This window comes from Stegostoma tigrinum, chromosome 2, assembly GCF_030684315.1.
Source record: "Stegostoma tigrinum isolate sSteTig4 chromosome 2, sSteTig4.hap1, whole genome shotgun sequence".
Lineage (NCBI taxonomy): Eukaryota > Metazoa > Chordata > Chondrichthyes > Orectolobiformes > Stegostomatidae > Stegostoma > Stegostoma tigrinum.
Window position 1 is genome coordinate 119,847,355 of NC_081355.1, and position 1,153,433 is coordinate 121,000,787.

Below are 1,153,433 nucleotides of genomic sequence, written 5' to 3' on the forward strand. Positions count from 1 at the left end.
CCGGTGTGGCTTCCTGTACATTGGGGAAACCAAGCGGTGGCTTGGGGACCGCTTTGCAGAACACCTCTGCTCGGTTCGCAATACCCAACTGCACTACCCAGTCGCATACCATTTTAACTCCCCGTCCCATTCTTTAGACGACATGGGCCTCCTGCAGTGCCATAATGATGCCACCCGAAGGTTGCAGGAACTGCAACTCATATTCCGCTTGGGAACCCTGCAGCCAAATGGTATCAATGTGGACTTCACCAGCTTCAAAATCTCCCCTTCCCCCACCACATCCCAAAACCAGCCCAGTTCGTCCCCTCCCCCCACTGCATCCCAAAACCAGCCCAGCCTGTCTCTGCCTCCCTAAGCTGTTCTTCCTCTCACCCATTCCTTCCTCCCACCTCAAGCCGCACCTCTATTTCCTACCTACTAACCTCATCCCACCTCCTTGACCTGTCCGTCTTCCCTGGACTGACCTATCCCCTCCCTACCTCCCCACCTATACTCTCCTCTCCACCTATCTTCTTTTCTGTCCATCTTTGGTCTGCCTCCCACTCTCTCCCTATTTATTCCAGAACCCTTTCCCCATCCCTCTCTCTGATGAAGGGTCTAGGCCCGAAACGTCAGCTTTTGTGCTCCTGAGATGCTGCTTGGCCTGCTGTGTTCATCCAGCTTCACACTTTATTATCTTGGCAAATGGAGTATCATGTGGGAAAATGTGAATTTGCTCACTGACAGAAAGAAAGGAAAAGCAGTAAATTACTTAATTGAGTGAGTCTGCAATACTGTTTGGCACAGAGGAATCTATGCTGCCCTCGCGCTATGCCTGACAATACAGGTGTACAGCATTTGTAGTTTTCCTGTTCTCTAGCACCAGCCTGACTTTAAAGTGGAATAAGTATTGTCATAAGAGCTTCTGTTGTTATAATAAGAATCTCTGTGCATCCTAAGCTGCATACTAGCTGCATTGGATAGTGTATTGGCCTTTATATCAAAGAGGTTTGAATTTTAAAATTAAAAGGTGAAGCTTCACTAATTATACCTCACTATTTGTTCTGTCCTCACTTGTGAGCAATGAAACTCGGAAAATTGTTTTGACCTCAGAATGGTTACAGTGTAGAGTTTCCCTAAAAATACAAGGATGTAAAGTTCAAATTGTGAAGTAGGTTGTAGTCATAATCATATGGAACAGCACAGTAGGCTGAAAGAGCGAAACTACTTATTAAAAATGGAAAGAACAGTTGGTGCTGTAAATCAGAAACAAAAGCAGAAATTGCTGGAAAAGCTCAGCAGGTCTTACGACATCTGTGAAAAGAAATCAGAATTAACATTTCGTGTCCAGTGGCACTTCCTCAGTTTCACAGAAGGTCCAACAGCACTGAGGATGTCACATTGTAAGGGGATGAAACATCTGCTATCAAATCTCCCAGCTCGGTAAACACATTAACATCTACAACCTGCACCTGAACTATAAATCTTCACTCAAATCCTGAATGGCTTTAATTCCATTCATGGTAGGATTTTGAAGAATAATATGGTGTATGTAAAACCGGTAAGGGAATTGATAGGCAGATGTAGAATAGTTATTTTGTAACAAAACTATTTACTAAGAGGCTTGGTTTAATAATCCAGAGAATGCGAGTTTAAATTCCATGGCAGAAATTTGAAAAATGAAATTCTGTTTGAAGAAAACCAAGTTTAAGAAAAATGACTGTGAAGCTGTTGGAGAAAATAGGGACTGCACATGCTGGAGGCCAGAGTCTATAGGTGTGAGACTGGAAAAGCACAGCAAGTCAGACAGCATCAGAGGTCCAAAACGTTGACTTACCTGGTCCTCGGATGCTATCTGGCCTGCTGTGCTTTTCTAGCCTCACACCTAAACACTGTGAAGCTGTTGGATTGTTATTAAAAACTCAACAGGTTCACTGACTTTCTTCAAGGTTTGAAATCTGTTCTCCTTAACCAGTCTGGCTTATGTGTGAGTCCAGTTCTGCATCAATAGGGTTAATTCTTACCTGCGTTCTGCAGTTGAGCAAAACTGCTATCCAGTTGTTAAGAAGAAAGCTAACTAATGAAGTGCAATAAGTGCCAGACTTGCCAGAATGCTAACAACCCAAGAATGCATATTTAAAAACATAAAGTCATTTTTTCCCCCAATGAAGAATTTCAGAACGAAAATCTGAAAGTCTAAAAACCAGACGTGATGGTCCAGAAGGCAGAGCAACACCTCTTCTCCCTCTGGCAGCGCAGGAAATTTGGTTTGTCCACAACAACCGTCATCAGCTTCTACAGGAGCACCATTGAAAGCACACTGGCCAAGTGCATTACTGCCTTGTATGGCAGATGCTCTACCCAGGACCGTAACAAGCTACAGAAGGTTGTGTGCATAGTTCAGACCATTATGGAAGCCACCTTCCATCCATGGATTCCATTTACAAAGCCTGTTGCCACAGAAAGGCTGCCAACATCATCAAAGACCCATCGCACCCTGGTAATGGTGCCCCACAACCTCCTCCCTCAGGCAGAAGATACAGAAGCTTGAACACTTGCACTAGCAGGTTCAAGAACAGTTTCTTCCCTGCTGTTATTAGACTGAGATTCTCTAACTTCAAATAATGCTAATCTTGCTAATGTTGATCTTGCCTAGAACATGCCCTGTGCTATGTAACTTGTATGTCTCTGTTTAGTTTTTTTTTACCCTATGATCTGTATGAGGTTGCTTACTTTGATTTGTTTGTACTGCATGTAAACAAAGCTTTTCACTGTGCTTAGGAACATTTGACAATAAATCAATCAATCAATCAACTAAGCCTGAAGAAGGTGAAATCAAAATGCATGTTTTCACATGAAGATTAGTGCAAGTCTAAAACTCGTGCTTCAAAAATGTGTCATTGAAATTAGATTTTTGTTTATTACGTATGAAGAGATATTGAGCAAAGGCAAATAACTGGAGTTCAGCTTCAAATTAGTCATGTCTTAATTATATGGTGCAGCATCTGAAGGAGCTGAGTTCAGTTTTACTTTGCCTTTGTTCCAGTGGAAAATCAATAGAATAGAATAATCCTGTATTGTCATGGGAAATCAAGTACAGAATTATAGGAGTACAGTGAAAATATTACAACGTTGCCCCAAGTGATGCCATCTTAGGTACAAAGTATCTCTAGATGCAGATCTTAGATACAAAATCCAGAAATAAAGAGAATAAAAAGGAACAAAGGTTACATTATTTACAGTTGTTCACTGTATATGTTATGAAAATGAGTACAAAGTTAAAAAGATAAGCATTGCAATTTTTCAGTAAATCAGCGCAAGAAGCTTCCAAATGTGGTCTGCCTGGGCTCGCAAACAGCTGACTGTCTGTTCCGGTCCCCACTCCAGCAACAGCCTTGCTTGGCTCGGGCCTCCAGCCCACTGGTCATCCATGCTGCACTTAGGCTTCCAGCCTGCTGGCCGACCTGCATTACTTGGGCCTCCAGCTCCCTGGCTATCCCAGCTCCACGCGAAAATCCAGCCGGCTGGACATGTCTTTTTCGTGACAGCCTCCAGCCCACTGGTCATCCCTGCTCCGCTCAGGGCCTGCTGACCATACCAGCTCTGTTCCATGCCTCTAGCTGCTGTACCTCAGGAGAGAACACCAAGAGGGCAAAAAGGGGAAAAAGTGAGAGGAAAACAGGAAACAAGCAGAAAGAGCAGAAGAGCTCCAGTTGGAGTGACCTATTCAGCCACTATCTTGACCAGAAGCATGGCAGAGCATTATAATTTTACAGATTGGCAGTAATCCTAAAGGTCCAAGAATTAAAAGATTTCTGTCTTACAATGTGGCAGTACCCATATCTTGGAGACGAGTCCACCTATTCATCTCATTAGCCAGGTGAATGACCACTTCCCAATAGTTGTAAAAATATTTTCATTTTAAGCTGGTTTAGACTCGCATTATTTTGTATCTAAAGACAAATCCTGGAACTTCTGTATGAGCAGGCTATCCTCTGCAGCCAGGCTGATGACACCTTTGTAATTCCAAGGAGCATGAAGTGAGCACTGGTGTGCACATCCCAGTCAAAAAGATTGAGTAAACTTGATGAACAAAAAAGCTAGCAGGTACAAAAAGTTGACAACTCAGAAAAGCATAGGCAGCTGTAATGCAGCTCCATAATGTCCTATGACTACAACCACAAGGATCCAACTTAATTAAGTCGTTTTATATTATGTTGTGGTTGGTTGGCTCGTCGAGCTGGTTCATTTTTCCACAGATGTTTCATCACCCTGTTGGGTAACATCATCAGTGCAACCTCCATTGAAGCGCTGTTGTGTTTTCCCACCTGTCATTTAAACTCTGGTTACCTCACTTCCAGTTTTCCTTTGCAATGGGGTATGTACAGGGTCTAGCTCTATGTGTTTAATGATGGCTTTCTTAGTGGAGTGCCAGGCTTCTAGGAATTCCACTGCTTACCTCTGCTTTGCCTGTTTCAGGATCCTGCTGTTGTCTGAATTGAAATGGTGGTTTTCCTTATCTGTGTGGATGGAGATGAGTGAGAATTGGTTGTGTTTTTTTGCTGCCAGCTGATGTATGTGTACCTTTGTGGTTAATTTCCTTCCTGTTTGTCCAATGTAGTGTTTGTTGCAGTCTTTGCAGGGAATCTTGTGTATTACATTGATCCTGTCCATAGTGGGTAGTGGGTCTTTGGTCTGGGTGAGCAGTTGGCATAGGATTGATGTGAGTTTGTGTGTTACTCTGATGTGCAGCAGTCATAGGAGTCTTGTGGTCAGTTCAGATGTGTTCCTGAAGTAAGGTAGCCTGATGAGTGTGTTGGGGTATGTAGTATCTTTCTGGTGTTGTTCGTCTGACAGCCATTTCTGACCAAGTATTTTGGCTATCCATTGTCTTTGAATACTTGGAATAGGTACTGTTCTTTTTAGCGAAGTTTTGTGCTGCTGCACTGCATTGTTGCCCATTTAAATAATGTTCTCACACAACTTTGTGTGTGTTAGGTGGCTGCAGTTGAAACTCAGTACTTGGTCAGTGTGTGTGGCATTCCTGTGTATCTTTGTTAGGAGATAAGGGGAACTGCAGATGCTGGAGAATCTGAGATAACAAAGTGTGGAGCTGGATGAACACAGCAAGCCAAGCAGCATCTTGTGCTCCTAAATGCTGCCTGGCCTGCTGTGTTCATCCAGCTCCACACTTTGTTATCTTTGTTAGGAATTCCCCATTGGTCCTGCCTTCCATCATGATGTCCAGGAATTCTCGTCTTCTCTGCTGAATCTGATCCCAGTGAGGGTGTTGTTTATTAGTTTGTGTGTCTCCTCTAGTTTGGTCCATTTAATAATGATGAAGGTGCCATCCATGTAAAGTATCCATAGTTTTGGTTGGATTAGAGGAAGGGCCATACTTTCAAGTCTCTGCATTGCCGCTTCAGCTATTAGTCCAGAGATAGGTGGGTATCCCGTTGATCTGTTCATATATTTGGCCATTAAAGGTGAAGTAGTTGGTGAGGTATAGGTCGAGTATCTTCAGCATGTTGTCTGTGGAGATGGCATCACTAGGGTCTTGTTCTTGTTTTAGTAGTGTTGTCAGTGTTTCTCTTGTTAGTGGCACGTCTATCGATGTGAACAGGGCAGTAACGTCAAATGATACCATGGTTTCGTTATATATTCTTATGGCTTTGATGGAATTGAGGAACTCTTGGGGTGAGTGGATTGAGTGGGGTGATTTGCTGACAAGATGCTTTAGTCTCCTTTGTAGCTCGTTGGCTAACCTATGTGACGGTGTGCCTGGCAGGGAGACTATGGATCTGAGGAGTACTTCCTGTTTGTGTACCTTCAGGATTCCATAGAATCGGGAGGTGTTAGTTTCATTCTTAAGAAGTGTTTTGTTGATTTGTCCAGTCTGTTTGAGTCTCTTTAGCGTGTTGGGAGTCTTGTTGCTCAGTTGTGGTGTCGGGTCTTTCTGCACTTTGGTTTGTGTTCTTGTCGGCTAGTAGTGCATGTGCCTTGGAGCAGTAGTCCCGTTCCTTTAATATTACTGTCATGCACCCCTTGTCTGCTGGTAGTATTGTGATGTTCTTGTCCTTTTCAGTCCTTCAAGGGCTTTCCTTTCAGATGTGTTGAGTTCACTTTTTCTGGTCAGTGTCTTTCTTATGGCTTGTTATGTTTCTTCATTGATGCTGTTAGTCTTCAGTGTGGCTTCCAGTGTGACTAGGAATTCTGTTTTATTGGTGTCTCTGTAGTTATAGTTGAACCCATGAATAAGAAACGCTTTCTCTGTGTTTGTCAGTTTCCTGTCCGAAAGGTTTCTCATCCAGGTGTCTGCTGTATTGTTGTCATTTTGGTGGGTTAGGTTGGCTAGTTTTTTCTGAAGGGTCTGTCTTTTCCTGGCTCTTGTGGTCTGTTGACTGATGTTGATGGTTCATTCCAGATGCATTGTCCAGTCTTGGTTGGTAGAATCCAGGAATAAAGCTTTTTGGCACGTAATTTCTCTGTCATACCTGTGGAGCCTGTTGTGTGCATCACTGCTCATTACCTATACCATCTTGTGGCCATTGTGTTCTGCTGTTTTACGAGCTTGTGGGTTGTTGATGGGAGGTTTCCCTGCAAAGACTGTGACAAACACTACACTGGACAAACAGGAAGGAAATTAACTACAAGGATTTGTGAACATCAACTGGCAACAAAAAGACACAGCCAATACTCACGCATTTCCATCCACACGGATAAGCAAAACCACCAATTCGATTGGGACAACAGCAGGTCCTAGGACAGGCAAAGCAGAGAAAAGGATGAGAATTCCTAGAAGCCTGGTACTCCACTAAGAAAGCCATCAATTAATACATAGAGCTAGACCCCATATACACTCCATTGTGAAGGAAAACCGGAAGTGAGGTAATCCAGCTCAATGGACATCAGAGTTTAAATGACAGGTGGGAAAACACAACAGCGCTTCAGTGGAGGCTGCACTGATGATGTTACCCAGCAGGGTAGTGAAACATCTGCAGAAAAACGAACCAGCTCAGCGAGCTAACCTACCACAACTTCCACAACCTGAGCTACAAATCACATTAAAACCTTTGTCACTTTGTATTAAATTGGATTTGAGTGTGTATGTGTATATTCCCCTTCCTCTCTAGGATAGAAAATGACAGGCACTCATTACCCTCTAGAAGCAGAAATTCTTTTACATCTCAGTTATAAATGAATGTTCCCTCTTTCTGTATCTATGTCTCCTAGTTCAAAACTCTCTCAAAAGTGAAAACCTCTCCTCAATATCTACCCCACCAAGACAACTCAGAATCTTTTATATGAATAGAGAGGATTCACAAGGGCAATATGGTTGATGTGGTATATGTAGAAGTCCTAAAGGCTTTTGATAAAAGTGCCATTTGGACAGGAGAAAGCTATACTGTGGAATTTTCCAGAAATCAGGACTTAGATCACTTCACTTGATATACACTAATGACCTCAGCCTGACTATAAATGATGTTGTTCCAAGATTTGCAGTTGTCACAAAACTTGTAAGTATTATGAACGGTGAGGTAGAAAGAAATCTATTCCTGATTTGAACAGAACTTTCAAAATTGCCACTACTTAGCCTTTTGTCCTCCACTCAACCACATTTCTGCATCTGTTGGTTTACTTACCCACACCCTCATTATTGCCTTTGTTATCCTTATCTTCAATAAGCTGTTAGTCTATCTTTCCTTCGCCTTTCCCCAGTATAGATCTCATCTCCACTCCCTTAGGTCTGTGGGACACAGACTTGAACTAATCTGATGGACAATTTGTTTAGCCATCTACAACCAAATAGAAATACTGAAATATAGAAAATAGGAGCAGAATAAACCATTCAGCCCATTGAACTTGCTTGACTACTGAGCATGTGCATAGCAGATCCTGTCTGCCACCAATGCATAGTGACAGAAGTGTGTATCATTTATAAAATGTACTGCAGCAATTTGCCAAGGGTCCTTCAACAGCCCTTCCAAAACTGCAACCTCAACAACAGAAGGAAACAGACAGCAGTTGCATGGGAGCACCACTTGAAGTTTCCACCACTGAAGTTCCCCTCCAGGCCATGTGTCTTTGACTTGGAACAATTGCAATTCCCTCACTGTTGCTGGGTGAAAACACAGGAACATTTCCTAACAGCACTATGGGAAAACATATCTATACCACATAAACTGCAATGGTTTGAGAAGGTAGCTCTGCATTACTTTCTTTCATCTTTAGGATTGGGCAATAAATTCTGCTGTTGACAGTGATTTTCAATTCCTAAGGTCTTTTTATTGACTTTCTACCAAGGGGAGCAGATTTTCCCTGCCTCCTCTGTCCATTCCCCTCTTGATTTTGAATTTCACTATTTAATTTGCTCTTAAACATCTCCTTTAAGGATAACAGTTTCAACTTTTTCCACAAGCCTGGAACAATTCTCAAAACTATTTTCACAATTTTTGTAAAATCGTCACCTTGTCAATCCATGTCTGGATTTGTTGTTTTGTTTAGACGGCGTTGAGCTTCTTGTGTGCTGTTGGAGCTGAATCTATGCAAGCAGTTGGAAACTGCCCTGATTTCTGTCTTGTCGATTGTAGATAGGTTTTGGGGAGTCAGGAGGTGTCATTCATCACAGAAGACCAAGACACTGGCCAGTCTTGCAATCACAGTGTTATATTGACATTTATTTGTGTGATTGGTTCTGTTATATTTCTGGTCTATGTTAACCTTTGGGATGTTGATAGTGTGAGATTAAGCAATGGTAATGCTGTGAATTTCAAAAGAAGTTAGTTGTTCCTGGTACTTGTGTACGCAGTATTTTTGCACAAGCTGGAATTTTGTCCAGATTTTGCTGAATATGGGCATAGATTACTTCAATGTGAGGAGCAACAGTATGCAATCTGGATGGTGGAGGAAGATTCAATAGTGGGTTTCAAAAGGTATTTGGATAAACAGCTGAATAGAAACCGTTTGTAGTGCAATAGGGAAATATCTGGAGAGCACATATTTCTGCAGACTGCCAGCACAGACAAGTTGAATGGCCACCTATTTTAAGCATTGTATGATTCTATAATTCAAAAATCATCTAAAATAACTAGGCTTATATGAGTGTTACAACATGGTGTGTACTAATTATGAAACAATGCTCCTGCCTTTTGTAGTATTAAATGTGTTCTCAAATAGCAGTTCAACTAGGAATGTGCAGCATTGCTCATGTACTCTATCTGGCATATTGCTTATCACGTAAATAGCCTTGTTCATTTCTGGGGAGGTATTAGTGTAGATGTAATATTACCAGATGAATAATCAGGAACTCCAGCCTAATGTGCTGGGAACAAGAGTTCAGATGAAATTTGAAGTCAATAAAAAGTATTTAAAAAACTGGTCTAATTCCAAATTTCTAATCATTATCTTTTGTTGTTAAAAATCCATCTGGTTTAGTGACATCATTTAGGGAAGGAAATCTGTCATCCTCAACTGGGCTGGCTTACATTTGACTCCAGACCTGCAGCAATGTGGTTGACTCTTAAGTGCCCGCTGGGCAATTAGTGATGGGCAGTAAATGTTGGGCTTCTCAACAATGTCCGGATCCCATGAACAAATGAATAATTTCTAGATTCAGGATTAGAAGGACAAAAATAAGATAATTTTTGCCCCTTTTCATTTGCTTGAAGTCTGTTACATTTTTAACTTTTCCCAGTTGAGGAAAGGTCATGTACTTAAAATGTCTACTGTTTACCTCACCAAAACTGCTGCCAAATCCTTTGAGTATTTCCAGTAGTTTCTGTTTGTATTATATATACATAATACTGTCCTGGCACTCAAGGTTTTTGATGATAGTTCAAATAAAGTAAAATCCTATTTGTGCTGAATTTGATAGGTACAGTGAAATTGTGTAAAATTCAGTAGATCGTTTATCATAGACTTGTAGACACTTGCAGCGCAGAAGGAGACCATTCAGCCCATCATGTCTGTTCTGGTCAACAAATATCGTAGTACCCTAATCTCATTTTCCAGCTCTTGGCACATAGCCCTGGAAGCAATGGCAGTGCAAGTGAATGAGTAAATACTTCTTAAATGGGATAAGCCTTTATGACTTATGTACACTTTCAGGCAGTAGGTTCTAGACTCCCACTCTGGGTGAAAATAAATTCTTCTCAACAGTCTTCTTAGCCTGCTACCTTAAACCTTAAATTTTTGGACTATTGATCCCTGAATGATTGGAAGAAGTGTGTTCCTATTATCTATCTATGCATCACATAATCTTAAACACTTCTATCAGGTCCTCAGCCTTCATTGCTGTAAGGAAACAAAAAAAAACAGCCTATCCAATCTTTCCTTATAGCTCAGATCCTGCAGCCGAGGGAGCATCTTGGCAAATTTCCTCTGCACCTTCTCAAGTGCATCATAATATGATGACCAGAATTACACACAATACTCTGGTTGTGGTCTAACCAGCATTCTACATAGTTCCAGCATAACCATCAAAAGAACTGTGGATGCTGTGAATCAGGAACAGTTCTGAGGAAGGGTCACAGAACCCAAAACGTTAACTGTTTTTACCTCCACAGATGCTGCCAGACCTGCTGAGTTTTTCCAGCAACTTTGTTTTTGTTCCAGCATAACCACCCTATTCTTGTACTTTCTGCTTCAGCTAATAAAGGCAAGTATGAAATATACTTTCTTGACCATTTTATGTAACTGCACTGTTACCTTCAGAGACAAGGTCCCTCTGATTTTCAATACTTCTTAGGGTCCTATCATTCAGTGCTTAATCCCTTGCCTTGTTACTACTCCCCAAGTGCTTTACCTGACACTGTTCAGGGTAGTTCTGTTCTGTTGAGATCCTCCTGCAATTTGCAGCAATTCTTCTTTCTATTTAACACCAATTTTTGTTTCATCTGCAGACATCTTGATCATGTTCCTTAGTCCCTACATTTAAGTTTACATCATTAATGTACACCACATTAGCAAGGGTTCCAGCACCAAACTCTGTGGAACCCTAATGGAAGCCAGTTTCCAGTTACAGATATATCCCTCCTTTTACAGAGGAAATGTTAAAATAATTAACCCTAAAATAGGTTTTGTTCACTGCATGGAATTATTCAATATTTTAATACTAAATCACTTGATTATGTTATAAATATATATGTACATTTATGATACATATTTCAGTTTTATTGTGAGAGAAATTAAAAATTCAGTTCAGCACTACTATCTAACTGTTCTGAAAGCCATAGTTAATAATTTAAACTGTGATGTTTATTGAATGAAATATTGTATTATTTTGCATTGTACTTTTTATTTTACATTGAAGTGATAGGTATCTCTAGGTTCTGAGTTGTTTAAAATGGAAGCTGTTGCGCTGCTATTTCTGGTGAGAGTTTCTCTGTTGTTTTTCTTGAAGTGTGGGCCGGGAACAGGTGGAAGGCAAGGGAATATATATATGCTGTCTGAGTTTGACCTTAATATTCAAATAGGTTGATGAGTCTTTGATTATGTCACTGCCAGTAAAGGTCTTTAGTCAGGTTTAGATAGCCGGTTCAAATTTGTCAGGATTACAAAATGTTAATACATGCACGATTTTCACTGTGAAAGGTAATGCATGATGATTATTTACAGTCAAGTTTTTGTGATGCCTATTAAATGTTCAAAGTTTAAAACTTATTCACTTTTCAAAAGCTGTCATTTCATGCATTGTGTTATTGAGAGGCATAATTGAATGAAAACAAGTCTGCCTGCCTGTTGAGAAAGGACTTTTTTGATCTCAGATGCAGGAAACTATCACTCCAGTTATACTTTTTCTGATGAAGGTTCTAGGCTCGAAACATCAGCTTTTGTGCTCCTAAGATACTGCTTGGCCTGCTGTGTTCACCCAGCCCCACACTTTGTTATCTTGGATTCTCCAACATCTGCAGTTCCCATTATCTCTGACTCTAGTTAAACTAATTGCTGCGATTTGCCTCACACAGTATTTAGATCATACAGTTTTACCACTATTCTAGCTGATTATTGCAAGGATTATGGCAAACTTTGAGAGTGAAAGTGTGTGAGGTGTGCTCACAAAAGAAGCTTATCAAAATTCTCAATTTATAGGATTCTGATAAGTAAAATAAAACCTATTTTGATATCAGTGGATGATGTAAATTGTCAGATCCAGGTATAAATCACCAAAATGTGCCATATCATATGCTGACTTCAATAGTTTATGTGTCTGTTTCTTTCTAAACATAAAGTTGAGCCTTTATGATGGTCTGTAAGGAAGATGTTTCTCTATTTTTCAGATAAATCACAGCTCAGTGCTTCCAGTTTTTTTTTGCCTGGGCGATGGCACATTACGCTCAGTTACATCATGTATCAGAGATAGTAGGAACTGCTGATGCTGGAGAACCTGAGATAACGAGGTGTAGACCTGGATGAACACAGTAGGCCAAGCAGCATCAGAGGAGCAGGAAAGCTGACATTTTGGGTCTGGGCCCTTCTTCAGAAAATCTTCAGAAAATGATTTCTGAAGAAGAGTCCAGACCTGAAACGTCAGCTTTCCTGCTCCTCTGATGCTGCTTGGCCTGCTGTGTTCATCCAGCTCTACACTTTGTTACATCATGTATCAGGTTGAGTTTCAGTTCTATGGTGAAATAAAGAGTGTTGAGAAAATTTTGGAATGCAATATTATTATTATGAAATAAGTATTCACATATTAGTTTATACAGTGGCAAAAATATTTTGATACTAATTTTACATTATCTTCACATTTTCCTTGCACCTTGAATTGGAAAAAAATGGCAAAATACAATAATTTTTTTTGGTCAGCATTGAGCCACAACACAAAATTCCGTGTAATTTAGCAAACATCAACAGCAAGTTATGATACTTTTTAATAAGAACATAAGATATAGGAGCCAAATTAATCCATTTGGCACATTGAGCCTGTTCCACCATTTGATCATAGCTGATATGTTTCTGAACCCAATTATCCTGCCTTCTTCCTGTAACCTTTGATTCCCTTACTGAACAATAACATATGTTATCTATCTATGTCTTGAATACAGTCAATGACTTGACCTCCGCAGGCTTCTGTGGTAATGAACCTCCACAGGTTCATCACTGCTGTAGTTGAAAAAATCCTCCTCATCTCAGTTTTAAGGGGTTGGTCCTTCACTCTGAGATTGTGCACTCCAGTCCTAGTCTGGGTTACAAGTGAAAAAAACCTTCTCCACATCCCTCTATCCGGGCCTCTCAGTATTCTGTAATTTTCAATGAGATCCTCCTTCTTCCTTCAAAACTCCATTAAATCCAGAATCTTCAACAGCTGCTGACATGAAAAGCCCTTCATTCCCAGGATTATTCTTGTATATCTCTTCTGGACCCCGCTCCAAGGCAAGCATGTTCTTTCTTAGACACGGGTCTAAAACTTCTCTTGAGACTCCAAAAGTGATCTGACCAGAGCCTCATACAGCCTCAGCAGTACATCCCTTCTCTTGTATTCTAGCCCTTTCAAAATGAATACAAAATTGTACTTGCCTTCCTAACTGCCAACTGAACCTTCATGTTAATCATAAGAAATCCTGAACTAGGACTCCTAAGTCCCCTTGTGCTTCAGATTTTAGAAGCTTTTCCCTGTTTAGCAGATAGTTTACACCTCTTCTTATCAGTGGCTTGGAGGCTCAGTGCTTAGCATTGCTGCCTCACAATGTTATGGACCGGGGTTCAATTCCTACTTTGGAAGACTGTCTGCATGGGGTTTGCACATTCTCCCTGTGTCTATGTGGGTTTCCTCCTGCAGTCCAAAGATGTGCAGGTTAGATGGATTGGTCGTGCTAAATTGTCCATTGTGTCCTGGGATATGTAGGTCAGGTGGATTAGCCATGGGAATGCAGAGTTAAGGGGTAGGGGGTGAGTGTTTGGGTGGGATGCTGCTTGGAGAGTTGGTGTGGACTCGTTGGGTGGATTGGCCTGCTCCCACTGTACGGATTCTACAATTCAAAGTACATAACCTCAAGCTTTCCCCATATTGTATTCCACCTGCCACTACTTTATCCTCTCTCCTAGCCTATCCAAGTCCTTCTGCAGCCTCCCCACTTCTGCAACACTACCTTTCCCTCCACCTTTTTGGGATCATCTGCAAATGTAGCAACAATTCCCTCAATTCCTTTGTCCGCATCTTTATTGTTTCATGAGAATGGTTGTCCCAAAAAAGACCACTGCAGAACTCCAGTAGTCACCAGTGGTCATTCTGATAAAGACACAATTATCCCCACTCTCTGTCTTCTACCAGATAACCAATCCTTTATCCATGTGAGTACCTTACATCTAACATCATGGATTTTTATCTTATTAGCAGCCACCTGTGTGGCAGCTTGTCAAAGCCCTTCAGGAAATCCAAGTAGATCATAATTACTGGTTCTCTGTTGTCTAACCTGCCCGTAACCTCCTCAAATAATTCTAAGAGATTAGTCAAGTGTGACTGCCCCTTGACATAGCTGTAATGACTCAGCCTCCTTTTCTTTTACCATGCACTTCCAAGTAATCCACAATCTCATCCTTAATAATGGGCTCTGAAATCTTACAAAAGACCAACGTCAGGCTAATCAGTCTATAGTTTCTTATCTTCTGCCTCCCTCCCTTCTTAAACAGTGGTCTTACACTAGCCATGTTCCAGTTATACGGGACTCTCCCTGACTCCGTACATTTTTGAAAGTCACCACTAATACCTCCACAATCTCCTCAGCTATCTGCTTTGAAACCCCGTGGTGTATTCTGTCTGGTCTGGCTGACTTATCAATCTTTAGACATTTTAGCTTCCCTAGCACTTTCTCCTTAGCGATGATTACTTCACTCACCTCTATCTCCTGACTCTTTTGAAATTCTGGCATGCTACTGGTGTCTTCCACCGTGAAGACTGATGCAAAATACCTATTCACTTATTCCGTCATTTCTTTGTTTCCCATTACTACTTCTCTAGCCTAACTTTTCAGCAGTCCATTGTCTAATCTTGCCCCTCTCTTCCCTTTTGACACCTAAAAAAAGTCTTGCAATCTTCTTATATTACTAGCTAGCTTACCCTCATATTTCATCTTCTCCTCCCTATTGCTTTTTGCTGGTTGTTATAGGCTTCCCAATCCTCAGACTTTGAATTGATCTTCATTACTTTGTATGTTCTTTCTCTTGCTTCTATGCTGTCCCTGACTTCCCTTGTCACTCATGGTTGCCTCATCCTCCCCTTAGTATGTTTCTTATTCCTTGGGACTAATTTCTGCTGTGCGTCCCGAACACCAGGAACCCCTGCCATTACTGCTCCAATGTCTTCCATGTTAGGCTCCCTTTCCTATAAACTCTGGCCAGCTCATCCCTCGCCATCTTTATTATTACCTTTACGCAATTGTAATACTGTTGTATCTGATTCAAGCTTCACCCTGTTAAACTGCATGGTGAATTCTATCATGCATACAATGATCTCTGAATAGGTTGCTTCAAACGAAATGACAAAAGAGCTGAGAGTGACAGCCCTTGACATCAAGGCTGTATTTGACCAAGTGTGGCATCAAGGAACCCTTGCAAAACTGCAATCAATGGGTATCAGGGAGCAAACTCTCTGGTGGGTGGAGTCATACATGACACATAGGAAGATGTTGGTGGTTGCTGAAGGTCAACATCTCAGCTCCAGCGCATCTCTGCAGGAATTCCTCAGGGCAGCGTCCTCAGCCAACCATCTTCAGTTGTTTTATCAATGACCTTCCTTCCATCATAAGGACAAAAGTGGGGATGTTCACCGATGATTGCACAATGTTCAGCTTTATTCATGACTCCTCAGATACGGAAGCAGTGTGTTGTCAAATGCAGCAAGATTTGGACAGTATCCAGGCTTGGGCTGACAAGTGGCAAGTGACATTCACGCCACACAAATGCCAGGCTATGACCATCACGAATAAGAGACAATCTAACCAACACCCTTTGACGTTCAATGGTGTTACCATCGCTGAATCCCCACCATCAACGACCACAAGTCAGGGATGTGATGGAATACTCCCCACTTGCCTGGATGAGTACAACCACCATCCAGGACGAAGCAGCCTGCTTGATTGGCACTACATCCACAAGCATCCACTGCCTCCACACCAATGCTTAGTAGCAGCAGTGTGTACTATTTACAAGATGCACTGCAGAAATTCTCCAAAGATCCTCAGACAGCACCTTCCAAACGAACTACCACTTCCATCTAGAAAAAGAAGGGCAGCAGATATATGGGAACACCACCTATCTAAATTCTTTTGCAACTTTGTATTCTCCTTAAAACTTGCTTTCCTACCAATCTTTGTACCATCAACAAATTTGGCTACAGTAAACTCTGTCCCTTCATCAAAGTCACTAATAGAGGTAATAAATAATTCAAAATACGGCATTGATTCCTGCAATACTTCACTTGTTACAGTTTGTGAAAATGAAAATGAGCTATCTGTTCTTACTTTCTGCTCTGTATAGGTTACCCGATCCTCTATTCTTATTATATGCGTCCCAAAAGCATGGGCATCTATCTTGTACAGTCATATTTTTATATAATACCTTATTGGAAGTCTTTTGGAAATTCAAGCACATAACATCTGCTGGTTTTCCTCTATTCATCTTACTTGATACATGTTACAAAAAAAAGTTGTAGTGAATTTATCAAACACAATTTCCTTTTCAGAAAACCATTTTGATTTGGCCTGACTATCTTTTGTTTTTTCAATGTCCAGGTAGGACTATCTCCTTAATAATAGGTTTCAGCATTTTTTCTGGAAATGACAGATGATAGACTAATTCACCTATAATTCATGTCACAGTACAGGCACCTCATTAAGGCAAGCCTCAACATCACATACACGATACGCGCTCAAGGTTCACTCACCTCATGCTCTCAAACTACTACCTGGGTACAAACCCCTGAAAACTACAAACCCCTTCCTAGGTATTAGTCTTCTTACACACCACCTGGAATATATATGAATAGATATACCTGCTCACCAATTTCTTCTACACTCAATCCTCCTTATCTCATTGCATGGTAAGTGGTCATACAATTGTCATGTGGAGAGGGCCAAAATCAGCAGAGGGGTGCCAGACATCAGGATCATCATCTGCTTTGAGGAATTGCCTATATAATTGGCTGAGGAAGACCAGAACTGGTCTTGTGGTGATAGGGAGAAATAAATATGCCTGGAACCCAGTCAGCAGTATTGTACTCTGCCCTTCCTGGCTGTGCATACAAATAAACACTGGTCTGCATAAGCTAATCAGCACTTACACCAAATAATTTTTTCTTTTCAATTCTGCAGGCATAGCCAGCATCCAGCATTAGACCCAGCCAAGAGGCTACTGCTTGAAACTCTCTACACTAGCACATCTCTGTGTAGGAAGCCTTTGAACCCTCAGTGGACTCACTGACAAGGCATACACCTGTACTCTGCACCAGCACAGAGACAGTCAACTCAGTGGCCAAAGTAGCCAGCATAGATTCCGCGACACAGTCTGATGAGCACATCATTGACATGAATCCGCAACTGGTGAGGTAAGAAGCACCTGAGGTCAGTGAAGCTCAGGACCTCTGGAGAGCTGACACCTGCTGATCCCCAGAAGAGATGCCTCTCTACTTGCCCATATCTGCCATAATTGATACGCTCAACCAAGTAACATGTCGTGCAGCCGAATGTAGGGAACAAATCCAAAATTTATAGCCGAAAGTAATGAAAGTGTTGTCAGTGATGATCTGAAGCACGGCAAGTGTACAGTGAAATCTCCTTGCATTGTATAGCATTGAAGGGATAGTCAGGGTGAAGGCACATAGGAAGCAGTCTCCTGTGGCACAACCCAGTAGTATTCACAAATGAGTGAAATTAATGTGACACAAAAGTCTTCAGTGCAAGGGACATTTTAGTGCAACCATAAAGAGATGCATGATCACAGAGGTATTCAATATATCACATTGTGGAGCTGGAGGAACACAGCAGGCTAGGCAATATCAGAGGAGCAGGAAAGTTGACATTTCAGGTCGGGACCCTTTTTCAGAAATAGGGAGGGTGAAGGGAGTTCAGAAATAAATAGAGAGGAGGGGTGGGGCTGGGGAAGGTAGATGGGATGGTGATAGGTGAGTGCAGGTAGGCAGTGCTGGGGATTGGTCAGTGAAGTTGGAGGGGCGGATAGGTGGGAGAGAAGATGGACAGGTTGTGTCAGGTCAAGGAGCGAGGATGAGAGGGAAGATTGGTCATGGGATGAGGCAGTGGCGAGGGTGGATTTTGAAACTGGTAAATTCCATGTTTAGGCTATTGGGCTGTAAGCTCCTGAGGCAGAATATGAGGTGCTGCTCCTGCAGTTTGTGGATGGCGTCATTGTGACACTGGAGGAGACCCAGGATAGACATGTCACCTAGCGAGTGGGAGGGGGAGTTAAAAAATGGTTCGCGACCGGAAGGTGTAGTCATTTGTCACGAACAGAGCATAGATGCTCTACGAAATGGTCTCTGAGCCTCCTCTTGGTCTCACTGATGTAGAGGAGGCCACATTGGGGGCGGTGGATGCAAATAGCCTGTGAAAGAGCCTGCCCGTTTGAATGGCCCGAAACGAAAGAGCCGTGGCAGCTACATGGATGTCTAGCTCAGACCTGCATTTTCCGGCTATTGTGATCACAGATTAGTTGAACATTCATAGCGCATCATTCTTTTCTATTGACGAAAGCTGCTGCTTAAGTATTGGATGCTATAATTGTTATGCGGGTGCAATCGATTGCAACCTGAAGCTGTGGAAAGTTAGTAATAGCCTAGAATCCTAATGCGTTAGCTACTTGATTTCCTTCCATCAAGGAGCAAAGAATAGTGAATTTTGTGAAGATTAATGATATCCTGAATGTACTAATGAGTTGAAGATGATAAAATATGGCGAAAGTTCCCAATGGGTTGCCAAAGGGATCCATTGACAAAGAAATTAAAAGACACCTGTTGACTTCAGGGCTGCTCAGATGTAATTGCTACCTCAGCTTTGGGACTTCATTGTCCAGCAGCTGACATTGATGTGCCTGCAGGACATTATGAGTCATCTTCAACAATGGCTCTCACTCACCTGCAGATTTCTGTGCCGAATGTTATAGGTCCTGTTTCACTTTAGAGTTCTATGTGGTGGCTCATGTCCTGCTGCTTCTCCCTCTACAGGTTGTGCTGGTTGCTGGTTGCTGTTTGCTGCTGCTGCTGTTGTTTCTGTAGACTTCTGCAACTGTTCTCTTCCATTTGAGAGAATGCGAGAACAACTGCTGGGTTCATCTCTGCCCTGACTTTTCACTTTCAGTGAACAGTGAACTCTGTCAACAGTAAGTGAAAGCATACAGTCTTAGTAAAGAAGAGATTTAGCTCTGAATTTTTTGCTTGAGAATCTCCAGATTGTGCTCTCACTGAAGTTGCTGTCACACTTGGCCAAGGCCCTAACCAATACGTGCCATGTGATTCTGCATTGATGTGTTGCTTGAGAGGCCAGCTCCTTGTCATCATAATTACAGAAGGTTCTGAAGTAGATTTGTAACTTGGGTTGGTTCGCTCGCCAAGCTGGTTTGTTAGTTTGCAGACCTTTCATTACCCTGCTGGGCGACATCATCAGAGCAGACAGTGCAGTACCAGGTAGGAAAACACAACAGCGCTTTGTCGGAGGCTGCACTGATGATGTTACCCAGCAGGGTTACGCAATGTCTATGAACTAATGAGCCAGCTTGATGAGCAAATCAACCAAAGCATAATTACAGAAGCTTGGAGGCATCTACTATTGATGTATTACCTTCCATCTGTACAATACCTATTCTCATGCACAATAGTAATCCTGATTTCATTTAAGGGGGCCCAAGAAAGTGTTAGTGTGACTTTGACATGAAGCAGCTGCCAAAAGTGCCCCTGCAACTTCACCCCACCACCTCACCAAAGTACATTGAAGTCCTTTTCTAGCACCCTTTGTCTTATGTGTGAAGAAATGCAATTGCAGTGTGAATAGTGTAGTGCAGATGACTGGAGCATTACTAAAACAGAAGGTGAAGTTTTGAGTGAATGCTTCTTACTTCATTGATTCATGTTGATCTGAGAGATCAAAAGATCTCAATCAGTCCATAATGTACTTTCATTCAGTACTTCATGAAATCAGGTACTCTTGAAATGGGGGTACTCTTTGAAATCAGTTGAAACAAATTAAACTGATTTGAATCAAATTTAAGTATAACAGCCCAGGAGCACTGTAACAAAAATCAAATATTCAAGTTAAATTAAGAAAATTCTACTTAAAATTTAGATAGAGGGTTGCAGTCAATCCTTCACGGTGCCACTTGACTGCAGGAGGCCTCAAGTGTTCTGGTGAACATTTCATGCTATGGATTGTGTGATGTATTCTTTTGAAGGCCCACTGTAACAAAATTTAAATGGTCAACTGACAAAATTTAAATTAAAATGTCATTTTGAATGGTAATAGTGTACTCCTTCCCCCTGCAGCCTTCAATGTTTTTAGTGGACACTATGTGCTTTCAATGGATGAGATATTTATTTCTTTCAGTAACCTGTTTGGACATGTTATGACATATATTCAGAGCAGTTGGGACTTGAATCTGCTTCTTCTGGACCAGAGGCAAGGGCATTGCCACTCTATCACAAGATATTTGCATTTTATGAGATTTTTAAAAATCAACCTATTCTGCAACCTATACTTTTGAACCCAAACCTTCTAGCCCAAAGGTGGGAACACCTCTAGGGTGCCGCTAGACTCTTGGTATGAGGTAACAAAAATTGTTCTTGAATACCAGGGTCCATCCAATGGTGTAATCAAATATGGGGATTAACCTGTATTGGCTAGCTGAGAGAATGGTTACAGTTATGAGGGTATTTGAATATAGTAGGGTAGGATCTGATTGAACAGGAGGGCATATCATCTAGAAGAGGGGATGTCAGGCTTTGATATGGGATGGTGCATAGTCAGAAAGGACATAAAGGTTTCAACTGGGGCAGAGGTATTAATGGTAACATGAAGACTTTCAACTGGAATTGGAGAAAAGGGTGAAGGACTATTAGAAATAGTAAGACTATTAGAAATAGGAACAGGAGTAGGCTCCTTGAGCTGCTGCATCATTCAATAGGATTAGGGCTGATCCGATATTTCTCACATCCATTTTCCTGCCCTTTCCCCAAAACCTTTGATTCCCTTGTTAATCAAGAACAGGACGTTGGTGAGGCCACTTTTGGACTACTGTGTACAGTTCTGGTCGCTGTACTATAGGAAGGATATAATTAAATTCGAGACGGTGCAGGAAAATTTACTAGGATGTTGCCCAGGCTTGGAGGGTTTGAGTTATAAGGAGAGGCTAAGGTGAAAGGAGAAACATTTAAAAGGAACCTGAGGAGCAATTTTATCAGTCAGATGGTGGTTCATGTGTGGAATGAACTGCCAAAAGAAGTGTTTGATGCAGGTACTGTTACAACATTTAGAAGACATTTGAACAAGTACATGAATAGGAAGGGTTTAGAGGGATATGGGCCAAACGTAGGCAACTGGGACTAGTTTAGTTTGGCAAACTTGGCTGGCATGGACAACTTGGTCTGAGGAATCTTTCCTCTTTGCTGTATGATTCTATGACTCTATGGCTGTAATCTATCTATCTCAGCATTAAATAAACACAAGGACTCTACTCTACAGGTCTCTGTGGCAAGGATTTCCAAAGACTCACAACCCCCTGACAGAAGAAATTCTTTCACAGCTCAGTCTTAAATTGATATGCCTTTATTCTGAGATAATGCCCTCTGGTCTTGGACTGCTCATGAAGTGTATGTTGACGACAAATAGTTAGGATTGACTAATAACTGAACATTGGATTATTAGATTAGCACTTTAGGTGGCCTAATATTTCAGCCATGAACTATATTTCCTTTCAAAAAAGGTGGTACTTACCTCTCCCACTGCAAGTGCTGTTTTGTCCCTATCATCAGCTTATAATGCTGTTGATTTTTGGATCAATATGGTAAGCTTTAGAATTTTCATTTACTGCAGTGAGTTGCAGCATCCCACTGTGATCGTAATATCCTTTTATTTTTCCCTTCTCCTAAAGTATTGCAATCCTTGCTTCCCCAATGATCCTTCACCTGTTTCTCCAATTCCAGTTGAAAGCCTTCATGTTACCATTAATGTCTCTGCCCCAGTTGAAACCTTGATGTCCTTTCTGGCCATGCACCCTCCCCATATCAAAGCCTGACATCCCCTCTTCTAGATGATCTAATATGCTCTCCTATTCAATCAGATCCTACCCTACTATATTCAAATGCCCTCATAACTGTAACCATTCTCTCAGCTAGCCAATACAGGTTAATCCCCGGATTTGATTACACCATTGGATGGACCCTGGTATCGCCACCTCTAACCACCAACCATGCACCGCTCCCCCCCCCCCCCCCCCCCCACCTCACCAAATTGTATACAAATTAATCGCTGACTGACTATGGCCCATCCTCTATACTGATTTTATGAAATTACTCCAATTGACTAACCAACAAGCCAAGACTTGTTTTGCTTGATGACCAGCATAGAGCATAACCCAATCCCTGTACTGAAATGGTGCTAAACTGTGGACTTGACAACTGACCATGGTCAGACTCTTAGACTAGAAGTGGCCCAACCCTTAGACCAACTATGGTGGTACACCCTGACTGATTGGAGTCAACTCTCATCTCAGGAACCATGCCTCCACTCTTCCCGTCACACATCACCGTACTCATCAGCATACCGTGTAGGCATGTACATCAACTCTAATATTGCCACAGCACCCTTCAAGGAATGCACACTTCCCTTTCACATTAAAACTTCATTGTTTTCAACCACGTTGCATTCTTTGCTAAAGTGTCTATCTCTGCCACAAGCTGTTTCATTGTTGATATTACTGTTCTAACATTGTATAGAAAAGTTTATTATTGTTGGTTCACACCCTGGCTTTATTGGTAAGTCCCCAGACCTTGAAGTTCGAAGAAAGAAGTTCACAAGGGAAGAAAGACTTAAGGAAACAGAGAACTTCAGGGGCAGCAAAAAAATCAGGAAGAAGTCAGAACTGGTTAAAGAAGAACTTAGGTTACAGGCTGAAAGAGATTCTAGTAGTTAGTCATAAAGGAAACCCCAGTCAGATGTTTGACTTAACCAGAAATCTTTGTTTCACTCCTAAATTTACAGAAGAGGATGAAAAGAGATATTTTTGCCTACTTAAGAAGTTAGGAATTCATAGACTCTTATCCTACAAAGTGTACTGACAAGTAAAGCAACAGATTTTTTTTCTAGTCTTTCAGAAAAAACAATACTCAGACAAGAGACTGAAGATCTGAAGATGAAAACTGGTCAGACATTTGTTGAATTCATTAGGGAAAAAGAAATCCCATGGGATCGATAGTTTTGCTATTTGAAGTTAGAGCAACCACTGAAAATGTGATAGAAATCATGATTATGGAAGAAGTGAGGAGTAGCATTCCAATGAGAATTAGGTCCTATTTGCATGATGTGCTGAGTCCAAGCACAGGGTTTACACGTCAGTTACAGGGACCATATGGGCAGTCACAGTCCAGCTGCTTTGACAGGGTTAAAATGGGTTTCATAATGGGCTGTGCAGTTGGTATGGCAGCAGGTGCACATTTTGGAAGTTTTGTCATGCCTCAGTTTGGGTCTGGGAGGCTGAGAACTACTGGATGGTGCTGGGAAGACCATAATGCAGAGTGGAGGTGCATTTGGAACCTTCATGGTGATTGGAATTGGAATTAGATGCTTACAAAACTGCTTTATTTCCCATCTCTATTGAAATACTGTATCAACTGTCTCTGTCCCCTTGATTATATGCTGTATAATAATGGAGATTAAAGTGATGATTTACAGTGGGAAGCCACTATGTTCTTAGTGCCAAAGGACAGGATATTTGAAAGTAAATTGTTGGAAGCAGAATAGCAAAACCCCGTAGCATTAAAAGGAATACTTCAGCCGTCATTAGAAAAGATAGTATCACAAAAATAAATGAATGCTAAATCAGTAGTACTGATGCAAATGTCAGAAATTTCCAGAAAGAAATTGGAGAAGCTGAAGTTTCAAAGAAAGTCATTGTGTGTAATATTTTTAGTGGGGAAACAGTTTGGGTTGCTAAGGATTGTGAAGTGGCTTACATTTGAAGCAGAAGCCACGTCATTTCTGCCCAAGAGTCTAAAAGGATTGCTATGCTGAGCGATGCTGGTTCTACTCAGAACCTGTTCTTAGCAAAGGATTTAGATCCTTCTTCAGAGCATTTACTGAATTAAAATGTATTATTACAGAGTATTGAAGAAAAGTATGTATTTTTCCCATTTGTTATTAAATTCTGCTTTGATAAATGGATCATGTGTGATTGGAATTGTTCCCAAATTGCCTTCTAAAAATATAGATGTTAAATTGGGAAATTATGTAGTTGTCAGTATAGTTTTTCCACCATTTGGGAAAGATTACCCAAATTTTGAAGTTTTCCTGTGAATATAAATTATTTGCCTATTTGTAATTCAGTTTGGGAAAGAACTATTCACGGCAGAAGTTGTATGATAAAGTTTATTGCTGTCTGTTCAATAAGACCTCTAGATCTCACACTTAGTCTACTTTGAAAATAAAAGCTACAGGTCCTTGGCCAGATTGGAATGTAATTTTGACTGTCAAGTTCGGGATTATGACAGGCCTGTGAAACAAAAGCTGCAGCTTGACCCTGTCTACTAAAGTACGATCTGTAAGACAAACCTGCAGGCTGACTCTGTCGCAGTTCTTTTGGTGATGCTGAGTGAAAATTCAGGAACTCAATCCCTAATGGCACTTTTGGTGTATCTACAGCAAATGGACTGCACTGGTTCAAGACAGGAGCCCATAGCCATTTTCTCAAGGACAACAAGGGAAAGGTAATACATGCTAGACTAGCAAGTGATGACCTCATCCCTGGAGTGATTTATTTTTTAAAATTATGCTTCATTTATGCAGTTGAGTTTCTGAAACATCAAATATCTCAACTGGGCAGAAATTCGTTGGGAAGTAGAAATAAGTTCCAGCAACAGATGCAAATGTATGTAAGTAGGCTTCTCACTATCTAATATTGAGAAATTCATCTTGCCATCTAAGCCTGGAGGAATTAGTTGCATAAGTTTGTGTTGACTGCAAGAATCTGATTTTTGGACTCTTGACAGAATAAGGCACATACACCATTATTCTTGCCAGCTCAAGGAGTGGAAAGTTGCACTCCCTTACTCTTTCTTTTTCGATCAATGCTGTCAGACTTGCTGACTTTTCCAGCATTTCCTATTTTCATTACAAGAAACGGTGCATTTAAATAATATGCAAACCTCCCAGCTGCAGCTATTGGAGAATTTTATATTACTGTTTCCAGCAGTACACTGAAACAATCTTCAAAGTAGAAAGATTCATCTGTTGTTTTTCATATTAACACTTATTATATTCAAATTATTCTCTCCTCCTTTCCAGAAGGTATGAACCCTGCTAGGGTATGTTTCAGAGCGCCAGTCAATCTCGCTCGCCTAATCTAACTATATTTTTCCACTTCTTAAGGGCAGATACAACATCCACCTTACATCTCAATTAAGTGATCATGATGTCAGTTGCATGTTGCTGGGAATATTTTCACCCTCTGCATCTGAAGGTTTAATATTTGCAATAGAAACAGACCACACACAAAAAAAAGAGGCTCCATTCCAGTGCAATATTGTATTTTTGGAGGAGATGGTGAAGTAAGCCTCTATCTTCCCTCAAGTGGATGTAAAAGCATTATCTAATTGGGGATGATTGTGTTGTGGTAATATTACTGGATGAATAACAAAAGTCCTCATTGTCTTGAAATATCAGTGTAAATTCCACATTGTAGCTGTGTTGGCAATAATATACATTGGTTAATAATTGTTTGGTGCCCACTGCACAATTCATCTATTGCCTGTTGATCTATTCATTTAATAATTGGCTGGTATGTTCTGTTCAGTTGACAGTTTATTGATTTGCCGCTGTGTCTCTAACTATATTAATTACTGTTACCATTGCTCTATTAACTAATTGATTTGTTGGCAGGTCTCCTGTATATTGGATGTAAGGTGTTGGATTTGAGGGAAAAGGGATAAGGGTGTATGGAAACATGGGGTTAGGACAGTGACTGACATGAAGAACAAATACCAGTTGAAGTCTGTTGGGATGAATGGCCTGTTTCCATATTGTAATTGCTTTATCATTCTTTATTCCTATGTCAACTCATTGGTGCTTGCTGCTCAATTGATTTGTTTGTGCATTCACTACAGCATTAACTTATATGAATATAGCACATTTAACTGTTTCAAGGCATTTCAGAGAGCATTGTAATTAAAAGCATGACCCTGAGCCACATGAAGACTTTTAGCTCATATTACTAAACTTTGTAAAAATAATGTGGTATTCTAAAATATAAACAGAAAATAGTGAAAATATTCAGCAGATACATCAATTTGAAATCATAATGCAGTTTTTCCTTTGATAAAGGCTAGTGAGTTTTAACAGAGGATGAGAGGAGTTGGGAAGAACTTTCAAATCTCTAGGTCGAGAAAACTGTTGCCATAAATGGTAGAGCAATTAAGTTCAGGCATACACAAGAGGCTAGAATTAGAGGTACAGGTATCTCACTGGTTTGTGGGACTGGAACAGATTACAGACATATGGTAATGCAAACACATGGATTAATTTCAAAACAAGCCTGAGAAATTTAAAATCAGGTGATCAGGCACTTGTGTGGTTCAAATGTTATTTGCCACTTATCAACCCATGTCTGGATGTTGTGCCGGTCTTGCTGTATTTGGGTATGATTTTTTCTTTTATGAATTGTGAACGATTCTGAATGTTGTGCAGTCATCAGCAGGTTTTTCTCACTTTTGACCTTATGAATAGAGGAAGGTCATTGACGAAGCCAATGTAAGACCATAAAACATGGGAGCAGAAGTTAGGCTTTTTGGCCCATCAAGTCTTCTGCGCCATTCAGTCATGGCTGATACGTTTCTCAAGCCCATTCTCCAGCTTTCTCCCTATAATTGTTGATTCCCTTGACATTCAAGAAACTATGTATCTCCATTTCAAATGTACTCAATAACCTGCCCTCCACAGCCTTGTGTGGCAGTGAATTCCATTACCACTCTCTGGCTGAAGAGGTTTCTCCTTATCTCTGCTCTAAAAGGCCTTCCCTTTATTCTAAGGCTGTGCGCTTGGGTCCTACTCTCTTCTACCAATGGAAACATCTTCCCAACTCTGTTCAGGCCATTCAGTATTCTGTAAGTTTCAATTAAATCCCTCCTCATCCTTCTAAACTTCATCGAGGATACATGTAGAGTTCGCAAACATTCCTCATTTGTTAAGCTTTTCATTCCTGGGACCGTTCTCGTGAACCTCCTCTGAACCCACTCAAGGGCCAGTATATCTTGTCTGAAATATGGGGCCCAAAACTGTGCACAATACTTGAAATGTGGCCTGCCCAGAGCCTTACACAGCCTCAGTAGTACATCCCTGCTTTTATATTCATGTCGTCTCAAAATAAATGCTAAGGTTGCATTTGCCTTCCTAATTACTGACTCAACTTGCAAGTTTATCTTGAGAGAATGCTGGACTAGAAATCCCAAGTCTCTTTGCACTTCATACTTTTGAATTTTCTCCCCATTTAGAAAATAGTCCATACCTCAATTCTTACCAAGGTGCATGATCTCACACCTTCCAATGTTGTATTCCATCTGCCACTTTTTTGTCCACTCTCCTAACTCATCCAAATCCTTCTGCATCCTCCCCACATCTTCAGTACTACCTATCGCTCTATCTATCCTGGTATTGTCTGCAAATTTAGCCAGAATGCCCTCAGTTCCTTCATCTATATCAGTAATGTATAAAGTGAAAAGTTGTGATCCCAACACTGACCCTTGTGGAACACCACTTGTTACCAGCCGCCATCCTGATAAAGACCCTTTTAAACCCACACTCTGGCTCTCTGGTAGAAAACAATCTTCTATCCATACTAGCACCTGGCCTCTAAAACCGTGGGCCCTTATCTTACTCAGCAGTCTCCTGTGCGGCACCTTGTCAAAGGCCTTCTGGAAGCCCAGGTAGTTAACATCCCTTGGCTCTCGTTGGTCCAACCTGCTCATTACTTCCTCAAAGAATTCGAACAAATTTATCAGGCATGACCTCCCCTTGATGATGCCGTGCACATCCAAGTATTCAGAAATCTCATCCTTCATAGTTGTGGCACTGCAGGAGGTCCAGGATGGACATGTCGTCTGAGGAATGCGAGGGGGAGTTGAAATGGTTCGTGACTGGGAGGTGTACTTGTTTGGTGCGAACCGAGCATAGGTGTTCTGCAAAGTGGTCCCCAAGTCTCCGCTTGGTTTCCCCAATGTAGAGGTAGCCACAACAGGTACAGGGATGCAGTATACCACATTGGCAGATGTGCAGATGAACATCTGCTTGATGTGGAAAGTCATCTGGGGGCTTGGGATGTGGGTGAGGGATGAGATGTGGGTGCAAGTGTAACACTTCCTGCAGCTGCATTGGAAAGTGCCGGGTGTTTTGGGGTTGCAGGAGAGTGTGGAGCGGACAAGGGAGACCAGGAGAGAGTGGTCACTATGGAAAGTAGACGAGGGTGGGGATGGAAATATGTCTTTGGTGGTGGGGTCGGATTGTAGATGATGGAAGTGTCAGACGATGATTGTGCCACAATGATGCTACCCGAATGTTGCAGGAACAGCAACTCATATTCCGCTTGGGAACCCTGCAGGCTAATGGTATCAGGGTGGATTTCACAAGCTTCAAAATCTCCCCGCCTCCCCACTGCATCCCAAAACCAGCTCAGCTTGTCCCCGTCTCCCTAACCTGTTCTTCCTCTCATTTATCCCCTCCTCCCACCTCAAGCTGCACATCCATTTCCTACCTATTAACCTCATCCTGCCCCCTTGACCTGCCCGTCCTCTCCAGACTGACCTCCCTCCCTACCTCCCCACCCATACTCTCCTGTTCATCTATCTTCTCCTCTTTCCATTTGCAATCTGTCTCTCCCTCTCTCCCTATTTATTTCAGAACCCTCTCCCCATCCCCCTTTTCTGATGAAGGGTCTAGGCCCGAAACATCAGCTTTTGTGCTCCTAAGATGCTGCTTGGCCTGCTGTGTTCATCCAGCTCCACACTTTGTTATCTCGGATTCTCCAGCATCTGTAGTTCCCATTATCTCCTATCTGACTAGAGTTTTTTTGAGAACATTTCAATCAGGGTAGATTGAGGCAAACACTTTTCAGGTTTAAACCCCATCTGCCACTTCTCAGCCCAACTCTGCATCCTATCAGTGTCCTTTTGTAACCTAGAGCAGCCCTCCGCATTATCCACAATTCGACTCACCTTCATATCATCTGCAAGCTTACTAGTCCACCCTTCCACTCCTACATCCAAATCATTTACAAAAATCACAAATAGAAGGAGGACCCAGAACAGATCCTATAACAGTCCTATATCACCCAGGCCTGTCAACTATACTTCAACACAGGTCACATGACCCCTTCATGTTTACCCATACTTAAACATAACGCCCCAAAACATTGTGATCTTGTAAATGTCCTAATTGATTTGCTTTAACTCCTGAGCATCTTTCTTTAACCTATTTGAAGTTATGAACAATTCTTTTAATGAAAACCAGAAGAACTGCAAATGCTGTAAATCAGGAGCAAAAACAGTTATGAAGGGTCTAGGCCTGAAACGTCAGCTTTTGTGCTCCTGAGATGCTGCTTGGCCTGCTGTGTTCATCCAGCTTCACACTTTATTATCTTGCTGGAAAAGCTCAGCAGGTCTGGCAACATCTGTGAAGGAGAAAACAGAGTTAACGTTTCAGGTCCGGTGGCCCTTCCTCAGAACTCCCTCAGTTCCGAGGGAGGGTCAGCAGACCGAAAAGGTTAACTGTTTTCTCCTTCACAGATGCTGCCAGACCTGCTGAGCTTTTCCAGCAACTTTGTTTTTGTTCTTGAATTATTTGAATGACTTTGTACCAAAGAATCAAGTGCTATATACCATTGATGTTTTTTAGGTAACAATTCTAAAATATTTAGAAGTGATCGAGTTCCAAGGAAGAGTCATATCAAACTTAAAATGTTGACTCTGTTTCTCTCTCCACAGATGCTATCAGGCCTGCTGAATTTATCTAGAGCTTTCGTTTTGATTTTAGATCTTCAGCATCTGTAGTAGTTTGTTTGAATTTTACAGAAGCAGCTAATACCTAAAGGCAGAAATCAGCCCATCCTCTTGTAGCTCTGTTTCTGTTACAGATTTGTTTTAACCACTGATGGGATTCACTTACTTGAGACAAGTTTGTAAGTGCCGCTCCAGCAAAAGTGAACTTAATAATTCTCCAACAATGAAACAACAATGCTGTAAAATATCACTTTCAAAACCAGACTCTCAATATGTTTTCATCAGACCTTTTCATTCTTCTGTAATTTCATAATAACCCCTTGAAAAATGGCTTAATGGCTAGTTTTAACCATTTGTGCTTTCGCCCCAGATGTCCTGTGCAAGGATACCATTTAAAATGGAGTACTCCATTTTAAGTTTTCAGAACTTTTTTGAGTTCAATAATTTTAGGGCCTAAACTCTCCCGTGTCCCAGCCCCTATGCCAACACACCAAGCCTTGTTACCACACAGCCGTCCATTACATACTACCTGTTATTGGTCACTAATAGTCCCCATTAACAACTATTCACCCTCCCAGACTGATCATTTTCACCTTTGTCTGTCCAACTGGTCTTTTCTCTCTTCCTATTGTTCACTCTCTACCCCATCCCTCTCCCCTTTATTCTGCATATAAACTGACATTTTCCCAGCCACCGTCAGTTCTGAGGAAGGGTCACCGGATCCGAAACATTAACTCTAATTTTCCTTCACAGATGCTGCCAGACCTGCTGAACTTTACTAGCAACTTTGTTTTTGTCCTGTGTTTTACACCATTTTAATACATTACTGAACTGAGTTATGACAAATTTATATAATGCATACCAATGAGCAAATGGCCCCGCAACCTGTGCTGATAGATAATCCTTGAACTGTGAATCACCTAAAATTGCTTAGTGAAAGCAATGCCTCCCACTTACAAGGAATTTCATAACATCACTGGATTTGCACATTAAAGTCAGGACAGTTTAGCCGAACTCGTCCTCACCCTCAACAACTTCTCTTTCAATTCCTCCCACTTTCTATAGACAAAGGGGGTGGCCAAGGGTGCCCACATGAGACCAAGCTATGCCTGCCTCTTTGCAGGATACATGGAACAATCTCTCTTCCGTACCTACACTGGCCCTAATCCCTCTCTCTTCCTCTGTTACATTTATGACAATTGGCGGCACGTCGTGCTCCCGTGAGTTCATCCACTTCACCAACACCTTCCACCCCAACCTTAAGATCACTTGGACCATCTCTAATACCTCTCTCTCCCCATCTCCAGCAACCACCTAGAAACCGATATCCATTTCAAGCCTACCGACTCCCACAGATATCTAGAATACACCTCCTCCAACCCACCTTTCTGCAAAAAATGCCATCCTCTATTCCCAATTCCTTCGCCTCCGCTGCATCTGCTCCCAGGATGAGGCATTCCACTCCCATACATCTCAAATGACCTCGTTTTTCAAGGACTGCAGCTTCCCCCCTGTCAGTGGTCGAGAACGCCCTTGACCGTGTCTCCCGCATTTCCCACAACTCATCCGTCACACCCCTCCTCACAATAAAAAACAAAACAGAATCCCCCTCGTCCTTACATACCACTACACCAACCACCGGATCCAACGCATCATCCTCCGACACTTCTGCCATCTGCAATCCAACCCAGACATTTTTCCCTCCCAGCCCTTATCTGCCTTCTGGAAGGACCACTCTCTCTGTGAATCCCTTGTCTGCTCCACATTCCCCTCCAGCTCCACCACACCCGACACATTTCCCTGCAACCGCTAGAATTGCTACACCTGCCGCCACACCTCACCCCCATCCCAGGCCCCAAGATGACTTTCCACCTGAAGCAGATGTTCATCTGCACATCTGCCAATGTGGTATACTGCATTCGCTGTTCCAGTTGTGGCCTCCTCTACATTGGGGAAACCAAGTGGAGACTTGGGGACTGCTTTGCAGAACACCTATGCTTGGTTTGCACTAAACAACTGCACCTCCCAGTTGTGAACCATTTCAACTTCCCATCCCATTCCGCAGACGACATGTCCATCCTGGGCCTCCTGCAGTGCCACGACGATGCCACCCAAAGGTTGCAGGAACAGCAACTCATATTCTGCTTGGGAACCCTGCAGCCCAGTGGTATCAATGTGGACTTCACAAGCTTCAAGATCTTTCCTCCCCCTACCGCATCCCAAAACCAGCCCAGTTCTACCAGCCTTCTTAACTTGTCCTTCCTCCCACCTATCCCCCCGCCCACCTCCATCCCCATCCCCATCCCCATCTCCTACTTACTCACCTCATCCCACCCCCTTGACCTGTCCGTCCTCCCTGGACTGACCTGTTTCGTCCCTCCCTCCCCACCTACATTCACCCTGACTGGTCTATCCCCACCTCTTTGACCAGTCTGTCTCCTCTCCACCTATCTTCCCCTCTATCCATTTTCTGTCCGCCTCCCCCTCGCTCCTTATTTATTTCAGAACCCCCTTCCCCATTTCTGAAGAAGGGTCTAGGCCTGGAAGGTCAGCTTTCCTGCTCCTGTGAGGCTGCTTGGCCAGATGTGTTCATCCAGCTCTATACCTTGTTCTCATAGAAAGACAAATGTACCATTTTAGTGATTGCCAATCAACCTCTACGACTTGGAAATTAACAATAAAATATTTTGATCCTCATTACTCAGGAATTTTTCCAATTGCTGTTGTTTTTAAAATAGTCTAAAATATCTTATATTTCCCATCTGCCTGTCATTTCTGTCTGTCCATCCAGTTTTCCTTTCTTCTGGATTTCTCTTTTCCAGGGACACAACATTTTTTCCTCAGTGCGGCCAATTGAATATTTACAAGCAAAGCCTGTTAAGGGCAATGCTAACATCAAAAAGTGAGGGGGTGAGTGTTTTGGGATGGGGAAAGAGGACTAAATCAAAATCGAATTGGAGGGGGAAATAATGTACTATATTTCCTGTGGTGCATGGATTCCTCTTTCTGTACCTGATTTGACATTGAATTCAGCTGGTTCAGACTTCCTGTTTATTCCTCAATCCTTTAATCCTATTTATTATAGTGATACATTATTGGCCCCTCAGTCATCAAGTTCCCAGATTACCTGTCGCCACAACTTTGGACCTAACACCTTAGGGCAGAAATGAAGCAGTTGTGTTGAAGAGGGATAGTGTGAGGCAAAATGGTGGATAGATCTTTAAGAGGAGTGGGGGTTGGGTATTTGTGGAGAGATTAGTGCTCGGTTGGGGTGCGACCAGGAGAGGATGCAAAAGATGGTGGGATGCATGAGGAGATTACTAGGTTAGGAAACTGGATAAGAGGTGAATGGCATAAAGAAACTGGAGGAGAATGGGAAGGTGGGGGAGCAGGAGACAGCAAAATGGATGGCTGTTGGTTGGTGTAGACCGGAAGGGAGAGACACGGGCGGGCGTGGGGCGGGTGGGTTTTAGAGACCGAAAAAAGGTGGGAATGGAGGGTCTGAAAGTCTAGAAGAAGTAGTAGGAAGGGAGGAGTTGAGAGAACAGAAAAACGGATGGAAACAGGACAAGAAGCCTGGGGGAAGGGTTAAGAGAGAGGGAGTATTGAAGGGGAGAGGATTAGCACTGAAGATGGGGTGGCAGTGGCCTGAAGTGATTTGGAACTGGCGGTGATTGACCCGGGGTAGTCCGGCGGAGGGCGGTTATGCCACAACCCCCCCGCCCCCCCGTTTCTGGCGCTCACATTCCAGCATGCTGAGACAACGACTGGCAGTAAACGAGTGCAGGCCGCCCAAAAGGGGAGGGACCAGGGGAGGAAACGGGGAAAAAAAAGCCGAGTGCTTTCCAGAAAGGTCTCGGCCTGAACGATGCACCTTTTATGCGGAGAAATCTCCCGTCTTTAGTGGAGCGGCGCTGACGTAATGGGGATCAAGTTAGGCCTGAGTGTCGCAGTTGCAATTAGAGCGGCCGGCGGGAGGGTGTGAACGAGGTGTCGGAGCCTGTGTCCAATCTCCTCGTATCCGCGGCTTTAGGCTGTACCGGGAGCTGGTGATGACAGCCGCTATTTTTAACTACCATCATCAGCCCGAGGCCGCTATAAAAGGGGCCGCAGCTGCGACATGCACTATTACAGCAGCGTCTTAACGCACTATCCCGGCACCGCCTTCAAAGTCTCCATTCCAGCGGCGGAGAAAGCGCCTGTCGAGGGCCCGAGTTTCGGAGTGAAGACTGAGCCCACCGCCGCCTCTTCCTCTGCCGCCTCCTCCTCCTCCTCTACCACCACCGCCGCCATGCCCGCCTTCTCGTCATGCGAACTGCTGCCCCCGGGCCCGGCTCCGTCTCCGGCCTCGCTCCTCTATACTTCCACCGCCAGGATTCCCCTGCGGCCTCTCGAGAGGATGGTGCCGATCCAGATCTTGAGCGACAGAACGCAGGCCGAGCCCCCGGTGCCGGGCCATCAGGGACGGGGTGTCTGGACCGAGGACATCCTGACGGAAGGATCGCGGAAGGCTTCAGCCCGGATCCTGGGCGATGGCCAGCAAGAGCGGGCAGTGACGGACTTACAGCCCGCCTCGGAAGGGCCGGAGACCGCCTTCAACCCGCCGGATGGTGACAGCACCGAGCGGGAGTACCAGGACTGGGTCGGGCCGGGTCCCGAGTCCCGGGCTACGGAGGCGGCTGAACAGAGCAGCAGCAGTGCCTGGGAATTCGACGGTGGCTTCAGGACCGTGGACCTGGTGGTGGAGAACAAGGCGGACAGAAACGACAAAGTGGCTCGTTACCTGGCAGAAGTGGAGAAGCAAAATAGTTACCTGCGGGAGCGACAAAAATACCGGTTCCATATTATTCCAGACGGCAACTGTTTGTACAGGGCCGTCAGTAAAGCTGTATACGGTGACCAGAACATGCACAAGGAACTGAGAGAAGAAACTGTCCATCACATCGCAGATCACTTGGACGAGTTTAACCCCATCATCGAAGGGGACATTGGGGAGTTTTTAATCAACGCTGCCCAGGATGGAGCCTGGGCTGGTTACCCAGAGCTGCTTACTATGAGTCAAATGCTGAACATTAACATATACTTGACCACAGGGGGTAGCCTGGAAAGCCCAACAGTTTCCACTATGGTGCATTGTCTTGGCCCAGAAGATCAATCAAAATCCAGCATATGGCTGAGTTGGTTGAGCAATGGACACTACGACGCTGTGTTTGATCAGTCTCTACCTAATCCAGAGTATGAAACCTGGTGCACAAAAACACATGTTCAGAGGAAACGAGATGAAGAATTAGCAAAGTCCATGGCAGCTTCTCTTTCAAAAATGTACATTGAGCAAAATGGCTGTTTTTAAATGACTTTCCTCCCAAGCAGTACTATTCATAAACATTTCAGATCAGGACCTAAGATTCCCTGCATAAGCTGATGAAACTGATATGAGCAAGGCTAGTAAGAAGTACAAATGTAAAGATTGTTAATATGGTTTTTATTTATTTATATGCTTACACATTGATTGGGCTAACAGCACTTTAAAATGGATCATAAAATCAACTCTAAGTAATGCCTTAATTAAATGTGTGAATACCTAGATGTTTTACCAAATGTTTGAGCTCAAACTAATGAAGGTTGCGGGGCACCTGAATTTTTAAATCAGGCTTATTGCAGATAAGAGACCATAGGATTGAATGGGACTGCATTGTCTCATTAAGCATGTGTTTTTTTTAATTAAAATCTTAATCTTCTGATGTTTGGAAAGCAACTGATGTTTAATCTCTGCTTTGGAGAGTTTTTATTCTGAATGGGGTTTTTTTAAAGATGTTTTATTGCAATTTTTTGCAATTGCTGGTTTGTTATTGTCATATCTCCTTCATTACGTTCTTGTATTTGGTATTCTGGCAGGTAGCTAATTGCCACCTTGATTTTTCTAATTGGTTAGAATAGAGATTTTAGATCTTTTAAAGTTTAGCTACAATTACTAACGTTATTACTGTCTGTTTCTTGCCATTTCACTGACTTTTATACGCTGTCCAAGATGTATTGACATCCAAAAGTGGTTTGCAGGGTCAAACTTGTAACCAGTTTGCAATTACTGTATTTGTATTGATTGTGAAGTTATTAATCAACATGGAATGAATTAAAACTATATAACATTTCACAAACAGCTGTCAGAGACTAAATGTTTCATACTCCTGTTCTTAACAGAAGCAGAGGGCCTTGATTATGACACTCCAGTAAAATATCACTTTAATATTCTGCAAAGCTCAATCTATATGTGTGTACCGAGTTTAAACTCTCTCTAATTAAACCTCAAGTTTCAATGCCAATAAAAGTTGGTAATTAGATTATTCAAACCAGAAGACGTTTTTAAAAATTGGATGATATTTTTGAACAGGCTACACTAATTATTAATAAATCTAAAGAATGGAGGAGAAACCTTCAGCTTGGTTACTCTGAGCATCTCTACCACATGGACCAGCTACCGATTTTAAAAATTGGTGGGGTAATTTTTCTGCATATTGTGTAGTGCATGAAACTATTAAATCAACACTTCAACTACCAGCTGGTAACTACTGTACAAAACCCAGTACATAAAGTGCAACATTTATAAAGTATACTGTAGTCTGAATGCACTCAATGTCATGTACTTTGCCATTAACTTACAATAAGTAGCTTTTTAGGAAGTAAGTTATGATTTTATGCTTTCAGAGAGTATCTCTGAAAGCATATGGAAGGAGGTTCAGTTGTGTTTACCAATGGGAAATGGTGTATGCTTGCAAAGCAGTGTTACAGGTGAGGGGGAACGTGCAGGCAAGTGAAGTTCATTGGATAGCTTTTCAAGAGCTAGTTCAAGTCTTCTGTGCTGTATAATACTATGATTTTTTTTTTGTCCTGAAATGGATTAATGTAAATAGTTTATGCCAGTAGAATTTCCCAGTATCTGCAAGCTCTTTGTCTAGGCTGTTAAACCAAAACCTGATTACATATAATGCTTGCTCGTTGCTTGTCAGGTGGCTCCACAGTCTCTTCAACTATGTAAGTGCAGTTGAACCACCTTTGGAGATGACAAAACAATAACACTTCTATCTGGACAACATGTACTCCATTGAAATGTTGATCAATCTTGTAACAAATACTGGAGCCCTTTGTGGCCAAAGGGAAAACAACTGCCATGGGTAACTGAGTAGTGCCTCTGTTTTGCCTTGTGTATTGGCCATAAAACTAAAGCAGAGATAATAGAACTTTCTGAAGATTTAGGCCTGAAACGTCAGCTTTCCTGCACCTCTGATGCTGCTTGGCATGCTGTGTTATCTCAACTAAAGCAGAATAGCTTTAGCGCCTTATTTTGCTGCAAGGCACTGCAACTAAAGTTGTACAATTGAACCCATAGAGTAACCATGTTTGTTAAATGATAATTACAACCTAAAGTGAATTTCTATGGCCTGTTGACAATGGAAACCAGTGAATGTCACAGGATCTTTCTCAAAGGTCTGTAACTTGTACATTTTTAAGAACAAATTAAAATCGCAAAATGTCAAAGGCAATTTTTTAAAAGTATTCTGATTACCAGCCCCCTCAAGCTTCAGAAGATAGCACAGCTTCAGAATCTCAAGTTACTTATTCATTTCTGCAGCCATACAGAAAAGCCTATATGCCACTACTTCAAGATCCAAACTTAAGTTATATGAAAACCATAAATCTCATGGTCTGTTACCTTGCCAAAGGCAAAAGAATACCTGGCAAATTACTGAGAATGTGATATATACCTATGTATGAAACATATAAAAATGATTATGATTTACATTTCTCTCAGGAAATGATACAATCTTTATAAAATAAATAAGGCCTGATTTGAAGAATTTACCTTTTCTCCCCTCATGAGCTGTAGTAGTTTTTTTGTTTGGGGTGGGGTGGGGGTTGGTGATGTGGAGGATTCAGTTGCATGAAAAAGTTATGGAGAACATTAAACTAGGAAGGTTCAGCAGAAATTTTAATGAAGTTGCATCAACAATTAATAGAACACAGTGTGAAAACAGTCAGGAATCTAACTTCAGCTGCAAAAGATAAGGGGACAACTATGATGAGAGGACAGCCAGTGCAGGACTGCAGGTATTGTACTGAACATATTTAAGTATATGAAACAAGGTAATTGAGTTTGTAATGCAGATTGAAATTGGCAGGTACAATGTTGCTGCAAGAGGAACTGTAAAGGAACAATCATGGAAGTTGTATACAGACTTCTAGAGAATTTAGGATGAGAGGAAGAAAATAAATGAGATTTTAAAAAGGCATGTTAGAAACAAGTTGCAATAATCATGGGGGACTTGGTTATGCAGCTGGATCAGGAAAATCGGGTTGGTCGTGGAACTCAAGTAAAAGAATTTGTGGAATGTGTACAAGATGCTTTTTGGACCAGCTTGTGGTACAGCCCACTAGGGTACAGGCAGTTCTGGATCTAGTGTTGCACAAGGAGGTTGATTTGATTAGGGAACTCCAGCTGAAGGAACCCCTAGGGGACGGTGATAATAAGATAGGATTCACCCTGCAACTTGAGAAGGAGAAGCTGGAATCCAATACAACAGTATTACAGTTGAGCAAAGACAAGTACAAAGACACGAGGGAGGAGCTGGCCTGGGTTGTTTTGGAAGGGGATCCTAACAAGAAAGATAGTGAAGCGGCAATGGCAGGAGTTTCTGAGAGCTATTTGGGAAACAGCAGAAATTCATCTCAAGCAATAAGAATCATACGAAGTGGAGGATGAGGTAACCATTGGTAACGAGGGAAGTCAGAGCATAAAAGCAAAAGAGAAAGCTTACAATATGGTGAAGATTAATGGGAAGGCTTTAAAAACCAGCAGAAAAGTAATTAAAAAGTCATAAGGGTGGAGAAGATGAATTTTGAGAGCTGGCTAGTAACATAAAAGAAAATTGCAAGATGTCTTAGATTATGTAAAAGGTAAGAGAGAGGCAAGAGCGGACATTGGACTGCTGGAGAAGTGGTAATGGTGAACAAAGAAATGAAGGAGAAATTGAATAAGTACTTTGCATCAGTTTTCATAATGGAAGACAGCAGCATCACAGCAGAACATTTAAGAGAGTCAGGGGCAGAGGCGAGTGTAGTGGCCATCACTAAGGAGAAGGTTCTGGCAGTGCTGCAAAATCTGAAGGTGGTTCAATCACCTGGGTCACATGGACTACCCCCCAGAGTTCTGAAGGACATTGTTAAGGAGATTAGAGGTGTTGGCGGTGATCTTTCAGGACTGACTGGAGTCAGAGAGTGTTCCAGAAGACTATAAAATGGCTAACGTAACATTCCTATTTAAGAAGGGAGGAAGACTGAAGATTGGAAACTGTAGACCAGTTAACCTGATCTTGCTCACTGGCAAAATTTTAGAGTTCATTATTAAGGATAAGACAGTGGGGTGCTTGGAAGTCCTTGGAATAATAGGGCTGAGTCAGCAAAGCTCCATCAATGGAAAGTAATGCCTGATGAATCTGTTAGAATTCTTTTGAGGAGGTAGAATCAGGTACGCAACGGAGAGCCAGTGGACATGATATATTTGGATTTCTGAGGGCCTTTGACAGGGTGCCGCACAGGAGACTGCTAAATAAGATAAGACCCCCAAGATTTTAGGGGCAAGGTACTGGCATGGATACCGGATTGGCTGACTGGCAGAAGGCAGAGAGTTGGGATAAAGCTGCCTTTTTCAGAATGGCAGTTGGTTCCTAGTTTTGCACAGCCATTCACGTTATGCATTTACAATCTGGATGAAAAAACTGAAGGCATTGTTACTAAATTTGTATCATCTGCAAAGAAAGTTGGAGAAGCGGGTAGTGCTGAGGAAGTTGGAGTCTGCAAAAGGATTTGAACAGATTAGGAAAGTGAGCAAAGAAGTGACAGTTAGAATACAATGTGAAAAAATGTGAGGTTATGCACTTTGATAGTAAGAATAGACATAGATTATTTTCTGAATGGGGAAAGACTTCAGAAATCTGGAGGATAAAGGGACTTGGGAGCCCTAATTCAAGGCTCTCTTCAAAAATTAATATGCAGATTCAGAAGGAATGTACTGCTGACATTGTACAGGGTTCTGGTCAGACCACATTTGGAGTATTATGAGCAGTTTTTGGCCCCAAATCTATGTAAGGAAGTGTTGGCAGAGGATGTTTACAAGACTAGGCGATAGGAGGTCAAGCATGAAGGAGGAACTGAAGGAAATCCTTATTAGTCAGGAAATGGTATTGGGGAAAATGATGGGATTAAAATCCAATAAGTCCCCAGGGCCTGAAGTTCTGCATCCCAGAGTACTTAAGGAAGTGGCCCTAGAAGTATTGGATGCATTGGTGATCATTTTCCAGCATTCTATAGATTCTGGAAGAGTTTCAATGGACTGGAGAGTATCAAATGTAACCCCACATTTAAAAAAAAGAGATAAAATGGGGATTTATAGGCTGGTTATCCTGACATTGGTGGTGGGGAAAATACTGGAGTCAATGATTAAGGATGTAATGACTGAGCATTTGGAAACCAGTGATAGGATCAGTCCAAGTCAGCATGGATCCACCTACAGGGAAATCAGGCTTGACAAATCTCCTGGAATTTTTTTGAGGATGTGACCAAGGAAGTGGACGAGGAAGAATCAGTGGATTTTTAAAAGGCTTTTGACAATGTGGCACAAAGGAATTAGTAAGGAAAATTAAAGCTCATAGTATCAGAGTGATATATTGGCATAGAGAACTGGTTGGCAGACAGGAAGTAGAGAGATGGAATTGATGGCTCCTCTTCAGAGTGGCAGGCAGTGATGAATGGGGTACTGCAGCGTTCAGTGATGGGACCCTAGCTGTTCACAACACGCATTAATGGTTTGGAAGAAAGAATTAAATGCAATATCTCCAAATCTGCAGAAGATACTAAGCTGGGCGGTAGTATGCGCTGTGAGGAGGATGTTAAATGGCTGCAGGGTGACTTGGACAGGCTGGCTGAGTGGGCAAATATTTGGCAAACACAACATAATGTGGATGAAGATAATAAAGTGTGAAGCTGGATGAACACAGCAGGCCAAGCAGCATCTCAGGAGCACAAAAGCTAATGTTTCAGGCCTAGACCCTTCATCAGTGCTGCTGAGACGCTGCTTGGCCTGCTGTGTTCATCCAGCTTCACACTTTATTATTTTGGATTCTCCAGCATCTGCAGTTCCCATTATCTCTGATATAATGTGGATGAAAATGAAGTTAGCCACTTTGGTGGCAAAAACAGGAAGGCAGCTTATTAACTAAATGATGGCAGTTTAGGATAAGGTGAGGTGCAATGAGACCAAGGTGTCATGATGGAACAGTCGCTGAGGTTGGCACACAGGAGCAGCAGGTGTTGAGGAAAGTTAATGGCAAGTTGGCTTTCATAGCAAGACAATTTGACCATAGCGATAGAGATATCTTGCTGCAGTGTTACAGGGCCTTGGTGAGGCCACACCTTGAGTATTGTGTGTAGTTTTAGTCTCCTAGTCTGAGGAATGACATTCTTGCTTTCAAGGGAGTCCAGTGGAGATTCACCAGACCGATGCTCAGGATGGCAGAATTGACCAGAAGAAAGAACGCATTGACTGGGCTTGTGCTCACTGAAATTTAGAATGATGGGGCATCTCGTAGAAACATATAAAATCCTGATGGAACTGGACAGGCTAAATGCGGAAAGAAAGTTCCCAATGTTGGGGAAGTCCAGAACTAGGGGTCACAGTCTAAGACTAAGAAGTAAGTCATTCAGGACAGAGATGAACTTGTGGAATTCTCTACAACAAAAAGTCGTTGGGGGCAGTTTGTTAGATAGATTCAAAGGGGAGTTGGACGTGGCTCTCGCAGCAAAAGGAGTCAAGGCGCATGGAGAAAAAGCAGGAGTGGGATACGGAGATTGCATGATCAGCCATTATCATATTGAATAGTGGTGCAAGCTTGAAGGGCTGAATGGTCTACTCCTGCACTTATTTTCTATGGTTCCAAAAGTAGGAGAGAAAAGGACTTGAGGATACAGCTTCAGAGTGAAGGGAAGAGACTTTAGAACCGAGATGAGGAGGAATTTCTTCAGCCAGAGGATGATTAATCTATGGAACTTGTCGCAGAAGGCTGTGGAGGTCAAGTCATTGAGTTTATTTAACACAGATAGGTTCTTGATTGATAAGGGGATCAAATAAGAGAAGGCAGGAGAATGGAATTGAGAAACAATCAGCCATGATCAAATGGCATAACAGACTTGATGGGCCAAGTTGCCTAACTCTGCTCCTGTATCTTATGATCTCTAACAATCTATTAAGAAGAACATGCTTTGCAATTTACCACTATTCAAGATATTAAGATCCGCTATTGCAATCAAAACTGTACATTTTTATTATCTGTGAAACTGATTTTCTGAACACCATATCTACAGGATGTGATTATATAATGTGTTTTGTTGATGGATTAGTATTTCAGAAACCTTGTCTAATGCTATGGAGATGTGTAGTCAAATTTCATAACAGTAGTTGGTGAATTTAAATTCAATTAAGTAGACCTGGATTGAAAAGCTAGTAGCATCAAAGCTACACCAGGGAAATTAACAGATTGTCATTAAACTATGGTTTACTAATATCCTTTAGGAAAAGAGACCAGCAGTACTCACCTGTTTTGGCCTTCATGCCTTGAGACCCATACAAAGTAGTAACTCCTAGCTTTCCTCTGAAATAACCTAGTAAAACATTCAGTTGTATCAAACAGATTCAAGCTGTTATGAAAAGGTGGAGTAAGAAAACCAGACAGACCACCCAGTATCAAATGAGGTAATTAATACAAAAAAATAGGCTGGCTGGTAAATCCTGCAAAGTTTTTCACACTAACATTTAGGGATGTACTGCAATTGAGTTAACTGTCCCATACACTGTTTGAGCAACAGTGACTAAATTATGCTTTACAGTGAATATCCCACAATCCTTCAGCATTATCCCTGGTGGTGTCAGCACAATGATATACAACTGGGAGGTAGATACCCTGGGAAACTTCAACAATAATTCCAGACCAAATTAAGAAAAAATGTGGGTTAGGCAACCTTTACTTGATTTTATGACCCTCCCTTAATTAATGATTCACTGATCCTCCATGCTAAGCCCCATCTGGATAAAGATTTGATTAGAGCAAGGGCACATAATCTTCTGTGGATAGAGAGTTTCACAGAGTTCTTGAATAGAACCATTACTGATTGAGCTACAAGTCCTGAGGGACATATGTGCCTTTGACCATCAGCAGGCAATAATGTAAATCAGAACAAGGGAAACACCTGCTTTAACTCACTACACTAATCTGTCCATCAAGCCAACTCAATACAATTATGGCTGATGTAACTCAAATTGCCTTTTACACACTTGTGCATCCCCAACACCTGCACATGCTGGTAATTAATAATGTATCAATATCTACCTTAAACATACTCAGAAATTGAGCTCCTATATCTTTTTGTTATAGAGAATTCCAATGTTCATAACCATCTGAATACAACCATAAAAGATAGGAGCAGAAGTAGGCCATTCAGCTCAGTGAGTCTCCTATGGCATTTCAAGGAAATTATGGCTGATCTGATCATGCATTAAAAGAAAATAAAAAGAAACCTGCAGATGACAAAAGTCTGATGAAAAATAAACAGAAATTGCTGGAGAAACTCAAACTGGCAACAAATGTGGAGAGAGTGCAGAGTTAATGTTTCAAGTTCAGTGGCCCTTCTTCAGAATTCCTTGATAGAATAGGAGATACTGAGGGCAAGTAACAAAGGCGGTACAATAATCATTGGTGACTTTAAGGCATCACATATATTTAAGAATGAAGACCTCTAATATAGTCCAATTGGATTCAGTCTCACTTCATGTGAAAGTCTTGCCATCTTAAGATTTAGTCTGGTAAACCTTCATTGCACTCCCTGCCTAGCCATCCCATTAGACTAGGAGGCCGGTTCTCTGACATGGATAGAGAACCAGTTGGCAGACAGGAGACAAAGTAGAGTAATAAGTGGTGATCAGAGATAATAGGAACTGCAGATGCTGGAGAATCGAGATAACAAAGTGTGGAGTTGGATGAACACAGCAGGCCAAGCAGCATCTTAGGAGCACAAAAGCTGACATTTCAGGCCTAGACCCTTCATCAGAAAGGGGGGATGGGGAGAGGATTCCGAAATAAATAGGGAGAGAGGCGGAGGCAGACCGAGATTGATAGAGGAGAAGATAGGTTGAGAGGAGAGTATGGGTGGGGTGGTGGGGAAGGTCAGTCCAGGGAGGACGGACAGGTCAAGGGAGCGGGATGAGGTTAGTAGATAAGAAATGGAGGTGTGGCTTGAGGTGGGAGGAGGGGATACGTGAGAGCAAGAACAGGTTAGGCAGGCGGGGACGAGCTGGGCTGGTTTTGGGATGCAGTGGGGGGAGGGGAGATTTTGAAGCTGGTGAAATCCACATTGATAGCTTTGGGCTGCAGGGTTCCCAAGCAGAATATGAGTGGCTGTTCCTGCAACCTATGAGTGACATCATTATGGCACTGCAGGAGGCCCAGGATGGACGTGTCATCTAAGGAATAGGAGGGGTAGTTGAAATGGTTCGCGACTGGGAGGTGTAGTTGTTTATTGCGAACCAAGCATAGGTGTTCTGCAAAGCGGTCCCCAAGCCTCCTTGATGTAGAGGAGGCCTCACCGGGTACAGCGGATGCATTATACCACATTGGCAGATGTGCAAGTGTACATCTGCTTGATGTGGAAAGTCATCTTGGGGCCTGGGATGGGGGTGAGGGAGGAGGTGTGGGGGCAAGTGTAGTACTTCCTGCGGTTACAGGGGAAGGTGCCGGGTGTGGTGGGGTTAGAAGGGAGTGTGGAGCGGACATGGGAGTCGCGGAGAGAGTGGTCCCTCTGGAAGGCAGACAAGGGTGGGGTTTGAAAAATGTCTTTAGTGGTGGGGTCGGATTGTAGATGGTGGAAGTGTCGGAGGATGATGTGTTGTATCTGGAGGTTGTTGGGGTGGTATGTGAGGACTAGGGGGATTCTCTTTTGACGGTTATTGCGGGGGCGGGGTGTGAGGGATGAATTGCGGGAAATGCGGGAGATGAGATTGAGGGCTTTCTCAACCCCTGTGGGGGATGAAGTTACGGTCCTTGAAGACGAGGACATCTGGGATGTATGGGAGTGGGTTTTTTCCGATGTCTTGCGTAATTGTATGGGCCTGGTGAGACCACACTGGAATAATGTGTACAGTTTTGTTTTCCTTATCTGAGGAAGGATGTTTTGGGTATGTAGGGAATGCAATCAAAGTCTACCAGACTGATTCCTTGGATGGCAGGACTTACGTAAGAGGAGAGGTTGAATTGGTTAGGATTATAGCCGTTTGAGTTTAGAAGAATATGGGGGGGATCAGGGGAAATTCCTAAAGGAACCTATAAAATTCTAAAAGTACTAACAAGGTAAACGCAGGAAAGGTATTCCCAATGGTGGGGGAGTCCAGAACCAGGGTTGTGGGGTAAACCATTTAGGATTGAGATGAGGAGCAATTTCTTCACCCACAGTGGTGAGACAGTGGAATTCACTACCATAGAAGGTAGTTAAGCTCAAACAAGGAGTTGGATACAGCATTTGGGGCTCAAGGTCTCAAGGAGAAAGTGGGAACAGCTGGATGATCAGGCATGATCATTTTGAATGATTGAGCAGCCTCAAAGGGCTGAGTAGCATATTCCTGCTCCTATTTTCTATGTTTCTGAAAAGGAATTTTTTGGCAAGAGAGAACAAAAGAAGGTTGAGAGGTGACTTAACTGAAACATATAAAATAATCAGAGGGTTAGATAGGTGGATAGGGAGATCCTTTTTCCGAGGATAGTGATGGCGAGCACGAGGGGGATAGCTTTAAGTTGAGGGGTGAAAGATATAGGACAGATGTCAGAGGTAGTTTCTTTACTCAGAGAGTAGTAAGGGAATGGAATGCTTTGCCTGCAACGGTAGTAGATTCGCCAACTTTAGGTACATTTAAGTCGTCATTGGACAAGCATATGGACATACATGGAATAGTGTAGGTTAGATGGGCTTGTGATCGGTATGACAGGTCGGCACAACATCGAGGGCCGAAGGGCCTGTACTGTGCTGTAATGTTCTATGTTCTATGTTCTAAATGTTCAAAGATGGAAAGCTATTAAGATGACTGATGGAAATTTATTATGCTGCATCTCAGAGCCAGACCTGAGCATTTCAAATTAAGACCTCTCACCATACTACTTACTTACTAAAACTTAGGCCCTCCAGTCATATCCAGCACAATGTGCAGAAAGAGTCTACCACCAGCTCAATCTATCAGAATCTCTTTCAATCCAGCCCAGGTGCTGTTCTGCTCTTGAATGTCCTCCTTAAATTGCTTCACTAGGCCACTGATTCAGAAAGTTTTTCTTATGTTACTGAAATATTGCTGAAAACTGCAATTTTTTAATAAAGTGAACTAAAATATAATCTCAATAGATAGTTATTTAAATCTGCAAATTTCTCAGCTATACATCAATCTTGATATTGAGTATAGTATCAACTTGAATTAAGTAGCATCCAACTGAGTTTGTGATACACTTAAGTTGCCTTACAGGTAAGAAATGAAGAACATCTCCTGGTTAAATTGGGGAATAATTCAGTGTTGTCAATCATAAAAATAAAGTCTGACAGTCATTGGCAAAAATGCATACTGTGTTCTAATAATTTATTGAGTTGTCAGTTATAAATTATGACTCTAGGGTATACATGGTGCAAGACTGAGAATGTGGTCATTTGGAGGAGAAGGATGGAGAGGGAAATATGACGCTAATTTCAGTAAAAAGTATGGTACAGCACTTATGAGCCTAATTGGCCTTTTTTCTGATCTGGGTATATAACACAATCTTTTTAGCCTTTGTATAATGAATATTAGCCAGCAAGCATTTAATTCCTCTCAACATGATGCAATCCCTGGAGAAATCAGTACATATTTTAAAGTAAAATGCAACGGAAACTGATTTTTCCAGAATACAAAGCACTCCAAATGTAAGATGGCTAGCACCCAAATGGTTCCTCGTAAGAAGTCAATGAGAGGCTTCCACTCATTTAGTCTGCAGGTTGTGTTTGGCAATCATGCCAGTTTCCAGGCAGCATAATTGTTACCTTAATTTTCCAGCAATCTTCAGAGCACATTCTTTGTAGTTGCTGTAAATGGCAACAATGTTTATAAATATTTATTAAAACGTACAAGGTTTATTCTCTGTGAAGATGTATAGGGCCCTGTCTAGCAGGCAAAAGTGCTCTTGTACAGAAAGAAAAACGGAAATTGCTGGAAAATTTCATCACGACAGGCAGCATCTGTGGAGGGAAATCAGAGTTAACATTTAGGGTCAAATGATCCTTCCTCAGAACACCTCAGCACAGGCCAGTTTTTGTGCATTGTCAAGAGACTGCAGGATCTATATATCCTCAGAACTATTAGGGTAGGAGAGGGAAACAGGTAAGATTCACATTTGACAGAGTGGATGAGAGCTGAAATTTGCTAAGTTTTCATTTTTAGCTGTTTTTGTACAATAAAGTGTGAGCAACACCTGGAATTGGTAATTTACCACTAAAGGGCCATTCACCAAACCGGCAGGAAAAGCTATATTTTTAATAATTAAAGTTACTATGTGTTGCATTCCTATTTATATATATTTATATCCCAGTAATTTTTTGGGTGAATTACAGCTTCATAAGCTTATGCCTAATGAAGTATTGATCATGTATAATGGATAATAAGTAAATCAATTCAGGAAACAGAATTACTAAGAAGTATTTTAGCAGCATAGCCAATGATAATGAGATTAACCCGAAACGAAGCAATTGCTCTGCACAGGATCATTGATTCACACTACTGTATAAGATGTCTGTACAGTTTGGGGAGCATAAGGAATGTGCATCACTGAACATAAACAGTATTGTTGAACAAGATCAGGCAATCAAGTACTTGCAATTTTCTTGGGTTCTTGTCAAATTCCTAAAATAGCAACATAAAATCCTTTGAAGAAGATTACAGCAAATCTTTTGTTATAAATCTGTTTACAAAACTGGTCTCCTAGATGCTTGTGAAATTATTTCAAATGGAATTATTAGGCTGGTTGATGTTCAAAATTATAGTTACACTTGTCAAATTAGTTTAGTTCACATTAACTTGCAAGTAATTTGTTTATGTATATTTTGGGTACAACTATTATGGATTTTGTTCATGATTATACTAATATTTACAGGTTACTTACTTGAACTTTTTAAATTCTACCTTTGCATTCCTTTCCTCATTGAGTTGAATTTCTATCAATGCTAGCAGATCTCTAATAGCTTGCTTAAAGCCACAATCTTTATAGGTAGCAAGTAAACACTGTCAAATGTCCAGAACATACATACCTCTAATCTTAATGTTTACCATGATTAACTTGCAGACACTAAAACAGCTGTTGAACCTCCATACCTTGAACTGGTGGAATAAAGAACCAATGGGAATGGTGGGAGTTTGGTCGTCAAAAGAATATTGCGTTGCACTTGAACATTTTATTGTGAGTTGCACTGTTTGCTATAATTTTCATACAGAAATCCTACAACCTGCTGCATTTATCTGCAAATAACTCAGGAAATGAAAAATTTAACAGATCGCCCTTACGATTGACCATTAATAAAAACTGGATATTTATAAACACTAGAACGTAAAGGGAATTGATGCTTTTGGCTTCTATGTAGTAAGAAAAAAGTAGCAAAACTTCTGACGATCATCTCTGCGTTGCTTCCTTACATATTTACTAATACTGTATCTATTGTTACAGGTCTCCAATTACATATAGAGCACCATGAAAACTTTATGAGGCTATTTGGTCTGAAGATTCACTCCTCATCTAGACATTTTGCCCAATGATAGATACATAAACATAAACACAGAAGATAGGAGCAGGAGAAAGTCATTTGGCCCTTCGAACCTGTTCACTGTTCTTCATGATCATGGCTGATCGTCCAGTTTAATAGCATAATCCTGCTTTCTCCCCATAACCTTTGATCCCTTTCGCCCCAAATGCTACTGCTAACCACCTTCTGAATACATTCAATGTTTTTGGCATCAACTACTTCCTGTGGTAATGAATTTCATAGACTCACAACTCTTTGGGTGAAGAAATGTCTCCTCATCTCTGTCCTAAATTGTCTACCTCGAATTCTCCCACGGTTCTGGACGCACCCACCATCAGAAACATCCTCGCTGCATAAACCCTGTCTAGTTCTGTTAGAATTTTATAAGTCTATATGAGATCCCCCCTCATTCATCTGGATTCCAGTGAAAGTAATCCTAACCTAGTCAATGTCTCCTCACATGCCAGCCCCCATTCCCCAGTATCAAGCTGGTAAAACATTCACTGCATTCCCTTAACAGCAAAAACATCTTCCCCAGAAAAGGAGACCAAAACTGCACACAATATTCTAGGTGTGGCCTCACCAAGGCCCTGAACAACTGCAGCAACACATCCCTTCTCCTATACTCGAAATCTCTTGCAATGACGGCCAATATACCATGTGCCTTCTTTACCGCCTGCTGCACCTGCATGCTTAAATTCAGCGACTGGTGCATAAGGACACCCAGGTCCCGCTGCACACTGCACCCTCCCAATTCACAGCCATTCAGGTAGTAATCTTGTCTTCTGGTTTTTGCTTCCAAACTGAATGACCTTGAATTTATCCAAGTTATACTGCATCTGCCATTGTGAGTTGCCCACTCACCCAGCTTGTTGCAATCATGCTGAAGGATTTCTGCATCCTCATCACTGGTCACCCTCCCACCCAACTTGATATCATCTGCAAACTTGGAGATGCTACATTTTGTTCCCTCATCCAAATCATTAATATATATTGTGAATAGCTGGGGTCCTATCACTTATCCCTGTGGCACCCCACTAGTTACTGCTTGCCAATTTGAAAAGGGCCCATTAATTCCTACCCTTTGTTTCCTCTCTACCAACCAGCTTTCTATCCATCTCAATACACTTCCCAAATCGCATGCACTTTAATCTTGCACATTAATCTCTTATGTGGGACTTCGTCAAACAAAGAACAAAGAAAATTACAGCGCAGGAACAGGCCCTTCAGCCCTCCAAGCCTGCGCCGATCGAGATCCTCTGTATAAACCTGTCATCTATTTTCTAAGGATCCGTATTCCTTTGCTCCCTGCCCATCCATGTACCTGTCCAGATACGTCTTAAAAGACACTATAGTGTCTGCGCCTACCACCTCCGCTGGCAACGCATTCCAGGCACCCACCACCCTCTGTGTAAAGAACATTCCACGCAGATCTCCCCTAAACTTTCCTCCTCTCACTTTGAACTCATGACCCCTAGTAATTGAGTTCCCCACTCTGGGAAAAAGCTTCTTGCTATCCAGCTTGTCTATACCCCTTATGATTTTATAGACCTCAATCAGGTCCCCCCTCAATCTCCGTCTTTCTAATGAAAATAATCCTAATCTACTCAACCTTTCTTCATAGTTAGCACCCTCCATGCCAGGCAACATCCTGGTCAACCTCCTCTGCACCCTCTCCAAAGCATCCACATCCTTTTGGTAATGTGGTGACCAGAACTGTACGCAGTACTCTAAATGTGGCTGAACCAAAGTCTTATACGGTTGTAACGTGATCTGCCATCTCTTGTACTTAATACCCCGTCCGATGAAGGAAAGCATGCCGTATGCCTTCTTGGCCACCCTATTGACCTGCGTTGCCACCTTCAGGGAACAATGGACCTGAACACCCAGATCTCTCTGAACATCAATTTTCCCCAGGACTTTTCCATTTACTGTATCGTTCGCTCTTGAATTAGATCTTCCAAAATGCATCACCTCGCATTTGCCCAGAGTGAACTCCATCTGCCATTTATCTGCCCAATTCTCCAATCTATCTATATTTGGCTGTAATCTCTGACAGTCCCCTTCACTACTTGCTACTCCACCAATCCTCGTGTCATCTGCAAACTTGCTAATCAGTCTTCTTGACAGCTGCAAACTTACTAATCATGTTAAACGTTTTCTGAAAGTCCAAATATACCACATCGACTGGATCTCCTTTGCCAACTCTACTAGTTACATCCTCATAGAATTCCAACAGATTTATCAATCATGATTTTCCCTTCATAAATCTATGATGGCTCTCTCTGATCCTGCCACTGCTTTCTAAAACGCTTTATAGCCATAAAGTCCTTGATAATGGATTTGAAAATTTTCCCCACCACTGATGATTTTCAACCCTTTCCCTGCATCACTCCTAATGGCTTTTCCATCATATTCAATCTCTCCCTTTGTCTCATTGCAGGAAAAAATAGCCAACGATCCTGATTGATGTCTCCACAGCTGTGGATAGGTAGTGAGGTGTGCCATGTGAGTGACTAAGAAGCACAAAGGAGATAACAAGGTGTAGAGCTGGATGAGATAACAAAATGTGGAGCTGGATGAAGACAGCAGGCCAAGCAGTATCTTAGGAGCAGGAAAGCTGACATTTCGGGCCTTCCAGCTCCACACCTTATTATCTCGGATTCTCCAGCATCTGCAATTCCTACTATCCCAAGAAGCACAAAGGGTTGGAATATTACCTTTGGAGGATGCAGTGGTGGGAGCTGTAGAGTGGACATGATGTATGCAATACCTATTGTTGTAGTCCATTAACTTCTGTGCAACGAGTGCAGGCCTGTGAGTGCAAGGTAGTAGAGAGAAGATGGTGATACTAACTCTTGCAGAGTGTAGGATATCGTAGACCACTTTCCTGCACTGTTGGATGCTCTTTTTAATCTAGGCCACAACACTGACCCAACTGCTAATCTGGGTACAGGCTGATTGAGTCTAGTGGCCTCTTGTGCCAATCTTCAGGAAAAAAAAGTATTCATTTCTTTTCCACCATTCCACCGACCAGATGGACCAGAACCAGGCCTTGACTGGTGGAATTTAGGACACAGAATCTGCCGGCTTCTAATTGGTTGGCAGTTTATGATGACCTGGGTTGGGGGGCTGGGGAGGCGGTGGGGGAAAGTGGGGGGATTGCCAATGTAGAAGCATGTGACAGAGTAACATATTTGGACTTACTTGCCTGTCAGCTATTAATGGGCTGATTGTTAGTCGGGTGAATTATTTTGCTTTGGGGGTGGCACATTAGTCACCAGCTAAAATTCCCTGAACCCATATTTAAAGAAAAAATCTGCTGCTAGTTCTCAAAGGAGCCATTGATGCCAAGAGAAACTGTAAAGTTTCCTTCAAATCAAATGGGCCATGACTACCATTAAAATGCTATACCAAGTCTTTCATAGACTTCAGTGATCTTTTGAGAAGAGTGGAGAAAAACACTTTGGGAACAATTTAGTGAAGTAAATTAACCTCCATGAACCTGCTGGCGTGAGTACCACCTGTCAGCATTAGTACTCTCAGCACATTAAAGGCATAAAAACAGTGCTGTGAATTTTTATAATGGTTGGTTTCTTGAGGATCATAGAACCATTCTCTGATACATTTATTAGAAAAATTGGCCTGACATTTGTTGCTATTCTAAGTGATGATTGAATTTTAGAGATGTGAGTCTCGGTAGCTTGGCCTTTGCCATCCTCTTCATCATCACATATCTTCTCTTGTGTCATCAATTTCTGTGGTACATCTGCAGAAAGCAAGAGTATAAAACAATAACAGTGAATCCTTGGAATTAAGGAGACAAAGATGACAGAATCTCTGGTGAATTAGAGACAACAGTGCATGTGCTGCGATAGTAACCTACCACTTTCTTTGTTTCCTTATCTGACTTGGGGAATTCATCTGAGTCTTCTTCCTCTACATGCTATTCTTTTTTCTTTTGAGTGGTTGTGCAACATGCAATATACTACCAAATCACAAGAATTTTATGTAATATGTTGTACTGAATCAAGCGCCTAGTCCAACCCTGATATTAAACTATTGCTTCAAGATGTATGTTTATCAATTATCTGAGTGATCCCATGACTCTGGTTGTACCATAGGGTGAAGATATGTTGAATTCATGAAGACTGACAGGGGTATCCATTGTTTCCTAGTATCCACTAATATTCCAGAACAGGTAATAGGACAGACAATATGGAAAGGGTCAGGAATCTAAATTCAGGCACAGCAGATGAGGGAACAACTTTGAGAAAGTGGGCAGTCGAAGCAGGGCTGAGGGTGTTGTACTTAAATGCATGCAGGATATGAAACAAAGTAAAGGAGCTTTTAGCACAGATTGAAATGGGCATATATGATGTTGTGACTGCAAGGGGATCGGGCTGATAGCTTAACATCCAGGGCTGCACATCCGATTGAAAGGACAGCAGGTGGGCAGAGGGGACAGGATTGCCTTGTCAGTAAGAAATAAAAATTAAACCAACAGCAAAAAGTGATTCAGAGTCAAATGACATTGAATCAGTGTTGGTAGAGTTGAAGAACCACAAAGGAAAAAAGACCCTGATGAGACTTGACCACAAGCCTCCTGGAAGTTGTCAGGATGTGGGGAAGAAAACAAAATAAGGAAATAGAAAAGGCACACAAGAAATGCACTATTATAATAATCATAGGGACTTCAAGATGTAGGTGGACTGGGAAAATCAAGAAGGTTCTCAAGAAAAGGAATTCATGGAATATTAACGGGATAACACAGTGTGGAGCTGGATGAACACAGCAGGCCAAGCAGCATCTTAGGAGCACAAAAGCTGACGTTTCGGGCCTAGATCTTTCATCAGAAAAGGGGGATGGGGAGAGGGTTCTGAAATAAATTGGGAGAGAGGGGGAGGCGGATCGAAAATGGAAAGAGGAGAAGATAGGTGGACAGGAGAGTATGGGTGGGGAGGTAGGGAGGAGATAGGTCAGTCTGGAGAGGACGGGCAGGTCAAGGGGGCAGGATGAGGTTAATAGGTAGGAAATGGAGGTGCGGCTTGAGGTGGGAGGAGGGGATATGTGAAAGGAAGAACAGATTAGGGAGGCAGGGATGATCTGGGCTGGTTTTGGGATGCAGTTGGGGGAGGGGAGATTTTGAAGCTTGTGAAATCCCCATTGATACCATTGGGCTGCAAGGTTCCCAAGTGGAATATGAGTTGCTGTTCCTGCAACCTTCGGGTGGCATCATTGTGGCACTGCAGGAGGCCCAGGATGGACATGTCATCTAAGGAATGGGACGGGGTGTCAAAATGGTTCGCGACTGGGAGGTGCAGTTGGATGCTTTTTGGAACAGCTTATGGTACAGCACACTAGAAAACAGGCAAGTCTGGAATTGCTGATAAGTATTTAGGCAGAATTGATTAGGTAGTTTAAGGTGCGGTGACCATAACGTGATAGAATTCACTCTGCATTTTAAGAGGGAGAAGTTGGAATCAGATGTAATGGTATACTAATTGATTAAAGACATGAGGGAGGAGCTGGTCAAAGTTGATTAGAAGAGGCGCCTAGCAGGAAAGTCAGTGGAGCAGGAAAGGCAGGGGTTTTTGGGGTAATTTGGAAGGCACAGCTGAAATTCATCCCAAGTAAGATGAATGACACTCAGGGGACAATGAGGCAATCATGGGTGGCAAGACAAGTTAGAGACAGCATAAAAGCAAAAAAAAAGCATACAGTATGGAAGAGATTTGTGGGAAGCTCGAGGATTGGGAAGCCCTGAAAAATCAATAAAAAAAACTAAAAAAGCAATTACGGTGGAGAGGAAGAAATTTCAGAGTAAGCTAGCTTGTAGCCAGTAGAATAGTAGAGTAGCAGGTTGGAGAAAGGCAAGAATGGACATTGCACTGCTGGAAAATGAGGTTGTTAAAGTAGTAACGGGGAACAAAAGAATGATGGAGGAACTGAATAGGTACTTTACATCAGTTTTCACGAAGGAAGGTTCCAGCAGCATACCAGAACGTCATATGAATCAGGATATAGAGGTGAATGTGGTGGCCATCACCTTGGAGAAGGTGCTGGAGACACTGAAAGTTCTGAACCACCAAAGTTCTAAACCACCCAGATCAGATGGCCAAGATAACAAAGTGTGAAGCTGGATGAACACAGCAGGCCAAACAGCATCTCAGGAACGCCAGCTTTTGTGCTCCTGAGGTGCTGCTTGGCTTGCTGTGTTCATCCAGCTTCACACTTTGTTATCTCGGATTCTCCAGCATCTGCAGTTCCCATTATCACAGATCAGATGGCCTACGCCTCAGAGTTCTGAATGAGATAGCTGAGGAGATTTGGAGGCATTGATCTTTCAGGAATCACCGGAGTCAGGGGCGGTGCCAAAGGACATGAAAATGGCTAATGTAACACTCCTGTTTAAGAAGGGAGGGAGGCAGAAGATAAAAAAACAATAGGCTGATTAGCCTGACCTTGGTTATTGTAAAGATTTTAGAGTGTATCATTAAGGAGGAGATTACAGAGTATTTGGAAGTGCATGATAAAATAGGGTTGAGTCAGCATGGCTTCATCAAGGGCAGGTCACACCTGATAAATCTGTTCAAATTCTTTGAGCAGGTAATGAGCAAGTTAGATAAAGGAGAGCCATTGAACTCTAACTATTTGGATTTCCAGAAGGACTTTGACAAGTTGCCCTACAGAAGACTGCTCAATAAGAATCGTTGTTGTTATTGCCAAAGTACTGGCATGGGTAGAAGATAGGCTGACTGACAGAAGGAAGAAAGTAGAGATAAAGGGGTCTTTTTCAGGATGACAGTCATTGACTAAGGGAGTTCCACAGGGGTCCTTGTTGGGACAACAGCTATTCATGTTATACATTTACGATCTGGACAAAGGAACTAAGGGCATTGTTGCTACATTTGCAGATGAGGCAGGGTAGATAGTGTTGAGGAAGTAAGTGGTTGCAGATAGGCTAGGAGGGTGGGCAAAGAAGTGACAAATAGAATACTATGTGGGAAGGTGTAAGGTTATGCATTTTTTTAAGGGAGAATAAAGCATAGACTATTTTCTAAAAAGGGAAAGACTTCAGAAATCTGGAGCACAAGGGGACTTAGGAGTCCTAGTTCAAAATTCTCTTGAAGTTAACATGCAGATTCTGTTGGTAGCTAGAAAGGCAAATGCAATTTTGCATTCACTTCGAGAGAGCTAGAATACAAGAGCAGAGATACATTGCTGAGGCTATATAAGGCTCTGTCAGACCATATTTGGAATGTTGTAAGCAGTTTTGGGCCCATTTCTAAGGAAGAATAAGATAACATTGGATGAGGTCCAGAGGAGGTTGACAAGAATGATCCCAGAGACGAAGTTCTTGTCATATGAGGAGTGGAGAGGTTTCTGGATTTGTATGCAATGGAGTTTAGAAGGATGGGGCGGGAATCTGATTGAAACTACAGAATACTGAAAGGCCTGGGTAGAATGGATGCCGAAGATATTACCGCCAGTAATATTAGAGTAATATTTGTGTAACATTCTCTGTAGCACCATGGAATGAACCTCTAGCAAACATATTATGGGTGAGTTTAACTTTCTTCATCACAGACAAGTCATGACCTAGTAGTCAATAGAACTTGTTAAAGGAGACTGCAGAGATCTAAGACAGCTGACTTAGAGAAAGACAAGTTCATTATATACTTTTGTATCAACATCTCCACTTCAGGCCGATACATCCTAATGGCTGGGTAAGGTCAACTTCAGGCAGCTGCCTCCTCATTTATTGTCTCCTGCTACTGCTCCTGTTCAGCATATTTATGACTCTGCAAATACTAAAGCAGTCCATGTCCAAATGTAACAGGATCTGGACAATATCCGGGTTTGGGCTAACTGGTGGCAAATAATATTCGTGTCACAAAAATTTCAGGCAATGACTATTTCTAACAAGAGACAATCTAACCTCTTACTTGACATTCAATTGTGTTTCCATTACTGAATTCCCCATTATCAACATCCTGAGAGTTGACATTGACTAGAAGCTGAGCTGGACTCGTGATATAAATATAGTGGCTACAAGAGCAGGTCAGAGACTAGGAATACTGCAGCAAGTAACTCAGCCCCTGACTCTCCAAAACCTGTCTAACATCTACAATGTACAAGTCAGAAGTGTGATGGAATACTCCCCACTTGCCTGTGTAGGTACATCCATCACAACATTAAGAGGTTTGGCACTATCCAGGACAAAGTAGCCTGCTTGATTGGCACCACAACTCTAAACATGAGGAATTCGTCTGTAGTAGTAAATAAACAGATTGCGATCATTAGCATATTACACTACTAAACCTCTAATCTTCTTATAAACTCTACTTGCGCACAAACACACACACACACACACACACACACACATGAATGCATACATATAGAGAAACAAATAGGGAAAGTAGGTTATTGACAGAGATAGAAAAGAAAATGGAAGGTAAGTTCAGTGACCTCTGCTTTATAGTTCCAGTGCTGAGATGATCCTATTTTGGCTAGCCAGGCCCTTGGTGTTCAATTGTTTTTCTGGGGAAGCCTCCAACACTTTGCAGGAAGTAAAGTGATTGGAAAATGCTTCTGATTTATTATGGAAAAGTCACAGCTCACAATTCATGGTAACTGTTGCAAGAAAGGTAACTGGTTTTCTTTAAGTGTAAACTGAGTTATTTTACTGCAGAAAACAGGGAACTTCTGCTGGCCAGAACAATGGTACACCCTTCTATGTCTTTCTCTCTCTGTGTGTCTATAATGTCCCTTCAATTCCACCTGCTCAGCTAGCTGAGAACCAATCAGCTTACTTGTAAACAACTTCCTAGCTTCTGGTCATCTGCACATTGCAGGAGCTAATGTGGACTTGAGCATTGTAGTCATTGTTGTGCAATTGAATCCACTAATCAAACAAGTATTTCACAGACTTGTGCTGTGTGTTGTTGCCAGGATGGCAAGTTTCAAACAGGGAAATGTGAAACTGGACAGTCAGGAGCACATGGTGACAGTGATGAGGGGCACTGAGCAAAGGAGTTGAGCAACTCTCTGGGACTTCCACTAGCAGGTGATGGCAGTGAGGGAGGGCAGCTGGAGCAGACAAATGGAGTCTCATTAGAAGAAGATGTCCTAAGTGCAGAGAGTATTGATGGGAAGGGAGAGGAGACAGACCCTCAGCCCAATATAACCCAGATATTCATTCCATGACTAAAGTGTAGATAGTTCTAGTTTATTCTCATTATTTTTTTCCTGATTGTACATACCTGATGCCTTGCTTCATAATCTTTGGGCTGTCTGTGTCTTCAAGTCTTATATAGTGATATTGTTGAACCAGATGAAAGGAGAACTTTAATTAACAGAAAATGAGGAGAGAAAGCATCCTAGCTAGCTGGAATTTGAAAGCCAGTATTCCACTGTAAATCCATCAAATTCACTGCTTTATTAAGTGTCAATTCCTATGTGCTCATTTTGATAAACATTATGAAATTCTATGAAACTTGTGAAACCATATTAGTGACTGGAATGGGTCTTTAACTAACAAGGATAAGTAAACTTTTAAATTAGCTATCTCAAAACTCAGTCAATAACTGAACCCCACATCATACAGTAAAAGTGACAATGAAGAGCTTTAAAGTTCCTCCTGAGGGGAAGAGATCACATAGCAGCCTTCTCAGCCTTCAGCTGGCCAAACGTAGTTACCTGCTAATGGCCTCCCTCTTGGTTGGGCTTCAGTCACCATCTCAATTGGCAATTTTGGACATTTATACTCCTTACATTGCTGCTGCAAGGTCCCAGCTGCAGCAGTGCTGTTCCTTTCTGCATTCATTTTTGTGAATGTCTTGGCAGTGAAAATTTCACTGGAAGCCTGCTGTGCAGTCTGAATAAATCTAGCACCAGAGAAATGGATTGGAGTTGGTGGTATGTCTAGAAGGCCAACCAGAAATCCTGACTCTTGAGCAGGCTTCACCAGCAGCTATTCTTTCCAACAAGATAATCCTGTGTAGTGCTCAGCATGGCACTCTGTATGTCTGCCATCCTGACCTAGGCAGAGGGAATAAATATTCTTCGTCTTAATTTCAAATCTTGCATATTGGTTGTTGCTATTTTTGGTGGTGGGAAAACTAGGGATTTAAGATTTTTCTTGGAAGCAGCAGAATGTTGGGGGCATGCCTCAAATATAAGCAGACAGGTGGACCTCAGTTTTGAACAGTGATGGTTGGGGAAGATTATTAAACACCACAAGTTAAAGAAGCAAATTACTGCAGATGCTGGAATCTGTAAGGAAAACAAAAAATGCTGGTGATCACAGTGGGCCAGGCAGTATCCATGGAGACAAAGCAAGTAAGCATTTTGAGTTTAAACATTAGTTTGTTTTCGCTCCATGGATACTGCCTGACCTTCTGTGGTCTCCAGCATTTTTTGTTTTCACCACAGGTTAAAAGTTGGATAGATATAGCCTAGGCATGTATCTTTCTAGTCAGTTTTGATCCAACCCGCACATGACAAAACTCCAATTACCCTGATAATTTGCCCTCCAAAGAGATCTTGATCAATTGAGTCAATGGGGTGAGGGGTGGCAGACAGAGTTTTATTTAGATAGATGTGAGGCATGGCATTTTGGTAATACAAACAAGGTTCAAACTTTTGCAATTAATGGTAGGGTAGTGTTACAAAACAGTGAGACCTAAGGGTTCAGGTACATAATTCTTTGAAATTTGCATCACAGATAGACAGGGTGGTTAAGTAGACATTTAGCTTGCTTGCCTTTGTTGCTCATACGTTTGAGAGTAGGATGTCATGTTGAGGTTGTACATATACTCCAGAAAAGTACATTGGTGAAGCCTTTTCTGAGTATATGTACAAGGCAATAAGTGTTTCCTTCAAGTGAAAGCAAAATACTAAGAAATTGCATTTTGCATGTTAACAATTTTAAAGAAATCAGAAAGTAAAATGTTCGAATTAATTGATACAATAAAATTCATGTTAGTGGCATCAATCTGATTCAAACTGTAGCGATCTGCTTAGTCTGTGGTAACCATATGTTATTAGTACATGTTACTTATAAGTGATCACCTTAGTAGCCATGTTATAGGAAAGATATTATTAATCTGGAGGAGGTTCAGAAACAATTTACCAGGATGTTGCTGGGAATAGAGGGTTTGAGATATAAAAATAAACTGGAAAGGCTGGGACAATTTTCTCTGGTGTGTAAGAGTTTGAGGGGTGACATTGTTGAGGTTTATAAAATCATGAGAGACGTAGTTAAGGTGAATGTGAAGGGTCTTTTCTCTAAGGTGGGAGAGTTCAAAACTAGGGGGCATATTTTTAAGGTGAGAGGAGAAAGATTTCAAAAGGACATAAAGGGCAACTTTTAAACACAGAGTGGTTTGAGTGTGGAATAAACAAGTAGAGAAAATAATGGGTACAGTTACAACATTTAAAGGACATTTGGATAAGTTCATAAATAGGAAATGTTTGGAGGGATATGGCTTCAGTGCAGGCAGGTGGGCCTAGTTTAGTTTGGGATTATGGTTGATATGGACTGGTTGGACCGAAGGGTCTATTTCTGTGCTATATGACTCAATTACACTATTTACTGTCACCCAATTATCCTTCAATTAACACATAATCATTAACTATTTCTTAGTTTCATGTAGTCTTAATCTCCCCCCTCCAAGACCGTGCTAGATAATAACAAGTATGGCCTCCCACAGCAGGCCTGATGGATCTGGCACTTTGTGCAGAAACATAGACTTGCAGTTTGGCAGATAGAAGCATCTGGATATGGGTACCAATACAAACTTGAAACTGATGTGGGAGAGACACACAAAATTTGGGGCACATTTACTGTAGAATTGGAATATAAGTTGGTAGCCAGGTGATCACTAATAAGTACTAATAACACATGGTTACCACAGACTCTGGAGATCACTACGGTTTGAATCAGACTGATGCTACCAACATGAATTTTGTTGTATCAACTACTTCCAACAATTTACTTTCAGACTTTTTAAAAATTATTAACATGCAAAATGCAATTTCTTAGTATGTTGCTTTCAATTCAAGGAAACAGTTATTGCCTTGTTTTTGCTGTTCTACTTATGCTGAAGTCATGTCCGCCAGCATCCTAGCTGTATCAGACTGAACCCTCAGGCTGCTTGTAGAGAACCCCCACTACATCCAAACAATGGGCCATCTGCAGCCAGAAACAATGTTCTGCATTATGTGTGAGCATTTGCAGTTCATATTCCAGCTCTGTGCATCACACTGGCATCCCACAGTCTGACATAAGACATGGAAATCCAATGCAAAAAATTAAGTCTCAGGAGTGTCAATGGGGTGGCATTCAAGACAAAACAAAAACAACATGAATTCTATAATGTTACTACATTTCAAACAGCATTCGCCCATGCATATAGCCTTCAAAAAAGTCACTGAAAACACCCAAGATATGTAAAAAAAACACCCTAACCTGATGCTTTAATAGCAACAAAGTTTTCACTCCATAGCATTTCTTATTCCAGATAACATATTCATGTCTGGTACAAGAAGTACTGCACTCTACCTATTGAGAGGAATAAAAGACTTCAAGACAAGAAAAACATACTGTTTGTGTTAGATTAATTTCATAGGTCAAAGCATTTCAATGATGGGCCATGGCTGTTGAAAACCAAGTGGTCACACAGAAAGTTTATTCAGTAAGGCCAGAAAAGGTCGTAGGCTACACAAGGAATTGTATTTTTCCCATACAGCCTTCTTGCTGAAGACAAAACAGGAGTCACAGCAACCGGAAAAGCCTGTAAACTTTTAACTTCAGGAACACCTCTCAGGCGTTCTGGGCTTCAAAGCCTCTGTTGAGAACAAAAATGCCATCGGCCACAAAGCGCCTGTTTAAACCAATGATTGGAATCAATTTCTTTACTGAGAGATCAGAAAACACACTCAGGATTATGGCCCCTTTTTACTTGTGCGTCAATATAGTCACTTTAAGTGGCTGTCACACTAAATTTAATTGTCAGTCATGACTAACAAACAAATCAGACTGATGTCCAATCATTGAAATCTGTGAAGAGTAGAAGGGATAATTGCAAAATGAGTTTTGTTAATTAAGAAAACATGAGAAAATGTCAGTCATGGTCACTTATTCTTTTAATCTTTAGATGTCTTTCGTTAAAAGGACATTAGAATTAGCTTTATTGTCAAATGTACTTGCATGAGTGCAGTGAAAAGTTTACAAATCACCACTAACGGCGTCATCTTAGGTACAAATGCGCCCGGGTACAGATTCATAGCCACACGTTCTTCGGAAAAAAATAGGAAAAATAAAGAAATAGAAAGTCCACTATTACAGATCTTTGTGCCATCTTATGTACAAAAGTACAACATTAAAAGAATAAATGAGCAGTTCAGAATAACAGTCCTTCCAATCCAGCCTGCACTCGGACCTAGCCTTCTGCCCGTGCTGGCTCTCACATTCAGTCTGCCCCTAGTATACATAGTGAGTATACGCACAAACCATTGATTGCAATTGACAGAAACAACCAAATTTGCAAATACAATCTGACAACCAAGTCACTTAAAAGCCATTTGCTGCTCACAATTCCTAAATTGTCAATAGTTCATTGCCAATAAAACATGACATTCATTTTATGTGAAATACTTAAAATGATTTTATATAACTGCAGAACATCTTCTCAAATCACAATTACTAAATGAATTTCCTCTTAGTGCATGTAGCACGGGCACAAAAGACTACATAGGAGTTAGTTACACATGTGAATAATGTACTATATTGCTTTGGTTATGCACACTTACAGACGTTAAATAGAATGCTTCACAGAAGCAATTCTAACTTACAAGCACTTGAGCCATCTAGTGGCCATGTGGCTATCTGACCATGAGTGCCTAATTTCCTTACTTTTCAGTTTGACCAGTTTAATGAATTCAGCCATTATATCAAAAGAGCCTTATTTTAGTTTTATTTCTAACAAAACATAATATTTTTTAAAATTTCATCATTTTCCTTGGAAGTCAACTGTACACAAGAATTGTTTCACTGAAACTAATCGATGTACATGTTCACTGAAACTTTTAAGTTTTCTCTGCTTGTCAGTACACATTGGCCATCTCCACATTAAATGCTTTACAAATAATGTTAATTCTCTTGAGTATGTATTCCCCTTTCCTTCTGTTCTGCTGCTTAATTTTTGTAAGTCTTCCATTTGTAAGTTCTTCCAACTCTGATATACATGCTATGCCTGAAAAATTTCGTTTATCTGTTGTCTCCACAGGTACTGGCTGACCTGCCAAGTCTTTCCAACATTCCCTACTTTTATCTCAAAGAAATGAGGTTTGGGCACAACTCTAGAGTTGTTTTAACTAACCAGAACACTTCTGCACCTGGATCAAATATAACAAGTTTATCGTTCAGGAAATTAATTAGAAATTACAACACTTGGCCCAACAAATCCATATGATGTTTACCCCACTGAAGAAGCTGTACTAATTCTAAATAATTTTTCAGCTCTCATACAACAACATTCACTTTTCCTCTAGCCACCTATCTGATTTTCTTTTGATCTATTCCTAGGCTGTAGCTGTGATCACTCATGAAATCACTAATTCCAGGATTATTTTTCCACAAACATCGGCAGAAAAAAGTCACCTGTTTCCTGTTTTATACCTCTTACATGTTCTTGATCCTCTCCATCATTGCAACAAATGTTTCTATTAAATTTATTCCATCCCTCATTTTTCAACATTTCAATTAAATCTCCTCCATTCTAATAGGATATTTCAACAATTTTATTTTAGCTTTAGTAAAGTCACAATTAGTTAAGTATGTGGTCATCATCTGATACTGCACATTGCTGAATATTTTTCTGTTTGGACCAATATACAGGATTGACTCACTGTCAAGGTGAGGAACCCAAAATATGTAAACCTTTGCAACATACATCTTAGTCGAAAAACATTTGATAATTCCAAAATTTTAAATCATAAAACTCTGTCAGACCTTGATGACCTCTTGTGGAAGCAATAGATTTTGCTAAAAAATTCATGTTTTTGTTATTTTAGTGAATGCCCCCGCCTAACAATAAGATTAGAAGCTTTAATCTGAGTGTTTTGGTTATAATTGTGGTCAAGGAACCAACAATTGAACCAACATTAAACTGGAAAACATGAAGGTACAATAATTCTGGAATTGTGAGAGGCTGGAGAGCAGCCACAGAACAAATCACAGAAGAAGGGACCAGAATTTAGGGCACTGGGATTCCACTGGGATTTTACCATTTTTATCCATTGCTCAATATTCCAGTTGAGGAGAGGGAGAAAAAGTTAAATTAATTCTTGCCTACCTAATTCTAATTTAGATTAACAAAAACAATCAAACTGAAAACAGAGTGAGCTAAATCAGCACTATGAGGTTTGTCTGCTGTTGAAGAGGGATCATTAATATTAAAAACAACAAGCAATGGTGATAATCTAACATAAAATGACAATAGTTAGTGAGAGGCGAAATGATGTTCTTGCAGCATAGTGGCACTTTTATGTAAATTGTGGTACTCCACAATGTATGGCAACAACACTAAAGAAAGCTTTGCCAAGTACATTAACATGTCAAGAAACTCGTCACTTTGTTCCCTTTCCTTTTTTCTCTTCCCCCAACCCCCACTCCAACACATTCTCCCTTTTCCACAGAATTGTTGATTCCCTGCTGAGGCATAGTTCGACAAGCAAAGTTGTCTTCTGTCACTTCACTCAAGTAGCCATTATTAACACATGAACCTTGGCAGTGGGCTTAGTCAGGTTTTTCTGCTATGGAAGGAGAGCAGCAGTAACATTGAACCCAATGCTAGCATCCACGTACGCCCACTTCTAGCAGGGGTCACTGCACAGAAATCAGTATCAGCAGCATGGTCAATTATAACCGCTCCCTATCCTAGGGAAGTTCAGACCAATTGTAACATCTCTACTGTAGCTCCAGTTAAGAGGAATTGACTTTGCGCTTTACTAATCTATAGAGTGAAACTCTTGGACCAGGCAAAGTAATACTTTATCAAAAATTCCTCACAAAAATTATGACATTCAGCATTAGCCTTCCATAAAATTTCACATTATCATTAAAATGTGATGAAGAGGGGAATAAAACTGGTCTGGTCTATTTTCAGATCAGTCCTATGCAAAACTTATTTGAGATGCCTAGTGTTGAAATTAAACTTTGAGCCTCATTTCAATAACCTAGCTGAGCTGCTGGTGCAATCATGGTGCCTCAAACAGTTAATCATTTCAGAAGATGAATTTCAGGCCACTTACCTCACTGATAGCTGGCCTCAGCTGCGTACAGTGGACAAGAGAGTGAAAGCTTTTAGGAACCAGCTAATGGCACTGAATTTGAACATGTCAGGAATTCAGGATCAGCAAGCTAGGAATATTGGACATAAGCCCAAAAGATTTTTCAGCAGCCATCCAGGATGCCTGAAAATAGTTTGAGACCAAGATAGGATTGGACATTTCTCACACATTTTTGAAGTGTGTGGCATAGCTCTAGAAAAGCTGTCACTTGTGCTTCTGTTTTTCACCCGGGAAATATATACACTGAAAAATAATTTCTTCACAAACCGTCTTCAGGACGGAAAGGTGTGTGAATATTTTCTGTGTCAACATGTTTCGTGGTTATCTAAATAAGAATATGCTGCTTAGTCGGCTGTGTTCATCCAGCTCTACACCTTGTTATCTACGAATACTAAGAATACTGAGAATGCCGGGTATCGTATCAGGAATATAAACAGTAAATGACATTGTTAGAAATACTCAGAGTGTCTGTACCCTTTTATCACAAGTTATGGTCATCTCTCTCTCTCACACACACACACACACACACTCCTTGATGTGCTGAACGGCATGGCAGGATTCTCACTAGGTAATGTTGAGTTGCTAATTGGACCAGGAAGAATCTCAGGATTGCTTGCTTGTTCTCATAGGACTTGCTCACTTAGCACCCACTGCATTCTTGCATCATGTTTGCCATGCCATGCCTGTTAGTGTGTTGGTGCCATGGAGGTGGGGAGGAATATCTTGATGTAGAGCACATTGAGACGTCAATCTAACACTTATACCATGTGTCATTCACCTACCCAGCAAACACAATGCATGTTCACTCAACCAAATGGCCCATTTGTGAGGGCTAGTCTTCAGTCCATTAATAAGGGATAGCACTGTCAATCAGGGAATCTGAGTGTTATCCATCACAGGTAAGTCCAAACGCAGTCCAGGGGCTTTATCATGGTTAGTCATCCACTTGGAATGTACATGGTCAGGGGGGTCAGTCCCAGTAGTCTGGGATATATTCAACAGTCAGTGTTGTGGGGCCAACACAAGCAGATAAGGAAATTGCAGTCTGTCAATTAGGAAGCTGCAAACTCAGCAGTCAATGGTCTGGTCAGTCATTGTCTAGGGACTACTCATTGAAGTCAGTCAGGGTCTGCAGCAAATGTACTCCTGTCTGTAGATCTTTCTGGAGAGTTCAAGGCGATGCCTAGAGGGCAGTGGTGGGATCACTGCAAGATGTGGGGAGTCAAAACAGCAAGTGGGAAAGCACAGTCATTTGCAGATGTGGGGACAAGGATGATGATGGGACCAAACTCAAGGCGAATGTGAAGGTATGCAGACTAGCATCAGAGGGCATGGCAGGCCAAAGGAGGGCAGGTTAGTGGCAGTGACCATCACTGTGACCTCTACAGTGGGCATCATTAAGGTATAATGCTGGGGTTGGGGAGAAGGGAGGCCAAGCATAGTTGAAGTGCTACAATAAAAGAGTTGAGACAATGCAAAGGGTGGATGGTGTGAATGTCAATTTGATTGGCAACAGTGCAGGATCCATGTTTGATGGATGCTAGGTCTTTGTAGCAAAAGAAAATTTAGCAATTGTTTGCAAAGCCTCATTTGCATCATTTGTGCTTGCAAATTCAACTTGGACCCCTCACTAATGTTGAAGGTAGCATCAATGAGCACTATATAAGACCAGTGCTAGTGAAGGGAACTATTCTTCATGCAACTTTCAAGAGTCCACAGTGAGCTACAGAACATTGCTTTGTAATCTGTCGTGCAGTGTATTGATGGTCTACACTGAGTGCAGTGTGAAATTGAGCTTTAAAATCTGGGATAAGAAGGGTGTTGGAGCACTGCAGGCATCCCCTTCTTGATGTGATTTTGTGGCCACTTAGCTGCACCTTCACTAAGTTGCTGCACTTGCTGAGCCTGAATGTGGATGGACGATAGAGACACATTATCAGGATGCAGCATGTTTCACTGTGTGCAAAAGTGTGCTCAGCCCTCATCTGCAGGGTATGCCACTAATGAGTGGTGTGAGATCTAAGATCCTCTGTTGCTCTTCCTATTCCTATTTTAGGTTATTTCCAAAGAGAGCCCTGGGCCCCGGCGCCAGTAGCAAGTTGTTCACTGTGCCTGCCTCCTAAGAGGGTGAAGATGGATGCAGGAGAACCAGAGCCAATGGTAGGCCCAGTAGCAGCAGCAGGCCCTCATGGAAGATGAGGAGAACCAAGTTCTGATACAAGTCTTTACTGCAGGACCTCTCAAGATGTGTGGGGTGTGTAGGAGGTCCAGAGTTTTCCAGTTCCAAACCCATTTCCTGGGATAAATAAGGTGCAATGTCAGTGCAAGCTTCATATTTCCTGGGCCCACTGTGACTTTCTTTGCTGGATGTTGGGTCAGTACTTGAGGACTGCAAGAATGAGAAGCCATCCTCTTTCTGTGGTTGTGAAGGTGACAATGCTGTGAACTTCTATGCTACTGGCTCCTTCCCGGGAGGGATGATGATCTATGTGGGATTTCTCAGTCCCCACAAATGCATCAGGACAATGATCCATGCCATTTGTACAAGGTTGCACCAGTCCATTTCATTCCCCATGACAAGGTCAGTGTTACTGCCTGGGCAGTCTTATTTTAAAACATAGCTGGCTTACCCCAGGTGCAGGGTGCCATCAACTGTACACACGTGGCACTGAAAGGGCTGTATCACCATACCGTGGAATTCATTAACAGAAAAGGTTTCCAAGACATGCCCACAAAATCTGTGATCACCATTACCACCTCCTAGAGGTGTGTGCCTGCTAACCTGGCAGTTGCCGTGACTTGTAAATCTTCAAGCACATTTGCGGACCTGGTTTGTTTGAGTATGCAGGTACATTACATGGCTCATTACTGGGAGGCAAGGGCTATTCTGCTCATGGCACCATCACACAGCTCCTTTACTGAAACAGAACAAGGATAGAATGCTGCCTGTGATGGTGGAGCACATGACAGGTTGCTAAAGAAGTGACTTTGCTACTTGGACAATGTGAGAAGGCCCTTCAGTATAATCTGGATAAAGTCTGCCCAATAATCCTGACATGCCATGCTCTGCACCATTGGAGAATGCAACAAGGTGATATGCTAGATTCTGAGGAACTACGCTAGATTCTGAGGAACTGGGGGCTGGGTCAACCTTCTGAGGAGGACGAGGAGGAGGACAGGGCTGTGGTGAAGGATGAACCTGCCACTGTTGATGACAAAGCTCATCTGTTTCAGGGGCTACAAGCTGGACAGAACCTCGTTATTATATGTTTCCAACAGATGAGAGCTTAGTGCAGCAGGTCATCATGAATTGTAAGCCAGTTATTATCATGATGCCAAAATTTGTTTTGCATTGTTAGAGCTAAATTCAGCCTCTAGTGATTTTATTTGTTTTTGATTTTGCTTTCTGTATGTAAAAGCTCATGTTAGGATTAGTCTGTTTGCTTGCTTGAATGTGAAGTTCCCTACTGGACAATGACAACCTGTAAGTCTGCAGGTGAGCATTGGAAAAGTGTTGACATACAGGGTGTTCAGACAGGATTTAGCTGTTAACTGGTAAAGTGTGTGGTGTAGTGGTTAAACTGTGATGACCTTGAGAGAAACAGGTTGGCTGAGTGAGCAAGAGTTATGTGATGTGGGCAGTGTGATTTTGGAGCTGCTGTGCCATGATGTTGCCATTGAGGGGCAACATTGGATTGTTAGTGCTTGTTCAGGTGCAGGGCAGACTTTCAAAGATGGCAGGAGTGGAAGGGGTACCAGTCTTTTGCATCTTCACTCTCATCTGAGTGGTAAGTTGTTCAGGGAACAGTACCTGGTAAACTGGGGCTGGAATCAGACATGAAAGACACCTTAGTGTTGGGATAGGTAGTTAATGCAGCAAAATTTGGTGTGAAAACTTGCTAGGCCTTACAGCAGAAATTCCTTTAAAAATTCAACATAACTTGAACAGGCCCAAAAATAGATAAGATTTGGCTCATTTTACTGAAAGATAGCTTTAAGTATGATTCCTGTAATGTATTTGTCTGTGCACTTAATACATTTTAAGATATAAAGTATACAGTGACATTATTCTTTGAAAAGCTATCTGGTCTTTATTTGTTGCAATCCTCACTACCTCCATTAACAAAATAAGTATTGGTGAAAATGTCAGCGCACACAGTTGAATAGAAAATGAAGATGATGGTATAATGGATTGGAACACTGTCCTTTCATGTCTAAAATGTAATCCAACCCAGATGAATGTTTATTCACTAATTGATAATCTTTCTCTAAGGAACTATAAGAATGTTTGATGAGGTAACTGGGAATCCCACCTTGTTAAGGCTGAGTGTTAATCAAAGGGAAGACTGCCAATATAATTTACATGGTAATGTCTGCCTTAAGGAATATATCAACAGCACTATTATTTTGCACTACCAACATTTTATTTTAGCCATCACTGTTATTGATTTCTTTTGCCCATTAAAGGAATTAAACATGACCTCCTGTAAAGCTGCATTATTTCAGTTAACATGCATTCTTTTCTTGCAAAGTTGACTGACAATATTTGGTGATATTTGCAATAGTGTTTTCATTTCTTTTCTGTAATCAAATGCAAATATTGAAGAAAATGTTCACTTTAAGCAATAACATAACATAATTAGGTTCAAATTAACTGATAAGAATACAAGTTGAATACTTATGTATCACCTGTCCATTAAACACCTTGCCATTTTGCCTTTCTTTACCCTCTGAAATTAAATTTCATCCGAATTTTCCATTCCCTGCCAATGATTTGGTAGCGTGCTTGAATGTGTTGTGGACTCTTGTTAGGCACAATTTGGGGAGTTACATTGAACTCACTGAATATGGTAGTCAACATGCACCTTCGGTTATCGCACGAAAGAGAATTTGTTGAAATAGTCGGTCACCAGAATAAAACTGTAGCACTAAACAAAGAAAATGTGAGTCAAAATTTTGCCCAATATCTCCAAAGAAATTTCTTGTGGAAGAAAATGTTGTCCTGATTGTTGAATTTAATGGATTTGATGATCCACATGACTTCAGTATTTGAGCCATTATTGATGCCGGGTCAGTCTTCTTAGATTACTTTTTTCACTGTCGACTTTACCTCCAATTTTGGTGTCATTTGCAAACTTACTAGACCTCTTGAATTCTCATTCAAATTGTTTGTATAAATGGCAAATAAAAGTGGACCAAGCACTGATCCCTGTAGAACGCTGCTGGTTACAGGCTTCCATTCAGAAAAAAAAACAACCCTCTATTACACTCTGTCTCCTACCATCAAGACAATCTTGCATCCAGTTAGTAAGCTCTCCCTGAATTCCTGATCTAACTTTACTAATTTGTGTACCACGAAGAAGTTTTTCAAAGGCTTTATCAAAGTCCATGTAGACAATATCTACCACTCTCCCCTCACCAATCTTTTTGGTTACATCTTCAAAAAGTTAATCAAGTTTGTAAGACACTATTTCCCATTCTGACTATCCCTAATCAGTCCTTGCCATTCCAAATGCATGTAAATCCTATCTCTCAGAACCCCCGTCCAACAACTTACCAACTACTATCAGAATCATCAGTCTATAGTTCCCATTGATGCGCGTGCACACGCACGCACACACACACACACACATGCACGCACGCACGCACGCACGCACACATACACACACACACACACACACACACCCATAGGGTAAATTTGTATTTGCAGGTACATTTTATTTTGTTCAAAAAGCACACAATTTATAGACAGTCAGTCAGTCAATGTGATGTTTTATAAATTCTTACCTTGAAATAAAACCAGTCTGACTCCCAACCAAATCACAAACCATTTCTGATACCTTTCTCTCCTTCCTGGATCTCTCTGTCTCCATCTTTGGTAACCACCTGGAAACTGATATCTATTTAAAGCCCACCGACTCCCACAACTACCTAGAATACACCTCCTCTCACCCACCTTCCTGACAGAATGCTATCTCCTATTCCCAATTCCTTCGCCTCCTCCGCATTTGCTCCCAAGATGAGGTGTTCCTCATCTGGACATCCCAGATGTCCTTGTTTTTCAAGGACCGCAACTTTGCCTCCACAATGGTCAAAAATGCCCTTGACCACATCTCTTGTGTTTCCTGCACCTCAGCCCTCACACCACCTCCCTGCAATAAAAACAATTCAGAATTCCCATTGTCCTCTCGCATCACCCCATCAATCTCCAGATTCAACGCATCATTCTCTGCCACTTCTGCCACCTGCAATCTGACCCCATTATCAAGGATATATTTCCCTCCCTCTCTTATCTGCCTTCTGAGGGACCGCTCTCTCTGTGACTCCCTCGTCTGCTCCACATTCCCCACTTGCCCCACTACCCCCGGCACTTTTACCAGCATCCGCAGGATGTGCTACACCTGCTCCTACACCTCCCCCCTCACCCCCATCCCAGGCACCAAGAAAACCTTCCACATGACTGTGTCCAATTTTGGGCCCCACACCTCAGCAAGGACATACTGGCGCTGGAGCGTGTCCAGCAGAGATTCACACAGATGTTCCCTGGAATGCTAGGTTTAATGTATGATGAACGGCTGAGGATCCTGGAATTGTATTCATTAGAGTTTAGAAGGTTGAGGGGAGATCTAATAGAAACTTACAGGGTAATGTATGGCTTAGAAAGGGTGGACGCTGGGAAGTTGTTTTCGTTAGTGGGGGGGCGACTAGGATCCATGGGCATAGCCTTAGTATTAGACGGGGTAAATTTAAAACGGAAATGAGGAGACATTTCTTCAGCCAGAGAGTGGTGGGCCTGTGGAATTCATTGCCACGGAGCGCAGTGGAGGCCAGGATGTTAAATGTCTTCAAGGCAGAGATTGATAAATTCTTGATCTTGCAAGGAATTAAGGGCTACGGGGGGAGTGCAGGGATGTGGAGTTGAAATGCCCATCAGCCATGATTAAATGGCGGAGTGGACTCGATGGGCCGAATGGCCTTACTTTCACTCCTATGTTTTATGGTCTTAATAAACAGATGTTCACCTGCACATCTGCTGATGCAGTATACTGTATCTGCTGTTTCTAATGTGGCCTCCCCTACATCGGGGGAACCAACCGGAGGCTTGGAGACTGCTTTGTGGAGCACCTTCTTGGTTCATCACAAATGACAACACCTCCCAGTCGCGAACGACTTCAACTCCCCCTCCCACTCCTTGAATGATATGTCCATCCTGGGCCTCCTCCAATGCCACAACAATGCCACCCAAAGACTGGAGGAACAGCGCCTCATATTCCGCTCGGGAGCCCTGTAGCCCAATGGTTTCAATGTGGACTGTACAAGCTTTAAAATCTCCCCACCCCCAACCTCATCCCAACACCAGCCTCTGTTCTCACCACCTCCTTGATCTGTCCTCCCACCTACCCGCCCCTCCCTCCTCACTGACCAACTCCCATCCCAACACCCTACCTACCACTCAACAGTACTGGCATCACCCCCGCCTCCTTGACTTGTCCGTCTTGTCTCCACCTGTTTGCTCCTCCATCCACCTTCTATCATCGCCTCCCCCTTTCATTATTTATTTCAGAGCCTCCTTCCCCTCACCCCATTTCTGAAGAAGGGTCCAGACCCAAAACGTCAACTTTCCTACTCCTCTGATGCTGCCCGGCCTGCTGCGTTCATCCAGCTCCACACCTGTTATCTCACACCTAAAATGCATTGCCTGATGTAAAATGTCTCCTCCTTTACACTGACAAAACCTTTAGTTCTATCAGGGCAGTAACTTGAAAGGAATTTGGGGATTTACATATACATATTAATCAATTAAAACCTTCTAACTGATTAAAGATTTAACAGCATCTTACGTTTGTTTAATACATCCTCATCAGAAGTGTAACCCTTTGATCGTTCACTTACAAATTCTGTGTTCTGGGTGCTTCTTTCTCACTTCACTTACAGAAGGAGCAAGCCTTCAAAAGCTTATATTTTCAAATAAACCTATTGGACTATAACCTGATGTCACATGATTTCTGATCTTGATCACTCCAGTCCAACATCAGTGCCTCAACATCATTCTTCTAGTAGAGCATCAAGCTTATATTCTTTGGGTTTGTACAAAAGAGCATTCATGAAGAGTTTGGTGGGCTTAGAGACAATGACCATTTTTATAAGCCTTTCAGTTAACATTTGTTTGCTGAAATCATATTCTGTACCTTTGTGTTAATACCTACCCACAAATTGGTCAATAAGTTCACCTAGCTACTGGTGCTATACATGAAATCATAACAGCATAAGACCATAAGAGAAAAGAGCAGAATTAGGCCATTTGGCCCTTTAAGTATGCTCCACCATTCAATCATGGCTAATGTTTCTCAACTCCATTCTCCTGCCTTCTCCTCATAACCTTTGATTATCTTACTAATCAAGAATCCACCCAAATCTGTCTTAAATACACTCAACAACTTGGCCTCTACAGCCTTCTGTGAAAATATATTCCACAGATTCACTACCTTCTGGCTGAAGAAATTTTCCTCACCTTGGTTCTGAAAGGTCATCCCTTCACTCTGAGGCGGTACCCACAGGTCTCAGTTTCTCCTCCTAGTGGAAGCATCTTGTCTATGTTCACTGCATCCAAGCCTCTTTATAATCTGAAAATTTCAATGAGATCCCTCTCATCCTTCTAATCCCCATCAGGTACATACACAGAGTCCTCAAACACTTGTCATATGACATGACCAATCAAGCCTCTGCATCGTGAAAGTGAATTGCACTTTACATTGATCGTCTAAAATCTGAGGACCCTTGTGGTCATTGTCAGAAATACCAAAGGATTTTATTCCTCTTGGCCCTTCAGTATTCAAAGCAAGAAGTTTGACTCCTGTTGTACTTTGCTGGTTATCTACTGACCCATTAAATACATTTTGATTGTTTATTTGAATAACTAAAATTCTGACAGAATATCAATGGATCACCAATTCATTTTAGATGTTTGCTTTCTATCTTTCTATTGTGTAGCTTTATGTTCAAAATTCTACATTACAATGTGATCAGAGATAATAGGAACTGCAGATGCTAGAGAATCCAAGATAACAAAGTGTGAAGCTGGATGAACACAGCAGGCCAAACAGCATCTCAGGAGCTGGCCCCTGCCACCCACAAGAGGATTCCTGCGCCTCCCAAATCCCGACTCTGTCCCTGCCCCTCCCCCACCATGCACCCGCCGCCATTGACCATGAGGACATGGCCGGAGACCCCACCGATGACGTCACATCCGCCTCCGCCGGCCACAGAACTTCTGGAACCGCTGTTGCAGTCACCACCTCCACATCCAGGTACTACAGCCCACACACCACCCTCACCTCAGCTGCTGCCGCCCACCCCGATCCTCCAGCCGCCGACGCAATCCCGCCCACGGTCGACGCCGACGGAACCCCGCCCACGGTCGACGCCGACGGAACCCCGCCCACGGCTGGCGAAACCCCGCCCACGGCCGACGGAACCCCGCCCACGGCCGACGGAACCCCGCCCACGGCCGACGACCTCATTGCTCCGCCCACAACCTCCACAGCCTGCAACCCCAGAGGAGACAGCCACACTGAGCCCTGCCGCATCTTCACCATCCCCCCAGACCTCCCACTGACTGAGGACGAACGGTCAGTCCTTAGCAAGGGGCTCACCTTTGTCCCCCTACAACCACACATCAACGAATACCAGTCACAGTCGGGCATAGAGCAGTTTTTCCGCTGTCTTCGCCTCCATGCCTACTTCTTCAACCGGGAACCTAACCCTCCTTCCACTGACCCCTTCACCCGCTTCCAACACAAGTCCTCCTCCTGGACACCACCCCCAGGCCTCCTACCCTCCCTCGACCTCTTCATCTCCAACTGCCGTCGAGACATTAACCGCCTCAACCTCTCCACCCCTCTCACCCACTCCAACCTCTCCCCCGCAGAACGGGCAGCCCTCCGCTCCCTCCGCTCCAACCCCAACCTCACCATCAAACCCGCAGACAAGGGTGGCGCAGTGGTAGTATGGCGCACTGACCTCTACATCGCCGAGGCCAGACGCCAACTCTCCGACACCACCTCCTACCGCCTCCTCGATCATGACCCCACACCCAAGCACCAAACCATCATCTCCAACACCATTCACGACCTCATCACCTCAGGGGACCTCCCACCCACAGCCTCCAACCTCATTGTTCCCCAACCCCGCATGGCCCGTTTCTATCTCCTTCCCAAAATCCACAAACCTGCCTGCCCTGGTCGACCCATCATCTCAGCCTGCTCCTGCCCCACCGAACTCATCTCCACCTATCTGGACTCCATTTTCTCCCCTTTGGTCCAGGAACTCCCCATCTACGTCCGTGACACCACCCACGCCCTCCACCTCCTCCAGGACTTCCAATTCCCTGGCCCCCAACACCTCATATTCACCATGGACGTCCAGTCCCTGTACACCTGCATTCCGCATGGAGATGGCCTCAAGGCCCTCCGCTTCTTCCTGTCCCGCAGGGCCGACCAGTCCCCCTCCACCGACACTCTCATCCGCCTAGCTGAACTCGTCCTCACACTCAACAACTTCTCTTTTGACTCCTCCCACTTCCTACAGATTAAGGGGGTGGCCATGGGCACCCGCATGGGCCCCAGCTATGCCTGCCTCTTTGTAGGTTACATGGAACAGTCCCTCTTCCGCACCTACACAAGCCCCAAACCCCACCTCTTCCTCCGGTACATTGATGACTGTATCGGCGCCGCCTCTTGCTCCCCAGAGGAGCTCGAACAGTTCATCCACTTCACCAACACCTTCCACCCCAACCTTCAGTTCACCTGGGCCATCTCCAGCACATCCCTCACCTTCCTGGACCTCTCAGTCTCCATCTCAGGCAACCAGCTTGTAACTGATGTCCATTTCAAGCCCACCGACTCCCACAGCTACCTAGAATACACCTCCTCCCACCCACCCTCCTGCAAAAATTCCATCCCCTATTCCCAATTCCTCCGCCTCCGCCGCATCTGCTCCCACGATAAGACATTCCAGTCCCGCACATCCCAGATGTCCAAGTTCTTTAAGGACCGCAACTTTCCCCCCACGGTGATCGAGAACGCCCTTGACCGCGTCTCCCGCATTTCCCGTGACACATCCCTCACACCCCGCCCCCGCCACAACCGCCCCAAGAGGATCCCCCTCGTTCTCACACACCACCCTACCAACCTCCGGATACAACGCATTATCCTCCGACACTTCCGCCATTTACAATCCGACCCCACCACCCAAGACATTTTTCCATCCCCTCCCCTGTCTGCTTTCCGGAGAGACCACTCTCTCCGTGACTCCCTTGTTCGCTCCACACTGCCCTCCAACCCCACCACACCCGGCACCTTCCCCTGCAACCGCAGGAAATGCTACACTTGTCCCCACACCTCCTCCCTCACCCCCATCCCAGGCCCCAAGATGACATTCCACATTAAGCAGAGGTTCACCTGCACATCTGCCAATGTGGTATACTGCATCCACTGTACCCGGTGCGGCTTCCTCTACATTGGGGAAACCAAGCAGAGGCTTGAGGACCGCTTTGCAGAACACCTCCGCTCAGTTCGCAACAAACAACTGCACCTCCCAGTCGCAAACCATTTCCACTCCCCCTCCCATTCTCTTGATGACATGTCCATCATGGGCCTCCTGCACTGCCACAATGATGCCACCCGAAGGTTGCAGGAACAGCAACTCATATTCCGCCTGGGAACCTTGCAGCCATATGGTATCAATGTGGACTTCACCAGTTTCAAAATCTCCCCTTCCCCTACTGCATCCCTAAATCAGCCCAGTTCATCCCCTCCCCCCACTGCACCACACAACCAGCCCAGCTCTTCCCCCCCACCCACTGCATCCCAAAACCAGTCCAACCTGTCTCTGCCTCCCTAACCGGTTCTTCCTCTCACCCATCCCTTCCTCCCACCCCAAGCCGCACCCCCAGCTACCTACTAACCTCATCCCACCTCCTTGACCTGTCCGTCTTCCCTGGACTGACCTATCCCCTCCCTACCTCCCCACCTACACTCTCTCCACCTATCTTCTTTACTCTCCATCTTCGGTCCGCCTCCCCCTCTCTCCCTATTTATTCCAGTTCCCTCCCCCCATCCCCCTCTCTGATGAAGGGTCTAGGCCCGAAACGTCAGCTTTTGTGCTCCTGAGATGCTGCTTGGCCTGCTGTGTTCATCCAGCCTCACATTTTATTATCTCAGCATCTCAGGAGCACCTGACATGCTGCTAAGCCTGCTGTGTTCATCCAGCTTCACACTTTGTTATCTACATTACACTGTAATGCTTCTTCCAGTATTTATTTGCTGCTAATTTTTCTCTATTACTAAATGCTGCTGCCCCTTTAAAAAAATGCAGCCTAATATTTTATCGGTCATATTCCTGCCAAAAGATAAACAATAATGATATTAGGTACACCTTTTTAAAAACCTTTGTATGGATTTTTTTTAAGAAATGGCAGAACTGACCAACATCTAGACACAGGAAAATTTTTTAGTAATGAATACAAAGTGTGGAGATGGATGAACACAGCAGGCCAAACAGCATCTTAAGAGCACAAAAGCTGACATTTCAGGCCTAGACCCTTCATCAGAAAAGCTTTTAGTAAAGATGTTTTGTTTCTATTGTTTGAAGCTGTGTTTTGCTGTAGAATTCATTTCTTAGCTTTGAGTTGTGCATTCATCACCTTTTAAACTGCCTTTTTTCATTAGAGTGAGGGGTATGGTTCTCTGTGCTTTAGCATTAGTAGCCCTTTATTCTTGTTAACAGCTGTAACTTCAACTCTGAATATGGACAGACTGTTGGGTGGCTGTTGTAACTGTCACCTTTTCAGCATTTAATGTCAACTTACTGCCACTAAGTAGATGTCATCACTTGCTTTTAATGCCCATATATTATCACCTTCATGTGCATGTGGTTTTGTATATGTTACCCTTGTAACATATACCACAGAGAGTTAGGTTCTTGTTGAAAAAGATATCTTGAAGTGTATTTACAACTCTAACCATTTACATAGCTATAACATCACAAATCTACACATATGGTTGGGTTCTGCTGTTACCGATGTTGTTGTATATTACATACACATAGCTGACTGACTGAAAATCCGTGTTAGGTTGAAGACACAGAATGCGACTGAGGGTATTTTTGTACTGGAGAATCACATATTATGATGTATTAAATGTTCAGGCCCATCTATAAACATGCCAGAATACAATAACAGCAACAGAAAATGCTGGAAATACTCTGCTGGTTGGATTGCTCTCCTAGAATGAAAGGATGGAGTTTGCAGATTGAACATCCTCTAGATGCCGGAAACCTGACACTGGGACCACAGTGGGTTCTGAGCCCTTGTCAAGGTATCCCCACCGCAATGTGAAGCAGGTTCCTGATATTCAGCTTTTTTATGCATTCATGGAATGCCAGTGAATATTAGTTGCCTAATCATAATTGAGAAGGTGGTGGTGAGGTGAGTCTTAGGAACAGTGAGCCGGGTCTGATACAGGAAACTCAATGTGAGGGCATGTAGCTCTGGATGGATCATAGTAGGTATGGCTGAAACAGAAATGTGACTATGACACAGCTCAAAATGGAAGCTTTCTTGGAATGGTTTTGGCTGATGTTTTCACACCTGTGATTTATCCTTTGATCCAGTGAGAGGAAGCATTGATAACCCAATGGGAGACTGCCTCCCAGTCACTGCTGGCCATTTGACTCCATAGGGAACAGGTCTTATTTTTTGATCAACCTATTCTGACATGTAATGGCAGACGTCTGGAAGTTGAACTCAGGCCTTCTACCTCAGAGGTAAGGACAATATCACTATGCCACTAGACCCCATCAACAAGAACATAGCTTTTTTTTAATCAATGTGTTCAGGCATGTTTTGACACACCCTGTAGTAGGTAGAACAGGAACTGGTCTTATGTTGGGAAATGCCAAAGATTTTGAAAATGGACATTAAGTAGGGCACTAATAGGCCTCCATAATGTAGGCTGTCAATTACCTTGGCATACTCAATCCAGGGAAACACATCCAAAGCTTGAACAGCAGCAAAGTGCAGTTATTGCGTAGCTATCTGAATTTCTCCACCCAAATGACTCCAGCCATGTGACAAACTTCCACACAATGTTTACCTGATGTCAATGACCTTTTGATTCACTCTTTTCTCCTCTACGGATGCTACATGGATAGCACATGTTTTTTATACTTTGGATTTCCAGCACCCATAGCATTTGGTTTTTATATTTGATATAACCATGCATGATTTATAAATGAAGATTAGAAATATCTCTTCTGCCAACTGTGGCGTGTTATAAATAGAAGCAGCTGGTTAAAAAATAATTCCATGATCTTATAAATGTTTGGATGTGTAAGACTGCTTATAGATAAATCATAAAGCTGGCACCATTGCTCTGAAGAATTACATGGCTTTCAGTCTGTGTTGAAAACAATCTAACATGCAAGTGATAATGGAAGAAAGAGGATGCAATGAAATTAGCACAATACCATTACTTAGTTATTTTGATTATTTCACTTCCACAAATCTGCTTTAAAATGATATACTACTGTTATTGATACTTATTTTTATCACCTTAGCCCTCACAAAGCGGGAAATAATCTAATTAGCTACCAACACATGAGGATTCAACTAAAAATTAATTGTTCTTATGCTTCATTTCCAATGTCTTTATCTGATGGACTCATTACTGCATTTTACTCAGCAAATTAGGTCAGCAATCTGCTTGACAGGAGCTCTGTCCCCGCAGAAGATGCAACAGCTTCTGGGAACTGTGCCAAAATGTCATTAACATTCCAAATGTTTAACTTAATTGACAAACATAAAATTCACTTTATTAAGCAAAAATGATTCATAGAACTATTTATTTGAAAATAATTTTGTCGATAACTCAAAGGGATGGATGTAGGAAGGCAGTGGTATAGTGTTAATGTCTCTGGCCTAGCAATCCTGAACCCCAAATTAATGCTGTGAGGGTGTGGTTGAATCCTACCATGGCAGATGGTGATAGCAAATGCAATTCTATTTTTAAATCTGAAATTAATTACAAGGAAAAATGGCAACCATATAACCATTGCCAATTGTTATAAATGCCCACTTGGCTTACTCATGACCTTTAAGGGAGGAAATCTGCTATCCTCCCGGGTCTACATGTGACTCTAGACACACAGCCCTTTGTTTGACTTTTAGCTGCCTTTGTGATGGTAGTTCAAGAGGCTTTCTAGGGCAATTAGGGATGGCCACAAAATGCTGATCCAGCCAAATGATGCCCACATCCATGACTAAATAGAAAACAATTATTTATCAGAGTTGAGTGTTCCCTGATGGCTGAGCCATTGAAAAAAATCACATGAACAATCCCTGGTTATGTTTGAATTATTTGCTTTTGGTGGGAAAATTACTGTTTGTACAGTGACCTTCAGCTTGGCAGAGGAAAGTCAGGCAGATTTCCTAGTACTCATCATTACATACAACTCCAGGTGGAAATGTCTTTGTGTTGGTGCAGATTGGAATTGTGACACTGGGCCTGAGCAGAAGATGCAATCACCAATTGTGGATTAAATTTGGTTAGTAGAAATTTACCCACACCAGAACAGCCTGTCAAGATAACTAAACTCTCTGGTGGATGACTGGTGCTTGTGAGACAAAACTCTAGAGTCAACAATTTTCTCCCTATGCTGGCCATTGTAATTTATCTTTTTTTAAACATAAACTTTTTTTAACCTTTTGAAACAGTGTTCTCACATTTTCCTAAAAATCCAACCTCAAACTCTGTTTTTAAGCTGCCTTTCCTGCAGCTAATTATACGTTCACCCATCTATTCAGTGAAAATCACTCATTACATCCTTTGTTGTTTCATATAAGGCAAGTTATGCCTTCTTCTCTAGATTGTTCAAGTCCATGGTATCACCTCTTCCTGCACGATTTCTCCTCTATGCGATACTTCTTTCTTGGTTCCAGCCCAATCTGCCCCTATATAGCTGGGCAGATTTCCAACATGGAAAATCTCTCCCATTTGTGGGATTAACCAACTGCTGAGCTCATTGCCCACTCCCTTTTGTATTTAAATTAAAATCAACAATTGGCTAGATTCCAAAAGTGGAGAACGTTGAGATGTTCTCAATGCTGTTACACATTGACATATTTCAGAAGTTGTGACCCATGTCCATACATGGTAATTGCCCGGGCAGTTTAAAATTCTGATGGATAGATTCCTGCTGAGAATGTCTGAAACACAGACCTCATGAAGACTTGTGTTTGTTTGGAAATACTCACATGAATACCTATCTTGTTAATTTCTGGGTGTGGATCAGTGAATAACTGAGCCTCTCCTCCATCTCCAGGGTGGGCCTCAGACATCTCACCCCCACAGCTATCATTACCTCACTAGGCACTTCACTGTCACCCACCCCCTGACTACCTGCCACCTGATTACCCACACCCTGACTACCCACACCCAAACTGACTATCCCCTGACACAGCCCTGATTATCTTTGCTTCCCAACTTGAATGCTCATTTGCTCAATCACTCCACCAAAAGCCTTAAAACTTGTAAAATTGACCTGAGTTGGTAGTTGGTGTCAAAATGAGGTCAAAGTATCTTTGCTACTTCTCTTCACCAGTGCTTTTGTTAGATAGCTGTGCAGAGAGATCACAGCTGAAGCCCAGGCAGGAAGACACAGCTACAAAGATGGAAAATGATAGGACTATAAGCTCGTTGTGGTCAGCGGTGCCATTGACTGGAAAATCTGATGCTATCTTCCCATTTGTCTGATCTTGCTTCCTTGCTTCTGTTTCCATTCCAGGTCTCAATTCTGCACTTTCTCGGGTCCTCTTCCACCCACTTTCTATGTCTCTATTCCAGATTGTTTCTGGCCAGAGCCTGCTGCTTTCTGTTTGCTGTCTCTGATTGCCATCTATCTGTAGTCCACTGCCTATAATTTGGTCCTAGTCTTCCTGATACCTTCCACAATCCACCTAAATAATGACCTTTGTCAGTAAATCAGCACTTCAGCAACATCTTACATTATATCTTGCCTTTAATATAGCAAAAACATTTCAAGGCTTTTCACAGGAATTACTATCAAGCTCTTGGTATCTTTAATATATGTAAATCTATCAACCTCAGTACTGCACAGTCAATTACTGAATCTCAACAGCCCTCTGTTGCAGAGAATTCTAAAGATTCATCGATCTCTGAGTGAAGAATATTCTCATCTCAGTTCTGGATGGCTTGCCCCTTATTCTCAGCATGTCCCTTAGTTCCAGACCAACTCCAAACCAAGGAAAACATCCTTCCCAAATCTAATCTGTCAATGTAGATGAATTTTATATGCTTGAATGAGATTATCTCCCATTACTCTAGATTGTCGAGAATATAGGGCCAGTCCATTATCTTTTTTAGGGGACCATCCTTCCATCCAGGAATCAGCCTGCTGAACCTCAATTGCACACAGTCTATGTATGGCAATTATATCTTTACTTAGGTAAGGCGACCAAAACTGCACACCATACTTCAAGTATGGTTTCACCAAAACTCTATGTAATTGCAATAATACACCTTTGCTTCTACACTCAAGTTCTCTTGTGTCAATACCTTCTTAATTGCTTACAATGCCTGCATGTTAACTTTCATTAACTCATGAACAAGGACACACAAGTTCCTTTGAAACTCAATAATTCCCAGCCTCTCATCATTTAAGAAGCAGTATTTCTGTTTCTCCTGCCAAAGTGAATAACATTCCACATTATCTTCCATCTCTCAAAATATTTGCGTACTCCCTTGAAAAATCAATAACTTACATTCTTATTTACTTTTGTGCCTACCAACTTGGAAATATTATATTTAATCCCCATTTTTAAATCATTAATATAGATTGGGAATTGTTGGAGTCCAAACACAGATTCTTGCAGGACCACAATAGTCACAGCCTACCAACCTGGCAATGTCCCGTTTATTCCCATTTAGTGTTTTTCATCTGGAGAGTTACATAGAGGAAAGGAAAGATTTATAGAGGAATTCGTTAGTGCCAATTCAACTGAAACCACAGCTGCTAATGAGAACGGTCACTGGACCCAAAACGTTGAACTCTGTTTTCTTCTCCACAGATGCTGCCAGACCTGCTGAGCTTTTCCACCAACTTTGTTTTTGTTCCTGCTTTACAGCATCCGCAGTTTTTCTGGTTTTCATTTTTTAAGGGACTGAAGTTCACTTTGGCCCCTCTGTTCCTTTGCATATATTTAAAGAAGCTGTTATTGTTAGATTTTATATTCCTTGCTAGTTTGCCCTCATAGTTTATTTTCTCTGTGTTTATTATCTTTTCAGTCCTCCTTTGCTGGATTCTGAATTTATTCCAGTCTTCAGGGATGTGACTGGCTTTGGCCTCCTTGAATGTTTTTCATTAAACTTAATATTCTCCTAACTTCCTTAGTTAGCCATGGTTGGTTTAGCCCTCTCTGAGATTCTTTTCTCCTTATTGAGGTATATTTTTGAAGAGAATGATGAATTATCTCCTTAAATGTCTGCTACTGCTTGCTTACTGTCATTGCTGCTAATCTGGCTGCCCAGTTGACTTTAGCTAACTCTATCCTCATTTCATTGTAATTCTCTTTATTTAACTTAAACACAGTTACTTTTCCAACACAAGTTCCTTACTTTCAAACTGAATATTAAATTCCATCATGCTGCGATCATTACTCCCTAGGGGATTTTTTACTTGAAAGTCATTTCTTAAACCTGCCTCACCACTCATTTCCAGATCCAAGATAGCCTGCTCCCTGGTCCTCTACTACAGGCCTTTGCAGCAGGTACAGAAAGAGGAGACAGCTTACTCTTACTTCCATCTTCAGCTCCATCTCCACATTTACTTCAAGTTCTCACCTGGTCTGGCCTACATATGATTCCAGAACCACACATAGTAGTTGACTCTTAACTGCCCTTTGGTGATTCATTCAGTTGTACCAAATCACTGTGCAAAACATTGCTGGCTTTATCATTGACACCAATGTCCCATTAAACATTATTTTTAAAACCCCATTCAGCACTTTAAATATTGGCTCCCTTCTCCACTGGTGCACCGTGACAGCAGTATGTACTATTAGCAATGTGCTGTGCAGCATCTCATCAAGGAACCTTCAACAGTTCCTTTTAAACCTATGACCTCAACGAACTGGAAGGGTAAAGGCAGCAGAGGGACAAACGATTTGCATGAACTTTTCTGATATTTGTGGCACTACACAACTTTATTTTAGGAACTTTCTTGGGAATAAGGACGACTTACTTCCATTCTGGGTTCTTGAATAGTGCTCCAGTTTCCTCCCACAGTCCGAAGATGTGCAGGCTAGATGGATCGGCCAGGCTAAATTGCCCATAGTGTTCAGGGGTGTGTGGGTTATAGGGGGATGGGTCTGGGTGGGATGCTTCAAGGGGCAGTGTGGACTTGTTGGACCGAAGGGCTCGTTTCCACACTGTAACGAATCTAATCTAATCTAATGTGAGGTCTACAGATGCTCGCACTTTGTGGAATTTGGCACTGGAAAAGTCACATAGATAGGTTGTTTAGTGGTTTGCACATTCCTGCTCTATCCACATTGTTGACAAAGTATCTCACTGTTTTTGATTGCATCCCAAAACAGCTTTCTCCATATATTCTGGTGTCAGGCATAGAAACAAAATCACCTACCTTACAGAGCTTGTTTTGAATGATGAGCATCTCAATGCTGGGGAACTCAGCTTGGAGGGAGACTCTGCTTTTGGACTAATTTTCATGCTATTAAATTTGGAGGATCTTGCAAAGGTATCATTATGGTTCTTTTGGATGCCTGTTGTAAGTCGTTCAAGTTTCTGAAGCATGTAGAAGACAGTGGTTGCTGCAGCCAGATAAACCATGATATCAATTTCAGGTCTGAAGAATAGTTAAAATGTTCTTATGTGATTGTGTCTGTTGTAAAAAGTGGTTGCATGTGTGTGGTATTTTCCACTGACAGGATTCTATCGTTCGCCCAAAAACATGTCCTGCCTACCATATGTTGAACAATGTTATGTATGAATTTAAGTGGAAGGTTGAGTGCACAAACTGTACATCACAATGATTGCCTCATTGAGTGAAACAACATTTTCTTCTAGTTGTTCATAATAAGCAGAATAAAATAGAATATTGCATCTCTGTGGAATCTGAAATGAAAGCAGAAATTGCTCGCAAAGCTTAGCTGGCCTGACAATATCTTTGAAGAGAGACAGAATTCTCTGGCCAGATTTTCTGAGGAATAGCAATTGTACTCTGACTACTGTTCCACACTTTTGTTTTCTGTTCAGAAAGAGCTCTGCATTTCTGACCAGAGGTTCTGATCAGGGCTCCTTTAGAAATTCAGGACGTAGTTTCAATCTGACAGATCCCTTATAGTAAAGATAATTGGAGGAAGGCAAATCATGCCCCTTTTTCTCACAACAGGAAGTTGCTGCATTCTGTGCTTTAAATGTCGAGCATTACAGCTCCTGTGAAAGGGAAGTACATGTTAGGGCGCCAATGGGTAGGGTAGTAGAGTGCCAGGTCAGTAGAATGTGCAAACTGCTAAACAAACTATCTATTTGACTCTTCCAGCACCAAATTCCCCAATGTGCTAGAATCTATTTAATTAGAGTGTCAAATATATAGGGTGCCAGGACACAAGGAGGGGAGGGGGCCAGGTAAATGATGGAATCTTTTGGGAGATTGTTATTTGCTGAGAGCTGGCTGCTCTGGTAAAATGGGGAATGTTGGTCCCTAGAGATTTGCGGGATAGTGGTTGGGTCTAGTGACAAGGAAGGGGGGTTTGTTGGGTCTGGTGGCAAGGAATGAGCATGTGGGGTCCTCTAGGGGAGATGTGGTGAGTTGGGACCTAGGTATGGAGGGGTGCTGTCAGCTTGGAAGGGAGATTTGGGTCCTGTCGGAGATGTGGGTATCAGATCCAGCAGTATTGGTGAGACGGACTTGGGTCCCGGAAGGATGGAATGTTGTTGGTATGGGGGCGATGGGAGGGTACAAAATCAGAAATTGCTGGCAAAACTCAGCAGGTCTGGCAGCACCTGTGTAGAGAAAGCAAAGTCAATGTTTCAGGATCGCCAACCCTTCTTCAGAAGTATAGGACAGTGTTGGGAACAATGAGGGAGGGGCTTGTGTCTGTATGTTGGTGTGGGTTACGGGCTTAAATTTGTGTCTTTACTCCCATGGAGAGATGCAGGTTGTTGAGTCCAGTGGCAGGCAGAGGGTACTGTGAGTTCAGGATCTGGATGTATAAGGTGTCTGGGGCAGGTGCAGCTGAGGATTTTGTGAAAGTTTGAGGGTCAGTTTAATAGTTACCCAAGTATGAGACTATGTTTTCAATTGTCTAACTGTTCCTAAGCAACTATGTATTTAACTAAAGCCAACACACTGAATTCTTGAATTTTGATAAATGCTTTTCGAGGGTTTTGGGTATCAGGAAAAGCTAATTGGAATCTTCAATTTTGAGGGCAATTTCCCCAGAGACTGCTACATTGGAGATTCCTGATGTGTAACTGATGTGCAACTCCTTGTTACATTGCAGACACAAATATCTGGCCATCAAAAAGTCCAGACCAACATTTTAGGTTTATAACCTTTAATCAGAATCAATGATGATGACATCTTGTTGACCTTAAATGTTTTGCATCTTACGGTTTAGTATTACTGCCTAGAAAATGTTGTTAGGAGGGCATAAATCAAACTTTTGACCACAACCCCAAGAAAGCAAATGATTATAGTGATAACACAGTGTGGAACTGGAGGACCACAGTGGGCCAGGCAGCATCAGAGGAGCAGGAAAGTTGACTTTTTGGGTCGGGGCCCTTCTTCAGAAATTATAGTGCCCATTTAAAATGAATCAATTTGTTTTTAGATACCACAGTACCTAACAAAATTACATGAATGTATTTAATAAATATCTGCTAATATGGATACATCCCTCCAGGAGGACAGACAGCTCAGGGAGGCAGGATGAGGCTGGTAGGTAGGAGGTGGGGGTGGGGCTTGAGGTGGGAGGAGTGGATAGGTGGGAGGAAAGATGGACCAGTTAGGTAAGCGGGGACAAGCCGGGCTGGTGTTGGGATGTGGTAGGGGGAGGGGAGATTTTGAAGCTTGTGCAGTCCACATTGATACCATTGGGCTGCAGGGTTCCCAAGTGGAATATGAGTTGCTGTTCTTGCAGAAGAACAGAATCACGCCCTCTTGGCCTGTCCATCCTCCCTGGACTGACCTATTTCGTCCCTACCTCCCCACCTACACTCACCTCTACTGGCTCCATCTGGAACACAGCAGGCCAGGCAGCATCAGAGGAGTAGGAAAGTTGACATTTTGAGTCGGGACCCGTCATCACAAATGTTCATTTATATAATTTTAAATCACCCTCGAAGCAATGCCTATCTCAACATTAAAAAGGAAAAGAACATCCGTATAGGGAACAATAACACAATTATAGCTACTAATTGAAGGAGACCTGCCCTGAGGAATTCAGATACACCTATTTTTTAACTAGCCACCAGCAGTCTCAGGCATTCTACATATCAAAGAAAAAGTGAAATCCCCTTACATGATTGTCCAGTGATTTAATAAGTATACGACAAACGTGTACTACAGGTTTCATTTCTTATGTATTATGGGCCATCATGTTTTTATACGTGTGTTACCAATTTTAGATTAAATTTTGGTGTATGGGCGTCTCCATATTTTTGTGCATCAAGAATTAACTTTTGAAAACTGGATTGCTCAAACCTTTTTGTAATCCATGCAGATTATAGCTCTTGCTGCAAAAGATACAAACAAAGATACAAACAAACTAATTCAGAAGGTTTGGGTGTGATTGGTTATTTATTGATACGCATAGTTGTTAAACTGTTTCCCTTGGATAGTTTAGACATATTAGAATGGAAATTACATATCTCTGAGAGTCTTCTGCCAGATTGGGAATAAAGAACTGACAAATCAATTTTTAAAAAGAAATTCATATAGTGCTGTTGAAATAATAATAAAATTGGGGGACCATATCGCAGGAATCTCTGCTCCAAACTAATTTGAACTAATATATTTTCCTCCTTGTTATTAGGGCTTTACTGGGTATCAACTGAGGCAGTCTCCACACTGTTCCTGTGTCTGTGGGCACACAGGGCACATTATTGTTCAATTAAATAAGCTTACTGTGAGTTCCTTTTTAAGAATAGTAATTGTAACATATGAAATGATTCATACCAGTCTTTGTTTACATAATTACATGTGAAAACCGAAATGGGCCCAGAAACATCAACAGTCAACCCAGTATTGTGCATGATAATAAACTCCCGATAAAGGTGCCAGGATCGTCTACCATTCTCAGAAAACTGATCCTACCATGAGGAAGGTGGCATGGTGGCTCAGTGGTTAGTACTGCTGCATCACTGCACCAAGGACCTGGATACAATTCCAGCCTCAGGCGACTGTATGTGGAGTTTGCACATTCTCTCCCTGTCTGCGTGCATTTCCTCAGGGTGCTCCAGTTTCTTCCCACAGCCCAATGCTGTGCAGGTAAGTTGGGTTGTCCATGCTAAATTGTCCCAAGTCACCAGGGATGTGCACGCTAGGTGGATAAGCCATGGGAAAATATAGTATTACAGGGATAGGGTAGGGTCTGGATCTGGGTGGGATGCTCTTTGGACAGTCAGGGTTGACTGGATGGGTCAAATGGTCTGCTTCCACACAGTAGGGATTCTATGTGCTTTGTGCATTGTAGAGAGAAAGGAACTATATTTTTTAAGTATGACTTATTGGGCATGTGTGAATGGACTGAGCTAGGTCATAGCAAAGTGTTTGCATGAAATTGAACATGAGTGCATAGGGGTCTAAATAAAATTCCTCATATAAGATATCCTTGCTTACTATTTTCTGCATGTAGTTAGTTCTGTAAAGAAAGACTATTAAGGCTCACCCATGAATGTAGACTCTGAATGTAGACCTCTCTGATAAAGGGTCTAGGCCCGAAACGTCAGCTTTTGTGCTCCTGAGATGCTGCTTGGCCTGCTGTGTTCATCCAGCCTCACATTGTATTATCTTGGAATTCTCCAGCATCTGCAGTTCCCATTATCTCCAATGTAGACGTGACTGATTGATTTATTGTCACACATGCCGAAATACTTTATTTACGAGCGGTACAGGCAGATCACAGCAAGCAAAAGGTGTACAGATCAAAATGACTTAAAGGCATACAGGTTACATTATTTGAGGCCACAGTCCATTCAACAGGCTGATAATGGCCAGAAAGAAGCTGTTCCTGAACCTGCTCAGATTTCTGTATCTTCTACATGACAAAAGAAGTTGTAGGAGGTCATTACCAGGGTGCAACACATCTTTACTGATGTTGGCTGCCTTTCTGCAGCAGCAAGCTGTGTAATTTGAGTCTACGGATAGAAGGTTGGCTTCCATGACGGTCTGGGCTGTGCACACCACCTTCTGTAGTTTCTTCGGGTCCTGGGCAGAGCAATTGCTATACCAGGCCTTTATGCACCCAGGCAGTATGCTTTCAATGGTGCTTCTGTAGAAGTTGGTGAGGGACCTTATCGACATGACAAATTTCCTGAGCTGCCTGGCAAAAGAGGCATTGTTATCTTCTTGACTGTCACATTACTATATCACATTACTACAGCTACGAGCGGCAACTCAATTTCAGGTGACCATTTGAATGCCATTGTCAGCAATCTCTTGCAAATGAGTACACCTGTCCACCAAGGAAGTTCCTTATCTCTAGTCACAGGGTTTCCACATCCTTGCACAGCTGATGAGCCTGATCCTGGAGCTGCATCTCCAACCAAACACTTGGTAGGTATTTCCAGGACATGGAATTAGTCATTGGCCTTGAGATCAATGGCATTCCTTTCTCCACTTCTTTTTCCATGCTTCCTCTTGCCAACGGGTATTCTTGAAGAATTGTGTCCCTTCATATAGGAGTTGCTTCTAATTCAGTTTCTTCTGAATGACGCTCTCTCATGTGTTGATATCAATGCTGCATTTTTGACAAGCCTTCAGGAGACTTTGAAGTGGTTTTATAGTCCTCTTGTTTGAATGCTTTCCATGAGCTGGATGAAGAAGATTGGCTTTTGGAGTCAGAATGCAGGAATCTGAAGCACCTGACTGGCCCAGCGGTGTTGGTTTTGGATTGATGTGCCTTCAATGCTGGTGATTTTGGCTCCTTCAAGGACCTTGATATTCGTACATCTATTTTCCTGGCTATTGCAGAAAATCCATCTCAAGGGCTTTGAGGTTGGGTCTATATGTAGTCCAAGTTTCAGAGCCATGTAGAAGAAGGACCTTGATATCAGCATAGATATTATGTTAATCGAAAACTCTCATCCTTAGGCATCTGTCTCGACCTCAAAAAGACCAGAGTCCTTTACCAATACATCCCAGGGCAAGTTCTGGTCCATTGCTCCATTAACACCAAAGGAAAAAGCAAAAATCTTCCCGAAATGGGGAAGATTTTCCGTACCTTGAGGGATGGATCTCACACAAGGCTGATATCAATGTGGAGTTCCTATAAAAACATTGGATATAAGAATAAAATTAGGCCATATGGCCCTTCACGTTTGCTCTGCTGATCACAGCTTATAGGTTTCTCAACCCCATTCTTCTGCCTCTTCTCCATAACACTGATCCCTTTATTAATCAAGAATCCCTGACTTAAAGACACTCAATGACTACCCTTTGGCTGAAGAAATTCCTCCTTATCTCAGTTCTAAAGGCTGTCCCTTCACTCTTAGGTCATGTCCATAGTTAGTAGCCTCTCCTACATCTTCTCCACATCCAATCTACCTCAGCATCTCAGTATTCTATAAGCTTTAATCAGATCCCCCTCTCATCCTTCTAAACTCCATCAAGTACAGAACCAGAATCCTCAATAGCCCGTCAAATGACGAGCCCTTCATCCTCAGGATCATTCTTGTGAATCTCATCTGGACCCTCACCAATGCCAGCACATCCTTCCTTACATGCAGGGCCCAAAACTGCTCTCAATGTTACAAATATGGTCTGACCAGAGCCTTATACAGCCTTGATGTGGAGGTGTCAATATGCGACTGGGGTGGACAAGGTCAAAAATCACATGATATTTGGCTAACAGGTTTACTTAAACTCACAACCTTTCAGTGCACTCCGAAAGCTTGCGATTTCAAATAAACCTATTGGACTATAACAGGGTATCTGTGACTTTTGATCTTATACAGTTTCAGCAGTACATTGCTCCTCTTTTAAAATGAATGCAAACACTATATTTGCTTTCCCAACCACAACTAAACCCGCACGCTAACCTTCAGGTAATCTTGAACAAGGTCTTATAAGTTCCTTTCTGCTTCAGATTTCCAATGCCCTTCCCCATTTAGAAATAGTTTATGCTTTTATTCTTCCTATGAAGGTGCATAACTTCACAGATTCTCATATTTATTCAATCTACCATTTCTTTACCCACTCTCCTTGCCTATCCAAATCCTCCTGCAGCTTCCTTGCTTCCTAAATACTATCTGCCCCTCCACCTAGCTTTGAGCCATCTACAAACTTAGCAACAATGCTCTTGGTTCCTTCATCCCAATCATTAACGTATTACGTGATAATTGTGGTCTCAACACTGATGCCTGTGGGATCCCACTAGTCCGAGCTGCCATCCTCAATAAGACCTCTTTATTCCTACCCTCTGCCTTCTGCCAATCAACCAATCCTCAATCCATGCCAGTATCTTTTCCCTATTACCATGAACTTTTATCCTATTTAGCAGCCTCTGTGTAGCACCTTGTCAATCTGAATAGATCCCGTCTATAATAGCAGTCTCCAATAGCAGTAAACATGTTCAAGATCATGAAACAAAATCAGAGAGACTTGCATGACATCTACTTGGGAAAGTTTAGAACAGAAATCTCCTTTTAATAAACTGATAATAAAGATGAGAAGAGTACCCAAAGTTTTGACAAGTGAGGCATGATAGAAAATTTCCTTGAGTAAAAACTGGAACTGTCCAGGCATTGAGACATGTGATGAGGGAGGTGAGTTAGGTTGTACAGGATATTGGTGAGGCCACTTCTTGAGTACTGAGAACGGTTCTGGTTGTCCTGCTCAGGGAAGGGTAGTATTAAATTAGAGAGTATTCAGAAAAGATTTACCAGGATGTTGCTGTGACTGGAAGGTTTGAATTGTAAGGACAGGTTAGATAGGCTATGACTTGTTTTCCACAGATGCATAGGAGGTTAAGAGATGACCATATAGAGGTTTATAAAATCACGAGGGGCATTGATAAAGTGAATAAACAAAGATCTTTTCCCTATGGTGTGGTCACTTAAATTAAGGGGCACATTTTAAGATGAGAAGAGAAGGATTTAAAAGAGGCCTGAGGAGCAACTTTTTCACAAAGAGGGTGGCATATAAATGGAGTGAACTGCCAGGTGAAGTGGTCGATGGAGGTACATTTACAATTTTAAGAGACTTTTGGATGGGTACATGAAGAGGAAAGATTTAGAGGCATATGGGCCAAACACAGGTAAATGAGATTAGTTTAGTTTGGGAAACTTGGCCAGTATATGTGAGTTGGACTGAAGGTTCTGTTTCTGTGCTGTATGACACTATGACTCTAAGACCTCATGCTCAGCACACATCTTCAGCAAGAGAGACCATTGTATACAGCTACAAGGTACATTTTCTCCAATGACTCCAGTATAAGTCTGGTAATCTGCACAAACTCTTGAGGGAAGTCACAAAGAAAAGTCAATAAAATGTGAGGCTGGATGAACACAGCAGGCCAAGCAGCATCTCAGGAGCACAAAAGCTGATGTTTCGGGCCTAGACCCTTCATCAGAGAGGGGGATGGGGTAAGGGCTCTGGAATAAATAGGCAGAGAGGGGGAGGCGGACTGAAGATGGAGGGAAAAGAAGATAGGTGGAGAGAGTATAGGTGGGGAGGTAGGGAGGGGATAGGTCAGTCCAGGGAAGACAGACAGGTCAAGGAGGTGGGATGAGGTTAGTAGGTAGATGGGGGTGCGGCTTGGGGTGGGAGGAAGGGATGGGTGACAGCAAGAACAGGTTAGGGAGGCAGAGACAGGTTGGACTGGTTTTGGGATGCAGTGGGTCGGGGGGAAGAGCTGGGCTGGTTGTGTGGTGCAGTGGGGAGAGGGGACGAACTGGGCTGGTTTAGGGATGCAGTTTGGGAAGGGGAGATTTTGAAACTGGTGAAGTCCACATTGATACCATTAGGCTGTAGGGTTCCCAGGCGGAATATGAGTTGCTGTTCCTGCAACCTTCGGGTGGCATCATTGTGGCACTGCAGGAGGCCCATGATAGACATGTCATCTAGAGAATGGGAGGGGGAGTGGAAATGGTTTGTGACTGGGAGGTGCAGTTGTTTGTTGCGAACTGAGCGGTCTCACCCATTCCTTCCTCCCACCCCAAGCCGCACCTCCATCTCCTACCTACTAACCTCATCCCACCTCCTTGACCTGTCCGTCTTCCCTGGACTGACCTATCCCCTCCCTACCTCCCCACCTATACTCTCTCCACCTATCTTCTTTACTCTCCATCTTCGGTCCGCCTCCCCCTCTCTCCCTATTTATTCCAGAGCCCTCACCCCATCCCCCTCTCTGATGAAGGGTCTAGGCCCGAAACGTCAGCTTTTGTGCTCCTGAGATGCTGCTTGGCCTGCTGTGTTCATCCAGCCTCACATTTTATTATCTTGGAATTCTCCAGCATCTGCAGTTCCCATTATCTCTGATACAAAGAAAAGTCAGTTTGTTTGACTTTTACTGTGTAAGCAATCAAGAAGCAATGGTCATCCTAGAATTTATCCTCGAACCCGGATTGCTGGTTATGGCAGAGGTATACACAAAGATGAAAGGTATTTGCCTGTTACTCTGCAGAAGTAGTTGAAGCAGCATCAGATGATTGTGAACACCCTGAGGAAAGCAAATCATTTTACTGGCAAATGATTCATGACAACAAAGCCTACACTAGCTCTGTATAGTTCTTTTCCACTGCCAGTTCAAAAGAATGGGTAACCTGTACTGATACCCATAAGCTGAACTTGCACATGTAGATAAGTCTTGCTGTGGGCAATGAGCAGCACATTGTACCTAGCCAGCCCTCTACTAAATATGCAGCTGTTTTCTCTTGTCTATCAGCTATGGTTTGTCCATGAAGATGTACACATTCCAAGTACCTTTGATGACCTGTGTCATAGGTCTGGTGACTGACAGATCATGGCTGAAACTTGGTAAAAGCATGATGAACATGACTTATGTGTGAACTGGATTATAGAGAGGAAGAGATGTGCATCATTGACCTCATTATCTCAGCCCAATCCATCTGCATTGACAAGACAGGTCAAGACATCTGGAGATTAGATCTGAATGCAGCAGGTGACTATGGTGTCCTCTGTGACTTGCTGAGCTCTAAACAATGCTGACCAGCTTTCAAGTCATTGGGTGGATGAGATCAATCTAAGGTCCAATTTTCTAGAATTAAGAGGTGCATGCCAGGGTAAGCAAACCCCAAGTTGCTGAGTGTATGTGACCCAATGGCTGCCTTCACCAAGTTTGGTACACCTGTTGAAGCGATCACCAAGGTGTAACCAACTGTTGAGGGCTTGCAACTACCTGGAACCAAAGGTGAGAGCTGGCTCAAGGTGAGGGCCATTTTAACTTGAGTCTTTCCAAAGCATGTGATGAACTTGGCTGTGAATATGCTGGAATAAATCAAAAGCTTAGTATCACTGGTATGTTTACAAATAGATCACTGCTTCATTAGGTATAACAGTTAAAATTCCATGAAAACTTAGGTGTAAATTTAAGGTAAGAGGGAAAAGATATAAAAGGGACATAAGGGTCAACTTCTTCATGCAGAGGTTGGTGCGAGTACGGAATGAGCTGCCAGTGGAGGTGGTGGAGGCTGGTACAATTACAACATTTAAAAGGCATCTGTGTGGGTATATGAATAGGAATGGTTTAGAGGGATATGGGCCAACTGCTGGCAAATTGGACTAGGTTTATACAGGATATCTAATTGGAATGGACTGAAGGGTCTGTTTCTGTGCTGTATATTTTTATGACTGTATGACTCTAAGAAAACAAGACATGATTAAGATTCAACTGCTTTCCATTTCTAATCATATTCTAACAGTTAAGATGGAAAGTTAATTACACTGCCTCAGTAACTTATCAAAATACAAATTTAGGAAGATTTCGCCTGTTCGATTTAGAAATAGATCAGCACAGCTATGCATTTCTCATGATGAGATCTTGATTATAACATGCACACTGACTATGCTACCTCTCCTGATTTCAAGTTGATTTGACTTTAAACAGCAGCTATTATATGATGTCCTGAAAAAGCTGCCAATAAAGGCCACTGTTAAATACAGCAACTAAATATAAAAAAATTGTCAATCATACCCACAAAACTGCTGTTCTTGATGTTGAATGTGATTATTAGGTTGCACTATAATGCATCACCTCTACGCAACCACATCATTCCAAGGCTTCACTGTATTTGTAAACCCAAAGATGCTTTATAAATACATAAAGAGCGAAAGGAATGAACTGAACCAATTAGATATCAAGAAAGGTAAGCTGCAGGTCAAGGCAGTGGACATGGTTCTTAGTAAATTCTTTGGATTGGTCTTCAAAACGGAGTTGAGAGTGGCATTGTTTGATACAGATATTGTAGATAAGGAATAAGTGTCTGAAATATTTGCATAAAATAAGCACAGTAAGAGAGGAAATATTAAATAGTCTAGTATTTTTGAAGTAATTAACTATACAGGCTCAGAGGAAATTTATCCCAGACTGCTATCTAAAGCAAAGAAGAAAATAATGAAGGCTTTGACCTTTCATTTCCATTTGTCTTTGGTTACAGGTGTGGTTCTAGATAATTGGAGGACTGCAAATATTGTAGATTGTTTAAAAGTGAAGAAATAGATAGACTGCGTTATTACAGATCAATTCATTTAACATAAATGGTGGGAAGATTTCTTGGAAATAGTTCTGAAAATAAGCATAAATCATAATCTTAAAAGACAGGGAGTAATCAAAGAACATCAGCATGGATTTAGTCAGGTAAGGCCACATCTAACTAACTTGATTGAATTATTGAGGAGACTTGATGGATGGTTGATGAGTGCAGCACTTTTGATGCAGTCTATATAGATTTTAGCAAGGCCCCACACAGTACACGGATCACATAGCAAATGTTCATGCAATCCAGAAGAAGGAACAGTTTGAATCCAAAATTGGCTCAGAGGCATAAAGCAATATTTTTTATTCCTTCAGGGGTTGCGGGCATCACTGGCTGGACTAGCATTTATTACCCATCCATAAATGCCCAGAGGGCAGTTAAGTGTCAACCATGTTTCTGTGAGTTTGGAGTCACATGTAGGCCACACCAGGATGCAGTTTCCTTCCCTAAAGGACAGTAATGAACCAGATGGGGTTTTTCCTGACAATCAGCAATGATTCCGTGGTCATCAGTAGACTCTTAATTCCACATATTTATTGTATTCAAATTTATCCATCTGGAACAGCAGCAGTCGAACTCAGGTCCCTAGAACTTCACCAGAGTCTCTGGATTAATGGTCCCGTGATGTGACCACTATACCATCTCCTCCCCATTGTTGACAGATTTCTCTGTGACTTTGTTCAGTGGCTTTTGCTAGTGGAGTTCCACAAGACTCGTTACTGGGATTCTACTATTCATGGCATATATCTGTAACTTAGACTTAAATGTAGAGGATACGGCTGAGAAATTTGTAAAGAATACAAAACCTGCCCAAATGATATTGAAGAAAAGGGTTGTAGACTGCAAGAACATATCAATAGACTGGTCAGGTGGGCAGAAAGGCGACAAAGGTTCAGAGGTGACTTAATAGAGACATACAAGATGATCAGAGGATTAGATAGGGTGGACAGTGAGAACCTTTTTCCTCAGATGGAGATGGCCAGCACGAGGGGACATAGCTTTAAATTGAGGTGATAGATATAGGACAGATGTCAGAGGTAGGTTCTTTACTCAGAGAGTAGTAAGGGCGTGGAATGCCCTGCCTGCAACAGTAGTAGACTCACCAACTTTCAGGACATTTAAATGGTCATTGGATAAACATATGGATGATAATGGAATAGAATAGGTTAGATGGGCTTCAGATTGATTTCACAGGTCAGCGCAAAATCGAGGGCCGAAGGGCCTGTACTGCGCTGTAATTTTCTGTATTCTATGTTCTAAAGGTAATCCATTCCAGGAAGTGTGGAGTTGAATATTTACAAAAGGCAAACACAGTGTAGCTGTACAAAATAAATGACAGGATGCTGAGAAGTGTAACAGAACTGAGGGATCTTGGAGTGCACATTCACAAGTCACTGAACGTAGCAGAACAGATAGGTAAAATTATGCAAAAAGTAAATAGGATATTTTCTGAAAATAGAAAGTGCTGGAAATCATAGCAGGTCAGGTAGCATCCACGGAGAGAGAGCAAGCTAATGTTTCGAATATAGATAACTCTTCATCAGAGCTAACATCAAGTATGGAGGGGACAGCATTTATGGAATAGTTGTGGGGGGGGTGAAGTACGGGGAGAAAGGGTGTTGATAGTGCAGATTAAGTGGTGGAATGTGATTGGAATATTTTCCTTTGTTAGTCAAGATATAGTAAATAAGAGCAGGGAGTTCATGGAAAACTATGTGAACCACTAGTCAGGTGACAGCCAGGGTGCTGCATAAATTTATGGTCACCTCATTAAAGGAAGAATGTATGTGTACTAGAAAAGATACGGAAGAGATTTATGAGGGCGTTTTCAGGAGAAAATTTTAGCAGCCAGATTAGATAAGCAAGAACATGGAACACAGGAAACTGTGGCGGATTTAATCAAGGTGTATAAAATTAAGGGGATTCCAGATAGAATGGATGGGAAAAATCTGTTCACTTTAGCAAAGATATCAATAACCAGGGTTGGGGGGGGTGTAGACATATAAAATAATTGGTAGAAGGATTAGAGTAGAGTAGAAACATTTTATCAGACAAGGGGAGGAGACTGGAATTCACTATCAGAAAGTATAGTTGAGATAGAAATCCTCAATTCATTTTTAAAAAATTACTTGGATATATACATGTGGTTTGATTACTTACAAGACTATGAATCCAAAACTAGGAAGTGGAATTAGGCATGGACAGCATACTTTGACAACCTGGGCTTCCTTCTGCGTTGTAAATTTTTGGTTTAAAGGTGTTAAACATAAATGATGAAACGTCACAGCTTTGATTCTTTATCAAAGGTTGGCATCATATTAAACAGGTTGCCAATTCATTATCAAGCACGCCATTCGATTTCCTCTTTGAGGCAACAATTCCCATTGTCTGAAAACAGCTCAGTCTGGGACAAAGCAGTACTGATAGATTTCCCTCTCATCAATGGGATGTGGGTTTTTGCTATGAAGACCAATTTCACTTCTACAATAAAAGGACCCAAATATCCCATTAGGCAAAGAGAAGCACAATAATTAATTTTCTTTGTATCATTAGAGAGCCCCACTAAAAAAGTTAAATTCCATTAAATTTATTTGTGGACCATTAATTATGTATAAAAACAAACATTCTTTCACTTTTGAGTGCATGACTGCACCGAATGAATCAATTACATACAGGTATTTAATTTTTTGCTCAATAAACTAAATTAGAAAACCTGAACCTTGAAACAGTCTTCAATGGAAATTAAAAGATGTATCAAAAGTTAATAACCATGTACCGTTAGGAATAAAACCACTTACATTTTCTTTTCTTTCAGTCATTTTCCCCCCTCTATGTGGAACACCATATGACTACAAATGTTCAGTAATGCACCCCACCGTACCTTTCAAAGGGAATTAAGTATGAACAACAAATCCTGGCCTTGCCATTGACATTCACATCTCATCAAAGAACTTTGAAAATACTTCTTCCCTTTCTCACACACATTGCAATTTTGCATGGAAACCTAATTAATGCAGGGTGAGCCTGACCTTATTCTCATCTGTGTTTACATTAACATACATACAATATCTCACAAGAGGCTACCAATTTGAAATTAAGATCAGGCAGAGCCTTCAACTTTCCTATCTCAGTGTAACGAAGCTACTGTTGTCCTCAGTTAGCGTCATTGTCATAGAGTCAGATAGCATGAAAACAGATCCTTCGATCAACCTCGTCCATACCAACAAAGTTTTCAGAACTAAAGTAATCCTACTTGCCTGCAGAGATAATGGGAACTGCAGATGCTGCAGAATCCAAGAGAACAAAGTGTGAAGCTGGATGAACACAGCAGGCCAAGCGGCATCTCAGGAGCACAAAAGCTGACATTTCGGGCCTAGACCCTTCATCAGAGAGGGGGATGGGGAGAGGGTTCTGAAATAAATAGGAGAAGAGGGGGAGGCGGACCGAAGAGGGATAGAGGAGAAGATAGGTCTTCTCCTCTATCCATCTTCAGTCCGCCTCCCCCTCTCCCCCTATTTCACATACATACTACCCTCTGTGTGAAAAACTTGTCCTTTAGGCCCTTTTTAAATCTTTCTCTTCTCACCTTAAAAATATGCCCCATTGTTTAGAACTCCCCACTCTAGGAAAAAGACTTTTGCTATTCATCTTATTTATGCCCCTCATGCTTTTACAAATCTCCCTAAGGTCACCTATCAAACACCTACATTCCATTAAAAATGTCCCAGATTATCCAGCCTCTCCTTATAACCCTATAACCCGTCTAGTCCCATCAGCATCTTGGTAAATCTTTTCTCCAATTTAATAACATCCTTCTTTTAGCAGGATAAAGAGAACTATACACAGTGCTCCAAAACTGGCCTCACTATTGGCCTGTACAATCTCAACATGACATTCCAACTCCTATAATCAATAGTCTAAGCAACGAAGACAAGTGCGCTAATTGCCATCTTAACCACCCTGTCTACCTGTGATGAAATTTTCAAAGGACTATGCACCTGAAGCTCTCAATCTCTCTATTTAACAACACTATTCAGGGCCCTGCCATTCACTTTACTGTTTGCATTTATCCAAATTAAACTCCATTTTCCACTCCTCAGTCCATTTGTCCGATTAATCAAAATCCCTTTGTACTGTTAGATAACCCTTTTCACTGTTGACTATGCCACCAAGTTTTGTGTCATCTGCAAAATAGTTAGAGCTATTAAATCAACAAAGAGCAAAAATCAGGTTTGAATCTTCTCTGCTCTGTATGAAGCAGCACCACACTATATCATATTGAATGATTTTCATAATAAAGAAAATATTACTTAAAAGGGGTGGATGACTGATTCACAAGATTAGCATGTTGCTCTTCTAGCAACATCATATGAAATTACATTTGGTCCAATTGATTAGATCAAAATGGTCCTCTTTGGCCTGTATAATTCTAAACTTCAAGCACATTTTGAGGCTGTGAGTATGGGATGACTGCAAATACACCATTTAAGAATTTAATTTATTAACAAAGAGGTAGTTCCGTTCAGGTTCCATTCTGTCAACGAAGTCATGATCTTTAAGAGATCAGAATATCAAAAGAACAAAAGAATAATAGAGAAATACAGCACAGGAACAGGCCCTTTGGACCTCTGAGCCTGTGCAAATCATCATCTTTTTAACCTTTCCCCATGGCCAATGCTCTTGAGACCAGACAGCATCCTGGTGCACCTTCTGTGTACTCTCTCCAATGCTTCCATATCCATCTGGTGGTGGGAGTGACCAAAACTGCACACAATGCTCCAAAAGCGGCCTAGCCGGCTTTTATATAGCTGCAACATGGTTTGCCAACTCTTGTACTCCATGTCCCAGCCAATGAAGGTAAGCATGCCATATGTTTTCTTAATCATCTTGGCCACCTGTGTTGCCACTTTTAGGGAACTGTTGTCCTGCATGCCCAGATCAATCTGTATCTTAATGTTCCTAAGGGTTTTGCCACCTACATATAATTCACATGTAAATTTGATCCTCCAAAATACATCACCTCGCATTTCACTGGATTAAATTCCATCTGCCATTTCTGTGCCCAAGTCATCAATTTACTATATCCAATTGTATCCTTTCACAATTGTTAGCACTATCAGCCAGCAATTTGACCAATCTTTGTGTCATCTGCAAATTTACCAATCAGACCACCCACATTTTCCTCCAAATCATTTATATATACGACAAACAACAGAGGACCTAACACTGATCCCTGTGGAACAACACTAGTTACTGGTCTCCATTCTGAAAAACATCCTTCCACTGCTGGTGAAGGGTCTAGGCCCGAAACGTCAGCTTTTGTGCTCCTGAGATGCTGCTTGGCCTGCTGTGTTCATCCAGCCTCACATTTTATTATCTTGGAATTCTCCAGCATCTGCAGTTCCCATTATCTCTTCCACTGCTACCCTTGGTTTTCTATGATCAAGCCAATTTGTATCCATCTAGCCAGTCCACCCTGAATCCCACATGATTTTAATTTTATACCAATCTGCCATGTGGATTTTATCAAATTCTTCACTAAAGTCCAGATAAACTACATCCATAACCCTTCCCTCATCAATTATCTTTGTCACCTCTTCAAAAAATTCGATTAGGTTGGTGTGACATGACCTTCCCCATACAAAACCACGCTGCCAGTCATGAGCTAGTCCATTTTCTTCTAAATGTGCAATTTCTTGCCCCTCAGTATCTTCTGCAAGGGCTTCCCCACACTGACGTCAGGCTCACTGGCCTATAATTTCCTGGATTATTCCTGCTTCCTTTCCCAAAGAAGGGAACAACATGATTTAGCCCAGATACCTATGATCTTAACAGATGAAATGCTTACATTTAGGCATTCATGACATACAGAAAAAACAAAGGATCAGGGACACTTGACATTTACTTTGAGTTCAGGGGAAGTCAGCAGTAGCCAGGTTCATGGCACCGTGGCTGGCTCTGCTGTACAGAACGGTGGGAAAAAGAGTGGAAGGGCGATAATCATAGGGGATTTGATTGTAAGGGGAATTAGAAAGGTGGTTCTGCGGTCAAAAATGAGACTCCTGAATGGTATGTTGCCTCTCAGGTGCCGGGTCAGGGATGTCTCAGATCATCTGCAAGACATTCTGAAGGGGGAGAGCGAACAGTCAGCTGTCGTGGTGTATATAGGCACCAATGATATAGGTGAAAAAAAATGGGATGAGGTCTTACTTTTTAACTTGGCTCCGAACTCCCTAAATTTAATTTAGGGAGTTCGGAGCCAAGTTAAAAAGTAAGACCTCATCCCATTTTTTTTACCTATATCATTGGTGCTTATATACACCACGACAGCTGACTGTTCGCTCTCCCCCTTCAGAATGTCCTGCAGATGATCTGAGACATCCCTGACCCGGCACCTAAGAGGCAACATACCATTCAGGAGTCTCGTTTTCGACCGCAGAACCACCTTTCTAATTCCCCTTACAGCAGAGCCAGCCACGGTGCCATGAACATGGCTACTGCTGACTTCCCCTGAACTCGAAGTAAATGACAGGTGTCCCTGATCCTTTGTTTTTTCTGTATGTCATGAATGCCTAACAGAGGGACAGGTGGTCTGAGGTGCATTTGTTTTAATGTGAGAAGTGTAGTAGGTAAAGCAGATGAACTTAGGGCTTGGATTAGTAATTGGGAGTATGATGTTATTGCTATTACTGAGACTTGGTTGAGGGAAGGGCAAGATGGGCAACTAAATATCCCAGGAAATAGATGTTTAGGAGGAATTGAGAGGGAGGTAAAAGGGGTGGAGGAGTTGCATAACCGGTCAAAGAGAATATCATAGCTGTGCTGAAGGAGGGCACAATGGAGAACTTGAGTAGTGAGGCAATACGGGCCGAGCTCAGAAACAGGAAGGGTGCTGTAACAATGTTGGGGCTGTACTACAGGCCTCTTAACAGCGAGCGTGAGATAGAGGCACAAATATGTAGACAGATTATGGAAAGATGTAGGAGCAACAGGGTAGTGGTGATGGGAGATTTTAATTTTCCCAACATAGACTGGATTCACTTATTGTTAAGGGTTTAGATGGAGCAGAATTTGTAAGGAGCATCCAGGAGGGTTTTCTAGAGCAGTATGTAAATAGTCCAACTCAGGAAGGCACCATACGGGAACTGGTGTTGGGGAATGAGCCTGGTCAGGTGGTTGAAGTTTCAGTAGGGGATTATTTTGGGAATAGTGATCACAATTTCGTACGTTTTAGAATACTGATGGACAAAGATGAGAGTGGTCCAAAAGGAAGAGTGCTGAATTGGGGAAGGCCAATTACAGCAAAATTCAGCAGGAGCTGGAGAGTGTGAATTGGGAGCAGCTGTTTGACGGTAAACCCACATTTGATACGTGGGAGGCTTTTAAAGAGAAGTTGATTAGAATGCAAGACAGACATGTCCCTGTGAAAATGAGGGATAGAAAGGGCAAGATTAGGGAACCATGGATGACAGGAAAAATTGTGAGATGAGCAAAAAGGAAAAAAGAAGCATACATAAGGTCTAGGTGACTGAAAACAGACAAATCTTTGGAAGAATATCAGGAAAGTAGGACAAATCTGAAATGAGGAATTAAGTGGGCTAAAAGGGATCATGGGATTTCTATAGCAAACAGGGTTAAGGAAAATCCCAAAGACTTTTATTCAAACATAAGGAGCAAGAGAGTAACTAAAGAAAGGGTTGGCCCACTCAGGGACAAAGGAGGGAAACTATGCGAGGAGTCAGAGAAAATGAGTGAGATTCTTAATGAGTACTTTACGTTGGTATTCACTGAGGAGAGGGACATGATGGATGTTGAAGTTAGGAATGTATGTTTGATTACTCAAGGTCAAGTCAGCTTATGGAGGGGGGAAGTGTTGGGTATTCTAAAAGGCATTAGGGTGGTCAAGTCCCCAGTTCCGGATGGGAATTATCCCAGGTTACTGAGGGACAAGAGAGGAAGTAGCTGGGGCCTTAACAGATATCTTTGCAGCATCCTTGAACACGGGTGAGGTCCCGGATGACTGGAGAATTGCTAATGTTGTCCCCTTGTTTAAGAAGGGTAGCAAGGTTAATCCAGGAAATTACAGACTGGTGAGCCTGATGTCAGTGATGGGGAAGCTGCTGGAGAAGATACTGAGGGATAGGATCTATTTACATTTGGAAGAAAATGGGCTTATTAGTGATCAGCAGCATGGTTTTGTGCAGGGAAGGTCATGTCTTACCAACTTAATAGAATTCTTTGAGGAAGTGACAAAGTTGATAGATGAGGGAAGGACTCATATACATGGACTTCAGTAAGGCATTTGATAAGGTTCCCCATGATAGGCTGATGGAGAAAGTGAAGTCGCATGGGGTCCAGGGTGTACTAACTAGATGGATAGAGAACTGGCTGGGCAACAGGAGACAGAGAGTAGTAGTGGAAGGGGGTTTCTCAAATTGGAGACCTGTGACCAGTTGTGTTCCACAGGGATCCGTGTTGAGACCACTGTTGTTTGTGATATGCATAAATGATCTGGAGGAAGGTATAGATGGTCTGATTACCAAGTTTGCAGCTGACACAAAGATTGGTGAAGTAGCAGATAGTGAAGGGGACTGTCGGAGAATGCAGAAGAATATAAATAGATTGGAGAGTTGGGCAGAGAAACAGCAGATGGAGTTCAATGCTGGCAAATGTGAGGTAATGTATTTTGGAAGATCCAACTCAAGAGCAAACTGTACGGTAAATGGAAAAGCCCTGAGGAAAACTGATGCACAGAAAGATCTGGGTGTTCGGGTCCACTGTTCCCTGAAGGTGGCGCTCCAGTTCGATAGAGTGGTCAAGAAGGTATACAGCATGCTTTCATTCATCGGGCAGGATATTGAATACAAGAGTTGGCAGGTCATGTTACAGTTGCATAGGACTTTGGTTCAACCACATTTGGAATATTGCGTACAGTTCTGGTCGCCACATTACCAAAAGGATGTGGATGCTTTGGAGAGGGTGCAGAGGAGGTTCACCGGGATGTTGCCTGGAATGGAGGGTGCCAGCTATGAAGAGAGGTTGAGTAGATTATGATTATTTACTTTAGAAAGATGGAAGTTGAGGGCGGGCCTGATTAAGGCCTACAAAATCATGAGAGGTATAGACAGGGTGGATAGCTAATAGTTTTTTTCCCAGAGTGGGGGATTCAATTACTAGGGGTCATGATTTCAAGGTGAGAGGGGAAAAGTTTAAGGGAGATGTGCATGGAAAGTTCTTTACACAGAGGGTGGTGGGTGCCTGGAACGCGTTGCCAGCAGAGGTGGTAGAGGCGGGCACAGTAGCGTCAATTAAGATGTATCTAGACAGATACATGAATGGGCTGGAGGCAGAAGGATATAGATCCTTGGAAAATAGGTGATTGGTTTGGATAGAGGATCTGGATTGGCGCAGACTTGGAGGGCCAAAGGGCCTGTAATTTTCCTTGTTCTTTGTTCAATTCATAGGACTCAACTCCGCCTCATTTTAGAGAAAAGCAGTTTCATTCTAGCAGAAGACCACCCCCCCCTTGCATTTTTGATTCAGATTAATAGCTTTTCCTTAGCAGTAAGACCGATTTTCCAAGTTGTGGGAATTTGTAAATATCTCTTGATTGTCAAAACTGAAAAGGAATCTAGATCTTCAGAAAAGAAAGGAAACAGATCATCAAAATTGGAAGGAAGTCTTAAAACTCTTCCAGCAGTTCAAAAGGAAAGATGCAAAGTATCAATTAAGTAAGAAATTAAAGAGTTAAGGTAAGAGTAAATCTGCACTGGAGCTGAGTATCTGTGAAGGATGTTGCTATGAAAAAGGATTGTTTCAAGCTGACTTAAATTTAAATATAGGGTTTTTGCTTATTTTGAATAACAAACTTGAATTCTTATGTTAAAAGAGCAATGGCAGTGCAAATATCATCAGCTACTAAACATCAGCAGTGATCAACCACAAAAATAAAATATATCAGGCCATGTTCCATTTTAGGATCTGATCTGTCTAATATCATCATCAGCTGGGATCATAAAATGGGGGGCACATCCAAGAGAGAAATTAATTGAATTTAAGAGGAATCTGTGACATTTTAAAGTATGTGGGAGAACTGGGCATAAAAATATGAGTTGCTATGAAGTCTATTACGTGGGTTGGACTTTAAAATTGTTTTTTACTGTTACTAAGAACTTTCTGGGAGTAGAAGACATAACAACGGGTTATTGGTAACCTTTGACAGCAGTTAACAGATAAGTTGAAGGCAGAAATGGAAGCAAGATCTTGTAATAATGATATGTTAAAGTGTTTCGTCAACATTTAGGAGGGAAAAGAAAGTACCCTGAAATTGAGATGATGCCACTAGAATTGCCGAATTTCAATTCAAAAATATTTTTGTGTGTTGTTGAATAAATGTGTGTTTTTATATTAAAGCAACATTTGAAGCCTCACATGATTATGTTCAGTGACTAACCCCAACAGTAGCCAACCACAGGAAGCACATTTACTACCTATGAGAAAAGATTTCATCTGGGTTCTTACTTGTCTAGTAGTTTCTATGATTGGGATTAAAACATCTGAGATACGTATTACATATCTGCGTAAATATGGTTTTAAAAAAATTGGTTGCCTGGGTATATGAATTATCTGAATTATCCTGTCCTCCTAAACTGTTTTATCAAGTCTGCCCTAAACCTCTATTAACTGCCACTCTCAAGTTACTGCTGGAATATCAATGTGTACTGTTGAGTGATTTGTTGAATAACCAATTAATTACCATTGAAAAGTGCCTTGTTTCTGGTTGGAATTCTTTTCATTCACTCAAGGAATAAAGGGGTCACTGGCTAAATCAGCATTTATTGTCCATCCCTAGTTACCTTTCAGAAGTGAAACTGAGCTGTCTTCTTGAACCGTTGCGTTCCATTTTCTACAGATCTACTCACAATGGGGGGAGGGAGTTCCTGGATTTTGATTTAGTGGCGCTGAAGAAAATAATTCCAAGTCAGGAAGGCTTGGAGGGAACTTATGGGTGATGCTGTTCCCATGTATCAACTGTCTGATCCTTCTAGGTTATACTGGCCATGAGTTGGAAGGTGCTATCAAAGGAGTCTTTACTAGTAGTTGCAGTGCATAGTGTAACTGATATACACAGCTGCTATTGTGTGTTTGAGATATGCAAGCAATCAAGAGGGCTGCTTTGTCTGGAATGTCACTAAGTTTCATGAGGGTTGTTGGAGCTGCATTGAACCAGGCCAGTGGAGAGTATTTCATCTCACTCTTGACTTATGGTTGTAAATGGTAGACAGACTTTGCAGAGTCAGGAGGTGAGTTACTCACTGCAGGATTCCTAGCCTCTGAATTGGTCTTGTAGCCACAGCATTTATATGGCTCATCCAGTTCAACATCTAGTCAATGACAATGCCAGAATTTTGATAGTAGGAATTCAGTAATGGTGTTGCCATTGAATGTCAATGGCAATAGTTAGACTATCTCTTGTAGGTGGTGCTCAATTCCTGGCATTTGAACGGTGTGAATTTTACTTGTCACTTGTCACGTCAAGCCTGGTGATTGTCTAGGTCTTGTTGCCTTTGGATATGGACTGCTGCAGTATTAGAGAGTCACAAAAAATTGCTGAACATTGTGGAGTTGCCAGAAAACATCTGCACTTCTGACTGTATCATGAGGGAAGTTCATAGGAGAAGCAGCTGAAGATGTTGATGCCTCAGACACTGCCCTGAGAAATTCCTGTAGAGATTTCCTGAGCTGAGATGACTGATCTGTAACAACCACAACCATTTTCCTCTGTGCAAAGTATGACTTCAACCATCTGAGAGTTTTCTCCCAATTCCTATTGGCTTTTTGTCAAATGTTGCAACAAGACAGTGACTTTTATCTCACCTCTGGAATTTAGCCCTTTTCCCTATTTGAATCAAGGCCATATTGATATCAGGAGCTGAATAGCCCTGGCAGAACCATGGCTAAGCCTCAGTGAGTAGTTTATTGCCGTGTAAGTGCTACTTGATATCACTGTCTTGGTAGAATTTTCTTGGAAGTATTGCTGTTGCTTCAATGCTATTAAATCAAAATCCTGTAGCACCCTTCCTAACAATGCTGTAGGTTCTACCAACATTAAATAGACTATAGTGGCTCAACAGACAACTCACCATCAATTTCTCAAGGGCAACTAGGGGCACGCAATAAATATTTGTGGAGTCAGCAACTTCTATATCTGTTGAATGAATAAAAAAATAGTTTAGGTGCAATTGTCAATACGGAGACAAGGTCATTAAGATTGGCAAATAAGATGATAAGATAGAGGAATGGAATTAGGCCATTCGGCCTATTAAGTCAACTTTTTCATTTGATCATTGCTGATTCATTTCTCAACCCCACTTTCCTGCCTTCTTCCTATAGCCCTTGATCCCCTTACTAACCAAATTGATCTCTGTCTTAAATACACTCAATGACTTCACCTCCATAGCCTTCTGTGGCAATGATTTCTACACATTCACTACCCTCTGGCTGAAGAAATTCCTCCTCATCTCAGTTCTAAAGGACTGTCCCTTCACTCTATGGCTGTGCTGTCAGTGCAAATCTTTCCAATGAGTGGAAACATTTTCACATCCATTCCATCCAGGCCTTTCAGTATTTGCTAAGCTTCAATGAAATCCCCCCTCATTCTTCTAAATTCCATTGAGTACAGATCCAGCGTTCATAACCGATCCTCATGAAAAACCCATCATCCCTGGGATCATTCTTGTAAACCTTCTCCAGACTCCCTTACACAGCGTCAGCAGTACATCTCTGCTGTTGTATTCTAGCCCTCTTGAAATGAATGCAACATTGCATTGGTCTTCCTAACTGCCAACAGAACCTGCAATATTTTCCTTAAGAGAATCCTGAACTGGCTGCCTAAATCCCTTTGTGCTTCAGATTTCCAAAGCTTTTCCCCATTTACAAAATAGTTATGCCTCTATTCTTCCTAACAAAGTGCACAACCTCAAACTATCCCATCTTATATTCCATCTGCCCCTTCTTTGCCCATTCTCCTAGCCTAAGGTTTTCTGCAGCCTCCCACCTCCTCATTACTACCTATCTCTCCACAACATAGTAACAGTACTCTCAATTCCTTTGTCTAGATTGTTAATGTATAATGTGAATAGTTGTGGTGCTAACACTGAATCTACAAGTCACAGACTGTCACCCTGAAAAAGACGCCATTATCCTTCATCTCTGCCTTCTGCCAGTCAGCCAATTCTCTATCCACACCAGAGCCATGCCATTACCACCATGGGCTCTTATCTTATTTGGCAGCTTCATGTATGGCACCTGGTCAAAAGGCTTCTGGAAATTTAAATAGCTCACATGCACTGGATGTCCTTTGTCTAATTTGCTCCTTACCTCCTCAAAGAATTTCAACAGATTTGTCATTTATGACTTCCCCTTGATGAAGCTGTACTGACTCAGTCCTATGCATGTGCTTCCAAGTACTCTGTAATCTCATTCTTAATAATGGACTCTAAAATCTTCCTTACAACTGAGATCAGGCTAACCGGCCTATAATTTCCTGTCTTCTGTTTCCCTCTCTTCTTAAACAGGGGTGTTATATCAACCATTTTCTAGTCCTCTGGGACCCTCCCTGACTCCAGTGATTCCCGAAAGATTACTTCCAATGCCTCCATAATCTCAGCAATTTTCTTCAAAACTCTGTGGTGTAGTCTGTTTGCTCTGGGTGATTAATCCACCTTCAGACCTTTCAACTTCTCTAGTCCCTTCTCCTTAGTGATGGCCAATACACTCACTTCTTTCCCCTCCCCCAAGTCCCTTGGAATTCCGATATGGTACTGGTGTCTTCCACCATGAAGACTGATGTAAAGTACTTATTCATTTCTTCTGTCATTTCTTTGTTCCCCATTACTATTTCTCCAGCCACATTTTTCAGTAATCCAATGTCCATTCTTGCAACTCTCCTCTGTTTGAAAAATTGAAAAAAAATTACAATCTTGTTTTATATTACTAACTAGCTTAACCTTCTGTTTCATCTCTGCTCTTATTGCTTTTCAGTTGTTCTTTGTTGATTTTTAAAGGCTTTCCAATCCTTTGGCTTCCCATAAAACTTCACCACTTTGGATGCTGTTCTTTTTGCTTTTATTTTGCAGTTATTTATTATGATTTACAATTACTCATATTATGATTTACTATCACTTATTTTATTTTATTTTGACAATCAATCTCTTAGAACTGACTGTTCCCTGATTGTTACAATGATTCCCAGAGTGCTAGTTCCTACAGCACAAAATGGATACAAAAGGAATTAATCACAATATCATTGTTAAAACACTAAAACTGGACAAAAATTGAAGCATTTTGGCACTTACTAAAATATTCTCTGGCACGCGAACAAATAACAAGGACTCTGAAGCCTTATCTTGTATTGTTCTAAATGCTCATAATAAGATGTTGATAGAAGTTTTTGCATCATAATTGTGGATTTAGCATCAAAGACTTTAATGTACAGTTTTGTTTCATTTCAGCAGTTTATTATGTTACCAAGAGAAGGACTAGCCTTGGGGAGAAAGGTCCTAATGAAAATGTACTCTCAGGAATATACGTTTCAAGAAACAAAGTTTACTTGTACCAAGTCCACTGTTGATAAATCATCTGATACAGCATGCATCATGATGTAACTGTTCAGAATAGTCATGAATTCTGCTGTTTTCCCAATATTTGTTGTTGCAAATACATGTATTAATTGCTTTTCTTTTATTGAAACCACAGACAAAATCTTCTTGAAAAAGTTAAGTTCCGAGCAGTCAGCTAGAGAGCTGGTAAGTGATCTGAGTTGCTCCTTATGGCAAGACTGTGAATCTATTGACTCAACAAACATTGGCAAAGATACTGAATGTTCTTAGTCTGGGATTAAGACTCTGGCAGCTCACATACTCAGCAGCACCATAAATGAAGCCATGACTGCTGTTGGAAGAACACCTAGTAGAGCAACATGTGAGGTAAGTTGTGGCAATGTTGGTTTCTGGGGTTAGGGTCAAAGGGAGAAGGACTAAGGGGATTGGAAGTAGGTGTGTGGCTGTCAGCAAACAATTCCCCAGCCTACACCCAGCCCTCAGGTCTATCTGTCAGGAGGTAAAGGCATGCTCGTAGCTTGGTTGATCCAGCAGCAGCGGGCAAGTGATCCTTAATTAACCATTTAAGACCCTCAATTGCTGACAGGGCAGATGGCCAAATGTAGGCCTGAAGCTAATTTTGGCAGGGGTGCAAAGCTGTCAGGGTTCAGGTTCACTACCATTCCATCTAATTAAGTAGCTGCGTGATCGCCAAAATTTTTTAGGGTGTTACTTGTGTCCTTTGTTTTAGTTCTGACTTCACAAAGAGCACACAATGTCCCAAAAATGTTGGGTCTAGTGAAGGAGAGGATATGAAGGAAATTGGCATCAGCAGGGAAATAGTGTTGGAAAAATGAATGGGATTAAAGGTCAATAAACGCCCATGGCCTGATAATCTACATCCCAATGTACTTAAGGAAGTTGCCCTACAAATAGTGGATACTATGGTGGCCATCTTTCAAGACTGACAAGATGGTTGTTAACATCATAAAAGGCATTTTTTTTCTTTGACATGCCTCACTGGGACAGTACACTGGAAATCAAGCCCCACTATTCCTGGGGTCAACACAAAAATTTTAGATTTTCAAAAAGTACCTAAATTTCCCCAATTTACCCATCTTTTAGAGACAAAAATTCTGCAGATGCTGGAATCCAAGGTAGTCAAAGAGGAGGCCGGAAGAACACAGTTCTGAAGAAGGGTTATACCCAAAACGTTGACTGCTACTTTCCCCCGGATGCTGCCTGGCTTGCTGTGTTCTTCCAGCCTTGGGTTTGTTTACCCATCTTTTAGACCTTAGGTTTACAGAAAGCACAGGCCAGGTTGCTTTTCTTAACAAGAATTGCTATTTATTATAAATAAACAAATTCTAACTATAGGTAAACAACTATGAAGCATATAACTCTACTGGCTAAAGTTCTAATTCCCTTCTAAACCCCCCCTATACATACAGACTAAAGAAATTGTTGTTATTGGTAGCAGGGAAAGAAATACTTGGGAAATAGTTTAATAGCACCAGTTCTCATGATTTGTTGCAGGGGTTCCTTTTATTTTCCAAGTTCTTTAGATCCAGGTTCCTCCAGGTTCATTAGTTCTTCACAGGAAGCATACAGCAATTGCTTCACAAATAATGAAGTCCCCGACTTATTGATTAAAAGCAACAGATTTTAGCAACTAGCTTCAGAGGGAGGGGGGAAGGGGGTGGGGAAGAGCGGGGAGAGAGAGAGAGAGAGAGAGAGAGACAAACTATATTCCTCTTCCGGGGTCCAAGGGCTTCTCACATTATTATTAACACCCAACAGCTACTCAGCTACCCAGGAACCAATCAGAAAGTTGTTGTCAGGGTGATAACCTTAGGCACCCCTGACCAGTCACAACCACCCAAACCTAATCAACTACTATTGTTAACTGAAACTCTCTTCGTGTACGTGCCTCAGACATGTGCCATCTATTTTAACCTTCCACATTGTTTGCAAAGCAACAATTTAACATGACTTACAATGAGTTTTATTAACTCAAGTTTTAAAAATATACTGCTTTCCTCAGTCCTTTGATGTAAAATAGCAATTCCCCAAATTCAATCCACATTCAGAAATAAAGTAAAATTAAAAGACATAGTCTTTACAGCATAGGAAGAAAGCTGAGAGACTATACAAAATAAAGGGTATAATTTAAAGGGGGTGCAGGTGCAAAGGGACTTGGGTGTATACATACATAAATCATTACAGGATTGGTTGACAGTGTGGTTATCAAAGCATATGGTACCCTGGGGCTTTATCAATAGGAGCACAGAGTACCAAAGCAAATGTTACAGTAAAACTACATAAAACATTGATCCAGCCACAAATGGAGGGTTGTATGTAGTTTTGGGCGCAATACTTAGAAGGGCTGTGGTGGAATTAGAAAGTGTGCATTAAAGATTCATGAGACTGGTTCATGGATGATGATCTTCAGTTTTGTAGATAGATTGGATACGTTGGGACAGTTCTGCATGGAGCAGAGAAGATTGAGTGGTGATTTGACAAAGGTATTCAAACCTATGAATGATATGAACAGTGTGGACAGGGACAAACTGGTCCCAGGATGAATAGTAAACAAGACGGCAAAGGTTTAAGGAAATACAAGTAGAAAGTGGCAAAGAAACGTAGCAGGTTTGGCAGCGTCAATAGAAAGAGAAACAGAATGAATATTTTAAGTGCCTCACAGCATTAGGGACCCAGTTTGGATCCCAGCCTTGCACTACCATCTGTGGGGAGTTTGCACATTGTCCCCATGTCTGCGTGGGTTTCTTCTGGGTGATCCAGTTTCCTCCCACAGCTCAAAGATGTGCAGATTAGGTGGATTGGCCATGCTAAATTGCCGATAGTGTTCAGGGGTGTCTAAATTAGTGGATCAGCCATGGGAAATACAAGATTGCAGTGATAGGGTAGTGGGATGAGTCTGGGTGGGACAATTGGTGTGGATTTGTTGGGCTGGATGGCCTATTTCTACGTTGTAGGGTTTCTGTGAAGTGCAATGATACTCTTCAGAATTAAGGTAATTGTCAAAAGTAACAATGGTGACATGAGGGAAGGTATTTTCACAGAGTGACTGATTAGGATCTGAAATGCACTGCACGTTGTGCAAGTAGGTTCAATGGTGGCTTTTAATATGGAATTGGATCATTATCTAAAAAGGAAACAATTGCCATGCTACATGGAGAAATCAGGGGACTGGCGTCAAGTAAATTACTCCTTTAAATGGTCAGCAAAGATATAACAAGCTGATTGATCTCTTTCTGTTCTGTAAACATTTTATGTTCTATATTCTGATATTTCTAAACACTTCTGCCCCATGACATTTACACAAAGTTGCACTTCAAGCATACTGTGCTGAGCAATGAATTCAATTCAGCAGCAGTTGATCTGTGAAATTTAATCAAATAACGTTATTGAAAGATATTGATACTTCTTACATTGGTTTGATCTGCACAACTAGCATCTGCTATTTCCACCATAAATATTTAACGGAGAGTGTTCTACCAGAAAACACAGCTGGTCTATACTGTAACTCGAGTATCTTTTAAATATGCACCAATAATGGTATTTGAAACCTGAATGGTCCAGTGTTTACAGTCTGTCAAATGAACCATGTTTTTCACAATTGCATAGCGATTTGTGTCAAGATATAATTTAGCAACACTGAATTATCTCTGACTGTAATTGAAAAATGAGTAAGTGATTCAATAAGACCCAGGCTGAGGAATTGCTTCTATGTGAGGCACAAGAGAGGTTGAACAATAATGTGGAGCTCAATTGTGCCAAGCAAGTGTGTTGGTAGAAAACAAATACAAAAACCTCCAAAACAAGTTGCTACATCTTAGCAGGTGTACTGAATGTTCCCTAACTTTCCTTCCACCTTTCATTTTTGATTGTAACTTAGCAAGATACCACATTTACCCAACTAAAATAGATATCACAGTAAGCCCATCAAGGACATTTCTATGCAGGAACAGTGGAATGGAAAGATTCAGAAAACTAATTGAAATTCTAGCAAGAAAACATGTGATGCAAAATAGAATAAAATAATTTGTTAATGGTACTTATGTTAGAATTTGATAATATTCTAAACAATAATTACTGCAATTATATATGGAGATTTTCTTATCAATGTTTGTACAGAACTACTGCTAACTTTTACAAACGGACAGTAATTTTATCTTGTCTTGCCTTTCGAGCAGATAGAAACCCAGACAGCTTGATATGCTTGTCTGCAATGACCTGTCAAGATGGTGTAAATGTTGCTGCATGACACCAAGCTACTTTAATGTCAGACCTGCAGCATGCTCCAGCAGCTTCAGTAGAAACAAATTGCATGTGCTTCAGCAAAATGGCCATGTTTCAAAATCTAAGTCAGAAGTCACATGGCATCAGGTTCTCGTCCAACAGGTTTATTTGATATCACAAGCTTTGAGATACTTGTGAGCTTTGGCCACTTTGTCAAGTGAAACGAGACAGAAGTAGACAAACGCAGAATTTATAGGTAGGCAGATTAAGGGCAGAGAAATCAAAAGAGAAATGGTGTAAATGGAGTGTCAAACAATAAGTCTCTGCAGCTAATCAAAAGTGTCAGATGGTATAAATAAAGTGTCACCATCTGAATAACAAGCGAAGGGATGACATATAATCCAATTAAATGAGGCAGAGAAATAATGATAAAAAATTAAAACTAATGTGCTGCTGGAGACAAACCAAATGACTGGAATAACAAGGGTTGCATACCGAGGGTATAACCAAAGTAATAAGTAATCCAAAACTGTACAAACTAATGAAGGTAGGGAAATTATAACAATTTATCAAGGTGATGATGTTAAACCAGAACAATAAGGAAGATTTTACAGATACAGAAAAATGTGATAGGGTCACATGTAGCGCAACATGAACTTAAGGTCATGGTTGAGGCTGTCTTCAGGGGTATGGAACTTGGCTATCAGTTTCTGCTCAGCAATTATGCATTGTGTATCTCAAAGTCTGCCTCGGAGGATGCTTATACGAAGATCGGAGGCTGAATGTTCTTGACAGCTGAAATGTTACCTGACTAGGAGGGAAGATTCCAGTTTGACAATTGTTGTGCAATGTCCATTCATCCATTGTTGTAGCGTCTGCGTGGTCTGACCAATATACCATGCCTCAGGGCATCCTTGCTTGCTGCATGTGAGATAGACAACATTGGCCAAGTCACATAAATATGTCATGCAAGTGGTGGGCAGTGTTCCCATGAGTGGTCGTAGTATCCATGTCAATGATTTGACATGTCTTGCAGAAGTTGCTATGGAAGGGTAGTGTGGTGTTGTGGTCGATGTTGTCTTGAAGGCTGGACAGTTTGCTGCAGACAATGGCTTGTTTAAGGTTTGGTAATTGTTTCAAGGCAAGAAGTGGAGGCATAGGGATGACCTTGATGAGATGCTTGTCATCATTGATGACACGTTGAAGCTGCAAAGAACGTAGTTTAGTCGCTGTGCTCTAGGAAAGTACTGGATGACAAAGCATACTCTAGCGGTCATATCTGTGTTTGTCTACCGAGCAGTTTACTGCGATTTTTCGCTGTTGCACAATGGAATTAGCAATTGATGAGTTGAGCATTGTATCCCATTCTTCTGGTGGCATCCTTCAAAATCTAGAGATATTGTTGCATTCCTCCTCATCTCAGCAGATCCTGTGTATGCGCAGGTCTTGTCAGTATGGGATGGCTTCTTTAATATGTTTAGGGTGGAAACTAGAGAAGTTGCAGCATCATGGGATTATCCATGGGCTTGCAATAGAGTGAGTTACTGAGGGGCCTGTCCTTGATGGAAATGCGTGTGTCCAAGAATGAGGCTAATTCCGGAAAGTAGTCCATGGTAATTCTGATGATGGGATGAACTGTGTTGATATTGATATGTAGTTGTTTCAGTGATTCCTCGCCATGAGCCCAAAGAAAGAAAATGTTGTCAATGTTTCTGGTGTATAGTTTTAGGCAGAGGTCCTGTGCAGCAAAGAAGTCTTGCTCAAATTAGTGCATGAAAATGTTGGCATATTTGGGCAGAAATTTGGTCCTCATGCCCATTCTGTTTGTCTGCATGAAGAACTGGTTGTCAGAGGTGAAGACGTTGTGGTCAAGGATGAAGCAGATGAGCTGTAGGATGGTATCTGGAAATTGGCAGTTGGTGGTATTGAATACTGAGAGATGCCATTGTTGTGGACGATGCTGGTGTAGGGTGCCAAAACGTCCATAGTGATGAGCAATGTTCCTGGTTTGACTGGTCTGAAGGTGCCTAGTTCTGCAAAAAATTTGTAGTGTCACTATGGAAGCTGGGGGCCCTTTATTCAGGGGGGTTTCAAGATGCCCTCGACATAGCCCGACAAGTTCTCACACAGGGTCCCATTGCCTGATACGATGGAACGTCCAGGTATGTTGGCTTTGTGTATCTTCCGAAGCTAGTAGAAGTCTCCTATGCGAGAAGTATGCAGAATGAGGTTTTGATCAGTCTGTTCAGTTGAGGAGTGCTTTCTTTGGTCAGATTGGCAAGTAGTTGTCTGTAGTGTTCCTGGTTGTTTAGTTGTCAGTACACTTCCTTGCAGCAGTCCATTCTATTTTGTATGATGATGGCCCCTCCTTTGTCTGCTAGTTTGATTACAACGTTGCAATTGATCTTGACAGATTATCTTTTGATCTTTATGATCTAATGATCTTTTGATCTCTCTGTGTATAAGTTGTGTGTCTGTGTGCGTCTTTCTCACTTCATGTGAAAGGGTTATGCTCTAAAAACTTATGATTTCAAAGAAACCTGTTGGACTCTAACCTGGTGTTGCGTGACTTCTGACTTTGTCCATTCCAGTCCAACACCAGCGCCTCCACATCATCAAAATCTAAGGGCAACAGTCAAGTAGGACTATGCTTAACCAAAGGATCCTGCCGCAATCAGTCAAGGGCATAGCTGCATCTCAGTTCAGGGGTTGGACACAGTCACCTTCCCTCTTGGTACCATCAGCATCAGGGAATCCATCTCATTATAGGCCAGAGAGTGGGCCATGGTCAGTCCTGCAAGTCAAGTTCAACCAGTCTGGGGATTAGTGGTTAATCAATCCATTGCATAGTGGTCAATCTAGTCCATGATCAGTTGGGGCTGTTGTTCCAAGTCAATTGGGGGCTGGCCCATGTTCAGCTCAGGAAGTCTGTGCATTGAAAATCAAATCGGTGGGTTATCAAGGGTCACTACTATCTTTGTTAAATTCGGGACGTCAAGTGTGGTGATTGGAGGCAACACACTGGGATTACAAAGGGGAGAATAACTATGTCGAGGCAACTCAATGTAAAGGCGGGAGTAGGCTTAGTACAGGAGAGCACAGGGTTACAAGAGGGAGGCATCTATGGTCAACACCATCCTGCTTTGAACAGGAGTGTCAATGCATGACAGTGTATGGAACAACTAAGCTGAAGGCCTAAGGCTCAGGGTAAAGTGGGAGATGAAGAGCTTAATGAAGGATGGGAATGTGGGAAGGCTCAAACCCGACAGGGTTGACAGAGAACCCAATACAGAAAAGAACATGAAGATTTTGGAATCCTTTGATCAACATGATGTGCCTGCAACATACTCTTTGGAGTGATAGCTGTGTTTCCTTCCATGATCATTTGAATCGCAAATGTATAATGAAATTTAAAAAATGACTGCCACTGCACGCAGAGTAAGCTTTCTTTTGTCTGACAGTGGAGCTCCATTTGTGATGATATGAGGCCCTTTAAGTGGCAATTGAATGAATAAAGCACTTACAGATTACAGGTTAAAGACGTCTGTAATCACAAAATTCTGCATGTGTATCTCATGCAGTGACAAATTTGCCGAACACAAATCATGGGAACGAGCATTTTTGACCATGGCATTATTGATGACCAATTAATCCTAGTAATCTCTGAAACAGACGTAGCCACAGATGACCTATAAAATGTCACCCATAAAATTCACTAACACATTCTAAGGTCTCAGAGGCTCCATGAGGACCTGGAGCTGCTTTCTTCAGGCATTCAACTGTAAGTATTTCACAACATGCTCTTATATCCATTGATAACATTTTTGGGCCCCATGTGGAATTTTCAAATGCAGCTTTTTGTTTTTTGTTTGTTCATTTTTCCTGTTATAGGACAGAAGTGAAGATTAACACCTGTTGAAAATCTTTCCAACATTTAATTCTCCCAGATTCAAAAATGACAGTGTTACACAATGGTGGGCATTAGAGAAATAGACACTCCTTCATGCAGTGTACTAACTTTGTGTGACACAAAGGAAGGATAGTGTGTCTTAGATTCATTCTTGTAGCTGCTGCTAAAATAGCATTTGATCATACAGGTAGTAATGTAAAGTGAAATATATTTCACAAAGGTGCTATTCCATTCATACTAAGGGATTGCCTATGTGTCTTCAGATGCTCTTCTTTTCTCTTTCCCTCACATTATGTGTAGGTGCATTCCAAAGGTCCACGACTGAGGTGGAGGATGCCTGCCCAAAAGTGGAATCTGCTTGCCTTGGTGTTTTGGGCAGATGACCTGGAAGCATTTATAGCCAAAGTGCCCAGATATGTTAGAGTATCCCATCCAGATGCAGACTCACCCTCAAGATTTAAACTTTCACATGGTTGAGGGTTGCAGACATTGTTAAGGTAAATGGGCCTGGAACCTCTGCAGTGCTTTGACAAGAAACTTGTCAGGGGCTTATATGTATTTTCTCCTCTGTTTGTGTGCCTGCTGGCACTAACCTGACTCCTTGTGAGGATGGGGTACCCAGACTGAGGTCAGGGCGCCCTGGTGCCCAATATTGATGTTTAGCAAAAATGGTTACAAAAATGGAGTGCAAGTTTGTGTGCATCTCTGGCACCAACAGGTATCCTGCTGAATGTGACTGTCTGCAGCAGTGCTATACAGTGTTCCCCTGAAGCTGCATGGTCATGCATCTGCACAACCACTCTGCAAATCAGCAATTGATGTATGAACACCATTCCCCCAACTGACTTCATGTTGCAGCTTGGAGGTCTATGCAGAAGAAAAACAAATTTAGGGGGAATGTAGCCACTAACCTGTCCATGGAGACAGCATGCCAAGTCAGTACGGTACCTAATATGTTGGTGAACTTCTCCAACGTTCAGTCCAGTTTCTCAAGACTGGCTGATAAACTTGCTTCTCATGTCTCTGTCTTTGTTTTGTGCATTTTAATGAAGTTATTAATAACTGACACCACGGAGTCCTTTTCTGTCTAGGTCTGAGAAGATGCCTGTTCACTAGCAACTTTCTGAATGCTGGTGATCTGCACCTTTCTTCTTTGGCCAACTGCAGAGACGTGGTAGTGATATTCTCGTGACAATGTGTTCATGAGTCTAATCTAGCTAAAGTAACCATTGAGTTGTCACTATTTGAGCTGATGGAAGGTGCAGGAGACAGCCTTGCCTCTTCAGAGGGATCTGTATCTTCTCCATCAGAGATGGAGGAGAAACTGGTGGGGTGAGGCTCTGTTCTCCTCCGACCAGAGTGCCACTATGCCTCCAGAAGACAAGAGGAAATGAGTCTTGCAATAGGGACAGAAGCTTGAACAAATGTTCACATTGCTTTTAATGGGAAAGCAGTGTAGAATTTGACAATGAGCTTGCTTGTTTGTCAGGGCATGGAAGTATCAGCATCACCACCTTAGCAACCTCTATCTCTTGCTAATGCAAGTATTCTCTCCTCGTAGGGTGCGAGCACATGGCTGCATCATCACCAGTCTTGACCCTCTCTGCCCTTATGTATATAGCTTTCTCCTAGTATTTTTTTTAAAAAGTGCATAGATTGAGTCGGGTGAAAATAGCTGAGGCTGTTAATTTTGGTGCAGGTGAGGTATCTCAAATAAATAAGTAAGAAACAAAGTGACCAGGAAAGATGAATGGGATGAATGAGAGCCATTGAGGCAAGATGCTACATGCAATAGTGAGAATAGTAGACCTTGGCAGGAGGTAGATGCAGAGATAGAGTGAGATGTAATAGACTTTAAGATGATGGCACTTATATTTTCACTGGTCATTTACCTCTTTCATGTACAGGCAGGCATTCATACAGAATGTGGAAACAGCACTATGCTGGGTAGCAACGTTGGACCAGGCTGGCAGAATCTAGTGCTGAGATTTCCTCTGGCATTCTTAGGGGGTTAAAAAGGCTCTTCTTTCCACCATTCTAACCACCAGAATTTCCAGGTTCCCATTCACAACATGGGGTGCCAGTCAGCTTCAATCAGCTATATTGTTCAGAGATCCTCACATGCTGGCTTGCAGAATATAAGCTGGTGTGGGATTGAGTTTTAAATATGGCACCAGCAACAAGTATGCTGGAAATTCCCAGTGCTTGTGGGTATTTTCCCCACTGTTGAGCAGAAGTTAGCATGAGTATCACTGTGGAGGCATGATGTATACTTAATGAAATGACTACCTTAAAATTTTGAGAGCATTCCTTAGTGCACACAGAAAACCCCTCTGTGAAATTCCTGAAATTAATAGCCAAATTTTGTGAAAATTCAGCCAGTAGTCTTCGATGGAAATATGTCTCATCTGCAAAAAAATTCCACAAACTCAATTGCTATAATTTAAGGGTGTTTCCTTTATCAGTATTATATCTGTACATGGATAGCAGCAATTTAAGAAGGCAGATCACCAGCAAGTTCTCAGGGGGAACTAAGGATAGACCATAATTGCTGGCCTCACCAGCTGTGCCCACATTCCACAAGTGGACAAAAAATTTTCTTTAATCAGTTCATTCCTGTGATGAATAGCTGGACATAATCTGATGAATATTCGTGATTTATTACAATTTTTGGAATTTTAGGTTCTAAAGTAGACAGAACCATAAATAGGTTTAAGATGGACTGGTATTTCTATATTGTATGTGTTAAGGGAAGAGCATAGTTTTAATTTAGTTTACATCTCTGAGTGGTTTTCTGTTATTTGGAAATAAGTTTTACATGTATTTAAATGAGGTTTTTTTTTAAAAAAGACCTAAGTTTAGTGCCTCAGAATACAAGATAAGAAGAGGAAAAAAAAAAAGACCATTGCAAATGACGTTTTATGATATGGAAGTACAAAGATATAAACAAGTTTCCCTTTATAAACAGAGGCAAAACCATCCAAAAACGTACTGAGTGAGCAGGTTTCTTTCAGAGACGCCAATCGGAGAGAAAAGACCTGTAAAGTAACAGTGCAGTTTAGCAGTTTGGGCTTATACTGCAAATCTTCAACCATGTTCAGATCATTGCCAATTCTGAAAACAAAAACATTCCTACTTATTCTTTAATGGTAGCAAAGGATCAAGGAGATACCTTATTTCTTCTTCAGTAAAGTAGACAGAGTATAGTCATATACTTCCCTAATCATAGTTCTTCTCCAACTGTAGGAGACCATGTGTTTTCTTTACTTGGGCTATCAACTGAAATGGAAGTTGAACTGGCATAACTGAAATACCAGGGAAGTTCTGTGGCTTGAAAATTGAGTGTTTTTTTTTGAGTTGTATGATACAATGCTGCTGTTTCTGTTCGAGACTGAATGGCACAGAGATTCTGTTAATTTAAATAAATTGTACCTAACAACACCTCTGATTAGTTGAGCTGCAGTGTGTTTTAAAAAAAAATGCAAGTACCAATACAAGAGCGGAGCAACCACAAACAGAGCCTGCAGACTGAAAGCATTCATATCTCCTTCTTAATCTGTGTGGGTGATAGAGGAAAACTAAGAAAACTTAAAAATGAAAAGTACTGAAACCAGAAAAGACATGGCCCACCTGATCAACCATTGAAAAGAAGAATGGCCATCAGTCTAGAAAAGGCAGCGTGTCATTATTCTAAAATTAAAAACAACTATGAGGAAGTCTTTTCTCCTTGCGGCCCGAACTTTTTTGATTTGATTTATTATTGTCATGTGTACCAAAATGCAGCGAAAAATATTGTCTGGCTAGCATGCAAAACAAATCACACCATGTATAAATACACCAGGGTACAAGTCTGTACTTGCAAAGTTACAATACTACTTACACTACTCCCACTTTACCAAAAAGACAAACAAAGGAAGTGGAGAAAAAGTACCTAATGCTTTGAACAAACCAAACAGCTCCATGTTGTACAGTACTACAACTTTATTCCCACACTCCTCCTATTTCCTTTCATTCTCCAAACCAATACCAAGGGGGCAAAAGAGGTGAATGAATTGGATAGTTTGCCAAAGAGTTTGAATTACTATGATGGGCAAACAAAATTCTTCTGTCCTTTACAATCCTATAATGCTGTCATTTTGTTGAAGGAGAAAAGAGACAAATGCTCAAACATTATTTCGCATGGTACATTGGTTCAAAGTGTTCAATGTAAATCACCTAGACATTGCAAGACATATAACAAATGACCTTCAAATCTCAGAATGCTTTGAAATTTGTTTCCCAGTTCAATGCACCATGAATCTGTTTAGACATTTTTTTAGAGTAGGAGTGCTCTTGGTACTTCACATATATCTTGTTTTCTAAAAGTAAACAACATTCAGTTACATATCACTACCTTTACAAAAATGCCTAAGGGTACTGGATCGCTGCTCTGTTCTATCAGTCATTAAAGGTCACTACTGAATTTGCTATTGTTGTGGGAAATGAAAAAAAACTCATTGGGAAAAGGTCCAAACAAAAACAAATAAAAGTGATGGGACTAGAGGGCAGAATGGGACTGAAAAATTGCCCTTACCTTTCAGTAGTTGGCTCATCATTTTGCAGTAGGTTTTACCAACTTGTCATGAAGGATGAAACAGCTGTGATATCTCCTTGATTCCAGAGCACGTGTTTAATTTTATTTCATGCTGTTCATGGTTACAATTTAGAGTAAGGGTCTTCCTCAGCCTTTGCCATCTTTAACAGAAGTTATGGGAAAATGGGGACAAAATAGTCTGTGGAACTGACTATCAATTTGTATGGCTGACCTGATATTCCAACATAGCATCTGTCAGACTTCCAGTACAGGCGGATGTGTGTCTGTGTGTATCATAATTTTTAGCATGATTAGATGTCACTCACTTCAGTATGATATTGGCATTCAGCAAGTCCACTGTCAGCTAAGAGAACTAAAATCCACAACCACTCTATAAACTATGCTGACTCTTCAGCTGGTGCATTTACCCTAGCACAGTAGCAGTGATTTTCTTTATGGAAGCTGCTCTTCTATGAATAATGAACATTCCCTTGCAGGCAGGTACACCAGAAGGAACATTAACAAAAGAAAATCAAATCAGATTGGCATTAAATTACATTTTTATCAACATATTCAGATCTTGATTATGTTATTATACACATATTTGTGTGGAAATTGTAAATCAGATGTACTGATTACTATTTAAAATTTGATTTATGCTGTTAATATTACCACAAATTTGTTTTCAAAAGTGCAAGTCAAGGATACAGAGAAGGATGTCAGGAAGCTGTTCCAGTTGCATCTAGGTTGGGACATGTTGTCGGAACTGTGTGTAACTGTGTGAGTTTGTCACTGTCAGTTTTGCTAACATGGGGGTGATGATCCTGGGATCTGAAGTAAGGGTGAAGTAAGTATCAGAAAGAACTGACATGAGCACTGGGATGAAAGGTCTGGTGTTTGGGTGCACTGAGAATGGTGTATCTGAAATTACATGAGTCGAATATGCCAAATTTGGGTACCATTGTATCAAATTTATACCAGCAGCTGTGGATATTGTTGGAGTAAGAAGGACTTGTACATAAATACTTATTTGGGGTTGAGAAATATGGCTTTGACTTTGAACTGAAGTAAATTCTCACACATTCCAGACTTCGTGTTGTATAGACAGATAGATGCAGTTGGGTGTAGTCAACATAGATATGGGAATTGCATCAAGCTGCGTCCAGTTATACGAGAGCTTAAACTACCTAACCAGTATTTCTAATAGTGACTGCTAAAAGTTACTTAAATGTGGCCACAAAATATTTAGCAAATTATATTCTGTAGCATAAAAAAAATCAGGAACTTTCCTCTGGATTGCACTTGAGTACTGCAGGTCACTCATGGGTTCATGCATCTCCACCACCATCCATTTCCACCCATCCCATCATGTGCTACAGTTCTGTTTCCAGCCTGCTATTCCCTCAAACCCACTTAATGGCTGGATTGACCTTCAAGCTGACTGAACTTTCTCAGGCCGTGACCAATATATTACTTTGGGAAGTGCATTTGGTGCCTGCAGGCTGCCACTTTTAAGGACAAGTGGATTTTCTTGCCCATTATTAGGGTGTGTATATTTTGACATCCTTCTACTCAGATGCTGGACATGCAACAAATAATTCAATAAAAACTGAAAGAACTGTAGATGCTGTAAATTAGGAACAAAACTACATTTAGGTAGAGATAGTAGGAACTGCAGATGCTGGAGAACCTGAGACAACAAGGTGCAGAGAACACAGGTCAGGCAGCATCAGAGGAGCAGGAAAGCTGATGTTTCGGGCCGAGACCTTTCTTCAGAAATGGGAGAGGGGAAGAGGGTTCTGAAATAAATAGGGAGACAGGGGGAGACAGATAGAAGATGGATAGAGGAGAAGATAGGTGGAGAGGAGACAGACAGGTCAAAGAGGTGGGGATGGAGCCAGTGAAGGTGCATGTAGGTGGGGAGGTAGGGAGGAGATAGGTCAGTCCAGGGAGGACGGACAGGTCAAGGAGGCAGGATGAGGTTAGTAGGTAGGAGATGGGGATGGGATTGAGGTGGGAGGAGGGGATAGGTCGGAGGAGGGACAGGTTAGGGAGGCGGGGACGAGCTGGGTGGGTTTTGGGATCCGGTAGGGGGAAGTGAGATTTTGAAGCTTGTGAAGTCAACATTGATACCATTGGGCTGCAGGGTTCCCAAGTGGAACATGAGTTGCTGTTTCTGCAACCTTGGGGTGCATTGTTGTGGCACAGCAGGAGGCCCATGATGGACATGTCATCTGTGGAATGGGAGGGGGAATTGAAATGGTTTGCGACTGGGAGGTGCAGTTGTTTAGTGCAAACTGAGCATAGGTGCTCTGCAAAGTGATCCCCAAGCCTCCGCTTGGTTTTCCCGATGTAGAGGAGGCCACAATGGGAACAGCGGATGCAGTATACCATGTTAGCAGATGTGTAGGTGAACATCTGCTTAATGTGGAAAGTCTTCTTGGGGCTTGGAATGGGCTGAGGGAGGAGGTGTGGAGACAGGTGTAGCACTTCCTGCAGTTGCAGGGAAAAGTGCCGGGTGTGGTGGGGCTGTTTGCTAGTGTGGAGCGGACAAGGGAGTCACAGAGAGAGAGTGGTCCCTCGGGAAAGCATATAAGGACAGGGAGGGAAAAATGTCATTGGTGGTGGGGTCAGATTGCAGATGGCAGAAGAGTTGGAGGGTGATGTGTTGGATCCGGAGGTTGGTGGGGTGGTACGTGAGGATGAGGGGGATTCTGTTTTGGTTATTATTGTGGGGAGGGGTTGTGAGGGATGAATTGCGGGAAATGTGGGAGACACGGGCGAGAGTGTTCTCGGCCACTGAGTAGGGGGATGTTGCGGTCCTTGAAAAACGAGGACATCTGAGATGTATGGGAGTGGAATGCCTCATCCTGGGAGCAGGTGCAGTGCGGAGGCAAAGGAATTGGGAATAGGGATGGCATTTTTGCAAGAAGTTGAGACAGGCCTCACTGGATGTATCATCTGACTCTGCCACATATCTTGCCATAGCTTATGTCAGTCAGATTCTTTCAAGGTAATGGATCCCTATAAGACCATCTGGATTCAGTTTAATGGAACTAAAAAATAACAATGGCCAGCAGACGTTGGTTGAAATTACTTATAATGTATTAATAAATAGCAGTGGTATGTGGGGCCTGGCAATAGTCGGCAGATGAGAGAACATGTAACATAGTTAATGCACTAATCATGAGTCGCTTCTTTCTGCATATACACCAGGCAAACGAACTGAGCACTAAAGCTGTAGAGGCTGAGTTTCTGGGAGTTTTAGGTGTGGTTTTCGAGAGCAGTACATTGAGGACCCAGCTAGAAGATTGGTATTTTAGAGCTAGTATTTTGTAAAGATGAAGTGCTAATCAATGAACTTAAGGTTAAAGAACCACAATATAATAGAATATTGTATTATGTTTGAAATATAAGGAAAGAGTGAATAGAATATAATGTAATCTAGCAAAAAGTATAAAAATGTGTGGCAAAAATTTGTATAGGCAGTAGGGTAAATCTTAGAATCAATTATTAAGGATGTGACAAAAGGATAATTGGATAATAATAAAAACAAAATACAGTGGATATGGAAATCCAAAACAAAAACAGAAAATGCTGAAGAAAATCAGTAGATCTAATAGCATCTGTGGAGGAAGAAACATAATCAATGTTACAAGTTCGATATGACTCTTCTTTAGAACTTGAATAATAACGCGTCAATAATAATGATCTGATTGGGCATAGTCAACATGGATTTGCAAATAGGAAACCACGTTGATGAATTTGGTGAAATTTCTTGAAGATGTTATGAATAAAATTGATAAAGAGGAGTCAATGGATGTAGCATACTTGGATTTTCAGAAGTTCTTTTGACAAGGACCCCACAGGAGGTTGGTTAGATTACTTAAAGCACATGGGATAGGATGTAATGTACATGCACAATTTCAGGATTGGTGAACAGGCAGAAAATGAAGAATAAGATTAAATGGGTTATTCTCATGTTGGCAGGCTACGACAAGTAGGATACTTGAAGGATCAGTACTTGGGCTTCGTGAGTGAGGAAGAACATGGCAGATGCAATATACTGTGGAAAGATTTGAGGCTATCCTCTTTGTTAAGAGAAACAGTTGTACAGAGTATTTCATAAATGGTATGAGGTTAGAAAGTATACAAATGGTGAAATGTATCCTCATCAATAAGTCACTTGAAAGTTAATGTGCACGTGAAACACAGTACTAAGAAGGCTGATGAAATGTTAGCTTTCAACATAGTAAGTTTTGAGTACAATAGTACAGAGGTCTTGCTTGAATTGTAAAGAAGTCTGATGAGGCAGCACCTGGAGTAGTGTGGGCAGTTTTGATTTCTTTACCACAAGTAGAATCTTCTTGCCTTAGAGGAAGCGCAACAAATGTTTACCAGACTTGTTCCTGGGTTGGAGGAACCATCCTATGAAGAGAGATTGAGCAAACTGCATTCTCGAGAGTTTTGAAGAATGAGAGGTGAGCTGATTGAAACCTATAAAATACTTCAAGATAGACAAGGCATATGTGGATTACATGTTTCCGCTGGTTGGAGAATCTGGAGCAGGAGACCCCAATTTTAAAATAAGGGGATACCATTTAGCACAAAGATGAGGAGAATTTTTTTAACTCAGGCGTTGTGAATCCATGGAATTCTCTCTGTGGAGGTTCCATCTTCGACTATTTTTAAAGTCAAGGTTGATAGATTTCTGGATATCAATGGCATAGAATATTACGTGGATAGCGCGGGTAAAAAGCATTAAAGTGACCATGGTCATATTAAAGAGTATAGCAGGCACTCACCACGATTAAGTTGGGATTCCAACCTTTCTGGGTGCCCTTCTCTTTGCAAATGGTTATATTCTCGAGTTCAAGTGAAGACAGCTCTTCATCTAATTCATTCATGACCAGATACTGCAGGGGAGCATCAAGCGCAGACTTGGAGCAGTCTGTCTGTCAGATGTAGAGTTCACAGAAATGTTTGACTGAGTGGACATCTGCTTACTTCTGATCATCAGAACCATACTATTGGCTGAGTTCAGAGGATTAAAAGTTTAGTGTCTGATCCTTTTGTATATGTTTCATAGACTTCCATTATCACAGGTAGTTTGGCTTTTTTAACAGAAGTTCATTTTGTGTGAATTTCATTTTTTTGCAGAGTATTTCTCACTCATTTGCATGACTGTCTTGGCTACTTTCAGATCATGCAGTGTTTTAACTTTTGGGTTGATGCTATGCACACAAAGCCTGTGGCTGTTGCATCAATGACTGACTGACATTCTCAACTGAGCATAGGTCTTCAAACATCCTTGTTGTGGGTTCCACCTTTACAAAATGATGTTCTTTTGCTTCAGAGGTGAGCTCAGTGACTTCGAAGCTTCATTGATGCCAGCATTGACATTCCCTGGTAAATCTTTACCAGGTAACACTTACTGTAATGAAAATGCAAATTGCTAGTACTTTGCATCTTGGGTGTGCAAAAGATTGTTGAGGCATGATGGTCTTTTGTATTTTGAACTCTGAATTTTTTGGGTCTGCATCTTCACTGCTGTTGACTGACTAGAGAAAGTCAGAAGTCACATGACATCAGGTCATAGTCGAACAAGTTTATTTGAAATCACAGGCTTTCTGAGCGCTGCTCCTTCATCAGGTGAAGTATAGATCACATTGACTAGAGAGTGATCAGTGTTGCAATCTGTGCTGTGGAAGGTGAACGTGTGGAGAATACTGGATAGATTGTGCCTTCTCATGTTGGCCAAGGCTAGTGGGTGCCAATGCTCAGATATTGGGTATTAACATATGATTCCTTGTTGCAGTGTGCCTTGGAAAAAGGTGATGATGACGCATTCATTCAGAGCACAAATCTCAGGAAGACATGATCCATTATTATTGATTTTTGCCCACCCCACGATGAATACGTCTCATCCACCATAAATCACTGTCAGCCTCCAAATGTGTGTTAAAGTTACCCAGGATGAATGGCCGCTTGCTATTTGGAACATTATCAAAACATTATCTAGAGTATTGTAGAAATGTTCTGAGTCAACATGCTGTCACATAGCGTTGGTGGAAAGGCTGTCGTCATGTTGACTGTGTATCCATCAAATGCAGACTATAGGTAGAGTTTGTTGTATGCTGCTCAATTGACTGTTACCCCATTGCTCACATTGAAGCCCGCACCAAATTCATGATGGTCTTCAGCACACTTTCCATGTGAATAGAAAGTATAATTAACCTCTTAAATAGAGCCTGTATCAGCTCGCCTGGTTACTTGTAGGGTGGCAATTTCAACAGTTATGCTGCTTACTGTACATAGATTATGGATTATTGTTCAGGCCTGTAGAGCACATTGTCTTTATACAATACTTTTTAAATCAACAAGTTGTCTTATTCCATTTCCTGTAGATCCTAGGCATTGTTCCAAGTGATGCAGAGCATTGCCTAGCCCTCGCCACTTCCTCATCCTTAACCTCACAGCTTAGTATCCACAGGAAAGACAAAAGGCTATAAATTTGAGATAACAAGGTGTGAGGCTGGATGAACACAGCAGGCCAGGCAGATCTCAGGAGCACAAAAGCTGACGTTTTGGGCCTAGACCCTTCATCGGAGAGGGTTCTGGAATAAATAGGGAGAGAGGGGGAGACGGACCGAAGATGAGAGAAAAGGTAGGTGGGGAGGTAGGGAGGGGATAGGTCATTCCAGGGAAGATGGACAGATCAAGGAGGTGGGATGAGGTAGTACGTAGGAAATGGAGGTGCGGCTTGAGGTGGGAGGAAGGGATGGGTGAGAGGAAGAACAGGTTAGGGAAGCGAAGGCAGGCTGGGCTGGCTTTGGGATGCAGTGGGGGGAGGGGACGAGCTGGGCTGGTTTTGGGATACAGCGGGGGAAGGGGAGATTTTGAAGCTGGTGAAGTCCACATTGATACCATTGCACTGCAGGGTTCCCAAGAGGAATATGAGTTGCTGTTCTTGCAACCTTTGGGTGGCATCATTGTGGCACTGCAGGAGGCCCATGATGGACATGTCTTCTGAGGAATGGGAGGGGGGAGTTAAAATGGTTCGCAACCTGGAGGTGCAGTTGCTTATTGCGAACCGAGCGGAGGTGTTCTGCAAAGTGGTCCCCAAGCCTCCGCTTGGTTTCCCCAAGGTAGAGGAAGCCATCTCAGTCTCCACCACAGGTAACCAGCTAGAAACTGATGTCCATTTCAAGCCCACTGACTCCCACAGCTACCTAAAATACACCTCCTCCCATCCACCCTGCTGCAAAAATTCCATCCCCTATTCCCAATTCCTCCGCCTCCGCCGCATCTACTCCCAGGATGAGGCATTCCACTCCCGCACATCCCAGATGTCCACGTTCTTCAAGGACCGCAACATTCCCCCCGCAGTGGTCGAGAACGCCCTTGACCACATTTCCCGCAACACATCCCTCACACCCCGCCCCCACCACAACCGCCCCAAGGGGATCCCCCTTGTTCTCACGTACCACCCCACCAACCTCTGGATACAACGCATCATCCTCCGACACTTCCGCCATCTACAGTCCAACCCCACCACCCAAGACATTTTTCCATCCCCACCCTTGTCTGCCTTCTGGAGAGACCACACTCTCCGTGACTCCCTCATTTGCTCCACACTCCCCTCCAACCCCTCCACACCCAGCACTTTCCCCTGCAACCGCAGGAAGTGCTACATTTGCCCCACACCACCTCCCTCACCGCCATCCCAGGCCCCAAGATGACCTTCCATATTAAGCAGATGTTCACCTGCACATCTGCCAATGTGGTGTACTGTATCCATTGTACCCGGTGTGGCTTCCTCTACATTGGGGAAACCAAGCGGAGGCTTGGGGACCGCTTTGCAGAACACCTCCGCTCGGTTCACAATAAACAACTGCACCTCCCAGTCGCGAACTATTTTAACTTCCCCCTCCCAGTCCTCAGATGACATGTCCATCATGGGCCTCCTGCAGTGCCACAAGGATGCCACCTGAAGGTTGCAAGAACAGCAACTCATATTCCGCTTGGGAACCCTGCAGCCCAATGGTATCAATGTGGACTTCACAAGCTTCAATATCTCCCCCTCCCCCAGTGCATCCCAAAACCAGCCCAGTTCTTCCCCTCCCCCCACTGCATCACAAACCCAGCCCAGCTCTTCCCCTCCCCCCACTGCATCCCAAAGCCAGCCCAGCCTGTCTCCGCTTCCCTAACCTGTTCTTCCCCTCACCCATCCCTTCCTCTCACCTCAAGCCGCACGTCCATTTCCTACCTACTACCTCATCCCGCCTCCTTGACCTGTCCCCTCCCTACCTCCCCACCTATACTCTCCTCTCCACCTATCTTCTTTTCTCTCCATCTTCGGTCCGTCTCTCCCTATTTATTCCAGAACCCTCTCCCCATCCCCCTCTCTGATGGGTCTAGGCCCGAAACATCAGCTTTTACGCTCCTGAGATGCTGCTTGGCCTGCTGTGTTCATCCAGTTTCACACTTTGTTATCTTGGATTCTCCAGCATCTGCAGTTCCCATTATCACAGGCTATAAATTTGAGCCTAGTCAGTTGCAGCAGTTGCCAGAAGGTGCTAACTTGGGGACAACACCAACTGACTGACGGTGCTCCATCCCAGATTTTGTTCTGTTCACTCCCTTAACACTTGATATGTTGTTGTTTTTTTTTTGAAAGGCAGCAACTGACAGGGTCCAGCCAGACAGCAGTGTGATCTTGTCATTGTAGTACACAAAAAGATCAGATCCAGTTGCCGTTTTTCACCTCCAGACTGTCACTTCCCACCCATCCTACGGTACTCTGGAACTTCCAGGACTCTGTAATCAGTCTGACTTATTCTTGAACCACTTTATCACTTGAGTTGAACTTGGGGAATGGGGTTCGATTCTGGAGGCATGTGGCTCCTATCATCAGTATGAGATTCAGTTTTGTGGAGAGAAGGCGAGAGATCTGGGTGGGGTGCAGAGTGGGTGGAAGTGACATGTTAGGTAAACCTATCAAATCCGAATAACTGGGGGGAAAAACAGTAGCATCAGAGAAATACAATGGAATGACTAACTGTTTCTAGATTATGAAAGACGTAGATTGCCTCTGTTTCATCATTAACGCTTAAAATATTACTGAATCCAACTTGTTAATCTGGCCTTGGGCAGGTTGGCTTTTGCACATGCACTTGCACTCCCAGTTATCATAAGTAAAGAAAAAATGTACCTGCGTATCTGCTACTTCACTCAACAACTAAATGATCTATTTTCATCTACCGTTTGTTTACTTCAATAAATGAAAGTTAAATGCGTCAGAAAGGATTACGGCACAGCAGATCCTGTTTTGGATTTGTTTCAGAGTAGCAAAAACACTCAGCAGAAAAATGTGATGTATTGGAAATATGAATGTCCCACAGGGCTACAGAATGCTGCTCTTCTGAGATTCAGGTTAAAACATGTTGATGCTATTTGTGCAAGCATATTCAAAAATTACTTTTGCTTTTACTCGGTTGAATTTTTGATATTATTGTATTACAATTGCAAATGGATTACGATTAAAAGATCAACAAGTAAACAGTCTGCATAAGGGTACGAGAATATGCTGAAAAATATTCAAAACAGACTGGTACAACAGTTGAGAAATATTGCATTGAGGAAAGGGTTTCAATCATCTGCATCGACATGACAACCTGCTTGGCATGAAATAGTTAATGTGGCCAGTAAAATAAGAGAACATCTTGTTGACAAAACAATGGCACGCACTCCTTGGAGAAACTGACTTAAAACAATGAGGACAGAGTTAAACATATTGATAACGCTGAAGTGAGCAAAATTTGGATTTGAACAACCTAGGGCTTTCGAATAGAATCACGTAATAAGAAGTATCCTCAAGATGGAAACAGTTGAAAAAGAACGGGAGAATTTTAAGTCCATGTATGATATTATTTTAATGTTCTGAAGTGATCTGTGTACACAGAACTGGAGAATAACAAATCAAATAAAGCAGCATAAATCTGAATCTATATTATTCAAAGATCATGGAAAAATGGGCAGAGTAATGGCACATGCAATTTAATCTGGGCAAGGTAATAGATTTTTGGAAGGTCTAATGTAGGAGGAAATTATACTGTAAACAGCAAAACCCTGAGAAGCATTAACATTTGATTTAAGGTTTATTGTCATGTGCACTCAAGTACAGGAGTACAGTGAAAAACTTAGTGTTGCCACACGGCATCATCTTAGGTACAAAGGTACTTAGGTACGAGTAGTAATATAGAGAAACAAAGCTAAAAGTCAAGCATTACCACTGTTCTTAGCATAAGAGGAAAAATAAAGAAATGAAGTTAACATTACAGCCATTGCTGGTATTAAGCGGAAAAATAAAGGAATAAAAGTAAAACTTCAACAGGTTTTCTTTCAGATGCTGGTAGGGTACAAAAGTCACAGGGTTGTAGTCATGGGTGACTTCACCTTTCCAAATATCGATTGGTAATAGTTTAGATGGAATGGATTTTGTCCAGTGTGTTCAGGAAGGACAGTACATCGATAGACTAACATGAGGAGAGGCCACTTTGGATTTCGTGCTTGGCAGTGAATGGGGCCAAGTGTTAGACCTGTTGGTAGGAGAGCATTTTGGTGGTAACGATCATAACTCTGTTACTTTTGCAATAGTCATGGAAAAGGATAGGTACATACAGCAGGGTAAGGTTTATAATTGATGGGAAGGGTTATTGCAATTCTGTTAGGCAAGAACTGGATAACCAAAAATGGGAACAGATGCTGTCAGAGACGAGCACTACTGAAATGTGGAGATTGTTAAAGGAATGCATACTGCGTGTGCTCGATATGTTTGCCCCTAGTAGGCAGGGAAGATGCAGTCAAGTGAGGGAGCCTTGGTTTTCAAGGGAGCTCAAACGACTGGTTAAGAGGAAGAAGGATGCTTATATAAGGTTTAGGAAACGAGGAATGGAAAAGGCTCTAGAGAGATACATGTTAGCCAGGAAGGAGCTGAAGAAAAGGGTTGGGAGAGCTATAAGGGGGCATAAGAAAACCTTGGCAGATAGGATCATGGAAAACTCCAAGGCTTTTTACATGTACGTGAGGAATAAGAGAAAGGCTAGGACCGATCAAGGATTGTAAAAGTGAATTTGTGCACAGAACATAGAGATAGGAAAGGTCTTTAATGAATAATGAATACTTTTCTTTGGTATTCACAACTGAGAGGGATCTAGTTGTAGAGGAGGACAGTGTGGAACAGACTGGTAGGCTAGAGGAGGTCGACGTTAGTAAGGAAGATGTACTAGGAATTTTGAGGAACTTGAAAATAGATAAGTCCCCTGGGCCTGGTAGGATTTATCCAAGGATTCTATGGGAGCAAGGGAAGAGATCACAGGGCCTTTGGCAGTAATCATTTTGTCCTCGCCGTCCACAGGTATAGTGCCAGAAGATTGGAGAGAGGCAAACGTCATTCCCTTGTTCAAAAAAGGGAAAAGGGATAACCCCAGAAATTATAGGCCAGTTAGTCTTATGTGAGTTTTGGGCAAGTTATTGGAAAGGGCTTTGAAAGATAGAATTTATGATCACTTGGAAAGGCACAGTTTGATTCGTGATAGTCAGCATGGATTTGAGGGGTAGATCATGCCTCACAAACCTTATTGAATTCTTTGAAGAGGTGACCAAACACGTGTATGAAGGTAGAGCAGTTCATGTGGTATACATGGATTTAAGTATGGTGTTTGATTAAGGTTCCCCAATAGTAGGCTCATGCAGAGGATAAGGAGGCATGGGATAGGGGGAAATGTGGCAGATTGGATTCAGAGATAACAAAGTGTGAAGCTGGATGAACACAGCAGGCCAAGCAGCATTTCAGGAGCTGATGTTTCAGGCCTAGACCCTTCATTAGAGACTGGATTCAGAATTGGCTGACCTTTAGAAGACAAAGGGTGGTAGTGGATGGAAAATATTCAACATGGTGCTCAGTTACGAATGGTGTACCACAAAGATCTGTTCTGGGTCCTCTTCTATTTGTGACTTTTGTAAATGATTTAGATGAAAGAGCGGAAGGGTGGATTAGAAAGTTTGCAGATGATATGAAGGTGGGTCGGGTTGTGGATAGTGTGGAGGGCTGTTCTAGGTTACAAAGGGACATTGATAGGATGCAGAGCTGGGCTGAGAAGTGGCAGATGGAGTTTAACCCTGAAAAGTGAGGTGATTCATTGTGGAAGGACAAACTTGAAAGCAGAATCCAGAGTTAACGGAAAGATTGCATCAGTAATAATGGAAACTGCAGATGCTGGAGAATCCAAGATAATGAAATGTGAGGCTGGATGAACACAGCAGGCCCAGCAGCATCTCAGGAGCACAAAAGCTGACGTTTCGGGCCTAGAAGGGTCTAGGCCCGAAACGTCAGCTTTTGTGCTGCTGGGCCTGCTGTGTTCATCCAGCCTCACATTTCATTAACGGAAAGATTCTTGGCAGTGTGGAGGAGCAGTGGGATCTTGGGGTTCATGTCCACAGTTTCCTGAAAGCTGCCACCCAGGTGGATAGAGATTTTAAGAAGGCATATGGTGTGTTAGCTTTCATTAATAGAGGAATTGATTTCAAGAGCCAGGAAGTTATGCTCCAGCTATACAAAAGCCTGGTTTAGCCACATCTGGTGTATAGTGTCCAGTTCTGGTCACCTCATTACAGGAAAGATGTGCAAGTGTTGGAAAAGGTGCAGAGGAGATTTACCAGGATGTTGCCTGGAATGGAGGGAAGGTCTTATGAGGAAAGGTTGAGAGAACTAGGACTTTTCTCTTTAGAATGACGAAGGATGAGAGGTGATTTGATAGAGGTGTACAAAATGATCAGTGGTATAGATAGAGTAGACAGCCAGAGAAATTATCCTAGGGTGGTGGTAGCTATTAATGAGGGGACATAGTTTTAAAGTGAGTGGAGGTAGATATAGGGGAGATGTCAGAGGTAGGTTCTTTACTTACAGAGTGGTCAGGGCATGGAATGCATTGCCGGAGAGGGTAGTGGAGTCTGCCTCATTAGAGGCATTTAAGCGGCTATTAGATAGGCATATGGATGATAGTATAAGGTAGGGGTGGAGGTCAGATAGACCTTTAGGATTAGGGTAGAAGTTTGGCACAAATCATGGGCTGAAGGGCCTGCACTGTGCTGTACTGTTCTATGTTCTATATTCTAAATTTACTTCTGCAAGGGGTTGGTCACCTCTACTTTGGCTCAGCTTCCTGGTTTTGATGCCACAGATGCTGGGGCACTTTCCTCATCGACATTTTGGCCTCAGTCTAACTATGTTGGGCAGAGGCCCACAGCTGCTCCCATGCACTGGACCTCTGGCCAACATCACTCCGGACCCACAGCTGCTGCCCCACTCCCCACAATGCCATCACTGCTGCTACCTCTCTCTTCAGAACTCCAGAAGTTAAGTAAAGAAAAAGACTAGAAAGAGAGAAGGAAAAGGAATGTGACTGGCCTGGTGCGGATGTGCCCACCATGCTGGTGCTGCCATCTTGAATAGCTGGCTCACCCTCTTCTCCACACTGTCAGATTCCACTCTCTCCTGCTGCTGCTGAGCCCTCTCTCTCTCTCTCTTTCTCTCTTCCAGACTGCCGGTTCTTGCTCTCTCCTGCTGCTGCTCCTGTACCTTTCCTCTCTCTCTTTCTTCCCCCCCTGTGCTGCTGGCCTGCTGTCTTCTGCTGCTGCTGCCTTAAAAAGAAGTGAGGAAACAAATGCCAAATTAGAAAAAGGGGGAAAAAAAGCAGAGGTGGACGAACCCCGGGCCAGGAGCTCAAATGCAATGCTTCTTCTCAGCCACCACCATCTTGGATCTTAACTCTTAACATACAAAAGTGATCTAGGCATACAAGCCTACAATTCCCTGAAAGTGGCAATGTGAGTAGATAAGATAGTCAAGAAAGGTATATGGCATGCTTGCCTTCATCAGTTGGGGCATAGGGTATACAAATCGGCAAGTCATGTTGCATCTGTGTAGAACTTTAATTAGGCCACATTTGGAATATTGTGCACTGTTCAGGTCACCACACTCTCAAATAGAAGATAAAATTTGGGATGTTAAAGTTAGAAATGCAGATACAAGACTGAGAGGCTGCTTATTTGATCTTCCAGGATCTATTAAGAGAGATGATGCTCCCAATCTGTTCAGCTTTATCGAGGAATTACCATATGGACATTTAATAAATATAACATTTATATTAAAATTGATCAATAAACTTTAAAACAATTTCTCAAAATTAATACTGTTTCTGATCTCTATTAACGAATGTCAGGAATATAATCTGCAAAGCTGAAACAAACCAGAGAAAAACAAATTGCGAGTAATACAGAATATCTGATTCAACGGCAAGTTCTCCAATTAAGTGTAGAGAGACATGTGCTCAAGCTAACAATTACTGAATCCAGATTCCATAGATCTCTCTCTCTCTCTCTGCTTCTTTGTTAAAGTTATAATAAAAATGAAGAGGATGGATCCATTGATAATTGACAACTCAGGGAGCCTGTCAGGAGAGAGTGAGCGGTGACTTCAGGTGTTCATCACCCATGAATATATGTTGACCTTAGGCCAATTAGAATGTAATTATGTAATTGATAATGTTGTGGGTTATGACTTAGAAAGAATTAATCTGGTGTTGTGGTGCAGTAGCTGTGTCTCTACCTCCTCGCTAGGAGGGATGAATTCAAGTCTCAACTATTCCAGAGATGTGTAATAACACTCTTGAACAAGTTGATTAGAAAGCTTTAATAAAAGAAAGATTTAATAAACAATGGTTTTTGGTGACCAAGACGCAGCTGGTGAGAAAGTTTTTAAAGTAATCTCATTCCCAACTGGGAGTGGAAGACCCTCAAAGTATTAGGCACTGTATTCATTCAGCCCACTTGGGCATTGCCATGGGTCAAAAGGAGGAATTTGAAGGGAAAATGGAGAATAGGAATGATCAATAGCAGTAGAAATAAACAACAGGTACGTGTTAACAGCGTGAGGTGCAAACGTGTGATCCATCAGACAATGTAATCACGTTTATAAGTTTGAGCATGTTTGGATGCTATAGTCATGTCTACCACCTTTGGAGTACAAGCTATGCAACCAGGGCTGGACAAATATGAAAGTGAAAAGAGAGGCTTTAATTGGAAGGCATTACTTGTAAAAGTACAATTAGAAGCTTCTTGCCTGTACAATTGGTCTAAAACCTAAATTCTTGTGATTAAAAATTTGAGTTGTGTGCCTTTTTTTTGCCAGGTAATCTTCAATGGATGCACGAATTCGATTATAAAAAAGAAACCTGAGTCTCATCTGGTCTAAGAAAAAGTAAAGCTTGAGTTTGATTTTGATTTTTTTTTCACATGTACTGAGATACAGTGAAAAGTTGTTTTTTGTTTTGTGTGCTAAACAGGCAGATCGCACCATACAAAGTGCATCATGCTGGCAGTACGCAGTGCAGAATACAGTGTTACAGCCGCAGAGGAAGTGTAAAGCGAGACATCAAAACTAACAATGGAGAGTCCAAGATAATAAAATGTGAGGCTGGATGAACACAGCAGGCCCTTCAAAAGTCTGAAACGGCAGGGAAGAAGCTATTCTTGAATCTGTCCATAGGTGTGTTCAAACTTTTATATCTTCTACGCAATGGAAGAGGGTGGAAGAGAGCTTAATCTCTTGGATTAAGGGAGGGGGTCTTTGGTTATTTTGGTTGCTTACCTGAGAGCATGGGATGTATAGATAGAGTCAATGGATGGAAAGCTGGTTATTGTGGTGGATGAGGTTGTGTATTTTTTAAATTCATTAATGGGATGAGGACGTCACTGGTTAGGTAGTATTAATTGCCCAGAGGGCAGTTGAGAGTCAACCACATTGCTGTGGGTCTGGAATCACATGTAGGCCAAACCAGATAAGGATGACAGTTTCCTTCCCGAAAGGACATTGGTGAATCAGATGGGTTTTTCCCGACAATTAACAATGGATTCATGGTCATCATGAGGTTCTTACTTCCAGATATTTTACTGAATGCAAATTCCATCATCTGCCATGACAGGATTTGAACTAAGGTCCCCAGAATATTATCCAGTTCTGTGGATTAACGGTTCAGTGACAATACCACTAGACCATTGCCTCCCCTAGACTCTCTATACATTCTTGCAGTCTTGGGATCCCTAACAACACTTAATCCTGTCTTCAAATTTAAAATTGTGACTTTAAAAAAAAAACATTTTTTTGTAGCATGTGTCCACTTCCCCAACTACTTGGTAAATTTTGGGGAGCTCCCATGCAGATCCTTGAAAAGATTTATTAATTTCAAAGGGTCAACATTTAAGACGGCTCAACTTCTTTTGTGCTACTGAGTTGGGAGCTGATTTTCTGGGATATTTTTTCAGATTAATTTGCTCTTTAATATAAATTGCAGATCTTGAAGAAAATTGGTTTGTTCAAAAGTAAAAATGACACTGTGTATCATGTACAGAGTGACTAGGAGAGAAAATATTTTCAATAAGTATATAACATAAGCTCTTCTGGATCATACCCCATGGTAGACTGGTTAGTAAAGTTTGATCACACAGAACAGAGGAAGAACTAGCTGTTTGGATACAGAACTGGCCAAAGGCAGAAGACAGAGGGTGGTGTTGGAGGGTTGCTTTTAAGACTGGAGGCCAATGACCAATGGTGTGCTACAATGATCAATGCTGGGTCCACTGCTTTTCATAGAACATAGAACAATACTGCGCAGAACAGGCCCTTCAGCCCTCGATGTTGTGCCGACATCCTTCCTATAGTAAGCAGACCAAAATCGATTGCAGTATTCCAAAAGCAACCTAACCAACATTCTATATGGCTGCTAAATGACCTCCCAACTTCTATACTCAATGCACTGACCAATAAAGACAAGCATACCAAATGTCTTCTTCATATCCTTTCTACTGGTGGCTGTACTTTCATGGAACTACAAAACTGCACTCCAGGGTCTCTTTATTAAGCAACACTCCCCTCAACCTTAAGTGTATACATGCTGCCCTGATTTGCCTTTCCAAAATGTAGCACCTCACATTTATCTAACTTAAACTCCATCTGCCACTCCTCAGTTTATTGGCCCTTGTCAATGTCCCATTGTATTCTGAGGTGACCTTCTTGGCTGTCTACTACACCTTCCATCATTGGGAAACTTACTAACCACATCTTCTATTTTCATATCCAAATCATTTCATCACTTCAAACACACAGCACCTTGTAACTAAACCCTAAAACACAAAGGGTCCAGAAAATAATACCTAAAAAGCAGAGCTCACTGAAAATAAACCTTAGAAACAGACACTCATGTGAACAAACCCTGAAGCAGTGACCCCATTCAATAACCTGTAAAACACGGAGCCCCGAGGGGGGAAAAAAAATCCAAAAACAGAGTGCCGCCTGGAAATAAATCGAAAAACAGAGCCCCCTGGAAATAAACCCTAAAACTCAGTCCCCTGTCAATAAATCCTAAAACACACAGCCCTCTCTAAATAAACCCAATAACACAAAGGCCCTGGATATAAAACCTAAAAGACAGAGCCTCCTTTAAATAGACACTAAACCCCAGAGCCTCCTGCAAAAAACAATCCTGAAACAGAGCCGATGGTAAATAAACCGAAAACACAGTGCACCCTGGAAATAAATCCTAAAACACACATACCCTGTAAATAAACCCTGAAGCATTTATATAAATGATTTTGGATATGAACATAGTAGATATGGTTAGTAAATTTGCAAATGACACCAAAATTGGAGGTGTAGTGGACAGCCAAGTAGGTTACCTGCACATCTGCCAATGTGGTATACTGCATCCATTGTACCCGGTGTGGCTTCCTCTACATTGGGGAAACCAAGCGGGGGCTTAGGGACCGCTTTGCAGAACACCTCAGCTCGGTTCACAATAAGCAACTGCACCTCCCAGTCGCAAACCATTTCCACTCCCCCTCCCAGTCTTTAGATGACATGTCCATCATGGGCCTCCTGCAGTGCCACAATGATGCCACCCGAAGGTTGCAGGAGCAGCAACTCATGTTCTGCTTGGGAACCCTGCAGCCCAATGGCATCAATGCGGACTTCACCAGCTTCAAAATCTCCCCTTCCCCCACCGCATCCCAAAACAGGCACAGTTCGTCCCCTCCCCCCACCGCACCACACAACCAGCCCAGCTCTTCCCCTCCACCCACTGCATCCCAAAACCAGTCCAACCTGTCTCTGCCTCCCTAACCTGTTCTTCCTCTCACCCATCCCTTCCTCCCACCCCAAGCCGCACCTCCATCTCCTACCTACTAGCCTCATCCCACCTCCTTGACCTGTCCGTCTTCCCTGGACTGACCTATCCCCTCCCTACCTCCCCACCTATACTCTCCTCTCCACCTATCTTCTTTTCTCTCCATGTTCGGTCCGCCTCCCCCTCTCTCCCTATTTATTCCAGAACCCTCACACCATGCCCCTCTCTGATGGGTCTAGGCCCAAAACATCAGCTTTTGTGCTCCTGAGATGCTGCTGTGCCTGCTGTGTTCATCCAGCCTCACATTTTATTATCTTGGATTCTCCAGCATCTGCAGTTCCCATTATCACTGATACAATCAATCCTGGTTCAATGGAGAGTGTTAGAGGGCATGCCAGGAGCAGCGCCAGGTACAGTTAAAAATCAGATGTCCACTTGGTGGACACCAAATAGAACTACTTGCATGCGAAACTCATGAGCAGCAAGTGATAGAGTGAAAAAATCCCACAATAAATAGATCAGATCTAGTTCTGCCACTTCAGTAAAGCGTTTGATAAGGTTCCACATGGTAGGCTATTGAAGAAAATACGGAGACATGGGATTGAGGGAGATTTAGCAGTTTGGATTAGAAACTGGCTTTCTGTAAGAGTGGTGGTTGATGGAAAATATTCAGCCTCGAGTCCGGTTACTACTGGTATGCCTCAAGTATCTGTTTTGGGACCACTGCTGTTCGTCATTTTTATAAATGACTTGGACACAGGCACAGATGGATGGGTTAGTAAGTTTGCAGATGACACTAAAGTTGGTGGATTGGTGGACAGTGTGGAAGAATGTTGCAGGTTGCAGGAAGACTTGGATAAACTGCCGAATTGGGCTGGAAGGTGGCAAATGGAGTTCAATGCGGATAAATGTGAGGTGATTCACTTTGGAAAGAATAATCGGAAGGCAGAATACTGGGTCAATGGAAAGATTCTTGGTAGTGTGGATGTGCAGAGTGATCTTGGTGTCCATGTACATAGATCCCTGAAAGTTGCCACCCAGGTTGATAGTGCTGTTAAGAAGGCTTACAGTGTGTTAGGTTTTATTGGTAGAGGGATTGAGTTCTGGAGCAGTGATGTCATGCTGCAACCGTACAAAACGGTAGTGTGGCCTTACTTGGAATATTGCACGCAGTTCTGGTCACCCCATTACAGGAAGGAAATGGAAGCATTGGAAAAGATGCAGAGGAGATTTACCAGGATGTTGCCTGGTCTGGAGCAAAGGCAATATGAAAGGCTGAGGGACTTGGGTCTGTTCTCATTGGAGAGAAGAAGGCTAAGAGGAGATTTAATAGAGACTTACAAGATGATTAGATAGGGTGGACAGTGAGAGTCTTTTTCTGAGGATGATGACGTCAGCTTGTACGAGGGGGCATAGCTACAAATTGAGGGGTGATAGATTTAAGACAGATGTCAGAGGCAGGTTATTTACTCAGTGGTAAGGGCATGGAATGCCCTGCCTGCCAATGTAGTTAACTCAGCCACATTTAGGGGCATTTAAACAGTCCTTGGATAAGCATATGGATGATGATGGGATAGTGTAGGAGGATGGGTTTAGATGAGTTCACAGGTCGGCGCAACATCGAGGGCCAAAGGGCCTGTACTGTGCTGTATTGTTCTATGTTCTATGTTCTATCCAGTCATGAATGGGGGTGGACAATTAAACAACTCTCTGGAGAAGGAGTCTTCACAAATAATGATTGTGCTGTTTAAATAATAATGTCACCTTCACACAAATTGCAGGAATTTTATGTGTAGTGTGAGGACTTGAGTGACGTTTTCATCCTTGTGAAAACAATGTGCTACTCGCAGGGAATGTAAAATATTTCTGGATTGATCTGTTGTGTAAATTTTTATTTAAAGTTTCTTCCCCTCTTTCCTGACACCGCTCCTTTCCTGTGGGGCAGGATTTAGCTTCTCTTTGCTGCAACTATTTTCCCAGATGGAGGGAATACGTGCATGCGAGAGACAATCTGGGTGACCCTATATTTGCCAATACTACAGCAGTCAATTTTCATACCATTAAAAACTTTGTTGAAACCAACTTAAATTTTACACTGACAGTAGGAACTGCAGATGCTGGAGAACCTGAGATAACAAGGTATAGAGCTGGATGAGCACAGCAGGTCTAGCAGTCTCCGAGGAGCAGGAAGGCTGATGTTTCGGGCCTAGACCCTTCTTCAGAAATTTCTGTCGGTTTGGGTGGGATGCTCTTTGGAGGGTCAGACTGGACTCAATGGGCTGAATGCCCTGCTTCTACATTGTTGGGCTTCTATGATTCTATGATCTTCAGCTGCTTCATCAATGACTTTTGCTCCATTATCAAGTCAGAAGTGGGGATGTTTACCAATGATTGTGTAATATTCAGCACCATTCACAATTCTTTAGATGCTATAGCAGTCCTTGTTCAAATCCAACAAGCTCTGGCTTAGAACATAGAACATAGAACAGTACAGCACAGAACAGGCCCTTCAGCCCACAATGTTGTGCCGACCATTGATCCTCATGGATGCACCCTCAAATTTCTGTGACCATATGCATGTCCAGCAGTCTCTTAAATGACCCCAATGACCTTGCTTCCACAACTGCTGCTGGCAACGCATTCCATGCCTTCACAACTCTCTGCGTAAAGAACCTGCCTCTGACATCCCCTCTATACTTTCCACCAACCAGCTTAAAACTATGACCCCTCGTGCTAGCCATTTCTGCCCTGGGAAATAGTCTCTGGCTATCGACTCTATCTATGCCTCTCATTATCTTGTATACCTCAATTAGGTCCCCTCTCCTCCTCCTTTTCTCCAATGAAAAGAGACCGAGCTCAGTCAACCTCTCTTCATAAGATAAGCCCTCCAGTCCAGGCAGCATCCTGGTAAACCTCCTCTGAACCCTCTCCAAAGCATCCACATCTTTCCTATAATAGGGCGCCCAGAACTGGACGCAGTATTCCAAGTGCGGTCTAACCAAAGCTTTATAGAGCTGCAACAAGATCTCACGACTCTTAAACTCAATCCCCCTGTTAATGAAAGCCAAAACACCATATGCTTTCTTAACAACCCTGTCCACTTGGGTGGCCATTTTAAGGGATCTATGTATCTGCACACCAAGATCCCTCTGTTCCTCCACGCTGCCAAGAATCCTATCCTTAATCCTGTACTCAGCTTTCAAATTCGACCTTCCAAAATGCATCACCTCGCATTTATCCAGGTTGAACTCCATCTGCCACCTCTCAGCCCATCTCTGCATCCTGTCAATGTCCCGCTGCAGCCTACAACAGCCCTCTACACTGTCAACGACACCTCCGACCTTTGTGTCGTCTGCAAACTTGCTGACCCATCCTTCAATTCCCTCGTCCAAGTCATTAATAAAAATTACAAACAGTAGAGGCCCAAGGACAGAGCCCTGTGGAACCCCACTCACCACTGACTTCCAGGCAGAATATTTTCCTTCTACTACCACTCGCTGTCTTCTGTTGGCCAGCCAATTCTGTATCCAAGCAGCTAAGTTCCCCTGTATCCCATTCCTCCTGACCTTCTGAATGAGCCTTCCATGGGGAACCTTATCAAATGCCTTACTGAAGTCCATATACACCACATCCACAGCTCGACCCTCATCAACCTTACTAGTCACATCCTCAAAAAACTCGAAGGTTTGTAAGGCATGACCTACCCCTCACAAAGCCGTGTTGACTGTATTTGATCAAGCCATGCTCTTCCAGATGGTCATAAATCTTATCCCTCAGAATCCTTTCTAACACCTTGCAGACGACAGACGTGAGACTTACCGGTCTATAATTGCCGGGGATTTCCCTATTTCCTTTCTTGAAGAGAGGAATTACATTTACATGCTTGGGCTGACAAATGGCAAGTAACATTTGTACCATGGATATGCCAGGAAATTACTATCTTCAATAACAAATTACTATCTTCAATAACAGACAATCTAACCACTGCCTCTTATCCTTCAATGGAATTACTATCACTGAAACCCACTATCAACATCCTGGAAGTTCACATTGACCAGAAACTCAACTAGACTCACCATATGAAGACAATGGTTACAACAGCAGGTCAGAGACTAGGAATACTGTGGCAGGTAACCCACCTCCTGACTCCCCAAAGCCTAACCACTTTCTACAAGGTACAAGTCAGGAGTGTGATGGAATACTCCCCACTTGCCTGGTTGGGTGTAGCTCCAATAACATTCAAGCAGCAGCACACCATCCAGGACAAAGCAGCTTGCTTGACTGGCATCATATCCTCAAACATCCATTCTCTCCTCCATCTCTCAGGAGCAACAATGTGTGCTATCTATGATGTGCACTGCAGAAATTCACCAAAGATCCTTAGCATCTTTCCAACCCAGAAGGACATAGGTAGCAGATGCATGGGAACACCACTACCAGCAAGTTCCCCTTCAACCTACTCACCATACTGACTTTCAGCATCATTACTTCACTGTTGCTGGGTCAAAAACCATGGAATTCCCTCCCTAAGGACATTGTGGGTCAATCCACAACCACAGACTGCAATAGTTCAAGAAGGCAGCTGACCACCACTTTCTCAAAAGCAACCAGGAACAGACAAGTGATGTCTACTTCCTACGGGTGTATACAAAAAATTACAATTACGGGGAGCCGATGGCCCAGTGGTATTATCGCTGCACTGTTAATCCAGAGACCCAGGTAATGTTCTGGGGACCCAGGTTTGAATCCTGCCATGGCAGATGGTGGAATTTGAATTCAATAAATATTTGGAATTAACAATCTAATGATGGCCATGAATCCATTGTCAATTGTTGGGAAAAACCCATCTGGTTCACTAATGTCCTTCAGGGAAGGAAACTGCCATCCTTGCTTGGTCTGGCCTAAAATGTGACTCCAGGCCCACAACAATGTGGTTGACAGATAACTGCCCTCTGAGTAATTGGGGATGGGCAATAAATGCTGCCTAGCCAGTGACACCGTCATCCCATAAACAAATGAAGAAATTAGATTGGACAATGAATGCTGTCCCAGCAAGTGATGCCCAAGTCCCATGAGTGAATGAAAAAATAATATTCTAGATGTGGTCTAAGTAATGCCTTGTGTTATGTTAGCAAGATATTCTTATTTGGATACTTCATTCTTTTTGATTATAATGGCCAACATTCCATTTGTCTTCTCTAATAGCCATTGATCGTGAATACTAGTTTTTTGTCATTCATGCATGAGGATTCCCAAAACGTTCTATGCTGCAGCTTTCTGCATTTAAATCATGTTCAGCTCCTCTACCTGCCAAAGTGCATTGCTGCATATTTTTCCACATCTTATACAAACTGGCTTTCTTCTGGGCTGTCATTGCTATTAAATTATTTCTGAAATACTTTCAAGTGCTCCATTTATAATATTCATACAAGGCAAGATTTTTTTTATTGTGATGTTCTGTAAATTATGAAGAATGCTATGAATAAAGTAACGAAATGAACGAGCATTTTAGGACTGAAGATGGGTCTCAGAAAAAATAACCTTTTATGATAAATCCAAGCATTGTAGATTATACACAGTGAACTTTTACATTACATATTTAATGAACACAGTAATGAGGTGAATGGTGTGGAATTCCAGATGTTTATTTCATTTTTTGTGGGGTTGCTCACCCAGGGAGAAATAAAAAAAGTTCTAAAAAAAACATAGTACTTGGATATTAATAAGCTGGTCCTACTGAGGCTCCTTTTGAAATACACAAGATGAGTTGGACCAGTATGTACTATTCACTAGTTTTACTTATTTTCCTTCCGGGCACTAAGCTCTACTTCAGTGGAGACTGCAGAAGCACAGGTGTGCAATTAGTGTCATGCTTCTGGGACGAGGTTCCTATTTTCTTCTATTTTGCATTGCCATGTTGACGTATACTGCTTGTTACATGAACAACTTATATTTTATTAACTAATTTTTAGCCTTGACATTATCTATTAATAAGGTCATCACATTGACTGGAAACTTTAAGTGAACTGTTAACATTAATCACCTAGTTCTTTTTTCCACATTTGCTAATGGATACCACATTGTGTACACATGTTGCACGTTTCCTGTTATATAATGAATCATCATATTCTTATCCACATCAGTGACCATCTGTTTTCCGTGGATATCTCCGTATAGAATATTTCGCTTTTAAAATGCGGCTTACTACATCATTATGTATATCTCATGTGGTGATTTACATTGTATTTCCAACTGGAGCACAGCCTTTGATTTTCAGCCATGATCCTAAATAGACTGATACAATTATGCGTTGTTTGCTGCTGTAATACAGTAAATTTATTGAAGCTACATATCACATGAATGACAGAATAATAAAGTGTTACCCATACAGAAAAATGTGAAGGCTAATTTTCTTGGCATTTGTCCCTCGAGACTGCTCATTTCCCTGGCAGATAGGATCAGGAAAAGGGGCCATGAACTAAATTTTCCAGATATGCTCTTTTTGAATTGCCCTGAAATTTCAGGGGCGTTCCTGAGGTGCCAGAATTGCTTTTCTTGCTTTAGGTGCCTACCACACCTATAGCCCTAAGGTGGTTGTTTATGTAGTCAGTGCTTCTCCATTACTTCAAATGTAGAACAGGTCTTTAAATGTTCAGTGAACAGCCAATCTTACCAGCAATCATTTCAAAACATTAAGGGAATGGTAGACATGATAGTATTCTACAATTTGCAGTTAAATGATTTGTTGATGCGCTTCATTTTTTAAAAAAAAGTGCCTATGATAGCTTGAGAAAACTCAAATTCTCAGTGTTTCAGATGTGGAAAAAATACAAACAAAACTAATCACTTAGATTGATGTATTCACCTCCTTCCAAATCAAAATTTTTTGTAACATTTAGTGTGAAATGGCTCTGTCCTGCTTACTTTGATTCTCTTTAGTCGTTTCGCTGTGATTGATATGCATATGCAGAAAAATCAGACAGATTTGTTATAAGGGTGTTACAAGAACACCATTCAAGGTGAGTGTGTAGAACTCACTATTACAGGGAGTGGATGAAACAATTTGCATGGATGAATTAAAGAGACACTAGGAAAGAATGTGAGAGAGAAGGCATTAGAGGATTATAATTATAGATTTAAATGAAAGAAAATGGAAGGAGATTCAAGTACCTCAAGAACACTGCCTTGCACTGGTGGGGCCAAATGGTCTGTTTCTATGCTGATTATCTCATGTAATCCTGCAAAATTTATCCAAACTCTGATACTTATCATTTTCAAAATCCCATACATTACCTTAGTGGATATCATTCTCACTATCCAGCACTGGCTCTTCCTATTTTCTATTCCTTCACAGCAGCATACTTTGTCATATTTTTGATATCCTGAATATATTATTAAACTGAGCGAATGCAATGAGAGGAAGATATTTGAAACAGTTAAACATCCTTCACTGGTGATATGCCCAACCCAGCATGAAAGTAGTCACATCTTTGCAATTTGAGGTGCACACTAATTGGTGGACATGAACAGGATCCAGTGGATTTTGGGGCTGAACTCAGTATGGGAGTTGGGGAGGTGAGGGAGAAATTGTACAAATTCAGCTAAGCGTCAAAAAGAATAAGCTCTTAAATGTTGCCATATTTACTTTTCTTTAAACAAGGGATTCAAAATAATTAATCTTCTTTATTTATTATTATGATCACCTTTTTTATACCTTGTAACTTATCTGATACATTTATAGAAATCTAATAAAATATAGTGAATTCAGTCTTTGATAAAATGTGTAAACAGCTCTTTTTCTCTTTCTTTTATTAATTCCAATAAGTTATGAGTAAGTTTTAATAGGTGAAAAATAATTGCTGTTAACAATTGTCACACAAACTGACTGATCCAGAGAGCTCAGATACCCTGTATTCAATCCCAGTTGGTGCAAAATTATCTGATCTTACCCTTTTCCGGTAATGATTGCTATAATGGCCAAATACCTCTCAGCTATGTCATGAATGGTATATCTGAAGGCAATTCAACCACCTTCCTAGATGCCAAGCAGAAGTCCATGATCCCTGAAGAGGAAATGTTAACATTTACAATACTTAAAATAAAGGGCTCAGTGACTGTCTGTCTCTTAAAAATCTTCTCCGTATTAACTGGATGTACTCTTTCAATTTCTATCATGTAATTACTTGACTACTTTCATTGCTGTAGACTTGCATGTCTCATATGTAGTGTAACCACAGAGAAGGGTATATATATACAGAATAAACATTGCATTTGGGATATTAAGTTAATATGAAATTACATAGAACTTTGGGCTAGACTGTTAGTTCCACTGAGAATCTGTTTAAAAATATAATTTATTTTACAGTCATTTAAAATTTGGTCTGTTTATTAGCATCATGCAGTCAAAATTTGACCAATTGCATGAGAGCTCATAGCTGTCCAGGATTATGGAGTGCGGCAGAACTGACAGTAAGCTTATACCACACATTTGGGAAAATCAAGTGTTTTTTTTTGTGGAGTCAGGGCAGGAATAAACTGGACCAACTGACTAAACCGACATAGAGATAACAAGCCAAAATCTGGCCATTTTACAATTCAGTCATCTGCCATAATCAAGAACAATATTTATCTCAATGGGTCTATTACAGTAGTTACACCACATACAACTGAGGAAACACAAACAGCCTGTAGGATTGCACAGAATGGGGCACAGTAACAATTACTGCCTGTAGCCAGACATTCAAGCAAACATTTAAAAACATACAAAATAGCAATCACCACAAAACAATGCTGCAGAATTGATAAACTAAATCATTAAGTTTTAGAATAAAGAGATTTTCTTTGTCCTCAATTTAGAATCCTAATAGTATTCTACCATATGTTTAGCCATGCAATATATTTTAGGAAATATTAATCAGTTCCAGAGAGTCTTTTTACATGATCAAAGTTTTTTAAACTGACTTTCCATTGCAAGACTATTTTAATAAACTCTATGATATGCTTCAAAAATACAGTGTTAGTCATTGGGGACTCAATAGTTAGAGGGACAGATAGAAGGCTTGTTGGGAACGAACGAGACTCGCGGTTGGTGTGTTGCCTCCCAAGTGCCAGGGTCTGTGATGTCTGGGATCGTGTCTTTGGGGTCCTGAAGGGAGAGGGTGACCAGTCCCAATTCATGGTCGACATAGGTACCAATGACATAGGTAGAAAGAGGGATAGGGATGTCAGGCAGGATTTCAGGGAGCTAGGGTGGAAGCTGAGAGCTAGAACAAACAGCGTGGTTATCTCTGGTTTGTTACCCATGCCATGTGATAGTGAGGCAAAGAACAGGGAGAAATTTCAGCTGAACACATGGCAAATTATTGGAAAGGGCTCTGAGACACAGGATTAGTGATCACTTGGAAAGGCACAGTTTGATTCATGATAGTCAGGCATGGATTTGAGATGGGTAGATCATGCCTCTCAAACCTTATTGAATTCCTTGAAGAGGTGACCAAACACGCGGACGGAGGTAGAGCAGTGGATGTGGTATACATGGATTTAAGTAAGGCGTTTGATAAGGTTCCCCATGTAGAAGGTAAAGAGGCATAGGATAGAGGGAAATGTGGCAGATTGGATTCAGAATTGGCTGACCCTTAGAAGACAAAGGGTGATAGTGGATGGAAAATATTCAACATGGTGCTCAGTTACAAGTGGTGTGCGACAAGGATCTGTTCTGGGTCCTCTTCTATTTGTGACTTTTGTAAATGATTTGGTGTAGGAGTAGAAGGGTGGATTAGTCAGTTCACGGACAATATGAAGGTGGGTCGCATTATGACAGGGCGGATGGCTGTTCTAGGTTACAAAGGTACATTTACAGGATGCAGCGCTGGGCTCAGAAGAGGCAGATGGAGTTTAACCCTGAAAAGGCGCAGAGGAGATTTACCAGGATGTTGCCTGGAATGGAGGGAAGGTCTTACGAGGAAAGGTTGAGAGAGCTAGGGCTTTTCTCTTTAGGACAACAAAGGACGAGAGATGACTTGATAGAGGTGTACAAAATGATCAGAGGTATAGATAGAGTGGACAGCCAGAGACTTCCTCCTAGAGTGGAGGTAGCTATTATGAGGGGGCATAGTTTTAAAGTGAGTGGAGGTAGATATAGGGGGAGATGTCAGAGATAGGTTCTTTACTCAGAGAGTGGTCAGGGCATGGAATGCATTGCCGGAGAGGGTAGTGGAGTCAGCCTCATTAGGGGCATTTAAGCAGCTATTTCATAGGCATATAGTATAAGGTAGGGTTGGAGGTTAGATAGACCTTAGGATTAGGGTAAAAGTTCAGCACAACATTGTGGGCTGAAGGGCCTGTACTGTGCTGTACTGTTCAATACTATGTTCTATTACTTTTTTTAACAAATTGTTTTCTGGCTTTCTGTTGACCTTCAAGTTTTCCCAATCTTTTAGTTTCCCACTGGTCTTTGCCACTTATACGCATTATCTTTTAATTTGATAGCATCCCTTATTTCCTTTGGCATCCATGGCTGGTTACTCCTTTTCCTACAATCCTTTCCTTTTTTGCTGAGCAGTTTGAAAAATTGCGTTTAAAAGTCATCCACTGTTCCTCAACTGTCCTACTGTAGAGTCTTTGTTTCCCGTGTAGTTTAGCCAAATCCTCCCTCAGTCTACTGTAATCTCCTTTGTTTAAGCACAGGACCCTGGTACTGGATTTTATCTTCTCACTTTCCAGCTGTATTTTAAATTCAACCACACTGTGATCGCTCCTTCCTAGAGGATCCCTAACTATGAGATTATTAATTAGCCCTGTCTCATTACACAGGACCAGATCCAGGATAGCTTCCTCCCTCATCAGTTCCATTACATACTGGTAGGGGTTCAGCTGGCAGATAGGAAGGCAAATGAAATGTTATTATTCATTTCAAGACAGCTAGAATACAAGAACAAAGATGTACTGCTGAGGCTGAAAAAGGCTCTGGTCAGACCACATTTGGAATACTGTGAGCATTTTTGGGTCCCATATCTAAGGAAGGATGTATTAGCCTTGGAGGGGTCCAGAGAACATTGACAAGAATGATCCTGGCAATGAAGAGCTTGGCATCTGAGGAGCAGTTGAGGACTCTGGGTCTGTATTCAATGGAATTGAGAAGGATGAGGGAGATTTGATTGAAATGTACAGAATACTGAGAGGCCTGGCCAGAGTGGGCATGGAGAAGATGTTTCTGTGAGCAGGAGAGATTAGGACTCAAGGGCACAGCTTCAGGGTGAATGGACAACATTTAAGAACTGACATGAGGAGAATTTCTTCAACCAGAGTGTGATTAATCTGTGGAACTCCTTAATATTTGAGGATTGTCTACTTTCGAGGATACCAAGGCATTGAGTATATTTTGGACAGAAATATTTAGTTCGTTCTTGGTGAGGGCATCAGGGTTACGGGGAGAAAGGGAGGAGAATGGGGAGGTAATGGCCTAATGGTATCAACACTGGGCTGTTAATCCAGAAACCTAGATAATGTTCCGGGCACCAGATTTTGAATACCACCACGTCAGATGGTGGAATTTGAATCCAATAAGAATCTGGAATTAAGGGCATAATGATGATGATGAAACCATTGTCGAATGTTGGAAAACCCACTGGCTCATTAATGTCCGTTAGAGAAGGAAACTGCCATCCTTAAGATCCAAAGCAATGCGGTTGACTCTTAACTGCCCTCTGGAAATGCAATAAATGCCAGCCTAACCAGCATCACACTCATCCTGTGAATGAATTTTTTTAAAAATCAGCCATAATTGAATGAATGGCAGAGCAGACATGAATGGCCTAATTCTGCTCCTATAGCTTATGGTCTTAGTGGGCTAAATTCTGCTGAAACATTGTGAAGTTAAATGCTCATCATTGTTTCAGGATAGATCTGACATCAACTTGATTCGAAATCATTAATTATAAACAAAAATCAGAGGGTTGCTATCTGGCATGTGCAACTCAAGGCTACATGGAAATACTTTACGGCTGACCAATCAAACATTCCAAAGAAACAGAAAATGATACATCTAACAAACATTTCGTGCCATACATTCATCATTCAGTGTAAAAGCTAGACTGACCACATACTCAATCTGTTTCAAAACATTTCATATCCAAATCATTGCAATGTATAATCAGTCTATAGGTGCAGTATGTTATTTATGGCAGTAACATGTTGACATTGGGAGTATTTATAATTGTCATTATACTTATAATTGTCATTATATCTGTCATTAAAACAATTTTAAGTGATTAATAACACCAAAGTCACTGCAATAAATTCATATTTCCAAACAAGTGTGTTCTTCATTAGATCTTAATTTTCATTCTGGTTGTTAAAGAGGATGCTTAAATTTAAATTTCCAAAAATCAAACCTACAGAAACAAGCCAAATATGTGCATGAATTGTTGACAGTTCAATTATGAATTGGACTGCATTACAGCCACAAAAAATTGTCTTCTTCCTCCCCCTAAATACAAGGGATCAAATTCGACAACCCGGATGCTACCTTTGTCATTTCTTACTTACAATGGAAGATCTGAAAAAGGCACAATTCGAAAATGAAAAGTATTCGCATTATACTTTTTGGAATCCTAAATGTGTAAAACCATATTGGATAATGGTTTTAAATTTATGGACTATTGCTGAACGACACTGTTTTTTGATAAACCTGTTACCAATGAATTTATTTACTTTTTTAGTTCATAAGAATAGTACAGGCGTTTTAAATAAAAAGGCACTGATGTTTGCTTTTAGTGATTACCAGTTTATTCATACTTAAATGAAAGACGCGTGCATCAGTTCCAGAAAGATTTTGAGAATTCTTCTAATAACAAAGAGGCAAGATTATTTTATTAAGGAACTTTGGGCAGTTAAGAGAAGCAGTGAAAAATCAAGTATGTGAGACACAGGGTAGAGGAGAAGAAACAACAATAGTTTGTTACGCAAGTGCTTCAAACTCTGCAGGTACTCAACAATGCCATCTGGCCATTTTTATAATCATGCTTTTTGATGTGGAGTCTTGCAACATTAACCACAAATTCAATGCAAGGGTCTTTTGTTACAGCTACGAAAACCTGGAGAATTGGCTGATTCATAATGATTCAGAGTACTGAAGTATACTCTTGAGCTTCCCTGATTTTAATTATTCTAGCACAGGTAACTGTGCTTTCAGAAACCAAGGCTTCAAGTTGCGTGATTTCCTCTCTAAGGTTCTTCAGTACTCTACTTCTCTTTCCTCCTTTAAGTGTGCATCAGTATCTTTTCAGACATGATTGCAAAAATCTGGGCAGACTCCAATGCAATACTCAAGCGTGATGCACTGTTTACACTGCTGTCACATGGGTGCTGCATGAACGGAGGCTATGTCTTTCCTGAGATAGTAAGAACTGCAGATGCTGGAGTCAGAGTCAACATCGTGTGGAGCTGGAGGAACACAGCAAGTCAGGCAGCATCAGAAGAGCAGGAAAGTCGATGTTGCAGGTTGGGACCCTTCATCAGAACTATTGTATTCTGATGAAGGGACCTGACCAAAAACGTCAGCTTTTCTGCTCCTCTGATGCTGCCTGACCAGCTTTGTTTCTCCAGCTTCACACTATGTTGACCATGTCTTTCCTCTCAGTTGGACACAAAGATCCCAGAGCAATATTTCAAAGAGTAGAGGAGCTATCCTGCATGTTTCAACAATATTTATTCTTCAATCAATATCCTTGTGATTAATATCATGATAACAAAATGGTAGCGGTTACCATATGAGCATCATTGAAGAATACAAGTTTAATGATACAAAAACATCAAAGAATAGGTCTTCACAGGCAGTTTTGAAGAAAGTGAAGTGGTTGGCAAATCTCGTGCAGAGTGGGCAGTAGCATACTGTAGGTAATGTATTAGCATAGCAAGTTACAGGGTATTCGATATTTAATACTCACATCAGAGGGCAGTTGATCTTTGAAGTGAACAAGCACACGTCATGTAGATTTGAATAGTAAGGGGGCTATCTCTCAACCCTGTATGATCTACACCAGATTTTGAAACTGTTTGTTTTCGATCTCCCACTCATTTCAGACAGATTTTGTCATGATGCAGTTGCAATGATAATTCTTGAACAACCAAATCTCTGGTGAACAATCTGTAAAGCCTCACAATTTATTGAATCAAATATTTTTGCCAGGTCAATGAATGGAATGGAGAGATCCATATAACAAGCACAGGACATGGTGACGCAGTGGCTAGCACTGCTGCCTCATGAATCAAACCCAGGTTCCTGGGCATGATTCCAGTTTTGGGAGACTGTCTGTCTGAATGGAGTTTGCACATTCTCCCCATGTCTGTTTGTGTTTCCTCTGGCTGCTCTGGTTTCCTCCTACAGTACAAAGATGTGCAGGTTAGGTGGATTGGTCATGCTAACTTACCCACAGTGCTCAGAGATGTGCAGATTAGGTGGACTAACCATAGGAAAAGCAGGGTTATAGAGATGGGAGTGAGGGGGTGGGGTTGATGGATCCAGATGGGATGCTCTTCAGAAGATCAGTGAGGATTTGATGGCCCAAATGGCTTCAGAATGCCAGAGAAACTCAGAAGGTCTGGCAAAGAGAAACAGAGAAAATGTTTTGTGTCCAGTATGATAGAAGATATTTGCATTGTTCTTGACATTTTTCTTATATTTACTGGCAACAAAGGCCATATTGGAGTTTTCTCAGAAAGGTCTAAATCTACGTTGTGTCTCTGTGAAGATTGTCTTACCCACTGGACAACTGTATGGATAAATCCATCAAACTTCTCAGAGTCCAGTTCCCTCTCCCCATCCCCCTCTCTGATGAAGGGTCTAGGCCCGAAACGTCAGCTTTGGTGCTCCTGAGATGCTGCTTGGCCTGCTGTGTTCATCCAGCCTCACATTTTATTATCTTAAACTTCTAACAGAGTTTGATCTATTTACCACCAACTTCTACTTTCTACCTTATTAATTTGTTTAGTACAGAGTGTTACATCACCTTGGGTAATAAAAGGCTTGTTGAACTTTCATATACAGAAATACCATTCCTGCTTTCATGTACGTTCTTACAAAATAACTTTGGCAGAGCTATTTCTACAGTTGGAGTTTGTATCAATTTTCATTGACAATTCCCAGATGCAACCTCGAACTTCAAATATTTTTTCCCCTGGTATCCATCAACAAATATGTGGAAAGTTAATTAACCATTCTGGGAAACCACTGAACAATCTAGACCTGTTGGCAACCTTAATGAGTAGGCATCTCACCATTTTTCCTCACTATGTATTTCAAATTTATTGACATTGAATTTCATCTACCATCAACCACACTGTTCATTTACTACAGTTGAGTCACATGGGTAGAGTGGCAAGAGGAAAGTAGAATAAGATTAGAACATGTAAGCATGACAGCGAAATAATGTTATGCTGGTACGATGAAGAATGTGAAAGTTCTACAGAATATGCTAAATGCAAGAATATTATAAGGTGTTTCACCTATTGAGTGTTTTGACTATTTCTATTTTTGGTTTCAAATTTTCAGTATACATAGTCTCTTGCTTTTGTGATATTAAAAGCAGAATTGCTTATTTGCCCCCTGGACTCTTTCCTTTGATTATAAATGAAGAATGACTTGCTCTCTATTATAAGTAATAAACATTTGCGATTTCACACAGTTTAGAACATGTATTATCTTCATTTGTTCTCCACTGTTTTGAAATAATCGAGTCAGTTGTATTTAAAACATAAATTGCAATACATCACCTACTAATGAGATGACTTCAGCCCTTTTTTCTAAACAAAATACAATCTCTTTTTAAGCCACAACTTTGAATAAGAAAATGTATTTAAATACTAGTGTTAAGTACAGCTGTAATTCTGGGAAACAGCTTTTCAGTTGTCAATATTAATGCTTCAGTTTTGAAAATGGTTTAAAGAACAATGCTGTAAATTGGCAAAAGTAAACAATATTAATAAAATCAAATACATTTCAAATATTTTGTGCAATAAGGTGAAAGGCATAACAATGCCATTCAACACACTTCTACTCTCTTTTCAAGTATTCACATTGATGTGCAGAAGAATGTTGCTGTCATGGTGATCTTAGTAAAATTTAACTCAAATGAGCTTAACAAACCCAGAACTCAGTAAAGTTCTGGAACTCAAATAAGATTTTCAACATTTAAGTCTGAGGGTTTGGAGAACAGCTCTTCTGCTAGAATTCTCTTTAATTTTTGATCTTCCTTCTCCTCCAACCAACTCCAGGCAATTGTTTACACGATTTCCAAAGATTATCCTACTTGAACAATGTAGGGGTGTCAACTCTGCAGGACTATCCTGGAATTTCTATGAAATAAAAGAATTGTCCTAAACACCACAAACAATTGAATTTTTGATTCTCCTCACTGAACCATTTTCAATGTTTACATTATAAAATTACAATGACAAAAGTAGGTAATAGCCTTTAAGACATTGTTAGATGAGGTTGTTGACTTGCTCACTGAGCTGGGTTGTTTTTGTTCAGACGTTTTGTTACTATGCTGGGTGACACCATAGAACATAGAACATAGAACAATACAGCGTAGTACAGGCTCTTCGGCCCTCGATGTTGTGCTGACCTGTGAACTAATCTAAGCCCCTCCCCCTACACTATCCCATCATTATCCATACGCTTATCCAAGGATTGTTTAAATGCCACTAATGTGGCTGAGTAAACTACTTTGGCAGTCAGGGCGTTCCACGCCCTTACCACTCAGTGGTAAATGAGGCCTCCGATGAAGCGATGTTGTTCTACTCCGCTTGGAATTTATACTGTCCAGCCTGTTATGGTGAGTAGTGCCACTTCCAGTTTTGTTCTATATGGTTTTGGAAACGGGGTCCAATTCTATATGTTTGTTGATTACATTACGGATTGAGAGCCATGCCTCTAGGAATTTCCGTGAATGTCTATTCCTAGGAATTCTTAGAGGCATGGTTCTCAACCCATAATGCAAACATATAGAATTGCACCCTGCATCCAAACCCTACAGAATTGAACCAAAATGACACTACTCACCATAACAGGCCAGAAAGTATGAATTCCAAGCGGAGTAGAACAACACTGCTTCGGCGGAGCCTCACTGATGATGTCACCTAGCATGGTGACAAAACGTCTGAATGAAAACAAGCCAGCTTGGCAAGCAAGTCAACAGCCTCAGCCAGAACCCAAGCCTAAACTTAAACATTGTTAGATTGCATGTCTAAAATTCCCTCCCTCTTGCCTTTTGAAAACACTGCCTGGGTACAATTCCACAGGTAATTATTATCCACTAACCTCAAACAGATGCACTTTCTTGTGTGAAGACAGTCAGTGCTATTGAAGGAATGGTCCAATCGGATAAAAATATGTTTCTGAGGAAGTAACAAGTGAAATTGATGAGGGTAGTTCATTTGATTAGTCTCGAATTTTAGCAAGGGTTTTGATAAAGCCCCAAATATAGCCTGGTTACAAAGTATAAGTCTATGAGATTGAAGGGTGCATGCCAAATTGACTGAGAAGTAAGAAGTAAAAGAATTATCAATAGATAAAACAAAACTGTGGATGTTGGAAATCAGAAATTGCTGGATAAACTCAGCACATCTGGCTGCATCTGTGGAAGGAAAGCAGAATTAATGTTTCAGGTCCAGTGATCCTCCTTCAGGACTGTCAATAGATTGATTCCCCTACTGATCAGAAATCTAAAGTTATGGGGTAAGAGCAGGAAAATGGACGTGAGGATACCAGATTACTCATGATCCTATTGAACGGCAGAATAGGTTTGAGGAGCCAAACGGCCTATCCTGTTCCAATTTCTGATGTCTTATAGGCTTAATAGGCATTTTTGTTTAGATCACAACTAAAGTCCTTTATTTGTGACATGTATCAAAGTTTTGAATGGAGGCATATGATGACAATGTTTGAAGGCAATACAAAAAATAGGCCTTATAATTGAGAAGCAAAGGAAATTGGGGAGATTTAATGAAAGTGTACAAGATTATGACGAATTTGCATGAGGTACATTAGGTAATATGGTTTCAATTAGTTGACCATACTAAGGACGAGAAGACACCGATTTTAAGGTTTTGGGCAAGAGAAGCCGAGGAGAAGCAAGAGGAGGAACAATTTTACACAGTAACTGCTAATGACCTTGAATTCATTGCCCACAACAATTTTGGAAGCAGAAACAAATATTTTAAAATAAATTTGCATAGGCACTTGAAAGAAATAAACTTCTGTGGTACAGTGGTAGTGTCCCTACATTTAGGCCAGGAGGTCTAAGTTCATATCCTAACTAACCTGGAGATGTACATAATATATCCAAAAAGGTGGATTAAAAATAACCACAAAGATTGAGCAGAGAGAGCCAGCAAGGACTTGATGGGTTGAATTGTCTCCTCTTTTGCTATGAATGACTCTGACTCTTAAAGCTAAAGACTGAGGAAAACTACAAATAGATTAGTCAGATGGGCAAGTTAGTTGCTGGTAAATTTGAATCAAGAGAAGTATGAGGTAATAATGCTTTTGTGGAAGGCTAATGAGACAAGGGAAAACACAATAAGCGATAAGATTCTGAGATTGAGAGAGGAACAGAGGTGCTTGTAGTGCATGTTGGATCCCAGAACATGGCTATGGTGGGCATTGAGGCACATACAAGACTTATATTTATTAGCTAATGCGTGGAATACAAAAGCTGAGAGACTAAGTTGGAACTGTATAAAATACTAATTGGGCCACAGATGGAGTACTATGTGCAGTTCTACTTACAATATGAAGTACATGACTGCACAAGGATGATTCAACTACTAACCTTAGAAGTACAACCTCATACCTCTGTGTAAATAAGTGTTATTGTCTTCTGTTCTGAATTGTTTGTAATTTGAATCACTGGCTCTTCATTTGTGACCCTTCAATGGAACATGTTGTCCATGCCACTCAGTCGCAGATACATCATTGTAGTTCACCTGAAGCCAATAAAATAGTAGATGGAGTGAGCTAGAAGGTGAACCTCATCAATGGACTTCAAAAAAAATTAAGTACACAAAGCGATATACACAAAATGAAGCAGAAATCAAATACAGCGTCACTTTAAATTTCTTACAACTGTTGGATCTTGTATAACATGACTATAACTAGGATAATAACCATAAGAAATCAAGGAGCATGTTCACTACCATGGATTCAAACCTTAACTGACATTGGCATAGCAACAAATATTAGACAGCTTAGGTGGCCTAAATAGATGGATGCAGTATTTGTTTCTCAAGAACGATAATTAAGGACATAATATTATTCAGTGATAAAGTCCTTTACAAAATTACCTGCCAGTTGCATGGTGAATGGCATTGTCCATAAATATTTCTGAATAAGATTCTCAGCAAAATAGCTAGGCAAGAGAAGTGACAATATACTTTCTTGACAACCTCAGGACATTCAAAATGCTTTACAGCTGATGGAATACTCCTTCAATATAATTATTGTTGTATTGTGGGAGAAAAAGCCATCAGTTTGCACAAAGCATAGCTTGATAAAGAATAAAATAATAACTACCAAATGTTGGTTGAGGAATAAAGGTTGTCCAGGAGAACAGAAAGAATCTCTGTGCTCTTCTCTGAATATTGCAATACAGCACTCTCCCAGCAGCGCACTGGAGAGGCAGCCTATATATGTGCTCTTGCCTTTCAAGTTGAACTTGAGGACAAACCTTTTGACTCACAAGTGAGACTTCGACCAGCTGAGCCACAGCTGACACTTTCCAGAAATGGAAGGTGAATGCTATCTAGGGAATATAAATGCCCTGATATTCTCAGCTGCAAAAGAAAAAAAACTATCTACTCAGAATCATTCAAAAATGCATCCAAAAATAATAGTAAGAAATATATAATATTCTTCACTGTATTTTTTTTCATTTTTGTAATTGTTTCTTAATATTTCTACACAGTAAAAAAAACTAAGCTTTAATTCTAAAATTGTTAGGGCAATAACAAAGATATGCTAAACTTTAATTCCAAATCAAACTGATATTGCAAATAACCACTCGGTAAGATTCCCTAGTTTGTTGTGGTTCCAGACAGGATACCCCAAATACTCAAATCATTATGTTCCTGGGTGAGGAAGGATGAACTAGCTGCCTTTCTTTCTTTACGTATCCCTCTTTGGTTGATGATAAGGTTATTTTTAAAAAGAACCCCTCATGTGTGGATATCTTTCTCCCAAACCAAATGAATTTATCTTTTAAAAAGAGCCAATTTAACCAGAAGAATTCCAGAAAAACTAGAATTTTTCACAGACACCCAGGCGGTGCAAGTTTTCCTGAAAAGGAGTGCATATCAGTTGAAGTGTAAATGCAGGAGTGTGGCAACTATGTTATGGCTTACTTTTATTTCCTTTTGTTCCTTTTTAGTAACAGTAATAAGGTCCATAAAAGTTTGTGAAATTGAGAAACAAGATGATTAATTGCTAAAGATCTGAGATTAGTAGAAATTCCACAGACTTTTTTCCCTTTACGTTAATTGTACAAAACATTTCAGTCTTTCAACAAAGCCACTGTGTAAAAACAATGAAATTTTGGCTCAGTTCAAACGGAAAATTAACCAGAGTTTGATTATCATAATATAGAACATAGAACATTACAGCACAGTACAGGCCCTTCGGCCCTCGATGTTGTGCTGACCTGTCATACCGATCTGAAGCCCATCTCACCTACACTATTCCATGTACATCCATATGCTTATCCAAATAATGATATGTATTGTTTTATGCTGTAATTTTATATAAGATCTATTGCTTCCCTGACACATTGAAAATAATCAGAATTACATTTTTACCATGAAAACTATAACAATAATGTTTTATGTTAGATTTTAAGATGCAGCATTGTACAAATTTCCATCTGTGAAGAAGTCTGTTCAGCAAACTTGCATTTATCAAAACTAAAGTGGTCAATAAGTGAAGGATTTTTCTATTTACATAAGTTTGTCTAACCATTGCATGTATTTCCTTCCACATATTCACACTCAAAAATACAACAAAAACTAACCCTTCTGACATTGAGCACCTGCATCAAGTCCTGATTATATACAGCCCTGTGAGATGCAGATGAATAGTAAAATCTGCCCAGGTTTATTATGTGATTTGGATGTGGCACCAAGGCACATTATCCTGATGATAAATTTTATATTGCTTCCCAGCAAAATCTGTAAATTCTTTCTTCTCTCCATTAAAGTTCATGTGCCTGGTGGCTATGCATTCCACGAGCTTGTCAGCCGTGGCAGACAGTTAAGATAAATTAAACTTCGTGGGAGACAGAGGACTGCGGTGAGTTAGATTCAAACTTGGCACAGTGACAGGAAACACTGGTCACAAAGTCATACAGCCTAGAGATCAACCCTTCGGTTCAACCAGTCCATACTGAACATAATTCCAAACTAAACTAGTCCCACCTGCCTGCTCCTGGCTTGTATTGTTCCAAAGCTTTCCTATTCATGTACCTATCTCAATATCTTTTAAATACTGTAATTGTATCCACATCCACCACTTCCTCAGTAAGTTCATTCCACATGTGAGGCACACTCTATGTAAAAAAAAAAGCCTCTCATGTCTTTTTAAAATCCCTGTTCTTTCACCTTTAAGAATATGCCTCCTAGTCTAGAAATCCTCTATCATAGGGAAAAGACAACTACCATTACCTCTAACCATTGCTCTCATTATTTTAAAAGCTTCTATCGGGTCACATCTCAACCTAGTAGTAGGAGTAGGAGTAGGAGTAGGAGTAACCAGAAGGCAAAGTACAGGGCTAATGGTAAGATTCTTGGTAGTGTAGATGAGCTGAGAGATCTCGGTGTCCATGTACGCAGATCCTTGAAAGTTGCCACCCAGGTTGACAGGGCTGTTAAGAAGGCATACGGTGTTTTAGCTTTTATTAATAGAGGGATCGAATTCTGGAACCAAGAGGTTATGCTGCAGCTGTACAAAACTCTGGTGCGGCCGCACTTGGAGTGTTGTGTACCGTTCTGGTCATCGCATTATAAGAAGGACGTGGAAGCTTTGGAAAGGGTGCAGAGGAGATTTACTAGGATGTTGCCTGGTATGGAGGGAAGGTCTTACGAGGAAAGACTGAGGGACTTGAGGCTGTTTTCATTAGAGAGAAGAAGGTTGAGAGGTGACTTAATTGGGACATATAAAATAATCAGAGGGTTAGATAGGATGGATAGAGAGAGCCTTTTTCCTAAGATGGTGACAGCGAGCACGAGGGGGCATAGCTTTAAATTGAGGGGTGAAAGATATAGGACAGATGTCAGAGGTAGTTTCTTTACTCAGAGAGTAGTAAGGGAATGGAACGCTTTGCCTGCAACGGTAGTAGATTCGCCAACTTTGGGTACATTTAAGTCGTCATTGAATAAGCATATGGACGTAGATGGAATAGTGTAGGTTAGATGGGCTTGAGATCGGTCTGACAGGTCGGCAGAACATAGTGGGCCGAAGGGCCTGTACTGTGCTGTAATGTTCTATGTTCTATGCTCCAGTGAGAATAGTCCCAGCATCAGCAGAATGTTTTGTGATTGGAAAGTGTTTCCACTGGTGTTCTACAGGATGCAGTGCTAGGTCCCTTGCAATTAACATAAATATTAACGATTTCTACTTAAATGTAGAAAGCATGATTGAGAAGTTTTCAGATGACACAAAAATGGCAGCTGATAATAAAGAGGCTGTCAATGACAGTAAGATATTAATAGTTTGGTTGAGTGGGTGGAAAAATGGCAAATAGAATTCAATTTATGGAAATGAAACACACAATTAAGGGGGGTTGATTTGTTTGATAGGGACAAATGACATGAGAGACTTTACAGTGAATGTCCACTGGTCCCATAAAGTAGTAAGGACGGCATTGCTTTCCTTCATTAGGCAAGAACAGGGATCTAACATTGGAACTATATAAGACCCTGGTTAAGTCACACCCATTGTTTTATGCACAGTTCTATTGATCACATTACAGGAAGGACACGTTGCTTGAGAGTACAGAGAAGACTTACAAGAATGTTGCAAAACCTTGAAAATTACAGTTAAGAATAAACATTGAGAAGCTGGAGTTGTCTTCCTCAGAACAGAGGAGACTGACAGTAACTTAATGGAGGTGTATAAAATAATGAGGGGTTTGGACAGAATGGACAAGGGAGACCTGTTTCTCCCAGTGGAGGATACAGATTTAAGGCAACTGCTAGAAGGGTTAAAGTGGAAATGAGGGAAAAAAAAATCTTTTCACCAACAGGATATTGGACATCCAGAATTTGCTACCTTGTTTGTAGGTGAGGTGGAAACACTGTTTTTCTTTTTATTCATTCATGCAATGTGAACATTTGCTGATTGGGCCAGCATTTATAGCCCATCCATAGTGGCCTTTGAGAAGGTGGTGGTGAGTTGCCTTTAAAGAAGGTTACAGATCAGGTCCTAGAAAATGTAATGCAAAAGGGTAGCTAATTTACTCAAATGGCATAGATACAATAGTTTGTAAGGCTTTTATTTGTGCTATAACTTTACTGTGGTTCTATGGTGTATGTCCCCCTGAAGTTTAAACTCAGAGATAATGGGAACTGCAGATGCTGGAGAATCCAAGATAACAAAGTGTGACGCTGGATGAACACAGCAGGTCAAGCAGCATCTTAGGAGCACAAATACTAGTGTTCTCACAGCTTTTCTGGGTGAATGCACTTGTTTGGTATAAATAGAAGCTGGTTTCCATGTCTGAGGGCATTGTTTCCAATCTTGACAATTGCATTGACGTTTCATCTCCAATATTTTAAACTTGTCATACAGGTGCAAATCAGAATGGAAATGAGGGTTTTCACAGGTCAGACTGTATGGATGTGTTTGTGTCCTTTTAATTAAATGTTAATTTCAGTTCAGACAATTTTGTTTATTCCATATTGGATTCATGAGGTTTGGCTAACATGGGATCAAGTGGTTGCTATAGCCATTTTAAATGTTTTGTCCTTTTAACAAAACTATTTCAATTCATTAAAGCTACTGGAATTAAATTCAGTTGATGGAATTCAAAAATCAATAGATTATTTTATTTATCGCCATCATGATACCGTCCTTACACAGAATTTACTAATCTCCACTGGATTGAGAAAACACAAGCATTTTATGCAAAACGTGCATTTTGATACCTTTTTTATGATTTCCTACTATTTTGCCTCTTTGTTATACTTAGTAAATTCCCTACAGAATTGTTAATCTGTAATAAACATTGAAGGAAGTATAAACCTGTTGCTTGTTCAATTAAGTAGCAGTTTGCCACTTTAAAAATGTGCAGGTTTAAATTACATCTGAATTTTGGTAAAGTTATTTATTTAGTGCCCTGTGATTCCAATCACACTGTCTTTGCACTCTGCAAACACTTTCTTTCTAACAAGCCTTGTCAAATTCATCCCTCACAGTGTATAAGTATTCAATAAATTACTTTAAATAGTGACATGTTCTATTTGGCAGTTCAATGCATAAATATACAAGAACAAATTAAAATAGTGAAGCAAGAAATCACATATTAAAGGACAAAGTATCACAGAACAAAACACAGTCTTAAGTTGTGAGTGCTGTATTAAAACAAACAGTTCAGGTTTTAAAGAGATAATAGGAACTGCAGATGCTGGAGAATCCAAGATAATAAAATGTGAGGCTGGATGAACACAGCAGGCCCAGCAGCATCTCAGGAGCACAAAAGCTGACATTTCGGGCCTAGACCCTTCATCAGAGAGGGGGATGGGGTGAGGGTTCTGGAATAAATAGGGAGAGAGGGGGAGGCGGACCGAAGATGGAGAAAAAGAAGATAGGTGGAGAGAGTATAGGTGGGGAGGTAGGGAGGGGATAGGTCAGTCCAGGGAAGACGGGCAGGTCAAGGAGGTGGAATGAGGTTAGTAGGTAGATGGGGGTGCGGCTTGGGGTGGGGGGAAGGGATGGGTGAGAGGAAGAACAGGTTAGGGAGGCAGAGACAGGTTGGACTGGTTTTGGGATGCAGTGGGTGGAGGGAAAGAGCTGGGCTGGTTGTTTGGTGCAGTGGGGGGAGGGGACGAACTGGGCTGGTTTAGGGATGCAGTTGGGGAAGGGGAGATTTTGAAACTGGTGAAGTCCACATTGATACCATTAGGCTGCAGGGTTCCCAGGTGGAATATGAGTTGCTGTTCCTGCAACCTTCGGGTGGCATCATTGTGGCACTGCAGGAGGCCCATGATGGACATGTCATCTAAAGAATGGGAGGGGGAGTGGAAATGGTTTGCGACTGGGAGGTGCAGTTGTTTGTTGCGAACTGAGCGGAGGTGTTCTGCAAAGCGGTCTCTAAGCCTCCGCTTGGTTTCGCCATTGTAGAGGAAGCCACACCGGGTACAGTGGATGCAGTATACCACATTGGCAGATATGCAGGTGAACCTCTGCTTAATGTGGAATGTCATCTTGGGGCCTGGGATGGGGGTGAGGGAGGAGGTGTGGGGGCAAGTGTAGCATTTCCTGCGGTTGCAGGGGAAGGTGCCGGGTGTGGTGGGGTTGGAGGGCAGTGTGGAGCGAACAAGGCAGCACATCCCAGATGTCCAAGTTCTTCAAGGACCGCAACTTTCCCCCCACAGTGTTCGAGAACGCCCTTGACCGCGTCTCCTGCATTTCCCGCAACACATCCCTCACACCCCGCCCCTGCCACAACCGCCCTAAGAGGATCCCCCTCGTTCTCACACACCACCCCACCAACCTCCGGACACAACGCATCATCCTCTGACATTTCCGCCATTTACAATCCGACCCCACCACCCAAGACATTTTTCCATCCCCACCCCTGTCTGCTTTCCGAAGAGACGACTCTCTCCGTGACTCCCTTGTTCGCTCCACACTGCCCTCCAACCCCACCACACCTGGCACCTTCCCCTGCAACCGCAGGAAATGCTACACTTGCCCCCACACCTCCTCCCTCACCCCTATCCCAGGCCCCAAGATGACATTCCACATTAAGCAGAGGTTCACCTGCACATCTGCCAATGTGGTATACTGCATCCACTGTACCCGGTGTGGCTTCCTCTTCATTGGGGAAACCAAGCGGAGGCTGGAGACCGCTTTGCTGAACACCTCCGCTCAGTTCGCAACAAACAACTGCACCTCCCAGTCGCAAACCATTTCCACTCCCCCTCCCATTCTTTAGATGACATGTCCATCATGGGCCTCCTGCAGTGCCACAATGATGCCACCTGAAGGTTGCAGGAACAGCAACTCATATTCCGCCTGGGAACCCTGCAGCCTAATGGTATCAATGTGGACTTCACCAGTTTCAAAATCTCCCCTTCCCCAACTGCATCCCTAAACCAGCACAGTTCATCCCCTCCCCCACTGCACCACACAACCAGCCCAGCTCTTCCCCTCCACCCACTGCATCCCAAAACCAGTCCAACCTGTCTCTGCCTCCCTAACCTGTTCTTCCTCTCACCCATCCCTTCCCCCCACCCCAAGCCGCACCCCCATCTACCTACTAACCTCATCCCACCTCCTTGACCTGCCCGTCTTCCCTGGACTGACCTATCCCCTCCCTACCTCCCCACCTATACTCTCTCCACCTATCTTCTTTTTCTCCATCTTCGGTCCGCCTCCCCCTCTCTCCCTATTTATTCCAGAACCCTCACCCCATCCCCCACTCTGATGAAGGGTCTAGGCCCGAAACATCAGCTTTTGTGCTCCCTAGATGCTGCTTGGCCTGCTGTGTTCATCCAGCCTCACAGTTCAGGTTTTAACCTGTCTTCATTAATTCAAGGTAAAATAGAGTAATTTAGAGATTGCGGTGGGAACTTCTACATGATCTGTCCAGAGTCAAGACAATTGTGAGGTGTGCTAATTGTGAAGGAGAAGGAAATTCAAATTGAAACTTCTTCCAAGGCAGGGTCAAATAACACAGGAAATTGGAGAAGTAGAGGCTACTCCAACATTCAATATGATCATTGCTGGCCTGATGGCTTTGACTCCATGTTCTCACTGCTCTATAGCCCTTGATTCTACGCAAGACCAAAAATCTGTCTTCCCACCCTTAACTGTGGTCAGCAATGAAATGTCCACATTTCAGTTGCAAATGATTGGCCTCTTCTCTGGTGCCTTGACACAAAGGAAAAAGCAACCGATCATATTGCTATCTAGACACTGCTAAATTGAGAGATTTCACCCAGATTATGATTTACAGCATGTTCTGCTATGCCAAACTGGGAAAAAATGATTCACTTTGTGTTAAACACCTATCAGAAAGCTAGTGTGGAAAGATCCCAAGTTAAAGCAAATAAACATTGTAAAAAGTTGTTTACTACAGAATCAGAAGAGGATATCATGCTACAGAGGGTTGGATGAAGGGAGCTTTGTTTAAAATGATACTGGAAGATTCAACATGATGGAACATAAATTAGAGACCCTGTTAAGCCAGGAAGAGCTTGAGATGTTAAAAACAAGATCATACTTCTGAGACATAATGTATGTGTAATTGAAGATTTTGTTGGTATTAAGTTCTTTATAAGTTTATTATAAAATCTGTACATTATTGCATTAATTACCAACCAAGTAACATTCAGTTGATTGTATCAGAGATAATGGGAACTGCAGATGCTGGAGAATCTGAGATAACAAAGTGTGACGCTGGATGAACATAGCAGGCCAAGCAGCATCTTAGGAGCACAAAAGCTGACGTTTCGGCCTAGACCCTTCATCAGAACAGGGGGATGGGGAGAGAATTCTGAAATAAATAGGGAGAGAGGAGGAGGCAGCTCGAAGATGGATAGAGGAGAAGATAGGTGAAGAGGAGACAGATAAGTTTAAGGGGCAGGGATGGAGCATGTAGAGGTGAGTATAGGTGGGGAGGTAGGGAGGGGATAGGTCAGTCCAGGGAGGATGGACAGGTCAAGGGGGCAGGATGAGATTAGTAGGTAGGAAATGGAGGTGCAGCTTGAGGTGGGAGGAGGGGATAGGTGGGAAGAAGAACAGTTTAGGGAGGCGGGAACGAGCTGGGCAATAAACAACTGCACCTCCAAGTCGCGAACCACTTCAACTCCCCCTCGCATTTCTTAGATGACATGTCCATCCTTGGCCTCCTGCAGTGCCCCGAAGGTTGCAGGAACAGCAACTCATATTTCATTTGGGAATCCTGCAGCCTAATCATATCAATGTGGATTTCACAAGCTTCAAAATCTCCCCTCCCCGCACCACCCCCCCCACCGCATCCCAAAACCAGCCCAGCTCGTCCCCGCCTTCCTAACCTGTTCTTCCTCTCACCCATTCCCTCCTCCCACCTCATCCTGCCCCCTTGACCTGTCCATCCTCCCCGGACTGACCTATCCCCTCCCTACCTCCCCACCTACACTCACTCACTCTGTGCTCCGAAGATGCTGTTTGACCTGCTGTGTTCATCCAGCTCCACACTTTGTTATCTAACATTCAGTTGATGTTGATTTTAATTTGTCTTTACAGTAAAAGTCTTAAAATGTGATGTCTTCTCATATGATACATTGCGTTATTCACTGGAAATTTACTATATCTGTTTCAAACTTATTATTTCTCTAGTGATCATAATAAAAGAATGTTAAACTTAAAAGGTAAAATGTTAAGTAATTGAGGACAAGCGTTTACTTGTGTAATCTGCCGTCTCATGAAGCTTTTTAAACCATATTTTGATTACAAAGAGGAATAGGCTTTTCTGTTTTTTTAGTTTACTTTTACTTAGTACCATTTTTATGCATTTCAAAATGAACTTTTTGGCATTTATATTGACCAACTGAAATCAGGTATAAAGCACTTAAGAGTTCCATCTGAACATAATAATTTATGACGGATATGACAAAGCAAGCATCAGTTAAGGTATTTTTGTTCTTGTTGGACTGGAAGGAACTGGTCATCAAAATAACCAAAAGTTTATTCTTATTGACAAAAGATCACATCAAAAGCAATGGAAAATGTAGATGGTTCATTGGGCTCCAGATTTAGTGAAAGGTATAAGGAAATTAGGCATTTTCCAAAATAACAGAACTTGCTGGAAAAAATCAGAGTTAACATTTCAGGTCCTGTGACCCTTCCTCTTCCTCAGAACTGACAGTGGCTGGGAAAAAGTCAGTTTATATGAAGCTAGCCATCAATAAACTTTCTGGTTGAAGCATTTTGCTACTATAAAGGTGAGGTGTATAATCTGCTAATAGGTTCAGTTCATGCAATCCAGGTTGCTCGCTAACATTTGTCAATTGTCAAGTCAACCAGATAATAGGATACAAGTTTTATTTCTCTTGCTCCTTCTCTTTTATGCTCCACTACTACATTTGAATTAATTTTCCAATTTAAAAGAAAAAATGCCACATTCCTGGTTAACTTTAATAGTATCTCATTATATGCTTAACAATATTTTAAGCAATAAATGTGTAAAGGCAAAATAGAGGCTGAGTATTTCTTGATATTCAAACATTGTTGATAGAAGCATTAGTAACACATATTAAAATGTTGGTTTCATTGTACATGAATTTGTCATTGAAACGTAGGTTTCTCTTGTTGCAGCTATTGACAATTTTTTGAAGTTCAGGCAGGCAGTCTGTGTTGTAGCTGATGACAAAAACCAGAAAGTTCAGCAGATTGCATTGTCAAACCTATGACAGAGTTGGTGGAGATTACTAGAAGCCAGTTGTTATTCAGGTTTAATTTCTTTCACAAAGAAAATTATTACAAATGCAAATATTCTAACATTACCACCAGCAGTGTCAGTAAGAGCAAGAGAAATAAAACTTATATCCTATTATCTGGTTGACTTGACAATTGACAAAGACTAATAACCATATATAGAAACATAAAAACACTGAAAAAACTGTGGATGCTGTAAATCAGAGACACAAGTAGAAATAGCTACCATCACTTCTGAGAAGGGTAACTCAACCTGAAATGTTAACTCTGATTCTCTCCACAGATGCTGCCAGACCTGTTCAGCTTTTCCAGCAATTTCTATTTGTGTCATAGAAACTTAAAAGTTGCTGATTTTTTTTCAAGTGGTAGCTTGATATGACAGTAATTGAAAGAAAATTGTAAAAAGAAACATGTCAATTTATAATACCATTGCTGGTATTAACGATCCATTCCAGCCCCTATAGAATCTATTGTTATGGAAGCTCCAGCATATCATTGGACACTGTTTTCCCTCTCCAGCAGAGGTCGTGGAGAGCAGCACAATGGTAGTGTCCCTTCTTGATCAGAAGGTCTGTGTTCAAGTCATACCTGCCAAGGACGTGCATCAAAACTGACGTACTGTAGTGTCTTTTATTTTGAATTACTCCTCTGATAAGGCCTTAAGGTGTAGCAGTGTCTCAAACTCTGGTCCAGAAGTTTTGAGGTTGAAGACCTTGCTGTGCTGGAGGTGTGCCATAACAAGCCTCAGCTGATTGATTAATCAAATCCTCAGCACAGGCAATGGCCTAGTGCTATTATCATTAGGCTATTAATTCAGAGACCCCACTAATGCTATGGGGACCTGGTTTTGAATCCAGGCATAGCAGATTGTGGAATTTGATTTTCAATAAATATCTGGAATTTGGAGTCTAATGATGATCATGAAGTCATTATCAATTGTCTCGGGAAAATCCTGTCTGGTTCATTAATATACACTGGGGAAGGAAATAGCCATCCTTACCATGCCAGAAAACTGCAATGTGGTTGATTCTGAAATGTCTTCTGGGCAATTATGGATGGGTAATAAATGCTGGCCCAGTCAATAACACCTACATCCCATGAATAAATAGAGTAATTTCTTTTCACATTAGCCCTTGAATGTCATTCACTGCATTATTTATTCGCGGAATGCTAGTGTCACTCCCTACGACAACATTAATTGCCCATCCCTAGGCACCTTTGAGAAGGTGGTGGTGAGCTGCCTCTTGATTTGCTGCAATACATGTGCTGTAGATGGACCCACATGCTACTAGGAAAGAAATTTCACGATTTTGACCCTGTGACAGTGAAGGATATATTTCCAAGTCATAATCATGAGTGGCTTGGATGGGAACTTGCAGATGGTGGTTTCAAATATCCGGAATTATGTGGACTACAGAATGGGAAGACTTTATGATCAGTATTTTTGCCCTTTGACTTATCAAACTCAGGTAGGATATAACTGCAAAGGTACACAGAATGTTTGATCAATGGTGAAATAAGAAAATATGTTCTAACAATGTCCATTAGGTAGGTGGTGAAGCACATAGTGAAACAAAGCTACAATTTCAGAGAGTACTGGTCATTGGTTTGGATGTTTGCATCAGTTAAAGACACAAAAGAGCTGTTATTCATGTTGAGAAAGACTCCTGGATTAATAGATGTGGTGTATGTTTCACATTCAAAATGCTGAAAAAATTACACCAATTTCTCTGTTACTGAACCATCTGATGCCTAAAATATGATTTTGGACAAAAATGTTAAATATTTCACTGTCATAAAATTAGATTTACTTATTGAATTGACTGATCTTTTTTAAAGGCATCCTTAAGTTTTATTTTGACCATAACCTGTCTTTTGTTTGTTCCCAGGGAGGAACTGAAGGTTTCCCTAATGTGCCTGTGCATGTGCATTTTATAGAAAATTTTCAGCACATGCCAATAAATTTCTGAATTTAAGCCAAACTTTGAAATGTTGAGAATGAGACAGACAAAGATCTTTTATTTTCTCTAGAAGACTTCAAAACAACATGGAGATTTCTTTCAAGCACATTTAACATTTAATACAATACCTTTCTTTTTCCAATTTAAACTATATGCTGTTAGTCATTAGTAACAACTTTGGGTTATTTCATTGACATTTAGAGATCAAAATAAAATAATTCGAACAAGAATATGTTCTGTGTTTCTTTAATGGAAAAGTCACCTTATTTCATTTCCTTCTCCTAATCTTTGATGTAAACTGGCTGGAAGATGAAAATGAAGAATTGGATTTCTTTTGATTGACAAAGGCATAAAATACTGTTTTTGAAAACCATCCTCTGCTGAGAAAAATTGTGTGCTTCAATATGTATTTGTTTGTCTACATTAGCTAAATAAACAATTACTTTAAAATTTTAGTTTGTTTATGGCAACTCATTTTCATTAAGGATTCCATGAGTTAGAATACAATCTCAGAGTATCAAGACAGTACTGTAAATACAGTAGCAAGCTGAGGGCATGATTGGATGCCCAATGGTGCAGAATTCTCAAAATGCAAGAGTAGAAAATGGTCAAGATTCAAGAACAATTTGGCTCTATTCCCCTAGCCTTCTCAGGTTCCAAACTCTCTTGTGTCCAATTTCCTGAATCCTCATTGACTCAAAGGCTTTCCTGTCTTGACTCCTACAAAACTTACTTGAGGACCACATCCAATACTGATTAACTAATGTTGGATAATTCTATTCATATAAAACCTTCAACCCAAAACAGATTTATCCATCATTGATGAAACTTTGATCTAAATTAAATATATGCTCAAAATAAAGAAACATAAAAAGGCAACATATTCAATTTGCTAGGTGCTGATACAAATAGCTAGGAGAAGCAGTGGGCTAGTGGTATTACTGCTGGACTGCTGATCCAGGTAATGCTCCAGAGACCTGAGTTCAAAACCCATCCAGTTCATAAATCTCCTTTAGGGAAATAAACTGCCATCCTTACGAGGTCTGGACTACATGTGACTCTAGCCCCCAGTAATATGGTTGATTCTTAACTACCCTGTGGGCAATTAGAAATAAGCAATGAATACAAGCCTAGCTAGCAATACCCTAATCCCATGAATGAATAAAAAAAACTGAATACCCTGCATGTAAACTAACAAGAATAAATGACGTCAATACTCTAAAGTTTATTTTTATTTAAAATGGGACAACTAAAATCAACAAAAATATTTGTAAAGATTCTGTAGACAATGTTACAGAATCACATTTAGTTGAACATATATTTCACAAGATAGTTTTTTGCCCTCTTTAGTTTTTTTTTCTTTTTTCATTCATGGGAGGAGGGCGTCGCTGGCTAGGCAGCATTTATTGCCCAGAGGGCAGTTAAGAATCAAACACACTGCTGTGGGCCTGGAATCACATGTAGGCCAAACCAGGTAAGGATGGCAGTTTCCTTCCCTAAAGAACATTAGTGAACCACATGGGTTTTTCTGACAGTCGACAATGGATTCATAATAAAAAATGAAGGAACTGCAGATGCTGTAAATCAGGAACAAAAACAAGGTTGCTGGAAAAGCTCAGCAGGTCTGGCAGCATCTGTGAAGGCAAAAACAGTTAACATTTCAGGTCCAGTGACCCTCAGAACTGGATTCAAGGTCATCATTAGACTCTTAATTCCAGACATTTATTGCATTCAAATTCCACCATCGGCCATGATGGAGATTTGACCCCAAGTCCCCAGGATGTTGACTGGGTCTCTGGATTAACAGGTCAGTGATTATACCACTTGACCATCACCTCCCATATGTATATTCTCAAATTGTCAAACCTCCTTAAACAGAAGACTATACATGCAAAACTGCCAAGCTTAAACAACAAGACATAAAAACCAAATGTTCACTAAGGCTAACTAATGTCCTTTAGGGAAGGAAACTACCATCCTTACTTGGTCTGGCCTACATGTAACTCCAAACCCACAGCAACGTTGTTGATTCTCAAATGCTGTCTGGGAAATTAGGGATGGGCAATGAATGCTGTCCTAGCCTGCTAATGTCCACATCCTGTGAAAGATTAAAAAAAATGTGCACGCAGTTTACTGTTGGTAAAGATAAAGTCAAAGTGAATTTGTTAATATTCCAGACAAAATTGAAAGTTTGAATTTCTAATTTGAATGTATGTTTTTACGTATATATGTATGTGTGCAAAGTAATATGGTAACGAGGTATAAAAGTAATATTTGGAATGTGGGTGAGGGGAAAAATTATGCTGTTAATTTGGTGACAGTACATAAAATAGAGCTTTGCTCAGGCAGAATCATTAAAAAGATTTGACAAAATTTGTGGCTCTCAGTTTCTTTCAAAGCATTGTATTCAAGCTTCAAAAAAATCTAGGAATGATGTTTCTTCCCTATGATTTTGAGAGAGGCGAACATAAAGAGATAGAAAAGAGATTTTAAAAAATGATTGAGGAGTGAAAAGTGATAGGAGAAACCAAAATTGAAGAGAAACAGTGAATCAGAAAAATGCAAAGGTGATGTTGAATTTTATAAATTATTTTGTAACATAATAAAATAGTGAAAGTAAGTAGATCATATATTCTTGTATGAAAATAACTGCATCAGTAGAAGATCAAGCTGTAAAATTCTATCAAATGTGAACGAGATGCATTAATTTTAATCTAGGGTCAACTATCTGATATTTTTGCAGCAAATCTGTGTGACACAAGTACTGTAAAGAGCTCTTCCTTTATCACTGTAATTCTCCCATGATGGAGGGAAGGTTTCTGATAATGATTAGGCCTGTGACACAACCCAGGAAGAGCTCTTGCCTTGATGTCTTAGATCTAAGATGATTTGCTATCAACAACCACAACCATCTTCCTCTGTGCTAAGTATGACTCCAATCTGTGCAATTTTTTTTTTCTCTCACTTCTTGTCACTGATATAAGTCTTTTCAGAACTCCTTGATGTTTCAGTCAAATGGTCATCCCCACCTTCCTTTAGTTCCTTTATAATTCTCCTGACAGTTTTTTCAAAAAGGACTTTCTGAAAACAGTCTCTCATTCAAACCTTCATATTCAACAAGTCATTCACCATCTCTCACTCCAAGTTCTCATTAGTTACAGCCTCCACATTTATACACTAAGCCCAAGAGCTACAGAGTTGGTTTACACTAAATTGAGTCAAACCCTGTGAAGAACAACCACACTTTTCTCATCACAGCTAAATCTTGTGGTTACTACATAATTAACTTGGAGAGCAACACCAATTTACAACTCCTTTTGAATATGTTTTTTCAGACCTGTTCATTGCTAAAGTTAAGAATAAGTAATACACATATAGATAAGATATATTTTCCAAACACTAAAATCATTATCTTAGATGTTTACAGTCATTATTATCCAAATTGTCCACCTCCAAAATTCCATTGTAATCCTTCTCCTGATCCCTGTTGCTTTGCAGCTCAGAGATAACAAAAAGTGCAGATGCTGGAAGTCAGAGTCAATAAAGTGTGGAGCTGAAGGAACACAGCAGGTCAGACAGCATCAATGGAACAGGAAAGTTGACATTTTGGTTTAGGGGCTTTCATCACTTTCAAAACAACCATTTTCTGTCTGTTTCTTCCTCCTTTCTCCCCAAAAAAAATGCTAACCCTGAACTTGTGCAATCTTTAACCCTTCCATTTTCTCCAAGTTCATTGAAAATATTAATATCTCCCGGCTATGGGCTCACCATTCCAAACATCAGCAATTCATGCATCACTTCCATAATTCTTTCTTATTTACAGGGTGCCCTTTGGTGACAACATTCAAAACATGGGCCTAACTTCCAAATTTGCTAACGCAGGTGATCCTACTTCACCACTTTTTGTAATCAACCCCATTCTATCAACGGACTTATCGAACATCAAATCATGGATGAAACATAATTTTCCAACTGAACATCAGGAAGACTGGACCTTTGATTCCGTGCACCTCCTTGACTACTTTCCACAACTGAACCATTCTATTTCCCACTAAACTAAGCATATCATTCTACATATTTTCACAACACTGCTCATACTATTGTCAGTAAAACTACAATGCATTTCAACTCTTATCTATGCCATTGTGTGGCCAACTTCTAACTTCAATGATATTTTGTTTATGTATATTTCCACTACCTTCATCCTGTTCATCCATCACCTCTCTATTAGTTATTGACATTGGCTCCCCATTTTCCAAAATTTAGTGTAAGATTCATCCATAAATTCCACTGTACCGTCAACCACAATTGTAACCTGCTCCAGCTTTAAGTTTTTATTCATGGATATCTAGTGCACTGCATCATGCCTTCTTGGCATGTCCTCTTCTTCTGTGACAAAGCTTTGCCTCTGCTCTTCTAGATTTCCCTTCCTAGATTTAAAAACTATCTTAGAGCTCTAAATGGATTTGTATTCACCTGTTCAAATGCTCCCAACAAAGGATTGACATTCACCCCATTTCTTCTACAAGCTGTTTGTGTTGAAGGAAAGTATGAATTCAATTTGCTGTTTACTAATCATATTAAATGACCTATTAAAACAGAATTGTTTTGTTTTATTGTAGGGATTATGTGCTAGGAGACTGTAGGGACTGTGGATGCTGGAATTCAGGGCCAATAAACATGGAGCTGGAAAAACACAGCAGGTCAGACAGCATCAGAAGAGTTGTTCCTCCTGTTTACATTTGGTATCACTCTGACAGAGGAGGCGGCCAAGAATGGACATGTTGCCAGGGGAGTGGGAGGGGAAGTTAAAATGAATGGCAACTGGAAGGTTGAGCTGGTTGGTGTATGCAGAGCACAGATGCTCCATGAACTGGTCCCCAACTCTGCATTTGGTCTCCCTGGTATAGAGGAGACCACATCAGGAGCAATGAATGCAATAAATCAGATTGGATGAGGTGCAGGTGAATCTCTGCCAGGTCTGGAAGGAGGTGAGAGTGGAGATATAGAGGCAGGTGTTGTACCTCTTGTGGTTGCAGGGAAAGGTACCAGGTGTGGTGGAGAGGTTGGTGGGGAGTGTGGAGCTGATGAGGAAGTCACTGAGGAATAGTTCCTGTGGAAAGCAACAGTAGTGGGGAGGGAAATATCTCACTATTGTGGGGTCTGAGTGTAGGTGGTGGAAATGTTGGAGGATGAGGCATGGGATTCGGAGGGTGATGGGATTTTATGTGAAGTCCAAGGGACTCTATCCTTATTGTTGTGGGGGAAGGGGGTTTGAGGGCAGAAGTGTGGGAAATGGGGGAGATGCACTTGAGGGCATCCTTAATTACAGAGGAGGGAAAACTATGGGATTATAAGCATTGTTTCTATGCCGTTGTTCTTCAACGAACAAGGAACTCAAGAAAAACCAAAAGAACTGTGGATGCTGTAAATCTGGAACAAAAACAAAATTGCTGGAAAAGCTCAGCAGGTCTGGCAGCATCTGTGGAGCAGAAAACAGAGTTAACGTTTCGAGTCCGGTGACCCTTCCTCAGAACTGATGGTGGCTGGGAAAAGCCACCATCAGTCTGAGGAAGGGTCGCTGAACCTGAAAGGAACTCAAGAAACTCAGTTTAAATATTTCAGAAGCTTTAAGTTATTACAAATATTAGCTTGTAATAATAATGATTGCATAAATTAATCAGTTTATCTCTGTAAATCCATATGTACATATGTTTTCCAGAATTCTTTCTTTGGTTGTTCAGAACAAAAATCTCAGTTCAAAAAATATTTAATATGAATTTGTTAGTGTTTCAGTTGGGAAAATAGTAATCTACCTGGTATTTGGCCATATGGACTCATTAGAGTCCAGACATAACCATGTTTTAATGGGCTCTTGTGATGCAGGTTAATGTCCCTATCTCTGGACCTTAAAGCCTGGATTCAGGTTCACCTGTTCCAAAGAATTACTTGGACAGGTTGATTAAAAATATCTTTAACCCTGTGTTAAGAGGACTGTTACGGTGTAGATGTAACATTCCTAACTCTGGGCCAGAAGGTCAGTGTTTAAGCATCACCTCTCTTGGAGGCATGACATAACATGTCCAAAAACATAGGATAATACTGCATCATAAATATTTTTAAACAAAGTTAACTAGCCTGGTCAAAGCCTTACTGAGGACATTGGTCAACGACAGATCAAGCCAAAAAAAATCAATTTATTAATTCACGTTTCTCATCAATAGACAGTAGCCTCTTTGTGGTTATGAGATCAGATTCTGCTGCAATATTGTCATGGTTAAAGAATGTGCTGCTATTTTGGTTAAATAGTTTATAAGTCAGGCAACAGATTCTTAATGTGTAAAGTGTCATTTTAGCACCCAATGGGATAGTCATGCTTATTCCACACAGTTCCAGTTGGTACGCCAGATGGAGAAGCCTCTGAAAAAAAAAGATAATTCTGGAAAAACTCAGCAGATTGGGCAGCATTTTTGGAGAGAAAAAGAGTTAACATTATGAGCGCAACATGACTCTTCAACACTCAGAAGACTGAACCAGAAGAAGAGCCTCAAAAGGTTCTTAGATCTGAACAGAAGTTATATCAGACTCAAAATGTTCACTCTATTGATTTTTGCACAGATGCCACCAGATCTTTTGAGTTTCTCTGTTTTTATTTCAGTTTTCAGCATCCATACTGTTTTACTTCTGTTTGCATCCGTAAAAACAACCTGGACAATCAAAGTACCTAGTCTCCATCTTAGCCATTCCTAGGACAGTGGTTCCCAACCTTTTCAGTATCAAGTTACACTTCAGTGAGACGAATGATGTCACAGTTCATCCAATTTTATTCATAATCCACGTGTGGCTTTTGGGAATCCACACAAGTGTGGCTCTGGAGGCTCGCGCATATGCGTTGATAGGGGCATCTGGTGTCAGCTGATACTACCTTCCCTAATAGAAAACGAGGCTCTGGAGGAGATCGAAAGCCTCAACATTCAGGTAGAACGGCGCTGGTTTCCAAACGTTTTGTGGCCTATTCTCACCGTGTCACAGCACATCGTCAAAAACCATTGCCTAGATCATTTGTTTTTGGTCTCAGCGATTTGCCAAACCAAGTGATAGTATATTGCCCAGGAATGATTCTTTTCTGTCTTCAGCCCATAATTCTGATGTTATAATAACTCTGACACTCATAATTTATCAATTGACCAAACTCTCAGAATCTAAGAGGTACTAATCCTATCTATTAATTCGAACAAAGCCAGTACCTGCGTAATATAGGATTTATAATCATCTAGAAAATAATAAATTGATTGGGGATAGTCAGCACGGTTTAGTGAAGGGAAGGTCGTGCATCAGAAAACTTATTGAGTTCTTTGAGAAGGTGACCAAACAGGTAGATGAGAGTAAACCGGTTGATGTGGTGTACATGGATTTCAGCAAGGTGTTCGATAAGGTTCCCCACAGTAGGCTATTGTACAAAATGCAGAGGAATGGGATTGTGGGAGATAAAGCAGTATGGATTGGAAATTGGCTTGCTCAAAGAAGACAGAGGGTGGTAGTTGATGGGAAATGTTCATCCTGGAGACCAGTTACTAGTGGTGTACCGCAAGGGTCAGTGTTGGGCCCACTGCTGTTTGTCATTTTTATAAATGACCTGGATGAGGGCGTAGAAGGATGGGTTAGTAAATTTGCAGACAACAATAAGGTCGGTGGAGTTGTGGATAGTGATGAAAGATGCTATAGGTTGCAGAGAGACATAGATAAGCTGCAGAGCTGGGCTGAGAGGTGGCAAATGGAGTTTAATGCGGACAAGTGTGAGGTGATGCACTTTGGTAGGAGTAACAGGAAGGCAAAGTGCTGGGCTAATGGTAAGATTCTTGGTAGTGTGGATGAGCAGAGAGATCTCGATGTCCATGTACACAGATCCTTGAAAGTTGCCACCCAGGTTGACAGGGCTGTTAAGAAGGCATACAGTGTTTTAGCTTTTATTAATAGAGGGATCGAGTTCCAGAACCAAGAGGTTATGCTGCAGCTATACAAAACTCTGGTGCGGCCGCACTTGGCATATTGCATACAGTTCTGGTCACCGCATTATAAGAAGGATGTGGAAGCTTTGGAAAGGGTCCAGAGGAGATTTACTAGGATGTTGCCTGGTATGGAGGGAAGGTCTTATGAGGAAAGGCTGAGGGACTTGAGGCTGTTTTCATTAGAGAGAAAAAGGTTGAGAGGTGACTTAATTGAGACATATAAAATAATCAGAGGGTTAGATAGGGTGGATAGGGAGAGCCTTTTTCCTAAGATGGTGACGGTGAGCACGAGGGGGCATAGCTTTAAACTGAGGGGTGAAAGAAACAGGACAGATGTCAGAGGTAGTCTCTTTACTCAGACAGTAGTAAGGGAATGGAACGCTTTGCCTGCAACAGTAGTAGATTCGCCAACTTTAAGTACATTTAAGTCATCATTGGACAAGCATATGGACGTACATGGAATAGTGTAGGTTAGATGGGCTTCAGGTCGGTCTGACAGGTCGGCAGAACATAGTGGGCCGAAGGGCCTGTACTGTGCTGTAATGTTCTACGTTCTACCTCTACAACACAGGATTGTCTTACTATACATTCATCTTCAGTTGTCTTGTCCTTGAATCCCCTCCATGCTGTCCCTTTTGACATCATCTCTCAGAATAAAATCAATTTTGTTAAACATAGGTTTCATCCATATTTCCCTTCCCTCAGGCTCCAGTCACCTTTGTGAGACTGCTTTTCTTACACATGGAGGAGTCAAACATCCAGTTAACTAAATACAGACAAGAACTATGCCATTATTTTCACCTGCCATCATAAAGCAACATTCACTCCCTCCACCGCTGACATTCAGCATAGAATCCCTATAGTGCATAAAGAGGCCATTCAGCCCCTTATGTTGGCAATCTTCTGAAGAGCATCCCATCCAGACAGAGCTCTCCCCGGCCCCCCACACCCCAGCAAACTCCCACCCATTCCCATAACCCTGCACTTCGGGTGGCCAAACCATCTAGCCTGCACAACTCTGGGCACTGCAGGCAATTTAGCATGGCCAATCCACTTAACCAGCATATATTTGGACTGAGAGTGGAAATTGAAGCACCCAGAAGAGGCCCATGCACACATAGGGAAAACATGCAAGTTCCACATAGTCAACCAAGGCTGAAATAAAACCAGGTTTCCTGGCACTGTAATGCAGCAGTCCTAACCACCAAAGTAGTAGCACATATTGTTTACAAGATACACTGTAAAACTTCACTAAGCTGCTTAGACAGCACCCTCCAAACCGATGACTACTTCCACGTAGAAGAAAAAGCAACAGATACATGAGTGCTGCAAGTTCCCCTCTAAGCTATTCACCATACTGACTCGGAAATATATTATCATTTCTTCAAGTTGCTGAGTCCATTACCTGGAACTCTGTCCCTAGACTCTGTGGGTCAACCTACAGAAGTTCAAGAAGTCAGCTCACCAACAGTCAGTAGCAACTGGGGATGGATATTAAAAGCTGGCTCCACCAGTGATGCCCATATTCCACAAATGAATTAAAATGATGTACAGGAAAATGGACTAGATGAAGTTGAAGATTTATGAGGTAAAATGGAAGACTTAGGGGAAGGCTAGGGCAAGTGAGCAGTTGGAATGGAGCAAATAAAGAATGGGGAAATTAATAAAAGGCAGGGGAAGAGGCTTTGATTTGGAGGGATAAAAGTAACTGTGGACAAAAGAACACTAGCTGATCTTTAACTTCATGAAAAAGAAATCCATGAACATCTCATAACTTTTAGAAACAATGGTGATGGGAAAAATATTTTAATACTGTGAAACTTAGCAGTGACTTATGTCAGTACTCCCTAACAGTATAAGAAACAAAACTAATGCCAACCTAATGTATGAGCCTACAGTTAATTATTAAGCTCAAATAATTTTGGATGACCATTTATAACAAAGGTATCAGAAGCACAGCACAATTTTGTTTACACAGCATTATCTCAAAAGAATTAATAACAATGAATCAAAACATTTTGAATGAGTTTGAATGATAGGAACATTACAAAAATGTCAAATAATTTCATATGATACATTGAAAACAAAACTGCACCTACTGGCATTTAATAGATATATAATAATTCTTCCAAATAAAGCTGAAATTAATGTTTATATTTCACATAAAACTTTTATTTACATTTTATTTGCTCGAGCTCATGTATATTTATTTAGAATACAATTTAATGGGATAGCAACAATACTTGAACATACTCTAATTTAGTACTTATAATTTTTCTCAACTTTGTAGTTTCTTCCGCTTACTCATCTTGACATTCCTTTCCTTTCAGCAGTAATCAACAAATCTTTCTTTTGCCCCTGTGTAGCAAGATGAATGACGGATTGATGTTTAAAATAAAGTTAGGCGAACGCAGTCGGAATGGAGGCAAACGCAATTTATTCGTGCCAATACAAAACCAAAAGAAAACAAACTAGAGGCCAAAGCTGCACTCAAGAATTTTTTAATGACACCTCTGACGGAAATTGCTGGACCAATTCATTTCGAACGAAACCAATGTTAAAATTTCCAAATTAACCCCAACGAGGCAGCAATTTCACTTCGAGTTATTTTTAAGAGTGCGTGTTATGTCGCTGGAAACTTATATGCATTTTATATGCCTACTTTAATGCACGCCCCACGTTCTTCCTTTACATTTTAAAAAAGACACATTAAAAAAAAACACACACACATCCAGGCTTTTTTTTGTATTTACGTGGAACAAGCTTACAGCAACTGGTCTGAAGATGACGCAGTCTAACTGCAATCCTGTTATTAATAATTAGCGACGAAACGCAGCTGAGCAGACCGCGAGCGCCCACCAGCCCCCTTTGCCGCGTGAAGTCCCCGTCTCTCCAGCCCGCTCGCTGTGAACAGCTGGCCAGGTGAATGAAGGCAGCTTCCGGCGGGCAGCAAGCAGCGAACAGAATGGGCGCGCCCGGGACTGCAGTCCTAGCGTGAAACGAGCGCGCTGCACTCTGACAGCAGCCGCTCCTGGAATAAGACCGAACCAGGGCAGAGGCATAACGTGAGAAAATGACAGGACTGCCATTCTCCCGAGCTCTGCAAAGCGCTTGTTTCGCTTCTTGCTGACTTGACACCCCATACCAATACCCGCATACATTTAACACCAAAAAAAGGACGGTGTGGAAGAACGTTCCATTTCTTCGCAAATATATATACAATCATCACGGTCATGTCTGGAAGTCGGGTTCAGTTCACAGGACTGCTACCCTCAAGAGATGCGAAGGATCACCACAGAGTAGCACGTAAGTGTATATTCTTGATGAAAATAAAGTTTTGTCTTATTCTGAGTTCACGCACGTTGTTGTTGTTGGCAGAAAGTAAACTAATTTAATCCTGCCCGTGACCTTCTCGCACCCTTAGCGAGTGGATTTGGGTTGAAGGAGTGGTGGTGTTTCAGGATATTGTGTTTTGAATAGCCTTGCAGACATAATCGACCGAGAGGTATTTCTAACAACTTCAGTGCTTTAACACCGCAGCTTCAGGCTACTCACTTTGTTCTTTTTCAAAGACGCAATTTAAATTCCAGTATTTAAAACTAATATCTGTCCTGAACCCTATGATTTATTAGGCAGAATGTACAAGTTACGCGTTTTATCGTGATTTGCAATTACTCCACATTAGTTAATTCTCCATTCTCCGAAAAAAATAAGCTTATTGGGGGAAGCATACGGTATTTTATCCTCATTTCCGAGACTGTTCCTTTTCAATGAAGTGTGTCTACGCTAATCTGCATAATTTTTCCCCTGTGATGTATACACATTCAACAACAAACAGCCTGGTAAGTTATGCTTCGAAATGTCCATTTTTTCTTTCGGATAGTCTTAGCACTTGCGTAGCCACTTTTCATAATTGAAACAGAAAAATGCCTTGCCCAATATTGTGCGACTGTTAGTAAGATAAGTTGTTTCAATAACATCGCCAACTTGTACTTCTTCACATAAGACAACATAATATTGTAAGGCACTTCACATGATCACTGCAGACACACATTTGATAGCAAGTAATATAAGGCAGTAAAACAGTAGGTATAAAGAAAAGTCTTGCTTAAATGGGTAGATTTTAAGGGGTATCTTGAAATAAGAATGATAGTGTCAGGGAGGGAATTGCAGTGCTTCAGACCTTGGCAGTTGAAAGCACAGCCACAACAGTGAAGTAATTAAAATCAAAGGTGCTGAAAAGAGCAAATTTAGAGGAGTGCCAACAGTGAGGTAAGGGTGAGATAAAATTCTGCAATGCCCCTCCTGTCAGATGTGTGAGATCAGGATGGAGTCAAGTGTCCCTGATGACTATATACAGAATGTGACTGGCTGCAGCTCCTCACAGATTGTGTTTTTTTGGTTGGAGAGGCTGTTGTATGCTTTGTTTCACAGAGACTTGGCTCATTTCTGCCATTCCTGAATGTGCCCCACAAGCTGATGGATTCTTCAGACATTGCATGGATCACCTGGTGTCCCCTGGTAAGGCAAAATCTGGCAGGGAATGCTTCTGGATCAACACCAGCTGATACTTGGACATAGTGATCCTGGCAAGTCATTGCTCCCCAGACCTAGAGTACCTTACAGTAAAATGTTGTTAGCGAGTTTTGAGAAGATTTGTAGCTCAGGTTGAGGTTCTGGATGTGAGTTTGCTCGCTGAGCTGGAAGGTTCGTTTCCAGACGTTTCGTCACCATTCTAGGTAACATCATCAGTGAGCCTTCAACGAAGCGCTGGTGTTATGTCCCGCTTTCTATTTATCTGGTTAGGTTTCCTTGGGTTGGTGATGTCATTTCTTGTTCTTTTTCTCAGGGGATGGTAGATTGACTCCAAGTCAATGTGTTTGTTGATGGAATTCCGGTTGGAATGCCATGCTTCTAGGAATTCTCGTGCATGTCTCTGTTTGGCTTGTCCTAGGATGGATGTGTTGTCCCAATCAAAGTGGTGTCCTTCCTTATCTGTATGTAAGGATACGAGTGATAGTGGGTCATGTCGTTTTGTGGCTAGTTGATGTTCATGTATCCTGGTGGCTAGCTTCCTGCCAGTTTGTCCAACGTAGTGTTTGTCACAGTTCTTGCAAGGTATTTTGTAGATGACGTTCATTTTATTTGTTGTCTGTATAGGGTCTTTTAAGTTCATTAGCTGCTGTTTTAGTGTGTTGGTGGGTTTGTGGGCTACCCTGATGCCAAGGGGTCCGAGTAGTCTGGCAGTCATTTCGGAAATGTCTTTGATGTAGGGGAGAGTGGTTATGGTTTCTGGGCCCGTTTTGTCTGTTTGTTTGGGTTTGTTGCTGAGAAATCGGCGGACTGTGTTCATAGGGTACCCATTCTTTTTGAATACGCTGTATAGGTGATTTTCCTCTGCTCTGCGTAGTTCCTTTGTGCTGCAGTGTGTGGTGGCTCGTTGGAATAATGTTCTAATGCAGCTTCGTTTGTGGGTGTTGGGATGGTTGCTCCTGTAGTTCAGTATTTGGTCCGTATGTGTTGTTTTCCTGTAGACGCTGGTTTGAAGTTCCCCATTGACTGTTCGCTCTACTGTGACATCTAGGAATGGCAGTTTGTTGTTGTTTTCCTCCTCTTTTGTGAATGTTATGCCAGTAAAGGGTATTACTGATGGTCTTGAATGTTTCCTCTAATTTGTTTTGTTTAGTGATGACAAAGGTGTCATCCACGTAGCGGACCCAAAGTTTGGGTTGGATGATTGGCAGAGCTGTTTGTTCGAGTCTCTGCATTACTGCCTCTGCTAAGAACCCTGATATCGGAGATCCCATGGGTGTACCGTTGGCTTGTCTGTAGGTTTTGTTATTGAAAGTGAAGTGGGTGGTGAGGCATAGGTCCACTGGCTTGATGATGTTGTCCTTGCTGATGAGGTTGGTGGTGTCTGGTGTATGTGTCTTCTGTTCTTCTAATAGTGTCATCAGTGTTTCTTTGGCCAGGTTGATGTTGATGGATGTGAACAGTGCTGTTACATCAAAGGAGACCATTATTTCATCCTCTTCTACCTTGGTGTCTTTGGTGTTCAGGAATTCTTGGGTGGAGCGAATGGAGTGGTGGGAGTCTTCTCCTAGGTGTTTTAGTCTTTGGTGTCTACAAACCAACGGTACACCCAGGGGATCTCCGAAATCAGGGTTCTTGGCAGAGGCAGTAATGCAGAGACTTGAACAAACAGCTCTGCCAATCATCCAACCCAAACTTTGGGTCCGCTACGTGGATGACACCTTTGTCATCACTAAACAAAACAAATTGGAGGAAACATTCAAGACCATCAATAATACCCTTACGGGCATAACATTCACAAAAGAGGAGGAAAACAACAACAAACTGCCATTCCTAGATGTCACAGTAGAGCGAACAGTCAATGGGGAACTTCAAACCAGCGTCTACAGAAAAACAACACATACGGACCAAATACTGAACTACAGGAGCAACCATCCCAACACCCACAAACGAAGCTGCATTAGAACATTATTCCAACGAGCCACCACACACTGCAGCACAAAGGAACTACGCAGAGCAGAGGAAAATCACCTATACAGCGTATTCAAAAAGAATGGGTACCCGATGAACACAGTCCGCCGATTTCTCAGCAACAAACTCAAACAAACAGACAAAACGGGCTCAGAAACCATAACCACTCTCCCCTACATCAAAGACATTTCCGAAATGACTGCCAGACTACTCGGACCCCTTGGCATCAGGGTAGCTCACAAACCCACCGACACACCAAAACAGCAGCTAATGAACTTAAAAGACCCTATACAGACAACAAATAAAATGAACGTCATCTACAAAATACCTTGCAAGAACTGTGACAAACACTACGTTGGACAAACTGGCAGGAAGCTAGCCACCAGGATACATGAACATCAACTAGCCACAAAACGACATGACCCACTATCACTCGTATCCTTACATACAGATAAGGAAGGACACCACTTTGATTGGGACAAAACATCCATCCTAGGACAAGCCAAACAGAGACATGCACGAGAATTCCTAGAAGCAAGGCATTCCAACAGGAATTCCATCAACAAACACATTGACTTGGAGCCAATCTACCATCCCCTGAGAAAAAGAACAGGAAATGACATCACCAACCCAAGGAAACCTAACCAGATAAATAGAAAGCGGGACATAACACCAGCGCTTCGTCGGAGGCTCACTGATGATGTTACCTAGAATGGTGACGAAACGTCTGGAAACGAACCTTCCAGCTCAGCGAGCAAACTCACATCCAGTAAAATGTTGTCCCTGCTCTCTGCCACATAAGTTCACTTCCACCATCCTGACAGCAGTTTACATACATCCCATGCAGAGGTAAAGAATGCCCTAGAAAAATTTATACCATCATAAACAGTCTGGAACCGAAATTCCCCGAGGCCTTTATTCATTGTGGCCAGCGACTTCGACCAAGCCAACATCGAGAGTGCTGACAAAGTACGATTAATGCATCTCCTGCCCCACTCGAGGACCAAACATCCTGGACCGCTGCTATACAGCCATCAAAGACACCTACTGCTCTGTCCTCTGCCCATACTTCGATAAATCAGATCATGATGCTGTGCTCCCCCTCCCAGCTTACAAGCAGATGATGAAATGGGAGGATCCTTCACAGATACAATACTGACCTGAGGCAGTGGACTGCTTGGACGGATTAGATCATATTCAAGTACTCTGCGGGAAATCTAGACGAGTACACCGCAACTGTCATGGACTTCATTAGCAAATGCACGTAGGACTGTGTACCAAAGAAGTCAATCCAGGCATTCACCAACAGAAACCTTGGATGGACCAGGAAATCCACTGCCTACTGAAGACCAGGTGTGCAGCATTGAAGTTGGATGACCCAGACCTATACAGAAAATCCAAATATGATCTCTGCAAAACCATCAGAGATGCCAAGAGGCAGAACCAGACCAAGTTAGAGGCCCAAACTGACCATACAGACTCACGCCTGTGGCAAGGCCTAAATATCATCACAAGATGCAAAATGAAGCAGAGCAAGATAGTGGGCAAAGACATCCCTCTCTGATGTGGTCAATGCTTTCTACGCTCAGTTCGAGCAGAATGCCAGTGGTGTGGTGTCACCTGCCCTGACAGCACCGGATGCACCTGTGCCCACTCATTGCTGCAGATGTCAGATTAGTCTTCCTGGGAGTCAGCCCAAGGAAAGGGATGAACCCAGATGGAGTGCCCGGCTGAGCACTTAGATCCTGTGTGGGCCAGCTGGCAGAGATACTCCCTGACATCTTTAACCTCTCCGTTCTATAAGCTGTAGTGCTCACTTGCTTCAAGAGGATCACCATCATTCCAGAACCAAAGAAAGTACACACAACATACCTTAATGACTACTGCCCAGTGGCTCTGACCTCCGTAATCATGAATTGCTTTTTGAGGCAGGTCCTGGCCCACATCAACTCTAGTCTCCCAGCCTGCCTCAATCCTCTATAATTTGTCTACTGACATAAGAGGTCCACAGTGGATGCCATTTCCCTAGCCATGCACTCATCCCTTGAACATCTGGACAGCAAGGATACCCACGTCAGACTTCTGCTCATTGACTACAGCGCAGCCTTCAACACCGTTACCCCTCCAGATTGCACCTATGTGGGAACACCAGGACAGGACTACCCCTCAAAACTCCAAGACCTAGGTCTCGGGTCTACCCTGTGCAACTGGATCCACAGCTTCCTGACCCATAGGCCACAATCAATGAAGGTAGACAACTGCACATCCTCCACAATAACACTCAACACTGGAGTGTTTTTCCTCCCCCCCCCCCCCCCCCCCCCCACCTCCAAGAATGTGTTCTATGCCTTCTACTATAACTCCTTGTACACCCATGACTGTCACCAAATGCTGAACGAATGACATCAACAAGTTTGACGACACCACCGTGGTAGAATGGATATCAAACAATGAGTCAGAGTACAGAAAGGAGACAGAGGGCTTGCTGACACTGTGCAATAACAACCTCTCTCTCTACATCAAATCAAAATAATGATTATTTCTTTTAGAAAGAGAGGAGGAAGACATGCCCTTATTTACATCATGTGAATGTAAATTTCCATCAGAGTGGAAGTTGAGAGGGTTGAGAATGTTGAGTTCCTAAGAGTGACGATAACCAGCAACCAGTCCTGGCCTTCCCACATAGGTGCAATAATCAGGGTGGCACAACATCACCTTTTTCCCTCCTTTGGGTAGCTTAGGAAATTTGACATGTCCACAAGGACCCTCACCAACTTCAACAGATGTGCCATTGAAAGCATACTGTTGGGGTGCATGACAGCCCAGTATTGCATCTGCTCTGCCCAAAGCAATGAGAAACTACAGAAGATGGTGTGCACAACCTAGACCATCACGGAAGCCAACCTCCCACCAATGACTCCATTTACACATCTCGTTGTTGCAGAAAGGCTGCCAACATCAACGACCCATCTCAACCCAGTAATGTTGTCCTACAACCTCTCCTCTCAGGGAGTTGGACAGAATGTTTGTTTAAATGCAGGACCTCAAGGATAGTAATTTTGGGACTACTTTCAGTGCCACACATTAGTGAGAGGTAGGAAAAGGAGGATTTAGCAGATGAATGTGTGACTTGAGAGCTGTTGCAGGGAGCAGGGACTCTTTCTTGGATCATTGGGATCTTTTCTGCGTAGAAGTGAGCTGTAGAAGATGAATGGGTTGTACCTAAACTGGAGGGGGAGCCAATATCCTGGTGGAGAGATTTATTAGAACCACAGGGGAATGTATAAACTAATCTGGCAGGGGAGTGGGATCCAAAGCAGTGAGGAGACAAGAGAAAGTTGAGAGCAAGTCAAACAGTAGAGGCAGTGTTGATAATCCGAGTACGAGATAAGGCAGGCAAGAACACAGCATGAAGCAAGGGAAGTCTGGGTTAAACTGCATTTATTTCAATGCAGGAGGCCTGACAGGCCAGGGAAATGAACTTGGGCATTAGATGGGTATATGTGACTGGGATAATATAGTGATAGAAACATAGCTGAGGGAGGGAGGGATAGGACTGACAGCTCAATGTTCCAAAGTACAGATGCTATAGGAAGGATAGAAGGCAAGGCAAGACAGGAGGGAAAGTTGCAGTTTTGATCAGGGAGAATGTCATGGCAGTACTAAGAGAAGACATTCTTGAGGGTTTGCCCATTGAGTCTAAATGGGTAGAACTGAGGGGAGGGAGAAAAGGAGGAGATCACTTTGACAGCATTGTACTATAGTCCCCCTAATAATCAGTGGGAGATTGAGGAGTAAATATGTAAGGAGATCGCAGGTATCTGCAAGAATAATAAAGTTGTGAAAGGGGATTTTAACTTCCCTAACATTGACTGGAACTGCTGCAGTGGTAAGAGCTTGAATGGAGGGAGGTTTGTTACTGCATGAGAAATTCATCCATAACATGCTTATGTAGATGGAACTGCTAGAGAAGGGCCAATTCTTGACCTCTTGGGAAATAAAGGCAGGGCAGGTGACAGTGTTAGTGGGGGAGCACTTTGCGACCAGCGACCGTAATTCCATTAGTTTTAAAATAGCTGTGGAAAAAGATAGATCTGGTTTACCTCTACAAGTTAAAATTCAAAATCGGAGCAAGGCCAATTTTGATGGTTGTAGGAACTTTCAAAAGTTGATTGGGGGAGGCTGTTTGTGGGCAAAGGGATGTCTGATAAGTGGGAAGCTTTCAAAAGTAAGTTTAGTGAGGGTTCAGGGCCAGTGTATACCTGTTAGAGTAAAGGGTAAAGCTGGCAGGAGTGGGGAACTTTGAATGCCTCGAGTTATTGTGGGCCTGATTATGGAGACGTACAGCATGTATAGGCTGCTGGGATCAAGTGAATTTCTTGGAGTATAGATGGTGTCAGAGTATACTTGAGAGAAATTCGGTGGGCCAAATGGGGACAGGAGATGGCTTTGGCAGATAAGGTAAAGGAGAATGCAGAGATTCTACAGGCACGTGAAGAGCAAATAGGGAGAGAATAGCACCTCTTAAAGATAAATACGCTCATCTATTTACAGAGCCACAAGACATGGATGAGATCCTAAATGAATATTTCTCATTTAGTATTTTCTGTCTAGAAAGGTATAGATGTTAGGGAATTTGGTGAAATAAACAGTGCAGTCTTGAAGAGAGTCCATGTTAGAGAAGAGTTGCTGAAAGTCCTAAAACGCATTAAGGTAGATATATCCCTGGGACCTGATGAAGTGTACTCTGGGACTTCGTGAGAGTTTAGTGAGGAAATTGCAGGGACACCTAGTGGAGATATTAGCATAATTGACAGCCATGAGTGAAGATTGGAGGGTGACTAATGCTGTGCCATTATTTGAGAGGCTGCAGGGAAATGCCTGGGAGCTATGGACTGATGAGACTAATGTCTGTGGTGGATAAGTTGTTAGAGGGGAATTCTGAGACGTGATCTACAGACATTTGGAGAAACGAGAACTCATTTTGGACAATCAACATGGCTAAGTGCATGGGAAACAATGTCTCTCCAATTTGAGCTTTTTGAAAGGGTGTCAAGAAAGTAAATGAGCGCAAAGTGACAGATGTTGTCTATATGGACTTTAGCAAGGCCGTTGATAAGGGACTGCATGGTAGGTTGTTGAGTAAGGTTAGATCTCATGGGATCCAGGGAGAGGTAGCCAGTTGGATATAAAATTGGCTTGACTGTGGTGGTAAAAGGTTAGTTTTCGTTCTGGAGGTCTGTGACCAGCAGTGTGCAACAGAGATCACTGCTGGTTTCACTGTTACTCATCATTTATATAAATGAGTTGGCTGACAGTTTAGGAGGTATGGTTAGTAAGTTTATTGAGGATACCAAAATTAATGGTATAGTGTACGGTGAAGAAGGTTACCTGGGAATGTAGTCAGATCTTGATCAACTGGGCCAATGGGATGATGAATGGCAGATGGAGTTTAATTTAGATAAATACGAGGTGTTGCGTTTTGGTTGGTCAAACTAGAGCAGGGCTTACATGGCCAATGGGAAAGCCTTGGGGAGTGTTATAGAACAAAGAGACCTGGGGATACAGTTTCATAGCTGCTTGAAAGTGGTGTCACAGGTAGACAGGGTGGTGATGAAGGCTTTCGATATGCTTGCTTTCATCAATCAGGGCACTGAGTAGGGGAGTTGGGACGTCTTGTTGCAGCTGTACAAGACATTGGTGAGACCACGTTTGGAGAATTGTGTGCAGTTCTGGTTGCCCTACTATAGAAAGATAATTATTAAACAGAAAGCGTGTGGAAAATATTTCCGAGGATGCTGCCTGGACTGGAGGTTTGAGTTAGAAGGAGAGGTTGAATAGGCTGGGACTCTTTTTCCCTGGAGCATAGGAGACTGAGAGGTGACCTTGTAGAGATCTATAAAATAATGAGGCATAGATAAGGTAGATAGCCAGCAGCTTTTCCCAGTGGTAGGGAAGTCTAAAACTAGACGCCATATTTTTAAGGGGAGAGTGACGAAACACAAACGGGTTCAGAGGGACAATTTTCTCAGAAGGTTGGAAGTGCCTGGAATGGGCTGCTGGAGTTAGTAGGGAAAGCAAGTACAATTTTTTTGTCATTTTAAGAAACATTTAGACAGGTACATGGATCGGATAGGTATTTGATATGGATCAAATAGAGGCAAATGGGACTAGCTTAAATGTGAAAACTGAATGGCATGGGCAAGTTGGGCCAAAGGGCCTGTGTCTATGCTGTGAATCTCTTAGACTTTGATGAGGGGGCTTCTGATGGAAACCTACAGAATACAAATAGTTCTGCTATAATGTGTGTTTCGTTAATGCAAATTGGCTGTCACGATTGAATAGTGGACACTTTGGATAATGTGAACTTTCTGCTGTACAGGTGTAGTGATTTTCCGGTAATGCAGTTTTCTATGGCGATTTTCTATAGCTGGAGGTCACACAAGTATGCAAGAACCGTGCTATAGGAGAACTACCTACGCTGAAAGGTCTGGATAGTGTGGATGTGAAGAAAATGTTTCCACCAGTAGGAGAGACTAGATCCTGAGGACGCAGACTCAAGTGAAGGGGTGACCATTTAGAACTGAGCTGAGAAGGAATTTCTTCACCCAGAGGGGAGTTAATCTGTGAACTCTTTGCCGCAGGGGACTGTGGAGGCCAAAACATTTGAGTGTATTCAAGGCAGGTTCCTGATTGGTAAGGGAATCAAGGTTTATGGGGAGAAGGCAGCAGGAAGGGGTTGAGAACACATCAACCGTGATTTTATGGTGAAGCAGACTTGATGGGCTGAATGGCCTAATTCTGCTCCTATACCTTGTCTTATGGAATAGAATTGCGATTAAGCATGTTTAACACTCGCTTAGCCAATACATTTCTAGGCCCGAAACGTCAGCTTTTGTGCTCCTGAGATGCTGTTGGGCCTGCTGTGTTCATCCAGCCTCACATTTTATTATCAGTATTCCAGCTGGCTTATTTTTGTTTCATCATGAACAAAGGGAACACCAAATCTCTGTGTATTTGTGATGGTTTCCTTCATCCAAACTAGGTTGAGTGAATTGCATAGTGTTGAAGGACAGCACAGGATTTAGAGACACTGTTATTTTTTTTTGTCCCTCTCTGGGAAAATGACTTTGAACTTCTGCAATCACATGAGGAATCATTTTGCTGCCTGCTTTTAAAGTAACAGTAATAATCTGTTCTGAGTGTTCAGAGAGCCATTGAATCGGCTGAAGGTCAGACAAGTTAGTAAATCAACAGTAATATCTTGAAAGCTGAAGGGTTCCTTTCCCACCAACTCCTTCCTCATGTCAAGTTGTTCCAACTTTTGAATTTATCTATAAATTATGCTCTAGAAATTCAACTACTAAAAGCCTTGTGGCTTACTAGTAGTTATCTGCTTTACAAGATCTTTCACTTCAATTAAAGCATTAACTCAACTTAACCGACAGGTTTGCTCCAAAAGAGATTCCATTTTAAGTTACCTGAATCTAATTTTGTGTGATAATGTGAATGAGATATCGCAGTTCAAACATTTGGGATAAGTGTGTGATGATAACTTTTATCTTGAAAGTCAAACTTGGTGCTGTAAACTTATTTAACAGACAGTCACTCTGAGGACCAGAAAATAATACCACTTACTTATTTACACTCTTCACAGTAAGGAAACAAGTTCATGACTGAATATTTTGTTGTAATGTAGGAAAAACAACTATTTGTATATGAGAGCCTCATGCAAATGGAAATATGACTGGTCTGGTAATGTGTTCATTTCATTGGTGAAACTCAGCAGGTCTGGTAGCACATACAAAACTTTTAATATCAGGAGGATGTTATTGGCAGTGTTTTATCACTTGAGAAATTTCAATCAGGATTTAAGAGTTTTTGGCCTGAAGTCCTGTTGAACTGATGATGTACGAGGACTTCCCCTCTCCTCTTTATAGTTAACTGAAAAAGCTAACTTTGCTTCCAACTAGGGACTTTTCAACAGTGTTTATCTATTTTTGTTGCTGATATATTCCAGGAAATAGACTTCACTTATCTTGACATATGGAATTGCTCATTATTTGACTTGTAACACATTAGGCATTTGTTGTTCATCCTCCGCTCTCTAAGAGGAAAGAAAATGAGGGGAGTTGTATGCAGACTTCAAGAATATCCAGGGTCTGACTCAATGTCATACTTGGTAGGCTGCCTATTTCGTTTGACAAAGAACTGCTTGTTGTCATGGGAACAAGGTTAGTCTGTGGAGGTAGAGAAGTTACTGCTATCCAGCCAGAGCCCAACTCTATGACGTTTCTCTAGCAGAGCATATAACAAATGAGCACCTGTTCTTTTTCGACTTTGTGATTCTTAAATTTAAAATAAATTTTGCCAATGAGATTATTATGGGTTGTTTGATCTTTTTAAGTTATATTGTCAGTAGTTTAAACAGATTTAAATGCTTCTTCAGTTAACTGATTCAATAACTGCATTTGTGCAAATCTTTGTGTTCAATGATGATTTATAATTTAGTGCATGCAGCGTAAAAGCAAATTCAAAAATAATTATGTAGTATTGGTATGTTTTTTTAAACTTCCTGATTATGTTTATGGTTTTGAATCTTTCCTGTTGACCTGAACAATAAACGCCCAGATTGTACATTGCGTGTTCATACTTGACTTACAAATTAACGAACAAACAGGATTGCATGATTAGCTTTTAAGTTTATCTAAACATGAACATCATGCGGAGTCTGAAAACAGTTCTGAAAGAAAAGCTGTATGTCTTTTTCTTTAAAAGACAAGTGTTTATTCATCCATGCACTTAATTACATTTTTATGTATAGAATCACATAAATCAAATTGCTTATGTTCAAATTAAACTATTAACTGTAAATCAGCTGCTTTGGATAATTTAGGAGTAAGCAGCAAAAGTATGTTTCATGATCTTGAATGATATTCTATGTAACAGCAACAAAAGTAAACTATCCCTCAAGTCTGTAAAATGTATTAGTAGACGTGGGCCATTTGGCCCATCATGCCTGCTCCATCTTTCAATTGGACCATGGCTGATCTGAAAATCCTCAACTCCACTTTCCTGTCTTTTCCCACAAACCTCTCAATTCCCGTGTTGGTTAAAAATTGGTCCGTCTCGGGCTAGAAAAGGATTTAAACATTGTGACTCAGTTGCATAGTACCAAGGGAGCCACAGATAATGACTGTGTCTTCAGTAATTGCCCTTGGTTCTGGAATTCCCCCTCTAAAACTCCTCCAACCTCTTGCACAATCTGCTATAAAGGCCCAGATGTTTTTATTGGACCAATGTAGACTGGAGTTATACATTGGGACTATGCAGAATTCTTACAGTAGACTCCACGGGAATTGCCTAGGAACTTACAATTCCAAAGGGACACTCCCTTGTTTCTGCAACCCTCCAAAAGAGTCTGTTAAAATTAGAGTTAAGAAAGTAGTCCTCTAGAAAAGGTTTAGAGGATTACAAACCTACTGTAACTCCTGACCCTGAGTAACTATTGAACTGAATGCCGCATTCCCAACTCTGTGTGGAAACAGGTCCATTGGCCCAACAAATCAACATGGACCACACAGCAGCCCACCCAGATCAGACCCATCCCCTATAACTCACCTAACATCCCTGAACACTACAGACAATTTAGCACGGCCAGACCTTCTAGCCTGCATATCTTTGGACTGTGGGAGGAAACCAATGCAGACATGGAGAGAATGTGCAAAATCCACCCAGACAGTCACCCAAGGATGGAATCAAACCTGGGTGCTGCTGTGAGGCAGCAGTGCTAACCACAGAGCCAACTTCTAACAACAGCCTTCTTGACCAGATTCCCCCTTGCCCAATGAACAGAATTCCAGTGTCCCAGGCCCTGACACACCTGGCCTTTAACCTGACCCTCCTGGATGACATCCCATGCTACTGGGCTCAACTACTCTATTTTGCTGGTCCAACACCACTGGGGAGGCAATGGCCTAGTGGAATTATCCCTGGACTGTCACCTGAGATTAATGTTCTGGGAACCCAAGTTCAAATTCCCTGGCAGATGGTGGAATTTGAATTCAGTAAATATCTGCAATTCAGAGTCTAATGATTACTATGAAACGATTGCCAATTGTCAGGGGGAAAAACCCATCTGGTTCACTACTATCCTTTAGAGAAGGAAACTGCTGTGGGCCTGGAGTTACATGTAGGCCAGACTAGGTAAGGATGGCAATATGGTTGACTCTTAACTGCCCTCTGGGCAATTGGGGATGGACAATAAATGCTGGCCTGGCTAGCAATGCTCTCCTCCCATGATTGAATAAAAAAATATCTATTCTGAGCTCTCCTTCACTTTATCAGCCTAGTTGCTTTACTTACTGTGTCACAGGAACTGTCAAGGAGATAGTTGGACATGTATATCGTAGAATATGGTGCACTTAATGCTAAAGTTGGTATTGTTTCCATAGTGATTCTCTTCATGGCTGAAATGGTGGATTCCTGGACTAGTTTGTAACAAGAGGCCCCTATGTTGGAATCTCCAGCACAGAAGTCATTTAGTGTTAACTGGCTAAGACTTGAAGTATCAGAAACAGAAATGATCAGTGCAAGCTTCATTCTTGATCAGTAGTGGAATCGAGGGTTGTGGGGAAAATGCAGCAAAGTAGATATGAGGAATGTGGGATCAGCTATGATCATCATGAATGGCAAAACAAGTTCGAGAGGTCAAATAGAACAATACAGCATAGTACAGGCCCTTCGGCCCTTGATGTTGTGCCGACCTGTCGTACCGATCTGAAGCCCATCTAACCTACACTATTCCATGTACGTCCATATGCTTATCCAATGACGCCTTAAATGTACCCAAAGTTGGCGAATCTACTACCGTTGCAGGCAAAGCGTTCCATTCCCTTACTACTCTCTGAGTAAAGAAACTACCTCTGACATCTGTCCTATATCTTTCACCCCTCAATTTAAAGCTATGCCCCCCTCGTGCTCGCCGTCACCATCCTAGGAAAAAGGCTCTCCCTATCCACCCTATCTAACCCTCTGATTATTTTATACGTTTCAATTAAGTCACCTCTCAACCTTCTTCTCTCTTATGAAAACAGCCTCAAGTCCCTCAGCCTTTCCTCGTAAGACCTTCCCTCCATACCAGGCAACATCCTAGTAAATCTCCTCTGCACCCTTTCCAAAGCTTCCACATCCTTCTTATAATGCGGTGACCAGAACTGTATGCAATACTCCAAGTGCTGCTGCACCAGAGTTTTGTACAGCTGCAGCATAACCTCTTGGTTCCGGAACTCGGTCCCTCTATTAATAATAGCTAAAACACTGTACGCCTTCTTAACAGCCCTGTCAACCTGGGTGGCAACTTTCAAGGATCTGTGTGCATGGACGCCGAGATCTCTCTGCTCATCTACACAACTAAGAATCTTACCATTAGCCCTGTACTTTGCCTTCCAGTTACTCCTACCAAAGTGCATCACCTCACACTTGTCTGCATTAAACTCCATTTGCCACCTCTCAGCCCAGCTCTGCAGCTTGTCTATGTCTCTCTGCAACCTATAGCATCCTTCGTCACTATCCAAAACTCCACTTATTTCTTATGGTCATGTGCTTTTTTGGCTTAAGTGCAAGTTGCATCAAGTGTTTTTGTTTTGGAGAGATCTTAACATAAAGCCCGGTGAGTTTACTCACTGTATCTTACCAAACTGCTCTCATTAATAACCTACCATATTGCTACGGCATCCTTCTCATCCAATTCTATCCAGACATTACCACATGCAGTTCCCGGAAGAACTTGCCACTCACCAAATGTCTGCTGAAAGACCAGCATCCCCTTTGTCCCCTCTGTCTTTAAAAAGCCACGTCGTAAGGGTTGGTATTTTGTCATTGCTTATCACCTGCACTATAATGGTACGCAGCCACAACGTCACTCTCTTTATGGTACGTAGCCTGCATGGCTGACTCTGTCACAGATACAGCCCTATTCTCTGACAGTCTTCGCTGTTTGTTTATTCATTCATGGGCATTGTCAGCTGGGCTAGCATTTGTTGCCCATCCCTTATTGTCCAGTGGCTAATTAGAATCAACCACATTACTGGGGTCTGGAGTTGCACATAAGCCAGACACAATGCAGACCCGCATCTTCTCTTTGTCCAATAAGGGAACATGCCACAATCAGGCAGTCAGTCAGTTCCAAACAGGCGCTTTTGTTTACAGCCAGCAAAAGTGAACATACACAAGGTGAATAGAGGCTGGTGGTCCTGTCCACAATGCAGACGAAATACTGGCTTGTTGACTATCAATTGTGCACTTATAGTGCCTGATGACTGACTAGAGTTCAACTGTATGAACAAGGAGACCTTTATCCTCCCTCATGTTCACATTTTCATTGGAAGACTGTTCCCCTTGCTGTTCCTCAGCACACATTATCTCATTGTGCCCTGCACAATTGCAGCAAGCAACATCCTAGTACGAATTGGAAACTGTGTCTTGGCCATACTGGAGGTCCATCTCCAGACTGGTCCGTGCAGTAGAACTGCATCTTCAGCATTCCAATTATGTGCTCCATCGTGACCCCTGTCAAAGCATCAGCAGAATTCTATGTGTACTTTGTTTCAATTAGGGGATTACACAATGGGGTCATGATCCATCATCAAGGCTTTGTCCTGAAGTAACCAGCCTTGTAAGGTACCAGGACCCTCAAATAGAGGTACATGAGACTGATCCATGTTGTAGGTGTTGGAGTAGCAAACAGGGTTGGAGGCACACATCCCCAGTAAGTGTAAAGGTGATCATGGATGACCTGTACGTAAATCAAATCAAAAGTAAGGCTGAGGGTAAGCATCTTGCAGTGAGTAATTCCCCAAAGCCTGTTCACAATATACAGAGTACAAGTTAGGAGTGTAATGGAATATTCCCCCCTTGCATGTATGTATGAGTGCAACTCCAAAAACAGCCAAGAAGCTTGCCACTGTCCAGAAAAACCCATTCATTGGCTCCATATCCACCAACATTCAGTCCCTCCACCATCAATGCTCGGTGTGTGCCATCTACAAAATGCACTGCAGAAATTCATCAAGCTCCTTTAGACAGCATCTTCCAAATCCATGACTGTTTCAATTTCAAAGGCCGAGGGCAGCATCACCACCTGTAAGATAACAAAGTGTGAAGCTGAATGAACACAGCAGGCCAAGCAGCATCTCAGGAGCACAAAAGCTGACGTTTCAGGCCTAGACCCTTCATCAGAGAGGGGTTTAGGCCTGAAACGTCAGCTTTTGTGCTCTTGAGATGCTGCTTGGCCTGCTGTGTTCATCTAGCTCCACACGTTGTTATCTTGGATTTTCCAGCATCTGCAGTTCCCATTATCTCTGATCACCACCTGTAAGTTCCCTTCCAAGGCATTTGCCAACTGGACTTGAAAATATTTTACTGTACTTAATGTTGCTGGGTCAAAATCCTGGAGCTCCCTTGCTAACAGCATTGTGAATCTACCTACACCAAATGGACTGCAATGATTCAAGAAAACACATCATCATCGCTTTCATAACAGCAACCTGGGGTGGGCAAGAAAAGCTGGCTCAACCAATGATGTGTACATCCCTGAATGAATGAAAGAAAGGAACATCTTCCTATTGATGAATTCTGCCGTGTTGTGCTATGGCCCCCTGAGTACTATGTGTGTGCATTTGATGGCACCATGCACCTGGGGTATGCCAGCTATGTTCCCGAATCCAAATGCCTGGTATGTACTGACCACCTCATTGAAAAACAAAATTAACCAGTGTCATCTTGCACAGTGTAATCTTGGCGGAATGGGTAGACGAGTAACTGGAGTTTCATGCAGGGAAGTGTGCGGTACATACAGGCAGTATTGCTTTGGCTTTATCTGTTTTTTTTCCCCTCATGAGGCAAAGTTGAAAGACTGAGGAAGCTGTTTCTGCCAGCAGCCAAGCCCAAGGGGTAAAAAGGCCATTAGAAAATTCCTGAGTTCAAGTTGGTACGCAGAAATAATTATTGGGCTCATGTTTGGAATGAAGATCCAAATTCAAATGAATTCAAAACTGTCAGATTGACTTTGACTTCCTGCTCCTGTGGTGCTGCCTGGTCTGCTGTGTTTCCTCCAGCTCCACACTGTGTTTTCTCAGATTCCAGCATTGTCAGTTCTTACTATCTCTCAGTGAATTCTTGAGTTGTGGCACATTTTGTCCCAGGGAAGGGACACATTTCTTGAGATGCTGGAGTGTGTAGAGAAACTAATGAGAATGCAAAGCGGTGCTATGTTTACAAATTCTACACTGAAGTGTGTTCACAAAATATCACATTAAGTCAAACATTATAAGTCTTATTTAATTCTGATACAGTAAAAAAAATAAAATGTAGAACTGTATGGTGCCACTGTTTCAGCTCTCAGTTGAGATCATAACTTCAGAGACAATGTTCCTGCACCCTTAAATTTGCAGAAGGACCTCAGTGTGTTTGTGCATAAACCTTTTGAAGATTATAGGTTAGATTGAGAGCTTTTAATAAAAGATTTAATAATCTGAGTTTTATTAATAGGACCAGAATGTTAACACCCACTGGGCAACATGCTTTAGAAACGATTTGCATTCAAGGGTATGCAGGAAAGATTTATGAGAATTGTTTGAGATCAGGAACTTCAGTTACATAAAAAGATTACAAAAGTTGAGACTGTTGTCCATGGAGGAGAGGAGGTTTGATAGAGATATTGAAAATAATTGCGGGTTTGAATAGAGTAGGTAGGGAGAAAAACTTTCCTTGTTGGTGGAAGAATCAAGAACCAGAGGGCACACATTTCAGGTCATTGATTCTTTAGCCATTGATAGCATGAGGAAATGCCTTCTTTCATGCTAATATGGTTAGGTTCTGGAGTGTGATGCCAATAATAGGTGGAGATCTGAGATTAATCAAATGCTTATCATGCATTGGTATGGCATTTAAGATGCCTCCAATATTTTACTTGATGTAGCAACCCTGATGTTATCTTAAATAACGTGTGAATATTGTGGTATTGAAATAATAAATGTTTATTAATAAAATGAAATAAACTTATTGTTTACGACTTTTAATCTCTATTGGTAACGTGTTATAGTAAGCAATTATCTTAACGATGTTTAGTGTTTTCTCAAACCCAGCTTTGTCTCTCATCTAATTAAAAGTTCTGACCCCAGAACACACGAATCATGAAAGTAAAGGTTCCTAATACTTGTTACATTTATTGTAGCATGTACAGACATAACTTGACACTGACCTGAAATGTACTCATTAAGCTGTCAAGTTACTATTAACATCCTGGGGGTTATTGTTAATCAGAAAATAAACTGTATTCACCAATTAAATATAATGGCTATAAGACCAGATCAGAGGCCACAGATTTTGCAATGCGTAACTCTCTTCCTAACTCCCAAACTTTGTCCACCATCAACAATGTATGAGTCAGGACTGCGATGGAACACTCCCCACTTGCCTCCATGAGTGCAGCGCCAACAACACTTGAGGCTTGATACCATCTAGGATAAAGCAGCCCACCACATCCACAAATATTCACTTACTTCACACTGACACGCAGCTGCAGTGTTTACCATTTACAAATGGACTGCTGAAATTCACCAAGGTTCCTTAAACAGCAGGTTCAAAACACACAAACACATCCATCGAGAAGGTCAAGAGCAGTAGATACACGGGAACCTAACCGCTACCCTCCAAGCCACTGACTAGTAAATATATTACTATTCCTTCCAGGTCAAAATCCTGGAATACCCTCCCTAAACAGCGTCATGGTTCTACTTATAGCACATGAACTACAGTGGTTCAAGAAGGTTAGTAAACATAGGACTATACAATTTTATGGGATTGTTCATTTCCCAAGAATCAAGGTGCAAACCACCTAAATGGCATTGAGGTATCCACTCATAAGGAAACATCTCCAGCTTCAAGTTTCTTTTCAAGATTGCTGCCCTGACTTGGAACTATATCATAGGCACTGTTCAAATTGAAACGTCCTCCTTAAGAGCTCTTTAGGTGCATCTGGGCTTCTGGGCAGCAGTGTTCAATCAGCTGGCCCTTCACCACCACCCCCTCAAGGGCAGTTATAGATAGGTAATAAATGCTGGTGTTGCCAGTGATGCTTACATTCAAGAATGAATCAAGTCTGCATGAAAGGATAATGATTCCACTTCTGAATGTTCAGGTAACAAGATTTGAAACTTGACAGGAGAGGGGTTGTTATAAAACTTCTATCCTTTGCTATTTGGCTCTCCTTTTAATTTTTACAGTAAATGAAATGAAGGAAATGGATGACATCTAGGTGACAAAGCACACTGCCATTCCTATCGTGAAAAACCCACATTGCATCTAAAGATCAATGTATACTGTTCGCAAGCATGGGAAAAGGATGGGAAGGGGAAAAACGCTGGTCAATCCTGATGAGTTTCAACTGTTTTCCAGCAGTGGTCAAGAGTTTTGTGAGCGAGGGAGTTTGTATGTAATGATGACTCCCTACAGATGGTGTGATTTACATTTCTGGACAGTGGTTGCTGTCCAAAGTCTGCTTTCAATTTTGAACATTGGCAGATGGGAGGTCTGCACCTGGAATGTTGCGCATTCTTCTTGATATGGAGGTAGTCTTGTGGTACAGATTGCAAATTGCTCTATAAGTATCACAACAGTATTGTTAAGACATGCAATTATATTAGAAAATGAGAACCATGCGTATTCCCTCCCATCAGTTTGTTCTCCGATCTGCTCTTGGAGAATGCATGCTGACCTATTGTTTTTAAACTGCGCAGGAGTTGCCATCTAGTCCTTCTGCATGCATTCATTTTCTGTGGGCTTTCAAGCCGGTAAAGTGCAAATGAGCAAATGCAAGAAGCCTTTTACAAATCTCTCTTCAGGCCACAGGCACATAGAATTCCCTTGAAGTTAGTTAGAAGTTGTAAGTTATAATATAACTTGTATTGTACTATAACCCTGGCTGGTCTTACAACTAATAACGTTTAAAACTGTGAAATGTATATCTCTAAAATATTAAGCTGTCGTTTGCGTTTAAGGATACCATCTAGACTGTGTATTTGAAGGACTGAAAGTTGGATAAAAATGATAAATGACAGGGATTTTGTTTTTAAGAATTGACTATAATAAATCGGAAAGGACAATCATGAACTATTCCTTTTAATTGTTATAATCTTGCCAGCGTTTCTCTGATTTCGTTCTGGGAAACAATGTTGACTTCAGATCTAGTTGTGCGCACCATTCAAGTATTTTGCTGCAAAATTCAGTACTATCCAGAATTTTGTAACTTAACTTTTGGAACATGTCCAGTACTGAATTAGCAAAGTTCTGAGAAAAATGCTTGTGTTGTTATCATCTTTTTTTCCCTAAAAATGCACTAAATCATTCTTACTGAGTAAAGAAATGCGCTGAGGAATTGGCATAGAACATCTCAGCTTGTCAGTGAATTGAAGTTCACTTTTTGTTTTCATTTTTTTTTGTTCACCATTTCTGAATTTTTCTTTTTCATGAATCAAAAGGTTATGGGTTCAAATTCTATTCCAGAGACTTGGCACATAATCTTGGTTGACATTTAATGCAGCAATCACTCAGTACTGTACTCCCCAGAGTTGATGTGCTTGGGGTGACCAAAGCTTGTCTGCCCTCCTGGTACTGTTTGCAGAAAACAAGCATTTTTCTCCTGGCCAAAATTTGTTGCTTAACTAACATTGAAACAAATGATCTGGTCACTTACTTTATTGCTATTTGTGGAACTTTTAACTGAAAAATTGGCCTGTATTTCCGAAATTAATATAGCAAATATACTACGATAGTACCTCCCCCTAGAAAGGATTGGTGGGACTTCCGGAGTCTGCAAAATAATCTGTATATGTTTCTTTCTTGTCAAGATGGAATGCTTTTTGTTAGCTTATTTTTCTCATCACGTGCACTTGTACAATCCATTTTGTTTTTTTTTTGTTTGCATCCTATCATGTTTTCTGTTATGTTTAAATGTAAACATGTGGGTAATGAAATTGTCAAAGTGTTTCTCTACCCGTTCTTAGTACCTCCCTTCATTCATCATAATACAACAGATTTCAGGACCAACATCTGACCATTAATTTGCAGGGATATAATGAATGAATTTCCCTTTTAACTTGCACAAACTTTGGGCTTACTGTGTGACAAATATTACTTTCATTTGATTTTCAAGCAATGACCATTCTCCACAATTAAACTCAACTAAAATCCTTTGACTTTCGGTGACATTACCATCACCAAGGTCCCACCATCAATATCTGGTATGACACCATTAGCCAAATGATTAACACAACTAATCACAGAAATGTAATGACTACAATAGATCAGACATTGGATACTCTGGCAAATGGCTCACTCTGTCACTTCCTTGTCACTTTTTCCCATCCACTCATCAAAAGTCAGGCACATGATGGAGTAGTCTTGACTTGCCTAGATGAGTGTAGCTTTGATAATTTTCTAGACACTTGACATTTAGTATGAAGCAGTCCATGCGATCAGCTCAGTCTCTCCAATGTATATTAATTTTTTAAAATGTGTGACAACTTATTACTGCAGCTACTTTAAAAGTATCTTCAAACAACTGACCTAGGCCACCTTTTTTGAAGGACAAGAGCAGAAGAGGCACTGAAATGTCACCTCTCCAAGCCTTATGCCAACTTGACTTTGACAAATTGTGAAGATGCATGAAATTAGTTTACTTTTTCGGAGGATCTTGATTATTTTGGAAAATATTTTGAAACTTCTGTGCTGTGGACTTGTATCTCTCAATAACTAGGTTCAGAAATTTCCTAAATTTATATCGAAAAATCATAACCAGCTTTTTTGCATAGACGCCAATGTGGTTATGATGTAAACTTCAAGCTTCCCTCCCACCCAGTTTGTATAAATTGGTTCATCGCCACCTGTTTTGATTTGGGCGTCCCTAATGTTGAGCAGCTTTTTTTTTAACATCTTCCCCAGAGAAAATGATACTAGAACAAATACTGAGCGTATTATGATAATCACTTGTTTGTTATATTAGTTGCTTAGACAGTATTACATATTGTTTTTCATTTTTACAGAGATTATACTGTGTTGAAAGTAAGTAAATGTTGACACTTGTAGTAATTGGCTTTGCATTTCCTGAAGTAATTTTTGAATTGCACAAGCATTTCCTGTGTGTTTCCATAAAATACTGCTCTTGTCCTTTTTTTTCACATCTTCTAGATGTATTTATTCCTGAAACAAAATTGCATTTCTAAATGTAATGCAAAATAATTACATGATTCCAAAAGCACCTAGCAGATCTCCAATACATATGGTCTGCGTACCTCCATGGTGTGTTATTCATTATTTTGTTATCTTGACTCTCTTGCTTCCCTTTCCCAAGCCATTGATTTTTGAATTGAGTACAGCTTCAAAAACAATTGGTATCTCTCTGGTATTTTGCCAACTGCTTGATTTGCACCAGTCCCTCCAACATTGACACTCAGTAGCAGCAGTATGTACCATCTACAAGACACACTGCAGAAATTCACCAAGGCTCTGCAGAGAGCAACTTTTCAATCCTATGAGCCACGTGCATCAAGATGGACAAGGGCAGCAGATATTTGGGAATACCATCACCTGCATCGTCCCCTCGAAGCCACTCACCATCCTAAGGGACTGCAGTGGTTCAAGATGGTAGCTCAGCACCAGCTTCTCAAGGGCACTTATGGATGATGAAATAATAAGGTGTAGTGCTGGATGAACACAGCAGGCCATGCGCATTAGCGGAGCAGGAAAGCTGACCTTTCAGGTCGAGATGTCTGAATCTGTGTATAATCAATATATTTCATCATGAGGGAATCACGGCTAATCTCTGTCCTACTCTTGCTTAGTGTCCAACGTATGTGTGCAATTCCATCGCAGCTCATTGGTCTGATCAGTTTGCTTTTGGAATATTGTGAGCAGTTTTGGGCCTCATACCTCAGGAAGGATGTGCTCGCATTAGAGGAGTCCCAGAAGAGGTTTACAAGAATGATCTTGTGGGTGAAGGACTTGTCATGTGAGGTATGGTTGAGGGCTCTGGGTCTATATTTAATGAAATTTAGAAGGATGAAGGAGGATCTGGTTTGAAACTTACAGAATACTGAGAGGCATGTGAGTAGTGGATCTGCAGAAGATATTTCCATTAATAGGAGAGTTTAGGTCCCAAGGGCACAGCCTCAGTGAAGGGATAATTCTTTAGGACTGAGATGAGGAATAATTTCTTCAGTTAGAAGGTGGTTGATATGTGGGCCTCCATAGCCCTCTGCAGCAATGAGCTCAAGTCATTGAGTGTATTTAAGAAAAGGACAGGTTCTTTATTGGTAATGGGATCATGGGTTACAGGGAGAAGTCAGGAGAATGGGATTGAGAAACATGTCAGCCGTGATTGAAGAGCCTAATTCTGCTGTTATATCTTGCCATCTACTAGGAGTATCAGTATTTATTTTCGTTTTTTCCTTCCCTGCTCTATTCCTTAACTGAAGGGAACTGCTACTGATTTAATGTCTCTTAGCAGCTGCTGTGACATCAACGAACAGCACAGTCAGAATTGAACTTGGAACCATCCTTGTCTTTACGGTTTAGCAAGTCACTAGAGAAATGTGATGAGCTATTGGAGGGAATGAGAGATGTGGGGCACTTACTCAAGAAGTATTCATTTCAGCTTCTGCTTTTGAGCTTGACCGGGGACAATTGCAGGATAATGTGTCTTTATTTCTTCACACACCTTATTCATTTAAGCATGAACTTGGAGCTTTCTGTTGATTTGCAATGTATATTGTACTAGTGGGACAAACTATAAGTGAATATAATTGTTGTATTTTCATGGAAATACAGACCTAGGAACAAAATTAGGTCACCTGACTCTTGGAGATTGCTCTTCCATTCAATATGATCATGGCTGCTCAGTACCTCGTTTCCACTTTCTTCCCATTCCATTTGATCCTTCTAGTCCTAAGAAGTACATCTAACTCCTTGTAAAAATTCAATGTTTTGGCCTTAACCACATTTGTGTGGCAGAGAATTCCAGAGCCTCACTGCTTGCTGGTTGGAGTAATTTCTCTTCTTCATCTCAGTTCTAAATGGCCTACCCTATACCCTTAAATTGTGACCTCCAGTTCTGGATTTCCCAGTCATGGGAAGCATCCTTCCTGCATTTGCCCTGTGTAATGCTGGTTAGAACTTTATATGTTTCATTCTTCTAAATTCCAATACATATCGTCCTAACTGATCCAGGCTCCCACGATACATCTGTCCTGACAGCCTAGGAGTCAGCTAGTAAACCTTTGTTAACATTCCCTCCATAGCCAGAAAATTATCCTTCAGAGGAGGAGATCAAAACTGCACATAACACTTCAGGTGTTACCTAACAAAGGCGTTGCACAGTTGCAAAAAAAAGGCAAATGCATAGTTCTTTCTGTGTAAGGCTTGCTTCGTCTGTTATTTGGCATGCAAGTTGTTCTGTGTTGTGAATTCATCAGGTTGATACTTACTTTATTTTCCAGCTGTACCTGGCATGATGTCTTGCCCTGTATCCTTCATAGGGCCAGGGTTGATTCCCTGATTAATGCTAATAAAGGAAATATGAGTATTATTGATTATAATATTCCAGATTGCGGTGAACACAATTCTGCATCTACTGCAGTTTCACACTACACATGAGTGCTTACTTTTGAGTTACTGAATCTGTTTAAGAACTATGCAATTCCCTACTGGATTCCATACTGGTGTCATGGAACCAGGTTAAGGGTATTCTCAATGTGAAGATGAATGCCTTGCAGAGGCCAATTCTACCACTGCTGTCATGGGAAAATGGTGAGGATGAGATCAAGTGCATTTTTATTTTTCTGCAGTGCTTAGTGATCAGCAGGAGGTTTCCTCAGCCATGTTGGTTCTTCAGCAAACTGGAGTCTTGGAAACACCAAGATGCAGAAAATGATAATAGAGCCTGCACATAGAGCTGCAAGTGGTAATGAGAGGGGAGGCATTAAACAGGAAGTTAGTCAGTAAGTTGAATTCAGGCTGAGAGAGAGAGAGAGAGAGAGTCTTTTTGGCCTATTTCCTGCCTATTTCCTTTTGTTTGGCTGCTAGCTAGCTGACTTTTAGCACTGAGAGTATCTGTTTCTGTGCAACATGCGTGATTTTGAGATAGTTCTTCACCTCTGACCTTCAAGGCATATTAATGCTCAAATACACACTGGTGTACACAACTATTCAGTCCCACTAGCCAGTTGAACTGGAACTCGCTTTTTAATCTCTGCCTTCGTGTGCTTTCTCTGTTTAAGAACACAATATGTTTGTATTTTGGAAAATAATCCTCAAGGGTTGGCTTGTTGTTGAGCAGAGTGTCAGCAAATGCTCATTATCTCTGCATTCACAAGATCTCAGTTCAGTCTGTTTTGCCTTGGCTCTGTTCTCTCCCACTCTCCTCCACCTGCACTTCTAAAATGTTGTTGTTTGATGTTCACTTTGCATCCATAGACTATCCATCGTGGTCTCGGTAAAGATAGCCACTTAATATATTGTTCTCAGCCACTTCTAGTTGCATCAGCCCTCTTCTAGATTTAAAGAAAAATTTTTGCGTTAGAAGTTGAAAAATCCACAATACTTTGGGATCATGATATGCTCATATCACAGTTAAGTAATTCAGTGATCGTGAAGGTTTTTCCTTTTTAAATATGTATGATATTTAAATTCATTTCTACTTTGCTTGCTTGTAAATATTTTTCAATGTGTAACAATTGGAGAATTAGTCTCGTATCAACTGTAAGAACACCTTGTTCATACTATGAAATGAAATGACTGTCAAATGAAAAGCCCATTATGAACATACAGCACTATGAGTGGTTATATTATTGGTTCTGATTGCAGTCTTCATAGTTCAGCTACTTCAGTTGCCTGTCACTGTCATTCCACCCACACATCAACGAATACCAGTCATGTCTGGATATCGAGCCGTTTTTCCGCTCCACCTATCGTCTCCACCCATCTTTGGTCCGCCTCCCCCTCTCTCACTATTTATTTCAGAATCATCTCCCCACCCCCCTTTTCTGATGAAGGGTCTAGGTCCGAAACGTCAGCTTTTGTGCTCCTAAGATGCTCCTTGTCCTGCTGTGTTCATCTAGCTCCACACTTTGTTATCTTGGATTCTCCAGCAACTGCAGTTCCCATTATCTCTCCTCCAGCTCCACACTGTGTTATCTCTATCTCTAGTTTTGATCATGTTGAGTATGTAGGTACCTAGAACAATGGTGCTAAGGTAGAGCTAGATATTGAAGGAATATGGAAACTAACCCTGTACGTATAGGTCATGTTGTTCGATAGAAGTCAAATTACTCTAAAGCATCTGGAAACTCCTCAGTTCATGCCAAATTGAAACCTCTATCGTACAGCTGGGTTTGAATTGTACCATGGTACACTAATTTTAAAACTGTTGCTTGGCTCTTGTGCCATGTGCCTTTGCTAATATTGCAAATTTAAAAAGAAAAGTTCATGTTGTATGATGTGGGGGAGTAAAGAAAGACTTGCATTAGTCATCAGTAATATCTTTTGCACAACTTGCAGATATCTCAAAGTAATTGAGTACTTTTTGAAATTAGACCAAATTGCTGGAAAAAGTCAGCAGGTCTTACAGCATCTGTGGGGAGGAAGTAGAGTTAATGTTTTGAGTTTGGTGATTTTTCATAAGAACACTTTAAGTATAACTCCTCCATACTAAAGGATACACATTTGCTGCCACGGTAAGTTCCAACAAACAGCAAATTAAACTAACCAGATAATGTTTTAAGGAGTGATAATGGGAACTGCAGATGCTGGATAATTCAAGAATAACAGAGTGTGGAGCTGGATGAACACAGCAGGCCAAGCAGCATCTCAGGAGCACAAAAGCTGACGTTTCAGGCCTAGACCCTTCATCAGAGAGAATGTTTTAAGGATGTTGTTTGGAGGATAAATGTTAGCTGGGGCACCAGCAATAACATGACTTGATTTAAGGTATTGACTTAGATGAATTAAATTGTGAAGGGGGCATAAGGAGTTTGCAAATAGACTTAATTAGGTTGAGTGAGTAGGCAAAGTTTAGCAGATTGAGTAGAATGTGGAAAAATATTAACTTGGCCACTTTAGCAAGAAAACAGTAGAGAAGCAGTATGGTTTTTGGAATGGAAGCAGACATCACAAATCTACGGTACAGAAGTGACCTGTTAAATGAGTCAGAAAAGTTAGTAACAAGGTGTGGTGCTGGACGAACACAGGGGGCCAAGCAGCATCTTAGGAGCAGGAAAGCTGACATTTCTGGCCTAGACCCTTCTTCATTTTCTGATGAAGGGTCTAGACCCAAAACGTAAGCTCTCCTGCTCCTAAGATGCTCCTTGGCCTGTTGTGTTCAATCCAGCTCCACACCTTGTTATCTTGGATTCTCCAGCATCTGCAATTCCTACTATCTCAGAAAAGTTAGTATGTAGGCTCAGCAAGTGATTAAGAAGGCAATATTATCATTTATAGCAAATGAAATAGTCTAGTCTTTAGCCAACCTGTTCATACATTTCATGACAACTGTCAGAGACAGGTGGGCCTTGAGTCTGAACATTCTGGCCCAGAGGTAGTGACATGATCACTGCAATCAAGCCACACCAGGTACAGTGGATGCAGTATACCACGCTGGCAGATGTGCAGGTGAACCTCTGCTTAATGATTCCCTTGTTCGCTCCACACTGCCCTCCAACCCCACCACACCCGGCACCTTCCCCTGCAACCGCAGGAAATGCTACACTTGCCCCCACACCTCCTCCCTCACCCCCATCCCAGGCCCCAAGATGACTTTCCACATTAAGCAGAGGTTCACCTGCACATCTGCCAATGTGGTATACTGCATCCACTGTACCCGGTGCGGCTTCCTCTACATTGGGGAAACCAAGCAGAGGCTTGGGGACCGCTTTGCAGAACACCTCCGCTCAGTTCGCAATAAACAACTGCACCTCCCAGTCGCGAACCATTTTAACTCCCTCTCCCTTTCTTTAGAATGACATGTCCATCATGGGCCTCCTGCAGTGCCACAATGATGCCACCCGAAGGTTGCAAGAACAGCAACTCATTCTGCTTGGGAACCCTGCAGCCCAGTGGTATCAATGTGGACTTCACAAGCTTCAAAATCTCCCCTTCCCCCACTGCATCCCAAAATCAGCCCAGCTCGTCCCCTCCCCCCACTGCATCCCAAAACAAGCCCAGCCTGTCTCTGCCTCCCTAACCTGTTCTTCCTCTCACCCATCTCTTCCTCCCACCTCAAGCCACACCTCCATTTCCTACCTACTAACCTCATCCCACCTCCTTGACCTATCCGTCTTCCCTGGACTGACCTATTCCCTCCCTACCTCCCCACCTATACTCTCCTCTCCACCTATCTTCTCCTCTATCTATATTCGGTCCGCCTCCCCCTCTCTCCCTATTTATTCCAGAACCCTCTCCCCATCCCTCTCTCTGAAGGGTCTAGGCCCGAAACGTCAGCTTTTGTGGTCCTGAGATGCTGCTTGGCCTGCTGTGTTCATCCAGCTTCACACTTTATTATCTTACATAGAACAATAAAAAAGGTATAAGAGGAAAAGTGTTTGTGAAGCACTACGATTCGTGATAGGGCTATAAACATAGACAGTTTCCATGTCAAGTACCTAAAAGTATCTTTAGATAACTGGAGAATAATCATAACGGTTATGGGATGTCCATGTCTAGAACTGCCCTTCCAAAGTGTGCAGTGTCTGTTTCAGACAGAGTTTTATGCTCTCTGCAAAAGACTAATAATATTTTCAAGGTTAGGTATTGTCATTATTGGGATGGCAAAGAGAAAAATCATCCTTGTTTATAAATTTTGCACTGCCAACTAATGAAGTGCCATTTCAACATGATTAGTTTGCATCTGCATGGATAGAAACAGGTCAAATGCTCACGTTTCATGCAGATGTTCCTAGAAATTGTTCTTGACTTAGTCATTTATCTTTATTTTCAATTGTCTGGTCACCAATGATCCTTCTTGGGGAATATGTAAACAGTACCAGGTTGGATCTGACATGACTGATAGAAGTTTTAAAACTGAGGTCAAACACTACGGTAATCATTAGACATAGACAGTTTTTAATGCTCCAGAGTCCTGTTCAAGATTGATCAGGTAGCATCATGCCTTAGAAATCCCATAGTTTAGGAGGAATCAAAGGGATACTTTAACATGGAGCTAGAATTCTTTCTACTTGATTCCACGTAAAGATAAACATAGAGATGTTTAAAATACGAGCAGAAGACCACATGTCCCATCAAACGCACTCCATCATTCAATATAGCTGTACTGGTCCTTTATCTGAATGCATTTACCCCACTCTGCCCATGCTCCTCAACGACTACAGATTCCAGGTATCTATCTATGTTAAACATATTCAGTGACCTGGCCTCCACACCCGTCTGTAGTACAGAATGCCACAGCTGAAACACCTTGGGAGAAATTTCCTCACTCAGAATCAGTCCATAGTAGTGTATATCAATTCCTGTGACAGTGAGCCCCTTGTTCTGGACCTCCTAGCCAGGAGAAACATTAAGTTTGTTTTATCTAGCCCCCTCAGAATTTTAAAAGTTTGAGATCCCCTGCATTCTGAAAACCCAGGGCTATTTGCTACACCTACATGCTTCCCTTCAGTGACTGGTGCACAAGGACACCAGATTCCCTTTACCTCATTTCCCAATATATCACCATTTAACTAATAGTCTTCCACACTGTTTTTCCTATTGAAGTGGACAACCTCACACTTAGTCACATTGTGTGGCGTCTGAGACGTATTTACCCACTTCTCAACATGTCTAAATCTCCCTGGATGCTACATCCTCTTCTTTACTCATGATCTCACCTAGATTTTTGTCATAAGCAAACTTGGAAAAATTGTGATTTTGATTCTACCATCTAAATTGATGCATATTGCGAATGCTAGGACTGCTAAGTTTGTCCAGTATTATCTTCATTTTTACTTCAGATTTCCAATATCTGCAACAGTTTGCTTTTACAAGATTGACTATGAGCTGTTCATACACTAATAAGCCAATTAGAATTCAAGATGACTCATCATTCCCAGAGGGCAGCCTTATCAGCACTCTGTGGTGAAAAATTCCACAGATTCACAACCTCAAAAGAAATTCCTCTTCTGTCATGAATGTGTGACCCCTTGTTTTGAGATTTTGCTGTCTGGTCCTAGACTCTCCCACATGAGGAAACAAATATTTTGCATCTACCTTGTCAAGTCCTCTCAGAACTTTGAATGTTTCAATAAGGGTATCTTTCATTCTTCTATATTCCAATGAGTACAGGCTCAACCTACTCAACCTCCTTTCTTTTGGACTTCCTTGAATGCTAGTATGTTCTTTCTTTAGATAAGAGACCCAAATCTGTACACAGTATTCCAGTTGTGTACTGACTAGTGCATTGAATACTTTTAGCTAAACCTCCCTATTATCTTCTTCCATTCCCTTTGAAATCAAAGCCAGAATTCCATTTGCTTTCCCCATTACCTGCTGAAATTAGGTGCAAGCTTTCTGTGATTCATGAGTGAGGACCCCAAAATTCCTAAATTCTACAGCCTTCTGCAACCTTTCTTCATTTAAATAATATCCAGTTCCTATATTCTCCTGCCAAAATGCATAACCTCACATTTTCTAACATATTCCGTTGGCTAAGTTTTTGGCTATTTGCTTAACCTGTCTTTCTCCTCTACACTCTCTGCGTCATCCTTACCACTGCCAAATTTTTATCATCCACAAATTTGGCAATAGTATGTTCACTTTCCTTATCCAACCCATTCATATATGTTGTAGATAATTATGGCCATAGCAGTGATCCATGTGGTACTTCACTAGTTACAGGTTACCATCCTGAAAATGACCCCTTATTCTAACTGTCTTCAATTAGTTAGCCCATCCTCCGTCCATGCTAATATACTACCTGCAACACGATGGGCTCCTATTGTATTAAGTAGCTTCGTGATTGATAAGGTACCACATGTCTCCTGAAATTCCAAATGCATTGCATCATTGCTTCCTTATTTTCCTTGTTACCACCTAAAAGAATTCCAGTAAGTATGCCAGGCAAAATTTCACCTACTTGAAGTCATAGAGTCTTAGAGGTATATAGCATGGAAACAGACCCTTCAGTTCAATTCATCCATGCTAACCAGATATCCTAAGTAAATTGAATCATATTTGCCAGCATATGGCCCATATTTTTCTAAACCCTTCCTCTTTATGTATTCATCCAGATGCCTTTAAAATGTTGTAATTGTACCAGCCTCCACCATTTCCTCTGGCAGCTCATTCCACACATGCACCACCAACGTGAAAAAGTTGCCCCTTAGGTCTCTTTCTAAATCTTTCCCCTTTCACCTTAAACCTATGCCCTCTCGTTTTGGAGTCTCCCATCCTGTGGAAAAGGCCTTGCCAATTTACTCTATCCATGACCTTCATGTTTCATTAATGTTTATAAGGTCACTCTTCAGCCTCTGACGCTCCAGGGGAAAAAGCGCCACCTTACTCAGCCTCTCCATATAGCTCAGACCCTCCAATCCTTGTAAATCTTTTCTGAAAACCCTTTCAAGTTTCGCAGCATCCTCCCTATTGAAGGGAGACCAAAATTGCATGCAGTATTCTAATAGTGGCCTAACCAATGCCCTGAACTACTGCAGCATGAACGCCCAACTCCTATACTCAATGCACTTACCAATAAAGGCAAGTGTACCAAACGCCACCTTCAGTATCCTACCGTTCATGCTAACACTGCTTAATCATATTATGCTCTTCTAAATTTTCAGTGCATAATTTATCATAGCCTCTGACATTTTCCCAATAACAGACATTAAGCTAACTGGCCTACAATTACTTGTTCTTTTTTCTCCTTTCCTTTTCAAATGAAAGTGGTACATAAGGAGTTTTAAGATTTTCTGGAAGTTTTGCAGAATCTAAGGAATCTTGGAAGATTCTTACCAGTGGCTCCACTATTTCTGTAGCTACTCCCTTTAATATTCTTGAATGTGTCCCATCAGATCCAAGGAACTTCTGTCATTCACCTCATGGGTTTCCCTTGCACTTTCTTCAGTTATTATGTATTTATTTCTTCTCTTCCTTTTTCCCTGGGAATATTTACTAATTTTTCAATGCTACTAGTACATTTCAACTGTGGAGATTGTTGCAAAGTATTTATTTATCTCCTTTACCATTTCCTGAATCTTCATTTCATTTCCCTAGCCTCATCCCCCTCAGGAACCTGTGTTCACTTTGGCATCAATTCTACAAAACTTATGAAAACATATCTGTACCTGAAATAGCCTTGTAACTAATCAGGACCAACATGTTTTTATACTGATGCTTTCAAATGTTAATCTAAAATTGCAATTGACATAGGATCACAGAATTGTTACAGTGCAGAAGAGAGCCATTCGGCCCATTGTGTCTGCTTGGTTCTGTTATCTAATGCCAACCAACTACTTTTTCCCTATGTCCCTGCATACTATTTCTACCTGAATAATCATCCAATGCCCTATCAAATGCCTAAATTGAACCTGCTTTGACAACACTTCTAGGCCGTGCACTCCATACCCTAACTCCACACTGTGGAAAAGTTTTATTTACTCTATCCAGCCTGCTCATGAACTTGAGAATGTCTGTCAGACCTCCCGTCAACCACTTTTTCTTTAAATAGAACAATCCCAACTTCTTCAGTTTTACGTCTGAAGTTCCTTAATTCTGGAACCATTCTTGTAAATTGCTTCTGCTCCCCTCTGCAAAATGTTCACATCTTTCTTATAGTGTGGTGTCCACAGCTGTACACAATATTCTAGCTAACATCTAACAAGTGTGTTATACAATTCATTATCACCTCCCTGCTCTTGTACTCTCTGTCCACATGATTAAGCCAAGCAAGCTGTGCATTATTTACAGCTGACTCCAGTTGTCCTGTCGCCTTCAATGATCTGTGCATGTACATATAGGCAGGTCTTTCCGGTCATGCACGGAATCTCATCTGCTGCCCTCCCACTCATTAGGTCTCTCAATAAAGGTACGCCACAATATCTTCTGCTTCCAATCAGGACGGCACAGCAGATCACCTATTGATTGAAGAGCGATGGTTAGGCCTTAGAGCAAAAGATTACCTAAAGGCAAACAAAGGCATGGCATGATTTACAAAAGTCAATAACTGCTACAGGAGGGCTCTCTGCGCTTGCCCCTCCTTATAAGAGAAACAGATGATCGTTGTGGTCTATTTATGACTAATGGTTTTCAGCCATAAGCAACAGGCTGTTCCGAAGAAGGGTCACTGGATTCAACATTATTCCTTTGCTTCTTCTCCACACGTGCCACCAGACCTGGTGAGTTTCTCCAGCAATTTCCGTTTTTTGTAGGAAAAGGCAAGACATAGCTACAAATTTGAGGATTTCATGTCACTGCTACCATGATGGGAGAATTAATGTATTGGAAGGTGAGTTTCAAATAATCCAGTGATATTCTCTCATCCATGAAGTTGATTTATTTTAAGAGATTGCTTTCAAAAGGAGAAACAGCAGTACTGCCCTGAATCTAATGATTAAATGTCTATATGTTGAGAACCCATATCTTCAAAACACTGTTTCAATCAATGGCTGGAATGGTAGAAAGTATAATATTGGATACAATCATTGCACAAAAACAAAACCAAAGCAGAAGCTTGGTCTGCTATTTGATAAATTCAAGGTTGATCTGATTGTGGCTTCCACACCACCTTCCTATTTGCCCCTCATGACCTTCAATCCCATTGCCAATCAAAAAAAATGTCTTTTACTCAGTCTTGAATCTATTCAGTGACCCAGCCCTTAATGCTCTCTGGGGAAAAGAACTCAACAAAGAAATGACCTCAGAAAGAAGATATTTCTCATTATATCAGTCTTAAAAAGGGAGACTTCTTTTTTCCAAACATGTCACCTATTTCTGGACTCCTTCATAAAAGGAGGGAATTTGAAGGAATATACTGAAAATCTACTCAGGGAAAATAGATCAAAATTATAAATCCTTCAGTATGTGAATAAGTGAAGATCAAATGCTTTGGAGCAGTTCATGATGCCCTCCTTTGCTTCCTGCAGCATCATGTTGAAGAAGATGGTGAAGAGCATTGGTGCCAAGATGCAGCCCTGCTTCATGCCATTGTTGATGGGGAACGGGTGAGATAGGTCACCGTTGTATTTCACCTTGCCGCTCTGACCTTCATGAAGTTGCTGTAGGACGGTTAAGAACTTAGGAGGGCATCTGAGCTTCCCCAGGTAGGAGGGCATCACGAACAGCATCTACATTCACTTCCGCCTGGACGGCAATATCTTCAATCTGCGCCGCTTCCTCGCTCGCACGAAGACAACGCGGGAGCCCATCATGGAGCTGCTGTATGCGGACGACTGCACCCTATTCTCTCACACAGAAGATGCGCTACAGACTGCAGTGACGCGCTTCTCTGAAGCTGCAAAGGCTTTCGGGCTAACGATCAGTCTGAAGAAGACGGAGATCCTGTACCAAAAGCCACCATGCAGCGCATATAACCTACCTCGAATCTTGATCGGCACCCCCCCTCAACACGGTTGAACGTTTCACGTACCTGGGAAGCATAATCTCCAACAATGCTACAGTCACATGAGACGTCGACAGTCTCCTTGCGAAAGCAAGTAGCGCCTTCGGGCGACTGCGGAAGCGTGTATGGTTAAACCACTCGATAAGCATGTCGACGAAAATCCAGGTTTACAAGGCCGCGGTCGTCACCACACTGCTGTACGGCTCCAAGGCCTGGGTTCTGTATCGGAAACAGATGTGGCTGCTTGAACGATTCCACCAACCTTGCCTGTGCTCTATATTGGGCATCACCTGGCAGGACCGCGTCTCTAACAACAAAGTGCTGGAAAAGGCCCGGCTCCCCAGCATCGAAGTGACCCTTCTCCTGAAGTGATTTCGATGGTCGGGTCACGTATCGCGGATGGACAACACCAGAATACCCAAGACAGTGTTCTTCGGGAGAACTCTGCGAAGGCAAAAGAAACCGCGGTGCCCCGCGCAAGCGCTACAAGGACCAACTGAAGCAACGGTTGTCTCAGGCCGGCATCGCCTCAACGGAATGGCAAAAGCTGGCCTCTGACAGGGACGCATGGCGGAAGAAAACTACGACGGCGATGGAGCAGTTCGAATGTTCGGGGAGAGCAGCTGCAGAGGACAGACGGAAACGCAGGAAGGAGCCCTCATCTCAAGTCCCGCTGTCCGGAGCATTCCCCTGCCTGCACTGCCCTAGGATCTGCAGGTCCAGAATAGGACTCTACAGCCACCAACGGTTGTGCCAATGAAATCGCTGACGAATCTCTTCCCAACTGATCTTCGCAAGTGACGAATCTGCCTGAATGAAAGGCTTTGGAAGGGGGAAAGAAGTTACTTAGTGTTTAGAGATGTTCATAAAGAATAGATTATTTATTCCATATTTTGGATAGGAATTTGCTATCTTTCATGGGAGTTCTTTAATCAAGATCCCATTTGTCTGCACAGATGTATGCAAAGCCATCCATAACATAATTTAAAAAGAACAGGTGGATTTCCCTGAATCCTAACCAATATTCACCTTCAACTAACTCATTGCGTTTTGAGAAAAGCAATTTAGTTTTACATCTTATTCGTGGTAGCTAGCTGCCATAGTTACTTAGAAAGCATTGATCTATTTTAAAAGAAATTCATTTAGGGTGACTTTATGACACTTTTGGGTGGAAACCCATTCGTTTTTAATTGCTTTGCTTCCTCGAGGCTTGAATCTTTTTGCTGGTATGTATGTAATGCTTATTTTACCCTGAATTGCCCATAAATCTGTGGCACAATTCAGATCGATGCCTGCAATTTCTAAACCACGTGGGAATTGGGTAACCATGTTGGCAATAAATGCCTCCTGCTGCTTGAACTTCACCTCCAAGAGCATCTGAGTTTCAATAGATGGGATCATTTACTAGGCTGAGCACATTCTGGGAGGTGGACAGCCCACATCCGGAAGGTGTTTGGGACCAGAAGTGGATGGCTTTTCAAAAGGGTGAGCAGATACAAAAAGTTCAGGAATCCTCCTGGGAAATGATGATCATCAACTGATTTTCGCTATTGATGTGAGGATGACTCTGTCTTGAAGGATCGCAGTCTATAGGGCACCTTGGGGTAAATTATTTTACGCAGAGGGATAGAATAGTATATTCTGCCATGTTGTAGGCAGCTCAATAGTTGAGACAGATATGAGGATCAATGGTCGGCACAACATTGTGGGCTGAAGGGCCTGTTCTGTGCTGTACTGTTCTATGTTCTATGTTCTAGATAGGGTGTTCTGCAGTGTCTGATATACATTCTACATGCTATGTTGCTTCTCTGATTCTAGGTGTATGGACAGCATTGTGATGAAATATAAAATTTTAATGGAGAGCAGCTAATCTCTCTTGTAAACATTTTCTAAGGAAAAAAATCAAATCAGTACCCAAATCAGTTTTGGGTACTCGAGAGGAGGTTTAAAACATTGGGCCCCAAAGCTAATAATCTCCGGATTCATCCCAATGCCATGTATTGGTAAAGCCTGAATCTTGTTTAGTAATTGGCTGTAATTCATAAAGGAATGTAGGTGCCCTTTTCTATTAAGGGGGGTGGGGGCAATTAGTTATATATTAGCTCTAGGGCTTTTACTTCACAAGCATGAAGTAATACAGGAGCGCTGAAATAAGATAAAATAACGGTGTTTGCAGTAATGGCTAAAGGAGGAGAGCTTCAGATTTTGGGTTCAGGAAAGACATGGCCAACTTGAACAAGTTGTACCTTTTTGGAACTGGAAATTAATTCCTAGTGAGGAAATTAACTGGAGCAGTGGAGAAGGAATGTGCTAATTTGTCATGGGTCAGCAAACTCAAAATTAACACTGCTTTCTGTCCACAGATGCTGCCAGATCTGTTAAGTTTCTCCAGCAATTTCTATTCTTGTTTCTAATTTGCCATGGGGATGGGCACAACGATTGAACTTGACAGGATTCTGATGATGTACAGAAGACTGGGAGAGGACAATAACACTAGAATAGATAACTTTTAAGAGTTCAGAAATCAGATGAAGTAGACAAGGGACAAATGCAGGGCAGTAAAATGGTTTAGAATGCATGATTGTGCACAATGTGATAAATGTGCTTAATGAACTGTGGATATGCATTGCCATGTGTTACTTCCATTTTGTGAACAAAGCTGGCTCAATGGAGGAGAATGTTAGGAATTTTATATTTCTAGCTGCAGTATGCGCTGGACAGATGGTGAGGGAAGAAAGGAGGTGGCAGGATTGACTGAAGGAGCAAACAATCCTGAAAAGTGATGTAGAAGAGGAGCTAAAGACAGTCATTTAATTACAATTGAGGAATGATTGTAATCATCTTTCTATTTATGTAGGATTGTGAATTTAAAAAAAAAACAAATGTATGGTGCACTTGTACTGATGGCTGAAGAGACCAATAAGGGAAATTGGTCTTAGCATAAATGCTGTATGTGAAATAGATATCAGGTGATATTGTGGGTTATTATTTCGGATGTTGGCTCCTGTTGCCAAGCAGCTTTAATCACTGATCAGCATCAGGATCGATGCTAGCTCACAGCTGATATTTTGCTATTTTTTTCTGTTCTCAGCTTGTGTCTCCCAGGCATGAGAATAAATGAACATTTTAAGGTGTTAATGCCATGCACCGTTGAAGCACAGCTTGGACATCCTATTGGTCTGCTCGCTCTGGCTACAAAAGCAAATCCTTAAGTATGCTATCCCTTCCGTCCTGCGAGCATGCCCAAGAGTGCAAAGTCTCGATAAATACATGAGAACTTCGCCTTTGAGGGGACTGCTATGCTCCTGACATTGGCCTTTCATGAGATACCATACATTTGTAGAAAAGGTGGAATTTGAGCTGTAGATCATACACGTTTGGTAGCCACACCAATAGTCCTAAAAGTCAGCTTGATGCTACTCATTCTAAGCACATTTTGTGAGGGGTCCAGGGTGGCGGCAGCCTAGATGCATCCAGTTTTTTTTTTCTGTCACCACGGAGCCAAGGTAACAGAATTTATTGCTCTCTTCCAGCAGTGTGATTTTTTTTAAAATTGTGATCAAGGGTGAATATTTGACATAAAGTCCTACAACCCTGGTTTGATGATTGATCAACAGTTGAGAAGAATAAGTTATAGATATAGGAAAGATGATCCATAAGTCTTTGTAAATGAGTTTTTATGTAGGTGACAGGCTTGATATCAGCAGCGTTCATTTCCCAGGATGTGCTGTCCTTTTGTCTTCGCCAGCAGTCTGGATAGCTTGTCGATCTTATTTTCTGTTCTAGTATTCCGGTAAAGCCACCTTCCAAATCGGTATGGAAAGCAAGGATTTGGAGAATGGGGAAGGAAAATCCCTGAAAAATGCTAGTCACCTCCATGTGGCTGTTATTCCCTCTGGTAATGAAGTGGTTTCACCAAGCCCAGGAGTTCAATAATAGCTGGTAACATTGCACGATGTGATAATGGAGTGTGTGGGAAGGGAGTGGACTAGTGGCGCTCTACAGTATTAAATTTTTAATAGCTTCAAGGCTGTTATAGGTAGAACCTGGTACAGATCTTGCTGGTCATTTCAAGAAACACCTGGTGATAGAGTTGGGAAACTCGAGTACCCAAACTAATGTTCCTTTTCAAGATCACTGGAGACTGTGCCAGAAAATGCCATTCAACAGGTTTTTGGGAGTCTTTGTGGGGTCAGAGGGATCTTGAATAGTTTTGTGGCTCATTGCTAGTTGCTTGTTAGGCAACACCTTAATCTTGGTTCTCCTTTGATGTCCCACTTTGAATTGCTAGCATTCCTGGTTGACTTGCTTATGTTTCCCTGGTGATCAATGAGCACTATTTATTGTATTCTATTGACATCGCAATCCGAAAATACTTCAAGTCTCTGAAGGTTTGGGGCAGCAAAAGCTGAACCAATGTCATGTATTTGAGGCATTTGTTGAAAGTTGTTACTGCATTTCACTTGGCAAACATTAAGATTGATAAGTCCCCAGGGCCAGACCGGATTTATCCTAGGTCGCTCAGGGAAGCGAGAAAGGAGGTTGCTAAGCCACTGGCGAAGATCTTTGCTTCCTCACTCTCCACAGGAGTTGTACTGGAAGATTGGAGGGAGGCAAATGTTGTTCCTCTTTTCAAGAAAGGGAATAGGGAAATCCCTGGAAATTATAGACCAGTCAGTCTTACATCTGTGGTCAGCAAGGTTTTGGAAATAATTCTGAGGGATAGGATTTATGACTATTTGGAAAAGCATAGCGTGATTAAAGGGAGTTGGCATGGCTTTGTGAGGGGCAGGTCATGCCTCACAAATCTTATTGAGTTCTTTGAGGAGGTCATGAGACAGGTTGAAGAGGGTCGAGCAGTGGATGTGGTGTACGTGGACTTCAGCAAGCCATTTGATAAGGTTCCCCATGGCAGGCTCATTCATAAAGTCAGGAGGTATGGGATACAGGGTGATTTGGCTGTCTGGATTCAGAATTGGTTGGCTGACAGGAGGCAGAGTGTGGTTGTAGATGGTAAGTATTGTGCCTGGAGGTCAGTGCTGAGTGGTGTCCTCTGCTCTTTGTAGTTTTATAAATGACTTGGATGAGGAGGTTGAGGGGTGGATTAGTATGTTTGCTGATGACACAAAGGTTGGAGGTGCCGTTGATAGTATCAAGGGCTATTGCAGGCTTCAGTGAGACATTGACAGTATGCAGAGCTGGGCTGAGGAATGGCAGATGGAGTTCAACCTGGATAAATGAGAGGTGATGCATTTTGGAAGGTTGAACTTAAATGCTGAACATAGGATTAAAGGCAGGATTCTTGGCAGTGTGGAGGAACAGTGGGATCTTGGTGTTCAAGTGCATAGCTCCCTCAAAGTTGCCACCCAGGTGGATAAGGTTGTTAAGAAAGCATCTGGTGTTTCAGCTTTCATTAACGGGGGATCGAGTTTAAGAGCCGGGAGGTTATGCTGCAGCTCTACAAAACCCTGGTGAGACCACACTTGGAATATTGTTTCCAGTTCTGGTCGCCCTATTATAGGAAAGATGTGGAGGCTTTGGAGAGAGGGTGCAAAGGAGGTTTCCCAGGATGCTGCCTGGACTGGAGGTCTTGTCTTATGAGGTGAGGTTGACTGTGCTTGGACCTTTCTCTCTGGAGAGAAGGAGGAAGAGAGGTGACCTGATCGAGGTGTACAAGGTAATGAGAGGCATGGATAGAGTCGATAGCCAGAGACTTTTCTCCAGGGCAGGATTGACTGCCACGAGTGGTCATAGTTCTAAGGTGTTAGGAGGAAGGTTTAGAGGAGACGTCAGAGGGAGGTTTTTCACCTAGGGAGTTGAGTGCATGGAATAGTTTACCAGTGGTCGTTGTGGAAGCGGAGTCATTAGTGACATTTAAGCGACTGCTGGACATGCACATGGACAGCAGTGAATTGAGGGGAATGTAAGTTAGGTTATTTTATTTTTGGATTAGGATTATTCCACGGCACAACATCGTGGGCCGAAGGGCCTGAACTGTGCTGTAGTTTTTCTATGTTCTATGTTCACTTTGCTCAGGTTCTTGCTCTCGTGCTCTCTCTTTTTATTGTTGTTTTATCACAGATGCCAGTCTTTAACCACCTCTAAATGATATCAAGAAACTGTTAAAGGCACTGGATGCTGCAAAGGCTGTAGGCCTGACAACATTCCCCAACAATGGTGCTGAAGACATGGGCTTGAGAACTAGCCATAGCCTTTAGCGACACTGTTCCAGTGCAGCTGTCATATTGTTATCTCCAGAATAGTGGGGAAATTGCTCACATGCGCTCTGTGCACAAAATGTAGGATAAATCCAACCTGGTCACCTACTGCCCCATTAATTTAGCCCTGATAATCACCAAAATGATGGAAGGGGTTATTGGCAGTATTACCAAGCTGCATTTGCAATGGAATATCCTTCTAACTGAAATCAAGGCAGTATTTGAACGAGTATGACATAATTGAACCCTAGCAAAACTGGAGTTGACGTGAATTGGGCGATAAATTTCTGTTGGTTGGAGTCAAACCTAGAACAAAACAAGATGTTTGTGGCTGTCAGAGGTCAATCATCTTGGTCTGAGAACGTCACTGGAGGAGTTGAGGAGTTACTCAGGCTTGACCTATTTTCTGCTTCATTCTTCCATCATAAGGTCAGAGTTGGGGATGTTCACTGTGTAACGTTCGGTACCATTTGCAACACCAGATACCGCAACAGTCCATGTCCAAATGCAGCAAGATGTGGGTAACATCCATGCATGGACTGGCAGGTGATCAGTAACATTTGTGGCATGCAAGTACCAGATGATGATCGTCACCAAAAAGAGAAAATCTAAAGAATGCACCTTAATATTCAGTAGTATTGCCATTACTGAATACTCTACAATTTTGCATCCTGGAGATTTACCATTGACCAGAAACTGAACTGGACCAGCCATACTATTTATTAATATTAGATTAGGTCAGAGATCATGGATTTTGTGGTGCACAACTGACCACCTGTATCCTCAACATATGTCCATCATCAAAGCACAAGTCAAGAGTGTGATTGAATATTCCCCACATGGTTGCATGAGTACAGCTCCAACAACAGTTAGAATGTTGACACTGTCTAGGATAAAGCAGCCTGCTTGTTTGGCACCCCATATACATCACCTTTTTAACATCCTTTCACCAACATACAGTGACAGCGGTGTGTACAAGATGCATTGCAGTATCTCAACAAGGATACTTAGACAGCACCTTCAAAATCAGTAACCTCTATCAGTTAAAGAACACGAATAGCAGATGCATGGGAACGCCACCATCTGCAAATTCCCTTCCAAAATGTCCTCCATCCTGCCTTGAAAATATATTACAGTTCCTTCACTGTCACTGTGTCAAAATCCTGGAACTCCTTTCTTAAAAGCTGTGTACATATCTTAACTCCAAAGACAGCAGTGGTTTAAGAAGGCAGCTCACTCATCATAGTCCAAGGGTAGTTGGAAATGGGCATTAAATACTGGCTTAGTGAGCATTGCCCACAACCCATGAGTGAATAAAGTGCTATTGTAAAGAAATAAACTTGCAATTATTTTTGATTCAAGATATGCTTTGACATTCATGATTATTTGAGTAGTAACAATAGCAGTAGCATAATCTTTGAAAACCTCATAACATTGTAATATTTTGCATCTTGTTCTTGATTCTGAGGATGGGGGCATGGATTTGGTAAAATTTATTTTAGAATTCTTTGACATTCCCACAACTATACAAGGTTGATTTTTAGATGTATAAAAAGTTCACTTTTATTGAAGTTATAGCAAGCGGTACAATGGAATTTTTACTTTTGACAATCAAAATTTATAACACCAGCTTGAAGCGGTGATTTTTAGTTTTAAAATAAATTCTGGAGAGTTCACGTCAAAGAAATAATTGCAACTTGCTTAAATTTTTAAGTTTATTAAAAGGTATGAAAACTGTTCACATTGGACTAGTAGAAATAATGGTGTTTTACACATGGATGAAAATTGAAATGATGTCTCCTTGAAGTGTTAAATTGAGTCATGACAAAATGAATCAAATAGTTTGTCATGGAGAAAGAAAAGAGCATCAGCTCTCAAGCTGCAGGAATATGAAGTGAACAAAAGTGAAAGTGAGAAAACATAATCATGCCTTGTTGGCAATTTATCTTCATTTAGTAGTCAAAGGAGGGGGTCTCTATTATTGCTGCGCTTAAAGTTTTAGTCAGGCAGTACAGTGGCTCAGTGATTAGTACTGCTGCCTCACAGCACCAGGGACAGGTTCAATTCCACGCTCAGGTGACTGCCTGTGTGAAGTTTGCACATTCTTCCCATCTCTGCATGGTTTCCTTCCACAGTCCAAAGACATGCAGGTTGGTTGGATTGGCTGTGCTAAATTGCCTGTGTTCTGGGATGTGTAGCTTGGGTGGGTTATAGGAGATGGATCTGGGTGGGATGCTGTGAGGGTCAGTGTGGACTTGTTGGGCCAAAGGGCCTGTTTGCACACTGTAGGGATTCTGTGAATGTTAATCTAATTAGTAGATTAAGACAACTGAGACATAATAAATAATGAGACATAATAATGTAGAGAAATCCAAAATGCATTACTGTATAACTACTTTCAATTCAAGTCTGCCATTACAGGTCTAGAATGCACTTAAACTGAGATTTTGTGATTAGTCCTGCATGGTTGCAGTTATTTTAACATATTTATCCAATTCATATGGACAGGGTACTCTATGACAACTAATTACTAATAGCAATTAATATGATCTGTCTTCCAGTTAAAACTTTGGGTAGATTAATCCATCGAAATTTCTGAAGCATACTCTTTGGCTTCCTTTATTAATGAAATGGAACTCTCAGGGTTTTATATGTTGACTGTTAAATTTGATTAAGTTGTTTTACAGTTGCATTTCAGATACAACATATGTTGAAGAATTATAAATAGAAGCACAAAAAGAAAAATAATACAGATACTGAAATCTGAAATAAAACACAATGCTGGAAATATTTGGCTTTGGAGAGTGCCTAAGGAGAGGAAAAGAAAGCAAATGTTTCTGGTCTTGAAAGGTCAGAGACCTCTCAGTCTTGGTGGGGAGCTAAACTGAGTTTTTTTAAATTCATTCATGGGATGAGGGTGTCACTGGCTAGGCAGCATTTATTGCCCAGAGTGGGGTTCAGAGTCAGCCACATTGCTGTGGGTCTGGAATCACATGTAGGCCAGGCCAGGAAAGGATGGCAGTTTCGTTCCTTAAAGAACATTAGTGAACCAGAGGGGTTTTTCCCAACAATTGACAATGGATTCATGGCCATCATTAGACTGCAAATTCCAAATATTTACTGACTTCAAATTCCACCATCTGCCATGGTGGGATTTGAACCCAGTTCCCCAGAACATTACCTGGGTCTCTGGATTAACAATACAGTGATAATGCCACTAGGCCATTGCCTCCCCTTGTATACTTGTAATATTTCTATCTATAAAGATAACAACATCTACTGCAGTTAATTATGCTTAGCTATTTTCCTGTGTGCAACATTTATGATTGTTATACAGGTTAAGCACAATAACATTAATACCATTTACAGTAGTATTAACACCTACATTGCATTGTACATTTGTAAATTGAGATACTAAATTTTTCAATACAAGTTGATTAACATATCCATTAGAGTTAATCCATGTTCACAATAGTGAAACTGAGGAATTGCTGTGTATCTGTTAGTTCTACCCTTTAAGTGGCTCTTGCCACTTAATTCCTTACTCACTTTCTCCTGCGCCTTCAGAGCAAGGAAATAAGAGTTTTTATTATGTAGGAAATTATAGGGTGAATCTATCAATCCATTCGGTGGTACATTTCTAAAACCATCCTTTTAAATCTCACTTAAACTATCTTCAACAAGAAATGAATTTTAGAATACAAACATTATATGTTGTAAAGACTTCTTCTCCTAACCATGGAGTAAAATACTTTATGGTGTTAGCATATTTACTGATATAATTAATATTTTTGCTACCACTTTGGGATGTATGATCTTCTATTCTTTTTTTGTTAGAAATAAATTGCTGTGATAAATATTATAGCTATCAGTTTTATAGAAGCTTCATGACTGTTGTACAACAAATGCTATCAATAATGCACAGGCCTCCTCCATTATCACAATTTGTTTTGCATCCAGTTCCACAAATGCTAGTGGCCTTTAAATATCCACCAAAGCTGTCCTATCTCTGAAGACAAGACTAATCATGGGAACAGGTTGTTCATCAGGGTGCATCATAATGATGGCCTGGGAGGTGGAGTTGGCCCAAAATGGAATCTAAACATTCTCTGCAGCAAAAAGATATTTTCAAGTGGTCTGTCTTTTTTTATTTTTGGAACCAAAGCAGAGCGGTGGAGAAAAGTGGAAAATACTTGGTACAAAAGCATTACCTTTGCTCCTTATTAAAATTGGTGGATTTTTGATAACTTGATTTCAGTTTGAAATCACTAGAAACGTGATATGCTAACGTGAAACTTGTGACTGAAGAAGCTCAATCATAATGCATAGCTAAATCATAAAGATATTATCACATACTGAAATAATGTTCTATTGTCATAATCTAAGATTTTCCAGAACAATGGGGAATGAAAAGATGAAAATTCTGTTCTATGCATTTCATAGAACCTCTGCCTGTCCCTTTTAAGTATATTGAAATAAAGGGCTCCCAATGTAGAAACATTACAACTGTGAAGTGTCATTTTATGGCCTATCTTCTGTCATTTCTAGAGTGTGCTGCTGTTAATGGCAGACCTAAATACTTTGCCAAGATCTGGTTAATATTATCCAGTGAAACTGGACGTATTCTACTACACAGATGTTTGAATAAATCTTCCTTCAAGTGGTATTGAGCTGATGCTATGTCACTGCTTAAAGTTTACAATAATGGAAGGCTTCTGCAGAATTTGAGTGAGATTTATTGTACGTAATTACCAGTTCTTTTGCACCTTAGGCAGTCACAGCAGACAACAGGTGCTATTACAACCCAGTAGAATTCAACATCTTCGTCTGTATATTTTGAATATTATGTATAAAATCCATGAACACATCCTGTCATGGCCAGAGGACATCAAGAGAAATCCCAAAGAAAACAAAATGTGATGCAGGATGAACACAGCAGACCAAGCAGCATCTCAGGAGCACAAAAGCTGACGTTTTGGGCCTAGACCCTTCATCAGAGAGGGGGATGGGGAGAGGGAACTGGAATAAATAGGGAGAGAGGGGGAGGCGGACCGAAGATGGAGAGAAAAGAAGATAGGTGGAGAGGAGAGTATGTGAGCAGGTTGGGAGGGGATAGGTCAGTCCAGGGAAGACGGACAGGTCAAGGAGGCAGGATGAGGTGGTAGATAGGAAATGGAGGTGCGGCTTGAGGTGGGAGGAAGGGATGGGTGAGAGGAAGAACAGGTTAGGGAAGCGGAGGCAGGCTGGGCTGGTTTTGGGATGCGTTGGGGGGAGGGGACGAGCTGGGCTGGTTTTGTGATTTAAAACTGGCTGAGCTTAATCAAATGGTCATGTCTCCAGAAGTTTCTGAAGCCCCCTGGATTGCATAAATATTCATAAGACCATTTGATAAAGGAGTAGAGTTAGGCCATTTGGCTCATCGAGGCTTCTCTGCCATTTGATCCCGGTGAAATAACTTTACAAAGGCCGGTACCCCATCGGTAAATAGAACATAGAACAGAGAACATAGAAAAGTACAGCGCAGTACAGGCCCTTCGGGCCATGATGTTTTGCTGTGGAATAATCCTAATCCAAAAATAAAATAACCTAACCTACATTCCCCTCAATTCACTGCAGTCCATGTCCATGTCCAGCAGTGGCTTAAATGTCACTAATGACTCCACTTCCACGACGACCACTGGCAAACTATTCCATGTGCTTGCAACTCTCTGGGTGAACAACCTCCCTCTGACGTCTCCTCTATACCTTCCTCCTAACACCTTAAAACTATGACCCCTCGTGGCAGTCAATCCTACCCTGGGGAAAAGTCTCTGGCTATCAACGCTATGCCTCTCATTATCTTGTACACCTTGATCAGGTCACCTCTCTTCCTCCTTCTCTCCAGAGGGAAAAGTCCAAGCTCAGTCAACCGCTTCTCATAAGACAAGCCCTCCAGTCCAGGCAGCATCCTGGTAAATCTCCTTTGCACCCTCTCTCCAATGCCTCCACGTCTTTCCTATAATAGGGCGACTAGAACTAGACACACTATTCCAAGTGTGGTCTCACTTGGGTTTTGTAGAGCTGCAGCATAACCTTGCGACTCTGAAACTCGATCCCCCTGTTAATGAAAGCCAAAACACCATATGCTTTCTTAACAGCCTTATGCACTTGGGTGACAACTTTGAAGGAGCTATGCACTTGAACACCAAGATCCCAATGTTCCTCCACACTGCCGAGAATCCTGCCTTTTAATCCTATATTCAGCATTTAAGTTCAACCTTCCAAAATGCATCACCTCACGTTTATCCAGGTTGAACTCCATCTGCCATTTCTCAGCCCAGCTCTGCATACTGTCAATGTCTCACTGAAGCCTGCAATAGCCCTTGATACTATCAACGGCACCTCCAACCTTTGTGTCATCAGCAAACATATTAATCCTCCCCTCAACCTCCTCATCCAAGTCATTTATAAAAACTACAAAGAGCAGAGGCCCAAGAACAGAGCCCTGCGGGACACCACTCAGCACTGACCTCCAGGCAGAATACTTACCATCTACAGCCACTCTCCGCCTCCTGTCAGCCAACCAATTCTGAATCCAGACAGCCACATCACTCTCTAGCCCATACCTCCTGACTTTATGAATGAGCCTGCCATGGGGAACCTTATCAAATGCCTTGCTCAAGTCCATGTACACCACATCCACTGCTCGACCCTCGTCAACCTGTCTCGTGACCTCCTCAAAGAACTCAATAAGATTTGTGAGGCATGACCTGCCCCCCTCAAAAAGCCATGCTGACTCCCTTTAATCACGCTATGCTTTTCCAAATAGTCATAAATCCTATCCCTCAGAATTATTTCCAAAACCTTGCTGACCACAGATGTAAGACTGACTGGTCTGTAATTTCCAGGGATTTCCCTATTCCCTTGCTTGAAAAGAGGAACAACATTTGCCTCCCTCCAATCTTCCGGTACGACTCCCGTGGGGAGTGAGGAAGCAAAGATCTTCGCCAGTGGCTTAGCAACCTCCTTTCCCGCTTCCTGGAGCAACCTAGGATAAATCTGGTCTGGCCCTGGGGACTTATCAATCTTAAGTGTTCGCTAAAATTTCCAGCACATCAACTTCCTCAATCTCAATCTGTTCAAGCCTGTTTTCCTGCTCTCATTCACAACAAGGTCCCTTTCCTTAGTGAAAACCGAAGCAAAAAACTCATTTAGGGCTTCCCCTATCAGCTCAGACTCCACGCACAAGTTCCCTACGCTATCCCTGATCGGCCTTACCTTCTCCCTGATCATTCTCTTATTCCTCACGTATGAGTAAAACGCAGTTGGGCTCTCCCTAATCCTTCGTGCCAAGCCTTTTTCATGCCCCCTCCTGGCCCTCCTCAGTCCACTTTTGAGCTCTTTCCGAGCAAACCTGTAATCCGCTAAAGCTGTGCTAGACCCTTGCTGCCTCACCTTACGTAAGCTGCCTTTTTCGTTTTGACGAGAAGCACCTCTGTTCCTGTCATCCAAGGCTCCTTAATCTTACCCCTTCTTACCTGTCTCAGAGGAACAAATTTATGCATCACTCGCAACAACTGCTCCTTAAACAGTCTCAACATGTCTGTTGTGCCCTTTCTGTGGAACAATTGCTCCCAATCTGTACTTCCCAACTCCTGCCTGATAGCGTCATAGTTTCCTTTTCCCCAGTTAAATATCTTCCCCTGGTAACTGCTTCTTTCCCTTTCCATGGCTATTGTAAACGTGAGGCTGTTGTGGCCACTGTCGCGCAAGTGTTCTCCCACCGCGACATCTGACGCCTGTCCTGGCTCATTGCTGAGCCCCAAATCCAAAATGGCCTCTCCCCTCGTCGGCCTGTCCACATACTGAGTAAAGAAACCCTCCTGAATACACCTGACAAAAGCGGCTCCATCCAAGCCATCTGCACTAAGGAGGTTCCAATCAATATTGGGAAAATTGAAGTCACCCGTAACAACAACAACCCTGCTATGTTTGCACTTTTCAACAATCTGCTGTTCCTAACTTCCACTAAGTGACCCTTTATTTACACATGGGAAGTCTTTGACACTGATCCATCTGAGTGTCAGGGGTTCTGACACTCCTGTTTTATGCTTTCAGCCATGGCTCCCTGATTTGTGTTTATTAATCTGGCCTAATCAGGGAACTCATATTCTATGATGTCCACCTGGCCAACCTCATAACAGTCACTACCAATGGCTGATGTGTTTTTCAATCCCATTCTCTTGCCTTCTCCCTGTAACCCTCAATCATGTTAGACAAAGGGGCTGGCGATGAGCTTTGCAGCCAGCTCTGAACAGTGGAAAATATCAAAATTCATTGTGCTAAAATGAATGCTGATGTTCACGGTTTTCTCCATGTTGTAATGGAAAATCTAATGGGGGAGGTAAAGCCACACTGTTAGCTTAATGACCTGCCAATTCGTCTACAAGATGTACGTTACATGCTTGTCTTTGTCTCATCACTGAAATCTGATATAATTCAATTGCCTAAGCACATAATTCTGGATTTCTACGTCAGTTGCTGTTTGACCTCCAGAGGGAGAGCAGGAGCTGCGTTGGCAGCCTGCACCAGATCCTACAGCTGTCTCCAAGCTGCTGGCTGGAAAGAAGCCTATACTTTTCCTGTAAGAAAGAAAATGACTTGGCCCAGTTCAACAAGTAATCTATTGAACACTGACCTCTGGGAAGTTACAACTAATTGAGGAAGTTATTTTTGGACACTGGCCTCAGAAGTTTCAACTTCATTGAACTAATTTTTAATACCTCTGTATTTACCAACCGATGTAACTTGGAGCCTGTCTCCACTCCTGTTCACTCATCCTGTAATTTCTGGAGGGCTCGTGCATGTGAATGGAGTAGCAAAGCACGTCTGTGTTTTCAACCTATAATTAATAAATACTGTGTTTCTTTTCATTATAAAGGATTTTGCTGTGGATATATTTCAAAATTAGAATCTAAAATCTGGAAGCCGTGGTTTCAGCCTAACTCGATAGTGGGGATGGAAGTGAAAAGGAAAGGACTAGATCTGACAATATGCCCATTTTCCCATGTCAATATTATCATAAATTAAGTTTGCCCCATTCTTCTGTTTTAATCTGTGATAATCTGTTGATGATTTAGATATTGCATGGTATTTGCAACATAGAAATAAGCTATCACTCAACAACCCGCCTACTCATATTCATTCAATCCCATAAAGATATCCTTTTCTCCCTTGTGATTTTATTTAACTTTCCTGGAAGTGTGACTAGGCTGATCACTTCAATTACTCATTGTAATAAAAGCAAATTATGTTTAACTGACTTGCTGGAGTTTCTTCAGGTAGTAATTAAAGTACTGTGCAACAGACTTTTATAAGCAAAGTTATAATCCATGAAATAAAAGGGACTGTAGTGACCTGGATCCAAAAAGCAATTCTAGTATCTAGCAATGTGAAAATTTGTCTAGGCATGTTCTGCACACAAAAAGCAAAACAAACCCAATCCTGCCAATTATCACTATCACTGTATTCTTGATCATCAACAGTGTAATGGAAAGGGTTGTTGTTGATCCTATCAAGCCATATTTACAAAGGAATAACCTGTTCACTGATCTGAAGATATGATTATTGGACTCGGGAAGTTAGCTCTGTTGCTCTTTCCCCAGATGCTCCTCAATCAGCTGAGTTTCTTCAGCACTTTTGTTTTATCTACTGCTGACTGAAGTTCAATTTGGGTTCAATCAGTGCTGCTCAATTCCTGATCTTATTGCAAGTTTGATCCAAACATGGACAAAAGATCTCAAGTGCAGAATTATAGTGAGTGTGACTGTACTCGACATCAGTTCAGCATTTCAGAGTGTAGCATCAAGGAGCCCTAGCCAAATAGAAATCATTTAGAATTATGGGACTCGGCTGTGAACCCAACTGCTGGTTGGAGTCTCACTGAGCATGAAGAAAGAACATTGTGCTTGTTGGATGTCAACAGTCTCCATGCAGAGACATCACTGCAGGCGTTCCTCAGGGTGGTGTCCTAGGCCCAAACACTTTCTCCATTTTTCTATTTTTAAATTCATTCACAGGATGTGGGCATTGCTGGCCAGGCTAACACATATATTGCTCATCACTTATCCTAGAATATGGTGGTGAGCTGCTGCTTTGAATTGCTATTGTCCTTTTTGAGTTGGCAACCTCAGAATGCTGGCGGGGAGGGAGTTTCAGGAATTTGACTCAGTAACACTAAAGGAATAATGTATTTTCAAATCCGGACAGTGAGTGGCTTAGAGAGGAATATTCAATTGTTTCATCAATGACCTTCCTTCCATGTTCAGGTTGGAAGTTGGGATGTCGACTGATGATTCAATAATGTTCATCCCCTTTTACAATTCCTTATGCAAATGTAGCAAGATGTCGACAACAAATAGACTTAGTTTTATAAGTGGAAATTCAGGCCATACTAGTGTAAGGCAATGACTATTTCCACCAAGATAGAAACCAAATTTTTTTTTGTCCCCCTTTTTCTTCAATGGCATTATCAGTATTGACTACCCTTAGGATGAGTGGAATGCTGCAGGGTTTGTACTGGGCCCTCAACCTTTACAATTTACATCAATGAATTCAAATGAAGGCATAGTAGACATAAGGAAGTGGTAGACAGATATAGATAGGTTAAGTGAGTGAACAGAAAGGGGGCAAAAAGCTGGCCAATGCATTTTAATTTAGGAAAATGTGATATTTTTCACTTTGACAGGAAGAATAAAAGTATAGAATACAATGTAAACAGAACAATACAAAAATCTAGGGTACAGAGAGATCCAGGTGTTCTCGTTCTTGAATCACAAAATGTTAGTCTGACGGTACAGCACGCAATCAAGAAGGCCACTGGGATGTTATATTTTATTACGAGAGGAATTGAACACCTGTGATATAGAAAGGGGTTGAGGCCAAAGCATTAAATGTTTTCAAGAAGAAGCTAAACATGGTTCTTAGGGCTAAAGCAATCCAAGGGTTTGGGGAGAAAACTGGACCAGAGGATTGAGCTGGGTGATCAGCCATGCCCGTTGAATGGTAGGACAAGCTTGAAGGGTCAAATGGCCGACTCCTGTTCCTATGTTTCTATAGCTGAAGCATTACTTTGTTTTACTTTCTTAGAGGCCATTGGTGAGACTGCGTCTTGGAGACGGTGTAGTTTTGGTCTCCTTTACTAAAGGAAGGGCACAAATGCTTTGGCGGTTCAGAGGAGATTTACTATATTTGTACCTGGAATGAGTGGCTTGTCTTATGAGGACATGGTGGGCTTGTTTCCACTGGAATTAAAAGGGTGAGGGGTGGCTTGTTTTAAAGTGCATAACATCTAGAATGATTTTGGACAAGACGGACATGGAACGAATATTTCCTTGTGGGGTTAGTCCAGAAATATAGGGTACTATTTTAAAATTAGGGGCCACCCTTTTAGGACGGAAGAAGGAATTTTCTTTCAGGGTTGACAGACTTTAGAACTCTCTCTACCTCAGAAGGCAGTCAATGTGGGGTCGTTGAATTTTTTTAAAAAAATGTAAGTAGTTGAATTATTGTTAAGAAAGGAATTTGAAAATGATTGGACTAGATGAGAATGTGGGATTCTAAATATACAAATCAACCATAATCTTCTCAAATGGTGGAGCAGGCTTAAGGGGTTAAATGGTCTATGTGTTGTATGTTTGTATTATCATCCTGGGTGTTACCATTAACCAGAAAAAAAAACTGGACCGGCCATACAGGTCACAAAAACAGAAATTGCTGGAGAAACTCAGCAGGTCTGGCAGTAACTGTGGAGAGTAGACATTTTAGATCCAGTGACCCTTCTTCAGAACTGCCATATACATACTATGGTTACAAGTGTAGATCAAAGGCTTGGAATTCTGCAGCATGTAACTCACTTTTATGTCTCCCCAGCACCTGAACCTCTAAGATGCAAAAATCCAGTGTGTGATCAAAACTTTCCAGTGGCCTGGATGGGTGCAGTTCCAACAACACCATTTAGGAGAAAGAAACCCTCTTGGCACACCATTTACCACATGCAACATTCACTCCTCTTCCTACCGATGCATCGTGGAAGCAATATGTGCTCTCTGTAGTAACTCACCAAGCTTTATGTAGAAATCTAGAAAATAGGAATAGGAGCAGGTCATTTGGCCTTTCGGGCCTACGCTGCCATTCACCATAATATGTGGCTGATCATCCAACTCAGTAGCCTGATCCTGCTTTTCCCCATATCCTTTGATCCCTTTGGCCCCAAGTGCTAAACCAAAGGAGATCAAACCCTACAGAAACAACATTCCACATGTGATCCCACTAAAGCTATGTATAATCACAGCAAGACATCATTGTTCCTGTACTTGAAACCTCTCATTATGAATGCCAAGTTGCATTTGCCTTCTTTAATGCCTGCATGCTTTAGCGACTGTGCGTGATGACACCTAGGTTTCATTATACATTTCGCAGCCCCCCCAAACCCCCTCTCAATTTATAGCCATTCAGATAATAATCTGTCTCCCTGTTTCTGCTACCATCATGGATAACCTCACATTTTCCACATTATTCTGCATCTGGCACGCATTTGCACATTAATCCAGCTTGGTCAAATCACACTGAATCATCTCAGCATTTCCTGCAAGTTCATCCTCCCACTCAGCTTTGGCTCATCTGCAAATTTGGAAATATTACATTTCATGCCCTCATTTTAAACCATTAATACATATTATGAATCAGTTGCCTCCCAGCACTGAAATCAGCAATACCCCACTAATCATGCTCTGCCTTTTAGAAAAATTAATTGATTCATTGTCACATGTACTGAAATAGAGTGAAAAGCTTTGTTTATGAGCGGTCCAGACAGATCACAGCAAACAAAGGATGTAGAGATCAAAAATTCTGAGAGGCATACAGGTTGCATTGCAGGTTACATTATTTGACGCTAGAGTCCAATCAACAGTTTGATAATGACCGGAAAGAAGCTGTTCCTGAACCTGTTTGTCCATGAGTTCAGGTTGTTTTATTATTTATTTATTATTTCCCTCCTAAGCCTTCCATCTGCCTGATAGAAGAGGTTGTGGGTGATCATTATCAGGGTGCAATGGGTCTTTGATGATTTTGGCCACCTGTCCATAGCAGTGAGCCATGTAGCGTCCATGGATAGAAGATTGGCTTCCACGAAAGACCTGTTTTTTTACATTCTTTAATCCCATCAATTTTCCCTATCACAATTTCCCTATTAATACTAATTTCTGTCAGTTCCTCACTGTAGACCTTGCATTCCCCAACATTTTTGGGATGTTATTTGCATCGTCCTTTGTGAAAACTGAACCAAAAAATGTGTTTAATTGGCCTGCCATCTCCTTGTTCCCCAATATAGTTTCTCTTGTTTTTGACTAGAAAGGAAGCTACATTTGTTTTACATTTTTTACTCTTTTCATGTATAAATGGATTGTAAAAGCTTCTTGAGGTGCACTTCCGCTGTTCCAGAGTCTGAGCAGATGTGTTGGTGGTCACTTCTATTTCTACAGCCACTTCCTTGAATGTTCTGTTTTATAAATTGAGGGCTTGGAGATTTAACAGCCTTCAATCCCATCAATTCCCTGAACACCATTTCCGAACTAATTTCCTTTGGTACCTCCCTCTCATTAAACCTGCCTTGAACCACATTTTGGCTATGTTATTTGTGTCCTTCTTTGTGAACATGGAACTAAATAATGTATTTAATTGATCAGCCATTCCTTTGTTCCCCATTATAAATTCACCTGTTTTTGACTGTAAGGGACCTATCATTTTCTCCTCTCTCACACACATTTTGCAGCTTTTACAGTCTGTTTGTATGTTCCCTGTGAGCTTATTCTCATATTCTATTTTCCCTTCCTTAATGATCCCTTTGAATTCTAAACGGTTCCCTCAGGTCTGTTTTCTTTTGGCTACTTTCTATGCCTCTTCCTTGGATCCAAAAACATTTATTATTTCCCTCCTAAGCCTTCGACAGCACCTTCTAAATTTGTGACTACTACCGAGAGGGACATTGGTAACAGATACATGGGAACAGCACCACGTGAGAAGTCTATTCTAAGCCACCCACCAGCCTGAGTTGGAACCGGTTCACAACTCTGAATTCCCTCCCTAACAGCATGGAAGACAGCTCATCACCACCTCCTCCTCCAGGGCAATTAGGAATGGGCAATAAATAATAACTCAGCCAGCTGCACCCTCATCCCATGACTGAACGGTGGTTATTGATGATTTTTTTTTTGAACTAGAAAGTGGCTTATAGTAGTATTCCCCAGAACTTGATGTTGGGAGCCCTGCTCTTTGGGACAGCAGTGAATTGAGGGGAATGTAGGTTATTTTATTTTTGGATTAGGATTAATCCACGGCACAACATCGTGGGCCGAAGAGCCTGTACTGTGCTGTACTTTTCTATGTTCTCTGTTCTATGTGTAAGTGGCCTAGTCCTTGGTGTATAGCGTGCAGTTTCAAACATGTGTAAATGCACAAAACTTGGAAACATTGTGAATTGAGGAGGATATTGTGGAACTCCCAAAGGATATAGGTCAGTAGAAAGGCAGGCAAGTGTCAGATATAAGTTGATGCAGAATATGGAACAACAATATGAAATACAATATACCATTTGGAAAGGGGGTGCAGAAGCAGAGGGACCTGATGTATATGCACATAAGCAATTGATGTTGGCAAAACACGTTCGTAGAGCAATTATTAAAGCATCCCAGGCAGCATTAATGGGGTGATGTGCTTTCTTGCCAATTAGTCAGTGCCTTGACCAAACAGTGATTACCAGCTTGGTTATAAACTGTAAAAAAAACCTAATTAATACATTCTGTATAGCCATACCTCTGTCAATCAGATTCCACTTGCCAACTAATCAGCAATCTTCTTTCATATAGCATAAATGTTCTTTTCTGTTTACTGTGGTGTTTCTTGTGAGTTGTCCTGATAAATACAAGACAAAATAACTTTGACAAACCATGTCTTTTTACAACAATACTCCAGTTCTATGCTACTGAAAAAGTAAAAATACAGCAACATGTCAATCAGCTTGTAAAGAGGTGGTCTACTCTTGAATAGGTAAAAGCCATACCATAGAGATGGTCAGTGTCATGTGCAGGAAGGGTTTCAGCTGTAGCTACATAGAGGCCAGGTTTTTAATCATAAGCTATGGCTTGAGTAACTGTACCCTATCTGCAGGGATGGGATCTTAGTGGATAGTACATCCTGTGAGGTAATCACACCTCAGATGAAGAGCCCGTGGGCAGAAAGAGAACGGATAACTAGAGATGGGGTAAAAACACAAGGCAGATAATTCAGGGGTTACCTGGGTACACCTCCCTGTTTGACAAACTTTCCATCTTGTATAATGTTAAGGCGGTGGCCCTCATTGCATTCCCTGAAGAAATTAAGTCCACAATGCTACAAATGGCTAAGCTGTACGGGGATTGGAGAAAAATGTACTAGAAGCAGAATTGCAGTAGGGTATTCTATCATAAGGAGAACAGATTGACATTTCTGTGGAGGGATATGTGATGCCAGGATGGTATGTGGGTCCCTCACTAGCAAGGTTGAGAATGTCACTGAGCAGCTGCAGGATATTCTGAAGTGAAAGGGTAAAGGTCCATATTGCAACCAATGGCATAGGTAATAAGATGGATGAGGTCCTACAATAAAGTTTAGCAAGTGAGAAAATAAATTAAAAAGGGGACCTTAAAGGTGTTAATCTCAGGCTTACTCCCAGTGTCACATGCTGGTGAGATAAGTAATAGAATAAGAGTCTGGAGAGTTGGTGTAGAAGGAAGGGATTAAATTCCTGAGACATTTGTAACTGATTCTGGAACCTAAACAAGCTGAAAGAGTTGCATCCTAGCAGGACCGGAATCAATAACCTTGCAGGGGTATTCACAAGTACCAAGGAGGCAAAGTTTAAGCTAGAGTGGCAGGGAAATGGGTACTTGAGAGGGGGGAAAGATTGAGGGAAATGAGGATAGAAATGAAAGAAAAATGGAAGGCAGAGGAAACCAGGGCTAGCAGCAAATAGGGCCGTACTATATAAAGTGCAAAAATGTTAAAACAAATCATCTAAGAGTAATGTATCCAAACGCTTGGAGCGTTTAACGTAAGATGGAAGAATCGACAGCACAAATAGTTTTAAATGACAATGACATGATTGCGATCATGGAGACAAGTCTGCAGGATGACCAGGTCTGGGAACTGAATATTCAATGATATTTAATATTTAGGAAGGACAAGCAAGGAGATGAGGTAACATTGTGTTATTAAATGATAATTTCTCATTCTTGCATTGGTTTTATCTTGGCTCAAAAAATCTAAATGTAGAATTGGTCTTGGTGGAGCTAAGAAACCACAAGGGGTAGAAGGCATTCATCAATGATAATGGGAACTGCAGATGCTGGAGAATCCAAGATAATAAAGTGTGAAGCTGGATGAACACAGCAGGCCCAGCAGCATCTCAGGAGCACAATGAGATGCTGCTGGGCCTGCTGTGTTCATCCAGCCTCACATTTTATTATCTGGCATTCATCAGTGTTGCCTTTGGGCCTTCAAACAGGCGTTGTAAGGCAGAGGATAATATGAAACAGGAAATTAAGCTCTAAGTAACAACAGTGCGACAGTAATCCTGGCTGACTTCAGACTACAAATACAACAGACAAACCACAGTGGTAGACGAATTCTTGGAGTTTGTTCAAGATGGGATTTTTTTTCCCAGTATTAGTATTGTAATTTATGTTACATGTATTTATGAGAATACAGTAACGTGTTTAAGTCACCATAAGTAATTCAGCGCCATTTTAATTACGTAACTTTGTATGCATTGTTTCTGTATTATAATTTAAGACAAATTTCACCTTTTGTTCCAATCACGGCTTCTTGATTTCATATGTAGCTACGGGACATGCCGTACTCCACAACCATCACAGCTTTCCCCGAGGCCGCAACACCAAAGAGGGAAGTATGCTGCAGCAGCTCCTGCTACTGTTGACCAGACCCAGAACGCTGCCTCTGCCAAAGCTCATTGCCTCCAGTACTCTAGCTGCCGCCATAGCCAGGAGACTGTCCCAACTCTCGAGGACTGCGGACCATCCTCGATGTCCGAAGACCAACGGACCATTCACATTAATACCGAGGATCGTGAGATCATTCACTCCACTGCCAATGCAGACCGGCTGAAACAATTGCTCAAGCTGTGACTGTCGTGGCAATGAGGAATGGACTGGACCCGCTGCTCAACAGTTCGCCACAACCTATCTCCTCCACGGCAGCAGCAGAAAAATGAAAAAAAAATTTAATTCAAAAGTTAATTGAAGAAAAATAGAACAAAAGGATAGAATCGGTCATGCGAGAAGAAGCATCTAATGTAACATTCAAAAGACTACTATCTCAGTCATGAGTTAACAATTTATTGTACGTGAAGTCTTTTGGAAAAGTGGATGACCGGCACAAAGCTTCTTAGAAACACAATATATTAAGAATCAACATATGCTGTTGGAGTGTACTTGGGGTAGATTTTATGAACACAGTTCCGTTTCTAGGAGTCTGGGCTAATTTGTTAAGCAAGCATTTCCCCACAAGGCTGAGATTCATTTTGCACCGATTTCGGTGGACAGTTTTTAGAGGGATGTGTTTTGAGCGAAAGGGAGTGAAACAGTTTTAAGGTTTGGTTCATTATACGTGTGTCAAAATTCACTAAAGGTCTTCATCCTTTGCCAATGACACTCTACAACTGAATAAATCAAATCAACTTAACTAACATTTTTAAAAGGCATCTCATAGCAAGCATAAAATTATTGGAAGCAAAGACCAGTTTCAGTGTACTTTGAAATAATAAATCATCTGGCTCATAACTAAGTGGTTTTTTTTTAATAACGAAGTATCACCAAATCACTTCTCCACCAGACATTTATTGTTCCATTCTCTGCATTGGACTGTACCTCCCACCCATGAACCTAATCTGCAAATTTGTTGGCATGCCTCCTTTCTAATTTAGTATTTGCAAACTTTAGTATCATTCCTCTGTACTGATGTGTAATAATTGGGGTAAAGGATGAATAAAGCTGAAAACTACAAAAGTAGGGATTGGGTTGAAGAGATGCCAAAAGGTGCATGAGTGTCTAGGTGAAAATAATAGATTTATTTTACCCTACCAATGTATGGTGATGTCCCTTCTCAAATTCAACATTCCTCAGTACACATGAATTAACATTCATGCTACACAAGTGCTAGACACTAGCCATCCTCAACAAGAGAGAGTCTCACTATTGGCACTTAATGGAATTATTATCACTGAGTGCCCTGGACTTGCCATATAAATACAGTGGCTACAAGAGCAGGTCAGAGGCAAGGAGTCCTGCAGTGAGTAGTTCGCCTCCTGACTCCCTCAAGCCTGTCCACCAGGCACAAGTCAGGACTGTGTTGGAATACTCCTTACTTTCCTGGATGAGTGCAGCTCCAATAGCAGTTGAGTAACTTGGCAATATTTAGGAAAACTCTGGCATTTCATCCACAAGCATTCATTCCCTCCATCACTGTTCAGTAGCAATAGTGCATACCGTCTGCAGAAATTCACTAAGGTGCTTTCAACAGCATCTTCCAAACCCATGATCATTACAATCTGGGGGATAAGGGCAGCAGATATGTGGAAACGCTACCACCTGTAAGTTTCCCGCCAAGCCATTTCCTATCCTGGCTTGCAAAAATAACAATTGCTATTCAATTGCTATTGCTGATTCCAAATCCTGGAACTCCCTCCCCAATGACATTGTGGGTCTCTGAACACAAAATGGACAACAGCAGTGCAGGATGGCAGCTGTCATCACTTTGTCAGGGGCAACTAGGAATGGGTAATCAATGTTCTTCAGCCAACAATGCCCACATCCCATGAAAAATATTTTTTTAAAAAGTATATAGTAAGGTCATAGGAGAGTGAATACAAATTGGAAGCTATCAAAAGTGGCGTGATTAAAAACTGAAAGAACTCTGGATGCTGTAAATCAGGAACAAAAACAAGTTGCTTGAAAAGCTGAGCAGGTCTGTCAGCAGCTGTGAAGAAAAATCAGAGTTGACATTTCTGTTCTGGTGACCCTTCCTCAGCAGCATGATGTTAGAAATAGAAAAGCTATCACCGAGCCATGCAGAGATGAAGGAAACACATGAAGACAGACTGTAAAACATAAGCTTAGTCTTAAAAACTCATCGGAGAAAGTGAGGCCAGAATTTTGAGGGAAGAACAAATAATCTTCTGTTTTTTTAGATGTAGGTGATACTGACTGACAGTTAACCAAATGGCTTGCACTGTGGAGTCTTACCTATTTCTGACCTCTGACACCAGTTCTGCTACCTGTTGGCTTGACTTACTGTCACTCATTTAGTCATCAACAGGAAGTCGCTCCAATAATCTGTAATATAGGAGAACTAGCTCAGCAAATCATGGCATTGCAATCCCCTAGAAGTGCGTATTAATGTCTTATAGGCTCACAAATGGCTTTTCAAAGTGCTCCCTGTAAAAGGAAGTATAAAGTAAATTATCATAGCAATCCACATACAGGGAGATGATCAATAGTTAGAGGAAGAACAGACAAACAGAAGAAATTGAGGTATTTGATCTGTGGTTCACCTATTTGGGGATCTCGTGATTTGCTCATTCATGTCAAATATTTTATGTTCATCCATTTGAGATTGAGATGTCATGCATATACTCATTGTTTGATTGGGAACAAATATATTTAATAAGTACTTATCCTTGGGTGGTGGGCCTCATTACAGTTTGAGTTGAGAGTTTTTTACATGCCAAAAGCAAAATATATAGCCTTCCCAGATTTTACAAACTGCTTTTGCACTTTTTTTTTGCATGGGATGTTAGTGGCACTGGCAAAGTCAGCAATTATTGCCCATTCTAGTTATTCTTGAAATGAACAGCATGTTAATCCATTTCAGAAGGCATTTAAAAGTCAGTTACATTTCTGGTGTTCTGGAGTCACATATCAGTCTTACCAAGTTAAGGATTGAGGTTTGCCTACCTGAAAGGGCACCACTGAATCAGATGAGCTTTTATGTTAAAATAGCCATTAATAACTGTGAGGATGTTGATAGGGGATTCAGTAATAGTAACGCCATTGCATGTCAAGGGAAGATGGTTAGACTCCCTCTTGTTGGCAGTGCTCCTTACCAGACACTTGTGTGGCATGAATGTTTCTTGCCAATTGTCAATCCAGGCTTGGATATTGTTCCGGTCCTATTGCATTTGGATATAGACTGTTTCAGTAACTGAGAAGACACAGGTGGTGCTAAACATTGCGAGGTGATCGGCAAACATCTGCACATTTGACTTTATGATGGAGACAAGGTAAGCAAAGAAGCAGTAAAACATGTTTGGGACTAGGATACTACTCTGAGCAACTCCAGCATAGATTTCCTTGAGCTGTGATCTTCGACAAGCTCAACCACTTTCATTTGTGCTAGGTGCAATTCTAACCAATGAAGAACTTTCCCTTGAATGAGTATAGCGGTTGGGAGGTCATGTTGCGGCTGTACAGGACATTGGTTAGGCCACTTTGGAAGACTGTGTGCAATTCTAGTCTCCCTGCTATAGGAAGGATGGTGTGAAGCCTGAAAGGGTTCAGAAAAGATTTACAAGGATTTTGCCAGGGCTGGATGGTTTAAGCTATAGGGACAGGCTGAATAGGCTGGGGTTATTTTCCCTGGAGTGTCGAAGGCTGAGGCGTGACCTTACAAAGGTTGATGAAATGATGAGGGGCATGGATGTGGCAAATGGACAAGGTCTTTTCCCTGGGGTGGAGGAGTCAAAAACTAGAGGACATAGGTTGAAGGTGAGAGAGGAAAGATTTGAAAGGGACCTAAGGAGCAACTTGTTCATGCAGATGGCTGTACGTGTATGGAATGAGCTGCCAGAGGAAGTGATAGAGGCTGGTACAATTACAACATTTAAAAGGCATCTATGTGTGTAAATGAATAGTACGGGTTTGGAGGCATGTGGGCCAAATGCTGACAAATAGGACTAGGATATCTGGTTTAATCTAATCTAGGATATTTGGTCGGCATGGAGGAGCTGGACCAAAGGGTCTGTTTCCATGCTGTGCATCTCTGTGACTCTATGACTCTGATATAGGTGGGAATCTCAGAATCAGGTTTTGTTTGTGCATTTTAAATGACCCCTAAATCATTTGGACTCAGCAAAAATTGAGGCCTAGCAGTTAAGTCATTTTGCCATCTTATTAAATCATACAAAAGGTACCCACATTCTAGGTACCTGTCAGTTAAGATTTTGAGATCCATACATGAAACTCTGGATAACTTATGCTGATATCAGTTTTGATGCCAGCCAAATTGTAAAGAGGTACAACTTGTTCATAGTCGACTTGTTTAGCTTTCTTTTTGTGACTATATAGGTTAATAACAACTTTCAGGTACTTTGGTCTGTTTGGAAAATATTCATTCAGAATATCTTTCATTGTTGGAACTGTACTCATCCAGGCAAGTAGGTACTATTCAATCACATTCCTAACTAGTGCCTTGCAACTGATGGTGGACAGACTCTGGGAACTTAAGAGGTGAGTTACACATTGCAGTGTTCCTAGCCTCTGATTTGTTCTTGTAGCTATTGTATTTCTATGGTGAGTCCTGTTGAGCTTCTGAGTTGCGAGATGAATTACCAATCAACAGAACAAATTTCTGATGCTGCTGTATTTGGTCACTAAGAATGTTAGCTTCACAGTGACTTGCTGAATACGCCAGTTACATTTTCAATTTTTTTGAGGACCTAATGCTCTGCAAAGGAGCAATTTTTGATCTCCCACTCAATGTGATTAGTTGATGCTGCTGTGGTACTCGAGATTGATGCATTAAAAGACAGAATTCTATGTTCGGTAACACCACTGACCTAGAAGACTAAAACTTCTCTCAACTATCCCATAAGTCAAACATTAATCTGCATGGATGTTGACCTTGTTCACGACCGGCTGTTTTCCATCTCGAGTGACTGAGCAAGGTAGTTAATAGATACTAGAAAAATGAGATCTTTATTTCCTTCCCAAGCTCAAGCAAACACTTCACTTAGTTTTCCTTGTAAATTCAAAATTATGATGTGCCAATTGAGTGACTGTGCAGCATTTTAAAATTAAAAATACATTGTGACTTCTACACAACTTCTAGAATCAGGATCACAGCCAGAGGTGATGTTCTTTTTACAGAGGAAATGACTTCATTGTGTAGTCTATTTTCAGTATTCAAATAACCTTGAATTTTCCAATCTTCGCTGGAATTCTGTCAATTGATTTCCTTAGTTTAAATAGCAATTTTCTTCCCCATAGACATATTTAATTTACAAAGAACCTTGCTAACTTTCAGGATGTTTCTTGATCCAAAATTATATCAGCAGGCAACTTAAATTACCAATGCATTAGAACGGCAAGCTAAGCAGAAGTGAAACAAAAATTGGAGTCCACACTAGCTATCTGATAGTTCATCAAATTGAACTATACAGGAAGGTGAACTTAGTCTGAAGACTCTGCAGAAGCAGTACAAATGTAGTTTTGATCTGTGCGTGCTCCTTCTCCGGTTTTACCCTTTTAAAGACAAATTTGCATATGCATCAAATAAACTAGTCCTGATGAAGGGTCGTGACCCAGAATGACAACTTTCCTGCTCCTCTGATGCTGCCTGACTTGCTGTGTTCCTCCAGCTCTACACTGTATTGAAACAAACCAGAAATCTGTATACCAGAAAATGCTGGAACTACCTCTTCAAATCAGGCAGCATTTGTGGATACAGGAAACTATTTGATTTGAAATATTATTTATGTTTCTTTCTCGACAGATGCTGCTTGATCTGTGCAAAATTTCTAGGATTTTCTGTTTTTATTTAAGATTTACAGTATCCCCAATATTGCACTCTGAATCTAAATACCTAGCTTATTTTTTTCATTCATTCATTTGCCATCTACTGCCAATGCTATGTCAGTTTATTTTAATTAGGAAGTGAATGTATGTGCATTGTAATTAAAATTTTCCTCAAAAAAAAATCAAACTTGTGAAGCTTTTAAGTGGTTCCTGGTTTAGCTATAATATTCATGGCATGAAATTACAATGAAGCTGCAAATTTGCCTTCCTATGCATAATTTGCATCAAGTTGGTGCAGAAAGTCCTCTAAGCCTTAGCTACTGAGATATAAATTTCTTTACATGTATAGCCTTAACTATTGTTTTGAACTCAAAATGAACTCAAAAAGATAAATGTGATGTTCACATATATATGCACAAAAATAGTTTTCACTGTCACAGTTCACCAACCAAATAGCATGATCTGTAGCCCACTGAGGTTCATGCCCATTCAATTGAAATGCCTTAAAACATTACGTTTTTAATTCAGAGTTGTCACGGAATGTTATATATTGATTCCAATGTAGGTAAATGATTGCTGGCTAAATTATAGTTTGACTAAGTTCATGGGAGATGTAGAAATTAATAACATTCAAAGCAGAAGGCTGTAGCCAAAGAACAGAGATCGACTGTATCCATCATCTTCAATTGGTATTTGTATGCTGTGGGATAACAAATGTTTATAAATTGATGTAAAATTTAATTAAATTTACCAGCAATGATTTTTATTCAATGTTCAACTTTAAACTTTAAGTCTTCTTCCCCCAAATAGTGTCAAGATGTTTGCTCAATGGCATTTGAAAAATATGTCTGTTAAACTATTAAACAAGCTTGTGATTTGTGATGGATTTTGTTTGGAACTTACTGTCATGAGACAGTTTTGAATAGCATTTTCTTTGAATATTTTCTTTGAATATTCTTTTTTGTCACATGTACTCAAGTACAAAAGTACAGGAGTACAGTGAAAAGTTTTACAATGTTGCCTCTTACGATGCTTTCTTAGGTACAAATCTTTGATACAAAAGAGGAATGGGAAAGGAAAACTAGTTGCATCACTTTACAGTGTTTAAAGAATAAGTTAGAAGTAAGACATAGTTAAAGGATTGGCATTACAGTCAGATGTAAAAAAAATTTAAGTAAGCATTACACTGCAGTAGCTGAGCATAGGGGCTTTCGCACATGGTCTGACCACCCGCTCCAGGTTCCAGTTCAACAACTGTCCCTGCTCCCTCCAATCCACTGCACACGGCTCTCAACTACTCCAAGGTAAGTTTTCTTTAGAGATAGTAGTAACTGCAGATGCTGGAGAATCCGAGATAACAAGGTGTAGAGCTGGATGAACACAGCAGGCCAAGCAGCATCAGAGGAGCAGGAAGGTTGACGTTTCGGGCCTCGACCCTTCTTCAGAGAAAGGGTCTAGGCCCGAAACGTCAGCCTTTCTGCTCGTCTGGTTCTGCTTTGCCTGCTGTGTCAACCAGCTCTAAAACTTGTTATCTAAGTTTTCTTTAGAACTGCTTACCCTTGCTGGCCTCTGCCCAGGACTCGCTCCCTGCACCGGCATACGCCTGGGATTGCTGCTTCTGGCTGGCAGCTGCACCAGGACTGCTTCTCCCCTGCCAGACTCCGTCCAGGACTCACTCCTTGTGAGTCTTTGATTTTCAAATATGAAGTGGAATTGAAACTTGTTTTTAAAAAAACACAAAATACAGTGGTGGCTGAAATTCTGAATTGAAAACAAGATACTTGGGAAAAATCAATTCATGCGGCATCTCTGGAGAATAAGAGTTGTTTCAGGCCCTTTAGTGAATAGTGATGGAAGCAATTAATACTTCAAATCTGCCTTCATTGATGGTGCTTGATTACTTACTATTTTTCAAACTTAAAATTGACCTGAATTTCATTTTATTGGACTTTCTCTGTCCTCACCCCACCTATGAAGACCGTGTTGAAAGTCACTGAAGACCGTTTACTTCTTATTACACTAGATGGCGCTACACTTCCAATGGAAAGTTGTCACTCATTCTGCGAAGTACAAATTTCTGGTTGATCTGAAGTTATTCCACGTCTGCGCTTGAAAGCACCAAGGACTAAGTATGAGATCATTCTTATCATGCAGATCTATTTGTCTGTACATGAAATATTTAAGAGGAGAAGTCTACTCTTTGAAAATAAGATATATTTGTTTGAGTGAGTTTCTTTGCTGCCTCTTTCTCTGTGATCACTGAGGCATTTTGAGGTTGTGTTGGTCATTCTGTTCATATCTGTAGCGAAAACAAGTCTGAATTTATTCAGTAAAGCATGACCTTGTGGACATCAGTTTATGTACAAACCAAGAGGAATAAAATTGGAACTGAATTGTTTAAGCACAGCAGAATTCCATGAATTTTGAGCCATTTACTATTATAGGGCAAATCATAAATTGAAGGCCAATTCAAATATCAAATACTTTTATATGTTTCAAAATATTAAATAAGTATATGTTTTCAGGTTTTTAGGAGACCAAGTGAATTTCAATTGAAAGTTGGAGTATTAATACTAAAATCTGATTAGTTTATACACAGGAAGGTTTATGATTTTAAAGTATGATTTTGAAATGAAAATGTCGCTTGTACTTTTCCAACTTCTGATATATTCCTATCCAACTGAACAGTACTACCTGATCGTCATATCTGCTGTGAATTATGAAAATAGCATCTCGGAAATGCATATTTCATCTTGCAGACAAGCAGAAATCTCCCAAGAAGTTTAAGTTAGGTTTAGGGCAGCACGGTAGCTCAGTGGTTAGCACTGCAGTCTCACAGCGCCAGGAACCCGGGTTCGATTCCAGCCTCGGGTAACTGTCTGTGTTTGCACATTCTCCCCGTGTCTGCGTGGGTTTCCCCCAGGTGCTCCGGTTTCCTCCCACAGTCCAAAGATGTGCAGCTAGGTGGATCGATCATGGTAAATTGCCTGTAGTGTTCAGGGTTGTGTGGGTTACAGGGGGATGGGTCTGGGCGGGATGCTGCAAGGGACGGTGTGGACTTGTTGGCCCAAAGGGCCTGTTTCCACGCTGTAGGTAATCTAATCTAATTAACTGTGTAAAACTAAGTCTGTAATTTCCTCTGCCTTGTATATTTATTGCTTACTAAATCTTTCATAAACTTATAACCTAAGATAAGGCGAATGAAGCGTTTATTCTCCAATTTTCTGAAGTTGAGTAAGATTGCATGAGCATAACTAATAGGCAAAATACAATAATGATAACAGAAATTGCTGCAAAATTCAATAGGTCTGGGAGCATGTATGGTGAGAAAGCAGAGTTAACATTTTGAGCCCAGTGATCCTTGTTCAGAACCCATGGAGTTTTCCCTGCAATTTTTGTTTTTGCTTCTGATTTCCAGATTCCACAGTTCATTGTATTTTAGCTAAATAAACCCCAGTAATGATTTACAGATGAAAATCTTTGTACATTACTTAGACACCAAGCAGACCATTCCACAGTAAGACTGATAGGGTTTGCCAATATGACTGATCTGAGATGCTAAATCAAAGGATAATATCTAGAATAAAATCTTAACTGTAAGTTCGATCATGAAAAATGTTCAGAATGTATTCTGTCAATAGAGAATGATCTGAATTTTATTGTTGCTTGTCTTACCATTCCACCCATCTCCATTAACTTTCTCTCTCTTCTTGCCTACATTCTGCCCCTAAGAGACATTCTGTACAGGCATTACCTCAGGAACCAGATGACTGCTGACAACATCAAGTTCTACCTCTCTGACATCTTTCCAAAGTATTGTCCAGAGTCCAGGCTTAAGTGAGCCACGATTTCTTCCCATTAAACATTCAAAAGATAAAGACATGTCTAGTCCCTCACTGAAAATTTGCCACGAATTCCAAACCCTCAATGACCACTGTCCCAAGCCAAACAGGCAAATTGTAGGAGTTCCATTTACACTTGTGATCATTGTTTAGAAATGATTGGAAACTAACTTCACAGTAATGATAATCAATCTATCTTTGTGTGTTCTTGACCATGTTGTATGCTGGGTGGTATCTTCCAGACTGTCTAATGCGTTCTAACTCTGCCCTCATTGTTAGTTAGGCTCAGTGATTTTGCAGCTCCATGATATCTCAGTGTCGCTCCAGGATCCTTGTGCAACAGTTCACCAATGTTTGGAAAGGTATGTACCCAAAATAAGTAGAGGTGCAGATGTAGAAACTATTTTATTTGGTTGATATTTAATGCTGTAAACTTGCTAAGTCTCTTAAACTCTTCTGTAGATGATTCTGTGGATCTCCTGATTACATTCTACATTCCTATAGAGTTTATCATTTGAGGGTTCTTATTGAACTTGTGCTGCTGCTCCTTCCACATGGATGTCTTTTCACATCTTTTCCACCTCAAGGTGCACAAAATTAATTTGAAAATGCATGGGAAAGATTGCATCAACACCGGTTAAGACAGAAATATGACAAAATACATTTTTTTAAAGAAAATTGTTGCTGTGAGAAAATTTAGAATCATGCCAGTAAGGAATGGTATATGCAAATAGTAAGGTTAATTTATTGGCAGGTAATACAATTTGAAATAGTCAGTCTGATCTTTAGCATAACTTGCCTCTTTGGATAAGCTTCAATCATAAATCCTTGCAACAGTTTGCAACCAATGAAACACTATGATTTCCAGCCCAAAGCTCCACTTCATACCTGTTTTCAAATTTGATTTTTCTTAATGGACTTATAAGCAAATCAGTCACTTCAGAGGAAGATTTTTTGACCAGCAGTTAAACATGGCAAAGAAATGTCGTCACTAAACTGAGAGATGATATGCAAGATCAGGTGCCAACCCTTGAGATAGAGTGCTCATTCAATGTCAGAACAAAGTTTCACCTTGGCTGTAGCCATGTTTATTACTAAGGAATTGGGTTTATTGCTTTGTGTCTCCAGACAGATGTGGTAACTGTTGCTGATTCTAACTTGTGAGGATTGCATGCAAATGCTTTGTGAATAAGTAGGATCCTGTCAATTGAATGGTCTGCTAAGTGTGACAGAATTTAACATTTCATTTTTCAAGAGATTGCCTTGAAGTTTAAACAGTATTTTTGTACTTATTTAAAACCTGCCTCTGTCCCTAATCTTTAGCTTCTAGCTGTCCAATTTCCGATGGTGTCTGCATTCTGTAATTATGGTATCTTGATTGTCCCTAATTATTAATTGCTTGCATTGGTGGTACTATCCTCAGCTGCTAAGGGCCTAAATTCTAGAATTTCTTCTGTAAGTCTCATTGCGTCACATCTCTCCCTCATTCTTTTAGGATTCTCCTTAAAATCTTCCTTTTTGACCACAGTGTCAGAAATCACATGACACCAGGATGTAGTCCAACAGGTTTATTTGAGAGCACAAGCTTTCAGAGCTTCGGTCCTCCTTCAGATGCTAGTGAGAGAGGTAGTATCAGACACAGAACTTGTAAGTAAAAAAATCGCCACTGATGAGGATGTATTAAACAAACCTAAGATGCTGTTAAATCTTTTATCAGCTGAAAGGTTTTAATTGATGAATATGTGTGTGTAAATCCCTGCATTCCTTGGAGAGAAAGAGAAGTGGCGGGCGGACACAGAGAGTGACTAAGTGTGTGGGTGAGAGACTGAGTGAGTGTGCGCTCGAGAGAAGGCCGAGAGAGAGAGTGTGAGTGTTCGCTTGAGAGAGGGGTGAGAGAGAGAGAGACAGTGAGTGCATGCATGAGAGAGGGGTGAGAGAGAGAGTAAGTGCATGCATGAGAGAGGGGTGAGAGAGAGAGTGAGTGCACGCATGAGAGAGGGGTGAGAGAGAGAGTGAGTGCACGCATGAGAGAGGGGTGAGAGAGAGAGTGAGTGCACGCATGAGAGAGAGTGAGTGCACACATGAGAGAGGGGTGAGAGAGCGAGTGAGTGCATGCATGAGAGAGGGGTGAGAGAGCGAGTGAGTGCATGCATGAGAGAGGGGTGAGAGAGAGAGTGAGTGCACGCATGAGAGAGAGTGAGTGCACACATGAGAGAGGGGTGAGAGAGAGAGTGAGTGCATGTGTGAGAGAGTGTGAGTGTGTGCTTGAGAGAGGGATGAAAAAGAGAGTGAGAGAGTGTGTGCGTGAGAGAGGGGTGAAAGAGAGTGAGTGGGAGCGAGTGTGCAGGGGAGGAGAGGGGTGAGAGGGAGTTAATGGGAGTGAGTGCACGTGGGAGGGGAGGAGTGAGAGAGAATGAGAGGGCGCAGATGCGAGCGCACAGGGGAGGGAGGGGTGAGAGAGACAGAGTGAGAGGGAGTAGGTGCAAATGTGCAGCGGAGGGGAGGGGTGAGAGAGAAAGTGAGAAGGAGCAGGTATGTGTGTGCAGGGGTATGGGGGCTGAGAAAGAGTGTGAGAGGGAATAGGTGCATGTGCGTGGGGGAAAGGGGGGAGAGGGAGCAGGAGGTAGAGAGAAGAGAGCAGGCAGGTGTATGCACACTGGAGAACAGGGAGAGAGGATGGTTAGGGCAGGTGTGAGAAAGGATCTGTGTGAGTGAGAGTGTGTTTATATGCATGTGTGTGTGCGAGTGCATAGTGTGGTGGGGTCACCTGTAGTGTGACATGAACCCAAGAGAGTAAGGAACTTGGCTATCAGCCTCTGCTTGGTGACTCTGCATTGCTATGTATCCTGAATCCACCTTAAAGGGTGCTTACCCAAAGATCTGAAGCCAAATGTTCTTGACTGCTGAAGTGTTCCCTACTGGGAGGGAACACTCCTGTTTGGTGATTATTACGTGGTGTCCATTCATCCATTGTCGTAGCATCTGCACGGTCTTCCCAAAATACCATGCCCTGGGGCATTCTTGCCTGCAGTGAATGAGATAGACATCATTGGCCAAGCCACATGAGTACTGCCATGCATGTGTTGGGTGGTGTTCCCACATGTGACAGTAGACCACGTATGACTAGCAACCAGGATTGTTAGAGGGGGCAAGATTACATGAGAAGGAAGAGCTGAGGGAGATGAATATGAGGAGAGAAATGGTGCCAGGAAATTTGTTGGGATTGAAGGTTTACCTGATAAACTATATCCCACAGTATTTAAGGAAGTAGCTCTAGAAATAATAGATGCATTGGTAGCCATCTTCCAGGATTCTATAGACTCTGGAACTGTGCCTGCAGATTGGAGGGTGGCTAATGTCATTTCAATATTCAAACAGGGAGGCAGAGAGAAAACAGGAAATTATAGACTGGTGTGCCAAACATCGGCAGTGGTGAAAATTCTTGAATCCATTGTCAAGGATTTTATCGCGGAGCATTTAGAAAGCAGTGGCAAGATCAGACAGGATCAACATGGATTTATGAAGGGGAAATCATGCTTGACAAATCTGTTGGAATGCTATGAAGATATAACTAGTAGAGTTGATAAGGGGGAGCCAGTTGATGTAGTATATTTGGACTTTCAGAAAGCTTTTGACCAAGTCCCACATAAGAGATTAAAGTGCATAGGATTGGGGGAAGTTTACTGAGTTGGATAGAAAGCTGGTTGGCAGAGAGGAAACAAAGAGTAGGAATTAATGGGTCCTTTTCAAATTGGCAGTCAGTAACAAGTGGGGTGCCACAGGGAAAGGTGCCAGGACCTCAGCTATGCACAATATATATTAATAATTTGGATGAGGGAACAAAATGTAACATCACCAAGTTTGCAGATGATACCAAGTTGAGTGGTGGGGTGGGGAGTGCTGAACTGTGATAATGATGCAGAGATCCTTCAGCGTGATCTGGACAGGTTGGGTGAATGGGCAAATCAATGGCAGATGCAGTATAATTTGAATAAATGTGAGGTTGTTCACTTCAGAAGGAGAAACAAGAAGGCAGATTACTACCTGAATAGCTGTAACTTGGGAGAGGGGATTGTGCAGTGGGACCTGGATGTCCATGTCTACCAGTTGCTGAAGGTAAGCATGCAGGTGCAGCAGGCGGTGAAGAAAGCAAATGACCTTTATTGCAAGAGGTTTTGCATACAGGAGCAGGGATGTGTACAGGGCCTTGGTGAGGTCACACCTGGAATATTGTATGCAGTTTTGGTGTCCTTTTCGAGGAAGGATGCTCTTGTTCTTGAGGGAGTGCAGCGAAGGTTTACCAGCTGATTCTTTGTATGGCGGGTCTGATGTATGAGGAGAGATTGACGAGTTTGGGATTGTTTTCACTGGCGTTCAGGCAAATGAAGAGGGGATCTCAAAGACACACATAAAATACTAACAGGACTGGACAGGGTGGATGCAGGGAGGATGTTCTCAATGGTGGTTGTGTCCAGAACCAGGGGTCACAGTATGAAGATTCAGGGTAGACAATTTAGAACAGAGATAAGGAGACATTTCTTCACCTAAACAGTGGTGTGCCTGTGGAATTCATTACCACAGAAAGTAGTTAGAACATAGAACATAGAACAATACAGCGCAGAACAGGCACTTCGGCCCTCGATGTTGCGCCGACCTGTGAACTAATCTAAGCCCCTTCCCCTACACTATCCCATCATTATCCATATACTTGTCCAAGGACTGTTTTTAAATGCCCCTAATGTGGCTGAGTTAACTACATTGGCAGGCAGGGCAGTCCACGCCCTTACCACTCTGAGTAAAGCACCTGCCTCTGACATCTGTCTTAAATCTATCAGCCCTCAATTTGTTGATGCCAAAATATTGAATGCATTCAAGAGGTGGCTAGATATAGCACTTGGGGTGAAAGGGATCAAAGGTTATGGGGAGAAAGCAGGATTAGGCTATTGAGTTGGATGATCAGCCATGATTGTGAAGAACGGCAGAGCAGGCTCAAAGGGTCAAATGGCCTCCTCCTGCTCCCATCTTCTATTTTGTTACGGCAGTAGCCTTGTCAAAGATCTGACATGTCCTGCAGATCCAAGTTATTGATCGTTTGACCTTATGGCTCTATCAAGTTTTCTTTGCTTCTGTGGAGACCCTTAGACACATTCACTGCACTAAAAGGCACTGCATTAAACCCAGTGTGGCACTTGTTCAGTTTAAAAGTTCCTATTGTGCACTGCTACAGGTAGTATGACTAAGTTGTTTGAAATTAACAATAAAATCAATTATTACAACAATTTACAGTTATGGTATTTAGCCTTGTATTGTGCCATTTGTTTGCATTGAATTCCATTGGATGTAACTTTGTTGGTACTTGCATCAAAACTCAGAACCTCCTAAAGAGATGAATCCAGTGGAATTGTTTTGACCTGATGAAACTTTCTCAGGAATGTGATCATAGATGTTTCTGTAAGTAGCTTCCAGTTAACCTCAGAAACTGATTTTCCTAGGAGGAGGAAATGTCCTACCCTCTGTTGCTTTCAAAAATCATTAAGTACAACTGTCATTGTGTATCTACTGCAGGAATGTTTGCATTAAGGCAGAAATGCAACATGAGGTTTTATTGTTGATAACAAGAATCAATCATTCCTTGTAGATACAGAGTTATTAACTGGTCTCTAGTTAACCTGACTGGCATTGTTCATCAGAATAGGGCATCACCTTCAAAACAGTTTACAAGATAAAATAGATCACCTTGAATTTTGCATCCACTTTCACAGACTTGGGCAAAACATGCCTGAATCTACCATTTGGAAACTGAATGGCCTTGAGTACTGAGAAATGTCACTATTATTCAACAAACAATTGGCAACCAAAGCTAACAAGTAAAGAAAAATAAACAATAGATTTGGACTAAGTAAATGCTCAGCAATAAGAATCTCATTCTGGCTTTTTATAGAAGAATGATGCAGAGTTGATGCTGGTAATGCCAAACGTCCACCAATTTTATACTTAAACACAATGGAATCTCTTGGAAATAGCTTCAACAGGGATGAAGTACATTATTTTACTCACTGATCTATGTCCAGGTTCTGAGTACATCCTTGAAATATTAAGTTACCCAGAGGCTAATCTATTGGTGACCTTTGGAAATAGAGGTTGATATTCTGCTGCAGTCATTGGAACAGCTGAGTAGTCTTACTCCAACAGCCTATTGATCACCTAAGAGACAGGATATTCCCATGTTCATTAATCCATTTCCTAACATCCCAAGGATGATTCACAAGGCCTGACAAAGAAAAAACAGTAGTGACTTCATATTGATTGAAAACAATTTGAACCATGGACCAGCAGAGAATGAGTGTTCAGCAGCTCATTCTAATTCTGAAAATGTAGAATGCATCTTCTTCACAAAGTAAAATCCTGGTACACGATAAGTGGGAAGAATGAATGCTAAAATTATCACAAAACATTGAAATATTAAATGAAAAGCAATCATTTTGTAAAATAGAATTTTGTTTTATAGACACAACCTGGCACCTTCTAGGCTATTTTTGAAATGTTTGATAAAGAACTGTCAATCACATTAAAATGAAAATCACTGTTTTTGATTGGTAGTAATATAAGTTTCTGATTCCAAAAATAAAGTACCATTTAACTGGGAGAGTGTAAATTTTTAATCCAGTACTGATTTTAAATTTCAAGATGGCCATGCCTCACTGGGGCTGTGCACTAGAAATAAAATCCTGCTATTCTCAATCGTCACAATCTAAAAGTTTTTATCAAACTATGCAAAATTCCCCAACTTTCCTGCTTTCCTGACAATTGCACAGTAGTTTTAATGTAAGAAACTTCTGGAATTGATTAAAATGCTGCCAAGCTGGCAGCAAGTTTAAAAACTAATCTTATCTTTGTCTGTTGCTGGGTTGAAATCCTGGAGTTCCCACTGTAGTAGTATTGTAGGTCTATTTACAGTACATGGATTTCAGCAGTTCAAGAAGGCAACTCATCACCACCTGCTCTCAGACAACAAAAGATAGGCAATAAATGCTGGTCAGCCACATATGCCCACACTCTATGAGAGAATTTTTTAAAAAACAGCCAGCAAGTGGATTGGAGATAATGGGAACTGCAGATGCTGGAGAATCCAAGATAACAAAGTGTGGAGCTGGATGAACACAGCAGGCCAAGCAGCATCTTGGAGCTCTCTGACGAAGGGTCTAGGCCTGAAACGTCAGCTTTTGTGCTCCTGAGATGCTACTTGGCCTGCTGTGTTCATCCAGCTCCACACTTTGTTATCTTAGCAAGTGGATTGGAGGAGTGTTTTTCTGTGGGTTTGGCATATGTCACTTGTCAGTGTTTGTGGATGAGAGACACATGTGACTCCTGGCCATGTATCCTGCTATGAGATGCTGTTTGGTGCTGAACAGCATCGAGGCTCCTCATAGCCAGTGGTGAGTTGAAATCACTAGATACACACTCTGACTTCCATGTCAAGAATTCTCAGTGTCTAGCTCATACAACACATTTTGTAAAATAGAAAGCTGGATATTAATGAGGTGGGTTGCCGCATTAATAGTGTTTAAGAGCTTTCATCCCTGTTCATTATCAACTTGCCTTGCTCTGCTGTAAATGCGTAAACGATATGGTGAGATGTTCTTGAAGATGAGAGGCCTCTTTAGACTTCTCACCAAATTCTGCACAAACCTCGGCATAACCCACGTTGCTTGGATCCATATGACATTCCACGCAATAAATAAAAGATATAGTCCAAAAGAGGGCGCAGAAGGAGAGAGGGATATTTTCCATGAGGAATTATGAACACCTTCTTACGTCCGTGACACCACCCACGCCCTCCACCTCCTCCAGGACTTCCAATTCCCTGGCGGGCAACACCTCATTTTCACCATGGACGTCCAGTCCCTATACACCTGTATTCTGCATGCAGATGGCCTCAAGGCCCTCCCCTTCTTCCTGTCCTGCAGGCCCAACCAGTCCCCCTCCACCGACACCCTCATCCGCCTAGCCGAACTCGACCTCACCCTCAACAACTTCTCTTTGGATTCCTCCCACTTCCTACAGACAAAGGGGGTGGCCATGGGCACCCGCATGGGCCCCAGCTATGCCTGCCTCTTTGTAGGTTACGTGGAACAGCCCCTCTTCCGCACCTACACAGGCCCCAAACCCCACCTCTTCCTCCGTTGCATTGATGACTGTATCGGCGCTGCTTCTTGCTCCCCAGAGGAGCTCGAACAGTTCATCCACTTCACCAACACCTTCCACCCCAACCTTCAGTTCACCTGGGCCATCTCCAGCACATCCCTCACCTTCCTGGACCTCTCAGTCTCCATCTCAGGCAACCAGCTTGTAACTGATGTCTACTTCAAGCCCACCGACTCCCACAGCTACCTAGAATACACCTCCTCCCACCTACCCTCCTGCAAAAATTCCATCCCCTATTCCCAATTCCTCCGCCTCTGTCTCATCTGCTCCCACGATGAGGCATTCTACTCCTGCACATCCCAGATGTCCAAGTTCTTCAAGGACCGCAACTTACCCCCCACAGTGGTTGAGAACGCCCTTGACCGCGTCTCCCGCATTTCCCGCAACACATCCCTCACACCCCGCCACGCCACAACCGCCCAAATAGGATCCCCCTCGTTCTCACATGCCACACCACCCCACCAATCTCCGGATACAACGTATCATCCTCTGACACTTCCGCCATCTACAATCCGACCCCACCACCCAAGACATTTTTCCATCCCCACCCTAGTCTGCTTTCCGGAGAGACCACTCTCTCCGTGACTCCCTTGTTTGCTCCACACTGCCCTCCAACCCCACCACACCCGGCACCTTCCCCTGCAACCGCAGGAAATGCTACACTTGCCCCCACACCTCCTCCCTCACCCCTATCCCAGGCCCCAAGATGACTTTCCATATTAAGCAGAGGTTCACCTGCACATCTGCCAATGTAGTATACTGCATCCATTGTACCCGGTGTGGCTTCCTGTACATTGGGGAAACCAAGCGGAAGCTTGGGGACCGCTTTGCAGAACACCTCCACTCGGTTTGCAATAAACAACTGCACCTCCCAGTCGCAAACCATTTCCACTCCTCCTCCCATTCTTTAGATGACATGTCCATCATGGGCCTCCTGCAGTGCCACAATGATGCCACCCGAAGGTTGCAGGAACAGCAACTCATGTTCCGCTTGGGAACCCTGCAGCCCAATGGTATCAATGTGGACTTCACCAGCTTCAAAATCTCCCCTTCCCCCACTGCATCCCAAAACCAGCCCAGTTCGTCCCCTCCCCCCACTGCACCACACAACCAGCCCAGCTCTTCCCCTCCACCCACTGCATCCCAAAACCAGTCCAACCTGTCTCTGCCTCCCTAACCTGTTCTTCCTCTCACCCATCCCTTCCTCCCACCCCAAGCCGCACCTCCATCTCCTACCTACTAACCTCATCCCACCTCCTTGACCTGTCCGTCTTCCCTGGACTGACCTATCCCCTCCCCACCTCCCCACCTATACTCTCCTCTCCACCTATCTTCTTTTCTCTCCATCTTCAGACCGCCTCCCTCTCTCTCCCTGTTTATTCCAGAACCCTCACCCCATCCCCCTCTCTGATGAAGGGTCAAGGCCCGAAACGTCAGCTTTTGTGCTCCTGAGATGCTGCTGGGCCTGCTGTGTTCATCCAGCTTCGCACTCTGTTATCTTTATTGAAGGTCCTTGGCTAGATTGAGGAAGCAAGTAAAACAACACATGGTATCTTGGGCTTTATTAATAGAAGGGCAGAGGACAAAATCAAGGACATTACGGTATTTTTTTAATGACATTGGTTTAGCTGGAATATTGCATCCAATTTAGGCAACATGCTTTAAGAAGAGTCTTTAGGCAGAATTGAGGAAAAAAAAATGAGAATGATTCCGATGGAGTTTGGATACTTTGATGGGAGAATCTCCGGTTGCTTTCCCTCAGAGGACCAAAGATTTGGCAGAGATGAACAAAATCCATGAGGGCACTGGACAGGATAGATGGGAAGTGACTGTTTCCATTGCCCAAATATTCAAGAAACAGAAATCATCTATTTAAAGTAAATGGCAAAAGAACTAAAGGTAATGTGAAGATAAACTTGTTTGTGCAGTGAATGGCTTGGATCTGAAATGCATACCCCGAAAGTGTAGTGCCTCAGATTTTAGAAATTAATTGGATCTGACGAAGAATTTTCAGAACTACATGGTGAATGTGGATCAGTGGGGCTAACTGAGGTACTGCAGAGAGCTGGCACAAAAGGCAGTGACCTCTTTTTTTTTAATGCTGCATCCATTCTATAATTGTATGTATGTGTACATCTATACTGTGTCCATGAGCAATTTTTTTAAAATGCACCTGTCCACCAGAATGAAGAATGTCTGGCTTATTTTCAAGTAAAAATGTGATTTTTATTTAGAATTGTCAGGAAAACACCATGCAGTTCTTGCACAAATTCTTCCTTTGCAACTAATCCACCATATAGCCTTCACCACCTTAACTGGTTCTCAAAATATACTTTGAACCTGGCAAACAAATCTAAGTCTCAATGATGGAATGGGAAACCAGAACATAGGTACTCTTGTGAATGCCTTGAAAAGCAAATTCCTTCAATGTTTGAGATCAGTTGTCATTCGCTGTAAAATTCCTCGAGTCCATAATGAATAATTTGATAAAAATACAAAACAGAAACTATAACTTCATGTTCTCAGCAGTGTGTGACAAGAAGAATGTATTCTTCTGTCCTTCTCCCACTCACCCATCCTGGTCTGCTTTCAAGTGACCTGATTTTGACCCTTGTCAGTAACCAGCTTTGCTAAAACTTAATTAAGGTATCTTTAAAAGCCTGTGAATTTAGAATGATTAAACCTTACAGATTGGATTGCAAACAAATTTTCATATTTAATAAAATCATGAGTTTTAGTTATTTCAGTTCATCATGAACAGCTAATATTAATCCCATGCATGTACTAATCTGAATTTAAAACTTAAAACCCAGGAAAGAGCATTTATTTAGTGGAAAAGAACTGGCATGAATGTATAATTGTGCAAGAAAGTTCTGTAACATGTTTGACTGGTCCATTGAGATTCCACGTGCTCATTGGCACAAATGCTACCTTAACCATTCGGTAATATTTCTGATTGACTGCTTCAACAGATGGACCCGTTAAATTTAGAACGCATTGTTTTCAGTTGCATCTGTTGAAATGTGCCATGCTTTTCAGGCAACTGTATGTTTGTCTGGGTTTTAGGAATCTTTTTCTTCAATGTCTATCTTTAATTCTGTTCTTCAGTAAAACCAGTGTGTGCAACTGTGAAAGGAATGGAGTCATTCAAAATGTACAGTTATACATCACTATCACTTTATCAGTACTTCTACTCTTGTTTAACTAATGCTCCTAACCAACTGACCAATTCAGTATGTTTTGTATCTGGATAAGCCAAACTCTTTTTTTTTTCCCCCTCTTCTTTGTCCCTTTTCTGCTTTTGCAGAGGCCAGACTGTGCAGTTGCCCACCCTCCCCCCAACATCAAATATGCATAAAAGTGGTCTAGTATCTCCGTGACTGTAATCAACACACTAGAGTGGAGATTTGTCTTGTTGTGTTCCATAAAGTAATGCTATGATTATTACAGTGTTCTGAAGTACTGCTGTCTTCACCTACCCATACCAATTTTTTTGTGTAGTAAAGGTCACAGTTTGAACTTGCAGTAAGAAACATGAAAACAGTTAAATCAAGTATGGAATAAAAACCAAAAGAACTGCAGATGCTGTGAATCAGGAACAAAAACAAAGCCGCTGGAAAAGCTCAGCAGGCCTGGTGGCATCTGTGAAGAAGAAAACAGAGTTAACATTTTGGGTCCGGAGACCCTAAGTATAGCCTTGTATTGATATTACACCTTTCACAAATTTTACCTATAAAGCACTTTGGAATATCTGATAAACATATAAAGTTAAACGCAAAAATCCAGAATTTGCTATCATGATGCTTGTTTTCCTATTGGGTATGCACTCAATTATAAATTAGAACTGATGAAAACTTGCCATTTTATAGTATTGGTTTTGCTGTAAGAGTCTTTAAAAAGTTTACATTTTGTTGAATTACGTTTTGCTGAGCTTCTAATGACATGTAAAGCTCGTAGTTACTGTGATACAGCCTCACTGGTTCAGAAAATCTCAAGTTAATTCTGTTCATTTGGTCATGGCTGCGCTGGCTAAGCCGACATTTATTGCATATTGGGCATTTAAGGGTCAATTGAATTGCTGTAGATCAGGAATCACATGTAGGCCGTACCAGGTAAGAACATTCCCTAAAGGACACTAGTGAACCAGACAGTTTTCTCCTGATAATCAACAATCATTGTGACTTTTAATTTGGTATTTTTATTGACTTCAAGTTCTACAATCTGTTGTGGTGGTGTTCGAACACTGATTCCCAGAACATTATCTGGATCAGTGGATAAATAGCTGAGCAATTAAACCACTAGGCCATTACCACCCTAGTTGGGGACTGTCAAATGTCTCCATCCTAATAAATTGCACCTTTATAAAACTGTTTTAGAAGTTTGATATCTTCAGATTCTACCTTAATCCCATGAGCATATTTCACATCAACCATTTCACTCTTTGACTATTCTTCACTTTTATAGTCATACAGCATGGAAACAGACCCTTTGATCTATCCGGCCCATGCAGAACATAATCCCAAATTAAACTAGTCCCACCTGCCTGCTCCTGGCCCCGTACCCCTCCAAACCTTTCCTATTCATGGATGTACCCAAATGTCTTTTAAACGTGATAATTGTATCCACATCCACCTCTTCCTCAGGAAGTTCATTCCCCATATGAACCATCCCTGTGTAAAAAAATTTGCCACTCATGTCTTTTTAAAATCTCTTTCTTCTCACCTTAGAAATGTGCCGCCTAGTCTTGAAATCAACCATCCTAGGGGAAAGCCAACTACCATTAATTCTAGAGATAATGGGAACTGCAGATGCTGGAGAATTCCAAGATAATAAAATGTGAGGCTGGATGAACACAGCAGGCCAAGCAGCATCTCAGGAGCACAAAAGCTGACGTTTCGGGCCTAGACCCTTCATCAGAGAGGGGGATGGGGAGAGGGAACTGGAATAAATAAGGAGAGAGGGGGAGGCAGACCGAAGATGGAGAGTAAAGAAGATATGTGGAGAGAGTATAGGTGGGGAGGTAGGGAGGGGATAGGTCAGTCCAGGGAAGACGGACAGGTCAAGGAGGTGGGATGAGGTTAGTAGGTAGATGGAGGTGCGGCTTGGGGTGGGAGGAAGGGATGGGTGAGAGGAAGAACCGGTTAGGGAGGACGCTTCTGAAGGGTCTGAATATTCTAGGTGTAGAGGTGGTCACGGTTGGGGCCAAATTGGGAAGGCTGAAATGTAGACTGTAGTCCCTTGGGGATGATCTGGTTCCGTAGGCAGGTGCTGAGGAAGGTGATGTGGCTGTGGTACCTGGTTTGCTTCAGGACAAGAGGTGAGATTTGCAGGATGCAAATTTATAAACAAATCAATCGCAGGCATCCTTAAAACGAAAACACCTAAGCAAATCTCTGACAAGCGCAGGCTCCTGGCAAACACCCCGATGGAGGTCCAGACGATCTGCGAGTCAGTGGCAGACTCGCATGATTCTGAGGCCGAGAGTGTCCAGGAGAATTCCAATGACCAAGCCCAACGCCAAAGAGCCAGCCGGAAAACACCGGCTTCGATCCCTAAACATCGGGACGTAGACGATCAGCTTACACAAGCTGAAGAGCTCTTGGGCGCAAGGAAGGACCCGGACACGCTTGCCCTCGGGATCGGACTAGTGGAAAGCATTACCGACCTACTAATAAACAGTAGGAAAATACAGGACAAAAACAAAAGGCCTCGAAAAGATTGGGCCAGGAAAGACAAAAAGCCTGGTAGCAATACCGGAGCAAAAAAACGATGGGCAGCAAGCAAAGCGCTGTTCAGAACAACACAGTTGCTGTACAAAACCAATCGGCGCCAACTAGCTCGCGAGATCATGGGGGCGCCGACCTCATCCGCTTGTCCCCTCGCAAAGAGGAATTGGAGACATGTTTCCGTGAGAAACTGTCTGAAGCAAACGAGAAATCCAACATCAATAAGTATGCCCCATACTCAGGCAAAGTCGATGACGGGTCGTTGATGAAACCCACAGAGGTAGAGGAGGTCGAAGCAGCCATCAAGGGGATAGACGAGAATAGTGCCGCTGGGCCAGACGGCCTGAAATTGCAGGACATAAGAGCACTCCATGAGGAGGAGGAAACTCGTCTACCCCGCCTCTTCTCCCTATGGCTAAAGTCAAGCACGATCCCCGATTCACTAAAAAAGAGTCGAACAGTCCTGATTCCTAAGTGCGAGGATAAGGAACGCCTGAAAACAGACATATGACACGTTCGCCCAAAAGACCTCGAGACTCACTTTGTCACTGACACTCGAACTTCTGCAACTCTTCAGTGACAAGTGAGCAAAAACCACAAATGGTGAGATAAGATCCTTCACCGAGACATAAGACCATCAAAGCTGCACGTAACATCAGTCTCCGTTAATGACAATAACAACCTGCCTCATATAACACCAGTATCACCTGGGCCCTTGGTCTGTGGTGGTGCTAGAGAGTACAAAAACATCGACGAGCGATGTAAAGACTCGGAAAAGGCACTTCCCCGAGTGTTCCAAAATAGCCAAATGCCTCGTCATCTAATTAGATGACGCGCATGAATGGATGAACGAGATTCCCACTGTCCCTACCTACTATCTAGCGAAACCACAGCCAAGGGAATGGGCTTGGCAGAATCAACGGGGAAAGAAGACCCTGTTGAGCTTGACTCTAGTCTGGCACTGTGAAATACCACTACTCTTATTCTATCTATACTACTCATTATTTTATAAGCTTCTATCAGGTTGCCTCTCAACGTTCTGCACTCCATGAAAAAAGTTCCAGCCTTTCTTTATAACTCAAACCTTCCATACCCAGCAACATCCTGGTAAATCTAATAACCTAATGTATTTTACTTCCAGATTATTTCTCTGAGAATGCTTTGGTCAAGTCCATGCTATGATTTGCTGCTGACTCTGCTTTTTGACCTCAACTGTTGCTGAATGCCTGCAAGTCCCTTTGACATTGCATCAGATTTAAAAGCCATCAGAGATTGCTAGTTGGCTTATTAGATTGTTATAGTGCAACCTAATAATCACATTCAATATCAAGAACAGCAGTTTTGTGGGTATGATAGACAACTTTATATATTTAGTTGCTGTATTTAACAGTGGCCTTTATTGGCAGCTTTTTCCGGACATCATATAATAGCTGCTGTTTAAAGTCAAATCAACTTGAAATCAGGAGAGGTAGCATAGTCAGTTTGCATGTTATAATCAAGATCTCATCATGAGAAATGCATAGCTGTGCTGATCTATTTCTGAATCGAACAGGCGAAATCTTCCTAAATTTGTATTTTGATAAGTTACTGAGGCAGTGTAATTAACTTTCCATCTTAACTGTTAGAATATGAATAGAAATGGAAAACAGTTGAATCTTAATCATAGAGTTCTCCTGAGATGCTGCTTGGCCTGCTGTGTTCATCCAGCCCCACATTTTATTATCTTTGAATCTTAATCATGTCTTGTTTTCTTAGAGTTATACAGTCATAAAAATATACAGCACAGAAACAGACCCTTCAGTCCATTCCAATTAGATATCCTGTATAAACCTAGTCCAATTTGCCAGCAGTTGGCCCATATCCCTCTAAACCATTCCTATTCATATACCCACACAGATGCCTTTTAAATGTTGTAATTGTACCAGCCTCCACCACCTCCACTGGCAGCTCATTCCATACTCGCACCAACCTCTGCATGAAGAAGTTGACCCTTATGTCCCTTTTATATCTTTCCCCTCTTACCTTAAATTTACACCTAAGTTTTCATGGAATTTTAACTGTTATACCTAATGAAGCAGTGATCTATTTGTAAACATACCAGTGATACTAAGCTTTTGATTTATTCCAGCATATTCACAGCCAAGTTCATCACATGCTTTGGAAAGACTCAAGTTAAAATGGCCCTCACCTTGAGCCAGCTCTCACCTTTGGTTCCAAGTAGTTGCGAGCCCTCAACAGTTGGTTACACCTTGGTGATCGCTTCAACAGGTGTACCAAACTTGGTGAAGGCAGCCATTGGGTCACATACACTCAGCAACTTGGGGTTTGCTTACCCTGGCATGCACCTCTTAATTCTAGAAAATTGGACCTTAGATTGATCTCATCCACCCAATGACTTGAAAGCTGGTCAGCATTGTTTAGAGCTCAGCAAGTCACAGAGGACACCATGGTCACCTGCTGCATTCAGATCTAATCTCCAGATGTCTTGACCTGTCTTGTCAATGTAGATGGATTGGGCTGAGATAGTGAGGTCAATGATGCACATCTCTTCCTCTCTATAATCCAGTTCACACATAAGTCATGTTCATCATACTTTTACCAAGTTTAAGCCATGATCTGTCAGTCACCAGACCTATGACACAGGTCATCAAAGGTACTTGGAATATGTACATCTTCATGGACCAAACCATAGCTGATAGACAAGAGAAAACAGCTGCATATTTAGTAGAGGGCTGGCTAGGTACAATGTGCTGCTCATTGCCCACAGCAAGACTTATCTACATGTGCAAGTTCAGCTGATGGGTATCAGTACAGGTTACCCATTCTTTTGAACTGGCAGTGGAAAAGAACTATACAGAGCTAGTGTAGGCTTTGTTGTCATGAATCATTTGCCAGTAAAATGATTTGCTTTCCTCAGGGTGTTCACAATCATCTGATGCTGCTTCAACTACTTCTGCAGAGTAACAGGCAAATAACTTTCATCTTTGTGTATACCTCTGCCATAACCAGCAATCTGGGTTCGAGGATAAATTCTAGGATGACCATCGCTTCTTGATTGCTTACACAGTAAAAGTTAAACAAACTGACTTTTCTTTGTGACTTCCCTCAAGAGTTTGTGCAGATTACCAGACTTGTACTGGAGTCATTGGGAAAAATGTACCTTGTAGCTGTATACAATGGTCTCTCTTGCTGAAGATGTGTGCTGAGCTTGAGGTCTTAGAGTCATAGAGTCATACAGCACAGCAACAGAACCTTCAGTCCAACTCACATATACTGGCCAAGTTTCCCAAACTAAACTAATCTCATTTGCTTGTGTTTGGCCCATATGCCTCTAAATCTTTCCTCTTCATGTACCCATCCAAAAGTCTCTTAAAATTGTAAATGTACCTCCATCGACCACTTCACCTGGCAGTTCACTCCATTTATATGCCCCCCTCTTTGTGAAAAAGTTGCTCCTCAGGCCTCTTTTAAATCCTTCTCGTCTTAAAAATGTACCCCTTAATTTAAGTAACCACACCGTAGGGAAAAGATCTTTGTTTATTCACTTTAGCAATGCCCCTCGTGATTTTATAAACCTCTATAAGGTCATCTCTTAACCTCCTATGCATCTGTGGAAAACAAGTCATAGCCTATCTAACCTGTCCTTACAATTCAAACCTTCCAGTCACAGCAACATCCTGGTAAATCTTTTCTGAATCCACTCCAATTTAATACTACCCTTCCCCGAGCAGGACAACCAGAACTGTTCTCAGGACTCAAGAAGTGGCCTCACCAATATCCTGTACAACCCTAACTCACCTCCCTCATCACATGTCTCAATGCCTGGACAGTTCCAGTTTTTACTCAAGGAAATTTTCTATCATGCCTCACTTGTCGAAACTTTAGGTACTCTTCTCATCTTTATTATCAGTTTATTAAAAGGAGATTTCTGTTCTAAACTTTCCCAAGTAGATGTCATGCAAGCCTCTCTGATTTTGTTTCATGATCTTGAACATGTTTACTGCTATTGGAGACTTGTGGTTGTCAATTCTGCTTTGCTTTAATTATTTATACATCTTTGGCTATCTTTCATCATTTTCTCTCCTAGGACATTCCATGCGCAGACATCAGACAGATGTAGAATGTCATAGATACAAGTACTTCCCACAGATTCATAGAGTTTTACAGCACAGAAACAGACCCTCCAGTCCAACTCATCTTAAACTTATCCCCTCCAGTTATGGACTTCCCTACTTTGGGGCTAAAAACCTGGCTATGCTCCTCTTGATTTTACAAACCCCTATAAACCTCAGTGTCCTACACTCCAAGGAAAATAGCCCAAGCCTATTCAGCCTCTTCCTGTAGCTCAATCCTTCCAATCGCAGCAACATCCATGTAAATCTTTTCTGCACCCTTTCAAGTTTCATATCTTTCCTTTAACATGGAGATCAGAATTGAACACAGTGTTCCAAAAATGGCCTCAACAGTGTTCATCAAGTACATCTTGTCAAACCACTGAATACATGTCATAGCCAAAATCAGATTCTTGATTGATGAATGGGTGTATAAAGTAATAAACACAAAAATTTCTAGAGTAGCTCAGCAGATCTGGCAGCATTTGTGGACGGAAAACAAAGTTAAATTTTGAGTCTGGTGTTACTAGTTTCTCCAGCAATCTCTGCATTTGTTTCGACTTTGCAACATCCACAGCACTTTGTCTTCGTTGGGGGAATATAAAATGTCCGATGACAGCACTTACAAATTAGAGTCCATTATTAATGATGAGATTGCGGAGTACTTAAAAGTGCATGGTGAAATAGGGTGGGTTCAGATGGCTTTGCCAAGGAGAATTCTTTGAGAAGGTAATGAGCAAATTAGACAAAGGACAGCCAGTAGACGGGATCTATTCAGATTGACAAGGTGCTACACAGAGGCTGCTAAAAAGGATAAAAGTTCATGGTAATAGGGAAAAGATACTGGCATGGATTGAGGATTGGTTGATTGGCAGAAGGCAGAGGGTAGGAATAAAGAGGTCTTATTGAGGATGGCAGCTCGGACTAGTGGGATCCCACAGGCATCAGTGTTGAGACCACAATTATCACGTTATACGTTAATGATTGGGATGAAGGAACCAAGAGCATTGTTGCTAAGTTTGTAGATGGCTCAAAGATAGGTGGAGGGGCAGATAGTATTTAGGAAGCAAGGAAGCTGCAGAAGGATTTGGATAGGCAAGGAGAGTGGGTAAAGAAATGGTAGATTGAATAAATATGAGAATCTGTGAAGTTATGCACCTTCATAGGAAGAATAAAAGCATAAACTATTTCTAAATGGGGAAGGGCGTTGGAAATCTGAAGCAGAAAGGAACTTATAAGACCTTGTTCAAGATTACCTGAAGGTTAGCGTGCAGGTTTAGTTGTGGTTGGGAAAGCAAATATAGTGTTTGCATTCATTTTAAAAGAGGAGCAATGTACTGCTGAGGCTGTATAAGATCAAAAGTCACAGATACCCTGTTATAGTCCAATAGGTTTATTTGAAATCGCAAGCTTTCGGAGTGCACTGAAAGCTCGTGAGTTTAAGTAAACCTGTTAGCCAAATATCATGTGACTTTTGACCTTGTCCACCCCAGTCGAATACTGACACCTCCACATCGAGGCTGTATAAAGCTCTGGTCAGACCGTATTTGTAACATTGAGAGCAGTTTTGGGCCCTGCATGTAAGGAAGGATGTGCTGGCATTGGTGAGGGTCCAGATGAGATTCACAAGAATGATCCTGAGGATGAAGGGCTCGTCATTTGACGGGCTGTTGAGGACTCTGGTTCTGTACTTGATGGAGTTTAGAAGGATGAGAGGGGGATCTGATTAAAGCTTACAGAATACTGAGAGGCTGAGGTAGAGTGGATGTGGAGAAGATGTAGGAGAGGCTACTAACTGTGGACATGATCTAAGAGTGAAGGGACAGCCTTTAGAACTGAGATAAGGAGGAATTTCTTCAGCTAAAGGGTAGCCATTGAGTGTCTTTAAGTCAGAGATTCTTGATTAATAAAGGGATCAGTGTTATGGAGAAGAGGCAGAAGAATGGGTTTGAGAAACATATAAGCTGTGATCAGCAGAGCAAATGTGATTGGCCATATGGCCTAATTTCATTCTTATATCCAATGTTTTTATAGGAACTCCACATTGATATCAGCCTTGTGTGAGATCTATCCCTCGAGGTACGGAAAATCTTCCCTGTTTCAGGAAGATTTTTGCTTCTTCCTTTGGTGTTAATGGAGCAATGGACCAGAACTTGCCCTGGGATGTATTGGTAAAGGACTGCGGTCTTTTTGAGGTCGAGACAGATCCTAAGGATGAGAGTTTTCGATTAACATAATATCTATGCTGATATCAAGATCCTTCTTCTACATGGCTCTGAAACTTGGCCTACATGTAGACCCTACCTCAAAGCCCTCGAGATGGATTTTCTACAATAGCCAGAAGAATAGGTGTACGAATATCAAGGTCCTTGAAGGAGCCAAAATCACCAGCATTGAAGGCACATCAATCCAAAACCAACACCACTGGGCCAGTCAGGTGCTTCAGATTCCTGCATTCTGACTCCAAAAGCCAATCGTTTTCATCCAGCTCATGGAAAGCATTCAAACAAGAGGACTATAAAACCACTTCAAAGTCTCCTGAAGGCTTGTCAAAAATGCAGCATTGATATCAACACATGAGAGAGCGTCATTCAGAAGAAACTGAATTAGAAGCAACTCCTATATGAAGGGACGCAATTCTTCAAGAATACCTGTTGGCAAGAGGAAGCATGGAAAAAGAAGTGGAGAAAGGAATGCCATTGATCTCAAGGCCAATGACTAATTCCATGTCCTGGAAACACCTACCAAATGTTTGGTTGGAGATGCAGCTCCAGGATCAGGCCCATCAGCTGTGCAAGGATGTGGAAACCCCGTGACTAGAGATAAGGAACTTCCTTGGTGGACAGGTGTACTCATTCGCAAGAGATTGCTGACAATGGCATTCAAATGGTCACCTGAAATTGAGTTGCCGCTCATAGCTGTAGTAATGTGATATAGTAATGTGACAGTCAAGAAGATAACAATGCCTTTTTTGCCAGGCAGCTCAGGAAATTTGTCATGTCGATAAAGTCCCTCACCAACTTCTACAGAAGCACCATTGAAAGCACACTGCCTGGGTGCATAAAGGCCTGGTATAGCAACTGCTCTGCCCAGGACCCGAAGAAACTACAGAAGGTGGTGTGCACAGCCCAGACCGTCATGGAAGCCAACCTTCTATCCGTAGACTCAAATTACACAGCTTGCTGCTGCAGAAAGGCAGCCAACATCAGTAAAGATGTGTTGCACCCTGGTAATGACCTCCTACAACTTCTTTTGTCATGTAGAAGATACAGAAATCTGAGCAGGTTCAGGAACAGCTTCTTTCTGGCCATTATCAGACTGTTGAATGGACTGTGGCCTCAAATAATGTCACCTGTATGCCTTTAAGTCATTTTGATCTGTACACCTTTTGCTTGCTGTGATCTGCCTGTACCGCTCGTAAATAAAGTATTTCGGCATGTGTGACAATAAATCAATCAGTCACATCTACATTCATGGGTGAGCCTTAATAGTCTTTCTCTACAGAACTAACTACATGCAGAAAATAGTAAGCAAGGATATCTTATATGAGGAATTTTATCTAGACCCCTACGTACTCATGTTCAATTTCTTGCAAACACTTTGCTATGACCTAGCTCAGTCCATTCACACATGCCCAATAAGCCATACTTAAAAAATATAGTTCCTTTCTCTCTACAATGCACAAAGCACATAGAATCCCTACTGTGTGGAAGCAGGCCATTTGACCCATCCAGTCAACCCTGACTGTCCAAAGAGCATCCCACCCAGATCCAGACCCTACCCTATCCCAGTAATACTATATTTTCCCATGGCTTATCCACCTAGCGTGCACATCCCTGGTGACTTGGGACAATTTAGCATGGACAACCCAACTTACCTGCACAGCATTGGGCTGTGGGAAGAAACTGGAGCACCCTGAGGAAATGCACGCAGACAGGGAGAGAATGTGCAAACTCCACATACAGTCGCCTGAGGCTGGAATTGTATCCAGGTCCTTGGTGCAGTGATGCAGCAGTACTAACCACTGAGCCACCATGCCACCTTCCTCATGGTAGGATCAGTTTTCTGAGAATGGTAGACAATCCTGGCACCTTTATCGGGAGTTTATTATCATGCACAATACTGGGTTGACTGTTGATGTTTCTGGGCCCATTTCGGTTTTCGCATGTAATTATGTAAACAAAGACTAGTATGAATCATTTCATATGTTACAATTACTATTCTTAAAAAGGAACTCACAATAAGCTTATTTAATTGAACAATAATGTGCCCTGTGTGCCCACAGACACAGGAACAGTGTGGAGACTGCCTCAGTTGATACCCAGTAAAGCCCTAATAACAAGGAGGAAAATATATTAGTTCAAATTAGTTTGGAGCAGAGATTCCTGCGATATGGTCCCCCAATTTTATTATTATTTCAACAGCACTATATGAATTTCTTTTTAAAAATTGATTTGTCAGTTCTTTATTCCCAATCTGGCAGAAGACTCTCAGAGATATGTAATTTCCATTCTAATATGTCTAAACTATCCAAGGGAAACAGTTTAACAACTATGCTTATCAATAAATAACCAATCATACCCAAACCTTCTGAATTAGTTCGTTTGTATCTTTGTTTGTATCTTTTGCAGCAAGAGCTATAATCTGCATGGATTACAAAAAGGTTTGAGCAATCCAGTTTTCAAAAGTTAATTCTTGATGCACAAAGATATGGAGACACCCATACACCAAAATTTAATCTAAAATTGGTAACACACGTATAAAAACATGATGGCCCATAATACACAAGAAATGAAACCTGTACTATACATTTGTCGTATACTTATTAAATCACTGGACAATCATGTAAGGGGATTTCACTTTTTCTTTGATATGTGGAATGCCTGAGATTGCTGGTGTCTAGTTAAAGAATAGGTGTATCTGAATTCCTCAGGGCAGGTCTCCTTCAATTAGTAGCTATAATTGTGTTATTGTTCCCTATACGGATGTTCTTTTCCTTTTTAATGTTGAAATAGGCATTGCTTTGAGGGTCATTTAAAATTATATACATGAACAATTGTGAAGACGGGTCCCGACCCAAAACGTCAACTTTCCTACTCCTCTGATGCTGCCTGGCCTGCTGTGTTCCAGATGGAGCCAGTAGAGGTGAGTGTAGGTGGGGAGGTAGGGACGAAATAGGTCAGTCCAGGGAGGACGGACAGGTCAAGACGGCATGATTCCGTTCTTCTGCAATAACAGCAACTCATATTCTGCTTGGGAACCCTGCAGCCCAATGGTATCAATGTGGACTGCACAAGCTTCAAAATCTCCCCTCCCCCACCACATCCCAACACCAGCCCGGCTCGTCCCCACCTACCTAACCGGTCCATCTTTCCTCCCACCTCAAGGCCCACCCCCACCTCCTACCTACCAGCCTTATTCTGCCTCCTTGAGCTGTCTATCCTCCCTGGACTGACCTATCCCCACCCTCACTCCCCACCTACACTCACCTTTACTGGCATCATCCCTGCCTCTTCGACTTTTCTGTCTTCTCTCCATCTATTTTCTCCACTATCCACCTTCTACCCACCTCCTCCCTCTCTATATTTATTTCAAAACCCCCTTCCCCTTCCCCATTTCTGAAGAAGGGTCTAGGTCCGAAACATCTGCCTTCCTGCTCCTCTGATGCTCCTTGGCCTGCTGTGTTCGTCCAGCTCTACGCTGTTATCTCAGACTGTTATATGTCGTTGGCAGTTTGTATTTGGGACGGGGTGCTGCTCTAATCTCCCCATCTACAATTTTAAAGTAACCAAATTAAACAAATTCAGTGTAATAGGCCCCTGATGGACACTGTAATGAAAAGCTAAATATCAAAGGAAACTTAGTAAATATAACTTAATTCATAATTTAAGGACACCTGATGTACTCCAGTCCTGGTACCCTCTGACTTAAAGTAGAAAGGTGGACTCTGTGTGCTCCCTCTCCAAGTACACCCATAGGTTAAAAGATGCATTAGTTAGTAGGACAGAAAAGTACATAACCCACAACATATGAAGAGCTGGAGGCAGTTTCTTTGCCTTCAGCCAAAGAGTTGCTTGAGTCATTTTCTTCTTCTGGTCCATCTTCCATCTGAAGGTAATAGTGTGCACTGCTACCTGATGAGGACTGCTGCATGTTTCTGAGAATGACTTACTCCTGCTCCTGTTTTCTGTGTTTCTCTACATCTGTTTTATCTTAGAAAAGTGGACAAGGAGCATGGAATGAAAACATTTTTATTGGTTGTCTAAGATGCCTGTCCATGGTTGGCAATTCTTCTAATTGTCACCCTAGAGGACTTGTATTGTTTGAAAACCAGAACAGCAGAAACTTGCAGAAAAAAGAAGCTTTGATCATGCCTATGATGGTACAAACTTTCCCTCTGTATAGTTAATTAATACTTTAATTCAACTTGATATGACAACCTGACTATAAGCTGCTGTGCTGTTGCTGAGAAAAATGCACACAAATGGAAAATCACGAGCCATGATTTTGCCAATTCTCTGACTGAAAATGCTGACTCTTAGTTGACAAGCAAAGGTTGCTTTGAGCTCATATATAAGCCAATTTGGATTTGCTTGTCCTAACTGGAAGGGAAGTTTAAAAGCCTGAGGCTGTCCTGAGTTTGAAATGGCATTTGTCCAGAAGTCCAGAAAGATTTTTAAAGAAAGAGATCCATAGGGATTTTAGCTGACTGGAATAAAGAAATCTACTCCTGTATTTGACCTCGACTGACTGGATATTGAATGGTGAATCCATTCAGTGGAGACTTTTTAGCACAAAAATTTGCAATTAATTAAACATTGGAAAAAGGAAAATGAAATGTTATATTGAGGGGAAGTTTCATTGTTTTATTGATATCATGATTGTTTAAAACTCCATTTAGTGTAAAATGAAGAGGCATGTTGGTGTGGTTGAAAATGCATTTTCATTTCCCTTCCTGGTGATTCTATTCTCCTGGCAATTCTTTTGGCTCAGCAGAAGGGCACTTGGTAGATTCAATAGATAGATACCATGCTTACTTAAGCCAAGTGGCCTTTCTTCTAAGAGCCTCAATAGGAGCTGTTGTAAGATAACTACTGTTATCTTGTAGGAAGAAAACCACCTCCGCTTGCACTGATTGTTTCCACAACCTCCTATGGTGGACCTTCTGAACTTATCTGGAAGGGAACCTCACATCGACTTTTCCGTGCTTACTCTTTATTTTGATCTTTAAAACATCATGGTGCCGATATTGTTTCTTCTTGACTTTAGACAATGTTGGACAACGTAAGTATCTGAGTCTCAACTTGAAGCAATTAGCCAGATGATTAGCTGTTTGAATAGCATTGGCTGAATTTTTGACAGATGTAACGTTTCGGGTGAAATACTCTGATCCATACATTATACTGGCAGGAAGCAGCATAAAATACCATACTTTTTCTGTAGTCTGAGTATGTAGCAGTAGAGTTAGATTCATTGCGATTTCGGAAGCAGTAATAAAAGTGTTGACTGAGAGATAATAGGAATTGCAGATTCTGAAGAATCCGAGATAACAAGGTTTAGAGTTGGATGAACACAGCAGGCCAAGCAGCATCTAGGAACACAAAAGCTGACGTTTCGGGTCTAGACCCTTCATCAGAAATGGGGGAGGGGGAGGGGGGAGGCGGATCGAAGATGAATAGAGGAGAAGATAGTTGGAGAGGAGACAGACAAGTTAAAGAGGTGGGGATGGAGCCAGTAGAGGTGAGTGTAGGTGGGGAGGTAGAGAGGGGATAGGTCAGTCCGGGGAGGACGGACAGGTCAAGGGGGCGGGATGAGGTTAGTAGGTAGGAAATGGGGGTGTGGCTTGAGGTGGAAGGAGGGGATAGGTGAGAGGAAGAATAGGTTAGGCATATAACATTGGGCTGCAGATCTCCCAAGCGGAAGAAGAGTTGCTGTTCCTGCAACCTTCAGGTGGCATTGCAGGAGGCCGAGGATGGACGTGTTGTCTAAGGAATGGGAGGGGGAGTTGAAATGGTTCGTGACTGGGAGGTGCAGTTGTTTACTGCAAACCGAGCGTTGGTGTTCTGCAAAGCAGTCCCCAAGCTTCTGCTTGATTTCCCCGATGTAGAGGAGGCCAAAACGGGAACAGTGGATGCAGTATACCACATTGGTAGATGTGCAGGTGAACATCTGCTTGATGTGGAAAGTCTTCTTGGGGCCTGGGATGGGGTGAGGGAGGAGGTGTGGAGGCAGGTGTAGCACTTCCTGCGGTTGCAGGGAAATGTGCCGAGTGTAGTGGGGCTGGAGGAGAGGGTGGAGCGGACAAGGAAGTCACGGAGAGAGTGGTCCCTCCAGAAAGCAGACAAGGGTGGGGATGGAAAAATGTCTTTGGTGGTGGGGTCGGATTGCAGATAGCAGAAGTTTCAGAGGATGATGCGTTGAATCTGGAGATTGGTGGGGTGGTACGTGCCGATGAGGGGGATTCTCTTTTGGTGGTTATTGCGGGGACGGGGAGTGAGGGATGAGTTGTGAGAAACGTGGGAGACACGGTCGAGGGCGTTCTCGACCACTGTGGGGGTATGTTGCAGCCCTTGAAAAATGTGGACATCTGAGATGTATGTGAGTGGAATGCCTCATCCTGGGAGCAGGTGCGGTGGAGGCGAAGGAATTGGGAATAGGGGATGGCATTTTTGCAGGAAGGTGGGTGGGAGGAGGTGTATTCTAGGTAGCTGTGGGAGTCTGTGGGCTTGAAATGGATATCAGTTTCTCGTTGGTTGCCTGAGATGAAGACAGAGAGGTCCATGAAGGTGAGGGAGGTGTTAGAGAAAGCCCAGGTGAATTTGAGGTTGGGGTACAAGGTGTTGGTGAAGTGGATGAGCTGTTCAACTCATCGTGGGAGCACAAGGCGGCGCCGATGTAGTCATCAATGTAACGGAGGAAGAGGTGGGCTTTAGGGCCAGTGTAGATATGGAAGAGGGATTGTTCCACGTAACCTACAAAGAGGCAGGCATAGCTTGGGCCCATGTGGGTACCCATGGCCACCCCTTTTGGTCTGTAGGAAGTGGGAGGAATCAAAAGAGAAGTTGTTGAGGGTGAGGACAAGTTCGGCTAGGCGGATGAGGATGTCAGTGGAGGGAGACTGGTCAGGCCTGTGTGACAGGAAGAAGCGGAGGGTCATTAGGCATCTGCATGGGGAATGCAGGTGTATAGGAACTGGATGTCCATAGTAAAAATGAGGTGTTGGGCACCGGGGAATTGGAAGTTCTGGAGGAGGTGAAGGGCATGAGTGGTATCACCAACATAGGTAGGGAGTTCCTGGACCAAGGGGGAGAAAATGGAGTCCGGATAGGTGGATATGAGTTTGGTGGGGCAGGAGCAGGCAGAGACAATGGGTCAACCATGGCAGGCAGGTTTGTGGATTTTGGGAAGGAGATGGAAGTGGGTGGTGTGGGGTTGGGAAACAATGAGGTTGAAGGCTGTGGATGCGAGGTCATCTGAGGTGATGAAGTTGTGGATGGTTTGGAAGATGATGGTTTGGTGTTCGGGGGTGGGGTCATGATCCAGGGGGCAGTAGGAGGTGGTGTCAGAGAGTGGGCGCCTGGCCTCAGCGATGTAGAGGTCAGTGTGCCATACTAAAACTGCGCCTCCCTTGTCTTTGGGTTTTATGGTGAGGTTGGGATTGGAGCGGAGGGCTGCACGTTCTGCAGGGGAGAGAGTGGAGTGGGTGAGAGGGGTGGAGAGGTTGAGGTTATTGATACCATGACAACAGTTGAAGATGAGGAGGTCGAGGGAGGCTAGGAGGCCTTGGGGTGGTGTCCAGGTAGCGGGGGTGCATTGGAAGTGGGTGAAGGGGCCAGTGGAGGGAGGGTTAGGCTCACGGTTAAAGAAGTAAGCGTGGAGGCAAAGGCAGTGGAAAAGCTGCTCATTGTCCAAACGTGACTGGTATTTGTTGATGTGTGGGGGGAGAGAAAACAAAGGTGAGCCCTTTACTGAAGACTGACTATTCGTCCTCAGTGGGAGGTCTGGGGGGAGGGTGAAGACTTGGTAGGGCTCGGTGTTGCTGTCTCCTCTGCAGCTGTTGGCTATGGAGGCTGTGGGCAGAGCGATGTTGGCGTTGGTGGTGGGCAGGGTTGTGTCGGTACTGGTGGGCAGAGTTGCGCTGGTGTTGCCTGTAGGCAGAGTTGCGTTGGTGTCGGCTGTGGGCAGGGTTGTGTCAGCATCACTGGTGGGTGGAGTTGCATCGGCAGTGGACAGAGTTGCGACCGCGTCCGTGATGGGCACAGCAGCGTCAGCGGTGGGTGGAGTGGGATTGGCGGTGGCAGCAGCGGTGACTTTAATGTCTGTGGTGTTGGTCTCAGAGATGGAGGCGGTGGCTTCAGCAGCAATGGTGTTCGCTGTCCCGGAAGTTATGTACCCGGCAGTGGCGGATGTGACGTCACCTGTGGGTTCTCCGGCAGTGGCCTCAGGGCCAATGGCGGTGGGTACATTGTTGGGAAGTCCCTGGTACAGCTGGGGATTTGGGAGGAATCCCGTTTTGGGTGGCGGGGACCAGTGAGTTTACTGTACTTATGGTTTTTAGTGTCCAATAAAGCTGAGTAGAATTGTGAGTTCAGGTTATGGATCCTACAATAAAAGAATAAAAAACAGGAGCGGTCCTTTGCAGGTCTGGGAGAGGGAGGCTCTGAGCTGAGGTTGGATTGCAGTGCCTGGAGATGCCAGCGCATTGCTGCAAGTGTGTGTTTCAGGAGTCATGGCAAGAAACACTTCTGAAGGGTCTCAATGTTCTGGATGTAGATATTGTCACAGTTAGGGCCAAATTGAGAAGGCTTGAATGTGGATTGTAGTCCATTGGGGATGATCTGGTTCCGTAGGCAGGTACTAAGATCTGCTGTGTTCATCCAGCGCTACACTTTGTCATCTCAGATTCTTCAGCATCTGCAGTTCCTATTATCTCTGATACAATTTTAACCTTACTGCAAAGCCTCTTCTAGGAATGCCTAACCTGATGAAGTTACACTCCTCCCTCCGGACAAACCTCAGGGAATCTCTCTCCCACTGCAACTCTCTTGTAATCTCCTCAGCTTTGTAACTGCTCGACCATGTCCCAAAACAAACCAGGTACTACAGCTACATCACCTTTCTTAGTACCTGCCTATGGAACCAGATCATCCCCAATGGACGACAGTCCATGTTCAAGCCTTCCCAAATTGGGATTCGATGACTGGGGCTAGCTATTGCATTTGAAGATATGGGTCTGAATCCCACCATGGCAGATGGTGAAATTTAAACTCAGCTAATAGATTGGAAAATGAATGCTAGTCTATTCATGACCAGGGGGAAATCCTTCTTGATTGTTGTCAAGTACCATCTAGTTCACTGATGTCCTTTGGGAAAGGAAACTGCTATCCTAGCCTGGTCTTCATGTGATTCTGGAACCACATCAATATAGTTGATTCTTAACTGCTTTCTCATATGGCACATCAAGCCACTCAGATGTATCAACCATTACAAAGTCTAAACAAATTAATTAGATTGGACAGACCACCTCACATTGACTAAGGCACTGGAATCAATAGAGGTAAACTCAGCCCTGATGATTCTGCAACGTCCTCCTTGTTAATATATGGGGACAAGTGCCAAAATTTGGAAAGCTATCGCACAGTTTAATCACGCAATAAACTAACTTAGTAATACTTATGGAATCATACCTCACAATATCCCAGAAAATGCTGGCAGGACATACCCAGTAGAGTTGGTTGTAAAGTAGTATACAGATGGGAGGGAATTACTCTGGGAGTTCTCAACAGTAATTCTAGATCCCATAAAATCTCATGGCATTAATTCAAACATGGGCAAGAAAGCCTCCAACTGATTGCGTCATATAACTCTCCCTCTTGACTGATGAATCAGTACTCCTCCATGTTGAACACCACTTGGAGGAAACACTGAAGATGGCAAGTGTGTAGAATGTACTCTGAGTGTATTACTTCAATGTCCACCACCAAGAATAGCTGGCGGCACCACTACAGATCTAGTTGTCCAATTCCTAAAGCATGTAGCTACTAGACTGGATGTGCAACAGGCTGTGAGGAACTAATAAGAGACAAAAACGTGCTTGACTCTATATTTACCTCCTAAATCTGTAGGAAATGTATTTGTCCACAACAGTATCGGTAAGAGTTGACACTGCACGTTCCTTATAGAGACACCTTCTGTTGTGTTATCTGCATTATATGGAACAGATTTTGAATTGGTCTATCCACTTGATTGGCAATCCTGAGTTGTTGCGCGCCCTCATCAGCAGAATTTATATTTAGACACACCATGTAGTCCCATTGCAATTTCCAATCAAACTGGAGAGTTTTATTCAATGAAGATTGTGGGAGGCCATGCCAAGAGCAACACCAAGTACTTCTAAAAATTAGGTGTCAATTAGGTGCTGCTACATATAGGACTACCTGAGTGTCAAGTAGCATCTGATAAAAAGAGTTAAGCAATTTCTCATCCATTGGGTCAGATTACAGCTCTGCAATCTTGCCAAATCTAGTTGTGAACAGTGGTGGAAAATTAAATAACTCACTGGAGGAGGAGGTGGAGGAGGCCCAAAAATATCTCTACCCTAATGATGGAAAAGCTCAGCATATCAATCAACAGTCAAGGCTGAAGCATTTATACATAGCCTCAACTAGATAGCCAAGTGGATAATTCATCTTGACCTCCTCCAGAAGGCCTCAATATCATAGATGTCAAACTTGAGCAAATTCAATTCACATGATATCAAGAAAATGCTGAAGATATTGAGTACTGCAAATGCTTTGGACCCTGACAATATTCCAGCATGTTACTGAAGATAACCAACCAGCCTGCTAGCCAAGCTTTTCTAGTTGTTATAACACAGGACTCCACCAGACAATGTGGAAAATTTAGGGATCAGACAATAAATGCTGGTCCAGCTAGAGACACCAATATCTTATGAATGAATTAAAAGTAAAATTACCCATGTATATCCTGTCCACAGAAAGCAGAACAAATTCAACTCAGCCAATTACCAACCCATCAGTCTATTGTCAAACATCGGTATAATGATGGAAGTTATCATAAGCGATGTAATCAAGTGAAATTAATCAGTTATCTACTTGATAATGGTCATTTTGTGTTTCGCTGGACCCACTCAGCTCGTGACCACATTAAAGCATTAGTACAAATATGCATGAAAGTACTGAGCTTGAGGAGAATTGAGATTGACTGCACTTGACATCAAGATAGCAATAACAGATTACTGTATCAAGAAGACCTAGTGAAACAAGAGTTGCTGGGAATTGGAAGTGGGGGCTAGGGGGGAAATACGCTGCTGGTTGTGTTCCACATGATTGAAAATAGTTTTGGCTGTTGGTGGTCAAACATCTCCGAAAAAACCATCATTGCAGGTGTCTTAGGCCCAACTATCTTCAACTGCTTCACAAGACCTCCCTTCATGTAACAATGGGGATGCTGATTATTGATCAAACAATGTTCAGCACTATTGCAATTTTTCAGATATTGAAGCAGCTGGTATCCAAATAAAGCAAGACCTGATCAATACTCTGGTCTGGGCTGACAAGTGGCAAGAAACATTTGCTGCACAAATGTCAGGCAAAATGACCAATTCTAACAAGAGAGAATCTAACCATCACCTATTGATGTTCAATGGTAATACCATCACTGAATTCCTGACATCCTGTGGGTTACCTTTAACCAGACACTGAACTGTATCAGCCATGTAAATATTGAGACTTCAAGAACAGGTCAGAGTTTGGGAATTCTGAGTCTTCAAAGGCTGCCCACAATCTATCTGTAAGACACTAGTCAGGATTGTGATGGAATACTAACAGCCGCCCTGGCCCGGATGAGTGAAGCTCACCACGATTCAGGGCAAAACAGCTCAATTAATTGCCACACCATCTAATAGCTTCAAAATTTACTTCCTCCAACACAGAAGCACAATGGGAACAGTGTGGCATCATCCACCCGAGGCAGTGAAACAAGTTACCAAGGCTGCTTTGACAGCGCCTTCCATACCAGCGATTTCTATCACCTAGAAGAATAATGACAGCAAATGCACGAGAACACCACCCAAGTTCCCCTCTAAACCATATCTTACTGACTTGGAAATATATCTCTATTTCTTCAGTCTGGGTCAAAATCCTAGAATTACCTCCCTGACAGCACCGTAAGTCTATAGCCTTTCAAGAAGGCAGCACACCACCACCTTCTCAAGGGCAATTGGGGATAAACAATAAATGCTGACTCAACCAGTGATGCCTACACACTGCGGCCTAATAAAATAAGTTGCTGAGAGTTATTTTTCTGATATTGTATAATGAAGTGATGAAGTAAAGCATTCAATTCATTCATCAGATTTACTTAAAACTATTTCAGTTTTGCTTTCTTTGGTTGTTTATTGCTTTCCTTCTGGTTAGAAACCAATGTAGATTTGTGACTTGTGTCAGGTTCCCACTGAAGCATAATGATCCTAAATTTGTTATACATTCTTGGTATGTTCAATTACTTCTGCTGGGTTGACTCAGGGCGAAGCAGGATTTCCCTTCCATTAATCTACCTACAAGTCTTATTGTAAGAAACAAAGCCCATGGGGATTTTCTTCCCCTTGTAGCCTACAGGAAGATTTTGAAAAGAACATCTCATTACTTTCCCCCTTTATGCTCACCTGAGTCTTCATGCCACACATACCATAAGAGAAAGCAATTTGTTCAGATGTTTGTAATTACTTTTTGTAGTTCATCCAGTAGGATGATATGTTTATTTGAATTTTTTAATCAATTTATGAACTAAAACATTATGCTATGTTAAAGATTCTACTCATTGAAGACTTGTTGTTAACAGCTAAAATTGTTTACTTATTTAAGTTACTTGTTGTGAGATCCTTTATATCAAGGTAGGTTTGCAATGTGATTTACCATCAAATGCTGCTGTGGATGCTTTGTGGTGTTGAAGAACTCAGCCCTGTTTTCACAAACAAAAGGTTACTTTTACACATGAAATTAATCTGTGCATTGGTAGGCAACTTACTATCTTGGTCATTTTGTCACGCCATTTTTGTATAACATTTACTGTGTGTTGTGAGAATTAACATAATATTTCCCTGTTAGGAAAAATAGGCCTTCTTACTAGGAATAATTTTAAAATAATATTTGGGTAAATGTTTGACATTTTCTTAATTGGGGAAGAAGTACAGTTTTATCCATGGGGTTGATTACTTTCCAGAAAATAGCGCTGGTTTGCAGGGGAACAGCTGTTGAGGTCATTCTTTGCTTTATATAAAAGGACATACTTGCGATAGTTTTTGGATCACCAAACCAATGTCATGGCTTTTCTTTTTACAGCATGTTTATAATTCATTCTGAGGTATTGTTCATCTGCTTCACAAAGGAAAACACATTAACCTGCAGTTACATCATTAACTCTTGCTCTCACCTGACCCATGAAGGAATAGCTGCTGTGCAGTCAAGCATACCTTCTGTATTCCTTCTCCAGTAATCCAGTTATTGGTTTATTTAATGTTATATAAAAAGTCATGACAGCCCTTCAAAGTTATGATAAAAGGCCATGAATGCATAACACCCTGAGAAATCCATTGTCAGTCGTCCGCAGTTCACTCATGTCTCAGTCTTTGTGCTCTCAGCCGAAGTTAACTTGATTTGCATGTGACAGTGATGTTTATAGAATATTTTTGTCTTGATCATTTAACGTCAAGCTAATATTGTTGATAAGGAAATTGATTTTTATAAACATCTTTCTGCAATCATGCCAAGATTCAACACTAACCTATTACAAAGTAAATTAGTTTCTCTATCTTTATGCAATAGTAGTTCTTAAAATTTAGTCAATCACATCCCATTTGGTGGTATTGCTCTGGTGACTTTTCCCTGGAACAATATTTGAAACTAGTCATGGAAGGCTGAAAGGGGACAGCTTTAAGGATTACTATTTATCAACTATCATGCAGAACAATTTTAAAAATACATTTATGATTGTTAAACGTTTGATAACGTGTTTCTGGCATAGCACAGTAAGGCATCTGAGTGCATTTGATGTAAGCAAGTATTCTTTGCATATGTGGCTCCTTTTTTGTTACCATTATTCCCCATTCAAGTTTGTAAAAGTAAACAGGAGTACAAAACTTTTTTCCTTATGTTAGACTTTAAGTATGCTTTACACACAGTTCCTAAAAGCAGTAATCCATTCAAGGAACTGAGATTGATGTATTTTAATTATTATAAATGAAAATTAGTCTTGAAACTTAGTTTTAAGATTTCAGTGAATTCAAAGCATGTTGTGGGAATTACGATCTTCTTCACCTCTGCACCCGCCCCCGTCTGAAACTACCGTTTCAAGTCTGCTCAGAATTGCTGAATCAATGCTGGTGTACCATTGGTGCAGTGTTAAACTACATATTTTAAGAATATTAAAGTTGTTATTCAAAAATGTAAAAAAAATCTGGATATTTTTTCTAAAAATATCATAAATAATAATGCTCTCTCTGCTGAAAGGTGTACATACAATATTTTATATAATAATACTTTTTATTTTATGTATGTGGTTCTGAAGCCTTGAAGTAGAAATTGACTACTGGAAACCAGATGTCACTTTGAAGCTAAGATAACAAGGTGTAGATGAACACAGCAGGCCAAGCAGCATCAGAGGAGCAGGAAGGCTGATGTTTCGGGTTGAGACCCTCCTGGAAAGACACTGTGATAATGTTGGTTTTCAGCAGTTTGTAATACAGTTTGCTGAACTATATTATTACGAAGCCCACTTAGTCATTCTGATAGTTTAGGGCATTCCTTCATCTCCCATGAGCTTACAGCTTTTATTAATTTTATGTATTACTAATAGATGATGCTACCTGATCTATAAAATGTAGATGTACAAAATTGTGGCTTTTGTGATAAAATCATTATTATTACTTTTGATTGTTTGACATTCCTTGTGCCAAAAGTTTAGAAATTCACTGAGTGCTTGAATTGCCAGACAGCACGGTAAAGGCAGTTTCAGTCAAAATATTCAAAAGGGAAGGGAACTATAGTTACCTGTAAAGGAAGAATGTTCAGGATTACAGGGTGAAGGAGGGAGAACTACTCATTAGGAGAGCTGGTACACACTTGGTGGCTGAACAGCCTTCCTCTGTGTGATAGCAATTCTGTGATTCTGTAACTTTCTTTAAGTTTTCCAAGAGATTTGTGTGCTGCACAGCAGATCATTAACAAAATAATTACGCGATCAGTAGAACAAATTTGATTCTTTGTCTTAAAAGTCCAATGCATATGGTTTTTGACTAAATGTTTTCTGTAGATCTGGAATGACTAGTATCACTACACTCAGTAGCATTTGTGTAACTGTCAGCAAGTTAATCTTGACAGATGCAAGCATTTGATAATTATAGAGTAAATCCTAACTGCCGAGTACAGAAACAGATGATATTTTGAACAACTTTGTAGCTGATTGTTAGAGCTGGACTGTCAAAATAAATGATGATCCATTGCTTTCTGAGTTTACATCTGGTTTATTTTTCCTGTCATACCTGAGGAGGCCGGTGAAGGTGAAATTTCTGGTATGCTTTGGTGCGGCCCAGTGTCTAGTCTCTACTTGCTGGAGGGTTTAATAATATCTGACAGAGCATCTGTTCCTGGTACGTGGTGAAACCCACCAACAGCAGACAAGTCATCAGCTTCATCTCAATACATACACATTCCACAGGTCTGATAAACTGTCTGTGAAATCACACAGTGCCTTTTTGTTTCTGTTAGTGATGTTGTACTGTTGCACTACATTTCAGCTCAGTTGAACCATGCACGCTACACTGATGGCTTGCATCTAGCAGATGGCTGCAGAATTTTTTTTTGAATGCAATATTTGTATACAGAGCATATTGAAGGAAATAAGGAACAGGACAGAAGAACAATGTCCAAGCCATCGCGACTGGCCAGACCTTCATCAGTCAGTACAACTTCTAAGCTATCTGCAATAAATAAAGAAGATTCCAGCTACAGTTCAAAGACAGTCAGCTTGGATGAAAAACTGCAGAGGACGGGGAGTGAAGATACCCTGAATAAAACACAGCAAGTGCAAATTACATATGTTACTGCACAGAAGAAAAATTGCACTACAAAAGGTAGAATTGTTGAAAGGAAAGGAAAAAGAGAATGAGGTTGTATTCAGAATTATCTTTTGAAGATAAGTAATGAGATTTAGAAATGAATATCTAATATGAGCTAATTGCTGTGGAAACTGGATGAAAATGCTTGTGAATAGACATAGTTAAACTATATTAATATAATTGAATTTTGCCATGAATGAACATTTAATTGATGTAAGGATATATGATAATTCATCAAATGGTTCAACTGGAATAAGTCTTAATAGTATTTATGAATGAAACTAGATAATTCATTTTGAAATTCTTCCCTTTCATGCAGTTGTCTGGTAGCACTCTTTGATATCGTTGTGTGAGTGCAAAGAATTGATCAGGATTATTGGTAATTTATTGATAACTGTACAGAATGACAGTGAATTATATATTAATTTGTATTGAAAGATTGGCAATTTTTTTAACTGAATTGACCCACCATCATTGTAAAATGTATTTCACAACACTGAGGAATGCTAGCATGCTGCAACATATTTTAGTAACAATATTTTATAACTTGCTGTTGTTAAGGAATCTAAGCAAATGTCCTATGCTGCTTTTTTTTAAAACACAGGTTTTGACCTTTTTTCTTAACCTTTAAAATTTCGATTTTGTTCTTCCACAAAAAAATACTTTTAGATGGACCAGAGAAGTTATTTAATTATACCTTTCACTTTGAGATTAATTTATGTGACTTATTGTTGAATCATCAAATGACTGTTTGGCTCATTTCATTTTTAGGTAGCATGTTAACAAGTGCTTCAAAATACTTTTCCATCAATTTAATAATGATATGCTATTAAGTATAAAATTAAATTTAAAGTATGTTAATCTAAAGTTTAAGATAAAAAAGGTGTAGAGCTGGATGAACACAGCAGGCCAAGCAGCATCTTAGGAGCAGGAAAGCTGATGTTTCTGGCCTAGACCTTTAATCAGAAATGGGGGCGGGGCAGGGGGTTCTGAAATAAATGGAGAGAGAGGGGTAGGCAAATCGAAGATGGATAGAGGAGAAGATAGGTGGAGAGGAGACAGACGGGTCAAAGAGGCGGGGATGGAGCCAGTAAAAGTGAGTGTAGGTGGGGAGGTAGGGAGGAGATAGGTCAGTCCAGGGAGGACAGACAGGTCAAGGGGGCGGGATGAGGTTAGTAGGTAGGAAATGGGGGTGCGGCTTGAGGTGGGAAGAGGGGATAGATGATAGGAAGAACAGGTTAGGGAGGCCAGGGTGAGTTGGTGATAATGGGAACTGCAGATGCTGGAGAATCCAAGATAACAAAGTGTGAAGCTGGATGAACACAGCAGGCCAAGCAGCATCTCAGGAGCACAAAAGCTGACGTTTCGGGCCTAGACCCTTTAAGGGTCTAGGCCCGAAACGTCAGCTTTTGTGCTCCTGAGATGCTGCTTGGCCTGCTGTGTTCATCCAGCTTCACACTTTGTTATCCGGGGTGAGTTGGGCTGGTTTTGGGATACGGTAGGGGGAGGGCAGATTTTGAAGCTTGTGAAATCCACATTGATACAATTGGGTTGCAGGGTTCCCAAGCGGAATGAGTCATTTTCCCTGAAAGTGCCCTCAAAGTGTTTATAGATGTGTGAGGAAAAGAGATAGTAAAGGTCTGTCAAAAATGTCTACTTTAAGCTGGTACAGCAGGTTTCAGGAAATGAAGGTGTTGTGGTTGGTTGCCTCGCCGAGCTGGTTCGTTGTTCCACAGATATTTCATTACCCCGGTGGGTAACATCATCAGTGCAGCCTCCAATGAAGCGCTATTGTGTTTTCCTGCCTGTTATTTAAACTCTGGTGTCCGTTGTGCTGGATTACCTCACTTCCAGTTTTCCTTCACAATGGAAAGTCTGTGGGGTCTAGCTCGATGTGTTTGTTGATGGCTTTCTTAGTAGAGAACCAGGCTTCTAGGAATTCTGATGCTGTTACCCAGGAGGGTAACGGAACATCTGCGGAACAATGAACCAGCTTGTCGAGAAAACCAACCACAACATCCACAACCCGAGCTACAAATCTACTCTAAAACTTTAGGAAATGAAGGTGTTTAGGTAGCTCTGAGCTGTTTTGAGGAAAGGATGGGTTAATAATTAAAGTAACCTCAAGCTTTGTGACAATAAATGAACCTAATGTGGGCCAGTGAGAACAGAATTGATGAGCATGTTGAACTGAGATAGAATAAGAGAAATCAAGTTTTAAAATAGTTGAAGAATGCACAAGATCGATGACATGATCTCTTACGAAACAACTGGAATCAAATTAAAAAGTGGTACTTAGTTAGACAATGTCACACTTGGAGTTTAGCACCTTAAACATTTTAGATGAGGAATTCCATAGTTTTCATGCTCTAAACATAAGATAGTGTAGAAAATACTGTGATGACCCCTGGTTCTGTTATAGCAAGAATATAAAGAATGAATGAATGAATTAATTAATTAATTACTAATTGTCATATACATTTTGAAAATACAGTGAAAAGTGCTTTGTTGCAACAATCCAGCACCCTTTTTGAATTACTATAAGGATAAAAAGAAACTTTTTAAATAAGAGTTAACTTCTGTTTAAATTTGAGTATCAAGCACAGTTTCAGGGCTTCTGCAAGGTGTTCTGGGCCTCAAGGAGTCCTGCAACAGGAACAGCAATGACCACACCAATGCTGCAGGAGACTCCTACTCTGCTGCTGCTGCCTCCTCGCTGATACGACCAAGAGTCCAGGCTCTGGACCTACCACTATCAAGAGTCCCCATTCTGTGCACCACCATTGCCAAGAATGCAGGTTCTGAGCTTACTGCCACTAGGTGCCTCCTTTCCAGGCAACACCATTGCCAAGAGTCCAGGTTCTTTGTCTACCGCTGCCAGCATTTCCCCGCTGTAGGCACTACTGCCACCAAGAGTCCTGACTCTGGGCCTCCTGCTGCCGGGAGACCAGGCTCTGGGCACCACCAGGAATCCTGGTTCAAGCTGCTGACGCTGCAGCCACCTCCCCGCGGCTACCGCTCCAGCCTCAAAGATGAAGAAGAATGAAAAAGATAAAAACACAAAATGTACGTAGAGAAAACAATGCCATTGGCCTGGAGTGGATTGGCTCTGATGAGCCCTACCTACTATGCTGGCACCATCTTGGAAAGTTAAAAGTGGAGGAGTATGTGGAATTGATATTTGCAGCTTGGAGAAAAACATATTCTTAAGATGTGCGTGAATGAGAATTTTGTAAAGTAATGCAACGTGAAGCCGGAAATTGAGTAAGATAATGGTTTTGTAATTTTGTTGCACTCTAATCCTATTGCAAGCTTCGCAGACCTGACATGAAGAGTGAAATCTTGGAAGGAAATGAGCTTTTAATCATGGAGTCTCATGCATTTGTCAAACTCTTTCATGTGATGTCAATGCACTGATTACTGTCCATCCTTAATTCCCTTCAAACTGAGTGGCTTGCTAGACCATCTCAGAGGGCAGTTAAGAGCCAACAACATGGATATGGGTCTGGCATCACATATAGGCCAGACAAGGTAAGGATAGTAGGTTTTCTTCCCTATTGGGCATTAATGAACTACATGGGTTTTTAGCGACAGTGGGTACATGGTAGCCATGGGTAGCTTTTTGAGTTGTCAAATTCGAATCCATGTCCCCAGAACATCATTCTGGGATTTTGGCTTATTATTTCAGCAACATTACCACTATGTTACTGTCTCCTGATCAATATCTGGTGTGGCTTTGTAGATAGTGGAGACCTTGAAGCTTGATGTGAGGTCACAGAAGTAGGGGGACCAAAAATACTAAATGAAGGAGTAATGGTGGAATCATAAACTGAAAATGGATTTTACAACCACTAAATGTGTGAGGCAGCGAGATGATCATAATGTGGCTATTCAGCTGCTGCTTACAAGGAGAATGGGAATTGCAAGTGCTGAGGACATGTGATCTAAAGGAAGCTCGTGGATTTTAAAACAAAATGGGACCACATAATGAATAAAGTTTGTCATTTATACAAAAAAAAACTGTCATGAAATCTCAAAAGTTCATGGAAGAGGAAAAGATGATAGTTTAGGTGTTCAGTCATGTGGTTTTGCCGCTGGATAAGTTATTCATAGTCATGGGCAAATATCACAGAAAATGTAAGTTCACATCCCATTTTTATTGAACTTGAATTTCATTTTGAAGTGTAATATAGGATTTAAACCCACAGACGTCCCAAAGAATATGAAGCAAGGATTTGTTATTCCACTCGAATCATATTTCCCTTTATGCTTGTGAGGAAACGGCTAGGCCAGGAAAGCAGAATTTATGTGGAATTAAACCTGCAGTTTACATCTGGTTGACGAAGTTCTCTGACTGTCTGTCTGTCTGTCTGTCTGTCTCTCTCTCTCTCTCTCTCTGTCTTCATGAAGCGCCTTTCTGTAAAGATACCTTTCCTGTTCCAGAGGATCTGCTTACCTGCTTAAGCTTCCCTGCTCTGTTCCCTTCCTAACTGTTGCAACTTGCTGCTGGAAACCCTATTACAGTATAAAACAAAGTGAAGCCAAACCCGGTACCAAAAGTTACCACACAGTTGTCTGAGTGTCATTAGTGAAGCAGCTGTTCTTTTAAAATGTTTGTTAGGTTTGGAAACTTAACGGCCTGTCACATTTGGTATATGTGTGTCTTCCATCCTAACCGATTCTAAATTAAAGCAACAAAATATTGCATTTATATAGTGTCTTTAACATTCCAAAGTAGTGTTATCAAACCCAGCTAGATAAGGAAATGTTAGGTTGGATTTGGGACAGAGGGTGGGTTTTAAGATCATTGAAAAAAGGAAGAGACATTGAGAGAGGGAATTCCAGGCCTTGGGTTCCTTGGCAGCTGAAAAAAAATTAACGTGGGGGTGATGACCTTGCTAATGATACCTACAACGCATGAATTAATTTTAAATAAAAATAAGCACGCATTCATCCATATCAAACTGTAAAGAGTTAACTCCATCTGTGAACACGTACAAGTGCAAACTTCCTTGGTTCACAATGAACAGCTAGACTTGAAAACCATGAATATTTGTTTCCCAAGCACAGCAACAGGTATTTCTGAGTGGAAACTAGGTAATTGGGCAGCCATATAATAACATCAGTGGGAATGTACATGCCAAATTCTGTGATGTGGAAGACTCACGGGCATTATAGATCAGAGAAATTGGGCAGCACAGGTAGTAAGATAAGTAGTGCTAAAAGTAATGTTGCTGATCATTTCTGCCTTGCAAGAACATTGAAGCTGCTGAATAATTTGAGCGTTAACAACCACTTCAAGAATTTCAGCAAGTATTGAGAAAACTAAAGAATACTTCTCTGGGTGCGTGCGGCCATCATGCCTTATCGTTCAATTAAGCGACTTGTCTTCAGTTCTATTCCTGTAGTGTTATCTATTTTTACTGAGATAACATAATCATGCCATGCTATTTTCTTGCGTTAAGGGAGGCTTGACAGCATGGTATTCCTGTTTTGAAGGGAGGAAGGGATGAATGGCTTAAAAGTAAGTTCAGTCAGCTGGTAACTTGAATTTTTTTATAGCTAAGATGTAGAGGTTTGGATTTACAGATTAAAACACAGTGAATTAGAAATGGAAAACCATAAGAGCAATGTGAAACTCCAATAACCTGTGTTTATATTCCCTAGTTACGGCCTTGCTGTCAAACAATAATCATTTGATTTTCATAGATATTTTTAAATCAACCTGCTCAGAAATATTATTAAACGTTTTGAAGGTTTACTGGGACAACTTGGACCATAGTCATGATAATTTTAACCAAGGTATGTGTTTTCAGTCTTTTTTGTAATCCTGAAACATATGTGAACCAAGGTAGTTTTTAAGCAAAGCTATTTGTTTTGCTATTTTTGAGCGAGCTTTGATGGGTTTGAATGTACTTTTAAATTTTGGTTTTCATTTGATAAGATTATTTCCTTCCTTTCCCCTCTTCTTAATATCCTTTAATTTTTGAAGTGTGGGTTGATACGTTTTTCAATACCCCAATGCAAGAATTTCACTGATTAGGAGCACCTAATGGAAGTTTAATTATTTGCGACCAACAAATTTTCCATCCTTTAGAATTAATGAATAAAAAAATGTTAACAGCTTGAGCCCGCATTTTAAGATGTGATTTTGGCAAATAAGGTCTTGTGTTTGGCCTTTGACATCATACTGCAGTGAATGTTTTCAAAGCATCACCACAGGGGCTTTGTTTGAGAGACTAGATTGAGCACTGCTCACTAAAAATAGATTTTATTTGACTTGTAAAGGTACAGCAGTCAATTCTGTCGTGTTAATAGCAAATGATATTCAAATGTGAAAAGAATGGAATTAACACAAGGTGAACATTAGATAGTTTGTGTAAAAGGAAAATCAGATGGATTCCATTTACTCAATCACCTTATTTGTTGAATACATTAGAGGAATACCATTGAAGCAGACAATATAAATAGTTTGAGCTGATTGATTTTCATATCAATTTGAGATGTAATGTTTTATTATGCTTTGCATATTTGTAGTAAACTTGAGAAGTCATGATATGTGACAAAAGTTTATTAACACAGCATAATTTTCTGCACTTTACTAAACTGCTACCAATGCAATCATACCCCTCAGTAAGAAGAATGTATCAAAACTGTATGCAGTGCCTTGTTGCAGTTTCACCAATGGCCTGTAATGTTGTAGCAAGGATTGTACTTATTTTTACATTGCATCCATTTGCCTTTGTAATTATTGCTCTATTGACATGCTAACATGTTGTGATTTGAGGCTGAGGAGTCCCAGATTCTTCTGCAGTGTGGAAGATAGGAAGAACTATAGATGCTGGAGTCAGAATCAACACAGTCTGGAGCTGGAGGAACACAACAGGTCAGGCAGCATCAGAGGAGCAGGAAAGTTGAGGTTTCAGGTCGTGACCCTTCTTCAGAACTGAGAAAGGTGAAGGGAGCTGGGAAATAAATAGGTGGAGGAGGAGTGGGGCTGGAGGAAGGTAGTCGGGATGGTGGTGGGTGGATGCAGATGAGCTAGTGGGGATTGGTCAGTGGGAAGGGTGGGTTGGATAGGTGGGAAAGAAGATGGACTGGTTGTGTCAGGTTAATGAGGTGGGGATGAGAAGGAGGGTTGGATGTGGGATGAGATTGGTGGTTGGGAGATTTTAAAATTGGTGAATTCTAGGTTCAGGCCATCAGCCTGTAGGGTCCCGAGGCGGAATATGAGGTGTTGCTCCTCCAGTTTGCGAGTGGTGTTATTGTGTGGCACTGGAGGAGGGCCAGGATGGACATGTCACCAAGGGAGAGTTTAAAATGGTGAGTGACCGGAAGGTGTTGTTGATTATTATGTACAGAGCACAGAGAGCAAGCACAGATTTGGGGACCGATTTGTGGAGCATCTGTGCTCTGTACACTATAATCAATAACACCTTCTGGTCACTAACCATTTTAACTCCTTCTCCCTCTCACCAACTTTCTCACTGACCAACCCCCACTTCTCCCCATCTGCATCCCCTATCACAGTACCACCTACCTTTCCCCAGCTCTCACATCCTCTCACCTCCTTGACCTGATCCAAACTGTACATCTGCCCCACCCTTCCCAGTGACTGACCCCCACTACCCCCTACCTCTTTTCATCCCACCTACCTTCCCCCAACCCCACTCATCCTCCCACTATTTATTTCCAAGCTCCCTTCCCCTTCTCTTATTCTGATGCAGGGTCCTGACCTGAAACATCAACTTTCCTGCTCTTCTGATTCTGCCTGACCTTTTGTGTTCTTCCAGATCCACACTGTGTTGACTCTTCCTCTGTAGTATGGCATTCTGCAGTGTCTCACTTTCTGAATAACCTGCTTTTCTACTAATCCCTCTGACCTTATGGTTTCTCACATTATCCTTCATCTGCCAAATTTCTGTCTGCTCACATAACATGTCTATATCCTTGTGCAGGCATGTCCTCCTACGTCTGATCACTACTCATTCACCCTGCCAGTTGTATCTTCAAAGAACTCTAACAAATTGCTCTTTCATAAAACCATGTTGACTCTGCTTGATCATTTTATGATTTTCAAGATATCCTGTTACTACCTTTAAAAATCCATTCCAACGGATTTTTTTCAATGACAGATGTTAGGTTAGCTGGCATGTAGTTTCCTTCTTTCTGTCTTCCTTCTTTCTTGAACAGTGATGTTACACTTGTGGTTTTCCAAATTGCTGGAATCTTTCCAGAACCTTGCATTGTTCTATCCACTGATGCCCAAAATTGATCATACTTCTACCATAATATGGCCTATATAGTCAGCTCTGTTTTTTCCTGAGATAATGGGAACTGCAGATGCTGGAGAATCCAAGATAACAAAGTGTGGAGCTGGACGAACACAGCAGACCAAGCAGCATCATAGGAGCACAAAAGCTGACAGTTTGGGCCTTAGGCCTTAGGCCCGAGACGTTAGCTTTTGTGCTCCTAAGATGCTGCCTGGCCTGCTGTGTTCGTCCAGCTCCGCACTTCGTTATCTCTGTTTTTTCCTGTTGTTGTCCTTTACCCCTCATGCTCTATATTTGTGTTGTTTTACTATATTACACACCCTGTGGGTATGATATGCTGTGTAGTAGCTGCTGGATGAGAAGTGTGCACAATTTTGAGTAGGTGAGGAAGGATTAGAGGTGGATGATTTTACAACAGTGGAATATACAGACTTTCTAATGGGTTGCTGATTAACTTTAAAGTTACCAATAATACCAATGTTAAAGGCATTTAAGTGCTTCAGAAGATTAAAAAAAGGTTATATGTCAAAGTTCAGTCTGACAAACTACCATTTTTTTATTTCTATTCCTTCAAGAAGTATATGCATCTCTGACAAGACTAGCAATTTTTACCCATTCTTAATTGCCTTGAAAAGACAGTGGTGAGTTGCATCTTGAGCTATTGTTGACATGGGAACACCTACAGTGCTGTTAGTGAGGACATTTGAGGTTTTGGACTCAGAAACTGTGAACGAATGATGATTTATTTCTCACATTGGGCTTGGAAGAGAACATGTAGGATGGGGTTATCTCATCTGGAGCACTTGGCCTGGATGTGTGCTTCCAAAGAAGCCTTGTGATTTGCTGAATCGCATGTTATATATGGTATGTCTTGTTGCCACTGAGCTGGTTGTGAAGTGACTGGATTTTTAAAATGGTAGATAAGGTGCTGAACAAGTGAGCTGCTTTGACTGAGATGGTGTCTGACTTCTCGATAGTGAATGAATTATCGCAGCGTTGAAGGTGATGATCTGAAGGCCTTTCAAGGAAAATGCTGGCTGTTGAAATGTAAAACAACCAGGCTTTTAATGATCTTGTACAATGGACATTAGTTGGCAGTGTCTCAGAATGGCCATTTTAGGAAGGAATGAGAATACATTTGAAGGTAGTGGGAACAATGCTTTTAAAAAGCAATGGACAAAATTATGCAAATTAAGTTAAGGAGAGTTGCTGTATGGTGGGAAGCTGATCACAAATGCTAAATGTACTGGTTGGCAATTAACTGGTTAAGGCTGGGCAAAGACGAAAGTGTATCATGTTATGACTAGTCCACAGGCAACAGACTCCAATTTGTTATGATCCCATGTGAGAGGGCAGGAACTGGTTGCCTTACTTTATTTTTACCCCCATCTCTGATCACCATAAGATTAACTTAAAACAAAGGATCCCTTCTCCTGCTGATACCTTTCCTAATGCCAATATATTTGTTTTAGAAAGACAATTGAATCTGGTTTTCCTGAGTTAGAGTGTCAGTGAGTTTGTGAAGGTGAGAAAAAATAAAATGCGACAAGCACGGATTGGAAATGAGAAGTGAGTAAAAAGACAATAGTTAAAAATGATTACACATCAGTCCTTGGTTTGTTTGTGTGGAGTAGATAGTGAAATGTTGCTGTCATTAGGTTGAGTGATTTGGGTAGTGTTGACTCTGGTAGTTTAGCAGTTGGTTTGGAGATTTTGCATCCTGCAGATGCACTGAAGGGAGTTGTTTGCTTCTTCTTTGACTGTGACCAGCAACTTCGAGCAAAAAAACTAAACAGGTAGAGATATGTGAAGAGAGAGACCTTCAATTCTTAACCCAGTTGCCTGTGTGCCTAGTAGTTATCAGTGAAAATCCTTATAGTACACTCTAGTCCGGAAGCACTAGATCTCCAAATAATCTCTCTGTTATACAGACTCATACCAGAGCTTCAGTTGGTTGTAAACTTTCTCTTGTGTTCCCCTGGAAGAAAGGAACTCAGATGTGTCTTTCTCCCATACTGCTTTCAATTATCTCCCATTGTGTCCACAGTTTGGAGATGTAGCCCACAGGAGATGGTTCAGGTTTTTGCATTGTATCTATTCCTTTGAAGTCTTTCTCTGAAATTCCTTGACATGCTTCCAAGCACAACATCCCAGGGTCTCCTTCTCGGCTAAGTGTAATCCACATACAAATTTTTCAGCTGGTCACTGAATTTCATTCTCAGCCATTTCTGGTTTGAAAGTCCCTTTAAAGACAAACTAAAACAGTATATTTTACTTAGGTTCAATATGCCTGTAAGTAAGTCAGGTCTGTGATCCATTGTCATGATGAGCTATCAAGTTTTGTTGGCTTATTTTTTGAATAGGAGAAGCCAGGTGGAAGAGATGATCTTTCAGGATGTGGTCAAGAAATCTAATTGTATGTCCTCAACTCTGTAGCAAAGTGTATACCACACTTGGTATCAGATGTGACAGTGTAAGAGGTAAAAGATGAGTGATAGGGGAATTGGGTTGTAGTTCGAGATATTAGTTACTATTGTAGTTTTGTTGTCATTGATGATTTTGTCATAACATTTATTAGATAAAATCAATTGGAAAGATAAGCTCATATGGAAAGAGGAACCAGCCAGTGAGGAAGAGAAACCTAAAAAACTAAACACAAAGAAGAGTACAGCACAGCACAGGAACAGGCCCTTCGGCCCACCAAGATGGCATCGATATATGATACCTTACTAAACTAAAAACCTTTTGGCTCTGTGATTTGCTAATTCCTCTCTTCCCTGCCTATTCATGTATCTGTCTAGATGCCTCTGAAATGTTGCTATCGTATCTGTCTCCACCACCATCTCTGACAGCACATTTCAGGCACTTATCACCCACTGAGTAAAAACAACTGCTCTCATATCTCCTTTAAAGTTACCCCATATTACCTTAAATCTATGTCACATTGTACCTGACATTTCTACCCTGGGAAAATGTCTTTGACTATCTATTCTATACATGACTGTCATAAAGAACAAAGAAGAAAGAAAATTACAGCACAGGAACAGGCCCTTCGGCCCTCCAATCCTGCACCATCGAGATCCTCTGTCTAAACCTGTCATCTATTTTCTAAGGGTCTGTATCCCTTTGCTCCCTGCCCATCCATGTACCTGTCCAGATACATCTTAAAAGACACTATCATGTCTGCGTCTACCGCCTCCACTGGCAACACATTCCAGGCACCCACCACCCTCTGCGTAAAGAACTTTCCACACATATCTCCCATAAACTTTCCTCCTCTCACTTTGAACTCATGACCCCTAGTAATTGAGTCCCCCACTCTGGGGGAAAAAACTTTTTGCTATTCACCTTGTCCATACCCCTCATGATTTTATTGACCTCAATCAGGACCCCCTCAATCTCCATCTTTCTAATGAAAATAATTCTAATCTACACCACCTTTCTTCATAGCTAGCGCCTTCCATACCAGGCAACATCCTGGTGAACCTCCTCTGCACCCTTTCCAAAGCATCCACATCCTTTTGGTAATGTGGCGACCAGAACTGTACGCAGTGCTCTAAATGTGGCCGAACTAAAGTCTTATACAACTGTAACATGGCCAGCCAACTCTTGTACTCAGTACCCTGTCCAATGAAGGAAAACATGCGTATGCCATTTTGACCACTCTATTGACCTGCGTTGCCACCTTCAGGGAACAATGGACCTGAACGCCCAGATCTCTCTGTACATCAATTTTCCCCAGGACTTTTCCATTTACTGTATAGTTTGCTCATGAATAAAACTGTAAACTGTTCATCCTTTCATGTTCAAGTGAAAACAAATCAATTTTGTCCGATCTCTTGTCTTAGCTAATGCCATCCAAACCAGGCAACATCCTTGTCAACTGTTTCTGTGCCTTCTTCAAAGCCTCCATATCCTTATGGAGGATTATTTTTGTGTACAGTATACATAATAGTCCACATGAGGCCGAACTGAAGTTCTGATAAGTTGCAACATGACTTGCTAAATTTTATACTCCCTCAATCTCCCTCAAAGTTACCACCCAAGTGGATAAGGTTGTTAAGAAAGCATATGGTGTTTTGGCTTTCATTAACAGGGGGATAGAGTTTAAGAGCCGCGAGGTATGCTGCAAGCTCTACAAAACCCTGATGAGACCACACTTGGAATATTGTGTCCGGTTCTGGTTGCCATATTATAGGAAAGATGTGGAGGCTTTGGAGAGGGTGCAAAGGAGGTTTACCAGGATGCCGCCTGGACTGGAGGGCTTGTCTTATGAGGAGAGGTTGACTGAGCTTGGACTTTTCTCTCTCGAGAGAAGAAGGAAGAGAGGTGACCTGATCGAGGTGTACAAGGTAATAAGAGGTATTGATAGAGTCGATAGCCAGAGACTTTTCCCCAGGGCAGGACTGACTGCCACGAGGCGTCATAGTTTTAAGGTGTTAGGAGGAAGGTATAGAGGAGACGTCAGAGGGACGTTCTTCACCCAGAGAGTTGTGATCGCATGGAAAAATTTGCCAGTGGAAGTTGTGAAATCAGAGTCATTAGTGACATTTAAGCGACTGCTGGACATGCACATGGACAGCAGTGAATTGAGAGGAATGTAGGTTAGGTTATTTTACTTTTGGATTAGGATTATTCCATGGCACAACATCGTGGGCCGAAGGGCCTGTACTGTGCTGTACTTTTCTATGTTCTGTGTTCTATACTATGCGCACTGATTGATGAGGGCAAGCATGCCATATGGCTTCTTAACCACCTTATCCACTTGTGTTCCTGCTTTCAGGGAATTGTAGACCTGCACGCCTGGATCCCACTTATGTTGATACTACTAATGGTTCTCCCATTTACTGCATTCTTCCATCCTGCATTACATCTTCCAAAATGCATCACCTCGCATCTGTTTGTGTTAAACTCTGAATGCCATTTCTCTGTCCAAGTCTCCAGCCTATGTATATCCTGCTGTATCCCCTGGTAATTTTCCTCATGATCTGCAACTCCCTCAATCTTTGTCATAACTGCAAACTTACTAATCAGACCACCTACATTCTCCTCCAAACCATTTATGTATATTTTACAAGCAATTGAGGTCCCAAAACTGATCCTTGTGGAACAACACTGGTCACAGATGCCCAGTCAGAAAAATACCCTCCCCCTGCTACTCTGTCTCCCAATTTAAGCCAGTTTTGTATCTATGCTACCAGCTCATTTTGGATCCCATGTGATTTCACATTCTCTATCAGCCCGACATGATGGTCTTTGTCAAAGGCCTCACTAAAGTCCATATGGACAACATTTACCGCCCTGCCCTCGTCAATTATGTTTGCCACTTCCTCAAAACCTTCAATCAAGTTTGTGAGACAGGGCATTCCTTGCATTATGCCATGATGCCTATTGCTAATAAGTCCATACTTTTCCCAAATGTGAGTAAATACTATACTTACGAATCTTCTCCCATAATTTCCCTATCAATAAAGGCTCACCTACCTGTAATTTCCCAGATTAACCCTGTTGCCCTTTTCAAACAAAGGAAAAACATGGCTATTTTTCAGTCCCCTGGGATCACTCCTGTGACTGAAGAGGACACAGGGATTTTGTATAGGACCCCAGCAATTTCTTTACCTGCCTCTTGGCATTTCGGGCTAGATCCTATTTGGTCCTGGGAACTTACCTGCCATAATGCTTTTCAAAACATCCTACACCTTTTTTTAATATTGTAATACTCCAGCATGCCAACATACCCTTCCAAAGACTCACCATCCACCATATCCTTCTCCTATGTGAATATCAAAGCAAAATATTCATTAGGGATCTCCGTTTTATCCTTGAGTGGACCTACTCTTTCCTTAGCTACCCTCTTACTCCTCGTATATGTATAAAATGCCTTGGGATTTTCCTTAATTCTGTTTGCAAAGACATTTCATGGCCCCTTTCAGCATTCTAAATTCCTTATTTGAGCTCTTTCCTACTATCTTTGTACTCTTTGAGGGTTATGTCTGTTTTCAGTTTTCTAAATCTTACATATGTCTTCTTCTCTTCTTGACTAAGCTCTCAATTTCACTTATCATCTAAGGTTCCTAAATCTTGCTGTCTTTATCCTTCAGAGGAACATGCTGGTCCTGGCCTTTAAAGGCCTCTAATCAACTGGCCTTTAAAAGATTCTCACATGCTGTTTGTGGATTTATCCTCAAACAACCATCACTAATCTACATTTCTCAGTTCCTGCCGAATATTGTCATAGTTAGCCCTCCTTCAATTTAATCATCTGGAGACTACTCTTATCCTCATCCATAAGTAACTTAAAATTTAGAACTATGGTTGTTCCCAAAATGCTCCCCCACTGAAACTTTGATCACCTGGCCGTGCTCAGTCACTGATATGAGGTCGAGTATGTTCCCTTCCCTAGGTGGACTGCTTACATGCTGTTTGAAAAAACCATCCTCGACACTTAATAAATTCCACCCCAGCGAAGCATCTGGTAGTAAGCGTGTCCCCAAAAAATATGGGGGAAGTTAAAATCATAAATCACAACAAAACTTTCTTTTCATATTTTTTCTGTAATCTGTCAACATATCTGTTCTTCTACCACCCTGCTAACTGTTGGGAGGTCTGTAGTACAATCCCATGAGATGTGATTGCACCTTTCCTGCTCCTGAGGTCGACCTCTACATTGTAACTGGATGAGCCCTCGAAGGTGTCCTCCCTCAGTATGGCTGTGATGTTCTCCCTTTATCATCAACGTAACTTCCTCAGTTCTTTTTCATCCCAACCCATGAAACAGTATCCAAAATGATATATCTGTTTGAGAGGAGAATGGCCACAGGGGTCTCCTGCATTGCCTGCCCATGCTTTTTTTATCTTCCTGGTGGTCCCCCAACTGTTCTCTCTCTGTGTAACCCTTACTGGTGGTGTGACCAACTCGCTAAAGTTGCTATCCACAACATTCCCTGCCTAATGGATATACCACAGTGAGTTCATCAATAGCTCCAGGCACTCATGTGCAAATCAGGAGCTGTAGCTGAACACACTTCCTGGATATGTAGTCACCATTGACAATGGAAGTGTCCCTGAATTCCCACAAAATGCAGAAGTATTCCACAGTGCCAAATTCTCTTGCTATTTTGAACCTTATCGACTAAATCAACCTTAATCAAAAAATTCAAATCCAGGAACTGATTACACAATCTTACCCACTAGTCACCAAACTCAGGTCTCTCACACCCACCTCCTATTCCTAGCAGACTACAACTACGAAACGTAAGTACTTTATCATTCTCCAGACGCTACTCATCCCACTTGCAAACCTTGTTCCCGAGCAGCCAAGTCTTTTTACTTTTGAGTCGTGACATCACTTTTGAAGTTCACACCTAGATTCAGCTCTACATTCATTCTGAGTGACCCCACTGCTCAGATATTCACCCTGCTGCTGCTGCTGCTATTCAAGCCCTGGTTTGCTTTCCTTTGCTCCGTTGCTGATGCTGTCACTGATCAGACAGACCTTGGCCCAGGCCCCGCTCCTCAGCTAGTTATCCAACTGCCACAGGAACTCACATTAAGACAGATCAAGATCTCCATACCTACAGGGGGAGATACTCAAATACCAAATCCAGAGGGAAATAAGAATGAGAACCCACTTTTTGTTAAGCCTTCCACAATATGCAAGATGGTTTGCATTTATGAACACCATGCAGCCTGCTTGTTTGGCACCACATTCACAATAACTCACTGCTTTCACCACTGAAGCACAGTGGAAGCAGAGTGTCTCAATCTACAAGTTGCATTGCAGAAATTGACCGAGGATGTTTAAGACAGCAGCTTCCAAGCCTACGACCTCTGCCACCTGGAAGGATAAGGACAGCAGATACATGGGAACACCAACACCTGTTGGTTCCTCTCCAAGCCACTCACCCTGATTCATCCTGACTTGGATCTACTGCACTGTTTCTAATGTGTCAACACTTCAAAATCCTGGAACGCTGTCCGTAAAAGCACTGAGTTAAGAAGGCTGTCACCAAGGTTAACTAGGAATAGGCAACAAATGCTGCCACGAAGCCCACTTCCCATGAATGAATAAGATAAATTGTCAACCAGCAATAGGAGAGCTTTTTATTTCTTCAGTATGTTATAACCTTTTTATGTTATTAAATGCTGAGGTGTTTGATCACAATGAGGTATTCAATTCCTAATCTGCTTTTCAAAATGTAGGCCTATGCATTGATATTTGAGGAATGTTTATTGAAAGAGAGGCTGGTGTGTGCATATACTGAAGATCCTTCACATTTGATTGTGATTTTTGATATGACGTAGTTGACTAAATTTGATTTTGAATTTTATTTGGAAGATGAGAATAAACAGTTCTGTAATTTTGAAACTGGTGGAGGAATAAGCAATTCTGATTTTTTTTTTAAAAAGTTTAAATTGTAAGTTATCTGTTTTTATGTTTACAAAATCCATTCAGGTAAAAGGCTGCAAGGATTACTTCAATATGGTAGTACTTTTATATCTTCAGTGTCTGGTTGCTATGGTTGCTAACACCAATTAGAATGAAAACTCTTGACGATATTGTCACCACTGTGTGAGAAATGAGATTAAAGCTGCTGCTGAACTTGAAATATTGTCTTAAGATTTGTATATGGGGTATCCATACATATGATAAATTTCTAAATATGCTGTAAAGGTGCAAACAAGATACATGAATAAAAAAGAGGATTAAATGTTTCAGTGGGAGCAGAGATAAAGCTAGTATGGCATTAAGTCAGAACACAAAAACAAATGCTGTGCTGAATCCTGATATTGGGAAGATGATTTGGCTATCACTCTTATAAATATATATCTAATGCTATATATATTTTTTGATAAGGTACCGCACAAAAGGTGCCTTATGAAAGCTCATGATCTTGGGGGATATATTTTAGCATTGATAGAAGATTGGCTAACTAATAGAAGGTAGAATATTGGGATAAAAGAGGCATTTTCACAATGACAAGATGATAAAATGTGAGGCTGGATGAACACAGCAGGCCAAGCAGCATCTCAGGAGCACAAAAGCTGACGTTTCGGGCCTAGACCCTTCATCAGAGAGGGGGATGGGGAGAGGGAACTGGAATAAATAGCGAGAGAGGGGGAGGCGGCCCGAAGATGGAGAGAAAAGAAGATAGGTGGAGAGAGTATAGGTGGGGAGGTAGGGAGGGGATAGGTCAGTCCAGGGAAGACGGACAGGTCAAGGAGGTGGGATGAGGTTAGTAGGTAGATGGGGGTGCGACCTGGGGTGGGAGGAAGGGATGGGTGAGAGGAAGAACCGGTTAGGGAGGCAGAGACAGGTTGGACTGGTTTTGGGATGCAGTGGGTGGGGGGGAAGAACTGGGCTAGTTGTGTGGTGCAGTGGGGGGAGGGGACGAACTGGGCTGGTTTAGGGATGCAGTGAGGGAAGGGGAGATTTTGAAACTGGTGAAGCCCACATTGATACCATTAGGCTGCAGGGTTCCCAGGCGGAATATGAGTTGCTGTTCCTGCAACTTTCGGGTGGCATCATTGTGGCACTGCAGGAGGCCCATGACGGACATGTCATCTAGAGAATGGGAGGGGTAGTGGAAATGGTTTGCGACTGGGAGGTGCAGTTGTTTGTTACGAACTGAGCGGAGGTGTTCTGCAAAGCGGTCTCCAAGCCTCCGCTTGGTTTCCCCAATGTAGAGGAAGCCACACCGGGTACAGTGGATGCAGTATACCACATTGGCAGATGTGCAGGTGAACCTCTGCTTAATGTGGAATGTCATCTTGGGGCGTGGGATAGGGGTGAGGGAGGAGGTGTGGGGGCAAGTGTAGCATTTCCTGCGGTTGCAGGGGAAGGTGCCGGGTGTGGTGGGGTTGGAGGGCAGTGTGGAGCGAACAAGGGAGTCACAGAGAGAGTGGTCTCTCCGGAAAGCAGACAGGGGTGGGGATGGAAAAATGTCTTGGGTGGTGGGGTCGGATTGTAAATGGCGGAAGTGTCGGAGGATGATGCGTTGTATCCGGAGGTTGGTAGGGTGGTGTGTGAGAATGAGGGGGATCTCTTTTCACAATGACAACCTGTAGCTAGTGGAATGTTGTAGGTGTCAATTCTGAGGCCATGATTATTGACAATATTTACTGATGACTTGGATGAGGTTAGTGAATGTATTATTGCTAAGTCTGCAGATGATATACAAATAAATTGCAAGGCAAGTGTTGAGGGTGACAGAGTCTGCAGAAGAATGTAGGCAGATTATTTGAGTAAGCAATAACTTGCCAGATGGGATACATTGCAGGAAAATGTGACGTTATGTACTTTGACAGGAAGGATAGTGTGGCCGCATATATTAAAATGGGCAAAGACTGCAGAATTCTGCAATACGGGGATTTTGTGCATCAATCACAAATAGCTAGCTTTCAAGTTCAGTGGATAATAGGAAAAACAAATGGAATTTTGGCCTTTATTTCAAATGTAACAGAGAATGAAAATAAAAATTGTACCACCATGGCCTGGTAAGAAATGACTCGAACAGAAAATATATTATTTTAATATAATCGTGGTTGTCTGTCGATGTCACCTTATTTGGGTGTTTAAATTTGCTTCTTTGTTCTATTAATGCAAAATTACAAAACTCAATGTGTTCATGAGAAGCTACTAAACTATTGATGTGGACATTTTTGGCTGCATTCTAAGTGCAATGGATGCTAAACTTAATGGATACAGAGTCACTGTTTTGGTACTTGTTCAACAATTTAAATTTGGATCCCAAAACAAATAGTTGAACTTTTAAAAATCTAACATTTAATTTTAGATTTCCTGTCGTGTGTGTTTTTCTCAATCAAATTACTACTTATATTCACAAATATTAAATATGACGCTAAAGCTACTTTTTAAACTGATCCAATTATTGCATTTCAGAAGGAATGTAAAGAAAAGAGCTTGAAAGGATGTACATGCCCTTTGAAATTACTACTTACTTTATGTTCTTCCACATTAAGCATTCTATCCTTTACCATAGTTGATGAATCAAATATGCAAGGATGAACTGCATTGTACTACCAATCTGTCCTGTCTCCTGACTATTAATTCCTGCTGAAGATATGTTCAATCCACAATGACTTAACTGAAATCGGAAAATTGGGAACATTGAAATGTAGAAGCAGGAGTAAACCATTCTAGATCTATATTGTAATATCCCCAAATAGCATGGTGACATTTGTAATTAAAAATCTATTAGCCTTTACCTTGAACTTAATGATTGACCTTCCATGACCTTTTGGGGTAGAGAATTCCAAAGATTCTTCATCCTTTGAGTGAAGAGGCGGTTTCTCCTCACATTACAAAATGATTGGTCTTTTATCCTGAGAGTGTCCCCCTTGAATCTAGGCTCCAACACCAGCGACTGAACCTTTTCTGCATCCACTCTCTCTGTCTCTTTAAGAACGTTCTATGTTTTTCCAAGATCACCTCTCATTCTTCTAAACTCCAGGGAATACAGGCCTAGTTTACAAGACCTCTCCTTGGTGGACTGTCCTGACGTGCTAGGAATTAGTCTGGTGAATATCCATTGTACTGTCAGCATCTGTGAAGGGAAAAAACGGGTTCACTGGACCCGAAACGTTAACTCTGTTTTCTTCCTTCACAGATGCTGACAGACCTGCTGAGCTTTTCCAGCAACTTTGTTTCCTTCCTGATTTACAGCATCTACAGTTCTTTTGGTTTTTAACCATTGTACTGTCCCTCTGTGTTTTAGTGCTGACTTCCTCAGACAAGGAGACCAGAGCTGGACACAATACTCCTAGTGCAGTCTCACAGATGTTCTGTACAACTAATATACTCTTTGCTCCTATACTCAAATAATCTCACAATAAAAACTAATACACATTTACCATCTAAATTGCTTGCAACACCTGCATGCTAACTTTCAATGAATTATGAGCCAGGACACAGGTAAGCTTTTTGATTATAAAAGACTTAACCTCACATGACTGCGGACAGGGGATGGCTGAGTAAGTGAGGTAATATATTTGATGGTTGCTTTACCCAAAACACTACTTAGGTAGTGTCTCCCAGCCATCCTCCTCCTCTAACCAAAAAAAAGGTTCTGAGCACTGATTTGGTAAGGTTACTAGTTTTTTTTTCAATAGTCTGTTTGTGAATTCAGAACAGTGGGAATAGATGTTAGGGCAGTTGCATGCTCCTTCTGTAGAATGTGGGAGGTAAGGGTCACCACTAGTGTCCCCACTGACTTCAGCTGCGGGAAGTGCACCCAACTCCAGCTTCTCGGAAACCGTGCTAGGGAATGGAGCTGGAGCTGGATGAACTTCAGATAATTCGGGAGGCTGAGGGGGTAATTGAGAGGAGTTACAGTGAGGTAGTCACACCTCAGTACAGGAGAAAGGTAGATGGGTTACAGTCAGGGGACAGAAAGGGAACAGGGAGACAGTGCAGGGATCCCCTGTGGCCATTCCCCTCAATAACAAGTATACCGTTTTGGATACTATTAGGAGGGATGATGAACCAGGGGTGAGCCATGGGGTACAGGTCTCTGGCACAGAGGCTGTCCCTGTTGCTCAGAAGGGAAGGGCGGAAGAGGAGGAGAGCATTAGTCATTGGGGACTCCATAGTTAGGGGGAGATTCTGTGGGAATGAGAGAGACTCGCAGTTGGTGTGTTACCTCCCAGGTGCTAGGGTCTGTGATATCTGGGATCGTGTTTTCGGGATCCTTTAGGGGGAGGGGGGGCAGCCCCAAGTCATGGTTCATATAGACGACATAGGTCGGAAAAGGGATGGGGATGTAAGGCAGAAATTCAAGGAGCTAGGGTCGAAGCTTAGTGCTAGAACAAACAGAGTTGTTATCTCTGGTGTGTTGATCATGCCACATGCTAGCAAGGCAAAGAATACGGAGAGAGAGCAGTTGAACACGTGGCTACAGGGATGGAGCAGGAGGGAGGGATTCAGATACCTTGATAATTGGGGCTCATTCTGGGTTATGTGGGACCTCTACAAATGGGATGGTCTACACCTGAACCAAAGGGGTAACAATATCCTGGGGGGGGGGGGGGGAAGGAATTTGCTAATGCTCTTTGGGAGGGTTTAAACTAATTCAGCAGGGGGATGGGAACTTGAATTTTAGCTCCAATGTATAGGAGGTTAAGAGTAATGAGGTCATCAATGAGGCTTCAAGGTTGCAGGAGAGTACTGGCAGGCAGGAGGGTGGTTTGAAGTGTGTCTACTTCAACGCCAGGAGCATCGGAATAAGGTGGGTGAACTTGCAGCATGGGTTGGTACCTGGGACTTCGATGTTGTGGCCATTCCAGAGACATGGGTAGAGCAGGGGCAGGAATGGTTGTTGCAGTTTCCAGGGTTTAGATGTTTCAATAAGATCAGGGAAGGTGGTAAAAGAGGTGGAGGTGTGGCATTGTTAGTCAAGGACAGTATTATGGTGGCAGAAAGGACTTTTGATGAGGACTCATCTACTGAGGTAGTATGGGCTGAGATTAGAAACAGGAAAGGAGAGGTCACCCTGTTGGGAGTTTTCCATAGGCCTCCAAAAATTTCCAGAGATGTAGAGGGAAGGATTGCAAAGATGATTCTGGATAGGAGCAAAATAACAGGGTAGTTGTTAGGGGAGGCTTTAACTTTCCAAATATTGACTGGAAATACTATAGTCTGAGTACTTTAGATGGGTCAGTTTTTGTCCAGTATGCATAGGAGGGTTTCCTGACACAGTATGTAGATAAGCCAAGAAGAGGCAAGGCCACATTGGATTTGGTACTGGGCGATGAACCAGGCCAGGTGTTAGATTTGGAGGTAGGTGAGCACTTTGGTGATAGTGACCACAATGTTCACTTTAGCGATGGAAAAGGATAGGTATATACCACAGGGCAAGAGTTATAGCTGGGGGAAAGGCAATAATGAGCCAATTAGGCAAGATTTAGGATGCACGGGATGGGGAAGGAAACTGCAGGAGCTGGGCACAATTGAAATGTGGAACTTGTTCAAGGAACAGCTACTACATGTCCTTGATAAGTATGTACCTGTCAGGCAGGGAGGAAGTCATCAAGCAAGGGAACCGTGGTTTACTAAAGAAGTTGAATCTCTTGCCAAGAGGAAGAAGGAGGCTTTTGTAAAGATGAGGCATGAAGGCTCAGTTAAGGCACTTGAGAGTTACAAGCTAGCCAGGAAGGATCTAAAGAGAGAGCTAAGAAGAGCCTGGAGGGTACTTGAGACATCTTTGGCAGGTAGAATCAAGGAAAACCCTAAAGCTTTCTATAGGTATGTCAGGAATAAAAGAATGACTAGAATAAGATTAGGACCAGTCAAGGACAGTAGTGGGAAGTTGTGCATGGAATCCAAAGAGATAGGAGACGAGCTAAATGAATATTTTTTGTCAGTATTCACACAGGAAAAAGACAATGTTGTCGAGGAGAATACTGAGATACAGGCTATTAGACTAGACCGGATTGAGATTCATAAGGAGGAGGCTTTAGCAATTCTGGAAAGTGTGAAAATAGGTAAGTCCCCTGGGCCGGATGCGATTTATCCTAGGATTCTCTGGGAAGCTAGGGAAGAGATTGCAGGGCCTTTGGCTTTGATCTTTAGGTCATCATTGTCTACAGGAATAGCGCCAGAAGACTGGAGGATAGCAAATATTGTCCCTTGTTCAAGAAGGGTAAGAGGGACAACTCTGCTAATTATAGACCAGTGAGCCTTACTTCGGTTGTGGGTAAAGTGTTAGAGAGGATTGTAAGAGATAGGATTTATAATCATCTGGAAAGGAATAATTTGATTAAGGATAGTCAACACAGTTTTGTGGAGGGTAGGTCATGCCACACAAACCTTATTGAGTTCTTTGAGAAGGTGACCAAACAGGTGGATGAGGGTAAAGTGATTGATGTGGTGTGTATGGATTTCAGTAAAGCGTTTGATAAGGTTCCCCCTTAGCCCAATAGGCTATTGCAGAAAATACGGAGGCATGGGATTGAGGGTGATTTAGCGGTTTGGATTAGAAATTGGCTAGCTGTAAGAAGACAAAGGGTGGTGGTTGATAGAAAATGTTCATCCTGGAGTTCAGTTTCTAGTGGTGTACCGCAAGGATCCGTTTTGGGGCCACTGCTGTTTGTCATTTTTATAAATGACCTGAATGAGGGCGTAGAAGGATGGGTTAGTAAATTTGCGGATATCACTAAAGTTGGTGGAGTTGTGGATAGTGTGGAAGGATGTTGCAGGTTACAGAGGAACATAGATAAGCTGCAGAGCTGGGCTGAGAGGTGGCAAATGGAATTTAATGCGGAAAAGTGTGAGGTAATTCACTTTGGAAGGAGTAACAGGAATACAGAGTACTGGCCTAATGGTAAGATTTGTGGTAGTGTGGATGAGCAGAGAGATCTTGGTGTCCATGTGCATAGATCCCTGAAAGTTGCCATCCAGGTTGATCGGGTTGTTGAGAAGGCATAAGGTGTGTTAGGCTTTATTGGGAGAGGGATTGAGTTTCGGAGCCATGAGGTCATGCTGCAGCTGTACAAAACTCTGGTGTGGCCGCACTTGGAGTATTGTGTACAGTTCTGGTTGCCACATTATAGGAGGGATGTAAAAGCATTGGAAAGGGTGCAGAGGAGATTTACCAGGATGTTGCCTGGTATGGAGGGAAGGTCTTATGAGCAATGTCTGAGGGACTTGAGGCAGTTTTCATTAGAGAGAAGAAGGTTAAGAGGCGACTTAATAGAGACATACAAATTGATCAGAGGATTAGATAGGGTGGACAGTGAGAGCCTTTTTCCTCGGATCGTGATGGCTAGCATGAGGGACATAGCTTTAAATTGAGGCGTGATAGATAGAGGACAGATGCCAGAGATAGGTTCTTTACTCAGAGAGTAGTGAGGGTGTGGAATGCCCTGCCTGCAACAGTAGTAGATTCAGCAACTTTAGGGGCATTTAAGTGGTCATTGGATAAACATATGGATGATGATGGAATAGTGTAGGTTAGATGGGCTTCAGATAGGTCAGTGCAACATCAAGGGCCAAAGGGCCTGTACTGTGCTGTAATGTTCTATGTTCTATGTTCTATGCACACAAGGTCCCTTTGGACGTTAAATGCCTTCCAATCCCTGACCATTTAAGAATTCCACTGCACCTTCACTCCTATGGTAAGTGGATTAATATTCACACTATGTTCAGTAGCTATGCTCTTGAGTACTCAAAGCCTGTCTCAATCCTACATCACACATGCACAAAACGCTTTGGATCAGCTGTGTGCTTGGAAATATTACAGTTGGCTCTGATGTCCAAATCATTGATCTAGATTGTTAGCAGGTTGAGCCCAAGCACTAATCCTTTTGGTACTCTTAACTATTTATAGCCTACTAACCTGAGAGTGATGCATTCTTTGATTTCAGCCTTTTTAACCAAACCTCCATCTATGTTATTATATCACCCTCAATCCAACATGCGTTAACTTTATTTACTGATTTCCCCCGTGGGTCTTTATCACAGGTCTTCTGAAAATCCAAAAGCAACACGTTTACTGTCTCCCATCTCTTCCCCAACCCCTTATGAACTCTGCTGGCAAGATTCTCAAAATAGTTTACTGAGTTTATCAAATACATTTTTCTCTTCTTAAATCCATAATGACTCCATCCAATCAGACAATTAATTTCCAAATATCCTGCTATAGGAAGGATGTTATTAGACTGGAAAGAGTGCAGAAGAAATTTACAAGGATATTGCTGAGACTTAAGGGACTGAGTTATCGAGAGAGGGTGGACTGGCGAGGACCTTTCTCTTTAGAGTGAGGAGGGGATCTCATAAAAGTGTATAAGATCGTGCTGCCTGGATAAGGTGAATGCACCCAGTATTTTTCTCTGGGTTGGGGAATCGAGAACTAGAGGGTATCAGTTTAAGGTAAGAGGGGAAAGAATACTTGGGAACCTGAGGGACTTTTTTTTTTACACGGAGGGTGGTACGCATATGGAATGATCTGCCAGTGGAAGTGGTTGAAGCAGGTACATTAACAACATTTTGGATGTTTGGTCAGCATGGACCTGTTTGGGCCGAAGGGCCTGTCCCTGTGCTGTAGGACTCTAATGACTCTAACATCCAATCATTGCCTATGAAGAATGTGGCCTGATTTTCTAAAATGTCAACAGCTACCAAGCATATCTTTCAAAATCTTGTTGAACTTTCAAAAAATTGTGATACCAGGGCTAAGTGCATGCATGTATGTTAAATTTAATCTATCTTTACTGATTACTGCATGACCTCTTCACCTTGTTTATCAATGCTTTTCCGGAGTGATCTTCATGTTTTTGCTGCTTATGTTTCCCAAGTTCCATTCTTGCAGTATTTTGTCCCTTTGAGACTTCTGCACAGAAAGTGATTAAAGAATGCTGTTTGGAGCATTTTCTAAAGCCTGTCACAAATTATTGAACTGTCGCAAAACATCTTATTCTGTTCAATATAGCATGTATCTAGAGAAGGGTCAGGCGCAGAAATTGAAGAGCCAAACCTTGCATTTAATTTGTTTTGAATGTCCTCTGAAGACCTTTTCTCTTGAAACTAATTAGAATGTCGAACTCTGCAGCTTTAGGCTTAATGGGAGTTTGTGGATCAAAAATGCTACCTGATACTGCAAATGTGTTTTTTTTCCTGGTAAAAGGGATTTCCTACTGTAAGCCTTTTGCCATTCTAATGTCTCATTATTTTGTGCTTGAGTAGATTTTAAACTGCTAATTTTCTCTTCCATTTTCATTGTTCGCAATTGCCAGAGAAAACAAACCAGAATTCCACCATTCTCCTGTAGTCTAAAGATTGTTCCACTTGTGTCTGCTAGTTGTTCACAGGAAATCTTTACATGAGATCTTGCCAGAGGATAAAGCCCAATAGTCCTCTGACTGGACATGATTTGCTGCCAGCTCCAAGTTCTGGCTTACAGAATCCTAGTCATATTTTCAGCTTGTTCCAAATGTCCGCTGATTTCAATCTACTTCACAGCTCTTCATTCATGAGATGTGGATGTCATTGGCTAAGATAGCACTTATTGCCTATCCTTAATTTCCCTTAACACTTGGTGGTGTGCTGTCTATTTGAACATTGCAATCCTTGGACATGAGTTCTCCGCCATAGAGTTTCTAACTTCTGATCTGCTGTTATAGCCTGATAACTATGTTTAGTCTTAACTTTTCTGAGTGCACTTATATTAGTTGTCATCTTGTAGTCTTGCATACAGTTACATAGAAGAGACAGCACAGAATGGAACCAATCAGGTGCCTAAATGTTGTGCTATTCACCCATTCCATCTATGTTGTCCCCATCTTTCAGTATATTTTACTATATTTCTATCATGAACTTGTCTAATTTAGTTTTGAAAGTATCTAAGGTATTTATTCTAATCACTGCTGTGTTCCACTTCAAACTTGTGAAGAAATATATCTTTCTGTCTACTTTTGGATTGATTAATGGCTCTTGTATTAATGATGGATTCACTCTGCATCTGCCCTGCCTTTTTTTTTCCTTTTAGGTCACTTGGTGTGAGATGGACAGTTACTATGGAGTCTGAATAAAGAGAGAGAGAGAGAGAGAGAGAGAGTGAGAGAGAGAAAGGGAAAGGGAAAGGGAGAATGGCTTTAAGAGATGGTTATAAAGTCAATGAAAAGGTATAACAAGTAAAAGTATTTTGTTTTAGAAATGTCCAGAGTCCACATTCCACATCAGCGGTCATCGTTAATTAGTCTGTTGGTTAGTCTGTGGATGATAAGAGATTACTTACCCTCTTGAGCATTCTTGCTTATCTATTTTCAACCTTCTTCTGCCTGTGTAAGCATTCCTGTGCACCCTTGTTCCAGATGCTGAGGTCAAAGCCAATCTTCTTCAAGTAGGCTTTTAGGATATCTTTGAAATATTTCTGCTGGCCATCTGGTGTCCTTTGACCAGTTCTGAGCTGAGAGTAAAGAGTGTTGCAAATGCTTGAGCCTTTCTTTTTAAACACTGATGTGCTAGGGACCCTCATCAATTAGGATAGTGATTAACAAAGTGTGGAGCTGGATGAACACAGCAGGCCAAGCTGCATCTTAAGAGCACTTTTGTAGCACCCTACTGTTAATTATTAATTGTCCACTACCATTCATGACTGCTGCGACAGCCCTGAAGGACTTAGGACTGATCAGTTACTCCTGTCTGTTAATTCTGCTTACATTGTTTGGCATACAAGTAGTCTGCTGTTGTAGTTTCAGATTGACACGTTTAGTTCCCAGGTATTGCGTGGTGCTGCTCTTTGCATGATCTCAACTCTTTATTGGACCAAATTTGATCCCTTGACCTGGTAGAAATGAAGAGTAGAAAATAAGCTGAGCCATGGGGTTATTTATCCTAAAACTATGACATCTCTTTCAGATTTCCCCCACAAGGGGAATCGTCTACTCTACATTTACTTTATCAAATCACTTTAACGTCTTGTATACCTCAATTATATTTCCTCTCATTCTTTGGCAAACTAGACAGTATAGGCCCAGACTGCGCAATATGACTTCAAAAGACAAAATCCTCATCTGTATAATCAATCTAATGAACCTCTGAAATGCCTCTAATGCAACTACATCCCTCTTCAACATAAGCGACCAAAACTGTATGCAGTACTCCAGGTGCAACCTCACTAATGCTTTGTACAGGAGCAAAAATATTTCCTTCCTTTTGTATTCTGTTCCTTCAGTAATAAATACCAAAATTCCATTTGTATTCTTTTATTACTTGCTGTACCTCCATAGTAGTTTTCTGAAATCCTTGCATGATGACACTCAGATCCCTCTGTACTGAAACACTGTAAAGTTTCTCTCCATTTAGATTAATATATCTTTCTATTCTTCTGACTAAAATGAGTAAACACTCACTTATCCATGTTAAATTCCATCTGCCAAATTTTGGCCCATTCACCTGTCCTATCCATATCCATTTGAAATTTTAAAATTGCACCTCGTCCTTGATGGCTGAAATGTTCATCGACTGGGAGGGAATAACATTCCTGTGTGGTGATTGTTACATGGTGTCCATTCATAACATGAGCATTGTTTTGCAAATATACCATGCCTCGGGGCATCCTTGCCTGCAGCATATGAGATAGGCAACGTTGACCAAGTCACATGAGTATCTGCCATGCAGGTGGTGGGTGGTGTTCCCATATGTGATGGTAGTGTCCCTCTCGAAAAGCCATGTTTTGCAGAGGTAATCATGAAGGGGTTGTATAGTGTTGTGGTCAATGTTGTCCTCAAGGCTGAGCAGTTTGTTGCGAACAATGGTCTGTTTAAGTTTTAGCTGTTGTTTGAAGGCGAGAAGTGGAGACATGGGGAAGATCTTGGTGAAATGCTCATCATCGATAATGTGTTGAAGGCTGTGAAGAACATTACATAGAACATAGAACATAGAACATAGAACATTACAGCACAGTACAGGCCCTTTGGCCCTCGATGTTGTGCCGACCTGTCATACCAATCTGAAGCCCATCTAACCTACACTATTCCATGTACGTCCATATGCTCATCCAATGACGACTTAAATGTACCTAAAGTTGGCGAATCTGCAACCGTTGCAGGCAAAGCGTTCCATTCCCTTACTACTCTCTGAGTAAAGAAACTACCTCTGACATCTGTCCTATATCTTTCACCCCTCAATTTAAAGCTATGCCCCCTCGTGCTCGCCATCACCATCCTAGGAAAAAAGCTTTCCCTATCCACCCTATCTAACCCTCTGATTATTTTATATGTTTCAATTAAGTCACCTCTCAGCCTTCTTCTCTCTAATGAAAACAGCCTCACGTCCCTCAGCCTTTCCTCGTAAGACCTTCCCTCCATACCAGGCAACATCCTAGTAAATCTCCTCTGCACCCTTTCCAAAGCTTCCACATCCTCCTTCTAATGCGGTGACCAGAACTGTGCGCAATACTCCAAGTGCGGCCGCACCAGAGTTTTGTACAGCTGCAGCATAACCTCTTGGTTCCAGAACTCGATCCCTCTATTAATAAAAGCTAAAACACTGTATGCCTTCTTAACAGCCCTGTCAACCTGGGTGGCAACTTTCAATGATCGGTGTACATGGACACCGAGATCTCTGTTCATCTACACTACCAAGAATCTTACCATTAGCCCAGTACTCTGTATTCCTGTTACTCCTTCCAAAGTGAATTACCTCACACTTTTCTGCATTAAATTCCATTTGCCACCTCTCAGCCCAGCTCTGCAGCTTATCTATGTCTCTCTGCAACCTACAGCATCCTTTGTCACTATCTACAACTCCACCGACCTTATTGTTGTCTGCAAATTTACTAACCCATCCTTCTATGCCCTCATCCAGGTCATTTATAAAAATGACAAACAGCAGTGGACCCAACACCGACCCTTGCAGTACACCACTAGTAACTGGTCTCCAGGATGAACATTTCCCATCAACTACCACCCTCTGTCTTTCAGCAAGCTAATTTCCGATCCAAACTGCTATATCTCCCACAATTCCATTCCTCCACATTTTGTACAATAGCCTATTGTGGGGAACCTTATCGAATGCCTTGCTGAAATCCATATACACCACATCAACCGGTTTACTCTCATCTACCTGTTTGGTCACCTTCTCAAAGAACTCAATAACGTTTGTGAGGCATGACCTTCCCTTCACAAAACCGTGCTGACTATCCCTAATCAATTTATTCTGTTTGAGATGATTATAAATCCTATCCCTTATGACATTTTCCAACACTTTACCAACAACTGAGGTAAGGCTCACTGGCCTATAATTACCAGGGTTGTCTCTACTCCCCTTCTTGAACAGGGGAACCACATTTGCTATCCTCCAGTTATCTGGCACTATTCCCTGTAGACAATGATGAGTTAAAGATCAAAGCCAAAGGCTCAAAGGCTCAGCAATCTCCTCCCTGGCTTCCCAGAGGATCCTAGGATAAATCCCATCCGGCCCAGGAGATTTATCTATCTTCACACTCTGTAGGATTTCTAACACCTCTTCATTGTGAACCTCAATCCCACCTAGTCTAGTAGCCTGTATCTCAGTATTCTCCTCAACAACATTGTCATTTTCTAGATTGAATACTGTTGAAAAATATTCATTTAGTGCTTCCCCTATCTCCTCTGACTCCATACACAACTTACCACTACTATCCTTGATTGGCCCTAATCTTACTTTCATCATTCTTTTATTCCTTAAATACCGATAGAAAGCCTTAGGGGTTACCCTGATCCTATCCAACAACAACTTCTCATGTCTCCTCCTGGCTCTTCCGAGTTCTCTCTTTAGGTCTTTCCTGGCTACCTCATAGCCCTCAAGCACCCTAACTGAGCCTTCACATCTCATCCTAACATAAGCCTTCTTCTTCGTCTTGAAGAGAGACTCCACCTCCTTCATAAACCACGGCTCCCGCGCTCTACAGCTTCCTCCCTGCCTGACAGGTACATACTTATCTAGGACACACAGGAGCTTTTCCTTGAATAAGCTCCACATTTCTAATGTGTCCATCCCCTGCAGTTTCCTTCCCCATCCTATGCTCCCTAAATCTTGCCTAATCTCATCGTAATTGCCTTTCCCCCAGCTATAACTGTTGCCCAGTGGTATACACCTATCCCTTTCCATCACTAAAGTAAACATAACAGAATTGTGATTGCTATCACCAAAGTGCTCACCTACTTCCAAATCTAACACCTGGCCGGGCTCATTACCCAGTACCAAATCTAATGTGGATCCGCCCCTTGTTGGCCTATCTACATACTGTGTCAGGAAGCTCTCCTGCACACACTGGACAAAAGCTGACCCATCTATAGTACTCGAACTATAGTGTTCCCAGTCAATATTTGGAAATTTGAAGTCCCCCATGACAACTATCCTGTCTCTCTCACTCCTATCGAGTGTCATCTTTGCTATCCTTTCCTCTACATCTCTGGAACTATTCGGAGGCCTATAGAAAACTCCCAACAGGGTGACCTCTCCTTTCCTGTTTCTAACCTCAGCCCATACTACCTCAGTTGACGAGTCCCCAAACATCCTTTCTGCAACTGTAATACTGTCCTTGACCAACAATGCCAACCTTTTACCGTCTTCTCTGTTCTTACTAAAACATCTAAATCCCGGAACTTGCAACAACCATTCCTGTCCCTGCTCTATCCATGTCTCCGAAATGGCCACAACATCGAAGTGCCAGATACTAACCCATGCTGCAAGTTCACCCACTTTATTCCGGACGCTCCTGGCATTGAAGTAGACACACTTCAAACCAACTTCTTGCTTGCCGGTGCCATCTTGCGTCCCTGAAACTTTATTTCGGACCACGCTATTCTCAACCTTTTCTATAGTCGAACTACAATTTTGGTTCCCATCCCCTTGCTGAATTAGTTTAAACCTACCCGAATAGCCTTAGCAAACTCCCCCCCCAGGATATCGGTACCCCTCTGGTTCAGGTGGAGACCATCTTGCTTGTAGATGTCCCACCTACCCCAGAAACAGCCCCGATTATCCAAGAATCCAAAACCCTCCCTCCTGCACATCCCTGTAGCCACGTGTTCAACTCCCCTCTCTCCCTATTCCTTGCCTCACTAGCTTAGTTTCTCCACTCCCAGGAAGTACTAGATGACAAAGGACACCCTATTGGGCATATCCTGTGTCTGCCTACTGAGGAGATCATTATGGTTTTTCACTATGGCGCCTTGGAACTGGTGATTGATGAGTTAAGCATCATATCCCATTCCTATGAGGGTGTCCTTCAACACCTTCAGGTGACCATCGCATTCCTCCTCATCTGAACAGATCCCATGTATGCGTAGGGCTTGTCCATAGGGTAAATAAAACCAGTCTGACTCTCAACCAAAAATAAAACCAGTTTGACTCCAAACTAAAACATAAACAGGTTCTGAACTCACACCTAATATACATTGTTTGACCTAAAATGTCACCTCTTCTTAACACTGTCAAAATCTTTAGTTCTCACAGGGCAGTGACTTGAAAGAAATTTGGCAATTTACATATACGTATTAATCAATTAAAACCTTCTAACAGGTTAAAGATTTAACATCAACTTCGGTTTGTTTAACACATCCTCATCAGTGGTATGACCCCTTGATCTTTTACTTGTAAATTCTGTGCCTGTGTGCTTCTTTATCACTTTACCTGAAGAAGGCGCTATACTCAGAAAGCTTGTGTCTTCAAATGAACTTGTTAGACTACAACCCAATTTCATGTGATTTGAGAGTTTACCTGCTATACTTCTTTCATTGAAGTAAATGCACTCCAGACCTCCAGTCCCTTGGAGCCCTGTGATTTCTTTGTGCCTGCTCTTACTCTGCACTATGTATAAGTCAGCCTCTCTTTTGACCCCAGTTCCTGGACTTACTGGCCTGGGGGTCCCACGCCCTGCCCCACTAGTTTAAACCATCCCGAAGAGCTCTAGTAAACCTCCTGCCCAGAATATTGGTGTCTCTCCAGTTCAGGTTCAACCTGTCCTCTTTGTACAAGCCCCACCTTCTCCAAAAGATAACCCAATGATCCATATGTTTAAAATGCCCCCTCCTTCACCACCCTTGTAGCCACATGCTCAACTGAACACTGAGATTACTACTGTGGTAGTCCTGTTTTTTAGCTTCCAACCTAACTCTCTGAATTGCGTTCACAGGACATCTTCCTTCTTCCTACCTATGTCACTTGTGTCAACATGGGCAATGACTTCTGTCTGTATTCCCTCCTGTTTCAGGATGTCCTGTACCTGCTCAAATACATCCAGGACTCTGGCACCAGCGAGGCACCACAGCATCCTAGAGTCTCATTCACAGCTACAGAAACACCACTCTGTTCCTCTGATTATCAAGTCACCTACTACTGTTGCTCACCTAGACTTTGCCCCAAGCTGCTCTACAGCAAAATCAAGTGTGGTACCACAAGCCTGGCTACTGCTTGTACAATCTCCTGAGAGGCAATCTCCTGACAGTATCCAAAACAGCATACATGTTAGAGATGGGAGTAACCACAGGAGACCCCTGCACTACCTCTCCTGATCGTCACCCATCTATCTGGATCTATAGCGTGACCACCTCCCCAAAGCTAGTATCTAATTATTGCCTCTGCTGCCTATATACACCACAAAGTGTCCAGTTGATGACCCAACCCAACCCAACCTTGACACAAATTCCTCATCGATATTCATTCCAGTTGTACTGTCTGCAGCGCTGCCTCCTGGAATTCCTCTCAGTGATGCCTCTGCCACCCTCTAACTCGATGCTTTTCCTTGCGTCATTCACTGAGGGTGTCCTGTCATGATCTGCTCCCCAATTTTGGTGACTACAATGCCGCCTCCCAGAATTCCTCTCAGTGATGTCTCTGTCACCCTCTGATTCAGTGCTTTACATCTTATCTGACAGATTGCACCTGTAACAGCCAAACACCCCCAGGACTCTCTTCGTATTGCTGTTAAGCACCTGTCTATGTCCTGTGCTTACGTTATTAGAATTGGACTTGAACGCATAGCCTATTTCAATATCAATCCACAGTTGCACAAAGGTTGCATACAAAAACCAAGTTCCCAAATCAGTGTTCAAAATTGTTGTCATGCAGCATTTTAAAATAGATTTTTAGTATAAATTAAATAGAATATCTGACACTGCAGAATTTCACAAAGAGAATTTTCTGGATACTTTAATGTCAAATTGAGGTAAAATGACTGAATTTCTCCATCTACTGGAAGAATATAAAACTAGATGGTGATTAAACTTTGTCTCATTATGGTCTGTGCCAAAATGTGTTTTTTTAAATAGATCTCATCCTCTCGAAGACTGTTAAACAACATAACCACTACCATTACATAACCACTAGTATTATAAAATTTACTTAATTCTATTACTATTGATTGTTCTAAGTATAACAGGATGACAATGAACCAAATCATTAAGGGTCTAATATTCAACATCAGTGGGCTAAGTGCTTGATTCGATAAATTGTGTTACCTATAATTCATTCCAAATTCTGCTTTCCAGCGGTTAAATTTAATGCTCCCTGAACATATAATAAGTGTGTAGTGCTGTGGAATTCTTAGCTAATTGGAGGAGAAGACCTTTGGCATTCTGTGAAATGAATTAACCTCAATAAATAGGGCAGCATGGTGGTTCAGTAGGTAGCACTGCTGCCTCTCAGCACCAGGGACCCAGGTTCAATTCCACCCTTGAGTGACTGTCTGTGGAGATTGCTCCCTATGTTTGTGTGGGTGTCCTCCCACAGTCCAAAGATGCGCAGGCCAGGTGGATTGGCCAAGCTAAATTGCCTGTAGTGTTCAGGGATGCCTAGATTAGGTGGGTTATAGGAGGATGGGCCTGCATATGATACTCCTGAGGGTTGGTGTGGACTTGGTGGGCCAAAAGGATTCTATGATATGCAAGTAAGCCTTTGTATTAATAGAAAGAAAGCAATGTGGGTTGTGTTCAATTCCTTATGTTCTAGGAATTGTGATATTTTAAATCTGATTTATTTCTGGCATTACTGACTGTTTTGCATCAAAGCTTCCCCTCAATTTAATCTGAAGAACTACAAATGTGGATAATAAACCTTATTTATGATGATATCAAGACTTCTAATATTTTCAGAATAAAAACTGAAAGAACTGCAGATACTATAAATCAGAAACAAAAGCAGAACTTGCTGGATTAGCTCAGAAAATCTGGCAACACCTGTGAAGAAAAATCAGAGTTAATGTGTTGGGCCTGGTGATCTTTTCTCAGAAACCTTTCCTCTAATATTTTCAGTTTTTCTTTTCCGTCCAGACCATTTTATTTAACTGTATGACAGTTTCATCTCCAATGATGGTACTGGAATGTATTTCTTAACTATCTCACTGTATGTGAAGAGTTTGAATATAGATTTATTTTTGAGTGTTATTTCTGGTAGGTTTAGAAGCAACTCATCCATATTTTACCCTATCACTGACAGGTCACAAAATCTGTACAGGCTCAAGTTTAGAATCGGAAGTTTACACATTAAATTCAACCATCTTGGCAATGGTTAGTGTGGTGAAAGATATATCATTCGTTAATATCAACTTTGGAAATTGAATTTTAGTATAAAGGCAATAAATGTGAATCATTTCATAGAATCCATACAGGCCATTTGGCCCAACGTGTCCACATTGACCCTTGGAGCATCTCACCCCAACTCATTCCCCTAATCCTGCATTTCCCCAGCTCCAGCCCAACTAACCTAGACATCTCCAAACGCTACGGAAAATATAGCATAGCCAATCCACCTACCGTGCACGTTTTAGAACTGTAGGAGGAAATCCATGCAGACACGGGGAGAATGTGCAAACTCCTCACAGACAGTCACCTGAGGGTGAAATCGAACCCTGGTCCCTGATGCTGTGAGGTAGCAGTGCTAACCACTGAGCCACTGTGCTGCCCTATTTCTGTGAAGGACTTTAAGTCATCAGCTAGAAAACGTTTTTAAGGATGTATCAAGACAGATTTCATTCTGGAATCTGGCATCTCCAGTAATACCAACCGCTGGGATAATAACCATAGTGGGGGAGTGTTAAAGTGCACAGGAAGTTGGCTAGGCATTTAACAGAAATGTCAATGACATAGTAAATGCTGAGAGGATGTTTCTGCTCATGGGAGAGTCTCAGACCAGATGTTATCATCTCAGGTAAGCCAGTTTAAGACTGAGATGAGAAGGAATTTCTTCTGTCTGAGGGTTGAGTGTCTTTGGAACTCTGTACCACAGAGAGCTGTGGGGGCCAAGTTCTTGTGTATATTTAAGGTTGAGATAGATAGATTCTTGATCAGTAAGGAAATCAAGGATTATGGGGAAAAGGCAGAAAAGTGGATGAGAAGAATGACAGAGATAACAAAGTGTGAAGCTGGATGAACACAGCAGGCCAAGCAGCATCTCATGAGCACAAAAGCTGACATTTCGGGCCTCGACCCTTCATCATGAAGAAGTTCCCATTATCTCTGAGAAGAATGTCAGATCAGCCATGACCCTGTTGAATGGCAGAGCAAGCTTGAGAGGCCAAACAGTTTACATCTTTTCTTCATGATGAAGGGCCTAGGCCCAAAACGTCAGCTTTTGTGCCCCTGAGATGCTGCTTGGCCTGCTGTGTTCATCCAGCTTCATACTTTGTAATCTCGGATTCTCCAGCATCTACAGTTCCCATTATCTCTGATCACAATTTTAACCTCACTGCGAAGCCTGAAAAAGGGTCTAGGCCTGAAACGTCAGCTTTTGTGCTCCTGAGATGCTGCTTGGCCTGCTGTGCTCATCCAGCTCCACACTTTGTTGTCTTGGATTCTCCAGCATCTGCAGTTCCCATTATCTCTGAGAAAAATGTCAGATCAGCCATGATCCTGTTGAATGGCAGAGCAGGCTTGAGAGGCCAAACAGTTTACTTCTTTTCTTGCTCCTTATAGTTTCATAGCCAGTTAAGAGGGTATGAATACCTATATTTTCTACTTGGCAAAAGCACTTTGGTGGGAAAAACAGGAAGGCAGGTTATTATCTGAATTGTGACAGTTTAGGAAACGGTGAGATGCAATGCGACCATAGAGTCATGGTGGAACAGTTGCTGAGGTTGGCAGGCAGATACAGAAGGCAGTGAAGAAAGCTATGGCATGTTGACCTTCATAGTGAGCAAATTTCAGCATAGTAATAAGAATGTCTTGCTGCAGTTATGGGGCCTTTGTGAGGCTGCTCCTTGAGTATTGTATGCAGTTTTGATCGCCTAGTCTGAGGAAGGCCATTCTTGACATTGAGGCAGTCCATCGATGATGCACCAGACTAATTCCTGGGATGGCAGGACTGACATATGTAGAACTACTAGTCAACTGGGCTTGTATTCACTGGAATATAGGAGAATGAGAGGGGTGGATCTCATAGAAACATAAAACATATAATAGTGATGAAGGATGCTGTAGGTTGCAGAGAGACATAGATAAGCTGCAGAGCTGGGCGTGGAGGTGGTAAATGGAGTTTAATGCAGACAAGTGTGAGGTGATGCACTTTGGTAGGAGTAACCGGAAGGCAAAGTACTGGGCTAATGGTAAGATTCTTAGTAGTGTAGATGAGCAGAGAGATCTCGGTGTTCATGTACACAGATCCTTGAAAGTTGCCACTCAGGTTGACAACGCTGTTAAGAAGGCATACAGTGTTTTAGCTTTTAATAATAGAGGGATCGAGTTCCAGAACCAAGAGGTTATGGTGAAGCTGTACAAAACTCTGGTGCGGACGCACTTGGAGTATTGCGTACAGTTCTAGTCACCGCATTATAAGAAGGATGTGGAAGCTTTGGAAAGGGTGCAGAGGAGATTTACTAGGATGTTGCCTGGTATGGAGCGAAGGTCTTACAAGGAAAGGCTGAGGGACTTGAGGCTGTTTTCATTAGAGAGAAGAAGGTTGAGAGGTGACTTAATTGAGACACATAAAATAATCAGAGGGTTAGATAGGGTGGATAGGGAGAGCCGTTTTCCTAGGATGATGATGGTGAGCATGAGGTGAGCTTTAAATTGAGAGGTGAAAGATATAGGACAGATGTCAGAGGTAGTTTCTTTACTCAGAGAGTAGTTAGGGAATGGAACGCTTTGCCTGCAACAGTAGTAGATTCGCCAACTTTAGGTACATTTAAGTCGTCATTGGATGAGCATATGGACGTACATGGAATAGTGTAGGTTAGATGGGCTTGAGATCGGTATGACAGGTCGGCACAACATCGAGGGCCGAAAGGCCTGTACTGTTATGTAATGTTCTATGTTCTATGTGTTAAATCCAAATGGGACTGGACAGGCTAGATGCAGGGAAAATTTCCCCAATGTTCGGGAAGCATAGAACTAGGGTCACAGTCTAAGAATAAGGGGTAAGCTATCCAGGACTGAGATGAGGAAGAATTTCTTCATTGAGCTGTGAACCTGCGAAATTCTTTACCACGGGAAGTTGTTAAAACCAGGTTGTTAGCTATATTCAAGAGGGAGCTAAATATGACCCTTGTGGTTAGAGGGATCAAGCGTTATGGAGAAAAAGTGGAATGGAGTACTGAAATTGCATTGTCAGTCATTATCATTTTGAATGATGTTGCAGGCTCAAAGGGCTGAATGGCCCACTCCTGCACCTATTTTCTATGTTTCAGTGTTTCCTTTTGATAATTGCTATGCTTCATATCAACTTGATATATGTAGAAAATTGGCTTTATAATCATTAATAGCATTTCTAGAGCTAGTTGTATGTTGATTGCATGCATTGGAAGTGTCAAGATGGGCTTTGTAAACAGAAGGAATCCAAATTTAGTTTAATTCTTAAGTTTTCCTTTTTCACCAGAACTAATTGCAACGTACCTTAAAAAATTCCATTAAAAATTCACAATTCTGCAAATTTTTCTGCATGAATAATTTTAGTTTCAACATTTATTAGTCAGTGGTTCCAACGAGGAACAAGGAGCTGTAGGTTTTCCTGTACCTAATAACACTAATGGACTTGAACAAGTGTTGAAAATTTCAGTTCTATGTCAGGGTTAGCTGCAGAAGGTACCTTTGGCCAGCTTTACACTTTTCAGTATTTATCAAAGTGTAGACTGCAGTCCTGCTGCAAACACAGTTTATACATGAGCTGTTACGTTTAAATTTTATGTTGGAAAATCTGTCCGATTGAAAATAAGAGCTGAATACTGTAAGCTGTTTTGAGGAACTCGATGGGTACCGAGTTTTGTAAAACTTCACCCAAAACTACTTGTAGGCAATTAGTTCTTTTTCTTAAAATTCTCATTTAGTAGATGGGTTTAGTTGACATTGCATATAAAGGGAGAAGAAAATATTAGGAGCAACAAAGTTATCCAGAAATGTGTGTACAGCATTCATTCATTAAAACAGTTCTGCAATTGTTCCAGGCTGGCAGTTTATTACAGTAGAGTAGTTCAAATCTTGGAAAGATCAACAAATGAAAAATATTTTACTGTTCTCCATGAATTAGCAATAACAAGGTTTAACTGTAGTATGGACACAGTGCAACCAAGCAGGTCTAATTTCAGTTTATTTACTGCCAGTTCCTCCAGAATATCAGATAGATCATTACTACGAGGCTGATTCCTTTGAGCACAATTACATGCTGAGATCAGTGTACTAATTTAGGTGGTGTATTAACATTTCTAGGCTATATTATGTGCAGCCAAAAATAAAGTCTTCATTAATTGTGCTTGTTTTGTCAATCACTTTAATTCTTGTCTTTCTAATTACTGCCATTTTTGTGAATAAATGTTTGTTTCTCCTCGCTTACACTATCAAACTATCCTTGGAAACACAGGGATAGGAGTAGGCCATTCAGCCCACCCAAATTGGTTCTGCCAATCAATGCGATCATGGCTAATCAAACGCTGTAATGCCTTTTATCCACATTGTCCCCATAACCCTTCATGCCACTGGTAATCAGAAATCTATCAATTTCTATTTCAACACACTCAAAAACAACTTTCACAGCTCTCTGGAATAGAGAATTCCAAATATTCACAAATTTATGTTTAAAAAATCTTCCCTCATTTCAATCCTAAATACATGTTACCCCTCCACCGAACCAAAATTTTAAACAGTGTTCCATGGTTCTAGAACTCCAAGCAAGGGAAATATCTTACCTGCAGCTGCCCTAAATATTACTTTAAGGTTTTGATAAGATCAGGTCTCTTTCTGTGAAACTCAGGAGAACGCAAGCCCAGTTTGTTGTATCTCGTTTCCTTGGACAGTTCAGCTATACTCGTTTTATGGCACTAATATCTTTCCTGAGGTCAGGAGACAAAATCTGCACATAGGATTCCAGATAACGTCTAATCCAGCTCCCTCAGAATGAACAAGATGTCTGATACTCCTATTCTTATCTGTCAGCCAGGGATCCCTGATTGGGACCCCAATCAGGAAATGCATATTCTATGAGGCCCACCTGACTGACCTCATTACAGCCATTACATTCCCTCCTGCTTTGAGCCCAAGGTTGTAGGCTGGTTCTTTTTGTTGTAGCCCCTCCTGTGGGATTTTAGCACTAGGTCAGGTTCATCCAATTCTGGCCCTGATACAAGTGGCATGTAATGCACGGTAGTCTGCCCCTGAATAACAGAGTCTGGAGCGTCTTGGAAGAAAGTCATCCTCTTTAGGTGGAAAAGGCATTGAGGCACTGGCATCCACTGTGGCCATCTCAGACTCTGCAGTCTCTTCAATGCACGATGGAAAGGGAGAACCCAAGGGGTCCAGAACAATCTGAAAGACTGCTGAGGAGCCAGGCACATTATGCTCCTATTTACAAGTTTGCAGCTTTCATTTGGTCCACATGCTTGTTCAGGACCGTTGTGCCTATTCAAACTTTATATGTCACTGGATCTGACCTCACGTCTCCTATGCCCTCTTACCCATGCAGTGCCATTCCTGTCGATCCTACACCAAAATTCGTCCCCTAAAGTAAACTGTCTCTCTTGCTCAGCTCAGTCTTATGTCTGGCATTTGGTGGTCCTGATGCCATTTCACCCTCTTTTCCCTTGGAAATGGTCACATACCCAAATCATAGCTTTCAGGGAAGTGAAGAAACAGCTCTCATCTTCCAAGGTGTTAGGAAATAGAACATAAGAGCAGGTGGAGGCTGTTTGACCCTTCAAGCCTTCTCTACCATTCATCACAATCATGGCTGATCTTCCAACTCAATAGACTAATCCTGCTTTCTCTCCATAAACTTTGATTCCATTTGTCCCAAGTGCTATATCTAGTTGCTTCTTGAATACAGTCAATGTTTTGGCATCAACCACTTCCCGTGGTAATGAAGTCCACAGGCGCATCGCCCTTTGGGTAAAGAAATGTCTCCTCATCTCTGTCCTAAATCGTCTACCCTGAATCCTCAAACTGTGGCCCCTGGGTCTAGACACACTCACCATCGAGAACATCCTTTCTGCATCTACCCTGTCCAGTCCTGTTAGAATTTTATAAGTCTCTATGAGATACGTCCTCATTCATCTGAATTCTAGTGAAAATAGTCTGAAACTAGTCAATCTCTCCTCGTATGTCAGATGAGGCATACCTGGAATCAGCCTGATAAACCTGCGCTACACTCTGCCGAGAGCAAGAGCATCCTTCCTCAGAAAAGGAGACCAAAACTGCACACAATGTTCAAGGTGTGGTCTCACCAAGGCCCTGTACAACTGCAACAACACATCACTGCTTCTGTACTTGAAACCTCTCGCAATGAAGGCCAACATACCATTTGCCTTCTTTACCACTTGCTGTACCTGCATAATTACCTTCAGTGACTGGTACACCAGGATGCCCAGGTTCCACTGCACGCTCCCCTCTCCCATTTTACAGCCATTCAGGCAGTAATCTTCCCTCTTGTTTTTGCTTTCAAAGTGAATAATCTCACATTTATCCAGATTATACAGCATCTGCAATTGATTTGCCCACTCACCCAACCTGTCCAGATCATGTGGAGGGATTTCTGCATCCTCATCACAGTTTACCCCCCTACTTAACTTGGTATCATCTGCAAACTTGGAGATGTTAAGTTTGTTCCTTCACCCAAATCATTAATATATATCATGAATAGCTGGGGCCCCAGCACCAATCCCCGTGGCACCCCACTAGTTACTGCCTGCCAATTTGAAAAGGGCACATTAATTCCTACTCTTTGTTTTTTGTCTGCCAACCAGTTTCTTACCCATCTCAATACATTTCCCCCAGTCCCATGTGCTATAATTTTGCACATGAATCCCTTATGTGGGACTTTGTTAAATGCTTTCTCAAAGTCCAAATAAACTACATCAACTGACTCCCCGTTATCAACTCTACTAGTTACATCTTCTTAAAATTCTAATTGATTTGTCAAGCGTGATTTCTCCTTCATAAATCCATGCTGACTCTGTGATTCTGCAATCTGCAAGCCACCCTCCAAGCTGCAGGGATTGTCCTAGACTCTATAGCATCTTGGAAGATGACCACTAATGCGCCCACTATTTCTACAGCTACTTCCTTAAGTACACTGGGATGTAGATTATCAGGCCCTGGGGATTTATCAGCCTTCAATCCCAGTAGTTTTCCCAGCATTGTTTCTTGACTAATATGGATCTCGCTCAGCTCTTCCCTCTCACCAAATCTTGCCTCCTCCAACAGCTCTGGTATTTGATTTGTATCATATTTTATGAAGACAGAACCAAAATATACATTCAGTTCCTTAGCCATTTCTTTGTCTCCTATTACGCATTTTCCCATTTCTGTCCGTAGGGGTCCTATATTTGTCTTTACCAATCTCTTTCTCTTCACATGCCTATGGAAACTCTTAGTGTCAGTTTATGTTCCCTGCAAGCTTACTTTGGTACACTATTTTCACCTTCTTAATCAATTCCTTGATCCTTCTTTGCTGAATTCTCCCAATCCTCAGATTTATTATTTTTTTGGTCAATCTGTATGCTTCTTTCTTGGATCAGATACTCTTTCATATGTCAGCCATGGATTGGCCTTCTTACCCATTTTGTGACAGACGGGAATAAACAGTTGTTGCAGTTCCCCCATGCATTCCTTGAATGTTCGCCATTCCTATCCACTGTCATCCCATTAAGTAACTCCACCCAATCTATCAAGGCCAACTCATGCCTCATATCCTTGCAGGTTCCTTTATTAAGATTTAGCACCCTAGTCTCCGAATCAACAACCTTACTCTCCATCTTGATAAATTCAATCTTATTATGGTCACTGTTTCCCAAGGGGATCTCACACAGCTAAATTGGCAATGGCTCCCTTCACATCACATAGTACACAGTCTAAGATGGCTACTCTCTAGTTGGTTCCTCCAAATATTTGTCAAGAAAACCATCTTGTATACACTTCAGGAATTCCTCCTCTGCAGCATTGTGGCTAATTTGATTTCCCCAATGTATGTACAGATTAAAATCACCCCTGGTCACTGATGTTCCCTTATCATGTGCATCTCTAATTTCCTGTTTAATGCCTTTCTCGACATGTCCACTGCAGTTTGGGGATCTATATATGACACCTACTAATGTTTTTTGCCCCTTGGTCTTTCGCAACTCTCCTCATTTGTCAGAGCTAACATCCTTTCTCACCATTTGTGTTAATTTCCTCTTTAACCAGCAATGTCGCTCTGCTACCTTTTCCTTTTTGCCAGTATGCACCAAACAAGATCTGTTATAGACATGTAATGCCTCCCCATACAGAATGATGATAATATAGCTCATATATGAAGAGGGACACCTAATACTGTATGCATCCAGGACTTTCGCATCAGCGGTAACTGAACCAGTATCTTCTCATAAGAACTAGAACCAAAGGTTTACCCTGAATCTGCGAAGGTTCCCGGTACAGTTTCTCTGTCTAGCCAAGGTATTGCACAAACTTAAGGGCAGGAGTCCAGAGTGAATTTTCTTAATGACAGTGATTGCAGAAGCAAAACTGGCCACACCAGTATCTACATCCATTAGAATCAGGTGACCATTTAACCAGATGTTTATTTTGATTGGTTCTGATTTGGATGTTGCTAAGCAATTTAACTGTTCCAAGCCAAATGTAGGTGGACTTTACAGGGTTTGCACTCTCTTGGATACTGACCTATGAGTTCTCTTGCTCAGCGTGGGTCCAGTGGGATGATTTTGCTGTCTTGAATCCAAGTACCGGCAACAACTACAATGGCTTGCAGGCCCCGGATCCTGAAGTAAAGCTAAACCATTTGGCTGAGGCTTGGCTTTGCTCTGGGGTTTTTGTGGTGGGCTGACCTAGAGCCCCTCTGTTCAGAATATGTCCTGTGTGTGGCTATACAATTGCCTGCACCCAAGTTGTGTTTCCCAAGCTCAGTCGGACTGGCGAGGGCGTCCACTTCCATTGGAATGCCCTGCAATTTGTATGCTCCACTTGCCGCATTTTCCAATGGTAAAATCAGTTGTCATGTCTGTTTGAAGTCAAGTTGGTGTTCAGCTAGTAGGCGCTTTTTCATGATTGCATATTTAATCCCATATACCAAATGGACTCTCAGCATCTCATTAAGGGATAAACCAAAGTGACATGACTCTGCCAGTCATCTTAACCTAGTCAAAAATCACATTACAGATTCCCTTGGCTCTCAAATTGCCAAGTAAAGCCAATTGCATATCAGAATTAGTGGAGGCTTGGGGTTGTATTATTCATTAATTAAATCCATCAACTCTTGAAAGGTTTTATTGTCCGATGTCTCAGGGAAAGTTGCACTCCTGATTACGAAAAAATCTTGCAGGTCCACAAACTGTCAGAACTACTCACTGCTTTACATCTGCCCCACTGTTACATGCTCAGAAAAAATAATGCATTCTTTCCACAAATGGACCGGGTCTTTGATGGCAAGATTGAATGAATCAAGCCTCCCAAATAACTGCATGATGTCAGAAATGTTTTTCCCAACACAAAGGCGATTGTTGTGAGTGGATTTCTTTAGCAGCATCCTTTTCTTTGTCCAGCACTCTAAAAGCTTGTGATTTCAAATTAATCAGTTGGATTATAACCTGGTGTTGTGTGACTTCTGATGCAATCAGTGAAGATAGACAATAGCACGACAATCCTCAACACTGATGTCCCACAAGGATGTGTTCTCAGTTTCCTACTAAACTCACTGTACACTTATGACTGTGTGGCCAAATTCCATCCAAATGCCACCTACAAGTTTGCTGGTGACACCACTATTGTAGGTCAGATAACGAACAATGATGAGTCAAAATACAGGAAGGAGATAGAATGCTTGGTGTCATGGTGCAAAGATAACAATCTCCCTCAATGTCAGCAAAACTAAGGAGCTGATCATCAACTTCAGGAAGAAAGAAAGACATGTTCCTATTTACACCAATGGAGTGAAGGTGGAGACGGCCAAGAGCATCAAGTTCCTAGGAGTGACAATAACAAACAGTCTGTCTTGGTCCTCTAATGTGGATGCAACAGTCAAGAGGCACAACATTGCCTGTTCTTCCTCAGGAGACTAAGGAAATTCCGCATGTCCTTTAGAACCCTCACCAAATTTATAGACGTACCACAGAAAGCATTCTATCCGAATGCATCATGGCTTGGTCTGGCAAATGCTCTTCCCAGGACTGCAAGAAACTACAGATATTTGTGAACATAACCCTGTGCCCTCCCCCACCCCCCGCCTGCCTGTCCATGGTCTCCATCTGCACTTCTTGTTGCTGCAGAAAGGCATATGATCCATATGTCCTATATGTTGTGATCCACCTGTGCTCTTCTCGATTATTAGGGAAGGAATTGAATACAAATGTAAGGAGGTTATACAAGGCATTGGTAAGATCACATCTGGACTATTGTGTACAGTATTGTTCTCTTAAGGAAGAATGTAACAGCATTGGATGCACTTCAGTGAAGGTTTACTGGACATATCCCTGGAATGGATACTTTGTCTTACAAAGAAAGGATAGAGAGGTTAGCTTGTATCTTTTAAGCTTGGAATTTAGAAAACACATGACTTGATTGAAACACAATATCCTGAGGGGCCATGACAGCTTAAAGTGTAGAGGATGTTTCCTCTGAATGGGAGAAAATGGAGCTACGCCTCACTGTTGCCCATTTAAAACAGATTGGTTTGTAATTGGGTACGTACGTGTTCATCCTTTGCTGGATCATTAGTTTAGTTTCTGTGTTAACAAAATGAAGTGAAAACTATGGATGCTGAAAACCTCCGCAACTTTCCCCCCGCAGTGGTCGAGAACGCACTTGACCGCGTCTCCCGCATTTCCTGCAACACATCCCTCACACCCCACCCCCGCCACAACCGCCCAAAGAGGATCCCCCTCGTTCTCACATACCACCCCACCAACCTCCAGATACAACGCATCATCCTCCGACACTTCCGCTATCTACAATCCGACCCCACCACCCAAGACATTTTTCCATCCCCACCCTTGTCTGCCTTCCGGAGAGACCACTCTCTCTGTGACTCCCCTGTTCGCTCCACACTGCCCTCCAACCCCACCACACCCGGCACGTTCCCCTGCAACTGCAGGAAGTGCTACACTTGCCCCCATACCTCCTCCCTCACCCCCATCCCAGGCCCCAAGATGACTTTCCATATTAAGCAGATGTTCACCTGCACATCTGCCAATGTGGTATACTGTATCCATTGTACCCAGTGTGGCTTCCTCTACATTGGGGAAACCAAGTGGAGGCTTGGGGACTGCTTTTGCAGAACACCTCCGCTCGGTTCGCAATAAACAACTGCACCTCCCAGTCGTGAACCATTTTAACTCCCCCCTCCCATTCCTCAGACGACATGTCCATCATGGGTCTCCTGCAGTGCCACAATGATGCCACCCAAAGGTTGCAGGAACAGCAACTCATATTCTGCTTGAGAACCCTGCAGCCCAATGGTATCAATGTGGACTTCACAAGCTTCAAAATCTCCCCTTCCCACACTGCATCCCAAAACCAGCCCAGTTCTTCCCCTCCCCCCACCATATCACAAAACCAGCCCTGCTCGTCCCCTCCCCCTACTGCATCCCAAAACCAGCCCAGCCTATCTCCGCTTCCCTAACCTGTTCTTCCTCTCACCTATCCCTTCCTCCCACCTCAAGCCGCATCTCCAATTCCTACCTACCACCTCATCCCGCCTCCTTGACCTGTCCGTCTTCCCTGGACTGACCTAACCCCTCCCTACCTCCCCACCTATACTCTCCATCTATCTTCTTTTCTCTCCATCTTTGGTCTGCCTCCCCCTCTCTCCCTACTTATTTCAGAACCCTCTCCCCAACCCCCTCTCTGATGAAGGGTCTAGGCCCAAAACGTCAGCTTTTGTGCTCCTGAGATGCTGCTTGGCCTGCTGTGTTCATCCAGCTCCACACTTTGTTATCTAGAATGCTTGAAGAAATGTTTTAAACATGCATAAAGCTAGTAAGCATCTACGGAGGCAATAGACAGTCAGTTCTTCAGAGATCAACCCTTTTGAGTTCTTATCTCTTCCCTCCAGTGCTGCTCACTCATCTGTGCATCTTTGCAACATCTTTCTTCTTGTTTTTTTTGATGCAAGTTGAATCAGCAATATAAATCATAAAGTCCTTGGTAAGTTAAATACTGATTAGTTTCTTTCTTGTTTAATGTCTTCCATTTCAGTTTTCTTGTGAAATTTTTATGAGACTATCAGTGCAGAGGTGGCCTTTGTCAGAGTTACACTGTCTTTCTGAATACAGATCTTAGATATTCATTGATAATCTTTGCAAATGTGACTTAAATTTATTTAACATCTAGAGTACAGAAAATAAAGGATGTCATCCAATCATTTTGCAAACTGTACAAAAAGCTGATTAAATTTATAGCTGAACTGAGTCTGCACATCATTGATAATGTACTTACTACTCCTTTATTTGTCCTCTATCCTACTGAAATTTCAGTAGCAGGGGTCACTAACTTTGCTGACTGCATGAAAGCTTAATAGAATATGCCATTCATGATTACTGGAGCCCATGCTGCTATACAATTTACAGTTTTGAAGCTTACACTAGCTAATGTGGCCTGTTTTGATACTCAGAATTTGGGGTCAGGGTTTGGCAGAGTGCAGTGGATGGCTCACTGGAGTTGAAGTACAGCGGTAATGTATGTCGCACTAATATATTACTTTCACAGTTAAAAATAAATGAACGATTTTAGCTTCAAGCTTTCAGAACATCACAGAATCATACATTGCAGGTGAGGGCATTCAGCCTATCAATTCTGTACCATCGAAACAACATTACGACATGTGGTGTGCTCATCCAAATACTTTTTAAATGTTGAAACTTTGCCTGCAGTGCATTCAATGGTGTTATGATCACTGAATCCCCCACTATCAACATTCTAGGGGTTATCATTGACCAGAAACTCACCACATAAACAGAGTGGCTATGGAAGCAGGTCAGGAGCTAAGAATACTGTAGCAAGCGACTCACCTCCTGACTCCTCAAAGCCATCTACAAGGCACAAGTCAGGAGTGTGATGGAATACTCCCCACCTGCCTGGATGATTGCACCTCCAACAACACTGAAGAGGCTTGACATCATCCAGGACAAAGCAGCCCACTTGATTGGCACTGCATCCACAAGCATCCATTCCCTCCACCACCAATGCTCAGTAGTAGCAGTCTGTATTATCTATAAGATGCATTGCAGAAATTCACCAAATATCCTCAGGCAACACCTTCTAAATCCATGACCACTTCCAACTGGAAGGACAAGGGCATCAGACATATGGGAACACCACTACCTCCAAGTCATCTACCATGCTGTCTTGGAAATATTATGACCGTTTCTTCACTGTTGCTGAGTCAAAATCCTAGAATTCCCTCTCTAATAGTATTGTGGGTCAACCCAGAGGAGGAGGACTGCAGTGCTTCAAGGAGGCAACTCACCATCATCTTCTCAAGGGCAGCTAGGGATGGGCAAGAAATGCTGGCCAGCCAGTGACGCCCACATCCCACACATGAATAGAAAGAAAAACAAAATCCAAAAAAAAGCAATTACTAATATTAATTAGATATGCAAATGTGCCCTTCATAGAGCCTTTAATGTGATTCCGTATCTTTAATTTTGATTTCCCAAGACTTGGATAAGTAGATGAATTTCACATAAGACAATTTCAGTACTGCTGTTCTAAGAGCATCAGTGAGTATCAAACTGATATTTCATGATCCTAAACTAGCATTAAAGATAAATATGGATAACCGTGTACTATTTCAGTCCATCTATCTGAAAGAGCCTCTGATACCCAATCCAGTTATTTTAGTTATTCTGTTTTATCACTGACCTTTAATCTACAAAGATCATAACGTGTCTCCATTTTTTTTGTTTATAACTTCCTCTGACATTAGGTGTAAAAAATAAGGCTGAAGCATTTGCAACAACTTTAGCTGGAGGTGCTGACTGGATGATCCATCATGGCCAGTTCCAGAGTTCCCAATATCAGAGATGCCAGATGTCAAACTGTTCAATACAATTCACTCACTTGTCTTAAAGTTGCCTTAGTTTCAGAGGACCATCAGGCTGCTTTCTCATTAGAGAGAGACCACTGGTAGTAATTTAACCAGATGGTCACTACAACTGGAAAGAGGATTGGCTGACTGGCAGATGGCAAAGTGTAGGGACAAAGGGGTCTTTTTTAGGATGGCAGCCAGTGACTAGTGGAGTTCCATAGGGGTCCATGCCGGGACCCACAACTATTCATGTTACACATTGACAGCCTGGACGAAAGAACTGAAGGCATTGTTGCCAAGTTTGCAGATGACACAAAAAGAGGTGGAGGGACAGATAGTGTTGAGAAAGCAGAAGGACTTGGACAGGTAGGAGAATGAGCAAAGAATTGGCAGACGGAACACAATGTGGGAAAATGTGAGGTTATGCACTTTGGTAGAAAGAATAGAGGCATAGACTATGTTCTAAATCGAGAAAGGCTGTGGAAATCTGAAGCACATAGGGATGTTGGTGACCTAGTTCAGGGTTCTCTTAAGATTAGCATGCAGGTTCACTTGGCAGGCAGGAAGGCAAATACAATTTTAGCATTCATTTCAAGAGGGCTAGAATGTAAGAGAAGAAATGCATTTGGAATATTGTGAACAGCTTTGGGCCCCGTTTTGGAAGTTTTGGAACTTGGGGGTGGTGGTGTTCCCGTATAGCTGATGTCCTTGTCTTTCTAGATGAAAGTGGTCATGGGCTTAGAAGGTGCTGTCTGGGGACCTTCGGTGAATTTCTGCAAAGCATCTTGTAGATGGTACACATTGCTGCTACTGAGCAGGGGTGGTGGAGAGAGTGAATGCTTGTGGATACAGTCCCAATCAAGTGGCTTGCTTTGACCTGGATGGATGTGCTGGCATTGGAGGGAATCCAAGGGAGGTTTGCAAGAATGATTCTGGGAAGGAAGGGCTCATCATATGAAGAGTGGTGAGGACTTTGGGTCGGTATTTGATGGAGTTTAGAAGGGTGCAGTGGGATCTGTTTGAAATTTACAGAATATTGAGAGGCCTGGATAGAGTGGATAAGCAGATTTTTCCACTAGTAGAAGAGACCAGGACCCAAGGGCGCAGGCTCAGATTGAAGGGCTGACCCTTTAGGACTGAGACAAGAAGGAATTTCATTAGCCAGTAGGTAGTTAATCTTTGGAACTCATTGCCCCAGGTGGCTGCAGAAGCCAAGAAATTAAATGTGTTTCAATTAGAGATAGGTATTTGATTGATAATGGAATCAATGATTATGGGGAGATGAGAGGAAAATGGGGTTGATAAAAATATCAGCCGTGATCGAATGGCAGAGCAGACTTGATAGGCTGAATGGCTTAATTCTGGTTCTGTTGGAACCAATCAACATGGGTGAGTCTTAAATGAATACTTCTCATCTGTATTCACAGAGGAGTAAAACATTGCAGCTTGGGTATATGATTTGGGTTGGTGATGTTCTAGAACATGTTAAGAATAATAAGGATGAGGTATTTAATGTTTTGGCAGGCATACACCGTAAAACCATAAGGCCAGATGAGATATATCTCAGGCTGCTATGGGAGGCGAGGGAGGAGATTGTTGGGGCTCTGGCAGATGCATTTAAAACTTTGCTGGCCATAGGTGAAGTTCCAGATGACTGGAGAGTAGTCCACATGGTTCCTTTGTGTAAGATGGGTAGCAGGGATTGGTCAGGTAATTTGTCTGACGCCCGTGTTAGGGAAATTATTGGAAAAAGTTTTAAAGGACAGGATTAATCAATACTTGGAAACATGGGGATTGATCAGTGATAGTCAGCACAGATTTGTTAGAGGGAGATCCTGTCTGGCTAATTTAATTGAGTTTTTGAAAATGTGACTAAATATATTGATTGAGGGTAGTGCAGTTGATATAGGGGGTTTACAAAGATTTCATTAATGCATATGACAAGGTCCAATGTGAACAGTTGGTCCAAAAGATAAGACCCCATGGGATCTGAGGCAAGTTGGCAAAATGGATCCAAAATTGGTTTACATATACAAGGTCAAAGGTGATAGTGAAGAATTGTTTTTGTAATTGGAAGCCTATGAACAGTGCTGGGACTCTTGCTGTTTGTTACATACGTTAAAGACTTTGATTTGAATATAGAATGTGTAATTAGTAAGTTAGCAGATGCCACAAAAATTGGGGTGTTGTTGATAGTGAAGTGAATGATCTCAAGCTGCAGTGTGATATTGATCAGCTGGTAAATTGGCAGAGCAAAGCAGATGGAATTTAATCCCTGTAATATGAGTGAAGCATTTTGAGAAGTCTGATAAGGGGGGGATATACACAGTGAATGCTAAGTCCTTAGGAATACTGAGGAACAAAAGGACCTTGGCATACAAATCCATAGATCCCTGAAGTTGTCAGCAGATAGAGTGGTGAAGAAGGCCTATGAGACTTGCCTTCATGAGCCACAGCACAGAGTAGAGAAACAAGGAATTCTTGTTACAATTTTCTAAAACAGTGATTTGGCCACCGATGGAATACTGTGTGCAAATTGAATCACAATACTGTTGGAAGGATGTGATTATGCTGGAAAGGGTGCAGAGGAGATTCACCAGCATGTGGCCTGGGGTGAAAAGTCTCAGTTATAAGGAGAGATTGGATAGACTGGATTTGTTTTCCTTGGAGCCAAGGAGGCTGAGGGAGTATCTGATTCAGATATACAAATTTAAGATAGAGTAAATCATGAGAATCTCTTTCCCTATGGCAGACATGTCTAAGAGAAGAGGGCATGAGGATAAGGTGAGGTGTAACTGATTTGAGGAAGATTTGAAACAAGATTTGAGGAAAGATTTTTCCACGCAGAGGATGGTAAATGTATTTTGTTTTAATTCAGTCATGGAACAAGGGCAGTTAGCATTGGACAACAAATGTAAGGCCAGTGAGGCTAATTACCCAGAAGGCAGTTAAGAGTCAACCCCATTGCTGTGAGTCTGGAGCCACACGTAGGATAGACCAGGTAAGGACGACAGTTTCCTTCTCTAAAGGACATTAGTGAACCGGCTGGGTTTTTCCTGACAATTGTCAATGGATTCATAGTCATCATTGGACTCTTAATTATAGATTTGTATTGAATTCAAATTCCACCGTCTGCCCTGGCAGGATCCAAACCCAGGTCACCTGAACATTACCTGGGTCTTTGGGTAAACAGTCCAGTGAAAATATAACCAGGCAGGAAGCATGTTTCCGCTGATGGGTGAGTCTAGAACCAGAGGACACAGTTTAAAAATAAGTAGTAGGCCATTTAGGACAGAGTTGAGGAAAAACTTCTTCACCCAGAGAGTGGTGGATATATGGAATGCTCTGCCCCAGAAGGCAGTGGAGGCTGACTCTCTGGATACTTTCAAGAAAGAGATGGATAGAGCTCTTAGAGATAGCTGAATCGAGGGTTATGGGGATAAGGCAGGAACAGGGTACTGATTGTGGATGATCAGCCATGATCATAATGAATAGTGGTGCTGGCTCGAAGGGCCGAATGGCCTGCTCCTGCACCTATCATCTATTGTCAGTCCATTGTCTCCATCATATTTTCAAATATATAGAATATGCTGCCCGACAGGATGGTGGAGGCAAGTACTCTTGCAACATTGAAGAAGCATCTGGATACGTACTTAAAATGCTATGGCATTTAGGCTCTGGAGCAAGTGCAGGTAAATTAAAACAATGTAGAATAGAATTCCTACAGTATGGAAATGAGCCCTTTGGCCCAACAAGTCCACACTGACCCTCAGAGCACCTCCTAATCTACACATACCTGAACACTACAGGCAAGTTAGCATGGCTAATCTACCTTGCCTACACATCTTTAGACTGTGGGAGGAAACCAGAACACCCAGAGGAAACCCACACAGACACAGAGAGAATGTGCAAACTCTACAGAGACAGTTGTCTGAGGGTGGAATTGAACTCAGGTCCCAGGTGATATGAGACAACAGTGCTAACCACTGAGCCATTGTGCTGTGGTTTGATGTTTGTTGGTTGGCATGGACATAGTGGGCTGGAGGGCTTGTTTCTATTCTGTGTGACTCAAATGCCATACTCTGCATAACAATGTTGAGCAGCTAGAATTTCAATTAAAGGATAAACAAGGCACAGATATAACCATGATAACAAGGTGCAGAGCTGGATGAACACAGCAAGCTAAGCAGCCTCTTAGGGGAAGGAAAACTGTTGTTTTGGGCCTAGACCCTTCAGGGGTTGTCTCAGATTCTCCAGCATCTGCAGCTCCTATCATTTCATAAATATACACCATCTGTGTTCGATTCTGGCAGCATTGAAGAGGGCCCTGTTGTGGTGCGGAGCTATTGTCCCTGCCCCCTGGACCAGCAAGGCCTGGGCTCATGTCTCTGAATAAGTTGACCTGATAAATCGGTTAAAAAGAGAAAGCATCCTTACTTGCCCTTATTTTTGTCCAGAACGCCCTTATTAAGGAAAGTTTACTTAAGTTGCAGGTAAATAGCTTTTCTGATGAAGGGTCTAGGCCCGAAATGTCAGCTTTTGTGCTCCTGAGATGCTGCTTGGCCTGCTGTGTTCATCCAGCTCCACACTTTGTTATCTCGTATTCTCCAGCATCTGCAGTTCCCATTATCTGTGATCACAACTTTATTTAAATTGCATTAGTGTTTGCATTATTTTGGAGTATTTGCAATGACCACTCATCCCACAAAACTCTCCTATATCGGAGGAGGTTTCAAATTGCAGCACCGGATAAAATAGGGTGTTTTTTCTCAGTTACTCATTCGTGGAACGTGGACGTTGCTGGCTGGCCAGTATTTATTGCGTGTCTCTGTAATTTTGTAAATGTTATCCAAAGTGAAAAGTCTAGGTTGACTAAAAGATTTTTTTTCATTCAATGCTGGTTCATTTTGTGCTGTTAATCTTTGAATCTGAATCTGAGAGAATCCTTGTGTTGACTGCATGCATGGTGGATTTTGTAAGTTAAAATTAATTTTTAACAGAAAGTAATTGTTCCTGGTAGTCAGGAGCATCTTAAGTTAGTCATTTAAACATCCAGACGCAATTGTATGACTGGCAATATTATCAAACCTTGTGGCTAACACTAAATGGAAATGTATGTCTAGGAGTGAACAAAAGCTTTTGCGTCATTTTGGTTGTTAAGTCATTAATAAACTAATCAAGCACAATGCAAATCATAGCTTCAAAGTTAGAATGTAAGATTAAATCTAAAGATTTGGTTCCAGAATATTATCTCTGCACCATGTTGTTATGTTTTTTGTATATAAATAGCTACTTGAAGATTTGTACATTACAAAATAAAACGTTTTGTCTCTATTACCTGACATGATACTTGAAAGGCAGAAATTAAAACAACAAAACAGCTTTGGTTTAACTGTTATTAAATTAATTCCAGTTCTAGTTATCTTTAAAGGAGTCTTCTTATGATTCTGACCAGTGAATCCTTTCTCAGCTTCAAATATCACACAAAAAAATTAACTTTTGCCTTTAATGACTGGTTCAAGGTACAGGCTGGGGTCAAGTTTAAAAGAGATGTGTGAGGCATATTTTTCAAATAAGGTGTGGTGAGTGCCTGGAATGCGCTACTAGAGGAGGTAGTGGGAGCAAACAGAACAGCAGTATTGAAGAAACACCTGGATGAGTACCTGATTAGACGGATATGGATCCTGTAAGTGAAGACAGTTTTAGTCTGGAAGGGCAAAATGTGTTGGCGCTGGATAAAGCCGAAGGGCCGGTTTCTGTGCTGTACTGTTTTTTTGTTCAAGACAACTCAAAATGTAAAACTTTTCTTTAGCCAGTGATCCACTTCAAATTAAAGTTCCTCCAGCGATTGAATACTTCAGGGTTGCAATCAGGGGGTAAATTATGAAGTTGTTGGAACAAATAAATGAGAAATGGGTATTATTTAAAATCTGCTTCTTTTAATTCTAAGAAATCCTCCCAAATTCAGCCATCTACCACAATGCGTTTTTTCAGCTCAAGTGTACCTTCCAGTAACCACCATATTCAGAATGCCAATCTCATTACTCCTCGGTTCATTATGCTGCCACTGTCTGATACCCCTCCTCCAATCTTCATTTGGGAACCTTCCTCAATGCTATGGTTACCCTTCCCGTTAAGATCACATGTGGCACCTCAACGTCATTCTTTACTATTCTCTGTAACTTTGCCAATTATGCTATGCCACATTAACTTTACTCTCAAAGTCAGGATTATTTTTCAACATTACGTGCCACATTGCGCTCCACTGCTGCTGTGAGCTTGGTGAGTAGTTACATTCATATGAACTTTTATTTAGTAGGAGTAGGCTGTCCAGTCCTTTAAACCTGCTCCATCATTCACTAAGATCATAGCTAGTCTGATAGCTGCAAATTCTTGTCTATCCCTATGTTTATGAAGAAACTTCCTACATGTCCCTTAAACATATTCATAGACCGTGCTTCCACTGTCTTTTGCGGAATACAGTTCCACAGACTCCACAGACTTATGATCTCCAGAGACAAAACAAAACTTGCCTCGTTTAAATGGGGAACCCCTTGCATTTGAATATCTTTGTTTTAAATTTATGCTGTTCTGGATTTTGTTGCTCTTCAGGCAGGTCTCGATTTCCCTCTCACTGAATTCAAAAATGCTATAGTCCTTGACAAAAGTAGAAATTCATGGAAAATCTAGAGCTTTTCCAGCAATTTCTACTTTTGTTTCTGATTCACAGCGTCCACAATTCTTTCAGTTTTTATTGCAATAGTCCTATCTCACTCTCAAACTGAGTCTTATGATCTTTCTGTGAAACTTAATGCATACTCCTTGATTCTTGCAGGTATAACATTGTTCCTGTAGCACCCAGTGCCTACCCCTTAGCAAATTGACCCAGGTTTAAAAGTTCACAAAAATATTATGTGCACCCATAAATATATTAATTAATATTTGGATGACACATTTTCAAAATGTAAGAAAAATAAATTTATGATCTCAGTTGAGAGCAATAACTTCTTAAAAAATTAAATTCAGAAGTTTCAATTATTTACTACAAGAATGAAGCCCCAAAATCCCATGTTTAAGTCAAAAAGAGATAATATGATATTTGAACAAACAAATACAAAAATGAAAACAAAACAATGAACTGCAGGTGCCAGAAATCTGAACAGAGCCAAAATTGCTACAGAACCTCAGCAGGTCTGGCAGTGTCTATGGAGAGAAAACAGAGTTAACTTTTTGAATTTGCTGAAAAGGGTCACTGGACTTGAAACATTAACTCTGGTTTCTCTCCACAAATACTGCCAGACCTGCTGAGTTTTACGCGCAATTTCTGTTTTTGTTTCAGACTATTAAATACTACCTTGGGTACTTCCTATAATCTAACATTCAGAATTAGATGAAATCAGATCAGAATAAGGTAAAATGAATCAACAAGTAAATTTGTGGTGTTTGATAAACTATAACTTACACATTGACATGTAAAGCTAAGATTAATTTTATGAATTGGTTCACCAGTTAACAGCATATATGATATCAGTCTTGATCACAAATTCCCTCAAAACATGGGTACAGTCTTCACCACAAATAGCACGTGTCTGTATAACTTTGTTTATGATTTCTGAATGATATAGATCCACTGATATTGTCTTCAAGTAACACAGCTGCATCAGCTCAGTTTGTATAGTTTTAACAAGATTTGGTTCACAGACTCAGTTTTCTTATATATTGGGAGTGTTGGTGTTTGTTTTTCAATGTTCACATTTCAGTTAGGATCTGTCTCAAAAACACAAGCTTTGTAACTACATATCAATATGAAGATTATTATCTAACTTAAATTCAACAATATCCACTTGTAGCGTGGAGGGGGATCTTTGTTCCTGGCTAAATTTGAAACATTATTGTATTGTTAGGAAGTGTGCACTGATAATCAGACCCAACTATTCCACAAGCTGTCATTAAATGTATAAAATCTCAAAAGGACCACCAAAATGACCAATTTGCCTGACTGACTGCTACTCAGGATCATCTTGGCATATTGTCATGTTGTCTATTGTAATTGAGGTCTGCCACTTGAATAGAGGTAAAATCTGCAGCTTTTCTGACACCAAATGAATAGATGTGTCAGATTGATCACATGCATTGTCTGCTTGGAGTCTACAAACTGTGACATTGTAGTTAACAGTTGTACCTCAAAAACAGGCTTGCATGCTATGGATGGAAATTTGGACATCATTCCTTGGTTGCTTCTCTTTTCATGGTGCTCTAGAGAATTATATTGCAAGTTCACTTGACAGTTATCAGATCAACCATGATCTCAATGAATGGCAGCCTGGACTCAGGCTAAATGACCTACTTCTGCTCCTATGTCATATTTATTTGAATCTGAACCTGTACCTTTGTGACAACAACTGTTTCTCAATTGGTCAATGGTTTCATCTGAATACTATCCTTTTTATCCTGAAATTGACTCTGGATAGTTGATTGGATTTGATTCTTTGCAATTCATTGTTTTCCAAAACACCAAGAAGTTTGACTGCCTGTTTAGCTTTATTAGCAATGTGTTGATCTGTGAAGTGAAAATTAATTCCTTTTTTTAAAGAAGCCATTCAGCCCTTTGAGCCTGTTCTGCCAATCAATATGATCATGGCTGATGATCCAACTCAGTATCCTTTTCCTGCTTTCTCTCCACATCTGTTAGCACTAAGAACTGTAGTAAACTTGTTCTTGAAAACATTGTATTTTGCACTCGATATTCTGGCCAAGAAGCCTTTGCCCACACTCCTATTGATACTGAACTTGAGTCTGGATTGTAAGCATTCTGTTATACTACTTATATGATTGACTGGCTGACATACTAACTTGTTGACTGCCTGCTGACTTGCTGAATGTACAGAGAGTAAGATAGTGACCTCATACTAGCATGTCAGATACTGTGGTGAAATCTGGCTTGTCTTAAAGATGTAGTGCCTTTCTAAGAACTGCGCACTAACGCAGTAGCCACAATGTTTATATGCTTGGCCCAGTTCAATCCTGACTAAATGGTAACCCCCAAGGTGTTAATAATGGCAGATTTAGCATTTGTAATGTCATTGGAGTGGCCCAGTGCTCTCACACATAACTGTATGCATGCACAGACATGCACACCCTCATGGCACACAGAAGTTCCTTTTATGTGGTCATGAAATCTATTACACTGTTTTTCCCTCTGACTGGTTATTAACTGATTGTTGAGATAGCCACTTATAGCCGGCAAAATAATTTTAACTTGCATGCACCTTAGTTATAGTAAACAGAGGCTGGAAGCAGAATTTTTCTGCCACGTTACAATACACTTGCTGACTGTAAATATCTGAAATACTAAAGAAGATTCCTTCACTAGACAAGTAGAAAATCTTTATTTTCCACTTTTTTGTATTTCTGATGAATAGGTTGTAATTTATAAAATATTTTTGTAACATTTGGTATTTATTTTGCATCTACAATATCCCCTCATTCTATCCATTTTCTGCATGTGGAATGGATCATAATTAAGTATTAAGACAGGGACATTGCTGTTCTGATCAACTGTGCTCTGTCATTCATCTGAATTTGGGACATTGACACTTCTGCTGTTCAACTGAACATTCTGAACATGACAGCAGAGGATAGGTACAGTGATGGGAGCTATATTAACTCTTCAGGTGCTACTGTGAAGAATCAGATTTGAAATCTAAGAAAATCCTGAAAAGACTAAATGGTTACTTTCAAGGACCTGGGATAGGTATACTAACATGGCATAGCCCAGCTGTTTGCATTCTCCGGTCAAAGTTATTGCATGATCTTCCCTGTTCTGGCAGGAATATTGGATATCTACCACTTGTTGAGACTTACTTTCTTGGTTTTGGTAGGATATAGAAAGTGCTCTACTCTTGTGCAATGACATACTGGTAGTTTATTCCATGCAGTGTTGAGCCATAATTAACCAGTTAGCATTAATCCACTAAATTTAATGCAGAAGTATCAAGTGAAAGAAGTAAATAGCCCAGAAGGGAACCAGTTGTTAAAAGATAATGCTGATTTGCATGGGGCTTCAAATCTTCTTCAAAGTATAGCTGTAAACACCAGAGGCTCTTTTTTTTCACAACAAACCATGTTAAACTACAAATGAGAAGTGTTTCTGTTTCTCTCTTCGCAAATTCATTCATAATTAGTCCCCAAGCTACTTCTTTTGCACACTGGTCACGTTGTGCCTTTGATTAGTTGTGTAATGTCAGATTATATCGGTGTGTCTTTTTGAACAATGTACTTCATTCCCTTTAGTGCAAAACTGCAGTTCTAACACCCTTGGGTAAAGTGTCAATTTGTTACTAGTTTTTAGCATTGGAGGCAATTACTTCAGACCTCATTCTCTTTTCAGTTGCTGCTTTTCAGCACAGCATCTTCCTGATAGTACATTTAGTGACATTTCCATGGAAACCTAAGGAAATTGGTGCTGTGCAGACAAAAAGAATAGCAAAGAATTTCCAGTTACATCAGTAGTTCTCGAATGGATTGTAATGATGTTTGTAATTTACATATTTTCCAGAGAAGCAACATTAGTTTAAATTGTGACCATTTGTCTCTTGAATAAAACAAAACTAGTCCCAAAAGCTAGAGGCAACAGCTGAACTTTGTCATCTCCTTATGTAATATGTTTCCCAGTTCTGCCTGTGAAAAGTCCAACATAATCTAATGATCCACATTATTTGAACATATCTCAACAATATTTGGTGATAAGTTATGAAATCATTATTGGTTGAAATAATGTCATCAAAATTTTACACCCTCTTCAACTGTTGTATTTTTCATGCGTATCATCTTGACAGACTTGAATCAGAACTTGATGGTATTGTGCTTAATGTGCTGTGATGCCAGAAAGAGGGGTCAGGTCAGCAGAGCAAGATAGGAATGGAGCACTTTGTTAAAATTTCAGAACTTTGGGCACTGTTTTACGTGTTTGTTTCAGATAAAGATTGAGATGAGTCAGCTTTCCTCATATCAGTACACTGTCTGTGGTCTGCTATCACAGCTGCTTTGATTGGTAATGTTTGTAATTGTTTGTGGGATGCATGTGATATGTCTCAGCCAACTATAGGGACACACCACTAATTGCCCTTGAATAGGTGGTAGTGGGCTATCTTCTTGAATCACTACAATCCATGCGGTGTAGATATATCCGTAGTAATGTTCGGGAGGGAATTTCAGGATTTTGACCCAGTGACAGGGAAGAAACAACAATATTGTTCTAAATTGGTATAGAGTGTGGCTTGGAGAGGAACTAGCAGGTTTCCTTTTATTTGCTGTCCTTGGTCTTCTAACTGATAGAAGTTGCAGGTTTGGAAGGTGCTGTTGAAGGAGCCTTGGTGAGTTGTTGCAGTGCATTTTGTAGGTAGTGTACACTGGTACTGTCGTATTGGTGGTGAAGGGAGTGAATGATAAAAGTGTTAGATCAGGTAACAATCAACAAATTTCTTTTATCCTGGACAGTGTTGAGCTTCTTGTGTGTTGTTGGAACTACACTTATTCAGGCAAGTGTGGCATATTCCCTTGCACACCTGATTTATGTTCCATGCATGCAAGTGGCTTTGAGGAGCCAAGAGGTGAGTAATTCACCACAGGTATCCCAGCTTCTGACCTGCACTTATCTGCTGTTCCATTTCAATTTCTGTTCATTGATATCCCCAGCATGTTGATAATGAAGGGATTTTGTCATGGTAATGCTATTGCATGTCAAGAGGGTTGATTAGATTTTCTCTTGTTGGAGATTATCGTTACCTGGCACTTGTGTCACATGAATGTTACAGGCCACTTACAGACCCAACCTTGCGTGGCACATAGACATGAAAGGTCACGAATAAAACAGTTAGTGATGGATGGTGATAGTTGACAGCCAGAATTGGGTAGTTAACAACATTGTGAAATATTACTTTGACCAAATTAGATACAAACAGCACATGTTCTTCCCTGAAGTACATTAATGGACCAGATGGGTTTTTAAAACAAATTCTGAGAGTGTCATGGCCACGATTACTAAGACTAACTTTTAATTCCAGGTTAATTAATTCATTGGATTTTAAATTCCACCCGCTGCCATGGTAGGATTTGAAATGTTGTCCCTGGAAATTACTTGACTGATGACAAGGTAATGGAGATTTTCTCTTTAAAATTGGTCATAGGAGAAAAACAAACTGGCCGTGATTGTGTTGGTGGCAAGAGGGAGGGGAGGAAACAATGCTGGTGCTCGCAGTGGTGGAAGTTGACACAGTGAGCTCCAGCTGCAATGACACAACACAGCATTTCAGTAGATAGAGATAATGGGAACTGCAGACGCCGGAGAATCCAAGATAACAAAGTGTGAAGCTGGATGAATACAGCAGGCCAAGGAGCATCTCAGGAGCACAAAAGCTGACGTTTCGAGCCTAGATCCTTCATCAGAGAGCATCAAACAGCGTTCCAGTAGTAGTTTTTCTGAGTAATGCGTTGGGGAGACCTATATTATTTAAGTAAACCGTATGTTTAATTTGAATTACTGGAGTTTCCATAGACATTCCGTGTATTACCTTTTCCAGAATGGTATTCCTTTCCCTGTACTCCAACAATTGACTTTGGAACCATCTGATTCTCTGTCTTCATGATGTATTAAAGCCATTTTAGAATTTAGTAGCCATTTCTGGGCATCACATTATGAAAGCACAGTATCATCAAGTTCTAATCTGATTCAAGTCTGTCGAGATGATACCCATAAAAAGTACAACAGTTGAAAAGGATATAAAATTTTGATGACATTATTTCTAACCAATAATGATTACGGGCAATTTTCTTGACAGTCTCAGAATATAACTTTTGTCATTATGGTGGATATTAGTGGTTCTTGTAGTTCGAGGTTGGATTTGGACCATAATCGAGCAAGTAGACATTACAAAAGGGTGAAAGATAACAATGGTGGGAGACATAAAATCAATGATGGAAGAGGGACCTTTGTGGCAATGTTTTAGGAGATTTTGAAATAGATAGTGTGTAGACAATGCCACTGCTTATTTTGAAGGTACAACAAAGCAGCCTGTCAAGTAAGTCATTGTCAATGACCATGAGGTTACAGAATCATAGAGTTGTACAGCATGGAAACAGATCTTTCAGGCCAACTTGTGCATGCTGACCAGACATCCAGTATTTGGTCAATATCCCTCTAAACGATTCCTAATCATATGACCGTCCAGATGCCTCTTAAATGTTGTAATTGTACCAGCCTCCACCACTTCCTCTGGCAGCTCATTCCATACATGCACCACCTTCTGCTAGAAAAATTTGACCCTTAGGTACCTTTTACATCTTTCCCTTCTCACCTTATAACTATGCCCTCTAGTTTTGAATTACCTCAACCTGGGGAAAAGACAATGAACAAAGAACAAAAAAAATTACAGCAGTGGACCAGGCCTTTTGGCCCTCCAAGCCCTTTTGCTGCCTGTCACAACTAAAACCCCTGCCTTTCTGGGGGCCGTATCCCTCTATTCCCATCCTATTCATGTATTTCTCAAGACACCCTTTAAAAGTCACTATCGTATCTGCTTCCACGACTTCCCCTGGGAGTGAGTTTCAGGCACCCACCACCCTCTGTGTAAAAAACTTTCCTCGTACCTCATCTTTAAACCTTGCCGCTCACACCTTAAACCTATGGCCCCTAGTAACTGACTCTTCCACCCTGGGAAAAACCTTCTGACTGTCCACTCTGTCCATTGACCTTCATAATCTTATAGACCTCTATCAGGTTGCCCGCTCAACCTTTGTCATTCCAGTGAGAGCAACCCAAGTTTCTTCAACCTCTCCTCGTAACTAATGCCTGCTATACAAGCCAACATCCTGGTAAACCTTTTCTGAACCCTCTCCAAATCTACCACATCCTTCTGCTAGTGTGGTGACCAGAATTGAACACAATATTCCAAACAACAACAACAACAAAAACAAAGTTGCTGGAAAAGCTCAGCAGGTCTGACAACATCTGTGGAGGAGAGAAAAGAGTTAACGTTTCTGGTCCACTGACCCTTCCTCAGAACTGTGCTCTATACAACTGCAACATTACCTGCCTATTTTGAAACTCAGTGCCCTGGCCAATGAAGGCAAGCTTGCAATATGCCATGCTGTCTACCTTTTTCACCTACGTTGCTACTTTCCATGACCTGTTGTAGCTATACACCTAGATCCCTCTGCCTATCAGTATTCTTAAAGATTCTGGCATTTACTGTATAATTTCCATTTGGATTAGACCTTGGCTATTCACCCTATCCATGCCTCTTATGATTTTACAAACTTCTATGAGGTCATCCCTCACTCTGATGCTGCAGGGAAAGTAGCCCCAGCCTATTCAGGTTCTACCTATAGCACAAACCTCCAAGGCTGGCAACATCCTTGTAAATCTTTTCTAAATGCTTTCAATGTTCACGTTATCTTTCCTATAGCAGGGAAACTGGAATTGAATGCACTATTCCAAAACTGGCCTAATCAATGTCCTGTACAGCTGCAGAATGATCTCCCAACACCTATACTCAATCCAATGACCAACAAAGGCAAGCAATATCAAATGCCTTCCTCACTGTCCTGTCTCCATTGACTTTCAAGGAACTATAAACCTGCACTGCAAGAACAAAAACAGAAGTTGCTGGAAAAGCTCAGCAGGTTTGGCAGCATCTGTGAAGAAAAAAATGAGTGTTAATGTTTCGGATCTGGCGACCCTTCCTCAGAACTCTTTTTTTTCTTTTTCTTCTGGCTAGGTGGGTCAATAGTTATTAATAAGGGACTGTTAGTGACTAACAATAGGTAATATGTAATGGCAGGCTATGTGATAACAAGGCCTGGTGTGTGAAGTAGGGGGCTAGGACTTGGGAGAGTTAGGCCCTAAAATTATTGAGCTCAATATTGAGTCCAGATGGCTGCAGGGTCCCCAAGTGGAAAATGAGGTGTTGTTCTTCCAGCTTGCGTTGAGTTTCACTAGAACACTGCAGCAAGCCAGAGATAAAGATGTTGGCCAGGGAGCAGGGTGGTGCATTAAAGTGGCAGGCAACAAGATGCTCAGGGTATTTTTTGCCAGCAGAACGTAGATGTTCTGCAAAGCGGTCGCCCAGTCTATGCTTTGTAGAGGAGACCACTTTGTGAGCAGCAAATGCAGTAGACCAGATCCTGGGAAATGCTGATGAAGTGCTGCTTCACCTGGAAGGTATGTTTGGGCCCTTGGATAGTGGGGAGGGAGGAGGTAAATGGGAAAGTGTTGCGCCTTTGCTGTTTGTAGGGGAAGGTGCTGTGGGGCTCTGGAGGGATGTTGGGAGTGAATGAAGGGTGGAAAGAGGGAACGGTCCCTGCAGGAGGCAGACAACGGAGGGGAGTGGAATATGTGTCTAGTGGTGGCATCTTGCTGGACGTGGCAGAAATGGCATATGATGATCTTCTGGATATTGATGCTGGTGGGATGGTAGGTAAGGACAAAGGGAACCCTATTGCTGTTGTGGGAGGGAAGATAAGAGGTGAGGGCGGAAGTGCAGAAGATGGGTCAAACCTGGTTGAAGGCCTGTTGACAATAGTGCTGGGGAATCTTCGTTTGAGGAAGAAGGTGGACATTTTGGAGACTCCCTTGTCAAAGTTGGCCTCATCTGAACAACTGCGATGGAGACAGAGAAACTGTGAGAATTTGGTGCAGTCTTTACAGGAAGTTGGGTGTGAGGATGTATAGTCCAGGTAGCTGTGGGAGTCAGTGGGTTAGCAGTGGATATTAGTGGCCAGTCTATCCCCAGAAACGGAAGCAGAAATGTTGAGGAAGGGAAGGGAGGTGTCAGAGATAGACCAGGTGAAAGTGAGGGCTGGGAGGAAATTGGAAGTGAAATCGATAAACTTTTCCAATTCTGGATGAGGGAGGGAAGCAGCACCGATAATATCATCAATATATCAGAGAAAGTGTTGTGGGTGGGGGCTGGAATAGGACTGCAACAAGGAATGTTCCATGTACCCCATGAAGAGACAGGCATAACTGGGGCCCATGCAGTACGCATGACCACCCCTCCGACCTGAAGAAAATGAAAGGAGTTAAATGAGAAGTTGTTGAGGCTGAGCACGTGGTCAGCCAAGTGGAGGAGAGTGATGGTGGGTGAGAATGGTTCAGGTCTTTGCTCCAGGAAGATGCTGAGAGCCCTAAGACCCTCCTGATGGGGAATGGATGTGTAAAGGGACTGCATGTCCATGGTAAAGAGGTGACGGCTTGCGCCCAGACAGTCCTGTTCATGGATTTTTGGAAGGAGGTAGAAGCAAGCTATATGGGGCTGGGGGACTATCAGCTTGGAATTAGTGGGGGTGGGGGTGGGGGAAGTCACCAGACGAAATGGAATCAGTTACCGTAGTAGATGCAATAGCCTCACATCTCATGTCGAGGTCATTGTCTAAGGGAAGATGGGAGGAGGTATCTGAGAGCTGGCTCTCAGTGTCTGCAATGTAGAGGTCAGTATGCCAGACTGCACCGGCACCACTCTTATCAGAAGGTTTAATAACAAAGTCAGGGTTAGATCTAAGTGCATGGAGTGCAGTCAGTTTGAAGGAAGATAGATTGCATTTGGTGAGGGGGGGTGGTGGTGCAGAGAAATTAAGGCAACCAATACCACCTCGACAGTTCTCAATGAACAGATCAAGTGCAGGTAGAAGGCCAGAGGAAGGGATCCAGGTGGAGGGAGAGAGTTGGAACTGGGCAAAGGGGTCTGTGGGATGGGGCGAGGTGTCTTGCCCAAAGAAATGGGCACAGAGATGAAGATGGTGGAAGAAGAGTTCAACATTGTGTTGTGCCAGAAATTCATTAAGGTGGGGTCGAGGAGGAATAAAGCTGAGGATTTTGCTGAGTACAGAACATTCAGCATCAGAGAGCGAAAGGTTGGGAGGGATAGTGAATACCCGACAGGAGGTGGGGTTGGGAGAGAGGATCACATCAGAGGGAAGGGGAGGAGAGGGAGGTTCCAGAGATCCATGGGTATCTTTGAGTTGTTGCATCTTGTGAGCCTTGATGTCTGAAACGAAAAGAAAAAGTTTCTTATTAGCACAATGAATGAGCCAGAGGATGAAGTGGAACTGTGGAGTGGTGCAAATCTCAGCCAGTGTGTTGTTATTGGAGAGAAAGGTCGAGAATGTGCATGTGACACCACATGGCACTGAGCGTGATGACCTCAGGATGTGGTAAGACTAGCTGTCCATGGAACATTGAACATCACATCTGTGATCCTGGGAGGATTCAAAACATGAGGCATGAAACTTCATTTGGAATCCACGTGGGGTGAGCCTGAGCTGGATGTAGGCACTGAGGAATGTGATATGGCCATGGAAACAAGTTTTGGCAAATACTTGGTCCAAGGTCTCTTTGTTCAGCAACACTACCCAGGACCTCACCATTAAGTGTATAAGCCCTGCCCTGATTTGCCATTCCAAAATGTAACCCCCAAATTAAACTCCATTTGCCACTCCTTGGCTAATTTGCTCATCTGACCAAGGTCCCATTGCACTCTGAGGTATCCTCCTTCGATGTTCACTACGCCACCAATATTGGTGTCATCTGCAAACTTACTAACCATGCTTCCTATGTTCATATCCAAGTCATTTATACAAATAATAAAAAGCAGTGAACCCAGCACCAATCCTTGTGACGCACCACTGGTTAAAGGCCTCCAGTCTGAAAAGCAACCCTCCACCCTCCACTTTTTAACCTCCACCCTCCACTGTCTCCTACGCATCAATCTTGGCAATGCAGTTAGAAGTAAGTAACATAAGTAAAGACTCCTATTTATAGAGCACTTTAATTCAACAGCTCAAGTTAAAATGTTGTTTAAACAAATGTACACAGGCAGTTATGTGATTATTACCAGAAAAACTGTTTTTTGTTGTCTGAAGTTTATTGTAGGATAACAATGGCTCAGACCACTGGAGATAACTTCCCCACTCTTTAAAATAGCACCATGAAATCTTTTGCAACCTCTGAAACAGTTGGATAATGCTTTGGTTTGTTATCTCATCCAAAGGACAGCAACTCCGACAGTACAGCTCTCACTTGGTGTTGCAGCTGATGCATCTGAATAATGTGACACTACATGTAGGAGAAACTAAATATTATTTGTCTGCATGTGGACATGTGTAAGACTAATATAGGTCGATATAACTCCAGATTCCTTTATTCTGTAATTATACAAATGCGTTCTTCTGCACACAAAAGCACCATATTGTGCCAAAATGTCATAAAGCCCTTCACAGTTGATTACAGCTGAAGTGTGCTTCGTGACTGTTATGTAGGGAATTTTCTCAGTATTTTGCTATATTTTCCACTGATATAGCCTAATTAGGCCTCTGTCAACAGGATTTTGATTCCTTAGGGGGGGATAAACATTTCTTCATTTCTGACCTTGATGCTTCAAATGCCTGTTTTGGTATTAAGAAGCTGGGAACTATATTCTTCCTATGTTTATTAGCTTATAATCCTGGTGGAAAAAAAAACATATTGTATCAATTAGAATTTCACCATTTATGATGGTTAATTTTTCTTAAACTAGACTAAATGAATTAAATTAAATTAAATTAAATTAATCTTCCTCATAAACTGGCACTTCGTTATGTATTTTGCCGATATTAACTATAGCAGTAGATGAAGTAAGGTGTGTATCAAATCAAAATCTTGCTGTAGTCTTTGCTACAATGTCTTATTAAACATCAGTTGAAATAAAACTATGGTTTTGGCAGATGCTTGCGTTTTACATTTTCGCTTGGAAAGGTTTGGCAGCATCTGGGGAGAGAAAGCAGCAAACTGAGTTCCTAAGAAACGTCACTAGACCAGAAACCTTAATTATGCTTTCTCTCCACAGATGCTGCCAGATCTGCTGAGATTTTTCAGTAATTTCTGTTTTGCTTCTGATTTCCAGCATCTGCAGTTCTTTGGGGTATTTTAAAATCACTAAGTGTATTTTGGAGTGTTTTTCTTGGCTGATTGAGTTTCCATTTGCATATCTATTTAAATGCTTGCAAACTGTTTTATGTATGCATGACCCCTTTATTTATAGTATAATTATATTTATACACGTAAAATTTAGATACTTATGTAGTGCTTCTGCACCTCTGAGGCCAATCTGTACCTGCAATGTTTCTCTGAATATAGGACCGGATCATACAGATGGTTGAGTTTTGGATGAGATGTTGGTTTGGGATTTCGTCTTTTTTGCTTGCTCTCTGTCTCTGGTATAAGTTGCTTTCAAGGGAGGCTGCATTACAGTTATAGATTTTTACACCTTAGAAAGAAGCCATCCAGACCACCATGTCTATGCGGGTCGTCAAGTGCCTATCCATGCCAGTTCTATTTTCCAATACTTGATTCGTAGCCTTATATGTTATGGTATGTATGTGGTGGTTCTTGCTTCTGTCACCATTTTAGGCAGAAGGTTCCTGGGTGAAAAGATACTTCCTTAAATTCCCTCTGAACCTCCTGAACTTTCCCTTAAATCTCTGCCCTCTGGTTATTGATCCATTTGCTTATAATTTTGTATACCTCAGTCAGATTTTCCCTTGATGTTCTCTGCTCTAAGAAAAACAACACCAGTCTATCTGGTATAAGAGATAATGGGAACTGCAGATGCTGGAGAATCCAAGATAATAAAGTGTGAAGCTGGATGAACACAGCAGGCCAAGCAGCATTTCAGAAGCACAAAAGCTGACGTTTCAGGCCTAGACCCTTCATCAGAGCCTCTGATGAAGGGTCTAGGCCCGAAACATCAGCTTTTGTGCTCCTGAGATGCTGCTTGGCCTGCTGTGTTCATCCAGCTTCACACTTTATTATCCCAGTTTATCTGGTCTTGCTTTATAGCTGAAATGCGCCAGTCTAGGCAACTTTCTGGTTACTCTCCTCTTCACCCTCTCCAGTACATTCACATCCTATCTACGGTGTGTCAGCCAAAAGTTGTATACATTATTCCAGCAGGGGTGTAACTAACATCTTGTACAGTTTCATTATAACCTCATTGCTTTTGTATTCTGTGCCTAACAATTAAAGGTAAGTATTCCGTATGTCTTTCAAACCACCTTATCTACAAGAATCTGTGGAGATGTACACCAGTGTCTCTCTGTCCCTTTGTATTTCTTGATGTCTGTCATTTATTCTGTACTTCCTTGCCTTTGTCATCCTACCAAAATGCATTATTTCTCAATTTTCAGGAATAAATTTCATTTGCCACTGTTCAGCCCATCTGACCAGCCTGTCTCTATCATTCCATAGTCCATAGCCTTTATCCTGGCTTTTTACCACGCTACCAATTTTTGCGTCACTTGTGAATTTACTGATCAAAGCTCCTACATTGATATCTAGATTGTTACAGTACGCAAGAAACAGCAAGGAGCCCAGCACCTGCAGTGCTCCATTGGACATACAGTTTCTAATCTCAAAAATAACCTTCAGTCATCACCCTCGGCTTCTGCCGCTAAACCAACCTTGCACCAACTTTGCTAAATTGTGCTGGATCCTGTGGGCTGTTAGTTTCTTGGCCAGCCTCTCATTTAAGACCTTAACCAAAATCTTACTGAAGTCCATGCAGGCCACATTCACTGCTGTACTCTCATCCACATACAGTGTCAACTCCTCAAAAAATTTAATGAAAACTGTCAGATGTGATCTCCCCTGACACCCATGTTGACTATCATTGATTAATCTTTGTCTTTCTAAGTGCAGTTTAATTCTGTTCCTCAGAAATTTTCCCAGTCATTTCCCGACCACAGATGTTAGACTCACTAGTCTACAAGTTGCCTGGTTTATCTGAAATAATGGCATCAGATTAGCTGTCCTGCAGTCCTCTGACACCTCTGCTGTGTCCAGAGAAAATTCATGTCATAGGTCCTATTAGCTCCTCACTTGCCTTCAAAAGCAGCCTGGGATGCATCTCACTAGGCTTAGGGACCTATCCAATTTTAAGCTCATTAAAACCATTAATACCTCCTCCTTCTCAATTGTAATTTGTTCACATTTATCACACTATTTTTGCATTATTTCTACATCTACGCTGTTCTCTCCACTGTAAATATAAATGTAACGTGTCATTTAGAACCTCGCCTGTCTTCCAGTTCAACCCACAATTTGCCACTTTCATCCGTGATGGATTCCTCTCTTTCCCCGGTTATCCCCTTGCTCTTAAGATTAAAAATATAACTTGGATTTTCCTTTATTTTACCTGCCACAGTTTCTGAATGTCTCCTTTTTCCTTTGCTAATTTCACTAAGTAACTTCCTGCCCTTTCTATATGCCTTTAGGGTTTCTGGTGTTCTAAACTCTTACAACAAGCTTCCTACTTTTTCCCTCATCCAATCCTGTGCATCTCTTGATATCTAGTGTTATGAACCAGACCAAACCCCCTCAAAACATGTCAAGGAGATAGAGTAGACCCTAAATTTTCTCATATTTTAAAGGCAAGTGCCAGGCATTGGTCAAACTATCAGGCTTAAAGCAAAACACATTTTATTCATATACCTTAGTTAAAATACAGACAAAATAAAATAAACGGATTGCCTTAACTGTATCGAAATCCTTAACAAAATAATAAACTTCTCATTAACTGTTCCAATATTGTAACACCCCATGAGCACACGCTTGGCAAAGGCAAATTCAGTAAAACAGTCTCACATACCATTCTCACAGTAGGAAGAGAACCCCAGCTTCTAGCTGTAACAGAGAGTGGAATAAGAACTTCCACATCCAATTTCAAGACACCAGCAGCTGTTACTGAAAGCTAAACTAAAAGCTCTAGTGATGTGGGAGCTTGACCCCACTTATTCAGGCTGCTTCTATTGTTCCAACTTTTAAAAAAAACCAAGACCTCTCGAATTGTTTACTTTATTGGCTTGGAGCAGCCCATTTGTCACCTTTGCATTAACCTCTCTTCATTCAAAAAAAAATGGACAAAATATAACCCTTAAAGCCATAGTATCCTCACACTAGGGTTCTCTGGAATTTTTAGCCACACTCTTTACCTTTACCGGAACATGTTAGCTCTACACTTGTGCTATTTACTTTTTGAAAGTCTCCCGTGTCTTGGATATAGATTTTCCTACAAGCAGCTCGCAGTCCACTTTTGGCATTTTCATTCCTTCCCCCAAATAAAAAACCCCTTATTTCTGGTTAATCTTTGTCCTTTTCCATGACTACCTTATTCACACTGATTTATGGCCACCATCCACAAAATACTCTTCCATTGACATTTCTGCCACTTGCCTGACCACAGTCCCTAAAATTATGAACAATGTTGCCATTTCTTGCAGGACTTTCACATTTTGTCAATCCCAGTTAATGAGAGGGAAAATGAAATTTTCTTGAGAACCTTATTATTTTTATACTTCTCTTAGATTTGCTTACATATCTGTTCTCTAACTATTACTTACCTCTTACTATTTGACAGCAGGCAGAGGGAAATCTGAGAAAACAGTTCCACCATCTTTGTTCACAAGATTTGTTGGTTCTTGTTGATCTGAAGATTTCTTCTTGACTTTTCTTTTTGTAAATAATTCCACTGTTTTGTGACTGATTCATTTATGAAAGGTCTCTTGCCTATTCAATTCAAAGCCACAACTTGCAGCATTAACTGAAAGGAAGATTTTCACATTTTCTTTAGATTTAAAGTGGCTTTCTGCAGACCTGGTTTCTCTTCTAATCTGATTAGTTTCTCTCTGTATTCACAGCCCAAAATGTTCAGCTAGCTGGCAACCAATAATGTTGTTAGCAGGCAGTGAACCTTTGTCAAAGGAATCATAGAATCCTGACAGTACAGAAAGAAGCCATTCACCCCATCAAGTCTGCATAAACCCTTTGAAAAGCATCCCAACCAGACCCAGAAGCAATTCCAGCCCCCATCCTATTCAATCAGCCCCATATTTACCATGGATAACACATACAGCCTACACGTCCCCAGACATTACAAAAGATTTTAGATAGCCAATCCACCAAACTTGCACATCTATGGACTGTGGGAAGAAATTAGAGCATCCAGACAAAATCAACACAGACACAGAGAGAATGTGTAACCTCCACACAGAGAGTTGCCCAAGGGTGGAATTGAGCTCCAGTCCCAAGTGTTGTGAGGCAGCAGCACTAACCACTGAGCCACTATTGTGGACTTGTAGTACTGACCAATCAGCTTTATAAACAACCCTGTGGCTCCAGTTTTTCAACAGGTATCAAATACATTACTTGCAAAACAGGTAGCCATCCTTGCAAATCCTTAGTTTTAAACCGTTTCTTCTCATTTAAGTCCACAATTTTAAGAAAGTACAAAAATAAAAATATACATTGTTGTGCTTTTTTATTTGTCTGCATCAGGTGCAACAATCCTGGGTGAATCTCCTCCAAGACTCACGTCAATACCAAAATTTCTAAAAGAAGCCTTCAGAATGTCCTTGTAGCATTTGCTTTGACTACCATGAGAGCACAGGAATTTGCTTCGTAAATGAGTGTCAGGCATTCTGACCACATGACCAGCACAATTTAGCTGCGATAGTTTCAATATAGTGTGGATGCTTGGCAGGGCTGCTCAAGTGAGCATCTCAGTAACTGGTATTCTGTCCTGCCATCTAATTTTCATGGAGCTATGTAACTTCTAGATGAAACTCAAGTGAATGTAGATGCGTTTCTTGGCATGATGATTGTACACGGGCCAAGTATTGCGTGCTCAGAGCAGAGTAAACTGACTGGTGCAGTTTTCTTTATGCTTATCACAAGGCTGAGGTTGTCACATGCACTGAAGATCAAATTCATGCTATGTTGAGACCTGGATGCTGATTCGTGGACGTGCAGTCATCGACAAACAGGAAATTGCAAAGCGTGTCCTGGGAGTCCTTGGCCTTTGCCTGGAGTATTCTCAGATTTAATAGCTTCCTGTCAATGTAATATCTGATTTCGATGTCAGCATCAGAGAGCATGACAGAGAAAAACATACTGAAGAAAGTTAATGCTAGCGTGCTGTTTAACTTTTTCAGTGACTGAAGCATGGATCGGAATATTCACCAACATTCAGGACATGCATGAGCAAGCTGTCGAGGAACTGCCCAATTGTTAAGATGAATTTCTCAAGGCTGCCAAATTTTTCATAACTTCGACAGTCCCTCATGCTGACTGTGTCAAATATTTTGGTTAAGTCAACCCATGTGGTGCAGAGGTCCACATTCTGTAATTAGCAATTTTCATGGAGCTATGTAACTTCGAACACATGTCAGTGGTTTCTCAGCCTTTTCAAAAACCACGCTGACTCTCTGATTATTGACCAAAACAGGCAGCAAATTCCAGCCACACGCCACCCTGGGTTAAAAAGCTTTTTCCTCAAGTCCCCTTTAATTCTTCTACCAATGCTCCTGCTGGTTGATCTCTCAACTTGCAGTCTTTAGTGCCTACTCTTTCTAGGCTGTTCATTGTTTTGTACAACCCAGCTGAGTCATCCCTCCGCTTCCTCCGTTCCAAGGAAAACAACTCCAGCTTCTACAATCTTTTCTCATTTTCCTCATTTGCAGTATTCATGCCATGGCATCAGTCATCTTTGTTCCTTTTCAGCAGAGCCTTGGCTTTATATCTCAACTGACAGATACTTGCAATCGTGCTTCATTTTCTCTTTACTGCCTGAAGTGTAGACTTGAATTGAATGAAATTTGAACCTTCACATCTCTGACTCAAACAAAACTCTTCTTACCCTAGTAGAAAATAGAAAACAATACAAGTAATTAACTAAACATCTGCATTATTGAGAGGAAGGTTTCCTACTTGCAGGACCCATTTCCATATGTGTCTCAACAATGTTTCCACTTACTAAACAAATTTACCTTATGCCTTATATCTAAACTTGCACCTTTCTCTGTGTTTCTTTCATCCAATTTTGTGCCTTCTCTTAACTCGTTTTGTTCTTGAGTCAGACATACTACCTGCTTAACCCAATTCCCATTAAATTGTCAAACACCGACTCCCTTTCCTAGCCCCATGCTAGGTGACATTGTATATCCACTAAAGTACAGTTCTCTTCCCTTCATCACTCATCTTAAAAAGTACAACATTCTTGACTCCACTTCGCTTCGATCCTGTTTCTGTCTTCTTTCATGCCTTCTCATGTTGGTTTAGGCTTCAATTTTTATGCCTTTGTAAAGTTCTTTGCAACATGGGTTCACCATGGAATATAAATGTAACTTCAGATAATAGAATCTTTTGCCACAATGAATGGTTGAGGTTGAGACTATGCAATTGTAGAGAAGGCTTGATACTTATTTTAAGTAGTTTTGTCTATTGGAACCTGTAGACAGTGCTAGTTGCATTGAGTTTTTTGTCCGGTTTATTGTTGTGTGGCCAAGTGAGATTTTTTGCTGTATCTTACAAATCCCACATCATTAAGTAGCTTACTCAGCCCTACACCATCCCTCATATCTGATTCTATCCCCATCTAATAATTACCTGCTGTTCCTGGATATCTGCTGAAAAACCAGCATTCCTGGCAGCTGCATTATCGTTAAGAGGTCACTGTTCACCCCAATGGGCAAACCTCGGCAGGCAGCTGTTGCCCATCACAAGCAACATAATGGCACAGGAGCCTTAAAGGTCGCTACTCACAGCATATCTGGCATGGACGGCAAACCTTGAATATATAACACCATGCTTTCACACAGTCACTGTTTAACCACCATATCTCAGCAGATTAAATCCAGAGATAATGGGAACTGCAGAGGCTGGAGAATCCAAGATAATAAAATGTGAAGCTGGATGAATACAGCAGGCCAAGTGGCATCTCAGGAGCACAAAAGCTGACGTTTCGGGCCTAGACCCTTCATCAGAGAGGGGGATGGGGAGAGGGTTCTGGATTAAATGGGGAGAGAGGGGGAGGTGGATCGAAGATGGAGAGAAAAGAACATATGTGGAGAGGAGAGTATAGGTGGGGAGGTAGGGAGGGGATAGGTTAGTCCAGGGAAGACGGACAGGACAAGGAGGTGGGATGAGGTTAGTAGGTAGGAAATGGAGGTGCGGCTTGAGGTGGGAGGAAGGGATGGGTGAGAGGAAGAACAGGTTAGGGAGGCAGAGACAGGCTGGGCTCGTTTTGGGATGCAGTCGGGGAAGGGGATGAGCTGGGCTGGTTTTGGGATGCGGTGGGGGGAGGGGAGATTTTGAAGCTGCCGAAGTCCACATTGATACCATTGGGCTGCAGGGTACCCAGCCTGCCTCTGCCTCCCTAACCTGTTCTTCCTCTCACCCATCCCTTTCTCCCACCTCAAGCCGCACCTCCATTTCCTACCTACCAAACTCATCCCACCTCCTTGACCTGTCCATCTTCCCTGGACTGACCTATCCTCTCCCTACCTCCCCACCTATACTCTCCTCTCCACCTATCTTCTTTCCTCTCCATCTTCGGTCTGCCTCCCCTTCTCTCCCTATTTATTCCAGAACCCTCTCCCCATCCCCCTCTCTGATGAAGGGTCTAGGCCCAAAACGTCAGCTATTGTGATCCTGAGATGCTGCTTGGCCTGCTGTGTTCATCCAGCTTCACATTTTGTTATCTTAGATTAAATCCAGGGCAACTTCCAGTATCAGTTCAGGGGTTTGGGCACAACCAGTCAACCACATTGGGCAGTTTGGGGTCTTTCCTCAACAGTCCAGGGAATCGCCACTGCCAACCTTGTGGGAAATCAGTTGGGAGCTGGACAGAGTGCAGTCAGGGCTGCCATTATTTGGGATGATCCATCCAAGTCAATCAAGGGGTTGGGTCATGATCAATCCTGCCAGTCAATCCACTCAATCACACTTAACTATATCACGGGCCGTTGCAGTGGGACAGAATCTGGGGAAATTAGTTATGAAGATAGGGACAGCAAGTTGGAATGGAGGGGATAATAATTTTGAAAGGGCGCAATTCAAAGGGGTGAGATGTCACAACATAGGAGGAAAAGTGGTAATATAGTAGAGTGGTGGTCATCGACTACCCTGACTTTAATGGGGGCCAGTGCATTACTATGCCTAGCATGACAACATGGTATGCCGAGGGCACAAGGATAAAATGGGGAGATGGGTAGTTAGACAGGTTGATCCAGAATGTGAGGAATTGCAAAACCAATGGGATTGACGGAGAAGGCTACCAAGAAGCAAATGGAGATTCTCTAAGTGTTAGAGGCTGAACCTGAGATTCATGGTGTGAAACAAGATGTACAATGGAGCTCCAAATGGCTGCAACCAACCCTAAGAGAAGGGACTGTTTCATTTTGACAACTGGAGGAAGTGTGCTTTGCTTCGGAACAATATGATGCCTTCAAATGGCAATAGCATTAAGCATACACCCAAACAGTACAGGTGAAAGAAATCTGTGAACATTAAATGCTGTATGTGAACCTTTGATTTTAACCTGCTATGTGGACTACATCCCCTCAGGGGAGGCAATGGCCTAGTGGTATTGTTGCTGGACTGTTAATCCAGAGACCCAAATAGTGTTCTGTGGACCTGGGTTCGAATCCTGCTATGGCAGATGGTGGAATTTGAATTCAATAAATATCTGGAATTAAGAATCTAATGATAGCCATGAATCCATTGCTGATTGTCAGAAAAGACCATTGGGTTCACTAATGTCTTTTAGGGAAGGAAATTGCCATCCTTACCTGGTCTAGCCTACAGAGATAATGGGAACTGCAGATGCTGGAGAATCCAAGACAATAAAATGTGACGCTGGAAGAACACAGCAGGCCAAGCAGCATCCCAGGAGCACAAAAGCTGACGTTTTGGGCCTAGACCCTTAATCAGAGGGGTGACTTCAGACTCACAGCAATGTGGTTGATTCTGAACTGCCCTCTGGGCAATTAGGGATGAGCAATAATTGCTGTCTGGTCAGTGTTGCCTTCATCCCATGAATGAATAAAAATAAACAATTCCTGGTTCAATGTACTCTTGACCTCAGGTACTGTCCTGTATCATGTGTGTTGCTGAGCACCAGTGACTAGAGTGATGGAGTATAGGTTTGTGTGTATATCTGGCAGGTACTGAGCGGCCTGTACCTAGGTTTCTATAGCAGCCATCGAGGAGGCGATGGCTTAGTTGTGTTATCATTGGACTATTAACCCAGAGACTGGATTATGTTCTGGGGACGTGGGTTCAAATGCTGCCAAGTCAGATGGCAGAAACTGAATTCAATAAAAATATGGAATCAAGAGTCTAATGACCATTATCAATTATTAGAAAAGAAATGTCTTGTTCAGTAATATCTTTGAGGGAAGGCATTTGCTCTCCTCATCTGGTCTGGCCTACATATTCTCCAGTTCTCGTCTCCCCCACAAGAGGAAATTTCCCCCAACATTAGCTGCATCAAGTCCCTTCAGGATAGAAATATATTAAATGAGAGCAGTTGTAGACTATTTGGTCCTTTAAGCCTGATCCAACATTCAATATATATATAGATAGCTTATCATCGAACTCAGTACCCCGTTCCTGCTTTCTCCCCATACTCTTTGATCCCCTTAATGCTAAGAACTATATCAAACATCTTTTTCAAAACATTCCCTGTTTTGGTCTCGGAGATAATGAGAACTGCAGATGCTGAAGAATCCTAGATAATAAAGTGTGAAGCTGGATGAACACAGCAGGCCAAGCAGCATCTCAGGAGCACATAAGCTGACGTTTCGGGCCTAGACCCTTCATCAGAGCCTCTGATGAAGGGTCTAGGCCCGAAACATCAGCTTTTGTGCTCCTGAGATGCTGCTTGGCCTGCTGTGTTCATCCAGCTTCACACTTTCTGTTGCAGAGAATTCCACAGGCTCAGCACTCTCTGGATGAAGGGATTTCTCCTCATCTCAGTCCTAAACTACCTACCCATATTCTTGGGTTATGAAGACAGTTGAGGATTGAGGACTTGTGCTCCCTAGAGTTCATAAGTATGAGAAGTGATCTTAGTGAACACAAAACATTTTTACAGGACCATGTAGGGTATAGATCAGATATTTCCCTGGGTTGTGTTGAGAATCAGAGACATAATCTCGGATTAAGGGGTAGACCATCTAACACTGAAATGAGGAACAGCTTCTTCATTTAGTGGGTGATGAATGTTTAGAGTTCTCTGTCCAAAAGGACTCTGGAGTCTCAATTATTTGTGTATGTTTAATGACACCACCGAATAGAGAGAGTCCTGGAAAATGGTCTTGAGGTAGATAGGGACATAGAGTGATTGAAAACAAGTAAGCTGTTTTAAGGGCTTAGATGATGTGGAGTTTCTTAAATGTGCTCAAGGAAGTTTTCTTTATTAATTCATAGACGTACCTACTAGAGAAGGAGAAAAACATGACTTTTGCTTAAGAAATAAGGCAGGGCAAATGACAGAAGTGTTAGTTGGGGAGCACTTTGGGATTAGTGATCATAACTATTATTTTAAAAATAGTTATGAGGTAGGATAGGCCTTGTTAAAGTTCTTAATTGGAGTAAGGCAAATGTTCATGGCACCAGACAGAGCTTTCAAGAGTTCATTGGAATAGACTGTTCACAGGATGACTGGCAAGTGGGAGACTTTTGAAAGTGAGAGTACAAAGGCATTATGCCTCTGTTAGAGTAAAGGGTAAGGCTGGTAAGAGTGGGGAACAATTAATGACTAAAGATAGTGAGACAAAATACAGGAACGAGATAGAGATCTTAGTGACGTGGTGTAAAGAGAACAATCTCTCCCTCAACATCGGCAAAACTAAAGATTAGATTAGAATAGACTAGATTCCCTACAGTGTGGAAACAGGCCCTTCGGCCCAACAAGTCTACACCGCCCCTTGAAGCATCCCACCCAGAACCATCCCCCATAACCCACACACCCCTGAACACTACGGGCAATTTAGCATGGCCAATCCACCTAGCCTGCACATCTTTGGACTAAAGAGCTGATCATTGACTTTAGGAAGCAAGGAGGAGGGCATGGCCGTATCTACATCAATGGATCTGAGGGGGAAATGGTCAAAAGCATCAAGTTCCTAGGTGTGACGATCGCCAACAATCTGTCCTAGGCCACTCAGGCTGATGCGATGGTCAAGAAGGCATAACAATTCCTCTTCTTCCTCAGTATGTCCATAAGGCTCCTTACCAACTTCTACAGCTACACTACAGAAGGCATATTTTCTGGATACATTATGGCTTGGCATAGCAACTGCACTGCCCAAGACCGTAAGAAACCACAGAAAGTTGTTAACACAGCCCAGGCACTCACGTAAACCAACCTTCCACCGACTGACTCCATCTACACTTCTTGCTGCCTCAAAAAGGTAGCTAACATGATCAAAGACCCCTTACACCCTGGTTATAATCTCTTCTGACCTGTTTTGTCAGGCCAGAAGATACAAATGCTTAAATACATGTGCCAATAGGTTCAAGGACAGTTTCTTCCCTGCTGCTATTAGACTGCTGAAGGGACCTCTCAAATTTCAAATCTAATGTTGACCTTGCTCTTTGTGCACATTCTTTGCAACCATGACTTTATTTTCTTCACTCTGTTCAATTATCCTCTGATCTTGGTGTGTTATGATCTGTCTGTACTACACGCAAAACAAAACTTTTCACTGTACTGAGGTACATGTAAAAATAATAAATCAAATCAAAATATTGAGGCAAAAATCTAGTCAAGAATAAGAAGGAGTCATATGTTAGATGTCGAAAACTGACATCAAGTGAATCACTTGAAGAGAATAAGGTGTGTGGGGCCATTTCTAAGAGGGAAATCAGGACGGCAAAATGAGGATATGAAATAGCCTTGGCAGAAAAGGTTAAGGATAATTCAAAGAGATTCTACAAGTACTTTAAGAGCAAAAGAGCAAACAGGGCTCTTAAAGATCAACAAGGTCATCTATGTGTGGAACCACAGGAGATTGGAGAGATACTAATCAAATATTTCAGATCAGTTTTTACTTTGGAGAAAGAAATAGAGACCAGGGAACTTGGGGAAATAAATATTGATGTCTTGAAGACAGTTCACATTGCAGGTGAGGCAATGCTGGAGGTCTTAAAAAACAGAAAGGCGAATGAATCTCCAGGAACTGATCAAGTGTATCAAAGCATTTGATATGTGGAGTGGGCTTGATGGGCTGAATGGTCTTCTCCTGTTGCTATGAAATTGTCCAAAATGCGCTCTGTGAACTCATTTTTCAGGCAACATCTACCAATCTGATTTGTCCAATGTACAACTTGATTAATGTAACTCAGGATTACAATAATACCTTTCTGACGTGATACATTTATTTCTTCACAAATGATGCTCTGAGAGAAGAAAGTCTTCTTCATTCACATCTTGAATGAGAAGCGCTTTACTTTTAAACCGTGTCTTTTTGTTCTGGATTCCCCCTATAAGGCAAAACATCCTTTCAGCATCTACCTTGTTTTAACCAGTTCAGCATCATTTATGATTCAATGAAGTCTCATTATTTCTTTCTTTTAAATTCAAATGAGTGTAAACGCAAACTGCTCAATCGTTTCTCATGAAACAATCCCTTCATCTCAGGAAGCCTAATGAATCTTCTCTGAGTTGTTTCAAATGTAACTACCTCCCTCAAGTACGGAGCCAAAATTGCACACATTGTTCCGGTGGCCTTCTCAAAAGCTAATGGCATTTTTGTAGTTCACATGTGGGACTGCGGGCGTTTCTGGCCATGTCAGTATTTATTGCCTGTCCTCGTTGCCCATGAGAAGGTGGTGGTGAGCTGCCTTCTTGAACGTGCAGTCCATGTGCTGTAGGTAGTTCCACAATCCCTGTAGCAAGTGAATTCCAGGATTTTGACCCAAAAAATTTAATAAGTGTTCAGCTAAATGTTTAGCTAAATGCTCAAATTGTGACCACTAACAAACTAACCAATCGATAAAAACACAAAACCAATGAATGCAATACTTTGGTGACAGTAAGCACTAAATACTTATCCTGAGTTAAAATAAATATTTATTAGGTTCCATTCTTCAGGCAGGTTGTGATGTTGCATCTTCAATATTGTTCTTTATAGTTTTGAAATATGTTTTGTCGTATTCTTACCACGATTGCACTGTATTTATGCTCTTTGAGTCTCTTAAAATGCTCACTTACTAATTACTGTAGCTCCTTCATTTAAATTTTGCAGCATTTCCTTTCTCCACCTGCATCTAATTCCCACACTGATTAAATTCCTGTTGCTACTTTGTTTTGAAGATACCACCCATAGAATATATATTCTTGTCAGCTAATGACTTGAGCTCCCAATATGCAGGAATACACTTCTTTTGAGATTCAAAGTAGCCCTTTGTAACACTGTTTTCCCTTTATCAATGCTCAATTGTGTTAAATATGAAACTTTAAGGGTTCTGAGAAAGGGTAGCCAGACCTGAAACGTTAACTCTGATTTCTGTACACAGGTGCTGTGCTGCCAGACCTGCTGAGCTTTTCCAGCAAATTCTGTGTTTGTTCCTGATTTGCAGCATCCACAGCTCTTCGTTTTATGACACATTAAGGCGTTTAGATGGCCAAAAAATGTTGATGACCCATTTTATATTTAGAGCTGCAGGGACTCGACAGACCATTGGCCCACTTGTTAGTGGCTCTGCTGTTTCTCCCAACCCACTTCATCTAACCTTGAAGTTTGACCTGAGATAATGGGAACTGCAGATGCTGGACAATCCAAGATAACAAAGTGTGGAGCTGGATGAACACAGCAGGCCAAGCAGCATCTCAGGATCACAAATGCTGACGTTTCGGGCCTAGACTCTTCATCAGAGAGGGGGATGGGGAGAGGGTTCTGAAATAAATAGGGAGAGAGGGGGAGGTGGACCGAAGATGGAGGGAAAAGAAGGTAGGTGGAGAGGAAACTATAGGTGGGGAGGTAGGGAGAGGATAGGTCAGTCCAGGGAGGACGGACAGGTCAGGGAGGCGGGATGAGCTTAGTAGGTAGGAAATAGAGGTGCGGCTACAACGCATCATCCTCTGACACTTCCGCCATCTACCATCCAACCCCACTACCCAAGACATTTTTCCATCCCCACCCTTGTCTGCCTTCCGGAGAGACCACTCTCTCCATGACTTCCTTGTCCGCTCCACACTCCCCTCCAAACCCACCACACCCGGCACCTTCACCTGCATTCGCAGGAAGTGCTACACTTGTCCCCACACCTACTCCCTCACCCCCATCCCAGGCCCCAAGATGACTTTCCATTTTAAGCAGATGTTCACCTGCACATCTGCCAATGTGGTATACTGTATCCGCTGTACTTGTTGTGGCATCCTCTACATTGGGGGAACCAAGCGGAGGCTTGGGGACCGCTTTGCAGATCACCTCCGCTCGGTTCGCAATAAACAACTGCACCTCCCAGTCACAAACCATTTTAACTCCCTCTCCCATTCCTTACATGACGTGTCCATCCTGGGCCTCCTGTAGTGCCGCAATGATGCCACCCGAAGGTTGCAGGAACAGCATCTCATATTCCGCTTGGGAACCCTGCAGCCCAATGGTATCAATGTGGACTTCACCAGCTTCAAAATCTCCCCTTCCCCCAATGCATCCCAAAACCAGCCCTGCTCGTTCCCTCCACCCACTGCATCCCAAAACCAGCCCAGCTTGTCCCCGCCTCCTTAACCTGTTCTGCATCTCACCTATCCCCTCCTCCCACCTCAAGCCGCACCTCCATTTCCTACCTACTAACCTCATCCCACCTCCTTGACCTGTCCGTCCTCCCTGGACTGACCTATCCCCTCCCTACCTCCCCACCTATACTCTCCTCTCCACCTATCTTCTTTTCTCTTCATCTTAGGTCCGCCTCCCCCTTTCTCCTTATTTATTCCAGAATCCTCTCCACATCCCCCCCTCTGATGAAGGGTCTAGGCCCGAAACGTCAGCTTTTGTGCTCCTGAGATGCTGGTTGGTCTACTGTGTTCATCCAGCTTCACACTTTATTATCTTGAAGTTTGACCTATTGTTTTAGAACTGTCTTCCTATGTTACTAGCATTGGCTTGTTCTGGAATTAAATTTTAGCACTTTTCCTTGTGATCTGATCATTTCATTTTGTATTAACACAGGGGCTTGGAATAGAAAATTTGCTATAAGTTTCTACAGTAATTCATGGTGCATCAAAAGTTACAGCTTTCCTGCCAATTTACCAAAAAAACTTAAATTGTGTTTGCGTATGGAAGGTTGGTTCACGTAACTGAATTTGTATGAACTTTAGGACTTGTTTGAGATGTATATGAAAGACAAGATGCCTGTAACATCAGTAAAGAATGGGAAACATTAAAATGAAATCATCATCACCCTTTCTCTTTGAACTGGAAAGATTATAATAACATCTTTAATACCGATTTATGTAAATATACAAATGTTTTTGCTTCAAATGCTACAGTATAGAAACTCTAGTCTAAATACATTGCTGTATTTCATACTCCAACATGACAAAAATAACCTGTCTGAACTGTTCCCCTGTGGCTTGCATGGTGCCTCTTTAATGACTCACCCACCAGAGTCTGACTTAAATAGAGTTTCAAACTTCAACCTCAAAGTCAAAGTAACAATAGATGCCTTCAACCTGCTTCCTGTCAGATTTGTAGTCTCAAGAGTAAATCTTTGATCAGCAATTGTTTCATGGTGGATGTGATCAGTAGATTGGAAAGCATTAATGAGCCTATTCATCTGGAGTGGATCCTCCTCTTTGAGTTGTTTACAACCAGCGAACATAAGAACTTAACACACAGATTTCTCCTATTCCAATTTATGCCTCCATGGGAAAGCACTGAATGAAATCCTCCATTATCCTTCCAACCTGAGTCCGCAAGGACATTTTATGTTCCTTTAAAATTCCTTTGGTTCTGTGAATTAATATTAGCTGGACAAAAATGCGTCTTGTCAGAAGGAAGAGTTTCAAACGGACAAGGTGACCTTGTTCAATGAAGTTTGTTTTAACCAACTTCCTGACAACATTGATTGTAAAAGTACCCTCAGACTGAAAGAAAGCTGTAATCTTTTGTCCCTGTAATCCTCTCAAAGTGCAAAGAAAATCTCTGTTTTTGGGCAACATTTCCAGATTACTGTGGAAGTTAAACGCTGTCAGCTTGTCTGCTACATTCTTAAGCTATCCCAGGAATGTGGGTATGTAATTAATCTATTTAGCCTTTTATATTCTTGCCGATGACCTGACTAAAACTTGCATTCTTTCTTGTGTTGAAATATTTTTACAATGATTGAACATGCGTATTGTATTTATTTTTCTCTGTGATGCTCGCAAAAGCCTTCAGTCATGCACATCATCTGGATTTACTCAGACTTTTAAATGAGACAGCATTTCTTCTAGAGACTGCATTGCCAGAAACACAAGTTAACCAAAAAAATCTTGCTTCCTGTCTGATTTGTCCGTGCTTTTAAACAGAGCTGCCTGTTATTAGCTTTGCCAGAAACATTTCCAGAACTACTGACACTTTTTTATGTGGAATGGAAAGTAAAGCAGCCTGTGAAAGTGAGACATAGGACATGCTTTCATCGGTTTACTTATTTGAAGACTTGCCTCATCAACCCAGTTGTTAGCTATTTATGAAGAGGAGTGCCTTGACTGTTTTGGGCTTAACCTATAATTACATGCCGTATATAATTATTTTCAGCTGGTGTGAATGCAATGGCGTAAATATAACTAAAGTTAGAGACCAAATTAGATTAATGTGGTTTAAAGGCTTTGTAATGAAGTTTCAAAATGCAGACAATGAAGACTCCATTGTCAGTTAAAGGCAGGAAAACAGTGTACTGAAGCAAAAATTCACCTTCTTGAAACTTGCTTTTACTGGCACTTTCATGTGACTTTCACAGCAACGGCATAAAAACTACTAGTAATCCTGCAGTGACTGGAGCTTGACTGCAAGTCGAGGCATAAAGCAAATTCTGCAGAAATGATGAGTAAGTAATCCGATTGTGTTATTGATATGGGGCTGAAAAAGACATATCTTGCTAAACTACAATACCAAGAAATTTGAGAGGATATATGTGTAAAGATTATGTAATTTTTCTGTGAAATACTGCCTTACAGATCTTTAATGCGGTAGAGTAATAAGCTAAAATTGAAGATTCTGAATGTACCATTCTACCCTACCATCCATAAAGGATGTAACACATTAAATTATGTTTGAATGCACTGTCGGAAATCTTTCTGTTCTGTGGCCTTTTGTGTCACAAATCAAATGTAAATGAAGTGTGGGGCTCTAATTGCTTTTTTGGGGAATATGTATAATTCTAGGACACTTCTTTATGTTTGCTGACAGGGGACAGCCTTGGAGTGCTGTGCCTAGTAAGTTCTAAATCTCTTCAGGAAATAGAGTAGAATGTTCTGTCTTTGACGATGTAAAACAGGGAACAGTGCAGTGTGTGTGTGTGTGTGTGTGTGTGTGTGTGTGTGTGTGTGTGTGTGTTGTGGGATGGGGGAGGAGCTCTCAGCAAGTTAAAGGGGGCCGGAAAAACTTGTTCACGTCGGGGATAAATTCACAGCATATTTATTGCATGCATAGAATGTACAATTAACTATCAAACATTAGGTCAGGACTGGGCAGCAAGGACTGAAAACTGGCTCCAGTAAAGGAATTTCTAATTAATTTGAATGTTGTCATTGTGCATGCTGTCGACTAGTTGATAGAAATATTTAAATTTGCATGCCTCCTGGAGCACATTAAGATTCTTAGTTTTGATTATTTGCAAATTGTCTAACTGCTCTAGTATTTAACATTTTAATGGAAACTTAACATTTAATTACAAACCTTTTCAGCTTCAACAGTGGGTAACACATCTGTTTTGTTTGTTTAGTGCTTGACTTTGCAAGTAGTAGAATTGTGAAAAACTCTTTGAAGTATTATTTTGCTTAGAATGAAGCAGGGTTTAAAAACTGATATTCGGAGTGGAGAATCATGGTATATTTTCTGATAACAATATCATCTTTGCAAGGCTTCCCCCACTTTGACTAATATTTTGCATTTTCTGAATAGAATATGCTATCCAACAGACCTTGAAGATGTTAAAAGTGCATTTGAGTGCTGTATTCATGTTTTAAACACTTATGAACCTTGTAATTCCTCTAGTTGGTAAAATGGTAGGTTAATATTACACCAATTTGTCAGCTGTCCCTTCATTTGAGAATAATATCTCCTCAGGGTTGTGAGTTTCTGCCTGGGTTTTCACTTAAAGAAACAGACTGATTCTTGACCCAGGGGAACAAGGAGAAGTTTCAGCCCACAGGATGCTGGGATCTCGACTGCCAAATTTGCTTCCTTTCCTGTCCTTGCCTTCTCTGTCATCACTTTGTCTCATCATTATGGTAGTGCAACTGAACATTTGATGCAATATTTTGAACAAGTTTTTGTTGGTAGCCAGCTCCTCCTGGTCATTAAATTCAATGCCATTGTCTGTCAAAGTGTCTTTGAAGTATTTTCTTTGTCTTCCCCCTGATATTGGACATTTGAGAGAATACACCTGGTAGAGCTTCCAATCAGTTTCTGGTCCATTAAATTTCATTTTGGAGCATTTTTGCTTGAATGCTATGGACCTGTCTTCAAAAAGAAAATTACCATTCAAGAGGGAAGATAATCACATTGTGGAAGCTATTAAGGTATATCCCTCTTGCCCGTTTCAGAGAAATCCTGATGCACATTCTCCTGAATGCGTTATTTCAATGTTGGTGGGAATGCAGCTTTAGACATTTCCAAAGGATCTTCTGACACAATATTTGCTATCAGTAAAGACCAAGAAAAATGTCAAGAAAAACACCAGGAGCTCCTCATTGCATTCATTGACCCTGATTAAGTAAATTGAGGCCTTGATGATTGTGCCTCAAAGATTTAAATGTGTAACAGACTTCATGACAATTTTATGATTGTTTCATGATGACATGACTGCACTGATATTACATGGGAGTTCTGAAACAAATCTAGATGTAATACTTTTTAATCTTTGTTTCATTTCTGCCAGAACAAAATTGGTCACAATAGACTCTCATGATTCACAGTCAGCTGATGTTTGCAGTGTCATAGTCCACCCTGCACCAGATTTGCAAGCCATTCTTGAGCACTTCTGTTCTGTACACACAAAACACAGTCTAGTCTTGACTGTGGCCAAACCAAGGGCTATAACAACCGACACCTGGTCAGCCAATTATTCCATCCCCACATATGTTGAAGGAGAGGTTGATCACAGCCGCCTCTCATAGCTAGTTCGATCTTTTACAAATTGTGACAGTGAAGACCTCTGCAAGTAGAAAAGTCTAGGTATACTGAGCAGATAAAAACCAAAAGAACTGCAGATCCTGTAAATCAGGAACTAAAACAAAGTTGCTTGAAAAGCTCAGCAGGTCAAGCAGTATCTGTGAAGGAGAAAACAGAGTTAACTTTTCGGGTCCGGTGACCCTTCGGAAGGGTCACTGGACCGGAAACATTAACTCTGTTTTCTCTAGTATACTGAGCAGGTGTTGTTGCCACACTCTTGTACTGTACAGAAATTTGGACTCTGTATCAGCGATGGATAGACCATTAGACAAAGAAGCAAAAGTAGCCCAGTGAGTCTGCTGTGCATTCACTGAGATAATGACTGACCTGATAATCCTAAATTCCAATTTCTTGCCTTTTCCTTATAACTCTTGATTTCCTTACTGATTAAAAATCTGTTTACCCTGGTCTTGAGTATACATAATAACCCAGCCTCAACAGACCTGTACGGTAAAGAATTCCACAGATTCATCACCTTCTATGAGAAGAGATTCCTCCTCATCTCTGTCATGAATGTGTGACCCCGTATTCTGAGGTTATGCCCTCTGGTGCTAGAGTCTCCCACAAGAGGAAAACAGCCTTTTCACATCTATCTGCTCCAAGATATCTCTGCAAGAATTCGTCAAGGTAGTGTCCTTGGCCTAACCATCTTCAGTTGTTTTATCAACGACCTTCCTTCCATCACAATGTTAAAAGTGGGGATGTTCACTGATGATTGCACAATGTTCAGCATTATTCATGGGAAGCAGTCTGTGCTCGAATGCAACTGGATCCGGACAATACCCAGGCTTGGGGTGACAAGTGGCAAGTGAGATTCATGGCACAAATGTCAAGCTATGACAATCACCAGTAGGAGACAATCTAACCACCACTCCTTGACATTCAATGGTGTTATGATCACTGAATCCTCCACTATCAATATTCTAGGGATTATCATTGACCAGAAACTCACCACATAAACACAGTGGCTATGGAAGCAGGTCAGGAGCTAGGAATACTGCGGCTAGTTACTAACTTCCTGACTCTTCAAAGCCTGCCCACCATCTACAAGGCACAAGTCAGGAGTGTGATGGAATGGTCCCCACTTGCCTGGATGACTGCAACCCCAACAATATGCAAGAACCTTGACACCATCCAGGACAAAGCCGCCTGCTTGATTGGCACTGTGTCCACAAGCATCCACTCCCTCCATCACTGATGCATTGTAGCGGCGTGTGTACTGTCTACAAGACAGCACTGCAGAAATTCACCAAACATCCTCAGAAGCACCTTCCAAACCCATGACCACTTGCCCTTAGAAGGAAAAGGGCAGCAGATACATGGGAACACCACCATCTGCAATTTCTCCTCCAAGCCACTCACCACCCTGACTTGGCAATATAATTGACGTTCCTTCACTATCACTGGACAAGATCCTTGAATTCCCTCCCTAACAATATTGTGGATTAACCCACAGCAGGTGGACTGCAGTGGTTCAAGGAGGCAGCTCACCATCACCTTCTCAGGGGCAACTAGGGATGGGCAAGAAATGCTGGCCAGCCAGGGAGGCCCACATCCCACAAATGAATAAAAGGAAAATCATATCAGATTAAGAATCTTCTTTGTTGCAGTAAGATCAACACTCATTCCTCTATATTCCAATGAATACAGGGCCTATCTAATCAACTTCTCTCCACAAAATAGTCCCACCAATTTCTAGCGTCAGCCTTGTGAACCCACTCTGGACGGCCACCTATATCAGTATATCTTTCCTTTGATAAGTATACCAAAACTGTTTGCAGTATTTCAGCTGTCATCTGACTAGTACCTTGTATAGCTTTGGAAGGACGACCCTACGTCAGACTCTATTTCCTTTGAAATACAGGCCAATATCCCTTTTGCCTTCCCTTTTACCTGAAAAACATGGATGTTATCATTTTGTGATTGATGGACAAGGGCTTCCAAATCCTAATGTTCCATACATTTCTGCAGTCTGTATCTATTTAAATAATTTTAAGCTCTTCTAATCTTCCTGCCAAAGTGCATGTGTTCACATTTCCACATTATATTCCATCTAACAAGTTTTTGCTCATTTGATAATCTGTTATATCCCTCTGCAGAGTCTTCATGCCAAACTCACTACTTGCCTTATCACTATTTTTGACTACAGTACAAACACTTTGTGAAGCGACTCATGAATACATATTCTAAACAATTGTGGCCTCAGCATGGAACCCTGTGGCACACCACTAGTTACTGGTTACAGTCCTGACACTGTAGCCCCCTTCTTTATCCAACTCCCTCTCTTTTATTAGTTAACCGATCCTGTAGCCATAATAATGCACACTAATGCACTATCTCCAACCCACTATGCTCTTATTTATGAAGTAGCCTAATATGTGGTATCTTAACAAATGCCTTCTGAGAATCCAACTATATTATACCCACTGCTTCTTCCTTATCTGTCCTGCTTGTTATCTCCTCAGGGAATTATAGTAAATTTGTCAGTCCTGCTCTCCCTTCATGAACCTGTGCTTGATTATATATCTGAATACACTGCTGTTACGTCCTTCATAATAGATTGTTACAAAATCTACCAGTTTTTATCTCCTTCACTTTTTAAATAAAGGTGTTACATTGACAGTTTTCCAATCCTCTTGGACTTTTCTGGAATCTAAGGATTCCTGGAATTTCCTATCAATGTATCCACCATCTCTGTAACTACTTTGTTTAATCCTGATGGTCCTTAGCCTTGTTAGTTCCCTCGTATTTTTTCTCTAGTGATAGATATTGTATTTATTTTCAGTCCTTTTGCCTAGTAATTGTTAGCAATTTTGGAATGCCACTAATGTCTTCCACTGTTGAGATAATGCAAAGTATTTGTTCAACTTCTCAGCTGTTTTCTGGTTTCTTATTGTTATTTCCCTAGCCTCAATCTCGAAGTTGCTAATGTCCACTTTAGCTTTGCTCTTCCTTTTCATAAATATTAAAGTTTTATACATCTAAGAAACTATTTCTGAATACCCTAATATTACTTGCAAGTTTACCCTCAAAGTTTTGATTTTGCTATTCATGTCTTAGTCTTTTGATGTTTAATCTTTTGTCTTACGATTAATCTTTGCCACATTTTATGTTTCATTTTCTTTGAATCAGATGCTTCCTTTACCTTTTGTAATCTTTATAAATGACTTGGATGAGGAAGTAGAAGGGTGGGTTAGTAGGTTTGCCGTTGATACAATGGTTGGTGGAGTTGTGGACACCATGGAGGGTTGTTGCAGGTTGCAACGGGACATTGACAAGATGCAGAGCTGGGCAAAGAAGTGGCAGATGGAATTCAATCCATAAAGTGTGAAGTGATTCATTTTGGAAGGTCGAATGTGAGTGCAGAATACAGAGTGGATGGCAGGACTCCCGGCAGTGCGGAAGAACAGTGGGATCTTGGGGTCCACGTCCACCGACCCCTCAAAGTTGTGACCCAAGTTGATAGAGTTGTAAAGAAGGTGTATGGTGTGTTGGCTTTCATTGGAAGGAGAACAAGTTTAAGAGCCACGAGGCTAAGCTTCAGCTCTATAAACCTCTGGTTAGACCACATTTGGAATATTGTGTTCAGTTCTGATCACCTCATAATGGGAAAGATGTGGAATCTTATGAGAGGCTGCAGACGAGATTTACCAGGATGCTGCCTGAACTGGAGGGCAGGTCTTACGAGGAAATGTTGAGGGAGCCAGGACATTTTTTCATTGGAGTGAAGAAGGATGAGAGGTGTCGTGATAGAGGTTTGCAAGATGATGAGAGGCATAGATAGAGTGGGTAGTCAGAGACTTTTTCCCAGGGCGGAAATGACTATTATGAGGGGGCGTAATTTTAAGGTGTTTGGAGGAAGGTATAGGGGAGATGTCAGAGGTAGGTACATCACACAGATAGTGGTGGGCGTGTGGAATGTGCTGCTGGCAGTGGGAGTGAAGTCAGATACTTCTGAGGCTTTTAAATAACTCTTGGATAGGCACATTGAGGATAGTAAAATGTAGTGTATGCAGGGTAGATTGATCTTAGTAGGAGAATGGATTGGCACAACATCGTCGGGGGAAGGGCCTATACCGTGCTGTACTGTTCTATGTTCTATGTTTAATTTCCTTGATTAACCAAGATTGGTTTATCTTCCTAGAATCCTTCTTGCTCAATATGTCTTTTACTGTGAGCCAAGAGCTGTTTTCTTGACATTTGCTATTGTTCTTCAACTATCTGTGCTGCTGAACTCCTCTCTCGGTCCATGCCAGCCACAACTACCATCATTCCTTTTCTTAAGCTGAGCCCTGTTGTTCCCAATACAAGGTCCTCCCTCTCAAATTAATTGCTAAATAACACCATGTTATGGTCATCATTTCTAAGGGAATCTTTTTTCCATTATTTATTAAACCAGTCTCATTACACATCACCAGATCCAAACCAGTTTCATTCCTGGTTGGATCCACAATATATAGTTCTAGGAAATTACCCTGAGCACACTGAATGAAATCTTCCTCATGGTAACCTCTGCTATTCTGACTATCCCAATCTACATGAAGACTAAATTCACAAATGATTAATCTACTACCTTTGTTAAATTCCCCCAATATCCCCGATTTATTCTCTGTTCCACCATATAGCTACTGTTAGGGGCTCAACAGACCCCTATCAGCCTCTTCTTTTTTCCCTTTTTATTTCTTGCCTGTTTCAAAATGGATTCTACATCTTCTGATTCAAGAACATTTCTTACTATCAAACTTACTTCATCCAATACCAACAATGGTATCTCACTATCTTTTTCTTCCCAGTTGTCCTTTTGATATGTCACATACCCCTGAATATTTAACTTTTTGGCTTTGATCTGCTTATTGCCATGTCTGTGTAATAGCTACAAGATCGTACCCATTATCTGTGTTTATGTGCTTGGGTATGAGAAGGATATGACAATATTTTATTACACGGTGGCTCAGTGGTTAGCACTGCTGCCTCACAGCGCCAGTGACCTGGGTTCGGTTCCAGCGGTCTTGTGTAGAGTTTGCACATCCTCCCCGTGTCTGTGTGGGGTCCCTCTGGATGTTCCAGTTTCTTCCCATAGTCCAAAGATGTGCAAGTTAGGAGAATTAGCCATGCTAAATCGCCCATAGTGTCCAGGGAAATGTAGGGATAAGGTAGGGGTTGGGACTGGGTGGGATTCCCTTTGGAGAATCGGTGGTGACTCAATGGGCCGAATGGCCAGCTTCCACTCTGTAGTGATTCTATGATCTTTGTATGATATTACATTGCAGCTATTTGGATGATATTGTGAGTGTTACAGGAAGGGACAGAGCATACAAATATAGAAAAATACAAGTAAATGGGGTCAAATGGGGAAGAAATTGTGAAAAGACTACATGATTGGTTCTTTACTTGAATGAGCATAGATTCAGATAAAAATAAATGAATTAAGGTCACAAATACAAAAATAGCTAAATTTTCATGGCTTTGCAATTCTTTGAAAGGACAGTCTGAAAGGAAAAGGATAATTGTGTAGTAGTGTTGATTTGGGTTTGAATAAGTGCATTAGCAAGAAATAGATGCATGAGAGAAATTCCATCAGCTGTGACTTCTCCTGACCTAATGTGAGGACTATGCACTTGTAAGAAGTTCTGTTTTACTGAAGAATTGATCCAGTGTATTCCACTCCAGTTCTAATTATTTTCAAACGTGACACACGTAGACATATTTTGAGTTTTACTCTCTGTCTCAAAGTATCTTTCTCAGTTTTTACTACTGAACAGGACTGCAAGATCCTCAATGCAGTGTATACTTTAACAACCAAATATGTGTAGAAAGTGTTCCTTTAGGAAAATGCACAGAAAGCAATTTTTTCAGCTTCTGTTGTGCCAAGATCTGATTAAGATGAGTAGAAACACGGTGTCATTATTATGAACAATGTGTGCAATCAGATTGTCTCGGCTAGATAGGGATATCAACAACAGATGCTACATATAAACTCTGTATTCTTTTCGAAAAATTGTTTGGGAATGTGCTAGTGTAGCTGAAATATAACAATGCAAATTTCTAGTAACTGCCATAACAAGGTGAGAATTTATAAGTTGTTGCATTATTTAAAATTGAGTGGTTATCTGATTATTAAAATGAGTGAGCTTTCAGCAAATTATGGTATTTTGTGTGGAAATGTAGTGAAGCAGTAGCCCCAGCACTGTCAACCCATTGAATTTTCTTTGGCCTAGGTGTTGATGGATATTCAACCGGTCCGTTGCCTCCCACAAGCTATTTGCCACCTTTGTTTTCATTAACACCTTGCTCATCTGATAAAAATGAATAAGAAGAACTTCACTGGCTAGATAAAGCCTATAGCTAAAGTGAGTGTGGGGCCCTTGGAGGATGTGACTAGGGAATTAATAATGGGGATAATTTAAACCAATGTTCTACTTTGGTCTTCATTGTAGAGGACCCTGTAAACACCCTAAAGATTTCAGATCAGCAAGTTGCTAATGAAAACAATTTTTGCGTAATAGTCTCTATCATAAGGGACAAAATATTTTTCAAATTAATGAGATTGAAGTTAGACAAGTTGCTAGGCCTTGTTGGCCTGTATCCGAGGGTTTTAAGAAACTGCTCCTGTTTCTTATGTTCGTATATTGAAATATAAAATTGTTTCAGCACGAAAGGAGACCATTTGGCTCATAATGCCCATGCTGGTTGTGTACAAAAACACCTCACCTAATTTCACTTCCCCATCTTCTCCCTGCAACTCTGCAAATTTTTGTCCATCAGATAGTTATCCAATTTACTTTTGAAGGCCTTGATTGAACTTGCCTCCACCAGACACCTGGAAAAATCCTAACCATATGCTTATGTCACTGTTTCTTCTTTTGCCAATTATCTTAAGTCATTCATGACCCTTCTGTAGTGACCCTTAGCCAATCAAGGCTGCGTCTTTATATCTCATATCTCCAGGTTTTGAAAGCATCAATCAAATAGCCTAATAATTTTCTCTGGTGAGCATACCTCCAGCTTCTCTAATCTATCCATGTAACTGAAGCTCCTTACCCCTAGAATCAATATAATGAATCTTTTCTCCACCCTCTCTCTAATACCTTTGTATCTTAGCTGAAGTGTGGTGCCCAAAATTGCAAGCAACTCTCAAGTTGTAATCCTGACCCGAAATGTCAGCGTTCCTGCTCGTCTGATGCTGCCTGGCCTGCTGTGTTCATCCAGCTTCACACCTTGTTATCTCAGACTCCAGCATCGGCAGTTCCTACTATCTCTGAGTGGTCCAAGCAATGTTTTGTGTAGGTTCATCGTGACTTCTTTTCTTTTGCATCCTACACCACAATTTACTATGAGGACTTGTTATGTTTTATTAACTGAATTTTCTGAAGAAGGATCCAGACCCAGAACATTAGCCCTCCTGCTCCTCTGATCCTGCCTGACCTGCTGTGTTCATTCAACTCTACACCTTGTTATCTCTGCTATCTTCAATGATTCCTGCACATGATTCCCTCTGTTCTTGTACCCACCTTTAGAATCGTACCCTTCATATTTGTTCTCTCATTCTCCATATTAATTTGCACCTTTCTCTCACTTTCTGCATTAAGTTTTATTTGCCTCTTGTCCACTGCTTCCTGCCTCCATTATCTTTTTGAAGATTATTGCTAGCCTTGTCACAGAAACATGAAAAATTGGTTAATATTCACAATTTCTAAAAGGAATATTTGAAGTCAGCAAAAGGTGTTGCTTTTCTGAAATAGATATCCATTTGAATTATCCTCTCCCAAGAAACTAGTAAAAAAGATAAATATTGTCTTACAAAAATGAAATATAATTACTTTGAAATTCAAATAATGAATTTACGTGCAGCTATTGGATGCTGAATTTAGTTTTCCCTTGAGAAAATGTCATCAATGTGCAGGTGTAAATAATAAAATTTAAATAGTGAAGACAAAAATATAATGGTATCTTTGACTGAGAAGGAAGATGGTCCAAATAAAACTATTTTTGGAGCCCCCAATAATTTTTGCCTCTTGCATAACTTTAAAATATCGATGTGAATGGCAACCAACTTCTGGTAAGTTTGTTCATATTTAGTAAATAATAGTGTTCACTTTTGAAAGTGAATTAAATTGTTAGAAATTTGCTCAGTACAATCAAATAAGATTATTTCACCATGACTTTTTTAGTTTCACATTAGACTGTATTTTTTTTTATTAAGTTGCAGATGTGCATGTTGCTGGCTAGGCCAGCATTTGTTGTCCATTCCTAGTTGCCTTTGTGAAGGTGTGGTGAAATGTCTTCTTGAACTGTTGCAGCACATTTGCTGGAGGTAGACCCTTAATACCAATACAGAGGAAGACCCCTATCATTGAAAGAACAGCACCCGATTTCCGAGTAAGGATTGTGAGTGGTTTGAAGGGGATTTTACAATTATGGTGTTCCCACAAATCTGCTGCAGTGGTAATTGAGTTGGAAAGTGCTTTCCAAGGAGACTCTGTGACTTTCTGCAGTGCATGTTGTAGATGGTACATGCTGCTGTACTGAGCGTCAATGATGAAGAGCGTGAGTATTTGTGGTGTGGTGCTAATTAAATGAACAGCTTTGTATTGGATGGGAAATGTTTTGAGTGTTGGAGGTGCAATCATTCGAGCAAGTTTGGAGTATTTAATCCACATAACAGACTTGTGCCTTGAAATTGGTAGATAGGCATTGGAAAATCAGGAGGTGAGTACTTGCTGCAGAATTTTTAGACGCTGATCTGCTATTATGGCCACAATTTTTAAATGACTAGTCTACTTCTGTTTCTTGCCAATCATAACCACCAGAATGTTGACAGTGAGGGATTCAGCAATAGTAATGCCATTGAATGTCAAGGGGTGATGATTAGGTTCTTACTTGTTGGAGATGCTCATTGTCTGAAACTTCTGTGGCACAAACATCATTTGTCAGTCCAAATCTGGATATTGTCCAGGTCTTGTTGCATTCAGAATAGACTGCTTCACTCTCTGAGAAGCTGCGAAGGATGCTGAACACTCTGACTTCATGATGGAAGGAAGGTCATTGATGAGGCAACTGAAGATGGTAGGGTACTATCCTGAGGAATTCCTGCAGAAAAGTACAGGAACTGGGAAGATTGACCTCCAACAATCACAAACATATTCTTTTGCGTAAGGTATGACTCCAGCAGTGGAGAGTTTTCTCCCAGATTTGCAATGATACTAGTTTTGATAGGTTTGCGTGATACCATCCTAGGTCAAATGCAGCTCTGATATCCAGGGCAATCACTCTCGCCCCTGGACTCCAGTCTATTTATCTATGTTTGAACAAAAGCTGTAATGATCTCATGAGTTGAGACAAATTGACTGTCAGTGAGCAAGTTATTTCTGATTAGTGTTTGATAGCACTGTTGATGATCCCTTCATCACTTTATGAATGATTGATAGTAGACGAGGGACACTGTTTTATTCGGTCTTTACAAAGACTGCACTTTATTTATCCTGCTTTTTTTTGTCTACGACATACCAGGTTAATTTTTCACATTGTTGATTGCATGTCAGTGTTGTACTGGAATAGCTTGATGGGAAAATCCAGTGACAACACTACAAAAGATTTTTGTAATTAAGCAATTGCAAGGATGTGGATCATTTCTACAATATTGAAATGCGCTGTTTTAAACAGGAAATTATCACTTTGTGTGTTGAAAATATCTACATACTAACTGTAGATAACAAAGTGTGGAGCTGAATGAACATAGCAGGCCGAGCAGCATCAGAGGAAGACAAAAGCTGATGTTTCGGGCCTAGACCCTTCATCAGAAAAGGGGGATAGGGAGAGGTTTCTGAAATAAACAGGGAGAGGGGGGAGGCTGATCGAAGATGGATAGTGGAGATGATAGATGGAGAGGAGGTAGACAAGTTAAAGGGGCAGGGATAGAGCCTATAGAGGTGAGTGTAGGTGGGGATGTAGGGAGGAGATAGGTCAGTCCAGGGCGGATGGACAGGTCAAGGGGGCAGGATGAGGTTAGTAGGTAGGAAATAGAGGTGCGGCTTGAGGTGGGAGGAGGGGATAGGTGAGAGGAAGAACAGTTTGGGCAGGTGGGGATGAGCTGGGCTGGTTTTGGGATGCAGTGGGGGGAAGGGAGATTTTGAAGCTTGTGAAATCCACATTGACACCATTGGGCTACAGGGTTCCCAACCGGAATATGAGTTGCTGTTCCTGCAACCTTCAGGTGGCATCGTTGTGGCACTGCAGGAGGCCCCGGATGGACATGTCGTCTAAGGAATGGGAGGGGGAGTTAAAATGGTTTGCAACTGGGAGGTGCAGTTGTTTATTGCGAACCAAGCGGAGGTGTTCTGCAAAGCGGTCCCCAAGCCTCCGCTTAGTTTCCCCAATGTAGAGGAAACCATAATGGGTACAGCGGATGCAGTATACCACATTGGCTCAGCTTGTGCTGAGCCTCACTGGAGCACTGCAGCACGCCTGAGACAGAGATGCTGGTCAGAGAATGCAATGGTGTGTGTTATGTTGCGGTGGCAGCTCAGTGTCATTTTTATGGACAAGCCCTGGGCTGCTTTCACCACAGCCAACCTCTTTTCACCTACTTACTGTCCCCATTATCATCTTTTCTCCTTCACTGGCTTACTACGAGCCATCCCTTTGTCTGCCAAATTTACTTTCTCTCTCTCTCTCACTTTTTCCAGCTGCAATCAGTTTGAAGAAGGTCACTGGGGTTGAAATGTTAACTTTACTTTCTCTCCAACAATGCTGATAGATGTGCTGAATTTCTCCAGCAATATGTGTTTTTGTTACAACAATTCTTTTGACTGGAATACTACTGTTCTTGGGATCTTGAATGCTGAAGCTCTCTACAATGATGACTAATTTATAAAAGCACATGAAGCTCTTTGGGACACCTGGAGGCTATGAAAAATATTGTAAATGCAAATCCATTTTAAATGTGGCATGCAGATATTTAAGCGATAGCTTTAACATTTATACTTTTATAGCTTTATAATGAGCTTCTTAGTTTTATTGCGAAATACAACTGACACAACTGCATTTTTTTTTAGATCAAAAATCACTTCTCATCAGCCTTCCAGGGCAGTGCTGGAAATTGATGTTGGAATTTTGTTCACTTATGATTATTCCTTCCCTCAAGGTTACTCTGGTAATGATTATGGTCATCAAATAAGACAAGTCTTTCAAACAGCAGATGAGTCAGCAAATCCCATGAGGTTTGGTACTTGCCTTGTAAAGTCTGATAGCATTCTATGATCCAAAATGTTCCAAATGATAGTTGCAGTTCACTGGCTTGAGGTTACAAATGAATGTTAGAATTATTAGGTGTTTCTTTGGTTGCCTTGCTTCACCCGTTTCTGGTATGGATATTAAGGCTGTAATGTGTAGTTGCAGTCTCAATGGTAGATTTGTAGGACTTCAAGCTGTTTTGTTCACTTGAATAGTAGGGGTTCCCCAATGGATTCTGATTACTGATTGGCATGAATCTTCTAAGCATTGGAAATGACAAGTGGATTGCCATATGTTCATAAATTCTCCTGACTCAATACACATTTTGTGCAGGGTCTTCCATTCTTGATTTTCACATAAATAACCAGCATAGCATTCCTCTGGAAACTCTGTTGGTCAAAGTAGAGTCAAGAGGAACACAGAACAGACTCCCTTTTTGTGGCATCAGTTGCTGTATGGTAAGTTTAAAGTTCCAGTGTTTGAATAATAATGAATGAGCAATGGGTGAGTAGAGGTTGGGGTTGGTGTAGGATAGATAAACTGGGTTCTGTGATGGGTAGTTGATCATGTGGGGTAGTGAGTTCAGCGTGTGGTGGCAGGGAAAGGAGGGTTGTGGGTTTGACTGGGGACTCAGTTGTAAAATTACCCAGGCATTGTACTAGATCTAAATCTCACATTGCCTGGGTAGCTATCTGGGTGAGTTTCATTGAATTTACTCAGAGATAGCAATAACTTTAGACGCTGGAGTCAGACTCATTGGAGTCGATGTTTTGATCCTGATAAAGGGTCTAGGCCTGAAACATTGACTCTCCTGCTCCTCTGATGCTGCCTGACCTGCTGTGTTCCTCCAGCTCCACACTGTATTGACCAAGTAGTATTGAAGTGTCTGATGTCTACTGACTGCAACTTAGGTAGCAATATATATGAAGGAAAGCAGGAGAATTGCCCGATAATTACTTTAAAAATACATGCCTTGTTGATTCACTGCTTTCTTTTGGGTGGTTCTTTTTTTCATGGAACTTAGGATAGGGTACTATGTGAGAGTGTTTTCGATGTTGGCATGGCCTTCTGTAAAAGTTTTAACATTTCTCTGTATGTCTACCCCATTTCATGTTGATGGGTGTATACCTGAGTAACTACATTTTTGAGAGAATACGTAATGCGCACTTATTAAACAACTAAGCTAATTCTGCTTTCTGACCTGTCATTGGTCAATACCACTATTTTTGGGAGATCACTTTGCGGAAATTAGTTGCCATATTTTCCACTTTATAACATTGACAATACTTCAGAGTACTTCAGCAGCTAGAAACACTTTGGAAACGCTGAGGTCATGAAAAGTCCAGCATAAATACCTAGTTTCAATGAAATTGACTGACACAACTTACCACGTTTATGAATCTCATCTTTTCTTCTTATTCAAGGCTGAGAAGGTTTTGTTCAGATGAGTTACTGTTTATAAAATTGCGGTAGAAACTCAGCAGGTCTGGAAGCATCCATGGAGAGAAAGCAGAGTTAATGTTTCAGGGCCAGTGAGTAACTGTTTGTGTTCAGATAACTTACAGTGTCCCTCAGCTCTTGAAATAATTTCCACACATGGGTGGATTTAAATCAATATGATAATTTATTCAGAAATTTTTGAATACAATAAACAGAAGCAGAATCTTGCAACAATTTATATGGCCCCGAGTAGATTGATTTTTCTTTTCTTCCTATTCTAAACATGCTTTCATATGTAACAAATGTCTGATAGTTTAAACATTTTCTGCGCCTTTCAAATTGATTAAGCTTTTTCTGCAAGTTGAAAACTACCATTTGTCGAAGGAGACAGTGGTTGAGGGTTATTTCCTGTAGAAACAAAGAATAGTATGATCTACTCGACCCACCTGAGATATAGAAAGTCAGAAAACATGTGCAATAAGCAATGAAATAGATAAACTGTCAAGTGGATTTTTGGAGGATTGCAGTTTGAGGCATTGAAGAGAGGGGCTTTCTTTATCTAAAACTGGCATTACCATTGGATAATAGTGTGTTGCAGGAAGACTGCAATGATGAGATTCTACAGGAGAACTTCTTTCATGGGATTTAAAACAAAGTGCAGACAGACTATGAGATAACAAGGTGTACAGCTGGATGAACACAGCAGGCCAAGCAGCATCAGAGGAGCAAGGCTGATGTTTCAGGCCTAGACCCTTCTTCAGAAAATGAAGAAGGGTCTAAGCCCGAAATGTCAGCCTTCCTGCTCCTCTGATGCTGCTTGGCCTGCTGTGTTCATCCAGCTGTACACCTTGTTATCTCAGATTCTCCAGCATCTGCAGTTCCTACTATTGCTGCAGATGGACTATATCAGCTTAGATTTGTATAGCGCTTCTAACATAGTTTACTATTTTAAACCAACACCAATCAAAGGATCTTTCATTCAAATGTCAAGCAATTTTTATACCAGTGGATAGATAGATAATCACCACTAGTAAACTAGGAGATTTCTTCAACAGTACAGGAATTCAAGCAGTTTTAGATACTGTTCCAATCGTATGACAATCACAGTGGGGCCTACAACAGGATCAGTACTAATGAGAATGACTGGAATTTAGGGCTTCACAACAATGACATGGGATAACAACCACCATGTAATCTAAGTAAAATAAGGGAGGCCATTGTTGCAACTAAATGCTTCATGCAATATCCATTCATTTCAGTCATAGAAGGAGAAAAAATATTTTATATTAAGCTCAGCTGTATGCCAGGGATACCTTACCTTGATGGAATGTAATACTTTCATTTATAGAAGCAACATCAGTACTGATTGTCTTTCCAGAACGTATTTGCAAGATCAAAGTGAGTGCTAAATACCAAATAACCAGCAGGATATCCACAGAAGATGTATGTGATTTTTGTTACTAGAACAAACCATGTGACCCATGTCTGCAATAAAGTTGCTTTGTTGCTTTTGTACTTTCAAGGTCAGTGTCCAAGAATCATGTTAACCCCTTAATTACTTCAAAGTGAATGGCAAAACAGAGGCTTCCAATGGTGTAAGACTGGGAAAAATTACAGAGAGGAAGGAATAAGATCATAGAGGGATTTATAGAGCTGGGTGAGCGGTTTTAAAATTGGGACATTGGTTTTTCGATGCAAATGTGTGTACGGGATGATGGATGAGTCAATTTAAGATAAAGACAACACAGTCATGGGTGTGCTTTGGTTTATGGAGTTTGGAAAATGTGTTTGACCAATTGAACATTGGAATGATGAAACTGATAAATGCATAGATGAGAATTTCAACATCAGAAGAATTGACTTTGGATAGAAATGTGCAGTGTTAAGAAGGTGAAGTGTGTTATTTCGGTCTTGGAGGAGGTATGGAGCCTGTCTTGGGCGAAATAGGACAGCAGCGTTGTGAATATTCTGGTTTACTGACAAAACTGTAGCTAAGGTACAGAGCTGGTTACGTGGGGAAAGGCAGTTGTGACTAGTGCATGGTCAATAAATATTGTTGGTTATATGGCATGGAAACAGACCCTTTGGGCCAACTTGTCAATGCTGACCAGATGTCCTAAATTAATCTAATTCCATTTGCCAACAATCATCCTATCCTTGAGTAATTGTCAGTAGCTCATAGCAGTGTGTCCCAGAGATGATTTGGAGTATTGCATTTTCTACATAGGACAAGTGCTAGTTACCATCAGCGAGGGCTACCCATGATACAAAACAACATTTCATTGCCTCAAAATGAGTGAATTTATTAACATCTGCCTCCTGTGCCTGCAAGTACAGCTGGATTTCATTGTCCACTTTGGTCTTGGCTGATGAAATGGACCAATATGGACTTTTAAATTCTGATTCAAAAATGACATATTGCACCTTTGAGCAGATGCTTGCTGCACCTCCTTTGTATTTACTAGAGAAAGTGATGGTTGTTGGCATCTGATTCCATTTCCTGTAACACCTGAATGAAGAAGTAATTTTCCTTCTGTTTTAAGTGCAATTAAAGAACCATCAGCAAAACATATAATTGGATTCAGAATCAGCACAATGTGTTGTGATAATGGGGGCTAGATTTTAAGGATTAACAGATGTTGACTGCAGAGCCATAAATGTAGAAGATTTTAAAACTTTTTTTTACCCTTCTTGAGCTGTGGAATGCAAATAGATACACAGTCTGCATAAATAATTCCCAGATCAGGTACGGCGCTGAGATATGGAAGCTATAATGATTGGATCATGGTCAGCCAGGTGAACCTCACAGAATATGAGTTCCCTGAGTGGGGATGTTTACCTGGTGCAATCAAGGAGCCTTCGTGGAGTTATTTCACAAACCAAGGTTCTTTCATTTTCTATCCCAAAAGCATATCTAAAACCCAACATAACAGTGCACTCACTTCAACTTCCCCAGCCGTATTCCCCACGTCCCATTGTCAAACTTGATTCTTTTCCCACACCAGACAATTAGTCTTTCTGTACTCCTCTATGAGGGACATGCAAAACATTTATCTCATCCCTTTGTACTGGTCTTGGACCTAAATCCCAAAGATATTCCAAGAGGATCATTGTTCAGTCTATGAGTTCTCCTTGCTCCAGGTTTTTCTTTATTTACATATTGCCACTCGATGACATGATGTTCAATTTCTATATGAATTTTAAGGACACCAACCCCTACCTAAGTTAAAAACTGGAGGAACTGCAGATGCTGTAAACCAGGAACAAAAGCAGAAATTGCTGGAAAAGCTCAGCAGGTTTGGCAGCATCTGTGAAGGAAAAAAATCAGAGTTAACGTTTCAGGTCTGGTGACCCTTTCTCAGATTACCTTTGTTTTTTTCCCTCACAGATACTGTGAGACCTGCTGAGCTTTTCCAGCAACTTCTGTTTCTGAACCTCTACCTAAGTCTCAGTTCCCTCAGTAGTATGCCCATTGTCATTATGTGTGTGATACTGAATGTGATACAAGAGACCCATTCTGAAGACTGTGAGGGTCTCATCTAAATATAATGTCGATGATATCATCTCCATCTGCCCCAAGGTTATGTTCCAGCCTCATGGTCACTTCAGATAGATAAATCACTGGGCTGTGTGCAGAAAATTAAATTAAAATCAGCCATCTTTCATGTTGCTGAGGTCAATGTTTCTTTTTTTTGGGATATGAGCATTGCTGCTTAGGCTAGCATTTATTGTCAATCCAAATTGTCAATCCATAGAGAATGTGATGGTGAGCTGTCCTCTTGATCCCCTGCAGACCTTGGGTTGTAGTTACACCGACAACATTGTTAGAAAGGACAACCAGGACATGGCTGCTTCAGTGTCAATACAGTGTGGAGCTGGAAGAACACAGCAGGTCAGGCAGAATCAGAGGAGCAGGAAAGTCAACATTCCAGGTCGGAACCCTTCATCAGGACATCACTCCTGTGGCAGAATCCCCACTTCTGATCTTATGATAGAAGGTATAAAGAAATGAAAGAATTACAAATGCTGGAAATCTGAAATCAAAACAGAAATTGCTGGAAAATCTCAGCAGGTCTGGCAAAGTCCATGGAGTAAAATCAGAGTTAATGTTTCAGGCCCATTGACCCTTCTTCAGAACTTATAATGGAGAAAAAAATCTTTGATGAAGCAGCTGAAGATGGTTGGATGTAAGACACAACTCTGATGAATATCTGCAATGATGTCCTGACGCTGAGATGATTAACTCCCAATAACCACAGCCATCTTTTTCTTTTTGGCAGGTATGACTCCAATCAGTAGCAAGTTTTCCATTTGATACCCACTGATACCAGTTTCACTAGGCTTATTGATGCCACACTTGCTTAAATGTCTTTGGGTGTCATTTGCAATCAGTCTCATCTCACCTCTGAAATTCAGCTCTTTTGTCCACATATGGACCATGGCTGAAATGAGGTCAAGACCTGAGTGAAGAGATAACAAAGTGTGGAGCTGGATGAACATAGCAGGCCAAGCAGCATCTTAGGAGCACAAAAGCTGACATTTCAGGCCTAGACCCTTCATCAGAAAAGGGTCGAGGCCAGAAATGTCAGCTTTTGGTGCTCCTAAGATGCTGCTTGGTCTGCTGTATTCACCCAGCTCCACATTTTGTTATCTTGGATTCTCCAGCATCTGCAGTCCCCATTATGTCTCTCAAGCCCTGAGTGATCCTGGCAGGACCCAAACTGTCAATGATTTCCCTTGCTCATACCACTTGAAAGCAATGTTGACAATCTCTTTCATCGCTTTGATGGCTGATAGGGTGGTAATTGGCTGGGTTGAATTTGTCTTGCATTTTGAGTGCAGGACAAACCTCAGCAATTTTGCACATTGTAAGGTAGATGAGAGTATTGTAGCTGTGCTGGAGCAGCTTGGCTAAGGGCATCACTAGTTCTGGAGTGCAAATCTTCAGAACTATTTGCATTATCCAATGTCTTGAGCTGTTTTAATATCAGATGGAGGGAATCAAATTGGTGAAAGACTGGTATCTGTAATGCTAGTGACCTCTGCGAGAGCCTGAGATGGATCACTCACTTGGCATTTTTGGTTAAAGATAAAGGGAAATACTTCTGCCTTATCTTTAACATTGATATGTTGGGCTCCGCTATTGAAGAGGATGAGACTGTCTGCTTCTATTACTTGTTTAGAGCTTAGATCTGACATATTGATTGTGGGATTGCTTAACCATGTCCATTATTGATTCTGCTGCTTATGCAAGTAATCCCAAATTGTAGCTTGATCAGATTGACACCTGATTTTTAGATATGCCTGTGGTGTCCCTGGCAAGCTCTCTTGTACTCATCACTGAACCAGCATTGGTTTTTCAGCTTGACGGTAAGACAATGCCACTGATGTTACACAGCATCTCATGAATGTACAGTTTGGGTTGCTAGATCTGTTTGAATTCTTCCCTTTCACCCCAGTGGTAGTAACAAGACAACATAATCGTAGAATCCCTGCAGTGTGGGATTCAGCTTATTGAGTCTACACCGTACTTCTGAAGCGCATCCATCCTAGACTCCACCCTCCTACCCTAACCCTGTAACCGCGCATTTCCCATGGCTAATCTACCTAACCTGCACACCATTGGACTGTGGGAGGAAAACCACACAGACACGGAGAGAATGTGAAAACTCCACACAGACAGTCGCTTGAGAGTGGAATCGAACCCGGAACTCTGGCACTGTGAGGCACTACTGAGCCCATGATGCAGGGTATTCCCACAATATCTATGCAATGGTCACTCCTACTGCTGTTGTCCTAGATAGGTGGTGATGGTCTCCTGATATTGTCACTAGATTATTAATCCAGTGACTCAAGTAATGATCTGGAGACCCAGGTCTGAGTTGCACCAAAGGAGATGGTGGAATTTGAATTTGCTAATAAAAATCTGAAATTCAAAGTCTAACAAAGCCATTGTCGATTACTGGGGAAAGCCCATCTGATTCACTAATGGCCCTTTTGCGTGGTCTGGCTTAACTGTGACTCCAGGCTCACAGAATAATGGTTGATTCTTAAGTGCCTTCTGGGCACTTGGGGATGGGCAATAATTGCTGACTATCCAGTGACACCCACGTCCCATGAATGAATAAAAATAAAGATGCATCTGCAGCAGTAAATTAATAAGGACAAGGTCAAGTGAGATTTTTTTTGTTCCCTCATCCCCAGCTGCAGACACAGTCTAGCGGCTATTTTCTTAGGTCATTAAACATGTTACTCTGTCACTCCTGGTGATTGATATTGAAGTCCGCACCTAGAATAAATTTTATGTTTTGCACTCAATGCAGTCATTGCCTGCCCCTTCCTACTCCGCGTTAAAAATCAAACCTTTGATTGTGGATAGACAAAAACTTTATTTTATCGGACCTGCTTAAAAATCTTATTCCCTCACTATAGGTTTCATGAAAACTCTTGCTGTATATTCAGACTGAATCAGAGCACGTGATCTCAACATGCTGTTTTAATCAATCCACATTCATGCTGGAAAGGAAAAATAATGAATTGTGCAATTGAGCTGCTGTAGCACTAAGTTCACAGCTGTTGCCCAGGATGAATTTTGAGGTCAATTGATATCATAGAGGTATTACAAAAGTTTTAAACAGAAGTGCAGATTGCCATTGAATAGTTTCTAAAATGTGATAGTAATAAGGAAAGGGTCAGATGTATTTTTGTGCACAAGAGAGAATGGTTTAGATATTCTCAATAGCTGAGAAACTAATGAGGACTGCAGTAAACATCCATTAAACAGTGTGAGAGCAGCAGAGATTGTATTTCTTGGTCATAGCCCTCAAAATAGGGTCTCCTGAGTTGTTTTGTGTTAGAGGAAAGGAGGGTGTAACTGCAAATGAACCCGGTAAGAGGCTTGTAAGGGTCAGAGTGAAGCAGCATTTGACTTTGCAATTCCCCATCAGGTTTGAAGCTCTTGCTGCCTTTATGGATAAAAGCCGTAGAAGGGGAAGTATCCAGTTATCATAATACGATATAGTACAGCATGAATAGTACAGCACAGTATGGTCATTGTATCAATGAGATGGGTAGATCTAGGAAAGATATCCTAGAGAGAGAATGTGAACAGCCAGGTGTACATTAAAAAGCAAAACCGTAAGGATAAGAAAACTTGCATTATTATCTGACTCACGAGCAAAATAGCACACAGTATACGTAATAAGAGAGCATGTGTGGCAGAAATAGCTTTCAATTGGGGAGGCAATGGCCTAGTGGTATTATCACTAGATTATAAAAGCAGAAACTCAGCTAATATTCTACACTCCCAGTTTTGAAACCCACCACAGCAGATGGTAGAATTTGAATTCAATTAAAAATTCTTGAATTAAGAATTTTTGTTTAAACACCCTTGGCATGTAGGCATCACTGGCTGAACCAGCAGTTATTGTCAGCCCCTGGCTGCCCCTTGTGAAAGTGGTGGTGAGTTGACTTCTTGAACTACTGTAGTCCTCATGCTGTAAATTGAGTCACAATGCCATTGGGGAAGGTATTCCAGGATTTTGATCCAAGACTATTGCCAGAATGTTATCAGGGCCCATGGCCTTTGTTGCATCTTCGTATCACGTGGAGTGAATCAATTTAGGTGAAGACTGACATGTGTGGTGCTAGGGACCACTGGAAGAAACTGAGATGGATAATCTACTTGGCACTTCCCACTGAAGATTGCAGTGAATGCTTCAGCTTTATCTTTTGTATTTGCTAGTTGGACACGTCAATCATTAAGGATAGTAATGTATGTGCAGCTGCCTCTGCCAGTGAGTTGTTTAATTGTCCAACATTGTTCATGACTGAATGTGGCAGGATTGCAAAGCCTGGAAACAATTGATGGGTTGTGGGATCACTCAGCTCTGTCTTTCACTTGCTGCTTATGCTGTTTGAAACAGAAGCAGTCCTGCTTGGTAACTTCATCAGGTTGACACCTCATTTTTAGGTATACCTGGTGCTACTTCTGGCATGGCCTCCTGCACCCTCCATTGAACTAGGGTTGATTGCTGGTTGAGTGGGGGATGTGACGGGCTGTGAGGTTGCAAATTGTGCTGGTGTACAATCTTAAAGATCCACTGCACTTCATGGATGATCAGTATTCTGTTGCTGGATCTGTTTAAAGTCTGTCCATTTAGGACAGTGACATGCTGTACAATGTGTATTCTCATGTGAGGGCAGGACTTCGTCTCCATGACAATTGTGCGGTGGGCACTCTACCTGTTACTGTTATAGATGGATGTGTCTGCACTTTGTCAAGGATGAGATCAAGTATATTTTTCCCTCTTGTTGGTTTCCTCACTGCCTGCCGCAGACCCAGTCTGGCAGCTATGTCCTTTAGGACCTGATCTTGATCAGTTGTGATACTGCTGAGTCACTCTTGGTGCTAGACCTTGAAATCCCTCACCCAGATTACATTTTGCATGCTTTCCACCCTCAGTGCTTCCTCTGAGTGTTGTTCTACATGGAGACATGTTGATTCATTAGCCGAGGGAGGACAGTATGTGATAATCAGCAGAGGTTTCCTTGTCTATGTTTAACCCGAAGCCATGAGAGTTCATGAGGTCCAAAGTCAATTTTGAGGACTCCCAGGCTAACTTCCTCCCAACTGTATCCCATCCCTACTGGGTCTATACTGCTAGTGAGGCAGGGATGGTGGTCACATTGTTTGTCTTTAAGGTGTGACTCTGAGAATATGACTATGTCAGGCTTTTGTTTGACAAGTTTGTGAAACAGCCCTCCCAACTTTGACACTAGAAGGACACTGCAGGGTAGGGCTGTTTCTACCACTACCTTTACTAGTGCCTAAGTTGATACCAGCTGTTCTACCTAGTGTCATTTCTTTGTTGAGACTTTGTAGCCATTGATACAATGAAGTGGTTTACTAGGCCATTTCAGAGAGCAGTTAAAAGTCGACCACATTGCTGTAGGTATGGAGTCTCATGCAGGCCTGACGAATTGTATAGATAGTGCAGTTGCGAGGACTTGACACAAAATAATGAGGTGGAGGGAGGAAACAAGTTTGGGAGGATTCAATGGATTAACAGAAGATAAGGCAAGAGAGCAAGATGGCAATAAAAGAAATGGTTTTCTGTGCATACCTTCACAATGCTTCCTGTGCCTGTATTCAAAAGCCTTCCAAAACCTCATCACCAGTCAAGCTTTTGATGACTCCAAATTTTCCTACAATGATTGGTGTCTGTTCATTTCTTCCTCTAAAATGTCTTAAACAATGTTTTCTGCCTTAGGTGCTGTGTAAATAGGTATTGATGCTTATTAACAATGGCACAGAGATCATCTAGTTTTAGTTTTGTGTGTGAATTACAGTCTTGCTTATAGAAGCCCTGCTCATCTGGATAGGTAGTTGTGACAGTACATTTTTGGGATCTTCAGAAGTAGCTAATTCCAGATGTTTCCTTTTTGACAAAAAAGAACGAATCTTTCATCTTCAATGTGGGTGTAAAACTTGCTACTATGGATTTGGCTGTCCAATGTACATTCCAGTCCAACTTTACATTCCAAAAAATGCAGTTGGAAGAAAAGTCTTCATTCATAGCTTTTTTGTGTAGACTAAGTTGAAATGCAGGAATAAGAGGAAAAGACAGGGTAGCTAAAGATAAACTATTTCTACTGATTTGGAATTCTAGAACCAGGGGACACAGCCTTTAAAATTAGGGCCAGACTGTTCAGGGGAGCTGCTAGGAAGCATTTCTACACATAAAAGGTGGTAGATATTTGGAGCTCTCTTCTATAAATGGTCGTGGATGCTAGAGCTGTTGTTAATTTTGAATCTTAGATAGAAAATATTTTTCTTACGTAAAAATATTAAGGGATATGAGGCATATGAAGATGGGCTGCAGATGAACCATGGTCTCATTGAATGGAAAAATAGGCTCAGGGGCTGAATGATCTACCCCCGTTCTATGTTTCAATGTTTTTGGTTACACTGTAGCACAGCTATTTGGCTTGCAACATAGACATCTGCTTTTCAGAATCAAAAGTTAAATTCTTTTGCAAGTGAGAAATACTGGACTATAAAGGGAAAATTGAAAGTTTACTTAAAAGCTGCTGTAATTCAAAACAAAATTTCTTAAGTAAATGCTCCATTCAATAGTTATTTGGTCTCCATGTCTGTGAACTTGTGAATTTATGAAAGACTTTTGAGTTTGTTAATGGATATTTTGGCCATATCATAACTGAGCAATCTATCAAATTTGTGGATATAAACATATCAGTTCTAGCCCCTTGAGCATTCTTGATTTTGACTTCTCCTTCAGCAGCCATCCATTCAACCACAAAATCCCTAATCTCTGGAATTCCTTCCAAAGAGTTTTGGTGAGTCACGTTCCCCTTTTTAAGATGCTTCTTTAAAACATCCACCTTCAACTTTCCTAATATCCCCTTTGTGCTTAATGTCAAATTGTGTTTGATAATTTTACTGTGAAAGATCTTGGGACATTTAACAATATAAAAGAGACTATATAATATGAGTTTCAGAGATGGTAGGAACTGCAGATGCCAGAGAATCTGAGATAACAAGGTGTAGAGCTGGATGAATGCAGCAGGTCAAGCAGCAACAGAGGAGCAGAAAAGCTGACATTTCGGGCCTCGACCCTGAAGTAGAATATAGGCCCGAAATGTCAGCTTTCCTGCTCCTCTGATGCTGCTTGGCCTGCTGCGTTCATCCAGCTCTACACCTTGTTATCTTATATGATATGAGTTGTTGCTGTTGTAAATAGTAGTGAACATGTCACTAAGTATGGTGACCAAACTCAAGTAGGGCTATCTTTATATTTACTAAAGCTATAATTGAATGTAAAAGGCAAATTGGTTTTATTTTAAATGTGTAGTAGTCATAACATGGAACTTCTCCAAAATTGTTGTGACTTTGAATAGCTAAATTAGATTTTCTGAATATGCAATTTTTATGTGCTAAATATGTCAGCATTTATGAACATTGTTACCATATTTGTATTTGCTAAAACTTCCTGCAAGGTAGAAGCCAATTGTAACTTCGATCAGATTTCCTTTGAGTAAGTCACCTCCAAACTCAGGGAAAACAAACTTGGAGTTTAATGCAGACAAGTGTGAGGTGATGCACTTTGGTAGGAGTAACTGGAAGGCAACGTACAGGGCTAATGTTAAGATTCTTAGCAGCATAGATGAGCAGAGAGATCTCGGTGTCCATGTACACAGATCCTTGAAAGTTGCCACCCAGGTTGACAGGGCTGTTAAGAAAGCATACAGTGTTTTAGCTTTTATTAATAGAGGGATCGAGTTCTGCAACCAAGCGGTTATGGTGAAGCTGTACAAAGCTCTGGTGCGGCCGCACTTGGAGTATTGTGTACAGTCCTGGTCACCGCATTATAAGAAGGATGTGGAAGCTTTGGAAAGGGTGCAGAGGAGATTTACTAGGATGTTGCCTGGTATGGAGGGAAGGTCTTACGAGGAAAGGCTGAGGGACTTGAGGCTGTTTTCATTAGAGAGAAGAAGGTTGAGAGGTGACTTAATTGAAACATATAAAATAATCAGAGGGTTAGATAGGGTGGATAGGGAGACCCTTTTTCCTAAGATGGTGATGGCGAGTACGAGGGGGCATAGCTTTAAATTGAGGGGTGAAAGACATAGGACAGATGTCAGAGGTAGTTTCTTTACGCAGAGAGTAGTAAGGGAATGGAATGCTTTGCCTGCAATGGTAGTAGATTCGCCAACTTCGGGTACATTTAAGTCATCATTGGACAAGCATATGGGCGTACATGGAATAGTGTAGGTTAGATGGGCTTGAGATCGGTCGGCACAGCATCGAGGGCCGAAGGGCCTGTGCTGTGCTGTAATGTTCTATGTTCTATGTTCTTGCTTTGTACTATCCAGCCATTCTTGAGCCCCACGTTTCTGTATTTTATAAGATTGTAGCAAGTGGTCGATGAAACGTAAAGGTTATTTCATACTATAGATTTTTTTCTGATGCTTACATCCTTGCCTGCCCTAAGCATCTTTTGCAACTGGAACTGGGAGTTGTGCAAATAAGCCACTAAATGATTGTAAAATAAAGTACAATTTACGATGCTTTTGATTTTCCATAACACTTGGAACATTGAAACTGTACACGTTATTATTCTGTGAGAGCCATGTTATTTGCATTGGATGCAGTGAAAATAACAGTAAGTAGTATTTTCAAAATTCCATCAAATTGAAGGTGGTCTGATAGTGAAGTTTCTTGCTCCTTATGAGGGCACAAGGTATTAAGCTAGCACTGTCTTGTCAATTTTTATATTTCTGTATGTGTATTGCAAGTTCTTATTAATGCATGTGGAAAATGGGAGGGGATACCTGAAACTTCTGAATTTTTAGCATTTAACTGTGAATGAATGAGGGTGCATATAGGAAAAGGGAGAAATAAAATTTATCTTGAATAAAACTGCAGAAAAATCATTTTCATGTTTCCACACTGTCAGAAATGTCTCTTCAATGAAAGGAACAATTTCAAGAGATCTGTCAGTGCCTGTTCAGTGGTTTGGAACACAAGACAGAAAAATGACCAAAAGATGTAGGAGCGGAATGAGGCCATTTGGCCCATTGAGTTAACATGCCATTCAGTAAGATCATGGCAGATCTGAATCCTCAACTCCATTTTCCTGCCTTTTCCAATAACCCTTGATTCCCTTAGTGATTAAAAATCTACCCCAGCCTTGACTAGACTTAACAACCTGCACTTGACAGCTACCTGCACTGACCACCCTCTGCCTCCTGCCTCAAAGCCAATTTTGGATTCAATTTTGAAGTTATCCTGGATCCGATATGCGTTAATCTTTATCAGTGTCCTGTGTGTGAACTTATTGAAGATCTTAACAAAATGCACATAAGCTTCATCAATACCCATCTACATACTTGGTCACCTCATCAAAATTCAATGAGATATTTTAGGCATGACCTCCTTCTGACAAAACCATGCTGGCTACCTCTGATCAAACCTTGCCTCTCTAAATGGAGATTAATTTTCTCCAGAATTTTCTCCATAAGTTTCCTGCTACTGATGTGAGACTCACTGGTGTTTCGTTTTCTGGTCTCTTTACCTCTCTTCTTACAAATTGGCTATTTTCTAGTTCTCTGACACCTTCCCTGTGGCCAGACAGGAATTAATTTTAACAATAATACAGCAGTTACACAATGAGCAGTATTAGTACATGTTTAATTTCAGATTTTAATTTAAATTTACTGAATTTAAATCACCCAAGTTGCCAAAATGAGACTTTAACCATGTGTGCAAAGTAGTAGCCCTGATCTCTGGACAAACACTAATCTATCAATCTCAGTGATAATTTTCTGTACTGTGAGATTTGAAATTTGCTGAGGTAGAATAGTTGAGCTAAAACCTCAAAGGTGAGCAAGAAAAGAACTGGATGTCAGTGCCAGGCGCTACAATATTATGCAATTAACTATTCATTGCTGTTTTAGTTAAAGTAAATTGCATATTATATTTGGACTAATCATACACATGATATTCCATCCAAGGTAGTTCATAATCAGTAATTACTCATTAGTTTGGAATGGTAGGTGATTGGGAGGAGAGAGAACCATGTGTATTGACTTGCCTGCCCACTGACAATATTTGATGAATTTTGATTATGCCACAGAACTTTAGGAATTAACCCTATTCAGATTAAATGGAGTATACACTTGATCCTTGATTTAAGAATGATATCAAAAGTGTTGTTGATATGCTGACCAACCGCTGACCAAGGTCAGTGCATGAAGAATATGTGACCGCTTTAGATTAAACAGCATTTCAAAATTTTGATAGGAAGAGAAGTAGGGGTCAGATACCGCAGACCTTTCACTGAATATTATAGGATCATAGTCAAGTCTTATTATGTTAATAAATTAAATACATCTTTTCTTGTGCCTGCTGACATCCATGTTCACTTGGAACTATGACTGAGCCAGTAGGGTTGCAGAAATGTTCTCTTCTCGCTAATTCTAGATTTTGTTTTAAATTTATTCAATCATTGGATATGACCATTGTAGCTTGGGCCAACATTTGTTACCAACCTAGTTACCTTTTAGAAGATCATGGTGAGTTGTCTTCTTGAACTACTGCAAGTAGGTTGGTGCAGTTAGATGTATAATGCCATTGGGGTGGAAGTTCCAGGATTAGGGCAGCACAGTGGCTAGATGGTTAAAATTGCTGCCTCACAACACCAGGGACCTGAGATTGATTGCAGCCTAGGGTGACTGTCTGTGTCGAGTTTGCACATTTTCCCCATTTCTATGTTGGTTTCTCCAGGGTTCAGGTCTCCTCCTACCGTCCAAAGATGTGCACCTTAGCTGGATTGGCCATGGTAACTTGCCCTATTGTATCCAGAAATTTGCAGGTTAAGTGGGTTAACCATAGTTAAAGCAGAGTTTTGGGGGTAGGGTAGGGCCCGAAGCGCTGTTCGGAGGGTCAGTGCGGACTTGATAAGCTGAATGGCCTCTTTTCGCATTGTAGAAATTCAATGATTCTATGATTTTGACCAAGAGTCAGTGAAGGAATAGCTATATACTTCCAAATTATGTTGGTGAGTGGCTTGAAGAGGATTTTGCGGGTGATGGTGTTCCTATACATCTGCTGCTCTTGTGCTTCTAGATGGAAGTGGACCTGGGTTTGCGAAATGCTGTCAAAGGAACCATGGTGAATTTCTCCAATGCATCTTATAGGTGGTGTACACGTACTAGCAAGTGCCAGTGATGAATGGACTGAAAGTTTGTGGATCTGGTGCCAATTAAACAAGTCGCTTTGTCCTGGATGGTGGCAAGTTTCTTGAATGCAGTTGGAACTGTAATCATCCAGGCAAGTGGTGGACAGATCTTGGGAGTCAGGAGGTTAGTTATTCGCTGTGGGATTCCTAGTCTCTGACCTAGTGTCTTAGTGCCATGGTATTTATATGACTGGTCTAGTTCATTTTCTGCTGAATGGTGTAACCCCCTGGACGTTGATGGTGGTGGAATTCAGCAATGCCAATGCTATTGAATGTCAATAAATGATTAGAGTCCGAGAGTCATACAGCACGAAAATAGACCCTTCAGTCCAATCAGTCCATGTTGACCATAATCACTAACCAAACTAATCCTGCCTGGCTGCATTTGGCCCATATCCCTCTAAACTTTTCTTATTCATGTACTTATCTAAATGTCTTTTAAACATTGTAACTGTACCTGCATTCACCAATTCCTCTGCAAGTTCATTCCACACAAGACCACTCTCTTTGCTCCTCAAGTGTTTTTTAAATCTTTGTCCTCTCATCTTAAAAGTATGGTACCCAATCTTAAAATTCCCTACCCTCGGGAAAATGCTCCTGCCATTCACCTTATCTACACATGTCATGATTTTATAAACCTCGATAAAGTCACCCTTCAACCTTCAATGCTCTAGTGAAAAAAAGTCCCAGCCTATCCAGCCTTTCCTTATAACTCCAACCCTCCATCCTCATCAACATCTGGTAAATCTGTTCTGAACCCTCTTCAGGTTAATAATATCCTTTCTATAACAGGGTGACCAGAACTGGACACAATACCGCATAAGAGGCTTCATCAACATCTTGTACAACCTCAACGTGACGTACCAATTCCTGTACTCAAAGGCCTGAGCAATGAAGACAAGTGTGCTGAAATGCCTTCTTGACCACTCTATCTATATGTGACACAAACTTCAAAGATTTATGTACCTGAACCTCTTGGTGTCTGTTCTTCAACACTACCCAGGACCTTATATTAATTGTATAAGTTCTGCCCTTGTTTGTTATGCTAAAATGCAATATCTCACATTTAACCAAATTAAGCTCCATCAGACACTTCAGCCCATTGACCCAATTGATTTGTACCCAATCTCTTTGTACTTTTAGACAAGCTTCACTGTTGACTATATCACCAATTCTGCAAAGTGACTAACCATGCCGTCTATAATGTCATTGAAATCATCTATATAGACGACAAACAAGTGGACCTAATACCAATCCCTGTGGAAACCCACTGGTCACAGGTCTCCAGTCCGATAAACAACCCTCCACCATCACTTTCTGTCTGCTGCTGTTAAGTCAGTTTTGTATCCAATTGGCAAGCTCACCCTAAATCCCATGTGATCTAACATTACTAATTAGTTTTCCATTAAGAACCTTGTCGAAGGTTTTACTGAAGTTCAAGTAAACAATGTCACCGCTTTGCCCTCATCAATCTTCTTGATTACTTCCTTAAAAAATCTCAATCAAGTTTGTGACACATAATTTCCTTTGCATAAAACCAGGCTGACTATCCCTAAGATAACAAGGTGTAGAGCTGGATGAACGCAGCAGGCCAAGCAGCATCAGAGGAGCAGGAAAGCTGATGTTTCAGGTTTGGACCCTTCTTCAGAAATGGAAGGGGAAGGGGATTCTGAAATAAACAGAGAGAGAGGAGGAGGTGGGTGGAAGATGGATAAAGGAGCAGATAGGTGGAGAGGAGACAGACAGATCAAAGAGGCGGGGATAGAGCCAGTAAAGGTGAATGTAGGTGGGGAGTTAGGGTGGGGATAGGTCAATCTAGGGAGGACGGACAGGTAAGGGAGGCAGGATGAGGCTGGTAGGTAGGAAGTAGGGGTGGGGCTTGAGGTGGGAGGAGTGGACAGGTGGGAGGAAGGACAGACAGGTAAGGTAGGCGGGGAGGAGCTGAGCTGGTGTTGGGATGCGGCCAGGGGAGGGGAGATTTTAAAGCTTGTGAAGTCCACATTGATGCCATTGGGCTGCAGTATTCCCAAGCGGAATATGAGGTGCTGTTCCTGCAACCTTCAGGTGGCATTGTTGTGGCACTGGAGGAGGCCCAAGATGGACATGTTGTCCAAGGAGTGGGAGGGGACTTGAAATGGTTCATGACTGGGAGGTGCAGTTGTTTATTGCGAACCGAGCGTAGGTGTTCCACAAAGCGGTCTCCAAACCTCTGCTTGGTTTCCCCAATGTAGAGAAGGCCACGTCGGGAACAGCGGATACAGTATACCACGTTGGCAGATGTGCAGGTGGGCATTTGCCTGATGTGGAAGGCCTTCTTGGGGCCTGGGATGCAGATGAGGAGGGAGGTGTAGTGGTAGGTGTAGCACTTCCTACGGTTGCAGGGAAAAGTGTCAGGAGTGGTGGAGCTGGTGGGAGTGTGGAGTGGACAAGGGAGTCATGGAGAGAGTGGTCCCTAAGCATTGTTTGATTCTTTCTTTGGAAGTGGTCATTTCTTGGTACCCAAAGCTGGATATTGTCCAGGTCTGCTACATTTGAATGTAAATCTCTTCAGCATAACATGTATATTGATAAAAGATACCTGTTCAGTGGCATGAAAACAGACATGACTCTCTTCAAACAACCTCAATAAGACATAGACATCACAATGGATATAATTTACACAGTTCATCCTCAACTGGAGGACTGCAGTATGTAGTTGATAGTACTGTTTGGAATTAACCTGATGTGGTCAGAACTGTCATGTTGAATTTTTCCTGAATATGTCATTAGAAGTAGAGCCAGTTCTTCTACCAAAGTTCATGACCACAATGTCAATGTATCTTAAAACAATTGCATAATAGAAAAGGGAGTAGGACACAGGAAAAGTATTTTTTTTAGAAGCCAACTGTAATCTTTCCTTTGCTATTTAGCGGGGAGCAATGGAAAAGTTTTCTAATATTACAGACAGAAATTCTTATGTTTTTGTGCAGCTATCATTATTTACATATGCATATACATGTCATAAAACAATTTAATCGACCTACACCCTCCAAGTTCAGCATTTCATTGACAAGAATTATAGCACCTCTCCAGTGAGGTGTAAGGCATTTTGATAAATTGTGTTTGCCCTCTTCTGTGTTCATTTAAGCCTGTGACTCAACACATATTTAAAAGTGAGGGGAAATGTGGTTGATTTTGAAATTATTGAGAAGTATTGAACAAATTTTTATCTTGGAATGGGAAAAAAGCGGAAAAGACAGAAGAAATAGGCACAGCTGATGATTAGAGAAACCATTATCCCCCCGCAAAAGAGTAAATATGTGCAACAAACTGAATTAAGTGCTTTCTGAGTTAATTGATATCTTTTACAAAGCGTCAGTGTTGATATTTGTTGCGACATAGAATTAAGGATTATAGAAATATTTGACACTGCTTGACTTTGTTCAAACAATTTCTTAGGCAGTCAGGAAGGAAATTCCTTCTGTGAAGAAGTGGGTTGACATGTGGTGTGGCTGGGAAGCCAGGATTGAATAATAATAGGGTTCTGGACGGAGGAAGTTTGATGAGCTAAATTATTTCCTTTTGTGTTAAACCACCTTCTGTTCAAATAAATCTGCCTAAACACATGCAGTTTGTTAAAAAAAATCTTCAATTGCACAAATATGATAAGGATATTCTAGGTGTTTATTGAGGACATCCAGCTGAATCCAAAGCATTAACAAAATATGGATTTACCTCTGACAATGAGGACTACACGTTATGGCTGACAGTTTACTGCACTTATATATTAAACGAGTGTTACCTCGTTATATCAGTAAATTGAGTAACTTTATTCATTTGCTGTTCATGGTTGGTAGGGTATAGACTTACTTACACAGTTTTAATTTTTGCTCTTTTTGTGAAATCAACCATCCAGAATTATTTTGAGGTAATACAGACATAGGGAAGGAAACTCCTCTATGCATTATCGATTGGGAAACAAAAATAAATTCTAACTTGTTATTCTAATTGTGTGGGCCTTAGCTACACACAACACATGAAGAACACTTTACTCCAAAGCAGTTCTCCACAGAGATAATAACACTGATGAAAGTTCAGATGCATGATTTTCACAGTAACAAGTGGCTGAACAGAGAGAAGCATGCAGAAAGCCCAAATATTGCTTTGGTTAAAAAGTAATGAATAACTCCTTTAGACACAGCTTTAGTGTATGAAATTTATCTTTTGTGGGAGGAGAAAGACGAAAAGATTTATTGTTCTAAATGAAAAGGAAACAAGTTATATTTGTTACGCAAAATGATCTGACATTCAATCCTTGATGTAGACATTTGTCTCTTGTCTACGATAATAAAATGTGAGGCTGGATGAACACAGCAGGCCAAGCAGCATCTCAGGAGCACAAAAGCTGACGTTTCGGGCCTAGACCCTCTCTGATGAAGGGTCTAGGCCCGAAACGTCAGCTTTTGTGCTCCTGAGATGCTGCTTGGCCTGCTGTGTTCATCCAGCCTCACATTTTATTATCTTGGATTCTCCAGCATCTGCAGTTCCCATTATCTCTGTCTCTTGTCTACAGCAGTTTTCCCCCAACCCTGTCCCACCACGTCTTCTTTCAACTGATTTTATACAAAATCTCCTCTTTGTCAAATTAACTCTTCTTTCCTTTCTCTAAGACAAGAAGCCAGGTGGCTCGCTGTTTCCTTACCATCTTTTCAAAATTGATTTATGCTTGTGTAAGGGTTGTGTAAACCACACCTGGAATCTGATTTAACATGATATGGTGTTGCCATAGAGCTCCTTAGCATAGTTTATAATTACAGTGTTCGTTGCCTCAATCTGCATTTTACGGCTTGTGTAACATCTTGCATGAGGTTTGTTCTTTTTAAAAATTCTTTAATTGTCTAGGAGCTTCTTTAAGTCAGTGGGATATGCGACCACAAGTACCTCTCATCTTGCAGAAGATATTCAAGGTGTTATATTTTGTAAATCACTAAAAAGATTAATGAAATATTTTTAGCTGCTTGGAAATGCAAGGGGAGAAGTGTTTTGGTTATAATACTGAAACTTGTAGTCTAACTGCAGTTAATGGCAGGAAGGAAAGCATTTGGCTCATCATGCCTGGGATGACCAGAAATCTTCTTTTTACTAGGATGGTCATGGCTTTTAATTAATACCCCAATATTCAACAATTTTCTAAAAATGTTTCAAATGTCCTGGTCATCTCCTCATTCCCTTTTTATTTTGATTTATTCTGGTTTAGTCTGTTTAAAACAGTAAATCACTTTATTAATTATGAAGCAGATATTATAACAAGCCACCTAGTTTCTATATGTATAACATATCGACCCACAGCAGCCTAACTGCTAGGCACAATCACAACATTGTATGTACTCAGCGTAAGGAGTTCTTAAAGGTGAACTCTTCTACAGGCACACATGCAATATTTATTACTTCTCCAAAATAAAGTTAACTATTTATTAAAAGCTAGAGAATCATAAAGGCTTCCCACAATAATCCCATGAAGTCCATAAATGTGACAGCACAAAGGTGAGATGGAAAAAAGAACAAATCTGGCCGATTCTGATTGCAGAACCTCTCCTGTTGCATTGCTCACTAGATCCCATTCACAAACGGGACCGTAAGATATCGGAGCAGATTCAGACCATTTGGCCCATTCGAGTTTGCTCTGCCATTCAATCATGTTCAATATGTTGCTCAATCCCTGTCTCTTGCCTTCTCCCCATCATCCTTGATTTCCTTAGTCATCAAGAATATATCTCTCTCTGTTTTAAACACATTCAGTGACTTGGTCTCCTCAGCCTTCTGTGATAATGTGTTCCAGAGATTCACCGCCCAATGACTGGAGAAATTCCTCATCTTATTTCTGAAGGGTCACCCCAACACCCTAATGCTGTACACTCAGGCCCTAATCTCTCCGGCTAGTCACTCTATCCAACTCCTCAGTGTTCTGTGTTTCCACAAGATTCTCCCCCTCATCTTTCTAAACTCCATTGAACACAGGCCTAAAGTCATCAACTGCTCCTCATATGACAAGCTCTTCATTTTCAGGATCAATCTTGTAAAGTCCTCTGGACCCCTTCCAATACCAGCACATCCTTCCATGGATATGGGACGCAAAACCACTCACAGTATTCCAAATGTGGTATGACCACAGCCTTATACAGCCTCAGCAGTACATACCTGCTCTTGTATCCTAGCCCTTCCAAAATGAATACTGTGGGGGGGCATAGTTTTAAATTGAGTGGTGGTAGATATAGGGCAGACATCAGAGAGTGGTAGGCGCATGGAATGCATTGCCAGAAAGGCTAGTGGAGTTGCCCTCATTAGGGGCATTTAAGCGGCTATAAGATAGGCGTATGGATGATAGTGTAGGTAGGGGTGAAAGTTGGATAGATCTTAGGTTTAGGGTAAAAGTTCATCACAACATCATGGGCTGAAGGGCCTGTACCGTGCTGTACTGTTCTATGTTCTATTTATTTGCCTTTCCAATTGCCAACTGACGCTGCATCTTTATTTTAAGAGAATCCTGAACTCAGACGCCCAGTGCCCTTGTGCTTCAGATTTCTAAAGCCGTTCCCCATTTAAAAAACAGTCTCAACCCTGGTGTTGGGTCCACTGCTGTTTTGTCATTTTTATAAATGACCTGGATGAGGGCGTAGAAGGATGGGTTAGTAAGTTTGCAGACGACACTAAGGTCGGTGGAGTTGTGGACAGTGACGAAGGATGCTGTAGGTTGCAGAGAGACATAGATAAGCTGCAGAGCTGGGCTGAGAGGTGGCAAATGGAGTTTAATGCGGACAAGTGTAAGGTGCTGCACTTTGGTAGGAGTAACCAGAAGGCAAAGTACAGGGCTAATGGTAAGATTCTTAGTAGTGTAGATGAGCAGAGAGATCTCAGTGTCCATGTACACAGATCCTTGAAAGTTGCCACCCAGGTTGACAGGGCTGTTAAGAAGGCATACAGTGTTTTAGCTTTTATTAATAGAGGGATCGAGTTCCGGAACCAAGCGGTTATGGTGAAGCTGTACAAAACTCTGGTGTGGCTGCACTTGGAGTATTGCGTACAGTTCTGGTCACCGCATTACAAGAAGGATGTGGAAGCTTTGGAAAGGGTGCAGAGGAGATTTACTAGGATGTTGCCTGGTATGGAGGGAAGGTCTTACGAGGAAAGGCTGAGGGACTTGAGGCTGTTTTCATTAGAGAGAAGAAGGTTGAGAGGTGACTTAATTGAAACATATAAAGTAATCAGAGGGTTAGATAGGGTGGTTAGGGAGAGCCTTTTTCCTCGGATGGTGATGGCGAGCACGAGGGGGTACAGCTTTAAATTGAGGGGTGAAAGATATAGGACAGATGTCAGAGGTAGTTTCTTTACTCAGTTGTAAGGGAATGGAATGCTTTGCCTGCAACGGTAGTAGATTCGCCAACTTTGGGTACATTTAAGGCGTCATTGGATAAGCATATGGACGTACATGGAATAGTGTAGGTTAGATGGGCTTGAGATCGGTATGACAGGACGGCACAACATCGAGGGCCGAAGGGCCTGTACCGTGCTGTAATGTTCTATGTTCTATGTTCTATTCTTCTTGCCAAAGTGCGTAACCTCACACTTTCCCAAATTGTATTCCATCTGTCACCTCTTTGCTGTCTGTCCTCACCTGTACAAGCCCTTCTGCAGCACCCCCCACCAACTTCCTCAACACTATCTGCCCTGTTATCTATTCTTTGTGGCATCTGCAAACTTAAAAACAATGGCCTTTTTTTTATTCATTCATGTGATGTGGGCATTGCTTGCAGGCCAGCATTTATTGCTGATTGCTAATTGCCTTGAGAAGATGGTGGGGAAGCTGCCTTTGTGAACCACTGCAGTTTGCATGCTATAAGTTGACCCTCAATGCCGTTAGGAAGGGAAATCCAAGATTCTGACCCAGGGACAGTGAAGGAATTGTGATATATTTCTAATTCAGGTTGATGTGTGGCTTTGAGGGGAACTTGCATGTGGTGGTATTCCCATGAATCTGTTGTTCTTGTCCTTCTAGGTGGAAGTGATTGTTGGAAGTCTGCCTAAGAATCTTTGGTGAATTTCTGCAGTGAATCCTGTAAATAACATACAGTGCTATGACTGAGCGTCAGCAATGGAGGGAATGGATGCTTGTGGAGATGGTACCAATTAGGTGGGTTGCTTTGTCTTGGATGGTGTCAAGCTGTTGTTGGAGCTGCATCCATCCAGGTAAATGGGGAATATTCTGACACACTCCTGACTTGTGCCATGTTGATGATGGACAGGCTCTGGGGAGTCAGGAGATGGCTTACTCGCTGCAGTATTCCTAGTGTATGACCTACTCTTGAAACTACTGTGTTCATGTGGCAAGCCCAGTTGAGTTTTTGGCAATTGTAACTTCTAGGATATTGAAATTGGGGGAATTCAATGACAGCACCAACACTGAATGTCAAGGGGTGGTGAATTAGATTGTCTCTTATTGGTATTGGCCATAGCCTGCCATTTGCGTAATGTCAAGGTTGATTGCCACTTGTCAGCCCAGGTCTGAATATTGTCCAGATCCTATTGTGTGAGAACAAGAACACCCCCACCTCTGGCCTTATGATAGAAGTAAGATCATTCATAAAGCAGCTAAAGTTTGTTGGACCTAAGACACTACCCTGAGAAGGTCCTGCAGAGATGTTCTGGAGCTGAGAAATCAGAGGTCCACAACCATCTTGCTATGTGCCAGGTATGACTCCAACCACCGAAGCGTTTGCCCCTGATAACCATTGATTCCAGTTTTGCTCGGGCTCCTTGATGCCTTACTCAGTCAAATGCAGCCTTGATGTCAAAGGCTGTCACTCTTACCTCACCTCTGTAATTTAGCTCTTTTGTCCAGGTTTGAGCCAAAGCTGCATGAGATCAGTAGGTGAGTGGCTCTGTGGAACTCAAACTGGATGTCACTGAGCAGGTTATTGCTGAGTAGATGCTGCTTGAAAGCACCGTTGATGGCATCTATCCTCACTTTATTGATCAAGAGTAAAGATTTGGGATGATATTGGTCAGGCTAGATTTTGCTGCTTATTGTGCACAGGACTTACTTGGGCAAGTTTCCTCAGCTTGGATAGATACCAGTCTTGAAACTGTACTGGAACAGCTCGTCTTGGGGAACAACAAGTTCTCAAGCTCAAATCGTTAGATTTGTGCTTGAGAACCTGTTGTTCCCCAGGTGGCAATTAACCTTGACATTTTTTTCCCACTTTAAAAAGCTTACCTCGAGCGGGAGCGGTCTTCATTTATTTGGGCAGCGCCTGAACCCGAGACACTACACATGCAGTGTCTCCCACCCGCCCCCCTCCTCTAACCAAAAAACAGACTCGGTGGTGTGTAGATAAGGTAAGGCATTTTCTATTTCATGTTTCTTTATATGTATCGTGTGATTGCCAAAAACTTTTCTGGTTCCTTTTTCATTTAACTAAGTTAAGTTTAATAATGTCAGGAGATCTCACACTCGTGTTGTGCTCCTCTTGCTCAATGTGGGAGCTCAGGGACAGGGCTGATGTCCCTGACTCCTTCACGTGCAGGAAGTGTGTCCAGCTGCAGCTCTTGTTAGACCACATGATGGCTCTGGAGCTGGGGATGGACTCACTTTGGAGCATACGCAATGCTGAGAGGGTCGTGGATAGCTCGTTTAGCAAGTTGGTCACACCGCAGATTAGGATTGCTGAGGGAGAAAGCAAATGGGTGACCAAAAGGCAGAGGAAGAGCAGGAAGGCAGTGCAGGTGTCCCCTGCGGTCATCTCCCTCCAAAACAGATATTCCATTTTGGATACAGTTGGGGGAGATGGCTCACCAGGGGAAGGTAGCAGTAGCCAGGTTCATGGCACCACGGCTGGCTCTGCTGTACAGAAGGGCGGGAAAAAGAGTGGAAGGGCGATAGTCATTGGGAATTAAATTGTAAGGGGAGTAGATAGGTGGTTCTCTGGTCGAAAACAAGACTCTCGAATGGCATGTTGCCTCCCAGGTGCACGGGTCAGGGATGTCTCTGATCGGCTGCAGAACATTCTGAAGGGGGAGGGTGAACAGCCAGTTGTCATGGTGCATATAGGCACCAACGATATAGGCAGAAAACAGGATGAGGTCCTACAAGCAGAATTTAGTGAGTTAGGAGCCAAGTTAAAAAGTAGGACCTCAAAGGTAGTAATCTCAGGATTGCTACCAGTGCCACGTGCTAGTCAGTGCAGAAATGAAAGAATAGCCAGAATGAATACATGGCTTGAGAGATAGTGTAGGAGGGAGGGGTTCAGATTTTTGGGACATTGGAACCGGTTCTGGGGAAGGTGGGACTATTACAAATTGGACGGTCTACACCTGAGCCGGACTGGAACCAATGTCCTTGGGGTACTTTTGCTAATGCTGTGGGGGAGGCTTTAAACTAATGTGGCAGGGGGATGGGAACCAAATATTGGACAGAAAAGAGGTAGTAACGAAAGCCTGTAGGGAACTAGATAACAGAGTCAGTGTGAATAAAGGGAATAGTAGTTGGGGAGCAGATGATGAACACAAAGAGACAGGTGGTCTGAGGTGGATTTGTTGTAATGTAAGAAGTGTAGTAGATAAGGCAGATGAGCTTAGGGCTTGGATCGGTACCTGGAAATATGATATTATTGCTATTACTGAGACTTGGTTGAGGGAAGGGCATGATTGGCAACTAGTTGTCCCAGGATATCGGTGCTTCAGGCGGGATAGAGAGGGAAGTAAAAGGGGTGGAGGAGTTGCAATACTGGTCAAAGACGATATCACAGCCCTATTGAAGGAGGGTCCCATGGAGGCCTCAAGCAGTGAGGCAATATGGGTAGAACTCAGAAGTAGGAAGGATGCAGTAACAATGTTGGGGCTATACCACAGGCCTCCCAACAGCGAGCGTGAGATAGACATACAAATATGTAAACAGATAATGGAAAGGTGTAGGAGAAACAGGGTGGTGGTGATGGGAGATTTTAATTTTCCCAACATTGACTGGGATTCACTCAGTGTTAGGGGTCAAGATGGAGCAGAATTTGTAAGGAGTGTCCAGGAGGGTTTTCTAGAGCAGTATGTATGTAGTCCAACTCGGGAAGGGGCCATACTGGACCTGGTGTTGGGGAATGAAGCCGGCCAGGTGGTTGAAATTACAGTAGGGGACGACTTTGGAAATAGCGACCACAATTCTGTAAGTTTTACAATACTCATGGACAAGGATGGGAGTGGTCCTAAAGGAAGAGTACTAAACTGGGGGAAGGCCAGCTATACCAAGATTCGGCAGGATCTGAGGAATGTAGATTGGGAGAAACTGTTTGAAGGTAAATCCACATTTGATATGTGGGAGGCTTTTAAACAGAGCGTGCAGGAGAGACATGTTCCTGTGAAAATGAGGAATAGAAATGGCAAGATTAAGGAATCATGGATGACAGGTGAAATTGTGAGACTAGCCAAGAGGAAAAAGAAAGCATTCATGAGGCCTAGGTGACTGAAGACAGACGAAGCTTTGCAAGAATATTGGGAATGTAGAGCGAATCTGAAACAAGGGATTAAGAGGGCTAAGAGAGGACATGAGATATTGCTGGCAAACATGGTTAAGGAAAATCCCAAAGCCTTTTATTCATATATAAAGATCAAGAGGGTAACTAGAGAAAGGATTGGCCCACTTAAGGACAAAGAAGGAAAGTTATGCGCTGAGTCAGAGAAAATGGGTGACATTCTTAACGAGTACTTTGCATCGGTATTCACCAAGGAGAGGGACATGACAGATGTTGAGATTAGGGATAGATGTTTGCTTACTCTCGGTCAAGTTGACATAAGGAAGGAGGATGTGTTGAGTATTCTAAAAGACATTAAGGTGGACAAGTCCCTAGGTCCGGATGGGATCTATCCCAGGTTGATGAGGGAAGCGAGAGAGGAAATAGCCGGGGCCTTAACAGATATCCTTGCAGCATCCTTAGATGTGGGTGAGGTCCCGGAGGACTGGAGACTTGCTAATGTTGTCCCCTTGTTTAAGAAGGGTAGCAAGGATAATCCAGGTAATTATCAACCGGTGAACCTGACGTCAGTGGTAGGGAAGCTACTGGAGAAGATACTAAGGGATAGGATCTATTCCCATTTGGAAGAAAATGGGTTTATCAGTGATAGGCAACATGGTTTTGTGCAGGGAAGGTCATGTCTTACCAACTTATTAGAATTCTTTGAGGACGTGACAAAGTTGATTGATGAGGGAAAGGCTGTAGATGTCATATACATGGACTTCAGTAAGGCATTTGATAAGGTTCCCCATGACAGGCTGATGGAGAAAGTGAAGTCACATGGGGTCCAGGGTGTGCTAGCTAGATGGATAAAAAACTAGCTAGGCAACAGGAGACAGAGAGTAGTAGTAGAAGGGAATTTCTCAAATTGGAGACCCACGACCAGTGGTGTTCCACAGGGATCTGTGCTGGGACTGTTGTTTGTGATGTATGTAAATGATTTGGAGGAACGTGTAGGTGGCCTGATCCGCAAGTTTGCAGATGACACTAAGATTGGTGGAGTAGCAGATAGTGAAGGGGACTGTCAGAGATTACAGCAGAATATAGATAGATTGGAGAGTTGGGCAGATAAATGGCAGATGGAGTTCAATCCGGGCAAATGTGAGGTGATGCATTTTGGAAGATCAGATTCAAGGGCGAACTATACAGTAAATGGAAAAGCCCTGGGGAAAATTGATGAACAGAGAGATCTGGGTGTTCAGGTCCATTGTTCCCTGAAGGTGACAACGCAGGTCAATAGGGTGGTCAAGAAGGCATATGGCATGCTTTCCATCATTGGACGGGGTATTGAGTACAAGAGTTGGCAGGTCATGTTGCTATTGTATAGGACTTTGGTTTGGCCACATTTGGAGTGCTGTGTACAGTTCTGGTCACCACAAAACCAAAAAGATGTGGATGCTTTGGAGAGGGTGCAGAGGAGGTTCACCAGGATGTTGCCTGGTTTGGAGAGTGCTAGCTGGGAAGAGAGGTTGAATAGATTAGTAATATTTTCATTAGAAAAATGGAGATTGAGGGGGGACCTGATTGAGGCCTACAAAATCATGAGGGGTATAGACAGGGTGGATAGCAAGAAGCTTTTTCCCAGAGTGGGGGACTCAATTACTCGGGGTCATGAGTTCAAAGTGAGAGGAGGAAAGTTTAAGGGAGATATACGTGGTAAGTTCTTTACACAGAGGGCGGTAGGTGCCTGGAACGCATTGCCAGCGGAGGTGGTAGACGCAGACACGTTAGCGTCTTTTAAGATGTATCTGGACGGTACATGGATGGGCAGGGAGCAAATGGACACAGGCCCTCAGAAAATGGATGACAGGTTAGATAGAGGATCTTGATCGGTGCAGGCCTGGAGGGCTGAAGGGCCTGTTCATGTGCTGTAATTTTCTTTGTTCTTTGTACACAAACGGCATAATTGCCAGAATGTTGTCAGACCCCATAGCCTTTGCAGTATTCAGTGCCTCCAACCATTTCTTGATGTCATGTGGAATGAATTAAATTGGTTGAAGCCTGATAATTTGTAATGCTGGGGACCACTGGAGGAGGTCAAGTTAGATCGTCCACTTGGCACTTCTGCCGGAAGATTGTTGCTGATGCTTCAGCCTTATCTTTTGCACTGATGTGTTGGGCTCTTCCAACATTGGGAATGGGAATATTTATGGAGTATCCTTCTCTAGTGTCGAGTCATAGAATTGTACAGTATTGAAACGAACCCTTTAGTCCAACGTATCGATGCCAACTAGATATCCTAAACTAATCTAGCCCCATTTGGCAGCATTTGGCCCATATCCCTTTAAACGCTTCCTATCATGTACCTATCTAGATGCTGTTTAAATGTTATAATTGTAACAGCCTCCACTGCTTCTCCTGGCAGCTCATTCCATACACTCAACATCCTCTGCGTGATAACATTGCTTTTATATCTTGCCCCTCTCATCTTAAACCTGTGCCCTCTAGTTTTGGACTTCCCAATGCTGGGGAAAGGACCTTGGCTATTCATCCTATCCATGACTCTCATAAGTTCATAAAATCTCTATAAAGTCACCCCTCAGCCTCTGATGCTGCAGTGAAAACAACCCCAGCCTATTCAGGATCTCCCGATAGATCAAACCCTCCAACCCCGGCAACGTCCTTGTAAATCTTTTCTGCACCCTTTCAAGTTTCACAACATCCTACCTATAGCAGGGATAATAGAATCAAATGTCGTATTGCTAAAATGGCCTAACCAATGGCCCATACAACTGCAACATGACACCCCAGCTCCTGTATACAATACTCCGATGTCAGGCTCACCAGTCCATAGTTCACTCGATTTACCTTACCAACTTTCTCAAATAATTCCTCCACATGAGCCACTCTCCAGTCTCTTCCAGCACCTCACCTGTGGCCATTAAATGGTTTGGATGTGAATATAGGAGGTATGGTCAGTCTGTTTGCAGAAGACACCAGAATTGGAGGAATAATGAAGAAGGTTACCTCAGAGTAAATGGGATCTTGATCAGATGGGCCAATAGGCTGAGGAGTTGCAGTAGAAGTTTAATTTAGATAAATGTGAGGTGCTGCATTTTGGAAAGGCAAGTCAGGGCAGGACTTATGGACTTAATGGTAAGATCCTGAGGAGTATTGCTGAACAATGAAACTAGGTTCATATTTCTTTGAAAGTGGAGTCCCAGGTAGACAGGGTAGTGAAGAAGGCATTGGTATGCCTGCATTTATTGGTCAGTACAATGAATATAGAAGTTGGGAGGTCATGTTGTGGCTGTTCAGGACGTTGGTTCGGTTACTTTTTGAATAACGCATGCAGGTCTGGTCTCCCTGCTCTAGGAAGAATGTTGTGAAACTTGAAAGGGTTCAGAAGAGATTTTCAATGGTTTTGCTGGGGTTGGAGGATTTGAACTATAGGGAGAGGCTGAATGGGCTGGGGCTATTTTCCCTGGAGGATCAGAGGCCGAGGGGTGAACTTATAAAGGTTTATAAAATCATGTGGAACATGGATAGCCAAGATGTTTTCCCCAGTGTAGTGGAGTCCAAAATTAGTGGCTATATTTTTCAGTTGAGAGGGAAAGATTTAAAAGAGACCTAAGGTGGCAGAATTTTCACGTGGAGCGTGGTGCATGTATGGATTGAGCTGCCAGTGGAAGTGGTGGAGGCTGGTATAATTGCAACATTTAAAAGGCATATAGATGGGTATATGAGTTGGAAGGGTTTAGAGGGATATGGGCCACATTCTGGCAAGTGGGACTGGATTAATTTAGGATATCTGGTCAGCATCGACAAATTGGACCGAAGGGTCTATTTCCATGCTGCACAGCTTAATGACACCATGACTCTACCAATGATACAAATGATACAAAGGGGCCCAGCAATCTCTTCCCACAAAGTTCTGGGATAGTCCTGATCAGATCCCAGACATTCATCCACCTTTATGCATTGTAAGATGTCAAGCCCCTCCTCCTCTGTAATATGGACAATTTTCAAATATCACTTTTATTTCTCCAAGTTGTCTGGCTTCTATATTCTAATCCACAGTAAATACTGACGCAAAATACTCATAGTATCTGACTGACCTCCTCCACACATAGGTTGTCTTGTTGATCTTTAAGTTGCACTATTCTATCCCTCGTTATTCTCTTTTCCTTAATGTATTTGTAGTATCCCTCTTTGGATTCTCTTTAACCCCTATTTTCCAAAGCTATCTCATGTCCCTTTTTTGCCCTCCTGATTTCCCTTTTAAGTATACACCTACTGAACTTATACTCCTTAAAGGGTTCACTCAACTGTGCTGTCTGTACCTGTCATGTGTCTCCTTCTTCTTTTTGACCAGAGCCTCAATTTCTCCAGACATCCAGCATTCCCTATACTTACTATACTTGCCCTTTGCACTAACAGGACCACACTGCCTCTGGACTCCCATTATCTCATTTTTGAAGGCCTCCCACTTTCCAACCGCCCATTCACCAAAAATAGCTTCTCCCAATTAACTTTTGAACGTTCTTGCCTAATACTGTCAAAATTGGTCTTACTCCAATTTAGATCTCTTACTTTTAGATCTGATCTATCCTTTTCCATAACTACTTTAAAGCTAACAGAATTATGACCACTGGCCCCAAATGCTCCTTCACTGACAGTTCAATCACTCGTCCTGTCTTATTTCCCAAGAGAGGTGGAAAGGAGAAGCCAGGGGACTATAGACCAGTGAGCCTGACGTTGGTGGTGGATGAGTTGTTGGAGGGAATCCTGACATGTATTTGGAAAGGCAAGGACTGATAAGGGATATTCAGCATGGCTTTGTGCATGGGAACTCATGTCTCACTAACTTGATTATGATTTTGCAACAAGTAATGAAGAGGACTGATGAGGGCAGAGCAGCAGACGTGATCTATATGGCGTTTGACAATGTTCCCCAGGGTAGACTGGTTAAAAAAGTTAGATCACGTGGAACTCAAGGTGAGCTAGACATTTGGATCCAAAACTGGTTCAAACTTGAAAGACAAAGGGTGGTGGTGGAGAGCAGCTTTTCAGACTGAAGACCTGTGATCAGTGATGTGCCACAAGGATCAGTGCTGGGTCCACTGCTTCTCGTCATTTATATTAATGACTTGGATGTGAAATTCAGAGATATGGTTACTAAGTTTGCAGATGACAGGTGTAGTGTCAGTGAAAAAGATTACCTCAGCAAACAATGCGATCTTAATCAGATGGGTCAATGGCCTGAGGAGTGGCAGATGGTGTTTAATTTAGATGAATGTGAGGGGCTACATTTTGGAAAGGTAAATCAGGGCAGGGCTTATGCACTTAATGGTAAGATCCTGGAGAGTGTTGCTGTACAAAGAGACTTGGTGTGCAGGTCCATAGTTCCTTGAAAATGGAGTCACTGGTAGATACGGTAATGAAGAAGGTGTTTGGTACAGCTGCCTTGGTTAGTCATTGAGTATAGGTGTTGGAAGGTCATGTTGTGACTGTACAGGACATTAGTTAGGTCACTTTTGGAATACTGCATTCAATTCTGGTCTCCCAGCTACAGGAAGGATGTTGTGAAACTTGAAAGTGTTCACAAAAGATTTCAAAGATGTTGCCAGGGTTGAAAAGTTTGAGCTGTAAGGAGAGGCTGAATGGGCCGGAGTCATTTTCCCTGGAGCATTAGAGGCCGACAGTGAACTTATAGAGGTTTATAAAATTATGAGGGACATTGGTAGGATAAATAGACAATGTCTTTACCCTAGGATGGGGGAGTCCAAAACTAGAGAGCATTTGTTCAAGATGACAGGGGAAAGATATAAAACGAACCTAAGGGGTAACTTTTTCCAAGCAGAGGGTAGTGCGTGTACGGAATGAGCTGCCAGAGGCAACGGTGGAGGCTGGTGCAATAACAATGTTTAAAAAGCGTCTATATGGGTATATGAATAGGAAGGGTTTAGAGGGATATGAGCCAACTGGGAAATGGGACTAGATTTGTTTAGGATATCTGGTCAGCATGGATGAGTTGCACCAAAGGGTCTGTTTCCATACTGTAGATCTCTAGGACTCTGTGACTCTAAGTGTAAACAAGAAAATTTTCTGATTCAGGATGTGGATGAACCTATTAGAGAAGGAGCAAAACCTGACTTTCTCTTGGGAAGTTAGGCAGGACGAATGACTGAACTGTCAGTGAAGGAGCATTTGGGGCCTGTGATCATAATTCTGTTAGCTTTAAAGTAGTTATGGAAAAGGATAGACCAGATCTAAAAGTAAGAAATCTAAATTGGAGTAAGACCAATTTTGACAGTATTGGGCAAGAATGTTCAAAAGTTGATTGGGAGAAGCTAGTTTTGGTGAATGGGCAGTTGGACAGTGGGAGGTCTTCAAAAATGAGATAATGGGAGACCAGAGGCAGTTAATGTTAGCCAACCTCTAATCTTCTAGCAACTCACCTATGACTATCGATAATACAAATATCTCAGCAAGGGGCCCAGCAATCACCTCCCTAGCTTCTCTCAGAGTTCTTGGGTATACCTGATCGGGTCCTGGGGATTTATTCACATCTAGGCGTTTTAACCCATCTAATACCTCCTCTTGTGTAAAATGGGCACTTTTCGAGATGTTACTACGTACTTCCCCACATTCTATAGCTTCCATATCCTTCTCCACAGTTAACAAGTTAATAAATTCCCCAACATCTAAGCCCTTTACACTGTGGCATTCCCAGTCTATGTTTGGAAAGTTAAAATCTCCTACCATTACCACCCTATCATTCTTTCAGATATCTGAGATCTCCTAACAAATGTGCTTTTTAATTTCCCACTGACTATTGGGGGATCTATTGTACAATCCCAAAAAGGTGATCACCCATTTCTTATTTCTCAGTTCCATCCAAATAACTTAACTGAACGTACTCCCAGGAATATCCTTCCGAAGTATCTCCGTAATGTTATCCCGAACCAAAATGCCACTCCCCCTCCTCTCTTGACCCCTTTCTATAGCATCTATCCCCTGGAACATTTAAGCTGCCAGTCCTGCCCTTTCCTGAGTCATGTTTCTGTAATGGCTATGATATTCCAGTCCCATGTTCCCAACCATGCCCTGAGTTCAGCAGCCTTACCAATCAGGCCTCTTACATTGAAATTAATGCAGCTTAATTTATCAGTCTTACCTCATTTTATGCCATGCTCTTGCCTGCCTTGACTATTTAACTTGCTCCTTCTCAACTGTACTAGCCTCAGATTTTTGTCTTTTCTCACTATCTCTTTGGGTCCCAACCTAGCACCCCTTTACTAGTTTAAAGCCTCCTGAGTAGGACAAGCAAATCACCCCATCAGGATATCAGTCCCCTCCCAATTCAGGTGCAAACCGTCTTCCTTATACAATTCACTTCCACCCAGAAGAGATTTCAATGATCCAAAAATGTGAATTCTTGTTCCTTGCACCAGCTCCTTAGTCATGCATTCGTCTATCCTCCTATTCCTACTCTCAGTAGCATGTGACACCAGGAGTAATCCATATATTACTACCCTCAAAGCTGAATACATTTTGACCTCCTGCCTGTTTTTCTATATTGTCCCTTCGCAACCTTGTCCCTTTCTCTTCCTATATTGTTGCTACCAATGTGTATAATGACCTCCTGCTGGTCACTCCCCCCTTTTAAGAATATTCTGCACTCTGTGAGACAGCCTTGGTCCTGGCATCAGGGAGACAACACACAATTTTGATGTCTTGTGTCAGTTGCAGAAATGTCTGTCTGTGCCTCTGACTAGAGAGTCCCCTTTCACAACTGGTCGCTTGGAACCTGACAATAACCCTCGCTTCAGTAGAGCCAGCCTTGGGGCTAGAAACCTGGCTGTCAGAGCTATGTTCCCATGACAGTCCCTCACCCCCTACATTTTGCAAAGCCATATTTGAGATGGGGATAGCCACAGGAGACTCCTGCACAACCTGCCTATGGCTTTTACCTTTCCTAGAGTTAACCCATTACTTGACTCTATCTGCAGTTTCTCTACTTTCCTGAAACTGCCATCACTCATGCAGTGAGTTGGTTAATTTTCCACTATCATTCATGATTGGATGTGACAGGACTGGAGAACTTAGATTTGATCTGTTGTTTGTGAGATCACTTAGCATTGTCTATCAGCTGTTGCTTATATACGTTGGCATGCAGTCCTGTTTGGGAACTTCATCAGGTTCACACCACCATTTTCAGATATAAAAACAATTGCTGGAAAAGCTCAGCAGATCTGGCAGCATCTTTGAAGAAAAACCACAGTTAAGATTTCGGGTCCGGTGACCCTTCCTCACAACAGCTTGAATTTTCATATTTAGATATGCATGATGCTGCTTTTGGCTTGTCTGTCTGCATTCTCCATTGAACCAGGGTTGGTCCTTGGCTTGACAGTGATGGTTGAGTGGGGGATATGCTGGGCCATGAGTTTACAGATTATGCTGGAGTACAATTCTGCTGCTGTTCATGGCCCACGGTGCTTCATCAATTCCCAGTCTTAAGTTGCTAGATCTGTTTGAAGTCTGTTTCATTTAGCACAGTGATCGTGCCACACTACACAATGGAGGTTATTTTCAATTTAAGGGCGTGACTTCATCTGCACAAGGACTGTATTCAGTGGCCACTCTTGCAGAGACTGTAATGGAAGATGCATCTGCAGCCAGTAGATTTATAAGGCTGAGGTCAAGTATGTTTTTCCCTCTGGTTGGTTCCCTCACCACCTGCTACGGACCCAATCCAGCAGCTTTGTTGTTTAGGACACAACAAGCTCAATCAGTAGTACTGCTGCCGAGCCACTCTTGATGGTGGACTTCAAAATCCACCACCCTGGAGTATATTTTATGCCCTTGCTCCCAACAGTGTTCTCCAAGTGTTGCTCAACATAGAGGAGTACAGATTCATCAGTTGAGGGAAAACAGCACGTTGCAATCAGCAGAAGGTTTCCTTGCCTATTGTTTAACCTGAAGCCATCTTGGGAGTTGTGTTGAGGACACCCAGCAGGTCCCTTCAGACTGTATGCCACTCTGTCACCACTTCTGCTGATCATGAAACAGGACATACCCATAGCTGGTGATGGTTATGTCTGTAAGTAATGATTCTATGAAAATGCCTGCGTCAGGCTGTTGCTTGACTAGCCTTTCCCAATTTTGGTGCTAGCCCCACTTGTTAGTGAGGACAACATTGTAGGATCGACAGGATTGTTTCTACTATTGTCTTTACTGGGTACCCTGATTGACGCCAGGTTGTCTGTTTGGTTTCATCTTCTGTTGAGTCTTTGTAGCAATTGATATAAGTGAGTGGCTTTCTAGGCCATTTCAGAGGGCAGTTGAGAGTCAAGCACATTGCTGTGGGTCTGCAGTCTGGAGTTACATGTAGGCCTGACAAGGTTAAGATGATAAATTTTCTTCCCTGAAAAACATTACCAAGCCATGTTTTTTCTGATAATCGACAGTGGTTTCATGGTCATCAGTAGATTTTTAATACCAGATTTTTTTGATTAAATTCAAATTCCACCATATTCCATGGTGCAATTCAAACCTCGATTACCAGAACATGAGCTGAGTTTCTAGATGAATAGCCTGGTGATAAAAGTACTAAGCCATCACCAGTTCCCTCGTCTAGATTGTTAATGAATAACTTGAATCGCTATGGTCCCAACATGGACCCCTGTGAAACCCCACCATTCACTGGCTGCCACCCTGAAACAGACCTCTTTTTCCCCACTCGCTGCCAGTCAGCCAATCATCTATCCATTCCAGTATTTTGTTCTTAACAACGACATACAAAGTCACTGTTTACTGTGTGTATTCAATGGTATCTACAAACAAAGCGATCATCATGTGACCTGGACAAGCACCAAATGGATTGCAGTGGTTCAAGAAGGCAGCTCATCATCATTAATTTCTCAAGGGCAAGTGGTGATGGGCAGCAAATGCTAGTCCAATCAAAAGATCACATCCATGAACGAATCAACAAAATATCAAAATAACAACAAAATCGACCAATACTGATCTCAATCCACGTGGACAAGGAGAACCACGACTTCGACTGGGACAACACCAAGATCCTGGGACAGGCTAGGCAGAGACAAACACGAGAATTCCTGGAAGCATGGCAGTCCACAAAGCAGGCTATTAATAAACACATTGAACTCGACCCCATATACATTCCACTCGGAGGAAACCCAGAAGTGAGGCAATCCATAGCAACAGAACCCAGAGTTTAAAAAACAGGTGCGAAAACACACCGACGCTTCATCAGAGGCTGCACTGAGGATGTTACCAAGCAAGGTAATGAAATGTCTGCGGAACAACAAACCAGCTCGGTGAGCCAACCAACCTCCACACCCACAACCGAGCGACAGATCTACTCCAAAACCTTAGAATCAACAAAATAAGGTACCTAACTACCTACATGTTAATTGAGTTGATGAGAATGAAAAAATAGTCCTCAAGTCAAAAGGTAGCCCCTGTGAATCAAAGATGTACTGCTTGAAAATCTCAAGTGGAGCTCTTGAAAGAAAAATTATCTTGACCCCCAGACACCTGCCTTTGGTTTCCCAACATCTTAATCAACATGGGACCAAGCCTTCCCATATCTTTTTCAATTTGTCTTGATCTTGATTTTTTAAAAATCTGCTCAGCTAAATAATTTCAGGAATGATTCTGTGAGCAATCCAAAACAAATCCAACTACCTTGTTCTTTCCTTGTAGTCATAGGCCCTTCCCTGCTTCAAATATTGCTTTGAAAATGTGGTTTCGAACTGCTTAATTCTGGAGCACTAAGATATGGTATGGCCAGCAGTGATAAATAAAAAGTGTATCTTGCTTAATCAGCTGAAATGCTGTTTACTGCATGTAGTAATTTTAAAACCTGGCATACTGAATTGTTATTAATCCTGAACTATAGTGATTACTGATATGAGAACTTGACTTCATAAGCAGATAATCAAAATAATAATTTCTAATACTATAGTACTGTATACCTGGGTTAATGGTGAGTGTGAGTTTTAACAGTAAGAGCAGAAGAGATGGCAGTTAGATGTTTTGAATCTGTGGTAGGGTTTTACCACAAACTTAAGGCAACAAACTGTTAGTGTTGGGAAGAACAACTGCTTTTCTTTCACAAGTATGGCAATAGTCTGAAAGATTTTTTATGGGGTTAATTGATAGTTGAATTTGTGGACGCTGTCAAAAAGTAACGATCAATTTTTTTTGCTTCTGAGATCTCCCTCCCATTTTAGAAAATGTCAAATGTGAAGTATGTTCGGACAAGAATGTTTTTTAAATTTTAATTTGCGAACCATGGTGACAGTACTGGCTATTGTCGGATGATTTTAAAAATCAGCAATAAATCTACACACAAGGTTCAACATGGAAAGTGATAGACCATCAGAAATGCTTTGTACCACAGCTTCAGGCTAAATACCCAATGGAAGGCAGTGTATTTTTTATGTATGTGTGAATTTGGGGCAGAGGGCTATGTGTTGCCAGTGGTAAAGGCAGCAGGCAGTTGCTAGGTACTTGTTTGGCTCTCTAAGCAACTGAAATGGCCAAGCAGCAGTCAGTCACAAAGGGCAAACTGTGAAATCAGTTGAATATTTGCTAATATTCTGATTAATTCTTATCCCATTGCCCCATAATAGAGGTCTCTCTTCTGTTCCACAATAAGTGTTTCATTCAAACTCAATCACTTTTACTTTCCTATTGGTAATTTTGTGAAATGTTCTCCCAGTGCCGTGATAAGAGCACAATGCAATTTTTACAGCATACTTATAGCATATTTATTTCTGTTGACCATGTTCGGCTCAAGTGTTCCAAGATTTTTCATAACTATCAGAACCAGTTATACTGTTGAATTCATGTCACTGTCTGGATAAACAGAATATGTACTTGAAACTTGATTTGGTTTCTTCATTCATTTTCTAATTGTCTATTCTGTTCCTGAAGATGTTATCACTTTATTTGAGTACTACTCACTGTACTCTTGTTTCTCTAGTGTTTCATTTCTTAGCCTTTTCAACAAGTGACAAGCCTTCTCCAAACAATAGGTTGCAATGCCTGTTAAGGTTAGGACGCAAATGTGACCAGAGCTCTGAATACTTACTCCACTAGATTGTGTATGGTGCCTTTCTGGCTAGTACATCACTAAAGAGATAAGACCATATGAAATAGGAACTGGAATAGGCCATTCAGCCCCTCAAGCTTGCTCCATCATTCAATAGGACCATGGCTGATCTGACATTCCTCACATTAACATTCACTTTCCTGCTCTTTCCCCACAACTCATGATTTCCCGTACTGATCAAGAATCTATCTACCTCAGCCTTAAATGTATACTAGGATTCTGCTCACCACCATCTCTCCCCACCACCCCACCCCCTCCACGCCCACAGCTCTATTTGGCAAGGAGCTTCAGACTCTCAAATCTGAGGTGAAATTTCTCCTCATCTTTTTCTAAAATTGGCACCGTTAATTCTGAGACTGTGCCGTCTGGTCCTAAATTGTCTCATGAGGGGAAACATCCTCTCAGCATTTGCCCTGATAAACCCTTTGAGAAGGCATCTGGATGGGTAAATGAATAGGAAGGGTTTAGAGGATATGGGCCAATTGCTGGCAAATGGGATTAGATTTATATAGGATATCTGGTCAGCGTGAACAAGTTGAACCGAAGGGTCTGTTTCCATGCTGTGTATCTCTATGACTTTATGACTCTAATCCTACACGTTTTAATGAGATCGCTTCTCGTTCTTGTAAACTCCTGTGAGTAGAATCCCAACCTGATAAGACGGTCCATCCATACTAAGAATTATTTTAGTGAACCTTTGAACTGCCCCCAATGAACTGAAAATAAAAAGAAAAATTATGCACATGCTGGAGATCTGGATCAAAAACAGAAACTGCTGACGGAGCAGGTCTGGCAGAATCTGTGGGAAGAACACAGTCCAGCATTAACTTTGATTTCTTCAGACAGATGTTGCCAAACCTGCTGAGTTTCACCAGCAATTTCTGTTTTAGTTTGCAGCAAAATTACATCTTTCCTTCAGTAAGGGGACAAAAATTGATCACAGTACTCCAGACGTAGTCTCACCAGCACCATGCGTGGTTGTAGTAAGACTCACTTACTCGTTTGTGGCAACCATCTTGAAATAAGGGCCGACATTCCACTAGCCTTCCTGATTACCTGCTGTATCTTTGTGCTAGCTTTCTGTGTTTCATGTACAAGTACCCCAAGTCCCTGCAGTTTTTCTCCATTTAAGCAATATTCTGTTGTTTTGTTCCCCGTTGCACAATGAACAACTTGGCATTTTCCCACATTATGGTCCATCTGCCAACTTTTTTTCCCCACTTACTTAATATGTCAATATATCTCTGTAAATTATTTGTATCTCTGTTGCATCCTGCTTTTCCACCTACTTTTGTGTTGTCTGCAAATTTGGCTGCACTATGTTCACTTCCTTCCCCCAATTCATGGATATATATTGTGAACAGTTGTGATCTCAGCATTTAACCATGTGGAATGCCACTAGTCACAGCTCATCAATGTGAAAAAGAACGTCTTATCCTTTCTTGCTGTTTCCTGTCCATGAACCAATTCTTTATCCATGATATTATACTACCTGCAACACAATGGGATTTTATCATAGGATTAAACTTTTGTGAGGTACTTTGTCAAATGCCTTCTTGAAATCCAAATACAACATATCTATTGGTTATAGAATAATAAAGTGTGAAGCTGGATGAACACAGCAGGCCAAGCAGCATCTCAGGAGCACAAAAGCTGAGGTTTCGGGCCTAGACCCTTCATCAGAGAGTTATCTAAAGAATGGGAGGGGGAGTGGAAATGGTTTGCGACTGGGAGGTGCAGTTGTTTATTGCGAACCAAGCGGAGGTGTTCTGCAAAGCGGTCCCCAAGCCTCCGCTTGGTTTCCCCAATGTAGAGGAAGCCACACCGGGTACAATGGATGCAGTATACCACATTGGCAGATGGCAGGTGAACCTCTGCTTAATATGGAAAGTCATCTTGGGGCCTGGGATAGGGGTGAGGGAGGAGGTGTGGGGGCAAGTGTAGCATTTCCTGCGGTTGCAGGGGAAGGTGCCGGGTGTGGTGGGGTTGGAGGGCAGTGTGGAGCGAACAAGGGAGTCACAGAGAGAGTGGCCTCTCCGGAAAGCAGACAAGGGTGGGGATGGAAAACCACCATCCAAGACATGATGCCGGCACTCCAGAAGGCAAACACGGGATGACCAAAACCACCCAATAGGTATGCAGGCTGGAGGGAGTGGGAATTCGAAAAATGGCAAAAACTGGAATGTCAAGGGGCAGGCATCCAGTACTTTAGAGACGACAATATCTCTAATTCTTGGACGAAGGCCGGAGTATAGCAAAAATCCTCTAGATTTATTAACAGCGTGTTCTTGCGGTGTAATCTATACCCGACAAGAACCACATTATCTAGAGGTAGGCCTAACCGAAACAAATTATGCCGAAGCTGTGAGATGGCAAACGAAACCATATCACACATCTCAGGATGCTGCCCATTCATAAAAAATGCTCGGATAAAACGCCATAACAAGATCACTGACCAGTTGCAGAAACATGTCAGTAAGTACGGCTGGACATTGTACGTGGAGCCCAGTCTGTTTGACAAAAACGGCTCCCGATGGAAACCCGATCTCATATTTAGAAAAGACCAGAAGATCGCGGTTGTAGATGTCACAGTGCGGTACGAGAATGACAGTAAAGCATTGGAAACAGCATGGCAAGAGAAACAGGAAGAGTATAAACACCTGAATGCCGAGGTCATGGAATTGACGGGAGGCGTGGTGCCCAGATACTTTGGCTTCGTGATGGGCGCACGAGGCAAGTGGCTGGATATGAATAGCCGCCTCATGAAATTCCTCGGCATCGAGAGATACGACACGTTCGCCCAAAAGACATCAAGACTCACTCTGTCACTGACACTCGAACTCTTACAACTCTTCAGTGACAAGTGAGCAAAAACCGCAAACGGTGAGGTAAGATCCTCCACCGAGACATAATCCTTACAGATTTGCCAGTAACATCGGTAGGGCCCTGCTGATAATGACGATAATAACCAGCCTCATATAACACCAGTATCACCTGGTCCTTGGATATCTATTGGTTCCTCTCTATCCACGCTGGTAGACACTTTCTCAAAAATTTCTAATAAATTAGTCAGACATGATTTCCCTTTCATGAAGCCATGTTAACTTTGTTCATTAGATTAAGATTTTCCAAATGTTCTGCTATTACTTCCTTCATAATGGATTCCAATATTTTTCAATAATAATTATTAATTGCATCGGCCTATAGTCACCCGTCTTTTGCCTCCATGTCTTTTTGAATAGGGGTCATAATAGCATTTTTCCAATCCCCTTTCCAAATTAAGCAATTTTTGGCAAATTACAAGCAATGCATCCATTATGTCTGTAGCTACCACTTTTATAATCCTAAGATTCAAGGCATCAGGGCCATGGAACTTATCTGCCTTTAGCCCCATTTGTTTGTCTAATATAACTCCTTTAGTGATGGTAATGCTATTTAATTCCTCCTCCATATTCTTTAGTATTAATAGAATGTTTGAAGTATCAACAAAGATCAGTGGTGGGACCTCTTTTGTTTGTAATATGTATATTATATGGATAACAATATGTAATGTGTGTATGATTTGGATAATAATGGAGATGGTCTAATTAATAAGTTTGTGGATGATCTGAAAATTGATGGAATTGTCAGGAAGATTGTCAAAGGATACAATAGATTATAGATTAGTTAGAAAGTACGGTGGAGAAATGGCAGCCAGCGTTTGATCCAGACAAGTGCAAGGTGATGCATTTTGGGAGGTCAAATGCAAGAGGGGTACTGATATGCAGAGGGATCTTGGGGTTCAGGCCCACAGCTCCCAGAATGGCAGCACAAGCAAATAAGGTGGCCAAGAAGGCTTTTTATGCTTGCCTTCATTAGTCAAAGCATTGAGGATAAATGTTGGCATGGCATGTTGCAGTTGTATAAAACTTTAGTTAGGTCACATTTAGAGCAGTGCGTGCAGTTCTGGTCTTCAAGGCTATCACTGACTTTGTCCTCTTTAAACGCTTTTCTTTTCAACATAGCACTCTCTTAACTCCTTGGTTAGCCATGGTTGGTTGGCTTATCTGTCTCTGAGAATGTTTCGACTTTACTAGGATGCATTTTTGCTGAGAATCATGAGTGACCTCCTTAGATGTCTGCTTGCTTACCGTCCTTCCTGCTAATCTATCCAACCAGCTTGCACTTGCTTACTCAATCCTAATTTCATTGTAACACTTTTTTAAAGCTGAACACAATTATTTTGGTCTACGTGTCTCACTCTCAAGCTGAATACTAAAATCTATTATGTTATGATAACTACTTCCTAGGGGATCTTTTAACCTGGGGTGATTCATTAAACCTCCATCATTATCCATTACCAGATCCAGGGTAGCTAGTTCCCTATTGGCTCCATGCCCTATTGCTGTAGGGAACTATTTCTAATGCGCTAATGAATTTATTATCTTGGTGTTTTATTTCCCCCATACATTGATTCTATGATATTGGGCTGCATAGGAATAGTAATTTTGACAGAACCATGAGTGTTGAGCAAATATTGAATCTGTGATTTTTGGTCTAGAGATTCATAAAAAAACTTCACATCACAAATATATTTAAAAGTGGTATGTAGCATTTATCACATTATAACAACAAGAAGTTCTGTTTAAAAAGATTAATTAAATAAATAACTTAATTAAATAACACAAGAATGCTCAATTGAGGCGTTATAAAACAAAATATGATAATGTGATGGCCAAAATGTTGGTCAAAGAGGTAGGTTTTAAGGAATGTCATAAAGGAAGAAAGAAATGGGGTTCCACAGATATTGTACCTGAAGAATTCTCATACTTAATTAGATGTGTCACACATGTGGTATGTGATTTTCGCACGTGGTCAGTTTGTAGCTGTGACTTTGAAATATGGTTTTCATTTTGATTGCATTTGTGATGGATCCCTTTTCTTACAATAATAATTGAGGTTAGAATATACCATTCATATTAGCGTGGTCAACATCTGCAAGAAATTGGTGAGGTGTAAAATAAGTGATATAATGGATTACAAACTGGAAACTAGAAGCATAAATTTAGCACGCAAGTCTATTTTCATGAGTTTGTACCTTTTTTAAAATCATTGATGATTTTGTTCGAAGTGCACAAACATAAATCTCTTTGACAAGGTCAAAGAGCAAAACAGATCCAGAAATAGCAATAGGGGATGGTTTTGCAAAAGTAGTCCAACCGACTCACTGTCAAAGTTAACCTGTGTCAAAAGTCATAGTGATAACAGTACCAATGCTGTCAAAAGGTGTTCCTTACAACAATTTGACATACAAAATTGACAAAGACCAAGCTAATGGAACTGAACATGTGTGATATTTGTAAAATTTGTGCTTAGTGTGATTGAAAATTTTGTTTCTTCTGTGGATACCAACTTCAAGTGAGCAGTTTGTATTTTTGAGAATATTTTCATCAACCCTTCAATCCTTCAATCATAGATAGTTATTTGGCCTTCACTAGTCTGCTGTTGGTGTGGGAATTGTGCGTACTGATGTTTTAAACCATGGAATTAAATTTCCGTCGCCTCCCAAAACATTACTGACAACAGAATACAGATTACCCTTGAACTATAAGGTGATTAGAGCCTGTGATACATTTCACACCTGATTAGGAATCTCCATAAAGGTTTGATTTCCAATACTGGCTCCAAAAAAAGCAGGAAATGCTACACTTGCCCCCACACCTCCTCCCTCACCCCTATCCCAGGCCCCAAGATGACATTCCACATTAAGCAGAGGTTCACCTGCACATTTGCCAATGTGGTATACTGCATCCATTGTACCCGGTGTGGCTTCCTCTACATTGGGGAAACCAAGCGGAGGCTTGGAGACCGCTTTGCAGAACACCTCCGCTCAGTTCGCAACAAACAACTGCACCTCCCAGTCGCAAACCATTTCCACTCCCCCTCCCATTCTTTAGATGACATGTCCATCATGGGCCTCCTGCACTGCCACAATGATGCCACCCGAAGGTTGCAGGAACAGCAACTCATATTCCGCCTGGGAACCCTGCAGCCTAATGGTATCAATGTGGACTTCACCAGTTTCAAAATCTCCCCTTCCCCTACTGCATCCCTAAACCAGCCCAGTTCTTCCCCTCCCCCCACTGCACCACACAACCAGCCCAGCTCTTCCCCCCCACCCACTGCATCCCAAAACCAGTCCAACCTGTCTCTGCCTCCCTAACTTGTTCTTCCTCTCACCCATCCCTTCCTCCCACCCCAAGCCGCACCCCCATCTACCTACTAACCTCATCCCACCTCCTTGACCTGTCCGTCTTCCCTGGGCTGACCTATCCCCTCCCTACTTCCCCACCTATACTCTCTCCACCTATCTTCTTTACTCTCCATCTTCGGTCCGCCTCCCCCCTCTCCCTATTTATTCCAGTTCCCTCTCCCCATCCCCCTCTCTGATGAAGGGTCTAGGCCCGAAACGTCAGCTTTTGTGCTCCTGAGATGCTGCTTGGCCTGCTGTGTTCATCCAGCCTCACATTTTATTATCCAAAAAAGGCCTACATGCTTTCATGTAACTGGCCTTAATGATCATATTAATGTACTTGTGCAGGGTGGTCTACTTTGTGAATTTGCAAGGGACAAGTTATGAATTAATAGCAAAAGTAGGCCCTCAGTTTTGCTTCTCCAGTCAATAAGATCACAGTTTAACTTTGACGTCAATTCTACTTTGTCTGCCCAATCTCCAAATCCCTTGAATCCTCTGACTGTTGTCTGTCTTAAATGTACTTATTGACTGAGTATCCACAACAACTCTGAGGTACAGAATTATCTCAGTCTTAGATAGTTATCCTGAGACCTTGGTCACCAAGTTCTAGACTCATTAGTAAAGTGCACCTTTTTTGTTATTTCTTGTAATAAGGGCATCACTGGCAAAGTCAGCATTTGTTATCCTTGAGAAGCTGGTAGTGATCCCCCGTTTTGAACAGCTACAGTTTGTGTGTGTTGGTGGGTCTACTGTGCTTCTTGCAGTATAAATGGAGATTACAATTCTAGTTTTGGTCCCAAATACTGATGGAATGGCAATATATTTCCAAACCAAGGTGATGTGTGACTTGGAGGTGAACTTAATGTTGCATGCATCCACTGCCCTGCTTTGGCAGATGATTCAGAAGGAGGATACGTGACTTAACATTCTGAAGGGGCTTGTCAGGTAGACTGGAAAATCAAGAACATTGGGAACAGTCTCTGAGCATGGAGTTGATCATTTAGGGCTGAGAGGAGAACGTTTTTCCCTCAGGTTGTGGATCATAGGGATTCTCTAGCACAGAGGGTTCTGGGTACCCCATTGTTGAATATATTTAAGACTACAGTAGACAGAGTTTGGCAATTGAGGGATATGGGGAGAGAGCAGAAAAGTGGAATTTGAAAAGAACATTGGCCATGATCAGATTGACTTGTACAGCAGGTTTGAGGAGTGGTACGATGTACTCCTATTCTTACGTTATTTTCTTAAGAGTTACTCCAGTGCATCTTAGAGATATTATATACTGCTATTGTATGTTTGTGCTGGAGGGAATAAATAATTAACATTGGGGGGTGGATAAGGTACTAATTAATTTATTCTTCCTCATTCACTCTGGGATATGGGTATCATTAGATGGGCAGCATTTATTGTCCATCTTGAGATTTCCTTGAGAAGGTGGCAGCGAGCTGTCTTCTTGAACTGCTGCAATCCATTTGGTGTAGATACACATACAATGCCTTTAGGGAAGGAGCTCCAGGATTTTGACCCATTGATGCTCAAGGAACAATGATGTATTTCCAAGCTAAAGTGATGTGTGGCTTGGAGGGGAACTTACAGATGGTAGTGTTCTCAAGTACTTGCTGTCATTGGCCTTCCAGATAGTAGTGGTCATGGATTTGAAAGATACTGTGTGAAGAACCTTGATGGTTTTCTGCAGTTCATCTTGTAGGTAGTGTACACTGTTGCTACGGAGCATCAGTATTGGAGCGAGCGGATGTTTGTGGGTGTGGTGTTAATCAAATGGGCTACTTTGTCTTGGATGGTGTCAAGTTTCTCGAGTGTTGTTGGAGTTGAGGGAAGTGGAGGGTATTCCATCACATTCCTGACTTATGTCTTGTGGATAGTGAACAGGTTTCAGGGAATCAAGAGGTGAGTTCACTGCTGGAGGATTCCTAACCTTTAACCTGCTTTTGTAGCAACAGTATTTATGTGCCTATCCCGATTAAATTTCTGCTGATAGTAACCCCCAGGATGTTGATACTGTTAGATTCAGTGTGGTTATATTGTTGAAGGTCAAGGTATGACGATTAGATTCTCTCCTGTTTGAGATGGTTGTGGGTAGCATTTGAGTGCCATAACTTCTGATTGCCTCATGTCAGCCAAAACCTGAATATTGTCTGGATCTTGCTGTATTAAGACATGGGCAGCTTCAAAACCTGAGGATTCATGGAAGTGCTAAACATTCCGCAATCATGAATGAACATTCCCACTTCTGACTTTATGATAGAGGGATGGTTGTAGATGAGGCAGCAAAAGATGAATGAGGCTAGGACACATGTGAGGAAGGTGAGTTTCTCAGTCTGTACTGATACTGATCTACTTAAGTGCAGTTTGAGTTGCACTAATCCTGGCATATGGAGAGTATTCTGATACACTCCCCAACTTATACTTATGAAAACTTCAACAAATGATGGGCGCGTATTGAGAAGTCTGGAGGTGTTTTGCTTGTTGTAGAATTCACAACCTCTGTCCTGTTGTTGTGTAGCTACAGTATTTATTCAGTTAATTTTCCACCCACTCTCCTTCCAGATTCTGAGAGAGCCAGTGATGACAATGCTGTTGAAGATGATTAGATTCTGTCTTATGGGAGATTTCCTGGTGAATGTGGTGTAAATGTTACTGCTTACATATCTGTCTAAGCCTGAATGTTATTTTGACCTTGCTGAATTGCATATGTGGACTGTTTCAGTGGCTGGGGAATGATAAAATGATTGCACTGGTGTGGGTCATATCTTGATGACTGCAGAAATCTGAAAGGAGATGGTGTTGGGGCTTCACAAGACATAGATTTTGTTACATACTTTGATTTTTCACCCGTAATAATGAAGAAACATAAAAAATGGACAGTCCGAAGTTTCTTCCCAGGGTGGAAGAGTAAGTTACTAGGGGGCATAGGTTTAAGGTGCGAGGGGCAAGGTTTAACGGTGATGTACAAGGCAAGTTTTTTACACAGATAGTGCTGAGTGCCTGGAACTCACTGCCAGGGAAGGTAGTGGAAGTAGATACTGTTGTGACTTTTAAAGGGTGTCTTGACAAATACATGAATAGGAGAGGAATAGAGGGATACGATCCCTGAAAGAGTAGGTTAGCATGTCGGTGCAGGCTTGGAAGGCCAAAGGGCCTGTTTCTGTGCTGTAATTTTCTTTGTTCTTTTAGATAAAATAGGAGCAGGAGTATGTTATTTGGCTGGATGAGCTGCTCCAGCATTGAATATGATCATACCTGAACATCCAACTCTGTACCCTGTTCCTGCTTTCTCCCCATACCCTTTGATCCCTTTAACCCAAAGAACTGTACCTAACTCCTTGAAACTATTGTGTTTTGGCCTCAGGCATTTTCCTTAGCAGAGAAATCCACAGTTGCCAGTCTCCGAGCAAAGAAATTTCTCCTCATCTCAATCACAAATGGCCTACCTCATGTCTTCAGTCTGCGAGCCATTGGTGTGGAGTCCTCAGTCATCAGGAACATCATTCCTATGTTTAGCATTGTCTATGCAATAAGAATGAAGCTTGTCTCCACAATAATACCCATAAAGTAATTATCTGACGGTCACCTAAATTTATCTTGACGAAGAAGTGAAGAGGAAGATGTTATTTCCAGTTACTCCTAAAATCATGATCATTTTTGTAGATTTTGACACATTACTAAAATTCATGTCACTATTCACAAGCCAATAATTCATCACGTGAACTCTAAAATATTGCTGTTTTCTTTTCCTGGTCAAAGAATAACTTGAGCCACCCAGTTGCTGTAATACAAAAAGTTTATGCCAGTGTATCAGAATTTCTTTTATAACTCACTGTTGTAAGAAATTATCTAATAGGTTTTCAAACTAAATTAACCAACTACTTCAGTAAACTGTTCTTGGAAAATCTGAATTTGTGATCTCTTATTGGTGTATTTTGATAAATAGATCATAAATATTAGCTATTCTGAAAGACATTTATGTTTGCATCAATGTTTTAGGAGAAATTCCATTTCCTTTTTAGTCTTTTGACCTAATTGATGCTGAAGTTTTTTTTGTAATATTGAATTATTTTGTGTAGACTTTTTTTTTAGAACAGTACATCTCATGTCTAAAACTATTGTTAAAAAAATTTTCATTGACTCCAGTAATTATAACAACATTCTTCCAAATGGCTAGAAAGGGGCACAGTGGATTCATGAGATTTGGCAGCTGGTAATTTATAGTGATCTAACAGCATGGTTGTATTGCTGGATCAAGTTTGGAAAGGTTGCACTTTCTCTATTTCTCTGGCCAATTCTTTCCACAGGAAACAAATTTTTTTTTCGCTATCTGTGACATGAGTTTGTTCTAATAGAGTGGGCTATTCCTTGAGTTCATAGTGGAAGCTACATTAAAGAAATTTTCCCTTTATTCTGGCTTTAGATAAATAGCTCCTCAATCTCATCATCACCTGAGGCATTGTGACCCTCAGGTTAAACTCACCATCAGTTCTTTCTCTCTCTCTCTCTCTCTCTCTCTCTCTCTCTCTCCCCGCCTCTAATGAGAGAGGAGTCTTTTTGTCCTCTGGGACAATGGTGACTTTACCTGAGATAAATGCATCCTGTCTGTCAAGTTTTTGGGAATTCTGTCTGTTTTGCACAGGAGCATATTTCTGATTATGCAATAATACAGTTTTGATGCAGCGTTACATTCCAAGACTCTAAACATCGTTTTTGTTGGGTCTGGAACCATTTGGATAGTAGGGAGCCAGGCATCTCTCTTTGCTCTCCAGAACTGAATGGGCCATCCGTGAAAATTGTTGTCCTTATTAACTTGAGTGAAATTGATTAGCATACAGAGATAATTCCAGCATGGGTCACATCTGTTATTTGTGCATGCATACTTAATAGAAGTTTTCTAGCAGAGACCCATGCTGGGTGGACAGTCATCACGACAGTTGTTCATATTATTGGCCAGCTGCCACATAGGGAGTGAGCTAGAGGTCAGGCAGCTGAATTTTGATTTAAGAGGGAAGTGCACAGCCTGGAGAGGCTTACTGCTAATGCAGGAAAGAGAATGTAACATTGTAGAGGCAAAGGCCTCTCCTACAACAGTATTGCTCTTTCATTTGCCATTTATTATATTTAGCAAATCAGCCAAAAACATATGCTGAATTCATGCCGCTCATTCTTAGAGATACATAATTGAACTGTGATGAAGTTCAACAGCAGCTATGTGTGTCATCAGAGGAGAATCAACCTCATTGCTGTCAGACAGAAGTCAAAAATCAAACCATGACTGTTTGTCAGAATGTTGCTAAGTTGTTGGGTTTCTATAGTTGCTCAATTGAACAAGAAAAATGGACTGTCATTTGATACTTTCTCTGTTCCTGTTCTCTCTGGGTACCTCCAAATAACAAGACATTTGAAACTGTGGGATCACTCCAAAGCAGTATGAAAGCAGGCTTGGCCTTCTGAAAGACAGTAGTATGAATTTTGGAGATAATGGGAACTGCAGATGCTGGAGAATTCCAAGATAATAAAATGTGAGGCTGGATGAACACAGCAGGCCAAGCAGCATCTCAGGAGCACAAAAGCTGACGTTTCGGGCCTAGACCCTTCATCAGAGAGGGGGATGGGGAGAGGGAACTGGAATAAATAGGGAGAGAGGGGGAGGCGGACCGAAGATGGAGAGTAAAGAAGATAGGTGGAGAGAGTATAGGTGGGGAGGTAGGGAAGGGATAGGTCAGTCCAGGGAAGACGGACAGGTCAAGGAGGTGGGATGAGGTTAGTAGGTAGATGGGGGTGCGGCTTGGGGTGGGAGGAAGGGCTGGGTGAGAGGAAGAACTGGGTAGGGAGGCAGAGACAGGTTGGACTGGTTTTGGGATGCAGTGGGTCGGGGGGAAGAGCTGGGCTGGTTGTGTGGTGCAGTGGGGGGAGGGGACGAACTGGGCTGGTTTAGGGATGCAGTAGGGGAAGGGGAGATTTTGAAACTGGTGAAGTCCACATTGATACCATTAGGCTGCAGGGTTCCCAGGCGGAATATGAGTTGCTGTTCCTGCAACCTTCGGGTGGCATCATTGTGGCACTGCAGGAGGCCCATGACGGACATGTCATCTAGAGAATGGGAGGGGGAGTGGAAATGGTTTGTGACTGGGAGGTGCAGTTGTTTGTTGCGAACTGAGCGGAGGTGTTCTGCAAAGCGGTCTCCAAGCCTCCGCTTGGTTTCCCCAATGTAGAGGAAGCCACACTGGGTACAGTGGATGCAGTACACCACATTGGCAGATGTGCAGGTGAACCTCTGCTTAATGTGGAATGTCATCTTGGGGCGTGGGATAGGGGTGAGGGAGGAGGTGTGGGGGCAAGTGTAGCATTTCCTGCGGTTGCAGGGGAAGGTGCCGGGTGTGGTGGGGTTGGAGGGCAGTGTGGAGCAAACAAGGGAGTCACGGAGAGAGTGGTCTCTCCGGAAAGCAGACAGGGGAGGTGATGGAAAAATGTCTTGGGTGGTGGAGTCGGATTGTAAATCGCGGAAGTGTCGGAGGATGATGCGTTGTATCCGGAGGTTGGTAGGGTGGTGTGTGAGAACGAGGGGGATCCTCTTTGGGCGGTTGTGGGGGGGGCGCGTTGTGAGGGATGTGTTGCGGGAAATATGGGAGACGCGGTCAAGGGCATTCTCGATCCCTGTGGGGGGAAAGTTGCGGTCCTTGAAGAACTTGGACATCTGGGATGTGCGGGAGTGGAATGTCTTATCGTGGGAGCAGATGCGGGAGTGGAATGTCTTATCGTGGGAGCAGATGCGGGAGTGGAATGTCTATATCTGCTCCCACGATAAGACATTCCACTCCCGCACATCCCAGATGTCCAAGTTCCGCAAAAGGTGGCGGAATGTTCAATTCTTATACAGATTTTCATCCTTCAGGTCATTGCATGATATTAATGATCATTTTGAAAAGTCCTTTCATCCAAATTACTGCAAATCTGCCGCTTACCTTCTTATCAGAAGTAGCTTCTTTGTTCCTTGTTACTTTAGGTCTTAACTGTCTGTTTGAAAACACCACTTTCCTGCAGTAAACGTCTTAAATTCTTCTGCAAGGCAGTCCTTATCCTTTGTGAGAGTAAATTTTATCAGGCTGGTGTCAAAACAGTTTTATGCAATCTCGACTCCCTCCTTTTCAAGACATGGTTAATTGCTTTCAATTCATGTATAAGTTTGTCCTTGTCTTTATTATTTTATTCCAGGCAGAGTTTCTGCTTTCCATAGGTAACAGTTTATCCTGATGATTCTTTCAATTCTGACGTGAAGAATGCCTCCAAATCCTTTTCCTAAAGTTTTGATAGAGCCTGTAAAATCTCAATCATTTCCTTACTGATCTTCAAATTCTGACACAGATTATCCCCACCAGAGCCTACATCAGCATTTGATATCTCCTATTTCATCTGACATTTTAAACTTCTGTTCATAGTCTCTTGCTTTCTCTTCTCTTTGCAATTCAAATTCTGACTTTCTCATTTTGATTCTTCTGAATCCCATTGTCCTTTTTATCTTCTGCTGTCTTTTCCTTGTCTCTTACTTCATTCTCCCCTCATGTTCAAACTGTTTTAACTGTAACTGAATATCACCTTATTCTGACATTACAATTCCCAAAGTACGCGGTCTCCTTTGTATTTCTTCTAAACCCAAGTGCCTTGCTCATACCTCAATTTTCCCTCCATTTCGAGCTCTACCAGGCGATGCTACCTCCAGTTGAGCTGCCTTTAAGACTGTCAGCAATAACTCTGCAGGAAATCCTTTGCTCTTTCTACTGTCATATCTAAGTGCCACACAGAAGCTAGCATTTTAATGCATCTGTATTTTTTCCAATATCACACCCAAATCTTTGTTGCACCAGATTCTAATCCAAATCCAATACAACCCTGGCCAACAACATCCAGACTTTATTATGACTCATTGGAGTAGCATGCTATAAATAAAGCCACACTACTCCTGGTGTTGTACCAAATATTAAAGTTTATTTTTAAATGCACACAATATCCAAATTTTTCTGACTTTCAGACCAAGACTGACAGAAAGCATGGGCAAGTTTCTGTTCTATCCAAGAATTATTATTTATTTCAAATAATTAGACTATTGCTACAGGTAATCAGATATAAGCCATTGGCATATAACGCTACTAACTAAAGCTCTAATCCACTTATAAATTCCCCCTTATTTATACATACACACCCAGATGAATAAATGGGGAAAATAGATTAATCCTGGAAGTAGATGCATGGGAAAGTTAATTCAGTCATCTTGGCTTCCTAGATCCAATGTTGAGATGATATTTTTTCCAGCTGGCTAGATCACTTACTGTTTAGATGTCTTTCGCTGGATGCTACCACAGTTTGTAAAATGTGCAGAGTAACTAAGGAAATATCTCTGATTTATCATTCAAAAGTCACATCTTACAGCAACTGTTCTGAGAAAGGTAACTAGTTTCTTCAGACTTGAACTGAATTTTTGACTGCAGAGAAGAGACAGCTTCTGTGCTGAGATAAGATCTGTGCACTTCTTTTTCTCTCTCCCTATCTCTATAACGTGTTTCCAACTTCAAGAGACTTGACCAAAAATAGTTGTTGACAAAAAAAAGTCTCTATCATTGATTACTGTCACTAGCTAGGTGGGACTGCATGGTGGCTCAGTGGTTAGCACTGTTACCTCACAGCACCAGGGACTAGGGTTTGATACCACCCTCAGGTGACTGTCTACCTGTGTGGTGTTTTCACATCCTCCCCGTGTCTACGTGGGTTTCCTCCAGCTGCTCCAGTTTCCTCCCACAATTCAAAAAGTCCACAGATGTGCAGATTAGGTGGCTGGGCATGCTAAGTTGCCCATAGCATCCAGGGATGTGCTAGCTATGTGGATTAGCCATGGCGAATGCAGAGTTACAGGGATAGGGAAAGGGGTAGGTCAGGACCTAGGTGGGCTGCTGTTCAGAGGGCCATTGTGGACTCGCTAGGCCGAATGGCCTGCTTCCTTACTGTAGGGATTCTATGATTCTAGGTAATGCAGTGATGAAGAACTTGTTAACCTACCAACTTCTTTTTACCAACACAATCTCTATCAGTACAAGCACTCAGTTCCAGGTTGTTTGCAAGGTGAACTTCCATTACTGCTTGTTGTAACTGTTGTTTACAATGCCTGCCATTGGGTTACTCTTTCAAACGCTGGTTTGTAAAACAGTTCTTTTTCAATTCAGTCCACAGGTTTTAAAAAACACAACAATTAAAAAAACACTGTCCTATTTAAATATCAAGACAATTCTTCAAATTTTTTTTGGAGATTGTGTTTGCCCACTGCTCAGGTGTTGCAAACATTACATGCCACTTATTAATCTAAACTTGAATTTTGCAGAGGTCTGGGGCAGTAAGGGCATGGGTTAAAGGTAAGCAGGTCTGGCAACAAGTGTAGAGAGAGAAACAAAGTTAACATTTTGAGTCTTCCATGACTTCTTCCGAACAGAAGTTCCTGGGTCATACCAGACTCAGAATGTTAACTCTGTTTCTCCCTCCACAGATGCTGCCGGACCTGTTGAGTTTCTCCAACATTTACTGTTTTTGTTTCAGATTTCCAGCATCCACAGTATTTTGCCTTTACTTGCGGACATAGTTTGTTTCATTCTTTGAGGTTTTGCAGTTTGAACTGAATCCTACAAACATGATAAGTATTGTTTTTCTATCTTATGATGGGAAGGTTTTTAATGAAACAGTTGAAGATAGTTGAGTTTGGACCCTGTCCGAAGGGACTCCTGAGGCAGCAATGATTAGCCTCCAAGAACACAAAAACCATCTTCCTTTGTATTAATTATAAATCCAAGCAGTGGAGAGTTTACCTTTAATTAATAATGACCAGTTTTCTGAGGTTCCTTGACATTGCAGCATTAAGTGGTGTCTTAATGTTAACGGAGTCACCACAAATACCAATTAGGCATTGCCTCTACCAGCAGCATACTGTGGCTGCAGTGTGCACTGAAGATATGATTCATTCCAAAACTTCGCATGGTTAAAAGTGCCCAAACTTGTGACCCCTACTGTTTAAAAGAACAAGAGCAGGCAAAGGATGGGAACAAATCGAAGTACCCTTTTAAACCATAAACCACTATGACTTGTGTATACATTGCAATTACTTCACTGCACCAACATCTTGGAATGCTCTTATATAACTTTTAAGAATGCCAGCATCATTTACAGGGCAACCAGGGCTCAGTAATAAATAAAAACAGAAAGAACTATGGATGGTGTAAATCAGAAACAAAAAGAGAAATTGCTAGAAAAGCCCAACAGGCCTGGCAGCATCTGTGGAAAGAAATCAGAGTTAACATTTCCTCAGAACTGATGGCAGCTCAGAAAATGTTGGTTTTTATACAGAAGATGGGGTGGGGAGAAGGGGTAAGGAGTAGACGGTAGCTGGTGATAGAGCCCAAAGAGAGAGAAGAACAGTTGGACAGGCAAAGGAGTAGATACCAATCTGGCTAAGAGGATAAATAGTTATTAATGAGGACTGTAGCTATTTCACTCTCCTACCTAGATCATTATCCACTGTTTTACCCGCCCAACTGTTCTCCATCTTTGAAATCTATCTCCACCTACCGTTGACTCCTCCCCACCAACCAACCCTATTTCTTAATATAAACTGACATTTTCCTAACTACCATCGCTTCTGAGGAAGGGTCACTCTTCTGAGATGGGTCTGATTTTTCTTCACAGATGCAGCCAGACCTGCTGAGCTTTTTCAGCAATTTTTGTTTTTCTTTCTCAGTAATAAGTATCTGCCTTGCCAGCAGTAACCACATAATGAAAATGATGAGGAAAATGTCTTGTATGGTAAATGTGTAAATATAGTCTCTGTAATGGTATGCTATAGTGAGCAGATAATAGTCAGTAATTTTGGCTAAGTATTACTTTGCAAAATCACACATTGAACTTTCACAGACAATATTTAGAGTGGTTACAGAAAGGTCTGGGCAGCGATATGTAGTTCTCCTGTATGGCACGTATCATAAATGTTTTGCGTAATAACGTGAATTTTTGAAATCTGATATTTATACTAGTTTGTTAGATAAGCACAAACTATCATTGCAATTCTTCCATTATTTTCACTTTATTAAATTCATGGTTAACACTACACCAACATGTTTTGCTGTTCCAGAAATAAAATCTGTGAATATAATATTTTGCAATAAGCAGCAGATGAATTTATGCAGAACATTCCCTTGTATATACTCCTTTCTCAAACGTTTGTATTTTATTGAGTATTTTAAATGATAAAACAGTTAAATAAACTAAAAGAAATTTAAATTGTGCAAAAGCCCACTGCACCCTTTGCATAATTCACACAAATTCTTAAATTTGACATTTGGGACAGCCATATGATACCTTTTAAAAACAAATATGATGTTGATTTAGCTTAAAGGATAACATATTTGCTGTTCAAATGATTTTATCTGTCTGTATGCAAAATGTTACCAGGAAGTCACTCATTTATTTGCACACTGACTAAATTCCCATTTCCAATAAACATGTTGATTTGACTGCATCCATTGTCTATGTATTTTTAGAAAGTAATTGCTGAAAACAAATGTTGGAAAGATTGGGAAATTAGGGGCTTCTCAAGTTGGTTAAAGCCACCAAAAAACCGATTTAAACACAGCTCTGGTGCACGCCAGCTTCTGTTTTCTTGCAAGTTTTCCTATACCTGAAACAAAAAAGAGATTGTCAAGGATTCAAAAAGGATTCTTTTTGTGAAGGACATAATTGTTCATCTGTGCAACTTACCATGCTAGCTTTGCTGGGGTTACCAACCTTGCAAGATATTCCTGGAATCTTCAGGAATTTAAGGTTGATCTCCTGAATATCACTAATGAGCAAATAATGGAATAATTCTAAGGGTTGTTTGATATCATTGGATATTTTTAACTAAAATATTAGAGCTTCAGGAATGAGCTGTTTGACCAAATAAAACACATGCAGATGTTTTTGACAGGTTATGTGAGGAAAGCTCAGGAACATGTTTAACCAGAGTTATCGATGATAATTTAGGTGCAACCAAGTTTTAGGAATGTGCCTATCTTGTTGCACGAATGTGTCTAATAAGGTACATGAGATTGGCCTTGGAAAGTTCTTTCAGGAACCCCTCTCTGTGGACAGGAGGTGATGAAATTCATAATGTAAAGCTGTATTCCATTGCAAAGTACATTATGATGAGATATGAACTTTTACAGGTATTTGATTTGATTCTATTTCCAAAATCTCTAACAGTTCAGATGTGCTAGATACAAAATTAATTAAACATTGAAATCAGCAATTTGAAATTCATTCAGTAACCAAGAAAAAAATACTGAATTGCAAATGTAGTACATTAATACTTCTGTAGAAATGTTAACTCAGGGTTATTTCTGCAGCACAGTAAGTAACTTAACATGTTCAATTTTGAGTAATTTTAATAATACTTTGATGTTTAAAAGGTATTTGTTTATTAAGCAAAAACATGTAGGTAATTTTTCTCTTCCTATCAAATGCTGTCCCATAACTCATCAAAAGACACAGTTCCCACTATAAACGGCTTTTCCAATATTTGGTGAGTGGTGGCTTCTGATGACCCATTACTGGATGTTGAGCAAGCAATTTGACAATTTAAAGAGAGTGGAAGAGTCAAAAGTAGGGGAGATGAGTTGAAAACAAATGAAATCAATGTACATGTGAAGTCTTCTTTATTCTTTCGTGGGATGTGTGTGTCATTAGCTGAGCAAATGTTTATTGCCTTTTCTGAATTGCCCTGGAAAGGTGGTGATGAATTCCTTTCTTGAACCACTGCAGTCATGTTGTGTAGTGACACCCACAGCCCAATTAGGGAGGAAGTTCTAAGGCTTTGCTCCATTGACAGTGAAGGTAATATATGGAATGGGCAATGGCAATTACCCACTTGCCACAAATGAATTAAAACAGAGAAATTCAAAGAAATGTCCACTAAGCATAATACAATAGATCTCTTTGTGTTTGTAGTGTGCTTGAGGCTTTGTGAAACTTGTTTGTGGGAAATGACAAATAGATCAATATTTTAGTTATCCTTTTGATTAATTGTGCTTTTCAGTTCGCTAAGATGTTTTAATATATTCAAATTTGAAAACAAATCTGTGGCTCATTGTTCCCCTGTGAAGAGAGATGAATAATGAAGAGGAATGTCTGCAGGCACTTCCTTCTGGCTGATACCAACAATTTTAGCAGAGACAGCAGTTTACCGTCTGCCCTCAATCTCTGTTCCTGTGCAGCGCCAGACCAAAGAAACATAAAGGGGAGAACATATTTTCTTTTGCTGCACGTTTTTTACACTTAATTATCAGGACAGGGGCATTGGATTATCAAACATGATTTTAAAATACGCAGCACGGTGGCTTAATGGTTAGCACTGCTGCCTCACAGTGTCAGATACCCAGGTTTGATTCCAGTTCTGTATGGAATTTGCATGTTCTCCCTGTGTCTGATTGGGTTTCCGCTGGGTGCTTTGGTTTTTTCCCACAGTCTAAAGATATGCAAGTTAGGTAGATTGGCCATGGTAAATTACTGATAATGTTTAAGGATGTGTACTTTAGGTGCATTAGCCATGGGAAATGCAGGTTTACAGGGATAGAGTAAGGGATTGGGTCTGGGTGGGATGGTCTTTGGAGGGTTGGTGTGGACTTGTTAGGCTGAATGGCCTGTTTCCAAACTCTGGGGATTCTATGAAAACAAATTGCGGTACAAAAGTACTACACCATAATGCTAAGAGTTACTCAAGCTGCATCAGCATGTGGTTCAGTAGTACTTGGTATATTGTGATAAGTATTTGTTATGTGACTGGAATATCAAGACACTGGATAATGAAGGGATAGATAATGATAATATTCTGTCTTGGCAATCAATGTATCAGGATAATGGCTATTGCTGGAGTTAGAGAAAAGGCAGTTATTAAGGAAGTCATTATAGAGCATTTGGAAAATCATAATCTAATCATGCAGAGTTAGGAAATCATGTTTGAGTAATTTATTTGGGTTTTTTGAGGAAGTCTCAACCAGAGTGGATTGAGGGGAATTAGTAGATGCGTTGTATTTGAACTTCCAGAAGGAGTTTGACAAGATGAAACACAAAAGGTCAAGTCACAAAGAAAGAGTTGATGGTGTTAGTACATTGGCATTGATAGAGAATTGGCTTATGGACAGGAAATAGCGAGTGGGGATGAATGGTCCTTTGTCAGGTTGGTGACTTGTGACCAGTTGGGTATCACAGGGATAAATGCAGGAACCACAACTGTATACAACATATTTTAATGACTTGGAAGTGGAAAATGAATGTACTCTAGCCATGTTGGAAGTCAACACTAAAATAGGTGGAAAGGCAGGTTATGAGAGAGATGCAGTTTACAAAGAGAGACTGAGGGTTTACATAAGTGGGCAAAAAGTTGGCATTGCGAAACTACAAAGTTGTTCATTTTCGAATGGAGAGCAAAAGAACAAAATATTATTAGAAGGGAAAAAAATACAGAAAGCTGCAATATAAAGAAACTTGAGCATACTTGTGTATGAAATACAGAAAGCTAACACACAGGTGCAGCAGGTAATTAGGAAAGCTAATGGAATGTTGACACTTACTTCAACGGGGTTGGAGTCTAATTGTTGCGCGTCAGACTGCATCTATACAAGGCTCTGGTCAGACCACATCTGGAGTGCTGTGAGCAATTTTAGTCCCTTTATTTAAGGAGAGATATCAATTTATTAAGTTCACCAGGATGGTTCCTGATATGGAGAGATTGTTTAATGAGCAAAGGTTAAACAAGTTGGGACTGAACTCACTGGAGTTCATAAGAATAAGGGATGATCTAGATGAAATGTACAGGATTTTTAAGTGGCTTGATAGGTTAAATAGAATGTTTTCCTTCATGGAAGAGTCTAGAACCAGAGGGCATAGTCTCAGAATAAATGAGTGCCAATATAATACTGAGATAATTTTTTTTTCCTGGAAGAGTGTTGAGAATTTTTGGAATGCCTTGTCATGAAGAGTTGTGAGGGCAGAGTCCTTGTGTATATTTAAGACTGAGATAGATTCTGATCAATAGGAGAATCAAGGGTTATGGGCAAAGGGCAGGAAAATGGATGTGAGGAATGTTGAATCAACTAACATTGATTTGAATAAGGGAGCAGGTTTAAGGGGTTGAACAGCCTACTCCTAACCATTCTAATGGAAATATGGCCTCCCCACCAACATCATTCATCACACTCCTTTCCTAACAGTGCTCACTCTCTCTTCTCACAATCTGATTATACTCATTCTGCCATCACTGTTAACCTCACCACCCTCAAAGCGCTTACTCCCCTTTTCCTCCACCCCACACTATTCACACCCTAATGGTGTTGAATTTCTTCTCAACTCCCTACAATTCTCAGCCATTTCTTCTCATACCTGACAGTGCTCATTGCTACTCCATACCTCCAACAACAGGCAGCCATCTCTGTAACTCCCCAACAGTTTAACCCAACCCCCCACTCCATTCTTCTGGCTTTAGGCAATGAGGACTACCCCCCCACCATCCCACCTCCCATAACTATTGAAACAATGTTAGCCCTCTTATTCATAATTCCTGTAATGTTCATCCTCTCCCCTCACACCAGCCTGCTGTGTTCACTGTTTCACTCTACCCTCACATACTCTGGCAATACTGATGTTTCCAACATCAGCTGGAAAGAAACTCAACTTGCAGAAGACGAGTTTGGAAGGGGAGCCCCCTATCAAGAAGTGGATGGGTTTGGAGCCGTGAGCATTGTATGGAGAGTGATTGTTGTTGGGCAGGGTAGTCACTGCAAGCATTGTCCTTTGACAATGTCTACTCCAGTTGACTTACTTCAGGTTGTGCCCATCAGTGATCTTTACACATTCCAGGAAAAGTAAACAAAGACAAATTGCTGGAAAAACTCCAAGAAAAGTAAAGCTGTGTAAAAGCCCAATATAGAGGAAACAGCCCAAATTCCCATGGCTCTGGAAATCTGGTCTCATTTTTCTGGGCAATTGTGCAGTCTAGGCAGGGTAAAATTAGCAATTAGACGATTTAAATTTTCTATGTAAATACTGCCAGTGTGCAGTGAAGGGGCTTTCTCGGGATCCCAAGGCTATTGTGTCACTTTTCATTCTAGCAGACCAGCGCAGTTAATTTTGGATATCTTTAGCAAGCAGTGAATATTGACATAATTGATGGAGCTTGCATATTTTCACGTATTTTAATTCTGTCGTTTGGAAAAGCTACTTACTGACTAACTGTCAGATGCTGACCTTTTTAACATTGAGATGCTTGGGTGATGACTTTATGGCTTAGCAAAAGACGAAGATAGTTGATTGTAATTAAATGATTTAATCAATGGTAATTTGACTTGGTATTTTAAAAAGTGTTATTTTGACAGGAGCTGTGCAGAGATCAGGCTAGCTTTTGATTGACATTACTTTTAACACCCACTCTGCATCACTTATTCAAAACAGATTTACAGTAATTGTTGAAATGGCACAGTGGTGCTGCCTCTGCTATTCTTGCCATTAGTGTCATCTACCTCCTAATCATCCTGGTAACAATATAGCCATGATAACCAAGTGTAGAGCTGGATGAACACAGCAGGCCAAGCAGCATCAGAGGAGCACAAAAGCTGACGTTTCGGGCCTGGACCCTTCATCAGAGAGGCGGATGGGGAGAGGGTTCTGAAATATATAGGGAGAGAGGGGGAGGCGGACTGAAGATGGATAGAGGAGAAGATAGGTGGAGAGGAGAGTATAGGTGGGGAGGTAGGGAGGGGACAGGTCAGTCCGGGGAGGACGGACAGGTCAAGGAGGTGGGAAGAGGTTAGTAGGTAGGAAATGGAGGTGCGGCTTGAGGTGGGAGGAGGGGATAGGTGAGAGGAAGAACAGGTTAGGAAGGCGGGGATGAGCTGGGCTGGTTTTGGGATGCAGTGCAGTGGGAGAAGGGGACGAGCTGGGCTGGTTTTGGGATGCAGTGGGGGAAGGGAAGATTTTGAAGCTTGTGAAGTCCACATTGATACCATTGGGCTGCAGGGCTCCCAAGTGGAATATGAGTTGCTGTTCCTGCAACCTTCAGGTGGCATCATTGTGGCACTGCAGGAGGCCCAGGATGGACATGTCGTTTAAGGAATAGGAGGGGGAGTTAAAATGGTTCGTGACTGGGAAGTGCAGTTGTTTATTGCGAACTGAGCGGAGGTGTTCTGCAAAGTGGCCCCCAAGCCTCCGCTTGGTTTCCCCAATGTAGAGGAAGCCACAAGTACAGTGGATACAGTATACCACATTGGCAGATGTGCAGGTGAACATCTGCTTGATATGGAAAGTCATCATAGGGCCTGGGATCGGGGTGAGGGAGGAGGTGTGGGGGCAAGTGTAGCACTTCCTGCAGTTGCAGGGGAAGGTGCCGGGTGTGGTGGGGTTGGAGGGAGTTGTAGAACGGACAAGGGAGTCCCGGAGAGAGTGGTCTCTCCAGAAGGCGGACAAGGGTGGGGATGGAAAAATGTCTTGGGTGTTGGGGTCGGATTGTAGATGGCGGAAGTGTCGGAGGATGATGCGTTGTATCCAGAGGTTGGTGAGGTGGTATGTGAGGACTAGGGGTTTATCTTTGGGCGGTTATTGCAGGGGTGGGGTGTGAGGGATGTGTTGTGGGAAATGCGGGAGACACGGTCCAGGGCGTTCTTGACCGCTGCGGGGGGGAAAGTTGCGGTCCTTGTAGAACGTGGACATCTGTGATATGCGGGAGTGGAATGCTTCATCCTGGGAGCACTGACCTCTACATCGCCGAGGCCAAACTCCAACTCTCGGACACCTCCTCCTACCGCCCTCTTGATCATGACCCCACCCCCGAGCACCAAACCATCATCTCCAATACCATCCATGACCTCATGACCTCAGGTGACCTCCCACCCACAGCCTCCAACCTTATTGTTCCACAACCCCGCACTGCCCGCTTCTATCTCCTTCCCAAAATACACAAACCCGCCTGCCCTGGTCGACCCATTGTCTCTGCCTGATCCTGTCCCACCGAACGCATCTCCACCTATCTGGACTCCATTTTCTCCCCCTTGGTCCAGGAACTCCCTACCTATGTCCGTGACACGACCCATGCCTTCCACCTCCTCCAGAACTTCCAATTCCCTGGTCCCCAACACCTCATTTTCAATATGGATGTCCAGTCCCTATACACCTGCATTCCTCATGCAGATGGCCTCAAGGTCCTTTGCTTCTTCCTGTCCCGCAGGCCTAACCAGTCCCCCTCCACGGACGCCCTCATCTGCCGAGCCGAACTCGTCCTCACCCTCAACAAATTCTCTTTCGATTCCTCCCACATCCTACAGACAAAGGGGGTGGCCATGGGTACCCACATGGGCCCAAGCTATGCCTGCCTCTTTGTAGGGTATGTGGAACAGTCCCTCTTCCGCACCTACACTGGCCCCAACCCCCACTCTTTCCTCCGTTACATTGATGACTGTATCGGCGTCGCCTCTTGCTCCCAAGAGGAGCTTGAACAGCTCAACCACTTCACCAACACCTTCCAGCCCAACCTTCAGTTCACCTGGGCCATCTCCAGCACATCCCTCACCTTCCTGGACCTCTCTGTCTCCATCTCAGGCAACCAGCTAGAAGCTGATGTGCATTTCAAGCCCACCAACTCCGACAGCTACCTAGAATACACCTGCTCCCACCCACCCTACTGCAAAAATTTCATCCCGTATTCCCAATTCCTTTGCCTCCACCGCACCTGCTCCCAGGATGAGGCATTCCACTCCCGCATATCACAGATGTCCGTGTTTTCAAGGACCGCAACTTCCCCCCTGCAGTAGTCGAGAACGCCCTCAACCGTGTCTCCCGCATTTCCCACAACACATCCCTCACACCCCGCCCCCTCAATAACCGCCCAAAGAGAATCCCCCTAGTCCTCACATACTACCCCACCAACCTCCGGATACAACGCATCATCCTCCGACACTTCCGCCATCTACAATCCGTCCCCAACATCCAAGACATTTTTCCATCCCCACCCTTGTCTGCTTCCAGAGAGACCACTCTGTCTGTGACTCCCTTGTCGGCTCTACACTCCCCTCCAACCCCACCACACCCGGCACCTTCCCCTGCAACCGCAGGAAGTGCTGCACTTGTCCCCACACCTCCTCCCTCGCCCCCATCCCAAGCCCCACGATGACTTTCCATATCAAGCAGATGTTCACCTGCACATCTGCCAATGTGGTATACTGTATCCACTGTACCCGTTGTGGCTTCCTCTACATTGGGGAAACCAAGCGGAGGCTTGGGGATCACTTTGCAGAACACCTCCACTTGGTTCACAATAAACAACTGCACCTCCCAGTCACGAACCATTTTAACTCCCCCTCCCATTCCTTAAACGACATGTCCATCCTGGGCCTCCTGCAGTGCCACAATGATGCCACCCGAAGGTTGCAGGAACAGCAACTCATATTCCACTTGGGAACCCTGCAGCCCAATGGTATCAATGTGGACTCCACAAGCTTCAAAATCTCCCCTTCCCCCACTGCATCCGAAAACCAGCCCAGCTCATCCCCTCCTCCCACTGCACTGCGTCCCAAAACCAGCCCAGCCCTATCCCTGCCTCCCTAACCTGTTCTTCCTCTTACCTATCCCCTCCTCCCACCCCAAACCGCACCTCCATTTCCCACCTACTAACCTCATCCAGCCTCCTTCACCTGTCCGTCCTCCCCAGACTGACCTATCCCCTCCCCACCTATACTCTCCTCTCCACCTGTCTTCTCCTCTATCCATCTTCGGCCCGCCTCCCCTCTCTCCCTATTTATTTCAGAACGCTCACCTTATCCCCCTCTCTGATGAAGGGTCCAGGCCCGAAACGTCAGCTTTTGTGCTCCTGAGATGCTGCTTGGCCTGCTGTGTTCATCCAGCTCCACACTTTGTTATCTTGGATTCTCCAGCATCTGCAGTTCCCATTATCTCTGATCACAAGAATATAGCCATAACTTGTTGTGCAACCCAATCCTGACCCACTGCAGTAAGAATCAGGAATGGGCTGTCTCTGGTAGTAAAAATGTTATTTATCCCTGTGAACCTTTTAGCACACCAGGACCTAGAAAATCTGGCCATGGTCTTGATTTAAAATAGCCTGTTTCCTTGTGAATTCCTTGACATACTGATTTTAAAAACTTACCTTGATTGCATTCCGTGAGCTTGGCCTTCACACCATTACTTGAAATTTGGTATGCTGAAATTGTGAACAACATAGCTCACAAAGGAGGTAACAGTTAACATAGAATTAGAAATCTCTATTTATAGTAATTGCTGAGTATCTATTGGCAAACAGTGATAGTTGTTTCAGTTCTGACACTTCCTGAACCATTTCAGTATGTACACATTATAAATATTTTCAGAAACTATTCTGGCAATGAGAGGAAGTTGTGCGCGTATAAAATTCTAAGTAGCTTTCTAAATGTCTAATTCCTCAGTCAAAGTCATGTTTCGTTTTATGCCAAGTCATAAAAAGGATCTTAAATGAATCTAAGAAGTATAACAGAAATAAACTGTAGTCAGTCCTTGAGAAACATTAATGACTGAAGGAAGCTTAAAGCTGGTAATAGGTGTTAAGTATTGTAATTGTTTAATTTGTTGATGAAGTTGGAGCACTTTATTATGCCACATTTGTGTGGTATATTAATTACATAAATAATATCTATGTCTTTGAAGATGAGCATTTTCATTTTCATGACCCATTTTCATCTGCTTATGTTTTTGTGTCTCTTTCATTTCAAGAGGAAAGTAGCCCCCAAAAGGGCAGAAAGAGTCAAGAAAGGTAATATGCTGCCCAACATTCAGCTTCTCAACCTTTCAGGCGTGACTCTGGCTGCCCTGGATGGCTGACTGACTGTGACCAAGCACCTGGACTGATATCAGAGTCTGTCTTTGACTTGCTGTGCCCCAATACCCTGAGCGAATGCTATTTACTTGAGTTGACTGAGGCCTGCAGACAACTATGACATGCTTCCTAGCTTTGTGTCTGCACTAAATGGCTAGCCAAGATAACAGTAATAAGAGGCTGGTATCTCTAGCTGATGGGGAAAAGAGCAAAAAGGCAAGGCAAGGATGCCATTAGCATTCAAGTGGATGCGAAATGAGTGAGTGCCATTGCAACAAGCATATATCTTGGAGATATAGTTTGATCCAGTCCATGAGCTGGGTGCATGTTGTTTAGCGCACAAGTTCTTTGTGAAGCATTTCAATAATAGTTCCAAGGCCAAATTAAGGTGCAGCATGGAGGTACATAGGTGATCTGTAAGTGAATTGGAGATATGCCATGAGGGGTGTAAGAGGATGCACCTGGTCAGATGCCAATATCCATGGATGTGGTGCATGTGATCAGTTCTCATGGAGACCCCTTGAAATGTTCATTGATAATGGGAACTGCGGATGCTGGAGAATCCAAGATAATAAAATGTGAGGCTGGATGAACACAGCAGGCCCAGCAGCATCTCAGGAGAACAAAAGCTGACGTTTCGGACCTAGACCCTTCATCAGAGAGGGGGATGGGGTGAGGGTTCTGGAATAAATAGGGAGAGAGGGGGAGGCAGACCGAAGATGGAGAGAAAAGAAGATAGGTGGAGAGGAGAGTATAGGTGGGGAGGTAGGGAGGGGATAGGTCAGTCCAGGGAAGACGGACAGGTCAAGGAGGTGGGATGAGGTTAGTAGGTAGGAGATGGAGGTGCGGCTTGGGGTGGGAGGAAGGGATGGGTTAGGGAAAGGAAGAACTGGTTAGGGAGGCAGAGACAGTCTGGACTGGTTTTGGGATGCAGTGGGTGGAGGGAAAGAGCTGGGCTGGTTGTGTGGTGCAGTGGGGGGAGGGGACGAACTGTGCTGGTTTTGGGATGCGGTGGGGGAAGGGGAGATTTTGAAGCTGGTTGAAGCCACCCCAAACTTCAGTTCACCTGGGCCATCTCCAGCACATCCCTCACCTTCCTGGACCTCTCAGTCTCCATCTCAGGCAACCAGCTTGTAACTGATGTCCATTTCAAGCCCACTGACTCCCACAGCTACCTAGAATACACCTCCTCTCACCCACCCTCCTGCAAAAATTCCATCCCCTATTCCCAATTCCTCTGCCTCCGCCGCATCTGCTCCCACGATGAAGCATTCCACTCCTGCACATCCCAGATATCCAAGTTCTTCAAGGACCGCAACTTTGCCCCCACAGTGGTCGAGAACGCCCTTGACTGCGTCTCCCGCATTTCCCGCAACACATCCCTCACACCGCGCCCCTGCCCCAACCGCCCAAAGAGGATCCCCCTCGTTCTCACTCACCACCCCACCAACCTTCAGATACAACACATCACCCTCCGACACTTCCGCCATCTACAATCTGACCCCACCACCCAAGATATTTTTCCATCCCCACCCTTGTCTGCTTTCCAGAGTGACCACTCTCTCCGTGACTCTCTTGTTCACTCCACACTCCCCTCCAACCCCATCACACCCAGCACTTTCCCCTGCAACCGCAGGAAATGCTACACTTGCCCCCACACCTCCTCCCTCACCCCTATCCCAGGCCCCAAGATGACTTTCCATATTAAGCAGAGGTTCACCTGCACATCTGCCAATGTGGTATACTGTATCCATTGTACCCGGTGTGGCTTCCTCTACATTGGGGAAACCAAGCGGAGGCTTGAGGACCTCTTTGCAGAATACCTCCGCTCGGTTCGCAATAAACAACTGCACCTCCCAGTCGCAAACCATTTCCACTCCACCTCCCATTCTTTAGATGACATGTCCATCATGGGCCTCCTGCAGTGCCACAATGATGCCACCCGAAGGTTGCAGGAACAGCAACTCATGTTCCGCTTGGGAACCCTGCAGCCCAATGGTATCAATGTGGACTTCACCAGCTTCAAAATCTCCCCTTCCCCCACCGCATCCCAAAACCAGCCCAGTTTGTCCCCTCCCCCCACTGCACTACACAACCAGCCCAGCTCTTCCCCTCCACCCACTGCATCCCAAAACCAGTCCAGCCTGTCTCTGCCTCCCTAACCTGTTCTTCATCTCACCCATCCCTTCCTCCCACCCCAAGCCGCACCTCCATCTCCTACCTACTAACCTCATCCCACCTCCTTGACCTGTCCATCTTCCCTGGGCTGACCTATCCCCTCCCTACCTCCCCACCTATACTCTCCTCTCCACCTATCTTCTCTTCTCTCCATCTTCGGTCTGCCTCCCCCTCTCTCCCTATTTATTCCAGAACCCTCACCCCATCCCCCTCTCTGATGAAGGGTCTAGGCCCGAAATGTCAGCTTTTGTGCTCCTGAGATGCTGCTGGGTCTGCTGTGTTCATCCAGCCTCACATTTTATTACCTTGAAATGTTCATGCCTGTTTCCAAGATGGAAGTTTGGAACAAATGATGAGTTGAATGTGCCACGTGGTCAGTATGATTTCCTTGCTAAGTTTTACCGGTGTCTAGTTTGTTTGTTAAAATAGGAGTCTGAATATTAATAGTTGTGGTGTTTAAAAAGATGACAGAACCATAGAACCTCTACAGTGTGGAAACAGGCCATTCAGCCCAACAAGTCCACACCAACTCTCTGAAGACCATCCCACCCAGACCCAGCCCCCCTACCCTATCCTTATAACCCCACATTTCCTTTCCCTGATCCACCTAACCTACACATCCCCAGACACTGTGCAATTTAGCATGGCCAATCCACCTAACCTGCACATCTTTGGACTGTGGGAGGCACCTGAACACCTGGAGAAACCCACGTAGACACGGGGAGATTGTGAAAACTACATGGACACAGGAACTGAACCTGGTCCCTGGTGCTGTGAGGCAGCAGTGCCAATTACTGAGCCACCATGCCACCCACCCCCAACCTGCAACTGAGCCACCCTGCCATGTTTAACAAGCAATAATCCTTGTCTTTTGGAATCTTGCTATTGCCTAGCAAGCATCTCACTGTGTTACAGGTGAAAGGAATAAATGATAGAGCGAGATGATCTTGACGTTGTGATGAGCCTTGCCACACTTGTTGCTTGATTCTGCTACAAGTCTCACTATAGGCCAGGTCGCTCAGACTCCTATTAGTCTCTCCTCCTCCTACTGCTGTGTTCTGCAGCATTTCCTTTGAACATGAAAAGCATTTTTAATATGAATATTAAATTATGAAAGTTGAAGCACACATAAATTCCTTGTGAAACTTTCTTCCCCTTTCTTATCGAAAACAAATTGGCTTTCACCACCACACGTGCAACTTTTTCATCAACACACAGAACACATTTAATGTCTGGCAGAGAAACTGTTCACCATGTGCTGTGACCTTGCAGCACTGAAGATCAGATTTACTTACAGTTAATAGCTCTTCATAACCTTTTCCCTTCAAAGTCAAAACCCTTGCACCCTATTGAGCACTGAGTTTAGTAGACCTTGAAAGTCCTAGAATTTGTGTGGGAGTAATTGTTTTGTATCTTGACTAGAAGTAAGTTTGAGTGGGTTGAATTGTATTTTATATCAGTTTACTTTTTGAAATAAGTATTCAGTTATTCCAGGGTTTTCTTTCGGTTTTGCATGGGCTTTCAATGTGAGGATTTCTTTTAACAGAAAATCTATTAATAATTCAGTGTGAATAACTTGGATTTCTTGCACAAAACTTATTTGCCTCCAGGTACTTTCAAAATAACTGCGCTCAGTTTTAAAAATGTGGAGTTAGAATAGTCTGTTTACAAATATCATCTTTGGTTTGAGTTCTGGATCTTTGTGTTATAACCCCAGCTGCTGTTAACATTGGATGACAGGTCAGATCCTAGAATGAAACCTCACTCATTAGATCCTAAGATAGTAGGAACCGCAGATGCTGGAGAATCTGAGGTAACAAGGTGTAAAGCTGGACGAATACAGCAGGCAAGCTGACGTTTCTGGCCTGGACCCCTCTTCGGAATTTTTTTTCCTGAAGAAGGGCCTAGGCCTGAAACGTCAGCTTTCCTGCTCCTCTGATGCTGCTTGGCCTGCTGTGTTCATCCAGCTCTACACCTTGTTATCATTAGATCCTAATTTTGTTTTTTTTTCCCTAATGCAGAGGTCAGTTCCTGAATGTATTCACAACAGTCTCCCTTTGTGCATTTAATGCTCAGAATAAAACATTTATTGTACAAGAAAAGCATCACATTTCTTTACCAAGAGAAAGTTTCTTCACCCAGACAGTGGTAAGCCTGTGGAATTTGCTGCCACAGAAAGTGATTGAGGCCAAACATTGAATGTTTCCAAGAATGTTATGGAGGGGGAATGGCCAAACCCCTCTGATAATCAATCCAAAACACAAGCTCCAATCTGTTACGACAAGAGTAAAGGTTTCCTTCTCATAATTACCCCCAAAACACCCAGAGAAGCTCACTTTTCCCCTCATAATCTGTTATGAGTTTGGTTAAAAGAAAGCCTCTGATCCCCTTTATAAATAACAAGAAAGAATTTATTTATTCAACCCTAAAAATGAACAAATTAACAGAATTATCAACAAATTGAACAATTCCGACCTAAGTACTAGCTACTCCCCAACTAGGCTAAATTCTACTGAGATGCTGTTCAAATAAACACAAGCCCCACTTATATACACCCAATTAATAAGACAATGATAAATTAAAACTTAATCTCTCCAAGTTCACACAAATTCTCTTCTGAAACTCTCAGCCTTCTCCAGCCTTTATCCTGTCAATCTCATGTCACAAACACCTTTCTTCCACTGATTCTACTGTCAGGGATGTTTTTCTCTGTAATTACTTCTGTGAGGACTTGTAGTTAGAAATGCCGTGGTACTTTTGAATTAGATAGTGTTTTCTCCGAGAGCTAAAAGGTGTTGTCTCTTGGCAGTTGGCAGTTGGCTCTCTCCAATTTTCCAAATGCCCTCATCTTTATATTCATGATGATGTAACAATGTTTATTACGTAGGATTGGTTCAACGTTGTCAACACCATCAGGTTAAAATTTGATAGGTTTTTAGTAACTAAGAGCTTGGTTTAAATTGATTGGCTAAGTTTGAAAACTGTTATCGTGGTAAAAATGCTGCTTGACTGTTCGATATGTTTCCATGTGGTTGTTGTCTGTGAGCACCTGCTTGCAAACTTCCAAGCACACTCAAAGCACAATCTCTTAAAGGGACCATGCACTTTTTCAGTTCATTCTACACAACTTTGTAACAAGCAGTTAGATGTCATTCACACAGCTAATGGGATCCAAACGTATGGGGAGAAAGCAGGAAGAGGCCGCTGGATGATCAGCGATGGTCATATTAAATGGCAGAACAAGCTTGAAGGGCCAATTGGCCTACTCCTTCTCCTATTTTCTATGTTTCTACGCTTGTATGAATTACGTTGCTGTATACAAAACAAAACATACTCGCAAAAGTTGGAATTATTTCATTATAAATATCAGAAATGACACTATTCTTTTTGTCTCAGCAATATCCTTACAAACACCCAAGCCTCACTGAAAATTTATCAATATCTCCATATTAAGCCTCCTTGTTTAGACAAAGGCTGGTACAGCTCCCACATGTTTCCTTTCGATAAATTTCTGTGCAATCACTAAATACTTTTTCCCTTCAGCTAATATTGCTGCCCATGATAACTAATACAAATAAACTGAACTCACTGTGATCAGAGATAATGGGACCTGCAAATGATGGAGAATCCAAGATAACAAAGTGTGGGACTGGATGAACACAGCAGGCCAAGCAGCATCTTAGGAGCACAAAAGCTGACGTTTTGGGCCTAGACCCTTCATCAGAAAGCTAATGAAGGGTCTAGGCCTGAAATGTCAGCTTTTGTGCTCCTAAGATGCTGCCTGGCCTGCTGTGTTCATCCAGCCCCACACTTTGTTATCGTGAACTCACTGTGATTTTAATTTCTGAGTAATTACAAGAGTTTGCTAAACTAAAATTCCTGCAATCCTTTGCTCTCTGGCATATATAACACATAGACAAGATGGAAGTCTGGACTGTTTGCCTTTCTCTGCATGTCAGTCAACCCCTGTTGGCAAGCAGCAGCACAATTCTGTTTTACCATTTTTAAGGTGTTAAACTGTTCACCTTTTAAGAATTGTCCCTAATATGAAAATTCTGTGTCCATAAGTATCCCTGTATACAGAAGACATTGATTAAATTTAGTATAGGTGCTTCGTTTGATATAATGTGAATCCTATTTTGCACTTAGGATATCTAATTCATCAATTTGAACAATGAATTACTTCAAGTTAAAATCAGTGATCAAAGACAACAGCATGTTACAATATCTTTTGTTGTCTCTTACATATAACCATAGAATTGTTTATTATGTGCATGTGGCCTACCTTACCTTACAATGTTGTCACTTAATCTCCAGTTCTGATGCGGAAGTCTTTGATGCCAACTTTCTGGTGGATTAAATTGTATACGATCTTCATTGGTATGATAGGTTACGATCAGAATTTTGACAGATCTGATAAGACTGTACAACTCACCACGGCTCCTTCAACAGCACCATTACCAACTAAAAGGACACGGACAAGCAGGTGCGAGGGAGAAAACCACTGCCATTCCCCTTCCAAACTACCACCTTCCTGACTTGGAGTTGTATCATAATTCCTTCACAGCCACTGAGTAAAATCCTTGAACTCCCTTCCTAACAGCACTATGATGTAGCTACTCTGTGTGAATTACAACTATTTAAGAAGGAAGTTCACTACCAGCTTTACCAGGACACTGTTTAAAAAGGGAAGAGACAAAACAGACAACTACAGGCTGGTTAGGGTTCTTGTGATGCAGTGGTAGTGTCTCTATGTCTGAGCTAGGAGGCCCAGGTTCAAGTCCACCTACTCCAGAGTTGTGTCATACACATCTCAACAGATTTATTAGAAAATATATAAGCTGGTTAGCCTAACATCCCTTATTGAGAAAATGTTAGAGACTATTGTAAAAGATATAATAGCAGAGTATTCAGAAATACACAATATGATCAAGTGGAATTGGAGTAAGCTTTATAATGGGGAAATCATGCCTGGCAAATTTACTAGAATTTTTTGATGAGGTAACAAGCAGGATAAATAACAGCATAAAAACTAGAAGCCGCTCCTCAAGTCTGCACTGCCATTTAATATGATGGTTGATCTCATCTTGGCCTAAATCCTACTTTCTTGTTCATTCCCCACAATCCTTTAACACATTACTAATTAAAAGTCTGTCCATCTCCTCCACAGGAAGATTCAGTGTCCTGACATCCAATGGATTCTGGGATAGTGAATTCCACAGATTCATACCCTTTGGGAGAAGTAATTACTCTTCTCATCTATGTTTGAAATCCTCCATCCCTAAGCCTAAAACTTGACCACTCGTTCTAGATTGAAACATCCACTCTATGTCTAGTTTGTAAAATCCTCTTTAGTGTCTTAGGTACCACAGTTGGATCTCCTGTCATTGTTCTAAACTGTTGTGAGTAAAGACCTAAACTGCTCAATCTCTCCTCATAAATCAAGCATTTCATCTCTGGAATTAATCCAGTGAACTTTCTCTGAACTGCCTCCAAAGCAATTACGTCCTTCCTTGAGTAAGGAAACCAAAACTCTGGTGCAGTACTCCAGATGCAGTCTTACCAATTCTTTGTAGAATTGCACCAACACTTCCCGCTTTTATTCTCTTTTTTTTTTTAGCAATTATCACCAAAATTTTATATGCCCTCCTTTTTACCTGCTGTACCTACATACTAGGTTTCTGTGACTCATGAATGAGGACACCCAGATTGTTCTGCATTGAAGCATTTTTTCAAGTTCCTCTCCATTTAGATAATAAGTTGCCTTTATATTCTTCCAACGAAAATAGATAACCTTGCGCTGTTAAACTCCATCTGCCAGTTTCTTGGCTCATTCACCGAACCTATCTATTTGCATTTGTGAATTTCTTATTTCTTTATTGTGACTTACTTTCCCATCAATTTTAATATCCTCTGCAAGTGGGACTGTAGTGGTGATCTTTAAATTTAGATTTTATTGTCATGTACTGAAGTTCAGGAATACAGAGAAAAGTACATAATGTTGCCACATGTAGTGCCATTTTAGGTACAGAGATACTTAGGTACAAAGTACTAAGAGAAACAAAGTTAAAAAGCTAATCATTACCTCCATAGAATAAGTAGAAAAAATAAAGAAATAAGGTAACATTGAAGTCTTTCTTAATTTAAACTAGATAATAAAGGAATTAAATTAAAATTTCAACAGCCTTTGAGTCCTCCATATATCTCGCATTCCGGGAGAACTCTGCTGCCTGTTCTTGATACTGCTGTCGTGGATACAAGTGGACCTCCCTCACTGCTTGTTCTTCCCACGTTGGGCTGCAATGTCATTGCTGCAACTGAATCTGCCGCTTCTCCAATTTCCCCCAGTGGCTTGGGAACATGTCCAGGCAGGACTCACTTGCATGCTGAGCCAAGAAATCACCATGAGCTGCTGAGAGACCAGGCCGAGACCTGCCATGAGCCACCAAGAGACCAGGCCGAGACTTGCCATGAGCCTGGTCTCATGTTGAGACCCACCATGAGTCACCGAGAGACCAGGCTGAAACCCGCCACACGCAGCTGAGAGACCAGGCTGACATAACTGCACGAGCCAATGAGAGCCCAGGTCAAGAACTGCCATGAGTCGCCAAGAAACTAGGCTGAGACCCACCATGAGCTGCCGAGAGACGAGGCCAAGAACTGCCAAGAGACCAGTGCAAGACACACCATGAGCTGCCAAGATGGAAGCTGAGAACTGCCAAGAGACAAGGATGAGACCTGCCATGAGAAGCAGAGACAAGGCCAAAACCTATCATGAACTGCTGAGGGACTCAATCAACATAACATCATGAGCTGCTGAAACACCGCCACAGGCCCTTTGCTGGGTCTGTGCTGAGGCCAGGAAGAAACGTCAAGAAAAAAATGGGAAAAAAAGGAGGGAAATGAGAAATAAAAGTGGAGTGGACAAGCTCCATCTTGAGCGTTTGGAAAGGTTTATAATGTGAATGAGGGTTAGATTTTTTAACCTGTTAAGTGGAAGGAGAGAACTAGGCAGTCAAGTGATTTTGCAGTGTGTCAATTTGCTGGCATTATTACGTCCTCAAAGCATTTTCTCTGAAGTCAAGTTGAATGGCTATCTGCGTGCAAGTAGCAGCTGGCTTGAGTTCATTAAGAGGCCAGTTCAGACCATAATCTAGCCTTTTCCATGAGCTTACAGGATTTATGTTATGAGGTACATGACAGTTGCTTGGAGTTATACTTAAGTACCTCTAAATATTATTGGAAATGGTGAGCAAATTCTGCTATTTCATCTCTTGATGCAAAATTCATGACAAAAAGGGAAAACAGTCTCTTCCTTCAGTATTCACTAGTGAGAGGGACCTTGATGTTTAAGAGAACAGCATGAAACAGGGTGATATGCTCGAATGGGTTAATGTTAGAAAGGAGAATGTGCTAGAAATTTTGAAAAACGTGAGAATAAATAAGTCCCCTGGGCCAGATGGGATATATCCAAGGTTACTATGAGAAGCGAGGAAAGTGATTGCGGCACCTTTGGCAATGATCTTTGCATCCTCACTGTTCACTGGAATAGCACCAGATGCTTGGAGTGTGGAAAATATCATTCCCTTGTTCAAGAAAGGGAATAGGGATAATCCTGGAAATTACAGTCCTATTTCTGTGGTGGACAAATTATTGGAGAGATTTCGAAGAGATAGTGTTTGTGATTATTTGGAAAAGCACAGTTTGATTAGAAATAGTCAGGATGGCTTTATGTGGGGCAGGTCATGCCTCACAAGCCTTACTGAATTATTTGAGGATGTGACAAAACACTTTGATGAAGGCAGAACAGTGGATATGGTGTATATGGACTTTAATAAGGCATTTGATAAGTTCCACATGGTAGGCTCATTCAGAAAGTGAGGAGGCATGGGATTCATGGAAATTTGGCTGCTGGTTACAAAACTGGCTGTCCATTGGAAGACAGAGATGGTAGTAGATAGAAAGTATTCAGCCTGGAGCTCAGTGACCAGTGATGTTTTGCAGAGATCTGTTCTGGGACCTGTGCTCTTTTTGATCTTTATAAACAACTTAGGTGAGGAAGTGGAAGGGTGGGCTAGTAAGTTTGCTGATGACACGAAGTTTGGTGGAGTAGTGGATAGCATGGAGGGCTGTTGTAGGTTGCAATGGGACATTGACAGGATGTAGATTTGGGCAAAGAAGTGGCAGATGGAATTCAACCTGGAAAAGTGTGAAGTAATTCATTTGGGAGCGTTGAATTTGAATACAGAATACATGGCTAATGGCAGAATTCTCAGCAGTGTGGAGGAACAGAGGAATTTTGTGGTCCACAGATCCATAGGTTCCTCAATGTTGCTACCCAAGTTGACAGGGCTCTAAAGAAGTATGGTGTGTTGGCTTTCATTGGCAGGGGAACTGAGTTTAAGTGCCACGAGGTTATGCTTCAGCTCTATAAAACTCTGGTTAGACCACATTTGGAATATTGTGTTCAGTTCTGATGTGGCAGCTTTAGAGAGGGTGCAGAGGAGATTTACCAGGATTCTGGAGGGCAGGTCTTACAAGGAAATGTTGAGGGAGCTAGGACATTTTTCATTGAAGAAAGATGAGGCGTGACTTGATAGAGGTTTACAAGATGATGAGAGGCAGAGATAGAATGGATATTCAGAGACTTTTTCCCAGGGTGGAAATTACTACTACGAGGGGACATAATTTTAAGGTGTTTGGAGAAAGGTATAGGGGAGATGTCAGAGGTAGGGTCTTCACACAGAGAGTGGTAGTTGTGTAGAATGCGCTGCCAGCAGCGGTAATGGAGGAAGATACTTTAGATAATTTTAAGCAACTTTTGGATAGGCACATGGAGGATAGTAAAATATAGGGTATGCAGGGTGGATTGATCTTACTAGGATAACATCATGGGCTGAAGGGCCTGTACTGTTCTATGTTCTATGTTTTAACTCAAAATGTGCAATGACCAGTGTAAAGCTGACTCACAGTTCTGTAGTACAAGTTTGAGGTCTTTGTTTTCAGTCCCTAGTTTTGCTCTGTCTGTTAAACACGGTAACTTAAAGATGTTTGCATATTTGGGCACCTCACACCTAGTGAATGTCCCTTATCTTTTGCAAACGGCAGGATTCTGATGAAAATGAAAAGTAAGCTATGAGGAGGATGGTAACAATTGGGGAGGACCTGAACTGGTGAAATCGGCAGACACATCAGATAGAATTTAGTTTAGAGTGGTGTGAAATGAAATGATATCAAAAGAAGAAACAGGAGAGGTAATATGAGCTAAATAGAATTAAATTTGAAGGAGATGCAGGGACAGAGATCCAGGATTACTCATGCACCTGTGTTTTACCTTTGGTGACTTATGGAGAAGGACACCTAGGCTCCTTTAGACATCAGCATTTCCCAGTCTCTCACTATTTAAGAAATGATCTGCAGCTCTATTTTCCCTACAAACTCAGATATCTGCACATTTTTCTAAATTGAATTCTATCTGAGATGTTCTTGCCCACTCACCTAGCTTGTCTAAGTCTCCTCAAAACCTCCCTGCATCCTCTGGACCACTCATGTGTGCACTTAGTTTTGCACCATCAGCAAACTTTGAAATATTATGTTTGTTCTCTACATCAACAACATTGATATAGGTTGTAAACTACTGGGACCCAACCACTAATGATTCCTATAATACCACTTAGTTACAGCCTGCCAACCTGAGAATGACCCCTTTCTGTTCATGAAGCAATTTTCAATCGTTGCTAGTATATGGAGGGGCGTGTTGAAGTCTCCCTGTTAAGAGTCAGGAAATGATTCTGTATATATGATAAGAAGGTACTGTTCAATGGAATCGCACATGTGATGCTCATTTGTTTCAGCCTCAGCAATAAACAAGTATGCGATGTGGGCACTGCTCAGTCCATTAACTCTTAATTATTGCTTTGGGACCATAGGTAAATGACATGTGCAACTTCCAATGCTCAATGATGTCAACCAGATGCTTTAATGAGAAAACCACATATTGTTTACATTTTCTTGGAGGAAACCACCGCCTGCTGGGCCCGTGTGGATTCTAAAAGAGAAAATTAAACTGAATTTGAAGGAAAGCATTCATTCTTGCCTAAAATGATTTGGCTTTCATCTAGTGGAGATTTAATTCCAACTGTGTAAATGCAATTTCTAATGCTTAACTCTGTTAAAAGCTAATATAATTTTAACTTCTAACTTTAAATTCATTAGTTCATCTTCCAAAAGACTATTCATACTTTGTGCGAAATGAATGGAACTTACAAGAGACCATAAAGCAATTTATAATTTAGTTACACAAAATGCACAGAGGAAATATTCCCAAAAGTACATGATTTGTCAGGAATATTTTCTGAAAAGCAGAAAATTATTTCTCTGCAGCTAAGGCAATATGTTCATGTAAGATGATTGATGTTCATTGAAACAAATTTTCTTTTCATTTAGTCACAAACTATGTTTACTTTTATGCTGTAAAGGACCTGCAGTTGTGATGCAGTTGTGTTTAATGCTGGTCATTCCATGTTTGGACTCAAATCTAAAGAAATGTGCTATTCTTGCCAATCACAAAGTAAATGTGTTGGCAATGCTAAAAATATGGTAACCCTGAAAGAAGAATGCAATTTGTCTGTCAGTAATATATAATAGAACTGAATGCTTGCAACAATGGCTGCAGCTAGAACAAAAACCTGCCGTGCTGGAGTTACTTGAACTGGCATCATATATGTCATTGCTAAATGACATTTGCTTTATATTCAGAATGTGATGAATTAGCATTTCAAATTTCTGAAAATTATTTTTTAGCATGCTGCAGCTAATTGGTGTACTTTGTTTCTGAACTGCATTTAAAGGCAGACTTTGGTTTTCAACTTGCAAGGCTGATCGTTGATCTGTGAGGTACTGCTATGGGAAACCAGGAAGAGTTGGGTGTGTTGATAAAATAGACACCTGTTGCACAGCTAACAGAGAGCAGCACGGGGATTAGTCAACCAGTAGCTTCTTTCAGTAATACTGAAGCCAACTATTCCACTGAGGGCCATTACTGTTAAATAAGGGATACTGCCGCTAGCTAGTTTATTTTTCATGTTTACTTAGATAGTTCGACAAAGTGCTATGTTTATAAAGTGCTTGAGAAAAGTAAACTATGTTTCTAAGGTGTAGGCTTCCTTAAAACATTTGTTCCAGTCTGGACAAAATGGAGGAGAATTCATACTATGAGCCTAAGGAGTGTCTGAAAGAGCCAGACAGCAGACATGTTATGGGTAAGAAGCCAATTCCCTGTATGCATTGACTACGGTACTGTGCTTCTAGCTATTCTTCTTGTAAGCATCAAAGTTCAGTACTACAAAGTTCAGAAATGATCTTTAGAAATACTAGTAATTTGCTGATTATGGATTCTTGTTATATGCCGACGTTGTTTGTTTTGTAGAAAGCTATCTTAAAATAGTTTGAAGGATATATGGCATGTTCGTGGTGATGTCAGAGTGTAAATTGAGTAACATGCACAGCAAATGGGATAGTGAACAGTGGCTATGCGTTCTGAACTAGAGGAATGTGAGTAGTTGAAGTCTATTAACTATTTCATAGCATCACGTGTATTATGTAACATGAGAATGAATAGTTTACAGTAACCAATGCTCCAATCTAAGATGATAAAATCAGGGTAAATCTTTTTTCAACACAAGTAAGAGAGCTGTGACTGAGCTTCACCTGGATTAGTGCCAAAGAATCTGCTGGTTTATTTTGTATGGTGGAGGAACTGAGTGGCTCCATTAAATCTGGTTTTACATTCCTGAAACACTAAACCTGATTTAAACATTTAATCTCATACTCCAGTCTGAGGATTGTTTCACGTTCGGCAGATACACTATATTCTTTTAGATGTGTTGGGAGTAGTTTCAGATTTTGAATGTGCTTTCAGTAAGATGATAAAATCATAAGATGTAGAAGCAAACAGCTATCTGGCTCATCGAATCTGCTCTAGGATTCAATGAGCTCATTTCTGACCATACAAAACCAGGGAAGTTAGGGATAGCAACAGATTGAAACATACAATCTGACAAAGATTAGTAGTAGACGAGAGGACTGGGAAATTTTTTAAATCACCAAAAGATGACCAAAAAATTATTAAAAAGGGAGAAAATAAACTTGAGGGTAAGCTTGCAAGCAGTTTCAAGGTGAGCAACAAAAAACATCTTCAAGTATATTAGAAATAAAAGAGAAACCAGAATGAACACAGGCCCCTTAGGGAATGAGCCCCAGGAATAACATTGGGAACCAAGAAATGGCAAATAGTTAAATAAGGGGCAAAAAAGAGAGAAGAAATAAAAATAATAACTATCACTAGAGAAAAAGTGCTGGGGAAACTAATGTGGATGAAATTCATTAAGTCTCCTATATCTGATGGAATACATCCTGGAATATTAAAGGAAGTAGCTACAGAGATTGTGGATGTACTGGCACTAATCTTCTAAGAATACTTAGTTTCAGAAAATGTCCCAGAGGATTTTGAAATTACTAATGTAATACCTTTATTTTTAGAGGGAAATAGAAAAAAAACTATAGGCCAGTTAGCTTAACGTCTGTTATTGGAAAAATATCAGAATCTATTGTAAAGGATATGATAGCAGAGCAATGAGAATTACATAAGCAGAGTCAGCATGGCTTCACGAAGGGAAAGTCATGCCTCACAAATTTACTGGAATATTTTTTGAAGAGGCAACAAGTAGGATAGCTAAACGGGAGGCAATGAATTTTAGTTCTTTGGATTTTCAGAATGCTTTTGATAATGTCTCACACATTAGGCTACTTAATAAGGAAACAGTCCTTTGTGTTGGAGGCAATTTATTATCATAATGACACTAAACTTCCAGTTGTCTGTCCCTTCAACATACCACTGTGTTCCTTGGCCAGCAACTCCGTCAGTGCCCCAGTTGAACTCAGTGTGTGCTAGAAGAACAGCACCTCATTTTCCACTTGGGAACTCTGCAGTCTTCTGAACTTAATATTGAGTTCAACAGTTTTAGGACTTAAGCTACTTTCCCTCCAACGTCTTTCCCCCAACTCCCACACAGTAGGCTTTGTCATCACATGGACTGCTACCACACACAACCCATTGTCAGCTACTAAAATTAGCAGCTTTTCATTCTTCTCGACTGACCTTTACTCACTCCTTTGTCTGATCAATTGTTTTTCATCTTGCTTTGGGTTCTATGTCAACCTATTGTTTACTCTCCCCCCACCTTATCTTCTGCATAAATACCAACCTTTTCCAAGCTGCCATCAGTTCTGAAGAAGGGTGGTCATTGGACCCAAAATGTTAACTCTGATTTCCCCCCACAGATGCTGCCAGACTTGCTGAGTTTTCCAAGCAATTTTGTGTTTTTGTTTCTGATTTCCAGTGTCTGTAGTTCTTTTCGTTTTTCGTATATTATTGTGCATTGGTTAACTAATTGAAGACAGGGTTCAGATAAGGGTGGCTTTTTCAGAATGGCAACTTGTAACTAGTGGTGTGTCACAGGGAACAGAGTCGAGGCTACATTTATTTGAAATATGTATTAATGACTCAGATGAGGAAAGTGAATTTATCATAGTAAAGTTTATAGATGACACAAGAATTGGTGGAAAGACAAGTGGTGGGGTGACACAAAGAGGCAGCAAATGCATATAGACTATGGGGAAATGGCAGACGTGTTGAATGATTACTTTGTCTCAGTATTAAAAATAGAAAGGGAGGATAGCTTGCTGGAAATCCTGAAGAAATTAGTGGTGGATCAGGAACAGGGACTAAATAAAATTGACATAAGTAAAACATTGGTAATGAGGAAATTAATGGAATTAGAGAGTGACAAATCAGTGGGACCTGACAGTTTCCCTCTGACAGTGTTACAAAGTAGTGGAGTACATTGTAGATTCCTTAACTATCATCTTTTACAGTTCCCCAGATGCAGAAGTCATCGCTCTGGATTGGAAAATTGCACATCACTCTGCTTTGTACGAAGAGTGAGAAAAGAAAACCTGTGAATTACAGATCAGTTGGCCTAACATCTGTGGTGGGGAACTTGTTGGAGGCTTTAGTCAAAAATGTATCTGAACACCTTGATTTTTTTTAGTTAATCAGGGAGAGCTAGCATGGATCCATGACAAGTAGGTCATGTCTGACAAACCTCACTGAATTTTTTGAAGTAGAAGACGGGGAATGTTTTGGATGTTGTTTTTCAAGGCCTCTAGAAGTTTGTATAAAGTCCCAAGTAAGTGACTGTTCACTAAGGTAGAAGCTCATGAAGTTGAGGACAAATTATTGACATGGCTGGGAAATTGGTTACATGGCAGAAAGTAGGGATAATAGACAGGTACTCACATTGGCAGAATGTGACTAATGGTGTCCAACAAGGACTTGTGTTACGGGCTCAATTCTTCAAATTAGTTGTTAATGACTTGGATAATGGCATAGAAAATCATATATCCACATTTACAGCTGACAGAAAGTTAGGTGGAATTATTGACAGCGTAGATGATAACAAAAAATTACAAAAAGTTATTGATAGACTAAGTAACCAGGCAAAACTGTGGCAGGTAGAGTGTTGGAGGCCGAGGGATGATCTAATAGAGGTTTATAAAATCATGAGGGGCATGAATATGGTGAATACCCAAGGTCTATTTCCCAAAGTAGAAGAGTCTAAAAGTCCAAAAATACCCTCTAGTTTTGGACTGGGCCAAATGTTGGCAATTGGGACTAGATTAATATAGAATAACTGGTCAGCATAGACGAGTTGGAATGAAGGGTCTGTTTCTGAGTTGTGCATCTCTATGACTCTATGAGGTACAGTTTAATGGAAGCAAATGTAAGGTTATCTATTTTGGAATGAAAAACGATGGATATAGGTACTTTTTTGATGATATGAAGTTAAATACAGGGAGTGTCCAAAGAGAATTGTGGGATCAAGTGCTTACATCTTTAAAATGTCACAAACAGGAAATAATCAAGAAAGCTAATGGGATGCTCATTTTTATATATAGAGGACCAGAATACATAGATGCAAAGTTGTAGTGCAGTTATACAAAACCGTGGTTAGATTCTACTTGGAGTACTGTGAGCATATGTGGGCACCACACCTTAAGGAGGATATGTTGGTCTTGGAGGGAGTGCAATGCAGGTTTGTGAGAATGCCAGGGATTAAGTTATGAGGCAGGATTACACCAATCAGGCCTGTTTTCTCTAGAATTTAGAACGTTAATGGGTTAACTGACCAAAGTCTAAAAAACAATTACAGGGAAAGACAGGGTAAATAAAAGATGAACTATTTCCACTAGTTGGGGATTCTAGAACTTGGGGACATTGTCTGAGAATTAAGGCTAGACAGTTCAGGAGAAATTTTAGAAAGCACTTAAACACCCAAAGGGTGGTGCATGTTTGGAACTCTTGGAATTCTGACAGTTGATGCTAAATCTGTTGCTAATTTTAAATCTGAAATATAAACATTTTCGTTATGCAAAATTATTGAGGCATATGGGACAAAGACAGATATATGGATATAGGCTACAGATCATCCATGATTTCATTGAATGGCTTGAGGGGCTGAATGGCCTACTCCTGTTCATATGTTCCTATGTTAAGTAAGTAGACAGAAGTTTGTCAGATAGAAAAAGATGTAGGGAAAATAGAAAATGTGAGGTTGTGCATTTTGGCAGGGAGAGTACAGGAGCTGAATATTATTAAATGGAGAAAGACTGCAGAAAGCTATGGAACAGAGAAATTGTGGAGACTTGGTCCATGAATCACAAAAAGCTAGTATACAAGTTCAACAGATAATAGTCAAGATAACTGGAATGTTGCTCTTTATTTAAAGCCAATGGAGTACTTAAATACAGAAATTTTGCTCAAACTGTACAAGGCACTAGTCAGGCCACAGCTGGAATACGGTGAACTGTTTTGGGTCCCTTTTGTAGGTAAATTAAGCTGGGTAGGAGTTTGAACTCAGAGGAGAATGCAGAGATTCTTCAGTATGATTTGGAAAAGTTGGAAGAGTGAGAAAATGTTTGACAAATGAAGTACATTGTGGAAAAATGTGAGGTTGTTCACTTTACTGGCAAATACATAGAACCAGATTATAATCAGAATGATGATACATTGGGAAAGGGGAATGCTCAATGAGATCTAGGTGTACATTAGTTCCTGAAAGTTAGCAGGCAAGTGCAATAAGTGTGAAGAAGGCAAATGGTATGTTGCCCTTCATAGCAATAGGATTCAAATACAGGAGCAGGGATATCTTGCTGCAGTTAGTTATACAGGGCCTTGGTGAGATCACACATTGTATTTTGTGCAGTTTTGCTCTCCTTATCGGAGGAAGGATTTTTCTGGCTATGGATGGAATGCAGCAAAGGCTGTTTCCTGGGATGGCATGGCTAAAATATGAAGAAAGACTGGATTGGTCAGGACTATATTCACTGGATTTATGAAGAGTTGGGGTAATCTCATAGAAACCTATAAAACTGTAACAGGACTAGACAAGGGTAAATGCAGGAAGAATCTTCCCAATAACTGGGGTAAGTGCAGAGCCAGGGTCACAGTGAAAGGATATGTGGTAAGACTTGGATGAGAATTTTCTTCGCTGAGAGAATGGTGAGCCTGTGGAATTCTGCCACAGAAAGTGGTTGAGGCCAAAACAACATTTTCAAGAAAGAGGTAGATATAGTTCTTGAGTCTACAGGGATCAGTGGGTATTGGGAAAAAGTAGGGATGGGGTACGGAATTGGGCGATCAGCCATGGTCACATTGAATGGTGGAGGAGATGAAAGGTCTTGATAGCCTACTCCTGCTCCTGTTAGAGATAATGGGAACTGCAGATGCTGGAGAATTCCAGGATAATAAAATGTGAGGCTGGATGAACACAGCAGGCCAAGCAGCATCTCAGGAGCACAAAAGCTGACGTTTCGGGCCTAGACCCTTCATCAGAGGGCTCTCTGATGAAGGGTCTAGGCCCGAAACGTCAGCTTTTGTGCTCCTGAGATGCTGCTTGGCCTGCTGTGTTCATCCAGCCTCACATTTTATTATCCTGCTCCTGTTATCTATGTTTTCAAAACATTGGAGGTTGTCCAGAGAAGATTTATCAGTCTGATACAAGATAAGGAGTGGTATCTTATGAGCATACATTGCGTAGGTTGGGCTTGTACTTGCTGTAATTTGTAAGAATGAGAGGTGACCCTACTGAAACACACAAGATTCTTTGGAAACTTGACAGGGCAGGTATAGAAGAAATGCTTCCCTATGTAGGGAAATCTAGGACCAGAGGGCATAACTTCAGAATAGAGGGTCACACATTTAAGACAGAGATGAAGAAGAATTTCTTCAGAAGGTGGTGAATCTTCGGAATTCTTGATAGCAGAGGGCAGTTGAACTTGGGTCATTTAGAATATTCAAGACTGAGGCAGGCAGATTTTTGACCTTTGGGAGAATTGATGGTTATGGGGAAAGGCAGGAGACGGAGTTGATTATCACATTAGATCATTGAATGGTGGAGCTGTATGACTGACTTCTGTTCTTACATTGCCCGTTACAGTCTTATTGTCTTACAATATTCTACGTGTGGTCTGATGAATACCTTGTATAATTACAGCAAAGCTTCACTACTCTTATACTACATTCCCTTTGAAATAAAGGCCAGCATTCCATTTGCCTTCCGTACTACCTGCTGAACTTGGATGCTAGCTTATGATTCATAGACTACGACCGCAAATCCATCTGTGCTGAACCTTGCTGTAATTTTTCTCCAATTAACTAATATTCAGCTCCTCTATTTGGCCTTCCAAAGTGCATTACCTCACATTTTCCCACATTATATTCAATCTGCCAAGTTTTGCCCAACCATTGAGCTTGAGGATATTTATTTGTCGACTCTTTATTTCAGTTTGCCTTCCCAATTATTTTTGTGTCATCCTCACATTTGGTGACAGTACATACAATCCCCTTGTCCAAGTTATTAACATATATAGTTAGTAATTGTGGCCCCAGCATTGATCCCTATGGCACTCCACTAGTTGCAGTTGCCATCCTGAGAATGCGCCCCCATTCCTTATTCTACTAGTTATCCAATCTCCTATCTATATGCCTCAACACTATTTGCTTTCAACTTTTGGAATAGCCTTATTGAATGCCTTTTGAAAATCAAGGTACGACCAGTTCCACTTTACGTAGCTTGCTTAGTTGCCCCTCAAAGAATTCTAATAAATTTGTCAGGCATGATTTTCCCTTCATGATATCATGCTGACTCTGTTTGATGATATTATTTATTTCCGAATGTTCTGCTATTGCGTCCTTTATAATGCACTCTAAAATTTTCTCATTAGTCGATATTAAAATGACAGTTACCTTTTTTTTGTATTCCTGCCTTTTTGAATAAGGGTATTATATTGGGCTCCGGCCAATCCTCCTGGACCCTTCAATAATCTAATGATTCTTGGAAGATTACTACCAGTGCATTCATCATCTCTTGTCGCTGTTTCCCTTTAATATCTTAAAATGTACCTCATGAGAAATAGAGGTCCTATCAGTCTTAGCCCCTTTAGAATTCCTTATACTTATTCATGATAGATATTACATTTATTTTGTCTCCCCCTTTTGCCCTTTGATTATTTAGTAATTGGAATGCCGTTAATGTTTCATTTCATGAAGACTGGTGCAAAGCATTGATTCAACTCCCATGCCATTAAGCGGACCCCATTATTATTTCCCTATCCTACATGGGATCTATGCTCACTTTGGGCTCTTCTTCCTTTTTAGGTATTTAAACAAACATTTACTGTCTATTTTTACATTACTTGCTAATTTGCCTCAAATTTTATTTTCTTCTTTTTTTGTCATCTTGTATTAGTTTTTAAAACTTTCCTAATCTTCGGGTTTGTCGTAACCATACCCCTGTTATTGCTTTCAATTTGATATTATCCTTAACTTCCTTTGTTCACCATAGTTGTTTATCACCTTCCTGGAATCCTCATTCCTCAACATTAAAAGCTGTTTTCCTAAGAGACTGACAATGTTCATCATACTGTCTTTTTTCTTGCTAAACTCATTTCCTCGTCCAGTCCAGCTCACTCTGACTTTATTCCTCTTAAATTGACCTTAGACATTTCCAATCCAAGTTTTCCACTGTGAAAGTGAAAGCTGTTTTCAGGAAAAGAGAGAAGATAAAAGACAGGATACCTAAACCCATCCAAAGCCAATACTTTTACTTTAAAGCTTAGATGTACTCACCAATCCTACTCTGATTAGGGCAATGTAATAAACCACGTTTTTCCTCCTTGCTTAAGGTAATCAACCCTAGCACTCTACTGTAAGTCACATGCAGGTATGTTGGCCACTTGTATATTGCTCCCAATACAAAAAGTCTATCCAGGTGATAATGAGGATCCAAATTCATTGGGTTCTTAATTAAGTTGCACTTTCTCTGGAACACTTGGAAACAAAACTCCTGCTTAAGGCTGCCAACTACAGAATTTAAACATAGATTTCAGTTTAATATTAACTTCAAACCACAAACAAAATTCAGCCAACTTACATTTGTGCAAAATAAAGATTTATACATTTTTACCCAACAAATGCACATACTCAGTCCAAGATTAAACTGAATTGAGTGCAGTAACATTTGCTGTGTTTTCTTCAATTCACTCATGGGATGTGGGCATCATCAGCAAAGCCAACAATTTTAGTCCTTCCTTGATTGTCTCAGAGAAGTAGCCTTAGATTAAAACACAACACCAAAAAGACACCAAGGGATTTTTAAACCGCCATTTCTTGATCTTCTATTTTGTACTAGACACTATTCCGCCTATTAAACTTAATCTTTGTGTGTGTTTGATGTAGTATTTTATCATTTTTCTTGAGGTTAGGTAATGATGCGCATCAAAGAACCAATGCAGGCAAGATGGGCTGAATGGCCTCCTGCGCTGTGGTAGTTTTGTTTTACACAGTAGTAATAAAATTCCTCTTACTTTCACTCAAACAAACCTTGTAACTGGCTCCTTAATTTGAACAACTATAATGAAAATATTTGATTAAAAGTATTGTTTGGTTAATGTGCGATATTGCTGCTTTTAACATAAAAATAATTTTGCAGCCAGCTGAAGGATCTAAAAAGAGGGGAACAAATTCACCCCTCCTCACTTCCCTGTAACAGCCATTTATCTTTGGGGTGCCAAGTGGCTGTGATTCCTGCTTTTGGAAATACCCCGTAATAACAGGACCACATTGCACTTTCCTCCTTATTCAAAAGCCTGGTAATATTCTAGTCAACTTTTGCAAAAGCAGCAAAGGAGAAACATAATGCCTCTAGATAGCTAATTACAGTTTCATTCTTGTGTAACTGATACTATTTGGTTCCTAGTCCAATTCCAATTATGCTTTGACTTTAAAATTTGTCATCCTTATTTTCTAATCCCTCCATGGTTCCTAAAGCCTTTTGAAATGTCTATATCCCTATAATTCTGGCCTCATAAGCATTTCCAGCTTAATTATTGGAGCAATGACAGCTGTATCTTCAGCTACCTTAATGTCAGTTTCTGCAATGCTCTCTTTAAACTTCTCTGCTTCAATCCCCCCATCTTAATATGTCCCTATGCAGTTTGGTGTAATATTTTCATTGAAATGGTTACAGTGCAAGAGGAAGCACTTATCCCATCATGACTGCACCAATTCTCAAAATAAGCAATTTATTTAATGCTATTCTCTTGCTATCTCCCCAAAATCCATCATATCGTTCCTTTTCCGATGATAATCTCCTTTTGAATGTTTCAGTTGAATTGGCCTCCATTACAGTGCCAAGCAGTGCTTTCCAAACTTTAAACCACTTGCTGTGTCAAAAAGTGTTTATTTGTGTTAGCTTTTGCTTCCTTTCCCAGTGCAAGTTCAATACAACATGGATCAATATGCTGCATATTCACTTGTAGTGCAGAGCTTTCATGGCTCCCAAATGAAGTAAATCTTTATATAGTTACATAACTGTACAGTTCAGCTCTTTTTCAATAGAAGGTACTGTAAATTTTCTCTGTGCACAATTCCAATGAAAATTTAACGGAATAAGTAAGTTAGGGTATAAGCTTTCATATTTAACAAAACTGATTGGATCTAAAGGTCATTTATTTTGGAAAGACTCAGTACAGTTCATTGCAGAAAAAAAATGAAGCAAAGCAGCCATTAAATGATAAATTCAAAATCCACCAGGATAGCTAGTGAAGAAAATAAAGTACAAATTACATAACGTAAAGAAGAGGCAATGGCCTGATTGTATTATCCCTGGACTGTTAATCCAGAGACCCAGGTAATGCTCTGGGGACCTGGGTTCAAATTCTGCCATGGTAGATGGAATTTGAATTCAATTTTTAAAAAACCTGGAATTAAGAGTCTAATGATGACCATGAATTTTTTAAAAAATTCATTCATGGGCTGAGGGCATTGCTGGCCACTCAGTATTTATTGCCCATCCCTAATTACCCAGAGGGCAGTTAAGAATCAACAACATTGCTCTGAGTCTAGAGTCACATGGAGGTTAGACCAAGTAAGAATGGCAGTTTCCTTCCCTAAAGGACACAGCTGGGTGTTTTTTCCCTGACAATCGACAATGGATTCATGGTTATTACCTGGAGAAGTCATATCCTGCACATTGGAGACCACCAAGCAACATGCAAGTAATGTTATAAGATTTTATATTGTGGAAGTCTGTCATCTAGCTATAATAGAACATACATAGAACATTACAGCACAGTACAGGCCCTTCGGCCCTCGATGTTGTGCCGACCGGTCATACCGATCTCAAGCCCATCTAACCTACACTATTCCACGTACGTCCATATGCTTATCCAATGATGACTTAAATGTACTTAAAGTTGGCGAATCTACTACCGTTGCAGGCAAAATGTTCCATTCCCTTACTACTCTCTGAGTAAAGAAACTACCTCTGACATCTGTCCTATATCTTTCACCCCTCAATTTAAAGCTATGCCCCCTCGTGCTTGCCATCACCATCCGAGGAAAAAGGCTCTCCCTATCCACCCTATCTAACTCTCTGATTATTTTATATGTCTCAATTAAGTCACCTCTCAACCTTCTTCTCTCTAATGAAAACAGCCTCAAGTCCCTCAGCCTTTCCTCGTAAGACCTTCCCTCCATACCAGGCAACATCCTAGTAAATCTCCTCTGCACCCTTTCCAAAGCTTCCACATCCTTCTTATAATGCGGTGACCAGAACTGTTCACAATACTCCAGGTGCGGCCGCACCAGAGTTTTGAACAGCTTCACCATAACCTCTTGGTTCCGGAACTCGATCCCTCTATTAATAAAAGCTAAAACACTGTATGCCTTCTTAACAGTCCTGTCAACCTGGGTGGCAACTTTCAAGGATCTGTGTACATGGACACCGAGATCTCTCTGCTCGTCTACACTACTAAGAATCTTACCATTAGCCCAGTACTTTGCCTTTTGGTTACTCCTACCAAAGTGCATCACCTCACACTTGTCCGCATTAAACTCCATTTGCCACCTCTCAGCCCAGCTCTGCAGCTTATCTATGTCTCTCTGCAACCTACAGCATCCTTCGTCACTATCCACAACTCCACCGACCTTAGTGTCGTCTGCAAATTTACTAACCTATCCATCTATGCCCTCATCCAGGTCATTTATAAAAATGACAAACAGCAGTGGACCCAACACCAACCCTTGTGGTACACCACTAGTAACTGGTCTCCAGAGTGAACATTTCCCATCAACTACCACCCTCTGTCTTCTTTCAGCAAGCCAATTTCTGATCCAAACTGCTATATCTCCCACAATTCCATTCCTCCGCATTTTGTACAATAGCCTATTGTGGGGAACCTTATCGAATGCCTTGCTGAAATCCATATACACCACATCAACCGGTTTACTCTCATCTACCTGTTTGGTCACCTTCTCAAAGAACTCAATAAGGTTTGTGAGGGAAGACCTACCCTTCACTAAACCGTGCTGACTATCCCTAATCAATTTATTCTTTTCTAGATGATTATAAATCGTATCCCTTCTAACCTTTTCCAACACTTTACCAACAACTGAGGTAAGGCTTACTGGTCTATAATTACGAGGGTTGTCTCTACTCCCCTTCTTGAACAGGGGAACCACATTTGCTATCCTCCAGTCATCTGGCACTATTCCTGTAGACAATGACGAGTTAAAGATCAATGCCAAAGGCTCGGCAATCTCCTCCCTGGCTTCCCAGAGGATCCTAGGATAAATCCCATCCGGCCCAGGGGACCTATCTATCTTCGCACTCTGTAGCATTTCTAATACCTCTTCCTTGTGAACCTCAATCCCACCTAGTCTAGTAGCCTGTATCTCAGTATTCTCCTTGACAACGTTGTCATTTTCTAGAGTGAATACTGTTGAAAAATATTCATTTAGCACTTCCCCTATGTCATCTGACTCCACACACAACTTACCACTACTATCCTTGATGGAGCCTAATCTTACTTTCGTCATTCTTTTATTCCTTAAATACCTATAATGCAGTTTTGCTTCCTAGACACCCAAAATTCCACCATACTTTAAATCTGTCTTGATCTTTCCAGGTGAAAACAGATTTTCCATATCTACTTTGTCCATATTTCTCATGACCGTGAACATCTCTATTAAATCTCCTCCAAATAAAAGCTGGATGTTCTGGAGGAACATGGGTGTGGCAACATTTGTGGAGAGAGAAACAATGTTAATATTTCAGCTGCAAAATAGTACTTCTTCAAAACGGAAGAAAAATAGAAATGTGATTACCTCTATCTGCACGGAAGGTCAGAGGTAGATAAAAGGGAGACAGAGATTAAAGATCGAAGGAATCACAGATCAAAAAACAATGGAAGTGGCAATTGCAGAGAAGAGCCATAGATTTAGAGTAGCTGTTGATAGCAGATTGTAGATCAGTTCTTATTGAAAGATTAGGCTTAAAGAGCAAAGCTTTTCTGATGAAGGATCTAGGCCTGAAACGTCAGCTTTTGTGCTCCTGAGATGCTGCTTGGCCTGCTGTGTTCATCCAGCTCCACACTTTGTTATCTTGGAACCTCCAGCATCTGCAGTTCCCATTATCTCTCTTCCATAACAACAAGACATTAGTGGTGGGGCTGGAGGTAGGGAGAACGGAACAAATAGAGGACAGTGTTCAGGTTCAAATCACCTCTCAATCTTGTCTTCAAGGAGAACAGAACTGACTTCAATTTTCCTATGTGCTTCAAGCCATTCTCATGAATCTTTTCTCCACTATTTACAATGCTTACACATCTTTTCTAAAGCGTGACGCCCACAATTGGATCCAGTACTCCATTTGAAATGGAGCCAGTGTTTTATACAGGTTCAACATAATCTCCTCACTTTTATATTCTATCTACCTGTCAATAAAGTTTAGGCTACTGATTACTAACTGGTTTCTCAATGTGTCCTCTCATTTTCAATAACATGCATATTTGCACCAAGGGCCTTCTGCTTGTCCTTCTGACCAAAGTAAATCATTTCATATTTTTCCACATTGAACTTAACTGCCACTTGTTTAGAAATTACACTAAGTTGTCTTTGTTCTATTATGGTTGTGTACTCTTTTCCTCACAGTTCACATATTGCCTGCAAACTTTTACATTTTACCCTGTCTGCCAAGTTGAAGCTCATTAATAAATATCAAGAAAAGCAATAGAGTTATAGTGTCATACAGCATGGAAACAGACTCTTCAGTCCAACTCATCCATGTTGACCAAGTTTCCCAAATTAAACTAGTCTGACTTGCCTTTGTTTGGCCCATATCCCTCTAAACTTTTCCTAATCATGTACCTATCCAAATGTCTTTTAAATGTTGCAACTATGCCTGCATCTACCAGTCTGCCCAATTAGTTTTCTCGCTCTCTGGGCTCCATCTCCACATATCATTTACTGTTCCCTCCTCCCTCCACCCCATCTTCAGCACATATACCACCTTTGCCTTAGTTAAAATCAGTTCTGAAGAAGGGTCACTTTTGGATTGGCAGAATATTAGTAGGGAGTGCCGTAGGGATCAGCGCTGGGGTCTCAACTACTCATAGCCTCATAGCTGGAATGAATGGCTTGATGAAAGAACAGAGTGTATGTCCAAAACAGCCTGGGGAAGATTTTAATAACAAAAGGTCTTCCATAGGTACTGGAAACCTGAAGTAAAAACAGAACAGTTTCATTGGGCATACAACGTCAACTCTTATTCTCTTTGGACAGATGTTGCCAGATCTGCTAATTTTCAGGCTTCCTATTTACTATGGAGATGAGGAATATATCCCTGCCTTTGAGAGTTGACTAGGCTTTGGAATTCTTTCCTCCATTGGAGGCCGGGGCATTGTCTAATGTTACCTTGAATATATTTAATTTGTGATTGACAAGGGAGTCAAGGTTATGAATAACGTGTGGAAAAGTTGAATTAAGGCCACACTTAGATTAGCTGTGATCTTACTGAGTGTAGTGAATTAGGCACAAGAGGTCGAATGGCTACCTTCCTTTTCTTCATGATCTTATGGGTTCAGTTCGAAGCCTTGTCGTACAATATTGAATCATCAGGGCAGGATTCAGTACAAACAATTTCAGTATGGTATTTTGTTATTATTTTATAGCAAAGAAAAATGAACAGCAGAAATGATGGATTCCATTTGGATATTGATATGCCACTGATCACAGTACTGACAAATTTCTTCATAGGCAAAGAAGAGTCCTGCAGAGCGTCTGAAATATGGCCAGCCAGTTCAAATGCCCTTTTTGTGCAGTGATGCTTTAATCAGTCCTTATTTTCCAGTAATCTGATATTTCATTGCTTTTGTTCTGATTTAAAAAAACACTTTCTATGTGCTGAGGAATTGACTGAAAGCTCACAATGCAAAGGCGTTCCTGAAGCTTGGCTGCTTTTTGACCTTTTAATAAACATTGCAGTATAATTTGTGTCATGCTGTTTTTTCTGAATTTTTGCCATAGGGTACTGTTAGAGGAATCTAAGATTACCAAAAGCAAAAACATTCCTGTAGCTGTCAGTGAATTAGAAGATGAGCTATCAGTAAATTTCACTTTTAATTGAAACCAGATTTCAAATCGAAAGGACCAAAACTACACTCCACATCAAACTAAAAGCTCTAAAGCCTTGAAATTACAGATCAATAGTTTTGTAGCCTTATTGGCTATATTAAAAGAGAAGATCTTGATGGATAAAACTTGAATAAGCTTTTTTAAAAAAACTTTTTGTATGTTCCAATCACTTGTGTAATTACACTTTTTAAATCAAACATTCATAATTAAATGAACACTCAACTTCATTGTTTAAGGACAAACATTTAATCACTAGGCAGACTTTGCCGCGATTGTTGTAGTGCACATACATGAGGCTGTTTGAAGCAGATGGTCATTAACTAGATTTTTATATGACAGCCAAATAGACCGAAGAAAGACATAAGATTGCTCATTTCCCACAAATGTCATATTGAGCCACTCACCAAAAACTGAAACAATTCATTTATAGGTGAGATATGGCACAATGTTTCATTCAATATGTCTCAATTAACATTCAATACTTCTAAACTAACCAATTGGGCAGCATTGTCGCTCAGTGGTTAGCACTGCTACCTCACAGCACCAGGGACCATGTTCGATTCCATCCTTGGCCAACTGTCTGTGTGGGGTTTCCACATTGTCCCCATGTCGGCACAGGTTTCCTCTGGGTGCTCCAGTTTCCTTCCACAGTCCAAAGATGTGCAGATTACGTGGAATCCCCATGCTAAATTACCTGTAGTGTCCAGGGATGTGCAGGCTAGGTGGATTAGCCATGGAAAACACAGGGTTACAGAAATAGGGTGGGGGGTTGGTCCATGTAGGATACTCTTTGAAGGACCCAATGGCCTGCTTCCACGTTTGTAAGGATTCAGTGGTTCTTGTAGATCTCTGTTTTCCATTATTAAACATTGCACTTGTTTGAAATCTTTATTGGTTCTGTATAAGACACAGGGCATGCATTAATATGGCACCTTTCAGGTCATCCCAAAGATCTTTACAGCCAATAATTTTGAGGTGTCAGTGAGATCTCATGAGATGAAATAAAGATCATCCAACAACAATGCATATTTTTGTAATATTTATGTGTTATACCATAGAATCCCTACAGTGTGGAAACAGGTCCCACCCAGACCCATCCCCCTATAACCCACCTAAGCTACACATCCCTGAACACTACGGGCAATTTAGCATGGCCAATTCACCTAACCTGCACATCTTTGGACTGTGGGAGGAAACGGGAGCACCTGGAGGAAACCCACGCAGACAGGGAGATTTTGAGAAGATTTGTAGCTCAGGTTGAGGTTCTGGGTGTGAGTTTGCTCGCTGAGCTGGAAGGTTAGTTTTCAGACGTTTCGTCACCATACTAGGTAACATCATCAGTGAGCATCCGACGAAGCGCTGGTGTTATGTCCCGCTTTCTATTTATCTGTTTAGGTTACAGATAAATAGAAACTGGGACATAACACCAGCGCTTCGTCAGAGGCTCACTGATGATGTTACCTAGAATGGTGACGAAACGTCTGAAAACTAACCTTCCAGCTCAGCGAGCAAACTCACACCCAGACAGGGAGAGAATATGCAAACTCCACACACAATCGCCCAAGGGCGGAATTGAACCCTGGTAGTGTGAGGCAGCAGTGTTAATCGCTGAGACACTGTGCAATTTAATAAAGCATCACAAGCCTCTTTATAAGATGATTATGAAACAATATTTCATGCCGATTCAAGAAAGGTGATATTACGGAAATGCTTTTTTTAAAATCTGATGTGAGGGTGTTCATTGTTAATTGCCCCTTGAGAAGGTGGTGGCCATCCAGAGCTGCAGTCTATTTGGGATCAGTGCACCTATGTTAGGAAATGAGTTCCAAGACTTTGGTTGACGATTTTAACCATTTGGTAGGTTTTAATTTTGGTAAACTTTAACTCTTGTTTTCAGGAGATAAGCAATGTTGAGAGATTTAGTGAGAATTCTGGAGGATAGGGTATGCCAACTAAAGGTCAGGGCTGCCCATGGTGGAGCAACTAAAACTGTGGATGCTCAGGACACTGGAATTGGAGGAATGTAGATGTCAGAGGTTTTTTGTGAGGTCATGCCAGCCTGCTTATTCAGTATGAACTCCTGCTCACACTTCAGGATGCTATCACTATCCTATTTAAGTGTAGGAAATTGCAGGGCATGCTCAGTCAAATGTAGTGTTGGAAGATGACTTCCTGGTCTAACCAAAAGAGTGTGTAGATTATTACATGTTAGCAACTGGTTACAGGTTTAGTTGATATGTAGATATTGTTACAGAGTCGTTGAGAAGTACCAAATGTTAGATCTCACTCCTTAGACCCTAAGGTGCTCTGTCTGCAAGTCTATGTGACATCATCATATTGGTGGTGCAGATGGCATTTCTCTATTTTGACCCTTTCAAATCCATAAGCAACTGTACAACAGGACAGGATTGGAGAAATACGGAAGGACAAGATGATAGAGGCATTTGAAAACAAAGATGAGAATTTTAGAAATGAAACATTGCTTAAATGGAACCAGTTCAGGTCAGTGAGCACAAAAGATGGGTCACCAGGTCAGTCTGATATAGTTCTTGGACAGCAGGATTTTGAAGACCTCACAATTGAAGAGGTCTCAACAATGTGGTTGGCTATGAGTGTACTGGAGTAGCCAAGTCTGTAGGCAATAAGGTTTCAACAGCTGGTGCTCTGGGATGGGGTAGAGTTGGTCAATGTTGAAGAGATGAAAATACATGGCCTTACTGTTAACACAGATATGTGGTAGGATGCCCATTTTTGTATTGGATATAACACCATGGTTGAAAACAATCTAGCAGACACCAGCAACAAGCTCAGACACTTGCCTTTGAAATCACTGTAGTTAGTGGTGAGAAGGGACTTTATAACCGCCACTGAAAGTAATTGCTTCAGTTTTCACAATGATTAATTGGAGATTATTGTTCCTTCAGTTCTAAAGGGGTGATGGTTTGGCAGAATTGCATAGTGAGTGTACATATGCAAATCAATTTTGTGTCAGACAGAATGTGGGTCAATTAAATCAGTTGGTTAGATGACTGGTTTGCGAAGCAGCATGATGTCAGCAGCATGGGTTCAATTCCCACACCAGCTGAAGTTACCATGCAGTCTTTCTCAAATTGTCTCCTCACCTGAGGTGTTGTGACCTCTGTGTTAAACTATCACCAATAAACTTTCTCTAAAAAGGAAGCAGCCCTATGGCTGAGGGGAAGCAAGAAAAGAACAGATGCTTAGGATCATGCTAAAGTGCAAATGTAAATGATTCTGTTCCAGTCAAAGACATGAGAATGAAGCCAAACCAATGCAGTCCTACCTGACTAGAAAGGGCTGGAAGTCAGTGGGGAAAGCTGATAACAATGTAAAATTTTGCAGACAGTTCAAGTAGGATAAGGATGATAGTTTACTATTTGGCACATTCACATAATATGTCATTTATGTCTTTTGATGTGAGATTTTTTGGAACTGTAGTATTAATGGATACCTTGATTAATGGGTTTCAAGATGGCATTCAGGAAAAGTGAGTGTGAATTTGGGAGATGAGAACATGTTGAAAAGCTTTGGGAGAGGAAAGGAAGTAAGTGGTTTACTATACTGTAGATTATATGTAATTACAGATTTTATATTCCAGTCAGTATTATATATTTTGCAAGGTCCAGTAGGTGGTGCACCACATCAACTTTGGGAAGTTGGGTAACCTGTTTAACTTTGCCTGGCCATGCGATATTTTGGAGTTTACTGATCACATTTGAATCCCAGAATTAATGCATTTTATTCAAAGAAAAATTAATTCCTATATATAAAACCTATAAACCAGGAAACTCATTGGCATTTTCTCTTCAGTTATATTTTAATCTGTGCAGCTGGTGTAACTGGATGTTTTCATAATGGTGAATATTTACATTTTCAGTGCAGCTAAATCTACATGGAAAAGCATCATATTACGGATAATACTTCCATGAGGTTGTGGTTGAAAGTTGAGAATGCTGGAGTCCTCTCGAAAGTTATTTGTTATCTCTGTCTAATATTTAAAAAGCTTCACTTTTTTGATCTAGACACAGATTTAGTTTTCATCTCAATGTTTGTGAAACTGTGTTGTCCTTGCTAAAAGCATTTCAACACTATCTTCTCAAACATATATATTTAGTTAAAAATTCATTTTTAGTTGCTTTATTTCTAGTATGAATTGAATGAGGGCTCCAGTTTGAATTAATGAGCGTACTCTGGAGGTTGCACTCTAGAGCCCAGCAGGAATACTATTTGTTGTATCCACAGTCTTCACATTTGCAAAAAACAGAATGGCTGTATAGACTGTAGAATCACAGCATAATACCTGACTCACTGCAGACTGAAAGATTTTGCCAGTGAAAGTTCTGACTGTTTTTGTAGCTGCAACTGCCATCCCATAATGATCATATTCCTATTATTAAAGCATTATTCAGGGCCAAGTGAACCCTGGTATTATGTGATCAGTGCCTATGTTACAAACAGTGATGAAAGTAGATGTCTGATGCTTTTGCTTTTAATTAGTTGATTACTGAATAAAATTTTTCACCAGCTAATATAACGCTCCCCAAACACCCAAGGAACTATAAGGTCAGTAAATAAAGGCAAAGATCAATGGTAGGGTGGAATCTTAATTGTGCAATGTGAGGCGAGCAATTGGAAACTCAAGTCATTAAGAGGGCTGAAACGTTTTGGCATCAAGGATCCATCGGAACCGAGTGTCAATATCAATCAAGCTTGACCAAACGTATGTCTAAAAATGAGTAGCCTGAGTTAACATGGTCTGCCTTTAAACTGGTTTTATCATTTGTAGAGATGTTCCTTTCTTCTTCTACTTATTATCTAGAATATGTTGAAATTTGTTGTTTCTAACTCAGCCATATTGTACTGAGGATTTAATCTGTTCTGTGTTGTTGTAGACAGCTATGAAGCTTGTCCTGTTTATTACAAAATCAGAAAGATGTAAAAGAATCCTGTTTGACCTCAAGCTCTCAAGAAATATTTCAGGAGATGCTCACTAGTATACTCTAGAACAAAAAAAGCGTAGAAAATGAGCAGAAATCAGTAGAAAGAATCAGGACCGAAATGATATTTTGACCTTGCACATAACAATTGCAAGAAATCGAAAAACCTATTCGCAATGTTCATATTATATGGAGCTTTGAGACCGCTGAGGAGGCCATTGTGCAACGTAGTTTCACTTACAAATGTTGTCTTTCAAACAAAAATGAAAACACGAAGACACAAGATTGTCTGATAAAGTAAAGGTATTGAAAAGTGTTGAGAGTTAGCTTTGGAGAAACTCAGTAATGTTTTATTGCTTAGAGTGCTGTCATCAGATGACTGTAGTACAGTCCACCATACCACTGCAGACCAACATCTTTTCTGTGTTTTTATGCTGTAATGCGTCTCTACAGAGTTTGCAGCTTCAGCTAGGGACAGGCAACTGAATGGGCAGACTTTCATCGAACACTTCATGGTAATCAGCCTCCTTGGCTGAAAAACTACCTCATCAACAATTGCCTTGTCCATCCTAATTTCGCTGTGCAGTATATGGAAAAATCATTAAGTCCCTATGTTCCATAAAGAGGCCATTCAGCCCATCACATCTGTGCTGACCCTCTGAAGAATATTCTACTCAGACCCAGCCCTGACCCTGTCCCCACAAGCTCACATATTCCATGGCTAATCCGCCTAACCTGTGGGAGGTAACCAGAACACCTGATGAAAACCCACATAGACATGGGGAGAATAAGCAAACTCCACACAGACAGTCACGCAAGGCTAGAATTGAATCCAGGTCCCTGGCACTGTGAGGCAACAGTGCTGACCACTGAATCATTGTACTGAGTTTCCATGGTTTTCTTTGCTGGGGTTTCCAGTTTGGCCACCAACAGATGTGGGAAGAAAGCCTCAAAATCAGGCTACTCGGTGCCACTGTGGTCCTCTTATCCTCTGCGTCTTGCACAATTGAAGTCAGCTTGGATAGAGCAGAGCAGAAGCTGTTGGTGGTTATGGTTTTATCAGCATCTTCCACACCTCCATCACGACCATACCCTCTAGGACAATTGGGTTGTACTTCTGCTTCTTATCAATCACCTCAACAGTGCGAGAGATTAGCTGGTTTTTAGAATACTAATCACCACAATCTATTGGTGATGGTTTTTGAGAATAATTCCAGATTCCAAGAGTTGCCTTATGAGCAGAGATTGAGCAGTTCAGGCCTATACTCACTTGAGCTTGGAAGAATGTGAAGAGATCTAGTTGAGGTATGTAAGATTCCAAAAGGGATTAATAGAGTTGGTGTAAAGCAGATGTTTCCCTTGTGAAGCAATCCAGAATGGGAGATAATAGTTTTAGGCCAAGGGATAAAAGATGTAAAACAGAAACGAGGAGGAATTGTTCTTTTCACAGGGTCATCAATCTGTGGAAGTCACTACCCCTTCCAGGACTCTGAATAAATATAAGGAGAAGTTGGACAGATTTTTAATTAGTAATGGGTTAAAAGATTACAAGTCGTGGGCAGGAAAGCATAATTGAGGCTGAGATCAGCTAAAATCCTATTTTAGAGCAGGCTTGAGGGACTGAATTGCTTACTCCTAGTTCTTTTGTTTTTAGGGATATCAGTTTGCTGGAGGTCATCTAGTTTTGTTTGTATTGAAGTACACAGATAGTGACTTGATATTGGCAGAGCAGCATGGCCGCTTTGACTATCCTATCATAAGAAGTGGCGGGTTTTTGGTGTTGTCCATTTTGGTGCTGACCACAGTAGCAGCATTTTTCTTGCTTTGCTTTCCTCCATTGCACATTTAATCTTTAAATATTGAACAAAGATCCAGTTAAATAGTCCATTATAAATGTTAAAAGTGTTTCTTGCCTATTTGAGATGCCTGAGGACCATTTTGCTGCCTAATCATCTGTTACTGCTGTCATAACTGTTGCGCCCTCCACACTTTCCACACAGAGGATGATGCCTTGAATCCGTCCAATGCTGCAGGTGACATAACTCTTTACTGGAACAAATCCTTTACTGTAGGATGGAACCTGAGACGGGTACATTCTCTGCCTGAGCTGCCTTGAATTACATTGGCAGAGCTTCTCCAATGTTAGGAAGGGATTACACATTTAAGACAGAGATGAGGATTGTTTTCCCTGGAGGTGGTGAATCTGGAGGTAGGGAATTCTTTACTGCAGAGTGCTGTTGTGTCTGGTTTGTTCAGTATATACAAGGCTGAGACAGACAAATGTTTAATCAATAGGGGAAAAGGCAGGAAAATAGAGTTGAGGGCTATTAGTTACACTATGACCTCATTGAATGTCAACAAAGACCCTAGAGGCTGGATGGCCAGCTTCTCCTGCATCTTATTGTTTTGGACATCATTCTCACCTACTTCTTTGATGGAGAGAATGTCCACTTATCAGACTGATCCAAAGTTTATGACATAAACTCAGTGGTGGAATCTCCAACATTAGTTGAAAGATGATTGATAACTTGCCTGTGATTTCATGCTGTAGTGCGGCCTAAGGCCACTCCGATTTATTGGTGTGGTTACATGGCAAGAATGAGGAAACTCAGCTTATCCGGAGTAATCAGTCATTTTTTAAAAATTTGGCTAACAATTATACTGGTTCATGTGACCCAGGGACAGTCGACCTGGAAGCAGTGCCAACAGGCAGGACACTGTCTCACCAGTAAAAAGAATAATAATAAGAGCTGCAGATTTGAGAGGCAGCAGAGGGAATACTGAGAAGGAATATTTACGAGAAGGTCTTGTGTTCATGATACATTAAAGCAGGACAAAAAGCTGAAGACAGGGTTAAAGCTAAGATTGTGAATTGGGCATTTCATGCCTTTGCTTCAGAGCAGATCCGACCATTTAAGATGACTGATATGGGTGCTTTTAGGAAATCTGCTCCACCAAGACTGTTGGGATCTTAGCTAAGGAGATTTTACAGAAGTGTCCAAATTGAGTGATGGCTGTCTATGGGGGACTCTGAAGGTGTGGAGCAACTGTTACAGTTGACTTGAGGATCTATTCCATTGAGTAAGAAAATGATGTATTGGAAGCCAAATTTGAAAGAATGTGAGATTGCATGGGATGTTACATTTGTGTGAGAAGTGGTACATGAACTTGTAAGCTCATGAGATGTTACCTTGCAAATCCATCTGTAGTTTGACTCCCATATTGCTTGTTAAATAATATTTAATTTAAATTGATTTGGTCTTGTGTTAAATTAATGTTATAAAATGTGAACATTTGTTTGTAATTTCTTAAATTGTTGCATGTGGGGGTCATTTGGATAGTTTGGTTATTTTGGTTTCCAGTTCACTAGTCGGTGGACTGTAATAATGTTCATATATGGCTGATCAGGTTTACATACTATTTCAAACAACTTCCTTAAGGCATCTTGTACTTTATCACCAATTCGTCATTTTCCTTCGCCACTTGTTATATATTCTCTTCATCAACACAGTCTCTTTTCTTCCCCTCCCCCTGCATCCAGGTGCACAAATGCAAACACAGCTGCCAGAACTGGCCATTCTATACCCAGCAATCCATTATCCATGGCCTCTAAAACGCTTTTATCCCAGCGTTGAAAAGCATTGGGCATTCTATAATGCAATCTTGTTTCATGAACGAAAAGCTTCAAATGACAGAAATATTTCTGTACCAGGTCTAGTAAGCCACATGCAACAACATAGCTTTAAAATTCCAGTATTAAATCCTTTATTATTTTCTGAAAATACTGAAGGAAATATTCCCCAGCCAAATTTCACTTTGAACGTCTGGTAAGTTACCAATGATAACAATATTTATACAAAAAAACCTCAACTAGGTTGCTTATATGTCCTTTAATGGAGTAAAATAGTCACATGAATTATGTATTGAAAGAGACCTACTTATCCTTGTCTGTTTTCATCTATTAGATGGAAGAACAAAGCTTAGCAAAGATCACAGTTATGTTTTAATTTAAAAATCTAAAAAGAAAGTCTGAATTTTCCAAGTAAAATTTAATACACAAAGCCACAGACAACCTGTTGTATTATAAAGTGCACCCAGTCTATACATAAAGCAAGATTCTGAAAATTTCTATCTCCTATTCTTCATGGTGTATTGAGGAAACTTACAATGTAATGACGACAAATTTTAGATATGTGTGCAATCTATTCTTCATCAGTTCCAAATGTTACGAAATTCAAAAATTCACCTTTTTGATAATTTAATTCAAATCATTTTATTTAAAACATAGAAACATTTAATTGGGAATCCATTCCACAAGCTCCATTATTTTAAAAATTCATGGGATATGGTTATCACTGATTAGGCTAGCAGTTGTTGTCTATCTTTAATTGTCTTTGAGAAGGTAGTGGTGAACTGCCTTGTTGAACCATTGCAGCCCTTTGGGTGTGTATACTGCTTGCGTATAGCATAGATTTCAGATCTGATAGACCTGCATGTTGAAGATGGTTACATGACATCACAATGAGTGACCTTCCAATATAAAGGTAACTGCTTTTCCTTCAGATGTTGCCTCATAACAGCATTGTCTGTCAATTAGGTGAGTGGAATGTACAGTAACATAAGTCAGCACAGAACCTAGGTCAATGACATTGTAGCCATGTAAATATTTAGTATTGTTAATAAACTTTGAGACGTCTGTCTCAACAACAACCTGGACCTCTGTGGTAAACTCACAATGAGTGAGGGTGTACATGGATTTTTACTCATTGACAGTGAAGGAACATTGATATATTTCCAAGTCAAGATGGTGTGTCACTTGGTGTGAACTTGCAAAGATGGTGTTGCCATCCATCTGTTGCCCTTTGCTTTCTAGGTGGCAGAGGTCGCAGGAATGGAAGGTGCTGTAGGATGAGCCTAGGGAGTTGCTGATTTGTATCGCATAGATGGTGCACATTGGTGACACTGTGTGTCATTTCTGAAAGGAGAAAATGAGGATAGCAAATGAGGTGCCGTTGGAATGACACAGTTGGAACTGCAGATGCTGGAGAATCTGAGATAACAAGGTGTAGTGCTGGATGAACACAGAAGGCCAAGCAGCATCAGAGGAGCAGGAAGGCTGACATTTCAGGCCGAGAGAAGGGTCGAGGCCCAAAAACGTCAGCTTTTCTGCTCCTAAGATGCTGCTTGGCCTGCTGAGTTCATCAGCTCTACACCTTGTTATCTCAGATTCTCCAGCATCTGTAGTTCCTACTAACTCTTTCCTTTTGTTGTTTTTTCTTCCCCTTACAAAGGAACAGAACAAAGAAAATTACAGCACAGGAACAGGCCCTTCAGCCCTCCAAGCCTGCGCCGATCAAGATCCTCTGTCTAACCTGTCATCTATTTTCTAACGGTCTGTGTCCATTTGCTCCCTGCCCATCCATGTACCTGTCCAAATATATTTTAAGAGATGCTAACGTGTCTGCGTCTACCACCTCCGCTGGCAACGCGTTCCAGGCACCCACCACCCTCTGTGTAAAGAACTTTCCACACATATTTCTCTTAAACTTTCCTCCTCTCACTTTGAATTCATGACCCCTAGTAATTGAATCCCCCACTCTGGAGAGAAAGCTTCTTGCTATCCATCCTGTCTATACCCCTCATGATTTTGTAGACCTCAATCAGGTCCCCCTCAATCTCCATCTTTCTAGTGAAAATAATCCTAATCTACTCAACTTCCCAGCACCCTCCATACCAGGCAACATCCTGGTGAACCTCCTCTGCACCCCCTCCAAAGCATCCACATCCTTTTGGTAATGTGGCGACCAGAACTGTACACAGTACTCCAAATGTGGCCGAACAAAAGTCCGATACAACTGCAACATGACCTGCCAACTCTTGTACTCAATACCCTGCCCGATGAAGGAAAGCATGCCATATGCCTTCTTGACCACCCTATTGACCTGCGTTGTCACCTTCAGGGAACAATGGACCTGAACACCCAGATCTCTCTGTTCGTCAATTTTCCCCAGGGCTTTTCCATTTACTGTATAGTTCGCCCTTGAATTTGATCTTGCAAAATGCATCACCTCGCATTTGCCCGGATTGAACTCAATCTGCCATTTATCTGCCCAACTCTCCAATCTATCTATATTCTGCTGTAATCTCTGACAGTCCCCTTCACTATCTGCTACTCCATCAATCTTCGTGTCATCTGCAAACTTGCTGATCAGACCACCTACACCTTCCTCCAAATCATTTACATATATCACAAACAACAGTGGTCCCAGCACAGATCCCTGTGGAACACCACTGGTCATGGGTCTCCAATTTGAGAAACTCCAGTCTACTACTACTCTCTGTCTCCTGTTGCCTAGCTAGTTTTTTATCCATCTAGCTAGCACACCCTGGACCCCATGTGACTTCACTTTCTCCATCAGCCTGCCATGGGGAACCTTATCAAACGCCTTACGAAGTCCATGTATATGACATCCACAGCCTTTCCCTCATCAATCAACTTTGTCACGTCCTCAAAGAATTCTATTAAATTGGTAAGACATGACCTTCCCTGCACAAAACCATGTTGCCTATCACTGATAAGCCCATGTTCTTCCAAATGGGAATAGATCCTATCCCTCAGTATCTTCTCCAGTAGCTTCCCAACCACTGACGTCAGGCTCACCGGTTGATAATTACCTGGATTATCCTTGCTGCCCTTCTTAAACGAGGGGACAACATTAGAAAGTCTCCAGTCCTCCGGGACCTCACCCACGTCTAAGGATACTGCAAAGAAATCTATTAAGGCCGCGGCTATTTCCTCTCTCCCTTCCCTCATCAACCTGGGATAGATCCCATCCGGACCTAGGGACTTGTCCACCTTAATGTCTTTTAGAATCCCCAACACTTCCTCCTTCCTTATGTCAACTTGACCGTGAGTAAGCAAACATCTATCCCTAACCTCAACATCTGTCATGTCCCTCTCCTTGGTGAATACCGATGCAAAGTACTCGTTAAGAGTGTCACCCATTTTCTCTGAGTCAGCGCATAACTTTCCTTCTTTGTCCTTAAGTGGGCCAATCCTTTCTCTAGTTACCCTCTTGCTCTTTATATGTGAATAAAAGGCTTTGGGATTTTCCTTAACCATGTTTGCCAGCAATATCTCATGTCCTCTCTTAGCCCTCTTAATCCCTCATTTCAGATTTGCCCTACATTCCTGATATTCCTGCAAAGCTTCGTCTGTCTTCAGTCGCCTAGACCTCATATATGCTTCCTTTTTCCTCTTGGCTAGTCTCACAATTTCACCTGTCATCCATGGTTCCTTAATCTTGCCATTTCTATTCCTCATTTTCACAGGAACATGTCTCTCCTGCACGTTGATCAACCTCTCCTTAAAAGTCTCCCACATATCAAATGTGGATTTACCTTCAAACAGTTTCTCCCAATCTACATTCCTCAGATCCTGCCGAATCTTTGTATAGCTAGCCTTCCCCCAATTTAGTACTCTTCCTTTAGGACCACTCCCATCCTTGTCCATGAGTATTGTAAAACTTACAGAATTGTGGTCGCTATTTCCAAAGTAGCTCCCTACTGTAATATCAACCACCAGGCTGGATTCATTCCCCAACACCAGGTCCAGTATGGCCCCTTCCTGAGTTGGACAACATATATACTGCTCTCGAAAACCCTCTTGGACACACCTTACAAATTCTGCTCTGTCTTGACCCCTAACACTGAGTGAATCCCAGTCAATGTTGGGAAAATTAAAATCTCCCATCACCACCACCCTGTTTCTCCTAAACCTTTCCATTATCTGTTTACATATTTATACCTCTATCTCACACTCGCTGTTGGGAGGCCTATAGTACAGCCCCAACATTGTTACTGCATCCTTCCTATTTCTGAGTTCTACCCATATTGCCTCACTGCTTGAGTCCTCCATGGGGCCCTCCTTCAGTACGGCTGTGATATCATCTTTGACCAGTATTGCAACTCCTTACAGATATGATTCCTACATGAAACTCCTGTATTATGGCATGTAATCGGGGGTATGCAGTTTACGTGTTCTGTCTTAACACTGACCTCTTAAACCATGCTGAAAAATCTGCTCTGTTATATATTGAGTTGGATAACTTGATATGAGCCCAGCACTGATGTATCTGTAATTTTTTTAAAGTTCATTCACAAGGTATAGGCATCATTGGCTTGGCCAGCATTTATTATGCACCCCTCCTTACCCAGAGGACAGTTAAGAGTCCACCACATTGCTGTGGGATATTTGTTAATATCTTGAAGACCTGGATCAGATCCTTCTAAATTCTAGGGAAAAAATGCACCTTATTTTCTGATCTGACTTGTTGTGACTTTTAGTCTTGATGTTGTTTTTCATTGTGGACTTTTATTTTTCATCTTGGTTTCTCAAGTTAACTCTTCCAATGTCACAATGTGGGAGTATAGGCATTCCTTTGACTTTATTCATAAAGTCTGACCATTTTCTGAAACTGTCATAAAATGCTTTAAATCTAATAGTGATGTTTCTTTTGAACTGTTAAGTTGAATTATGTGTTATGTCAAAATAATTACCTGATATATAAAATAAGAAATTTTTCAGAGAAATGAACTTGAGGTCTTTCTTTTCATGAGTACAATAAACTAGTGGATCTCATTTAAAGTTTCCTGACAGCACCTTGTTCATATCAGAAACAAGAAGGCCACCAGGCTGTGTTACAGCTGCTGTCAAAGGGAAATCAGAGGAATCATGAATTCCTCATAAGGAAGACAGAGTTTGAAGGACTTCCTAGCTCATGGTGATTAAGATCAAAGTGGACTGCTGACACAGTTTGAAATATCTACCAGTTTGTCATTTAAGGATAATTTATAGTTTGTATTTGACCATAACTAGCCTGTTAATTCATGTTTAACTTATGTTAATTTTGGCTATTGGGATACAGTGTGGATGGTATTTGCTGTTTGTTAAGTCGGGTGTAGTGAAAATTCTGTTTGCTTAAAAGATGTATTTCTTGGCAATGTACTCGAACAGTCAATTAGTGCAATTGATATTATTGCTGTGTGTCCGCACCACCCTGTCTACCTGTGACTCCACTTTCAAGGGTTTGTGGACCTGAACCCCTCAGTCTTTCTGCTTGACGACACTCCATAGTGCCGAGAAGGAGGCTATTTGGCCCATCATGCCATTGCACCTGCACTGGCTTTTCAAATAAACCTTGTTACCTATTGCCAATCTTTCACTTTTTCCCCATTGTCCCTGCACACTACTTGTATCCAAACAACCATCCAATGCCCCTCTTGAATGCCTCAAGTGAACCTGCCTCTACCACATTCCAGCAGTGCATTTCAAACCCTAACTACTTCCTCATGGAAAAGTTTTTCCTCACTTTACCCTTGCTTCTTTTGCACATCACTTTAAATCGGCGCCCTCTAGTTCTTAGATAATAAAATGTGAGGCTGGATGAACACAGCAGGCCAAGCAGCATCTCAGGAGCACAAAAGCTGACGTTTCGGGCCTAGACCCTTCATCAGAGAGGGGGATGGGGAGATGGAACTGGAATAAATAGGGAGGGAGGGGGAGGCAGACCGAAGATGGAGAGTAAAGAAGATAGGTGGAGAGAGTATAGGTGGGGAGGTAGGGAGGGGATAGGTCAATCCAGGGAAGACGGACAGGTCAAGGAGGTGGGATGAGGTTAGTAGGTAGCTGGGGGTGCGGCTTGGGGTGGGAGGAAGGGATGGGTGAGAGGAAGAACCGGTTAGGGAGGCAGAGACAGGTTGGACTGGTTTTGGGATGCAGTGGGTCGGGGGGGAGAGCTGGGCTGGTTGTGTGGTGCAGTGGGGGGAGGGGACGAACTAGGCTGGTTTAGGGATGCAGTAGGGGAAGGGGAGATTTTGAAACTGGTGAAGTCCACATTGATACCATATGGCTGCAGGGTTCCCAGGCGGAATATGAGTTGCTGTTCCTGCAACCTTCGGGTGGCATCATTGTGGCAGTGCAGGAGGCCCATGATGGACATGTCATCTAGAGAATGGGAGTGGGAGTGGAAATGGTTTGCGACTGGGAGGTGCAGTTGTTTATTGCGAACTGAGCGGAGGTGTTCTGCAAAGCAGTCCCCAAGCCTCCGCTTGGTTTCCCCAATGTAGAGGAAGCCGCACCGGGTACAGTGGATGCAGTATACCACATTGGCAGATGTGCAGGTGAACCTCTGCTTAATGTAGAATGTCATCTTGGGGCCTGGGATAGGGGTGAGGGAGGAGGTGTGGGGACAAGTGTAGCATTTCCTGCGGTTGCAGGGGAAGGTGCCGGGTGTGGTGGGGTTGGAGGGCAGTGTGGAGCGAACAAGGGAGTCACGGAGAGAGTGGTCTCTCCGGAAAGCAGACAGGGGAGGGGATGGAAAAATGTCATGGGTGGTGGGGTCGGATTGTAGATGGCGGAAGTGTCGGAGGATGATGCGTTGTATCCGGAGGTTGGTAGGGTGGTGTGTGAGAACGAGGGGGATCCTCTTAGGGCGGTTGTGGCGGGGGCGGGGTGTGAGGGATGTGTTGCGGGAAATACGGGAGACGCGGTCAAGGGCGTTCTCGATCACTGTGGGGGGAAAGTTGCGGTCCTTAAAGAACTTGGACATCTGGGATGTGCGGGAGTGGAATGTCTTATCATGGGAGCAGATGCGGTGGAGGCGGAGGAATTGGGAATAGGGGATGGAATTTTTGCAGGAGGGTGGGTGGGAGGAGGTGTATTCTAGGTAGCTGTGGGAGTCGGTGGGCTTGAAATGGACATCAGTTACAAGCTGGTTGCCTGAGATGGAGTCTGAGAGGTCCAGGAAGGTGAGGGATGTGCTGGAGATGGCCCAGGTGAACTGAAGGTTGGGGTGGAAGGTGTTGGTGAAGTGGATGAACTGTTCGAGCTCCTCTGGGGAGCAAGAGGCGGCGCCGATACAGTCATCAATGTACCAGAGGAAGAGGTGGGGTTTGGGGCCTGTGTAGGTGCGGAAGAGGGACTGTTCCACGTAACCTACAAAGAGGCAGGCATAGCTGGGGCCCATGCGGGTGCCCATGGCCACCCCCTTAGTCTGTAGGAAGTGGGAGGAGTCAAAAGAGAAGTTGTTGAGTGTGAGGACGAGTTCAGCTAGGCGGATGAGAGTGTCGGTGGAGGGGGACTGGTCGGGCCTGCGGGACATATACTGCATCCACTGTACCCGGTGCGGCATCCTCTACATCGGGGAAACCAAGCGGAGGCTTGGGGACAGCTTTGCAGAACACCTCCGCTCAGTTCGCAACAAACAACTGCACCTCCCAGTCGCAAACCATTTCCACTCCCCCTCCCATTCTCTAGATGACATGTCCGTCATGGGCCTCCTGCACTGCCACAATGATGCCACCCGAAGGTTGCAGGAACAGCAACTCATATTCCGCCTGGGAACCCTGCAGCCATATGGTATCAATGTGGACTTCACCAGTTTCAAAATCTCCCCTTCCCCTACTGCATCCCTAAACCAGCCTAGTTCATCCCCTCCCCCCACTGCACCACACAACCAGCCCAGCTCTTCCCCCCGACCCACTGCATCCCAAAACCAGTCCAACCTGTCTCTGCCTCCCTAACCGGTTCTTCCTCTCACCCATCCCTTCCTCCCACCCCAAGCCGCACCCCCAGCTACCTACTAACCTCATCCCACCTCCTTGACCTGTCCGTCTTCCCTGGACTGACCTATCCCCTCCCTACCTCCCCACCTATACTCTCTCCACCTATCTTCTTTTCTCTCCATCTTCGGTCCGCCTCCCCCTCTCTCCCTATTTATTCCAGTTCCCTCTCCCCATCCCCCTCTCTGATGAAGGGTCTAGGCCCGAAACGTCAGCTTTTGTGCTCCTGAGATGCTGCTTGGCCTGCTGTGTTCATCCAGCCTCACATTTTATTATCTTGGAATTCTCCAGCATCTGCAGTTCCCATTATCTCTCTCAGGCAATTTGAACTATCCCCTCTGAACCCCCACCACCTCAAACATCTCTTCGACAAGTCAGAGGCTGGAAGGATGTGGCAACCAGAACTGCACACAGTATTCCACCTGTGACAGAACCTATGTTTTAAACGGTTTTAACAAGACTTCCTGCTCCAATATTCTATGCCCTGGATAATGAAAGCAAACTTCCTATGTGCCTTCTTCACCATCCCATCCAAGTGATGCTGACATCTTCAGGGATCTATGGACTTGTACTAAATCTCTGACAGAATTTTGAGGGGCATGAGATGGGATGAAGGTGTGACTTGGTGAAATCCTTCTGCATTTTGCATGTCCTTCCTGAGCAGAGAGAATGGAACACTTGATCTTGACATAATATCTCAGCAGAAAATGTTGGAAATATTCAGCAAATCAGGCAGCATTTGTGGAGCGTCTGAGTTAATAGTTCAGGCTGGTGAGAGTTCATTAGAAATTGAAAATGTTACAGATGTAATAGAGTTTAAACAAGCACAGACAGAAAATGTTGGAAGGCGGGGAGGATGAAGAACTAAATACAAAAGGTTTGTGATGGGGGTGAAGGTACAAATGATTGAATACACGACAAAATCAATACCAATGTCCTGCTGTCCCAAAAAACATGATCAATGGTCATGATCTAAAATTGTAAAACTTGATAACGAATCCAGAGATTTGTAACAGAGAAAGTCAAAACAAAATAAGATGTGGTCTCTTTCAAGCTTCTATCGAGCTTCATTGGTAGAGTGTAGGAGACTGATGCCTGAGTTAAGAATTAGGTTAGAATGGTAGATTAAAATGACAGGCCCAAACCTTTGGAATGACACCAACAGACAGATTTGGTATTAGTTAATGTAAAGAAGGCAGTACAATGAATAACGAATGCAGTATATTAGCCAGAAAGAAGCACAATTAATTGTTGTTCACTCCTAATAGAGAGTGTGTGAAGCCCTGGACAATGAGAAGGGCGACGGTGTAAAAGTAAGTGTTGTTGTATGTGCTTGCACAGGCAGGTACCATGGAAATGGGGTGGGGGGGTGTGGGAACAGATGCTGGTGATGATGGAGCAGGGTCAAGGGTGCCACAGTGAGAACAGTATCTTTGGAATGCGCACATAATGTCTGTCATGGTCGTGCATAAAGAATGGGGCAAAAGGCAAGCACTTTGTAGCTGGGAGAAAATTAACAATGTTGTTTCTTATTCTTTTAGCTATGTTCCTTTTTTATTTTTCAGATCATGGGAAGACAAATTTGCGTGTAACTTCAGCAGATGATGCTGAACGCATTAAAGCAAAGCAAAACTTTGCTAATGGAAATAACCGTGCTTCCAGTACTAAAATTGTTCGAAACATCCCAAGAAGACACACCGTAGGTGGAGCTCGCAGTTCAAAAGAAATACTGGGAATGCAACCGTCGGAGATGGATAGGAAAAGAGAGGCTTTTTTGGAACATCTGAAACAGAAATATCCCCATCATGCAAATGCAATCATGGGGCAACAGGAACGCCTTAAAGAACAGGTATAAAAACACCCTCTTTTGTTAATTACCTTCCTTCATTTTCCACATCCCTCCTTCTGAAGGCACAAACTCCCTGCTAAGTTAGGCTGCTAATTTCCCTCTAGAACTTGTCCAATTAGTTATTGTAAATGTATCAGTTTTGAGAACATTCGTCTGCAAGCTACTTGCCAAACTTACTTTTTTTAACCAAAAATACTGTGATGTGCTAATGCCACAGACTCCAAAATCTACCCTCACTGTTTACTTATTCTGAATCTGAGTGTATATAGCTTTTGTGTCCTTTTCAAATCAGAGTTGAATGACAATCTTGCATTTGATAAAAAAGTACAGTCGCTTACTTCAGGCACTTTGCAGCTTTCTAGCCTCAACATTGAAGCAACAATTTTTGACCTTGAGCTTTGGTTACTGTTTTAATTTATATTTGCCATGTGCCATTCTGAATTTTGTTTTTTGATGTTTTTGCTTTTGAAATGAATTGTTTCTTCTCCTATTCTTTAAGACTCCAGACCAGTGCTTTGTTTTGTTTTACTACATCCTTTGCCAATCCCCTTGTTCCATGATATCTTTCTCATTTAGTCTTTCCTGCCCCTACTCTATCCAAACCCATCTCTTTTGTTCTTTTCCCCATTCCCCCACGTTCAACTCTTCACATCTCTACCTTCACTCAGTTCTCAGGAAGTCACATTTGACACAAAACATTAACTTTGTTTCTCTCCCCACAGATGCTGATGGATCTGCTCTTTATTTCCAGCAGGTTTTTTGTTTCAGATTTCAAAAATCCACCGCATTTTGTCTTTATTGTCATTTCCTTCTGTCTTGGCAACCTCGCTCTGCACAATGCTTACCTTTATTTGATCCCTAAACTCATTTTCACACGTCTGTCACTTTGATGTTGAGTGGAGTTCCCTGCTTCCAATCAGCATTGATCACTCAACTAACATAACTAAACAAACAATCTTGTTGCCTACATTGTTACAATCCATATAGAGACTAGCTATAAAGGAATTTGAATTCAGTGTCTAGCTAAAATGAATTGAACAAAACAATTTCAAGTTTTAAGACTTTTCTTGTAACAAAAAAGTTAAATCAGCATCAGCTAAATATTATGTAGCAGTACTAATAATACTGATACTCTAAACTATTAAAAAGATACCCACTTAATTAGGACTTAACATGACCAATATTCCTATCTCCCACTTAAACATTACTTCACATTCTGTACAAAATATTGTCTTCACAGGAACCAATTTGAAATTACTCCCAGCTCCTAATCGGAGTCAGTGTTACTGAGTTAGTTGTTACTGAGTTCTAAGTCTAAAGTTGTTTCTGTCAGCCTTTCAAGAATCACTGATTTGGCCTCCAAATGCATCATGCCTGCACCAGCTCTTCAAACAAACGTCGTTAACTATTGCCAAGTTCTTGCATTTTCTCCCCATACCCTTACATAATATTTCTGTACAAATAATCATCCAATTCCCTCTTGAATGCTTCAACAATCTAGTTCAAACTAGCCAAATTCGTCATGAAGCACTTTGGGATATTTTGAGATTGTGAGAAGAGCTATTGAATGTGACTTTTCTCTTCCCTTATGTTCGAGTTTGAAAAAACTCCCCTTGAAAACCTCCACAAATTTCAAATATTCCCCAATTGTGCCTGATTTGTAATATTTTCCTTTGTTTGTCCATTAATCCATGGCTTTTGCTTCACTGTGCACTTCCTCACCTTCACCACCTTTGCAGCTTTTATGGCACTGCTTTGTGGAGATTCCTCCCAAAAACAAACCTACCTTACTGCTCACATTTACAAGCCTCCTTTATCTTTGCAATCAAGACTTTAGTTACTTACCTTGACTACTATTTGGAGGTCTGGTGTCAGCTTTTGTCATTTAGATTGTTTCATAGCAGAATACATGCAAATTGTTTATATTTATAAATTTATGTCTAACACAAGATCCTGTACAGTGACCACTGGTAGGAATTGGTTTCCTTCTCAACAAGGCCACCAGTTCAGTTTTAGTTGTGATGCTAGGTAACTTGACAGACCGGGGATCAATCCCGGGAACAGCCTGGTTTCTATAAACCAAAGCAGGTTAATTTGACTGTTAGGATTCATCCAAACATGTTTATAGAGAAATGGCGGGTGCACTACTAAGTGAATAAGATACATTTTTATTAAAACAAAGAAGTCACGCATGATATACAACAAGATAATAACGTGTGAAGCTGGATGAACACAGCAGGCCAAGCAGCATCTCAGGAGCACAAAAGCTGACGTTTCGGGCCTAGACCCTTCATCAGAGAAGATGGATCAAAGATCCTTCTCTGATGAAGGGTCTAGGCCCGAAACGTCAGCTTTTGTGCTCCTGAGATGCCACTTGGCCTGCTGTGTTCACCCAGCTTCACACTTTAGTATCTTGGATTCTCCAGCATCTGCAGGTCCCATTATCCATGATATACAACAACTTCACTTTACTATTCACATTTATTGAGTAGCTGCCAGATTATTTTGTCTGACACCTAACATGGTTTGTACACTGTTCCTGCTACCAAGGAATGGATTATTTGAATTATAATAACAGAAGCCTTCATGATCAGCTCGAGCCAAGTGTGGACATAGAAGTAGTCTATGGCTCAAAGACTTGGGTAGTTTGAGTGATGCATTTGAAAAGTTGGGTTGCCTTCAAGCCAAAGTAAATAACATGATTCTCTTCACTAAATCAGAGATGAGAAATATGACCTCTCCATGTTCTTAACAGTCTATGCTCACAATTGCTAAGCTTCAGTGAAAATTGTTACGAAAGTGTTGCTTATAGGTAACAAGTCTGGATTGACATCTTACTGCAGAACATTTTGGTCCCTGCAAGCACTGTTTCTGTGTCTTGGTAGATTTTTTACAATCAAATTACCATGGTCATACTGTTTTCTGTCAATTATTTTCTGCCTGTTTTAAGTTCATTTGATTTCCTTATCATCTCTCTTATTTCAATAAATATCAACTGCATCTGAAAGACTGAGTACCTGAAAGTCTTGAACACTCCTCTCTCACTAATCATTGAATTAAATGAATATTGAATTTGTACCAACCCCCTTCTCAATTTATTGCTTGCAGAATCTGTGACTCTTATGCACCTAGTAATCTCTTTCTTGTCTGTGCCCATTATATTCTTGAAGGTAATAGCAAGTTTAATCCTATGGCTTCTCCTGTTGTTGGAATGTGCCTACCCCTCTAGCTATGAACTTCTCTAACCAGTGGAGTAGTGGCATAAGCACTATCCCAAGCTTGAGTAATATGATGTGTAATTTTAAAATAATCAGTAAGGTTACAAACTTTTCCAGCAAACAGTTTTGTTTTAGTGGCATGTGCTATGCTTATTTATTTTGACATGGATAAAATTTAAAGAAGATTGTGGACTTTATGCATCTGCATGAAGAGTAACAATTCCTCTTTTACAAGCTGAATTTTATCAGAAATTGGCTGTGTGACAAATTTGGCAAGTTTCCTGGCATGTTTCCCTTTATGGGTCCAAGTGGGTTTTCTCTCACAATTCTCTAAAACTTGCCTCATTATCCATGCACCAGGCCTCTATCATGCCCCTTTTGTCTTACCTTTCCTCATGCTAGAAACAGAAGCGCTTGCTGCTGCTGGGACCTCCTGGAATTCCTGGCCATGGCAACATTTTTAAAGCTCAGCTGTGCAGGAGGTCAGACACTGTGAGCCAGGAGTTATCCTTCACCACATACATAGTGGGAGGGGAACCAACACAAAATACTTCTGAAGGTACACACATGACATGCACTGCAAATGCAATTGCACACTTGCAAACATATTGCTATTTAAGAAACAACCTACACAAGTTACCTATCCTTACCCTCATCCCATCTTTTAAACCTGCGTAAGTGCTACTGCTCCACCAATGTCCAGGATAGTCCACAGCTTAGTAATTCCAACCATTGTGGTACACAGCCACCCCATCAAAGTCTAGGGGGATGTGACCATCAATAATCTCCGTTTTCACAGTTACTGATACAGCCTAAGCTGTCATCCTCCCCTCCAACCTACAACCCCCTTTGACTTTGATTCAGCTGACCCCCCCGATTGTGCCCCACCACCCTGACTGATGAACAGCCCTGACTATTGACTGACCAGACCCTGATTGATCGATGTTCAGGTCCCTGACCGACTGTAGCCCCGTACTAGACTGTAGAGGGTAAAGACCTCTGATCTTGACTGTCCAAGCCAACTCATCATGTCCAAGTCCCTGAACTGATAGTGGATGCTGTCTATGACTTGCTGTGGCCAGATCCCCTAACTGAAGGCTGGTTCCCTTGGCCTGGCTGAGGTGTAATCTCCATTGGTTGAAGCATATGCAGTGTATTTACCTTGTAATTGCTGGAACATGGTACATGTGTGAGATTGTCAGTGCTGTACAACAACTTGGCCCTTCTTTTGACTGATCACAGATGACAAGCAGCCAGGTTCTGTATCTAAGCTAAACAGCAAGGCAAGACAGAAGTACTGTGAACCTTTAAACTATAGCTGAGTGCGAAAAGACACGGCAAGGCAGAGATGCTTTGAGCATCTATGAGTAGGTCCAAAGTGACTGAGTGCTAAAAGAACAAGTAAGGAGCCCTGACATTCCACTCCCGCACATCCCAGATGTCCAAGTTCTTCAAGGACCGCAACTTTCCCCCCACAGTGATCGAGAATGCCCTTGACCGCATCTCCCATATTTCCCGCAACACATCCCTCACACCCCGCCCCCGCCACAACCGCCCAAAGAGGATCCCCCTCGTTCTCACACACCACCCCACCAACCTCCGGATACAATGCATCATCCTCCGACACTTCCGCCATCTACAATCCGACCCCACCACCCAAGACATTTTTCCACCCCACCCCAGTCTGCTTTCCGGAGAGACCACTCTCTCCGTGACTCCCTTGTTCGCTCCACACTGCCTCCAACCCCACCACACCCGGCACCTTCCCCTGCAACCGCAGGAAATGCTACACTTGCCCCCACACCTCCTCCCTCACCCCAATCCCAGGCCCCAAGATGACATTCCACATTAAGCAGAGGTTCACCTGCACATCTGCCAATGTGGTACACTGCATCCACTGTACCTGGTGTGGCTTCCTCTACATTGGGGAAACCAAGCGGAGGCTTGGGGTCCGCTTTGCAGAACACCTCCGCTCAGTTCGCAATAAACAACTGCACCTCCCAGTCGCAAACCATTTCCACTCCCCCTCCCATTCTCTAGATGACATGTCCATCATGGGCCTCCTGCACTGCCACAATGATGCCACCCGAAGGTTGCAGGAACAGCAACTCATATTCCGCCTGGGAACCCTGCAGCCATATGGTATCAATGTGGACTTCACCAGTTTCAAAATCTCCCCTTCCCCCACCGCATCCCAAAACCAGCCCAGTTCGTCCCCTCCCCCCACTGCACCACACAACCAGCCCAGCTCTTCCCCTCCACCCACTGCATCCCAAAACCAGTCCAACCTGTCTCTGCCTCCCTAACCGGTTCTTCCTCTCACCCAGCCCTTCCTCCCACCCCACGCCGCACCCCCAGCTATCTACTAACCTCATCCCACCTCCTTGACCTGTCTGTCTTCCCTGGACTGACCTATCCCCTTCCTACCTCCCCACCTATACTCTCTCCACCTATCTTCTTTTCTCTCCATCTTCGGTCCGCCTCCCCCTCTCTCCCTATTTATTCCAGAACCCTCACCCCATCCCCCTCTCTGATGAAGGGTCTAGGCCCGAAACGTCAGCTTTTGTGCTCCTGAGATGCTGCTTGGCCTGCTGTGTTCATCCAGCCTCACATTTTATTATCATAGCCCTGAGATTGACCCTGTTCCAATCCATGAGTTGGGTGTTAGTCCCTGTGTGTAAAGTATTCTGGTAGCAGCTTTACAATGATGTGCTCTGGTGCACTTCAAGGTGCAGCACTGAAGTACAGAACTGTATTGTAAATGGGTCAGAGATCTGCCATGAGAGTGCAGTAAGGTTAGTCCAAAGCCAATGCCAACCTCTATAGACAGGCGATGCTGATGACCACTGCCCAGGGAATATAGCCTGAAATGCTGGTGACTGCCAGCCAAGTCAGAGGCCCAGAGGAGCAGACAGCAAGAGGGAATTGTCAAGTACCAGCTCTGAACTTCATGTCATAGACTAGGCCTGTGATCCAACTTCCTACTCAACTTCACTGCAGCCTTTGGCACAGACAATCATCATCCTCTTCCAAACACTCATTTTATCATCAAGCCAAACTGGACTGCCATTGTGTGACTCCACACACCATAGTGTTATTTCCACAAGTTCCAATTTTGTCACCTTATACATCCAAGAAGTGTCATGGGAGTGATATAAGTGTCAGCAGCAGTAATAGTGGCAATTGCAGCTGCAGCAGTGCTGGCCAGGCCACAGTGTGAGAGTTTTATTTGGAATCCTTGTCATCTTTATGACTGAGTTACATTGGAGGTTCGTTTCTCCACAATGCCCTTAAGCCAGTGTGCACTCTTAAATTTCTAAAACCTGGATTGTTTTCTACATTGTGCCCTGTATTCAAATAGCATGTGTTTAATATACCCTGAATGCCAACTGTCATTAAAACAAGCCTTTGATTTCTTTTCATGCTGAGAAAGTTAGTAAAAACTGTATGGTCATTGTATGTTTATGGCTAAGAATCGTAGACTTGTGTCCTTAAACTCAGACTAAACATACAATATTTCGATTACATTTATAATTTCATAATATATATATTTCTTGTGCTAAATATTATAATGTTTTTCCACCTCACCTATATTGACAAGTTTCATACAAAATATTCCTGTTGTACCTAAGATGGTTTGCACTTGGCATTATCATATTGCATATTTAAAAAGGCTGCATAAAAGCTTTGAAAGTTTTGGTAGTTTTAAATATGCTGATTTTTTTCCTAAACCTGGCTACCTTTTGTTGTGATATTTCTCTGGTTTTATTTTGCTCTTTTGAATGATTTCCACAACCTTTCTAATCAATGCCTTTCACTAGATACTAGTCACAACATTTAATTAGCTCAACTTGCTTTACAAACAATAAACTAGAAAATAGTCCGTCCCACTTTTTCAATTACATCTGCAACCAATAACCTTTAAAACAAAAACAAATCTATTCTTTACTAATTTTTGATCTGCTGTAACATATTTGGATTGAACCAGATTGAGGTATAACTCCTCTGTGCTCAGCCTGGCACCCTGACAAACCTACCAGAATGACAAAGAATGCTCTGAGAAACAGAGAATAAAACAATAGAAAAATGGCAGAAAAAGTATTTCTGCTCGCTTTTTGCTTAATTTTGGCACAATAGTCAATACCTTCTTTTGGAAAACATCCTGGGATATTTATTCAGACAAAGAATTAAAGGCATGCGAATCCATTGCTTTATTATTTCAAATCACTTGATAATTTGAGTTCCCGTAACAATTTTTTTAACAATATAATAATCGGATGCTTCTTTACTTTCAAACAAAAGATGACATTTTTTACAGATGCAAAATTAATGTCACAACCTTGCACCATCTTACTTTTGTAAACTGTCTTTTGATTGATTTATTGTCACATGTACCTAACTACAGTGAAAAGCTTTGTTTATGAACCATACAGGAGATCATAGTAAGCAAGGACATACAGATCATAGGGTGAAAAAATAACTACACAGTGAAATACAAGTTATATCGCACAGGGTGTGCTAAGCAAGGTCAACATTAGCAAGAGCAGTATTACTTAGCCCTAATTCTGTGCTCTTGGCCTTCAATCTTCCACTTTTGGGTCTATTTTGTATCTGTACTGCATCCTGGCCTTAGGAATAGTGTCTTCAACTGTTTCACTCTCCATTCTATAGTTTTATTCCAAATCTATCCATTTTGCCACATTGGTCTCACCATCAAAAGTTTTCTCAAATCTTGCTTCTTCAAGACATTTTTTTTGTGACCTCCTTTAACTCTACCAGAAACAGATACCCTGCATCTCAATCCCTTTTTGGAAAGAACAACGAATGTTTCATTAAATTGAGTATATATTTTCTTGGTTGTTATTTGAGTACCTGCAGTTTTTGTTTTTGTTGTGAGTTATACTATGAGTTGATTTCAGCGTTCCTTATTTAGGCAGAGGGCCACCGAAGAGGCAATGTTGACTTCCTGGCAATCTAACCACTTATTGGATGTTTATTATTTACCTTATTCTACAATGCAGCATTTTTTATTTATGTCATAACCTTAGCATACTAAAGTGTCCCATGGCACTTTGAAAGAAACTTATGAAACAAATGTTGACACTGAACCATTTAAGAATATGTTAGAGCTGTAACTTTAAAAAAAAGCTTGCCTAAAGAGTTAGCCTTGAAAGAAAGGTTTAAAATTGAAGACAAAGATAAGGAGATGGAGAGCTTTAGGGCCTAGGCAGCTGAAGCCTACTTAAAATAGAGGATACATAACAGGCCAGAATTGAGGGAGTGCACATATGTTCGTGGGTGGCAGGGCTGAACAGGAATTGAGAGAGATGAGGCCTTGGTGGATTTGAAAACAATGGAGAAAATTTAACCCAACACAGAAAAAAAACAGGGAAAGGTAGCATCTAAGGAAAGAAAAACAGAGAAGCAGTATTTCAAGTCTAGAAGATTTCTTCAGAACAGAATTTTAAAATAAAATTTGAAAATTGAGGTCTTGATAGAATAAAGAAAAAAGAACAGGAACAGGGCCTTTGACCCTCCAAGCATGTGGCAACACAATTTGCCCTTTCAAGGTAGGTCGGGAAATGAGTGATAGGTGAATGTAGTTTGATGCAATTCAGGATGTGGGCGGCAGAGCTTTGAATGATCTCAGGGTATAGGAGGTGGTCAGGAGAACATTGGAATAGTCATGCCTGGAGTTAACAAAGGCATGAAAATGTGTGTTAACAGTAGATGAGTTGAGGCAAGAGTATAGTTAAGCAATGTTTATAGATGTGGATGTACATGATCCTGATGATTGCAAATATTTGTAGGAAAGTCATCCTGAATCCATGTATGACACCAATGTTGTGAACAGTCTGATTCAGCTTCAGGTAATTACTAGGCAGAGGTTGGAGTCAGCAATGATACTGGGCTCAGCTTTCCAAATATTGAGTTGGAAGAAAATTTATCTCCTTGAGTTTTGAACATAGGACCAGTATTCTGACAATTCAAAAACATTGGATGGTTGATAGAGATGGTAGTATGGTAGAGCAGCGTGTCTAACCCTATTTATCAACAGCGAACATGTGGAGACTGGAAATGGGTTTCAGATGATGTCACTGAGGGACAGCATGTAGATGAGAGGAGGTAGCTTCAGAAGATATGTTCCACATATTCATATCACACAATTTTAACTGCAATCAACTGAGTATTCACCATGTTCAACAACATTACTGGGCGTATACAGATTTCATTTGTAGTATTGGCTGGATTTACATTCTGTCATCTTTGTCATCGGTTGTATAAGCCTCCTGGGAGATATCTTAATTGAAGCAATGATTATGGTTACCTTTCTGACCCAAGGCAGCTGAAATCATGTGATGGGAAACCTTCTAGTTTGAACATGATTTCAGCCACTCTGTATAGATAGAAATGCTGTGATTCCCTGTAACATTCTACCTCACTTTCACACAGTGTTGACTCTGAAGATACTGCAGATGCATGAAATCTGAAAATAAACAGAAAATGCTGAAAATATTCAAGGTCACGTAGTACCTGTGGAGTTTATGAACTCATTTCATCTGGGATGATTTTTTGAATGTGTATGTGAGTGTTTGTGTAAATGTGTAGACATGCGGGGAGTTTTATTTTAAGCTGAAAGTTTGTGTCAAGTTTTAACTGAAATTCCCTTTTTAATTAGCACTTAGTCCATTTGCAGCTCCACAAAAACTAATTGTCACCGTCAGCCTTTATAAATATTAAGCACAAAAATGGAATACATCAATTTGTAAGAATGAATGCAATCAAGCAAATATTGTATTATAAAATTAGAAAATGTGAATAGCTTATCAACATGCTTATTCACAACAGTATTTGCACTTTATTGTTCTTTTTTGAATAATTATTTCGGATTTTAACATTGAATATGTCCCTTGTCAGCTTTCCGCAGGGACTGTTTCTTTTAGGACATCCTGGTCTACACCTCTTTCATTCCCAACACCTTCCCAGAGCCCAATAGCACCTTCCCTTTCACCCACAGAAGGTGTAACTCCTGTCCGTTTATTTCCTCCCTTCTCAGTAGCCTAGATCCCAAACACACCTTCTAGGTATTACCTGCACTTCACCCAACCTAGTCTACTATATTCACTGCTGACAATGTGGTCTCATCTACATTGGGCAAATGAGGTGAAGACTGGCGACCACTTCACAGAACACCTGTGTTCTGTCTGCAAAAAGGACCCTGAGCTTCCAATTGCCTGTCGCTTCAATGCATCACCTTGTTCCCTGGCCAACATCTCTATCTCAGGCTTGTAGCCCTGCTCCACCGAAGCTCGGCACAAGCTAGTATAACAGAACCTCGTTTTCCACTTAGGAACTCTGCAACAGTCTGGACTCAATATCAAGTTCAACAACTCTAGCACCTGAGCTTCTCCCATGTCCTTACCCCAACCCTTATTATCACATAGCCTGCTATTACACATCACCCATTGTTAGCCTCCAACAGTCCCTAATAATAGCTATTCATTTTCCTTTTCTGATGAAGGGTCTAGGCCCGAAACGTCAGCTTTTGTGCTCCTAAGATGCTGCTTGGCCTGCTGTGTTCATCCAGCCTCACATTTTATTATCTTGCATTCTCCTAGCCTGATCATTATCCACTCATTTTCTGTCCAACTGTTGTTCTCTCTCTTTGTGCTCTATCCCCACCTATTGTTTACTCATTACTCCTTCCCCTCACCCCATCTTCTGCATAAAAACCAACATTTTCCTAGCTACCATCAGTTCTCTGGAAGGGTCACTGATCCTGAAATGTTGACTCTGATTTCTGTCCACAGATGCTGCCAGACCTGCTGAGTGTTTCTAGCAATTTCTGTTTTTGTTGTTGTTTGTCATTATGTTTCGCTTTTAACATGCTGAAATATTACACAAATTCCTTATAGAGTAAGGGGAACCAAGACAAATGCTGGTGAAAACTAGCAGGTCTGGCAACTTCTGTGGAGAGAGAATCAGAATTAACATTTTACGCCTTCATCTTCACTTCTGAAGAAGAGTCAAACTGGATTTGAAATATTAACTGCGTTTCTTCTCCACTGATGCTGCCAGACCTGAGTTTCCTCAGCATTCTGCATTTGTTTCAGGCTTCCAGCTCCTGCAGTATTTTGCTTTTATTAAGGAGAATTGGGAAGTGATCTAAGATAACACGGTCTAGAGCTGGATGAACACAGCAGACCAAGCAGCATCAGAGGAGCAGGAAGGCTGACATTTTGGGCCTAGCCTCTTCTTCAGAAATGGAGGAGGGTAGGAGGTTCCGAAATAAATCGGGAGAGAGGGAGAGAAGGGGAGGCAGATTGAAGATGGATAGAGGAGAAGATAGGTGGAGAGGAGACAGACAAGTCAAAGGCGGGGATGGAGCCAGTAAATGTGAGTGTGGGTGGGGAGTTACAGAGGGTATAGGTCAGTCCAGGGATGACGGACAGGTCAAGAGAGTGGGATGAGGCTAGTAGGTAGGAGATGGGGTTGGGGCTTGGGGTGGGAGGAGGGGATACGTGGGAGGAAGGACAGGTTAGGGAGGTGGGGACAAGCTGGGCTAACCTGAGATTTTCCACATGGATTTCAGTACTAAATATACAAATCACCCATTCTGGTAGGAATAACAACCTCAAAATAAGAGGGAGCAGATTCAGGACTGAGTTGAGGAGGATCTTCTTCTCCCAAAGGGCTGTGAATCTGTGGAATTCCCTGCCAAGTAAAGCAGTTGATGCTACCGCCTCAAATGTTTTTAAGGCAAAGATAGATTTTTGAACAGTCAAGGAATTAAGAGTTATAGTGAATGGGTGGGTACGTGGAGCTGAGTCCATAAAAAGATCAGCCATGATCTTATTGTTTGGCAGAGCAGGCTCAAGAGGTCAGATGGTCTACTCCTGCTCCAGTTTCTTACAGGGGTTTTTATGAACCAGTACATGCTGTTAAAGGACTATATTTATGAGGAGATAACAAAGTGTGGAGCTGGATGAACACAGCAGGCCAAGCAGCATCTCAGGAGCACAAAAGCTGACGTTTCGGGCCTAGACCCTTCATCAGAGACCTTTCTGATGAAGGGTCTAGGCCCAAAACGTCAGCTTTTGTGCTCCTGGGATGCTGCTTGGCCTGCTGCGTTCATCCAGCTCCACACTTTGTTATCTTGGATTCTCCAGCATCTGCAGTTCCCATTATCACTGATACATATTTATGAGGAGATTTGGTCGCAAGTTTGTTTGCAGATTTGGCTTAATTTAAAAAAAATACACCCAAAATACCCCCAGAGCAAAATTTTGTATTGGTAAAATGTGTTCATTACTGTTTCTAAAATGCAGCATTGATTTAAAAATTGTTAATCCCCAGTTATCCATCAGCTCAATATAGCTCCAACCAGAATCATCTCCACAAGTTATGACAAGCTGTCCAACTTCAGCATAGGCAATACACGTTAATTTTCACACACACCCATGTATTTCCCATCATGCATTGAATTGTTCAAAAATATCCAATACCAAAATGCAAAGTTTGTTTATTTTACTTGCTTGCAATAATATAACAATTTTCAATTTGAACTGACAGCATTCTGCAGGGTAAAGAGACAGAAGATGTGCAACTTGTTTTCTGCAGTGTGCTTTGTCATTTATAAGTGGAGAAGCAGGTCTAACAGGTAGCCTTTGGCATGCACTCAGGTAGAGGAGTGCTAGTAACCATGGATTCTGCTGATGTCACAGTTGAAAGGGCATGTTGGTGCAGTTTGTTGCATATGTGCCTGTGAGAAAGCCCTATAGGCTGGGAGGGAAGTTAATGCAAGCATGTTGTTTCTGATTGCCAAAGTAGCGAGTTCGTTTGATGCATGTAGAAGGTTAAATTTCTGTCCTCTGTAGGATTACCCTGAAATACATGGAAGTAGTCTGAAACGTTTGGAGATACAGAACATCAATCGAGAAATTACAAAGAAATTACAGGTATAGAGAGACTGGTTGTTACTACTTTGAAGTATAATTTACGTGCTTGCTTTGAAGTAGTTCAGGCACTTTTTCTGTTAGACTTCTTTTGCATTCTGTCCTTTTGAAGATGTTTCTCAATAACAATTGAACTTATAGTCATAAGTTGTGCTTACAGGTAAAGTAACATTAATGTTTTTTTCAAAGAAAAGGGAGTTCCATAGTTAAATAGAAACTAGAAATGTAAAATGACCTTATGCGCTTCTCATTCACCACTCGAGTTCACAACAAGCAAATAACTTCATTCCAGTGATGAAGCCCCACTGGGAAATTCTGATAACATCTTGTGCTAGCGTGTTAACTTTGCCAGTTTGTGTGTAAAAGGTTACTTCAAGGCCAAATGGGAGGAGTTTGTGTAATTAGGGTCCAGCAACAGATAACTGAGGTTCTAAAATCAAAAACTCAGTTTACAGACACCTGTGATGTGGCAACGCAGCATGGAAATTTGATCTGCTGTATGCAAACTCCCCAAGGTGAGTGCCTGGATTGGTGCCACATATTTTAGCCATTTTAACTTGAATTAGATTTGCTTGAAGTGCAAAGTGGATGAACTGCAACCAGTGTAGTAATAAGTCACAAGTAACATTTTTTCAGTGGTTAAGTTCATTGAAGCAGCTGTCTCAGGATTGTTTTGATATCTGGCAGTGGTAAAGTGATCTTGGTCGGTGCCATCCTTTGTGATTATCTAGGTAATACATAGATTCCATGTAACTTAGGATTTGATTAATGACCTACAAACTGAACAGTTGCAGCCCTGATTATATTTCAATCCAGTTAGGATTCCACTGACATAGATATACTTCAGAGTGAATAGTTCAACAATTCCCTGCACAGTCTGTGTTGTGTTGCCAACTTATGCATTTGGAAGTGTATTATTTTAGTACAGGTACTGAATTTATGAATTCAAAAAGTTAGTGATGTACATTGTAATTTTTTTGGGAAAATCCTTTCAACTTAATTTTGACATTATCAAAGTGGAACGTACATTGGAGCTTCCTGATATCCAAGCCTATTCATTTTACTTGAGTTTAAAATGGCATGTTTCATGTGGTGTGCACAATAAATCTTTCAGCTTCTGAACATATTTTGTTACTTATTAAAACAAAGACAAGACAAAAATGGTTCAAATCCTTTGCAAGATTTATGATGTTCTTGTTGAGTTAGTGGACATGTTTCTTGTCATGGATTGAGAGATGGAGTAATGTATTTTTGATTATATTTAACAAAGAAGACACCCTTGACAAGCTTCTGCCCCATCTATTATGTGTTTTTGTGATTAGATAACCATTGTATGTTGTGAAAATACGTAAATTGTTTCCTCTGCAGTGGGAGGTCACTTGATGCTTTGAGGATGTATTCAGCTGTCTGACTTCAAGTAAGTTTATGTTTTGTGTTCTGAGTCAGTTTTGTATCAGAGAACTGAGAACGATCAGGTAAGATTGAAGAGACAGTTTTTGTGATTGGTAAACTGCTGACCTGAGAACTGCATTTCAACTTCACTATTGCATATCTCAATGTGATACTTTTATTGTACTGAATTAATTAAAATGCTTGCTGAGAGATTGTGCTTTTTGTTTGAGCATAGGCACACGTCCTTTGCTAATGTTCTGTTTTTCAATCAGCTGCCCCTAATTTGCAGTTGGTATACCAATAGAAATAGAAACTTAAAACCTTGGAGTTTTTTTTTTATTCAGTAGGTGTCTTGATATTATTAAAGATATTTCTAAAATCAGTGGGTGCTTTGTTTGTCATAAGCTAGTCAATATGGTATAAGTGATCATGAAACCTATAGTAATGCAAAACCATATATCAAAGTAAGGATACAGGAAGTTAATATCTGGCAGTGGGTTTTAATTGATAAGTTTTTTGATGACTTATTAAGAAATTGGACAGTAACAGATTATTAGAACTGTGATCAATATTGGCTTGCAGTGATTGTGGTTGAAGGGACATGATTTGGAGAATTAATAATTTTCATTGCAGATGATATCATGTAGTACAAGTATATTTTTAAAAGCAAAAGCGTTATCATCTATAATTGTGGTATCAGCATCATGCCAATGCCAGTCATCAGACATCCCTCTGTTCTAATCCCATTTTCTAGCACTTGGCCATTGCCTTGTATGTTATGCCATTTCAAGTTCTTAATAGTCCTTAAAAATCTTCAGTGTTCCCACCTTTACCACCCTTCTAGCCAATGAGTCCCAGATACCTGCAAATCCTCTATGTGGAAAAAAGTATTCAAAACTCCTCTCAACCCTCTGCTCCTTACCTTAAATCTGTGCCTGTTGGTTATTGACCTCTTTTCTAAGAGAAAAATTTCTCCCTGTCTGCACTGTCTATGCTCCTCAAAACTTGGTGCATCTCAGTCAAAATTCCCCTTAGCGTTTTCTGCTCTAAGGATTAACTATGAATGTCAAAGGATATACATGATTGAATAAGAAAAATAAAGCTTAAAGACCGAAGGCTCAAACCAGCTGTTGCCCTCCATGAGTGTAGAAAGTGCAAATGGTTGCTTAAAGAAGCAATTAGGTGGGCTAAGAGGGGGACATTAAAATCACTGATAGATAGCATTAAGGCAAGTCCATAGGCATCTTAGAAGTATATTAGGGACAGGAGAAGACCACGGAAAGAGTAGTGCCCCATAGGGACCAAGACAGCAATTTGTTTGTGGAGCAAGAAAACATAGCTGAAGTTTTAAATGAATGCTTTCCAGTTACATTCACAAAGGAGGAAGAAGTAGGTCCAAGAATCAGGGAGGGGGAACTGTGATGTGCTTGAACAAATTAACATTGAGAGGGAAGAGGTGACAGCAGTATTGACAGGCTTTAAAGTAGATAAATCCCAAGACCCAAATGACATTTACCAAAGGCCTCTGTGGGAGGCAAGGAAGCAGATTACAGGGGCTCTGCCATTAATTTTCAAATCCTCTCTGGCCACAAGAAATGTGGCAGAGGACTGGAGGACAATTAATGTGGTGCCATTACTTAAGAAGTGTGGTAGGGATAAACTAGGAAACTACAGGCCAATGAGTCTAACATTTGTGGTAGAGAAACAATTGGGAAAAAAAACCTCCAGAGACTGAATTAATCTCAACTGGAGAGGTAAGCTTGATTAATGCTCAGAACATGGATTCATTTTGGAACGTCAAATTTGAATGCAGAATACAGGGTGAATGGCAACATTCTTGGCAGTGTGGAGGAACAGAGGGATCTTGGGGTCCACGTCAATCGATCCCTCAAAGTTGTCACACAAGTTGATAGGGTTGTAAAAAAGGCGTGTTGTGTGTTGGCTTTCATTGTGGACAACGAAAGTGTCAGACCACATTTGGAATATTGTGTTCAGTTCTGGTCACCTCATTATAGGAAGGATGTGGAAGCTTTAGAGAGGGTGCAGAAGAGATTTACCAGGATGCTGCCTGGACTGCAGGGCAGGACTTATGAGAAAAGGCCGAGGGAGATAGGGCTTTTTTCATTGGAGCGAAGAAGGAATAGAGGTGGCTTGATAGAGGTTTACAAGATGATGTGAGGCATAGATAGAGTGGATAGTCAGAGACTTTTCCCAGGGCGGGAATGACTATTACAAAGGGGCATACTTTTAAGGTGATTGGAGGAAGGTATAGGGGAGATGTCAGAAGTAGGATCTTCACAGAGGGAATGGTGAATATGTGGAATGCACTGCTGGCAGTGATAGTGGAGTCAGATACTTTAAAGGCTTTTAAACAACTCTTGGATAGGCACATGGAGGATAGTAAAAATGTAGGGTATGCGGGGTAGATTGATCCTAGTAGGATAATAGGTCTGCACAACATTGTGGGCCAAAGGGACTGTACTGTGCTGTACCGTTCTATGTTCTATGTTTTATGTTCTAAGCATTAATCAAGGTCAGTCAACTTGGATTTGTTAGGGAGAGATAAGGTGTAACAAATTCTCTTGAATTTTACAAGAAGGTGACGAGGTGTGTAGATATAAGCAGTGCAGTTTACACTGCATCAGTAAGGTTTTTGGCAAGGCCTCAATTGGCAGACTGATTCAGAAGCCAAGACCTCATGGAATCCAGGGCAATTTGGTAAACTGGATCCAAAATTGGCTATGATAAAAGATAACAAGGTGTAGAGCTGGATGAACACAGCAGGCCAAGCACCATCATAGGAGCAGGAGCGCTGACATTTTGGTCAGCCGAGACATCAGCTTTCCTGCTCCTATGATGCTCTTGACCTGCTGTGTTCATCCAGCTGTACACCTTGTTATCTTGGATTCTCCAGCATCTGTAGTTCCTACTGCCTCCAAAATTGGCTAAGTGGCAGGAAGCAGTGGGTGATGGTCAAACGGTGTTTTGGTGACTGAAAGCTTATGTCTAGTGGTGTTCCACAGGGTTCAGTGCTGGGTCCCTTGCTGTCTGTAGTGTACATTAATGACATGAATATGAATTTGCAGATACAATGATTAAGTTCACAAGTGACATGAAAATTGGCACTGTGGTAAATACTGAGAAGGAAAACATTTGTCTACAGGATGATATCAATGGACTGGTGAGGGATGGACCAGCATGAAATTTAATCCTGAAAAACGAGAGTTGATGTATTTTGGGAGGACTAGAGCAAGGGGTTATGGCGGAGCTATATAACATTAGTTAGGTCACAGCTGAAGTCCTGCATGCAATTCTAGTTGCCACAATAAAGGAAGGATGTGATTGCACGAGAGAGGATGAAATGTTGCCCCTGCACTCTCGCTATCAACATTTTCAATGTCTCCCACTGCTCTGAAGTAGATTTTCCTGCAAACATCTGCTTCCAGTCTACTTTGGCCAGATCCTGCCTTATCTTGTTAAAGAGTTAGCAGGAACTGCAGATGCTGGAGAATCTGAGATAATGAGCAGGAAGGCTGACGTTTCGGTTCTATAGAAGGGTCGAGGCCCAAAACATCAGCTTTCCTGCTCCTCTGATGCAGCTTGGCCTGTTGTGTTTGTCCAGCTCTGCACCTTGTTATCTTATTAAAATCAGCTTTCCCCAGTTTGAAATCTTTATTACTGATCCATCTTTGTCCTTATTCATAATTACCTTAAATCTTACTGATTTATGGTTATTCTCACCGAAATTCTACCCCACTTTCCTAGCTTCTTTTCTACAATTAGGCCCAGTATTGCTCCACTTCTTGTAAAACTTTCTACACACTGGTTGAAAAAGCTCTCCTGACACCATGAGAAATAGGAACAGGAGTATGCCATTGGACCCCTCAAGCCTGCTTTGACATTCAATAGGCTTATGGCTGATTCAACACACCACATGTCCACTTTCCTGCCCTGCCCATAACCCTTGATTTCCCTTGAAAAGGAAGCCCTCCTCATCTCAGTATTAAATTGGCACCCCTTGATTCTGCGGTTATGCCCTCTGGCCTTAGACTTTTCCCATGAGGCAAACATTTTAAGAATTGCATCCCTTTAAACCTTTTACATTTTGTCTGCCCTTGTTAATATTGGAGAAGTTGATATCCCCTATGATTATTACCTTTATTATTTTTACATCTCCCTGATATTTGCCTAAATATATGTCTTTTAGATGCCACCTGACTATAATCAGCTATCTCCTTCAGAAGTCTGGAGTGTAGTCCATCCAGTCTGCATTATTTATTCAGGCCTTTCAACTTCCCCACCAAGTTCTCCCTAGTGATGGCCACGGTACTGTCCTCTGCCCCTTGACTCTGTTGAAGTTCTGGTATGCTGCTGGCATCTTTCACTGTGAAAACTGATACAAAGTAACTAATCAGTTCCCCTGTAATATCTTTATTCCCTATTACGACATCTCCAGCCTCATTTTCCAACAGCCCAATATCTACTCTTGTCCCTTTCTTATCTTTTATACATCTAAAAAACTCTTGCAATCTTCTTTAATATTACTCTTACACTTCATCTTTCCCTTATTGCTTTTTCCAGTTATCCTTTGCTGGATTTTAAAGGCTTCCCACTAATCTTCACTGTATTATGTACTTTCTCGTTTTGCTTTTATGCTGATCCTGACTTCCCTTGACAGCCATGGTTGCCTCATCCTCCCCTTAATATGCTTCTCCTACCTTGTAATGAATTTCTGCTGTGCCTCCTGAATTACCCCCAGAAACACCTGCCACATGGAAATGTAGGATCCACAGTGAGCTGATAAGATAGATGGATATAGAGCTGGCTTAGTCATAGAAGACACAGTAGTGGTGGAATGGTGTGTTTCAGCTTGGAGATCTGTGACCAGTAGTGTTCCACAGGGATTGGTGCTGGGACCCTTGCTGTTTGTAATATATGTGTATAAAATATGATTTGGAGCAGAATATAGGTGGTCTGATTAGTATGTTTGTAGATGACATAAAGACTGGGGTTGATGCAAATCATTGAAAGGATTACGAGAGGATATAATAGGATATAGATAGGCTGGAGTCTTGAGTGGAGAAAGGGCAGATGGAGTTTAATGTGGGTAAAGGCAAGGTGTTGCATTTTGGGAGATCTAATGCAGGTGTGAAGTACACAGCAAATGGCAGTACCCCTTACTGGCATCAACAAATAGAGGCGTCTAGGCATTCGGGTCCACGGTTCCCTGAAAGAAGCAACACAACTAGTTAAGGTGGTCAAGAAGGACTATTGCAGGCTTGCTTTCTTTGGACAGGGCATAGAGTACAAAAATTGACAAGTCATATTGGAGCTGAATAGAACTTTAGTTAGACCTTAATTGGAATATTGTGTACAGTTCTGGTCACCACACTACCAGAAGGATGGAGAGGCTTTGGAGAGAGTACAGAAATTTGCCAGGATGTTGAGGTAACACAGTGTGGAGCTGGAGGGGCACAACAGGCCAGGCAGCATCCTGCTCCTCTGATACTGTCTGGTCTGTTGTACTCATCCAGTTCCACACTGCATTATCTCTGACTCCAGCATCTGCAGTTCTTACTATCTCTTGCCTGGATGTTGCCTGGTTTTGAGGATATTGGCTAGGAGGAGAGATTTGGGCTTGGTTTGTTTTCATTTGAATGTTGAAGGATGAGGTACGACCTGATGCTAGATTATGAGAGGCGTGGATAGAATGGATAGTTAGAGTCTTTTTCTCGGGTAGAAATGTCAATTACTAGGGGACACATGTTTAAAGGAGGTGTGAGAGACAGGTTTTTTTCGTGTAGAAGGTGGTAAGTGCCTGGAATGTGCCACCAGAGGAGGTGTGGATGTGGATACAATAGTAACATTTAAGTGGTGTGTGACGCAAAAAATAAATAGGCACAGAGTAGAGGAATGTGGACTGAGTAGAGGCAAAAAGTTTTTAGTTTAGAAAAGGCATCATGGTTTGGCTCAGTCTTCCTGGGCTGAGGGGGCTGTTCCTTTGCTCTGCTGTTCTTTGTTCATTAGAATAAGCCCTTCCTAATTTAATAAATTATTTTTGATAATTTTGTTACTGGGCCTGGCAGTTGCAGAAATGATCTTCAAAGATTTAAAGCTGACCATTCTGCGTTCATCTGTAGTTCCTAGTTGTTGTTTTGAAAACAAATTTATATTGCAAAGAATAGAAATTGAGCACCAAAATGTGCTGCTTCTGTGCCTCAGGCTTGCGACTAGATTTGAGAAACGTAAAAAAATTCCTGATACCTCCACCCACACAACATACTACTGCAAAGTAACTTAAGGCAATTGTCAGGCATTCCAATTTGAATACTCTTCTAATAATCTTTATTACACAAATTAATGTGAATTAGTGGGAGCTAGGATCACTGGCAAGCTGTGTTGAAGTCATATGGGACATAAGCCTTTGATCAGAAGAATTGAACTTTACCAAAGTACAACTTTTTTGACAAGCAACATTGACCTATTCTCTGCATCATCTAATTGTTAAAACATTGGCATGGATTAACTGTTCAAAAGCACTTGTAGTCAACTTTCTCAGTTCAAGCACAAAACATATTTAGTGGTCCATTTTCTGAATTGTACTGACAATCAAATCAGGAAATTGTGATCTCTTTATTTTGAAATGTATGTTGACATAACAGAAAGTCACTTGCTAGTTTTCAGGCTATTTCAAGATTAGAAATTATGCTAAGAAATGGTGGGCGTTATTTCCTTGAATTTACATTGTTAATTCATCTTGAAGTTAAAATAAATCCAAATACAAAAGCATAATGAGCTGCTTTGACGTCTTTTCAGAATCTACAGTAAGACCCTGCTTGTAGTGCCTCAAATGCTGAGACTTGCCATAATAAAGCAATTGCAGCTTTGCAAATATTTCAGAAAATTTGTTTGTCTCTTGTCTTAGACATTATTTTTCCTGTATCTGTAAGCTAGAAATCATTGATGAGGAGCAGATGAAACAGAAGCAACAATGAAGCCCAGAGCATTAGTAATATCATGTCAATGCTGAAGCTTGGTTATCTGTAATATTAATCAAGAAACATTCTTTTGTTTTAAACATGTGTGAATTTAGGGTTTGATTTTTAATTGTGATTTTATTTTTGTCTGATTGTGTGTCAAGACAATTTAGCAATTCTGGAGTGAAGAAACAGTTATTTAATAAAATATTGTGGATTGAGACTGTACTCATTGCATCTAATTCAATGGGAATTTAAAGCCCAGCAACACTACAAAGCAGTGTTTACAAGACTGTTAGTGACTTGGTGACCAATGCATTAGCTAATGTTAGAACCATTGTTGAGAATCTAAACTCTCATTTTCAAACTCAGAGATAGTAAGAACTCCTGATCCTAGAGTCAGAGATAACACAGTATGGAGCTGGAGGAACACAGCAGTCCAGGCAGCATCAGAGGAGCAGGAAAGCTGACGTTTTGGGTCAGGTCTGAAGAAGGGCCCTGACCCGAAATGTCAGCTTTCTAGCTCCTCTGATGCTGCCTGGTTAGCTGTGTTCCTCCAGCTCCTCATTGTGTATTCTCATTTTCAAACATTATTTTTCGGTACAAACCATAGCTCAGTCAAAGAAAATTTACTGCTAAGCTATTAGGTCATTTGATTTCAGATCCTACTCCACAGACAGGATTTGAGCTAACAATTCAGTGCAGTAATGAAGGGAAGTCCTGGAATGTCAGAGGTGCTGTCTCTTGAATACGAGGTTAACTTGAGAGCCTTTCTAAGTGGTTGTAGAAGATATTATGGCATTATTTTGTGTGAAGAGCAAGACCTGGTTTACCTGGTTTCTTAGCCACTATGTCTCCCTTAACCATCATAACGAAAACAGATTATGTGGTCAATTTATCATTGCTGTTTGGTGGACCTTGTCTATGCAAATAGTGCTGTATTTTCCTACAGAATAACATGAATGGAATTTTAGTAGCCTGCCGCAGCATGTTGCCAAGGTGTGATAGTTCCCTTTTCTGGCAGCTCCATTTCACAATCAGCCTTGATTGTATTGAGTGGTGGAACAGGCTTGACAGGCTCAATGGCCTACTCTAGTTCCTGTGCCCCCAAAGGGGCGATTTCATAATGGCAACAGCTTCAGGGTGCACAATTCTGAGAGCCAGGACATGTCCACCTGGTCCTGGCGCTGCCTTTCAAGGGACATTCAGTATGGAAATTCTAATAATTACTCAATCTCAGAAGATGTGTTGGCTAGCCCTCTGATTGTTGGTACCCTCAGCCCTCTGGCCATTTCCTCAAAACAAAATACATGTAGCTGAATGTGATTTTTTAAAAAAAATTGAGGTCCAGACTGTCTTTTGCATATGTTTTCACAATTTGCTTTTAGAAACGACCTCCTTCTATTGTTCAAAAATTACTCTAGAATGCGTGTAAGTCAGCAGCTCAAGGGTGTCTTGTGCCGCAGAACTGAATGGAAACATTTTGAACCAAGCTAACTTTTATGGTGGTTAGTTTCTGTGATGCACGGAGGATGCACCTGGACAGGTGTCCCTTAATACTGAATAAAGAGACCGAACCAGCTGTATTTGACTTTAAACTTTCTGACTGCATTAAAGCCTGCCAAAAGGCTTTTAAATTTCTTTTCCCCATGAAATGCATGTAGAAACAGATCTTGTTCCTGCTCCAAACAGTTTCTCTTTAATAGTCATCTGAAATAATTAGTGTGATGTCTGTCACAGTTCTATATGTATAAATTATACCTTACAGATACTTATTGTCTCTGTGACCTGCACATCTGACAGTTTAAACAGGAATGAATGTCTGTTGGGCTAAAGTACTTTCTGCCAGCTATTTATTGAATCAAAGGATTTTCCACGTTTACCCCTTTATCCTGTTGTTTTCCTAAACTACCACCACCAGCCATCCCCCCATACTCCCACCATGCCTTGCCAGTGCATTTAAGATCTGCATTTCTTTTCTCACAGTCAAACTGGTACAACCAGTTATGCGACAAATGTGACCTGATGGCACAGAGCACTCGATAAACCATTTATTAGCTGCAAGCTTCAGTGATCCCCAAATGCTACTTGCTTGCAAGAAGTGTCTGTTTGTGTACTGCATGCAGATCCTATCTCTTTTGACCTAGATGAGTCTAAAATGGAAGACTGTAGGGAGACATTATGATTAGGAACAATTTGGATGTTGTCATTTGAATAGAACAAAGACAAAGAGAATTACAGCACAGGAACAGGTCCTTCAGCTCTCCAAGCCTGCTACGACATGCTGCCCGTCACAACTAATATCCCCTCCCCTTCTGGGGACTGTATCCCTCTATTCCCATCCTATTCATGTATTTGTCAAGACGCCCTTTAAAAGTCACAATAGTATCTGCTTCCACTACCTCCCCTGGCAGTGAGTTCCAGGCACCCACCACGCTCTGTGTTTTTAAAAAAAACTTGCCTTGTACATCATCTTTAAACCTTGCCCCTCGCACTTTAAACCTATGGCCGCTAGTAACTGACTCTTACACCCTGTGGAAAAGCTTCTGACTGTCCACTCTGTCCATGCCCTTCACAATCTTGTAGATTTCTATCAGGCCGCCTCTCAACTTCCCTCATTCCTGTGAGAATGAGCCAAGTTTCTCCAACCTCTCCTCCTAGCTACTGCCCTCCATACCAGGCAATATGCTGGTAATTATTTTGTGTACCCTCTCCAAAGCCACCACATCCTTCTGGTAGTGTGGTGACCATAATTGAACACAGTATTCCAAATGCGGCCTAACTAAGGTTCTATAAGGCTGCAGCATTACCTGCCAATTTTTAAACTCAAAGCCCTGGCTGATGAAGGCAAGCATGCCATATGCCTTGTTGACTACCTTTTCCACCTGTGTAGCCACTTTCAGTGGCCTGTGTATCTGTACACCCAGATTCCTCTGCCTATTAGTACTCTTACTGGCCCTGTCATTTATTGTATATTTTCATGTGGATTCGACCTTCCAAATTGCATTACCTCACATTTTTCAGGATTAAACTCCATCTGCCAGCTCTCTGTCCAAGTCACCAACTGATCTATATCCTGTTGTATCCTCTGACGGTCCTCATCGCTATCCGCAATTCCACTAACCCTTGTGTCATCAGCAAACTTACTAATTAGACCAGTTACATTTTCTTCCAAATCATTTATATATATTACAAAGAGCACTGATCCCTGAAGAATGCCGCTAGTCAGAGCCCTCTATTCAGAAACACACCCTTCTACTGCTACCCTCTGTCTTCTATGACCGAACCAGTTTGCATCTTGTAAACTCACCTCTGACCCTATGGGACTTTACTTTCTGTATCAGCCTGCAATGAGGGACCTTGTCAAAGACTTTACTGAAGTCAAGTTTGATTTTCTTTCCTTGGTATCTCAAATTTTAATTTAACTTCTTGTATTGTACCTGTTTTCTCTATATCTAAAAGAGTTAATTTTCAGGGGTACTCCTTCATTGCTTTAGATATTATATTTCATGGCTTAGGATTTTCCTAATACAGTGAGCATTCACCTGCAACCTTCAGCATTGCCACATTGCAGCATTACCAGGAGATGATATCAATCTGTATTCTTCATTCTAGACCTGCAGAATCTGGTGTTTTCACTGCAGATCTTAGAATATAGTGTAAATGTGGACTTTGGAAGTTCAGGATTCAAATGGAAAAATCAAACAGGAAATGCGAAGAGAAGAAATGTCAAGGTCATAAGCTTATGTCCCAGTTTGTTGTCCCTCCTGGGGCAGTGCTAAAAATATTTTAAGTGATTGACCAAATTGTTGCATCACCACCCTAACAGATTGCAACTAAATTAAATCAGGTTCTGGTGTGAATTTTTCTTTTGCATTCGCTTAAATGCCAGGGTTGCACTTCCAATTAGTTCTTTTCCCCGGCAGAAATGTAAAACTAACCTCTGCTAATGGCAGTTCAAGCATGCCAAAGGGAGTGGCTACCTGAAGGGCTAGAGACATCCTGCCTCTCTCCACTGCATTGCGTACAAAACCAGAAATCTTGTTTTTCAATTTCTAATCTGAACAAAATGTTTTAAAAAAAATAACTTTACATTTAGTCAGTCTTGAATAGAATTAGATCCATCCAAACCTTAAAAATGTTCAAATCTTAACTCTCACAGGACTTGTAGGTTCAGAACACAGGGATTCAGATATCTCTGTTACATTCCTACAAGTAGTATTGTGATAAAGGCAAGACTCTGCTGTTACTTTTAATCAAAAATTTTGGCATTGTTGCAGAAATGATAATTACAGTGCATATAATTCAGTTAGTACCATTACTTTCAAATTGCCTCACAAACCTGCACAACACTAAAAAAGTAACTAACTTGAAGTAGCGCAACAAAAAAATTTAACTATCCTAAATGCCCATGAACAGTATTTGTAAAAGGTGAGGGATGTCTGAATATATAGTTTGTACATGTGCTCTACATCGAGAATTGACTTGCAATTAATTAGATGCCCTCTTTAGTTTGGAATGGCTGTGAAAAACAGGGCAAAATCGTGGAGATTGGGAAGTCAGCACATTCAGAGTAAACATTGAGGCATTGTGAGCCAGCTAAGAGATTATCATACTCATATCACTGATCTGGTGCTGTGGAAGATAGTGGAAAAGTGCAATTTAGCTGCCATCTTGTGTTTGAGCAAGTATCATCTTAAATTCTCTTGTAAAATGGACTGCAATAGGGAAGCGGCCTGCCACTGAATTAAAGCCTCCATCTTATACTTTCTTACGAGAATTCTTGGAGAATTGTCCCTTTTTAATCTGCTTCATAGAAGTGTTACGTGACAGCTTTGATTAATCTTTGAGCAAATAAAACCCGTCAGTGCTGCAAGGGTTTACCAGATTCAGTTAAATTCCCACTGGTCTTGGCTCTATCTGGATTAAGTGTGACCTTAATTGTAAAACCAGTTCAGTGGCAGGAAATTACACTCGCGGAAGTGCACAAGCTGGTCAGAAAAATTATGTTTACAAGGATTTGTTTCCCCTGCTTCAATCTGTATTTACATTGAGCAATAATAAAAACAGATCAATGTGATGAGAACCTATTTTTGTTTGTGTCTGTCACAAGCTGGTTGCCAAGTGTACCAATCCGCTATACCAGGCACATTGTTGCCTTTTGTAATCTCACTACTTCTCTCGCAGGTTTGTTTTGGCTGTAGACAGAGTTTGATTGAACCCTTTGTGGAGGTGGTGTTCTGTTTAGTCAGCACTGAGTAACAACATTCCTTGTTAGTTTGCACAGTCGAGTACACATTCACAGTTCACGTAGGAAGCTCTCACTGCTGGGTGTGTCTGTGTCAAGACTAATGAGGAGACACAGGCAAAGTTTTCATGTGAGTTGCTTTTTCTTTAAGTTACTTAGCGCAAACACTGTATCAAGTATGCTCTTGTCTCATAGATAAGACACAAAACTGCATGTTTAAGTGATCAATATGTTTAGGACTTAAACAGTTATACTGTTCAAGTTGTTATCTGTTTTAAAATTGATTTCTTAAATTATGTCATTTTTGTCTTTGTTTTGATCTTGGAGTTAGATTTCACTTAATGTGTTTCTTTTCCAAAGTTTGTCACTATTCCGTTTAGATTGCTTTCTTTATGTTGCACTAGTAGGCTGGTTCTTTTATTTTTGATGCAATTGACAATGGGCCCTTCTTAAAATGTTCTTCTGTTTGCTAGATCAATGTTAACCTTCAGTGATATTCCCTTTTTAATTGATGAATAATATCTCTTTTCTAATACATACTGCCTGCTGCCCTTTGCCTCATACAACAACTGCATTTTAGAGCCGATGCCCTGTGCTTGGCAATTCACCAATGCTGCCCTGGATCAGGAATTGGAAACTACATTATACTATGGTTCAAATTCAAGAACTTGTAACACTTTTGTTCTCTATAAGGAGATGCTGCATCATTTAATCTCATTCATTATACCTTCATCCTGTCCATTCTCCTGGTATGCACAGATTTTTTTTTCTTGTCCCCCAAATCATCAATCCTAGCATTTATCATAGAATTATAACTGACATGCTCCTTCTCCCCTTCATGCCATCCATTTTCCCTTCTGTCTCCATATTGCGACTTTAATCTGAGTGAAGTTGCTGATGAACATAATTCTAGGTCAATGTTCCAAAAAGATTTTCTGTTCACAGCATACAACTCTCAAACATTTCCAGTGGCAAAAGGATTTGGTATGAAAAAGCATTGGTACAACAGTGCAACATTTGCGACAATGTGCTTTTCTCTCGACTAACATTAATGTGTGCTCTGTGCTCCTGAGTACTGCCTGTCAGTGTAAAGTGCTGGCATGTATAATCTGCTGTAATGTTGATGATGCAGAATTTATTTTGGCTGAAGTATGAAATTGAATGCTTCTATATTGAACAAGATTTAATGTGCATCTCACTTTATATGTGATATAATAACATTGTATCCCCACTACCTACTTAACTGCTGACCATTCTAAATTCAGATTCTGGCCCCAACACTTACGTGAGGAATAAGAGAATGGTCAAAGAAAGAGTAGGGCCGATCAGGGATAGCATAGGGAACTTGTGTGTGGAGCCTGAGGAGGTAGGGGAAGCCCTAAATGAGTTTTTTGCTTCTGTCTTTACGAAAGAAACGACCTGTGTAGTGAATGAAACCTTTGAAGAGCAGGTGTGCATGCTGGAATGGATAGAGATAGAGGAAGCTGATGTACTGAAAATTTTGTCAAACATTAAGATTGACAAGTCGCCAGGCCCGGATCAGATTTGTCCTCGGCTGCTTTGGGAAGCGAGAAATGCAATTGCTTCGCCACTTGCGAAGATCTTTGCATCCTCGCTCTCCACTGGAGTCGTACCTGAGGACTGGAGAGAGGCAAATGTAATTCCTCTCTTCAAGAAAGGAAATAGGGAAATCCCCGGCAATTATAGACCGGTAAGTCTCACGTCTGTCGTCTGCAAGGTGTTAGAAAGGATTCTGAGGGATAAGATTTATGACCATCTGGAAGAGCATGGCTTGATCAAATACAGTCAACACGGCTTTGTGAGGGGTAGGTCATGCCTTACAAACCTTATCGAGTTTTTTGAGGATGTGACTAGTAAGGTTGATGAGGGTCAAGCTGTGGATGTGGTGTATATGGACTTCAGTAAGGCATTTGACAAGGTTCCCCATGGAAGGCTCATTCAGAAGGTCAGGAGGAATGGGATACAGGGGAACTTAGCTGCTTGGATACAGAATTGGCTGGCCAACAGAAGACAGCGAGTGGTAGTAGAAGGAAAATATTCTGCCTGGAAGTCAGTGGTGAGTGGGGTTCCACAGGGCTCTGTCCTTGGGCCTCTACTGTTTGTAATTTTTATTAATGACTTGGACGAGGGAATTGAAGGATGGGTCAGCAAGTTTGCAGACGACACAAAGGTCGGAGGTGTCGTTGACAGTGTAGAGGGCTGTTGTAGGCTGCAGCGGGACATTGACAGGATGCAGAGATGGGCTGAGAGGTGGCAGATGGAGTTCAACCTGGATAAATGCGAGGTGATGCATTTTGGAAGGTCGAATTTGAAAACTGAGTACAGGATTAAGGATAGGATTCTTGGCAGCGTGGAGGAACAGAGGGATCTTGGTGTGCAGATACATAGATCCCTTAAAATGGCCACCCAAGTGGACAGGGTTGTTAAGAAAGCATATGGTGTTTTGGCTTTCATTAACAGGGGGATTGAGTTGAAGAGTCGTGAGATCTTGTTGCAGCTCTATAAAACTTTGGTTAGACCGCACTTGGAATACTGCGTCCAGTTCTGGGCGCCCTATTATAGGAAAGATGTGGATGCTTTGGAGAGGGTTCAGAGGAGGTTTACCAGGATGCTGCCTGGACTGGAGGGCTTATCTTATGAAGAGAGGTTGACTGAGCTCGGTCTCTTTTCATTGGAGAAAAGGAGGAGGAGAGGGGACCTAATTGAGGTATACAAGATAATGAGAGGCATAGATAGAGTCGATAGCCAGAGACTATTTCCCAGGGCAGAAATGGCTAGCACGAGGGGTCATAGTTTTAAGCTGGTTGGTGGAAAGTATAGAGGGGATGTCAGAGGCAGGTTCTTTACGCAGAGAGTTGTGAGAGCATGGAATGCGTTGCCAGCAGCAGTTGTGGAAGCAAGGTCATTGGGGTCATTTAAGAGACTGCTGGACATGCATATGGTCACAGAAATTTGAGGGTGCATCCATGAGGATCAATGGTCGGCACAACATTGTGGGCTGAAGGGCCTGTTCTGTGCTGTACTGTTCTATGTTCTATGTTCTATGTTCTAACAATGCTGATAAATGGCCCTCACTTCTAAGCTTTTGATTACTCCCTCTCAAAACCATCACCACCAGACCTTGTTGAAAAAAAAATTCTTGAATTCTGTGTTTGTACAATCTACCCCTCCATTTCTAACCTGCCTTTCCTCTTCAAAGCCTTTGAAAATAGGTACTGTGCAATGTAGATAAATGTGAGGTTACCACTTCGGTAGCAAGAATAGGAAGACAGGTTATTTGAATGGAATTATACTGAGAGTGGGGAATGTTCAATTGGGAACTACATTATGCTGGGTGTTCTTGTGCACTGGTCACTGAAAGTAAGTGCGCAGTTTACTTCTTGAGTGGCTTCCAACATCACAAATGCCAGCGTTCAGCCAATTTGATTCACTCCACATGATATGAAGAAATGGTTAGAGGCATTGGATACGGGGCTGTGACTACATTCTGGCATTAGTATTGAAGACTTGTGCCAATTCAATTCATTCTATATGATATCACGAAACATTTGGAGGCATTGGATAGTACAAAGGTTATGGGTCCTGACAACATTCCAACAATGGACTCAAGATTTGTGCTCTAGAACTTGCCACACTTATAGCCAAGCTGTTCCAGTATAATTGAGACTGGCATGTACCCAACACTGCAGAAAATTTCCCAGTAATGTCCTGTACACAAAAAGCAGGACAAATTTAACCCTTCAGTCCACTTTGATCATCAGTGAAGTGATGGAAGGTGTCTTCAACAGTACTAAGAAGCAGCACATGTTTAGCCATAACATGCTCAGTGATCTCCAGTTTGGGTGCTGCCAGGCCCACTCAGCTTCTGACCTCATTGTAGCCTGGGTTCAAACATAGACAAAAGAGCTGAATTCCAGAGGTGAGGAGGGAGTAACAACCTTTGACATTAAGACTGCGTTTGAGCAAGTGTAGCATCAAAGAGCCGTAGTAAAACTGGAATCAGTGGAAATCAAATTCTCCACTGGCACATAGGAAGATGGTTGTGGTTGTGGTAGCTATGTCAACCTTTCCTTGTAAGACCTTCCCTCCATTCCAGGCAACATCCTGGAGCAAACAGAAGTCAAAGTACAAGGCTAATGGTAAGATTCTTGGTAGTGTAGATGAGCAGAGAGATCTCAGTGTCCATGTACACAGATCCTTGAAAGTTGCCACCCAGGTTGACAGGGCTGTTAAGAAGGCATACAGTGTTTTAGCTTTTATTAATAGAGGGATCGAGCTCCGGAACCAAGAGGTTATGCTGCAGCTGTACAAAACTCTGGTGCGGCCACACTTGGAGTATTGCATACAGTTCTGGTCACCGCATTATAAGAAGGATGTGGAAGCTTTGGAAAGGGCGCAGAGGAGATTTACTAGGATGTTGCCTGGTATGGAGGGAAGGTCTTACGGGGAAAGGCTGAGGGACTTGAGGCTGTTTTCATTAGAGAGAAGAAGGTTGAGAGGTGACTTAATTGAGACATATAAAATAATCAGAGGGTTAGATAGGGTGGATAAGGAGAGCCATTTTCCTAGGATGGTGATGGCGAGCACGAGGGGGCACAGCTTTAAATTGAGGGGTGAAAGATATAGGACAGATGTCAGAGGTAGTTTCTTTACGCAGAGAGTAGTAAGGGAATGGAACGTTTTGCCTGCAACGGTAGTAGATTCGCCAACTTTAAGTACATTTAAGTCGTCATTGGATAAGCATATGGACGTACATGGAATAGTGTAGGTTAGATGGGCTTGAGATTGGTATGACAGGTCAGCACAACATCGAGGGCTGAAGGGCCTGTACTGTGCTGTAATGTTCTATGTTCTAAATCTCCGCTGCACCTTTTCTAATGTTTCCACGTCTTTCCTGTAATGAGGTGACCAGAACTGGACTCAATACTCCAGATGTCGCTGAAGCAGACTTTCGTATAGCTGGAGCATAACTTCATGGCTCTTGAACTCAATCCCTGTATTAATGAAAGCTAATATATCATATGCCTTCTTAACAACTCTATCCAACTGGGTGGCAGCTCTCAGGGAACTGTGAACTTGAACCCCAAGATCCCTCTGCTCCTCCACAATGCCAAGAATCTTTCTGTTAACCCTGCGTTCTGCTTTCAAATTTGTCCTTCCAAAATGAATCACTTCACACTTTTCTGGGTTAAACTCCATCTGCCACTTCTCAGCCCAGCTCTGCATTCTATCAATGTCCCTTTGTAACCTAGAACACCCCTCCGCACTGTCCACAACGTGACCTACCTTCGTATCGTCCGTGAACTTGCTAATCCATCCTTCTACTCCTTCATCCAAATCATTTACAAAAGTCACAAATAGAAGAGGACCCAGAACAGATCCTTGTGGTACACCATTTGTAACTGAGCACCATGTTGAATATTTTCCGTCCACTCCCACCCTTTGTCTTCTAAGGGTCAGCCAATTCTGAATCCAATCTGCCACATTTCCCCCTATCCCACGCCTCCTTACTTTCTACATGAGCCCACCATGGGGAACCTTATCAAACGCCTTACTTAAATCCATGTATAACACATCCACTGCTCTATCTTCCTCCACGTGTTTGGTCACCTTTTCAAAGAATTCAGTAAGGTTTGTGAGGCATGATCTACTTCTCACAAATCCATGCTGACTATTACAAATCAAACTGTGCCTTTCCAAGTGATCTTAAATCCTGTGTCTCAGAGCCCTTTCCAATAATTTGCCCACCACTGATGTAAGACTAACTGGCCTATAATTTCTGGGGTTATCCCTATTCCCTTTTTTTGAACAAGGGAATGATGTTTGCTTCTTTCCAATCTTCTAGCACTATACCCATGGAAGGTGAGAACTAAAAGATCATTGCCAAAGGCCTTGCAATCTCATCCCTTGCTTCCCATAGAATTCTTGGATAAATCCCATTAGGCCCAAGGGACTTAGCTATCTTCAGCTTCCTCAGAATTCCTAGCACATCTTCTGTACTAACATCAACCTCCTCTAGCCTACCTGCCTGTTTCACAATGTCCTCCTCTACAACTAGGTCGCTCTCAATTGTGAATACTGAAGAAAAATATTCATTAAGGGCCTCTCCTATCTCTTTAGGCTCTGTGCACAAATTCCCATTACAATTCTTGATCAGCCCTACCCTTTCTCTGGCCATTCTCTTGTTCTGCACATACATGTAAAAAGCCTTGGAGTTTTCCTTGATCCTATCCGCCAAGGTTTTCTCATGCCCCCTTATAACTCTCCTAAGCCCTTTCTTCAGCTCCTTCCTGGCTAACTTGAATCCCTCTGGAGCCTTTTCCGTTCCTCTTTTCCTAAACCTTACATAAGCATCCTTCTTCCTCTTAACCAGTCGTTCGACCTCTCACGAGAACCGTGGCTCCCTCATTCAATTGCATCTTCTCTGCCTGCTTAGGGACAAACATATCAAGCGTGGGCAGTATGCATTCCTTAAACAATCTCCAAATTTCTCTGCTGCTCTTCCCTGACAGCATCTGTTCCCAATTTATGTTACCCAGTTCTTGCCTAACTGAATTGTAATTACCCTTTCCCCAATTATAAACTTTACTCTGCCGTATGTATCTACCCTTATCCATGACTATCTTGAAAGAAACAGAGTTATGATCACTACCGTCAAAATACTCTCCTACCAACAGGTCTAACATTTGGCCTGGTTCGTTGCCAAGCACCAAATCCAAAGTGGCCTCTCCTCGTGTTAGTCTATCTACATAAGTATAAGTATATATCTACTGTGACGACTAAAGCAATGTTATTTTAGCATGACCCAACAACTGATTCCGTTCCTATTATGCACCCATATCTCATTCATTCAAACTATTTACAAACTACATCCTGATCTGGCCTTCCAATCCCATTTCCTCATCACCATATTAGCTTGCTTATATCCATCTCTGCAACATTCCCCACTTCAACTCATTAGTGCCTGAAACATTTATCCATGATTCATCACTCTCAATATCAGCTATTCCAACAGCCTTTCTAAGGTTATCAATTTTTATCCTCCATAACTCCCACTCCAGCAAAACTCTCAACTCTTTTTAGTCTCGGACTAGACCTTTACCCTGGCATTAAGCTACATATAGCTTTTTTTCTGCTTAATAGTCAAATGTAAAATTTTTGCTCCCACTGGAATGTGCAAAATTGACAGGCCAGTCTATATTATTTGGTTCTTTGAACTGCTTCACACCATGATGAATGAGCAGCCTTATCAAGTCTTTCTTTCCACCACAGCCCTCTTTGTCCCTTTTCCAACGATCCATTCCTGTGACTCTGGGCACTTGTACCTCTCCCACATTTTCTACCTGTTATTATAAATCATGCCTTCAGTTGCCTAGCTTCCACTGTCTAGAATTTCATCCTTGGTTCATCCCATCCCAATATTTCCTCTGTTGACAATTTTGTAAAGTGTACTGGGATATCATTTCCATGCTACTGGTACTGTGTAGATACAAGGTGCAGAAGAATAGTTGTTGACGTTGCTTGCAGGAAGACTCTGTGCTCTTCTTTGCGTAGATCCATTGGATTGATGAGACCTCCATTTAGTATTTCATCTGAATGATAGATAACATCTCCTGCAATGTAGGAGCAATAATTTGACAGCACTATATGGAAGTGTCAGTATGAATTGTATTCCTTAGTTTTGGAGTGGGCCTGCACTTGTAACATTCTGAACTGGAGAAAACAAGAATGTGATTGGATTTAAGTTTTATGCTTGTAAGGCCATGTTAGGTGTGGTCCAATATATCCACCCTAGCAACATTGTATGTAATAGTGTACCATGTTAATCTCAAATATTGAGTAGCATATACACTTTTAAACTTTTTATTTTTAAATGACAGGATAGCTGCTCAGAGTGTTCTCTGAGAACCAGCTGTACACCTTGTTGTCTCAAATTCTCCAGCATCGGCTGTTCCTACTATCTTTATTTTATAATTAATGGCCCTTTTGTAATGCTGTTCATATGAGTATGTGTTTTTGTTCTCAACATTAATTTTGCAGACTGCTAAATTATCTTTCATTGCTCTCTCCTATTCTGTCAAGCAATGTAATGACAGGGTAAGAACTAGTCTTAATTATTTTCATTTTTAATTAGCAATGCTGGAGATGGGAATATAGACTATTTGTTTGTTTTGCTTGAGAAAGCAAATTTATCATAGTAAGAAAGAACAATGAGCTTGATTTTAACTGGGAACGTGTTCTGACAGATGGTAAAAAAGCCACCATGGGAGCTCAGTGTGAGGCCAAAGCTACTTTTATTTCAGGCCTTGTTTACACAATACAAGACTCAATTTTCTGTATCCTCCACCTCTCACCCTTTCTGCACCAATCATCATCAAAAGTAACATGCATAAAGTTGACACTGGGCATGGGATATGGCAATTAATTGTGGCTCTGAGAGGGAGAATCAAGTTTGGGGCTTAATAAAATCCAGAAGAAGTGTGGATGCTATAAATCAGGAACAAAAACAAGTTGCTGGAAAAGCTCAACAGGTCTGGCAGCATCTGTGAAGACAAAATCAGAGTTAATATTTCGGGTCTCAATGTTTTGAGGGTCACTGTGCCCAGCATATTAACTTTATTTTTTTCTTTGCAGAAGCTGCCAGACCTGCTGAGCTTTTCCAGCAACCTCTGTTTTTGCTCCCAAGTTTGAGACTTATTCAACTCCATGAACCCCATTTACTGCATGTTTACATCACACCGTTTATGCCAGCCACAGTAGGCTTTTTGGGGACACTTTATGAATAAACAAATACATTATCGACTCCTCAGACCCTGCCACTCCAACTGAACTGCTGTAAGTTAATTAGAAGTTACTTGCTTTCCCCTTTTTTTAATTCCTCAATCATGGTGGTTTGAAATTTATTGCACCAAAATTTGCTCTGTATGTTGGTTGCTGATCAATCACAGAACTTGGTTAAAATTGTTGTCATCTCTTATTTGTGACTGTTTGTTATTTCTTCAATATGTATATATGTATGGAAATTCAGAAGTTACTTAATGTTCAGAGGCTTAAGGATCATGTGTCAATAAATCTTTTGGTACATAGAAGGTAGTGAACTTCAGTAATTTTGACATCAAATCTGCATGAAATGGGCTAATCTAGAAGTGGCGTAATCTTTTCAAAGTGGAACAGGGAATAGCATGTGTTTTCCACAGAGGTGAAAACAATTGAAATCAATATCTTGTGCTGCAGCTGATGTGTGGTTGAGGTGTGTAGGGATGGAAGTTAGAAATTAAGAGGGAATGTCCATAGATTGGTGGAGATCTGAGGAAAAACCAATATTTTAGCATTTTATCTGATTCCATTAGGAGGATTATCATGAATTGCGTTGAACTTTCCTCAGGAGTGTAAGTAGAATTTTTCATGGAACACATTGAATGCAGTCTATCAAAAACCATAGTCCTAATGGGATTAATGATCTTGTATGTTTGTTCTTGCTAATATTGAGTCAGTGTAAAAAAGTAAAACATTTACACTTACAGGAATGATGCAAATTTCTCAATCCAGCAATCAGTGGACATTCTTTTTTCTGAATCAAGTAATTCTTTACACATTTATATGACTGCACATCATTTATAGAACTTAGTGTTGTAGATGTGCCTTTCTAATATGTTTACATTTGAAGCATCACTCAAATGAAAAGTGCTTTCACTTCTCTTTCACACCTTTTTGTGTCCCATATATTGTCTCCATCTGTAACTCCTGTGCACTTTTTTTTTGTTTTTTTACTTGCCCTAGCAAATTGTTGCACTAATTGCAAGAGCTGTGAATCTAGCAGCAGCAATTGAAAGCACATGACAGCCCAACCTTTTGTGAAATTCCATTACTGTTTTAATTCAGTCCAAATGTCTGACTCAGGATAGCTTCAATACTATTTAATGCTCACCAAAGCTTTGAATTAACCGTTTGGTAACAAAGGAAGTTGATTACTTAGCTAGTGATCTTGATCTTATATAGATGCATTTGATTATTGTATATATTTGAAAACCCAAAATGATAGTAAATAGACATTCTGACATTCAGGTCAAGAAACTGTGAAATCAGTCAGGGGCAAACTAAATGTTCTTTGGAATGAGTCTGGTTTTTGGTATTGGCTTTTGTTTTGGTTATAGTCAGCAAAGTATTTTTGGAAGGTGTATAAATATTTTGAGTGAAACAAAAATATGCTTAATTTTGGAAAGTATAATATCAAAATGAGATGATGTTGCATCTTAGCACCTTCTCACACAGGGAAATTCACTTAACCAAATGAAGGTATGCTCCATTTGGACGCTGCAAGATGATACAGGGGAAATTGACGATGTTATGCTCAAAATGAGGAATGTCACAGCTGTCCAATTCCTTTCTTAAGTTTTTTTTGTGAAAGCAATTGCAAATATGTTTTCTTCTGCTTGTTTTCTCCTAAATGGTTTGTTGATTACACTCAAGTTTGTGAATAAACTGCAGCTCAGAAATGGCTTACTCTATTATAATGGGTTCTCTAATCTGTACTGTAATTAAAAGCAATCCTCATAAACCTGTGTTATCTTTTATGAGATGATGTGGACCATTAGTGGCAATTTTAGACAGGTGTTAAGAATCAACCACATTGCAGTGGCTCTAGAGTTGCGTGTAAACCAAATTAGGTAAAGCAGATTCCCTTTCCTGAAAGATACTAATGAAACAGATATCTCCAAAGTGCTGACTTTTAAAAATATTTTCATGTAATAAGGGCAACACTGCAACACCAGCATTTGTTAATCATCCCTAATTGCCTTGTTTGCATGACCATTTCAAAGGGCAGTGAAGTGTTAACAATATCTTTTGGATCTGGTGTCACACTTATGCCAAGCCAAGTAAGGTTAATAGACTTCTTCTCTAAAAGACATTAATGAATGAGTTGGGTTTTTACAATAATCAATGATTGCTTCATGACCACCAATACTGAGCAAATATTCCAGAAGTATTAACTGAATTTAATCTCTGTCAATTGCTATATGAGATTTGAAGCGAAATCCCCAGAGCATCAAGCTGGTCCTTTGGATTCCAGTAACTTCACCATTATGTCACCATCTTGCCATATACTTATTAAGTTTTAACTTTGGAATTTATTTTTCAGAAACCAATGGTTAGTATTAATTATCTTTCTTTAATAACTTTTTATGAAACAATCTGCTCTCTGCCAGAAACCCTACTGCACTCCAATATAGAAAAATCCCAAGCCACTACCCATAGAGATGTTGTAATATTCTCTTGGTGTCTATCCAACATGTAACCCTCAACCAACTGCATTAAAAAAACAAATAATGTGCTAACAAATTGCATTCTTGTTTCTCGCATATTTCTGTCCTTAAATTGACACCTAAGTTCCTTCAAATCACAACAGTGATATAACACTCAACTACTATCCAGTTTATGTACTTTGAGAAGTTTTGAAATTTGCTGAAGGTGTTCAGTCAATTTTTTTCCCTTAACCCTAAAATCAAAAAAGCTTCATAGTAGGTTATAATAACCTAAGCCATTTGGTAAATCACTGTCCGTGTGGAGACTGGGATGAGCACTTGACTTAATTTTACACTTAAAAATATTTTGTTTTGATTGCTACAAAACTCTGCAGATGCTCACAGAACTACTTGGGTGTGTATATTGCATGGGGAAAAAATGGAAAGAACGAGGCTACAGTTGCCAAATTACCCATTTTACCAGTAGTGTGTGATAGTCATTTATAAAAGTGAGCATGTCTGTACTGGCATACATCTGAGAAGCCATTTGATGATCATTTGCAAAATAGGAGAGTGTTCAAAGAGATAAAGCATGAATGTGAAAAAAGGTACGTTAAATATCTTCACACCAGTTGCTGCAGTTGGGGCACTCGCTTGTAGGACATATAAACATACAAATTAGGAAAGGAGTGGGCCACTCAGCCCATTAGGCCTGCTCTGCCATCCAATAAGGTCATGGCCAATCTGATTTTAACCTCAAATTCATATTCCTGTTTCCCCTGATAACTTTTCAACCCCTTGTTTAACAAGAATCTGTTTACCTTGCCTTAAGAATGGGCTGCTTCTGCCGATATAACAAGTCCAAATGATGACATCTGTGCTTGGAATAGTGCGTTCCTCCTGAGTGCACATGCGCAGTTGACCGCAGTTGCTGGTGTCAGCAAACACAGCCTAAAAAATATTCAGTGACTCTGGAACTCTCTCCCTGAAAAGCAAATACCCTTGATTTTTAAATAGTGTTCCCTAATGCTAGATTCTCCTATAAGAAATATTCTCTGTACATCTACCCTATCAAGACTGTTCAGGATTTGAAATGTTTCCATCACATCTCCTCTTATTCTTCCGCTTCTAAACAAATGGGTACAGTCCTAGTCCAATCTTTGCTCATAAGACAACTTGTCCATTCCAGGTATCAGTCAACTAATTCTTCTGTCAACTGTTTCTGACTTATTTACACTGTTCCTTAAATAATGTTATGGAACAGACAAAATCTCTTCAAAATATTTTAACAAAATAGCCTAGACCCCAACGTTTTCTTTTTTTTTAAAAGGCAAGTGTTCAGGATGCAATTTAATTGGTTAAGCTACCAGGCTTGAAACAAAACACACTTTATTTTTACACAATGGTAAAAATGCAAATGATAGAAAGAAAAATTGCAATAACTCAATTCTGTTGGAAAACTTAACAGAATAAATTGATTATTTAATCACTAAACAGCACCTGTTCCAATACAATAACATCCCATTAATACACCCTTGGCAAAGGGAAATTTGGTAAAATAGATTTTCTCGCACACAATTCTAGCAGTAGGAAAAGAACACCAGCTTTTAGCTGTAACAGAGAGAAGAATAACAGCTTCCACATCCAACTGCAAGACCCCAGCAACTGTTGAAAGGTAAGACTGCAACCCTGGTTCAGTGGGGCCTTGACCCAATCCCTTCTTACTGCTTCCTTTTTAAAACTTCCAATTTTAAAAAAATTCGTTGCTGGCTGGGCACAGAGTTGATAGCTCTCCTCCAAATTTATGACACTTGCTTTCAAAAGCATAACAGAACAAATTCTTCTTAAAGGCACATCTTATACCAATAAGCTGACCAATTCTGTACACAGTACCCCAGATGTGCTGTCACCAGTGGTCTGTATGATAAAAGCACAATCTTCTTGCTTTTGAATTCAGTTACCGTTGTGATGAATGATGGCATTCTACAAAGTTTCCTAATTATTTGCTGGAACTCCATACTATGCTTTTGTAAGTCATGCACAAGGACACTCAAATCCCTCAGCATTTCGGAGCAATGAGATCTCATAGCTGACTATCTCACTTTTATATCTCACTATAATATGCTTTAATACATTATACTCCATTTGCCACCTCTTTGCGCACTAACATAATCTATCTGTCCGTCCTGTAACTTATTCTGTGACTTATTTGCAACTTACTTTATGACTTAGTTTCCTATCAATAAATTCTTGGAGTGACCACGTTCATAATAGAGCAAGAACTCTCTTTTTGTAAATTCAAGCATCAAATTGCAATTGTAAACTTAACGGCAAATTTTGGTGCCAGTGAAAGAACTGAATTTAACATTATGAATGAACTTAATTCTGGTGGGAGCAGATGACAATCCAGCATGAGAATTAGTCAGAGTGCTGGCAATTTTAAACTGCTAGGCTTCTTTTGGTTGAAGCTTGTTACAATCTGTTATCCTTCGATTCAAGAATGATATCTAGCCAGGATTACAGTTTTTTGCTATGTTTCTTCATATGATTCTCTTTGGGAGCATGCAACAGGATATAGAGTCATACAGAATGGAAACAGTTCCTCCAGTCCAACCAGTCCTCGCTGACCATGTTCACAAGCTAAACGAGTCTCAACTTAATCCATATTCCTCCAAACCTTTCCTATTCGTGAACATATCCAAATGTCTTTTAAATGTTATAATGGTACCTGCTTCCACCATTTCCCTGGCAGTTCTTTCTACATATGAACCACACTCTGTGTAAAATGATTGCCTCCCTGCCATGTTCTTTTTAAATCATTTTTTTCTCACTTTAAAGATATGACCCCTCGTTTTAAACTTTCCCCACCCTAAGGAAAAGACCCTTGTCATTCATCTTATCAATGCCTGTATGATTTTATAAACCTCAATAAAGTCACTCCTCAACCTCCTAGACTCCAGTGAAAAATGTCCCAGCCTATTCTTGTAGCTAAAACCCTCCGCACCCAGTAACATCCTGGTAAATCTTTTCTGAACCCTTTCCAGTTTAATAATATTCTTCCTATAACAGGGTAATCAGAAGTGCATACAGTACTCCGGAATAGGCCTCACCATCAACCTCTATAATCTCAACATGATGTTCCCACTTAATGGTCTGAGCAAAGAAGGCAAGTATGCTAAGTGCCTTAACCACCCTGTCAATCACAAATTTGGAAGAATTATTTGACCCCCTAGGCCTGTCTGTTCTACAATATGACCCAGAGTGCTACCATTAATTGAATAAGTCCTGTCCTTGTTTGTACCAAATGCAATACCTCACATTTGTCCAAATTAAAATCCAGCTGCCACTCCTCAGCCCATTGATCCAATTGATTAAGATCTCTTTGTAATCTATAAATTGTGAGGTTATGTGATCTGTAATTCAGAATTTCTTTTTATTTTCTTCTCCTCCCTACATTACTCTGTCTCAACATGAATATGTTGGAACATGTGGAGTGATTTAAATAGGTGGAAAAGTTACTGTTGTTCTGAAGGACTGGAAGCAAACTCCTTCAAGTCGTTAACGATGGAAAATTGTGGGTTTGAACCAAACTTATGTGGATGAGAAATTAAATGTTTATAATGGAAGAATACCATGATCCACAAAAGCAACCATTTACTTTTACAAATACCTGTAGCATAACATCATATAATGTAACTAGATATTCAATTGGAGCTTCATAAAGCAAAATTAGACACTGAGTCAGATAATGAAGTATTTGTCTAGGTAGCCAACTATTCAGAGGCAGGCATTAAGGAGCTTATTAGAAGAGGGGAGAGAGGTATTTGATATGAGAGATTTATGGAGGCAATTCCAGAGCCTAGGACCTAGGCAGCTGAAGGCACAGCCTCCATGGATGAGGCAATCGAAATGAGCAAAGTACAAGAGGGCAGAATTAGAGGAGTGCACATGTCTTGGGAGAAGAGTACAGGGGAAGCCAAGGTCTTCGGAGAGATTTGAAAACCAGAATAAGAGTTTAAAAAACAAGAAATTGCTTGACCAGGAGATAGTGTAGGTTAATGAAAATAAGCCTGATGGGTGAATGGAACTTGGATTGAGGAAGGACAACCTTGAGTTAGAAGGCAAAATGTGGGAATCCAGCCATAGCAAATTGGAGTAGTCAAGTCAAGAGGTAACATGGGGGACAGATGAGGGTTTCAGCAGCAAATGAGCTGAAGCAGTGACTAAGTTGGATGATGCTATGAAATGGAAATGGGTGGTGAAGCCATGTATGTGTGGTTGGAAGATCTTGTTTGGGTTAAATGTGACACCAGATTATGAACAGTCTGATTTTTATCCTCAGGTGGTTGCCAGGAGGTTGAGTAGAAGTGGTATCTAGAAAATGGAGTTTGGAGCAGGGACAAGATAATAGTTTCAATATTTCCAGCATTTGGTTGGAGGAAGTTTTTGTCACAGTAAAGGAAGTGACATACGCAGCAAAGATAGTGTGAGAGAAATATTTTGAGGACATCAATGCTAGGGGTGGGGAGAATGTTGTTGGGGTGTCAATGGTGGTAGCAAAGTAGACTTGTTTTGTGGTGTCTGAACAAGTGTGTATTTTTAATCAATCATCTTTGATTTCTGGTTGGATTCATCGGCATCCTGCCAGTTCTTATCAGAGGGCCTGCTGTGATTTGGATTGCCATATGGGATGGCAGGCAGACCATGGCAGACTGTCATTTTTATTTATTACTGAGACTGCTGATGGAATTGGACTTACTGCCAAAACCAAGCTTGAACATTAGCAGCAAATGGAATGCTGCATTTTATTTGTCCCTCTGCCCTGTTTCCTTCAGCTGAGAAGAGTTAGTATTGCCCAAAGTGGCCAACCGTATCTCATTGAAAATATGCTGCAGTCGCCAGAGGCTGGGGCAGGTTAATGTTGCACAGTGCTGCAGTGAATGGGGTGAGAGAGATGAATGTACAGTTGATGGAGTGACCTCATGTTTTAAAGTGACTTTAGCAAGTTGATTGTTAACCGCACACTGTTTGCAACAGTGCCTGGAATCCTTTCCTTTTTCTGGAGTTTGTGATTTGTTCATTCGTTAAGTGTTCGACAAATGTATTTTTAAAAACACTCATGGGAAGTGGCCATCACTGGTTGGGCCAGGATTTTGTTTGAACCAGTGCCAGTGAAGGAACAGCAATATATCTCCAAGTTAGGATGGTGAGTGGCTTGGAGGAAAACTTGCAGATGGTGGTATTCCCATATGTCTTGCTGCCCTTGTAGTTCAAGATGGCAGTGTTTTGTGTGTTTGGAAGGTGCTAAGGGTCTTTGGTGAATTTCTGCAAGAACACACGGCAGGTACAGAATGCAGTGATGGAACGATTGAATGTTTATGGATGTGAATTCAGTTAAGCAGGTAGCATTTTCCCTGGATGGTGTCAAGCTTCTTGAATGTTTTTGGAGCTGCACTCATCAAGACAAGTGGGGGGTATTCCATTTCACTCCTGACTTGTGACTTTATAGATAGTGGACAGGCTTTGAGGATTCAGGAGGTGAATACAAAACCTTTAGCGGTAACCTAAATACAATGCATTTCTTGCTGTAAACAGAGGGTGTTCCAACAGTGGAAGCAAGGCATGGAGTCTGTCTTTGTCCAGGTGCATGTTTGCAAACACTGGAGCTTTTGAAGAAGGAAATTGGTCATATGCTGGAGTATAATCCTGAAATTAAAGTTGAGCTAGGGAAGGAATGCTGGACTGCAAGAAGGACATGGGTGGGGATTTTTTATATATATATATATGTACTTATTGTTTGCACTTATATTTTTGGTAAAAACATTTCCTCATACTAGTGTGTTAGAAAAAGTCCCATTGTTGTCGATGTTTTGTGGCTCCTAAATGTCTGAAAATGTAGATGTTAGAATTATGTGGTTCTAAAGTTCCAAATGTTTGGCTCCCCCAGCTATTGTGGCTTAAGTGGTTTTAATCATTGTTGAGAGACCAGTTTAATTTTGGTGTGGTGGACAGAAAGAAGAGGTCTAAATTGCTCAAACACTCCATGGTAATGTTTGGTGAAAATCATTGAAACAATTCCAGACCTGTTTCTTGAAATTTGAACTGCAGCAGCAATAATTTTCATTTTTGCCTGTCTAAACATGGGCCCAACTTCAGGGGGGCCTTGTGTATAAACTTGATGAGAATGCATGAAGCCTTTCTTGAACAATTTCCAAGAAACGTTTCTTTAAAAATAATCACGAGTGAGCCCAATCTTTAGCTCTGAGTACTGCACAACAAATGTAAAAATAGCAATTGAATTATTGTTGACAATGACCATTCAAGTGGTTGTTAGTTTATGTTATTTTATTGCTCTTAGGATGGATGACGATCGAGTCTTTGAACATCTTTTGGATATGTAGGATAATTTTGCCATAGCTGGCTAGTAAGAACCGCAAGTTGGGAGCAATTGGCATTAAAACAATAATTAAAATAATTTTAACAATTTTATATGAAATGGCTCATTCTCTAAATCAAGTGGGCAGATCGCCTCATTGTACCAAAGCCCTGATAGTGAGATTAAAAGAGTCCATAAGTTATCTGATTTTGATGTCTATTATTTCATTACATTGGCACTCCTTTGTTTTAAAATAAGAATGTTTTTGCTTCTCAGTGTTAGCTGTGGGACTTTCCTGCCATTCTGCAGTGAACAACCATTCTGTTGTGAAACCTGAGACGTTTTTACTTTTAGATCAAATCTATTACTGAGTCATGTGGTCATAATTTGTACTATGACTTCATTTACCATTGGTATATTGGAGCTTACTGAAACAAGATGCATCATTATTCTTGTAACAACAACAAAGTATCTTTGTAAAATATCTTTCGTGTGGTAAAGCATCCCAAATGTTTTTGGAGGCTTGTATCAAATAAAACTTGACATTGAGGCTCATAGGAAATATTAGGACATATAACCAAACCTTGGCCAGAGTGATAGGTTTAAGGACCATCCACAAGGGGTAAAGATTCAGCGGGATAATTTTTTAAAATTCATTCGTTGGTGGGATGTGGGCTTTGCTGGCTGGGCCAGCATTTATTAAGAATTCCTGATTGCCCACGCGAGGATGGTGGTGAGTTGAGTTCTTGTTGCAAATGTTGTCTTGCTTCTTCCAAACTTATGTGCAAGCTGTCAAAGTTGGCTTCAGCAGATAGGTCAACCTTATGGGATAAATGACTACAGTCCATTCAGTGTAGGTAGACTCACAAGGGGAGGGAGTGCCACAGTTTTAACTCAGTGACACTGAATAAACAGTGATATAATTTCCAAGTAAGGTTGGTGAGCAGCTTGGAGAGGAACTTGCATGATGTGGCATCCTCATGTATTTGTTGCCTTGTCCATCTAGATTATACATGTTGTGAGTTTGGAAGGTGCAATTAGAGGAATCTGTCTGAGTTACTGCATTGCGTCTTGTAAATGGTAATAGTTATAGATTTGGGAGGCACTTTCTAAGAAGTGCTAGTGAATTCCCTTGTCGGAAATGGTCATTGTCTGGCACTTGTGTGGTTTAAATGTTACCTGCCGCTTGTCAGCCATAACCTGAATATTGTCCACTTGCTACATTTGGAAATGGATTGCTTCAGTAAATGAGGAGTCACAGGTTGTAATTAACTCTGTACAATTATCAGTGAACATCCTTACTTCTCACCTTACACTGGAAGGCAGGTCATTGATGAAACAGTTAAAGATGGTTGGTCACTATCCTGAGGAATTCCTGCAGAGATGTCATTTTAGCTCCAGGACTAATCTTCAGGGACCACAACCATTCATCTTTGTACCAGATATGTTTATAACTAGTATAGAGCTTTCCCCCTGATTCCCACGGACTCCAATTTTGCTCTGGCTTTTTTATGCCGCCTTAGATGAAATGCAGCCTTGATGTCTAAGGTTGTCACTCTTAACCTCATCTCTGGAATTTGGCTTAATGCCCACGTTTGAATCAAGGCTGTCTTGAGGTCAGGAGCTGAGAACCCAAAATGAAGGTCAGCCAGCAGGATATTGCTAACTAGGTGCTGCTTCATCGCAGATAACAAGGTGTAGAGCTGGATGAACACAGCAGGCGAAGCAGCATCAGAGGAGCAGGAAAGCTGACGTTTCGGGGCTTGGCCTGCTGTGTTCATCCAGCTCTACACCTGGTTGTCTCAGATTCTCCAGCATCTGCAGCTCCTACAGTCGCTGTTTCATACCACTTTTGAAGACACATTCCATAACTTTACTGATGATTGAGTGTAAACTGATGGGGTGGTAATTGGTTGAGTTGGATTTTGCTCTTTGTACAGGCCATACCTGGGCAATTTTCCACATAGTTTTGTAAGTGCCAGTGTTATAGCTCTAATGGAAGAGGTTGGCCAAGTTGTGGCAAGTTCTGGAGCACACATCTTTCAGTACTGTTGCCAGAATGTTTTCAGTGCCTATTGCCTTTGCAGCAATCAGGGTGGTGAAGAAGGTGTTTGGTATACTTGCCTTTGTGGGTCAGTGCATGGAGTATGTGAGTTGGGAGGTCATTTTGTGGCTGTACAGCACAATGGTTAGGCCACTTTTGGAATACTGTATTTATTTCTGGTCTCCCTGCTTCTGGAAGGATGTTGTGAAACTTCTTTGGGTTCAGAAAAGATTTACAAGCATGTAACCAGATTTGGAGGGCTTGAGCTGTAGGGAAAAGCTAAATAGGCTGGGTCTATTGGAACATCAAAGTTTATAAGATCATGAGGGGAATAGAAGAGTGAATAGTCAAAGTCTTTCCCCGAGGGTAAGGGAATCCACAACTAGAGAACATAGGTTTAAGGTGAGAGGGGAAAAATTTAAAAGGGACCTGAGGGGCAACCTTTTCATGCGGAGGCTGGTGAGAGTATGGAATTAACTACTGCAGGAAGTGGTGGAGGCTGGTAAAGTTACAACATTTAACAAGCATCTAGATGGGTGTATGTCTAGATAGGGTTCAGAGGGATATGGGGCAAATGCTGGAAAATGGGATTAGATAAATTTAAGCAGTCTGGTTAGCATGTACAAGTTGGACCGAAGGGTCTGTTTCTGTGCTGTAAAATTCTATGACTATAACTGTTTCTTGATATTAATGTGGAGTGAATTAAATTGGCTGAAGGTTCAGTGTGCTTTTGAGGATTTTTGGGGGAGTCTGTGATGGAACATCTACTTGGTACTTGGGATTGACAATTGTCTTAAATGCTTCAAACTTATCTTGAAGTCTGTTTTGCTGGTCGCCCACATTTTGGATGATGTGGATACTTGTCCAGCATTTTCATCCAGTGCGTTGTGTAACTGTCCACCTTTGTTCATGTCTGAGGCAGGACTGCAGGGCTTAGATCTGATCTGTTAGCTATAGAATCGCTTAGCTATGAACGTCATTTGCTGCTTACTCTGTTTGGCATGCAAGCAGCCTTTTATTTGTAACTTCACCAAATTGACACCTTATTTCTAGGTATTCTTGGTGTTGTTTCTGCCATGCTCACTTGCGCTCTTCATTGAACCAGAGTTATTCCTCTGGCTTGAGGGTAATGCTAGAGTGAAAATGTCACACCACTAGATTGCAGATTGTGTTAAGAGTTAACCATTTTGCTGTAGGTCTGGAGTCACAAATAGGCCAGATCAGCATCAAGTAAGGATGGCATGTTACCTTCCTCAAAGAAATTAATCAACCAGATGAGTTTTTATGACAATCGATAATGTTTCATGGTCAACATTAGACATTTTAATTCCACATTTTAGTTGGTTGAATCTCCACTATCTGCCTTGGTTGAATTCAAACCTGGGTCATCAGGAGTAGGCTCTTTGGCCCTTTAAAGCCTTCTCTGCCATTCATTATGACTGATCCTCAGTCTCAATGCTATACTCCCACTTTCTCCCCATACCTTTTGATGCCTTTTAATATCTGAAAATTGATATATCCCTTTTTTGAATATATTCAGTGACTTGGCATTCACAGCCTTCTGTGGTGTAGAATATGACAGCTTCACAACTTTAAGTGAGGACCTTTCTATCATTTCAGTCCGAAATGCGCCTATCCCATATCCTGAGACTGTATGCTATAGTTCTAGATTCCCTAATCAGTGAAAACATCTTTCCTGCATTTTGTCAATTCAGCTGTGTAGAGTTTTGTGTTTCAGTCACATTCCCTCTCATTCATCTGGGCCTGTATTCACAAGAGCTGAGATGAATGAATCTCTTCTCATAGGACAGTACTCTTTCAGCCTAGTGACCATCCGCTGCACTCCCTCCCTTGCTAATATATCATTTCTTAGGCAGCGAAACTATTAACTGCACTTAATATTGCAAGGTCTCTGGATTACTAGTCCAGCAACAATACACTATGCCACTGCCTCCCCAATTCCAGAGCTAAAGGCCTCATCAGCTGAGGGCATGGTTCAGATGATGAACAGTTAAAATTCAGGAAATGCATGAGAGTTGGAGGAATGCATAGATGCCAGATGATTGTGGTGTTGAAAGAAGTTACAGAGATAGTAAAAGGGCAAAGTCACAGAAGAAAACCAAGATGAAAGTTTTTTTTAAAAAATAGAATCAATGCTCAACCAAGATCCAGTGTAAGTCAGTAAGTGTAGGATTGATGAGTGAATGGGACTCAAGTGTGTGATAGGGTCCAGCCAGCAGAGTTCAGGTTTTGTTGGATGCAAATGAACGGTAGGTTAGGAGGATATGGAAATAAGTAAATTGTGAAATAACAAGGACATAATGAGGACTTCAATGATATTGAAGCAGTGCAGAGTTGAGTACTACTATGGGGGTGATAGAACAACTAGGTTGTCAGGAACTCAGTTTGGTTAAATATAGTACCAAGGCTTCAAATGTCATGGTTCAACCTCAGGCAGTTACCAAGGAGGGGAATGAGATTAATGGCTAGGGAGTGGTTTTTGTGATAGATTATGAAGGGTGTGGCTTCAGTCTTCCCAATATTTAGTTGGAGAAAATTGAACCTGTTCTCTGATTCAAGAAGATTATGGCTGATCTGTATGTATTTCAAATTCATGTTCCTATCTATCCCTATTAATCTTTAATTACCCTTCCATAACAAAAATCCTTCTATCTCCACTTAAAAATATTCAGTGGCCCTGCCAGCACTACCTTCTGAGGCAGCGTATTTCAGTAATGCAAGCATCAGAGAAGCAAAGAAAAATCTCACCTCTCCCGAAAAGAATGACCCTTAATTTTAAAACAATGCCTTCCATTTCTGGACTCCCACTTAACAGGAAACATCATTTCCATGTCCACCTTGTTAAGACAATTCAGAAACAAAATATCTAAGAAGAACTTGGGATTCCCTGTTGCCATCCAGAGATCTTTGGAGCTGATGTCTGAAAGACATCACCGTCAATGATGGACATGTCACTTGTTTCAATCTTTGGCTTTGTGTCAACTGATATTTCCACTTGTGTGGTAGAGTAGAACAATGAGCTGTAAATATAAAAGAAACAGATATTGTTCTGGTAGACCTCACTCAACTTGTGAAGACAGCTTTTTATACCAGGAAACCGATGTTAGCCATTTTTCATTGTCGTTTATGGGAATGACAAAGGTATGGCTTTTAATTAAAAAGACAATTGGACTGAGTGAGCAGTTCAATAAGTTCTTCATACATGAAGGTACGATTGCCTTGGCTTCTAAATCCAGTCATTAGTGGTAAGTTACTGCTTGTATCAATTGCAGCAGCAAGTAAGAGTAGTTTTTAATTAAATTTAATGAGCCTGGTTTCTCACAAGTTTATTATGTTTTCTATTGATCTGAAGATTTTTGACTGCCATGTTAAAATTTGAGAAGCCTTGCGTGTTTTACCTTGCATCTTAAAGTTATTGATAATCGTGATAATACTGGTCTGCTCAATATAAATAATGGATCTGCATCACCAAAGAAAAGTACGGATTAAGTTTTGAAAGATTAAATCAGAAACTAAAACAAAGTTGCTGGAAAAGCTCAGCAAGTCTGGCAGCATTTATGGAGGGAAAAACAGAATTAACATTTCGGGTCTGGTGACACTTCCTCACAACGGGGTCTTCAAGCAACTTTGTTTTTGTTCCAAAAGTTGGTGAACCATTTCTGTCAGTAAAACCTTCCTTTGTGCAAACTACCCATTTTACTTCCGTGCGTAACTGTGACTGAGTTTTAAGTAATGAACTATATGTAAAGTACCTTGCAGCATCTGGAGATAAATGGTCACCAAACACCTAAATGCCAGTGCACACACTGCTTTATCTATTTATGGGTACAGGTCTTGCATCCAGCATTGAAGACTCTTTCCAGCTTTTGAGTGGGATATTTACCTTCAGGAAAGGAAGTGACGTCTAAGACAAAATCAACTTCAAGCCTCTTCATGTTCATTAGAATCTTGTGGAAATTAACTACCTATATGCTCTGACAGTTGGGAAAATGTTCCAAGATACAAGAGAACACAGAGATTTAAGATTAAATCTTTTCATAATGTACAAAACAGAAAATGATCAAAATGCACGTCAAGATTTTGATCACCCCTCCAAATATCTTATGTGGTTCAGTGTCAAGATGCTTAACAACACTTCGCTAAGGTCCCATATTTTAACATTTCATACAGTTGTTTTTATGATGAATGCAATATGTTGCTATGGTTAGTATCCATTCAAAGGAAAAGTGGGATGTTTTTAATGGGTACCTTTTTTTCAGAATAGTGCGGAGGTCACTTAATACAGTCTAAACTTGTTCAGCTGCTAATTTTAGCTCCTTGCAATTCTGTTGGAATTTTAATGAAATTTTTATCTTGCCATTGTGTGGAAGATACAGTTTATAAAAGCAGCTATTTAAATGAAATGTGTGTCATCATGAATTGCATGCAATGACCTTGTATGTATTGATGTAAATGGTTTGTATGAACAGCATGGCTTATCTGCAGTGCCCATCATCAGACTTTAAAGATTATTTTTTCCCTGACTCCAGCAAAAACATAATTAAAGTGCTGAGACTCAGTGATATTTCTCATGTCAAAGGCTCTACAAAGGATATTCTGTCGATTCTCTGGTTGATGGATTTTCCAGATGTAAAGCCAGGCAAGATGGAGGAAGAATTCTGAGCTTTGCTCTGTTGCTGATGAAAATTCATAGAAAATCTTATTCACCTTTGAGCTTGCATGTATCCCTGTAATAAGGCAAATGGTTATGTGGGAAGAAATAACAGGATATTATTTTCCAAAGCAGGCATTTTGGTATCTGATTTTATATTTTAGATGCTTTTGAATGGCCAGTTCTGAAACCCAATTATCTGTTTTAAAATTGTATGGTGACAAACCCTGTCTGCATCTCCAATTATAACTAATGACCATGTCTGTAAAAGTAACAGTTACTGAAATGCAGATTATTATTGAAGGCTATCGTTTTTCACTGGGCTTTTGTGTGTGTGTGTGTGTGTGTGTGTGTGTGTGTGTGTGTGTGTGCACGCGCATGGGCGTGTGTTTATATAGATATAGATATAGATATAAAAAACTTATCCAAAGAGCATGAGGAAGAATTCTTAGAATGTAAAAGTAATAGGAAATATTCTTAGAATGTAATCAGGACAGTTTCCTAGAACAATAAGTTGTTGATTGAACTAGGCATCAAATTATTTTAGATCTGGTGATGCATAATGAGGCACATTTAATAAGTGATGTCAAAGCAACATATCCCATAGGAAACAGTAACCATGACATTGTAGCATTTAGCAATCAGTTTCAGAGGAAGGAACTTGGGTCAGAAACAACTGTGCTAAGTTTAAATAAGGCTCATTACAAGTAAATGAGGGCAGAGATCTTTGGAATGTACTGGGAAATGGGTTTAGAAACAAACATGGTTGAAGGACAATGACAAACTCTTACGAAAATAGTTCATATCCCCTATCCGGTGAGGCAGAAGGATTCTAGGAAGAGGATGTGCAACCATGGTCAACCAGGGAAGTTGAGGATTTTTAGAATTATTTAATGGGACATGGGTGTTGCTGGTCAGCCAGCATTTATTCCCTGTATCTAATTGTCCTTGAGAAAGTATAGGTGATTTGCCTTGGAATTCCAAGACATGAACCTGGTCACAGTGAAGGAACAATGATACATTTTCAAGCCAGGATGGTAAGTTACTTGGAGGGGAATTTGCAAGTAGCTTCATTCCCAAGTGTCTGCTGCCCTTGTCCTTCTAGGTGAAAGTGGCCAAGGGCTTGGAAGGTGCTGTCAAATGATCTTTGGTGAATTTCTGCAGTACATCTTATAGATAGTACACACTGCCACTACATTGTGTCAGTGGTAGAGGGAGTGAATGCTCATGGACATTTTGCCAATTAGGCAGGCTGGTTTGCGCTGGTGGTGTCAAGCTTCTTGAGTGTTGTTGGAGCAGCGCCCATCCAAGCAAGTGGAGGATATTCCATCAGGCTCCTGACTTGTGTTGCAGATGGTTGTCAAGCTTTGGGGAGTCGGGAGGTGAGTTACTTGCTGCAGTATTCCTAGCCTCTGGCCTCATCTTATAGCCATTGTGTTTATGTGCTCAGTCTAATTGAAGTTTCTCGTCAATGGTAACTCCCCCCACCCCAGGATGTTGCTAGCAGGAGATTTGGGGATGGTAACAACCATTGAATGTCAAGGACCAGTGGGTGATGGTCATTGCCCGGCATTTTTCTGGTGCGAATGTTACCAGCCATTTGTCAACTCAAGTCTGGATATTGTCCAGGTCTCATTGCAATTTGAACATGGACTGTTTCAGAATCTGAGGAGTCACAAATGGTGCTGAACATTGTTCAATCGTGGGTAAACATTCCTATTTCTGAACTGAAGATGGCGAGACGTTTGATGAAGAAGCAGCTGAAGATGGTTTACGATACTTCCCTGAGGAACTCTTGCAGAGATGTCCTCAAGCTGAGATAACTGATCTCCAACAAACACAACCATCTTTTTATATGCCAGGTATGAGTCTAATCAGCAGATGGTGTACCTCCGATTCATACTGATTCCAATTTTGCTAGGGCTCCTTGATGCCACAGTTGGTCAAATGTGGCCTTGATATCAAGAGCTGTCACTCTTGTTTCACCTCTGAAATTAATTTACTTTATCTATGTTTGAACCAAGGCTACAATGATACTCGGTGCTGAGTGGCCCCATCAGAACCCAAATTGGGCGCCATTGAGCAGATGATTGCTGAGCAGGTGCTACTTGATAGCACTGTTGACAGCACCTTCCATCACTTTAGTGATGATCGAGAGTAGACTGATGGGGTGGTAATTGGCTGAGTTGGATTTGTCCTGTTTTAGTGTACAGGATTTACCTAGGCAATTTTCCACATTGTTGGGTAGATGCTGGTCTTGTAATTGTACAGGAACAGCTTGGCTAGGGAAGCAGCAAGTTCTGGAGCACAAGTCTTCAGTCCTAATGCTGGTGTGTGACCAGAACCCATTGCCTTTGCCCTATCCAGTGCCTCCAGATATTTCTTGACAACACATGGCGTAAATTGAATTGGCTGAAGACTGATATCTGTGATGTTGGGGACCACTGGAGGTGGCCAAGATGGATCATCCATTCAGCACTTCTGGCTGGAGATTTCTCATGAGTCAGTACTCCTCCATGTTGAACAACACTTGGACGAGAGTGGCAAGGACGCAAAATGTAATATCAAGATGGGCAAGATGGGAGCTTCCTTAAACATATAAAAAAGAAGAGAGAAGCCAAATTGAACGTAGGCTTCTTAGAGAATGAAGCTGGAGAAATAGTAATGCGGAACCAGGAAATGGCAGAGAGTTGAATAAATACTGCGCATTACATGTGCTAATGAATGGTGGAGCACACTCAGGGGTTGAATGGCCTACTTCTGTGTTACATCTTTTGGCCAACTGCCCAGAATTGTTGATTTTTTTGAAATTGTTGAAAATTTGCTATTTATCAAAAATGAAGCTTAGAAGCCCCTCCCAAGTATGTTTTATATTTCTTTCACTGCTGGATATCTTCCATCATGCACACTGTTCACAGATATTTTCATGCCTTTATGCTGGTCTTGGCTTCCTGATGAAGTACAGTTTGGAACACAACATACATGAGAAGATCTCCATTGTGTTAATGAGCCAAGGAAGTCCCTAAAGAGAATTAGAATTTTCATTCCCAAATGGGACACCTAATGCCTTAGTAATAGACATAGTTCAGCAGTCAATTTGGAAATAAAAAATTCCATTCTCATTCAATACCATAACAATTTAAAACATTTTTTTGTGAGCAAATATTGTGAATTACAGGTCTGCAGGTATATATTTATCCATGAGTAAAGGCAAATGATGTTTATGGTCTAGTCAAATCATTATATTTCAGAGCTCTAGTGTTGTCAAATGTGTCTGTTAACAGTGTCACAATGTCCGTTTTACCTACCGGAACCTCTGTGTAGTGAATCTAATGGAGCATACAGAGCTCAAAAACGTCAGTACTTTTTTAAAAGGAAAGAAACATTTCCTGTTAAACAATTACTCTATTATAAAAGCTACAAAAGGAAGATCGTTGTTCTTCCAACTGTGTACCTATTTCCTGTATTGTATGCTGTTAAACAGAAGATCAGCTGTAACATTTATTTTTGTAGAATATCTACAGTGGTGTCAAAAAATTCAGAATGCTCCTTTTATCTGCCCCTCATCCTAAAAAAAACTAACTGTAATAAATAGAGATCTTCCTCCATAGCAATTAATACCATGTAGCAAATATTTAGAAATCTTTTTGTTTTCAAGCAGCAATTAACCTAGAACAGATATGATTAGAATTGTCATGTGAAATATGGTATATCAAATGACATCAAAGTCGGTGCTAACTTCAAGTTCTACATCAACTTGAGATGGGGTGAGTTGGGGGTCCTGTGTATTAGAATATGGAGTTACAATGAGACATTCTGGACACGCCAATATCTGACATCCCATGTGTGAGTTTCTTGCTGTTGGGTTTCAAGTATTTAAGTATTTTACCACGACCTTACCTTCTCCACTTGTTGGGAGGTGTTTTATCTTGAGACCAGTATTTTATTACATTCAAACTAAAGCAGAAATTGCTGATGAAACTCAGCAGGTCTGGCAGCATTTGTGAGAAGAAAGCAGAGTTAACATTTTGAGTCCAGTGACTCTTCATCAGACCATACTCAAAATGTTAACTCTGCTTTCTTCTCACGAACGCTGCCAGACCTGCTGAATTCCTCCAGCAATTTCTGTTTTTGTTTCAGATCTCTGGCATCCACAGTTCTTTGATTTCCTTTATTACTTTCTGCTTGATCAGTCTAAGTACCATTCTGCCATAGCTGAATTGTTACCTTGTTATCATTGTGTTAAAAATGATTATCTTCTCATGGTTGATTGCATTTTCTGCCCAGTATAAAGCTGCTGCAACATATAGTATATATGAGGTGTTGTACCATAGAATTACTGCTTTGAATTCAATGACTGGGTGCTGTAGTTTCTGTGTCACCGTGCTTGTATTCAGGAGATCGTTGTTCCCTTTCAGTGTTGCTGCTTACTGGGTGATGAGTACATCACAACTGACGTGAATGATTGATTAATGCACTGCTAAGTTTGTGTAGCCTCCAGCACTTCACAGAAAACTACCTATTCAGCCTCTCCCTATAGCTCAATCTCTCCAAAACTGGTATCATCCTTTTCAATCTTTACTGAACCCTTTCAAGTTACACAACATCCTTCTGATAGCACGGAGACCAGAGCTGCACACAGTATTCCAAAAGAAGCCTAACAATGTCCAACACAGCCTCAACATGACCTCCCATCTCCTTTACTCAGTGTAGTGACTGATAAAGGCAAGTGTATTAAATGCCTTCTTCACTATCCTATTTATTTCAGAACCCCCTTCCCCTCCCCCATGTCTGAAGAAGCGCCTAGGCCTGAAACGTCAGCTTTCCTGCTCCTCTGATGCTGCTTGGCCTGCTGAGTTCATCCCAGCCCTACACCTTGTTATCTCTATCTACTTGTGACTCCATTTTCAAGGAACTGTTAACCCGTACTCCAAAGTCTCTATATTGTATCGAATGATCTGCCTCTATAGGACGCAAAACACTTTTTACTGTATCATGGTACATTTAACAACAATAAATCATATCAATCAATCAATGTGTCTTCCATTGCTAGATGATATGTGTATTTTCTTAGCAATAGATGAATTATGTCTCTGGACTATTCTGAGAAGTCCTACTGTAAAGCGGCACAATTTTAATGCTTGCCAATATTTATCTCCCAACCCAACATCACAAAACAGATTGTCTGATCATTAAGGCATTATTTTATGTTGGAGCCTGCAATGTTCAGATTTGCTGTCATGTTTCAGCAAGGGTCCCAGACGACCGGAAAATAACGAATGTTAACACCCTTATTTAAGAAGGGAAGGAGGTGGATGATGGATCATTAAGAGAAGGCCATGCCTGAAATCTCTCAGTTTCTCTCAGGATGAAATGATCAAGTTAGACAAAGGGGACAGAAAAAAGTGACCTTGGGGTTCAGATTCATATTTCCTTGAAGGTGAATTTGCAGGTAGGCGGGTTAGTGAAGGTGTTTGATATGCTTGCTGTTATTGGTCAGTGCGTTGAGTATAGGAATTGAGATGTAAGTTGACGCTGTACAGGACATTGGTTAGGCCACTTTTGGAATACTGCATTCAATTATGGTCTCCCTGCTGTGGGAAAAACATTGTGAAACTTGAAAGGATGCAGAAAAGATTTACAAGGATGTTGCTACAGTTGGGGGGTTTGAGCTATACAGAGAAGCTAATAGGCTGGGGCTATTTTCCTTGGAGCATCAGATGCTGAGGGGTGACCTTGTGGAGGTTTATAAATTTGTGAGGGGCATGGGTAGGGTGAATAGCCAAGGTCTTTCTCCAAGTGTAGGGAAATCCAAAACTAGAGGGCAGAGGTTTAAGGTGAGAAAGGAAAAAATATAAAAGGAAGCTAAATGGCAACTTTTTCATACAGAGGATGGTATGTGTGTGGAATAAACTGCCAGAGGAAGTTGTGGAGGATGGTAAAATGATAGCATTTAAAAGACATTCAGATGGGTATATGAATCAGAAGTGTTTAGAGGGATTTGGGTCAAATGCTGGCAAATGGGCCTAGATTAATTTAGGATATCTGGATGGCATGGAGGAGTTGGACCAAAGGGTCTGTTTCTATGCTGTACAATTGTAGGATTTTACATTTAATTTGAAGTACCTAACCTATTGGGTGTGACTCCCCCCTGAAACATGGTGCCCAGGTAACTCTCCCCCTCCCTGATGTGTCACAGTGCTCAAAGCTCAGACAAGAGCTCATCAGCTGAGCCAGAATTCCTTGAAAAACCAACACCCACTACTGATGTGGTCACTATGAACCACAATGGAGTACACCAGCTCGCACATGTGCAGTGACATTGCCTGGCTCTATGTCTCCAAATTATTTAATTAGTTTTTAATTTGTATTTGTAAATTTCCGACTGACCTTTGGTGTTTAATCTGTGAAATATTTCTCCAATTTACCTTTAATCTGAAAGCAATCTAGAATAGCTACTTAGTTACTTACCAACCAATGAACTTACAACTTTTCTGTGATGTCAGTCTGTCTTTCATTACACTGTTTCTCATCCCTGAATCTCTTCTCCACTGCCAATCCCCCCCCCCCCCCCCCACTCCCTCGCTGTCCCTTGTTTGTCTGGGATTTCAGCTAAGTTTGTAGGACTTGAGCCTTGTCCTCTGTTTTCATTCCCTGCTCAGCCTCGGTGCTCACCCCCACTGGCTCCTGTTTTTCCCTTATGCCCCAAATTCCCCAAGACCTTACTTGGCTATTATAGAGCAGAAGTTTTCCCCATAAGAGAAAATGGGGGACTGATCACCTCCCTCCCTCCCTCTTTCCAAGTAACTCCATTTCACCAAACTCCAGTTCCACTCTAATGCAACAAAGCAGCACTTCCAGTGCAGATTTACTGCATTTGTATCCATAATATGTGGAAAATAAAATGAAGTTTAAAAACCTCGTTAGCTGGTGTACTTCTAGAGTAAATGCTCCCAGTGTTCAGTTCCTTATGTTGCTGCATTGGAAACCAAGTCAAGGTTGAATACTTGTTTTATGTAAAATTTTATGCACTGTGATCTTGTAGAAAGGCACTAGCAATAATAAACTAATCAACTACAATGCAAGAGTGTTTGTGAAAGTTCTGTAGTAACCTCCCCATGTCACCTACAGAAGAGATGAGGCCTAACCATCTTGGTATGTACCTTTTCACAAAACTTAAATAGCAGCCCTCAGGGTTCCTCATAGACACCAAAAGACAGGATTGGTGTCTTCTAGTTCATCTGGAGTGAGATGCTTTCAGTTGGGTTAGCACTTGGAGCCACTGCAACACAGAAAAAATACAGCACTAAAAGAGGCCATCAGCCTGTCATCTCTGGACTTGCTGAATAAACTAACTTTTTCTAATCCTACTTTCTGGCACCTGGTACATACCTTGCAGGTTTAAGTGTCTCAGGAACAAATTCAGATTCCTTTTAAGTGAATTGTGTTTCTGCTTCAACCTCCATGCTGGATAGCAAATTCCAGAACTTCTGGTGAAAAAGTATTTCCTTTTGTCTTTCTACTGATCACTTTAAATCTGTGACCCCCTGCTACTTGACCTCTCCATTAGGGGAGACTGGTCTTTCCTGCCTTCTCTATCACAGTCTGTCATTATTTGCCTAGCTCAATTAAGTCACTCCTCAGCCTCCTCTGTTCTAATAAAACAACTTCTAGTCTACCCAGTCTTTCTCCATAACAGTAAAGTTCAAGCCCTGCCTTCTGGAGGAGTGAGTATACACGTTTTTATTCTAAAAGTCACCCCAAAGACATATCACTCTTTGAAAAAGATTCTGTTTAAACATGCCCAATTCTTGTATCTTGCCTACCTTAAATATATTTTGCCTAGGGCACCTTTGTTATTCTGTCATGGGATCCTGGCAGGCAAGACTTATGCTTGCTGCCCATCCGTAATTGTCCCTTGAACTCAGCAGCTTGCTAGGCCATTTTGGTGGGTTGTTGAAGGCCAACTATATTGCTGTTGATCTTGAGTTACACATGGGCCAGACTGGGTAAGAATGGCAGATTTCCTTCCCTGAAAGACTGTGATTTAAAGAAAACAATTTAATTGATATCTATATTTTTAAACCTGTAATTGTGTAGAAAAATTGTGTTTATTTGAAACGCGTGTTACTTTTTTTTTGTTTGGCATTTTTAAAATTCAATGTCCAGGAATGTTTCTATCTTCCTGTTTTTAATGGTCCTGAACCTTGTTGTGATACATTTCCATAACCATTTCTGTTTTTACACCCAAGTGCCCATTCTTCAATTGAGACATGGGAAGTCTTAGCAAGCTGGCTGTAACAGGCATCATTGTTAAGGTATATGTATTAATTCTATGTTCATATGTATCTCCTGAGTGCTCTTTCCAGAGAATCTAGATAATGATCAGGAACATGAGTAAACGCAGTTTGCTTCATTTCCAACCCAGGGTAATGATGCCAACTTTACTTCAGTTGCTAATGTTAGTGAGATCTGGTGACTTAGTACAGTCAGTTGGCTGTGTGACCTTCAGCTTAGTATTTCTATGGATTTCATCAAGGAGCTACTGAGGCAAATGTATTCAAATGTCTCAACAAAAATTAATGGAGTCATTCCAGCTCAAGTGGTTGTTGTTTTATGCCTCATGATCAGTACAGTTTTAAGAGACATGCTGTTTCATAAAATGTGACCCGAAGATATAAAATTCTTATATGCCATTACATTGTGATTCTCAGTTGGAGCATACTACTTCTGTGGTACTAACACAGACACTTGTGTATCTGTGAATGTAATAATTTATATCAGTTGAAAACAAAGCAAACGAGCAAAACGAACATCATCTACAAAATACCTTGCAAGAACTGTGACAAACACTACATTGGACAAACAGGCAGAAAGCTAGCCACCAGGATACATGAACATCAACTAGCCACAAAAAGACATGACCCACTATCACTAGTATCCTTACATACAGATGAGGAAGGACACCACTTTGATTGGGACAACATCCTAGGACAAGCCAAACAGAGACATGCACGAGAATTCCTAGAAGCATGGCATTTCAATGCTATGTTGTAGAATCCAGAAACACGCCCTTTAGCCCTTTGAACATAATCACAAACTAAGCTTGTCCCACCTGCCTGCTCCTGGCTCATATCCCTCCAAATCTTTCCCATTCATGCATTCTTCTGAGTGTCCTTTAAACATTTGTAACTGTGCCACATCCACCACTTCCTCAGAAAATTCATTCTACTTGTAAACCACCATCTGTTAAAAAAAATTGCCCCTTATGTCTTTTTTAAATCTCTCTCCTCTCACCTTAAAAGTATGCCCCCTGATCTTGAAACCCCCATCCTTGAGAAAAGAAACCTGCCACTAATCCTATCAATATGCTTCATGGTTTTATAAACCTCTATAAGGCCACCACTCAACTGCCTGTGCTCCAGTGGAAAAAGTCCCAGCCTTTCCAGCCTTTCTTTATAATTGAAACCTTCTATATTTGGCAACATCCAGCCAAGTCTCTTTTGAACCTCTGTAACTTAATATCCTTCCTATAACTGTGAGATCAAAACTGGGCACAGTGCTCCAGAAGAGACCTTACCAATGTCTTGTATAACATCAATATAACTTCCCAACTCCTTGTACACATAGGACAGAGCAATGAAGGCAAGTGTGCTAAAAGCCTTCTTAATCATCTTATCTATATGTGACTCAAACTTCAAAAAATTATGTATTTAAGCTCCTAGGCCCCTCTGTTCTACAAAACTACTCAAGGCTGTACTATCAATTGTATAGGTCCTTCCCTGTTTGTTGTACCAAAATGCAATACCTCACATTTGTCTAAATTGAACTCCAACTGCCATTTTTTTTTTAGCGCATTGACCCATTTGAACATGATCCCTTTGTAATCTTAGAAAACCTTTTTCACTGTCTACAATGCCACCAATTTTGGTGTTGCCTGTAAACTTACTAACCATGCTTTCTATATTCTAATCCAAATCATTTATATAAAAAATAAACTAAAGAGAATCCAGAATCGATCACTGTGGAACACCACTAGTGACAGGCCTCCATTCCAAAAAGCAACCTCCACCACCATTTTCTGTCTCGTGCCATTAAGCCAATTATCTATCAAGTTGGCAAGCTCCCCAAGTCCCATGCGACCTAACTTTACTAATTAGTCTTCCATGCAGAATCTTGTCAAAAGTTTTACCAAAGTCTAATTAAACTATGTCTACTGCTCTGCCCTCATCAATCTTTTTGGTAACTTGCTCTTAAAAACTCAATCAAGTTGTGAGACACGATCCTGCTTGCACAACACCATGCTGACTTTCCCGAATCATTTTTAGTCTCTTTAAATGTCTATAGATTCTATCTTTTCGAATCACCTCCAACAATTTACCCACAACTGAAATCAGATGCACACAGGTCTATAGTTCCCCCGTTTGTCCTTCCAATCCTTCTTAAACAAAGGCACAACATTAACCACCCTCCAGGCATCAGACATCTCACCCGTAATTATAGAAGATGCAAATATTTCTGCAAGTCTTCAACCTAGTTTATTTTGTTCCGAGGGATTACATGACCATTGCTGAATCAGGAAGAAATACCCTGCTACAAGCAGCTTCAGCAAAAAATCAACAATGGGCTGCCTGCCTGCTGTACCACAGGGGTCAGCTCAAAAGGATTAAGGGACAGAGAACACTTTTCTTGGAAAAGATTGGTCATTAATAAGAGTAAACAGATGATCTTGCTCCATGTATGAAGATGTGAATTTTGTCATTGTGAATAAATGATCTTTAGCTAGTCAACATTATGACACAGCAGTCAGGGTGATATAATTTGGCACTCTATGGCTCTCGGTAATATAACTGTTTATGTTTTGAAGTTGTGAAGGATATGGTCAGAAACATTTGCTGGCTGTCACTTCTATCTCCATGTTATAAAGTATCATTGGAGACAACTGTCACTTTTTAGTGTGTGATACATTCAGTGACTTGTCGTTTAATTACTGCTTGTCCTGACATTGAACCAAGTGAAAACTTTGATGTAAAGCTACAGTTTACAAGGCTGCTTACCATTCCTTGCATAAATGGAAAGTATTGATTGAGTTTCTGTAATTTAACTGTCAATTCTGCAGCCATGTTCAATTGAACTAATCGCTTTTGCAGCCAATTGATGAGTGATGTCAAGTGTATTTTTGTTTCTATGGCATTGGGCTCATGAGATGGCACAATAAGTTTAAAAAAAACACTGTAATGAGCCATGAGCTTACCATTCATTAGTTTGAAATCTGAAGTGGATTTTCAACATTTTTGAACAGAATCAGTTGAAATGTTTTGACAGGCGTCCAGCCTAGTGATAAAAGGGAATTTTAAGTGTTGAAGAAATTGACTTGTTTTGCTGCTTGCTAGACATGAGGAGTGTCAGACCAGTCTGAAATGTTCCAATCAGCAAGTTGCTGCTGATGCCTGAACTGTTAGTTGTGTCTGGAGGATAATCAAAGCAAGAACAAAATATTGCAGAGCAACAAATCAGTTAGAACCTAAAAAGTGAAAAGGCACGGTAGCATTTCAGGTACAATGCTTATTGTATCTGTGAAACTACCTCTCATCTAAGGCTGACATTGATGTAGAGATTCAACTCTGTGTTGACAAGTCATGTTGTGGAGGTGCTGATGTTGGACTGAGGTGGACAAGGTCAAAAATCACATGACACTAGGTAATAGTCCAACAGTTTTATTTGAAAACACTAGCTTTCGGAGCTTTGCTCCTTCCTCAGATATAGTGTAGAAGAAGAGGTATACCGACACAGAACTCATAAGCAGAAAGGTATCAATCCTAAAAATGGCTCACTGACTACCTCCTCTTGATTCCATAATCAGTTAGAAAGCAATAGAAACCTTTTTGTTCCTGATTTACAGCAGTTCTTTTGCTTTTCAAATGAGGCCATAATCATCTAAAAGCAGCTCTGTTGCGCTAGCCAAATGCTGAGGATGTCTGCCTTCCAACTCCAAAAACAAACCCCTTTCTCCCAGCTCAAGGAAGGAACTCAAATGAGAGCCGGGGGTCGGGGGGAGTGTTTCAAAGACTTCCTGAAAGCCTCATTCAAGATATCCAACATTAATATCAACGTGGGAAACCCTTGTTAGGTTGAGACTAACTTTGGAGGAAGCTTCTGTGTGAGGGGGTACAATTCTTTGAGAATACCCATTGGGAAGAGGAGATATGGAGAGGGAACCAGGGAAAGAAATAGCAGCGATCTCAAGGCTAGGGACCTATTCCACCTTCCAGAAGCACCTGCCAAATGTGTAACTGGAGATACCACTGTAGGATCAGCTCATCAGTCATTCACGGACCCACAGAACCCATGGTAGGTAACCATACTCGTTAATGAGTGATTGCCCTTCATTGAAATGGATTTTTTTCTTCATCTAACAGCTCCCCTTGCTTTTATATTGTGTAGCCTCATGTTTTCATGAGTACTTATTGGATCAGTGGGGATTTAGAATCAAAGCTTGCAAATTTATGAAACCATTTTTGGTGGGGGAAAATAGCAAAGAACATTTTGCAAACAATCGCTCTTGGGCTGGATTCTGAATCAAAAGAGGGTAAGTTTTGAAGTCAGGCATTAGAGACTGATTTGTGATCCTCCTGTTTTTCCTAATTGACAGCACCATGCTTGAATGTCTCAGCTGGCCTTTGTTTTCAGGCAAGGCTCCACATCCTTTTGTAATTACTACACATTATAAGCATGGGATGTCATTAACTAATGGAATAAAATCCACAAGCAGAAGTGCAAGTGGAAGATGGTTTATGTATCTGATAATTGCCAATTGAGAATTCAACATAGTACACTTGCTCCTTTTTTCATTTATCCAAGAACGCCGTTAACTGCTATGTGCAGAGTTTTTAATTTTATCTAATGTTTATTGAATACAATTTATTGAAAACAAGTGACAGATTAATCTTCTTTGGTTTGATGTATCATTCCTCTTAATTCACCTCTTTACAGTTTGACCACAGTCCTCTCCCTAAATTCCGTTCCAGTGCTTATTCAATATATAATGTATTGGGTATGACTTATCCTGGATTGAGGTTTTTTATGTGCTTTTCTTAGCATTCTCCAAAGGTCGTCAAGTTTCCCACTGCTTCCTTGCTGGCATCATCACCAATTGCCCCACTCTGCCTTTCTCTGTTTAACCATCTCACCCATCCGCTCCAGCTGAAGGAGGGATTACCTTGATGACTTCTGTCTTGCTCTGTTTACTCCATTAATCATTTCCCTCTTGGATTCCATAACATCTTGTGTCTCAGATTGTCTTTGTGGGTGTCTATCACTGGATTCCTAACACTCTAAAATTAAAACATTCAATGACCCTCAAAATTGATCAGTTGTTCCTCACAAGACTTTACGAATAACAGATCTTAGACACCAAGTTTATAACTTAAACAAAAATTAAAAGTGTACCATTAATAATATATCTTTAGCAGAATACAGATAAACAACAAGGCAATCTAGTTAATATCTAAAATCTAAAGCCTAAATTTCTGTGATTGTCAGAGCATAGGAAGAGGAGAATGCCATTCAGTTCTGGGCATTCGTGAAACTACATTTACATAAATGTGTGCAGTTTTGGCCTTGTTTAAGAAAAGTCATCATTTGTAGAGAAGCAGTTCAGAGAATATTCACTCAACTGATTCCTGGTAGGAAGGGTTTATGTTCTGAGGGAAGTTTGGACACATCTATTAATTTAGAGGAATGATAAGTGATATTATTCAAACATGCACTGTACAAGATCCTGAGGAAATTTGACAAGGTAGATACTGAAAATATTTCATCTTGTGTGAAAGATTTCAAAAAGAAGGCAGTTTAAAAATTAATGCTTTCTGGTTTAAAGGGAGATGAATAATTATTTCTAAGAATTGCAAGTTTGTGAAATTTTCTTTCATAGAGAACAGTGGAGGCTAGCTTTTGAATATTTTAAAAGTCAAAATTAGATTCTTGATTAACAACAGTGTCAAAAGGTGTAGGGAGTAGGCAGGAAAGTGAAACTGAGTTCTCAATTAGATCACCCATGATCTTATTCAATGATGGAGCTGAATAGAGAAGCCGAATAGCTTAACCTTCCTAATTTGTATGGTTTTATTGATGTTCATTTGTTCGAGTCACAAATTAATCTTCTGTGGTTTGATGTATCGTTCCTCTTCATCCACCTCTTTGCAGGTCGACCACATTCCTCTCCTTAGATTCCCTGCCCAGTAAGTGGGACTGACCTTTCCTGGTTTCCCTTCCTCAATACAATCAAAGCAAGACAAACTGCGGTAATGGCCCCTCTTCCTCTCTTCCATTCTGCCACTTCTGGAATATCAGAGGGCTCTAACCCATTTTTCCCTCCACTTGCTCATCTATGACATCGTTAGAGACGTGGTGTCAAGCATTGGCACCAAAATTTATCTCTCCTTCACATTTTTTCAATATTTTACCGTTCCATGTTGTCAGCCTAAGGGTTGGATGTCCAGCCCTGGATGAGCTGCATAATTTTCCAGTTAAGCATTCAGAAGAGAATAATCATCATCTTTGACTCCTATAGCAAATTTCATACCCTTGCTATTGATTCTATCCCCTACTTGGTCATTGTAAGATCATACTCACTGCATTATATTTCAACCTTCCTATCTGATTCTGCATTGAGATGCTGATCCTATAACCTTTCCGTAACACAGACTGTCTTTCCAACCATGTAATGTCACCCAGGTCTGTCCTTGCCACAGCCAATCCACTGCTGAAACCCTAATCCATATCCTTCCTAAATGTCTTTTCTCTTTGTTTTGCTAATCTTTACATACCTCTTATAGCTTGGTACCAATATCTGTCTGACTAATTTTTCTGTAGTGCCTCGAAACATTTTTTTGTTTTAAAATGCAATATAAATACAAATTGTTTTTGTGGAAAAGGTAGTGGCATGCAGTAAATTGGATACAATCAATGTTGTGTGCGAGTCTGTGGGTATGACAACAAGAGCTAGGAACCTGTCAGCTAGTGGATGGAGGCTGTACACATGATTAGGGTTTGGTGTTCCACCATAATTGGTGGGAGGCCAGGACTGAGGAGCTCCAAGACCATTGTAAGGGCTTTAAGGAAGTTCTAAGAGGTGCAGACTTTTAATGATTTCATGGCTTCTACCTTAGGTCTGCTGCCAGATCACTTGTCTGCAACACTTGATAGTTTACCTTTTCATGGGAGCCACACAGGGGGGGTGAATTAGATCATAAGACCATAAGATATAGGAGTGGAAGTAGGGCCATTCAGCCCATCAAGTCCACTCCGCCATTTAAATCATGGCTGATGGGCATTTCAACTCCACTTCCCTGTACTCTCCCCGTAGCCCTTGATTCCTTGTGAGATCAAGAATTTGTCGATCTCTGCCTTGAAGGCATCTAACGTCCTGGCCTCCACTGCACTCCGTGGCAGTGAATTCCACAATGGGATGATAAAAATTTAAACAACTGGGAATGTGGTAGTTCTGGGCCAAGGGTAATCGTTCCCAATAGGTGTGATTGGATGGGGTATGTGGAGAGTTAGTGGGGGAAATGGTGTGTGGATGGGAAGGGAAAGGGTTAAAGCAAAGGTTCAGATAGACTTGTAGTTTGTTGTTTGTTTCTGGATGTTTATTACTGAATGCTGATAACTTTAGACCGGAAGTAGGGACGGTAGACTGAGTCACTCCATTGCTGAGCCAAGACCTACTTTCTTAGTCTGAAGCTATTTTAAGGTTGTTTTGCAGATCAAATATTGATGCTGAAATTATGATATGATTTGACTTTTCTCCTCTTACTTTTACACCTGTTAGAATCCCAATAAATCTTGCTGAACTATAGTTCCATACACCCGTTAAACCACCAAAGTATAATTTTTCAAAAATGAACCTCAACATGTAGTGAAGCCTAGATTTTCAATTGGTGATATTCTGACACTGGCCTCAACCCATTTAGTGAGAATAAGTTTTGATTAACATGAGAGCAATGATAATCAGAAAGTGGAGGCTCTTCAGGTATTTAAGGTATCATAGCTGACCCGCTGATCTCAAAAATACTTCTGGTAGAATTATAGAATCCCTACAGTATGGAAACAGGCCCTTTGGCCCAACAAGCCCGCACCGACCCTTGGAGCATCCCAACCAGACCCATCCCCCTGTAACCCACCTAATCTGCACATCCCTGAACACTATGGGCAATTTAGCATAGCCAATCCACCTAGCCTGTACATCTTTGGACCGTGGGAGGAAACCAGAGCACCCGGAGTGAGTAGGATTATTGGATAATGTTCAGAAACAACAAACTTTGCCAGATTCTTCCCCTCCATTTATTTGAGCACCTGAGTATAATTGCTGTCAACACAACTGAGACCAACAAATCCTGAAAAAACTGGGAATTGAACATTTGTAAGGCTCGGTGCTATTTTCATGAGTGCTTTTACTCATTACAGTGAAGCTCTCAAATTCATCTTTTTGTTTTGTACACAAAGTAGAAGATTAGGCTTTATTCACAATGACTCAAGTTTAGTTTTTGTTCTATTTTCTAACTAAAAGAGAAGTGAGCATCCTCTTCCAGCATGTCTCTATGTAGCTAGTTACTGGGGAATTGTTTAGGTTCATGGAATATTTTATTTGAACCTCTTATTCCTTGCACAGGAGCACTTTTGATTCACTTTGTGTCTAATCAAGTAACCCTACTGAGATGGGAAATTTCATGTTCAGGAAGTTATGAATGTTCCCCTGTGCTCATGTTAATAAACTTTACATTACTGCTCTGCCAGTTTTACTTTGATCCATTGTTGCCCAAGTAAGTTAGTAAATCAAAAATTGCTTGGGTAATAAACCTGTTATTTGTTTCAGAGCAGAATTCTTAGCAGAATTCCAGAGGTGAACACTAGTCCACATTGAAACTTGTGTTTGAATTTCAAGACTTTGCCAAGATTTCTACGTCAATAGAGGCTGTATTCTACATGCTGCTTGTAAATTCTGTAGACGATACATTTGATCTAGGATGCCCTAGGAGGCTGTGGAGTAAAAGGAACTGATGGAAAGTTGATGTTATATAGTAAATCAACCATATGCCTATGGGGCAACATATAAATGAGAGACCACAAGTGCTTTTTATGGATAAATGTGCAGGGAGGATAAGTTCACCATTCTGAAGATATACTGGCTGACTGGGAGCAGGTAGAAGCAGAGCTACGCATGGATGGTCCATTTGAGGTCAACCAAGGATGACTGATGGTAGAGGAACATGGAGGTCCACAAATTACGAATAGTGTACTGAGATGAATAGTTGCCAATATTTATAACAACGATGGATTTTGGTCACTACAACCAAAGTCACCTTGCTGCTGTTTGAAGGGCAGAAATTGGATTAATGGAATTCCAATGGAGAAATGAGGATATGTGAGCTTAGAACCAGGTGATGACAGTTGTCACTGTAGAAAAGAAAGGTAATGAATTTATGTCAGATCAGATGTTGACTTTGATACTTTATAAATTAATTCAGCAAATCTTATAGATCAAATAAGCATGTGTTTTGATTTTTTTTGGGTGGCTTATACTTACATCTTCAGGTTTATATACTATCATCACTTCCCTGGGATTTTGAATGCTCTCCAATATTCGTTTAACTCTGCTCCCTCCATTTGTAGACTTTGAAATGTTTTTGGGAAGTGTTCACTTTTGCAGTACAGTAGTGCATATTTTTTAGAGTGAATAAACATCACTAGAAAAAAGACACATTCTTACATAAATCAGGACCAGGATTCAAGAAACCAAGCTTTGAAGGGCAGCCTCAATTTATACAGCACATGGCATGTTGGCTCAGTGGTTAATACTACTGACTCACAGCACCAGGGACCTGGGTTCGATTCCACCCTTGGGTGACTGTTTTTGTGAAGTTTGCATATTCTCCCTGTGTCTACATGAGTTTCCTTTCACAGTCCATAGTGCAGGCTAGACGGATTGGCTGTGCCAAATTGCCTGCCGTGTTTGGAGATGTGTTACACGGGGATGGTCTGGGTGGGATGCTTTGACCTGTTGGGAAGAAGGTGCTGACTGGTTGGCATGGAGAGGCAATTGAATGTGTTCATTTTTAATTGAAGCTAGCTGATTAATGTCAGATGAGGCAGGTAGACTCTGATGTTCAAATTCCTTTATTACATGTTATCTGGGAAGGGAGAAGTTAGCAAGCACAATCCCAGACTGCCCTTTTTGCATCTCCTAGTGATTAGACACATATCACCAGTGACAAAATTTGGAAGCTTCCGAACCCAGTTAATGAGAACAGAGAGAATCTGAAGGGAAAACAAAAGATTTTTCAGAGGTGTCTAAGTAGAGTTAATAGTTAAGAGTAGGTGAATTACAATCTGGAATAATAGCTGAGGAAGAGAGATAATGGGAACTGCAGGTGCTGGAGAATCCAAGATAACAAAGTGTGGAGCTGGATGAACACAACAGGCCAAGCAGCCTCTCAGGAGCACAAAAGCTGACATTTTGGGCCTAGACCCTTCATCAGAGAGGGGGATGGAGAGAGGGTTCTGGAATAAATAGGGAGAGAGGGGGAGGCAGACCGAAGATGGAGAGAAAAGAAGATAGGTGGAGAGGAGAGTATAGGTAGGGAGAGGATAGGTCAGTTCAGGGAAGACGGACAGGTCAAGGAGACGGGATGAGGTTAGTAGGTAGGAAATGGAGGTGCGGCTTGAGGTGGGAGGAAGGGATAGGTGAGAGGAAGAACAGGTTAAGGAGGCGGGGACAAGCTGGGCTGGTTTTGGGATGCAGTGGGTGGAGGGGACAAACTGGGCTGGTTTTGGGATGCAGTAGGGGAAGGGGAGATTTTGAAGCTTGTGAAGTCCACGTTGATACCATTGGGCTGCAGTGTTCCCAAGCAGAATATGAGTTGCTGTTCCTGCAACCTTTGGGTGGCATCATTGTGGCACTGCAGAAGGCCCATGATGGACATGCCATCTAAGGAATGGGAGGGGGGGTTTAAAATGGTTCCTCTCCCATTCCTTAGATGACATGTCCATCATGGGCCTTCTGCAGTGCCACAATGATGCCACCCGAAGGTTGCAGGAACAGCAACTCCTGTTCAGCTTGGGAACCTTGCAGCCCAATGGTATCAATGTGGACTTCACAAGCTTCAAAATCTCCCCTTCCCCTACTGCATCCCAAAACCAGCCCAGCTTGTCCCCGCCTCCTTAACCTGTTCTTCCTCTCACCTATCCCTTCCTCCCACCTCAAGCCGCACCTCCATTTCCTACCTACTAACCTCATCCCGTCTCCTTGACCTGTCCGTCTTCCCTGGACTGACTTATCCTCTCCCTACCTCCCCACCTATACTCTCCTCTCCACCTATCTTCTTTTCTCTCCATCTTCTGTCCCCCTCCCCCTCTCTCCCTATTTATTCCAGAACCCTCTCCCTATCCCCCTCTCTGATGAAGGGTCTAGGCCCAAAACGTCAGCTTTTGTGCACCTGAGATGCTGCTTGGCCTGCTGTGTTCATCCAGCTCCACACTTTGTTATAATAGCTGAGGAACATGTTCATAGATTTGCCAATAACAGTTTTTAAAAGATGGTGCCACACTTTCATTGAAAACATTTGTAAAATTTGATCATATTGCATGAATTTTTAAATGTCTGTCTGCTATACAAACAGCTGGTTTTTAAGCTCTGTTGTAGGTAAAGTATGTACATCCTAATACAATTTATATGTTGTCTAGACAGGGGAGAAACAAAAGCTCCAGTGCAGGCATTTGCTTGTAGAGGTTAGCCTGATATTAACTATTCCATGGTGTTACATTTCTGATGAAAGCAAGCTGTTTACTTCAGTACTTGTAGAACACTAAAAGTTTGGTGCTTCTTTAAATATACAATATTTAATACTAGTCTTTTATCTTAAAACAGATCCCAACTGAATGAAACTCCAAGATAGAGCTGTGGGCTCTTGCAATGTTTCAAAGACAGTGGTGGGAAGCTATACGTTTTAAATTGTTTAAATTTCAACAGTATTCAAAATTCTTGAGCAGACTTTTGAGCCTGTAGCTCTAAACAGCCTAATTCTTAAGGTTTCAATAAATGGTTTGTGCCCTTATGGAAAGAAAGTGGTTTCTTGTATAATAGAAACAGAAAGAAGTAATGTGGGTTCCTTAGTAACTTTGTTTAGAAATTTTAAAGCATATTTATCAATCCTAAATGCCTAGTTAGCTGAACCTGACCCTCAAGTCTTGGTCAACCCTCAGCTGAGCCTCAGACTCTGGCTACCATCAACATAATTTGGTTAGAATCCCTAGCGTTCATATAAGAGGTCATTTGGCCCATTGAGTCTGCACTGACCCTCCAACGAACATCCCACCCTAATCCCACATTTGCCATGTCTAACCCATCTAGCATACTACAGTGCAATTTAGCATAGCCAATCCACCTAACCTGCACATCTTTGGTTTTTGGAAGGAAACAAGAGCAGCAGGCAGAGACCCACACGGACAGAGGGACAACATGTAAACTCTACATGGACAGCGACCTGAGGCTAGTGTCAAACCTGGATCCTTGGCACTGTGAAGCAGCAGTGCTAGCCATCATGCTACCTTAAAAAGGAATTGCCTCAACATGGTACAGCATGCAACCTCACCCCTCATATTTGTTAGAAACCCAGTTGGTATTAATATAGTTAAAGTATTTTCTGTTTTTGGTTTCATTTTCAATTGTACAATTGACAGAAGATTTGAAAGCTGTGGCCAAACAAGGACTTGTAGGTTGGATTAATGCTTTTAGGACTTTAATTCAAATTGTACCATGTTAGCTGGTCGAAATTGAATTTCAACATCAATCAGTTCAGTTAATTAAACCAAAGTTGAAATCTTGTTTCAGTAATGGTGATAATGAAACTATTGTCAATTCTCATAAAATTCCATCTGGTTCATTTAGAAAGTATGTCAACCATCCTTAGTATGACTGCAGACCCAGAGTAACGTTATTGATTTTTTGATTGAAAAAAGCAGTCTACTCCTTCTCAAGGGCCATTAGAAGTAGGCAGCAAGCACTGTCCTTGGCCACATCCCATGAAAATAAACATTTATTGCAGGAATGCAAGAAAGAACGTGCCATTAGAAATTGATTACTGCAGGCCACATATGGAAAGTCAGGATATTTGAGATGTTGGGGTAATGGTTGTCACTGCCCTTTTTTGAATCTGCCTCGGTCCATGTAAAAGTTCCAAATTCAAAGTTATCAACAATGGCCAGAATTGGAACCCATGGATTTTTGGTGGTAATGTTGGAAGTGTCAAAATATCAAGGGACAGTGGCTACTCACAAATGAAGGATCCTCCAGGAAGAGGAATTGTACTTCCTTTAAGCACATGTGAGGAAGGCAATGGGAAAGCAACTCATATTCTTATCCTTGGTTATGTTATTCGTTCCAGTATAGTACTTACAGTACACTTTTATGATATGGTAATTATACTGGTATTTGTTTGTGGGATCACCTCCAAACCAATCAATTCATGATTTTTGTTTCTGTCCTGGAATTAATATATGATTTGTGAATAACAACCAATTTGTGTTTCTATGAGTACCTTAAACGAGCAATGAAAACTAAACTAACTTGGATGTTTAGGAAGGAATCTCCAGGGCTTAGGCAACAAAAACAGAATTGACGAGAGAAGTTCAACAGGTCTGGTAGCATCTGTGAAAAGAAAGCAGAACCAACATTTCAAGTTCAGTGAGCCATCTTGAGAACTTTGGACCCTGGACTCTCAAAAATTTGAGCCTGCTTTCCTTCTCTCAATGCTGCCAGAGCTTCTGAGTTTCTCTAGCAATATCTGTTTTTGTTTCTGATTTCCAGTATCAGCAGCTGTTTGTTTTTATTCAGAACTTAGGCCTCAGCAGCTGAAGGCATAACCACCCACAGAGCTATAAAAATCACGGATGCAAAAGATGCCAGACTGGATGAGTACAGATATGAGTTTTAGGGATCGAGGAGTTCACAGAAATGAGAAAGGGCAAGGCCACGAAGAAATTTGAACCTAACAACAAATATTTCAGAGTTAAGATGTTCTATTGCAAGCCAATACAGATCAGTAAGCTGTGCAGTGATCGTGAACTGGACGATTCTATTGAAGATAATTGCTTAATTTTTTTGTAGAAAAGTTCATATATTAATAATCTGAATTGGTTGCAGTGCTATCAAGTGATATGTGTATCATTTTGAAGAGCATGCTGTGTAGTCCAGCATTTTGGAAAGAATTGAAACCTAAGCTCTTGTTGAATAATTAGATGTTACTTCCTGTTTTTCACATTTGAATACGCTCAACCACCCACAAGAATTCTAATTTAATGTTTGTACACCTTTTCAATTTGATAGTACTGTCATCATAATGTGTGCATATCAAGAAAAAGCTATGTTTAGAAGAAAACATGGAATATTCTGCAACAGGCTTCCCAATGTAACGATTATCACGTTAATGCATTCAATGTTCCTTATTGAACACGAGCCACACTGTCTCACTAGGTTTCAATATTTTTGAATGTTCGTTCCAGTTTTCACCAAATTGCAAAGTAGTATCATCTCTGTTCAATGAATTATTACCAGATAACTAACTGAAATTGCTCAAAATTGGAGAGTTAATGCAAGTGGTTTGGAAACCTAACTCCAGCATCTAGGAGGAATTATTCACTGTACATGACACTGATCATTATCCTGTATTCAAAGCAATAAATATGAGTGCAAAACAACATTGCTAAACAAGCTTTCCCACATAGATAACACAGGAATTAATGTAATTGTTAAAAGCATATAATTACTGGTGTACTTTTATATAAACTTGAACATTTTAATAAAAATCTGTAAAAAGATACAAAGAAACAATTTATATGGACAGGTTATCAAACAGGCTTTAAATTTAAGAGAAAACTTGTTGAACAGTATTTTAATGTAGGGATAACAATTGTAACTTTGTCTTCATGACTTGTCTGTGACTGGGTTCATTTGATGAGCAGCCAGCAGGTCTTGTAATTGGACTCTTCCCATTGGATCAAATATGTGCATACATAATCATTGATTCATTGTCACCTGATATGGGTTGTCTGTTCTTTAGAGGGAGAAAGAGAACTTGTTGCAATAATGGATGTCTTTCTTTGAAATGATATGAATTTTTGCAGTTGTTTCAAGGACGAGTAGTGTTGGAATGGTGGTATGAAAAACAACTCTGTTTCTTTGAGGGATTTAATTTTTTTTTCAATGCAATGCTTTCTCATTGATTTGAACTTATGTTTGAAGATATAAAGATTATAAAAATTTTTAGTTTTTCCTGAACTGGTAGTGCCTGTAAGAAAGTGACCTGACTGTGGTTGGAGGTAAGTTCCGAACAAATGTGAATCTGGTCTTGCCAGAAACTAAAGGTGGTTATTCTGTTTACTGTTTAATCTTGTGTAGTGGATGAAATGAATTTACATATACTAATAGATGGATATATATATTTTATAATTGCAAACTTTACATTTTGTTATACGAGCTTTGGATGAACAGGAATTCCTGGCTATGGATTCAAGATATAACCTTTTAATTATGTGGCATTTTTATCAAGTGCTTTCTGAAAGTCTATACCCCTGTTGATACTGCAGTGTAGTATCAATCTTCACTTTTTTTTTAGTTATTGTAGGCCTTTTTAGCAAGTCTGTGTTTGCGAAGTTACAATTAACTTCTGGTTAGGTATAAATAACTCAGCCTGTTGTAAACTTTTTTTTTGAGAGTAGACAGGAATGCAGAATTGAGTGCATAATCACATTAGCTGCGGTTTTAAAGCGGAGCAGGCTAGAGGGGGTGAATGGTCTACTCTCGCTCCTAATTCATATATTTGGACTTGTTTATGCAGAGGTGTGAAGAAATATTTTATGACAGATAACTGCATTTTGAGGGCATCAGTTCACTTTTCACTTCAGATTTTGAAACTGATGGGAAAGCAGAATTACAATAGACTGCCAAAATCAAATTCTCAACACTTCCTCACTATTTGTGCCCTGAGAATATCTTTTTGATTAGAGTTAACACAATTAAAAATGACAAGGCTGTGATTTCATGAAATGTGTTTATAGATGTCAGTTAAGGACTCTTGTGGTGCAGCAATGGTAGTGCCCCAACCTTTGATCCAGGAAGCCTGGATTCAAGCCCCACCTGGTCTAAAAATGTGTTGTAGCATCTTTGAACAAATTCATGTGAAAGTGTGTCTAATAACATGCAGCCTGTCTATAGGTCATCGATCTGCAGCAATAACTTTGTTGCCTCTCCAGAGGTACTACCTAGCTTTCTGAACACTTGCAGGGTTTCCTGTTTTATCAGATGGATGGGGCATAAACTATGTTGAAAGATCAGAACAACTGGGATTATTCTTTAAAGCAGGGAATGTTTAAAGGTGCATTAAGTGACTTTCAAAATTCTCAACAGTTCTGATAGAGCAAAAAAGAAGAAATGACTTCTACTGGCAAAGTTTGTTAACTGTGCTACTTTACAAAAAAACTGAGATGAAAATTCTTTTTTCACGTTGAGTTATCATACTTCGTGCGGTTTGTTAGGTGGAAAATGCATATTGTAACTTTCCAAAGGAAATGGACTCACTGAAAATGGCTTTAGAGAAGAGAAGACAAGTGGAATTAGTTGAATATCTGTTACAAAGACATGACACTGCCTGGACAGACTGGTCACCTTCCATCCTGTTAAGATCATGGAATGAGTTTATGTATATTGAATGTTTTTGATTAATGGGAGGATACTTTTGCTTCTGGTATTTTGTTTTCCTGTATTTTTTTTTGTAAGCCTCCAAGGTAATTTCCCCATTCCTGTAAAATGTTGAGCCTGGTATTTCCTGGGTGGAGCTCTTTGCTGGTAGGTGATTTATCTAACAGCCATGGTACTTCTGTTTTTTGTATAGGTCTCCAGGCTCCACGAAACACGTGTGCATAATAGGCAGATTTATAATTTGAGCTGCAGTTCTTTATTAACATTATGGGCTCACTGCTTACAGTGTACCGGATAAATGCCATTGTACTGAATGAAACATTTGTTTAGATTCATTAAAAGTTGGCAGATGTAGTTACAATTTAACATTATTGCAATGCAACAGATAACGAATACTCTGTCGTGATTCTTGTGCAAAAGTCTATTTTATCAACTGCACATTGTTGCTTGATACTTCTTATTTTTCTTTTTCCATCCCTTGGGTATATGCTCGTGAAAATGTATTGGTTTCAGTTATTTGCTATATGAAATGTGGAATCTTTTTAAATAATTTACTAAAGGAATGCAGACGGTGCACTCTCTTTCTGGCTTCAAATTGAAACGAAATGCAGCTTTTGGAATCTTTTGAAAATATGACCCTTGGCTAATACAAAACTTGTGTGCAACCATGCTGTTTGAACTGAAAATTGAACTTCCCTGTCATGTGTTTGTTTTAACTGCCTGTGTTCATATATCATCTGTATGGTATAAGAACTGTATAGTCTACCAAAGCAGTAAGGGAGCACAGCACCTTTTGAAATGCCCAAATTTAGAAAAGCTTCAAAATATTTTCTATAAGTAGCTTTTTTTTCCCCATAATCCTCACAATTAAACTATGCAAACCCAAATCTTTCTCGATAGGTTGTGATATTGAGGTGAATCTTTATTTTGTCACTAAAAGTAGATTAATCTCCTTTACACTGGTATCAAATGACGATAAAAGATCTAACCATTATAAATTTAAGTACTTTACTTTAAAATTACTGTGCTTGGATTTCCCTCAGCTGGATTTTCACCACTGCTTATTACACATCTGTGTGTTTAAAATAGACTGCAGGTTGTTTTGTGTTTGTCAAGTCTGTGAAATGTTTTAAAGGCATATTTTAAAGCATGTATTCTTAGTCTTGAACACGCAAAGCAAAATTGTGGGGTATTTTCCCAAGAATAATTTTACTTAAATTTCATAAATGTTAATTCACGTCACTCAAAGTGTTGATATTCTGAAACATGCTTTTTTTTTGATGTTAAGTGCATTGTAGCTTTAAAATGCTTGCAAAGTAAAAAAATTGGTGTGCAAACATCTTTTTACTAAATGAAAGTAAAGTTTCTTTTTTGACTTGCTGGGTTATGGGTGGATATTGTTTACTACCCCATCCGATAAGATTAGGTGGTGAATTAATTATAGCATGTTGGGAAAAGTTTCTTTCAATTTGATCCAATACTTATACTTATTCCTGGAATTTTCACTTATGGAGAGCCCCAAACTTACACAAACATCCTAAATGAATTCCTAGAGATACAAATGAAACTGAATCATGACGAGATTTGAATTCTTGAGGAAGCTTCGTAATACAGAGCGGTTTAAAATTAGGTGGATGATTTGCTTCATTGTTTACTGTGTAGATTAAATTGGGCTCAGAACAGTATAAAATTGTTTTAACTAAGAAGAAATTCTGCAACTGGGGATGGTTTGTAGGGTAGGGAAGAAGGTGAAGAGAAAAGAAAATTGCAAATTAAGGGACGATCTCAGTATGCTGATCAGTAAGTACATGCTATCCAATTATACATGGTAGAATAATTCATTAAGAATTGTAATAGTCTTTCTTTTAGCTGATTTCTGCAGAAATAGTTGGTAGAAGCAATATTTTAACTCCGTTTTCGGTCATTTCAATGCCATTTCCGTTAGTGAGGACTACAAGAGCATTCCCTATGGAAGGGCTGGTTATTCTAGCAACTTTTAGGTTTTCACATATATTGGTCCTTGCATGCTGTAGAAATTGGCATCAGATTTCCTCCAGTAAAACTGAGCACTATTTCTTTTCATAGCATATTCTAGGCCATTATGATTGTAAATACATTTGAATATGTAAATGTACTGCATGTGGAAACTTGTATGCTGTCCAGCGACAAGAAAAAAAACAGCTTGCAACATTCAGTATTCTGAAGAGTAGACATTTTTAAATGGGTAAATTTAAAACCAACTAAGTCTTTAAGATTGTAATATCATCTTCATATAGCATAACTTACAATTTTTATGCATTAACCTGACATCTCATGGTTCATGAGAACAAAAATGAAGATTGAAAAACTTGCCCTTTTAATTTCAACTTGAATTTCAGGCTAAGCAGCGTGATATCGGTCTTTCTTTATAATAAGTAAATGTGTCAAACAATCTAGCGGGTTTCTTTTCATAAAGAATACCTATCCAGAAGTAGGGTGAAGTACTGAGTTTTTTTTTAATGGATATGCTTGTAATCTGTAGTAACGATTTTCTGAAGTGGTATTTAGGTTTTTAATTTTTTTTTTGTTGTTGTGCATTTTAGATGTGAACTGTGAGCTCCTATATAGGAAACACCACCTGCTAGGTGGCAGAAGACCTCCTCAAACAATTTGAGGTCAGCTAATTTCACTATAGAGGCTTATTTATTCTAAATTTAATGTATTTTATATGTTTATTTTAAATGGTCCCCCAATTCTCTTCCTTGAACCCTTGCTCTGATCAAGGGGTATAAGTGTGGGCGAGTGGCAAAAGGCAAGTGGAACATCTTGGGCCATCATTTTGTTTTTAAAATGCATTTTATGATGGCCCTGGCTTGGCATGTCTACACCATCAGAACTCTCAATTATGCAATCCTGAAACTCTAGTATCTGCTTGCACTTGGGAACAAAGGTTCAAGAGAGGAAAATAGTGAGATGCTGCAAGATAGAGTTGGAGAGGCTGCTCCAAGGCGAAACCAATGGGGTCATAAGCGAAGAGATACTAAAGTAGTGACTCTTGGCAAGATGGTGATTTCTATTACGTTTGTGTTGCTTGAACAGCAGTCATGTTAACCAGACACCTGTCATGGCTGAGGCTTCAGTGAAGGTTCATGTTGAACACTGCAAGCCAGTTCCTTAGAGCGATGCTTATGCATTCAAATTCTATTTTGCCTTCTATTCCCAAACTGATTTTTGAACCGTTTCGATAAATTTGTCTTTTTTTTTTGTTTCAATTTTAGCAAATGGCTACTTTTGTGGAATCTCATTGCAATATCTTCACTTACAGATAGCATTCATTCAGAACCATTCCACTGCCTACTGCTTGAGTTATCTTCTCAACATTCAGTTGGGTTTTTCCAATATGGCCTACCCTCCAATCAGCTCCAGTTTTTGTCATTATTAGTATGGACAAAGGAGAAAGTTAAATTTAATTCCATTGGATTGGATATGTTTTCATTTCAGTCTCTCTTTTTGGGTGGAGGCAGGGGAAGTATGCCACAGCTTATTTCAAACAGTCTGCTTTAATGGTCCAAACCTTTTTAAGTAGCCCATGCTCACTTGTGCTGTCACTCTTGTAAAACAATAGCCGTGGACAGTAGGGATCTGAAATGAGCAAAAAGAGAAATGCAGCATTAGCACTGTATTCTCTGCACAGACATGCAAGACCTGAGTTTCTCCTGAAATTGTGATCAGTGATAATGGGAACTGCAGATGCTGGAGAATCCAAGATAATAAAATGTGAGGCTGGATGAACACAGCAGGGCAAGCAGCATCTCGGGAGCACAAAAGCTGACGTTTCGGGCCTAGACCCTTCATCAGACCTCTGAAGGGTCTAGGCCCGAAACATCAGCTTTTGTGCTCCTGAGATGCTGCTCGGCCTACTGTGTTCATCCAGTTTCTCCTGAAATTGTCTCTTTGTAGGATATAATACAGAAGTGTGATATTTTGGTGCATTCAAATCTGAAATAATTGTTGCATCATGTGCCCATAAGGATACAAGAAAGATGGGGTGGGGGGTGGACGATGCGGGATAAGAATGGAAAATAATTACCATTAAGAATAACTTCATAAATCAAAGATTTGGATTTTGATTCAAGTGATTTTTGTCTGACTCCAGGAAGTCAGTTCTTTTCTTTGGGAACGCGTGCAGTTGGCTGAAATTGATAGAGCCCTAACAAGATGATGTCGATGTGCAGACTTGGTCGCTTTTCAGGCAAAAACAGGAGGCTTCCAGAAAACTAAGCTTTGTGGAGATATCGGACCTGAGGCAGGCTTGGTTCAATCCATTCAGTCTGCTTGTTCACATACCTTCTGGATGTTAAGTGGACTGAATTTTTACTAAATGCACGGGGATCCAGAGATTACAGTCAGTTTCTTACAGGTGGGGACTGGTATGTTTGGGCATGTTATAGGCTTGTTAAGTATTCAGTTACAATTTAATAACCTGGCTTCTATCCCTCCTACCAGGGTTCCATTGTCTCCACCTTGGAAGATAAATAGGCCATGTTTTGTTTTCGTTTTCTATGACAAAAATAGTGAGACACAAATGCCATTTCAGGTATTATACAATTCAATAAATTTGCTTTAAACCCCTGTTTGGAGTGATGGTGCCTGCTGTTCTTTTCGTGTTTGATAGCAAAGTTCACACAATGCAGGAAGATGATGGTTTTGGTTCTGTCCTACAAACCTGCTACTGGAACTTTCTATTGTGCACCTTGTCTAATATTGCCAAACCCTCAGTTAAGAATAACTAACATGGTACAGTGTAGGGATTAAGTCTAGTTCCTATGTAATATGTAAACTAGTACCATACTGCTTGGTACATTTTGTTCACTTCAGTCATCAGGAATCTATTTTGCAGATAATGGGAACTGCAGATGCTGGAGATTCCAAGATAATAAAATGTGAGGCTGGATGAACACAGCAGGCCAAGCAGCATCTCAGGAGCACAAAAGCTGACGTTTCGGGCCTAGACCCTTCATCAGATCTCTGATGAAGGGTCTAGGCCCGAAACGTCAGCTTTTGTGCTCCTGAGATGCTGCTTGGCCTGCTGTGTTCATCCAGCCTCACATTTTATTATCTAGGAATCTATTTCACGTTTGTTTTGCATTTCTGCAAGCACTTGCTTTTCATCTAAATCTGTGGCTGGAGATTACAAAGTATAATTTGAAACAAAATTAGCCCAGTGGTGCAGAGTATGATACTTTTAATTTTCATCAGTAAGTCTTCAATTGAAACTGTACTGTTTTTATGGTAGCAAAAGAGTAACAACAGTCTATGTAAAGTCTGAGGTAACATGATTACTGGTTTCTGACCTAAATGGTTGACTACCCTGCTGACATTTAATTTTTTGGTGCAGTTATAAGAATTCCTTGACTTGTCCCCCATTAACCCACTGAATTTTTATTGTTTCAAATGTTAATTAATCCCTTAAGATTTTTAAGTTTGCAAGATTGATGTGTAATGTGATGATTAATGCTTAGCAATTGAAGCAAAATAGCTAAATCCATTACTGATTAATCGCTATCATAAGACGATATTTGTGTTTACCCCATGACTCTTGATTGCTCTGGTGATCAAGAATCTAACTATCTCAGAGATGCAAGGACTCTACCCCCATAGATCTCTGTGGCATAGAGTTCCAGAAAATACATAACTTTTTGACAGAAATTCCTCTTTATCTTGGCCTTAAATCAGTGGCCCTTCATTCTGAAACTATGCCTTCTTGTCCTAAACATTCCAGTGAGGGGAAGTATTGTCTCATTGTCCTAAGAAGCCCAAAAACATCATTTTAATATACGTTACCATGTTCAACATATTTTGAAATGTGAATGTAAACCGAAAATGCTGAAGAAGCTCCCATCTGCCAGCATTTTTTGGAGAGAGGAACAGAGTTTACTTTAGTCTGCTAACTTGCTTTGGAAAAGTGAAGGAATAGCAATACCATTCTAATGCAGGATAATGGTATGTAGCTTTTTTTTTTGTTTGTGTGACCTCTGTCAATGCCTCCAAAGATTAATCCTTTAATACACATTCTGTAGGTAAAACTCTGTTCCATTTTTTCCACTTAATTACATTGACGGTAATAAAAAGTTGAATATGAGAACATTCCAAAGGTTTCAAACTTGTGGTGAGGAGATATACAAACGAATCCAGGAGAGTGCAACCAAGTGAAGCAGCTAAGGGGGCCTAGAGAACAGGAGTTCAGGAGCCTTAGCCTTTGCAACTTGTTCAGGTTGTTTGCATGAGCTAACTAAATCATTGACTTCCCGTACAATGATATTACATTTAAGCTGTGGGGAAGCAAAAAAGAATGCAGTGGTAATAAAATGTGAGGCTGGATGAACACAGCAGGCCCAGCAGCATCTCAGGAGCACAAAAGCTGACGTTTCGGGCCTGATGAAGGGTCCAGGCCCGAAACGTCAGCTTTTGTGCTCCTGAGATGCTGCTGGGCCTGCTGCGTTCATCCAGCCTCTCATTTTGTTATCTTTTGGATTCTCTAGCATCTGCAGTTTCCATTATCACTGATACAAGAATGCAGTGGTACCAGGATGAGGTATAGTGAGGGGATTTGACACAGTTATCACCTCTCCTGCAAACAGCAAGTGTCCAGAAAGCAGTATTGCTCAGGGCTGTAGAGGGCCTTGCAGTCCACTGCAGAAGACCCAGTCAACATGGTTCATGTAGGTATCAAAAATACTAGGCAAATCAAGGAACTGGTTCTATGTAGGAAGTATGAGGAGTTAGATGCCAGACGCTCAATAGTCAGAATCTCGAGAGTATGGCCTAAGCCACTAATCAATTCCCATTGGGCAAATCTGATTAGAGAAATGAATGTATGTCTCAAAGAATAGTGGAGGAGAAATAGATGTCAGTTCATTGAGGACATTGATTGGTCCTGGGGAATGTGGGATCTGTACCTGAAGCATGCTGAGGCTAGTGTTTTTATTAGTTATGCAGCACAGAAACAGATCCTTCTGTCCAACTCATCCTCATAGACCAGACATCCCAATCCCATATCCCTCTTAAACCCTTCTTACCCACATACCCATTCAGAAGCATTTTAAATGTTATACACGACCACCACAGAGTTATCCCTCGGGTCCTCTTTGGTGTGTGTTGTTTTTTTTTTAAAATGTCATTCCCCTCCCACTTTAAACCTAAACACTCTCTTGTTTTCGTAGTGTGGGGATTCTAAAATGATCTTGGCTATTTACCTTATCAATGCCCCACATGACCTTAAAACCTCTGAGGTCACCCTTCAGCTTCTGCACTCGGGACAAAGCCTCAACCCAGTCAGCCTGTCCCTATGACTCAAACCCATCAGTCCCAGCAACATACTTTTTAAATCTTTTCTGAATCCTTCACATTAACAACATCTTTCCTATAGAAGGAAGATCACAGTTGTGTGCAGTATTCTAAAAGTAACCTCACCAATGTCCTGTACAGGCGCAACATGACATGCCAACTCCTATATTCAATGCACTGAACAATAAAAGCAAGTGTACCAAATGTCATCTTCCCTACCCTATCTACTCTGACTCCATCTTCAAGGAACAATGCCCCTGCACCCCAGATTTGTTTTCCTGTGCTCCCCAAGGCCCTTCCATTAAGTGTACAAGTCCTGCCCTAATTTTCCTTGCCAAAATGCAGCATTTCATGTTTATCGAAATTAAGCTCCGTCTGGTCAAGGTTCCATTGTACTCTGAGGTATTCACTGTTCACGACACCTACTTTGACGTTCGTTATCTGCAAACTTTGTTTACTGCTTCATCACACAGTCACATCCAAAAAATGACAAAGCAGTGAACACAGAGCAATCCTTGTGGCACATTGGTCACAGGCTTCCAGTCCAAAAAACAACCCTGTATCACTACCGTCTGTCTCCTATCTTCAAGCCAATAATGTATCCAATTGGCTAGCTTCCCCCAAATCCCACGTGATCTACCCTTATTGACCAGCCTGCCATGCAGAACCTTGTTGAACGCTTTGTCTATATGGACTTCAGCAATGTCAAATGCTCTGCTTTCTTCATTCTTTGTCACCTCTTCAAAAAACTCCAGTTAGTGAGACACCACTTTGTGCGTGGGAAGTTTTGTTGACTGTCCCTAATTTGTCCTTCAATATTGAGTCTTAAACATTTGCATTAAAGAGAATTTTAAAATAAAGAGCAAGGGATCAAATTTGAAGAATGTAATAAATTGAAGAATAGACACTAGGCAAGAGAAATGCATTAGTATGGAAAATGATCTGCCCATTGTGACAAGAAGGGATGGAAATTATAAATCTAGAGAAAATCAACATAAAGCTAGGAGTTAAAAACATTTCAGAGATAATGGGAACTGCAGATGCTGGAGAATTCCAAGATAATAAAATGTGAGGCTGGATGAACACAGCAGGCCAACCAGCATCTCAGGAGCACAAAAGCTGACGTTTCGGGCCTAGACCCTTCATCAGAGAGGGGGATGGGGAGATGGAACTGGAATAAATAGGGAGAGAGGGCCTCTCTCCCTATTTATTCCAGTTCCATCTCCCCATCCCCCTCTCTGATGAAGGGTCTAGGCCCGGAACGCCAGCTTTTGTGCTCCTGAGATGCTGCTTGGCCTGCTGTGTTCATCCAGCCTCACATTTTATTAAGTTAAAAACATTTCCTTTTTTTAAAAAAAAACACTGAAGATTCTATGTGAATGCATATAACATTCAGATCAGATGAATGACCAGTGCAGATAGAAATAAATTTGATCTGAAAGCCCTTGGAGACGTAGCTGTAAATGATCTAATTTGGGACCTGAATACTGAAGAGTATGTGAAATTTGGGGAGGATAGCAGGACGGCCATGTTAATGGGAAGAAATAGGTATAATCTCAATAGAGCGAGAGGAGTAGAATTCACGTCTCTATTGTCAAACCAATTTTTTTTGTGTTTAAAAAAGGATAATACCGTTGTGTAGGCTGGAAGATTATACACAAGGTTTTAAAGAAAAATCCTAAAGGTTAATGAGAAGAGGAAAAATTGAACAATAACTAGCTGGATAGATTAAAAACAGTATGTGTTTCAAAAGATTTAAACAATCTCTTACACTTTTTAAATAAGTATCTTGTAGAATGAACGTGGGGAATTAATAAAGGAAAACAAGGACATGGCAGATTCATTCGACAGTTTGCAGCAGGCTTCACTAGAAGATGATGATGTCAGTAACCTCCCAGACATAGCTGAAATCAGGAAATGGAAGGGAAGGAAAAACTGCATAAAATCAATCACCAAAAATGTGATACTGAACGAGTTGTTGGAACTGTGAGCTGACAAGTCTCTGGGGCCCGATCGACTTGGCTAATCAGAGTTCATATGTTTGTTTTAATTTGCCCAAAGTTCTGTTCAGTTGGAAATTACCACATGTCACTCCTTTTATTCAAAAAGGAAAAGAGACAGAAAACAGGAAACTAAAGGTCAGTTAGTTTTAATGTGTTGTAGGCAAAATATTAGGTGACGTTATTAAAGAAAAGTTTGTTTTTTTTCCCCAAGTACCCTACCAAAATATCAGCATAGTCAGGTCGAGTCAACGTGGTTTTGTGAAAGGTAATTCAAGTTTACTTTCTCAAGGAGCTCTTGCAGATTAAGTTGGTGGCTGTACCAACAGGAAGCATAGGTATTTTTGGATTGGCAAAATTTTAGCAGTGGTGTGCCACAGGGTGCCTTGCTGGGGCCTCAAAGTGTAGCAAATTACTTTGGATGATGTGACCAAAGGTATCGTTACCGCATTTGCTCGAAGACCGGAAAGTAAGTTTTGAAGAGGATCCTACAGACGAGGTAGGTTTTTTAAAAAAACAAAATCTGGAATCGAATGTGAGGAAAATGTGGATTGCCCACTTCTTTTTGGACAGAATAAAGAAGGCATATTATTTCATCAGTGAAAGATTGTAAACTTCTGAGAAGCAGAGGGATTTGGATGTCCTTCATGTATGATTTCCAAAATATTGGAAAGTACAGTGGATTGTAAGGGATCTATTAGAATGGGGAATTGAATACAAAAAGCAGGGAGGTTATGCTTCAGTGTATAGGGTGTTTAGTGAGGTTACATCTGGAGTACTGTGTACCATATTGCTCACCTTACTTAAGAGAGGACGTTTTTTTAAAAAAAAACTTCTGGACTGCTTTTAATACATTTATTAAATTACTACATGAAATGGATGGCTTGCCTTACAAGGAAAGATTACCTCATACATCTCAATGAGGAGCCTTGACAGCATGGATATGGAAAGGATCTTTTGACCTGTGGGAAAGTCTACAGCAAGAGGAGGTTTTGAAGTGAAGATTTGCCTGTTCAAGACGAAAGTGGAAATTGTTTCTTAGTGTGAAGAGACTTTGACACTCTCTCTCCCTCACAAGGTGAATAGAAGTAAAGTTTGTGAGTATTTTGAATACATTTTTTGTAAACAAATGGTTAAAAATTTTATTGTAGATCAGCAGAAACAGTTATCACATCCACATCTTATTGAGAGGTAGAGCAAACTTGAGGGACTATGTTCTCTTGTGGTCTGTATTAGATCTTCCCAAAATGGTATCTCAAGTTGAAAGGTTAAACCCCCCCCCCCCCCCCCGCCCATCCCCATTCTCAAGAACCACCTCACATTCACCACTTTTTCCCCTCCTCTCCTCCCACCCCCCCCCCCCCCCGAAAAAAGTGTTCTTAGATGCCACACTAGGTGGGGGGTGGTTGAGATTTTTGAAGCATTGAAAAGGCATCCGAAACAGAAAATAGTTGGGAAAGACTGCTGTTTATAGTGTGATAGATTTTTGGTATGCATACCTCTCAAACCATCAGTGGAGTTGAAAAAATAGTTTTGGGTGCCAAAGTCAATTTTACACATCAGTATATTATGTTTTGCTGTGAGCACAACATTTTCATAAATTGCCCGCAACAGTAACTAATGAGCATATGAGGTGTTACCCAGAATTGTGCATGATATCAGCCTCTGCTTTCAACACTGACATTATGAATTTCATATGTTTTTAATAAATCAAGCTAACCTGGTATAAGAGAGTAATGAAAGCAATCTGTTATACTTTCTGCCAATAAAAATGACAGTCAAGCACTAAATGGTCTAGATTTATGTACTAAAACCTCTTTGAAGATGGATGCATACAAAATGAAGGGAGTGCCTGTACTGTGTTTTATTGATATCCACTAGTTGTTAGAAGGATGCGTCTTTTATAAGTCTTTGTTTCTCTCCTCGGACCATCAAATTCGCTTTTGATTTTGGATATCATTGTACTGTTTTGCAATTCTCCCCTGCTTACCATGGAATATACTATTTGGGCACTGAATGAGAACATTTTCTCAACTTGTGTGCAACAAAACTAAAATTTTCAGCTTTCAATGTAGCCAAAAGTCCGAAATATAATTGGAGAAAAATCAAATCTAAAGAAACAATTTTAAGATTAACAAAAGTTTGATTAAAGCAGCGTGTTATAAGGAAGGTCTTTTTAGTGATGGTGTGTATATAGAGATTTGAAGCGCTTGGAACTTTGACAACTGTGCCACAGACTTTCTATAAAGAATGCAAGAATTGACGGATGCTCAAGTTTAGGGTTAGAGAAACTCTAGTTCTCGGAAGGTTGTAAGGCTGATAAACCTCAGAGTGGAAATGGTATTGTTTTAAACATAACTGGTGTAATGTTAAATTCTGTTCTGGGCCCTGACTCTGTAAATCAGTGAAGACAATTTTGGAGTTCCTGCTGTCTGTTTATATCATCTAGTGTTTGGTGTGTGACTGTAAATTGTTTGTTTGACTTCCTGTGATTCTAGCAGTGAATTTGTGGATTCTCTGTTGGGACGTGAATGCACACGCATGCACACACCAACTCCTGGGACAGGACAGAAATGACATCACCTCCTTCAGCCACCGTCCAGTTGCAGCTTAGTCATTCAACAGCAATTGGAAGGATTTGAGCAGGAGAATTTTGAATTAGCCTCCATTCTAGAAATGAGCAGGCTAATAGGGAGATATTGAAACAGTTAAGGAAGTGGGCAAGGCCCTGATCAATGTTTCAATGGCAGGACAACATTAATTTTTTTTTTAGCAGAGTTGGCTGATATTACAGATGTGCAAGTTGGATTTTCTTTCTGATTGCGAGGATATGAGATTTTGAGGCTTGGAGCCAACTTGGATTCAGAGGTGGCACATTGTCTGGTTCAATCTGTTTGTGACCAGGTATAGAGACGTAAGTAGTGTTGATGCCGTGGAGCTTGTGAAAGGCTGAAAGAATTATTGTACCTTTCACTGTTTTAACTAAAGGGTGTAGCAACTTGTCTAGGATGGAATGTTGAGCTACCAGGCTGTCAACACATACATTTGATGAACCACATCATGGACAGATGGAGCTAACTATTGAGCCTTTGTGCTTTGCTCCATGCCTTTGGATGATCTTGAAAAGAGAGGATAAAGATGAGGAAAAGCACTGGTAGGTATTGTTCCTTCATTGGCTCTTGAGGTAAACCAGTATCTGGGGAAAGAAGCCACTGGAAATATTCTGACTACGATTGATTTTGCTAAAAATGGAAGTAAACAACGTTAACTTCAGCTTAGTGGGACTAATGTGGTGAAGGATTGCGAGCAATGTCAAATGCTGATAAGTGGTTAACCTGAAGGATAAGGGATTGTATATTGTTGCCCAGGTCACTAGTATCATTTGAGACAAAAACAGAAGTTGTTGGGAAAGCTCAGTGGGTGTGGTAGCATTTGTGAAGGCGGGGGGAGTTAACGTTTCAGGTCTGGTGACCCTTCCTCACAGGAAGGCTGGACCTGAAATGTTAACTTTGACTTTTCTTCATAGATGCTGTCAGACCCAGTGAGGTCTCCCCGCAACTTGTTTTTGTTTCTGATTACAGCATCTGCAGCTCTTTTTTTTTGTTTTTTTTGTATAATTGGAGACTTTGCTAACATAGAACATAAACTGTACAGCACACAAACTGGCCCTTCAGCCCATGATGTTGTGCCAAACATATCACCAAATTAAACTTATCTCTTATGCCTACCCTTGGTCCATATCCCTCCTTTTCTTCCATATTCATGTGCTTACCGAACAGTCATTTTAAATGCCCCAATTATGATACCTTCACCATCACCCCAGCAGCATTTTCTAGACTCCGGCACTGTATATTTTTTAAAGAAAAAACTTGCCCCTCCCATCTTTAAATGCATACTCCCAAGTATTAGACACTTCAGCTCTTGGGAGAAAAGGATTCTGACAGTCAGCCCTACCTGTGCAACTCCTAATTCTGTGGACTTCTTTTAAGTCCCCCTTCTGCTACGCCAGAGAAAATAAACTATGCGAGATCCTCTAGCCTTGCCTTTATAGCTTGTACATGTTAATCCGGGCAACATCCTGGTAAAATTCTTCTGCACCTTCTCCAAAGCATCCACATCCTTCCTGTAATGTGGCGACTGGAAATGAACACCAAACACTGTGCGGCCTAACCAAAATCTTTTAAATCTGCAACAGACGTTCTGACTGTTGTACTCTATTCCCTTTCCAACCAAGGCAAACATGCCATGTGCTGCCTTTGTCACAGTATCTACTCGCATAGTCACTTTTAGGAAACAGTCAACTTGAACCCCAAGATCCCTCTGTACATCAGTGCTGTTCAAGGTCCTGTCATTACTTGTATGCTTTTCCTTTTGATCTCCCAACTGCAATACCTCACACACTTACTTGGATTGAACTCCACCTACCATTTGATCTTTAACTCATCATTGTCTACAGGAATAGTGCCAGATGACTGGAAGATAGCTAATGTGGTTCCCCTGTTCAAGAAGGGGAGTAGAGACAACCCTGGTAATTATAGACCAGTGAGCCTTACCTCAGTTGTTAGAAAAGGTTAGAACGGATACGATTTATAATCATCTAGAAAAGAATAAATTGATTAGGGATAGACAGCACGGTTTTGTGAAGGGAAGGATGTGCCTCTCAAACCTTATTGAGTTCTTTGAGAAGGTGACCAAACAGGTAGATGAGAGTAAACTGGTTGATGTGGTGTGTATGGATTTCAGCAAGGCGTTCGATAAGGTTCCCCACAATAGGCTATTGTACAAAATGCGAGGAATGGAATTGTGGGAGATGTAGCAGTTTGGATCAGAAATTGGCTTGCTGAAAGAAGATAGAGGGTGGTAGTTGATGGGAAATGCTCATCCTGGAGAGCAGTTACTAGTGGTGTACCGCAAGGGTCGGTGTTGGGTCCACTGCTGTTGGTCATTTTTATAAATGACCTGGATGACGGCATAGATGGATGGATGGGTTAGTAAATTTGCAGACGACACTAAGGTCGGTGGAGTTGTGGATAGTGACGAAGGGTGCTGTAGGTTGCATAGAGACATAGATAAGCTGCAGAGCTGGGCTGAGAGGTGGCAAATGGAGTTTAATGCAGACAAGTGTGAGGTGATGCACTTTGGAGTAACCAGAAGGCAAAGTACAGGGCTAATGGTAAGATTCTTAATAGTGTAGATGAGCAGAGAGATCTCGTTGTCCATGTACACAGATCCTTGAAAGTTGCCACCCAGGTTGACAGGGCTGTTAAGAAGGCATACAGTGTTTTAGCTTTTATCGATAGAGGGATCGAGTTCCGGAACCAGGAGGTTACGGTGAAGCTGTACAAAACTCTGGTGCGGCCGCACTTCGAGTATTGTGTACAGTTCTGGTCACAGCATTATAGGAAAGATGTGGAAGCTTTGGAAAGGGTGCAGAGGAGATTTACTAGGATGTTGCCTGGTATGGAGGGAAGGTCTTACGAGGAAAGGCTGAGGGACTTGAGGCTGTCTTCATTAGAGAGAAAAAGGTTGAGAGGTGACTTAATTGAGACATATCAAATAATCAGAGGGTTAGATAGGGTGGATAGGGAGAGCCTATTTCCTAGGATGGTGATGGCGAGCACAAGGGGACATAGCTTTAAATTGAGGGGTGAAAGATATAGGACAGATGTCAGAGGTAGTTTCTTTACTCAGAGAGTAGTAAGGGAATGGAACGTTTTGCCTGCAACGGTAGTAGATTCACCAACTTTAAGTACATTTAAGTCATCATTGGACAAGCATATGGACGTACGTGGAATAGTGTAGGTTAGATGGGCTTGAGATCGGTATGACAGGTCGACACAACATCGAGGGCCGAAGGGCCTGTACTGTGCTGTAATGTTCTATGTTCTATTTTCTTCACCCATGTGTGCAATTGATCTATATCTTGCTGTATCCTTTTGACAACCTTCTACACCATCCACAACTTCACCGAACTTTGTTATCTACCAACTTACTAACCTTGCTTCAAACTGAATTAAAGCTATAGTTTAGGCAGAAACTTGATTGGAGTGGTTTGAATTTTGAGATGGAAGGAAAATGTAGATGTACTCCGATGGTGATAGCATGACTTTGGAGATTAGGCACTTAATTTGGAGAAGATGTAGATCAAAGGCTTTCTGAGCAAGGGTTGTAGTTTTGAAAGAGTCCATTGTTTCTTGAAGCAAAGAATTATCTTATAGAAGGGGCCTAGTAATGAAGTAGATGAACAATTCAGAATATAGAATATAGAATATAGTTGATAGCAGGAGGTGGCTTTCATGAGTAATGAGCTTTAACGGGGAATGATAAAAGGTAGGAGAAAGATGCTGGGGTCATGGCAGATTAGTGAGCAAGCCAGGGAAACTTGAATAGGCTCTCATCAATATAAAGACTAAGATGCCTTTGGGATCCTTTTACATCTTGGAGGTAAATGTGTAAGCTGCAGGAGATGATTGCTCCATAATTAATGATGTCTTGACTGTCCAGGATAAACTTTGAATAATGAACAAATTTTGGCAGAAATCAAAGCATGATGATACTCTGTTCAGCTAAATGGGTATTGGATTGCGATACCAGTTTTTTGTGCCAAATACCCTGCAGTTTCTGCCCCTTTTTAGATTTGAAGGGTTGCAGATTAGATGATAAGTATGACTTAGTAAAGCTTTACTGGATGTAAGGATTTTAAAGGAAGAAATTGAGGACCTCAACAGGCTAAATGTTGGATTCAAAATATTGTTGTAGCTTGGGATAAGTGCCATAAGTAGGTTTAGAAGGATGGGCATCGTGACAAATAGGAGTAGATGGTCAGAAATGACTATCAATGAGCAAGCTTAGGGAAAGTTTTTATATGGAAGGAAAATATTAAAGGTCAAGCAGGTAGGTTGTAAAATCAGAAGAAAAGGGGACAATGTTAATAGAGGTTGAAATTTATATCAGCAAGAATGTAGAAAGCATAGGTCGACAGATTTTGGAAAAGTGTGGACGCAGTAGGGTTGTTGTAATGGGTGACTTTAACTTTCCTAATATTGATTGGAACCTCCTTCGAGCAGAAGATTTGAATGGAGCTGTTTTTGTAAGGTGTGTTCAGGAGGGTTTCCTAACGCAGTACGTTGACAGGCCGACGAGGGGAGAGGCCATTCTAGACTTGGTGCTCGGAAACGAGCCGGGGCAGGTATCAGATCTTGTGGTGGGAGAGCATTTTGGTGATAGTGACCATAACACTCTCTCATTCTACATAGCTATGGAGAAGGAGAGGATTAGGCAGAATGGGAGGATATTTAATTGGGGAAGAGGAAACTATGATGCGATTAGACACGAGTTAGGAAGCATGGACTGGGAGCAGTTGTTCCATGGTAAGGGAACTATAGACATGTGGAGATGGTTTAAGGAACAGTTGTTGGGAGTGATGAGTAAATATGTCCCTCTGAGACAGGCAAGAAGGGGTAAGATAAAGGAACCTTGGATGACGAGAGCGGTGGAGCTTCTTGTGAAAAGGAAGAAGGTAGCTTACATAAGGTGGAGGAAGCTAGGGTCAAGTTCAGCTAGAGAGGATTACATGCAGGCAAGGAAGGAGCTCAAAAATGGTCTGAGGAGAGCCAGGAGGGGGCACGAGAAAGGCTTGGCAGAAGGAATCCGGGAAAACACAAAGGCATTTTACACTTACGTGAGGAATAAGAGAATGGTCAAAGAAAGAGTAGGGCCGATCAGGGATAGCATAGGGAACTTGTGTGTGGAGCCTGAGGAGGTAGGGGAAGCCCTAAATGAGTTTTTTGCTTCTGTCTTTACGAAAGAATCGAACTGTGTAGTGAATGAAACCTTTGAAGAGCAGGTGTGCATGCTGGAATGGATAGAGATAGAGGAAGCTGATGTACTGAAAATTTTGTCAAACATTAAGATTGACAAGTCGCCAGGCCCGGATCAGATTTGTCCTCGGCTGCTTTGGGAAGCGAGAAATGCAATTGCTTCGCCACTTGCGAAGATCTTTGCATCCTCGCTCTCCACTGGAGTCGTACCTGAGGACTGGAGAGAGGCAAATGTAATTCCTCTCTTCAAGAAAGGAAATAGGGAAATCCCCGGCAATTATAGACCGGTAAGTCTCACGTCTGTCGTCTGCAAGGTGTTAGAAAGGATTCTGAGGGATAAGATTTATGACCATCTGGAAGAGCATGGCTTGATCAAATACAGTCAACACGGCTTTGTGAGGGGTAGGTCATGCCTTACAAACCTTATCGAGTTTTTTGAGGATGTGACTAGTAAGGTTGATGAGGGTCGAGCTGTGGATGTGGTGTATATGGACTTCAGTAAGGCATTTGATAAGGTTCCCCATGGAAGGCTCATTCAGAAGGTCAGGAGGAATGGGATACAGGGGAACTTAGCTGCTTGGATACAGAATTGGCTGGCCAACAGAAGACAGCGTGTGGTAGTAGAAGGAAAATATTCTGCCTGGAAGACAGTGGTGAGTGGGGTTCCACAGGGCTCTGTCCTTGGGCCTCTACTGTTTGTAATTTTTATTAATGACTTGGACGAGGGAATTGAAGGATGGGTCAGCAAGTTTGCAGACGACACAAAGGTCGGAGGTGTCGTTGACAGTGTAGAGGGCTGTTGTAGGCTGCAGCGGGACATTGACAGGATGCAGAGATGGGCTGAGAGGTGGCAGATGGAGTTCAACCTGGATAAATGCGAGGTGATGCATTTTGGAAGGTCGAATTTGAAAGCTGAGTACAGGATTAAGGATAGGATTCTTGGCAGCGTGGAGGAACAGAGGGATCTTGGTGTGCAGATACATAGATCCCTTAAAATGGCCACCCAAGTGGACAGGGTTGTTAAGAAAGCATATGGTGTTTTGGCTTTCATTAACAGGGGGATTGAGTTTAAGAGTCGTGAGATCTTGTTGCAGCTCTATAAAACTTTGGTTAGACCGCACTTGGAATACTGCGTCCAGTTCTGGGCGCCCTATTATAGGAAAGATGTGGATGCTTTGGAGAGGGTTCAGAGGAGGTTTACCAGGATGCTGCCTGGACTGGAGGGCTTATCTTATGAAGAGAGGTTGACTGAGCTCGGTCTCTTTTCATTGGAGAAAAGGAGGAGGAGAGGGGACCTAATTGAGGTATACAAGATAATGAGAGGCATAGATAGAGTCGATAGCCAGAGACTATTTCCCAGGGCAGAAATGGCTAGCACGAGGGGTCATAGTTTTAAGCTGGTTGGTGGAAAGTATAGAGGGGATGTCAGAGGCAGGTTCTTTACGCAGAGAGTTGTGAGAGCATGGAATGCGTTGCCAGCAGCAGTTGTGGAAGCAAGGTCATTGGGGTCATTTAAGAGACTGCTGGACATGCATATGGTCACAGAAATTTGAGGGTGCATCCATGAGGATCAATGGTCGGCACAACATTGTGGGCTGAAGGGCCTGTTCTGTGCTGTACTGTTCTATGTTCTATGTTCTAATGTTATTTTCTGTTCAGAAGCTAAACGAACGATGATATCCCAGAGAAGCTCAATTTAAACAATGCCTGTGCTGAACTAATAGTTGCCATTAAGGGCAAGGTAAACAAGAGATGGGTGTTTTGGTTCCATGTTTCTCTTAGATTTGTACAGTTATATGCATGGTAAAACAGAAACTGCCTTATGACTTTGAATATATTTTGTGCAAGGTGTTTAAACCAATAACTTCCCTAACAGTGTTTCTGTGCACTATGTAATATGATGCAATATTAGTTATAAATCTTCCCTGTTGGACAGTTAAACACTGAGCTGACTGGGTATCAAGCCATAAAAGGAGATTGTAATTCTTTCAGAGGACTGGTTGTTTCTCTGAACCTGAATTTCTACTCTCATTTTAACTGTATAGTGTTTCCTCACCATGACATTAAGTTTTATACATTTTTGAAGTTTCTGGTTATCATGAGATTACTTTCTAAAACCTGTTAAGCATTTTTGGCTGTTGTTTGTCAGCAGTTTTGAATTAATTTTGTAAAATCATGAACTTGGAAATTTTGTGCAAAAAGCAAAGGACAATTTAATGCCAAAATCTCACTCAGCAGTGTAAGTGTTCACTTTGGTGTCTGGTATGTTTTAAGTACTTGTGTATGAAATAAGAAAGGACAATGAGTATCTATCTGTTAACTTCTTTATCCTTATCTATAGTGTATTTGGATGCTTAAATTTATAATGTACTGGAACTTCTACAGGCGCTACATCATTTAAGGTATTTTTAATAATGTTGTACAAATCTAATTTAAAGCTTTAATTTAATGTTTGTATAAAATGTGTTTTGATTTTTGCTGGGCAATGTGACTTGTCCGTAATGTGTTTTTGACACTTGTAGACTATATTTACTATAGCATTTACAAGTATTTGGAGCATTGTTAGGCAATGGGTTAGTACTAGCAAAAGTGATTTTTTTTTTCATGTTGGCTTCATCAGTAAACTGTCTTTGAATTTACTTTTCTATTTGTAACTCAGAAGATCTCTGGATCCAATATCTGTCTTGTTTTTTAATTATTCATTTGTGGGATGTGTGCGTTGCTGACAGGCCAACATTATTGCTTGTCCCTGGTTGGCCTTGAGAAGATGGTGTGCTGCCTCCTTGAGCCACTGAAGTCCATGTGCTGCAGGTAGACCCACCATGACCTTTATTGGAGGGAATTCCCAGGATTTTGTTGCAATGATGCTGAGGAACCGTAGTATACTTCCAAGGTCAGGATGGTGAGTGGTTTGGAGTGGCACTTTACAGGTGGTGGTATCTGCTATCTGCCATGTCCTTCTAGATGGAAGTGGCCATGGGCTTGAAAGATGCTGTCTGAGAATCTTCAGTGAATTTTTGCAGTGCATGGATAGTAAACACTGCTGCTGCTTTTGAATATCTGTTGTGGAGAAATTGAGTTTTGTGGATGTGATGCTAATCAAGTAGGCTGCTTTGTCCCTGATGGTGTCAAGCTTCCTGAGTGTTTTTGGAGAAAGCACTCAGCACTCATCCAGTCAAGTTTGGGACTATTCCTTCACAGTCCTGACTTGTGTCTTGTAAATGATGGACAGACTTTGGGAATTGGGAGGTGAGTTACATGCTGCAGTTTTCCTAGCCTCTTGTAGCTACTGTGTTAATCTGGCAAATCCAGTTGTGTTTCTAGTCTGGTATCACCAGCATGTTCATAGTGTAGGAATCAGGGACTTAATACCACCATTAAATGTAAAGGGACAGTAGTTTTTCTGTTATTGCTGATGGCCTTAGCTTGGCATTTGTGTAGCGCAAATGTTACTTGCCACTTGTCAGCTCAAGCCTAGATATTATCCAGCTTTTGTTGCATTTGACACTGCTTCAGTATGTGAGGAGTCGCAAATGGGTCTCAACATTATACAATCATAAGTGGACATTCTCTTTTTTTTTAATGATGGAAGGAAGGCCACTGAAGCAGCTGAAGATGGTTAGGCCTAGGAGAGTACCTTGAACTGCAGCAGAGCTGTCCTGGAGCTGAGATGACTAACGTCCAACAACCATGACCATCTTCCTATGTGCCACTCATGACCCCAACCAGTGGACACTTTGCTCCAAATAACCATTGATTCCAGTTTTGCTGGGGCTCCTTCATACCACACTCTATCAAATGCAGCCTTGATGTCAACAGCAGTCACTCTCGCCTGACCTCACCCCACCTCATCTCTGAAAATCGGCTGTCTTGCCTATGGTTTAAACCAAGGTTATAATGAGGATCTGATTGACCCTGACAGAACCCATAATGGGCATCCCTGAGCAGGTGCTGCTTAAGAGCACTATTGATGACGCCTTCCATCACTTTACTGATGATCAAGTAGTCTGGGGCAGTAATTGGGTTGGATTTGTCCTGCTTTTCGTGGGCAGGACAAATGCAGAACAGTTTCCACATTATTGGCTAGATGCCGATGTCTTAACTGTACTGGAACAACTTGGCTGGATGTGCTAGAGTGTTTTCATAGCCTTTGAAGCATTCTATATCTCCGAATTTATTGATATCGCGTGGAGTGAATTGAATTGGGTGAAGACTGGTATCAGTAATGCCCGTGACTGCTGGAGAAGGCCGTGGTAGATCATCCACCCTGCAGTCGTCAGCTGGAAATGCCATGTATGTTTCAACTTTATCTTTTACACTCATTCCATGAAGCTGCTGCCTCCAGAGATTTGTCATTCTTGATTGGATGTGGCAGGACTGTGGAGCTTAGATCTGATCTGTTGGTGGGATTGCTTCGCTCTGACTATCAGTTGCTACTTAGGCTGCTTTGGTGTGCAAGTAGTCCTGTTTGGCTTCATCAAGTTGATACCTCCTCTCATCTTCAGGTTTGCCTGGTGCTGCTCCTGGCATGCCTTCCTGCACTTTCCATTGAGCAAAGGTTGATCCCCTAGTTTGATGGTAATGGTTAAGTGGGGGATATGCTGGGCCATGAGGTTCCAGCACAAATCTGTAGTACAATTCTGCATTGCTAGTGTTCTCTGTACTTTGCTTGAACTCAGCTTGTTATGAAGATCATGTGTACTGAATCTGCAGTGACTGAAGGAAGAATCTTTCAGCCACTGGGAGGAGATGATTCAGTCAGATTTCTCACAAGGTCCTCCTCTGCTAAGGAAAGAGAACACTATTTCCAGATAAAGATCAAGATCTAGATCCAATGAAAACCCACGACCTAAAGAACAAATGGTGGGTGGAGAGCATGCCAAAAATCCAGAAATTGGTCAACAGCCATGATGTGCATAAATTTGTTTTCTCCCCCTCTCTCCACGCCAAATCTATATTTTACAGCTGAAATATCCAGGGACCTAATCCATTGAGACATGCGAATGGAATGGAGTTATCAAGAACAGGGATACAGTCAGCACTTGGTAGTATTTTAAGATCTCCACAACCAAGAATTAATCCTTGACATGGATACCCTCCAACGCTTGCCTTGTCATGTTAACCATCACTACCTGACATGGTCCTATCCCAATGGGATGTGAAAAGGCCATCCGGCAACACGGATGAAATCCCTGCTGTAATACTAAAATATGGTCGAGAACCATTCTTGGAAAATTCGCATAACCTCATTTGGAAGGAGTAGAGTCTGATACTATGGCTCCAAGATTCTGTAACTATTTCCTTCCTTGAAGGTGGTCACTAGATCAACTGCAGAGGGATCTCCCTGCTGTCCACCAGCTACCTGCCGCCTTCGAGGGTAATTGATGGACAATAAATGTTGGCCTAGTCAATAGTGTCTTAATAGAGATATTCCTTTTTCAAAATGGCTGAAGGATTTGTGAAAGAATTATAGGTAGAATTTTTAACGTCTTCCCTTAATTTGCAGCAACGACTGTTACCATAATGTTAACGTCAACTTTTTTTGCATCCAATTCATGCTTTTCTTTCATCCAAATTTTAAACTTGTTGGCTGCCAAATAAAACTTTGAATTTGCCATTCAAACCAAGAAAATAGTCAAGATTTTCAATAACTCCACTGTTAGGTCTTGATATGTAACTTTTTTTACTGCTCATAATTGCTATTTTATGATCAGTCATGTGCAGCCCATGACCTTCTCATAAGGTTTCTCCAGACTCCTGAAGCCTTTGCATGACATTCTTTTTGCACAGCAATTTAGAGCATAGAATTTACCCCTTCCAGGCTGATACCATATTTGCACTGAAGGGAAAGCTGTGCAGATTGAAGGATATATTGGTGTTGAATGAAGGATGAAAGGAGACTCGTGTGGTGTGTAATTACAAATGTGGGTCACTTGAATAGGGTGGCTTTTTCTTTTTTTTGTCTGGCATTGTCTTGTCAAGTCTCTCTCTATTTCAGACCACCAGCAGATACAAGCAATGAGAACTGTAAGATAATCTGCACTGTCGGTTTGTAGTCAAAACACCTGCCTGAGATAGTAACAAGAAATCTTACAAAACAGTCCGTTTATTTTCGGTACTGATCAAATTATGAGGAAGTTTTATTTGGAAGTCTACTTTCGATGATACAAATGGGATACTCTGTGACTGTGACGGACAGTGGAAGGTTAGCAATAAGACGACCTTTTGGAAGCCCACTGTTTGTATGCAATTCAACTTTCATGCTGACCGTTAAATATGAGCACCTATATATGCACATCTGAAGTATACAGGTGAGTACTTTCCATATTTAAACAAGTTCTATAACTTTAGAATCCTATTTGTATTTCTATGGTACAGGCTGTGTACTACATATGGTCTGCCCCCTTTTGTGCTAGCTAATGATAACTAATCTAGCCTTTTCCCAAAAGGCTCTGGAGACTCGCTCCAGAATGTTTGACCTTCGCCTGGGTGGAAGTTCTGAATTTTTGCAAGTTTCAGAAGAAGCAGAAATTTGAGGCATTGTTGAGCTGTAAGCCGTTGCAGATAGCAAGCACAGAGCAAAATGGAACTTGCTAGTTTAAGTTCCCAGCCCCTGTTCATAACGCCTAAATTAGTTTGCCCGTGAAGCTACTGCATGTCCTCTCCTCTTCTCTTCTTCTTCTCCCCGCACCCCCTCTCCCCGTGCCACTGCAGAAAGCAGCTTGTTGATGCTAGTTGAATTAAATTGATAGTACCTTAACCTTTTTCTTAAAAAAAAGCAAAATAGTTTTGCAATTCTGGAATTTCTGGATTTGGTAACACAAGCACTTTGTCCATGTCATGCCCATTTTAGGTGGTGTTTGACTGAAAACCCATGTAAGTTGGTGAGAATTAAAATGTGTGCTAGTCTATATAGCTTGAATGACTGCAGACATTGACTGAAGAGCTTGTTAAGATAACACCTTCCAACACTCAACTATGACTATGGAGGACAATACTACCACCACCTGTTCTCTCCCATTCAAGCCATTCACTATCTAGGCCTGGAAATATATTGCTGTTCCTTCTGTGTCACCTGGGTAATTATAGCACATGGGCTGTAGCAGTTCAAGAAGGCTGCTCACCACCTTCTCGAGCACAATTTGGGTGGGCAATAAATGTTGGCTCACTCAGCAACACCCATTTCCCATGAGTGAATAAAAGAAAAACTAGCAATAGTTTTTCAATAGTCTTAACTTTGCAGAAGATTTGGCCATGGCTGGCCGGAAGTAAAGTTGATCAAATCTGTAGGGAGCAAAGGTATAAGTGACAGTTTTAGCATCCGATGTGCTGAGACGGTGCAAGGAACTGATGTGGACCTGGGGGGGGAGGGGGTGGGAATTGGTTTTCCCAATATTTAATTTAGAGGAAACTTTTCTATTTATCCAGTAAAGCATTGTGACTTCTTGCAGTGCAGTGAGCAAGAGGCGGTGAAGAGGAAGATCTGAACATTGCAGGTGTGTGGAAAATCTTGTTGGCCTTTTTCAAATGATGTTGCTAAGATGCAGGGAAATACAGGGACTTGTGATGTTGGGCAGAACTTTAAAATCCCTTCTACCTCTATCTGATTTCACAGTTTCTTAAATGAACATGCTGTGAATTTCCAGTGTGTTCAGCTTTTGCTTCTGCAGTTAACTCACTGGTATTTGTTAACATTACCATTTAATCCCAGAAGTTTGTTTTTTGATTTAGGAGTCTGTCATTCTTAGTGTGAAGTTGTTTGTTTTGTTAGCCAGTAACTAAATGCTCATCTGTTACAGTGCAGGCTCAATGCTTTCAGATGTGATTTTGCGTGTGCGTGTCCCTAATGAATAAGAGTATTATATACGTCCATTAGATACATAAGGAATTTTTATTCACCCGTTTTTACAAGAATGCGTATCCACTATGTATATTGGTAACAACAAGTTTAGATCTTTGCATTTATTCTGAATTTATTTTTATTTTAAAAAGACAGTTGAGCACACAAGCTAGGAGCAAGATATTTCTGCCGTTCAATAAAGTTTTTTTTAGATTAGATTCCCTACAGTGTGGAAACAGGCTGTTCAGCCCAACAAGTCCACATCACTCCTTGGAGCATCCCACCCAGACCCATAACCCCCACACCCCTGAACACTACAGGCAATTTAGTATGGCCGATTTCACCTAGGCAGCACATCGTTTGGACTGTGGGAGGAAACTGGAGCACCTGGAGGAAACCCACGCAGGCACTGGGAGAATTGTGCAAACTCCACACAGACAATTACCCGAGGCTGGTATCGAACCCGGGTTCCGGCGCTGTGAGGCTGCAGCGCTAACCACTAAGCCACCGTACCTTCTCCTCCCCCCCCCCCCCCCCCCAAACCCCTGTGAGCTTTCCTTACTTTTTCCTGGTTACTCTTAGATCCACAGACTCCTTTTTTTAGTTAATCGTTCTGCATCTGCCTTAAAAATTTGAGGCATTGTTGAACTGTAAGCCGTTACAGATAGCAAGCACAGAGCAAAATGGAACTTGCTAGTTTAAGATTATAGGCAGTTAATTTTGATGATCTTCCAGTTTAGAGGGTGGAAGATGGGTGGCTGGTCAGCATTGGTAACATCTAGACTCAGCAAGTCCTAGTACAAAGACTAGATGAGGCTTTTAGCAAGTGAGTTGAGGTAGCAGCAAAATTAGATATTTCCACCCCTGTATCATAGATCACTTTTTGTTTAGAAGGCAACAATTTGGGGTTGGTAGCTCAGCTTGATCGAATACATGGTGGGAATGAGTCTAGTTCAGCATCGGCATTTGTTGGGGGAATAAGATTGGCTCAGGAGCTATGAGTTGCAATTTGTGGTAGAGACAGAAGATAATTACCATGCTTCCCCTTCACATTTAGTTGAAGGAAACCTTCTGATTGCTCATCTGACAGAATACTGAACAATCTGACAAATGGAAAACAATGGTGGAAATTTGACGTGTTGGGAGAGTAGATTTGGATAATATTAAGTGTACATGTGGAACCTGGTTGTGTTATATTTCTCGGCAACATGAGTTATTAATTATTATTAATAATTTAATATTAATATTTTAAGTGGACTTGGCTACTACTTTTAGGTTACCTCAGCCAAATATCTCTCTGTTCCCGAGGGCTAAATACAATGTGCTACATGCTTGACACCCAAGCAACTTATCCATTTTCACACACTTGCATCCTAAGAGTTTATATCCTTCTCTACCCTTACCCATACTGTCAACCATGATCATTCATTTAAGTTACAAATTACCATGATGTCCTATTAAAGGTAAAAAGCAAACTGACCCCTTACTCCCAGCCATCTTTACTTTGAGCCACATTGTCACCTGTGGCTAAGAAAATGGTTGGTTGACCTGTTTTTTGGGCGTAACTCAGAAGGAAATCGACCATCGTCCCCTGCTCTGGGCAAGATGCAACTCCAGACCAACATTAATGTAGATGGTTCTCAACTCTCCTCTGGGTAATTACGGATGGGTAATAAATGTCAATTTATTACAGATATGTGAGTGGATTTTTAAGAAGTTTGCTTTTCCCTTGAGTTTGTTTTTTTTTTCTCAGCAGTACTAAAGTTTTGTACTATCAAGCGACTAAATATCATTGAAGCTCATAACATAGAAACATAAGAGCAGGAGGAATCCATTTGGCCCTCTGAGCCTGCTGTGCCAATCTCACCATCATTGCTGATCACCCAACTCAATAGCCTAATCCTGCTTTCTCCACAACCTTTATTTTTGATCCCATTTGTTCCCAGTGCTATATCTAGTTGCTTCTTGAACACAGTTAATGTTTTGGCATCAACTACTTCCTGTGGTAATGAATTCCTCAGGCTCACCATTCTTTGGGTGAAGAAACGTTTCCTCATCCCCATCCAAAATGGTCTACCCCAAATCCTTATGTGACCTGGCTCTGGACACACCGACCATCAGGAGCATCCTCCCTGCATTTACCCTACTTTGTCAAGTCCTGTTAGAATTCTAAGTCTCCAAGACACCCCTCATTTGTCTGAACTCTATTGAAAACAATCCCAACCTAGTCAGCTTCTCCTAGTACGTTAGTCCTGCTGTCCCTGGAAACAGCCTGATAAGTCTTCACTGTATTCCTTTTGTGTGCGGGGGCATCCACACAGTGGCTCTGTGTGCTTCAGGATTTAGCACTGCTGCCTCAGTACCAGAGACCTGACTTCGATTTCTACCCTCTGGTAACCGTTTGTGCGCACTTTGCACATTTGCTCCAGTTTCCTCCCACAGTCCAAAGATGTTCAGACTAGGTGGATTGGGAATGCTATATTGCCTGTAGTATTCAGGAATGTGTAGATTAGATGGGTTATGGGGAATAGGTCTGGGTGGGATGCTCTGAGACTTGGTGTGGACTTTTTGGGCTGAAGGGTCTATTTCCACACTGCAGGGATTCTGTTGTGGGGTGGGGGGTGGGAAAGACCAAAACTGTGCACAATATTCTAGGTGTGGCTTCACAAAGTTCCTGTACAGCTGCAACAATATATCCCTGTTCCTGTACTTGCACCATCTTGCAAAGAAGGCCAATATTCAATTTGTACCTTTTTTACTGCCAGCTGCACCTGCACGTTTACTTTGTAAAGTCAAATGACATCTGGGATGCTAGGACTGTCCTGTCAAAAGAGACTTTGTAATTCTGCTGTGTATTTGCTGGAGTTTAGAAGAATGATATGAGGGAGAGATCCCATAGAAACCTATAACATTCTAACAGAACTAAACAGGGCAAATGCAGGGATAGTAGGAACTGCAGATGCTGAAGAATCTTAGATAACAAGGTTAGAGCTGGATGAACACATCAGGGCAAGCAGCATGAGAGGAGCAGGAAGGCTGAAGTTTCAGGCCTAGACCCTCCTCCAGAAATTTCTTGTTATCTCGGGGTAAATGCAGGGATCCCCGTTTAAGAATACAGGATCGCTTACTAAGAACTGAGGTGAGATATTTCTTCACCCAGCATGGTGAGTCTGGTGGAGTTCACTACCACAGAAGGTGGTTGAGGCCAAAGCGTTGACTGTGTTGTCAAGGAGTTCAAGATTTGACTTCAGAGCTAAAGCCTGTGGGAGAATGTAGGAATTGGGTACAAAGTTGGATAATCCTGAGGTGATGTGGTAGGCTCTAAGGACTGACTGGTCAACTCCTCCTATTTTCTGGGTTCCCAGTGGAACAGCAAAGTTCTTTTAAAATGACACATGACACAGTACTTGGAAGCCGCAGATTATGATGAGCAGACTGAAAGAATTTCGTAATGCCCATGTGAAACTTCAATCTGGTGTAAATGTTACAGTAGTGGAATCATTTAACTTGTATGAATGGTGATTGCACCTCAACAATGTGTTGTACGGTTTGGCTAGTATGTTATATGGAAGTGAGAATTTATACATAATCAGGGAATATGAAAATTCTAAACAAAAACCAAAAGGACTGCGGATGCTGTAAATCAGGAGCAAAAACAAAGTTGTTGCAAAAGCTCAGCAGGCCTGACAGTATTTGTGAAGGGTTTTTAAAAAAAAGTTTCGGATCCGGTGACCTTTCCTCAGAACTGAGCTTGTCCTGAAATGTTAACACTTTTTTTTTTCAGGTGCTGCCAGACCTGCTGAGCTTTTCTGGCAATTTTTTGTTTTTGAATATGAAAATTCTCCCTGTTTTGCTCTGCAGAAGATCATGGACTAAGGTTGCTAAAAAAATATTTATTCAAGTGTGTAAGCCAGTTCCTTTAGCACTGATTTACTGTCTTGAAACCTTATTTAACAAAAAGGTATCTATTAAAGTGAATATGGAACATAACGTAGTTTGTTTTTGTTTTTGAAAAGTCAATGATCTATCGGTTATCTAACCGAGCCATTTATTGCTCACCAATTTTTAAAGGCTATCTAGTCAGAATGTTAGGTAAGTATTAACGGCATCAGGTGATAAGAATTCAGAAGAAAAATATTGTATTGTCCTTGTTACATCACTGCCCTGGTTAAGGGTTCTCTTATGGCACAGTGGTAATGCCACTACCTCTGAGCCAGAAGGTTTGGGTTCAAGGCCCATCTGCCCCAGACGTTTTAGAATGTATCTGAACAGCTTGATTAGAAATATCAGTATTGCCCTTGTTTATGGGGTAATCATGCAGTTCAGTGGGGGTATCCCTATCTTTGAGCCAAGATTCCCAGGTTCCAGTTTCATGCACTCCATAGTGTCAATAATATTTCTGAATGGGATGACAAATTAACCAGTCAATGCAACCTGTCCCTATCTTTTTAACCTTTTACCACTGTGGTACTGAGTCTGCTAATGTCAGTGGACTATTAATCCTCAGGTGACATGGGTTCAGACCACACCAAGACAGATGTGACATTTAAATTTCATTTAAATCAAAAATATCAGTGCTACTTCACACGATCTTCTGGCGCAGTGATAATGTCCCTCCCTCTGAGTCAGAAGGCCTGGGTTCAAGTCCTACCTGCTCCAGATGTGTGAAGTAACACATCTGAACAGGTGAATTTTAAAAAAAAAGTAATCTGCACTGCCCTTGGTAGGGTGCAAAGCACAGGTGCTTGGGGTGGGGTGTGCACAAGACCATCTTAAGGCTGTACTGACTAAAATACGAAATGATTAAAAATTCTCAAGAATGGACTGAGTACCCGATCAAAGCGATTTAATGCAAAATTTGAAATATGTAAAAGTGTTCAGGGGACGTGGCCACCCCAATTGGTAAGGCTTCTGTTGGAATATGCTTTGAGTGAAGGCATTGTCATTGGTCTAATGGTGTGGAATACAAATATTTTCATTTACACTTTATAAAAGTTGCAACAAAATTTAGTCTTTCTACAGTAAAACATGGTAGGTGCAAAAAGGGTGATTGCTCCATTACTTCCTTGACAATAGACAAGGACCAAATTAAGTTTGACTCATGGAGGGAAAATGTAGTGATGGCAAGTTCAGAGACATGTGAAAACATGAACATTTGTGACTTTAAAATTTATTTTGCTGAAGGACTTTTCTGCTGCATTATTCAAAGGGAATAATACGGCAAATGAAATGCTGCATAAAATCTTACCAGATCAACCAAATTGCAAGTTAGTGACCGTACTGGCACAGGCAGTTCATGCAAAGAAATTTGTTTCAGCAGGTCAGAGAATACAGCAACTTCGGGAAAGGGATGGGTGGAGAGGGAGGACATGATCAGAATTGCTTCAGCTGCTAAATGTGGGATGTCAGTAAGACAGGCATTCACCAGGGTAGGAATTGTTTAAATCGCAGAAGTTTTTTATTTTAAAACACATACCTACCTTTTCACGATAGCAATCAGTCTTGAAAGGTCTGTCTATTTAAGACATGCCCTCCCAAAGAAAGAAAGCACTACGATTTAAAGGAACATGCAGTCTGATATGTGTGGCAGTCATCACTGCCTTGGAAATTGTAACTGCAAAATCTCATCCTGAAAAGTCACCAGAGGTTGCATTTAATGTTTTAGGAATACTTCCCCTAATAACAAATCTTTTGGGAAAATATGAAAATTATTTCCTATGCTTTGGTGATTGACCTCTGTCTGAGAGGGGATGACAATTAAAAAATTGATTTCAATACGTTTTAATAGGGTGTGATGGTAGGACAGTAATTATCCAACATGATAATTGAGCCAGTTTCTCTTGGTTAATTGAGATTGCTTGCTTACAAATGCTGCCTTCTACCAGGCATTCAGATTCTGAGACTCCTTGTACAATGACTCAGACATCGATCTCTGATCTAATCATCAAATGCATAGAAAGAGCTAACATTGTCCAAAGGACAATTGCTCCGATTTGGGTACCTGTGATTATATTTTAGAAGGGTTAGTTACATGGAGGGATGAGTGTGCTATGAAATATTACTAATAATTCGAATATTGGGTAAATAATCAAGATGACTGTCGAGGTGTGATCCATGGACAGATAGAATGGGATACAAGTGTGGAAAGTAAAAATGTGCAAATTCTAATAAAGTTTTTGATTCTTGCAATAGAAAACTGACAAAACAAAGAAAGGGAGAGGAGTCCAATTACGAGTAGAGACCACAGCTTGAATGTGTTTTGCAATGCAAGGAGAACTTCTTCAAAAAGGCCTTCAGACAGGGCTAGGAGTAAATGCAAGCTATGTAAATGTGTCTGCAGATGGGGCACATGTTGGAGAGGTCCCCCTCCCCGTGTCACTGTCACTCTGTGATGCTTTGACAATGGGCCTACCTGTGAGGTTTTAAAATTCTTTAGAGCAACTCCTCTGCTTTATGGACATTCCACAAATGTAGACTTCAACCTGGAATTGGGGACGATATCGGACAGTTCTGTAAGACTTACTTGGGTAGTAACCAAAGAAACTTAGACAGATTAAAACAGAGCCCAGCATCTGATTTGGAGGTTTGGCACAATTTTATACAGCCAAACTTCCCTACCCTATCTAGGTTGCTGTCATCGTTACGCCCTTCACTTCTGTGCCACCACTTCTCCATGGGACAGTTGTTGTTATCATATGACAAGTAGAGACTTTACTTAAAAAAAAAAGGCATGTCCTATTTTCTTTCAGCTCTCTTCCACTACATCAGATTCCCCCAGAGGAAAACCATGTGGCATGTTTTTGGAATAGACATGTGCATAGTTAATTAAGTGAACATAAGCCATTGCTCAGATCTGGGCTAATTTTATTTTCAACAGAACTAAAACTGAGCCACTTGACTTCTGCAGTTGTTTTTGTCTGGGTGCTGATGTACTCTATTGAGTCTGGATGGGCATGTTGAGAGGAAATCCAAATAACTTATTCAGGCTTTTCTGTAGTTTGGAAATGCCTAGTGTGCAGGATGCTCATCTAACCCTGCGAATGTTATGATCCCCATTTTAAATGCAGAACCTGAACTGCATTCCTCATGCACACCATATTTAGACTAATGAAATGTGGTCCTTTTTAGAATGAAAGGAATTAAGCATAATCATAAAGATGCTATCCTTCATACAGAGTGGTGAGACACATTCAGAATACTATGGGCACTTTTAGTCTCCTTATTTAAGGAACAATGTAAGTGCATTAGAAATTGTTCAGAGGTAGTAAAAATGAAATGCGTAGGTTGTCTTCAGTGTATAGATTCAGCAGGTTAGCCATGTTTTCACTAGAGGTTTTGAGTGAAGATGGCTTCATTGTTCAGAATTTTACATACTAGTTGTGAGAAAATGATGTTTCCACTTGCAGGTTAATCCAGAACCAGGAGCACTATTTAAAATCTAAAAGGTCATTGTCCTTTTATTAAAAAGAAAAAAAACAACAACAACTATGATAAGACGAATTTCTTTGTGATTTTGGAACTCTGTGTCTGAAGATGAGGTAATTGAATGAATATTTTTAAAGCTGATGTTTCCTGTCTGACGTGAATCTAACTCAAAGTTTAACAGAGGTAAATGGGAATTTGAAATTTTAAAACTCAACAGGTCAGCCATGATGATTATTAAATGTCTTAAGGGGCCAAATGACTTAGCTCTGCTCCTCATTTGCATGCTGTTGTGACCTAGCATTGTATTATTTTGGAAACCTCTTGAAAGCGTGCCAGATTTGACAGTCTGTGGAAATAAATGGGAAGCCTGGTAGAGGATGATGGAATGTTGTGAAAGGTGAATGTGATGCGTATTCACACCATCAAATGTCATTTAGTGCTGTATTGTAACAGATGTGTCTTCAATGCAATGATTCAACATTTGAGATTTTTTTTATAAAGACAGAAATTGCTGGAAAATCCCAGTAGGTCCGGCAGCATCTGTGGAGAGAAAGCAGAGTTAACGTTTTGGGTCCAGTGACCCTTCAAAACTGAATATAATGAGGAAAGATTTTGGTTATAAAAGTCAGAAGAGATGGGAGACAGGGGTTTTGGGGGTTGTGGTGCAACTGGGGGCCAGGAAATGTTATGTGGCGATAGAGCAGTGAGGGAGAGAATCTCAAATAGACAGAAGTGGTAAAGGCCAGTCTGTGAGACAATAGCTGCTGTTTATGGTAGTGACCATGGAATGACATAGGGGGTTGGGGTGGGGGACGTGCTCAAGCCTAAAATTATTATTCTCTGTACTGAGTGCTAAGTTGGAGCAAGACCAAGTTTTGACAGTATTAAGCAAGAATTTTTGAAAAGTTGATTGGAAGAGGCTATTCACGGGTAAAGAGAGTTGGAAAACAGGAGGCCTTCAAAAATGAGAACTAGTTCAGAGACATTATATGTTCCTGTTAATTAAAAGGGCAAGGCTAGTGAGTGAAGGGAATACAGGATAAATAGAGAAATTGAGCCTCTGCTGTAGAAAAAAGAGGAGGCATCTGGAAGGTATAAACAGCTGTGAATCCCTCTGCATAAGAACAGTAGGAATGCATTTGAGAGAAATGGGGGTGGGGGGGTCAGGAGATATATCTTTTGGCAAACTGGGTTAGGAAGAATTTGGATATTTTACCCAATATGTTAAGGGAAAAAGAGTAACTAGGGAGACAATAGGGCCCCCTTTAAAGAGCAGTGAGGGTGAATGAGCAATGTGCAAGAAAGGTGGTAAGGAAAAAACCAGGAAGTATATACTGATGAGCCAGATGTCAGTGGTGGGTAAGTTGCTGGAGGGAATTCTGAGGGATAGGGTTTATATGTATTTTGAAAGGCAAGGAGTGATCAGAGATAGTCAACGTGGCTTCGTGCTTGGGAAATCATGCCTTACTAACTTGATTGGGTTTGTCACTCCTTCAAAAACAAAGAAGATTGAAAGTGGAGCAGTAGATGTGTCTATATGGACTTCAGGAAGGTATTTGATAAGGTTACATATGGTGTACTGGTTCGCAATGCTAAATCACATGGAATCCAGATGGAGCTAGTCAATTGGAGACACAGCTGGCTTGGAAGGTGGGAGACAGAAGATGGTGTTCGAGTTGCTTTCCCTCCTGTGTAATATGGACAATTTTGAGATACCACTGTTTATTTTCAAAGTTTTTTTTTTTAACCTCCACATCCTTCTCTACAATAAATACTGATGCAAAATACTTGTTTAGTAACTCATCTACTTCCTGCAGTTCCCCACACACAGAGCCTCATTGTCCTTTAAAGGAGCCCTGTTTGTTTCCCTAGCTACTCTTTATCCCACCTGCCGCTTAATGTGTTGGGTAGAATATCTGAATTCTCCTTTAACGCTGTTTGCCATAAGATATCTCCTGCCCAGCCCAATTATTTATTTTTCTCTCTCCAATACATTCCTACTGTTCTTGTGCTGAGGGATTCACTTGATCACAGCTGTTTATATCTTCTATATGCCGCTGCCACCTTTTTCTAGACTAGAGCCTCCATTTCTCTATTCATCCTGCATTCCCTTCACCCACTGATCAGTGGTGTGTCACAATGATTGATGCTATGTCCACTGCTTTTGCCATTTATACAAATGTTTTGATGTGATTATTGGACATATGGTTAATAGATTTTGCAGATGACTCCAAAATTGGAGGTGTAGCCTGTGACAGAGAAGGTTACCTCCATATAAGGGGACCTTGATTAGAAAGGCTAGGGAGTGGTAGATGGGGTTTAATTTGGATAAATATGAGGTGCTGCATTTTGGGAAGGCAAATCAAGGCAGGACTTGCACACTTAGTGTTAGAGCCCTGGTTGTAGAACAAAGGGTCTTTTGGGGTGTAGGTTCATAGTTCCTTTCAAAGTGCAGTCACAGGTAGGCAGGGTGGTGAGGAAGCCATTTAACATGCTTGCCTTCATTGGTTAGTGAATTGAGCGTAGGAAGTAGGATGTCATGTTGTAGCTGTACACGACATTAGGCTAATTTTGGAAAACTGCGTTCAATTCTGTTCTCCATGCTCTAAAGATGTTAAACTTGAGAGGGTTCAGAAAAGATTTACATGAATGCTGTTGGGATTAGAGGGTTTGAGCCATCAGGAGAAGCTGAATAGGCTGGGGCTATTTTCCCTGGAGCTTCAGAGGCTGAGGAATGACCTTTTTAGAGATCTATACAATCATGAGGTGCATGGATATGTTCAGTAGCCAAGGTCCAAAACTAGAGGGCATAGGTTTAAGGTGAGCATGGAAAAGATTTTAAAAGGGACATAAGGAGCACCATTCTGGTGCAGAGGGTGGTGGTGGTGGTGTATGGAATGAGCTGCCACAGAAATGGTGGAGGCTGGTACAATTACAACACTTAAATGGTATCTGGATGGGTTCATGAATAACATAGAACATAGAACATAGAACAGTACAGCACAGAACAGGCCCTTCAGCCCACAATGTTGTGCCGACCATTGATCCTCATGGATGCACCCTCAAATTTCTGTGACCATATGCATGTCCAGCAGTCTCTTAAATGACCCCAATGACCTTGCTTCCACAACTGCTGCTGGCAACGCATTCCATGCTCTCACAACTCTCTGCGTAAAGAACCTGCCTCTGACATCCCCTCTATACTTTCCACCAACCAGCTTAAAACTATGACCCCTCGTGCTAGCCATTTCTGCCCTGGGAAATAGTCTCTGGCTATCGACTCTATCTATGCCTCTCATTATCTTGTATACCTCAATTAGGTCCCCTCTCCTCCTTTTCTCCAATGAAAAGAGACCGAGCTCAGTCAACCTCTCTTCATAAGATAAGCCCTCCAGTCCAGGCAGCATCCTGGTAAACCTCCTCTGAACCCTCTCCAAAGCATCCACATCTTTCCTATAATAGGGCGCCCAGAACTGGACGCAGTATTCCAAGTGCGGTCTAACCAAAGTTTTATAGAGCTGCAACAAGATCTCACGACTCTTCAACTCAATCCCCCTGTTAATGAAAGCCAAAACACCATATGCTTTCTTAACAACCCTGTCCACTTGGGTGGCCATTTTAAGGGATCTATGTATCTGCACACCAAGATCCCTCTGTTCCTCCACGCTGCCAAGAATCCTATCCTTAATCCTGTACTCAGCTTTCAAATTCGACCTTCCAAAATGAATAGGAAAGGTTGAGAGGGACATGGGCCAACTGTTGGTAAATGGGACTAGGTCAGTGTAGGATATGTTTGGCATAGCTGCATGGGAACGAAGGGTCTCTTCTGTACTCTCTGACTCTAAGAAGTTGTTCAAAGTGAGGACAATTTTAGCCAGGTGGAGAAGGGTGGTTGCAAATAGGGATAGTTCAGGACTTTTTTCCAGCAAAAAATGTTCTGCCTTTTTATTTGCAAGGTATGTTGGCCCCTACCTTGGCTAGTCCTGTATATTTGTTTCTATATATGATGGCAAATAAACCCATGCATGGTTTGTTTGTACAGTTTGTATATTTGGCAAAAATACTGTGGCATTATGAATGTCCTGTACTTGTAGCTTGCAGGTTATTTTACCTATCATGTAGTTTCAATTCTTATATTACCTATAATAACACAATTCTTTTGTTGACAATGTTGTGCAAACATCCCTGCAAGCAAATGAATATTGATTTTGGTTTTTTTTCCTGGCAGGATGCATAGCAACTGGCTGGGGGCAGTGGTAGTGCCTGTTTATCTTGCTCTGTGCAGCCGGCAAAGAATTGGGCCTGCTGGACTTTCCCTGCCTGCCATTTCAATCCAGTAATACGTTCCTGGATTATTTTTTTACTGAATCAATTTTTAAAGAAGCTTTGAATTTCTGTTTGCAAGTTTCTCTGAATTAGTCTCATCCCTATTTGTGTGTTTGTCAAGTAGTTAGAAGTATTCTGAATGACAAATTTTGTCATAATTGGCATGGAGTTTTATGGCTTAGGTCTCTCTCTCTCTCTCTCTCTCTCCCTCCCTCCCTCTCCCTCTCCCTCTCTACCTTGACATCCAGCAAAAAAATAGATAAGTTTTGAGGTATAAATCAATTGTTCTACCATTCAATTAGATCATCAGATTCATGAGGGGAGTTGTCCACTCATATTCCAAAAATGTGCAATTGAGTTATGTCAGACATTTATCTCTGTCTTTGGAGGATGATAATGAAAGCGGTATGGTAGTTGAGTGGTTATGTTAGTGGATCGGCAAACCGATTAGTTAAATATGCAGGAGCAAATTATTGCAAATGCTAGCATATGAACAAAAAGATCACAGCTCTGAAGAGTCATGTAGACTCAACATTAGCTTGCTTTCTCCTCCACGAATGCTGCCTGACCTGCTGTGATCACGAGCATTTGTTTTTGTTTTTAGTTGCATTTTGCATTGAGTTTTCAATGTTTTAATTTGCTTTTTTTAAACTGACATTTTTAATCACTGCTGTGAAGTGACAAGAAAATGACTACATAAGGCAGGATATGTGACTTCAGTTGTTGGCATATGAAAGACTTCAAGCTGGTAGAATGCCACATAAACATATTCAACCAAGAGATTCATGAACTGCTTCTTTCCCACTGTTATCTGACTCGTGAACAGATCGCTCCTATATTTAGAGTAGTTCTTACTTTCCAGCTGTAGCACTATAATCCGACATTGTGCTGTTACCCTGATGTACTCTAAGGGATGATTTTGTCTCGTTAACGTGCAAAATGATACTTTTCATTGAAACTCGGTACATGTGACAATTAATAAATCAAATCAAATCAAAGGTGTTTGGCTTTGCACTGCCTTCAGAGGCTGAGCAAGGTGTTTAGTTACATCAAACAGAACAAAAATCCTCACTTTCACAGAGTAGGTAGGACGATTAACCAAGTGAATGCAATTTGAAAGGCTGTTCACGTCATACTCCAAGGCTATCTCTAGCAATTTGCATCTATGAATCAAATTATTGGCTGTCATGCTAATTGTCATTCATACACTGTTCAGAACTGGACGTCCTTCCCATTTGATGAAAAAGTTGTCCTGCAAAAGACTTTTGTAGGTTTCTGTTTAATTCTTTGTAAACATGATTCAAAGTTAATGTTTTAATTATGTTAGCTTATCACAGGACAAATTACATAAGTAATACTTCTCATGAAAGTCAATTTTGTAATATGTTGATGGAAACTTGTTAATGCATAGAAGCGCTGTATTAACTGGCTTAGATGGTATAACCATCCTGTTTGAGAAATTGTTTAAAGTATTGTCTTATTAAATTTCCCTCTTACAGACTTATGACCTGTAAGAGATTTTTTTTATTTTAAATGTCTTTTCTGCCTACCAAGTTTGACTCTTGTCAAATGGGCTTTTTTTTTGTTACATGTATCTGCATTGAAATGTCACTAAGTCATTAAATTTCAGAAAAAACAACTTCCCTTCAGCTCTTTGTAGTCTCTTGACTCCATTTTCATACATTTTGTATTTGGTTCCATTGTGCTTTTTTATTCACTGTCGTGCTTTCAGTGCTCACCTGTTGAATTAGTAGTGTGAATAATGCAATGAAAAAATTTTTAAGTGAATCTTTCAAAAACACTACATTTTAGAATAACCTGGACTGTGTAGGTAAGTGCTGTACAAAAAAACTAATGTGAAGTACTCTGCATTCATGACCTTTTTAAAATCACAGATACAGAATTCATTTCTCAGACTAAGTTTTTTTTTAGAATTTTCTGCACTGCCCTCATTTTTCTTTCTGTTGATCACAGACTTTGCAGTGTATGTTGGCCTCCCTTCAGTCAGAGCTTGACATGCAAAGATTCTTGATGAAAATTGAGGTATCTCAGCGAGTTAGTATTTGTTTCCTTCTGTTCACAGTTGACAGCAAGTGTGCTTACGTCTCCTAACAGATTAAAATTGCCAAAACAATCGCATTTTGGGTTGGAACTGCCTGCTTGGTTGATTTTAGAGGCTAATGATTGTAAGCTCTGCAGGGTTACATTAATGTCAGGCAATTTAATTTACAGCCTGCAACGTCAAGATTTGTTTGCAAAATGAATTGGAACACTTCAGTTTTTTTTAAAACTGGACCTGAACAGAGATAACAGTAATTTTGGGACTAACTTACATGGGTTGGCAGTTTTGGATTTGTACCTGTGAATTCTCAAATTCCCATTGGGCTGTCAGGATAGCATTCTATATGAGGACCAGGCATTACCCTGAGTGGTGGACTGAAAGATGGGAAGGAATTGTCTGATTGATACTGATAGAACACCGGCATCAAAGGTCTGGAAGAATTTCACCATCTACTTTTTGTCATCTGGGCAATGGCATGGGAGAGAGAATCCAAGTGTATTTTTTTTAAATGAAACTGGGAATGTAATTTCTGACTGACTGCATCCCTATGTCCTTACTTTTGTAGTTCCAAATTCATAATGCAAAACTAGAGTTTTCTATGTTTTCTTAGTCCTAACTAATTTAATATACATGGATGATATTACTCATGAGTGATCTGCTCTGACTTTATCTGTGTCGAGATGCATGTGAGAGTTAAGAATGCTTGCTTGTTTCTTTTGGGGATTGATTTTGAGTGATTTTTAAAATTTTGTTTTAAGTGCAGTTTGCTGCCCTTTTTTGGCTTCAATAATTATTGTTTCTTGGCAGTGTACAAGAGGCAGGTCAGTTGAATTGTTGTTTTGCTACTCTCAATTCTTTTATACAAGTGACAATTATATCTTGCAGTTAATATTTGAATCAGCATGATCTTCTTTCAGTCATTTCCTTTCTTTTAAAAGTTCTTCCTAAGCTCAAACAGTAGTTGAGGGTTCTACTAATATTGGATGGATGAATGATGACAATTTGTGACATGCTAGACAAGGTATTTTTAATTGATTTTTCCCATTCCCAGTTTGTGTTGGCTGTAATTTATGTGCCATAGTCCTCATTGATCAGCTCGTACAGGAAATGATAAAACAGTCTACTTTCTAAAGCCAACTATGGTTGTAGTGAGATATCAAGGTGTAGAGCTGGATGAGCACAGGCTAAGCAGCATCAGAGGAGCAGGAAAGCTGACGTTTTGGGCCCAGACCCTTCTTCAGAAATGGGGGAGGGGAAGTGGGTTCTGAAATAGATAAGGAGAGGGGGGAGGCGGATAGAAGATGGATAGAGGAAAAATACGTGGAGAAGTGACAGACTGGTCAAAGAGGTGGGGATGGAGCCAGTAAAGGTGAGTGTAGGTAGGGAGGGAGGAGATAGGTCAGTCCAGGGAGGATGGACAAGTCAAGGGGACAGATGAGGTCAGTAGGTAGGAGATGGGGGTGGGGCTTGTGGTGGGAGGAGGGGATAGATGGGAGGAAGGACCGGGGAGGCGGGATGAGCTGGGCTGGTTTTGGGATGCGGTTGGTGAAGGAGAGCTTTTGAAGCTTGAGGTCCACATTGATACCTTTTGGGCAGTAGGGTTCCCAAGCAGAATGAGTTGCTGTTCCTGCAACCTTCCAGTCGCATTGTTGTGGCACAGCAGGAGGCCCATGATGGACATGTCATCTGTGGAATGGGAGGCGGAGTTGAAATGGTTTCCGACTGGGAGGTGCAATTGTTTGTTGCGAACCGAGCATAGGTGTTCTGCAAAGCGGTCCCCCAAGCCTTCACTTGGTTTCCCCAATGTAGAGGGGGCCACGCCGGGTACAGTGGATGCAGTATACCACATTGGCAGATGTGCAGGTGAACATCTGCTTGATGTGGAAAGTCTTCTTGGGGCCTGGGGTGGGGGTGAGGGAGGAGATGTGGGGGCAGGTGTAGCACTTCCTGCAGTTGCAGGGCAAAGTGCCGAGTGTGGAGCGGACAAGGGAGGCACAGAGAATGATCCCTCTGGAAGGCAGATTAGGGTAGCGAGGGGGAAGAATGTCTCTTGAGGTTGGATTGCACATGGCAGAAGTGTTGGAGGATGATGCGTTGGGTCTGGAGGTTGGTGGGGTGGTACTTGAGGGTATTCTGTTTTGGTTGTTATTACGGAAAGAGAATGTGAGGGATGAGTCGCGGGAAATGCGGGAGACATGGTTGAGGACGTTCTCGACCACTGAGGGGGAGCGGGGGGGAATGTTGCAGTCCTTGAAAACAAAGACATCTGAGATGTACAGGAGTGGAATGCTCATCCTGGGAGCGGATGCGGCAGAGGCGAAGGAATTGGGAACAGGGGATGGTTTTTTATTTTTTGCAGGAAGTTAGGTGGGAGGAGGTGTATTTTCAGTAGGTGTGGGAGTCGGTGGGCTTGAAATAGATATCGGTTTCTAGGTGGTTGCCAGAGACGGGGAGAGAGGTGTCAGAGATGGTCCACGTGAACTTAGGGTTGGGGTGGAAGGTGTTGGTGAAGTGAATGAACTGTTCAAGCTCCTCCGTGAGACCTTGAGGCGGTGCCAATACAGTCATCAATGTAATGGAGGAAGAGGTGGGGTTTAGGGCCCGTGTAGGTACGGAAGAGGGATTGTTCCACGTACCCTACAAAGAGGCAGGCATAGCTCCCTTTGTCTGTAGGAAGTGGGAGGAATTAAAGAAGTTGTTGAGGGTGAGGATGAGTTCAGCTAAGCAGATGAGGGTGTCAGTGGAGGGGGACTGGTCAGGCCTGTTGGACAGGAAAAAGCGGAGGGCCTATAGGCCATCTACATGAGGGATGCAGGTGTAAGGAACTGGACGTCCATGGTAAAGATGAGGTGTTGGGGACCAGGAAATTGGAAGTTCTGGAGGAGGTGGAGGGTGTGGGTGGTGTCACAGACGTAGGTAGTGAGTTCCTGGACCAAGGGGGAGAAAATGGAGTCCAGACAGGTGGAGATAAGTTTCAATGGGTCGACTGGGCTGTCGGGTTTGTGGATTTTTGGGAAGGAGATGGAAGTGGGCGATGCTGAGATTGGAGGCTGTGGGTGGGAGGTCACCTGAGGTGATGAGGTTGTGGATGGTTTGGTGTTCTGGGGTGGGGTCGTGATCCGGGGACGTTAGGAGTAGGTGTTGGAGAGTTGGTGTCAGACCTCTACATCGCTGAGGCCAGTGTGCCATACTCTATTTCTATAATTGTCAGCTCTGATTTATACGCTAAATAAATACTGTTGCTTGGAATTTCTGTTCTGGGTCCCCCTACTATTATTTCAGCAAAGAAAACTGGACATAGTAATGAATGTACTGTTAGGCACCGGTGGTGTTCAAACCCACAATTTCTGGTTTACAAGACCAACACCTGTGTTGGTCTTGTGCCCAACCCAAGACGTCAACTTTTCTGCTCCTCTGCTGCCTGAGCTGCTGTGTTCCTCCAGCTCTGCACTGTTCTGTCTCTGATTCCAGCATCTGCAGTTATTCTATCTCCTGGAGAAAGCATTGGTTGTTTATGCCAAACTGGCAGTATAATAGGGCTTGAGTACTGCCTTTTATTAGCTAGTGACTTGAGACTGTCGTGAAGTTTATTAGCTCAACATGCATTCCTAATATACCCCTCTCATATCACAGACCTGTATATCATCTGTTACTGGATGTTACTTCTGCATAACAGACTGAACATGCATGCTGACTGAGAGCAAGGCAGGTATCCTTTTAAATGAGAACATGATGACAAGTTGTGATATCGTGACTATCTAAAGGAGACAGTGCTTATGCAGTTGTGAATCTATGCAACGGCCACCATTTGCACTGAAGGCATGGTAAGAGATAGAGAGAATTACCCTTCAGAAGGCTTGTTCACATAGGAATAACCTATAAAGCTCTATTTGGGAACGCAATAGTTGGATAACAATAGTGAAAATATGACTGAGTTAACAATTCAAAATTCCATCAATTAATTTAAAAATGAGAGATAATCTGGTTGTCTATGTACTTGTTAAATAGCACATTGGTTTCCATAAGTGCCGGCCCAGGTTAAATTGATATTTATTTATGAAACGACAGAGAATTTAAAATGTGAAACATGCAGGCCTTTAATATAGTTCCTTTGGCATAGACTTAGCTCTTGTAACTTCTGTGTACTTCTAGACAACTCAAGCCAGCCAATTCTTGTCATCTGTGCATAAAAGGTACAATCAAATTGGCCAATTTGTATTTACCCTCGTTAATCCGACAACCATATGATGTCCCTTACATCCAACTATATAGTTGGATGTAATTTTTGTAATTTTATTTTGTATTTCAGCTATGCTTTGAGGCAGTAGGGAAGTGTGGTTTACTGAAAATAGAGAGACAAAATAATAGCTAAGGTCAATCACACTACATACACATTGTCTGTCGAGCAGCTTTTTAAAGTGCTATTAAGAGATGTCCAGACGTAACAGTTAACCTTTCTTTGCGGTTCAGTTTCTTTTCCTGAAAACAGCAGGAAAATGAGGAGTCTTGTGATTTATAGAAATGTCTCTTGTTGCCATTTTTAGTTTTGCTGTCTGAAATAACTCCATGAAGGCCAGCATCCCAATATCTAGTCATCCTTTACTTACACATGCATTGTGTATGGCGCTGACCCTGCTAGGTCAGAGCAGGCTCCTAGAATGGACAGAACCTCTGGTACTCCTGTTTATATCTTTCAGCCAGGACTTCATGATTGGACCAGGTTAATACCCGCTTGCAGGGTACTTTTGTATCATTTCTGGTCCACCTGGCTGACCTCGTTCCAATCACTACACTATTCCTTTTGCCTAGCTTTACGGATCATAATTTTCTTTTCCTTTTATTCATTTATGGATGAGGGCATTGCTGGCTAGGCAACATTTTATTTCCCATCCTTAATTGACCAGAGGGCAGTTCAGAGTCAACCATATTGCTGTGGGTTTGGAGTTGCATGTAGGCCAGACCAGGTAACTGTCAATTTTGGTCCCTAATGGACATTGGTCAGAAAAACCCATCTGGTTCACTAATCAGCAGTGGATTCACAGTCATCATTAGATTGCTAATTCCAGATATTTATTGAATTTCCATTTCACCATATGCTATGGTGAGATTCAAACCCATGCCCCAGAATGTCACTGGATTAACAGTCCAGTGATAGACCACTAGGCCATCACCTTTTATCCAACATTAGTCTTATGGGAAAGTATAGACCAATGTCTAAATATATTCCCCATTTACGTATAGCATTCATCTTTTCACTCATGAGACCATTCATCCCAGTAAAAGGGGAAGGGAATTTGGTTTTTAAGTAATGTTACTTCTGGGATTTGCTATCGCAGGCTTTAGCTTTGAGGTCTGAACTCCGCTGCATTCCTTGTCAAAGTTTGTGGCTGGCTGTTGTGAAAACGTATCAGTTCAAAAAAATGATATTTCAACTGTAATGGTGGCTGAAATTTGATTAACATGAAATGCTGTTATTTCTAACAATGCATGGTATTCCGAGGTTGTGCTTTGCTTGTTTTCAGGTTTGTAATCCGTGTTTTGGTTACACAAAATGTGATTTGACTTGTATACTAATGTAAAAAATCTGTGTTTATCTTCTTCCAGAGTAGAAGCCCAAAGCATTTAAGAAGCTCCCAGTCTGGTCTCAGGGACCAGGCTGAACATCTCTCTGTCACCTCAGCGGATTCCTTCGAGGCAATGGCAGATCCAGAAGCATCTCACACCTTTAACAGAGGGACCCGTTTGCGGGCAAGTCTACCAGTTGTTCGATCAACTAACCAGACAAAGGACAGATCATTGGGTAAGGTTTGCTTGTACTTCAAGCATGTTGTACTCTGTGTATTGCATTTTAATTTGCCGTTCCACCTGAGATGAATTATGTACTATGTTTTGTTTTATCATGTTTGCAATGATTCTTTGGTTTAAACCTGATTTGATGTAGCAGTGAAATGCTGCATTACTGATTCTACACGTTGGGGGGAAAATGCTACTTGGGTGTAATTCGGATTCTGGAACCTAATGCAGATGAATATTGGTGTAGGAATGTCTAAGTGGTCTTTACTACAAATCAAGTAATGTAATGTAATGTCACTGTTCTGTTAAGCAGTTCTTTGTGAAAAGAAATGCCAAACAATATTTTTTGTGTGCTTTTACAAAGTTAGTGAGGCCTTTCAAGGTGTTTGAGACAGCTATTAGCAGAGCAAAACCTGGCATGTTTTTATGTGAATCTTGAACAATTCTATTACCACAATTTAAAATGGATATATCTGTTGTAATTAACATTGAAAGGTTTTTGAAGTCCATTTTTTAAAAAAAATCTAATCGAGACTGAATAATTGCAGTGACCTACAAAATTATTTTAAAATTACTTCTTGCAGGATCAACCATATTTCTACAGATTGTCCACTGCAGTGACTGAAAGTAATCATAGAATCATCGTTAGAATCCCTACAGTGTAGGAACAGGCCCTTCAGCTCAACAACCAAGAAAAATGTCAATGATTATGTGCTGTAGTAATGAGTTTTGAAGGCATTGCCTGTTCTGTTGTCATTTAAAACTAACTATATTTGTCGCAGTTAATAAAAGAGCAAATCTCTTGTGGTAGCAATGCATTGGATCCAAACTATTGAATACAGATTTGTAAAGTGGGTAGTAATGAGTTGAATTTTTATAGCAAATTTTTTTTGCATCCAGTTTGAATTTTCATACTGTGCTGGACTGTTACTCTTTCTGTTCAAGCTATTCCATGCCTTAAATTTACACTCCAATTTTTAACATGGATGCCATTTAATTGTTTTTTTTCATCCCAATGAACCTGTCCGCCTTCTGAAAAATCTAGTGTTGGGTTTTATACAGACTGCTTAGAGAAGAAGGAAAGGACACTTGTGACATTGATACAGGGTAGAATTTTTTTGATATTGCCAGATATCATTGGAGTGCTAAAAACAGCAAACCTTGATAACTGATAAGTAAATAACTGACACCTGCATCATGCCTTTTGACTTTCATTCCTGAGTTTAGTTGTTGTACTAAATCTCTCTTCTTTCAACTTTTCATTTAAAAACCTGTTTGTTCAGAATTTAATACCCTGCCCTATGATGAGATTGAAGTGGGAGAGGTCATTTAATGAGACAGACAATTCTGGGTGGGATCCTGCCATCTTCTCACCTGTATCCCGATTTTACTTCAAAAGGGTAATAATTCCATCTGAACAAGGAGTAAGGTTGTTAGTAGATTCACGTGAAATGCTGTTACTTTGAATGTGTGAGATGTTCGGAGGTTATGTTTGTCTTGTTTCCAAGTTTTGTAATCTGAAGTATGGTTATGCAAGCGTGGTGATGAATTGGATAGTCATGTAAAAACCCTTGTTCTTCTTGTTGCAGACGAGAGGCCACTTAATGTGGTGTGCCTAGCTTGAAAGAGGCATGCAGGGCTCTTGCGAACTCCAGCCAGTAGGTGATACTCCTGTTGTTGCAATGAAATGCAGCCTTTTTTTTTGCAAAATATGAGGAGGCTTAATAACATAACACCAACTATCTTCTGTTAAAGAAATACTATATAGATAAGTGGTGTCGTAAGAACTTTCCAAACAATTCATGGCAATGATACTCGAGCTAAGATTTAAATGTTTGAATTTTTCCTTATTTTTAGTAAGGTTCTAAACTCCCTTCATTTGAATTCCTTCTGGCTAATGCAGTGAAATTTGAAGTTTAAAATTTTAAAATAGATCTGAAACTAGCTTTGCAGATATTGTGTGAACCCATAAGGCATTTTCCAACTTTTTAATTGGGTGGTTAGCTTCAAGTTTCATTAGAGGGAGTTAGCATTGAAAAGTCAACAGATACGTTCCAGATGGGATCATTCGAGTGAATTGCTTTGAATCCAACAACTCTGAAGTGTGTGAGAAGTATCCAATTTCAGGATGTTTGTTTTCCCTCACAAGATCATTTTGATTTATACCGAAATGTTGCTTTTAAGCCAAACTCTCCTGGAATTCTAACCTTTTTGAAGTATTGAGGAATTTGAGGTCTATGAGGAGCAGGGCAGCAAGAAGATTTTGAGACCAGAGCAGATCACTCTCTTATGATCTGCATTAAAAATGCAGGACACGCTTGACTGACTCACTGACAATTGTTCCTTCTTCCTTTTTTTTCTCTCTTCCTCTGAACTCTCATTGTCCCTGCCCCAGCCCCCATTCCCCCCCCCACAACCACTGAACAATACCATCACCAGCCCCTGTGCAGAATGAGCTTGTAGTCCTGGAGAGGGAAAAATATTATCATGTCTACAAAATACAGTCTTAATTGTTGCCTGTCTTTAGGTTACACCATTACATCAAGATTATATATTTTGAAATCAACAGGAGTTAAATGTGGCTTTCACCCTTGGGATACTATTTGGCGTAATGCACAATTTAGCCTGGGAAAGGATTGAGGTAAAACTATCAAATATCCCTGTACAGATGAGAAACACAATTTCTGGTCCCGGTTAGTATGGAGAACTCATAGCATTTCTTGAAAGTGTTGAGGTTGAGGGTGCACACATATCTAGTTACTAGGATACTAATTAATACATGAAGTTGATTTTTTAACATATACTGTATGAATTCTCTCTTTTTCTTGCACTGGTTAGTTTAGTTAGCTATAATATTGTCATTTTTGGGGCCTGGAATTTTGATATTTAAAAAAAACAAGTGAGATACAGGATTTCATTCTTAATAGTTTGAGTGAAATGTGTTTAGCCTTGGCTTGGTTCCTAGGGCATGTGGTCTAATACGGATTTGACACTAATTCAATATTTTTGAATTATGGGTTTTCTCACCTGGGGGATGAACTCATGACATTTTTCCTAAAATTAAAATGTATAAAGAGAATCTAAGTATGAAGTAATGTCTTAAAACACATGTTTTAAAAGTTTGGAATTAATGTAGACTTTCCTAAACTGCAACAACTTGTATTCATTCAGCGTATTTAATGTAGTCAAATGTCCCAAGGTGCTTCACATCATTATCAAATATTGTTTGAAAGTAAAACTGTATCCACTGTGTGGTAGTTGAAGTGGGCCTGATTTTGTCATGCTGTGTTTAATAGCTTTCAGGTAACAGTTTTTAATATTTTCTTATGACTTCATCTGTTTCTATTTACTGTTGAAATGTCAACATCTATGAGCACTAAACTGTGATGGGAATATTTAATTGTCGATTATAAAGATATTCACCATACTTCAATAAGGAAAATGAGAATAAATGCTGAGCCGTCATTTAAAATTTTTCAGCCTGAGTCTTAATTTAAGATGTATGATTGTTATACCAAATATTTGATCAAAAAGTTTAGGTTTTGAGGAATGGGTTAAAGAGGAAAGGAGGTGACCAAGCTTATTGTGATTGTGACATCCAGCTCATGTTTCAGACATTTTGTCATCGAAACGTACATTTTCACCATGTGTTAGGAAGGGGAGGTCAAATCCTTTGATAATTAAAATCAAAACTCGAACAACAACCTATTCTCTTTCACCCCCCCCAATCCTCCAATCTGTAGTGGTGGTACCAGAGATCCCTTCTGATTTTAAACCCAAAATACGCAGAGAAGCTCACCTCACCTTGCATAACCAGTTAAACTGTTACAGAGAAAAGGAGGTTAAATGAAAGAAACTCCCTGGTATTTGCTTTAAGTAACAAGTAGTAATTTATTTATTTAACCTTAATAGTGAACTAATTAACAGAATTACCAAAAAACTAAACAATTCCCCCTTAACTAATAACTATTCCCTAACTGAACTAAGTTCTACTGGTATGCTGTTCCAATGAATACAAACCTCCCTTATATAAACCCAAGTAGTAAGAAAACAAATTAAAATGTCAACTCTCAAAGTATACATGCCTTCCATCTAATGTTCTTGAGTCATAAACACCTTTCTTCTACTGATCTGGCCATGTGAAGTCTTCTGTGAGGATTCTCAGCTAGAAGATTGCTGCTCTCCCCGGAGCGCTTGACGATTTCTTGTGAGAGCTAAATGTTTATTTCCCAGATGGCAGTTTGCTCTTGCACCAATTTTTTTAAAAAAAACTCCTTTATATACCTTGAATGACATATCAGTTTTTTTTTTACAATAACGTTGGTGCAATGTTGTCAAAACAATCAGATTTAAATTCAATTTGCTTTCAATTGCTAAGTGCTTGGTTAAAATTAATTGGTTGATTCTAGCTAGTTGCCAAAACATGAAAACAAGCCTAAGGTTTTCAATCTCACAACCAATTGATACGTGTTTCAATTTCAGAACTGTCTGCTTAGACACATTTCTGTATAAATCTAAGCTTAGAAAAGTACTTTACCTTTTAAAGGAGCCATGCACTCTTTCTTTTTCTTTTTCCCTTCTTTTACAAACAAATCCTAGATTCCTGCCTTTCCAAATCATGAGTACCGTACCCAACTTTGTAACAACTGGAGCAGCTCATATTGGGATACTCAACTTGTAACTTATAGAATTCATTATAAGGCAGTACATTGGAATTGCATAAAAACTGCACTTGGATATTTTCTCTAACTGAATTTATTTTTGCCAATATTAAACAGTTAAATGGTCCTACAAAGTGCAAATGTACAGTTTTAACACTGTTCCCAAAAAAAAGCAAATTTAAGAAATTCTTCTATTAAGTAATAGAATGACTTGAGAGTGACAAAATAAGCTTTTTGACGTTTTACTTTGGTGCTGGAATAAGTTGTTCTGGTGTTGTTTAGACTTGTAAAAATGACTGGCATTGATTTCCTTGTCTTCAACTTCATTACACTGCTTCAAAGGATCAGAAAATATAGGTAAAACTATCAAAGAAGAAAACAGTAGGAAGAGGTGTTTGTTGAATGTAAACTTATAATCGTAGTAAGATAGTTAAAATGAGCCTGCATAATGTCATGTTGGTTGTTTTAAGAGAACTTCAGGCAATGTTTTCTTGTCTCTAATTATTTTATTATTATTATTACTAAATCTCAAATCTACAAACAGAAACTAGTGATATAATTACTTTATTTGCTCTTATATATTATGATAACATGCACTATGCATCAATAAGGATAATTAAAAATAGCTACAGAGATAGTAGGAACTGCCAATGCTGGAGAATCTGGGATAACAAGGTGTGGAGCTGGATGAACACAGCAGGCCAAGCAGCATCAGAGGAGCAGGAAGGCTGACGTTTCGATGCTGCTCGGCCTGCTGTGTTCATCCTGCTCCACACCGTGTTAATTAAAAATGGCCCAGTTTCTCTCTTTTATTTAGCCTGAATCTCAAAATTTAACTTATTCTATGTGGGCTTTCCTATCTGGGCCTGCATTTATTACTTATCCTGAATTGTCCACGTGAAGATAACGGTGAGCTGATGCCATGATCCACTGCAGAATATTTTGTGTAGGTACACTCAATTGCTGGGGGGATGTTGGGAGTTCCAGAATTTTGATCCACTGACCGTGAAGGGATGGTAATGCTGTTCCAAGTCAGGATGGTGAGTGGTTTGGATGGGAGCTTGCCATTGGTGGTCTTCTAGATCTGCTGCCCTTGTCCTTCTAGAAGATAGTGGCAATGGGTTTGGAAGGTGCTGCCTCAGGAGCCTTGGTGAGTTGTTTCGTTATATCTCCTAGATGGACATGCTGCTATTACTGTCTCAGTGGTGGAAGGAGTTGAATGTTCTTGTTTTTGGATGTGCCAATCAAGCAGGCTGCTTTGTCCTGGATGGTGTCGAGCTTTTGAGTATTGTTGAAACTACACCTTTCCAGTCAAGTGGGGATTATTCCATCACACTCCTGACTTGTGGCTTGTAAATGGTGGACAAGCTTTGGTGAGTCAGAAGGTGAACTACATAGTATTGGATTCCTAGTCTGTAAACTGCTGTTGAAGCCAGAATATGTATATGGCAAAATCCAGCTTCGTTGTGAGTCTGAAGTTACTCCCACAAAATTGGGGTTTCGGTGACAAATGATGAGAGGCAACGGTTAGCTTTTTTTTTTGTTGGAGATGGTCATTGTCTGGCACTTGTTTGTTTAAAGATATATTGAGTGACATTTGTCAGCCCCAGCCAGAATATTGTCCAAGTCTTGCTGTATTTGGACGTGGATTGCTTTAGTATTTGAGTTGCAAATGGAAATTATACAATCCATCAAATAACATCCCTCTTCTGAACTTTCAATAGAAAGAAAGTATATTGAACAACTGAATGTGGTTGGGACCATAATCCCAAAGGATTGGAAGTAAGGCCAGTCAAGTCTAGTCCGCCATTTAATCATGGCTAATGGGTCAAGTCCAGTCCGCCATTTAATCATGGCTAATGGGCATTTCAACTCCACTTAACCGCACGCTCCCCATAGCCATTTAATTCCTTGCGAGATCAAGAATTTCAGTCTCTGCCTTAACATCCCGACCTCCCCTGCACTCAGTGGCAATGAATTCCACAGGCCCACCACTCTCTGGCTGAAGAAATGTCTCCTCGTTTCCATTTTAAATTTACCCCCTCTAATTCTAAGGCTATGCGCACGGGTCCTAGTCTCCCCGCCTAATGGAAACAACCTTCCAGCATCCACCCTTTCTAAGCCATACATTATCTTACATGTTTCTATTAGATCTCCCCTCAACCTTCTAAATTAATGAATACAATTCCAGGATCCTCAGCTGTTCATCATATGTTAGGCCTACCATTCTAGGGATTATCCGTGTGAATCTCTGGACATGCTCAAGTGTCACTATGTCCTCCCTGAGATGTGGGGGCCAAAATTGGACAAAGTATTCTAAATGGGGCCTAATTAGTGCTTTATAAAGTCTTGAAAGCACATTGCTACTTTTATATTCCAACCGTCTTGAGATAAGTGACAACATTACATTCGTTTTCTTATTCATGGACTCAGCCTGCAAGTTAACATTCAGAGAATTCTGGACCAACACTCCCAGATCCCTTTGTACTTCGGCTTTATGAATTTTCTCACCATTTTAGAAAATAGTCCATGCCTGTATTCTTTTTCCCAAAGTGCAAAACCTCGCATTTGCTCATGTTGAATTTCATCAGCCATTTCCTGGACCACACTCCTAAACTGTCTAAATCTTCCTGCAGCCTCCCCACCATCTTAGTACTACCTGCCTGTCCACCTATCTTCGTATCATTGGCAAACTTCGCCAGAATGCCCCCCGTCCCTTCATCCACATCATTAACGTATAAAGTGAACAGCTGCGGCCCCAACACTGAACCCTGCAGGACACCAGTTGCCATTCCGAAAAAGAGCCTTTTATCCCAACTCTCTGCCTTCTGTCAGACAGCCAATCCTCGATCCATACCAGTAGCTCACCTCGAACGCCATGGACCCTCACCTTACTCAGCAGCCTCCCGTGAGGCACCTTATCAAAGGCCTTTTGGACGTCTAGATAGATAACATCCACTGGGTTTCCCTGGTCTAACCTACTTGTTACCTCCCTTCAAAGAATTGTAACAGGTTTGTCAGGCACTACCTCCCCTTACTAAATCCATGCTGAGTTGTTCTAATCTGACCCTGCACTTCCAAGAATTTAGAAACCTCATCCTTAATGATGGATTCTAGAATTTTACCAACAACCGAGGTTAGGCTAATCCGTCTATAATTTTCCATCTTTTTGTCTTGATCCTTTCTCAAACAAAGGGGTTACAACAGTGATTTTCCAATCATTTGGGACTTTCCCAGTCTCCAGTGACTTTTGAAAGATCACAACAAAAGCCTCCCCTATTTCCTCAGCCACCTCCCTCAGAACTCTAGGATGTAGCCCATCGGGGCCAGGAGATTTATCAATTTTCAGACCTTTTAGTTTTTCTAGCGCTTTCTCTTTTGTATTGTCTCCCATACTCAACTCTGCCCCCTGACTCTCCTTAATTGTTGGGATACTAATCATGCCTTTCACTGTGAAGACTGATGCAAAGTACTTGAGTTCTTCAGCTATTTGGACTTCCGCACTATTCTGAGGAACCTCTGCAGTCATGTCATAGAGTTGAGGTGACCAGATTCCAACTAATGCAACCATCTTTTCTTTGTTAATAAAATGTGAGGCTGGATGAACACAGCAGGCCAAGCAGCATCTCCAGGAGCACAAAAGCTGACGTTTCGGGCCTAGACCCTTCATCAGAGAGGGGGATGGGGGGAGGGAACTAGAATAAATAGGGAGAGAGGGGGAGGCGGACCGAAGATGGAGAGTAAAGAAGATAGGTGGAGAGAGTGTAGGTGGGGAGGTAGGGAGGGGATAGGTCAGTCCAGGGAAGACGGACAGGTCAAGGAGGTGGGATGAGGTTAGTAGGTAGCTGGGGGTGCGGCTTGGGGTGGGAGGAAGGGATGGGTGCTAGGTTTTTTTAAATCTGTGTTTCCCTTTGACTCCAGTTTTGATTGGATGCTTTATGTCACACTTGGTCAAATATGCCCTTGATGACAAGGACAGACACTACCATCTCACATCCGGAGTTCAGCTCTTTACTGCCTTTGTTCAAACATGGGCTAATGAGGTCAAACGCCAGAGGCTCTGGCAGTATGTAACTGGAGTATCACTGAATATGCAACAGAATCAAAGACTTTGTGAGCTCTAAGAAGGCCTGGTTACTACTGTTCTTTGTATTTCTTTTTAAGACTTGCCGTGATCATTTCCTCAGTGATAATTAATGGCCAGAATTCATGTTGTAATTTCAGTAAGAGCTTTTCAGCCTTTGGTTGAAGGTGATTTGAGTCCGATTTTTGTATGACCTTTCATTTTGCAGGAAACTGGAAACCTCTCTAGTTACTGCAATCAGATTTTGTCTTGATGTCGAAGTTGTGTTGTACTGATTCCAGATAAGTATCCATGCACAAGTTGTGTAGGGATCCCACCTAATCAATAGCCTTGTTATTTCTAAGCTCTCAGATGGTCTTTTCAACCTCCATTGGATTGGGATTGAGAATGTTCTCAAAAGTGCTTCTTCCAGCAAGTGCTGACTACTTCTCTATCCTTGATGAGCTCACTGTTTGTTTCTTGGCTGTCAATGGTACAGGTTCTTATTTGCTTGGATCATGGATAGTCTCAAGTGCAGAAGAACCCACACACGACATGGCTGTTGGCAAGTTGCTCGATTTCCTGTATTCTTTGCGTGCACGATCTGTTCTTTAGGTTATGGATTTTTAAGTTCATCTTGCACCCCAAACCAGAACTAAACATGAAGTAAATAGCATAACATACAAACAGTGGTTGAAATCCCCACAGAACAATTATCCCAAGAATTTTGTTTTAACAATCACCCAGAGTACATTGATGCCAAGTAATCGAATCTCATTAAGGAATTATGCTTTACGTTGAATAGCCTTGTGTTAAAATTGCTTTAAAAGCTGCTGCATTATATACCCCATTCATAGCTGGCTGCTCACATTTCAGGTGGTTCAATTTCTTTTCCTCTTTAAAGTGCACTGCAGTGCTTACTCATGAGCAGAACAGTTTTCATAAACAGCATCACCAAGCTAGTACTGCCACGCGATCTTTTTTTTTCTCCCAGAGCTCTAATTTGTCCAGTTTAGTGCTCTCTCATTTTTGGTCCCCTATTGCTAGGCAGAATTACTCTGAATTCTCTTCCTAATTGCATTGTGTGCCAACCACAGTGGTTCAAGAGGGCAGCTCAGCACCACTATCTCAACAGCACCTAGGGATGGGCAAGAAATACTGAGTCAAGAGACCCAAAATCTGAGTCCCACCTGTTCCGGAGGTGCGTTATAAAGCGTTATAACATCCCTGAGCAGGTGAATCCAGACTCATTTGCTGATTGCTTGAATCAGTTTCCAGTGGAGCTGGAGAAGCATCATGAATTGGTCAGAATAGCCAGATTACAAATGAAATTTTAGCTGCAATTTCATTCTTCCAAGTAATAAAACCCATGCGAAATCAAGAAGTAAACAATATATGTGGAAGAAAGATTTGTATTTATAATGCTTTTCATGGCCAGTAAGAATGTTAAATTGTTGAGCCAAGAAATGGAAAAAGACTCTGGAGTCTTAATAGAATCAGTGCCAAAAGCTAATCTAGAGCTGTGATAAACTAAACCAATACGAAGTTAAACTACATAGCCCTTCCAATATTTTCTAACTATTTCTTTATTCATTCCTGTGTTGAAGGAATTGTTGGCTAGGCAGCACTTATTGCCCAGAGGGCAGTTCAGACCAACCACATTGCTGTGGGTCTGGAGTCGCATGTAGGCCAGACCAGGTAAGGATGGCAGTTTCCTTCCCTAAAAGGGCATTAGTGAACCAGATGGGTTTTTTCAACAATCAACCAACGGATCCTTGGTCATCCTTAGACTCTCAAATCCAGATATTTATTGAATTCAAATTCCACCATCTGCTGTGATGTATCCTGGGTCTCTAGATTAACAGTCCAGTGATAATTCCACAAGGCCATTCTTCCCCCATTTTGGCTATGATCAAATTGCATGGTTCTTGTGTCAGATCATACCTTTTGAATACTCTGTCTTCTTTGAGATTGTGTTGAAACACAAGGGAGATGTTTAAGTATGAGAGATGTTGTGGAGAAGGTTAATCTAAACTGTCAGTGGCCTGGCTTTTGAGGAAACGCATGAGTAAAAGTTTTAGTTGGAAAGATTGTGGAGATCCTCTTGAAAGGGAAACAAATCTAAAGTTTAAGTTTTGACTCTTTTCTGGCATGAGGAGGGTGTTCATTGCCCATCCCTAACTGCTTATGAACTGAATGGCTTCCTAGGCCCTCTAAGGGCAGGTTTAAGCACCAACCATTCTATAATAGATCCATAGTGACAGCTAGGCCAGGTCAGGTAAAAGTGGTAGTGTTCCTTTCTCCAAAGACATTAGTAAACTTAATGTTATTTTTACGATGAACAATAATCAGTTTCATGGCCACCGTTACTGATGCTAGCTTACAATTTCAGATTTCCTTTATTAAGTATTGCTCCAGGTGTCATATTGGAATTTGGAACCCATATCCCCAGATTATTAGCCTCCACCTCTGAATTATTAGTTCAGTGACAGGAATGCTACTCCACCAAATTGCCTTATTAGAAGTACATGACAAGGGGACACAAGTTCAAACTGATTTTAAATAATTAACCTTTTAATCTATTATTAGGTAATTCTTTACTTAGTGCTTGATCAGTATTCAGAATTGGACTTCCAGATTTTGATGTGGAGGTGAATAAACTAAAACCGTTGAATGGCAGAGGTGGAGGTAGTGGTAGGAAATCTGAATTTGTACTACTGGATTTCTTTTTAGTTTAATTCAGTGTGTCAGCATATGCTTATTAAGAGAATTGAAACTCCTAGAATAGGAGTGTCCGAGTTGACTTGGTTAAAATATTAGCTTAAGGACAGGAAACAGTGAGTTGTGGCAAACTTTTTTTTAGTCTATAGGATGGTGAATGATTGTGTTTCCCAAGATGTAGTGATAATAACATGTAATTAAAAATACAAATAATGTTACATTGCAGAAAAACCTCAAAATTTGACTTAATTAAACTTGGAAGCATTGCAGACAGTGAGGGTGATGCTGATTCACTGTACCAGGACCCAGGACAGCAATTGGAATTTAATACGGAGGTATGAGGTAGTGAATTTTGAAAGAGGGAATAAATAAGGACTTATTGATGCAATTCTAATATGTATGCAGGAACAGAGCACCTAGGCTTTCATGTGCATAGATCATTTGAAGATGACAGTACATACTGAAAGGGTGGTTGACAAAACATAGGATCCTGAACTCCATAAATAATGGCCTCTGAAGTTAGGTCGCAGGGTCCAGTAAAGCTGAGTGGAACTGGGTGTTCAGTCTGTGGATCCTGCGGGTCTAGGCCCGAAACGTCAGCTTTTGTGCTCCTGAGATGCTGCTTGGCCTGCTGTGTTCATCCAGCCTCACATTTTGTTGCCTCTGAAGTTATGTTGTTCCTGTGTAAAGCTTTGGTTAAGCCACAACTAGAATTTTGCATCCTAACTCCAACCCTTTCTGACCATATTCTTACAAAAGAATATGACTCTGACTTTCTGACCAAATGGTGTTGAAATGTCTCTTGAGCAATTTCAGTTCTAATAGTGAAGGTGCCCACAATTTGCCATTGGGTAGTGAGATCCTGGTGTTTGACCCAGGATTGATGAAAAATGCACGGTGTGAGAGCTGGAAGGAAATCTGGCGATGTATGAAAACCAACATCTTTTAAGAATGATAATAAAATGTGAGGCTGGATGAACACAGCAGGCCAAGCAGCATCTCAGGAGCACAAAAGCTGACGTTTCGGGCCTAGACCCTTCATCAGAGAGGGGGATGGGGAGAGGGAACTGGAATAAATAGGGAGAGAGGGGGAGGCGGACCGAAGATGGAGAGTAAAGAAGATAGGTGGAGAGAGTATAGGTGGGGAGGTAGGGAGGGGATAGGTCAGTCCAGGGAAGACGGACAGGTCAAGGAGGTGGGATGAGGTTAGTAGGTAGATGGGGGTGTGGCTTGGGGTGGGAGGAAGGCTTGGAGACCGCTTTGCAGAACACCTCCGCTCGGTTCGCAACAAACCACTGCACCTCCCAGTCGCAAACCATTTCCACTCCCCCTCCCATTCTCTAGATGACATGTCCATCATGGGCCTCCTGCACTGCCACAATGATGCCACCCGAAGGTTGCAGGAACAGCAACTCATATTCCGCCTGGGAACCCTGCAGCCATATGGTATCAATGTGGACTTCACCAGTTTCAAAATCTCCCCCTTCCCCTACTGCATCCCTAAACCAGCCCAGTTCGTCCCCTCCCCCCACTGCACCACACAACCAGCCCAGCTCTCCCCGCCACCCACTGCATCCCAAAACCAGTCCAACCTGTCTCTGCCTCCCTAACTGGTTCTTCCTCTCACCCATCCCTTCCTCCCACCCCAAGCCGCACCCTCATCTACCTACTAACCTCATCCCACCTCCTTGACCTGCCCGTCTTCCCTGGACTGACCTATCCCCTCCCTACCTCCCCACCTACACTCTCTCCACCTATCTTCTTTACTCTCCATCTTCGGTCCGCCTCCCCCTCTCTCCCTATTTATTCCAGTTCCCTCTCCCCATCCCCCTCTCTGATGAAGGGTCTAGGCCCGAAACGTCAGCTTTTGTGCTCCTGAGATGCTGCTTGGCCTGCTGTGTTCATCCAGCCTCACATTTTATTATCTTGGAATTCTCCAGCATCTGCAGTTCCCATTATCTTTTAAGAATGAGCCCAGCAAATCAGTCAGTTTAATATCTGTGGTAGGGACTTTTTTTTTCTTTTTAAGAAACAATAATTAGTGACAAAATTGATAGTCATAAGAACAAATACCAGTTAATTACTGGAAAGCCACCTTGAATTTCTTGAGGCAACACCATGCTTACCTTGCTGGAAGTTTGTAGAAATGGGCTGATGTGCTCTAGGGTTCCAACATGCATTTTACACATTTACATATCTGTGATGTGTACTGATTTTGAATAAAAGGGCAGTAGCAACATTCATTCAAAATTAGCTGAATGACCAAAAACATAATACTGGTTAATGGGTGCTTTTCAGAGAATCCCTACACTATGGAAACAGGCCCTTTGGCCCAACAAGTCCACGCTGAACTGGAGGAAATTTTGCAGTAAAGTACCCCAAATGCCCCTTGCTCTTCCAAATAATATATTAATAATACTGACTAATGTACAACAGGGCACAATTTCAAAAAATTTGACTGATACAAAACTTGGAAGCATCGTGAACTCGGAGAAGCAAATAGTCAATCATTCGATTAACTTGACATTGTGGCTGATGAAGTTCAATACAAAGTAATGTGAAATATTTTATTTTGGTTGAAGGAAAATGGAGTGGCTGTATCAAATTAAAGAGCATAGTTCTAAAAGCAGGTCAGGAACCCTGTGGCCTGGTTGTATGTGTAGATAGGCCGTTAAATGCAGACGGACCGGTTGAAAGTTGTTAATAAAGTATCTATTATTGTTAATGGACGTGGAGTTTGAGGAACTGATATAAAGCGCTAGTTAAGCCTCTTGAGCATTATGCCCAGTTCTGGTTATCATACTTTGTAAAGCTGTGAAGGAATTGGAGAAAGTGCACAGTCAATTCCAAAGGTTAGGAATTTTGTTCTGAAAATAGATGGGAAATGTTAGGGTATTTTCCTTGGACGAGAGAAGGTTGGATAAAGGTTTTTTTTTAAAAATGAAAATCATTAAGGGGTTTGGATAGAGAAGATGAAGAGACATCACTGTCAGACTGATACTAAAAGTACAATTTCTGCTAGAGTGCAGATGCGACACCGTCCATCAGTGATGTCACTGACAGTGCCATATCTGCACACAAATAGAAATTGTGACTTTGACATCAATGTAAAAATAAATGTGGGCTTCAAATATCAGTGGGAAATTGTTAATTTTTCATTGGGGAAGGTCAATGCAAGGGCTCTGGTGTTTCACAGATATTTCTCACCACTTGTTTGGATAATATGCAGGGTCAGGCTAACCTCTGCTGCATTTAGATGTGGACTACTTCATTATCGAAGGAGTTCTAAAAGAAAACTCTGCAACCTGTGAACAATACCTTCTGACCTTTACGATGGATAGATGAGTTAATTTAGGCCACTGGGGTTTTTTAAAAATTATCATGAGCAATGTACTGACCCTTGTTTGGAAGCCTACCTAAAGCCAGAGACTTGCTTTTTCATTCACAGCAAATTCATGCTTGCACATCGAACAAGTTGTTCTTATTGACAGGGAGGAATTACTTTGCATTTCAGTTTTATTTGATATCATGTATGGTTTTAAAGCTGACTGGGGAGAGGAAGACTCTTTAAGTTTGAGGATTTCACTGTCTTGCTGTCTTGAAGTAGTGTTAGTAAAGCCACATTGAAGAACTAACTGAAGTGACAGAATGGAGCTTGGTCCACTTAATTTTATTAGAAAATTTCATATCCCTTTGTACAAATTCGAAACTTGCCGCTGTCAAACATGTGGCAAGTACATTAGTTCCTTCCATGTGGAAGGTGAAATTGCACAAGAGTCTGAAAGAAAAATTTAGTTGCCAAGACCACCCAGATGATAGGAACAATGGCCTAGAAATTCTAGGGCGATGCATCCATGTTTTGGGCACTTGATGAATTCCCTAGCATTCAATACGGTGGGCAGGAAATACATTCCTTTTGGCTGGCAAGATGTTGCCATCACACTGAATCAATAGCAGGTATATTCAAAGTATCAACTGCCATGTGTATATAGGATCTATAGTGATTTTAGTATGTTTTTCCCGGCCTCTAATTCATTCCTTGTTGAACTTGCACAGTGACATCTGGTGTTCCTTTGCAGGAATGATCATTGTTAGAGCTATTTAAGGTACGCACAATTGGAAGCTTTAGTTGTCTAGTCATTTTTGAGCTGCTGGTTAATTTCTGGGCACCTGATGGTGTTTTGTCATTCTAGAAAGTTCAATTTGTCTTCGCTGTTGAATTGTTTGCTGATTTGTAAACACTTTAGACTCGTGGGTGGTCTCATTTAAGCTGTCTTCGGGGCGTGATGACAAGCAGGCAACAGTAAGGAAACGAGCAGATGCAGCTGCCATGAGGGAGAAGGCGCAGGCAATTGTGCAGGAGACCCATTCACAGCAACAGTCTGGGGTATTCTTCCTGCATTAATTTTGTTCAGGCTCAAATGACTGAGGTGTGCCTCGTGTGGAAAGGTCACACTTCTGAGATTGGGCCTCAGCACTCCTGCGGATTTGCTTGAAAGCAGTCTGCAGGAGTGAGGTGGCACTTTGTAATCTCTTGTCAACAGTAATCCCCTGAACCTTAACACTCACTGTAAAATTATCTGGTACATTTTCATTGAACAATGGTCCATATGCTTGTAAGATATCTTTGATACAAGTAGGAAATTAGTTTCTCAATTTTCTGCAAGAAAGTTCGCTGGCCAGTGCACCTAACAATATTGCTTGATTAAATGCCTGTAAGTTGACTTTGGTAGGCTGCACCCTTGAAAATGGCACTTGAGTCCTCTGCAGCAAAGGTGGCAAAACTCCACTAATAAATTGGCACCAATTCATCCTATACCACTGGCATAACTCATAGGCGAATCCCTGGTGACTCACCATGTAAATACTAAATCAGATAAAGCTTATTTACCAAAATTAAAGCTCTCTTGCTGTATGGATGCTGCTTGACTCGGACTATTTCACAAGATTTCAATTTTTATTTCCAATCTTAAAGCTATTTATTTAGCGTTTGCTTAATACCAATTGATCTCACCTAAAATATACTGTTTTTTGGTAATTTTTTTTAAGTCACTCAAGACCATCGTTTGTATTTTTGTGTGTGTGTATGTGTGTGAGATAGAAAGGGTCCTTTCTCTTGTGTAGAAAGCAGAGGTATCTGGCACAAGTTTGAATTATAATTGCTGTCACCTATAATGTATTAATCGCTGCACCTCAAGTTTCCCAACTACTGAGGTTTAGTTAATACTGGGGAAGATGCTACAAAATTCAAGAGACCATTAATAATTTGAAAATGGTCTCATCTCCTTGGGAAAACAAGTGGGCCAGGGCAACAGAGATCCATTGTACAGATAAACAAATGGCTTAAATCATGGGTTAGCATGGATGTTGAAATGGATGCACTGTGCTGGGATTGATTTCTAAGCGTAACCAGAACAATTTACAAGTTTGATACCTGGACTGCAAGGTAATGCTCATCAGGGAAGAAGGGCCACTGGACCTGAAACGTTAACTCCGATTTCTCTGCACAGATGCAGACTGGCTGAGCTTTATTCACGTGGAACGCTCTGCCAGCCAATGTAGTTAACTCAGCCACATTAGGGTCATTTAAACAGTCCTTGGTTAAGCATATGGGTAATGATGGGGTAGTGTAGGGGGATGGGCTTAGATTAGTTCACAGGTCGGCACAACATCGAGGGCCGAAGGGCCTGTTCTGTGCTGTATTGTTCGATGTTCTAACTTCCATTTTTTTTGTTTCTGATTTACAGCATCTGCAGTTCTTCCGGGTTTTTGTTGATCTAACGAGGGTTACCTAAGATTTGTCACAGTGATGATCAAAGTAGACTAGACTGTTGATTTTTGATCACTTGATATACCTGAGTCTTTCATGGGCTGAAATAGTTTTTAAAAGGGACAAAGCACCAACTTAAAATGACCACCGCAGTTTTCTGACCCCACAGGTCAGCCAAGCTTTATGAAACCAGCCTGAACTGAAATCAGCACTTTATTCAAAGACACTGAAGCTAATCATCTTGGTCAGGAATGAGAAGGGCCTCATCTGCTAATGATTTACAGTTGTCATATATTGGAAATTATAAGTGAAGTTCTATTAGCAAACCTTTAAAGAATGTCCACAGATGGAATGCACAAAATGAGCTTTTATTTCAAGGAACTGCCACCCAGGTTGACAGGGCTGTTAAGAAGGCATACAGTGTTTTAGCTTTTATTAATAGAGGGATCGAGTTCCGGAACCAAGAGGTTATGGTGAAGCTGTACAAAACTCTGATGCGGCCGCACTTGGAGTATTGTGTACAGTTCTGGTCACTGCATTATAAGAAGGATGTGGAAGCTTTGGAAAGGGTGCAGAGGAGATTTACTAGGATGTTGCCTGGTATGGAGGGAAGGTCTTACGAGGAAAGGCTGAGGGACTTGAGGCTGTTTTCATTAGAGAGAAGAAGGTTGAGAGGTGACTTAATTGAGACATATAAAATAATCAGAGAGTTAGATAGGGTGGATAGGGAGAGCCTATTTCCTAGGATGGTGATGGCGAGCACGAGGGGGCATAGCTTTAAATTGAGGGGTGAAAGATATAGGACAGATGTCAGAGGTGGTTTCTTTACTCAGAGTAGTAAGGGAATGGAACGCTTTGCCTGCAACGGTAGTAGATTCACCAACTTTAGGTACATTTAAGGTGTCATTGGATAAGAATATGGGCATACGTGGAATAGTGTAGGTTAGATGGGCTTGAGATTGGTCTGACAGGTCGGCACAACATCGAGGGCCGAAGGGCCTGTACTGTGCTGTTATGTTCTATGAACTGCTTTTGGCACAGCATATGAAATTTGTTTTTTTTTGTGATTGTGGAACGGAAGCTCTGGCACTCAGGACAAGTCAGATTCAGAAGAAATATCAGAACAATGAGAACTTAAAGGATAACTAACACTTACGAATGATGATCCAAAATGCTGAAGAAACCTTTGTAGTTGTCAGGTTAGAAACTGACATCTCAAGGATGCTGTAAGGATTTTAAACTGTACATTCCTTTTAACCTTCTCCCTTCTGTACTGGGCACTATTCCTTTTTAACGGTGCATGTGCATTTTGTATACGTGGCATGTTTGTTTTTCTTTCCTGTGTTAGCAGATATTATAAAACTGGTCTTTCTTCAAGAAAACCTTGTAACAGACTATTCACCACTGCTGAACAATTTAATTACTGTTTTAATTGGAGAGAGAGGCATAAACCTTTGTTCCATCCCACCAAAGGAAAAAGTGGGAAGCCAGTTCAGTCCCTCTCATCCAGTTGTAATGGGATATGGCAGACAGAGAAGTTTTCTGCTTGTGGGGGTGCCCATGCTAGGAATCAAGATGGCAGTCAATCAGGAGCGACTCCTTTTTATTCAGCATGTGGGTTGAATGTGGAACATACTAATCTCTTTTATAGGTAAGGCAAATAGCATGAATGCACTTGAGGGTATGCTAGATAGACAAAAGGGAGAAACAAACTGGAGATGGAGTTAGCTGAAACAGGTTGGGAAGGAGCTGATGTGGATGATTTAAAATGAGCAAATACTAATTGGACCAAATTGCCTGAGTCTGTGTAGTTGCATTCCTCAATTGAACTGAACATTGCCAGTTATTATTTAGTTGAACAATATTGTAGGTTGGTTATTTATTTGAAGATAAGACTGTATACAGTGTTAACTGGGAGGCCACGTACACATGTCTGTCCTCAAACACTGCTGCAGTATTGAATGCAGAGTCATTGCACTACTACATCACATCCTCGCTTGGTGGTAACTGCCACAACAGTGCAGCTAAATTTAATCTTCAGAAAAAAATCTCCACTGGCACCTTTTTGTATGAGCTGGCCAAATGTTTGGTCACCATAGTTCTGTCACAGTTCTCTGTTTTGTGTGGGATCTGCAGGGCTTTGAGACACACTTTCTTTGCCTCCTCATGGAGGAAAATCAATATGCAGTCTCTCAATTAGAAACTTAGGCAAGACAAATCTTATTGCAGCATTTGGACTCCAGGTAGAGACTGAAGAAACCTAGATTTTCAGAGCTGTTCAGCCCTTCTTCGCGCAGCTCCTTATCACATTCAGATTGGGTGTGGAATTATGGGTAAGTTCATTGTTACAAGATGCAGAAGAAAATTTATGCAATCACTTCATTTAGTAGCAACTAAACCAGGTTACTAGTTGAACAAAATTAAATGGATCTAGAATTTATAAGCACAAAATACTGTGAATGCAAGATAAACAAGTTGACTCTACCACAATATCAAACAGTTTCAGAACAGACTCCGAACCGGTCTAACATGTGTGGTGGTTGACGAGAAACCACAGGGTGGCATGTTGGTTCAGTGATTAGCATTGCTGCCTCACAGCATCAGGGACTCGGGTTTGATTCCAGACTTGACCAACTGTCTATGTGGAGTTTGCACATTCTCATATCTGCATGGGTTTCTTTCTATAGTCCAAAGATCCTATAGGTTAGGTGGATTAGCCAGGGGTATTGCAGGGTTACAGGACTAGAGTGGGTGTGGGTGGGATGCTGTTTGGAGGATTGAATGGTGTGCTTCCACACTGTCGGAATTCTGTGATTGTTAAATTGCTGATCATTTGTAGTTGGCTGCCACCAATCGTCATTCCTGTGTTTCAGTATGAGGGGCTGTTTGGTTGTCCATGTTTGGAGGAGGGTGGATCATTTATTCAACTCTGCAGAAGGCACTTGTTATTGATTAATGTACTTTATACCAACTTTTAGGCATAATTCTAAGCAATAGTTATAAGACAGTTGTATCTCATACAAGAGACTGCTGTCAGAGCGGTCTCGCTGAACTACCGGATGTCTGCCCAATATAGCAGAATAGAGAACTTCATTTGAGCTCACAAACTTGTATTTTCATTTCCATGCTTCATACTGCATTCAACCTGAAATGTTAACTCGATTTTTCCCTTTTCACAGATGCTGCTAGACTAGCTGAGTATTTCCAGCATCTTCTGTTTCACTTGAGGGTTTCTTGTGTAAAAGTCATCAGGGAAGGAAATTAACGTTGTCTTTGGATTTACAGCATATATCTAAGCCAGACTTGTGTTTGTGATGTCCAGGGTGAGACAGCTGCCACCTGCCAGATCTCAGTGAATGCATGTAGCATTTTAGATAAGGACAGGTCACCACCATATCTGCATGTTAATCGGACAGCTACTGAAAGCAGGATTCTTCACTTCTCTTCCCTCACGTTTTAGCAAAGGATATTAAAGCCAAATATTGAGCTTAAACTGTAGCTGAGTAAAAACAAAGTTAAAAGTTGGAACTTAGAATCTGTATTTTTCTCTTTTGTGCAATTTAATGTTTCAAGCTCCATGACCGAACCATTAGTGTGCGGAATATTTTATTATTACTTCTGATACTTGTAACAGTACTGGAATTCCAGGATTAAAATGTACCTAGTTGTGACTCAAAATTTACATTATTTATTTATTTATTCCTTCCTTCCTTCCTTCCTTCCTTTTTTGTTTTTAGGTGTGTTGTATCTTCAGTATGGAGATGAAGTGACACAGTTTGCAATGCCAAATGAAATTACAACTATGGATACAGTTCATGCACTCTTTGTACGTGCGTTCCCTAAGCAGCTCACAATGAAGATGTTGGAATCTCAAAATGTAGCTGTATATATTAAGGATGAGGCCAGAAATGTATTCTACGAACTATCTGACTTAAGGTAAGCAAATGGTGCCAAATGTTTTTGTTTGCAGACGATGCAACCTGTACACATCCAGATGTGCTGCAGTGTTTCAAGTCTTCTACTCGGGCCTTGAAAGAGGCATCAGAATATTAGCAAAAGCATCTTTTTTTATGTCACTGGAATTCAGTTATCTAGCTTACTATTGTTAAAGTTTCGCTGTGTGTGTATAAAGTCGATGGTATCTCTGGTACACAGGAATTTATTTCAATCAAACTGGTCGACCTATTTTTAGAAACTTCACCTGAAGATCATGGAGTTATAATAGTGTAATTTAAAGAATTAATACCCAAAGTTTGTTTGCACTTTGTTACAACTAAGTACCCCTCTGCTGTACTAAGCTGCAAAGTGTATTTTCTTTGATAAAGTGTTAACCTTCTGTGGATTCTGTAGATTTAAGACACTAAACTGGAATCAACCGATTTTTGGCATAATTTGATAACTTAATTTGAGGTTGAGTATGGAGAATGAGATTTTTTGGAATTGTTGAAGCCTTTAGTCAGCTTTGTCGTGAAGTCTTGGTGAGACAATAATTTGCAAATTTTAAAACATTATTAATATATCAGTCTCAATCTTTGGAATTCCTGTGGCATCATAGATCATGTTTGCTTAGGATCGTCAGTAAACAATTGAATTAAACAAATCCTTTCCTCAAATTGACAATTTTTGTGCTATGTTTAGTCACAATTCAGGTCTCTTGCGGTCAGAAACTGTAAGTTTATAGTGGTGGGGGGAGGTGTTGCACATGAGTTAAACACGTTTTGGTTCTGTGATCACCAAAGGAGTTCAAAAATAACATCCCAAAAACGTTGAGGCTGAATGAATGAATGATTTATTATTACGTATATCTAGGGCGATACAGGGTGTTCTGTCGCCACAATCGGACATCATTTTCGGGTACAAAAGGGAAAAAACAGTACTTAAACACAGTTCACCTTCATCAGCTGGGGTCCCGTTTACTTCCTCACTCGTTGTAATCCAAGGCCGCACACACCTCTTCACGTGAAGCAGTGATTTACCTACACTTCACAGAACCTGTATTTGCTGCTCAAAATGTGGCCTCCACATTGAGGAGACTAAATGTGCACTGGGTGACCACTTTGCAGAACACCTACGTTTCTGTCCGCAAAAATGACTGAGCTTCCTGTCGCCTGCCACTTCAACAGACTACCATGTTCCTTGGCCGACGTTTTCTATCATGGTATTGCAGCAGGGCTTCTGCGAAGCCAGTGCAAGCTGAAAGAACAGCATCTCACTTTCTGCTTGGGGACCTTAAAGTTTTCATGACTCTGTCGTAGATGTACAGCAGAGAAATGGACCTTTTTGTTTTTATGTTCCAACTTGTCCATGCTGACCAGATATCCTAAATTAATCTAGTCCCATTTGGTCCATATCCCTCTTAAACCCTTCATATTCATATACTCCTTCAGGTGCCTTTTTAAATATTGTAATTGCACCAGCCTCCTCCACTTCCTCTGGCAGCTCACTCCATATACACACCACCCTCTGGAAAAAGTTGCCCCTTAAGTCCCTTTTTTTAAAAATCTTTTTCCCCCTCACCTTGTATCTATACAATCTAGATTTGGACTCCCCTACCCCGGGAAAAAGACATTGACAATTCAAGCTATTCATGCCCCCCATGATCTTAAAGGGTTACCCTTCAGACTCTGATGCTGCAGGGGGTAACAAAATACCCAGCCTATTCAGCACCTCCTTTTATAGCTCAAACCCTCCAACCCTGGCAATACCCTTTTTAAATCTTTTTGGAAATCTTTCAAGTTTAACAACATCTCCCCTGTTGTAGAGAGACCAGAATTACATGCCTTATTCCAAAAGTGGCCTAACCAATGTCCTGTACAGGCGCACCATGACTTCCCAACCCCTATAGATAATGCAATGGCCAATAAAGGCAAGCATACCAAATGCTGCCTTCAGTACCCTGTCTACCTGTGCCTCCACTTCCAAAGAACTGTGAATTTCCACTCCAAGGTTTGTTTTTAGCATCACTCAGCAGGGCCCTACTATTACATGCATAAGGCCTGTCTGTTTTGCCTTGCCAAAATGCAGCACCTCACATTTATCTGAATTAAACTCCACCTGTCACCCCTGTTTTACTCTGAGAAAATCTTCTTTGCCCGCTACACCACCAATTTTGGTGTCATCTGCAAACTTACTAACCATATCTCCTACATTCACATCAGAATTATTTATATAAATGATAAAAAGCAATGGACCCAGCATTGATCCTTGTAGCACATTACTTCGACACGTTCAATATTGACTTCAATAACGTTTGGCTCCAGAGTGCCACCTTCTGTGTCCTTACCTCACCTCAACTCCATTACATGGGCTACTATCATGACCAACCCATTGTCAGGTACTAATTGTTTTGATTTGGCAGTTATTCATTCTCCTGAGATGACCTTTTATCTGTCCTCCTTCCTCCTCCCGCCGTCATTCTCACTCCCTCTTTCGCTTTTTCAGTGCAGGGCGGATGAATTGAAGATATCAAGTTGGCAAAGTGTAGAGCTGGATGAACATAGCAGGCCAAGCAGCATCTCAGGAGCACAAAAGCTGACATTTCGGGCCTAGATCCTTCATCAGATCTCTGATGAAGGATCTAGGCCCGAAAGGTCAGCTTTTGTGCTCCTGAGGTGCTGCTTGGCCTGCTGTGTTCATCCAGCTCTACACTTTGTTATCTTGGATTCCCCAGCATCTGCAGTTCCCATTATCACTGATATCAAGTTGGCCCCTGTTTTACTTGTATTTGGCTCTTACTGTAGGGATTCTATTCGATTGTGTGTAAACAGGCCATTTGGTCCAACAAGTCCACACTGACCCTCTGAATGTTGTCCCACCTAGACCCATCTCTCTACCCCAATCCCTGTGACTCTGCATTTGCTATGGCTAACCTACAAATCCCTGATCACTGAAGAATTTAGCATGGCCAACCCATCTAACTTACTCGTCTTTGGACTGTGGGAGGAAACCAGAGCACCTGGTCGAAACTCACACCAACATGAGGAGAGCACAAAGTCCACACAGTTACCCGAGTGGAATCGAACCCGAGTCCCCGGCTCTGAGGCAGCAGTGCTAACCACTGAGATCTGGAGCTTGCAGGTTTTGCTGAATCCCAAAGACCTTTTGACAGCTTTCACGATCCGAATGCTCTTCTTCAGTAGTTATCCACATTTGACTTCTGTCTGTTCAGGATTGCCACCATGATTTTAATGCATGCCACCACCACTTCACTATCAAAACCTTCAATTTTTGTACTTTTTTTTGCAGAAAGCTTCATTGCATCATCAACACAATACCCTCCCCTCCTGCCTTTGCTCCACACCTTCGTGTATGTGTGAGAGAGATTGTAACTTTGCTGAACCACTGGTGTTTACACTTGACTCAAATGGGTTTTTCAAAAGCTTGCTAAGCTTTTGCTTCATTTAAAAGAACGGAGCTAAAGGGAAATTTCTTTCCCCTACATTTTATTCACTGCTTTGTAAAGATGCGTGGAGTGCTCTGTTGATGCGAGTTGTTTTTGTAAAAATTCCATCAAGATGTAAATAGGTTTTCTGACCACCATCATGTCAAAGTCACTGCACGTATGTGGACATGGGGTGAGAGACCAAACTGTCTACAGATGGAGCTTTGATGAATGCTTGTGCACTATTGTGAACTGCAGAGTAAGTGAATAAAACCCCATGTAAACAAATAGAAGTCAGAAACTCGAGATTCACCCCGGAGTACATACTTTAAACACTCTGAGCCCTCCTTATATTCAACTGTTTCAACAGTTTGTTTTAAGTAGAAACCCTTTCAAACATCACTTCCAGATGGTCCTGAAATCTGGGCAAACAGTCGAAATTTCAGCTGAAGTATATGGTTTTTAACGTAGCACAGACTAAGTTGTGTTACATGCGTGCTGTTACGAACAAACCATTCATATGGTGTTAATGTTACAGACACAGCAGGTTATAAATAATTTTCCATCTGATGGAAACCTTTTTTGAACACCTACCTAATATTTTAGAGGCATTCATTGGTTAATAATTTAATGAATAGGAAAATCCATCAAATCTCACCGTTTGGAAATGTGCTGGAGCCAAAATTTCCAGGATTTTTGTGTGGAGTTTGGAAAATTTGTGTTGAGGGTTAAAACCTCTAAATTTGCAGATGATACTAAGCTGGGGAGAATAAGAAATTGTGGTGATGATGCAGAATGACCTCTGATTTAGCCTGTTTGACCAACTTGTCAGACCCCTGACAGCTGAATTTCAATGCAGTGAAATGTGGGATAATACATTTTGGTTTAAGAAAACATGGAGACAATATGGGCTCAATGGTACAAATTTTAGAGGAGTACAAGAGCAGAGGGACCATGGAGTTCACGTGCGTGATCCTCTGAAGGCGATCAGGTGAATTGAAACAGTTGTTATGATGCCTTGTGGGATCCTTGGGTTTATAAATATGGTATAGGGTATAAAAGCTAGGATGAGGCCATATCCCTACAAATCATTGGTCAGGCAATATTGGAAGTATTGTGACAACACCAGCGTGGAGCTGGAGGAACACAGGTCAGGCAGCATCAGAGGAGCAGGAAAGTTAATATTTCTGGTCATGACCCTTCAGAAATTGCAGGTCTGGGAGAGAGAGGCTCAGATGTGGGGAAAGGCTGATTGTAGTGCTGATGCATTACTGAGAGCATGTATTTGAGGATCCATAGACAAGAAAGATCCCGACCCAAAATGTCAACTTTCTTGCTCCTGTGCTGCCTGGCCTGCTGTGTGTTCCTCCAGCTTTGCACTGAATTTTCTCTGACTCCAGCATCTGCAGTTCTTCCTATCTCATTGGGAGTATTGTTTAGTTCTGGGCATCTTATTTAAGAAAGGATATTAAAGGTTCTAGACAGAATGGAAAGGTGGTGTACTGGAATGATGCTAGTAATAAGGGATTGTAGATAGAAGGAAAATTTAGAGAAATGGGGTGGCTTCTCCTTGGAGCAGAAAAGATTTGAGAGATGACCTTATTGAGATGCTCCAAAATATGAACAATTTTGGCAGGGTAAAGAATGTTCTGTTTCCACTCTCATTCTGGTATGTGCATAACCAGTGATCAATTTCAAGATGTTAGCAAGAGAGCTAGGAGTGAGATGAGGAGAAATTTCTTTGCTCAGTCTTCAGGATTTGCACTTCACTACTTGGGAGAATGATGGAGGTAGATGCCACAGGAGGTCTCAAGAGACCTGTGTGTATATATTTGAAGCGATGGATTTAGAGGGCAACAGAGAAGAGTGGAGAATGGAATGAGCTGGGTAGTCCTATTCCGGAGCTGGTACAATCATGAATGGGTCGATTGGCTGCCTCCTATAGTAAAAATTCTGTGATTTTGGGTAAAATATATTACATACTTTCAGCAGACTTTTGTTGTGGTGCGTCTTTGTGGACACAATCACACCCACGCTCGTGATCAGCTAATTCTAAAATGCTTTGTCAGTGATTTTCTGGGTATCTTTATTGAAACGGCTGCCATTTGTTTTCTTGTGTTTTAAAAAGCTGTACAAAGGAAGAATTAACAAACATGACAAAAGATTTGAATTTTTACATACCCCAATTGCTAAGCTAGGGCATATATCATGTGAGTTGCTGAATTCCACAAGTCAAGTGTATCTGTGACTGTAGGAAGTTTTCAGATTATTCTGTTCTGTTTACTACTGATTTTGCTGTATGATGACAGTGGAGTGTAAACTAAAAATATGCGTATCAGTTACTTTTATGAATTGATAAAACCCAGAACAAAGTAACACACAGCAGTGTGTTACATGACCTTTTGGTTCCCATGTGCCAAGTTGTTGATCAAACTTGGTAAATTAAGACCAGCCATAGCTCTTAAAATCTCCTCACACCCTTGCCTTAAAGAAAGAGAGAAATTGATTATGGCCTCGAGCTGTTCCTGTGCACTTCCTGAACTCTTAAATATGAACAATGGAGAAGTTGTGATCATATGTTCCTGCTTAGAGATTTGTTCCTGATGCAACAGGAAAAATTACCTGTAGGGGGAAAGTGAAAAAGTGCATTCAATTGGTTTCGCATATATTCGCACTCCTTGCTTGCTCATCCCTATATCCCCAGAGTTGCTGACCCTCTTCTGCTCTTTCAGCTTTTGACCCTTTCAATACGCCACTTCAATGCTGAACTACTCCAATTAGTCCCTCACCTCTTCCATTGCCATAACATCAACACTACAGGTTACCTCTGCTGATGAAGGGTCTAGGCCTGAAACGTCAGCTTTTGTGCTCCTGAGATGCTGCTTGGCCTGCTGTGTTCATCCAGCCTCACATTTTATTATCTAGGTTACCTCTGCTGTTCCTTGCCATGTTCCCACCTGGCAATGCTTTCCCCTTTTTTTTTAAACTTCAGAATCCACAGGACTCCAAGTTTGGGAATGACTAGTTCATCATTTGATCATTTCATCACTGGAATTTATTCAACTTTGGCAGGCGTTACAGTGCCTTGCTTTCCTTCGTGAAATGAGTCATCCATAGTAGCACAAACTACTGCATTCCACTATCTTTGATCACCTGCCCTCGCTCATGTTCTTAAAAACAAGTAATACAAACATCTGGTTAATATTCTATCAACGTTTTTTGTCACAGATGACTTGAAATTGCTAATATCCTTCTGTGTACCTTTGGACTTGAGTGGAAAAATAATGCAGCAAATTATTTTTATTACTTTAAAGGTACATCAAAGTGTAAATTATTACTGTTAATGAAGTCCTAGAAAAGGAAAATTATTTAGCCCAAACAAATTCATTCATCGATGACGGTCCTGTGTTCTTTGGTGTATTATCAAAATTTATATCACTAGTTAGGCATTTTGTGTATGCTAGTCATGCTGAATGAAGAATATTGTGATATCAAGCTTTTTTTAACCTTTCATTAGTGTATATGTCTGTCCCCTTGACTTACTGTGTCAATTTTTAATTTTTTTTACACTCCAATTACCTTTATATCCTGTCTCTTTGCTAGGTTCAGCCCAAGTTCTTTATCAGTTTCTTTTTCGTTATCTTGGTAGTTCGACATGAGGACTTGGGCTACTTGATGGAATAACTCTAATATTTGCATGTTCTCTCGCATTTCTGAGCAGCTGGAAGAACAATACCCTTGCCTCTGCTTAGGCATTGTCCAGCCCTTGAGATTCAACATTTTGAGTTTAACAATTTTAGAGCATGAACACTCTGTTATTTATCTGTTGCCTATTCCTCCTACCCCAAGTACCATCATGCAATGGGTTGCTTTCAGTGCACCCAATTGTTTTTTTTTAAAATACTCCTAGCACTCATTACTGTCTGTCTGGTTTCTTCTCTGGTTGACTATCAACAATCTATTTGTCTGCCTACAATTTCTTCTAGCCCTGACCCCCTCACCCCTTCCGAATCTATATCTCCCATACCACCATTTTCAAGTTGCTTCAGGTCTGAAGAAGGACTAAAATATTTGTTTTGTTTTTCATTCAACTACTGCTAGATCTGCTGACTTTTCCCAGTAACTGCTATTTTTGTTTGTTTCAGATCTCCAGCATGTGCAGTTGTTTTGTTTTATTATAATAGAAGATATTTTTTGCACTTGTTCTAAAGTTTAAAAATCCAGTACAATTAGTAGTGACTTCAAAGTTCGGGCAATCTTGCCTTTTTATCAACCTGTTAAGAGATGTAATTACACATGTCCAGAGCAGAATCAGAGCTAGAGGCACTAATCATTGCTCCACAAGATCCTTCAAAGCTCAAGATGCTCTTCCTTGTGCTGCAACCTTCATATCATCATCTTCTCTGCAATCCATATGCTCGTTGTTGCCCAACTAATCCCTGACTCTGCAAGTTTTGAAGGTTAAACGTATTCCATGACTCCTTGTGTAATTTCATGGTAGGTTAATTGATGCAACATGATGACTTGCATGTAGTGCACAGTTTGTTTTCCTTCAGTTTCTCTCTTGTGCCATTTGACCCACAGCTCAAAGCAAAGCAGCAATCGATTAGGAGTGGTAGAGGAGGTCTGCATCAATAACAAATGAGAGAATTGCTGTTTAAAAAATCACTATTGAGAAACCATTTATGTGCTGAAAATAATCAGGTCTAAATGACCAATTAGGAGAATCTATAAACAAAAGGAATAAATCAGATTGCACACTAACTGCCTTTTGTTGTCTTTGTCTTCCCCATAGCAGCTAAATCCTTTAAAATGCCCAAAGTAATATTTAATTACCCCATATTAAATATTTCTTCACAATAACATTGTTATAATTACATGTGGAATTCTTTCATTTATTTTTAGTATCCTCTAGTTTTCAGCTTGAGGCACAGTCTTTGAAAGAGAAAATCTGGACTTTATTAAGTACAATTTTTTTTGCGTTTGAATCTCTGGACCTCCCAGTAAAATGAAAAACTGTGAAGTGGTTTCTTTTGAAACCAATGTGAAATATGAATGTATTTTCTGTTTAGTTCACATTGTTTCTTTGCTTGGTGTCCAATTGTCCTGGTTTGTTCTTGTGTTCATTTAAGCTTATGCAGCTCTGTTAAAGGGAATACGACTTGTAAAACAAATTCCTTCACTGAAGCCGAATACCACCTCGCTTTCCCACTCTTCTTTCTGCAGCACTCAATAGAAACTGTATAAACACGAAATTGGGAATTATTTTTGAGGAGGCATTTCTGATTAAGAATAATGTGTATTTTTTTAAAAATGAAAGTTGTCAGTGATCCCACACTCGGGTACCCCATTTTTACTGATGTTTGAAAATATCCTTTTTTTTAATTGCTCCTCTTCCCTCCCCTACACAATTCCTAGGTCTTTTCTTTTAATCATTCATGAGATGAGGGGTTCACTGGGTAGATCAGCATTTATTACCCATCCTAGAGGTTAGTGAAGAGTCAGCCACACTGTTGTGGGTCTGGCATCACAGGCAGTGCAAACCAGGTAAGAATAGCACTTACCTTATCTCGGGGACATTTCTGAACCTCCAACAATTGACAGTGGATTCCTAGTCAGCATTAAACTCAACTCCAGATTTCTTTTGAATTCAGGTTCCACTATCTGCCATGGTAAGATTTGAACCTGGATCCCCAGAACATTACCTGGGTCTCTGGAGTAACAGTCCAGTGATAATGCCGCTGGGCTACCTCGAACCCGAGATCTCATGGAATATTTAATTCATTTTTCTGTGTTCACAGTATTGGCAAACTTTGTTTGCACTGCAGCCTTGCCAAATTTCAACATTGCCAGCAGAATATTATAAAGCCAGAGGACGACTCCTACCCTCAGCGGGTATTGATAAGCCTTGTGACCCTTTGCTCTGGTGCAGCCATTTTTTTTCCAACCCTCATCCAATCCTTCTAAACACCTAGAATAACTTCCAAAGCGTCTTCCTATTTCATTCATTTCCTGCTGCTCATCTGCAAATCCTTCAGCTTCTCACCGTAAAACCTGTAAGCTCCAGAAACTACGCAAGTTGTATCAAAGCTTTCAGGATGTTGAACTCCAGTTTCTTGACCATGAATTTTTTTTTTTCTGATGCACTTTGCATGTCGTCTTATGTACGACATAGTTGCACCATTAACTATGTAGAAACAGAAAATGTATGCTAATAATGAAAGTCATTGCATTTTTTCCAGAAAACAGAGTGGATAATTTGGGCATAAAACTGGATAGCTGGACAATTCACTGTGTTATCCCTTTTTTAACATGTACATGTGAACATACAAATTAGCAGCAAGTGTTGGTCACTTGGCCCTTCTAGATAACTCTGTACTCTTTTTGATAAGATCGTGGTTGATCTGATGATGACCTCAATTTCACTTTCTTGCCTATGTTCAGTACCCTTGTATCCTTAATTTGACTAGGAAATCTATCTACGTCTGCCTAAAAATATTGAGTCACCCAATTCCACTAATCGCTGCAAAGAGAAATCCTGGTCTCTGATCCTTTTAACAAATTCTCCTCTGTATTAAATGAGACTTCACTTAGTTTTAAATTCTCCCCTAGTTCTGGCTTCTCAGATGGGAATTATTCTTTCAGAATCTACAATATGAAGTCTCATCAGGAACTTGTTTGTTTCAATAAAATCACTTTTCTCATTCTTGAGCTCCACTGGATAGAAGCAAAACTTGTCCAACATTCCCACTTCACAGGAATTAGCCAAATGGACTTTCTGCACACTCTTCATGTGCATCTGTTATTTCCTAAGTAAGGCAACCAAATAGATGTGAGTTTGCTCGCTCGACGTGAGCTACAAATCTCCTCAAAACTCACAAGGCAACCAAATCGTATGCTTTACTCTTTGTTGTTTTCATTGCCCTGTACAACATCCTGCTTTTGTACCTATTCTCCTTTAAAATAAATGCCAATACTACATTTGCCTTCCAAATCACTTGCTGCATCTACATGCTCACATTTTGTGATTGATTCGTCCACTGGGATGTTTAGATCCCTTTGCACCTCAGTTCTACAGTATCGTCAGATTTAAATGTACTGTTGTTTTACTGTTCTTCTTGCCAAAGTGTGCAAATTCATATTTGCAGTGCAATACTTGATCAAATCATTCTCACTTTTTAACCTTTCTCTCTTGTCTTGTAAATTCCTGATGTCCTCTTCGCAACTTTCTTTTCTACTTTCATCATCAGCAAGCCATTCAGTCCCTTCATCCAAGTTGTTGATGTAGATTTTGTAAATTGTTGAATAGTCTGCCTGTGACATTCCACTCATTGCATCTTGCCAACCAGAAAATAATGGTTTATTCTGATTCTTGTTAGCTAATGAATCTTCTCTCCATGGTAATGTGTTACCCTCCTATATCAAAAGCTCCTTTATTTTGTTTTGTAACCTTTGGTATCTTGCTGCATTTTCCTTTCACAAAACCAGTAGAAAACACTTCTGTTATGTTCCTGTACACTTGAGCTAACTTTAAATCAAATGAATACTCTCAATGAATGGAAGGTAGAGATGCACTTTTGCTACTATAATATAAACTGTGAAATCCAAGACTGTCCATTAAGTTTTCTAAATTAAGTTGCTGAATATTATGAAGAAAGTGTAGGAAGATTATCAGAAAGCTGTCTAATTTACCATAAAATGACAGCACGTTTCTCAACATCCCAGTATGAAACCAATTCCAATTGCTAGACACCTTGAAATACATTGTTTAATGAAAAATAGTTTGTTTTATTCACAATTTGAGTCTTTAAATAGGCACAATTTTAAGCTGTTTGTCAATTTTTGGTGACAAAGCCCTAGATATTTCTACATTGCCAATGTGCAAAATGTCTGGATTTCAAAAGAATAGGCATATTTGAACAGATTTAATGTCCTTTGCTTTGAATGTTACCTCATTGGATGCTAAGACTCTGCTCCTGAAATTGAACTGATATGAGTGCAAATGTTTCACATTGCACTTGAGAAATAATCTATTGTTTCAGTGATTTTTGAGTAAAATAATTACCATCAAACTGAGGAATAACTGTGTCATAATCTGATCCAAGAACATTGGAATATGTTACCCTTTGAACATGCACTGGAGATTTTGTACTTTAACATAACCAGTTGTGCTGTGAGGTAATTGCACTTACTTTATTCTGTTTTGAGCCTGGGTAAACTGGAAGCTATCTGAATTTCATTTGACCTTAACACTTGTGCATCAGTTTGATCTCCATACAAGTATATTGTGGTTTTGCTGATGAACAGAGATTTAAATTGTCTCTGAAACTATCCATAGTCAGATCCAATGTGCAGTATAGTTCCCTGACAGTGTTTGGAACTAAAGTGAAAGGGCTAGTTTTGCCAGCTCCAACTTGGACCCAGGCTAATGTAATAATGGAGTGATCTCCAATATTAGTCACTCAGTTTTATTTTAATTGCCAACATGAATAAGCTGGTTGATTAGCGTTTTCTTTGGATTGAGGTAGTGAAATGGAAGGATTGGTGGATGACGCTGATTGTAAACCAAATAGAATTCTTAAAAACTAAAAGCAACAACCTAAGAGATACTTGTTTAAAAAATAAAATGTTTCTATAAACCATACTATTGAACATATAAGATGAAAAGAGCAGCAAGAAAAATACACAAACTACACAAGAATTCTTCAGACAAATGGCACAATTAAATGTGAATTTTTAAAAAATTGAATCAACACTATTAGAGGGAAAAAAGGTAGATCTCAAAAGAAAAGGAATCTGTTCAAACTGGTTTGTAAGGATATAAGTATCAAAAAGACAGTGGATATTGAACAAAAACAACAGTGACTTGAATAGCACTTTTTAAAATGTAATACAACAACCCATAATGTCCTTCAGTGGTATTGTAAAACAAAGCACAACATTGCCCAAGCTACATGACATTGGTCATATGATTAAAAGATTGGGCAAAAAGGCATTTGTAAGTAGTATTTTAAAGACGACAGACAGGTATAGGGAGGGAATTCCAGAGATTAGTTCATGGTTAGCTGGAGGAATGGCTGCCAATGGTGGAGCAGTTACATTGGAAATTAACAAGGGACTAGAGTTAGGAGTGCAACTATCTAGGAGAATATGGAGTTTGGATGAGAATGCAGAGATTGGGACAAGCAAGGCCATGGTGGGATTTGTAAATGAGAATAAGAATTCTGAAATAAAGACATCTCTAAAGTCACACAGGATCAGGACTTGCAGGGTGTTAAAATACTAGGGGCGGAGTTTTGAATGATTTCAAGTTTCAGGATAAAATGTGGAATGTCAACCAGTGTTGGAATTGCTGAGTGTAGAGGTAACTGTTAAAACTACATATAATTTTGATGCTACAGATAACCAAATGGATTCTGGTTGGCTGTGAAGATGATTTTTGCTTTTAAAAAGAGTCAGTCACTTTGAACAGTGATTTTTAAATGTGTCCTTTCCAATAAGACGTGTGACTTCAGTCAGATATCTGTCAGAATACCATGGTGCTAATGGATGGAAAGTGTTTATACTGATGGGTTTACAACAGCTCAAAGGTCATTGGATATTTCTGACAGAAGAGCTATTCCAAATTTTAGTTTATAAGGCAGGATGTTGCCTCATAGCAGGAAAATAGACTTGTCAGTCTCACGGCAATCAGTTTATTTCCCTGTATAAATTTTCATAGGCTTGGCTGTTTTTGGCTGGATCTGCATTCATTGCCTTTCACTAATTGTCCCTTGAATTCAGTGGCTTGCTTGGGTTATTTCAGAGGGTTTTTCAGTGTTGGATCTAATGGCATTCAAAGCCAGACCAGGTAAAGGCAGTAGTCTTCCTTCCTTAAAGGACATTAGCAAACCAAATGTCTATTTACAGCAATCAACATAGTTACATGATCATTATTAGACAATTTTATTTTCAAATCATGAAGGCCATAACTTTATTTTGTTCTGTATTTTTTTGATTTGTGGATTGAGATGGGAAAAGAAAGTGACCTAACATTCGTTGTAAATGTTGTTCAGACTTTTTAGTGGGGGAAGGACTGCAGATGATGCTGAAGTCAGCAAGTGTATACAAACGGAGGTTTGGCAGTTGAGATGTAGCTGCTTGATCTGTGTTATGGTGACTAGTTGTCAAAAATAAAGGCTTTCTGCCTGCCAGTGACTATATATTGGCTTCCAGGTGTTGAATCACTGGAGTACAAATGTTTTGTGCAGAAGGCATCTGGGGGGAATAAAATGTTCCATTCATCCTTAAAAGAAAACACTTCCAACTTGAAGCCAGTTTATTTCTCCTCACCAGTTTCTGTAAGCTGTGACTTTTCACCAATAAATTGGGGACATTACTTCACTTCAATTATAATAGCACAGTTGCTTGGTGCTTCCTGCAAGCAGGTGAAATTAATGGAGAAGGAATGAAAGACTGTGATGTTAAATAAACCAATTAATTAAAATACTAAGTATGATTTCTAGAAGGGATGTACTACCCTGTTTTTTTTTGGAAGACCAGCTATCCAAGTTCTGCAGTAAATCACTCCAGGTGTAAAAATATAACCAAGAATAGTGAATGTTGAAGATCTGAAACAAAACCAGAAATTGCTGGGGAAACTCAGCACGTCCACCAGCATCTGGAGAGAAAACAGAGCTGATGTTTCGAGCCCAGTGACCCTCCTTTATAGTTCTGAAGAAGTCACTGAACTAAAAATGTTTTAACTCTGCTTTCTCTCCGCAGATGCTGCCAGCCTAGAGTTTCTCCAGCAGTTTCTGTTTTTGTTTCAGACTGTAGGTCTTGCCTGAAATTCACAGTCACTAATTCATCCAAATAGGTCCAGTAGCTTTTCAGGATTATTCACCCATTTCATAAAGGGATATTTGCTTATCTGAACAACGAATGAGTAGACAATGGCAGTGAAAACCAAAGCGAGAGCAAAATATAACAGCACCACCCACACGTTCTGGTAAAGCCCATTCATGACTTCAAAATCACAGTCAGAGCTTTTTTTTTTCCTCTCTCTTCTACCAGCTTGCCATGAGATTTGTGCTGGCTGGTCCATCAAGGGCAGATTAACTAATCATCATCCAACTATTTGCCTGCCCTGAGCCTAGAATGTCTCAACTCAAACATCTGCAACATTCTTGGGTCAATAATTAACCTGTAGTTACCTTTCCAGGCTATTTACCATAAACAAATCAGTTTGTTTGAGAGATAATGGGAACTGCAGTTGCTGGAGAATCTGAGATAACAAGGTGTGGAGCTGGATGAACGCAGCAGGCCAAGCAGCATATTAGGAGCACAAAAGCTGACCTAAAGATGCTGCTTGGCCTGCTGTGTTCATCCAGCTCCACACCTTGTTATGTCGGTTTGTTTGCTCTGCTTTTCAAACTGGTTGCTGCTCAAAGTTTGAAGTTTAATTTTCAGTTGCAAACCAAAAATGACAAACAAAATTTAAAATGAAGCTCTCCACAATAGGTTGGTCTCCATTTGAGAGATCTTTGTCCATTCGCAATGTGGAAAAGTGAGGTTTTTATTTTGGGGGAGAAAGAATACTTAAGAAGCATACTATCTAAATGTTAAGAGGTTGCAGAGGTGTGGTTGTCCTAGAAAGTTAATAAGCAAGTACTGAGAGTAATCAGGAAAACTAATCAAATGATATATTTTGTTGTGCCAGGAGTTGAATGCAAAGGTAGGGAGGTTATGTTTCAATTGTACAATCAGTTGTCATTGGTGATCCCTCATAGATGAGGGTGGCTCTCTTCTACTCTCAGGGTGATTCATAAGTGGCTATATGGGCTGATGTGACTACATTGGCTCTTATACTAGGAGCAGAAAGTGGTCATGGGAAGAGGTGGATGGAGTGTTGGTGAGGCAGCATGCTTGTTTTGCTGTCTTCATCTGGCTTCCACGTTTTTTCCCAACCTAGGCATGTCTTGAGGTGCTCCATGCCTTCCTGGATGCTGCCTCTCCATCTTGGACAGTCTTAGGCCGGCTATTCCTAGTTGTCTTTGGGCATGCCACACTTTGCCAGTGAGGCCTTGAGGGTATCACTGAAGCGCTGTCCACCTGGGGCTTGCCTGCTGTTTTGAAGCTGGCAGTAGAGCACCTACTTGGGGAGTCTCCTGTTGGTCTTGCAGACCATTTGTCCAGTCCATCATAACTGATCAAGGATGATCCCAGCTTCGAGGCACTGATGGATTTTTAACAGGGCAGCATGAGACTGTACCTAGTGTTATGTGCAGTATAGGTGCCTGTACTTGCAAGTGTTGGAAGCTATTCAAAGAAGGCTCATGAAGACTATTATCAGGAATGAGGAGACTGTGTGTGTATTTCATGAGGAAAGACTAGACAGGCCTGAGTCCTCCTGGAGTTTAGGATCAAAGGTGACATAATTGAAAAGTAGATTGAGGGGACTTGACCAGGTGAATGTGGAAAAGATGCTTTCTCTTGGAGGATCGAGAGCTAGATGTACACAAAATACTATTGGACTGCATAGTCCTGAGAGGATCTCAGTTTCATGTACTGGTAGGTATTCCAGAATTTTGGGAACAAGGAGAGACAGCAAGTCGTTTTGGTTCACCATGAAAGAATGTGGGTGAAGATTCTCAGCTTGACGTGACCAAGTTTAAGAGGATTTAAAGAGTTTATAGATGTGCTCACCGAGCCGGTGGGTTTGGTTTTAAATGTTTTGTCACCCAGGTAGTTAACAGCATTGGTGCACCTGCGGTAAAGCATCAGTGTTCTGTTCCACTTGTTATTTATTTGCCTCAATTTGCTGGGGCGGATGGTGTTCCTTCCAGTTCTTTCTCAGTGGTTTGTACACCAACAACTAGTTCAACATGTTTGTTGATTGGAGTTCCAGTTAAAAACCAGACCTCCAGGAATTTCCTGGTGTTTCTCTGTTTGGCATGTGGGATTATGGATTTGTTGTCAGTCGAATTCATGTCGTCTGTCATTGCCCGTTGTAGGGAGGCAAGTGAGAATCGGTCGTGTCTCTTGGTGGCTAGTTGGTGTTCATGTATCCTTTATTGTCAGTTTTCTTCTGGTGTGGCCTATGTAAAGTTTCACACGGACCTTGCATGGCATTTTGTATAAAACAACAGTTTTCCTGGTTTTGGGAATGAGATCCTTTACATTCATCAGTAGCTATTATAGGGTGGTCGATGGTTTGTGGACCACTCTGATACCTAGGGGTCTGAGTAGTCTTATGGTCATCTCTGAAAGAAGGGTGACAACATTTGCAATCGAATCCGCTGGCTTGGCGAGCAAGTCTGCAATCTCATCGACACACCGAACCACAAATCTTCTCAAACTTTTTTTTAAAAAGACTGGAAAATCTGAGCTTTAGCTACTTGGTGAAATCTTAAAATTTTCTCACTATGAAAGCTAGCTTTGAATTTGAGTAGCTCTCTGATGAAGGGTCTAGGCCTGAAACGTCAGCTTTTATGCTCCTGAGATGCTGCTTGGCCTGCTGTGTTCATCCAGCCTCACATTTTGGTGTCTTGGATTCTCCAGCATCTGCAGTTCCCATTATCTTTGAATTTGAGTAGCTGGGCTGAGAAGGGAGAATTGGAAAATGTTCTTGAAATTTAGGAATCATTTTGTTCCCTGAGACTAGACTGTACACTTGCGGGAAAGAGTAAAGTAAAACTGCTGCAGCAGATTTTTGGTTAGTTTCGATGTTAAAAGTAGGATAGTTTCTGTAGTTTATAATGCAAAGCTGCTTACTGCAGTGTTTAGTTAATGTTGCCTTAAGTTTTTTTTTGCTTTTTGACAGTAAACATCTTTTAAGATATGTTTTCACCTTTCAGCTTTTCGGTGGCAGTTCAAATTTTTTAAAAGTTAGTAGTTTATTTGGTAATCAGAACTGTAAGCTGTCTGAGTGATGGAGACCATGATATTGGAGCCCCAGTTCAAGGTTTTTGTGTGTGTGTGTGTGTGTGTGTGTGTATGTGTGTGAACACATTTCAGTTTGAGATGTGGCATGGGAAAGGAGTGGTGCAATCAGTATAAGAATCATAATTTGTGTAAATAGTTACGTTACATTTAGCATACTTTTATGTTCAGGTAAGCAGTGTCAAATCTATCACAAATACTTTGTACTAATTTGCAAAAGAAATTCAGCTTAGTATTTATATTTAAATGGCTCTTAAAATTGGGTAACATGAGACTGTAGGTAGAATTGCAATTATAAGCAAGAACAAGGGAGATAAGTCGGTTCGTTTTCGTTTAGTGTGCCTAAAAAAATGAGTATGACATTCCTGTAACCATTGAAGATAAAGCAAATGCCAAAGATATTCAAAGTGTGGCCTAAAAGCTGCATACAAAAGGAGTGTTCCTGAGATGCTGCTTGGCCTGCTGTGTTCATCCAGCCTCACATTTTATTATCTTGGAATCTCCAGCATCTGCAGTTCCCATTATCTCTGATACAAAAGGAGTATATATCTTAGGCAAATTTATGCAATTTTGCCTACATTAATACAGATAATTGCTTTATTGGCTGTTGACCATTTTCAGATTGTCCCGAAGACACTACATAAACAGCAAGATTGTCTCCTATGTAGGAGACTGAAATGATGCATACGAACCCATCACAGTAAATTTTTCCACTGTTGCCTGGGCCCTTTGAGAAATTGTGCCGGTCATCACTATTTTGCACATTGAGTCATAGTATCCAAAGGTCAAGAAACCACAGACAACTGTGGAAACGTCTGTAAGCTGGCTGACTTTTCTTTTGTTAAGGATGATTGTGGACTCTTACCCAGATTTTGGGGAGGATTATCTTCAATGATTCTAAAAGTCAGAAAAGAGGACTTGGATTAGAATAGTTAGTGGTTTTTGACTGAGCAGACTCAATGGGCTGACAGGCCTTTCTGCGTGTATAGACCTCAATAACTCTGGCCCTTGGGATTTGATTTTCTCTCAGTCATTTTCATATTGTTTCCCAATACTCTGATAATTAAGTATCTGATACCTTTGAGTGAACAGCTGAGTCTGATTTTGTTTATGCATTAGTAACTGCATGGGAGTTTCCAACGTAAGTAACGAGCAGGAGCTCTTCAATGTTCCTGATCAAATTAGAAGGCAGGTAAAGGCTGCTAAGTTTGGGTCTAGCTCTAATTTATTTGCAGCTGAATTTTGTTTTAAAAATGTGCAAATTAATTTAAAAACAAAATATTTTGTAGCCACAACTGAAGTTTGACAGACCATGCTGTTCAAATGTGACTTTTGCTCAATGTTTCACCTTACTAATTTCACCTTACTTCGTTTACTTATAGAATTTTGCAGGATTGTTTTGTCTGTGCTTGTTCAGTTCATCCACAGCAATTTCTGAAAAGTGGCATCTGCCTTTGATTTCCTGCCAGAATATAGTTTTATTTGTGCTTTTGATGTGTTAATGTATGTACTTTCAGGATTGGGTTTTTACTATTACAGTAGGCAAATGCATGTTCTGACTGGCAGATAATTGAGAGCAATCCTATAATTCAGCATGAAGAGTAGAGAAGGAATGTGCTTTCCAACCCTGTAATTTTGCATTTCACTTGCTTTTCAAGTAATTACTGCTGAAAGTTCAACCCACCTTTTAAAAGGGATTCATTCATTCAGATAGCGTACAGTGGCAAATGCACAAGCAGGCATGTTGGACTTCAAGGCAGATTTCTGTTTAAATCTTTAAAGTGTTTCCCAGATGTCCGCTTGAGTTGACTGTATTGTGGCAAATTTGGTAAGTTTAAATCCATCTAAAATTGTTTTTGGGTTGCTTTAAGCTGCACTAGTTGATGTTTACAGCAACACAACTAAATGCTTTCGTGTGTACTTAACTATATTCATGATAGTGTAGCTGCGAGACTCCTGTAAAGCAGTTGTGTTTGAAGATTTGCTTGATGTCTTCTACCACAGAATCAAAGCTCATGTGATTTTTATACCTTTATAACTTCATATTGCCAGTATTTAATTTGCTTCCTCCAAAACGTTCCTTTCCATGTTATATGGGGTAACATTTATTGTTACAAATGATTGGAAAGAAGATGACCATTTGAGGCATGGCTGCAGGATGACTTGAATTGGGGCCTGAATATTGAAGAGTAAATGTCCTTTTGAAAGGAAAGATGCTAGGTAAAATCGAGGGATAGCTTTGATATTTTCTAATGGTATCGGTGCAGTTGAGGAGGGTGACCCAAGTTCAGGAAGCCAGGATGTGTAAGCAGTTAGGGTTGAGATGATTAATGATAAAGACAAGAAATCCATTATGAGAATACTGTACGGACCCTTAACAGTAACCACATGGTAGAATGGTGTATAAAGGAAGAAATGCTGGCAGCTTGTTCGAACTGTACAGCGATAATCATAGGGGATATTACTTTACATGTGAAGAGTAAAAATCATATGGCCAAAGATAGCCTAGATGGGGAGCTCATAAAATGTTTTCAGGTTTGGCTTATGGCACAGCATTTTCTGGCGCCAACCAAACAGCAGGCTGGACTAGACCTGATGTTAATGAGATAGTATTAGATTAGATTTCCTACAATGTGAAAACAGGCCATTCAGCCCAACAAGCCCACACCACCCCTTGAAGCATCCCACCCAGACTCATTCGCCTATAATCCACACACCCGTGAACACTACGGGCAATTTAGCATGGCCAATCCACCTAGCCTGTACATCTGTGGGAAGAAAGCGGAGCACCTGGAGGAAACCCACGCAGACACTGGGGTAATGTGCAAACTCCACACAGACAGTTGCCCGAGGCTGGAATCGAACCCGGGTCCCTGGAGCTGAGAGGCTGCAGTGCTAACCACTGAGCCACTGTGCCACCCTGTTCTAATGAAAGCAATAAGGCCCTAAGTAGCAACAATCATAATATAATTAGAATTTTACGTTTAGCTTGAGAGAACAAACAATGGGTGTAAGGCTAGGATTTTAAATTTAGATGGGGCAATTACAGTGTGAAATCAGAACTTGCTAAAATGAACTGGCAAATTAATGACGGACAGATCAACAGTGGTACGTTGGCTGATGTTTGTTGCAGGAGATAATTCATAATACTCCATAAAGATGCACTGCAATGAGGAATAAAAATTCTAACATTACCTTTCATTCTTAACTTAAGTTTTAAATTCTTTTTTTAAGAAAAATATCTTGTGCAAAGATGATTGGGCAGGTCTGAGGATTGAATAGGCTGTTTTGCTTTTTAAAATAAGCAAAGAATGACTATTGAAGTGAGTGTGATCCTGTAGCAAGTGAGTCTGGGGATTGATAATGAAAGTAAGATGGCAGATGAATTGAATTGGTTTTGTATTGGTCTTGAATATGAAAAATACAAGTAACAACCATAGAAGTAGCTGTAAATCAAGAACCAGATGGAGGGCAAAATTTGTTAAAATCCATCACCAAGGAAGTGGTACTCAGCAAATTATTGAAGCTGTGACTGACAAGAATCCTGGTGCTGATGAACATCATCCTAAGGTCTTAAAAGAAGTGGCTGATGAGAGAATTTATCTATTGGTTTTAATTTGACAAAATTCTTTAGATTTGAGGCAGTTTGCATTGGATTAGAAAATAGCAAATTAACTCTTCTAATAAAGAGGAATGGAGACAAAACTGGAAATCACAGGCCAGCTATTTTAATGGCTCAACCATAATGCAGATGTAATAAGTTATTATCCTATTCATTGTAATATGGCACTTGGAAAAATTGAGTCTGATTTAAGCAGAATCAACATGGGTTGGTGAAAGAGAAATCATGTTAAACAAATTTATTGTATTCAATTATTCAAAGAACTGCATTTACAACGTTTCAAAAAGGCATCTAGATTGGTACTTGAGTAAGAAGGGTTTGGAGCGAAATGTAGGCAAATGGGACTAGATCAGTTTAGGATATCTAGTCGGCATGGATGAATTGGACCAGAGTTTGTTTCCATGCTATTGTATGTGCGACTGGAAGTAAGTTGTGGCTTAAGGAGAAATGTAATTGTATTCTACTGACATTTCTAGTAGTCATTTGATAAGTTTAGCATCAAATGTTGTTGCAGGAAATGAAAGTTTATGGTTTTGGGGGTGACCTTGAAATAGCTAGAAGATTGGCTAGCCATCAGTAAACAGTAGACAGAAGTGGGTCTTTGCTGATTGCAAGATGTAACAAGGCTGTGGCACAGGGATCTATGCTGTGCCTCAACTTTTTGCAATTGATATGAATGCCTTAGATGAAAGCACTGATTGCTAAATATCTTGATGACACAGAGGTAGGAAAATAAGTTGTGAAGAAGATGTAAGGAGAATGTGTAGAGACATAATGGGTGAAATGAGGTGAGGTTTGTCGGTAAAGATGAAGCAAATAAAAGCATGTTGGAATTGTGAAATTGTTCACTTTTTTTAACAGGAAGAATTAAAAAAAGCATGGTAACGAAATGGTGAGAGATTGCAGTCTTCTGAGCAAGGTGGGCCGAGTGTCCTAGCATTCGAATGGTATGCACGTTTGGCAAATAGTAAGGAAAGCTAGTGGGATGTTATGATTTGTCACAACAAGAATTAAATGCAAAAGTGGGGAGGTTATCCTTTTATACAGAACGTGAGGCCATGCATGGATTGCTTTGTACAATATTGGTGTTCTTATTTATGGAGGGAAGCAAATGTGTTAAAAGTAGTTCAGGGAAGACTTACTAGACTAATATCTGGTATGGACATAATAATTGAGGAAAAGGTGGACAGATTTGTATCAGCTGGAATCCAGAACAGTGAGAAGCAACGTTATAATAATATGAGATACTGAAGAATGTTGACAGGGAGCACTTGGAAAGGATGTCTCCTCTTGTGGGAGAATTTATAATTGTGGGTCACCAATTTTAAGAGGTGAGGAGGCATTATTTCAGAGGGCCATGGGACTCTTTTTGGAACCCTTTTCTGAAAAGGCAGTGAAGCGGAATCCTCTGATTTTTGACTGAGAGGCTCATGGATTCTTGATGAGCAAGAGGATAAAGTTATCTGGGATGGGCAGGATTGTGGAGTAATTGGGTTGGCCATAGTCTTGATTGGTGGAGCAGGCTCAAGGGACTGAGTAACCTGCCCCTACTTTTAATTCTTGTGTTCATAATTGGGTACAGAAGTGAATTTTCTTTTACTGTTTAGCTTTAATTTGCTGACAGTTGAGTGCCTCAAAAATCTTTCACCAGTCACTTTCCATCAAGTGGTGCACTGCCAATGTTGCTGTAGAAGCCTAAGGGTTAGTAATGGTGACCTTAGGCTGGTGCAATGAACTTGAAATGAATACAGCAGCAGCCATGGAGATCGCTAGCTAGTTGATGAATGCTGTAAAGAAGTGACAACCAAGACAATACTCGTGTTGTGCAGTGTCAATGTAAGTGTGATCGTGGCTCTGTAAAAACAGTCACCCCATGATTGCTCAAATAATTGCCATTCTTTATAATGTTGAAGGTCTTCTAGAGGTGGTGTTTCTTTTGGATAAATTTTGATAATTCTTCCATTTTATCCACTTAACTGATATAATAATATATAATATTATATAATAAATCTATAATAAATATTATTATATAATAAATCTATGTGTGGCTGACTGGGGCAGTGTGTGAGATCATCTGTTTTTGTTCAATGAACACTTATCATTGATGTTAATGTGCATTTCCACTCAACGATCCAAATCTTATTGGTTTTCTGATGCTGTCTTGTGCCATTGTGTTGTGGCGGTGAGTGCCATTTTTGAGCATTTAAACAATGGCAACTGTAGTGCAATCCCTTGAGTAGCAAAATGTCTTCCAGTGATTGCTGTCTAATTATTGTGGACATTGGAAGCTAGTCAGAAATGACTTGACATGTTAAGTCTTTGTGTTTATTTATAATGACCATGTGACCTGGTGGGTGGAGAACTGTACTAAACAGCATCTTTTTACCTACAGCTAGAGTGGTTGTGAATTACTGAGAATATTTTTTAGTGAGGGTTGCTATCGTGGAGCCTATGTTGCATTGAAATTGAATTCAAGGTTTTTGAGGCAATGTCAGAAATTAATCTGCTGTCATCCTCCATAACAATTGGTGTGTTTGATTCCAGGAGCATTCAAGATCGTGCGCTTTTAAAGGTTTACCACAAGGATCCTGCCCACATTTCTTTGAATCATTCTTCAGGGGCTGTAAATGGAGATGTAAGGGTAAGTGCAATTGTGGTTATGTAACTACTGTTTGTGTGCATGAGAGAGAAATATTTGCTTAAACTTCCTGACTGATCTCATTGGGATGTTTGTGTGAAGTTCAGTTGGCTACAAGCTCACAAAGATTGTATTTGTGTATAAATGGTTGACTGGGCAATGTAAAAATATAACTTCACAGGTTTGGTCTTTCTCCATCCTGTGGATTTTAAGTCGACTCCCACTGCATCTGTTTCCACTTTTGTGATAATGATAATACTTATTTTTGTGAGCAAACTGGTTTGTAAACTACCCCTTTTTTAACTGGTGGAACTGTTTCATAGAGACATGTCCTTTTTTTAGTTTCTGCCTGTTTTTAATGTAAACGTTCCTTGAGTGTGTGTTTTGTTTTGAATGCTACTGATTTTTAAACCAATGCCTAGCCCTGTGAATAATGGCATTACAAAGCTCTATATAAATTTGTTGGCAGGTCAGCCACCTGTTCAATGTGAAGGCAAGTGGGAGGTTTGAATTGTTCTAGACTAGGTGGAGCAAACAACATTTTGGCTGTCTCCACCCAACTGTAACCTTAAGGAGAATTTTTACTGAATGTTTCTAAACTCTGGTAAAAGCACTGTTGATAAAACTATAGTGAGTTAATGTAGGAGGCACGTAGTATATCTTCAGACACTGTAATAGCTGCCAGGGTGCAGTTTTAGTTGGCGATGTATTAATTAGTTGTATCTTATCTGCCTAATTTGTGTGAAAACTCAGCTGTGTTTTGTAATGTATGTATGTGAACTTGTCAATATACTTCTCTCCATACAAAAATGAACTAAGGTTGAATTTTGTTAAAATGAGTTAGCAAATTATATTTAATTAACATGCAGTGCCAGAGGCTCATTTTATTTATCCAGCAGCAGTGTATGCAGGTTTCCTTTCCATCAGAATCCAAAGTGATTACATCAGTATGTATTGAGTTCACAAATGCCCTTGTGTTCTCCAATATTGCATGTACTGATACTCCTTGCCAGATAGAAACATGTGGAGCAGTCGGAGCTTGTTGGCTTTTTAAAAATTTGTATTCAGCAATAGATTTTAGGTGTGGTCTTGCAGCTATTTCAAGACCATAGATACATTATTTCTTTTTGCTCCATGTTTGTATTCCTATGTGGTAAGAGCAGTGAACTGTTTTTCTCAGTCGGCTTCAGAGGTGAGTTTTACTGCATGTTTGCCACAACCTTGATTTTGTGTTTTCTGAAAGGAAAATTCCGGAATTTATTGTTGGAACCTGCTCCTTTACAATCTGGTTTTGAGAGAACAGACACTTTTTACATATGCAGTCTATTTTGAAATGAAGATTTAGTAACCAGAAGAGCTAGTCAGTAAAGTTATGTGCGATTATGAAATTGAATTGGCAGTTGTCAAAAATGGAATTCACGTTTGTTGTGTTTTGAGGGGGTAGCAAGGTTAAATCTGTTTGAATGACGGTCTATGTTCGCATTGGCTCAGAGGTAGCAGTGGATTGTTGCTGTATCTGCACAAGAGTCTGAAGAAATGAAAGTGATCACAAATGCCTTTGATCTAGGCTGATTTGTCAAGGTATCTCCTTTGTGTGGTTCTCAAAACTGAAATCTTTGCCTTGTGGACTTGCATTAAAACTTAAAAATAATTCAAGTTGTTAGTAATGTTCAGCTGGTAAAGATGTCATTTTGATTTTTGGTGCAAGATTGTATCTCTAAGGTATTTGCATTAACATTGTATCAGTTCTGTTATAGATCATGTGTTCAGTTGATGAAGCTGAACTAAATGAGAAGAGGAGAAAGTGAAAGTACTTTTTGTGCTTCTTTTTGAAATTTTCCATATTTATCTTTTTGGTGACTTACAATGTTTCCCCACTTTAAAAAGTAGTCTTAACATTCTAACGTTGTTGGCAGGACTTCTCATTTGACAGATATTCTATGCTGGACTAATGCTTTTCTTTCTCTTATTAATACTCTGTCACTTTTTAGCCCTTTTCAAATACATTTAACTCTCTCATTCCTAGTTGTGTTTGCTTGCTTCCCTCAAGTGGCCATTTTTGTATTCGGACTTTGGTAATGAATATTAACTACAATCCAGCGTATTTAGTTCTCTTTTTATTATCTTGGAATCTCCAGCATCTGCAGTCCCCATTATCTCTGATACTATTTAGTTCTCTTGCTCAGTTATTCAGAATCATTGCATGTAAAACATCGTGAGATGCTTCACAGAAGCAACAGCAAATTGTATTTGACAGTGGCAGATTAAAATCCAATCACAGCAATCTTGCAGCAATTGTGTTTTAGTAGCTCAGCATAAATCAACACAAGAACGTCCCTGGTCCATGTGATTCAGCTGTGATCTTTCTAAACTTGCAAAGTCATTGAGGGAGACCTGACACCAGTTTGTTACTCACCAAGCAGGATTATTCTTGATCATGCTGATCTTTTGCATGAGAAAATTTCAAGTAAAAACTATGTTGTCATTCAGTGGGAGTAGGTTCCAGTTGACAATTTAAGCCCAGTCTTTTTCAGAATATGAGTAAATTTAGATGTTCATGCTACTGTGTGTGTTTACTTTGGTATGTGATTATGTTTAAAATAGAAACTTTTTTTTTCACCAGTGAATAACTGACTGGTAAGCCAATCCGTAGTAAAAAGGAAAAGCAAAATGCAATGGCTGCTGAAAATCTCAAATTAAAATGGAAACTTGAAGTTCAAGGTCTAGCAGTGTCTTCTCTCCAGAGTTGGGAGTTGTGACCTTTCATAAGTGTGGGAAACGAGAAAAGTAGCAATTGTTTTGAAGTAGGTGAAATGGGAAATGGGGAGAAAACAAAGGAAATTTGGCATGGGAAAGATGATGGGAGACACCTGTCAACTCTGAGTCAGATTTCCTCTTTCAGTGTGGCACTCCTACTGCCCTTTGGACTCAAAGTTGAATTCAGCACTTTCAGGCTGTAATCCATGCATGTCTGCCATGCTGCCATTTTGTTTCCTTGTCTTTGCATGTGTCAACCTTGATTATACTTATGTTCTACTTTTGGATGTTGCTTAACTCCTAGATCTGCTGCTTTTGTTTCCTTAACAAATTACTATTTCCCCTTGACTCTGCCCTGCCAGCTGGTTTTTATCATTTAGTATTTCATACCTCAGGTTCTGCCTTATGAGACTTTCCTTATTTCATTTTCACCCTCCTTTATATCACGCAGTTCTTAGGAGCAATCATGAGATTAAAAGCTCAATTGATTTTTCTCCACCCCTCACCCCACTCTAAGTGACTGATACTGCCAGACGTCAAGTATTTGAACATTCTCTCTATTTTCATATAATACAGTAAAGTGTTGGGTTTTAAAGACTAATGGTGAATTCAATAAGATTAGAGAAACTTGGCAGGAGGGGTGGTGCACTGCGATTCCCACATCCTGCAGTCAATGAAATGCACTGCAATCTTAGAGAACCATATTTGCATTATATTTCTGCAGCTTGTGTGACTTTTGCTCAGAGTTGCTGGTTTAGCTGGTCATTAGGTAGGGCTAGAGTTACTGGAAAGCTTTCTTCCAGGAGGCAGTCAGGTTAGTCAGATTTTGAGTTGGCCAGTGGTGAGTGATGGGCCATGTGGATATGGGAAACCTATACACAATGAGGAGCCTCCAGTCCCAATTTTATCCAATAGGCACAGTGCTTGCTAGTTTTGTGAATGAGGAGAAGATCTGTCAGATGGATATAGGGCCAACCAAAGCAAGAAGGTAAAAGACACAGTGCAACGGTGGGTTGGGGGAAACTGAAAAGAAATGCAGTAGTCTTAGGAGCCATCTAGTTCAAGGAGATGAATATTGTTCACTGCAGGGGTAACTAACTTCTCCAAAGTTGATTTCCTGTCCAGTCCCAAAATTAAGGGCATCTCCTTGAGGATGGAGAGGAACTTGGATCTTCCCTGTTCTATTCCACTTATTGTCCATCTGGGGAACCTTGACGCATGTAGAACTAGTGATGATGCTCTGATCGAGAATTCAGATGCGATCCAAATTTGAAATGTAGACCATCAACATTGTGGTTATTAGTGAAACCATGTATCAATTGACACATCTAATGAAGATTAGGAATTAAACTGGAAGCCCAAGGAGGACTGTGAAGAAGTTGTTTCATGTCAGGGGGTACTAGAAGGATTTGAAGTATTCCAGTTAAACCAGGCTGAAGTCAAGAGTCCAGGCTAAACACACAACTAGGATTGTTCACAGAGATAATGGGAACTGCAGATGCTGGAGAATCCAAGAATACAAAGTGTGAAGCTGGATGAACACAGCAGGCCAAGCAGCATCTCAGGAGCACAAAAGCTGACGTTTCGGGCTTAGACCCTTCACCCGAGAGGGGGATGGGGTGAGGGTTCTGGAATAAATAGGGAGGGAGGGGGAGGCGGACCAAGCATGGAGAGAAAAGCTAGGTCGAGAGGAGAGTATGGGTGGGAGGTAGGGAGGGGATAGGTCAGTCCAGGGAAGACAGACAGGTCAAGGAGGTGGGATGAGGTTAGTAGGTAGGAAATGGAGGTGTAGCTTGGGGTGGGAGGAAGGGATGGGTGAGCGGAAGAACAGGTTAGGAAGGCAGAGACAGGCTGGGCTGGTTTTGGGATGCAGTGGGGGAAGGGGAGATTTTGAAGCTGGTGAAGTCCACATTGATACCATTGGGCTGCAGGGTTCCCAAGCGGAATATGAGTTGCTGTTCCTGCAACCTTCGGGTGGCATCATTGTGGCACTGCAGGAGGCCCATGATGGACATGTTATCTAAAGAATGGGAGGGGGAGTTGAAATGGTTCGCGACTGGGAGGTGCAGTTGTTTATTGTGAACTGAGCGGAGGTGTTCTGCAAAGCAGTCCCCAAGCCTCCGCTTGGTTTCCCCAATGTAGAGGAAGCCACACCGGGTAGAATGGATACAGTATACCACATTGGCAGATGTGCCGGTGAACCTCTGCTTAATATGGAAAGTCCGCATGGGCCCCAGCTATGCCTGCCTCTTTGTAGGTTACGTGGAACAGTCCCTCTTCCGCACCTACGCAGGCCCCAAACCTCACCTCTTCCTCCGTTACATTGATGACTGTATCGGCGCCACCTCTTGCTTTCCAGAGGAGCTCTAACAGTTCATCCACTTCACCAACACCTTCCACCCCAACCTCAAGTTCACCTGGGCCATCTCCAACACATCCCTCACCTTCCTGGACACCTCAGTCTCCATCTCAAGCATCCAGCTTGTAACTGATGTCCATTTCAAGCCCACCGACTCCCACGTCTACCTAGAATACACCTCCTCTCACCCACCCTCCTGCAAAAATTCCATCCCCTGTTCCCAATTCCTCCACCTCCGCCGCATCTGCTCCCACGATGAGGCATTCCACTCCCGCACATCCCAGATGTCCAAGTTCTTCAAGGACTGCAACTTCCCCCCCCCGCAGTGGTCGAGAACGCCCTTGACCGCGTCTGCCGCATTTTCCGCAACACATTCCTCACACCCTGCCCCCGCCACAACCGCCCAAATAGGATCCCCCTCGTTCTCTCACACCACCCCACCAACCTCCAGATACAACGCATCATCCTCCGACACTTCTGCCATCTACAATCTGACCCCACCACCCAAGACGTTTTTCCACCCCCACCCTTGTCTGCTTTCCGGAGAGAACAATCTCTGTCCGTGATTCCCTTGTTGACTCCACACTGCCCTCCAACCCCACCACACCCAGCACCTTCCCCTGCAACCGCAGGAAGTGCTACACTTGCCCCCACACCACCTCCCTCACCCCTATCGCAGGCCCCAAGATGACTTTCCATATTAAGCAGAGGTTCACCTGCAAATCTGCCAATGTGGTATACTGTATCCATTGTACCCGGTGTGGCTTCCTCTACATTGGGCAAACCAAGCGGAGGCTTGGGGACCGCTTTGCAGAAGACCTCCGCTTGGTTTGCAATAAACAACTGCACCTCTCAGTCGCAAACCATTTCAACTCCCCCTCCCATTCCTTAGATGACATGTCCATCATGGGCCTCCTGCAGTGCCACAATGATGCCACCCGAAGGTTGCAGGAACAGCAACTCATATTCCGCTTGGGAACACTGCAGCCCAATGGTATCAATGTGGACTTCACCAGCTTCAAAATCTCCACTTCCCCCACTGCATCACACAACCAGCCCAGCTCTTCCCCTCCACCCACTGCATCCCAAAACCAGTCCAGCCTGTCCCCGCCTCCCTAACCTGTTCTTCCTCTCACCCCTCCCTTCCTCCCTCCCCAAGCCACACGTCCATTTCCTACCTACTAACCTCATCCCACCTTCTTGACCTGTCCGTCTTCCCTGGACTGACCTATCCCCTCCCTACCTCCCCACCTATACTCTCCCCTCGACCTATCTTCTTTTCTCTCCATCTTCGGTCCGCCTCCCCGTCTCTCCATATTTATTCCAGAACCCTCTCCCCATCCCCCTCTCTGATGAAGGGTCTAAGCCCAAAACGTCAGCTTTTGTGCTCCTGAGATGCAGGATTGTTCACAAGTCTTTTAAGGAATCTGAGGAAGGCCTCAAGTGAAGGGATATTTTGAAATCCAGAGGAGGTCAAGGCACCTGAATTCTTTGACAACTGATGAGCAGAACAGGATAGGAAAGGGGTAAGGAGTTAAGAAATAAAATGAAATTCAAGCTCTTGGTCCAGAGGGTAGTGGGTGCTCACTCAGTTTTGTTTTTGTTTGTTAATGGGATATGGATTCACTGGCATTTAATGCCCATGCCTAATTTTCCAGAGAAGAGCTAGTAATCCATCATATTGCTATGGATCTGGATACCTGACACGTAGAAGATTGACTTCCAACAACTGACATTATCATCACAGCTCCAGGACATGTCTGCAGGAGTTCCTCCGGGTAGTGTCCTTGCCTAACCGTCTTCAGCTGCTTCATCAATGACCTTCACTCTGTCATAAGTGGGGATGTTCCCTGTGCCATGTTCAGCACCATTCAGGAATCCTCAGATACTAAAGCAGTCCATGTTCAAATGCGACAAGATCTGGACAATATCCAGGCTCTGGCTGACATGTCAACTGATAATCATGCTGCACGAATGCCAGGCTATGACCATTGCCAATAAGAGGCAATCTAACCAACTCCCCTTGATAGTCAATGGTGTTACCAACACCAAACCCTCCACTATCAAGATCCTGGGGGTTGATAATGACCACAAACTCAACTGGACTCCCCACATTAACACTGACTACAACAGTAAGCCAAAAGCTAGGAATACTGTGGCGAGTAACACATCTCCTGACTCCTCAAAGCCTGTGTACCATCTACAAGGCACAAGTCAGGAGCGTGACAGAATAATCCCCATTTGCCTGGATGAGTGGAGCCCCAACAACACTCAAGCTTGACAACATCCAGGACAAAGCAGCCTGCTTGATTGGCACTACACCCCATAAGTATCCATTCCCTCCAACACTGACACGGAAAGACAAGGGGAGCAGACATATGGGATCACCACTGCCTCCAAGTCACTCACCATCCAGATTTGGAAATATATTGCTGTTCTTTCACTGTTGTTGGGATCAAAATGCTGGAATTCCCCACCTAATGGCATTGTGGTCCAACCTACGGTTTGTGGACTGCAGCAGTTCAAGAAAGCGGCTCAGCTCTACTTCCTCAAGGGCAGGGATAGGCAAGAAATGCTGGCTGGCCAGTGATGCCCGTATCCCCCACAACCTTGCTACGTACCCACTGCCTCCAATTAATACATTTTAAGGCTGAAATTGACAGAATTTTGGTCTTTCAAGGAATTGAGGCCAATCTGGAGCTGGTATGAAAGTGGTGTTGGAGTACGTAGTTGACGATAACTATTGAGTATTGGAGATTTAATGTGTCATATGGGTGTTCTCCACCTATTAGTGTTCGTTTTTAAAGGCACAATTCTGTTATAGCTTTGTAGGTTAAATTAGCAGCTGCTGTTGATGTAATCATGTGATGAGATGTTCCATCCTGGCTAATTTCCCTTCTCTATTCCTCATCTTTGTGCCCAACTGAATTGGTTTTGGGGATAGATATTTCTGTTTCCTTGCAATCCCATCAAAGTCTAGTTGTCTTTTTATGTGATCCCCTAAGTTATAGTGTTAAGATCGCTACTCAGTGAATAAGCTTCTGGGAAAGATATATGCTTGAAGAAAATCAGCTAATATTTGAGCAACATATTGTAAGTTAAACTGGAACTATACAAATTGTGCTTTGTGTATCAGATTTTCATTTCTCCAGTAAATGTTGGAAAGTCATAGAAATGGTTTCGCAGCGGGAGCATGAGGACATCTGACTAAGTGAAATCAAGAGTACCAGGAAAGTAAATCCTGAACCTGGGCACTGAGGAAGATGACATTGCAGGTGTATCCGTACTGCTGCTGTTTATTTCCACAGAGGGCTTTCTTCAAGAATATTGCACTTTTTTTTTTTCTTCTAAATCCAGCACTGATATAAATCATCTGTCTCTGCTGGCATACCTTGTTGTCATGGTAAAAATAGTGTGTTTTTTTTGTGGGTCTTGTTTTCACCTACTTTCTCCTCCCCAGAGGTTGATGCTTATAATATCCTGGAGGCATTTTTCAATAAACAATCTTTATTAAATAATCTTGTTAAACCCTCTCTTATTCCAAAATAACCACTCTGAACTTCAACCTGAAATTATCCTTGGGCTGCTGCATGTTACGTTGCGCATAAGGAACTAGAGACTAATTATTATTGTGCAGATGTACATCGGGGTACCACATTGCTACACTGCAGATGGGTGCCAAGCAACAGTTTATCAGTCCACATTGAAGAGCTATAAGCAATATGATCGATGAAGCTCTAGTAATTTTTGAGGCTAAGCCTGTGATTCCAGTTTCCATAAAATAATGGTTTGTTGCTTATTTGATGCACTTGTTTAATTTATTTAAGGTTACTGAAACCAATTTATAATTTTTAAACTGGAGGGAAGGTCTTAAAATGGAATTTGTGTGGGCTATTTATGAAATATTTACTGCAGCCCAAAAAGTTTACAGGAAATATTTTGAAGCCTGCCTTGAAGAGTGCATTATGGGTCACCATGATAACACCCAATGGTTTGAATAACTTGTTGCTTTTTTATTCATAAATGGGATGTGGGTGTTGCTGGCTGGCGACCTTTTCCGTAGTTGACTTTGAGAAGGTGGTGGGTGAGCTGCCTTCTTGAACTGCTGCAGCCTTCCTGAAATAAGTTGGCCCACAATGCCATTAAGGAGGGAATTCCAGCATTTTTACCCAGCGACAATGAAGGAACAGCAGTATATTTCCAAGCCACTCACCATCCTGACTTGGAGGGCATCTTGGAGGTGGTGGTGCTCCGAATATGTCTGATGCCCTTGTCCTTCTAGATGGAAGTGGTTGTGGGTCTCAAAGATGCTGCCTGAGGATCTTTGGTGAATTTCTGCAGTGTACCTTGTGGATAGTACACACTGCTGCAACTGAGCATCGGTGGTGGAGGCAGTAGATGTTGTGGATGTGGTGCCAATCAAGTGGGGTGCTATGTCTTGGATAGTATCGAGCTTCTTGTGTTGTTGGAGATGCACCAATCCATCATACTCCTGACTTATGCCTTTGTAGATGGCGGCCAGGCTTGGAGGAGTCAGGTGAGTTACTTGCATAGTATTCCTACTCCTGACCTGCTGTTGTAGCCAGTGTTTACATGGTGAGTCCAGTTAAGTCTTTAGTCCATGAGAACTCCAGAATGTTGATAGTGGGGGATTCAGTGATGGTAACACCATTGATTGTCAAGGGATGGTGGTTAGATTGTCTATTATTGGAGACTGTTAGAGTCTGACATTTTGTGTGACGTGAATGTTACTTGCTACTTGTCAGCCCAAGCCGGGGTATTGTCCAGATAACTATTGAGTATTGGAGATTTAATGTGTCATATGGGTGTTCTCCGCCTGTTAGTGTTCGTTTCTAAGAACGCCCATGGATGCCTGATTTTGAGTTGCTAGACCTATTTGACATTAACCTATTTTACTACAGTAATAGTATCTCAACACAATGGAGGTTATTCTAATTGTAAAGGCAGGATTTTGCCTCCACAAGGGCTGTGCAAGTTGACTCTTGATGACACTGCTGTGGGCACATGCATCTTCAGCTGGCGGATTCTTAAGGATGAGGTTAGATATGTTTTACCGTCTTGGTTCTCTCACCACCTGCTGCTAGACTAGGACTTTTACCCGACCAGTTCAATCAGTAGTACTGCTGCTGAGCCGCTCTTGGTGGTGGACATTGAAAACCTCCACCCAGAGTACATTGTGTCCTTGCCACTATCAGTGCTTCGTTCAAGTGTTGTTCAATATGGAGTACGGCGTGTGGTAATCAGAAAGTTTTCTTGTCCACGTAAAACCTGAAGTCTTCGTGGGGTCCCGAGTCAATGTTGAGGACTCCAAGGGCAGCTCCCTCCTGAGTGTATACCACTGTGCTGCCACCTCTGGATCTACCCTGCTAGTGGGATAGACCATTGCCAGAGATGGGGGTGGTGATGCTGGTTTCTGAGACATTGCCTGTAAGGTATAATTCCATGAGTATGCATATGTTGGGCCGTTGCTTGGTTAGTCTTTGAGACAGCTCCCCTGATTTTGGTACAGTCCCTAGGTGTTAGTGAGGAGGACTCTGCAGATTTGATTGGGTACTGGCCTCTGCTGCATATTTGTACCACATTCGGAAACCATTTTAGTATTTTCTTTCTCTTAGAGTCAGACTCGCTTCCAGCACAGCAGGAGGCTATTCATCCAATTGTGTCTGTGTTACTACTTCTTGGAGCTAACTAGTCATTTCCATTCACCTGTCTGATCTCCATAGCCCTCTGCATATGTTTCTTTATGTTTCCAGTTTCTTTTTGAAATTGTTGATTTTTGTTTCTGTTCCTACCAGCCGTGGGAGGATGGACAGAGCTCAGTACTGTTTTTAAGTGTTCCTCGTGATTTCACTTTCCAAAGTTAGATTTACAGTATACTATAGGACTTTTCTAGTTTGAAGAACAAAGCAGGAGTAGACCGTTTTATCTTGTTGAACTGCCTCAGCGATTCAATTATTTCATGCTGATCATCAACCTAGAACATAGAACATAGAACAATACAGCGCAGAACAGGCCCTTCGGCCCTCGATGTTGCGCCGACCTGTGAACTAATCTAAGCCCCTCCCCCTACACTATCCCATCATTATCCATATGCTTATCCAAGGACTGTTTAACTGCCCCTAATGTGGCTGAGTTAACTACAGTGGCAGGCAGGACATTCCAGGCCCTTACCACTCTGCGTAAAGAACCTGCCTCTGACATCTGTCTTAAATCTATCACCCCTCCAATTTATAGCAATGCCCCCTTGTACAAGCTGAAGTCGTCATCCTCGGAAAAAGACTCTCACTGTCCACCCTATCTGATCCTCTGATCATCTTGTATGTCTCTATTAAATCCCCTCTTAGCCTCCTCCTCTCCATTGAGAACAGACCCAAGTCCCTCAGCCTTTCTTCATAGGGCCTGTGCTCCAGACCAGGCAACATCCTGGTAAATCTCCTCTGCACCTTCTGTAATGCTTCCACATCCTTCCTGTAATGGGGCGACCAGAACTGCACACAATATTCCAAATGAGGCCGCACTAGCATTTTGTACAATTGCAGCATGACATCACAGCTCCAGAACTCAATCCCTCTACCAATAAAACCTAACACACCGTAAGCTGCCTTAATAGCACTATCAACCTGGGTGGCAACTTTCAGGGATCTATGTAGATGGACACCAAGATCCCTCTGCACATCCACACTACCAAGAATCTTTCCATTGACCCGGTATTCTGCCTTCCCATTATTCATCCCAAAGTGAATCACCTCACATTTATCTGTATTAACCTCCATTTGCCACCTTTCAGCCCAATTCTGCAGTTTATCCAAGTCTCCCTGCAACCTGCAACATTCTTCCACACTGTCCACCACTCCACCAATTTTTAGTGTCATCTGCAAACTTACTAACCCATCCACCTATGCCTGCGTCCAAGTCATTTATGAAAATGACGAACAGCAGTGGCCCCAAAACAGATCCTTGAGGCACACCACTAGTGACCTGACTCCAGGCTGAATATTTTCCATCAACCACCACTCATTGCCTTCTCACAGAAAGCCAGTTTCTAATCCACACTGCGAAATCTGCCTCAATCCCGTGTCTCTGTATTTTCTCCAATAGCCTACCATGTGGAACCTTATCAAAGGCTTTACTGAAGTCCACGTACACCATGAAAACCGCCTTTCCCTCATCCACATGCTTGGTCACCTTCTCAAAAAACTCAGGTTTGTGAGACACGACCTGCCCTTGATGAATCCATGCTGACTATCTCCAATCAAATTGTTGCTTGTTAGGTGATTATAAATCCTATCTCTTATAATCCTTTCCAATCCTTCATGACAGCCTCTTGTCATTAAGATATCCCACCATTCCAGGGATTAGTCTGGTGAATATTCATTTTCTGCATGGAAAGTACATCCTTTGATAGGGAGAAAATAAATCTACATACGATGTTTGGGGTGCAGTGTGTTCCAAGGCTGCGTATAATTGCACCAAACCCTTTACTCATGTACCCAAGTGGCCTTGCAATGGAAGCCAACCTACCATGTCAAGGAAAATATAAGATGCTGTTATTAAAGATGTTACAACAGGGCACTTGGATAAGATCAAGCTAATCAGGCAGAGCCAATGTGGTTTTGTAAAAGGGAAATCCGGTTCTAATTAATTTTCTTCCTTTTGAAGAAGTAACTTGTGCTGTAGGTTAAGTGAACTGGTGGATTGTGCTGTTTAGATTTCGAAAGGCATTTGATAAGTGGCTACAATAAAGTTCATGGCTTAGGTGATGTGCTGGCTAACTGGAATCAGAGTAGAAATAAGTAGGCCCTTTTTCAGGCTGGCAAGATGTCATGAATGACATGCTGCGAAGGTTGGTGCTGAGGCCTCAAGTCTTTACAGTTTTATGCCTTGACTAATCAAGGCAAATACCCCATTCCTGTGAGTATCTGATCTGCTACCATAAGAGACCAGTAAGGTGCTTCCCAGGGTCTGATTGAGCATTTATTGCTTGCCTTGTTTGTCCTGTCCTGTCCTGCCCTGCCCAAAGTGCATCACCTCAAGCTTACACAGTATGAATTCCAATGGCTGTTGATCAGTCCATATGCCCGGTTCATCTATATCCTCCTGTAATCTAAGGCTATCCTTGTTGCTATTTGCCATTCAACTAATTTTCATATCATTTTGTTAACCTACTGATCAACCCTCATGTTCAAGTTTTTAGACCACTTTGTGTAATCACAAATATAAAGGGGCCCCAACACTGATCCCTGCAGCACCCTATCAGACGCAAACTTCCAGTCTCTCAAACAGCCTTGACAATCAGTCTCTGCTTCCTGCTGTTGAGCCAATTCTGAATCCAATTAGCCAAAATACCTTTGGATCCCATAGGTTTTCACCTTTTATCGGTCTCCTGTGTGAGACCTTAGTCTACTTGGATTTCAGCAAGGCTTTTATGCCAAATGCATTGCCCTCATCGAAACTCTTAGTCACCTTTTGTTTTATAACTTTGAAAAATTCAATCATGCTGAAGCTTCTTGATTAATCTGCATCTCAGTGCAAATTAATTCTGTCCTTGAGAATTGTTTCTAATAGTTTCTCCACTTTTGAGAAGATTTGTAGCTCAGGTTGAGTTTCTGGGCGTGAGTTTGCTCACTGAGCTGGAAGGTTAGTTTTCAGACGTTTCGTCACCATTCTAGGTAACATCATCAGTGAGCCTCCGATGAAGCGCTGGTGTTATGTCTCGCTTTCTATTTATCTGGTTAGGTTTCCTTGGGTTGGTGATGTCATTTCCTGTTCTTTTTCTCAGGGGATGGTAGATTGGCTCCAAGTCAATGTGTTTGTTGATGGAGTTCCGGTTGGAATGCCATGCTTCTAGGAATTCTCGTGTGTGTGTCTCTGTTTGGCTTGTCCTAGGATGGATATGTTGTCCCAGTCAAAGTGGTGTCCTTCCTCATCTGTATGTAAGGATACTAGTGATAGTGGGTCATGACGTTTTGTGGCTAGTTGATATTCATGTATCCTAGTGGCTAGCTTTCTGCCAAACAGACACGCACGAGAATTCCTAGAAGCATGGCATTCCAACCGGAACTCCATCAACAAACACATTGATTTGGAACCAATCTACCATCCCCTGAGAAAAAGAACAGGAAATGACATCACCAACCCAAGGAAACCTAACCAGATAAATAGAAAGCGAGACATAACACCAGCGCTTCATCGGAGGCTCACTGATGATGTTACCTAGAATGGTGACGAATCGTCTGAAAACACTAACCTTCTCGCTCAGCGAGCAAACTCACATTCAGTTTCCCTACTGACTTTAGCCTGACCAGTCTGTAGTTTCCTGGTTTATCTCTCGCTACCACCTTGAATAATGGAACATTGTGACCATGTGGTCAAGGATTGATCCTTGCAATCCAGGATTGATCCTTGCAGTATCCACTGATAGCCTGCCTTCCTGAGAATGGCCATACTATTCCTACTTTTCTTTTTTATTCTCTGTTAACTAATTCTTAATCCATAGGAGTATATTATCTCCATTCCCAGATAACTTTGATTCATAGTGCCTGAAACTTGAAGAAAAGCAATGGAAATCGGATTAAACTAGTTAACTAACTAATTACAGCTGCCTGGTTGGAAGAAGCTTAAATTTACAATAAATTTTGGTCTAATCCAAATGCAGACTCGACTTGATTTAGAAGAGTGACCCTGAAGATTTCCTGACTTACGCTCTCCTTTTGCACAATCTATCTCTCCTCTGTAATAATCATAGAATCCTACAGTGTGGAAGCAGGCCATTCAGCCCATGGAATCGTCACCATCCTGCGAAGAGCATCCCACTCACATCCACCTAACCTGTGCATTTCTGGACAATGGAAGGAAACCGGAACACCCAGAGAAAATCCGTGCAGATGTAGGGAGAATGTGCAAACTCCACACGCAGTCGCTTGTGACCAGAATTGGGTCCCAGGTCACGTGGGGCAGCATTGCTAACCACTGAGCCATTGTGCTGTTGCTTTTTCTGTTTTCCCTGCAAACCTTCCCTTTTTCAGCTGATATTACTTTGGTTCTAAATAATTCCATCACTTCACCTTTCAATCATTTGACTGATTCTGTCAAACTTAACTAGCCTTTAATCAGCCTGCATTTTTATTTATTGCATTGATTTTGTGTTCAAACTGTAAACAAGTATGAGGTCAGAACAGTGATGTAACTTACCAGCCAGAGTTGATCCAATTAAGTGACGCTTATTAGTATGGATTAGGAAGGTGACTTCACATGGCACAGTAGAGCATGAAAGTTTTTTAATCTGCAGTATCTTTACCAGCCAAACTTCATGTATTTGTTAGATCAAATATTGAAGAACAGTGCAATTTTCTTGAATAAAACATCTGTCTATAGCCTTCAAATTGTTTCTGTATGATTTTCTTTTAACATATTTACAGCTGCATTTTCAGTCAGATTCTGGTTGGATTTGCTCAGCAGTGGTGTTATTATTTGGTTTTAAAAATGCTGGCCAGCAAATTGTCTGAGGATTGTGTTTAAATGTTAACATTACTTGACATAGTCTAAAATTCTGTTCAAATTAACCAAATCCTTTTTTCATACAGCTGGGAGAGAAACAACAGTTTCAATATTTTAAACTATAATCGGGACATACATTGTGCATGAGAACACATAGTTTAATATTTGGAGTGTGAGCATTTGGTGCAAAAGTGCTGCCATACAAGTGTTACACAAATCTTGGCAATAGGAATTTAGTGCAGATGTCAGAGATAAGATATTAATATAAGCAATGAAGTGTTGCATCTTATTGCAGCCTTTTCACGTCAGACCAGCTTGTATGAAACTGGCTGCAATTGGCTAAGTATTTTACTGGCAAATATACTCAAGAATGAATGGAACTTCATTACAACAAATAGATTAAATGATTTAAAGGTCAACTTGAACTAAGTTCGTGTTCTGGGTTCAGGCACAATGATGTGTGAATGAGAGAATTTGTGTTTTTGTACTGCTGTAACTCCCCAGGGAGTCCCAAAGCTGTTGCAGCCACTTAATGACACTTAATACAGGCATTGTCATAGATTATATGTCAAAGACAACTCTTAAAATAAATTAGTTAAAATAGTCACTGAATCTTGTTCTGACTGAATGAGCTGAGAAGTGCAGTGGCCAAGCAATTACCTGTATAATTTAGATTCTGGTTCTTTTTGTCAATCATCTTGATCCTTTGTCCTCAGGTTACCAAACATCCTTCTCCTGAAGAAAGTAGATTAAAACAAAACTATCAAAGTGCTTTTGAAGATCTTTGTCAAATCTCCTTAACTGTTCTACAGTACACCCTCATGTCTGGTAACAATCAAGTAAGCCTTTTTCACAATTTTATAATACTTTGACATTCTCCTTTGAACCTGCTGCTTAGAAAGGAAGACATTATTCCAGCTATGGACTAACGTTGCTTTTTCACTTTCCTCATTCTTATTAAAGGTAAGGATCCCAAATTCTTTTTTAAGTAACCTTGAAAACATGTCACCTTAATGCTTAAGTAAAGCATTCCTTTGTTCTTGAGTCCCTTTTTCAAATGTATAATGTTTAATTTGAAACATTTGAATCCTTATCTTCCTACTAAAAATACCACTGCACTCTTCTTTACATGCTGTTTTATCTGCCTGGTGTTTTCCCATTTCACTGGTTCACCTGTGTTCTCCCTGAAGTCTCCTACTGTCCTCTGTATATCCAGTAGCATTAGAACTTTTGAAGGGTTGGTGTATCTTCAGTAACATAAGAAACGGAGTGTGATTATCATGGTATTGAAAAATCCATTAGACACATTACAGCTGTAATGTACAAATGTTCTTCAGATACAAGCGTCTAATCTAATTTTAAGTTATTATGTTACAACAGGGTAGTAGAGTTTCAGTAGCGTATCTTGCATCAAGTGATCTGACCTAAGATGGAGCTTGAACTTTTATACCCTCAAGTCACGTGTGATAACGGTGACATTGTGAACAGGTCCATTAAAGGAATACTGAAATTGTCACTGAGACAGAACAGTTCTGACAACAGGATCTAACCATACCTGTGTACAATTAGAAGCTTCCTCTCCTCTTGTACTCCCTTTTTAAAAATTCAGCATTTAATTTAAATACCACTGCCGCCTTCCCTATGTGAAATTTATCTGCTCAGGGGTTCCTCATTTCACCAATCAGTGTGTTTCCTGAAGTCTGTTATTATCCTCTGCATATCCAATGGTAAAGTCCCCAATCAACATCCTAGTGATAACCATTGGCCAGTGATTGAACTTGTTTGGCCCAGTGAATACTGTGGTTGCAACAGCTAGTCAAAGGCTGGAAATTCTGCAACGAGGACCCTGCCTCCCCTGTGCCTATCCACCATACAGAAGTTACAAGACAGGAATGTATGATGGACCTCCCCACTCGTCTGGTGCAGCTGCAGTAGCGCTCAAGAAACTCAATGCCATCCAGAACACACTAGTTTTACATGATTTGGCCCTCCATCTATGTTCCCATTCCTTTGCTTTTGCTTGGTCAAAATCCTGGAACTCCCTTTCTGACAGTGCTGTGGCTGTTCCTACACCAACAGGATTGCAATTGTTCAAGAAGTCAGCTCCCATCTTCATCTAAATGGCTGTCATGATGGGCAATAAATGTTGCTACAGTTAATGTTCCACAAAAGATCCAGAAAATTGTTCCAGTCATTGAGTGGTCATAACTTCAACCCCTAGAAGTACTTCTGTGCACTGTATCTTAGCCACTCAGCCTCCACTACTGTGGGTTTGAACTTTTCAATTGATTGGAAGCCAAAATGCAAAAGATTAACTGTGTGGATATAATTCCAATAAGAAGTCTTTTTGACCAAGAATATCAATTTCTGTTTCTCAGTTCACTTCACTGCCCGACCGACTGTTTCTACCATTTTCTATGTGCAAGGATGTAGGGGAAAAAGTGGGAGATTATGATATTTGTTTGAACAGCTGGTGCAGGCATGATGGGCTAAATGTCCTCCCCATGCACTGTAACAATTCTGGGATTATTGTTATTCTAATCAATCTGTTGGCACATGTTATTATACACTTGCTGTGTAGCTGGGACTTGAACTCGGACCTTCTGACACAGAGGTAGGGAATGCTACCACTGCACCACCAGCACCCTCAATTCAATGGTGGTGTCTGAAACCATGCCTCACCTTCAGTGACGTTATCATTAGCACCAGAATGCTATCTCCCTTTTATGCTTTTGTTACAGATTTATGACAATTGAAGTAATTTGGTTTTGTAGAAATAGTTCTGCCATTGATTGACTTCATTCCATCCTTTTCAAAGAATATTTAAATTAATCAACTATGATATTTGTCTTTTAAAAATCCATGCTTTTATTGGCTCATGCTTTTTCAAGTGCCAATTAATTTTGTTCTGGATTATTTCTGCATTTCTGTATCAAGGATGGCTGGCCTTCTCCTCTATAGCTGCTGGATTTGTCTGTCTTAACTATTATTTATAGTTGGTGTGACAATACAGTTCTACAATCCTCAGCAGCCACCCCCTATTCAACGAGAATTAAGTGTCTTCTCCATCTATTTTTGCCTTTAACCCAGTGAGACTACTGCCTCTTGTTTTGCATTAGGTTAAAAATCCCATTTCATACCTCAGCCATGTATCCACAAGAACATTTTGTTTATTGTTCCAATTTACCTCTGTCTGTCCTTTTTTGACAACTTTTCTATCTACGCTGAGTAAAAGGGATTCAGAGGATCAAATGTAAACTTTATTAATCCATCTTGCTCAGTTATGAGCCCAAAAAATGCAAACAAAGTACTGGGGCTTATGTCTAGAGGGCTTGAATTTGGAAGCCTGTGCTATGAGGTCTGTGTGGGTGGCATAAATAATAAGTTAGCAATGAATAAATGCATTAAAGAACTGAAAAGAAACTATTTGCCCAAAGACTGACTGGAATATGGAACTCACTGTCAAAAGGCGTTGGGATGAATAGCATATTGATTTATACTAAAACAAGATATATACACATAAAAAAAGAATGGTAGATTTTGCCTCTAGAACTGCTGGGGCTAAGTGAAGTGTGAATACTGGCATAAACAGTTGCACTGAATGGCTGAGATAGTAGGAACTGCAGATGCTGGAGAATCTGAGATAACAGGGTTTGGAGCTAGATGAACACAGCAGGCCAAGCAGCATCAGAGGAGCAGGAACGCTGATGTTTCGGGCCTAGACCCTCCTTCAGAAAAATGGCTAGCTGGTTTCTGCACTGTACATTCTAAATACATTTATGAATCTATTAAAATGCTTCCTCTCCCCAAATCAACTTGTTTAGCACAATTTTTATTGGAATTTAATAAATGTATTTTCAGTTGCATCCTGTGGTTTCTTATTTAATGGAGTAGTGCAAAGTGGCATGCATCATTGTTATTGCTGTTTGACGAAATCTTCTTTGTACTAGTACCTCAACCCTACTTATCTTGCCACTTTAAACCTGCTCTCTCTCTCTCTCTCATTCCAAAGTGCTAAATAGTTTCCTGTTCAATTCTGTAATTTCGTAAAAGACTATAATCAAAGCTTAGCCAATACCAAACTTTTTGTCTGGTTTTGGGAATCTTGGCTCGTTGCAATTAGTCTGGTACTGCCTGTCCTGAAAAATACCTTCTTTTGAATGGTTCAACCCACTGACTTAAGTAGTGCTATGAATCTATTGGTCTTGGGAGACAATTCCATCTGTTTTCTTCTGCAATCTTTTTGTATTGTCTTTTGTCTTTTTTATAGCAAAATTGTTCTGTACTTTTTAAGCTATTTTTACTGATCATAGCTTTGTTACCATAACAGTACAAACTCGGGGGGGGGGGTTACTTTACGTGTGTTACACCTGGAGCAGAGCTTTTGTATTAGTATTAATAGATGGAAAAACCATGGTAAGCATGTGCCCAAATTTCCAATCCTGCATTTCAGGCAGGCAGAGAGCACATGGAGTGTGGATTCATTAAATTGCCGCAGATTTAAATAACAAATTAATCAGCTTAACTTTGAGTGCTAGTGAATAAGTTTACTACATCAATCTGATTTTATTTATGTTCCTATGTATTAGAACCCTGCATACACTCATCAAAATTATGGGAATTATATTTAAGCTGAAAAGGGGTAAGTTTTTGTGATGTAGGTCATGTGAAGAAAGTATTTTAAAACTTTTATCGAATGTTTCCTTGAGGGCTGATGAGTAATGCAGTATAAAGCCATACAAGCCAAAATGTCCGAGCATTGAACTCTGGTCTGTTCTAAGTTAGCTTTTTTTGTGTTGCAACAGATGACTTGATACAAATGACTTCTCTGACCCTGTGCTTTGGAGGGGGAAATATCAGCTCTGCCATTCCTTTTTGATGTGTAGCCAGTGACCACTGCTGGAGTGGGTGGTGTGCATTTATGACCTTTTAGCGTATGAGTTCACACTGGAAAGATGTTTATTTTGGAAAGGAGCGGAACAGTTGTCAATACTTGTAAAACCGTTTTCGGCATGAATCACCATCACCGCGGAGATTAAAATAAAGGAGTAAATGGGGGAGGAAGAAACTGTTAGAGATTCGAACAAGGGATCGTCAAGCAGTAAGCTGCAATGTTTTGATCCAAGATTTTACATTTGAACAGTTTGGTTCTGAGTCTCTTTTTTTGGTGCAGTAAGAAGCAAGAAATCTGCAGCAACTTATTCTAAAATTCAGATAATTGTTGATCTTCAACTGTCAAATCCTCCCACTATAGCTAGCAATTGTAGATAGAGCAAGAAAATGTTTTCGCTCTCTGTCCATCTCTCCCGCTCTTTCCCCACCCCCTGTGTCTCGCTGATCATTTCAGAACATTTCAGAATTGTTCTGTGTCTAAAATCTAAAATACGAACAGCGAAATAAGCAGTAACAGTGGATAAGTGGATTTTAGGAAGTGGGGTGGATGTAGTTTATTTTTCCGTTCTTCTGTTTAGTGAAGCCCTTCGGTTTGATGTTTTAGGGTGCTCACAAAGATGTACGTACACCTAACTTAATTTATTGAATATTTTGAAGTGTGAGACAATGTATATCTGCAAGAGCCTCAGATAGATTTGGTCTTTTGGGCTTTTCTTTTGCTGAACTGATAGCAGGTTCTTTGATAATAATGTTTGGATGAAATACCAGTTGATATGAAAATATAACTTCTTTTGAGTTTTTGCAATTTGAGTTTTTAGATTTCCCTTTTTTGCCCTCAAAATCCAGGAATCAATATGATGTAGATTGTCATGTATTTAGTCTGCAAAGAAATTTTCTTTGCTGCAGTTCTTCTGGCCCACCCACCCCATTTGCCTTTGCCAGGGTTGTGTTTGACATGTTACTACGTTAGACCAGTTCATTAGCAGTAGTTAATATATATTTAAGCGTTTCAGCAGAGTTGTAGATAAGCCAATTCTTTTTATTTTATCAGTATTTTAATGGTAGTGTAAAAATAATGTTTTACTTAAAGACAAGTAGTTTCTGCAATCGAGTTGAATCTGAACTGCAATGCCTTGCACTTACCTTTTAAAGTAAGATAAAGTTAGGGTCCAGGCTGTCATCTTAACATACTTTTAAGGAGGTTTGGTCTGGTCCTTAACACAGCAAATGACAATGACCTAGAATTTACCTGAGGCTATTAGTGATTTTGAAAATAAATTGAAAAAAATAAACTTGCAGGATTTTGAATCCATATAGCTTTATCTCCAGTGGGTTATGGCAGGCTCCTCATCTTTGTCCTCATACTTGAAGCTAATCTTGTTTTGTATAGTTTTGAAGATGTCGTCATGTGACACTTTTCAAAGCGATGAGACTTTTTGTATGTTCATATTTTGATAACAGTTGCTTGCTTACATCATGGTTACATTCTTGTTTGAGGACATATGAAAATTTGAGTGAGCTTACTAGAACTTCCTGATAATTAATGTACTTTAGAGTCATCTCACAGTGTATTATAACGTAGCCGTCATTTCAATGCAGTATAGTCCTAGACCAGTTTCTTTTAATTTTCTGGTTGTCTTTACACAGCTTTTGCCAGAATTTGCTGCCCTCAGACAAACACAATTTTTTGCCAAAACCCCCACCACCCCTTCCCCATTCTGTGGCACTGTCGGTTTCCAAAACTTCAACTTCCCAGCTATTGGCAGTAATTTGAATCTCTTTCACATTTCATCTGTTTTGGCATAGTTATGTATTCCATTTTAATTGTCAAACTTGTTTCAAAGCTAATGGCCAGTGTTTGTATTAAAGATTTGACATTTTGTACAAATGACTAATGAAGCTTATAATTAATTTATGACATTGTAGATGCAAATAAGCATTCAAGCAATCACTTTCTCTCCGTTTGGACTCCACTTTGAAAACAAGTGTTTTGAACTTGAGAGAAATATAGACCTCGGTGTCTCGCTGACGTATTAGTATATACTTAGACTGCTGATTGCATCAAAGATGTGAAGGAACTGAAATTTGAGTGTGGTGTGATATTAAATGTAGAAGTATGGCGTAAGCATTTATCACTCAATCATTTAATTACTTTTTGGACCTGAAATGTACCCATTCTTTCTTCAATTTACACTGGAGCAACAAAGTGTCTTAAAAGTTTGAATCATAGATTAAAGAAGCTGTTTCATATTGCTACTGTGCAATAGTTACACAAGTGGTGTTTTCCCTAGCAGGAAGCTGCCTTCAGTCTAAAAATACATCTGCCTACCACACCAATGAGTAATGTCACATATTAATTTGTTCCAATATGGTTCAAGGTATGGAAGCCATCTGTCCCAACTATCAGCTGAAGCTGATGAATCATGCAGCATGTTCCTTTGCTCATAATGAGCAGAGTACAGTTCCTACTCAACCAGACCAAAGTGCAATAAGACCATAAAAGATATGAGCAGAATTGGGTCATTTAGCCCATTGAGTCTCTTCACTGTAAATTGATTACGATTTTGATCTGTTTCAACCCATCCCATACAAACCCTACAGTGCAGAAACAGGCCTTTCAGTCTAACAAGTCCGCACTGACTTTGAGGAACATCTTATACAGAACCAGCCCTTGCCCCATCTCTGACCCTGCATTTCCTATGGTTAATCCAACTAACCAACACATCCTGTGACGCTATGGATTGGCCATGCTAAATTACCCACCTAACCTTCCCATCTTTGGACTGTGGGAGGAAATCAGAGCATCCACAAGAATCTCACGTAGGCGTGTGGAGAAAGTCTCCAGAGGGTAGAATTGAACCTTGGTCCCTGGCACTGAGGCAGCAGTGCTAACCACTGAGCCTCATTCATGTCACTCTCATTCTCCTGCCTTTTCCCTGTAACCCCTACCAAACAAGATGTGATCTATTCATTTTAAATATGCTCAATGACTTTGCCACAGAGGGCTATGAAGGCCATGAATTCCACAGATTAATTACCCTCCTGCTTGAAAAGATACCTTCTCAAGTCAGTTCTAAAGGCTCATACCTTCACTCAAAAGCTGTGCCCTCTGGATCTAGTCTCTCTCATGAGTGGAAACATCATCTTTGTGCCCATGCTATCCAGGTCTATCAGTATTCTATGCCTCTGAGATTCTCCCTTCATCCTTCTAAATTCCATCAATTACACACTCAAAGTCTGAAAGCACTCCTCGTAAAACAAGCCTTTTGTCCCTGGTATCCTTTGTGTAAAACCTCCTCTGGACCCCCTCCAATGCCAGCACATCTGTCCTTGGATACAGGGCCCAAAGCTTCTCTGACCAAAGCCTTATTCAGTCTCTGCACTAGATCTCTGTGCTTGTATTTTCAAGTCCTCTTGAAATGATTGTTAGCACTGCATTTGCCTTCCTAACTGCCAACTGAACTTGCCTGAAGAGAATCCTGAACTTGGACTCCCAAGTCCCAATGTGCTTCAGAGTTATGAAGCCTTTCCCATTTTAGAAAATAGTCTATACCTGTATTCCTCCCACCAAAGTGAGTAACCTCTCATTTCCTTCACATACAACCTAACAATATAACAGAAAACCTCAGTTTATGGAGATCTGAAACAATTAAAAATTGATATTTTTATTTCAGATCTCCAGCATTTGTGGTATTTTGCTTTCACACCACATATACGTGAGCCTATTCTCTGCAAAGAAAATGAATATCTTCAAGTCTTGCACTTGTTTTGAAATTCTTTGGCCCTTGGGAGGCCTATGGTTCTCCCATTTGCTTTCACTAAGGCAGTGTCATGGAGGCACAGTTGACTTGCCAACCAAGCAGCAACCTTTTTTCTCCTATTTTAATTATGTGAAATTTGATTTGTTCTTTCCTTTTGTCCTGATAAATCTAACATCCACATCTTCAACGTGTACCTGTTATCAGCAATATTAATTTTGTGCTCCAAAATAAAGGCTGTACATTAAAATTAATTGGTGCAAACTTATGAAAGTTTCTTTAAAAATTTTTGTATGTTTTTAAATGCATCAAACAGGTGTTTTCACAGAGGATTGGAACTCTAATATTGATCAACATAGGTTTGGATTTTAGCATTTGATTTGCATCCTTTGCAACCATCTCATCTGGCAGCGGAGTTGAATTGTGATGTGCTTTTATTTAAAAACAAATTGAAGACTTTGAAATAAAGCTAGCCTAACATTCAACCAATTGAATAGATTTGCCAAAATGTTTCACAGACATATTACTTTAATTTCATGATACTTGGGGGGAAGAAATTGAGATAAGACTGTTGAGCTGGAGGAACAGAGAGGGCCAGGCAGCATTAGAGGAGCAGGAAAGTTGGCATTTCAGAGCGGGGCAATTCTTCAGAATTTTCTGAAGGATCCCAACCTGAAACGTCAACTTTCCTGCTCTGATACTACCTGGCCTGCTGTGCCCCTTCAGCTCCACAGTGTTATCTCTGACTCCAACGTCTGCAGTTCTTACGGTCTCTGGAAAAAAATTGTTGCTTTTCTCAAATAAAGGCATGCTTGCTAAGAATCCCAGACAATTTTAATTAGTGTTTTCCCAAAATGGTTTGAATTTCTGTCTGCATCTAAATTGTGACAAAATAAGGCTTCCAACCTTGGTAATGAAAGAATTCTTGTGGAAAAAGCCAGTTCTTTATGATCAACATAATCATGTCCCTCTATCAATGTTACTTTTCTACACAAATACACAACTTATTTATAGTGTACTCTGAGTTCGCCAGTGAATTTTGTTTTGTTATGATGGGAAAAGCTCTGCCTGACCCCTCTTCCTGGATAATGAGTGGTCCGGAAGTGCTTTCAGAATTTGGGGTATGAAAGGTATTATGTAAATTCAATTTTCTTTTGCTCACTGCTATCATGTAGGTGCTCAAAATGATACATGTGGCCAACAGAAGATCTTGTAATTCTTTTTACTTTGGAATCATAATCAGGGATGCACAAAATCTTAGGTGCTAATGCCAGTGTCTCTCGTGTAGTTTAGAGAAACCACCAACCAGAAACAGTGAATGTCTGCCTCCTCCCATGATAATACCCTGTCCAAACCTGTCTGGCCTGAGAGTTGAATTAACTTTTAACTGTTCCTGTTGAATCTTTATTCAATGATTGCCCAACTAATCAACTTGGATTTCTCATGTTATATATTGGGGCGGCATGGTGGCTCACTGGTTAGCAATGGTGTCATTGTGCCAAGGACCTGTGTTTAATTCCAGCTTTGGGCGACAATGCCTGTGTGGTATTTATGCATCCTCTCTGTCAGTGTGTGTTCCCTCTGGGTGTAACATTCTTCTCCCACAGTCCAAAGTTGTACAGGTTAGGTAGATTGGCCATGCTAAATTTCCCGATAGTACGTAGGGATGTATGGGTTAGCCATGGGAAATGTAGGGCTACAGGAATACAGTAGAGGGAGGTGGGTCTGGATGGGATGCTCTTCAGAGGTTGTGTGGACTCAATGGGCTGAATGGCCTGCTTCCACATTGTAGGGATTCTATGGATAAAATGCTGCCCCCTTCGTTCCCAAGTTTGTTTCTTGCATCCTATTTGAATGCAGGTCAAAAAGCCTCAACATATTATCTCATTGACTTCAAATTTAGGGAGGCGGAAACAGGAGTTTGACTAGGCGTCCATTGGTATAGTCAAAGTGCTGAAACATGGCAGAGGTATGCTCAGGGTGAGGCTACACAACCTCATGCTCCTCATCTGGGGAAAGGAGCTTATGCCAGGGGATGTTGGGGTGCTGTGATTGTGATTATCTTCAAGAAGAGAGATAATTCTGATTGTGGTAACAACAAAGGGATCACCCTGCTGTCTGTTGAGGGAAGATCGTTGGAAAGACTCCTCTCCACTGCCTTCTCAAATTGGCTGAAGAGGTCTTTCCAGAGTTGCAGTGCAGATTTTGCCATTCAAGAGATGACAGTGATGTGATTGCACTGTAAATTCAAATACAATGTAAGGAATTGTATGAACTACTGTATTTGCTTATCAACCTTAAGAAAGCCTTTTACCCTGTCAATCATGAGAACTTTTGGATTTTCCTCCCTATATTTAGCTAACTTCCACTTGACATACAAGCCACAATGCTTTCCTTTTGCAAAAGGCCCTTTACAAACCAGTTCCTACAGCTCAATATGTCTTCCATCGATTTTTAAGAACTAAAATGAGATTCTAGAAAGTGTGAACCAATTTCCATACTTTAGGAGTTTTCCCCTTGAAAGCAGATAAATTGATAATGCATTATCATCTCCAAAGGGCCAGTTCAGCCTTTGACCAACTGCAGAAGAATGTATTTAAAACCCAAGACTAGGGTCATGGTTACCAGGTAGTAGCAATTCCCATACTAGTACATGCTGTGGAGAATTGGAAAACCTACATCAGGCACCTCAGCTCTGGGGAACTATCATCAACAGTAGCATCTTCTAAAACAACAATTCTTCTGAAATATGTATTAACATATATGTTATTGTATGAATTACCAGGCATAAAGACCAATACTGCTGTTGTAATATTTCACCAAATGTCTGTTATTTTAAGTGACAGCTTTATGCTAACAAAGTGGATCTTCTGTAATGTGTTAAGTAACTGGTTCACTCTACCTGTAGGCATGAGTATCTTAAGTGTTCAGATTTAAGCTAGATGAAAAACTTGGAATGATGTCCAGAAAATCTCAACTTCTTTTTCATTTCTATAACAATTATGCACGGTCACCTCATTATGAAAGTGAAATAACTCCACAGAGGCCGGTATCCCATCTCTGTCACCATTTATTTATGTGTGAGTAGCACATGACACTGATGCGGCTAGCTCAGAGCTGTCTCCTACAATGAACAGGGGTGTGTGTGTGGTGGGGGAGGGCAGCAGGGAGACAGCATGGAGGTAGGAAGTTGTTGGCATGGAATAGGAAAACTATTAGGCTTTCAATATTAGCTTTTAGTGGTGTTATCAAGTCTTGAAAGAGAATGTGGTGTGTCGCTCAGCAGGTTAAGTTTTCCTGTTCCTCGTGCTTTGGGAATTCATGTTGCCCAGTTACAAGACATAGGAAAAAGAATCAAACATGTGACGCGTAACTCTTTATTGTCCTCTCTAGGATTTATAATCGGGCTTGGTTTTTTTTTTCCCTTTTTTGATGGGCCCAATTCCTCCTCTTGAGGCAAGAGTGGGTGTCTCCTTAATTTCCTCTAACTTTTCTGATCAATGCCCCCATAAGACCATAAGACGTAGGAGTGGAAGTGAGGCCATTCGGCCCATGAAGTCCACTCCACCATTTAAATCATGGCTGATGGGCATTTCAACTCCACTTCCCTGCACTCTCTCCGTAGCCCTTGATTCCTTGAGATCAAGAATTTGTCAATGTCTGCCTTGAAGCCATGTTGTCTTCTTGCCCTTCACTGACCAGTGCTCCAGACTCATGGACTAAAGAGTTAAAAGTGAAGAAAGAGAAATGTGCAGATCTGTGCCTCTCAGCCACAATCCCCTTGTTATCTCTCAGGGCTGACAACTTTAAATCATTCAAGGGAATAAAAGAAGATTTAGCAAAGGATAAATTCAAAAGCAGCAAAGTAAAAGTGCAACAAAAGTGGTGGGGCATTGATAGCTAAGATCATGTCAGGAAAAATTGGAAAAGAATGTCCAGTCTTAAGGTATTGTATCTGTGTAGATAAATTGGTAGAATAGATAGAAATGAATCAATTTGGTCTAATAGTCTCTTGTGTGAACTGAGAGCAAAGTGACCAAGTTTGGGAATTACATATTCTAGAATGTCTAACTTTTAGAAGAGATGGGCATAATGGAAAAGGAGGATGGGTGGATTTAATGATTAAGAATGGGATAATGACAGCAGAGAGGATCACAGATCAGTAAATTATGTAGTAGAATCATTTTGATTGCTGACCAAAATGGGGCAGAAAACCTGATTTGTATTGTTTAACCATCCCTGACTGATACTGTTCTACGCCACAGTTACTATCGGAAAATTAGGGGCATGTATAATGAGGATAATACAGCAATCAAGGAGTGACCTAAATTCTCAAACTAAGCAAACCAAATTTGCAGAAATAGAAATGAGTTTTCTTGGCCTGTGTGTATAGGATCTAAATAAGAACCAAAAGAACTACGGATGCTGTAAATCAGGAATTATAAACAGAAGTTGCTGGAAAAGCCCAGCAGGTCAGGCAGCATCTGTGAAGAGAAAATCAGTTAACGTTTCGGGTCCAGTGACCCACCCTCACCCGAAACATTAACTCCGATTTTTTTTTGTTCTCCAAAGATGCTGCCAGGCTCGCTGAGCTTTTCTAGCAACTTCTGTTTTAGAGTTTAGGATCTAACTCTAGAACAGGCACTTTGTGCTCTTGGATTGCACAAAGGAGGACATTTGTTTAATTTCCTTGAGGCTCCTTTACAAAAAGATGAAGTGAATAATGTCAGAAGTTTGCTTTGAGTGTGGATACTGTAGAGGCTTTATCCATAATCTTTCAGTCTTCCCTAGTCTTGAGGGAGGTGCCAGAAGACAGTTCAGGTGGGGACCATCCCAGTGGTACAGATCCTTCCAGTTCCAAAACTGATGCCAATGCCCCATGAAATGGAATCCCTCTCTTTTTTTTGCCACGCCATTCCTTTAGCCACATGTTTATTTCCCTAATTTTCTTATCTCTGAGCTAACTTGCACATGGCTGTAGTAATAATCTGGAGTTTAAAAGCTTTGAGGCCCAGTTCCTTAATTTTGTTTCTAGTGCTTGATAACCCCGAACAGGTCCTCCTTTGTAGTCTTGCCTATGTTGTTTATCTCTACGTGGACCACAACAACTGGATCCTCACCCTCCTGCTCCAGTATCCTTTCAAGCCGGTCAGATGTCCCTTGCCCTGAAAAACAGACAGGCAACAGACCATGTGGGGCACTCGATCCTGCTTACAAAGGATGCTATCAATGCTTGTAATTATAGTCCTCTACAACTACCATTTCACTTGACTTTTTTCTACCCCTTCTTGAATGGCCTGCTGTACCATGGTGCAGTGGTTAGCTGTCTCATCCTCCCTAGTGCCCTTTTCCTCATCTTCACAGGGAGCAAGTACCTTCTACCTGTTGGATAAGGTCAAAAGCTGAGGCCCCTCAGTTCCTGAATTCAGGATTTACACCCTCCCCCACCCCCCCCCCCCCCCCCGCCCTCTATCTGCCTCACTTGCAATCATACTCCGCTGTCCCTGATCACTGAATTTGAAGTACTCAATCTACCAGGTGTGACCACCTCCTGAAACGAAGCGTCCAGGTACTTCTCCCCCTCCTGGATGCGTTGCAGCATTTGAAGATCAGATTCCAGCTTAACAACTCTGAGCTGAAGTTACTCGAGCAACCAACATTTGCTTCAAATGTGGTCACTGCTGTTCGCAATGGGATCAGCCAGCTTCCACATCATACAGCTAAAACACATCACCTGCCCAGCCATTTCTACTTGGTTAATTACTTTTTAATTTATATAACTTTAATAATGAATTAATTAATTCATTAATGCTACTTCGTTCATTTTTAAATTTAGTGGAGATTTCTTATCAGGCAATCTGGTTACAGTTTCTGTGTGATGTCCTTCCAGATTTTTCTCAGTTACAATGTGGCCCAAGCTCCGTTAGTTTTAGACTTGCTCTGTATAGCTGCTCCACCCTCCAACCACTTCCTGCAGACTAATCTGCGAGCTCAGTTAGTTTTATACTCTGTTGCTCTGCCCTGCAACCACTCTCTGCAGACTGTCCTTTTTGAGTGTTGGTATTTTATATTATATAATGTGAAATTTACATCTTTATTTTAGGGGTACTGAATGAACATTGTATTGTTGTACTGTGAGCAATAGGCCCAATATTAAGAAAGCTTTGTGTTTATTTTATACCTTTTTATGAACTCTGTCTACAACCACTCTACGGCTGATGGCTACACTTTAAAAAGTATTCCAACTATTATGCAGGCAGTGGGCAACCAGTTTTTATAGACTTTTTAAAAAAAACTCATTCTTGAGATTTAATGGGATGTGGGCATACCTGGTTATCCTAGCATTCATTACTCATCCCCAGTTGGCCTGAACAAGGTGGTGAACAGCTGTCTTGAATTGCCATAGTCCTAGGGATGTCTTCAGTCAAGTTATGAAGGAAGTTTCAGAATTTTTGCCTGGTGATGGTGAAAGAATAGGTGATAAAATTCCAGGTAAACATGATGTGTGAATTGGAGGAGAACATGCTGATAGAATAGAATTGAATTGAAATTTTTTTTGTCACGTGTACTTTCACATCTAAAACCTTTCACTGTATTTATCAAGTCTCTGCTCCAGGGTATTGTATTAATGACAGAATTCATACATAATAAAAAACAAGTAAAATTAAAACAGCTTATCACAGTTCAGTTAACATCTCCTGGGCTTCGGGAAAGCCAGATAAGGAATGGTGGGATACCCTGAAGACGCAGCAGGATGAGACTGCCATGCTGTGCTGATGGAAGTCATTTTTTGTTGGAGTGGGAGAAGCTTCCTGTTCCCCATCTGATGCTCCTCCTACCTTTTTACCGATGCCTCTGCTCTTTCGGATGCCCAAGCTCAACTATGGACCTGGAACTTTGGCTCAGACTAGGGCAGTCAGTCAAGGATCTGCCCCTCGCTCAAGGGGAGATCCTGGGCTGGCACGAAGTAGCATCCGGCACATCATTGCTGCCACTGGTGGCCCCCCCCCCCCCTTTCACAGGTGGTGATAACCTCATACGGTCAGAAGTAGGGATGTTTGCTGATGATCGCATAATTTCTGCACTATTCACTACTTCTCATGCTGAAATTGCCCACGTCCACATGCAGCAATATCCAGAATTGGACGGCCAATAGCAAATAATATTCACATTGTGCAGGTGTCAGATAATGACCATCTCCATCAAGAGAAAATCTTATCATTGGCCTTAGCAGCACTGCAACTCCCGTTATCAGTATCTTGGGAGTTACCATTTGAACAGAAGCTGAACTGGATCAGTCATATAAATACACTGGTTACAAGAAGGAACAGGTCAGAGACAAGGATTTCTGCAACCAGATACACTCAATCTGCCTCCCTAATTCCTGTCTGCCAACTACAAGGCACAAGTGAGCAGAGTCAAAGAATACTCTGTTTGTCCACATGAGTGCAGCTGCAACAATAATCGAGGAGCTTGAAAGCATCCAGGAGACAGCAAACTGTTTCTTCCACAAAGTCCTAAAGCTCTTGAGTTTTAATTGTATCATGTAATAATGTTTTCCTCTATTCGTTTGAAGATTTTGGGGTGTGATTCAGTGCAATAGTACACTTGTTTAATTAAAACTGTATGTAAATCATTATTTTGGAACTGTGCATATCAACAGGAAGCATTGATACCTCAATCCACCACCACCACCTTCTACCTCTTTGAGGTACAGTAGCAGCAGTGTGTGCTAGTTAGAAAATGCACTGCAGAAATCACCTTCAACACAACTTTCCACCGCTCCTTCCAAACTTTGACCTCCCACCACCTAGTAGAACAAGGGGAGCAGATTCATGGGAACATCATCACCTTCAAGTTCACCTTGAAACTATACGCTGTCCTGACTTGGACTTACAATGGACACTGGCCTTGCTAGTATTCTCTACTCCCTATGAACAAGTTTTAAAATAAATGGACAACATAGAACAATTCTTTTAAACTTAACACTAGTTAAGATGGAAGCCTTAGATCATGTCTTCCAGAAGCCTGAACAATCAAGTCTCATTCCAAAGAATTAAGCACAGAAGTCTATACTGACACGCACTAGGTGTGTCACTGTTAGAGGAGCTGTCTTTCAGATGAAATTTTAACTCTAAGTCCTAAGTTGTCCACTTTGTGCTGACATGAACATCGTGTCAATTTCTCAAAGAAGAGCGAGGGGAATTTTCCCAGTGTCTTAGTCTGTGATCACCTTCGATCAGCATTATTATTGCTTTTCTTTCTTTAAAAAAAAGTCTGATCACTGGTGCAATTTAGCTTATTCATGCTTACTGACGTCTCTTTGCACATTTATAACATTGGTTCTAAAGGACTGTGGAACATCTGAGCTCCTAAAATTAGGAGACATAACTGTGGCAGGTGTTTTGCTCTTCCACTGAGGAACAGATACTGGACACCAACTTGAATCAACTGCTGATTTAAAGTAATCTGGTTAGCTCACCTGGGTGTAAAATGGATTTCAAATCTTGGTTTGAGCAAGTATTTATTCCTCAGGAGGTTAGTGTACTGCAGAAAAAAACAATTTACTTCTGCATTCCAGGGCACAGCAATGTGTATGATCACAAGATGAGGCTTACTATAATCGCCAACTGTTTGCTGGAATAGTCTATAAATGCATGTGGTGACACACACTACCTTTGACTTCACACATTATTTCATGTGACTTGAGCTTAACACTGCAAAATGGTCTGTATCTGTTCTAATACATGTACATATTTCTCACCCGACAAAGTTGTGCATACAACTGTATTTTTGTCTAGCTTTACAGAAAGTGGGGTTGGACACGAGCTCCTACCAATGTGCTTAACTAATAACGCACTTTACCATCCATTTACTAAAGAGCAGTTTTGACAGATGTATTTTGAGGGTGGTGCTTTAAATGATGTTGGACCTTCTCACTGAATCATGAGCAGGCATTAGGAGCTTTCTGTAAAGGCAAGTGTTAACATAGTGACAGGTGTTGGTGCATCATACTTCCGATGTCTTTGCGTTGCCTCTCCTTGCAAATGCATCTTGACATTTATACAGAAAGATTAGTGGACCAGTTGAAGTAGTTCCCTAGACTGTCAATACCAATTGAAATAGTTAGAACCATGGGAAGAGTGAGTTTCATTAAGTTTATCTGTTATTTAACATGATTGAGTTTTTCTTTATAAAGAAATTATTCAGCATAACTAAACTAGCTTCCAATTTAATTTCCGCCAGCTATTCTATTTCACATAATTAAAAAGTTTAAAATATCACTAAATAATCCAGTGTGGTTTACATTTTCTGTCTATCATTATATTTGACAAGAGAATTTATTTGCTAATGAGCTTAAAACAACAACATTTTTCAAATGTTTAGTTCATTTTACATTTGAGCATATCCTGTTGAGTTTGAGGATTGGGATTAAAACTCCACAAAGCCCTGAAAATTTCTTAAATTTTAATTGTGTAATGTAATATGTTTTTTTTCTGTTCTTTGAAGATTTGATGCCATGGAATAGTACAGCCGCATAATTAAAACTGTATGTAAATCACTGTTTTGCAATTCTACATAAAAACACCTCTGCTTTTGCACAGTCAGTTGCTTTTGTGGTTCTGAGGCGAAAATGGTTCGGAGGTGGCTTTCAAATTAAACCACCAAAATGAAAGTGCTGTTCTGGCTTGTTATGAAAACATTTGTTAAAACAGATGCAGATACTGCGAAAACTTGAGGATAAATACAATTCAACATCTAAGCTTGGAGTAGAATACACTTTCTGTAGGTTGTAACTTATTTATAATTTGAATGCCTAAACTTAAATACTTCCTGTTTGGCATAACTCCTCCTCTGAATGTAATGGTGGGAATGATCGTTCTTACAGAAGGTCATGCCAGATTTGCCAAAAGGGAACGAGAGCTTGGCATTAAGCATTTCTATTTAGACACGTCCATCCTATGAATTACTTGTTTCAAATTTGATTGTTTGCAATTAATGTTCTTAAGAATAATGGTGTTGAAATGCTGAGCCATTGCACCTCCATGGGCAAACCCAATCAAAGGCATGCAAATTTTGTAATGAGTTAATTGTGTTACTTTGGAATGTGTATTTTTACTGTTCTTTTGTTGAAAATGTCATTTGAGTTTGTAGTTAACAAAATGATGTGGGACAAAGGTGTGTGGAAAAACCTTTTTTAAAATCCTTAATCCGTAGATTTTGATGGTTCACCTTCCTTTTGCTAAGATATTTTTGCCTAAATTGCCATTAATTTTCCTGTCTCCTAGTCGTGGAAGAAATTTGAATTGAAGTATGTGTTAATGAGCCAGTAGCTTTTTGGTGTTACATACAAATGTGTGTTAGAGTTGTGATACAAGAACTTTGCTTAATTTGGAATGTGGATTAAACATTTAATATTATTCCTGAACTTCCTATGATGTGTCTTCAGTGTATCAAATGCTAGTTTATGCCAAGAAGCTTTTAAAGTCACAATGTCACTGTTTTACCACCCTGGATTATTAAACAGGTGAATTCACTGCTTAAAAAGCAGGTTTTTGGAGCCATTTTCTGTGTGTTTGGAAATCTCATAATTTTGGTTTTATTTTTGAGTAACGTGTAAGTGTGCCCTTGATTTGCTGTTGGTGAAGCTTTTGTGCCTCCTCCCCCAGTGACATAGAGCCATAGAGTAATAAAGCACAGAAACAGGTCCTTCAGCCTAAACTGGTCCATGCTGATTTGCCTGCATTTGGCCTATATCCCCTCAACCCTTCCCATCCATGCACCTATCCAAATGTTGCTATTGTACCTGCCTCAGCCACTTTCTCTGGCAGCTCATTCTGTTCAGACACCACTCTCTCTGCGTGAGGAAGTTGCCCCTCAGGCCATTAAATCTTTGCCATCTCACCTTAAACCTATGCCTTCTAGTTTTCAATTCCCCGTCACTGGGAGAGAAAAGACTATTTGTCCTATCTATGCCCCTCATGACCTTAATACCTCAATAAGGTCAGTCTTCTGTGGAGTGTGGGAGAATGAAAGAAGCCCTATCATGGCTAACCTCTCCCTATAACTCAGGCCTACTAGTCCTAGGAACATCCTCATAAATACTCTGCACACTTTCCAGTTTAACTGTCTGACTTTCCTATAACAGGGTGACCTAAACTGTACACAATACTGAAGCTGTTGACTTGCTTCCTGAGCTGGCTTGTTTTTGTCAGACCTTTTGTAACCATGCTAGGTAACATCAGTGAGGCCTCCAATGAAGTGATGTTGTTCTACTCCGCTTGGAATTTATACTGGCTGGTCTGTTGTGCTGATGAAACTTCTGAATGAGAACAGGACAGTTCAGCGAGCAAGTCAACAGCCTCGCCTTTAACTCGAAATAAAAATCTTTGCTAAAACCTTGCACACGATACTTCAAGTGCGGCCTTACCAATGACTTATACAACTGTAACGTAACATCCAAGCTCCTATACTCAATGCCTTGACCAACAAAGGCTAAAAGCCATCCTCACCACCCTATCTCCCTGCACTGTTGCTTTCAATGAACTATGTACTTGTGCTCCTATGTTTGATAACACTCCTCATGGCCTTAGCATTGGCTGTATAAGTCCTACCTTGGTTTGACTTTCCAAAGTGCAACACCTCACACTTATCTGTATTGAGTTACAGTTGCCAATCCTCCACCCACTTCCCCATCCTAATTTTTGATAACCTTCCTTGCTATCAATGATACTTCCTAATTTTGTATCATCCACAGACTTAGTAATCATACCTTGTGTATTCTCATCCAGATCATTTATGTAAATAACAAACAGCAAGGTTCCCATGACACACCAATGATCATGGGCCTTTAGTCCGAGTGACAACCTTCAATCATAACCCTCTGCTCCCTGCCATCGAGCCAATTGTGAATCCAATTAGCTAGCTCTCCCTTGATCCCATGTGATCTAGCCTTCATGGACAGCCTGCCATGCGGGACTTTGTCAAAAGCCTCACTAAAGTCCATATAGTCAACATCCACTGCCCTACTCCCCGCCCCCCCAATCCTCTTGGTTACCTCTTCGAAAAACACTGATTTGTCTGACATGATTTCCCTCCCACAAATCCATGCTGACTCTCCCTAATCAGACCTTGACAATCCAGATGTTGGTTGATCCTGTCCCTTAGTATCCTCTCCAATAACTTCCCTCCAGTGGCTGTCAGGCTCCCTGCCCTGTAGTTTCCTGGCTTGTGACCCTCCAGTTTTGTGGAACTTCACCAGTGGCTAAAAATGAAGCAAAAATCTCTGCAAGGGCCTCTGCAATTTCTTCCCTAGCCTCCCACAATGTCTGAAGATGGACTCAATCAGGCCCAGGGGATTTATCCACCTTAATGCAGTTTAAGGCTGCAAACACTACCTCTCTGGAAATAGTATGCAGTCCAAAACATCCCTGCTTGTCTCCCTTATTTTCCAAGCATCTGTAATTCTGTCCTCCAGCAAATATAGAGGAGAAATATTCACTAAAAATCTCCCCCATCTACTGCATCTTCACAAATAGCCGCGCTGATGTTTAAGGGGACCAATTCTCTCCCTAGCCATCCTTTTACTCCTAATATAAGCTGTAGGACTTCTTGGGATTATCTTTAACCTTATCTGTGTCAGATCCATCTCATACCCTCTTTCTGCTCTTCTAATTTCCCTCTTGAAGTCTGCTCCTACACATTTTATAGTCATATAGGGATTCACTTAAGCCCGATGGCTTAAACCCAATGTTTGCTGCCTTTTGCCTGCCCTGACCCTCAATATCCCTCATCAGCTAAGGATTCCTAAACCTGCCAGTTTTTCCCTTCACCCTAGTAGGGGCGTACTGACTCCAGACTCTTGAAATCCCACTATTAAAAGCCTACTGTTTGAACTAAAAATGAGCAAAAATGGAGCCCATGTTTGCCTCAGTGCGGAAAGTATTTAATTCCAGTGTATTTAATTCCAGTGTATGGTTTTTCACGAGTCATAATACAAAAGTGAATTGGAGGAATTTATAATATGATCACTGATAATATGCCTGGGCTCCTGAAGCTGTTGTTTAACGTGCTGGCTATGGTAGACTTTGGGGGTGTATCTGGGTGTAATTTTCAAGGAGACCTTAGAGTTTAGTAGCACTAGGTCAGGTTCTGATGTGTTTCTGGAGGATTTTTACAATGTGGCTGTTTTTCTTTTATGGGAGGTGAAATCCTATTGTTTGGTAGCAGTAGGTAAGGTGGTGATGTTGAGAACATGTCTCAGGAAATTGGAGTCATGGGAGGTTAGATGGTCATAGTTTCATCAGCATTGGAGGAAAATGTTTGTATCCAACCATGCTGGAGGGAACCTAATGTCAGCTATATTGTTGTGAATCCTAAGTGCCCAAATGTCTTTATGTTGCCATTCACTGGGGAGGAGGAGAACATTGTGGGTAGAGACCAGAGTTGAGCCATACTGGGAGTATAAGATCATAGAACCATTGAAGTCTACAGCATGGGAAACAGGCCCATCAGCCCAAACTGCCCAGGTTTTCACGGTTCATACCAGTCCCATTTACCTATGTTTGGTCCCTATCCCTCCGTACGTATCCCATCTATGTACCTACCTAAAGGTTTCTTAAATGACAAAATTGTACTTTCTTCCATCACTTTCTCTGACAGTCCATTCCAGATACTTGCCTCCCTCTGTGGAGGGGCAAGAAAAATTGCCACGCTGGACCCTTTTGTGTATCTCCCCTCTTATTTATGCTGTCTAGTTTTAGACTCATTTACCATGGGGGGGGAAAAACTGTTAGCTAGCTACCTTTATAAAAACCAAAAGGACTGTGGATGCTGTAAATCAGGAACAAAAACAAAGTTGCTGGAAAAGCTCGGCAGGTCTGCCAGCATCTGTGGATGAGAAAACAGTTAACGTTTCGGGTCCAGTGACTTCCGTTCTGAGGAAAGGTCACCTGGCCCAAAACGTTAACTCTGATTTCTCCTCCACAAATGCTGCCAAACCTGCTGAGCTTTTCTAGCAACTTTGTTTTTGTAGCTAGCTATCTTATCTGCCTCATGATTTTATAGACCACTACAAGGTAACCCTTCAGTTTCCTATGATTCAAGGAGAAAAGTCCCAGCCTATCCAACTTTTCCCTTTTTATAACCAAACTTTCCAGCTCCGGTAGCATCCAAGAAAGTTTCTTCCACACTCTATCCAGTTTAATAATATCCTGTGTATAGACGTGATCATTGGTCCCTTGGAGACAAGGATCTGGCCTTGCTGCTCCTGTACTGCTTGGCCTGCTGTGTTCATTCAGCTCTACATCCTGTTATCTCTAACTCTCTCCCTCTGTCAGGGCGAGTCTGTAGGTGATTAAACAGACTGTGTGGCTACAGCAGGCTCTGTTACACATGGTCATGGGAAGTGGTGGGTGGGGGATTGTTGTGGCAGCACGCTTCTCTCGCCGTTTTTGCCTGGCTTTTGCTTTCTCCCTCCAACACCAGGTCTAAAGGTGCTCGATACCTCCCTAGATGTTCCTCCTCATCAGTGGGAATGGTCCACTTTGCCAGTGAGGCCTTGAGGGTATCACTGTAGCACTTCCTCTAACCACTTGGGACTCACCTGCAGTTTTGAAGCTGGGAGTAAAGCATCTGCTTGGGGAGACTTGTGTCAGTCATGCAGACAACAGGTCCAGCCCATCGTAGCCAAGCAAAGATGGCTAGTGCCTGAATGCTGGCCTGGTCAAGGAAGGTGGTGTTGGTGCGTTTTTCTTCCCTGCAGATTCACAGGGAAGCATTGGTACTATAGTAAGCTGACCAGAACTGCATGTAGCACTCCAAATGTGGCCTCAGCAGCATTCTGTACACCTGCAACAAGATATCCCAACTCCTGTACTCAGAGCTCTGACTGTTGAATGCCAGCAGGCTGAAAGCTGTCTTCACCACCCTGTCTACTTGTGACTCCACTTTCAAGGGACTATGAACCTGTACTCCTAGATCTTTGTTCAGTAACATCCCCAATCTCATCGTAACATCTCATTGAATAGAATTTGATGAAAAAGAATCAGAACAAAAAGACTTGAGGCTGGGAAGATTTGGCACTGGGTGGCTGCGAATACAAGGAAGATGGATTTTGTTTTTAATGGCCTTTTATGTTCCACCATGCGCAACGTCTTCTCCAATGGTTGAGGCACACAGCCTGTTCGTAAATGATTACTTGTGTTTCTGATACTTTTTGTAACTTCAAAGATTTCATGATATCGTGTTTTACTAATTTTCTCACATTGTTTTGAGTGGCTATTGGTAAATGTTGCATCTGCTTGTTGCAGCTCAAGCTGAAATATGAGCAGGCTTAGAATCTGCATCTATTCTTACTGCATAATACAAGAATAGATGTCAGACAATGCTTCAACACCTATCTCTCTTCTTTTCAATGAAATCTCTCAGCCGTAGAATGGGGGGGGGGGGGAGAAAAAACTTACTTCAAGCTCAATTATGTGTATTGTTTTATTTCAGATGCAGAGGGAGATGGTCCACACAAAAGATGCCCCTCCATCCTTTCGACACCATGGATCCCTTACCCATGGACCACCGAGTTCACCACCAATAACTCAATCAATGCCACCATCTCCATCTCGGATTCCATATAATGGAGGGAGAACTATACCTATGCCAGGCAGTGCCACTGTCCCCAGGGACAGGCTGTCCAATATGCCACCATCAAGGTCCATATCCCCCAGCCCAAGTGCCATCTTGGAAAGAAGAGATGTAAAACCGGATGAAGATTTAAGTGGTAAAAATGTTGCCCTTTTCCGAAATGAAGGTCTGTATGCTGATCCTTATATGTATCTTGATGGGCGAATGAGCATTGCTTCATCCAGCACCGGAATTCCTGGGGATGTGCCAGACCATATCCTATATCATCGCCCTTCATTGAGATCTAGCAATGCATTCCCAGGCACCAGTGTGCAGGCTGACATGACAGAGCAGTCGCTATACAGAATAAAGCCAAGAAAATATTCTGACAGCTATATTCCATCAGTTGTCTCCAAAACACCACCACCTTCTCCACAGAAGATCAGTGAAATGCGAATCATGGATATTCATGGGCAGAGTTCCCACATGAGCCATCCTGTTCACCTTGATAGGTCCTCTTCTGTACGGACCTCCATTAGGAAGGATTCTGGGACATCTATAGCAATGGAAACCGCAGCCATCAAGGCACGCAGTGCTACTTCCTCGCCCTCCGTTTCGGATGTAGTCCCATTTTCAGCTGACAATCAAATGCCTGGGTATGGCAGCACTTCTGCAACACCAAATGACCCAGAAACCAGGTAAGGGGGACAGAAGTGATTGGACATAAACAGCTCAAGCTGATGCATGCTGTGATTAAGCAAACTTAATGTTTTCAGCTATATAGTGAAATAATAAATGAACAAAACCAATTAAGTTAGTTTCCCTTTACTACTGCAATCTAAGTCCAAGTAAATCTGTTAGTATTGTGCATGTTTTGCCAACCTTATTGAATTCAGAAGTCACTGCCATCACTAGTCTGTGCAATGTTCGGCATTGAGTTGACCTTAATATAACTGAGGTGAAAAACTTGGGTGTCAGAATAGTTGGCAAACTGGTTACAAAAAAATTGGTTTAGGTTAGTTCCTCAAACCAGCAAGTAGTAGTAGCACTGAGGGTGATTTGTATTTGGGCTTCAGAAATATAATTTTAAAATTTGTGAATGACACCAAATTAGAGGGACATATTGAGGAAAACTGAAACAAAAAGCAATATATTTGTGTTCAGAATGGGCAAATGAATTTCAATGTTGACAAGTGTGAGATAATACATTTCAGTGGCAAGAAAAGAAGGCTGTCTCGCTGTTTAAGTTTCTAATTAGGATGGAAGGCAAATGGATCTAGGAATACAGATTCACAAATACTTTTTTTAATTGCTTGTTGAGTGTAAAATGCAAATGAAACTCCATGGTTGTTTATTGTTTTCCGTCTGAGGGAGAACAATATGTACATACACCAAGATACAGCTCTATAAAACACAATTTATTTAAACAAATTTTACCTAAACAGATAACACAATTTTTTAACTATTAGAGATAGCTCAACCACCATCTTTCACCATCCTGATTTCTATAACTAACCCCGGATGTTGTTACTCGGGAGAGTAGGCAGCTGGCCAGGCTGAAACTCTGCTTGACGTCTTTACTGTGCATCCTGACATAGGATGGTATTTGCCGTGTTAGTCTTCGAAGTTCTGCTGAACAGTCGGTTTTTTTTTGGGCTGCTTGATACCCCAGTGTCTCTGCCAAATGTATGCCTTACTCTGAATAATCCGGGCATGTGAACAATCCTGAATGTTTTGTCCAAATGTATGCCTAATTTGGTAGAAATAGTAGTTTCTGATTTCCTGCAGTTTTAGCGCCTAGCAGACCCAAATGACAGTGTAATTCCACTCACCTAAAAGTCCATTATAGTTCCTGTCATCTTCAGCCTTATCCAACGTGTGAGATAACAAAGTGTGGAGCTGGATGAACACAGCAGGCCAAGCAGCATCTCAAGCTTTTCTGCTCGTGAGATGCTGCTTGGCCTGCTGTGTTCGTCCAGCTCCACACTTTTTTGTTATCTCCGGACTCTCCAGCATCTGCAGTTCACATTATCTCTTATCCAACATGTGTTTTTTTTTGTATCAAACCTTGATTAAGCCAAGATTGGAACTTTTTATTGTAGATTGTGTGGCTGGTTATGTGTACCACATCTGATCACCACCAGATTGTTAGGCAATAGCATTCCACCTTCATCTTCCAGATCAGAAGGAATGAATAAGTACGAAGAATCTTTATCCGAATCAATGTGCAGTGAAGCTTTGTGATGTGTAATTACTTTGAAAGCCAGAAGACTAGATCACATTGTGTAGAGCTTGGGTGGTTTGAAATCAACCACTTTTAATGGACAAAAGTGCTGATCAAAACAATTTTTATTTAATTTATTTCTTTCATGAAGTGATTGTTACTTGTTTGCCAGTCTCATGGTGCCATGGTTTGGAATGGGGTAACAATTTGCCCACTGTTCTGGTGATCCCATAAGCCACTGAGTCAGGAGAGAAAAAACCTTCAGTGAATCTTCAATAATTTTTTCTTCCTGTCCCCTATTTAATCTACATCTGGCTATCCTCTTGAGGGTTGGGGGGGCAGCACAGCGCAGACTGGGGGCAGTGCGACTGCATCATGAGATTTCTCTTGACCACTGACATACTCTCTCTAATCACAATCTCCATCACATGCCATTTATTCACATTGATGTGACTTAATCTTGAGAATCAGTGAAATTGGCAATATCCTTATGGATGTTGTTACCAAGCCAAAATTTCTTGACTGCATTCTCACTGTTCATGAGATGGGAGATGGTACAGCGAAGATATTAGACTTTGCTTGTTGCTATTGTTCCCTGTGAACTGTGTCAATTAGGACTTAAGTCAACATCCATCTCCTGGCTTGCTACAATGTTCCAGTGAAGCTCAGCACAAGCTGGAAGAACACCACCTCAATTTCCGCTTGGGGACCCTGCAGCCCTCTGGACTCCATGTTGAGTTCAATAAATTTATGGCCTAAACACCCCATGTCCACCACCTCGCCCCCCGCCCCCTGACCCCAAACACCAGGCCTTGTTATCATGTAGCATACCCATTACACACCACCTATTGTTAGTCACTAATGGTCACCATTAATAATACTTACCCTCCCAGCCACATTGTTATCAATTCCTTTGTCTATCCAACTGTTCTTCTCTGTCCAGGCCCTGTCTTATTTTTTTCACTCCCTACTCCATCCCCCTGTCTAATTTCTGCATTTAAGCCAATGTTTTCACAGCTTCCATCAGTTTTGAAGAAGGGTGACCAGATCCAAAACATTAATTCTGGTACTTTTCTTCTCAGATGCTGCCAGATCTCCTGAGCTTTCCCAGCAAGTTCTGTTTTTGTTCCTGATTTACAGCATCTGCAGTTCTTTGGGTGTTTTTTTTTTTGAGAGTTAAGCCATGTTGGATGGAAGGAAATTTAGATTTTAATGTTTTCAAGACTGTTGGGATGACTTGTGCAATTGTCCAACAGAAGCAATATATTAAAGACAAAGTTTTCTTCAGCACAATGTTCCCTCCAGAAAGAGAGCCATTCCTGAGAGTGTGTTCTTACTGAAGTGCCAGATGATTGCACAAATGCTCCTTGCAGTAACCTCTCAATGCCTGTGGTGCCTTGGACTTGTGCAGCACAAAAGATTAAATTTCAAATCTCCAGCACACCCCCACCATTTGGAACAGTCAGGCATTATTTGGAAGCTTTAAATCCTGGTGCTTTGCACAAGAGGAAGTCCAGAGAAACATCACTGGGTTGTTGCAAGGTATGGGCAGACTCTCACGTGAAGGGAATCATAGAATCCCTGCAGTGTGGAAACAGGCCGTTCGGCCCAACAAGTCCACACTGCCCCTCCAAAGACCATCCAGCCCAGACCCGTTCCCCTAATTTCCCATGTCTAACCCACCTAACCTAAATATCCCTGGACACTACAGGCAATTTAGCATGGCCAATCCACCTAGCCTGCACATCTTTGGACGGTTGGAGGAAACCCACACAGACATGGGGAGAATGTACAAACTCCACACAGGCAGTCGCCTGAGGCTGGAAGTGAACCTGGGTCCTTGGTGCTGTGAGGCCAATGTGACAACCACTGTGCCACTCCAAAGAAGTTTAGTAGTTTGGGCGTGTACTCATTAGAGTTTATAAGAATGAGAGGTGACCCTGTTAAGTCTCTTAAGAATCATGTAAGTTGCAAAACAGTTATTTCCCTTTGTGGGAGAATGTAGATTCAGCGAGCATAATCTCAGTAAGAGATCGAACGTTTATGACCAAATTAGAGACTTTTGTTCTCAAACGATGGTGGATTGGTGGAATTCTCTACTACAGAGGGCTGATGCGCTATGCCCCTAAAATAATTTGTATTTTCAGGCTTAAATATATTTAATCAGCCAAGGAATCGAGGGTAATGGGCGGTGGGGGTGGGGGGTGTGTGGTGTGAAAGCAGGAAAGTAGAGGTGAGGATAATCAGATCAGGCATGATTTCATTGAATGGTAGATCAGACCTGATGGGCTGAATGGCCTTTAGTGCTTCTCTGTCTTATGATCTAATCCTTCTCTTGTCAAATGTACATTCTCTCTGCAAAATGCCTTTCCCAAGACCAGCTGTGTCATTAACATTGGAAAAATTATTTATTGTGTAACCACCACCTTCAATGGGCTCTCTTCAAATGAACTTTCTCTCGGATAACCAACAAACTGAAAAGAATTGCCACTCATTTTGATCTTTTGATGCAGAAATCCAAGAATCTTGACATGGTATTGTTCTTGCATCTCAGCAATTCACCCTGCCAGCATTTAAAAGGTGTAACGGTTTGCACAATTCTTGATTTTTGTCAACATTACCAGGGATTGTTTTTACTTTCATGGGGTGTGTTGGTGTTAGTGGTGGTGCTGCTGTATTGACTCTTCATTTTTCTCCTTCAAGATATTTTAAAACTGAGAGGATAATGGTTTTCCTAGCTATCTGTGAAGCAGCTGGTTCACTGGGCATTTCTGGCTTCTGTTCAAAAGGAATTGCAACACTAAATCAATTGTGGATTTAGGGCTTTGAAATAGCTCCTCTGTCTTTCATGCTGTCTCACTTACTTTTAAATGATTCCTGTGGTTCACCTGCTGCAAACAAGTACTGTTATTTATCACTCAAGCAAGCACTGAGACAAGGAAAGCAAATTTGTTTCATCTGTGTGCAACCTAAAGCCAAATCCGCTTCAGTGAAGAAGGGCGAATCAAAGAGGTAGGCTTCTTCCCTGCAGAAAATACTTATTCGAGAACAAAGTTCCTTGAATACATAATTGAATCACATGGCCTTCTAATCATGGGGCCTGACCTTGCTATCATTCCTGATGCGCACACAGCCTGGAAGGGACACATGTTACGAGAGGGAATGCGATCTGGATCAGGGATGTGGGACCTGGGGGGAAAAAAAAACTGTTAAATCAAAACTGCATGCAGCAGTGGAACTTTAAATCAGATTACTGTAGTTGAGACAGTGGCTGTGAGGATCAGTGCACTAGAGTTGTAACTATTTGCCAGAGTTTAGCATCTTTATTTAACTTTAGCAGAAAAGTTCACACTTATCCTCATGGAATGCGGCAAATAAAGCAGTAACGTCTCCAAATGCAACCATGCACTTAGTGGATGGAGTGCAATGTACCAAACTAATAAATTACTTTTTCATTTTTTTTTCCGTATCTTGGTATCATACCAGGAAGAAGATACTCAGGCCTAGTGGAAGTCTCTGTTGACTGAGATTTAAGTGCTGGTACTGCAAAAGTGCAGGTTCATAAAAACTTGTACTTCTCTGAAGTCTGAAAGAAATAATAGTGATGGCAAATTTTTAAGTATGCACAAAAATAGCTCAAGAGATTAATAACCACTAAAAGAGAGCCATTTAACAACCCATTAACCATAAGTGACAATCCAGCCAGTATTAATGTCCTATGAACGTTGCTTCAACTACCTAATGGATTTGTGTGCTATAAACTTTTCCATATGAAAATCCATAACTGCATCTTCAAAACTAAAATAAATTGAGATATCTATTACGTACTCAGAAGAGAATGAAGTATAAAATATGCATCAACATAAATGATGAGCTTGTGGCTTGATAAGACTTTATTTTAGTAATGTTTCAGATTCTTGGTTAAGGATGCTTGAATTCATCTTCAATAATCATGTGGAGATTTGCATGCAAGTGCTCAACTGATAAATTGTTTAAATTATATAGTCACTGGATTTGATAGGCTGTAAGCTTCATTGAACCTGATCTTCAAGTTTTCCCAGTAGTTGGATCAGTGAACTAATCCCGTACGTAGATGGGTAACAGACCAATGCATTCCAGCAAGAGTCATTAGATATCAAGCAAGCAGAAACACAATTTGATTCCTCCTCGAACCTACCTACCTACCTTTTGTTTATTCAACAGTTCAGGGATACCAAGTCCATTGCTCGTGTGCTCACCGTTGCTGTAGAATAAATGAAATAACTTGCTAAAGACCAGGGCACAAACATGCAACTTCCTTTGCACACCACGCAGTTGGCGTTCAATAGAACAGAACCTCTACAGTGTGGAATGTTTCGTGACCTTTTACATTTTCTAATGGTTGGGATCAATGGTGCCAAAAGATTGCCGCCTTTTACCAGCAATCTCACTGTGGTCCCAATTCAGATGTTCTGGTTAAAGAATGTGGAAATATTTTTAGTATTGTAAAGGTGAATAACGCAAGCCCTTAGTGAGATCAGCAGGCTGGGTTGCATCAGGTTTTCATTTCTTTCTTCTGTTTTTGCATGGAATGTGGATGTTGATGGTAAGGCCAGTGTTTGTTGTCAATTCCTAATTGCTGTTGAATTAAGTGACTCGCTAGGCCATTGCAGAAGACCGCTAAACGTAAAATAGTCAACCACATTGCAATTCCATTTTGAGTATATTGAGCAGTTTTTTCTTCCTTCTTATGGATGTTAAGTTGTTGGGTTTTCACAAAAGCCAATTTTGGTTCGATTTTGTTTTAATCACCCTAATCGGAGATGTTGTAATATACTACTTATTGGGTGAGACTTTAACCTAGGACTCCAGACTCAGAGGGTCAGTACCGCAACACCACAGGCAGGTTCTTTACAGTAATTTCACGGTCGTTGACATTAGGACTATATTTTCAACTCCAGATTGTCATAATTTGAATTTTAAATCCAACAACTGCTGTGGGATTTGAACACATGTTTCCAGAGCAATTCCCATGGTCCTTAAATTAGTAGCCTAGTGCCATATATCATTCCACTGCCATCTCCCCTTTTGCTGCATCGGTGTAGTCCAATGGTGGGATCTAGTTAACTGCTCCTCCACCAAACTTGGAAAAAATGCAGAGAATCACTGAACAGGCGTACTGTGCATTCTAGACTGTACCGCCTGGCATTTGTGGAATAGAACTGTTGATATTTGTAGTGTAGCCCAAACCTCCCAACTACCCACCAGCATTTTCAAAAAGAATGTACTGGATGTATGACTACTCTTCATTCCCATTTGAAGACCAAATTTCCTTTCTTTGATAAATTTGACACACTCTACTTCCAGTTGTAAAAGGCTTGAGCTTCTCCCTTTTTGCATTAACAGTTTGATTCTCTCTCAGCTTTTATCTTGTTTGATGAAAGTGATTTGAGAAATTGAGCTTTGCTAACAGAATGCATATATTAGTACAGTGAATCATGGAAGAGAGTCCATATTCTGTACAATTACTCGTTGTGCATTTACCTTTGGTATTCTGGGTTGTCAGAATACCAGTGATACCGAAAGGATTATGACCGAATGCTGGAGATCACAACAGGTCAGGTGGCACCCATGGAGAGACAGCACGCTAACGTTTCAGGGGGCTCTCGCTCGATGCTGCTGCACCTGCTGTGATCTCCTGCATTTGTTGTTTTCAGTTCACATTCCAGCCTCTGCAGTAACTTGCTCATACCCAGAGAATTGTTTAGTTGATAACTTTTCCTTCATCTTGAAGCCAGCACAATAGTGAGTCAAAACACACGAGGAGCTAGGCAGGTTTTACTTTTTCTGCAGTGCAATCATAGATGCATTAAAACAATTGGTGTGCCTTGGTTCTCATATTGCATTTTGTTTAGTACTTTACTTTTGTCTTGATCTTTTGCTTTTGGGAGCAACTTTACTTCCTTGAGCTAAATGTTCCTGATAATCCATGATATACTTGGACAACCTGAGAACGCGGTAATGATCAGTTAGGGTGTTACTCTGCATAGATCACAGTCTGGTGAGCAATAAAGGATCTTAATTAGTAATTGCGTGACCATTGTATGTGATGTACATTGTAATTCAGACACAAAGTCCTTGAGTTTAACCCACCCATAAAAAACAGGAGAGAGTTAGGTTAAAGTGTTTAGTATGCAAAAAAAATTGAGACCTGCTACCTGGATGTTGTTTTTATGGATTCAATGAGGGACATTAAAATATTTAGATCAGGCCCCCACAATGTAGTTAGCAGTCAGTTATAGAAAATGAGTTATAATGAAAAAGGCACATTTTTGCCAAAACATTTCGTCTCGCACTCCAGATGATGTGGAAAGGGTTTTCTTCTGAAGAAGCATCACTTGACTCAAAGTCCACTTTGTTTCCTGCCCACAGACCTTAGTTTCTCCAGCAATTTGTTTTTTGTAATGTTCAAGGGACCTGGGTTTGAATCCCACCATGGTGGATGGTGAAATTGTGTTCAACAAAGAAGTGAAGGAATTAAGAGTCGAATGATGACTTTGGCACCATTGTTGGTCACCAGCAAAACCCATCTGTTTCACGCATGATGTTAAGGAAGGAAACTACCTTCTTTACCAGAGATAATGGGAACTGCAGATGCTGGAGAATCCAAGAATACAAAGTGTGAAGCTGGATGAACACAGCAGGCCAAGCAGCATCTCAGGAGCACAAAAGCTGACGTTTCGGGCCTAGACCCTTCATCAGAGAGAGGGATGGGGAGAGGGTTCTGAAATAAATAGGGAGAGAGGGGGAGGCGGACCAAAGACGGATTGGGGAGGGGATAGGTCAGTCCGGGGAGGACGGACAGTTCAAGGAGGCGGGATGAGGTTGGTAGATGGGAAGTGGAGGTGCGGCTTGAGATGGGAGGAGGGGATAGGTGAGAGGAAGAAAAGGTTAGGGAGGCGGGGATGAGCTGGGCTGGTTTTGTGATGCAGTGGGGGGAGGGGAGATTTTGAAGCTGGTGAAGTCCACATTGATACCACTGGGCTGCAGGGTTCCCAAGTGGAATATGAGTTGCTGTTCCTGCAACCTTTGGGTGGCACCATTGTGGCACTGCAGGAGGCCCATGATGGACATGTCATCTAAAAAATGGGAGGGGGAGTTAAAATGGTTTGCGACTGGGAGGTGCAGTTGTTTATTGTGAACCGAGCGGAGGTGTTCTGCAAAGCAGTCCCCAAGCCTCCACTTGGTTTCCCCAATGTAAAGGAAGCCACACCAGGTACAGTGGATACAGTATACTACTTTGGCAGATGTGGAGGTGAACATCTGCTTAATATGGAAAGTCATCTTGGGTCCTGGGATGGGGGCGAGGGAGGAGGTGTGGGGGCAAGTGTAGCGCTTCCTGCAGTTGCAGGGGAAGGTGCCGGGTGTGGTGGGGTTGGAGGGCAGTGTGGAGTGAACAAGGGAGTCACGGAGAGAGTGGTCTCTCCGGAAAGCTGACAGGGGAGGGGATGGAAAAATGTCTTGGGTGGTGGGGTCGAATTGTAGATGGCGGAAGTGTCGGAGGATGATGCGTTGTATCCGGAGGTTGGTGGGGTGGTATGTGAGGATGAGGGGGATTCTCTTAGGACGGTTATGGTGGGGGGCGGGGTGTGAGGGATGTGTTGCGGGAGACACGGGCGAGGGTATTCTCAACCGCTACGGGGCGGATGTTGCGGTCCTTGAACGCGGCCATCTGGGATTTGCGGGAGTGGAATGCCTCATCCTGGGAGCAGATGCGGTGGAGGCGAAGGAATTGGGAATAGAGTATGGAATTTTTGCAGGGGGGTGGTGGGAGGAGGTGTATTCTAGGTAGCTGTGGGAGTCAGTGGGCTTGAAGTGGACATCAGTTTCTAGCTGGTTGCCTGAGATGGAGACAGAGAGGTCCCAGGAAGGTGAGGGATGTGCTGGAGATGGTCCAGGTGAACTTGAGGTTGGGGTGGAAGGTGTTGGTGAAGTGGATGAACTGTTCGAGCTCCTCCTGGGAGCAAGAGGCGGTGCCGATACAGTCATCAATGTAATGGAGGAAGAGGTGGGGTTTGGGGCCTGTGTAGGTGCGGAAGGGAGACTGTTCCACGTAACCTACAAAGAGGCAGGCATAGCTTGGGCCCATGCAGGTACCCATGGCCACCCCCTTTGTCTGTAGGAAGTGGGAGGAATTGAAAGAGAAGTTGAGGGTGAGGACGAGTTCAGCTAGGTGGATGAGGGTGTCGGTGGAGGGGGACTGGTTGGGCCTGCGGGACAGGAAGACGCGGAGGGCCTTAAGGCCATCTGCATGAGGAATGCAGGTGTATAGGGACTGGATGTCCATGGTGAAAATGAGGTGTGGGAACCAGGGAATTGGAAGTTCTGGAGGAGTTGAAGGGTGTGGGTGGTGTCACGGACATAGGTGGGGAGTTCCTGGACCAAGGGGGAGAAAATACCTTCTTTACGAGGTTGGGTAAGTATGTGATTCCAGACCCACGGCTGAGGTTTAGACTTAATTGCCTCTGGGCAATAAATGCTGGCCTAGCCAGTGATGCCAACATCCCATGAATAAATAAAAACAAAATTATAAAAAATATTGATTCTTGGTTATTTGGTAAAAGTAACTGGTTGGAAAGTTTGATTTTTCTGCTCTTTGAAAATTTGATTCTTTAAATTTATTTATGGAATGTCGGTATCTCTGGCTGGGACAGCATTCATGCTCATCTCATTGCCCTTGAGTAGGTGGTGGTGAGTTGCTGACTTGAACAACTTCAATTCATTTCGTTTAGGTACACCCACAATGTCATTAGAGGAAGTTCCAAGATTTTAACCAAGCAGTCTATAAACATGTCCACCTGATATGAGAATGTATGTTCCTGCTTTATTATTCCTAACATTTATCGTAGTAAATGACTATAAAGTCTGTGGCTTTGTCCATTATCTTTGATTCTTGAACAAAACCACCACTTTTTGTTTTTGTCTCTCATAGGCATTAAGGTCACTGCCCAAAGTTAAAATCAATCTTGACAAGCCAAATTGTCAAATTCTATTATAAAAACATATAACCCATCGGACCAATGTCCTACAGGTGGGCCGTTTTCATATGATTGGATTTTCCTGAGAGAAACTTGATTTATGTGATTATTTCAGAAGTATGACATATCTATTATTTTCAAGATGTGGTTGAATTTTCTTATAAATAACCCATCTCCATCATCCTAATTGTCATTGGAATGAGACTCAGTACTTTTTTGCAACTATCATTTTTTTAAAGTATCACCTGTATAGAGACTTAAATTTAAATATTGAGCAGTAAAAGGCAATCAGTCTTTTTTCTTCTTCCTGTTGCCAATCATGTAGGTAATACCTTGCCAAATCCAGTTACCTTGTGTGTTTTTGCCAATTTTTGCTGCTGATGTATTTATGTAATGAGCTGACTGCCATGTGTACTTGGTGAATAGTGTAAGTTGCTTCTTTCAACAGTTACAAACTCAGTGTTTTTATCAACCAGTTAGATTTGTAGAACTCTAGATAACACAGGGTGGAGCTGGAGAAACACAGCAGGCCTGGCAGCATCCGAGAAGCAGGGAAGTTGACGTTTTGGGTTGGGACCTCTCTTCACATTTTTCTGAAGGCTGCCTGGTCTACTGTGTTCCTCCCACTCCACACTGTGTTATCTCTGACTCCAGCACCTGCGGTTCCTAATATCTCTGAGACGTGTAGAACTGTTTTTGCTCCAACCATTAACTGTCGTAGTGATTGGCGCTAATACCAGCACTCAAAAGTGAAATGCTGCTAACTTCAAGCTGCTAGAGATATTGGAGGTGATGGCCTAGTTGTAATATCACTGGACAATTAACCCAGGGAGCTGTATTTGAATCCCTCCTCGGCAATTGGTGGAACTTGAATTCAATAAAAATCTGGAATTAAGAGTCTAAAAGATGACCAAGAAACCATTGTTTATCAGACAAACCCATCTGTTCAGTAATGCCGTTTAGGAAGGAAGCTGTCATCCTTAGCTGGTCTGTCCTACATGTGATACTAGAATTGCAGGTATCTTTTAACTGCCCTCTGCACAATTAGGGAAGGGCAATAAATGCTGGCTTAACAAGAGACACCGTCAACCTGCAAATAAGTGAATAATAATAAATGTGGTCGACTTGGTTTCCTATATTTCACAAGTTCTGTTTTGTTAAAAATCTGAACATTGAGTTTTATCTGTTAGGGCATCACATCAGTCTGAACCTTCATCTTAAAATAAGACTAACTATTTTAACTAGTACTTACTCAGAATTGATGTGATGTAAATTCCAAATGCATGCTCAGAGCATGAAAGTAATAAGTTTGTGTTTTCAGTACTTGTGGGATAGGTCTTTCATAGTCTCTACTGTTAAATGGGCTTTGTTGTACCCCCTTAACTATTGTATAGTTAGTACTCAACTGAATTATGGTTCTTCTTTTTAGGGAGCGAATGAAGGCTATGGAGAAGCAGATTGCTAGTCTGACCGGTCTTGTTCAGTCTGCACTTTTCAAAGGGGGTAATAATGCCAAAGAAGTTCCTGGGTAAGAGAATGGAGCAGTTTTGTACATTTTGCAGTGTATATAGTGATTTCCACTTCTTTTAAAGAATTGTGACAATTATATGTTGATATATAATAAAACTGGCATGTCAATTTATATCCCTCTTGTTTCAGTGAGAAGATAAAAGCTACATCACTTAGCTGCAGCTCTGAGCCGCAAGGTATTTCTTTTCCTTCATTCTCCAATAGCTAAAACTGTATTGCTTTCAAAAACTTTTGCAATGTTGTATAGGTATTTGTCAGTGATAATAAATGTATTGTTCTGCTTTCCCACATTGTACACCCAAAAGAAACTGGACTGGTTAAGATTTTTCGCTGACAGTAATTTTAATGCAGAAGATGAACATGATCAAATAAAAATTAATAACTGAAAATGTCAGAAATACTCAATAGGATCTGGGAAGGGAGAAATATTGTTAGAATTTCAGGCCAAAAACCACCTTTGGAATATCTTTTGAAATTTGTTCTGAATCATCAAATAAGTCAATAAACCTTCGTAGAGCCATCCAAACTGCAAACTTTACCACGCAAGCATGGATAAATGACTCATGGGCATATCATCTCTTGCAAGTTCCCCTCCAAGGCCACACCATCCTGACTTTGATCTGTATCATCATTCCTTCACTGTTATTGGGTCAAAATTCTGGAACCGTTTCCAAAACCCAAAAAAAGGCAGTTTTGTGGGTTTCCGAGCAGTCCAAGAAAGTGGTTCATCACTACCCTATCTAGGATACTTAATCATTACTTGCAGGTTAGGTATCTTCTTCCAGTTGGTGCCAACAAACTGGAGAAAAAGATTTGGTCACTTAACAGAAAATATATACACACGTCAAAAATGTAGAACTCTAGAAAATAGCAGACTGAGTAGGCCTTTTAGTTCAATTTCAATCTTACCATGGCTAATCACTTGATTCAGTATCTTATTCTCATTTTGTCCTCATACCCTTCGATAATATACCCCTAAACAGTGTCAAGTATCTCTGCAACATTTCCAATCCTAGAAATAGGCCATCTCCAAGGTTTCTTGGAAGAAAAATCAAAGTTGTGTAGAGATGCTTTTTGCACTGTTTGTGAAACTCTTATTTTTTATTTGGGCTTCAGTTTTTATTGAAGTCCCTTGGAATTTGTCCAGGGCAATGTCTAGGTTATTTCCATGATACTGAAATCAGCCCACATGTCACAGTTTACTCAACCTGCTTGACAGTGCAGTACAATTCTTAAACTTGCAGGTGGCAGTCACTGAAAATTTAATAAAACTCAACATAAATTACTCTCTTGATTTTCTGGCTTGAGATGACAGTATTGCTGCTTTAATTCCAGAATAAATATTTGTTCAAGATTTGAATGCACTTGGCACTTTGTTCTGATTTATTTGAAGGGAGAACGCTGACCTAGTTGTATGTACATTTGTAACTTTTCCGATGTCCTTTACCTTTGGTTACTAAGATCCATTGATATAGGTTTACTTGTACACTTCAGTTTTAAATGGGAAAAGTGAGAAACTAAGCTATAACATCATGGTGCGATGTCATGATCCATGGCTCCCAAGATGGAGCAAGAGAGTCTGGCATAATATTTGGATCATTCTGTCAATGTGAAAGAGTTGTTCAAGTACTCTGGCCTAGAAGTATGGTTAAGTAGTGTTTTGCCGAGGTGTGTTATGTCTCATTATTTTTGACAGGTATCGTTGTTGAAATAACAGAGGATATGGGAGGAAAATGTAGTGAATGTGGTGTAGTTTCAAAATGCCAATTATTAATGCACCAAATGAGAGACTTGTTCAAGTCTGGTGATGATTTGAAGTTAATGTAGGGTCACGTAGAGAGGGAGATAAAGTGGAGAGCAAAAGTCATAAGATAGAGGTGAAAATGACATGTAGATTCCATGGGGTCTTGTATTGAGATTTTTTTTCTGTTATTACTACAAATCACCTGGAATTGGAACCTGAGGAAACATATTTACATTTATGACTGATGCTAGAGTAAGTTGAACATATGATTTTAAAGTGCAGATCTAATGGGTTGAATAATCTGTTTTTATTATAATTATGGAATTGTTCAGCACTGGAGATAAATCACTTGGCCAATCATGTCAGCACCAGGAACGAGCCTATCAACCTAGTCCTGTACAACTTCCCTTTCTTAACACAATTTGACACAAGTTTCATTTTTTTAGAAGCCACTGTGCAATCTGCTTCCACCATTGTTCCTAATGAGATGTCCATGTGCACAGGTAAACTAAAATCCTGCTGAACTCCCCTTTCATTCTGTAGATGATGATCTTGTATTTCTATCTTCATCACCTAATCTTGCCTTATTTATATATTTACCCTATCAAATCCCTTCTGAAATTCTAATTGATTTTGATTTTTTTTCACATACCTAAGTACAGTGAAAAGTTTTTTGCAAACAATACAGGCAGATCATAGTAAGCAAGGACATACAGATCATAGAGTGGTAAAATAAACTTGGACAGTAGAAGGCACACAGGTTACACTGCACAGGGTATTTATTCGGCAAGATCAGCATTATTTGAAGCTAGAGAGTCCACCTGTCAATCTAATGGTAGGGAAGAAGCTCTTCTTAAATCTGCTGGTGCATGTGTTCAATCTTCTATATCTTTCCTCTGACGGAAGAGGCTGTTGGAGTGCATTACTGCAGTGGGATAAGTATTTGATGTTGACAGCCTTCCTGCAGCAAGCAGATGTGAAAATAGAGTCCATGGATTGGAGGTTGGCTTCTGTGATGGTCTGGGCTGTGCACACAATTTTCTGTAGTTTCTTATGGTCCTTGGCAGAGCATTTGCCAAACCAAGCCATTATCTACCTAGACAATATGCTTTCAATGGGACATCTGTGAAAGTTGGTGAGGGTCCTTTTGGATAAGCCAAATTTCCTGAGCCGCCTGAGTAAGAAGATGGGTTGTTGTGCTGCCTTGACCGTCACATCTACGTGGGAAGTCCAGGACAAGGTGATTGTTAGCATCAACTTCCTAGGAAGTTGATGCTGTCAACCCTCAATCCATTCCATTGATTTAGTTGAGGGTATGTCCCACTCCTTTCTTCCTGAAGTCAATGATCAGTTCTTTAGTTTTGCTGACGTTGAGAGAGAGGTTGTTATCATTGCACCATGTCACCAAGCCCTCTAACTTCTTTCTGAATTCTGACTCATTGGATACCCAACCCACCACAGTGGTGAGGTCAGCAAACTTGTAGGTTGCACTTGTTTGGAATTTGGCAACACAGTTGTGCAGTCTATGGGTCAGGAAAATGAGGATCCAGTTGCAGAAGGCAGAGCCGAAACCTAGGTTTCGAAATTTTGAGATAAATTTGGAGGGGATAATGGTGTTGAAGACAGAGCTGTGGTCAATGGACAACTATGTCAGACTCCTGTTCAGATGGTCCAGGCTTGAGTGCAGGGCTAGGGAGATGGATAGGCAAATTGCAAGGGATTGAGACAGGCTGGGAGACTAGAGTTGATATGGGCCATTACCAGTCTCTCGAAGCACTTCATAATTATGGTGGTAGTCATTAACATATGTTGTATGCTCTCTCTTCGGTACTGGGGTGATGGTGGTATTTCTTGAAGCAGGCAGGAACTTTGGCTAGTAGGAGGGAGAAGTTTAATTTGTTCTTGATCTAAGCTACTGTAATAGAGGAAAAAAAAGTCAGTTTCTCTATCTTCATGCATATTTCTATATATTCTTTGTAAGTGACCACTATCGTCCACTGCATTTGAGTAACCAGCCTCCTGTTAAGTTGCTGACAAGCAATTACTTTGGGGTATGGCTCTTTGAAACGTTTGTCATTAATGCAGGTATGTAAGCTCTGTTAGGCAATGAAAAATGGAGGCTTAAAGGGGCTGCATTTTATGTAGGTAAGACTGTGTTTTAAAAGATAAAGCCATTGCTTATCCTTGTCAGAGCCCATTTGAATATCTCTCATATTCTTTCCATCAAGTCATCGTGTGAGGTCATATAAACCAGGTCCAGTTTCATTGAGATAATGGGAATGGTAGATGCTGGAGAATCGGAGATAACAAAGTGTGAAGCTGGACGAACATAGCAAGCCAAGCAGCATCTTAGGAGTACAAAAGCTGCCAGACATAATGGGAGCTGCTTGGCCTGTTGTGTTTATCCAGCTCCACACTTTGTTATCTCGGTTTCATTCTGTTCTGTTGTAAAGGTTGCATTTCCAGTTCCTGCTTCAGCATCCTTGTAAATTTGAGAATGAGACTAAATTTAATTTAATATTAGAGTTATGGGTGTTTTGAGCTGTGGTCTCAGGCTCACGAAGGGTTACTTTGGCCAAATTGATTTTGCTTGGGAGCCTTAGCAGCCATTAGAAAATGATCACTGACTTTGCCTTACCATGGTGTAGAGCTGGATGAACACGGACCGAGCAGGAATGCTGACGTTTCAGGCCCAGACCCCCCTCCAGAAATGGGGGAGAGGAAGGGGCTTCTGAAATAAATACGGAGACAGGGGAGGCGGATAGAAGATGAATAGAGGGGAGACAGACAAGTCAAACAGGCGGGGATGGAGCCAGTAAAGGTGAGTGTCCACCTACACTCTCCTTTACTGGATCCATCCCTGCCTGTTTGACCTGTCTGTCTCCCCTTTATCCATCTTCTGTCCGCCTCCCCTGTCTCCGTATTTATTTCAGAACCCCCTCCCCCATTTCTGAAGAAGGGCCTGGGCCTGAAACGTCAGCCTTCTTGCTCCTCTGAAGCTGGTTGGCCTGCTGTGTTCATCCAGTTCTACAACTTGGTATCTCGGATTATCCAGCATCTGCAGTCCCTGTTATCATTCGCTTTGCCTTTGCCTTGATTAGTTTGAAATTCAGGCCTATGAAATAATTACCATCAAATAATGGTGAAATTGTAATTGAAGAATGTTTGTGATGCTGTTGCTTTAAAACTGTTATTATTCTTCAATCATAAAATGAATAACAAGGCCATAATGATTTTTAGATGTTTCCAAAATCAGACATGGTTAAATCTTGCAAGTTTTAGAAAAAAAGTGCTGATTATTTCCAAGTCTTAGATGATACATACGAGCTTTCAATATGTGTGTTGAACACACAAAATTAGTTCACAATGTTAATGTGTTGAAGTAATTCCAATTGGTACTGCAAAATATCTTACAAGTGTAGCATTTGTGTTCTAATTATTTAAGTCATCGGGAGTAATTCCATGCATGGTATAAAGCAATATCCTCTTCTAATAGGTTGCGTTATTAAGTGTCACACTCAACTCTGAGTAATTTTAATTATGCAGCCTGGTGTGAGACATCTAACATTTAAAGGGATGTTTATGCATTCATTCATTCATTCATTTTGTATTTGATTAATTATAAATTGGAAGTTTTCATGGATTTAATTGATTGTGTTCCTTTGGACAGCTTTATACCATTTTAATGAATCAAATTTGTGCTCATTAACAACTGTACTTGGATCTTTTCCCAGAAAGGATTCATAAATAATAATAAAGTAATCTTCACTGTAGGTGCAGCAACTGCAACAGCACTGAAGAGCTCTGGGATTACTTTAGATTCTTCCAGTGTTGTCCGACCTTCTCCCTCATGTCAGCAGCAAATTCAAAACAATGTGTTTGACTTACGGAGAAATATTTTTGATCTGCGGCAGCAACTTCAACACTTGCGGCAGTCACAGGTATCTGTTCTGTTCCTATATGAATATATGTTACAGTTGTTTAAAAGTTTTTTGTTTTGTTTCTTGGCTATAATGAAATTATGGTTTTGATACTAAGAATCTGTTTACCATACTGCATTTTGTGCCCAATTTGTTTGCTAAAAGTATCCACATGTGAGCATATGAATCGGGAACAGAAGTAGACTACGTGCCTGTTGAGTTGGCTTCATTCAGTAATATCATGGCTGATCTGATTACACCACATTCTTGTCTATCCATGATAGTATTTCACTGTTGCATATTCAAGAATCTAACTGTGTTGCATTAAGGATTTTCAACGACTCTTCATCTAACACCTTTTTTGAGGGACGGTGTCAAAAGTACATTCCTCCTTTGTGCCTTTTAAATGGTTGACACCTTAATTTTAAATAGTAACTCCTGGGTTCTAATTTCTCTTACAGGAGGAAACATCCTTTTTATAAATCAGCTTAGTCAAGACCTTTCAGCATTGTGTATATTTCAATCAGGTCACTTTGCTCTCTCAAACTCCTGATTCAAGCTTGACTTTTCTGATCTTTGAGTATTGTAGACAACCCTTTCTGAACTACTTCCAATGTAGTTACATCCTCCCTTTGATAAGATCAATGCTGTACACAATTCTCCAGATGTGGTCTCACCAAAGTCCTATATAACTAACACACAAGCTCTGTTCTCACTTCCCCTTCCAACAGGTAATGTTCCATTAGTTTTCCTAATTGCTGCTGTACCTACTGACTGACCTTTTATGATATATGTAGCAAGACATCAAGATTCCTCTGCATCTCAGGTCTGCAGTCTCACCATTCAGACATTTTGTTCATGCTCCTTGCCAAATGCACAATTTCATTGTCCTGGATTTTACTCCATTTGCCAAGACTTTGCCCACTCTCAACCTATCCATATCCATCTGTAGCCTCCTTTTTTTAAAACAAATTCAGGCCTTAGCACTGATTCCTACAAGAAAATAACTTATTTATGCCTATTGTTTTCTGTTAGCTAGCCAGACATCTCTCTAATATGCTAGCCTTGAACAATTTAGTGTTTTATTTTCCCCAATAAACCTTAGTGGCACCTGAGCAATGCCTTCTGGAAATATAAGCGCAGTACATCTATACTGGTTCCCCTTTATCCACAGCGTGTATTATTCCTCAAAGTATGCCAATTAAATTTGATAAACGTGCTTTCCCTTATGGTACGCCCTCTGTTTACTCTGCTAGTCTTCTATCTGGTTGAGCAGTGACTTTAAATTCTTATTGTACTTTTCAAATCCTACCAGACATTGCCTCCCGGTATATATTCGAGACATTGCACATAACTTTGTATATCTTGTATTCTGGGACTCAGTGTTGTGCAATGCTTATGTTTCATTGTATCAAGGTACGATATAAACGTGACCTGCAGCTGTTTGAGAATGGCCTGTGTAAAAATGAAGCTGTTGCCTGTCTTTTCTGACATTCTTGCTGTTGTACCAATGGTATTGTTTTGGATTTCCTTCAAATTAAAGTTGGACAAAAGGTCCTCTTCAAAGCAGTTATCGAGAGAAAACATACCTCTGCAATTGATTTAACAATTTAATCTCAAAGAAAGTTTATGCAATTTGTCCTAACTCTGACCAGAGCAGGCAGCGTGGAGTAAGACAAGTAGTTAGTCACGAGAATAAAAGCCAATTCTGACCCTTTATTGCATCTCTTACACTTTGCATTAAAAACTATATGAAACACATAGGGATATAATTGCTGTCTGTTATCATGGGGTCATTTCATGCTGCACTGGTGTGGAATTATACAGAAGTCCATAGATTTGATAGATTTTTCTATTTAATATCATCTTGTTTGAAGATTTGCTGATAGTACTGAGATGTTTCTAATTTTGCCTGTGTATAGATGTTCATTATTTGCAATATGTAAGCAGTCATCTTGAAAATAGGTGATGGTATTTGTCCTGTGGCTCAAACGTTGTGCACTGGATCTCCTCTCTTTCCCACAGTAAAGGGTGCTTCTCAAAATCCTTTGTAGAAAAGCTAGAGAAATTTGGAGAAAAGTATCTCGGAATCGCCAAACTTGTAACAACTGATCCTTTCTGCAACAGTTCTGTTAATCACTAATTCACTTGTTGCCAGAATTCTGCACATACTTCGCTTTCAACTTTTGTGTCTGCATTGAACATGATTCCACCACAATGGTGGCGCATTCCAAAACCTAAGCGACCTTGTTATTAAATTGTGGTTGTCTAGAGCTAAACACATCTAAATGTATAGAGATAGTAGGAACTGCCGATGCTGGAGAATCTGAGATAACAAGGTGTACAGCTGGATGAATACAGCAGGCCAAGCAGCATCAGAGGAGCAGAAAAGCTGATGTTTCTGGTCTGGACTCTTCAGAAAAGGGAATGTATAGTTTCATGGTAGCAAAATCCACTTCCTTCCTCAGCTGAACCATTACTGTATTTGGTTGAAATCACAGCTATTCTCAAGCTTTCACACTATTCCTGAAAGAATACATATGGACTGTAGTATGGCACCCTAGACCATAATTATATCAATGTTTGTACAGTAATCATGCTAGCATTATTATATAATGCATTGGCTAGCTGGGCTTCCTGGTCAACAGTATTTTGATGTTTCAAGCTATTAAGTAACAATAAATTTTATTTTGATGGGGTTAGAATCAGTTGTCAGGTTGGTTTGTAGGCTATTAAACATCCTCGTCTCTTTTTTGTCACTGATGGTTATAAATGCTCTCACGTGTACTGCTAAGATAGTCATGTCTTAACTATTGAAATAGTTAAATAGTAAGATTGTATTGCAACACGCAATGCATTAAATCCTTGGAATATGGAAACTGACATTCCACATTTCCATCAGTATTAGATTCTTGAATAAAGATATGGATTTTTATGTTGATTGAGTATTGTGGCTAAAGCATTCCTTTGTCGTCTTGCTGGTGCTGAGCACTTGTCATTTCCATATATATTTTCACTGAGTTTTAACCTATGAGAATATTCTTGACTTACTGGCCCAGTGTTGGAAAGTAGTTAAGTGGATAATTGGGCTGAGAAGTTTATTACTTTGTTAGATACCTGACTGCAATTGGCCAAAATTGGTCATGCATGCATCCGTGGGTTCATGATTTCATGGATAATTGAGGGGCAGTTGTGAAGTTCTGCACAATAGTTGAACTGTTGTGAATGCCTTTGATCAAGTGTGCATCAGTTTGTATTTCCTTAAGGGTTTGATTTTTCTACTCTTTCATATGGATGCTTTTGCACATTTAACTTTATGGATAAGTTATTTTTCCCTATTTTATGTCTTTGTGATTTCACCGTTTCTCGTGTGACCAACATTTTATTCTCACCTTTAAGAAGATGGTAATGATCTTCTGTCTCAAAATGTAACAGACTGCATGTTGTAGGGGCACCCATTGTGTGGCGATATAGTTCCATGTCAGGAAGGTTTGAGACTTGGAGGGGAATTTACAAGTGCTGGTATTGCCACATGCCTACTGCTTTCTCCTACAAAGCCGTGGAGGGGTTGTTCAAGTAAGCTTGGCGATTTGCTGTGCTGCGCTGCATCTTGTAGACAGTGTCGGGGGTCAGTTAGCTCTGTTGTCTGGATAGCTGGTTTGTGATTCAGACTGACACCAACAGTGGGGTTCAATTCCCATAGTAGGTGAGGTCATCATGCCCTTTTCAAATTCTCCTCTTTAGGTACAATGACCCTCGGCTTAAACCACCACCAACTCTCTCTAATGAGGGAGCTGCCCTGTGGCCCAGTGGGACTATGGCAACTTTATCAAGATAGCATCGAAATTATGCACTATTCTGGTTGTGAAAGAAGTGAATGTTGGAGGTAATAGATGGTGTGCTGTTGATGTGAGCGTTTCATCTTTGATGTCAAGCTCCATGAGTGTTTTTCGAGCTACATTTTGTCCAAGAATGTGGGAAGTATTGCAGTACATGCTTGCTGTGTGCCTGGAACTGGGTGGAAAGGATTGGGGAGACAGGAGGTAAGGGGCTCCCAATAGAATATCCAACCTCTAACCTGCTCCCGTCACCTCCATGTTTATTTGGTCAGTTCAATTAGTTTTCAGTTGCCCCATAATGTTGGTGGTGAGGTATTTGTGATGATGTACCTGATCATCAAGGAAACTTTTAGATTTTCTCTTACTGGAAACTTTCATTGCCTGGCACAGATGTTATTTGAAGCCTGTATGTTGCTTAACATCCCGCTTCATGCAGGTAACAACAGCTTCGATATCAGAGGAGTTGTATATGGTACTGAGCATTGCACAACATCAGCAAACATCAGTTATAATTGTACAACTGACAGGTGGTCATTGAAGCAGAAGACCTTTAGGAAAAGTCATTCCCCTGAATAACTAATCTGGTGGGCTGAGACTGACCTCTAACAATCATAATTATCATCTTTTCTAATGGTTATGACTGTGATAAACTTAAACTTATTCCTCCTGGGTTCACGTTAACTTCAGTCTTGTTCTGTCTCCTTGAATCATAGAATCCCTACAGTATGGAAGCAGGCCATTTGGCCCATTGAGTCCACTCTGAGCATCCTACCCAGACACACCTCCCTAGTCTAAATATTGACATGGTTATAAGGTTGCTTCTAGTTAGCTAGTCAGAGAGCAGGAATAAGTGGATCTTTTTCAGGCATGGTACTGGGGTTGGTCCTAGGGTCTCAAATCTTTATAATTGATACAAATAATTTGGATAAAGAAAACAAAGTTACGGTAGCTGAATTTGCTATTGGCAGAAAGATATGTAGGAAAGTGAGTTGTGAAAAGGACATTAGGAGTCCACAAAATGTAGAAGTTAGCAGCTTTCCTATAGGTGCGAAAGTAGGAAATTTGGCTCATTGAGTCCACACTGGCTCTCCGAGGAGCCTCCTACACAGACCCACCCCCTACACTATCCCTATGACCCTGCATTTCCCATGCCTAATCCACCGAACCTGCGCATCCCTGGACACAATGGGCAATTTAGCCAGGCCAGTCCCTTTACCTGCATATCTTTGGGACTGTGGGATGAAACCATAGCACCCAGATTAAACCCACACAGATATGGGGATAATGTGCAAACTCTCCACAGACAGTTGCCCAAGGGTGGATTTGAACCTGGGTCTCTGGTACTGTGAGGCAGCAGTGCTAATCACCGAGCCACTATGTGAAACTCTGTCAAATACTGCTTTGACATCAAGGGTAGTAACTCTCACTTCACCTCTTCAATTCACTGCAACCGTTGCTACAGAAACTTCAAAAATTCCCAAGAAGTCACTTTGAGCAGAAACTGGCGATATTTGGTTGGTCAGAGAGCATCTATAGTGATATTAACCTTTTTGGGGAAACGGTCTTTATTTCCAGAGCAGCCTTTGTATTTTTAGCTTTCAATGTCTAGTTGATATTAAAGAAAGAACGGTTAAACTGATTCTTGGGAAGGTGAGATTTTTCGAAGAGAGTTTGAGGAGATAAGGTGTATATTCTTGAGTTTAGAAGAATGACAGGTGATCCCATTTGAAATGTACAAGTATCTTAAAGGATTGTACAGTGTAGATGCTGGAAAGATGTTTTCCGTGGTGTTGGTGTGGAGTTTCGAAAATGAAGACTGGATGAGAGGAATGGCTTCACCCAGAGGGTTTCCATTGTTGGCCACTTACTAATGACCCCTGATGACCCCGAATGACTGGGTGCGATAAGGTGTCATTTGTGGATTGTAACTCTTTTTGCATCAGGACTACTCATTGAGTTCGAGAAAGGAAAGAGATTACATTGTAACTGTGAAGCGTAATTGAATTGGGCTGTACAGGCAAGAGTAAAACTGCACCTAAACTTGGGAGTGGTGGTGGGAAACAGATAAAAGTGATGCATGTGGAAGGGACCTGTTTGCACTGACTTTATCTCTGATTTTGATGGTAGAGGATGATTGGACAAAATTAAAATGCGAAAGTATTGTTCTACAAATGTGTTTATATTATTTTACTCGCTTCCAATTACTTGACAATTCCACACACCTAGTATTTAATTGATGAAGAATAAGAAAATTGACCAACCTGTTTGTTTGTTTATAATAACATCTTTACAAAAAGATTTTTTTTATGGCAGGATGTACTATGAAAACAAATGCTAATACATATGGATGAGCCGTAAAATACTTGCAGCTCATCGCATGCTGTTGAGCCAGCTGTGTGCCCGGGTTCCATGGCTGCTGCTTTGTCCTTTTTGAAGTAGTAATGTTTGCTATTATTAATATTACAGGCTGTGGATAGTTAATTTTTAGTAATTGCTTATGAATAGTTTTGAAAGAGTGACATGCACGTAATGGAAAGTCAGTCAGTCGCTAAAATTAACAACCCTAACCTTTTGCAATATAATGTTTAATTACTGTGAATTGTACTGTGAAATCAATAACCAACTGACACCATGGTCTGAGTTCATTAATCAGCTTTGCTGTCTGTTATAGTAAATGTGAACAAGCCTTTGAAATGTTTGCTGAAATAATTAAATGTCAACCTTTGGCAAGATTTTGATCAATGTGGATGCAAATAATGACTACAATAATTTTTCATTAACAACTATGACCTGTTTGAGTTGTGATCTAACTGCATTGGCAGTGCAGTTAAAGCTGAATTATAAATCTGAAAGTGATTCCATTCTTTTTGGTTGCCTTTTAAAACCTGGTTTGTCCTTTTGATCAGTACAGAATTATTCAGAGTTGCAAGGGAAAATGAGGTTAAGGCTGATCACTATCTTCTCGAGAGAAATTATGGGAAGGCAAGAAATGCACACATCCCTGAAAGAGACATAAATGTGCAGTTAAACAGCTATTTTCAAAAATGAGAATGCTTTGTACAAGAGATAAATAACAGCACCACTTGATCAACATCTTTCACATCCTCAGCATACCTCACAGGTGGCTCAATAGTTAGCACTGCTGCATGATAGTGCCAGGGACCCGGGTTCGATTCTGCCTTCGGGTGACTGTCTGTTGTACGTTCTCTCTGTCTGCGTGAGTTTCCTCTCACAGTCCAAAGATGTGCAGGTTAGGAAGATTGGCCATGCAAAATTGCCTGTAGTGTCCTGGGATGTGCAGGCTGGGTGGGTTAGCCATGGGAAATGCAGGGTTACTGGGTAGGATAGGATGTGTTTGGGTGGGATGCTCTTCAAAGGATCACTGTGGACTTGCTGGGTTAAATTGGCCTGTTTTCACACTGTTGAGATTCTATGAAATTATGACTGCCAATGAATTATAATTTTAAATGCATTATTTTGAGCAAAGTGCCTGTACACTCTGATCTACATAGGGTGTTAGCCTATTAACACATGGTATTTTTTTAAAAACAGATCGCATTAGTATTTAGTCCCATCCATGGCTTTGTCTATCTCTATCAACAACTATCAACAGCCTGTACAGCCCAATTCAATTACGCTTCACAGTTACAATGTAATCTCTTTCCTTTCTCGAACTCAATGAGTAGTCCTGATGCAAAAAGAGTTACAATCCACAAATGACACCTTATCGTACCCAGTCATTCGGGGTCATCAGGGGTCATCAGTAAGTGGCTTTCATGACACTTCATCCTCCATGTTCCAATTCTACAAGCATGTAGCATCTTTGCATTTCTCCAATTCAGTGCTGTTGCATATTTCCTGTCTTTATTCAGGTCACTATTGGCCGTTGTGCCTTCACCTGCCTAACCTCTGAAATCTACTGCCTAAACACCTGTCTCTCTTTCTGCTCCATTTAAGGCAACCTATTCCGTTATTAAAATACTATCATATGCACTGTTCAGAAAAACCATTGGAGGGAGGTGATGGTGAGGTGGTGATATCGCTGTACTAGTAACCCCAAACCCAGACTCACGTTTGATAATGTAAATTGAAATCCCATCATGGCAGATAGGTAAAGTTTGAACTCAATAAAATTCTGGAATAAAAGCTAGCCAAATGATGACCATTTAAGTCCATCTGGTTCAGTATTATCCTTTTTAGGAAAGGAAATCTGCCCCCAACTGGTCTGGTCTACATATGACTCTGCACCCACAGAAATGTGGCTGCTTTTTAACTACCCTCTGAAATGGCCCAGAAAGCCGTTCAGTTCAAGCACAATAAGACATTGGCAATTAAAGCTATCAATGCTATAAGAATGGCACTCACTCAGATCTATTCACCTGGCATCCAATGGGGCTGCACTGATCAAAGTGAACTGACAGGTAAGGCATGGGTGAAGGCACTGTTTGACTGATTATAGTATTGAGGGACTGAGCAAAGTTTAACAGTCTGGGAATGTGTTTTACTGTCCTACTGTCTACAGGGTCATTCCTAGCACTAAGGAAGATGGTGGCTGCAACCACCGAGACCACCGTGCCATGGTACATCCCTGCAGAAGTTCCTTAGGGTAGTGCTCTGGGCTGAATCATCTTCGGGCTGTTTTATAAATGACCATCCGGGATGTTGATAGTGGGGGGATTCAACAGTGCTATTAAGCAGCACCTGCCAAGAAATAATCTGCTCAGTGATGTCCAGTTAAGGTTCTGCCAGGCTGCCTCAGCTCCTGACCTCATTGCAATCTTGGTTCAAACATGGACAGAAGAGCTGAATTCTGGAGGTGAGGTGAGAGTGACAGCGACAGCCCTTGATACCAAGACTGCATTCAACCAAGTGTGGCATCAAGGAGCCCAAGCAAAACTGGAATCCTGGGTATTTGAGGGGTGTGGGGGGAACTTTCTGGTGGTTGGTTTCATACCTGACCCATAGGAAGATGTCATGGTTGTTGGTCAATCAGCTCAGCTCAGCTCCAGGGCATCTTTGGGAATTCCTCAGGGCGGTGTCCTCGGCTCACACATCGTCAGCTGCTTCATCAATGACCTTCCCTCTGTTATAAAGTCAAAAGTGAGGATGTTCAGTGTTCAAATGCAACAAGATCTGTACAATATCCAGGTTTGGGCTGAAAATTGGCACGTAACATTTGCACCGCACAAATGCCAGGCTATGACCATCACCAAATGAGAAACAATCTAACTACCATCTCTTGACATTCATTGGTGTTACCATCATTTAATCCCCCCTCTATCAACATTCTGGGTGTTATGATTGACTAGAAACTCAACTGGATTCACCACATTTACACAGTGGTTACAAGAGCAGGCCAGAAAGTAGGTTTCCTCAAAGCTTGTACACCATCTACCAGGCACAAGTCAGGAGTGTGATAGAATACTCCCCACTTGCCTGGATCAGTGCAGCCCCAACAATGCTCAAGAAGCTTGATACCATCCGGGAAAAAGCAGCCTGCTTGATTGGCACTACATTCACTCCCTCCACCAACAATGCCCAGTAGCAGCAGTGTGTACTATCTACAAGATGCACTGCAGAAATTCACCAATGATCCTCAGGCAGCACCTTCCAAGCCCACAAATGCTTCCATCTAGAAGGACAAGGGCAGCAGATATGTGGGAACACCATCACCTCTAAATTCCCCTCCAAGTCACTCACCATCCTGACTTGGAAATATATCGCTGTTCCTTCACTGTTGCTGGGTCAAAATCCTGGAATTCCTTCCCTAATAGCATTGTGGGTCAACCCACAGCAGGCAGACTGGGGTGGTTCAAGAAGGATACTCACCACCACCTTCTCAAGGGCAACTAAGGACAGACAAGAAATGCTGGCCAGCCAGCGATGCCCACGTCCCACAGATGAATAGAAAAAAGAATCCCACAAACATGTTACCTTAACTGGGGTTGTTTGATAATTACAGCTCATCAGTACTTCCGTACTACAAAACCAGCAATGTATTTTGAATACTTTCCACAAGTTGAGATTAGTGAAGTTTCAACAATGCCCAACACCATCTAGGACTAAGCAGTCTGCTTTCATGACACTTCATCCTCCATGTTCAACATGTACTCCCTCCATCACTGATGCACAGTGGCAATAGTGCACACTATCTACAAAGTGTACTGCAGCAACTTATCAAGATTCCTTCAAAAGTGCCTCCAAAAACCACCTAGAAGGAAAACATAAGAACATAGAATTAGGAGCAGGAGTAGGCCATCTGGCCTGTTAAGCCTGCTCCACCTTTCAATAAGATCATGGCTGATCTTTTTGTTGTCTTGATGCCACTTGCTCACCATAAGCCTTTAGTTCCTTTTCGTGCTCAAAAATCTATCTAGCTTTTCCTTAAAAACATTCATCAAGGTAGCCTCACCTGCTTCACCTGGGCAGGGAATTCCACAGATTCGCAATCCTTTGGGTGAAGAAGCCCCTCCTCGACTCCTCAGTCATAAATCTATTCTCCCTTGTTTTGAGTCTGTGACTCCTAGTTCTAGTTTCAGCCACCTGCTGAAACAATTTCCCTGCTTCTACTTTCTTTTCCCTTCATAATTTTGTTTCTATGAGAGCCCCACCTCATTCTTCTACATTCCAATGAGTATAGTCCCAGTCTATTCAACCCCTCCTCATAAGTTAATCTTCTCAATTCTGGTGAACCTAGAGGATGACCTCTACAATACCAGTATATCCTTTCTCAATTAAGGAGACCAAAGCTGTACGCAGCACTCCAGGTGTGATCTCACCAGCACCCTATGCAGTTGCAGCATAACCTTCCTGTGTTTTAAACTCCTTCCCTCGAGCAATGAAAGTCAGTACTCCATTTCCCTTTGTAATTACCTGCTGCACAAGGATCAGCCGTATGTGGGAATTCAGTTAACTGCAATTTCCACTTGAAGCAATACAAATCCTGACCTGGAACTCTATCACTGTTCCTTCAATATCTCAAAATCCTGGAACTCCATTTCTAATACCACTTTGGGTGTACCTATACCACTCGGACCATAACAGTTCATGAAGACGGCCCACCACCACTTGTCAAGTGATTAGAAATGAGCAATATATGCTACTCTTACCTGTGATCCTGTCACTTCCTTGAATGAAAATTAGCTGCCAAAGACCTACTTCTGACTAATCAATTGTCAACTGACCTATTATCATAATCTGACACCAAGCTACATAACAAGATAATGCTTGATAATTCCTTCTATAAAGCTGTATAGGGCATTTTACTATGTTAAAGGTGCTATATAAGTACAATCATCACCTATAATGTCCAACATCACAAAAATAAATTTAAAAATTCAGTCGTGACCAAAAGCTGAGTTGAAGTAAATTTTGCAATCAATAGTTCAAGTTAAACCTAAAATTCCAAAAACACAATACCAAGGCAGTCATTAGATTAGAAACAATGCTTTTGGGGCGCAGTGTCAATCAGTTCCTGAGTATCTCCAGATCTTTATTAAGACACCTGAGTAACTATACCAGTTAGGGCCAAAAGTAATTTGGCAAATGCTTTTCCAAACATGTTTAATGTTGTATTGGTGCTTTCAATTCCACTTGACCACAAATGCACCATTTTCCAATGCAGAATAAATAAAAGATGTGAAATTTGCCACGATGTCTTTGCTTGTATGAAAATGTTATTTCATCACTGCAGCCTGTGTACCTGACTATTTTAACAATAGAATTGATGTGTACATTATCTATTCAGGCAGATATAAAATATGCATAAGTTTGATAGTGCTATGTTTTAGATTGTGATAGCATTCCATTCCATTGAAGGTGCGGTTTGTTTTGTGCAAAGCAAATATTGTGCAATTTTCAATCTTTTGGGTTTAAGGTACATTCCATCCTCTACAAACAAGTTAAAGTTGTCAAAAATGGGTGGCATTTAATGTGAATGCTATTATTTGGACATGTGTGATAACTTATTTTGTATTCATGGAGTATTTATCTTGCAGTTAGTAAGCACAAGGAGTATTACACGTGTAATTACTTTTTGTGTGTAGGGCAGCCTATCGATCCCCTTGGAGCATGGGTTGAATTGAAGCCCATTTGGAATTTGATGCTCTCTTTATATGGCAAGTGATGATTTTGATTCACTTGTAAATCTAGGCTATTTGAACTAATTGGCTCAGAACATTGGTGTATTAACCTGGTTTACTCCACTCCAACTCTCGTGATTCAGTTACTAATATAAACTGACAGCATTTAGACCACAAACAAGCCTATGTGTTTTCTTTTTCATCAACTTCATCACCTATTCTGCTTCTTACGTGCTTTCAAGTGACTCTCTGCCATTGTGGAACACACACCAACGTTTTAATACAATAAATGCTACATTACTTGTGCAAGGAATAGCTGAATTGGAATTCGGCTCAGCAATTATGGAAATACAGAGGGCTTTAGATATGAGAAGCTGAGACAGATGCATGTGTACAGCTGAGGAAGTAGTAACTTGTATATTACAGGAAAATCCAAATGACGCATCAAAAGGCTGATTCCAGGTGTTGCAAGTTGAATGATTTCCAGTAATAATGGTCAGTTTATGGACCAATGGAAAAAAAAGTTATGAAGAAAATTTAGCTCTAATTTCTATCTTTTGAAGATACTCTTCACGATCAATTACCCAGTCATTTATTGTCATCAAATTTCCAAACCACCCCTTCCGTTTGAATTGATAAAGAATTCATAAAACACAAATGTATCTAATATTCAGTTTTGCTACTAGCCAGTTTGAGGGTTAGCCATGGTAAATAGTTTCCAGGGATGCTTTATGGGACTTGACATGGGTGGGTTGCTCTTCGGAGGGTTGATGCAGACCTGACGGGCCAAATGGTTTCTCTCTGCACTGTAAGGATTCTAGTCTATGAACAATTTTTATTTTAACCAGGCAGTAAAAGTGTTAATATGTGGGCGGACAACTATTGAGTAAATATTACCACACAATTAAATAACTTTGCAATTGCTATAACAAAGCTTATTGCTAGGAATTGTAGATTTGAAGAATGCCATAATTTACTTGTTTGACGTGAATAAAGGGTTTCAGAGGAATGCAAAAATCTGATACCCTAAGATGGAATTTCTTTCAGTGAGTACCATACCTTTTTTTTTGGTTGTGCTATTAAGTGATATACAAAAAGTATATTCATTTTCCAGTACATTTAAGGTATTTAAAATCATTTAGAAATCCAACAGTAGCTGGGGTAATAATGTCCAGAAGTGATGTATCTCTTAAAAAGAAGCGGAACGTATTTCTTTGTGCATTCACTATACCAGCGGCGCCATTATCTAGTGGACCATGTAGCAGTGAAGATCTTAGTGCCATTTATTCAGTCATCTGTATCTCCTCCCTAATTGATTTATAATGGATGTGATATGGATCTAGATGCCTTACAGTTTGAGTGAATAGGAGGGTTGGTAGGAAATTTAGACATAGAATAAATAATGGTCTGTTACTTGTCATTTAATTTCCTGAAAATAGTAATGGTATGCCGTGAATTTTGGATACTTATTGCTCAGTGCTTTTCATTACAAATACCCTTGCAGTTCAGTCTTTGGGAACTGAAAGGATGGTAGTTGAACCAATCCCTTTTCTGTCCCTTCTGGGTGCCCTGAGATTTAGTACATCTGGTTATATTATCAAAAATGATGTATTTTGTAAGCCTTTAATTCCATAAATTTTTAAAAATATCCATGGGCAGGTGTGATAACTGTACTTGGTGTGTGCAAATACTTCATTTTTGTGAAGTATTACTTCACTTCCTAGAGTGTTAACTGCCATTGAAATCTCAAACGCCTTTTCTTTTAAAAATCTTCCATTGCAGTTCCTTCACCTTTACGTAATCCCCAGATTAACAGACAAGCTGTACAGTGGCTCATTTGGCCATCTGATGTTAATCATGAAAGGTTGATTTATTTACAGATAAACCAAGGCGCAAAAAAAGTGTCATGGAGCTACATTGAAAATTATATTCAGCAATAGATTACCTCAACATACGTTAGGACTTTGATCAGATGGGCCAATGAGTGGCAGATGGATCTTGGATAACTGTAAGGTGTTGCATTTTTTTTTTGGAAAGGCAAATCAGGGTAGGACTTGTATAGTTAATGGTAGGATCCTGGGGAGTGTTGCTGAACAAAGAAACCTTGGACATAGGTTCATAATTCCTTGAAAGTGGAGTCACAGGTAGAAAGGATTGTGAAGAAGGCACTTGGTATGCTTGCCTTTATTGGTCAGTGCATTGAGTAAAAGAGCTTGGGTGGTCATGTTGCAGCTGTACGTAACATTGGCTAGGCCATTTCTGGAATACTGTGTGCAATTCTGGTCACCTTGCTATAGGAAGGATGTTGTGAAATGTAAAAGAATTCAGAAAAGATCTACAAGGATGTTGCCAGGGTTGGAGGGTTTGAGCTATAGGGAGAGGCTGAATAGGTTGGGGCTGTTTCCCTGGAACATCAGAGACTGAGGGGTGAGGTTTGTTAAAACCATAAGGGACAATGGAGAGGGTGAATAGACAAGGTCTTTACCCTGGGTTGGGGGAGTCCAAAACTAGAGAGCATAGGTTTAAGGTGAGAGGGGAAGACTTAAAAGGGATTGAAGGGGCAAGTTTTTAATGCAGAGGGTGGTGCCTCTGGAATGAGCTGTCAGAGGACGTGGTGGAGGCTGGTATAATTACAACATCTAAGAGGCATGAGACATGTGGATGAGTATATGAATAGGAAGGCTTTAGAAGGATATGGGTCAAATGCTGGCAAATGAGACTAGATTAATTAAGGTTATCTGGTCAGCATGGATGCATTGGACCAAAGGGCCTACTTCCATGCGATACATTTTTATAACTCTGACAGTACAAAAAGCTATTGTCTTATTTTTGCAATCGGAAGTATTAACTGTAGTGAAGAATTTGGCGAGATCTTCTATGTTATTAAGTAAGACTTATGAAGCATTCATAATGTGAACCATGACAGTTGTTGCTGGTCTGAAAGTTAAGTTTCATGCATCTGGTACAGTGTACTAGACCCTGTGTACCGTTATTGTCTTAAAATAATGTAATCTGCTGAATCATAGTGTCTATCAGATGATAAGTATTATAGCAATCCTTGATTCGCCAATTCAAAAATAACACTTTTTTTGTCTCATGATTTAGAAAATTGAATAAGAATTATTTCTTATTCATGTTATTGAAAACCTTTTGTTAATTATTAACAGGTGGCCAATTGGTGTGCTTGCATGAGAAGCAAACAGCCAAATGATATTTGGAGTCATCCAAAATTTAATAAAACTTCTGATCTTGGGATTTGGGAAAGTTTTCCCCATGAATATTGTATTTACACATTCAAGAATGGACTCCTCTCCCATCAAATGCACTTGCAATATCTGAGACTGATTCATCAATTTGACAGCCAACTCCTTCACTTGAATGAAACAGAATTATATGTCAACTTTAATTACTGTCGTGACATTTGAAAACAAATCTGACTAGTAATTGTTCCATCACTATTTACCTGTGAAATAACCATTTGGCTTCTGACTTAATTCAACTTTGTGTGTGACATTTCTATGAAGAGTTTAAATTAAACAAAGATTCAGCTGTGGGGGTGCTCATTAGGATTGGCCTCTGGGAGTAGTAAAGCAATTCAATTGTCAGGGATGTTTGGCAGGCAGAGAAAATTTTAACCTGAGTTCTTCTCTGCTGACAGCTCGAGAACCAGGAGACGCTCAGAGCAATGTTCAAGAAAGCAGAGTCCGAAATCAATGGTAGAGTTATTGAAGCAATGAAGAGAGCAGAGGATCCGCTACAGCGACAGCGTATACTGGTGGAAGAGGAGAGACAGAAGTACTTGGTTGATGAGGAGAAGATAGTACAGCAGCTATGGTATGTCGGCTGGTTGTCAGTCATTTATAATTGCATTGTGTTTTAGGATGCCCTTTCATTTTTATGAACTTTGTTACTAAATCATTTTTTTTCTGCCCTGCATTGTCTTGGAGATGTGGGATTTGGTATCTCTTGCTTCGAGTTTGAGATTTATACTTATGATTTAAATTCATGAATGCTCAAATTTCTTTCTGAAGATGTGTGTTACTGCTGTAATGGATTAGAGATTGCAGTGATGAGCTTTCATTCTTCAGTGGATAACTTCCTGATCTGTGTGGAGCTTGAATCACGCACAAAAGGGAAATGAAAAGCTCCTGTCCTGTTCAATGCCTGGTCTGTGCTTCATTAGCTAATTTGATGGGGTAGCAATATGGATGCCTTGGCTGCTGTTATTGTCCTGGATGAAGTTGAAGAACATCTGGGCTCTGCTCCAGTTTCAGATGGGAATAGAGGAAGAGACTTGTGTTTATATTGCATTTTTTCATGACCACTGAAAATTCAGAGCAGTTTACAGCCAACAATGTATGTTTGAACTGTGTTCGCTAATGTAATAAATAATAGCTAATTTGCACACAGCGATCTCCCACCAATAAAAACATAATGCTGACAGCTAATATTTTTGTGATGCTTATTGAGGAATAAGTATTCACCGAGGCACCAGGGATTAGTCCTCCACTTTTCTATGAAGTAGTGCAATAGGATCTTTTTATATCCGCCCAAGAAAGCAGATGTGCTCTTGGTTTAATGTTTCATCCAAAAGGCAACATCGCCAACAGCACAGCATTCCTTCTACACAAAATTGCAAGCCTTGTAATACTTTGACTTAAATCCAGAATCTTGGAGATTGGCTTTTATTTTTACCTTTTTGTGTTTGTTGTTTCATTGTTGGGGTAGCAGGCAGAAAACTGCCAGTGGATATGGAGGCCTATTCAACCAGGAGTCAAGAAAGAAAGGAAAATGGGGCACTTGTTGGGGGAGTAGGGAGGTCTGAACCTGAAGCTCCATAGTTTACATCAGATTTTAAGTAACACATTTGACATCAAACAGAATTAATTACTTTTCTTTACATCATTGACTTCAAACAGTTGTGACCTTTGTATTACCTTCTATTGAAGTTGTCCTAAAGTAAACAAGCCACATATATTGCTTTGCAGGAATTTAGCAACTTTAATCTTAGTCAAAGCCTGAATTTTGTTCCTGAGGATATTGTAGTTTCACATTTACTGAGCACAGTTTGATTTGATGAAAAGCATAAATGTCAATACATTTGTACGTATGCTTCCTTGTGTTTGGAAATAGGATACAAATTTTCCTGTTTATAATACAGTGGATTCATATTCTTATGTACTGTTTGTAGTTAAGAAAACTGTAGGGCTGCCTTTGGCATTAGAATATTACACTGATGATAGAAATAACTATTTTATCTAGTGTATTATTTACAAATCCAACAATGGTATTTAATGCCAATTGAATGGATTAAAAGATCTAATGACTGATAATTGGCTAATTTTTTTCTGGAACAATGTAACTCTGAACATGACAAGTCAGTGGAGGAGCATTTTGGGAATAGTGACCATAATTCCATAAGTTTTCAGATACTTATCGATAAGGATAAGAGTGGACCTCGGATGAAGGAACTAAACTGGGGGAAGGCTGACCATAACCAAATTAGACAAGAATTGGTGAAGGTGGATCAGGAGCAACTGTTTTGAGATTATATCCACATCTGACATGAGAGCCTTGTAAAGACTAAGCGATTGGAGTGCAGGACAGAAATGGCAGGATTCAGGAACCTTGGATGGCAGGGAGAATTATCAGCCTAGTCAATAAAAAAATGAAATATACCTCAGCTGTAGGCAACTTAAAAACAGACCAAGTCTTTGAAGAATATAGAGAAAGTGGGAGGAGCTCAAAGGGGGAGTTAGGAGTGCTAAAAGGGCTCGTGAAATGACCTTAGCCAACAGAGTTAAGGAGATTCCCAAGGCAGTTTTACATAGATTGGGAACAAGAGAGTAGCTAGGAAAGTAGTAGGCCTATTCTAAGATAAATGAGGGAGGTTATGTGTGGAGCCAGAGGAAATGAGCGAAATCCTTAACTAGTACTTTACATCAATAGTCACCAAAGAGTGAGATGTGAGGGATATTAAGGTTAAGAAAGGATGTGTGGATATTTGGGCAGTCAACACAATAAACAAGGAAGTGTTGGGTGTCTTGAAATGTTTTAAGGTAGACAAGTCCCTAGGGCCAGATGGGAATCTTTCCCAGGAAAGCACGGGTGGCAAGGAAGGAAATAGAGAGGGCCTTAACAGACACCTTTGCATCCTCTTTGGCCATTCTCCAGTCCCCTGGAACCTTGGCTGAGGCCAGAGAATGACTTGTTACTGATAGGCCAAATGGGTTTGTGTGGTGAAGGTCACTTCTCATCAACTTGAGTGAGCTTTTTGAGGAGTTGACAAATGATTGAGGAAAGGGCAGTGACTGTTGTCCACGTGGACATATATGATACATAGAACATAGAACATAGAACAGTACAGCACAGAACAGGCCCTTCAGCCCACAATGTTGTGCCGACCATTGATCCTCATGGATGCACCCTCAAATTTCTGTGACCATATGCATGTCCAGCAGTCTCTTAAATGACCCCAATGACCTTGCTTCCACAACTGCTGCTGGCAACGCATTCCATGCTCTCACAACTCTCTGCGTAAAGAACCTGCCTCTGACATCCCCTCTATACTTTCCACCAACCAGCTTAAAACTATGACCCCTCGTGCTAGCCATTTCTGCCCTGGGAAATAGTCTCTGGCTATCGACTCTATCTATGCCTCTCATTATCTTGTATACCTCAATTAGGTCCCCTCTCCTCCTCCTTTTCTCCAATGAAAAGAGACCGAGCTCAGTCAACCTCTCTTCATAAGATAAGCCCTCCAGTCCAGGCAGCATCCTGGTAAACCTCCTCTGAACCCTCTCCAAAGCATCCACATCTTTCCTATAAAAACCCTCTCCAAAGCATCCACATCTTTCCTACAGATACCTTTGATAAGGTACCATATGGCAGGTTTCTACAAAAAGTAGAGTCTCATAGAATCTAGGGTATGCTGGCTAGATAGATACAGAACTGGCTTGGTCATGGCAGACAAGCAGTGGATGGGTGCTTTTCTGAAAGAGATCAGTAACTAGTGTCCCACAGGGATCAGTGCTGAGACCTTTGTAATATGTAAAGGATACGGTGGGATATACATTGCAGATTTAGGCCGAGAAAAAGCAGACTGATTTTAATCGTGACAAATGTGATGATGCATTTTTGGAAGATCAAATTCAGGTGCGATTTTATGCAATAAATAGCAGAACCCTTTAGGAGCGTTGACATATGGAGGGATCTTAGCGTACAGGTCCACAGATCTATGAAAGTGTCAACACAAGTGGAAAAGGTGGTCAAGAAGGTATGCGCACACTTGTTTTCATCAGCTGCGGCATCGAATATAAAACTTGGCAAGTTATGTTACAGCCGTATAAAACTTTAGGCCACATTTTGAAATGTTGTGTGCAGTTGTGGTCACCTCAGTACTGAAAGGACATGGATGCTTTAGACAGGGTGCAGAGAAACTTTACCAGAGTTCTGCCTAGTTTGGGAGGGCTTTAGTTGTGAGGAGAGGTTGGATAAACTTGGACTGTTTTCACTGAAACGATGGAGGCTGAGGGGCAAGCGGATGGAGGTCTACAAAATTGAGCGGCATTGATTGATAGGGTGGATAGTCAGAGTTTTTCCCAAGCTGGGAAGGTTTGCGATGGGCTCAAGGTGAGAGGGGAAGATTTTAGGATAGAAGTGCAGGGAAAATTTTTCTCTCAGAAGTTGGTGGATGCCTGGAATGCACTGCCAGTGGAGGTGGTGACAGCAGCACGTTAGCAATGTTTAAGGCGTGCCTTGATAGTCACGTGAACAGGAGGCAAACAGCAGGATAGATACCATGCATTGCCAGTAGGTAGCAGGCCTAAATAAGGATTAGCAATTGGTGCTAGCTTGATGGGCCGAAAAGCCTGTTACTGTGCTATTGTTGTTTTGTTAATGAGGCTTATTTAAGTTTGAAACATTTTGTCCGCAAAGCTGCCCACAATAAAAGCTAAAAATGGTGCCAAAGTAACGTAATTGAGTCCATCCCTTTGCTTTATTTTTTTCATATTCTATTCTAGGTATAACTCAGTATCTTTTAAAAACCATTGGAAGCCAGTTTCAAAGATGGAATTTTGTTTTGTAACATTTTTAAGCATGATATATTTGAGAAGATTATTTGTAGCAGTGGAGTTGGTCTCTACCCATCTACATTGTCCTCCATTGCTTCAGACAAACCATACTACTCATTGAATAAAGTCATTTAGCCAAGTGGCAGTTATTCTAATTTGAAGTGCATATGAGAAATGAATATTGCATGTAAATGTTGGACTTTCCACAAATCTGTCTTTGTTCAACTCCAAACATGAATGAACCTTGATTCATTCATTGCATTTAAGCATCTCCATGATTGCACAATCTTGATTTTTTTTTTGTTAAATTACATACTACTGAGATGTGTGAAGATCTCCAAGTTTTGAATTCCGGAATCAATTTAAATGTTTGCCTTTTTCTTGGGGTGGGGTTCAGGAGACAAAATCAGCTGGTCAGTATCAGCAGCATGTGACATTGTGGATGACGGAACACGAAGGAAAAACTGCCTTCAATAGCAGTTTTTCTGTTATTTTGCACTTGTATAACTTTGAATCTCTTGTTTGTTCAGATTACCTTCTGCATGTTGATCTATTTTGTCTGGCGATCATGGGATTTCCTGCTGGTAATCCATGCGCTTACTGGGTCACACATAATGTGCTTTTTTTTTAAGGCTTAAAATGCCTGTTCAGTCACGCTCAAGCATATAGTTTGATGCTTTTGAGTTTAACATAGATAATCTTCCATCCTGGTCACATTTTACTTTTGTAACTAACATAATTCTGCCAGTCCTGCAAAGAAACCATGTTGGGAAGAGATTGACCAATATAATCCATACTATCAATGTATTGACCAAGTTACGTACTGGAATTGGCCAGCTATGAAAGTATTCTTGGGCCTCACCTTATAAAACCATAACTGATGCTCACAGCGATCCCATGCCACTTCTAAAATGGCATAAAGTAATCACAACTCTGGTTATCAAATAGGCATCGGTTTTAACTTGCAGCTTCATTTATTCAATAAATTTGGTTTGAATAAAAGGATAAAGCTGGAAATACTGGGCAAGCATGAGCATTTCTTTTTGGAAAGAGAACTAGTATTAATGTTTGCTGTTGACAGCACTTCACAAAAAATGATGTTAGAGATAAATAGTTTTTTTTCCAAATAACTGCTTTTGTTCACAACTTTTTGTTCAGTCCTATTCCTTAGCTATTTAATTGTCTCTGCTAATTATTTAAGTGTTTAGTTTACAGGTTGCATACATTAACTTGAGAGTCACGAAATACTCCTAAATATAGGAAAGAACAAATTACAGTTATTGGGTTTGGAAATGCATATTTATACAGTGTTACTCTGCTTATTTAAAAACAAAATTATCTTGTCTAAGAATTAGTCCTAGTTCTATCCTGGACCACCTGATTTTCTGGTTTAGAGAACTCCTGCCTAATTGCAAATGAAAATGATAGAAAGCGAGTGTGAAATGTTTGGACGTGATTACTGCCCAATGTTCTCCAAGTCTGTACTATGAATCTACTGGAGGAATGAAGTACTTATGAAATATGGATTACCTCCCTACCAATGATGACTGGTCACTGGGCTCAGAAACATCAACTCTGTTTTGCTCTCCATAGAATCTTCACTTTCTGTTTTTGTTTCGGATCTCCATCATCCACAGTTTTTGTTTTATTTATTTATTTATTACAACTTTGACTTTGCCTCTTTGATCAGAAATAAATCATCTTTGTGGTGGATGCCTGTTAAGTAGACAATTAAACTCTCCGAGCCAATCTTGTCAGTTGAAACCTACAAGAATGACCTGCTTAAATGAGAATAAGGCGTGGTCAGAAATTGATAAATTTTGGAAACATGGTTGTTCCATGGAAGAATATATAATGAGCTTCAAGTTGAACGTCATTTTTGTTTTTAATTCAATTTGAGATCTATGACTTGGTACTGCATACAAATCGTTGGATTGTGTTCAGGTATCTTCTAGACAGGCAACTGGTTCTGACTAGTTTCAGCTCTCAGGAAAGGAGAGCTTGTTCGAACAGATATCATTTAAAAGTACTTCTGGGAAAATAATTACTCACTCAAGTCCTTGTGGAACCAAGAGATACCTTACAGTAACACAAGAAGGGAAGACTAAATACCTGCTAGCTTTTAAAAGTTGTCTAGCTACTTAATGGCAAAATATGACAGTCGGAGGTAGACAGGATGAGAAGGAAGAGATAATGGGAACTGCAGATGCTGGAGAATTCCAAGATAATAAAATGTGAGGCTGGATGAACACAGCAGGCCAAGCAGCATCTCAGGAGCACAAAAGCTGACGTTTCGGGCCTAGACCCTTCATCAGAGAGGGGGATGGGGAGAGGGAACTGGAATAAATAGGGAGAGAGGGGGAGGCGGACTGAAGATGGAGAGTAAAGAAGATAGGTGGAGAGAGTGTAGGTGGGGAGGTAGGGAGGGGATAGATCAGTCCAGGGAAGACTGACAGGTCAAGGAGGTGGGATGAGGTTAGTAGGTAGATGGGGGTGCGGCTTGGGGTGGGAGGAAGGGATGGGTGAGAGGAAGAACCGGTTAGGGAGGCAGAGACAGGTTGGACTGGTTTTGGGATGCAGTGGGTGGGGGGGGGAAGAGCTGGGCTGGTTGTGTGGTGCAGTGGGGGGAGGGGACGAACTGGGCTGGTTTAGGGATGCAGTAGGGGAAGGGGAGATTTTGAAACTGGTGAAGTCCACATTGATACCATATGGCTGCAGGGTTCCCAGGCGGAATATGAGTTGCTGTTCCTGCAACCTCCGGTGGCATCATTGTGGCACTGCAGGAGGCCCATGATGGACATGTCATCTAGAGAATGGGAGGGGGAGTGGAAATGGTTTGCGACTGGGAGGTGCAGTTGTTTGTTGCGAACTGAGCGGAGGTGTTCTGCAAAGCGGTCCCCAAGCCTCCGCTTGGTTTCCCCAATGTAGAGGAAGCCGCGCCGGGTACAGTGGATGCAGTATACCACATTGGCAGATGTGCAGGTGAACCTCTGCTTAACGTGGAATGTCATCTTGGGGCCTGGGATGGGGGTGAGGGAGGAGGTGTGGGGACAAGTGTAGCATTTCCTGCGGTTGCAGGGGAAGGTGCCGGGTGTGGTGGGGTTGGAGGGCAGTGTGGAGCGAACAAGGGAGTCACGGAGAGAGTGGTCTCTCCGGAAAGCTGACAGGAGAGGGGATGGAAAAATGTCTTGGGTGGTGGGGTCGGATTGTAAATGGCGGAAGTGTCGGAGGATAATGCGTTGTATCCGGAGGTTGGTAGGGTGGTGTGTGAGAACGAGGGGGATCCTCTTGGGGCGGTTGTGGCGGGGGCGGGGTGTGAGGGATGTGTTGCGGGAAATGCGGGAGACGCGGTCAAGGGCGTTCTCGATCACTGTGGGGGGAAAGTTGCGGTCCTTGAAGAACTTGGACATCTGGGATGTGCGGGAGTGGAATGTCTTATTGTGGGAGCAGATGCAGCGGAGGCGGAGGAATTGGGAATAGGGGATGGAATTTTTGCAGGAGGGTGGGTGGGAGGAGGTGTATTCTAGGTAGCTGTGGGAATCGGTGGGCTTGAAATGGACATCAGTTGCAAGCTGGCTGCCTGAGATGGAGACTGAGAGGTCCAGGAAGGTGAGGGATGTGCTGGAGATGGCCCAGGTGAACTGAAGGTTGGGGTGGAAGGTGTTGGTGAAGTGGATGAACTGTTCGAGCTCCTCTGGGGAGCAAGAGGCGGCGCCGATACAGTCATCAATGTACCGGAGGAAGAGGTGGGGTTTGGGGCCTGTGTAGGTGCGGAAGAGGGACTGTTCCACATAACCTACAAAGAGGCAGGCATAGCTGGGGCCCATGCGGGTGCCCATGGCCACCCCCTTAGTCTGTAGGAAGTGGGAGGAGTCAAAAGAGAAGTTGTTGAGTGTGAGGACGAGTTCAGCTAGGCGGATGAGAGTGTCGGTGGAGGGGGCCTGGTCGGGCCTGCGGGACAGGAAGAAGCGGAGGGCCTTGAGGCCATCTCCATGCGGAATGCAGGTGTACAGGGACTGGACGTCCATGGTGAATATGAGGTGTTGGGGGCCAGGGAATTGGAAGTCCTGGAGGAGGTGGAGGGCGTGGGTGGTGTCACGGACATAGGTGGGGAGTTCCTGGACCAAAGGGGAGAAAATGGAGTCCAGATAGGTGGAGATGAGTTCGGTGGGGCAGGAGCAGGCTGAGACGATGGGTCGACCGGGGCAGGCAGGTTTGTGGATTTTGGGAAGGAGATAGAAACGGGCCGTGCGGGGTTGGGGAACAATGAGGTTGGAGGCTGTGGGTGGGAGGTCCCCTGAGGTGATGAGGTCATGAATGGTGTTGGAGATGATGGTTTGGTGCTCGGGTGTGGGGTCATGATCGAGGAGGCGGTAGGAGGTGGTGTCGGAGAGTTGGCGTCTGGCCTCGGCGATGTAGAGGTCAGTGCGCCATACTACCACTGCGCCACCCTTGTCTGCGGGTTTGATGGTGAGGTTGGGGTTGGAGCGGAGGGAGCGGAGGGCTGCCCGTTCTGCGGGGGAGAGGTTGGAGTGGGTGAGAGGGGTGGAGAGGTTGAGGTGGTTGATGTCTCGACGGCAGTTGGAGATGAAGAGGTCGAGGGAGGGTAGGAGGCCTGGGGGTGGTGTCCAGGAGGAGGACTTGTGTTGGAAGCGGGTGAAGGGGTCAGTGGAAGGAGGGTTGGGTTCCCGGTTGAAGAAGTAGGCATGCAGGCGAAGACGGCGGAAAAACTGCTCTATGTCCGACCGTGACTGGTATTCGTTGATGTGTGGTTGTAGGGGGACAAAGGTGAGCCCCTTGCTTTGATGTGTTGACATTAAACATGATGAATGCCTCTAAAGCAGATAATATTTTAAGGGAAAAGAAGCACTAAAAGTTGAATCTGTATAACAAACAAGGTGTCATTTAAGTTCCTGTCACTGGGAGTCTCAAAAAAAAATGCATCTAATTGCTTTTAGTGACACAGCACCTGCTTCCTGCTGAGTATTATAGTGCAACTGGTTTCAGATTTTGGATGGGAGAGAATGTGAAATGTTATCCTTTAGCTTAAGAAGCTAGGAAAATAAGATTGTTAAACGCACTTTGGTGAATGAAATACTGGCATTCCTGGAGACAGTGGGGGATTTTATATATCTTAAGTGAGATGCCATATACTGGGGCCGCTGAATGTGGTCTTTCTAACACCTTATTCTCATGCACACACTGTAACATAAAAGATTCAGTGAAATATCCAAAAAAGAAAGTGATAACTGGCTTGAAACAAATGGTATAGAGAAAAGAAATCCCCAACGTTTAAATAGGTGAATACAGTTTATCAGCTGCCGTATGATTTTCAAAAGAAACACAGAGGAAGAAATTGCTAGGGATTTGAGAAGACAGATGTCTCCCAATGTGATGCTTGTAAAGAATGATGGGAAGGTCTTCGTTTTGAAATTATGGCTGCGCACATGGAAGGCGATCACTTAAGTCATCAAGATCATGCATCTCTCCACTGAGCAATCTCTTTGAACTTGCACTCCTGCCTGATATCTATAGCCTCGCACATGGATGTGCACTTGCAGGAAGACTAACTTCCTGTTGGAATCATTATTGCTCTACCACCTCATGGGTGATGAAGGTTCAATATTTTAAATTTGAGCTTGTTTTGTTTTTCCATCTCATTTTATGATATTTTGTATGGATCATCAGTTTCTAAATAATATCTGTCTTGCTTTCTCTACTTTCAATCTGTTCTTCCTGCAATCTGTGCCTTTCAAATGCCTTTACTGTGTTCTAAATAAGTCCACAATTTTTGTTTTGCCTTTTCAGTCTTTTGATCTCTTTGTCTGACTAAATGATTTGCCTTTGTTTCATTTTGTACTTTTTATTTCCAGAAACTCTTCCTCTTCCACTTTTTCTCTATGATCTCCTGGAATCTTCAACAATCCTTGTTCTCTTCTGTTCAAATTCCAACATTGTGCCTCCTATGTCCTAGTGTAATCACTCTTTTATTTCAAAAGAACTGACCCAAAGCTATGTGAATACCAATATTTCCCCCATCTAAATGAAATGGAGAGACTGCAGGATATCTCTGGCACTGTAAGCAAGAGCTCTATCCTCAAAATCTCACTGACAACAGTGGATTTTGAGCAGGAGTTGACGCAACTTCTGTAATTTTTGAAAATTTGATGCAAGGATAACAGTAAATCAATGTGAAAGCTAAACAAAGCCATCTTTCTATGACTAGAATGACTAGAATAGTTTATAAATGACCTGGATGAGGGCATAGAAGGATGAGTTAGTAAATTTGCAGACGACACTAAGGTCGGTGGAGTTGTGGATAGTGACGAAGGATGTTGTAGGTTGCAGAGAGACGTAGATAAGCTACAGAGCTGGGCTGAGGTGGCAAATGGAGTTTAATGTGGATATGTGTGAGATGATGCACTTTGGTAGGAGTAACCAGAATGCAAAGTACTGGGCTACTGGTAAGATTCTTGGTAGTGTAGATGAGCAGAGAGATCTCGGCGTCCATGCACACAGATCCTTGAAAGTTGCCACCCAGGTTGACAGGGCTGTTAAGAAGGCATACAGTGTTTTAGCTTTTATTAATAGAGGGATTGAGTTCAGGAACCAAGAGGTTGTGCTGCAGCTGTACAAAACTCTGGTGTGGCCGCACTTGGAGTATTGCGTACGGTTCTGGTCACTGCATTATAAGAAGGCTGTGGAAGCTTTGGAAATGGTGCAGAGGAGATTTACTAGGATGTTGCCTGGTATGGAGGGAAGGTCTCACGAGGAAAGGCTGAGGGACCTGAGGCTGTTTTCGTTAGAGAGAAGGTTGAGAGGTGACTTAATTGAGACATACAAAATAATCGGAGGGTTAGATAGGGTGGATAGGGAGAGCCTTTTTCCTCGGATGGTGATGGCGAGCACGAAGGGGCATAGCTTTAAATTGAGGGGTGAAAGATATAGGACAGATGTCAGAGGTAGTTTCTTTACTCGGAGACTAGTAAGGGAATGGAACGCTTTGCCTGCAAAGGTAGTAGATTCACCAACTTTAAGTGCATTTAAGTCGTCATTGGACAAGCATATGGACGTTCATGGAATATCGTAGGTTAGATGGGCTTCAGATTTGTATGGCAGGTCGCCACAACATCAAGGGCCGAAGGGCCTGTACTGTACTATTATGTTCTGTGAGCATATTAGAAGTAATAGCGACTCAATTTTTAGTTGTGTACAGTTGGTAGACATTAGCTGTAGTTTCATTTCTACTTGACCAATAGAAACACACTGAAACTGGTTGTTGAGTCAAGACAGGCATTTTTGTAACGTATACCTCTCTAACGTAGATGCTTATAAAAGTTTGTAAAGATTAGCTCTCATTCTATCCTTCACCACCTGGCTTTAGAGATAATAAAAGCTGCCTATGTATGGGAGCTCATCCTTACTGAAAGCTGCTGTTCCATGCCCATTGTTCTTGAAATAGGTAAAGAAACAATGAAAATGACTTGAGGTTATGGGATGTGCAAGAATGTTAATGGAAATTTCAAAAATACAAACGTTGATGCTGCTCTCAGCCAGACTAAATTTCACTCTGGCATTTGATGGGAGGAGCAGTGTTTCCTTATGTGGCGAATATGCAGGAGGTTCGGCAGACTTCCCAGACTTTGTTCTTTGTTTTGCCAGTTGGTTTTGCTCCATCTTGCTTTGAAGTGAGCTACTAAGATTGGTTGATGATGTAAACTTCAATCCCTCCCTTGTTGTATTTGTTGAGTCATGCAGTCTTGGCTGGCTTGTTTTCTTTTTGATGCTGAGTACCTGAGAAACCATAATTATGTGATATTTTTGCACTCCATTGATCTGATCCTTCAGTCTTTTGACCTCTGTTAGTTCTTGCAAAAGTTTATTAATAAAGATACAATTCAATTTTATCATCATCTCCCTTTCCAATGCATTAATGGGATTGCCCTTAATTTTCTTTTCCTAGTGTCTTTATTTCCTCGGAACATCCTACTGTGTGATATTTGAGCCATTGGTGAAGTCCACCCATGTGCATGCTGCCAGCACCTCATTCAATCCCCCAGCTCCATAGCACTTAAAATACTGCAAGCCAGGAATTGCCCCTCATGCTGTGGTTCTATACTGTTATCCATCAGGAAATGGACCAGAAAAGCAAGTTACCTCCTCAGCTCACTGACACAGACCTGGAGGTGCTTGTGCTGGTTTTCCTACTGACTGCCTAAAGAAGCCAGACTGCCAGACTGGACCAAGAAGGTGGGTTAGCTCAAGGCAGTGTCCTGCAGAGAGAAGGTCAATGAACTTCTGTCCTCTGCAACAGTAGGTGCAACAAGCTTCTTGTTGTTACCCTACTCTCTCACAGGTCCACCACTCACTCTAACTCTGCCACTGCCCACTCATCTCATTGAGGCTCCTGGACAACACCCTGTTGATTGCAAGCATCATCTCCACTCGGTGGATGTTGCTCACTTCATTTCCCCAACTTTAATTTGTTCCTGCCCTCTGCACTTCCTACTCACTCACTGGAGATGCCTCATTATCTCTTGTGCTCATGCATCACCACTAACTACTCTTCAGTCTATTTCATCTCTTTGCAGGAAAAAAATGTTGTCACTTCCTTGCACTCAGACTGATGTCTCCACAACACCTGGATTGATTGCACTTGGGCTGCAGGACTGACTATAGTTGCACCCTGGACTGGAGCTGTAAAAGGCCCTAACTGACTCTGTTGGTACCCCTTGTCTGATGGACTAGTTCCACCTTGACTGCATTTCGGACTGATCATCCTTGACTTTTAGAGAGAGCTATCTATTTGAAGTGCATGTTGTGTTTTTGGTATGAGAGCTGCTAGCAAGTGCTACAAATATGAAATTGACATGGCAAAGTATCGATAGCAGCATGTCCTTTCCCTTTGACTGTGAGTATTTCAAACAGTACTAAGTTGCCTGCCTTTCCATCTGCATGAAAAGCACTGCAAAATAGTAGAGGCTGGTAGTCTCCAAGTGAGCACTAATATGATGCATTTAGTGTGCTAACATATTAAATGCATGTGTCTCTGAGCAAAGCAACCTGGCAGAAGCTCATAGATCTTAAGTCTCCCAGTGTTCCAAAGTGAAGTCCTGTTGGACTAGTATAGTGGAGGGTTGGTCTGAAAGCAGCGATGATAATGTGTTAAGGCTGGTGGTTTGGTGATGCTGACTTGCAGGGATGAGAGCTGGAAGAGTTTGGCACTTATGAAGCGTGCAGGAAAATGACAGAAGGTGGAGCTCTCTGCATGCCTAGAGAAACAAATGGAAACTAGTGTGGATAGCTGGTGGCAATAGCTCACCATGTTGGGAGATAGTACAGCCTAGTTTCTTAGGAAGGAGGGGAATTGGAAACTGCAGAGAAATAAGGTGAGTTCAGTTACTTGAGACACAAGTGCATGAAATTTACAACATTTAATGATTTTAATGAAAATTGGAATGAAGTTTTTTTTCACATCTTAACTTGATCCCAGTTAGTGCCACAGTTTTATTTAACACACGTAACGAATGAAAGTAACATGCTCTTTTTAACTTTCTCCATGTCTCAAATTAAATGTATAATTGGTGGCTTGCAACCTGGGAGTACTTAGAAGGGACGTCGGTGGGAGCCAGGAAAGTTGAACTTGGGAGATCGGTGGAAGCCTGGGCTACTCAGCATCATGTGATTAGGCCAAGCCTCACCCTGTTTTTAAAGTAACTCATTTGATAGAGGATGTTAACACTCTTTTGACTTTTGCAAACATTTGATTGTGCATTCCAATGTCAATGACAGGATGGCTGAATGTCTTTGATGTAAAAAGCTTTCTCTGTTGAAGAGAACAGCTGGAATCACACAAACATATGCTGGCAATTAGGTAACAGATCCAAGAGGCATGTGGGATTTGGGGTTGAAAAACATTTGAATTGGACATCAGTGAGGCATGCAGCAGATGAACACTCAATGGAGAATATTAGTGGGAGTATTAGTTGAAAAGTGTCCTTGAGGGAAAAGGAGGAACCAGAAATGCAAAAGGCACATGCAAAGATGCTTCAATAATCATGAACAAGAAACACAATTGAACTGATGTGATTCTAGCCTTTTCGCAAATGATTATCCACAATGACTTCGGAAAAAATCTGTCCTGTTGTTTTGCTTTCAAGCAGCTGGATTGGAAGAGAAAATAAGTACGTTTGAAAGTCTAATTTTTAAATCTTTAACATCTTGAAGATTAAAATTTTTAATCTTTAACTGTTAAAAGAATTTTGATTCTACCTATTTCTCCAGTAGGCCACTTGCATCTTGTGCCTGCCAGCATGTAGCCTATTCCCTCCCACAGTCCAAACTTATTCAGTGGGACAGAGCTTATTAAAGTTTAAATTGGTGCTGTTCTCTGGTCAGGCCACTGCACTCTTGACATCCTGACCCAGTAAGTACTAACACTGATCAAAGAAAATATAACCAAATGATGCCATTAACTGGCCATTGGGCCAGCACTACCTTTTGCTCTCCATACTCTGTAGTGGGAAACAGTGTGTCCCACATAACTTCACACAGCAACGTTGGGAAAATATTAGGAGCCAAGTAATGTATTGCAACTGCGACCATCCCCAGTTCCATAAACAGCACTGTCAAAGTTGGAGTTCACGCTTTGAGTAGGTCATTTGTTGAGAATAATTTGGGTAATAACTTGATTAAAGTTGTTCTATTGCATTGTTTATCTGCATTTTTCTGCAAATATTGGTACGCATTAAAAGTAGAATTTAGCTGTGGCACTCTGGTTCTGAAACTGGCAGTGCAGCTATTTGTTAGGAGGTCTCCTTGTTGGCAGGCTTCCAAGGCAATCATCTAGTAAGACTCTGATGTAATTCCAATGAGAAATGAATAGTGACCGTAATGCTTGAAAATAATTAATTGGAGTTACCCTTTAACCTGTTAATGTACCATAACTTACCTTTATAATGATTCTCCTAGTTATGGATCTTATTTCCTGTATTTTTATTTTGATTGTGGCAGGACATCTCAACTAGTGCAGAGAAATGCCATTCCTGACTTTTGGCCACACAAGGACCAATTTAAACCTGGGCAGGAATGGTTGGAACCTGAAGGAAAGCAGCCACAAAAATGCAGATGTAAAGACCCTGCCACTTTACCACCTGATCTTTCCTTTGCACTGGTTGCCCTATTTAATGTTGTCTGCAATGAGATGCCTGGCGAGCTGGAAATTGTGTGGTAACAGATGGCTAGTGAAGCTAGAGGAAATGGCTCTTGGTCAGGAAATTAAAGCGGCAGGGATAACGGGTTTGTGCTGATTGGAAGATAAGCAAGGGACAGGAAAAACACACACTTCCTCCTGGCCTTCTCCCAAAATAGTTACAATTGATTTAGGTTTGACTTCTACCCCTCAATCCTGCCTGCGGTACCTTTTCATTGTTGTTTTAAGATTGTGTTGGAAAACAGATCCAGGTACCTACTAAATGTGAAATTTAAGATTTATAAAACACAAGCCAGCAAAAGCACAGTATAGTGGGCGGCACAGTGGCTCAGTGGTTAGCACTGCTGCCTTCCAGTGCCAGGGACCCGGGTTCAATTCCACCCTCAGGCGACTGTGTGGAGTTTGTACGTTCTCCCCGTATCTGTGTGGGTTTCCTCCGTGCGTTCTGCTTTCGTCCCACAGTCCAGAGATGTGCAGGTTAGATGGATTAGCCATTATAAATTACCTGTAGTGCTCAGGGATGTTGGATCAGGGGGCTAGGTGGGATGCTGTGGACTTGTTGGTCCAAAGAGGCTGTTCCACACTGTAAGGATCCTATGGATTCTGAGTAGATGGGAGTTGTAGACCTACACTAATACACTGATCACCTGGTGGAATTCGAGAGGTACTGTCCTACAAACCACTACACCTGTGTGGGAAATGAACTGAATCCCTGAAAGTAAATGTACAATTTAAATCTGAAGCGCGTGCTGCCTGGTTTAGATCATCACAATTCTTCTGGACCTCACGTGGATTTTCCCTGTGGCATCAGGAAACAGAGGTCAGGACTGTTGGAGTACTGAGACCATGCACAGGGGTGGGGGAGCAGTCAATCATTGGGATTTTAATGAGGCTGGGGGAAATCCCCCTTCACCAACTAATAAGGGGAGCCAGTGGCTTTCAAATCTGGATGGCAAATCACACCATCTTAAGAAATAGGAACAGGAGTGGACTGTTCAGCCTGTCGAGCCTGCTCTGTCATTTCAATAGGGTTTATAGCTGATACAACATTCCTCCCATCTACTTCAGCTATTCCTTCATTTTGTGTACCTATAGAAGGTCTTGCTGTTTGCTGCTATGTTTCTTACCAATTTACTTTCATAATCGATTTTCTCCTCTTGATTAGCACTTTAGTCACTCATGGCCGATTCCTGAAAAGAGAAAATTCCTGAGCCTCTAGCCTACCACTGCTTTTTGTTACTTTGTATGTCTTAGTGTTTATAAAAATGTAACAAGATCAGGTAATGTGCTGGGGACCTGTGTTCAATCCCACTTTGGCAGATGGTGGAATTTGAATGTAGTAGGGGGGGGGAAAAAGTAATTGCTGGTTCACCCTTGTTGAGGGAAGGAAACTGCTATCCTTACCTGGTCTGGCCTACATGTGATTCCAGACTCTCAACAATGTGGTTGGTTTTTAACTAATTGTAGACAATTAGAAATGAACAATAAATGTTGGCCAGCAATGTCTATGTCCTGTGAATGAATAAGCTTGTCTTAAATTAGCACCCCTTTTATTCTGAAAGTACACTGTCTGGTCCTACACTCCTAATGAGGTGAAAAATCTCAGCATTTACCCTTTCAAGCCCTTTTAAGAATCCTATAATGCCTCAATGAGGTCACCTTTCATTCTTCTAAAGTCCAGTGAGTAGACACTCTTTTAGGCTTTGCTCAGCTTTTGTTTAACCTTTGCTCATAAGGCATGGAATAGTTTACCAGTGGTAGTCGTGGAAGCGGAGTCATTAGTGACATTTAAGTGACTGCTGGACATGCACATGGACAGCAATGAATTGATGGGAATGTAGGTTAGGGTATTTTATTTTTGGATTAGGATTATTCCACGGCACAACATCGTGGGCCGAAGGGCCTGTACTGTGCCGTACTTTTCTATGTTCTATGTAATCCCTCTATATTGGAGATAACCTTAGCAAACTTTCTCTGAACTGCCTCCAATTAAATGTAATGTTTCCTTTACATAAGGGGATGAAAACTGCTCACAGTTGTCCAAATGTGGTCTCACCACTACCCTGTACAGTTGTAGTAAGACTTCCCTATTTTTATACTCTAACCCTGTTGCAATAAGGGCCAACATTCATAAGCCTTCCTGATTACCAGCTTTGTATTTCATGCACAAGTTACCCCCACCCCAGTCCCTCTGTGTTGCAATATTCTGCAGTTTTTTCTCTATTTATATAGTATTCTGTTCTTTTGTTCTGCCTTAAACAAACAATTTTGCATTTCCCACAGCATGCTGTATTTGCGAACTTTTTGTCCACTAACTTAATCCATCAATATTTGTCTGTAAATTATTTGTGTTCCACTTGCCCTTCTACCTATTTTAATATTGTCTGTGAATCAGACTACAGTATATCTGCTTCCTTCCTCCAAGTCATGAATATTTGTTGTAGCTAATTGTAGCCCAGCACTGATTGTCTGTAGAACACCACTGATTGCAGGTTGCCAGCCTGAGAGAGAATCCCTTATCCACACTTGTTAGCCAATTCACTAGCCATACCAATCTAACATTATGGGCTCTTATGACTTGACCTTTGGTGAGGTACCTTAGCAACTGCCTTCTGAAAGTCCAAATATAATATATCTACTGGTTTCCCTCTATCCACTCTGGTTAAAGCAATCGGAGACCTTCCAGCTTGAAAGATGCAGCAGACTGTAATGTTTTACACTGGGAAGAAGCATATTAAGATGAAGATGCACTTTCTCCATCTTTTTTATTTTGTACTTAAAAATGATTTTACACCCTGTCCACCAACATAAGGATTGTTAGACGTAGATACCTGTGAATAAACCTGAACTATGACAATGTTTGGGAGGTGGGGTTGTGTGTCTCAACTTTCCTGGAGTCCTTGCCCCCACCACTGCTGGCTGCTAAGCTCTAGTGGGATGTAAAAATCCAGTCCTTAGTTTCCACAAATGTTTGAGGCCTTGTGTGTTTTGTCCTAAAGTCATAATGTCAGTTTACCTTTAAGCAATATCACTATTGTATTATAGCATATGACATGTATGAAGATCTCATACTCCATCTTGCCTCTGATTATTTGAAGCATGACATTCGCTTGAAAGTGCCTTCTCTGCTGCAAACATATTAGCTTATTCTTAGCACAGATACTTGTGTGCCAATTGTTTTTAGTAAATGTGTTTGGATTTGCCAATAGTCAGTATCCAGTCTCATTTTCTTACGCTACGGGAGTTACATAATCAATGCTGCATCAGGCAACACACCTAGGTGGAGGTAAATGCACATCATTCTGGAGGGTATCACCCTGCAATAATGCAAAAACAATTGGATGCCACAAGGAGGGTATATTACCGTATGAGTCAGTCAAAATGAGCAGAATGGGCTTTCTTATTGCTGCTTGTGATTTTTATATAACAAATATATTCTTGACCTTTAGTCAGTCCACTTTTTAATCTGTACTTTGAACTTGGAAAGTTCTGCTGATCTGAGGAGTGTTCAGACTGACGTTATTTTCTTTACAAATCTGATTCAGTGAATTAAGCATACTTTTTCCAGCAAATCAAATGTATGGCTTCCCAGCTGAGTGCCTGTGCTCTTCAGTATAAAGTGTTGCTAATCTTGAATGTTGTTGAAATGCCTAGCATTTTGTACAACATGCATACAGGAGTATTTTCTATCATGACCTTTTGCAGCACGTTAATTCTGGATTGCTCTGCTCCCCAGCTGTATGGTAAATGCAGAGAATCATTTCCATTCACTATCAAGAGGAGATTGGGAAGGGCATTCCTAGCCAACTTGACAGTACACAGTTTTTAACAAGAAAACTTTTGCAACTTGCCATTTCATTGACCAGGCTGCATTCACTCAGGAAAACCTGAGTGAAGCAAAGTTCTAGCTGGTCTGGGTATGGATGCAGTCTATGAACAGCAGCCCCAATTCCCAAAGGGTTGCTAAAATGAACATTGGGGCCCTTGTGAGACCATAATGAAGGACCAAATGTCTGTTTTACGAACTGTTGCCAGTGAATGACCCTGAACGTTTTTCTAATGTTCCTGGGGCACAGAATTGCCCTGTGAAACTTTCTCAACCAGAAAGTGATGTGCTATCAATGCATCGCCCACTCGCTGTACTGCTCTCAATTGTGATTTCTAAGCAAAATTGAGGGGAGCTGTAATAACAGCACAGTGATTGTCTCTGTCTCGGTTTTATAGCTTTAATTGAATAAAGCTGCTGTGTGGATAAGCATTTGGTGTCCTCTGTGCTGAAAGACTTTGTATACATAAACTAACCAAGCACATGAAATAACAAATCATGAATACTTACATTTAAAAGTATTGAACCTATTTTGGCTAATATAATCAATACAACGTATTCAGATATAAATGTGAAATAATTTTCACTCTTGGTAGTAATGTCTCCTGAATAGGTTGATTCATTTTTGTGTCCACCCATACTGCCTCCTGCAAGCAGCCCTTTTATGTTTGAGCCTTGACACTGAGTCGCAGCATGAGCTGGTACTACCCTGAGCCATACCCTGCCCTTTCCTGATATTTTACAGACGTGTTAAAAACCAGGACTCCTAGATAGTGGCCAGTAGAGGGAGTGCAAGCTGACTTTTTAGCTGTTTTGAGGTTGGAGTGGGAGGAGGAGGAGGTGGTGGTGGTGGTGAGGGGAGATAAAACCAAGTACTTCTAGGCCCGAAACGTCAGCTTTTGTGCTCCTGAGATGCTGCTTGGCCTGCTGTGTTCATCCAGCCTCACATTTTATTACTTTGCCCAGACTGCCTTTGTACACTTTTTATTAGCTCAGCACAAAGTGGGTGCTGCTGTCTGTGACATTGTCTTAGCTGTGTACATCAATTTCCAGTTGGATATGCTCACTGCATAAAATTGCCCTTTTAGAACAAATGATAGAACTATTTTGAAAGAAATTGAATTCTAAATTTAAAGCAGAGGAAAATCTTTTTCACCAGTCCTGACCCTCCCATCCTGCTGTAAATAACAGGTGTGCTAAATGAAGCAAGTTATAATCTTGTTTGAAGTAGTCCCTAGCTGAACAGAATTTTAATTAAGTTCAACTGACATGAAAGCTGGAGGCAGATTGAAGTAAAGGACAAGTCATGCTTACAAACAGGACATTACTTTTCCCAGAGCAATCAGTGCTGCCCGTATATTACGGGACATTGCTCAAAGTGATGCTTTGTTAAAACTGACAGTGTGTGGAATACCTGTTTGAATGAAATATACCCCCAAAAGGAACTGGTTGCCCAATCAGCTTTAGGAAGTAACAGGTAATAGAACTGTGATAACAAAGTGTGGAGCTGGATGAACACAGCAGGCCAAGCAGCATCTTAGGGCCTGAAACGTCAGCTTTTGTGCTCCTAAGATGCTGCTTGGCCTGCTGTGTTCATCCAGCTCCACACTTTGTTATCTCGGATTCTCCAGCATCTGCAGTTCCCATTGTGTCAGGTAATAGAACTGTGTTTGAAGGCAGAGCCCGATAGTTGCTGTGAACAAAATCTGCTTCCATCAAGTGATAAAGAACAAATTGAGGGGTGAGAAAAGAACCACTGTGTCAATTTAGCTAACAAATTCCTCAGTGAAGAATCTTAAAGTTGCCTTTGCAGGTAGGGCTGGTCTGCACCAGTGTTTTTGCCTGTTCCTTATGTTAAAATGCAGCTTTTAAGTTCAGATTTGTTTCTGATCAGGTGCTGCCCTCTGGTGTTTGATAAAAGATTTCACTTTCTGCTCTTGGATTTTCTCCCTCAAAGCTGCTCACTCTGGTTCAGTTTAACAAACTCCAGAATTCCTTAAAATATTTTGTATTGGGTAGGTCGAGATATACCAACCCTAATAATACTTAATGACTTTAGTGTCAGAATGGGTAATCTCTTGACAAAAGCAAAATACTGCAACTGCTGAAAATCATTGCAAAGTATTCAAATCCTCGGTGGTCAGGCAACATTAGTGAAGAAAATGGACGAGGTAGTGTTTCAACCATGGAGCCTTAATAGTTTTATGCTAAAGACTTTTGAATAAGGATGTTATGCTTGCTCATATTCCTTTAAACCATGGACTGACAAGCTGCTTATAGTGAGAAAACGTTTCAGATGAGCAACAACAGCAAAGAAGCAGTTTCATTATCAAAAGTTGATAAGGTATGGCTGAACAATTACTGCTGTAATTTTGCCCTTTTCTGATATACAGTGGGTTAGAGAAATCCATTGATGGCCTGAGCAAGGATGCCTCTTCAGCCCAGCAAACAATTACTTTGAAAGATGTGGAGGAGGGTGCAGTTGCTCTACGTCAGGTTGGAGAATGCCTGGCAGGCCTGAAAGGTATAGTACTGTGTAATAACCTTTCACTAACTTAAGCAGTACTGACAAAATCAATTTGTTAAGGTGATCCATACTCAACAACATTCATTGCTGACCTACGTCCATGTCTGATATGCTAATATCTCTAAATTTTAAAATGTCCTTCATAGCCTCGTTGCTCCCTGCCTATTGGGCTACAACCTCCACTATTCTCTTGTCTTCTGACTTCTCCCTTTTATGCTACTTTAACTGAACTGGTGTTGGCTATGCTTCAGTTTCCTAGTGTTCATGTGATAGAAACAGAATTCCATCTTCCCCCATTGCTGAGAGTTACCCCCAAAATTACAGCTTCCTTGACAAATAGCCCTGACCCCCTTTGGCCTTCCATATTTGTGCTTTCATTAAATGCAATGGGATGTTTTTACAATGTCAAAGGCACTCAATAAATGCAAGTTCTAACAATGTTTCATTCCCTGAATTGCTTAGAGTTCTAAATCGTGGATGACACTTAGTTTCTTTTAGAAGCAGAAAGCACTGGAGAAACACAGCAGGTCTGGCAGCATGTGTGCAGAGAGAAACTGTTAACACTTTGAATTGAATATTACACCTTCAAATCTGGATTTGAAGAAGGATCAGAATCAACTTAAAATTTTAACTCTGCTTCTCTCTCAGCAGAAGCTTCCTGACCTGCTGAGTGTTTCCAGCACTTTGTTTTTATTATAGAGTTCAGCATCTGCAGACTTTTGCTTTCAATTTGGGTTTATTTTTTCCACTGATACGTATGTTTACTTGCATTATTGGTATTGCCCCTTTTTACTTCTAAATATGCCTTCATTGGAAAAGGGTCTTGTCAAGAATCGTAGGAGGTTATGAATCTTCGATCATCAGTTGTGATATTTTGATATGTCATTGGCAAAGTAAGTGGAGTAAATAGCTATTGGTACTATATCAATAAAGCTGCACAATCTCTTAGCTTATTCTGTTGTACTTGTAGCATAGAAATTGGTCATTTGGCCCACAAGTTCTGGGCAGAATAGTTGGGTAAAGATAACTATTAATGTTGGGAAGGTAGAAAAACAGCTATGAGTAAGAAGCATCCACCCTTGTTCTAGATTTGTAAAAGTTTTGGTTTGTGTCTTTATTCCAGCCGAGTTTCCCGCTTTGCAGACTAAAATGCGGGCAGTACTCCGTGTGGAGGTAGAAGCAGTGAAGTTCTTGAAGGAGGAGCCTCACAAGTTGGAAAGTCTACTAAAGAGAGTCAAAAGTATGACTGAAGTGCTCACAGATTTAAGAAGGTAACCACTAAAAGAACAAAACCTTTGTATTTATGGTATTGTTGACGTTGTTTTACAAAATATTTTTCATTTGCTTAGAAATACCACTAATTGAATAGAAACTGTTTATCTTAACAATTCAAATCTGATACAAATGCTTCAGAATTGAAAGTGGCTAGAAAATGGCAATTTTCCTGCAGTTGACAGATGGGGAGGAGCAGTACGTTGGTAAAAGCCCTCAGTGTTAATGTAGAGAAAGAGAAATGAAAAATAGACATAAGGCGACTCACCTGAATGGAGCTATTTTACAGCTGTAACTCACCTTTATCACTATAAATACCTCCCTTGTCTTGTGTTCTGGTCACCCTCACTATCTGTCCCACTTTCTGCTTCTCCCTATCTGTCAACAACATAAAATCACTTCAGCACCTTTCAGTTTTGAAGACTTGAAACATCTGTTTTCCTTTTCACATGCTGCCAGACCTGCTTTTTTTTCCTTGAGTATTTTCTGCTTTTATTTCAGATTTTCAGCATCCACAGTATTTTATTTTTATTTGAACATTGATCGTCTTGTTTAATTGTATTTTGAATCCTTGTGGACTCAGCTATGAAGAATGATATGTATAATCCTAATGACTCTTCATTTGTGCATTATCTTAAAAGAGATATCTCTGAACAAGAATTGCTTTACATTTTCAAATGATTTGAAGAGTTAATTAGTCTTTGATCCAAACCTCGCTTACTAAATACAGCATCTAAGAATTCCTTCGAATTTATCTATTTGTGGTCTATCTATCTGTGCTAGTTCTTAACCTAAAAGCTTTAGTACTCTCTTCATGGTCAGGAGTGTGTTTGTGCTGATCTTGTACATTGTATAGCTTTTAAACTTGACTGTAGAATCCTCGGGGAGTCTTCAAAGTAGATCTTCAAGACATTTTGTGCACTTCTGGATACATCGCTTTCCTCTTTATTGGAAACAGTAGGCCTAACCTCCCTGTCAAGATGTGCATGAGTCATACTAACCCAGCACTTAAGAATTTGTAACTTAATCCCGGTTATTATCAAGAAGGCTAGTGGGTTCTGACAAGGCATAGTGATAACACTAATGATTTCAGAGAACAGATTTTACTAACACAACTGAGTTTGCACAGCACTGATACCATCTCCCTATCTGAATCATGTTCTCCTTCCCATCCCCAACTCCCTTAGACCTGGATCATGCTCTTCCACAGTTTAATCCATGTGTTCTGCCCTCCCAGTCCACCCACTTGCTGTAGATCAGTACACTGGTGTGGCTGCAGAAACCATGGGACTAATAGTTTACTACCTACTCCGCAGGTTCAAAAAGCTCATTATGTGGCCTCATATTCCAAAGTATTGAATGTTTACTAAACACAGCAAACTCATTAATTGATGGTTCATTTTCTCTTTGTTTTCAGTGTCAAGCCAGATCATTTGAAGAGGGAATCCTGGAATAATACATAAATTAATCTCTTGCCTACTCCAAGGAGGAACACATCCTCTTTTTAGCCATTAAATTGTTTGAATGCCATGCTGTTCAGGCACATTGGGTAGCATGCTTGATTTTCTTGTTTCTCTGTTAACATGCTCGTGTTGACCGCCTTGAATCTGAAGAGTTGCACTTTATCAAGGCAAGTATGGAGTATTCCTTCATACTCCAGACTTGTTCCTTAAAGGTGGTGGACAGGCTTTGGGGAGTTAGGAGTTGAATTACGTGACCCACAACACCCAGCGTTCAAACTGTTGTTGTGACCACAGAATTTATGTTACTAGTCCAGTTCAGGATCTCATCAATGATAGCCGCCAGGATGTTAATAGTGGAGGATTCTGTAATGGTAATGTCATGGAGTGTCAGGGAGGGATAGTTAAATTATCTCATTGGTTATGGTCTTGTCCAGTACCTTTATCACAAATGTTACTTGCCACTTATCAGTCCAAGCCTGAATGTTGCACAGGTCTTGTCAGCTGTGGTTATGGAGAGCTTTGGTATCTGATGAATGGTGAATGCACAATGCTCAGCATCAATCGTGAGAGAACGTCCCCGCTTCTGATGGAAGGAAGGTGATTGAAGTATTTGAAGGTGTATGCCCAGTGACACTACTCTGAGGAAACAGTGATATTTCAAGACTGAGTTGATTGTCCTCCTACAGGCATCCTTCTTTATGCTAAGTATAACTTCAATCAGTGGAGATTTTCTCCCACATCATATTGACTTGAGTTTTGCTAGAGCCCTCCCATAGCCACATTTGGTCAACTGATTCATTGATGTCAAGGTTACATGCTCTTGTCTCACCTTTTGGAGTTTAGTCCAAATATTGATGAAAGAGCTGGAATCACTTGGCTGTGGCAAAACCCAAACTGGACCTCACTGAGCAGATTACTGCTATGTAAGTACCACTTGACAGCATGGTTGGTGACACCTTTCATCGCTTTAGGGGTTGAGAATAGATTAATGAGACGGTAATTTGGTGTGGATTTGTTTTGAGTTTTGTGGACACATGTATTTCTGGGCACTTTTGCACATTGTTGTCTGGGTTTAATGTTATAGGTGCACTGGAACAGCTTGATTAGAGATACAGCTACTTTTGCGATCCTGTTACTGGAATGTTGCCATGGGCTGTAGCCTTTGTGGTGTCTGGATCCTTCAGCCATTTTTTTTAATTCATGAAGACCGGCATTAGTGATGCTAAGGACCTCTGAAGGAGGCCACAATGAATTATCTAATTGGCAAGTGTTTCAGCTTTGACATTTGCAGTGATGTCCTGCCCACCATCCCACCCCATCCCCCATTATTTAGGATGGAAATATTTATGGAGCCTGCTCCTCTAATGAGTTGTTCAATTAACAATTGTCATGTGTTGGGTAATGTATTAGTCCATCAACACATGATGAGTTGAAAGAAATACAATAGATGTAACTTTAGCATTTGAGCATAAATTTTGATTACACTGGAGGTGCGGCATAAGGGAGTCAACATGTATTCTTTAAGAAATAGCTTTTTTTATTTGTTTTGTGTAAACATACTCTGCACCACATGGCTTGTATCTTGAAACACATCTATTTGTTCACAGACTTGTAACTGAAGATCTTTTGAGAGGAACAGAATCCATGCATTCATCACAGAAAAGCACCACAGAAGCTGTGACAACTGTTTCAGAGTCCGAAATGTCCAAAGATTCTCCTTTGCAAGTTCAGGAGTGTACTAATTTTGTACAAGCAACAGTGCCTCAAAGCCCCCCAGGGTCACTCCATGAGGTGCAAAATTCCCTGGTGAAGTCAGAGTCACACATGGTTGTCCACCAGGTCCAAAGTTCTCCTGTCCAGATTCACCAATCTCATCACTCGTCCGCCTTACTGCATCCTACTCAGGGCCCTCTGATCACGCCCAAACAATCTCAAAATGCACCAGTTACTGTTCAACAGGTTCAATCCTCTGCAGCTGTGACAAAACGATCCCAGGAGTCCACAGATGGAATACCTCAAATCCAGAGTGCTCCAAGTCACCAATTTCAGAGCTCGACATCAACTACCCAAGTTTCTTCTGGTCAGAATCTCTTCCTTGATGAAATTCATGCTGCAAGTACCAAAAAGGGCATTCACCGAAAAATGACCATAGAGGTATTCTTGTGATTATCTCTTGAATTGATTATCAAATGACCTCCACCTTTATAGGCCATTCTCAGTTTTATTATTTTTTTTCTTTTTGCTTTATTCTTGTATATTCTTAATCCAGTTGAATTGTATGCAAAGCTTAGAAATTAAATTTGCTTCTGACCACAGGCAGCAGAGAGAGAATGGCAAGAAAAAAGACAAAACATGAATCAGTACGATGAAAAAGAATTTGAACGACTCTTAGAGGAGGCACAGGCGAACATGATGAAAGGAATTCCAAGCTTGGAAGTAGAACCTGAGCAGAAACCAACTGCAAAACCAGAGGATTCCGATGGGATAAAACAACCAGGTATGCACACTAAAATCTTGCTGAACATAAAAATAGGTTGAGGTGCTTTAGTGAGCTGATCACAGAATTGTTATTCTGTGGGAAGAGGCCATTCAGCCCATTGTATCTGAAATTGCTTTCCAAATGCACTTCATGCCTGAGTACGTTTCCCTGCCCTTTCCCTATAACACAACATGTGTGTATTTTTAAATAATCGAGTTCCCTCCTGAATGCTTGATTGTGGTGGAGCCAGGTTCAGTTCCCGGAAATACGTTGTAAAACAAACACTCATTACATAATAATAAAATGTGAGGCTGGATGAACACAGCAGGCCCAGCAGCATCTCAGGAGCACAAAAGCTGACGTTTCGGGCCTAGACCCTTCATCAGAGAGGGGGATGGGGAGAGGGTTCTGGAATAAATAGGGAGAGAGGGGGAGGCGGACTGAAGATGGAGAGAAAAGAAGATAGGTGGAGAGAAGAGTATAGGTGGGGGAGGTAGGGAGGGGATAGGTCAGTCCAGGGAAGACGGACAGGTCAAGGAGGTGGGATGAGGTTAGTAGGTAGGAGATGGAGGTGCGGATTGGGGTGGGAGGAAGGGATGGGTGAGAGGAAGAACAGGGTTAGGGAGGCAGAGACAGGTTGGACTGGTTTTGGGATGCAGTAGGTGGAGGGGAAGAGCTGGGCTGGTTGTGTGGTGCAGTGGGGGGAGGGGACGCACTGGGCTGGTTTTGGGACGTGGTGGGGAAAGGGGAGATTTTGAAGCTGGTGAAGTCCAAAATCCACAAACCTGCCTGCCCTGGCCGACCCATTGTCTCAGCCTGTTCCTGCCCCACCGAACTCATCTCCACCTATCTGGACTCCATTTTCTCCCCTTTGGTCCAGGAACTCCCTACCTATGTCCGTAACACCACCCACGCCCTCCATCTCCTCCAGGACTTCCAATTCCCTGGCCCCCAACAACTCATTTTCACCATGGACGTCCAGTGCCGATACACCTGGTATTCCGCATTCAGATGGCCTCAAGGCCCTCCGCTTCTTCCTGTCCCGCAGGCCCGACCAGTCCCCCTCCACCGACAGCCTCACCCGCCTAACCGAACTCGTCCTCACCCTCAACAACTTTTCTTTCGATTCCTCCCACTTCCTACAGACAAAGTGGGTGGCCATGGGCACCTGCATGGGCCCCAGCTATGCCTGCCTCTTTGTAGCTTTCGTGGAACAGTCCCTCTTCCGCACCTACGCAGGCCCCAAACCCCACCTCTTCCTCTGTTACATTGATGACTGTATCGGCGCCGCCTCTTGCTCCCCAGAGGAGTTCGAACAGTTCATCTACTTCAACACCTTCCACCCCAACCTTCAGTTCACTTGGGCCATCTCTAGCACATCCCTCACCTTCCTGGACCTCTCAGTCTCCATCTCAGGCAACCAGCTTGTAACTGATGTCCATTTCAAGCCCACCGACTCCCACAGCTACCTAGAATACACCTCCTCCCACCCACACTCCTGCAAAAATTCCATCCCCTATTCCCAATTCCTCCGCCTCCGCCGCATCTGCTCCCACGATGAGGCATTCCACTCCCGCACATCCCAGATGTCCAAGTTCTTCAAGGACTGCAACTTCCCCCCACAGTGGTCGAGAACGCCCTTGACCGCGTCTCCCGCATTTCCCGCAACATATCCCTCACACCCCACCCCCGCCACAACCGCCCAAAGAGGATCCCCCTCGTTCTCTCACACCACCCCACCAATCTCCGGATACAACGCATCATCCTCCGACACATCCGCCATCTACAATCCCACCCCACCACCCAAGACATTTTTCCATCCCCACCCTTGTCTGCTTTCCAGAGAGACCACTCTCTCCGTGACTCCCTTGTTCGCTCCACACTGCCCTCCAACCCCACCACACCCGGCACTTTCCCCTGCAACCACAGGAAATGCTACACTTGCCCCCACACCTCCTCCTTCACCCCTATCCCAGGCCCCAAGATGACTCTCCATATTAAGCAGATGTTCACCTGCACATCTGCCAATGTGGTATACTGCATCCATTGTACCCGGTGTGGCATCCTCTACATTGGGGAAACCAAGCGGAGGCTTGGGGACTGCTTGGGGTCCGGTCGGTTCGCAATAAACAACTGCACCTCCCAGTCGCAAACCATTTCCACTCCCCCTCCCATTCTTTAGATGATATGCCCATCATGGGCCCCCTGCAGTGCCACAATGATGCCACCTGAAGGTTGCAGGAACAGCAACTCATATTCTGCCTGGGAACCCTGCAGCCCAATAGTATCAATGTGGACTTCACCAGCTTCAAAATCTCCCCTTCCCCCACTGCATCCCAAAACCAGCCCAGTTCATCCCCTCCCCCCCACTGCACTACACAACCAGCCCAGCTCTTCCCCTCCACCTACTGCATCCCAAAACCAGTCCAACCTATCTCTGCTTTCCTAACCTGTTCTATATCTCACCCATCCCTTCCTCCCACCCCAAGCCGCACCTCCATCTCCTACCTACTAACCTCATCCCACCTCCTTGACCTTGCCGTCTTCCCTGGACTGACCTATCCCCTCCCTACCTCCGCACCTATACTCTCTCCACCTATCTTCTTTTCTCTCCATCTTCGGTCCGCCTCCCCCTCTCTCCCTATTTATTCCAGAACCCTCACCCCATCCCCCTCTCTGATGGAGGGCCCAGGCCCGAAACGTCAGCTTTTGTGTCCCTGAGATGCTGCTGGGCCTGCTATGTTTATCCAGCTTCACGTTTTATTATCTTGGATTCGCCAGCATCTGCAGTTCCCATTAACACTCATTACATAATGTTTTCCTGTCTTGCATTTACTACTTTTGAACGTCACATTAAATCATTCCTGCTCTTGATCATTTTACGAGTGGGAACAGTTTCTTTCCAGATCTTTCACAATTTTTAAAACCTTGGCCAGATTTTCTCTTAGCCCTGTCCTTTCTAAGGAAAACAGTCCTAACTTGTCCAGTCTATCCTCACAACTGAAGTTTCTCATCTCTGAAACCACTCTCTAAAACTTTTCTGCACGCTCTGTAATGCATTCGTGTCCTCCCTAAAGCATGGCACTCAAAACTGCATACACAAAGCCATCCAACTAATATTTTGCAAAACTTCAGCATAATGTCCCTGCCGTTTTACTCCACACTGCTATAAATAAAGCCTCGCAAACTGCATGCTTTACCAATTGTTCTTGTTCTCCTGCAAGTTTAATGACTTGTGCACATATACATTTGACTCTCTCTGTTTCTGGGTACCCTTTAGAATGGTGCCCTTTGTTTTATGTTGTCTCTCCAGTTGCTTTGTACTCCTAGAATCCATAGGATCCCTACATTGTGGAAACAGGCCTTTCGGTCCAACAAGTCCACATTGACCCTTGGAGCATCCCAACCAGGCCTATCCCCCTATGACCCACCTAAGCTACATATCCCTGAACACTACGGGCAATTTAGCATGACCAATCCACTTGACCTGCGCATCTTTGGACTCTGGGAGGAAAGTGGAGTACCCAGACGAAACCCACGCAGACTCAGGGAAGATGTGCAAACTCCACCCAGACTGTCACCCAAGGGTGGGATCAAACCTGGGTCCCTGGCCGTGTGAGGCAGCAGTGCTAACCACTGAGCTACCATAATAAAATATGTCACCTCATGCTTCTCCATTTATACTGTCCTCCCCCTGAGTTTACAATGCTTCCAAGTTTTGTATGATCCACAGCGTTTGAAATGATCCCCTCCACACGATCTAGATGATTAAAATATGTCCGGAAAAGCAAGGCTTCTAATATTCAACACTGGGGAACTACACCTCAACCTTCCTTCCAGACTGAAAAATATCCATTAACTCTTTTTTTTTTATTACCTGGTCAATTTTATGTCCATTCATTCCGTGAACTGTTGCCTTTCTTGAGTCTTTTGTGTGGCTTTGTATCATATGAAGAAAGGCTGAGGGACTTGGGTCTGTTCTCATTGGAGAGAAGAAGGCTAAGAGGGGATTTAATAGAAAGATACAAGATGATCAGAGGATTAGATAGTGTGGACAGAGAGTCTTTTTCCGAGGATGATGACTTCAGCTTGTACAAGGGGGCACAGCTGCATATTGAGAGGTGATAGATTTAAGACACATGTCAGAGGCAGATTCTTTACTCAGAGAGTGGTAAGGTCGTGGAATGCCCTGCCTGCCAATGTAGTTTACTCAGCCACATTAGTGGCATTTAAACAGTCCTTGGATAAGCATATGGATGATGATGGGATAGTGTAGGGGGAGGGGCTTAGATTAGTTCACAGGTCGGCGCAATATCGAGGGCTGAAGGGCCAGTTCTGCGCTGTACTGTTCTATGTTCTATGACTTTTGCAAGTCCATGCACATCACATCAGAATTACCATCATCATCCCTCTTTGTTACCACTTCATGGAACTCCAGAAGGATGGAGGGGGAGGTAATGGCCTCGTGGTACTAATCCAGAGATCCTGATAACCTTCTGAGCACCTGGCTTCAAATCCTGTTGTGGCAGATGATGGAATTTGAATTCAATAAATACCTGGAATTAAGAATCTAATGATGACCATGAACCCATTCTTGATTGTGGAGGAAAATCTGTCTTTTTGACTAATGTTCTTTAGGGAAGAAAACTGCCATCCTTACCTGGGTTTGGCCTACCTGCAACTTTCGACCCACAGCAATATGGTTCAACCTTAACTGCCCTCTGTGCAATTAGGGATGGGCAAAAAATGCTGACCAGCCAGCGATGCCCACATCGTGAATGACTGAAGAAATTCATGCTGGCTCCCCAGTTAACTCCTATATGCCCATGTGATAATTGGATGTATTTTATTTGGGCAAAATATTATGTCAGTTGTAAGTGCTAACAGCTTAGTTAATATCCTCCTCTTATAAGTTTTGAACCCTTATGACTAGAATTTTGTTCCCTGTCATTGTGGCCTGGGTAAAATCTGCTTTTGTTAGAAGCAATGCAAAATATTCACTTAATACTTCAGCCCAAGTATAAATCTCTTTTTTTGGTCTCTGATCGGCATCATTCCTAAAAAGATTTGTGGGTTTTCCTTTGTTAGTTGCCAGGCTTATTCAGTGTTCCTATTTGATGCTCTTATTTGCTTTCTTACCTCGCTTCTGAATATTTTCTGTTGACTTTGGTTATCAATTCTATTTCGTTCCTGTCATCTGTCATAAGTGCAATGTTTCTACTTTCTCTTCGTGGACAACCGACGAAATAGAAGCTTTAAGTTGGTGATTTTGTTGGCCCTACCTTTCCATTTTGAGAATATCTTTGACTGTGCCCTCTTTGAAGATAGTCCATTAATGGACTATCATATCTCTGGTCAATGTTTGGCTTCACTGTATCCAGTCTAACTGTTTTTTTGCTCTGCTGAAGTTGGCTCTTTGCCAGTTACAATCCATAGAATTCCGTAGAATCCTTACAGTGTGAAAGTAGGCCTATCAGCCCATCAAAACCACACTGACACTCCGGAGAGCATCCCACCCAGAACCCACACCCCCATAACCTATCCCCACACTTCCCATAGCTAGCCCACCTCGTCTGCACATCCCTGGACACAATTGGCAATTTAGCATGGGCAACCCACCCAAGCTATGGGAGGAAACTGGAACACCGGGAGGAAACGCATGCAGACATAGGGAGAATGCACAAATTCCACACAGTTGCCCAAGGCTGGAATTGAGTCTGGGTCTCTGCTAACCACTGAGCCTCAATTCTATTACTACTTTTCATGCTGCACTGCCCGTTTTCCTCTTCCATCATTATCCTAAAGCTCATGTTTAATTGATTACTGTCTCTGCACAGTTCCCGGACTGACACTTGATCTACTTAACACACCCTGTTTTAAAGTATCAGATTTAGCAGTGACTTCTTGTTGGTGTGTAGAAAACTCTCCCGAACACAATCTAAGAACAATCGACTGCAAAGTCACCAACATGTTCATGCAAGTAATAAGTGATGAAAAGATAAGACTCTGAGTAGAGCAGTAATGAGCTGTTCTGTAAGTAGTAAAGTGTCAAATAAAATTACCTCATTTTCCCTTACTATCTACCTCAGTTGAAAGTAAATCCAGGTTTGAAATAATCTCAAGAACCAGTGACGCACAGGATACATACTGACAGGATGCTTATTTTCCAGGTCTTTTAAAGACCTGTCAACAAAAGGATGCTATTTAAGATACCAAGGTGTAGAGCTGGATGAACACAGCAAGCCAGACAGCATCAGGAGAGCAAGAAAGCTGATGTTTCGGGCCTGGACCCTTCTTCAGTATTTAAGCCTATTTTTGTCTGATGGAATGATGGTTCTTGACATCAGTCTGCTCCACTGCCTACTTGCGGTCAGTACTGATATTTAAATGTTTTGCATCTGGTATGATGACACATTCTGCATTGTTTCTTTCAGAGGAAATACTACTGCCTGAGGTGGGAAATGAGAAACCCATGAAATCTCCACCACCGCCACCACCACCTCGCAGATTCTATCCGCCTGGTTCTGGCCTGACGACCACAAGATCAGGAGAAGTTATATTTACTGCCAGGAGAGAAGGCAGTCTTGTTACTGTAGGTATTTATTTGGTTCTGGGTAATAGATAGTTCTGTGAATCTAATTATTTATTAAAGGTTGTACAGGGTGGGGAAATTCCTGAGGCATGAAAGTAATCTCAACCCAGTTGCAGATACTTATGTTGAAGTGTTTATATGTCATGAATGGATGAGGACTCTGTTATTTTTCTCTGCCTTTCACTCCAGGAATCCTCTCAATAAGAATCATAGCTATCTCCTGTTAAGGCCAGAATACCTATTGCACATTTTGAGTCTGGTATAACGACACATTCTGCATCGTTTCTTTCAGAGGAAATGCTACTACCTGAACTTTCAACTCTATCGTTATGTGGTTTTTAATCTTTCCCTTGTACAAAATTTGCAAGTAATCTGCTCCCACAATTCGATCATTGCCTCTTTAGATTGACCGTTTGGTCAGCCAACATATTCACAAAATCTACTTCTTGCTCCCTTGTGGGAATCTTTTGCTTAAAGATTTCCCTCAGCTCCCTAGCTGGATTTGAGAACAATATCTAAGGTAATCCAGCTGCAATGCCTTACCATTCTATCAGCAAATGTAAGTATCTATACAGTACCGCAAGGCCTAACCGATCTTGAAATAAGTGGCAATTTTCCTACTACAGGTTTAGGAATCCATTCATTTACCACACCATATCAGATATTTAGATATTCAATAGCCAAACAAACTACTATCAGTAGGATAAAATTGAAAATGGACTTTTCAAAAAACACTATTGCATTCCAAATGAGAAATCTGAATCTTTTCATAATACAAGACCCAGCTCCGTAGACCAGTGAATTTTGGGTGGCTCACTTGCTTGATAGGTATTTAAGGTATAGCAATCCAGTTAATGTTAAAACTTTTAAATGCATGAATTAGGAGCAAAAGCGGTCCTCTCAGCCATTCAATAAGATCATGTTTATATTTTGAATTTCATTTTCCCATCTATCTTCAACAGCTTTAAGTTCTCATTGGGAGATTGAATCAATTTACCTTTGCCTGAACAACATTCAGTGACTCCATCTTAACTCTTTCCTGAGGCACAGATTTCCAAATTATCCTCATCTCTGCCCTGAAAGGGTGTTCCCCAATTCTGGATTTATCCAAAGAAGAAACATCCTTTCTGTGTCAACTTTGTCAGAAAGTCTCACTCTCGGGCTCTCCTGAACTCCAGTGACAATAGGCCCCTCTGTCCAATTACTCCTTAAAGACAATCAGCATATTCCAGCTATCGATCTGGTAAATCACCTTAGAACCATCTCCTTTGTATTTAGAACTTTTTAAATAAGGAAACCAAACCTTTGCAGTGTACTCAAGATGCACTCTCACCAATGCCCTGTATAACTAAAACAAAGCCTCCCTACTCTTGCATTCTCTTTCCCTCCACACAATGAACTGTTATTTTCCATAATAACTATTGATGGAAACTTCTGGAAATCTAACATTATGGAAATTGAAGTATAATACATCCTCTGGTACCCCTTTATCTGCAGCACAAGCTACTTCTCCAAAGAACTCCAATTAATTAATTAAACATGGTTTTCTTTGTATTCAACTGTGCTGACTCTTCCTGATTACCTTGAGTTTTTCTGGTAATGTGCACAGCTGTATACTTCTAGATGATCTATTCTAATACCTGACTAATAACTGGAATAGGCAATTTTTGCCTCCTTACCTTAAGTTGCTACGTTATACTTCTACTTACCGATATGAGGAAACATTTCCCAAATCTAGTGGTAATTGGAATATTAACATCAACACATCTTCTATTGTATTAGCTACCTAAAGGCTGTAGGATGAAGGCACTCAGTGCCAACTATTTGTCAGCCTGCACTTCCATTGTTTGTTCAGTATCACTTCCCTAATGATTTGTAATTTCACCAATTTCCCATCTGCTTTCTGACTTACCACTATGACTGTAATGTTTTTGCATTCACTGTAGTAAAATACGTTTGGGAGTATCTATGGAAAAGAAACCAAGTTAGTATTCCAGGTCGGTGACCCAATGCCAGGACCTTCTGATGTAGGGCCATTGATTTGAAATGATCACTTGGTTTGTTTTTTTTTCTTTTCACAAATGCTGCCAAATCTGCTGAATTTTTTCTAGTACTTTGTTTCTGGGCCAGTTTTTCTAATATCTGCAGTATTTTGTTTTGAATATAGATTTGATTGCGTTTTTGGAGTGTACAATATCTATGGCTGTTCTATGGTACTGTGTAAAATGATTGATGGAGCTTTCATTTTGAAGTGTTCTTTATTTTCCACTGTGAATCTTGTGCTGTGCAAGGCAAAGATAGGTAAGTACTGGATGTTGGTGAACACATCCAGTTCAGGCATCCAGAGTTAGGTGCAGTAGGATGTGGTCAGATGCAGAGTAAAGCTCGTCCATTTTGTTGCAGTATTGTATACATGCGGTAAACTTAAGTGCAGTACCTACTGCACCTGAATGATCTTTTCTACCTTCTAGCCAGACCAGTCGCTTTTAATGTCTTGGAGTGAGATTGTTAAATATTTCCATTTCCAATAGAACATTGTGATTTTTATTATTTTGAAGCCTGAAGACAATAGCTCAGCACCCCTGAAGTCACCAAGAAGTCCTGTGGAAGTGAAGGAATTGGTATTGGCCTCGACTTCTGCCCCTGTGGAAGCTTCTGCTGTCAAGGACGATGAGGATGAGGGAGACCGGATAATGGCAGAACTACAGGTAAATAATGACTGTCAGTAGAAGTGAAAACAGTGCAAAGCAATAAACCTTTTGTTGCCTGTTTAAGAAACAAGTGTAGATGTTGTCAAATTGCTTAAGTTTTTTTTTTCCTGGTGTACTCTGCATTTTTACAATGTGAACAATAAATCTGAGGTTATGAATAATTTGAACGTTAACGATGAGACCAAGTAACTAGAAGACATTACTATTATGCGTTCTGATGCTGCATTGTCTACCCCATCATTAGACAGAAGGTTTTCCAATTCCCCATGTCAGTTCTAGCATGGTGGACTGCACCTGGTAGAAGAGACAGAGTGGGAATAAAGAGCTCTGGAGAAAATTGGGCAAAATTGCCTTGAGACAGGTATTTTGGGAATAGCATGAGAACCCTGAGAAGTCAAAGGGGAAAAACAAAAGCAACTTATCCTGAAATTAATGAAAAAAGAAATATTGTCATTGCATTTATGCATAAAGTTACTTATACTATTTTTTGTTATGAAGTTGAACCACATGATGGGTCTTGAAGGTTCAAAATAATGTTGCTATTTCAGCAGCCAATAATGTCTTTATATTGCAGTGTAGTCACAGGTCAAGTTGTGGTGGAAATTGTTCTATTTTGTATATGAACAGTTGAATCCATTGCAATGGAGTTAACTGAAAGCAAGAGAATAAAAATAAGGCTACATGGGCATTCTTATTTTTAAGGGATATTTTGCTTTAGGCTAACAAATTGTATCAGCAGTTATTGGGCATAGAACTGAAAGGCTATGTAGGCAGATTAAACATTCAACTGACTCATCTAATAAACGTGGCTGGCTTAATGTTTTAACACCAATGTTCTTTTCACTTTTGGAGGCATTGCTGCCAAATATGCATATCATCACCTTGGGATCAGATCAGTAATTCACTTTATTGCATTGCCATTCACACTGGAGCTGCTGTGTGGGTACATAAATGGTAAAGCAGTGTTAAACTGCATTAATTTGAACACTTTAGAATGTTGCCCCCTGGAATGGTGCACATTACCATGAATTCTCCAGTGTAATTTGCTTTGATTTTTTGTGGAGATCTGTTGAATATTTAAACGACTTTGGGATCAGAAATAGTCAAAGAATCAAATTGAAGTGTGTCAAGTAGTCTAATACCTCAGCCAGAGGCAAGTCAGCAATCTAAATAAATCAGTAGCAGAGCTGTTGAATTCATCAAAATATCTATTACAGGGTAGCTTGCTGGGGTTTGTTTAATCATTAGTTAGTAGTGACAGTCAAGTTTGAACACCTAGCATGAGTTTGGATCTTGGATTAGGCTAATAATGGGCTGGCTGCAAATAATTTTTCACGAACATCAAGAAAGGATCTTTGGTCATATTTATGAATTCAGAGAACTGATTTTCCATGCTGGTGTGATTGCTTTGCTACTTTGAGGCACAATTAATCCATTGTTGCTGATTTTCTTTGCAATTTAAACTGCGCATTTAGCAGCAAAACAATAGATCATGTAGAATCATAAGTGGAATACAGCACAGAAGCAGACTGATTTGGCCTGTCATGTCCATGATGGTTATCAGCACAAACAGCTCCATTTTACTTCCTCACTCTTCCCCGTAGCCCTGCTATGTTTTTCTTCTTGGGAGCTGATCTCGTTCCCCTTTGGTAACGATAGTTGACACTACCTTCACCTTACTTTGCAGGCAGTATATTGTGAAACCTAATGATTCTCTGCATAAAAAATGTTATTGTTCTTAACCTTAAGTCAATTTCCACGCTTTGTGACCAGCATTTTCATTTTGAAGTATTAGTTTTTTTTAAACTGGTTATTTGTCTGAGTTAGAAATTTTTCTGACTGTATCTGCCTTTGTTCAATCAGACTCCACACCGATATTTCGAGAAAAGCAAATTGCTTGTGAATGATGAACGGTGCTGTTTAAATGTTCCCCCAAAGAATGTCAGTAGTTTTGGTACAGTCAAACTTTGGAGTGAGTCAATTGTATTATCTAAGCATTTGAAAGGATATCCACGTCAGAACTTGTTTGTCAGCTGGTTGTTTGATCATGCTTAATGCAACAACATCATGAATTATTCATGAATGTTTTTGCAAACTTTTTTGGATGTTATTCTTCCTGGCACATGTGCTGTGATTTGCTTGACAAGTGCCATTTGGTGTTTAACATGACAAGGAAAGCTGGGACCTCTTTCAATACAGTATTGTGAAATGCCTGTCAGCCCAATTTACCTGCAGTGGATTTTTGGGTGAATTGGCTGATGTGAATAAGAACTTTGCGGCACCTGTTGTGTTGTATCCCTTTCTTTACTATGGCAAAATTGTTATGCCTGTCCGTCTGTGTTCTTTGGGTCTCTGTGTACTAGGTACATAATACTTTCATGAAAAAAGCCAAATTGTAGTGTGAATAAAGTCTCAACTAGCTATTTTGCACTGTGTATGGAGATGCTGGAATGAATACTTATGGTTGAGTTAATCTAATAAATGACTCAGTAACATTTCATTAGCATTGTGCTGCTTGTTTCTATATGTGATGAAGATATCAAATAGCTTTTTGAATTTAGGAACACTGGGATTTATGGTTGGAACGTACACAAAAGTATTTTATTTCTGATTCCATCCTAAAATCGAAAGCAGTGAGTGGTATGATAAAAGTTTCTTGTCAGACTGAAGCAAGTCTGCACAGTCATTAAAAGGGTTTTCCACTCCTACTTAATTAAAATAATTACTTTGCCACTTTGTTTTTAAATAATTGTTTCTAAACAATTTTCAAATGTGGGTTATGTGATGATGCATTTGAGAGCCCTGAAAAATGATATTCTTGATCATTGAGAGTTTTTGTCGTATAACCTGCCTTGTTATAATATAAAAAAGTAACTGAAACCAATTCATACAGTTGACAAAATGTCAAAAAGACCAGGAGCCAGGGGAGTTACAAATTGCAAGAAATTCAAGTCAAACGCACAGGTTGTGTGAGAGGATGCCAGTTTCTAAGCAGATTTGGATTTCTTCCAGGAAGCTGTGCTTTTTGATGGCATTGAGTAGACAAAGATTCTTTGCCCGCGGGGAGTTAAGTCAGCCGTTGATTCTGAGCACTGATTTTGAAGCAGCTTTGGATGATGCCCAGAAACAGGTCAGGCAACTACCTGAGTGCTCTTGGAGATTGAAAGCACATTAAAGTGATTATTAAACTGAAGCAAAAAAAAAGGACTACAGACAAATATAATTATTTCAAAATATTGGAACTGATTAAAGTGTAAAGATTGGAGAAAAGATGTTATTGAAAATGGCTGTCATTCAAAATGCAAAGAGAACATTTGGGACAAAAGTATCACTGACTGGAAGCCATGCTGACTTTGATTCCAACAGTTCGATGGATGAACAAAGATAATGGAGCCTTTGTATTAACATTGTCTTTAAAAGTAAAATCCTTCCTTTCAAATGGTATCATTTTGGTGAAAAGTGTTGTCAAGACTGATTTTAAAGTGCTCTCAGGCAGATGGAGAAAACCTTCTGCAGTAATCCTGTAACAATGAGAAGTGTAGCTATTCGCTGGAATACGGTAATCCTGGCTGAACCTCTCCAGAAATTCCACCAAACATAATGCAGTATGATTGTAATCTAATGTCATGACTTTTAATGCTTTCCTGATTTCTGTGTCAGATTTGCATTGCTCATGCATTGTGTTGGTGTTTTCATTTGTATTAAATTAAATTTTTGTTATTTTTCTGTGAGTATAGAATCTATGTTCACTATATAAATTTATATTGTCTTGGAAGATTGGTCTGCAAACTACTAACACTCAAAATTTGGTATTATGTTCCATTTGGGTGAATTAGACAAGGGACAGTGCGCAACAATTTACAAGTTTGAATACACCATTTATGGAAGGCTTCACTTTCATGAGATTTGTCATTGAAACAATCCACAGCTAACATTTGCCACTGTCAGAGAAACTGGAGTACAGAGAAATGGATCTGCCTTTAGTGGCACAGGTGATCCCATAAATCTCTGGCATTTTCTAGTTTCATAGAATCCCTAACAGTGTGTAATCGGTCTACTTGGCCCATCAAATCCACACCAACCCTCTGAAGAACATCTCACCCAAACCCATTCCCCCCCCCCCCCACCCTCTATCCTTGCTTTTTGCATTGCTGATTCAGCTGGTGTACACTTTGGGCAAGTTAGCATGGCTTTGGACTGTGGGAGGAAACTGGAGTAGCCAGAAGAAACCTATGCAGGCACAAGAGAATGTCTGTGTGGACTTCATACAGTCACCTAAGGTTAGAATTGAACCTGGATCCTTGGTGCAGTGAAGCAGCAGTGCTAGCCATTGAGCCACTATGTCGCCCTGTTATAAAAATAAACCCTGTAGCATTTTGTTTCTCCCAATTAACCAAGAAGATAGAGGGTAGAGCAGCAGATGTTGTTTACTTGAACTTTTAACAAAGCTTTTGACAAGGTTCCTCATGGTAGATAAAGTAGATAAAGTTGTTAAATAAAGTTGGATCACATGGGATTCAGGGTGAGCTTGCCAGTTGGATGCAAAATTGGCTTGGCTTAGCAGCAGCAGCAGCAGTTAAATTGATGGTGAGGGTTATTTTTCTGGCTGGAGGCCTGTGACCAGCAGTGTTTCACCGGGAACGGTACTGGGTCCACTTCTGTTTGTCACTTATATAAATAATTTTTTTAAATATAGTGGGCATGGTTAATATGTTTGTGAATGACACCAAAGTTGATGGTATAGTGGACAGTGAAAAAGGTTATTAAAGATAACCAAGAGATCTCCATCAATTGGGTTAATGGTCAAAGAGTGGCAGATTTTAATTTGGATAAGTGTGAGGGGTTGCATTTTAGTAAAACAAACAAGTGCAGAACTTGTATGCTTAGCTGTAGAACAGGCAGCTAGAGATTCAGGTACATAATTCTGTGAAGTTTACATCACATGTAGACAGGGTGTTGAAGGCAGCATTTTAGCATGCTTGCCTTGACTGCTCAGACCTTTTGAGTATAGGAGTTGGGAAGTCACATTGAGGTTGGACAGGATGTTGATAAGGCCACTTCTGCAGTACTCTGTCCAGTTCTGGTCACTCTGTTATAGGAAGGATTGTATTAAGCTGGAGAGGATTCAAAAGAGATTTACAAGGATGTTGCTGGGAATGGAGGATTTGAGTTGTCGGGAAAGCTGAATACATTGGGACTTTTTTCACCAGAGCGTAGGAGATTGAGGGTTCACTTTTAAGAAGTTGATAAAATATGAGGGTTATAGATAAGGTGAATGGCAGGTGTCTTTCCCCTAGAGTGCAGGATTTTAAGACCAGGGGGCATTCATTTTTTAAGGTGAAAGGAGAAAGATTTTAAAGATGAGGAGCAATTCTTTTGTACACACAATATGTGGAATGAACTTCCAGAGGAAGTGGTGGATAGGGGTACAGTTATGATGTGTGAAAAACTCTTGGGTAAGTACATGAATAATAAATTCTCGAAGGGATACAGGCCAAGCACAGACAGATGGGACTTGTCTAGTTTGGGATTATGGTCAGTGTGGACTGCTTGAACTGAAGGGTGTGCTGTATGACTCTGATTTTGCACTTTTTGTACATAAAGACCAGAGAATTATTTTTTAGAACCTTTTGTACTTAATTCTCTGGTCCTTTTTTTTTCAGAAAGAAATCAATTTAATTCTCTTTTATTGAACTTAAGGAGCTCACAAAGGTCCTGCACAGAGGCCAATCTGTGTACTTAAGGAATTTTAGGGCTCCAGGTAATGAGTATGAAATACGATGGAAGTAAATTTTTTTGCATCCTGGTCAGGTGAGCTCAGGTGAGGTGTTAATGGTAGACTTTAGAAATTTTGTTCAGTTTGAAAAGAATTGTGAACAAATTGAATCTTCCAGCAACTTTGTTTTTGTTCCTGATTATAGCATCCGCAGTTCTTTTGGTTTTTATTTGGCAAATGAGAGTTGACCCCATTGATGTGGGTCTGGAGTCCCATCCAAAGACAGCAGATTTCCAATTCTAAAGGACATTAGTGAACCAGATGGGTTTTTACAACAACAATCATTGTTAAATCGGCTTTTTAATTCTTTATTTGAATTACTTGAATTCAGTTTTCTCCATGTGTCATAGTGGGATTCAAACCGAAGTTGCTAGAAGGGATAGTGTAGGGGGAGGGGCTTAGATTAGTTCACAGGTTGGTGCAACATCGAGGGCCTGTTCTGCGCTGTATTGTTCTATGTTCTATATGTGAATGTCTAAGGTGTGTTTTTTTTTAAACCAAAGCTAAATCATTACCTGTATATAAGATAATGTAGATTCAGTAAACATGGAATTCAAAAAATACTCTCCTCCAGACCCCATAGTAGTGGGATCAGCATAAGGAGAGATGTTAGAGAACTTGTGTGTGATGCTTTTCAAATTATTGCAATCCCATACATTGATCATGGTGGGTCAGAGGGTATGTTGTTTTAGAATAGTATGCTGATCAACAAAAGATTTCAGCAAAAGTTTACAAAATACAAACGACAGTATTTGCAAGAAGTGTCCATGGCACAAAAAAGCTTTAAGTGTTACGAATTATTCAACTTTGTTTCACTGTGGAATGATTTGTATTTCTGCCAAAAAAGGACACCTCCCAATGGAGTATCATTCCATATTGGTGCCACATATCCAATTTTGCATCTATGTACACTTTTTGATGTATTACAGTTTCTATTAAGCATGTTATATTTTATTTATGAAGTTGAGTGCAACATTTATACATAAATCGTATTCGGATTATAAATCTGTTGAGAAGGTGACCCATTTAGCATTCTGTTTGACATGAATTTGAGATTTGTTTGGTGTTTACAATGCACCAAGCTGTTGTACTATAATTTTCTCCCTAACAGCCCTGTGCATCTCCCTACAGACATGGATTGCAATGGGTCAGGAAGGTGGCTCACTACCATCACCAAGTACAACTAGGGATGGGTAATAAATACTGGCTTGGCCATCAATGCTTACATCCCATGAATGAAAGAACTAGCCTGTTTTAATTTAGTAACATTTCTTAGGCCAGTTGTGATATCACGAGCTTTTCTTTTTGACAAACTGTAGTTTTGGAGCAAATTCTAAGCGTGCTGTATTGTCTGTTGTAAATTGTACGAGTGTGAGCAGTGCATTTGGGCTTTATGCCTCTCCTCCATTCAATAAGATCATGGCTGATCTGGTTTTGGTCTTGGCTGCACTCTCCTGTCTGCACCCAAAAAAACATTGACTACCTTGACCATTACAGATCAAACTATGCCTTGAATAAATTTGTATGTACATCATCATAGAAAGGATCCAAATGAGATTTCTGAGCTCCTCCAAGAGCAGCGTTTTTATTTTTCAGTCCCCAAGTAGAGACCTAAACTTGCACAGTACTCCAGATATGAAGGATGGTGGTAATGTAGGAATCACATCAACAGTTATGAACACAAGTGCTCTCAAACAGCAATGCAGTAATGGCCACATTTTTATTTTTGGAGAAGGACCTAGGCTCGAAACATCAGCTGTCCTGCTCCTCAGATGCTGCTTGGCCTGCTGTGTTCATCCAGCTCTACACCTCATTATCTCATGGCCACGCATCTGTTTTAGACAGATTTGACAGATAAATGCTGGTGAAGACACTAGAGATTTAAGGTCTTTTAAATCCACTTGAAAGGACAGCTAGGCATATTTACATCTCATCAGACCTCCAACAATACAGCAATTTGTTAATAAACTAGGTCTTCATTATCTGCTAATTGTGTGGCCTGCCTCAGTTATGTGCTTGGTCTTTTGTAGTGTGTAGGAGTGATATCTTTTATTTTCTGGGCAAGTCTATGCCCCTATCCCTTGCAAATAATGAGGACCAAGTTTACTGTTTTGGAACATCAACAGAGCCTACTTTGTACTCAAGGTTCTAAGAGTGTTTCTTGAATCCAGAGTCTTGAGTATTGCCAATTGAGCCACAGCTGACACAATTTGCAGACTTTGGTATTCAGCAAACTTAAAACAGCTATCTTTGCATTTAAACTTTTCACAAACTTGGTTAGTGATGAAGTTGAGCAGATTGCAGTTGAATTAGTGATATGCACCCCTTGCCAACTTGTTGGGTGATTTTTTTTTTGAAGTTGGTGTAATTTTTAATCTCCGGACAGCAAGGATTTGACCTTGTATTTTTTTAAAATCTTTTTCATGCATTCTGTTTTTGTGCCTTAGCTTCAATAATGAAATTCCTGAACTCTGCAATAAAATGATATATAGTTAATAATGCTTAGCTAACATCATGTACTTTGATCTCTCAGGCTTTCCAGAAATGTTCAGTTATGGATGTAAATTCAAAAACAGTTGTTGAACAACCGAAAGTTGAAATCCAAGCCAAAGATGTAAGGTCCACAGCCTTATTATCTGCCAAAGAAAAGAAGGTAACATCAATGGTTACAGATTATGATCTTGCTGGGCTCCAATTTTTTCTTCTTCAATACTAATCAAATGTCATTTCTGATGTTCTCTGATTTCTAACATTCTTTAAACCCCATATACTTTCCAACCAAATTGCCTTAAATAAGCTCTATGGCAATTATGCACATTTCAATGATGAGTTACACTAACCTTTACCAAATATTGACTTTAGTTAACAATTATTAGAAAATAAATTTGTTCTAGAACTGGGTTAAATGCTAAATTAAAATGATTTTTTTGTAATTCTGAAGACTGGCAAGCAAACATATTTCCAAAATTGTGGCATTAAATAATAATACTGCTGAGAAGACAGCGGTTGGCCCAAATGTGCTGGTTTGGGGAGTAATGCATTAACCCACTTCTCAGTTCCACCTCATGAGCACTACAATTTTTCCCTACAATCAGTTACTTTCATTTTATTTATTATACAAACAAGTAGCAGATTATACTTCCCTTGCAATTCCATATGGCAAGATGATGCTCCCAGTTTTATTGCTCTCTACCTCCTATCTTTTAGAAGAAATCAGGAAACTGTGCAATGATTACAAAATGGAATACACAAGATTTTCTAGATTTTATTAATTTAGAATTCGTGTGTTGGATATTTCTGGTAGTCAATACCATTGAACATGCTTTTAATTGTTTCTGTCAAAGATTGTCATCTTGTATTCATCAGACAATATGCAAGAAATAACCCATGTAAAGAGAAAACAGTATATTATACTGTACATGAATACAATGCTGACTGAGGTATTGCAATGGAAAATGCTTCAGTTAGATGATAGCCTTAATTTAAACGGGCAGCTTGTTTCTAATCTGTCAAGGTGTCACCATGCAAAATGAATTGGACTATGGGTATTCCTTGTTTTGATGAGTTGAAACACATTTGTAACGTGTGACCTTGTTCATTCCCTCAACAAAGAAGATGATTGTGTGAATTGATATGTGACTTCCATTACAAGCAAGTGCACCAAACTATGACCCTGACTAAAGGTCTTGAGTTGACTCAGACTGAGTGTGCTAAGAATGATGTTTATTATGTGGACAGAGGTGGGGGGTGTGGGGGAAAGACATGCACACATTGGCTTGTTCCTGCTCAACAAAATGGGATAGCCAATCTGTGGTTAATTTTTTTTTCAACTTTTGGTGGATTGGCCAAGCTAAGTTGCCCATATTATTCAGGGACACGTAGGTTAGGGTGGGTTATAGGGAGATGGTTCTGGTGGGATGCTGTGAGAATTGGTGTAGGGAATCTATGATCTATGATCTATGATCTATGAACTAAGTCACAAGATGTGGGCATCACAGGCTGGGACTGCATTCATTGCTCTTTGCCAGTTCCCAGTTGCCTTTGAGGGATAGTGAACTGCTTTCTTGAACCGCTAAACTCTACTTTGTACAGGTTACTCCCTGCCTAACATAGTTTCAGGATTCCTAAACAGTAACACTGAATGAACAGTGATATATTTCCAAGTCAGGATAGTAAGTAGCTTGGGGGGAACTTGCAGGTGGTCATGTTCTCATGTATCGGCTGTCCTTGTGATAGAGTAAAACAGAATCCCTACAGTGTGGAAAGAGGCCATTCAGCCCAACAAGTTCACATAGACCCTCAGTAGAGCATCCCACCCAGACCCAAACCCCCCACCCTATCCCCATAACTCCTAATTTATCATGGCTAACCTGTGTAGTCTCGTATATCCGTGGACATTCTGTAATTTCAAATCTAATGCTGAACTTGCTTTTGTGTACCTCCCTGTGCAGTCATCACCTTGTATGCCTCACTCTGTCAAAGCACCCTACAATTCTTATGTTTTTTTAATGATCCGCCTGTACGGCTTACAAAACAGAACTTTTCACTGAACTTGAACATATGACAGCAAATCGAATCATCACTATGGGGCAATTTAGCATCCGCCTGAGCTGCACGTCTTTGGACTGTGGGAGGAAACTAAAGCATGCAGACACAGGGAGAATGTGCAAACTCTGCACAGACTGTCACCCAAGGCTGAATCAAACCCTGAGTCCTGGTAGTGTGAGACAACTGTACTAACCATTGAACCATCGTGCCACTTCCTTTTAGATAGTGGTCATGGCTCTAAGGAGCCTTAGTGAATTTCTGCAGTCCATCTTGTAGATGGTACACGTTACAGGTGGTGCTCAATAGCAGTGGGAGGTGTGTATTAGACCATAAAGAAGTAGGAACAAGTGTAGACCATTTGGCCCCTTGTGCCTGCTCCACCATTCAATTGGATCAAGGCTGATCTGACGTCATTCTTCTTTATTTCCTGTGTTTTCTCCCTAACCTTTAATTACCCCACTGATCAAGAATCTAACTATCTAAGCCTTAAATATACACAAGGACTCTACCCCAAAGGCTTCCAGTGGCAAGGAGTTCCAAAGAGAGAACGATCTAAGAAGAAATCTTTCCTTGTTTCAGTCTTAAATTGGCACCCCTTTCTGAGACTGTCCTCTGGTCCTAAGCTCACCAATGAGGAGAAACGTCCTCATGGTACTTACCTTTAAGTCCCTTGAAAATCCGATACGTTTTGCTGAGATTGCCTCTCATCCTTCTAAACTTGAGTGAGTGGAGCAGTAGAGTTTGCATGCTTGTAGATGTGGTGCTAGTTAAGAGGGCAGCTTTTGACCTGGATGGTATCAAGTTTGTTCAGTGTTGTTGGAACTGTTGTCATTCCAGGCATGTGGGGAATGTTCCATCATACTCCTGACTTGTGCCTCGTTGATTGTGGACAGGCTTTTGTGAGCCATGAAGTGAGTTCTTACTGCAGGATTGCTAGCCTCTGATCTTGTGTGTGTGTGTGTGTGTGTGTGTGTGTGTGTGTGTTCCGGGCCAATCCAGTATCTGGTCAGTGATGGGGTAATGCAGAGATGGTAATGACATTACATTTCAAGAAGTGATGATTGCATTCTGTCCTTTTCGAAGCAGCCATTGCCTGGCACTTGTGTTGTGCGAATGTTACTTTTTGTTGTCAGCTCAAGTCTGAGCATTGTCCATTTGTATTCTGGCATCTGGGTTGTGAACGGTGCTAAATATTAGCCAATCGTTGGCCAATATCCCCACTTCTAACTCTGATGGAAGGAAGTCCACGGTGAGCCAGCTGAATATGGTCAGGGCAAGGATACTACTGTAAGGAACTCCTCCACTGATGACTGGAGCTGAGATGACTCACTTTCAACAACTGCAACTATATTCCTTAACGTAGGGTAAGGCCTTCACCAATCCGAGCCAATGTGCCAGGTTTAAATTTGAACAAAGCTTGGCAGTTAACTGTAGACATCGTCTAAGTGGTGTATCCTCCATAGCAAGACCTCTCCCAATAGTCCACTTGCCAGTCAATCAAAACACTTCCCTCTTGAATATAAAACAAATTGCATAAAACATTAATATAGGAAAATGTTTTCCTTGTTAGTAGTTTGTGTACCTCTGTTGTAGTTCATCAGTAAGAATGTTGCCTTTATTTCTCATTAATTTGGCATGGGAGTTGGTTAGGTTGGATGGCTGCATTGAGATGCAGAGTGGCAGCAACAGCATAGATTCAGTTCCTGCACTGGTTCAGGTTAAACCACCACCAGTTTCCCCTTTGTAATGAGAGAGCAGCGTCTGGGATTGTAGTGACTTTATTAACTACCAATGAGGTGGTTGAACATTTAAAATGAGCATATCCATAGCAGAATGATAGATAAAGTCAACCTGCAAGTATTGTTTTTAAAATTTGCCTTTGGCAAGCCCACAATATTGACCAAATGCTCAAATTATATCTGATCATGGGCTTGCTTCTCCTGAGGGATTCTGCCTATTTGATTTGCCAGCAATCAATACTCTTTAAACTTGTGGGATTTTATTATCAGCAGGTAGAACTGTTTCATTTGCACAAAGTATATTTGATTCTTTTTTGTCAAATTTCATTTGGCAATCTCCTTAGTTCTCTGCTAAAATCGTATTAAGTCAGTGAAGGATAGTGTCAAAACCCGCTTTGGAAAGTGTGCTGGAGCCCCACTACTCCCAGGGCTATCACAAGTCAAAGATTCAATCAAAGTGTTTAAAAGTTGCAATTTACTTACGTTATGCACTCAGGTTTTTAATACTTAACAAGAAACTGCTATTTGTAACAAATAAATTGGGCAAACAAGTTGTGAATTAGCAACATTTCTCTAATACATATCAGACTGTAACTTACTTCCAAACACCTGCACACATGCGCACGAACAAACAAGCACAAGGGTTTTATGGATTATTTGGGGGGAGAAAGAGAGAGTACCAGGAAACATCATTCAATGGCACCAATCTATAGGATTCAATGAGGTTTCCACTTTGCTTCCCAAAATCTTCTATTCTCCAAGTTTATTTCCAGATATTTTTCAATTTGCAGAAAACACAGGGCAGTTGATGCATTAATTGTAAAATATTTCCGCCACTAGATGGAGGCAACAACTTACTGGGACCTTGGAAATCTAAGGAGGAGACACAACAGATTTTTTTGAGTAATGGGTTGATGAATTACAGGGTGGGGCAGGAGGAAACGGGTAAATGGCCAGAAAAAATGCGAGGTGATGCATTTTGGAAGGTCGAATTTGAAAGCTGAGTACAGGATTAAGGATAGGATTCTTGGCAGCGTGGAGGAACAGAGGGATCTTGGTGTGCAGATACATAGATCCCTTAAAATGGCCTCCCAAGTGGACAGGGTTGTTAAGAAAGCATATGGTGTTTTGGCTTTCATTAACAGGGGGATTGAGTTTAAGAGTCGTGAGATCTTGTTGCAGCTCTATAAAACTTTGGTTAGACCGCACTTGGAATACTGCGTCCAGTTCTGGGCGCCCTATTATAGGAAAGATGTGGATGCTTTGGAGAGGGTTCAGAGGAGGTTTACCAGGATGCTGCCTGGACTGGAGGGCTTATCTTATGAAGAGAGGTTGACTGAGCTCGATCTCTTTTCATTGGAGAAAAGGAGGAGGAGAGGGGACCTAATTGAGGTATACAAGATAATGAGAGGCATAGATAGAGTTGATAGCCAGAGACTATTTCCCAGGGCAGAAATGGCTAGCACGAGGGGTCATAGTTTTAAGCTGGTTGGTGGAAAGTATAGAGGGGATGTCAGAGGCAGGTTCTTTACGCAGAGAGTTGTGAGAGCATGGAATGCGTTGCCAGCAGCAGTTGTGGAAGCAAGGTCATTGGGGTCATTTAAGAGACTGCTGGACATGTATATGGTCACAGAAATTTGAGGGTGCATACGTGAGGATCAATGGTCGGCACAACATTGTGGGCTGAAGGGCCTGTTCTGTGCTGTACTGTTCTATGTTCTATGTTCTATGTTCTAAAAATGGAGTTGTGGCTGACCTCAGGTTGGCTGCGATTACAGTAAATAATGGAACAAGTTTAAGGGGCTGAATTGCCTAATCCTGCTCCCAGTTGTTATCGTCTCCCACCAACTGATGTAAGAACCTATCCAGATATCTACTAGGCCAGACAGAAGGAGAGATCTTGTTTTGCTTCAGTCTGGAGGCTTCTCTGTCCGTACAGTAAATGTAGAAGCTGTTCACCTGCCCAGGAACCAGTTGGAGGGTTGTCATCAAAATAACAACTTTTAGCATCCACTGCCTGATAGATTTATGAAATCAGTAATCAAAATGAGGAAAAACAGAAGATGTATTTTCAAGTAAAACATCAAAGATTGTTTTGCTTTGAAATTTATACATTTTCTGAACTCTTGGAATATTCTGGATCTAATCACAGAGCATGTTTGCATGAGTTTAAAGCATCCAGATTATAGTATTTTCTGGAATATATTAACGGTCGGTATATTAATTTCATAATGCACATCAAGGATTAAATGTTGCGCAAAAGAAAATAATTTGAAGCATTCTTATGACAGTCTCCAACATGGATGATTCAAATTAAAGTAATCTCAATCAAAATCATTGTACTTATTCAAGACAATAGAAGCTGACGTCATCATCCTTGGAAAAAGACTCTCACTGGCCACCCTATCTAATCCTCTGATCATCTTGTATGTCTCCTATTAAAACCCCTGTTAGCCGCCTTCTCTTCAATGAGAACAGACCCAAGTCCCTCAGCCTTTCTTCTTAAGATCTTCATAAGGCAACATCCTGGTAAATCTTTTCTAATGCTTCCACATCCTTCCTATAATGGGGCGACCAGAACTGCACACAATAAATATGCAATAAAGAGATCTCCTCTCTTGTGGTCCACTCCGTGTTTATATTGGGAAGCTTCATCAGTTAACCCTTCTCGTTTAAAGATGGCTTTATTTTTTATTTTTTATTTTCTGCACTACTTGGTCTACTGTTATCACTGAAAGATTGAGGCACTTGTGGTTCATTCTCAAATGAGTTTGAACATTCATTAAAATGTGTACAAAACCGTTTTGCACTTCAGTTTACATAATTTAATTTCTACACTAATGTGTTTACATGAATCACTGGATCATGGGTAATGATACAGAGGATTCCTGTACTCTAGGCGTTAATAAGAAAGACTGCTCATGGAACTCTTCCAATGAGACAATGAAGATTTTCCAAAAAAACTAGACCGACACACAGTAAATATTCTAGCAATCAAATGTTTCATGTGCCAATGTGTTTTATTGCATTTTTAACTGCATATAATGTACAATCATTCACAAATGCTTAATTACTTCAATGTAGTATGCAATAGTTGACTATACTGTAAAACAGTATTGCCTGTGGTTTGCCTGTTTCAATTTTAATCTGTAAGAAAAGCAGATCATTTATGCTTTTGATTCTTGTACTTCCTTGTTGCAATTTGTGGGAAAACAGTGATAATCGTGGCTACTAATTCAAAGCAATGCCTATTATCTGAACATACATGACAATGCTGAATTTCACAGCATGCAATAAAGTCTTATCATAAAATAGCTACTGAATGTAATTCTTGAAGCCTTTTTTTGTCAAAAAAAATCCCTAACTTTGGTCAGCCAGTTCAGATAATGGGCGTTTTTTGAGGTGCTGCTTGTTCGATCTCACTGTGGAGCTTTGCATTTATGAAGTATTTTTAAACATCTGTGTTTTCAGTTTTGAACAAACTTCATATCGAATGTTGGAATATAAATTGAAGCATTATTTTAATTTTTGATATCTATACATTAAAAGATGCAGCAACCGACGCTTGAATAGATTATTGCTGTAAGAGACACTGTCCCTACAGAAAATGCAGAGGGATTTGTGTGCCTAAAGGCAGGTTTTTACTGATTTGTAAAAAAAAAATCAGTTATTCTTCATTTTTGATGAATACCAATCAGCTGCATCAGATTATTCTACAATAACCTTTACTGATTTTTGTCCTAGAAGAACTCAATTTTATAAAAAACAAGTGATATCACAGATGTCTAACAATTTCAAAGTTGCATCATGTATTTGGCTTGCTGTGCGTGGGACAATACTCATTCCTATGAAGATGTCCTGTTACAAAATGTAACTTAACCTTAAAGGAATTTTGTTATTTCCTTCTGTTAGCTTGGCTGCTGAGCACAGAGGTGTTATTATTGTTTTGGTTTTGGAGTTTTTACTTTTGGTAATATTTGGTGCTGGCATTGTTTTAGAAGATCCTAATGCTCAGGGCTGTTTGTATTTTTGATTCTGGTGGCTAGCTAAAGATCTGTTTATTCTGTAATCAGCAATTTTTTTGCCAACCTTGACCATCTTTGAGTTTTCAGTTATGATACACCTATTTTGCATCACCAATTTTATTTTGCATGCTTATTCTGGCATATCTAAAACAAGAATGGCTCTCTGCCACTTTTGGCTTACTTGGGATATTTTCAATCATGCAATGTAATGCATTTGTTATAGTGTGAAGCACAGCAGGTGTGTTATGAGTGGCTCTCTGTCCAATACGCATTGCAGGTCTTAAATTATAGGTAAACTGGATTGCTTAAGTACCGTTCATGTCTGAACTACAAAGCATTTGTTGTGCAATAACTTGTTATAATGAAATATCCTAGCAGAGATCAGGCATTCTTGGTGAACAAGCCACATCGACAGAGAATGAAGACGAGGTTCTGCTGGATTCTACTATAGTAAGTAATTTAAAATGGTGATACTTAAAAAATTTTCTGTTATAAATTATAAACCTCTTATGTTCCATAGTTATTTTGAGTGAAACAAAGGCAAAATATTCTTGTACTTGTAGATGTTCCTTTCTGTTTTTTCAGATTGCTTATGATGCACCGAAGACTTCAGACATATTCGTATTTCATAATGTTCATTCTCAAATAGAGCCACACAATGACACTTGTGTGCATTCAGCGTATCCAAAGGATGCATCAAAGTACCTAGAAAACAAAGACACATCTGTGCCGGGCAAAACTCATGTTATTGTTCATCAGCCTGCTGTAAATGAACCAGATTCCACTCCAGAGAGAGAGTACATGCCTGTCATAGAAAAAAATGAACCTGATATAGAGTTCAAAACAGGAAGTGGGCTTAAACATTTTATTTCACCATGTGGAGTGGACAGCTCAGTACATGTGAATATTTCAACATCTGAGGAGGTTATTAGGCAGAGCATTCTCTCCCCGGTTATGAGAGCACATATGACAGTACCTGTGGTACAACAGTCCACTACAAATCTGAACCAACATGATCCAGTTTCTAATAAATTTGGCCGCCAAGAATGGGAAATGCCATCTGCAGACTCGAGTTATCAGAAGGAAAGTTATAACCAACATGTGATATTGAGACCAAAGAACAGACCTACTGTCAGATATTTGGAGGATGTTGATTCCTCAAGTTCTTCTGGAGAAGATTCACCATCAAGTGATAACATAGCCTTTATGATTACAAACACTGAGGTCCAGGCTCTCTCCAGTGGAGAGGTCATTGATTTAGTGAACAAGAAAGGAGAAGATATCCAGACTCTGAATGTGGATGCAAATCGAGAAATGACAGCAGGTCCGAGTGGTTATCTGGAGGCTGGGAGTGAAGATTCCGTGCTTTTCACAGATAAGAAACCCGTAATTATTATCTTTGACGAGCCAATGGATATCCGGTCAGCTTACAAAAGATTGTCAACAGTGTTTGAGGAATGTGATGAAGATTTAGAGAGGATGATGGCAGAAGAAAGAATAGATGAAGAGAATGAAGTTGCTGAACACGCCAATGATACAAAAACATTATCTGAATCTGTAATGGATAATAATGAACTACATTTAAACAGAATTTCTTCTGGTCTGGATTTGGCAAATAATTCAACATGTAATAAATCCAGTGGTCATGGACATGATATCCAACTTGTTTCTGATGAAATTAATGCACCAAGAGAAGATAAGTCTGATCCAATGGAAAGTGATGACTCCAAATCAGATTGTGCAGAAAGCTTGCTTACAAGTAAGACAGATAACAAAAAGAAGTTTAAATTCAAATTCCCCAAAAAACAACTTGCAGCCCTGACCCAAGCTATTAAAACAGGTACAAAGACTGGGAAGAAAACCCTGCAGGTAGTGGTTTATGAAGATGAAGAAGAACTTGATGGAACAGTGAAACAGCACAAAGAAGCTAAAAGATTTGAGATTATACAATCAAACTGCAAAGATGAAACATCTACCAAAACCATGCAGTCAAACCAACATAACTCCACTGATGTGATGTCAAATTCTTTTCGAACCGATCAGATTCGAAAAAATACTTACAAGACCTTGGATAGTCTTGAACAAACGATCAAACAATTAGAAACAACAATCAGTGAAATGAGTCCAAAGATAGCAGAACAGGAGGAAGACCACACAACCTGCCCTTCTCGAAGCTCTGAATTATCTCAAGGGGCTATGTCATGGAATGAAACCAAATCTACTGAGCAACTATTGCTTTCCTCTGCAAAGGCACCTCAAAACACCAAGACCAAACCACCACTGCTTCCAAAAATCTCCACAAAAGCAAGTGAATCACAGGTGTCCTATTGCATTCTCTATTATCTGCTTCATGTGGGTGACGTGACTTCACTTTCTGGCATCTAACAGCTGAAGCATAACTGATATTAATGGTTTGGTGGACAGTGGTGTTGGGTAAAAGCTATTGTTTATTAATCTGATTGCAATTTGATTTTTGTTGATTTTTAAAGTGTTATGATGCTTTGGTCTAACAGGGTGTTTGAAGTTGAGGTAACGTAAGCTTCTTATAAAATAACTTCTGGTTTTCTGCCTCTGCACCTTCTAATCAAGCTTAAATCTGGTTGAAATGGGAACTGTAATTCTGTTCACTGTGCATGTAAAAGTAAATTGTTTTTCCTAACAGGATAATGGTGATCAATATAGATGCTGTACAAGATAACCAATCTGTGTGTTTTCTGATCTTCTGGATATCTGCTATTCCTTGCTGTGATTCATAAACGTTCACAGGAGTAACAGCCTAGTTTACCATGTTTTAGTATGATGTTTAATTTTCTTCCAGAGTTCACATCTGATGTCCCCAAGCAGCAGAATGCCAGTTTCTGTGGGATCGAAACTAAGGCATCAACAAGGAACTACCGAAAAGGTGACAAAACAGAAGCTTCAGGACCCCCAGAGACAGTTCCGACAGGTAGTTTTATTCTAGACATGTGTCCAGAAAGTAATGAAGGAATTATAATACTTGTCAATTTAATTACATCTGTTGACATTTAAATTTCTGTTATGCTATCATTTTAATTATTGAATTAAATAAGAAACCGGACCTGGTATCAGCTTGTAAATACTGATGAACTCTGTGATATGTTCTATGTCATTGCTGTAATACTGTATCTTCCCATTCCTCTGTCAGTAACTTCTTGGTGATGTTATGTCTGTATCTTCTTGTGCAGTAAACTATTTAACAAGTAACTTGCTATCTTGCTGTTGTAATGTTTCCAATTTATTTTCTAAGAGGATTTAGCATGTAATTAGAATGGCTGAATTAACCAGACATAACCAGTACTGACTCATCTGAACTAACAACTGTGGACATTTTATGTCTGGTGAATGATTTAGAGTATGAATTACTGGCTAATAAGATATTTTCATGCCTGCATTCTAATAGTAGAAAAGCATGGTTTTAATAATCCTTAATATTCATACTGTTTTCTTTTATTTTCTTTCTTTCCACATTTATATGTTGTGGGATTTACCAGGTCCGTTAAACTCCTGCAAGGCTCACGAGGATAATAAGGTTCTGCGCTGTTAATTCTTTTGTCTGCCTGGGGCTATAGCGGCAGGCCTCATGGTTAAAATGTTGCTGGCTTTCTGACAAACTTTATCTCCTGCCATCTTTGTTTGCAGGCTAATGGAAGTGCTAAGAAAGCTGGTGGGGAGAGTAAGGTTACCTCCCCTACATTACCTGCTTCTAAGATCCCTGCCCTATCTTCTAGCTCTGGGAAAAGTAGCTCTGTGCCTGGTCCGAGCAATGACAACACTAACCATCTCAATACTTCGAGTAAATATCCCTCACCTAGTACTAATTCTGTTACTCCAACTGCTGGCCGTAATGTTCAGATTCCATCAGTGTCCCATATCCCTTCTACATCTAATGGCTCCCTTAAGCTTCATGCTCAGAACTCTGCCTTAACAGGCAGAGGTCATCTTCTTTCATTCCCGCTACATGCTCCAAATGGTAGACCCTCTCCATCATCTTCATCCTCATCCTCTTCCACCTCCCCAGTTTCTCCCACCTCACTGACTCAAGGTACAAAGAGCATCCGGACAATCCATACCGCTAGCTTCGCGAGCTACAAGCAACAGAATGTGAACCAGAGCAAATTCACCATGGCCACTGTCAAAGAAACGGCGTAGAGACAGCAAGTTGGAACCCGTCCATCTTTAATTTTCTTTTTGGTTTTAAATAATTTGCAGCAGGATGTTACTAATTTCATCATGATTTTCTAAAGTTCCTCAGTGTGCATTCAGCAGAGTCAGACAGGTCTTTGTAAACTGCAAATGCTGATTGATATTCCTTGAAACCATACAAGGAATTGTGAAGGACACCTGCTTATTTTCTCTTGTAAATAATTGTTCTACCTAAACAGACTTAAAATCAGGTGGTATAATAAAAGGCTGCACATTAAGACATTGTGAGCTTAATAGCAAAGACAGTCATCTACTGGCAACTTTATTTCAAGCACATTTTTTTGAATACAGAATTTTTTTCACCTCACACAATGATATTGCTTTAACTATTGTAAAGTTTGAATAATGAACATTGGGATGCTGACTCAGACTCACGTAAATTATTCCATACCAAGACTTTAATATGGGCAGGGGAAAACCTGGAGAATTATAGCAGATGTAAGATGATATTCAGTACAGATCTAAAGGTGAAAAGGTAACTGCACATACATAGTTTGCACTGAATTATACCTATTCAACACATTTGTTGTTAGATATCTCACAATATTAAGGATATGGTAAAAACAATTTTATTTAATTGTTCCTTAACAATTGGCAGGTGTACTTTCTCTGTAGCTAAGAACACTAGGTCAACAGCAGTTGCTTATTGCTTAATGTATGATCTTTTGCAATTTTTTAAATAACCATATTTAGCCACACATTTCATTGAAGTGAAAAAATTGATAGTTCAATTAAGTCAGCAATTTCCATGATTTGAAAGTGCTTATAAATAATTAGTGTTTCACATGGCAATGAAAGGAGCAGATAATGCAGGTTAAACATATGATTTGCATGAATGCAAGACTGGTGTATTGTTGTAGATATTTTCTCTTGTACTGCCATTCCCTCAAATAATAAAGACATGAGTATTACTTTTTTAAGAGTGATGGGTGAAAAACTGTTTCCTATTTTGCATCAGTGTTTATGTATAACTGATTTTCCTTTCTACTTGCTCAGAATTTGTGTTTTTTACCCCATTTAATAGTCTTTAAAATCTAGTTGTACAATTGTTTTCTAAAACTGATTTTTGCATATTTTTCATGAAAGTGAATGATAGTTTGTTAGTTGCAGTTGCTTATCAAGGATTGTTAACCCACACAGAGAGTTGTAAAACTGGTATATTTTGTGTGTGTATATTAAGCTATACATATATATATAAATACATACATATACACACACATGTATCTGCTTATAAATCTGCAGGGACGCTTATAGTTTTCACTCTAGTACCAAAGTTTGTTTATTTGCATGCCTTTTTATTAGAAGATATATTTTAAGAAACAAATGGGTATATGTGATCTATAAGATGGGGCATGTTTGCACATCCAGAGGATTTTGTACAAAGTTTTGTTATTTGTAAAACATATTATATTGTAAAATATAGCATTGTGGTGAACTGCAGACTCTAGCCTTGTGAAGAAGCAATGAAATAAAGGGCTGCATGCTTGTAGTTCTGTTTCTTTTATTGATCAATAATAAACTTAGCAAGTTTCATTTGAAGGGTGTTATAATTGTAACTGTTGCTTAGTCCCTAAATGGTTAGAAGATGAAATATTATTATTATGTCCAACTGAAAGGTTGCTGCTGCTTTGGTATTTTTGTTTAAGGGGACTGTCACTGGACATTTTGCTCCAGAAATAATACTACTGTCGTACTGGATCAGATAATTGAGAAAGGGAATGTTCAGCGTTTTGAAAAATTCAGATTTCCAATCAAATGCACAACAACCAATACAACAGATCATCAACATGTCACTGTCATTGTTGAAAAAGCTTTGAAAGTACCCATAATATACATTACAGAACGATAATTTCACTTCAGTGAAAGTAAACTGATCCCAACACATTTAATTATGCTGTAAACCAGTAACACACAAGCTTAGAAAACAGGAATAGGTCATTCAGACCTTCGAGCCTGCTCCGTTAGGTGGATTGGCCATGCTAAATTGCCCATATGTTCAGGGAGGTGTAGATTAGGTGGGTTATAGGGGGATGGGTCTGTGTGGGATGCTCTGAAGTTGGGTGGAAGGGCTTGTTTCCACACTGTAGGGATTCTGTGAACATAGCTGATCATTAACTCATACTTGTTCCTGCTTTTTTCCTCATAATCTTTGATCCATTTGGCCCTACGAACTGTATCTGACTTCTTCTGGAAAACATTGCATGTTTTGGTCTTAACTGCGTTCTGTTGTAGAGAATTGCACAGTCCTGCCATTCTCTGGGTGAAGAAATCTCTCCTCGGCTCAGTCCTGAATGGTCTATTCTGTATCCTTAGGCTGTGACACCTGATTCTGGACTTCTGCTCGTTGGAAACATCCTTCCTGCATTTACCCTGTCCAGTCTTGTTAGAATTTTATAGGTTTCTATGAAATGCCTCCTTTTAATCTTAACTCCAGTGAATATCGTGGAAGTTGGTCTGGTCGGTCTTCATTCGATAGCCTTGCTATTCTAGAAATCAGTGTGGCAACCTTTGTTGCATTTCCTCCATAGCCAGAGTATCCATTCTCCAATAAGAAAACCAAAACTACACACAATACTCCAGGTGTGGCCTTACCAGAGTCTTGTAAATTTAAGCAAAGCATCCCTGTTGCTGTACTTGAATCTCCTTGCTATGAAAGCCAACTATTTGTCATCCTCACCACCTGCCTGCCTACTTTCAGCAACTGCTGTGGGAGAACACCCAGGTCATTGAGCCTTCCTCTTATCGCCATTCAGTTAATAATCTGTCTTCCTGTATTTGCTGCTAAAGTAGATAATCTCACTTTTATCCCTCTGGAGCTGCGGATAGACTCACTTTGGGAGCATACGCGATGCTGAGGGGGTCGTGGATGGCACGTTTAGCAAGTTGGTCACACCGCAGATTAGGATTGCTGAGGGAGATAGTGAATGGGTGACCAAAAGGCAGAGGAAGAGTATTCCGTTTTGGATACTGTTAGGGGAGATGGCTCACCAGGGGAAGGCAGCAGTAGCCAGATTCATGGCACCGTGGCCAGCTCTGCTGTGTGAAAGGGCGATAGTCATTGGGGATTCAGTTCTAAGGGGAGTAGATAGGCGGTTCTGCGGTCGAAAACGGGACTCCCGAATGGTATGTGGCCTCCCAGGTGCACGGGTCAGGGATGTCTCCGATCGGCTGCAGAACATTCTGAAGGGGGAGGGTGAACAGCCAGTTGTCATGGTGCATATAGGCACCAACGATAGAGGCAGAAAATGGGATGAGGTCCTACAAGCAGAAATCTGAGAGTTAGGAGCCAAGTTTAAAAAGTAGGACTTCAAAGGTAGTAATCTCAGGATTGCTACCAGTGCCATGTGCTAGTCAGTGCAGAAATGAAAGAATAGCCAGAATGAATACATGGCTTGAGAGATAGTGTAGGAGGGAGGGGTTCAGATTTTTGGGACATTGGAACCGGTTCTGGGGAAGGTGGGACTATTACAAATTGGACGGTCTACACCTGAGCCGGACTGGAACCAATGTCCTTGGGGTGCTTTTGTTAAGGCTGTGGGGGAGGCTTTAAACTAATGTGGCAGGGGGATGGGAAGCAAATATTGGACAGAAAAGAGGTAGTAACGAAAGCCTGTAGGGAACTAGATAATGGAGTCAGTGTGACTAAAGGGAATAGTAGTTGGGGAGGAGATGATGAACAAAAAGGTGCAGGTGGTCTGAGGCGCATTTGTTTTAATGTGAGAAGTGTAGTAGATAAGGCAGATGAGCTTAGGGCTTGGATCGGTACCTGGAAATATGATATTATTGCTATTACTGAGACTTGGTTGAGGGAAGGGCATGATTGGCAACTAGTTGTCCCAGGATATCGGTGCTTCAGGCGGGATAGAGAGGGAAGTAAAAGGGGTGGAGGAGTTGCAATACTGGTCAAAAACAATATCACAGCCGTAGTGAAGGAGGGCCCCTTGGAGGACTGAAGTAGTGAGGCAATATGGGTAGAACTCAGACGTAGAAAGGGTGCAGTAACAATGTTGGGGCTGTACTACAGGCCTCCCAACAGCGAGCGTGAGATAGACATACAAATATGTAAACAGATAATGGAAAGGTGTAGGAGAAACAGGGTGGTGGTGATGGGAGATTTTAATTTTCCCAACTTTGACTGGGATTCACTCAGTGTTAGGGGTCAAGATGGAGCAGAATTTGTAAGGTGTGTCCAGGAGGGTTTTCTAGAGCAGTATGTATGTAGTCCAACTCAGGAAGGGGCCATACTGGACCTGGTGTTGGGGAATGAGCCTGGCCAGGTGGTTGAAATTACAGTAGGGGACTACTTTGGAAATAGCGACCACAATTCTGTAAGTTTTACAATACTCATGGACAAGGATGGGAGTGGTCCTAAAGGAAGAGTACTAAACTGGGGGAAGGCCAACTATACCAAGATTCGGCAGGATCTGAGGAATGTAGATTGGGAGAAACTGAAGATAAATCCCCATTTGATATGTGGGAGGCTTTTAAGGAGAGGTTGATCAGCGTGCAGGAGAGACATGTCTCTGTGAAAATGAGGAATAGAAAAGGTAAGATTAAGGAACCATGGATGACAGGTGAAATTGTGAGACTAGCCAAGAGAAAAAAGGAAGCATGCACGAGGTCTAGGCAACTGAAGACAGACAAAGCTTTGCAAGAACATCGGGAATGTACAGTGAATCTGAAATGAGGCATTAAGAGGGTTAAGAGAGGACATGAGATATTGCTGGCAAACATGGTTAAGGAAAACCCCAAAGCCTTTTATTCATATATAAAGAGCAAGAGGGTAACTAGAGAAAGGATTGGCCCACTTAAGGACAAAGAAGGAAAGTTATGTGCTGAGTCAGAGAAAATGGGTGACACTCTGAACGAGTACTTTGCATCGGTGCTCACCAAGGAGAGGGACATGACAGATGTTGAGGTTAGGGATAGATGTTTGCTTACTCTCGGTCAAGTTGACATAAGGACGGAGGAAGTGTTGGGTATGCTAAAAGACGTTAAGGTGAACAAGTCCCCAGGTCCGGATGGGATCTATCCCAGGTTACTGAGGGAAGCGAGAGAGGAAATAGCCAGGGCCTTAACAGATATCCTTGCAGCATCCTTAGACGTGGGTGAGGTCCCGGAGGACTGGAGACTTGCTAATGTTGTCCCCTTGTTTAAGAAGGGTAGCAAGGATAATCCAGGTAATTATCAACCGGTGAGCCTGACGTCGGTGGTAGGGAAGCTACTGGAGAAGATACTGAGGGATAGGATCTATTCCCATTTGGAAGAACATGGGCTTATCAGTGATAGGCAACGTGGTTTTGTGCAGGGAAGGTCATGTCTTACCAACTTAATAAAATTCTTTGAGGATGTGACAAAGTTGATTGATGAGAGAAAGGCTGTAGATGTCATATACATAGACTTCAGTAAGGCATTTGATAAGGTTCCCCATGGCAGCCTGATGGAGAAAGTGAAGTCACATGGGGTCCAGGGTGTGCTAGCTAGATGGATAAAAAACTGGCTAGGCAACAGGAGACAGAGAGTAGTAGTAGACGGGAGTTTCTCAAATTGGAGACCTGTGACCAGTTGTGTTCCACAGGGATCTGTGCTGGGACCACTGTTGTTTGTGATATACGTAAATGATTTGGGGAAGGTATCGATGGTCTGATTAGCAAGTTTGCAGATGACACGAAGATTGGTGGAGTAGCAGATAGTGAAGGGGACTGTCAGAGATTACAGCAGAATATAAATAGATTGGAGAGTTGGGCAGATAAATGGCAGATGGAGTTCAATCCGGGCAAATGCGAGGTGATGCATTTTGAAAGATCAAATTCAAGGGCGAACTATACAGTAAATGGAAAAGTCCTAGAGAAAATTGATGAACAGAGAGATCTGGGTGTTCAGGTCCATTGTTCCCTGAAGGTGACAACGCAGGTCAATAGGGTGGTCAAGAAGGCATATGGCATGCTTTCCTTCATTGGACAGGGTATTGAGTACAAGAGTTGGCAGGTCATTGTTGCAGTTGTCTAGGACTTTGGTTTGGCCACATTTAGAGTACTGTGTGCAGTTCTGGTCGCCACATTATCAAAAGGATGTGGATGCTTTGGAGAGGGTGCAGAGGAGGTTCACCAGGATGTTGCCTGGTATGGAGGGTGCTAGCTATGAAGAGAGGTTGAGTAGATTTGGATTATTTCCACTAGAAAGACGAAGATTGAGGGGGGACCTGATTGAGGTCTACAAAATCATGAGGGGTATAGACAGGGTGGATAGCAAAAAGCTTTTTCCCCAGAGTGGGGGACTCAATTACTAGGGGTCATGAGTTCAAAGTGAGAGGAGGAAAGTTTAAGAGAAATATGTGTGGAAAGCTCTTTACACAGAGGGTGGTGGGTGCCTGGAACGTGTTGCCAGTGGAGGTGGTAGACGCAGACACGTTAGCATCTTTTAAGATATATTTGGACAGGTACATGGATGGGCAGGGACCAAATGGACACAGACCGTTAGAAAATAGATGACAGGTTAGACAGAGGATCTTGATCGGCGCAGGCTTGGAGGGCCGAAGGGCCTGTTCCTGTGCTGTAATTTTCTTTGTTCTTTCTTTGTTCTATCCCAGTTATGCTTCATCAGCCATGCATTTGCCCACTTACTCAACTTGTCCAAATTAGACTGAAGCATTTCTGCATCCTCTTCACAGTTCACCCTGATATCCAGCTTTGTGTCCCCTATAAACTTGGAGCTATTACACTGAGTTACCTTATCTAAATAATTTGTGTAAAGATATTATGAATATCTGGGGTGCAAGTACTGGTCCCTGCAGTACACGAATATTCACATTGCAGAACAGCTATTACTAGTGTCTGAAGGTGTTAGTCTCTTTGATCCTATTTAAAAATACTAAATTTAATTCTGTATCTACAATTATTTGCAGTAGTAAATTGGTTTAGTCTCTGCTGATTAAGTTTAAAATCTGGAGTCTGTTGCCCATAACAATGGTACTGCCATTGAATGTCTCTGCTGTTGATGTTCCTTTACTGGTAATATTGCTAAAGTTGTTACTTGTCACTTACCAACCTATTTAAATATTGTCTAATTCTTAATGAGTTGCTTTATGGACCCCTACTATTGCCTGAATTGTGATTGGAACTGGACACTGCAATCATCAGCAACTAATGCCATTCTGAAATGGTGGAGTGTAGGACTTGCTTAAGCATCTTCAGCACCTGTGTCCAACTCACAGGTGGTTGATTTACAATAACCATTAGCAAACTTCTGGCTATGAGAATTTTAAACTGGAACTCATTGAAAAAGAAGTCAGTGGGAATTTTGATACAGCTCATAGTCCAATGTCAGTCATGGTTGCTTACTCCTCACCTGCTGGAATTCACCAGTTTTGTCCACACGTTTGTGATGATAACTAGTTGAAAAGTCCTCGAGGAACCCAAACCAAGCATTGGAGAGCATTGCTGATGACATTTTACAATATTTGAGTACAATGATGGGAGTATAATTTGTGTGGATTTTTGTGGACAGGTTGTACCTGGTCAATGTTCTACTTTGTTATTAATTTCTAGTTTTGTAGCTGTACTGGAACACCCTGAATAGGGGAGCAGCTAGTTCTGGAGTTGAGGTCTTCAGTACAACAACCTATAGCTTTTTCTGAAGGATTAGCTGTTTCATGATATCACAGTGAATCAAATTGGTTGTAGATTGGCATCTGTGATGCTGAAGGTCTCTGATGGATCATTAACTATTAGGTCTGGAAGATGATGATTATAAATGTTTCTGTATTTTTTTTTGTAGGACATGATCTATTTTTGAGGGTTGTAATACTTCTGGAGCCTTCTCCTCTGGTTCGATATTTGTCCACCACAGTTTACTATCGAGTATGGCCCCTCATGTGATTATGAGACCACTTAGCCCTGCCTATTATCTTGGACAACATCACCATAAACAATTTCCTATGAGTCTGTTGTTCCATCTCACTACCCTCTTGTACCTAATGTATTTTGTGAAAGGTTTTTTTGTATAGAATTTTGAAAACCTTTGCAAATTTCTTTTCATTTATGTAGTGTGCCAACTGTGCTCAATCAACCTGCACTTGTAAAACTCATAACATTGTATCCATTGTAGAAATGAGTCAACTGTTTGATAATATCTACTTAGGAATCTTCACTCTGAGTGTTAAGCAGAACAAAATTTAATGTTAAGTTACGCTAGTAATGTGATTCATTTGTGTGCTTAAAAACGCCATTTATTCTCACATATGGCCCTTATCTTTACAGGCATGTGTCCACACATGGCAATTTTTTAAAAAATTAATCAAAGAGCCATGGAGACTGTCCATCTCTATTGTACCACCATGATGTCAAAACCCTGACCGTTCAATCAACCTGCTTGGTTTGAATTTAATCAGTTTAAAAAAGACAGTTAACATTTCCTACTCATCTCAATGCCAACCATTATTCAAGCGATTGTAATGCTCTCTTGTACTGTACAAATGGTTGCTTCCTTTCTACCCTTGATTTTTCTTGCATTTTAGTCCTGTTAAGTGCCAGATGAAAAACTGGCTTCAAGCCTCTACTATGGTTTCACACCAGAGTCCCTGACCTGTCTTTCTTGCCTCCTCCAGCTTTACTTTGTGACCCTCACTGCAGTTCAGGTGGAGTTCCTCCCAATGGTACACTTTCTTTTTGTCCTGTTGCTGCTGCCATTGTGTGATGAAGTGGAACTTCTCTTTCTCACTTCCAGTGGTGTGTTCACCTTCACATCCCCCTACTGAATTTACATGTGGTTCAAGTAATAATCCAATCATTAAGGGTGGAACTTTCCCAGCCTTGGGAGGGCAGGGTGAAGACAGTAGCAGTGGGATGGCTAGGAAAATAGCAGCAAGCTGCAGCAAACAACAGTTTCCATTGTTGAGGTGGCTGTATTTTTCCAGGCATGAAAATGCACCCCTGCCATGTGTGGGGACTCCCTCCCTGAAGTGAATCATGGGGCAATCTGACCCAGAATAACCATCCCCAGAGAGGAAAGCTGGCTCCTGTGGATCTAATCCTGTGATTATTCCACCCCCAAAAAATATGTACTGGTGTTCTGGTGCTGCTGCTGGCATTTAGAGCCTCAGGACTCTCATTAGGTCCTGATGTCATGGTACTGTAGGCTACAGGCAATGTTGCTCAATGTCTGTGGAGATCCTGTGCTTTTCTTTTGGTTCACAATTCTCGGTACTGTCCAAAGAGGACTGTTTTTCTAATCTTCCTGATGATAGTCCTCCTCTCAATTGGTTCTCTGCCTGTCTCTCTTTGTTTTAGTTCAAATTAGTTTTAGATCTACTTTATGTTGGCAGCATGCCAGCAAGCAACAATTGATGCTGCTTGCAAAAGATGCTCTGCAAGTTTAAGATGGAACCATCCCCCGCAGGTATATTTTTCCTGGGTCGTCCTCAGTGCCCACAAACTGCCCCACACTGTAGTCCAGGCTGACACCCTGCTCTGGATGTCATCCACCAGGATACATGAACATCAACTAGCCACAAAAAGACATGATCCACTATCACTAGTATCCTTACACACAGATGAGGAAGGACACCACTTTGATTGGGACAACACATCCATCCTAGGACAAGCCAAACAGAGACATGCACGAGAATTCCTAGAAGCATGGCATTCCAACCGGAACTCCATCAACAAACACATTGATTTGGAGCACATCTATGACCTTCTGAGAAAAAGAACAGGAAATGACATCACCAACCCAAGGAAACCTAAACACACGAATAGAAAGCTGGACGTAACACTAGTGCTTCACCGGGGGCTCACTGATGTTACTTAGAATGGTGACGAAATGTCTGAAAAAAAAACCTTCTAGCTCAGCGAGCAAACTTATATCCAGAACCTCAACCTGAGCTACAAATCTTCTCAAAACCCTGCTCTGCTATTATCTTGGTCGAGTGATGTTTCTATCATATCTATTGTACATTGCATTGCCCTTAAAAGGCATTCATGAAGTAGGTGAGATTTTATGACTGGCTGCATTGACCGTGAACACAGCCAATCTATTTGTTATATGCACTATACAGTAGTACATTTCAAAATAATCACATTGGGTTTCAAGTAATCTTTTTTGAAGATTCAAATCTCTTATCATTAGAAGCCTTCTGAAGTGCAGTCCTTCAGAGTTTTAAAAACAAAAGGGGTAGAAATTAGGTGCTGATGTGACATTACTGGTGCAATTGCCTTGGGAACACTCACTACATTTATGTTCATTATAACTTGTTAATTTAGGATTGATTTGATGAGGTGTTTGTGGTGGCTAGATGCTCTAGTGAGTTTGGAACTCCTAGTTTTGGATTATTACTTAAGGCCCTAGATTAGGTGACCGGTAATATTATCATACTACCAGTCCTGACTGCTGTACAACCAGGGCAGTTATTGCTCAGAGGGAAGCAGGAGCTCAAACAGTTCATCCACTTCACCCACACCTTCCACTCCAACCTTAAGTTTACCTGGACCAACTCCAATACCTCTCTCCTTCCTGGACCTCTCTGTCTCCATCTCTGGCAACCACCTAGAAACCGATATCCCTTTCAAGCCCACTGACTCCCACAGCTACCTAGAATACACCTCCTCCTACCCACCTTCCTGCAAAAATGCCATCCTCTATTCCCAATTCCTTTGTCTCCGCCGCATCTGCTCCCAGGATGCGGCACGCCACTCCTGTATATCTCAGATGTCCTCATTTTTTCAAGGACTGCAACTCCACCCCCCTCCCTGCCCAATTAGTCAAGAATGCCTTCGACCATGTCTCCTGCATTTCCCACAACTCATCCCTCATACCTCATACCTAATCCCTGCCATAACAACCAAAACAGAATACCCCTTGTCCTCACATACCACCCCCACCAACCTCTGGATCCAACACATCATCCTCCAACACTTCTGCCATCTGCAATCTGACCCCACCAAAAAAGACATTTTCCCCCTCCCCACCCTTATCTGCCTTCTTGAGGGACCACTCTGTGACTCCCTTATCCACTCCACATTCCCCTCCAACCCCACCACACCTGGCACTTACTTCCTGCGGTTGCAGGGGAACTACACCTCCCCCCTCATCCCTACTCCAGGCCCCAAGAAGACTTTCTGCATCAAGCAGATGTTCACCTGCACATCTGCTATGTGGTATACTGCATCCGCTGTACCCATTGTGGCTACCTCTACATCGGGGAGACCAAGTGGAGGCTTGGGGATGGCTTTGCAGAACACCTACGCTCAGTTCACAATAAACAACTGCACCTTCCAGCGGTGAACCATTTCGACTCCCCCTCCCATTCCGCAGACGATATGTCTATCCTGGGCCTCCTGCAGCGCCACAACGATGCTACCAGACGGTTACCTTGGGAACCCTGCAGCCCCATGGTATGATTGTGGACTTCACAAGTTTCAAACTCTCCCCTCCCCCTTCCGCATCCCAAACCAGCCCAGCTCGACCCTGCCTCCTTAACTTGTCCTTCCACCCACCTATTCTCTCCTCCCACCTCAAGGCCCCCCCCCCCATCTCCTACCTACTAACCTCATCCCTCCCCTTTGACCTGTCCTGTCTTATCTGTCTCTCCCTCCCCACCCACATTCACCTTTACAGGCTTCATCCCTGCCTCTTGAGCATCTGTCTCCTCTCCACCTAGCTTCTCTGTCCATCTCCCTATTTATTTCAGAACCCCCTTCCCCTCCCCCATTTCTGAAGAAGGGTCTGGGCCCGAAACGTCAGCTTTCCTGCTCCTCTGATGCTGCTTGGCCTGCTGTGTTCATCCAGCTCTACACCTTGCTATCTCAGATTCTCCAGCATCTGCAGTTCCTGCTATCGCTCAGGCTAATTTCTAGCTGTGTGCCGTGTGTACCCTCTAGTGGTGATTGCCTATTTTCTGCGTGAATAGTTGAAGAAATGAACATGTTCAAGTCTAAAGTCGTCGGGTCTGTAGCAGCGATGCTTGCGCTTACATTGCGAAGGCCTTTTTTTAAAAGAAGATTTTGCAACCCAGCCTTTTCCAGTTTTCAGATTAATACGCAGTCATCACCATATCGCTCATCAGCAAATACAGACGAAGGCAGTGCAGTTCATGGCAGCAGCTGTCGAGTTAAAGCTGCAAAGCCGTTCGGTCAACGGGTGGTACATCTGAGTGGGTTGGAGAATGGTGCTTACCGTCAGAGCAGTTATTAACGTACAGCAAGTCCTGCCCTTCCTTCAGGCACAAATCGCTGATGCTGAGCCGTGTTGAAGACGTTGATGGAGGCTTCCCGGCTGCAGAAATCAGCTCATTTAAACTTTCCTGGCAATTTTCTCCCATGCTCCGTGTCTCACGGTCTCCGTGAGGGGGAAAGGGTGTCAAAAACCTGGCCGATTCGTTGGGGGGAGGCGGCTGTTTTTTTTAAAACAGTTCTCCATCCAGGTGTTAAAAAAATATTGCAAAAAAGGGGGCTGGTCTCTTTAATGCTTTGGGGGGGGGGGGGGAGGGAAATCAGGTGTGTTCTCTCAGTACAGCTCATGGTCTGATACTCGCTACACGCGGATCCAGATACCACCTTTTAAGAGTTAAAGCTCTCAAAGTAAGTTTCTTAAATTAACTCATTCACGGGATGAGATCGTAGAATCTCGCCCATTGCCTGGAGTCACGTGTAGGCCAGACCAGATAAGGGTGGCATTTTCTTCCCATAAAGGACAAATGTATTTTTCCTACATATCGACAGCGGATTCATGATCATCATTATATTCTTAATTCCGGATTCTATTCTTTTCTGAAACGTTAATCAGATTGTAAATTTTATGATCGTAAAATCTGAGTGAGGTCTTACATCCACTGATCCGCAATCGATTCCATTGAATGATGTCTTTGCAGCAAATTTTAAAAGCAATTTGTGATTTTAAAAAAATCCAGTGCACAAGATCAGAGGATAGAAGGCAGGGCTGAGAGTCAAGGTGACAGGATGGCTCAGCAGTTAGCGCTGCTGCCTCAGCGTCAGGGACCCAAGTTTGATTCCAGCCTCGGGCGACCGGCTGTGTGGCGTTTAATGTGTCAGTGCGGGTTTCCGCCGGTTGCTCTGGTTTACTGCCATAGTCAAAAAGACGTGCAGGCTAGGTGGATGGGCCTTAGGAAATGCAGGAATGGGATGGATCTTAACAGGATACTCTCGGGAGGGTCGGTGTGAACTCGATGTTCGAATGTCCAGCTTCCACACTGTCAGCTTCACCCTATCAAGCCTGTTCCACCCTTCAACGAGGCCATGGCTGATCTGAAAATCCTCAATTCTATTTCTTGCCTTAATCAGCAAGATCAAGCTCAGCCTGGCCAATAACCCAGCCTCAATAGCGCTCTCTAGTAAAGAATTCCCCAGATTCCCTGGTATCTGAGAAAGAAACTCCTCCTCCTTTTAAAGCTACAGTCACTTATTCTGGGATTATACCCTCTGGCCCAGTAGTCTCAACCAGGAGAAATAACCATTCCACGCCCAGCTTGTCACATCCTATTTGACTTATTGCTTCAACAAGGGTTCTTCTAACTTCCAACGAGTACAGCCCTGACCTACTCAACTTCTCCATGTAAAACCATCATCCCCAGTATCAGCTTTACAAAGCTGCTCTGGACTGTCGCCAATGCCAGTATATCTTTCCTCATACAAAGAGGTCCAAAACCGCTTACAGCATTCCAGCTGTAGGCTGACCAGGGCCTTGACTAAGTTTAGAGAAAAACTCAACTTTCGGACTGCATTCCCTTTGAAATACAAGCTACCACTCCCTTTAACAACTTCTATTACAAACTGAACTTGGATGCTAGCTTTTTCATAGAATCCCTATTGTGGAAACAGGGCCTTTGCCAGAAACAAGCCCACAACAACCCTTTGAGCATCTCAGCCAGACCCATACCTCTTATAACCCACCTAATCTAAACACCCTTGAATACCTAGCCTGCACATCTTTGGACTGTGGGAGGAAACCCACGCAGATGGTCACCCAAGGTTAGAATCAAACCCGGGTCCCTAGCGCTATGAGGCTGCAGTGCTTTTGACGTCATGCACAATAACTCCACTGTTCCTAGATTTCTGTCATCTTTCTCCATTCAAGTAATTTTTGTTCTTCCTGACATAGTATTGCATTTCCCACATGACATTGCACCTGCCAGATTTCTGTTCACTCACCTAACCAGTCTGATCACTCTGCAGGGATGTCATCCTCACCATTTGCCTTTCAATTTTTGTTGGCAACTGTACCTTCACTTTCCTTGTCCAAGGCATTAGATATTGTAAGTAATTATGGACCCAGCACTGAACTCCGCACCACTTTACATGTTGCAATCCTGATAAATGCACCCACAACAGCCGCATGTCTAGATAACAATGCGTGGAGCTGGATGAACACAGCAGGCCGAACAGCATCTTAGGAGCACAAAAGCTGACATTTCGGGCCTAGACCCTTCATCAGAAAAGGGGGATGGGGAGAGGGTTCTGAAATAAATAGGGAGAGAGGGCGAGGCGGATTGAAGATGGATAGAGGAGAAGATAGGTGGAGAGGAAAGTACAGGTCGGGAGGTAGGTAGGGGATAGGTCAGTCCTGGGAGGGCAGACAGGTCAAGGGGGCAGGATGAGATTAGTAGGTAGGAAACGGAGGTGTGGCTTTAGGTGGGAGGAGGGGATAGGTGAGGAAGAACAGGTTAGGCAGGCGGGGATAAGCTGGGCTGGTTTTGGGATGCAAAACCTCACCATCAAACCCGCAGACAAGGGAGGGGCAGTTGTAGTATGGCGCACTGACCTCTACATCGCTGAGGCCTGACGCCAACTCTCCAACAACTCCTTCTACCACCCCAGAGCACCAAACCATCATCTCTCAAACCATCCATAACCTCATCACCTCAGGTGACTTCCCACCCACAGCCTCCAACCTCATTGTTCCCCAACCCCGCACCGCCAGCTTCTATCTCCTTTCCAAAATCCACAAACAAACCTGCCCTGGTCGACCCATTGTCTCCGCCTGCTCCTGCCCCACCAAACTTACCTCCACCTATCTGGACTCCATTTTCTCCCCCTAGGTCCAGGAACTCCCCACCTACGTCAGTGACACCACCCATGCCCGCCACCTCCTCCAGAACTTCCAATTCCCCGATCCCCAACACCTCATTTTCACCATGGACGTCCAGTCCCTATACACCTACATTCCTCATGCAGATGGCCTTAAGGTCGTCCGCTTCTTCCTGTCCCACAGGCCCGACCAGTCTCCCTCCATCGACACCCTCATCTGCCAAGCTGAACCTCAACAACTTCTCTTTTGATTCTTCTCACTTCCTACATTTAAAAGGGGGTGGGCTATGAGTACCGCATGGGCCCAAGCTATGCCTGCCTCTTTGTAGGTTACGTGGAACAGTCCCTCTTCCGCACCTGGCCCTAAACCCCTCGTCTTCCTCCGTTACACTGATGACTGTCATCGGTGCCACCTCGTGCTCCCAAGAGGGTCTTGAACAGTTCATCCACTTCACCAACACCTTCCACCCCAACCTCAAGTTCACCTGGACCATCTCCAACACATCCCTCACCTTCCTGAATCCCTCTACCTCCATCTCAGTCAACGACCTACAAACCGATATCCATTTCAAGCTCACCGACTCCCACAGCTACCTAGAATACACCTCCTCCCACCCACCTTCCTGCAAAAATTCCATCCCCTATTCCCAATTCCTTCGCTCTCAGAATGAGGCATTCCACTCCCACACATACAAGATGTCCTTGTTCTTCAAGGACTGCAACTTCCCCCCCAGTGGTCGAGAACACCCTCACCCATGTCTCCCGCAAATCATTCTTCACACCCCGCCCCTGCAATAACCGCCAAAAGATCCCCCTAGTCCTCACATACCACCCCACTAACCTCCGAATACAACGCATCATCCTCCAACACTTCCACCATCTACAATCCGACTCCACCACCCAAGACATTTTTCCATCCCCACCCTTGTCTGCCTTCTGGAGAGACCACTCTCTCCATGACTCCCTTGTCCGCTCCACACTCCCCTCCAACCCCACCACACCTGGCACTTTCCACTGCAACCGCAGGAAGTGCTACACTTGCCCCCACACCTCCTCCCTCACCCCCATCCCAGGCACCAAGACGACTTTTCACATCAAACAGATGTTCACCTGCACATCTGCCAATGCGGTATACTGCATTTGCTGTACCCATTGTGACTTCCTCTACATCGGGGAAACCAAGTGGAGGCTTGGGGATCGCTTAGCAGAACACCTCCGCTCAGTTCGCAATAAACAACCGCACCTCCCAGTCACGAACCATTTCAACTCCTCCTCCCATTCCTTAGACATGTCCATCCTGGGCCTCCTGCAGTGCCACAATGATGCCACCCGAAGGTTGCAGGAACAGCAACTCATATTCCGCTTGGGAACCCTGCAGCCCAATGGTATCAACGTGGATTTCATGAGCTTCAAAGTCTCCCCTCCCCCCACTGCATCCCAAAACCAGCCTAGCTCATCCCTGCCTCCCTAACCTGTTCTTCCTCTCATCTATCCCCTCCTCCCACCTCAAGCCACACCTCCATTTCCTACCTACTAACCTCATTCCCCTTGACTGGCTGTCCTCCCTGGACTGACCTATCCCCTCCCTACCTTCCCACCTATACATTCCACCTATCTTCTCCTCCATCCATCTTCAATCTGCCTCCCTCTCTCCCTACTTATTTCAGAACCCTCTCCCCATCCCCCTCTCTGATGAAGGGTCCAGGCCAAAACATCAACTTTTGTGCTCCTAAGATGCTGCTAGGCCTGCTGTGTTCATCCAGCTCCACACTTTGTTATCACAGATTCTCTAGCATCTGCAGTTCCCATTATCTCTGAATGCAAATTTACACCCCCATGCCTAGTCTGTTTTCTCTTCATATACAAGCACAGATGGAGGATTGGTTAGTTATCTCCAATAGCATGGACTGTTAACTTATTAAGTAGCATCAAACACTTTTGAAAAACCCAAGTAAATTACAACTACTGCTTCCTCTTTTTCTTAAAATTCATAATGGGATATGGGCATCACTGGTTAGGCCAGCATTTATTGCCCATCCCTGATTGCCCCTCTCAGCAATTTAAAGTCAAATGTAGGCCAAACCAGGTAAGGATGGCAGATTCCCTTCCCTGAAGGACATTAGTCAACCAGATGGACTTTTCATGGTCACCATTATACTCTTAATTCCATTTTTAAAAAAAAACTGAATTCAAAATCCACCAATCTACCATAGTGGGATTCAAAACCAGACTGCCCACAACGTGCCCCTGGTCTAGAACATAGAACAATACAGCGCAGAATAGGCCGTTTGGCCCTGTGAACTAATCTAAGCCCCTCCCCCTACACTATCCCATCATCATCCATATGCTTATCCAAGGACTGTTTAAATGCCTCTAATGTGGCTGAGTTAACTACATTGGCAGGCAGGGCCTTCCACGCCTTTACCACTCTGAGTAAAGAACCTGCCTCTGACATCTGTCTTAAATCTATCACCCCTCAATTTGTAGCAATGTCCCCTCATAAAAGCTGAAGTCATCATCCTCGAAAAAAGACTCTCACTGTCCACCCTGTCATCTTGTATGTCTTTATTAAATCCCCTCTTAGCCTTCTTCCCTCCATTGAGAACAGACCCAAGTCCATCAGCCTTTCTTCATAGGGCCTGCACTCCAGACCAGGCAACATCCTGGTAAATCTCCTCTGAACCTTTTCCAATGCTTCCACATCCTTCCTATAATGGGGTGACCAGAACTGCACGCAATATTCCAAATGAGGCCACAATAGTGTTGCAGCATGGCATCACCAATCTTCACCACCAGTCTTTGGATGACTGGTCTAGTAGCAATACAACTATATCATCTTGCTTGTTACCACTGCAAAGAATTCTAGTAAATTTATCACAAAAGTTTTCTGTTGATGAAGGCATGTTGACTCTGTGATAATATTATGTATTTCTAACTGGTCTGCTATTAAAAGTGATGATACTGGAACCAAGTTGCTGTCTAATAAGAGTGAAATGATGGTTTAACCTGAGGCTCCTCATGCCTCAGACAAGGGCATTCATATATATAGAACACGACAGCACAGTACAGGCCCTTCGGCCCTCGGTGTTGTGCCGACCATTGAAACCAATCTGAAGCCCATCTAACCTACACTATTCCATTATAGTCCATATGTTTAACTAATGACCTGCTACTGTTGCAGGCAGGGCATTCCACTACTACTACACATTCCAGCCCTTACTACTCTCTCAGTAAAGAGCCTCTCTCTGACCTGTGTCCTATATCTATCACCCCTCAATTTAAAGCCAGGTCCCCTCGTGCTAGCCATCAGTGTCAGAGGAAAAAGGCTCTCACTGTCCACCCTATCTAATCCTCCGATCATCTTGTATGTCAAAACTTGGCACTTTGGGTTAGAAACGTAATTCATCTTGAAGAAAGAAATGTTAATATTTAAATGATGTGCTTTTTGCTCTCTTCTCTGCACTGCAAAATAGTCCTACAGTTGCTGACAGTTCTCCAGTACCATATCCAGATAATCACACTTCTTGCAAGTCTGATAACAACTACCAGCAGACTATTCACTAAAAAAAAGGGCACGCCAGCTAACGCTGCTCCTGCTCCTGCCCCTTCTCTTACAGCCTACACAGATGAACATTCCAAAGAAAGCATTTGGCTAAAGATCAGACATGGGAATTCTGACCAGGCTTCTACGCCTTCGCTAAATTATCATTTAATCCACGTAAACACTTGGACTATATAACTTAGTTCTTCGTAAACTGATGATACAAATTAACAGTTTTTATGTCTGTACATACTCCTATATCAAACTGAGCAATGCACAAATAACCAAGCATCTTACCAGAACCTGATGTGGAACCTCGTCCTGTAACCACACCAGATGCATTCTGCTCCCGATGCACCGGTCCACTTCCAGAGCTCTCACTTTGGGAGTTCTTGTCCCAGAGATTCACATTCTTATAGTTGTAGCTGTTGGGATCACCCCAGGCTGAGGTGCCATCATCGATCTCCATCTTTCGAGAGATGGACTGTGGTGAAGGCTCTTCCCATCCAGGTCCTGATTGCCTGCTCCCTGCAGAGGCAGTACCCCAAGAGCCAGAGACATCCTGTTGTTTATTCCAATTAGTGGTGGCTGTTTTTGATGGCTCACCCCATCCCAACTTCATAATAAACGCAGCTGGTGCAGAAATTTAAATTATGCTGCTGTTATCACTCAGCATTGTAAACCAGTAGTCCTTTAAACTCCCAACCTTTTTTGAATTGACCTGTTTAGAGAAATTACAAATTTCTGGAGCAGGATGGGACTTGAACCCAGACCTCCAGAACAAGAGATAAGGACATAACCACTGCACAACAGCCATACATTTTCCCCATAACATTAATTCATCTGGCCTACAGGTACTTCTCTGTTTAAATAAAGATGTTAAAAGGTTTTCCAATCCTTTGGGACTTTTCCAGACTCTAAGGACCAGTGCATCCCACAGGTTCTGTAGCTACTTTCTTTAATATCTTAGGCTACATCCCATTAGGTCCATGGGATACCAGTCTTTCGCCCTTTAGCCATTTGTGAAGGGTGGTCTAGGCCCGAGACGTCAGCTTTCCTGCTGTGTTCGGCCTTCTCTGCACCTCTAACTCTTTTAAGCCCCATGGGTTTTCTTGGCACTTTTTTCTCTCCAGTGACAGTTATATTTATTTCCTATCTTCCTTATGCCTCTTGAACATTTAGTAATTTTGGATGCTAATATCTTCTGTTGTGAAGCCTGATGAAAAGTATTTATTCAACTTTCTTGCAATTTCCTTGTTACCCATTACTATTACTCCAGCTTTGGTCTCCAAGGAGCCCGTGTTCCCTTTAAAATCTAATTTCCCTTCCATGTAAATAAATACTTTTGTAATCCATCTTAATATTACTTGCAAGTTTAGCCTCAAAGCTTATCTTTTTCCCCTTATTGTTTTATTCATCATTATGTTCTGGCTATTCCCCATTTTTTGCCCCCCCCAATGGACACTATCCTTAGCTTCCCTGTTTAACCATGTTGATTTATTCCCTTCCTAGAGTCCTTCCTCCTTACTGGAATCTCTCTCTTTCGTTGATTTCTAAATTCTTACCAGAAATCATTGTTTGCTTCAGATCCCTGTTACTTCTGAACTGTTCACCTTTCAGGGCCTGCTGTTTCACTTTGTCTGCGAAACCCCACTTTTTAAACATTTTATTTGTGCTTTCAGACTACTGATCCTTACCCTCTTTCTACAGGCATGGGTCCATTCACAACATCACCGTACCAATGCTGAAAGATAGTAAATGAAATCAGGGCAGGGAATATGTAAGGAACGGGACTGTTACCTAGATGGTGTGGAAAAATACTACTGAAGTGATAGATTCTTCATTCTACTGTTAAAGATTCAGCTAAGAAACACAGAACAGCCATGAGCACCAAAGGCAAAAATCAAAGTATTTACAATATGAGACACCACATAATTCAACCTGGGCACAGAAATTAGGCAAAGGGGATGGAGCTACATAGCTGCAATTCAAAAATCAAGGATTTTAGCACGAGAGAAAAATAAAAACTTAAGGGAATTGAAATACATAGGACAAAGTTGTTTTGTGTTTTGCAAAATGAATGTAGCATTTTGAGCCTGAAGACTTTTTCCACAATACCATGGAATTAGGAATCTTTTCCCCCCATTTCAGAACATGAGAAAGTGTTAGTTGTAGTGGTTCAAGATTAAGCATCACAATTTTAAATACTGCCTCATTTTAAAACCCTTTAATAGCCTTGTCACTTTCTTAATCTATCATCTCTAATCTCCTCCAGCCCCACAGCCTTGAGATACCTATGCTCCTCCAGCCTCCCAAACACCGATGTCAGAAACTATGCCTTCAGCTGCCTACACCTTAAACCTTTTTCACATCACTATTCTTGCTGAATTAAGTCACTTTTTAAAACCAATTTTTTACTTGGCTTTTAGTAATCTTCCCATTATTTCACTTGGCTTACTGTTAAATTTTGACAATGCTTGTACAGTTAACATGTAATGTTTTACTGTGTTAAAAATACTGCATAAATGTTCTGCTTTTATTGGGCCTGCAGCATCATTTACATCAAATGAGGCACAGTTGCCTCTTAGGCCTCCTCAGGCAGTTCACTGTTAGAAGACAATTTAAATTTTCTCCCACATCAGGCATCCTAACTGCCTCTCACAGTGTTGTTAACTCAGCCATAAAAAAGGCCATTCAGTAAAAACTTGCATTGATACAGCACTTGAAAGTAGTGAAAAGTCCCAAAATATCATCCATTATAATGTGATATTAGGACAAGTGACTGAGGTGTGGTCAAAAAAGTAGGCCTTCAGGTGTTATTTAAAGGATATAGGCAGATAGGTATAGGGATGGAAGCGCTCATGTTCAAAAGTACAGTCAAATTTGCAAAGAACTTATTACCTTAATATTTATAAGGCTTAAAAGATCCCAAAGTGTTTATTGTTCAGGAAAACATTCCATTAGAATATTCCCCAGGCTAATGATACAGTGTAACAGGCAGGACCAGTTAAAATTTTTGGGGATAGAACAATGATGCTAGAAACTCCAGAGTTCTTTCCAAAACCTACATGGGAAATTTTAGTTGAATAAACTGAAATAATAGCTTCTTTGGATTCACTGACTACAAGAGGATAATGAAAATGTCTATAAAATCTAGGAATGGTTAGGAAAGAATATAATCTTCTATAATTATCTGGATACAAGACTCTAGAAGTTTGACTTACTCATTATTCATTTCTAGTACTCGCCTAATTTGAAATCCTCAATTCAATGTATACTGCTTGTTCCAATTAATATATAGAGAATAATGAATACTTTCAGTGCCCTAGAAAAATAACGTGTTTAATATTAAAGATGTGTCAAAGTACTTAATAGCTGTGAACTACTTTTTGAAGTATAAAGCCTACTGTGCAAAAAACACAAGGATAGCTCTCACAAATCACAATGATCAGATACTTGATTTAGTAAGGGACATTAAGGGACAGTATTTGCCAGGACACTTGTGAAAACTTCCCTTTCCTTCTATGCCTTGCCACAGGATCTTTTACATCCACTCGAAGAGATAGACGAGCTGTTGATTTAAAGTCTCATCTGAAAATCAGCACCCCTCATACTAAACTGGAGTGTTAGCCGGGTTTTGTTCTCAGCTATGGAGTGGGGCTCAGGAAGGCCAAGCCATGATGTTACAACCAAGTACCTTAACACATGAATGAAAGTATGCAATTCATAGAGATTTAATAAATAAAAATTATTATTTTGAGGCCTGGCATTACCTAACCAAACCTAATTGGGAGAATAAATACATGTAACAAACATGTTTAGGTGCAAATCAGCGAGCAAATTCATGGAATTAAACATGTACTAAAGAACTGAAAATCTTAGTAACAAATGACTAGCACATTCTTAGGAACTTGTTAAATTTAGACAAGATTCTCATTACAGTAGGATAGAGTTGATCAGGATCACTGCAAGAGTAATAGGCATTGTCAGTGTATGTCATCTTGACGCCAATCCACATTAACTTTCCAAAAGAATACTGTGCATTGAATAAAAATTCTGCATTTTATATGTTCTTCATTTTTCCTAATGTGGATGGTAGGTAAAATTTGCATTATAATGTGCAATATGGCTGACATGTACCTTATGGGGTTCCTGAAACTTATTGATCTTATGCATAATTACATTGTCAGTAATCATTAGGATGCAGTGGGCTCAGTTACATTACCTTCTGTGATATTACTTACTGGTTGCAATTTTGGTGTAGTCATGTAGATATACAAATTTGTGAACCTGCTGCTTGAAGAGAATGAGCAATTTCGAGAATGGCTGCAGTGTAAAAACAGGCATCCACATATTGTGACGTACATAGATTGTCATCAGTAGTTTTCAGTCCCACTGCTGAGGTAATTTACTTTCTAATGTAGTTTTACATGCCTATAGAAGATGCTGTTTAAGAATTTATGGCAATGCAGTTATGAGAATAATCAGATTATTTTTCCTGTTATGGCACACAAGATTCTTGCATTGCAAGAATGATTTCTACATTTTTAAAAGGTACTTAAAATTCTTAATCAAGGCCAGGGACAATACCACTGACAACTTGTTGGTCATCTAAGGTAGGATGTGGGTTGCCAGGGGAATGGCAAAAAAATTAATAAACTATTCATGAAACTACATTAGAAAGTAAATTACCTCAGCAGTGGGAACGAAAACTACATTACTGCATGCCATAAATTCTTAAACAGCATCTTCTATAGGCATGTAAATAGTGAAAGGAAGAGGAAAGAGGGACCAAAAAAGATTTATACATAGAGACAAAGGGCACAGCTTACTAAACAAAGACAGATTAAAAAGTTGTAGTGTGAAGATAGGGGCATGACACATTGCATAATGTAAAAAAGTTCATAAAGCACTAGACCAGATGGGATACAGTGGGAGATAGTGAAGGAAGGATGGAAATTGTAAAGACAGTGGCGATAATCTTCCAATTCTCCTTAGCAGTGCTACCAGTGGGTTGGAGAATTAAAGCTTATAGCAGCTTACAGGACCGTGTAGATCATTCATTTGCCTAATCCATCTGGTTTTGCCAACTTTTCTTCCAGTTAATGGTCCAATTCTCCTTCAAAAGCCATGGTTAAATACGGCAGTACCATACTATTAGGCAGCACATTCCAGATCGTAAACATTCACCTTAAAAAGTCTTCCACTCATGATGCCAATCCTTCCTGAAAGTTACCTTAAATCAGTGTCCTCTGGTTGTCAGTTCTACTACCAATGGCAATGGTTTCTCTTTCTCATGATTTTGAATACCTCTACCAAACTAATTTCTCTTCAGGGGGAAACAGCCTCAACTTCTATCTATCACTAAATAATAATTCCTCATCCCTGGACCAATTAGAGATTAATTTCTGCATCCTTTCATGCTTTCACATCTTTTCTAAAGCATGGTGCCCTGAACTGTACAAAATTCTTCAGATTACAACTTGCTCACTTTATTGCACTTAATGCCCCTATTTCTCAAACCCAAGATACCGTGTACTTTGTTAACCACTTTCTCAACCTCTGGTCACATTCAATGAATTATGTACATATACTACCCTCGGTTCCTGCATCTGCTTTAGAATTGTACCCTATATTTTATGTTCCTTTTCCTACAAAAATAAATCACTTCACATTTTGCCACGATTACCCATATCAGCAACTGGTTTGTCCAAATTTAACACACTCATACAGTCAGTCAGAGGTCTACAGCACAGAAAACACCCCTTCTGCATATTGAGTCTGTATGTGTCAAGAACAAATACCTAACTATGCTAATCCCATTTTCCAGCACTTAGTCCATTGCCTTGGTGCACTAGTTCACAATACTTCCAGTTTTGTGTCACCTGTAAACTTAGAAGTTAAGCTTTGTACATAAAATCCAGGCAATTTCTAATATAGCAAGAGGAACAGAATCCTATTGCCTGACGTTACACCCTCGAACCAAAAAAAAGTAGAAAGACAAACTATCAAACCACAGACTAGTTCAATGTTAGAGAGCGCTTTTAGAAACAATTTGGGACAAAATCAAGGAAAACTGGCATAGATTTTATAGAGATTAAATTGTATTTAACTAATCAGTTCTGTCATGGCAGTAAAGCAGCTGATGTGATACATGCCCTTCAAAAGGCATTTGATGAATTACAATAATAACAGATAGCAGAACACAATCTATGGAATAACAAGGCGTTAAAAATGGAGAAGTGCTAAATGGTCTTTTTTGGACTTGCAAGGAAGTATACAATATTGCTTTTCTTGATCTATGTTAATGATCTCAGCTTTGGGTCTGCACAACTTCAAAATTTATAGATGACAAAAACTGAAAATAATATAACTGAGGATAGTGAAAAATTTCAAGATATAAAGATATTTGGAATGAACAAATGCAGCAGAAGAAATTTATTGCAGATGATTGTGAAGTGATATGTCTTCATCAGAAAAACAAGCAAAGTAAACAAAGAAACCAATTCTGAGTGGGATGTAGGAACAGAGACTGAGCAGCTTATGGGGCATTCTGTTTTTAAATAAATGAGTATGAAAGAAAATTAGTTACATTTAATCAACATTAAACAGTGTTTTGGGCCTCACCTAAAGACTGTCTCTTTGCATTGGGCAAGAACGGCATTGGGAGGGTGCAGAAATTAGAATGGTACAAGGAATGAGAGACTTCAGACACTAGCTTTGATTGATGAAATATGGCTTTGAAGAAGGTGGAGCAGAGATTTGGTAGAGTTGTTCAAAACCACAATAAAGCTAGAAAGAGTAACGGTGGAGAAACATGACAGAAGCAAAATTTGAGCCTCAGCACCATCCATCGCTTCAGGCTACAAGTGCATGTACTCAAGACAACTTCATTAGGACAGGATAGCAGGCAGGCTGCTGGAATTGGTTTGGTGGCTGAAGTGTACAGCAAAAGTTACATTACATGCTGTGGGCAAAATCAACATATGCTGTGTGGTCTCTTAGAAGAGACAAAACCAAGAACTCCTGACCCAATGCTACTTGCTGTGCCTAAAGATACTTGATCTAACCTATGTCAGAAGAAGAGTAATGAGTAGTAAGTTCCATCAAGACAAACAGAATGATAAATTAAGCAAGAAAGTGTGTTTCTGCACCCAATAAAACCAAATCCACAGAAACAAAAAATTTATTTCCAGTGTTTCCAGGGACATTTACAAACCATTTGTCTATAATCTGTACACAGGCTAAATACATTGCTGAATCTGAGAAAACAGTTCTCATGCACAGTTAAGACTCTCTTTGGAGATGAAGAAAAATGAGCAAGGGAGCAGTTTCTCCAGAGACCACTATCTACATGCCTATGTTACAAAGCTTTTATCAAATCTCAAATTTGAAAAAGCTACACATGAAATTATATACAGATTTAAGTATCTTTACAGAAACTTTAAAAATTCAAGTCCAATACAAAGACTGTATTAAAAGTCTGATTTTAAAAAAAAGTTAAGATTCAACTGGAATGCCTATCATGTGGAAGCTCTATTTGTTCTGTTAATAAAATCTGGAAAATTCTTAATTTTTTTTGTTTTGTTTATAGATAAAACTTCATTTGTTCACAGTAGATTTCTAGTATTTTTGAACTAAAAAGACAATATGGCACCCTATCTAAACCAAATATCTTTTGTGAGATGAGGCACTTTCTTTAGCAACTGAAGTTCAAACAATTAAGTTCCAATAAATGTTTGATTTGCTTTCCTTTATAAGCCAATGTACAACGTATGCAGCAGTATCCAATTGTAGAGCAAGAAAGATGTATGCAGGAATTACTGATCATGCTGTGAGTAGTTTATGGAATTTTGTATTGGAAGGTTTCAACACTTGATGCCCTTTCGTACTGAATTCAGAAATTCATTTTATACAAAGGTTTATCATTTTTCTAGCCATCAGTGTCTGCTGTAAAGAGCTTCCACACCATCCAGCACAGAAACCAGCCTGTATTATAGGCAGAGCATCCACCATTTCAGAATTCAAGTAGAGAAATATGTACAAGAGTCATTTAAAAAAAAAAATCAGTATACTGTTTGATGAGCAATTTGCTGTACAATTTTTCGCAGCACTAGACAAATATTTGCAGACCTACAAGTACTGATAGAAGCGAGACTTGACTACTTGATTACTGGATATTTTATGGGGATGAGCATCAACAGTTGTACTAAAATTACTTTTTCCCTTGCTTTGGAGGCTTTCGCCGTTCACTTGGCCTGTTGAAGGTAGTGGGCTCGATGATGCTGAAGGAGAAGGCTGGCTGAGTTGGGGCAAACTACCACAGCTGTCTGCATCATCTTTGGATGATGCATGCAACTTTGAGTTTGTTCCTTTGTCTAAATTAATGTCCACAGTTCTTGGCTCTGAAGCCTTTTCTGTGTGCAAATCTGATGCGCTAGTGCGTAAGCGCTCACGTGCGAGCCACTCTGTAATTGAGAGATCCTGGGATTGGCATTTTGGTTTCAGACGGTCGACTGCTGATAAGTGTAATTCATTTCCCCCACTCCCTGTACTACTTTGAGAATACTGTTCTTGTGCTTTCCACGCATTTAAAACACTGAGTTCTGAAAAATCCCTATTTCCTCCCATGGTATGTCTTCGCCTAATATTCTTTCTTTTACTGGTCTCTGAAGAGCTTGACTTTTGTAGGCCAACTCCAAACATGTCATCTGCAGAAGTCTTTAGTCGTAGTTTTAAACGTTCTGTGATTTTCAGCTTCCAAGCAGGCTCAACCTTATCATGTTCATTTTTGATGAATGAAGCCAGACTGCTTGTGGATTTCCCTTTCTTCATCATATCAAACATTTTGTGCGCTCTAGTTGACTCTTTCAGTTCCTTTGTATCAGTTGTTACCTCACTATCACCCTTCAATCGAAAGGACTTTTTCTTTGATAGTGTATCACATTCAATAAGCTTATGTGAACTGAATGTTTTCCTAGTATCTAGCCCTGTTGAACTTCCTTCCGTTCCAGTCTTATCGCTTTCTTCAGAGTTTCTTCTGATGCTCATTGCTGTATCACGTTTCATTACATGTAGAACCTTTTCAGGTTCACAACTTGCAGCAAAAACAGAAAAGTCACTATCACTATCTGTTTCTACGTGGTGTCCTTCACTAACACGTTCACTTCTTTCATCATCAGCTTCATCACCTTTGCTTTCTATCACTGACTGAACTTCTGCATTCAGGATGTGGGAGTCCATAACTGTAAGGTACATTACAGAAGAAGTTGTGGAATAGTCTGATGTGATGGAACTTACATCTGCAGTAGCTGCATCAATGTTTTTGACTTCAGACTTCTTTGACTTACTTAAATAAGCTTGCTGCCGAGAGACCAGAGGCGAATTGTTGATTGTGGAAGTTGAGAAAATCATATCAATGTGGGAGTCCATATTACCGGCAGAAATCTCAGTAGTAGAAATAGGCATTGTGCTTGCAATCAATTGTGAACTGAGACAGCTAACATTAGGCAAATTTGTGCATTTTTGGCAGTTTACTGGAAGGTCTTGCTTTATGGGGCTTGTTTGATCTACAGAGATTTCTTTTCTCACTCCATATTTCTCTATCAAGGCCATAGAAAAAGATAGATTATTTTCATCTCTACTGTCTTTCTCTTGCTGCTCAATGTACCAGTCATCTTGTTTTCTCTTCAGTTCAGCAAAGTCAATTTCATTTTCAGGTTCTCCTTTACCCCCTAGTTTCTTACTTACACCAGGTTTTGAATGGTTTGGTACTTCTTTCCTGGAAAATACATTTTCCAATTCATCATCTGAACTGCTCTGTTGTGGCTTTAAATCCTTTTTCTTTCTTTTACGGCTGGCTGCAGCAAATATGGATGACACAAGCAGATCCCTGCTGTACTGATCCTTCCCGGATCCCCAAGAGCCCTATTAAATAGGAGGGGTGGGGGGGGTGGAGGAGAGACAAAAATTCAAATTCTGTTTATTAAAACAACTTTATCCCCCCATTATGCACACTAAACAATGACACTCGACAAACATTTGAAATTGTTCACTTACAAAATCTATGCTCCATGTCATAATTCATCCTGGCAAAAAACATGGAGAAAGACTGCACAAAAGTACAGCACAGAGGGACTTAGGAGTCAGTGTATGAATTATGGAAATGCTAGTATAAGTTCAGCCATTTAATAGCAAAAGCCAATGGAATGCTTGCCTTCATTTCAAAGGGTATGGAATGTAAAGATAAGGACGTCTCACTAAAACTAAGACAGACTGCAGCTCCCACACTTAGAATACTATGAATAGCTGCAGTCCCCTTATTTAAGCAAATATTTATTAGAGTCATATAAAACAGGATTGAGTGGGCTACTTAGCCCTTTGAAGCTACTCTGCTATTCACTATAATCATCACCGATAATCCTGGTTCCTGCTTTTGCCCCAAACTCTTTGAGGCAGTCTAGAGAAGACTCATTTGGTTGATCTTGGGTATAGAGGGATTTTCCTGTGAAGAGAGGTTGAGCTTGTACACATTGCAGTTTAGAAGAATGAGCAGAAAACTTATTGAAACATTTAGGTTTGACCAGGTAGCGTAGTGACTCAACTGTTAACACTGATGCCTCATGGCGCTAAGGACCTGGGTTCAATTACAACCTCAAGCGACTGTTTGTGTGGAGTTTGCACATTCTTCCAGTTTCTGTGTGGGTTTCCTCTGGGTGCTCCAGTTTCCCGCCACACTCCAAAGATGCGCATGTTAGGTGGGTTTGCTAAGCTGCCCTGTGTGCGCAAGGCTGCGTAGGTTAGGCAGATTAGTCACTGGAAATGCAGGGTTACAGGGATAGGGCAGGGGAGTGACCACAGGTGACATGTTCTTCTGAGAGTCAGTGTGGACTAGTTGGGTCAAATGGCCTGTTTCCACCCTGCAGGGATTCTGGATACAGAATGTACAGATGGAGAGAGGTTGTTTTCTTTTGCAGACTGTTTAGGTCATCCTCAATACGTGATTTCCCAACTTTTTTAAAAAAATCAGTCACAAACTTGGCTATTGTACCTTCACTTTGTTCATTCAAGTCATTAGTATACATTGTGAATAATTGTGGCTTTAGCACTAATCCCTATGGCACTCCTTTAGTTCCATGTCAAACACAGTTCCATACTTAAAATGCCTTCCTTATTCCCAACTATGTCTTCTATTAGTTAGGCGATTATTTATCCATGCTAATATACGGTCTCCAACACTACAGGGTCGTAAAAGCAGAAACTGCTGGGGAAACTAAACAGGTCTGGCAGCATCTGTGTAGGGGATCCTTTTCTAGAGCTTCAGTTGTATTCCTGTTCAATTTCTCCAGCAATTTCTGCTTTTGTTTTAAATCTCCAGGATCCACAGTTCTTTCTATTACCATGGGCTCTTATTAAGTAGCTCAATGTGTGGTACCTACTCAATTGTTTTCTGAAAATCCAAATTTTTTTTATATCAAATGTTTCTCCTATAGCTATCCTGCTTGTTACCTGTCAAATTTGTCGAGCATGATATTCCCTTCATGAAGTCATGCTGACTCTGATCATATTATGTATGCTCTGCTATTATATCCTTAATAATTCTAATATTTTCCCAGTAACAAATGTTAAGCTAACTGGTTTGTTTTGGCTCCCCTTACATGGGAAGTTTTCCAATCTTCTGGGACTTTTCCACAATCTAACAATTCTTTCAAGATTACAGCAGCTCATTTACTACCTCTATAGCTATTACGTTTCATATCCTAGGACGCATCCTATCAAGTCTATGGGACTTGACTGTTTTTAGCCCCATTAACAATCAATTCAAATATTAGAACTTCAAGCCAATGTATATACAACTCAAAAAGGTATCTCTCCTGTTATTCTTTATATTCCCCAAAAAGACAAAAGCAGAGATCCCCCTGGAAGTTATTCTTTTGTCCCTTCAAAGTAGTACCTTGAAATACAAATAATGTATTACAGCATGAAATGAATTTCAAAACAATTTTATTTTACAATTACATGTTTAAAGATAACCTAATTACAAAAGAAGGCTTACTCAGCAGTCTCTTGTTCAAATTCTGTAGATATCATTAATTTAGTACACATTGCATATAAATAAATACTTTAGCTGCTGTGCTCCTGCATGGTCAAACGCAGGAACATATGATATCAGATGAAGAGAGTATAATCCTTTAAATATTATGTCCCCAACAGAAACCCCAGGTCACTAACAGGAAAATCCACCCAGAATGTGCTAGATACTGTTCCCATTTTATAGAGGTGAAAGTGTGCACAAATCACTTGCAAATTAATTTTCAAAAACCTGAAGTGTCACCTCACTTGCAACAGGCAAGACACAGTATAATCAAACGCAACTGACCACTAACTGGATCAAGGGCAATGAACCCTTAGGTCTACTGAATGAAACAAATTTAAACCAAAAGTGTGTTCAAGTGAGATCTTGTCAAGCAGTACAGTACCCCTACTGTGCCAGAAGACCCTGATTTAAGTCCCATCTGCTCCATCTCTGAACAACGTGATTTGAAAAAATAAAGCTTTTGAGAAATTTCTGCAACTAGTTAGTAGATATGGATTTAGTTGACTGATGGTCTTGATATTTTTAAATCAACCTATTCAGACATGTTACGACACAAGTAGGGACACTACTACTGCACTCCCAATAAACCTGTTCAGACATGTTGCAGTACTGGGACAGGCAGGACTTGAACCCAGGTCATCTGGCCTAAAAAGGTAGAAACACTACTTTTGTGCCACAAGAGCCCTTGACTGTTGGTGCAAGAGTTACATACTTAACGGAGGTCAATTTAGAATAATTCATGATGAACATAAAACTAATTGTCAGTCAAAAGGAGAAACAGACCCAATGTGGGGCTTCAATTGACTGCAGCTGCACACCATTAATGGTAGAGTAACATGCCCCAGATGAGTGTGGTAGTGTACCAACGTCTGACTCAGGAAGCCCAGCTTCAGATCCCACCTGCTCCAGAGACAATAACCTCTCTAAACCAGTTAATTAGAAATAGGTACTAAAATAATGGAAATTATACAAATCATACCACGGATGTCTGTGTACCCTAAATTTGCAATGAAATGTGATCAAATCCACAAACGGGTGTAACCAGTCCGAATGTGCTATTTTGACCTGAGGCATGTCTAGTTTTGAGATCAGGTTTTGGGTGATTTAATTTTTGAACAAATAAATGATCATTAAAAATTAAGTGACAACTGGACATATGTACTCAGGTTCTGGCGATATCTTTGCAAAAAACAAAAAGAAATTTCAGATAGGTATTAGATAAATTGATCAGGCGGGGTACAACAGATTGACATTGTTTCCTGAGCTTGATACATGGACAAGTAGTCCAATCACAAAGTAATGAAAAAAGTAAAAATTGGCTGCAGTATGTTCTCACTAGAAATTCAAATTTCGAGAGAACAGTTTAACCGAAACAGTTTCACATGGAAATCTGTGAAATTGAGACCAAATGGCTAATGGAGTGAAGGTCTTTCAGCTCAAGCTGAATGATGCTTCGTTTCATGTTGTCTTGATCAGATCCTATTTGGAGTATTGCATTAAGTTTTGGTCATCTGAGAAAGATGTACTTGAGGGAAGAGACCACATGCTCCCAAGATACTAAGATATTGCATGAAAAACTCAGAAACAACAAAAAATATCACAGAGCGCTTCACAGGCACATTATCAGACAAAACTCTAATAGCAGGTCACAGAGATAGATGAATGATGGGGCAGGATCAAAGTCACGGAGGACTATGAACACAGTGCTTAGAATTTTAACAGTGAGGCAATATTTGATGGGAGACACCAAAGAATGATGGATGAAGCAGTTAGTTACAACATGGGCAGCAACCTGTGGATGGCCAAGTGTTAATAGTGAGATAAGAGGCCAGTCAGGAAAACATTGAAATCGCTGAGACTGGAAGCAGTAAAGATGTGAATGAGGGTTTCGGTGGTAGATAAACTGAAGCGGGGCAGTAACAAGCAATATTACAGGAGATGAAAGTTGACGGTCTTGCTGATGGGCAGGATTCGGGTCAAATGTTTTGCCTCGAAGTGGACATGGACACAAATGGAGATTGTGGGGAGGACTACAGGGACATTACAACTAGAAATAAATACTGGCCCAGCTGATGATGCCCTTCCGGGCCCCAATGGGCTACTTCCTAGAGTTCTGACGGAGGTGGCTGAGGAAATAGTGGAGACTTTGGTTGTGACCTTTCAAAAGTCACTGGAGTCTGGGAAAGTCCCAAATGATTGGAAAATTGCTGTTGTAACCTCCTTGTTTAAGAAAGAATCAAGGCAAAAGATGGAAAATTATAGGCCAATTAGCCTAACCTCTGTTGTTGGTAAAATTCTAGAATCCATCGTCAAGGATGAGATCTCTAAATTCTTGGAAGTGCAGGGTCGGGTTAGAACAAGTCAGCATGGATTTAGTAAGGGGAGGTTGTGCCTGACAAACCTGTTAGAATTCTTTGAACAGGGAACAAGTAGGTTAGACCAGGGAAACCCAGTGGATGTTATCTATCTAGACTTCCAAAAGGCCTTTGATACAGTGCCTCACGGGACGCTGCTGAGCAAGGTGAGGGCCCATGGTGTTCAAGGTGAGCTACTGGCTTGGGTTGAGGATTGGCTCTCTGACAGAAGGCAAAGAGTTGGGATAAAAGGTTCTTTCTCGGAATGGCAACTGGTGATGAGAGGTGTCCCGCAGGGTTCCGTGTTGGGGCCGCAGCTGTTCACTTTATATATTAATGATCTGGATGAAGGGACTGGGGACATTTTGGCAAAGTTTGCTGAAGATATGAAGATAGGTGGACAGGCAGGTAGTACTGGGAGTGGGGAGGCTGCAGAAAGATTTAGACAGTTTAGGAGAGGGAGTCCAGGAAATGGCTGATGAAATTCAACTTGAGCAAATGTGAGGTTTTGCACTTTGGGAAAAAGAATACAGGCATGGACTGTTTTCTAAACTGTGAGAAAATTCGTAAAGCAGAAGTACAAAGGGGTCTGGGAGTGTTGGTCCAGGATTCTCGAAAGGTTAACTTGCAGGTAGAGTCCATGATTAAGAAAGCAAATGTAATGTTGCCATTTATCTCAAGAGGGTTGAATATAAAAGCAGTGATGTGCTTCTGAGACTTTATAAAGGTCTAGTTAGGTCTCATTTAGAATACTGTCCAATTTTGGGCCTCACACCTCAGGAACGACATACCGGTGCTGGAGCGTGTCCAGCGGAGATTCACACAGATGATCCCTGGAATGGTAGGTTTAACATATGATGAACGGCTGAGGATCCTGGGATTGTAGTCATTAGAGTTTAGAAGGTTGAGGGGAGATCTCATGGAAAAACTTAAAAGATAATGTATGGCTTAGAAAGGGTGGACGCTGGGAAGTTGTTTCCGTTAGACGGGGGGAAGACTAGGACACATGGGCACAGCCTTAGAATTAGAGGGGGTAAATTTAGAATGGAAATGAGGAGACATTTCTTCAGCCAGAGAGTGGTGGGCCTGTGGAATTCATTGCCACGAAACACAGGAGAGGCCGGGACATTAAAATGTCTTCAAGGCGGAGATTGATAAATTCTTGATCTCACAAGGAATCAAGGGCTACGGAGAGAGTGCAGGGGAGTGTAGCTGAAATGCCCATCAGCCATGATTAAATGGCAGAGTGGACTCAATGGGCTGAATGGCCTTACTTCCACTCCTATGTCTTATGGTCTTATCATCTTATATTTCATGAATGCATTAAGAAGCAATACCAAATATAGCTGAAACATAACCTTGCTAGTTTATTATTCAAACACTCTCATAATAATCAATGGCTTTCTTATTTTTTAAGCTTATCAGTTGCTGTAACTGAATACTAACATTTTGTGGTTCCTTCAATAAGAAAACAAGGTTTTGCTGTACCTCAGAGCGCTCACAATTTAGGTAACTTGCTTTTTTTAAAAATTGTCAAAATGGACAGACTTTCCCACATTACCCTGATTTGTCCATTCGCTCATTTATATCCTTTTGTAGCTTCATTTCCTCTTTACAGCTTAGTTTCCTACCAAAGAGTCATATCAGATGCAACATTAACCCTGCATCTCTCTCCATAGATGCCACAGGACACGGTGACTTTCTCAAACATTTTCTGTTTTCATTTCAGATTTCCAGGAACCACGGTATTTAATTTAGCAACTATAACTGTGGTCCCTTCATCCAAGTAATAGATATAAATTTTTAATGGAGGAGAGCAAAGGGAGGCAATTGTAGCGAACTGACTAAAATGACTGAGCAGACATGAAAGAAACTAAATATGACACCAACTTCCAAACCTCTATGGGTTAGAAGGCAGCTGGTACATTGGAACAGGGCCACCTACAATTTCCACGCCACATCCCATACCATCGTGACTTGGAACCAAATCACCTCAATGACACAGGTCCAAATCCTTGCATTCCCTAATAGCATTTTGGGTAAACACACACATGGCTTGCTGTTCAAGAAGAGATTTACTCCCACCCCCACAAGAGCAGTTAAGGATGGGTAATAAATACTGTTCTTGATCTGTGAGGATCCAAATCCTAAAGCAAATAACAGAACTGCTTGGTACGAAGACAGATGTTTAAGGAAGGCAGTCATTAAATGGGGAGAGGGAGCCGTTAACATCAATAGCAAGCATGAGACCAGGAAAGGGAAAAGAAAAGAAGAGACTTACATTCTCAAATGCTTTTCACAATGCCAGGGCTCTCATGTGCTTTACTGTCAAGTACGCACTTTTGAAGAGCAGTCGCTGTTATAGCATGAGAAACATGGCAACAAATTTCCACAGTTCAAGCTCCAAAAAAACAGTAATGTGATAGTGACTAAATAATTTTTTTTAAAAACTGATCATTATTGAGCAATAACGATTAGCCAGGATACCTGGAAGAACCTGCCTACTCAACTTGTAAATAGTGGGGTGGGGTGGCTGACAGTGTGCCGAGTGGACTAAGACACATGAATTCAGGTCTTATCTGCTTTAGAGGTGTGTAATAACATCTCTGAACAGGTTGGTTAAAACCATGCCATGGCACATTTTGTTTCTGCCCGAAAGCAAAGGATGCCTTTGCTTTCAGTCTCATCTAAAGATCTGCACCTTTCACAGTCCTTAATTGGATGACACATTGTTCTCAAGTCTCTGACTTGAATGTTCTGACTCAAGGTGGGAGGGTTTCCAACTGAGGTGACAAGCTGTCTCAAAGTTGGCTGATCAGCACCTGGCTGGTATTGGAATTGGGGAAAAAAAACAGTTGTTGCATTTCATGGAACAGGATGAAATCAGAGTGGGCAAGAGAGATATATGCCAAGGCTTAAAAGACTAAAATATTGAGGACAGGTTGCATAAATCTTGGCTTGTTTTCCTTTCAGTGGAGGCATGAGTTTACAACATGTGTTCAAAACAATAAATCGATCCACAACAGTTATGTCTTCTGGTGGAGAAATCCAGAGAAATTGTTAGGTTATTTAGATGCATTTTTTCATACAAAAGATTATGGAAAACTACAGCTCCTGCCCCTGCCCCAAATTATTGTGGACTTTTAATAATAAATTTTTAAGACTCTGGTTGACAGATTAAGGAATATATATCAAAAGGTACATACTAACGGAGTTGAAATCTAAATCAGTTCTGTTCTATTGAATGGCAAATCAGGTCTGAGCAGCTAAATGGCCAACTTGGGAACATTCAGTTGTCAACTCAGACCGTTTTTAGGCAGTAGAAAAAAATCAGAAGGAATCTTATATGAGCAATTATGTATCACTTCCTAGTGTTTGGTTACTGGGACAACAGATCAAACTCAAATTATGGCATTGGGCCTAGTTGGCAAGAGGTGGACATAAAATCTAATAATACTGAACCTAGCCCTAATATCAATGGTTGTCAAGAACAATCTGGTTGGCATGGACAATTTGGACGGAAGGATCTATTACATGCTGTACAGCTCTAATACTCTATGTGCAGGTTAGGTGGATAGGCCATGCTAAATTTCCCAGTGTCCAGGGGTGTACAGGCTAGGTGGATTAGCTATGGGGAATACATGTTTACAAGGATAGAATAGGGAGTTGGGTTTGAGTGGGATGTTCAAGGCTCAGTGTGGACCCGATGGACCAAAAGGCCTGCTTCCACACTGTAGGGACTCTGATTCTATTCTATGAAGGTTATTTAAAAACACCCAAGGCAAAGAGGGACCCAGGGGTGCAAGTAGATAATTCTTTGAAGTTTTAGTCACATGTAGGCAGGGTGGTTAAAAAAGCACTTTGCACCCTTTCAATTGCTCAGTCCTTTGAGCATAGAAGTTGAGAAGTCATGTTGAGATTGTATAGGATATTAGTGAGGTCCCTTCAGGAATACAGTGTCCAGTTCTGGCTGCCCAGTTATAGGAAGGATACTGACAAGATGTTTCCAGATATGGAAGGTTTGATTTATAAAGAAAAGCTAGATAGGCTGGGACTATTTTTACTGGAGTATTGAAGGTTGAGACCTGACCTGATAGAAGTTTATAAAATAATGAGAGGTATAAATAATTGTTATTGCCCTCGGATGGGGGATTTCAAGACTAGGGTGCACATTTTTAAGATACATTTGGATAGATACATGAATAGGAAAGGTTTGGAGAGATATGAGCCAGGAACAGGCAGGTGGGACTAGTTGAGTTTGGGATTATGGTCCGCATGGACCGAAGGGCCTGTTTCTCTGTTGTATGACTCTGACTCTAAACATAATACTCAATGTTGATGCCAAGCAATGAGAGGCTGTGTAACAATTTGAATAATGATTTAGGATGGCTGGCAACTGGCAACTTTGGCTAAATGGCTAGCATTTGGTTCCGAATAACTTCAACAATTCCTGTTTTGGCAAAGGAAATCTTGGGACCTGTCTCCCTGGAGTGTGGAAGACCATGATAAACTACCACATATGAGAATAAACCATGTAAACAGTTTAGGATTAAGCATCAGCAGGCAGTGGACTAAGTGCCTGCCTTTGGGGACAGAGCACCCACAAATGAACTCCCAAGGAATACTCAAGTTGTGAAATAAAAATTGTAGCCAAACATTCCTATTGTGCACTACTTTAATAAATTGCTAATTAACAACCTAGTTTCTAATACTTGTTTAAATTAAGCTTCTCACCTTAGATTTTGCTGAGTCACTAGTGGCTGAATCTAAAAAAAGACAAGAAAAATAGTATTACTTTGTGTTGCACATAATTTAATACATAAATATTCACTGCAATCATGAAGCAAATTATAATTCATAGAAAATTGTATGACTGCAATAGAAAAAAAGGGCACAGAGTGGAGAATTATAGCTCACTGAGATGAAAAGCAGCACAGACAGCCACCACCATGAAAGTATGCTGTGAAATTGTGGGTAAAACCAGCTCAATGAGAGGGATGGCAAAGGGAGCCTGTTCTCTTTGAAAGAAGATAAATACTAATTAAACATCAGTACATATTGAACAATTTATTTTGCATCCATTTGCAGAACTCATTCTTTCATTTTATTAAAAACTAATTATGGTCGCTATATGCATTAACGTCAATGCTCACACCAACCCCCCCACCCCATACATATTTTATGAGTTACACTACACAAATACATGTTAACAGTTAAAGGGGTTTAAGCAACTGTAAAGTGCCATATTAGAAGATACTTTGAGTATTACACACCAAAGGAAAGTAAGGCAAAAAAAATGCAGTTAAAAAGAAATGCACAGAACTCAAATACAAAAATAATCATCTGCCCTTTTTAGTTATAATGGAGCTATTCCATACAAGTTCAATTGAGTTAGTTATGATTCATATAGGAGCATCTGACTTCAATTTAACAAGAGGGGCACAATGAAATGTAGAATGAAAGCTGCAAAAAGAGATTCACTATGGGGCAACAGCTGAGGTTTTAAAATTACAAGAGGAGGCAGAAAGGGGCTTGCAAAATTCCAATTTTTTTGACAATTTATTTCAATATTTAAAACTACAAGATTAAAACTATTCCTACAATTCACTTTGCAAGTCTGTGAGACAGACTAAGAGCTAAGCCCCCAGCCACACCCCTTTTGAAACATGGTTTATGCTACATGACTATAAAAACTAGTAGACCATACCATGCTATTTCTCCTCAGGGTCTGCTTCAGAAATGATAAGAAACAGCAGAAAGACTTTAAGAAAGTAGTACTGGTCTTTTTAAAATAATCGTAACAGCAAATTTACATCACAGACGATAATTTTCCATTTACAAGAAACGGGGGTTTCTGCAGACTAGGCAGCTACAATGAGGGCAACAGTCCTCCTCCTTCCTACAGTTCCAGCTGTCCATCAGTGACATCACAGAATCCATCAGTGACATCACAGTGTGATAGACTCCTCCAACTTCGCCTGTTTCAAGATCAGTATTATGTAAATGCTGAAAAAAACCCTTTAATACTCAGACAGGAGCTATGTGACAAAGTTGACAAGTTTGGGAAAAGAACATGCTTGATTAGTTAGGTCACAGTGAGTAGATGATAAGGTCACGCTAATGGACAAAAACATCCTCCAAACCAGCCTAGGTTATTGATATTGAAAGAAAGATCAGAAGATAAAAAGAAATTGCACAGCATACACACAAAATTATCACACTAATGTACAAATTATTGTGCAATTTTAATAACAAGTTATAGAATACGGTCACAAAACTTGCACATTTTCATATGTATATAAAGTCTCTAACATTTCTCTGATGGTGAAAGCTCAGCTGGGACACATTACTTGAATCAAATATTTCAAGTGCATTGATAACTTGCTTTAAGGATCAGCATCTCTTTTCTCACTGAAACTACACTGTGCATTTCAGCATTAAATAAATACAACATTCATTTAAAGTGCTTCAAATTTATATTGTTTTGTTTTCAATTGTTGTAAACTCAGTGAAATCATCAGTCCAAAATAAGAGTTATTTGATTCAGTTAAGCTAAAACAGGCTGGAGAATGGAAATTAAATAACAGAATGCAGTTTCGACATGATAATTTAAATTCAGCCCCAGCACGTGACAAAAAAAGGTGATACTGTCCAACACATTCACACACAGTTCCACAAACAAGATCAGACAAAAGTACAAAAAAACCCATCCAGCCACAAAGTCTTAGCTCTGTACTTTTTAGACTTCAAATGAAAATTTAATTTTTCAGATAACATTGCAGTAATGACCAATAACGTATGTCACCACATACATAATGAAATTGCAACTCCTGAAAACATTTCAGTCCTATGGTTAAAAAACGTGCATAGCTCACTATAGATTTATAAATAGAAAATCAATGTTACAGGACTATAAAAAACCTTCTGTCTTTCAAAAACAAAAACTATTTTCATGGATAACCAAGAACACTTATGTAAATAATTTGAGGTTATAGTTGTTTCACAAAATACAGCAATTCTTTTTTCCCCCTACTACAAGTATTTGCAGCTTTGAATGGGCAAATACAAGCATTTCAATCGTGAACTGTCTACTTCTGTAGGAAGCTGGTCAGTAACAATGACACTGTCTGTTACCGGACTCTGTAGTGTCTTGTTCAGGCAGTTACCTGAAACATCTCCTGGAGTAGTTCCTGTTCTCCCAATGTTGGTTAGCAAATGATCTATGTTTGGCACTGGCTGTGTATCAACTGTGCTTTCTTCCTGGACTGGTGTCTACATTCACAAGAGTAAGAAGATCAGAAAATTGTTTTCCTTTTACTGGAAAAAAAACACACCAGTAACCCAAGTCTAAATGAACACTAAACTTCTACATTGATTAACATGGTAAGATTGTTATTTGCTAGCACATTTCCATCAATGAAATACCCCAGCCAAAGTCTGAAAAGGTACGTTGCTTGTCTTTTAAAGCAATAACTAAATCTTGAGTTAACTGTTTATTCCACTATAAGTAAACTGGCAGCTAAGAAGGGCTTCTGGGGTATTTACCATCCAAAGCCCACTTTCCCCTTTGTTCTAAAAGCCAACTTCTTCCCAAATATTAAATTCAGCATTTTTCGATGAGTATGGGATTAAATTCTGCAAGGACCCAATTCCCTTTTGACAAATAAGAATATTTCCATTATTATACTAAAATTAAACTTATAGTATGCTGACAAAACATTTCCAATAATCAGAAATACATGGCCAATTGGCAGCATAGCACCTTTTGCCTGGTTTTGACAATGGTACTGAAGCTAAAATCAGAAAAGATAAAAATGTTACGTAGTTTAACTCAGTTTTTAGGGATTTACTCATGAAATGAAAAATACAAATTTTTGAACAAATTTCACAAAATTGATTATACGGCTGTGGGAAATGGGGTGGAACAAAAATGAGCTTTGAAATATTACCCTATATGCTGGCTTACTAGCTTGCAAACCCATTTTCTAGGATCAGTGACATTAATAGAGGCATTCTAATCAAGTTTAGAGATCAAATGAATCAAATTTGAGATGGCTGTTAGATCAATTTCTTTCACATGAAAATATACAACTTTAAGGTGTAATTGTGTAAAAGTTCACAATGTACGCTCTTGGTTTCCAAATTTTTTTTTTGAAAGATCTGGCACTGACCTCATGCAAATTACAATTTCTCCAGCCCAGGTGTGCACTGTATCAAATTTTATATTCTTCCACCTATGCAATGGAGATCAGACCAGTGATCCCAACTGACAAGTTTTAAAGACTGGTTCTCATCCTGGAAGCAACCCTGATTTTTCAGACCGTTTATAAGATTTATTAATATGCATGATTCTTGATTGACAGTTTGCACAGTGACAATGATGCACTGAACTGCTTTGCCAATATCACAGTCGCCAAGAAATTAGCTAGAACCAAGGTCTGATGCACTATTTCTCAAGTGTCTCACCATGAATTCGTAATTTTCTCCTACCTGGGGAAAGACTTTAAATCCTATATTGCAATTATGATTATTTACCGCCACCAAGGTCTGGAGCTGAATATCAAGCATTCACTTTCAAGGTGGTGGCTTATCTTCCACACCTCTCCGTCCCCCTCTCACCCCCAAAAAGCATTGGAACAATTGTTTATAATTATTCGGCACTTCTCTCAGAAACATATTTCCTCTTTTCTTTAAAGCCAGTATTAGATAATGATGCCACAAGTAGCACCAGGACTGCATTCCTTATTAACATGCTACTGGTTTTGCTGACACAATGAAAATGAGGCACTTTGAAACTAAGTCTTATAATGCTTGTAAACCTCTGGCTTACAGATTGTGTACACATCATTTTGCTTCAATTAGTCACAACTGTTTGTAAGTAATTCTTCCAAAATAATGACAGTCTGTTTAATAAAAAGCTTACTTTTCTCTCACAGTGAAGCATCATACATTGATAACTAATACTGATAACAGAAAAAAAAATCAAAACATGGCTTAAAAGGATGCAGCAAGGGATTTCATTTAGATTTCAGCTGAGAACACAGAGTCGAACAAGCAGATTTTTAATAACCTCAAAATTACACATATTAAAAAAGTTACTCCTTTCACTAGGTTTTATATTTTCCATTTAATACATATAACATTAATAAAACTTCCCTCATCCCTTTGCTGTACACAAAATCAGCATCCTATTGTATCAATTTGCAATTAAGGTACAAGTTGCATATCGAGGGCCAGTATGATAATCTTTCTGAATAATGCTAGTCTAAATTTAGAAAATTAAAAATAAAAGCAATGAATGCTGCACAGCTGCTTCCTTAACTTGGCTAGCACATCTTCATTTTTCATATTGCCATTATCTTTCCAGGCAGCAGCATTGCAACTTCGAATTTTTAATAGATCTTGTACTTTCAAACTTTGTTTATTTATAATAACTCATTTGTACCAGTACCAAACCAGTTAATTTCAATAGCAAAACATTTAAACTTTTACTACAGATAGTAAGGGAACATCATTTTGATTAAAATACAGTTTTATTAACTTGCCATCACAAGTATATTAAAGCATCAGTCTGCTGTGTTACAAAGGACAAAATAAACTCATCAATAATAAAAAATATGAACAAAAACACCTGGAAAAGAGTTACTGAAACCATTATTATAGATAAGGATACTGAGGCTGATTGACATCAGTTCCAGTTTGTTTTGTAGTACATCTTTAGGTATGCCTTGAAATTATTACTACTTACGGTTGCATTTTCATCACCTTCTTCAGTGAAAAACCAGTCATACTGAAAAGGGAAACCATTTTTTGTTTTAGTATAATTACTGATTCAAACAATCTTTTGCAAAAGTCCAACTATAACATGCAATAAAACAAATAAAAAACATACATGTTGTATCAGTGTTTCCACTATTTTGTACTGATCCGGCATGTGGGTAACCATGTGCATCATGTTGTCTTCTGATGTTCTGACAAGGGTTGGACCAAAAACAATGGCCAGATTTCTGGGTTCCATCTGAGGACACAATTGTTTTACATAATTTGAAGCAACAATGAAAGCATTACAGCACAATATCATGTCACATCAATTATATACTGTGATTAATGATAAATGATATGGTTAAAAATCACAATGCAATTTGGAACTTTATTATAAACAAGGAATTACATATCTAGATAATATTTTGACATTAGCAAAACTGAGTTACATTGCTGATAAATTAATATCTTGGACATGTTTTTAAGCTACAACACTGGTATCAATTCCACAATACAGAAAAGCGTACAGGTATGTCCTCTACACAAAGCAGGACAAATCCAAAATCAGGCCAATTACAGCTCCGGTCTGCTCTCAAACATTAGTAAATGGATGGAAGAGGGCATCAATAGTACTAACAAGCAACACTTGCTTGGCAACAACATATTCATTACTGTTCAGTTTGGGTTCTGCAAGGGTCGCTCAGCTCCTGACCTCTTTACAGGCTTAGTTCAAACATGGACAAAAGGACTGAGCTCCAGAGGCCAGGTGAGGCTGACCACCCTTGACTTCAAGGCTTTATTTAACAGAGTGTGACATCAAGGAGCCCTAGCAAAACTGGAGTCAATGGGAATCTGAGATAACTACCCGAATGGTTAGAATCATATTTAGCATAACGGAAGATGGTTGTGGCAGTTGGAGGTTAGTCACCTCAGCTCCAAAATTTCTTTGTGTAACTTCCTCAGGGGAGTGACCCAGGTTCAACACCTTTGATGATTTCTATCCATCATTACAGAAGTGGAGATGTTCACTGATGATTGCACAACGCCCAGCACCATTCACAACTTGTCAGATACTGAAACAGTCTGAACCCCAATGCAGCAAGACCCGGGCTATATCCAGGCCTGGGCTGACAACTGTCATATAACATAAGAATCAGTTACTGAGTATCTCCAACAGAGAATCTAATCATTTGCCCCATGGATTTCAATAACATTATCACTGCTGAATCCTGACCTACCAACACCCTACGAGTTACCACTGACCAGAAATTGAAGTAGAATGTCCATATACATACCTTGGCTACAACAGCAGGTCAGAGGGTTAGAATTCTGCAGTTAGTAACTCGCCTCTGATTTCTCAAAGCCTGTCCATCATATACAAGACTCGAGTCAAAAGTGTGACGAAATATTACTCACTTGCCTGGGTAAGTGCAGCGCCAACAACAGTCAAGAAGTTTGACACTATCCAGTACAAAAAACTTGCCTGATTGAAGTAACATCCCAAACATTCACTGCCTCCACACCCACAAAATGCACTATAGAAATTTACCAAAGTTCCTCAGACAATACCTTCAAAATCCAGGCTAACTACCACCTAAAAGAACAAGGGGAGTTGATACATGGGAATGCCACATTTACAAGTTCTCTTCCAAGCGACTCACCATCCTGAATTGGAAATATACTGTTACTCCTTCGCTATCACTGGGTCAAGATTCTGGAACACCCTAACAACACTGTGGGTGTACCTACACCAAATGGACGGCAGCAAAAGAAGAAAGGCAGCTCAGCATAACTTTCTCAAGTTCAGTTAGGGACTGGCAATAAACGCTGACATAGCCAGCGAAGCCCACATCCCCTGAATGAAAAAAAAGAACAAAATTTAAAGAAACTGTAAACACTGGCAACACTATTGCATGTCAAATTTTCAATTCATGAAATATCATTCTAATTTTCATGTAGCTTAAAATATATACAAATTTTCAATATATTGATGAATTTGAAGAGATACCTTGTTTTTTTCAGAGTTTTCAGCTACTGTTTTCAGATGCGCCGAAAGAAATTTCAATGTTTCGTAATGATGATCTGGCAAATCTCGGATCTGAAATCGTTTCAACATCAACAACAAAAAAGAGTATATGGACAACAGGTTTAATATTAATTATACATGTAAATTTTAGCCGATCATGAATGAGAATTACCAATTTTTTTAATGTCCTGAGTCTGTCCACTGAATCCTCTTTTCTGTTGGCTTCTATGAAATCAGCATATTTATCTGTAATAGAGATTATTTTAAGATTTCAATTATAAATACAGAAAAATTGACAATGTGATGCCAATGGCAATGCATGTATTTGCATTCTTAGGGAATTCTACAATTTTGAAATCATGAGGCTATGATATCATAGATGTGGTAATTATGAATTGGTCAGGTTTACCCAAGTAGGTGCATTACACACTTCTGTGAATTTATGGGAAAGGTCCTAATAATCTGGACTACATTTGATTAATTTTTTACAATTTAAATAACAACCCCAACACATCATCTTAGAAAGCAGCTCAATGAACTAAAATTAAGTTCAAATTGTAAGGTCAATAATTTAATTGGATTTTGAAAGTAAAAAGAGTGCTTGAATAATTCTTCAGTAAAAGTGCTGCATTGTCTGCTTCAAAGTGGGAGTTTCACCTGAATCTAATGGTTATTTCGTAAAAATAACTGATTAGCAGGGCATAGAGCTGGATGAACACAGCAGGCCAAGCAGCATTACAGGAGCAGAAGGCTGACGTTTCGGGCCTAGACCCTTCTTCAGAAATGGGGGAGGGGAAGGGGGTTCTGAAATAAATAGGGAGAGAGGGGGAGGCGGATAGAAGATGGTTAATGATGATAGATTGAGGAGACAGACAGGTTAAAAAGGTGGGGTTGGAGCCAGTAAAGGTGAGCTAGGCTGGTTTTGGGATGCGGAGGGGAGATTTTGAATCTTGTGAAGTCCATGTTGATACCATTGGGCTGCAGCGTTCCCAAGCAGAATACGAGTTGCTATTCCTGCAACCTTCAGGTAGCATCATTGTGGCACTGCAGGAGGCCCAGCCAAGCTCATCACCACCTCCCTAACCTATCCTTCCTCCCACCTCTCCCCTCAAGCCCTACCTTTCTCCCCACCTGCACTCATCTTTACTGACTCCAACCTCACCTCTTTGACCTCTGTCTCCTCTCAACCTATCTTCTTCTCGAACCATCTTCTATCCATCTCCCCCTCTTTCCCTATTTATTTCAGAACCACCCTTCCCCTCCCCCATTTCTGAAGGAGGGTCTAGACCTGAAACATCATCCTTCCTGTTCCTCTGATGCTGCTTGGCCTGTGTGTTCATCCAGCTCTGCACCTTCTAATCTCGGATTCTCCAGCATCTGCATTTCCTACTATCTCTGATTAACAGGACTTTTGGTAGCTTTAGCAGTACAAAAGCAATTTCCCTAACTAATTTCTGATTAGTTAGATTAATTTCTGACAATTGTTTTTATTGAGGTGAAATGAAAACAATCATTTGACTCAAATGATATAGTGGTGCATTGATTTTTAAAATGCAGATGAGCTTGTACAAGTACACAATGTAACAGAAAACAAATAGACAGTGAACATGTGAAAAGACAGAAAGGGAAAAGTCCGACTAGTCCAGTAAATAGCCTTGATGCTATAAACATCATTGAAGGAATTTAATGTAATTGACAAGGACTCAGCTCATTGATTGAAGAACTGATGGCATACCCTTATTGTGCTGGGAAAGGTCTAACTGGACTAAACAGCTGTCAGGGAACTAGCTGGTCAGTCAGATCTCTCCCAGAATTGAAGACACCAGGGGTTAAAATCCCACCTTCCAAGGGACAAACATTTATTGGACTAAACAGCTGTCAGGGAACTAGATGGTCAGTGTCAGATCGTCCCCAGAATTGAAGACTCCAGGAGCTGAAATCCCATCCTTCCAAGAGGGAAACAAAGGCCAGAAGCTCTCCATTACAAGAAACCAGAATTATGGCTGCTGTCAATAACATACCAAGGTGACAGAGGGTACAATAGTTGGGGTAGCATGGGAAGAGGCAGAGTTGGCTTTTACCAACCAATCCTCTATCGCCTAACTGTTTTTTTTGTACCAAGCACTCAGTCATTGAAAATTATCCACCCAGAAACTTCTGCAGGTTGTGTTACTGATGTGCGATTAAAGCTAACATACCGTTCTTTCTGCTTGTATTTTAGCCTTCAGATTACTCAGTGATGAGGAATCCAGGTCTTTCTACATCAACACTTTCTAACTTCTTACCATTTGAGAAATGGTCTGCACATCTGTTTTTCATACAAAAGTTATAAACACATTTTTTACACATTTTATTCCATCTACCAAGTTCTTATCTACTAGACAACTCATTCCCAGTTCTTTCTCCCCCCCCTTTGATTTAACCCATTTTTCTAATCGACCTGATCAGAGATGTTATGGAGTAAGTTATACTTCTGGAGTAAGTGGGACTTGAATCCCCAAATCCAATCCATTGATATATATTGTGAACAGCTGAGGCCCAAGTCCTTGTTATGATATTTAATTTTCTCTAGTCTGTCTGCCAAAGCAAGGATGACCTGTTTATCCCTCCTGTTTTCTGTCGGTTAGTTAATCCATAATCAATTAGCTCCTATCCTGTGCTTTATTTTGCCAAAACACATCATGGAAGATCATCAAAAGCTTTCTAAAGGTTCAAATATACCATAGTCACTGACTCCTTTTTATCAATTCTAACCATACTATGAAAACCAAGGGCTTTTAAATTGTGGGAGATCTCCTTCGAAATTTTTCAAGGTTTTAGTTAATCAGCAAGGCTACAAACAGTTTTCCAAATGAGAACTAAGTATCTATTTGACTGGGACGCCACAATGAATACTATTACCTAGGTGTTCAGCATACGGAAGTCTATTAGATACACACAGGTCACAATTAAAAACTAACTTGACTATCATTTGTCTTCCCTCTGGTGTTCATTTAAGGAAAGTCATTTATAACCTTGATAAATCTTTCATCTGAACTGCACTCAACATTAAAGCGTCCTCAAACTGCAGAGGTGAAATAGGAGTTTTGATCTCCTAATGACTAATTACCAAAATAGCTGTTGGAATTAAAAGAGGCTAAATGTCTTTGAACTGAATCACAGAATGGTTACAACACATAAAGGAGATGTCACCCAGCCAGCAGCTTCCTTTTGCCCTGTGACAATTTTTGACACTTTCCAAACTGCTTCGCTGCGAGTTCTAGAGTTGTGAGGAGGGGTCATTTGCCATGAAAAATTAACTCTGCTTTCTCTGTACAGATGCTGCCAGACCTGCTGAGCCTTTCCAGCAACTGAGATAACAAGGTGCAGAGCTGAATGAACACAGCAGGCCTAGCAGCATCAGGGGAGCAGGAAAGCTGACGTTTCAGGTCTGGACCCTTCTTCAGAAAAAGTGAAAAGTCAGCTTACCTGCTCCTCTGATGCTGCTTGGCCCGCTGTGTTCATCCAGCTCTACACCGTATTATCTCAAGATTCTCCAGCATCAGCAGCCCTTACTAGCCCTTTCCAATAACTTCCGTTTTTACCACATTACAATGTTGACTGTTGGATACCCTTCCCAGACTGTTCCCAGCAATGCTGCTGCAGAAGACCCTTTGCTGAGTGCTTCACTGCCATGCAGCAACAGGGCACTTTTCCCAGATTGCTTCACTGTGATTCTGACCGTGGTGCACTCTCTTCACAACAATACTGCTGTGGGATACTCTTCCCAGACTGCTTCACACTGATGCTGACTGTGGGACACTCTGGATCTCAGCCTATATTCGATTTCATCAATTGCTTATCTTCCTTTGCTGGATTACAAATTGATCCCAGTCCTCAGGATGGCATTTCTTTTGATCTAATACTATCTTAACTTCTTTTGTTAGTCATGGTTGATTTACTTTTTCCTTTGGGTATCTGTGCTATCAATGAAATGGAACTATTGTAGACCATGTGGTGTTAAATACAAGCCATTGCTTACCTATTGTCAGGTATTTGAACACATTTCCCAATCCACTACAGTCAATCTGCTCGCACCTGCATAATCTTTCATTTAGAAATTTCATAACAAACTACACTGCATTCAAGCTTAATGCAAAATTCTGACATACTATGGTCACAATCTCTCAAAGGCTCCTTTCAGCAAGGTTATTAATTAGCCATTTTTCATTATCTGTAGGAGCATTTTTCCCAAGCTGAGACAAAGACTCAGGAATATCTAACACTAAATACAAAATAGCTTGATCCTTAGTTGTCTATTCAATGTATTGCTCCAGAACCCAATCTTACATGCACTACAGGAATTCATCATCCACAGCAGCATTGCTGATTTGATGAAATCAGTCTACATGGATATTGAAGACAACCATTATTACTGTATGGCCCATGTTACTACATCTTTAGTTTCTTGATTATATGCTGTGCCCAACATATTATGACAGAGTGATGGACTATACTCAAGTTTGAACATTTCCTATGCTTTCTTAGTTTCTCAGCTCTACCCAAACTGATTACACATCCTGATCCTTCCATCTAAAACAGACTTGTTGTGCACTGATCTCACTCATACTAGCCTTCTCTTCCAAGGACATTCGGCCCAGCACTCTTTAGTACAACCCAACAGTCCTGCATTGTTTTCACTTTCCCCAAAATTGAGCGCAATGCCCAAGAATCTCAAGCCTTCTTATTCCTACCCCCACCTTGCCAAGGATTCATTCTTCTGCTCTCACCTATTTCTGTATTCCACAAATGGTACCAGGAGCAATCTAAAAATTACTTTAAAAAAAAATAATCATTCGTATTAACTTATTATGTACCATTCAAAATTATGGCTGCAGGACCATGCCTCCTTCTCCCATCCAGTGGCTAGTCATGCCCTGCCAGGCTGCTCTGCAGATGTTCAATTACACCTTTGATCCAAGCTCCAGGAAGGCAGTAAAGCAAACATAGCTAAAGCAACGATATTGTCAGAGACCCAGCCTTGGCTGCATTTCCCAGATGATAGATCAATTTCACCAATATTCAGAAATACTAGTCTAAAGACGAAACAAACTTGGGTTACACTTACGCTACGTACCTATTTCTAGTTGATAACCTCATTGCCAACCATTCCCCCCTCTCCCTCTATATTACTAAGTTATGGGTGACCTCATCTATAAATGTTCTATTCACTAAGTTCTCAGCCTCAGGGATGCATCACATTGCTTCAGAGCTTGCGTGACAGCCGGCATCATACAGCTACAAATACTGCAGCTGAAAATATACCTCAAATGTTTGATTATCAAGGATATGTGGAGTCTTCAGGAGTTCTCTCCCAGACAGAGCATGCAATTCCAGGAGTCAGAGCTACCCTGCCATTTTTTAATCTATAAGGTAATAAAATTTTATACTTAAAAGACGACTCACTGGTTACTTGCTTCTCTTCTTTTGTTGTCACTTAAATAATTGGAGGTCAACTGAAGTGCTTAACTTAAGCTTTATAATAAAGCAATGAAAAAAAATTTAAACTCCCAGCAGCCTTAGACTAATGTCCTAACTTTGGAACAAGAGTATCCCAAGTTCATTTTATTTTCTGACAAGTATTTCTGAATATTAGAAAAACAGCACAGCTACAATACTCAGCAACCAACTATCTCACAGCCTTCTTGGGAAGTCAGAGCTTGATTTATTTTCCCACACTTTGGTGAACCTGACCTTCTGTATGTTCTTCTCCCACCTGCAGGCCTGCAAGCCCCAAGCGCTTGATGAAAGACTAACAACTAGTGTGGGAAACAAGTTCACAGCAGAGCAGAGCAAGTGGATCAGACAGTGGAAACAGATCTTTCTCACTTTAGAGATTTTATTGAATTGAACCCGGATCCCTGTGAGGCAGCAGTGCTAACCATTTCTAATACTGCCATTTCTAAATTGTTTGTCTATTCATCCAGCATATTAAAACTTGTGAAAGTATCATTTACAGTATAAACATCTTTGCATTTTTACTATGTTAAAGGGCACAACAGAAATGCTCACTATTGATATTATGAGTAATCTATGATTTCCTAATTTCTAAAGGGGGTGTCCTGGATGAATTTGGAAGGAGAGGCTTCAAGTTTTAAGGAGAAACTGTCAGTCATCTTGTTTTCATTGGAGAACAAAATAAAAAAAGATAGCCCTGGTCTAAAAAGTTCAAGAATTGATAAAATATTGCGAGGTTAGATTTAGCTTGGACTGAGCACTGACACTGATGTAAAAAAATGCAAAGTTAGTATGCTCTCTGGCCATAACTTCTTCAGAGTAAAAATATTATCGAGCAATTTTGCAAATTTGTGGAAAGATACTCGGTCTAAACGAGTTCACACGGAACAAAAATGTCTCGCTCTTGGGTATTCTTTAATTAAACTTTAAAAGCAGCATATATCACATATCATTGTGCTTCTGTAGAGCAACTAAAGTTAAAAATGATAGCCATTTCTAAAACAGATTCTATTAATGTCCTTTAGTTCTAAAATCAAAAACATATTTCACATACGCATGATTAGAGGAACATAACAATTAGGAACAGAAATAGGCAACTTGGTCCTTTGCACTTGTTTCACTATTCAGTAGTCATAATTATTTGGTATGAAAACAGACTCTTCAGTCCAACTCATCCATGCCGAACAACTTTCCCAAACTTAACTAATTCTGCTGGCCTACAATTGGCCCATATCCCTCTGAAGCTTTCCCATTCATGTACCTATCAGAATGTCTTAATTGTAACTATGCCACATCTATCGGCAGTTCACTCCACATATGAACCACCTCTGTAGAAACGCTGCCCCTCAAGTTCCTTCTAAGTCTTTCTCTTCTTGCCTTTAAATATATCTCGAAGTTTTGAACTCCCGCAACCTAGCAAAAAACCTTGGCTATTCACCTTATTTATGCCCCTCATGATTTTATAAACCTCCATAAGGTCACCCCTCAACCTCCCATGCTCCAACCCTCCAGTCCTAGCAACTTCCATGTAAATTTTTTCTGAATCTTTTCCAATTTAATACTGTGTTTCCTATAGCAGGGCAACCAGAACTGTAAACAGTACTCCAAAAGTGCTTTCACCACCATCCTGTCTGATCTCAGCATAAATATTCTAACTCCTGTACTCATTGGTCCGAGCAAGGAAAGCAAGCATGGGAAACGCCTTCTTAACCACCCTATCTATGACACAACTTTCAAAGTACTATTTACCTAAACCGAGGTATCTGTTTGACAACACTCCCCAGCACTTTACTATTAACTGTATAAGTACTGCCCTTTTCTGTTTTACCAGAAAGCAATACCTGGTAATTAATCAAATTAAACTCTATCTGCCACTCATTAGCCCACAGGCCCAATTGGTCAAGATCCCTTTGTAATCTTAGATAACCTTCTTCAATCTCCACTATAGCCATCAATTTTGGTTTGATCCATAAAAGGTCATAGATTTTATCTTCACTTTCCTGAATAGACCTTATAACCCTGAATGCCCTTGTACACCAAAGCAGAAAAACGTACACATGACAACAGTCAACAACATACTCACCATTTGTGAAGAGGGGTTCTGGAAGTTTTCTGAAGAAGGATTTCAGTAAACTACTGATAACATTCAGATCACGCCATTTCTGTATTTTAAAACATTTTAAAAAGGGAAACAACTTATTTCTGTTATTTGTATAAATGTGCTTTTAAAATTATTTCTAAAGGCATTCAGAACAGATATTTTGGAAACTTACATCATCCAAAAGATCAATATCAGTCACTCCTTTGTTCAGTTCCTCTTGTAAGCTTGAAATAGCAGCATTATTTCCAGGCACTCTGTAGATTCCAGTGTACTCAAGTCCTTTCTCTTCAACTAAATTGCAGCAAACTTCCACAATCAGTGGTACATACTAGGAAACAAAAAATGAAATAATTTTTGAAAGATGCCACATTACTTGTCCATAAAACTGTATTTTAGTACAAATAATGATTGAGAGGCTTTAAAACCATTTCAGTGCTGCACTGTCATTACCTTCCAGAATTCTTCATACATTGAAGCCTCAGTATTGCAAAATACCACAAACATCAAATTAATATAAATTGCAGAATTTATTAATGTAGGACCATACAAAATAAGAACAGGAGTAAGCCGTTTAGCCCCTAAAGCCTGCTTTATCCTTCAACAGGATTGTGGTTGATCCAACATTCCTCATATCCAGGCATTTTCCCAACTGATGAAGATTCTATTGCATTCTTCAACATATGCAAGGATTCTTCCCTCAGCAGCAAGGGTTCCAAAAGACTTGACCAGAGAAGAAATTTCTCATCTCAGTCTTAAAGTAGTGCCCCTTTATTCTGAGGCTTTGGTCTTTAAATCTAGACCCACCCATGAATGGAAACACACTCCTGGTTGTTCTTTGAAAATAAAAACTTAATATACTTGCTTATTCTCACTACTATGAAAATACTATATGGTGTCCAGCATTAGGTGTGGTTTCACAATTGGACAAGGCTGACTAAACAATTCCACCGATGCTAAGAATTACATGAATAACCAATTCAAGGTCATCAAAGTCACAGAACTGCTCACCTACACATGGTACAAACTGCATATGTTCACACACCCTTTCCTTTGCAAACAGAAGGGATATGTCCAAATGTTGTATCTTTATAGATTAAAAAAAATGCTTGGGTAGCAGCCATTTGATACAGCAGCACCTTACAATCAGAGTCCATTTTGCAAACCAATCAGCACTGCTCTTGTTGCGGTCCCTTTGAAATTTGGTATTCTTTTGCTCTGTCCTGATAAGTGCCAAATAAAAGTCTTAACAAGTTTTCCTTCCCCCCAATCAACTCAAATTCTGTACTACTGGAGGCCATGAAAGGCTTAACTTAGGCAGTCTATAATTTCTTACTCTGTTCATAATGCTGGTAAAAGCACATTTATTCATACTTTATAATCATTCCAAGATGGTGCAAGGAGATTTTCTTACTGAACCATTGCAATACTGCAAGTGATTTCAGTTCTGACCAAAAACAAAGCAAGATTAGAAACAAGATCTTCAAAATTAATTATCACGCTAGTCAATCACACATGATAGACACAATCACACCTATTGAGCACAACCAGCATTTTCCAATTCTATTTATGATCCACAGTATTTTGTTTCTTCATGAAGTTAATTTATACTACTAAGCTTTTTATTTAATTCACTTATGGGACATGAGTATCACCAACCAGGCAAGTACTTATTGCTAGTTCATAGCTATCCTTGAGAAAGTGGCAATTAGCTGCCTTCTTGAATCACTGCCATCCATGTGGTGTAGGCAGACTCACAATTCTGTTTGGGGAAGGAATTTCCAGATTTTGAACTGGTGGCAGTGAAGGAACTGCAACGTATTTAAAGGTCAAGATGATGAGTGGCTTGGAGGGGAGCTTTCAGGTGGTGTTCCCAAGTATCTGTTGCCCTCATCCTTTAGATCAAAATGGTCATGGGTTTGGAAGATCTCAGACCATAAGCCCAGAAGATATCAGAACAGAATAAGGTCATTCAGCCCACTGAATCATCTCCACAAATGACTTCCACAGCCTTTTGTGGCAATGAGTTCCACAGGCTCAACACCCTCTGGCTGAAGAAATTCCTCCCATTTCGGTTCTAAACAGGCTTCCCTCCCCACCAATCCTTCTAAAATCCACCAAATTACGGACCCAGAGTGGTCAATTGTTTCTCATACGAAAAGCTTTTCTTTCCTGGTATCTGGACTGAGTCCAAGGCTAGCACATTGTTCCTTAGCTACCTAAAGATTTTTGGCAAATTTGTGCACTGCATTTTGTAGATGGCACACCCTGCTGTTACTGTGTGTCAGTGATGGAGAGAGTGGAAGCTTGTGGATGCGGTGCCAATCAGGCAGTTGCTTCGTCCTGGATGGTGTCAAGCTTCTTGACTGTTGTTGGAGCTGTACTCATCCAGGCAAATGGGGAGTATTCCAACTCCACTATACTGGCAAGTCCAGTACAGCTGTTCAATAATAATGCTTAGGATACGGATAGTGGAAGATTCAGTGAAAGTAATGCCAGTGTCAAAGAACAATGGTTAGGTTGCCTTGCATTTGTGCAGCCCCAGTGTTACATGCCACTTTTCAGCCCAAACCTTGACACTGTACAGGTTTTAGTGCATGGGATCACTGACTGCTTCATTATACGAGTCATTGAGAGTGAAGCTGAAGATTGCGCAATCAGTAAACATCTCCACCTCTGACCATGTAATGGTGGGGGTGGGGTGGGGGGGCAGAGTTTATAATGTAGTGGTTGGAAGCCAGTTTTCAGATTAAAAAACAAAGACGTAGCGAGATCTTGGCAAAACGCCTCGTTTCTACATTGTTGCTGACCAGATGCACAACCAAAAATATGAATTGGGACATTGTTCAAGTCCTGATGCATGCTGCACTAGGAAGTGCTCTGGAAATTTCAACTTCTGAGGGGGATAATTCCTTGCTCCCCAGTCCCTCTGCGTTGGAACAGGGAACAGGGCAGAACAGTACAAGCCCTTCAGCCCACCATGTTGTGCTGAACTTTTACCCTAAACCTAAGGTCTATCTAACCACCACCCCTACCTTATACTATCATCCATATACCTATCTAATAGCCTCTTAAATACTCCTAGTGAGGCCAACTCCACTACCCTCTCCAGCAATGCATTCCACACCCCGACCAGAGTAAAAAACTCCCCTCTGATGTCTCCCCTATATCTACCTCCACTCACTTTAAAACTATACCCTTTCGTAATAGCTACCTCCACCCTAGGGAAAAAAATCTGTCTGTCCACTCTATCTATGCCTCTGATTATTTTGTACACCTCTATCAAGTCACCTCTCATCCTTGGTTGTTCTGAAGAGAACACCCCTAGCTCACTCAAACTTTCCTTGTAAGACCTTCCCTCCATTCCAAGCCACATCCTGGTAAATCTCCTCCACACCTTTTCCAATGTTTCCACATCTTTCCTGAAATGAAGCGACCAGCACTGGACACAAACTCCAGATGTGGCCGAATCAGGCTTTTGTGAAGCTGAAGCATAACTTCACAGCTCTTGAACTCAATCCCTCTACTAATGAAAGCTAATACACCATACAGCTTCCTAACAACTCTATCCACCTGGGTGGCAGCTTTCAGGGAACTGTGGACATGAACCCCAAGATCCCTCTGTTCCTCCACCCTGCCAAGAATCTTTCCATTAGCCCTGTGCTCTGTTTTCAAATTTGTCCTTCCAAAATGAATCAGAGTTAAACTCCATCTGCCACTTCTCAGCCCAGTTCGGCATCCTATCAATGTCCCTTTGTAACCTAGAACAGCTCTCCGCACTATCCACCCAACTCGAACCACCTTCGTATCGTCCGCGAACTTACTAATCCATCCGCCCACTCCTACATCCAAAGCATTTACAAAAAAATCACACACAGAAGAGGACTCAGAACAGATCTTTGTGGTACACCACTCATAACTGGGCACCATGTTGGACTTTTGCTGTCTGCTACCACCCTTTGCATTCGAAGGGTCAGCCAATTCTGAATCCAATCAGCCACATTTCCCCCATCCCATGCCTCCTTACTTTCTGCATGAGCCTATCATGAGGAACCTTATCAAACACCTTACTTAAATCCATGTATACCACATGCACTGCTCTACCTTCATCCACGTTTTTGGTCACCTCTTCAAACAATTCAATAAGGTTTGTGAGGCATGATCTACCCCTCACAAATCCATGCTGACAGTCATGAAGCAAACGGAGCCTAACCAAGTGATCATTAATCCTATCTCTCAAAGCCCTTTCCAATAATTTGCCCATCACTGACACAAGGCTAACTTGCTGTAATTTCCAGGGTTATCCCTGTTCCTTTTTTTGAACAAGGGAATGACGTTTACTCTTCTCAAATCTTCCGGCACTATACCCGCAGACAGCGAGGACAAAATGACTGTCGCCAAAGGCCCTGCAATCCCTTCCCTTGCTTCCCATAGAATCGTTGGATAAATGCCATCAGGGCCAGGGGACTTATCTATCTTGAAGTTCCTCAAAATTCCCAGGACATCATCTTTACTAACATCGACGTCCTCTAGCCAACCAGCCTGTTTCACATGTCGACCTCTACGACTAGATCCCTCTCAGTTGTGAATAGTGAAGAAAAGCATTCATTAAAGGACCTCTCCTATCTCCTTAGGCTCCGTGCACAAATTCACTTTACAATCCTTGACTGGCTCTACTCTTTCTCTGGTTTTTCACTTATTCCGCATGTATTTGTAAAAAGCCTTGGAGTTTTCCATGGTCCTATCTGTCAAGGTTTTCTCGTGACACCTTACAGCTCTCCCTAAGCCCTTTCTTCAGCTCCTTCTTGGCTAACATGTATCCCTCTACAGCCTTTTCCGATCCTTGTTTCCTAAACTTTATAGAAGCACCCTTCTTCCTCTTAACCAGTCGTTCAAGCTCTCGAGAACCAAGGCTCCCTCACTTGATCGCATCTTCCCTGCCTGATAGAATCAAACCTATTTTGAGTGCGATGAACCCGGAAGACTGCAGCTAAGGTAAGGCAGTTTTTTAAAAATTACTTACCGGTAGCGGGCAGCAGTGTTTTCTTTTTCACAGAAGGAGCGGGAGCAGCGGAGGAAGTGATGAGGACCAGAGGGGCAGCCAGGAAGGAAAGCAGTGACCATATATATCAGCAAAGTGGCTAAACCAGAGACTCTACAACTGTAGTGTCTCCCACCCGCCCTCCTCCTCTAACCTAGTTAATAAGGTAAGGTTCATTCTAAACTTTCTCTATTGAATATAAGTTTGTTATTAATTTTATAGCAACTTGAACTAAGCTTTCTACTTTAGTACTGAGTGCGTGTTCAGATAAGTGGAGTATGGATGCTAGGGCAGTTGCTTGCTCCTCCTGCAGAATGTGGCAGGTGGGAGACATGGCACACGTCTCCGCTGGCTACATCTGCTGGAACAGCACCCAACTCCAGCTCCTTGAAAACCGTGTTAGGGAAATGGAGCTGGAGCTGGATGAGCTACGGATCATTCGGGAGGCAGAGGGGGTAACTGAGACGAGTTACCGGGAGTTGGTCACTCCAAAGGCTCAGGACAAGGATAGATGGGTTACGGTTAGGGGAGGAAAGGGGACAGACAGACAGTACAGAGATCCCCTGTGGGCATTCCCCTCAGCAATAAGTATACCGTTTTGGATACTGCTGGGGGGGGGATGACCTACCAGAGGTAAGCCATAGTAGTCAGTTCTCTGGCAATGAGCCTGACACTGTGGCAAAGAAGGGAAGGGGGCAGAATAGAAAAGTACTCATGGTAGGGGACTCGATAGTTAGGGGAATCGACAGCAGATTTTGTGGTCAGGATCGGGATTCCCGGAAGGTATGTTGCCTCCCTGGTGCCAGGGTCCGGGACGTCTCCGATCGGGTGTATAAGGTTCTAAAAGGGGAGGGCGAACAGCCAGAAATCGTGTTACATATTGGCACTAATGATATAGCCAGAAAAAGGATTGAGGATATAAAAAGTGATTTCAGGGAATTAGGATGGAAGCTGCAGAGCAGGACGAACAGAGTAGTGTTCTCTAGTTTACTACCGGTGCCAGGAGATAGCAAGGCGAGGAACAGGGAGCGGGCGCAGCTTAACACGTGGCTGCGCAGCTGGTGTAGGAGGGAGGGCTTCAGATATGTAGATAATTGGGATGCCTTCTGGGGAAGGTGGGACCTGTACAAGAAGGACGGATTGCATCTGAACTGGAAGGGGACCAATGTCCTGGGTGGAAGGTTTGCTTGAGTAGTTCGAGAGGGTTTAAACTAGTATGGCAGGGGGATGGGAACCTGAGCTGTATACCGGAGGTGAGAGTTGATGCAGGTGAGGCAATAGCAAGAGGTAGACCAGCTAGAGGGAAGGATTTTCCTGGGAAGGAAACAAGGGATCGGTTAAAGTGCATTTGCTTTAACGCAAGGAGTATCAGGAATAAAAGTGATGAACTTAGAGCATAGATCAGTACCTGGTGCTATGATGTTGTGGCCATAACAGAGACATGGGTTTCTCAGGGGCAGGAATGGTTGCTGGATGTTCCAGGGTTTAGAGCATTTAAAAAGAATAGGGAGGGGGGAAAAAGAGGTGGGGGTGTAGCACTACTAATTAGAGAGGGTATCACAGCTACAGAAGCCTACCGAGTTAGTGTGGGTGGAAATTAGGAACAGCAAGGGAGTAGTCACCTCGTTAGGGGTTTACTACAGGCCCTCCAATAGCAGCAGGGAGATTGAAGAAAGCATAGGTCGGCAGATTTTGGAAAAGTGTGCACGCAGTAGGGTTGTTGTAATGAGTGACTTTAACTTTCCCAATATTGATTGGAACCTCCTTTGAGCAGAATATTTGAATGGAGCTGTTTTTGTAAGGTGTGTTCAGGAGGGTTTCCTAACTCAGTACGTTGACAGGCCAACGAGGGGAGAGGCCATTCTAGACTTGGTGCTCGGAAACGGGCCGGGGCAGGTATCAGATCTTGTGGTGGGAGAGCATTTTGGTGACAGTGACCATAACTGCCTCACATTCTACATAGCTATGGAGAAGGAGAGGATTAGGCAAAATGGGAGGATATTTAATTGGGGAAGAGGAAACTATGATACGATTAGACATGAGTTAGGAAGCATGGACTGGGAGCAATTGTTCCATGGTAAAGGCACTATAGACATGTGGAGACTGTTTAAGGAACAGTTGTTGCGAGTGATGAATAAATATGTCCCTATGAGACAGGCAAGAAGGGGTAAGATAAAGGAACCTTGGATGACGAGAGCGGTGGAGCTTCTAGTGAAAAGGAAGAAGGTAGCTTACATAAGGTGGAAGAAGCTAGGGTCAAGCTCAGCTCTAGAGGATTACAGGCAGGCGAGGAAAGAGCTCAAAAATGGTCTGAGGAGAGCCAGGAGGGGGCACGAGAAAGGCTTGGCAGAACGGATTAGGGAGAACACAAAGGCATTTTACACTTATGTGAGGAATAAGAGAAAGAGTAGGGCCGATCAGGGATAGCATAGGGAACTTGTGTGTGGAGTCTGAGGCGGTGGGGAAGCCCTAAATGAGTTTTTTGCTTCTGTCTTTATGAAAGAAATGAACTTTGTAGTGAATGAAACCTTTGAAGAGCAGGTGTGCATGCTGGAATGGATAGAGATAGAGGAAGCTGATGTGCTGAAAATCTTGTCAAACATTAAGATTGACAAGTCGCCAGGCCCGGACCAGATTTGTCCTCAGCTGCTTTGGGAAACGAGAAATGCAATTGCTTTGCCACTGGCGAAGATCTTTGCATCCTCGCTGTCCACTGGAGTCGTACCCGAGGACTGGAGAGAGGCAAATGTAATTCCTCTCTTCAAGAAAGGAAAGAGGGAAATCCCCGGCAATTACAGACCAGTAAGTCTCACATCTGTCGTCTGCAAGGTGTTAGAAAGGATTCTGAGGGATAGGATTTATGACCATCTGGAACAGCATGGCTTGATTAAATGCAGTCAACACGGCTTTGAGGGGGGCAGGTCATGCCTCACAAACCTTATCGAGTTCTTTGAGGATGTGACTAGAAAAGTTGATGAGGGTCGAGCTGTGGATGTGGTGTATATGGACTTCAGCAAGGCATTTGATAAGGGTCCCCATGGTAGGCTCATTCAGAAGATCAGGAGGAATGGGATACAGGGGAACTTAGCTGTCTGGATACAGAATTGGCTGGCCAACAGAAGACAGCGAGTGGTAGTAGAAGGAAAATATTCTGCCTGGACGTCAGTGGTGAGTGGTGTTCCACAGGGCTCTGTCCTTGGGCCTCTACTGTTTGTAATTTTTATTAATGACTTGGATGATGGGATTGAAGGATGGGTCAGCAAGTTTGCAGACGACACGAAAGTTGGAGGTGTTGTTGACAGTATGGAGGGCTGTTGTAGGCTGCAGCGGGACATTGACAGGATGCAGAGATGGGCTGAGAGGTGGCAGATGGAGTTCAACCTGAATAAATGCGAGGTGATGCATTTTGGAAGGTCAAATTTGAAAGCTGAGTACAGGATTAAGGATAGGATTCTTGGCAGTGTGGAGGAACAGAGGGATCTTGGTGTGCAGATACATAGATCCCTTAAAATGGTCACCCAAGTGGACAGGGTTGTTAAGAAAGCATATGGTGTTTTGGCTTTCATTAACAGGGGGATTGAGTTTAAGAGTCGTGAGATCTTGTTGCAACTCTATAAAACTTTGGTTAGACCGCACTTTGAATACTGCGTCCAGTTCTGGTCGCCCTATTATAGGAAAGATGTGGATGCTTTGGAGAGGGTTCAGAGGAGGTTTACCAGGATGCTGCCTGGACTGGAGGGCTTATCTTATGAAGAGTGGTTGACTGAGCTCAGACTCTTTTCATTGGAGAAAAGGAGGAGGAGAGGGGACCTAATTGAGGTATACAAGATAATGAGAGGCATAGATAGAGTTGATAGCCAGAGACTATTTCCCAGGGCAGAAAAGGCTAACACGAGGGGACATAGTTTTAAGCTGGTTGGAGGAAAGTATAGAGGGGATGTCAGAGGCAGGTTCTTTACACAGAGAGTTGTGAGAGCATGGAATGCGTTGCCAGCAGCAGTTGAGAAAGCAAGGTCATTGGGGTCATTTAAGAGACTGCTGGACATGCATAGGGTCACAGAAATTTGAGGGTCAATGGTCGGCACAACATCGTGGGCTGAAGGGCCTGTTCTGTGCTGTACTGTTCTATGTTCTATCGAGTACACGCAGTATGCATTCCTTCAACAATCTCCACATTTCATTAGTGCTCTTCCCTGACAGCATCTGTTGCCATTTTACGTTACCCAGTTCTTGCCTAACAGAATTGTAATTACCCTTCCCCCCAATTATAAACCTTACCCTGCTGCAGTACCTATCATTTTCCACGGCGATTGTACAAGTAATAGATTTATGATTGCTACCGCCAAAATGCTCTCCTACCAACAGGTCTAACACTTGGCCTGGTTCATTACCTTAGCACCAAATCTAAAGTGAACTCACTTAATGTTGGTCAATGTACTACGTCAGGAATCCTTCCTGAACACAGGACAAAATTCACGCCATCTAAACAATTACAACTAAAATGTTTCTAATCAATATTTGGAAAGTTGACATCACTCATGACTACAACCCTGTGATTTCTGTACCTTTCCACTATCTGCCTCCCAATCTGCTCCTCCACTTCTCTGCACCTATTAGAGGGTCTCTAAAAAAACCCCAAGTGACTGCTCCTTTCTTGTTCCTGACCTCAATGCAAACTGACTCTGGAAACGTATTCTCGAACTGCCTTTTAGTAGCTGCGATACTAGTCCTCACTAGCAATGCCACTCCCCCACCTCTTTTACCACCCTTCCTATCTCTTTTAAAGCATCACAATCCCAGAACTTCTAACAACCATTCCTGTCCCTGAGTCACCCAAGTTTCAGTAATGGCCACAACATTGTCATTCCAAGTACTGACCCATGCTTTGAGTTCATCTGCCTTATTTCTCCGATACTTCTAGCATTGAAGTATACACACTTCAAAACTATCCCCGTGTCCACAATTATGCTCCATTGACCGCATTTCTTTATCAACAACCTCGCTCCCTGTTGTGTCTGTTGGAAGGCTGAATACCTCATCCTCTGAACAACAAATGTGGTTCCCAAAACCCTGCCAATCTCATTTAAACCAGCCCATACAGCTCGAGTAAACCTCCCTCTGAGGATATTTGTGCCCTTCTGGTTTAGGTGCAACCCAACCTTACTGTATCGGTCCCACCTTCGCCAGAATGTGCTCCAATTATCCACATAATGGAAGTCCTCCCTCCTACACCAGCCCTGTAGCCACATGTTCAGCCGCACTCTCTCCCTAGAGGAAAAGGCTTGGGGAATTCGGTAGTACTTACATGGATAGACAACCAGGAAATATTGGATCAAATTTAATTTTGTATGTGGCTAACTGCACAACTGATTTCATTACGTCCATTACCATACAGTTGCGCCACCTTTCCCTTCATCCACCCACTATTACCCAGACTGAATATTTAAATTTACTATATAGCATCCAACTCTGCAAGGTCCATCTCATTTTCACTAATCGAGGACTACGTGGGAGTGTCCCAGTGGACGGTGTGCTGTGAATTTTTGTGCAACCAGAGGTCAAAAGACATAGAACATAGAATAGTACAGCACAGAACAGGCCCTTCAGCCCACAATGTTGTGCCGACCATTGATCCTCATGTATGCACCCTCAAATTTCTGTGACCATATACATGTCCAGCAGTCTCTTAAATGACCCCAATGACCTTGCTTCCACAACTGCTGCTGGCAACGCATTCCATGCTCTCACAACTCTCTGCGTAAAGAACATGCCTCTGACATCCCCTCTATACTTTCCACCAACCAGCTTAAAACTATGACCCCTCGTGCTAGCCATTTCTGCCCTGGGAAATAGTCTCTGGCTATCAACTCTATCTATGCCTCTCATTATCTTGTATACCTCAATTAGGTCCCCTCTCCTCCTCCTTTTCTCCAATGAAAAGAGACCGAGCTCAGTCAACCTCTCTTCATAAGATAAGCCCTCCAGTCCAGGCAGCATCCTGGTAAACCTCCTCTGAGCCCTCTCCAAAGCATCCACATCTTTCCTATAATAGGGCGCCCAGAACTGGACGCAGTATTCCAAGTGCGGTCTAACCAAAGTTTTATAGAGCTGCAACAAGATCTCACGACTCTTAAACTCAATCCCCCTGATAATAAAAGCCAAAACACCATATGCTTTCTTAACAACCCTGTCCACTTGGGTGGCCATTTTAAGGGATCTATGTATCTGCACACCAAGATCCCTCTGTTCCTCCACGCTGCCAAGAATCCTATCCTTAATCCTGTACTCAGCTTTCAAATTCGACCTTCCAAAATGCATCACCTCGCATTTATCCAGGTTGAACTCCATCTGCCACCTTTCAGCCCATCTCTGCATCCTGTCAATGTCCCGCTGCAGCCTACAACAGCCCTCTACACTGTCAACGACACCTCCGACCTTTGTGTCGTCTGCAAACTTGCTGACCCATCCTTCAATTCCCTCGTCCAAGTCATTAATAAAAATTACAAACAGTAGAGGCCCAAGGACAGAGCCCTGTGGAACTCCACTCACCACTGACTTCCAGGCAGAATATTTTCCTTCTGCTACCACTCGCTGTCTTCTGTTGGCCAGCCAATTCTGTATCCAAGCAGCTAAGTTCCCCTGTATCCCATTCCTCCTGACCTTCTGAATGAGCCTACCATGGGGAACCTTATCAAATGCCTTACTGAAGTCCATATACACCACATCCACAGCTTGACCCTCATCAACCTTTCTAGTCACATCCTCAAAAAACTCGATAAGGTTTGTAAGGCATGACCTACCCCTCACAAAGCCGTGTTGACTGTATTTGATCAAGCCATGCTCTTCCAGATGGTCATAAATCTTATCCCTCAGAATCCTTTCTAACACCTTGCAGACGACAGACGTGAGACTTACCGGTCTATAATTGCCGGGGATTTCCCTATTTCCTTTCTTGAAGAGAGGAATTACATTTGCCTCTCTCCAGTCCTCAGGTACGACTCCAGTGGAGAGCGAGGATGCAAAGATCTTCGCAAGTGGCGAAGCAATTGCATTTCTCGCTTCCCAAAGCAGTCGAGGACAAATCTGATCCGGGCCTGGCGACTTGTCAATCTTAATGTTTGACAAAATTTTCAGCACATCAGCTTCGTCTATCTCTATCCATTCCAGCATGCACACCTGCTCTTCAAAGGTTTCATTCACTACAAAGTTGGTTTCTTTCGTAAAGACAGAAGCAAAAAACTCATTTAGGGCTTTCCCTACCTCCTCAGGCTCCACACACAAGTTCCCTATGCTATCCCTGATCGGCCCTACTCTTTCTTTGACCATTCTCTTATTCCTCACGTAAGTGTAAAATGCCTTTGTGTTTTCCCGGATTCCTTCTGCCAAGCCTTTCTCGTGCCCCCTCCTGGCTCTCCTCAGACCATTTTTGAGCTCCTTCCTTGCCTGCATGTAATCCTCTCTAGCTGAACTTGACCCTAGCTTCCTCCACCTTATGTAAGCTACCTTCTTCCTTTTCACTAGAAGCTCCACCGCTCTCGTCATCCAAGGTTCCTTAATCTTACCCCTTCTTGCCTGTCTCAGAGGGACATATTTACTCATCACTCCCAACAACTGTTCCTTAAACCGTCTCCACATGTCTATAGTTCCCTTACCATGGAACAACTGCTCCCAGTCCATGCTTCCTAGCTCATGTCTAATCGCATCATAGTTTCCTCTTCCCCAATTAAATATCCTCCCATTCTGCCTAATCCTCTCCTTCTCCATAGCTATGTAGAATGTGAGGCAGTTATGGTCACTATCACCAAAATGCTCTCCCACCACAAGATCTGATACCTGCCCCGGCTCGTTTCCGAGCACCAAGTCTAGAATGGCCTCTCCCCTCGTCGGCCTGTCAACGTACTGAGTTAGGAAACCCTCCTGAACACACCTTACAAAAACAGCTCCATTCAAATCTTCTGCTCGAAGGAGGTTCCAATCAATATTAGGAAAGTTAAAGTCACCCATTACAACAACCCTACTGCGTGCACACTTTTCCAAAATCTGTCGAACTATGCTTTCTTCAATCTCCCTGCTGCTATTGGAGGGCCTGTAGTAAACCCCTAACGAGGTGACTACTCCCTTGCTGTTCCTAATTTCCACCCATACTGACTCAGTAGGCAGATCTTCCTCGACACAGGAAGCTTCTGTAGCTGTGATACCCTCTCTAATTAGTAGTGCTACACCCCCTCCTCTTTTTCCCCCCTCCCTACCCAAAAATAAAAAGCACAGCAGATTCAAGTCAGGGAACTTTTCAAGTGCAGCAGCAATTTAACTATCACTACTGCTAATCAAAATAACCAGGCCCTGACATCAAATCTCTCAATTAGGAACATTTTAAAAGAAGTCAGCATGAAGAATCAGAATTGAAGATATTGTTTCCAAGATACCAGCAAGGATCAAAGGGAGAAGTGAAACTGGAAGGTGAATCAGGAACGAACAAGTAGATGACTTCAGTAGTGAGTCAGAAAACAGTTACTACATAACAGGAAGTTGAACTTCCACAGTTTAGAAGTGGGGATCAAAGAAAATTGGGAGAAGCAATGCCTGGGTGGCTCCCTGCTGCATTTCTGTTGCAGGGAACTTAACAGGTGAGATCTGGGAGTTGAATTAGCTGCCAAGGGGACCAGTCATTAACATTGCCCAAGGCTCCAATTAGGTGCAATCTTACAGCCACACAGTTTGTTGGGGTCAGTACAAGCTGTAGTGAGGAAGCTACGACAATGACAGGCCACAACTGCAGCTCAGCTAAATCCAAGTGGAGAACATTCACCTCTATCCTAATAAATATTGCAGTCTAGATGTAGTTTACTTGCTCAATAGAATGGAATCCCTACAGTGTGGAAACAGACACTTCGGCCTAACAAGTCCACACCAAACCCGTGCATCCTACCCAGACCCATCCCCCTATAACCCACCTAAACCTACACCGCTCTGAACACTATGGCAATTTAGCATGGCCAATCCACTTAACCTGCACATCTTTGCACTGTGGGAGGAAACCGGAGAACCTGGAGGACCCGCGCAGACATGGGGAGAATGTGCAAACTCCACACAGACAATCCTGAGGCTGGAATTGAGCAGCACACCAAACATTAGGGTGGCACAGTGGCTAGCACTACTGCCTTCAGAGTGCCAGAGACCCAGGTTCAATCCCACCCTTGGGCGACTGTCTGTGCGGAGTCTGCACATTCTCCCCATGTCTGCGCGAGTTTCCTCCGGGTGCTCCAGTTTCCTCTCACAGTCTAAAGAGGTGGACTGACTATGCTAAACTGCCCATTGTGCCCAGGGATGTTTAGATTTAGTGGGTTAGACACGGGAATGGGTTTGGGTGGGATGCTCTTTGAAGGGCAGCGTGGACTTTTTGGGCTGAATGACCCGTTTCCACACAGTAGAGATTCTATGATTAATGGGGAAGATCGTCATCTGGCTCATAGTCTATCTGGAAGGCAAAAGTATTAGAAGAAACTCCCCAGAACAAAAACATTATTCAGAATTTCCCTTGAGAAACTGATAGTTGCAAAGGGCTTTGTAGATTGAATTATTTCCTTGTCCCAAGGGCAATGGAAGAGATCAAAAAGACAATTATTGCAACAGCAAATTCCCGAGAATAAACTCTGTTAATCCCTCGTGGGGTAAAAAGAAAAGCCTAAAACCACAATGACATTTGTGCATTAGGCTGGAACCGGATGTACTAAGTAATTGGAGTTTCACAAGTTTCTATGCCTAAATGGGTGAAAAAAAGTTAAAACGTAGAAATTGGGGTAGCAAAAATGTTAGTGATCCCATTTTCAAGAGGACCTAAGAAATAATGCCCTTTGGAGTAAGATTTTGTTACTTCAGTGATTAAATCAAATAAAATGTTAATTGCACATCTTGTCATTCTTCTTTGGATTCATTATACCTTATTGTGAAGAGCTGGTGGACAATCGTCTAGCCTGACACCAAATGTTACACCAGGACCTGGTTTCTTTTCAAAGGTTTTCCTCATTATGCTAGGAATGCCTCTTCGCCATGTTCCCTTGTCTTTTGGTGGGCTTGTGTCATCTGAATATCAAAACATTGGTATGATTATGTAGAAAACAATGTTTGACAGTGCATCATTAACAGGAAATATCCAAAGTGACAATAGGTTACAATTACTGCTCATTTAATGAATGATTTAATTTTTTACAATTATTAAAATATTTAACAGTGATAATATTTGTCATGTTCTTGGCAGTAATAAAAATGCTTATTATACAGAATACAGCGCGAGAGAGCGATGGATAGACAAAGGAGTTGCTAATGATCAGGCTGGGAGGGTGAATAGTTGTTTGTGTGTACAGCCCCCATTAACAACCATTCACCCTCCCAGCCCGATTGTTAGCAACTCCTTTGTCTGTCCAACTGTCTTTTTTTTTTCTTCAGGCTCTATCCTATCGTTTACTCCCTACCCCATCCACCTCCCTATTTTCTGCATATCAACTGATGTTTTCCCAGCCACCACCAGTTCTGAGGAAGGGTCACTGGACCCAAAACATTAACTGCTTTCTCCTCCACAGATGCTGCCAGATCTAATGAACTTTTCCAGCAACATTGTTTTTGTTCCTGATTTACAGCATCCACAGTTCTTTTGGTTTTTATTTAAGATCACAGTTGATCTGTTTGTGTTTTGAATTCATACTCTCATCTACTTCTGATAACATTTAAATCCTTTGCCTAATAAGAATCCATCTACCTCTGCCTTAAAATTATTCAATGACACCATCAACACTGGAATTCTGCCACAGGAGACAAAGTTGTACAACACTCAAATAATAAATTCTTGTGTATCCTTTTAAACAGTTCCACAAGAGGAAACATCCTTTCCACATCTACCAGGATCTCAAACTTCAATCAAGTCACTCCTCGCTCTTTGAAACTCCAGCTGAAACAAGCCTAGCCTGTCCAACCTTTTGCCATAGGAAAACCCACTCAGTCTATGTCTCATTCAACTGTTCTGAAGATTTGTGTTGAGCTCAAAATATTAACGGTTTCTTCCTTGGGGACAGCAGCTTCATAAACAGGAGAAATGGAATGGTGTCAGGAGCTTCTAAGAAGTGAGACAGTGGCAACAGCAGCCTCATAAAAAGAGCAGTCAACCTATATGAGAATGGTAGTGGTAAAGGGAGATTAAAAACTAGTGGCACAGACCCTTTAACCTGTTTCTACCTGCCAGAGCTGAAATAGGTTACACAGATAAACAAGTAGATGATTGACAGATATTTCTTCTTTGTCTCTTTTGTTTGGACAATAGTTTAAATAAGGAGCTGTTATTACAGCTGAAGAGTACAATTAAAGAATTCACTTTGAAGATATTTAATATCTAAATTAAATAATTTTATAGGATAGAGCTGGTTGGCAAGTGATGTGGTGCAGTTGTACAGTGCAATCGCTCAATCCAAAGTGATCACATCTGCAGGTGCTGGTTACTGGAGGAACGTTTGCTCTAACCGATCATTCTGACAGGTGAGAGGGGGAATAAGTATTGGGACGCTGTTTCAGAAGCAAGTTAATTACATTAAATCTGGACAATAGAGGATCTGACTGCGATGGAGGCAGGCATAGGAATCCAGAATTTAGTGACAGAGGGGCCCCAAACTGTGCCTTTCTCCAACAGGTATGCGGTTCCTGCTCCTAGTGTGGTTGAATGGATAGAATGCAAGGATGATGAGTGATCTGATCAGATCACAGTCATTCAGACACTTAAGCAGATAATCCTCAAAAATTTATTCTAGTCAAAAAGTTGAGTACTCAATGAGAAGGATGAACCACCAGTTGTTAACAAATGCAGTCATAGACAATCATAAATCAAAAGGCTAGCACACACACAGGTAATCAGAGAACATGGAACAGTATAGCATGATACAGGCCCTTCGGCCCATAATGCTGTACTGAACTATTATCCTACTAAGATCAAACTACCCTGCATACCCTACATTTTACTATCCTCCAAGTGCCAATCCAAGAGTCACTTAGAAGTCTCTAAAGTATCTGACTCCACTAACACTGCCGGCAGCACATTCCACACACCCACCACAGTCGGGGGGAAAAAAAAACCTACCTCTGACATCTCCCCTCTCCGTTCCTCCAATCACCCTAAAATTATATCCACTCGCAACAGTCATTTCCGCCCTGGGAAAAAGTCTCTGATTATCCACTCTGTGCCACTCATCACCTTGTAGACTTCTATCAAGTCACCTCTCGTCCTTCTTCACTCCAACGAAAAAAGCCCTAGCTCCCTCAACCTTTTCTCATAAGACCTGCCCTCTAGTCCAGGCAGCATCCTGGCAAATCTACTCTGCACCCTCTCTAAAGCTTCCACATCTTTCCTATAACGAGGCGTCCAGAACTGAACACAATATTCCAAGAGTGGTCTAACCAGAGTTTTATAGAGCTGCAGCATAACCTCGCGGCTCTTAAACTCAATTCCCTTGCCAATGAAAGCCAACACACCATACACCTTCTTTACAACCCTATCAACTTGGGGACCAACTCTGAGGGACCTATGGACGTGGACCCCAAGATCCCTATGCTCCTCTGCGCTGCCAAGAATCCTGCCATTAACCCTGTATTCTGCAGTCAAACTCGACCTTCCAAACTGAATCTCTTCATACTTTTCTGGATGGAATTCCATCTGCCACTTCTTTGCCCAACTCTGCAACCTGTCACTGTCCCATTGCAACCTACAACAGCCCTCCACACTGTCCACAACTCCACCAACTTTTGTGTCATCGGCAAACTTACTAACCCACCCTTCCACTTCCTCATGCAAGTCGTCGTGTATAAAAATCACAAAGAGCAGAGCTCCCAGAACAGATCCCTGCAGAACATCACTTGTCACCGAGCTCCAGGCTGAATACTTTCCATCCACTACTACCCTGTCTTCTACTAGTTGGTAGAAGAACAATTCTGCCAGTTTTGTATCCAGACAGCCAAATTTCCCTGAATCCCAGGCTTCTTTACTTTCTGAATGAGCCTACAATGTGGAAACTTATCAAATGCTTTGCTAAAAACCATCTGCACCACATCCGCTGTTCTGCCTTCATCTGTTTTGTCACATCTTCAAATAATCCAAAAAGGCTTGTGAGACATTACCTGCCCTCTCAAAGGGTAATGTCCTCTCAAAGCCATGCTGACTCTTTCTAATCAAACTAAGCTTTTCCAAATAATCATAAACACTGTCTCTCAGAATCTTCTCCGATAATTTGCCCACCACAGAAGAGATTGACCAGTCTGTAATTCCCAGGATTATCCCTATTCCCTTTCTTGAACAAGGGAATGACATTTGCCACCCTCCAATCAGGCAGGCAAATGGAATGCTGGCACTTACAACAGTAGGGAAGTCTTACTGAAACTATACAAGGTGTTGGTGAGACCACATATGGAGAAGTGAGAGCAACTGTGGTCCCCTTAAGATATTAAGTAATTGGAGATAGTTTACAGATGTTTCATTTGGATGATCCTTGATATGGAGGGATTGTCTAATGAGTAAAAACTACTAAACAGGCTGGGACTCTGTTGAAATTTGGGACAATGAGAGGTGATGTCATTGAAAAATGTAGGATTCTTAACAGGCTTGACAGGGTAAATATGAGCAGACGTTTCCACGAATGGCACAGTCCACTGTCAGAGGGCATAGTCTCAGAATTAAGGGGCACCTATTTAAAACTGAGGAGAAGGAATTTCTTCTCTCAGAGGGTTGAGTGTCTTTGAAACTTATTGGCACCAAAAGCTGTAAGGGAAAAGTGCAATTAGGGCTGAGGTGGACAGATTCTTGATCAGTAGGGGAATCAAAGATTATGGACAAACAGGCAGGAAAGTGGATGAGAGGAGCATCAGTTCAGCCACAGTTCCAACTGAATGATGGAGTGGGCTTGAGGGGCCAAATGGCTGACTCCTGTTCCTATTTCTTGTGGTGTTATAAAAGTTAAGGCATGTAAAGAAGCTAAAAATTAGAGGTTGCAAGTGGATAATTTATAATAGGGAACAGGGAAACGGCAGGTAACTTGACATAGCGTTTTGCACCAGTTTTCAGGACAGAGTACATATAACTATCCCAAAGACGTCAGATAAACAAGGTGCTAATGGGAGGAAAGAGCATGCAATAGTCTCTGTCAAAAAGCACAATATATTTAACAAACTAATGCAACCAAAAGCAGATAGGTCTGCAGCACCTGATGGTCTACAGCCAAGGATTTTAAAGGTGGTGACTGCAGACATAGTAAAGCATCAAAATATTCCAGAAGTCCCTGGATTCCAGGAGGGTTCCAGAGAGTTGGAAGACTGAAGATGTGGCACCCATTCGAGAAGGGCGAGATAGACAGAATATAGGAAACTTTAAAGGTAGAGTCTCCATAACATGCAAGTGCAGCAAGTAATTCAGATGCTAAATGGAATTTCTGATTTTATTGCCTGAGGGTTGGAGTTTAAAATCTAGCAAAATCCACTGTAATTGTACAGGGTGTTGGTGAAACTGCAGCTACTGTATTGAGTCTTGGTCACCATATTTAAAAATAGACATACTAACATTGAAGGCATTTCAAGAAAGATTCACTGGACTGATTCCTGGATGAAGGGGATGACTTGTCAAGGATGGTTAAACGTAGTAGGTCTTCCTTCATTAAAGTTTAGAAGAATGAGGGGCGATCTAATTGAAAAATACAAGCTTCTGAGGGGGCTTGACGGAGAAGATGTTGAAAAGAGGTTTCCACCGGTGGGGGAATCCCAAACTAGGGAACATACCAAATAAAGGACACTCATTTACAGCTGTGATGTGAAGGAATTCCTCTTCTCAGAGGGTAGAGAATATCTAGAATTCTTTATCCTAAAGAGTTGCAAGATTAGATGCATAATATTTTTGAAATATCAGGGAGTTGAGGGGGCTAGGAAGAACCAGCATAGAACAGTTGAGGTCTTGGGGATATTGATATGGATCTTATTGAATTGTGGGACAGGTTTGAGATGCTGAATGGCCTTTCCTATTATTATGTTCTTCTGCTGACTCCACAGATGCTACCAGATTAATTGAGTTTCTCTACCTCTAATTTTATATGTATATAGCTTGTAAAGCTCCTCAATCACCCGTGTTTATTTCTTTCCCTAAATAAGGCAAACAAAACAAGACGTGGCCTTACCAATGCCCTATACAGCTCTGCAGAGCATCCTTACTTTTATGCTCAATTCCTCTCATACAATAGGATAACATTTAATTAGCCTTCTAAACTACTTGCTTTCTTCTACATACCAAGATTTGGCATCTCGTGCACTAGAACTCTGGGATCCCTCTGCACAGAATTCTGTAGTAGCTATCCATTTAAGTCATTCTTTTTATTTATTTTTCCTATTAAAGAGATCAACTTCAAGTTTTCCAACATTATACTGAATCTATATTTTAATTGGTCTGCAAACTCCTTAAAATACTTCCCTATCAATATTTGTGGCATCTGAAAATTTAATTATAATGCCTTCACTCCTCTCATATAAGCCATTTATAGATGGTAGATATTGATCTATATCGAAGCTCCAGCAGAGACCCTTGCATAACTCAGTTTGTCCTGTCGATTTTCTACCCATGCCAATATGTTACTCCCTACAAGCTCAGATTTTGCACAACATCTTATGTTGCAATCAAGTACATAATGTCTCCAGACTTGTCTATACCAACAGTACATGGTCATAAATCACACGACACCAGGGTATAGCCCAACAGGTTTATTTGAAAGCACAGCTTTTGGAGCCTTACTCCTCCTTCAGGTGTTAGTAAGACTCCAAAAGCTTATGCTTTCAAATAAACTTGTTGGTCTATAACCTGGTGTCATGTAATTTCTGACCTTGTCCACCTAGTCCAACACTGGCACCTCCACAGCTACATGTTATTCCTTCAAAGGCATCCAATAATTTTATTAAATATAATTTCACTTTCCCAAAATCATGCTGACTCTTCCCAATTAGGAGTTTTCTCCATGTCCAGCTATATGTTCGTTAATCATCAACTCTTAACTTTCCCATGACAGACAGTAAACTAACTGGCTGTACCCTTAGACCCCTTTGTTGCTGCACCCCAATTCAGGCTAAACGTACTCTCTCTCATTTAATCATATTGATTTGTCACCCTATATTTCGTTGCATTCTTCCTTTGTGTTGACTACACCTCCCCACCTGGTGTTACCCCCAAACCTTAAATTGTACTTAAGACATCTTTTGCTGATATTATTACTGCAATACTTCAATGGAAAAGCAAAGCATACTTAATAGGTATTAGCTAAATTGGAAAAATATGATAAAATATAAGTCAAAGTACTATATTAACAGAATACAGCAGGTTAAATGGACAGGTTAATTTCCACCAATTGAACAGAATAATTAATCTATTAAAATCTTAAACTAAATGAATGTACAGTAGGTAGCTTTTTAAAGGAAATCTGTATTTAACAGCTGTGATTACATAATAAAATATTACTTATAAGTTTTCTTTCCAGCTCTTGCTTTGGAGAATGTGGGCTCTTTGGATCAGTCTTGGATCCCAAGAAGGTCTGTCTAATACTGAGTGTCTGGCGAGGTGTTTTAGGAGATGGTTCTGTCTTGCTGCCAGAAGTACTGAAACAAAAGATATTTCAATTAGTGGTCATTTAACAAGACTTATCGCTTGTATACTCAAACACTCCTAAATTAAGATTGACAATAGATGTTTCTTCCCTTCCCTATATAGTGCTCAATGAATTTCAGATCAATGTCAACAGCTGGCACAGCTCTTATTAGTTTCCAATTGAATACGTAACACCAGAAGAGAGAATTCTGATTTTTAAGCATTCTATGGTGCACTGGCAGCTAAAAGATAAAATGAATTTTGGTATGCTCTGAAATCACAGCCCTTTGAAAACTGGCAAGTGAATCAAGACTACTTACTTCATCATGGTACTGTACTCTTTAATTTTTCTGCTAATTAAATCTCTGCTTGTAACTCCAGTGTCCTACAAATAAAAGCAAAGCAAGCGTTAACATTCGCTTCATGGATATTTGTGCAATAAAACTGCACAACAGGTTGTAATAAAAAATTACAACTGAGAAATTCTTTGAAGAGTGCATCACAAATTGAGGGCTTGTGATAATGACACGTGTATTTGCATGGTTTATTTAGAAAACCAAAATGCTGATCCTGCAATTGCACCCGACATCCACAAAATTCTACATAGTTTGGACTAATAGCTTTAAATCAAGTCTTAATTGAACCATATAAGGTTAGAGAGAGTACATAAAATCAATCATTTCTACTGAGGGAGCAATGACAGAGCAAACTTTTATGCAAGATATTTTTGACAGAAAACAGGGCAAACCATTTTACACATTGCATTCCACAGGTGGTAAATGCACAAGAGTGAGCTACTGTTTTCTCATGCGATGTGTGTATCATTGGCAATGCCAATGCTAGTGGCATTAATTCAGCTTGAACTAAGTGACCCACGAGGCATTTTAGAGTAAAAACATAGCTGCGGATCTGGAGTCACATCTGAGTAAGGATGGCAGATTTCCCTCTCCTGAAACAAAATTGTTGGATTTTTTTACAAAAATTAAATGATACCTGGCATGTTCACCATTAATGAAATGACCTTCAAATTCATTTTTTTTTAGAAAAAGTGAACTAGCCTTGTGTACTTCCCAACTTTTATGATCTTTCTGTTTTGAGTCAAAAGTCACAGGACAGCAAGTTATAATCCAAAAGAACTGCAGATGCTGAAAATCAGGAACAAAAACAGAAATTGCTGAAAAAGCTCAGCAGCCCTGGCAGCATCTGTGAAGAAAAAGTCAGAGTTAACATTCTGGGTCAGGTGACCCTTGCTCAGAACTGTTCTGAGGAAGGGTCACTGGACCGGAAACGTTAACTCTGGCATTTTCTTCACAGATGCTGCTAGGGCTGCTGAGCTTTTTCAGCAATTTCTATTTTAGTACTAGGTTATAGTCCAACAGATTTTACGTGAAATCACAATCTTTTGGAGCGCTGCTCCTTCCTAAGGTGAAGGCTTCACCTGACAAAGCAGCAGCGCTTCAAAAGCTTGTGATTTCAAACAAACCTGTTGGACGTGGTGTTCAGACTCTTCTGACTTTGTCCACCCCAGTCCAACAGCGGCAGCTCCATATCATTTCTGTTTTGACTCATTGTCTGTGTGTTGAAACCAAGCTTTCTTTCACGCTCAGAACAATACAGCACAGGAATGGGCCCTTTGGCCGACGATGTCAAGCCAAACGTGACACTAAATTTAACTAATTCCTTCTGCTTGCCCTTGGTTCACATCCATCCATTGCTTGCATGTTCATGTGCTCATCTAAGTCTTTTAAAATGCCTGTATCGTATCAGCATCCACAACCATACCCTGGTAGCGCAGTCCAGACTCCTACTACTCAAAAAAAAACCTGCTCCACACATCTTCTTTGAACTTCCCCCTCTCACCTTAAGTGCATGCCCCCTAGTTTTAGGCATTTCAACTCTGGGAAAAAGATTCTGACTGTCAACCCTATTTATGCATCTCAATTTTACTGAATTCTGTTGAGTTTCCCCTCAGCCTCCACTGCTCCAGAGAAAACAATTGAGTTTTTCAAGCCCCTCCTTATTGCTCACACCCTCAAATTGAGGCAACATTCTGGTAAACCTCTTCTGCACCCTCTCCAAAGCCTCTATATTTCTTCCTATAAATGTGGCAACCAGAACTGAACGCAATACTCTAAGCATGGTCTAACCATAGTCTCAAAGCTGTAACATGACATCCTGACTCTCATACTCAATTCTGACCACTAAGCATGCCATTTAACTTTTTACCACCCCATCTACATTTTCATTCAAGTCATTTATAATATCACAAATAGCAGACATCCTAATACAGATCCCTGCAGAACACTACTCCGTATAGACCTCCTGCTCTAAAACCACCCTTCCACCATTACTCTGCTTTCTATGAGCAAGCCAATTCTGAATCCACACAGCCAGGTCACCATAGACCCCTTGTATCTTAATCTTCTAGATGAGCTGACCATGAGGAAGCTTATTGAAAGTCTTATTAAAATCAACGTAGATAACATCCACTACTCTACCCTCACCCATCATCTTTGTTGCCTCCTCAAAAAATTCAATCAAGTTAGGAAGACATGACCCACCCTACACAAAGCCATGCTGACTATTCCCAATTAGGATAATCTCTTCCAAATGAATGTAAATCCTATCCTTAAGAATTCTCTGCAATAGCTTCCCAAACACCAACGCGAGACTCAGCAGTTTATTGTTTCCTGTTTTGTCACTATTTTGCCTCAATAGGGGCATTTAAGTGGCTATTAGATAGGCATATGGATGATAGTGTAAGGTAGGGTGGGAGATTAGATAGAACTTAGGTTTAGGGTAAAAGTTTGGCATGACATCGTTGGCCGAAGGGCCTGTACTGTTCTATGTTCTTGAACAGAGGAACAATATTAATTAGTTGCCCAGTCCCCCGAGACCTCCCCAGTGACTAATGAGTGTACAAAGATCTTCATTAAGGTGACAGCAATCTCCTCTCCTACCACTCTTAACAACACGGGGTAGATACCATCAGACCCTGGAGACTTACCCACCATAATACTTTTCAAGAGACCCAACACCACTTCTTTCTTGATCTCAAAATTCCATAGCATGTTAGCATGCTCCAGGCAAATCCCACTATCCTCCACATCCTTTCTGGGGTGAATACTGGTGAATTTAGGATCTTACCCACATCCACCCACAAGTTCCCTCCTTTATCCTACCTTCTCCCTAGTCATCCTCTTATTCTTTATGTATAAATAGAATGCCTTGGGATTGTCTTTAACTCTAGTTTCCAAGGTCATTTCATAGCCCCTTCTTGCTGTCCTAATTCCCTGCTCGAGTTCTTCCCGCTTTCTTTATATTCCTCATAGGCCCTGTCTAATTTTAACTTCCTAAACCTTACGTACGCTTCTTTTCTCTTTTTGAAAAAAATTCAAAACCTCCCTCATTATCCAAAGGTCCACTACCTGGCCATCTCTGTCCTTCCTCTTTACTGGAGCATGCCAGTCCTGGACTCTCATCAGCAGGCCTTTAAAGAGCTCCCACATATCAAATGTGGATGTAGCGAGTTGAGAGAAGATTTGTAGCTCAGGTTGAGTTTCTGGGCGTGAGTTTGCTCGCTGCGCTGCAAGGTTAGTTTTCAGACGTTTTGTCACCATTCTAGGCAACATCATCAGTGAGCCTCCGATGAAGCGCTGGTGTTATGTCCTATTTCTATTTATCTGTTTAGGTTTCCTTGGGTTGGTGATGTCATTTCCTGTTCTTTTTCTCAGAGGGTCATAGATGTGCTCCAAATCAATGTGTTTGTTGATGGCGTTCCGGTTGGAATGCCATGCTTCAAGGAATTCTCGTGCGTGTCTCTGTTTGGCTTGTCCTAGGATGGATATGTTGTCCCAATCAAAGTGGTGTCCTTCCTCATCTGTACGTAAGGATACGAGTGATAGTGGATCATGTCTTTTTGTGGCTAGTTGATGTTCATGTATCCTGGTGGCTAGCTTTCTGCCTGTTTGTCCAATGTAGTGTTTGTCACAGTTCTTGCAAGGTATTTTATAGATGACGTTCGTTTTGCTTGTTGTCTGTATAGGGTCTTTTAAGTTCATTAGCTGCTGTTTTAGTGTGTTGGTGGGTTTGTGGGCTACCCTGATGCCAAGAGGTCCGAGTAAACGTAGGCAGAAAGCTAGCCACCAGGATACATGAACATCAACTAGCCACAAAACAACATGACCCACTATCACTAGTATCCTTACATACAAATGAGGAAGGACACCACTTTGATTGGGACAACATATCCATCCTAGGACAAGCCAAACAGAGACACACGAAAGTTCCTAGAAGCATAGCATTCCAACCGGAACTCCATCAACAAACACATTTTCTCCAAATCAATCTACCATCCTCTGAGAAAAAGAACAGGAAATGACATCACCAACCCAAGGAAACCCAAACAGATAAACGGAAAGCGAGGCACAACACCAGCGCTTCATCGGAGGCTCACTGATGATGTTACCTAGAATGGTGACGAAACGTCTGAAAACTAACCTTCCAGCTCAGCGAGCAAACTCACGCCCAGAATGTGGACTTGCCGGATTACAGTTCTTCCCTGTAACACTTCCTAGCTCCTGCCTAATACTGTCCTAATTTCCCCACCCCAGTTTAGTATCTTGCCACAAGGTCCTGACTTATCCTTATTCACAGCTATCTTAAATTTTAAGGGGTTGTGATCACTGTTTCCAAAATGCTCTCGTACTGAAAAGGTCAGTCACCTGGCCAGGCTCGTTAGCCAGTCCAAGATCTAGTATGACCCTACCTCTAGTTCGATTATTCACGAACTGTTTCAAGAGACCCTCTTTGATGCATTTAAATTCTGCCCTGTCCAAGCCTTTTGCTTTAGAAGTAATCCTAGTCAATATTGGGGAAGTTAAAAGTCACCCCCATGACAACTGTTTTTTTTTATTGCACCTTTCTATAATCTGCTCCATATTTGTTCCTCAATGTCTTGGTTGTTGTTGGGGTCCTACAACACAATGCTATCGGAGTTACTGCACCCATCTGGTTTTTGAGCTCTACCCACACTGCCTCAGTGGATGAGCCCTCCAGTATGCCCTCTGAATGCAGATGCATTTCCTGATTAGTAATGCAACTCCTCCACCTCTTTTACCATCTTCTCTATCTCATCTAAAACAAAACCCTGGAATATTGAGCAGCCAATCCTATGTCTCTCTCAACCAAGTCTCTGTGTCTCATAGTCCCATGTACTGATCCAGGCTCCAAGCTCATCTGCTTTATCTATAATACTCCTTGCAGTGAAATAGACACACTTCAGCCCATTAGTACCATTGTGTTCATTTACTTGTGTCTGTCTGTCCTTCCTTCCTTTCCGATTTACTGATCCTAACATGTACCTTCCCTTAATCCATCCACTTGCTGACCACTTGCTCTGGTTCCCAGCACCCTGCCACTCCGGTTTAAATCCTCCCAAGTAGCACTACTGATCCTCCCTGTGAGGTTATTGATTCCCCTCCAGTTTAGGTGCAACCCATCCCTTTTGTACAGATCACCCCTGCGAGGTCCCTATAATCCAAGAACCCAAAATCCTGTCCCCTGCACCAGCTCCTTAACCATACATTCAGCTCTCCTATCTTTCTATTCCTTGCCTCACTAGCACGTGGCACTTGTAGTAACCCAGAGATTACTATCCTCCTGGTCCTGATTTTCAGCCTCTTTCCAAACCTCCCTGTACTCATTCTGGAGGACTTCATCACTCTTCCCACCTACGTTGCTGGTACCAACGTGCTCAATGATCTCTGACTGTCCACCCTTCCCCTTATGAATTTCATGCAACCGCACAAAGATATCCTTGACCATGGCACCGGTGTTGGGCGGGGGGGGGGGGGGGGCGGCGGCGGCAACACACCATCCTAGAGTCTCAAGCGCTGCCACAGAAACACTTGTCTGTTCCCTTAACTAGCATGTCTCCTACCACTAACGTTTGCTTGGACCTTGCCCGATCCTCTCTATTATCATTCTCTCTGATTAAATATTGAATTAACATAATAATGCACTCCTCCTCCCAACTACTCCTTCTATTTACTTCTCTATCCTGAAATGCAATTGGTTGGTAAGGTACGGCTTTGCCTGACCCACATGTCAAAGTCTCAGATGCCCTGTTGTCCTTCTGACGCTGTTATTACCTTGTACTTCTGTAACTAAGAACAAAAACATTTTCAGCACAAGGACACATGGTAAAGTGTAAGTAGGCACATATGAAATTCAGATACAATGATTCAATGACCCGTTCCTGCAAACTCTAATCTTTTTCATCTACTGTTTGTGCAATCTCATGCTCAACTAATCAATAGCCAAACCTTGGGAGTGGAAATTGACTTGTGGTTGTGAATTTAAGATAAAAAATATTACCAACTAAGCCAGGGTGATGTTGAACATGACACCTGAAATGACTCAATTATATAACGTTGACTCAAAAACAACTGAAACAAAATAATAACTCTACAAGTAAACAGTATACTGTAAACTAGCAAGATTCAAAATTATAATGAATTATAAAGCACAAACTTCTTTTGCACCAGTTTTCAGGTGAAAATTGCATCCTGTAGGATTTAGTGTCTTTTAGGGAATTTTGCATGCCAGTTAAAACAACGCTGTATATTTAGTTCCTAATTTTACATACAAACTTAAATAAATTGTGAGAAAGCAAAGTCTGGGGCTGGGTGAACATAGCAGGCCAACCAGCATCTTAGGAGCACCAAAGCTGACCTTTTTCTGAAGAAGGGTCTAGGCCCGAAACGTCAGCTTTTGTGCTTCTATGCTGCTGCTTGGCCTGCTGTGTTCATCCAGCTCTACACCTTGTTATCTCGGATTCTTCAGCATCTGCAGTTCCTATTATCTCTTAAATAAATTGTGGCTGCTTCTGATGTAAAGTACAAATACAAGTTGAAACCATTAGCACAGAATCATACATTTATTCGCAAAGAATCAGATATGTGGCAAAAGAATGTCGCTCATTTTCTTTTATTCAATTGCCTCTTCATGCTTCACACTTACTTCATCATCCAGATTACTATTTTCCTGTATGGACTTAATCCATGCCAACATATTTTCCCGATCTTCAGCCTGAAAGAGGTATTCACACTCAGAAGTAGTTAATCGAAATACATGCTTGCGCTTGGTATCACTATATGAAATATCTATCAAGCAGGCTTTGATGCTGATTGGTTGCTCTTCTTCACTTGGGCAAGATGCATGAATGGCCTTGTCCTTTTTATCTTTGTACAGAAATAGGGAGTCTCCTCGAAGAACCACGTACATTTGCTTCCATGGCCGAATGCTACCGCCAACACGCTGTAATATTGAAAATAAAGAAGCAATGAAAATTGATCACTTTACGCTCGTATTTGTAAGACATTATTTTAATACTTTACATTTCTTCAGGAAAAGTAAATGAAAAATTCTGTGGGTTTGTTTAAGTCTGACTTTCTTAGAAAAACCCTAGCAAATCTAAGACCATAAGATGTAGAAATAGGCCTTTCAGTCCATCTGGTCTGCACCACCAGTGAGATCATGGCTGATCTGATAATTCTCAACTTCACTTTCCTGACTTTTACCCACCACACTGGATATCCTTACCAATCAATAAATATACTTAACAGTCCATCTTCTATAGCCCTCATCTCCTTCCTTAATGGGTGACCTCTTACTCGGGGATTAGGCTCTCCGGTCCTACATTCACCTAAAAAAGGGAACTATTGCCCACATCTACACTGTCAAGCCCTCTAAGATTTTTTTATATTTCAGTAAGGTTTCCTCGCACTTTTCTCAACTGAAGTGAGTACATGCCCAACCTGCTAAACCTCCTCTTCATAAGAAAATCCTTCCATGCGTAGATGGAATAGTGTAGGCTGGATGGGCTTGAGATCGGTATGACAGGTTGGCACAACATCGAGGGCCGAAGGGCCTGTACTGTGCTGTAATGTTCTATGTTCTATATGCCTGGAATCAACTTAGTGAAACTTCTCTAGACGGTCTCCAATGTCAGTATATCTTTCCTTTTATAAGGAAAAAGAACAGTTCACAGCTTTCTAGATCGGGCCTGACTACTGCCTTGTACGGTTTTAGCAATTTTTATACTCCATTCCATCTGAAATAAAAGCCAAAGTTCAGTTTGCCTTTTCAATTACCAACTGAATCTGGATGCTAATATTTTGAGATTCATGCATCAACATTCTTAACTCTTCCATTCTTCCTATCAAAATACCTAATCTTTTATATCTGTACATTATATTCCATCTAACAAGTTTCCGCCCACTCACTTAACCAGAGTATATCTGTGCGGACTCTATCATCCGCACCACATGTGTTCCCATTGACTTTTATCTCATTCACAAACATGGGAATAGTACAGTCAACTCCAGTGTGGCCCCACAACTGATCCCTGTGGTATTCCATCAAGAATCTTCTTCCAAAAAGAAAACCAGAAACAACACAAATATACACGAACAGTTTACACGGGAAGAATTTTACAACTTCTTGTCTATGTGATGGTGGTTTTGGCCCTCTGTTTGTTCATAATTCTACAAAGACAGACAAGACATAGGCTAGCCTGCACTGTGCCCTCCACCCTCCACCCCACTCTGAATGAGGCCCCCAAGGCCTTTTTCTGCCCAGCTTCAATTCTGAATGTGGAGGCAGGAGTTCAGTGCAGGAAGGAAAGCAGCCCAGAATGTTACCCTACTCAAGTCTTAAATGGGAAGAACATGAGGGACATTCCTTAAGGGTCCCTTTCCTCATAGGTTTTCCCACATACCGAACCGCCATTGTGTCTCCCCTAAAACTAGCATTCCTTGGGCCTTTCTCCTCATTCTCATTTCAGAGTGTTCCATGTTCCTTCCTCCATCCCTGAGCCTCACCACCTCTTCCTACTGTAAGATTTTCTCACTCTCAAATGGTCACAAACTCAGGGGATTAAAATCTTGGGACTGGTTCTAGTCCTAGTATTGGATATTTCTGTGATTACAGTGCTGTTAGCCAATCAAATTGGCCACTATTTCTCCGAAACAGATCTTGTATCTCAGTTTAGGATGGAAGTCTCAGATCTAATCAACTGTAATGGTTGTAGAGTTACATTCTTAACTGACTCTTCAGCTGGCAGCACAGAAAAGAGCACCATCCAAAAAAAATCCTAATCTCCGTGTTCCAAATTCAATGTCGTGGCCACCTACTAATGAACCAATTGTGCCCAGTTTGTCCTTTAACTATTCCCACTATGCAAGTCAGTCTTGACCGATTACAGAGTTTTATTCCAACAAACAGCAAGATTGACAAGTCGCCAGGCCCGGACCAGATTTGTCCTCGGCTGCTTTGGGAAACGAGAAATGCAATTGCTTCGCCACTTGCGAAGATCTTTGCATCCTCGCTCTCCATTGGAGTCATATCTGAGGACTGGAGTGAGGCAAATGTAATTCCTCTCTTCAAGAAAGGAAAGAGGGAAATCCCCGGCAATTACAGACCAGTAAGTCTCACATCTGTCGTCTGCAAGGTGTTAGAAAGGATTCTGAGGGATAGGATTTATGGCCATCTGGAACAGCATGGCTTGATTAAATGCAGTCAACACGGCTTTGAGGGGGAGCAGGTCATGCCTCACAAACCATCGAGTTCTTTGAGGATGTGACTAGAAAAGTTGATTAGGGTGAAGCTGTGGATGTGGTGTATATGGACTTCAGCAAGGCATTTGATAAGGTTCCCCATGGTAGGCTCATTCAGAAGGTCAGGAGGAATGGGATACAGGGGAACTTAGCTGTCTGGGTACAGAATTGGCTGGCCAACAGAAGACAGCGAGTAGCAGTAGAAGGAAAATATTCTGCCTGGAAGTCAGTGGTGAGTGGTGTTCCACAGGGCTCTGTCCTTGGGCCTCTACTGTTTGTAATTTTTATTAATGACTTGGATGAGGGGATTGAAGGATGGGTCAGCAAGTTTGCAGACGACATGAAGGTTGGAGGTGTCGTTGACAGTACAGAGGGCTGTTGTAGGCTGCAGCGGGACATTGACAGGATGCAGAGATGGGCTGAGAGGTGGCAGATGGAGTTCAACCTGGATAAATGCGAGGTGATGCATTTTGGAAGGTCAAATTTGAAAGCTGAGTACAGGATTAAGGATAGGATTCTTGGCAGTGTAGAGGAACAGAGGGATCTTGGTGTGCAGATACATAGATCCCTTAAAATGGTCACCCAAGTGGTCAGGGTTGTTAAGAAAGCATATGGTGTTTTGGCTTTCATTAGCAGGGGGATTGAGTTTAAGAGTCGTGAGATCTTGTTGCAGCTCTATAAAACTTTGGTTAGACCGCACTTGGAATACTGCGTCCAGTTCTGGTCGCCCTATTATAGGAAAGATGTGGATGCTTTGGAGAGGGCTCAGAGGAGGTTTACCAGGATGCTGCCTGAACTGGAGGGCTTATCTTATTAAGAGAGGTTGACTGCGCTCGGACTTTTCTCATTGGAGAAGAGGAGGAGGAGAGGGAACCTAATTGAGGTATACAAGATAATGAGAGGCATAGATAGAGTTGATAGCCAGAGACTATTTCCCAGGGCAGAAATGACTAACACGAGGGGTCATAGTTTTAAGCTGGTTGGAGAAAAGTATACAGCGGATGTCAGAGGCGGGTTCTTTACACAGAGTTGTGAGAGCATGGAATGCGTTGCCAGCAGTTGTGGAAGCACGGTCATTGGGGACATTTAAGAGACTGCTGGATATGCATATGGTCACAGAAATTTGAGGGTGCATACATGAGGATCAATGGTCGGCACAACATCGTGGGCTGAAGGGCCTATTCTGTGCTGTACTGTTCTATGTTCTAATCATTTGTATTTGTCTTCTGAAATTTCAGAATTACTACTCAATCACAGGAACCCAATCACAAGATTTGTAGGAAAAAGGACAATCGCACTATTTGTGAATAAAATCTAAAATACAAATACATTTTCCTTCTATTTCACATGCATTAGACACACATTGCAACTTTTTAGGAACTGCATGTGTTTAGATTATAATGAAATATTAGTCAAACTTTAAACTAAAATGTATATTGTCTAACAAAATTTAGAAAGGGATATCTATTCACAGGATTGCCAATTGCCAGTGTGAAACTACATCTGGACAATTCCACATGTAACAAACTTAGCAGGCACCATCATGCATAAAAGTTGCATGTTTTGACAAACTTTCACTTTGATTGAATACAAGAACAAAGGGAGGAGGAGGAGTAGGCCATATACCCCCTAGTTGTTCTGCGAATCATGATGATTATGGCTGACCAGCAACTCATCTCCATATGCCTTTGGCTCTTTTCCCTTAAATATTTGGTTAACAAAGAAGTCTATCAAGCTCAAGTTTAAAAATTAATAATTGATTTATATCAACAATTATTTTGTAGGAGTCTCCCAAACTGCTACCATCATTTGCATCAAGGATAATTTGATAATTTTACTTCTGAAAGAGCTAGTTCTAAGACACAGAATAAAATAAAGTATTAAACTTGCTCAGTATATACAATTTCTCTCTTGGCTTGAGGTGGGGGTGGGGGTGGGGGTGGGGGCGGGGGCGGAGTAGGAGAGAGGAAGAACAGGTTAGGCAGGCAGGGATGAGCTGGGCTGGTTTTAGAATGCAGTGGGGGGAGGGGAGATTCCACGGCATCCCAAAACCAGCCCAGCTCGTCCCCGCCTGCCTGTTCTTCCTCTCTCCTATCTCCCCCCACTCCCACCCCCCACCACCTCAAGCCGCACCTCCATTTCCTATCTACTAAACTCATCCCACCCCCTTGACCTGTCCATCCTACCCGGACTGACCTATCCCCTCCCTACCTCCCCACCCATACTCTCCTCTATCAATCTTCAGTCTGACTCCCCCTCTCTCCCTATTTATTTCAGAATCCTCTCCCGATCCCCCAATTCTGATAAAGGGTCTAGGCCCGAAACATCAGCTTTTGTGCTCCTAAGATGCTGCTTGGCCTGCTGTGTTCATCCAGCTCCACACTTTATTATCTCTGTCCACTTGCAGTCCAATCTCCAGATTTCAGAGTAGCTAGTAGACCTTTGATAATTATCATATCATGAAAAGGAATATAAAATGATGTATAGGCCTGGACAATAGGCCAGACTAAAGAGCTTCCTCCTGCACTGAAATATTTCTATTTTTCTACATTTGAGCTATGTCTTAACCATAAAGCTTTTTGTGTCATCCGTAAATTTGGATTTGGGTCTCTGTCCCTTCTAAGTTGTAAAGAAACAGATTGAATAGTTGAGGCTCCAAACACACACCCTTTCAAGATACCATTAATGATACAGTTTTGAGTATCTGACTATTATCCCTATACTCAGACTCCTGCAACTCAGTCATTTCCAAATTAAATCAATACTTGCCTTCAATTCCAAGTGTTTCAATTATAGCTAATTATTTTTTTGAATGAAAACTTTCACAGCTGCCTCACAGCACCAGAGGCACAGGTCCAATTACATCCTTGGGTGGCTGTGTGGAGTTTGCACATTCTCCCGTGTTTGCGAGGGTCTCTTACTGGTGCTTCGATTTCTTTCTACAGTCCAAAGATGGGCAGGTTAGGTGGACTGGCCATGCTAAGTTGCTCATTGTGTTGAGGGATGAGGGGCCAGGTGGATTAGCTATGAGAAATGCAAGGTTACATGGACAGACTGGGGGGTGGGTATGGGCAGGATACTGCTCAGAGGGTGATGTGGACCTGATGGGCTGAATGGCCTGTTTCCACACTTTAGCAATTCTAGGATAATAAAAATATTTACATGGCATTTCTCAAGACAATGTTAATATTCTACTGCCATCCAGAAGTCAGCCCTTAAAAATTTTACTAAAAATTTCAGACAAGATTGTTACAAATCACGGTTAATATGGTAATGTGACCTTGTCACAAAAGTCTAAGCGAAAGAAACCACACGTTCAAAACAAACTGACTTTATTCTATTTGTATACCTAGAGTAGAAGATTATACTGTTGGCCTTCCATCTCAAAAGATGATAGAGTTGATTACCATGGCACAAGCTATCTGAAGTACAACCTGGTGTGGATCAGAAAACCCACTCTGGCATTGCACCCTGCCAGATTTATGCAGTGAAAGACAGTGGTGTTAGAAAATATATGTTTTAGTGGCCTCTCTTCACATCCACCCTGAAATGTGGAATATACTATCCAGTAGGCAGCTTGCACATAATATTATGCTGGTGGTAGAAGGAGAGGAGCGAAGAAAAAAAAAAGACTAAGGAAACATTGAGTAATATTGAAGATTGGTGCTGCAGAACCTGCCGTACACCTACCCAAGATATTCCATTATTCCACTCTTAGCTATGCTACGTCCATAAAAGACAGTACAAATACAATCAGTGTACTCTCAATCATGGTGATGAAAATTAACCACCAACGTCAAAAATGCTCAACCTTTTGTTTCATATTATTTGTTTCACCCACGCTGTTGTGTGGCAGCAAACAGGCAAAAGATTAAGGCAACTAATGTGCCAGCTCTGCCAATCTCCAACTCAACAGAATGCCCTAACTTAAACTCTTGCAGTTGAGCACAACATTAAATGCAATAAAAGGAACATTAATTCACAGATTACAAAGTGTGGAGCTGGATGAGCACAGCAGGCCACGCTGCATCTTAGGAGCACAAAAGCTGACGTTTCAGGTCTAGACCTTTCATCACATTTTCTGATGAAGGATCTAGGCCCGAAACGTCAGCTTTTGTGCTCCTAAGATGCTGCTTGGCCTGCTGTGCTCATCCAGCTCCACACTTTGTTATGTTGGATTCTCAGCATCTGCAGTTCCCATTATTTCTGATCAATTCACAGATTAACTGCTGACATTTTTTTGCAGCAGTTGGCAAATTGTAACCATAACTGATGTGAACTGACAACATCTCAAACAACTGTCTTCATTGAAATGAGGCAAGAGAATTGCTCCCCAGTCTCAGGCGGATATGGCAACCTACTGAGAACCACAATCCCCATCATCCTTTTCGAACAGTCTGAATTGAAATACATGGTCTCTCTTCATTCACTGAATTGTGCTTAACTTGCAAAGGTTGCCCTCACAGGCCCTCCACGTCTAGAAGCGAGCTTTGGAAAGAAAAGGAGAAGTATTTCAGCCTTACTCTCCTCCCTTTCAAGTCTTCAATTATTTACCAAGTATAGGATAGCTCTAAAAATTTATACAATTGCACAACCACTAAGAAATCATCCTATCGTAGCCATTCTAAACTAAATGAATCAATTCAAACTGACCAGCACTTTCAAAAACGCTGGAATTGCATTATGTGCAGCTTCCTAAAGCACAACAAATATTCTGAACTTCTGACAGTCTTCAGACGTGAAATGTTAACTGACTTTTCTGTTGAGCTTTTTCAGCAACTTCGGTTTTTGTTTCTGATTTACAGTATCCGCTGCGCTGTTCTTTCAGTTTTTATTCTGAACATCACGTTTGCTGGCGAGATCAACACCGCTCTGAAATCAGCTCTCACTTCAATACTCCCTCCATCCATTGCAAAGCAAATTGCTGATAGGTGAGCAGCATGGGGTTGTAGGGAAGCAGACAAAGAGAACTTCCATGCAATATTTATCAATGGTCGGGTCCTAAGGCCATACTAAACTGACTGATTTTTATATTAAATTGAAAATATCAGCATTCAAGTTGAACCAATAATTCACTATGTTTTGAAACAAGTTAAATTACTTAGCGATTCAGTCGGACTTTTTTTGTTATTGTTGAGAGTTCCAAACAATGGCTTAGCATGATTATCCAGTGGACGATGTTTTGATATTAAAGGATTTTATGAGCAAGCTTGAAGAGTGCCAATTAAAATTCATTACCTTTCCTTTTTCTGTAAGGATCTGACGAAACTGCAGCCATCCTTCCTTTGAAGCATCACCAAAGCTATCTGATGAAGAATCCCTTCTTGGGCCCACATCATCCGAAAACTTCAGGCTGCCTGGGGCCTAGAGATAATGTCAAAAATCACTGTACCAAAATGGATCATTTCTAATAGATTGCTAAATAGAGCAAGAGTCCAACAATCACTATACCACAAACATTATTGCCGATAAGTTTCAAACTTAAAGAATAATGCAATAACTGCACATCATATTCCAGATTGATTTTTAGCTCAAGTCATACTTCCTCCAATATGAACTTTGAACTTCATTTAAAAATAAATTATTGGAATTAGCCATGCAAGGAACATACCAGCACACTACAGTCAAGTTTCTGCAAAATTAATACTGTACAGATTGGCATTCCATTTGCCAGCTACAGTGTTCCATTGTATTCTGCCTATATAGACACTGTGATACTGAACCTTGTTTTTACTTTCTGAAACGCATTTGTTACTGTGAATATATTAGATACCAGGCTAAATTATTTACATACACGCTTATAAAAGTAAATTGCAAGAAATGTACTGGCCACTGAGAAAAAGCTCAAAGAATACTATAAAGTTAAACATTCATTTAAAAAGGTCAGTTTGCTTTAAACATGTTTTATTTGCTTATTGAATTTCAAACATATCAGTGACCTGAATGCAAACTGAAGCTTCCCTATGTAGTTAACAAATGCGGAACAGATAGAGAATAAGAACAATAGATATATTACTTAATAAACAAATGACAAACCTTTATCCCTTGCAGGCTAGGTATTGGCTTCATTGATTTTCTAATGAGAGAGAACATTTTTTAAAATTAATGCAAATACCTAATTAAAAAATTAATATGCAAAAAACCAATTGCATGCAAATCAGCAACTTACAACTTTTCTTCTCTGTAGTTGTCTAATCCTTCATCATATGACTTTGATCTCTCAGTTTTTGCACTAGGCTGAGAATCAGTAGATATTCTAATGGCATCTGAAGATATCAAATAATATAGTCATGGTCTAATCTATTGAACATAAGCTAGAATGCCTCCATTCAAGTTTGTGGTCAAACACCTACCTTGGTCATGTGATAATTGACGACGGATAAGAGGCGATGGCTTAGGAGGACTACCAGGTACTGTAGTTATTGCAAGTATTTCAGATACTCCAGCTGAAATTACTGCAGATGCAGGAATATGGGTAGACTCATGATCAACACTGGGACTCGTGGGTTCATCTAGGAAGTAAATTAATGTTATTCATTAAATCCCTATGTTAATTATAAAGAGAGATCATTACCATTATTTATTTTCAGCAAATATGAAATAAACTATTACAACATTTGCTGTAATTAATACACAAGTGCTGACAAAAGTACTAAAAGTGTAAGAATTTATAAAAACATTAAATTTTCAGAATATCCAATTTTCTTGTAAACTTACTACCTGCATTATTCTTTATGCTTGTTATGGTGAACATGTTAAACTCCATAGTTTGAAACATTTAGTTTATGTACAGATAGATAAATACATTTTTTTCTGGTTTAAATACTTCTCTAGTTTTATTTCAACTTAATTTTAATCAAAGTCCAACAGCCCGATTACTTGTTCCCTTGGGCACTCGCACCCAAATTTATTAACCACTTATTTCTTAATTAACATACAACTCTTATCTATTCCCTAATTCCATTTGGTCTCAGGTATTCCTACCAGACCTTACGAGATGATGTGTTCACAAACAGCGCTTTAATTATTTTGCTCAAGTGCAAGATTAAAAGTTACCCTGACTTAAACATTACATACATTTGTCTAATTTTCCAAAATTCCCCACACAAAACCAGTTCTCTTCTCTCCCAGAACAACAAGAGTCCCTTCATCCTCACCTATCATCCCACCAGCATCCACATCCAAAGGATCACTAGCAGCCATTTTCACCACCTTGAGTAGGTTGCCACCACCAGACATATTCCCCTTCCCCCTCCTTATCAGCCTTCCGCATGGATCACTCCTCTGGGACACCCTGCTCCACTACTCCTCCACTCTCAACACCCCACTCATTGCCTCATGGCACCTTTCCATGCTATTAAAAAACTGGAAACCTGCCAGATTACTTCCTCCATCCTCATTATCCAAGGTCCCAGATACACCTTCCAGGTAAAGCAGCAATTGACATGCATTTCATTCAATCTAGTCTACTGTATTTGCAGCTCACTAAGTGGTCTCCTCTACACTGGAGAGAGGACGTGCAGACTGGGCGAACTCTTTGTAGAATACTTAAGTTCCATCTGCAAAAATGATCCTGAGTTTCCAGTGCCTGACAATTCAACACACTATCGTGTTCCCAGACCAACATCTGTCACAGTCTTGCTACAGTGTTGCAGCAAAGCTCAGTGCAAGCTGGAAGAACACCACCCTATTTTCCACTTGGGACCTCTGAATATTGAGTTTAATAATTTACAGCCTGAACGCCACCTCCCATCTTCATGCCCCAACCCCCACATACCAGGCCCTGTCACTACATGGACTGTTACCACATACAACCCATAGTCACTAATGGTCCCTATTAACAGCTATTTATTTTCTCAGGCTGACCTTTACTCACTACTTGATGCGTCCAACTGCTTTTCTCCCTGTCTGGGCTCTATCTCCAACTACCACTTACTCCTGCCCCCTCCCCTAACCCAGCTTCAGCACATATACCAACATTTTTCCAGCTTCAGTTCTGAAGCGTTACTGAATCCAGAGCATTAATTCTGTTTCTTTCCACAGGTGCTGCCAGACCAGCTGAGGTTTTCCAGCAATTTTTGATTTTGCACAGAACTAATGGCGTATTTAGTTGTACCTTGTTATTTCCACGCAGAAGCTCTAGCAATAATTATGCTAGTTTTAAACACTAAATTTCCGTGACCATATTCTTCTGAAGCCTTCAAAGTAGTAAAATGTTAGTTAGAACAGTCTCACCCAACAAAAAAACAGTGGCCATTTTCATTCACTCATGCTAGCTCTCTGGTTACTTGCTAGTCAATAATTAAGGGCTGATGCATACATTTGGCAATATTAGGATTATTACATATTTCATTTATGACAATTATATCACAGAATATTTTTCAGATACATGATTTCAGAAACATTTCATTGACTATGGTTTCGAGGAGTTCTCTGGATCCACAGTGCAACACAAATTTGCTGGTAACAAGAGGTCAATACTTTATGTACATAACATTCTTGCTTTTAATCTTAATTTAGTACTACGTATAACTATGGGTCATGGCAACTCTGGCAGGTATTATTTTTGAAACAAATTACTGGTTGTTTCACTTCATATTCATTGCTCTGTGCACTGTAGTTCATTACAAACTGAAACCCATGAAAACAGAATCAAGGTTAGAGCTTCCTACTTGCTAGACACCACATGCAAATTGAAAATACGATATATATTTCACAACCGTAGAGACTTATAATAATGAAAACATTGGTCCAACTCGTCCATGCCAACGAGATAGCCTAAATTAATGTAGAAACCAAAAGAATTGCGGATGCTGTAAATCAGGAACAAAAACAAAGTTGCTGGAAAAGCTCAGCAGGTCTGAGAGCATCTGTGGAGGAGAAAACAGTTAAATTTTCGGGTCCGGGTTGGTTCGGAGGAAGGGTCACCAGACCAGAAACGTTAACTCTGTTTTCTCCTCCACAGATGCTGCCAGACCTGCTGAGCTTTTCCAGCAACTTTGTTTTTGTTCCAAAATTAATGTAGCCCTATTTGCCAGCATTAGCCCATATCCCTCTAAACACTTCCTAGTCATGTACCCATCCATTTGCCTTTGAAATGCTGTAATTGAACAAGCCTCCAACACTTTCTCTGGCAGCTCATTCCAAACACAGACCACCCTCTATGAAAAAGCTGTTTTTCGGGTGCCTTTTAAATCCTTCCTTAAACCTATGCCCTCTAGTTTTGGACTCCCCTACCCCAGGGAAAAGACCTTGATTATTCATCCTATCCACGTCCCTCATGACTTTATAAATTTCTGTAAGGTCACCGCTCAGCCTCTTGACACTCCAAGGAAAATAACCCCAGCCAATTCAGCCACACCTGTAGGCGATATCAACCATTCCAGCAAACTGAGGCATATAAATAACAAACGGGACAGAACACCAACACTTCACTAGAGGCACACCAACTGAATTTATGGAATTCTCAAAACACCTCAACTGGACCACCCCCCCCCCAAAAAAAAACACTTTAATAGATGCAAAACAAAGGCAAAAGTTAGACATGAAATTAAATCATGGGTTTATTCAATTCTTATGTTTTGAGAATTCCATAAATTCAATGTTGCAGATCTTTCCAATCTGCGACCCTGTGAGCTTTGCATCCCGGTGTGTTTTAGCTAAACAATTATTTAGTATCTGGGGTAGTAAGGGGTGAAGCGCTTATGTCTCAATTTTCCAGCTTACTGGATATATCATGTACCCTCATGTCCAAATGTATAATCTCTACTGGGGTAACACTAGAGTGCCAAATATTTGACATTTTTTGGTTTCTTGTGTGAGATTATTTGGACAAATTGTGTGAACTGGTATTTGATAAAGAACTGGGCAACAAAGAAGGTGGTGAATTAAAGTTAGATCATATTAAGAGAGAGAATTAATTTGGAAAAGAAAGAAAGTTTGGATAAAAAAGGGAGGAATAAAAAAGAACAATGCTTTTAAATGTTAATTTAAAATTTAAACTTCTCAAAATTGTGAAGAATTTATTAGTTGAAAGCAACTCATTAGTTTACAGTATTTTCCAGATCAGATTATTCTCTGGCAAGGTCCAGGGAATCAGTGAAAGCGATGAACCAGATGAAAGTTGTAGAGACGTACAGCATGGAAACAGACCCTATGGTCCAACTCATCCATGCTCACCAGATGTCCTAAATTAATCTAGTCCCGTTTGCCAGCATTTCACACTCTGAAAAAGCTGTCCCTTAGGTCCTTTCTAAATCTTTCCCGTCTCACCTAAAACCCTTAGCCTTTGATTTTGGACCCCTTCTATTCACCTCGTCTGTACTCCTTGTTTCGTTTTGGTAAGGCAAATCAGGGCAGGTCTTATATACTTGATGGTAAGGTCCTGGGGAGTGTTGCTGAACAAAGACTTTGTGCTTGTTCACAGTTCATTGAAAATGGAATTGTAGGTAGACAGGATAGGGAAGGCGGCATTTGGTATGAGGTTGCAGACTTGCTCACCGAGCCAGTATGTTTGATTGCCGATGTTTTGTCACCCTGCTAAGTGACATCGTTGGTGCGCCTCTAGTGAAGTGTCCCGTTTGTTATATATTTGCCTTGGTTTGCTGGAATGGTTGACATCACTTACAGGCATGGCTGAATTGGCTGGGGCTATTTTCCTTGGAGTGTCAAGAGGCTGAGGGGTGATCTTATAGAAATTTATAATGTCATGAGGGATGTGGATAGGGTGAATAATCAAGATCTTTTCCCTGGGGTAGGGGAGTCCAAAACTAGAGGGCATAGGTTTAAGGAAGGATTTAAAAGGCACCCGAGGAGCAGCTTTTTCATACAGAGGGTGGTCTGTGTTTGGAATGAGCTGCCAGAAAAAGTGATGGAGGCTGGTTGTTTTGAAACAATTTGTTCACTTAATTGAACTAAGTTACCACTCCATTAAGAAAAATTCTTATCGATGCTCCACAGCGCCACTCCTTCTTACTTCTGTAATCACCTCCACCCTTAAAACTCTCCCAGATATTTGCACTTTTCCAGTATCCCCAATGTTACTTACTTTACCTTCAGTGAACAGATCTTCAGCTGCCAAGACCCTGAGCCCTGGATTTCCTTCATAAATCAGTCAGGTCTCTGATCTGAAGTTCTGAAGGAGGACAACTGAACCCAAACTGTTGGCTCTGCTTTCTCTGTATAGATGCTGTCAAACCCGAGTTTCTTCAGCAATTTCTATTTTTGTTTCAGATTTCCAGCATCCACGGTTCCTTTTTCTTTGTTTAGTGGTTAATTTACTCCCCTAACTGTTCTGAACAATTGCCTTTTCTGAGAAAGGCTATACTTACATTTGCCTGCAGTAATGTATCCTTCACTGTGAAACCAAATTATTTTAAACTAAATTAAAAAGAAAACTTGCTCATACTATATCCCATTATAGCTAATGATTTCATGTTTTCCCTCTCCTGTTATAAAACCCCACAATATAAACAAAAATCCATTAACAGTCCAGGGGAGTTTGCAGTCTTTTAGTCCTAGACACATACGAGTTTAAAAGTTATAGTTCAAGTAATCTTTAAACCCCTTCGCAGATATAAACCATCACGCACTAGTTTAAAATTGAAATGCAAAATATTAATAAATATAGAAATCACACACCTGTTACCACACTGTCATGCTCATTCACAGCCAGCGTACACACTAACAATTCTGTGAAAACCTCTAATTCCTCCAAATGATTTCTCAGCACTTTTCACTTTGATGAGCTTTTGGCCACCCATCTGAATATTCTCACATAGTTCAGTGTCACCATGTGTTTGATAATACTCCCTTGAAACCCTTTGGGCTATGTTAAATGTGCAATATAAGTGCATTATTTGTGTTATTTTCAAAATTCTATTTTATTAGTCAGATGACAAGCAAATCTCATTATTCTTGAGAAGTGAAAATGGAAGTATGTGTTGCTCCATGTTGAATTTTAGTGATTTAAATCCACTTTCTACCAAAGTTTGTTCATCTGCCACCTGTGCTGGCCAATTTGCACTGGTTCCTGTTTTAGCAACACCTTAAAGTTAAAATTCTGATCCCTGTGTAGGATCAATTTACTTTTTTTCCAACAATTAGTCATTGTTTACTTGCATGTAATGATCTAGCAAGGAGGTATTTATGTCATCTCCAGCTTAACTGTGGTCAATGCAAGACGCAGTGAGCCTTGTCTGAGGCTACATTCCTATTGTGAGGTGAGATTGACTCCAAGCTAATTCAGTGGTAGGGGGACATACTATTTTTATGAACTGTTTTAAATGCAAAGGTAGTTGGAATTCAAACAGCTTTAGATTGAATACAGCTTAACACTTTAATTGGTTTAGTTTCTAACTTAAACATGCTTTTAAAAACAGCTAATTCAAAAATTTATAGGACAACCTAGGTTGGACAGATTTAGTTGTAATACAGCTTGATTCTTGATGTTGTGACCCTCATTTTTCTGGACAAAAAATGAAACAAATCATTTTGCTCTTCAGTAAAATGACAAATAGTACCCAACCATGTCCTTTGGCATTTAGTGATATTACATCATCATTCAATGATATCAACATCCTGTGGGTAGTTACCATTGACCAGAAACTGAACTGGACTAGCCATATACATGCTGCCGCTCCAAGAGAAGATTAAAAAGGTGTAGAATCCAGCAGAGAGTAACTCGCCTTGTGACCCCCCCTCTCTCCACAAAAGCCTGTCCATCATTTACAAGGCATTGGAGCAGAGAAGATTAAGGAGGCAACCTTACTGAGGTGTTCAAAGTTATGAGTGATTTATAACCACATAAAGGAGGATATTCTGTTTCCACTATGTCAGAGACTACAGGTTCATAACTTCAAGACTCAGCGAGAGATTTGAGTAATACAAGGAAGAACTTCTCTACTCAGGATTTGGAACACACAGGTGGAGCCCGATTCCACAGAAGCTTTCAAAAATGAGCTGGATATAAAGTAGCAAGTAACAGATTTATAGGACCTAGCTGGTTAGTTGTTTTGGAAGCTGTTACAGACATGACAGGCTGAATGTATTCTTTCTGTACTTTCTATGATTTCAAGTGTGAAGTACGTTGGAATACTCCTCGCTTGACAGGATGAGTGCAGCTCTAACAACACTAAAGCAGCTAAGCAGGCCACTTGACTCACACCATATCCTTGAACATTCACTCCCTCCTCCTCTGGCACACAACAGTAGCAATGACTACCAGCTACAAGATGTACTACAGAAATTCAATGTTCCTTAGGCAATAGCTACCAAGCCCACCATCGCTACCACTGAGAAGGATGACAGCAAATAATGCCCAGGAACACCACCACCTGCATATTCCTCTCCAAGTGCTCATTATTCTAATTTGGAACTATATTGCCATTCCTTCATTGGTGCTCAGTCAAAATCCTAAAATTCCCTCCTCAACAACTTTGTGTTGTACCTGTACCAAATGGGCTGTAACAGTTCCAGGAGGCCACTCGACAACATTCTCTCAAGGACAATGGAGAAAGTAATAAATGCTGGCGAGCCAGCAAAGCTAACTTCCTATGAACAATTTTAAAAAAGCCATCTGGACTCGACAATATAAATGGCAAAGACAGCACAGAATTCTTGAAATATGCACGAGAAAACTTGCTTACTTTTATATAAAAGAGAAAAGCAAAAAATTCCCATTTTTCTCATTTCTAAAAAGTTAGAAAATAAGGAACCTGATCAGGGAAACAGATTTGAATAGACACTTAGTTAAGTTGCAATAAAGTGATAAGCTATTGTGCCCAGAATGAAATTCTGGTAACAATGGACCAGCTCACTTGCTGCCCAGTGGTTTTGATTTAGCCACTTCCCATGGCATTACTCTCAAACCCAATCACTACCTCCTCCATACTGGATATGGATTTAATTATTGTAGTCACATGTACCTAAGTCCACTGAAAAGTTTTGTTTTGCGAGCAGTACAGGCAGATCATAGTAATAAAGGACATGTAGATCATAGGGTGCTAAGACACAGCGAGGCATGCAAGGTTACAGCTACATAGGAAGTGCACAAAAGAAGATCGACATTAGCAAAATCAACATTATTTGAGGTTAGAGAGGTCCATTTAGCAGTCTACTAACAGCAGGGAAGCTATTCAGGTGTGTGTGCTCTTCTGCAAGAGAGGTTGGAGCAGAACATTACTGTGGTGAGAGGGGTCTTTGATGATCTTGGCAACCTTTCCGTGACAATGAGAAGTGTAAATGGAATTCACAGATGGGAGGTTGGCTTTCGTGATGGTTTGGGCTCTGCACACAACTTTCAGTAATTTGTAGTTTTAGGCAGGGCAGATGGCATACCAGGCCATTATGCACCCAGGTAGAATGCTTTTTGTAGGGCACTGTGCAAGTTCGTGAGGATCCTTATGAACATGCTGAACTTCCTAAGCCACGTGAGGAAGAAGAGGCATTGTCAAGACTTCTTGACCGTCACATCTATGTGGGAGGACCAGGGCAGTTTGTTAGTTATCATCACTCAGGAACTTGATGCTCTCAACCCTCTCTACCTCAGCTCCGTTGAAGAAGATAGGAGCATGTTGTCCTCCTTTCCTCCTGAAGTTGATCAGTTCTTTTGTTTGATATCTCCAATTTCTGCTGGGGTTCTTTCAGTTTTACAAATTACAAATGATATTCAAGGGCTGCCAAATATTGCAGGAAACATCAATGCACACCCTCTCCTCCCATCACAGACTCAGTTTCAGGACAATCACATTTCTGAACAAAATTACATCACTGTTCCTTTAAACAAAAACAGAAATTGCTGGCCAAACTCAGCAGAACGGCAGCACGCGTGGAGAGAAAACACAGTTAACGCTGCCGATCCAGTGATTATTCTTGACAAGTAATTGTAGCTAGGAAAAGGTTAGTGATGGCAAGGAGGAGGAAAATAGGTGGAGATAGAGCCCACAGAGAAAACAGCTGGCAAAGGAATGGGTAATGGTCAGCCCAGGATAATCAATAGTAGCTAATCAGGATCAGTGATAGCTGACAATGGGGTGACTGCAGTAGCAGCCCATGCAATGACAAGGCCTAGTGATTTTTTTTGGGGGCGGGGGGGTGGTTTGAGGGAAAGATATGGAAGAGGTATTTAGGTCCTAAAATTGTGTGTTCCAAATACAGAGTCCAGAAGGTTGAAGGGTCCCCAAGCAGAAAATGAAGATTGTTGCTGTGGGAGAGAACAGAAAAGGTGATGGTAGAAGCGCCAGAGATGGGTCAAATACAGCTGAGGGCCCTGTCGATCGCAGTAGTCGGGAATTCTTAGTTGAGGAAAAAAGGGTAGACAGTACTGAGGCCCCTGCACTACAGAAGGTGGTGTCATCAGAATAGTTGCATCACAGACTCAAGTGATTGGGATGAAGCCCTTACAGGAAGTACTGTGAGAACGGATAGTCAAGGTAACTGGGAGTTGCTGGGTTTGAAATGGAAAATCGGTGGTTAGCCCATCCCCAAAAATGGAAACACATGTCACCGAAGGAAAGGGAGGAGTCTGAGATGGGCCAGATGAAGATGAGGCCAGGTGGAAACTTTTAGGAAAATTGATAATTTTTTCCAGTTCAGAACAGGAGGATGAAGCAGTACCAATTATGACATTGATGTACTAGAGAAAGGGCTGTGGTGAGGGACAAGAATAGGATTGGAACATAGAACATTCCATCTACCCAATAAAGAAACAGACATAACTTCCACTTGCCACTTCAACACACTGTTCCCATGCCAACATTTCTATCACAAGCCTGCTGCAGTGTTCCAGAAAGTCTCAGCACAAGCATGAAGAACAAAACCTCATTTTCTGCTTGGGATCCTGCAGTTTCTAGCACTCAACACAGAGTTCAATAACTTTACAGACCGATTCTATCCTTCTACATCTTTTAACCACCCCATACCCAATCCTGTTGTGACATGGGTTGCTATCAGCAGTCACTCATTCTCACCTATTACTATGTCTTTTGTCACATTAGATGGTTTTGTTTAATGCAGCTCACCCATTCTCTCCAACATTTAGCTCTGATCACATTCAGCTTTTCTCCTGTCCTGGCCTGCTATAATCTCTTTTTAGCTACCCTTTTCGTATTTCTCTCCCTGTCTCTGGGCACTCTCCATCACCTATTGGCCACCCTCTCCAGTTCCCCTTCTCCAATTCACCAAAGTGCAGTGACAGCACTGTGCAACATCTAGAAGATGCAATGCAGTAACTCCAGGTCTCCACTGACAGCATCTTTCAAATCCTCTATCACCTAACAGTACATAGTCAACAGGTGTATGTTAACATTACTCCCTGCAAGTTCTGCTCCAGGCCACACACAATATGGATAAAAGACCTCAATTCCAGAGATGAGGTGAGTGTGACAGCCCTTGACATCAAGGCTGCATTCAACTGAGTGTGGCATCAAGGAGTCCTAGCAAAACTGGAATCAATCGATATTGGGTGCAAACTCTGGCTGTTATGGTTGGAGGAAGTCAGTCATATCAGCATCAGGGCATCTCCGTGGAAGTTCCTCATGGTAATGTCTGACGCCCAACTATCAGTTGCTTCATCAATGGTCTTCTTTCAATATCACCATTCCGGGACAAAATTCCTAGAACTTCTTCACTTCTCTCACAGACCAATATGTACTTGCTGGATTAAGTGGCAAAAGACCTTTCAGAGATTCTCAGGGTTTTATTGTAAATCCATAATTTAACACAAACATCTGTCTCTTCTGTACCCTTTCCCTACCTGGAGGCCAATCAACTAGATCATTTTCATATTTTCTAATTAACTTGTTTTGAAAAGTTTTTACACACAGTAAATTGTAACACAGGCATCTTCCCAAATGCATGAAAAATACCCAGGTATATCCTGTCCACAAAAAGTAGGACAAATCCAACCCAGCCAATTACCCCTCCCCCCCCCCAATAGTATATTCACGATCATCAGTGAAGTGATGCAAAGTGCAAATCGCTCACGTTATCAAGCAGCATCTGCTCAGCAACAATCTCCTCAGTGATAGCTAATTTGAGATCCCCCAGAGCCAGTTACCTTATTACAGCTTTGGCTCAAATATGGATAAAAGACCTTAATTCCAGAAGTGAGGTGAGTGTGACAGCCTTTGACATCAAGGCTGCATTCAACTGAGTGCAGCATCAAGGAGCCTTAGCAAAACTCAAATCAATGGGCATTAGATGCAAGCTCTCCACTGGCTGTAGGCATACCTGGCAGATAGAATACAGTTATGATTGGTGGAAGTCAGTCAGTCAGTCATCTTAGCATCAAGACGTCTCTGCAGGAGTTTCTCCTGATAATCCAAGGTCCAACTGTCGTCAGTTGTTTTATTAATGATCTTCCTTCAATCAGAAGGTCAGAAATGGGGATGTTCATCAATAACTGCATAATATTCAGCACCATTCACATGCCTCAGATACTGCAGCAGTCCATGTTCAAATGCAACAAGATCTGGACAATATCAGGCTTGAACTGACAAATGGCAAATAACACCTTCACTACACAAATGTCAGGCTACGACCATCTCCAATGAGAAACTGTCAAGGAGACACAACAATGCCTCTTCTTTCCCAGGAAAATTCAGCAAGTCCATAAGGACTTTCACCAACCTGAATAGATGCACCATAGAAGGCATTTTATCTGGGTGAATAATGGCTTGGTACAGCAAGTGCTCTGCCCAGACTGTAGGAAACTGCAGAAAGTTGAGTACACTATCCAGACCATCAAATAAGCCAACCTCTCATCCAGGAGCTCCACCTACACTTCTTGGTGCCACAGAAAGGCTGCCAACTTCAAAGACTCCTCCTGACCCATAATACTGTCTTTCAACCTCTTCTGTCAGGCAGAAGATTCAGTTGAACACACACATCAATAGGTTCAAGTACAGCTTCTTCTCTGTTGTTATTAAACTGCTGAATGCACCTCTCTAACATCAAATCTAATGTTGACCTTGCTCTTTTGCACCTCCTGTGCAGTTGTGACTTTGAATGCCTCGCTCTGTCTAAGCACCCTATGATCTGTATGTCCTTGTTTGTTATGATCTGCCTGTGCTGCTTGCAAAACAAAACTTTTCACTATTCTTAGGTACATGTGACAACAATAAATCAAATCAGAGATAGTCCAACCAGTGCCCTTGACGTTACCATCACTGAATCACCCACTATTAAGATTTTCAAGTTTCTGGTCAATGGGAAACCTAACTGGGCTTGCGATATAAACAGTGGCTAGAACAGCAGGTCAGAGGCTAAGAATACTCCGGTGAATAACTCATGTCCTATCACCCCAAAGCCTGTCCAACATCTACAAGGCAAAAGTCAGGAATATGATGGCATATTCCCAAATTCCCTGGACGGGTGCAGCTCCAACAACAGTCAAGAAGCTTGATATCATTGAGGATAAAGCAGTCCGCTTCACTGGCACCACATCTACAAGCATTCATTCCCTCCAACACCAACGCTTAGTAACAGCAATGTGCACAGCACCAAATAAGCTTACACAGCACCTTCCAAACTAATGACTACTTCCATCTAGTAGAACAAGGGCAGCATATACAAAACCATGATCCCCTCCAAGATAATACCATCCTGACTTGGACAAGTATCACTGTTCCTTTGCTGTTGCTGGGTCAAAATCCTGAGATTACAAGTTCTGAAAGAGGGTAACAGGACTCTAAACGTGAACTTTATTTTCTTTCCACAGATGCTGCCAGATCAGAGTTTCTCTGGCAATTTCCGGTTTTGTTTCAGATTTCCAACATCCACAGTTCATTGCTTTAAAGAAATGGGAAGTCTTGCTACAGATGTACAAGATGTTGCTGAGACCACATCTAAAGCAGATGTGCAGTTTTCAGCTACTTATGTAGGGAAGGATATAGCAGTGAGCAGTTAAGATTTCTTGATAGATTTCTTGAAGGGCTGTCTTATGAGGAAAGGACGCACCCAATGAGGTGTATAAATAAGGACAGGTGATCTTGATGAAGCATATAAAAACAATGAAGGGGATTTGACAGGGTGATGCTAATGTACTATTTCATCTTCCGCACGATACGAGAACAAGAGCATAGTTTAAAAATAAGGAGACTCCAATTTAACAGGGAGAAAAAGAAATTTTCCTCTCAGAGGTCACGCGTCTGTGGAGTTCTATTCAATAGACAATTGACAATAGACAATAGGTGCTGGAGTAGGCCATTCGGCCCTTCGAGCCAGCACCACCATTCATTATGATCATGGCTGATCATCCACAATCAGTATCCTCTTCCTGCCTTATCCCCATAACCCTCGATTCTACTATCTTTAAGAGCTCTGTCTATCTCTTTCTTGAAAGCATCCAGAGAGTTGGCCTCCACTGCCTTCTGCGGCAGAGCATTCCATATATCCACCACTCTCTGGGTGAAGAAGTTTTTCCTCAACTCTGTTCTAAATGGCCTACCCCTTATTTTTAAACTGTGTCCTCTGGTCCTGGACTCACCCATCAGCGGAAACATGCTTCCTGCCTCCACAGTGTCCAATCCCTTAATAATCTTGTACGTCTCAATCAGATCCCTTCTCATCCGTCCAAACTCAAGCGCATACAAGCCTAGTCGGTCCAATCTTTCAACACATGATAGTCCCGCCATTCCGGGAATTGACCTTGTGAACCTACGCTGCACTCCCTCAATAGCAAGAATGTACATCCTCAAATTGGGAGACCAAAACTGCACACAATACTCCAGGTGCGGTCTCACCAGGGCCCTGTACAGCTGCAGAAGGACCTCTTTGGTCCTATACTCAATTCCTCTCATCATGAAGGCCAGCATGCTATTAGCTTTCTTCACTACCTGCTGTACCTGCATGCTTGCTTTCATTGACTGATGTACAAGAACACCTAGATCTTGTTGTGCTTCCCCTTTATCTAACTTGACTCCATTGAGATAGTAATCTGCCTTCCTGTTCTTGCCAAAGTGTATAACCACACATTTATCCACATTAAACTGCATCTGCCATGCATCCGTCCACTCACCTAGATTGCCCAAGTCACCCTGTATTCTAATAACATCCTCCTCACATTTCACACTGCCACCCAACTGTGGGTGGTATTCTGCAGAAAGCAGGGAGGTAGGGGTCAATGCATATTTTAAGTTTGAGTTAGGTTAATTCCCTTGTATCTAAGGGTAAAGAGGGAGACAGGAATACAGAGATGAGTCAGAACACTTTATCAAATGGGTTGGCAGAGGCCTATTGTTTCTTGCTTGATATCATCCCCCTATTTTGAATAGAACATAGAATATTACAGCACAGTACAGGCCCTTCGGTCCTCGATGTTGTGCCGACTTAACATACCGATCTCAAGCCCATCTAACCTACACTATTCCATGTACATCCATATGCTTATCCAATGACGAACTAAATGTACCTAAAGTTGGCAAATCTACGACCGTTGCAGGCAAAGCATTCCATTCCCTTACTACTCTGAGTAAAGAAACCACCTCTGACACATGTCCTATATCTTTCACCCCTCAATTTAAAGCTATGCCCCCTCGTGCTCATCACCACCATCCTAGGAAAAAGGCTCTCCCTATCCACACTATCTAACCCTCTGATTATTTTATATGTCTCAATTGGAATGGAACGCTTTGCCTGCAATGGTAGTAGATTCGCCAACTTTAAGTACATTTAAGTCGTCATTGGACAAGCATATAGACGTATATGGAATAGTGTAGGTTAGATGGGCTTCAGATTGGTATGACAGGTCGGCACAACATCGAGGGCCGAAGGGCCTGTACTGTGCTGTAATGTTCTATGTTCTATGTTCTAAGTCACCTCTCAACCTTCTTCTCTCTAATGAAAACAGCCTCAAGTCCCTCAGCCTTTCCTCGTAAGGCCTTCCCTCCATACCAGGCAACATCCAAGTAAATCTCCTCTGCACCCTTTCCAAAGCTTCCACATCCTTCTTATAATGTGGTGACCAGAACGGAACGCAATCCTCCAAGTGCAGCTGCACCAGAGTTTTGTACAGCTGCAGCATAACCTCTTGGTTCCAGAACTCGATCCCTCTATTAATAAAAGCTAAAACACTGTATGCCTTCTTAACAAGCCTGTCAACCTGGGTGGCAACTTTCAAGGATCTGCGTACATGGACGCGGAGATCTCTCTGCTCATCTACACTGCCAAGAATCTTACCATTAGCCCAGTACTTTGCCTTCCGGTTACTCCTACCAAAGTGCATCACCTCACACCTGTCTGCATTAAACTGCATTTGCCACCTTTGCAGCTTATCTATGTCTCTCTGTAACCTACAGCATCCTTCGTCACTATCCACAGCTCCACCGACCTTAGTGTCGTCTGCAAATTTACTAACCCATCCTTCTACACCCTCATCCAGGTCATTTATAAAAATGACAAACAGCAGTGGACCCAACACTGACCCTTGCGGTACACCACTAGTAACTGGTCTCCAGAACGAACATTTCCCATCAACTACCACTCTCTGTCTTCTTTCAGCAAGCCAATTTCTGATCCAAACTGCTATATCTCCCACAATCCCATTCCTCTGCATTTTGTACAAAGGCATAGATCAAAGGTTGGCTAACTCGTTCAAAATACAATGTGGGAAATTGTGAGATTGTGCAATTTGGTAGAAGAACAGAGATGTAGACTATTTTCTAAATGGGGAAAAGCTTTAAAAATCTGAAGCACAAAGGGAATTGGGAGTCCTAGTTTCGGATTCTCTTAAAGTTATTATGCAACTTCAACTGGCAGGAAGGCAAATGCAATTTTGCAACAAATGCAGAAGTTGCTCAAGATTCTCAAATCTGCTTAGATTTCCAGAATCTAAGAAATTTTGGAAAATTACAACTGTCTCTGCAGCCACTCCCTTTAAGATGCTAGAATACAAACAATCAATTTTAGAATAAAATCATAGAATCCATTGTGTGGAAACAGGCATGCCACCCAGATCCATTCCCCTTTCAACCCACCCTAAGTTCCACATCCCTGAACACTATGGGGCAATTTAGCATGGTCAATCCACCTAGCTTGTACATCTTTGGACTGTGGGAGGAAACCGGAGCACCCGGAGAAACTCACGCAGACACAGGAGAACATGCAAACTCCACACAGGCACAGTCGCCCGAGGATGGAATCGAACCCAGGTCCCTGGTGCTGTGAGGCAGCAGTGCTAACCACTGAGCCACCGTGCCGCCCCCAATTTTAGGACACCTGTCTTGCTTTTAGACCATCAGTTCTCCTCTTTTGTTGAGTTATTAAGTTTTGTTTTAAAGTTTCTCCCTGCCTTTGCCCCTTGATTTTCTACTTCCTGTGATGCTTTACCAAAATGAAAGATGCAAAATACTTGTTCAAGGAATTCCCAAGGCACTTGTTATCCCACTGTTTGTGCTGCAAACTCATCCTCTGAGGTTAAATTAGCTACTCCTTTCCTTGTTATACCCCTGTTGTAACTGTCTTTGTGTGTTTTCTGGTAGCTCACTCATTTTAATTTCCTCCGTATTTTTCTTTTAGTCATCCTTTCCTGGTTTTCAAAGTTTTCCATACCTATGGATTACGCATTTTTTTTATTTTTAAAAAGTGGTTACTGTCTTTAACTTCCTTAAGAAATAGTAGAAACAGCCACTAATAGAAAAATAGCAGTAGAAATACTTTTTTTGAGTTTGAGTTTTTCTTGGACATGTTCTAATGTTGAATTGCATTAAACCAGTAATGCCTACTCAAAACTTTCACAGAATCAAAACAACTCACCAGGCAGTCAATTGAAATTTGGATAACAATTGGATTCAGAAGTAAAAACATAATAAATTAGTTTTGCATTTAAATCTATAAATGGTTTTGAAGTTTACTAGACAAAAATTTTGGCACCGTGCTTAAGAACAAGTCAACTTTTACATAAGACAAATTGTGTCTCACTAAATTGCGAGTGTCTTGAACAAATGACAAAGCAGAGGTGGCAGAGTGGTCAATGGTTTTTATACAGACTTCAGCAAGGCTTCAACGAAGTCCCACACAGTAGACTGGTTAGCAAGGTTAGATCATGTGTATTACAGGGAGAGCGAGCAAGCCATTTGGATACAAAATTGGCTTGAAGGTAGGAGGTAGAGGGTAGTGGTAGAGGGCTGTTTTTCAACTGGAGGCTTAAAATGGGCAGTGTGCCAGAAAGATCAGTGCTAGGTTGACTGCTTTTTGTCATTTATATATGATTTGAATGTGAGTACAGGAGATATAGTTCGTAGGTTTGCAGATGACACCGAAATTGGTGGTATAGCATGCAGTGAAGAAGGTTATCTCCAAGCACAATGTGACCTCAGTCAGGTGGGCAAATGGGTTGAAGAGTGACAGGTAGAGTTTAATTCAGAGGTATTCATAAATGAGGTACTGCACTTTGGTAAGGAAAATCAGAGCAGGACTTATACACTTAACAGTAGGATCCTGGGGAATGTTGCCAAAGTGAACTTGGGGTACAGGTTTATTGTTCCTGGGAAATGGAATCGCAGGTAGACAGGATTGTGAAGGTGGCGTTTGGCAACTTGCCTTTATCGGTCAGTGCATTGAGTATAGAAGTTGGGAATATCATGTTGCGACTGTACAGGATATTGGTTAAGCCCTTTTGGAACACTGTGTTCAATTCCAATCTCCCTGCTGTAGTAAAGATGTTGTTAAACTTAAAAAGGGCTCAGAAAAGGTTTGCAAGGATGTTGCCAGGGTTTGAGGGCTTAGGGTACCAGGCTGAATAGACTAGAGCTATTTTCCCTTGAAGTGTCAGAGGCTGAAGGGTGACACTGTAGAGGTCTATTTACTGTATCCATCTTATAGTCAAAAAGTCTTTCACCACAAGGTAGGGGAATCCAAAACTAGACAGCATAGATTTAAGGTAAAATAAGAAAGATTTGAAAAAGGCAGAGTGTGATGCATGTACGGAATGAGCTGCCACAGGAAGTAGGGGAGGCTGATACAATTACAACATTTAAAAGACATCCGGATGGGTACGTGAATAAGAATGTTGAGGGAGATATGGGCCAAATGCTGACAAACAGGAATAGATCAATTTAAGATATCTGGTCGGCATGGACGAGTTGTACCACAGGGTCTGTTTCCATGCTGTACAATGCTGTGACAGGCATTTAGCAGAAAGCAGATTCTTAAAAGACATCCAGACACTATTCTGGTATTGCTTAGCAAACCTGAAAACAATTCCAACTCAATAAATCTACATGAAAATATATTTTACTACAGCTAAACAGCGTGGGGCTGGATGAACACAGCAGGCCATGCAGCATCTTAGGAGCAGAGCACAAAAGCTGACATTTCGAGCCTAGGCCCTTCATCAGGAAAGGGGGATGGGGAGAAGATGCTGAAATAAATAGGGAGGGGGAGGCAGACTGAAGATTGATTGAGGAGAAGACAGGTGGAGAGGAGATATGGGTGGGGAGGTAGGGAGGGGATAGGTCAGTCCGGGGCGGACGGACAGGTCAAGGGGGCGGTCGGGATGAGGTTAGGAGGTAGGAAATGGAGGTGTGGCTCGAGGTGGGAGGGGGGGATAGGTGAGAGGAAGAACTGGTTAGGCAGGCGGGGATAAGCTGGGCTGGTTTTAGGATGCAGTTGGGAGGGGGGGGGGGGGAAGCGGGGGGTAGATTTTGAAGCTGGTGAAATCCACATTGATACCATTGGGCTGCAGGGTTCCCAAGCGGAATATGAGTTGCTGTTCCTGCAACCTACGGGTGGCATCATTATGGCACTGCAAGAGGCGCAGGATGGACATGTCGTTTAAGAAATGGGAGGGGGAGCTGAAATGGTTCGCGACTGGGAAGTGCAGTTGTTTACTGCAAATCAGGCGTTGGTGTTCTGCAAAGTGGTCCCCAAGCCTCCGCTTGGTTTCCCCTACACAGAGGCACACACAGTGTACAGCGGATGCAGTATACCACATTGGCAGATGTGCAGGTGAACATCTGCTTGATGTGGAAAGTCATCTTGGGGCCTGGGATGAGGGTGAGGGAGGTGGTGTGGGGGCAAGTGTAGCATTTCCTGCGGTTGCAAGAGAAAGTGCCGGGTGTGGTGGAGTTGGAGGGGAGTGTGGAGCAGACAAGGAAGTCGCGGACAGTGGTCTCTCCGGAAGGCAGACAAGGGTGGGGTGGGAAAAATGTCTTGGGTGGTGGGGTTGGATTGAAGATGGCGGAAATGTCAGAGGATGATGCGTTGTATCCAGAGGTTGGTTGGGTGGTATGTTTTTCACTTCCACATTTTTATTTAGGACAGTGTTTGTACTTAACACTTAAGCTATATAAGAAAAAGAAATCCTAGTTCTTCCCAAAGATATCACAACTACTTATAACACTTGCAACAATTAGGGATATGGTGAAAAAGAAAGAAACCGAGATATTGAAAACGTAAATTATTTTCAAGTTACTGTTGCCAAAATCATCACCATTTGTATGGAAGATTACTTTATAACAAATTATTTCTATGCCTAGTAAGATTGCCATGATGAAACAATTAGGTAGGATTTTACAATTTAATTTTTCTGAAATATTTCCATAATATTTTTGTGGAAGGAACTTTTTACATTTAACTTATTCGAGAATTGTCAGTTTCAGATCTTACCTATGAAAGGGATAGATGCCAATGAGTCATCCTGTGGGCTTGAACTCGATGCTTTCCTCTGATCACCCATTCGTTTAATATTTACCTCGCGACGTGCATCATTAGGTAGCCAGCAGGTAGGGTCTGCTGCTGTATCTGGTGAGTTTACAGCCAAAATATATGACTGATGCCTTAGTGGCTGTGGTGTTAATTTACTTGAGGCAAGCTTTTCCCTCAAAATCACAGTCTCTTTTATATCTGAAGGATGCTGCTCTTTATGCCCAGAACAGAGTTCAATCTGTTCTAGACAATTTTCTTCATTTAAATTAACTTTCTCCTCTAGTTTACTTTCAGGTATCAGTTTTTCCACATCCTTCTTCTTTTGTCTAGTTGACACATTAGTAACACTGGAGGTAGCAGCAGGTTTTAATATCTTATTTGTCTGCACAGAAGGTTTAACAGATGGTGGTGTAGAACATGAAGCTGATCTTACAGCAACAGCGCTATCTGCTGGCTGTTCAGGCACATTTTCAGCTCTTGTTCTTGACTCCAAATGCTGGCCACATGGATTACTGTGATTTGCCATTCTTCGAGTTTTTAATGCATCGATACCAATATTTTGAGTTGGAGAAAGAACTGGTGATGTTTCACTGGGGACAGCTGTGGTTAACAAAGAACTTGACAGGGTAGTTTGAAAGGACATCGGTAAATAAGATTTTTCTTGAGATGGAAGCAGAGGTTGCTGTCCTGTATAAATATACTGGTGATCCCTTGAATGCTGAATTGGTTTCACATCAGTGGCAACCTTCCAAACCGGCAGGGCAGGGCTAGAACGTGCACTGCTTCGAACGTTCAATCTTATCTTTATACCGTCAGTGCTGGGAACACTTGATGAAAAACTACTGTTCTGAGACTGTGTCGTACTACTGGTAGATATGCGAGTTGCTGGCTGCCCAACTTGTCTAACAGGCTGCCGGAATCCTTCACGTAAACAAAATCTATTATCCAACTCACTAATTCTAGTTGTTTGATTAAATGTTCGCTGTACCCCATTCCCAGCTGTATCATGTGAATTTATTGTTCCAATATCTGGATGCAGACTACCCAAGGTTTCTATTTGTTTTCCCAAATAATCACACGACCGTGTTCTATGGTTCTGTGGTCCAATTACTGATGATGTTAATGCATCCTGCGAAGCACTTCGTGGCCAATTTTTCATTAGAACAGATTCTCCTAATCGTTCCTGAGACACACTACGGTATCTCATTGGTGGAGCTTGGCAAGATCGATCATGTGAAGTGCTCCGACGCCTTGCTGGAGTTGTTATGCAGGTTGGAGAGGTTTGCTGATAATCTGTTGAGTTTTGAGCTGCTGCTCTTAAACTATCTAATCTTTCTTGTATTGTCCTACTACCATACATGTGCAAACGTCTATTTTCTGTATACTCTTTATAAGTTTTATAATTACGCCAGTCTATATTTTGGTGCGAAGTAACAGCTGTTGAAGGTGGATGGTGATTGGGGATTGAAGAGTCTGTGGTTTGAGGTGTAGACTTGCTGCAAATAGCATCTGAATATGATCCATAGATTGTTTGTTTACCAGCATTCGTGGTAGAGGTAGTTGCTGTAGTATCTTTTACCCTACCACTTGTAACTTGCTGAATCATATTACCAGTTAAAATAGCTGAAGAGGAGGTTGTCCTTGTTCTTGCTTTCGCAATGGTGTGGTCAGTAAAGCCAAGATGTACTTCTTCTGATCTGAGAGTTGGACTTGAATGGTTAATTCTACCAGGTGCAAAATCAGCAACTCTCTCTGAAGGCACAATAACAGTCCTTACTGTTTCACTGCAAACACACACAGCAGTATTAGTTTTCGTAGTATCTACTGAAGATGGAACTTGTACTTCAGTCCGACATCCTCTATCAGTCGCAGCAACTGTTCGTACCGGCTTACTAATTTGTTGCCTCCCTCGAGGCGGCTCTGGTGGCGAAACCTCCATGGGCTGAGCCCCAGTTGAACCAGAGGTGGCCAGTCGAGGGTAGCAAATGGGTGGTGGTTCAGGGATATTGTGGGCATTGCCAGTGTATGGATCATTGCCTTTTAGGTAAGCATCTTGGGAATATGCCTGAAAAAAGATGAATTATATAATGCATTATGAAAATGAATAAATACAACATGCAACATTTTACTTCAGCAATCTTTATCCTATGAAAATGATGAATCACAATATCAGTCTGTTTCATGTCCTATAAATTTAAGAACATGCAGCATTAAAATTACATTCATCCTAGTTCCCTCAATGTGGATTCTATCAGAGATGATCAACTTCCTGAGATATTTAGCTCTGATCTTACTGATATTAACCCACCCTTTCCTTCACCCTATAACAGGTGGAAGAGACTAACAAGTGAAACATGGTGACGTTACCTGCCATTCATTTCATAACAATTAACAAGGGACTCCAATTTAAAATTTATTCAGGTTTTAGAAGGGCTCAGAAATACAGAGATTTAGGTGGGTGCCACTGGCTCCAAGGGTCAGCAGCTCTTTTATCACTCCTTGGAGAGCACTCCTGCTGCTTTACAGATCTCTCAAGGAATCCTTAAGCCTTCCCTCAAATCCCTAAACTAATTGGTGACGACTCCCAGCCCTTCTGATCATAGTCTTCGTGGACTTGGTGGTGCTGGCCTACTCTTGCACCTATTGTCTATTGACTTCTTCACTGGATCCTCGAGAGTGGTTCCATGCAAACAGAAATACCCCACAACTAGTGTTCCTTCCTATCAGCCCAACCAAGTACCCAGTTGGCTAGTTGCTGCATAGAAAAGAGAGATCAAAAAGCTAAGATGTTTTCTACAAGCTCGAGATTTTCAGCTGTCACCCACTGCCTTCTCTTCGTATATTTATTTCTGAAGCTAAGTAAGCAAAATTTCAAGATATGCATTGAAATAATTTATCCTGACCTCAAGTCCCACATATGGTATATTTACTGCTCTGCCAAATGAATCAAACTCATTGTTAGGCATCATACCTTCATATTTAACCTATCAACATTTTAAAAGCTTTCTTATTAAAATATAAAAGAATGCAACAGATTTTTGCTTGAAGCCAATATCAATACATCACTCTGCTTTACAAAAGGGTGTTTTCTAACTTTATACACCTGAAGTTTAGTTTTATTTGCACTGCTCTCTTTTACATTTTTGGCCCTCCACTTTCTTTTAAGACTCTCCCAAATCCCATTACCTTGCTTTTGTTTCAACCAGAACAATGCAATGCTGAGAAATATGAATGACTAATCCTTGCAATTGGCAGTGGTGTGGTTGTACAGGGGAAACCAAGTTATCATTCTAGTCAAATACCGCCCTTAATGAACTCTTAAATTAAGTCAGCAACCTAAAGAACTCCAGTGCAAGTTGGGTGTTAAACTTTGGGTACAAGTAGTTTTATTTAAAAAAATTCCTTCTGGGTGGGTGGGTTTCGCTGGGTAGAACAGCATTTATTGCTCATCTTTGATTGGATGGAGGACATTTGGTACTTTATTATATTGATGTGGATCTGGAATCACAAGCAGGCCAAGCCAGATAGGGGTAGCAGATTTCCTTTCCCAAAAGGCATCGGATTTTGTGACAAATGGTAGCAGTTACAATCAAATATGTGACAATACTATGGTTTCAGGGTGGTGTGTTCAGTCCTTTTGTTTAAAATGAAGAAAGGTTGAGACAGAGGTGGAAAACAGTCTGCCCCAAAGCTAATAAACAGCATGAGAGATCTTGGGTTTTCTCCCCTTCCAAAGTTGGAATAGCAGAAGGACCCTAAATGGATGGGGTCATCCTCCCACAGAATCAGGACTTCTTTTTTTAAAAAAAAGTTTAGCCTTCAGTTGTAGTTGCTGCTCAAGTCCTGAAGCTGGATGTGGAAACAGATTATCCTTTCTGCTACAACTAAAAGCTGCAGGCTTTCCTCCTGCCTCTAGAATTGCAAATAAGACAATCTATTTACTGAATTTGCCTTTGCCAAGTGTGTGTTTGTGGAAAGTTACTATACTGGACCAGTTATTGTTTAGTAGTTAAAACATCCATTAATTCTGTTATGTTTCTCAGTAGTGTTAAGTTATTCCAATTTCTTCTGTTGTATTTTAACTATAGTGTACGAATAAAGTGCAATGAATGTGCAATGGTAACCTTGAAAGAAGAAAAGCTATTTGATTAAGAACATAACCTAAGAACTAGGAGCAGGAGTAAACAATTTAGCTCCTTCAGCCTGCTCAAACATTTGATATGACCACGATTGGTCATATTCTTGGCATCAAATTCACTTTCCTGCCCACCCTCTGTAGCCCTTCAATGCATCCCGAATTAAAAATCTGTTACTCTTCCTTAAACTTATTCAATGTCCCAGCATCCACTACACTCGAGTTGTGAATTCCATAAGTTCACAACGCTTTCAGAAAAAAGCACTTAAACCTGTTACCCCTTGTCCTAAAATTATGACCTCTTGTTCTAGATCACCCCACATGAGGAAACATTCTTTCCAAATTTACTTTGTCAATCACTTCTAGCATCTTATATACTTCAATTAAATTTCTTCTCATTCTTCTAAATACCACAGAAAACAGGCCTAAACATCTCAATATCTTCTCACAAGCAAAACCCTCAGTGCGGGAATCAGTTTTATAAACCTCCTCTGAACTGCTGCCATTACAACTGCATCCCTGATCATGTAAGGGGATTAATATCATACAAAATACTCCTGGTATGGTCTCACTAATGCACAGTCGCAGCAACACTTTGCTACTTTTATACTCTATTCATTTAGCAATAAGCAACAAAATTCCATTTTCCTTACCTGTTACTTTCTGCGGCTGCATACTAGTTTTCTGCAATTCATGTACAGGGACACCCAACTTTGCACCCATGTACTCAAATTTTATGATAATGAGTCACTTTCCTGTTATGCCAATATGGATAACCTCACACTTATCTATGTCAAACCTCATTTGCCAAATGTAGGCCCATTCACTTCACCTATCTACATCCATTTGTAAGTTTATTTCTGACTTCTTCATTGCAACCGACTTGCCTACTTTAGTTTCATCTGTAAGTTTAGCTATAGTAGTTTCTTTACATGAAAAGCTTGAAGTTATGGGGGAATTTTCAGCCTGACTGTGCTGATGAAGCACGTGACTAGAACCATTGGGAGCTAGGAAAAAATGGTATTTATGCTGAAGCCGAAGTTTTTTTTTGGGGGGGGCGGCGAATGGGGCTAGTGCCAAGGCCGTTTGACAGAGAGTGTGTGCATGATGGACAGTGAGCTATGAAAGGGATAGGTATACAAGGAGATAATGGTCAGAAGGCCAGGGCAGAAGAGGAGCTGAATGATAGATAACAAGAATAAAAGGGTAAGAGGAAATGGATGAGCTGTACTGAATGTAACCCATATAATGAGATAATGGGCCCTGGGGTACATGAGAACAGGTGACTGTGCTGAAAACAACCCATGTCATAGCAGGACTGGATGTGGGATGGGTAAAAACCATGGAAACATGCAATCAGGCTCTAAGGTTAATAAATTTGATATTGTGTCCTGGAGGCTGCAGGATCCCCAGGCAAAAAATGAAAACGTTGTCCTTGTGTGGAAGCTCGCTCCAGTGCTGCAACAGGCCTGTGACAAAAAATGATGGCCAGCCAACATTGTGGCATGTGGAAGTGGCTGGTAACTGAAAACTTAGGGTCATTTTAGTGGATAGAACATAGCTTGATTCCACTTTCAGAGGAAGAGGGATATTGAGGTACTTGCCCGGATTCCTCAAAAAGTGGTAAGACAGGTTAATAGGGTGGGTAAGCAGGTACACAGGATACTTGTCTTTTTCAGTTGTGATATAGATTATTATAAAAGCAGGCAGGCTATGTTGGAGCTGTACAACATAGGTTAGGAGTCATAGATGCAGTTCTAGTCAGCACACTACACAAAGTACATTACTATGTTTAGGGTTGGAGAGGATATTCATCAGAATGTTGCCTGGGTTAGAGCACTTTTAAGCTATGACGACAGGCTGAATATGCGTAAGCTGTTTTCTTTACATCAAAGAAAACTGAAGCAGAGCTTTAAGTACATAAGACTATAAGGGACATGGTGGCAAAATTTTAAGATAATGGCAGGAGGTTTGGAGACAATTTAAGAAAACTTGCTTCAGCCAGAGAATGGTGGGAATCTGGAATGCACTGCCAAGGCAGCTAGTAGACACAAGAAGCTTCACCTTTTAAAAAAATACGTTAAGTACTTGAAATATACAACATTCAAGGCTACGGGCCAAGTGCTGGAAATTGGGATTCATGTAGAAAGGACAGTACAGACTCAATGGACTGAAAGGCGTCCTCTGTGCAGTATGACTGTATGACTATGAACGCAATCAAGTCACCCTTCACTCTTCTAATTACCAGTAAAACAAGCCTAGCCTGTCCAGTGCCTCCATGAGACAACACAGTCATTCCAGGTATCAATCTAGCAAATCTCCTCCAAATCACCTCTAATGTTTGCATAACTTCCCTTAAATAAGGAGATCACAGGTTCACAAAGTATTTGAGATGCGATCTCTCCTATCACATGTACGACTGAAGCTTTATATCCTTACTTTCATATTCAATTCTTCTTGCAATAAGTTATAGTATCTGATTAGTCTTCTAGATAGCATATCATATTTGCATACTATTATTGTAAACTCACTAGAACTCCTGTACATTTCTGCAGCATGGAATTCAGGTACTCCACAAACTATCTACATCTGTCTGAAAATTCACATCTTCACAATATACATTCCTATCTTTGCACCATCTGCAAATTTAACTGTCATACCTTTATTTCCCTCATGTAAGTCACTGACAAATTGTAAAATAGTGAGGTGGAGTGGACCCCTGCAGGACTCCACCTGACACATGCTGCAAACCAGACAAGGCCCCTTTTACACATACTTTTTTTCTGTCAGCCAATCTTCTATCCATGTTACCCCATATACCATGAGCTTTTCTTTATTTTCCATAATAACCTTTGACATTGCACCTTTCATAACGCATCAGTTTTCCATCTCATCAGGTAGATGTCAGTGTTCCTGCTGTACAGCTCAGCATAAAATATTACTTTTCCTTTACATTAATATTTCTTGCAAATTGTCCTGGTGTGTAATGGCATTGAAACACTGACAAAAATCTGTCCTTATTCAATAGTGCTCAAGGTCTGCACTACCAGATAACTAGCTTTAAATAAAGAAAATTACAGAAGATAGAGCTTGCTACAATGCTGTCATTGGGTAAAGAGGCTAACAGGTAAGATGGCTAAACAATAAGTGCCAGATAATTACAGATGTGTTTCATAACTTTCAATAAACATGCATTCCACAGTAAATACAGAAGTAAAGAATTGACTGGGCTGGGTCTTGGTGGGATGCTCTTCGGAGGCTTGGTGCAGACTTGACAGGCCAAATGGTGCGTTTGTGCACTCTAGGGACTCTATGATTCCAAAAAAGAAACACTGTGGCCAATTAAGTTTGAAATCAAAACAAAAGAAAACTATTATAATACTGCAAAGATTATTGTCAGACTAGAACGTCAGGAAAACTTCAGAAAACAAAGGAATGTCTTAGGGTGAAATTAAAATGAGTAAACTTGCAAGAACTAAAAGCAGTTAATTTAGGATTCCATGTGCATATAAAAAAGAAACAGTAGTTAAATTAAATGTTGGTCCCTTAAAAGGATGAGACTGACGAATTCATAATGGAAAATAGCAAACACATTGAGCAAGTATTTTATATACATTTTCAAGGTAGAAAGAACAAGACGTCTGGTAGAAAGAACAAAAAGTATCTTCAGGATTATAGAAAATCAAAGGGCAATGGGAAGGAAAATCACAAAAGGAAAAAGTCCGAAGAAAACTTACAGGCTAAGGAATGCCATGTGCCCTGGAAATGTTGGCCAGCATCCAACGACCTTATACAAAGTAATTGCAGAGAAAATGCGCTCATTATAATCTTTCAAAGTTCCCTAGATTCTGTAAAGGTCTCAGCTGATTGGAGGGAGCGATCACAGTATGGTCAAATTTAAAATACAGATGGAGAGTGAGAAGGCTAAATCCAGAACCAATGTTAGATGAGGTAGAATGGGAGCAAAAACTTTACGGTGGGTCAAGTGAGGAACTTTCAAAACGATTTTCACAGTGTTCAGCAGAAGTATATTCCAGTGATAAGGAAGAACTGTAGGAAAAGAGATAGTCAGCCATGGAGGTCTAAGGAAATAAAGGAAAGTATCAGATTGAAAAAAAAACATACAAAAAAGCAGAGAGTACTGGAAAACCTTTAAAGGCCAAGTGAAAGTCACAAAAAATTATAACGAAATGATAGATTATGAGAGTAAACTAGCTTACAATATAAAAACAGGCAGCAAAAGTTTCTATAAATATGTAAATTGTAAAAGAGTGGGGAAGGTAAACATTGGTCCTTTAGCAGATGAGAAGGCCAAATTAATAACTGGGAATGAGGAAATAGCTGAGGCATTAAACAGTTATGTTGTTTCAGTCTTCACAGTGGAAGACACAAATATAATGTCAAAAACTCATGGCAAGAAGGTTATAGCAGGTGAGGACCTAGAAACTATAATTATCACAAAGGAAGCAGTGCTGGGCAAGCTAGCGGGGCTAAAGGTAGACAAGTCTCCTGGCCCTGATGAAATGCATCCCAGCGAACTGAAAGAGGTGATGGGGGGAAAACAGCAAATGCACTAGTAATTATTTACCAAAATTCACTGGACTCTGGGGTGGCTCCTGCAGATTGGAAAACAGCCAATGTGACACCGCTGTTTAAAAAAAGGAAGTAGACAAAAAGCAAGTAACTCTAGGCCAGTTAGCTTAACTTCAGTAGTGGGGAAAATGCTTGAAATCTATCATTAAGAAACAGCAAGACATGTGGATATGAAGTGTAAGTCATGTTTAACTAATTTGGTGGAATTCTTTGAGGACATTACTTGCATGGTGGACAATTGGGGAACCTGTGGATGTGGTGTATCTGGATTTCCTCAACTTAAAGCTATGCCCCCTCGTGCTCGCCGTCCATCCTAGGAAAATGGCTCTCCTTATCCACCCTATCTAACCCTCTGATTATTTTATACGTTTCAATTAAGTCACCTCTCAACCTTCTTCTCTCTAATGAAAACAGCCTCAAGTCCCTCAGCCTATCCTCGTAAGACCTTCCCTCCATACCAGGCAACATCCTAGTACATCTCCTCTGCACCCTTTCCAAAGCTTCCACATCCTTCTTATAATGCAGTGACCAGAACTGTACACAATACTCCAAGTGCGGCCGCACCAGAGTTTTGTACAGCTTCACCATAACCGCTTGGTTCTGGAACTCGATCCCTCTATTAATAAAAGCTAAAACACTGTATGCCTTCTTAACAGCCCTGTCAACCTGGGTGGCAACTTTCAAGGATCTGTGTACATGGACACCAAGATCTCTCTGCTCATCTACACTACTAAGAATCTTACCATTAGCCCAGTACTTTGACTTCCGGTTACTCCTACCAAAGTGCATCACCTCACACTTATCTGCATTAAACTCCATTTGCCACCTCTCAGCCCAGCTCTGCAGCTTATCTATGTCTCTCTGCAAATGACAGCATCCTTTGTCACTATCCACAACTCCACCGACCTTAGTGTCGTCTGCAAATTTACTAACCCATCCATCTATGCCGTCATCCAGGTCATTTATAAAAATGACAAACAGCAGTGGACCCAACACTGACCCTTGCGGTACACCACTAGTAACTGCTCTCCAGGATGAACATTTCCCATCAACTACCACCCTCTGTCTTCTTTCAGCAAGCCAATTTCCGATCCAAACTGCTATATCTCCCACAATCCCATTCCTCCGCATTTTGTACAAAAGCCTATTGTGGGGAACCTTATCGAATGCCTTGCTGAAATCCATATACACCACATCAACCGGTTTACTCTCATCTACCTGTTTGGTCACCTTCTCAATGAACTCAATAAGGTTTGTGAGGCACGACCTACCCTTCACAAAACCGTGTTGACTATCCCTAATCAATTTATTCTTTTCTAGATGATTATAAATCCTATCCCTTCTAACCTTTTCCAACACTTTACCAACAACTGCGGTAAGGCTCACTGGTCTATAATTACCAGGGTTATCTCTACTCCCCTTCTTGAACAGGGGAACCACATTTGCTATCCTCCAGTCATCTGGAACTATTCCTGTAGACAGTGACCAGTTAAAGATCAATGCCAAAGGCTCGGCAATCTCCTCACTGGCTTCCCATAGGATCCTAGGATAAATCCCATCCGGCCCAGGGGACTTATCTATCTTCACCCTCTGTAGGATTTCTAATACCTCTTCCTTGTGAACCTCAATCCCAATGACTCTTGAAACAAGTAACTTTTTCTCATTTCCCTTAAATCTGCTACACCTTATCCCAAAACTCTGTTCTAGATGGCTCCATAAGGGTAAATGTCTCCCCAGTGTCTCCATTGTCAATCCCCTTTCTCAGCCTGTATAACTCAAGTAGATCTGCTCTCATCCTTCTTCATTCTGGTGAGTGTAGGCCTAAACTGCTTAATTTCTCTTCATAAGATAAACCACTCATCTCTGGAGTCAACGTTTTCTAGGTTGAATTCCATTTGCCACTGCTCCACCCATCTGACCCCATCTGTTCATATCATCCTGAAGTTTCCAGCTAATATCTTAACTATTTACCACTCTACCAATTTTTGTGACATCTGAGAAACTTCTGAACTATACTCCCTATATTTAAGTCCAAATCAACAATGTTCAAGACTGACAGTACAGACTTCAACACTGAGCTCTGCAGAACCTCAATGGAAAGAGTTCCAGTCGCAGAAACATCTCCCTACCCTTACCAACTGCTTCCTCCCATTCAGCCAATTTTAGATCCAACATACCACTCAGCCTTGAATCCTATAGGTTCTTGCTTTCTTGACCAGTCTGTCATGGGAGCTCTCAAAAACCTTGCTATAATCCATGTAAACCACAAATGCATTACCCTGATCAACATTTACTTCCTCAAAAAAAACCTGAAATTTGTCAAACAAAACTTTGACATTAATTCATGCTGACTATGTCCAATCAAACATTGCCTCTCCAAATGCAGATATATCCTGTTCCGCAAAACTTTGTAATAACTTTGCCAACATGGTAAGACTGACTAATCTATAACTTTCTGGACTATCCTTTCCTCCCTTTTTTTAAAAATAATGATACAACATTAACAGTCCACAATTCCTTTTTGTCACCTCATCTCTGGTTAGGAGGGAATTTGAAAATTCTAGCTTACTATTCAAAAGAACCCATTCACTTTGTACCTAGCTCCAAAGGAAAAATTGAGGGCATTACTTCAATACAAGACATGTTTGCGATGTAAAAAATAGCTCTACTAAATTTAACAAAATAAAAAGGTTCCTATTGCAATCTTACCACTGTTGTAGATCTTTGTAACCTGTAAATGGCCAAATGAAAGGGATCTCAGCACAAGCTGGTTAATTCATACAGTTACAGAATATTCTGTCATATTGATGCTGGATTCAGCAAGCTATGAATATAGATACTCTCTATGGAGGATGCCAGTGAGATTCAGGGCTATGCATCAAGAATAGTGCTACAATACTGAGTCTTATTCTAACATTACCTGACCTGCTGTAATGGTAAATCATTCATCCAGAAAATTCAGCTCATTCATGACAAATTTCTTAATTTTTTTTCCCTAGAGTAGTCAAAATTTTCACAGAATCACTTTTACCTAGATTATACCATCTCTCCAAGCTCCATGTGTTACTGCGCTTCTTATCATTTCAGCTACTATAGTATTTGTATTAAAAAAATCCAAAACCATCAGCAAAAAGTTGCTCTTTCACCAAACTGACTAAATTAGGAAGATGGCCAGAAGATCACCAACATCAAATTTCTCCCTTTTCTCCAAAGGAAATCCTGAATTACTTCAATATTTTATGGTTGTACATTGCTCTCTGATTAATGTGCAGCGGGCAGATGTATTTATTTCTTTTGAAATAATTTAACAATTCATTACTGTCTGGTGTGCCACTTGTTTGGTTATTAGGAATTAAAATACACATACACAGTTAACAGAAGATTCAACATTGACAGATTAGGAGTTTAACAGTTTGAGGATAACACATTTTAGTATTTTTTCGGTAATGGCATTAGATAAAAGGTCCATAGCAGGAAATCAAGGCTTAACAGAATAACTGTAGAGATTAAGTCAAACAGGAAAAAAAATGACTTAACTATTTACAATTATAGAAGACAGGAAAATTGGTCAATGCAGGAGTTAAGTACTACAACTGCATTGTTACCATAATTTTTAACACTATGACCACAAATAAAAAGGCCAAATTGTAATCAAGCCTAATCATGAAGTTAGACAAAACAAGTGCATCGAAAGATAATGAAATATTAAGAACACTGTAAAGGGAACTGAAAGAGGTAGACTTCATGAGGAAAAATACATACAAAAGGAATCATAGAAATAGAGATGTTTTCCATGAGTTTAAAAAAGCAAAGGAGACTAAAGCAAAAGAGGATTTTATCCCCCCACAATGGAGAAGTGGAAGTTCCATTCAAAATGAAAATAAGATTGCAGATAGATGAAGATTGAAAGTGCAAATAGTTAAGTGGCAATAATTCAACTGAAAGGAGCAAATAATTATATTTTTGAATATAATTTTCAATCATTATTGAAAGGCATGGAAAGTTCAGATTGTAGTAATTTAGTCTTTGCACTAAGACAGGAAGAAGTTACGAGCTTGAGGCTGTAGACTTGCTTGCTGAGCCAGTGGCAGAAACTGGCCAGCTGAAGACACAAGATGGGAAATTTTAAATTACTGTTTGGATTCAGGACTTTTATTCTCAAAAGTCTTGGCTCCTGTACTACAAATTCCTAAATATTTGTAACAGGTTAGGATTTCAAAAGACAATTGGCATTTGGTCAGTTCAATAGGTGTTCAAGAAAGAACTGGTGAAAGGGAAGAATGCAAAGATGAGCAAAGGGTGACAAAACTGCTAAGAAGATCTACAAAAGCGGCTATGAGATATCAGAACAACATTTTTGGTCACAATTACATTACAAAGACCAAATGTACTGAGGAACAAAGTGTTTAAATAGTGATAACAGTGATGCCATGTACCAAAAATCGAGAAAACGGCAGATTACTTTACATCAACACAAGGCCATTAATGTTTAATCAGAGACATGTACTCAACAAAATTAAGCTATGTGAAACAAAGAAAATAATGATATTAAACACAGATTCTTCCAAGGACAAAATACTTTTCAAAACTAAGGTTTTAAGAAAAGAGCTAGAAGATTGCAAACTTAGAATTTGGCAACTGTTTCTTTGAGATGGAAGACAGCACATCTCTCTCATGTGGAAAAGCTGTTGCAGTGTAACCAAAGAACTAGAAATCAGTTAGTCTGGCATACTGTTTGAAAATTATTTAAGTCCATAATTAAGGAAAAGTTGACTAAACACTAAAAAATCTGTCGATAATCAGCAAATGCCAGTATGTTTGTAAATGGTCGGACATGCTTGATAAAGAAGTGACTTAGGGAGGAATCAGAGAATATCCATGGGTGGTATTTGGTGAAGTACCTTGTAAGAAGCAGCTCGCTAAAGCTGAAGCTCACCAAAATGAAGGCAAATTATTGATTAGGAAACAGCAATGATACTTGGCAAGAGCTGGGAAATAGGGATAAGGGAAGATTGTCAGTGATTTGACACCTCACATGCATTGGGCCTCAACTATTCAGTGTAATTATTAGAAGATCAAATGACATGGAAAAGCATCTCTCAAAAGGTGACAAGAATACAAATAAGTGCCACTGTAAATGCGTAGACGGACAAAAAAATTACGAGACAATTAATAAATCAAGTGACTGGGGAAAACTATGGCTATGGAATTTTGGCCTTTATAATTGGCGGACTAAAATACGAGGTGGTAAAAAACATGCCTCAGCTATGCATAGCCATGGTTAAACTACACAGAGCACCTCAGGCAAAGTATATTGGCCTTGGATGCAGTGCAAAGTCGATTTACCAGAATGATACGTAGATCCCAACAAGCTATCGCATTTCCTGGAATTTAGAAGTTTGAGAGATAATTTGATCGAAATCTTTACAATATCAAAGGCAGCACGTACAGTAGATATAAATAAGTTAATTCTGCTGATTGGAGAGATTAAGGATGATAGGACATAACCAGAACATCAGATGTAAATTTTTCAAGGATGAATAACAAAACACTTCTGCACATGAAAGGTTTTTGAAATCTGCAGTTCTTTTTTGCAAACAACTAATGCTTAGCCAGTTCATTTTAGCAACAAGATTAATAGTTTTCGTTAACCAAAAATATGAGGGAGATGCAAAGGAGGATATTTTCAATTAGGGTTACAGGTCAAGCCAGGATGCGAGTGAATAGCAGTGCAGACTGAAAAGAATAAATGGCTTGCTTTACTCCAATGAAAACATTTGTTGTTAGTTCTCAAAATATCATTCAAAGTCCAACTGCTGGAGCTGAAAACAGATGCATCGGGTACTCTTAGCCGGCTAACTAGCTGTTATAAACCAATCTTTCCAAGAAGCTAGAGAAAAAACTACTCCAATCTCAATTCCTCCTGTCTAACACTCAAGACATTTGTGACGCTCGAGGACACAGATAATGGAAGCACTAGAAAGTATTTTGCATGCACAACATTCTAAATAAAACACCAGTTCCATTTGACTATAACTGGAACATAAAACTGAACTCTGGATGTTCAAATAAAGGTAAGATAACGAAATAGATAAAGATGAATATTGAATGTTAAACTTGAGCTTGGGAATAGCTCAGCTAAGAACAAAAATCCAAATCAACTTGTTTATACTTATACTGATAATAAAATGTGAGGCTGGATGAACACAGCAGGCCCAGCAGCATCTCAGGAGCTGCTGGGCCTGCTGTGTTCATCCAGCCTCACATTTTATTATCTTGGATTCTCCAGCATCTGCAGTTCCCATTATCACTTGTTTATACTGACATCTGTAAAACAATGTGATTTCAACTCTCAATTAAACCTAGCTTGCGAGCGACAAATTAAACAGTAAACCTTACCAGTTGCAGGATGTCTTCATCTTTTGGCATAACACAAAGCTCCAGCACAGAATCACTGTAAAAACAGGATACACTGATGTATTCAGTACTTCTGTCTGTCAACGTTAAGCAGCTTAATAGAAGAGCTTGTAAAAACGTAATTTTAGGTCTGTGTTTCCAGCTTCTCAACTGGCATTCCCCATCTGGGCTACTAAATAGAGCCTATTCAGAAGCTAGGGTCCTACTTTGAGGGAAAGAACACAGCTTTCATTCATTTATACCCACTCAACCGATTCCTCCTCCTCCCCATCACCACCCCCCCCGCCGCCCCATCAGTCATGGAAGCAAGTAAACAGTAAAGGCCACCATTACAAAGCTACATTAAAACACTAATTGGGGTCTGTCACATCTCAAAAGGTATCACTCGTGCTTTGAGTTCAAGTACCCTGGGTTCATGTGCCATTCCAGAAAACAGAATACAATCTCAGCTGATACGCCAGTATAGTACTGAGACAGTGCTTAACTAAAAGGAGAAGGGCTTATCTCGTGTCAGCAATGATGTATCTGTTTAGGTCTTCCCTCAGCCTCCTCTGTTTCAAAGCAATCAGACCAGCCCACCAAATCCTTCTCAAAATTAACAAATCTTTATCTATGGTTTACCTAATGTTTATATAGTTTAAGCTTCAGCTAATGAAGGCAAGTATTACCATCTTCACAACCGTACCTATTTATCCAGCTAGCTGCCTCATTAGAGACTTCCCCAAATAGACCAAATGCATAGACTCAATTTCTAAAAGTCACACTGGACTCATGGCAGGCTGATGGAGAAAGTGAAGTTGCATGAGTTCCAGGGTGTGCTAGCTAGATGGAGAAAAAAAAACTGGCTGGGCAACAGGAGACAGAGTAGTAGTAGTGGAAGGTGGTTTCTCAAATTGGAGACCTGTAACCAGTGGTGTTCCATGGGGATCTGTGCTGGGACCACTGTTGTTTATGATATACGTACATGATTTGGGGAAGGTATCGATGGTCTGATCAGCAAGTTTGCAGATGACACTATGATTGGTGGAGTAGCAGATAGTGAAGGGGACTGTCAGAGATTACAGCAGAATATAGATAGATTGGAGAGTTGGGCAAATAAATGGCAGATGGAGTTCAATCCGGGCAAATGCGAGGTGATCTTCCAAAATGCATCAAATGCAAACTATACAGGCAATGGAAAACTCCTGGGGAAAATTGATGTACAGAGAGATCTGGGTGTTCATTGTTCCCTGAAGGTGGCAACGCAGGACAATAGGGTGGCCAAGGTGGTATACAGCATGTTTTCCTTCATCAGCGGGGTACTGAGTACAAGAGTAGGCAGGTCATGTTACAGTTGTATAAGGCTTTGGTTTGGCCACATTTAGAGTACTGTGTACAGTTCTGGTCGCCACATTACCAAAAGGATGTGGATGCTTTGGAGAGGGTGTAGAGGAGGTTCGCCAGGATGTTGCCTGGTATGGAGGGTGCTAATTATGAAGAAAGGTTGAGTGGATTAGGACTATTTTCATTAGAAAGATGGAGATTGAGGGGGGACCTGATTGAGGTCTACAAAATCATGAGGGGTATAGACAAGATGGATAGCAAGAAGCTTTTTCCCCAGAGTGGGGGACTCAGTTACTAGGGACCATGAGTTCAAAGTGAGTGGAGGCAGGTTTAGGGGATATGTGTGGCAAGTTCTTTATGCAGAGGGTGGTGGGTGCCTGGAACACGTTGCCAGCAGAGGTGGTAGACGCAGACACAATAGTGTCTTTCAAGACGTATCTGGACAGGTACATGGATGGGCAGGGAACATAGGGATACAGACCCTTAGAAAACAGACGACAGATTTAGTCAGAGGATCTTGATCAGCGCAGGCTTAGAGGGTCGAAGGGCCTGTTCTTGTGCTGTAATTTTCTTTGTTCTTTGTTGACTTAAAACATTAACTTTGTTTCTCTCTCCACAAATGCTACCGGACCTGAAGTGTCTTTTTTTAAAATTTCTAATCTGGAATGCTTTGCTTTGTTTTGCTGCCTGAATTTAGATTTCGGTGGTTTAGTTGTTAGATATCGAAGGGGTCCAATTATTTGTTGAGAAATGGGTTCAAGGTCTTTATATTTGGAGAGAATGACAGAAGTTTTTAAGTTTACAATGTGTGATCCAAGCCTTCAAAGCTCTGGATGTATGTATATATCAAGTTGTGAACAGTGGTGCTGTAAAATATTAATTTGCTTTGAAGTTGAAAAGGACCTAGGATTTTAAAAAATAAGCAATAAGCATTTCTAGTTTGATACAAAGCAAATGTGCTCCCCTGTGACACTGAGGAGTGTAATGGATGCCATTTTCAGGTCAAGTTAAATTACTTCAAAATTTGTTTTGAGGTACAACCATGTTAATAAAAATTATATTTTCAATATTTTTAATGTTCATAATATTTTGAAATCTTCTTTCACTCTAGAATACTTTTGGCAATGAAGTTGCAAAGAAACTTGGGGAAGAAATACTTTGTGCTGAGTGCACTGCTGTAAGAGTCACAATGCAATCACTTCCAGCTTACAGTTAGGGTAATTTGCTGCCACATGAGTCTTAACAGGAACAGGCTCTAGTCTTAAATAAGATGCAGTTTATTGCATGATAGGAAGTTATGCAAGTAAGACAGACAGCATAGTTCCTTGAATGTGGAGTTAAAGGTAGACAGGGTGATTAAGGTAGCGTTTGACCTGAAAGTTGCCACCCAGGTTGCTAGTGCTGTTCAGGCGGCTTACGGTGTGTTAGGTGTTATTGGTAGAGGGATTGAGTTCCGGAGCCGTGATGTCATGATGCAACTGTACAAAACGCTAGCGCGGCCTCATTTGGAATACTGTGTGCAGTTCTCGTCGCCCCATTATAGGAAGGATGTGGAAGCATTGGAAAGGGGCAGAGAGATTTACCAAGATGCTGCCTGGTCTGGATCGCAGACCCTATGACAAAAGGCTGACGGACTTGGGTCTCTTCTCATTGGAGAGGAGGCAGCTAAGAGGGGATTTAGTAGAGACATAAAAGATATTCAATGGATTAGATAGGATGGACAGTGAGAGTCTTTTTCCGAGGATGATGACTTCAGCTTGTACAAGGGGGCATAGCTACAAATTGAGGGGTGATAGATTTAAGACAGATGTCAGAGGCAGGTTCTTTACTCAGAGAGTGGTAAGGGCATGGAACGCCCTGCCTGCCAATGTAGTTAACTCAGCCACATTAGGGGCATTTAAACAGTCCTTGGATAAGCATATGGATAATGATGGGATAGTGTAGGGGGAGGGGCTTAGATTAGTTCACAGGTTGGCGCAACATCGAGGGCCGAAGGGCCTGTTCTGCGCTGTATTGTTCTATGTTGACAAGGAATCAGAAAACCAGTGCAGGTGTAGGCCATTCAGCCCTTTGAGCTTCCACCACCATTCAATATGATCATGGCTGATCATGTAATCTCAGCATCCCGTTCCACCCTCTCCCCATATCTCTTGGTCCCTTTAGCCACAACAGCCACAGCCAGATCCCTCTTGAATACACTGAATGAACTGGCCCCAATAGCTTCCTCGGCAGAGGATTCCACAAGTTCATAATTTTGAGTGAAGAAATTCTGCCTTATCTCAGTCCTGAATGACTTACCCCTTATTCTTCTACTGTGATTCGACATGCTTGGCTTTATTGATTTAAACATTGAGAGCAGGAGTTGGGTTGTCATGTTGTAGATGTACTGGACATTGGTGAGGCCACTCTAAGAATGCTGCGTACAATTCTGGTCAACCTTCTACAGGCAGGACGTTGTTAAACTCGAGAGGGTGCAGAAAAGATTCACAAGGATGTTGTCAGGACTGGAGGGTTTACGTTGTGGGGAGAGACTGAATAAGCCAGCACTTTTTTCCCTGGAACGTTGGAAGCCGAGGGTTGAACCTTTAGAGATTTATAAAATCATGAGAGCACGGATAGGAAAAATAGGCAAGCTCTTTTCTTTAAGTTGGGAGAGTGTAAATCAAGAGGGCATAGGTTTGAGTTGAGGTGGGGGGGAAAAAGAGATTTTAAAAAAAAAGCCCGAGGGGTAACATTTTCCTTGCAGAGGGTGATGCGTGCGTAGAACGATCTGCCAGAGGAAGTGGTGGAAGCGGGTAAAATTACAACACCTTCGAGGCATTTGGATGGGCATATGAATAGGTAGGGCTTAAAAGGGATGCCGGCCAAATACTAGCGAACTGGGACGAGGGCAGAGAGGTCTGGTTGGAGTAGACAGGTTGGACCAAAGGGTCTGTTTCCATGCTCTGAGACCTAGGAAATAGGTCTTCATTCTGCAAGAACCCATGTGGCCTGCATATTCCCCACCTATAAAGTCAGTGTGACATCAGTACATGAGTTGGAACTTAATGCAGTGTACAATATCAACCCACTTAAAATATACTTCTCTGTAAGCTTTGAAGAGTTACAACATTTACTTTAGTAAGTAATAAAAAAAAGGCTATGATTATACTTCAGATTGCTATGAAATAATGGTCACACTCCAATTTGTGTTCTCATACCAAAACAGGACTGCTGAAGACATTAGAATATCACTTACAAGCATCATGACGGCTTTGTGAAGTTCATACATTAGCAGAAAAAGCATTCAATCAACTCCTACAGAAAACAGTCTTTATTATAAGGATCGAATTTCACCCCTCTCTAATTATTCAGCTACACTAAGCATAGAACAAGTTGCTGTTACCATTACACAGTTGAAAGGAGTAATCTAGTTAATTATAAAATCAGATATTGTTACAACCAAACAACTATTGGGTTTAAAGAACTTAGTAATGTTGAAAAAGGACTTTTGCTAATGCGGTTTGTCTTGGACTCATCAGCACATTTCCAAAGAAACAGCAATGGAAGAAAATAGCATCCACATTCATATTTTTTGTAAATCAAAAATGTGTCTCTTTACAACAACATTAAAATCCTGTAATTGGTCTGTTTAAACATAGTTACAGAGGCTTCTGCTATAATGTGTGTTCCAAAAATGCAAATTGGCTATAAAGTGATTGGCAAATAGGGGAACCCAATTTCTAAAACACAAAGTTGTGTTGGCTATAACATGCTTCAGTGACCTTATTGCTGATGTTTTGGATGATGTTTTTAGAAAGTACTACAGGGAAAAAAGTGGATTTCAAGATTCTTCTCATCCTGGATAATGCACCAACGTTTCCTCCCACCACTGGTGAACTTTCTGGAAACAAAGTGCTATTTCTAACCCCAAACACAACCTCTCTCCTTCCACCCATGGACTAGCGTGCAACAGCCTACTTTTAAAGCTCATCATTTAAGGCACGCATTTAAGAGGCTGATTGACGCCACTGACGGGGATAACGACAGCGTTCTTCAATACTGGAAGAGCTTTAACATCAGGAATGCAATTGACATTATCGTGGAGGCCTGGGGTGATTTCAGTGGAGACTGCTTGCATGCAGTTTGGCGAACGCTTATCCCATAGTGCTTTATTCAAAACTTTAAAACCTTTGAAACAGAGGAACTCCTGAGAATCAAAGAACATTGTGCTGATCTTTCAAAGCAAATTGAATAATGAGGAAGTGGAGAGTAAGGATGCTGAAGAGCTGCTCAAGTGCCACCGTGACAATCTCTCTACAGCTGATCTGCAACAACTTGTCGCTGAGGGGGAAGTGGAAGCTGGAGATGAAGATGAAGTCCAGGATGCGAAAACTTTCCACTTCTGATTTGTCTTCTATCCAGAGAGAAATTGAGAAGCAATTGCATCTTTTGAAGTACAAAGATTACAATGCAGAACGTAGAAGGGTGGCAGTTTACTTATTTGGTACTCTATGAACAGCTTCTTCATGAAAAAAGAAAAAAGGGCAGAGCAGCAAAAACTGGATGTCTTTTTTAAGCCAACCCTCAAGTAAACAGTCAGAAGACAATGAACCGCAGTTCTGGATTAACTATTTTTCGCCCTAATCCTGCAACCACAACTGCACCTGAAGGTGGTGGTGATGACAATGATGAGAATGACCCTCAGCCTCTGCATTAACAACAGAAGAACTTCAAAAACCCCTGCTGCATCAAGTCATCTTGACATGTTTTACCAAAGTAAGGTGTTAAATTTACTTTTATATGAATTAAACATTTATCCAAGCAAATGCTGTCCCGTGTTTTAGGCTTGAGTGATTTTGAGTGATACTTTTTGGTGATCTGCTCCTAAACCCATTTTTCCCATAGGCCGCTCTCTAAAGAGCGATTTTCTGTAATTCAGTGCTGCGCAGTAATGCAACTATCATTATACTGCGGAACCCCTTGTATTGACAAAAACATCAACTCTTGTCACCAACTAGGAAGACGCCAGGAGCACCTGTACGCTTGATGAGTACTGCAGCTATCAATGTTGGAAGCACAGCTACAGAACATTACATCTCATTATAAATTCCTGCTTTATCATTGGGGATAAACATGTTGAATTAGAAAAATAAATATTATTCCTACCTGTCTTGAATTAAGGCTATAACTTGGGAATATGTCTTTCCAATAATGCTTTCCCCGTTTACTTTGACAATCCGGTCACCTAGATTAGTGAAAGCAAAAATATCAGTCGAATATTTGATGCCATTATGAAAACACAGAAACTAGAACAAATGACGACTTTTGAAATCAAACTGAACAAGTGCCTAAAAGATAAGCTCCAAAAATTCAAAAGTAGATTGAATAATGATTTTTACTTTGCAGCTTATTGTATTCTTCCAGGGGATGTGGGCATTTCTGGCAGCAGTGCTAGACCAGCATTTGTCAAATCTTAGCTGCCCAGAGACATGTTCCGAGAACATTAGTCTGGGGTTCAGGATAACTAGTACAATGGCATTACCACTATATCACAAACACCTTAATGGAAAATAATTTGTATAAATATGCTCTTTGAATGAAGTTCCTTCAAATCGAACCAGAATTTAGACTGTTATTGCCAATAGTTAATCAATTGACATTTTTAAAACCAAATATTTTGGGTTATTGCATGGAAACAGGCCATTTGATTTAACTTTCTACGTTCGTGCTTATTCTCCACATGAATCTTTTCTTATACCTTTTAACTTTCTTTTCCTTCTGAGAGATATGGAAAAAAACTTGCAAATTTTGTGACAACAACTTGCATTTACATAGCACTTTTCATACAGTTAAACACGCCAAAGTACTCAAGAACATTATCAAACAAAATTAGAGCTTTTGCTCAATTGGAGGATAAATACTTTGACAGACTCACTACCTAAGTTGAATGGTTTGCTTTAACAATCACTAACATTAACCTGATTTTATGGACATGGCACTAGATTTGTGAAGGAGATGGGAACTGGACTCCAGAGTTAGTCCAAGTCTAGACCCAGTACAGCATGGTTCAATCACACCACTGAAGTTTTAACAACTCCAGGCATACAAAAGGTCAGCACTCCAAAAGCCAGGCCAGATTGCTTACATACTGGAGGATCAATGGGAGGTTTTCCATCATTCAGCAACTGGCCAACCACCAGCCACGATAGGAAATGTTAATCTCAAGATTTGGAAGCAGACCAAGTCTAAAAAAGGTAGGGTAATTTAATCCTTAAAAAGCCACGATCGCCTGGTCAATGTGCTGGAGTAATAGCTCCAAGGAATATAGTCGGCAGTCATAGATGTCACTCAAACTATGCTGGGTCCAACATGTGGATGGAGAGGAGGGTGTATCAATCAAATGATCCATCATACCATGGCTGAAAATACATGGCAGCAGGCAGATCCATTTCTGAAAGCCATCAGAACACCTAAGAAAATCCGATCTTGGGGCAAACAGAGGAAACTCTCCTTCGTAAGCAGAACCGAGATTTACGGAGGAATCATTCATCCAATTAATGCTTAGTGCTCCCTTGTACACCCAACCTACCCAGCAGCAACTGCAGGAAACCAAGAACCTACAATTCGACTACTGAGCAATTTGTTTTGTAAGAAAGTACCCATGTAAGTGAATCATTGGGGAAGCATTTTGCCAAGGAGCCAGGGTGGGAGGCAGAGGACAAAAATTGCTAGAGCCAAAGGTGGGAAACCATTCACCTGAGCCTGGCATACTGCTGCTGGGACTGGCTGTTGCAGTTGGGAGGAGCCCATCTTCCTGGAAACAGAAGGAAACTCCGAACAGGTGGAGGGTTGACGGTGGTGAGGAACAGGGTTGTGTGCGATGTGAAGTAAGGCTGTACCGGGGCTAATTAAGAGGCTGTTAGGGGTCGATAAGGTAAGGCAAAATGGTGGGGGAAAGTGGTGTTGCAAGGTAGTGTGAGGAAAGAAATGGACAGTTGCAAAGGAGACAACCCAGTTTAAAAATCTGTCAAAGGAATTACCAAAAGGCAAAAAACTCAAAATTCCTGCTATTATGAATTCCTTGAAAAATGAATGTGGAAACCACAGGTTAGTTTGCATATGTTCAGGAGTTATGTTGGAGATAATATGGTGCATGATTCTGAAACGGGTTTGAGATCTCTGAGATGCAATAAGGTATTAAATGGCTGTTTAAAATCTTGTCTCACTGTGCTAATACAATTGAAACTCATTAGCTACAGCCAGTTTGTAGAAGATGCATGGATGGAGGCTTGGGTGTGTAGAAGGGTGTATCAGTTATTTCAGTGTCTGGAAGCACAAGTTTAATTTGAAGAGCCCCTTAAATTCTTGTAAAGAAGCAAAGTAAAACCTCATTATGTTCATCATTTCAACTTGGCCAGTTTTTTGGCCAGGTCCATGGCATTTTAAAACCATGTTTAAAGGAATGCACAAACACAACGGACACTCATTGCAACTTGAACTCAAAACTCCATTTTAAAAAAAATACAAGTTCAGCTTTTTTTATTGTGGCAAATTAAGACAACTCCATGGTTTTGGGCTAGGATTAATGGAGCCTGTCAGAGTAGGAAATATGGCAGTGAGGCTCAGTTAATTGTGAGGGAGGCCCCAAATCAATGTCCCATCAGCAACAAAATTTCCCTAGGATTACGTCAGAGGGACTGACATGGGTTCCCTTGTTGCCAGCACTGCCAAAAACCGTTGCTTCCAACCCTCCTATCTTCCCTCTTGCATTATGTCCCACCCACAATACCATCCTGCCTTCTCTATGCCTTATGTTTGGGTCATCGTAATGGTCCTCGAACAGTGGTAAGGATATTGTTACTGCAAGTGTATCTGGTAGCTATCGACTGGCTGACAACTTTCAGGAGGACAGGATGCCATCTGGTAAGGAACTCAATTACTGGGAAGGCATAATGGTAGCCTAAAGATTCCATTGAGTGACTCCCATAAAGCTGACAGGGGGCGTCCTAGCCAGCTCCCCAAACAATAGGCAAGAGCGTACACTCAGGTCATTTTTTTATATATACTGAGCTCAAACATTGATGCAAATACCACTGGCAAACCACAAATTTCATACTGCATAGCATTTAAACAACTGTAGATTAAATTTGACATCAGATAACTATAGGCTCTATAAATCAGGCCATTAACTAGCCAAACATGTGCAAACAAATGAAAAAAGATGGATTCCAGGGTCAGAAAATAGTTTCCTTGAAAACCTGAGAAGCAACAAAAGATTTCATTTACAGTCACAGGTTGGTTAGAAAGACTCTTAGGTATAAAGGAAGCAAATTTTGCATGGCTATGTTTATGCAACAGCCTGTACAACTAAAGTATCATTACATATGATCTGCACTTCAGTAAGTATATCTTAGTAGTACTGAACAGGAACTGCAACATTTTCTCAAAGTATGGCGAAGTTAATACATTCTACATAGTATAGTTATGCCTTCAATATGATCCTGATTCAACATTTATTAAAGCCCAGTGCATTACACACTCATTTCATGGAGGTATAGTAAGAATTGGCGATGCTGGAGTCCGAGATGACAGAGTGTGGGGCAGGATGAGCACAGCAAGCCAGGCAGCATCAGAGGACAGGAAAGCTGATATTTCCGGTCAGGACACTTCTTCAGCAAATTTTCTGAAGGGTCCAAACCTGAAACATCAGTTTTCTTGTTCCTCTGATGCTGCCTGGCCTGCTGTGTTCCTCCAGCTCCATACTCATTTCATGGAATCTTACTCTTCAATGAGGGTCTTTTCGTACCTGTACATAATCCAGCTCCATGTGCTGGTCCACCTTCTTTAACCTGTTTAACAAAGATGGTGTCCATGGGCTCCAGCTTGCCTCTAGTTTGTCCTATATAAAACAAAGGTTTGTTTGTCAATTTGAGAGAGCTTATTTCACATTATACTATGAAATTTTCAAGCCAAAAACTTTTTGTTTAAAAAATAGAAGTATTAATTAATGTCAAGACAATTCAAAACAAATTCCACTCAATTCCATCTAACATCAAAGTTAAGGGGATTCATCTGGATGAATACAATAACATTAATCTAAACCAAATCAAACAGAACATCAGCTGCTTTCTGGCCAGAGGACAAAATTAGGTTGACAGATTAATACAGTCCAAAATAACCCAAAAATAAATTTGTTGAAACATGCATTATAAAAAAAGTTATCAAGTAATTCGCTCTTAGTAATACACTGTAAACATTCCAATGCCTGCAATTACCCAAATATATGAATTAGAACCAGAAATGGGCCATTTGGTCCTTCAAGCCTGCTCCACAATAAGGTCATGGCTGATTTGACTGTGTTCTGAATTCCATATTCTCACCTATCCTCAATAACCTTTAATTTTATTTTTGTTTATGGGATGTGCATACTGCTGGCAAGCCAGCACTTATTGCCCAAAGCTGCACAGTCAGATATAGAAGAGACTAGGTTTGAACAGGAAATTTCCATCTCTGAAGAAAATTAAAGAATCTGATGAGTTTTTACATAGAAATCAGTGGCTACATGGTCACTATTAGGCTAGGTTTTCAGTTCAGATTTTTATTTAATTCAGATTTCTTGGTGAGACTACCACTCAACCATCATCCGTTTCCACTGGCACTCACTTGCCCTTAAAAATACGTAGTGACCCCCACCTCCTGCGAAAGGGTTGCAATGTTGCACAACCTTCTAAGAGAAAAGTTTTCCCTTGTATCAGTCCTAAAATACTGACTAAAAGATTAATCAAGATAAATAAACTGGACCATGAGTAAGTTAGACAGAAATGTAAAAACAGACGAGTTTCTAAATGAACTTACAAAGGAAACATGTCCAATGAATATTAGCCCTCCAGGAGTGTGAGAATAAGTTTATAGCAGATATTAATAGCAGATGTAACAAACACATTTGGTGTTTCTCTTGATCCTAGCTTCCTAGCTTAATATTTAGTTCACCTCAGCTACGTTAGCTTTCAGGCCTACATAGTTGTCCTTCCATATTTTAAAATACTAGTCTTAGACCTATACTTGCTCTTCCAAACTGTGCACAAAATTCAATCATATGATCACTGCTACTGACAGCTGCCTTTATTCTAAGGTCAAGAATCAAACTTGTCATATTACACAATAACAGGTATGCTGTCTCACCAGCTGCAGAACATGCTGCTTTTTAATAACTATTTTGAAAGAATTCTCCAAATCCCTTATCAAGGCTGACAAATCTGATCTTTCCAGCTTATGTATAGATTAAATTCATCTATAATTGTTCCTGCCTCTTTATCACACAAAGACATTATGTATCCCAAACGCTGAAATTTCTATTATGGGAGTGATCTACAGCCCCAGAAAAGTGACTTCCATCTCCTACTGTTCCTTGCCTGCATCCAAACAGATTCTGCATTGTGACCTCCTGAACCAAGAGTCTTTCTAGCTCCTGCACAAATCATTTGGGAGCTGCTAACCCCTCTTAACCAAACTACCTATTTTAATATAATGTCATGCGCAATTCAATACACAAAATCCAATTTGTTATCCTGCAATCACATCTCTGTAATGGCCGACAGATCTTGTTTATCTCAATGTGCACTGCCAAAAGCAAAAGGATAATGCAGTGTAAATTGGAGCTGAGCAGTTAGCCATTAGAAACTTGCGTTAAAATCAGGAATATTTGGGCTTAATTTGGCGATTTTGCCACCAATTTGGATAAAAAGCCAGCATGACAGCTTTGAAACAAAAAGCATAGTAGTAGGAGGAAAGTTATAGTTGTCAGGTAAAAAAACAACTGAAGTCAGAATTGGGAGCATGTGGGAATAAAGCCTGTCAGCAGCATGTTTTCAAAAACAGGTGAAGGAGGCAGCAGAGTTGCCCAGATTTTTAAAGTCAAAATTTATTCAGAAAATAAATTGAGCTTCTTGGACTCAGTAAACAGGTTGGTCAAGACACAGGATATGCTGTGCCATCAAAAACAAAATGCATGTTTTAGGTTCTAAAAGGGCTACGAAAGTGGGGATCAAGACCGATATGGGGTCATGAACTAAAATTTGGGAATGAGCTCAGAGGCTTCAAAGGCCACCGTGGAGCTCCACCCATCCGTCTCATCATCCCTGCTCTCTGTTTTTAATCCCATTCTGCTCTCAAATGGATTGTAACAATTTTCAAGCCTTGAAATGTGGTCACAGTGGGGGAAAAAAGCTTGGAAGCTCAATTCTAAATGTTACCTTACATATTAGCCATAATTAAAAGTAGTGAAAAACTCAAAAGAAGTTGACATACTAGAATAGCCATGGTATTGATCAGAGATTCAAACTATCTTCCGTTTGCAACAGGGATTTTTCAAAACAACAGGCAATGTCTAACTCACTCATTTACAAATTGAATTAATCATAGGAAACAAAGAACAGTGGTGAATGGTTGTTTTGCAGACTGAAAGAAGTGAAGGTCACTTAAAATCTCTGCTCTTCCTGACATACATTGATAACCAAGGTCTTAGAACACAGGACACAATTCCAACATTTGTTGCTAATACAAAACTCAGGAAGTAGTGTAAACTTATAAGACAGCGTAGAAGTTAAACACTGACAAGTTACTGAAATGGGTGGACAAAGGGGATGACTAAACGCAGAGAAGTGTAAACTGACTTACTTTGGTAAGAAGAATGCATAGAAACAATATAAAGGGTACAATTCTAAAGGGGGTGCAGAAGCAGAAAGATATGGGGATGTGCGTACACAAACCAGCGATGCTAGCCACAAAGATTGAGTATGTGATTAATAAAGTACACAAAGATCTTAGACTCTATCAATACAGGCATTGCGTATAACAGCAAGGAAGTCTCATGAAACACTGGTTTGGCCTCAACTATAACATTATAACCAGTTCCGGGCTTCACAGTTTAGGTAGGACAGACATGAGACAGGGTGCAGAAAAGATCCATGAGAATGAGGTTTGTCATCCCTGGGACCAGTTACGTAGATTAGAGAAGTTGGGGTTGTTCAGGATTGTTTTCTTTGGAGAGGGTCAAGGAGGCCCGACAGAGGTATCTAAAATCATGAAGGTACTGGGCAGAGTATATGTCTAGAAACTATTCTCATTAGAGGAAGGATTGAGAACCAGAAGTCATAGATTCAAGGAAATTTCTAGCATCAGACCCAGGTCAAATTAGAATCAAACAAAGAAAAGACAACGACAGGTGACAGGTCAGAAAGATTGAACAAACTAAAGAACAAAGAATGACTACAGTTTGAGAGAAAGCTAACCAGAAACAGTGTGTTTCTATAAATGCTTTTTTAAAAATTAACAGTGAGTCTTTTTTCTGTAGAAAGTGAGCTTGGTAATTAATATTGGAGAAAGAAGTGGAAGCAGATTTGTTGAATGTGTACTGTGTCAGTCTTAATTAGAAGGTACAAGTAAAATCTCAGGTATTGTTAAATTACAAACGGAAAGAGTCAGGAACTCTGGAAAATTGCAATCACTCGGTAAATGGTACTGAAAATGTCACAGCTGCAGACTGACAAGTTACTGGGTCCTGATGGACTCTACCCCAGGATCTTAAAAGCAGCAGGTAAGTAAGGTGGTTTATGCATCAGCTTTAATTTTTCAAAATTGTTCAGAATTCTATATTCAGGAACAGTTCTATTAGACTGCCAGTAGGTTGAGGAATGGCTGAGGCAGATCCCTTCTGATGAATGTAAGGTGTTGTATTTTGATCAGACAAATAAGGACAGGACTCCCATAGTTAATGGGAGGACATTGAAGCTGTTGTCAAGAGAGACCCAGGGTGCAGGTACACTGTTCCTTGTTAGTGGCATCACAAGTGCTCAGGGTGGTGAAAGCAGCATTTTGCACATTTGCCTTCATTGTGCACTACACTTAGTACAGGAGTTAGGACATCATGCTACAGCTGTACAAGACATTTGCGAGGCCACATTTGGAGTACTGCATACAATTGTTTGCCCTGATCTAGGAAGAACGTTATTAAACTGCAAAGGGTGAAAAAAAATTTTACAAGTATGTTACTGAGATTGGAGGGTCTGAGTCATAAGGAGAGGCTGGATCTTAGGAGGCTGAGAGATGACCTTTTAAAAGGTTTACAAAATCATGAGGGGTACAGATAAAGGTGAATAACCAAGGGCTCTTCCCCAGGGTACAGGGACTCCAACACTAGACTGCTAGGCTTAAGGTGAGAGGGGAAAGATTTAAAAAGGGGTCTGAGGGGCAGCTTTTTCCACAGAGAGGTTGGTGCATATATGGAACGAGCTGCCAGAAGAAGTAGGAGCTGTAGGTACAATTAGAACATTTTAAAAGGTATTTGGACTGGTACATAGTTAGCAAAGGTTCAGAGAGATATGGGCCAAATGCAGGTAAATGGGACTGGTTCAGTTTAGGAAACTTGGTCAGCGCTCTAAGAAAGCAAATCTAACTTCGGAACAAAAGCAGAAGTTGCTAGAAAAGCTCAGCAGGTCTGGCAGCATCCATGAAATTAAAACAAAAAATCAGAGTCAGTGTTTCAGGTTCATTTCTCAGTTCTAAGGAACGGACACTGGATGAAACGTTAACTGATTTTTTTTTTCTTCACAGATGCTGCCACAACTGCTGAGCTTTTCCAGCAACTTCTGCTTTTGTCCCTGATTTAGAGCATCCGTAGTTCTTTCAGTTTTTATTAAGCAAATCTAATTCCCTGTTTTTCCACAAAAGGAGACAGACAGACAATAGGAAACTATTTGGCCTCAGTATTTACAGGGCAGGAGGACAGCTTCCAGAAGCCCTGAGAAAATTAACAGTGTATCAGCAGGTGATAAAATATAATTAAATAGATAAAAGATCAATAATGAAGAAATTAACTCAAAGAGCAGCACAGTAACACACAGGTTAGCACTGCTACCAGGAATCTGGATTCAATACCACCTTTGGATGACTGCCTGTGTGAGTTTGCATGTTTTCCCTAAACCTGCGTGGGTTTTCTCCAGGTGCTCCAGTTTTCTCCAGATGTGCAGGTTAGGTGGATTGGCCATGCTAAATCGCCAATACTGTCCAGAGATTTGAAGGCTATGAAGATTAACCATGATAAATGCAGGAGGCTGGGTCTGAATGGTATACTCAATGAGGGTCAGTGCAGACTCGATGGCCCAAAAGGTCTGCTTCCATACTGTAGGAATTCTATGAATCTGTGATTGAAAGAATAGTTTGGCATAGGACCTAGCTGTTCAACCCACCAAGACAAAACTAACACATGATGCCTTTCTGAACCAATTCCACAGGCCAAATTCTCCTGCCATTTCAGGCCTTACCAACTAAATCAACTTTATCAACAACATACAATAAATCCACTAGCCAAACGGAGGTCTCTTGTTCCTGTATTTTACCCCTAGTTATAACTACAAACAGTACATATTTTATCTCTCTCCAGACACTAATCACTCAGTCTGCAAACATGTCTCCTCAGCAGCCAAGTCTTTTGAGTGGTGACATCTTAAGAGCCTCACCCTTTGATTTAGCTCTGATTGACCTACTACTCATGTATTTATCCTGATGCTCCTATTCATCCCCAGGAATGCTCTCCATTGCTGATGCTGTCATCACTGATGGCACTAACTGTGGTCCAGGCCCACTCCTCAGGTATTTACCCTGCTGCTTTTCAATCCTAGGTTTGCTCCCATTCTCTGTTGCTACTCAGACTGACAAGGAGGAGAAATTCCCAAAATCTGAGAGTGTTAAAGGAGCCCATTATAAATGCCCTAACTATAATTTTCAGAGTTTCCTTGATATAGCAGTCATCCCACTGGATCAGAAAATTGCAGATGTCACTTCGCTTCAAGAAAGGCAGAAAAGGAAACCCAGGGAGTTAAAGAGCAGTTAGCCAAACACCTATGGTAGAGAAACTGCTGCGAGTCTATAATCTCTTCCTTTATAAGAGACGGCTATGGTGGTGGATATCCATGGATGCTGTTTATCAAATGTCATTTGAAATTTCATATTAAATCCCTCAGAAGAGTTATTAACTAAGGCAGAAGCCCACAGAGCTGAGAGCAAATTATTGACTTGGCTGGGCAAGAAAGGATGTTGATAGTACAGATTCGTTGACACAGGTTGCTTCTCCCATGGTCATTGTTTCCCACTCACTGTGGTTGAGTGGGCCCACAACCACATCCAACCTATCACCCAAAGCTTCCACCTTTGCCCCTTCCCAACATTCACAACAGCGAGAGTGGGTCTCCCATGTCCTCACCTTTCATCCCACCAGCCTCCACATCCAAAGGATCATTTCCTGCCATTTCAGACAGCTCCAACAGGATGCCACCACCAAACACATCTTCCCCTCACTCCCTGTCTGCATTTCGCAGGGATTGTTCCCGCTAAGACACCCTAGTCCATTCATTGGCTGCTAACACAATTGCACTCCATCCCCCAAATTTCCAAGTAACCACAGATTGTGCAACCCCCAACTTTTCACTTCCTCCCTGCTCACCACATAAGGGCCTAAACCGTCTTTCCAGTTGAAGCAGCATTTCACCTTTACCTCCTCCAGTCTTGTGTACTGTACTCACTGCACCCATTGTGGCTTACTGCATATTGGAGAAACGCAGATTTAGTGACCACTTTGCAGGACACTTCTGGTCTGTGCCCAGGCATGACCATAACCTTCCTGTAGCTAGGTCATTTTAACAGGGCATCCTGCTCACATGCCCACTTGTCTGTCTTTGGCATGCAACAATGCTTTAGTGAATTATAGTGCAAACTGGTTCAACAACAGGGATGGCATTGTGGCTCAGTGGTTAGTACTGCTGCCTCAGTGCCAGGGACCTGGGTTCTATTCCTCCCTCGAGCAACTGTGCCAACTCAACACAGACATTCTCGTCTTGTCTGTGTGGGTTTCCTCCGGGTGTTCTGTTTCCTCCCACGGTCCAAAGATATGCAGGCTAGATGGACTGGCCATGCTAAATTTACCCATAATATTCAGGGATGTGTAAATTAGGTGGGTTATAGGGTTGAGTCTGGGTGAGATGCTCTGAGGGTCAGTGTGGACATGTGGCCAAAGTGCCTGTTTCCACATTGTAGGGATTCTATGAACATCGAATCTTCAGACAACGCACTTCTGGGCTTAATATTGAGTTCAACGCCTTCAAATGGTGAACCAACTCCTATTCCTTCACTTTTAGTTTTACTTGTTACATTCTCTGTCACCATATCATCTCTCCCCTCTCCTACCTCAGCAGGATTGTCTGCTCTTTGAAGACTGGCAGTTGGACACCATTGTTCCGCCATTCTAACATTCTGATCAGTTAGTCTGAATAATCAATGTCCTTTCTCCCCCAGCTATAACAAATGCTGCCTCCTCCATACTTCACGTCAGTTGTGAAGAAGGATCAGACTTGAAATGTGAGCTTGCTCTCTGAAAAATGTATGCTGCCTGAGCCGCTGTGATCTCTAGTATTTGTTGTTTTCCTAGAATAAGTTATACCAGGGCACTTAGAAAAGTTCAAAAAGTTATCACACAAAACCAATGCTCCAGGTAAAGAGGACAATGTCTTGAACACAGAACAGTACAGCAGAGGAACAGGGATTTCAGCCCACCCTATCTACGCCAACCATAATGCCATTCTAAACGAATCCCATCCGACTTCCATATTCTCTACCTGGTCACGTGATTAAATATCTTTTAGCCATTACCATAATCTCTGCTTCTACCACCTCCTCTTGCAACATGTTCCAGGCATTTGCTCCCTCAGCTTTAAAAATTGCCTCACATATCTCCTTTAAAGCTTACCCACTTAACCCCAACCCCAAGCCCTCCACCTTAAGCCTAGGCTTAGTATTTAACATTCTCACCCTGTGAAAAAGACTGACTACCCCTAATAGAATTGTAGGTCAACCTACAGCAGAAGTAATGTAGCAGCGGTTCAAGGTGACAGCTCACCATCACTTTCTCAACGGCAGCTAGGGATGGGCAAGAAATGCTGCCAGCCAGCGACACACATCCCATAAAATGAATTTTAAAAAGATCATCCATGCCCACAGTTTTATATTCTTCTATTGAGTTGTCCCTCAGCCTCCAACACACCAGTGAAAACAACACAAGCTTATCCAACCTCTCCTTCTGGCTAATACACTCCAATTCAGACAACATCTTGGCAAGTCGCTCTTGCAGCCTCTCAAAAGCCTTCACATCCTTCCTACACAGTGTGGTGACCAGAACTGCACTCAATAGTCCAAATATGGCCAGATTAAAATTTTATACAGCTGCGACATGATTGCCAACTTTTATACCCAATGCCTCAAACGATAAAGGCAAGCATGCTGTATGCCTTCTTTTCCACCTCATCCACTTATACTGCCATTTTCAAGGGACCATGGACTTGCACCCCCAAGATCCCTCTGAATTCAAATGCAGCTAAGGATCTAACCAGTTATAGCATATTTTCCTCTTGCACTGGACCTTCCAAAATACCTCACTTCATACTTGTCTGGACCAAATTCCACCTGCTACTTCTCTGCCCAAGTGATTGACATCCTGCTATATCAATTGACAATGCTCCTCACGATCTACAACTCCACCAATTTTCATGTCAGCTGCAGACATACTAATGTGATTTGAATGAAAATGTAGGTGATCAGTTACAAACAAGAGATCCCAGCACTGATCCCTGACACATGTAGCATATTGCCTGGCTAACAGAGGGGAAAAAAATACATAATTGGGTCTTTTTTCTAGTTGGCAAGATATAATCAGTGCTGTGACCTTAACTTTACACAATTTATATAAATAACCTGAAGGTTGTTAAATTTGCTGATGACACAAAGATAAGTAGAAAATTAAGTAGTGAAGAGGTGAGAGTGAGTAGAAAGAGCAGTTAAATGATTGAGCCAGTACCTGGAAATTGAGTATAATGTAGGAAAATGCAAAATTGTCCATTTTGGCAGAAAGAATTAAGAAAAAGGATATTATCTAAACTGATGAGAGATTGCAGATATATGGGTATTTGGTTGAACTAACGCACAAAAAGGTTAGTATGCAGGCACAGTAAGCAAGAAATCAGAAAAGAGAAAAGATGATTATGGTTTATTGCAAGAATAATTTAACGCAAATTTAAAGATGAAATGCTTCAGTTATACTGGTTACTGGTGAGAATATATCTGGAATACTGTGCATCAACCCCTTATTTCAACAAGAGTGCAAATGCACTGGAAGCAGTTCAGAGAAGGTTTACTAGACTAATATCTGGAATAGAGAGTCTGTCTTATGAGGAAAGGTTTCACAGCCGAGGCTTCTTTCTGCTAGAGTTCAAAAGAATACAAGACAATTTCATTGAAACACAAGGTAGATATGGAGAAGGTGTTATTTCCTCTTGTGAAGAAATCTAGAACCAGGGATTCAAAGTAATGAGCATACATTTAAGACAGACATGAAGTTTTCTGTGTGTCATATGCTTTTGAAACTCTTTCTTAAAAACGCCCTTCAATTGTACCTTCCAAACCCATGACGTCTACTACCGAGAAAGACAAGAGCAGTAGATACATTAGAACATCACCATTCGCAAGATCCCCTCAAAAGGTACACATCATTCTGATTTGGAACGAGAACACCAGTCCTCCATAGTCAAGATCCTAAAATTACCTTCCTATCTGCACTGGGTGGTGTCCTACACCCCATAGACTCCCAAATGGTTCTGAAAAATGAGCTTTCCATCACTTTCACCTGAGCAATTAACAATCTTCCAGCAAACGAGTGCCAGCTTAGCTAATGGACACCCACATCCCATGAACGAATTTTTCCAAAATGAATGGGAAGTGGTGGCTTTTGGTTTCAGTGGCAGTTGATGTGGTGTACATGGACTTCAGTAAAGCCTTTGATAAGGTTCCTCATGGTAGGCTATTGGAGAAAATACAGAGGCACGGATTGAGGGAGATTTAGCAGTTTGGATTAGAAACTGGCTTTCTGCAAGAAGGCAACGAGTGGTGGTTGATGGAAAATATTCAGCCTGGAGTCCGATTACTAGTGGTGTCCCTCAAGGACCTGTTTTGGGACCACTGCTGTTCATCATTTTTAGAAATGACTTGGATGCAGGCATTGGTGGATGGGTTATTAAGTTTGCAGATGATACTAAAGTCGGTGGAGTGGTGGACAGTGTGGAAGAATGTTGCAGGGAGACTTGGATAAACTGCAGAATTGGGCCAAAAGGTGGCAAATGGAGTTTAAAATGGATAAATGTGAGGTGATTCACTTTGGGACGAATAATAGGAAGGCAGAATACCGGGTCAATGGAAAGATTCTTGGTAGTGTGGATGTGCAGAGGGATCTAGGTGTCCATCTACATAGATCCCTGAAAGTTGCCACCCAGGTTGATAGTGCTGTTAAGGCGGCTTACGGTGTTTTGGGTTTTACTGGCAGAGGGATTGAGTTCCGGAGCCGTGATGTCATGATGCAATTGTACAAAACGCTAGTGCGGCCTCATTTGGAATATTGCGTGCAGTTCTGGTCGCCCCATTACAGGAAGGATGTGGAAGCATTGGAAAAGGTGCAGAGGAGATTTACCAGGATGTTGCCTGGTCTGGAGTGCAGGCCCTATGAAGAAAGGCTGAGGGATTTGGGTCTGTTCTCATTGGAGAGAAGGAGGAGGCTAAGAGGGGATTTAACTGAGACATACAAGATGATCAGAGGATTAGATAGGGTGGACAGTGAGAGTCATTTTCCTAGGGTGATGACATCAGCTTGTACATGAGAGTATAGCTACAAATTGAGGGGTGATAGATTTAAGACAGATGTCAGAGGCAGGTTCTTTACTCAGAGTGGTAAGGGCATAGAACGCCCTGCCTGCCAATATATAGTTAACTCAGCCACATTAAGGGCATTTAAACAGTCCTTGGATAAGCATATGGATAATGATGGGATAGTGTAGGGGGAGGGGCTTAGATTAGTTCACAGGTCAGCGCAACATCGAGGGCCGAAGGGCCTGTTCTGCGCTGTCTTGTTCTATGTTCTAAATCTGTAAGACAGATGGATAGATTCTTGGAAAGCAAGGGCATGAAAGATTATCAGCGTTAAGTGGGAGTATAATTTTATGTATAATTAGGGTACAATTAGATGAGCCATGATTCTTTTCAAAGGACCCACATGATCTACTTCTGATCCTAAATGTAGTTACGTATGCATACAACTGACTAGAAAAAAGTGGGCCCGAGGAAAGCCCCTTTTCCGCAGTGATTAGTTACTATTTAGAATGCATTGTTTCAATGTGATAAGGGGAACCGGATCATTACCTGAGAAGGAAATATTTGTGGGGCTAGAGAGAGAAAAAAGGGGACAGGCTGTCGAATGAAGTGCTGTTGTAGAGATAAAGTACTGACATCCTAGCCTGAACAGTGTTCTATTATCCTAATAAAATTCTAGCAAAATGAGTCCTGGAACTTAAAAGTACAAAAGGAAGTAGGGAAGAATACAAAAGAATAACGAAGCATGGGAGGGATGTACATCCTTTTAAGTACAACTCAGAGTGAATGGTGTAAGCAGGTGAACTGACATAGCTAGGATATAACAACCTGTCAGAGTTGGGAAGGGTCAATTGCTCGTAACAGACAAAGGTCAGGACCAAAACTGGGAGAGATTTACTGAAAGCAGTATTTTCCCTACAAGCAGAGAGTGAACATGAATGGCTAGGGTGCATAGATTTATGATGAGCAACAGGAGGCTTACAGAGGATGCAGGAAAACTGTCTTCATCCAGACAGCGTCTGTTTCTGGAACTCATTTTCCGTAAGAGGCCGGAACACTCATAACATTTAAGTAGTTGGATGTGTATTTGCGACGCCAAGACTCTCAAACTATGGGCCAAAGTGCTGAAAAATGGAACAACTATAGTTACATTCTTGCTTTTGATCTGTGCAAGGTTGATAGGCAGAAGGGCCTCTTTCTTTGTCATTGACTTTTATGAGTGCATGAACGAGCGAGTAAGAGGAAGGAGGACAGAAAAACATGAAAAAGCTGTATTTGTATGGGCAAAACCCACTGATGTCTACGATTACAAATAAATTTAACAGATTATGACTTCTGAACTTCAAACATGCAGGCTGCATATGATGTGCACTAACATATTGTGCATCCAATAGAGTTATTGATTCTAAAAATTGGAGGAGACAGGTGACAATTAAGGTAAATTTTGCAGAAGGAACAAACAGACAGATTTTATTATACATCTTTAAAATTACTAAGGGGGTACAGTCAGTAGGAGGTGCACATATTTCTCTAGCAACAGGAAGAAAAAACCATGTTTGGAGGAAATGAGACTGAGCAGAGGCATTTGGTTGATTCACCTAAATCTATTAAGTCTCCATCTCTTTTCATTTTGCCTTGCTAAGCTTTTTCTATTGCGTTCTATTTCACATCCATTTAAGTGTCACCAAAAGGCACTCTTCATTCTTTAAGCACTTTATTACCCCTATTTACTCACACTCTAATTATACTCATCCCGAAGCTAATGTAGTATAGTGCATATCTCAGATCACCTCCACTGAATGAATTTATAAGTTAGCTAGTCACTGGTCTGTTTCTTCGCACCTTGTCGAGGAAAGTACAATGAACAGAGGTGAGCTGCCTCAAAAATGGCAGCACAGGAGGAGAGGGGATGCTCTGAAGACGTGGTGCAAGTGTTCTCAAGAGAGTTAGGAAGTTCACAGAAAGATGGTGTCAAAACTACACAAGTTTCAAACACACATGCTGACTGTATCAATGACTGAACAATGAGTACACAGAACATTTTCAAGACAGTCATGTTTGCTACAACTAATTTATACCTCTTTCTTTTGACTTCCAGGGCCTCAAACAGTTATCATGGAATCTATGCCCATGGACCTTAAGGCACAGTTCTCAAACAAATCCATGCATGCTTGTACAGAATTTGATTGTCAAAAGCCTGCACTCTTAAACAGGTTTAAAGATATGCTACTCATGACCTTACAACATGTTACTGATAGCCATTAGGCGACAGACATTACAACAGGGTGATGTAGCACTAGACCTACAGAACGTTAATGACAAAAAGGGGGTCATGGAAATGGGGTCAGAGATAATGGGAACTGCAGATGCTGGAGAATCCAAGATAACAAAGTGTGGAGCTGGATGAACACAGCAGGCCAAGCAGCATCTCAGGAGCACAAAAGCTGATGTTTCTAGCCTAGAGACTAGGCTCGAAACGTCAGTTTTTGTGCTCTTAAGATGCTGCTTGGCCTGCTGTGTTCATCCAGCTCCACACTTTGTTATCATGGAAATGGGGACTCCTCTGAAAGCTGTCCCAATCTATCACCCCGACTTAAGGTCACATTCAACCGGGAAGCTCACTGACTTCTTCAAACTTGTGAAATAGATTTGGCAATCTTTCAGAGGTTCCAAAACCTGATGGGTCTAGGTGTTCAAGGATTTCTGCAGTTAGAGCAGTGACAGTGAGCACGAGAAGCTGACATTCACTTCTACAGGGGCTGCACAATACAAGAGATAATAGAAAGTGTAAGAGAACATGATAATTCACTAAGGATATGCACATGGCCATTTGACAAAATGTTACGTTGCTGAAATTCCACAGCGCCATTTTTATGCCTTGCAAAATACTGCACCAAGTATCTATATTCCCTTTCACTTATTTTATATGAACATTATCAGCAAAGCCCATAGCCAATGAAAAACTAAAAATAACTCACTGGAGAGGACGTAGGCATACAATAGGCAGATGTGTTGCTAAAGAACTGCTCATTGCAATGGATTAGAGTGGTCATTTGCCAGTGATGGGACAAGTCAGAGGATTTCATTTTTAATGGTTTCCTGTGCAAGGTACCACTAGCCGAACATGTGCAGTATTATGGCATCCACAGCAGCAGTGTACATAACTGATCTGACAGGTTAACAAAGTGTGAAGCTGGATGAACACAGCAGGCCAAGCAGCATCTCAGGAGGTCCTGAGATGCTGCTTGGCCTGCTGTGTTCATCCAGCTTCACACTTTGTTATCTTGGATTCTACAGCATCTGCAGTTCCCATTATCTCTGATCTGACAGATTTCCTGTTTTCATGCTCCTCTTCTTCTGAAGATAACTGATGATCCCCTTCAAATCCCACTAACTGCAATCCTTTCTCCTGAACAATAAGGTTGGCATGGCACATCATTATGATTTCAAGGACCCCCACTAGCAAGAACAGCAACTCCAGAAGTGCATCTGCAACAATCCCACAGCTTGCACTACAATGTTGCTTATAATTGTTTGGTACGCCTGCGCCACAATGGCACGGTACCTGCCGATGTTACGAACCAAGTCATAGGGTGTACATTTCTTATTTCCCTGGGGCCCTCAAGTTTAATTCCTGAAATGAAAACTACAGTAGTATGAATGCCTCATGACAGTTTCCAGGGAATCTGATTCATACCTGCTTCAACCTCTTCCTATAGTTGCTCCTGATTGTGGTGATGAACCAGAATGATGAATCGGCATTCCCAATCATAACAGGAGAATTGAACCACAGTTTAAGAGTTAGAGTAAATGTCTAATGCATTTATGTGCGACCATAAGAGGTCTTAAATACACTAAATGACTTTATCTTCCCAGTTTTCTGCAGCAATGAATTTCACAGATCCACCACCCTCAGGTTTAAGGAGTTCCTCCTCATCTCAGTTCTAAAGGGGCATCCCTTCATTCTGAGGCTGTGCCTTTGGGTCCTGGTCCCACCTACTGATGGAAACATCATCTCCACATCCACTTTATCCAAGACTCTCAGTATTCTCAAAATTTCCATGACATTTCCCCCATATCCTTCTAAACTCCATCCAACACAGACCCTTCAAATTGCCTCTCAATCTCAACAGACTGATACACCATGATAAATCTCTGATAGCACCTGAAAAGGAACCCAAAAAAATTAAAATTAGGACAACTAGTAATGCGTGGATACTATGTCTAACGCAGATCGAGTATCCTAGTGAAGCTGCAGAAGCTAAGCTTACTTTGCTATACCTTGTAATGCAGGTAGTATCCTCTGCAATGCATGCATGGGCAAATGAGTGGATGACCATCTCCCTCCTGACCACCTGATCATATCATACAGCTTGTAATTGCTGCTCCAGAGGTGAAGGTATTTCTCTTCAGATGTATTGTCAAACACATCCACTTTGCCTCCCATACTAACTACTCCAAAGTTCTGAAAAACAGGAATTTTCCAAACTTTTGCTGTCCAATAAAAACTGCGCATTTTATTTAGACAGCAGGACAACAACTTTAAATATTGATTTGAACAACAGCTCAGGCTTTTGTGCTCCAGAAAACTCATGTTGGAAATGTTACGCTTAGCAATATTCAATGTACAAAATCCTCACGTGTGATAAGAATATGAAGTGCTGCAAAAAGTGTCCGCATGCAAAGTTCTGACAGTGAAGACTAAGATACGTATGGACATACAAATAGGCATCCACTAAATCGAGTGCATTTGTTGGAACTGGGCTGCAGTTACAAAATAACAAAAAAATTCTGACTTGCCTATAACTTATCCATTCATGGACCGTGAATGCAGTTGTGGTGTGGTAACTGGGGGCCATGGGTGAATTTTCACTCTAACATGCTTAGGCTAATTGCATTGAACACCCAAAGAGATCACTCCACTTATTAAAATATTACTTTCACACACTTTTCCTCTTTAAAAAAAAACTTACATCTCATTATCATGTGAACAACCAAAACATTTTGTTAACCTTTAATACAAGCCTGGGTTTTACTGTTGTGACGAGTGAAACAGTTCCTATAATTAAAGTACTGAACATGCACAGTTAAAACTTAGCAATCCAGAGGGATTCCCTCCATCTCCAGTTAATGTCCCATTAAAATCCATGCAAATGCAGAGATATTGCAATCTTGATTGACATGAATTTCCATTTATACACTGTCTTACACTTTTTTGGCAGTTTCCTGCCTCCCAAAGGTCGGGTAGAACTCAGCTCTGCATGCCAAATGATCCAGCATTTCTTGATGAGTACCAGGGTACATATTTAAGAACTGGGTTCCACCTCAGGTGGTGGTTCTGTATAATAGCAGTCTGCACTTAAGCTAGACTGAAGACTGAATAAAACCAGCATGGGAAAGTTGCGGGGTGGGGGGGAGAAAGAAGAGGAGAGGGAGAGAGAAAGAGAAAGAGAAACTGACTTCCTCCTTTATAGAAGAATTTTTACCATGGTAACATATATTAGTCAAAAGAAAACATGCAACATAAATATATGCAATGAGTGAACAAATAAAGAGAAGAAAACAAAATGGCCCTGGCATCTCCATGTCTAGGCATAGTTTAACTTGATTTAAGATGAAACGCTTTTGGAGTTGCAAAATCATATTTTGGTCAATTATAAAGAGTAGTAATGGAATTTAATTTTAAAGCAAAGAAAGTTTCTTCAGCTCTTTCCATTATTAAAACCAACACATGGAATAGTTTGACTAATGAAGTTCCGTATTTTGAGAACATTGACTTCAACTGTTTAACCTTATTCCGTTACAACCAATCAGGAAAATGGGTATTTAATATGTATACCTTCTACTGAATACCATTAACTCCAAAAAGGTAATATCTGCATACTTGTTTCATAATTTACTCAATGTTATTTTGCCTGTGTCCGATTCATTTAGCTCACAGCCCAAGTACATGGCCACAGGAGGGGAAAAAGATAATAAACTGCATGTCAATTACATCCCAAATTTAAACTATAACCGTCACCAAACTTTACCAAACATTTTATAGCTTGAACATAAGCAGGTTAGTGTTTCAGCTTTGCAGTGCAAACTTGAATAAGTAATTCAAATTTAACAAGTTATTGTAGTTTCACAAGCAACACTTTTACAGCAAAACATTGTTTCAAAACTATTTTTTTATTAAATCATACAGAACCCAATGCGATGAAAGCAAATCTTTCAATTAAAAGTTGTTTATTACGCCACTGCACTGATCAATTCTAAAGTATAATTTTGAATGATTCAGTCACCAAGATGTAACATCTGAACCATCTGTGCTGTCACAGAAGGTTTGCTTGTGTTTACTTTCCAAATTATCCACATGCTCACAAATTAGCACAGTGCAATTGCTCTTTAAAGCACAAGAGAAAGAATAGGAAGAATTCAAATACCCTGTGGAATGAACATGCACAGAAAAAAAGACAGACTGTGGCTCATAACAAATCTGTGTTTGAAATGCAAGTGTGACTTAAAGGGCAAGATATATTAAAGTGCCTACAAAAATCAGGTCATCAACCAGGAGATCACTGCGCAACTCTAAGCTAGCATCTTTACAGTCACTGAAAAGTCACTTGATCTATAAAAAGGGATAGATGCTGTTAGTGGGTGCAACAAGTACAAGCCAAACAGGTTACTACGATTGCTTGAATATGGAGGACCAATCAATCCCACAGGGGCAGTATATTTCTCTATTCCATGCGGTACTTGCATACCCTTGAGCAAAGGAAATAATCTTTGTGACTCCTTTTTCTTTCTTTTGTGAAAAAGTTTCCTGTACCTGTGAGAAGATGAAACAACCTTTGATGGGACAATTTCATTAAGTTCGAGTTCACAAGTATTGGCATGCAGCAAGAATTATCTGCATATGCATCTGTACAATGGTTAGATAATCATCTCAACAAACTAAAACTGAACACCACATTTTGGGGCACTAACGGATCAATTCAAAATGTTATAAACTGTCCCTTTAGTTATACAAATTTTAAGGTGAGAAAATAGATTTTTGAAACAAAAACAGATAACTGTGATAGTCACTATCAAAGTAACAGACAATCCAATTATTTAACAAATGTTAGCAGCAAAATAGTGCAATTACGTCTTGTGGTCAAGTAGCAAGGTAGTTTTCAAGACCATTTATAAAATAATTACATGTAATTATACGTGGCATCCATTCCCTTGTAACCTTGCAGATTTTGCAACTAAAAGAACATGGTGAAATTAAAATACCCAGTCATAGAAAATAGCATTTTCAGGAGGATGAAGACATGAGGCCAGAACCAAAAAGCAATAGCTTATTTTTGTTCAGCTGGAAAGTTATAAATTAAAGAAAATAATATAAAGATTAATAAGTTTTCATCCAAGAAGTCTGATGGGTGATTTGACAATTGCATTGAGTGAGACTAATCCACCACAAGGAATACAGATCCATTGGATTCGCAGATCCATCCTATTTGTCTAATCGGCCTGTTCAGAGATGTCAATAGAGACCTCTGGAACAGGTGGGGCTTGGACTTGGGCCTCTCAGTCCAAGGTCGGGACATTACCACTGCACCACAAGAGGGTCCCATCCATTTCATTCCTGTTTGTATCAGTTAAGTAATTACATCTGAAGCAGGCATATGATCTTATAATGAAAGCAACAACCTCGTCTTATTTTCATCATCTTTCCCAAACTCAAGGAATCACAAAAGCACTGTACATCAAATGAAATATTTCTGAAAGTCACTGCTCAAAATATGGAAACATGGCACCTAATTTTTGCAGCATGGTCCCTGAGGGAATAATGAGATAATGACAAGATTGTGTTTTGGTAATGCTGTTTAAGAGACAAATATATGCAGGGAGATCTTCACTGCATTTCTTTAGACGGCCATGGAATGTTTCCTGCCCCCTTGAGAAGGTGGGTTTTGATCTCTCATCTGAAAGACAACACATGGCAATACAACTTTCCATCAGTACTGCATTGAAATTAAAAGTAGATTATTCGTTTATGTCTCTGGAGTAGGACTTAAAACCCATAATCTTCTGAGAGGCAACAGGAGCAACATTGAACGAAGACTGACATTTCACTGACAAATAGCCACCATCCAGGACAAAGTAGCTCATGCAATCATATTGCATAGAAACAGGACCTTCAGCCTACCAACAAATGCCAAACCATACTAATCCCATTTACCTGCATCCAGTTCGTAGCCTATTATATCCCAGCATTTTAAGTGTTCATTCAGACGCTTCTTAAATATTGCTGGAGTGCCTACCTTCAAAATCCACTTCAACACTTCATTCCGTATTTCTACCATCCTCTGAGTGAAATTATTTTTCCTTAGATTCCCTCTAAACCAATGACCCTAACTTATGTCCTCTAGTCTTGGGAATGTCTGCCATGGCAAAAAGATTATCACCATCTACCCCCTCACAATTCTGTATACCCTGTCTTCCCCCACCTCACAGCCCCCTCTGCTTTAAGAGAACAGACCTGGACCCAGTGTATCCAGTCTTTCCAATTGCTGAGGTTTTCCATTCCAGGCAACATCCTGGGAAATCTCCTCTGCACCGTTGCCAGTGCAATCACATCCTTCCGACAGCGTGGCAACTAGTACTGCACACAGTATTTCATCTGTGGCTGAAACAATGTTTTATAATGTCATAAGACTGCCTTGCTCCTACATTCTATGACCTGGCTAATGAAGACAAATATCTTATGTGCCCTCATCACCCTGTCAATATGTGCTGACAACAGCACATGGGGTCTATGGACTTGTACACTAAAGCCCCTTTGTGCCTCAGTACTTCCTAAGAACCAACCATTCATACTGTAAATCCTTGTGTTGGACCTCCTAAAACGTATCTACTCATACCTATCAGGATTAAATTCCATTTGCCATTACTCTGCCAATTTACCTGTTGATCAATAATCAGCCTAAGATCATCCTCCTCAATATCAACAATTTTTGTGTTATATGCAAACTTACAAATTATACTTTCTACATTCACATCAAGTCACTAATGTACATGACAAACAAGGGTCCTAGCACCAATCTCTGATCAACCACTGGTCACAAGCTTCCAGTCACAAGAACCCACCACCAAGCTAATGCTTGGAACCCATGGGCTTTTACCTTCCGGACAAGCCTTCCATGTAGCACCTTGGCAAAGGTCTTATACTCAAGTCCACATAAACCGCTTGGGGACCGCTCTGCAGAACACCTCTGCTCGGTTCGCAACAAACAACTGCACCTCCCAGTCGCAAACGATTTCAACTCCCCCTCCCATTCCTCAGACGACATGTCCATTATGGGCCTCCTGCAGTGCCACAATGATGCCACCGGAAGGTTGCAGGAACAGCAACTCATATTCCGCTTGGGGACCCTGCAGCCCAATGGTATCAATGTGGACTTCACAAGCTTCAAAACTCCCCTTCCCCCACTGCATCCCAAAACCAGCCCAGCCTGTCTCTGCTTCCCTAACCTGTTCTTCCCTTTCTCCCACCTCAAGCTGCACCTCCATTTCCTACCTATCACCTCATCCCACCTCCTTGACCTGTCCATCTTCCCTGGATTGACCTATCCCCTCCCGACCTCCTCACCTATACTCTCCTCTCTACCTATCTTCTTTTCTCTCCATCTTCAGTCCACCTCCCCCTCTGTCCCTATTTATTCCAGTTCCCTCTCCCCATCCCCCTCTCTGATGAAGAGTCTAGGCCCGAAACATCAGCTTTTGTGCTCCTGAGATGCTGCTTGGCCTGCTGTGTTCATCCAGCTCCACACTTTGTTATCAACTGCACTACCCTCAGCTTTTCAAAATACAAGTTAATCAGACAGGATCTTCCCTCTTACAAATCCATGCTAATTATCCCTGACCAATCCTCCCTTGTTGATTACTCCTGTTCCTCAGTACCAATAACTGCCCTATCACTGACTCCAAACTAACTGGTCTGTAAATACCTGGCCCTGATACTCTTCTTGAACTAAGGAATCACAGTAGCTATCCTCCAGTCATCTGGTACTTCATCTGTGGTCAAAACTTTAAACATCTGCGTCAGGGCCCTAGCAATCTCCTCCCTTGCTTCCTCTAGCAGCCTGAGAGGTATCTCCTTGGGCCCAAGGGATTTATGCATCTTTATGCCTGATAAAACATTCAATACTGCCTCCTTATTCATTTTAAAACAAGCTCTAGAATGTCACTATTCCAAATGAAATTGACAGCTGCATTTTCTTCCCTTTGCCAATATAAATGAGAAATATTCATTTAATATCTCACACACCTCCTCTGGCTCCGTACAGAGATTGCCCCTTTGGTCCCAAACAGGCCCGACTCTTACCCTGGTAATCCGCATGCTCAATTAATACTTAAAAAATGCCTTTGGGTTTTCCTTAATCCTATCTGCCAAAGATATTTTGAGGCCCTTCTTTATCTTGCAGATTTATTTTTAAAACATCCCTCTACCAACTCTACTCCTGAAGGAATTCCCCTGCCTTTAATGCTCTGTATCTAACACATTCTTCCTCCTTTCTCTTCATCACACTCTCAATATCCCTTGACATCCAGGGTTCCCCAGACTAGCTGCCTTTGCCCTTCATTTATAGGAACATGCTAGCCCTGAATGCTCACTGTACTTACTTTTAAAAGACTCCCACTTTCCAGATGTAGATTTGCCTGCAAAAGCTGCTCCCAGTCCATGTCTACCAGGTCCTGTCTAACAGCAACGACAAAATGGATGTGGTAGATAAGATAAAAGATAATTCCAAGAGATTCTATAGCTATATTTAGAGTAAAAGGGTGGCTAGGGAGAGAATGGGTCCCCTTAAAAATCAGCATTCCTGTTGATGTGTGGAGCCACAGGAGATGGGGAAGATTTTTAATCAATATTTCCCCATGTTTATGGAGCAGAGAATCATGGATGCCAGGAAGAAGGGAAACAAGTGGGAGCTTTGAGCTGCATACATATCAACAGAGGGGTGGTGTTTGCAGCCTTAAAGCGCATTAAGGTAGATAAATCCCAAGGCTGAACAAGTCCATCCTCCGACTTAGTGGGAGGCTGGGGTTTAGTCACTGGTGAAGTTCCAGAAGACTGGTGGGTCGCTAATGTTGTTCCATTGTTTAAGAGAGGTAGCAAAGACAAGCCAGGGAACTACAGACCAGGGAGCCTGACATCAGTGATAGGCAAGTTATTGGAGAGGTTACTGAGAGAGATGATCAACCAACATCTGGATAATCAAGGTCTGATCAGGGTTAGTCAGCATGGATTTGTGCGTAGGAAGTCATGTCTGACAAACCTTTTCGGGTTTTTCTGAAGAGGTAACCAAGAGGATTGAGGAGGGTAAAGCAGTCCAGGTTGTCTATATGGACTTTAGCAAGGCCTCTGACAAGGTCACACATCGCAGGCTAGTCATAAAAGTTATGTCACATGGGATCCAGAGAGAGAGCTAGCTAATTGGATTCAAAATTAGCTCAATGGTCGGGAGCAGAGGGTGATGGCTGAGGCTATTTATAAGACTGCAGGCCTGTGATCAGTGGTGTGCCACTGGGGTCAGTGCTGGGACCTTTGTTGTTTGTTTCTTACAAAAAATTCTGGATTTGAATGTACAAGGCATAATTATTAAGTTTGTGAATAATACAAAATTAGGAGGTATTGTTGACAGCAAAGGTTATCAAAAATCAGAGGGATCTTGACCACATGGGGAAGTAGGCTGAGGATTGACAAAAGCATTCAATGCAGATAAGTAAGTGTGAGAGATAATGGGAACTGCAGATGCTGGAGAATTCCAAGATAATAAAATGTGAGGCTGGATGAACACAGCAGGCCAAGCAGCATCTCAGGAGCACAAAAGCTGACGTTTCGGGCCTAGACCCTTCATCAGACAGGGGGATGGGGAGAGGGAACTGGAATAAATAGGGAGAGAGGGGGAGGCGGACCGAAGATGGAGAGAAAAGAAGATAGGTGGAGAGAGTATAGGTGGGGAGGTAGGGAGGGGATAGGTCAGTCCAGGGAAGACGGACAGGTCAAGGAGGTGGGATGAGGTTAGTAGGTAGATGGGGGTGCGGCTTGGGGGCGGGAGGAAGGGATGGGTGAGAGGAAGAACCGGTTAGGGAGGCAGAGACAGGTTGGACTGGTTTTGGGATGCAGTGGGTGGGGGGGGGGGGGGGGGGCGGGGGGGAAGAGCTGGGCTGGTTTAGGGATGCAGTAGGGGAAGGGGACATTTTGAAACTGGTGAAGTCCACATTGATAGCATATGGCTGCAGGGTTCCCAGGCGGAATATGAGTTGCTGTTCCTGCAACCTTCGGGTGGCATCATTGTGGCAGTGCAGGAGGCCCATGATGGACATGTCATCTAGAGAATGGGAGGGGGAGTGGAAATGGTTTGCGACTGGGAGGTGCAGTTGTTTGTTGCGAACTGAGCGGAGGTGTTCTGCAAAGCGGTCCCCAAGCCTCCACTTGGTTTCCCCAATGTAGAGGGAGCCGCACCGGGTACAGTAGATGCAGTATACCACATTGGCAGATGTGCAGGTGAACCTCTGCTTAATGTGGAATGTCATCTTGGGGCCTGGGATAGGGGTGAGGGAGGAGGTGTGGGGACAAGTGTAGCATTTCCTGCGGTTGCAGGGGAAGGTGCTGGGTGTGGTGGGGTTGGAGGGCAGTGTGGAGCGAACAAGGGAGTCACGGAGAGATTGGTCTCTCTGTGATGACATTGATGACTGTATCGGCGCCGCCTCTTGCTCCCCAGAGGAGCTCGAACAGTTCATCCACTTCACCAACACCTTCCACCCCAACCTTCAGTTCACCTGGGCCATCTCCAGCACATCCCTCACCTTCCTGGACCTCTCAGTCTCCATCTCAGGCAACCAGCTTGTAACTGATGTCCATTTCAAGCCCACCGATTCCCACAGCTACCTAGAATACACCTCCTCCCACCCACCCTCCTGCAAAAATTCCATCCCCTATTCCCAATTCCTCCGCCTCCGCCGCATCTGCTCCCACGATAAGACATTCCACTCCCGCACATCCCAGATGTCCAAGTTCTTTAAGGACCGCAACTTTCCCCCCACAGTGATCGAGAATGCCCTTGACCGCGTCTCCCGTATTTCCCACAACACATCCCTCACACCCCGCCCCCGCCACAACCGCCCAAAGAGGATCCCCCTCGTTCTCACACACCACCCCACCAACCTCCGGATACAATGCATCATCCTCCGACACTTCCGCCATTTACAATCCGACCCCACCACCCAAGACAATTTTCCATCCCCTCCCCTGTCTGCTTTCCGGAGAGACCACTCTCTCCGTGACTCCCTTGTTCGCTCCACACTGCCCTCCAACCCCACCACACCCGGCACCTTCCCCTGCAACCGCAGGAAATGCTACACTTGTTGCCACACTTCCTCCCTCACCCCTATCCCAGGCCCCAAGATGACATTCCACATTAAGCAGAGGTTCACCTGCACATCTGCCAACGTGGTATACTGCATCCACTGTACCCGGTGCGGCTTCCTCTACATTGGGGAAACCAAGCGGAGGCTTGGGGACCGCTTTGCAGAACACCTCCGCTCAGTTCGCAACAAACAACTGCACCTCCCAGTCGCAAACCATTTCCACTCCCCCTCCCATTCTCTAGATGGGATGTCCATCATGGGCCTCCTGCACTGCCACAATGATGCCACCCGAAGGTTGCAGGAACAGCAACTCATATTCCACCTGGGAACCCTGCAGCCATATGGTATCAATGTGGACTTCACCAGTTTCAAAATCTCCCCTTCCCCTACTGCATCCCTAAACCAGCCCAGTTTGTCCCCTCCCCCCACTGCACCACACAACCAGCCCAGCTCTTCCCCCCCACCCACTGCATCCCAAAACCAGTCCAACCTGTCTCTGCCTCCCTAACCGGTTCTTCCTCTCACCCATCCCTTCCTCCCGCCCCAAGCCGCACCCCCATCTACCTACTAACCTCATCCCACCTCCTTGACCTGTCCATCTTCCCTGGACTGGCCTATCCCCTCCCTACCTCCCCACCTATACTCTCTCCACCTATCTTCTTTACTCTCCATCTTCGGTCCGCCTCCCCCTCTCTCCCTATTTATTCCAGTACCCTCTCCCCATCCCCCTGTCTGATGAAGGGTCTAGGCCCGAAACGTCAGCTTTTGTGCTCCTGAGATGCTGCTTGGCCTGCTGTGTTCATCCAGCCTCACATTTTATTATCTCAGATAAGTAAGTGTGATGTGTTGCACTTCGGAAAGTCAAACCAAGGTAGGACTTGTATAGTAAATGATAAGGTCCTGAGGAGTGTTGTTGAACAAAGGGACCTAGGAGCACAAGTACATAGTTCGTTGAAGGCAGCATCACAGGTTGACAGGGTGGTGAAAGTGGCATTTAGCATGCTGGCCTTCATTGATTGAGGCACTGAGTATAGGTCTTGGGATGTTATGCTACAGTTGTACATGCCATACGTGAGGGCATACTTGGAGTATTACGTTACAATTTTGGTTACCCTTTTATAGGGAAGACATACCTAAACTGGAAAGTGTGCAAAGATGATTTACAAATACGTTGCCAGGACTAGTAGGCCTGAGTTATAGGGAGAGGTTGGCCACAATAGGACTTTAATCCCTCGCACGTAGGAGAATGAGAGGTGACCTTATTGAGGTGTATAAAATCATGAGGGCCACAGATAGGATGAATGAATACATAGTCTCTTTTCCCCCAGGGAATAGGAATTGAAAATGAGGGCAGACGGGGGAAACATTTAAGAAGAACGTGAGGAGCAACTTCTTCATGCAGAGAAGAGAGTGCGCATATGGAATGGGCTGTCAGTGAAACTGGTAGAGGCAGGTACAAAGACAACATTTTAAAAAAAAATTTGGATAGGTACATGGATGGCAAGGGTTTAGAGGGATACAGACCGAATGCAGGCAATTGGAACTAGCTGTGTAGACTCTATGGCCGGCATAGATCAGTTTGGGACAAAGGGCCTGTTTTCATGCTGTATTATTGTATGACATTAAATTAGTGGGAGGTCAATTTCAGACACTTGTACACTATCCGTGTCCCTTTCCATAATGACTTTGAAACTTACAGTTATGGTCACAGCGCCCAAAAGGCCTGCCCACTGACACTTCAACCACTTGATCAGCTTCATCCCCTAGGATTAGCTCTATCACTGCGCCATCTCTAGTGAGACTGCCTACATACTGATACAAAAAGCTCTCATGGATGCACTTCAAAATAAAAATCCACATGTAACCGTGATCCCTGTTAATTTAACAAAGTTGAATTCCCCTACTATTATAACCCTATTCCCCTCACATCTTTGTGACCTGCGTCGCTCTCTGACTGTTGAGGGATCTGTCATAACTCCAGCAAAATGGTTGCCCTTTTTCCTTTCATTTCTAAGCTCAACCCAGATGGATTCATTTGAAGAGCTTTTTGAGACATCCTCCCCACAATGACTGTCGTGATTGCCTCTTTAATCGATAACTCAATGAACCCACATCTTCAACGGCACCTTCCCCAGGTCTAGAAAGTCATATCTCCACCATCTGAATATTGGCTGCAGTGTGCACCTTATGCAATATGCATTGCTGCAGCGTTTCAAGGATTCTTCCAAACACGATCTCTACCGACAAACCAACATTTCTCACAAGGTCCCCTCTCAGTCACATCATTCCATGCTGATATATTTCAAACATCGCCTCCCTGTTTTAAAACTCCATTCTTGGCAGACAAAATTCCAGTTGCCTTTTTAATTATCTGCTGCACCTGCAATCTATCTTTTAGCAATTCATGCACAAGGACATCCAAGTCCCTCTGCACAGCAGCATGCTGCAATGTTTTAAATGGTAAAACATAGTCCATTTTGCTGTTTTTCCCCACCAAAATGGATGACCTCACACTTATCAACATTGTGCTTCATCTGCCAGACCTTTGCCCACTCACTTAGACTACCTATATCCCTCTGCAGACTTGCAGTGTCTTCTGCACACTTTGCTCTACCACTCACCTTAGTGTTGTCTGCAAATTTTGACACACCACACTTGGTCCCCAACTTCAAATCATCTATGTAAGTAGTCAGTGACAAGATCAAGATGGTTTAATCTAGTCTGCCAGCAGGCAGGACTCTAAACAGTAGTGGGGCAAAAGCGAAGGTTGAGGCTAACACAGAAGTTAAAGCGAGCAAGTTAAGTAGCCAAGGCAGGGAAACAGCATGCAGCGAACAAGGGAAGGCTGATTATTAAACTACATTATGTTCACTGTAGCCTGACAGTTAGGATTAATGAACTCAAGGCATGAATGGGAACATGGGACTGGGACTTCAAAGCCATTAAAGAAACATGGTTGAGGGTAGGACAGGAGTTGCAGCTTAATGTTCTGGGGTATAGATGCTACAGGAAAGATGGAAGGGGAAGGGAGGGAAATCATGTGGAAAACATCACATCAGCACTTAGAGAGAATATTCCTGAAGGATCATCCATTGAGGCTATATGGGCAGAACTGAGAAATAAGAAGGGAGGGGGGGGTGATCACTTTGATGGGACTATAGGATAGTGTTGCCCACCCCCCGCCCCCCAACCCGCATAATCATCAGGAAATTGAGGAATACCGGTGCAGGGGGAATGATAGCAATAGAATAGTAGGGTTGTAGGGGTTTTAAGTTTCTCAGACAGACTGGGACTGTCACAGTCTTAAAGGCTTGGATCCAGAGGAATTTATTAGGTGCATTCAGGATAAATTTCTCAATCAATATAGAGCTGGCCCTACTACAGAAGTGACAAACCTTGATCTCCTCTTGGGGAATAACTCAAGGCAAGTGACTGAGGTGTTAGTGGGGGAACACTTTGGGACCAGTGACCATAATTCTGTTAGTTTTAAAATAGTTATGGAAAACGATGGGCCAGGTCCACATGTTAAAGTTCTAAACTGGGGCAAGGCCAATTTTGTATTAGAAAGGAACTTTCAAAAGATTGATTAGGGAAGGCTGTTTGCAGATAGAGGGATGTCTTGCAAGCAGTGGACTTTCAAAACAGAGATAACAGAAGTTCAGGGCCAGTATGTTACATAGAACATTACAGCATAGTACAGGCCCTTCGGCCCTCGATGTTGTGCTGACCGGTCATACTGATCTCAAGCCCATCTAACCTACACTATTCCATGTACATCCATACTGTTCCTGTTAGTGTGGAGAACAAAGCTAGCAGAAGTAGGGAACACTGGATGCCTAGAGATATTGAGGCTCTGATCAAGAAAAGGAGGAGGCAGTTGTCAAGTATAGACAGCCAAGTCAAGTGAATCCCTTGGGGAGTACAGGGGGTGTTGGAGTACACTTGACAGAAATCAGGAGGGTAAAAAGAAGACACATGATTGAAATTTTCCTTTACCCTGTCTGTCAAAGCAAAGAGATTTTACAACTATATTAAGGGCAAAAGAGTAACAATGGAGAAAATAGGGATCCTTGAAGATCAACAAGGCTATTTACATGTGGAATCACAAAAGGTGGGGGAAACTCTAAACGAATAGTTCTCATCAGCATTTACTGCGGAGAAAGACATGGAAACTAGCAAACTCAGAAGTTAACCATGATGTCTTGAAAAAATCACATTAGAGAAAAGGTGGTGTTGGAGGTCTAAAAATGCAGGACCTGATTAGGTCCATCGCAGGACACTGTGGGAAGCTAGACTGCAGAGATATCTCTATCATTGAGCATTTCACTTGTAGCTGTCAAAGACTAGAGGGTGGCTAACATCGTGTCATTATTTAAGAAAGGCCAGGGAAGTACAGACTGGTGAGTCTGACGTCAGTGGTGGAAGGGATTCTGAGAGCTAGGATCTACATGTATTTGTAAAAGGCAGGGACAAGGCGGCGACAGTCAGCATGGTTTTGTGCGTGGGAATTGGTGTCTCACAAATTGATTGGGTTTTTGTTTTGAAGGGGTGACCAGGAAGATAGATCAAGGCAGTGCAGGGGACATTGTCTACATGGATTTTAGCAGATCTTCAACAAACACTGCATGGTAGACTGGTTAGCAAATTTGGATCACATGGGATCCAGAGAGAGTTAGCCAACTGGATACAAAATTGACTTGATGGTAGGAGACAGAGGGTGGAGGTAGAGAGTTATTTTTCAAGACTGGAGGCCTGGTGATCAGCCATGTGCCGCAAGGATCAGTGCTGGGGCAATTATTGCTCATCATTTATATAAACAATGTGGATGAGAATATAGGCAATATGGTTAGAATATCTGTGGATGACATCAAAATTGGCAATATAGTCGAGGGAAGATGATCAACTAAGAGCACAGCAGGATCTTGACTAACTGGGCAGGTGGACCGAGGAATGGCAGATGGCGTTTAATTCAGATAAATGCATGTTGCATTTTGGTAAGACAAACAATAGCAGGAGGTACACAATTAACAGTTAGGCTCTGAAAGCGTCGAACAAAGAACTAGGAGTTTGGCATGCTTAGCTTTAGCAGTCAGAGAACACAGTACTGGAGTTGGGACATCACGTTACAACTACACAAGAAATTGTTACGGCCACATCTAGAATACAGTGTATAATTTTGGTCACCCTACAGTAAGGAAGCTGTTATTCAACTGGAAAGGGTTTAAAACAGATTAACAAGGATGTTACTAAGGCTGGAAAGTTTGGGTTATAAGCAGAGGCTGAATAGGATAGGACTTTATTCCCCCTGGAGCCCAGGAGGCTGAGGGGTGGCCTTATAAAAGAGATTTAAAAGCACAAGGGGCATTGATAAGGTAAATAGCCAAGAACTTTTCCACAGGGTAGGGAGTTCAAAACTACAGAATATCGGTTCAAGGTGGCAAGAGAAAGATTTAAAAGGGATCTGAGTGGCAACTTTTTCCACAGAGATTGAAGTGTGTCTGGAATGAACTGTCAGAAAAAGTGGTAGAGGCAGGTTAAATGAAAACATTCAAAAGACATTTGGACAGATACACGGATAGGAAAAGTAGAGTGATATGGGCCAAATGCAGGCAAAAAGGACTAGTTCCGTTTCAGAAACCTGGTCAGCATGGATCAGTTGGGCTGAAAGACCTATTTCGATGCTGTGAGATTACAATTCTAATTGATCACAGCTGGATAGTGTAAGTTGGAAACCACTGATTATGAAGAAATAAAGAGTGTGAAAGGAAACAAAGAAAGCAAACGCTTAAGAGAGTTCTCAATAATTAGAAGAGGTATAGCAGGAATAGAGTTGAAAAAGTGAGATGGTCAAACAGATTTTGTTGGATGGTAACTTGCATAAAACTGTGCTAAAAACCTTGTACAAAGCAAAAGCAAATGTTTCATAGGATTCACTAACATTAACATGCTAAATGGAAAACCACCTCAATTCTGAATGTTAAAAAATCACTCATTTAAAACGGCATTAAAGACTCTCAGTATTGAGTCCATGCTTCTAGCAATTAGGCGTGTTCCGTGACACCAAGTTCATCTGGCATGTTCCAAATAACTTGTCCACAACAAACTGCATATTTTGGAGCAAAGCGATGGCTTAATGGCATTATTGCCAGTCTATTAATCCAGAGACCCAGTAAATATCCAGGGGACCTCAGCTTGGATTCTACCATTGCAAATAGTGAATGTGAAATAAATTCAAAGGAAATTCTGGAATTAAGAGTCTAATGATGACCATGAAACCATTGTTTATTGTCAATACACCTATCTGATTCTCTGTAGAGGGAAACTGACTGGTCTGGCTGCCATGTAACTCCAGATCCACAGCAATGTGGCTGACTCTTAACTGCCCTCTGAAATGGGATAGCAAGCCACCTAGGCACTCTAGACACGTCGAGTCTTAGACTCAAACAGCATGGAAACAAACTCTTTGGTCCAACTAGTCTATGCTAACTATAATCCCGAACTAAACTAGACCCACCTCCTGTGTTTGGCTCATATCGCCCCCAAACATTTCCTATTCATGTACTTATCTAAAAGTCTTTTAGACATTGTAACTATAGCCACATCCACACTTCCTCTGGAATTTCATTCCACACAAACCACTGCAAAAAGAAAAAAATTGCCTCGCACATTTTTTTTTTCCAAACTTTTCTCCCTCTCACCTTGAAAATGTGCCCGCCAGTCTTGAAATCCCTCATCCTATTGAAAAGACACCTGCCATTCATCTTATCCATACCCTTCATTAATTTGTAAACCTCTACAAAGGTCACCTCTCAATCTCCTACGTTCCAGTGGAAAAAAAGTCCCAGCCTAACAAGCCTCTCCTTAAAACTCAAAATTCACCAACCCCAGCAACATCCTGTTAAGTCTCTTCTGAACCCTCTCCAGCTTAATAATATCTTTCCTATAACAGAATGACCAGAACTGGAAACAGTATTCTAGAAGAGGCCTCACCAACCGTCTTGTACAATCTCAACACAACGCCCCAACTCTGATATTCAAAAGTCTAAGCAAAGGCAAGCTTGCCAAATGCCAACTCCTTATCTATATGTGATACAAACTTCAAAGAATTATGTACCTGAACCTCTAGATTTCTCTGTTCTACAACTACCCAAGTCCTTACTTTTCACTGTAAGAGTTTTGTCTTTGTTTGTTTTACCAAAATGCCAGAAAGGATAAAGTTTTTCTTTGGTGGATCACATGGCATCAAAGACACAAGAAACAACAAAGCCAGCCCATTTTTAAATTCAGTTTTGGCAAGTGAGGATCGCTAAATGGGCCAGCATTTAATGCCTGTCCACAGTTGCCTTTGAGATGATACAGGGCGAGCTGTCTTCTTAAACAACCTTCTTAGCTGCAGTTCAAATGCTGCATGTAGACCCACAACACCCTTAGAGAGGGAGCTCCAGGATTTTTACCTACTGACAGTGAAAGAACAGCAATATATTTCACAGTCAGGATGGCGAGTGGCTTGGAGAGGAACTTTAACACAGTGCATCTGCTGCCTTTGTCTTTCTAAATAGAAGTGGTGGGGTCGGAAGATGCTACTCAAGGATCTTTGGTTAATTTTTGCAATGCTTCTTGTAGATTGTACACAATGTTGCTACTGAGCACCAGTGGCAGAGGAAGTGGATGCATGTGAATATGGTGCCAATCAAGCAGGCTGTCTTGTCCCAAATGGTGTCGAACGTACCAAGTATTGTTGGAGCTGCACTTATCCCTGCAAGTGGGGAGTATTCCAAATTCCTGACTTGTGCCTTATAGATAGTATATAGCCTTTGGGGAGTCAGGTGGTGAGTTACTTGCAGCAGTATTTCTACCTCTGACCTGCTCTTATAGCCACTGTAGCCACTACAGTTAAGTGGCTAGTCCGATTGAGTTTCTGCTCAATGGTAACTCCAGGACGTTGATGAAGGGGGTGTGGTTCAGTAACAGTAATATCAATGAATGTCAAGATTAGATTGTATCTATTGGAGATGGTCATAGTCTGGCATTTGTGTGGTTTATTATTATATTAGTATTATTCCCCACCCGTCAGCCCAAGCCTGGATATCTTCAAGGACTCATTGCAATTTGAACATGGAATGTTTCAGTGTGAGGAGTCACAAACGGTCCTGAACACTCTGCAATTATTGACAAGTATCCATTTCTGACATGATGGAGGGAAGGTTATGATAAGATAGCTGAAAACAATTGGGCCCAGGACACGACCAGAAGGAACTCAGATGTTGTGGAGCTGTATTGACTGATCTCCAACAACCACAATTGTCTTGTATATCAGTCAATGACTCCAATCAACGGACGAATTGGTCTTGTTTCACAGTTCCAGTTTTGCTAGGGCTCCATAATGCCACTCACTGTAAAGTGCAACCTTGACAGAGGGCTGTCACTCTCGCCTCACCAAAGTTGTCCCTTACTGTTATCTAAATGTTAGTGCCAGAAGTTTTCTCTCAGAGTAATCAAGCAACAGCCTAACATCATAATATTCACAGAATCAAACGTTAAGATGTCCCAGAACCACCATCATTAGCCATGGATACATTCTGTCTCAGAGTGGTATACAGTTGAGAGTGAGTTGCCTTGGGTGTTTACAGTATTGAATCTCGATATCATGAAGTCTAATAGCACCAGGTCAAACATGGGCAAGGAAGCTACCTGCTGATTACCGCATACCGTCCTCCCTCAGTTGAAGAATCAGTACTCCTCCATGCTGACAACACTTCGAGGAAGCACAGAGGGTGGCAAGGGCACTTTGGATGGGCTAATGTCAGCTCCCACTACTGATAGCGCTGTTCAGATCTGAAAGGATTTTGGTGACAGGTGAGGTCTACAGTAGGTGGTAAGGAAATCAATGAGACGGAAAAACATACTTGAACTGATCCTTGCTGAACGCCCTGCCACAGATGAAAATATCCATGACATCACCATGAGTGACCATCACATATTTATTGTAGAGACAATGAGTTACACCTTTGTGTTGTGCAGCATTATTAGTGTGCTAAACGGGGCAGACTTCAAACAGATCCAGTAACTCAAGTTTGAACATCCATGAGATGTTGTGAGCTGTCAGCATCAGGATCATACTTCAGCACAATCTGCAACCTCATGGCCAGCATCTCTCCCACTCTACTGTTAGCATCAAACTAGTGGATCAGCCCTGGCTCAATGAAGAGTGCAAAAGGGCATGCCAGAAGCAGCCAGATGAGACTACATCTCAATGAAACGTCAACCTTGTGAGTCTGTAAAGCAGTCGTACTTTCTTGCCAAACAGCAAGAGATAGCCAGAGCTCAGTAATTCCACAATTTGCAATCCTGCCACATCTAGCCATAAATAGTGGTGGATAATTTAATTCAACAGAGGGGACAACTCCACAAATATCCCCATCTCAATTCGGTACAAAAATAAAGCTGAAACATTGGTTAACAGTCAAGTGCTGAGAGGATGATCCATTTCTCAGTATCCTCAGCATCACAGGTGGCAGTCTTCAGCTAATTTGATTCACTCCACATGATATAAAGATCAGTCGAAAGCACTAGGCATTGCAAAGGTTGTGGGCTCGGACAGCATTCCAGCAACAGTACTGAAGACATTTTCTCCAGAACCTGCTGCACTCCTAGCCAAGTTCTTCTGACGCAGCTGTAGCAGTGGCATCTAACCAAAGTGGAAAATTTCCCAAGCATGTTCTGTACACAAAAATAGGACAAACCAAACTCAGCCAGTTACTGCCCAATCAGTTGACTAAAACATCAGTATAGTGATGGAAGGTGTCATATTAGGTCGTACTTAGTCACCAACCCCAGTTTGAGCTCTACCAGGATAACTGAGCTCCTTACCTTAAGTCTTGGCGCAAACATAGACAAAAGAGCTGCACTCCAGATGAGGTGAGAGTGAACATCCTTGACAACAAGGCCACTTCTGACAGAGTTCGGTATTGAGGAACCCTAGCAAAACCAGAGGCAATGCAGTCAGTGTAAAACGCTCCACTGGTTGCAATCAGACCTGGTGTAAAGGAAGATGACTCAAGTTATTGGAGGTGAATCATTTGAACTTCAAGCATTCTATGGAAGACATCCTCATGGTAGTGTTCTAGGCCCAAATATATTCAACTGCCTCATCAACGAACGTCCCTCCATCCTAAGATCAGGATTGGGAATGGCCACTGACGATTCCACGAATGTTCAGCACCATTTGCAACTCCTAAGATACTGAAGGAGTCCATGTTCAAATGCAACAAGACCTGAACAATTTTCAGGGTTGGTCTGAGAAGTGGCAATAACATTTGCCAAGCAATGACTATAGCCTGTAAAAGAAAACTACAGCACCTTGACATTCATTGGCATTACTATCACTGTCTACACCCTGAGGACATTACTGTAAACTAGAAACTCAACTGGACTCATCATATAAATACAGTGACTGCAAGAGTAGGTTAAAGGCTAGAATTGCTGCATGACTGAATATATCCCACTTGTTTGGATGAGTGCAAATCCAACAAACTCAAGAAACGTCAACACTATCCAGGATAACACAGCCTGTTTGACTGAATTCCAGAGTCGCACATCCAAAAACATCTACACCTTCCACCACCAAAACTCAGTAGCAGCATCTTCAAAACACACCACAGAAATTCACCAAAGCCCCTGACATAGCACCATCTAAGTCAGCAGCTATTTTCATTTCAGAAAAGAGCAGCAGATACATGGAAACATCACCACCTGTAAGCTGCCCCAAGTCCCTCACCATTCTGGCTTGGAAATATATTTCTATTCCTTCAATGTCTTTGGGTCAAAATCCAGAAATTCTCTCCCTAATGGCATTACAGGTCTACCCAGAGCACATGCGCTGCAGTGCTTCAAGGCAACAGCTCACCATCTTGTCGAGGGCAACCTGGGATACACACTAAATGTTGGCCCTGCCAGCAACGCTAAGGCATGAGGAAGGCATTTTTAAAATGCAGTTTCACACTTTGGTACTCTGATTTCAATAATGGTATTTTAATCACTATTTTCCATTTATTTTTTGGGAAGCACCCTATGAAAGTGATATTACTTTCGGACTAAAGATCGTTTTGAGTCAGTTACTTGGATACTGTGTGCATCAGAAACAATTTAAATTGCTGCAGCAAATGTAAGGCGGAAATAACAGATAGAGGGTCCTGAGCGCAATAAACAAATCATCCAGATTTATGGAACATCGAAAATCTTGATCAGGTGCTTTCCTCCATTGTGGCTCATTGAGCTTATCCTGACCCCTAACATCGTTATTTAACCATGATAAAAGAGAACAAGTCATGATTACAGGAACATATATAAAAAAAATCACAGAACAATTAGTTGCAAATTATACCATATCAGAAAAAGAGCACAGAGGAAATATTTACATGGCAACTAAAACTATGCTTAACAACTGCAGAAGGCTGTAACCACAGAGCTGATCAAACCCAGAGATACCCGACACCAGCAAACAAAACTTGCACATGCTCAGCTGTTTCCAAGTCATTACTGCAATTTTATTTTATTCAATGTAAACTTCAACTAAAAAAAACAAATTTACAAGATTTCAGTGACGCTGGTAAGGCAATGTTTCATGCCCATTCGGAATTCTGAAATTACTGATGGTGGATACTCTCGTTGCAGTACTTTTGGCAACAGCTGTACTATGGTGTTAAGTAGGATGCCTTCAGATATTGGCCAAGCAACAATGAAAAATAATAGCAGCACATGTTCAAGTCAGTTTGATGTACGACTTAGAAGGGAGCACAGACTAAGCTCTCAAGATATGTACTTGATTGTCTGCATTTGCAAGAGATTTCACGAGATACAGATCACAAATGTACATAATCCCTGTAGTGTGGAAGCAGGCCATTCAGCCCAGTAAGTCCATGCCAACCCTGCAAACAGCAGACCCAAACTGCCTAACCTTACATTTCCCATGGCTAATCAACCTAGCCTATACATCTTTGGACTGCGGGATGAAACTGGAACACCTAGAACAAACCCATGCAGCCACGGAGGATGCACAAGCTCCACACAGTCAGTTGAAACTAGGCCCTCGCACTGAGAGAGCAGTGCTAAGCACTGATACACCATGTCACCCAATGATCCCATTCTGATTTACCCATTTGGAAATAATCTAGCCTATCGCCCTCAAAATGCAGCTCAATAATTTACTGCCTCATTCAAATGTTGAAATGATCTGTCTTCTCCACAGATACTACTGCATGGACCTTGAATTTTGTCTCTTACCTAGCATCAGGAGCATTTCTTACCCTACACAGTTTATTATCTTCTTGCTTCATTCATATGTATGTTAAAGAGTTAACAGCAATGAAATAGCATTTAACATACACAGCATTTGAGCAGATACCAGGTGAAATTTTTACCAGTTATCAGAACAAACGAATCTCAATTTCTAAACAAACAGATAAGACACTCTTACTGACTAAAACCCAAAACAATTATACAAGTTGAAAAGAGAAAGCGTTTTAAATTTCACTTCTAAAAAACTAAAGATTCACATGAGAGCCACAAAACTGAAACGCATTTGACTGCACGCCCCACCCACTGAAATGACTGACATGTTAAATTAATAAGTAGTTAATACCCTTTAGCTCATAGAAACTCCACCAATGATTTTTTAAAAAGCTGTTATGCAATGCAGAGATGTGTTCCAGTGTCCAGTGCTGGATGCCAGAGCTGGGGCACTTGCTCAATATTGTTTGTACCTAATTCTATCAAGGGGAGAATTGAGCATTTTAAATAGAGAGAATGAATGTGGTTAATAATCATAAAATATTGCAATATAGTTGTCTCTGAAATCTATAAGATGCAGAAACAATGATATGGTCAGACTGGAAGATTTACACTTAAATGGAGACTCTGTTTAAAGATAACACTAGATTAAAGAATATGGAGAACGCAGCTTCAGAGTAAAGCAATTGGAGGATCAGCAAAATTTAGCGCCAATAAAAAAAGCTGTCACTTTGATCGTGCTCTAAATTTAAATGCCAAATATTTAAGATTCCTAAAGAGTAAATCGGGAAGCAAAGTTTTTCTGGGGGTGAGGAGACAGTTGTGGGGGAAGCACTGGGCGGGAGAGAGAGTTTAATTAGTTATATGTAAAATAATATTTCTCTGGATTATGTATTAGAACGAGAATTGAACTTTAATTAGTGTACTCCAAAATGATTGCTTCTGGGGCATTAAATATCTTCTGTTTTAAAAAAATTATGATGATTTGTGGATGCGTTGCTTAGATCTTTAAACTTCGTTTCAAGGCTGTTGAAAACGTCAACTGCAGCAGAGCTGCACAACAAATAAACAACACCTCCTGGAAATTACTGTGTAAAACTTTATGGACTAGCATAGTAAGTACACACGATTCAAGCTTGTTCCTCCAGACTTGTGGCTTTTGCAAACATTCCAAGGATGTTATGCCATCGCAAGGCATTTTTACTTAGTCCGAGAAAATGCTAAACAACTCCTAAACACATTAGAAATCTCTTTCCTTCATATTTAATTGAACCTTTTCATCCGTTGCACTACCAGCCTCAAGTACACTTCAAGTAAGAATGCATTACATTCATTCAAACATCTCTTACAGAACTTCAGCATTTTAGGAGTCATAAAGATATACAGCACAGAGACAGACTCTGTCCAACTCGTCCATGCTGACCAAACAACCTAAATAAATGTAGTCCCATTTTCCAGCATTTAGCCTATATCCCTCTTAAGCCTTCCTATTCATATATCCACCCAGATGCCTTTTAAATATTGTAATTGTACCAGCCTCCACCACTTCCTCTGGCAACTCATTCCATTCATGCAGCACCCTCTGCATGAACACAGAAATAGTAATTTGTTCAACAGACTGCGCTCATCTGAACTAGCACCTCTGTGTAACATATACCCCTCAACCAAACTCAGACTGCCTGGTTATTTAACTCATTTATGAAAAATGTTGTGCACAAGTTGATTGTCATGTTTCCCCTATGGTATAAAAGGTACTTAATTAGCTGTGCATTACTTTCAGACATCTTGAGATCATAAAAGCACTGCAAAAAGGCAAGCTTTTTCTCCTATGCTGAACCAAGGGATAAGGTTTTAACCTGGAATATGGAAGTAAACAGTGGAGCAACAGAAAATATTCTCTTCTAGTTTCCAAATACAGATAAAATGATCTCCATAGAAATCACTTTTGAGGTTAGAGTTCTTCTCATCTATACACTGACATGTTTCCATGTGGTATTGTAGACAGGTGAGAATATTTCAGCCAGCTGATTTGCTTCACTCTCTCTCGTTTATGCACGAAAAGCCTGGTGCAGGTTACTAGATAGTAATCAGAAAGTGAAATTTAGCTCATCTCCGGGCCTTGTAGTAGAAGATGCAAATTTTAAACATATGCAACAAAATTTGCTAGTTCATGAATGCAACAAGCCATAAAATTAAACAGCTCCCTGACTGGATCCTCAAAAAAAAGCAAATGGATTTGATGAAAGGAAACATTGAAAACATTTATTAGGTTGATCACTACTTGTTGGAGGGAAAAACTGAGTTAATTGTTTCAAATCAATGACCTTTCATCAGAACTTCAGAAAATTTATCTGAGAAAGTTTAATTTGTTTGCTTTCTGCAAATGTTGCTAGACCTAAATATTTCCAACCCACTTTTATTCCAGATTTCTAACAACCACAGTTTTGAACTGTGTAAGAATACATTAATCTAAAAATCATCAAGAATTAGTCCCACTGAATTGAGATCCGCTACATGACATCAAAAACATTCACTCCTACTTAGTAGGTACATTTCAGAGGGGAGCACAGGCCTTAAGTATTTACTCACATACCCACAAAATTGAACCAAGTGCAAATTTCCTCATGCATAGTACTCAGAAAACATTTTATGCAAATACTACTAAATCTACCAGCATGTATGGAGATGGCATATAACTGAAAGCCACGATTTCAGGGCCTAGCATGTTGAAGCATCATATAGCATGTTAAAAACAGTTTCTAATGCTATAAATGAGATTACAAAATTATACACAAGATAGGCCATACTCACCCCCTTTATTTCCATTTTCTTCATCCTAACAAAAAAAATTACAATTATTTATATAATATCAAACAACAGTAATGCTTAAGTGGATTTAAGCCCACAAAACATAATAAACTAGTATTCTAAAAAGTACAGCATTGAATTATCAGGGTGTGTTTCCTACAATTCCCCACTCAAGTCAGATCTTAGATTCCTTAATGGCAGACCTGCATAAACTAGATGCCACGACCTTTATCATTAAGTGAAACCAGAGGACAAGTTACTTGGATGTCTACAAACAATTATCAGCTAACACAAACAGCAATGGCACAAATTCTGGAAAGATTTGGTCCAAATATACTGCCATTAGATTCAAGTAGTATTATAAATAGATTAAGTGAAAGGAAAAAATCCTTGTGACCAATAAATTTTAACATAAGTAAATGAGATAATCTAGTCTGGATCTAAAGAGGTCATGTTATAAATGGTGAAAAGCGAGAAACAAGAGGCTCAAAAGAGACTCAGGGTTCCAGGGACACAATCATCATGACATCACAAGCATGTACAGAAAATAATAGAGCTAGGACTTTGCATCACATTTGAACACTGCACAGCTGAGCACTACACCCTAGGACAGATAAATTGGTCTTGCAAGGAAAGAAGAGTAGAATTACCAGAAGGCACATGGACTCCCATGGCTAAAAATACAACGAAAGATTACATGAAATGGAGTTTTATTTACCAGCATTTAGAAATTAAAAGATTAATTCATTTTCGGGACAAAGTTTCAGGATTTTAACTCTGTGATAATGAAGTTTATTTTCAAGTCTGGAAAGCAAATGGCTCCGAGGAGAACTTGGAAGCAGTGATGTTGACATGTATTTTCTGCCCTTTTCCTTCTAGATGGTAGTGGTCATGGGTTTTTAAAAAGTGCTGGAGCATTGACGAATTTCTGCAGTGTATCTTCCGATCAACAGGACGATGACAATGGAGATTTCAGTGAATATCAAGGGGTGATGGTTAGATTCTCTCTTGTTGGAAATGGTCATGGCTTGGTACTTGTCTGGCACAAATGTTAGTTGCCAGCCGAAACTGGATGTTGTCTAGGTTGTCCTGCTCTTGGACATGGACTGCTTCTTATCTGAGAAATAGCAAATGGGGCTTAATATTGTGATCACTACTTGTGATCACTGGCAAACATCCCCACTTCTGACCTTAGGAAGAAAGCTCTTTGATGAAGCAGCTAAAGATGCTTGGCCCTATGACAGTCCCCTGAGGGACTGCTAACAGGTAGTCCTGCAACAACTATTTTCCTTTGTGCCAGATATGACACGAGAGTTCTCCCAACCACGATTCCAACTGACTTCAGTTTTGCAAAGCATTCCCTGATGCCACATACTATCAAATACAGCCTTGATGGTCAAGGACAGTCACATTCACCACACCTTTAGAAATCAGCTCTTTTGTCTGTATCTGACATGAGGCTGTAATGAGGTCAAGAGCTGATTGGTCCTATATGGAAGCAGAAATCGCTAAACAGACCTTTAGCATTGTTAATGACTTTACTGATGGAGAGCAGATCTGCAAAGCTGGTGACTGGAGATAGTGGTGGTGGTGAATTATCCACTCATCCCTTCCAACTGAAGATTGTTACAAATTGAGATGGAGTATGATTCTGCTACTGCCGATTGTACAGATCTAGCATCTCATAGCTGGGCATCCATGAGCTACAGTGGGCAAAGTTGCTAGATAGTCTATCCCATTTAGCATGGGAATGATATCCTCAAAGTGAAAATGGGACTTCGGTTCAGATGCGCAATGATTACTCTTACTGATCCGGTCATGGAATGGTGCATCTGCAGCAGGCATACAGGTGAGTGTAGGTCAAGCATGTTTTTCTCTCTATCTCTCACCACTTGATGCAAAGCCAATTGAGCAGCTATGTCTTTTAACACTTGACCACTTTGGTCAGTGAGGTCCTGTAGACAAAGTCCCCTCACTCAATACATTCCACACTCTTGCTGCCCTCAGTGCATCCTTGAGTAGCGTTCAACATGGTGACTTTCTGTTTCAACAGCCAACTCATATGGTGATAGCATTGTGTGGGATATTTGTAAGATATAATTCTGTCAGTATGATTATGTCAGGATATCGCTTGACTAGCACGTGAGATTGCACTCCTTATTTTGGCACAAGCCTCCAGATATTACTAAGGACCATGCAATATCAACAGAGCTGTCTTTTCTGTTTGCCTTTCCAGTGCCTTAAAATGGATGTCAGGCAGCCCATATGATTCATTCCTTTCTTTAGGCTCCACTGCACTTGTTATAGACTCACTTGCTAGACCATTTCATAAAGAAGTTAAAGAGTCAAACACATATAATTGAAATTTAACCTATTTAGGGGAACAGGTTAGTTACACAGTGGGAAACTAAACCACAAAGGGATCATCAAAAGAAATCAGAGCCAGACATTTCAGGACGAAAACTTAAAAATCCTTCTATAGGAGTTAAATTCTCTCTTGAAAATGGCAGTTGATGCTAGATCAGAAGCTTGTTTTAATTCTGAATAAATTTAGATAAATTATAGGGATCATTGGAGAACGTTGCAAAGACAGGTATTTGGAGTTAAACCGCAGAGTCATCATGGCATCAACAGCCACAGTAGCTTGGGAAACTAAACGGCACGTTATTTTTCCCCCCGACATTCACAACATTTCTCTCATTTTAAAACAAAACCGAGAAGCTACATTAAAAGGAGATAACAGGAACTGCAGATGCTGAAGAATCAGAGATAACAAGGTATAGAGCTGGATGAACATGCTGCTTGGCTTGCTGTGTTCATCCAGCTCTACACCTTGTTATCTCAAGCTACACTAAGGAAGCATTTTTTTCCTACCTGAAGCACACAGCCCTCAGTTGTGATACTTCATGATCTAAAACAGAAATCAAAAAACACTAAGGGTGGCATGGTGGCTCAGTGGTTAGCAGTGCTACCTCACAGCGCGAGGGGCCAGGGTTCAATTCCACTCTCGGGCGACTGTCCGTGTAGAGTTTGCATATTGTCATGTCTGCGACAGTTTCTGCCGGGTGCTCCGGTTTCCTCCGACAGAACAAAACTAAGTGGATTGGCCAGGCTAAATTGCCCCACAGTATTCATGGATGTTTAGGTTAGGGGCATCAGCTACAGGAAATGCAGGGTGGACTTGTTAGGCCGAGTGGTCTGGTTCCGCACTGTTGGATTTCTAAGGAACAAAAGTATAAGTGCAATGGTGAACACTTAAAAGAACAAAGGACTTTCCAATTGGACCCATAACCTGTGGTTTAGACAGAAGAACTGCTCATATTCATTCTGAAATGATTCATAAATAGAAGCACCACCTACCATGGATGCCAATTTTGACAAATACCAAGACTGGCAAAAAAAAAATCAACTGACATCTGACTTATATCAGGATACTAAATGAAGTACATGACACCTGAAGAAGCTTAACCTACAAAAACAACTGAACCCTCAACTAGAAAGTGGAACAAATGGTTTCTTTCACAATTGGTAAAATCCTCAAGCTTTAAATAACAACAAAAATGTTTAAGGTATTTAAATGAAGCTTTGAAATGCTGTGGATGCAAGCATCACTGTTGTTGAATGAAAGATTAATTTAAGACAACCACAAATTACAAAATGTTTCAATGTAGAAGCACAGGTTGGCATACAACTTGTATTACAAAAATTAGATTATTTATTCCAAAAACATTGTGTTATATTCTGATCTTAGTGCATACAAATTGTTAACACTTTTCACCTTTACAGTAAGTTGCTTAAAAAACTTTCCACAGTTATTTAAAATTCTATTCAATGGATTTTCAGTTATTGGCATAACCTTGTTTAATTAAAATTCTAACAATACAAAAATAAGTTTTCTATAAAAGAGTTTTGGTAAGTAACACATTTTGATTTCACTAAAAGCTGGTGATTATTTTAAGTATCTAACCTTTATGTTGGTATGCACCACTGACTCTGGGGGGTAGACAATGAAGTGTCTCAGCGTAAATCCAAAACCTTGTGAATTTCTTCGTAGACTAATAGTTTTTGGGCCTGGCCATGAGAAAATGTCTTCCACCAATGGAGAGATGGTCTCAACTTGTCGACTTCCATTCTTCTTATTTTTTCCCTACAAAATAAAAACAATTAAGAATGGGAAATAGCAATTTTTACCATAATACAAATAAAGGATCATTAAAACATTTACAATAGAGACGTTTTCCTTCTGAATCACAGAATCATAAAATCCCTAGTGTGGAAACACGCTAAAATCAGCCCAAAAAGTCCATACCGCCCCTCTGAACAGCATCCCACCCAGATCCATTTCCCTAATTTCCTCACGTCTATCCACCTGACCTAAACATCTCTGGGCACTATGGGCAATTAAGCATGGCCAGTCCACCTAGCCTGCATGGGGAGAACATGCAAATTCCTCACAGACAGTTGCCCGAGGCTGGAATCAAACCCAGGTTCCTGGCACTGCAAGGTAGCAATACTAACCATTGAGCCACCATGCCGCCCTAAATATAAGTTTCTTTCTCTTCTTGGCCATAGGTAAACATTCACTGCAGATTCAGCAGTTTTTTAAAAATTTCCCTTATTGCAAGAAGTGTTACATATATTATTCCAGATCTGGAGACTGATGTCTGTTGTTTATCAGAATTCTCATTTACGCCACAACTGCTAGAATAGGAATATTAACAAAAGAAACAAAAAAAGAATATTCTGATACACTTTTAGCCTTGTACACATCAGAACAATTCACAAGTATACGTAAAGGGGGAAATAAACAGTATTTACATTGCAGTGGAGAAGAATGCTGATCGGTTGACTTTCAAATTAATCATTAATCATCCATTCCTCAACATCATTTTACGACCTTTCATCCCTCATCCCAATATTATAGCCTAATGGAGATTGCAGTAAACTTTTATTTTGACATGCATGTGGAACAAACGTTACTTTGTCACTTGTCAGCCTAAACCCACATTATCCATGTCATGCTGTATGTGAGCTACAAGCTGCTTCAGGAGCAGAGAAATCACAAATAGTGATGAGCATTTGTTGAGAATTGCACAATGCTCCCAATTCTGATCTGAATTCAGATGAAGGGAAGGTCGATGAGGAAACAGCTGAAAGATGGTTGGTTCTAAAACACTCACGAGAGGAGGAACTCCTCTAGTAACGGCCCGAGACTGAGCTGACTGACTTGCAACAACTACCATCTTACTTTGCGAATTGGATTCTCCAATTCCTATTGGCTTTGTTAGAGTTTTGTTACAGCTCTTTGATGCCATTCTCAGTCAAATGTTGTTGTGAAGACAAGGGCTGTAAACTCCTACCTCACATCTATAAATACAGCTTCATCCACATGAGCAAAGGAGCTGAATGAGGTCAGGAGCTCTCTCATCCTTTGTAATATTCCCAGAATGTTATCACATCCCATGGCATCTGCAATAGCCAAACAGCTTCCAGCTATTTCCTGATACCGTACAGAGTGAATTGGATTGGTTGTATACTTGCATCTTTGATGCAAGTCACCTTAGGAAAATCTTCAGTCATGTCTTTTGCACTAATATGCTCAACTTCTCCAATGAAGATGGGAAATTTATGATTCTTCCGGTTCCTGTTAGTTGTTTAAATTGTCCACCACCAATCATGGCTTGATGTGGCAGGATTGTTGAACTCAGATCTCATCCATTTGTTGTGGGTTCACTTAGTTCTGCCAATCACTTGCTAATTCTGCTCCTTGGTGCACAGAAAGCCATAGAGACAGAGGTGTACAGCACAGAAACAGACCCTTCTCTTTAACTTTTTCGCATAATTTAGTCCCATTTGCTCGCATCTGGCCCATATTCCTCCAAACCCTTTACTGAGAAAGGGTCCAAAAAGTCAAGCTTTCCTGCTTCTCTGATGCTGCTTGGCCTGCTGTGTTCATCCAGCTTCACACCGTGTTATCCTCAGATTCTCCAACATCGGCAGTTCCTACAATCTTTCTTCCTCTAAACCCTTACTATTTATACACCTATCCAGGTGCCTTTTACATGTTGTTATCATACCAACCTCCACCACTTCCTCTGGCAGCTCATTACATACAAGCACCACCATCTGCATGAAAAGGTTCCCTCTTAAGTGCCTTTTGAAATCTTTCCCCTCTCACCTTAAACCTATGCCCGCTAGCCTTTGACTTGCTCACCCAGGGAAAAGAACTTGTTTATTTACCCTATCCATGCCCCCATGCTTTTGTAAAATTTTATCAAGATCACCCCTCAGCCTCTAACATTCCAGGGAAAAGAGCCCCAGCCTATTCAGCCTTTCCAACCCTGCCAAGATCCTCGCAAATCTTTTCTGAACAGAAAAGATCACTTGACGACTGCAATGACCACAATCCAATGCCACAAATACTCTTTAATTTAGTGAACATTTTATTCACCAGGAACCAGTCCAAACCTATTTGACTCCTGGTGACAAGATGCCTTCCTTTTCTTTTCCCAACAAGGTAACCCCTAATCCCCAAATTAACTTTCTCTCAGCTGCATTATTGGAAAGAAAGAAAAGGAGATCTTCCAATCTCTTTTAAACCCTTACATATTCTACCTTTTCAATTTCAGCACAAATTCCCAACCACCACCTTTGTGAAAAAACAGCAACTTCCACCCTTCAGATGTAGAACTGACTGCCTTCATCTCTCTACGGTCGTTCTTCGAGAGCCGTGTGATTGTAATACTGATGGAAAAAAAATCATTGATTTTCAATGGACCCTTCTCCTCTCAAAAGCTCATTGCCATGAGCATGTAAATTACAGGGGGTCATGTATCCAAGTGATGATGCTAATTAGTTATCTTCTAGACTCCCAACTTCATTCCAGCTTCAAATTGAAAAGTTTTTCCAAATATAACCATTTGTTTAACTTGCCACTCTGTTGCCTTCAAGGATCCATGTACATGTACACCAAGGTCCTCACATCCTCAGTACTATCCAAGATCAAGCCACTGTTTTTTAACCAATACAACATGGGTCACAACTAAATGAAAGCTTTTGTGAGAGAAACAAAAACCATCTTCCTGCATTAAAAAGAATTCTTTTAATGAAATAAAAAGCTTTGCTGAGCATTTGGCATGTTTTGTATTTGGTCTGGACTGTTTCGACCTTTGCTACCAATGGATGTTGAACATATGGCACTAATTGTTAGTAAGCACAAAGATGGTTGGATCATTTGAATACAATGACTCTGCAAATATGTAGGCTCCAAAATAAAATCAATTCTTCTGGTTATCTTGGTAAAATACATCGAGTGTTAGCAGAAAATTCTATCTAAAATTACTGATCTCTGAACGTGCCGTAAGGGGGTCCTGGATGCAAGTAATATGCTGCAGAAATGATCAGAACATCCACCAAAAAATGTTTGCCTTACCTCAAATGCAGTGCATTCAGCCATAATTGCTCTATGTACAGTCACCTCTCAGAGATCAGCTTTACAGTCTGGCAGGAGTGTGGGATGTGCAGAAAATAAATGACTGTGATTGCTAACATATCTGCCCTCTTCCAATTCAACCATAAACATTAACCTAAACATTTTAATTTTCAGTGCAAATTGCTAGTGCATAAAAGCCAGATCTTGAGAATAACCACAAGTTGATCAAGTCAAAGTTTCGATTTTTATAGTAATTTGATCTAGATTTTTGTTGTAAGCTTAGGCTTAGTGATTAATGATCAATTTCCAGTAAAAAAGCACCTCAGATGTTTCTAGGTTAAAAATTTCTTGGCAAGTATGCTTGGGTTATACCCACCAGGAAATTGAAAATAGAACGCCCTATTCAAAATCTATTCTCAAATCTAAATAAACCAATTAGATTCAGAAATAATTTAGTGATTTTGGTTAAGTTAAACAAGCTTCAAACAGAAGAAAATGAATGCATGATTTCTCAAGTACAACTGGTACACTTCAATATTTATTCGCCGGTTATGCGCAGTTTTCGGAGCCCCTGAAATTGAGAAAGGAACCATATAAATATCTATTTGCATATTTCTGAAATAATCATCTGATATCAATTGGGTAAATGTCTTTCAGTTGAGTTTTATGATCATTACGATGAGAGTTTAGGTCATAGCACTGCTGTGTATCCAAGAACTTTTTCAAATGCGGTACAAAGAAATTGGTTCATACATTTTTCACCATTAGAGGGCAAAATATATCCATATACAACTTCCTTTTCTTGTTCTAAATACATGTTTTGAAAAAAAACAATAAAATGTAATGCATTTTTTCGAATTTCCTTCCTGACACACAGCCGCTCAACATAAAAGATTGCTCTGGAGGAATGTGAAGGGATAGGGGCAGCAGTGCAAGAAATGAGCGAGACAGCTGAGGACTGCTTCAACCAGGAGATGGAGGTAGGGGTTTATGGCTGATGCAAAAGGAGAACATGTCTGAAGCATGTATGGAAGTTGTATCATCATAAGAAATACAGTAGAAAAGACACTCGGAAAAAGAATCCTTGCAGGAAGCAGGATGACAGAAAAGTGTAGTCAAGGTAACTGCTGGGGGGGGGACCCAAATCATCATCTGCCTCAACAATAACCTTCCCTCCATCATTAAGATGTAAAAGGTAAATGGTCACAGATGATCTCAATGTTCAGCACCCTTTACAAGTCAGCGTCAAAAATATATGTAAACACGGACTTTGGTAATTGTGTGCTCTTATCTAAACCAAAAAAAATTCAATATAAATACAAAATGTAATGTGATTGCTTTGCATAATGGAAGAGTGAAAAAGGCGGCCCAAGAAGAAAAACATTGCTTTTTGATTTTTCAGAAGCAGTCAGAGAATGACACACAAAGAACCTTTGGAAAAATATTATTCTGCTCCCCTGGTTACAGGTGCTATAAAAATTTAAGTCTTGTTGCTTCAGAGATATATTTCAATACAACTGAAGTCCGTCACTTTGAAAAGCTTTTCTGTACTAATTGTCTTGACTTTCACATTAAGATGAACTACTTGGGTTATGCATATAGCGAATGACTGCTGAAAGAGAAATGCCACGTAACTATATATTTATTTACATTATTGATACAGGAGTTGATTTCACTTGCAAAGTGACTATGCGATTTGTGAGGTGAAACAGCACCATTGGGACAAGGTAGTCACCAATTCAAGAAAGAATTGAGGAAAAAACATTTTTATAAGCTGCAAGACTATATAACTTGTTACAACATGCAACTGTTGACATACCCAGAGGTGTACTTAAAAGGGAAGCAGACGAGCATTATGATAAATAAGAATGCAATGATTTGCTGACAGGATAAGGAGCTTCACGTGGAATGTAAATATCAGCATACAGGAGTTGGGCTGAAGGGCCTTCTGAGCTATAGATGCGATTTAACAATGCATTTTTTCAAATTTCCTTCCTGACACTCAGCCATTCAATGTAGAACATTGCACAGCTTAACACAATAACATGCACAAGTTAGGGTCTTCAAACATTTTTGTTGAAAATTTCTTTCATATATCAAGAGTTGGTGTATAAAGTTATACAAACCATGTTTTCCTTAAAATAATTTTGCATCATTTTATTGATTATAAGCAAAATCCACTTGACTATTCTCATTTTACTCATTTGCAAATGCAATGGCAGACTTCAGATGAAGAAAATCTCAGTCACTGATTCAGAAAATTCCCAAGATTTGTCACAGAACATGTATATTTTTGTCAAGAAGAATGTGTGGCACACAGTCATAAAAGACTTAAGAATGTCCTGATAATAAATATCAGTAGTAAACAATTACATCATCTTTTATAAGATTTATCTAGACAAATAATTATTGGCAAGGGAGATATTACTTCTCACAAACTATGCTGAAATTATAAAAATTATGCCATCACCTTCAAAGCGTTAATAAAGCAAGCATAGTGGCAATTGGAAAACAAACGGCATTTCAACCAATCTTACGAAAACTAGCATCAGGATGACTCAGGAAACAGTAGCCTAACAATGAACTCATACTTGGGATGGACAAAGTATATTTTAAAAAGTGATAGTAAAATGCCAAGCTAGGAACAGGTAGTTTTAAGTCATTCAATTCTGGTTAACAAATCTAATGAAGCTTTTCATAAACAAAACTGACAACCTCATTGATAATAAAAAGTTTGTGGATGTAATGTGCTTGAAAATGCTAGAAGATTCTTGATGCAGTGTCATATCACATACACAGGCAACTATTTAAAAGACAGGAAAGAAGAATAAAGATACAAAGTTCCACAGTGGAATGATCATAGACAAAATTAAAAGAAGTGAACAATAACTGGAAATGGAATTATGCTTTTGTGCAAAAAAATTCACGAGCAGGAAGAGACAATGATTGAGGATGACTTGATTTCACTTCTGTTCAATGGTTTCTGCGAGCCTGCTATATCAAATGCCTAATTTGCAGAGTTCTCCACATAACGGACAGATGGACATTTATAGATTTTTACACCCCCTTTGATGCCTCAACTTTGTGTCCACACATTTCCAATGAAATCTCTCAATATGGTGAGCGCCTTATCAATAGAGCTTATTTTTGCCCTTCAGTTGGTCACAAATGAGCCTCTACAATGGGCCAGCAGACACGTTTAACCACTTCAGGGATGTTTCAAAAACATCCACTGATCCTTAAGAGATTTCCTGCCACAACTGAGCCCCAACAGGGCAGTTCATTTAGGAATCTAGTGTCCGGCACAATAATGACATGTCCTACCCAGCACAGTTGACTTTGAACGATTAGCATGATGTTGAGAAAGTGGGTTTTTGAGATAAGACATTACTGTTGGAGCATCCCATTTGTCACAGTTGCAGGGTCTTGAAGACATCAGTGGAGATATACTTTTCCAGTGTTTTGCACTTGCCACCGTTTGTCATCCAAGACTCCAAAACAGACAGGCACATCTGAATGACTGCTTTTTGGTAAACCACAAACTTAGTTTCAGGCTTGAAATCCTGGCACAAACAGTTTTTTTACCTTAATCAGTCAAAGGCTGAGCAGGCACGTTTGAAAACCATCAATTTTGTCATTTGCTTTTACCTTTCCCTCCTCTATCAGCAGAGTATAAGAAACAAACTTTGCATGGTGGAATGAAAATATACAAAATCAAAAGAAATGAATAATAACTGTAAATGGAGTTACACTAGTGTGCAAAAAGGTCCTGAGCAGGAAGAGACAAGTGAGAATGACTTGGTTTCACACAGGTTCACCAACATACAGAAATCTGTCCATAACTTCCAGAACCTTGCCATTAATAGAAGAAGTTGTGGCATCCTGGTAGTCCCATTAAAAATCTATTGTTGACCACAAGACTATCAACTGTCATAAAAACCCTGTTGTACCAACTGCTAGAAAGGAAAACAGAAATGAAATGAAACTGGATAGGCCACCTGACATCGATTAAGGCACAAAAAAGTCAACAAGTGCAGCCCATCAGCCTCACCAAGTCCTCCTTACCAATATCTCGGGCTAGTGTCAAAATTAAGAACACCATCTCACAGTAACAGCTCGGCAGTCAAAATCACGGAATTATACCTTACAGGCAACATCTCTAACATCACCACTCCACTATTCTTCAATGTGTCACATCTGGCTACAAGACAGACCCAGCAGAGGTAACGGTAGTCTGAAGGGTGCTGCCCCAGGATTCCTTAACAATAACAAGTCACTATGAAGTCTCATGGAATCAAGTCAAGTAAGGGCAATGAAACAGCCTACCAATTACCACATAGAACTTTTCCTCTCTCCTTCTCACGATAAATCAGATCTCCTCCATGTTGAACAGCATTTGGAAGTGCCTTCAGTGTCCAGCACCAAGAGTGGCTCAGAAGCACTAACACTGATCAACTGACCTGGTCAAGCTTTGAAGCTCTAAGCTGCTTGACTGGGTTTGCAGTAGACTGTGCAGAACCAAGAGGGGAGAAACATACTTAATCTCATCCTTACAAATCTGCATGTGATAGTTGCATCAGTGCATGACAGCATCAGTAAGAGTGACCATCACACAGATCTTGTGCAGTTGATGTCCAGTCTTCACATTGAGAATACCCTCCATGTTGTGTGGTGCTACAACCACGCTAAATGGGATAGACTTTGAACAGATCAAGCACTTAAGACTTGGCATCCATGGGGAATCAGCAGAGTTGCAGACCAACACAATCTACAACCATGATGTCTTTCCACCCTATCATTACCATTAAGCCTGGGGATCAACTCTGGTTCAATGAATAGTGCAGGACATGGCAGGAGCAGAACAACATCTAGCTAAAAATATGGCATCAATCAGGTGAAGCTACAAAACATGACTACTTACTTATCAAACAACACAAGCAGCAAGTGACAAGACAGGGCCAACCTATTCCAAAACCAAGGGATCAGGTTTAATTTCTGCAGCCTGGTCACATCTGTCATGAATGTGGGACAAATAAACCACTCATAGAAGGTTGTTCCGCAAACAAGTCAGAAGCTAGGAATCTTGCAACGAATAACTCATCCCCTGGCACCTTGCAAATCCTATCCAACAGCTACAGGGCACAAGTCAGAAGTGTGATAGAGTGCTCCTTATTTGCTAAGACAATTGCAGCTCCAACATTTAAGTAGTCTGATGCCATTCATGACAAAGCAACTAATTTTACTAACACCACATCCACATGAAAGTTCCTCTGCAAGTTACCCACCAGCTTGGAAACAAAGAACAAAGAAAATTACAAGACAGGAACCGACCCTTTGCCCCTCCATGCCTGTACCGACAGGCTGCCTGTCACAACTAAAACTCCCTAACTATTCAGGGACCATATCCCACTATAACCATCCTGTTCATGCATTTGTCAAGAAGCCCTCTAAAAGTCATTATCATATCTGCTTCCATTACCTCCCCTAGCAGCAAGTTCCAGGCACCCTGCATCCTCTGTGCAAAAAAGTTGCCCCATACATCATCTTTAAACCTTGCTCCTTGTACCTTAAACCTATGGCCCCTAGTAACTGACTCTTCCACCCTGGGAAAAGCTTCTCACTGTCCACACCCTAAATAATCGTGCCGACCTCTATCAGGTCACCCCTCAACCTCAGTCGCTCCAATGAGAACAACCCAAGAGTCTCAAACTTCTCCTCATAGCTAATGCCCTCTTTACCAGGCAAAATCCTGGTAGATCTTTTCTGTACCCTCTCCAAAGCCACCAAATCCTTCTGGTAGTGTAGATACCAGAACTGAACACAATATTCCAATTCCAGCCTAAGGTTCTATCAAGCTGCAACACGACGTGCCAATTTTTAAACTCAATGCCCTGGCCAAGGAAGGCAAACATGCCATATGCCTTGTTGACTTACTTTCTCCACTTGCATCCTCATGGGATCAAAATCCTGAAACTCTTTCCCTAATAGCACTGTGGCTGTACCAACACCAAAAATGATTGCAGCATTTCAAGGTCGTAGCTCATCGCTACCTTCTCAAGGGCAACTAGAGATGACAATAAATGCTGGCCCAAACTGCAAAGCCTACATTCCACTGATGGAATAGAAAGAAGGCAGCCACTAAAAGGTGCTAAAATGTGAGGCTGGATGAACACAGCAGGCCCAGCAGCATCCCAGGAGCACAAAAGCTGACGTTTCGGGCCTAGACCCTTCATCAGAGAGGGGGATGGGGTGAGGGCTCTGGAATAAATGGGGAGAGAGGGGGAGGCGGACCGAAGATGGAGAGAAAAGAAGATAGGTGGAGAGAGTATAGGTGGGGAGGTAGGGAGAGGATAGGTCAGTCCAGGGAAGACGGACAGGTCAAGGAGGTGGGATGAGGTTAGTAGGTAGATGGGGGTGCGGCTTGGGGTGGGAGGAAGGGATGGGTGAGAGGAAGAACAGGTTAGGGAGGCAGAGACAGGTTGGACTGGTTTTGGGATGCAGTGGGTGGAGGGGAAGAGCTGGGCTGGTTGTGTGGTGCAGTGGGGGGGTGGGGACGAGCTGGGCTGGTTTTGGGATGCGGTGGGGGAAGGGGAGATTTTGAAGCTGGTGAAGTCCACATTTGATACCATTGGGCTGCAGGGTTCCCAAGCGGAAATACGACGCATCATCCTCCGACACTTCCGCCATCTACAATCCGACCCCACCACCCAAGACATTTTTCCATCCCCACCCTTGTCTGCTTTCCAGAGAGACCACTCTCTCCGTGACTCTCTTGTTCGCTCCACACTGCCCTCCAACCCCACCACACCCGGCACCTTCCCCTGCAACCGCAGGAAATGCTACACTTGCCTCCACACCTCCTCCCTCACCCCTATCCCAGGCACCAAGATGACTTTCCATATTAAGCAGAGGTTCACCTGCACATCTGCCAATGTGGTATACTGCATCCATTGTACCCAGTGTGGCTTCCTCTACACTGGGGAAACCAAGCGGAGGCTTGGGGACCGGTCTGCAGAACACACCTCCGCTCGGTTCATAATAAACAACTGCACCTCCCAGTCGCAAACCATTTCCAATCCCCCTCCCATTCTTTAGATGACATGTCCATCATGGGCCTCCTGCAGTGCCACAATGCTGCCACCCGAAGGTTGCAGAAACAGCAACTCAAATTCTGCTTGGGAACCCTGCAGCCCAATGGTGTCAATGAGGACTTCACCAGCTTCAAAATCTCCCCTTCCCCCACCGCATACCAAAACCAGCCCAGTTTGTCCCTTCCCCCCACTGCACCACACAACCAGCCCAGCTCTTCCCCTCCACCCACTGCATCCCAAAACCAGTCCAACTTGTCTCTGCCTCCCTAACCTGTTCTTCCTCTCACCCATCCCTTCCTCCCACCCCAAGCCGCACCTCCATCTCCTACCTACTAACCTCATCCCACCTCCTTGACCTGTCCGTCTTCCCTGGACTGACCTATCCTCTCCCTACCTCCCCACCTATCTTCTTTTCTCTCCATCTTCGGTCCGCCTCCCCCTCTGTCCCTTTTTATTCCAGAACCCTCACCCCATCCCCCTCTCTGATTAAGGGGCTAGGCCCGAAACGTCAGCTTTTGTGCTCCTGGGATGCTGCTGGGCCTGCTGTGTTCATCCAGCTTCACATTTTATTATCTTGGATTCTCTAGCATCTGCAGTTCCCATTATCACTAAAAGGTGCTGTTGCTCCTTTGCTAAATAGACTGAGCAATTAAACGAGGCAGCCCTCTATCTCCTATTCAGGTATGAAGGCTAGCCCATAAACTGTTTCTCTCCATGGGTTCTACCTAATCTGCCAAGTATCTCCAGCATCTTCAGTTCTTCACTCAGCCTCCATAGTGCTTTGCTTTTGTAAAAACATCATAGGACTGAAACAAACATTCCAGTCTGATTGCGTCTCTATAAAAGTACAACTAAAACACACATACAAAAAATGTACAATTCTGACAATCATACTTTCAGTCGTAAAAAGCAATGGTGAAAGATAAACTAAATAGATCAATAACTCATTGCAAGTCCTCCCAAAGTAAGGGTCAGAGTGAGATCCAGAGTTCTGAGACAGTAATTGCCACTTTGGAACACTAAATTGGAGCTGCCATAATGCCATTCTACCAGACCATCACGCTCCATTCTCATAGAAGGGCTTAGACAATTTCCAAGCCTCAAAATAGAAAAATGATTGGTTATGAGTGATTATTAGTATTAGGAAACAGGCATTTAAGACTTGGGTCAGCTTAAAATACAATAATTCAGATTTTAAGATCTTAAACATCATTCCAGAATAAAATACTGAATACAAAGTGTAACCATACTTGTAACTCGAGCATGAGCATTCAATCCTTTATCCTGTTTATAAGATTTTCATTTTGAACTCTTTCAACTCAAAGTAAGTGAATAAAGTGACCTCCTGCTAGCTCTGCCCAACAATAGGCCATTGTGACCCGGTTGGCAGAGACAGACCTAGGGGAACAATGGCAGATGGTTAAGGATGCAGAAGGTTTTGCCCCAGACTGCGCATTTCGACTAAGAGAGTGCAGACGAGATTGAGGCCGTTTTCTTTCCAGCACAGAAAGTCAGGCGGGGGCAGGATGTTGAGGGGTGCAAAGCTATGAGCTGCACAGATAGCTTAGAAAAGGAAAATCTTTTCCCTTAGTAGTAGCGTCAAAAATTGAGGGGTATGGTAAGGAGAAGGTTTAGGGGGCATTTGAGGGTTAAAAGAAAATTACCCAGAAGGTTGTGGGCTTCTGGAACATCAATGCAATGCTCTGGGCCAGGTACTCAAAAATGTGATTAGAACAGAGGGATGCCTGATGGCCATTTGGGCTCAGTGAGTCAAAGAGCTTCTTTGAACATCATAGATAAACTTTGCAAACTTTGAAAATTATAAATAGTCTGACCATGGAAACTGCTGAAGATCAGAAGGGCTTAATGTGCAAACAGATCATTGAAAGTAGCAGGCAAGTAGATAAACTAGTCAAAGTCAGCAAATGGCGTAGCTGACGGTATTAGCTGAGGTATAGAATAGAGATCTATTCTATGCCACTGCTAATAACAGTAAGTGCAGGAAGGTTATGCTCGAATTGCACAAAATGCTGATTAGACCACAACTGTAGAACAGCGTACAGTTCTGCGCACCACAGCATAGGAAGTGTTACCACATAGCAAGCCAGACCAAATCAGACTTGCTAACACTGGATGTGCAACAGCGAAAAATAAAACAACCATTCAATGATTCAATCGGTAAGATTGTTTTCAGCTTTTTTTAAAAAAAGGCTGCCGAGCGTTCTGTTGACTATGCCCTCTTTACCTGTTCCAGTAACAAAGTTGGTTAAGGGTATGGCTATTGTGCTAAAATTTGATACAATCTTTAAATCTACAGATTCTCAAGACCTCATATCTCATTTTACTTCAAGGGTGCGAAAATCAAAGCTCTTTTGTTGTTCTGAGTGACACCTGTTGTCATCCTACAGCATGATCAAAGACTTCTTTTTTGCTTCTGCAATCTTACTTTTTACTAGATTGAATACCAACCAACCCAACTGTAATATAAACAAGTTTCTGTTCTAAAACATTCCTTCCATGTAGTCCTACATACTACAATATCATCCACATAGTCTATACAATTAGGTACTTTGGTTATAACAGTTCATTACTTGATGAAATTGTATCCAGAAATTATCCAAATAAATCTACTGGCTTTAGTTTATGACCATGAGATAAAAGGATCATTAAAACAGATTTGAGATAACTTAAGTCCGAAAATTGAATCTTAAAATGTTAATATACGTGTCAACATTTCTCAAGAGGTTAACAGGAGCACAGTTATAAAGGAACACCTGAAAATTTCTCAAAACAAAACGTGGGCAGATAAACTTGCAAATAGAAATTTCAAAGCAGTGTAGTAGTAGTTTTGGAATCCTTGCTACTCTTCGTCCTTCTACACGAGTCCTTATTGCAGATGGTAGAGAGAGGTTTTAATTTTTTTTTAAAGATTTCCCACAGTGTGGAAACAGGTTCAGTGTTGGAAAAACCCATCTAGTTCACTAATGTCCTTTAGATGGGGCAACTATTGTTCTTAGCCAGTCCACAGCAATATGATTGCCTCCTAACTGCTCTCTGGGCATTTAAGGGTGTGTAATAAATGTTAACCTAGCAAACGATCCCCACAATCCCACAAATGAATATATATAAAAATGTTTAAAAATAAAATCAAATTTAGATTACAACCGTCTCAAATGAAGGTGAAAAATACTCGTACATCCTTCTCTTCAAGTTTTGGCAAAGCTTGGAACATCTTAAAATCTCACATGAACCATGGGTGATGATTAGGCCTGTAGTCTAAATTGTTCCAATCACCTAGTTTAGCTGTACCATCGATAAAATAAATTTTCTGTCTTTCCCTTTCTTCCTCACGAGTTCTGGTTTTCAGCATTCAAATACACTCAAACACTCTTTTTCCTCCCTAGGTCCTCATCTCCCATTTTGTCTGAATTCCAGTTGTCTTAACTGCAACTCATGGCTCACCTGACTCAAAATTAAACGGAGAACAGAGGAGCACAGATAGAAATTTGATTATAGATCAAACTTAATGTATGAAGCATTCAGAATAAGGAAGATGAACAGATGCTGCAAATTGAGGTAAATGGATATGATCTCATAACCATTACAGAGAAACAGTTGCATGGAAATAAAATCTGAACATAATACTTGGAGAATCACAGTAGGTCCGGAAGCATCCATGGAGAGAGAGTAAGCTAATGTTTTGAGTCCAGATGACTCTTCATCTGAGTTCACGTGAAGTATGGAGAGGGCAGCATTTAGGCAATCGCTGCGATGATTTCCATCATATTTTGTTTTTAGTACAGATTCCAGCACCTGCAGTAATTTGCTTCTATACTACTGGGGAATATTTGAACTTTCGGAAAGAGGGAAGGAGAAAGATGTTGGGTTAGCATCATGAATAAACTCACACGATTTAGTCCATTTGAGAATAGGGGAGGGAAAAAAAGCAAGGGAAGGATGCCATTGGTAGGAGTTTATAGATCCCCAAGAGTCACCCTAAGAAATTTAATAAACCAATAATAGCAGCATGCAAAAAGACTGGGGAAATTATTACAGATGACTTTAATTTTCACATTGATTGGGTTAATCAAACTGGAAAGGGTAGCAATGACAACAAACACAGTGCATTAGGGATAAATGAAGCCAGAGAGTGGGCTATGATGGATCTACTAATTGGTAAAATGACCTCGAAACAAAAATATCCCCTAGGAAGTAGTGATCAAAACAGGATATTAAATTGTATTTGATAATCAGTTTGAGAATGAGAAATCTGGGTCATAAACAACCATGATTAACTGAAGTAATGGGAATTACAATGAAATGAGGATATAGTTAGTTAAAGTGTATTGGGCAGGCAGATTAGCAGAGGTGACAGCAAGTTCGCAGTGGCAGACATTTAAGGGGGTAATTCATGATTCTTACCAAAAACATAACCCAAAAACACAACCCAACAAAGGAGGAAAGACTAAGAGAGACTAACAACCCATGGCTAGTAACCAAAGTGGTTATCAAGAGTATTAAGTTGAAATAAAAGCATTTAAAAGGAGGCCAAAATCAGTGACAGTCCTAAAGAATCCAAAGAAGGACTAAAAAAGATAAAAGAAGAAAGTAAATTATGAGAGCAAACTATCAAGGAATATAAAAATCTAATGAAACTTGTTTAAGTATACAAAATGGAAACACGAGGTTAAAATGAACACAGGCCCCTTAGAAAATGACTATGAGGTCTCACTGATGGAGAACAAGGAAACTATAGAAGTTAAAGATCATTTTACTCTTTACTGTGGAAGATACTATGAATATCCCACTTATACTAAAGAACACAGAGGAGAAATTAAGTACCACCATTATCACTAGAAAAGTAGTGGTAGACCTGCCTCGGATGCATTGGCTGTAATTTTACCAAATCTTTGAATTCTGGAGAAGTACCAGAGCACTGGAAAACTGCCAATGTGATACCCCTATTCAAATAGGGAGAGGAGCTTAAAAGCAGGTAATTATAGTTGATTAGCCTAATTTCTATTGTTGGAAAAATACTGGAATCAATTAAGAAAGTAACAGCAACACATTTGGAAAATCATAATCTGTGCTCGATTAGACAGCATGGCTTCACAAAGGGGAAATTGTGTCTGGCTAATTTATTAGAGCTTTGAGGAAGTGTCAGCATGAGTGAATAGAGGGAAAACAGTTCATATCAGATAGTAAGAACTGCCTGTGCTAGGGAATCTGAGATAACAAGGCGCAGAGTTGGATGAACACGGCAGGTCAAGCATGAGAGGAACAGGAAAGCTGACATTTCGGATCTGGACCCTTCTTGAGAAACAGTATATATGTTATATTTGGACTTCCAGAAGGCATTGGCAAGATTCCTCAAAAGATCAGGTTATATGACAAAAGCCTGTTGGGTTGGAGGTAATATACTGGCATGAATAAAGAATTGGCTAATAGGCAAGAAAGAGTAAATGAGAATAAAGGGTTCTTTTTCAGTTTGGTAATCTGTAACCAGGGACCAGTGCTGGGGCTGCAACTATTCAGAATAGTTATTAATGTCTTGAAGGAAAGCAGTACAACATATTGTGGCCAAATTTGCAGACAACACAACAACAGATAGAAAAACAATTTGAGAGGTGTAAACAATTTACAGAGAGATATTATTGGGTTAAGTAATTGATTGATTTATTGTTGTCACGTGTACTGGGTTACAATGAAAATATTGTTTTGCATGCTACATAGGCAGATTGTCCCATACAAAGTGTATCAGGGTAGCAGAACAGAGTGAAGAATACAGTATTAAAGTCACAGAGAAGATGCTGCAAGAAATATAGAATTAATATTTGAAAGATCCTCTCAAGAGTCTGATAACAGCAGGGAGAAAGCTGTTCTTGAATCCATTCAAATGAACAATCAAGCTTTTATATCTTCTGCCCAATGGAAGATGGTGGAACAGAGTACAACTGGAGTGGGTAGGGTCTTTGATTACGTTGGTTACTTTCCCAAGGCAACGGGAAATACGGACAAACAAAAGTGCACAAAAAGTTGGCAGTATAATGCGAGACAGTGCAAAGTTGTCCATTTTGGAAGGGAGAACAAAAAACAGCGGAGTATTTTTTTTAAAAAAGAGAAAAACTGCAGATCAAAAAGGGATTGGGGGTACTTCAGCATAAACAGAAAGATAGCACACTGATGCAGCAGGTAATCAGGAAGGCGAATAGAATGCTGACCCTTGTATTATTACGCACAGAGGCTCAGTGGTTAGCATTGATAACTTACAGCGCCAGCAACAGTGTCTGATTCCAGCCTCAGGCTGTGGGGAGTATGCATGTTCTCTAGGTGCTCCGATTTGCTCCCACAGTCCAAAGATGTGCAGGTTAGGTGGATTGGCCATGTTAAATTGCCCATGTATTCCAGAATGTGCAGTCGAATGGTGTGGCCATGGGAAATGCAGGGTTACAGTAACAGGGTGGAATGCTTTACGGAAGGTTGGTAGGGACTTGATGGGCTGAATGGCCTGCTTCCACACAGCAGGGATTCTCAATGTAATATTTCCTTACTCTTATAGAATCATAAACAGGTGCTGATGAGCCCACAATCTGGAGAATTGACAGAAGTTTTAGTTCCCTTACTTAAGGGAAGTTTTCACTTCATTCATGGCAGTTCACAGTAAGTTCATTGGGATGATCCCTGGAATGGATGGACTGTCTTAACAAGCAAAGATTAAACAGGCTAGAATTTACAAGTATAAGAGGTGATCTCATTTAGAGATGTAGGACTCTTAAGGGGCTTGCTGACAGGGTAAAAGCTGAGAGCATGTTTCCCTTCACTGAAGGGTCTAGGATATAGGGCATAGTCGCAGAATTAAGGGATGCCAATTTAAAACTGAGATAAGGAATTTGTCCTTATCTCAAAGGTTTAAGTGTCTTTAGCATCCTTGCCAGAGTGCTGTGGGGGCAGAGTCTGTGCATATTTTAGGTTAAGATACACAAATTCTGGATCAGTAGTGGAAGCAAGGGTGATGGGCAAAGTGCAGAAAAATAGACATTAAAGAATGTCAGATCAGTCATGAACCTATTGCATGGAAGAGCAGGCTTGAAGGGCTGAATGGCCTGGTCCTGTTCATATTTCTTATGGTCTTATCCATACCTATACCACTTAGCCCAACTGCTTTGATATTAAATTTATAATGTTTGCCTTCTTAGTTTGCTTTGGCAACCTTATTTCCAGTTTGCCAACTCAGTTTAAACTAACTCGGCTGGTTTAGTGTTTGAATTCAATCATACTGTGCAACTGTACCAGGGAAACTTCCGACACTTCCCCAGAAGTTTTAACAATTTCTAGCGACATCATAAGTCAGAGTACAAACCTGATATCAGATTACCCATTCTAAAAACCAAACTCCAAATCCAGGCTTTGTTGTCTGCATTCAAAGTTCTTGGACGCAAAGCCATCACGTTATGATGCCATGGACAGAGGTGGCCAAATCAAATCCACCTCCCTATTCCTGTATGTGGAACACAGTAGAAGATACAGGTACAATCCTTCTGACCCAAACATTCCAAAAACTAATTCAAACCCTGGCTTCTCCCTGCTGGGCTGACTCCCAAGAGACCCCAGTTAACATTCAACATGGGCAATCTGTTTGAACATCAAGGCCTGTGTGGAGTTGAAGCATCTATGGAGCACATTTTTAAAAAAAAAAGAAAGAAACAGCGTGCAATTTACTTCCAGGCCTGACCAGACTGTGCTCGTTCTCTTTTTGGAAAACAAACTGCTGCTCACAGTTCAAAAGTTATTTTCAGTTCAACTTTCAAAGCACTAAACCAAAAATGATTAAAAATACAAAATAATAGTCTCAACAGTTTAAAATTGGATGGTGGTGCAGTGGTAAGATTTGTCGGCTAGTATCGGAATCCCACATTAATGCTGTAGTGACTGCAGCAAGGTCAACCAGTTGGACATCATAGAATGAGTATCCTGAATGGACCAGATTTTCAGCCCCAATCAGGGGCCCTGGATGACACAAAAAAGGGAGCGTCAGAGATACTAACATTCTGACACCGGACTCTGGACAAGGTGTGTGTAAATAAAGGGCGACTTCCTGATGGGGTACCACGCTCTGGACTTATTTCAAATGCTCTGGGGGGAAATAAGTTCAAATCCCACTACCATAGCTGAAGAATTGCAATTCAACAAGTTTCTGGGAAACTAGATTCAGTCATTGTAATGGCGATAGCCATCACCATTTACTGCAAAAACCCCGTTTCCCAGACGGCTTTTGAAAGTGCCACACAGACATGAGGCAAGTTATAGAACACAGTACAAACGGGATAGTAACAACATGCGTACACAATTGGCTGACTGATGGGCAACAGAATAAGTGTTTAATGGATTTTTTTTCAGAGTGGAGTAAGGTTTGTAATGGAGTCTCTCAGGGTTTGACACAAATCCTTGCTACATTAATGATCTGGATCTTGGTGTTCAGGAGACAATTTCAAAGTTGCAGATTAAAGGAAACTTGGAAAATTATAATCTATGGAGGAGAATGCTGAACACCAGAAGGACACTGAAAAGTTGGTGGAGCGAGCAGATAGGTGGCAGATGAGATTCAATGTAGAGATGTGTAAGGTGGTGCACTTGGTAGGAAGAATACTGAAGGACATTATAAAATAGAGGTTACAACTCGAAAAGAGAGGTGCAGCTGCAGAGCAGCCTGAGTGTTTATGTGCACACATCACTGAAGGTGGGAGGATAAATGGGAGAGCAATTAGTCAGGCATTCAGTGTCCTCAGCTTTACTTATAGGGCAAGTCAAATCAGGTGACGTCGAACTTATAGATGCAGTGTCGTACAGCTTGAAACATAACCTTAGGTCCAACCAGTCCACACCTACCATGTTCCCAAATTAAACTAGTCACATCTGCCTGCGCTTGGTCCGTAACCCTCCAAGCCTTTCCTATACGTGAACTTTTCCAAATGCTTTTTAAATGTTGTAACTGTACCTGCAACCCATTTTCTCTGGCAGTTCATTCCACACATGAACCACTGTATATAAGAAGTTGCTCCTTATGTCCTTTTTAAATCTTTCTCCTCCCACCTTAAAAATAAACCCAATAGTTTTGAATTCCTCCACTAGGGAAAAGACCCTGGTTATTCAACTTATCTATGCCCCTCATGATTTTACAAACTTCTACAAAGTCACGCCTCAACCTCCTATGCTCCAGTGGACAAAAACCTTGCAGAGGACATTTGTTACTCCTCAACTGGAGTACTGTGTACAGATTAGGTGCAACATTATAGGAATGATGCAAATGCATTGCAGACAGTGTGAAAGCTATTAACAAGAATGGCTCCAGGAATAAGGAACTTCAGTTATGAAGGAAGACTGAATAAGTCGGGACTGTTCACTTGGGACAGAAAAAAGGTTGGAGGATTTTTGGAGTTTTTCAAAATAATGAACGGAATAGGGTCAGGAGATAAGGAGAAGCTGTACTGTCTGTAAAAGGAACAAGAAAAAAAGGACTTGACATTAAAGCAATGTGCAAAAGAAGCATGGGTGATGTAACGAAAATCTTTTTCACGCTGCAAATTAGGGGATGGAATGTACTGCCTGGAAATGTGGTAGGTTTGATTGAAGCATTTAACAGAAAATGTTTCATAGAATCTCTGCAGAGTGGACGCAAGCCATTTGATGCTATGAATACAGAACACCTCTCCAAACAGCATCCCACCCAGACGCACTGCCCATACCTTATTCCTGCAAGCCTACATGTCCCATTGCTATCAAGCTAGCCTGCACATCCCTGGCCACCATGGGCAATTTAGCATGACCAATCCATCTAACCTACATGTCTTTGGACTGTGGGATGAAACTGGAACATCTGGAGAAAACCCACACAGATACAGGGAGAATGTGCAAATACCATATAGTCACACAAGGGTCAAACTTGGGTCCCTGTGAGGCAATAGTGCTAACCACTGAGCCACATGCCACACTAGAATGATTAGTTGGAGTCTTCTAGCCAGGGTAGAAATATCAATTACTAGGGGACATAGGTGTAAGGTGAGACAGAAAAGTTAAAGGAGATGTACAGACAAGTTTTTTTTAAAGAAAGAGGGTGGCAATTGCTTGGAATGCACTGTCAAGTGATGTAGAAGCAGATATAATAGCACTGTTCAAGAGGCATCCTGACAGATACTTGAAGAGGCAGAGAAGGAGGATATGGACCATACAGATACAAAAAGGTTTTAGTTTAGAAAGGCATGTGTCAGCACAGTTTGGTGGGCCGAAGGGCCTGTTCCTGTGCTGCTCTGAGATTCCAGACCCATGGCAATGCGGTTGACTCTAAGGGGTGGGCAATAAATGCTGTCTTAGCTGGCGACATCCTATGAATGAATCTAAAGAATTTTTTTTAAATTCAAAAAATCAACGCCCTCAGGTGATATTCACCCATCTCATCCATCAAAGAAAACAGATTCTCCTTATTTAGCATATAATAACCTCTCAAAGTTCTGGATAGTTCTAAATCCCCTATGGGGGAGATAGTGACATAGTAGCGATGTCACTGGATCAGTAAGCCAACAGCCCATCGTAACACTCTGTGTATACAAATTGCAACACAGTAACTGGTTAAATTTAAACAGAACTAATAAGAACATTAACAGAAATCAAGTCTTAGTAATGGTGACCATGAAACTGTCCATTCCGAAACATCAGCTTTCCTGCTCGGCCTGTGTTCATCCAGCTCTACACCTTGCTATCTGGTCCACCAATGTCCTTTAACAAAGGAAATCTGTTCTTATCTATCTGATCTGATCTGATCTGCATGAACCCTAGTTACGTAGCTGACTCTTGACCGCATTCGAAGATGACCTAGCTCAAGGGCAATTAGGGATGTGCAATGAATGCCAGCCTGGCCAACAGCATACAGCCCAGACAAGAATTTTAAGCCTCAGATGGTGCATATTGTAAACAACTGCCCATACTTTGTGTTTTGCAGGAAATATTGATCACAATGGAAATACAATTTCCAATTCATTTACATTACTCAGGAATAGGTAAATAAAAACTAGCTATGGTATATTCTATGGGACATGTTAGTTAGTGCAAATAAAAACGTACTGCACCACTGAGAAAAGCTCTTCCCGTGCCAACATATTATGGCAAATACACAATCTGTTAGCCAATCCTGATCACATGACTTCAGAAAATTAGGGATAAATAATTTAACAGCTTTCTTAAAGATCTGGACAAAGTATGTTAATTTACATTATCCATACTGATCCACTGCTTATCTCTTAAGGCGACCTAGCCAATTTCTGCAAAATTTCAATGACTCAGTAAATATAACCATGAAATATCGCTGACCACTTCGTGCTATTTGCAAAATGTCAAGTGACCAAAGCTATACAGCATTGTATGGAGTTGACAACATAAAGAACTTCCAGTTTCTTTAAAGCACAATGCTCATGTTAGACCTTTCTACTTTCTACAATAATAAGCAGGTTATCCATAGCATTCCGACAACAAACGCTTGTGGATCTGACAGTGTATGGCAGAACAACTGCATTAATTCAATGCAGAACATTGCAGTTCAGTGAGAAAACCCTTCTCACTATTTCTATACATAAAGCTGATAACAGAAAATAAATAAAAAACAAACCTGAGTATTCCAGCCACAATACAGGCTACAAATCAAACTCCAGTTGTGGTTGATCACACAGTCAAATACACTGAACTGGGCCATGTCTGTCCTTGTTGCAGTCTGCGTCTCTGCACCAGAGCCAGTCCTGTGATGAAATTCTTAACTAGGGAAAAAAGCCTTGTCTCCACCCATTTCCCAATCCTGTACACCACCTGACTACTGCCTATAAACAAAAAAAATAAAAATTACTGAACTCAAAAACTGAAGAATGTCAAGCACCCAGACACTGCAGTATCACAAAATTATAAGACTTAATTGAAATAATACAGTAGTGAATAAGTTTATAGCCTCACACTGAATACACTAAAACATGGGTAATCGAGTATTTAAATAATTTGACCAGCTTCCATGGATAAAGTCTTCAATTATGCTTCGAATCAATTGCTATATTCAAACGCATTAAAGCAGATACAAAAATATTTTCCAGATCTTCCAAAGTGCAAATAAACATAAATAATCAGAAAACACTAATTTAAAATTGATGCAATAGATTATAGACAAAAGCCACAGTTTTATACAGTGTTAAATTCTGCTCTTTCTCTGCATTACCACTAAATTCAGCATACACCACTTCAAATAATCATCACTGATTTCCTGAAGATGTCTATTCATGCAAATATATAAGCTTACAAATAATAAGATTCGTAGACCTCACTCAAGTGACCATCCTGCATCCATCAACAAGTTGAACAAATTCTTATTTTCAGCCAGTACTGTCTGCAAATCAGTGGTGCCTTATCCTGGAAAGAACAGGGATGTGCTACAATAATACTTTCCCTATTGCATCCAACTAGAATCAAAACAAAACTTCAATGAGAGGATATTCGGTCAAAAGGAAATTAATTACTATTTTGGTCATGATTAATCCCACTCCACTTGTCAGATACTTTCAGAAAGCATTCTAAAGGGTAGGCATGTTATTCCATCTGAAAAACTGTCAACAAAGCAGAAAAACATGAACTTCAGAAAATATGGTGGGGAAGATCATTAATTGGATTTAAAATTAGTCGGAAGGGAGAAGGCATCGAATACAGATAAGAGTAGTTCTCTTTTCACAGGATTCATTCCTGAAGTAATATATGATCCAAAGTTAAAAACAACAGGATTAGGTCCTACAAGCAGAATTTAGGGAGTCAGGAGCCAAGTTTAAAAAGTAGGACCTCAGAGGTAGTAACTCAGGATTGCTACTAGTGCCATGTACTAGTCTGAGGAGAAATGAAAGAATAGGCAGGTAAATGAGTGGCTTGAGAGACGATGCAGGAGGGAGGGGTTCAGATTTTTGGGATATTGGGACCAGCTCTGGGGGAGGTGGGACTATTACAAATCAGACGGTCTACATCTGGGCAGGACTGGAACCAAATGTCCTATGGGCTGTTACTGCCAATGCTGTTGGGTAGGGATTAACCTAATGGGAACCAAAGGAGGTGGTTAGTGGACAGTAAGGAAATAGTAACTAGAGCCTGTAAGGAACTAGATAATGAAATCAGTGTGACTAGGGGGAAAGAGTAGGCAGAGCGCAGATGAATGCAAAGGGACAGGTGGTCTGAGATGCATTTGTTTTAATGTGAGAAGTGTAGTAGGTAAGGCAGATGAACTTCGGGCTTGGATTAGTAACTGGGAGTATGATGTTATTGCTATTACTGAGACTTGGTTGACGGATGGGCAAGATTGGCAACAAAATATCCCAGGATGCTTAAGGTGGAATGAAAGGGGAAGTAACAGGGCTGGAGGAGTTGCATTCCTAGTCAGAGGATATCACAGCTGTGCTGAAGGAGGGCACTATGGAGGACTCGAGCAGTGAGGTAATATGGGCAGAGCTCAGAAACAGGAAGGGTGCAGTAACAATGTTGGGGCTGTACTACAGACCTCCCAACAGTGAACGTGAGATAGGGGTACAAATATTTAGACAGATTATGGAAAGATGTAGGAGCAACAGGGTGGTGGTGACGGGAGATTTTAATTTTCCCAACATGGATTGGGGTTCATGTAGTGTTAGGAGTTTAGATGGAGCAAAATTTGTAAGGAGCATCCAGGAGGGTTTTATAGTGCAGTATGTAAATAATCCAACTTGGGAAGGGCCCATACTGGACCTGGTGTTGGGGAATGAGCCCAGCCAGGCGGTTGAAGTTTCAGTCGGAGATTACTTTGGGAGTAGCGATCACAATTCCATAAGTCTTACAATACTGATGGACAAATACAAGAGTGGTCCTAAAGGAAGAGTGCTGAATTGGGAGAAGGCCAGCTTATAGCAAAATTTGGCAGGAGCTGGGGAATGTGGATTGGGGGCGGCTGTTTGAGGGTAAATCCACATGAGATATGTAGGAGGCTTTTAAAAAGGGGTTGATTAGGGGGTAGGACAGAAACGTCCCTGTGAAAATTAGGGATAGAAAGGGCAAGATTAGGGAACCAGGTGAAATTGTGAGACTAGCAAAGTGGAAAAAGGAAGCATACATAAGGTCGAGGCAACTGAAAACAGACGAAGCTTTGGAAGAATATTGGGAAAGTAAGACCAATCTGAAACGAGGAATTAAGAGGGCTAAAAGGGATCATGAAATATCTTCAGCAAAAGGGGTTAAGGAAAATCCCAAAGCCTTTTATTCATACATAAGAAGCAAGACAGTAACCAAAGAAAAGGTTGGCCCACTCAAGGACAAAGGAGGGAAGTTTCGCAAGGAGTCTGAGAAAATGAGTGAGATTCTTCATGAGTACTTTGCATTGGCATTCAATGAGGAGAGGGACATGACGAATGCTGAGGTTAGGGATAGATGTTTGATTACGTGAGATCAAGTTGGCATGGGGGGTGGTGTCGGGAGTGTTGGGTATTTTAAAAGGCATTAGTGTGGACAAATTCCCAGATCCGGATGGGATCTATCCCGGGTTACTGAGGAAAGTGAGAGAGGAAATAGCTGGGGCTTTAACAGATATCTTTGCAGCATCCTTGAGCACAGGTGAGGTGCCGGAGGACTGGAGAATTGCTAACGTTGTCCCCTTGTTTAAGAAGGGTAGCAAGAATAATCCAGGAAATTATAGACCGGTGAGCCTGATGTCAGTGGTAGGGAAGCTGCTGGAGAAGATACTGAGGGAATATGATATATTTACATTTGGAAGAAAATGGGCGTATTAGTGATAAGCAGCATGGTTTTATGCAGGGAAGGTCATGTCTTACCAACTTGATAAAATTCTTTGAGGAAGTGACAAAGTCGATAGATGAGGATAGGAATGTGGATATCATTTACATGGACTTCAATAAGGCATTTGACAAGGTTCCCCATGATAGGCTGATGGAGAAAATGAAGTCGCATGGGGGCCAGGGTGTACTCGCTAGATGGATAGGGAACTGGCTGGGCAACAGGAGACAGAGTGTAGTAGTGGAAGGGAGTTTCTCAAAATGGAGAACTGTGAACAGTGGTGTTCCCAGGGGTCCGTGTTGGGCCCACTGTGTGATATAAATGATCTGGAGAAAGGTATAGATGGTCTGATTAGCAAGTTTGCAGACAGCACTAAGATTGGTGGAGTAGCAGATAGTGAAGGGGACTTACGTGGAATAGTGTAGGTTAGATGGGCTCGAGATCGGTATGACAGGTCGGCACAACATCGAGGGCCGAAGGGCCTGTACTGTGCTGTAATGTTCTACGTTCTATGGGACTGTCAGAGAATGCCGCAGAATTCAGATAGATTGAAAAGCTGGGTGGAAAAATGGCAGATGGATTCAATCCAGGCAAATGCAAGGTGATGCATTTTGGAAGATCCAATTCAAGAGCGAACTATACTGTAAGTGGAAAAGCCCTGGGCAAAGTTGATGCACAGAGAGATCTGGGTGCTCAGGTCCATCATACCCTGAAAGGTGGCAACGCAGGTCAACTGAGTGGTCAAGAAGGCATACAGCCTGCTTTCATTCATTGGATGGGGTACTGAGTGCTAGATTTGGCAGGTCATGTTACAGTTGTATAGGACTTTGGTTCAACCACATTTTGAATAGCACGTAGAGTTTTGGTCACCACATTATCAAAAGGATGTGGATGCTTTGGAGAGGGTGCAGAAGAGGTTCACCAGGATCTGGTGTATGAAGGGCGCTATCTATAAAGAGAGGTTGCGTAGATTAGGATTATTTACATTAGAAAGACTGGAGGTTCAGGGGGAACCTGATTGAGGTCTACAAAATCGAGAGAGGTATAGATAGGGTGAATAGCAAGAAGATTTCCCCATGCCAGAGTGGAGGACTCAATTACTAGGGGGTCATGATTTCAAGATGAGAGGGGAAAAGTTTGAGAGATATGCATGGAAAGTTTTTTATGCAGAGGGTGGTGGGTGCCTGGAACGCTTTGCCAGTGGAGGTGGTAGAGGCAGGCACGGTAGCGTCATTTAAGATGTATCTAGACAGATACTTGAATGGGCAGGGAGCAGAGGGATACAGATCCTTGCAAAAATAGGTGACAGGTTTAGATAGAGGATCTGAATTGGCATAGGCTTGGAGGGCAAAGGGCCTGTTCCTGTGTTGTAATTTTCCTTGATCTTCTTTGTTCTACATTAATGGGTTTTGATATAGCCCTAAATAGACTGGCATTAGTCTGCTAACAGAAGCTATAGTTAATACTTTGTGTAATTCTTCACAAATGCACAGGGTTATACAGGATACGTCCAGTCAAGAAATCACATCTATGGTCAGAGATAATGGGAACTGCAGATGCTGGAGATTCCAAGATAATAAAATGTGAGGCTGAATGAACACAGCAGGCCAAGCAGCATCTCAGGAGCACAAAAGCTGACGTTTCGGGCCTAGACCCTTCATCAGAGAGGGGGATGGAACTGGAATAAATAGGGAGAGAGGGGGAGGCGGACCGAAGATGGAGAGTAAAGAAGATAGGTGGAGAGAGTGTAGGTGGGGAGGTAGGGAGGGGACAGACCTATTCCCTCCCTACCTCCCCACCTACACTCTCTCCACCTATCTTCTTTACTCTCCATCTTCGGTCCGCCTCCCCCTCTCTCCCTATTTATTCCAGTTCCCTCCCCCCATCCCCCTCTCTGATGAAGGGTCTAGGCCCGAAACGTCAGCTTTTGTGCTCCTGCCATCTATGGTCAGATATGTTACGGGCTTTGCAAGCACAGGTTGGCCAGTGGGTCAGCTGAACAAATTAAATGAGAGCTATTCATTGGTTCATTTCTCATGGCAGTGCCTTAACTACATCAGAGTCAACGCAACTATTACCAAGATTTGTTTAAATTTGAAAGGTGCCAGTCATGATCTGGTGCATTCCACAACAGGAACACTTCTATCAATCAGAGAGCACTTGACAACCAACCAATCTCCTCGCATACAAGATAATTGTTTTCTCTTGACTCTGGTTTTCCTGCAAATTTCCCTGATCAGCGAAAGTCGAAATACTTTAGTAATATGGATCTTTTCTCAACAATAACTGAAACTTTGCATTTTTTTCAATGTACTGTTTTTGTTTCTAGAGAATGGGTTCCAGCATGAGGTAAGTACAATTAGGCACAGAAATAACAGTGTGGAGCTGGATGAACACAACAGGCCTTGCAGCATCTTAGGAGCACAAAAGCTGACATTTTAGGCCTAGACCCTTCATCAGAAAAGGGGATGGGGAGAGGGGGAGGCGGATCGAAGATGGATAGATATCCCGAGGTTTGTCCGGAGGGAGGAGGGTAACTTCTTCAGGTTAGGCATCCCTGGAAAAGGCTTCGCAGTGAAGTTAAAATTGTATCAGAGATAACGGGAACTGCAGATGCTGGAGAATCCGAGATAACAAAGTGTACAGCTGGATGAACACCACAGGCCAAGCAGCACCTTAGACCCCTGCCCCTTTTCTGATGAAGGGTCTAGGCCCAAAACATCAGCTTTCCTGCTCCTAAGACGCTGCTTGGCCTGCTGTGTTCATCCAGCTCAACACCTTGTGATCTCGGTTTTTCCAGCATCTGCAATTCCCACTATCTCTGATACAAATGGGCACACTTTTTAACAAAATATATATTCTGGAAAGGATTCCATCTCCTTCACAAGAATGTGACAGGACCCATATATTAATAGTAACATACCACCTGCAATGGTTCAACATTACAAGACATTTTACAATTACGGACCTACTTAAGGGGACACAACAGCATTTTGGTATTGTTACAGGTAATGGTCAGAGAGCTGATTCAAATCCTATCATGGCAGATGGAGTTTGAATGTTTTTAAAACCTGGAGTTAAAAATCTAATGCTGACCATGAAATCATTGCCTTTACTGGCATAACTTCATCTGATTCATTAATGCTGTTTAGGGAGGGAAACATGGTATTTTTACCTGATCCGCTCTATATGTGACTTGAGATCCGCAGTACACGTGGTTGACTCTTAACTACTCTGAACTGCAAGCTACTTTGCTATATCAAGCCTTTAAAAACATGGCAGAGCACCTGGCACTGACCTAGCACCGGAACTGCTAAGTCAGCCCTGCTGACACCATCAATTCCGCCTCAATACATCCGAGATTGCCACAATTGGAAGACCCACTTCTCAAGCTAGGCAATCAACAGCTTAATCACCCTCAAGGAACTGAACCTTACAACCAATTCCCCAGACAGTGCCATCACTGTCATTGGTGTGTCATGTTGTTAACAGCAGGAGGTGGCAGCACAGTTGCACACACTCAGGAGAGAGTATACCCTAGAAAGTACCCAACATTGAATCCACACCATGTGAGGTACCATGGAATCAGATCAAACGTAGCCAAGGACACCTCCCACTGATTACCAGACTTTGCTCCACTCCTCTGTGCTGATAAATTAAATTTCTTCCAATATTGAAAGAAATTGGAGGAAGAACTAAGGGTCTTCAGTGTCTATCAAGATTGGATCACCAGCACCATTAAAATGAACTAGTAAACTGCTAAAGAACATAGCTGCTAGACTGCATCTGCATTAGCATTAGGTGGTGGACAAGACAGAGGGAAACACATGACCTCATTCTCATCAATATGGCCACTGCACAGGCATATTTCAACAACAGCCTAAGTAGGAGTGACCTTCACAGACAGCGCCTTTGTGGCATTCTAACCTGACATTGAGGATACCTTCCATGTTGTGTGGCACTACCACCACGTTAAATGGGATAAATTCTGAACAGATCCAGCAACTGAAGACTGGGTATCCATAAGACACTGTGGACCATAAGCAGAAGAATTGGACTCGAACACACAATCTGTAACCTCATGGAATGGCATATCAACAAATCTGCCATTACAATCCAGCCAGGGGATCAACATTAGTTCAAAGAAGAACGCAGAAAAGCATGTAAGTAGTAACAGGTTTATCAAAAATACAGCAAACATCTGAAGCTACAACACAGAATTTCTTGCATGTCAAACAGCATAAGCAGCAACTGAGGGACAAGGGTAAACGCTTTCACAACCAACATGTTAAGATTTAAGTTCTGCAGACCTGCCACATCTGGTGATAAACCGTTGTGAACAATTCAACAACTTTCTGGAGAATTAGGCTCCATAAATTTCTCCATTCTCAAATGACTGGGGAGCCAGCACAAAGATGCAAAATAAATCAAATGTATGTGCAAAAAATGCTTGAGCCAGAAATGCAAGTTCAGAATCCATCTCAGCCTCCCCGAAGATTTGTGACATCACAGATTCCAGTCTTCAACCAATTTTATTCAGTCCACATGATATCAAGAAATAACACAGTAGGTACTGGATACTGCAAAGATCTTGGGCCCTGACAACATTCCTGTAACTGTATCGCAGACTTGTGCTGCAGAACATGCCAGAACCATAGCCAAAAACTGTTCCAGGGCAGCTACAACATTGGCATTTACTATGAAATACTGCCAAGGTAACGCCTGCAAACAGTTTAAATCCAACCTAGCGAAACATGGCCTCATCCTAATGCTCTCAATCAACAGTGAAGTAGTGGGAAGAGTCATCAATAGTGCTATCAGGCAGCACTTGACTAGGAAGTAACCTGTTCACCGATGGTCAGTTTGAGTTCCACGTGGGCTTCATAGCTTTAGTTCAAACAGAAACCAAAGTATTGAACTCTAGAGGTGAGGTAAGAACAATTGCCCTTGACTTAAAGCTTGCGTTTCATCCAGTGCAGCATTTAGCAGCCTGATCAAAACTGGATTCAAAGCCATCAGAAGGAAACTTTTTGTTGGTTGGAAGTCACACCTTTCACAAAGAAATATGGCTGTTGTTTGGGGTCAGGCATCTGAACTGGGCAGAGAAAAAATAATCAGCTTACTTTAGGAAAGCAACTTTGTTTTAATTTGGTTCAAGCGTTTTTGGGCAGTTGAGGGTGAACTTACCAAGGTCAGATCTTGTTAGATCTGAGGAAAGGTCACCTGACCCAAATCATTAACTGATTTCTCTCTACAGATGCTGCCAGACCTGCTGTGCTTAATCTGGTTTTGTTTCTGAGTTCCCACAAACTCAGTTCTTTCGGATTTTATTCAGATATAATCTTTCCTACAGAGTACCTTTCTTATATGTCTTTTCTATCTCCCGACTTATTTTCTTCCCCACATCCTGACTGCTGCTCAGAGGGCTGTACACAACTATCAGGGTCTTACCTCCTTTGTGGTTTCTCAACTCTACCCCTACAGATTCAATGCTTTCTGACTATCACCTCTTGCTATCAATTTAGTTTCTTACTAACAAAACAACCCCTCCCCTCTGTCCATCTGCCTGTCCTTTTGACAGTATGTGTATCCTTGGATATTTAGTTCCCAAACCTGATGCCCTTGCAGCCACAGAAATGTCCACATCATTGAAACCGACAGGAACACAGGCTGTGCTACCAGCTCATTTACCTTGTTTCACATCCTGTGTGCATCTAGAATTGGGCAGAGTGTAGAAATCTAACGTCACTTGTATTTTTACAGAAAATACAGTGAAGTGTTTAAGTCACCATACTTTAGCACCTAAGTTAATAACAGAAATCATATTAAAAAATTAATACAAAGTCCATCTTTGTTCAATTCACAGCTCATATGTTCCTGATGTAAATACAATACCCTCAGTCCTTCATTAATCGTCCTCTTTTCATTGTTGTCCCCGAACTTGCTGTGCTTGAAGTTAGATTACTGAACCTTTCCATACTCCATCCTATTACTTGTTCTGGAAGTTTTAATAACCTCTGCAGAGCCCACCCATTCCTGTAACTTTTTTTCCCCTGCATATAATTTTCCATTCCAGGATCAAACAATGGTGATGAGGCAACAGTTGAGTTTGAGTTTGTGAAAATATGAAATAGTCGTTTGGTGCTACAGAACTTGAGAAGTGCCATATTTGATGGGATTCCCCAATCAGGCAGCATTTGCTAAATAATCTTGGGTGTGTGAAGAATTATACTGACACTAATGTCGATTTATCAGTTAGGCTCACAGTGCAACATACTTGCATGAACTGAAGCTACTACTATTAATACACAACATTCTCACAACATAAGAGAACATTCACACACATTGTGCTTATTTCAACTTCACAAAGTAGATGGGAACCATTCTTTAGTTTATTTCTCATGGCAATGCTTTGGCCAGAGTCACACTGCCTAGTTAAAACAAAAAACTTTGGCAATAAACTGAAAGTCATCATTAACTGGTACATTCTCATAGAAATGCCTCTCCAAATTGGAATTCACTTGCCAATCAACCAGCACTCTTCTCATATCCTCTCTTCGCTTTAATATTTCTTGCAAATTTTCCTTAGCAAGAGGACATTTAAGAGAAGCTTCCACAATGCTCAAAAATGTACAGAAAAACAGATTTAGCAACAGATTTGCAAAACATCAAGGATTTTGGTGAGCTTGGGATTGTTTGAAATTACATTAAGTCACTCCCGCATACTACTTTTTGGGGATGGGGGGAGAGATGTACATTTTAAAAGGAGCATCCAACCTCCTCTGGACTTTTTATTGGGCATCACCAGTAAGGTCAGCATATGTTGCCCATCATAACTATCTGCAAGCTTAATGAACAGAGAGCTGTGAACCATTCTTATAGTGGGTCTAGAGTTGCCCATGGTAGCTAGGAATAGCATATTTCCCTCTCGAAAAAGGAAATTAGTGAATCGGTATGGCTTTTACAAAAATAGGCAATATTTTTGCCATAGCTGGGACTAGTTTTCAATTCCAGACCCTTTAAGTTAAATTTAAACTCTACCATCTACCATGGTGGGTTTGAACTTTGGCCAAAGCATTCATTTGGACCTTAAGTACTTGATCTGAGTTGGATGTTCTTCAGAATTGTTGCAATCTTGTTAGGCCAAATGACCTCTTTTTGCACTGTGGGAACTGTAGTCAAAGGTCAGCCATAACCAGTAATCAGTAACTCAAGAACTCAGTTTGCATTTTATAAATCAGACAATAGTGCGTGACTTTTGTACTTTCATTGTAAGTATTTATGCTGGCAACTAAAACATAAATCAGCTCATCACGTTCTGATGTTCTTTCACAGCAGTGACGAGATCATAGATCAGTCTCTGCATTAAGGCGACTTATCTGGATAACATGCTTTTGAAATTACTAGATTGTTCAAACACTTCAAATAACACCACATTACTACTCTGTAGCAAGATACTGTGCCTCCCATTATTTAATGGAATGCAAGCCTCACTGGTGCTGCCCATCCCTTGCTATCCTCAAGGCAGTTACAACCTCCCTTCATAAATTTAAATGTAGAAAGGGCTTTCAGCTTAGAGTTCATATAGCAATATAGTACAAAGTCAGAGTCAGTATGATGCGAAGCTATAAATAAAGCTCACATGGTGACGGTGTTCCCATGATTCTCTGCCATTGTTCATCTAGGTGGTGGAGGTTACTATTGAAGGATGATTTTAAGTGTTCACGTCATCTTATCCCTAGGAAAGATAATCTATTTCACTTTTCACAATTTTCTAAGGCTACAGGAAACATTTAAGTACATTTATGATTACTATCAGAATTGATGCTAACTGCTGATAAAATTCACAATTCCCAGCATGCTACTGTGCAGCCTTCCATGCAAGCACAAGGGTTGCAATGCCTGTCCTTTTATCTCCTCTCTGCTTTTCCTTAATAAATCGACTCCAACAATTTTGCCTAAACAGTTGTTAGGCCAATTGGCCTACAACTACCTGCTTTTGGTAATGAGAAACCTCCTCACTGAGGATTCAGTCTTTGGAACTCTGCCAGAGGGAGCTGTGGATATAGAGTCATTATGTAAATTTAAGGCTGGGGTAGATTAGTCATCAGGAGGAGGATCAAGAATATGTAGAAAAGGCAGGAAAATAGATATGAGAATGTCAGATCAGCCTCAAAGGGCCAAATGGCCTAATCTTGTTCTTACTTCTTATGGCCATATCTAAAGGTCCCAAATGCTCATTGCAAGTGAGAGTGTGGTTTTTGTGTACTTTTTTCAATTTATCATGTTGTTTAGTTCATAAGGCCCGAGGGAAAAAAGTCACAAAACATCGTCGCTGCCAGTGACACGCTGAAAAGATCAAGTTGCCATAGTTTTAATGGACTACAGAGCAGCTCTGTCAGGGAGACAACTAATAGTGGTTTAACCTGAGGGTCACCAGACCTCAAAAGGAAAGTAGCAGCTCAGCAGAATCCTTCACAGTAACCTCAGCTAGTGCAGGAATTGAACCCACGTTGTTGGCATCACTCTGTATCTCAAGCCAGCCAAGTAAGCCTTCAAGGTAGCTAAATTGAAAGCTTAAATACAATTACCAGGAGTGAATGGAAGTGAATAGCCTTCTGGAATCTAGTACCTTTTCAATACGTGAACACTGCAACCAACAAACACAAAAGAACAGCGATCAGTGAGATAACAAGAGCAGATGCTGGATTCAGAGATAATAAAGTGTGGAGAAAAAGGGTCCTGGCCCAAACATCAGCTTTCCTGTTCCTCTGATGCTGCCTGGCCTGCTGTGTTCCTTCAGCTCCACACTTTTTTATCTAGGGCAGGGGTCAGTTTGTGTTCCAAAAACAAGTGATACATAAAGGGGAATCACTGAATTATATTAGAGATAACAGGAACTGCAGGTGCTGCAGAATCTGAGATAACAAGGTGTAGAGCTGGATGAACACAGCAGGCCAAGCAGCATCTTAGCAGCAGGAAAGTTGACGCTTCAGGCCGAGACCCTTCATCAGAAATGGGGAGGGGTCTAGCCCCGAAACGTCAGCTTTCCTGCTCTGAAGATGCTGCTTGGCCTGCTGTGTTCATCCAGTTCCACACCTTGTTATCTTACTGAATTATATGGTACTTGCAGAGGTGCAAACAGTCACATCTAACACTGAAGGTGAACAACAGATCCTTAGCCAGAGGATTAAAAGTATCAGTTGAAAGTGCCTTTTTAAAAGGCCCGTCATGACCAAAATTCCTCTGGTCTTCTAATAATACATTTCTGAAGTTGTGTCTCAGATTAGGAATCTTAACTAGGTGGTAACACAACAGCCAGACACCAGGCTAAACCCGTCTCAAGTCCAAGTAAACTTCCTCAAAGCCTATTCCCGAAAGAAAAACCCACAAAAGTGGAAAGGTCTCCTGTCTACAACCATCTTGCTATATTGCCACCAACTTAAAAGAAATTCTTTCCGACTGAACATGAACATTAACATCCATGTCGTTGGTGTTTACCTTAATCTTAATTGTACTATTGCCTTCTCTTTTGTCTTTCTAGTATGCTTCTGTCTGGGTGTGTGCCATAACAATCAGGCATCAAGATGGATAAATAACTTCTGATTTAACCCTAAGGACAGCTTGTTGCAGGTCACGTTAAAATTAGCATTTTTTGGAGGGGTTAGGTGAGCAAACACAGTCTGCATCAAAAGCAGGCTAGAAGAAAATATCCAGGCTTATGGACAGCAGGAGAGAGTTAAAAAGTTCACTTTACTTCCTACACTTGTCCTAATGTGGCTTCACAGTACAGTTGGCTCAACAGTGGAAGAATCAAAAGGAAGGGAGTAACTTCAGGAACTTTCCTGATAAATGTACATACCTAAGGCAAAATACTTCACAATAAAATAGTACAGGAGTTAGGATGTCATGTTGCACCTGTACAGGACATTGGTTAGACCACTTTTGGAATACTACATTCAATTCTGGTAGAAGCAATTTACTGCAAATGCTGGAATCTGTACTGAAAACAAAGACTTTAGTTCGCAATCACCAGACACACCTTCCCCTCATTTTCCCCCATCTTTGCAGGGGATTGTTCCCTCCCTATTCCTCGACCACTAACACCACCCTCGCCCTTACCCCAGCACATTCCCATGTCGCTGCAGAGGGTGCAACAGCGGCCCCTTCACCTGTGTGCTAATAATGTAAAGGGCCTAAACAATTTTTCCAGGTGAAGCAGCATTTCACTACTACCTCCTCCAATCTTGTGTACTGTATTTGTTGCATCCAATGTAGCCTACTCTAAATTGGAGAAACAAAGCACAGAGACAAGGTGTAGAGCTGGATGAACACAGCAGGCCAAACAGCATCAGAGGAGCAGGAAAGCTGATGTTTCTGGTTGAGACCCTCCTTCAGAGAAAGAACAGTCTAGGTGAATGCTTGGCAGAACAGCTCCGGTCCCTACGCAATCATGACCGTGACGATCCCATAGCCAGTCATTTTAACAGTGTCCTGCTCGCATGCCCATTTGTCTGTCCATGGCATGCTGCAACGCTCCAGTAAATCACAACAAAAACAAACTGGAGGAGGAATATCTCTTCTTCAGACTAGGCAGTTTACAACCTTCTGAGCTTAAGAGTTTCAACACCTTCAGATTGCGAACCCATTCCTTTCTTTTCTTTTTAGCTTTGCTTGTTCGATTCAGTCACCACGGCCTCCCTCCCAATCTCCCCACCCCAGTGGAACTGTTTGTTCTTACAAGTGTGGCAATTTGAAACACCATTCCTCTGCTATTTTCCCATTCTGATCACTTAATCTGAACTATCAACATCCTTTCTCTCGAAAACAAATGTTGGCGATCAGTGGGTCAGACAGCATCCATGGAGAGAGAGCAAGCTTAAAAGTTTCAGATCTAAATGACACAAAACATTAGCTTGCTCTCTCTCCATGGATGCTGTCTGACCCACTGATCGCCAACATTTGTTGCTTTCAGTATAGATTCCACCACCTACAATAATTTGCTCCTTTCTCTGTTCCCATACCACCACCGCACCCCACCTCACTATTGCATAAATGCTGCTCCCTCCACACTTCACTTCACTTCAGCTTTCAGGAAGTGTCTTCTGGATTCAAAGTTTGCATGCTTTCTGACCATGGATGCTGCCTGATCCACTGTGATCTCCAGCATTTTTTTGTTTTCAGTACAATTCTGGTCTCCCTGCTGTGGAAGACGTTGTTAAACCTGAGAGTGCAGAAAAAGATTCACAGGGATGTTGCCAGAATTGGAGGATTTGAGCTATAGGAAAAGGCTGAAATAGACTGGGGCTATTTTTCCTGGAGCATCAGAGGCTGAGGGATGATCTTTAGAGGTTTATAAATCATGGAGAGACATGGATAGGGTGAACAGCCAGGGTCTTTTTCCCCCAAAGTAGGGTAGCCCAAAACTAGAGGGCATGGGTGTAAAGGTAGGTTGGGGGCGGATTTAAAAGGGATGTAAGAAACAACTTTTTCCACGCAGAGGGTGGTGCGTGTATGGAATGAGCTGCCATAGGAAGTGACAAAGGCTACTACAATTACAACATTTAAAAGGCATCTAGACAGGTACATGAATAGGAAGGATTTAGAGTGTTATTGGCCAAATACTGGCAAGGGGAACTAGATTAATTTAGGATATCTGGTCGGCATTGACAAGTTGGACTGAACGGTCTGTTTCTGTGTTGTACGACTATGACTCGAAAGGATTGTAAAATGGTTACAACACATCTACCAAATATTGGAGATAATGGGAACTGCAGATGCTGGAGATTCCAAGATGATAAAATGTGAGGCTGGATGAACACAGCAGGCCAAGCAGCATCTCAGGAGCACAAAAGCTGACGTTTCGGGCCTAGACCCTTCATCAGAGAGGGGGATGGGGGGAGGGAACTGGAATAAATAGGGAGAGAGGGGGAGGCGGACCGAAGATGGAGAGCAAAGAAGATAGGTGGAGAGGGTGTAGGTGGGGAGGTAGGGAGGGGATAGGTCAGTCCAGGGAAGACGGACAGGTCAAGGAGGTGGGATGAGGTTAGTAGGTAGCTGGGGGTGCGGCTGGGGGTGGGAGGAAGGGATGGGTGAGAGGAAGAACCGGTTAGGGAGGCAGAGACAGGTTGGACTGGTTTTGGGATGCAGTGGGTGGGGGGGGAAGAGCTGGGCTGGTTGTGTGGTGCAGTGGGGGGAGGGGATGAACTGGGCTGGTTTAGGGATGCAGTGGGGGAAGGGGAGATTTTGAAACTGGTGAAGTCCACATTGATACCATATGGCTGCAGGGTTCCCAGGCGGAATATGAGTTGCTGTTCCTGCAACCTTCGGGTGGCATCATTGTGGCAGTGCAGGAGGCCCATGATGGACATGTCATCAAGAGAATGGGAGGGGGAGTGGAAATGGTTTGCGACTGGGAGGTGCAGTTGTTTGTTGCGAACTGAGCGGAGGTGTTCTGCAAAGCGGTCCCCAAGCCTCCGCTTGGTTTCCCCAATGTAGAGAAAGCCGCACCGGGAGGTAACCTACCTTCTTTGCTCTCCATCTTCGGTCCGCCTCCCCCTCTCTCCCTATTTATTCCAGTTGTAGGTTACGTGGAACAGTCCATCTTCCGCACCTACACAGGCCCCAAACCCCACCTCTTCCTCCGGTACATTGATGACTGTATCGGCGCCGCCTCTTGCTCCCCAGAGGAGCTCGAACAGTTCATCCACTTCACCAACACCTTCCACCCCAACCTTCAGTTCACCTGGGCCATCTCCAACACATCCCTCACCTTCCTGGACCTCTCAGTCTCCATCTCAGGCAACCAGCTTGTAACTGATGTCCATTTCAAGCCCACCGACTCCCACAGCTACCTAGAATACACCTCCTCCCACCCACCCTCCTGCAAAAACTCCATCCCCTATTCCCAATTCCTCCGCCTCCGCCGCATCTGCTCCCACGATAAGACATTCCACTCCCGCACATCCCAGATGTCCAAGTTCTTTAAGGACCGCAACTTCCCCCCCACGGTGATTGAGAACGCCCTTGACCGCGTCTCCCGCATATCCCGCGACACATCCCTCACACCCCGCCCCCGCCACAACCGCCCCAAGAGGATCCCCCTCGTTCTCACACACCACCCTACCAACCTCCGGATACAACGCATTATCCTCCGACACTTCCGCCATTTACAATCCGACCCCACCACCCAAGACATTTTTCCATCCCCACCCCTGTCTGCTTTCCGGAGAGACCACTCTCTCCGTGACTCCCTTGTTCGCTCCACACTGCCCTCCAACCCCACCACACCCGGCACCTTCCCCTGCAACCGCAGGAAATGCTACACTTGTCCCCACACCTCCTCCCTCACCCCCATCCCAGGCCCCAAGATGACATTCCACATTAAGCAGAGGTTCACCTGCACATCTGCCAATGTGGTATACTGCATCCACTGTACCCGGTGCGGCTTTCTCTACATTGGGGAAACCAAGCGGAGGCTTGGGGACCGCTTTGCAGAACACCTCCGCTCAGTTCGCAACAAACAACTGCACCTCCCAGTCGCAAACCATTTCCACTCCCCCTCCCATTCTCTTGATGACATGTCCATCATGGGCCTCCTGCACTGCCACAATGATGCCACCCGAAGGTTGCAGGAACAGCAACTCATATTCCGCCTGGGAACCCTGCAGCCATATGGTATCAATGTGGACTTCACCAGTTTCAAAATCTCCCCTTCCCCCACTGCATCCCTAAACCAGCCCAGTTCATCCCCTCCCCCCACTGCACCACACAACCAGCCCAGCTCTTCCCCCCCCACCCACTGCATCCCAAAACCAGTCCAACCTGTCTCTGCCTCCCTAACCGGTTCTTCCTCTCACCCATCCCTTCCTCCCACCCCCAGCCGCACCCCCAGCTACCTACTAACCTCATCCCACCTCCTTGACCTGTCCGTCTTCCCTGGACTGACCTATCCCCTCCCTACCTCCCCACCTACACCCTCTCCACCTATCTTCTTTGCTCTCCATCTTCGGTCCGCCTCCCCCTCTCTCCCTATTTATTCCAGTTCCCTCCCCCCATCCCCCTCTCTGATGAAGGGTCTAGGCCCGAAACGTCAGCTTTTGTGCTCCTGAGATGCTGCTTGGCCTGCTGTGTTCATCCAGCCTCACATTTTATCATCTACCAAATATTGGAGCTGAGTTATCACCTGCCATCTCACCAACTGTGACACCAATTGTAAAGTCAGAAAGAGAGTTGTCAACTTGCAGCTACTGTTGTAAGCAGCTGAGCAATGAGAAAGAAAATCCGGTCCAGAGCTCCAGACTCAAAAGTGAACCATATGGAGAATCACATGTCCCTAAACTCTGGTCAGGCTTACTGCCTCAATGCTCATGCTGATAAATTTGACTGGATTACAACAGCTTGAGAAGCAAACAGATCCTGAAGCAAAAAAGTTAAATAATGCATATGCTGGAAATCAAAAGAAAAACATAAATTCTGGAATTAGACAGAAATCTTTAGCGCATTAATATTTCAGGCCAGTGACATTTCATTTTGAATTTACTATACAGCAGCATCCTTAGACATGGATGAGGTCCTGGAGGACTGGAGACTTGCTAATGTTGTCCCCTTGTTTAAGAAGGGCAGCAAGGATAGTCCAGGTAATTATCGACCAGTGAGCCTGACGTCAGTGGTAGGGAAGCTACTGGAGAAGATACTGAGGGATAGGATCTATTCCCATTTGGAAGAACATGGGCTTAACAGTGATAGGCAACATGGTTTTGTGCAGGGAAGGTCATGTCTTACCAACTTAATAGAATTCTTTGAGGACGTGACAAAGTTGATTGATGAGGGCAAGTCTGTAGATGTCATATACATGGACTTCAGTAAGGCGTTTGATAAGGTTCCCCATGGCAGGCTGACGGAGAAAGTGAAGTCACATGGGGTCCAGGGTGTGCTAGCTAGATGAATCAGGGTATTCTGAAGCATGAGTCACAAAAGGTTAGCATGCAGGGACAAGGAGGAATCCAGAAAGCTAATGGAATGTTATTTTTTATTACAAGAACAATTAAACATAAATAGAAGAACATTCATGCTTCAGTAATACAAGGCATTAATGAGACCACATCTTGAATTCTGTGAGGAGTTTTAGATCTCCTCATTTAAGAATGGATGTAAATCCTTCTTATTTAAAGAAGCAGTTCAGAGGAGGTTTACTAGATTGACACACAACATGAACAAGCTATTTTACGAGGAAAGACTGGATAGGCTGGACATCTTTCCCCTGGGATTCAAAACAGCAAAGAGTGATTAGATCCTAGTTAAGATCTTTAATACTCTTGACAAAGTCAAGATGGAAAGCAGGTTTAGTCTGGTTGGATAGCCCAGAACTATGAATCAGTATCTTAAAAAAAAATTAGTAGCAAATTATTGCAGATGCTGGAATCTATTGAAAACCAAAAATGCTGGAAATCTCAGTATGTCCAGCAGCATCCGTGGAGAGTGAGCAAGCTAATGTCTTGAGTCTGGACTTGAAACGTTAGCTTGTGCTCTCTTCACAGATGCTGCTTGACTTGTGATTTCCAGCATTTTTTGTTTTCAGCATAAAATCTGGATCATCCTTTGACAAGAGATGAAGAGGATTTTATTCTCTCGAAAGGTAGGGTGATGTTAGAATATGCTGGCTCAGAAGCCAATGCAGTTGAGGGCTGTTGAATATTTTTAAAAAGGTAGAGGCAGGTAGAGATTTTTTTACACAACGAGAATTTACAAATCCTTAGCAATAGCTGGGAATGTGTAACACAAACAGATTGGCCATGACCTTCTGGAATAGAAAAACAAGCTTGAAGGATCAAATGAGCTACTTCTATCCTATGTCGCATGTTTGTATAAATTTTCAGGATTTTGTGTTTTTAAATTTGAGATTTACCACAGTATTTTGACTTTCACCTTGGTGCCACTGCATGAGTAGAGCATGTTAAACGTATCAAGGGTCTATATCTAGTGGCTGTCAGTGAACTACACTTTAAAACAAAATCTTCAAAACAGCACTAAGGAATAACAGGTTTGCATTTTTTTTATAGCTGAAGTTAGAACCAAAGTTAGGGATGATATCCCATCATTGAAGATAAGGATATTTTGGAGCAGCCTCCTCTATGGAGTTAATTAAATTGCCCACCATTCACAACCAGTTGCAACAGGGCTGAAAAGTTTAGATCTGATCTATTCATACTGGAATCATTTAGTCCCATCTATTACCCATTGCGTATTCCGAGTGGTGTGGTTTCAAAAAGGTGATACCTCATTTTAGGTACACCTGGTGCTGTTCTTAACAAACCCTGCTGCACTCTTCATTGAACTAAGCGGTGGTCCCCAAGCTTGATGTTAAAAGGTGTAGTGGGGAATATGCTGGACAGAGATACTTCAGATTAATATGCAAATACAAAATGTGCTGCTGCCAAATGCCCAGAGCTTCATGGGTTCCCAGTGTGAACTTGCTTGATCTGTTCAAAATCTATTCCATGTGGTATGATGATAGTGCCACACAACACAATGGACACTATCCTCCAATGGGAAGATGAGACTATGCCGCCACAAAGGACTACACAGTAGTTTCTCTTGCCTTACAGTCATGGACAAATTCCATTTTGTTGGTTCCTTCACTACCTAATGCAAGCCCAGATGTGTCTTTTAGGACTAAACCAGGTTGGTCAGTAGTGGTATTGCCAAGCCACCCTTCATTAAGGGCAGCGAAGATCCCCATCCAGAGTATAACACAGGTCCTTTACACCCTCAGTGCTTTTCCAAGCAGTGAATGACACAAAGTGCTGTTTCATTACCATGAATCACATCATCCTTGGGTGATTTGCAGGAAGCTTCCCTGCCCATGCCTGATCTGATGTCATGAATCTGCATTATGTCTGGACATGAACAAAGTCTTTAGCAGCCTAGAAAAAATAGGATTAAGATAATTGCTGTAGGTACAGGCAGATTGAGCCCATTTTATGGGTATCTGTTCATCAGCTCAGAGACCATTACTATCGTCTTGCTTGAATTCAGTAATTTCATTTGTGATCCAAGTTAATGGTGAGTACGCTCACAGCAATTCCTTCCTGATCTCACATCATTGATTCACTACCTCTGCTAGGTCCGTCCTGCTGGTGAGACACTGGCCACACCATCGATATCCCTGGCAACTGATTGTGTCATACTCATGGAATTATACCTTGCAAACAATGTCAGATGTTACTCAAATGATCTTTTTGAGACAGGTCTCCCAATTTCAGCACCAGCCCCAGTTGTAAAGGAGGTTAACTTTGCAGGGTCAATGTATAAGTTTGCCATTGTTGTTTACAGTGCCTAGGTCAATGCAAAGTGATCTGTCTAGTTTCATTCCTTTTGAGTCATTTAGTGTTTAGATACAACTGATTGGCTTTATCAGCTACTTTAGAGGACAGTTAAGAGTCACACGTAAACCAGACCAGATGAAGATGGCAAATTTCCTTCCCTAGAGGACATTAACAAACCAGATGGACTTTTGTGACCACTGACAACGATTACATTAATATTTTATTCCAAATGATATTAAGATCAGATTCTACTAATGGTCATGTTAGGATCCTAATGCAGCTCCCAGAGCATTACCTAGGTCTCTAATTCAGTGACAATACTTCATATCTTGTTGATATGATGGTTTAGGCTCCCACTCAAGCAGCAATCAAGTTTTAAAATTCTCACTCTTGTTCGGTCATCTCCATGACTCAACAATTTTCTAACTCTAAACACCTCCAGCCCCACAATCCTCAAACTTCTGTGCATCATCACATCACCATGACCTGGAACAATATTGTTATTCTTTCAATAGCTTATCAAAATCATTCAACCGACTGCCTCCATCGCTTCCTTTCTTCAAGATTTGATCCTTTCAATGCACAAGCTGAAAGCTCCATCACATGCTTGACAGATGACATTGAAGATCAGGCAGATGAAGTATTTGCATGCACTCTAACTTGGCACTCTCTCAAGTGTCTCAAAATATTTCACTGCTTCCCCCATAAATCTGCACTTTGGAGCCAAGCCAGAATTTCCCATGAGTCACTGGGCTGTTTGATCTCTTCAGGGAAGATTTGAGGATATCCCTAAAACATTCTGCCACTCTGAAGATTGTCCTAGCTTGACTGAGTTCCAAGTAGAACACACTTTGTCAGCCCGGTGTTAGGTACGTGAATGATACGTTCCATCCAATGGTGCTGGCTTTAAGTCATAGCATTTCAATGCTTCTCTCTCTCTGGCCGCATGCTTTGCCCATTGCCACGGTCTCTCCACATCGCCGATATGTGCACCAGTCTCATCAAACCTATATTTGAACTCATGCAATACTGGATTCCAGACCACTGATTTAGTTCCTTTACAGTGGCCACACCTTGAGCTTGGGCCCACATAGGTGTTATGTAACACCTATTCTACTTCATCACTGGGTCTTTTGGTGACTATCAGGCTTTTTGCTTAATCTCAAGAAAAGGAAGGATGAAGAAAAACCCAATTAATCCTCAATTAAAACAGGGAAGAAGACTGCATTCTTCGGAAATCTCTCCACTGCAACAAACCACCTTAAGTTGATGATTCCACTCCCCTATCTGACCGTTACAGATACACCCTATTTAACCCCAAGCTGAGCTTACAACCACATTCTCTCTCCATCACCAAAACTACTTTTCCCTTCACAATATTATCTGTGTTCAAATCAAAACGACATAAGGTTATAGTATTGAACAAAATGCAAGAAATTTAAAGCTGACAAAATAAATAAAGTCAAATCTGATGACCCAGATTAATACAGGAAATCCAGATACAATGTCTCCAAAACCATCAGGGGTGCCAAGAGGCAATACCGGACCAAGTTAAAGGCCTAAACCTACTAAATAGACTCCTGCCACCTATGGTGAGGCCTAAACACCACTACGGGATACAAAGTGAAGCAGAGCAAAACTGCAGACAACAACACTTTCTTTGCTCGGTTTGAGCAGAATACTGCCAGCGTTTGTGATGTCTGCCCCGACAGCCCAAATCACCTGTTCGCTCTGTTACTGCTGCAAAAGTCAGATCATTCTTCTTGGGAGTCAACCCAAGGAAAGCAACATGCCTGGATGGTGTCCCCAGCCTAGCACTCGGATCCTGTATGGCCCAAATGGCATAGAAAACTGGCGTCATCTTCAACCTCTCCCTCCTACGAGCCAAAGTCTCCATCTGCTTCAAGAACATCATCATCCCCATACCTAAGAAAGCACGTGCAATATACCTTAAACGATTACACTCCAACAGCTCTGACCTCAATATTCATGAGGTGCTTCGGGAGGCTGGTAATTGCCGACACCAAATCCAATCTCCCAGCCTGCCTCAAGCCCTTACGATTAGCCTATCAATGTAATGGGTTTCACATCAGGCCTAGCCCTGTACTGAAACATATGGACAAAGACACACACGTCAGACTCCTGCTTATTGACTACAGCTCCACTTTCAAACACCATTATCCTCACCAGACTGATCTAAAATTGCGTGACCCTGGTCTTGGTTCTGCCCTCTACAACTGAATCTCCCCTTTCTGACCCAAAGGCAATAATCAGTTAAGATAGATAACTGCACATCCTCCACAATAACATTCAACATGGGTGCACCCCAAAGATGCATTCTCAGCCCCCTACAGTACTCCCTGTACACCACAACCGTGTTGCCAAATTCTGAATAAACACCAAGTTCGCTGATGACGCCATCATAGTGGGTCAGATATCCAACAATGATGAGTCAAAATACAAAAAGGGAGATGGAGGGGGAGAGATAATAGGAACTGCAGATGCTGGGAGAATCCGAGATAACAAGGTGTAGAGCTGGATGAACACAGCAGGCCAAACAGCACCTTAGGAGCAGATCTTGGAGAAGTGGTGCAATGAAAACTACCTCACACAATGTCAACCAAGGTAAAGAATTGATCATTTGGTTCAGAGAGGAGGAGGAGGAGGAGGAGGAGGAGGAGGAGGAGGAGGAGAAGAACACGCCCACGTCTACGTCCACGGAACTGAGGTTGAGAGGGTGGAGTGTGTCAAGCTCCTCAGAGTGACCACACCTGACAACTGTCCTGGACTTCCTACATAGATGCGACAGTCAAGGAGGCACAACGCCACTTCTTCCTCAAGCGGCTCATGAAATTTGCTATGTCCACAAGGACCCTCACCAATTTCTACAGATGTACCACTGAAAGCACGCTGTCCGGGTGCATAACGGCCTGGTATGGCAACTGCTCTTCCCAGAGCCATGAGAAACTACAGAAGGTGGTGTGCACAGCCCAAACCATCACAGAAGCCAATCTTCCATCTGTGGGCTCCATTTACGTAGTGGCTGCTGCAGAAATTCTGCCAACATCAAATACCCTAGTAATGATCTCCTATAATCTCTTCTGTCAGGCAGAGCAGACAGAGGCCTGAACACGGGCATGAGGTGGTTCAAGGACAGCTTCTTCCCAGCAGTTATCAGACTTGTGAATGGACTCTCGAGCCTCAAATAATGCTGGCCTTGCTAAGATTGATCTCGACTAGTGCACGCTCTGCGCGATGTGGCCTGTCTGCCTCTGCCAAAGTCCTTTTGATCTGTACATCCTTGCTTACTATGATCTTCCTGTACTGCTTGTAAACAAAGCTTTTCACTGTACTTCAGTATGTGACAATAAATCAACCAACCAACTCACCCTCTTCTGCTAACTCTAAAGAATTAAGAGCATGTCCACTAGCCTAGGGCAATTTTTGATAGTGCAAAGCCCATGATAGTTAATTTCAATGTAACCCAGTAGATTTATCTACATTTTGGTTTTGTATACGAAAGCATTTCCCTCCACACCCAAATACATGCCACAGATAAACAGAGCCAAATAAGGCAGTAGACAGTACTTGCTCAAAACTACAGTGCAGAAAATACGTTTTTGTGTTTTAGTTTAGACCATAAACATTTCATAAAGGCAGGTGAAAGTCAGAACATAAAATGATTGTAAGGTACTGCAAAGAAACGCGAAGTTCCTGAACATTTGTCACTGCTTCGACAGATTGAAATTCTCTGTTGATTAACCACAATTACTAAGAGATCGAGGAGGAAGGAAAGAATGTGGGAGAGAAGACTAAATCCAGTCACATTCTCCAACAAATGAATTCCAGTTTAGTTTATCTGTTATATTCTACATAGCAAGGTATATTGATGCCAGTTAGATAGAAATGGCAGAGGAGTGATTCTGTTGCAACAGAGTAGAGCTAGCGTAATTCTGCTAGGACATAGTAGACTAGTGTTTCACAATAGCACATCTTTAACAAACGAAAGAAGCCATACTTCTAACCAAAATCCAAACCAATGCTTTAGTTCGCAGACACATTCCATTACCCTATTGGGTAATACTATCACTGCAGCCTCCGATGAAGCCCTGTGTTTTCCTGCCTAGTATCTTAACTCTAGGGTCCGTTGGAATTGGTTGCCTCATTTCCGGTTTTTCTTCGCAGTGGTGTATGTACAGGGTCAAATCAACAGGACATCCATGGGGTCACCTATCTCTGGAGTAACAGCAGAAGCAGTAACGCAGAGACTTGAAAGCATAGTCCTTCTGCAGATCCAACCGAAACTACGGACCCAACACGTGGACGACACTATCAAAACAGACTAAACTAGAGGAGACACACCAACTTATAAACAACATACTCACTGGCAATCAAATTCACCAGGGAAGGACTACAACAAACGTTACACTGGAGGGCAGGAAGGAAACTGGCCACAAGAATATATGTACACCAACTAGCCACGAAAAGGCGTAACCAGTACACTCATCTCCATTCACACAGATAAGGAGAACCACCATTTTGGTTGGGAAAACATCAGGATCCAAGGTCAGGCCAAACTGAGACAAGCACGGGGAATTTCTAGAGGCCTGGTTCTCCACCAAGACGACCATCAATAAACACATATAGGGTCTGATTCTATATAAACCAGTAATGAGGTAACCAATTCCCATGGACCCCAGAGTTTAAATACCAGGCGGGAAAACACAACAGCACTTCATTGAAGGCTGTACTGATAATGTTACCCAGCAGTGTGATGAAACATCTGCGAATTAACAAACCAACCACAGCATCCACAACCTGAGCTAAAAATCTACTCAAGAACCTTTTAAAAAGTGCTATGTGCTATTCCTTAACCAGGTTCAGAAACCTAAACAGATCTGCAATTAAAACATGTAGTTTTAGTAATTTTATAATATAGTACATTTGATCCTTCAAGCTATTTCACTATGGTTACCAGTTGTTCCATGCCATCAAAAATAGTAAAAATGTATACAATAAACATTCACAAAATGTACAATAAAAACCTAAGTGCAGACAGAAAATCCTATCACCTCTCATTCCACACTTTCCACTTGGTCACAGGTTAAAAATCGTAATTTTGTAATTAGTACTGTACACAATGGATACTAAAATAATTTAAATAACTTTGGAAAGATTACAGAATTGCTTGGCATTAAGTCAGTAGAAAATATTTTCAGCACTCAAAAGGTGAGAGAAATCACACTTTCAATCCTGTCAGAAAGAGGTATCAGCCGGAACTAACTTTACTGTAGGCTTGTGCCAAAAGGATTGTAAGCAAGCATTTTCAGATGTCTAAATTTCACATGCCTTGAAGCCTAGTTTCATACATATTAAAATGGCTTCCCATCTGTTAATTGGGAAACACTTTCATACTTAATCGTAGTAAATCTAATACAATACTAATCTTATGCAAACTTATGCAAATTAACATTCAACACTGGCTTCAAATAACCGGTTTGACAATAAAGCAGCTGTCAATTTTATCAGAATCAATTATGACTGTAGATTGGCATCCGATTGTGCTTCAAGTTCTCTAGCTCCTGTTTTAATAAAACTAGTGCATTTGCAGATTTTCAGAAGTGCTAGCCAAGTAATACTGAACAAACAAATTGTGACTAGCATGTTAGGAAATCTCAAAAGTATTCCAGACATTCACAATGCAAAAAAAAGGGAATGTAGTAATTGCATCATCATTTAGCAAGTGAAACAAAAATATGATAAGTTAAGTGAGAAGGAAGAAATGCAATTCCAAATTATACTTCATCTGCTATGTGAAGGAAACAAAACCAGAGAAGCTAAATACTTTCTAAACGATAAAGGGACAGGTATAAATTTAGCTGCATTCTCAAACATGCAGGTACAGCAAACAGTTGTGATGGCAAATGGTATGTCAAGCTTTACCACAAAAGGGATTAAAAGTAGAAGAGTGTAAGAAGTCTAATTGCAAAGGCTTAGGAATTAGTGTGGGTACATGATGTACAGGAAGGGTTTGACTACAGGTTCTCCATAACAAAGACTGACTAGCTTTGAGCTCATGCAAAAATTGATCCCTCTGATAAGATGCTTATAGCACAAGCACAGATTGGGTAAACAAGTCTTGAGGTGCAATGGCAGTGCTCCTATCTCAGGAGGCCTGGGTTCATTTCCCACTTGCTCCAGAGGCAAAAATGCCTGAGTAGGTTAATTCAAAGATATCTATACTCCCTATGATTTAGAAGAATGAGAGGTGATATCATTGAAATATATAAAATGATCAAAGAGGCTTGACAAGGTAATTGGTGTATGGATGCTTTACCTAGAACTGGAAAACTAAGAGGGATCAGTGTCTCAAGACAAAGAGTCAGTCATTTAGGAGTAAGATGGCAGAAGCTTCAGCACTCAAAAGGGTAAAGCCCCTAGAAGACTATGGATTGTCATACATTCAATGACATAGACCAATACATTTTGGACATTTAAGCACACCTTAATAGTGCAGGAAAGTGAAGTTAAGACTAGCCACCACTGCATCATGGTGCAGTGATGCAAGATCAAAAGGGGCAACTGGCCTACTTCGACTTGTATCTCATTATTTTTTTTTCCCTTTCAACCTTACAGAATACATTCACATGGCTCCCTGAAACTGCAGACCAGCTCATTTGTTAGCCACGCAGGCAATGTCTTCAGAATGAGTTGGTAGCAGCTCTGGCACTTCCAAAACAAAATGGATTTCCTTCAAGGCTTCAGTCCTTTCGTGATTTTTAAAATTAACAATACAAACATGGAAGCACACCACTAAGAAAAGAGCATAAAAACTGCCACATTGATTCACAATCACACGTAAAAGCATCTATTTGAATCCGAAAGTCACAAACTCAAAAGTGAAATTATCTTCTCAGGTCCTTAATTAGCTACCTGGTAACATGGGAAGGCAGGTTTTTAAAAATAGTTTTTTTTAATTAATGGGTCATTCTCCCATTAGTAAATTATGACTAATGGTTTGCTAAACAAATCAATACTTAGGCCCTATTTATTTAGGATATGAATCAATTATTTAGATCTGGGGATCAAATGCAAATCCAACTTTGCAGATGATGCAAAGCTAAACAGGAAACAGTGTTGTGATAAAGATGGAAAATGTTTTCAGGAGGGAATTGGACAAGTTTAGTGATTGGGCAAGAACATAGCAGATGGAATATAGTGGAAAGGTGGGTTATGCACTTGGGTAGGAAAACAAATATACAGAGTTTTCCTCAAAATCAGGTGAGAACTGGTAAAGTGTTGATATGCAAAGGGATTTGGGTGCCCTTGTCAATAATCAATGAAGGCAAATGTGCAGCTACTGGGAAGGCTAATAGAATATGTATCCCTAGAGGATTAGAGTATGAAGAATTGAAGCCTAGTTCAAGTGTATAAAACCTTGGTTAGATCTCACATGGAAACTGGGTGCAGTTTTGGGCCTTCTCTTAGGAAAGATAATATTATACAGATGGAGTGCAACAAAAGGTTCACCAGACTTATTCCTCAGGTGATTATGGGAACTGCAGATGCTGGAGAATCCGAGATAATAAAACGAGAGGCTGGATGCTTTGCAGAACACCCACGCTCGGTTCGCAATAAACAACTGCACCTCTCAGTCGCAAACCATTTCCACTCCCCCTCCCATTCTTTAGATGACATGTCCATCATGGGCCTCCTGCAGTGCCACAATGATGCCACCCGAAGGTTGCAGGAACAGCAACTCATATTCCGCTTGGGAACCCTGCAGCCCAATGGTATTAATGTGGACTTCACCAGCTTCAAAACCTCCCCTTCCCCCACCGCATCCCAAAACCAGCACAGTTCGTCCCCTCCCCCCACCGCACCACACAACCAGCCCAGCTCTTCCCCTCCACCCACTGCATCCCAAAACCAGTCCAACAGGTCTCTGCCACCCTAACCTGTTCTTCCTCTCACCCATCCCTTCCTCCCACCCCAAGCTGCACCTCCATCTCCTACCTACTAACCTCATCCCACCTCCTTGACCTGTCCGTCTTCCCTGGACTGACCTATCCCCTCCCTACCTCCCCACCTAAACTCTCCCCTCCACCTATTTTCTTTTCTCTCCATCTTCGGTCCGCCTCCCCCTCTCTCCCTATTTATTCCAGAACCCTCACCCCATCCCCCTCTCTAATGAAGGGTCTAGGCCCGAAACGTCAGCTTTTGTGCTCCTGAGATGCTGCTGGGCCTGTTGTGTTCATCCAGCCTCACATTTTATTATTCCTCAGGTGGTTGGATTGTCCTGTGAAGAGACTGGACAAACCAACACTGCATTCTCTACAAATTAAGAATGATAGGTTGTCTCACTGAAATTCGATAGTGAATCCATGGCACTCGACTTGAGGGCTGTGGCATCTCAGTCTCTGAGCATATTTAAAGTGGAAGTAGATAAAATTTGGAACCAATGGCACAAAAGATAAAAAGGCATTGAAGTGTTCCGTTAGGCATGACGATATTCAATGTTAGAGCACACACAAGCTGATTTGTTTATTTCTGTGCCAACATTAGTTCATGAATGCAGACATCACTAACAAAGTCAGAATTCATTATACATTCCCAATTACCCTTGAGAAAGGTGATGGAAATTCAATTTTAAATGCTGTGGTCCACCTGCTACAACAGTACTCTTAGGAGAGCGAGCTCCAAATTTTTTGACCTAGTGATAGCAAGTAAGTGATAGTTTACTTCTAGGTCAGGATGATGTGGTTTGGAGGGGAATGCACATGGTGGTGTTCTCATGCTTCCACTGCCCTTGCTCTTCTAGGCATGGCTGGTTGTAGAATGGGAAGATACAGTCAAAGGTGCCTTAAGTTGCTGCAGTTCATCTTAAACATGGTACTGACTGTTGCCATAGTGTTTCAGTCATGGAGACAGTAAATTTTTAAGGTGATATATGGGGAGCCAATCAAGCAGGCTGCTTTGTCTTGAATAGTGCTAAGCTTCTCAAGTATTCTTGGAACTGTACATATCTAGGCCAATGGAAAGTATTCCTGACACTCTAACATGCATCTTTAAGAACATGCACTTGGAGACAGGTAGTGAATTATTCTGCAAAGAATTCCTAGGCTGGCCTGCTCAGATTCTGGGCAGGGGTAATCCAAGGATGTTGATACTAGTAGAATCAGCAATGGTAATGCCATTTAATATGAAGGGATGATATTGTAATTCTCTTTTTGTAGATGGTCATTGTTTGACTTGAGGTATGGATGTTACCTGCCATTGACATTTCATTGAAACTGCACGAACATGCTGAGAATCTGCACACACTGATTGGCATGCCATGACCTTCCCTCCTTGGACTCCAGTTTCAGAAGTCCTTAGAAGTCTGTGCAGAAGAAAACAACATCACAGGGACACTACAAAAAATTCTAAACCCTTTGGCTTTAACTTTTAGTTACTTCTTCTATGTTCTATGTTTTATAATGGGCTGTTCAATCTATTTGAACTTTTATTCTGTTTGTTACATCAACTTTATTGCTAAACAATCAACAAATATGGTGACAGTCCAGTGGTGGTGTTTACAGCCCAGCATTAAAATATCATTATGAGGAAGGCTACTCACTTATCAGCTCATTCATCCAGAAAAACCCTAAATTTCTCAAATTTCTTCTCATGATTTCTAACACGATTCTAGACATTTTGGTTTCACTACACTGATTGGAAATCCATACTCTGTAATGCTCAAATGTGTGAAGGCAAATTCATCGGTATTATCTAAATTTGTTTGTGTTTTGCAACTTGGCATCTTTCAGAAGGAAGTTTGACCTGAGGCCTCACTTTCTTAGATGGATGGAAAAGAGCTCAAAGGGTTATTCGAAAAGGAAAGCATAAGAGTTTTGCGAATTAGCCGGTCAATATTTATCTCAACCAATAATCGCTAGGCATTGCTATCTGTGGTAGTTTGTGCACAAATAAGCTGTTATAATTTCAAGTGGTATGTCAAAAAACTACCTGGTAGTACAGAACTTCAATATCACCGAAATAAAAATGCTGTTGAAGCTTTTCATCTGCCATTCATCACAACAGAATCGGAGTACCAAATCTCAAAGGAATCCATCATTTGTACTGTTTGAGAACAGGATGCAGATTATTTGTTAACAGCACTCAGGTTGTAATTATGAAATGTATTAACAGGCAATACTTAAAAAGGTATTTAATTGATTGTGAAGTACTTCATTTTAAAAAAAAATTATATATTACACATCCATGAGAAACAAGTCTTTCAAGACAAGTTGCTTTTTTAATTAAAAAATACTCAATTTTTTAATAGCGCAAATTAGAGATCGAACGCCAAGGAGGTGAGAAGCAGGTAGAGTTCAAAACTCAAGCTATTTTAAATCCCCAAACACAAACTTGCCATCCAAGGAGCAACATGAGCTGACCTTTGAAAAAAGATATGCTAGAAATTGGTAGGTGTAGTGAAGGGAGCTCGATGGAGGGAAGTGAAGGAGATATCAGGTTGACATTCCTAAGAGAGGAATGAGATTTGTCTTGAAATGTTAATTCTGTTTTCATCTGCTCAGAGGATGCAAGACCAGCGTTCCAGTACTTTGATTTCGCTTCAGATCTCCAGCATCCACAGTATTTTGTTTTTATTTCAGTCCAGGCTGCTAATTTTCTTCTAGGGCGCAAAGGGCCACACCTACTTTGGCTAGCCCCACAGAACAATTTTAGAACAAAGAAAATTACAGTACAGGAACAGTCTTTGGCCCTCCAAGCCTGCACCGACATGCTGCCCGTCACACCTAAAACCCCCTATCCCTCTATTCCCATTCCGTCCACGTATTTGTCAAGACATCCTTTAAAAGTCACATTAGCATCTGCTTCCACAGCCTCCCCTAGCAGCAAGTTCCATGCACCACCACCCTCTAAAAAAGTGCCTCGTACATCACCTTTAAACCTTGCCCCTCACACCTTAAACCCAGCTTCTGGCTGTCCAGTCTGTCCATACGCTTTATAATCTTGTAGACCTCTATCAGGTCATCCCTCAAGCTCCATCATTCCAGTGAGAACAACCCAAGTTTCCCCAACATCATCTCATAGCTAATGGCCTCCATACCAGGCAATATCCTGGTAAATCTTTTCTGTACCTTCTCCAAAGCCAACACATCCTTCTGGTAGTGCGGATAGCAGAACTGAACACAATATTCCAATTGCGGCCTAAGGCTCTATAAAGCTGCTACATTACCTGCCAATTTTTAAACTCAATGCCCCGGCTGACGAAGGCACACGTCATATGTTTTGTTGACTACCTTCTCCACCTGCGGAGCCACTTTCAGTGACTTGTGTACCTGTGCACCCAATCCCTCTGCCTATCAGTACTCTTAACGGTTCTGCCTTTTACTGTTTATTTTTCACCTGCAATAGGCTTCCAAAGTGCATTACCTCACATTTTCCCAGATTAAACTCTGTCTGCCACCTCTCTGCCCAAATCACCAACCGATCTATATCCAGCTGTATCCTTTGACAGTCCTCATCGCTGTCTGCAAGCCCACTAACCTTTGTGTTGTACACAAACTTGCTAATCAGACCAATTACATTCTCCTCCAAATACACAGCAAAAGATCCCAACGCTGATCCCTGAGGAACGCCACTAGTCACAGTCCTCCATTCAGAAACGCACTCTTCCACTGCTACCCTCTATCTTCTATGACCAAGTCAGTTTTTTTTAAAATCCATCTTGCAAGCGTACCTCTGACCCCTTGCGACTTTACCTTTTGTATCAGCCTGCTGTGAGGGACCATCATTAACTGTCATTTTACACGTTTTCATTCTCTGGGGAAAAACCTCCAGCATTATCCTTGTTTGGGTGAAAGTGAAAATTGATGTATGTTCTATGTTCCTATGATGACAAGTCTGAGGAGGCAGTCTCACATTTTAGACACCCGTTGCAACATAATCATGGGCGATGATTCGACTCAACTCCACTCTTCTGTTTTGTCACCATTATTCTTGATTCCTTTATCTGATGAAAGATCTAAGTCAGCTTTGAATAAACTCATTGGCTCGCCCTCCACACCGTTCTGGGGAAAAAAAATTCCACAGACTAATGATCCGGAGGAAAAAGCTGACGTAAATGGAAGACCAGGATAACAAAATGTGAAGCTGGATGAACACAGCAGGCCAAGCAGCATCTCAGGAGCACAAAAGCTGATGTTTCGGGCCTAGACTCTTCATCAGAGAAGGGGATGGGGAGAGGGTTCTGAAATAAATAGGGAGGGGGGGGGAGGCGGCCCAAAGATGGAGAGAAAAGAAGATAGGTGTCGAGAAGAGTATGGGTGGGGAGGTAGGGAGGGGACAGGTCAGTGCAGGAGGCGGGATGAGGTTGGTAGGTAGGAAGTGGAGGTGTGGCTTGAGGTGGGAGGATGGGATAGGTGAGAGGAAGAACAGGTTAGGGAGGCGGGGGCAAGCTGGGCTGGTTTTGGGATGCAGTGGGGGGGGGGGGGGGGGGAGAACGGGAGATTTTGAAGCTTGTGAAGTCCACATTGATACCATTGGGCTGCAGGGTTCCCAAGTGGAATATGAGTTGTTGTTCCTGCAACCTTCGGGTGGCATCATTACGGCACTGCAGGAGGCCCATGATGGACATGTCATCTAAGGAATGGGGGGGGGGGGGGGGAAGAGAGTTAAAATGATTCCCTACTGGGAGGTGCAGTTGTTTATTGCGAACCGAGCAGAGGTGTTCTGCAAAGCGGTCCCCAAGCCTCCGCTTAGTTTCCACAATGTAGAGGAAGCCACATGGGGTACAGTGGATACAGTATACCACATCGGCAGATGTGCAGGTGAACATCTGCTTAATATGGAAAGTCAACTTGGGGCCTGGGTTGGGGGTGAGGGAGGTGGCGTGGGGGCAAGTGTAGCACTTCCTGCGGTTGCAGGGGAAGGTGCCAGGTGTGGTGGGGTTGGAGGGGAGTGTGGAGCGAGGGGAGTGAAAAAAGAAGCGGAGGGTGAGAACGAGCTTGGCCAAGTAGAGGAGGGTGGTGGTGGGCGGGGATGGTTCAGTTCTTTGCTCGAGGAAGAAATAGAGAGCCCTAAGACTCTCCTGGTGGGGAATGAATAGGTAAAGGAAATTCATGTCCATGGTAAACAGGCAGCAGCTGAAACCCACATACTAGAAATTTTAAACTGGCATAAAGCATCTTTTGTCTCCGGCAACAGCAAGAGGGCTCCCCTTGTCCTTACCTACCATCCCACCAGCATCACATCCAGAAGATCATCAGCTGCCATTTCTGCCATGTCCAGCAAGATGTCAAAACCAGAAACACATTCCCCTCTCTTCCTTTGTCTGCTTGCCACAGGGACAGTTCTCTCTGGGACACCCAGGTCCACTCTTCCTTCACCCCCAACACACCCCTCAGCACCTTCCCCTGCAAACAGCAGAGGTGCAATGCCTGCCCATTTACCTCCTCGCTCCCCACTATCCAAGGGTTCAAACATACTCTTCCAGGTGAAGCAAAACTTCACCTGCATGTCCAAGAATCTCGTCTACTGCATTCGTTGCTCACAATAGTCTCCTCTACGTTGGGGGAAACAAAACAGACTGGGAAACCGCTTCGCAGAACAACTGCGTTCTGCTTGCAAAAAGGACGGAGCTACCTGTTGCCCGCCACTTTAACACACCATTTTGATCCCTGGCCAACATCTGTCTGTGGCTTGCTGCAGTATTCGAATGAAGCTCTACGCGAGCTGGAAGAACGCCACATCAATTGCTGTTTGGGGACCCTGCAGCCCCTCCGTACTCAATACTGAGTCCAACAATTTTAGGGCCTAAAGTCTCTGATGTCCTAGACCCCGACCCCACACACCCAGCCTTGTTTTCACACAGCTGTTAATGGGGACTGTTAGTGACTAACAATAGGTCGTGTGTAATGCAGGCTAATTACCCTCTTAGCCACATTGTTATCAGCTCCATTGTCTATCCAACTGCTCATCTCTCTAGGAGGACGAAGGCTGACATTTTGGGCCAAGACTCCCCTTCAGAAGTCGGGGAGGGGAAGGGAGTTCTGAAATAAATTGGGAGAGAGGGTGAGGCGGATAGAGGATGGATAGAGAAGGTAGGTGGAGAGGAGACAGACAGGTCAAAGAGGTGGGCATGGAGCCAGTCAAGGTAAGTGTAGGTGGGGAGTTAGGGAGGGGATTGGTCAGTCCAGGGACGAAGGAAAGGTCAAGGGGGCAGGATGAGGTTAGTAGGTAGGAGATGGGGGTGGAGCATGAGATGGAAGGGAGAGATAGGTGGGAAAAAGGACAGGTTAGGGAGGTGGGGATGAACTGGGCTGGTTTCGGGATGTGGGGGGGGGGGGAGGGGGGGGGCGCAAGAGGCGATTTGGAAGCTTGTCAAGACCACATTGATACCATTGGGCTGTAGGGTTCCCAGGTGGAACACGTTGCTGTTCCTGCAACCTTCCGGTGGCATCATAGCGGCACTGCAGGAGGCCCAGGATGGACATGTCGTCTGAGGAATGGAAGGGGTAGTTGAAATGGTTCGCGACTGGGAGGTGCAGTTGTTTAGTGCAAACCGAGCATAGGTGTTCCGAAAAGCCAGCCCCAAGCTTCCGCTTGGCTTCCCCGATGTAGGAGAGGCCACAACGGGAGCAGCGGATGCAGTATACCACATTAGAAGATGCAGATGTTCACCTGTACTTGACGTGGAAAGACTTCTTGGGTCCTGGGATGGAGGTGAGGGGCGGGGGTGGGGGGGGTGTAGGGGCAGGTGTAGCACTTCCTGTGGTTGCAGGGGAAAGTGCTGGGTGTGGTGGGGCTGGAAGGGAGTGTCCACTCCACACTCCCCTCTGGCCCCACCACACCCAGCACTTTCCCCTGCAACCACAGGATGTGCTACACCTGCCCCTACACCACACCCCCCCCCCCCACCCCCATCCCAGGACCCAAGAAGTCTTTCCACATCAAGTACAGGTGAACATCTGCATCTTCTAACATGGTATACTGCATCCGCTGCTCCCGTTGTGGCCTCTCCTACATCGGGGAAGCCAAGCGGAAGCTTGGGGCTGGCTTTTCGGAACACCTATGCTCGGTTTGCACTAAACAACTACCCCTTCCATTCCTCAGACGACACGTCCATCCTAGGCCTCCTGCAGTGCCGCTACGATGCCACCGGAAGGTTGCAGGAACAGCAACGTGTATTCCACCTGGGAACCCTGCAGCCCAATGGTATCAATGTGGACTTGACAAGCTTCCAAATCTCCTCTTCCCCATGCCCCCCCAACCACATCCCAAAACCAGCCCAGCTCATCCCTACCTCTCAAACCTGTCCTTCCTCCCACCTCTAGCCCCAACCCCACCTCCCACCTACAATCCTCATCCTGCTCCCTTGACCTGTCCGTCCTCCCTGGACTGACCTATCTCCTCCCTACCTCCGCACCTACTCTCATCTTTTCTGGCTCCATCCCTACCTCTTTGACCTGTCTGTCTCCGCTCCACCTACCTTCTCTATCCATCATCGATCCACCTCCCCCATCTCTCCCTATTTATTTCAGAACCCACTTCCCCTCCCCGACTTCTGAAGGGGAATCTAAGCCCGAAACATCAGCTTTCCTGCACCTAAGATGCTGCTTGGCCTGCTGTGTTCATCAGCTCTACACCGTGATATCTCAGAATTTCCAGCATCTACAGTTCCTTCTATCTCTGCTCTTCTCTCTCTTTGGGCTCTATTCTTTATCCCATTGTTTACACTCTATCCCACCTCCCTCGCTATTTTCTGCGCATAAAACTCTTGATTTATTTTCTTCACAGATGCTGCCAGACATGCTGAGCTTTGCCATCAACTTCTGTTTTTGTTCCTGAATTACAGCACCTACAGTTCTTTCAGTTCTCATTCTTTTGAATTCCAAATCTGTATAGGCAGCTGTTCAACCTTTACTCAAGGTAAAATCTCTTCACCCCAGGAATAAATTGAGTGACAAAAACAGAAATTGCTGGAGCGGTCACTGGACCTGCAACATTAACTTTGCATTTTCTCCACACAAGCTGGCAAATCTGTGGAGTTTTCTCAAGCAATTTGTTTTTTTTTTCCTGACTTCCAGCTTTCAGTTTTTTAATAAATCAATAAATTCCTCTAAAATGATTCTAACACAATTATACAAGTCCCAAAGTGTCTCTTTAAAATATCCCTTGCAGAAGAAGAATGATTCATCAGTCAGTTTAACGATGGCAGCCAGCAATATCTGAGCAACCTTCCAGCAGATAAGAATCCCAGACTATTTTCTGAGGCTACCCACCAAACAAACTCACTCAAATCTCAATCCCACCACCATTATAGGCAGTACTATACAATGCTGAATTGTCTGTTCTTGTGTGACTTCACGAGGAACACAATTTTTAAGTATTATTATTTTGCACATTAACTCTCCAACTATTATACTGCTACACAGAGTCCAATTAGGAAAATATCTCCACAATACACATCTTACATTAGAGATAATGGGAACTGCAGATGCTGGAGAATTCCAAGATAATAAAATGTGAGGCTGGATGAACACAGCAGGCCAAGCAGCATCTCAGGAGCACTAAAGCTGACGTTTCGGGCCTAGACCTGATGAAGGGTCTAGGCCCGAAACGTCAGCTTTTGTGCTCCTGAGATGCTGCTTGGCCTGCTGTGTTCATCCAGCCTCACACATCTTACATTAACCTGTCAAAAACAATGGGTGGAACATAGAACATAGAACATAGAACAATACAGTGCAGAACAGGCCCTTCAGCCCTCGATGCTGCACTAATCTAAGCCCCTCCCCCTACACTATCCCATCATTACCCAAATGCTTATTCAAGGACTGTTTAAATGCCCCTAATGTGGCTGAGTTAACTACATTGGCAGGCAGGACGATCCACGCCCTTACCACTCTGCGTAAAGAACCTGCCTCTGACATCTGTCTTAAATCTATCACCCCTCAATTTGTAGCTATGCCCCCTTGTACAAGCTGAAGTCATCATCCTCGGAAAAAGACTCTCACTGTCCACCCTATCTAATCCTCTGATCATCTTGTATGTCTCTACTAAATCCCCTCTTAGCCACCTCTTCTCCAATGAGAGCAGACCCAAGTCCCTCAGCCTTTCTTCATATGGCCTGCACTCCAGACCAGGCAACATCCTGGTAAATCTCCTCTGCACCTTTTCCAATGCTTCCACATCCTTCCTGTAATGGGGCGACCAGAACTGCATGCAATATTCCAAATGAGGCCGCACTAGAGTTTTGTACAGTTGCATCATGACATCACAGCTCCGGAACTCAATCCCTTTACCAATAAAACTTAACACACCGTAAGCCTTCTTAACAGCACTATCAACCTGGGTGGTAACTTTCAAGGATCTATGTACATGGCGACCAACATCCCTCTGCACATCCACACTACCAAGAATCTTTCCATTGACCCGGTATTCTGCCTTCCTTTTATTCCGCCCAAAGTGAATCACCTCACATTTATCAGAACTAAACTCTATTTGCCACCTTTTGGCCCAGTTCTGCAGTTTACCCAAGTCTCCCTGCAACATTCTTCCACACTGTCCACCACTCCACCGACTTTAGTGTCATCTGCAAACTTACTAACCCATCCACCAATCCCTGTGTCCAAGTCATTTCTAAAAATGACAAACAGCAGTGGTCCCAAAACAACATAAACTACTGTTTATTTCTAGAAAACTTTGTAGCTAAGTTTTCACCTCAGATTGCCAAATGGCTCACTTTGAATAGGATATGCCGAGGCCAGAGTAACTTAACCTGTACTGTACTTGAAATTTGGTCTCACTTTGAATGATGCCTTATTTTTACAGAAGACGAACCACATCATATGAACAGTGCAGACAATCAGGATAAAATTCTGGAAGAAAACTGTCCATACGAGTATGAACATGAACATGCAAATTAGGAACAGGCCCCTTGAGCTTGCTGACTATTCAAAAAGATCATAGATGATCTGATTACTCCATAATCCCCATTACCAAAGAACCTAGGGTTCTTGTGTTGCTACCTCAGCCAGGAGACCTGGGCTCAAATTTCACTTGCTTCAGAGGTGTAGTAACATCCCTGAATAAGCTGAGTAGAAAAATGACTGGAAAAATGTCTAGACCTAGGATTCTTCAAGTCAGGAGGCTCAGTTACAAGGTCCATGCGGTAACATCGTATCAAGAATCTACTGAATTGTACCTTAAAAATAATAAGAAGCTTTACTTCTAATATCTTTGAGAGGAAGGGCATTCCAAAGATTTCTCATCTGTCTAAAATGGGTTACACCTTATTGTCAAACAGTGATCCCAATTCTAGATTTTCCCACAAAAAAATCTTTTCTTCCCTTATTTTTCCATCACTCCCTAGTTTATTGTACGTGGTATTTTTTTTAAAAACTGCATTTACTTATGAATAATTCACTTATTTCAAACTGTCTTGTGATTTCCTGTAAAGAAAACACTGAACCAAGTCTGGAATATTGAAAACATTTTTTTATGGCGACTGGCCTGGCAAGATGGAATGCTCAAAGTATTGCACAGCTGCAATGCAACTGCTGACTACGCCCAGAGACATCTGTATTATACTGGACCTCAAAATAAATTGGTGTATTTACTGATTAATCAATTTCATTGGAAATGTGTTACTTAACAATCCTGCATTGTTACAAATGTTTCCTTTGTATTAGGTCAAAAGTCAGAGGTCACCAGGTGATCGTCCAACAGGATTATTTGAAATCACAAGCTTCCAGAGTATCGCCTCCTAGTTAGGTGAAGTCTGGCATCATCAGATTTCTGACCTTCTCCACCCCAGTCTAACGCAGGTACCTCCACACTTCTTTTGTATTTCACTCACTCTGGGACAAAAGATAAGCACAAGTTAAGATATTGTATGCACAATTTGCCCTCTCAAAATGAATTGCATACCTTATAAGCATGTAAGGATTATGGAGCGAAGTATTGTTTCAGCTACTTTATTCAAGTAGAGATGGAATCATTTTCAGGTTAGAAGGAATATTTCCCTTTTCCCAATTTGCTTCTCAACTGCAATAGTAATCTCAAAATCATTAGATAAACTTGAGCTTGAAATGTGTAGTCAGTGAATCTGTATGTTATTTGCATTAGTTATACAGCTGATTGAACTAGTTTCGAAACAACGCATTAATATATCACCATGGGCATAATTAAAAAAAATACTCCCACACTGCTTCACTGCAGCATGGCAAATCAAAAAAATTAGGCACCAAGCCACAAATAAATACGAAGGCTTGGTCAGAGGAAAGTTTAAAGAACGTTTTAAACTAGAGGGGGAGAGGAAGTTAAAGGAGGAAATTCAACAGAATTGGCAGCTGAAAACCTGACAATCACTAGTGAAGTTATTGAAATCAGGGATACTCAAGAGGGCAGAATTAATGTGAATATCTCAAAAAAGTCAAGAGGCTGAAACAGATTACAAACATAGGGGCAGTCAATACTCTAATGAGGATGTGGAAACTGCGGTGAGAATTTAAAAATCAAGAACTTGCTTGATCAGCGACCAACAAGGTCACTGGGGACAGGGGTTGACTCTACGTGAGTAACAATATGGGCAAGAGGTCTAGAGGGCCTTAAGGTCAGATATGGAAGGATGACTGGGGGCGCATTGGAATAGGCAAGTTAAGAAGTAACAAAGGCATTGAAGAGGGCATCAGGTGAGGTGAGCTCATGTAGGTACACAGACAGACGGGTGATGTTGGGTGAAATAAGCTTCAGCAATTGCCAGGTGGAGCGATGGAGTCAATGGCTGGAAAACGGAGTTTGACCTGGGGACTAAAGACAGTCACAATAACTATTTTCACAATAATTAGAAGCAATTTCTGCTCTTCCAGTATTGGATATTGCAAGCAGTCTGTTAAGTTAGAGATACTGGAATAACTGGCAGAGGTTGTGGCAAACGACATCTATATACTTAAGGAAACAAAAACCTTTTTCTGATGATGTCAATGAAGGACAGCATGGAGAAATTGACATGGGATGCCAAAAGTAACTGCAACATTGTGGGAAGGTAAGCCATTGCAGGAGATTTTCGGGCTATGATTAGATACTTAAGAATGGAAGCACAAGATGCTCCCAAGATGCTGCTTGGCCTGCTGTGTTCATCCAGCTCCACACTTTGTTACCTACGATAGTTTACTTGGTCTGTCAAATCAATGTCTTTTAGGACTCTGGTACAAAAATAAAACTGGTAGACTATGCAGGCAATCTCTGTAGGCCAAATACACCTTGTTTATACCATAAAACGAGCTTAGGGTTCAAAAAACTACAATATAAGCACAGATGCACATGCACGATTCACCTGTCACATTTACAGTACGACTGTTCTATTGTTGTGCCTGCAGATGCCAGGGAAAAATCATGCACCTCCTCTCACTGTTGGCCATACAGAACAGAATAAGGATTTACAAGACATTGGCAACTACTTAACATTTTTCTTTAGAACAAAATCACTTCATTTTTAAAAAAAGAAAATATTTTTAACAGCTCTATACTGTACAGATAATTTCTCCATTAAATGGCTAGAAGCCTGTTATTGGAACTGGGAGAGAGAACAAAATATGCTAAACGATCATTAAAACGTGCATGAATCAACCACGCACTGACAAAAAAAAGTATGATACTAAGCACGATTTAGATAGTGACAAGCTAAGAGAAAACGTTGGGCAAGTGGAGGGAGGGAAAAAAAGTGTGACGTTTGCCCTGGCAAATGTAAAAATGGGTACAATGTAGGGAAAGACAGTGAGAAAGGCAAGTAAAATTAATGCTTCCAATTCAGTGTCACTCATTCAATAAACATTTCACATATGTTAAGTATGCATTTGCATCCAACCAAAATTATGACACAGGCAGCCAACTTACAATATGCAAATTTTGCAATACCAGATTGCTGGCCTCCTGGATTCCAAGCCTCTAAGGCAGGGCTGGGCAAACATTTCAAAAGGATGACACATTGGGAAAGCAACACAATTTCTGTACTCCAATTTTCACTCCATCTATAACACCATGATTTTTGCCAGTCTGTGTGTAATGGGGAAATTTAATAGTAATTGATATAGATCATAAGATGAGGGAAAATATGCAGATTGCTTGTGGGAGTTGGGATAGGTGGCAGGGATTGAAGCAGGAAAAGGATGGAGGGGTTAGAGTTTTAACTATTAGAGTTCATTATTGTTTATCTGTAGCTGGAGTCTGGCTATTTGTAAGTATTTTTTTACTAAGTCCAGAAACTTGGTGTGTGTTGCAATGTCAAATGGGGTCTGAAAATCAGGTGAATTGAGGAATTCTGCACATTTTGTAAAATCTTTAATTTCTGAGATGACTGAGAATAGAGGGCCTCAATTTCCAGCATGTTACTCCAGCAAGGTGTAATGCCAGTGGTGTGGAAGGTGGCAATAAGGAGATGCATTGCTGGTCAGTCAACTAGGACCTGCAGCAGTATTTGTTATTTCAGTGAGAAAAACATCCAAATGCACACATCGTGGTGTGGATATTCTGTTACAAATTCATATAGTTTTCCCAGAGTGCAATTTTTCCCTTCAAATGGTAGCACACAGTGACCTCACAAAAGTTGGGATTGCATTCCTGAAAAATCTCTAACTTTCAAGTGAGAAGACTAAGTGATATCTATTGGAATCAAAGCCACAATATTAAAGCTGGATATTGGTGTCATATGGCTTTACTTATCGAAGAAAAAAAAATTTAAGCATTATACCTGTGCGCTCCAAAATGAATTAGTACAACCTACACTTTAAATTTCTAAATTCCTACATTAGTAAGTGAAATAACTTAAAATAAAGTGCATTTTAAAAATCTTATAGTCTGCAGACTGTTAGATTGACCAGGCTCCATCTAGGGGGTAGAGGTTGGCCTGTGCAGCTAAGCCCTTGCAGGACAATCTGCACTTATCGACTTCTGTCACTAGGTGGAAGCCAGAACTTCAATTCATATTCAGGACAGAAAAGTACAGTCGGGAGTATGAGAAGTAGCAGCAAAGGAAAAGTCAGACCACAACATGGGAGCAGAATGGGGCCTCTGAGCCCAAGTCAGGCCGCCATTCAATCACAATACGTTTCTTAACCCTTTTCTCCTACCTTCTTCCGGTAACCTTTGATCTCCATACCAATCTCTAGGTCTTAGATACACTGAATGACTTGGTTTCCACAGTCCTCTGCAGCAAAGAGTTCCACAGATTCACCATGCTCTTCAAGAAATTCCTCCATCTTAGTTCTAATGGGGCATCCTGTCACTGTGAAGCTGTGCCCTCGGGCCCTACCTTTTCCTATAAGTACATTGCTGCTCCTGTATCTAGCCCTCCTGAAATGAATGTTAACGTTGTACGTGTCTTCCTAACTGCCAAATGAACCTACATGTTAACCTGAACACAATCCTGACCTAGAACTCCCAAGTCTCAGGGCGGCACAGTGGTTAGCACTGCCGCTTCACAGCGCTGGGGCCTGGGTTCAATTTCAACCTTGGGTGACAATGTGTGGAGTTTGCACATTTTCTCAGTAACTGCATGGATTTCCATTAGATTCTTCAGTTTCATCCCACAATCTGAGGATGTACAGGTCATATGGAATGGCAATGCCATATTGCCCATTAGTGCCCAGGGTTGTGCAGTTTAGCTGGATCAGCTATGGCAAATGATAGGTTATGGGGATAGGGTGGGATGCTCTTCAGGGGGTCAGTGCAGACTCGATGGGCTGAATCGCCTCTTTCTGCACTGTACGGATTCTATGAAGTCTGTGAGCTCCAGATTTCCAATTCCTTTCCCCAGTTTCTCACATTATATTCTGTCACCTTTTTTGCCTACTCTCCTAGCCTGTCCAAGTCCTTCTGCTGCCTGCCTGCCTGCATCTTCAATATTGCCTGTCATTCCACTTACCTGTGTGTCATTCACAAATGTATCCACAATCTCCTCAGTTTCTTTGTCCACGTTAATCTATAGCAAGTAGTTGCTGTCCAAATACTAACCTCTGAAATTTCATTTGTCACCAGTTGCCATCATGAAAAAGGTCCCTTTATCCCCGAGTTCTGCCTTCTGCCAGTAAATCAATACTCTATTAATGCCATGTCCTTAACAACAGAGGCTATTAGCTTAGGAGTCTCCTGCGCAGCACCTTGTCAGATGTTTTCTGGAAATCCAAACAGACCACGTCCACTGACTCTCCTTGGTCAAGCTTGCTAGTTACTTCCTCAAACAATTCTAAGATTTGTCAGGCATGACCTCCCCTTGACAAAGCTGTGCTGACTCAGCCCTATGTTACCAGGCATTTCCAAGTACTCTGTAATCTCATCCTTGATAATGGAGTCCAAAATCTTATCTACAATTGAGGTTAAGCCAATAGTTTCCCATCTTCTGCCTCCCTCTATTCTTAAACAGAGGTGTTGCATCAGTCATTTTCTACTCCCCCTGACTCGTGATTTCTGAAAGATCACCACTCATGTCCACCCAGCCTCCTCAGCTATCACCAGAATTTTGGGGTTCAGTCAGTCCAGACTGGATGATTTATCCAGCTTCAGGCCTTGTAACTTCCCCAGCACACTCCCCTTAGGTGATGGTCACTACACTCAACTCTGACCCCTGACTGTCTTGAAATTCTGGTGTCTTCCACCACGAAGACTGATGCAATGTACCGATTCAGTTACTCGGCCAATTCTTTGTTCCCCATTACTATTTTTCCAGGCACAAGTTCTGGTGGTCTAAGGTCCACTCTTATCTTTCATATATCTAAAAAGCTCTTGCAATTTACTTGCTAGCTTATCCTTATTTCATCTTCTCCCCCCTTCATTGTTTTACTACTTATCATCTGCTGGCTTTTAAAGGCTTCCCACCAATCTTCACCACTTTGAATTCTCTTTTGCTCTTATGCTGTCGTTGACTTCCTTTGTCAGCCACAGTTGTCTCATCCTCCCCTTATTATTTTTCCTCCACCTTGGAATGAATTTCTGCCTCGTCTCCTGAATTACCTCCAGAAACCCCTGCCACTGCTGCTCCTTTTCCTTGCTAGTCCCCCTTTAATCATTATTGGCCAGCTCCTCCCTCATGTCTTTGTAGTTAACATTATTTAATTGTAATACTATTACATCGAATTCAAGATTCTCCCTCTCAAGTTGCAGACTACATTATATTTCATCAGAGATAAAACATAAAACAGTGTCACCGACCTAACCACAAAGTTGTTAGGAGATTAGAATTTTGTTTTTTTACGAAAAAACAAATCTTGAGTGCACAAAATGTTTTAAACGCAGTTTGCCAAGATCGAGCACTGATGCGAAAGGGTTAGTTTTAAGTCACTAAACTTTTTTGAAGAATTCAGTTTAATGTATATGATGTGGAGGTGCCAATGTTGAACTGAGGTGGATAAAGTCAGAAGTCACACAACACCTGGTTATAATCCTACGGGTTTATTTGAAATTGCTCGATGCAGGGGCTGCATTCCGAAAGCCCGTGATTTCAAATAAACCTGCTGGACTATGACTTGATGTCACGTGACTTCTGACTCAAATATATATAAAAAGGGGAGGTAATGGCCTAGTGGTAAGATTGCTGGACTGTTAATCCAGAGACCCAGATCATTTTCTGGGGAGCTGGGTTTGAATCCCACCATGGCAGATGGTGGAATTTGAATTCAATAAATATCAGGAATCTACTGATGATTGTGAATCCATTGCTGATTGTTGTAAAAACCTGTGTGGTTCACAAAATATTCTTCAGAGAAGGAAACTGCCATCCTTACCTGTGACTCCAGATCTACAGCAATGCAGGTGACTCTTAACTCCCCCTTGAGCAATTAGGGATGGGCAATAAATGCTGCCTAGCCAGCGATGCCCTCATCCCCTGAATGAGTAAAATATATTTATTTTCATATATCTTAAGACTTGCAGCATGCAGATATTGGAACATGTACACTTCCATGTTTCAATCTTCATCCAGTAGTTATTTTTTCTCCTGCAACTACAAATCTACCAATTTGCCTCAAACCTGTTCCCCTCAAAGTATTCCCACCAGAAGCAGTCTCTCTTCATTCACCTAATCAATATTCATGTCTTTGATTAGAAGCATTCAATCTATCCTTAACCTTCACTGCTCTAAGAACAACAACTCAACTATCCACAAGTTCTTCATCCCTGGTACCATTATAAATGCAGCTACACCACTGTATGATGTACAGAAGTTGACAGGACATTTTTTTAAAAAAAACTTTCAATTGTGTGCAAATTTTAGATAAATCTATAATTGTTCTAGTGGGTAAAGGCACTTCTTAGTATAATGTTACAGACATGGAAACCTGAAGGTTCCAGCTTCAATTCAGTCTGTGATATATATCTGATCAAAACCATGACGACGCACAGAGAAGAACAGAATGGTGGTTATACAAGCTTGAACACATTGGCTCTGGATAAGACAGCAACTGGCTTCAGTGTCAACCGACTGCCAACAATTTTTGTGCAAGCCTGCATATTAAGAATGGCTGCTTGGAAAAGATAATAAAAACTACCAGCTACCATAACATCACACCTCAGCAAGAATCAGCAAATTCAGAAAAGGAATGTGGAAAACCACAACATAAATCTAAAATAGCACTAATCTTGAATGCACACTCACCTTGTCCTGATCTCAGCGCTCCTCCAAGTGCAGCCGTCTCCAAAAATACCTAACCTCTAACCATTAGCTAATGTATCTCCAACTGCTTCCATTGGAAGCTTTGATGCAGTGGCCATATTTTACTCAGCCCAACTCAGAGGCATCTAAAAGGACAGGTAAAACTCATGTCGTCTGTACTAGCAGTTTTCAAAGCCAGAAAAAAAAATCAATTAAAAAGTGTCCAGCTTAGGACAAGGCTACACTTATGAAAACAAATGATTTTTACATCAACCTCCTCAGAAGTGCCAAGATATCTTCAAGACACAGCAGACTTGAACCTGGACCCTTCAACGCAGAAGTAAGAAACTGTGATTGCACTGGGTGAGCTCTCTCTCAGAACAGTCAAGCAACAGCGTGACATTACCTGCAAGGTTTAATTCCACAAGTACGACTATATCCCAGATCTCACTATTACTAGATATTCCTGTCCCACAGGTGGTAAAGACTCAGAAGAGGTTGTGGCACGGTGGTATACAGTCAGGAAGGAGTTACCCTCAGAGTCCTCAACATTGACTCCAGGCCCTACAAAGTCCCAAGGAATGAGGTTAAACCTCCTGAATGAATCAGTATTCCTCCACAGTGAACAACACTTGGAGCAAGCATAGATGGATGCAAGGTAGCAGGGAGGTGGTCAGTCCACACCTTCAACAGCGGTTTGGCAACAGCTAACACTGATCACACTGGTCATGGACGAAAATGGGACAGACTTCAAAAACATGTAGCAACTCAAGGCTGGACAACAGCAAGGTGCTGTGGGCCATCAACTGGGTAACCCTGTGCATTACCATCAAGCCAGGGTGGGGGTGAGCTTGGACATCACGACAGGAGCAGCTCCACAAGTATCCCCATCCTGTTTGATGAAAGCGCACACCACATCAGTGCAAAAGATAAGGCTGGAGCATTTGCAACAAATCTTCAGCCAGAAGTACCAAGTTGAAAATCCATCTCAGCTTCTGCCTCTCCCACTAGTTTCCAGAACAGCTCCTGACTTCATTACAGCCTCAGTTCAAATATGGACCAAAAAAAAAGCTGAATTCCAGGTGAGGTGAGAGTGCAACAGTCCTTAATACAATGGTGGCATCTGGCCAAGTGTGGCACCAAGGTGGCCTAACAAAAATGCAATCAATGGATACCAAGGGGCAAATTCTCTGTTGATCGGAGTCAGACATGGCATTGGTGTGGGTGTTAGTCAGTCATCCCAGCTCTGTGACACCTCTGGGGGAGTTCCACAGGGCAGTGTCTTTGGCTGAATCACAAACTTCTCACCATCATTAGGGAGAAAGTGGGGATGTTTGCTGTTGATCACATGATGTTAAGCAACACTTGCGACTCCATGGATAATGAAGCGGTCCAGACTCAAATGCAACAAGACCTAGACAATATCCAGGCTTGGGCTGACAAGTAACAAGTAACATTTGCGCTACAATGCTAGACAATGACTATGTCTCTTGCGGGACAATCTGACCACCACCCCTTGAACATTCAATAACGTTACCATCACTGAATCCTCCACTCTTCTCATCCTGGGGGTTCCTAGTGACTAGGAACTAAATTGGACTCAGCATACAAATACAGTGACGACAACAGCAGGTCAGAAGGTAGGATCACTGCAGCAAGTAACTCACCTCCCGACACCCTAAAGCCTGTCCAACACCTACAGGGCACATGTCTGGGGTGTGACAGAATACTCGCCTGCTCCAACAACACCTTTAAGCTTAATACTATCCAGGACAAAGCAGCCTGCTTGACTGGTAAAACATCTACAAGAATCCACTCCCTCTTGTCACTGACTCTCAGTAGTAGCAGTGTGTATTATCCACAAGACGCACTGCAGAGATTCACCAAATATCTTTAGATTGCCCCTTCCAAACCCGTGACCACTACCATTGAGAAGAACAAGGGTAGAAAATAAATTGGAACACCACCACCAGTAAGTTATCCTCCAAGCTATTCATCACCCTGACTCGGAAATATATGGTCATTCCTTCACTGCCACTGAGTCAAAGCCCTATAGTGGCTCATGAACTGTAGCAGTTCAAGGAGGCAGCTCACTACAAGGGCAACTAGGGCCAGGCAATAAATGCTGACCAGCCAGCAAGACCCATGTCCCACAAATGAATAAAACAAACAGTCCTTCCATAAAGTACGTTAGCAACCTAGATGATTTTTTGACAATCGACAATAATTAAGTGACTGTCATTAGGCTTTAAACGCCAGTATTTTATTTGAATTCAAATTTCACCATCTGCCATGGTGGGATTAGAATCCATGTCCCAAGCCTGATGGGATTTATCCAAGAATTCTCTGGAAAGTGAGGGAAGAGATCACAGTGCCTTTGGCCATGGTCTTTTCATCCTCACCGTACACAGGTATAGTGCCAAAAGACTGGAGAGAGGCAAACATCATTTCCTTGTTCAAAACAAGGGAATAAGGATAACCCTGGAAATTACAGGCCAGTTAGTCTTACGTCAGTGGTGGGCAAATTATTGGAAAGGGCTTTGAGAGATAGGATTAATGATCACTTGGATAGGCACAGTTTGATTCATGATAGTCAGCTTGGATTTGTGAGGGGTAGATCATGCCTCACAAACCTTATTGAATTCTTTGAAGAGGTGACCAAACACGCGGACGGAGGTAGAGCAGTGGATGTGGTATACATGGATTTAAGTAAAGCGTTTGATAAGGTTCCCCATGGTAGGCTCATGAACAAAGTAAGGAGGCATGGGATAGGGGGGAATGTGGCAAATTGGATTCAGAATTGGCTGACCCTTAGAAGACAAAGGGTGGTAGTGGCCAAAAAATATTCAACATGGCGCTCAGTTACAAGTGATGGACCACAAGGATCTAATCTGAGTCCTCCTCTATTTGTGATTTTTGTAAATGATTTGGATGTAGGAGTGGAAGGGTGGATTCGTAAGTTCACAGACAATACAAAAGGCGGGTCAAGCTGTGAATAGTGTGGAGGGCTGTTCTAGATTACAAAGGGACATTGATAGGATGCAGAGATGGACTGAGAAGTGGCAGATAGCATTCAATCCTGAAAAGTGTGAGGTGATTAATTTTGGAAGGACAAATCTGAAAGCAGAATACAGGGTTAACAGAAAGATTCTTGGCAGTGTGGAGAAGCAGAGGGATATTGGGGTTCATGTCCACAGTTCTTTAAAAGCTGCTACCCAGGTGGATAGTTGTTAAGGCGGCATATGGCGTGTTAGAACATAGAAAAGTACAGCACAGTACAGGCCCTTCAACCCACGATGTTGTGCCGTGGAATAATCCTAATCCAAATATAAAATAACCTAACTTACATTCCCCTCAATTCACTGCTGTCCATGTGCATGTCCAGCAGTCGCTTAAATGTCACTAATGACTCTGCTTCCATGACTACCACTGGCAAACTATTCCACACGCTCACAACTCTCTGGGTGAAGAACCTCCCTCTGATGTCTCCTCTATACCTTCCTCCTAACACCTTAAAACTATGACCGCTCGTGGCAGTCAATCCTGCCCTGGGGAAAAGTCTCTGGCTATCGACTCTATCCATGCCTCTCATTACCTTGTGCACCTCAATCAGGTCTCCTCTCTTCCTCCTCCTCTCTAGAAAGGAAAGTCCGAGCTCAGTCAACCTCTCCTCATAAGGCATGCCCTCCAGTCCAGGCAGCATCCTGGAAAACCTCCTTTGCACCCTCTCCAAAGCCTCCAGATCTTTCCTGGATGTGAGTTTGCTCGCTGAGCTGGAAGGCTTGTTTTCAAACGTTTCATCACCATTCTAGGAAACATCAGTGATCCTCTGGTGAAGCGCTGGTGTTATGTCCCGCTTTCTATTTATCTGTTTAGGTTTCCTTGGGTTGGTGATGTCATTTCCAGTTCTTTTTTTCAGAGGATGGTAGATAGGCTCCAAATCAATGTGTTTGTTGATGGAGTTCCGGTTGGAATGCCATGTTTCTAGGAATTCTCGTGCATGTCTCTGTTTGGCTTGTTCTAGGATGGATGTGTTGTCCCAATCAGTGGTGTCCTTCCTCATCTGTATGTAAGGATACTAGTGATAGTGGGTCATGTCTTTTTGTGGCTAGTTGATGTTCGTGTATCCTGGTGGCTAGCTTGCGCCTGTTTGTCCAAAGTAGTGTTTGTCACAGCTCTTGCAAGGTATTTTTTAAATGACGTTAGTTTTGCTTGAAGCTCACTAACATCTTTCCTATAATAGGACAACCACAGCTGGACACAATATTCCAAGTGTGGTCTCACCAGGGTTTTGTAGAGCTGCAGCATAACCTCGCGGCTCTTAAACTCAATCCCCTTGTTAATGAAAGCCAAAACACTATATGCTTTCTTAACAACCTTATCCACTTGGGATTTCATTAACAGCTTAGCTTTCTTTAACAGAGAGATTGAGTTCAAGAGCTGTAAAGTTATGCTCCAGCAATACAAAAGCCTGTTTTGGCCACATCTGGAGAATTGCGTCCAGTTCTGGTCAACATTTCAGGAAAGATGTGGAAGTGTTGGAAAAGGTGTGGAGGAGATTTAGCAGGATGTTGCCTGGAATGGAGGGAAGGTCTTACAAGGAAAGGTTGAGGCAGCGCGGGCTTAGAACGAAGGATGAGAGGTGACTTGATAGGGGAGTACAAAATGACCAGAGGTATAGATAGAGTGGACACCCAGAGACTTTTTTCCTAGGGTAGAGGTACAGTTTTAAAGTGAGTGTAGGTAGATATAGGGGAGGTGTCAGAGGTAGGCTCTTTACTCAGTATTGGGGGCACGGAATGCATTGCTGGAGAGGGTAGTGGAGTTGGCCTCAATGGGGCATTTAAGTAGCTATGGGATAGGCATATGGATAATTGCATAAGGTAGGGGTGGAGGTTAGATAGATATTAGGATTAGGGTAAAAGCTCAGCACAACATCATGGGCCGAAGGGCCAGCACCGTGCTGTACTGTTCTGTGTTCTATCACCAGTACCTTGCACTCTGGGTTACTGGTCCAGTAGTTTTAACACCTGACTTTCACCTCCCACTAAAACTGCAGAACACAAAAAAAACAGCCCAGAAGATGTCTACTATTTTTAACCCATGTCAGAAAAGTTACAGCTATAAAAATGGATTTGAGAGAGCTGGAGACAGCCATTCTCATTGTTAGTTTCAGCTTTAACTTTCAAAAGCCTAAATTTATATGAAAATCATTCAGGGCCATGAAAAGGTTATAAAACACCTTTATTTCATAAAAAGAAGAAAAATAAATAAATTTGGGCAATTAATCTGAAAAGGTCAGTTTGAAGACAGCATGGAGCAAGCCAAATCATGTTGCGTGGTGTAAATTAGGCAAGTTCTCTGGTTTCAGTTTATCTGGGTATTTTTCTCAGAGTTGTAATTTAGAGCTCATGTGGTTTGCAATCAACAAAAGTGAAAATGGTAAATAGACATACTGAACATGTATGATAACGACTCAAAACCATACCCACTGTATATACACATACTCAATTTATATTAATCCTGATTGTTATAGTTTGGAGTAAATGAATTTGCAAGCAAACTGTGGAAACTCCCACAAAGGCTGCAGCTTAACTGGTCAACGTGATAAGACAAATCCCAAAAATGGTCAGAGACACTGGATCACCAAATATTATTAAACCTCTCTCTCATAAGGGCTTCCAATTCTTAACTTTCCCCAAAAGTTCTCCAACTCAAAGACTGCTTAGGTTTTGATCAATCAATTTCTTTTGAGACCAAATTCCCTAGTACTCAAGACTGCTCCCAAATTCTTAATTGTCAACACAATTCCACCTAATGATCAAGTTCACCAGTTGCCACTGAATTCCACTTGTTTCAAATCTTTTCCAATTGCAAATATCATTAGGCTTCCTTCACACCACTTGGTCAGATGGTCTGAACTATGGCTGTTAGGGCTCTAATATTTTTCCACTGCACTAAGCTACCACTTTCTGAGACATGAGCCTTTAACTGCAGTCCACTAACTGTTGCACTCACGCTTCTTAACTATTTATTCTGCCTTAAGATTTATTTGATTGATACTTCAACTAAGGAGCTTATCTCATGACAGAAGATTAGACAAATTCAATTTATTTTCAGTACAGTCTAGAAGAGTGAGGGATGTGTTTTTTTTGACAGGTTGGACAGGATGTTTCTTCAGTCGTAGAGCACAGAAGAAACCCTTCAGTCCATTGAGTCTGCATTGACCTATCTACACTAATTCTGCTTTCACTACTAATCCGACAATAATGGCCGGGGCGGGGGGGTTGGACGTCGTCATCCAGAAAAATGAACAACATTCTTTTAAATTAGGGGTTGCTACTTTATGACAGAGATTAAGAGCTTTTCTTTCTAAAGGTTATGACGCAGACGGCAGAGGTGGGATCAATGAACATTGCGAAGACAGGAGTAAATAGAATCTTGTAAGGCAAGGGAAGAAAACAAAATTAATCAGCATTTTAGAGTGTGGTCTTTGGAACTTCAACAGATCAGCCATGATCTTATAGAATGGTAGAGCAGGCCTGAAGGACCAAATAGCCTACTTCTGAACTTAATTTGCTGTTCTGTTGTCTTCCAGTTTTAAACTAACTTTCACCCAAGAAACACACAGACAGTGAAGCCACAGAATCTAAGCTCCACCCATCTCCATAGCCTCCTCTGACTCAATCTAAAAGCCATCTGTTACCTGTATATAAATTGAAACACTGACTTGATAGAGTCAACGGGTTAAGGCTCTTCAATGTTCACTGAATGCCTTTAAATCCAACAAACAATATCTCTCTAGAATATCATTACTGCAAGCATTATGGACACCATGTCTCCAGCTCATTAACTCAATCTCCCTTTTCTATCTTTGTAACTATTAACCTCTTGAAAGAGGAGTCATGTTACTTTAAAATGTCATGGTCTTCCATGTGCTTCAATTTCCACAGTTAAACGTTATTTTCTAAAATTAAAACTGCATAATAAAATCACTTTAAAGCATGTTTTTTACAACAAAGATTATCTGTGAAATATTGAAGAGTAAGGGTACGGCTGAAAAGAGAATTATGTACTTAACTAGATTAGCACAAGTATTATTTTCTTTCAAAATGGTACCCGCAGCATTATCAAGAATGCATTTGATTTAAAGTGAACACATTGTTCATCTGCAAGTATTTATTCTCACAGAAGTAACAGTAACAGAAGTACCATGTTAAAGAAACAGGCAAGTTGACTCATCACATCTCTGCTGACCTTTAATCTTATTTCCACTGCTCCTTGGTATACTGTTCTTTTATAAATGCTAATTCACTTTTTAAATGTAATACAATTAATGGCCACTCATTATAAGGCAGTCTATTCTGTAATGAGTTGCTGGATGAAATCATCCTTAATTTTCATCCTTCCGAGAGTCCCAAGTCTTGTGCTGGCATCTCACAAAACACAAGAAACAATGTTTGAAAGACACCTTCTCAAAACATTTCAATTTTGACAATCATTAGAACACACCTTTTTCATGTTCTCTGCTAGTGAAAGTTCACGATCATAATTATTCATAATAAGACTGTCATTTCCGATGCTCCAATATTCACAATGCAATGAGGCCCTACAAATGGTTTGCAATTAGTCAACCACAACCTAACATCTTGAGCAAATTCACAATCACCTCTTACGTGCTCAGTGGCTTACAAATAACACTGAATTCCAATTTTTTTTTTAAATGCCTGCATTCTAATTTTAAAAGGGACTGGTATATCTGCAACCCTGGATTGCACAGTTTCTCTAATCTTAACATTTATTTGCATTGTTCTTTCCCCATTCAAAACAGAGTAATTCAGAACTCTTTGAACCAAATCTCATCTGCCAAATCCATTTACTGGTCTGCTTACTTCACTCTTCCATGTAGTTCATTAAATTTTAATATTTAATACAGATGATTAAATTTAATGTATAGCCAAAATAGCAAGCTCAAAGTTTGAGAAAATTTGTAGCTCGAGTTGTGGATAATATCATAGACTTGCTCGCTGAGCTGATGTGTTTGATTGCAGACATTTCGTCACCCTGCTCGTACAATGACGATGTTACTCAGTGTGATGAAACATCTGCAATCAAACACACCAACTTGGCGAGCAAGTCTTCAACATAATAATCCAAGCATTCCATCAAATGCAATAAGTGTTATTTATCCCTACCTTTTCCCTAAAGACATCCCTAAAATCAGTGAATGATAGAAATAATTGAGAGCTATTTAACAACTGTCAATGCAAACAAAACACTTTAACATATGACTGATAGAAATAAAGGCCTATTCAGAGGTTCCACTGGTGTTGATCATGGGAAGTTTGACATGCTTCATTTATTAGGGGCTGGTCTTCATCGTTTAATTTTGTTTTTCTTAAATGCTTTGTGGGTATGTCAGTGGCATTTGGTTTGCACTTCAGATTAATTCATGATTTCCTCAATAATGCCTTTGCAGCCTTCATATGCCCCTTTCATTTTCATGGCTTCAAAATTCCTCTCTGTTCTGCTACTTATTTTAAAATCCATCACTTGATCCTAATTCAGATCTCCTGAACAACTGCATTCATTATTTCCCCCGAGGGTCACCCAGCTAATTTCTAAAGTTCCTGTTGCCAGCTTCACTTTTGTCCTCTCTTCAACTCTTACATTACTGCTGTCATATGAGGATAGCCCAGTAAATGCCCCTCTATTACCTCCTGTTTTGCTTTAAGATACTTAGCCGTTCATTCCCCAGTCCTATCCAGTGATCAATACATGATAACACTTATTTTTTCTTAAAAAGTAGGAAAGTAGTCGTTACGAAGGTCAAGCGACAAATTTACAGACTTGACTCAGTACAAAATGCAAAAAACTAATGACAGATTTATCAATAAAGGACAGGTGAATTAGTGCCCCATAGATTAGAATCTTAGAATCCCTACAGAGCAACTAGAGGCCATTCAGCCCATTGAGCGCTCTGAATAACATTCCACCCAGACCACTCAACACTATCCCCACAACCACGCATTCACAATGGTTAATCCACCTAACTTGGGCATCCCTGGACACTATGGTGCAACTTGGAACTGCCAATCCACCTAACATCTTGGGCTAGAGGGGAAGCCAGAGCGCCTGGAGGAAACCCATACAGCTACAGGGAGAATGTGCAAATTCCATACAGACTACACCCAAGGCTGGAATCAAACCAAGGTCTCTGGCACCATCAGGTAGCAGTGCTAACTAATCATTGTGCCAGCATGCTGCCCTTATGAACCCTAGCAGAAGCAGTGTAGTGGGAGAAGTTTTTGAAGAATAAACAGCATGTTATGGCTGAAGTCACAAGAATAGCCAGAGGGTGTAGGAAACCTCAAGGCCAAGAGTAGGTTCTATTCAAGATGACACACTTGAATAGACTGAATGGTTGATTAAAAGGTGTAGAGCTGGATGAACACAGCAGGCCAAGCTGCATCATAGGAGCAGGAAGGCTGACGTTTCAGGCCATGACCCTTTATCCTGCTGTGCTCATCTAGCTCTACACTTTGTTATCTCAGTTTCTCCAGCATCTGCAGTTCCTATTGTCTCAGGCTGAATGTGGTCTTGCTTCTTTACAAGACACAGAGACACCCATGCACAAAAATGGCAAAGAACCAGAATGCAAGGTGCATGGCATAAACAAGACTTATTTTCCATGCACTTTAATTCTTCAACATAATTCAAAAACATATTTGGCAATGCAGTACATAGTTCTTATTGAAAATCTGCTCATTGTAACAGTGTAACTTTGGAACATTTTCTCCCTGTCCAGCATTACATGCCAGAATTAGTAGTGAAAGGTACAGATATTTGCATTAACTGTAAGGTCATGTAACATGGGACCAGCTGTCGTAGTTTTCTTAACAAACTGAGCTGCCGCAGCTACTGCAATTTATGAGAGCATCTTTGCAAGTAGCCGTAGCAATGTACCAATATGTACTGTTTAAGCAAAACCATAAAGCTTATGTTCACAAATTAATGATAACAGAGGCCATAAGCACCTCTTAAAATATTATGATGGTATGCATCTCCTTTGATATCAGAAGCATTCACAATGTCCTGTAGGAGGCAGCCACGTTGGTTCTGGCTGCGCTCTCTCAGGTCCAGTTTATCAGGACAGCTGTGCAACTCTTACAGACCTGTGTATATCTGTTTTAGCCACAGTGGAGGACATACAAGCTCTGTTTGAGGAGGGAGGGAAAACCACTGCCTACAGCTTTGAAACTGCAGAACTGTTTTCCAAACGTTATCTGGAGTTATAAATGCCGGTTCAATGAATTTTGGAATCTAAACCACATCATCACAAACATCGGGGATGAAAAATTACAGACATTAAATTCACTACATTATGGTGGACCATATGGTTGAAAAAGAAAATGCAAATATTGAGCATGACTGGTAAAGCTAACACTAATTGACCCCTTCTAACTATCATGAGAAAGTGTGGATGGACTGCCGCCTTAAACCTTTGCAGTCCAGTAATTTGAGTGGTTTGATGTACATGACTGGCTTGCCATATCAGGCAGTGAAAAGCCCATGCTGCTGTGGTCCTGGGACCACATAGTGCCAAGATGAAGTAAAGATAGTAAATTTCTTTCGCTAAAGAGCATTAGCAAGTTTACAACCATCTGATACATTCAGTAACACTTAACGCTAGAGCTTTGAAAATTTTCTGTTCTAAAGAATCAGAACTCAAATTCTTAAACTGGCATGGCAAGACCGAAATCACTTTCTCTACAGGAGGTCTATATTCTAAAATCTAAAACTCTCTTCAGAAAGAAGGGCTTGTAATGGGAAAATAAGAAAAAAGTACTTGTCAGCAATGAAATAAATCAACATTAGGTTTCTAAAATTATTCTGACAGTTCCCCATTAAAGATTGTGTATAAAGTAGGTTTATTTTTAAATAATAGTATCACATGAAGCAAAAATACTTAAAAATATAGCTGCCAATGTCTCAAATGCTGTTGCTCAGCTCCATACAGACATAAAATAGCTTTGCTGTAATTGGCCTGATTAACTTTTGCAAATTTGCTTCAGCAATGGTAGTTTCAAAATGGTTACATAGTTCATACAAACCATCTTCATTTCCAATAAGAAGGTGAGCAAGAAAGTTTCAGCTGTTCTTTCTATAAGAACATTATCAAAAAATTAGACATAATCAGAAATTACTGGAAAAACTCAGGTCTGACAGCATCTGAGGAGACAAGGCTGGGTTAACATTTTGGGTCCTGTTGCTGGTTTCCAACATCTGCAGTTCTTTTGTTTTTTTTAAATATCAAAAATGAACAACTCAAAACATAGAACAAGACCTAGCAGGAGTATTGTACAATGGTGGGTGCCATATAATAGGAGAGAATTGAATGTATTGGAGAGTGCGCAGAAATGGTCTACTAGGATGGTCACAGACATGCTGGGACTGTTCTCTCTGGGGCCAAGGTGGCTAAGAGGAGATCTGGTTGAGACTTACAAAACCATGGGGAGGCTGGATGGAGTAGCAGATAGGGGAAAGCTGTTTCTGCTTGCGAATGAAACAAAAATGGAAGGATAGATTTGAAGTGATGAGCAAATTAAGGAAGGGTGACAAGAAATTAAAAAAAAAACTTTCACACAGCAAGTAGATAGGACATGGAATGCACTGCCTGGAAATATGGTGGTGGTAGGTTCAATTGAAGCATTCAAGAGAATATTGGAATATTTTTGGTTAGTACGGCGTGCAGGAAAAGGCAGGAGACTAGCACGGGATAATACAGCCAATGCAAGCATGGCAGCCTCCTTCTGCACTGTAATAATTCCTTGGGCTATTTCACAAGACAGTTCCTGAATATGAAAAAGGTTGTAAAACAAGACATATCTTAAAAGAAATTCATTTCACAACATAGGCAGGATGAGGCTCTTTCAATGAGAATAGTTAAAATTATGCTTACAGCCAAGCCATTCATGATAAACCCCATGCACAAACAGGTTATAATGCTCTCAACATTCAGTTTATACTATTATTGCATAGTACCTTGGACAATTTTAAAAGAATACTTTAAATTTTAATGCATACATTTACTCAATGTATAGGTTAATAACAGATAGCCAAATTAACTTTTCCTCTTGTACACTCACCAGCTAAAGATTTTCTTTTCATTAATTCTGATGAACAGAGAACACATTAGAATTCCCAAGTGCAAAACTCCAGCCATCAAGTCCTACTTATTTTTAAAATCCACGCCTTATAAAAGGAGAAAAAGACTTGTTTCTGCTGTATGGTTTGGCAATCCAAATCTTAAAAACAAAACCCTAATGCTCAAACTACCAAATTACATTTAGCATCCAACTTAATTTGAATGAATGCTACACAGGTTATTACTTAGACAGTGCAGTGCAATCAGAATGCAAAGGGCTTCAAAGTACTTTTTGTAAAAACAAGAGGAAATAATAACCAGAAACACAACTGTACATTATGCACAATACTTCACAATCTAATTTATAATAATTTTTAAACGAATTATCAGGACAAAAGCCATCTTAATCATGAGAGTCAGGCAGTATGGAAAGCAGTCCTTCACCCTATCATTTCTCCACAAGTCATCAACATCTATTTTCTAACGCCAATTCCCAGCACATGGCCCACAGCCTTGTTGGCTATACCATTTCAAATGCTCATCTTAATTATTAAATGTAGTTATGGCTCCTGCCCCTCCACCCTTTCTGGCATTGAGTATCCCAGATACCGAGCACCTCGTAGGTGTTAAGAATCTCCTTACAATCCCCTCTGCACTACCTGCCCATTACTTGGCATTTTTGCCACCTGGTAATCAACCCCTCTAAAGGGGAAAAGTTTATTCCTATCAACAATAGCTATGCATCTTTTTTAAATTTCTGCAGTTGTCATCAGGTCAAACCTCAGTCTTCTCTGCTCCAAGGACAGCCCTAGCCTATGCAATCTCTCCTCACAGCTGAAACACTCTATCCAAGGCAACACCCTGATGAATCTGCAGTGTACCCACCCCAGTGTAAACACATGATCACCATACTATGGAACAAAAGCTGCATACAACACTCCAGCTGTGGCCTAACAAATGTCTTATATTAATCCATTATAACCTCCCAGTCCTTATATTCAAGGCAACTAATAAACTGTCACCCAGGTCTTCATCACCCTATCCAGTTGTCCTATTGCTTTCACGATCCAAGTACATGCACACTAAGGTCTTGCTGACCCGCAGTACTATCCAGAGTTCAACAATTCATATATTCTCTTGCTTTGTTAGTCTCCAAAATTGTATCACTTCATACTTCGATTGAACTCCATCAGCCACCATTCTGCTCACCTGACAAGGCTGTCTATGCCCATGTAATTAAAAGTTTTCTTCCCCACTGCTTACCATAGTGCTAATTTTGTCATCTGATAATTTATTGATAAACCATAATGTGTATGTTTAAATTAGTCATTAGCATACATTGAAAACAGCAAGGGACCCTATACCATGGTAGTGGACGCAGGCTTCCAGTTTCTATTGGCACCCTTTGCTTACTTCCACTAAGCTGCAAATTCCAAAGAAAAATGTAATCAACCTGAAAACTATTTTTTGTAAATCCATTCATGGTTGTTAGGCTCGAGTTTTTCCAGCATTTTAAGCATCCAAAATGCTTCTTTTCAAATTTTAGTCATGTAGTTTCACCCATGAATTATCATATAAAGTTAGATCTCTGCAAAATCAAGAGGCACATCACGCCCAATAATTTACTTGAACTCCACCTTTCACGACATGCCCCAAGTACAAAAACTTTCACATGCTGTAGTTTTAATTGTATTTCTTAAAATATTTTAAACAACTTTGGTGTTTGGATCACTGTAAAATAATGCAAAATGCTGATAATACATAAAAGTTGAAAATACACATTGGAACTATTTATTAAACATTTCAAACTCTCATGAACAAGTGATAAATATGATCATTACAGTTTTATAAATAAGAATGATCTTTTCCAGATGTAAAATTAATGAGTGAAATGCTTATATTTCTTGTTCTTTCAAGAAAGTTTTATCCGATGAATCACTTGTATCAAAAATTAAAGAAACTAGGATACCTATTTCATCTGAGATAATGGGAACTGCAGATGCTGGAGATTCCAAGATAATAAAATGTGAGGCTGGATGAACACAGCAGGCCAAGCAGCATCTCAGGAGCACAAAAGCTGACGTTTCAGGCCTAGACCCTTCATCAGAGAGGGGGATGGGGGGAGGGAACTGGAATAAATAGGGAGAGAGGGGAAGGCGGACCGAAGATGGAGAGTAAAGAAGATAGGTGGAGAGAGATTCCCTGAGGTTGGTCCAGAGGGAGGAGGGTAACTTCTTCAGGTTAGGCATCCCTGGAAGAGGCTTCGCAGTGAGGTTAAAATAGCATCAGAGATAATGGGAACTGCAGATGCTGGAGATTCCAAGATAATAAAATGTGAGGCTGGATGAACACAGCAGGTCAAGCAGCATCTCAGGAGCACAAAAGCTGACGTTTCGGGCCTAGACCCTTCATCAGAGATTCTTTACTCTCCATCTTCGGTCCGCCTCCCCCTCTCTCCCTATTTATTCCAGTTCCCTCTCCCCATCCCCCTCTCTGATGAAGGGTCTAGGCCCGAAACGTCAGCTTTTGTGCTCCTGGGATGCTGCTTGGCCTGCTGTGTTCATCCAGCCTCACATTTTAATACCTATTTCATCTAATAGTTTAAAAACAAAAAGTTCTAGAGACACGTGTAGAGCAACTATCCAGAGAGAAACAGAGTTAACATTCTGAGTCTGATAATGGCCCTTCTCAGTTCTGAAGAGGAGTTATGTCCGGCTTGAAAATCTTGAAACTGATTTTCCCCACTTAAGGGCAGCTCGATGGCACAGTGGTTAGCGCTGCTGCCATACAGCACTGGGGGGCTGGGTTTGAATGCAGTCTTGGGTATCTGTCTGTAGAGTTTGCACATTCTCTCAGTGTTTCTGTGGATTTCTGCCAGGTGCTCTGGTTTCCTGCCACAATCCAAAGGTATGTGGGTTAGTTGGATTGTCCATGCTAACTTTCTCCATTCTGTCCAGGGGTGTGCAGATTAGGTGGATTACACGTGGGAAGAATGGTGTTACGGGGATAACGGGAGGTGCTGAGTCTAGTTGGGATGCTCTTTGGAAGGTCGATGAAGAAGGCTTGATTGGCTGAATGGCCTCTTTTTGATTTTAATAGTCTATGTCTTTCCAATGATAACCAATAAAATCAAAAACTCATTCAAAATGCACTGATTATATATTGTTAACCACTGCAGGAGCAACTTACTTGAGCCTCAAAAATTAAAGAGGAAAAGTAATTGGGAGTAGGACATTCATAAAACAATGTTTTAGCAGAAAATATTTCTAGAAAATACTAAACATCTGAACCAAAAAAAACACACAAATACACTTTGCATGTTTCATCTGCGCTTTCTATCCATTAAATGTTTCCAGCAACGGTATGTGTGTATTTTACATTAAAAACATTTCAACAATATAGAATATTTTGACTAAAAACCAGATATAGTAAACTTCAAATCATACATTTTTCAGTCCCACTTGTATTTTGTGAAATGGCAGTAATGAAAACTCTTCATCAGGGTATATCGAAATACAGTTGACCTTTGCATTCCCATAGAAATCTTTCTAGAACATACAAATGATCATTGTATTGTACTCAGCCGTAACACAAAAGGTTGATCTTAACAGAATTTTGCAATGAATGAATTCCCTCTACGATCCAATTTCTAACCAGCATTATGCCTTCAAGTAAAATAATATTTTACTCTAGGTAACAATTCTACTGTATCATTTTCAGCACCAATAATTAACACATTTAGTTAAACATCTACACTGTTCAGAACACTACATGTACAGGTAAATAAACATCGGTAGGTATTCTCCAGGCTCTGTGACCATTTAGGAATTAAAACTAAGAATGTCCTTAACTTCAAATGGCATCAGATTTCATTTACCAGACGTTACAACATATCTCTTCAACAACTTTACATAAATCATGTTATAATTGAAACTTTCCTTGTTATAAATGACTAAATCAGGACCAACCTAAAACAGCTTCATAGTTAGTGCTTAATTAAATTTTCACATTGCTAAATTAGCAGCACAGAAGTCAGAAAGATGTGCTTTTGCATTTTCTGCAATATGAATCCAGGAACATCAAATCACCCTCGTACATAATTACAGTTGAGACAACTTACGTGGAAAAGCTTAAAGCTGTAATACACAAGCCCTGACTAAAGCTCTAAGGTATAATCTGTTGAGCCTAGCGGGCATTGCGCCCAACACAAGAGCCACAAATCAATTGCTGATCCCTTTGTACATGGTGTTAAACCTCCTTGCAATTTTATTTCAAAAAGATACTGTATCTGGTCAGAAATGTACCTCATCTTTTCCAGCAGATGGGTGTTTTTTTCCATTTGCATCTCCATCCTCCTCTTCATTTGGACAGGTCCTTCGTGTCGCCATTATTTCATTTCAATTTAAAACGAATCCAGATCAGGAGAACACTCCCTCGGTTCGGTACATTGAAAAATCCAGTCATGAATAGTCACACAAAAAAAACACACCACAGCCACCACTTGCCAGTCTACCCGTTCTTCTTCATTGCGCCTCAATGAAACTGGGAAATAAATGAATAGAGAGTCAGTTTCTGACAAACAAATCGCATTCGTACCATAATTTATATTATCACCCCGCCTGAAACAGTAGTTAAAAGAATGCGATGACAGACAAGTCAATTCTCTCAACAGGAGCTTCAACCTCCTTCAATCAAACAAGGAAACGCCCGTTTTGAGAAAGATATTTTCCGGTTATATTACTTCGTTTTTCCTATGCAATATGCGCTTGAGACTCCTCTACGCCGAGTTTATTTCAGTTTTATATTCGTTTTTCTCCTCCGATCTCCCGAACCTGAACAAGATCTCCAATCCCGACAAAACCGGTGTTCGCCCAACTAACCAAAAATGAAAAATCCGGAAAGGCGGGGGGGGGGGGGGGTGGAAACTATTTCAAAAAGGAAGACGATGGGACAGCTGCCGTCCAGAGGCAGATTTTCACACGGCTCCCCTACGTGCCGAGAATGGCTCCTGACAACTAACCATTTGCGGTGGGTGTTTTCTGTTTGATAGAATCACCCGAGTGGCGAGTCGCAGAGCGAGGAGGCGATGTGAAAACTGTTCCTGATATCCAGACACACACGCACATATACACTCCCTCCCCTCTGTAACCTGTTATGTACAGAATCGGGCTGGGGGTTGGTCGTGGGGAAGAGGAGAGAGAACGAAGACTAAATAAAAACATGAACTGACCCCCACATACAATAACTTGCTCAGAACCGGGCGGCTATCTCCCAGCCTGTGCAGAATTCCCTGCCCATCAATCAGCAACACAAACGGAGTGGAGAAACCACGGCCATCCGCCACTCCCCATTCATGCGGGGATGTTTCTAAAAAAAAATCGGACCCTTTCTTCACATTCCTCAAACGGACCTTGTAACGACGAGGCCTATATTTCCCTCAGTCCCGGAGGCTCCGGCTGCTGTTATCTCCCAGTCTCGGCCGCACTCTCTCCGACGACGACGACGACAACAACAGCAGCAGCAACTCCTCCTGCTCGGCCGTCACCGCCACCGCCATGTCTCCTCCTTAGGGGTTCGTTCCCTCTCTCTCTCTCTCTCCGTCTCCGCCTCCCCTTCTCCTTCTCCTTCTCCCGCTCGCCAGTTGTCAGTCGCAGCTCCCTCGAGTCCGCCGGCTCCTTCAGCCTCCTGCGTCAGTTTAACCAGACTCTGAAATCCAGCCTAATCCTGCCGCCACCAATATCATTCTCTCTGTGTCTGTGTCTGCCGTTTTAAGTCTCTCGCCCTTTTCCTCTCGGAGTCCACAAGCAGCGTGAAAAATGGAGGGGGATGGGGTCATAGATGAGTCGGCGGGGGGGGGGGGTGGTCAGAAACATAGAAAACCCGAGAGAGGGAATAAAACCTCTCCTCCAGCTAGACGCCAGCGCTTTGCCAATCCGGAGACGGATTACAATCACTGCTGCGCCTCTTCACCAATCGGACTGAAGGTTACAACCTCCACGCACCGTACCCCGCCCCCTCAACGGATCGTTCCCAACTCTTGACCAATGGACAATGAGCTCGCCCTCCTTTCCACCGCCTCTTCCCCAGCCGAGGCCGGAGCGACTCCAGCCAATCACTGTAGGCGCTGCCGCTCGCCTCCCGAGCCCATTCATTCAGCCGCCACATTCAGGGGAGGGTCGGCGGAGTTTGGCTTCTCGCTTCTGCAAGTTCGCTTGTGGTGACCCGCTGCAGAATTATACCTTCCCACCCGCTTCCCTATCCCCATGTATACACTCTCTTCGGAATAAGTAGGAAATGCCGAATATACAACATGGGCTCTGGCGTGCGTGTGCGTATAGCGACGCGATCTTTGGTAGGATGTGAACTGTGCAGAAATGAAGCGCAGGGGTTGCTCGTCGGTTCACTTCAGTTCGCTGAGAGATAATGGGAACCGCTTATTTCCGTGGTCGAACTTGTGGTTTGTGGTATTCAGAACATTATTGCACAGCTTGAAACAGGCCTGCGACTTTCTAAAGAGAGCTTCTTCGTCAACACTTCGATCAGACCATAGTTCAGAATACTTTGGGAAGTGTGTAGCATTTAAGTAGTGAAGGCAATTCTTTGTGAAGCTCATTCTCGCAAACGTTCCTCACAATTGTTTAAAAGTCCTCATCTGATGGATTTGCCACTATCCTCTTGTCGTTCGTTGAGTTACATCACCTCAAAATGCGGTTCTCTATTAGTACAGAAATAATGGGAACTGCAGATGCTGGAGAATCCAAGATAACAAAGTGTGAAGCTGGATGAACACAGCAGGCCAAGCAGCATCTCAGAAGCACAAAAGCTGACGTTTCGGGCCTCGACCCTTCATCAGAGCTTCATGTAGGCCCGAAACGTCAGCTTTTGTGCTTCTGAGATGCTGCTTGGCCTGCTGTGTTCATCCAGCTTCACACTTTGTTATCTCTATTAGTCCAATGTTTTTGCCCTCTGGGACGATTTGTCAAGTCCTCGACTTGCTACGCATCTCCCAAAAAAAATTTCTTCCAACAATTGCTTATGACACTAACAATTTGTTGCAAAACTCTTTCTAGTTCTTTACAGAGTTGTGAGCCATCTCTGTATCAATTTAGTGCAAGTCCTAACTTCTCGAAGAATTATCCCTAACATTTGATATTTGTCACAGTTCTTTTGCCCATTCATTAACTCATTAAATACAATTGCCATGTTTCCTCCTTCAATTCATTCACATAATCGAAGACCCTGCTTAATCCGATCACAAAAGCAAAATAATGTGTCAAAATCTAACATTAAAAAAACAACAGAAAAATCTTGAAATACTCAACCGGTCCGACAGCATCTCTAATTTTCCTCTAAGCTTCCTCAGGTCATCCCTTCTGTTTCACTTCCTTTTTCTACAGTATAAAACTAATTACTTCTTCTCGGCTACCTTCCAAAATAGAGTCGTATTCAATTCGAACTTTAGCTCTGCTCTTCTCCACAGATGGTACCCGGTCTGCTGAGTTTCTGTGGCACGTTCTGCTTTTAGTCAGTTGTGCATAATAGTTATTTATCTGGACAACAGTTGTTAGTGCAATGAAGCAGGCGTGGCTAAAAAGTGGATACCCAGACCCAGGTTTGGGTGGCTGTTCTGAGCCCGTACTTATTTATATTTGAAAATCAGAATTGAAGAAACTAAGTTGTGTAAAGTGGTTTGTAAAAAAAAACTATAGAAGGAGCTGATAGGCTGAAATGTCTTTCTGCATTTGTTAGAAAAATGAAGTTTATGTTTGGCCTGTCTCTTAAATTTAGTATTAAATGGAGGAAAGAAGGGGTTCATGGGACTGTACTGAAGATTTCCTGACACCAAAGTTGGCTGTCTTGATTGGTAAAGATAAAAGGGCCCCTGGTTGCTTTAGTGAGAAAAGGTATGACATTCATATTTGCGAGAAGATCTGGGTAAACTCTGAGTACTCTGTCACTCCATTTTTCACAGGCTTTATAAATGGTTATGCTTGAAACACGCGTTTTTTTTGATACACTGAGTTGAGTATCAAGAGATTAGTAAATGACCAATTGTATCTGGATACTTAATAGAATGTTAGTCATATTGCCATGGAGATGAGTATTGTGAAGAGAAAAAGTCCCTAGTAAGCCAATGTAGGTTTCCAATATTTCACCAAATATCACTGAAACTTACAGGCCAGTCTGCAAATGTATGAGTGAGAAAAAGCATGGACGATTGTCTAGCCAGTAGAAGACAGTGATTTAGGACAATGGGCACACTTTCAGAATGGCAACCTGTACCTAGTGGAGTGACACAGGAATTAGTACTGAGGCCACAATTATTGAAAACGTATTTTAAGGCTTGCACAACGAATGTGAACATACTATAGCCAAGTTTGCAAATGACCCGAAATAGGCGGGAAGGCAAGTGTTGAGGAAAGTGTCAGTAAAGGGATACAGATAGGTTAAATGAGTGAGCTAAAACTTTGCAGGTGGAATATAATGTGCAAAAATTTGAGATTGTGCACTTTGGCAGGAAAAATAAAGGAGCTGAATATTATTTAAATAAAGACAGTCTGTTGCAAGCTACAGGACAGAAGGATTTGGAAGGCCTTGTGCATGAATCACAAAAACCTAGCATCCAAGATAACAAGGTGTAGAGCTGGATGATCACAGCAGGCCAAGCAGCATCAGAGGAGCAAGAAGGCTGACATTTTGGGCCTAGACCCTTCATCAGAAAAAAAAACTAGCATCCAAGTTCAGTCAGTATTAGGGAAGGCAAGTGGCATGTTGGCATTCATTTTAAAGGGAATGCAGTATAAAAATAGGAAGGTTTTCCTAAAACAATATGAGGCACTAGCCAGACCATAACTGGAACATTGGAATACTTTTGAGCCTCTTATCTAAGGAAAGATGTACTACATCTTAGATCTAAGATGATGGCAGAGTAGGATGTTCTGGCTGGAGCTTGTCCACTCCACCTATTCTTTTTCTTTTCTTGTCCTTTTTCCTCTTAGTGTTCTTTCTCTTCTCTTTCATGGCCTCTGATGATTCCCAGCCTCCAGCAACGACTCTGGGCCTCCGACAATTCCCGGCCTGGCGCAGCGGCCTCTCAGCATGTCTTAGTAACTTTGCAGTCTGATGCAGCAGCCACCCGATATGGCCTGGCGTGGCAAAATGACACGACTTCCCGGCTGGCAGAGCAGTCTCCTGGCATGGCATGGCATCCTCTCGGGGCAGTGTAATGGTCTGAAGCAATCTCCTAGCTTCATGACCCTCAAGGTGTAGCCCAGCGCAGTCTGGAGCCAGAGCCCAGTGCAGACTGGAAGCTAGGTGCCAGTGTGGTCTGTTCTGAACTTTTATTTCTGCAGTGCTGGACATTTTACTGCCCTGTTGTCTATGATCTTGTAACTAAAGATGTTGTAAAGAGATACTTTGTACCTAAATTGATGCTGTAAGTGGCAAAGAATGTTCTTTTCACTATACTCATTGAGTATATAAAGGCTAATTCAAATTTTGACATTGGAACCAGCCCATAGAAGGTTTACTAGGCTAATCCCATGTATAGAGGGACTTTCTTATGTGGTGAGATCAAGTAGGTTGGACCTATACTCATCAGAATTTAGAAAATTGAGTGGTGACCTTATTAAAAATTTACAAGATTCTTAGATAACTTGACAGGGTGGATGCAGAAAAGTTGATTCCTCTTGTAGGAGAGTCAAAGCCCAGAGGGCATAAACTCAAAATAAGGAATCACTCAGCTATGACAAAGATGAGGAGCAATTTCTGCTCTCTGAGCGTGGTGAATCTGTGGATTTGTTTACAGCAGAGGGCTGTTGTGGCTGAATATTAAGTGTATTCAAGGCAGAGATAGACAAATTTTTAATCAGTAAGGAAACCAAGGATCATAGGGAAAAGGCAGCAAAATGGAATTGCCCTTTATTGGATCAGCCATGATCTCATTGAATGGCAGAGCAGGCTCAATAGGCTGAATGGCTTACTTCTACTCTAATGTCTATGGTCTTATGGATGGGAATATCCAGCAGAATGCGAATGGGAAACAAAGGTCAAATTGAGGAGACCAATCTTTATGTGGATTTAAACAGGCTGGAAGGTTTATCTAGCTTTGGTTATGAAAGTCAGTAGAGGGCTTATCTGGCTGGGAAGCGTAACGTAAGCAAAGTATCGGGAGCTGACAATGGTTTTAGACTCATTCATAAGACCATAAGAAATAGGAACAGGAGTGGGACGTTCAGCTATTTGAGCCTGCTCTGCCATTCAATAGGATCATGGCTGATCCAATAACATTCCTCAAATCCACTTTCCTGCCTTTTGCCATAACCCATGAATCCCTAACTGATCAAGAATCTGTCAATCTCAGCCTTAAATATACACAAGTCTTCTGCACCCACAGCTGAAGGGTCTACTTAAGAGCACATAGTTAGGATAACATTAGGGATTTTCAATTATTTTAAGTTAAATTGTGATTCTTATGGTTGAGAGTATAACTATTTTGTCTGAATTGGTAACTGAAATATTGTTTAGTTGCTAGTCCTTTCATTTTGTTATAGTAAAAGTTTTCAAATGTGAGTCACAGAATTCTTTCAGAATAGGAGAATGCCATTCAGCCCAGCATGCCTGTGCCAGAACCCCAAAAGGAGCAATAGTGCCACTCCCCTGACTTCTCATCATTGCCTTGCATGATGTTCTTTTTCAAATAATCATCCAATTCCCTCTTTAGTGCTTTGTTTTCTCCTCCTCCTTTCTCAGGTGGTGCATTCTAGCCTTAACTCACTTCCTGTACGAAAAAGCTTTTGCTCATGTCTCCAATACTTCTTTCCACAATTATCTTAAGTCTGTCCCTTTAGTTTTGAGGTTTGTGTCAGGCTGTGTGTTGTTGCCTGTAGAATTCATAGCACCTTGATCCACTTTTGTAACACTGTAGGGTACGGTTGGCCCATATACGTTTCTGGACACTGGTGACCTCCAAGATGTTAATGTAGGAATTCAGTAATCATAATTGTTAAGATGGTCATTGTCTGGCATTTACATGATAGGCATGTTACTTCTGATTTAACATCCCAAGCCTGTGAATTGTCCAGGTTTATTGCATGTGTGCGTAAAATGTTTCAATATCCAAGTAGTCATATTTTATATTACAGACAATATATGCATTATATACAGTAATCAGCAAGCACCACTGTTTTGACCCTATGAATGAGAAAGGTTAATGATGAAGCAGCAGAAGATGCATATATTGTAACACTAGCCATAGACTCTTGTGGCAGAGTGGTAGTGTCCCTATCTCAGGATTGGAAAGCCTGCTGTCAAGCCATAACAAATCTGAAAAGATTGATTACAAAATATCTAGAATACTTGCTTAAATAATTCCAACAGCAATGTTGTGTGGCTAAGATTATTGGCCTTCAATAACATTCATCCTTTGTTTTTATGATAATCTCACTTGTATAGTTCCACAGTTCTTTAAACAAAAGCAAATGCTGGACATTTAAAATAAAGCATAAAGTATTATAAACTCTTTGCAAGCTAAGGAGCATTTTTGAAAAGAGAGAAACAATATTATCTACTTACAGAGAGGGAATTGGGGCATGTGTTTGATAAGGGAAACCTGGTAATTTTTTTTTTATTCATTCCCTGGATGTGGGCACTGGTATCTGGGCCAGAATTTTCCATTCATCCCTGAGAAGGAGATGGTGACGGCCTTCTAGAACTGCTGTCATCCATTTGATGTTGGTGCATCTACGGTGCTGTAAGGTACAAAACTCCAGGATTTTGACTCATCAAGGGAATAAATGAAATGCTGGCAAATCTAAGTCCCTGCTGAATATAATGACAGGACCTCTTAGCATTAAATTACTGTGTTTCCTGCCTGTTACCAGGATGTGGTTGTATGTGGCAACTGTTAGATTTTAATCAGGTTCTGAATTTCACTATGGAAGCCAGATTTAAATATGCTAATGAAACATCTGGCCTCTCAACGGTGGAAGCTTTGAATGCCAAGAAATCTGCCACCACTAAAATGGCATCAGATTCTTGCATGGCAGGTTTGGAAATCTGTTTCTAGTTTTAATTTCTAACATCCCCTCAACCCTGTCATTCCAGCCTCTCCTGTACATCATGGAGAGTGAACTTTTAAGGCTGAGTGATTTGTATATTTTTGAGATTCATCGTGGATATTGTTTCTGAAAGAGTATGATTAGAATTCATTTCCCACACATGTATCTGTACAAACCTTTGCTTGTGTTGGTTAAGTGATATGAATTGACCTCTCAGATTGATTTGTTACAATGTGTATGGACCTCATGACCAGGGAGGGTATGTGGAATCCTCATATTTAAAAATAACTCATTATATTTTAACTTTGACAGACTTATTTCTTGTTTTTTTTTAGATTTTTGAATAGCTAGCTGCAGCATATTTCCAATCTTCAATTTTGGTAGTGTTTTCTTGCTCATGCATAATTATCACATTGCATTTATCATAATAAAATTCTATGAGTGCCTTTTTTTGCTCTGATAGTTATTTATTACCACAACTTAAAATTAGTTTTTTTTCCCCTTAATTTCACGACAACACACATTTCAGGCAAGAAGGAATGATTGCTATTTTTCACAAAATAAAGCTAGTGAAGTAATGACTTGGAACATGAAAATGTGTAAGTTTTTGATCTCAGTTATTAAGACTAAATGTCAAGCAACACCAAGTGCTTCTTGCTATGCTGAAGTGGACTCACAGAGAACCATCGCTGGTCATTTCATAGCACCTGACTTGAAGCAGCATTGACATGTGTCTGGTTAAGGGAGATAAAGTAACTTGGAATTATCCTTATTATAAAAAAAAGCAAATCATCTCATTTATCTCATCTCTCTCATCTCAATATCGTTTATTGTTGTTGCGAAACACTCTTGTTTTTCACAGGTTGGCTGTGAGATTCTTGTTTCAGTGAGGAGTCAACACATGGTGATTTTTCACATCCGTTTCCACAGAGACATCATAAAAATTCATTGACGTAAACTTATGTTTTTGCTCACTTCCTTTCAAGTAAACATGGAATTATGAGATCCTACAACATCTACACTGTGTATAATGCAGATATTTTGTATTAAAAAGTAACACATTAACATTGCTAAAAAGATGCACTGAAAAATAATAATTTCCTGAATGATTTCATCTTGCATTTGTAATCCATGAATAATTTAATCTTGTTTATCACACAGTTTTGTTACTAGTCATTGTTTTGTGGACTTCAGGCACATGTACAAAATGCAGTACTGGACAAAATGTACACTACAGAGTCAAAGAATGGTTGCAGCAGAGAAGGAGATTTATTAAAACCATCCCATCACTAACGGATTTCTGTGATATCAGCTCACCTAGTTCCATTCCCTTCCCTTTTTTCATTTGACTAATCAGTAGAGTGGTTGTAGCCCAGAAGAATATTTTATGCTTAGTTGGTCATTTACTGTACGGATGACAACATTATTAAAATTGATGGTCTTTTTATTAATTAATTCACAAATCAAAAATGAAAAATTGTTTGAAATTATTTTATAATTGCATAATGCTTGGCAAATAATTAAAGAAATATTTACATTTGTACTGCAATTTGTCACATTCCTCAAAGAGCTTCAGGTTTGAATTAGTTTTGGAGTTAATTCTGATATAGGTAGGTGCTGTAACAATCTTGCAGAAGCAGATTCCCACAAAAATATAATATAACCCACTTTGCTAACTATAAGAAGCAAGACAATGCAGATGCTAAACATCTGAAACAAAGGTAGAAAATGCTGGCCATGCTCAGCAGGTCTAGTAGTGTTTGTGTACAGAGAACCGAAGTTTATCTTTAAAACTGATGGCTTCAAGAGATGTTTGGTGATATGTTTTAAGTAGTACAGAAGTGGGAAGGTGAGGACAGGTTAAAAGGGAATGTCAATGATAGGGTAGAAGACAGGACAGATTAAATCACAAAATGAAAGAAGAATAATGGAACAAAGACTGTTCCACTTATCCCACAAAGAGGTTGGCACAACTAGGACCTAAATGGGTTGCCTTAGCAACATCTTTTAATTGGAATAAGTTGTGAAGAGGACCTGAAGTAGGTTAAGTGAGTGGGCAAAGTCTGTCAAAAGGAATACAACATGGAAATATGTGAAATTGTCAGCTGGATTAGTTACAAAGAGGCATATTATATAAATAGTGAAAGATTGCAGAGCTCTGAAATGCAGAAAGATTTGGGTATTGTGCACAATTTGCAAAAGGTTTATATGCAGGTACAGCAAGTAATTAGGAAAGCTAATAGAATTATGTATTATTTCAAGAGGATTTGAATACAAAAGTAGGAGTATTATACTTCTGTTATACAGGATATTGGTAAGACCACATGGAGTACTGTGTAAAGTACAGTACTTACAGTAACATGTTAACATGTTGGAAGCAGTTCAGAGAAAATATGCTAACTAATACTTGAAATGGATTGGTTGCCTAATGAGAAAAGGATGGACAGGCTAGGCTTGTGTCTGTTGGTGCCTTATTTGAAACATGCAAGTAAATATAGGAAAGCTTTTCTCCTTGTGAGAGAACTTAAACTGAAGGTCACTGTCTAAAAATAAGGAGTCATCTATTTAAGGGAGAGTTAAGTAGAAACCTTTCACACAGGGTGGTGAGCTTTTAGAACTCTTCCTCAACAGGTGATAGAAGCAGAATAATTGAATGTTTTTATGACAGGCGTTCTTGATAAGCAACAGGATGAAAGTTTCAGGGGTAGGTGAAATGTGAGTAATCTGATCAACCATGATGTTATTGAATTGCAAAGTGGCTTTAACGGGCTGAGTGGCCCACTCCCCGTACTTACGAAGAGTGTGGGGTCCTGGACAAAGTGAGGAGGTAAAAGAGAAAGTAATACTGTGATACTGTATTTATATTAAACAGTCTGAGGTATTGGAGGTGACTGAAGACAATGTGCAGGCAGCTGGGATAATTTAGAATGGTATCATAGTTGGCACAGACGTGCAAGGTTGAAGAGCTTGTACCTGTGCTTACTGTTCCTAATTCTATGCTTAATGAAGAGTGGACCAGGATGTCTCAGAGGAAATGACACCTCTGAAAAAGTTGAATGGGAAAGGAAAACAACGCTGCTATTGGAAGCTGAATGAATCAATAAATCCATTCCCCAATCAGGGAAAATTGCAAAGGCTCATTCTTAACAATATGAGAAAACATTATAGGAGTAACTATTCCAAGCAAAAATAAGCTGTCATGTTGTCAACAACTTAATGGACAAGAATAACAATCAGAATGAATTTGTGGGAGATGTAGGTGAGGCCCACAGTGAACCCCATGTTAATAGATGAACACTAGCGAACTGAGGTTTCTCATTCACCCACCTATGTGTGGAACAGTAAGTCAACGTAACAATTTACTCACTACATTTAAGAACTTATGCAGAAACAAGATGCAAAAATGAGCTCCTCCTTTAAGGCAACATCCCAATTGGCTGGTCCCAGAAAAACCTACCTATGCCCAGGAGGAGATTAACTACATGCTAGGACACCAACTAATAGAGTTCAGCAGCAGTGGCTGGAGCTACTTATTTGTCTTTGTGCCAAAAATTTAATTCAGTGACCAGAGCCAATTTCTGATAACCGCATCTGGAAGACAACATAGATAGGGTAGGTAGAATAGCCTTTATTACTAATGTACCTTACTCAAGGTTTACTGGCAGATTCCTTTGGCTCTTTGTGTAAAACAAATCTTTGCCTTGATAGCACCAGGCAGATTATACCATTCTATCATGGAGTTTGGCCTCTACCCCAGCTGTATTCCAAAGGCTGGTGAACCAGATAGTGGTAGGCTTATATAATTACATTGTGTACCTAGACAAACTCTAGTATACATTGATACCTGGGAATTGCATTTAAGTAATAGTCAGCTGACCTAGTGGTCACTCATGCAAACAGCAAGTTCACTGAGGCCCAAGTGACCTATCTAGAACATTGAGTTAATCAAAGGTGATTATTGCCCAGGGCTGCAAAGATAGAAGCTGTAGTACAAGTTTCCCATTTCCCCAAAAAAGCAACAAATCACGTGGTTCCTGGGAAATGTTGGTGCTGCCAAACCTCAGCACAGTTACTGTGCTGCTGTTGAACTAACTACAGGAACAGAATAACAACAATATTGATTAAGAACAGTAAAACAGCTTCAGGGAAACAAAACCAGAACAGGGAGACCAATCAGGTGATTCTCCAGAAATCTAAACATAAGTCAGAGATGGTATTCCACTGTAGAGATGAGTCACTTGATTTATTACTGGTTCTCAAACACTTTGTGATATATGTCCAAAATACAACATCGGTGACTACAGCCAAATATACTGATCACCTCCTAATAACTTTTGTGAAAATGTTTCAGAACCAGAATGCCAGCTTATTCCATTGGAGTTTATCCCTTCAACCACATAAAAATTACCCACATTGCTAGGAAATTGAACGTAATTGCAGAAGTTAATGAGACTTGGTTAGAACTGAAGAGATAATATTGACCAGTTTAAAGAGAATGAATATGTGTATTAAGAGAGTGTCATTTTATGTTTTTGTTTCTTTCAGTGGCAAAATGAGAATAAACTATTTCATGCATGATGTGGAACTTTAGATTACCCATGCACACATTTAATATTTAATTCCAAAATGTGTTTTTAAAGAGGATTGATGCAGCCAAGGTGACTGCAAAAATAAATTCTGGAGAGAAATTCTGGAATATCAAACCTGAACATAGTCAAAGAAACCTCAAACAGAAAGACCAAAAAGGAAGAGATTATAAAACACTGATTATCCAGTCGTCTCTCAGCAGGAGGCAACCTCCCACAGACACTTCTGTGTTTTTCTCTTCCAAGGATATAAAAAATATGCTCTTAAAAGTGAGTTTCAACACTGATCTGAGTCTGTTAATGGCCTGATGTCCTCATGTCCTGATAAGGCCACAGCTTTTCAAACAGCCATTAAACAGCCCTGTACTGCAAGTAAAGAAAGGGAAAACTTCTGGCTATGATTGCTTTCAGCCAGCCACCTTTGAAAGGAGTTGTTATGAAAAAATTTCAGCAGGCCTGCAAAGTCAAGAATTTTGAAATTGACTGTTCCATTAATGGTACCCATTGCAACCACATTAATAGCCACAAAATTCATCTATCTTCAAGAATTTGTTTTAATTTGAACACACTTATTATGTTTCAGAGATAGTAGGAACCGCAGATATTGGAGAATCTGAAATAACAAAGCGTAGAGCCGGATGAACACAGCGGGCCGGGCAGCATCAGAGGAGCAGGAAAGCTGATGTTTCAGGCCTAGACCCTTCTTCAGAAGAAGGGTCTAGGCCCAAAATGTCAGCTTTCCTGCTCCTCTGATGCTGCTTGGCCTTCCGTGTTCATCTGGCTCCACACTTTGTTATCACACTTATTATGTGTTGTGTTGTTATTTCTTCTCTCTGTCAATCACTATTAAATTCACTCTTTTGCCCACTCAAGAAACCCTGGTGAAATAGATTCCTTTTGAAACAAATATATTTGGTTCAGGCAGAAAAGTATCCACAAAGAATTCGCCTTAAATTAACATAGTTGCGACTAAATGAGGAGGTGGGTGAATATTGGGGAACCCAATTCAGCCCTCCTTACCCAGGCACTTAACCAGCTGGGAAATTTGGAAACCTTGCCCAGGGACTGGTCATAATATTCTGCAAATCTTGTCCAAAATCATACTGTTTAGTGTAATGCAGAAAGAAAACCTAAACTTGTACATCCAAAGTATGTGAAACAATTATTAATAAAAATAATTTAATATTGTTACTTAGAGTACAGCTACAATATAGAAGCTGAAAGTTAAATAATTACATGCAATTTTGAAAGTAAATGATCCAGCTGCAAATAAGTATGCAGAGAGCATTAATCAGTTTTAGCGAACCTTATTTCCTCCAAATATGTAAACTACTAAGGCAACAAAGGAGGTCTCACAAAAATTACTTTGGACAGCTTTGTGAATAGTCCACATATTTATACTGTTTCACAAACTGCCTTATGCAGGAAATGGGAAAAACTCCAGTTTGCAAAGGACAGTGTGAACAGGGCATTACACTCATGATTTAAATTGTGGATGACTTCAGTATTCATGCAGCTGTTGTCAAGTGACACGGAGTTGATCCAGTATAATTCAAACAGCTGTATTGTATGTACTTAGTAAAAACACTGATATCCTTTCAATTTGTGCATCTTTAGCCTTGCAGTTTGTAAAGACAGTTTTTGTGATTAGCATATAAAACTACAGCTTTTGGCTTGAGATATTTTTGACCTTACTTTCGTTATGCTGTCATCATGTAATCAATAAAATAACATTTCATATTGTGGAGCGCTTTCCTTTAGGATTTATGATTTGACTGTGAATGCCCAAGTACAGGCTGTTTTGAACGTTTATCATGCATGCACACATGCAATTTTCAGGACAGAAACATGCCATCCAACCTCCAGGTAATTAAATTGTACCTGTTCAAACTCCCAGTTAAGACACATCTCTATTTGAGTTATTTTGACTGTCTATATGGAATAATGTCATGTTATTTATAGTTGCTGGTAATTTTTTGAAAGATTTCTATCAGACATGAAATTATGTTACTTTGGAACAGAAGTAGGCCATTCAGACCTTCGAGCCTGCTTGGCCATTTAATTTGATCCCAAATGGTTATGTGCATTGATTCTATTTGCCCAATTTGGTTCCATGTTCTTTAATACCCTTGCACTTTCACCGATCCCATGTTTGGAATGTTCAGTTAAGCTACCTGGGGATTGCTCCAGATTTCTACCACGTTTACTATAAAGGAGTATTTTCTGATTACGCTGTAAAACACCGTTAAGCTTTTCTCAATGGAATACAAGTCTAGCTTATGCGATCTGTCCCTACAATCTAGCCCAGTATCATTCCAGTGAATGTGCTAAAATCAAAGCATTGAAAATGTGCAGGAGTTGCACAAAGTACAGAAAATAAAAAGTGCTTGCATAAATGAAAATTTCCTTCCAGTCCTTTTTAAGGTGAAAACATTTTCCACCAATTTAGTCAATCATTAGTTGCTGCATCCAATTTCTGATCATAATGCTGCGCCTTGGTGACAACATTCCAAAAGCAGTGTTGTTTCAAATGTACACTGACGACACCCAGCTCTACATTAAATCACTGATAATGGGAACTGCAGATGCTGGAGAACCCGAGATAACAAATTTTGGAGCTGGATGAACACAGCAGGCCAAGCAGCATCTTAGGAGCACAAAAGCTGAAGTTTCAGGCCTAGACCCTTCATCAGAAATCTAGGCCCGAAACGTCAGCTTTTGTGCTCCTAAGATGCTGCTTGGCCTGCTGTGTTCATTCAGCTCCACACTTTGTTATCCTACATTAAATCACTGCCCTTTTTAACCCCCCTAGTAATGTTTAACGATCAGACCTATTATCTAACAGGCAGTACTAGATAATGAGAAATTTCCCCCGTTAAATATTGGGAAAAGTAAATACTGTGGTCACCACTACAATCACCTTTCCTTGGCTACCAACGTTGTATGTCTCTGTCTGGAAACTGCTAAAGGTTGACCAGATTGTTTGCAGCCAGGATGTCTTACTTGAAGCTGAGGTGAACTTCTGGTTACATATTCATGCCATCAATTAGACTTCCTATTCTCACTTCATAAAATTGTCCTCCTCTGCTTCAGCTCATCTTTGCTGAAACCTCTGCCATTGCTTTTTAACTTTAGATCTGACTATTTCAACACTCTGCTGGCTGGTGTCTCACATTCAACACTCCATAAACCTGAGGCACTCCAAAACTGCTTCCTGTGTCCTAAGGTACATGAAATTCTGTTCACCCAACACTGTTATATTCACTGATGTCCACTATCTGCTGGTCAAGCAATACATTACTTTTAAAATTCCCATCCCTTTTTCTAATCACACACATTCAACCTGCACAGCATTGCCCCTTCCCTCATTTTTCTTCTCCAGCATCCACCAAAACATTTTGAAACATCTATGTTTATGTTATTCTGAGCTCTTGAGTATTTTCAGACTTTTAGTAATGATCAATCATGAACTCATTAAATGGCTGAGCTAGTTTGAGGAATCAAATGGTCTAATCATGCTCCTCATCACATGTTCCTGTCTTTTAATCACTCCACACTGGAAGCCATTTTTTCAGCTGCTAAGGCCCTAACAATAAATACTCTCAAAAGCAATTTCTTCCCTTAACAGAGATAATGGGAACTGCAGATGCTGGAGAATTCCAAGATAATAAAATGTGAGGCTGGATGAACACAGCAGGTCAAGCAGCATCTCAGGAGCACAAAAGCTGACGTTTCGGGCCTAGACCCTTCATCAGAGAGGGGGATGGGGAGAGGGAACTGAATAAATAGGGAGAGAGGGGGAGGCGGACCGAAGATGGAGAGAAAAGAAGATAGGTGGAGAGAGTATAGGTGGGGAGGTAGGGAGGGGATAGGTCAGTCCAGGGAAGACGGACAGGTCAAGGAGGTGGGATGAGGTTAGTAGGTAGATGGGGGTGCGGCTTGGGGTGGGAGGAAGGGATGGGTGAGAGGAAGAACCGGTTAGGGAGGCAGAGACAGGTTGGACTGGTTTTGGGATGCAGTGGGTGGGGGGGAAGAGCTGGGCTGGTTGTGTGGTGCAGTGGGGGGAGGGGACAAACTGGGCTGGTTTAGGGATGCAGTAGGGGAAGGGGAGATTTTGAAACTGGTGAAGTCCACATTGATACCATTAGGCTGCAGGGTTCCCAGGCGGAATATGAGTTGCTGTTCCTGCAACCTTCGGGTGGCATCATTGTGGCAGTGCAGGAGGCCCATGACGGACATGTCATCTAGAGAATGGGAGGGGGAGTGGAAATGGTTCGTGACTGGGAGGTGCAGTTGTTTATTGCGAACTGAGCGGAGGTGTTCTGCAAAGCGGTCTCCAAGCCTCCGCTTGGTTTCCCCCATGTAGAGGAAGCCACACCGGGTACAGTGGATGTAGTATACCACATTGGCAGATGTGCAGGTGAACCTCTGCTTAATGTGGAATGTCATATTGGGGCCTGGGATAGGGGTGAGGGAGGAGGTGTGGGGGCAAGTGTAGCATTTCCTGCGGTTTCAGGGGAAGGTGCCGGGTGTGGTGGGGTTGGAGGGCAGTGTGGAGCGAACAAGGGAGTCATGGAGAGAGTGGTCTCTCCGGAAAGCAGACAGGGGTGGGGATGGAAAAATGTCTTGGGTGGTGGAGTCGGATTGTAAATGGCAGAAGTGTCAGAGGATGATGCGTTGTATCCGGAGGTTGGTAGGGTGGTGTGTGAGAACGAGGGGGATCCTCTTTGGCCGGTTGTGGCGGGGGGGGGGGTGGGGTATGAGGGATGTGTTGCGGGAAATACGGGAGACGCGGTTGAGGGTGTTCTCGATCACTGTGGGGGGAAAGTTGCGGTCTTTGAAGAACTTGGACATCTGGGATGTGCAGGAGTGGAATGTCTTATCATGGGAACAAGCTCCTTTAAATCTATCTCTTTAAGTCAGTAGTTGGTCACTGATTTTTCTTTCATTAATTTGCGGGACGTGGGTGTCGCTGGCTGGCCAGCATTTATTGCCTGTCCCTAGTTGCCCTTGAGAAGGTGTTGGTGAGCTGCCTTCTTGAAGTGTTGAGGCCCACTTGCATTAGGAAGGGGATTCCAGGATTTTGACCCAACAACAGTGAAGGAATGCTAATACATTTACAAGTCAGGATGGTGAGTGGCTTGGAGGGGAACTTGAATGTGGTGATGTTCCCACATATCTGTAGCCCTTTTCCTTCTAGATGGAAGTGGTTGTGGGTTTATAAGGTGCTGTCTGGGGATCTTTGGTGAATTTCTGCAGTGTACTTTGTAGATAGTACACACTGCTGCTACTGAGTGCTAGTGATGGAGGATGTGGATGTAGTTCCAATCAAGTGACCTGCTTTGTACTGAATGGTGTCAAGCTTCTTGAGAGTTGTTGGGGCTGCATTCATCCAGGCAAATGGGATGTATTCAATCATTCTCCTGACTTATGGTTTGTAGATGGCAGACAGGCTCAGAGGAGTCAGGAGGTAAGTTAAGGGCTGCAGTACTCCTAACTTCTGACCTGCTCTTGTAGCCACTGTGTTTATGTTGTAAGTCCAGTTGAGTTTCTGGTCAATGATAACCTCCAGCATTTGATAGTGGGGAATTCAGTGATGGGAACACCATTGAATGTTAAGGGACTGTGGTTAGATCCTCTCTTATTGATGATGGTCATAGCCTGGCATTTGTGTAGTGCACATATTACTTGCCACTTTTTAGCTCAAGCCTGAAAATTGTCCCGATTTTGTTGCATTTAAACATGGACTGCTTCAGCATCTGAGGAGTTGGGCATGGTGCTGAACATTATACAATCACTGGTGAACATCCTCACTTCTGACTTTATGATGGAGGGAAGGTCATTGATGAAGTAGCATGAGATGATTGGACCGAGGACATTGCCCTGAGGAACTCCTGCAGAGATGTCCTGGAGCTAAGATGACTGACCTCCAATAACAACACCATTCTTTCTATGTTCATGTATGACACAAAACAGTGAAGGATCTGCCCCCTGATACCCATTGATTCCAGTTTTGCTAGGCTCCTTGATGCTACTCTCGGTCAAATGCAGCCTTGATGTTAAGGGCTGTCACTCTTGCCTCACCTCTGAGATTCAGCTCTTTTGCCCATTTTTAGACTAAGGCTGTAATGAGGTTAAGATCTGGGTAGCCCTGGTAGAACCCAAACTGGGTATCATTAAGCAGGTTATTGCAGAGCAGGTGCTGCTTGATAACACTGTTGATGACACCTTCCATCACTTTACTGATGATCGAGAGTAGACCAATGGGGCAGTAATTGGCTAGATTGCATTTGCCCTGCTTTTTGAGTACAGGGCATACTTGCGCAATTTTCCACAATGTCAGGTTGATACCAGGGTATTAACTGTACTGGAAGAACTTTGCTAGGGGAACAGCAAGTTCTGGAAGACAAGTCTTCTGTACTATTTACGGAATGTTGTCAGAGCTTTGCAGCATCTAATGTCTCCAACCATTTCCTGATATCACGTGGAGTGAATCGCATTGGCTGAAGACTAGTACCTATAATGCTGAAGACCACTGGAGGAGGCCGAGATGGATCACCCAGTCAGCACTTCTGGCAGAAGATTGCTGTGAAAGCTTCAGCTTTATCTTTTGCTCAGATATGCTGGGGTCTTCCATCATTGAGGATGGGGATATTTGTGGAAACTCCTCCAGTGAGTTGTTCAATTATCCACCACCATTCATGAGTCATATAGCAGGATTGAAGAGCTTAAATCTGCTCTGAAGGTTATGGGATCACTCAGCTCTTTCTTTCACTTGCTGCTTTTGCTGTTTGCCATGCAAGTAGTCCTCTTTAGTGTCTTCACCAGGTTGATATCTCACTTTCAGGCATGGCTGGTGCTGCTCCTGGCAGGCCTTCCTAGTTGATCCCCTGACCTGATGGTAATGGTTGAGTGGGGGAGGGGAGTGGGTATGCTGGGCCTTGAGGTTACAGATTGTGCTGGATTACAGTTCTGCTGCTGTTGATGGCCTACAGTGCCTCATGGATGCTCAGTCTTCAGTTGTTAGATCTGTTGGAAGTTTGTCATATTTAGCATGGAGATAGTGCCACACAACACAGCTGAAATTATTCTTAATCGAAAGGCAGGACTTTGTTGCCATAAGGAATGTGTGGTAGTCACTCTTACTGATACTATCATGGACAGATGCATCTGCAGCTAGCAGATTGGTGACAATGAGGTCAAACATATTTTTCCCTTTTGTTGGTTCCCTCACCAGTTGCTGCACACCCAGTCTAGCAGCTATGTCCTTCAGGACCCGACCAGCTCGATCTGCTTCCAAGCCAATCTTGATGGTAGACATTGAAATCTCCCATCCAGAATAAATTTTGTGCCCTTGCCATCCTCATTGCTTACTTCAACATGGAGGAGTTCTGATTCAACTGCCCAGGGACGATGGTATGTGGTAATCAGCAGGAGGCCTCCCTGCCCACGTTTAACCTGAAGACATGAGATTTGGAGGGGTCCTGAGTCAATGTTGTGTATGCTTAGAGCAACACCCTCCCAACTATACACCACTGTGCCACCACCTCTGCTGGGCCTGTCCTGCTGGTGGGATAGAACATATTCAGGATGATGACAATGGTGTCTGGGACATAGTGGGTAAGGTATGATTCTATGAGTATGACTATGTCAGGCTTTTACTTGAGACAACTTTCCCTAATTTTTCCCCTAGCCCCCAGATGTTAGTGAGGAGGATTTTGCAGAGTCGACAGGACTATTTCTGCAGTTGTCTTTCCTGGTGCCTAGGTCAAAGCCAGGTGATCCATCTGGTTTCATTTCTTTGAGACTTTGCAGTGATTGGTACAGCTAAATGGCTTGCTAGACCATTTCAGAGGACAATTGAGAGCCAAACACATTGCCGTGGATCTGAAGTCACATGTGGGCCAGATCACGTAAGGATGTCAGTTTCCTTCCCTAAAGGACATTAGTGAACCAGGTGGGTTTTACCAACAATTGGCAATGATTTCATGGTCATCAGTAAATATGTAATTCCAGTTTTTTTATTGGATTCAAAAAGCACCATCTGTTGCGGTGGGATTCAAACCTGGCTCCCCAGAACAAAGAGATGGATAAATATCACATTATGTAACTTGATATCCAACCATGTCTATAAGGATTCCATGGAGCCACTTGGAACATTTAAAACATTAAACTCATTATTTAAATATAATATCTGAGCCACATAACAGGTGTGGAATTAAAAGGGCAATGAAACCAAATTTAAAACTGAAAAATGTTAATATTTTCTTTGAAAATTATCATTAATTTATTGTTGGAATGCATTTTAGATTTCACCCATTGTATGCATGTATAATAGACTTGTTGACTTATTCTGGTGGTGCAACCCAGTGACAGAAACTGACTCTGCCTCAGAAGACTTGTTGCAAATCAGCCAGCAATGCATGTTTATCCATCTTGCCAGCAACATCTGTGTAGTTCTGAGTTTGCAAAATCTGAAGAGAAAGGAAAAGAGAAACAAAGAAAACAAAGGAGACGTCCACATATACAGGTACTGATGATTAGTGTAAGAAAAAGGCAGATATCACGGTTGATAGTTTAAAATAAAGTTATGTTATTTCTGGTTCATCAGCTCTAGTTTGTCACTTTTTCTTCCTGTTCTGTTTTATTTTAATTTCACTTTCTACCTTAATTTGCTCTTTTTGTTATTTGTACAAGCAGTTTCCTTTTGAATTATTTGAGAATGACATTCCCTTTTTGGCTCAGAGTTTCAGTGTTTAGATTTTCAACAAAGCTTCAAGCTACTGTAAGCAAAGGCGGTAGGCATTTGTTACTGATCAATCAAGCCAAGCCATTTAAAATATTCTGCAGATGGTCAGGCATGAAGCTTCTTGAAAAGATACCGAAAGTTCCCATTAATAACTTTTCTTTCTCTCTGGTTTACCAATATCCATTCCTTTGTCTGCCTAACTGTCTTTCTCCCTCTCTTGGTCCCCATCTCCACCTATTCACTTACTCCTTCCCCACCTCACCACACACCCTCCCCCTGCTGTCTTCACCACACATACCACCTTTCCTTAGATACTAACAGTTCTGAAGAAGGGTAAGTGTGGTTCTCTCCACAGATGGTGCCAGTCCTGCTGAGATTTTCCAGCAATTTCCTTGTTTGTTTTGTGTTTCTGCAGTTGTTTACTTTATACTAAATTTTGCTGGATGATTAACTCATGGGATAGTGAGTTTTAATTCCATCACTTACTCATGCAAGTCTTAAAATTTTCCATCATTCACATCAGGTTTCTCAGCTGAGGAAATATTTAAAGTACTCTGTAAATGTGAAAAAAATCTTATTGATTGGAGAGGAGGAAATACAGATCCCCATCCAACACCAAGCGTATTGTATTGTCAATGACAGAATGACTGTTCACAAGTCACAGGTGGAGATATTTTGGTTTGAGTAGCTTGAGCAATTGGCACAAAATGACCAATTACACCACCAAGCCAAGGGTCTCTTTATGATGCGACATTCTGGACACATATTTCTAGGATAGCTGAATAAGCATTATTTTGAATTTGGCAATGGACATGAGCTCATAGTCACTATCGCAAATATCCACTTCAGAAGAAAGCACCATAAATACAAAACAGTCAAATCAAACTGCAAATGCCTGTTTAGTATATTAGGTATGATATAGATCTCTTTATTGCTTGGCCAAGTAGGGTGCTGCAATCTCTGGCTGATGAAGGAAACTTATCAAATGAAGGCTCATAAAGAAATTTTAAAATTGTATTACCTGGCTTTATTTGTGGGGTATCAATCTAAAAGTGATGATTCTCAAGACAAAGGCCAATTGTTCATGATGTATGTTTATTTACACACTTACATATTAGTTTTGCGACCAAAGCATAAGGTTGTTTAATTACTTTGAAGTCTAGTGACAACTCCAGTGCAGATCTGGAACTGATATGGTCCTACCTTCACAGTTAAAAAATTATATGCTGTGGCCAGGAATCCATTGTTAAAGAATAAAATTCAAGTCCTAAAGAAATATTTGAAAGAACTCCAATATACCAAGCTAGGCCAAGAATCAGGAAATGTGAATTCCAATAATCAGCCAAAATGATTGAAAAAATCAAGTGTGTATTTATGTTCCACCTGTCATGGCTATCCCCCATCATTTTTCTACATTTTTATGTATGCTCAGTTACCAATTCCCTAATTAACCTACCCTTGACTCACCACATCTGCAGTTTTATGATAATGTTTTTCATTTTGTTATGGGGTGTTGCTGCAGTTCTGAAAGGGTTACTATTTCCTACCCTCTAGAAATGAGTCATAGTTTAAAATGGCCAATGCGAGTCTCAGTACAGCCTCTTCACCAGAGGGATTTGCTTTCTCTTTGTTTTTTTTTTAATTGGCACAATACAAGTGTCAACTGTGAAAGCCAAACCAGACTCTGGGCTCAGCTTGAGCTCGGTTTGACCTAGACAATGGCTGGTTCACCCACCTCAATAATTAAACTTGCAGCACTGAAAAGCAAGATCCTGTCACATCAGTACATTACTGCTGTACTCCTGTTTAATTACTTTTAATGGGGAAACCAAACAAAAAGTGGCACAGCCAATTCCTTTCTTTCACTAATAATTTTCCAAGCTATTCTCATTTTGATAATTATATTAATCAAAAATTCTGCTTCTTGATTAAAATCTATACATCTACAGTATTTGTATTATGAGTATGAGCATAAACAACAACAATGAAATTCAGTTAATTGGAAGAGGCATAAAGCATTTGGCATTTTATCCAAAATTGTTAACAGTAACAAAACATCATAATGATCCTGCAGATGTAAACAGTGGATTATAATTCTTTGGCTGTTGGAGCAGGGAAACAGTAGAAAGGAAACATAACAAGGTGGTGGCCTGATTTTCAACTGTTGATTATGTTTTCAGTGGTCACACAACATCCAGAATCAATTATGATGCATGCATCAAATTGTATTAACCATTGTGGATTAGGCTTTACCAGTTACTAAATATAGGTTTAAAACATTAGAAATAATACAATTGCTGAGCTAGTAGCAGTGTATATAAATGTTTGAAAGTGTTATATGATTTTTGAGTTGCAGCGTGGAGTGAACTATGAAGTTAGATACAGAGCAGTGGGGCAGCTTGTTGGTTAATATGAATAATGAGGATGTAATGCAAATTAATTCCAAATGCACCTATTGGGATAAACACATTCATATAAAACTTCTCTGATTCTTAAAATACAGTACTCCACAGAAACCCTACTGTGGAAGTAGGCCATTCAACTTATCTCCTCCACACCAAACCTCTGGTGATCATGCCACCCAGACCCACCCCTACCCTATCCCTGCATTTCCCATGGCTAACTTAACTAGCCTACACATCTCTACACACCATGAGCAATTTAGCCAATCCATCTGACCTGCATGTCTTGGACTGTGGAAAGAAACCAGAGCATCCGGAGGAATCCCATGCAGACAAGGGGAGAGTGTGCAAACTCCTTACACTAGAGGCTGGAATTGAAACTAGGTCCTTAGCACTGTGAGGCAGCAGTGGTGACCACTGAGCTACTGCGCTGCCCTTGGATAGAAGATTTTTTAAAAACAGGGAGAAGCTATTTCCACGTCAATACATTTTAAACTGCTTCGTAAAATTAGTAAATGCAAGGTGAGAAAAATCTTCTTCGCTGGCAATTGTTCTATGTCTGCCACACACTCGCTGCAAGCGTGGTGGAGGTAGGTTCAACTGAAGCATTGAAGAGAACCATCAATGACTGTTTAAATAGAAACAAAGTATAGGATTTTGGGGAAAAGTCAGGAATTTGGCACTCACTTAAAATGTCCGACAGCTGGCACAGGCATCAAGGGCTGAACAGCCTCCCTCTGCATTGTATAATGCTGTAATTGTTTGAGAAAAGAGAGATAAAGTACTCAATAAGAACCCTGGCCACATCTTCTGCATCCAGGCACAATTTTCCATGCACATCTCTGATGGGGCCAACTCTTGCCTTAGTCATTCTCATGCTCTCAATGTGCAGATAAACATCCTTGGATGTTTATTGATTTTACTGGCCAGTTTCACTGTTATACCTTATTTTCTTACATTGAAATGAACAGAATCAAGGATCAAAATTCAGCAGCCCATCCTTTGCACTTCCACTTGTCCCAGTAGTCTGGTGCTTCAATACCAGCAATTGTTTTATAAGAGCAACCAACTCAAAGGGAGAAAGTAGACTTTATCCATGGGCCCAACCAGGATCAGCATTGATACAATTTTGATACTCTTCCGTATTTGCCCTCAATTCACAGTTTATAACCATGCTGAAGACAAGGAATATGCGGGTCTTTATTCATTGACAGGATAAGCGTGCTGCTGACTAGACCAGCATTTATAGCCCATCCCTAATTACCCAGAGGGCAGTTCACGGTCAACCACATAGCTGGGTCTGGAGTCACTTGTAGGCCAGATCAGGTAAGGATGGTAGTGTCCTTCCCTAAAGGACATGAGTGAACTAGATGGGTTCCACCCCCCACCAAACAATCGGCAATGAATTCATAGTCATCATTAGACCCCTTAATTCCAGATATTTATTGAACTCAAATTCCACCATCTGCCATAGTGAGATTCAAACTCAGGTCCCCAGAACATTACCTGGATCTCTGGATTAACAGTCTAGTGATAATACCACTAGGCGATTGCCCCCCTTTTGGGTGAACCGAACACCCAAAACTGTTAGAAAACAAATTATAGGAAATACAGTAGATGATATATATATTTCAGTCATTTATTTTGACTTTGAATATGCCCACGCTAACTGGATTGAAATTTTCTGCATCCTTGCCACTTAAGCAGAAAAGTCCAAAAGTCGTGTTTGAGCATGAGAAGAAAGTGAATGACGTGTAAAGTATTCTGAGATCTTCTGGAATGATATCAGGGAGTCTGTGCAACTCCAGTGGAAATTCCTTATCAAGCGCTTGGCCAAAAATATAGGTATAAATTATAGCATTCTCAGGGAACAAACAGAAAAAAAGCCAGTTTATTTCAGTTTCTTTTTAGCTGCAAAACTTTTCTGATTACTTGAAGGTAGCTAAGTAGCCTTTGACTGAGATTTTCAATACAAACAAATTTATTAAACAGTAAATAAACAAGGAGAGTAACATAAGACAGTATATATTTTTCATCTTATTCCCTGGCTCCTCGTAGAAGTAAATAATAAATTGTTCACAACTGTCATGCTAAACAATGAAATAATTTACATTAGTGGCTCTTTTTCTTTCTCAATGCCGATGAAAGCTTACCGGACAAACTTTCTTGAAATGCTGTAAACAGACATGAAAAAGAGAGAATGGAGTAAATTTAAAACATAGACATTTTTGAATGTTTAAGGAGATTTTTATTTGAATTAATTACTGAATTCTTCTCTTGGGTCTCTCTCAGACAGATTGAATCATTAATGGACAACCGCACAAGTTAGTCAGAGATACGTTCTCTCTAGGCCAGTTTTAATCCCCTATGCACTATCTTGTAGTAGCAAGCCAAATCCAAGATAAAAAGTGCTTCATTTTTGTCATAGTTAACTGATGAGTGATGTGAAAATTTTCTTTTAAAAAAGCAATTTTTAAATAATCTTTTAGCTTCTTCAATATCCTAAGGGTGTGGTGAAGCTTGATGGTGGAGGAATGTCATAAGATTGGACTTGCCTCATTTGGAGCATAAACACTTTATAAACCTCAAGGGCTGAATGGGCTACGTTTCTGTTAATAATTTGCACAGAAATAGTACCTTTCACAAGCTCATGTTATTCCAAAACAATTCATACCTAATTTTGATATGTGGTTATTATCACAGCATAGCAGAACCCAAGTTGTGCACAGCAAGGTCCATAAATAATAGATGATCTGATAATGTTTTTTGCAATAGCACAAATTAGTTGGCAAAAAAAACCCTTCTTGCTGCCCCAAAAATCTTGAAACAGCTGAAAAGTCCACTGATTATATTAATGAGAGGAAACAATTTTGGTGAATGCATTCAAGTACATATTGTGTTGCTTATTGTGTATGACTGTTATAAATAGGGTGTGGTTAATGAAAACCTTAGTCAGAAAATGTGCATTAATTACTTTGGGTTAGTTAAATTGAAATTCAACAATTTGGAAAGACATGAGATAAAAAAAATTCCATATCAGATGTCATTTTTCAGGTTTTCAAATTGGCAAACTTTCATCTTCAAGATTTTGATTTACTGAATAAATCTCTTTCCAGACGCAAATTCTATTCCCATGGAATATTCATTAAAAATGAAATGATATTAATAATATTTATGGACCTTTAAATTTTGCGTGCTTAATTTTACTGAAACTGTCAATTAGCATCAGTAAAAGATTTTAAATGTCCTTATGTTACATTATTTTATAAGATAATTAGATATTTGCACTATATTAAATTTATTTTCAGTAGGCCATTTTAATGATGTGAAAGAAAAATTCAATTAACTTTGTTTTACAAAATGGTATCTACTACCAAAATTGTTTATTATTGATGTTTCAGTAATTGCAGTGTATATTGTTCTTCTGTGATCATGATTAAAAAGTTGTTGTAGACTGGCTGTTTTACCTGAAAATTATATTTGCAATATACTACAATGAGTGGTAAATGTTTATGCTTAAAGCACGGTGAAGCAATGCTAACTTTCATGGAATGTGAAACCCCTGTTTCTGGTGTGGAATCATTCCTGACTGAAGTAGGTCAGTTTCTGTTCTCTTCAGGACTGCAATAATGAAAGGAAAGAAGAAAAAAACTTGCAACCCTTGTCTGATCTGGATTCTAGCCAGTGTCTCAAAGGACAGAGGACTATGTACTAACTCCCAGTACCACCCAGTTCATAACAAGTCTTTTAGTGTGTTTTCATTAACTTACAAACTTTTTATTGCTTATGAACGAGTATTAAAGGTTACTTCAATAACAATGTTATGTTTAAGGTAAGTATCAATTGATTCTTTAGAAGTTCTATTTCCCTGCTGATGAAGAGGATGAAGGCAAAGGAATTCCAGAGAAGGAAACACACTGTACTGATTCAGAAGAAGAAACATAAAGCCTGGCTTGGATTTCCAAGGAGGGCCCTACAGCATTTGGGGATGTTGGAAATTGAGACCATTTACCATGAGTGAATATAGGAGACATGCAGCTCCAAGTAATTGCGAGGATCTGGATTGGCATTTTTGTCATTTTGATTTGTCGTTGTATCAAGATTGCATGGTTAGTCGAGTGTTTGGGAAAGTTATGTTAGCCTCCTCCGGAAATGTGTCTGATTTCATTTTAAATACTTGCAGCAAAATCTGCTTCTGTTACACAAGCTAACAACCTATTTGAAAAGCCAATGATTCTACATTTACACAACTCTTCTTTTTTTAATCTTTTCTCCACCTTATGTAACAGATTCAGATAACTGCCCTAAATATACACAGTCCAGTGCCATCATGATTTTGAATGGCTCAGCAAATTTTCCTAATATCTGCACGTAAAAGCAGGAGTAGGCCATTCAGCTCCTCTAGCCTATGCTAGCATTCAATGAGATCATTGCTGATCTATGGCCTAACTCTATACACCTTAAGAGCAAGAGCATACTTTTGCTTAATGAAGAAAATCTATATTAGATTTAAATTTAACAACTGAGCTAGCATGAACTGCTACAGCATTCAATAATAGTAGAATCCAGCTCCCTCGGCCTACTTATGAAAGCTAAAGATTTAAAAGTCATCCAGTGACTGTCCTCTGAACCATTTCTTTCTTTAAATCCAGAAGTGCTCTTGCACACAACACAACCTTTTTTCCAGAGACAATAAGAACTGCAGATGCTGAAGTCAGAGATAACGCAGAGTGGAGCTGGAGGAACACAGCAGGCCAGGCAGCATTAGAGGAAAAGGAAAGTTGAGGTTTCGAACAACCTGAAATGTTATTTTTCCTGCCCCTCTGAAGCTGCCTGGCCTGCTGTGTTCCTCCAGCTCCACACTGTGTTATCTCAACCTTTCTCCCCATTGCCAAATCACCTGTGCTATTATTTTCATCTATTTACCACCAAAAGTAAATCGCCTGTGTTTTCCAACTGATTAATTTACATGCACAGCTCGTTAAAGGCAATGCAGGCCCACAAAAGCGAGGAGTGAACTAAATCAATATGGAGTTGGAGGGCGAGATAAAGCACTTTACTCACTGTGGTGCCCACCTCTCTCTAAAAGCATCTGGAGTATTAGTAGACCTCACATGCTTCCTTTTCAAGGACAGGAGTAACCCACAGAACATAGAACATAGAACAATACAGCGCAGAACAGGCCCTTTGGCCCTTGATGTTGCGCTGACCTGTGAACTGTTCTAAGCCCCTCCCCCTACACTATCCCATCATTATTCATATGCTTATCCAAGGACCGTTTAAATGCTCCTAATGTGGCTGAGTTAACTACATTGGCAGGCAGGGCGTTCCACACCCTTACCACTCTAAGTAAAGAACCTGCCTCTGACATCTGTCTTAAATCTATCACCCCTCAATTTGTACCTATGCACCCTTGTACAAGCTGAAGTCATCATCCTCGGAAAAAGACCCTCACTGTCGGAGCAAGGTTAGTACAGCTACCTGACAGTGCCAGGGGCCTGGGTTCAATTCTAGCCTTGGGTGACTGTCTTATGGAGTTTGCATATTCTCCCTGTGTCTGCCTGGGTTTCCTCTGGGTGCTCTGGTTTCCTACCACAGTCCAAATATGTGCAGGTTAGGTGGACTAGCTATGCTAAATTGCCCACATGCATCACCCATGGATTCTGTGAACTCTTTCTAGGCCTGTGTTGTTAGTTGTATGTTTGTTAAGTGTTTAATTGTATGCTAGTGGTGGGCATTGGTTGAGGATGAATGGAGAGGAGAAGTTAAGTAGTGTTATTGTGGCATGTTGGTAGTGTCCCTACCTCAGAACTAGGAGACATTTGTTCAAGTTTCATCTGCTTTAGATAATAACATCTCTGAAGAGGTTAATTCAAATAAACCAAAAGGAGAATTTGCTTTGCTCTGGAATGGCAAAATGGCATGTGTGTCTCAGTGGTTGGCACTGCTGCCTCACAGTACCAGGGACCTGGGTTCAATTCCGTCCTTGGGTGACAGTCCGTGTGGAGTTTGCACATTCTCCCCGTGTCTGCATGGGTTTTCTCCGGGTGCTTTGGTTTCTTCCCACAGTCCAAAGACATACAGGTTAGGCGGATTGGCCATGCTAAATTGCCCACAGTGTCCAAAGATGTACTTACTAGGAGGATTAGCTGTGGGAAATGCAGAGTTACGGGGATAGGGTGAGTTGGGTGGGATGCTCTTCAGAGGGTTGCCGTTGACTTGATGGGCTGAATGGCCTGCTTCCACACTGTGGTGATTCTATGTGGCCAGTCACTGCCGACATGTGTGACATTGCCACAAGAGCAACTCTGTATATTTGTTAGTGATAATGGGAATTACAGTTGCTGGAGAATCCGAGATAACAAAGTGTGGAATTGGATGAACACAGCAGGCCAAGCAGCATCTTAGGAGCACAAAAGCTGACATGTTGTTGGACTGATTTTCATCAATCACATTAGCAGGTTTTGACCTCACAACTTCTGGAAAACACACATCAGTTTTATAAGCCTGTAGTACAGTATACCTCAAGAAGGCAGGTCACATTGGCTTTCACTGAGAAGGAATGGGTCACCAGTCTGGTGTTATTGGGTAACAAATTTATCTCTGAGTCAGGCTTTATCTTTATATTCCAAATGTCACTGCATAAGCCAGGCTGAAATTCCACTGTATGATTTAGGGAGTGGCGCATTGCTAGCAGGTGGGACACATAGATATGACGTTCAGCAGCGCAGGTGGACAGAGAAACAGAGTTCACGATTCAGGTCAATGACCTTCCGTCAGAAGGCTGCCAACATGAAATGGTAACCGCTTCCCTCACCACAGCTGCTACCTGACCAGCTGAGTATTTTCAGCAATTTCACTTTTTTAATTTCAGGTTTCGGAATCTGGAGATTAATGCTTTTTGAAAATGTTTAAAACTATTGCTTTCTCCATTGGTTAGTTAAAATGCCTGAGTACAATTTTATGAGGAGCTGGATTTGTTGCAATGCCCTTGCCAGCATCCTTCCCATAGCCAACACCAAACAATTCAGATTTGTAAAAAAAATCATTAAGCAGTTGAGAGCATTGCCCGCTGCGCAGGTATTTATTTACCATTCCTAAATGTTCTTGGAGAAAATAATGATGAGCTGTCTTGTTGAACTGATGCAGTCCTTTTGATGTAGCATCCCTGTAATATCATTAGGAAGGCAGTTCCAGGATTTTGAACTCGTGGCGCTGAAGGAACAGCATTATATTTCCACGTCTTTGAGAGGAACTTGCAGGCAGTGGCATTCCCAGGTCACTGCTACCTGTGTCCTTCTAGATAGTAATGGTCCTCGGTTTTGAAGGTCCTGTCTGAGGAACCTTGGTGAATTTCTGGCATGCATTTCACAGATAGTACACAGTGCAACTGAGTGTCAGTGGTGAAGGGAGCAGAAGTTTGTGGATGTGGTGTTAATTGAGTGGGCTACTTTGTCCTGGATCAGGTTAAGCATCTTAAATGTTGATAGAGTTTCAGATGTAGGAGATGATGCTAGTGGTGTAGAGTCTGCACTTACAGTGGGCACTAAGTCTTAAAAAGGAAGCCACATCCAGTGAAGCAATTTTAAAAGTTCTTGTGACTTGTAGATAGTGGAGTTAGAAGACAAGCTGCTCACTGCAACATTTCTAATCTCTGGCATGTTTAAGCAAACAGAGCATTTGTATGGTTAATGGTAGCCACCCAGATGTTGACAGTGGGGCATCCAGTGATGGTAATGTCATTGAATGTCAAGGATCAATGGTTAGATTGCCTCTTATTGGAGACGGTCATTGCCCGATCCCAGATGTTGTCCAGGTCTTGCTAAATTTAGATATTGACTGTGCCAGTATTTGAAGAATCATAAACTATGCGGAATACTGTGCAATCATCAATGAACATTCATGCTTCTGACACTAGAATAGAAAGAGGATCATTGATGAAGCAGCTGAAATTTGTTGGGGCTATGACAACACCCTGATCAACTGGACAGTTCTTGTGGTGCAATAGTAGAATCACCATTCTGGCCCAGAAGAGCCAGGTTCAAGTTCCATCTGCTCCACCTGTGTGAAATAACATCTTTGAACAGATTGCTTATTAAATACACCCTGAGGAACTTCTGTAGACATTTGCTGGAACTGATGTAACTGGCCTTCAATAACCATAGCCACCTTCCGTTACACAAAGTATGACTCCAACCAGTGGAGAGATATTCCCCCCGATTCCCATTGACTCTAGTTTGTCTAGGGCTCAGTCAAATGTAGGCAACAACATATCAAGGATCATCACTGTCATCTTACCTCTAGAGTTCAGCTGATAGCTGAATGAGCAAACCAAAAAAAATGCTATTAGTCAGTGACAGGATATCCTCAGTAAAATCTGAAAGAACTGCAGATGTTGTAAATCATAGACGAAAATAGAGATTGGTGGAAAAGCACAGCAGGCCTGGCAACATCTGTGGTCAGAAATCAGGTTTGACGTTTAGGGTAGAGTGACCCTTCCTCAGAGCTGGACGCGAAAAGTTAACTCTGATTTCTAGTCACAGACACTGCCAGACCTGCTGAGCTTTTCCAGCAATCTCTACATTTGAAAGGATATCCTTCCCTAGCAAAGAATAGAAACTAATTTGTTAGCAAGCACCTTTTGCTAGGCACTTAAAATAAGGCCAGTTAATAAATATTTCAAATGTAAGGCTTGTCTTCCAACAATAATATTTTGTTTGAATAGAGGGTGCTGTGTCTGCTTGCATGTTCCTACATAAATTCAGTTCTTCAGCTTAATGTATGAAATAAATCTTTGAGTTATATAACAAAAAATGTTTTCTTTTCAGAAAATACATAACTGTTTAATCGTTACATTGCAATATTGCATAAATAACATAAGCATCACCAGGCATTCAGAGAGCACACCTTACTGATTTAGCTGAACAAACAACGGACCCAATTTGTGAGTCACAAAATTCAATGAGTCACATTTTTGGATGTCTTGAGGCAAGAGCCACATTTTTGTTCTTAATTATATTCAGCCTCTCACAAACTGACTCTACATCAAATCAACAATATATTCTAATTGCCCAATATATTTGTGCTGCTCATTTGCATAAAATAAGGACTGCTGAAACATGATGCTCTGTTTTGTTTGGTTACTGCATCTCATATAGAAACATAGAAACGTAGAAGATGGGAACAGGAGGAGGCCACTCAGCCCTTTGAGCCTGCTCCGCCACGCTTCACGATCCAGTCTGATCTTCCAACTCAATAACCTAATCCTGCTTTCTCCCCATAACCTTTGATCTCATTTGCCCAAGTGCTACGTCTCGTCGTCCTTTGAATACAATCAATGTTGTGGCATCAACTACTTCCTGTGGTAATGAATTCCACAGGTTCATCACTCTTTGGGTGAAGAAATGTCTCCTCATCTCTGTCCTAAATCGTCTACCCCGAACCCTCATATTGTGACCCCTCGTTCTGGACGCAACCACCATCAGGAACATTCTCCCTGCATCTAGCCTGTCCAGTCCTGTTAGAATTTTAGAAGTCTTTATGAGATCCCCCTTCATTCGTCTGAACTCTAGCAAAAACAATCCCAACGTCGTCAACGTCTCCTCATATGTCAGCCCGGGCATCCCCGGAATCTGCCTGGTAAGCCTTCCCTGCACTCTCCTAAGAGCAAGTGCATCCTTCCCCAGAAAAGGCGACCAAAACTGCACATTATGTTCTAGATATGTCTCACCAAGGCTCTGTGCAACTATAACACATCCCTGCTGCTGTACTTGAAACCTCTCACAATGAAGGCCAACATACCATATGCCTTCTTTACCACCAGCTGCACCTACATGCTTACCTTCAGCGATAACAAGGTGTAGAGCTGGATGAACACAGCAGGCCAAGCACTGTCGGAATAAGCACGGATGACGTCGACACAAAAAACTGTAAGTACAGTATGCTTACTGGGGCCCACCACCCAAAACGGGCTTCCTCCACCTCCTAAATCCCCAACCCTACCCAGGACCTTCCATACAATATGCCCGCCACCATTGGCCATGTGGCCGCTGTCAGAGCAACCACAGATGACATTAGAACATTGAGACCCTTCAGAAGCGTTTCTCCCTGTGACTCCTGAAACACACACTTGCAGCAATGCACTGGCATCTCCAGGCACTACAATTAAGCCTACCCCAGCCCAGATCCTCCCTCTCACAGACCAGTAATGGACTTCTCATGTTTATTATTCTTCGTAGGATCCACAACCTGAACTCACAATTCTACTCAGCTTTACTGGACACTAAAAACCATAAATACAGTAAATTTACTGGGGCCCATCACCCAAAACGGGCTTCCTCCAGCTCCCAAATCCCCAACCTTACCAGGACCTTCCCCACAATGTGCCCGCCGCCATTGACAATTTGGCCACTGTCGGAGAAGCCATGGATTGGGTCATGCTGCTTGACCTGCTGCATTCATCCAGCTCGACACTTTGTTATCTTAGATTCTCCAGCATCTGCAGCTCCTACTATCCTTGCCTACCTTCAACGACTGGTGCACCAAGATGCCCAGGTCCTGCGGTACACTCTCCTCTCTCGATTTACAGCCTCTCAGGTAGTAGTCTTCCTTCTTGTTTTTGCATCCAAAGTGAATAATCTCACATTTATCTAAAGTATGCTGCTTGCCCACTCACCCAACCTGTCAAGATCATGCTAAAGGATCTCTGCATTGTCATCACATTTCACCCTCTGACCCAACCTGGTATCATTTGCAAACTTGGAGATGTTACATTTTGCTCTCTCATCCAAATCAGTAATATATCTGGTGAACAGCTGGGGTCCTATCACTGATCCCTGTTTTACCCCACTAGTTATTTCCGGTCATTTGAAAAGGACCCATTAATTCCTACTCTTTGTTTTCTCTCTGCCAAACAGTTTTCTATCCATCTCAATACACATCACCAAACCCACGTGATTTCATCTTGCATATTAATCTCTTATGTAGGACTTTGTCAAAAGCTTTCTGAAAGCCCAAATATACTACATCGACTGGCTCCCCCTTGTCAACTCTACTAGTTATATCTTCATAGAATTCTAACAGATTTGTCAAGTATAATTTCCCCTTCATAAATCCATGTTGACTCTGTCTGATCCTGCCACTGCTTTTTAAATGGTCTGCTACACAATCCTTGACAATGGGTTTCAGAATTTTCCCCACTACCAATGTTAGGCTCACCAGTCTATAATTCCCTGTTTTCTCACCTCCCTTTTTGAATATTGGAGTGACATTAGCCATTCTCCAATCTGCAGGGATAGTTCCAGAGTCTATAGAATCCTGGAAGATGACTGCCAATGCATCCACTATTTCTCGAGCTACTTCCTTAAGTACTCTGGAATGTAGACTATCAGGCCCTGGGGATTTATTAGCCTGGAATCCCAAATATTTTCTTAGCACGATAATAAAATGTGAGGCTGGATGAACACAGCAGGCCAAGCAGCATCTCAGGAGCACAAAAGCTGACGTTTCGGGCCTAGACCCTTCATCTGAAGGGTCTAGGCCCGAAACGTCAGCTTTTGTGCTCCTGAGATGCTGCTTGGCCTGCTGTGTTCATCCAGCCTCACATTTTATTATCTTGGAATTCTCCAGCATCTGCAGTTCCCATTATCTCTGATGCAATTTTCTTAGCACCATTTCTCTACTAACATTCATCTCCCTTGCTTTTCCCTCTCACTAAATCTTGCCTCCTACAACAGTTCTGGTATCTGATTTATGTCTTCTTTTGTGAAGACAGAATCAAAGTATCTTTTCAGTTCCTTAGCCATTTCTTTGTCCCCTATTATACATTTCCCCATTTCTGTCTGTAGGGGACCTTTACCAGTCTCTTTACCAGTCTCTTTCTTTTCATGTACCTACAGAAGTTTTTAGATCTTTATGTTCCCTGTAAGCTTACTTTCGTACTCTTATTTTCCCCTTCTTAGTCAATCCCTTCGTCCATCTTTGCTGAATTCATACCAGCTTGAAAGTTTGCTTGTGTTTTGTGTCCCTCAAACACAGCAGTTCAGACCTTTCTGTGCTTCTTGGTCACCCAGATGACCCATTTCATTTCCAAAAATTGCCTGTAGTCACTTTCCTCATACCTGTGGGATTGTGTTCAATAACGAGCAAGATCAATGAATGGTGAAAATAGCCTCTTTAGCCAGTTCGAGGCGGTGATGGAATTCAAAGTATAGTTTTACAGTATAATAAAATGTGAAGCTGGATGAACACAGCAGGCCAAGCAGCATCTCAGGAGCACAAAAGCTGACATTTCGGGAGGCCCGCAACGTCAGCTTTTGTGCTCCTGAGATGCTGCTTGGCCTGCTGTGTTCATCCAGCTTCACACTTTATTATCTTGGATTCTCCAGCATCTGCAGTTCCCATTATCTCTGATATAGTTTTACAATAGTATCAGAGATAATAGGAACTGCAGATGCTGGAGATTCCAAGAAAATAAAATGTGAGGCTGGATGAACACAGCAGGCCAAGCAGCATCTCAGGAGCACAAAAGCTGACGTTTCGGGCCTAGACCCTTCATCAGAGAGGGGGATGTGGTGTGGGTTCTGGAATAAATAGGGAGAGAGGGGGAGGCGGACTGAAGATGGAGAGAAAAGAAGATAGGTGGAGAGAGTATAGGTGGGGAGGTAGGGAGGGGATAGGTCAGTCCAGGGAAGACAGACAGGTCAAGGAGGTGGGATGAGGTTAGTAGGTAGCTGGGGGTGCGGCTTGGGGTGGGAGGAAGGGAGGGTGAGAGGAAGAACAGGTTAGAGAGGCAGAGACAGGTTGGACTGGTTTTGGGATGCAGTGGGTGGAGGGGACGAACTGGGCTGGTTTAGGGATGCAGTTGGGGAAGGGGAGATTTTGAAACTGGTGAAGTCCACATTGATACCATTAGGCTGCAGGGTTCCCCGGCGGAATATGAGTTGCTGTTCCTGCAACCTTCGGGTGGCATCATTGTGGCACTGCAGGAGGCCCAAGATGGACATGTCATCTAAAGAATGGGAGGGGGAGTGGAAATGGTTTGCGACTGGGAGGTGCAGTTGTTTATTGCCAACTGAGCGGAGGTGTTCTGCAAAGCGGTCTCCAAGCCTCCGCTTGGTTTCCCCAATGTAGAGGAAGCCACACGGGGTACAGTGGATGCAGTATGCCCCATTGGCAGATGTGTAGGTGAACCTCTGCTTAATGTGAAATGTCATATTGGGGCCTGGGATAGGGGTGAGGAAGGAGGTGTGGGGGCAAGTGTAGCATTTCCTGCGGTTGCAGGGGAAGGTGCCGGGTGTGGTGGGGTTAGAGGGCAGTGTGGAATGAACAAGGGAGTCACGGAGAGAGTGGTCTCTCCGGAAAGCAGACAGGGGTGGGGATGGAAAAATGTCTTGGGTGGTGGGGTCGGATTGTAGATGGCGGAAGTGTCGGAGGATGATGCGTTGTATCCGGAGTTTGGTGGGGTGATGCGTGAGAATGAGGGGGATCCTCTTTGGGCGGTTGTGGCGGGGGCGGGGTGTGAGGGATGTGTTGCGGGAAATGCGGGAGACGCGGTCAAAGGCGTTCTCGATCACTGTGGGGGGAAAGTTGCGGCCCTTGAAGAACTTGGATATCTGGGATGTGCGGGAGTGGAATGTCTTATCGTGGGAGCAGATGCGGCGGAGACGGAGGGCCTTGAGGCCATCTGCATGCGGAATGCAGGTGTATAGGGACTGGACGTCCCTGGTGAAGATGGCCTCAAGGCCCTCCGCTTCTTCCTGTCCCGCAGGCCCGACCAGTCCCCCTCCACCGACACCCTCATCCGCCTAGCCGAACTCGTCCTCACCCTCAACAACTTCTCTTTTGACTCCTCCCACTTCCTACAGACTAAGGGGGTGACCATGGGCACCCGCATGGGCCCCAGCTATGCCTGCGTCTTTGTAGGTTATGTGGAACAGTCCCTCTTCCGCACCTACACAGGCCCCAAACCCCACCTCTTCCTCCGGTACATTGATGACTGTATTGGCGCCGCCTCTTGCTCCCCAGAGGAGCTTGAACAGTTCATCCACTTCACCAACACCTTCCACCCCAACCTTCAGTTCACTTGGGCCATTTCCAGCACATCCCTCACCTTCCTGGACCTCTCAGTCTCCATCTCAGGCGACCAGCTTGTAACTGATGTCCATTTCAAGCCCACCGACTCCCACAGCTACCTAGAATACACCTCCTCCCACCCACCCTCCTGCAAAAATTCCATCCCCTATTCCCAATTCCTCCGCCTCTGCCGCATCTGCTCCCACGATAAGACATTCCACTCTTTACATCCCAGATATCCAAGTTCTTCAAGGACCGCAACTTTCCCCCCACAGTGATCGAGAACGCCCTTGACCGCGTCTCCCGCATTTCCCGCAACACATCCCTCACACCCCGCCCCCGCCACAAACGCCCTAAGAGGATCTCCCTCGTTCTCACACACCACCCCACCAACCTCCGGATACAACGCATCATCCTCCGACACTTCCGCCATCTACAATCCGACCCCACCACCCAAGACATTTTTCCATCCCCACCCCTGTCTGCTTTCCGGAGAGACCACTCTCTCCGTGACTCCCTTGTTCGCTCCACACTGATCTCTAACCCCAACACACCCGGCACCTTCCCCTGCAACCGCAGGAAATGCTACACTTGCCCCCACACCTCCTCCCTCACCCCTATCCCAGGCCCCAATATGGCATTCCACATTAAGCAGAGGTTCACCTGCACATCTGCCAATGTGGTATACTGCATCCACTGTACCCGGTGTGGCTTCCTCTACATTGGGGAGACCAAGCGGAGGCTTGGAAACCGCTTTGCAGAACACCTCCGCTCAGTTCGCAACAAACAACTGCACCTCCCAGTCGCAAACCATTTCCACTCCCCCTCCCATTCTTTAGATGACATGTCCATCATGGGCCTACTGCAGTGCCACAATGATGCCACCCGAAGGTTGCAGGAACAGCAACTCATATTCCGCCTGGGAACCCTGCAGCCTAATGGTATCAATGCGGACTTCACCAGTTTCATAATCTCCCCTTCCCCAACTGCATCCCTAAACCAGCCCAGTTCGCCCCCTCCCCCCACTGCACCACACAACCAGCCCATCTCTTCCCCCCCACCCACTGCATCCCAAAACCAGTCCAACCTGTCTCTGCCTCCCTAACCTGTTCTTCCTCTCACCCATCCCTTCCTCCCACCCCAAGCCGCACCCCCATCTACCTACTAACCTCACCCCACTTCCTTGACCTGTCCGTCTTCCCTGGACTGACCTATTCCCTCCCTACCTCCCCACCTATACTCTCTCTACCTATCTTCTTTTCTCTCCATCTTCGGTCCGCCTCCCCCTCTCTCCCTATTTATTGCAGAACCCTCACCCCATCCCCCTCTCTGATGAAGGGTCTAGGCCCGAAATGTCAGCTTTTGTGCTCCTGAGATGCTGCTTGGCCTGCTGTGTACATCCAGCTTTACATTTTATTATCTTAGTTTTACAATAGCCTGTTTTATACACAGATTTTTCATACATGAAAAGTTTAGCACTATGGTGTCACATAGTCATATCTATTGTACACTTGATGGCTGTCTGGGAGGAGCAGTAGATAGTTTGCTTGACGGCTGTCTGGGGGGAGCAGTAGATAGTTTAAGCACTTGTTAAATGCAGGCTGTTATTCCTGATGGGATTAGAATGTCTATGCGGTCTGAGTTTGCATAATTAGGAGGTATTAGTCCTTTTGTCTTTAAAGTTAGTAATGTTAGCAAAAATACTCGTTCAGTATGATCTAAATGAGTGAGAAATTATATGTGTGCTAAATAAAAGTATAGAGGATAGTAAACTCCGACAGCTGGGCTATGAGATTTCATTTACCATTGCTGGTTTTGATAGTTCTTACACATTCATTCATGCAGTTTCACAGAAGCGCTGTTTAGATAGTAAGTTTCTTAAAGGGGGTAGAGGCCCTATTTAATACTTATTTAGAAAATATAAACCTGTACATTAGTACAAGATGGTAGCTCTAAATAAAAGTTAGAAATAGGTACTACAGTGTTATAGGAATAAGTAGTGTATAAGGAAATTTCAAAGAGATAAAAAGCAGCAAACTGTAGGGAGATAGTGGGAAGTGCAGATGCTGGAGAATCCGAGATAACAAGATGTAGAGCTGGATGAACACAGCAGGCCAAGCAGCATCATAGGAGCAGGAAAGCTGACATTTAGGGCCTAGACCCTTCTTCAGAAAACTGTAGGAACATGCTTGTGGTGGAAACTGATTGATGTCCTGCAGCCTGTTTAGGTCTGGAGAGATGGTTAGTAAGGACTAATTAATATTAGAATCTTTCCATAGTTTTGAGTGAGTTTTGGAGACATGATGGCAGGAATGATATTGTTCTGTGTAGGTTACAGTATTAACGTTTATTCAGGAATAGCCTTTGATACAGAAACAAGTCTAAACACTGCTTGCAGCATAGGGCTGATAAGAATTGAAAAGGTGTGAAGAAACAGTAATGTGTTGGCAGCCCAGGAAGGGATGTTTAATTTGGTTTGTCTTGTAAAAGTAAAATGTACTATAAAAACATGGTTTTATGAATGAATGAATGAATGGAAACACAGTATTGTTTCTTTATTCATCCACAGGATGAGGGCATTGCTGGCTAGGTCATATATTTATTGCCCATCTCTAATTGCCCAGAGGGCAGTTAAGAGTCAACCACATTGCTGGGGCTGAAGTCACATGTAGGCCAGACCAGGTAAGCATGGCAGTTTCTTTCCCTACAGGACATTAGTGAACCAGATGGATTTTTTTCCGACAATCAGCAGTGGATTCACGGTCATCATTAGATTATTAGTTCTAGATATTTATTGAATTCATATTCCACCATCTGCCATGGCAGGCTTCAAATCCAGGTCTTCAGAACATTATCTGGGTCTCTGGATTAACAGTCCAGCGATAATACCACTGGGCCATTGCCTCCACGTAAACATGGTAAACCTAGTAAACATGGAGTGCTTATGACTGAGTTAGTAAAGACAATCATAATACCTCATCCCACATACCCATCAATCTTCTGTAAAATTCCGTTCCCTCCAAAACCCTGCTCAATATTATTTCTGACGCCAGTCTCCTATGCTCGTTTCAACATGGAACCATACTTGTGTCTGTTCCTATTTAAATGTTAACCGTGCATCGATTGGTAGCGCTCTTGCCTTAAATTCAGAAAGTTACAGGTTCAAATCCTATTCCTGGGCCAAACATTTTCAAGAATAAGTAGAATAATAAAAACAGGATTGGACGTGGATGCTACTAGTGATACCATTCTAGTCCTTGATCTCTCTAGAGTCTTGTACTAATTGGCCATGGTTATGGTGTGTGGGTGGGTATATGGAGTTGAGTCTCTAAAAGGTCAGCCATGATCTTATTGAATGGCGGAGCAGGCTCGAGGGACCGGATAGCCTACTCCTGCTCCTAGTTCTAATGTTCTTATAAACTAGCATCTGGCAGCCAGGTAGATGGAGGTGTGAGCTGAAAAGGCATCAAGTGACAATAAGGGGCTCTAGCACCAGAACCTTCTTCCTGCCCCACTTCCACATCTGTTTCTGCTAAGTCTTTCCAGATCTTCAACCAGTTGCATTGGTCAGCCATTGGGAAAAAGTGGAAATAGTCACCCTGTAAAGCATAATAAAGGCTGAAGAATGAAGCACTTGTCAATATGGCAGAAGAAAAATCTCTGATGGCTTCACACTTGAATGACAACTCTGTGCATGATCTTCTCTTGGACAATTGGGCAAGGCAGGGTGTCTTTAACCTTGCAATATAAAAAGAGGAGATCTCCCTGAATAACCAACAAGCTGGAGACAGGTTACAGCGGAGGTTAAAAGCCAAGGGTCTTTTGGAGATCCAGGTTGCAGTGCTGCCAGGATGTTAGTGTCCTTCTCCAATTAACTAAGGTGGTATCACATCTTGTGTCCCTTGGAGGTTAACAAATATATGTGTGATGGTGCAACTGTCAGGGAAGGAGAGTTGATTGTGTCATTGACAATGGGGTGAGGCTGCAATGTTTCCTGTGAAAGAAATAAATGTGTTTACCAGAACGAGGAGACGCTTGCAAAGGCACTTCAGGGTGGCCAAGTGTCACATGCATTTCTGAACCCCAAATTCAATAACTTGGGAGCCAGGCACTGAGACATTATGCCTGTTCCTGTCAGGCATCTAAGATTACATTCTATCTTCAGAATACACAGTGTCCACAATGTCAAGGAAAAGAACCAGAGGAGCGGCAGGGTTCCACTTCTAGCCATTCTGATACCTAAAGCGAGAAAAGCTGTGAGATGACAAGGCTACTTCATCACACATTTTGAGGCAGATGTCTGGATATAAGAGAATGTACAGTTTCAGAAACAGACTCAAGGGAACTTTAGGGTATTACTGACGGATGATGTTCTTGTTCCTCAATTGTTTACACATTGATCTGAACATTAGTCAATTATGGAAGTGCCTGTTTAGAAGACACAAACATTGAGTTCATGCAAGCCTAGAAAAAGACCAGAGAGCTGCTGTTGATATTGGATAGTCCTTCACTTCTGAGGTGAGAGAAAGGATATGAGGGTTCTGCATTGTGTAGATTTCCTGCATCACATTCATTGATGCATATTCCTCACAAGGCTTTCAGGGTATGACAGCAGCCCAGTAATCTGTCTCCAGCTCATTGCAGTTTTGCTGATGTGCCACCTACGGAAAGTGGTTGTGGCTCAGTGGAAAATGAACATGATGTCTTCTCCTGTGGCAAAACCAGTGCTCGCAATATTGGCTTTTCACAAATGCGTTTGTTCTTGTCCTTAAATCAGACACCTCAGACTACAGCTGTCTGTTCTGAGCCAACTGCAGTTTCCCCCATTGAAAATCTGTGACTGTCCATGTTGTAGCCAATGGGATAGGACCATGTTGGAGCATTAGAGCCGGCAATGGCATAATGCAGGCATACACCAAAGAAATGTGCATAGCTGCTTAATTGAATTTTTGTATGGAATATTGGATGGTTTGTTTCAAAAGCTGCTTCAGAATACTTGATTTCTAGCGGCTTGTATTTCATAACTGTGACCACAGAGACATTATGATGGCCTACAATAATGATAGGATAGGGTGTGTGATTGATGTACCATGGGATTTTGGATTGTGTTCACTGGTTCTGTGGTAGAATGAGATGTTTGTGGATATCCTAGTCAGAAAGGGGATATGCTCATTGCTTCCTCCCTTCCTCCAGATCATACCTCCCCTCTTGTCTTTCCTTCTTTTCTCCCTTCTCTTCAACAACCTTTATATCCCTGGTGGCAAGGGCTGTGCGCTCATGATGGCCAAGTAGTGGAGGATGCAACAGATCATCACTCATTGGGATACGTGTTCTAGCTAGTACCTGTAGACTGGAATAAAATCATTGTTTCAGCACTCAATGGACTGCTCTGTGATGTTTTGTAAATTAGTATAGCTCTCAATATTCTCAGCTTGCCCACATGTGCATGACTTGTGGAGCAGAGTGATAAGCTGGTCAGAGGATGTATAGTCTTTGTTGTCTAGTAGTCACCATCAGATTTGACTAGTTGACTCAAATAATAAAGGAACAGTGAATTGGTGGGTAAATAAAACATCCTGACTACAGTCAGGACAGTGTTTATTCACCTCCACAATGGGTCTACAATGGTCACAAGCCAACTGTACATTGGTAAGTGGTAGTGTCTGTGGTTTTGCTCCGTCTCAGCATTTAGATATGCTGGATGCACCATTGGGAAGTCATTTGTCCTCCCAAATCCACATGCATGCTGCATCTGCTTCTCACTGGTCATAGAGAACAAACAACAAATGCCCTTACTCTGGCAAAAAGAGCACCTGATACAACAGTGAACTGTAAATGGGAGATGTTACAGCTATTGCTTGCTTCAGCTTGAAAGAACTTGGAAACAGTCTTGCATTGCAGAGGAATAATTATCTATGACTGATCCTACAGGTTAATTTGAGAATCATTAATATGGCTTCTTATGGATAAAGGATAATTTTCGCCTAGAAGAATCCCACTGCAAACAAATTCAGGGCTACCGTCTCCTTCATAGCCCACTGGCAGTATAATCAATGTCTTGCATTGAGGCTACTAATCTAGCTGTAAGACGTTAGAGGGGTCAGTGAGCACTTCACTTGTGAAGCAAAAACATACGCGTTATCCTGCCAATGGAGTAGAAAAGATAAATGCTTCCACAAGACCATTGTCTGATATGGCTGCCTCATCTGTTTCAAGTGATGTGTGTTGCTACAGATTGCACACAAAGGCACTTACATCAGAGGTAGTGATCACAATACAGCCAGTACACAAAGCACAATTGAATTTCACAAGTAAATGCAGGCACTATGTGCAATTTGTAAACAAATTATCTGATATACATTATTACGAGGAATAATGTAATTCGTTAACAAAACAGCATTTTAGTACTATTCAGTTCGACTTTAAACAACATCTGCAGATGTACAGCATGCATAGACTTTAAATCACGCAGGTCTCTAAATGGCACACATTTGCATTTTTGTTGGTTGTTCGTCTGGTATCATCCCGATTGTGATCTTCCTTCTCCAGGAAGCGTCATTTCCTTGACATTTGCTGTTGCCACAGCAACTGTTGTCGCTGAGGGACTTCTGTCACTAAGTAATGCTGGACTTCTGGGACTGATGGTCATTTGCTAATCTGTGCATGTGGTGATATGGTATTCCTCATACTGCAGAGCAGGCACAGCTTCTCTAGTTGTATGTAGCTATATATGGTTGCAAAGAGATACCTGGTCATTCCCTTCACCATGTATAATCGAGGTGAAAACTGCTTAACAGAAGTCCCAAGGTGTGACATGCACTAGTATTGGATGTTTACAATCAAATGCTCAGCTCTGGCCATGACTTGGCAACGACTTGGCAACTTATCAATGCAAAATGGGCTTTCTGTCATTCCATCTTGATTTTGTCACTCATATCATGAATAGATTTTTGAAATGCAATTTTAATACATACCAATTTATGTTTAGTGACTGTCTTAAAAATATTATTAACCATCCCAAAAATATGGCTACTGTAATCCTGTGACTGAATCCAACATCAATCTTCTGAAGTTTCTCAGAAATCAAGGTCAGCTGAACAATTAACATCTCATGTACTTCCTATTAGGATTAAAATGCTAACAATTATGTTATAAACTGAAAAGGGACCAATTCTCTCGAAGTAAAAGTCCCTACACAGCAGAATTGCAAGTTACCTTTATCACAAAATGTATCATTGACTCTTCACCTGAGCCTCTGGGATTGGCCATAGGCAATTGTTTACTTGCAGTGTAAACATTTATCTCCATGGTAAGTGCTTTATCCCCACTGATAACACACAGTGCTGAATCCAACTGCCTTTTAACCGTACAGTTTTAAAATAACAGTGAGTTAAAGGGTTAGTACTACTTCATACGACTTCTATTGATGATATAAAACCCTTAATTATGGGTATCAATGCAAAAACCTCTGGCCTGTAAAAAGCACTGTATTTGTGCTCTTTTCAAGAATCAGCTTTCTTTCATCAAAATAGCAAAGCCAGAATTATATTTCAGAGACATTCCTTAGAAGATCTTTGTAGGAATTTTAAAGTGAAAAATCTGTGACTCTTGAACTTCTGCTAGCCAATCAACGACCCCTACAAAGTAATTCCAGACTATTAATTCTATTTTTGGACTTTTGGACTCCATCTAACAAACAAGGGCCTTAATAAACTCTTATCCCTCAGTTGTTTTATACATGAGTATTTGCCAGTTTAATTATTTCTTTATACTTTTTAATTCAAACTCTCTTTGTGTGTATTTGTAAGTATGGTGTGTTGTAAAATATCCCCATTTAGCATCTAAGAGTGTGTGAAATAAATTCTTCTTTTGATATACCTTTGCAAAAATGTTTTTGTGGTGCTTATAAAGTCCAAATCCACCAACAGAGAGGGTAGGGAAATAAGTCACCAATATTTAAAGTGCTGAAAAATATATATTTCAAATCTGCTTACAGAGAGAAAGATTTGTTTTAAACCTTACAATCTGTCAGCAAGCATTTCTGTTACTATTACTGGTTACTATTTCTGATTTTTGCAGTGTTTGAATGCACTGTGATATGAATCTTTGGACTGAACTACTTTTTATGCTTTCATTAATTATCTTTTGCCACTTAAGAATTGCCTTATGGCAATTTGTGCTAGTTTTATTCAACTTGTTTGTGATCCCATTGGTGATTTTTACTGTTGTCTCAGTCTTAGCTTGACTGGGAATAGTGTGGAGATGACGCATGGTATTGAATTTTTCAGTCCTTTATGAAGTATTTTAAATCTTGACTTGTGAATTGACAGGTATTGTTACAAAGTTTGGAACAATGTAATAACTGAAGTGTGCCCTTAGGCATTTGATAATCTCTTTGGTAGTCATCAATGTTAAATGGTCTTCCAATCATCAGAATAGTGGTCAACAGTGAAGGCTTTTGGGGTGTGTGATAATTTCTCTGACCCTGACCTAGGAGGCCTGGGTTCAAATGGCACCTGTCCCAAAGGTATGTAATAACATCTTTCGACTAGCAGATTGGAAAATACTAGTAACTGACAACGATGAGATAATCAGCTCCTGCAGGTATGAAAAGGTTCACTCCAAGTTCCATGCATGATTTGGCTGAGATGGCATGTGATATAAGCAGCTATTTAGCTTGGTACTCTTTACAAACATAGTATGGTTTTAGGTGGTTCTTAATCTCATTGCTTGTATTTGGCCACTAGAGTACTTTTTTAACCTTTATGATGCTAGCGTTAAAGGAAAGGTGAAGGTCTGGTGTTATTGCCATTGGACAATTAAAACAGAGATCCAGGTAATGATCTGGGCCCTTGGTTCAAATCCTGCCATGGCAGATGGTGGAATTTGAATTCAATAAAAATCTGGAATTAAGTGTATTGTGATCACCATAAAATTGTTGCTAATTGTCAGGGAAAACTTATTTGGTTCAGTAATGCCCTTTAGGGAACAAAACTTCCATTCTTACTGAATCTGACTGACGTGTCTCCGGACCCACGGTACTGTGGTTGGCTATTAACTGCCCTCTACCTAAATAGTTATGGCCATTAAATGCTGGTCTTTCCAGGGACACCATAATCCTATAGCTATCCAATATACTCTCAAAGCAACGATTGTGTTCTTGATGCTTTCATGCCATCTCTTTATCACTACATCCTTCAACACTTGGGTGTTGCTTCTTGCAGCATAGTCTGCTTCTCTTGAATAATGAAGATTTTCGATTAAATTTCTTTACAGACTTAAAGAGCTTGTTGAAAATGCTTCAAATTGAATCTTGAACTTTTCACAGTGTCTTAGCATTGTCAACGTTGTTTATAGGAAGTGCTGCTCTTGACAGCATGCAGACACCTTAAATTCATTTTTCTTACTTGTGTGTGTTATATCTAGATGTTACATCTCTGCAAATGAAGGAACATTTTTTATGGAGTAGATATAATACAGTGCCTTGCAGTATTTGCTAACTGTTTAGTACGTGATATTTAGGGAAGGGTTGTTTGAGGTAGCGCACTGTCACAAATGCTTTATTGTCTTGGGTCTTTATGTTATTAGAGGTAAGAAAACACACCATTATGGCACCTGTTCCAGAGGTATGTAATAACATCTTTCGACTAGCAGTCGAAAGAGAGTCCCTGTTCTTAGACAACAAAAATTTTTATTGCATGATAGCAATAAGTAAAACTACTTTTGGTGAGGCATAATTACTAGGACCTTAGGGAGATGGTACAAATTCGTCTGTTTCCTCTCGTAGCGAGAGTAAAACTCATTTTTTTCACCCACAGACTGTGTACAGACTGTGTAAAATGGGTGAAACCAATGTAACATGAACATTAACCCTCTAACACCATTATATTTCAGAAAACAATGCTTGATTACATCATTCTTTTTCAGTTCTTCTATCTTGTCTTTCAGGTTGGACTTGAGGGCAGATGCTGTGCTCGCCTCATTCTCATCCACTTCAAGATGATAATAACTAGGAAGACGTTCAAGACCTGCTAAAATATTTTTGGAATCTTCCAGGGTTTGCTTGGCAGTCAATGGCTTCATGATTTGTGCTAAGGGTTACGAGTCCAAGATTGAGACTTCTTTCAGCTGAGATGAATGGGCTTTGCCTAATGTTTACTATATGACTATCTGGGTGTTCATTCTTCTTATGTGTTTTGGGCTGTTAGCTTCATTTGTTCTCTTGGCATGATTGCATATTTTCAACCCTACTTTTGATGGACTTCATTTTTTGATCACTATTTTGAGCCGCTCTGCACTTTACAGCCACTATGAAGCTCATAATGGAGCATGAAACACCTTTCAGTATGTGAAATTTCATGCTCACTTGATGCTTTCCTTCTACAGGCATCATTCTGACAGTCATAAATGATTTATCACTTTCAGATATAATGTTGCCAACTTGTGGTCTGGTGTTGTCAGGATCATTGATTGACATCTCTCCAGCAGGCACTATTATGTGCTTGCTTTCCATCTTTCCAGCAAAGAATTTGTATGTATATTAATGCAGTTTTTTGCTGTTAGGGCACTGTTATCCCCACACTGGACACGCCTTCTTGTTAGAGCTGTCGTCTACAATATTCACACTTGTGTCTTGCCTTGTTCTTTCTACAGACATTTCTACAAATACTTCCTTTTTTCCAATATGTTGCTTTCTCTGACCTGAAATGTCAGAGTTATGCAAAGCCTCATCTCCTCATGCAAAGTCAGTGGCTCATTCTGATCATGAACATACAGTAGAATTTTGGACCTTTTAAATATTGAAATCTTGGGGCCATACATGATCTTGAAATGATTACTAGACACCCAGCAATGACATTGAATTTAATGACTGCAAACATAAATACAATATTGTGTTGATTTGCATTGTAGTTATTTAGTCTCCTGAACTGTGTTGTGTCTGCTGTGTGCCCTTTTGCTCAATGCTTATTTGGAAAAAACTTTAAGTAACCCAACTAACTTTTACTAAGGGATGAGATAAAAAAAAGGAGCGCAAGTTCTTTTTCCAGTGGAGGTGCTGAATAATAACGTTAATAACTCAATGTTCTTTAATCAAAATGCCCTTTCTCATTCTGTTTCATCACTACTTTCCTCTTCTTCCTCATTGAAATTTGATGGCATCATCAATCCTGCGTTCTGCAGTCACAAAATCTTTTTTTGTTAGCTGTTTAAACAAGTAAACAAAAAATAAATCACAATAGTAACACATTTTGTAATAGTTAATTGTGCCTTTGTTTTGTAAAACAAAACAAATAAACCTGACAATCACAGTCTATTCTGGATACGTCAAAATAGTTTGTAGTATTTAAAAATATTTAAAAAGGTCAAATGATTCAAATTGAGCATTGTAAATAATGTGGTAAATGTGGGGCACAGAAATTCCATTCCTGTGCAATGGCAATGAAAAACTCTGGAATTTGGTTTTGGAGCTTTTTCTCCCCCAATAGTCGCAGGTTTTCAACAGATAAAAGCATAGGCTAACACTATTGTGGTGCAAGGTACAGTAATTTATATACATCTGAGCTGTTTTGAAGATATAGCCTTTAGGCCCAGGAAACTTCACCAAGGCTTCTTCAACAATGCCTCCCAAATCCACAGCTTCCACAACCCTAAATAATAAGGGCAGAGGAACACCCCATCATCATGCTTCTCACAAGTTGCACACCATCTTAACTCAGACACACGTCAGTCCCCAGTCAAAAAGAATTTCCTCACATCCCCTCTAAACCTCCGATCCGTTATCTTAAGGCTTTGTCCCCTGCTCATGCTTCACTGAGGAGAAAGATTTCTTCCTGTCTACCCCATTTATGGCATTCATAATTTTAAACACCATAATTCTATCCCACTCATTCTCCTCTGCTCCAAGGAAAACAACCCTAGCGTATTCAGTCTCTCTTCATATCAAACTCTCCTGCCCAGGCAACATCCTGGTACATCTCCACTGCACCCTTTCCAGCGTAATCACAACTCTCCAATAATGTGGATTCCAAAACTGCACAGAACCCTCTAGCTGTGGCCTAACCAATTTTTATACAGTTCCAGCATAACCTGCCTGCACTTAAACTCCATGCTTCAGCTAATAAAGGCAGATATCCCATGTGCTTTCTGAACCATTTTATCTACCTATCCTGCTGTTAACACAATCAGACCAATGCCTTTGCTGAGTTTTAACGTTGCTCATTGGCATGTCATAATTAATCTGTATTCTAGCTACCTCACCTAGATTTTTTGGAGAACGTTTCTTCTCATGATATGGCAGAACACCAGGCTGGGAACCGTGAGTGGGGTGACATCAGTAGGCTAGTAAAATACCTTTAACATCATCTGATGTGTCAGAAGAAAGTGAAATATTAACACCCTTTACCCACCACCATTGTGTGTGACTAAAATCCAATACTTTATTAATAAATCAATAAAATTTCCTTGAAGCTAAATCTAAAATTAAAATCTTAAAATACACTAATACTGAAACTATAAAATCAAACAATAAAATGATTAAATGCTAAAACAAATAGCACATTATAAAATTTGCAAGCTTCCCTTAAATCAGAGCAGTAGAGTTCAATTAATCTTTCACTTATCACTAAAAATTTGTAAAAGTTCCAGAATCAATGAGACAGTTAATCTAGATACATCCTGGGCAAACGACCGAAAATGAAGGAGTGGACACTGGGAACTGGCGCTGTCTTCCACTGTCCATATTCCCTTTCTCTTACTACCAGCCATTTCTCTTTTCTTTTGCTTATTACTCTATCCTCTTGATTTCTGGCTTCCGCATGCTTGTGTCTTTCATGTTGCCCTAGGCCCATCTTTGTACTAAAAGTAAAGATCACTCATCAAACGTCTAAAGGGTTGCCTCACTACCCACCCTAATTTCTCCCTTACATTTAGGGCAGTGACAGGCTATGGAGTGACACTCTACAAACTTTCCACAATTACTACATCTAACCCTAATGACCTCAATACCATGCCTCTTTTTATTATGTATGCGATACTCGTCAATTATGGCACACATAATTTGATGCATTACTCACAAACATGTCAACCAGATACCGAAGTACAACCTCTTCTCTACTCTCTACTTGGGGTGTTCAATCACCTTAACATACCTAGATATGACTACACGTTCATTGTCTCCTTGCTCTGATGTATCATTACCATTGTTACTAAAATTTCTGTTGTAGAAAACCCATGTTCTTATTTCATCAGTAGATTGAACTCTCGTAATGGCTGGTTCCACGCCGATACTTGTCTCTGCATCCTTCCTATCACCTAACCCCTTTAGCTTGCATCCAGGGAGGGAGATAGGATAGGGAACTATAGGTCTCAGGTTTTCTATCTGAGTCAAGACAGATGCCTTGTTTTTATTTATGTGGTTCTCACATTTAACACAAGATGTCACCACAAACAGCCCTGTGGGGTGGTTATTTATTCGATTCCTGGCCCAACCGGACATAAGGAGACTAACATCTTACATCATAGATAATAAAATGTGAGGCTGGATGAACACAGCAGGCCCAGCAGTATCTCGGGAGCACAAAAGCTGACATTTCGGGCCTAGACCCTTCATCAGAGAGGGGGATGGGGTGAGGGTTCTGGAATAAATAGGGAGAGAGGGGGAGGCGGACCGAAGATTGAGAGAAAAGAAGATAGGTGGAGAGGACAGTATAGGTGGGGAGGTAGGGAGGCGGTAGGTCAGTCCAGGGAAGATGGACAGGTCAAGGAGGTGGGATAAGGTTAGTAGGTAGGAGATGGAGGTGCGGCTTGGGTGGGAGGAAGGGATGGGTGAGACGAAGAACAGGTTAGGGAGGCAGAGACAGGTTGGACTGGTTTTGGGATGCAGTGGGTGGAGGGGAAGAGCTGGGCTGGTTGTGTGGTGCAGTGGGGGGAGGGGACGAACTGGGCTGGTTTTGGGATGCGGAGGGGGAAGGGGAGATTTTGAAACTGGTGAAGTCCACATTGATGCCATTTGGCTGCAAGCTTCCCAAGCAGAATATGAGTTGCTGTTCCTGCAACCTTTGGGTGGCATCATTGTGGCACTGCAGGAGGCCCATGATGGACATGTCATCGAAAGAATGGGGCCCATTGTCTCAGCCTGTTCCTGCCCCACCGAACTCATCTCCACCTATCTGGACTCCATTTTCTCCCCTTTGGTCTAGGAACTCCCTATCTACATCTGTGACACCACCCACGCCCTCCACCTCCTCCAGGACGTCTGATTCCCTGGCCCCCAACACCTCATTTTCACCATGGATGTCCAGTCCCTATACACCTGTATTCTGCATGCAGATGGCCTCAAGGCCCTCTGCTTCTTCCTGTCCCGCAGGCCCGACCAGTCCCCCTCCACCGACACCCTCATCCGCCTAGCCGAACTCGTCCTCACCCTCAACAACTTCTCTTTCGATTCCTCCCACTTCCTACAGACAAAGGGGGTGGCCATGGGCACCTGCATGGGCCCCAGCTATGCCTCTTTGTAGGTTACGTGGAACAGTCCCTCTTCCGCACCTACACAGGCCCCAAACTCCACCTCTTCCTCCGGTACATTGATGACTGTATTGGCGCCGCCTCTTGCTCCCCAGAGGAGCTTGAACAGTTCATCCACTTCACCAACACCTTCCACCCCAACCTTCAGTTCACCTGGGCCATCTCCAGCACATCCCTCACCTTCCTGGACCTCTCAGTCTCCATCTCAGGCGACCAGCTTGTAACTGATGTCCATTTCAAGCCCACCGACTCCCACAGCTACCTAGAATACACCTCCTCCCACCCACCCTCCTGCAAAAATTCCATCCCCTATTCCCAATTCCTCCGCCTCCGCCGCATCTGCTCCCACGATGAGGCATTCCACTCCCGCACATCCCAGATGTCCAAGGACCGCAACATTCCCCCCACAGTGGTAGAGAACGCCCTTGACCGCGTCTCCTGCATTTCCCGCAACACATTCCTCACACCCCGACCCGCCACAACCGCCCAAAGAGGATCCCCCTCGTTCTCACACACCACCCCACCAACCTCCAGATACAACGCATCATCCACCGACAGTTCCGCCATCTACAATCCTACCCCACCACCTAAGACATTTTTCCATCCCCATCCTTGTCTGCTTTCCGGAGAGACCACTCTCTCCGTGACTCTCTTGTTCGCTCCACACTGCCCTCCAACCCCACCACACCCAGCACCTTCCCCTGCAACCACAGGAAATGCTACACTTGCCCCCACACCTCCTCCCTCACCCCTATCCCAGGCCCCAAGATGACTTTCCATATTAAGCAGAGGTTCACCTGCACATCTGCCAATGTGGTATACTGCATCCATTGTACCCAGTGTGGCTTTCTCTACATTGGGGAAACCAAGCGGAGGCTTGGGGACCGCTTTGCAGAACACACCTCCGCTCAGTTCGCAATAAGCAACTGCACCTCCCAGTCGCAAACCATTTCCACTCCCCTTCTCATTCTTTAGATGACATGTCCATCATGGGCCTCCTGCAGTGCCACAATGATGCCACCCGAAGGTTGCGGGAACAGCAACTCATGTTCCACTTGGGAACCCTGCAGCCCAATGGCATCAATGTGGACTTCACCAGTTTCAAAATCTCCCCTTCCCCCACCGCATCCCAAAACCAGCCCAGTTCATCCCCTCCCCCCACTGCACCACACAACCAGCCCAGCTCATCCCCTCCACCCACTGCATCCCAAAACCAGTCCAACCTGTCTCTGCCTCCCTAACCTGTTCTTCCTCTCACCCATCCCTTCCTCCCACCCCAAGCCGCACCTCCATTTCCTACCTACTAACCTCATCCCACCTCCTTGACCTGTCCGTCTTCCCTGGACTGACCTATCCCCTCCCTACCTCCCCACCTATACTGTCCTCTCCTATTATCTTTTCTACTCTCCATCTTCGGTCCGCCTCCCCCTCTCTCCCTATTTATTCCAGAACCCTCACCCATCCCCCTCTCTGATGAAGTGTCTAGGCCCGAAACGTCAGCTTTTGTGCTCCTGAGATGCTGCTGGGCCTGCTGTGTTCATCCAGCCTCACATTTTATTATCTTGGATTCTCCAGCATCTGCAGTTCCCATTATCACTAACATCTTACATCATTTTGTCAAACAACACTATACGCAGGGCAATGACTCACAGGTCGACAGCCATCTCGTAGCTTTTCTTGAAGGTCATCTTCGCCAACAGAGGATCGAGCAAGACCTGTACCTCTGGCTGAAGGACCAACACTGATCAGGTCCCTGGCCAGCACCTAAACCTCGGCCAGATAAGACAGAGATGCTCTCGCCCAATGCCGTTACCGGGCGAAACACGTGGAAGTTCGACCAACACTGCAATCGACAAACTACGTGAAAACATTGCAGTGGCAACTACACAAGCAGGCTCAAGGGGAGGCCCCCACCTTATGCAAGTTGTAGTTGCATCCCCCATTAAGGGATAGTGGGCACACACACTGGTGTCTCTCTGATCCTGTTTTCCAGGATCCCATTATTCATCATGTATTCCCTTGCCCTCTTTGTCCTGCCCAAATACATCAGCTCACACTTATCTGGATTGAATTTCATTTGCCAATTATCAATTCCTGACTCGAATGTCTATATCCTGCTGTAATTTAATGCTGTCCTCCTCAATTTACTGCCCTCCTATTTTCATATTATCCGCAAATTTACTGATCAATCCTCCTCCATTCATTTTGAAATAATTTATCTCTACCACAAACTGCAAGGGTCCCAATACTGATCCCCACAGGACGTCACTGGACACAGTCGTCCCGTCACAAAAGCACTCCGATCATCACTCTGCTTCCTGCCAATCAGCCGATTCTGGATCCAATTAGCCAAAGTTCCTTGAATCCCATGGACTCTTACCTTCACTATCAGTCTCCCAAGTGAGCCTTAAAAACAACTTTCCTGTTTCCACAGAACAGCAAAATGTGCCAGTGAAATTGATTGCAAGAATGATCAAAGAACAGAATGTATAGTCATGGCTGAGTGGTTAGGGTTAGAATTTAGGATTAGAAATCCACTGAGAGCATCACTATATAATTCTGGATCCTGCTGACTATATTCTATGCCATTGTTGTTTCTCACAAGCAAGAGTGTCTGAGTTAGTTATTAGTCAAACACAAAGGAAGACATTCAAACATGCACATTTTTTCATGTCTGCTCCTTTGACAACATTGAGGGAATTTATAACATTAAGTAATACATTAATTAGCCTAGTGATTACATCCTCACTTTCCGCCTGTTTGTTGATCCGGAGGCATTTGTAACTTGAAGTGGCTTTGTCTGAGAGTGTCTGTATGTGGTTGTGAATGAGTTTCAGTTCCCTGATGGATTGAACACATTTTTTACTGTCCCATTGTATTTAACCCATCAGTCCTGCAGCTGTATGTTGAGGTACAGAGGCAGTGGGTGAGGTCCTTAATGAGTATTTTACATTGACATTCACAAGGAAAACCCTATGGATGATCGTTAGCTGAGAGGGTTACCAGGATGTTGCATGGATTGGTGAGAATAACTTATAAGGAGAGGTTGGACAAACTTGGATTGTTTTCACTAGAACATCGGTGATTGAGGAATGATCTGTTAAAAATATATAAAATGATAAGAGACATGGGTAGGGTGGACAATAAGAGTCTCTCTCCTGGGATGGAAATGCCAAATACTAGGGTCATAGGTTAAATGTGAGTGAGGGAAAGCCCAAAGAAAATGCTGAAGCATCTGAATGAGAAGCTCCTGGCATAATCAGCAACAATTGGATTTGAGCCCATGTCTCTGCAGAAGCTGAAACCTGAATCCTACATCTTCGATTGCTAGGCCACCATAGCACAACATGAACTTTCTCAATGATAGATTGGATCATGATCTAACACAAGTAGAGGAACAGGAATAGGTCTGTTGGACACTTAATCTTGCTGTACCATTTCATTCAGTGATCAGGGACTCCCGAGGCACAACATCAGTCTCCCAGCTATCCCCATAATGCTTCATTCAAAGCAAAACATGGCAAGCTGAATGCATTCTGAGGCATGATAAAAGTCACATGTACAAGATCTCTGACAGTAGATTCCGTTAACATTCAGTATAAACATGAACTGCTCAACTTTTCTCAAGTTTAGATTTGCATTTTTGATAATGTTTTTGGCCCTTTGATCGAACCAGAGTAACCTTTCCATGTAAGGAAAACGTAATAGGGTCAGCCTGCTGTGGAAAAGTCCCAAGACCAGCAAGCGGCAAAGATGATCATACCAAGCAGCCTTATTGTAGTTGAGGCTCACGTATTAGGGAAGAAGCTGCTCTCACTTGTGAGGGAAACAAGGACTTGAGGGTTTGGATTTAAAAAGATGTGCAAAGGAAGCAAGGGTGATGTGATAAGTATTTTCTGTACAGTAGTTAATTAGAATATAGAATGCACTGCCTGGAAATGTGGAGGAGGCAGGTTCAGTATGGCACTAGATGTTTATTTGGATGGAAATAGTGTGCAAGGATATGGTGAAAAGACAGGAGATTGGCACTGGGTTATGGTGCTCATTTGAAGAGCTGGCATGATGAGTCAAATGGCTTCCTTCTGCACAGTTAGAATTCTCTGACACATGAACTATTGCCTGGTGGACGTGTGGTCAAAGATATTTTTCTCATGAACTTTGCCATAAGGAATAGGTGATGCAGCAGAGTGACCATTTCACAACAAATCATTTTAAAACAAGGAATACAGAGATTCAGCAAGTGGTGTTCACATGCTGAGGGTCTGTGCACAGCTTCATGCAGTCGTACACAAAGATTGCACTGTTGGGTACAGTTTTTCTTCCCCCCTTATCTAAAAGTTTGTACATTGTATTCCTGCAAACAAGGTCCATCTTCAACCTCTAGATACAGCATGAGACAAGTTGGGTGTTCGTCACACACCTTAATTGTGTCTGGTGGACAATTAACTTAGCGAAAAACACTGCATAAAACTTGCTGGTAATCCGGTGCAACTCAACAGAATTACAGACCGCACATTCAAAAGTCTAGGTTTATCTGCTGAGGGATGCACTAAAACTCAGGGCAGCTGCCATGCAATGGGGAAAGGATGCTATTTGATGCTTATCAGCCAGAGTATAATTACAAACTGTGTGGAATACTTTGTGCTGAGCTCTATACTTAAAAATAATCAATAATATCAAACACCTTGAAATTGCATTGAGGCAGCTCAGAGTAGAGCGTGGTGTGCAGAGAAAAGATTTCTGTTACATGTTCTGTAATTTTCAATTTGAAATGTTTTGCCCTTGAAACATGCAATTTATATTGTAAATATCAAAACTATTACTGTTGTATTGAACCATTCAACAGGGAAACATGCTCTATGGAGGCATTCAATTTTAGTGCACTTTCTGCAATTTTTTTAAGTAGAAATATTCCGTAACCTACTGTTACAAATTGATATTTTTTGAGAAAAATTTCCCCAAATCTTTCTCTTCACTCTCAGTGATAATGTTACACTGAGGAGACCTCCTTAATGTCTCCAGGTTAAGAGTTTCAAGAGAAAATAGAGACATAGAAAAAAGTAGCAGGAGTGGGTCATTCAATCCATTGAGCCTGCACTGCTATTGAACATGATCACTGCCGAAATGTTATTTCAACACCATACATCCCTTCTCTCCATACCTTTTTGACACCTCTAGCCTCCAGAAATCTATTTTGAACTTAAGTATATTCAGTGACATCACCTCCACAGCCTTCTGTGGTAAAGAATTCTACAGTTCACTGCCCGCACTGAACAAATTTGTCCTCCTTTCAGTTCAAAGCACTAACAGTGTGTCCTAAGATGTCAACCCCTTGTTCTGGACCCTACAGTCAATGGAAATCTGTGTATCCGGTTTGTCTGGTCCTGTCTGAACTTTGCAGATGTCAATGAAATCCATCTCATTCATCCAAACTCGAATGAATGCAGGTCAAGTCAATGAAATTTCTCCTCATATGGCAATCCTGCCATCCTAAGAATCATTCTGGGAAAATAAAACACAGAACTGTGGATGATGGAAATTGGAAATGAAAATAGGGATTGCTGGAGAAACTCAGCGGATAGGTGGGGAGGGTTGCAGGCAGTATATGTGGACAGGAAAACCAGAGTTAATATTTTGAGTCCAGTGTTTTGACTCCTGCGGAAGGGTCACTGGGCTTTCTGGACATATTCTGATTTGTATCAGTCTGGTAAACCCTTGTTCCTCTTGCCCTCTGGCAAGCTTATCTTTTCTTAGGCAGGAACAACAAGCCAGCTCACAGTACTCCAGGACTGGTCACAACAAGGCCCTGCACAGCTGCAATAAGTCTACAATTATACTCAGTAAAGGCCAGGATGCCATTTCCTTCCTAATGTTTGCAGCACCTGCATGCTTTCTCAATAACTGGTGCACAAGGAGACCCAGGTCCTTATGTGCATCAACACTTCCCAATTTCTCACCTCATCAATAATACATGGGCAGAGATAATGGGAACTGCAGATGCTGGAGAATCCAAGATAATAAAGTGTGAAGCTGGATGAACACAGCAGGCCCAGCAGCATCTCAGGAGCACAAAAGCTGATGTTTCGGGCCTAGACCCTTCATGCTGATGAAGGGTCTAGGCCCGAAACGTCAGCTTTTGTGCTCCTGAGATGCTGCTTGGCCTGCTGTGTTCATCCAGCTTCACACAATAATACATGGGCATTCTGTTTCTCCTGCCCAAGTGGGCAACTTCAAACTTCGACATCTTCTATGTATTTGCTCACTCACCCAAATGATCAAAATTGTACAGAAACATCTTTGCACCTTCCTCACCACTCATAATCCCATCTAATTTTACAATGTCAGCAAACCTGGAAATATTATGTTTGATTCCACAAACATTCAATCACTCCACCACTGACACTCTATAGCAGCAATGTGTATAGACTGCAGAAATTCAAAGATTCTGAGACAACACCTCAAAGCCCACAATCACTAGCATCCAGAAGGACAAGTTCTGCAGATGCGTGGGAAAACAACCAACTGCAAGTTCCCCTCCAAGCCCACTGATAATCCTGACTTGGAAGTATGTCAACGTTCCTTCAGTATCACTGAGTCAAAATCCCAGAATTCCCGCCGTAACAGCATTGTGGGTCTGCCTGCGGCACATTGTCAAAAATGCTTCAAGAAGATAGCTTACCACCTCCTTCGAAGGCCAGACCAGCAATGCCCAAGTCACATGAATGAATAAAAAATAACTGATGTATATTAAAAATCACTGAGGTCCAAGCATTAAAGCTTTATCCCAATAGTTACTGTATATGGTGACTAATTTATTCTTAGTCTTTCCTGTTTGCTAACCAATCTGTATCAGTTTATTACCAATAATTCCATATGTTTTTATTTTGCTAAATAAATGCATGTAGAATTTGATCTGAAAATACAAATACACCACACCCACTGGCTCTTCCTTATCTATTCTATAAGTTACATCCTCAGAAAACTCTTGAAGATTTGTCAAACATGATTTTTCTTTCATTAATGCATTTTGACTTCGTATAACCTCATTGGTATTTCTAAGTGTTCTGTTATTTAATGGTATTAAATAATCTTTAACATTTTCCCTGCTACTGATGTAAAGTTAACTGGTCTATAATTCCTGGTTTTCTTTTTTCTTTGTTATTTAAAAAAGCAAGATTGCATTGACTACCCTGCAAATTTCTTCAACTGTTCCAGAATATATAGAATTTTAAATATCAACATTGTTACCATGGTCACTGCCTTTCGTGCCCTCAATACAATTTACCAGCCTGTGCAGTTAGCAGTTTTCAATTTTTTTTAAACAAATGCTAATGTCTTTCAATTCCTCCTTTCCATTAGATCCTCCTTCTTTGGTATTTCTGGCAAATTATGTCTTCTCCTTTGAGAAGGCAGAAATGAAGTAATAGTTTAAAGGCAAAATAAAACTGAGAACTTTAGATTCTGGAAATCTGAAAGAAACAAAAACAGAAATTGTTGGAGAAATTCAACAGGTATGGCAGCATTTGTGGAGAGTAAACAGCATTAATGTTTCAAGTCCAGTGAGTTCTGAAGACTCAGAACTCAAGAGTTTAATGTTTTTCCTCTCCATGGCTGCTGACAGACCTGCGGAGTTTCTCCAGCCAAGTCTTTATTTGTTTAATTGCTCTGCCATTTCTTTCTTCTCTATTATCTGTTCTCCTTTTCAAATGATCTACAATTGTCTGCACTAATGTTTATTTTTATATACTCATAGACATTCTTACAGTTTGCTTAAAAAGTTCCTTGCATGTTTACTCTCATACACTATCTTTCCCCTCTTTATCAATGTCTCGCTCTTCCTTTGTAGGATGTTAAGCTGCTCTCTAGAAATTTTATATGTCACCTCTTTGGATCTAATATGATCTTTCATTTCTTTAGTTAACCACAGATGAGCCACTTTTCCTGTCATGTTATTTTGTCCAAAAATCCCAGTGTTGTAGGAGGCAGGAGAGGAGGTTGTTTGGGCCCAGCAGATATTTAATACTTTGTTGGTCACAGGTAAAGTGTCAGATAGTTGGAAGATAACTAATGTGGTTGCTTTGATCAGGATGTGTAGCAGGAATAGGCAGGCAATTACAGACAAGTTTATTCTGGCATCTGTAGTAGGGAACTTATTGGATAAAATTCGGAAGGATAGGACAAATCAACACTTAGAAATGCAGAGATTGATCGGGGACAGTCAGCGCAGATTTATTAAATGGAGATGCTGTCTGACTAATTTAATTGAGTGTTTTGAAAAGGTGCCGAAATACATGGGTGAAGGTAGCGCAGTCGATGGGTTTATGCGATTTCTGTAAGACCTTTGACAAGACCCACATGGAATGTTCATCCAGAAGATAAGATCCCATGGGATCCAAGGCAAGTTGGAAAACTGGATCTGAAATTGGTTTACAAATAGGAGGCAAAGAGCAATGCTGAAGGGTGTTTGTGTGATTGGAAGCCTGTGACAGACAGTGTACCACAGGGTTTGATGCTGGAACCCTTGTTCTTTATGATAATGATTTGGATATGAATGTAGAAGGTATAATTAGTAAGTTTGCAGGTGGTATGAAAATTGAGGGTGTTGTTGATAGTGAGGAGAATGGTCTCAGGCTGCAGTCTACTATTGATCAGCTGGTAAATTGGACAAAGCAATGGCAGATAGAATTTGATCCTGATAAGTGTGAAGTGAAACATTTTGGAAGGATATAACAATGAATGGTATAAACCTAGGGGATATTGAGGAACAAAGGTACAAGTCAATAAAAGTCAACAGGTTGGTGAAGGTATGAGGGAGGCTTGTCTTTGCAAGCTGGGAATAGAATATAGAAGCAAGGAAGTCTTTTTACAACTTTATAAAAACACTGATTAGGCCATAAATTGAGTACTAGCTTGGTCACCATTCTATCAGAAGTATGTAATTGCAGTGGAGAGGGTGCAGAGGAAATTCAGCAGAATATGGCTTGGGATAACAGGTCCCAGTCATATGGAGAGACTATATAGGCTGGGTTTGTTTTCCTTGGAGTAAAAGGAGGCTGAGGGGTTGTTAAGATATAAAAAATTATGAGAAGCATAGACTGGGTAGATGGTGAGAATCTTTTCCCCATGGCAGACGTATCTAAGACCAGAGGACACAAGGTTAAACAGAGAAGTTAGGTAGTTTGAGGAGATCGAAGAAAAATGATCTTCCAACCAGAGGGTTGTAGAAATATGGAATGCATCTGGATGAGCACTTAAAATGCCTGGGCATAGCCAGTTATAGACTGAGTACAGGTAAATGGGATTAGTGTGGTTTGGTGCTTGTGGCTAGCAAAGATACTGTGTAGGGCTGTACAACTCTGAAAGAATTTAATTATTGTAATGCATGGATTAATTTCTTAAATGTTAGTCATTGTCTATCCACTGTCATTAATGAAGTTACTTAGTCCATTCAAGCCAACTCACTCTTCATACCTTGATAACAAAGTGTGAAGCTGGATGAACACAGCAGGCCAAGCAGCATCTCAGGAGCACAAAAGTGTTTTGGGCCTCGACCCTTCATCCTGAAACGTGAGCTTTTGTGCTCCTGAGATGCTGCTTGGCCTGCTGTGTTCATCCAGCTTCACACTTTGTTATCTTGGATTCTCCAGCATCTGCAGTTCACTCTTCATGCCTCTGTGGATTAGTTTAGATACAGGACCCTAGTTTTGGATTAGACTACTTCTCTTTCTACCTTAAAAGATTCTCTTGTTCTGGCCATTTTTTTCGTAAAAACAAAACACACAATAAAAGGTTAAGTAATCCTTTCATATTACATGAAGCCAAAATGAGGATAGCCTGTTCAACAGTTGTTGCTTGACTCACCTGTCTAAAAAAACATTTTATACACATTACAAGAAATCACCTACTTCAGCAATATTATCAGCGGTTTGTCTAGTCTATATGGAGAGTAAAGTCACCAGTGGTTACCGTAGCATCCATGTTGGTGTATTTCTAATTTCTTATTTACTGCCATCTTGTACCAAAACACACTATTGTTTGGAGGCCTATAGACAGCTCCTACTCACATTTCCACCTAGTGATGCCACTTAGCTCTACCCAAACTGATTCTACATTTAAATTTCTGCACTAACATCCTTCACATGATTTCATCCTTCACTAAATCACACTATCATACCACCTTCTTTTTGCTTGTCTTCCCTAAAGACTGAATATTCTTGAGTGTTCATCTCCAGGCATTGTTCATTCAAAAGTCATATCTCTGTAACTGCAATCATATTTTCCAAATGCCAGCTACTTGCTCAAGTAATTTAACTTTTATGAGTGCTGTGCGTTCAGATATAATAACTTGTAATATGGGCCCATTTGCTGTTCGTCCTCAGTTCCTCTGCCTTCCAGTTTTGCCATCTACGTTTCAATCATCTGTTTCCCTCACAATTGTCATCTCATTTGGGCTCTTGTACACCTACCTCCAGTTCCAAAGCAGTAGGCCCAAATTGATACTCCAGGTGAATTGACCAGAGCAATGGTTGGTTTGGTGGTGACATAGTAGGTCCAGTGTGGGGACTTCTGGAATGGGCTGTGGGGGTGAAGCATGGCAAAGAGGATGAGATCGAGCGCCTGTAGGAAGTGCGGTCCAAGAGTGGCTCAGCAATTTCAAAAGACTGTAATGCTTGATTTTTAGTTCTATTTCTTTATTTTTCTATTTAATATTAAGAATTACTGTAATATTTAAATTTTAACTTTGTTCTTTCTTTCTACCTTGTTCTTATGATTCTGAACCTGTACCTAAGATGACAACATGATACACTTTTCACTGTAATCCTGTACTCTTGTACTTGAGTGCACATGAGAATAAAAACTTAAATCTAACAAATCAAAATTTCTCCACAGTACTAGCAAGCACCCTTGCAAAGTTATTGATCCTGCTGGGTTGCTTTCCACCCAGCTTGTACAGATCCTATATTCCCCAGAATCGGCCCCAATGCCTCAAGGCTCTAAATCCCTCTAACCTACCCCATCTGCCCTGCCACAAATTCAATGAATCTATTCTCCAATTCCTGATCTCATGGCACATGGCACTGGGAGTGATCCTGAGATGACCTTTGAGGTTGTTCTTTATAATTTACTGTCTAACTCCTTAGATTCTGCTTGACAGACCTCATTCCTCTTTTTATTCGTGTAGTTAGGACTGACGTAGACCAAACAGGACTGTTCTCCCTACCCCTTCAGAATGTCCTGCAGTTACTCAAGGATATCCTTGACCTTGGCACCAGGAAGACTGTCCCATTGCTGTGTCTGTGGCTGCAGAAACATCTGTTAGTTGCTGTTATGATTGAATCTCCTGTCACTTTGGTCTTTCCGCTGTGCACCTGAGCCATGTCTGGTGCCATGGATTTGATTCTGGAGTGTATAAATAGCCCAGGGGACTCCTGCAGTGCCCTAATGGTAGTTCTACTTTGACTGAAAATCACCCAGTTCCCTTATGCCTGTGTATCCTTTACTTATGGTGTGACCACCTCATGGCACGTGCTATCCTTCTGTCCTTAAAATCCTCACTTTTTGGATACTCCAGTGACTCCAGATGCCAATCTAGATCTGAAACAGAGTTTCTGTAGTTCGAGTTACTTCCTGCACTTGTGCTGACTCTGGACACTGATAATGCCCCTGACTTCTCATATCACACAGGGGGAGCATTCCACCAGGCTAAGCTGTCTTGTTATGACTTTCTCTTAAATTAACCTCTTTCCATATACTTCTTCTAAAGAATCTTGAAGAAAAATCAGAGGCTTCACTTTGTTGCTTATACTTTAAACACGTAATTCATACCGGAGACAAAATTTTCCTTTAAAACGTCTTCAGACGCATTGACTGGATCTTACTTACTAAGACCCTACTCCTCCTGTATTGGCGCCTGGCCCCATTTGATGAGCTTATGTTTCCCTGGTGACTCACTCTTGAATATTTTCAAAACTCTTTCCTTTCGTGCAGCTATTCAATTCTTGGTCTCCTTGAAACTGAAAATAGAGGAAGATAAAGGAAAGATTAACTTCCTCTTCTGCTCATTGAACTCCATTGTCTTCAACCTCAGTGATATCACTCCGTACCAGAGCACCAGTGACAGAGGACTTGATCCTTTTACTTTTAACTACCCAGATCACTCCCTTAACACTCAGTTACAAGAGCCAATTAATCCAGTTATTTCATTGGCTGCTCTCTCCTGCTGGGCAGCAGAGACTTTTGTTGCTTGATTATCTGCCTTAAGTCTTTAAGAGACTTTATCACAGTAAATTGAAGTAAAATGCGAAATTGCAGGTAAGCAGTCCTGGATTTTACCTATAAGATTAACTCTTTAAAATTTATTTTTATCTAGCAATAGAAACAAAATAAAGGAGTTTACATGGAATGCAAATGAAAAAAGTAGCCTTCAGCTGTCAATTAAAAGATTGGCTGTGTAAAGCAAGCCAAATGCTTAATGACCTCAAGTCAACTAGAGATGGGTATTGGAACCCTTCCCTGAAGGACACTAGTGAATCACATGGATTCTTATTATAAACCAACAGCTTTCATGGCCATTTTCTGGTTCACTCATAAATGAGCAAATCTTATTAAATCAATTACCAAAGCATCAAGGTCACCTTACTCGTTTCTGATTGGGCATTCCTTATCCTAACAATCCCTTGCAGATAACAACACGATTTCCTAACCTTCCCTTTCATTTCTTTAGTAACAAACATGAACTTGCATCTTCCAGTTGTAATTTACTCACCAGTGAAAATAGTTCTGTTTCATTTACCACCCCCATCAAAATTTCTCATACATTGGAATTCTCCTAACATTTCACCTTAAACACCTTTGTTTTAATAAAAGAAAAGAAGTGGCAATGGCCCTCATCTCACTTCCTAACAAAAGTCTCCCTTAGTCTTGGCATTTTAGTTAACACGTTCCGCATCCACTCTTTTTGTCTGAAAGCAGAGGAACTAATATGGATCCAAGTTATTGCTAAACCAATGATACGTAGGATTTTCTGGATCTATTTTATTCTCACTTTTAACAAGCTTATATCTGTGAAAGCAAAGACTAAATATTTCAGATCCAACTGCTTCTCTTCTGCTTAGATATTTGTGAATGGACTCAGCACCATCTGTTTATATAATGAAAAGGTGAGAATCGAGAGAATTTGGCTGGATTTGAGGAAGTAGCACCAGTGGGCCACAACAGTAGCCAATAGTAATGATAAGGTCAGATTAGAGTTTATCAGAGGATGCAACCTTCAGCTGTTTCTGAGTGACTGTGATAAGGACTCTATGAACCCTGCCATGGGAACTGCTGGTATCACACAGGCAGTAATATGAGGTTTTGAAAAGTGCTAGACACAGTATGCAGCATGCCTGACAGTGTGCAGGGGTCTGCTTCCATTGAAAATAATAAATCAGGTTATAGTCCAAAAGGTTTATTTGAAAGCACAAGCTTTTGGAGCCTCAGTCCTTCACGCGCTGGTGAAAGAGGTAGTGTGAGACGTGGAATTTATAAATAAAACATCAAAGGTTCACACCATTGATGAGCATGTGCCAAACAAACCTAAGATGCTGCCCCGACCCGAAATGTTAAGTTTCCTGCTCCTCTGATTCTGCATGGCCTGATGTGTTCCTCCAGCTCCACTTCTCTTTTAAAGCCTGTTACCAAGCAGATTGAGGAAAATGGATCTCAACTTTCAGGGAATGACAGAAACAACAACTGAAGCAGGAAATTTTGTTGTCCTGCTCCTTCACCAAATCTTGTGTAAGCATGATGCTGAGTTAAAGCAGTCTGTTGTTGGGTGGTAATAAAATGTGAGGCTGGATGAGCACAGCAGGCCCAGCAGCATCTCAGGAGCACAAAAGCTGACGTTTCGGGCCTAGACCCTTCATCAGAGAGGGGGACGGGGAGAGGGAACTGGAATAAATAGGGAGAGAGGGGGAGGCGGACCGAAGATGGAGAGAAAAGAAGATAGGTGGAGAGGAGAGTATAGGTGGGGAGGTAGGGAGGGGATAGGTCAGTCCAGGGAAGACGGACAGGTCAAGGAGGTGGGATGAGGTTAGTAGGTAGGAAATGGAAGTGCGGCTTGGGGTGGGAGGAAGGGATGGGTGAGAGAAAGAACAGGTTAGGGAGGCAGAGACAGGTTGGACTGGTTGGTCACAGGCTCAATCACCCAGAATCAGAAGTCAATCATAAACATTTCACATGAGAAACAGAGAAACCTTTCATTAATTCGGCAGAGAAGTAACAGAATTAGGAAACCTTTGAAGGAAAAATACGATGCCATTGCTTGCCAAAGGAATATGAGGCTGTTAAGTTTCTTCCTGTCACTTCACCTCCTCCTTTTTTGTCTAATGATCCTTCTGCTGCATGCTGTTATTCCTTCTTGACATGCAGGCTTTGCTGTCAGGTGAGATTGTTCAACATGCTGCACAGATGTCATCAAACAGTGTAATTTAGAGTTTTTGATTCAGCCTCCTCTTGTTAAAGGCAGCTACCTGACCCAAAACTAAAAACTAATGATTTACAACTGAGAAATTTTCGAACTGTAGCAGGACAGTAGTGGGAATCAGCAAAGTGATTTCAACTCTCACATATCCGTACCCACTGAGCAGGCCGAATTAAAATCAAAGTTAATAACTCAATGGATGTACATGGACAATGCAAGATTAGGTTTAATTGATCAAAAAGGCTGTTGTTACATTCTGAAGGAGGGTTTAGGCCTGAAATGTCAGCTTTCCTGCTCCTCTGATGCTGCTTGGCCTGTTGTGTTCATCCAGCTCTACACCTTGTAATCTCAGATCCTCCAGCATCTGCAGTTCCTACTATTTCTGTTTTAACATTCCCATGCTTTATTAAATGATACACCTGAATGCCATCTCCCAATGAATGCACAGCTAATGTTGGGAGTTCACCACATAGGGAATTAGGTGCATCAAGCTACATCCTGTAACTGTGAAGCATAGTTGGAACTGCAATGAGCAACCCCACCCAACTTTTTCAAACTAATTTTTATAAGTTAAATGTTCGTAAGTGCATATCATTCTTGATTGTTAAATGTGTTCAATGGATGTCTCTCTGTTGCTGTAATAGGCCACATAGAGTGCTGCTTGTTCTAACTAGACTCATGGTAACCTGTGCCAGGCATGAGGCAGGGGAGTTTAGGGATTCTATTGAGGGGGTCTGTATAGACAGGGGGTTATCAGTGGATGGCAGTTGTATTGACGGGTATCAGGGCTTGGGGGTCTATTGGGGAGGTGTTTTATCTGCCACTAATAATTCTGATATCATGGGGTTTAGCTCAGTTGGTGGATAGCTGGTTTGCATGCAGAGTGAGGCCAACGACTACTGTACTAGCTGGGGTCAGAATGAAGACCCTGCTTCACAGGCTTACGTGTTTACCCGAGATGTAGTGACCACCAGGTTAAATTCACCAGTCATCTTTCGCCATTGAGAGAGCAGTTTATGGTCTGCTGTGACCATAACAATTTTCATTCACTTCCATTCTGGGTATTCGCTCCTCCAAGTTATTCCTTCATCCAAGGTAAAACTGCATAAGCAACATCTATTGTTAACCAATGTATGCAGATGGAAAGTGTAAATTAGAAACATGAAACTCTAAGGCAGTAGAAATGACCACCAAAGTGTTGGACATGAGCTTCAAGGTCGCACTTTCACATTGAAAATACCCTCCATCATGTTGTGTGGCACTATCATCATGCTAAATGGGACAGACTTCACAAAAATCTCAACTCAAGATTGGACATCGATGAGGCACTGTGAGCATAAACAGCAGCAGAATACTCTAGCATAATCTGCAACTCATGGCCTGGCATATCACCCACTCAACATTTAGCATGAAGACAGGGGATCATAAGACCATAAGAACTAGGAGCAGGAGTAGGCCATCTGGCCCCTCAAGCCTGCCCCACCATTTAGTAAGATCATGGCTGATCTTTGAGACTCAGATCCACTTACCCGCCCACTCACCATAACCCTTAATTCCTTTAATGCTCAAAAAAGTATCCAGCCTTCCCTTAAAAACATTCAGTGAGGTAGCTTCAACCGCTTCACTGGGCAGGGAATTCCACAGATTCACAACCCTTTGGGTGAAGCAGTTCCTCCTGACCTCAGTCATTTACCCCTTTACCATTTACCCCTACTCTTTGCTTTCTACTGGTCAACCAATCCTCTATCCATGCCGATACATTACCATGCTTCCCTTTATTTTGAGCAATGGCCTAGTTTCACTTGTTAGTGGAAACAACCTCCCTGCCTCCACCTTATCTATTCCCTTCATAATCTTATATGTTTCTATAAGATCTCCCCTCATTCTTCTGAATTCCAGTGAATATAATCCCAGCCTACTCAGTCTCTCCTCATAATCCAACACTCTCAACTCTGGAATCAACCGAGTGAATCTCTTCTGTACCCCCTCCAGTGCTAGTATATCTCTTCTCAAGTAAGGAGACCAAAACTGCACACAGTACTCCAGGTGTGGCCTCTTCAGGACCCTATACAGCTGCAGCATAGCCTCCCTGTTTTTAAACTCCATCCCTCTAACAAAATTCCAGTTGCCTCTTTAATTACCTGCTGCACTTGCAATCCTACTTTTAGCAATTCATGCACAAGGACACCCAAGTCCCTCTGCACAGCAGCGTGCTGCAATTTTTTACCCTTTAAAACATAGTCCATTTTGCTGTTTTTCCCACCAATGGATGACCTCACACTTATCAACATTGTGCTCCATCTGCCAGGCCATTGCCACTCATTTAGACTTGCAGTGTCTTCTGCACACTTTGCTCTACCACTCACCTTAGTGTCATCTGTAAATTTTGACACACCACACTTGGTCCCCAACTCCAAATCATCGATGTAAATTGTAAACAGTTACGGTCCCAACACTGATCCCTGAGGCACACCACTAGCCACCGACCGCCAACCAGAAAGACACCCATTTACCCCTACTCCTTACTTTCTACTGGTCAACCAATCCTCTATCCATGCCAATACATTACCTGTAATACCATGGAACTTTATCTTAGGTAGCAGCCTTTGGTATGGCACCTTGTCAAATGCCTTCTGGAAATCCAGATACACCACATTCACAGGCTCCCCATTGTCCACCATGCAAGTAATGTCCTCAAAGAATTCCACCAAATTAGTTAAACATGACATACCCTTCATGAACCCATGCTGGGTGTTTCCAATCGGACAATTTATATTCAGATGTCTTGCTATTTCTTCCTTAATGATAGATTTGAGCATTTTTCCCACTACCGAAGTTAAGCTAACCTGCTTTTTGGCTACTTCCTTTTTTAAACAGTGGCTTACCAACCTTGGTTCAATGGAGAACTTAGCACAGCATACCAGGAGCAACATTAAACATATCTAAAAATGAGGTGTCAAGCTTGTGAAGCCACAAAACGGGATTATTTACATATCAAACTTCATAAGCAACAAGGAAAAGACAAGACTATGTGATCCCACAACCAATGGATCAGATGTAAGCTCTGCAGTCCTGCCACATCCAATCATGAATAGTGGTGGTCAATTAAACAACTCACTGGAGGAGAAGGCTCCACAAGAATCCCCATCCTTAATGATGGAAAAGCCCAGTACTTCAGTGCAAAAAATAAGGCTGAAGCATTTTCGGCAATCTTTCGCTAGAAGTGACAAGTGCATGATCCATATCAGCCTCCTCCATTGGTCCCCCACATCACAGATGCCAGTCTTCAACTAATTTGGTTCACTCCACATGATATCAAGAAAAGGTTGGAGGCATTGGATACTTGGGGAGACTTGTGCTCCAGAACATTTGGCATCTTTAGCCAAGATGTTCTAGTATAGTTACAAACAGTAACATCTATCTAACAATGTGGAAAATTGCCCAGGTATATCCTGTACACAAAAAGCAAGACAAGTACAATCCAGTCAATTACCAGGCCATCAGTCTACTCTCGATCATCAGTAAAATGATGGAAGGTATCATCAACAGTGCTATCAAGCAGCACCTGCTCAGAAATAACCTGCTCAGTAATGCCCAGTTTGGGTTCCATCAGGGCACTTTACTCCTGACCTCATTACTGACTTAGTTCAAACTTGGGCAATGAGCTGGATTCCAGAGGTGAAGTGAAAGTGGCAGTCCTTGATATAAAGGCTGCATTCGACCAACTATGGCATCAAGGAGCCCTAGCAAACCTGGAATCAATGGTAATCAGGGACAAAATCTCTGCTGATTGGAGCCATACCTGACACATAGGAAGATTGTCGTCACCATGAAGGCATGTCCTCAGCTCCAGGGCATTTCTGCAGGAGCTCCTCAGGGCAGGGTTCTGGGCCCAAACAACTTCAAGCTGCTTCAGCAATGTCGTTCCTTCTATCATAAGCTCACAAGTAGAGATGTTTTCTGCTGATTGTACAGTGTTCAGCATGATTTGCAAATCCTCAGATACAGAAATCGTTCATGTTCAAACACAACAAGGGCTGGAGAATGTTTAACCTTGGGCTGATGAGTAATGTTCGCACCACACAAAATGCCAGGCCATGACCATCTCCAATAAGACACAATCTAACTACTGCTCCTAGACTTTCAACATCCTGGGGGTTACCATTGACCAGAAACTTCCCTGGGCTTGCCATTAGATACAATGGCTACAAGAGCAAGCCAGAAGCCTGGAATACTGCTCTAGTAATTCACCTCCTGAATGGCCAAAGCCTGTCCCTCATTGATAAGGCACAAGTCAGGAGTGTGATGGAATACTCCCCACTTGCCTTACCGAGTGCAGCTCCAACAACACTCAAGAAGCTTGACATCGTTGAAGACAAGGCATCCCGCTTGTTTGGCACAACATCCACAAGCATCCACCCCCTCCATTATTGATAGCAGCAGCGTGCATGATCCACAAGACACACTGCAAAATTTTACTCAAAGTCCTTAAACAGCATCTTCCAAGCTGATAAACACTTCAAGACAGAAGGACAAAGGCAGCCGATAGGTGGAAACACCACTACCAGCAAGTTCCTCTCCAAATCACTCACCATCCTGACTTGGAATTATATCATTCCTTCACTGTCACGAGGTCAAAATTCTGCAATTCCCTCCCTAACCGAATTGTGGGTCAATATACATGGGCTGCAGTGGTTCAAGAAGGCAGCTCACCACCACCTCCTCAAGGGCACCTAGGGACAGGCAATGCTGGCCAGCCAGCGATGCCTACTTCCCATGGGACAATTTAAAAAAAGGTAGTGATAAATTGTGTGAGTTACAGACTTTCACTGGGGTACATAAGCATTCATATTAGTGCATTGATCAGACTTTTCAATCCCTGCTCTCCTATCTGGATATTATAGGTGAGTTCCAGGAAGCCTGGGAAACTGTGCACTTGAAGTCAACTTCCAACAGCCTAATCAAATAATTACTAATCACTTTGTAAATCATTAAAGTTGGTAACCCAAGGTTCTGAGGGGATTTTTCTTTTGCAGGCGATCTCACTGAAGCGAAGTACATGCTAATGGGTTAAAGCCAGATTGAAATCTCACTGTCAATTTTAGCTGAATGAAGCAGCTGCCTGCTCCTAAATGTCCTACTTTTTCAGATAAATTTTCCTTCTTTTGGATTCATAAACAGTACAGCTCAGGAGGATACCATTCAGCCCATCAAGCCTCTGTTGGCTCTTTTAAAGAGCAAGCCAATTAGCCCCTTTTCACTTTGCTCATAATGTCTAATTTTTTTCCTTCCTTCAGTATTTATTTCTTCTCCTTGTGAAGGTTCTTGATGAGTCTAGGTCTGCTGCTCTGCATTCTAAATCCTAATAATCCATTGTGTGAAAAAGATTTTCCTCATCCTTCCTCTGGTTTCTTTGCCTATCATCACAACTTTGCATCTTTCAACCACTGGAAACAGTTTCTCTTTACTTATAAAATGACACAGTAAAAATAGGTTTAAATTAATTTTGTACTTTATGCCTCTATTTAAATTTAATTAACTGATTTTTAAATTGTGAATTTATTTAATTAAATTCTGAGTTAAATTCTTCAACCTACAAAGAATTGTCCTTGATGCACATCCATCTACATCTGTTTTTACACAATCTAGCATTTACTTTCATTTATCATTCTTTTCCATGTTAAACATCATCTATCATGTCAACCGATTCCACTAGCATCTCACAATCCATTGAGATTGTCCTCATTGTTTACTATGCTTCTAAGTTTTTTGCCATGTGCAAATTATGAAATGATTCCCTGTACGCACAAGCCTCTGTCATCAGTATATCAAAAACAGTTGTCAAAGCATGAAACATCTTGGAGAAAATAAGGACATTTTCAACAATATTGTCAGACTGTCAGTGAAGAGAAGAAGCACAAAATCTGGTTTTGAAGTTCTGGTATCTGTCATATAGAAGAAAGTGCTGGATTTTGAAATGTTATCGAATACAGTAAATTCTTGGTAAAAAGACAGGATTGGGTAAGGCTACCAGGATCCCTCAGAATAGTCGCATAGCTGTAATCAAGTCCAAGGTGGAGGACTTGACATTGATGCCTTCATGAGGCACCCTGCTGAGGACCTTAATACAAGTTCCTTCATTCAATACTGTCATCAAATCATCAGCACTTCAAAAGATTTTATTAGAGAGCTGGACAAGAGAAGTGATGGAGACTTGTGGAGTAATCTGCTTATGGCAATTAGTTATGAGCACAGATAGTATGTACATTCATCTTGGCCCATGATCAGCCAAGATCCTTGGACTGCTTCAGCAATTTTTCTATCAAGGAAGTAAAAGGAATCCACTCAAAAAGCTCCATGTGCTTTTGCAAGCTGCTTGGGAGTAAACAGATAATAAACTGAATGTCTTCTTTTCCAGAATAGAATCTTTGTTCTTGGCTGATAGAAAATGAAGAATTCCTAATACATAGTATCCAGAGTTACAAAATAACTGAAGGGCCTATGGACATAGATAATGATGGGGTGTGGGATACTGCTCTTATCATTGAGCAGAACTGTTTGTTCGAGTATTGGTAGTTAAGACATATTTCCCTAACTGAAAAATGCAGTTTTAACTTATGGGATTTGTGTACAGGTAGCCTTTGTTTAATTTCATTTCAATTAAAATGGCTTGTCCATAACATGGTATTTTATTTACTAATCCTCATTCCAATAATACTCTCCCGATTCATGATAGCATTTCACTTAGCCAACTCCCAACAGAGTAAGGAATAAACTTCTGCCAGACCTCAGCATTCCTGAGTAAATTCCTGTCATTCAGCTTGTTTCAGGCATTGCCTGCCTCAGTGAGGGCTGGGTAAGATTTTAAAAACTGTATACACTGTTCCACCTCCAGATAAGCAATCTCGATAATGAAGAAAGGAACTTTAAAAATATTCTTTTTGCATATTTTTATGTCTATTTTGGTGTTTTATATTAATTTTTGCTTGTACACTGTAGTTACTTATGTTCCAAGAATTTAAACCAAACATTTTCATGGGTTTCTACAGGAATATGTGTTTAAATAACATGCTTTCATTAATGCAGTGATTTTCAGGAACATAACTATTGCATAAATCAAGGGCTACCTGTATACTTTTTCTAACATCTACCTGGAGCTGATTAAGGATTCCTCAAGTTTAGAGCTATGATTTTGGAAGATATTGTAGATATCCTTGGTTATGTATTATGTTTATGTTTGATAGGAACACTCTCATTGGAATATCAAGCATCTTGCAAATCCTTCCATCAGTATTGTACTCTTCTTCTTTTCTGAAGTCACTCTATAACATGGAGATGAAGTTCAGACGATGCAACAAATGTTTATATATCACCTTTATTTTCAAATGCAGTGCTAAACATCAATATTGCCAGTTACCTGCTTCACTCAGAAGAGAACTTTGATTTGCCTTGGGTGACTCTTGATGACATCTGATGCATGTGACTAAGGCATGTGAGCCCAAAGAATTATTCCTCACTATGAAATTTGGACCACACCTGTGTTACTGCTTATAGAGATGACACAACAGGCAATTGAACTACTGTTGATAGCATCCTGTTAAGGCAATTGAAAAGAGAAGTTGATTTGTTAGCAGAGTGCTTTAAAAACAGTGCTTCAATTCTGCTGCATGTAGAACTTAGCACATTCTTGAATCTGTACTTTTAATGTTATTGTTGCCAAAAAAAAAATGGTTTCAGTCAGGCACCTAGTTGTGAATGTATGGATTTGGTGCCAGCAGTTATACTGAATGCAAACTTCAATATTATTCACTGCCTCAAGTTTCTGCTACACGACCTCAATGAGCCTATTAATAGGCATATACTAAAATATGCAAAATTACTTCAAATCATTCCCAAAACAATGATAGTTAAGATCAATTCTGTAGGATATAGTGTGTAAAAATTACAATGTTCAGTTCGTATTAATAATTCGTTTTTATTTTGTATCTCATTTTGCTTCCTTCCTTCAATGTCATCTTGATGTGATAATTAAATCGTTGTGAAAAACCTGCTCTTCAAACCAGTGAATCCAGTATTCATAAAATGTACAATAGAAGTACAACTCATAATTTTGATGTGTGTTTCTACAACACGTGCACAATAATAATGTTTTCAAGCATCTTGGAAGAATATCAGACCTCTGAACACTTCCAAAATGGTTTCAAGATAGCAACTTGTATGCATGGAGCATATTTAATGTGGAAAAGCATGCCAGGATACTTCGTATATTCACATTAAAAGACACTGAGTCAAAAAAGATAGATAAGGTGGAGTTTTCTTCTATAGAGTAAGATGAGAGATGCAAGGGTGCTTAAAGAACGAACTCTAGACACTGAAGGCATGTCAGTAAAGACAGAGTGAAGGGACAAAGGACGTACAAACATTTAGAACAGTGTTTTGAAGAAAGGATACAAGGCTGAAAGAGGTTATAAAGTAGGATAAGACCATGGAACGATTCAAGGGCATGGATATTTATGTCAAATTTAAATATTTTGAAGGAGGGAGCAAATGTCAGTCAGCATGTGGATGAATGATGGAAGAGAAAGATTTAGTGCAGTATAGGTTAGAAAAGCTTTGAGCAAATTGAAATTTGTAGAGATTGGAAGATGCACAGTCAAAATAGAGTGCATTTGAGTAGTTGTGTGTTGTAGTGGTGACAAGGGTTTTAGCAAGAGAAATGCCATAGTTTGGACATGGAAATGAAGGCGTATGGCATGTTTGCCTTCATCACTCAGGGCATTGAGTATAAAATTTGGCAAGTCATGTTGCAGCTGTACAAAACTTCAGTTAGGTCACAATTGGAGTATTGTGTGCAGCTCGGTCACAACATTATTGAAAGGACATGGAGGCTTTGAAGAGGGTGCAAAAGAGGTTTACCAGGATGTTACCTGGATTAGAATGTATTAGCTGAAAAGAGAGGTCAGATTATCTTCTCCAGATAGTCAGAGCTGGCGGCCAACCCAATCAAGAAATATAAAATTATGAGAGGTATGGATAAGATAGGTAGCTGGAGTCTTTTTCCTAGGGTAGAAATGTCAAATTCCTGGAGGCATAGGTTTAAGGTGAGAACATGAAATTTTAAAGGAGATGTGCAAGGCATATTTTTCACCGACACAATGATGGGCGCCTGGAATGCGCTGCTTGAGAAAGTGGTAGCAGCAAATAATATAGCAATGTTTAAGAGGCATTTAGACAGACACATGAACGGGCAGGGAATAGAGGGATATGGGACTAAGTACAGGCAGATGGGATTAATTCAGCAGAAATGGTAGGTCGAAGGGTTTTTTCTTATGCTGTACTGTTCTATGTTCTATTTAGGAGGACAGTGATGTTGAGATGGAAGTAAATGAAAAGGATTTAGGATCTTTTTTAAAGGAAGATTGGAAATAGGCTGGATCTGAGACCATGAACAGGGACCAGGATTCGGGTCAATGAGAATAGCTATGTTTTTCCATGTTATGCTAATGGAAGTTATGACCCATTTAAGACTGATGCCATGCAAGCACAGAAGCAGTTGAGGGAGTGTGAGAGACAGTGCAGATATCAAGCTCTGGGCCACCACATGGAATTTAATTCAATGTGTGTGGAGTTGAATGTACATGTGCAAATGGGAAGTAGGGTCTAGAATAGATCATTTGCTAAGTGGAGTGGAGGCAGCAAGAAATCGGGAGTTGCAGGGATTTTGGCACCAGAGAAGCAAGTGTAGTCCATAGTCATAATGAATAAACCAAGCGTTAATTGTAGGGGTGCTGCAATGTATACCATTGCACTATATCTTTGAAGTTACACTTACTGAGTTACTGAAATAAAATGTTAAAAAATAGCAGAAAGCCTGGTTATGAGAATCGAAAAGAATGCAATACTTCCAGACCAGTGAAATGTTCAGAAGACCAAGGATAACAACATACTGTTGTGTCATTTTGTTTCAGGTTACACACCTGAATACAAAGGTTGGGAATTTATGCTTCAGTTACACTGGGCACTGGTGAGACCACATCTGAAGTACAGTGTAGGGTACTGATCACCTTTTTTAAGGAAGGATGCAGATGTATTGGAAACATTTCAGAGAAGGTTTACCAGACTAATATCTGGAATAAGTGGGTTATTTTATGAGGAAAGGATGGACAGACTAGTATTTGCTAGAGTTCAAAAGAGGAAGAGGCAATTTTGAAATACAGTAAATCCTTGACAGAATCTAGAACTACAGGCCATTGTTTCAAAATCTGGGTTGATAAAGCAGAGATGGTGGTAGATGCCTGGAACAGCAACAGATGCTGGATCAGTTATTAATATTAGATCTAAGATAGGTTTTTTTTAAGCAAAGATATTAAGGGATGTGGATCAAAAGCAGGGATATGGAGTTAGGCCACAAACTAGCCATGATCTCATTAAATCATGGAACAGGTTTGAGAGTCATAGACTGTCATGGAGTCATACAGTATGGAAACAGACCCTTTGGCCCAAATTGTCCTTGCCGACCAGATATCCTAAATTCATCTTGTCCCATTTGCCAACATTTGGCCAATATCCCTTTAAACCCTTTCTATTCATATACACAGCCAGATGCCTTTTCAATGTTGTAATTGTACCCGCCTCTGCCACCTCATTTGGCAGCTCACTCTGTACACTCACCATCCTCTGTGTGAAAATGTTGCCCCTCATGTCCCTTTTAAATCTATCCCCTCTCACCTCAAACCTATACCTTCCCCTACCCTGGGCAAAAGAACTTGGCTATTCACCCTATTGATACTCCTCATAATTTTATAAACCTCCATAAGGCCAGGCAACAGCCTTCGACACTAGAGGGGAAAAGAAGGCCCAGCATATTCAACCTCACCCTATAGCTCAAACTCTTCAAATCCAATCTTGTAAATCACTTCTGCACTCTTCCTCTCCAATGTATCCACATCCTTATCGGGATGTGTTGTCCACAACAATAGACAATACTCCAGCTGAGGTCTAATAAGCATCCTTGACAAATGTACGTCTAAGACTTTGCTGATTTACATTAACAAAGCATTAGAATTCTTTTACAGCTCAGAGACAGGCTATTCCATTGAGACTAACAGGTCGATCACAAAATAATTTATTCTTGTAACCTCTCAGCATATCTCTCTATTCCCTTGTACATTTCTTATGCTTCCCTGGAACACAAACTATTTGTCCCAACTGCTCTATTTAGGAGCGAGTTCCACATCCAAACCACTGTCTGAGTGAAGAGGTTTTTTCTGTGTTTCTTATTGGATTTATTTGTGAGTATCTCATGTTTATGGCCTTATTCACGAGTAGAAAAAACTTCTCTCCATCTAATATATCAATCTCCAACAAAACCTTGAAGCGCTCTCTCAGGACTCCTTCAGTTAGCTCCTTTCTGGAAAATACAGCCTCAGTCTCTTCCACTTTTCCTGTGGCAGTCACAGAATTGTTACAAAACAGAATGAGGCCATTGGGCTCCACATCTGTGCGGCTCACTCAAGAACAACTCCATAAAACCATAAGACACAGAAGCTGAATTAGGCCACTTGGCCAATCATATCTGCTCTACCAGTTGATCATGACTAATATGTTCCCCACCCTATTGTCCTGCCTTCTCCCTGTAACCCTTAATACCCTCAACAATCAAAAGCCTATCTTTCTCTATCTTAAAGATATTCAATAACTTCACCTCGACAACCATCTGTGGCAATGAGTTCCACAGATTCACCACCCTTTAGCTGAAGAAATTCTTCCCCATTTCAGTTCACTCTAAAGCTTTGCCCGTGGATCCTGGTATTTCCTACTGGAGGAAACATCTTCTCCACACCACTGTATCCAGGCGTCTCAGTATTCTGCAAGTTTCCATCAGACGTCACCCCCTCCACCCCATCCTTCTAAACTCCTAGGAGTACCTCGAGTCCTCAACCTCTCGTCTGACAAGCCCTTCATTCCTGGGATCGTTCTTGCGAACTTGCTCTGGAACCCTTTCAATTCCAGCACATCCTTCAGAAACAGGGCCTAAAACTGCTCACAATATTTCAAAGGCGGTCTGACCAGAGTCTTATATAGATTCACTAGTACATCTCTGCTGTTGTGTTCCAGTCCTCTTGAAATGAATGCTTACATTACATTTGCCTTCCTAACTGCCAACTGAGCCTGCCTGTGAACCTTAAACAAATCCTGAACTTGTCTCCCAAGTGCCTTTATGCTTCAGAGTTTTTAACTTCCTCATTCTCTCTCATTCCCGTTTACAAGCCTCAGTTGACGCTGGCTCTACTATACTCCCAAACAGTACATTTGGGATCCCAACTGCTCACTGAATAAGAAGTTTTTTATCCTCATCTTATCTTTGATTCATTTGTCACTCATTTAAACGGATATCCTCAGCATCTTAAACCTACCATCAATGGGAATAATTTCTCTCTCTCTATTCTATCCAGGCCCTGCAGGATTTTCAGCTCATTGTTTGATCAAGTTTCCACTTGAAGGAGGACAGTCCCATTTTCCCCAGTCAACCAGTACAAATGAGGTGGATACTTTATAATTTAGACTACTTAAGCATGAAAGCAGGTGCCTCATTCATATAAAGGCAGAACAGGGACGTGATTGCTCTGACCCTGTCCCAGTTTTCACTGATCCTCCACACTTCTCAACTAGTCCTAGTACTGAATTCAGCCTGCTTGGTCCATTTGCCTTTCATTCTTGATCCATGGGTCACATGAACTGGACTGAATGACGTACTCCTCTTTCAAAATTGGCTTGATGGGAAGAGACAGAGAGTGGTGGTAGAGGGTTGCTTTTCAGACCAATGGCCTGAGACCAGCGATGTGCCACGAGGCTCAGTTCTGGGACAAATGTGGGTAGGTGATGGCCTGGTGATATTGTTGCTAGACTATTAATCCAGGAACTCTGCTAATGTTCTGGAGACCCTGGTTCGAATCCTGCCATGGCATATGGTGAAATTTGAACTCAATTTTAAAAAATCTGGAATTAAGAATCTACTTATCATGGCAGATTGTTGAAACACTCCATCTGGTTCACTAATGTCATCATCATAGAGTTTCTACAGTGTGGAAACAGGCCCTTCAGCCCAACAAGTCCACACCAAACCTCAGAGAATCCCACCCAGATCCATCCGCCTGTAATCCAAACAATCTACACATCTCTGAACACTGCAGGCAATTTAGCATGGCCAATTGACCTAGCCCGCTCATCTTTAGACTGGAGGAGGAAACTGGAACACCCATTGGAAACCCACACAGACACAGGGGGAAAGTGCAAACTCCACACAGACAGTTTCCCTAGTCTGGAATTGAACCTGGGTCTCTGGTGCTGTGAGGTAGCAGCGCTAACCACTGAGCCACCGTGCGGCCATGTCCTTCAGGGAAGGAAATCTGTCATCCTCACCTGGACTGGCCTACATGTGACTCCAGACCCACAGCAATGTGGGTGACTCTCCATTGCCTCTGAAATGGCATAGCAAGCCATTCAATTATGCCAATTGCTACAAAGTCTCAAAGAAATGAAACTGGATGAATCACCTGGCATTGACCTAGGCATTGGAAAAGACAATGGCAGAGACAGCCCTGTTGACCCTGCTAAGTCCTGCTTACTAACATCAGGGTGCTAGCTCAGGCAGAGCTATCTCACAGAATAGTCTAGCAACAGCACGGATTCATACCTTACAGACAATGTCCCAGACATCAACATCATCATCTCTGGATATTTCCCGTCCCTTTGGCAGGAGAGACCCAGTAGAGCTGGTGGCATCGTGGTGTACAGTCAGGAGGGTGTTGCTCTGGGTGTCCTCAACATTGACTTCAGGCCCCTTGAAATCCCATGGCTTCAGGTTAAATGTGGGCAAGGAAACCTCCTGCTGATTACCACACACTGTCTTCCCTCAGCCGATGAACCGACAATCTTCAATGTTGAAAAACACTTGGAGGAAGCACTGAGGATGGCAAGGGCACAAAATGTACTCTGGGTGGGAATTTTCAACATCCACTACCAAGAGTGGCTCGGAACAGTACTACTGATCAAGCTGGTTGGATCCGAAAGGACATAAAGGGTTGGGTCTGCAGGAGGCTGGAGGAAACCAACAAGAGGGAAAAACCTACTTAACCTCATCTTCACCAATCTGCCAGCTGCAGTTGCATCTGTCCATGACAATATCGGTAACAGTGACCATCGCACAGACCTTGTGGAGACAAAGTCTTGGCTTCATACCAAGAATACCCTCCATTGTGTTGTGTCGCACTGTCACCGTGCTAAATAGGGCAGACTTCACACAGATCTAGCAACTCAAGACTGGGCATCCATGAGGCACTGTAGGCCATCAACAACAGAAGAATTGTACTCCAGCACAATCTGTAACCTTATGGCCCGGCATATCCCCCACTCAACCATTACCATTAAGCCAGAGGATCAGCCCTGGCTCAGTGGATCATGCAGGAGGGCATGCCAGGAGCAGCACCAGGCTTACCTGAAGGTGAGGTGTCAACCTGGTGAAGCCACCAAACAGGACAGCTTGCATGTCAAACAGCATAAACAACAAGTGATAGACAGAGCTAAGTGATCCCACAAACAAAGGACCAGATCTAAGCTCTGCAGTCCTGCCACATCCAGTTGTGAATGCTGGTGGACAATCAAACAACTCACTGGAGGAGGTGTCTCCACAAATATCTCCATTCTCAATTATGGAAGAGTCCAGCATATCAGTGCAAAAGATAAGGCTGAAGATTTCACAGCAGTCTTCAGCCAGAAGTGTCAAGTGGAGGGTCCATCTCGGCCTCCTCCAGTGGTCTTCAGCATTATAGATACTGGTCTTCAGCATTATAGATACCAGTCTTCAGCCAATTCGATTCACTCCACATGATATCAACAAATGGTTGGAGACATTAGATACTGTAGAGGCTATGTGCCCTGACAACATTCTGGTAATAGAACTGAAGTCTTGTACTCCAGAACTTGCTGCTTCCCTAGCCAAGCTGTTCCAGTACAGTTACAACACTGGCATCTACTCGACAATGTGGAAAGTTGCCCAAATATTTCCTGTACATAAAAAGCAGGACAAATCCAAACCGGCCAATTACTGCTCCAACAGTCTACTCTTGATCATCAGTAAAGTGATGGAAGGTGTTATCAACGGTCCTATCAAGCAGCACCTGCTCAACCCTCTCTGATGAATGGTCTAGGCCTAAAACATCAGCTTTTGTGCTCCTGAGATGCTGCTTGGCCTGCTGTGTTCATCCAGCTCCACACTTTGTTATCTTGGATTCTCCAGCATCTGCAGTTCCCATTATCACTCAGCAATAACCTGCTCAGTTTGGGTTCTGCAAGGGCTGCTCAGCTCCTGATCTCATTATATCCCTGGTGAGGGTGACAGCCCTTGATAGCAAGGCTACATTCCACTGAGTGCGGCATCAAGGAGCCAGAGCAAAACTGGAATCAATGGAAATCAGAGGACAAGGTCTCTGGTGGTTGAAGCCATACCTGACACGTACGAGGATGTTTGTGGTTGTTGGTGGTCAGTCGTCTCAGCTCCAGGACATCTCTGCAAGAGTTCTTCAGGGTAGTGTCCTAGGCCCAACCATCTTCAGCTGCTTCATAAATGATCTTCCCTGCATCATAAGGTCAGAAGTGGGGATGTTTGCCAATGATTGCATAATGTTCGGTATGATTCATAACTGCTCAGAGACTGAAGCAGTCCATGTTCAAATGCAACAAGATCTGGGCAATATCTGGGCATGGGCTGACAAGTGGCAAGTAACATTCACGTCACACAAATGCCAGGCCATGACCATCACGACTGAGAGACAAACTAACCACCACCCCTTGACATTCAACAATGTTGCCATCACTGAATCCCCCACTATCAACATCCTGGGGGTTAGCATTGACCAGAAACTCAACTGAACTCACCACATAAACACAGTGGCTACAAGAGGAGGTCAAAAGCTAGGAATACTGCAGGAAGTAACTCCTGACTCCTCAAAGCCTGTCCACCGTCTACAAGGCACAAGTCGGAGTGTGATAGAATACTCCCCACTTGCCTGGATGAGTGCAGCCCCAACAACAATCATGAAACTTGACACCATCCAGGAAAAAGCAGCTCACTTGCTTGGCACTATATCCACAAGAATTCACTCCCTCCACCACCGACACTCAGTAGCAGCAATGTGTATTATCTGCAAGATAGACTGCAGAAATTCACCAAAGATTGCAGCAGCACGGTGTCTCTGTGCTAGCACTGCTGCCTCACAGTGCCAGGGACCCAGGTTTGATTCCGCTCTTGGGCGACTGTCTGCATGGTGTTTGTACATTCTCATAGGTCTGCATGGGCTCCCTCCAGGTGCTCCGGTTTCCTCCCACAGCTCAAAAATGTGCAGGTCACGTGGATTGGCCATGAAAAATTGCCCATAGTGTTGAGGGATTTGTTAGATTACGTGAGTTATGGGGGATGGGTCTGGGTAGGATGCTCTGAGAGTCAATGTTGGGCTGAAGGGCCTGTTTCCACACTGTAGGAATTCGATGATCTATGATCCTCAGACCGCACCTTCTAAACCCATTACCACTTCCAACTAGAATGACCAGGGCAGCAGATGCATAGTGCAACACCACCTGCAAATTCCCCTTCAAGACACTCACCATTCTGACTTGGAAATATATCGCCATTCCTTCACTGTTGTTGGGTCAAAATCCTGGAATTCCCTCCCAAACGGCATTGTGAGTCAACCCACAGCAGGTGAACTACAATGGTTCAAGAAAGCAGCTCACCACTACCTTCTTGGGGCAACAGAGATGGGCAATAAATGCTGGCCAGCTAGCGATGCCCACATCCCAGAAATGAATAGAAAAAATATCTGAACAATTTGCATGTGAATATAATGAGTTAGTGACATGGTTAGTAAGTTTGCAGATGGCACTAAAATTTGTGGAATAATGAACAGAGAAGGAGGTTACCTAAGAATACAACATCCTGGGGGTTAGCATTGACCAGAAACTCAACTGGACTCACCACATAAACACAGTGACTACAAGAGCAGGTCAAAAGCTAGGAATACTGCAGGAAGTAACTCATCTCCTGACTCCTCAAAGCCGGTCCAGCATCTACAAGGCACAAGTCGGAGTGTGATAGAATATTTTGATCAACTGTGCCAATGTGGGCTGAGGAATGGCAGATGGAGTTTAATTCAGATAAATGTGAGGTGTGGCATTTTAGTAAGTCAATCCAGGGCAGGATTATCACGGCTAATGGTAGGGCCCTAGGGAGTGTTGTTGAACAGAGAGGCCTGTGGGTGTAGCTAACTGTTCCTTTAAAGTGGAGTGACAGGTAGACAGGGTGATGAAGAAGGCGTTTGATACTCTTGCCTTCACCAGTCAGAGCATTGCGCACAGGAGTTGGGACAATATGTTGCAGTTGGACAAGGCATTGGTAAGGCCTCATTTGGAGCCTTGCACTCTGTTTGTTGTGTTATAGGAAGGTTATTATTCAACTGGAAAGGGTGCAAAAAAAATTTACAAGGATGCTATTGAGACTGAAGGGTTTGAGTTATAAGGAGAAGTTGGATAGGCTGGGTCTTTTTTCCGTGAAACATAGGAGGCTGCTGAGCGACCTTATAGAGGTTTATAAAATCATGAGGGGCATAGGTAACATGAATAGCCGAGGTCTTTTCCCCAGGATAGGGGAGTCCAAAAGTAGAGCCCATAGTTTTAAGGTGAGCGGGGAAAGATTTAAGAAACCTGTGGTGCAACTTTTTCACACAGCATGTGATGCATATGTGGAATGAGGTGCCAGAGGAAGTGGTAGAGGTGGGTTGGATTACAACATTGCAAAGACTTCTGGACAGATACATGTGTACAAAAGGTTTAGAGGGATATGAGTCAAATGCAGGCAAATGGGACTAGCTCAGTTTAGGAAACCTGGTCAGCATGGATGAGTTGGGCTGAAGGGACTGTTTCAATGTCGTATGCCTCCAGGGTTCTATGAATCTAAGTTCCCATGAAGCAAAATATACTTTTGCAGAAAGTTGTGAATCTTTGGATCTCTCATTGAAAAGATGGTAGAAACAGAATCTTTGAATACTTTTAAGGCAGAGGTGGAGGGATTCTTGTTCAGAATGGGGCTGAAAGACTATCAAAAGTAGGTGGAAATGTGAATTTGGGGTTACCATCTGATCAACCATAATCTTATTGATATAATGATTGAGCAGGTATAAGGGGCCAACTCCTGCTCCCAATATCATTCATCATGATATTACGAAGAAATGATACAACCATTGCTGGTGTACTTTGTGCTTTATATAAGATTGAAGAAAGGTTGTGACTTTATTGGCATTAGTTGTAGCTCAGCATATGGCTGACAAGTGAGCCCTGAGTCACTATGTTGTAATTCCATTGTTTACATCACAGATAGAGGAAGAGCTCTATTGTAAATATACAGATATTCATAAATTGAAGTCATAATAAAGAAAGATCAACTTTGATCCACTGTCTTGAATTGTTAATTGCTGCATTATTATAACTGTAATGGTTTTCATGATCTGAATGATTCAATTTGTTATTCTGAATTATCTGGAAACTTGCGATTTGAGCCTCCAAACAGGAAACATTTTTTAAAGGAAATGACAATCTATCCCAGCCAGGCCACCACTGCTGGAAGCTGGATTGAAGGAATCTCTCTAATAAGGTGCCACTTGATTGCAGTCTTAGCAGGCAGGATGTAGGGCCTCTGGGCCTGCATGAAATGTTAGAACCCCAGCTGGAGTCTGCTGCCAGTCAGTTGAAATACCCACACACCTCACCATATCAGGAAACTAGAGGCCATCTGGCAAAACCCAGTTGACCTCCTTTAACTATCGTGAATTGGACATTGAACGAGCCTAAAGAACTGCCTGCTCTTGTGTTGGTGGAGATAGAATCAATGGGTGCTAGACCTGGCTGCCTTATAATGTCCTGCCCTGGAAATGGTGTTGGGAAATTGATGGCTAGAATTGCTATTTTCAGACATTGTCCACCTCATGGGTGGGGCCCAAACACCCGACATCCTTTGACCTCACTGCTCTGTTTTTCTCCCTTTGTTCCCAAAGTGATAAGTTTAAAATCTTTGTTGTCACTGTTTCCTTTAGAACCAAGATGCAACGCTTCCTGGACAACCTCCTGCATATTCATATAACACTGTAATTCCAGCCTTTTGTGCAATAGATTATTACTCACCTGCGTGTCCTGCTGCCTGGAATTTCCTCTTTAAACTACATCAGTTATGACTGAGAAAAGGAGCATGTAAACATTAATCATCTGGTTTCTGTCAGGTAGAGTTATTAAAATCACAACTTTGTTGTTTATGCGTGATTTCAGTTCTTATAAAGTATGATGATTCTATCATAGAATTGGAAAGCTAGTTTATTTTACTTTGTATGCAATGTATTGCCCACACAACAGGCTTCATAAAGTAAAAGGAATCATGCTTCAATGGCAGGCATAGTGCAACCACCTACAGAGTTATAGTTTGGGCACTGCACTCTCTATTCAGTTGATTTGTGGTACAATGCTTGACAATATAGGCCTATGCCCAAGTGGCTAAGTGACTATTAATTTATCTCTGAATAATTGCTTTTGAAAGCCTTTCTGCTAATTGAGGACCTGACGAGACAGCAACAACAGCAGAGAATCAAAGAGAAATAGCAGGACAAAGATGCATTGGAGACAGCAGCAATGATCATGGCATGTTGGAGCTTGAAAAATCAAGAGTAAAGAAAATCAAATTGGGACATCACAGGCTATGATGGATTAGCTGGTGAATATCGGAGTTTTGTTTGCCTTTCTCTGAAGTTACTCTAAGGAGTAGGAAATTAAAATTTCAAATATTTTAGATAACAAGGAGTTCAGTGAACTTCTTCCTATTTAAGTGATGTCAGCAGGAGAGAAGTGTGTAACTGATGAGTTTTCTTTTTCAAGTAAGGAGTTTAATTTTCTAATAGATACAGAAAGCGGAGAGCAGGATCTTCTCGAGTGCGCATCCTGAAACATGTGGGAACTCCAGGTCATTTCCATGCCCATGCATGTACATAGAACATAGAACATTACAGCACAGTACAGGCCCTTCGGCCCGCGATGTTGCACCGACCTGTGAAGCCAATCTGAACCCCATCTAACCTACTCTATTCCATTATCATCCATATGTTTATCCAATGACCATTAACATGCCCTTAAAGATGGCAAGCCTACTACTGTTGCAGGCAGGGCATTCCACACCCTTACTACTCTCTGAGTAAAGAACCCACCTCTGACTTCTGTTCTACATCTATCACCCCTCAATTTAAAACTATGTCACCTTGAGCTAGCCATCACTATCTGAGGAAAAAGGCTCTTACTGTCCACCCTCTCTAATCCTCTGATCATCTTGTTTGTCTCTATTAGGTCACCTCTTAACCTTCTTCTCTCTAAAGAAAACAGCCTCAAGTCCCTCAGCCTTTCTTCATAAGACCTTCCCTCCATACCAGGCAACATCCTGGTTAATCTCCTCTGCACCCTTTCCAATGCTTCCACATCCTTCCTACAATGCGGCGACCAGAAATGTACGCAGGACTCCAAGAGCGGCCGCACCAGAGTTTTGTACAGCTGCAACGTGGCCTCATGGCTCTGAAACTCAATCCCTCTACCAATAAAACCTAACACACCGCACGCCTTCTTAACAACCGTAACAATTCGGGTGGCAACTTTCAGGGATCTATGTACATGGACGTCGAGATCTCTCTGCTCATCCACACTACCAAGAATCTTACCATTAACCCAGTACTCAGTATTCCTGTTACTCCTTCCAAAGTGAATCACCTCACACTTTTCTGCACTGAACTTCATTTGCCTCTCCTGGTCTGCTTTGGATTTTCCTTTTCCTGGCATTAGTTTGAATTTGATGCCAATTAAAATGAGTGTCCAGCATTCAGAGGCAGGGCTGTCATCAGAAATAAAGAATGTTAAAGAAATGTCAGTTGTAAGTTTTCTTTTTTTTCCACAGCAAGATGAATAGGGGAAATGGGCAAGTTTTCACCAATATGAGATAGCAAGTGATAACACAGTGTGGAGCTGGAGGAACTCAGCAGGCCAGGCAGCATCAGAGGAGCAGGAAAGTTGACATTTCGGGTCGGGACCCTTCTTTAGAAATGGGGAGGGGCAAGGGAGCTCAGAAATAAAGAGAGAGAGGAGAGGTGTGGCTGGAGAAGGTAGGTGGGATGATGATAGGTGAGTGCAGATCAGGACTGGTGGGTATTGGCCAGTGAGGTGGGAGGATTGGGTAGGTGGGAGAGAAGATGGACAGGTTGTACCAGGTCAAGGTGGTGGGGATGAGAGGGAGAACTGGGATGAGGCCAGGGGTGGGGAGATTTTGAAACTGGTAAAATCCACATTCAGGCCATTGGGCTGTAGGCTCCCAAGGCGGAATATGAGGTACTGACCTTCCAGCTTGTGGATGGTGTCATTGTGGCACTGGAGAAGGCCCAGGATGAACATGTCACCCAGGGAGTGAGAGGGGGAGTTGAAGTTATTTCGCAACTGTCACGTACAGAATGCAGATGTTCTGTAAAACGGTCTTTTTCACCAATGAAATGATTTCCAAATTCTGCAAGTACAGTCTTCAACAGTGCACAATCCCTAACGGAAGCTCATGGGCTTTGTTGTTTATGTGCAGAATGTCTGTAGGAGGAGATGGGTTTGGAGATGGGCAGCCATAGAAGTGTATCCATGAGGTTGCGAGCTTTCTGGTTAGCATCTTTGTAAATGTAATCATATCATAGCTGAAGAGTATACAGGCAAGAGAGGATATTAATGACCACCAAGCAGCCAAGAAGAAATAGACAAGATAGTGCATGAATCCCTTGAGAGTATCACACTCTCCAGCATTCAGTTCCGAACCTTCTTTCCAATCCATGCTTATCTAGAGCTAGGTCAGACAAATGACACCAGAGATGGTTCAGTTGCACAGGGCAGGGTGGTGTATGAAGAAGACTGGAAAAGGAACAATGAGAAGAGATTTAAAACTTAGGTCAATAGAGAAGCATTTCTACATCTACAACTTGAAGTCAGGTCCAATCTGGGCCTCCTGCAGTGCCACAATGATGCCACCTGAAGATTGCAGGAACAGCAACTCATATTCCGCTTGGGAACCCTGCAGCCCAATGATACCAATGTAGACCACAAACTTCAAAATCTCCCCTCCCCCCACTGCATCCCAAAACCAGCCCAGCTCGTCCCCTCCCTCCACTGCATCCCAAAATCAGCCCAGCTCGTCCCCGCCTCCCTAACCTGTTCTTCCTCTCACCTATCCCCTCCTCCCACCTGAAGCCACGCCTCCATTTCCTACCTACTAACCTCATCCCGCCTCCTTGACCTGCCCGTCCTCCCCAGACTGTCCTACCCCCTCCCCACCTATACTCTCCTCTCCACCTATCTTCTCCTCTATCCATCTTTGGTCCGCCTCCCCCTCTCTCCCTAATTATTTCAGAATCCTCTCCCCAACCCCCTCTCTGATGAAGGGACTAGGCCCAAAACGTCAGCTTTTGTGCTCCTGAGATGCTACTTGGCCTGCTGTGTTCATCCAGCTTCACACTTTGTTATCTTAGTCAGAATGGTACGTTCCCTCTCTGATATTGGGAGCAAACATATTATTGCAGAGCACCCTGTGGGAAGTGGATGAACAGTTGAAGTCACAGTGCATTCAAGTACCAAAAATATCGATGGACACAGCGATATGGCCCTGCCTTTGGAGTTCAGAAAGTTAGCCAGGAAATTATCAAGCAGGATCTCAAATGTGATAATCTCTGGATTACACTAGTAGCACATGGAAGTGAGTATCAAAAATTGGTGGTATATTCCAGCAGTGATGAGTTATTCTGGGAATGGCCATGATAAGGTGGGGATAGGGTAGAGTGTTAGTTAAGGCCAGTTTGGCAAGATTTGGCAAAAAATCTCTCTAAGCCTCATAGCAAGAATTTCTTTGAAAAACATCATGGAATTAGCATTTTGCCAAAAAGCTGTTAGATTTAGCCCATGATGTTGTGGCAATAACCAGGCTCAAAGAAAGGCGAGACTGGGTATAAAACCTTCCTGGCCATGGGTATTCAGGAAAGATAACAAAGAAAGGAAAAGTTGAGGGGACTTGGATAATTAATAATGGAAAGCATTGCAATGTTGGAGAAGGTCAAGGTCTCAGAGGAACTGAGGACAGAATCAAGGTGCTAGGCCAAAGGAAGAAAAGAAGGTGGAATTATATTGCATAGTGTTTTCTTGAAGACACCAAATATTTTGAAGGATTTAAAGGAACAAATCTGCAAGTAAGAGCAGTAATAAAAGGAGACTTCTGTTATTTAAATATGGTAGGGATATGATTAGTGCAAAGGGCAGAGAGAGGCCAGAGCCCCAGGACTGTGTTCAGGAGATCTTCCCACAGCAGCTTGTTTCTAGTCCAATGAGAAATGTCTACTTATTAGCCAGGCCAATGGCCAGTAGGGGAGCATTTGGGGACTAGTCAGCATTATACTGTTAGGTTTAGATTGGTTACGGAAAAGAACAAGGAATAGTGGAGTAAGAATAAATATAACCTCAGTTAACTGGAATCAAAGGAGTGGTGGGAAGAACAGTTACTGAACAATGGGTTGCCTTCAAAGGTGAGTTGCTTCATATCATACACAATTGAGAAATATTTCCACGAAAAGAAATCCAGTGATCTCTGGATGACAAAAAAGGTAGAAAGCAAGGTGAAAAAGACAAAGTGTGCTTATGACATATGTCACATGGATAGTAAAGCTGAGAACAATGGCAGAATAGTCAGTGTTCAGAGGGGAATTGAAAAACAAAACAAATAGGAGAAGCAAAGAAAGAGAGAAGAGAAAAGGGAAGAAGAAGCCTTCCTTAGGCATATCATTAGTAAAAAGGTGATAAGAAGAGGAGTGGGGCTGTTAAGGACCAAAAAGTGGATTTACACATGGAGGCACCTGGCCTGGCCGAGCTGTTAAATGAATATTTTGCATCTGTCTTTACCTGAAGAAGATACTATGCTGGTCATAGTGTAAAAGGGGCAGCTTAGTCATTTGAATTGCAAATCTCACTGCATTGTTTGAGGCATGAATGCATTCACTTGTTGGCTCAGTGACAGGAGGCTAAGGGAGTTTGATCTCTCTCTGAGGTCAAGAGGTTAGGACAGTGCCATTGCATTCCAACAGGGATAGAAGCAGCAGATAGGCACAAAGGAAATCTCCTCTTGGGACAATCCATTGGTCCATGGCACACCACTTCCCCACTAGCAAGAACCCAGACACCTCCATTAGCTGAGGTTGAGGAAGTTGAACCTAGACCCATACAGGATACGTCTAACAGACCAGAGCACTCCGGGATCCGGGTCACTAGAACACGTCTGCCAAAGATAGCTGAGGCAAGTCAACAAAGCAGTCAGCAAGCCTCCACAAGCTCACCTGCAGCTGCCAAACTTGCACCACAGTGTAGTGTAAAGATCAGAAAGATTAAAGCATATTATAGTCACTTTGGTGCTAATATGTAAAGTATCTGAACAGCACAAATATAACTTACACTCCTTTGGCCTAATTCAATTTGTTAGATTTCTAACCATTTTTCATTTTATTGTGGATGTCCCTGAGGAACCATGATGATCTTAGACACCCTCATGTGCATCCGGCGCAGGGTTGTGAAGACCCCTGAGGCTATGACCTGGGAGAAGGCGAGAATATGGTGATAGGTCAGTAGTCAATTTGCACTGTGTCAACTTCTTGCATTTCTTCAATACACAAATGATCCTTGTAAACTAAGCTTTGTGTTATCCATGTGAAGTCCCCACGCAATCCTGGTGAGCTCCATGTTGATGATTTGGCCAGAAAACTGAAAAGAAGTTATTTGATACAAAGGGAGAAATATAATGTAAAATGTATGACAGAAAAGAGTGCCATCATGTTTCACAGTTAGAAAACAAGCAATGACATCTCAGCACCACAATTTCCTTTATTCACTGAGTATGCTCAAATGGCCATTAAAGTCACTTATTCTCAAAACTAACAGCTATCACATTTTCATGGACCTCTGTGACTCCCTCAGTACTTTCCTGGCTTCCTAAGCATCCTTCGCATCAGTATTGGTTCCCCCTGCATCTCCATCAGACTTGCTTCTTCCTTCTTCAAGGAAACAGGTGATGTACTGATTATAACAACATCAGCTAAGTGGACCTCATGGTATATGAGTTCCCTGACTGGGGCTGTTAACCTGGTTAATCAGGGAGCTCTGGCTGATAGGTATAAACAGGAGTATTAGAGGTTCTGTGCATTTTGACAGCTGGCCCTGAGGAAGCTGGACCAGTAAAGTACTATGCACATGTAAATAATGGGTGACTTGGTGATGGGATACTAGCCTCTGGGGAGTTATTTCAATGGTGAAGAGAGAAAGAAAATATACTCTTGAAGAAATTCAGTTGCAACAGTCGTTTTTGAATGGGCGTGAGCAATTCTGGCACCATTCTGTTATTTAGAAGTTTGATCGGGGCCAGGAAAACATGTGATAGTTTTTCCGGTTAAGTGACATTGTGGCAATGAGAAAATCAATGAGAAATTCTACTGGTGGCTTGTGGATCTGCAGCTGTTTTGGTTATTAGGAGCCTTTCAATTTCCTGAGGCACCAGAAACTAAAACATTTCAAGAGTTTGTGGATTTAGTTAAGGAATATTATGACCCCAAGCCTCTTCCCATACTGAGATGGTATCAGTTTGACTTGGAAGTTGGAGAACCACGAGAATTCATATTGGAATTTTTAATGAGGTTAAAATGACTGGCAGAAGCATATGATTTTGGTTTAACCCCGAATGAGTTGCTGAGAGACCGGTTGGTGTGTGGGATCAATGATGTAATGATGTAACCATACAAAAGCATCTTCCAGCTGAAACCCAACTGGACTTTGAATAGGCTTTGTCATTAGAAAATGTGGCAAGTGGAACATATGAGTCATAGGTATGCCAATGTATATGGACAGCAACTCCATGCAGTCTAAGCTTGGGGCAACACCATCTGAGTGAAAGAAATTGCATAGCCTCACTCAGGGCATATCCTTAACAGAGGGATGATTCCCCTGGTAGATCTCCAAACCTGCACCGTCCGTTTCTATCTCCTAACCAAAATCCATAAAACTGACTGCTCCAGTCTACACATTGTCTTTATCTGCTCCTGCCCCAATGTCCTCATCTCTTCCCACCACAACTCCATTCTTTCTCCTTTAGTTCAGGAATTCCCTACCTACATTCATGAAACAAACCACACCCTTTACCTTTTCCAAAACTTTCAATTCCCCAGCCCCTAATCCCTCATCTTCACCCTGGACGCACAGTCCCTGTACACCTGTTTCCCCCACATGGGGGGCTAAAAAGCCTTCACTTCTTCCTCTCCCATGAGCTCAACCAGTCTCCCTCCTCTGACACTCTCACTTTCTTGGCTGAACAGGTCGTCACTCTCAACAATTTCTCTTTCAATTTCTCCCACTTCCTACAAACCAAAGAAGTGGCCATGGGCACCCACATGGGCCTGAGCTATCCCTGCCTCTTTGTAGGATTCGTGGAACAGTCGCTTTTCGAAAATTACATCAGCACCGTCCCTCACCTCTTTCTC

The 1,153,433-nt window shown here is 41.5% G+C and overlaps 3 protein-coding genes and 3 long non-coding RNA genes across 23 annotated transcripts; 2 read left to right on the top strand and 4 right to left on the bottom strand.

Moving 5' to 3' along the window:
• Positions 1 to 33,896: 33,896 nt before the first annotated feature.
• On the top strand, positions 33,897 to 36,327 carry LOC125447962 (OTU domain-containing protein 1). Its single transcript, XM_048522791.2, has one exon. The coding sequence runs from the start codon at positions 34,293 to 34,295 to the stop codon at positions 35,520 to 35,522; it is 1,230 nt and encodes a 409-aa protein (XP_048378748.1). The 5' UTR covers positions 33,897 to 34,292; the 3' UTR covers positions 35,523 to 36,327.
• A 10,533-nt stretch (positions 36,328 to 46,860) lies between these two features.
• On the bottom strand, positions 46,861 to 52,838 carry LOC125466887 (uncharacterized). Its single transcript, XR_007250525.1, has 2 exons — positions 51,793 to 52,838; positions 46,861 to 47,518 (listed from the first exon to the last, which is right to left on the bottom strand). It is a non-coding gene; the product is annotated as an uncharacterized LOC125466887 (long non-coding RNA).
• A 4,407-nt stretch (positions 52,839 to 57,245) lies between these two features.
• Positions 57,246 to 74,834, bottom strand: LOC125466882 (uncharacterized). Its single transcript, XR_007250524.1, has 3 exons — positions 74,767 to 74,834; positions 61,548 to 61,640; positions 57,246 to 57,345 (listed from the first exon to the last, which is right to left on the bottom strand). It is a non-coding gene; the product is annotated as an uncharacterized LOC125466882 (long non-coding RNA).
• Positions 74,835 to 160,916: 86,082 nt separating this feature from the next.
• LOC125462748 (uncharacterized) lies at positions 160,917 to 243,259 on the bottom strand. Its single transcript, XR_007249702.2, has 3 exons — positions 242,972 to 243,259; positions 240,945 to 241,043; positions 160,917 to 161,043 (listed from the first exon to the last, which is right to left on the bottom strand). It is a non-coding gene; the product is annotated as an uncharacterized LOC125462748 (long non-coding RNA).
• LOC125462689 (sickle tail protein-like) lies at positions 184,528 to 798,892 on the top strand. 16 transcript variants are annotated; one of them, XM_048552953.2, is made up of 22 exons: positions 184,528 to 185,021; positions 501,096 to 501,379; positions 621,684 to 621,879; positions 642,825 to 643,023; positions 666,558 to 666,654; positions 706,435 to 707,252; positions 719,225 to 719,323; positions 719,455 to 719,501; positions 721,516 to 721,572; positions 724,844 to 725,010; positions 740,568 to 740,743; positions 762,416 to 762,546; positions 763,673 to 763,820; positions 766,892 to 767,438; positions 767,601 to 767,781; positions 774,198 to 774,355; positions 776,914 to 777,063; positions 785,376 to 785,495; positions 793,530 to 793,604; positions 793,740 to 795,458; positions 795,973 to 796,101; positions 796,815 to 798,892. In XM_048552953.2, exons 1-22 carry the CDS (start codon positions 184,949 to 184,951, stop codon positions 797,322 to 797,324), a joined length of 6,081 nt encoding a protein of 2,026 aa, XP_048408910.1. In that variant the 5' UTR covers positions 184,528 to 184,948; the 3' UTR covers positions 797,325 to 798,892. The 16 variants fall into 16 exon arrangements, with proteins under 16 accessions (XP_048408910.1, XP_048408978.1, XP_048408886.1 ...); XM_048553021.2 differs by having other exon boundaries at positions 793,740 to 795,473; positions 796,667 to 796,934; XM_048552929.2 differs by having other exon boundaries at positions 184,529 to 185,021; positions 793,740 to 795,473.
• A 24,235-nt stretch (positions 798,893 to 823,127) lies between these two features.
• Positions 823,128 to 1,061,779, bottom strand: LOC125461846 (rho GTPase-activating protein 21-like). Of its 3 annotated transcripts, none has more exons than XM_048551133.2 (25): positions 1,061,322 to 1,061,779; positions 1,060,216 to 1,060,453; positions 975,401 to 975,580; positions 971,437 to 971,461; positions 931,997 to 932,089; positions 928,357 to 928,435; positions 921,868 to 921,922; positions 906,702 to 908,805; positions 887,450 to 887,608; positions 887,266 to 887,362; positions 887,133 to 887,172; positions 886,335 to 886,460; positions 878,500 to 878,796; positions 871,797 to 871,861; positions 871,351 to 871,487; positions 864,772 to 864,914; positions 849,966 to 850,121; positions 849,776 to 849,854; positions 842,369 to 842,442; positions 842,179 to 842,268; positions 840,301 to 840,426; positions 840,157 to 840,198; positions 837,575 to 837,680; positions 835,143 to 835,174; positions 823,128 to 825,884 (listed from the first exon to the last, which is right to left on the bottom strand). In XM_048551133.2, the coding sequence occupies exons 2-25, from the start codon at positions 1,060,297 to 1,060,299 to the stop codon at positions 824,091 to 824,093; spliced, it is 6,183 nt and encodes a 2,060-aa protein (XP_048407090.2). In that variant the 5' UTR covers positions 1,060,300 to 1,060,453; positions 1,061,322 to 1,061,779; the 3' UTR covers positions 823,128 to 824,090. The 3 variants fall into 3 exon arrangements, with proteins under 3 accessions (XP_048407090.2, XP_048407099.2, XP_048407107.2); XM_048551142.2 differs by lacking the exon at positions 1,061,322 to 1,061,779 and adding an exon at positions 1,060,653 to 1,060,847; XM_048551150.2 differs by lacking the exons at positions 1,060,216 to 1,060,453; positions 1,061,322 to 1,061,779 and adding an exon at positions 997,613 to 997,727.
• Between the last annotated feature and the right edge of the window lie 91,654 nt (positions 1,061,780 to 1,153,433).

Coding starts and splice junctions, on each gene's coding strand:
- LOC125447962 (XM_048522791.2), top strand. CDS start 34,293: ATGCACTATTACAGCAGCGTCTTAACGCACTATCCCGGCACCGCCTTC.
- LOC125461846 (XM_048551133.2), bottom strand. CDS start 1,060,299: ATGGCGACACGAAGGACCTGTCCAAATGAAGAGGAGGATGGAGATGCA. Junction 871,488..871,796: donor GAGTACAGTACCATGATGAA/GTAAGTAGTCTT, acceptor CTTTTGTTTCAG/TACTTCTGGCAGCAAGACAG. Junction 825,885..835,142: donor GTGACTCAGCAAAATCTAAG/GTGAGAAGCTTA, acceptor CCTATTTAATAG/GGCTCTTGGGGATCCGGGAA.
- LOC125462689 (XM_048552929.2), top strand. CDS start 184,949: ATGTCTGGAAGTCGGGTTCAGTTCACAGGACTGCTACCCTCAAGAGAT. Junction 740,744..762,415: donor AAGATAGTACAGCAGCTATG/GTATGTCGGCTG, acceptor TCTGATATACAG/TGGGTTAGAGAAATCCATTG. Junction 777,064..785,375: donor GGATAATGGCAGAACTACAG/GTAAATAATGAC, acceptor TTGATCTCTCAG/GCTTTCCAGAAATGTTCAGT.